This window comes from Microtus pennsylvanicus, chromosome 6, assembly GCF_037038515.1.
Source record: "Microtus pennsylvanicus isolate mMicPen1 chromosome 6, mMicPen1.hap1, whole genome shotgun sequence".
Lineage (NCBI taxonomy): Eukaryota > Metazoa > Chordata > Mammalia > Rodentia > Cricetidae > Microtus > Microtus pennsylvanicus.
In genome coordinates, this window is record NC_134584.1 from 108,461,108 (window position 1) to 109,614,540 (window position 1,153,433).

The 1,153,433-nt window shown below is 45.4% G+C and overlaps 17 protein-coding genes, 1 long non-coding RNA gene and 5 other non-coding genes across 40 annotated transcripts; 11 read left to right on the top strand and 12 right to left on the bottom strand.

Annotated features, from left to right (window-relative positions):
* Positions 1-427: 427 nt before the first annotated feature.
* St3gal2 (ST3 beta-galactoside alpha-2,3-sialyltransferase 2) lies at positions 428-52,444 on the bottom strand. The gene is made up of 7 exons (XM_075977320.1): positions 52,308-52,444; positions 16,512-17,859; positions 12,345-12,538; positions 6,695-6,874; positions 3,338-3,383; positions 2,835-2,954; positions 428-2,256 (listed from the first exon to the last, which is right to left on the bottom strand). Exons 2-7 carry the CDS (start codon positions 16,848-16,850, stop codon positions 2,083-2,085), a joined length of 1,053 nt encoding a protein of 350 aa, XP_075833435.1. The 5' UTR covers positions 16,851-17,859; positions 52,308-52,444; the 3' UTR covers positions 428-2,082.
* A 9,733-nt stretch (positions 52,445-62,177) lies between these two features.
* Positions 62,178-80,124, top strand: Fcsk (fucose kinase). The gene is made up of 24 exons (XM_075977323.1): positions 62,178-62,217; positions 64,408-64,518; positions 65,044-65,195; positions 66,358-66,408; positions 67,825-67,950; positions 68,429-68,501; positions 69,015-69,112; positions 69,457-69,537; positions 70,039-70,158; positions 70,320-70,491; positions 71,475-71,587; positions 72,316-72,417; positions 72,515-72,685; positions 73,120-73,184; positions 73,570-73,940; positions 74,935-75,145; positions 75,301-75,467; positions 75,543-75,764; positions 76,111-76,254; positions 76,410-76,529; positions 78,385-78,572; positions 78,655-78,754; positions 79,157-79,380; positions 79,514-80,124. The coding sequence occupies exons 2-24, from the start codon at positions 64,437-64,439 to the stop codon at positions 79,631-79,633; spliced, it is 3,273 nt and encodes a 1,090-aa protein (XP_075833438.1). The 5' UTR covers positions 62,178-62,217; positions 64,408-64,436; the 3' UTR covers positions 79,634-80,124.
* Positions 80,125-80,403: 279 nt separating this feature from the next.
* Positions 80,404-114,950, bottom strand: Cog4 (component of oligomeric golgi complex 4). 2 transcript variants are annotated; one of them, XM_075977326.1, is made up of 19 exons: positions 114,310-114,950; positions 112,535-112,617; positions 110,866-110,980; positions 109,975-110,149; positions 107,766-107,959; positions 103,186-103,291; positions 102,534-102,691; positions 101,119-101,177; positions 97,047-97,180; positions 92,519-92,637; positions 91,893-92,059; positions 90,487-90,652; positions 85,181-85,243; positions 83,873-83,989; positions 82,741-82,833; positions 81,958-82,041; positions 81,682-81,783; positions 81,126-81,254; positions 80,404-80,924 (listed from the first exon to the last, which is right to left on the bottom strand). In XM_075977326.1, the coding sequence occupies exons 2-19, from the start codon at positions 112,555-112,557 to the stop codon at positions 80,790-80,792; spliced, it is 2,139 nt and encodes a 712-aa protein (XP_075833441.1). In that variant the 5' UTR covers positions 112,558-112,617; positions 114,310-114,950; the 3' UTR covers positions 80,404-80,789. The 2 variants fall into 2 exon arrangements, with proteins under 2 accessions (XP_075833441.1, XP_075833439.1); XM_075977324.1 differs by having other exon boundaries at positions 114,648-114,873.
* Positions 114,951-115,163: 213 nt separating this feature from the next.
* Positions 115,164-154,562, top strand: Sf3b3 (splicing factor 3b subunit 3). Of its 2 annotated transcripts, none has more exons than XM_075977321.1 (26): positions 115,164-115,294; positions 117,287-117,434; positions 118,634-118,960; positions 119,641-119,813; positions 120,552-120,693; positions 123,476-123,588; positions 125,204-125,341; positions 126,304-126,407; positions 127,763-127,928; positions 128,937-129,032; positions 130,959-131,031; positions 136,600-136,751; positions 137,165-137,320; positions 139,396-139,551; positions 140,305-140,448; positions 142,199-142,321; positions 143,051-143,205; positions 147,176-147,350; positions 148,526-148,731; positions 148,826-148,982; positions 150,096-150,221; positions 150,694-150,906; positions 151,531-151,629; positions 152,876-153,019; positions 153,521-153,625; positions 153,987-154,562. In XM_075977321.1, exons 2-26 carry the CDS (start codon positions 117,365-117,367, stop codon positions 154,125-154,127), a joined length of 3,654 nt encoding a protein of 1,217 aa, XP_075833436.1. In that variant the 5' UTR covers positions 115,164-115,294; positions 117,287-117,364; the 3' UTR covers positions 154,128-154,562. The 2 variants fall into 2 exon arrangements, with proteins under 2 accessions (XP_075833436.1, XP_075833437.1); XM_075977322.1 differs by having other exon boundaries at positions 115,212-115,308.
* On the top strand, positions 119,247-119,323 carry LOC142853230 (small nucleolar RNA SNORD111). Its single transcript, XR_012911148.1, has one exon. It is a non-coding gene; the product is annotated as a small nucleolar RNA SNORD111 (small nucleolar RNA).
* LOC142853229 (small nucleolar RNA SNORD111) lies at positions 124,903-124,990 on the top strand. Its single transcript, XR_012911147.1, has one exon. It is a non-coding gene; the product is annotated as a small nucleolar RNA SNORD111 (small nucleolar RNA).
* A 4,403-nt stretch (positions 154,563-158,965) lies between the features above and the next one.
* Il34 (interleukin 34) lies at positions 158,966-216,679 on the top strand. 3 transcript variants are annotated; one of them, XM_075977331.1, is made up of 7 exons: positions 158,966-159,137; positions 204,760-205,164; positions 209,547-209,680; positions 211,005-211,082; positions 211,337-211,498; positions 215,760-215,895; positions 216,085-216,679. In XM_075977331.1, exons 2-7 carry the CDS (start codon positions 205,137-205,139, stop codon positions 216,252-216,254), a joined length of 708 nt encoding a protein of 235 aa, XP_075833446.1. In that variant the 5' UTR covers positions 158,966-159,137; positions 204,760-205,136; the 3' UTR covers positions 216,255-216,679. The 3 variants fall into 3 exon arrangements, with proteins under 3 accessions (XP_075833446.1, XP_075833447.1, XP_075833448.1); XM_075977332.1 differs by lacking the exon at positions 158,966-159,137 and adding an exon at positions 204,522-204,678; XM_075977333.1 differs by lacking the exon at positions 158,966-159,137 and having other exon boundaries at positions 205,001-205,164; positions 211,340-211,498; positions 216,085-216,407.
* A 385-nt stretch (positions 216,680-217,064) lies between these two features.
* Mtss2 (MTSS I-BAR domain containing 2) lies at positions 217,065-238,927 on the bottom strand. 3 transcript variants are annotated; one of them, XM_075977329.1, is made up of 14 exons: positions 238,760-238,927; positions 234,283-234,344; positions 234,117-234,190; positions 233,394-233,478; positions 233,201-233,292; positions 233,045-233,119; positions 231,654-231,811; positions 231,228-231,335; positions 230,218-230,315; positions 228,382-228,502; positions 221,101-221,175; positions 220,555-220,731; positions 220,209-220,374; positions 217,065-220,036 (listed from the first exon to the last, which is right to left on the bottom strand). In XM_075977329.1, exons 1-14 carry the CDS (start codon positions 238,826-238,828, stop codon positions 219,249-219,251), a joined length of 2,148 nt encoding a protein of 715 aa, XP_075833444.1. In that variant the 5' UTR covers positions 238,829-238,927; the 3' UTR covers positions 217,065-219,248. The 3 variants fall into 3 exon arrangements, with proteins under 3 accessions (XP_075833444.1, XP_075833445.1, XP_075833443.1); XM_075977330.1 differs by having other exon boundaries at positions 228,382-228,598; XM_075977328.1 differs by lacking the exon at positions 221,101-221,175 and having other exon boundaries at positions 228,382-228,598.
* Positions 238,928-240,142: 1,215 nt separating this feature from the next.
* On the bottom strand, positions 240,143-349,484 carry Vac14 (VAC14 component of PIKFYVE complex). Its single transcript, XM_075977327.1, has 19 exons — positions 349,094-349,484; positions 336,137-336,287; positions 335,654-335,821; positions 334,543-334,605; positions 333,583-333,690; positions 332,780-332,889; positions 332,434-332,540; positions 331,402-331,536; positions 330,843-330,995; positions 316,570-316,633; positions 310,433-310,577; positions 310,113-310,178; positions 292,598-292,754; positions 280,901-281,033; positions 250,212-250,386; positions 248,901-249,019; positions 247,420-247,499; positions 244,801-244,951; positions 240,143-240,729 (listed from the first exon to the last, which is right to left on the bottom strand). The coding sequence occupies exons 1-19, from the start codon at positions 349,195-349,197 to the stop codon at positions 240,567-240,569; spliced, it is 2,352 nt and encodes a 783-aa protein (XP_075833442.1). The 5' UTR covers positions 349,198-349,484; the 3' UTR covers positions 240,143-240,566.
* On the top strand, positions 337,175-337,245 carry Trnag-gcc (transfer RNA glycine (anticodon GCC)). The gene has a single exon. It is a non-coding gene; the product is annotated as a tRNA-Gly (tRNA).
* On the top strand, positions 337,852-337,922 carry Trnag-gcc (transfer RNA glycine (anticodon GCC)). Its single transcript has one exon. It is a non-coding gene; the product is annotated as a tRNA-Gly (tRNA).
* A 4,652-nt stretch (positions 349,485-354,136) lies between the features above and the next one.
* On the bottom strand, positions 354,137-648,418 carry Hydin (HYDIN axonemal central pair apparatus protein). The gene is made up of 85 exons (XM_075977335.1): positions 648,269-648,418; positions 646,290-646,415; positions 637,825-637,944; positions 635,996-636,130; positions 627,431-627,630; positions 621,341-621,465; positions 604,380-604,581; positions 597,120-597,303; positions 584,326-584,425; positions 569,843-569,961; positions 564,415-564,638; positions 550,928-550,995; positions 546,308-546,543; positions 543,267-543,367; positions 540,856-540,991; positions 536,638-536,802; positions 535,240-535,392; positions 524,491-524,729; positions 520,642-520,915; positions 518,916-519,059; positions 513,184-513,327; positions 502,247-502,560; positions 479,383-479,520; positions 478,531-478,603; positions 475,306-475,416; positions 474,869-475,078; positions 473,856-473,993; positions 467,233-467,410; positions 465,182-465,309; positions 463,035-463,165; positions 462,468-462,604; positions 462,152-462,279; positions 461,698-461,889; positions 461,243-461,392; positions 458,901-459,140; positions 456,327-456,495; positions 453,561-453,734; positions 452,539-452,712; positions 449,760-449,933; positions 445,510-445,724; positions 443,314-443,451; positions 440,765-440,948; positions 438,663-438,804; positions 436,184-436,349; positions 432,676-433,329; positions 431,765-431,986; positions 426,632-426,840; positions 426,256-426,438; positions 425,221-425,340; positions 424,701-424,860; positions 424,428-424,600; positions 418,028-418,226; positions 415,760-415,859; positions 413,918-414,017; positions 412,602-412,770; positions 411,606-411,841; positions 408,876-408,993; positions 405,323-405,527; positions 404,207-404,442; positions 402,219-402,370; positions 401,941-402,130; positions 398,992-399,094; positions 398,502-398,789; positions 397,361-397,503; positions 394,656-394,874; positions 390,489-390,649; positions 388,989-389,086; positions 387,823-388,021; positions 386,590-386,802; positions 385,544-385,682; positions 383,222-383,387; positions 380,791-380,938; positions 379,772-379,979; positions 379,102-379,323; positions 377,096-377,265; positions 374,296-374,494; positions 372,896-373,054; positions 370,927-371,204; positions 369,034-369,253; positions 367,718-367,930; positions 365,777-365,940; positions 364,793-364,943; positions 362,857-363,087; positions 358,716-358,940; positions 354,137-356,795 (listed from the first exon to the last, which is right to left on the bottom strand). The coding sequence occupies exons 1-85, from the start codon at positions 648,401-648,403 to the stop codon at positions 356,313-356,315; spliced, it is 15,360 nt and encodes a 5,119-aa protein (XP_075833450.1). The 5' UTR covers positions 648,404-648,418; the 3' UTR covers positions 354,137-356,312.
* A 63,187-nt stretch (positions 648,419-711,605) lies between these two features.
* Positions 711,606-718,774, bottom strand: Cmtr2 (cap methyltransferase 2). The gene is made up of 2 exons (XM_075977336.1): positions 718,685-718,774; positions 711,606-715,018 (listed from the first exon to the last, which is right to left on the bottom strand). The coding sequence occupies exon 2, from the start codon at positions 714,997-714,999 to the stop codon at positions 712,690-712,692; it is 2,310 nt and encodes a 769-aa protein (XP_075833451.1). The 5' UTR covers positions 715,000-715,018; positions 718,685-718,774; the 3' UTR covers positions 711,606-712,689.
* A 51,079-nt stretch (positions 718,775-769,853) lies between these two features.
* Positions 769,854-797,374, top strand: Calb2 (calbindin 2). Its single transcript, XM_075977337.1, has 11 exons — positions 769,854-770,766; positions 782,245-782,321; positions 784,941-785,030; positions 787,216-787,296; positions 790,575-790,631; positions 791,225-791,302; positions 791,751-791,806; positions 792,080-792,119; positions 792,367-792,420; positions 793,450-793,521; positions 796,685-797,374. Exons 1-11 carry the CDS (start codon positions 770,673-770,675, stop codon positions 796,799-796,801), a joined length of 816 nt encoding a protein of 271 aa, XP_075833452.1. The 5' UTR covers positions 769,854-770,672; the 3' UTR covers positions 796,802-797,374.
* A 31,792-nt stretch (positions 797,375-829,166) lies between these two features.
* Positions 829,167-840,880, bottom strand: Tle7 (TLE family member 7). Its single transcript, XM_075978017.1, is given in 11 exon segments — positions 829,167-829,271; positions 829,538-829,611; positions 829,950-830,103; positions 830,248-830,389; positions 830,573-830,814; positions 830,892-831,104; positions 831,449-831,501; positions 831,674-831,696; positions 831,811-831,920; positions 840,720-840,781; positions 840,784-840,880. Coding segments are annotated over 11 exon segments (1,275 nt in total).
* A 4,565-nt stretch (positions 840,881-845,445) lies between these two features.
* Positions 845,446-858,133, bottom strand: Znf23 (zinc finger protein 23). Of its 6 annotated transcripts, none has more exons than XM_075977339.1 (6): positions 857,660-858,133; positions 855,271-855,331; positions 854,585-854,617; positions 854,286-854,409; positions 853,658-853,765; positions 845,446-849,723 (listed from the first exon to the last, which is right to left on the bottom strand). In XM_075977339.1, exons 2-6 carry the CDS (start codon positions 855,301-855,303, stop codon positions 847,964-847,966), a joined length of 2,058 nt encoding a protein of 685 aa, XP_075833454.1. In that variant the 5' UTR covers positions 855,304-855,331; positions 857,660-858,133; the 3' UTR covers positions 845,446-847,963. The 6 variants fall into 6 exon arrangements, with proteins under 6 accessions (XP_075833454.1, XP_075833453.1, XP_075833456.1 ...); XM_075977338.1 differs by having other exon boundaries at positions 854,286-854,412; XM_075977341.1 differs by having other exon boundaries at positions 855,207-855,331.
* Positions 858,134-887,810: 29,677 nt separating this feature from the next.
* LOC142852972 (uncharacterized) lies at positions 887,811-889,022 on the top strand. The gene is made up of 3 exons (XR_012911039.1): positions 887,811-887,885; positions 888,657-888,775; positions 888,903-889,022. It is a non-coding gene; the product is annotated as an uncharacterized LOC142852972 (long non-coding RNA).
* Positions 889,023-895,951: 6,929 nt separating this feature from the next.
* Chst4 (carbohydrate sulfotransferase 4) lies at positions 895,952-906,643 on the top strand. Of its 3 annotated transcripts, none has more exons than XM_075977346.1 (2): positions 895,952-896,146; positions 904,791-906,643. In XM_075977346.1, exon 2 carries the CDS (start codon positions 904,809-904,811, stop codon positions 905,964-905,966), a length of 1,158 nt encoding a protein of 385 aa, XP_075833461.1. In that variant the 5' UTR covers positions 895,952-896,146; positions 904,791-904,808; the 3' UTR covers positions 905,967-906,643. The 3 variants fall into 3 exon arrangements, with proteins under 3 accessions (XP_075833461.1, XP_075833460.1, XP_075833462.1); XM_075977345.1 differs by lacking the exon at positions 895,952-896,146 and adding an exon at positions 896,153-896,300; XM_075977347.1 differs by lacking the exon at positions 895,952-896,146 and adding an exon at positions 897,312-897,339.
* A 17,090-nt stretch (positions 906,644-923,733) lies between these two features.
* Positions 923,734-934,588, bottom strand: Tat (tyrosine aminotransferase). Of its 2 annotated transcripts, none has more exons than XM_075977348.1 (13): positions 934,507-934,588; positions 933,305-933,551; positions 933,059-933,163; positions 930,611-930,678; positions 929,694-929,852; positions 928,973-929,111; positions 928,289-928,341; positions 927,140-927,292; positions 926,482-926,610; positions 926,057-926,140; positions 925,130-925,228; positions 924,630-924,798; positions 923,734-924,545 (listed from the first exon to the last, which is right to left on the bottom strand). In XM_075977348.1, exons 2-12 carry the CDS (start codon positions 933,537-933,539, stop codon positions 924,658-924,660), a joined length of 1,365 nt encoding a protein of 454 aa, XP_075833463.1. In that variant the 5' UTR covers positions 933,540-933,551; positions 934,507-934,588; the 3' UTR covers positions 923,734-924,545; positions 924,630-924,657. The 2 variants fall into 2 exon arrangements, with proteins under 2 accessions (XP_075833463.1, XP_075833464.1); XM_075977349.1 differs by lacking the exon at positions 934,507-934,588 and adding an exon at positions 933,914-934,015.
* A 29,906-nt stretch (positions 934,589-964,494) lies between these two features.
* Marveld3 (MARVEL domain containing 3) lies at positions 964,495-979,667 on the top strand. Of its 2 annotated transcripts, none has more exons than XM_075977350.1 (3): positions 964,495-964,995; positions 968,219-968,346; positions 978,078-979,667. In XM_075977350.1, exons 1-3 carry the CDS (start codon positions 964,604-964,606, stop codon positions 978,713-978,715), a joined length of 1,158 nt encoding a protein of 385 aa, XP_075833465.1. In that variant the 5' UTR covers positions 964,495-964,603; the 3' UTR covers positions 978,716-979,667. The 2 variants fall into 2 exon arrangements, with proteins under 2 accessions (XP_075833465.1, XP_075833466.1); XM_075977351.1 differs by lacking the exon at positions 978,078-979,667 and adding an exon at positions 972,450-973,416.
* A 3,226-nt stretch (positions 979,668-982,893) lies between these two features.
* On the bottom strand, positions 982,894-1,060,480 carry Phlpp2 (PH domain and leucine rich repeat protein phosphatase 2). The gene is made up of 19 exons (XM_075977353.1): positions 1,060,309-1,060,480; positions 1,052,481-1,052,764; positions 1,030,674-1,030,807; positions 1,021,758-1,021,948; positions 1,018,930-1,019,055; positions 1,017,216-1,017,370; positions 1,014,374-1,014,520; positions 1,013,739-1,013,969; positions 1,012,418-1,012,620; positions 1,006,565-1,006,625; positions 1,003,876-1,003,971; positions 1,002,205-1,002,360; positions 999,536-999,736; positions 994,618-994,780; positions 993,827-993,957; positions 993,079-993,189; positions 992,095-992,289; positions 990,537-990,768; positions 982,894-987,614 (listed from the first exon to the last, which is right to left on the bottom strand). Exons 1-19 carry the CDS (start codon positions 1,060,405-1,060,407, stop codon positions 986,463-986,465), a joined length of 4,068 nt encoding a protein of 1,355 aa, XP_075833468.1. The 5' UTR covers positions 1,060,408-1,060,480; the 3' UTR covers positions 982,894-986,462.
* Positions 1,060,481-1,064,434: 3,954 nt separating this feature from the next.
* On the bottom strand, positions 1,064,435-1,147,112 carry Ap1g1 (adaptor related protein complex 1 subunit gamma 1). Of its 3 annotated transcripts, none has more exons than XM_075977355.1 (23): positions 1,146,768-1,147,112; positions 1,118,393-1,118,596; positions 1,104,671-1,104,795; positions 1,098,182-1,098,323; positions 1,096,296-1,096,392; positions 1,095,194-1,095,270; positions 1,092,094-1,092,189; positions 1,091,596-1,091,676; positions 1,091,310-1,091,408; positions 1,090,390-1,090,445; positions 1,089,368-1,089,481; positions 1,085,378-1,085,518; positions 1,083,997-1,084,051; positions 1,081,078-1,081,200; positions 1,079,933-1,080,022; positions 1,079,226-1,079,353; positions 1,077,445-1,077,549; positions 1,076,484-1,076,625; positions 1,076,170-1,076,296; positions 1,074,013-1,074,120; positions 1,073,733-1,073,893; positions 1,070,160-1,070,258; positions 1,064,435-1,068,576 (listed from the first exon to the last, which is right to left on the bottom strand). In XM_075977355.1, exons 2-23 carry the CDS (start codon positions 1,118,591-1,118,593, stop codon positions 1,068,475-1,068,477), a joined length of 2,469 nt encoding a protein of 822 aa, XP_075833470.1. In that variant the 5' UTR covers positions 1,118,594-1,118,596; positions 1,146,768-1,147,112; the 3' UTR covers positions 1,064,435-1,068,474. The 3 variants fall into 3 exon arrangements, with proteins under 3 accessions (XP_075833470.1, XP_075833469.1, XP_075833471.1); XM_075977354.1 differs by lacking the exon at positions 1,146,768-1,147,112 and adding an exon at positions 1,138,832-1,138,912; XM_075977356.1 differs by lacking the exon at positions 1,146,768-1,147,112 and adding an exon at positions 1,132,437-1,132,549.
* On the bottom strand, positions 1,088,912-1,088,997 carry LOC142853226 (small nucleolar RNA SNORD71). Its single transcript, XR_012911144.1, has one exon. It is a non-coding gene; the product is annotated as a small nucleolar RNA SNORD71 (small nucleolar RNA).
* Positions 1,147,113-1,153,433: the final 6,321 nt, after the last annotated feature.

A 1,153,433-nucleotide genomic window follows, 5' to 3' on the forward strand; every position in this document is an offset into this window, starting at 1 on the left:
CGCCCCGTGGGGAAAGGACAGCTTTACAGGTGCTGAGATGATGAAATATCATTTCAGGTGAGCCAATAATCCTTTCCAAGTCTTAGAGGAATCTGAAGAGGGTACAGTGAGTTGCTTTTTGTTTTGTTTCTGAAAAAAAGGTATCATGTAGCCCAGGCTGGCCTCAAACTTGCCATAGAGCTAAGGCTAGCCTTTAACTTATTTTCCTGCCTCAGCCTTTGAACTGCTGGGATTAAAGGCATGTGTCGTCATGCCTGGTGCAACTGTGATACTCAGTCTTTTGGGGGACTTCAGAGAGCAGAGTCTGAACTAGACTTATGTGTAAGAGGGTAGCAGAATTGATTTGTTCTCCCAAACATCCTCGCTATTATAGTGCCTCCTTATATATACCTAAGGCAGTATAATTCAAAACAGATGAACGACTCCGTGGGGTTTGTTTTTTTTTAATTCAGAAAAAGAAAGGGAAGAAAAAAATTTAAATGTTTAAATAACTATAGAAGAAAAGATCTGGGTGCTGGGACCTACCACTTCTAGAATAGGGATTAATTGTTTAAACTAAACAAAGGGAGGAAGGGGAGAAAATAAATTATTCTCAATACTGTTTGGCATAATCGCATTGTTTTTCAGCTTCTCATCCCAGCAGCTTCCTGAGAGAGCAGAGATGAGACAGGCAAGAACAGAACAACAGAAGGGCGGGTGCCTTGACTGCGGGACGGGTAGAGCCCTGGGAGGGTCCTCCTGTAGCCCCACTGGGTGTATCCCCCTTTTCTCCACCCCCGCTTTTGGAACCGGGAAGGAACAGATTCAAGAAAAGTTCTCCATGTCTTAGTTTTCAGGGGTACTTGCTGTCTCATCCCAGCCCTCTGGTACTATCTATCCCTTCTGGGTGACTGTCCCCCACCACCAGGAGGCTGCTTGGTAATGTCAACTTATTAAGAATGGGAAATACTTGTGTGGACACTGCGGGGAAGGGGTAGTGCTTTCTGTGGCCTGAGACATTCACTGAAGCCTTTTCACCCACTCAACCTCAGCCTTGAGTCGAGTCATGCAATAGCTTCCAGCTGTAACCCCGATTCTTTACTCACCAGCCCTTTAGGAGCCGGAAAGTGGGTTAGAACAGGCGAGTAAGCAGGGCAAAGTTGCAGACAGGAAGAGGCATGCATGGCAGCCGCCAATCCGCTCTTCCCCAGCAAAGCTCCAGCCCATCTGCAAAGAATTGTCAAGCAATCTTGGTTGGGCAGCCATCCCCGGCAGCTTCAAGGTAACTAAAGTATGAGCCCAAAGCAAATCCTACCCCCAAGCAAGAGGCTGCCTGCTCCTCTTTGGGGTGACAATGAGAGAAAACGGTACATGCACAGGCAGCTGGGCTCGGCTCTCCAGCCTGCTGTCCACTGCTGCTCTCGCCTGAAGGCTAAAGACTTAGGAGCCTTGTGCGAGGGCGTGAGCAGCTGGGTCTCCGCGGTGTCATTTTGTCTCCAGATCAACAGGTGAACTGGAGAGAAAGCCCAGGGCCAAAGGGCGGACGCTGAGAAGATGGTGGGGGACAGTAGTAGTGAGGGCACACGTGAGAGAAGCACCTTGCATGTGACCCGGTGAAGCTTCCTACCCTTGCTGACACTAGATACAGAGTGAGGCCCTAGGTAGGTCCACTCAACTGGGGGTGAATCTAATCCCCTACTACCTGGTGAGACACGGAATAAATGCCCTGGAGAGGGTCTCACCTCGACCACATTTCTTTGGCGGGCTTCACTCACCCATCCGGGCCTAAACTGGAAGAGAGCAGTCCACGGTGCTCCTGCCCAGGCCCGGACCTAGCCTCCTAAAACAGGAAAAGAAACTCTTATCCAAAGCAGGGTGGGGGGAAGGGGGTCGAGGCCCCCCCGCCGCCTCCCAAGGCCATGATTGGTGGAGACGGCGGCGCTAGAAGTTCTCCTTGAGTCGCATGATTGGCTGAGAAAGAGAAGCTCCGCCCAACAGCAGCACTGATTCGTTGCTGGGGACGGCGCAGGGTCCGATTGGTGGGTGGCAGCCCGTCCTCGGCCAGACCGAGGCTTGACTAATCCTGACGTCCCCTTGGGGAGCTCAGTTCCCTCGGTAGACCTCGATCTTGCTGGCCTTGGCCAGCATGTCAATGATGTGGGCTTCGAAGTCAGCGTCGTGCACGCCTGTCTTCCGGAATTCGCCGGCATACCGGTTGTTCTCCCAGTAGTGGTGCCAATTGCCTCGGCTGTCAGCCCCGAACCCATACACGTTCACCTGTGGGGAGGGTAGCACAGGGGTCACTGGGAGTGGGGGGATCGTGGTGGTGGGAGGACCCAAGCCAAGCCTAAGGACACTGACTCAGAGGGGGCTGCTGCTGCTTCTGTCTTTCTCGTTTTTTGTTTGTTTGTTTTTGTTTTGTTTTTCTACAGCAGGGTCCTACGTGGCCCAGGCTGACCTCAAAAAGCTCTTACCTCAGCCTCACCATAGCTGAGATTACAGGTGCCACCATGACCCAGCTATACATTTAACTTTTTAATGAAGTAATTTTATTTTATTATTCATTTGGGTTTTTCGAGACAGGGTTTCTCTGTGTTATGCTGGCTGTCCTGGACCTCACTCTACGGACCAGACTGGTGTTGAACTCACACAGAGATTCCCTGCGTCTGCCTCCTCAGTGCTGGGATTAAAGGCGTGTGCACCACGCTCGGCTAAGTAGTTAGTAAAGTTAAAAGGTACTAAAGACTGGGAAATGCAAGCATACTGTTGTATTACAGAATGACTGCTAAGATGGGAAAGGGCTGCTCCCCTCTGTTTCTAGGCTCTTACTTCCCCTCTAGACGGGCACTCACTACCTCATCACACACATGCAGCGCGAAGAAGAGCACCAGCATTCCTGTGGAAGGGTATCGTCCGTGATGCTCTGTCCACCTGTCATGGATGTACTTGAAGAAGGCTGGGTTGTAAATCTGGACCTGTGAGGAGAATAAGAGGCACATGGAGGGTTTGGAGGCCTAGAGATTCAGGGCAGGCTCTGAGAAGCTCCTAGCAGTTCCTCAGTGGGCTACACATGGGTTTTCCTAGGTTCCCGTGGTCAGTGCTGGAGCCGGGCATACCAGCAGATGCAGATTTTGATGGTCTTGGAAGGGCACTATGCCATTCCTGAGCCACATGACTAGGCACACCTAGAATGAGCCAGCATCTTTTTTTTTTTTTGAGTTAACATGCCCATGTTTTAATAAATGCAGCACTCTCGGGTGGCAGAGAGCATGGCAGGGGGACACAAAACCGGGGAGCCGCCAGCATCTTTTCCACAGTGGCAGGGTCAGAAGAGGAGAGGAGGAGGTGGGGAACTTACCTTTTCTTTGTCCACTCGAAGGAAGGACTTCACTGGAGCGTAGGTGCTGCAAGATGACAGAAAACAAAACAAAAAACCTTTCAAATGGCTCTCCAGGGCGCAGCAACACATCTACTCTTTAAGACCAAATGGTGACAGCCTCACAATTTCTAGACTGATCTATTTCCATCGACTGTTCATCACTGCAGGACCTTGATCAGGTCCTCCGGTGGCTTTCAGGATAAAATTGGAATGGTTTAACAAAGCTTCCAATCTCAATCTTTCTTCCCCAAACTGTTTGCTGGAGAATTCCACACTTGGATTAGCTAATCATCTCAAACTCATCATGTGTCCCGACTAGTTTTTATGTCTGCTGACACAAGCTGGAGGCATCTGAGAGGGGGACTCTAAATTGAGAAAATGTCTGAATAGATCAGGCTGTAGGACATTCTCTCAATTAGCAACTGGTGTAAGAGGGGCCAGCCCATTGTGGGTGATGCCACTCCTGAGATGGTGGTTCTATAAGAAATCCCAGCACTTGGGAGGTAGAGGCAGACCTATGTAAGACAAATCTCTACAGAGCGAGTTCCAGGACAGCCAGGGTAGTTTACACAGTGAAAACCTGTCTCAAAAAACTAATAAATTAAAGGGACGAAGGGAGGGAAGGAGGGGAAGAAGGGGGGAAGGGAGGGAGGAGGGGAGGAAGGAAGGAAGGAAAAAAGGAAGGAAGGAAGGAAAGAAAGGGGGCAGGAAGGAAGAGAGAGAGAGAGAGAAGGAAATCAGGCTGAACGAGCCATAGGGAGCAAGTCAGTAAGCAGCTTTCTCCAGTCATCATGCAGTTCCTGCTTCCAGGTTCCTCTTCTGCCTTCCTTCCATGAACTATGATGTGGAAGTGTAAGCAAGATAAACCCTTTCCATGCCAAGTTGCTTTTGATTATGGTGTTTCATCACAGCAGTAGTAACCCTAACTAGAACACCATGTTTATCCAAGTAACCTCTGTCTAGAGTGACTTTCTCTGCTGTCCCCAGGCTTGGGCCAAACCCCATTTCCTGCTTGCGTGGCTGGCCATGGCTCTGCTGAGTACCCCAGTACTGCATCACGACAACCCTCTTTACCTCCAAATGAGACAATGGACATCCTGGACTAAGAGACTCTAATTCTCTCCCTTTCTCCCCCCCCCCATCTTTTGTTTTCAGAGACAGGGTCTCTGTGTAGCCCTAGCTGTCCTGGGACTTGCTCTGTAGACCAGGCTAGTCTTGAACTCACAGAGATCCGCCTGCCTCTACCTTCCAAAGTGCTGGGCAGTGGTGGCGCACGCTTTTAATCCTTGTCTCAAACCCCAAAGCAACATTAGTAACAAAAATATGATACCATTAAGAAAATGAAAAGACATGGGTTTGCTGGCTGTGTGTGTTAACTTGACACAAGGCAGAGTATTAACCAAATAAACCCTTTCCTCCCAACTTGCTTTTTGGTCATAGTGGTGCATAGCAGCAATAGGAACTCTAAGACAGTGGGCCTGCCGGCTGTGGCAGTGTTTGCCTGCAGTCTCAGCACCCTGACAGCACAGGCAGGGGGATAACAGAAAGATTCAGGCCCATCAGGACTGTAGTGAGACCCTTTCTTGAAAGAACTAAAACAGGGCTGGAGATGGCTTAGTGAGTACAGGCGCCTGCTGCTAAGCCAAACGACCTGAGTTTGCTATCCAAGACCCACATGTCGGGAGGAGAAAATCAGCTCCCACAAAGTGTCCTCTGAACACAAGCTGTGGCTTGTACGAATACCTCTCTGTGAGCACACACACACACGAATAAATGTTTAAAAGTGAAATAACACGGCTGGAGGTGGTGGCGCATGCCTTTAAGGATCTCTGTGAGTTCAAGGCCAGCCTGGTCTACAAAGAGAGTTCCAGGAGATCCAGGGCTATTATACAGAAAAAACCTGTCTTGAAAAAAACCAAAAAAGAAAAAAAAAGGCCACTTGCTGCTTTTGCAGAGGACCTAGGCTCAGTTCCCAGCATCCATATTGTGGCTTACAACCACCTATAGCTTCCTGGGGATCCAACACCCTCTTCCAAAAGTACCAGGGATACATGTAGTGTGCATACATACATGTACGTGCAGGCAGACATTCATACTTCTGAAATACATACATCTAATGTTTCTGTTTTGTTTTTAAGAATTGGTAGGTAGGGGCTGGAGAGATGGCTCAGAGGTTAAGAGCACTGACTGTTCTTCCAAAGGTTCTGAGTTCAATTCCCAGCAACCACATGGTGGCTCACAACCATCTATAATGAGATATGGTGCCCTCTTCTGGCCTGTAGGCATACATGCAGACAGAATGCTGTACACATAATAAATAAATCTTTAAAAAAAAAACGGGGGGGGGGCTGGAGAGATGGCTCAGTGGTTAAGAGCACTGACTACTCTTCTAGAGGACCCAGATTCAATTCCCAGCACCCACATGGCAGCTCACAACTGTCTGTAACTCCTGTTCCAGGGTATCTGACAACCTCACACCAATGCACATAAAGTTAAATAAATCATAAAAAAATATATAAAAAAAAGAATTGGTAGGTAGATATAGTGGTATATCCTTGTATCCAAGAACTGTAGAGGTGGAGGCAGGAACATTAGTTCAAAGCCTGCCATGGCTATTGAGACCCTACGTACACACACACTGAAAAAGCATGGGGCTGGAGAGATGGCTCAGTGGTTAAAAACATTTGCTCCTCTTGCAGAGGAACCAAGTTTAGTTCCTGGCACCTACACCCTGGAACTGGAGTTCCAGGGCATCTGATGCCCTCTTTCAACCATGGGTTCCTGCATACATGTGGTGCATATACACACTCAGTCACATACACATAAAATAAATACATACTAAAAACCAACAAAACAAACAACAAACCCACCAAACCTTTAGTAAGCCAGACCTGGTGACAAAACCCTGTAATCCCAGCTACCAGGGAAGCTGAGGCAGGAGGAGCACACATTTAAGACCTGCTTCAGCTGCAGAGCAACTTCAAGGCCAGTTTTAGCGACTTATGAAGACCTTGTCTACAAAAGTTAATAACAACAACAAACACATCCAGCTGTGATGGAATTATGACCACAGAGACAGTGACCAGAGAGAAGAGCCCCACAGTCCAGAGCTGCCTCCTGGAGAAACCGGTGCAAACTGGGGGTTTCAAGTTTCACTAGTACACCGAGCAGCACCAAGTAGGAAGAGACACAGAATAAGCCGTGCCCCCAGCTAGCCCACCGTTGTGAGCCCTCCCTTCTCACTAATGTAACTAGAGAACACTTCGAACCCTGAGGCCCCCCCCCTGCCATGGAAGCCTGTCACGCATGTGCTACTCAGCCAGCGAAGAGCCTCACAATCGGATCTGTCCTGTAGAGAGGGCGCTGGCAATCCACATTAGGTCCAGGGCCTTGAAGGGTACCAGCACGAAGCTGACGTTGGCAGGCAGGTTCTTGGCACTCTCGGGGTACATGAAATGGTGGGTTGTTCGGCTGCCAACATCCTTCTCAAAGCCCACAGTTGGTGCCTGATTCATCCTGAGGGGAGAAAGAGGGTGACATGAAAAGGAGCTACCACGGAAATGGCACGTGTGTTTTAGAGGGTAATTTGCCACCTACCAAAGATGAACATGGAAGCTGGACATGAGGGCTCACGCTTATAGTCCCAATATTCAAGAAGCTGGAGGCAGGAGGATTGCCACACATTTGAGGCCATCCTGGGCTACAGCGTAACACTTATTTAAAAAAGAAAAAGAAAGAAAGAAAAGGGGGCTGGAGAGATGGCTCAGAGGTTAAGAGCACTGACTGCTCTTCCAAAGGTCCCTGAGTTCAATTCCCAGCAACCACATGGTGCTTACAACCATCTGCAATGATATCTGGCGCCCTCTTCTGGCCTGCGGGCATACATGCAGACAAATACTGAGAATACTGTATACATAATAAATCTTTAAAAAAAAAAGAAAAAAATGTATAAAACGACACACACTTTGACTCAGCAATGGTTGTTTAAGATAAGACCATCCTATTAATAAAACAACTGGTGGGTACATTTTGTACATTCATCCACTGAACGCCAATCAGAACAAAGTAAATTTTACATGCTGGCAACAAACCCAACACCAGTCAGCGAAACATCCAAGTGGTGCAAAGTACCCTGATTCCTTTGTTCTTTTTTTTGAGACAGCCCTGACTGGCCTTAAATTTGCTATGGGCCTAAAGTAGGCCTGGAACTCCTAACCCTCCAAGTGCTGGGATTACAGGTGGGCATCACTAAGTCCAGGTAAGGCTCCCATTTTGGTAAACATTTTACATAATAGTTGAAATAGCCCTAAGCACGAGCCTGCTGGTCTTGTTTTGTTTATGCAGGTCTTTCTGTCTCTGGAGGATGGAGCACCTTACAGCATCGTCACTACCGCAGTAAGGTGGACCATAAGCGCTGCTGTGGCGCAGGGACCCAGGAGGGAGCAACCATCTCCAAGCACCTCCCTAGCCTTCACGCCAGCTCTATGGACCCAGCACAAATGTCGCCTTGTCAGAGTGCCTGACACCATGAGCTGGGCTGAGTGTAGACGTCCCTTGCCACAGGGCACCTCTGCTGTTTCCCTTCTGCTCCTCCCCCAGTAGCAGAAGTGTCAGAGAGGGCAGGGAAGCATCCCAATCGCCTGTGGATGGAAAAGGCAAGAAGGACATGGAAGTGTTCAGCTGGTGATGCTGGGGACCAGACTTACACTTGGGAGGACCTAAGAAGCAGACTTCATCTTACCAGAGACTAAAAGACCAAAGCTCTGAAGATCAAAAGGCTGTGACTGGGAATGAAGTTGCAAAATAAAGTCCAAGATGATGTTTCATAGGCTCCAGAGGAATGAGAAGAAACGTGGCATTCTATGGAGGCTGATTCATCCTAGATAAGTCATACCCTGGACAGGGGCCAGAGGATGACACGCATCTCTGGGACATGCAGCCATGCATTCCAGAAACCTATCTGTTCCTAGCTGCCTTCAGCAGCCAAAGAAACGCTGGGCAGGGCAGATTAGAATTTCCTCAACGCACACAGTGTCTGGCTGTCTCATCCCTTTCACTTATGCTTATGGTGCCTTCTATCACCAGACCACGCTAGGAACTGGATGATCTGCTGGCTAGAGGTGTCAAGATAAGCTCAATTCCAGCTGGAGTCATCAACTAAGACTAAAGAATGAATTTACAGGAGACAGCTGGAGGTGAGAGGTCAGAGAGGTTAGAGCTGGATTTCACTGTGCTGCTCTCCCTGATTCTAGGACGGAAAGGCTTCCCTGGCTGGTTCCAAATCAAGACAGAGAGGGGGGTCTGTAAGCAGCAGCCTCTGCTGCCGTCTGGCTCTTTATACAGACCACAGACGGCCAACTCCACCCGGATCACTGTTTTTACAAAGCAGTTCTAGGGCCCACTCCAAACACGACATCTTGACCTTGCCTCAAGTGAAAGAGAATCTGTGGATGTGTCTGCAGCTAGGACACTCCCATCATAAAATACCATAGTTTTCAGATCTGCAGGTTTTAATCCCTGGGGCTTCCCAATCATCACCCAGGAACCTAATGATAGAGTTGCCCAGAGAAGAAGGTACTCAGGCATCTGAAGGTTGCCTTAGACTCCTTCCTTCCTTCCTTCCTTCCTTCCTTCCTTCCTTCCTTCCTTCCTTCCTTCCTTCCTTCCTTCCTTCTTTCCTCCCTTCCTCCCTCCTTCCTTCTAGCCTCCAAAAGAATGTCACAGGGTTTCTCTGTGTTTTGTTTTGTTTTGTTTTGTTTTTCGAGACAGGGTTTCTCTGTGGCTTTGGAGCCTGTCCTGGCACTAGCTCTTGTAGACCAGGCTGGTCTCGAACTCACAGAGATCCGCCTGCCTCTGCCTCCCAAGTGCTGGGATTAAAGGCGTGCGCCACCACCGCCCGGCAGGGTTTCTCTGTGTAACAGCCCTGGCTATCCTGGAACTCGCTCTATAGACCAGGCTGACCTCCAACTCACAGAGATCCTCCTGCCTCTGCCTCCTAAGTGCTGGTATTAAAGGCATGCCTGGCTTGCCTTGGACTTTTCAAGTACCCCAGGGTTGAAGGGAAGCAATGGAAGCCTCAGTAGAGAGAGATCTTTCACCAGCTTCCAGCTTCCCTCCCTTTTAAGTGCCAGCAACCAGAAGATGAAGACAACCCAAATGGCTCTGGAGTTCTGGGTGGAGCTCAGTATTCTCCTATCTCCCTATTCATCACCATTTCTCATCATAAGGAAGATCTTGCAAAAAAAAATATGGAAATCCTCAGAGACATATTGCTGTGTTGGTGTTGCTATGGAGACAGCAACAGTTTCTAAGACAAAGGCCTTCTGCCTCCTGGGAAATCTGGTTTTCCTCTATGCTCATCGTAGGAAATGTTTAGAAGGAACCTGGAGCTTCAGTATTTTATCCATCCATCATTCATTCATTCATTCATTCATTCATTCATTCATTCATTCATTCATGTGTGCCTGCACTCACCTGTGCATGTATTGGCTAGAGGTTGGCAATGGGAGTCTTCCTCTCCTACTTTCTGTTTCTGTGTGGATGTTTGTTTGTGTGTGGGTGCCCACATGCCATGGTATACATGTGAAGGTCAGATAACAGAGTCAGGGTATCAGTTTCCACCTTTCCTCCTTGAGACAGGGTCTCCGTGTCACTGTGTCGGCTGGGACAATGAGTGCTCAAGCCTCTGGAAAGTGTCTCTGCCTCTCAGCTCCCTTTAGGGGAGCACTGGGATTAAAGAAAACTATACTACAGCATCTGGTTTTTATATGGGTTGAGAATCCAAACTCAGGTTGTCAGGGTTGCCCAACAAGTGCCTTTACCTGCCTTTACCTACTGGGCCATCCCCCCAGTCCCCGCCTCCTTTTTTTTTACACAGCGTTTCTCCTTGAAACTTGAGTTTACCATTTTGGCTAGACTGACTGACCAGTAAGCCCACAGGGTCCACCAATCCCAGTACCACCAGCACTAGGGTACAGGTGCATGCTGCACTAACCAGCTTTTACATGGGTGCGTTTATATCGAACTCTAGTTCTCAGGGTTGCATAACAAGCCTGCCACCCGAACCATCTCCCTAACCCTATTTACTTATTTTTGAGGCAGAGACAGGGAGGGGTTCAATGTACCAAGACTGGCACTGAACTTACTGGGTATCCAAAGATGACCTTGAGTTCCTTATCTTCCTACCTCTATATAAGTGTGTGTCACCATCCCTAGCTTATGCAGTGCTGAGGCTCAAACCCAGAGCCCGGCACACCTAGGCAAGCGCTCTACCAACTGTACACTATCCGCAGCATGAGACTTTGGGCTTCTCCTGAGATGGGGTCTCACTATGTAGCCATGACTATTTCAAACTCAGAGATCTACCTATTTCTGCCTTCCAAGTATTTGGATTAAAGGTGTGGGCTACTGTGCTTGGCTTTGAGGTTTATTTATTTATTTATTTTTGTTTTATGTGCATTGGTGTTTTGCCTACATGGATGTCTGTGTGAAGGTGTCAGATCCCCTGGAACTGGAGTTACAGACAGCTGTGAGCTGCTACGTGGGTGCCAGGAACTGAACCAGGTCCTTTGGGAGAGCAGCCAGTGCTCTTAACCACCGAGCCATCTCTCCAGCCTCTTGAGATGTTTTTTAAGCCAGGAATTTACTATGGCAGCCCAAGTCTGGCCTTGAATTTGGGATTTTTCAGCTTCAGCCTCCAGAGAGCTGAGACCACACACACCTCACCCTCTCTTAAACATGGGTTGTTTTAGGGTTGCAAGGGCGGCAGAATGGGGAGTAGCGAGGACACCTCCTGCCAGGAACATTGCTCTTTGAAAACCATTTATTATTATTTTAAATTTTACTTGGGTGTAGGCGTGTGCATGTGAGTATAGGCACCCATGGAAGCCAGAGGTGTCAGATGCCCTGGTGCCGAGAGTCACTGATAATTGTGGGTCATGTGACATGGGTACCAGGAACTGCACTTGGGTCCTCTGAAAGAGCAGGATGTATTCTTAACCGCTGAGCATCTCTCCAGTCCCAGTAACTTCATTAAGGTTCTCCTAACACCAAAAGGAGAGGCAGAAGTAATGCCACTGGCTTGTGCAGTGTTCAGGGTTAACCCCGGGGCTTTGTGTGCACCGGCAACTGAGCTACATCTCTAGCCTCCCAAAATGATATTTTGTGGGTTTTATTCTTTTTTTAAGATTTATTTATTTAAACCGGGCGGTGGTGGCGCACGCCTTTAATCCCAGCACTTGGGAGGCAGAGGCAGGCAGATCTCTGTGAGTTCGAGACCAGCCTGGTCTACAGAGCTAGTTCCAGGACAGGCTCCAAAGCCACAGAGAAACCCTGTCTCAAAAAACCAAAAAAAAAAAAAAAAAAAGATTTATTTATTTATTATGTATAGTGTTTTGCCTGCAGGCCAGAAGAGGGCACCAGATCTCATTACAGATGGTTGTGAGCCACCATGTGGTTGTTGAGAATTGAACTCAGGACTTCTGAAGGAGCAGCCTTAAGCACTGAGACATCTCTCCTCTCTAGTCCCCTATTTTGTAGGTTTTAAAAAAATATTTTTATTTTATATGTGTGAGTGTTTCACCTGCATGTATGTATATGTAACAATTATGTATCCCCTGAAGTCAGAGTCAGAAATGACTTCAAGGTGCCGTATGGGTGCTGAGAACCAGACTCTGGTCCTATGCAAGGACAGCAAATGCTCTTACACTGATCCCCCTCTCCAGCCCCCCAAATTTATATTCTGAACCCTTCCTCCACACCCAACCTTGAAAAACTAGGACCAGAGACCAAGCCCGTGAACTGAAGTCTGTGGGCACTGGTGTTCTTTAGCACTCGGGACACCTGCACTTGTAGCCTATCAGAAGAGGCCAAAGAAGACTGGCAGGACGGCTCAGGGGGAAGAGAACAAGTTTCGTCCCTGGGACCCAGGTGGTGGAGGGACTTCTGCGAGCTGTCCCCGCCCCCTCCAGATTCCGTGACAGCTCACCTCATGATAAAGTTATGGCCGTCCACATCTTGCCCATAGCCAGAGCCCCGAAGGTTGCCTGAGTTTCCCACCACAGCACAGCGCCGGCACTGTTGGGGGTCCCGGAAGCGGTAGGGGTTCTCGCCAGGCACGATCTGGAACAGCTTCTCCAGCACCTCATTGGTGTTGTGTGACTTGAATTGGGGTTGCAGCATCTGGGCAGGGGAGATGGCCGTGAGGATAGAGAGATGTGCCCCTTCAAGCCTCCCCGCCAGTCGGAGCCACACAGACCTCCATCCCAGGGCTGTCTGGGAGCCCCTCCCCAGGCAGTGAGGAACTCCTCCCCTCTCAAAGGCAGCGAAGTCTTGATTCCCAGTTAGTTTCACTATTGAGAGACCAATACTCAGTACCCTGCCCCCAATGCTCTCGAGAGGCTTGTGGTAGGAGCTGGGGTGTCAAAGTGCTATTTGAGGCATTTTGCAGGGGCTTGTAGGCCTAGGTCATAAAGCAGGGATCTTTTCCATTTTGTCTCCTGGGAGGGGGCACCTGTGGGACTTGTCTGTAACTGCTCTGAACCCTCTGGGAAGTGCAAGGAGTTCATTAAAAAAAAAAAAAAAGTCCAGAGCCAGGTGCAGGTGGTTGGAATAAAACTGGCTCCCTGTGCCCCTTGTCAAGAGCTGGAACCCAAACTGCTAATGATCAACCAAGTCTCCATGTACCAGAGGTTATCTTTGAACTCCTTCTGTCTCCACCTCCTAAGAATTGCGCTTTTTTAGAGACAGGGTTTCAGTACGTAGTCCAGGCTGGTTTTGAGTTTACTATGTAACCCTGGCTGGCTCTGACCACACAGTGATCCTCTTGCCTCAACCTCCTGAGTGCAGGTATTACAAATGTATACCACCGTACCCTGCCAGAGTTCAATGCTCAGTGGGGCCAGGCAGGTGACACACACAAGAGCAAAGGCGGTAGGCACACAGCAAACAAAAGATCATATGCTTGCCGGGCGGTGGTGGCGCACGCCTTTAATCCCAGCACTTGGGAGGCAGAGGCAGGCGGATCTCTGTGAGTTCGAGACCAGCCTGGTCTACAGAGCTAGTTCCAGGACAGGCTCCAAAACCACAGAGAAACCCTGTCTCAAAAAACCAAAAAAAAAAAAAAAAAAGATCATATGCTTACCAAAAAAGAAAAAAGGGGAAATACATGGGCCAGTGAGATGCACTTGCTGCCAAGCCTGAAGTCCTGGAACCCGCACAGTTGGAGGAGAAAACTGACTCAGACCTCCACATGTGACATGCACAAACCCCCCCGCCAGAAATAAAATTTTTTTTTTTTTTGGTTTTTTGAGACAGGGTTTCTCTGTGGTTTTTAAAAATCCAGTCAGACAGGGATGGCACACGCCTTTAATGCCAGTACCCGGGAGGCAGATGCAGATGATCTCTGTGAGCCTGGTCTACGTTGCTGCAGACTGAACCGTAGTCCCATAGGTTTGTGAACAAGCAGGAGCTGCTCAGGGGACCAAAGACTTTTCTGGAACAGAAGCCTGGCTCTGAGACAAGAATTTTCAATTTTATGGTCAAAGGGGATGACGGTGGGGAACAAGAAGAAGTGTGGGTGGAAGGAACACGGTACCTAATAGCCTCTGAGTTCCAGCCCTGTGACTGAAGGCCTGGCTCGTCCCCTCGGAAGAGTCCTGGTCTGGCTCTACAAGGTCATCCCTGAGACTACAATGGCAGGCAAACATGGGCACTTTTTGAACCTTGATTTTCTCCATAGAACAAGGATTGTAGCTGTGACTGACAGGCAGAACTCCTCTACAAGGGGAGCCTACGGGGTTCCTGCTCCACAGATGCTAGTCTTGGAGGACTGGCCAACACACAGATTCTGGGCAGTTGTCTTGATACATGTAGTCATGTACCCTCACATCCCTGAAGAAGGAGAGGAGAGAGCTGGGCAGTGGTGGGATCTCTGAGAGTTCAAGGCCAGCCTGTCTACAAGAGGATAGGCTCCAAAGGTACAGAGAAACCCTGCCTCAGAAAACAAACAAACAAACAACAAAAAAAAAGGCATTTTGCTCCCACGCTGGCTGGAAGAACAGGGACCAGGAACTGACTCTCCATGCCAGGAAAAACAGGCAGCCTACAAGCTCCATTCTTGGCCCAGGAGGCAACCAGATGGCCCTGTCGAACCTGGGAAGTGATGCTCCAGAGATGATGGGGGCAGGGTGGAGGGTATGAAAAGCAAAAGGTCTTGGAACCTAGGAAAACAGGAATGAACCTGTTTTGGGTCCTTCTGAGGCTCCTCTGCTCTCACCTCCTTTAGCAGCTAAGATTTACAAAGTCCTTTCCCAGGCCAAAGCCATCTTCTCCAGCCACTGTAAAGAACCAAAAACGACTCTTGAATTGTTTATAATTACTCTGAGCCAACACTTACCAATAGGATATTCAATCTTAAAATCTACATTTCTCACTTGGGAGGCAGAGGCAGGTAAATCTCTGTGCTTGGTCTTCAAAGTGAGTTCCAAGACAGCCAGAGTTACATAGAAGAGAAATCCTGCCTCAAAAAACAAAACAAAATCCATATTTCTGGACCAGGGGGATAGCTCAGTAAAAAAATGTCTGTACTGCAAACAATGAGAACCTGAGTTCGGATCCCCAGGACCTATGTAAGAGCCAGATGGGGCCGTGCACTTCTGTATCCTGATGCCAGCGGCATGTGGACGACAGGCATGTGGACAGGCAGATGTCCAGAATCTCGCCGGCTGGCCAGCCTAGCCAAATCTTTGAGCTCCAGATTCCCTGAGACCCTATTTCAAAAAATAAGGAAGAATGGCCAGCGTAGTGGCGCACACCTTTAATCCCAGGGAGGCAGAGGCAGGCGGATCTCTGTGAGTTCGAGGCCAGCCTGCTCTACAGAGTGAGTACAGAACAGCCAGAGCTACACAGTGAGACCAACAATGACAAAGACATAGACAGCGATTGAGTCAGATACTTCACAACCTCTGGCTTCCACAAGCGCAATCCCGCATGCTTACACACACATAAAACATGCACAGCACACATAGGAACTGGAGAAACGGTTCCGCCAGTTAGACCACTAGCTGCTCTTCCAGGGGACCCAGGTTCAATTCCCAGCATCCACATGGTAGCTCACAAACGTCTGTAACTCCAGATCTAGGGGATCCAAAGCCCTCTTCTGGCCTCTGAGGACACCAGGTACGTAAATAGCACACAGAAACACATGCACACACAGCATTCATTCATACACTAAAATAAAAAAAATGTCAGAAGCATGTATGTATGTATGTATGTACATGGGCACACAAAACCAGGATTCTGGGGTCTGATACAAGGCTGGAGGAAGGCAGGCAAGACGATCCAGTGAGGAATGGTGTTCACTGCACAGCCTGGCAAGCTGAGTTCAATCCCTGGGACCCATGTGAAGGTGGAAGAAAGCACCAAGTCCACAAAGTTGTCCTCTGATCTCTATAGGTCCATACATCAGCCACATCATACACGTACACATATATGTACATACACACACATACCACAAATAATAACAATTTTGGAAAGCTCAGAAGTTGGAGGAGGGAGTAGCACGAGCAACTTGCTAGCAGGGGAGCGCTTGCTGCAGCTGTGGGGTAACTCTCACCAAATGGGAAGGCCTCTATCTAGAGCCCGGCCTTCATATCCTCATTCACTTTCTCAGCCACACGCTGTTGCCATTGGTGCTGCTTACCGAGGTCAACAGCATTTTTCTGGGTCCACAGTGGACTCCTACAAGAACCACAAATAAGCCAGGAGGTGATGGCACACACCTTTAATCCCAGCATTCAGGAGGCAGAGGAAGGTACATCTCTGTGGGTTCGAGGCCAGCCTAGTCTACAAGAGCTAGCTCCAGGACAGGCACCAAAGCTACAGAGAAACCCTGTCTCAAAAAAAAAAAAAAAGAAAAAAAAAAGAACCACAAATAGCGGCTCTCCCTCTTTCCAAGCCAAAGCTTACTCCGCCTGTTAGCCATCTGTGATCCAGGTACACGGCTCAGAGCAGATGGGCTTCCCACTCTGTCAGGGTGCTGGGAGTCACGAGACAGAGAGCCCGAGTCCAAGAGGGGCTGTGAGTATGGCTCCAGAATGAACTGATTCTGGGCAGAAGGCAGCAGGAAGCAAGCAGAAGGGGCCACGGTTCTTACCATCCACCACCTCTGGACATCCGGGGGGAGATTCATGTTCTCTCTCGTCCAGACAGGAGAGATGTGGCTGTCAAAGTGGCTGTCAAACCAGTCGGAGGTGCCGGCATCACCCATGCAGCGGCTGCAGGCACAACTTTTCCCCGAAAGCCCCTCCTTGCCAAGGCGCTGTAGTCCCGTATAGCCCGGCACCAGCTTCACCCGGTGTGTGCCACCCAGGGCCCCCGAGTCCAGGTAGGGCAAGGTGGCCATGCTGTGGTGTGAGTAGGTGAAGAGCAGGGACATGATGAATACCAGCAGGAAGGCCACGGAGAGGAACCACACCCGCAGGGAGCACTTCATCGTGCTGGCCACGGGGCAGCTGTCACCGTGGCCAATCCTCCTCCAGCCCACTGTGGGGCCGGCCACGGCACAGCCTGCTTCTTTTGGCAGCACGTGTAAAGGGCATAGGGGCACGAGGTGTGGCAGGGGACTCTTGCCACACCCTCCCTCAAAAAAAAAGGAAAAAGCACGTCCGCAGGAGTAGCCCCCCTCCCTCCCCCCGTCCCTGAGCCACTGGAGTCTCTGCTTAAGGCTTCATTGGGTCTCTCAGTCACTAGCTGGGCCACAAGGGCTCTGCTTCGCCTGCCACCCTGTCCAGGCAGAGGTCAGTCCATCCCAGCCCTTTGGTCCCTTGTGACTGCTGGCTGCCAGCTCCAGGGACCCCCCTCTTTGGCGGCTTGAAAAGGTCCAGTCTGGAGCAGTCGGGGTCCTTGTGGCTCATGAGCAGACGCTGAGGCAGTCCCTCCTCCCCTGCAGTGGGGAAGTCCTGGAACTCTGATCACAGCAGAGAGCGCAGGGGCTTTAGGGGGCCTGCATTCCATGCAAGAATCCTCTTTACGCTTGCAGGCCCTCCTGGTCCAACTCCTTGGCCAGGGGAAAGGAGCCCCACCTGAGGCCAGAAAGAACACCAATAATCTTCATGGACATCTGTAAAATGCTGTAAAAACCAAGGCCCTCCTCTCCGTAGCTTCTGTCTCTCTGCTTCCCATCGGCATTGCTGGTCCTCTCTCCTGGTGATCGCAGCCCCAGCTGCAGCCCCACAGGGGATCACAAAGCACTGACTCCGACTGTGGGGTCCTCTGGAGCTGGGAACAGCTGCCACGCAGCAAGGTGCTGCACCTAAGCCACGTGGGTCATCAGAGCTTGAGTGGGGTCCCTCACGAGGCTCCGGACTCCTGGGACTGTTGGCCTCGGCAGGGCAGCTGTCCTGCCCACCCCTGCTTCTGGGGGAAGGTTGTCCTGCCCTCAGTTCCTGCCAGCAGAAATCCCCTGGCAGGCTCTTCAGGTACCAGGTTGCCACCACATGACCCTGAAATTCAGAGAGGAAAAGATATGCAGATAGACAGCAGGAACCGGAACACATACACGCAAATCTACTTGCTCACCCACACACACACACACACTCACTCACCCCTGTCTCTGTCTCTGTGTCTCTCTGTCTGTCTCTCTTACACACACACACACACACACACACACACACACACACACAGAGGCCCCACCTATGGTCACAGAGGGGACAAAGCTAGAAAGAAGCTCCTTAACAAAAGGGTAGACAAAAGAAAATGCTCTCTCTTCCAACCATCCACAGACAGCATCTCTTCGCCTAACCCCTAGCCTCAGAGGACTGAGTTAGTGCAGCGCCTTCACTAATCAGCCTGAGAATAAACAATAAGCTAATTTCCCCAGGGTCTGATAGCCAGGGCTGACATACTCAATTTAGAAAGCCTTGTCCAGCTTTGTGTGGTTACTTTCAGGCAAAATTACGAAGAAATTGCCCCAGAGAAGATGGCAAAGTCTGAGAATAAAGGCATCCCCCACATAGTGCTCTCCGGGAACTTCCAGTACCCATGGGAAGCTGGCAGGGTCTTGTCTGTGATCTCCCAGGTGTGGATTGTACAGGCAACATTTCTGATTGCTTCAGTGAACCGTGAACAAGCCTTCCTGCTCTGATGCACTAGGAAAACTCTTCAGGAGATGGGGTTTCAGGCTTCAAAACCACCACCAACTAGCCCCATGGGCAGTTTCCTTCATCTGTGTATTATGGACAAAATGAACCTCAAGAGCCTGAGGCTCCACGCTGTCCCAGCAGACAACAGGGAGAAGAGGCCATTTGCAGAGCTGTTGAGGACTGGCCTGAGGGAAAGGAGTCTGAATCCACGTAGGGGAATCACTTAAACCTTTTCTTTAAACCCAACCAGCCAGAGTAAGTTCTGACATGACCCCTGGGTCTTGCAGTCACCCCTTCCTTGTTGAGAGCTTTCCGGCTGCTGCTGGCAGCTGCAGGCTGTCTTAGGATCTGTGTTAAAAAAGATGCCAACTAGGACAGGAACCTGCAGAAGGAAGCAGCAGGAAGAGAAGGAGCTAGGAGCTGTTTAGTAGCGAATTGGAGGCCAACTAGGGGCCAGGAGAGAGCGTAAGTGCCTCAACCAGAACCAAAGAAAGCAGCAAGACAACTCAGTGGGTAAAAGCGCTTGCCCGAGTCTGACAGTCTTCATTTAACCCTGGAACTCACTCAAAGGAAAATTGTCTCTACAAAGTTGTCTTCATGTGAGTGACATGTGTCCCCCATCCCCATCATACACACGAACAATGTAAAAAGGGGGGTCGAAAGAGATGGCCCAGTGGTTAACAAATAGTACTGGTTGCTTTTCCAGACACCCGGGTCCAGTTCTCACCAGCCACAGGGCAGCTCACAATCATCTGTAACTCCATTTCTAGAGGATCCATTGCCCTCTTCTGGCCTCCTTGGGCACCAGGCACGCACACGATGCACAGACATACAGGTAGACAGAACACCCATACACATCAAAATAGAAATACATCTGGCTAGGCGGTGGTGGCGTCCGCCTTTAATCCCAGCACTCCGGAGGCAGAGGCAGGCAGATCTCTGTGATTTCGAGGCCAGCCTGCTCTACAAGAACTAGTTCCAGGGCAGCTAAGATAGATCTTTAAAAAACAGAACAAAAACCCCAGCCCCGTCGGTTTGTAATGGCTCAAGTTTCTTCAGTGAAACCAGGGCCTAGAGCCACCAAGGACTGGTTATTAGCACAATACAACAGGGATGATGCTATTCTAGATCGGGAAAATGATGCTCAGAGACGTGACAAAACTTACGGCTGTGACCTTACGAGTGGCCGTGAGCTCTGAGGCCTGGTCTGACCCCAGAGCCGGAGAAGAGCCAGGACGCTGAAAGAGGCCTGTGAGCAGCTGCAGCTGCAAAGGCTCAGGGGAGTGAGGGAAGGGCGGAGGTGCTGAGATAGCGCAAGGGTCCAAGTACTTTCTTCCATGCCTGCTGACCTGCATCCAATCCCTGGGACCCATGAAGTAGAAGGAAAGAGCCGACACCCTTAAGTGGTCCTCTGATGTCCACATAGACACACACAAATAATTAAATAAATATAATTTTTCTGAAGCTTCAAGTCAAGCATGAAGGTACATGCCTATAATCCCAGCTCTTGGGACATAAAAGTAGGAGAATCTTTTGAGTTTAAAACCATTTGTGGGAGCTTGAATAAAATGGCCAACATACGCTCATATATTCAAATGCTTAGTCGTCAGGGAGTGACCCTTTGAAAGGATTAGAAGGATTGGGAGGTATTGTCATAGTGGAGGAAGTGTGCCACTGAGGATGGGCTCACAACGGTCTGTAACCCTAACACCCTCACACAGGCAAATTACTAACAAAATAAAAATAAATTTTAAAAGAAGCTCATGGTCGTTCTCAACTAGGCAGCAAAGTAGAAGTGAGCCTGGGATACGTGGGACCATATCTCAAACAAAAACAAACACCCAAAGCTTCCCTCACTCCAGGGAATTCCCAAAACACTGGCACAAATGAGCTTCTTCAAAGGTTCCACTGGATCATGAAGCACACCTACTGTATCTTCCAGGCCCCCCTTTGCCCATATCCATGCCCAGCATCTAAGGAAAATAATTGAGTTTTGCAGACTCCTGTTCCCAGCTTCTATAATCTGTAGCCCTAGGAGGCAGTGACTTTGTAGGCTAAACAGCTGAAGGAATGAGGACCTTCAGCTGGAGAAAGAGCCACGAAAGTGGGGTCTGGACAAGAGCCGGCCTAGGAAGCTTCCAGAGGAAATGCCTCTGCCAGAGATGTTATTGACTCCTTTGGATTTAAATCACTATCAGGTCATCAGAGGTAATTGGACTGTCTTGAGAGGGACAGAAAAAATAAATAAGTAAAACCCTAGTTCAGCAATACATTCAGGGAAGAGTAAACACTCCTGCTTTAGAACCCCATGTCCACGCAGTTACTGGGAACGTCAGCTTTTGGAGTAGACAGACAGAAGCAAAGGAGGCACTGAAGGTATCAGAGCCTCCAGATAATCCCTTTAGCCCAGGAGGCATCCAGCACTGTGAACGTCCTGAAAGGCAAAGGCAGGAGAACCACGAGTTCAAGGCCGCCATGGGCTACGCACACAGTTTCAGGTTAGCCTGGACTCCACAAAGAGATGGGGCCTCAGAAACAAAGCCAAGTGTGATGGCACACACACTTATTCCCAGCACCCAGGCGGCTGAGACAGCCGATCTCTGAGTCTGAGGCCACCAAGGCCTACAATAGCAAGACCAGGCCAGACAGGGCTACATGGCAAAATCTTGTCGAAAAAAAAAATAAACATTTTAATTGCTAGAAACCCATCTTGTCTCTACCTTGCCTCCCAGAAAACCACAGCTCCTCCAAGGAGTCTATGCCATGGGCTTCAATCAACCGTCCAAGACACAGGAGAATGCGTTGCCCATGATGCTTGCTGAACCGTGAGTACAGACCCAGCTGTACCTCTTCATAGTTGGTTTAACCAAGGGTTTCATGGATGCCTTTTATTGTTTCTGGGCACAAACAAGCTATCTGGGACAACCTGCTTTCTCAGGAAAAGAGCTTTAGAAATTCAGGGGGAATTGCATGGATTTGGATGCAGTTTTCTTCTCTCCTACTTAACAGTAAAGACAGATATGGTCAGTGTTTTATTTGAAGCAGTTTTCTGGGTTTTAGAAATTACTTTGGAGCTAGGTGTGTATGGTGATTCATACCTGTGACCCCCATACTGAAAGAGTTCAAAGCCAGACTGGGCTAAAGATGTTAATACACTGGGCCAGTGAGTATATCTCAGCAGGTAAAGGTGCTTACATTAAGTCTGACCATTGGAGTCGAGGAACCCACATGGTAGACTTTGAGAAGCAACTCCCCAAAAGTTGTTCTCTGACCTCCAGCAGTGTGTGCTCACCCCATCCCATATACAAATAAACAAATGGGGGGGTGTTCTCCATGTATACTTCAAATGCTGCATATGGTCAGCTGCATATGGTGTCTCACCACGTGGCTCTGGCTGGCCTGGAACTTGTGGCTACCCTTTTGCTTCAGCTCCTCGCATGCTGACTGTAAGCACATGCCTCCACGCCAAACTTTTACACAGCTATGGCTTTATAGGAAGCGTGAGGCCATCAATGTTGTAAGTTTGGGGAGACCATCTAGTAAGAACCATTTCCACAAGACCTAGCCAATTTCAGACTGCTAAGGCTAAACAGAGAAAATAGCACCCAGGAGACTGAGATGGATAGGGCCTTTAATTGCGGATGGATTTGTCTCGTCTTTTCCCCCAGCTTTGTGATAGTCAGGGAATGCAGGGTCAAAAGAGGCTCCCACAGAACAAAAGGGAAAGCCCACGGGAGGCCCTCACCAGCACAGTGGTAAATGGAGCAATGGGAACTGGGCAGGCAAGCAGCAGGGACGACGCTGTCAGCGAGAGTGCCTTTAGAGCCCATCTCGGTCAGATCCCAGGAGACCAGCCACAGAAATAACCTAATGAAACACGGGTCTGCACAGCCTCAGATCAGCACAGCTGAACACAGTTTGCAGAGACAGAACTCAGGATGGGGGTGGGGATGGGCAGCTCTAGCCATCCACTCCCACCCTGCCCGAGGGTGTGTCCTAAAGCCTCAACCTGAGGTCCATTCTCAAACATCAGGATGCATTATGAGCACCAAGCATATCTGGGGATGGCTTCTCATTTTACTATTCCTGATCAAAACTCCCAGGACAGGTCAGACAGACAGAAGTGAATACCCCGAGTCCATTGCTTCTTTCATAAACCTACCAAACTTTTCCTACCATCTGGGTACGCCATCAAAAATTCTCTTTTTCTACTGATTCCTGCAAACACACTCTAGGGGCCAACTACTGCCTTCTGGGAGAGGCAACAGCTGAACCTTGCCAAAGGTGCCCCGGGGGCTCAGTCATTATCTTGAGTAAGAGACCCAGAGCCCCCTCCAGATGGCTCAGGCTCACCCGTGAAAGTGACTTAGGACCCATGAAAAGATGGAAGGCTCAAGGCTACACAGCTGTCCTCTGGCCTCCGTTTAAGAGTCCCTTAAAGGGCTTTTCCTTGGGGCTGGAGAGATGGCTCAGCAATTAAGAGCACCTGGCTTCTATTCCCAGCATCTACATAGTTGGTCACAACCAGCTGTAATTCCAGTTCTAGACAATCTGATGTCCTCTTCTGGCCTCCACGGGCACGACACACAAGCGGTCATCAGACATGTCACAGGCAACACACACACACACACATAAAGGATAACTTTCAGGTGTCAGTTCTTGTCTAGCATGTGGGTCCTGGGGCTTCAACTCAGGTCCTTGGGCCTGAGGGTAAGAGCTTTAAACCACTGAACCATCTTGCTGGCCCATGTTTTATTTTTGCCCTAAATTACGTTTACTTATTTATATGTGTGCCACTGCCCAAGTGTAAAGGTCAGAGAACAACTTGCAAAGAGTTGGATTTCTTCTTCCACTATGTGGGTCCCGAAGATGAAACTCAGATCATTAAGGCTTGACAGCAGGCACTTTTACCTGCTGACCCATCTTGCCAGTACCATGGTTGGTTATTTAATTTTACCTGTATGAGTGTTTGGCTTGCATATATTGCCTGGTACATGTGGAGGCTAGGAGATGCCATCAGATCCCCTGAAACTGGAGTTACAGATAGTTATGAGCTGCCATGTTGGTGCTGGGAACTGAACCCAGATCTTCTGCAAGAGCAACAAGTGATGGGGTTTTTTGTTTGTTTGTTTGAGACTGGTTTCTCTATGTGACAGTTCAGATTGTCCCGGAACTTGCTTTGTAGACCCGGCTGGCCTTAAACTCACTGACATCTGCCAGCCTCTGTCTCTCGAGTGCTGGGATTAAAGGCATGTGCTACCACCGCCCAGAGCAACAAGTGTTCTTGATTATTGGGCCATCATCTCTCCAGGACCTTGTTAATGTTTTTGCCTTGTTTTGTTTTTTGGAGACAGGGTTTCTCTGTGTAGCCCTGGGCTGTCCTGGAACTCACTCTGTAGACCAGACTGGCCTTGAACTCAGAGATCTCCCTACCTCTGCCTGGATTAAAGACTGTCTGGCTTTCCTTAATGTTCTTATGCCATCATATTCCATAGTAAAGAATTTTTACTATTTATGTGTATGGGTATGTGCACTCGCAAGCAGGTGCCCAGGGACACCAGGAGGAAGAGGATGCCCTGGAGCTGGAGTTACAGATCTGTAAGCTACCAGATGTGGTTTCTGGGAGCCACACTCAGGTCCTCCGGAAAAGAAGCAAGCTCTGTTAACAGCTAAACCACCTCTGAAGCCCCTTGTTTTTATTTTTTTTTTTTGAGACAGGGTCTTGTTATGTAGCCTGGGTTGGCTTCAAATATGCAAAAATCCGCCGGGCGGTGGTGGCGCACGCCTTTAATCCCAGCACTCGGGAGGCAGAGGCAGGCGGATCTCTGTGAGTTCAAGACCAGCCTGGCCTACAGAGCTAGTTCCAGGACAGGCTCCAAAACCACAGAGAAACCCTGTCTCGAAAAAAAACCAAAAAAAAAAAAAAAGCAAAAATCTTTCTACCTCAACTCCCAAACAGTGGGGTTAAAGGTATGAACCACCACACCTGGGTGGCTTCTTTGTTTTTTTTCTCCCATCAGCCATCACACTTAAATATTTGTTCTTTTTTGTTTTGTTTTTCGAGACAGGGTTTCTCTGTAGCTTTTGGAGCCTGTCCTAGAACTAGTTCTTGTAGACCAGGCTGGCCTCAAACTCACAGAGATCCGCCTACCTCTGCCTCCCAAGTGCTGGGATTAAAGGCATGCGCCACCACTGCCCAGCTAAATATTTGTTCATATGTTACCATCTTACTTTGTGTTTTCTGTTATTTTTTGTTTAGTTTTTTCTTTTCTCAATTTTCAGTAGACTGACATATTATTCCTCCTACCCATACCGCTTTTTCCTCTCCTCGTAATATTTATCTTAGCTGGTCGGTGGTGGGGCCAGCCTGGTCTACAGAGCAAGTTCCAAGACAGGTCCCAAAGCTACAATGAAACCCTGTCTCAAAAAACAAAAATTACCTTTGTTAGCCTGCCTACATTTCCCCGATGAAACCTAGCTTTTCAATGGTGTGATTTTTTTGAAAATGACGGAAACTTGCTGTGACTTAGCAATTAAATTACCTGCCTTATTGTTATTCCTCTGTGATATGTACTCAACAATTCTGGCTTTGCTTTTTTTTTTTCCTAGTTAAAAATCCAATTTGGAGGCTGAGAAGGCAGCTCAGTCAGTAAAGTGCTTCAAATGCAAGGATTGGGACCTGAGCTCGATTTCCAGAAACAACCACATTAAAAAACAAACAAACAAACAAACAGTGCTGGGAGCCTCTTAGCCTATGAGAGACACTGTCTCAAAAAACAAAGAAGACGGCTCCTGAAAAACACCCGAGGTTTTCCTCTGACCTCCACACACATTCTCATCCTCCCTCTCCCTCTCTCCCCCCTCTCTGTCTGTCTGTCTGTCTCTGGACTTTTGCTTACATGTTTTGCCATCTGCGGCAGACACTGCTGGTTGCCCATTGACAGTGGCTCTCTTAGCTAAGAGCTAAGACCCAACGTATGAAGACTGATCAAAGCCAACTATAGCCAGCTCCTTCCTCCCTTCCTCCCTCCCTCCCTCCCTCCCTCCCTCCCTCCCTCCCTCTCTCTCTCTTTAAATCAGGCATTGGCATAAAGATCAATATGTCTCTAAGAGCTGTCTGTGAACTGAACTCGGGTCCTTTGCAAGTACACTCTCTGAATCAGTGAGCCATCTTTCAACCCCCCAAAAACATCTCTTGGAATGTCCTCATTCCTTCCAGGCATGCTGGTTACATTAGGATTGCCTTCTTGCCTTTACTATTTAAGTGGGGTGGGGCGGGCAGGGTCTTGCTATGTATCAAAGCTGGCTTTGGACTCAGTCTCCTCCTGCTTAGTCTCCAAGAGCTACAGGCACACACAGCTGGACCTGCTGCTATTAAAAAGTCAGACTGGGCCTCAGCAGGTGAGCTGAGGACTTGAAAAGAGCTAAAAGGGCCTGTAAACCTTTCTTCAGGAGCGTCCACAGGGCCGAAAATCATCTCTCACTGACCAGGTGGGAGGCTGAAATCAGTCAAGAGCTGCTCTCGGCAGTGAGTTCTTATCTTGTTCAGTTTTTATCTGAAAGATCCCATTTGTCGCGTTAGCACAGCACACCCTGTCCCTATCTGCTACGACCTGGACTAAAGGTGAGGGTAGGAACAGGAGAGCAGTCTTGGCTGGTGCTTATCATCCGCTAGCTCCCGGGTGTGTCAGTCTGTTTCCTTCAGTATGCTGGCTGGAGTTCTATCAATCTTGTTAGCGATGGCTTGATATTCTTCCCAAGAGACAGGCCTTGGCAAGGATCCCCAGTTCCCTGACGTGAATTTAATCCGATGCATCCCATCAAGATGGCACTGTAAACACAGTAGCCATATCTAAAAAGATAAAATTCTAAAAACAGTAATCCCCCGCCTCACCCTCAATCACAGCGGTTAAGCACTGCCTGGGTAAGAACTGGCCAGGAACACAGAAGAAAGCAGGGTTGAAGTCCACAGGCCTGCTGGTCTGAGCCTGGAAAAGCGAGCTGAAGAGAAGCTGCTGCTGATTATTGTTTTGAAGTGGCTGGTTTTCAGGAGGCTTTCTCAAGAGACACAGCCTTACAGCCTGGACCTAAACTAGGCTGCTGCAATAAGCCAGCAACCAAGTCAGACACTGCCGGAAGGAAGGAGGAAGGAAGAGGGGGAGAGGAGAGAGAGAGAGAAGAAACCTATAGTGGAAGGAACAGGTTGCTAATACCAACAGTAATGAGATGGTTCTACAGGTAAAGGTGTTTCCTGCCAAGTCTGACAGCCTGAGGTCGACCCGCGGACTCTACATGTTAGAATGAGAGAATCAGCTCCCAAAAGCTGGCCTCTGATCTCTGAGCATCCACTGTGGCACGCCTGCCCTCTCCTTCCAATAAATAAATGTAAAAAAATTACATGCTAAGTCATGCATTATGGCATGTGTCCACCGTCCCAGCTCTTTTGGGAGTCTGGAGTGAGAAAACTGCTTGTACCTAGGCATTTGAGTCTGTCGTGGGCAACACGGGGCAGAAGGGGGAGGGGCACAGAGAGGTTGTGATTTTGGGAATGATCATGTTCTAAGCTGTGGCTGGGGTTGTAGCTCAGTGGTAAGCCTACTTGGTGTATCTGCCTCCTGGCTTCAACCCCGAGCCTGTACACACAGAACTGAGTTAGGGAATAATGAGAAGTATGGAAATGTAAGTCCACAGTCATGGGGGTGCATCCAGGATCAATAGGGACCCTGTATCTGTTCGCTCTGTCATCTTCAGAGTATAGGCTGTTTCACCCCCTAGTTGTGAAAAGGCTGCTGTGCTCCAGACATTGTAGCATTTCAAGTAGAAAAATGTCGGGAGAGAAAAGGAAGCTTGCTTTTCATGTGCTCTCTGTCTGGTAGCTCACAACCAACTGTAATTCAAACTTCAGCAGATCTGACGTTCTTTTGGACTATGCAGGCGGCTGCATGCACATGCGTGTACATACACACACAGTATTTAAAGTAAAAGAAGTCTTTTTTTTTAAAGGGGAGAGTACTTGTGTTCCTTATGTTGGTGATCAGATTATTGAAACAAGGCACTCCACGACTTGGACTTGCCCCCAGGAATCTCCTACAAGGGAGAAGGAAAAGGTTTCAAGAAGTCTGGCGCTAGCCAGAGTGGGAATTCATCTCCCAGAAAGAGATTTCCCAAAATGCTGACAACTTGTCAGCCCAGACAATGATGGGCAGGACAACTTGACTGATTTCATAACTATGCATAAACCTCACAACAGGAACTCAAGACAGATCTGGGGAAAAGGTCACTGGATCTCTGTCATCTTCCTCATGTGGCCACACTGAATGAATCTCCTTTTCTCTGCTTTGAACTGGATGGTGAGGATACGGGGCTGAGCCTGCTTGGGAGGGCTGCTAGGTGCCAAGGCCCACCCCAGCAACACTGCCTTCACCACCCTTCTCTCAGATTGCTTCCATCGATACTGCCGACCACTATCTGGACCTCCAGGTGACTGTAAACATCTTTCTGGACCTCTCTATCTAGTTCCGTGCTTTTAACCTAGTTTCTCTACATATTCCAAAGGGTCTGCCCTCAGTCCTTTTTGCTTCTACGCACCACGTCCTTTCCAGCCCAAGAGCCTGCATTCCCAACTATCTCTCTGGCATGTCCACAAGATACTTCAGACTTGTCATCTTCTGCATGAGGCCAAGGTCAGACTCATGATCATAAACAGCATTCAGAGATCTCAAAACCAGGCTTATTTCCAATCATACCCGACCCTCTTGGGATATGAACTCATTTGAATCACAAGCAGTATCTGGCCCACATTTATTAAGAGTCTACACTGGAACTAGAAAAAAAAAACACACACACAAATGTGTCTACATCTCTCATTTAAAATATAAAATCTACAACCCAAACTGTGGTTAGTTCCAGGACAATCTGGACTATAGTGAGACCCTGTCTCAAAATTATATATTAATTAATTCCAAGGCATAGGGGTTGTGTTGCTTAATTCATCGTCTCTTACTGCATGGTCTAGTATAGTCCTAAGAAAGAACAGGCATTAAAGGGCCGAAGAAACAGCTAGCTTGAAAAGCACCGCGGCTCTTCCAGAGAACTTGGGTTCCGTTCCCAGCACAAAGATGGCAGCTCACAACCCTCTGTAACTCCAGGTCCAGGAGATCTGAAGTCCTCTTCTAGTCTCAGCACAGTACACATGTGGTACCCACACAGACATACAAGAACAACACACACACAAATTATATATATATATGGTAAGTCCTCTTATCAACTTAAGTAGACCCCAACCACATACACCCCTTTTTTGTTGTTGAAACAAAGTCTCATGCTGGCCTAGAACTCACTATGTAGCCAGGGATAATCTTAAAATTCTAGGATCACAGGCACAGGCCAGTATGTCCAACTGAAAGAATTTTTGTGTTGTTTTGTTTTTTAGACAGGGTTTCTCAGTAGCTATGGAGCCTGTCTTGGAACTTACTTTGTAGACCAGGCTGGCCTTGAACTCACAGAGATCTGCCTGCCTCTGCCTCCTGAGTGCTGGGATTAAAGGCATGTTCCACCACCACCTGGCTGAAATATTTTTTTAAGTAGGGAGATAGAGATAATTATATTCTGCCCCATACACAGTTTGTCCCCAAAATATAGAAGGAAGAGTTTTCTCTACTTTTTTTTTATCACTTGTTACTAGGGAGTTACAAATGCTAGCCAAGTACTTTGCCACTTAGCTATAATCACCAGCTTCATTTTTTCATATGCTTATGAAAAATTTAAGACAGGTTTCACTAAATTGCCTAGGAATGCCTCAAACTTGTGATCCTTCTGTCTCAGTCTCTTGAGTAGCTAGGCGTAACAAAAATGGCTCCTCTAGCCACGTAAGCGCAAAGCCTCCCCAAAGAAGTACCTAGAAAAATTTGGATTCACATTCTGGCATTGCCACTGGTCACCTATTAACCATCTGACCTCTCTGATCTATGTCCTTATGTATAAGGTGAGACTGTTATCCTCTTCACAGCAGTCCTGAAAAGATTAGAAGCAAAAGGCTCCCAGTAAACCAGCTGTCATCCTGGGTAGGCAAGCTGAAGACCACAGTTCACCTAGGCCCCATTCCATTTGGGTAACTCCTGGCTTAGGGCCTCACAGCCCTGGACAGCATCCTGAGGTATAAACCCTGCACATAAGTAGTGCTACCCCACATCCTCCCCTCCCATCAGTACTCCCACCCTGAAACCGATCCCCGCCCCCAGGGGCAGCAGTCTTGCTCCAGAGCGCCCTCTCTGACCAATCCCAGACGCTGCTACTCCATACAGTGCCAGGTACCAGCTTCCAGGAACACAGGTCTCAGAGACAGACATGCCTTGGTTGGCCCTTACTGCTACATTAAACACAGTGGGTGTACCTCTTACCCAGTGGCCACTTCATCCAACCACACAAAACAGAGATTCTAAACATCTCCCTAAGACCCATCCCATACCTGTGGCTCTCTAGTCATACGTCAGCAGTCAGAGTCTACGAAAGACAGGCGGGTTCTCCTTGAGACCTCAGACATAAGGAGAAACAGAGGATGCACAGAAATCCCAAAGGCAGAAGAGAGGGAGAGAACTCAGACGGGACAGGACACATTCGGGGTATAGTACAGATGGAGGGAGAGAAAGTCAAGGCTCTTTGGAGGATTCTGGAGGAAGCAGAGATTAGGGTGGAGAAATGCTGGCTGAAGGAAAGCCAGACAGGAGAGCTTGCATGGCCCAGACTTGTGGCTTTCTCCTCCCAACTGAGCTAGCTCTCTTCCTACCTTCAAGAGACACGAGCCCTGACTACAGCCTCTTCAAGATGAGACCAGGGTGCTTTCAGAGAATGCTCTGACTCATAGGAAAAAAGAAGAGGGTGCGGTCATTCAAGAAGTATTTCAAGAAGGAACTGACAGCCAGCCTGCCCTAGCATGTCCCTTCCCGTTAAGTAACATCACTACCCCCCTCCTCTGCAAAGCTGCGTGGCTCCTTTCTGACCACAGTGAGGTCAGCCTCCTCTACCCAGGAGCAGATCCGTGGGTCCGCTCTGTTTCGAGAACTCCTTAGCTGTTATTAGCCAGGCTTCCTCCAGGAGGGCAGCCTTCCCACGGGTTGACCAAGGGACCCTCCGTCTTCAAGACTGGTACTCAGGGTCTTACTCTCTTAATGGAGCTGGTGATGCGTTCCCATGGTTTATCCCAAGAAATAAACACCTGTGGAGCTCTGGTGCTGGGGGCAGAGCCAGGGCTTCAAGAGGAAGAGAAGGAACTCCCTGAGGAGAGGGCCAGGCTCCAGCCCCAGCAGGACAGCCTCCTGGCTCTGCTTAGCAACTAGTCAGGCCAACCCTCACTAACCCCTCCCTCCCCAAATGCACAGACTCTGCCTCCTGGTTTTGGAAGATTAAAAGAAAGGTCAAAGAGGGGCTGGAGAGATGGCTCAGTGGTTAAGAGCACTGACTGCTCCTCCAGAGGACCTGTAGCTCCAGTTCAAGAGACTCTGACATCGTTATACCAACATGCATGAAATAAAGTTAAATAAAGTTTTTTTTTTTAAAAAAAAAGAAAGGTCAAAGGATGAGTTGGGTGTGGTGATAAGCCCCAAATCCTTGTGGTCAGGAGGAAGTGGTAAGCGCATTGCTGGCCAGCATGGATAACAGAAGACCCTTTAGATACAGACAGACAGACAGGCAGACAGAGAATGAATCTGACCATGTTCTAACACCCATGCTGGGAGAGAAGGGGTCAAGGCAAGCAAGCGGGGAAGGTTGCTTCTCACTGCTTACCTGGCTGTTCTCCAGCCCACACACCCACAGGTCAGGAACCACATAGATACAGGGCTCCCACACCACAACAATCCTCAGCAAGAACATGCAGCCCAGGAAGGAAGAGCCGGTAGTGCCACAGGCAACTGTTCTCCTAAAAGAGCCCAATCCAGCCAGGGTGATTCATAGAAAAATGGATGAGGCAGGAAGATCTCTTTCTGATTTCCAACCCTTCGCTACCAACACTAAACGATTCTTACATTACCAGATGTGGTGGTGAATGCAGAAGCAGAGGCAGGTAGATCTCTGAGTTGAAGCCTAGCCTGGTCTATATAAGAGTTCCAGGGTTCCAGGACAGCCAGGGCTACACAAAGAAACCCTCTCCTGGAAAAAAAAAAATCAAACAAACAACAAAACAAGATTTCCTAAATCTTTTTTATTTGGGTATGTTTTTTGTTTGTTTGTTTTGGGTTTTTTTTTTTTTTTTGAGATAAGGTTTCTCTGTATAAAAGCTCTGCCAGCCCTGGAACTCGATCTGTAGACCAGGCTGGCCTCGAACTCACAGAGATTCACCTGCCTCTGTCTCCTGAGTGCTGGGATTAAAGGCATTGCCACTACCACCTGGCTTGGGTGGGTTTTTTAAAAAAGCTATTCATTTGTGTGGAGGAGGTGGAGGTGGGGGGATGGGGAGAGTAGGGGGTGTCTATGAGAACACCTGAGGAGGACAGAGGAGGGCATCATGGTTGTCAAAACTGGAGTTAGGGGTGTTTGTTAAGCTGACATCTTAACAGCTGAACTCTTTCTCCAGTTTCTGGTTTTGGTTTTGGAGGCAAGGCTTACGTAGCCCAGGCTGGCCTCTAACTCACTATATAGCCGAAGATAACACCTTGAACTCCTGCTCCTCCTGCCTCTCTCTCTCTCAAGTGCAAACATTACAGGAGTGTGCTACCAGTGGAGACAGGAAAAGGCTGAGGCTGTTTGACCCCAGCCAGGGCTGATGGCAAAGTGCTGGACTCAGGTGCATAGAGCTCCAGTCAATACTTATCTAGGCAGGAGAATCTATGCTCCTGAGATGCTCCAGGACGCTTTCTACAGCTCAGAAATCTAGCCAGGCTTCAGCCCAGGTCTGTAATTGAAGTATACACTATATAAAGGTCAACATCTACCCCGACATTCTCAATAGAATACAAAGCCAGAAAATCGACCCAAGGGCCAGCACTGTCGGGCTGGAAGTCACAGGCCCAGGAAGCTGGATGGACTGCTTCCCTGGAAAAGAAAGCTCTAAGGCAGAGCATGGGTGGCTGACTCAACAGGAGCCCAGGCCCCTCTGGGATAAGCTTGGTCTAAAGTGGTGGCACACTGAACCAACTACAGCCCTTGAGACGACTAAAGGTCCTCCTGGGACACAGGACCCCAAAAGCCTCAGTGTGCAGTAGCCTCCGCTCAGTGGCCAAAGGTTAGGAGCAGACTAGCTAGTTCCAGGGTCACACTTTAGAGATGAAAGTAAGACACTTCTAATCCCAGCACTCAGCGTTACAGGAGGCTGGCCAAGAATTTAAAGCCAGCTTGGACTAGAGAGCAGATGCCAGGCCAGCAAGGGCTACAAAGACAGACAACAAAACAAAAACAAAAAACAGGTGAGAGCTGGGTTCTCTGACATCAGCCCCAGGAATGTGCCACAACCCCACTGGGTTAGTACGGCTTCTATATGGCACCTTCAATACCCGCGGCTCAGCTATGCCTTCCAGGTGGGATGTCCTAGGTGGGATGCACTGCATCTGAGACCAGGCAGCATCCGATGACAGATGCCCAAAACCCTGCATACAATCCCAGGGACTTGGAAGTCGGAGGAAGGAGGCCAGAACACACAGTAGTGCTCAGCTATATAGCTAGTCTGAGGTCAGCCTGGGCTACACGAGATGCTGTCTCCAAACGCCAATAAAGGGACCAGCAAGATGATTCTGTGAGGGCTGGAGAGATGGCTCAGTGGTTAAGAGCATTGCCTGCTCTTCCAAAGGTCCTGAGTTCAATTCCCAGCAACCACATGGTGGCTCACAACCATCTGTAAAGAGATCTGGTGCTCTCTTCTGGCCTGCAGACATGCACACAGACAGAATATTGTATACATAATAAATAAATAAATATTTTTTTAAAAAAGATAATTCTGTGGGTACAAGTGCCTGCAGGGAAAGCCTGCAGACAACCCGATTTCATGCTTCAGAACGGACTCCACAAAGCTGCCACACATACACATAGAGACACACAAATGATAAATTAGAATTTTCTTTTGAAGCAATAAAAAATTTTAATATTCTTTATGATTTACCATTAATAAATATTTGATTTATATACCTATTTTACATGCTTATGTAGACATTCAGGAAATGTACCAAGTAAAACAGGATCATGAGGAGAGTGACTTAAGATGACCTATTCTGGGGCTAGAGAGCTGGCTCTGGGGTTAAGAGCACTTACTGCTCTTGCCGAGGACCCAAGTTCAATTCCCAGTACCCCCACACAGCTCACAACCATCGGTAATTCCAATTCCAGGGCAGTCAAAGTCCTCTTCCAGCCTCCTTGAGCAATGCATGCACACGGTGCATGTACACACATGCAGACAAAACATTCATACGCATAAAATAAGGCCAACATCTTCCCCTCGCCACACTCCTCTTTTTGACACAGGATCTTGCTATATAGTCTGGGTGTCCTCAAACTTATGATCCTCCTGCCTCAGACCTACAATGGCTAGATTACAAGTGTGACTATCCATATCCAACTTTTAACTTCCCTTTTAAAAATCAATCCTGTTTTCACATTTCCCGGAGGCAGAGTCTCTCTGGATGTTCTATGACCCCATCAGAACACTGGGCTTGTAGTGGGGGTATTGGATGCTTTAGGCCAGCAGTCTGGGCTTGGGCCCCATCCAATCGAAGGCAAGAAACACTACTGCAGGTTGGAAACATAGCTTTGTGGTCAGCCTATTATATCTACTTCCTTCATCAAGAACATGACTTAAAAGTACTTTTCCTCCTTAAATCTAAAAAAAAAAAAACAAAAAAAACAAAAAAAAAACCCTTCTGCTAACCCACCCAACATACTTCCATCAACCGAGCCAATTTCTTATCAGTTTCTATTCTTGTGGCCCAGTGGGAGGAAGGAACCAGGTGGGGAAATGTCTACAGTTCCTGCCAAAATCAGATGCTGAAGAACCACCAGCCCTTTAGTTTGGCAGCTTGTGGGTTTATCCAGGGCTTGAGCGCTGTGTCAGGAGTAGGTATAGTGAAGGCTTACTCAGAAGAAGACACACTGCCAAAAGGCACAGCCATGTAAATGCCAATCCTCTGGCCGACCAAGGAAGGAAGCACCCACATACCCGAAAAGCAAAGGATCCCTGGGTAGATAGGAGGACGTAAGGCAGTAGCAAGGTTAGTGGCAGTACAGGTGAAACAGACTGGGCTAGACCAGAGGGTGAAACCAAGAGCCACGCTGGGCTTTGTGGTTTTCAGGCATTGGTAAATCAGAACAGGGTCCAAATTGTTGGCACAAACTGGTAACTTGTACTATGTGGGCCAGACTTCCGTATTCTCTGAACACCCTATCTTTAGCTCTCTTTTGTTCTCCTTTTATATTTAGTAATGACTCTTGAAAAGGTCAGCCCATGGTAGCTATACTAATAGAAACCTGAAGATGTCTGCATACATGCTAGGACCAGAAGACGTAAGCGAAGCAATACCAATGCGCCCTGCACACCTATGTCCCTAGGGAGGGGAGGCAGAAAGAAGCAAAGAGAAAGGAATGAAGGAGACTTGAGTGGGGGTCCTTGCTCGGCCACTGTCATCTTTCCAACAGAGATCGTCAAAGTTTTGTTTACGCAGGCTATGGTAGCATATGCCTGTAACCTTCATGCCTTAGAGCAGTGGTTCTCAACCTTCCTAACGCTGTGCCCCTTTAATTCAGTTCCTCGTGTTGTACTGACCCCCAACCATAAAACTATTTTCGCTGCTACTTCACAACTGTAAAGTTGCTACTGTCATGAATCATACTATAAATATCTGATACAAAGGATGTCTGATATGCAACCCCTGGGAAAGAGTCCTTCGACACCCAAAGGTGCTGAGATCGCAGGTTGAAAACCCCTGCCATAGAGCGATCACTGAAAATCCAAGGCCAGCGGGGCCTAGGCAGTGAGTTCTAAACCAGCAGGGGCTCCAGAGCAAGATGGAGCCAGAGATGGAGACTGAGACCAAGAGAGAGTAAGCAAGCAAGCAAGAGAACACAGACTTCTCCCTCTGAGTCCAAGGGCAACCTGGTGCCGTCTGGTTCCTCCAGTACCCACCCTGCAGGTGGCCCTGCGCCCAGCTTTTCCATACTGTGCATCCCCAGGAGACAGGGTGCGGCCGAGGCCGGTGGGCACCACTTTCACTTCCCTCCAACACTGACAGCCTTCCTCTTCCCTGAGGAGCTGACGCTCTGCTGTGACCTACTCAAGAAGGCTCCTGCTTGCTAGGTTAGCACTTGCCCACCCCTGGAAGGCGGCAGCATCAGCTGCTGTGAGCGGGCACAAAGGGGACCTTCTCCTTTCCCTGCTTCTGGCCCTCACCTCTAGGTAAGAACACCCAGGTTTGGGGAAGAAAGGGGCCTTCTCTGTCTCCACTGCCTATCCTCAAGGGTGACTCATAGTCTGGATCCTAAATTCTGAGCTCCTTGCCAAACTGATGTCCATAATGACAGATATTCGTGCTGTCACCGGCTGTGGAGTGGGGATATAGGCCTCCGTTCATCTATGATGGCTCCCAGAAAACAGACTTTATTATCTAGGCTATGACGGGGATTTCCAACATAATGGTGCCACCCGAGACCCCAGGCACAGGTGACTTGGAAGCTGTTCAGAGTGGGGTCCTTTTTGAGCCTCTTCCCTTATTAAGGCTGGAGTATCATCACCCCAATATGTGCCTTAGAATTGACTTGTGTGAGTATGTCAGAGGGTGGCAGTGGACGTCCTCCTCTATTGCTCTCTACCTTCTAGTTTGAAACATGGTCTCTCATTGACCCTATCACTTACCCATTCACTGGCAAGACTGGGAGCCAGCAAACTCCAAGGACCCACTTATGACACACACACATACACACACACCTCAGCGCACACACTAAAATTACAGGGGCAGTAACTACTCCCAGCTTTAAAAACAAAAACGTAGGTACTGGGATCCAACCTCGAGTCCTTGTGCTTGCATGGCAGTCACGTTACCAACTGAGCCTCCTCCCTAGTCCAGAACTGACATTTTACAGCCAACATTAAAAACAAAAAACCTACCAGAGAGTGATGGCACACTTCTGCAATTCCTGTTACACACAAGGATCAAGAGTTCCAGGTCATCCTCAGCTACATAATTTTGTTTGGGTGGAAGCTTCACCTCAGTCCCTGGCATCCATATATCCAGAAGAGTCCGGAATGTTTGGGTGGAAGTTCCATCCCAAGCCCCCTCCCCTGGGAATTGCCTCAGTCCAGACTCCACCTCCGAGAAAACCCGCCAAATGATGACCCCTGCCCAGAGATGCTCAAGATCACTCCCACAGAGTATTTAAACTGCCCCCCAAGAGAACAAACACATGGTTTTCCAGTCTTCCTTCCCTGTCTTCTCTCTTGGGGGGCTGGAAGGCCACCCGGGAGCACTAGTATGTATCCATTAAACCTGGGCTTTTTCTAATTCAGTTTGATTTGGTCTGATTCAGATTATTAAGCTGGCAGAGAGGTTTATCGGGCTACAAAAACTTTTCAAATTTGAAACCAACTTAAGGTACATAAGACCCCATCTCAAAAGAAGAAGGAGGAGGAGGAGGACAACGACGACCCTCCATTCCAGAACCGCCTTTGCTCAAAGCGGTGTAGCTGTGTAACTCTAGGCAAACCACACCTTTCTGATTCAGCCTCCTCCAACTGTGTAGTGAGCTTCACAATGCCTGCCCTCCCTGTGCTAATCTCACAAACTCCTGGCAAATATTAAATACACAATGGTGGTGAACTTCAGCCCCACAGAGAAGACGGAAGCACAAACAGCAGAGACCCTGCATTTAAGCCTAAGAAGATGGGTACGGAGCCAGGCCCAGGCCCTGGGCACAAAACTAGAGGGGCAGACAGAATATGCCTGTCGTTCTGGGCTGGCAAACAGTGCAGGGAGAAGAACTGGCTGCCAGTAAACATCTGGAGAGGAGGAAAGATTGATGGCAGGGAAATGGGTGTAATGAAAAGGGAACTCAGACCAAGCACAGAAAAGCCTACATCACCGCCTGAGAATCGAGGAGCCGGTGAGAAATGCCCGGAGCTCCCGGAGCCGCCAGCATTTTGTTAGTATAAAATTTCGTATCTTCAAATAGGACCAAAGCCCCTCACAGGCCTATTCTTCTCTCCATGAACCAGAGGCCCAGCAGCCTGGCTAGGGCAAGAAACCCATCCAAGATTGAACTCATGGTCTCCTCTTGACAAACCTCAAGCTCAAAACCTAGGGAACACTGCTGAGATCTCAGAATCCCCTGGCTCAGGCAAGCCGGTTCAAAAATCTTAACTCTCACCAACTGAAAGCGACAGAGAAACAAGGCTCAAAGAGTGCTGATTTTGTCTTTCTGCTCAAATCTACACCACCGTGCTAGATGTTCTATCTCAAAGAGTGCTGATTTTGTCTTTCTGCTCAAATCTACACCACTGTGCTAGATGTTCTATCTCAAAGAGGTCAGAGGGGCACGACAATCCCCACCAGGAAATCCCCAGCAGGATCTAGAAAGTATAACATCCCTCCAGCCACATTCTGATAGGCCCTGCGATAATCACCACAGAAGCAGGGGGGATGGCCTCAGAAAAGAATGCAGGCAGAGCTGGGGCAAATCCTCTTTACTGGGACTTGGTTGAAGCCGCCATCAGCAAGTGTCCCCATTTCAGATACATCCCTTTGTAACGCCAGCCACCAGGGAGGTTGTCCTGGGCCACAGGAGGAAGGGGCCATCTGCCATCACATGTCTATGCTAGCTTTTTATCTTGCAGTGCATGGCAAGAATGACTTGGGAATGAGCATCAGAGGCAGGGGAGTGATTCCTCCCGAAAAGCTGCCACTGCTATTCTGGGCCTTGTCTTAGTTCTTCACCTACATGGGGCTTTGTTACTGTCTGTTAGTTGTTTTCAACAAAATCCCATCCTGGGTAGCCTTTTTTTTTGTTTTGTTTTTTGTTTTTTGTTTGTTTGTTTGTTTTTTTTTTGGTTTTTTGAGACAGGGTTTCTCTGTGGCTTTGGAGACTGTCCTGGAACTAGCTCTGTAGACCAGGCTGGTCTCAAACTCACAGAGATCCGCCTGCCTCTGCCTCCTGACATCCTGAGTAGCCTTAAACTCCTGTTCCGTCTGCCTCTACCTCCCAAGTGCTCAGATCACAAGATATCATTTGGTTATTTTGAAACAGGGTCTTGCTATATAGCTGAGATTGACCTGAATTCCTATGTAGCCTAGGCTGGCCTTGAAGGAATGATCTTCTAGCCTTCACCTTCTGGTTCCTGGAATTATTAGACACGTGTCCTTGCTAGCATTCAACCTTTAACGAGGTAAATTTATAAACAGTAATAAGCACTATGTGTTTACCTATAGTGGTTACTGATATAAAAATCAGGCCACAGAGCTATCATCGGGTCTCCATGGATCTAAAAGCACACCAGACGCTGCTTCAATATGCAATGTATTCATAATGAGCAATACAGTTTTCCTTTAGAGACTCATCTCTCTTCAAATTACTATCCCTATGTCATGCAACCCAGGCCCAGCCAATGAGAGCACCAAATGCACACAGTCGAGTAGTTGGCTAGGCCAGGATTCAGCACTGAGTCCCAGTTTAGGGTTCTCTATAGCAATCCCAGGAAGGGTGCTGGGAGGATGGAGCCAGTCATAAGGTATGTGAAGCAATGGCTGCCCTTTAGTCAAAGGGCACTCAGAAGTAGATTTTCTTTTCTTGAGACAGTCTCAAATATCCCACGTTGGTCTCAAACTGATTAGGTGACTAAAGATGACCTTGAACTCCTGATCTCCCCCCCCTTGCCTTCACCTCCCAAGTGCTGAGATTACATTTATGTCATTACGTGGGGTAAATGAGGTGGATTTTTTTGTTTGTTTGTTTGTAATTATGTATCTCTGGTTGTTCTGGAACTCTCTGTAGACCAGGAAGCTGGCATGGAACTCACAGGGATCCACCTGCCTCTGCCTCCCAAGCGCTGAGATTAAAGGCGTGCGCCACCACTTCTAGCAAGGTGGATTTTTATAATCGAAGAAGTCCAACTGATACAGTCTCTGACACATGTACAATCATTCTCCATTTATTAAACAATTTTAGAAAGTCCCTTACGTATCACTTGCTATCGTACCTAAAAGACGTTCTGGAACCTGCACTTAGGTCAGCCCAGGAGAGGCCCATGAGGGCCGCAGTGATCTGAGAACTCATGGTCTGGGATTTATGGGAGTAGCTTGGTTCTGGCCAGGACCAAAGTCCTTTACCAGCCAGGGTCACTACTCAAACCTGCCCTCCTTAGAAGAGGCTTTGGTGTGTGAGGCTTCCTAGGGAGACCTGGGACCAGCAATGCCTACTGCCAGAATTCCCTAACCACAGGAAGAACGCAGCAGGAAAAAGATGTGTTTGCTCATGCTCCCCGCCCCCTCCTAGGGATTGAAGCCAGGTGTGCCTTCCCCACATCTTCTAGGAGTTGAACCCAGGACCCTGAGCTTGTATAAAAGGCAGGGGCTTTATCATTGGGCCACACCCCCAGTTCGCTTGTCCTTTGATTATCTAGTCCTACCACACCACAAACCAGATAATACTGTCAAAGATAATACAATGTGATTCTGGCTGGCTGGGAATGGAGCTCACTGGTAGAATGTCTGCTTACCATGTATAAGGCCCTGGGCTCAAGCTCTAGCACCAAAAGAAAAAGTGATTCTAGATCAGGCTTAAAGTGCAGAGGGGTGAACTTTCCAAAACTGCATCTCAACCAGGAAGAGTCATCGCTGGCTTTTCAAGCAATGCTGGACAGTGCAAATGCCTGGGCCATCCGTCCCTTTAACTCCTAAACATTGCCTCCTTTTGGTTGTTGTTTTGTCTTTTGAGATAGGGTTTCACCGTGTAACTCTCACTGGCCTGAAATTTACTATGTAGACTAGGTTAAGCTCGAACTCAGAGTCTCCTGCCTCTGCTTCCTGAGTGCTGGGATTATATACATCCACTACCGTGTCTGACTGGATATTGCCTCTTAAATGATATATTTTATAGTACCCTCGAAGTACCTTATTTAGTCTTAGGCTGCTTCAAACAAACTCACACATGATTTAGGTCCCTTGCATCCAGCCCCTTTTCTTTTCTGTATTCTTGGTTTCTGGGAAAGGAACTCTATCTTCCATCTCAGCCTGAAATGTTGAGTCATCTGTGGCTTTCCTTCTTTCCCCTAGCCAGTCTGAAGTCCAATTGATTTTACTACCGAAATCTGTCCCTAATCCTTCAATTTCACTCCACATCGACAGCTGTCCATTCTGTCCAAAGAGCTGTCCTTCACTACAGATGCCTTCTTACTACTCAAACCCCAGCTCTACTGAAGAGATCCCTTCAAGCCTCATCTCCACAGGGAAGCTCCAGGAATCTCCACAAACGTAAACCCACCCCCAACCCCATCCCACCCAGAAACAGCCACACCTCCTAACGCTCTGGAGCAAAGGTTAGGGCTCCCCCCAAATGTATGCATATCACCAGGTCTGTTTGGTTGAGCAGCAGATACCGTAAAACCGAAAGGAGACAGGCAAGACACCTGTAAGCCCAGAACTTGAGAGGCAGAAGACAGAAGAACACCACAAGTTCAAGGCCAACCTTGTCCATTAGAAAACTCCAGGCCAGACTCAGAATGAGACCTTCCACCCCAAAACAAAACCAAAATAGGACTGGTGAGGTGGTTAAGTGGGTAAAGGCACTTAACTGCGCAAGCCTGCCAACACTGAATTCCATCCCCGAATCCAAAAAATGGTCCTCTAACATTTCCGTGCAAGCTGTGGCACAAGTGCAGACCCCATCTCCACCTTACCGATACCACAACAATAATCAATCAAATTAAAACAAGCACTGGATGATGACAAATGAAGCGGGCAGGTGAGGGAGCTGCTGCTCAGCCTGGATGCCCTGACCCCTCTCCTAGGGAGGCTTCAAACTTCTAGGTCAAGCTCAGAATTGGCTGGGTCTCAACATCATCGCTCCACAGTGCAGACCTCATCTGACCCCAGACGGGAGAGGAAGCTAGCAGCCAGGCAGGGGAAACCCAGCTGGGCTGCAGCCAGAGGCTCTATATTTCAGAAGAGCCAAAGGAGAGACACAATAGACTGTCGGGGGCTGTTGTGCTGCCCAGGGCAGGCAGCTGTCTGCGTGTAAAAACCAAGGATCTATCTGTCTCTTCTTACAGTCTTATCATACTGACCCCTAGCAAGCTGCCAAGCTGCAAAGAACAAGCACTCCTACACTTTCGGGCAGGCACAACCCTCTGTGACCAGCCCAGCCCAGCCCTGCCTCGGCTGGAAAGCTGGAAAGCGTGCCTCCCCGTCCTTGGCAGGGTGGGGCATGGTGGCCCTATCTGGATTCTCTGTCCCACATCCCTGGATAATGAGACAGAAATTTTATGCTGTGCTTCCCTAACATTTGTGTTCAGGCTTTGCATTTCTGTATGTGTAGCCTTCCTCCTAAACCTTCCTTCTCTGCTGAGACTCTACCAGTGCTCAGGCTGGGCAGGTTCTCAAATCCTAGCACATATTATACCCAGTGTGAGCCATCTGTGATCCCACCTCCCACCAGGGCTTAAGGAAAACCTGGCTAGAGCAGAGCTGAGTGTAAAGAGGTGGTGGTGCACACCTTTAATCACAACAGGTAGAGGCAGGTGGATCTCTGAGTTCAAGGCCAGCTTGGTCTACAGAGTGAGTTCCAGGACAGTCAGGGCTATACAGAGAAACCCTGTCTCAAAAAAAAAAAAAAAAAAAAACCAACAAAAAACAAAAACCACACACACACATGCACACAGAGAACTAAAAAAATAAGAACCATTTTTTTTCAGGGCTTATGGATGCCCAGCCTAACAAGAGAAAGGATGGAGAGATGGCTCAGTGGTTAAGAACACTGGCTACTCTTCCAGAGGACCTGAGTTCAATTCCCAGCACCAACATGGTAGTCTTTAACTCCAAGATCTGACACCCTCACACAGACATACATGCAGGCAAAACAGCAATGCAGATAAAATAAAAAAATAAATAATTTTTGCAAAGAAAAAGAGGGATGTGAAGCAAGGCCTGATGAACCTTTTTGCCTGAACCCCAACAGAGCTACAATAAGGATCGGGAGAAGGGGGGTATGAGGAGCTGACAACAGAGCAGCAGCCCCCCTGGCTGCAGGAATCTACGTTCCCTAGGGAAACCTGAACTGCCTGTTTGCTGCTTAATGCATCCACAAAGGTCAAGAGAAAGGTCAAACCAACTTCCAGACGTCTGGACCGCACAGTGCATTCTGGGCTCCCACTCTGCCCTCCCACTCAGGATGTGGCATTCCTCTGTTGGGTTGACCAGATGGTTTGAGAGCAGAGCCCTCAGCAGCCCTGTGAGTTCTTTATTTACACGTGGACATGCATCCCTAGGAACAGTGACAAAGCACTGTGGATAGATAGGAGTATTTACATTGTATGTGCACCCTATCAAAGTCAGTCCCGCAAGGTGAGAGTAAAGTTCGGAGCCCTGGAAGTGAGTAGCTTCCTCTTTTCAAGAACCACACAGCCCTATCCCCAATGTCTTAGGATGCTTGGAGGCTGCCAACAAAGGGACCATGGCTGGCTCTTCTCCCTGTCCTGCATAAGACGAATGGCAGGGATCCACAGATCAGGGATAGACGGGAGGAAGGCAGAGGCAAGCGGAACTCTGAGTTTGAGGTCAGCTTGGTCTACAGAGTGAGTTCTAGGACAGCCAGAGCTACACAGAGAAACCCTGTCTTGGAGAAAAAAAGAATTGCCAAGACTACCAGTATAGGTGGAAAAATGTAGACAGCTGGGTAACCCCTATGTAAACCATGAGGTGTCTCATTTGAGATGAGAACTCACCTTCATCCTAGAGGTTTCCTCATGATGGCTTCATGGTCAGGTATATCTTGCCTTTCAGGAACTGATGATATTGCTTCATCAAACACCCATGACTCTGAACCCCGACATAAACTACTTATCTGCTCCCCACTTCACAGCAGGCCTGAGAAAATAGCTCCTTACCCTAGAACAGGAGACCCCTTTCTTACCGTCCTCAGTTTTCTGAGTCTAGAATTATTTCTGGGGCTAGAGAAATGGCTCAGCAATTGAGAGCCATTGTTGCTCTTACATAGAGGACTAGAATTTGGTTTCCAGCACCCACACTGGGCAGCTCACAATCACCTGTAACTCTAGCTCCTGGGGATCTGACAGCCTCTTCTGGCTTCTACAAGCACCCACCACCCACACACGACACACATGTATTATACATGTACACACACACACACACACTCACACACACACTCACACACTGGCTTTAAATAAATCTTTAGAGTCATTTCCCCTGCCCTTGGCACCTTGGGTATTCCCAAGTGATGCTGAGGAACCAGCCAGAAGCTAAACAGGAACAGGTCCATGGGAACACCAAGCCCTCTGGGGCAGGGCAGAACACAGAAGGCCAACCACAGAAAATCCCAGGGCAAGCCAACCCCAATGGACCCTCCTTGCTTCCTAGAGGAGAATGCAAAAGCCCATCCCAGGCCTTTCCCACCACATCCCCTGGGGTTGCTACCTGTTCTCTGCACAGCCCCAGGACTCAGTACAGGCCTATGAAAAAAACTTTAATTTCTTCCTGGCATTTTAGCTCCAAGTCACCATGTACCTCAAATGACAAGAACTTTGTCTTTAACTGGATATGGGTGGGATTGGGGGTCAGAGACAAGAGACTCAGCATTCCACTGTTTACTGTTGTAAGGCTCCTTTGAAAGCAAAGGGGCCCTGTGGGAAAAGGCAGGAAGAATTAGATGTGAGGGGGATCTCTCCTGCAATCCACCTCTTTTCTCCCCTCTTCCACCAGCCCCATCCCCTCCACATTCCCTTTAACCACAGAAACAAATAACTTGTTGATTTTTCCTGCCAGAGCAGTTCCCTCTAGACCAATTAGCTATTTGCATTTGTTGCTGATTTTCTTCCTCTCAAGGCTGCTGACCTGCTAAGGCTGAGAGGCTGGGGCCTCTCCACAGGGCTAGGACTCCAACCCCTGAAAGATTCAAGGCAGAAGAGGTAGAGCAGTGAGGGCTGCTCCTCGGGGTCCCCAGGTTATGTCTCGAGCCCCACGATGCTGTCCTTTGATAAGCCAGGAAGCCTCTGCCCGAGGACAGCCTCAGCTCTAACCACATAGCAAATGGTGGCCTTCGGTAGCTCTATGGCATATCCTCATTCTGATCCCAGTCAGAAAAGAAGGAATCAAACAGAAAAAAATGCTGATAGGCGTGGTAGCATAGGAAGTAGACACAGGGGGACCAAGAATTTGAAGCCAGTCTGGGTTACATAACATGTTCCAGGCTAGCTGTATACCAGGCCACAGGAGAACCCAAGGCCTGCTGGGGAAAGAGCAATGCCTCAGAGATAGAAGACCCGGGCCCTACTGCTCCTTCCCCAATAGTTCAGCATGAATAACTCCAGAGTCAGGGCCTCATGCCAATCCACCTGAAGGAAGAGGAGAGGCTGGGGACCCTCTTACGCTTTCAACATCTTTTTGTTTGTTTGCTGTTTTGAGACAAGGCTTCTCTGTGTAACCCTGGCTGCTCTGTGGACCAGGATGATCTCCAACTCAGAGCTCCGCCTGCCTCTGCCTCCCGAGTGCTGGGATTAAAGGCGTGCACCACCACACTGCTGCTTTCAGCATCTTAGACTGGGCCGGGCGGTGGTGGCGCACGCCTTTAATCCCAGCACTTGGGAGGCAGAGGCAGGCGGATCTCTGTGAGTTCGAGACCAGCCTGGTCTACAGAGCTAGTTCCAGGACAGGCTCCAAAGCCACAGCGAAACCCTGTCTCGAAAAACCAAAAAAAAAAAAAAAAAAAATCAACATCTTAGACTGGAACTGTGTGTGCTATGTCTACATTTGATATTTTACAAGTAAAATTTTAGTACCCATGGACTGGAGCTATGGCTCAGTAGTTAGGAACATCTACTTTAAAAAAGAACCAAAGTTCCGTTCCCAGAGCCCGCATAAGGCAGCTCAGAACTGCCTGTGACGTCAGCTCCTGGGAGGTCGGAAGCCTCTGGCCTCTGTGGACACTGCCACTCACGTGCTCACGCCCACACACAGACACACAAGCGTACACATAATTAAAAACAATAAAAATAAGCCTTTAAATAATTTAACAACTATATCAAAATAAGCACAAATTAAATTCCCCCCTCTTACATTTTCTCCCCTTCCTCCCCTTTCCTCACCGCCTCTCTCAATTCTGTGTTAAAAATCAGGAAAATAACACAGAGATCTTAACCGACAGAACACACACCGCTCTGTTCCCGGACGTTAGCCTTCTGCTCTGGAAATCTACGGGAATAGAGTACTCTTCTGTGCGGCCCTTCAGTGGACCCTGCTCTTGTCCTCCTGCCCACTCCCACAGGAGGAACTCCCCCTCCATAGCTAGAAACCTGCGGTGGCTGGAAGCCCAGCTATGCCCTCGGGCCGAGATGAGATCTGTGAAGGCAACAGGAACGCTCGATTGACAATATGTTGTAATTACAATAATGATTTGTAAATAAGCAACAAGAAGTACTTGGGAACGGCTGGCCGGGGACACACGCAGCTGTCCCTAGTGAGTCCTGCCTAGCTGAAGGAAAAGTCTGCATTCAGTAGGTGCAGACCAAGCGGAGACTCTTTCCTTGGGAAACACTACTTGGAGATTTCAACCCTAATAGCTAACAAAAATTTATTAACAAGCATTCTGAGCAAAGAGAAAAAAAGTACAAGTCCCTAGAGAAATGGGGCAGGCCCTTTGACTGCTATGGACTTGGATATGCAGGAACATGGGGTAGAATGGGAGACTGATGGAACGGGAGGCTGGGGTAGAGAAACTGAGCGAAGCGGGGTGGGGGGAGCCCATCCTAGGCAAAGGGGGGAGGAAAGAGATGCGATGGTGGTGGCTACCAAGCCCCAGCTGCTCTCATTTACTATGGCGGGCCTCGGTTTGAGGCACCAAACTTCAGACAGCTTGGGGACAGGAGTAAAAATGCTGACGGAGATGCCAGGTATGCCATTGGCAGCCACAGGCAGCGTCTGCAAAGTAGGCCATATTATCTCCTGAGAACCTCCTTCCTGGGTGGCCCTTTTCAGCTCAAGGAAGCAACCCTCACGTAGGCATCAAAACGCCAAACTCCAGAGAATCAAGTATTTTTCCAGAAGATGACAGCGACTTTTCAGAGCCTCTTTCAGTCCCCCCCTTTTCCATTTCTACTGCCAAGTCCCAGCCTTCATGACATCTTACTCAGGCCCTATCTGGTTTTCCGTATCATCCCTCCTCTCCTTGTCCCCTGATGACCCTGCCATACCAGGCTGCCTATCAGTCTGCCCTTGGCTGGCTCAGAAACCTGTCACACCAAGCCCTTTGCCACCTGCCAACTCAAGTCCTTGCCTAGTGCTTTTTGGGTCAGTCTCTCATAGTACCTCCAGGGCCCATTTCCTCGTTCTCTCTCAAGAGAGTCTGGAAGGACTACGGGTCACGCTGCCAGTCCTGCCCTCACCACTGGGAGGCACGTGGCCCAGGCTGGGATGGGAATCTGGGCACAGCCCATCTTGGAGACCAAGTCCATGACACTCTCATGAGGCTATACCCACCCTGAGACTCTGAAGAGCATGTGAGCCCCAAGTCACCCCTCCCTCTGACTGTCATCTCACAGCCTTCAGGAGAGCCCTTTCTTACCAAAGAAACACTACAAAGTCAAAGTCTCAGATGCAAAGTTTCTTACTGGCCTCTTCCTTTCTTCTAATCTCTTGCCCCTCTTTCTCCATTCAGAGAGAGCCAAAGAAACTACATTTCCTTCCCCTAAGGCATATTGTAGAGACTAGAACCCCTAAAAGTGAACGACAACAACTACAAACTAGGACCTCTTTGCTAAAATAAGCAGTAAGACTAAATGTCACTCCCATCTTTCCCTGCCTCGCCTCTAGCCTCTCTTGCCTGACCGCGACATATCCAAAAAGTAAGCATGCTGCCCTGTATCCAGAAAGAAGTAATGCTTCCACAGGCTCAGAAGCGGCTAGCGGGCATTAGGCCAGCCTTTTTTTGGTCCTGTCTTATTTCTGCACAGCTCTCTAAGCTTCCTCAACTCAAGCGTACAAATGGATAGTTCACCAGGGTCTTCAATCTGAAGGCCTCATGGCATGTAAAACTATGATTAATTAATAAAAAGATTTGTTACACTTTTCTCCTGTTAATTTTTGTTGGTTTGATTTCTTCATATAGGGTCTTACTATATAGTCCAGACTAACCTTGAACTCATAACCCTCCTATTTCAGGTTCCCAAGTCCTGGGATTGCAGATATGCCCTACCATGCATGTTTTTTGCTGTTGTTGGTTTTGTTCCTGGAATTCATCTATATGTATGCACGTGTGTGCATGTGTGTTGTATGCACAGAGCATTCACCTCCTTTGAGGCAGGTCTCTTATTAGTCTGAATCTCACCGACTGGCCAGCAAGCCCCATGCATCCTCCTGCCTCTGCACTCCTGCACTGAGTTTACAAGCATGCACCACCATGCCTGACATTTTTTATTCGGGTGCTGGGAATTTAATCCAGGTCCTCATGTTTGAAAGTCAAGCTCTTTATGAACCAAGATCTCTCCCCAGCCCTGGATGTTGTACTTTAAATTTCACATGTAAAATAATGACAATGGTGTCCACCTTACAAGGCGGCTATGAGGCTTCCCTACAGCATGAGGACATCTATTGTGGGGCTGGGTTAGCCGTGAGCATTCAAAGAACCCATTCCTGGAGCCATCAGGAGGACTAATTTAACAGACGGGCGGGAATGTGAGTCCTGGGGCCCACACCCTGTCTTTCAGTTTCTTACTAGCCCTACCTGGATCTAGATCTGCCTGGATATATATATCTGCCTATATATCTGCATCTACTTCTCATTGGCATGTAAACAGATAGGAAATATTTGCAAAACACAGTATGGTTCCTCTGGCTTGTCTGAACTCCAGATTCTTGGGCATCTTGTCCAGTGTGCAGCCATCACAGGACTTCACCTGGCAGGCACCCTAATCCTCTCAGTCTGGAAAATCTGGATGGAACAGACAAGCGTCTGTCTCAGCTGCCGCTTTATTGTATCTAGGCAGCTAACCTTTTCCAAAGTCCTGGTTCCTAAACATCCTGTTTGGTCCTGAGGCCCTCCTTCCAAGAACGGGGCTGTCGTTAGAGCAGGCCTGGCAGCTCAGGCTCCATAGTCAGGCCACGTACAACCCTGGGCGGCAACAGAATCAAAGACAAAGGCTACCACAGCACAGCTGCCAGAATAAGCCAGGAAATAAGGTGAACGAAAGTCTTTCCGTCTGTCAGGATTAGCTTACCATGCAGCTGTAATGGCTCAACTCAGCATCTGTCAAACTGTTAGACCCAAGGAGCTGAAGAGAGGTACAAATTCAGACCAACTGAAACAAAAAAAACTCCGGCAACATGGCATAGGGATCTGTGCCTGAACTAACTCTCCAGGGGATTTCAAGATCTGGAAAATACAAAGCACCCAGCCATAAACCTTTAATCATAAGCCTTTCTGCTCTGCCAGGCATCGTGGTACAAATCAGAGAAGAGACAGGAGGGTCACTGAAAGCTCCAAGCTAGCAAGGACTATACAGTAAGTTCAAGGCCAACCAGGACAACGGTGGCGCCCGCCTTTGATCCCAGCCAGGGAGGCAGAGGCAGGCGGATCTCTGTGAGTTCGAGACCAGCCTGGTCTACAAGAGCTAGTTCCAGGACAGGCTCCAAAGCCACAGAGAAACCCTGTCTCAAAAAACAAAAAACAAAACAAAACAAAACAAAAAAAGGCCAACCAGGGCTCTATAGTAAGACACCACTTCAAAATGAAAGCTAAGGCAGGCAAGACGGCTCAGGGAATAAAAGCCCATGCCACCAAGCCTGACCACCTGGGTCTGATGCCCAAAACCCACATATGGAAGGTGAGAACTGACCCCTGCAAGTTCTCCTCTGACCTCCACACATGGGTCAAGACACATACGAACACACACACCCCCCAAATTAATTACTTTTCTAAAAACTGAAAACAAAACGACAACAAAACCTCTGCTTCAACTGCGCACCCGCTAAAGTATTCCAGAAATAAAGATGCATTTAAAGAACTTCCACAAAATCAGGTACACGGCTCAGGATCAGGGCGCACAGCACACCTAGAATCCCAGGACTTGGGCAGAGGCGAGAGAATCAGTTCAAGGCCATTTTCAGCTTCGCACCAAATCTGAAGACAGCCCAGACCTCATGGAAGACCTTGTCTCAAAGGCAAAACAAAATGCAAATACACAAGACCACTACGGCGAACAAAATACACTAGAGAATAACAAAGGAATCCATTTCCCACCTCTCTTCCTGAACCATAGTCCCTATATCATCTCCTACTATTAAAAAAAAAAAAGACTCAAGGGAGCTGGCTCAGTGGTTAAGAGCACCTGTTGCTTTTGCGGAGGACCAAGTTGGTTCCCAGAACCCCCATCTAGGGTCTTACAACCACCTGAAACTCCAGTTCCAGGGCAGCTGCTTCCCTCTTCTGGCCTCTCAGGGCAGCCACATGCACATGCTCAGACGCAGGCAGACACACATAGAAAAATGAGATGAATCTTTAAGAGAAGAACTCAAGCTAAAGAAGAAACCGAGCTGCCTCGCTTTCCCCACACCTGGAACCTTGCTGTTTCAGATCCCTCAAACTGAAACAGCTGCCGAGGCTTGTGTGTGGAGGTCAAAGGACAAGTTTATACAATCAGTTCTCTTCTTCCAACGTATTTGGGCTCAGGGGTTAAGCTCAGATTGCCAGTCTCGTTTGACAAGTTCCTTTACCTGGAAGCAGTCTCAAAGACCCCTCTTTTGGGGTTTCTGAGACAAGATCTCATTGTATAGCCTGGAATGTCTTCAAATGGTAATCATCTTGCCATCCCGAATGCTGGCATAACAGGTGTGTGCCACCCTGCCTGAGTCTGGTGATTCTTAATGGCTTCAAAACTAGTTCTATCTTTTGGGCTCTAAAAGTGCCTATGACCTATCAGCATGCCATAGAACTCTACAGTGGCCTCTGGGGCACGGACACTCCCACTGGCCCCTGGCAGGCTTGTATAGTGTGCAGATGTAGACATAAACATTCACACAGACAGTTGGCCCCCTGGCCTCACTTTTCCATTCTCAAGTTACAAGGTTAAAAGCATCCTATTCACAGCCAAGGGGGAGGGAGCATGGGAGGGACCACGTTGAAGCAGAGAACCATCTGGTTCAGATCAAGACTGCTCACTCAGGACCCCCGCAAACTTCAGAAGACTCCCATCCCTCCCTGATGGCTCACAGGTTCCCCTCCTCCCTTCCCCACTTTTTACTGGGAGACTGGAGATAAGGGAAGACTAGTGTGACCCAAAGGAAAAGTCAGCTGAAGAAACAGGGTTAAAACCAGCCAAACAAACAAAAACTGGATCATACCACGCCTATGTGTCCCCCTCCCTCTTTCCTTCAAGTCGGATGCACCAGGACTAAACTTGAGATCCCCACCTACGGGCACAGCCACAGCGCCTTCCTCCACAAAGCTCTCAGAGCGCACACATCAGGCATCCCTCCCGAAGGGGCAACCACTCCAAAGTTAACAGCAGAAGCCAGATTAGCTGAGGGTATAGTGACCAGAGTTCTCCAACGCCACCATCTCCATAAGGGTAAACGGTGCCTTCCAAACCAGACTCCGGAGCCCACCAAGCTTGAAGAAGGGAAGGCCAATCGGTTTCTAGACATTTGTACACAAGTAGGAGCATGGGTCACTAGCTAGAAATAACTACTTCCCAGGGCCCCCCGGGTGCCCTGAATGGTTCTCGGTGTATAGATGAAACGAGGCAAAATGGGAGAAGGATGCAGTTGGCAAAATTGAAGCAGAAAGGCTAACTTGAGCAAGCAACTCAATGGGACGGAGACTCAAAGCAGCAAAGGGACGGAGACTCCTCTCCAGGCGGAGGGCTATGCAAAGGAGGGGGCGACAGAAGTAAGAGACAACTAAACAGGAGAGACTGGTGCGAGCTCAGCCCAGAGCAGGGACTGGGAAGTTTGATCCGATCACAGGGGCATAGCTGGAGGAACTAACGTGTCTTGACATGGTAAGGGATGGAGGAACAGGAGGGACAAGGGACAGGGCTCAGGCCAGAGTCCAGAGGGCGGGCACACTGACCAAGTTTCTGGTTGGCTCATGCCTCAGTTTCTCCAAAGTAGGAAGGAGGTCAAACTGTCAGGTCTTATAAAAGAGAACTAGGCCACAGAGCGTGGCTAGGGGTCAGTGCCAGGCGTGGGGAAGGCCGAAGGGTAGAGGAATAAGTGCGGATGGTGCAGACAGCTTCTGATCAAGAGAAGTGAGGCAGGGGTTTCCGGATGGAGCAGGTTCCCAAGCTCCGGGTGCTGGAGGTACCAACAACCTGGGGTGTGGAAGTGTGGACTAGGACAGCGTTTTCAGGGGCTGGGGTTGGGGGCTACCAGCAAGGAGTGTCACAGGAGTGCCTGGAAGACTGGGAACTGCTAGATATGTAGGAGCAGAAGGCGGAGATCCGGATCGAGGCCAAGGCAATCAGACCCCCGCCCACACGGCGCCCGGTCCCGGGGGAAGTTGCTGGGCTGGACCCGAAGGGTATGGGCCTCTGGGCCAAGCCCTCTGCCCGCACAGAGGAGGGTTGGGGCAGCACGGGGCCCGGGGAGCCCCGCATCCCTCCCTCTCGCATCCCGCCCGCGCACCTCAGTCTGCGCTGGGCGCCGCGCGGGCCATGCCTGCCGCTCCTGCCGCCGCCTCCGCCCGTGCAAAAAGCTGCCGCCGCCGCCGCCGCCTCCCGCGCCCGGACCCGTTAGCTTCAAGGCTCTCCAGTTCGCCTGCTTTGGGCCAGTCCCGCCCTTGCTTGGCCCTGCCCTCCCGGAGCGCCGCGGCTGCAGCCTCGGCCCGGCCCCTCCCCCCACCCCTGCCCAGCAAAAGGGAAGGGTGGGGGAAGGGGGCGGGTGCCCCCTCCCCATTCACATCCTCCAGGACTCTCCCCTCCCTCCTCTCCCCCAAGTTTTTCAGGCACGCTGGGATATGTAGTCCAGTGGGGCAAGGTCTGCCAGCAGCGCTCCGCGTTAAGGACTATCACTCCCAGAAAGCAATGCACTCCCATATCTGAGATCATGGTCTTTGTAGTTCTGCCCGAATTTAGGGGGTTAAGGCGCAGAATTAAGGGGCGTCTTCTTCTGTTTCCCAGCCACGCGGCTCTGGGCACCTGAAATCTGGGCGATGTAGTCTGTGGCGCCCCAGCCGGGCTTTGGTACCTGGTTCATCAAAGGATGCGAATAAGCTGAGGATGCCTCTCACACATGGCTGTGATCAGCTGCGGCCGAGCCCAGCTGAAGGGGACTGTTTGTACTTGCTCTTGCCAAGAGCCGCGACCTGAGCCAGCTGGGTTCATGCCCTGGCCCTGCAAGCTGCAGCTGCAGTGAGGCCGCTAGGTTTAGGCTGTTAGAAAGAGGGGACCCAGCAGCGATGTGAGAATGGGGTTTGTCCTCATTTAGACTACGTACCCCACCTGCGAAGTGTCTTGTAGGCGCCCTACAGCCCTCATCCACTAGGGCTTCCCCCACTTCAGACTTCCGTCTCTTAGGCGCCCTTAGCTTCTTATTCTCTAGGGTAACGGGCACACGTTTTAAATATTCATCCACACCGGTCTTAGCCAATTCTTGCCTCAACTTTCAAACCTTTAGGAAGTTCCTAATTGCTGATACATCTACCCTTCAAACGTCTCCAACTGGCCAATGGTTCTCAAACTGTTGTGGGTTGGAACCTCCTCTAAAAAGCCTGAGCAAGTAGACTTCTGGTCCTAACCAGAAGTTTCTGGTTCATTAGCTCTGGGCCCCCAGACCCTGCCTGTCTGTGCTTTCTTTCTCTTATTATGTAACCCAAGTGGCCTCAAATTCACTTGTAAGCCAGGCCTGCCTGGAACCTATGTTAGATGGATCCTCCTTATCCTCCTGTGGGTTGGGATTATAGACATTATAGACATACAATACACATGTATGTGTTATGATGCTGCGGTGGTTTGAATAGGAATGGCCTGCATAGACTCATGTGTCTGAATGTTTGACCCCCGTGGGGAGAGGCAATATTAGGAGATGTGATCTTGCTGAAGTAGGGATGGCTTTATTGGAGGAAGTATATCCCTGGGGGTGGATGCCCGGTGTGGTGATCGTCTCTCGCTGCTGCCTGCTGCTCAAGATATAGAACTCTCAGCTCCTTCTCCTGCACCATGTCTGTCTGCATGTCACCACGGTTCCTGCCATGACAATCATGGGTTGAATCTCTAAAACTGTAAGCAAGCCATCCCAATTAAATGTTTTTCTTTATAAGAGTTGCCATGGTCATGGTGTCTCTTCACAGCAATAAAACCTGAACTAAGACAGGTGCTTTGACTGCATCCATGTCTGTCTAACACTTACGAGGCTAGTGCCAGAAGTGGCATTGAATTTCCTAAGACTGGAGTTACGGAGAGTTGTAAGCCTCTATGAAGGTGCTGGGAATCGAACCTGAGTCCTCTGATAGAGCAGCAAGTACTCTTGACCTGTGAGCCACCTCTCCAGCCCCTGGTTGCTTTCTTTGTTTTGTTTTGGTTTTGTTTGTTTGTTTTTGAGAATTCTCTATGTAACAGTCCTGGCTGTCGTGGAACTAGCTCTTTAGACCAGGCTGGTTTTGGACTCAGAAATCTGCTTGCATCAGGCTCCTAAGTGCTAGCATTAAAGATGTGTGCTACACCACCTCACCCAACTGTTCTGTTTTAACATCCTTCAGGGGGCTGAAGAATTGCCTCAGTGGTTAAAAGCACTTGTTTTTGCAAAGCCCCCTTTACTGGTTAAGAGTATTTGCTACTCTTGGAGAGGATAGGATTTGGTTCCCAGCTCCCACATGGCAGCTCACAACTACCTGTAACTCTAGTTCCAGGGGATCCTGCCCTCTAGGGGCACCTACATTCACACATACACATACCCATATACACATCTCCTTTTCTTGGAGGGTTTACCAAAAGTTAATAACTGTGACTCTTAGCTTTTCAGATATATATGATATTTAAATCTCCTACAATTCAGAAAAATCTCAAAGATCAAAAATTCACATATTTACAATGCAATCATTTGGAAGGATAGGCATTCTGTTTCCTCGTCTTTGTGGGAGGTTAGAATTCTAACTTCATTAATAGTCAGCTAGCAGATACAAGAATGCCCAACTTGATTGACAGCTTCTCCTCCTTCTTCCTTTTAAAGAACCTCTGCACAAATCCAAGCTGAGTTATTTTCCTCCTAAATTCTTATTCCACCAGGGCAGGTCTTTAACCCCAGCACTCAGGAGGCAGAGATAGGTGGATCTCTGTGAGTTCAAGATCAACCTGGTCTACAGAGCAAGTGCCAGGACAGTCAGAGATACACAGAGAAACCCTGTCTCGAAAAAAACAAAACAAAACAAAAAAAATCTTAAATTCTTATTCCAGTAATTTGTTACTGATTAAAATCTATCCTTAACACTTTAACTAGTCTCGGACTTCACTTTTCTCTCAGACTTCATTTTTGAAAAATTGGATAAATATCTACTTTGAGTCCTAGGGGTTAGTCTCTAGCTTCCCCCACCCCAACCGAACCCACACCATTCACCCAGGAGCAAAGGATAAGTTTATTGTGGGAAACACAACCAAGTGGCTAACAGAGACATTGGACCTTGACTAAAATTGACTCAGGAATGTTTTTCTGTTTTTCTGCTTTGTTTACACACAGCCTGTGTGTCTCCATCCCAGGCAACGGGAGAGAGAGTGCCTGGGTGGATGGAAAGGGACTGGTTAAACAGCAACCAAGACCTTTTGGCCAAGATTTTGCCTCTGCATTGCAGTAATTTGCAATGGCAGCAACTCTCACAGGCAGATGTACAGCGTCTTCACGCTTCTCTCACCCATTTCCCAGTTAAAAAATAAAAAGGGTGATGCTGGGGATTGAACTCAGAGCCTATGCATGTTAAGCATATGCTCTGCCCGGAGGTAATCCTTCCAATTCCTAGCAGATCATTCAGGAAGAATCCAGAGTCCTTCCCTGGACGGGACAGAGATCCTCTCTCTCCTTTGGCTCCATCAGCATGCTACCTCCTAACTAGTGTCAAGTAAATTCTCCCTAGGTGTCTGATGTCCATTTGAGTATTTTTGGTTGTTAGTTTGGTTGGTTTGGTTTTCTAAGGCAGAGTTTCTCTGTAGCTTTGAAGCCTGTCCTGGAGCTCACTACGTAGACCAGGCTGGCCTTGAATTCACTGAGATCCACCTGCCTCTGCCTCGTCCAGTGCTGGAATTAAAGACGGGAGCCACTATGCCCAGCTAGGCGTTTTTTTATTTAAAAAATTTTTTTTTTTACATTTAGGCTATGCTCATATTCTCGCTGTTTCTTTTTTTCTCTCTCTATCCCTTGCTCTTACCACCACCCTCCCTGCTTTGTTCTCTCTCTCTTCCTCTCTCCACTATTCTCCTCCCTAATCCCTGGGCATGTCCAGTCAGCTGACCATGTCCTGCCTATTTTTTTTCCTCTCTTCTCTGAACTCCTCCGTATTCGCTGGCTGTTCTCCCACTCATATCTACAATAAAAACCTTAGCCAAATCAAAAAAAATTAAATTTCTGTTTTAGTTAGCTTCCTATTGCTGTGATGGACACCGTGAAAGCTCTCACCGTGGAGAGGAAAGGGCTTATTTCATTTTCCAGCTTACAGTCCATCGTGAAGAGAAGTCAGGGCAGAAACTTCAAGGCAGGCGCTGAAGCAGAGGCTGTAAAGAAACGCTGCTCGCTGGCTTGCTCAGCCTGCTTTCCTATAGAACCCAGGACCCCTGCTTACAGAAGGTGAACCCTCTTATTACAATTAGCAGTTAAGCAAATGTCCCCATAGACTTGCCCAGATGCCGAACGAAAGGAGGCACTTATTTAACGGAGGTTCCTTCTTCCCAGGTGTGTTGAGCTGACAGCTGAAGCTAAGTATGACACTTTTCTTTTCTAGTATGTACATATGAGACTGGGCATGATGGTGCATGTCTTTAATCCCAGCGCTCAGGAGGCAGAGACGGGCAGAACTGTGCGTTTGAGGCCAGCCTGGTTTACAAAATAAGTTCTAGGCCAACCATGACTACACGAGGAGACCCTGCCTCAAAGATAAATGTAGTATTTGTTTTAAATAGTCTGTGGTATGTGCGTGTGGATGGGGGGTGTGGAGGTCAGAGGACATTTCTGGGTCGTTGGTTCTCCACTGTCACCTTTAGTAGCTTCTGTGGAATAAATGCAGGTTGCCAGGCCTGCCAAGTAAGCTCCTTTACTGTTGAGCTGCCTCACTAGTTTCGTGTGAGCGTTTAACCTAGCCTGGCCTGGAACTTGTTATGTAGCTGAGGATGACCCTAGGAACTCGTGATCCTCCTGCTTCGTGTGGTGGCTCACGCCTTTAGTCTCAGCACTTGGGAGGCAGAGGCAGGCGAATGTCGGCGTTTGAGGCAGACATTAATTTTACAAAACATGAGCTCCCACTCTGCCTCCTTCCTAGTCCTGACTGACAGCTGCCATTCTACCTTCTTCCCCATCCCAGTACCGAGGGATGCACACAGAACCTTGATCTTGACGAACGCTCTGCCAACTCTGCTATATCCTCAATACTCTACTTTCTACTTCTCTCCATCTGACTACTTTCCAACACACGCCAATAGGAGGCTTCATTAGAAGAGAATGAGTGTATGATTCCCCCTCTTCAGCAAACTTGCATAAGTCTTCTGTTGTTCTTTTCTTCCTTTCTTTCTTTTGAGTGCCTATTTTACTCAGCATAACGTCCTCTTGGCTCATCCATATTGAAGCATATGCCAGAATCCCCTTCATTTTTAAGGCTGAATACTATCCTTTTGTAGACACACACCACATTTTCTTTATCCATTCACCAGTGACAAACTGCTTCCATCTCTTGATTACTGTAATACTGTTATGAACACGAGCATACAGACATCTCTTTGAGTCCTTGTTTTCAATTCATTAATTATCTGGTTACTTATCATGTGTATGTATGTGTGCCAAGGGTGTGTAGAAGTGGATGCTGAGAATCTTTTTCAGTCACTCTCCATCTACTTTTTATTTCACCTGTGTGTACATGTGCATGTGTGTGTGTGTGTACATGCTTGTACATGGCATTCTCGAGGTACTGCTGTCTGGGGGTCCAGTCTCTAGCAGCACAGAGCTTTGACAGAAATCCACAGCGTTGACGAAGCTGATCTTTTCTATCTGAGGGGGATTAGGGGAAAAGGCACTCACACTCTCCTGATGGTTCCTTCTTTATTCTTTCTCTTTATTCTCTCTTCCCCATCTCATGTTGTTTTACAGCTTTTATAGCCCAACAGAATCTTCCAGGCAGTACAAGAGTCAGAACAGCTGCATTCCATTTTTTCAAGTGAATGATTATAGGTAAAAATGTGTTTTTCATCTCCTTTACATGATTAAACATTTTATGTATTACAGATGAAAAACAAATTATCCCAAGAACCCACATACATTCATACCGAAGCAATTTATAGATTAATTGTGTGGGCAAGCAAGGTGTTTTTGTCAGGTCTTTTACTGGCAGGCTGCATTTTGCAGTTATAAAGAAAGGACCAATTACTTTATTCCTTATCTTAAAAGGTAATCTTATAAGGAAGATTTTTTAAAGATTTATTTAATTACACATACAGTATTCTGCTTGCATGTATGCCTGCAGGCCAGAAGAGGACACCAGATCTCATTACAGATGGTTGTGAGTTGCCAATGTGGTTGCTGGGAATTGAACTCCGGACCTCTAGAAGAGCACCCAGTGCTCTTAACCTCTGAGCCATTTCTCCAGCCCTCTTATAAGGAATCTTAAGGGAATCACAAACCTAAATGTTTATATATGAAAAAGAATCAGCCAGCTCTACTTTAAATCTTTAGGGTACATATCCACTCATCAATAGTTTTTTACGCCGGGCGGTGGTGGCGCACGCCTTTAATCCCAGCACTCGGGAGGCAGAGGCAGGCGGATCTCTGTGAGTTCGAGACCAGCCTGGTCTACAGAGCTAGTTCCAGGACAGGCTCCAAAGCCACAGAGAAACCCTGTCTCGAAAAACCAAAAAAAAAAAAATAGTTTTTTACATCAGGACAGAAATGGGTATAAAGAATTAATAGTCATCTTTGGTCATCCACCAAACCTAGTAAGGAGAGTACGTGAGCCAGTAATAATTGGGCTGCTTTGTTCTTGTTCCCTGACCTCAAAGAGTTCCACATTCAACTTTGTGCCTTTCTAAAACTTTAGAAAAACATCTTAGTCTAACTATTCTTTTCAAAGCCTTGTTTCAGCTGTGATACACTCTGAAACCAGTGAACACATCTCCCAACATTAAGGTTAAAAAAAAAATTAAACTAGCTGGGCTATTGGGACTCAATGGTTAGTCATTGACTTTAGCTACAATCCATGCAGCTCCTGGTGAGAATCACAGACTCTGGTTATGAAACATATTTCTGTATTTATTTTTATTCATCAAAACTCTGTATAAGCTATCATTATTATCATCAAATTAGACAGTACAGGTTAGGAAGGGGTCATCTTGACAATCCACAGGAGAAAATGCTCAATAGAAAATGCTCAAATTCTCAAAACATCCATTCCTTCTTCCAGAGGGAAGAACCAGGGCCCTGTCACTATCTGAACCAAGCAAAACCAACTCCAGTAACACACATAATTCAATGTCTAGTTATCTGGGATTCTCTCTTGATCTTCTGGACTCCTCCAAAGGGCTTGGGTCACGTCTCCAGCTCCGCCCTCTGCAGCACACACAGATCTTCTAGGCTCCAGCTGGCTCCACTCCGCTGCTGCTACTGTTCTTGGTGGAAACCCCATGGTACTGGCATCTCCAAAATGCTGGGATCTTCTGCTGCAACTGGGCTGCACCTTCACCAATAGCCCAATAGGCTCTCTTCATGGTGCCTAGCCTTAACTTCTCTGTATGACCCCTTCAGTCCTGGGCCTTCAACTGCTACTGAGGCGGCATCTTCAACAACAGCCTCTCCTGGTCTCTCGCACTGCCTCAGCTGCTCTCCAGGACCCCTTCGTGCCTTCAGAACCAGTACCACCTGGGTGATGCTTACATGCTACCAAACCTGGCTGCCTCTGGAACACAGTTTCTCTGTGCTCTCAAGAAACACTTCTCACAAGATTTTGCGTCAATGATGGTATCTTTTTTTTAAAAAAAAATTTATTTATCATGTATACATCATCATGTTTAAAATGTTCTGTCTGAGCCGGGCGATGGTGGCACACACCTTTAATCCCAGCACTCGGGAGGCAGAGGCAGGCGGATCTCTGTGAATTCGAGACCAGCCTGGTCTACAAGAGCTAGTTCCAGAACAGGCTTCAAAGCCACAGAGAAACCCTGTCTTGAAAAAAAAAAGATTTATTTATTTATTATGCATACAACATTCTGCCTCCATGTGTGCCCACACACCGGAAGAGGGTACCAGATCTCATTGCAGATGGTTGTGAGCCACCTTGTGGTTGCTGGGAATTGAACTCAGGATCTCTGGAAGAGCAGCCAGTGCTCTTAACCTCTGAGCCATCTCTCCAGCCAGAATTATTTCTTTTTAAACAGGATCTACTGATCTACTTATGTAGACAACACTGGCCTTGAACTTTGGGTGATCCTCCTGCCTCTGCCTTTGCCTCCATCTCCTGAGTGCTAAGATTATAGGCCAGGTATGAGCCACAACGCGTAGAAATTGCTAGAGCAAGTCTGGCATCAGCAAGGTCCTCCAACCATCTCTGCTCAGGGTGTAAGTTAAGCCCTTTGCTTTTGAGCTCTTTGGGGACACATTCTGTTTTATGGAGCCACTGCCAAATCTGCAGCAGCAGGCATCTCTGCTTCCCATTCCACTGCAGAGCCTGGGATCTGCATTGCTGAACCAGCAGCAAGAAGAGACACCTCATCACTTGAGAGAGGCTTCCTGCGTTCATAGAAGAAACCAGCACTGGAGATGGGATGAGTGAGACTGGGGTCAAATGAAGAGATGACTCCCATGGGCGCTGGGCAGGTGTGCTTTTCACTCTTCCATGCAGTCGTTTCTAGCCACTCACAACATCCTAGACACGGCCGTAGAGCCAGAAGACGCAGCAGTGAACACACCAAAAATCTTGCTTTCAGAGAGCAGGAAGGGTGTGACACCAACAATAATGGCTGGGTTATGTTTGTTTGTTTCCGTCCTATTTACTATGGAGTCAAACCTATACAACAACCGCAGGCCATGGGTATCACTGTTAGCTCATTTTATAGATGGAGACAGGCAGACACAGCTGTGTGACTAGCTAAGAATACAGAGTTACTGTACAGTCCCCTATGAGATGGACCTCGAGACCTCTCAGGCTCCTTTGTAAAGGAGACCACATTTGGAAAGTAAATTTTCGTAAGAAAAACTCAAATATAGATAAAGTTCATGTTTTCTGTCCCATGACGGGTTCACTGCAAGTCTTGTCTTTATGTATCTTAGGAATGTCTGGGACTCCAGAGCCCCTTGCGTGCTAAGCAAGTGCTTTACCACTGGGCTACACCATCAAAGCCATGGCATGCTGCTTTCCTTTTTACTAAGGAGATTCTCAAATTCAGGATGTAGCCATGGTTGTCCTGCAATTCCTGATTCTGCCTCCACCTCTCATAAAGTTGTATTTAAAAATATTTTCAATAGCTGGGCGATGGTGGTGCATGCCTTTAATACCGGTACTTGGAAGATAGAGGCAGGTGGATCCTGAGTTCAATTCCCAGCAACCACCTGGTCACAACAGATCTGTAATGAGATCTGGTGCCCTCTTCTGGCTGCAGGCATAGTGCAGACAGAACACTATACATAAAAAAAAAATCTTTGAAAAAACAGAAAGCAACAACAAAAGAAATTGTTATTTAAAAAAAAAAAAAAGAAAGAAAGAAACCAAAAGCGAAGAGACACCATGACTATGGCAACTCTTACAAAGGAAAACATTTAATTGGGGGCATCCTCACACGGACACGCATACAGGCAAACCCCAATATACATAAAAATAAATAAACGTTGCTGAGCAGTGGTGGCGCACACCTTTAATCCCAGCATTTGGGAGGCCGAGGCAGGGGGATCTCTAAATTCAAGGCCAGCCTGGTCTACAGAGCGAGTTCCAGGACAGCCAGAGCTACACAGAGAAACCCTGTCTCGGAAAAAAACAAATACAAAACATACAAAAAAGACTCCCTGGTCTCTCTGAATATTTTAGTTTTGGAAATTGGGGGAGTGTTAAGAACTCTTCCTGCAGTGTGGTGTTGGCGCATGCCTTTAATCCCAGCACTCGGGAGGCAGAGGCAGGAGGATCGAGGCTAGCCTGGTCTACAAGAGCTACTTTCAGGACAGGCTTCAAAGCTACATTGAAACCCTGTCTTGAAAAACAAAAAACAGAAAACAAAGAAACAAACAAAGAGAACTCTTTTCCTTCAACAAGGTGGGGCTGAGAGAGCGGGAGCTGGCGACTCCAAGCGAACTCCATTTCCCAGGGTACGCTGCGCTAAACGCGCAGACGCGTTAAAGAGCCGGCTCTGGGAGCGCCAGGCCGACGCAGGTATGTGGGTCCGCGGGGGTCTTCCAGTTCCGCTCTAGTTTCTGGCATCTTCCTGCGGGTCTTCTATATCTCTGCTGTCGCCCCCAGGGCTAGCTAGCTGCAGGAGACCTTTGTAGTGCAGCTTTCGCTTGATCTAGGGGTTTTTTCTTTTTCTTTTTTCCTGTGGGAGCTCCGCGACTTGGGGACACCTGGCGCACACAGGGGCATTCCATTGAGCCCAGCGGTGGAGCTCCAGCGCTGCACTGATTTTGATTTGAGTCGTTTCCCTGCTTCAGTTTACCCCCGACTAGGTAGACATTTCATGAACATGCTGTTTACATCCTGGTTTTACTCCCAGCCAACTTCTTTCTGTCTCTTGTTCTTCAGAAAGCCGCAGATCAGAGTCTTCCAGGGCCTCTCTCTCTCTCTCTCTCTCTCTCTCTCTCTCTCTCTCTCTCTCTCTCTCTCTCTCTCTCTCTCTCTCTCTCTCACACACACACACACACACACACACACACACACAGAGATTGATGTAACTTTTAAAGGTTTTTAAATGCTAAAAATGTTCATAGTCCCTGCCTGTTCCCTAAGCTGAGCACAATAAACCCAGTATTGGAAAGTGGAGGCTTTAGGAGGATGGAAAGTTTGAGACCAGCTAGGCCTACAAAGTGAGCGCCTATTTAAAAAATGTGTACTTGTGTATGTGTGTGTTTATGCCGTATTATTTTATTGTCTTTGGATATATGCACTGCACTATCCTATAATTTTGCTGAGGAATCCGAGCACTAGAAAAAAACAGAAACACAAACAAAAACTTTGGCTAGGTGAGTGGGCACAAGCCTTTACAGTACACAGGAGACGGAAGCTGGAGGAAGGATCAGAAGCTTAAGGCCACCCTTGGCTACATAGTAAACTAGAGGCCAGTGCAGGATCCATAAGACCTGTTTTAACTAAAAAAAAAAAAAGAAGAAGCCCAACCCCCAAAACCTGGATTGGGCAAATGAAGTTCTTTTAAAAAAATGGGCAAAGTGTTGCAAGAATTAACTTTCTGTATTCTAAGATCACAAACCACATGTGACAGGGACAGCTCAGGACTGCTTTTCTTACTGTGGCTGAGAGCAGGACCCTGCTAGCTCTACCTGACCTTAGGCAGCCTGCTTACCCTTTGAGCCCAGATTTCTTTATCTGCACAGTGTGATAAAGATCAACTATTAGGGCTGCGGAGCAAAACACTCCCTAAGTGTTAGTTGGGGTATTAAATACTCTCTGGGCTGATCCAGTGCTGGGGGAGGGGAGGGGAATACTTCTCAGCCTTGCTTGATTTCTTGAGGCTTTCCCTGCCCTCCCCCTCACTTAGTATTCAGAGTTGTCTAGGTTTGCCTTTCTATTGCTGTGATAAAACTCTGCAACCTGGGGAGGAAAGGGAGGGTGTGTTTGTTGACCGCGGTCCTTTAGGAAGGTCAGGGCAGGAACTCCTGGCCATTCTTTAATTGAGCTTCTTTCTTCCTAGTTGACTCTGTTCTATCTACTTGGCAGTAAAAACTAACCAGGAGTAGGGCCTTTGACCCAGAGACTATTTCAGAACCTTCATCACCCCCCCAAACAGGGCGAAGTCAAAACTCTTCCTTTGTCACCCTAGAAAGACCTGTCATCCACTTAGCCACTTGCAAGTGCCACTTTTTGTTTTGGGGACGGGGACATTTAAAGTCATGCTTTTTATTTTACAAGTCCAGTGAACAAAGTCACGGATAAGGAGGGGCTGGAGAGACGACTCAGTAGTTAAGAGCACTTGCTACTCTCCCCTCCACCACCACAGTTTCTCTGGGTAGCCCTGGCTCTGTAGACCAACCAGGCTGGCCTCGAACTCAGAGATCCGCCTGCTCCGCCTCGCCTCCTGAGTCCTGGGACTAAAGGAGTGTGCCACGACCTGCCATTGCTACTCCTGTAGAGGACCTAAGTTTGATTCCCAGCACACACACAGTGGCTCATAACCATCTGTAACTCCAGTCCCAGGAGAACTGATACCCTCTCCTGACCTCCGAAGGCAGCAGACACACACGTGGTACAATATGTACATGCAGGCAAAACACTCAGACACATACAAATGATAAAAGAAAAATGTAACGGGAATCTATTCTTGTGTTAAAATTCATAAAACTGCCTACCAGAAAGAGTTAACTTTAAAAATATACTCCTACACTGCTGTTTCAGGAAGGCCTTCACCCTCCGTTTTGGCCGGAATGGAGCCCTCAAGGGGGGTTGATTGGACAGTCATTATCCTGACATGCCAGTACAAGGACAGTGTCCAGGTCTTTCAGAGAGGTAGGTGACATGCCCTCCCACCTTTACCTTAAACTAGAACTCTCTGACCCCCTGCTGCACAGGAAGCCTCGTAGACCTGGGTTAAAACACGGCTCCCTAGTCTTGGGATTTGATACACATGTTACTTCAACAGCCTTTGGATTTTTTTTTTAAGGGATATTTTTAAAAGTTTATTTTATGTGTATTGGTGGTTTTCCTTGCATGTATGTGTGAGGGAGTCAGATCATAGAGTTACAGCCGGTTGTTAGCTGCCGTGTGGGTGCTGAGAGGACCCAGGTCCTCTGGAAGTGTACTCGGCATTCTTAACCGGTGAGCTAGGTCTCCAGCCCAAGCCTTCAGTTTTCTTATCTGTAAAATGACGGTAACAGTACTTCCTCAAAGAGTTTGGGAAGAATCTAGCTATCTACTGTCTGAAAAGCTAAGTCAGTTTAATCAAACTGACTTATTACCAGGCTTGCGCAGGCCTTTTGGGTCCGGACAGGTGGGTGGTGATGGTGTGTGTCTCAGCATTTTTTTTGATCGCAGAGCTGGAGATCCGGCAGAAGCGGGAGCAGATCCCTGCTGGGACACTGTTACTGGCTGTGGAGGACCCCCAGACTCGAGTGGGCAGTGGAGGAGCCACCCTCAACGCGCTGCTGGTGGCTGCGGAACACCTGAGCGCCCGCGCTGGCTTCACCGTGAGTGCTTCTGAGCTGTGGCCCCTCCAGCTGTGTTCCTGCTGGAACTCAGTGGTTCCTGTGACCTTCAGCTCTCCTAGTTTGTTCAGCATTTGGCTTTTGATTCCAGTGTGTAAGTTAGACAGACTCATCTCTGCCATGCCATCCAGGTCATGGCAAAAGGCAGGGCCGGTCTTTGGAGTGGTTTTAGAAAGAAGGAGCCAGAAGCTAGGCATGGTAACACTAGGAAGGCTGAGGCAGGAGGATCACCACAAGCTTAAGGCCAATGAAAACCTTGTCTCAAGCAATTTGGAGCTAGTATCTCAGTATTCAATAGGATGCTTTCTGGCTTTTCTTGGAAAAGTTCTAAGATCTTGCTGGGTATGGTGGCACATACCTGTAATCTCAGCACTTGGGAGGCAGAGGTGGTGGATCTCTGAGTTGAAGGCCAAGGTAGTCCACAGTGAGTTCCTGCCAGCCAGGGTTACATAGTGAGACTTTGTCTCTAAAACAAAACAAAAACATTCATAGTTCTTACCACTTTATACTCTTGTTCCCGTAAGGAACTGATGTGTGGCCTCCCTTTAAGGATGACACGTGTCAGTGTTTCCTACATGCTCTGCCCCCTAGCTATTTTACTCGGTCACCTTGCTTGCACAGCAGAAAGGTGTGGAGAAGGACGGTGGCCCTAGGCATAACCATCTCTAGCAGTGGAGGTGGAATTGGCAAGGGGATGGAAACACTGTAGTTGCCACCAGAGCTGACACCCCCAGGCACTCATGTGGCCTCAAATTACTGCCTGTTGCCTCCCCTTCAAGTAAGTCAAGTATGTGCCAAGTGAATGGCTGCCTGTCAAGCTGTTCCTTAACAGTCTTTCTTAAAAATTGTATGTATGTATGTATTTATTTATTGAGACAGTGTCTCTCTATGTAGGCCTGGCTGTCTTGGAACTCACTATGTAGACCAGGCTGGTCTTGAACTTACAGAGATCTTCCCGTCTTTGCCTCTCGAGTGCCAGGATTAAAGGCATGTGCCACCATGCCTTGTGTGCTCATTGGTCTTGCTCTTGCCTTTTTTCCTTTTGATACCTGTATTGGAGTACCCACCCCTGGGCAGGAGCGTATCATCCTTAGGTGCCATCTGCTCAAGGCCTCTGTCAACAGGGCTCTCCTGCTCTTGACAGGTGGTCACGTCTGATGTCCTGCACTCAGCCTGGATCCTCATCTTGCACATGGTGAGTGGAATCCAGGGTATGGGCTGTGCAGAGGGTTGGAATCTTGGTTCTAGAGATTGGAAGGGACTTTAGGGGTATTCTACCATTGTGTGTATGCAAGGTGTTCATTGTGTAAATCCAGAGGGCTCTGAAAGAACCGAAATGTTGGAAACTGGGAGCTGATTAGATACGATTTTAGACAAATTAAAAGGTTCATCTGGAGATGGAGAGAAGGCTCAGTGGGTAAGAACATTTACTATATAACTGTAAAGACCAGAGTTCAAATCCCCAACACCCACGTAAAAGCTGGACATGGCTTTGTGTGCCTGTAATCCCAGAATTTGAACCCCTCTTTTGGCCTCCTGCATACAGAGAAGCAGGCATGCACACGTATACATTCAAAAAAAAAAAAGGTAGCCTCAAGTAGCCTTGTCTTGCTCCAAACTTACTGTTTGGAGCTGAGAACAGACTTGAACTTCGGATTCTCCACTTCTCAAGCATGGGATTACAGGCTGTGCCACCATGCACAGTTCATATGATGCCAGGACCTCATATGTGTCAGGCAAACACACCACCAAGTAAGTCACATCTCTGGTTTACTGAGCTTATGTTTCTTTGTTTGTTTTTGAGGCAGGGTCTCACTGTGTAGCTCTGGCTGATCTGGAGCTCACTATGTAGACCAGGCTAGCCCTCACACTCAGATCCACCTGCCTCTGCTTCTCAAGCGCTGGGATTGATGGCATGTGCCACCATGCCTGACCAGCTTATGTTTGTTAAAAGACAAAATTTAGAGAAAGGATGAACGGAAGCCTATTGAGATGGCTCTGGAGGTAAAGGCGCCGTCTGTGAAGCCAAGACCCACCTAGTAGAAGCAGAGACGCGACTCCTTCTCTTCTTTGACCTCCTTTATCTGCCCTGTGGCACAAGTGTGTGCGTGCACATACACACACACACACACACACACACACACACACACACACACCCAAAGCGAAACATACAAAAGCACTACTAATGAAAATGCGATAGGCTATACCTCAGAATGAGGGCAGTACTTAGTGTTCCTGAGGGTATTTTTTCCTTTTGTGTATATACGTTTTCTAATTTTGCACAGTAATCATGTTAATTTTAAAAATTCGAGCCGGGCGGTGGTGGCGCACGCCTTTAATCCCAGCACTCGGGAGGCAGAGGCAGGCGGATCTCTGTGAGTTCGAGACCAGCCTGGTCTACAAGAGCTAGTTCCAGGACAGGCTCCATAACCACAGAGAAACCCTGTCTCGAAAAACCAAAAAAAAAAAAAATCGAAGAAGCACCATCAATATAACATTTTTTTTAAAGCCTCCTCTACTTAATGCCTCCCACCCTTGTTCAGTGTTCTGGCTGAGGTGTTTGGTTCTCTGTGTCAAGGACTCCCTCTTATGAGCTTCTGCTTCCCCATAGGGCCGAGACTTCCCCTTTGATGACTGTGGCAGGGCTTTCACTTGCCTCCCTGTGGAGAATCCGCAGGCACCCGTGGAGGCCTTGGTATGCAACCTGGACTGCCTGTTGGAGATCATGACCCACCGGGTAAGGCCAGGTAGTTGGCAAGGGTGCCCCATCCCAGATAGAGCCAGTTTGCACATTCTGAGCCATCAGTGAGGAGGGTTTGTGTGGCTCACATGAGGAAGGAACCCCAGAAAGAATGGTGTGCAGTGTGCACAGCTAGAACTTCAAGCGGTTAGTTTGGGGGCCAGGTGTGGCGACGCACGCCTTTGACCCCAGCACTCAGGAGCAGAGTCACTTGGATCTCTGAGTTCCAGTCAGGCCTACATCATGAGACCCCGCCCCCCCAAAACAAACAAGAAGTACAGCTTGAGGCTGAGAGGGAAGGGGTCAACACTGACATGATGGCGCTTGAGAGGTCCTTCAGCAGCAGACTCCTCAGATTAGGTGGTTGGGAGAGCACACAGAACAAGCCAACACAGGGGTGAGGGTAGAGGCAGGGCTGGGCCAGGCCCCTAGTTAAGTTTTCTCTTTTTTCTCTCTTTCCCCTGGCTCGCTGCAGCTGGGCCCAGGTTCCCCACCAGGCGTGTGGGTCTGCAGCACCGACATGCTTCTGTCCGTTCCTCCAAACCCCGGTGAGCCTGGGACGGCCTGGGACCACCTTCCCTCTCCACACCTAAGGCTGGCCCTTCATCTGTAACCCACCCTATGTCAGCAGCCTATTCATAAAGGAAGCATAGGCCAGACCAAGGGACCAGCATCGCTCTGTTGAGCCTCAGTCTGCCCATCTGTAGACTTGGTAGCTGGCTGTGGTGTCTCATGCCTGTTACAGCTCCTCAGGAGGGCGAGGCAGAAAGATGGCTGCAGGTTCAAGCTATAGGGAGTCCTCGAACAATTTACTCATACCCCACCAGGAAATAAAAAAACACCCAAATAGGAATGGGCAGAACCACCTTACCCCTTTGGTCCACAGTTCTTTCTAGAAGAGCTTTAGGGGAGGAGGGATTGCCATTTTCCCAGAGGAATGTCCACTTGGCCCTGGAAACTCTGTTTCCCGTTTCGAGCTACCCAGATGCCCCATCTCTGGGCCCTTGCTTCTTCACGCCTGGGGCTCCCCACCTTGCAACCCTGATTGTGCCATCCCACAGGGATCAATTGGGATGGCTTCCGGGGAACCAGAGTGATCGCCTTTCCTGGGAGCCTGACCTACGCTCTCAACCACGGTGTCTACCTCACTGACTCGCAGGTACTATTCCTGGGGACAGCTGAACTGCCCTGGGACAGGGGTGCTTTTCCAGACCTGGACTCTGGAACCCATTGTCCTCCAGCCTGAGGAGTTTTACATCTCTGGTGCTCACAGCCTCTGCGTGTCAGGCTGTGTTCAGGCGCTGCGGCTGTGACAGCCATTAAAGCCCACCCTTAACCTTGCATAGGTAGAAGTCTGCGCACTGTGGTCCCACAAACATACTGGTTCCCGGCAGACTTGCGTCTTCTCACGTGGAGACCGTCTGCTGACACTCACAGCTGTGCCCACTTTCTGGCTCCCATCCCTTGCTCCTGTCCGTAATTCTGTTCCTCCCCTCCCCACAGGGCTTTGTTTTGGACATTTTCTACCAGGGCACCAAGGCGGAGCTACAGCGGTGTGTCAGGCCTGACGGGCTGGTACCCCTGGTATGGTTGCTGAGCTTGGGATGAAAGAATCTTGGGGACTTTTTGGAATGGATGGGGGGGGGGCAGCTTCCCTTTCTTTCTGGGGAAAAGCCCCACTCTTAGTAGATGATTCCAGGCCAAGCTAGAACCAGAGCTAAAGAGACATTCAGGAGGCAGATGGAGCCAGAGTCTAGGAAGCAGGTGGACTCGGAAGTTCAGTGTCTCATTCTGTGCCAGAAAGCTACCAAAGTTAAGGAACGCAGTAGAAAGAGATATGGAAGCAGGCCAGGATGGACGTGGGTGGGAGTATTGGGAAAGGGTGTGGGACTGGGATTGGCAGGAGGGGGTTCTGTGCCGTGTGTGTGTTGGTGGGAGCTGCCCAGACCTGGAATCTGGGGGCTAGATGGTCCAAAACGTCCATGCCTGTTATAGTACCCGGCCTGGTGGCTTACTGTATGTGTCTTCCTCCTGCCTGAGCTTGGCTTCAGGGTTCCCCCACTCAAGCCTTGTGGGTCCCTCCAGGTCTCTGGGGTTGTCTTCTTCTCTGTGGAGACGGCTGAACACCTCCTGGCTACCCACGTGAGCCCACCTCTGGATGCCTGCACCTATATGGGCTTGGACTCTGGAGCCCAGCCTGTGCAGGTGACTGGAAAAGGGCAACTGGGGTCACCTGGCTGGGGGTGCGATGCTGTGTGACCTTTCTGGGCCAGCATCTCTGCAGATAGGACTCCCCCAGCCTTGGGGTTGTGGGGTCCAGTTGCCGCCTTGCCAATAGTTTAACTGTGCTTCTTATCCTTACTCAGCTGTCTCTGTTTTTCGACATCCTGCTCTGCATGGCTCAAAATGTGACCAGGGAGAACTTCCTGGCTGGGCGGCCCCCAGAGATGGGGCAAGGTGACACAGACGTAGCAGGTTACCTGAAGGGAGCCCGAGCCCAGCTGTGGAGGGAACTTCGCGGTCAGCCCCTCACGATGGGTGAGTAGTGCTTTTATTTATTTATTTATTTATTTATTTATTTATTTATTTATTTATTTATTTATTTATTTGAGACAGAGCTGTATAACAGCTCCGGCTGTCTTGGAACTACCTCTGTGAACCAAGCTGGCCTCAAACTCACAGAGATCCACCTGCCTCTGCCTCTCAAGTGCTGGGATTAAAGGTGTGCACCACCACCGCCCGGTCCGCTTGTTTGTTTTATTTTTTGGGACAGCATTTCTCTGTGTAGCTCTAGCTGTCCCAGAATTCATTCTGTAGACCAGGCTGGCCTCAAACTCATAGAGACCAGCCTGCCTCTGCCTTCCGAGTGCATGGGCCACCATGCCCACAGGGTGAGTGTTTCTTATTGCCCCTCTGGGTGGAGAGAAGGCTACCTCCTGTACTGTGGGGTAGGCAGGCCAGCCCATGATCCCGACAGTTATGCTCTCCCCATCCATAGCTCTCCTGCCAAGCTACTTCCGTTTCCTGTCTTCGTCTTATCTCTTGCTTTGGCTCCTTTTCCCGGTGTGTCCACCTGCTGTCTATGGGCCTGGACTCTGAACCTCAGCTTTATCATTGGTCCCAAGTAGCTCACCCCCACGCCTGCTTTTCTGGTGCCTGGTGGCAGCCACCTGACCTTGTACTGGAGTGGCAGCAGGACAGGGTTGGAATCAGTGCTTTTGAAAAGGATTTATTTTTTAATTTAAAAAGTTATATGTATGCTTGTGTTGGTATGCCCATGTGGGTGCTGGTGCTCTCAGAAGCTAGAGAGAGCATTGGATCTCCTGAAGCTGGAGTTACAGGTGGTTATGGGTGCTGGTGCCCTCAGAGGCCAGAAGAGAGCATTGGATCTCCTTAAGCTGGAGTTACAGGTGCTTGTGAGTGCTGGGAATTGAACTCTAGTCCTCTGCAAGGGCAGTACGTGCTCCTAACATCCAAGCCATCTCTCGAGCCCCCTGAGGTCCACACTTGTGTCTTTACAGTGTATATCCCTGATGGGGGCTACAGCTATATGACTGCTGATGCCAGTGAGTTCCTGCACAGCCTCACAATGCCGGGGGTTGCTGTGGCCCAGATCGTCCACTCCCAGGTGGAGGTGAGATCTGTCTGCCCCTTAACACGTGCCTGCTGGGTACTTGAGGTCAGGTGAGATGTGGGCTCCAGAGAAAGAAATATCCTGTGTTTGGAACAGTTTACCTATGAGTTAAGGTGTTAGCTCTATTTCAATTCATTATTAACTATCTTTTTTAAAGATATAATCTCATGTAGCCAGGCTGACCTCAAACTTGGCATGTCTCCAAGGATGACCTTAAATTGCTCCCCACTCCAGACGGGGTTTCTCTGTGCAGTCCTGACTGTCCTGGAACTCACTTTGTAGACCAGGCTGGCCTTGAACTCACAGAGATCCGCCTGCCTCTGCTGAGATTAAAGGTGTGAGCCACCACAGTAAGATATCCTAGAGGCAGTAGAGGCTCAGAGATGTTGAGGCACTTATCCAAGGCCACAGAGCCAGGGAGCTGCTAGCGAAGGTCTTTCCGCTGGGTCTCTGTGGACACAGACACCTGTGGGTCTGGTCAGTGCCGTGATGCTGGGGGCCAGGGCAGACGGGAGTTCAGAGGTCGCTCTTGGGACAGGAGTAGCTGGATAGATGGGATGGGACACGTTCTTTGGCTTAGGCTGGGACAGGGCTAGAGGGCATCTGGTTGGTTGGAGTTCCTGGAGCGCAGCGGGTCTTATTCTTCCCATCCAGATCTTGGTTTCCAAGGGAGAATGAAGGTAACCCCTGGCCTTCAGCTTTCCTGATTTTCTTCTCTGGCTTCACAGAAGCCAGAGCTGCTAGAGGCCTCCTGCTCTGTGGTCAGCTGTCTGCTGGAGGGTCCCGTCCACCTGGGGCCTCGGAGTGTCCTACAGCACTGCCACCTGAGGGTGAGGCCTGACAGCGTGGGCAGGGGGAAGCAGGCGGGCGTGCCACTGCTCAGCATTCGCCTGGACGCCCCACCTGCCTGCTCCCCCTTCCTCTCAGGGCCCCGTTCATATAGGCGCTGGCTGCTTTGTGAGTGGCCTGGATACCGCCCACTCTGAGGCACTGCATGGCCTGGAGCTCCATGACCTCATCCTGCAGGGACACCATGTGCGGCTGCATGGCTCCCTGAGCCGAGTCTTTACTCTTGTTGGCCGTCTGGACAGCTGGGAAGTAGGCATCTACCTCATGTTCCTTTGCCTCCATCCTCAGACTTTTGGGAGCCCCTAGGGTTTGACTCTATCCTATCACAAGGGTCTCTGAACACTAGCCATTGGGATAGACTGGGCGAGGGGGTGTGGCCAGATGTCTCAATAGACCTTAGAGAATTTTATCCCCATTTTAGAGGCTGGTGATTGAAGTTTAAAGGCGGTAGCTTGGGCCCCATAGTCAGTAATGCCCCCTGTAAGTAAAACTCAGGATTCTGCTCTAAATCCTAGGCGTTTGGGTGGAAGTGTTGAAGTAGTCTAAAGGAGCCTGTTCTTGTGTGTATGTGTCTCTCTCTTCCAGTCCCTTTTGGAGCATCTGTTCCCCAGCCTCTGGCCTGGTATCCCCTATTCCCTTTCAAAGGTCCCTGCATTCCTGACTGCTTCTTCCTCTTCCCCCAGAGACAGGGGGCAGGCATGTATCTCAACATGTCCTGGAATGAGTTCTTCAAGAAGACAGGCATCCGGTAAGTAAGCTGGATGCTCCCACCAGGCCTCTGTGTGCCTTGGCAGCTCCTGTGGCTGTTTCTTTGAAGCTTGTGCCTGAGCAGCCCTGTCCGGTCCTCTTAGCACCCTGCTGGCCTAGTACAGTTTGGAGAAGCTGGGTTCTCTCCAGTACTTCCCGCTGTGCAGCTTTCATTCCCTGGTTGTGCTGTATTTAGACTTTAGTTTTCTTTATTCAGTATCTTAAGCAAGGTGATAAAGCAGCATAGCCTCCCTCCCTTTGTAATACACTACTGCCTCCCATGGGGGAGTATGTCCCATCCCCATGAGTTGACAGACAGCCCAGGGCTTGGGAAGGAGTCAGGAGCCTTTGTTTCCTTCCCATTAATGCACCTCTTTGCACCCCAGAGACTGGGACCTGTGGGACCCAGACACGCCCCCCTCAGATCGAGGCCTTCTCAGTGCTCGCCTCTTCCCTGTGCTCCACCCCATGAGGGCCCTGGGACCCCAGGACGTGCTGTGGATGCTGTATCCCCAGGAGGACAGAGGTGAAGCCCTGCGGGCCTGGCGAGCCTCTTGGCGCCTGTCCTGGGAGCAGCTGCAGCCTTGCCTGGACCGGGCTGCCACACTGGCCTCCCGTCGGGATCTGTTCTTCTGCCAGGCCTTGCAGAAGGCACGGCATGTGCTAGAGGCTCGGCAGGACCTCTGCCTGCGCCCACTGATCCGGGCTGCTGTTGGCGAAGGTTGCTCTGGACCCCTGCTGGCCACGCTGGACAAGGGTGAGTGTGCTAAGGAGTCCCAACTATGATCTCCCGCCCTGCCTGCCCTTTAGGCCATCAGTTGAAAGGACAAAGGAGCCATGCAATTCTGAAAGAAAAGAGGTAACTGAGCTTGGTTTTTAGAAAGCTTTGTCCTTGTTAGTAAGGTTTTTAGTGGGAGATGGAGGCCTGGTTGCTAAGCCTCTGGGTCCTCACGGCATCCACAGGCCTGTGTGTTCGGTGCTGAGTGCCAGGACGGGGGTGCAGAGTTCCAGCAGGGACCCGACATATGGGCAGCTCTCCCACACTGTACATGGACCATATGGCCTGGTGGCTAAGATTCTTAGCCTTAGAGAAAGTGCCTCATTAGTGGCCCTGAGAAGATTGGATCCTCGTCCCTGTTTAAGTTACTCACCTATAGCCACACAGCCAATTGAGATTAAGACTTGAACCCATGTGGTCTGACCCCTGAACTCTTTCAAAATTATTTATTTAAACCAGGTAGTAGTGGTACACGCCTGTAATCCCAGCACTTGGAGGCAGAGGCAGGTGGATTTATCAGTGAATTCCAGGCCAGCCTTGTCTACAGAATGAGTTCCAGGACAGTCAGGGCTACACAGAGAAACCATTTTTTTTAATTTATTTTTTTTTGTGTGTGCATATGTGTGCATGTCTGTTAGAGGACACATGTGGTCTCCTTTTAGCATGTGGGTGCCAGGGGTTGAATTCAGGTCGTCAGGTCTGGCAGCAAGTGCATTTATCCCAAACTTCTTCACCGACCCATGCCTGAACTCTTAACCATTCTGTTGGCTCAGGCAGCAGCGGAGGATACATTTGGGCTGGAGCTAGCAGAGTAAAACCTTTGCTGGTCAAGTAGGACGCACTCACAGGCAGGGGGCACATCTTGACAAAAGCTGGTAGGAATGAGGAGTCTGGAGTAACTGGGAACTGTCAAGACTGGGAACAGAAGGCCAGCAGCCTTCTCTTCCGAAATCCCTAACTCCTGGTCCCTCAGTCGCAGCTGAAGCAGAAGATCCTGGTGTGGCAGCCCGGGCTCTGGCTTGTGTGGCCGATGTCCTGGGCTGCATGGCAGAGGGCAGAGGAGGTTTGCGCAGTGGGCCGGCTGCCAACCCTGAGTGGATTCAGCCTTTCTCATACTTGGAATGTGGAGACCTGGTGAGGGGTGTGGAGGCACTTGCCCAGGAAAGAGAAAAGTGGCTGAGCAGGTGGGTGTTACTCAGTTGGAACCCACTGAGAAGCCATCTGGGGAAGGATCTCCTGATGGTGGAAACTCAGAGAGCGGGGCGTTCAGATTGACCAAGACAGGCTGTCTACCCCCAGCTTGCAGCTCCATGCAACCGGCTGTCTCCCCTCCTGTCAGGCCTGCCTTGCTGGTTCGAGCTGCCCGCCATTATGAGGGGGCTGAGCAGATCCTGATCCGCCAGGCTGTGATGACAGCCCAGCACTTTGTATCCACTCAGCCAGTGGCGCTGCCAGCTCCTGGGCAGTGGGTGGTGGCTGAGTGCCCTGCCCGTGTGGATTTCTCTGGTGAGTCCCTTGGGTGAGGTATTGGTAACTTCCTCAGAGCCAGGCTTGCAGGCTCTTGTGACCTTGTTGAACCAGGTGGATGGAGTGATACACCACCCATTGCCTATGAGCTTGGCGGAGCAGTGTTGGGCCTGGCTGTGCGGGTGGATGGCCGCCGGCCCATTGGGGCCAAGGCTCGTCGTATCTTGGAACCTGAGCTGTGGCTGGCAGCGGGGCCTCGACAGGAAGAGATGACCATGAAGATAGTGTGCCGGAGCCTGAATGACCTGCAGGATTACTGCCAGCCTCACGCCCCAGGTCAGGACCGCTAAGACTTGGTCAAATAGGAATGGCAGTCACAGCCAGCTGGGGTGGGGGCAGAACTTGGAGATCCATCCACAGAGGACTGCAGACTATTGGGGATCTCACCTTAGGGCTAGCCAGGATGTTTGAGGACCCCTGAAAGACTAGAAGGGGCTAGCAGTCATCCTTCTTAGGTACAAACTGGCACAGGACAAAGTGACACATTTGCCTGTGGTAAGAGAGCCTAAATGTTCCTTTATAGTTTGACTAGAGGAGCTCCATCTTGGGCTGAGAAATCGCAGTGAGGTGGGCTAAGTGGTAGCCTAGGAGTGCAATTCCTTCCTTTGTGCTCATCCCTCAGGGGCCCTTCTGAAGGCAGCCTTTATCTGTGCTGGTATTGTGCATGTCCACTCAGACATCCCTCTGTGTGAACAGCTGTTACACTCCTTTAATGGTGGCTTTGAGCTGCACACCTGGTCAGAGCTGCCCCATGGCTCCGGTCTTGGTGAGTAAGCCCTGGGCCTCTGTGGTCTATCTTTTTTGTCTCAACTCCTCAGTCTTGCTTATGGTCACGATCCCTGGCCTCTGTGCAGCAGAAAGAGGGGTGGTGGGGCTGAGCAGAAGTGGCTCATGACTGGCGCCCTCCTCTGTGTTTTGCAGGCACTAGCAGCATCCTGGCAGGGGCTGCCCTGGCTGCTTTGCAGCGGGCTGCAGGCCAGGCAGTGGGCACAGAGGCCTTGATCCATGCAGTATTGCACCTGGAGCAGGTGCTCACCACAGGTACAAAGTGGACTAGGGTGGTGTAGAATTCCGACGTTGTCCATAGACCCTATAGGGTAGGCTCCCTAGATTTACCAGTAGCCACATAACTGTTACTCTTTAAAATGGTCAGTTTCCTTATCACTTTGATTTCTGATGCTTTTCAACTTGAAATGTTTTATTTCAAAGGAGTTAATGTCCCATGAATGCCTACTTGAGGGCTCCTTTCGATTTTTGTGTACGAGTGTTTTGGTTGCATGTATGTAAGTGCACCTTGTCTGAGGCCCATGGAGTGCCCAAGAGGGTGCTGGATTGCTTAGAGCAGGAGCTAACAGATGGTAATGATTGAACCCCGGTACTCTGAAAGTAGATGCTCTTAGCTGCCGAGCCTCTCTCCAGGCCCAATTGCACCTTTCTTTCATTATTGGGTACCTGTGGTGCCATATGGTCTTTATGACTACCCCACTCCAGGCTGTCCTTCAGAATCTGTGGGGCAGATCTGGGTTTGGAAGATGGACCTTCAGTCTCCTTTCTGGCAAGTTGGTGCTCTCTTGTGCTATGAACATTTGGGCCCACTGCTCCCTTGTGAGGGTCCAGCTAAGACTAAGCTCTGAGATGTTCTTGGCACCAGACTTCTCCTTCTGGCCATTATGGCACTTGGAAGCTAAGCATAATGTAAAGCAGTGCACATCTGTCTGGGTCTAGATCCTAGACTGTTCTGGTTACCCAAGGGTCTCATTTCTGGTATAATTTGAAGAAAACTGCCTCAAAAATGTATGGGGTCCTCTCCAATTCCTCTGTAGCCCTACTTTTGTACTGACTCACACCCCACAACAGGCAGTCATTAGCAAAAGACTTCCATCCGGGAGCTTTCAGTTTCCTTTTGAGGTGTGCCATTCAGGTTCATTTGGTCAACTGACATTTATCGATAATCTACTCTATTGGGGCCTGGGGATAAAATGAGCAAAAACATGTTCTTTTGAGAAAGTCGTGGGATGTAAGGGACCTAGACACTACATCAGTAGCCACTGGGGTGACTTTATGTGTATGAGTGGTTTGTCTGTGTATATGTCTGCACATTACACGCAGAGGCCAGAAGAGGGTGTTCAATTGCCCCTGGGACTTGAGTTGTTAGCCATATGTGGGCATTGGAAATTGAACCTGGGTCTTCTGGAAAAGATCTCTCTAGCCCTCGTCTTTTTTAGTTTTTTAAAAAGACATTTTATTTTACTTTGTGTGGGTTATGTGTACTTGTGGGTACCTACAGAAACTGTAAGGTATAGCCGGGCGGTGGTGGCGCATGCCTTTAATCCCAGCACTCGGGAGGCAGAGGCAGGCGGATCTCTGTGAGTTTGAGACCAGCCTGGTCTACAAGAGCTAGTTCCAGGACAGGCTCCAAAACCACAGAGAAACCCTGTCTCGAAAAAAACCAAAAAGAAAAAGAAAAAAAAAAAAGAAACTGTAAGGTATTTAATCCCCTGTGCTATTGCAGGTGGTTGTGAGCTGCCAGATATGGGTGCTGGAAATCAGATTCTGCTCCTCAGAAAGAGCAGTAAGCACCTTTAACTGCGGAGCCCTCTTTTTGCCCCATGTACTTATTTTCAAACCCTCTTAGAAGACACATTGTGGGGCACTGGCAGATTACATGGAAGTCCTATCTTCTGACGTGCCTTATTCCTGCTCTAATGACATTAGATACGCAACAAAGCTTGGGTCTTGACTGCAGCCCCTTTCCCTTTCTGACTGGCCTGCTGTCATGGCTCAGAGTCTCAGCTAGAGTTGGGACAAGGTGTCTTCCCATTCTAGGGTCATAAAACTAGGCTGGGTGGGGTTGGACCACGGAGGCTCCAACAGTGACAGGATTTGGGGCTTACAGGAGGTGGCTGGCAGGATCAAGTGAGTGGTCTAATGCCTGGCATCAAGGTGGGGCGCTCCAGGGCCCAACTGCCCCTAAAGGTGGAGGTGGAGGAAATCATTGTGCCTGAGGGCTTTGTCCAGAAGATCAATGACCACCTGCTCCTGGTGTATACTGGCAAGACCCGCCTGGCACGGAATCTGCTGCAGGTGAGCTCAGCCCCTAAGTTAGGAAGGCACTTTGGGCTTGGCTAGACCCGTTCTCACCGCACCTTCCATGCCCGCCCCACAGGATGTGTTGAGGAACTGGTATGCTCGGGTGCCTGCTGTGGTACAGAACGCCCGCAGACTGGTGCGACAGACTGAGAAATGTGCCGACGCTTTCCGCCAAGGTGAGGTGTTTATCCACCCAGTTACTTTTGTCTCAGGCCTGACACAACTCCACATATTAGGTCTTTGGGGACCTCCTATTTCTCCTTGTGGGAGCCCTATCAGCATAAAACTTCTCTCACGGGAAAGGCCCTCTGACCCCACTTACTAACTAGGAAACACAGCAAGAAGCTCTGCCTTGCCTGCATTGCAGGGCAGTGAGAACTGACAGAGCCCCAAGGGTAAGGCTGAGAACAGACTGGGCTGGGCACCATGCTAATTGCTTTGTGCATATCAGGCCTAAAAGCTGTGCAGTTGGTCCTAATACTGGTGAAGAAGTGCCTTTTGACACTCTCTTCTCTCTACAAAAGACTATCAACTGACATCTTGGCCCAGGCAAACCATCCCCTCTCTCCCAACCCCAGGAAACTTGCCTCTGTTGGGCCAGTACCTGACCTCATATTGGGAACAGAAGAAGCTTATGGCCCCAGGCTGTGAGCCGCTGGCTGTGCAGCGAATGATGGATGTCCTGGCCCCTCATGTATATGGCCAAAGCCTGGCAGGGGCAGGCGGTGGGGGCTTTCTCTATCTGCTGACCAAGGAACCACGGCAGAAAGAGGCTCTGGAAGCTGTGCTGGCCAAAGCCGAGGTATGTGTTGCTGTCAGGGTTGGAAGTTGGTTGGGGTGAAATACCCCACTGTGATCTACCAACTACACCAGCCCAGCCTCCAAAAGGCCTGGGAGTTGATTAAAGCCCTCTCAACACCTTCTGTCCTATCCAGGGCCTCGGTAACTACAGTGTCCACCTGGTGGAAGTGGATACTCAGGGCCTGAGCCTGCAGTTGCTAGGAAGCGACAACCATCTTTGTGAGGCTGGGCCCTCTGAAGCAGGCAACACCTAGAGGTAGAGCTGCATTTCCCTTCAGTGGAGTTCATCCCTACCTCTTCAAGGCTGCTGATAAGGAAGCAAGACAGGCAGAAGAGGCAGTGCGTGCAAACAGGACTGTACTTCATAGCTGGCAGTGGCTAAGACTTGGTCTCTACTCCATCTGGATTAAGGAAAGTCTTAACAGTAGTGTCTCATGTGGACTTTACAAATTCCATGGCCCACTACAGGCCTACTAGAGCCTTGGAAGGGATGATAATCAGACCAACCCTGATGATACACTTTTAAGACATTCCATTACCATGTTCAACTTTGATCCTCAGCCCTCCACTGGGGGGGCGGAGGGATAGAGGTCTATTCCCAGGTCTGTGGCGGTGAACCAGCGCAGTCTACAGAAAGTTTTTGATAACCTAAGCCTTTTCAAGCAACACTCCAGACAGTGCCAAGGTAATCTAGTGGCCATGGGTTCTCAACACTTACATTCTTGGAATAAATTTTAATTTTCAAGGTTGTCTTCAGAAAGTTTTTTCTTGTTCTTGCTGGGAGTAATTCCCACTTCTGGCACTGTGGGGCGCTGCCCCTGAATTGATCCAGCTCCTGGTGCTGATAGCACAAGAAAGGGTTGAAGTCCAGGACTGGATGAAGGTTCTTACTGTCCCGTGACTGGCTATGGGAAGCTGAGATCTCATGCATTTGCCTTTAGGTTTTAGAGCTACTAGTGGAATGGTCTTGCCCAAGCAGCTAGCCCTTCCTAAACCCAACAACCAATGGCAAGTCTCCAAGAAGTGTCTTTATTCTGATGTTTATTTGTGAAATCATAGCCTTGCCTTTAGATCCCCAGGTGCTCCAGGCTCTCATTCTGTCAGGGTCATTGCTGTAGTGTGAGGGTGAGAGAATGACCACTCATGGGAAGGCTAGTGGGGCCATATGCTGCTTGCTTGGCCTCCCACCTCTCTCAGTTGAGAAAGGCTGTTCTAAAGCACCCCTCTCATTGCCTCCAGACTCAGTTGCTACTGGGCAGAACTTGGGAGTAGGTCCAGTCCTTGCTTTCTGGTTGTTGAGCAGTGGTGTAGTCTGGGCCCCTGGCTTACCCAAGCCAGATAGCTTTGCATGGCTCTTTGGCTGTAGCTACTTAGAAAATAGGTCCTGATGTCTGGTGGGCCACGTGGCAGCTACAGGCGCAGCCTCTTGATGTCCTCATTGCGGAAGTCTATGCGCAGAGCCAGCACCTGTCGCACTTCAGCAGGGGTGAGGCGCCATGTCAAAGGACCCGAGTTGGCACCCCAGTAATCTAGTATCTCAGTCACCTGTGGGGAAGAATTAACTGGTCAGCAGGGATGAGTCTACTCTGAGGGAAGCTCCTCGGCTTTACTAAGACAAGTCAGGGACACACAGGAGGGTGCCTTGTAGAACTGTGTTACTTGCAAATGAGGGAGTGGCAGGGTTCCAAATTTGGCTATGAACTCTTCCCAGACACTAATCTGGGCTAGGTTGAGGGAGTCACGTACCCGCTCTAGATTGAGGATTGTAGCCATCTGGGAGAGCCGGGCGAACTTGTCTCGGATGGTCCAGGTTGTCACCGTGGTAAGGTAGGCAATGAGTGACCTCAGTTCCTTGTCAAACTGCAGACCGCCTAGCTACCGGAGAATGAACACAAACCTTGTCTCTGTTTAAGGCCTGGCCCTATGATGAAACAACTAGAATCCAGTGGTCCTCAGAACTGGGAGCAAAGGCTGAAGATATGGCTCAGCAGGTAGGGGTGCTTGCCACCAACCCATGATGTGAGTTTGATTCCTAGAACCCACATGGAGAACCAGGATGACTGCAAAGTTGTCCACATGTACACTGTAGCATGTGCTCCCCACGATAGATAGATAGATAGATAGATAGATAGATAGATAGATAGATAGATAGATAAAAAACAAAACTAGCAGGCAAGACCACCTTGCCTCAGAAGCCAGACAGAACTGGGTCTAGCTAAGCAGGTGGTGCTGGTGGCAGAGGGGACATAAATTCTGGGATGGAATAGGGGAGAGCTGTGGGCCCATATTCCTTTGAACTTACCCTATTGAAGGTGGACTTCAGAACCACTTTCTCTAGTTCAACAGCAACAAGGCTGGTCATGAGGCCCGTCAGGCTGTCATAGATGACTGGAGACAGGCTGGCCTGCACAAAGCTTGTATCAGTAGAGTTCATCCAGTCCCTCTGCCTTTATACTGGAGTCTTCCAGTGAGACAGTTACATGAAGAGTCGTCCCCACAGACGACTCAGTGAGCCTTTGGACTCTACAGCAAGAGCAGTAGGCAAAAGGATGCCAGTGAGGGCAGAAGGGGTAATTACCTTGAATTCTGCCATCTGCTGTTCCAGGTTGAGGATGAACTGCTGTACCCAAGGGTCATTGGCCTCATAGTCATTGAATTCTTCCTATGATCAGAAGCAAGTAGGGGTTGCAGAGGGCCTCTATCTAAGAATTACTACTCACTTTCATCCCTCCTCTGCCCTTTTAAGTAGATGAAATAAGTTCTTTCTTCCTGTAGCTTCTGACTATAAAATCAGCCTGAATGAGCATGATATTTTACATCTATAATTTCAGAGACCAAGGCAGGATTGCCTTAAGTTTGATAACAGCCTCAGTTATACAATGAAATGAGACCCTTGCCTGATAAAATAAAAATAAATAAAATCATTTCCTGTTAAAAACACAAACCCAAACAAACAAATCCCCTAACCAAACCCAGAAAAGCAGCTTGAGTCCAAGGCTGAGCAGCAATGCTCCTATATCCAGCTAACAGCTCTCGGCTGCAGCAGTGCTCCATTTACGAGGGAGAGGCTAGGCCAGGAGAATAAAGCTCTTAGATGGTTACACAGTGAGACTCTCAAAACAAAAAATGGCTCCTAGGTCTATGACAGATGACAGATGGGGCAAAATGTGCTGTGCCTCAGTAAAGATGAGTCACTTGAAGACAAGATCCCTTCACATATTTCTCTGAGCCATGCTGACAGCAGGAACAAACTGTTTCCTGGGAGGAATCCAGTCCTTTGATGGAGGTGGAGGTGAGCTGACGTTAGGTCTAGTCTGTTCAGATGATTTACTGCCTTTGATGACTGTTGTGTCAGACTGACCTCCTCAATGTTGTGGGAGACTGAGAGAAAAGTGTTGATCCAAGGTTGCACTTGCGGCTTGACTGCTGAACTGTTGAGCTCCGCCAGCCCTTCCTGCACCAAGACAGGACAGAGACACATCAGACATATGCCCCACCTCTTACCTTTTCTTCTACCCCTCTTATGACTCCTGCAGCTGAGCAGGCGCTTCAAGAATCCTAGTGGAGGTCATGATAAAGTTAGCCATAGAGGCCAGGCAGTGGTGGTACTAGAGAGACAGAGGCAGACTGATGTCTGTGAATTCAAAGCTACCCTGGGCCATTTTAGATTGAATTAGTCTAAAAGAGAAACAGAGCCAAGCAGTGGTGGCTCACACCTTTAATCACAGCACTGGGAAAGTGAAGACAGGAAATGATATGGAGGGGCAGAGAGAGAAATATAAGGCAGGAAGAGTTCAGAATTCAGTCTGAGGACTTGCAGAGACAGGCTACCCCATTTAGTCTGAGGATTTTGTAGAGGTAAGAACTAGTGGCTGGCTGCTCTGCTTCTCTGATCTTTCAGCTTTCACTCCTTAGTATCTGATTCTGGGTTTTATTAAGACCGATTAGAAATTGCACTACAAACTGGGCAGTGGTGGTGCATGCCTTTAATCCCAGCACTTGGAAAGCAGAGGCAGGTGGATCTCTGTGAGTTCAAGGCCAGACTGGTCTACAGAGTGAGTTCCAGGACAGGCTGCAAAGCTACACAGAAAAACCCTGTCTCAAAAAACAAAACAACAAAAAACAAAAAAGAAAAGAAAGAAAGCATGCTCAGTGATTTCACAATGCCTAGTGGCTGTGGTCAAGTGCCTGTGGCTAAGGTCAAGCATCATTGAACCCTGTGGTTCAATTCCTCTGCGCATCTTTCTGAGGGATCTTGTCATTTTGGGATCACCAAGCAGAAATTCTAAAGGACATGAGCTTGTTCATGTGATACAAGCTAAAAAAAAGAACTGTGGGGCCTTTAGTCTCAAGGGGTTTGCATGCCTTCAGTGACTGGCATGTTTCATCCTTGCCCTCTTTCCCACATCCCTGTATCCGTGCGCACAGTGGAGCCTATAGTGAGCCAGCTAACAGTCTTCTCAGAGCATCATGATAGCAGCATGAGGTCTTACCTGTAAGAGGTCTCGAAATTTGTTGGACACCGCAGCTAAGTCAGAAAGGCAGCTGTCAAACTTGGCCTGGGCCTGTTCCCCTCCAATGCCCTGACTGAACAGCTTGGTGCAGTCACTCTAGGGGAAAATAAAGCTTTAGAAATTGACTGTGCCTACGCCATTGGAATGTAAGCAGGGCAGAGAGGGCCATACACAGGTAGCCACCTGTCCTTTACTAGACTTCTCTGAGAAGATTCTGTAATGGTGGCTTTCTGCTTTCACCCCCCCCTTCTTCTATTGTGGGGGTACCAGTGTTGGGGAAGAGACAAGAAACAGAAATGGTAGAAGTTTATACACACACACACACACACACACACATTTAAGGCTAACAGGGCTGGAGAGATGGCCTAGTGGTGTAGAGCAATGGCTGCTCTTCCAGAGGACCTGGGTTCAATTCCTAGCAACCACATGGCAGCTCACATCTGTCTGTAACTCCAGTTCCAGGAGATCAGGCACCCTCACACAGACATACATACAGGCAAAATGTCAATGCACGTAAAAATAAATGAGCCTTAAAAAAAAAAAAGAAAGAAAAAATGCCAGGTGGTAGTATACACAGTTAGGTCCTGGCACTGGAGAGGCAGAGGGAGGCACATCTTTGTGAGTTCAAGGCCAGCCTAGTTTACGAAGTGAGTTCCAGGACAGCCAGGGCTACACAGGGGAACAACAACAACAAAAACACTTAAGGCTAACTTTTCTAAGTTTAAGTTTTGATTCAGTCATGTATTTCCTAAATAACTTAGGCAAACAATTTAGTTGTAAAGCTTCAATTCCCCTCTCTATAAAAGGGAACAGATGCACACCTTTAATTCCAGCACTCACGAGGCAGAGGCAGGAGGATCTTGGTGAATTTCAGGCCAGCCAGGGCTACCAGTGAGATCCTGTCTCAAAAACTTGGGTTCTCTGGAAGAACAGTAAGTGTTCTTAACTGCTCAGGTAGCTTTCTAGCCCCTAACACAGTTTTTAAATACTTTTATGAAGCATGCTCAACTCTATTTCATGAGAGCACTCAACAAACCAGAGCAGGATGGAAATCTGTACCTCACTGTATAGAACAGAGAACTGAGGCTAGAATGGAAGGACTTGGTTATGGTTATCATCCCCAGTAGGTCCATAGAACTCTTACTAAACTGCCAATCACTACTGGAATCCTACAAATGAGGCTCTGTGTCAGCCAATGCTCAGTCACCTGAGGACAGGTGTTCAGTGCCTTTTCTCTACCAAATGTGGCTCTATCTACTAAAAGCTGATAGACAATTTCACTTGTACCTCCAGAGTCTTCTTCAGAGTTGAGATATTTTCACTGCAGACTTCCACATTATTCAGAGTCACCTGGAAGACGATGAGAAAGGAACATTATTTCCTGATCGTTGGGTTTGCAGTCAACTCCGACAATATCCAAAATGGCTGACAGCTACATTTCTTGTGGCTCAGAGAAGTTCCAGCTTGAGTTTAGACCCAGCTAAGGAAAGCCAGCACCACTGTTATTAGGCAGGATAAACAGATCTTGGCCCAGACAGAATGGTGAGCCAGGCTCATGCTTTCTCATGTTCCCAATACCAAAGCAGCAAAACCATACTGACTGCAGAAGTAACACATCTGGCTCCATATTATTTACAGATTACTTAATTCAGACAAAGAGGTATATGTTAAGTCCTGGGCTCAAGATGACCATGTTTGGTAAAGAATGCAAACATATAATGAGTACTTGTGATAGACCAGGCACTGTCCTAGATACTGGGAAAAAAAACCTGAAAAAACAGACAAAATACACCCCCCTACAGCAGGCAGTATACTTCAGTGATAAAATGTGTTGGAAAATAGTATTTTGTTTGTTTGATTGGTTTTTGGTTTTTTGAGGCAGGGTTTCTCTGTGTTGCTTTGGAGCCAGTCCTGGAACTAGCTTTGTAGATCAGACTGGCCTTGAACTCACAGAGATCTGCCCCCTCCTGAGTGCTGGGATTAAAGGTGTGTACCACTACCCATCCAGTATTTTAAGGTGTGTTACTTTGTTTATGCTGTGGAACATTTGTTTAATATGTAAAGATGTGTTGCTTTTGTTTATGCTGCATTTGTTTAACTCTGTGAAGCTGTGATTCTTTGCCTGTCTAAAACACCTGATGGTCTAAGAAAGCACTGAACAGCCAATAGCGAGGCAGGAGCAAGGATAGGTGGGGCTGGCAGGCAGAAAGTATAAATAGGAAGAGAAATAAATAAATAAGTTAGATATAAGGCAAACTGAGGCTGAGCATTCCTAACTAGGAATAAGCTTCCATGTGTGATTTATTTGGGAGCTGGGTGGGCCCCCCAAAAGAGCCAAAGAGTAAAACAACCAACAGTAAGACTGTGCTTAGCAAGGACAAAACCCTGGACTGAATTCCTAGCACCCAGCCCTGATTCAGCCTCCCAACCCGATATGTATGTAAATTCAGATAGTGATAAACACTATGATAAAAATAAAACAGGGATGGAGGCAGAAATTCAAGATGGAAAGCCCTCAACACGAGAGCTGGGATTAGAACACATGAATCCCTAGTATGGGCTAAGGACTCCTTCTTTTCCTGATTTACCTGTTCCTGAGATGAGGTGTAGAAAGAGCAACCACACACACACACACACACACACACACACACACACACACACACACACACACACACACACAGGCAAAACACTCATATACATAAACAAAAATAAATAAATAAAAGTTAAAAATAAAATACTCAGCAAATGCTCTTAACTAATAAGCTATTTTACCAGCACTGCCACCCCGATTTTAAGAGGGTCTCATGTAGTCTACCCTGTCCTCAAACTTGCTATGTTGATGAAGCTAGCCTTGAACTCTGGATTCTGCCTCTACTTCCTGAGTTTACAGATGTATGTCACCATGTCCAGCTTCTGGCAGGATGTTTCAGAGCAGGTAAATGCCATAAAAACACAGTTGTGGTCTGGGAATACGGTATAGAGACTATGGGTTGTAGGATTAAAATATTTGGGGGACTCTCATGGCCTCTGGCTGGTCAGTGGGTGGCAAAGGAGGAGGACAGGGCAGGAAGGAGCCATGACTGAGGAATTTACAGGTTTTAGGGTAAAGGAGAATCACAGATGCAGAGGGGTTTGAACTGGAAGTCTGCTGTCTTTGAGTGCTCTTGATGGCACCATGCAGTCAGTATTGGAGAACGACACTGCAGCTTAGGCCCTCCAAACAGGAATGGGTAAGGGAAATGAGGCCATAGCACAGGCCTGCTAACACTGTTTCCAGAGAAACTGTCCTGTTATGACAGCTGAAGGATAAAGGTCACAACCCAGTGTTTCCCAGGCTTTTAAGGGCACCAAGAATAACGGTCAAGAGAAAATGAAATTGGGTTCAAATGGTATTGACTTTCAGAGTTTCCCTTGAACTAACAATCTTTGTAAACATGGATTCACTGGGTTTATCCCTGCTTAAGGCAAATGGGATGTCAGGAGAGTTGGGGAATTCATTTTGACAGCCAAATGAATCAAAGTGTCATACAAAATAGGCTTTGTGGGGGGAGAAATGGTTCAGCCGTTAACAGCTAAGTTCACAAAGAAAACGTCAAGACAGGCTTTGTGGTGGAAGTAATGAGATTTTAAGTGTTTGGAACTGGGAAAACCAGAAGTCTGTCACCAAGCATTTAGCACCACCTTTCTTTTTGCCTTATTACGTGGGTCTTCTAACAATGAAACTGTCTAAATGGGAAATGTTCACTGAGCAGTGAAGCGGAGTGAAGGCGCTAGCTGGCTAGCCCTGGGGACAGAAGTCAAGTGGTGGGGAAGTATTAGAAAGGTAGACGGGGGCTGGAGAGATGGCTCAGAGGTTAAGAGCATTGCCTGCTCTTCCAAAGGTCTTGAGTTCAATTCCCAGCAACCACATGGTGCCTCACAGCCATCTGTAATGAGGTCTGGTGCCCTCTTGTGGCCTGCAGACATACACACAGACAGAATATTGTATACATAATAAGTAAATAAAATTAAAAAAAAAAAAAGGTAGACGGGTGAGGTTTAGGAGGCCTGAAACAAAAGATCAACTAGGCTTGAGGCCTGTGCCAGTAATCCAGCGGTTCAAAGGCTGGGGAAGGACAGGTGTACATTCAAGGTCACCTGGGCTACAGAACAACTAGGCAGGCCTGAGTAAGTTGGTGAGACTTTTTTATTTTTGAGACAGGGTTTCTCTGTGTAACAGCTCTGGCTATTCTGGAACTCACTTCATAGGCCAGGCTGGGATTAAAGGCATGTGCTGCCACCGCCCAAGTTGGTGAGACTTTGGCTCAAAACAAGCATTGGGAGACATATTTTAGTGGTCAGTGTGCTTGCCTGGCTTGTGTGAAGTCTTAGGTTTGATTTCACACAAGAAGACACTGAAGAAACAAAAACAAGCAAACAAAAACCAAATAAAATAAAGATGCCTGCTCAAAGACATGTATCTTTGGTGTGGTAGGTCCCAAGAAGCCAGTGAATGCTTCTGAGCCTGGAAATGAAAAAATTAATTAAAGGCATGCGCCACCACCGCCCGGCTCTTAGAGCTCTCTTTGTTAACTAAAAATTATTATTATTTGCTAGGCAGTGGTAGCGCATGCCTTTTTAATCGGGAGGCAGAGGCAGGTGGGGATCTCTGTGAGTTCAAGGCCAGCCTGATCTACAAGAGCTAGTTCCAGAAGAGGCACCAAAACTACACAGAGAAACCCTATCTCGAAAAACAAAAACAAAATTATTTGTTTGTGTGAGTATGATGTGTGCACGGTGCGGTGCATGTGGCACAGCATAAGTATTGCGGTTAGAGGACAACCATGGAAGCTTCCCTCCCTCCACCTCTACATGGGTCCCAAGGATTCTTGCTTGTTTGAGATAGGGTTTCACTATGTAGCTGTGCCTGGCCTAGAATCTCTGTGTAGACCAAGCTGGCCTTGAGCTTACAGTACCGGTATGATATTAAAGGTCGGCGCCACTGTGCTCCTTTAATCCCAGAGTTTGGGAAGCAGAGACAGGCAAATCTCTGTGAGCTTGAGGCCAGCCTGGTCTACAGAGCTAGTTCCAGGATGGCCAAGGCTATACAGAGAAACCCTGTCTTGAAAAACTGAAGATAGTTTCATGTATACCAGGTTGACTTTGAACTTTCTCAATAAATAGGGCTGTCTTTCAACTCATTCTCCTGCCTCCACCTTCCAGGTGCTGGGATTATAAATGTACACTACCAGCCTAGGTTGATCCTCCTTTTGGAGAACACCCGTGATATCCTGAGTGCTGGGATTAAAGGTGTGAACCACCACTACAGTTATCTCAAGGGAAAATTTTTCAATGTCAGAAAAAGGACAAGGCATCTTAAATCACCATGTTGGATCTGTCTGGTAACTAGTTAGTGTGATTTACCTATGCAGGGTAAGGTAGCAAGTTTTAGGCAATGTCTCTGAGACCAAGAACATGAATCTGATAGAAGCGGAGCACTAAGAACTGCATGGACACATTTTTTTTGCATACAATCTATCTGTGTACTGTTGACTAAAAGTTCAGCTTTGGAAGTTTCCTTCAGCCTCTAGGCCTCAGGCACCAAACTCAAGTCTAGCGATATGGAAAACAGGACACAAAGGACCTATAACAGTGCTATTCCCATTCATGTCAAGTCAGCATGTGCCAGAGAGACCTGATTATGAACCTCACATTCTTTTTGTGTTCTTCAGTATGTTACAAACTGGCTGCTACCCTGTACAGACACTTTCATCCTTTCGGGCTTCTCTGTCCCTGTTACCATACGATGGGAAGACTCACGACTTCATCACATCTCTCGCTTATGTGGCTAAATGCCTTCTGTCCTCCTCGAAACATCTTGATAGTAGTCCAGGATAACCCTGAATTCATTATCTACCTTTCTCAGCTTCCCAAGTGCTGAGATTACATGCATGTTCCAAAAAGGAAGTTACTAGAAAAGCAGCATTGGGAGGCATAAAGGACTGGTATCCAAGACTGTGGCTTCTCAGAAAAGCATATAGAAGCCTGACATAGACGTTAGAGTTGGTTTTGTGGTGGATGCATACACTGTAGAGCCCCTCAACAGCTTGGCAGAGGAGTCTTGGGAAGAACACTGAGGAGAAGTAAGGAACCCAGGCTTTTGGCAAAAAAGAAAAGAAAAGAAAAAATAAACAAACAAAAAACATTATGCCTCAGGTTTGCTCAAAGCAGGTTCCTGGGTAGGAAATGGTTTAAGAACTTAGAGGAACGTTCCTTAAAGCTATTTTCCTTTTCTATTAAGTTCTAGAGGAAAACTCTTCACCCTGAGGCTTTTTATAATCTGGCTAAGAGGTCGCAGTCTAACCTCTCAAGGGAGCTGGGAATGTGGCTCAGTTGGTAGAGAATGCCATGCCTAGTACTGCTAAAATAGGACACACACCTATACTCCCAGCACTCCAAAGGCAGAAGCAGGAAGATTGAAGTCAAAGGTCATCTTTCATTACGTAGCAAGTCTGAGACCAGCCTTGGCTATTAAACCTGTTTCGAAACAATAAAAACCCTTAAAAAAAAACAACCAAAAAACTGATCCAGTTGTGAGCCTGAGGGCCACCTACCAGGAAGGACAGCTTGGCTTCATCAGTGCTCTCAATGCCTTTTGTGTCAAACTTGCCCTGCTGGAGGCTGCTGTGCATGATGTTCACAGCACTTGTCACCCCACGCTGGATGTCTTGAAAGGTGGTGCCTGGGAAGCCCATCCGTAGCTTATTACACAGAACATCCCTGCGGGGCAGAAGAGCATGTGCTGAGTTAGTGTTCAACCTGGCCGACAGGACAGCAAAAACAGAGCACCCAGTACCCGGACTCTGCACCAGCTGCTCTTTTGGGGTGGACCCCACTCTTCTTCAGCAACCACACTGTCTGTGATGGTTCTGACAGGGTCACTGTGGTTCTAGCTAATGTCTGCTTCTTCATCAGGCTTTCAATTATTACCACTGAGCGTCATCAAAGAGGGGACAGTAGAGCTCAGTGAAAAGCAGTGCCACGTTGGAGCTGAAGAAGACACTTTGAGTCAAGTCAATACTGGATTTTCTGTTCTACTTCAGAGGTAAGTGGCCCATGACAAAGGATACAATCTCTCTAAGCCCCAGTCCCACATCTACAAAACTGAAAGCACAGTTCCCATATCAGTTTCTTTACTTTGTGTGAGGGGACACATGCTACAGCAAATTTGTGTAGATGAGGGAGGGAACGACTTGCAAGAGTTGGCTTACCTTCCCCTATGTGGGTGGGCTCTAGAGAGTAAATTTAGGTCATCAGATTTAGCAGCAAGTATCTTTACCTGCTGAGCCATCTCATCTGCCCTACATCAATGTTTCTATACAATTAAATATTGGGGGAGTTGAACTGGGCACGGTGGCACACACTTTTAATCTCAGCACACAGGAGGCAGAGGCAGGTGGGTCTCTGAGTTTGAGGCCAGCACGGACTACAGAGCCAAGTTCCAGAATAGCCTGAAAAAAAAAACCAAAAAACAGTAAGAGGGCGGAGGGCTATCAGTGTAGTCCTTGGCTTGTAGAGATGGAAAATATGTCTTTAAAACTACTGTTTTTATCTAAACCACATGCTTTTCTTTTGGGTCTGAGGGTAATGACACGTTCAACATACTTTAGTTAAGTAAAGTAGTTAGGTACTTAAGACTGATGGACAGTTGCTCCAAGCTACGGATATTATATTAGGAACAGTAGCTTCAAAGTTTTTGTTTCTTTGTTTTTTCGAGGCAGAGTTTCTCTGAGTCCTGGCTATCCTGGAACTTGTTCTGTAGACCAGGCTGGCCTCAAACTCAGAGTTCCACCTGCCTCTGCCTCCCAAGTGCTGGGATTAAAGGCGTGTGCCATCATGTCCAGCTAACTTAATCTTGTTTGGGACTGAATTTGACCCAAAAAGAAACAGGTCTGACTGAGGAATCAAGATACACCTAGAATTTTTAATGCCTCAAAAGCAGAAAGGGAGTCAACAGTACCTGAAGTCAGCTTCCAGCTCTCTGGTGGCAAGGTTGATCATGGCACAGAGACAGTCGATGTTAGAGCTGGACAGTGCTCGCCCAATGCACTTTTTAACAATGTAGAAGACATCATCCACCATGCTGGATGTCAGCTGACCCTTTTCATAGGTATCCAGAGCCACAGCCTAACAAAAGGCAAAGCCCTCAGTGAGTATCCCAGTTCTGAATGTTCTAGATAGTTCTGTTTATACCAGCCCAGCTTCTGCACCCTTTTCTATACCTTAACAAAACAACATAAAACCACCTTACTTCCTAATGATCACTACATTAGAAAACTGAGTATTTGGGGCCTCTGCCTTGGTGATATCCAATATCTGGGATGTCAGTATACCTGCAGGGAGGCAGGGAACAGGCTCTATAGGGGGCTGAGCTGTTCTCTTGTAACATTTGGGAAAGACCCAGCTGGACATGAAGAGTATGACAACTCCGGAGATGTCCTTTTACACACAGCAGTGCTACCCAGTATGCATTGGAAAGTACTCTCAAAGCAGGACCAAGAAATATTACAGATCTCAGCCATTTCATTCAGCCTGGCTTCTTGGACAGGAAGCTCCACTTGCAAGAGATGTATCCTAGTGTCCTACCTTATTGACAGTCTCCCTCATGAAGTACTCCTCCATGGTAATATAGAAGCCAATTAGCTCCTGCATGGTACAGCTCAATAGGCAGTTATTGAGGAGTTTGTCCAGGCACTTCTGGTGCTCTAGGGGACAGCCAAGAAAGGAATATTCACTTTTCCCCCCAAGGGAAACAGCAATGTTTTTCATTTTTCAAGTTCTCTTCTGGTTTTTGTTCCAAACAGGTTCGTATTTTCCATGAATAAAGTCACTTCTCTCAGAGTAAACAATTTTGTACAAATAATTTAATTCCTTTTCAACAGTTCTCCAAGATTGCACAGAAGACAAAAGATGCACGCTTCTGGGCAAAGACCAATATATATTAGATATATAGCACATTCTCCTCTATATCAGCACTGTCTAGCTGTTCAGTAGGTGTATCTGTGATGGTAGAAATTTTAAAATATATTTATTGTTACTGTGTTTGTTGTGTGTGAATAATGTGTGAGAGTGTGGCCCATGCATGCCATAGTGCTCTTGTGGAGGTCAGAGGACAACTTTTAGGGAGACAGTTCTTTCTTTCTACCATAGGTTCTAGGGACTGAACTCAGGTCATGAGGCTTGTATAGCAAGCACTCTCACGGTCTGAGCCATTTTGCCAGCCCAGGACATGGTGTTTTTGTTTTTTGAGACAGGGTTTCTCTGTGTAGTAGATCTAGTTGTCCTGGAACTAATTCTTGGAAACCAGGCTGGCTTTGAACTCACAGAGATCCACCTGTCTCTGCCTCTCTGCTGGGACTAAAGGGGTGTGCCACCACCACCAGGCAGGACATGTTTTATAATTATGTTGTCCCATATAGTAGTCAAAAGCTATGGCATGGCTGGGGACATGGCCCAGTGGGTAAAGAGCTTGCCGTACAAGCATAGAGCCAGAATTCAGATAATCCATGTTAAAATCAGGGGAAAGCATCATACATGATGGCACATACATTCAATTCCAGCACTCGGGAGGTCAAAAGTAGGGAGATCTCTGTAAATTCCAGGCTCACCTGGTCTACATAGTGAGTTCTAGCCCAATTAGGGTTACATAGTGAGACCAGTCTCAAACCAAAACCAAAACCAAGTCAGGGAGTTGGCAGCCAGCTTGTAATCCCATCCTGGGAGACAGAAATCCATAGAGTAAACTGGCTAGCCAAAGCAGGGCTCAGCAAGAGACACTACTTTAATACGTAAGGTAGAGAGCAACTGAAGATACTCAATATGAACTTTGGGCCTTCACACACATGCATGTGCACCCTCTACATGCATTCATAGACATGTGAACATACATACATGTGGAAAGAAAGTCAAGCTAGGACACCCCATCCTCATACCCCTTTAATGTAATCTTGCTATATAACCTTAGGTAGACTCAAACTTGTGGTGGTACTTGTGTCTTAGCCAAGTGTTTGAGGGCTGGGTTAATCCAAAGCTTTCTCTGAGGCTCTAAAGTGTGGAGAAGGAACATAGCTCATTCTCTAAAACTGGCAACATGCTTAGCAGAGCCAGTAATAGCCTGAAGCCAGGGCCTTGGGAGATATCTCCTGAGGCCCTGATGTTTGAAGCCTGGAATATGGTTGGTAGAGCCGGTAACAGACTAGGGCCTGGGCCTTGGGGGAGCTGTGGCTTTGGATCCTGAGAACTCAACTCTTCCTATTTTACCGGGCTATAGCTATCAGTTCTAAGGCCGCTGTGTGCTTGGTCTGTAATGTCCTTGAGATACTCCTATGTTCCCTCCCCTAGTGCAACACTTTTTGATTAGCTTTCCGCTGACTTTCTCCCATTCTCTCCTGGAATAGTACAAAAGACACGGTACTTCTTAATAAATTTGCTTAGCATAAGATTATTTTATGCAAGGTCTCCCACCTGTTCTATCTTCTTTATCTCCAATCCCCTGGATCTTCTCAGGACTCTGTCACTAAAGAATGACTTGCTGGTCCAGGTCAGCCAAATACTAGCATTACCAGGATGTGCCACTATGCCCAGGTTTATGGCCACTCTTGAGACTTCAAATGTGGCTAAGAACTGAGATTTAAATTTTAAATTTATTTTGAATTTTAATTTGAACTTTACAATTTTAACTTATTTTTTTTTTTAGACAAGGTTTCCCTGTGTAGACCTGGATGTCCTGGAACTCTTTTGTAGACCAAGCTGGCTTCAAACTTAGAGAGTCACTTGCCTTTGCCTCCAAGTGTTGGGATTAAAGGTGTACACCAACATGCCTGACTTAAATTTTAATTTCAGGGGCTGGAGAGATGGCACAGCAGTTAAGAGCCCTTGACTGTTCTTCCAGAGGTCCTGAGTTCAATTTGCAGTAACCACATGGTGGCTCACAAATATCTGTAATGGGATCTGATTCCATCTTCTGGTTTGCATGAAGAAAGAGCACTCATACACATAAAATACATGAATAAATACATCTTTAAAATAGGATTAGGTAAACTTTTATAGTTACTCACATGCACCTGGAGACTGCTATGCTGTACAACATAGATCTGAATAGTGATGGTTGTTATTGACATTGATAAGTACCTGACTCCAAATAAATACATAATTCCCTTTAAAGAGATTAAATAACACCCCTGCCATGTTTTATTGGCATAAGTCACAAAGAATGTCAGATACTACATGAGTCTCCAGGGTTGCCAGTAGGGGACCTGCAGATACTCAACAGGAATTCACTACTTTTTTCTTCTGAGCAGGGTTTCCATTACGAGGATCAGGTTTCACTGTGGGCTCAAGGAACTCTCCTACCTCAGCATTATGAGTAGCTAGGTCTACAGAGGTATGGATCACTATACCTGGCACATACACACACAGGCCTGTAGTAAATCTACTGGGAAGTTGGGGTAAGATGGTTTCTTGAGATCAGCCTGGGTAACATGAGATACACTTCAAATCAACAATATTAAGATACCCGGGAGACAGAGACAGGTGGATCTCTGTGAGTTCGAGGCCAGCCTGGTTTACAAAGTGTGTTCCAGGACAGGCTCCAAAGTTACAGAGAAACCTTGCCTCAAAAAACCAAAAAATAAACAAACAAACCCAAAAATCACAAAACAAGAAAACCAGCCAGGTGGTGGTGGTGCACACCTTTAATTATAGCACTTGGGAGGCAGAGGCAGGCAGATCTTTGAGAGTTCAAGGCTAGCCTTATCTATAGAGCTAGTTCTAGGATAGCCAAGGCTACACAAAGAAACCGCCTCAAAAAACCAAAAAAAAAAAAAAAACAAAACCCAAAACAAAACAAAACTCAAGAAAAGTTTATATGCAAATGAAACTGGACAGTGAACCATCTTTTTTAAAATTTTTATTTATTGGACCAGAAATGGTCTTTAAAATTTTTTTGTTTTATTTTATGTGTTTAAGTGTTTACCTACATGTGTGTCTGCGTACAATGTATATGCCTGGTGCTCACAGACACCAGAAAAGGGTGCTGGATCCCCTGGAACTAGAGTTGAAGGCAGTTGTGAGCTTCCATGTGGGTGCTGGGAACTGAACCCGTGTTCTCTGGAAGAGCAACCATTGCTCTTAACCACTGAGCAATCTTTCCAGCACCCCTTGTTTTTTTCAGTGCCATCTTTCTCTTCAAAAATTATGAGTGGTAGAACTGGAAGACTGGGATAGGGTGGAAAACTTTCTCTATTATGTAGATCCTCCCACCCCTCTTTTGAGACAGGGCCTCAAACTCAAATATCTGCCTGCCTCTGCCTCCAAAGTACTTGCCTCTGCCTCCAAAGTACTGTGATTAAAGGTGTGCACCACGCCCAGCTTATTTTTTCTTTGTGAAAGGTTTGCTGTATAACTCAGTGCTAGAACTAGAGGCATGTACTTCCACATTCTGTTTGTCCTATATAAGCTTACTGAGGTGTAACTTCTAATCCACAGAATTCACCATTGTATGTGCACATTCCGATGATCTTTACCAACTTATGATATTTGTACAATAGCTACAATCCAGTTTCAGAACGTTTGTCATTTCTAAAGTTCACGAGTGTAAACAGCTCTTCTGCACTAATTAGACATTTACATGCACACTTTTATTAAGTCTAACTATAAACGAGACCCGGTACACAGAAAAGTGTAAGAAATGAATGGACAGGGCTGGAGAGATGGCTCAGAGGTTAAGAGCATTGCCTGCTCTTCCAAAGGTCCTGAGTTCAATTCCGAGCAACCACAAGATGGCTCACAACCATCTGTAATGGGGTCTGGTGCCCTCTTGTGGCCTGCAGGCATACACACAGACAGAATATTGTATACATAATAAATAAATAAATATTAAAAAAAAAAAAAAGAAATGAATGGACATTGGTTTTCCTTGCCTTTAGATAAAGTGTTTAGAAGCCTCAAAATTCCAGTCTAATTCTAAGATGTGGCACACTGAACATTTCCTCTAAAGGTCATTTTGTCCAGAAACTCAGTGTTTTCTTATTAGGAGCTCTGTGGCTTGGCTGTGACAAGACAGTGCCAACAGCTTATGCCAGTCCTCCCACCCAATGTGAAAAATATTTTTTACCTTGCTTTACATCTTCTGAAGCTGTGGAGTCCCCCACCTCAAAATCTGCGCTGATCCTCTTCCTGAGGAAGCGTAAGTACAGCTCACTTCGGGCATTCATCAGAGTGACCTCAGTCAGGATGGGGTCCAGCTCCCTAAGATAAAGAACACATGGAATAAGAATGCTTTATTCCTCTAAATTGAAGGCTACAAGGTAAACACAGGCTCCCTCCTCCTAACCCAGGTACATAAGGATAGTTCTGCTTGGTGGCTGCATTGCCTTATTTGTCATAGAGACATTTTCTTTTTCTTGCTTTATCAGGGTCTCTCTATAAAGCTCTGGTTGTTCTGGAACTCTGTAGAACAGGCTGCCTCAAACTCACAGAGATCTGCCTGCTTCTGCCTCCTGAGTGCTGGGATTAAAGGTGTGTGCTACTACACCCAGTTTCAACCATATTTTTCACTGGCCAGTACCTGAATCATTTACCTCCAATATAAAAATTACCTATGCTTCTGTAAAAGAAAATATTCTTCCCTAATCTTAATTGAACCATGAGATTTTAAGAAACACCATTAAACCATCTATCTCAGTGAACAGCCAAAACAATCCTGAGAAAATGAAATTTGAGGACTTGAACTTCCTGAATTCACTGGCTAAGAGTGCTTGCTTTACAAAATGAGGACCTAAGTTGGAATCCCCTGCACCCATGTTTTTTTTAAAAAAAAAAAAAAAGAAAAAGAAAGAAAGAAAAGAAAAGAAGCCAGGGGCTGGACATATGGCTCAGTGGTTAAGAGCACTGATTGCTCTTCCAGAGGACCTGGGTTCAATTCCCAGCATCCATATGGCAGCTCACACCTGTCTGAAAATGCAGTTCCATAAGATCTGACACCTTCACACCAATGCACATAAAATAACGCTAATAAGTCTTTAAAAAAATTAAGAAAAAAAAAAGAAAGAAAAAGAAAAGAAGCCAGGCCAACCAGCCTACCTGAAACAGCAAGCTTCAAGTCCGGTGATAGACTTGGTCTTAAGTAAGTGAGGTGGACAAGAGAAGAGGAGGAGAGTGACAGAATAGGTACCCAAAGTCTCCCCTGACCTGGGGACTCACACATATAAATAAACACACAACATGCACTTGAGCGCATGTATACACATGTACAAACACTCCCCCCAAAGCTAGTGAAGACTACGCATTGCTAGTGTAAAGATACATGTATAAATGGAATCAAATTGAGAGTCTAGGTAGTCAACTGATTTTGTTTGTTTTTTTAAAACAGGATCTCTTTATGTAGCCTTGGCTGGCCATAGACCAGGCTGGTCTCAAACTGATAGAGATCCTCCTGCCTCTGCTTCATGAGTGATCTTAATTGAGACTATTAGGACAATTGAATGGAGGGATGAATGACCCATTCAAATGAATTGTGCTAGGACCACTGATATCCACAAGAACAAGAAGATGAACCTGATCTCACTATAAATACAAACTCCCTTCACACACTGAAAAGAACTGGACAAAACACAAATCTGGTCATATAGTTTGCACAGTCCTCCATTACTGATACATGACCTGGGCCTGACTCTCTAATGACCCCCTAATGATCATCTTATTTCAGGCTCTCTCCAGTATTTTGCACATACTTTCCTTATGCTATCTGGGACACTCTTTCTTATACTCAGACTCATTCTTCCAGTCTCAGGCTTACGGCCATCTCCTCAGAAAGAATTTTTGAAACTTGACCACATTTGGTTATATCTCATTACATGCTCTCTGTACTTTATACTTCATATACCCCAGTGGTTAACAGCATGTATTCTAGAACTAAACTGCTTGGATTCTATTTCTGGCTCTGCCATTTTCTAACTTTATTATCTTGGTCAAGTCATTTGGCATCTTTAGGCTTTAGTCTGTTCATTTGAAAAGAGTTGTAAATTAAATCAGTGATTTACTACTGATTTTTGCTTCTCCCAAGGGACTACAGTGGATAGAGACAAGGATGCTCCTATTCATCTCAGAGTTTATAGGACAGTTCCTAAAAAATAACACAGAAACTACCCAGCCAAAAAGCGAGTAGTGTGGAGGTTGACACACCTTGAAGTAAGTGGTATATTTGTTAGGTACTGTCTAGCATACTATGAATGTTATATACATGTTAGTTATCATTATTATTCATTATTAATATTTGTTAAGTATTGCCCAGCATACAATGACCATTATATACACATTAGCTATCATTATTATGCTGGTTAGGTTGTTTGCTTGTTTTGGTTTTTCAACAAGATTTCTCTGTGTAGTCCTGGCTGTCCTGGAACTCACTCTATTGACCAGGCTACCTGCCTCTGCTTCTTGAGTGCTGGGATTAAAGTGTGTGCCACCACTGTGCAGCTGCTGGTTAGTTTTTTTTTTTTAAGTCAATTTAACATAAGCTATGGTATTCTGGGAAGACCCTCAAATGAGAAAATGCTTTCATAGGATTGTACTACAGGCAAGTCTGTGAGGCATTTTCTTAGTTAATGACTAGTGTGAAAGGGCCCAGAACGTGGTGCTAGCCCTGGGAGGTGGTCCTGGGATGTACAACAAAGAAAACTTTGCAAGCCATGAAGGACATGTCAGTAAGTAGCACTCCACTCCATAGTCTCTGCTATCAGTTCCTGCCTGCTTGAGTTTTTGTGTCAGCTTCCCTTAATGATGGACTGTGATTAGAACATGTAAGTCAAACAACTTCCCCACCCCAACTTGCTTTTGGTTATTGGTGTTGATCACAGAAACAGAAAGCAAACTAGAACAATTACCATCAATTTGATAGATTATAAGTGCCATAAGAAAAGAATTATATTTGGTTTTGGTCACTTTGCTAGCCTAGGAACCAGTATCTGGTATATAATATGTACACAGTAAAAATTTTTTTATTTAATTTTTAAAACTAAAACGTTTAAAAAGTTTTTTTCTATTAAAAAAAAAACAAGTTTTTTCTATGTTATGTGTATAGGTGTTTTGCCCACAAGATTTACGTCTACTCAACAAGAGCATGCAGTGCCTGCAGAGGGCAGAGAGGGTGCTGGAACCCCTGGAACTGGAGTTACAGATAGCAGTAAGCTGCCATATGGAAGAATAGCTAATGATCTTCACTGCTGAGACATCTCTCCAGCCCCTTAATTAAAAAAATTAATTATGTGTGGATGTGGATGTCTGTATCTGGGTAGGTGTAGATGCCCACAGATTTCAAAGATGTTGGATTTCTTGAAGCTGGAATTACAGGTGATTGTTGAGACACTGATTTGGGTGCTGGAAACCAAACTTAACCATTGAGCCATCTCTCCAGTCCCTAATTTTGTTTTGAAATAGGGTCTCACTAGTATAGGCTAGCCTTGAATTCACTATGTAGCTGTAGCTGACTATGACCTTGAACTTCTGATCCTCCTGTGTCTACCTTCTGGGGTGCTAGGCATGAACTATCATTTTATTTTTTATGTGGTGTTGGGCTTTGTGCATACTAGGTAAACACTCTTACCAATGGAAATATCCTCAGCCACTGATCTGTTATTCTTTATCAACTACATGTGTTATATATATATATTTTTGTATGGTATCTTCCATTAGGAAAAATTGATAAGAGTTGGAAATTGGTGGTTCATGTCTGTAATCTCAGCATTTGGAAGACGGAGGCAGGTAGATTGCTATGAATCTGGGCTCTTCAAGGGGACCTAAGTTCAATCCCGTGTACCTACATGGCAGCTCTCAACTGTAACTCCGGTTCCAGAGGATCCGACACCCTCACACAGACACACATGCAGATGAAACACCAATGCACATAAAATAAAAATAAACCATTTTTAAAAAAGTGAATAAAATCACTGTGGGCATGGTGACACAGGTCTTTAATCCTGGTACATGGGAGGCAGAGGCAAGTGGATCTCTGTGAGTTCAAGGTTATCCTGGTTTACATAGAGAGTTCCAGGAGAGCACAGAGAAACCTTGTTTCAAAAAACAAAACAAAATAATAAAATAAAATAAAAACTAAAAACCACATTTTAACGAAGTCTCTAAACTAGATGTAAAGAGTAATTGAAACTCATAGGCTGAAGGATTATTACCTTGGTTCAATTTTTTCTGTTGCAGAATTTCTCATCAAGTTACTCTGGACAAGCCGGAACTGCAAAACACCACAAAATCAATCAGAACAGTATTCCTGCCTCCCAATGGCCATTCTCGCCTATGAGGCTAAGTTTCAGGTTGCTAACTAGGTTTACTTTTCTTTCAAGCTAGGGACGGACTTTCTGGCCAAAGATTGCCTTTGGTTTAGGCACTACTTAATTTTTTTCTCTAGACGGGGTTTCTCTGTGTACCCCTGGCTGTCCTGGAACTCACTCTGTAGACCAGGCTGGCCTTGAACTCAGAGATCCGCTTGCCTCTGCCTCCTGAGTGCTGGGATTAAAGGACAGAATCAGCACCACCTGGCCAATTAATTTTTTTTACAGGGTTTCTCTGTAGCATTGGAGTCTGTCCTGGAACTAGCTCTTGTAGACCAGGCTGGCTTCAAACTCACCAAGATCTGCCTGCTTCTGCCTCCCAAGTGCTGGGATTAAAGGCATAAACCACTACTGCCCAACTAATTTTTATTTATTTTTATTTTATGCATGGATATTTTGCCTACAATGTATGTTTAGTGTGCGTGAAGGTCAACGAGGGCTTCAAATCTTCTGGAACTGAAGTCACAGATGATTGTTAGCCACGATGGAAGTGCTGGAATCAAACTCAGGTTCTTTAGAAAAACAGCAAATGCTCTTAACCACTCTGGCCCTTGTAATTACATTTAAAAGTAACACCAGGGGCTGGTGAGATGGTTTAGTGGTCAAGAGCACTTGCTGCTCTTGGTGAGGATTGGAATTTGGTTCCCAGAACCCATGTGGTGGTTAACGACCATCTGTAACTTCAGTTCCAAGGGATCTGGTTCCTTTTTCTGGCCTCCATGAGCACTAGGCATTCACATGCTGCACATATGTGAACATGGTCAAAACATTCATACAGAGAAAATAAAAACTCCAGTAAGTCTTAACTCAGGCTGGCCTGGATCTCCTTATGTAGTCTAGGCTGGCCTCAAGATAATGGTGATCCTGCTGCTTCAGCCTCCCAACTGCTGGGATTACAGCCAGGTACCACCAAGTCCAGCTGGCCATTCCTATTTCTATATGCTACTTTTATTTCCTGTGCTTATAAACATGGAAAATAGTTATGGAAAAGGAAGCCATAAGGAAAAAAAGGTAAAATTTAGAACAAATTATTAATATTTGACATTCAACAGTATCCTAGGAGAAAAATCCTCTTTGCATCACTAGAGGGCACTATCGTATATTCAATGGCCAAGAATTTGACCTTGTTTCTGTTAAGGTAGTAATAGGCAAGGTGCAGAACAATATACATTCAGCATCTTTCCTTCTCCTTCTAGTTTACTGACTGCGCTGCCCTGACTAAAGCTGCTTTCAACCTGAAGGTGGTTTCCTCTGCTCACCTGCTGGTGGTAATCCCTCTGCTTGACGAACTTGTTCACCACCGTCTCCACCTGTTTGTCACATTCTACTTGAAGATGCTTGATCAAGGTATAGAGTCTGCCAGGTCCATAGTAAGTTTCCACTATGGGTTGGTGGGTTTCCACAATTCGGGCAATCCCTAGAAGGAAGTGAGAGTTGGACTCCACATGCTTTTTCCATAAAATAAATTCCTTTCCCCATCAAAGATTAACTTAGGTCTAACTCAATCCCTCTCAGCTACCTTACTATTTGAAATGGATAGTTCTAGTTGTTGCTTGATGTTGTTAAGAAAATTTATGAAATAGAAATGGTGACTGGTATATGAGCAGGCACTTGAAAAGTCACAGTAAAGCTGTTTTCTCTAGCAGGGTCTTTAGAATAGATCATCTTCCTTGTAGTAATTTATTTTAGGTTAAATTTAGTTTTTTTTTTTAAGTTTAGGTCTTGAGGGTTAGGGATGTTAAACATTCTGGAGACGCCAATCTTGCTAATCAGATACTAATCTGGAAACTGGTCAACTCCAGAAAACTATAGGATTGAACCAAACACACCTGAGTAGAGGGAAATGCAAGGCAAGGATGCAGATGTTGGGAAAAAGCGTCTTTGGTCTCCCTATAGTAGAGAGAGGCTCACCCTCAAACAGGAGAGTGAGAGTGTCTGCAAAGATGACAGCAGCTCTTCGGTCACTCATGTCTGACCCCAGCACCAACAGCAGGTTCTCCTCAGCCTTGCTGGCCACCTGAAAGCAGAAAGAAACAGACACGTATTTCTCAGACCAAAGGCTTCTTGTCAGCTTTTCTTCCACCATGTTCCCTTGGTGGTTAGAAGTGGGAGGCAGCATTGAGGAACCTCTTTGTGGGTGCTCAAGCAGGACAAGGAACCTGAGAATGTGATTATATTTATTTACTGATTGACTGACCGACTGATTGGAGGCAGGGTCTCACTATATAACCCTGGCTGGTGGCCTGGAACTTGCTTGCTATGTAGATTAGGCTTGCCTCCAAGGTACAGAAATCTACCTGTCTCTGCCTATGCAGATCAAAGCTATCTGTCATCATACCCAGATGCTCTCCTCTTTGGGGGAATAAATAATCTTTTAATTTCTGAAAATATGGACTACTGTTAGCTAAAAGGAGAAAATACTCCTAATTTCAATAATGACCTTAAATGTCTTAAATATAACTTGATGTATTTATAGTGCTTTGTTGAGGGGGCTGGAGAGATAGCTCAGTGGATGGCTTGAATCAAGCGCACTGGCTTGACTCAATTCCCAGAACCTACAAAGTAGCTCATAACCATCTGTAACTCCAGTTACAAGTCCTCTTCTGGCCCCGACAGGTACCAAGCATGCAAGTGATGAACAGATATACATGTAGACAAAATCCCCATACACATAAAATACAAATTAAAAGAAAATATTTTAAGAATTAAAAATGTACCATAGGACATTTTATTATTGAGTCAGGGTCCCTCTAAATAGTCCAAACTGGCTTAGAAGTGGCTGTATAAATGAGGCTAGCCTTTCTTTTTTTTAAAAAAAAATATTTATTTATTTATTATATATATAATATACAATGTTCTGTCTGTCTGTGTGTATCCCCGCAGGCCAGGAGAGGGCACCAGACCTCATTACAGACGGTTGTGAGCCACCATGTGGTTGCTGGGAATTGAACTCAGGACCTTTGGAAGAGCAGGCAATGCTCTTAACCGCTGAGCCATCTCTCCAGCCCCCAAGGATAGCCTTTCTTAAATTAGTGATATTTCTTCCTCAGGTTAGCATCACAAACACGTTATACCATGATGCCTAGCAACTGTTTTTAATTAAATGTTTTATTATATCACCCCTCTATATGCTAATGAGTATGTTTTATTACCATTGGTTAATAAGGAAGCCGTTTTGTTCTATGACAGGGTAGAATATAGGTAGGTGGGAAAACTAAACTGGGGGCTGGAGAGATGGCTCAGTGGTTAAGAGCATTGCCTGCTCTTCCAAAGGTCCTGAGTTCAATTCCCAGCAACCACATGGTGGCTCACAACCATCTGTAAAGAGGTCTGGCGCCCTCTTCTGGCCTTCAGGCATACCGACAGAATATTGTATACATACATACATAAATAAATAAATATTTAAAAAAAAAAAGAAAACTAAACTGAATGCAGGGAGAAAGGTGGAGTCAGGCAGTTGCCATGTAGCTGCCGAAGAAGAAAGATGCCAGAACCTTAATGGTAAGTCACAGCCTGGTGGCGATGCACAGATTAATAGAAATGGGTTAATTTATGATGTAAAAGCTAGCTAGGAATATGCCTGAGTCATAGGCCAAACAGTGTATAAGTAATAGTTTTTCCATTTACAACTGAGCGTGCATGTGTCTTTGCCTCAGTGCATGTGTGGAAGCCAGAGGACAATTTACTGGAATTGTTCCCCGTCCCCCGTGGGTCTAAGGAATTGAACTCAGGTTGTTAGGCTTGACAGCAAATGACTCTACTCATTGAGTCATCTTGCTTAATTTCTGTTTGTTTGTGTGAGATGGAGTCTCTCTATGTGGCACTGGGTGTCCTGGCACTCACTATATTGACTAGGCTGGCTCAGAATTCCCAGAGATCTGCCTGCCTCAACCTCCTGAGTACTGGGATTAAAGGCGTGTGTTACTACATCTAGCCATCTTACTTAATCTTTAACTAAATTTTTAGAATCAGTAAAGCACATATTTAAATGTTTAAAAGGAACAAAGTCCTTTCTCTTACCTACATCTCAAGATCCAAATTCCTTTCCACAATATTCAGTTCTTATATAAGTATGTATCTTTACTGCCACTCTCCTCAACTGAAATAAGAATGACAGCTTACTATTTTATACCCTATTTATTTAACAAACCACAAATGTTTTTCAACAAATGGATCTCAATCTGTGGTTTGCGACCCCTTTGGTAAACCTCTACCTCCAAAAATATTTATATTACAATTCATAAAAGTAGCCAAATTATAGTTATGAAGTAGTAATAAAATAATTTCATAGTTGGGGGTAAAAGACTGCAGCATTGGGCTGGAGAGATGGCTCAGAGGTTAAGAGCATTGCCTGCTCTTCCAAAGGTCCTGAGTTCAATTCCCAGCAACCACATGGAGGCTCACAACCATCTGTACTGAGGTCTGGTGCCCTCTTCTGGCCTGCAGGCATACACACAGACAGAATATTGTATACATAATAAATAAATAAATATTTAAAAAAAAAAGACTGCAGCATTTGGAAGCTTGAGAGTCACTGTTATAAAGTAAAATAAGCCGAGCGGTGGTGGCGCACGCCTTTAATCCCAGTACTTGGGAGGCAGAGGTAGGCAGATCTGTGTGAGTTCGAAGCCAACCTGGTCTACAAGAGCTAGTTCCAGGACAGGCTCCAAAGCTACAGAGAAACCCTGTCTCAGAAAACCAAAAATAAAATAAAATAATAAATGTTGAATGGTTTCCTTTTTCATCGTTTCTTTTTTCTTTTCTTTCTTTTTTTTGGGGGTGGGGGGACAAGATCTCTACATAACCCTGGTTGCGTGGTTGTTCTGGAACTCACTATGTAGACCAGGCTGGTCTCAAACTCAGTGGTCTACCTGCTTCTCTCTCCTGAGTACTGAGATCACAGGAGATCACAGGACTGAGCAACCAGGTTTCAGTCTCAGTCTCATTCTGAGGATTCCTGGAGGCAGGACTGCCATTTTTGGACTGAGGTAGAGGTAAGAAGAGTCAGTGGCTAGCTGCTTTGCTTTTCTGGTCTTAAGGCTGAACCCCAATATCTGTCTTTGGGTTTTTATTAATCATGCTACACCATCTTTGGTGACTAATCTTTTTTTAAAGATAAAGTCTCATGATTTATTATGTAGCAGAGAACAACCCTGAGTTCCTGACCCTCAAGCCTCCCTCTCCCAAATGCTGGGATTACAAGCACGTATCATCATAATAACTGAAAACTGTTTTTTGTTTTTTTTTTTTTAAATCTTTGTGTGTGAGCTCTGGTAGATCCATGCCACAGTGTATGTGGAGGTCAGAGGACAACTCTATAGTGTCAGGTTTTCTCAGTCCACCTTTACATAGCTTCTGGGGATCAAATTCTAGATCTAGGCTTACACTCAAGTACCTTTGGCAACAAAGCCATCCTACATATCCTTTCAACTGATCTTAAAAGAAGCTAGCCCCTTAGTGATACATGCCTATAGTCCTATAGACAGGGGTAGGAGGTTCAAGTTCAAGGACAGCTCAGTCTGCATACTGAGTTATACCCAGAACCACAAGAGTCTATGTCAAAAAAAAACAAACAAAATCAGAAAGTAGTTCCTAAGTAACAGCTTGAAAGGGTGACTCAACTTTTCAAGGGAAGTTGTATTTTAATTTTTTTATATTTTTACCTGGTCTTTTGAAAATCAATATATATCAGCAGATGTCTAGGCTATGCCTAGAAAAGAACAGGCTATTAAAAAAATGTGCCACTGGGCGGTGATAGTGATCACACCTGTGAGAGATTTTCTGATTGGTTTGAAGTGGGTAAATCCACTTCTAGTCTGGACCTTTGAGGTAGGAAGACACACATCTTTGATCCGTATTTTGAGGCAGGGGGAAAATACGCCTTTGATCTGGATTTTTTTTTTTCCTCAAGACAAGATTTCTCTGTAGCTTTGGGGTCTGTCCTGGAACTAGTTCTTGTAGACCAGGCTGGCCTCGAACTCACAGAGATCTTCCTGCTCTGCTTCTGCCCCCGAGTGCTGGGATTAAAGGCGTGTGCCACCACCGTCCGGCTTTGATCTGGATATTAAGGTTGGAAGACACAGGCCCTTAATTTGGTTTTAAGGCCCAGAGACACTCGCCTTTGATCCAAATCTTGAGGCTGGAAGACCCACCTTTAATCTGGGCCACACTTCTGTTGAAAGTCTACATAAAAACATGGAAGAAGGGAGCTTTTGCTTTGTCTTTTTGTCCTTTCCTTGCTAGCACATCCAATTCCTTCACTGGCACTGGAGCCTACTTCTTCGGGATTCCAGCACATACAGAAACCAGCTGAGACATCCAGCCTTGTGGGACAAGCAACTCTTGGATTCTTGAATTTTTTGTTCACAGCTAGCTATTGTTGGATTATCTGGACTGCAGCCATTCCAATAAATCCCATATATATATATATAAATAAATTATACATTTCATAAGTTCTGTGACTCTTGAGAACTGTAATACAATGCCCATACCTGTTTGCAAAGGTATTCTGAGAATTTGCTTAGCCCATCCTCATGTAAACCTAGCAGTGGGAAGATCTTGAAGAATTGTTCCACCTGGGGCAAATCACCTTCTTTGGTCGCCATAGCAAACTTCTCTGCTACTATGCCTTTAAGACGCTGCTCAGCTTCCTGCAGCAATTTCAGGTTGGCATCAATAATGCTTCCTGCTCAATGGAGAGAAAATGAAGATCAATGTAAGGAATGGTACTATATCAATCAGGTCCATGCCACAATGTGTACCACTATTCATATGGCAAATATGTTTAAATACTGACTGTGTACAAGATACTAGACTAGCAATGTGGATGAATGAAAGATGAATCTGCCATGATTGTACTATCATGAAAGTTATAATTAAGTAAAAGATAAAATCTGTGTCTTAATATATATAACAATTTATGAGAAAAGTCCCAAGAAAGGTGCCTAACAGTCACATTTCTGGGTGAAGTAATAAAAAGACTTCCTAGAAAAGGTTATGTATCATCTCTTAAAGCTGGACAGGACTTTAAATTCTGAGTATGAGGGACACATTCCAGGAAAAGGAACTGTAATAAACAGATAGAAGCAGAAGTATGAAGAGTATCTGCAAAATACTGCAAGTATTTTGCTATGGTGACTAAAGAAGGTGATTTGCCCCAGATGGATCGATTCTTCAAGATCTTCCCACTGCTAGGTTTACATGTCCCAGCCTAAAGAAGAGCTCCAGTCACTCGCACACAGCATGAGGACGAGTGGCTTCTCCAGAGATGGAGTGACTCAGTCACAGAAAGTCAAGACCCTACACGAAGAATGTTTTTAGTGCATGTATGTGTAGAATAGAATACAAACTTGGGTATTATCCTTAAGAATACAGCCCATTTCCTAGCCAGGTGGGGGTGGTGCACGCTTTTAATCTCAGCACTCGGGAGGCAGAGGCAGGTGGATCTCTGTGAGTTCCAGGCCAGCCTGGTCTACAAGAGCCAGTTCCAAGACAGGCTCCAAAGCTACAGAGAAACCCTGTCTTGAAAAAACCAAAACCAACCAACAAAACAAACAAACAAACCAAAAACAAAAAAATAACAAACCACAGTCCATTTCCTTTGAGAGAGAGTCTCTCATTTGCCTAGAGCTTACCACCTATACTAGACTAGATAGCCAGTGAGCTACAGAAGCCTGTCTCTGCATCCCAGTACAAGACTGTAGGCATGTGCCACCATGTCTGGCATTTTTACATAGGTTCTGGGGATCAAACTTAGGTCTTAGTGAGGCATGAACTTTACCAACTACACTATGTTTTCCAGCCCAAGAATTTAATTCTATAAATGAGCAATATGGTTAAGCATCAATAACCCACTATCCAGAGACTAGAAGATACAAGATCAGTTTCCTTTACCATTGTCTCAGAGTTTCTTTTGCCATGGTAAAACACCATGACCAAAGTCAACTTGAGTTTATAAGTAACAGTATACCATTGGGTAAGCCAAGGCAGAAACTCAAGGTAGGAACCTGGAGGTAGGAACTGAAGCAGAGGTCACGGAGAAATGCTGCTTACTGAGTTGGTCTCATGGACCACCAGCCCAGATATGAGCGATCAATTACTAATTAAAGAAATGCCCCACAGACTCACCTATAGATAATCTAGTGTAGGCATTTCTCCACTGAGGTTCTGCCCAGGCAACTCTAACTTATGTCAAGTTCGCAAAAATAGCAACTAGGATATCCATCAAAGGGGCATATTATCTGTCCTAGGATGGTACAGAATTACACCATACTACCAGATATAGAAACGTCCTAATATCACATACCTTCCTAATTTTGCTTTGTTTTTGTTTGTTGTGTTTTTAAGAGATGTGGGTCTTACTTTGTAGCCCAGGTTAGCCCTGAACTCATGGAATCCCCGTCTCAGTGCTCCCAAGTGCTGCACTATAGACTTGAGTCACCATACCTAGCAACACACACTTTTCTTTTTCTTTTCTTTTTCTTTTTTTTTAATTTTCGATACAGGGTTTCTCCGCAGCTTTTGGTTCCTGTCCTGGAACTAGCTCTTGTAGACCAGGCTGGCCTCGAACTCACAGAGTGCTGGGATTAAAGGCATGCGCCACCACCGCCTGGCTAACACACACTTTTCTTGATTGAGTTTACTTAGTTTAGGTCATAGATGCTTATAACCAAACCATAATCAACAGTCGAGGATACTGACCTTCTTTGCCTTGTCGGCTGAGCTCAATGACTGATTTGTCCAGGCACAAGTAACGATGAATGTGGGCTGCAGCCTGCTCATAATCTTCATTCCTCAAAGCAGTCTGAACTCCATCCATGCAGAACTTCAGGTCCAAGATGTCATCAGCTCTCTGAATGGCCTGATAGAGGCGGTTCTGCAAAAAGTCTTTGTTAAAGACAATATCCTATTCCTTCAAAGCACTCTTCAGAACGTAGAGAAATTTAGGAGCAGAACCTAGTTAACAGTCAATCCTTTTCAGCTGTAACTGGCAAATTAAAAATACTACCATAACTACTTATCTTATAAAATTGTTATGGGTGATAATCAAGACACTAGCAGATACCATGATTTAATTAAATGTGGTTAATTCATTTTAATAGAAGCATGAATGAGAATAATCTATATTTATTTTGTTAACTTTATAACTGAATCAAGATGTATGTAATATCACAAACATAACATCGCTGTGCTAGAATCTAATCTAAGGCTTTAGTGCATGCTAGGTAAATGCTCTACCAAGCTGCATCCCCATTCCCTTCATTGACATTACATTACTTGACTTTCTTATGTTAAACCACCTCTGCATTCCTAGGACAAATGCTACTGGTCTTCGTATGTCTTCGTATATAATTCTTTTTATATGTTGTTGGATTTGCTCTTAGTGCTTATTGAGGATTTTTATTTTTATATGCATAAGAGCTAATGATCTAGAGTTTTCATGTAGTATCTTGTCTGGTTCTGGTAATTCCTATTGCATTTTTGCTGAATGGTTCTTTTCTAGTCTCTAATGTAATTTCTTGCCTCCCTTCTTCCCTTCCCTCCCTTTTAGTATTTGGGAGGGAAGCAAACATCAAAGCTCAGTGGGATTACCTTGGCCAGGTCAAGCTGACGGACTTTGCTGGACACATTCTCAGCTAGGTTGCAGGTAAAGGTGATCATTCCAGCCAGCTGCTCTGCATCTCCCTCAATCAACTGCAGGTTGGGACTAGAGACAGACATTGTCAGGGCATACTTATCTGCAGAGGCAGAGGGAATGAACAAGGGGGAATAGGTGTGTGTGTGTGTGTGTGTGTGTGTGTGTGTGTGTGTGTGTGAGAGAGAGAGAGAGAGAGAGAGAGAGAGAGAGAGAGAGAGAGAGAGAGAGAGAGAGCGCCCAGAGTGTTATGAGTGTTATGGAGGCTAGGAAAATGCTCTATCATTGAGCCACGTCCTCAACTCTTTCTCTTTGTTTGCTTTAATAATGATGTCTAATGTAGGCCTGGGTAGCCTTAAATTCATTGTGTAAGCAGTGAACTCGTTGTTCCTCCTGTTCTTGCCTTCCAAGTGTTACGATTACAGGTGTTTAATACCACGCCTAGGGTGCCTTGTCCCTCTCAACCCCTTTTTGAGGCAGGCATTCAAGCTGGCCTCAAACTGAGATCTTCCTGCTTCGGCTTCCTGAATGCTTAGATTATAGACATATACAACAATGCTCAGCAAATATACAAAATTGATAAAAGCAGCTCTCCTTTTTTGCAGGGCGTGGGGAGCTTCAAGACATGGTTTCTCTGTGTAGCCCTTGCTATCCTGGAACTCGCTCTGTAGACCAGACTGAACTTGAACTCAGAGATTCCTCTGCCTCTACCTCTTGAGTGCTGAAATTAAAGGAGTGTACCACCTCTATCACCACCAGACGAAAAGCAGTAGTTCTTAAACTAGAACTGCAAAACAGAATCACCTGGGAGAATGATTAAAATACATATTTCTGGACCCCACCAACCACCAAAATAGTCTATAATTCATGGGTTTCAGAATTTCTTTCTTGCTTTCTTTTTCTCTTTGATACAGGGTTTCTCTGTGTAGTCCTGGACTCACTCTATAGTCTGGTATCAAACTCAGACCCGCTTGCCTGATCTACCAAGTGCTGGGATTAAAAGCATATACCACCACCACCTGGCCAAAATTTGCATCTCTATTAAGGTTATATGTGGGCCAATAGTGATTATTTCTGTTTTACTTTTGGATAGGGTTTTACATAGCCTAGATTAGCCTCTTAACTCACTATGTAGCTGAAGCTGGCCTTGAACTCCATATCCACCTGCTCCTATTGCCTAGGTATTAGGATTTTAAAGTTGTGTAGCACCACGCTTGATTGTAGTTTAAAGCCAAAGACCTTTGTTCTTTTTTGGGTCTCATGACCCATTCTGGCTTTGAACTCCTGATACCTCCAACTCCAAGGGTTGAGTACAGATTTGAGCCATCATGCTAAGTTCCAATGACTTTTGATAACTATCAAAGTGTATATCCTTAGGTGCTCACTTTGAGTTATTGCTCCTTTCCATTTCAAATGTTTGTCATTTCATAAAACAAAGTTAGGAAAAAGAATCCTCTGTTTTTCTTTTCTTGAGACAGGAACTCACTCTGTAGCTTAGGCTAGTTTTGAACTTGCAGCAAGCTTCCCACCTTACCCTCCTAAGGGCCTGGACTACTGGCTAAGAAAACTAATTTTATCCAGTGGCTCCCACTGTACAGTACAACTTTTGCTGTGATATATACTTACCCCATTCTGTGGAGAGTGACCATCTTACTTTCAATGGTGTTTTGCTGTTCCAAAAGAGCATCCAGCTCTTTCTCCACCACTTTCTGGAACATGAACAAACATTTTAACTCAGAATGGGTATGAGGAATTTTCTTTTTTTGGAGGGCAGGGAAGGGGCAGGGTTTCTTTGTGTAGCCTTTGCTATCCTGGAACTTGTTCCATAGACCAGTATAGTCTCAAGAGATCCACCTGCCTCTGCACCACCATGCTCGGCTAGGAATTTCCTTTTTAAGTTACTGGGAATTAAATTTATGATCTTGTACATGCCAGGCAAGTGTTCAAATATTAAACTCTATCCCTATCTCTAGGAAGAAGGAACTTTAAGCACTTTTAGAGTTATCTAACTTCGCTGGGTATAGTGGCACACATCTTTAATGCCAGCACTGGGAGGAAGAGGAAGTTGAAGTTGGATCTCTGTGAGTTTGAAGCCAGCCTTGTGTATATATCAAGCTCCCAGACAGTCAGTACTACATAGAGAAACCCCGTCTCAAAACAAACAAAATGATGTAACCTCAACCTAGCTAAAAAGTGAATCCCATTTCAGAAATTTTTCCTCCCACTAGTCCCTTTGATATCCAAGCTGCTTTGGTTTGTTGTGGCAGACTAAATCATTGGCTATGAAATCTTTCTCATATTTCTTTTGATAGAGAGTCTCATGCAATTCAGGGTGGTCTCTCACTTATTCTGAAACACAGGATGGATGACCTTGAACTTTTGCCTTTTCCTTCCCAAGTGCTAGCATTATAGGTGTATGCACAGCACACATTTCAAGTATATCTGATTCCATCTAGCAGATGAATAACAGAACGGGAATAAGCAAATGTTTACTCAATGCTATTTGTAGAGTGTGCCACACAAGTGGGCTCTGAAGTTTAGTGGCTAATCCGGATGTGTGGTGATTGTCCCTTTCAGCCCAGCACTCAGGAGACAAGCCAGTTTAAGTTAAGGCCAGTTTTAGCTATGTGGTCAATTTGAGGCCTGTATGAGCTACATGAGACCCTGTCTCAAAATCAAAACAAGGCCTGGAGAGATGACTCTGGCCATCAAGTCTGATGACTGGAGTTTGATCCTCAGGATCCACATGGTAGAAGGAGACGCCAATTCTGAAAATTGTCTTCTGACTTCTACACGGGTGCTATGATCCACTTGCTTCCCTTCCCCCATGTTAAAAAGAAACAGAATAAAATATAGTAGCTAAACAAAAGCAATTTCCAAAGAGTTAGAAAAAAGTTCACTGGGAAAAACAGCTGCCAAACTTTTAGATCAGCTTTTACATCTGATTAGCAAGGACTCCAACCACACTGGAAAATGAACGGACAGCATCAGGTTGCCACAGAAGAAGCAGGTATACAGAGGCAGCAAACTATCAACTGAAAGGCAATCAGAATTCTGTCCACACCTATACATCAACGGGACAAGAGATGAAATGAGTGTCGGTGGCTAGACAGCTGTGCCCTGCCTTAGCCTTTAACATCCCAACTCTTAGCAGAGATCTCAACCCTCCTAGAGGGTTGTGAGCTTGCCTACAATTCCGGCAGTGTAACAGGATACCACAGGAAGGTAGCAAATCTGAAGACAGTCCGGGCAAAGACGAGGTCTTCTCAAAATAAGAAAATATCCAGTCTCCTACAAAGCTCGGCATTTAACTGAAAGGCTGAAATTACACACACATACAATCATTCTCTACAAAATAGTCTTAAAACTTCAAGCTAATTTGCAGTTAACTTCTCCCTTACATGAGTCGAGAAGAAACTTTCATTTCTTTTGACTTCCCAGGCCAAAGCGATTCTTAGTTTGAAAAGCAAATAAAAAATGTATGTACGTATAGATAAACAGCACACGCCACTTCCAACGTTACTCGTCAGGGAAATCAATACCGGGGCAGACCAAGAAAGAAGACAGTCCAGGAAAACAGGCTAAATAAGCTTGAATTGACAGGTGTCCCCAAATGCCCGACTACACTAGAGCGTCTCGGGTAGGTGTTAAGCTTCCCTTGGTAAAGAGAATGACGCCTCGGATGTCCTGTGCCGCTGGATTCTTCCAGGAAAAAAAAAAAGGAGGATCAGCTCCCCACCTCCTCGCCGCAGAGTCGTTCGTACACAGCTTCCAGCTCCTGCAGCTCTGTCAGAGAGCGAATGAGCTCGGTGGAGATTTCGGAGCAGCGGCCTCCTCCCACCCCCTCCGGTGGCGGAGGCGCTGACAACTTCTGAGGGGATTCTAGACCCGACATTTTGGTTCCTGTTAGGCGCTTCCGGGATCGCGAGGTCCCCTCTGCGTTGGCGCGGCGACCTTTGGGCTGTCCACAGAAATGCCCGATCAACGAATTTGAAGTCTAGTTTTAAAATTAATTTTCTATTATACAGCAAATTCACTGTAATGTGTAATATTTAAATAACTTAAAAGACCGAAGACGCTCGATGAAAAGCATTTTAAAATTTCTCATATTTATCAGGCGGAGGCTGGATTCCTTTTCCCATCGCGCGCCACCCGAAGGCCCGTCTTGAGGGCTAATGGCGGACGCCGGCGCGTTAGCCCTCGCTGTGGTTTAGGCCTTTGAAGGACTTCAGCATCCGTCGGATACCGACGCCATCCTTCTTCCAGCAGGCTCGGAAAGCGGCCTGGCAACTTCTCTGTCGCAGAAGAAGCGGGAAGCGTCACGCGAGAGAGCTGCTCGGCGCTCTGGCGGGCGTCGCAGAGGCCGTTTTAGGCCAGAGAGATTCGGTAGGCGTGAGGAGGTTAGGAAAACGCTTGCGGTGCGCAAATGGTTTCTGGGTTCTTCCCCCGCTTCTGGGCGCAGAGTGGGGACGAGTCCTTCAGGGACACGGCTCGCAAATCTGACGTGGCAGCCTCGTCTCTTTCCAGCCCGCGGGGTGGTTGAGGCTGAGTTCTCGGGGGGGGGGGGGGGGGAGGCCCGAGAGGGGACAGTGAGACCCCGGGGGGAGTCGGCCCCTAACGCGAAGGGCTAAGGACTCAGCTTGCTCAAAAGCCGTAAGCCACAGAAACGGTCTTTGGGTCCGAGAATCTGGCTTGAACTTGGTTTTGTCTTCTGAACCTGTTTTTTCCTGCTTAAAAAAACGAAAATAAAGGTCAATAGTGTCTGCCCGAAGATTGCAAGAGGTGACCTTGGAACCGGCGAAATCGGGCTTCCTAGGTTGGGGGAGGGGAAGCTTTTCAAGGGTTGGCGGTTAAAGTCTCCTGCTATTTAGTGTTGGAGTACTCGTGTGCTATTCCTCCTTCCTTACGGTAGGAAACCCGTTTGGTTTAGTTGTTCGTTGAGTGAATAGGCGTTTATTTTAATCGCCCATCTGAAGTGTAACCACAAGGCCAGGGGTTTCCTTCCCATCGCCACGAACACAAAATTCTCAAATATAGAGCCTTAGGAGATGCAAGTGGAGACTTGACCAAGACGCCCGTTTTTATCTGTTTAAAGCAAATGTCCAAAGTATTAACATCACTTTGGCTGTTTATGGTGCCACTGAAAGTCACTTTGGAAGTACCAAAATTTAACAATTTAAAATTTTTTTAAAATTTTAACTGTCTGCCAGTTCCACTTTTGGGAAAAAATATTAGAGGTATGCTCATAAATCTGTATGTGTAGTATTAGCAGTTTGGCTAATTGAATTCTAATGTAACCATTGAATATGTAGCAAATAAAAGACCCTTTATTGGTGACTCAATAATTCATAGAGAACTTGCAGCATAGTGAGTATATCTAGTACCCAACCTTTGGTTAAACAGAGGGTATAAAATGGCACAAATGTGTGTTCTTGAATTTTTCTACACATATAAGCATATGGGAAGATAAAGTTGGAAAGATTTATTCCCAAAAGAATTGGTTCGTTGGGAAATGGATCTGAAGTTTTTACTGGGCATTTGAGTTTTGGATGATGTGGACTACAGTTAACCGTAAGTTTTCATTTGTCATGTTGCGTTAATTGAACAAGTTCTAGTTCCTGGCACGTCCCTCTGTATGTTGGGCAATGAATGTAATTTTTGAGCTGTAGTTTTCTTGACCATAGTTTGTTTTTGTTGTTGCTTTTGTTTTTCTATTAGCTTAGGCTGGCCACTGAACTTGTAGTAATTCTTCTGACTCCCCAGGGCTAGGATTATAAAAGAGAGTCATGATGCCTGGCTATTTATTTTATTTATTTATTTATTCCTCCTTAAACTGTTGCTGGGTGTATATGTGCAAACCTTTAATCTTGGTACCTGGGGGGTGGGGAGGGCAGGAGAATTTCTCAGTTCCAGAACTACCGTAACTACATGATGAGTCCTTGTCTCTGGAAAAAAGAAAAACCTCAAACAGGGTACTGCAGTGTTGTCCATTCTGGCATTTCCTGTATAGCTTGTAGCTCGGATAGGTTTTAAACTTGCAGATATCCTCCTGCTTCAGTCACTCGCCACTCAGAATGCAGGGTCATGCCAATATGTAGGCTTCGTAGGACTCTGAGATGAAAAGTAAAGGTGTAGTTTACTAGAATGGCGCCTGGCATAAAAATGATGCTATGTTTTTCCTTCCCCTTGAGAATGCACCCCAGGGTCTCGTGCCTGCTAAGCAAAGATTTCTAACAATGAGCCCCATCCCAGCCTGAAAAGGCTCTCCCAGTGATAAATGTGGTGCTCGGCTGGGTCTGTCTTCATCTGTCTTCAACTAGACATCCCCATGCAGAAGTTCTTTTAAAAACAGTAATGTTTCTGTTTGTTTGTTTTTAGTCTGTAGCCTACTTTGACTTGATACTGTTGGTATAGCCAAGACTCGAAGTACCGAGTGTCTCAGTTTTGCTTGCCACCATGTTTCTGTACAACTTGACCTTACAGCGGGCCACTGGCATCAGTTTTGCCATCCATGGCAACTTCTCTGGTAAGTTCTCTAGGTATTATTAACTTCGTGAACTGAGAGAGAGAGTGCAGAGTGCTTTTGTTGAGAAAATGTTTTCCATTTATAAAAACGTTTGTGGAGTTTGTTAAATTATGGTGTATTATCTGTTACTAATTTCAGGTGCATTTCTTTCCAGTTAATTATTCTAAGTGTAGGTGCATATCTCTTCCCCAAGTTGTGTATTGTTGTAAGGCATAAGCTGTATAAATCATAAAGTCATGGTTCCCCCACCCCCACCCCCCAGACAGTCTCACTGTAGTCCTAGATGATGGCCTCCTGCCTTAGCCTCCCAGAGCTGGGATTACAGTTCTTAATCTGGAGTTTGATATCAGAGTTTTCAAAAGAACATCTTACCTGAGTGTGATAGTTCATGCCTATAGCCCTAGCACTTAGGAGACTGGGCTACTATGAATAGGAGTTTGAGACTAGCCTAAGTTAAGATATATAGTGTCATTCCCCCTTCCCCCCCTCCTTTTTTGTCTTTTTTGCTTTCTTTTTTCAGAACAGGGTTTCTCTCTGTAACTTTGATTGTTCCAGAACTAGCTCTGTAGACCATGCTGACCTTGAATTCACAGAGATCTGCCTGCCTCTGCCTCTTGAGTGCTGAGGTTAAAGGCGCATGTTGCCACCACCACCAAGCTAAGATACAGTCTTAAGAAAAAAATAGAACTGGCGAGATAGTTTATCCAGTGAAAGTACTTGTTGCTCAAACTTGACAACTAAGAGTTATAGGTAAGGTACTTGCTATGTGGACATAAAGATCTGAGTCCCTGCAGGACCATGACTATTGGCAACAGGTATTTCCCAGTTGTGTATATTGTGACCAATTTTAGGAAAATAAGGGCGTTTTGTTTTTTATTATGTAACCCTTTATAGAAAGCTTTCTTGATAATTACTTTTGTTAGATCAGTTTTGGAAAACTACTTTTTATTGTTTTGTTTTGTTTTTTTGAGACAGGCTGGCCTCCAACTCACAGAGATCCACCTGCCTCTGCTTTCCAATTACTGGGATTAAAGGCTCGTAACACCACTGCCAGTGGAAAGTACCTTTTCAAGTATAATAAATTAGTTCAAAATATAGATTCCGTCAACTAATTTGATTCCATTTGCCCTTTATATCCATCCTGCTTATTTTGGGGGCTTATTCTGGGTGTTTATGATCTTTATCTTTTGGTGATTTAGGAACCAAACAACAGGAAATTGTTGTTTCTCGTGGGAAGATTTTGGAGTTACTTCGCCCAGACCCTAATACCGGCAAAGTACATACCCTCCTCACTGTGGAAGTATTTGGTGTTATTCGGTCACTTATGGCCTTTAGGCTAACAGGTGGCACTAAAGACTACATTGTAGTTGGTAGTGACTCGGGCCGAATCGTTATCTTGGAATACCAGCCGTCTAAGAATATGTTTGAGAAAATTCACCAAGAAACTTTTGGCAAAAGTGGATGTCGCCGTATTGTTCCTGGCCAGTTCTTAGCTGTGGATCCCAAAGGGAGAGCTGTTATGATTAGTGAGTGACTTACTTTATTTGCTCTTGAGTGTTTCTCTGATTTGTGTGTGTGTGTGTGTGTGTACTTATATAATACGCTACGATCTTCGCAGTGTTTTAATCTATCACTTAATGTGCTAACATTTGGCATTACATTTGTATTCTGTTTAATTTTGTTAAAGGTTTCCTTTTAAAATAGTAAGAAAGTCATAAAGTAATTTTTATATAGTTGGAAAAAAATAATTGTTCTGCAGCAAAGGCTGGGGTGAAAGGATCTTAGTTGTGTCGTCAGTGTGGTTGCTTTCTTCAGCCTGAAGTGATGATTCACATTCATGTCTCTTCTCTGAGGAGCTACTGAAGGAAACTGTGTATCTGATCAGGCCTCTAGAGGGCAACCCTTTGAACCACTAGGCCTAGTTCAAAGAATAGCTAACAAAAATATTACTTAGTATTGTGTTTCTCAGTGTTCTTAAGTCCAGGGCACCTTAAAACTTTGTGAAGAATTAGAGGGATATTAAGATCTTTTTTTCTTAGAAAGAAGGGGTTATAATTTTTTGATCTGCTAACAATAGAGAGTTGTACGCTACTTGTACAGTTAGTGATAACTGTTAATCTTATTTTAAAAGAATAGCATTGTGTATATCTAAGGTTCTTTATTCATCAAGTGGAAATCTGGTGTGTTTCATTTCCTTCAACTATAGGTGCAATTGAGAAGCAAAAATTGGTATATATCTTGAACAGAGATGCTGCAGCTCGACTTACCATTTCATCTCCCCTGGAGGCCCACAAAGCAAACACTCTAGTATATCATGTGGTTGGAGTAGATGTGGGTTTTGAAAATCCTATGTTTGCTTGTTTGGAAATGGATTATGAGGTACTGAAGACTGTCTCTCCCTCTTTCTCTCTTTTAATTCATTTCAATTTTTTTTTGTGTGTAAAATAATTACCTTCATTGTGTGGACGTAGGTCTTAAAGCCTTCTTTGTTACTATTTAAATGTTTTTCTCAAATCATTCTGGGGCGGGGAGGGGAGGTGTTTTGAGGTAGGTTTTTCTCTGTAGCTTTGGAACCTGTCCTGAAACTTGCTCTGTAGACCAGGCTGGCCTCAGACTTCAAAGCGGTCTGCCTTCGTCTACCTCCTGAATGCTGGGATTAACGGTGTGCACCACCACTACCCGCACGGCTCTTAAATTATTTTTTTCTGGCAGGTCTTTTTCACATTTAAATGCTTTACTGAAAACCTTCAAAATATTTGCACTTGACTATGTCACATTCTTTGCTGTGATTTAAGTGACGGACTGTGGACTGAGATATTTATTGGGAGGAGCTGCATGAGAGATTCAAAGTTCTATTTGATATATTTTTAAGAAGTGAAAGGCAAAGCATACTTACTACACTTTGCTCTGGACAGAAAGCAGCATCCTCTAGTAGTGGCATCCCTGGATATAGAATAGAGATTGGTGTCCTTGTAGCTCTACCATTTGTATAGTAGCATGAACTTTGTCAAACTGTTAGGAATCTGTGAACCTTTACTTCATTGTGTAAATACAAGGTCCTGTTATCCTTTCTAAGTCTAAAATTCCCTGATTAGTCTTTGTGGCACTGTCCTACAGGAAGCAGACAATGATCCAACAGGAGAAGCAGCAGCTAACACCCAGCAGACACTCACTTTTTATGAATTAGACCTTGGTTTAAATCATGTGGTTCGAAAATACAGTGAACCCTTGGAGGAACATGGCAACTTCCTTATTACAGGTACTTTTCTCCAGTGCTTCTTTGTGCTTTAAAAAAAAAAGTTACTTTATATGGGTGTTTTGCTTTTTTGTATGTCTATGGAGGCCTGAAGAAGATATTGGATCCCTATGAATTAGAGTTACAGACCGTTGTGAGTCGCCATGTGAGTGCTGGGAATTGAATCCCAGTCTCTGGAAGAGAACCAGTGCTCTTAATTAACTGCTAAGCCATCTCTAGCCTGTTTTGTATCTTTTACTTGCTTCATTTTATGCCCAGATTCAATAAGTTTGACAGCATAGGATTTGGGTCTTAATTTCCTATAGCAAACCTTAGCTTTGTATGTTTCTGTTTTTTTGTTTTTAGACAAGTTCTCATCCTTTAGTCTTGTTTAGGTCATCCAAACTCACCAGGATCTCATGGCAGTTCTTGCCTTCTTAGTTTCTAGTGTTGGAATTACAGATGTTGGCTACCATACCAAGTTTTATGGGTTCTTTTTTTTTTTTGAAAGTGATTATAGAGGAGGGGGGAAGGGGAGATTGGGCACCATATGTCTTTAATCCCAGCAGGGGATCTCTGAATTGGAGGCCAGCCTGGTTGGCAGAATGAGTTCCAGGACAGCCAGGGCTACCCAGAGAAACCCTGTCTGTAAAAACAAGCAAAAGGTGCTGTGCCAAGTATTTGAAGTATCTAACTCTTTGATAACTCTTACCCTCGGAAATATGTAGACAAATCAGTTTATGAATGAAAGTTTAGATGAAATACTCTGAAAAGCATTACTAATATTAATCTAAAGAGAAATTGGAGGTCCCCAAAGTGGCTTAACAAGGTGCTTGCCACCAAGCCTGAAGATCTGGGTTTGATTCTTGGAACTACAACCTCTTTGGTAGGAGAGAACCTACTCCTATGGTTGGCCACTGACCTTTATTCACGTCCATCTTCATGCTCAAATGTAACAGTTTTGTCTTCAGGTATTTATTTTTGTGTGTGAATGTGCCTGTGTAAGTTACTGCACAAGGACCTAAGAGGATGTCAGATCTGGAGCTGTAGTCATGGGCAGTTAATGAGCCACTGAACTTGGGTCCTCTGTGTGTTTTTAGAGACAGGGTTTCTCTGTGTAACTTTGGAGCCTGTCCTGGAACTCACTCTGTAGACTAGGCTGGCCTTGAACTCACAGAGATCCCTCTGTCTCTGCCTCATGAGTTCTGGGATTAAAGGTGCCACCACCCGGCATACTTAGGTCCTCTTAACTGCAGAGCTAACCCTCAATTACCATTTGTTTTTTACTGTTTTAAGAAAAAAATTTAGCCGTTGGTGGTGATGCACACCTTTAATCCCAACACTTGGGAGGCAGAGACAGGCAGATCTCTGTGAGTTCGAGGCCAGCCTGGTCTACAGAGTGAGTTCCAGGACAGATTCCAAAGCTCCAGAGAAAACCTGTCTCAAAAAACGGGAAAGAAAGAATTTCACCAGGTATGGTGACATGCCTTTAGTCCAAGCACTTGAGAGACATAGGCAGTTGAATCTTACTGTATCTTTTTTTTTTTTGGTTTTTCGAGACAGGGTTTCTCTGTGGTTTTGGAGCCTCTCCTGGAACTAGCTCTTGTAGACCAGGCTAGTCTCGAACTCACAGAGATCCGCCTGCCTCTGCCTCCCGAGTGCTGGGATTAAAGGCGTGCGCCACCACCGCCCGGCCGAATATTACTGTATCTGAGGCCAGTCCTGGGCATGTATAATGAACGAGATGCCTGACTCAAAAAGAAAAAGAACACAAAATATATTTGTTCAGACAAGTAGTAAAATAATAAAAGCTATTTATTTAAAAAAACTGTAGGAGACTATATGGCTTTATGTGAGTATCAGAACTGAGGAAGGGGCCTGGAGATGTGACTTAGCAGCTAAGATCATTGACAGCAACAGCACCCCCACCCCCCGGGATATGAGATTACAGGATGTACTTTAGCTTAAAGCTTTTAAGTGGTTCTCTTGTTTGTATGGAAAGCACTTTGCCAACTGGGCCCCTGAGCTCCCTGACCAGCAGGAAGGAACAGTCACCAGACGAGGATTCTTCTCAAATCACGCTTTATTGGAGCCTCTTGGTTGTAGGGAGAGCAGAAAGCAAGGAGCCCGGAGCTCTGAACTATAGCTGCTTATATAGGGAGTCTGCCTAGCAACTTTGATACTTTGATACTTTAACTGCTTTTCTGGAGACCCACCGGCAGGAAAGAAAGCAGGGGAACATCCTTGTCAATTACAGACCAGGGGAAATGTGGGCAGCTAGATCACAACAACTCACCCTGTTTTCCGGTGGAAGAACTGCAACCCTAATATGGAGTTATCTATCAAGCGAGGCTAGGGCCAAATGCCATCTTGTAATGGCAGCTATTCAAATCGGCTCCCAGCAGGCCCCAATTTTTTATTTATCTATTTAGTCTTTTGGAACTGTTTTATAGCTCAGACTGGCTTCAAATCTTTCAGTGTAGATAAATCTTGAATCTTTGATTCATCATTCTCCTAGGTGCTAAGATTATAGATGGAAACTACCATTTCTGGCTTTGTTTTAATACAGGTCAGACTAGCCCCAAACTCACTGTAACTGAAGGTTACTTGACTTTTGATCCTCTTGCCTCCTCCACCTCTAAAGTTCTTGGACTAACAGTGAGCATCAGGGGGAAGAAATATTTGGTTTGCTTGTCTTTTAGCTTCTGGCACTCAACCTCATCAGTGGGAAAGACAACAGTTAAATAAAAGCAGGTCAGAGTAGTTTACGTCACTGTTAAGCTTTTTTTATTTTTTCCTCTCACAGTTCCTGGAGGGTCAGATGGTCCAAGTGGGGTGCTGATCTGTTCTGAAAATTATATCACCTATAAGAACTTTGGTGACCAACCAGATATCCGATGTCCAATTCCCAGGAGACGGGTAAGATCTTTGTCATAGAGGAAAGATGTTGTTAGGAAGTGAATTACATTTTTATGATTACAGGATAGTTGTTTTCTCTCTCTTTTTCCCCCGAGACAGAGTTGCTCTGTGTAGACCAGACTGGCCTCAAACTTACAGAGATCCACCTGCCTCTGCCTCCTGAGTGCTGGGATTAAAGATGTGTCCTACCACCACTTGGCCTGACTCTTTTTTTTTTTTTTTCTTTTTCGAGACAGGGTTTTTCTGTGGCTTTGGAGCCTGTCCTGAACTAGCTCTGTAGACCAGGCTGGTCTCGAACTCACAGAGATCCACCTGCCTCTGCCTCCCGAGTACTGGGATTAAAGGTGTGCGCCACCATCGCCCGGCTCTGACTCTCTTTTTTAATATTTTATGTGCATGCATGCCAAGGAGGTTGCAGGACAAACTTCAGGAGTCAGTTTTGGACTTCCATCATGTGGGCCTCAAATTTGAACTTGTGTTGTTAGGCTTAGCAAGCTTCGCTGTCTGCTAAGCCATCTCACTGGCCCCTAGTATATCTTAAATTTATCTGTTGCCAAGTTTTAGTTATTCGAAGAAATAAATGCTGTTTTTCTAAAATAGGTATTTTTAAAATATGAAATTACTATTTTGTTTATTATTATATAACCCAGAATAGGATCAAAACTTTGAATTTAGCTCAGGATAAACTTGTCTTTCTGTAATCCTTGTGCCCTTCCAAGTGTCAGGATTATGGTCATGTGCTGCTGTGCTTCGTATATTCAGTTCTTGGACACAAAGCTTTGTGTGTGCGAGGTGAGCACTGCCTATTGAGCAAACTATCACTTTACTAAGGTGGTACCTGCCTGTTCACTTTATTGTGAGCTCACAGACTATGATGATGGTCTTTGAGTTTTGTAATTACTCTTTCCTTTGCAATCTATTTATCCTGTGAGTACATTACCGATCTTATTCCTGCATCAGTTTTTACATTGTTTCCCACTCAACTTTAATCTATTATTAATATTGGCTCTAGGTTTAACCTAATAGGGTTTAATTAGTTGATCTGTGTGGAAAGACATTAATTTCCTAAAAACCTAAGCAGAAACTTAACCTTGACTAAAAATAGTGAAATCAGCCTGTTGATCAGACATTTCCTGAGCATCTAACGGCCAGGACTTTGCTATAAAACTTCATATAGAGTTTGCTAGCAGAAATATTTTATGAGACGTTAACATTAAAAACTCAGAGCAACAGAATTTGGTACTGCACTGATTGGTTGGTGATGGATGCCTCATGGCAGTGTGAATGTAGTTTTTGTTTTTAAATTTTTACTCACAGCCTGAAATGATGACTTTAATTTCATGTCTCTTCTCTGACATTTTTCTCTGGAGATGATTTTTGCCTTACTGATCTGATCAGGCTACAGAATTGGAATATTAGCTGTTTTTTTTTTGGTTACTGGGCGTTTAGTATATGTTTCTAACAGACAAGTTGTTTTGTTTTGTTCGCAGCTACTGTGTTTAATATTTGTATGTTAGTACACATACAAATATGTGTACTTGAGTGTTAAAGTTCTGAATTCTAGAGTAAGGAGTACCTATTTCTAAGATGTTGGTTATATATTTGGCCTTGCTAGAATGACCTGGATGACCCTGAAAGAGGAATGATTTTTGTGTGCTCTGCTACCCATAAGACCAAGTCCATGTTCTTCTTTTTGGCCCAAACGGAGCAGGGAGATATCTTTAAGATTACTTTGGAGACAGATGAAGATATGGTAAGTAGACAACGGGTGGGGTGGGGAAATATGCATTTGTTGTAGTCTATTTTGATTTTTAATTTGAATATAATTTAAAACCATTGTCTGAAGTACTTGGTGTATATATATATACATATATATATACATACATACACACACCTGTAAGATTTACAAAGCTGCTTTGCACCTGAGTGAAGATAGGGAGAAAGTTGATACTTGATAAGTCGGAAAGAGGGCTTTTGCCTTGTCTTATTGCATCTTGCTTTGTCTTATTTGGAGGCCTGCTTTATTTTTGTTGTTGTTTTTTTCGAGACAAGGTTTCTCTGTGGTTTTGGAGCCTGTCCTGGAACTAGCTCTTGTAGACCAGGCTAGTCTCGAACTCACAGAGATCCGCCACGGAGGGGGAATGAATCTGGGGAGAGGGGAGGTGTTGGGGGCCTGGAAGAAGTGGAGGGAGTGGAAACTGGCTAGGATGTATGGTTTGAGACAATCTATTTTTAATAGAAAGGAAGGAAAATAAATACAGATAACTTAAAAAGTAGTTATTTTGGGGTTTGAATGTAAAATAGGTTTTCCCATTCTGGCTAACAAGTCTTGTAAAGCCATAACAGTAATTTATATGAATAAGAGAAAACTCATGTCTTAGGAGTTGATAATATGTATGATCTTTTTTTGACTTGGTCCTTAACAATGGGCAATTTTAGTTATCTAGATAGCTGTTTAGTTATAAATTGGTATGGTTCGTAAAGGTTAGGTCCTCATTTTCTGTACCTTATAGGGTCAGTCTAAATCAAGTTTGGCATTGAAACAGAACAGTAGACCATGTATAAGCAAATCAGCCTTGCAGGTCTAAGTTGTCATTTGATTGCTTATGGTTTAGATACTGAGCATAGTGTTTTACGTATTTCTGCTTGTGATGTATAATAGCGGGCTACTGTGGCCAAGCTGCACTTGCCTTTACACTAGTCTTTTTGCTCCAGGTAACTGAGATCCGCCTGAAGTATTTTGATACTGTGCCTGTTGCTGCTGCTATGTGTGTGCTTAAAACAGGCTTTCTTTTTGTGGCATCAGAATTTGGAAATCAGTAAGTAATGCTTTTATTGTCCCAGTTTACTTTGGTTACCACAAATAGTAAAAGGGCGGTGTGGTTTCAGGACTAGGGAGCTTTTCACAGAATAGTTAAGGTTTTTCTAAACAAGTATTGCTCTAATTTTCTATATGTACGATACCATGTACATATAGAAAGCTCGAAGAGGGGAGGGCATCTGGAACTTCAGTTCCATATGATTGTGAGCCATCAAAATGTGAACACTGGGAACCAAACTTAGGTCCTCTACAGGAACAGAAAAGGCTCTTAAACCACCTCTACCGACACCACCGAAGCATCCCTCCAGTCCCATTTTTGTGTTCGTTTTCTTGTTAGCTTCCTTTACTTCAGTGGCTTCAGTCACTGCCTCTGAATATCTGTAAAAATATCTTTAGCTGAGTGTGTGGTGGTACATACCTAGATCCCAGCCCTTGGAAGGCTAAGGCAGAAGAATATCAAGTTCAAGCCCAACTTGGGCTACATCGTGAGATGATTGTCTCCAGAAAACTAAAAACCAGAGAGGTTTCCACAAATACTTCTTGTGCAGACCTAAACTTGAAGTTCACTAGTACTTACACTTTCTGCGCACATCACCAATGTGCTGTTGTCAAGATTTTTTTGCTAATGATTAAAGAGCCATTTCTAGTAACTTAATTGATTTTTCCTCTGCTGCTTTTTGTGGTCACAGTCTAAATTCTTTTGGGTTTCCTGCAAAAACCCAGATTTTATAGAGTTGTCTCCACACCTCAACAAGATAGGACAATCCTTAGTTATATTTTTTCCTAGGTCTTTGTAATAACAATCTTTGATGGATCTTCATTGCCAAATGGAAGAAATCTGAACTCTAGTTTCCAATTTAAAACCAGTATCTACAACTTAAATTACTTACATAAATGGCAAGGTCTTGCCAGTATCTCTTGTCATGTATACAAAGACTTTACTAATTTAAACTCAGTTTTCTCATAATTAAAATGTAGATACTTTCTAGGAGTTTGTGCTATTTCTGACTTGTTTCCAGTGGAAGTATGTATGGTTATATAGGCCAGGTGTCAATATCAGGTTTCTCCCTCAAGGCTCTTTACCTTATTTTCTGAAACAAGGTCTTGCACTGAACCTGAAGTGCACTGATTTTGCATATACTGGCTGGACAAAGCTCCAGGGATCCGTGCCTGTCTCCTCAGCTCTGGGATTATAAATGGGTACTGCTGCATCCTGATTTTTATGTGGGTGTTGGTTGTGAATGAAGTTTTTCAGCTAAGTTTTTTGATCAAATCCAGGTATACCGAAATCTAACTATGCTCAATCGTTTGCACATAACCTATGACAAAGAAAGTCTATTTGCTTTTCCCCAGTTATTTATATCAAATTGCCCATCTTGGAGATGATGATGAAGAACCTGAATTTTCATCTGCCATGCCACTAGAAGAAGGAGACACATTCTTCTTTCAGCCAAGACCACTCAAAAACCTTGTGCTGGTTGATGAATTGGACAGCCTCTCTCCCATTCTGTTTTGCCAGGTGTGGCCTTATTAAGTCACCTCTACATTGTGTCAGCCCATTATTAAAATGAAGTGCAATCATTTAAAGTTTTTTTTTCAGATTGAATTGTAGTCTTAAGAACAACCTGTCTGTTGAATCACTGCTGTGGAAAACTGGTAGTTAAAGAAGTTCAGGGTCTAAAACCTACCAGTCTGTGAGGGATGTTTTGAGACAGTCTGATTCTGTGTGAACTAGTCTTAAGTATAGTTGTGAGCTCGCTGTCCTCCTGCCTTATCTCCTGAGGTCTGAGATTAGAGGTATAAGCCTGCCTAATTGTGTAAGATTTGAGTTCAAGACTGTCCTTGGTGCAGTTACGTAGGAGTTAGCCATATCATAAGCACATATATAGATATGTAACTGATAATGTGTCTAATAAATTTTTGAAGTCATGGTTAGGGTAATTGGAACACCTGAGAATGTAGGTTAAAATTGTTTTTATGAGTGACAGTTATAATTATTTGGTGTAATTTGATAATTGAAGGAAACACTAATTTCAGGTATAGGTTATATAACAATACTTCATTTCACTCAGTGTCAAAGTTCCTTTCTGATTTCTGAACAAATTGTATGTGTTTTGTTTCTTTTTCTTAATCTGTCTGTTTTATCTTTTTTGTTGTTGTTTTTTTTGTTTGTTTGTTTGTTTTTGTTTTTCAAGACAGGATTTCTCTGTGCATTCCTTGCTGTCTTTTGGAACTCACTCTGTAGACCAGGCTGGCACTATTACCTCAGAGGCCTGCCTGCTTCTTCCTGCCTCTGCACTCCAAAGTGCTGGTATTAAGTGCACTGCCACCACCTAACAATTTTTTTGTGGGATTTGTTTTCTTTCTTGTTGTTCTGTTGGTTGTTTGTTTGATATAGAACACGGGGGGACGTTTCTCTTTTTCCAATCAGTAGCCCTTAATATAACTTTAAACTAGAGACTAGTTTTTCCTCTCATAGTCAGGTTTGAAAACTTAGTTTAATAGACATTTTCCCCTTGTTGTGCAGATAGCTGATCTGGCCAATGAAGATACTCCACAGCTGTATGTGGCCTGTGGTAGGGGACCCCGGTCATCTCTGAGAGTCTTAAGGCATGGACTTGAGGTAAGATGAATTTCTTGGTTCTCTTGATGGTGTAAAAGGAAGGCCAGCACAAAACATTATACAGACTTACTTCAGTGAGGTCAAAGATGAACTACCATTTCTGTGAACAAATCTTGATGGTGTAAAAGGAAGGCCAGCACAAAACATTATACAGACTTACTTCAGTGAGGTCAAAGATGAACTACCATTTCTGTGAACAAATATGTACGCTTTCTTGTCCCTGAAGTTCATGGAGTTTTACCTTTTCCTTAATAGAATGGTAACTCCAGGTTCACTACCTATGACATCTTGGTGGAAGAAAATAATATTTTCTGTGATCATTTGAAGTTAGAGTTTGTAGTTGGCAAGCTAGGTCTTAAGAGGATTCTTTGTCTATTTTTCACCAATTTTTGTTAAAGTATAACCAAGTTCAATGTTGTTTTGGAAATCTGAAAATATTTTCACTGACAAAATACTTCACTAAATCTTCAGTGGCCTTGATCAGACTTAGAAACAACACGTGTGCTTGCTTGACTTTCCTTTTTCTTTTTTTCTTCTCTTCCTGGCCTGGCCCTCAGTCCCTTTCCTTCCTTCCTTCCTTCCTTCCTTCCTTCCTTTCTTTCTTTTATTTTTAAGTTTGTTTTAAGACAGGGTTTCTCTGTGTAGACCTAGCTAGCTGTCCCAGAATTTGCTCAGTAGGCCTGGCTGGCCTCTGCCTCCTGAATGCTGGAACTAAACACAACCACTACCACCTGGCTTCCTTTGTTGTTTTTAAAGAAAAGGTCTCACTGTAGCTAGGACTGACCTCAGACAGCTGTCCAACTGTCCCAACCTGCATGCCAGAGCTGAAGTTCTCGATTATTTACTGCTCATTGGCTCCCGGTGAGGATCAGCTGCCCACTAAATCTTTCCACACAAAAGACAATTTTGTGTAGTGTAGATAAAAGACTCCAGAGTTGATCTTTAATGCCTTGCCTTCTGTCCTTACAACTTTATAAACAGAGCTTTTGTTATATTTTGAAAATGGTTAAAAATAGTTATTGCTTTGTTCCTCCGTCTTATTTTTTTATTAGTTGAGTAGCATATTTGGACATAAGTTTTACTCTGAAGTTTTTTGTGTGTGGGGTGCGTTTCGAGGCAGGGTTTCTCTGTCATACAGTTCTGGCTGTCCTGGAACTCAATCTATAGAGAGGTCCGCCTGTCTCTGCCTCCTGAGTGCTGGGATTAAAGTCGTAGCCATCACCACCCGGCACTGATGAAGTTCTTATGTCTTACTGTTGTTCTTGGAAACTCAAAAGGACATTGTCTTGAATTTTCTTGTTCTTCCTAGAAGATGTAGTTACATAGCACAATGCATTAAGCACTCAGTCTCTGGGTCATTTAAAAATATTTACTTAGAGTGGCTTTACATAACAGAATCCCAAAGGTAATGAATACAGAGTTCATGTATGATCTGTTGTTGACTGTCCTTAAGGAGCATCACAGTGTAGTCGGAAAAAATTGTACCGGTACTGTTTGCTTTCTTTGAGTCACTTGTACCGTGATTGTCAGCCCATGAGTAAAACAGTATTTTTCCTAGTGTGTGTGTGGCATTTGCATCTGTGAAGAGATGTTAGAGAAAGCAATAAAGTTACTGATTTAGATGGTTTCATTTATTTTCAGTGGTGCTTGTCTTTTTTTAAGAGTATAGACTTGGCAGCTCCAAAGGAAGTATATAGTTTGGCTGTAAACCTGTACCCTTCTATATGTTCCATAGCTTTTTGTTGTCTGTCATGGAGATTGCCAGTGCCTCTAGTTTTGGGGTTTTAGGTTCCACAAAGTGGTCCAGTTCTTTACCTTACTGTACAGTGTGGGGCCTCTAGAGGCCTTTGGGATATTATTACCTAGCATAGTAAGTAGTAGAGTTTCATGCTCACTGGATCTGTGGTTTGCTTGCTCTTCTTTTAGGTGTCGGAAATGGCTGTTTCTGAACTCCCTGGTAACCCCAATGCTGTCTGGACAGTACGTCGGCACATTGAAGGTAAGTGTCCTTTTCCTCGTAGTCAAGATGGGACTTGGGAACCATTGCTGTGGGAAACTTAGAAACTGCATGCATAATACCGCTTTATCTATTACCACAGAAACTTCTGGCACAACACCATAGTTTTTGAGGCTTCTGGTCAGGGTACTTTCATTTACTGCTGCTCATTCTGAAAGTGGATAGCGAGGGTATAGAGTGGCTGTTTATGTTTTAGTTACAGCATAAACATTTCAGGATCAGCAGTTGCCTGTGTGATTTTTGAATTTATAAAGCTCTGGTTTCACCTGTGTAAGAGGTATGTTCTAAGGGGAAAATTGTTTTCTCGTTGTACTTGAATTATGTTTTCATTGTGCTAAAATTACAGTGAAAGTCAAGATTATAAAACCTATTAATTGGTCCGTTCTGCTCATGCCTAAAAATGTTTAGATTAATTGAGTGGAATCAATTTCAGTAGAAAAGGAGTCATGAAGGAGATGGAATCTGAGTTTTTTTAATTAAAAATGGTCACCTCAAAACTGAAAGTCTTGCACTTTTATGGTACGCCAGTGATAAGAATGTCTTATGACATTGAATTTCAGTCCCATAGTAGAACTCTTGTCATGCTTCCGGTGGTTCCCTGTGGAGCAGGTTATTGTTCTGAGACCTTATTTTCATCTTTTCTCTCAGGAATGTTGAACTAGTGAAATCTGGCCAGCAAACAAAGCTTTGGCTGGAAAACAGCTGTAATTCTGCCTGAGGTTTAGATGTTCTAGTTGAATGGAACAAGCTGGAGGGAAATGGGAAATGTGTAGGAGGAAAACTTTTTAGAATGTTACGTATTTTATTTTTTGTGGATTTTGTTCTCATAGTTGGAATCAATTGAAAGGGGAGTGTCATCAGGAAATTGATAGGCTTGTTTTAGCTGAGAAAGTGGTTGAATATTTGGTTTGAAGAGATTTCTACATAGAGAAACTAGTTGTTGGTGGTCTTAATTTTGGTGGATTGTAATAAAAAGGTTCTAATAAATGTTATTTAGATTAGTTAAACTAGAAAGATGCTTTGAGAGATCTGCTGCTTTTAAAGGTAGATCTCATTGTTTACTTAGGCTAGCCTAGAGCTTGTTGTGTCCCGAGTGGCCTTATATTCACAGTCCTTTCTCAGCTTCCTGAGTACAGTGATGACAGGCATGTGCCCAGCTTCTAATTTTTAGATAGTTTTTGAAAGTTTTAGAGCAGATTTAGGTTTGCTGAAATTACTCCTCGTTTTTATGAAGAAAAGGCAGAAAAATCTCAAGTGTTGACTCTAAAATCAATACATCTAAATAGCAGAAAATTATCTCCTGAATCCTAATTCAATGCTTATTTTGACTAACTCTGGTGGGAGTCTATAGTATTGGTTTCTTGTGTGCTTTCATCTTGTAGTCATCTTTCAGAGTAATTAACGTAGAATTTCTGTCTTAGAACGTTTGTCATATAAAAGAGACTGGAGTAGTTCAGTGGTAATGCACTTGACAAGCATGCATAGGGGTTTGAAGCCAGATCTATACTATAGAACCACCAAAAAATTTAAAAAGACAGGTATGCATCTCCTGTTTGCACTGATGTGAAAGTGTAAGCATGCTGGCAGGAGGGGTTATAGGACGGGAAAGAGGCTTATTTGAAGGTGAAGGAAGGATTGTAGAGAGAGAAATGTTCGCCAACATAACTGATGGGCAGTTTCTAGTGTGATGGAACTGGTAGTTGAAATTGATGTTCTCTTAAATATCAAAAGCTAGGAAGCAACTATTTCCTGATCAGTTTTACTTTTTACTGTACTTAGGGGCAATTACCCTCAAAAACATGATAGGTTTCCTGGTCATTTTCTTTCCAGATATCCCACGTTACTACTGAGTGAGCATTCCTCTATCCACACGTGTTTCCGTCTTCAGGCAAATACTAACCTTGGCTGGTACTTGGTGATGTATACTACCAATACCAAGCCTTTTTTTCTCTTCCACAGGTGGCTGGTGAAGGTGCTGATTATCACAGGTGTGTACCTACTGCTAGGGTCTACTGTGGGATCTTATAGGGAAAGGGATGACCTGCACAGGATACTGAGGCTGCCCTAATGGTGTCTCTCAGAGGGAACTTTGCAGTTGGATCTCAGTGTGTATCGTAGTGACAGTCACCCATCTGCTCGCTTATAAGCTGGTCTAAGGCATAAATAAGCCTCTCTTTTCCCTCAGAGTCTGAACAGTACGTCTAGTTGGCTTTTATGAAACTGAAAGAATGTATAACTAGCAAAGCACAGCTTCAGTCTCTTTTAGAATTATCCATTCTAGATGTATTGACTGAAAGAGTAGGACCTCAAGAAGTATGTGATGTGTCACAGTAAACTGAAGCAAGCAGAGCCAGGTGCTCTGAATATCAAATGAGAAGGAAATACAGAAGATCAGTCATCTACATTGTAGCTCTCTCTTGTTACCTTTTGGAGAGGACTATTTGCAGAGTAGTTGATCATACAGCAAGAAGAGTAAAGCGTTCCCTCTCTGGGCTGCTTGATAGTGCTCCAGAGGGTCAGCAGGGAGAGAGAAATTGAAGTATTGGGCATTAAGAGCTGTTTTCTTACCCTAAGAGATTCTTCCCTGAGACAGAAAGAAATAATTTTCATGTAAGACTCACAACCTCTAGAAAAAGGATTTATTTATATAGTTCTTATGCCTGAAGCATTTTTTTTTCCTGAATGTCAGCTTTTACCCCGTAATCTCCATAAGAGTAATAGTAATTAATCTGTTTCAGGACATTGCTGGAGAATAGAAATAGTAGAAGTTATGGTGTGCTTGGTATTTACTGGGAAATGGGTATTTTCAGGAAATCTGCAATTAAAGGAATTTTAAAGCTTTAGGCATTGTTCTCTCACGTGTTGAGTCATTTAGTCAAAAGTGTGACCCCCTGCTTAAGTTCATTGAACATTTCCTTTATATCTGAGTAGTCTGAACTGGTGGTTAAAGGGGAGGTGTAGCCCTGGGCTCCCCTTCTCAACCCCATTCTCTTCATGTGTAAGTGAAAAATTGTACGACTTCTCTTCCAAAAAGACTCCTTTTCCCTCTCAGCTAAGGGAAAACCCTGGAAAGTGTGGCCAGTTAAAGCCCTTTATGGATTGGCTTTAATTTAGTCTTACACAACTTTCAAGGTACCAAGTTTTAGTAAATAGAAATATGAGATATGGTGCGGTGTTTTTACAAAAATAAGCAGTTTGTTACTACATGTCAGAAATTCAGAGCTGGAATAGAGTTTTAAGGTTGGTGATGGGTTGAGATTAATTTAGGTCTTTCTCTAAACTATAGAAATCCATTTAGAGACAACTATATCCTAATTTCCTTTTTAAATATTGCTTATTATGGTGTATGTGTAGACACAGCGTGCATGTGGAGTACAGAGGACAACTTTGTGGAGTCACTTCTCTCCATCCTTCTTTATGTGGCTTCTGTGGGTGGAACCCTCTGAGCCATCTCGTCAGGCCTTAAGTCATTTTATAATAGCAAACAGTGCTTTGTATTATGAAGCCATTATATGTGATGTCTCCAGAGCACTTGACACATGCTAACAGTTACAACTGTTTTGGGGGGGGGGCGGTTTCGAGACAGGGTTTCTCTGTAGCTTTGGTTCCTGACCTAGAACTAGCTCTTGTAGACCAGGCTGGCCTTGAACTCACAGAGATCCACCTGCCTCTGCCTCCCAAGTACTGTGGTTAAAGGCGTGCGCCACCACTGCCCAGCTCAACAGTACAATTGTAAAATAGCACCATTTATCTGGTCCAGTACTATTCAAGTTTTGGAAGTTGTATTTGTACTTTGTGAGTTACCACTCTACTGGTCCAGTCATCAGAACTTGCCTGTTGAAAAAGGTCTTTGGTTCTTCCTTTTCAGCCACCCTTGTTGCATACATGTATTAACTGGAAGTTTTGTCAAGCAGCACTTAACCCTTACTGTGTGAAGCAGTTTCATGACATGATTTCTGTTAAAAAATACTGATTACAACTCACCAAACTATGTTCTGCTAATGGGGTAGCACTATGTACACTACACCAATAACATGTCTTTACTTCACCCCTCTTATAATGCTGATTCTAATCATTCTAATAAGAAGTGATTTTGGAGTAATACAAACCAAAAATGGTTCTTGGTGTGGGTAGAATACTAGGTTAGTCCCTTAGCATTGAACTCTGACAAGACGTAGGGCTAGCAGAGCTCTTTAGCTGCCAGTCTCATTTAGTGCCTTGCTCTGTTATTCTGTCCTTTGTTTAACTGATTTCTGGGTAGAGCAAAAGGTGACAAAAGATTGATGTAATCATACAGGTACAGAGTGGGGGAGGAATCTTATTGAAAATAAATGTGCCTTTATTTAGTATGTGTGCAGTGTTCTAGATTGTGGACATAGGCAACTCAGAAATTGTTTTATTCTGTAGAGTGAAGGTATGGGAAATAGATGCCCTTTGACAATGGGATTCTTCAGGGGAAATTATTAAAGATGCCTTTATATAGAAATCAGATCTTAAGACCTTGAGAAACTCATTAGTATTTGTTTATTCAATACTTTATGAAAAACAAATTCTAATAAGATTGCTCTTAGCCACTGTGTTAACATTTTTAAACAGTGAAAAACTAGAAAGGTCAAGGACTTGAAAATATCAACATTCTCCCTTCTCCCATTTTCTGCTTAACTGGTACTCTTCTCTCATTCCCAGTTCTAGTTCTAGAATAACTAAATATGCTCAAACCTCCAGTAGTCCTTTTTAGTCACTAAAATCTTTAGTCACTAAAAATTATATTCTTGCATTAGCTCCCTTTGGAAGAAGTTAGGGTTGAGGGTCTTTTTTTTATAGATTTTTGTTTGTCTTTTGAGACAGAGTCTCACTACATAGTTTAACTTCCTTGAATTAAGAGATCTACCTTCCTCTGACTTCTCTAAAGTGCCCAGAATTGAGGAGTGTCCCACCACATCTGGCTGGTCTTTCTAGTTCTCATAAAATATTCGTTAAACGGGTCAGAATTATGCAGGATTAGCTTAGTTGCCCATCGTGCAGGAAACTCTGGGTTCCATCTCCAACATTTTATAAGTTGGGCATGATGTTACATTTCTGTAATTCCAGTACTCAGGAAAGAATCAGAGGGGTCAGAAGGTCATCTTTAGCTATATAAGTGATTTGAATCCAGCCTAGGCTACATGATATGATACCCTATCAGTCACTCAACAATTGGCACAGATTTCTCTAGTTTTTGCATGCACACACAGCTATTTAAGATTTCCATAACTTTTATTTATTTTTGTCTTGTCCCCTCTGATATCTTTAGCAAATGCCTGAAGAGAATTCTAGTTTTCAGAGATAAGAGAGGAAGACATTTGTATTCGATATCTTTGGGCATTTATTTGTAGGTTGCGAGGGCCCTCAGTCATCTTTTGGACCATCCTGTTCTGTGTGTGCATGTGTGTAGTGACTACACATAGGAGTGGTGTGGAAGGCTTCTGAAACTCTTAGTGTCTCACTTGCCTTTCTAATGCTAGTAAATTTGAGTTCTTTACTAACCACTCCTTTCTTTTCTTTTTCCAGATGAGTTTGATGCCTACATCATTGTATCTTTCGTAAATGCCACGCTTGTGCTATCTATCGGGGAGACTGTGGAAGAAGTGACTGACTCTGGGTTCTTGGGAACCACTCCAACCTTGTCTTGCTCCCTATTAGGAGACGATGCATTGGTCCAGGTGAGCTTGCTTATCTGCTCAGCGTGCTGTCATGTTGTTATGCTGTGGTGTACTTGTATTCATGTCTTCAGGAAACCTCAGGGGGTACATAATGTTTTATCAACATAAAAAAGTGTACTGAGAATTAATTCCTTTTAGATTTTCACTAAGCAATTTAAAACCTAACATTCCCTATGCTTGCCATTTCTGTTACAAAATCCATTATTGCTGTTCTCATCTTTATCAAGTAGGCTTTGGACTTCTTTGAACTTGTGTAGCAAAGCATGAACTTTTAAAAAAAATCTTTAAAAATTAATTTGTCTGGGCTCTGCTAACTCTAGTTGATATCTAAATTTCAGGTTTGCCAGGCATGAGAATCATTCTGGGTGATATTCAAATTGCTAGTTACATTTTGTTCTTTGACTGACTTCTAGGTGTATCCAGATGGCATTCGACACATAAGAGCAGATAAGAGAGTCAATGAGTGGAAGACCCCTGGCAAGAAAACAATCGTGAAGTGTGCAGTGAACCAGCGGCAAGTGGTGATCGCCCTGACTGGAGGAGAACTTGTCTATTTCGAGATGGATCCTGTATGTTATTTATTTTTTTGTTGTTGACCATGTGTTATCTTTCATTATGGTTTTTGGACTGAGATTCTGAAGCTTGGTAATACTGTTATCAGTTTATATAATATTGGGTATTGGGAATGAGCATGTTCATAAGACAGTCTGGCCCTTTTAAAGATTTATTATTATTATGTATATGTATTTGGGCCTGCATGAGTTTATGTGCACCATATATATGTGTGTATGTGTGTATGTATGTATGTATGTATTTTTTTTATATGGACATAGTGTTGAATCTCCTTGAAACTTGAGTTATAAGCCACCATGTGGGTGTTGGGGACCACACTTGGTTTTGCTAAGAACAGAGCAGTAAACACCTAACTCTTGAGGTCTTTCGGCCCTAATCTGTTTTGTTTTGTTTGTTTTTAAAACAGGGTCTCTTTGTAACCTTGGCTGGTTTGGAACTTGCTCTGTAGACCAAGCTGGCCTTAAACTTAAAGAAATCCACCTGTCTCTGCCTCCTGAGTGCTGGGATTAAAGGCATGCACCACCATTGTTTGACTAATCTGACTTTTTTTTTTTTAAGATTTATTATGTATACAGGGTTCTACCTGCAGGCCAGAAGAGGGTGACAGATCTCATTACAGATTGTGAGCCATCGTGTGGTTGCTGGGAATTGAACCTCTGGAAGAACAGCCTATGCTCTTATCCTTTGAGCCATCTCTCCAGCCCAATCTGGCCCTTTCTAAAGAACAAAAATTAGTAAATCTCATTCAGATTAGAGTTATGTGAAGTCCTCTTGACAGTGAAATACTTGCTAATTTTTTTGTACCTCACCCTGTAGAACAGACTGGCCTCAGACTTGGAGATCTGCCTGTCTCTACTTCCTGAATACTGGGAATAAAGGTGTGTGCCATTATTATCTGGCCCACCTTCGTTATCTAATGAATATTTGGCAAAGATTTATTTTCTTCTCTTTGTTTTTTAATTATGTGAGTACTCTATCTGTATTTCCAACATTATGTCAGAAGAGGGCATCAGACCCCACTGTAGATGGCTGTGACCCGCCATGTAATCACATGAGAATAGAACTCAGGATCTTTGAAGAACCTCCAGTGCTCCTAACTGATGAATCATCTCTCCAGCCCCCAGTTTTTGCTTTTGTTTGTTGGTTGTTGTTGTTTTGCTTTTTAAGATGGGTTCTGATCGGATCTCTGTGAGTTCGGGCCAGTCTGGTCTAGAAGAGCTAGTTCCAGGACAGGAACCAAAAAGCTACGGAGAAACCCTGTCTCGAAAATAAAAAAAAAAAAAAGATGGGTTCTGATGTAGGACTCTAGGCTGGTGTCAAACTCACAGTAATCCTAAGCAATTCTTCTGTCTCGGCTTCCTAAATTCTGGAATTACACTTAGGAGTCATTGTGCCCGACTTTTGCCATTTTATATGAACTCTTCAAAAATCTCTACTAGAGTTGAGATTTGGTTTTAACCATGTTTCAGTTCACTTTCACTCAGGTGTTTTTTGGCAGAAGGGTTTTGTTTTTGAGGTGATCTCACATAGACTAAATTGGCCTTGAACCCTTGGTCCTCCCTTCTGTCTCCATGTGCTGGGATTATAGTCTTGTACTACCACAGCTGGCTTCATTCAGGGTTCTCATGAAGTTTATATTCCTGTTTCCTGGTCTAGGTTAGTTTATGTTTGTGCCATATCCTGCTTTTTGTCAAAGATATTTTTATTTTTCCCCCTCTGAGATATTAACGTGTTAGACATTAACCTGTGAAGTTGATTATGGGACCTGAAATGGTGAAATTCTTGGGCATTGACTATTATTACAAGGGAGATGTGAGACAGGTGCTAGTAATGTAGCTCAGTTGGTAGATCCCCAGCCCTGCATAAACTGGGTGTGATTGCAGTACTCAGTGGAGGCAGTGGGGCCTAAAGTTCAAGTTCATCTTTGGCTACATAGCTAGTATAAGCTACATGAAACTGTTTCAAAAGCAAAAAGAGGATGGGGGGCTTAACCCATCGTCTTCCTTTCGTAGGCACAGAGTTTGGGGGTGGATTATAGCACATAGACCTATTTTACTTTCCTTCCTCACAGTCAGGACAATTGAACGAGTACACAGAACGGAAGGAGATGTCAGCAGACGTGGTGTGCATGAGTCTGGCCAACGTACCTCCAGGAGAACAGCGATCTCGATTCCTGGCTGTGGGATTGGTGGACAACACTGTCAGAATCATATCCCTTGACCCATCAGTGAGTGGTCCCCTCAGTTTTGTGGGTGGAGCCTAAGTTTGAAACTATTTCTTCCCCTCCACCCTCTTAATTTCTCTGTTTCTGAAGGTCCAACAACAATCTGATCTCTCAGGCTTACTTTGACAAGCTCTATAAACTGTTGCTGTTTTTGATTCTCAAAACACACCTCAGGAATCTTGGTTGTAGTTTAAAGATACTGATTTGAGACTGACTGTTAAATCTTTTTGACATAGGACTTGAATTACTTTTGCAGTGTATTCTCTATTTTATCTGTATTAAAGTGTTTTGCTTACATGTCTGTATGTGCACCAGATGTCCGATCACCTGAAATGGATAATTTTGAGCCACCATGTGGATCCTGGGAGCTTGGGTCTTCTGGAAGAGCCACAAGTTCTTTTAACTACTGGAGCCATCTCTCCAGCCTTGCCCTTTGTAGTTTAAAACTCCAAAACTGTTTGTTAAAAGGAGATTTACTTGTTCTATAGCCTTTACATTAATTTCAGGGAGATAGTCTTTGTTTACTTTGACTGTTGCCCACTTTGACAAAAATAAATAGCAGTTCCCAAAGTTTATTTTGAGATTTAGATTTAATGACTCTACTGCCTCAGCTTATTTTAGGGGTTTTCTTTGCCCTCGAGAAAGATCCTACTTCAATTTTAATAACCTGTGGGTATATTCTTTTCCAAAATTGATTATTTCTTAATGGCTTGTTTGTTTGTTTGATTGATTTTTTTTTTCCTTCCCCTTCCACAGGACTGTTTACAACCTCTGAGTATGCAGGCTCTCCCAGCCCAGCCTGAGTCTCTGTGTATTGTGGAAATGGGTGGGACCGAGAAACAAGATGAGCTGGGTGAGAGGGGCTCTATTGGCTTCCTATACCTGAACATTGGATTGCAGGTAAGAGGTCCAGGGGTTCATACTGATGCCAGGCCTTCTGTAGCTAGCACTTATATTTTCATCCAGTACAGGCTTTTTTTTTTTTTTTTTTTGCTTATGGTTCCAGCCACTTTATGAAGGTCATTTTATAGTGCTGTCATAGATTCGTTTCTCTTAGTTATTTAGAGCATACAGGTGGGGACTGGAGAAGTGGCTCAGATCAAGAGCACTGGCTGCTCTTCCAGAGGTTCTGAGTTCAGTTCCCAGCAACCACATGGTAGCTCACAACCTTCTGTAATGAGATCTAGTGCCCTCTTCTGGCAGTCAGTACCTTTTTTTTTTTTTTAAATTTAAGAAAAAGCATATTAGGCAGGCCTGGCAATAGTATGCACAAAGAGTCTTCATATCTGGTAAAAATACTTTGTGTTTGATGCCTTGGAGAATCCTTAGTAGTCATAATGTAGTTTCCACAGTACTCCAGCCTTTTGAAATTCCTCACAGCTCATAATTGACCACATTCGCTCTAGTGAAGCCCTGGGTGTCCCAGTAGTCAAGGCAACCGAGCTTGTCATTGCACTTTGGAAAGCAGAATCCTAGCATAAGATAGTAGCAGTGCTCTCGCTATGTGCTTTTTATTTCCTTAATCAGTATTTACATAGAGACATCACTTAGATGAGGTTTTCTGCTTTTTAAATTTTACTTTCTCGTTTAGAAATGCTTCAGCATGAGACACAAACTAATATAATGAGCCTTCATCTCCCCCTTTTCTTAGAGTATTTTAAAGTAAATCCAGGGCAATAAGTTATTCCACCTATATCTAGTAATGTTACCACCATAGTATTTTGCTTTAAGTAAGTAATAATGTCATACCCACCAAAATTAGTAACCGTTTCTTAATATCTGAAACTTTGCATGTTATAATTTCCTCCTGAAAATTTATGGTTAGTGCAGACCATAGAAGTTGGCAGATGATGGAGCATGATTTTGATCCCAGCAGGGGGGCAGGCCAGAGGCAGCGTAGATCTGAGTTCCAGGATGAGCCAGGAACAGGAGACTGTTGCACCCTGTCTTCAAAAAACAAACAAAAGTTGATGACATTTATTCCTAACTATTTTGGGTAAGGGAAATAGTAGTTAAAGTACTGCTGCTCGCTCAGTGTTGCTTTCCATTAGGGAGTATACAATGTCTGGAAATGTTTGTAATCAAGTTGCTGTAAGACAAAATGAGGTCTATTCCTTTGCCCAAAACATAGTTTATACAGGAGAGGGATAAAGGCTCTCTCCCACCACCACCCCTTCTTCAGTCACTAATTTTACAGATAAGGAGTTGGGGTCAACAATCACCCTAGTTGAGTCTGATGAAGTAGGGATTTTGTTGGTTCTGTTTGCATTATAAACATTCTTACTTCAGCCTTGAATCAGTCATCTCTAAGAACCTTCTTCCTTTTTGGGGAAACGATACTTAAAGATAGTCAGTAAATCTCTTTTTTTTTTTTGCTATGGGTCTGTTTTTAAATTATAAAAAATAAAAAAATAATTTTCTATGTGTAGTATGCATGTATGCATATATATAATAAGAATTTGTATTTAGATGCTTAGTAACTATGAGAGAATGAATGAATTGCTGATTGTTGGGGTGTTGTGATTTGTTTTCTGTTTCACCAACAAGTCATAATCCTTCTGTTGTTTTATGTTAAAGTAGCCAAGAGGAAATTTCATAGTTAAAGTTTCCATCGTGAGAAGGCTTTACTTGTTCGTATCTTTTTTATTAGAATGGTGTGCTGCTGAGAACTGTCCTAGACCCAGTCACTGGGGACTTGTCTGACACTCGAACTAGGTACCTGGGGTCCCGTCCTGTGAAACTCTTCCGAGTCCGAATGCAAGGACAGGAAGCTGTAAGTAATAAAAAGACATTTGGATATTGGTGCCACTGTGAACTTGTTGACTAATTCACTTTGTACATGGTTTTCCTGTATGTAAGGAATCCTGGGTTCTTTTGAGAGGGGTTGTGGGAACAGGGTTTCTCTTTGTATCCCTGGCTGTACCGGAACTAGCTCTGTAGATCAAACTGTACTAGAACTCAGAGGTCCATCTGCCTCTGCCTCCTGAATGCTTAGATTAAAGGCATGCGCCACCACTACCTAGCTGTTCTGGGTTCTCTAACCTAGAGTTTTCTGAGAATTACTTCATGGCGTAGCACTGTGACATTATGAGGTTATAGAAATTTTCAGTATTGATCCTTTGAATCTTTTCTTTAGGCCGGGCTACCAAGAATGGGAAAAGCTGGAAACCTTGCATTTATGGCAGGATTATAGTGACTCTCTACCTAATAGAAAAGAGAGCCTAGGCTTTGTGCTAGTTCTCAAAGATACCTTATTTAATTCTACAGCTGTCCAGCCTTGTAATAGACTCTCGTTTATGTTTCCGAGAATTGTGATTATTGTAGCTTGATGTTCTTGTTTTTCTATACAACAAGCCTTATGATGTCTCTTCTTTGGGCTCCCTTTGCTTAAAAGTGCCTTTGTGGGTTTCTAAAATTGGAGACCAAAGTTGAGGTTATGTGTTTGGTCAATCTACTGTGTTTGAGCTTTTCCTGGTATGATTAGAGCTCTTTTCCTCTCCAGGTTTTGGCCATGTCTAGTCGCTCATGGTTGAGCTACTCTTACCAGTCCCGTTTCCATCTCACCCCTCTATCTTATGAGACTCTGGAGTTTGCATCCGGCTTCGCCTCTGAACAGTGTCCTGAAGGCATTGTTGCCATTTCCACCAACACCTTGAGGTGAGAAAAACCTTATTTTGGGGCAATGCGAAGGCCTCTCAGCCTGTGGTTCTGCCGGAGTTGGAGTTTGTACAGCAATGGCTAAGAGCCACCTCTTTACCGGGAGAGGGTGTTGCAGTTGAAATTTAGTTTGGCTCAGGATTTCAGACCAATGAGCCAAGTTTCAGTGCTTGGCGTTTAGCTTCTGTTTAGACTTTTTTGGAGCCAAGTTTTAAAACTTACTACACTGTAGTCTTATACTTTAAGATTCATGTTTCCTGATGAAATGGTCGTGTCCCTGGATTAGTTTTAGAGCAAGTGTTAAATCTCTTTTAACTCTTACTGTGTTTTCATCTACAGAATTATATCTTCATTTTAATTAATTTGCTGTGTAGCTCTGGCTGTCCTGGAACTAGCTCTGTAGAACAGACTGGTCTGGAATCTAGAGATCCACCTGCCTCTGCCTCCTGAGTGCTGGGATTGAAGGCGTGTGCCACCACTGCCCAACAGAAATACAATTTTGAAAGAGTGAAATTAAACTGTGTGTGGTAGTTCATGTTACCTCTAATCCCAGTTCTGTGAGGAGGGTAAGAGGTCAAAAATTCAGGGTCATCCTCAAGCACGTGAAGCTCAAGGCCAGCCAGACATGGTGATGGATCAGAGAGAAAAGAACTGAGAGTGACATGGTGACTCCTCAAAGTTCATGGTAGCCAAGAAGATAGACTTACTGTTCCACCCCATTCTTGTAACTCTTGTTTTATGTCTTTAGTTCTAGTTTTCTTCATAGGTGTGCAGTGGTTTTAAAACACTGGTGTTTTCTTAATATCTAGCGATGTTTTGTTTTGTTTTTGTTTGGTTGGTGGGGTTTTTTGTTGTTGTTTAGTTTTTGTTTTTTGATATGGTGTTCAGCCCTGTCTGTCCTGGAACTCTGCTTTGTAGACCAGGCTGGCCTTGGCCTTGAACTCACAAAGATCCATCTACCTCTGCCTCCGAGTGCTGAGATTGAAAGCATATTCCACCACCACCTGGATCAATATTTTTAAGTGTTTATTGACTATACTTCAGAGTGCTGTCTGTTCAGATCTATTGCCCATTTTTTAAACTAGATAGTTGGGAATTTTTGTTTGTTTCCTCGCGTGCGTGCGTGTGTGTGTGTGTGGGTATTAAACCAAATTGTATATCAGTTGGTTTTCCATTACTTAACTGGGGCAAGTAACTTAGTAATGGTTTATCTGGGCTCATAATTTGGAGGTTCTGTTCCATGATTGTTTCATTGTTCTTACTACTTTGGACAGGTACTGAGCATATGATGGGGCAAAACAACAATTTAGTGAACAAAGTCAGGAAATGAACCAGTGCATGCAGCAGACCCCTTTGAAGGCATACTTCCCACAGGCCCCACATCATAACGGTTACCTTGCCTCCCACTATCATTGCTCAGGGCATCAAGCCTGTGGCACATGGACGTTTGGGAGACATTCAAGCAGCAAATTCTAAAGAGTTCTTTATATATTCCAAATTCAGGTTTTCTATCAGATAGTTTGAGTGTTTTCTCCTATTTTATGAGACTTTATTTTAGAAGATGTCTCACTATGTTGAGGCTTGGACCTTATTTGCCACCATGCCTGACCAAAGTATAATTTTAAGTAACTCTGAATGCCCTGTCATTCATATATATATTGTTGGTGTTAAGGTGTCAGATCCCCTGGAACTGGAGTTACAGACAGTTAATAACTGTGATGTGGGTGTTGGGAATTGAACTTGGGTCCTTTGGAAGAGCAGTTAGTGCTCTTAACCACTGAGTCATCTCTCCAGCCCATATCCTGGCTTTCTTATTTTTAAAATAAATGTCTTTTCTAAGCATGTAAGTACTCTCTAACTGGCCATTTATGTTAGTTTATATATCTTAATATATTTGAGTCCATGTATAGGCTAGTAGTGTGTGAATATATTTCTCCTAGTCACATAATAAGCATACTGTATATCTTGCTTTATATCATGCTTTTCTCATTTAATAATATATTTTAGTAATTACTCAATATTATGAAGTTCTGTTACATAGATGTAGCATAGTTCATTTATCTAGTATTTTCTTGAATGCTTTTGTTTTGTGATCGTTATGAGGGTGAGCAGTGAAATCAGCAAGAAGTTTTATGAAGTCCTTTTTCTTCCACCCTTTACCTTTATCTGCTGAGCCATCTTACCAGCCTGATTGTCACTTTAAATGTATTTTTATTCATGATTATTTTTGTGGTATATAATTATATTTGTGGTGTGAGAGAGAGAATGAGTGGAATATACTATACAGCACTCATGGAGGTCAGAGGGGAACCCTTCGGAGTTGGAGTCAGTTTTCTCCCCTTCCTCTTTTCATGGTTTTTAGGGATTGAACTCAGGTTTGTCAAGCTTATCCACCCAGAACCTTAGCCTAGGGGGCTGGAAAGATGGTTCAGCAGTTAAGAGCACTGGCTGCTCTGCCAGAGGCACTGGGGTCAATTCCCAGCAAATGGCAGCTCACAACTATCTATAATTCCAGTTCTGGGGGACCTGACACCCTCATAGAGACATATATGTAGGCAAAACACCAATACTTACAAAATAAAAATAAATCTTAATAAAAAGGAATCTTAACCCACTGGAGCCATCTCTTGATACTGGTGTTAATGTTTTTAACAGTGCTGCAGTGAAAATCCTGGTGACTGTCAGTCTGACTGTTAGAATGAACTTTTGGCTATCTTACTTAGAGCAGCATGTTTCATTTGCCAAGTTAGAGAATTAAACCTGCCAGTCTTTGTGCCGTTTCCTTAAAGACTAGGATCTTTTTTCTAAATTGTAAGTCTTTCTCGTATTTGAAGTTTAATTTACAGTTGCCAACATATCTCTAGCTTGCAAAATTTTATTTGTAATGTACATTTCGTGTATATTATCACTCATCCACTTGGGTGTCTGTATCTTATTGGAAAGAATGTGTAGGTCTTGGTGCTTGTTGATTCTTGCATTGTCAAAGATATCCAGAAGCCAGGGTAGTTCTTGTTCAGAAGAGAGAGCATCCATCTTATTTTATGAAACATCATAAGTAAGGTACTCAATCACAAGGAGAAACCGCTTGTGGCAAAAACTTGTTCAGCTGTTGTGATTCATTATGCCTCTGTGGAAAAACATGTTTTTGCCACATGCAGCTTGTTCTTGTGATTGAACACCTTACTCATGTAACTCTAAATTAATTGTCTGAGTCTCTGAATATAATTGACTATTGCACGAGAGTTTAGTCCCCATTTTCCTAAGTTCAAAAGGGGCGAGCATTCTCCACCTTCTTTTTCAAGACAGGATCTCTCATTAAAATGAATTTGCCAGGGGCTGGAGAGATGGCTCAGAGGTTAAGAGCATTGCCTGCTCTTCCAAAGGTCCTGAGTTCAATTCCCAGCAACCACATGGTGGCTCACAACCATCTGTAATGGGGTCTGGTGCCCTCTTCTGGCATATACACAGACAGAATATTGTATACATAATAAATAAATAAAAAATAAATATTAAAAAAAAATGAATTTGCCAGTTGGCCAAACTGGCTGCTCTCAAGCCCCAGAGATCCTCTTGTCTTTTTCCTTAGCACAGGTATTTATAGGGCCCTGCTTTTTACATGGGTTTTGGGATGCATCATTCTGGTCCTCAGGGTTCCATACAAACACTTTACCAACTGAACCTTCCCCTTGGCCCATGAACTTCATACTATTGTATTAACTATGGAATGAAAAATTTTGACAATTTCAATATATTTTCAGTGATGAAAACAAAATTGCAGTGAAAAGGTGAGATGTGTTGCCAAAGAGAAACCTTTCTGATTTTGTCTTTTAAGCTTAGAGGGCTGTCATCTCATGTTGCCTAATGTCATTGTTAGAGCCTCCACAATTGTGTGTTGTGGCTGGTCATGGTTCGTCTCATCAGTTATTAGGCTGAGTGAGTGACTTTTTTACTCCCCTGTCTATTACTGTAGGATTTTGGCATTGGAGAAACTTGGTGCTGTCTTCAATCAAGTAGCCTTTCCACTGCAGTACACACCCAGGAAATTTGTCATTCACCCTGAGAGTAACAACCTTATCATCATTGAGACAGACCACAATGCCTACACTGAGGCTACAAAAGCTCAGAGAAAGCAGCAGATGGCAGAGGTAATTACTCTGACCTCCAGAGGTGCAGTTTTAAAAATGAAATTGTTAGAAAAGTTGAAATTTAAAACATTTATAATTATCTTCCTTCCTGCGCCTCCAGCCTGCCCCAGCACACACACACACCCCTTGGAAACAGGGTGTCAGACCATAACTCTGGCTCACTGGGAACTCTGGGTGATTCTGCTCCCCAAGTGCTGAGATTATTTGTACACCATCACACATAGCTGTAGACTTTTTTGTTTTGGGTGGTTGGTTTTGCCATGCAGTCTTGGCACTCACTATGTAGAGCCAACTACAACTAGCCTTGAATTTACAGAGATCCGCCTGGGTTCACCTTTAGTGCTGGGATTAAAGATGTGCATCACACCTGACTGGCTGTCTTTGTTACTTTTGAAAGAACCAAGCTTTGATTATGAAGTGGTATAATGCACGTCTGACATGTCCAAAGCTCTAGGTTAAATTCCTAGGAGTACAAAATAAGGCTAAAACCATAAACCAGGACCTTTAAGTGAAGTTCTTTGCCTGGTTTATTGCTTTTAGAAGCTTTCTTGTGGCCTGGGACAAATATGCTGGATTACTCAAAATTCAGCTCCCTCTTTGAAACTGCTCTTTAGTTCTTGAACCTCCAGAATATGCTGTGTTATATGATGCCTGAATTTGAGCCTAGAGAGCTCAGATTTCCTCTATGGTACCAGCTCATCAGAAACTGTTTGCCAACTAGACCAGCCGTGTGGGAACCATGATCAGTTTAAAGGAAAAGAGATAACTGGTCTTGGCCAGGGAAAGCAGAGAACACTTTGGAAAACAGGTTTTCATTTCTGGGTTGTTGGGGGGGGGGGCATGTTTTTTGGGTTTTTTTTTTTCCCCAGAAATTGTTGGCACTTCTCAGATGTCTAACTACTAGTATTTGGCTTTCCTTTTAGTGATCTCCTTATTTGCATTTCTCTTTGAATTTTTTTTAAAATTTTATATATGAGTGGTTGAGTGCAGACATGAATATGGTGTTCCGTATCTTTTGTAGGGGCTGGGGTTCTAGCTCAGATTGTAGACCACAAGTGCCTCTGCCAGTGGAGCTGTCTCAACGCTCTTGAGCCTCTGTTTGGGGGATTCTGGTTTGAGGTGACAGACTTTTTACTACTTCTCATTTCTTACCTCTTCTTGCTTTTTGCATTTAGGAAATGGTAGAAGCAGCAGGAGAGGATGAGCGGGAGCTAGCTGCAGAAATGGCAGCAGCATTCCTCAATGAAAACCTCCCTGAATCTATTTTTGGAGCTCCCAAGGCTGGCAATGGGCAGTGGGCCTCTGTGATTCGTGTGATGAACCCTATCCAGGGGAATACGCTAGACCTTGTCCAGCTGGAACAGAATGAGGCAGCCTTCAGGTAGGATGTGAGATTATCTGGGTGTTGGTAGTGTGATTGAGGGTTCTTGGGGTTTTGACTAATGCCTGCCTTTTCCTTCTTTGTCTATTCGTAGTGTGGCAGTATGTAGGTTCTCCAACACTGGTGAAGACTGGTATGTGCTAGTGGGTGTGGCCAAGGATTTGATATTGAGCCCTCGCTCTGTGGCAGGGGGCTTTGTCTATACATACAAGCTTGTGAACAATGGAGAAAAATTGGAGTTTTTACACAAGGTAAGAACTAGCTTGATTTTTTGTTGTTGTTGTTTTGTTTTGATTCTCTTGGATCTTATATTTTACTGGATTCTCCCATTTTGTGCTAAACTTCTGGGTCAGGTCTTTGGTTTGTGGGTGGGGGATTAGGTGCTTTGTTCTTGTTTTGAGACAGTCTCGCTTTATGAGACTTAACCTCATAAAGATCTTCCTACCTCTGCCTTCTGAGTGCTGGGATTACAACACCATGCCAAACTGAGTTGAATCTTTTGGACAGTAGCTTGTTGACTAATTGATCTTTGGGAAGCATGTGGAGCATACCAGGACCTTCATGCTTGAGTGATGTTCCTGTGCCTGGCGCAGGAAGCCTGGCTTCTCACCACCTACAATGGTGAGAAACACAGTGAATTGGCCCCTTGTTTACTGTGTTACTAAGCAGGCAGCAATCCGTGTCTAGAATTCATCATCAGCTAAAGAATTAACAGGTTCAAGGAAGTTACTCTTTAATAGAACAGTTTTAGTTTGGGGGAACAATAAGCATTCTGTACATGATGCAGGTTATTACTGCACAGTGTGAATACACTTAATGCTACTGAAATATATTCTCTAAAATGTAATTTTTTGTTATTTATCTTTTACTACAATCTAACTAGTATTTTATGTTCTGTCGTCTATTTAACAGTATCTGAATCTGATGCTTCCTCTGGGGAATATAAAATACCATGCTCCTTTATGTTAAATATCTCTGTCTTAAAACTAAGGTGTCACTTTTCAGTAGCATTCTCTTCCTTCACAAACCTCAGTTGCTTCTTCAAGCTTGACTTTGCTGTTAGTCGTGCTGTTAGCAAACTAGTACAGGCTTCTGAGCAGCACTTACCAGACAATGAGTATGCCTTACTTGCGGCATCTCTTGCTGGGTAAAATGTAACATGTAGGACCTTTCTACTCAAATGCACTGTTTTGTGGAGACTAACTGCTGCATGTGCAATTTATTTGTATGGTGAGCAAAGTGACACTTGCTGTCTGTCTTCTTGATGGCCGTTTATAGAAATAGTTCTGTGTCAAGGGTTGGGTGAATGTATTGTTGGCTGTGTGTTCTCTGAGCGCTGCCATGACATTCTTTTCCTTTCATAGACTCCAGTGGAAGAGGTTCCTGCTGCCATTGCCCCATTCCAGGGCAGGGTGTTGATTGGTGTGGGGAAGCTTTTACGAGTCTATGATTTGGGGAAAAAGAAGTTACTTCGAAAGTGTGAAAATAAGGTAAATGCACTGCTGTGGGCAGGATGGTAGCACCAGTCCTTAAAATCATTACTTCATTGGGAGTATCTTGAAAAAGAGACAGTAGATGATCTCATTTCTTGACTCCTCCAAACAGAATTGGATTTCTGGGACCAGCCTAGTGGGAGGAGAGAGCTGATTCCTGAAGGTCATCCTGTGGCTTCCACATGTGCATATGTATGTGCACATACACAATTTAACATTTTTAAAGCCAAGCAAGGACTAGGGATTGTAACCGAGTGGTAGAGCACATGCCTAGTGTGTGTATCGCCCTGTGTTTAAACCCAGGGCCCTATTCCCACCACCACCCCAAACCATCTGGGTACTTACTGTAGACTGTTATTTAATGTTTGCAGACTGTATATTGTAGTTGAGGAAACCTGGACTTGTAAGTTCTGGATTATAGATTCTCAATTCAAGGATTATACAAATTGCTATCTTTGTTTTTCTCTAGCATATTGCCAATTACATATCTGGGATCCAGACTATTGGGCACAGGGTAATTGTGTCTGATGTTCAAGAAAGTTTCATCTGGGTTCGCTACAAGCGTAACGAGAACCAGCTCATTATCTTTGCTGATGACACCTACCCCAGATGGGTCACTACCGCCAGCCTTCTCGACTATGACACGGTGGCTGGGGCAGACAAGTTTGGCAACATTTGTGTGGTGAGTTGGTATTGGTTCTTTGGTGACCATGACGTGTGGGAAAGCTGGCTTAGTTTGTGGTGTGTTTAAACAAAGGAGCAAAGATTCAGAAAATTAAGTATAGAATTCAGTCCTATTCCAGTCCTACCCTTAAGAAAGTCTTTATGTTCAACCTGTCCTACCTCTCTGGGAAACCTTAGGCCCTGGTTCACCTTCATTCTCTCCTCAGGACCTGGTTCAGTAATGATGAATTCAAGCAAGGTGCAGTGCCACACACCTTTGGTCCAATAAGCAAAAGACAAAGGCAGGCAGGTGCCTATGGTTTTGAGACCAGCCAAGGCCCGAATAGTAAGACACTGTCTCATAAACAAAGATGAGTTTAGTTTGAGCTAAGTATTTTTTTTTTATCTTTTGCCAAACTCTTGATATGTGGTTTTCAGCCAGCTTGATTTCTTATACATTTGTGATCTGTTTTTGCTCTTAGCAGTGTTGAACCCTTGTTTGTGGCTTGTTCTCTGTGGCTTCTCACTAATAAACAGCAGAAGACAGGCTCTGTCTAGGTTGTTTGCTAAGACCCAGGGCAAATGTGCTGGTGAGCTGGGTAAGCTTGCACAGGACCCAGTCTAAGATGGTATCCCTTTTTAGGTGAGGCTTCCACCTAACACCAACGATGAGGTTGATGAAGATCCCACCGGAAACAAAGCCCTGTGGGACCGGGGCTTGCTCAATGGGGCTTCACAGAAGGTAAGATTGCAGAAATAGCCCAAGAGAAAGCACACCCAATACCTTTTCTATGGTCTTTCATTTGTAATGTATGGATATTGCGGTTTTCATAAGGTGATCATATCACCATCCCATCTTTATAAGCAAAATTTTCTTTTTCTTTTCTTGTTATGGTTGTTGTTAGGACCTGTCCTGGAACTCAATCTGTAGACCAGGTTAGCCTTGAACTCACAGAGATCCGCCTTCTTCTGCCTCCCGAGTGCTGGTATTAAAGCCATATACAACCACTGCCTAGCAATAAACAAATTTTTCTATTTATGATTTATATTTATTATTTTTAAGTGTGTATGTGTGTGTTGTAGGTATGTGCACATGAATGCAGGTGGCTGTGGAGGCCAGAGGAGTCAGGTCCCCATAGAAATAGAGTTTATAAGTAATTGTGAGCCACCTGATATGGGTGCTGGGAGTCGAGTTCCAGTCCTGGAAGTGCAGTGCATGCTCTTAACCACTGATCCGTTTTTTAGCCTTAGCATGTATGTCTTTAATGAACATCTTGATTTATTTAAAAAAAACAAAACAAAAACCAAAAAAGTTCTATTTATCCTAGCACTGGGTCATTGAGGACCTGGGGGGGGGGGGCGTTAAACCTAAAATAATGGTGGTTTAATGATTTTCTTTCTTTCTCTCTTTCTTTCCTTCTTTGGAAAGAATCCCAGTGTCCAATTACCCCGAAATGTGCTGTATAACACAACCCACCTGTACTTGTCTAAAAAGGTTTTTAAGTGGTAATTGATGGTTGTAAATTATCTGAACTTTGTGCTTTTGGAACACAAAGCTTTAAGTGATAAAAAATATTAAAGCATCTTTAGATTTGTTTTGGGTTTTATTTTATTTTTAAATATTTATTTATTATATATACAATATTCTGTCTGTGTGTATGTCTGCAGGCCAGAAGAGGGCACCAGACCCCATTACAGATGGTTGTGAGCCACCATGTGGTTGTTAGGAATTGAACTCAGGACCTTTGGAAGAGCAGGCAATGCTCTTAACCTCTGAGCCATCTCTCCAGCCCCCTTGTTTTGGGTTTTAAAGGGCAAATGGTGCTAAGGTGTGACTTAGTTGGTAGAGTGTTTGCCTGGCATTCATGCCTGAGGCCTACAGTTCCATCTCTAGCACTACAAGGGGAGAGGTGTGTGACATGCCTGGAGGCTCTTAGAAATACAGAACAGAATTGGGGAGGGCTTACCAAACTGTTTTTGATTTGCAGGCAGAGGTCATCATGAACTATCATGTCGGTGAGACGGTGCTGTCATTGCAGAAGACCACACTGATTCCTGGAGGCTCAGAATCACTGGTCTATACCACGTTGTCTGGAGGGATTGGCATCCTTGTCCCTTTCACATCTCATGAGGTTGAGTTCCCACATTTCCTTTTCCTTATTCTTCTCAGATTGTTTTTTGGTGTTGAATCTGCCTAGGATAGTAAGCCGTTACTTATAAGTAGTGTTCTGGAAATTGTATGAGGTGGCAGTTAACGTGCCTGGGAAATAGAATCTTGAGTTCTTTGAGGAAGGTCCTCTGTGCCGTGGTGTAGGTACAGGGTTATGTTCTGAGCCCAAAGCCTCAAAGCAGTAGTCCAAAGACCAGGAACGATAAACTGAGATTGATGTCTCATGGGACATGTTTGCTTGGCAAGAGTCAATGACTTAGAATTGGGCATGGTGGCACATAATGCCAAGACTCAGTAGGCCACTGTCCAGATGATTTCAAGTTGAAGGCCAGACTGGACTGTGTAGTGAGACCCTGGCTTTTGAAAGCTTGATGTCCTGTCTGTACTTTGTTGTGGAAAGCATAGTCCAGCAGTTGAAATAAATCACTTCTTTCTCAGAGATAGATTCTGTTTCTTCCTTTAGGACCACGACTTCTTCCAGCATGTTGAGATGCACCTGCGATCTGAGCATCCCCCTCTTTGTGGACGGGATCACCTCAGCTTTCGTTCTTATTATTTCCCTGTTAAGGTAAGTTGGAAAGGGAATCCTAAGCCTATTCACTGACCTTTTCTGTTGGCCTCTATTTTTTTTTTTTAATCAAGTAGTTAGTTCTAGTTCAGTGTAGTGGTGCATCCTATAATCCCAGCATTGGAAGGCTGGTAGGAGGATCATGAATTCTGAACTAAACTGGGGTATTTATATAACTTGTCTTTGAAAATCAGTTGGGTTATACTCAGTAGTGGAATATTGTAGTCAAGAGACAAAGCTGCACTGGGTTTTGCCAGTCTGAACAATGGCTACTCGGGTGTGAACATGAGTATTTTCATAGTATGTACCTTTTTCTTTGGACATCTTAATTTTGTCCTTCTCTGACTCTTCCATGTCTTAGAATGTGATTGATGGAGATCTTTGTGAGCAGTTCAACTCCATGGAGCCCAACAAGCAGAAGAATGTCTCTGAAGAGCTGGACCGAACCCCACCTGAAGTGTCCAAGAAGCTTGAGGATATTCGGACCCGTTATGCTTTCTGAGCCCATCTTCATCTGGGGGCTTGTCAGATCGCCCCTCTTTGTTCCCATCACTACTGTCTGGCTTCTGCCGTGTGGCAGGAGAAAAGTGGTGTGATAATTAAGACTGTAATGTTAAAGCCAATAGCTCTGCACCCTCAGCTCCTCCTTTGGAACAACTGGTTCTCCTTACAGTTGGCACTGAGGTCCGCTCCTCGACATAATGTGCTTCAGGGTGGAACACAGTATTCCTTATTCCCAAAGCCATCCCTAAATTCTGGCTCTTGTCTACTTTTGTACACACTCTTAATTTTCATTGTTTTCCTGTAAATACAGTTTTATACAATGTTGCTTTGTGAGATGGAGGGAGGCAAGCTAGGGTGCAGCCATGCTGGTTGCAATGTGGCTTAGTTCTGCCCTCTGAACCCTCCCGGATATATAAAACTAATTTTTAAGGTGGCCAGCATCAGTGTGTCTTTTTCTGGGGAATTCAAGAGAAAAGTTTGAGCCTAAGTTGGAACAATAACTAAACGTTACTTCTAGGTACCTATGTAGACATCTTGGTTCTAGTGGTTTCTTAAGCCTGTTTTTGTTCTTTGCTATAGAGGTAAAACGTGTGCTCACCAACCATGTGAGCATAGCCCCTCTTACTCTTGGATATTGTAAAGGAAGGGGTGCTGTCCCTTCCCTTCAGATCTTTGCTACTCTGAAGTCTTAAATTTGGCATGCATGATTCCCAGATGGGGAGTGTGATTTCACAGTGCTTGCTTAAGTGGCTCCCGAAATTTTGAGTCTGGTGATTAGGAGTCACTGAGCACAGATGAACTCACATACTAACCTACCCCTGGAGACAATCATATGGGCCCTACATAGAGACACATAGATGACCTGGGGGAGGATGTATCTGTAGCACATATCTTGGCCAGGTTGCAGATTGGCCTTGAGGAGTGCGTCATTAGGAAGGACTACCTACTGCCATCCTTTTGGCCCCAAGTGACTTACTTTCAGAACTCTTCAAGCCATAATTGGAAATTCCTCTAACCGGCCAATTTTATGGAAAGCCCTAATCTTTTTGTTTGTTTGTTTTGTTTGGTTTTTTATCGAGACTGGTTTTTCTGTGTAGCTTTGGTTCCTGTCCTGGAACTAGCTCTTGTAGACCAGAGCTAGCCTCGAACTCACAGAGATCCCTCTGCCTCTGCCTCTGCCTCCCAAGTGCGTGTGCCACCACTGCCCAGCTGGAAAGCCCTAATCTTTAAGGCAGCTCTCTAGCACATTGAGCCTGGAGATACCCAAACTCACTGCTGGTCTCGGTGTATAATAAAATAAAAGTTGGATTTCTCCACTCGGCCACCTAAATTGACTAAACTCTCTACATCTTATCTGGTAAGAATCGTGACTGGGAGTGGTTACACATAATTTTTGAGTGCTAGTGCTGGCTTCCTCAACGCAGTAAGCAAGTCAGGCTGCCCTGCTTCTGCCCTCCTAGTGCTGGAGTTGCAGATGTGGACTGGTTCCCAGCTTTGTAGTGTAGAGTGGGTTTCTGACACCTACTGGGTCTGGCATTAGAAATCTCAGTTCTGCTGGGCCCTGGTGACGCACACCTTAAAACCCAGTACTTGGGAGGTAGAGGCAGATGAATTGCCGAGTTCAAGGACAGCCAAGGGATACACAAAGAAACCCTGTCTCAAAAAATAAAGTACCCCTGTTTAAAACAAACTTTAATAAGTGTGTAGCAAATGGGTGAGGCTGAATTATTTAAGGATACCACCATGGCCAGCTCAGTGGATTGAGCAAGTAGGTAAATGGGGAATTGAGAAAAGGGGGGTCATGTAGGTTTGCTCTTACCCTCTAAATCCCCTGCTACTGGGGTCTGAGAGCGGATGCAGTGCTGCTCAGCTGCCTCAGCTTTTCCCTGACCTCAGGGCAGGGGATTTGCAGATGTTGCTTCCTTTGGAAGATGTCTTGCCAAGAATAGCATTCCTGTGGGGAAGGGGTTCGAGTTGGACTGTTGCTGGAATGTTGCTGTTTTTGGTTTGTGCAGATGCATTGCTTGCAGGACAGCTGCTAGGGCTGGGAATGTACTCCAGGCTTGCTGCCTCACAGGGAGAGGGCGGGCGTCCAGGATGCCGGGTGCTCTCAGCCTTTTTTGAGAGCCGGAAATGCTGAGGTATTTTTTCATCTACCCAGCTTTCAGGATCTGTTAATTCCTTAGTTCTGTTTTTCTATTCCAAGTAGAAATGCCATGTTTGCATGAGTCATCCACTTGTTCATTTACATATGAAATACTGTACATGTGTATGTTTTAGGTTTATTCACGCTTTAAATTAATCTTTTGAAAGCTTGTCCACAAAATACTGGTTGGAGAGCATATAGCTAGTATGGGCACATGGCGGAGACTGAGCACTTAGGCTTCGCTCTTGATTTTCTGGGGACCTGAGTTCTAGTGAACTGAAGCAACAGTATTAGCTGGTTGTCAGTTTGAACCACCATAAGCAAGAGCTGTTGCTTGGAAAGCTTGAAAAGCCAGCATTGGAAATGTTGGCCACTGAGAGTCATGAGCACCAGTTCTATCCTGGGTCTGTTCTACCACCAGGTTGGAAGAGAGTGTCGGTGACCTGACAGCCTCCCACTGAGGATGGAGCAGAGTGAGGAAGCGTGGGACGTTGAGTCTCAGAACTTAAGGGCCAAGTCTAATTTCCTCAGGTCAAAAGAGCACAGCTTGGGAAGTTTTAGGAAAAATCAGAAAATCCTGCATCTAAAAATTGAGGCAGGGTAGGCAGCCAGTAAGAAACCTGTCATTCAGACCCAGGACTTGTCTACATAGACTGCTGGTATCCACTCAAGAACCTCGCTTTTGAGTGTTTGAGTCCGGTGCAAGTGACCTAGACCTCACTAGCTGTGACTGGCACTTGTTCAAAGCAAAACAGCAAGTACTAGTTGGAAGTTACAGTTTCAGGAAAGAGGTTCACTTTGAGGTTGCTGAAGGACTGTCTTCAGTTCCGCTCCACCCGGACAGTCAGAATCCAGAGCTAGCCTGCCTCTTTCTGGCCCCTGTCTGGATCTCATTTGCAAACCACACACAGACTCACCCAGCAGACCCCTTCTGTGAGCAAAAATACTGAAATAAGAGGTTTTGTTTTGTTTTTACGTTTACTGTTTTATGGCACATACTGACATGTGCATGGTATGTGTAGGTGTGTGCATCCAGGGAACAACTGGTAGAAGTAATTTGTCCACATGGAACCTTCGGGTCAAACTTAGATTGTCACGCTTGGCAGCAGATGCCTTTACTGGCTGAACCGTCTTGCCAGCCCACGAGTTGCTTTTGGTAAGGTTTGGGAAGATTTTCATAGGCTCCTTTTGAAAGTCCATAGTAATATGTAATCAGGACATGAGGATAAAGACAAGTACTAGATTTGCTCTAGGCCTTGAACTGATGCTGTCAGACACACAGAACTCTTGCCCTTAAGTAGCTGGTGCTGTAACTAGAGAAGATAACTTTACCCACGAAGCCTTGAAAAACGTCTGCGAGAGGCCATGTGGCAAAGAAATCCTTGGAAAAGCATTGGACAGTGGAATCCGCTAACTTGAATGTGGCTGTTAACAGGGGCGCTGACTGTCCTGAGGGTGGTCCTGGCTCTGTTAGACCTGCTACCACCTCCATCCTGAACTACCTGCCTAGAAATGGGACACCACACCAGGTCAAAAGACCCAAGAGCACAACAGTGCTGTCTTGTGGCTGTGTCCTCATCTCTACCTCTTCTGCCTGACGCCTTGGCAGAGCTTCTGTGCAGGACCTGCGCAGTGTGGTTCACAGTGGCTGCTGCGAGGGGGTGGGGAATTGGCTGGGTGAATTCCAGTGTGGGCATATTGTCTTGCTGCAAGTTCAGGGAATCCAGTTTTCTCAATCTAATTAAGAAAGCATTTCTTGAACAACACTCATTAGCATTTAGAATAGGGCAAGCCCTTGTGTCCAGACCAGGATTCCCAGCCTAAGCTTGGAGTCAGATGTTAATTGAGTGGGCCCTGACGGAGGAAAGCACAGCTACCTCCCTTGTTTGATAACGTGATTCCTTCAACACTCCACCACCACCATTGTGATGTCTGGTGCTGGAGGGGCTGAAGGATCCTTTGGGGAACAGGGGTAGCTACCCCTAACTATTCCAAATACAGTCATAAAATTAGGGCAGTGTGGTAGCGCACACCTAGAATCAGCACTCCAAAGCAAAGCTCTAGACCAGCTTGAGCTACATAGCAAGTTTGAAACTAACCTGGGCTACACTGAGACCTTACTTTAAAAAAGAAAAAGTGGGCTCTAAAAACTTAGCAAAGAAAGTGGTGCTGTCCCTGCTGCCTAGAGCCAGCAACTCAGCCTAGTCACCACTACCAGGTAAGCAAAAGTAACTGGGTCTACAGGTGTGGCTGAGACTCCGGAGGTTTCCATGAGGGCTGTCTCGGGCTTTGTGATTAGACCTCGGTAACCAACTGTGGAATCTTGGGTAGCTACACCACCCTGAGCTCAGTTCCCTGTCTGTAGACGGGGTCGACTGGGTGCTCAGCAATTGAGACCCCAACAAACTCCCCTAGCCACCGTCAGCTATGGTTCAGTGTTAGAATGTAGAGAATCTTATCTGATTCGAGTACTCTGGAGAGGGCCTGGAATTGTCCCTAAAAACCAGTCCAATATACAGAGAAACGAGGGTTGGATTCTAAAGACACCCCCATGCTCACCCTCAGGGCTGTCTGTCCCCTTGCCTTGGCTGTGTTTGAGGCTCTCTCCTACTCCATACTCCAAGACAGGCTGGGGCCACATGGCCCCGCCCCGCCCAGCCCTTGCTGGCTCCCGTTCTAGAATCAAGTCTGAGCTGCTGTAGCTTGTGTTCCCCACCCTCTGACGGGAAGACTGGATTGTAGGCTGAGGGGCCGTCACGGCCTCTCCCACAGGACATTTACTGCCACAGTTCCAAGGCACCTGCTCCAGGCCTTGAGCAGCTTGAAGCTTCCAGCAGTCCGGAGAAGCCCACGTTCTGGCAGGTGAGCAGGGAAACGGCCCTCGGGACTTGGTTTCACATGGCTGCTGTGATGGATGCTTCTCCCTCCACTAATTTAACTGTTGTTTCACTCTGCTTCAAGTCAGAGAGACTTGAGCTGGAGTTGACAGGAGGGTGCTGACAGAGAAGCTCAGAAATGCTATAGACTGTCTGCTGCAGGCTTTAACCTTTGCTTCAGCAGCCTTGCTGGAGAGAAACAGAGCCATATAACTCAAATTAACTTCTCTGTGTGGCCGTGTGAGTTTTGTCAGTGAGCAAACCCACGTTCTGAATTGGTTTTGGCTTCCAGAGAATGGCAGATTGCCTTAGGTCTGTACATCTTAATGTGCTATGTGCATGAATTATTGCTTGTATGAACCTCCTAGTCAAAAGTTAATTGAGACTAGCTGGCACGGTGGCACACACCTGTAATTCCAGCACGTGGGAGGTGGGGGTAGGAGAAGTAGTCATCGTTGGCTACTTAACAAGTTCAAGGCCAGCCTCCAAATAAAATAAAATTAAAAAAATATCTTTAAAAGAAAGGGAAACACGGGACTTAAGAAAGAACTCAGTCCGTAAAACGCTTGCAAGGCACTGAAGACCTGGGTACCTTCCCTAGAACCTGTGTGAAGAAACACTGGGCATGGTGGCATGTTCGCAATCCCATGCTGGGGAGGTGGGGACAGGTGGATCCTTGGGGCTTACTGGCTGGGCAGTCTAACCTGCTTTGCTAGTTCCGGGTTAGTGGGAGACCCTGTCTCAAAAAGAGGTGGGCAGTGACTAAGGAATGACACACAGAGTGGTTCTCTGCCCTGGACATTGCGACACACACGGAAGAGCGGCAGAGGGGAGCCAGTGTTTCTGAAATGACAATAAAGTTCTATTTTTACATTTTGCCCTTTTTAAAACTTTAGACAGGGTCTCATGGTGTAACCCTGGCTGCCCTAGAACTCACTCTGTAGATCAGGCTAGCTTCAGACTTTGTGTGCATCTGCCTCTATGCCTGGCATAACCATCATTTTAAGGATCTAGGGGGTATTTGTCACATTAACAAACCTAACTCACAGTGTCTTTGCTCCCCATGAAGCTCAATTGTTTCTCGATGGTTTTGGAACCTAACTTCCATGGAGGACTGTGGAAATATTCTGGCCTTTTTATCATCACTGTTCTTTTTCCTTTTCCCCAGAGTGTATTCTCCACCCAGAATGAACACTAATGAATACTTGGGGCAAAGGGCAAGGACATTTTTGTGATGCTACTCACATCATACATGAGTTAGCTCCTTCACCAGGAGTCACAAGACATAATTATTCATTCCTGGGCCCTTGATGCTGGGATGGGGTGAGAGGGGACTTTCCCTCTCAGGGGATTTTTCAGGAAAGAATGGGGAGCAATGTTGCATAGTGCTTAATAGCTTGGTAGTGCTTAATAGCTTGGTTTGTATGCACATAGCTGACTGATCTTGAATTCTTACCTAATAACGTCTGTTGTTCCTTGATTTGAATGTACAATAGAGATTAGAAAGTTTCTTGGGGGTTTTGGGAGGAAGGTGGTATGCACAGTGCGTCTGGCTTACCTCATGCTCCCGGAAGCATCCAAAGGGCTCTTCCAGCCTGGGACTGTCCCTGGGCTGTTACCAAGCTGAGCAGGATGAGAAGGCCTGGGAAGTGCATGTTCTTTCCAGACCTCTGAACTGAGTAAAGGCTTGGTGGCTGATAGAGGACTTTTTTTTTTTAATTGACCTCTTATTCATCCTGAGGCCAGAAAATTGGTTGTCAGGTCTCAAACCTCCTTTGAATGACCCCTGGCTCTGGCCTCCCTCCCTTTCAGGTCAGGAATTCATCCTTCACTTCTGTATTAGTTACTTTTCGGTTGCTATGGTGAAATACCGTGACCAGTGGATTTAACTGGCCTATGGTTCTGGGATATGAGAATCTATAATGGCAGAACAAAGGAATGGTGGCTGGCGAGTAGAGCAGCAGCTGAGAGCTCACATCTAGATCCACGGGCAGGAGGCAGAGACCTCACTAACTAGAAACTTTGGAGCCCACCCCTAGTGACATACTTCCTCCACTTAGCTCACACCTCCTAGTCTTTCCTAATATTCCCACCAGCTGAGGATCAAGTATTCAAATGCCCGAGGCTTATGGTGGACAGACATCCCATTCAAAACACCGCACCATTACAACCATCTTCCACAGCGTAAGCCTAAGTGATCTCGGAGAAGTGGGAAATCCCAGGAAGTCCGTAGGTGCCTCTTTGGGTCCTCACACTGCAGCTGCTGTGGTGTATTGCGGGGTATACATGTGGTGCAGCATAGTGAGCCTTGGCTCTGCAACCAGTTAGGTTGGATGGATCCCCCTGCATTTTGTACTACTTGCTACATCTGGGAGGCCATGGGCCATCTCTCCACGTACCCAGCTGCCTTATCTGTGACATGGAAGTGTGAACACCTGTGCATGGTTGGCATGAGCCAACACAGGTAAACATCTGCTAGCTAGCCCGTTATCATCAAAGCTTTGGGGAAGGTACCAGAATAAACAACAGAGACAGGTAGAGAAACGCATTCATCTTCTCAGTCAACAAACTTGTGAGGGTAGGTGGGCATAGTATTGGGAACCCAAGGTAAGTAGGGGCTCTTCCGCTTTTGAAATAGGCATGGAGCTTGTATGTAGAAAGTAGGGGTGGTGATCCTGTCCTCTGGGTCTTGAGGAAAGCTCTGTGCTGAAGAATGCATAGCGCCGGATGAGCAGAGACTAGGAGAAGGGACAGGGACAGCGAGGGCTAACACTGAGTGAGTTTGAGCTAGAATGACAGGTTCTGGTGAGCTCCCAAGCTGGGCAAGGGAAAGGGGGCAGAGGAAGACATGAGGTGGGTCAGTGGGAGCCACACTGAAGAACATTGGAGAAGTGAGAATTGCAACTTGACCTCCCTGAGATCCTGTGCTGACAGCTTCCAGGCATGGGGTGGTGTTGGGAACCTGGAATGCAACCAGCCTTCTCCCATACCTCAGCTTCGGTGACACCCAAAATAAAGAGCTGTGGAGGGTGGGAGCCTAAGGAAAGGCCTGGCACAAGGAGGCATGCCCTGAGACTTGGGTACTGGGACTCTGGAGATCTGGTTCTAGCCCCTCCACCGGAGCACATGGATCTCTTTAGGTGACAGCCTGGGACAGTTTCTTACAGCAGTTCTGGAATTCTTTAGGAGGTCTCTGGAAGCCATGGCTGCTGCCATCTCTACTCTAAACCCCTTCCCCTGAGACTGCACTGTCCTGGGGCTCCCTGACTTGGCTCTGGGAGAAAGAGACATCATGTCTGAAAGTGCAGTCTGTTCCCTGAATCTGGAAATCTGAGAACTCTGGTCCCCAGGCCTGGAACAACCCCAAGGGAGTTCTGTGTTCTGGTGTCATGCATGCTTGTGTGTGAGAGCCATGTCCCTCAACTATGGGACATCTCTTGGGACCTGAGCTGTACTTGGCCTGGGAACCTGCCTCTTGAGCTTCCCAGAGATTTCCATGCTCTCGATGCATGGTGGCCTGGAAGGGGAACCAGCCAGGCTGCCCCTGGGGCCCTCTCCAGGATGAGGGATGTGCCTAGGTTGGGACAGGATGTGGCTTTAATTAGGAAGGTCCTGGTGATGAGTACTTCCTGGCAGCCACAGAGGAAGATCAGCCCCCACTTTAAAGCTTGCTGATTTAAACCCATCAGATTTCACAGCACACGGCCATACAAGATCACACAGCAGGATCCAGCTCCTGTCTGGCCTGGCCGCTCACACATCCTCTCCAGCATCCCTTCCTTCAGCCAGCACATCCCCGCTCCCTTGTCTTTTGATTTCCCTGCGTCCTTGGTGTCTCTTTGCAGACAGTTTCTCTCTGGCTCATTTCTCCATTGACAGTTCTGTTGGTAGTGCTGAGCGTATGTACACTGTTACTCCACTGATCTTGCCAGACAGAAACTCTACCCGCTTAGCCACTCCCCAGCCCCTTTCCCCAGCTCCTAGGGGCAATCTTTCTACTTTCTCCCTCTGATTTTGATCTCTCCTCTAACTGAACTTGCAGACTCTCGTGAACGCTGCATTTTCACTTGGCAAAATGTCTTCAAGGTTTCTCCAGCTGGACAGTGTGGCGTGGTTCTCTTCCTTCTCCAAGCTGAAGGATAGTCCATTGTGTGTGTGTGTGTGTGTGTGTGTGTGTGTGTGTGTGTGTGGTGTGTATACATGTACATTTTTTTGCTTATCTACTCGTTTTTCCTTGAGGCCCCGCCACACACTGCTCAAGGGTCCCATGTCTCCACATCCTTATCAAAGTTTATGTTCTGGAGTCCTTGTTGATAGCAGCTACCCTAATGCCTGTGTTGGTGTCTCAGAAAGGCTTTTATTTATGTCTCCGCGATGACTAACGACCTTTTCATATGCATGTTGCCTATTTGTGTATGATTGTTAGCAAACAGCCCTTTGCCATCTTCTAATTAAGTTGTTTAAGTTCTCACTGGGAGGAATTCTTTATAGATTTCAGGTGTTAACCCCTTGTGGTCGAGGTCCATCCACAGCTTCTTCCCTCTGCACACTGCCTTTCACTGTTGTGTCCCACACACACAAACTTTTACACACACACACACACCCCACACACCACATCTTCTTTATTCATTTTTGTTTGTTTGTTTATTTGTTTTTTTCTGAGACAGGGTTTCTCTGTGTAGCCTCGACTATCCTGAAACTCACTCTGTCGACCAGGCTGGTCTGAAACTCAGAGATCTGCCTGCCTCTGCCTCCTGAGTGCTGGGATTAAAGGTGTGCGCCACAACCACCCAGCTTCATTCTTTTTTTTTTAATATTTATTTATTATGTATACAATATTCTGTCTGTATGTCTGCAGGCCAGAAGAGGGCACCAGACCTCATTACAGATGGTTGTGAGCCACCATGTGGTTGCCGGGAATTGAACTCAGGACCTTTGGAAGAGCAAGCAATGCTCTTAACCACTGAGCCATCTCTCCAGCCCCCCAGCTTCATTCTTTAATTAAAATTATTCTTATTTCTTTATCTATGTCTCTTGGTTAAAAGTTAATCCCATGTCAGTTAATGCACAAACTTTAAATTTTGATCTAGTTTCACTTGGCTGTTTCTGCTTTGGCTACCTGCATTTATTTTTTAATGTGTAAGGTGGTGTATTTACCTGTATGCAAGACTATGCACCACGTGCCTGCAATGCCCACAGAGGCCAAAACTCTGGGACTAAAGTTATAGACAGTTGTGAGCCAACATGTGGTTGCTGGGAAACAAACCCAGGTCCTCTGGAAGAACAACCAGCGCTCTTAACCACCGAGCCGTCTCTCCAGCCCTGCTGCCTACAGTGTTTTGTATCCTGTCTGAGAAACAATCACCAAGTCCAAAGTCATGGAACCTTTCTTCTGTTTTTCTTGTAGGAGTTACTTTTCAGTCTTAGCAGTTCTTAAGCCTCTTATCAGCTTTACTGCTTTTTATTATACATGATTATAAGAAATACCAATCCAGGGCTGGCAAGATGGCTCAGAGGGCAAAGGTGCTTGCCTCCAGGCCAGGTGGTCTGAGTTCAGTGTCCAGGAACCACATGGTAGGAAGAGATAGCAGGCTCCTGACAGTTGCCCTTCCCCTGTGTATGTGTGTGTCCCTCTCTGTGCCTGTCTCTCTCTCTCTCACACACACACACACACAAGTCAACACATCTGAGCACACACTAAATAAATGTAATCATTTTAAAATGCTAATTCAAAAATACATAAGTATTTCTAGGCTGGCCTGTGAATTCACCTCCCTCCTGCCTTAGGCTCCTGAGTCCTAAGATTCCAGGCCTGTGCAACTTTCCTGACCGGGCCCTACGTCCTCACCTCTTACACTCTAACTGCACAGGAATTGTTACCAGGGAATTAAAATGTGGGTTCTCGTGCTGGAGGCCTGATATGGAGCCCAACAGGCTGGATGTTTCTCCCGGACCTTTAGGGGATGATTACCAGTACTTTGATTAAGCAGCCACACTTGGAGCAGTGAGAGCGTGCCTGTGTAAACGCCCAGGGTCACTTGTTCACACCTCTCCTTTACCGTGTGTTTCTTCCCCCTCCTGACAGTGTGGTATGCAGACGCCTGTTGTAAGTGCAGGGCTCTGTCTTCCTTGCAGGCGGACGAATTTAGAGCACGCCAACCTTCTATGTTCCACACAGCACAGTGGCTCGTGCCTGTGACTCTGCCTTTACTTCCCTGAAATAATTATTGATTGTATCTCTATGAAGCTGACTGGAACTTGGACACCAGGTGTGTCTGTCCTCAAAGGAGTCGCTCAGAAGACTGATCCCTTAACCTCGAGCCTCTGTCCATCTCCAGTGGGAAGGGGCAGAGTGGTAAGGGCCTGACATAAAACACACGAGTTAGTCGTGTGGGGTAGGCAAGGGCAGCATGAGAGAAGGCAGCTGTGGCTCAGTCAATGCTCGTGGCTCCTTGCGAAGCTCCAGTAAGTCTCTCCCACTTCACAGATGAAGATACGAGGCAGGCCCAGACAGCCTCAACCACCCGTGATCATGCACGAAGGCAGGGATGTGGAAGACATGGAGATGCCTGGTTGGCCTCGAGCTGCCCATGCCCCCACTAGATTCTAGAATCTGCACCACAGTCAGGTTCTCTGACAGAATGATAATCCAGGATTCACCTGGCAGCTGCTGGCCCATCGGGTGGCTAAGCCAGCCCTTCGGCCCAGCTCCCACCTGCCCAAGATGCAGGCCTAGGCTCAAGTGTCGGCTTCAGGGTTGCCTTGAGGGAATTGTGAGGCCTAGAGTTAGTCTCACAGTTCCTGGGAACCGTCTCCTTTGGTGCCATCAGCGCCTCCCTAGTCTGGCAGGCCATGGATGGAGTTTGCACCTTGGTGTAGCCTCCAGTGGACATTGACCAGCTGGGCAGTAAGGATGGGGCAGCAATCTGGACAGCGGCAGACAGCCTTGGGCTTGAATCCTAGTTTTCTTACCTGCTGTCTGCAGCACCTGTGACATGGACCCATGCAATGGGATGAAAATGGTATATCCCCAGACTGCCTTATGGCTATTAAGATGGCTGCCAGGGGGAGGGAGGGGACAGAGAACAATATGGAGAGATTGGAAGCTCAGGCACTGTTGGTAGCACAAGGGAACATTGGCCGCTCCTCAAGCAAAGGAAGAATTACCATAACCGGTAATTCCACCTCCGGAAATGTGCTGAAGAAAATGAGAAGTGGAGTCTCCAAGAGGTGTTTATACAGCCATGTTCATAGCAAGTTCACTTTCCTGTTAGTCAAGGGGTAGGAAGCAAGCCACCATCCATAGGCAAATGGGACGTGTCTGTACAGAGCATACTAGTCGGGTTTAAAAAGCAAGAAAATGAGCCGGGCAGTGGTGGCACACACCTTTAATCCCAGCAGGAGGCAGAGGCAGGAGGATCTCTGTGAGTTCAAGGCTAGCCTGGTCTACAGAGTGAGTTTCAGGACAGCCAGAGATACTCAGAGAAACCCTGTCTCAAAAACTACAAAAGAAAAAAGAAAAGGAAATGAAAAGAAAGAAAGAAAGAAAGAAAGAAAATTCAGTCACATGCTCCAACATGGATGAGCCTTGAGGACATCACACTAAGTGAAACTAAGTGAACTAAGCCAAATACAAAAGGACAGAAACTGAAAAACTGTATGATCCTGATTCCACCAGAAAGTAGAATGTCAGGACCTGAGAGGACCCGAGTGTGGAGACAATTTCAGTTTTGCAAGCTAAGAACGTTCTGGAGAAGGGTGGGGATGAAGTTGCACAGCAACACGAATGCTCAATGTGTCTGACCTATGTGCTGAAAACGATTCAAGGGCGAAGCTGGTGATGGCCTTGAGTGCTGACCTTCCTGTCTCCACCCGCCAAGCGCCAAGCGCTGGGGTCATCTGGGCCACCGTGCCCAGGTGCTGAGGGTTAGCCCCAGGCACTCTACTGACCGAGCTGCATTTCTAGGTCTTAGCTTTCCATTTGTTTTGTGTGTGCGTTTGCATTTCTCTCTCTCTCTCTCTCTCTCTCTCTCTCTCTCTCTCTCTCTCTCTCTCTCTCTGTGTGTGTGTGTGTGTTTGAGACAGAGTTTCTCTGTGTAACAGCCTAGGCTATCCTGGAACTCACTTTGTAGTCCAGGTTAGCCTCACACTCACAGAACTCCATGTTCCTCTGCCTCCCAAGTGCTGGGATTTTTTTTTTTAAACCCACAGTTTTACAAAAACTTCCTACAGGGATTCTGTGAGTATTGAGAGGGGCGGTACCCATGAGCGTTTGTCTAGGTCTGTGGAAATCAAGCTTGCTGCAGCAAGCAACATTGCCGACCTGGGCACTAAAGAGTTGCTCAGTCTTCAGCAGCTGTTCAGAGCTCGACCGCAGTCATGGGTTTGGGACAGCCTTGCTGGAGGAGTGACTCAGCCCCGCTCAGGGGATTCCTAGTGCTTATGAATGGGTCGATTCCACGCATTGAAAAGTCCCTGGCAAGAGAGCTGGCTTTTCATGGGGAGCATTAGCAGGGCAGAGAAACAACTATCGGCACGTGGAGCAGGCTGCCTCATGACTGCTGAGTTCCCTGTCAATGGAAGCAAGTTCGGGAGAGGCTGGTGAGCTGCAGAGGAAAGTCCCAGAGGACATGAGGACAAAGCCAGGGTGTCTCTGAGACTTCGTACCTTTCTGACTTGATCAGTCCAGGCAAAGTTACATGTAACAAGCGTGTGCACAGTGGAGCCCAGGTCTGGAGGAGTTTAAGACAAACCTTGACCCCAGTCCGCGCACAATGACAGCTGTAACTGGGCCATGCCCAGTGCTAATGTAAACAGACGGGATCTCAAGTCCTCTCTTCAACCACCTGACAGGGGCTATTACCACATGAGAACCAGGCCTAGGGTTAAGTTGCTGCTGGAGGCAGCCAGCAGCCGGTCTGTGGGACTTGAACTCACACATTGTGCTAGACTGGAGACTCCCTGTCCACCTCTCCCAAAATGGCTGCTCCTGCCCCCTACGCTCTGCTAGGTGCTGAGCCAGCTGCCTCAGTCCACCCTCATCCCTGACCAAAAAAGTCAGCACTGCCCGCTTCTAGCCTGGCTGGTTTCACACAATTAGTAGGTGCTGGCTCCCTTGGGAGCTAGGCTCAACCTGCTTGGTGTTACAAGATCTGATGACAGCGATGACCTTGGCCAGGAGCCACCTTCTTCCATTAAACGCAAACTCCTAGGTTAGAGTGTAGTTCAGTTAGAGGCATGCTTGCCTAGCATGCACGAAACCCTGGGTCTGATCTTCAATGCTGCAGAAACTGGCATAAAGGTGCATGCCTATAATTCTAGCACTTTGGAGGTGGAGACATGATATCAGAAGTGCAAGGTCTGGCTATGTGGTGAGTTCAAGGCTAGCCTGGGCTACAAGAGACTCTCAAATGAAAAGGTCAAAATCCTGCCCATTGTGTTGAGTTCAGTTCGTTTTGTCTTTTTGGTAACTATGTATTTGGAACCCTGGGCTCTCGGGATGCCAAGACCAGAATTTGCCTAGCACCGTTTTATCATCTGCTGGGCTACAATGCCATCTTAATGGCGGTGATTCGGTGGCTTCCTCTGACTCTGCTCTTAGGCCGGATGATAGTGCTGTTCATAGCCACAGTGGCAGAGGTCCAGCCGGGATGCGGTTTATCTAGAGTGCTCCTGTTAGCTGGAAGTGCGGGCTGAGGGGAGCTTCTCGATGCTGCTGTGCCAGGCAGGGAGCGAGGCCTCTGACAGACACTAGTTCAGGACTCGGGGAGCCCACCAGGTGAAGTGGGGTTGTTGGTACTGCAGAGGAGGAAACTGACCTCAAGACCTCTGCTGCCTGCTGGGTCTAAGGGCAAACACTGAGCGCCCCTCACTGAGGTGGAATTACATACATGCATACCCTCCCTTCCGTTCTTTCAGTGGCTGCCTCAAGGCCCTGGGTGGAGCTTTGGGAAGGATCCTTTATAATGGACAGAGAAGCTGCTTAGGGGCTCCCCCAAGGTCCCACAGTGGGAGAGGGTGGTAGCCCTCAGGCTCTTTTCCTCCCCCTGCACGGGGTGGGCATGGTTCTGTACTCTTTCCGATAGCTTCCCCGGAGGGGCTGTCCCAGGCGCCAGTGACTGATGAGGCATAGGCTGCAGACCAGCTGGACCAGCTGAGGCTGGACCCGAGCCAGGTGCTTTCCGCAGTTCCCTACGGGCAGGAAAGTGACTCCCTGGGCTGCTTCTCGGGCGACTCTGCCGCTTGGTTTTGCTGATTGCCGCTCCCCTCTTGGCAGGTGAGAGAAGGGCACTCCTTTCTCTGTCCATGGAAATTGTGCAGGCATATCGTTGCTTACTGCCACAATAGCGTCGGAGTTCTGAACTCTTGACTCGGCCTTGTGAGGCATGGCTGTCAGGAGGAAGAGGAGGTGGGGAGTGGGGGGGGGGGCTGAGCCAGATGATGGAGGTACACGAGGTCTTGAACTCCGACTGTCTACCTGCAAACCTATGACATTTCCGGAAAAAATAATGTTTAAAATATTTCTTTCGGTTCTGGTGGCGCAGACCGGTAGGATTTGCTGAAGGAGGCAGAGGCAGGTGGATCTGGAGTTCGAGGCCAGCCTGGACTACACATTTAGCGCTCTCTCTCTCTCTCTCTCTCTCTCTCTCTCTCTCTCTCTCTCTCTCTCTCTCTCTCTCTCTCTCGTCTCCTGCCCCTCGTTTCCTGCCCCTTCGCTTCCTGCTCCCCTCAACCAAGGGCACTCCAGCAAAGCGTGATCTGAGAAGAAAAAAATATATATTTCTTAAAGCTTTCTTTAAAAATGAATCAAGGGTGGGGATGAGTTTAGTGGTAGAACACTTGCCTAGTGTGTATAAGGCCCGGGTTGCAATCCCCAGCAACGAAAATGCAAAACAAAATAAAATAAACCATGGATGTGGTGGTGCTTACCTGTAATCCCAGCACTTGGGAGACAGAGCCGGGAAACAAAAAAAAAAAAACCAAAACGGGCATATGCCTTTAATTCCAGGACTTGGGAGGCAGAGGCAGGTGGAACTCTTAGAATTCAAGGCCAGTCTGGTCTACAGAGTAAGTTGCAGGACAGCAGCCAGGACTGTTACACAGAGAAACCCTGCCTTGAAAAGCCAAAAGAAATTAAAAAAAAAAAAAAAAAGCCAAGTGGTGGCTGCTCACACCTTTAATCCCAGCACTCGGGAGGCAGAGGCTGGTGGATCTCTGTGAGTTCAAGGTCAGCCTGGCCTACAAGAGCTAGTTCCAGGACAGGCACTAAAGCTACAGAGAAACCTTGTCTTAAAAAAAAAATAGAATAAAATAAAAAATTAAATATATATGTGTATACACATACATACATGTACAGATTTACATAATTGAGCAGATTTGAAGTGGATTTGCTCTCCTCTAGGACTGGAGACTTAGAGGCTCTGGGCTACAGTGTGGGAGGGGGGCTAGCCTACCCTGATATACTCAACTAAACACACAGAATCTGTGTTCAGACCCTGAACCAGCAAGATGCCCAGGCCTCCTCACCAGAACCAGATCATGCTACCCTCTGCCTGCTTGCCTGCCTGCATCCTCCCTCCCTCCCTTCTTCCCTCCTTCCCTCTTTGCCTCCCTCCCTCCCTCCTTTCCTCCTTCCCTCCCTCCCTCCCTTCTTTCCTTCCTTCCTTCAGTCCTTCCTTCTTCAGACTTTTTAGCTGCATCTGATGGCTGGGTTGGGGGAATGTGGCTTTTCTCTTTTGCTGCCAGATTCTTCCTGCACTGTGGAGTTCTGTGATTGCATCTGCTTAAGTTCAGTGGTTTCCTCCTTGCTTGCTGTGTGACTCTGGTTCCAAGATGCAACATTCTTTTGACCTCCACAGGCACCAGGCACACACACGGTGTGCAGTCACATGCAGGCAAAACACTCATACACATAAAACAAACAAACAAAAACCCTAAAAATAAAAACTGCAATAAAATAATTTTTTTAAAAAAATTTTATTGCATTATAGCCGGGTGCAGTGGCCCACACCTATAATCCTAGCACTCGGGACAAGGGCAGGAGGATATTGAGATGGAAGCCAGGCTGGGTTACACATTTAGATCCAGGCCAGCGTGGACTATATAGTAAGACCCTGTCTCAAAACAACAGCAAAGAATAACATTATTGCATCGTAGTGATACCACAGGAAAGTCCAGGCACTGTGGCTCACTCCCGTTAATTGGGAACATGAACGACAACATACAAAGGCAATAAAAAACAAGGGACTGAGCCAAAGAAAACAACTCTCCCAGGTTTCTTGCCAAAACATAAATTATTCTGATCTCCTCGGACGGGTGTCCCATTAGTTTTCAGACATTTAAATGCACTTGATGTACTTCCGGATCCTTGGCCCAGGGATTCCGCTTCCTGACAGGAGCCAAGTCTGCACAGAGTTGTCTGCACAGATAACCCCTGAGCCTAGCTTGTATAGTATTTAGATAGCAAAGGGGGCTGGTGAGATGGCCAAGCGGGCAAAGGTAATTGTTGCCAAGCCTGGAGAGCTGATCGCTCGAACCCACACGGTGGAGGGAGAGAACCTGCTCCTATAAGTTGTCCTCTGACCTCCACATACGTGCTACAGCAAGCATGTGCATGCACACACATGTGCATGCAAGCTCAAATAAATAAATGAACACATGTCATAAAAATTAAATGCCTAAAGAAAAAAAAAGAAAGAAAAGAGCAGATTACAAAAGGCTAAGAATTGGTAACAGGAAGCAAACTGTCTATACCGTGGGGTGCTTTGCAGCCGGTAGGAAAGGGAGGCCGGATCCCAGATGCCCAGAGAGACTGACTGAGCGAGGTACCAATCAGCATTCTGCTAATGTCCACAGAAGACATTTCCCCCCACTCTTCCAGTTTTGAAAACGGGAAGCAGGGTATCCACAGGTTTGCACTTCTGATGGCTCCGAAGGAGCCTCCTTCCAGGCCAGTGCTTGGCAATCTGGACTTGCTGCCTATCACTCTGAATAATCTGCTTGCAGAAGGCCTTTTATCTGTGTGCATCTCTCCTCTAGTGAGGACACCAGGCACCCGAGTTTGGTTGCCTCCTAATCTGGCCGCATCTCGGTGCACAGCATCTATAAAGGTTAACTTGATTTTTGTTGTTGTTGCTTTAGACACTCCATCCCTCTGCAGTCCGGCTGGCCTGGAACTCGCTAATGCAGCCCAGGCTGGCCTCACATTGGTAGCCATTCTCCTGCTTCAGCCTCCGGATCATTGGGATTACAAGTCATGGAGGTCAGCTCTGCCAAGACTGCTTCCAAATCAGATCCCACGCTGAGTTCCAGGTGGCTGTCAGGGTGCCTGCCATTCAGCTCGCCACAGGCATGTGCAGCGTGCTACCCTTGAAGGCAGGGAGGTGCCTGGAAGCCCTGGTGTGGTTTGTCAGGGGACAAACACAGAGAAGTCTCTGGAAGGAAGCACACACATGCTCGGAGATCCCTGACCGGGAATGAAGGAAGGTGATCTCATGCCCCGCTCCCTCCTGCCCTCTTCAGGGCTGAGGCTTGCTTGGTGCACGCAGTGAGAAGGGCAGGGGGCTGGGAAAGGGAGGACGGCTGGTAGAGCCCATCTGCTCAGTCACCTCAGCCTCTGCTGAGGGGGACGGGGCTGACAGATCATTGACCCTGGCGACAAGTGCTTCTGAAAAAGTTCTGTAACAATCCTCCTCCCTAGGCTGTGTTCCACGTTCAGAAAATCAGCTTCCACTACCCCTCAGGAAGAACTGGACTCTTTTGATTTTTTTGTTTTTTCAGTCTTCTCATAGATTCTCATGGGTGGTCTGTGGAAGGAGTGAGGTGAGTGGCCATTTCTTAGCTTTGTGTTATTATTGTTGTCTTGTTTTGAGACAGGAGCTCATGTAGCCCAGACTGGTCTCTTACTGGTTGTTTATCTAAGATGATCCTCAGCTTCTGATCCTCTTGTCTCTGCCTCCCAAGTGTTGGGATTAGAGGCACGCACCACCGTGATTAGTGTGTGCAGAGCTGGGGATGGAACACACAGGTTTGAACACTTTAGGCAAGCGTTCTACTAACTGGTTTCTCTCTACTTGTGAGGCCCCCCTCCGCCTCCTCCCTCTCTGTGCCTGTTCGGACTGGTAGAACCACCTCTCCCCCTCTTGGCTTCTTGCTCACCATAACTTGGCGTTCCCACCCGTGCCAGCTGCTGGATTCAGTTTTACATCTTGGTGTGCCAACCCCCTAGGCGCACGAGAGACACTCTTCTCAAAGATGCAAAGAGAGCAATATAGGCTTTCTCTGCTGTTCAGAGTGAACCGGGGACTTCATGACCTGATTGAAAAGTATCTGCTGCCAGATGAATGGGAGGTAGGGTGGGAGGCTGCGTGTAACCAGGGCAGGTGGGAGCTAGAGCGAGGGGAGTGAAGAATGAGGCTGGGACCGCTTCCCATCCAGGGCCCCAGATCTTCCCATCCACTTGGCCTGGGGATCAGGGACCACAGTTGCCTTCCCTCACAGCAGCCAATGCAGATACAGGAGAGTGGAAAAGCCACCCTATCCCCTCGCCAGCAGGCTCTTCAGCTTTCATTGCTCACCAAGTAATGCTTTGAGTCAGAGGCCTGCAGTCTGAGGCTCTTGTTCCAGCAGGGTCTGGAAATTCTGGAAACGTGAACCTGGAGGGGTGATCAATTCCGTGGCTCTGTGACTATAACAGAGCCAACCCGGGCCAGAGCTGGAATGAGAGAGAGGGCCAGGCCTGGGGATAGGCGAGGGTGTGGTGCCCCCAGCAGCATCCACGGAAAAGTGAGACATGAACCCAAAGTCAACAAGTGTAAGGCCAACCTCTCCGTGCGTGCCGGGGGCAGGGAGGACACCCCAACAACAGGAAACAAAGCTGCTCTGTTCACCAAGAATCCCATGTCTCCATTGTTCCCCTCCAGGAACATTCTTGAAGTCATGAAAAAGCAGCCAGCTCAGTCCAAGTCCCTGGCATCTGATCTGCTGTGCCTGGTGGACCGGAATGAGGAGGAGGTGGCGGCAGGGAGAAAAGGAGAAAGGGAAGGAGGAAGAGATGGGGAGGGGAGAGGGGTGCCAGGCAAGGTGCAGCAGTTAAGATGAGGTGCAGGCTGAGTTAACAGAGGAGAGCGGGGACTGACTAACAGGTACTGGGGGCAGACAGCAGTTGGTAGCCTTGTGTGGCTCAATGGCAGCTGTGAGGATGTGCATGCACAGGCTGTGTGTGTGTGTGTCTGTGCGTGCGTGCGTGTGTGTGTGCGTGCGTGTGCGTGTGTGTGCGTGTGTGCGTGCGTGCGTGTGTGCGTGTGTGTGCGCGCGTGTGTGCGCGTGTGTGTGTGCGCGTGCGTGCGTGTGTGCGTGTGTGCGTGTGTGCATGCGTGTGCGTGTGTGTGCGTGTGTATGTGTGTGTGCGCGTGCGTGTGTGTGCGTGTGTGCGTGTGTGTGCGTATGTGTGCGTGTGTGCGCGCGCGTGTGTGTGTGCGCGTGTGCGTGTGTGCGCGTGTGCATGTGTGTGTGCGTGCGTGTGTGTGCGCGTGTGCGTGTGCGTGCGTGTGTGTGTGTGTGTGTGTGCGTGTGCTTTGCCTTGTCTGTGCGAGTGTGTGTGCACTTGTGCATGTGCAATGTGTGCATATGTTTGTGTGTTCAGGAGTGTGTGCTGGTGGGTACCTGTGTGTGTGTGTGTGTCCATACAGGTGTGGAGATGATTTCTTTGCTGGTGGGGACGGGAGGGCATTCCTGTGCCCAGTGCAGCAGGTGCTAAGGGCGGCTAAGCTGTGGCAGGATGGGGGCCTGAGTCCCAGTGGTCCTGGCTGCCTGAAAAGCTGTCTAGTCTTGTGGGGATGAGAGCCTTTTTGGGTCTCTTTGAAAATAGAGTCCCTCCCCCAACGCCGGGAGGGAGGCTAAGAAGTTTTTCCTCTCAATCACAAGATCTTGGTTCAACACCTAGCACCCCGCCCCATTTCCAAGGATCTACTTATAGGTGAGCCCTTTTGAGTTTTTAAAGAGCTTTTTACATGTATTTATTTATTGCGTGCATATGTGCACATGCACGTGTGCCATGGTGGTGTGTGGAGGTCAGAGGACGACTTGCAGGAGTCAGCTCTCTCCTCCTGTCGTGTGGTTCCCGGGGATTGAACTCAGGGCACCAGACTTAGCAGCAAGCTCCTTTACCTGTTGGGACATCATGTCAGCCTCCTTTTGAATTGTTTCTTTCTTTCTTTCTTTCTTTCTTTCTTTCTTTCTTTCTTTCTTTCTTTCTTTCTTTCTTTCTTTCTTTCTTTCTGAGACATGACCTACATAGCTCAGGCTGGCCTCAAATCAATTACGTAGCTGATTTTGAATGCCTGATCCTCCTGGCTCCGTCTCCCAAGTACTGGGATTACAGGCATGCATCACCATGTCTAGTGCTCTTAAAAACTTTACAATAGTGATAAAATATACATAACATAAAATCTACCCCTTTGACCGTTTTAAGTGAGCAATTCAGTCACATTAATACATGCAGGATGTGTAACCATCATTGTTATCTATTTTTGTCTCTGAACAAAAACTCTACCCATTAAATAGCTCTCCGTTCCCCACCCACTCCATCACTCAGCCCTGGGGTAACCTTTATTCTACCTCACTTTTTCCTAAGTACTTCAGTTCATATACAGTTAACAAAGCAAAAGGGGCTCTGACGCCCTCTTCTGATCTCTGAGGGCACTGCACACACGTGATGCACAGACGCACACTTAGGCAAAATACCCATGCATACAAAATAAAAATAAAATCCAGAAACATTGTTTAAACCCCAAAATACAGAAGTAAAGTAGCCATGAAATAAACTGCAAAAACTGGAATATCATGTTCCGTTTTGAATATGTGTTTTATAATCAAGATGAGGAGAAGGGAGGGGGAAGAGGGAAAGGGGAAGATGGGATAAAAGATAAGGGGTGTATCAATCATTGCCACACTGTCTTGAGGCCTGTGTCATCCTCCATCCCATCTCTAAACTGTAATTAACCTATTTTATGTTGCTATAGACAAGTTTGAATTTTCTAGTTTAGAATTAATATTTTATAGAGGTGTTCTTTCTTTTGAGGGGTCTGGTTTCTATTAATGTGTATGGTTTATATGAGATTATTTTGTGCTACCGTACATACTAATAATTGACTCTTTATTACCGAGTAGTATCCCATTATGTGGACACAACCATTTGTTTCTCTTTTTTACCCATTTATCTCCTGGTGGACAGTGCAGTTATTCCTGGCCTTTGTTGCTGGCATATTGAAATATCAAAGTTTTTTGGTGTTTTATTTTATGTGCATGAAAGTCTTGCCTGCATGTATGTCTGTGCAGCATGTGTCTGTAGCGTCTGTAGAGGCCAAAAGAGGGCATTTGATCCTCTGGAACTGGAGTTACAGACAACAGTGAGCTAACATGTGGGTTCTGGATACTGAACCCAGGTCTTCTGCAAGAGCAACAGGTACTCTTAACTGCGAAGCTGACTCTTTGGCTCCTAGGGTGTGTGGAGGTTGGGGAAAAAAACGCATGCTTCAGCTGGAGGAGAGGGCCACTCTGAAGGCTTGGTTCTCTCCTTCCGTTAAGTGACCCTCGGAGGAAACTCAGGTTGGCAGGTTTGGTGGCAGGTGTCCTTACCCACTGAGCCATCTCACCAACCCTGGGTGTCCTTTTTAAAAGAGACAAGGTCTGCTGTTACTCAGGCTTGTCTCAAACACACTGTGTAGCTAAGGGCATCATTGAACTGATGCCCTTGTCTCCACGCCCAGGTGCTAGGATTACAAGCCTACGCCACCCTGCCGACTTAAACTGTCTTTATTTTATATATTGGTGTGATGCTTTTGTGTCCTGCAGTCTTGCTGAGCTCGTTGATTAGGTTTATGGTTTATTTATTTGTTGGTTTGTTTTGGTTTCTCGAGGCAAGGTTTCTCTGTGTATCTCTGGCTGTCCTGGAACTCACTCTGTAGATCAGACTGGCCTCGAACTCACAGAGATCCACTTGCCTCTGACTCCCTGAGTGCTAGGGTTAAATGCAGGCACTACCACCACCCAGCTATGTTTATGGTTTTATACACTCCTTAGGGTTTTCTCCATAAAAGAGTAGAATTGTCTAGAAATCAGGACAGTCGTCCTTTTCCTTTACAGCCTTTGCCTTCTTGTCTGTTCACTTTATGTTTTATTTTACTGTGCTGGCCAGACCCTACTGGACAAGGCTGAGAGAAGTGTCAGGCGTGGGCACCTATGTCTGGTCCCAGGGATAGGGGAAGTGTCTTTCGCTGTCATTCTGCTATCACAGGCAGAGGAAGCGGCTTCACAGGCATAGCTGGCTGAGAGTTTTCATCAGGAAAGGGCTGTGTCAAAGACATTTTCTGCCTCTGCTGAAATGACTGTGTGGTGTCCTTTTCAGTGTGTGACTGACCTTTAAACTGCTAACGTAATGCTTCCTTCCTAGGATGCCACGCCATTAGGGGACTGGGCTTTGGGAGCCAGGAGCCTCCAGCCAGGTCTGGTTCCTCATCAAGACCAGGTTTGGGATGCAGAGATAGCTCAGTCAGTAGAGTTCTCACTGTGCCATCGTGAAGACCTCAGTTAGAGCCTCAGAACCCATTGTTTTGTAAAGCCAGGAGAGGTGGCACATGCTTGTATGTGTATCATCCCGCCCGGCACTAGGGCCGGAGGTTGGGGCAGAGACAGGCAGATACTGGGACTCACAGCCCTGCCGAGCCTGATTGGCAAGCTCAAGACCACTGAGAGACCTTGTGTCAAAATAAGATGGGGGAGGCAGGTGGGGTGACTAGAGTACTCCTTTAATCCCAGTGCTCAGGAGGCAAAGGCAGGTAGAGCTCTGTGATTTTGAGGCCAAACTGATCAAGGTGGATGGTGTCCCTGAGGCCATGTCTACGTGCACACATGTGACCTCACAAACATAAACACACACAGGAGAACACACGAATACAGGCACACTGGCACATGAACACGCACAAACAAATCCACAAACACACACACATGCACACAGATGGACAGGGAGGGCCTGGGCACTGGGAGTATTTCTTCTCTGGTTTCAGTTTGTCGTTCGGTGACAGCCTGGTGACTCCAAGGTGGTGCTCCCCTTGAGACTGGCACAAGTCCTGGGTCTCACTCAGGGACTCAGCGTTGGGGAAGAGAGGCTTAAGGAGCTTTGACTGGAACCCAGGAACCCCTAGACAGTGCCTTTACCCACTGAGCCATCTTGCTAGCCCTTGTTTACTCGAGTGCACGCATCCCTGTGTGTAGGCACGAGTGTGTGAAGCTCCCCTTATCCATAGACCTAGGGGAGAGTTCCAGGTGAGCTGGTCCGTCACTTCCCACCTGCCCTTTGAAGCAGGGTCCCTCCCTGAACCTGGGGCTTGAGTTTTGTCTGACAGGCTGGAAGCCAGCAGGACCCAGCGGTCCTCAGGTCTCAGCTCTCCTCCTTGGAGCTGGAGTTGCAGATGTGTAACAGGGCAAGTCTGCTGTCCCTTTCCCATGGGCCCCTGCGCCTACGCTTCCCAACTGGTCTACAGTGCTGCTCTGCCCCCGAGGAAGCAGAGGTTTATCAGAGGCTGAGCTGTCTGGCTCTTCCCATCTTGCCTGTCTCCCAGGAATAATAGCCATGTAAGATGTGTATAGTGGGCGTCAGTGAGTTATTACAGGTATTAAAACTGCTAGGGAGTGTTTAGCGTTATCTGATGACAGAGTATTCTAATGACAAATGAGAACAGGAACCGGATAGGTATTGTGGGTCTCAACGAAGGCTTAGGAGCTCAGAACTTATCTCTTTCCCTATTTAATATTTTGGTTGGGTAACAAATTTGTGTGGTTTAAACCACACAACAAAGAACAATGGTGGGAAGGTCTTTTACCACAAACATCCCATAAGCACTCAGTCCCTGCCCTTGCCAGGTAGCTGGTTTTAGATTATTAGCTGGCCCATGTGATAACTGAGGGACCCCATCCTGTGTTGGTCCCCGAAAGCTTGCTCCCTAGAACTTCTGGACTTGCAGTTCATACATTTTCCAGATTGCTTTATGATTCTGACAGAAAGTCTACTAAATGACAGAATTATTTCCTTTTTGTTTTTTGGTTTTTCGAGACAGGGTTTCTCTGTGGTTTTGGAGCCTGTCCTAGAACTAGCTTTTGTAGACCAGGCTGGTCTCGAACTCACAGAGATCCGCCTGCCTCTGCCTCCTGAGTGCTGGGATTAAAGGCATGTGCCACTACCGGCCGGCGACAGAATTATTTCCTGGCAAAAAGTCCCTCAAATTGTAGACTTAGGAGCTGGAGAGATGGCTCAGGGGTGAAGAGCACATACTGCTCTTCCAGAGGACCTGTGCTGGGTTCCCAGCACCCACATCAGGTGGATAACAACCACCTGTAAGTCCAGCTCCAGAGGAATCCAAGGTCTCTGGCCTCTGCAGGCCCCTGCACCCAGACACCCGGCACATACACACACATAACCGTAACTAGCAAACGTGAATTTAAAAAACAAAAATGAAATCTTAGAAAACTGTAGAGTTACTTGAGTTAAGATCAAGTTTTATTTTAATACCTTATTTAATTTTAATTTGGTGAACATATATACGTTTGCATGTGGGTATATGCATATGTGTTCAAGCACCCATAGAGGCAAGAAGAGGGCATCAGATTGTACGGTGCTAACATTACAGGTGCTTGTGAGTTGCCCAATGTGGGAACCAGGAAGTAAACTGGGGTCCTCTGCAAGAGCAGCCAGCTCTCTTAACCACTGGGCCATCTCTCCCACCCCGTTTCATTTGATTTCTTTCCTAAGTTTTAAACTTGTGTGTGTGTACACATGTGCGTGTGCATGTACCACGGTGCATGTATGAAAGCAGGAGCCACGATCTCTCTTTCCACCATGTGGGTATTGGAGAGGGAACTTGGATCATCAGGCCTGGTAGCAGTAAGTACGCTTACTGACTGAGCCATCTCATTGGCCTGGATTATCTTCTTTTAAAGATGTGTTGCTGGCTGTGAGAAAATTCGGAGCTGCTGGTTTTTGACTCTTGAGCGTCAATCATCCTAACACAGACCGCTTTTTAAGTACATACAGCAAACATATATGTACACATCATAAAGTGCTTTGCTCCGCTGGACAGACTTGGCAGCGAGAATCCACACTGACATGGGCTTCATTTTAGTGAGGACAATGCACTGTGCTCCCATGAGGTGAACATGTGGGTTGGTTTCCCTCTGTTATCAGAAAGCATGAAGAAGAACCTTACCTGTGTGGCCTTTCTGCAGGTGTGGATCCCACATGCAGAATGGCTTCCCAGACCTGGGATTGATTACTAGGTATCTGCTTTAGCAATTCTGAAAGATGTTGCCAACTTTTCCTCCACAAAGTAAGCGCCAAACTTCACCTGTATCAGCTCTGGAAGAGAAATTACCATTTTGCCACATCAATGAGCTCCGTTGTCAGATTGTTGGCTCTGTACCAATCTGATATACAAACAACAATGACTTGGTAAGGCTGTCAATTGAATGTGTTAGGGAAGGACCTTAATTGGTGCGTTTAAATACCATTTCTGACTTCCTTTTTGTTTTTGTTTATTTTGTTTTTGAGACAGGGTTTCTTTGTGTAGTCCTGACTGTCCTGGAACTCACTTGTAGACCAGGTTGGCTTCGAACTCACAGAGATCCGCCGGCCTCTGTTGCCTAAGTGAAGGGATTAAAGGTGTGTGCCACCACCGTTTTTTCTTGACTGTTGTGTTAGCTTCTGAGGTGGCATGAGCGGGAGTCATACTCAGCTCAGATGGGGCCCCAAAGACTGCCCAAAGTGATGACCCATCCAAGCCTGGCTTGTTGAGTCAGTGGGTTTATTGGGTTTATTTACAGGCACATGAACGAGAAATTAGGGGCTCACGGGCACATGGATGACCCCCAAACAGCTGTATCACCAAAAAGTCTGATCCTGGCATGGATGACTTTTTCTCCATGGTTGCATAGATAGCGTCTCCCCTCTGTTAAGCTTCCACCTGGTACGTACTAGCATCTCCAAGAGACTAGGACTGAAAGAGTCACAAACAAATGGGGAGGGGGCAGGAGGGAATGTCTGGAATCACTCCCAGCTCTTTCTCTCTCCCTCTCCAAAACAGGTTCCCAGTTTTGAAGTCACTGTGTCTGTCATATAGCCAACGATGACCTTGAACTTCTGCTCCTTACCTGCTAGCTAGTCTTTTACACTTGAGTGTGAATTATTCCCCTTACTCCAGTGTACAATTGTTGGGCTCATAGGTGTGCACCAATTTGTCCAATTTATGCCATGCTGGGGACCTGACACAGAGCATGAAGTATACTGCCTTACTCAAGTCTTTTACTTACTTCAAAGTTAGAAGTAGTGGCTTTTCTCCTTTATTGCTAGAAGCTCTTTACATCTCAGGGATTAGTTTTTTGTTTTGAATACAGTTGGATCCAATGTAGCATTACTGTCGCCTCCCACACCTCCTTTTTTTGAGACAGGGTTTCTTTGTATAGCTCTGGTTGTCCTGGAACTCACTCTGTAGAATTGGCTGGTTTCCAATTCACAGAGATCCTCCTGCCTCTGCGTCCTAAGTGCTGGCATGACAGGTATATACAACCATCGACCAGCTTCTTTTTCTTTGAAAGAAAAATTTATTAGGGCTGGGTGGTGGTGGTGTACGCCTTTAATCCCAGCACTCGGGAGGCAAAGGCAGGCGGATCTCTGTGAGTTTGAGGCCAGCCTGGTCTACAAGAGCTAGTTCCAGGACAGGAACCAAAAGCTACGGAGAAACCCTGTCTTGAAAATCAAAAAAAAAAAATTATTAGGTATATTCAAAGGGCAGAAAGCTGGACAGGAACAATAAATACTGCCAGCAACTCCTGTCTCCATACTGTTTTTTTTTTTTAATTAATTTTCCCTTACACTCTTGCATACACAACTATTTAAAAAAAAACTATATTTCTTTCTTTCTTTTCTTCTCTTTTTTGTTTTTTCGAGACAGTGTCTCTGTAGCTTTGGAGCCTGTCCTGGAACTCGCTCTGTAGACCAGGCTGGCCTCAAATTCAGATCCGCCTGCCTTTGCCTCCCGAGTGCTGGTTAAACGTGTGCACCGCCACCACCCGGCTCTTTATTTTTCATTGGTCTTTGGTAGTTGGTGTGTGCTTGCCACCGTGGGCATGTGGAGGTCAGAGGACAGCTTGCAGAAGTCTCGTCTCTCCTTCCACCCTCTGGGTTCTGAGGATAGAACCGAAGTTGCCAGGCTTGGCAGCAAGCCCCTTTATTTATTTATTTTTTTCCTTTTTTTTAGTTTTTCGAGACAGGGTTTCTCTGTGGCTTTGGAGCCTGTCCTGGAACTAGCTCTGTAGATCAGGCTGGTCTCGAACTCACAGAGATCCGCCTGCCTCTGCCTCCCGAGTGCTGGGATTAAAGGCGTGCGCCACCACCGCCCGGCTAGCAAGCCCCTTTATTTGCTGAGCCATCTTGTCAGTCTATCCCAATCCTGCACACATTTATATTTTTAGGTAGTCAACTGACTCTTCTCTGATGACTTTAAAATGCTTAATCTTAGATACAAAAGCCTTCCTCACCTTCAGATGACGGAATTGTGTCTTGAGTTTTCTTCTGTTATTTTACATTCAAAATTTCATCTGTTTGGAATTCATCCTGGCAAATGGCAGGAGGAAGAGATTCCTGTGTTTCTTTCCAGGTGGTTCTCTTTCTGTTTCTGAATGGAGAAGCTGGTTTTTTTTTAATTTTTTTTTATTGATAAAAGAATAAAGAAAAAAAACAAATTTCCACCTCCTCCCAGCCTCCCATTTCCCTCCCTCTCCTCCCACTCTTCTCCCCCTCCTCCCACTCTTCTCCCCCTCCTCCCACCCCTCTCCCCTTCCCCCCACTCCTCTCCCCCTCCCTCTCCAGTCCAAAGAGCAGTCAGGGTTCCCTGCCCTGTGGTAAGTCCTAGGTCCTCCCCCCTCCGTCCATATCTAGGAAGGTGAACATCCAAACTGGCTAGGCTCCCACCAAGCCAGCAGATTGCGTAGGATCAAAACTGTGTGCCATTGTCCTTGGCGTCTCATCAGCCCTCATTGTTCGTCATGTTCAGAGAGGAGAAGCTGTTTGATAAGTGATTTTTATAAGCCCTTTTCCTCATAGAAATTTGGGTCTGTCTCAGAAATTGCTGCCCTTTCCCCTGGAGTCTCTGTCTATTCATTTGCAGTCATGATTTTTGTTTGTGTGATTGTTTCTGTTTTATTGCATGTGTGTCTGCATGTCTGTCTGCGCACCGTGTGTGTGCCTGCCCCCGAGGAGGCCAGAAGAGGGCGTCAGATGCCCTAGAACTGCAGTTATAGAGGGTTGTGAACACCATGTGGGTGCTGGGAATTGACCCCATGCCCCATGTGGAAGAGCAGCCAGTGCTTTCAACCACTTAGCCATCTCTCGACGCCCCTCTTTTTTTTTTTGAGACCGAGCTCTGTATCTTTGGCTAGCCTGAACCTCACTGTGTAGGCAAGACTGGCTTCAAATTTACAGTGATCACCTGCCTCAGCTTCCCGAGTGCTGGGATTAAAGGCACGTGCCACCAAATACATGTTTCTACTTTTTTTCCTGCTAAGGTTTATAATACTTAAGATATATAGATACAGATACAGATATATGGGGGTGGAGGTTCAAGACAGGGTCTCTCTGTAGCTTTGGAGCCTGTCCTAGAACTCACTCTGTACACCAGGCTGGCCTCGAACTCATAGAGATCCGCCTGCCTCTGCCTCCCGAGTGCCGTGAATAAAGGTGCGCACCACCACCACCCAGCTAAGATATATATTTTACTAGATATTTTCTTGAGTTCTTTCAGGCTAGTCTGGCCTACTTATTCTTTAACCTAAGGGTTAAAGATTAGTATTTAGTTACACATGTGGTGGCATTTTAATTGGACTTGCTATAATAAAAATTCAACTATAACATACACACATGAAAAGAGATTAATTTTCAACGAGTTATCACACAGAGAACACACCATGGTAACTATTAACCACATATGGAACTAGAATATGACCTGCAGGAAGCTGTCTCCTTCAGCCCACGTCGTCCCTATTTGATGTGGTTTGACTGTGAAGTGTCCTCACAGTCTGTGTTGAAGGCTTGACCTCCAGCAGGTGGCGCTCTTTGGGGTGGTTCAGGAAACCTTAGGAGGCCGGGTGTAGCTACAGGAAAGAAGTTCCAGGGCTCCAGGCTTTGGAGGCTAGGCCTGGCTACCAGTTCCCTCATCACTCTTGGCTCCCTGTCCATCATCAGATGAACGGCCCTCCTCCTCCACACTCTCCCATTACCGCGATACTTTGCCTCATCATGGGCCCAAATCAACGAGTGCGTTGAAACCTTGAGCTGAAATCATGAGACTTCCCTCGGAGTTACTTTCCTCTGGTATTTCTCAGGGCAGTGCAGGAAACACAGAGATAGGATCCCACTGTCCTGACTGCTAAATCATCAGTCTCATTTTTTACGCCACAGTTGGTTTTGCTCTACTTTTTAGGGCTGGAGGATGGGCTCAGCTGATTAAGTGCTTGACTTCCAGGCCCGTGGACGTGAGTTTGAGCCCCACACCCCATTGTTGCTATTGTTGTTGTTGTTAAAAGCCGGGCGTGGTGTTGCATACTTGTAAACCCGGTGCCGAGGAACTGAGACAGGCAGGTCCCTGGGGCTCACTGGTTAGCCAGCCTAGCCTACTTGGTAAATTACAGGCTTGTGAGAGAACTTATCTCAAAAATAGATGAGTGGCACCGAGGAAAGACTCCTAAAGTGGTTTCGCTGGTCTTTATATAGCATATATGCACACACTGTATATCGACAGCAAATAGACTGAGTAAGGGCCTGGTACTACATTACATTATGAGGTTTCTTAATCTTGAACCATCCTTACACTCCTGAAATAATTATTATTGCAGATGGTGCATGTGTGCGTGCGTGTGCGTGAATGTGGGTGTACGTGGGCCATGGTTTGCATGCAGGAGGTCCCCAGACGACTTCTGGGAGCCAGGTTTCTGCTTCCGCCATAGGTTAATCTCGAACCATCCTTGCACTCCTGGGATAAATTCCTTTCTGTCCTTCAGTGTCCTGTCCCACCCTGCTGGAGAGGCTCTGGAGTCCACAGAAACCACTGTGGGCTGCTGTGTCGACACCTGCGGAGTTGGCAACTGCTTGCTGCACCTCTAGCCCTGAAGCAGGCGGCTTCTGGTTTGCCTTCCTCCTGGGAACTGCAGCTCCCAGTCCTTCCCGGGGCAATAAATGGACAGGAAGAACAGGAATTGCCCACCAAGTTGGGAACATCTGCTTGACTCTCAGTTACTTCTAGCCCCGTCTCTTGTTTTTCTTCATTGTCACTCCGAAACAAACCCCAACAAATTAAAACCCAGAGAGCATAGCCCAAGAATCTCCATCCTGTACTCTGCTCTGTTTATGTTGTGGAAGATGTCCCACAGGCTTGGAGTCTCTGGGCTCTTCTCAGTTTGGGAATCATTGCTATAATTGTCTCAAGAAGAATAAAATGTGGGAATAAGTGGTTAAGGGATCTGAATTCTAAACAGAGGAAATCCTTTGGGGTCTCAGCCACGTCTCAGGATGTGGCTTTAACTCAGAAGGACATCCCAAAGGTTAAGACAACAGTGAGGGGCAGGAGAGATGGTCCAGAGGTTAGGACAACTGTGGGGGATTGGAGAGATAGTCCAGAGGTTAAGACTGCAAACTGCTCATGCAGGGACCCGAGTTAGGTTCCCAGCACCCATGATGGGAAGTTCACAACCACCAGTAACCCCAACTCCAGGGGATCCCTGTTCTAGTCTTCAGTCACCTGTACTCAGACATATACATATATAAACACATACACACATACACCTAATTTTTTGAAAATTTAATTCTTCGAAAAAAACCCAGTGTATTACCATGGTATGATAGCATGTGCCTGTACCCCCATCTCATGACGGAAGCAGTAGGCCGAGAGTTTGAGGGCAGTTTGGCTACGTGCCAAGACCCTGTCCCAAGAGCAAAACAAAGAGGCCAGTGTTTTTTGGGCTGGTTAAGCTGAAATCACTGCTTTGCCCCTGACTGGGACACATTGGTTTCCCCTTCCTCCTCCAGCTCCTCATCAGAATGAGAGGGTTGTAAGTTCCTCCCTCGGGCTTTGCTGTGGAATGTAGTGAGTTAGAGTTCACACATGGAAATTTCCCAGAGTCCAGGGAGGGCAGCCAGCAATGTGAGGAGACTTTTGGGGGACAGCATACCCAGTAGGGTCTTCAATGTTGTCTGACTTTGCCTGGCAGACATGTGCAGGGTGCTGAGACAGGGGATGGACCGTTTCTCAGGGTCGGGGCTTTCATGGTGAAGCCAAAGAAAAGCACTAAGCAGTTTGCTTTCAGCCTGAAGGAGCGATGACTCTGTTTAAGAGCACTTCCGGTTCTTCCAGAGGTCCAGAGTTCAGTTGCCAGCACTCACATTTGGTAATTCACAACTGCCTTTATCTCCAGTTCGAGACAGGGTTTCTCTATAGTTTTGGAGCCTGTCCTGGAACTAGCTCTTGTAGACCAGGCTGTCCTCGAATTCACAGAGATCTACCTGTCTCTACCTCCTGAGTGCTGGAATTAAAGGCATATGCCACCACAGCCTGAATTTTTTTTTTTTTTGATGGCTCAACATCTAAGAATGCTTGTTGCTCTTCCAGAGGTCCTGAGTTCAGTTCACATGCTGGCTCTCAACTGTCTGTAACTCTAGTTCCAGGGGATCCAATGCCTCTTTCTAGTCTCCTTAGGCAACAGAAATACAGGTGGTCTATATACATTTATGCAGGCAGAACACTCATACACATACAACAAAAATAAATAAATCTTTAAGACATAAATAAAAAAATAAATTGGGTGTTTCCTTTCGTGACTGCCTGGGCTGCAGAAAGCAAAGGGATGGGGCCGAAGATCATTCCAGAAATGAATCTAGGAGCAAATAGAAACCTGTCACCTAGCTGGGCGGTGGTGGCGCATGCCTTTAATCCCAGCACTCGGGAGGCAGAGGCAGGCGGATCTCTGTGAGTTCGAGACCAGCCTGGTCTACAGAGCTAGTTCCAGGACAGGCTCCAAAGCCACAGAGAAACCCTGTCTCGAAAAACAAAACAAAACAAAAAAAGAAACCTGTCACCTTCTAAGCAGGCCTCTCTGTGGTCCTTAGTTCTGGGGACAGTAGCTCCACGTGAGGGGTTCAGGTTGCTCTTGAACCCAGCATCCATGAAGTGGGTCTCTTAGGTAGAGCTACTCAGGGACCGTGTGGCACTTGCGTCTGAAGGGTGCCATGGGCATAATGGCTAAGGAAATGTTTTAAAAATATTTTTTAGATTTATTTGTTTTAATATTTTATACATATGGCTGCTATGCCTCTGAGGGTCAGAAGAACATCAGGGTTTCAAGCCAGCTTGTGGGTGCTGGGAATCCAACCTGGGTCCTCAAAAGAGCAATAGATGTTCTTAGTTACTGAGTGAACTCTGCAGCCTGGAGGGGACATTTTTACACAGTGAGCTTGAAGGGAGAGGCACTGGGCCGTGTCCAGCTGGGCAGCACCCAAGTAGGGCCACCTTCAGTTTTCTGAACAATACTGGACTCTGCTCCAGAAGCCGTTCTGGCAGCCAGGGTGAAGCAACAGCCAGGGCTAGGCTTTCACGGCTCTCTTGCTTATTTTTAAATTTAGAAGTATAGCTTACTTAAAATAAAGCCGGTAGAACTTACGCATTCAGTTTGTTAGCGTGGTACTGTAACGTAGGACCGTGAACTCAATAGCTTATTATAGCAACCCAGCTGTGCTCTCTCACGGGTCTGGAGGCGAGAGATTCACAGTCGATGTGCCCATAGAGCCCTCTTCTTTCTGCAGACTGGAGGCGGTGGCGGGGGGGGGGGGGGGGGGGGAGGTATGGCGCTGCACCCGCCCCAGCTTCCCATGGTTGCAGCAGCTCCTGGAACTGTTCCCTTGTGTGTGTGTGTCTCTGCAGTCTGCACCTCTATTGGCTTGTGGTCTTCCCTCTCCTTATGAGAGTTGCATGTGGAGTTCAGGTTTTAGAGTACTTGCCTACCAAGCATGAAGCCCTGGGTTCCAACACTCACACTGCATAAAAGCTGGGCAGGGTGGTTCGTGCTTAGAATCCCAGCCCTTAGGAAGTAGGTGCAGGAAGATCAGGAGTTCAAGGTCATCCTCTGCTAGCCTGGGTTATTCAAAATCTTGTCGTCACCCAATAAAACCAAGCAGCATAGGTATGAGAACACAGTTATTGGATTAGGGCCTACTCCAGTGCAGCCTGACCTTACTCTAATTAGCTAATTGCATCTGAAAAGGCCGTAAGGGCGTGTGCTGAGAGTCGTAGAGGCTGTAAATTTGGAGGAAGGAGTCACTGCCTGTCCAGCAATAGCTGCATGGCAATTATGTAACCACTACTCCAGGCAAGAGATGGAACTTCCTAATTCTCCACAACGTTCTCTCAAGCCCCTTCTAGCCAGCTCCAACCAGCACTGCCCATCCTGGGTAGTAATTACAGTTGGTATCTATGACTATAGATAAGGTTTAAAAAACTTATTCTTGCTGGGTGGTGGCAGCTCACACCTTCAGTCCCAGCACTTGGGGGGCAGATGCAGGAGGATCTCTGATCGAGGCCGGACTGGTCTACAGAGCAAGTTGTAGGACAGCCAGGAATGTTATGCAGAGAAACCCTGTCCCCCCAAAAAGCAAACAAACAAAAACCAAAAATCTATTCTTACATTTTAATAAATGCAATTACAAAGCATATGGGCTTCTTTTCCTGAAAATAATGTTTCTGAGCCTCATGCATGCTGTCGCTTGGATTAGAAACGTTCTCCTTTTGATGGTTGTATAGTATCCTATGGTATCATCAGCATCCACATGTCCAGTCTTTTAGGGGTAGATATTTGGTTTATTTCCTGTGTGGGGAACTATAATATTATTAATAGTCACCTGACTTGTTGGTGTAACAAAACACAGGACAGAAGCAGCTTCTGGAAAGGAAGGCTTGTTCTGATGCACGGCTGGAGAATACAGTTCGTCATGACAGGGTAGTGACGGCCACCTGAGCGTGAGGTGGCTGGTCCCACGGTGTCCACAGTCAGGGCACAGGGAGAGGTGAATGTCGCTGCTCAAATCACTTTCTCCGATAGTGCCACCCACACCCAGCTAGCCTCATCTAGAAGAGTCCAGAGGTTTGTTTCCATGGTGATTCTAAAGCCCATGAAGCTGACAAGATTAACCAGCATGAGCATGCCATCTATAAAGCAAATAGAGCATCAAAGGCATAGTTTTGCGCACTCTTTCCAACTTTACTTTTAGTATGTGTTCACATGTGCATGTGCGTGTGTAGGTGAGGGTATCCTTCCTCTTGTCCTTCCACTGGGTATGTGCCTGTGCGCATGTATGTGCATGTGTGCATGCGTATGTGTGTGCACGTATGTGTTCGAGCATGTGTGCAGGTGCACGTGCTTATGTGTTACTCCTGAGGCCAGAGGTTGAGGTCGAATGTCTTTCTTTACTGCTTTTCATCTTATTGTTTTGAGAACGAGGCTCTCACTGAAGCAGGAGCACATGGACTTGCTACTGAGCTCTCTGGGCTCCTCCTATCTCCACTTCCCGGCACTGGGATCCAGGTGCCTGCCTTCACACCTGGCTTTTACAGGTGCGCTGGGCTGCAGACTCAGGTCGCCATGCTTGCATGGCGGGCACTCTATCGCTTGAGTCATGGCTCTAGTCCCTTGGTTTTTTTTTTTTTGCGGGGGGAGGGTGTTTTGTGCTTTTTGTTTTTGTGGTGGGCTCTTATGTTGTTGTTGTTTGTTTGTATTGAAGGAAAGGCCTCACTGTGTAACCCTGACTGCCTCTAACTCTGGATGTAGACCAGGCTAGCCTTGAACTCAGAGATCTCCCTGGTTCTGCCTCCTGAGTGCTAGGATTAAAGGTGTAATCCTAGCCAGGCAGAGCTCAGTGGAGATGGTAGTTCTAAGAACCGGTGTCTTTGCCATCCCTGAGGAAACTTTCCTGCTTCCCTGTCCCCACTTCCCTATAGTTCTTTGGTGTACAATTTCCCATGATTCATTTGTCATTCTGCTTTCCATTTGGCTGCATGTGTCTTCCTGCATGGCAGCTTACTTGTCCCAGGCAAACAGAAGGTGCTTCCTGAGTGTTGACTGCAAGGGCCATATCCAGTGCAGACTTCCCAGGACCTCCCCTGGGATCTGGGGCCCTCTGAGATAGACCTTTAGTAATTCGTTTAGTGCTCATGTCTGGTGTCACCTTGATGCTCAATGCCATGTGATTACTTAGGCAATTTTATCTAAACATGGGTCATGTGCCATGACCAGTTTAGAGAGTCGTCTATGGTTTCTGGATCTTGTGGTTAAAAAAATATTGAATTTATCTGGGTAGGATGGTGCATACCTGTAATCCCAACATTTGGAGGCTGAGGCAGGAGAATCACAAGTTCTAGGCCAGTCTGGGCTACATAGTGAAATCCTGTCTCAAAAACCCTCAAGCCATCTGTGAAGACAGCTCAGTCGGTAAACATGCTTTCTGTGCAAGCCTGGCACCTGACTTCCCTTCCTGGAATCCGCAGCAGAAAGAAAGAACCAACTTCTGAAAGTTGTTCCCTGACTTCTCCACATGCCTACACATGTTCGTACTCAAACACACATCACAGCAAGAGACACACACATAATAAATAAAACAAAAAGTTTAAAAAACAAACCACCAGCCAAAACAAGCAACACAAACACACTGAATTCCCTTTCTGGTATCTCAGTGTTAGTGATGCTGACATCTGGGGCTAGAATTGTCCTGTGTTTCTAGACTGTTAGTGCATCCTTCACTTCTGCCCACTGGCTTCAGTCACACCCATACCTGCAGTCGTGGACACCAGCAATATCTCCAACCAGAGGGGTCTGGGAACTGATGGTCTAACGAGTGTATTTTAACCCCTCTGTAACTCCTTTTGGATCCTAGATCCAGGGGTTCACTCCAGGGGCTGGTGAAATGGCTCCGCAGCTAAAGGTACTTGCCACCAAGCCTGAAGACCTCAGTTCAACCCCAGGACCCATCTATGGAAGAGAATTGACTTGCAAAAGTTGTCTTTTGACCTCCACACATGCACACACTCCCCTTACACACACACACACACACACACACACACACACACACACGAATGTAATAAAATATTAAATGGGGCATGGTAGCATGTGCCACTGATACCCAACACTTGGGAGACAAAGGCAGGCAGATCTCTGTGATTTCAACGCCAGTCTGATTCATAAGAGAGAGTTCCAGGCCAGCAAGGGCTACACAGTGAGACTTTGTCTTAAAAAAAAAAAAATCTCAGCCGGGCGATGGTGGCGCATGCCTTTAATCCCAGCACTCGGGAGGCAGAGGCAGGCGGATCTCTGTGAGTTCGAGACCAGCCTGGTCTACAGAGCTAGTTCCAGGACAGGCTCCAAAGCCACAGAGAAACCCTGTCTCGAAAAACAAAATAAATAAATAAATAAATAAATAAATAAAATCTCTTCAGTGACTGTGAATTTTCAAAATAAAGTCAGTGTCAGTGTAGAGCCCAATCAAGCTTGAGAAGCAGCTGCTTGGAAACACTCATGGGCCTGAATCCTATCTGATTTCAGAGGAAGGCCAGATGTAGGTTGAAAGAACAGTATTTCATTCATATCAGACATGTTGGCAAAGCTATGGTCTGTTGCTGCCTCGGCTTGCCTCATGGGAAAGGACTCATGGGAAAACAAGACGAGTTAGAAGGGGACACCCAGCAACTCTTACTGATGGAGCAGAATGTCAGCCGTGAGCACAAATAGTGCGGACTTCCATCGGAGGCCACCGCAAAGGCCAGAACTGTAGTTAGCTCTGGACTTGGGCAGGGAGAAGCGGAGAGCAGAGCCCAGAAGATGACTCAGTGGCTAAAGTCCTTGCCGTTCAATCTTAGAGACTGAGTTTGATCCCTGGAACCCATCGAAAGGTGGAAGGGGAGAACTGATCTCGTAAAGCTTTCCTTTGAACCTCTACTCCCACTGTGGGCGTGCATATGCATACACACATGCGCGTGCGTGCACACACACACACGCACACACATGCCACCACATACACACGCACACACAGATTAGTAGTAAATGAAAGCTGCAGAAGGGCCGACAAACTGCACTGTGCTCTTCAGGCAGCAGAACATGGAGTATGCACGACGGATTAGATTCTTCTTTTCTTTTTCCTTTTTGTTTGTTTTGGTTTGGTTTTGGTTTTTTGAGACAGGGTTTCTCTGGGTAGCTCTGGCTGTCCTAGATCTTGTTCTGCAGAACAAAGATGGTCTCCAACTCCCAGAGATCCGCCTGCCTCTGCCTTCTTAGTGCTGGGATTAAAGGCGTGCGCCACCACTGCCCGGTTTAGATTTGTTTTTTTGAGATAGTGCCCCACTATTGGAACCCACCAAGAATCAAGCAGCATTCAGAACATGAGTTCAGAGAGTTTCCTATAGCGCTGTGAGCAATAAACTTGTGTGTGTGGTATGTGTGTGTATGGTGTGTGTGTGGTGTATGTGTGGTATGTGTGTGTGCGTGTGGTATGTGTGTGTGTGTGTTGTGTATGTGGTGTATGTGTGTGTGTGATGTGTGTGTATGTGGTGTGTGTGTGCGGTATGTATGTGTGTGGTGTATGTGTGTATGCACATGCCTGTGGGATCCAGAGGTCAAAGCCACACGCCGTCCTCAGTTGTGCCCCATCTTAGTTTTTTGGAGAAACGATCTCTCACTGAATCTGGAGCTCACTAGCTTAGCTAGACTCCCTGACCAGTAACCCTCAGGTTCCTTCTGTCTTCTCTTCCCTAGCATTAGGGATACAGGCACACTTGCTATGTGTGTGTGTTTCGGGGGAAGGCAGCCTCAAACACCAGGGCTGACAAGAAGGAAATCTGATTACTCAGTAGCTGGTGTGGATTCAACTTTTAGAGTCTGACACCAGGCAGCTTTTTAGGTATATATAAGCACTGCACTATTTTGAAGAAAGTTTCTGATGATAATTCACTCATTCTGCATGTACAACAAAGCTTAAGGCATGATTACATTGAAACTCTTTTCAAAGTACATACGACCTCTTCCGTAAAGATGGGCTATGTTGATTGAGAAACAGTGCTTAAGATAAGGGTCTAGGGAGAATGACTGAGATAAACGAAGAGTCTGGGGGACCCTACAGGCAACACCTAGGCTGTTGTAAAGTACGGTGACATTTCCCATAAGGATGGGTTTTGTTGACTCAGAAACAATGCTCAGGATAAGGTCTAGGAAGAAAAAGCCTAAATAAACAAACATAATACTCAGGGTGATTCAAGGGGATTCAGGTGTGGCCTGGCCCTATAGGTAGCATAGACCATTGGGCTAATATAACCATTCCCAGTTTTCTGGGTGGAAAATGGCTACATGTTTGCTCCGTTGGGGAGACATTCCTGATTGTCCCAGTGCTTACCTGTATACACAAGGACCTCGTGCCCTCTGTAAATCTCTACCCCACGCCTAGCTTTAACTTCTTAAAAATGTATTTCTATGCATATGAGTATTTATTTATTTCTGTGCATGTGCATGCACTGCCTGCTTGCCCAGTGCCCACAGAGGCTAGAACAGAGCTCTGGATCCCCTGGAACTAGAGTTAAGGATGGCTGTGAGCCACCATGTAGGTGCTTGGAACTGAACCTGGGCCCTCTGCAAGAACAGCAAGTGCTCTTAGCCACGGAGCCATCTCTCCATCGCTAGGTGAATTATTTTTTGAGTCACTGTTTAATGTAACCTTGTCTGGCCCGAAACACTCTGTAGCTCAGGATGACCCCGAACTCTTGATCCTCCTGCCTCTGCTTCCCAAGTGCTGGGATTATAGGCAAGCACCACCGTGCTCAGTTTATGCAGTGCTGGGGATTGAACCCATGGCCTCTGGCGTGGTAGGCGGGCACTCTATCCACCAACCTGCATTCCCAGCCCCAAATGACTTTTTAGAAAACATTTAAGATTATGCATTTCCTACTGAATCAGACCTAGAACACTGATAGCCCTGTAGTAAAATAGCACTATCCAGTGCCCAGGTTGAGGGATCTAAATACCATTTATCATTAGAAAGGATCCTCGGGCTGGGCAGTGGTGGCGCACGCCTTTAATCCCAGCCTCGGGAGGCAGAGGCAGGTGGATCTCTGGGAGTTCGAGGCCAGCCTGGTCTACAAGAGCTAGTTCTGGGACAGGCACCAAAGCTACAGAGAAACCCTGTCTCGAAACAAAACAAAACAAAACAAAAAAAGGATCCTCGGGGAAAGAGCTGATATCAAGTCTGAGTCGGGAATTGTACAGGAGAGCCTGGAAGGCTCTTGTAATGGCAGAGAGTAAGGAAACTCTGATGGCTTCTGGACTCACACACCGGGGCAGGAACCTACTAGGAGGAGTTCTCATTAGCTTAACGACTTGAACATCAAAGAGAATAGCATAGCGCCACTTTGGAAAATAGCTTGGCTGTTTCTTATCTTTCAGACTCCGCTGATCGTGTGATTCTCTGCTACTCTCAGGAGAGAGAAAAACATGCTCATGAAAGGCCTTGTCCTGGTCCATTTTTTCATCAGCATAGAAAGTGCTCGAGGCTGGATAACACACAAAGGAAACACGCCATAGTGAGGAGGGCCACACGCCTGGGATCTAGCATCAGGGAGGCTGAGGAGGGAGGATCGTGAGTCTGAGACCAACCTGGGATAGCTAGCAAGACTCCGTTTAACACAAACAAACAATCCAGCTGACCAAAAACAAACAAGAAGTGGGGAAAGGGGAGGAGGGAGGAAAGAAAAAAGGAAGAAAAGGACAAACTGCTTTATTTAGTGCTTAGCTTTTGAGGCTCGAGGGTACAGCAGCAGCAATGGCCGAGTTCTGGTGAGAGCTTCTCCCATGGAGGGAGGGATCAAGAGGCCGGACAGGCTACCTGAAAGGGGAGGGGCTGGCCTTGCTCCTTACTGACAACCCTTTCTCCCCAAGCTAACTGGAAGTTCCTCTCCAAGGCGGTGGTCCCCACCCTGACTCCTCCTTCTCTTTGAGACTAGTCCAGGCTGGCTTCCACTTCACTATGTGGCCCAGGGTGGCCTCAAACTCCTGCAATTTTCCTCTGCTCCCTGAATGTTGTGATTGCAGGTGCCTGCTACTATAGCTGGTTAGGCTCCACATCTTAGAGACTTTACTGTCTCCCAGCATTGAGAGCTGAGGATGCACAAAGAGTCAAGCTTCCAAGTTTGTCCCTTGGGGGACAAACTAAAACCATGTCCAGACTATAATAATCTATGTACACAGAGAAACCCTGTCTTGAAAAACCAAAGGGGGAAAAAAAGAAAGAAAAAAGAAAAGAAAATTCTGGAAAAAATCTGACTCTAAAGATAGAAGCCAGATCAGTGGGAGACTGGGAAGAGGACTGGCTGCAAAGGGGGAGACACAAGGGAACTTTTGGGAGTGAAAGAAATATTCTACATCTTCTTTTAAAAAAAATTGTTTTATTTTTATTTATGTGTACGGTGTGTGTCTGCCATGTGAGGGCAAGTGCCCTCGGAGGTCAGCAGAGGGTGATGATGGAAGTTATTGGGAGTCGTAAGAGGCGCAGCACGGGTGCTGGGAACCAAACTTGGGTCCTCTGCAAGAGCAGAAACGCTCCTAACCTAACGGAGGCATCGCTCCTGCCCCCGCGATTTTAAAACTTGTCCACTTGGATGGTGAGCTTTACTTCATATCAGCTGTACCTCAATCAAACTTTAAAAAGAGCTTCAGGGGCTGGAGAGATGGCTCAGCGGTTAAGAGCATTGCCTGCTCTTCCAAAGGTCCTGAGTTCAATTCCCAGCAACCATATGGTGGCTCACAACCATCTGTAATGAGGTCTGGTGCCCTCTTCTGGCCTTCAGGCATACACACAGAAAGAATATTGTATACATAATAAATAAATAAATATTTAAAAAAAAAAAGTAAAAAGAGCTTCAGTAAATTAAACTAAGCAGTTAATTAGAGTGCGGCCACCGTCATGAAGACAAAGGAACTGTTCAGACCAGGAGGCTCATGACCTATGACTATTCAGAAGACACAAATAGTCAGGGAATGGAGAAATGGCTCAGGGGTTTTGAACACTCGTGGCTCTTGCAGATGATCTGGTTTTGGTTCCCAGAAACCATAGCAGAAGTCTCACAATCACCTGTAATTCAGTTCCAGAGCATCCAAGGTCCTCTGGTCTCAAGAGCACCTGTCTGCACATATATGATACAGATATACATTTAGGCACATGCATATATATACATCAAGTAAAATAAATAAATAAATACAATTTTTAAAAAAAATTATGTGTATGGACGTTTTCCATACACGTATGTCTGTGCACCACATATGTCCTGAGGTGCCAGAAGAGAGGATACCAGTACCTCAGGAACTGGGATTAACAGATTGCTGGGAATTGTCATGTGGGTACTGAGAGTTAAACCCATGTCCTTTGGAAGAACAGCCAGTGCTCTTAACAGCTGAGTCGTCTCTTTAGCCTCCAAGGACTTTCGTCTTACCGTGAGGAACTAATTACCTCCTTAACTATCCCTAATCATGTTCTAAAGGCCCCATCTCTAAATGTCATCATATTAGTTGGGTTGGAGTGATATAATTTTTAAAAATTAGTAGATTTGTGGCTGGGAGGTGGTGGTTTTTACCTCTAATCCCAACACTTCGGAGGCAGAGGCAGGTGGATCTCTGTGAGTTTGAGGCCAGCCTGGTCTACAAGACCAGGACAAGCTCCAAAGCTACAGAGAAACCCTGTCTCAAAAAAACAAAAAATTAGTAGATTTGTGTGTGTGTGTGTGTGTGTGTGTGTGAATGTGTGAATGTGTGTGAATACATGTCCTATGTGCAGGTGCCCATGGAGACCAGAAGAGGGCATCGATCCCCTGGAATTATAGTCTGTAGTGAGCTGCCCAGTGTGGATGCTGGGAACTGAACCTTGGTCCTCTGGAAGCGCAGGAAATGCTCTTAACCCTTGAGTCATCTCTCCAACCCTTACCTTTTACTTATTTTTTTGCACATGTATGTGTGTGGGCACATACATACTATGACATACATGCAGAGAGATGGGGACAACTTGTGGGAATCAGTTCTTTCCTTCACCATGTGGGCTCTGGAGACTGAACTCAAGTTGTCAGGCTTGGGAATGATGAGACATCTCACTGGCCCAGAAGTGACTCAGATATTCAGTTCATAAGATGCCACGGATGAATGAACCTTGGGAACATGGTGCTAAGGGAAAGAAGCCAGGGGAAAGGACCATGTGCTATGCAGCTCTGTGCTATGCAGAACATTTCATAATGTTCTGATCAAGCCAAGCCATAGAGATGAATATAAAAATATATAAATATGATTTTTTTTTGGGTTTTTCGAGACAGGGTTTCTCTGTGGCTTTGGAGCCTGTCTGTAGACCAGGCTGGTCTCAAACTCACAGAGATCCACCTGCCTCTGCCTCCCGAGTGCTGGGATTAAAGGCGTGTGCCACCATCGCCCGGCTAAATATGATTTTTTAAAGTTTTTTAAAAATATTTATTTATTTATTTATTATGTATACAATATTCTTTCTGTGTGTATGCCTGAAGGCCAGAAGAGGGCACCAGACCTCATTATAAGCCACCATGTGGTTGCTGGGAATCGAACTCAGGACCTTTGGAAGAGCAGGCAATGCTCTTAACCGCTGAGCCATCTCTCCAGCCCAGTTTTTTTTTTTTTTTTTTTTTTTGAGACAGGGTTCCTCTGTAGCTTTGGAACTTGTTCTGTAGACCAGGCTGGTCTCGAACTCACAGAGACCTATCTACTTCTGCCTCCCAAATGCTAGGATTAAAGGCATGTGCCAACACTGCCCAGCCCCAGAATCTATATTTCTCACTTCCTACTAAAGAAATACAACTTCAATTCTGGGGCATGAATTTTAACATAGAACCAACTGCTGGCCACACATAGGAAAGATGTCAGGGGTCGGACAGAAAATAGATATATTCTGGAGGTCAGGAATGTAACTCAGGGGTAGAGCGCTTGCCTAGTAGGCAGGAAGCCTGAGCACCACATAAAGCAGGCGCGGCAGGACACGGCTGTGGTTCTAACACTTGGGGTGGAGGCAAAGGATGCAGGAGTTAGTTCAGGTTTATCCTTGACTATACCCGCCAAGTCTGAGGCCAGCCTGGACTATGCGAGGCCTTGTCAAAGAAGAAAGAGAGATGTTGCGGAAGCTTCTTCCGCTCCCTCAGCCAATAGCCGCTGAGATACCAGCCCACTGGTGCTTGGTCTCTCTCCCTTTAAAAAAGCGGCCACTTCCCTCTGCTCTCACTCTGGCTTCCGGCTCCTCTTCAGCCGACTAGGCTCTCTTCCTGATTGAGCAGAGGGCTGTTGTCTGGGACGGTGATCTCTAAGTTTTTCCCCTTTAAATAAATAGCTTGTCTATTGGTCATAATTCCAAACTGGCGTGGGATTGTTTGTGACTCACGCCTTCAGAGAGAGGGAGGGAAGAAAGAAAGGAAGGAAGGAAAAAGAAAAGAGGGCTGGCAAAATGGCCAGGTGGGCAAAAGTGATTGCCACAGAATCTGATAGCCTGACTGGGATCCTTGGATCCCACAGTGGGAGGAGCAAATAGCTCCACAGTTGTCCTGTGATCTCTTTTCATCTCTCTTGCGCGCGCGCACACACACACACAGAGACAGAGACAAACACAGAGAGAAATATAATAACACATTTAAAAATTAAAGAAAAACAGAACTAAACAAAAGCAGATATAGGAACTGTGTCTGGATCCTGCCCAGAGCCCACATCTGTACAGCTCATATCCCCACCCTTCAGTTAGAGTTTCCTGTAGCTAGCTTTAAACTCACTTTGTAGCCAAGGATGACTTTGAACTCTTGATCCTCCTACAGGTTACCTCCCAAGTGTGTCACCACGCCCAGCTGTCCCCTTTATCTGTGTCTTAGGCTCAGTCCCCATTAAGAGCATCTGTTGATCCAGCCCTGAGCCCTGAGCTCACTGCCTGAGCCTCCTACATTCTTAAGGGACCATGGCTTGATTCCCAGGAAGAAAATGAGTTGGGAGGCCCGGATATGGCCTTGGGCCAGCTCCCTCCCCGTCTAGGTCTCCCCGTCTCAACTCTAGGATGTGGGCTTGTAAGGAATGCCTCTGAAGTCTTCTGGGGCTTGTCCTGCTTAAAGAAAAGTGGCCAGGCTGGGCAGGTGACCCAATATTCTATCCCCTCATACTTTTACATCATGCCTGGCCTCTTTGGGGGAGAAGAATGTTCCAGGTAGGTGTAATAGATGGGTTGCAAACATGGCCCCAATTGTTTACCCACACCCATCCAAGGCCTTACAAGGCAGCTCTGCTCCTTTCATCAGAAAGTGGAGTCTGTCTGTCCCAAGTGACGGAAGTGGTTGGTGTCATTGTTCTGAGCGTAGGACTTAGGGAGGGCTTGACTCACTCGCCTCCTTTCTTGGGCTTCTGTTGTGAGAATTAGCCTAGGCTATCCCTGATGGATGTGATCCCAGTGAAGTCCACCTAGATCACTCAGCACTCTGCAAACTCACCAGCATGAGTGGGGCTACCCTGGGCTACACTGCGCCAGCCAAACTCAGATGGGCTCAACTGAATCCAGCTCGAACCAGCAGAGTCCAACCTGGGCCAGCTGAGCCCAGTTTGAGTCAGAGAACTCAGCCTGATTAGTTAAACCCAGGCAGGCTCAGCAGAGCTCAGCATACAACAGCTGGGTCCAGGGAAGATCAGTGGAGATTAGCTTGGATCAGCCAAGCCCAGGAAAGAGTAGCCAAACTCCACATGCATCGACCAGGCCCACTCCGTGATCAACCCGGATCACCTCATCCTCGCCTACAGCTCATGGAACACAAACTCTTTGAGCCTCTACTCAGTGGTGATTGTGGCAGAGCCGGTAGAGGCTTCCTGGGAACTCTGAGGGCTTCGTGCGTAGGTCCTGACTGTTTCCTTGTGTGTCTTCTGTGCTGCTGAACTGGCTCCAGAACTCAACAGCCATGATCCGAACTTAGAGTCCAACGCTCCCTCCCTGAGGAAGAGGCGCTAGTCAGTCCTCAGGTAAGGAAAGACCAAAGCAGGTGACTTTGGAAGAAGGGGGACAGTGAGCGGATTCTGACTTGGGTGGATAGCTCAGAGTAGGAGTTCTTTAAAAAGAAAAAAAATGTAGGCTATGATGTAGCACAGTGGTAGAGCGCTTCTGTCTCAAGCTCTTTCTTGGTCACTGGTAATACACAAAGGGCAGTGGTGGCACCTCCCATAATCCCAGCACCCGAGGCTGAAGCCAAGCAGAGGAACAGAAATTCAAGGTCCATCTTTGAGGCCACGTGCTGAATTTGAAGCTAGTTTGGATTACAGACGTAAAACCTTGTCTCAAACAAACAAACAAATCCAAGTTCTACCTGCAGAATTAAAGAATAAAATAGTTCACTGTGTCACTGCGAGATTATAAACAACACCAGGCTTCCATCTGTCCCTCCTCCCCCACCTTCTACTTTCTACAGATAGGAATTTAAACAAACAGAAAGCAAACAAAAAACAAACAAAATAACTAACAGCCAAGCGGGCGGCACGTGACTTTAATCCCAGCACTGGGAAGGCAGAGGCAGGTGGATCTCTTGAGTTCACGCCAGCCTGTTCTGCATAGATGAGTTCCAGGACTACACCTTGAGACCTTGTCTCAAAGTAAAAACAAAAGCAAAAAAAAAAAAAAAAAAGCTCTCAAGGACTAGGGGTGTAGCTCACTGGAAAAGGCAAGAACTACCTCAATTACCTCTAGCATGCTGTCAGCCCTTGCTCAAACTCCAGTACCACAAAACCAGATATGCGCAGCTGTGTCTAATCCCTCCCAAATCATGCAAGCAAGTCCTTGCTTCCCTCCGTGGAGGATTTAGCTCATTCAACCCCTCCCCCCACCACCACCTGCCCTCTCTCTGACCCTGCCCCTGCCCCAGGACCCTGGAGTCATGACTTAGTGAGACTGATATTCTGTGACTTTGAAGCTGCTCTTCATCGTGGAACTATGCTGACCACTCCACCCTCTTTTTTTTTTTTTTTTTTTTTTTTTTTTTTTTTTTTTGTCCTTTCCCTCCACGAGTTTCCCAATAATGCCATGGGCCCCAGGGGTGGGGTGGGGCAGACTGGGAAAGGCGTAAACCCTTCAGCCACCTCCATCCCTCCATCCTCACCGAGATGGGGACAGAGAGGTAGAGACAGAGAAATCCAGGCAGGCTCTGCCCTCCCAGGATCTGAGGAAGTCACAGTCAGTCTTGAGGACCGAAAGACGGCAGAGCAGGGTTGGGTCTCATTGCCAGGGAGGGCAGAGCTGTGGGCTCTAAACAGGACCTTCTGCTGCCGCACTTTCTGTTGCTATGATAAACACCAGGGCCAAGGCAACTTAGAGAAGGAAGCATTTATTCGAACTTATCATTCCAGAGAGTGAGGAGCCCATGATGGTGGAGTGGAGGTGGCAGGTGGGGTGGCTGGAACAGCAAGCTGAAAGCTCGCATCTTGAGCCCTGAACTCCAAATGGTGAGTCTTTAAACTCTTAAAGCCGGCCTCCAGTGACACCCTTCCTCCAACAAAGCCACACCTTAGCCTCCCCAGACAACACTACCAACTGGGACCAGATAGCCAAATGTCTGAGACTATGAGGACACCTCATTTAAACCCCACAGCAGTCGCCTCGTGGACTGTAGGACACCTCCGCCCCGCCAAGTCCTGTGCAGGGGACATGAGCTCTAGATAAGGAGCGGTGGGCAGCCCCGGCTCTGCGACTGGCATGAAGATCCCTGATGGCCTAAAGGACAGCGTGACGTTACTCAAAGTCACAGAGGTAGACGCTTCTGTCCACACCAAAACCTGTCCACTGAGGACTTCGGTGCTTTTCATTGTCTTCAAAGACTGGATCGATTCAAATGCTTCTTTATTGGAGGTAGACATATAACGATTTGTTTACACAAGAGGCTTTCACTGAGAAAGAAAAAAGAGGAAACTATTAACATACCACATCAACATGACAACACCCCAGATTCGTCATGTCAAGTGGAAGAAGCGACACACCAAATCTATACCTCAAGATGGCATTTATGTGACATTCGGGGGCGGGGGGGGGGGGGGGAGTGATTGACGGGAAAAGTGCTACTGTGGGAAGAGGCGCTCACTACAGAGCAACAGAGGCCCAAAGGCCGGGAGTGTTGGGTGAAGGAAGTGTTTTATAAAGGGATTATTGCCGGGCAGTGGTGGCGCATGCCTTTAATCCCAACACTTGGGAGACAGAGACAGGTGGATCTCTGTGATTTAGGTCAGCCTGGTCTACAGATCGAGTTTCAGGACAGCCAGGACTGTTACACCGAGAAAACTTTTCTCAAAAACAAACAAAACAAAATGGAATAAAGATAGCCAGGCGTTGGTGGCTATCTTTTTGTCCCAGTCTTTGGGAGTCAGAGGCAGGCAGATCTCTGAGTTTGAGGTCAGCCTGCTCTATAGAGCTAGTTCCAGGACAACTAGGGCTGTTACACAGAGAAACCCCATCTTGGAAACAAAACAAAACACCAAAAGGGTTATTGCAGTGGTTACATAGCTCTATGAGTTTGTCAAAATTCTTAGTTATACATTAAAAACTATACACACACATACTTGCATGTTATGGAAGTCTTATATACATACACACACACACGTATGTATATAAGACTTCTGTAACATGCAAGTAACAATGAAAAGATACAGTTGGGGCTGGGAATGTACCTTGTCTAGCATGCATGAAGCCCTGAGCTTGAACTCATCCCCGTCTAAAAGGAGTGTGGTAATGCGTGCCTGTAAGTCCAGCTCTCAGGAGGTGGGGACCAAATCAGGAGTTCAAGGTCATCCTTGGCGGCACAGCCAAGTGTGAGACCTTCAAGAGCTAATACGAGACAGTGGGGGGGGGGCAGCATAGCTAGCTAGTGTAGGTATCTCTATAGGAAGGTCACTGGGGTGGATGGGGGGGGGAAGGAAGAGGGGTAGGGAGAGGATCAGAAGAAGGGAGGGCTGAGGTCCAGAGTCTTAACCCAAGGTAAATCTGAGCAATGCACTTTGTGGATGTGGCCCTGCCTGCTTCAGAGGCTCTGAGGAGGAGGGCGAGCGTGTCTGCTGTGCTGTTTTGTTTTAGACGGGGTCTTATTGTGCAGCCCGTGCTTACCTGAAACTTGTTATGTTGCCCAGGCTAGCCTTAGCTAAAATTCCCTTGGGCAGCCCAGTCTGGGTCTTACTATTCCTACTTCCTCGCTTCTTGGCTTCTTTGCTGGGGCTTGATTGCAGGGCTTCCTGTATACTCAGCAAGCTCTCTACCACTGAGCTGCACCCCAGCCCTAGGGCCAGCAAGTTGGTACAATTCGGTACATTCTGTAGGTACGTCACAGACGGAACGATGGAGAGCGTCTCCCCCCATCACACCCGTCCGCCCTCATTCCCCTTCCCTGTGTCCTAGAGTGGTGGGCATTTCTCCTGACCTAAGCCAATACAGGGAGAGGAAATCCCAAAGGGATAGAATAGCGCCCTGTGAGAAACCCAGTTTTCATGATGTCTCTGCCCAGGGCCCGTGATCTGCTGGGACTGGGAAAAGTGGGGGAGTGCATCAGGCTCTATGGGGGTGTTGACTTTCAGGGTTAATCACCAGCAGGCCAGGCTGAAATTCTTCTTGCATACTTTTTAAAACAAAACAAAACAGAACAAAACAAAACAAAACAGGGTTTCTCTGTTTATGCCGTAACCCTGGCTGTCCTGGAATTCTCTCTGTAGACCAGACTGGCTTTGAACACAGAGATCCACCTACCTCTGCCTCTGCTGGGATTAAAGATGTGCGCCACCGCACCCAGTCTTTTGTTTGCTTTTTAGAGACCAGAGTCTTGCTATGTAGCCCTGTCTGGCCTCTTCATCCTCCTGCCCCAGCCACTAGAGTGCTGTGACCTCCCTGTTGTGTTCCCACAGCTGGCTACAATGTTTGTTTATTTATTTCTTGGCATAAGTATGCTCCATGCAACATTCGGTACCTACAGTATCACACATCAAATACTTCACTAGAAAAAGTGTTCGTTTATCTGGAGTTCAAATGAAACTGGCCCATCAGTTTTTATCTGACAGGGGACACATTTGGGTGACAGAAAAGATCTAGATAGCAGTGAAGGCAGGGGGAGACATCTTCCACTCCTCAGCCTTCCCTGAAGCATGTGTCACTTGGAATTGACCCGGCGCCTCACCTCCTCCAGGCAGCCTCCTGGATTGTAACTCCACTGTTCCTGTAGTCTCAGCTCAGGGCTGCCAGCCCCGACTTGTAGACTCGCTCACTCCTTGGCCCCAGGCAGCTGCCGAGGTGCCTGGAGTTATTCCTTGCGTGTGAAGACCAGGCTGGGTGTCTTAGTACTGGTCGCGGGGACAGCGTGCGTGTGGTGGGTCTTCCTTTGCTGGCTGGTGGCTGAGTGGCAGCCTCGCTCTTACATAATCAGTCTCTCTCCTCCTTCTTTTTCCAGAGCTAGACTTCACACCGAGCAGCGGCGGCAGTCGGAGAAACCAGAGAAAGCGCCACCCAGCTCCAGATTCCAAGAGGCCTGCTGGGGACTCCCTTCTCTTCCTCCTCTTCCTTCCGAGACCCCAGAGCCACAGTCTCACACCAGCTCCCGAGCTGCAATGGGACTGGCAGCCACCGCCCCCTGGCTGCCCTCCGCCCTGCCAAGCAGATAGGGCGGTAGCTACCCCAGGAGTACCTGCCCCCTCTCAACCTGGGCCAGCCTTTCCCGACTTGGTGGCCACCCTTGCTGACCCGAGGCCATGTAGGTCCTAGCTCAGGCCACTGGACACACTGCTGGGGACAGTGCCTCTGCTGTCAGGGGGCACCCAGTGCACCATCATGCCCTGGGGACTCGCCTGGTTATACTGTGAGTACTGGGGGGAGGGGGAGTTATACCTGGGGATCCTGTCCTGGAAGGCCTTGGTGGGTGGGTGGCTCTACTGTAACCATAGCAACCAGGGCAGCTCCTGTTGGTAAGAAGTTGGGATGCTTTCCAGGGGGTTGCAGGCAGCCTCCGGGATGAGAGATCCACGGCCACCCTCTGCTCTGCCTGCCTCTGACCTCAGGCTCAGATGTACGAGCTGAGTGGGCACAACAGATGCAGGATGGGCCGGCACTGGGGTGGGTGGCAGCTTCTCACCTCTGTAGTTTCATTGGCTCTGGGGTGCAGGGTGGGGACAGAGGTTGTAGAGAGAGGATTTCCATCCTCCTGGGTGTGGCTAGTTGGGGGTAGGGAAGGCACAACACGTGGGGCAGGAGAGGCCTGGGGAAGGAAGCTGTCAGACCCTTCTACCCCTCCCTCCACGGCAGTCAAAATTAAAAAGCAGAAAGACAATGATGTTACTGATAAAAAGAAGAATAAGTTGAAACAAGGATAGAAATCAGCAAAGGACCTGTGGGATGTTTATAGATGCTGGGTGGGAAGCCAGGCTGAGCCCCTCACAGACTCAATGGCAGCTGCAGGCTTTGGAGAGTCGTTGTCGTTGTCGTGACAAGGACCTGGCCTGCTTCGCATCTCCCATCCCCACCGCCACTTGAAGTTATTTATACCAAATAAATGCGGGCAGGGGCTGAAACCACAAGTCTCCAGAGAAGAGCTGGGCACAGTCTGCCTGGTGCTCAGACACTGCAAAGGGTGGGGACATTCGGAATGGGTGAAGTTCCCAGACAGACCCACCTCTTAATGGAACAGGGGTAGCGTGGGTGGGGGTCTTTTCGAGGAGGACACAAAAGTTAGGTGGTAGACACACTGGTAGACGTAGGATGATGGGTGGAGCTAGCTCTCCAAACAGGGACAGGTGTGTGTGGTGGGGCTGAGTGGGGTTCGGCTGGAAGGGGCAGGCAGGTCGTGTGCAGACCCCCGAGGCCTTAAATACCAGGCAGGGGACTGAGGGATTAGGCATCTGAGGGTCAGTTCTTGAGGTGAAGCGATCACACTTAAAGATTCAGTTTCAGTATTTTTAATTATGTGTCAATGTGTGGGTTGGGTACACATGAGTGCCAGTGGCCCTTGGAGGCCAGAGGTGTTAGATCTCCCTGGAGCTGGAGTTACCACCACCTGACATGGTGCTGGGAACTGAACTCGGGTCCTCTAGAAGGGCAGAAGGCACTCTGAACCACCGAGCTACCTCTCCAGTCCTAAGTGATTAGATTTATTTTCTTATTGTGTTGGTGTGTGTGTGTGTGTGTGGTGTGTCTGTGTACCATGGTATGCATACGAGAGCCAGAGGAAGTGTGGGTCCTGGGAATTGAACTCAGGCCCTTGGGCTTGATGGCGAGTGTCTTTATCTGCTGAGCCACCTCTCTAGGCCCACCTGAGGGGAAGTGAGGCTGGAAATGAACACAAGCAGGAGGGGAGCTTCAGATGGCATCTCTCAGGACTTGGCAAGGACAGTTGAGGGGAGAGGTTGGCAGGGCAGAGGCCCCACATTGCATGGGGCTGAGGATCTTGGGGGATGTAGGCTACCTTAACGTATCACCATGAATTTGTGACTCGGCTCCATCAAGGTATTTCCTTCTAGTTCTGGGGACTAGAGGTCTGAAACTGGGGTCACTGATCACTACAGCTTCTGAAGGCTCTAGGGGAGGGTCCTCTTGCCTCTTCCAGATTTCTTGTGACTGCCTGACTGCCTGTGTCCCTTGGCAGGTGGCAGCATTGCAAGCTTGCACAGCAACCCCATCTGCAAGGCCTTTCCCTCTGCACAGTCTTCCTCCTGGAAAGCCAGTCATTAGATCTAGGCTCTCCCCAGGCCCCGGATGATCTCACATCGACAGCCTTTGTTTTAATTACACCTGCAAAGAACCTGTTTCCAAATCAAGTCATTCTGAGATTCGAGGTGGATAAGAATTTGGGAGGGAGATGCTATTCAACCCATTAAGCAGGTTTGTGTGTTGTGGCACCTGTGCGGCAGTCAAAGCACAGTTTGCAGGAGTTAGTTCTCTCCTACTGTGTGGTTCCTGGGATTGAACTCAGGTAGTCAGGCTTGGTGGCAAGCCCCTTTGCCCACTGAGCCATCTTGTTGGCTTAATACTGGTTGTGTTTTTTTGTTCCTTCAGCCCAAGACTATGTTAGGTGCATGGCAAAGACTGATTCTTGCAAACTTGCCTCCTTGCAAGAACGTGGTTGTCAGCCTGGTGGGGGTGGCGCACGCCTTTAATCTCATCAGCACTTGGGAGGCAGAGGCAGGCAGATCTCTGGGATTTCAAGGCCAGCCTGGTCTACAGAGTTCCAGGACAGCTAGGGCTGTTACACAGAGTGGTTGTCTGAGTTCTGTAGGTGGGGAGGGCAGGGCCTGAGCAGACCCAAGCATCATGGTAAACAGTGCTCCTAGGGCTTGGTCCACCAAGTGGGAACAAGTGGGATGGGCTGGGAGGAAGGGGAGGGAAGCTAAGAGGGAGCGTGGCCCAGGCCAGTAGATTCCTTCAAGGTGACAGGAAAGGGAGTGGGAAGACCCAGTCAGTGATGTCAATGAGGACAGACTGGGGAGGGGACTCAGCCTGCCTGGCTGTCTTGGCGAAAAGGAAAGGGAAGAAAAGAAAAGGCAAAAGATAATTATTGGTTTTGAGAACAATAATAATAATAATAATAATAGATAGTAAGTTGGATATGGTGATGCACCTTTAATCCCAACACCCAAGGAGAGGCTGGTGGATCTATGTGAGTTCAAGCCAGTCTGGTCTTCATGAAAAGTTCTAGGCCAGCCAGGGTTGCATACTGAGAGACTATGTTTTTTTTTTTTAAAAAAAGATACTGATTGGAGAACATTAAAAAATGTCCTGGAACGTAAAGATGACTGTAATAATCTCCCACAGAAATCTGACATATTTATTTTTTCGAAAGCACAGGAAATCAATTAAACCTAAAGCCGTCCTACGCATCGCCAATATACTGTTGGCGCGGGCTCCCTTCAGAGGGCCGCTAAACATATCTTAAGTATTTCATCACCACGAGTTGCCTCTCCAACAAGTGAATAAATGTTAAGAAGGAATAACGATGCTGTGTAAGTCTCTGTCCATAAATCTGTCCTGTTTCCTTTCTAGTTTACAAGTTTAGTGGGTCAGCGTCAGTGGGTCAAAGGTTGTAGAGTTTAATTCCATTTTATTATTATTTATTTATTTTTTTTTGTTTTTCGAGACAGGGTTTCTCTGTGGTCCATTTTATTATTAAATGTGCCAAGTGTATTTCCAGGCTGAGAGCTCTTTTGGCAGCATCAAGATTATTAAAATGAAATTATCTCATAAAAACCTTTCCATTTCCTTGAAATCCCTGGTTGGCTTTGTGTGTATTTGTTTCTCTGGTTACAGACTGAATCCAATTGTTCTCATTTGAATTTATTTCTCTCAATAGTGAGGTTGGCCCTTTGGGTGTTGCTTTCTCTTCTATGTTTCTCTCATTCACTTGACCCCTATTCATATTTTTTGTAAGTTCTCTCAAATATTTTTTTTCTGTTTACAAGTACAGATCTGGAGAGTTGTTTTTGAGGCTACAGTGACACCTAGTGGTAATTCCTGGTACTGTTTCAATTGTTGGGACAGCTTGTGTGTGTGGTCTGTTTAGCATCCCAGAGCCTTCAGACTGGAAGGAGCTATAGACCTTCTGGTACTTCTAATGGAGGAGAATGCCAAGGTCATATAGTTCATAGAAGAAAGTCTCTGGGTCACCAAAATCCATTTTAAGATCTGGAACTAGACTTTGTATCCAAAACTCTGAAGGGAAAATCAAAAACAGTTGTGAAACCTGACACACCAAGGAAGGGGCTGAGGGTGCCCTGGAATAAGTAGGGGAGATTGGAGACCAGACTTTGGGTGTCTCCCTGAGGACTCTGCTGCCCAGGGGTGGGATGTGCTTACTATTCCAGGGCTCTGCTCCCCTGCGTTTCCCATCAGTACTCGCCACCCTTGAAAATGGAGGATAGTTGATACAGCTGTGCACAGCAGGGGACGTGAGCTGACACAGCTGTGCACAGCAGGGGGCATGAGCTGACACAGCTGTGCACAGCAGGGGGCGTGAGCTGATACAGCTGTGCACAACAGGGGGCGTGAGCTGATACAGCTGTGCACAGCAGGGGGCGTGAGCTGATACAGCTGTGCACAACAGGGGGCGTGAGCTGATACAGCTGTGCACAGCAGGGGGCGTGAGCTGATACAGCTGTGCACAGCAGGGGGCGTGAGCTGATACAGCTGTGCACAGCAGGGGGCGTGCACACACAGTGCTTGGTCTCATAGGCTCTCGTTGGCTGTGGCCCACAGGTCTTGGGATCCTACTTGGCATGACTTTGGGGAACGAGAATTTGGAGATGTGGACTCTGACCCAAGATAAGGAGTGTGACCTTACGGGCTACCTTCGGGTCAAGCTGCAGTACAAGAACCGGCTTCAGTACATGGTAACGGGAAGAGCACCAAACGGGTCCCTGTTCCCAAGTCCCAAGGCTCACCTGGAGCTGTGCTCACTTCCCATCCCAGATATGTCAGCCCCAATGTTATAGTGACATTGCCCACCTTGGTCTATCACATAACCAAGTGTATAAGAGGATCACCTTCCACAGCTCCCTCCTTCTTCGCTGACCTTTAACCTACTTCCATGTGGCTTTCAGCCTATAACTCAGAAAAGGCCTCCAGGGACTCACTTGGGACAAAGACCTTCAAGTCAGAAAATGGTTCCTTTTGGAGACTGGAGATGCCCACATGATGTTGTAGTGTTTCTACATGGCTAGGTTTTTATTTGCTTCTCTCTCTCTCTCTCTCTCTCCTTTTTTCTCCCACCCTCCCTCCTTTAAGACCTAACTTACTACATATAGTTGGGACTGGGTGGCCAGGAAATGAAAGAATAAGAGCAGTCTCCTTCAAACCCATGGCCTTGAACTTCTAACCCTCCTGCTTCTGCTTCCTTAGGGCCAGGATCACAGATGGGTGCCAATGAGCCTGGTTCACGCAGTGATGCGGCCTTATGCAAGCCCAGGCCTTGTCTATGTTGGGCAAGCACACTACCATCCCTGGCCCTTGTTTTGCTTTATTGATACAGAGTCTCATTATGCTGGACAGGCTGGTTTTGAACTTGAGATCTTCCCGCTTCAGTTTCCCGAGTTCTGGGATGGCAAGCACGTGCCCAGCTCTTTAGGACTATCTTTGAGACTGTTTTTGTTGAGATGTCATTCGTATCCTATACAACCCACTAACTGAAAGAGTACAACACGGGTTGGTGAAGTCTGAAGACCTGAGTTCAATTCCCAGAACCCACATAAAGGTGGAAGGAGAGAACCGACCCCTGAAAGTTATACTTTGACCTCCATATCAGTGTTGAGGCATGTGGATGCCTGCACATACGCACGCACATGCATGCGCACACACACACACAACACATTATTAATAATAACAATAAACAATAAGGTATCTGGCTCATTGGTGCTTAGTGTGTTCACAGAGATGTGCAAAGGTTACCTCTGTAAGCATCAGACGAACCACACTCCTCACCTCCAAATTAACATGTCTTCCTGAAAACCCTTGGTCCATACCCTGGCTCTGAAACTTCAGCCCTTATAGAACTGTGTATCTGAATTCACCTTCCCTTTGTCTTGGGGGGGGGGGAAGGGAGCTGTCTTCTCGTTAGAGAACCTGTCTGCCATCAATCACACTGTTAGGCCGGGTCCCTCTCTGGGGGTCCTGTCTAAGCCTGTTCTGCTTCTGACCTCACGCTTTGTTCCTCCCCAGAAACATTACTTCCCCATCAACTACAGGATTCCTGTGCCTTATGAGGGAGTGCTCAGAGTCGCCAACATCACGAGGCTGGTGAGGATCCCTCCTGGGATGGGGAGTTTCTGCCTTCCACGCCCTCAGAAGCACGTGGGTCCTTGGCAGGTTGTCCTACTGACCAGGGGCCTTGCCCTGGCCACTCCAGCCAGCTTGCTGCTGACCTAGGCCCAAGGTTGTCTGCTGGCCACAGCGGGTGACTGTGGCTGCTCCCAGGCAGTGGCAAGTCCTTGGGGTGGGGTCACAGCCCAAAGGCCTGGCTTGGATTTCCGCGATCTCTCCTGTCCCTGCAGCAGAAGGCCCGTGTGAGCGAGCGGGAGCTGCGGTACCTGTGGGTCCTGGTGAGTCTCAATGCCACCGAGTCTGTGCTGGACGTGCTGCTCCAGGGCCACCCGTCCTGGGACTATCTGCAGGAGGTTCAGACGCTGCTGGAGAATGTTCAGCGGAGCCTCATGGTGAGCTGTGGGCATGCACAGATGCAGGGAAAGGCTGCAGAGGGAAAGTTCTGGTGTGTGCTGAGGATGTGGGGGCCATGGGAATGGTGTGCAGGAAAAGTGACCAAGGAGGGAGGAGACGCCATGATTACCATGAACTGGGGTGGGGGACAGGAGGATCTTAGGACCATTTTTTTCTTTTTCTTTTTTTGTTTTTTGTTTTTTTTTCGAGACAGCGTTTCTCTGTGGTTTTGGAGCCTGTCCTGGAACTAGCTCTTGTAGACCAGGCTGGCCTTGAACTCACAGAGATCTGCCTGCCTCTGTCTCCTGAGTGCTGGGATTAAAGGCGTGCGCCACTACTGCCCGGGCTCATCATTTTTATTTTATAACCCATAGAGGCCAATTAGTGCTACTCACCGAACTGTTCACCAATAATGCTGGCTTGACCTTGTGCAGGCCACCAGAGTGAGCAGAGTGAGTTCATAGATGCACGGGGTGCATCATAGCCATGAGACAGCATTTATTTGTTTGTTTATTTAGAGACAGAGTCTCACTGCAAAGCCCTGCCTGGCCTGGAACTTGCTATGTAGAACAGGCTTTGCCTCTCATGCCCTAGGTCTGGGGCAACCCAGGGAATCCTCTGACTTCGCTTCTGCATCTGAAAAATGAGGCTCCTCCAGAAAAAGGGGGAAAGAAAGAGAGGCGGGCCAGGAGGTGGTGGCACGCGCCTTTAATCCCAGCACTCGGGAGACAGAGGCAGGCAGATCTCTGTGAGTTCGAGGCCAGCCTGGTCTACAAGAGCTAGTTCCAGGACAGGCTCCAAAGCTACAGAAAAACCCTGTCTCGGGAAAAAAAGAAAGAAAGAAAGAAAGAAAGAAAAGAAAGAAAGAAAGAGAGGCAAGTGATGGGAATTTCTATTCAGAAACTCTTCTGTGTAATATGGTAATCACAGATTGACTTGTGACATTAGGTTTTTATCAAAACCTATGGGACACCTAGGGTGAACTCTAATGGCTATGACTTAGTTTAGAAAAAATAGAAGGGAAAAGAGATGGTGTGGCCATCTGCAACCCAGGAGTCTGGAGGCTGAAGAATAATGTTAAATTTGAGGCCAATCTAGGCTACATAGTGTCTTGAAAACAAACCCCAAACCATTTGATAGCCAACTACGGGCTCAGCTGCATGTCCCACCTGCCTCGGGCCCTTGGTGTGTGCCTACTGGGACACACATGCCACCCTGCTTAGCCAGCTGCTTGGCCTCCTTAGCCCAGGCCCAGACCATCTGACACCAACTGTGAGCTCAGGGACAGTGACTTTGTCACAGCCATCTAGAACCACTCCTGGATGGGTCTTCCAGCTCCTGCCACAGTTATAGGAAGCTGCCCTTTTATGTTCGTGGGCAATATGGGTGCCCTTTGCAAACCGACTCTGGCTTGAGGTAGAGACCTTTCTTGCTTTTGTTTTACCCATAGAACAAACTCCAGGAGGCTCATGGAGTGAGGCTGGGGAGAGTGTAAGGGCCCCGGTCCTGGGCTCTCAGTACTGAAGCACTGAACACAGAGATGATTTTATTATTCAGATGTAGCTGGGTGGCCCCTTTCCCTTCCCCTCCCCCTGCTGGAAGTTGAGCCAGGTACTAGGTACTCACTCCCTCTACCACTGAGCTGTGGCCCAGCTCTGCAGCCTTGAGTCCTCCTTCCTTCCTAACCCTGTTAAGAGTCTGTGTCCTAGCTTTGAAGAAGGGTTTCACTTGCCTTCTTTGCTCATGGTCTCGGGACCCGGACACTAGCTCTGTTCCCAGTTGTATAACCTTGAACAAGTCGTTCCACTCCTGGGCTTGCAGGTTTCACTTGTAAAGGGAAGGGGTTGATGCCTAAATCTTATCAAAACTGCGGGTTTGATGACCTCACCCTATCTCCTCATCCCCTGGAAGATGTCTGGATTCGGGTTCTGCATTATTTTGTTCTCTATTCAGCTTTCATTGTTTCTGTAAGAAACTGGGCCTGGGGAGATGACTCAGTGGTCAAGAGCACTTGCTGCTCTCAGAGAGGGTCCTAGCATCCAAGTCTGTTGACTCTCAGCTCAAGCTCCAGGCAATCCAGCACCCTTTAATGTCCCCCATAGGCACTCACATGCACGTGGAACACACACACACACACACACACACACACACACACACACACACACACACACAGATGCACACTCATACACATAAATAAGAAAAAAAGTAATTTCAGGAAGAGGCAACTAAAACCAAAGTCTTTGTTGGAGACCGTGGAGGCTGTGCTAAGAGGGAGCACACTTTGCAATGGAAAAGCTGCTATTCTGACTATTTTTAGTTTATGGTTCGGGGGCATTAGTTACACTTATGGGGTTGCGCATCTATCACCCCATCCATTTCTGGCACTCTTCCGTCACCTCACGCAGAAACTGTATACAGGAAGCAGTCATTTCTCACCTCTTTCCACCCCCAAAAGCTATAATTTGTCTTTTTTTCCTATTATGTGCTTGCTTTTTTTTGGTATAGTTTCTAACATGGGTCATACACCATTTGTCTAGCTGCTTGCCCTTAGAGAAGGTTTTCTAACTTTATCTGTTGAATTGGATGAAGTTGGACAGACTCTAATCCCACACCTGGCAGAGAGAGCGTGGTAATTTTCTAAGATTGGAGCCAGCCTAGACCACGTATTCAGACCTTGTCTCAAAACCAAAGCAAGGGCCAGGTGTAAAGTAGCATGCTTAATTCCAGCACTCGGGAAAGGCAGGTGGATCTCTGTGAGTTCGATAGCCTGGTGTACACAGTGAGTTCCAGGTAGTCAGAGCTACATAGTACAAAAGAAAAAACTCCCTCCCCCAAAAGCAAAGCTAAGCCAGTGAAGGTCATACACTGGGTTCAGGGTACAGTTTGATAGTAGAGTGATTGTCCAGTACCTCTGTCTTTCTGCCCTTTCTCTATAAAGAGATCCCAGGGGCCGGGCGGTGGTGGCACATGCATTTAATCCCATCACTTGGGAGGCAGAGACAGGTGAACTCTCTGTGAGTTCGAGGCCAGCCTGGTCTACAAGAGCTAGTTCCAAGACAGGCTTCAAAGCTACAGAGAAACCCTGTCTCGAAAAAAAAAAAAAAAAAAAAGAGAGAGATCCCAGGGCTGGGGATGCAAAGAGCTGGTCTAGCATGCATAGGGCCCTAGGTTCTATTCCCAGCACAGAGAGGGGAAACACTGATTTGTCATTAGATTTAGCATCCACTCTAAAAACAAAATGACGTAAACTTTAAAACATTGATGACATCTACCCAATTTCCAAAAAAGGGTCCCGTTCACAGGTATTGAAGGGTGGGACTGAGGCTATTTTGGAAGGCCTGGGGCACAGAGTTGAGCCCATTGCTTTGTCTGGGCTACAGGGGAAAGCTGTCCTTAAACTCAGGCCCTACCTTTCCCATGATACCTCTACAGTGGCCCTGGACTTCCAGGGCCAGCAGCTGTCCTTGCTGTCCCTTCTGATAGACTTTGTGAGGAGAAGTTATCTGAGCTTGAAGCCTTTCACACGGTCAGCTCTGCCTGTGAGACTCATGCCTCAGGATCCTCAGGAAGTTCTTCTCTTGTTCCTTAAGCAGAGGGCTTTGCTTTCTGACCGACAGTGTTCTGGACTGGAAGCTGGCGAGTATGCATGCTGGAGCAACAAGGAGGTCCCAGCTTCCTCCCTGTGCTGGCCTGTGTTCTGTAGTTCTTTTCTTTTCTTTCTTTCTTTTTTTTTTTTTTGGTTTTGGAGACAGGGTTTCTTATTTTTTTTTTATTTTTTGGTTTTTCGAGACAGGGTTTCTCTGTAGCCTTGGAGCCTGTCCTGGAACTCCCTTGGTAGACCAGGCTGGCCTCGAACTCACAGAGATCCGCCTGTCTCTGCCTCCCAAGTGCTGGGATTACAGGAGTGCGCCACCACCGCCCGGCTAGAGACAGGGTTTCTCTGTGGCTTTGGAGCCTGTCCTGGAACTAGCTCTTGTAGACCAGGCTGGTCTCGAACTCACAGAGATATGCCTGCCTCTGCCTCCCGAGTGCTGGGATTAAAGGCGGGCGCCACCATTGCCAGGCTCTGTCGTTATTTTCTGATGACAGAGAAGCAGAAGCCTCTGTGAGGGATGGCAACTGGGACCCTCATGGCCTTCTGGTCCCTGGAAGTTGTTATTTCATTGAGTTGAGACCGTCTCCAGGATAGACAGCCTCCACGGCTCTCACGTGCTGGGGTCCTCCTCTCTTTACTCGTCCTGCTGGTTTCCTTCCTCCCAGGATGTAGAGATCGGTCCTCAGGTGGAAGCCGTGTTATCTCTTCTGAGTACCCCAGGCCTAAGCCTGAAGCTGGTGCGGCCCAAAGCCTTGCTGGACAACTGCTTCCGGGTTATGGAGCTGCTGTACTGCTCTTGCTGTAAGGAGACCCAGTGGGTGGGGTGGGCAACGGTAGGCCACAGGGATCCGGGCCCAGGTTTGTGGGCGGAGTCCACACTGCCTTGGGAATGCTCCCTTTTCTGGAAGCTGCAGTGGGCCTAGAGTACGGAGAACGGAGAACGTGTGGTTTGGCTGTTCTGTCCCACAGTGCTTTTTTTCTGTCTTACAGGTAAACAAAGTCCCATCCTGAGATGGCAGGACTGTGAGCTGCCGAGTCTCCATCCCCACAATCCAGGATCCTTGATGCAGTGTGCAGCTACCCACGTGTACCCTTTGCCTCGGCAACCCCCCACCTCCCTGCCCGGTTCCCCCGGCTCAAGTCACGGTCCATTGCCCTGAGCCGTCTGTGTTGACCACAGGTCGGGCTACTGGATGTCTTCCAGGAACTGGCTCGGGTCTGAGGCTTTCTGGGATGGTAGGTAGGTAGACCTGCAGGAAAGCCCTCCTGGGAAAGGCATCGTGCCAGGCTCAGCTTCCTGCCTTTCGTACCTAAGTGATGCCACCAGGAGCCTCAGGAGGGAGGGGTGGAGGGGAAGGCTGGTGCTGCCACCCACAGCCACCCCTACCTGTGACTGGTTCTGCAATCGGCAAATGCTGTTGCCCCACAGAATTCTGGGACTCACTGGGGCTTTGCAAGCGTGCTGAACGCGGGGTGCTGGACCGAGGACTGACCAAATGCCGTATCTTGCCACAGCAGTGCTTTCCCGGTTCCTTTTCTATTAAACGACCACTCGCTTGGTTTGGCTTGCACCCGTGAAGGTGAACCCGGAGGGACTAAGTTCTGGAGACAGGTGGGTGGGCTTGATTCTGCCTGCGATTGGGGTTGAGCGTCTGGAGCTGCAGTGGGTGGAGCCTTACCCAGGGGCCATGAGTTCTCAGCTCTTCCAATCCTGTTCTAACTCTGGAGGGGTCAGCGGGCCTGAGTGTTGTCTGCTGCAGTGTTGAGGTGCCTCCCTGACCATGTGTGTTTCCTCCCTCTGGGTCCCCCACAGTCCCCACGGGTACACTTCAAAGACCGACTCAGGTCTCTGCCCAAGTTCCCCACTTCTCATTCGTGTCTATCAGTGATGTGGAAGGGCAGGATGCAGGGGTAGGAGGCAGAGTAGGTGTGCAACAGTGGCTCAGGGAAGACAGGCGGGGGCCAGGGTGTTAACTACAGGACCATTTTATTAATACTGGAATCTTCACAGTGCATCTGTTACTTGTAGCAGTGACTACTTAATCACGGAAAGGATGGAAAGGGTGTGGGTAGAATTTATCCAAAACGGAAAGAAAATTAAAAAAAGTGGTTCTGATGGGACGAGAGGGTGGTAGGTGGGGGGTGGGAGTGAGTAGGAACCAGGAGGGGTGGCAAAATAAATTAAAAAAAAAAAGGAACACGTTAACAGCACCAGAAAAGTTACTTCAGTCAGAAGACACATCTGAAAAGAATATTTTGCTGTACAAAATGAAAAATGTAAGTGAAGAAGCCAAAGTCTGTGGTGCAGGACAATTGGCTCGGATCCCGAGGGTGGGCCTATGTGAGAGGCAGGTACTAAAGAGAAGGTGGCAGTGGGCAGAAGGGGACGTGGGGGTCAGACGAGGGATGGAGTATGTACAGCCCTGGAGGGAAGGGGAAGGCTAAGTGGGGATGGGTATGCCACCCCATCCTCTTCCTGCAAAGTCCCTGACTGCCCTTCCCATCAGGCTTAGAGCCCCCCCTCCCAGATGGCAGTGAGCCCATCCTCTCGGACACAGCCACACCCTAGGTGTAGGGGCCACATCTGCCCACCCCACATCATGCGTCCCTTTCTGTCAGCCCTGACAGTCCTAGGGGAAGGTGCCACCCCAGGGTTCCACATCTGGCCATCTGCTTTCCCGGACCTGATACTTGGTGACAACTGAGTTTGGTGGACAAGGGCTTAGATCTGGAGCTCATTCTCTAGAAATCTCATGGGTGCTGGAGCACCCAGGACCTTGGGCCCAGGTCAGCCCCAACTCCATTCCATCCTGACCACGGCACGCTCTCCAGACTCCCTATGGGGTGGGGGGAGTCTGCTGCCTGCTCTACCCGTACCGCCTGAATCTCCCCTCTCGTCCTACACATACATGCTTTGACTTACTCAGACTTGGGGTGCACAGTGGAGGCAATCCCCACTTTCTCTGGCCCCCGCTGCCAGCCCCAGCCAGGCCTGTAGGCAAAGACTTTCTAGGGATGGTGTTGCCTCTGGCAACAGAAAGTCAAAAGCAACCTTCTAAGACTTGCTCCAAGCTGGGCCTGCAGCTCACTCAGAACACAGCAGACTGGCCCGAGACCCTGGCCTATCCTCTCCAGCCTTATTCTACCAACACTCCAGTTGGAGAGAAGACTAGCTTCCCCTGGTCTGGGGAGAGCCGACTCCACCCTTTTCCTGCCACGAGCCCGTCGTGGGGCCCCCACATCTGTCTCAGGCACTCAGACACACACCCTGTATCACTAGCTAGCCCCACACATAGTTCCTGTCTGGGGTCAGCTCCATTTTATTACAGTCATAAAAATACCTCCCATACCCTCTAATGCTCCAGCCCTCATCCCTAGCAATGGGCGAGACTGTAACCCCAAGCTGCCCCCGAGTTAAAGCCTCGATGTGTCCAGATGAGAGCGGGGCGTTTAACATATCTGATGTGCGCCTCTGGCCTCGTTCCCCTGCTGCGCTGCCTCACCTCCACTAGCTACAAGTTACAGGGAGGGGAGCTGGAAGGTCCCCGAGGCAAGGCCCCTACATTTCCTCCCTCTAGGCTCTCTTTCCACACGAGTGGGCCTGCCTGGCTTCCCAACCTGACTATTCCCTAATCCCAGTCACAAATTGATACTCAGCTGATTGGGTGCCTGGCCCCTCCCATGACCATTCTGCCCCCAAAAGAGTGGAGTCTGGGAGAGGCAGGGTAAAGGCAAGAAGAAAGGGGACAGGGCCCAGGCAGGGAGAAGAGGGAGCCAGCATTCGAGGAAAGAGCTGGGCATATGGACGTGGGGGGCAGTAGGACCAGAGGAAGAGAACTGTGGACCCCGGGCCAGGTGGCAGGCCCAGCCATTGGTTATGGGCTCTGGGTTTGGGACAAAGTAGGGCCTACAGGAAGGAGCAGGAGGAGGTGAGGAAAGTATAAAACAGGCTCTGTCCTGGCGAGGTGCGGAAAGGAAGTCGCCTCCCGTGAGATGCTGAGATCAGCCTGGTCGTCTTTCTTTAAAGTGGCTGTGCCTCATTCCTGGCGCTGTTCTGTCTTCTGGCTGTGCCACTGCTCAGAGTGGCTGGCCATCGCTTGCAGACCAGGCCCCCTACTTGTGCCAGCCCAAACATGAAGGGGAGGGTGGCACCATCATAAGATACGGGGCGCCGACCTGTCGTTGGTGACGGTCCTGCGGAGTCGGACCCCGCGTCGAATTGCCACCAGCATGTCTTCGGCTGGGGGGTCACTGGTGGCAGCAGGGGGTGGGGTGGGCGTCTCCTCCGAGGCCGTGGCTGACAGAGCCGTCGGGAAGGGGAACTGGCCCTCACCCAGGGCATGGGCGCCGGCCACCAGCTCCCCGAGCTTCTCTACCAGGCTGTGCCTGTTGGCAGCCAGCTGCTGCTCTTCATCGTCCTCAGTGGCCAGCCCAACCCCAGCCCCGCTGTAGCTGGCCGCCTCTGGGGAAGGGCTGCCCCAGGCTGTGTTGGGGAGGCTGAGCCTCTTTGGGGAGGCTTTGGCCAGGTCTGGAGCCAGAGGCGAAGCCACTTCGTCTGTGTAGAAGACACACTCCTCGCTGCCTGCCCGAGTAGGCCCCACATAACCAGGGGAGTCGGGTACCGTGGGTGTCTTCACAGGGACGATGGGTGGGCGAATGGGGATGGGGCCAGCGCTGGACAGGGCGCGGCGCACAGTGGGCTTGGTAGAGGGTGTGCGGCGGATGGTGGCCACACCAGGAGGTGCACCTGAAGGTAGCCCCATGGCTGTGGGCAGCCCTGCAGTGGGCAGCCCAGCAGTTGAGGCAGGGCGCTTGGTCTGGATCAGGCGGCGGTAGTTCTGGGCAATGTTGCTGTTCCGAGGGATGGTGGATGATTTGTCGAACTCAGGGGGGCCCTCGCTGTCGGCATCCCCATTCACAGAGTAGCAGTCATAGTCTGAGCCTGGAGACACAGGGTGTGGTGAACCCAGGACCAAGGTGCTCCCTGAACCCCACATTTACTCAAGGAGACAGAGAGAAGGAAGGCCTCATCCCAGTTGTCCTGGGTTGGGTGGGTCCTGGGGTGGTGAAGGCCCAGCAAGCACATACAACCTGAGGGACCCCTCTAGGCCTACCCTGGGAGGGAATGGTGTCCTCGGAGCACGAAGGCGTGGTGGTCTGTGTGCTGTAGCCGCTGGAGTACTGCAGTGAGTCCCGGCTGCTCTTCTGGTGTTCCAGGCTCAGCCCACGGGTCAGCACCATGGCCAGGTCGCTGGCTGCAGGGGACACTTCCTCACCATGCTGAGGGTGGGGAAAATGGCGGACTAAAGCCTCACACTCCAAGTCAAACCCTCTTTAGGGACTTTAGAGAGCTCCATTAAGGTGGAGAGAGTAGGCCCGGAAGACCACCTGCAGGCATGTGGACAACCTGGCATTGACTCGAGAGCAGAGGTGGGTCTGGTTGGGGAGCTGTCTACTTACCTTGGCTGCTATGGTGGCAGGAGACATCCTGGTTCGTGGTACCTCCTCTCCACTGGGGCCCACAATGCTTCCACCAGCAGGGCCTGGCTCAGTGTCTCGCAGGAGCTCCACACGATCTTTCCTCCGCTGCAGGGTGGTGGCCGAGGGCTGTTCATGGGGACCCGCCTTGGTCCAGTCCTGCAAGGTAGGGCAAGCAAGTCAGAAGGACTCTTGGCCTTACTGCCAGTGACCAAAGAGGCCCTTCTTTGTGGTTGAGGCTCAGGGAGTGCTGATCTGTGAGGGGCCTATTGTTTACAATAAGGGCTAAGGCCCGAATCCGGTGGGCAGTGGTGACTTCAGTCCCACCAGCTCAGAGCAGGGCAGGTTGTTCCAAGACTCAAAGGCATGGCCACAGCAAATGCCCAAGCGTCTGCTTCACAAAGAAAGCTCCGTTACATATCGCTTTCTCGCGGAATCTGGCTGCCCTGCTGTAGCAATGCCCCGGGTTAGGAGGATATGGGATGGGTAGCTGGTGATGGCAACGGGACTGGGGCCAAGGGCACTGACCGAGGTAGGGGAGCTGCACTCGCTAACCGACTGGCAGGTTTCTGAGGCCTCGGAGGACGCAGAGCTGGAGGACTTCTGCCATGCAGAGGCGAGTGGGTGGTCGCAGACGGGGCCCGCGGACAGACAGGCCAGGGAGGCAGGGAGGAGAAAAGAGTTCTGGTCACAGCGGTAGCATGCAGTGAGCGGTTTGATAAAGCACTTCACCCCGTACTCCCCTCCTGGTATGACAGTCACCAAGACCACCATAGAAGGTAGCGTCCCAGGGAACATCCTGCAGGCGCCAACTTGCCCACAACCCAGTCCATATTTTTTTTTAATTTATTTATTTATTAAGGATTTCTGCCTCCTCCCCGCAACTGCTTCCCATTTCCCTCCCCCTCCCCCGATCAAGTCCCCCTACCTCATCTGCTCGAAGAGCAATCAGGGTTCCCTGACCTGTGGGAAGCCCAAGGACTGCCCACCTCTATCCAGGTCTCGTAAGGTGAGCATCCAAACTGCCTAGACTCCCACAAAGCCAGTACGTGCAGTAGGATCAAAAACCCATTGCCATTGTTCTTGAGTTCTCAGTAGTCCTCATTGTCCACTATGTTCAGCTATCCTGAGTGAGGTAAGCCAGACCCAAAAAGAGGAACATGGGATGTACTCACTCATATTTGGTTTCTAGCCATAAATAAAGGGTATTGAGCTTATAATTCATGTTCCTAGAGAAGCTAAATAAGAAGGTGAATCCAAAGACAAACATATAGGCATCCTCCTGAATATTAACCTTCATCAGGCGATGAAAGGAGACAGAGACAGAGACCCACATGGGAGCACCGGACAGAAATCTCAAGGTCCAAATCAGGAGCAGAATGAGACGGAGCACGAGCAAGGAACTCAGGACCACGAGGGGTGCACCCACACACTGAGACAATGGGGATGTTCTATCGGGAACTCACCAAGGCCAGCTGGCCTAGGTCTGAAAAAGCATGGGATAAACCCAGTCCATATTTTTAAGTCTTCAACTTAGGATTCACTGCTGACAGTTTATGCATGGCAGCAAAGGAAAGAGTGACACCAAGGACAAAGACGGATGTCTGGTTTGGGCATCTTGGCCGATGATGTCACTATTTCCTCAGGAAAGGGACGACCTAGAGTCCTGAGCGCCATTCTGGGTACATGTGGCTGAGCTGCCCATCAGTTCTTTGTGCTTAAGCACACGTATGACCTAGAGTAAGGGAAGAATTGGGACTGTGGCTAGGCACTGGGCAGCGGTCGGGCAGGATGAGGCGCGTGAGTCTCTGGGGCAGACACTCAGCAGCAGGGAGGAAGAGGATAGTCGGGTACAGGATCTCGAGGAGGATGCTGACTCTGGCGCTGAGACCAGAGCTGAAGTTGGGGGATGCCCCATCACTGTGGGATGGGTCAGCCAGGCCAGGGTGGCTTCAGTACCTTCCCCCGCCACCATTTCCATACCTCCTCCATTTAGACTACTAGACTTCCTACAGTGGAGAGCCAAGACCACCCGATGAGCCAAGACCACCCGATGAAAGAGAACAAGGCACCAGAGAAGAGGACCGAGGGGGAAACAACACATTCGCATTCAGCGATGTGACATTAGACAGTTAAGAAATCCAATGTTAAAACTCAGCAAGGAGGGCTGGAGAGATGGCTCAGAGGTTAAGAGCATTGCCTGCTCTTCCAAAGGTCCTGAGTTCAATTCCCAGCAACCACATGGTGGCTCACAACCATTTGTAATGGGGTCTGGTGCCCTCTTCTGGCCTGCAGGGATACACACAGACAGAATATTGTATACATAATAAATAAATATTAAAAAAAACTCAGCAAGGAAATTCAATGTCCACACACAGAAAAATGAAAACAACACAAACCATTAACAGTATGAAACTTCTTTAGCCCCAGAGAGAAGATCTACTGACACCTTTCCCTCTGAGGCTGGAGAGAAGAAAAGACATCCACAATCAACGTATTTACTTAGTGCTAGCAATCTCTGCCAGGGCAATAAAGCAGGAGAAAGAAAACAGAGAGAAGCTGGAGAGATGGTTCAGAGGTTAAGAGCACTGGCTGTGTTCGTGTTTTCAGAGGTCCTGATTTCAATTCCCAGCAACCACACTGAGTCACAACCATCTATAATGAGATCTGGTGCCCTCTTCTGGCATGCAGGCATACATGCAGACAGAACATTGTACATACAATAAATATATAAATATTGAGAAAAAAAAAAGAAATCAGAGAGTAAAGGTCTGGAGAAATAAGATGACAGAATAAAGAGTCTTTGAATGATCCAATATCTCAGGACAGGAAAAGAACTAATGATTTTTAAGATGGATAAATTAAATTGATTTTAAATTTAGAACTTCTAGTCCTTCAGATACTACTAAAGGGGCTGGAGGGACAGGCCAGCAGTTAAGAGCACTGCTGTTCTTGTAGACGACCTGGGTTCAGTTCCCGGTGCCCACATGGTGGCTCATAACTAGCTGTAATTCTAGTTCTAAGGGGTCTGATGCCTTCTTCAGGCCTCCTCGGGCACTGCATGCAGTGGTGCACATGAATTCAGGAAAATATATACTCAGAGAATATTTCTGCCGAAGGACATGTATCTATAATATATGCAGAGTTCTAAAAATCAGCACATACACAAATACTGTTCCTCTCATGGAAAATGGGCAAATGATATGAATAGGCCCTGCACAAAAGAATATATTCAAATGTACTTTAAAAGTATAAAGAAATATATTAGGCCTAGAAGCACACAACTTTAATTCCAGCACTCTGGAGGCAGAGACAGGCCAATCTCTGTGAGTCTGAGTCAAGTCTGGTCTACAGAGTGAGTTCCAGGACAGCCAGGGCTACGTAGTGAGACCCTGTCTCAAAGAAAAAGTATGAAAAACATTCTACCACATCACCATAAGGAACATTCAAATACGGGGTACTACTGCTGTATGCCTATTAAAATGGCTAACGTGGAAAGTTATAAAATACCAGGGCCAGTAGGGATGCGGCATAGCCAATAACTGTCATAACCGTGTTAATAAGAATCCTGCGATTCAAGAATTCTACTCCCACCCACAGAACTGTGTATTAGAAAGAGCATGGTGTGATGGTTAGCTTTTTTTTTTTTTTTTGGAGACAGGGTTTCTCTGTGGCTTTGGAGCCTGTCCTGGAGCTAGTTCGGTAGACCAGGCTGGTCTCGAACTCAGAGATCTGCCTGCCTCTGCCTCCCAAGTGCTGGGATTAAAGGCTTGCGCCACCATCGCCTGGCTATGGTTAGCTTTGTTAACTTGACAGAATGTATCAACCCTTGAGAAGAGAGATTGGCCTGTGCACATGTCTATGGGGGGTTGTCTTGAACTAATAGATCCAGCCCACTGTGGGCGGCACCAGTCCCTAGGCAGGGGGCCCTGATCTGTGTGAGCAGAGAAATCAGGGTGAGCACGGCAAACAAGCAAGCATGTATGGGTTCATTCACTGCTCTCTGCTAGTGACTGTCAATGAGCTGTTTGAAGCTCCTACTTTGGCTTCCCCATAAGGATGGACTATAACCTGGATAATAAAATGAATAAATCCCTTTCTCTTTTAAGAGGCCTCTTTGTTACGATATTTTATCACAGCAACAGAAATGAACCTAGAATACCAGGGGACTATCTAAATGTCCAGAAAACACAGACTACTCAAATAAATTACATACACATTCAATGGAATGTTACATATCAATGAAAATGATACCCGTTTCCATATAGAACAGATAAATCTAATGTCTCATAAACATAATGCTGAGAGCAGAAGTCAATACATAAGGCACGTACTATATGATTTCATATAAACCATATACATAAATTTTTTGTGGTACTGGGATCAAACCCAAGGCTTGACAACTAAACTATACTCCTAGTCTAGTAAATTATAGGGGTACGTGCGCGCGCGCACACACACACACACACACACACACACACACACACACACACACACACGAGCCAGGTGTGGGAGGGTAGCAATGGAGTAATGCAGACTTTGCGGATCAAGCTGTGTCTTGCTTTTTGTGCTGGCTGCGTTGAGTGTGCAGTTTGCAGACTTATCAGATATACCATTACGATACACTGACTTTGTATGGATGGACAGAATATATCAATTAAAAAAATTCTCGAGGGGCTGGAGAGATGGCTCAGAGGTTAAGAGCACTGCCTGCTCTACCAAAGGTCCTGAGTTCAATTCCCAGCAACCACATGGTGGCTCACAACCATCTGCAATGGGGTCTGGTGCCCTCTTCTGGCCCGCAGGCATAGACACAGACAGAATATTGTATACATAATAAATAAATAAATATTTAAAAAATAAAAGAAATTCTCGAGATTCAGTAGTAATGGGTTTTAACCCATAGAATCAAATAGTTTTATGAGTCCATTATGGCATAAATGTCCATTATGGCATATTGTATACATAATAAATAAATAAATATTTAAAAAATAAAAGAAATTCTCGAGATTCAGTAGTAATGGGTTTTAACCCATAGAATCAAATAGTTTTATGAGTCCATTATGGCATAAAAAAGTAAATGGCTATACAAATATATGGGGAGAAGGGACAGGTTGATTTTACAGTGGAATTTCAGTTAATAAATCTGGGAGGAAAGATGGAATCGGGAAATACCTACTGTAACAGATGATACTGAAATAAAGGTGTGAACGGTGGATGGGGACAGGGGTCTTGTAGCGTCCCACGGTGTCACCCATAGGATACTTCATTAATTACAAAAGGAAAATAAACAACGGGTAGTCTGATCAACTCCACCTCGTCACCAGCCACAAGGCAAAATGACATCCCATGTGGACACAGCACCACTTCCGCGGTGTTCTTGCCAGAGATGTTTGGCCTTTTAGTCTCAGCAAGAAGACATAAGACCAGCCCAAACTCACAGGCAGCCTATAGAATGCCTGAATGGGAGTCTTCAAAACATCAAAGTTGGGAAAGAAAGAAAATTGGGCCATTGTACACGGGAGAAGCATGGAAGGCACAAGAACTCGGTGCAACATAGGATTCTGTGCTGGATGCTGATCTCCTGGACCAGATGAAAGGACAGAGCGAAAACTAGTTAATGTGTATGTGTGCATGGGAGGGGGGTGGGACCCAAACGAAACCAAACAGAACAAAATAAAACAAACAAAGGCTGTAGAACATGTGATGTGATGCTTCTGGACCAGTCTTACTTCCCTGGGTTTGAAAATGGTTGGGGGCTCAGTGGTAGAGTGCTTGCCTAGCCTGCTTGAGGTCTTGGATTCCATTCTTAGTACTGGACAAAAAGAATTTCACCTTTGTATTTAAAGTGGGAGTGGTGGCTCACAACCACAATCACAGCATTTAGAAGGTTAAGGCAAGAAGACTGAGAGTTTGGGGCCAGCCTGAGTTATACAATGAGACACTGCTTAAAAATCAAGGGGGTAAGCCGGGCGGTGGTGGCGCACGCCTTTAATCCCAGCACTCGGGAGGCAAAGGCAGGCAGATCTCTGTGAGTTCGAGACCAGCCTGGTCTACACAGCTAGTTCCAGGACAGGCTCCAAAGCCACAAAGAAACCCTGTCTCGAAAAACCAAAAAAAAATAAAATAAAAAAAATCAAGGGGGTAAAGTAAAAAAAAATTGTTTGGTGATAAGATATTGATCTTGAGGTAAGACTGTGGACAGGACACCTGGGGACTCTGTATGTTTTCTGCAGCTCTTCTATAAGCCTAAATTGAAATAAGCCAGACTTGGAGGTATAGTCCTGTAATCCTAGAATTTGGGAGGCTGAAGGAGGGAGATTGCTAGTTTGAGGCCAGCCTGCAACACACAGGGAAAACTGCCCCTGATTTAAAACAGTAACAACAGAAACAAAACAAAACAAAACATTTAAGAATCAATTGAACAAAAAAGTCTTAAGTTCTTATTGGGTAGTAGTAAAAAAGGAAAAGAGAGAGAGAGAGGAAGTCAGAAGGAAGTGTGACATGCATTTAATTATAACCCTAGCAGAAGAACAGAAGCAATGAAAGTCGGGGTAAACATACTGACTGGGGACTGAGAGATGGCAAGAGTGAACACCTGAGATTGATCCCTAGAACCCATAGAGAAAAGGCAAGCCTATGACTGGAGCGCTGGCTCAGCCATCAAGAGCTGCTGCTTTCCCAGAGGGCCTGAGTTCGGTTCCCAGCATTCATGTCAGAGAGTTCACAACTGGCTGTAATCTCAGCTGGAGGAGCCAGGGCACCTGCAGCCACACACCTACCCACAATTTAAAATAGTAAAAAGAAACATATGTATTTTTTAAAAAAGCCAAGCATGGTTATGTATGCTTGCAATCCCCACACTGGGGAAGCAAAGACACGTGGAACCGGCCTACTTGGTGAGTTCCAGGTCAGTGATACCCTGCCTTAGAAAGTAAGGTGGACGGCTCCTGAGAAATAATATCCAAGGTTGACCTTGAGTCACCATATGCATCTGCAGCCATGTGCACCTACACACCCAGACACCACCACACCCATATATACAGATACACACAGGCAGGCAGGCAGACACATATACACAGACATACACACACACACACACACACACACACACACACACAGATACACACAGGCAGACAGACACATATACACAGACATACACACACACACACACACACACACACAGATACACACAGGCAGACAGACACATATACACAGACATACACACACACACATATACACACAGGCAGACAGACACATATACACACACACACACAGAGGTAAATCTAAGACCCTACCTAAGACTCAAAAATACCACATGTGTGGGTGACAGCTCAGCATCTGGTTCACTTCCCCGCATCCACATTGCAGCTCACAACGGTCCATGACTCCAGCTCTGGGGAATCTAACGCTCTCTTTCGAACTCCTCAGATACCAGGCATGTAAACAGTGCATAAAGTGCAGGCAAAACATCCCCCACATAAAACAATGAGTAATAAAACGGCCACGTACACCAATGGCTAAGGCTGGAGGACATCTCAGTGACAGAGCGCTTGTCTAGCTTGGATCATCCCCACAGAAAACGTCAGGTTGGATAAAACAAGAAAATCCAGGTACATGCTTTTTAAGAAACTCATCTAAAACACAGTGATACGCTCTTTAAAAGCAGCGTGGATACAGAGATAAATGATAGAAACGTGGACTAGCAGGAAGGCCATGTGACCAGTCTCCATGAGCTAATTGCTTCCCCTCTCAAGGACAGCCCGAGGCCCGTTCCCCACCCACGTGGTCCTCCTGATATTCACTCACCTGGCTGGTGATGTCGGAAGGCATGGGCGAAGGGGGCTTGGAGTAGGTGGCGTCCTGGGAGACGAAGCCAGAGTCGTGGGAGGAGACACTGGAGAGGCGGGTGGTGGCTGGCTGCGCTAGGCTGCGGTAGCGACAGGTGGAACTGGGTGAGTATGTTTGGGCACCCCCAGGCCATGGGGCTCCGCCACCCTTGGCACTGCTACCGCTGCTGGGGGCACTAAGGGAGTGAAGGAGGGCATGGCAGCCAGACAGGGAGACACAGGTGTGTTTAGAGCGGGAAGAGTGACAGATGAGGGTAGGGAGAGATGAGGAGCAAAGGAAAGAAAAGAAAAGGTCAGACTACGAGGTCCCAAGACCCAGGTACTACTGAAGCATTCCGGGATGGCATGTCTGAGTGCTGGGGAGTCCCCATCAGGGCACACCCAATGTGAGGAGTCCCTCTGCCTCCCACGTTACCATCAGATTCGGGATGGGGAAGCTGAGTCACCAGGCATTGCAAACTGAGAGCAGACACAAGCTGACAGTTCCTACACTGCCTCCTCGCAGCCACAGCCGGCTGCTGCGGTCTAGTCACAGTTGGGTATCTGGCATATGGTGAGGTGGGGGCATTTGGAGGCTGCTTGCTAGGTGGGTGCTACCTTGTCACCCCCCCTAGGGATGCAGATTTCTGTGGCTCTCTCTTTTGTCCAGTCATTCCAGTTCTGGCTAGCATTCCTGGCACTGAAGATGGCCCTTCTCCTGGGCATGGCCTTGGGCCTCCAAAGTCCCGCCCCCGAATATCTATCTCCTTTGTTCTCACATTCCTCCTAGGATGGCCACCAGCCACTGCTACTCACTCAATGTGTAAGAAGCCCCTGAGGCTGTGGGCCCACCTAACCCCTGGGTCCAGCTTCTCTCTAGCTCCCAGTGCCCAGACAGAGAGCATTCAGGGGAATGGGGTACCTGGGACAGAGCTTCCCTAATCTATAAGCTGTTCTGAGTTCATTGTCCTCCCTACGAGGACCCTTGAACCAAAAGCATCTCCTTCAAACTGGTCTCAGGGCCAGCCTGATGGATGAGCAAGAATTCAAGCCTCTCCCCATCTCCATGAGACCTAAAAAAGCCCACGCAAGCCAGGGCTGAAGCCTGTGGCAACTGCCGGGGACCAACTGGAGGCAACCAGCAGACTGGAGTGTCCTTTCCCATGAAGCCCAAACAGACATTCCCAGAAACCATCACACTACTTCTTGATCTTAGACTCTTTTATTGTTTATTGAGGCAGAGTCTCTATAGTCTTGGCTGGCCTTGAACTCATAGAGATACACTTGTCTCTGCTCCCCAAGTGCTAGGATTAAAGGCATGCGCTACCACAAATGGTGCTCCACCTAGCTTGTTAAAATTTGTTGTTTGAGACAGGGTCTTAATGAGCATCCCAGGCTGGCTTTGAACCCTTGATCTTCCTGTTTCCCTCCCCAAGTGCTAGGATTACTGGCCTGCATCACATGCAGTTTGATCTCACTGTCTTAGTACCATACCACAGTGTCCTAAGCCTGGCAGAGACCAAGGGCTAAATTACCACTCAAGTGTCTTAGTTCCCCTCTGACACAACGGTGCTAGGACTCACTGTAGAAGAACCTTTGGTGCCTGGCACACGAGATGCTCCATCAATGAAGTCACTTTCCGCCTTTCCTTCCAACCAACGCCTGCACCCATGTCCTCTACATGTGAAAAGTCTTTGGGGTGCTTAGATGCTATGTGAGTTCTGGGGCACTGAAGCAATTGCCAACTCAGCTTTCCTGGGTCCCCTAGACCTTCCTGGGATTACATCCTCCCAACTTCCATGAGTTCCCCACCCACCTGCACATGCTAGACTTCCGGGAGCTGGAGCTGCTGGGTGACGAGGGTGGCGTCTGGTACGACCAGCTGTAGTCAGAGCCCTTCAGATCTTTGATCACCTGGACAGAGACATGGGAGTGGTCATTAGAGGTAGCTCCTAACCTGCAGAATGTCTTATGCTTCAGAGAGCTGGTATGGCAGGACATTCTCCTCTCTGTCCCCAGCTATGAACTAAGCCTTAGGAGATGCCCTGAAGATCTCAAAGCCACCCTAGCCTTCTCCCAAGGCAGGCTTATGACTGAGCCCTGTCCTGCCAGGCAGGAGACGAGGGACAAGCATGCGCTCCCGAGGACTCATGTCAAGACAGTGCCATGACATCAGGGTTTGAGATCCTCTCTGGACCTTTCTTTTTTTTTTTTTTAAAGATTTATTTATTTATTATGTATACAACATTCTGTCTCGTTGTATGCCCGCACGCCAGATCTCAGTACAGATGGTTGTGAGCCACTATGTGGTTGCTGGGAATTGAACTCAGGACCTCTGGAAGAGCAGCCAGTGCTCTTAACCTCTGAGCCATCTCTCCAGCCCCTCTCTGGACCTTTCTGAGTCAGCTTAGAAGACCACTGAAAGAACCCAGTGAGGTACCCTGAGGGGGTTGTGCTACGGAGTGTGGGGTACACAGTAGGTTCCTAATCACAGGGGTGTCCAGGGCAGTGTGTTTCTGTGTGGTGGGCGGGTTTGGCTCAATGGGAAGGAGTGGTGTTCTGGGAGTGGATGGCAGCCAGGGATCTCTGGTTTTGAAGCGCCAAGCCCCAGGGACCCGGTTTCTGCCCATCTGTGATGGTTTGAGCCCTACTGGGTCCTGAGCACTTCATATGTCACCAGGGCAGGTATTCCCAGAAACCCCTGGACTTTTCCCCCCAAGTGCCTCCCCAAAATACTTCCCTCTTTTATCTACTGTCCCCACATGAGGGCAGGACTGCCTCTTCCCTGGTCCTGGTCTTGGCCCTTGACTCCAAGGCCGGCCGCACCTGCTCACTGGCGGGAGGCAGCTTGTGGGGCTCAGCGGTCAGCACCACCAGGTCGTCAATGATGCCCTGCAGGTGGGTGATCTCTCCCAGCATGGTCAGCTCGCCGTTCTGAGGAAGCAACCAGTCAGTACCCGGTCACCCACTCTGGCAAAACAGGCCTGTTAGGCCTCTCCTCTTTTGCCCTTCCCTGATCATCAACGCTGATCCAGGCTGAGTCTGTACAACCAGGGTAACTTCTGAAACCATCTGTTTAGACTGAGGCAGAATGTCACACACTGTAAGACCTGCTTTCAGGTCAGGTACACTGGGCCCTGCGTGAATTCCCCCAGGATCTCCAAGAAGCAATCTAGGAGGTTCAGAGGTCTAACTTGGGTCTGTTCCCCACCCCTCCCCAGGGAGGAGGGGCCAAGTCATCGAGAGACCCACCACCACAGGCTGAAGGAAGGTGATGAAGGTGCAGAAACGGCCCCGTTCCTCAATCAGCGCTCGGCGCACTGCCTGCTTCTCTGTCTCTTCCAGGAGCAGGTACATGTCATTGACATCTTGCAGTGCACTGTCCAGCTGAGGCTGCAGGTCTCCTTTCCCTGCAGGGGTTGGGAGGAGAGGCCGCGCTGGGGACGCTGGCCTGGTTGGCTGTACCCACGGTTTAGGCCCCTGTGGTGGTGTTTTTGGCTGTGGGGTTGGGGACAAAGGAGCCAGGGAGCATGGAGCAGGCTTAAGGCTTGTAGAGGGGCTGGTCCCACCAGAGCAGGCAGAGAAGACACACGGACAGACAGACAGACACAGCGACACCAAGCTGCACAGCCACCTGGGATCTGGGGTAAGCTAGACTACAGGGAGGCCAGCAGGAGGCCTCTATCACTCAGATGCTTTAACTGGCCCAACATGGCTACCTGACAGAGAGAGAGAGAGAGAGAGAGAGAGAGAGAGAGAGAGAAATGGATGAAAGCAGGACAAAGAGCAGGGTAGGGGCTCAGCTCAGCTTCAGGCCAGGCCATTAAGAGGTGCAGGGGTCAGGAGCTGTAGCCGGGCCTTGGGAGCGATGAGGAGAGTCTCAGCAAGGATCATAACTCAGCTCGGGCACCAGTGCACAAGGACAGCAACAAGGACAGCACAAAAAAGCAGAGAGAGAGGGAGAGAGATAGAGACAGAGAGGGGTGAGAGGATGATGTGGAGGAAAGGAAATGGTGGGGCTGAAGGAGTTGGTAACAGGTAAGGACCTGGCTGGCCTGGTGGGAGTGTGGGAGTGTGGCAGCCAGGGCCTGCGACCCCCACCCTGCCCAGCCAGTGAACCCCTCCTGGCCTGGCAGACTGACCCAGCAGTGGCTTAGGACTCACTTCTGGCCAAGGGTCCCAAGGACACCAGGGGAAGTGTGCCCCAGGCCCCTCCCTTGGTGGACCAAGCGCCTTCTTTGTTCCTTCTTGGCCTGGAGAGGTTCCTTCCAATGGCCCTGAGCTGGGGGGTGGGGGCGAAGGCAGACAAATGCAACAAGGACGGAAGGAGCAGCTGGAGAGACGGACATTTGACTTACCAAGCAGCTCTACAGGACGGATGTGGGAGGAGGAGAGGAGACAGAGAAAGAAAGAATGTGTGAAAGACAGCCGGATGAGCCACTCCTGGGGAGGGGTGGGGGCCTGGGCAGTCTGGGGTGCTGGGTGCTCCCTCAGTCCCACCCGACATGTTGGAGTGTCCTGGGCTGGGGACAGGATCCCCCTGGCCAGGATGACCGATGCCCTGGGGGTGCTCCACAGGGCGGTTGGGGCTAAGGAGTGGGGCCCGAGGGACTGGGCCTCAGCGGGGGTGCCGCGGGCTCTACCTTTGCGTGCTTTCTTCTGCAGCTTCAGCGTGTCCGATGACTTCTTTTTGATTTCATGCCTGGCTCGTTTGTACTCTGTGCAGAGGTGAGGGGGGGGCTATAGTAAGGGGTTCCTGTGGAGAGGTTCAGGAACCCCCCCGCAAAATCCCACTCTACCTTTCGCGTGGTCCTTGTCCAGTTGGTTGGCTGACTTCTTCCAGTCTTCGATGCGCTCCTGCAGTGGATTGATCAGACTCTCCAGCAGTGCGCTGCGGGAGAGAGCTGTGGATCAGGGCTCTAGGGGGCCGAGCGAGGGCAGGGATGGCCTCTCTAGGCTAGGATACCCCTACGAGCCTCTGTGCCCACTCACTTGGTGAACTGCCGCAGCTTGGTCTCGATGCTGCGGTGGCGCATGCACATGCGCGTGAGTGCTGAGCCAATGTCCCGCGTGGCCCCTGGCAAGGAAGCAAGCTGCATAGGAAGGGGCCTGGCTGGGGGGCCTCTGCAGTCCCAGCCTCGGGCCACGAGGGGGCGCGCTGTTCCACAAAGGAAGCCCCTGCCCCACCTCCATCACCAAACTAGGCTGGGACATGGGGCCATCCTAGCCTTCCTTGGCTTCTGGCTTCAGGTACCCTTCTGGCCAGAACAGGAGCCTTCCCTCCTTCCTAGCTGGGAGAAAGATGAGTCGCCCAAGGAAAAGCCAGTAAAATTTCTTAACGGTTCTACTGGGACCCAGGTGTGTGCAGATTCCGGAGGATGAAGCCCTGGGTTGGGTTATCACTCAAAAGCACAGAAGCCCAGGTGCTTGCTAGATGAACCAGGAGGAAAGGGGCCTCTGAGTCTGCAAGGACTATTTACTTAACCAAACGACTCTCAGATGGCACATGGGGATGGTTGAAAAACTACAGAGCCGCCTACAACTGCAAGACGATGATCTCCTGGTAATATCCCTGTCACCGCTCACCTGTCCCATGCCATCACAGCAGAAGCCAAGGTCTCCACTCTGGCCTGTGTGTCCTTCCCATGGCCCATATCCCTTTCCAGCCTCCCGGCCTACTCGGCGCAGCCCCCACCTACCACGCCCCCTCCCCACCTCTGGTGTTGGTGGCCATGTCAGCTACTTTCTGGAAGGCATCTAGGAAGGCCACAGCAGCCAGCACGGTGGTCCTGGGGAGACACACAGTGGGGGGTATGGTCAGCAGGTGAGAGGCCCTTCTCTATCCATCCCTGCCCAGTGTGGACAACCCTGCACGACTCACCTCAGCTGAGAGTGGAGCTTCGCGGCCTTGGAGTTGAAGTCCTCCCAGATGGGATAGGAGCTCTGTGGTGACGTGGGAGAGGAAGGAAGATGTTGTGAGATATGGGGCTATAGGGCTCCCCACATGTCCAAACTCTGTAGAGAGGGCCCCAGGCACAGGGCTAGGCATGAAGAAGTGTCCGCAGTTGGTGCTGCCATGTTCCCTTAGGGGAGACGGAGGAGATAGTGGGTGGCAGACAGTCTCTTCAGGGGCTTTCTTATTAGGCTCTGGGCTCAGCCCAATGGAGGACACCATATCCCTACCACATGTGGTAGAAGGTGGGCCCTGACCTGCTAGTGTTTGGGGGACGGGTGCTGTGGAAGGTGGAGATTGGCAGAACTGAAGGCACACAAGTCTAATGTGGCCCTGAAGCTGCTTTGGGTAAGCTAGTCAACCCTGGCTAGCGCCAGTGGCTAACAGGACCAGGGAGGCCATGGCTGCTCCACAGCCTGGTCAGCCTGCCTGGGACAAGTAGGCCCCAGGCTGAATGGGGCCTTGTGCAGCCAACAGAGCCACCTTTCTCCAGCCCCTCCTCTCCCCTCCAGGGGAACAGTGTGGCCTTTATCCTAGCCTGGCCAGAGACTCTAAGTTGGGAGGGGGTTTCCCAATAGGGAGGTCGGGTTCCTGGTGACTGAGTTGTCCAGTCTGATTAAGGGGCTTTTCTGGCGAATGCTCTCCCTTCATAGCTGCTAGGCCTGAAGAAAGTTCAGTCCTGGCCTGGGGGCGGCCCTGAGGGAAACCTTGCTCTTTGAAAGGTAGCCCAGGGCTAGCAAAGGCTCAGTCCCTGTCCCACATAGGCAGGCTGGGGCTGAGGCTTCTCTCAAGGTAAAAGGGACAGCAGAGCCTCAGGTCCCAAGGACTAAGGGAGGCTGTGCTTGGCTGGAACCCCAGGGTAGATCTAGGCAGCTTCTCCAGGGGCAGCAAGGAGGTGGGCTGTTTCACAGTTCCTCCGAAGCACCTTCTCCCTGCCAGTCAAGCCAGTGTCAGGGAAAGCAAATACCGAGACTGCACCAAAGCTGGAGGAAGAGGAGTTTGCAAGTGGGCTGTCCCTACTCACACAGCTCTGGATAGAAAGGAGCTAACCCAGGCATTGGCCTCTAGGGGTCTTTCAAGAAGGGCAGTGGTGGTGCACACCTTTAATCCCAGCACTTGGGAGGCAGAGGCAGGCGGATATATCTGTGAGTTCGAGGTCAGCCTGGTAAGTTCTAGGACTGGCTCCACAGTCCTGAGACTCTGTACTGAGAAACCCTGTCTCGGAAAACAAAGAAACAACCCACCAAAACCAAACAAAACAAACAAACAAGCAAACAAAACAAATCAAGAGGGGTTACTCTTACACCTTCTAAATGCCACATGGCTAAGAAAGCCTGCTAAGACCTCCTTCCAGAGTACAGAGAAAATATTGGGGTACAGGGTGTCTAAAGTTAGTTCTTCTGGCCCCCATGAATGCTTGGTCCCATGAGCAGTCCCCTGTGGTGGGGACAAACAATGGTGTTGCAGAGGCAAGCCCAGTTTCTTCTCAGATGAATCTGGACACCCCAGTCTTTAAGGCCCTGGGCTCCCCCCACTCCCCATGTCACCATGGTTCATAAAGAATCTCAAAGGCAAAAGAGATGAAAAGACCTGAATGACAGGTGCCCCAGGGAGAGCGTCATCTTCACTGGACCCAGGATCCAAGCCCCTGTTGCCATCACTGGGCCTATAACTGCATCGCCTGGCCAGGGGTTAGTCCTTACAACATGCATGCTCAGCTCATGCATCTCCTAGCACCCTGTGAGTGAGAGTCCTGAATGAAGTCCATTTTCTTGATGAGGAAAGAGAGGCTCAGCAAGGTTAACTGAAGATGGAAGGGTCCTGTTTTCAGGGGAGCAGGGTGATGAGCACCTACACTTCTAGGTGGGGAGGTGACAGAGACTGGAAGAACAAAGGAGACACCAGTTCCAGACACCAGTTCCGCCACAAGCATGGGGACTGCCCTGGGGCGGGGGCGGGGGAGGATGAGACAGAAGTAGCTGGGCTGAGGTGGAGTGTGTGGCTTTGGGGGGTGACCCTGGGCGTGTCCCCCCCAGCCTCAGGTTTCTTCAGTTGTAAAATCAGGAGAAGGGACACAGCTCCCTCACTGGGCTTGCATGTGGGCTCCGGGGGGCACTTACTGTGGGTGAAGGGAAACTGGTTTAGAGGGCAAGGACCTCTCTGCTGGGAGCCCTTCCCCACAGCCAGGGCCTGTGTGTCTGTGTGACACTCCCCACTCTGGCTTATGATGAGCCCATTTTCTGGATAGTCCGGTGAGGGATGAGGGCCCCAATGCCTCTATGGATGAGGCCTCTGGCCCTAGGCAAGTTCAAGTCTCTGGGTTCAGCTGGCCTGAGACAGAAGGCAGGACGAACCAGCTCTCCAAGGCCCTCCCAGCCTCTGGGGCTGTGCCATCCTCGGTTCCTATAGTTGAAGATATGACTGGGGACTCCCCCTCCAAGGCCATCCCTCATCCAGGGTTGGGCTTTCTAGTAGCTCCCTCCAGAGGGAGTTCACTGAGGGTAAGCCCCATGGGCAGTCTGAGTCTCCTTAATTTCCAGAGGTGGTCTCGGTTACCCAGTTTCAGAAAGGGATGCTGGTACCAGCCTAAAGCGGCCTTCTGAAGTTCAGGCAACCAGCCTTGAGGTGGCCAGTTCCCTCTATTATGCCAGGGTCCCTGATCACACACATGCCATTAGTAGGGGCATATCACATGTGATGCGACAATACTTGCTAAAGCCTCTTCCATCCTGCCCCCACATATCTAGAACTCTTGCCTGCCACTTAGCCCGAGCTCCTTGCTGAGAATGGACCTGTGTCTCATCTGTGTTCCTTACAACTGGAGGAAATGGAGGACACAGTCCTGCTGTTTCTTCTGGGCAGAAGCGGCTGCTTGCTGCAGTGTTCGCAGAGTGGCTGCCAGAGGGAGGCAGTGCCGGCAGCTCCCACCCTCTGCCAGTCCAGGAGTGGCCAGGGGAGGTGGTCTGGGTTACCCAGTTTCAGAAAGGGATGCTGGTACCAAGATTAAAATGCTTATAAGATGGGCAAAAAAATGCCAAGGGCCAGTGAAGGGGCCCTCAGGCTGAGCTGCCAGGGATGGGGGTCCCAAGGGAAAGTACGGAACTATGGGAAGGCACCCACACGCTGCTAGGTGGCAAGTCCCAGGCCAGTGTGGGTTTTGGGCCTCTTTTTTGTGGGGGTAAGGATCTGGAAGGTGGCTCTCCTCACCGGGGGTGTTCCCCTGGCAGCATTGGGAGGGAGCCCCAGTCTCTAATCTCTCTGCAAGCCACCACCTTCCTAAAGCACCTTTCTTTGCCTGGAACCCCTGGGGTAGAGAGCAGCTCTGTGTGGCTTCCGCAGCCCCCAGGGTCTAGGGTGGTTCTTGCTGAGTATGTGTAAGCCTGGGGTAGGGGAGTGGGGAGGCTCAGGAGTTTCTGTGCAGGGCCTAGTTCCCTCCCTGTCTGCCACCCTGTTCCTAGACGAACGAAGGGGTATGATGGGGGAGGGGGCAGAAACACTCCCACCCTGCCACTGAAGGAAGGCTCTTCTGCCTGGGCAGTTTTGGGGCAGTCCTGTCAAATACCGGCTTCTTTTGGGGTGAAGAAATATTCGGTAAATTAGGGCTGAGGTGAGAAGCAGGACCTAAGGGTCTCCATAATGACCTTGAGCCATTCCAAAGCCTCAGTTTCCCCACCTGAAAGGGATGCCAGCTCAGTCTGACCTTGAGTGATCAGGAAGTGGGGGTTGCTGAAAGCGCTTCCCCAACCCGGGGTTGCTTCACCAACACAGAGCCTTCTCCCTGCCTCCTCCCAAGGTGGATTCAGTCCTATCCTTGGGCTGCAGGGATGACCCCACCCGAGGACCGGAGTACTGGAGCTTGCTGGGGTTGTTGGTGGGGGGTGGGGCTGCATCCACGCAGACGGAGGCTGGCGGGGAAAGAGTTAACGGTTCTTTGCTTTATTATTTTTTTCCTGCTTTGGCGGTGACAGCATTGTCTGGGCTTCGGGGTGTATGTGGGGGGGGGCATTGTGGTGGAAGGGGGCGGAGGCCCGAGAGACCTTAGATTCGTTAAAGGGACTTAAGGGTCGGTACTGGAAACAAACCCAATTCTTAGTTTAGGGGTCTGGGGCAGGGAGAGCTCGCGGGTGCTCAGCCTTGGATCGCACCGGGCGACCTCATGGACACCCCAACTTGCGAGGACTCCCCCCAACCCAGACAGACACCCAGAGATCTGGGTGCAAGGCGGGCGCAGCAGGACAGGCTCAGACAAGGACACAGCGCGCGCGCGCGCGCACACACACACACACACACACACACACACACACACACACACACACACACACACACGAACATCGCCCCGCACGACCACAGCAGGATACGGCTGCCCGCCATGCGTCCCTCAGAGGGGTTCCGCGCCCAGGGGTACCTTCATGTCGTTGACGATGGCCTGGAAGAGCCCGCCCAGGGCGCCGCACTCCTTCTCTGCCGTCTCCATGCTGGGGCCGGGCGCGCGGCAGCAGGGCGCGCAAGGGGCGCGGGGAGCCGCGTAGGGGAGGGGCCGGGCCGCTGCGGGCGCTGCTCCGGGGCCGCGCCGGGGCTCCCGCTTCGGGGCTGCGCTCTCAGCGGCCGGTAGCGCGGCGCTCCGGGGTTGCGGGCCGTGGGCGGGCGGCGCGGGCCATGGCTCGGTGGGGCTGGGGGCGAGGCGGGCAGTTGGTGGCACAGCCTCGGCGCGGGCACTGGAGCAGCGGTGGCGGTAATCCGAGCCGCCGAGGCTTGGGCGTCACGTGGGCGCGGCGGAGGGAGGGCCGCAGGGAGGGAGCGCGGGAGGGGGCTGTGGGAAAGGCCGGGCGGGCGAGGGCCCATTCACGGCCAGAAACCAGGGCTTTGAAATCCGAGCCTTGGCGCTGCCAGACTGGTCGGGCGAGAGGGGCTGGCGGGCGCGGGCGCCACCGCGGGTCGGGGCGGCGCAGGGGCGGGGCCCGGCCAGCCCCCGGCGGGAGCACCCCCTCCTTGCACCTTCAAGGCCTTGGGCTCTCTAAAGATGAGTCCAGCCACGGATGCGGATGCGGTCCTTAGCACATCCCGCCAGACCGATAGGGAATGCGCGCAGAAGGTAATGAGAGCTGGATGCATTGGAGCTGTCCACCCCACAGACCATCCATAAAGTCCACCCTCCTGTACAAACATCCTTCCATTCCTTTTCTAACTGGTGCCGATGCCACCTGGATTGGGGGTGGAAATAGTGATGGTGTCCTGGCCCAACTTCCTTGTGAGTAGGGGTCTGTGTCAGACCTGCAGTGTAGTGTGTGTGGATGCACGCATGTGCCCGTTGGTGACGGTAAATACTGCTGTCGTCCTGGAGACTCCAAGTGAACCTACTCTCATGGGGTACACATAGTTAGGGCTCTAGGGAAAGGCAAGCACAAACTCCTGGCGACTAAAGGGACAGAACAGGCAATTAGTTCATTCGAAGGCCAAGCCAAGAAGGGCTAAAGTCTGGTGACAGGTACAGAGGTTCTTTGAGCTAAATCAAAGGTTGGGACATCTGTCTCTGACTACTTTCCTCCTACTCAGTGATCTGCAGTGCCCTGCTGTCCACATTGCACAGAGAATCAGAAAGCAGGGTTAAGGAATGGGAGTAAAGCCAAGAGTACGATGCTGGTCCTGGGAAGAGCTGAGCCCTGGACCCACATCCCCATCAGATGAATGGGCAGGACCCAGTACTGAGGCCAGCTTTCCAAGACAGGAAAGGCCCCAGGGCAGCTACAGCATCAGGCTAGGTATAGGTGTCAGCAGAGGAGCAGGCAGGTTTGGTTAAGGATTCTGTCATTTCTTTATTGGGCAGGGATGAACATCATTCTGTAGAGGTCTTTGTGCTGGCCTGTGCATTATCTACACAGATGTACATAGACATACACACCATGCCAGTGCTTTGGGGACCAAGGTCAAACTCTTCTCAGGGGGATTAGAAAGAAGCTGCTTCTGGATTCTGAGGCTGTGACCCGACTCAGGAGGGAAGCCATTGGTCCCAAGCCAGGGTGTAGTGGACAGTGCTGGGGTCCAGGCACTCTGCTGGGAGGAGCTGGGGTTGACACAACAGTCTGTTCCATCCCTATACTGGGCTGGTGGTCAGGTCCAGCCCTGCCCGAGGCAGGTTCTTAGGCATCTTGTGGCCTCATCTGGAGACCCTGAGTGCTTCATGGGCCACCTGGGCCCTTTTCATGCCAGGCACATCAGAGGATAACCCTGCGGTCCAGGTGATCACCACGTCCGCTGCGCTGGTGTCTTACTTCCAGGTGCTGTTTCTGGACTTTCTCAAAGTGCTGCAATAGCTCTGTATAGTCGATGCTGGGGGAATCACCTTTCTGGGACTTGGGGGCAGTCTTCAGACTGTCTCTGGGAAGATGGGCAGAAGTCAGAATCAGTGTCTGCATCATGGCAGGTACTGGTGAGATTCAGCTTCTTGGCATGTGTGTGACATGACCCTGTCCAGCAACACCTTTCTAGCATCCAGATCCACAGTACTTGGGGTCCCATGGCTATTCCCTTTCCTGCAGCTGGTGGGAACAGCCAATACACTGCCTGGATATATCTCAGCCTGTAGGCTGTTGATGGTGCCCAGAGCAGGCACTGCATGGGGAAGCATTTCCTGTTTACCAGTGGCTCCCTTTGGGGTGAGAGCCAGGGCTAGCAGCCAGCCAGGAAGCCAGCTGGGGCCTGGAACAGGGTCTGGGGAGAAGGGGGAGGCAGCAGCTCAGCCCTTTCTCAGTAGCATAGCTGGTGCTGCGGACAGCTGAGATTACTGAAGTCTCTCTGCTGGGCCTGCAAGTTGGCAGGGCAATGGGTCCCAAGGCCTGCAGTCACCACTGTCGCCAGAGAAGAAAAGCTGATCTCCCCATTGGACATGGTGATGGCACCTACATTCCTGCTGCTACCATTCTTTGTTGTATACAGCCGAAGAGTCACACAGTTGCGCACTGTGTATCTATAGTGCACACGGTCCTCCCAATTGATGTACCAACTGTGTTGCCTCACATCAACTGTGTTTAGCTTGCCACTCTGGTTCCTGTCCCCCTCTGAACTTCCAGCATAGCCTATGTGCCCCTCCCTCAATGGCTTGGAAGCCCTGGCAAAGGGTTTCATGAAGACTGTGGGCCACTCAGCTAGGCGGACTTCCCAGGACCTCTGCGTTGGTCAAGAGGCCCCAGCATGGCTGGTGTTGAAACAGCTGGGGAAATGAGCTAGGCAGGCCTGGCCTAGACACTTGACCTGGGGCATGTTGACTCCATTCCTATTCTGTAAAGGAGGCTGCCACAGGAGCCATGTCATGGCGTGAGTATAAGGTTCCCTCCTGATATTACACGAAAGAGACTTGCCTGGCGTCCAGCCCTAGTTCAGGTCTGATGAGCAGCTACACACAGCTGCCCAAGGCTGGTGCACCTGGCTGCGGTTTAGACTAGGGAGACATCATAGAGCTTCCACAACGGTACCTTCCCCAGTGAGGTTGGCTGAAGTTGCAGAGTGTTGCAGCCTGTCCAGCTTCAGGCCAGGATCAGGGCATAACTGCTCCCAGATTCAACTTTTGGGGACTTGAGTCATTTTCCACATGCTAGCCCACAATGCTCTTTCTTTCAAGGAGGACATACTGTCTGAAAACATCTTAGTATGTATTCCTGGGCCTTGAGCCACTGCCTCCTGAGCCAGGGCTTGATCACTGTTGGCTAGAGAGTGAAAGTGGCCTGGTGATGCCTACCTGGCTGTCGTTTGGGGGCCTCTGCTGTTGGTTGACTCTCCTGGGAACCGGAGAAGAGGCCTCTCCGGCCCAGCAGCTACTGGGAGAGGGAACAACCCAGATTCCTAAGAAGGCAGAGGGACTTGGAGCTTCTAGCCCTAGGTCCAGGATGTGGCCATTATCCAGACCATTTAGTCTGGAACAGGGGAGATATTCGAGGCTCCAGAGATGATGGGGGGGGGGGGAGAGGTCTGTGAGTCTACATGCTGTCTTGACAATACCCTTAAAAAACACGGAGCCCAAGTCCAGAACAGCAACCAGTAAGAGGGTTTGAGGGGTGTTCTTAGTTTTGTCAACTTGACACAAACTAGAGTTGCTTGGGAAGAGGGAACTTCAACCGAGGAACTACCTTCATCAGACTGGCCTGTGGGCATGTATGTGGGCATCTTTTGATTAATGATTGATGTGGGTGGTGCCATCCCTGGGGAGGTGGCCCTGGGTTGTGTAAGCAAGCGAGCTGCGCAATCCATGCAGAGCAAACCCATGCTTTCCTCCATGGTCTCTGCTTCAGTTCCTGCCCTGCCCTCTCAGTGATCAACAGTGATTTTTCACAGCAATAGAAAGCAAACCAGGACAAGATACCCAGGGTCGGGGCTGGGGAAGCAGCTGTACCTTGCTCTCTGGGACTTCAGAGTAGTGAGCTGTTCTGCCCCATGGTAAGGGGATCCTTCCCTGCCACGAGCAGCCCTGCTGCTTGCTTGAGACAGCATCTCATGTACCTCAGGCTGGCCTTCCTATCCAAGGACACCCTTAACTCCTGATTCTCCTGCCTTTACTTCTCCAGTGCTTGGATTGTAAGTACCACCCTACCCACCACAATGCCACGCTTCCTTTCCCACAATGCCACGCTTCCTTTCCCACAATCCTCAGGTACTGGTTGGCAGGGTGAGTAGTGACGCCGCAGTCCAGAGCTGACACGCTCCCCCCACCTACCATATATCTGCTGCCAGCTCTCCTTTAGGGACCTCTCGCCCCACTGAGGATGGCTAGAGAGAGCCGGGAGATGTGGGTGAGCGAGCGCATAAACCTCCCCAGCTGTGCTGCTTGCAGGCCGCCTGTCTGCCACCTGCCTGCCCCACCCTCCCTTTCCAGAGTATGAGCTGCCCCTCTGCACCCAGCCTGTACCTGACTCCTCCTCCAGCTGTCTGTGTCCATGCACATCTCCATTCAAACTTCTCAGGTCCTTGAGAGGCAGGAAGGCTGAGAACACCTCAACACCTCCTGCTCATTTACTCCACAGATGTATTTACCAAGAAACTGGGAGCCCAGAGAGGGCATGGAACTTGCCTGAGGCCACACAGCAAAGCTATGGAGAACTTGGGACAGATCCTATTCACTGACCCACATAAGAATCTTCTACACAAGGGCCCCATTCTTGGGCTCAAGATTCTCTTGATGGACCATACAGAGGCTGAGGAAACCCTTTTACCTAGTTTCTCTTGGGGGATTTATCTTGCCCTTGACTTGTACAGCTTTTCTCCCCCCTCCCCTCCCCAGACACAGAAAGGTACTCTGGGAAGTGGTAGGGTTTGTGGCCTGGCCTGAGGTCTCTCCCAGGGCAGTGCCCTTCCTTCCCGCACCTCATCAGTGCCTGTAAAGGACAGGCCGGGGAGGCGTGCTGCCATCTCAAGGCCTCTCTCCTCTCAGAAGCAGGAGAGGAGTCCAGACCAGCCCAAGCCTGCAGTGGCTTCCCTGCATCCTGGTGCACTCAACACACCAAGTGTTCCAGACTTCACTTGGTTGAAACTCGGAGCTGACAAGACACAGCACAAGGGTGACTGGGAAAGGGGCAGGGAAGGTGGACTGGGCAGCAGGCCTATCCTGAGGCTGTCTGCATCTACCCTTAGGGCAAACGCCTGAGGCCTTCGCTGCAGCAAGGCGCCAGGCCTGCTGAGTGGCTCCAATGGCCTAGGAGGGAATTCTAGACACATAGGGCAGCTGATGCAAGCTGGGTGCACTCCATTCAGTGTAAATCTTCTCAGTGGCTCTGCTTGTTTCCATGGTGACCTGACAAGTGAAATTTTCCATCTCCGATGCCAAATGCCTGTGGATGAGGCAAAGCCTCCAAGGGTTACCAAATATAGACACAGCCCAACAGACTGTGGGGCTAGGGCCAGCAGAGGGTTCAGGGTGGGAGCCTGGACCCCCCTGCCCAGAGGATGCCAGACAAGTTTTTCCTGAGAGCAGGACCCTAGTAGAGTAGCTCTGGTGCATTCTTGCCTTCTGTTCCTCTGGCATGGTGGGAAGGTCCTAGTGATGCCGCGGCTCGCAGAGGGCCAGGTTTGAACATCTACTAGAATGGAATGGAAGGCGTCTAAGCCTGGGAGGTGCCTAAGACTCGGCTCTACTTGACTCTCAGGACCCTCACTCTCCATCTCTGGAGCTCCTTCTCCAGGGGCCTCTGCTGGGCAAACAGCTCAAACTGAGGCCTAGTCTCTCTGAGCTCCCCAAGCTGCTCAGGAAAGCATGGTTATATATTTCTGCCCCGTGAACACTCCCAGAACCTCCCATCTTGGGATCTGTTGTGGATCTGAAGACAAAAGAAAGGAAGTTGTGGGGTGGACAGGGAGGGCTGAAATGACAATCAAGTACAGGAACAGGGCACCAGAGCAAGCCGCTGGGATCTCCCAGGGGACAGGCCTGGAGGACAGCAGTGCCCTGGGCCCAGCACTCACTCAGTCTGCAGCAGCTCAGGGTTGGGCACGCACTGGAGCCGGTGAGACAGCAGCTGGAAGGCACTGCTCTGCGGCAGCAGCATGAGCAGGCCGTACAGGGCCTTGATCAGGTAAGGGTTGTTCTTCACGTCCAGCAGTTGCAGGCGCAGATCTGCAGCAGGGCAGAGGGCAGGCGTCAGGGATCCTGGGCCTGCTCTGGCATAAACTAGCCCAGATCCCCTGCCTTATCCTGTCTGGGAGAGGACGGGACCTAGCACTGCTAGGCTGAGACACACCTGTCTTAGGATGAAGAGTGGCTCCTCTACAGCCAGCCAGGCCTCTCGAGAATTTTATGGCCATGACCTAATTTCTCCCTACCCACCCATTTGACTGACCTATCTAGCAGCCCCCTTAGCCTAAGATTCCCAAACCTGCTGTTGGGCTAGGCCCACCTTCCCTAGACCCAGCTGCTTCCTTGGTAATGAGAACTGGGGGGTGGGGGCTTATAGAATAACAGATTCCCCAGTTGGCTCTGCACGTGCCAGCACGTGAGCTATAAATAGGGTGAGCTGGAGAGAAAGAGTGGATTAGGGCTTTGCTAAGGGAGGGCAGGATGGGAAAATGCCTTTTTGTGTAGCGAGGCACACACCAAAGCCCCGAGTGTCTGGGAGGTGATTTAGATATCCAACTGAGACCTCTTTAAGGGCAGGGACACCCTTGCTTTCTGCCCAGCATCTATGTCAACCCCAGGAGTCTAGACCCGCTAGTGACCACCTGCATCTCAAGGTGGCTGCAGCCCGTCTGAGGCCTAATGGGAAGACTGGATTGGGAAGATTCTTTCTTTCCCCTCCTGGGCCTTTGTAGTAGCAATGCTCCTCCTGTACCTTAGACCTTGTCAGACATTATGTGCAGACTGTGAGCCACACCTTCCAGAGAGTGGCTCTGAGCCTTGGAGAGTAGTCTTGCCTCCCAGCAGGAGTTGGGCAAGGAGTCTGGGAGGATGCTGGGAGCCTGAGCAGTCAGGCCCTGGTGCCAGGTAGCAGAGGACTGGGTGGCCTTTCATAGTCCCTCCTCATATCCCAAGAGGTGGAAGCCATGGACACCTATGCTATGGTAACATGCATATCTGATACTTATCCAAGTTCCCAGCACAGAACTCCTACAACCCTCAGTCTCTGAAACAAAATGTCTTGCATGCTAATGCACTGAAGGTTGAGCTGATCACAATGGCCAAAGTAAATCAGCCATGCTTAAATCATGAAGCTCTCATAAAAACACAGGCTTCGGCTGGGAAAAGCATGCCCTCCTTTTCCTCCAATTCCACTGTAGCGTCCTTTATGAGAAGCAGTAGCCGTGCTTCCCAGAGTTCTGTGAGCCACTCAAGCAAACTAAACAAACTCAATGGCTTGTATGAGCCCTGATGTATATATAGCTGGAGAGTCAGAAGCCTAGGACCTGTGAGACTGGATGCTAGCTCTAGGTAGGCTGCATGAGGACTGAATTGCATTGGAGGATGTTCAGCTAGCTGGGGGAGCAGGGAGGAACACCTGTTAGGGTTACAGAAGAATTGACCTGCAAGGTGTGTGCATAGAAAAACTTTTTACCATGCACACAGCTCTGGGGCAGCCTGAACTTACTTCCAGTTCTTTCTTCCCTTTGGGCCTCAAGGAAACTAAGCCTTGCATCTTTGCTGTCAGCACTATCCCCACCTTATACTTGATCAGCCCTAACCTGCCTTCAGGGGAGTTCCTCTACCCTGTGGGGCCCTCAGGAAGTGAGATGCTAGGCAGGGCATGCTTTAGAAGGTTGAGAAGAGGGTTTCCTTCCCGCTCTGCTGTCTCCAGGACCTGAGTCACTGCAGCACCTGCTGCTTGGAGCAGCTGGTCCTTTTACTGTGGGAGCTGGGCAGGAGGATCCTTGAGTCCTGCATTTGCTTTTGGGTTCAGGGTAAAGGCTGATTGCTCGGACAAATATGCCAGCAAGAGTTAGAGGCCCAGGTGGTCACCCAGGCTAGGAAGGTGGCTGCAGCCAGGGCTGCCTCTGGCTTCTCTACCACACTGTAAACACACGTGTTATATGGAGTGCTTTGGGAACAGGCGCGGCATGTGTGGAGGTGCCAAGAGTTGTGCTCACCCAGCTAGCGCTGCTTCTGCACATTCAGCCTGGGTGTTACTCACCAGCAGCTCCCACCCATTTGCTCCTGGCAAATGCTCTCTTCCTCAGGAGAGGAGAGGGCACAGCTCCTGGATGATCAGGAACCCCAGGGACTCAGGGCAGAGGAAGTAGGCCGGGAAGGAGCAGCTAGGGACAGCCCCAGGGCAGGGTCTGATGGGTTTCGTGTCAGCACTGGCCTGTGTGTATGTGACAGCCATTTTGAGGAAACGGACAACATTAATTCTGATGCCATGCACCCCATCCCACTCCAGCTGGCTTCTTATCACAATCACTATCATCTCTTAATAGTACACTCTTGACATTCTAGAACACTCCTGGGTTCACTGCCCTCTTTTCCCTCTCCAAATTCAGTCAAGATGGTATCTAAACTTGGCTCTAAAGCTCCCCTTCTCCCTCCGGGCCAGCTGAAGGTCACAGCAGGTCTATGGTGCTGTTAGAGGCAGGGGTTTGGACAAGGACTCTTACATGTAAAGATGGGACACTCAATCAGCTGCACCAGTTTGTCCACCTCTGTGAGGAAGTCCACGGTGACCTCCAGGTCCCCACTGGGTGGGCGGTCAAGGAAAGTCTCACCATTGGGAATGTCTTTGTCCAAGGAGAGGCAAAGGATGGACTCCAGAGCCTGGGCTCAGAGTTCCATGTGTCCCTCCCTGAGACCTAGTTTACAGTGTACAGCCTGGCTCTGTGATTTAGTACACGAAGAATATACATCTATTCTCTCTGCCTTTCTGTCCTTCTAGCTGGAATGTGGCCCAGCTGTCCCTTTTGCATAGGTGCTTGGATTCTGTTCCCACAGCTGTCCTTTGCCTGCCTGGGCCCACAAAGACACTTATTGTGGCCCTGTAGCTCAGCAGGAGGGGGCTGGCAAGAGAGCACCCTGGTTTTTGCCTGAGAGGACAGCTCCTTAGCAGGTTAGGGAAGCTTGGGAACTGGCCAGTGAGTTCTTGGTGTCTGGGTCACATAAGAGTCTGAGAAGGGCAGGCTTAGGCTTTGGAAGGATGCCAGGCAAGAACATTCAAGACCCTTCACTGAAGCCTGCATGGCCCAACTTCTGGCCCCTCACAGCAGGACAGTCTTATTTCCTGAATACTGTTCTGCTCCTAGGAAATAAATCAGGTTCAAAGATAAGGGTGTTTTGCTTCTCAGTGGTAGATTAAAACAAAAATTCTGACTCTGGATGCCTGGTAAGGCAGGTTAAGACCTGTGTCTGTGTGGTGGGCTCCTGGCTTCCACAGTTTCACCATGTGAGCCAACTTCAGGCTCTTGTTCTTGTAACAAAGCATGTTCTTGTAACAAAGCCTTTCCTTCCTTCCTTCCTTCCTTCCTTCCTTCCTTCCTTCCTTCCTTCCTTCCTTCCTTCCTCTTTTCTTTTTTTCAAGACAGGGTTTTCCTGTAGCTTTGGACCCTGTCCTGGAACTAGCTCTTGTAGACCAGGCTGGCCTTGAACTCACAGAGATCTGCCTGCCTCTGCCTCCCGAGTGCTAGGATTAAAGGTGTGCCCCACCACCGCCAGGCTAAAAGCAATCTTTTTCTTTGGTTTTGGTTTTTGCGAGACAAGGTTTCTCTATAGCTTTGAAGCCTATCCTGGAACTAGCTCTTGTAGACCAACTAGGCTGGCCTCAAACTCACAGCTATCCGCCTGCCTCTGCCTCCTGAGTAACAAAGCCTTTTCTATTCATAGAAGGGGCAGGAGATAGAGAGAACTGAGTACCCCATCTCTTCTCTCACTCAGCCTGTCTCTATTCCTGAGCTTTTCCAGGCCTACCTCTCCTTTGGGAGGCTCTAAAGGGGCTGTTTACTGATAACAGCCCCTTCCTGAACATATCCCATCAGCACCCCTGGCGGAAGGCCTTGGTGATATCCAAGCCCTGGAACTAAGTACAGGAAGATGGCAGCAGGGCCACTCCTGGTCCTTACTGGGGGACTGAACGACAATGAGAGGATACAACTTCTGGATGAGGTCATAGGCGTGCCGGTAGTTCTGGGTGAGGAAGCAGAGTGACACGGTGGTGACTGGGTTGTGGCACCAGGAACGGTACAGGCAGCAGAAGAGGTTCTGGCTTTCCTGGGGAGAGGTGCAGCAGTTAGAAGGCTCGGCTCCCTGTCACTGGGGCCACACGGGGCCTACGGAAGGAAGGACCTTGAGGGGCTGTGACATGGGGCTCTTGGGGGCAGCTGGGGTGCCAGCTCAGCACTGGGCTGTGTTTGGCAGCCCAGCTGGGAACAACTGTCACAAAGGAAATGCTGACAGCTCCTCAGACCCTGTCATTACCTCTTGGCCCCACAGAGCCACGTGGTAGTGGCAGCAAGGGCCTAGTCAAAAGTGAGCCTTCCCTTTGTAAGCTGGCATTTCTGCCCCTGGCAAAATGACAGTAATTGTCTTTCAGAACTCTGTGGTTCCAGAGCCCGGGGCTGGGAAGAAATTTCCTCAGGAGTGGGGCTCCTTTATTCATCTCAGATCCACCTTGCCTACTTTGGCAGCCCATCTCCTGCTCTCAGTGTACCAGGAAACCTGTCCTGCAGCTGCACCCACGCTTAGGGAGCCCCTGAGCCGGAGGAAAAATTTTAAGGCCTCTGCAAATGTCTGCAGGGAACCACAGGAGCAGGGCTGTGGCCTGGATCATTCCAAGTCACTTGGCCTCAGAAATCCTCATAGACACAGACTAAATGTCTTTGAGCCTCCCATTGAGGGGTTGAGGTAGGGTCATGCTGGGCAAGGGGCAGAGGGAAAGTGACCCAAACCCAGACTGGGAAATAAATCCCTGGCATTATGCATCCATGATGGCACCAGACCCTGTGAGCTGAGGGAAGCCCAATGTCTTGGTCAGATCATGTGGGCACTCCTAGGCCTGCAGTGTTTCTCTGATTTTTCTAATCTAGCTTTGGGCATCCTTACCCAAAGCCTGGGACAGGAAACAGTGAGATACTATGATAGGCAATTTATGAGACAGATGTGTCCAGCTGTGGGAGTGGGGCCAGAGCAAGGAGGAACACAAGGAGAGCAATTAACCCTTTGTTTTCCAGCAGTACTTCAATTTTGACTGTGAGAAGGGACTTTGCTGAGCAGAGAACCCAGAACCAGCAGGCTTGTTTCCAAAGGGATAGTGAAAGGTGGGGCAGGAATTGAGAAGAGCATGTGGACCCAGCCTGGGACAGGGAGGACTCCCAGTTTACCCCCATGGACCTCCTGGGACCAGCTGAGGAGTGAGCTGAGTGCCTGTGCACCCACAGGCCTAACACTGGGGTCAGAGGAGTACCAGAGTCTTCAGGTCCTTGAGCTGGTTTCTCAGCTGGAAGAGCTCAGTGGAGGTGAGCAGGATAGTATTGAGGGTGTGCACCATGGTGGACGCGAACTTGAGGTCCTCCTCCCGAAGCAGGATGTCTGCCATAGAGTGGAAGATGTTCTCTGCATTCAGTAGGAGGCAGAGCTGCCTGGAAAACAAGACAGAAAGGGTCACACTACAGAGCTTTTCAGGCTCCCAGAGGAATCGTCTCTTTCTTAGGGCTGTAGGGGCCTCAGTGCTGGGGTGTATGTGGGAATGGGACTTCAGAGCACACAGAGTACCTGCTCTTTACTTTCCAACATCACCTACCTTGATCCAGAAACCAGGGCTTTTATATGCTTCATCTGTGTCCCCCCCCCCCCAACAGAACAGTCAGGCCTTTGGCTACCAGGGATGCACCAAGATACCTTCCTAGGATTTTACATACATCAATAATGCTTCCCCATGCCAAGGTGTTCTGCCCCTCTTGGACCTTACTACTCTCTAGACTTCATCTTCACTTGAAAATATCTCCACGCCCAGGTCATGAAAGCTCCTTGGGGTCGGAGTGTCTGTTATTCAGTTGTAGCCTTAGCTAGAGGGATCCCTGCAGGTCACTGGTGCCAGCAGCATTTGTGAGCTGAATGGACTCTACGTCAATGCAGTGGCATAGGGAGGTGAAGCAACTGGACCACAGTAGTGCCTGGCTCCACTAGCCCCCATATATTTCTTTTGGTAAGACTTGGGGTAAGGATTGGGCTCTAAGAAAAAGGCTCTGTTATCAAAGAGGAACCAAGGGAATGAAGAAAAGCGGATTTCCCAGGGTCCCTGGGGCAAGGTGAAATAACAGCAGACAAGCACACTTGAAGTCAGACTGGGAGGGCTTGTTGGTGGATCAGGAGCGGATAAGGGCTATTGAGCAGGTGAGTGTGTATGCTTCCTGTTGGTAGGAATTAGTGGTTCAAGGTACCTTGTCCCACGGCTTCTGGACTGGGACTGATGTCTTCTGCCTGCCTGTCCCTACCCCAGGGAAGCAGCACCATAGATTAGACAAGGGGCAGAGGCTTCCAGTATTGTGCACTGAATGATATGAACCACGTTTGAGGCAATAAGCTTGAAACAAGGCTATTCCTCCCAGGCACTGCACTTGTATGGAACTTCATCAGGGCTGGATTTCCTTCTCTTGAACACCAGTCACGGCTTTGCAAATGGGCTTGAGATGATTCTGCCACATCCCCAGCCTCAGTCAAAAACCCAGACTATTAGCCGGGCGGTGGTGGCGCACGCCTTTAATCCCAGCACTTGGGAGGCAGAGGCAGGAGGATCTCTGTGAGTTCGAGGCCAGCCTGGTCTACAAAGGGAGCTCCAGGACAGGCTCCAAAGCTACAGAGAAACCCTGTCTCGAAAAACCAAAAAAACAAAAAAACAAAAAACAAAAACAAAAAAACAAAAACCAAAAACCCAGACTATTCAGTAATGGAGAGGCCAAACTATGAAGTGTAAATATGCCTAGCCTAGATCCAATGGAGCCAGCGGGCTTGGGCATGGTGGGGTGGGGCTGGGACTGGGAGGAGGGAGGACCCATGAACAAGGCGTTACTGAATCTCTACTGCACACCCTCCCAGGTGGAGGGGCAAAGGCAGGAGCCTTGTGGCTTCAAACCCAGGCAGGTGATCCTAGTATCTCTGTAGAGCAATTTCTTAATCTTTTAAATGGGGGAAATACCTGTCTAAAATAGGGGAAGTAGTGTGTGGTGCATGACACTCAGGGACAAAAGCCTCCACGGTACAGATGACAGTCAGCAGGCAGGTGGTAGCCCTTCTGTAGAAATCAGACAATATTTCCCAATCCCACCCACCCTAAACAAGCCCTGTCTCCAAGGCTGTGGGACAGTAATGTTCAAAAAGGGCAGGCGAGGGAGGAAAAGATCACTGACAAATGGCCACAAGTGTCCGTCGCCTGCAGCTGCTGCCGTCTCCATGACAGAGACCAGCAGCTGAACGGCTGCCAGGCAGTGCTTCCCAAGGACCCTAGGTCAGCCAGGCTGGGACTTGCAGCAGCTGGAGGGTTAGGGATGGTTTGGAGGAATGGGAAAGGCTGAGAAGAAGCAAGAAGGCACCATGGTCTCCTGCTGTCCCAGAGAACCTGGGGAATGCTGACGGTGCTAGAGGTCAGGTGGTGGAGTTTTCTGGAATGCTTCTCTTTGCCACTGGCTCCCCTCTACCTTACCTGACTGTGGCACATCCCTTTCTCTCTGGTCCTTGTCTCCCAGTGGGCTCGAATCCCATGAATATGCTCAAAGTGGCCTAGAGTCAGTGACTTCCACATGTGCTCTCCTGCCCTGTGCCTCATTGAAGGGACTCTAGAGGGGACAGTCCTGTGGATGTCTCCCAGGCAATCTGAGCGGCATAGGACAAAAATGAGATCCTTTGTGTCCCCGCAGATTTACCTTCCTGTAGTAGTAAACTCCATACTGCCCACTCAGCTTTATGATCCCCAGTCCTTCATCCTGGTCCAGCCATGTGCTCAGGGCTTTGCCTATGAGTATCCCCACCTCGGCATCATCTCCTGTGGGCTACCACTATCCCGGGAAAAAAGCCAGCATGTCCTGTTGGTCATTCCCAAGACATCTCTCAGTCTGACTCCCTGCTCGCTTAAAAGAAAATTATTTACTTTAAAAATAATTTTATTATTCCTAATTGTGTGCATGTGTGTCTATGTCTTAGTACAGGTGTCTGCAGAGGCTGGGGACCTTAGGTGTTCCGGGAGCAGCAGTTACAGATGGTTGTGAGATGCCCAATGTAGGTGCTAGGAACCAAACCTGGGTCCTCTGTAAAAGCAGTATGAACTCAAAAAGCCCTCTTTCCAGGTATTCCCACACCGAATTGGACAAACCCAAAAGGCAGACCCAAGCTGGCCCCTCCCCTTCTTAGGGCCTCATCTTTGGCTTCCAGTTGGACTTACTGTGAAGCCCAGCTTCTGTTGCTAAGTACAAAACCGCTCTAGCCTCAGCGTCAGGGACTCTACCACATCTGCTGTGCTGACTTCTGGCCATCAAGGTCTCGTGTCCACTCTGTGTCCTGGGGAAGCCTGGGTCTGATGTGCCTTCCCTGCCTGCCAGACTCTTCTAAGAACAGGTGCTATTTCTCTCAGAGCACTGTCGCTGCGGCCGCACTTTTGCTAGGCTCTTGTCTCTCACACTAGGTCTTGCCTGCAGCCCTCAAGTACCTCAAGCTAGGAAGGCCTGATGCTCCATCACCATGGCTGGATGGCCCTGCACGAGGGGACCCGGCTCATCTTGTCCACAGAGGCTGGGGAAATGGCTCAGTGGTTAGTGTGCTATGTAAGTGTGAGGACCTGAATTTGGATCCCCAAAATGTATCCGAATGCTGTGTGGGTATGACGGCCAGCCTCAGAAGGTGGAAGTGAAGTGAGATCCCTAGTGCAACCTAGCCAGACTAGCCATGTCGGCAAGCTCTAGGCTTGAGAGGCCCTACCTGAAAGAATATGAGAGAGCAGCTATTGAAGACAGGTCCCAACGTCAACCTTGGGCCTCTACATGCATGTGCACACATGAAAAACATGCCCCCCCACTACATACACACAAAAAATGGAAAAAGAGTAAAAAGGTGCATGGACAGGCCTGCAGGCACTATTGTGCCCAATCCCGGCACTTCTTTGCTCAGCCACAGGCAGGTTCCTACTTGCTGTAAATGCTGTTTGGCAGACAATGGACATCTACACTTGAACTTATCCCTATACCAGACAGGCCAACCCAGGGCTGTCCTGCTCTGTCTTTCCCGACTCTCTTGGGAAGCCAGTTTATCCGAGGAAGGCTCCAGAGCACACGCGTCCATGTACATAGCTGCTGCCCTCTTGGCTTTACTACTGTAATGAAACACTTGAAGCAGTAACAAAAGGATTCTTTGGCTCACGGGTCTGGAGGCAAAGGGTGAAGCAACACTTCCATCAGAAGCCAGGAAGCAGAGAGAGAGAGAGAGAGAGAGAGAGAGAGAGAGAGAGGGCCCTCTGGGAGGCAGTACTTATGCTCTAACCACAGCACCTTCTCACCAGGAGTCTCCCTTGTGAAAGGTCATCATAGGGAATGAGAAGCTGGGAACAGTCCCTAGAGAGCAACAGTGGGAAGCCCTCGCCCAGGCCTGACTCCGAGTCCCTCCTGATGCTGTGGACATCTGATGAGAACCCCCCTCTGGGAGACCACTAGACCTGTACCTCTGGCCAGCAGTTCCCAAGGCTCCTGCGGGGGTGGGTGTTTCTAGTCCGTTAGCTAGAACTTGTGGCAAGGGGAAGGAAGCAGAGGTGGGGGTCAGCATCTCCTAGGCTATCTGTCACAAAGGCACAAAAGGACAGGAGTAAGAGTGATAGTACAGGCCAGGTCTGGGCAAGAAGAGCAGCTTCTGTCCTGTCCAGAGTGCCCACTATGCCAAAGTGCTGCCCAAGCAACCAAATAGGACAGGAGGCAAGCCTGCATAGGACATGAGACACACACACACACAGACAGAGAGAGAGAAGGCAAAATAGAATGCTTGCATCTTCTCCATCAGGAAGCAGGGGAAGGACAGTCCCAAGTTCTATCACGGGACTGCACAGGCAGCCACAGTTCCCATGTGCCTAGCACTGGGGTATGGACAAAGTCTTCCTGTAGCTTTCTGCAGTTTGCAGACAAGAGTAATCTGAGGTTCAGGGAGGACCCATGCTGCCAGCCAGGTCACACAGATGACAGGAGAGGAAAAATGGAGAATTTAGAACCAGAAGAGTCAGCTTTCTGAGCCCGAGTTCTTCCTCTCACTTTGCCTCTTCTGTGCCTGTCCCTGCGGAGGGGAGGCCTGGCAGATGGCTGCCTTGCAGGGCTGCTGCGTCATCGTTTCTCTACTGAGTCCCAGCCCGGCTTGAGCTGCTTGCTTGTCTCTCAAGCATAGCGTCAATAATGGAACACAGCTTGCAAGCATTACACATTTGCCCATATTTTTTAATACCCGTATTAAAGTGCTATTCATCATGAGACAATGGCCTGGAAAGTGCTTGGGGACAAGGCAGAGAGGCGGTGTGGGAGGGAACCTGTAAAGGGTCCTCTTGTGCCAAACTGGACACGGGTCCATGACGCAGGAAGTGGCAGGAGGGAAGCGGCTAGGTATGCGTGTGGGTCATGTGCTATTGAGAAAGGGTCTCATTAGGCAGCAGTGTGCTGTTGGCCTTCAACTAGGGCTCATGCTCATGTCACAGCGAAGAGCCTTATAGATGTGGTTCTCTTCCCCTCCCATTTCATGCCTTCTGGGTGCTGCCTGGATGGGTAATGGCTGCTCTCTGCTTCTCCAATACAGACCTAGGGCTCCCAAAGGAACAACTGAACACCCCCGGGACTCAAGGGAGGGACTGACCCTTTTCCCTCAGAGCTGAGACAACACTGCTTTGTCCATAGAGACCTAGTATATGCCAGAAGGGCTGCACCACACCTGCCAGGCTGCTGTGGACTTGTGGACCAATGTCCTTTCAATCACTATCCCTGGATAGCTGGCGGAAGCTTTGTCCCCAAGCCCCTACCTGGGACTCACTTATTAGTCCCAACTCTAGAGAACACTGCCCTAAGGCAGCTGCGAGGAAGATCTTACTGGTTTTGTAGTACGTTGGGCCCCCAGGTGACCCCAGAGCCCTTAGTTACTGTGTGTGGCCAGGCTAGGCAGGAGAAAGCTTGACCCAGACCAAGAGAAGAACCAGGCACCAACAGAGGTCTGTGCCTTCCTTCTGCCGTGTTTTCCTGGGAAACCTAAATTCTATATGTGGCTTTAGGAACATTCTTCCCAGGGCCCCACTCCCTACATCCTTCAAGTACAAGCTAGCACAGTTGCAAGGCCAAACTAGTGTCCCCTTCTGTCTTGTTACCAATCCTTCCCAGGTCTCCTGGCCTCTGGACAATGATGCCAGCCCCCTCCCCAGATTCTTCTGGCTCTGACTCTCTGAGTCTTGCAAGGGCATGCTGCTGCCCCATGGACCCTCTGGGCCTGACTAGAGGGTGATGCAATGGTGACATATGACCTGAGGGCAGTTGAGGAAGAGGCTATGCCACTTACTGGGCATTCAGGCTGCTGACTTCCTCCCTCCCTTCCCACCCTCTTTCTTTAGGCCTGGTCTGTTTTAGGGAGTGACTGAGGCAGAAGCAGAAAGGCCTCTGACCTCCAGCAGGGGTATCTGGGTAAGTGTTCAGTCCGGAAGGAAGACAGAGGCTCTAGTTAATGATGTTCCTCCATTAGCTAACCTGCAGACAGTGATAGCCTGCAGTGTTTTTAGGAGCAACCCTAGGTTACCAGGCACAAGTATGGGAAGGGTACCCAAGAAACCTGAGGAAAGTTAAGGGGAAATAGAGACGAGTAACCTCTAGTCAGGAGTCTCTGACATTTCGGACTGTCCCAAAGTCACCGCACCAAGATGACCACCGGCAGGGTGCTGAACAACTGGCCTGTGGGGGACAGACTCAACTATAAACCGAAAAGAGATGGCAGCTGGAGGACCCACCTCCCTCACACTGCAACCTCTCCCAGCAGCTAGTAATACCGACCATCTCTGTTCCAGCCCTCGCTTGCCTCCATGCTAGCTGGCCAGTGACAAGCAGGAAACTTAAGAGTCAGCCCTAGCTGGCAAGTCCCAGTATTCCTCGTACCTTGATTGTGTCATATGAGAAGCAGGATTTAGATAATTTCATTGGCCACCTCCTGCCTGATATAGAAGGTATACCTGCCATCTCACTGAGCACAAGTTTCCAGCTCCAAACATGGCCTCACTTAGTTCTTTGTGCCTGATTCTATGGTCTGGCATCAGGACTGGATTCCTTCTATATCCCACATAGGTCCAAAGATCTCTGGCAGGTGTCTGGGCCAAAGTGGCATCTCCAAGCCCGCCTCTGCAAGATGGGCAAACGGGTACCAGCTCCAAGTGCCTCGGTCCACCTGTCTTGAGGCCAGGACAGATCACTATATTTTCTGCCACTGACTCAGCCTTCTGTTCAGTGTCTTTCTTCTCCCTCTGGAGCTTCACTTCAACCCACAAAATACCACACATGGTAGGGGCAACTCTTGCTTCTTCTCTACACTGGCCACTACTAAATGTTCATGTTCCCTTTAATGGCTCAAGGCCGGGGGGCCTGGGTACTCTCCTCCAAATGCTCAGAGTTTCCCAGCCAACAAACCTGGGTACAACCTAACAGCACGGCTAGAAAATGCAGAGGCCAGAGCCATCCCTTGGGAGCGGGCCTGCTCCCTGACTAACAGCTGGGTTCCTTCAGGGGTTTAAACAGAAAGTAACTTCCAGTCAGCAGAAGCTTGGGTGGGAGAAGGAGTGGGCTCCCGGCCGAGGTTCAGAAAGCTCTAGAGTCCCAGTGCACCCTGCTCCTCCCCCTATCCCCTTCCCATCCAACTTCCTGCTTCCCAAGTATGAAAAACTGTAAATCTGTTTTATTTATTTCTATCAGTCCTAGGCAGTGTGCCCCTCAGGGCAAAGGCAGCTGTGGTAACCCTGCCAACTCATGCCTTAAAAATCCATCGTGTTTAACGCAGCTGATGGGTCTGATACACTTAAGTTACTTGGAAGGGGAAGAAGGAGGCGGTGTCATGAGGGCTTGTTTTTCTGGGTCTTGCTGGGAGTTGATGGAAAGGGGACAGAAGACAAAGTGAGAGGAAGAAAGGGGCCTTTTGTCCTCTGTGCTGCTTGTCCCTCTGTTCAATAGAAGCTCCTGCCAGGCTGGAGGAAGAGTTGTCATAGACACCTGGGTGGGCTCGTCCCAGGGATGGTTTCATTAGGGTGGGAACTGTCAGAAGGAAGCTGACCTTCTGCTGAGGCAGCACGTCCTCACTCTGAGTTTGCTCTAGGCCCTGAAGTTACAGGGGAGAGCAGGAGCAGTGACTTTGTTTCTTCCACAGCCCAGGGTGGGGTTTAGGAGGCCCCATCATAGGAAGAACTCCACCCTGTCCTCAGAAGTTATCTTTGGCTGGCTCAGGGACTTGCTGGGTCTTATTTTCTTGTGTTTATTACCAGCTCTCCAAGGCACATCCACAGGTGCAATGTGAGCCTCCTTTGTCACTTCCTTGTCACGACAGCCTTCAGCCCCTTCCTGCCCTGCCACCAGCCAGCTCCTAGTATCCTTTCCCAGAGCTGAAGTTGGTCCTTCAAGCTGAGCCCTAGCTCCTTCTTGGTCAATATAAATTTCTCACGCCAAGGGATGAGACTGGAATGAAGGGATTGGATACTTGTGGAACTGAAAAGCATGTCCAGGAAGGACCAGGGAGCCTGGTCACCTGCTGTGGAATTCAGCCTGCCTGTGGAGCTGTGTGCTGAAAGGCTGTCTCAGCTGGAGTTGATGCTGCTGTGAAGAAACACCATGACCATAAACAGTTTGGGGAAGAAAGGGCTAATTTCTTTTTACAGCTTGTAGTTACCAACCAGGGGATCCAGGGCAGGAACTTGGAGGCAGGAGGCAGGGCCCACAGAAGAATGCTGCTTACTGGCTTGTTCCTGTCTTGTTTAGTCTGCTTCCTATGCCATCTAGGACCACCAGCCCAGGGATGGCACTGCCCACAGTGAACTGGGAACTCCCTATCAATCATCAATAATAAAAAAAATGCACTACAAACTGGGCGGTGGTGGTGCACACCTTTAATCCCATCACGTGGATCTTCATGAGTTCAAGGCCAGACTGGTGTATATGGGCTATGCAAAGAAACCCTGCCTCAAAACAAAAACAAAACAAAAGCACCACAGGCTTACAAATCTGGTAGGGGGTATTTTGTATTTTCTCAATTGAGGTTCCCTCTTCCCAAATGACCCTAGTTTATGTCATCCTGACATAAGCCAGCCAGTGGAGGGGCCCAGGGGTATAATGGGTCTGGAATGTGCTCAGCTGCTACCTGACCACATGGCCAACTCACAGGTTCTGGACCAAGCTGGCACATGGACTTCAACTTGGAAATTGGTTTTCCAGGGAGACACTAAGGATACCTTTGCTATGGGAGCCATTGGGGCCATCTTATTAATTAATTAATTTTTGATCAACTAATTATTCTCCAGTGCATTCTAGGTAAGAGTTCTACCACTACTCTGCCAGTCCACCGAGGTCTTCTGAATCTGAGTTTCCTGGAAACTCTCCATAGCCCCAAGGTAGCATAACTGCAAACCACCGTGTACTTGGGACCACCTCTGTGGCAGTGACTACATCTGGCTGCAGCAATGTTGCCCTGTGATCCATGCTTAGTAATAGCTCTTAGGGCAATTGCTTATGTTCCAAGGGGTCAGGAAAGGAGCAGGGCCTGGAATCTGCATGCACAGCCCATAGTCAGGCTTGAACTCAGACCACGGGAGAGGTCAACAGAAATGACTCCAATGACAGATTCCCAGAAACTTGTGTCAGGGGTCCCAGGCCAGCTGCCGCTTGAGGTCCAGAGTGGGAGATTTAATACAATGACTTCTGGCACCCAGGGAGATATGGTCAAAGTTGCTGTTCTGAATTCAGGGCTGATACTGTCAGGGAAACGGCACCCTGAGCTCTAAGTGCCTTGGAGTCTCCTTGGTGACTATCCGAGAGCCACTGACATAACTGCTTTCCCTTCAAAGCCCTCTGGGCTCTGACCTTCCTAAGCAAGACTTCTTCCTGAGAACATACTATGCCTTCCCTGCAGAGGTGCTTGCCTGGGAAGAGGCTGCTCAGCCTGGCAGGCTCCTTCCGGCCTCAGACCTTCCTGCTCTATATCTCCCGTCACCATTCAGCCTGGCTCACATGCTCCAATCCCTATATACTGAAAGAAATTTAAGTTCAGGACAACAGCGGGGGGGGGGGGGGGGGGCGGGGGTGTTATTTGGCCAGACCGTGTATGACAGTTGCAGAAGAAGCAAACCACCCTTCCTTCCGACACCCAAGAGCTCCATTCCTATCGCTTGAAAGCTCACGGCAGAGATGGCCTTTCCCTCCATCTGTGCCATTCTCCTCTTCAACCTACAGGAGCAGTCCCCTGCAGTGCCCGAGCCCAGTGGGGTCACTCCACTCTACCCTCGAATGGCTGGGGTGACCACTGCCCAGCAGTCTTCCTGTCACCACACACTGCTCTGCTCATTTTCTCTTACTTCATCTAACCATTCCTCAGTGAGTCCTTTTGTTCTAGATGGCTGTCACTACTGTTTACGCATCCCATTTACAGATGGCCAGCACTCCCTCCACCTTAGCAGCATGCAGTCAGACACTGAGGCCTTGGCAGGGTTCCCCTGTGCTCCTCTGCCCTACAGCACAAGCTAGTGTGGGTGCAGCAGCTCCAGTGTACATGAGATCATGGCCCAAGGTGACCATGTTTCCTTTCAAATTCCGGCCTTGCAGCTGTAGGTCCAGGTGATCACAGGGATCCTGACACTTGTTCATGTTACATGTCTTCCATAGGATTCAATGTATTCTGAGAGTTCTAACCTGGGCCTGCCATTTTGACTTCCAGTAGTACCTCTTAGTATAAAGCTACCATATCTGGTCCCATCAGTGTCCTCGTTCACCCAGGTGGGCTCCTCAAGCTAGGAAGACACCTACGTGAGGAGCCCTTGGATTTATGTATATGATGCTGGAGCTCTCCATAGACCTGCACTGAGACCCCTTCCGGAACAGGCTAGAGAGGTACTGTCCAACCTGCCATCAGGGTGGCTGCTCCAGGCACTAGCAATGTCACTCTGGGATAGGCGATTTACCAGTATTTTTAGGAGGTGTGCACCTATAAAGCCTGGCCTCTGCCTTGGGGCTTGGGGGAGAAGGTTCCACCAACCTCCCCAGACCCCGTCTTCATTTCTGCTTGGTACTACACCCTTTTCTTGCCTGAGGTCTCTGTGTACTGTATATTGTCCTGGCTTCTGTTCACAAAGAAGGAAAAAGAGACCAACTAGCAGAAAGACCCAGGACTCTTCCAGAGGCAGCGGCTTCCCCGTCAGCCTTGTGACTAGTCACCACTGTGCTGGTACCTGCTGTTCCTGCCTTTCTGGCTGCACCTGACATTCACAGACCACAGCATCCTTCGTTCAGGAGCTGTGACGACCAACGCTTCTCTGGCCTGCACATCTTTAGTTTAAGGCTTCTGTGAGATCTGACAAACTGAGATGGTTTTCAGTGCTCTGTATAAGAGCCCACTCACAGAGCACTGAACAAATGGTAGAAAACAGAAGAAGAGGAAGTGAAATACTAATTCCCACTACTGGCAACAAAGAACAAACATTAGAGTAGCCACGCTGCAGAGCTTTTTGGAAAACAGTAACACGTTCTGCATCTGAAAGAGTCAGGAGAGCAGCAGAAAGCGTAGATAGGGTGAGAAAACACGGCCTAGGGGAGCCGCTTCAGGTATCTGAAGCTGAAAAGAAGGTTTCCTTTAATTTGTACCCTTTCTTAATAACAGTCCAGAAGGTTGGAAATATTCCTTCTGCAACCATCTTTTTCAGGGAATTTTAAGATGTATGAAGTAAGTAGGCTTTGGGACCAAATGTTCCCTGTCCAGGATTAAATGCATGGAAACCAGGAGGAGTCTTAGTCATGAGGTATCCTTAGACCCTGGAAGATGCGTCTGTCTCAGGATGTGGTTATAGATCAGGCTCCCCACAAGCAGGGTTTGTGCCAGGGAGGAGGGGGAGTGACTCCCTTCCCCTCGGATCCCGCAGCTGCCCATTGAGCAGAGACCAGCCAGTGATACACCAAGGTTTTGAGACAGAGTTTCTCTGTGTAACAGCTGGCTGTCCTGGAACTCGCTCTGTAGACCAGGCTGGCCTCGAACTCATAGAGATCCGCCTGCCTCTGCCTCCCGAGTGCTGGGATTAAAGGCGTGCACTGAGAACATAGGTGTTTTAAACACCCACATGTTCTGACCTTCATGAAGAGAGGAGTCCCCTCTCCTCAAAGTCACTGTGCTCCAGCTCAGAGAGCTCAGGGCAGTGTCTAACAAATTCAAGGCTGCCTGAACTACACAGGGAGTTAAAAGCCAGCCCAGGGAACTCAGGGAGACCTTGTCTAATGAAGACAGCTCAGTGGTAGAAGGCTTGCCTGGCTTGTGTTTGATTGCTAGTGTAATGGTGGGGCAGGGAGAAGCCTACACATCTGAGAATCTGGGGACTCCCTTGGGGAAACTGTCAGTGGCAGAGCCCTAGAGCAGGATTCACGGAAGGTGGTGCCTCACCAGTGGGTGGTAGGACCCTGGCTGGGCAATATGGTGGCAGGGCTTCCCTCTCCTGAGGGACTGGTGCACATTTAACAATGGAAACATGCATTTTACAAATGAGAGGATCAACAGCCGGGAAATGGTATTTTTAGCTACTGTGGCTCTTTGCTTCAAAGGCGTATGTTTCATCTAAAGCCAGGCAAACCTCCTACAAAGTCTGCCTGTTTGCAAGGAGTGATTAGCATAATACGAGTGGGGAAAGGCCAGGCTCCACATGGAGGCAGGAGAGCCTACTACAAGGGGAGGCTTTCTCCTGAAATAGAACTGAACAAATAAGGAAAGTCTTATCAATGGAGTTGAGGCCCCATCTTCACTGGGAGCACCCATCCACCTCACGCAAATGTCCTGGTTATTTCGGTGCATGACACTCCGAAAGGCTAAATGCAGCCACAGCTTGTTCCTGGCAGGCCACCCTTATGTGTGCTATTTAAATACCACTTTTGGGCTAGTGAGAAGGTGCAGCGGGTAGGGGTGCTTGTTGCCAAAACTGGTGACCCCAGCTCTGTCTCCTTTCTTTCTTTCTATCTATCTATCTATCTATCTATCTATCTATCTATCTATCTATCTATCTATCTATCTATCTATCTATCTATCTATCATGTCTGTGTGTATGTCTGCAGGCCAGAAGAGGGCACCAGACCCCATTACAGATGGTTGTGAGCCACCATGTGGTTGCTGGGAATTGAACTCAGGACCTCTGGAAGAGCAGGCAATGCTCTTAACCTCTGAGCCATCTCTCCAGCCCCTCTGTCTCCATTCTTACAAAGTGGAAGGAGAGCACTGATTCCTACAAGTTGTCCTCCAACTCCACACCTCACGCCCAACATATACAACATACACACAGAAAAACAAGGATGAAAAATTAAATTTTGCTTCTGTCTTGTTCAATTTCTCCTAATTTTAAGCATAAAGGGGCCTTTCTGAGTGGTTGGCAAGAGCCAAGTCATGGCAAACAAGAAGGGTGGGAGGCAGGTGGGAAAACCTCAGGTCACAGGTGGTGTGTCTGAGGAAAGCGTTCCATCAAGCCCACAGACCATGGTTGGCTAGAACTGCCTCTCCTTGTTTGCTCGATATCTTTAATGTCTGTCTTTTCTCACCTGGATACTGATCAGCAGCCTGAAGAAGGGACTGTGGCTGTACATGGTGAGGAGACGCTGAGTCGGTCCTTAAAAAACCACAGGAATCAAACAGGTTGTGACCCACTTCCCAAAGCTGTGGCCACAGATACTTATCTGTGGAGTTAGGTCAGAGACAGGGAACATTTGACAAGCTTCTCTTGTGGCTGTAACAACAGCCACAGTTCTGAGGGGCCTGGACTTTAGGTGGTAGGAGATTTGCCCTCTACGCATCATTGCTGAATGAGAAGGGAAGGGGAGGACTGGTTACGTTTCTTCCTCGGGGCTTCCCCCAGGAAAAGGACAGACAGGTTTTCCTGTGGAGGGTCAGGAAATGGAGTGCTCTCAGATGAAGCACACAGTGGAAGATGTAAGAAATCAATTATCATGCGGCTGGGGGGGTAAGGGTGGGGGTTGGGAGAAGCAGGAGGAGTTGGACTGGGGCAGCCACTCAGGCTTCAAGGGCATGTGGAAGGAAGGGATCTCTGGGACTTGTCAACAGGCTTCCGACAGAGGTCTCCTTCAGGAAAGGAGAGGCAGACCTCGATTCATCTGAAAGGAAGGGCTCGGCCATGGGACAGGAAGGAAATGGGCTCTCCTCAGGAGCGATGACTGGGTGAAGAAAAGTCTAAATTCAGAGGGACCTGGAGAGAACTGGCTGAAACCAGCATCCATGAAGAGTCCCTCACACTCAGGATGTCACATACTCAGGTTGTCAAGGTTTAAAGCTTAGTTCAGATGATTTGTTTAAATTTTCTCTCCCAAGAACACGGGATTGCCTAGAATGCAGCAAGGTTCCTTGTCGAGCAAGCTGTCTGCATCATCTTCCTGACTAACCTCTGGTGTTTTATGACACTAACAGCAGAGTGGTGTGTGTGTGTGTGTGTGTGTCAGCAGAGTGGTGTGTGTGTGTGTGTGTGTGTGTGTGTGTGTGTGTGTGTGTGTGTGTGTGTGTGTGAAAGGCTGCAGCTGCTACAGCGGATGAGCGAGCCCCTCCATTTCTTTCAACTCTCTCCTGGCAGGCTCTGGGCCCACATGCCTTCTGCTTCACTGGAAGTTCTAGAGGCATGAAAGGAAGCCAATTATTCACTTGAGCCTCATGCATACCTGCAGCCCATCCTGTATGCTTCAGGGTGGCTTGAGGTGGCAGATTCTTAGAGGGACTTATTCATCCCATTTGGGTGGAAGGACACCTCTGAACCAGGCTCTACCCCTTTAGTGGCTCACTGGGTACTACAGAGCCACTTGTGAAGCAGCCAGCCTGTGCCCCCCTCTTCCTTCTGGGCTCCCTCTCCTTTCAGTCATACACAGGTCATTTTGGGGCCTTGGGCTTAGGGTCAGGAGCACCTCTGCTTTCCTACTCCCACTGAGTCTTACTGACATTTCATGGCTCAGCTCAGGCATCATTTTTTTTCTGGAAGCTTTCCGGGGCTCTTCCACTCCCTAGGCACCCTACCCCCACCCCATCTGCTCCCACAAAGTACCATCATACTGTGATGCTATTGCTTGTGATCATGACTAACCCCAGAGGGCAGGGACTAGCACTGCTTACTGCAATGGGCACCAGGCCCGACACTGGCAAGGACACAGGACAGGTCTGCTCAGAGACGAATGGCTGCTTAGTGTTCTCTGGGCCAGCAGTAGCAATAGCACCATACCGATGCTGGGTAGAGTCTCTTGTGCCCTTACAGAGCTGGGGAGGGCCTCTTGCACTTGCTCCTAGTAGTTTCGTTCTCAAACTGAGGGCTCCTGCCTGGCCTGACAGCTGTGGCCTAATTTCCAGGGCCATCACTGGGCTCCTTATTTTTACCCATTAGTATTTTTACTGATGATGCCTGGGGGAGCATGAGGGATTGGAGGTGGGGGAAGGGTGCGGATGAATGGGAGACGTGGGTGCTGTGAGGCTGGAGTCAGTAGTCAGGTGGGAAAGAGGTGGGGATAGGAACTGGAGTGGGGATGGACCAAATAATCTTTTTATTTAAATTTATAAAAGGAGTGTCCTACCCCCATCACACCCCTTGATTTTCCTCAGTAAGCACTCTCAACAAGGTCACAAATGCACTGGCTCTATAGATTTTTGGCTTCAAACCACATTTCAGGCAGCCTTTAAAAGCTAGTCTTGGCAGAGCTTCATCAAGGCCCGAGGAGAGGGAAAACTAGGGCACTTTTATGCTTGGAGAAAACATCAGTTCCAGGTCACATCTTTCTGGCTTTGTGGAAGCTGCAGGGCATCCTTTCCCTACTGGCTCCAAGCTGCATACCCTGTCATAACCACGTACCAGCACTTCCTTCTTCGGAGCAGTCACAACACCGTGTGGCATTCCTTTCTTGTCACTTGTCTACCTGTGCCACTACGGCTACCTTGGTGTAGATGGGCACCACAGTTCAGAGCTGCTGTGGGGCCTATGGTATTCATAGAACAGACTGCTGTACTGAGGGAATCTCTGATCCTGCCTCCAGCTAGGTGAGCCCTCTTCTCCAACTATCCGGGCTCTCGAATCCCCTCTACCTCGCTGCTGCACCACACCCTCCTTGGGACTATGGAGGCGGGGCTGTGAGGGCCCATCCCGGGCTCCACAAGTGAACAGTTACTTAAAAATAAGAACTTCAGTTTCCTGCTTTTGTTAAAGAACTAGCTGAGGATTGGGGGATGGTTCAGTGTATAGTGCTTGCTATGTAAGCATGGATACCTGAGTTTGGATGGTAGCATGCCTCTGTAATCACAACATTCCTATATGGTGAGATGGGAGATGGAGACACAAGAATCACTAGAAGCTCACAGATTAGCTTAAAAAGCAAGGTGGAGAGCAAGGACTTACACCCAAGGTTGACCTCTGACATCCACACACACCATGGAATGCGTGTACCTGCACACACACAGATTTACAAAAAAGAACCCTGCTGACCCTTAAGGACCCTCTGGCAGTTGCCTGAGACTCTTGTGGTATCCTCTTCAGTAATGGCCTGGGGCTTTGGGGGCATTGGGGGCACAGTGTGGAAAGGGACACGAAGCTGGCTCCGCTAGCACCAGTGTTCCCAGTCTCTAACAAGTGCAGTGTTGCTAGTGAAGGGGAGGTGCTGGCCTTCCCTGTGTGCTGCCCACACCCCTGACCACCTCCTCAGTGCCTGCTCCCATGCTGTCCCGGGGCAGGGGTCCCTCTGGGTCACACACATTGCTTTACTCCGCTTTGCTTTCTTGGAGGGATGGAGGGAAGAGGCAGTCCCTCCGCCAGTACCACGGAGCTTCACTGGCCTTGCTTCCACTCCTTGCAATGGCATCTAAATCCAGACCACAGGGTCTGTTGGGGCTGCCTCCCCATTGTCTTAGATTCTGGTCCCATAAAGAGCTCCTCATCTGTGCCCAGGATGATCACACAGCTTCCTAGACCAGGCAAAGGCCCGTGCCAGGACAGTAAGGTTCTGGTGCTCTCTGATCACACTGGTCTAGTGAAATTCAAGCCTAGGATACCTGTTGAGGGCTTTGGTGCTGAGAGGACCCGAATGAGCTATTCTGTCATGTAGCTGGGGCCTGACAGGAGGAACATGAGCCAGCTATGAGGATGGGAGGGAGGGCCACTTCTGGGGAAAGGATGTGGCTCTAACCACTGACGTTGTGGCTTTAATAAAAACCAACTCTGTCCTTGCTTGTACACTAACTTTATTAATTTTTTTCAGGGGTGAGGGGCTATGGCCTTTCTTTGTAGGCCAGGTTGGCCTTGAACATGATCCTCTTTCCTTAGTCTCCTGAGTGCTGGGATCACAGGTGTGTGCACCATGCCCTTATTTTATTAATTTATTATTACTGTGTATGTATGTATGAAGTGTATGTAGGAGTGCATGTGCTGGGGCACATGTGTGGAAGTCCACCTTTATGTGGCTTTCAGGGATTGAATTCAGGTCACCATGTTTGCCTGGCAAATGCTTTTACCTGCCTAGCAATCTTGTTGGCCCTCTTTTAATTTTTCAAAAATCTTATTTATTATTATTTGTGTGTGTGTGTGTGTGTGTGTGTGTGTGAGAGAGAGAGAGAGAGAGAGAGAGAGAGAGGTGCAAAAGAGAAGGGGGCACTGTATGTGGAGGTTAGAGGGCAACCTAACCTTCAGATGGATCTCGGATCTGGGGACTGAATTTAGGTTGTCAAGTTTCTGGAGCTTTTACCAGCTAAGCCACTTTATTTGTTATTTTTATTTTTAAAAATGTAAGATCAAAGCTGTGAGTGGTGTCACATGCCTTTAATCCTAGCACTCTGAAGGCAGAGGCAGGAGCATCTCTGTGAGTTTGAGGCCAGTCTAGTCTACATAGCAAGTTCCAGGAGAGAGAGAGAGAGAGAGAGAGAGAGAGAGAGAGAGAGAGAGAGAGAGAGAGAGAGGTCAAGGGAGCAGCAAGGGCAGTAAGGAGGTTGGACTCAGCAATATGAACACCCACCAATCGCCTGAGCCTCTGTGGCTGCTCCTGACACAACACTATCACGATGCCTGTCTCTCTGTTCTGTTTCATTTAATCCTCACAGGTAGCAGGTAGTTATGTCTCTCTTTTTTACTTTACTTAAAAAACCTTAAAGTCAGGCAAGGTAGTACATGCTTATAATTCTAACACTTGGGAGATGCAGGCAGAAGACCAGAAGTTCAAGGTCAGCCTTGTCTACCCAGTAAATTCGAGGCCAGCCTGGGCACCCCGTGACTCTGCCTCTAAAAACTCAACCAACCACCTAAATTAAATAGATTTGAAAGCTGGGCCAGGCAGCATGCACCTGTAATACCAGTGCTGGGGGCTAGGATAGAGAGGGGAACCGAGACAACAGTAGGATCCCTGTGGCTTGGTGGGCAGCCAGTCTATACAACTGGCGAGTGCCAGAGTCCTGGAGAGACACTGTCTCAGGAAAAAAAACGGAGAATAGAAGATACCCGATGTTCATCTCTGGTCTCCATACACATAATACGCACACCCACACCTACGTGCACACATGAACATGCACAGACAAAACAAATTCAAGGCTAGGAAAGCACATCAGTGGGAGAGCACAGGCGTGTGAAATGCCTCAGGTTCAATTCCTTGCATGGCCAGAATTGTACAGAAAGAACACAGTTCAGGAAGGCAGCCATTCATCTGTTCTGGACTGCCCAGCATCTTCCCCTAAGTTGTTCCTTTCCCGTGGAGATCTGCTGCTCCCTACGCTGTGAGAGATTTGGTCAGGGTACTCCTCCCAGAACCCCACAGCCCACTCCTGTCACTGTCTATCCCAGTCAGGGGTCTCCTCTAGACCAGGCCCTTCGGAGACATGATGGCTACATTATGCGGTGGCCATGTTTCTGACTCAAAAGACCCAAACAAGGCTGATTAGTTTTTTTTTCTAGGTCCTTGGCCTGAGCAAAGAAATAATGCCTGTGGGTTTTAGATGACAGAGTTCTGTGTCCAGCTCACAGGGAATGCCTCATAAGCATAAGCTGGAAATGGGCAGCTCTATTATGGGATGGTCCTAGGAGCCTCTAAACCCTTCATGAACACATGCGAATCACTACACATGCCAACTATAAAGGAAAGTGCATTACCTAGATGTTAAAAGTGATAAGGCACGCCACAGGACTAGTAACCACAGTGAATGCATGTGGGAAAAGCTCTGATTCAGAGCATACACAGACCTCTCCACAGACCACTAAGAGAACCACTGGGGACCCCTGGAAAAGGGACACGAGCAGGATGTCCAGAGGGCAGATAAGCTACGGCAGTTGTTCTGCTCCAGCAGTCTTGAGGACAAGATGAGGCAAGCACAATGCTACAAGAACTGCTAGAATCAAAGGCATGATGAAGACCACCTTGCTGATGGGACAGATGCGGGGCGAGTACTCTACAGAGCATTCCTAGAACTGTGAATGCCCCACAATCCCTAGGTGTAAGCCTAACAAGAATGTGTGTATGTTCTGTCTAGGAATACATGTGCCCCAAAAGACATGCGCAAGGTCACACATTCACAGCAGCACTATTCCACATCACGCTGAATGAAAAGACTTGACAAGTCCATCAGTACTCAGAAAGACAGTAAGTGATGGCGTTTTCACACCGTGGAAGACCCTTTGGAGATGTGAATGAATGCTACAGCCAACACAGGAACTGCACAGTCTCAGTGTGATCAAGAGAAGCCGGGCTTTATAAGAGAATACAAACTAGATGATGCTCAGAACCTCCAGAAGGCTGGGAGGGGCTACTTGGCGTAGGGCAGGTAGGCAAATTCTGTAAACACATGAAGGGCCTGGCCAGGGCTAGACGGCTCTACTTCTCATCGGAATGCGCATCCCATGCATGGGACAACTAGTGAAAATTAGCTGACCCATAATATACTTATGGTTTATGTACTTTTTGTGTTTGAGACAGGGTCTCTCTATGTAGCCCAATTTGGCCTTGAACTCAGGAAGTCCTAGATTACAAGCCTACGCCACACGTACTTTCGGTACTTTCGGTAGTATATTTTCCTTAAAGGCATCACAGCACAGATGGAGGGAAGGCTGTTATGCTGGCAGGAGAGGGAAGAAAGACCAATCCACATAAACTGAGGCAATAAGAAAGGGAGTTTCACCAGAAATAACAAAATCAAGCTAAAATCAAGTTGGAACTTCTTGGCAAAGGATAGAGTCTCCAAATCAACTCTTTGGGGTAGCAAGAAGGACCAGCCAGGCAAAGAGTGTGAGAAGAACCTGCCTGAGGCCACGGATTCACTGGTGATAAGGCTAAAGAAAAAGCACACACAGTGTGGGGAACTCAGGATGTGGAGTGGCTGGGTTCGGGTGTGGAGAAAGAGATAAAAATTTTGCTCTTGAAAAAGCAGCATCTGGAAGGCAAGAGTGAGAGTCCAGGCTCAAAACACAGCTCACATGCAACTGATGGGAACCTAGGGAAAAAATAACAGCTGACCAGACTCCTCTTGAATCCACCTCAGTATAGCTCCGGAATGAGAGGGGCCGATGTGGAGGACTCAGAGAACTGCGGTAAGTCGGGGGAAAATATGTGACCTGGGAGGAAGGGATGAGACGTGTCCTCTTGAGCAACAGTCAGCTTCTGACCAAGACAAACACTGTCAAAATGCCAGGGAGGCTCAAGGAAACTAGCCTGGCTCACCAGGGACAGGGAGTGGGGACGGAAGAGTGGAGGACAGGAGGGCCTGGGAGACAGACTGGGAGAAACAAACAGACCAGCTAAGCAATTTACTTCTACCTGAAAGGACGGCAGCCACTAGAGCCACACAAGATAAAGAAGAGCCTGAAGGTAGCCATGTCAGGAGGGTCTCTAGTGCTCTATGGGCCGACAAAAGGGGGTGTTACGAGAGCAGAGGGCACAGCTGCTTCTGAATATAGAGTCTGGCCCTGGTGTGGAAATGGGGAGACATGGGCTTTTAGGTGTGGACAGCCACTGCACTTCTCAGGGAAGGGCAACATGAGTTTTCTGGCTCTTGCCAGGTATGCCTTCTGGGCTCTGTAGGCTGAATAAAGTTCCTGGTGGGTGCACCGAGGCATCATGGGGTCTTTGAGCCCCCCTGCTAGTGTTCACAGGTAACATCTCACTATCCTGACAACCACGTTCCCTTTCTTGTAAACGAGTTCCCACATCTGGGGAACCTCAGCTCTGGGGTCCACCCTCTTGCAGATCACATTCCAAGTCCGACAGTGAAGGGTGGGAAAGTGCTCTACTGTTATAGGGACATTAAAAAAAAAGCCACAAAGATGATGACAACAGTAACAGACCAAAAGCCTACAATCTCCTGGGCTGAGGCAATCAACTTTATAGAAAGTTCCATTGTCCACTTCAGATCCCAAGGGCCTTCCCAGGCTGCATTATGGAGAGGCACTTGGCCTGACCTTCCCTGTGGATTGCCTTCTATGGTCACTGTCTGAGGCAAGAGTTTGGCACCACAATTCCCAAGCCTTTCCAATGGTTATCACCCATGCTCTAAGAAGAGGCCTCACCTTTTCTGAAAGGGGCAGCTAGTCTAGGCCTTTCACATATGCATAAGAGAGAAACCTTCCAAAGTCAGGGCCCAAAGTGCGGGAGGCTCTGTGAAATTCCTATGTGCTAATAGCAATCATGTGAGGGACAAGACGGGAGAGCCTCACAAGGGTCTGTGCCAAAGGCAGCCCTAGGAAACGTGTGCTGACTTGATAGCAGGAAAAAAGGAAGGCTTCCTGAGGAACATCATACAATGGATGGACAGGGTGCATCCGGAGCTGTCTTTCCAGGAGTTTACGAGCACTTGGACACTAAGGACCCCACTCGTCTGTCCTGGCTTTCATGCCAGGAAGGCAGGAGGATGCAACATGATTTCCAGGGGCCAATTCCAATGCTATTTTTTTTTTTTAAGATTCTACACTAGGATACACTTTTAGTTGCTTGTTAATTCACCAAGCTGTCTGAGTTACCAACGTCAAAACTTTGTAAGTTTCCTGGCACACTTAGGTAAAGTCTAAACAGATCCAGAGAGTGTTGCAAGTCCATCTGGAAACACGCTCAGGAGCTTCAGACTGAAATTCATTATCAAGTTTTCAGCCCTGAAAACCACACTTTCTAATCACCCTCCATCCTGCCAGCTGCCTGGCTGTGGGCTGAGCTCTCAGGTGTATGGACTATAAAGTAGGTACTATGTAGGAGACTGGAGGGGGGCAAGCAGGTGACACATCTCTGTAGCGAGGAGCCCAATACTGCACATCCATGGAGTGGGCTCTAAGCTGAGCAACTTTCCCACCAATTTGCTGCTGAATCTTCCCCTCCTGCCAGGGCCTCTTGGAAACTGTGGCATATAGTTGGCTTAGGGGGAGCTTGGCTGTTTGGGCTGTGGTTACCCTGAAGGACACATGGCCTCTCTCTGCCTGGCACCTGTGGTCTTTAACCTCCTGACACACAGCCTTGCTCAGAGCATGTGGGGGTGCCATCCTTTGAAGTCCCAGGCTCCCTCTGGCCAGTGCTCTGCTCCTCCCCCCAGCCCCCAGGAGGACCTAATCAATCCCAGCCTGGCCTAACAAGGCCCATCACATGTGGTTTCCATTTTCCAGAAGAAAAGACAGCTCTCTCACAGGGAGTGCCAGTGGGTATGCTGGGCATGGGGACTGCTCGGAGGAGCAGGAAGGGCCCAGCTCCAGACCGTTTCTAGGCTGGGATGCTAGTCACTTGGCCTGGCTCAGGGTACCTGCATGTTGTGCCTTATGAAGCATCTTTTTCCCTGTCTGTGTCAGATTGGACTCCTGGGTCTGGGTACCACTTCCACCATCACAGAATTGTCTCCAGTTAGATCTGAGGTTGAGGGCTGGGTATGCAAAGTGGCTTCTGCTGAACACTCCCCTTTGCTGCTTTGAGTCCAAACAAAAACTCACTTCCCCAGCCCCTGCTCAGGGTTGGCTGGGTGGGGGGCCCAAACGGGGAAAGCTCTAGAGGATTCATACAAGGAGCTGGGCAACTTTAATTAAAGCTGGCAAGAAGAGAAGCTTCTCCTCAGTAGGGTGTCAGATGTTAGGAGGTTTCCTTCAGTTCTGTCCAATGTCCTGTCTCCTTCCCTCAGCTGGGGACCCACTCAATATGGCTGCAAACTAATAAAAGATCAAATTCCACTTGCAAGCCCAGTAGGAGGATCAGGATCTTTTCTTTCAGGCAGATTGAGATTGGTGTGTGTTTGCTGCGGTAATTTTTGTTTTGAGCAAATGAAGGCAATCATTAAAGGGCAACAGGAAAAGAGCTGATTGGTGCTCCTTAGACCACTCTTGGAAGCGGGACCAGAGCCAAGCATGCTCTTCTGAAATGCCAGTTTAATAGGACAGCAGGTCTTGACACTTTGTCTGCTATCAGCATAGCACAGTGAGCTTTTGGGAGCCAGATCCATGCCCCAACAGGTGAGGTGGTAACTACAAAGACTCACAGGCTGAAGGGGAGGATGTCTCCAGGAAAAGGGATTCCAGAGACTGGGGTAATACCCGGGGGGTGGGGGGAGTGGGAGGTCCTGGGGCATACGGAGGAATTGGGCTTGAAGGTAGGGGTGGTTAACTCACATGAGCTGCTTAGTGGAATTTCCCAGTTAATGGAATCAAAGAGTGGCTCCTGACACCTTTCTCCCTAGTGTCTGTCTGGCCAGCTCTACCACCTACCTCAGTGGCCAATCAATTCTCCTCTTCATGACAGAGGGCTCATAAGCAAACCCAGGGTGCTAGGGGATGGGGGAGGCAGTATGAAATTAGTAGGAACATGTGTTTAGGATTGTTTGGGAGGGGCTGTCATGCCTATCTGCATAGGGTGGGGAGAGCAGGACAAGAATGAAGCCTCATGATGGGTGTCTTGGAAGGACATCTTATGACCATGTTCCTTTCCTACTTGGGTCTTGGATCATCCTTTCTGGATACCTGCCTCATCCTAGGGGCACCTTTGGCCCTGGGAGGGTGCTTGAGACTTCTCTACCATCAACTGGGCAGCTGAGCTGCAGACCTTGCATTCACAGCACACAGCGGCTTGTTAAAAATGAAAGCATTCTCTGGCAAGTGCTCTTTGCAAGGCAGCAGGGAGGAAGAGGAGGGGAAAACTCACAGTTGATGGAGCCAAAGGAGGCTGGCCAGAGGCCCTGTTGGCAGGCAGAGTGGAGTGTCTTCAGACTTGCTACTTCCCAGCACAGAAGCGGGCTTGTAAAGATCACAGCTGTTGGGTTACGCCAGAGTTCATATCACAGCTTATCAAAGAGGCTAGCTTTTCTCCCTCCTTTCCTTTTCTCCTGTGTATAAGTGGGGTGGTTCACAGGCAGACAAGGGCTGGATTTGTTCAGCTAGCATTAGCATGGAGGGTGGGAAGAAGCTGGAGGAGGGCAATGCACATCAACACCTACTTTAGGCAGAGTTGGTTTAGTGCAGTCGGGCTGGGTGCCGGTGGGTGCTCTGGCCACTGGGGCAGCAAAGCTAGCTTTAGGATACGAGGTTTAATTATCCTACTCTCCAATGAAGCCTGTTCCTGTTTTCCCCAAACCACCAGGGGAAGTGGAGGCCATGCTCATGTTAGGGGCTGGAGAGCAGTTCTCCATCAAATATCACCAGCACTGGGGCTGGAACCCATTTGAGCTGACTCAATCTCATTGTAGACTGGCTAGATGGGCACCATTAACATTTCATTAACATTTGTGTTCTATGTACAAAGCAGGAAGGATCTGGAATCATGTCACATGCTTACAAAGGTTACAATTGAGAGGAATTGGGATTTGAACCTGTGCTAGTGGCCTTGTTTTTATGTCAACTTAATACAAGGCAGAATCATCTGAAAGGTGGGAACTCAATTGAGAAAATGCCTCTGTAAGACTGGGTTATAGGCAAGCCTGTAGGGCATTTTCTTAATTAGTGATGGATGGGAGGGCCCAGCCCACTGTTGGTGAGCCCACCTCTGGGTTCTGTAAGAAAAGCAGGCTGTAATCTACCATGGTCTCTGCATCAGCTCCTGCCTTCAGGTTCCTGCCCTGTTTGAGTTCCTGCTCTGATTGCCTTAGATGATGAACTGTGATTTGGAAGTGTAAGCCAAACGCACCCTTTCCTCCCTCACTGCTTTTGATTATGGTGTTTTATCACAGCAATAGTAACCCTAACTAAGACAGAATCTAAGCTTTACTCCAAATGCCACACACTTCCTTAGGCTTTGAGGGTGTGTGCGCAAGTCTGGGGTACCCTGCCCTGTGTGTGCCATCTTCCTCCAACTGTGGGCTGGGCCTCAACTTTCCTACTACCAAACCGAGGGAAGGACCTAGACCTAGATTAGGGCCTGGGGCCACTGGCTCCCTCAATCTCAATTCATGATCTAAATGACTATGTCCACAAGGTAAGGAGCTGGTTGGACACTGAGGTCAAGCTGGAGTTCTGGTGTTCCATGCCTGCCTCGTCAAGGTGCAGTCTGGGAACACCTGGGGTGAGGAGACTGGAGAAAATTCTCTCAGTGCTGAGAACCCTCTAGATATTTGTTCTCAAAAGCTCTGGGTGCCTTTGTCTTCCCACAAATCATACCACCGCACAAATAATGGTTCTAACTTGTTCACAGGTGCAACCTTTATCTCTATCAGTGAGCAGAATTAGGACAAGAGGAACAACTGAATAGTGAAAGAGAGGGTTGAGAAGCCATCGATTGTGGTGCTCATCAGGCCTGTGGCTCCATTAGTGTGTGTGCCATTAGCAAGCCCTTCGTGCTGTTCTTTTTTTTTTGGCATGAGGAGGCCTGAGGCCAATGTCCAGGGACTTTTCTTGAGTGCTCTTGACACTTATTTATTAACGTAGGGTCTCTCACTGAACCCGAAGATCACCAATTCCGCTAGTCCAGACAGCTAGTGAGTTCCAGGGCTCTACCTATCCTCACACCAAACACAGGAGTTACAAGCACATAGAGCCATGCCCCGCTTTTATGTGGGTTTTGGGGATATGAACTCAAGTCCTGGTGCTTGCTTGCGAAGCATGTCCTTAACTGAGCCAGTGTAGCTCATGCTTGTTTAGGTCACTAGTAGCCTAAACTGGCCTTGAACTCACAGCAATCCTCTCACTTCAGCCTCCCCAGTGCTGGGATTAACAACTGCGAATCACACACTGTGAGCATGTTCCCTCTTTAAAGCTATCAACAGAGAAGACTTATAAAGAAAATGAAAAGAAGAGCAGGATGGCGGCCAACCACCCCACCTCATTGAAGGCCTTAATCTCCTGTGCAACTATGAAAGCAGGGAGGGAGTTGCATGTCTGTGATGCCAGATCCTGGTCTGCGTGCCCTCAGAGCCCACAATGGGTATCTGAGGTAGTGATCAGGGGGCTGGTCAGCAGTGGCTGGGCATTGGCTTGGTGGGCAGCGGGTTCTCAGGTAGTTTTTGGGGCATGGTGGTAGACAAGCTGGATGGCTAGAGCAAAGGTCAAGGAGAGATCTTAGTGAAGGATTGCTGTGCCAGTACCTAGGGCTAAGAGACCCTCCGTGGCTGTGCTGGGTGTGGTGAGGCCTGGTCTGGAGGCTGCCTTGATGACCTCTCAGAGCCCAGTGTAGTTCTTGAGGGAACTGAGCTCTGAACAGCAAGTGATTGCCATGCTAGATATTCCCAGTCCTCAGGACAAGGAGAGATAATTCATGGGCCCTTTGAGGCCTTTGAGGGGCTAGGACCATAGTCCAGGCCCCTGGTTCCTTAGAATGCAGATGTTAAGGAGTCCCTGAGGTCCCAAGCTCTGTCGCCAATTCCAGAGGGACAACATAGTGGGTGTTGAATTAGCAGTGAGGAGTGTGCAGCCCAGCTCCAAGCAATGCTGGTTGGAACACTGCTTCTTAAGCACACTTTCCATTAAGGAAAAACGAGAATTCTCATCATTCTGAGACACTAAGGGGACACTGAGAAGCCAGCAGAGTCTTGCTAGCCTGAAGTCTGTAAACAGAAACATGGTAGTGGCCTGGCTACCAGCTTCATGGAGTCTCAGGTAGGGCCCGAGCATGTCCATGGCACCTGCATTTCTGCTCTGTGCAATTCTAGGGAGGCTGGGTAGCATCTTAAGTTCCTATCTCAAGATCTCAGTCTACAGCTAGCAAGGCCTAGAAAACCCAGGGCAGCCCTGTATTCCAGAGAGCAAGCTGGCTACTCCTACCTTTACTAAAGCCTCCTCTCTCTACTGGTTCCCCGAGTCTACAGACGAGAACTTCTCATCAGGAGTGCTGACACCTCTGCAGTCTGGAAAACCACATGACATTAACTGTCATTCATGTGAGGATATTCTGTTGTTCTGATGTGTGTGGGTCCCTGGTGTTATATTTCATGTCTGCTTCAATCTCTTAACTGGAATTATACAACTCCATGGGGGGAAAACAGCTGTTGTAGCAGATGGAATAATAATTTAAAAAAAAGCTGGATAGGCCGGGGCAGTGGTGGTGCACGCCTTTAATCCCAGCACTTGGGAGGCAGAGGTAGGCGGATCTCTGTGAGTTCGAGCCTGGTCTATAGAGTGAGTTCCAGGACAGGCTCCAAAGTTCTACAGAGAAACCCTGTCTTGAAAAGCAAAGAGAGAGAGAGAGAGAGAGAGAGAGAGAGGGGCTGGCTATAGAAACAAGCCAAGCTAAGGATGGGCATTTATAATTAAGAATAAACCTGTGTGTGTGAATTATTTGGGAGCTGGATAGCAGGCCCGAAACAGTAAAGAGTAAAAACAACCAACTACATTTTTGGTGTTCCAATGTGGGACTAGAGTAAAACAAACAAACAAACAAACCAAGAACACATAGTCATCTTCCTCTTTTGGCCAATGAGGTGAAGACTCGATCTGTAGTGGACCCTGCACTCATTGATCACGCTACTGTCACTTCAGCCATTTCGAGATTAATAGTGGTTCTCAACTGGTGCATTCTTGGGCCTCAAGCACACTGGGCAGATGCTCTACATCTGAGCTACCTGCCCAGTCTCTGAACATGTTTGATTGTCCAAAATCGGTGGGGGCAGGCACTACATTCACCCGGTGGGTAGATGCTGGGGATGCTGTTTAAACATCCTAAGCTCCAGCACAAAGAATTACCTTGATTCAAATGCCCACAGGCCGGGCGGTGGTGGCGCACGCCTTTAATCCCAGCACTCGGGAGGCAGAGGCAGGTGGATCTCTGTGAGTTCGAGACCAGCCTGGTCTACAGAGCTAGTTCCAGGACAGGCTCCAAAGCCACAGAGAAACCCTGTCTCGAAAAAAAAAAAAAAAAAAACAAAAACAAATCAAATGCCCACAGTACTAAGGGCTCACAATCTCTCCAGACCACAGGGACATCCCTTTAGAATTCAGACATCAGAAGTGGTCCTACTATTCTCTCTGTCCTTTCTCATGACTCAGTCCTTTAGCTTAGTTCCCAGGGTGTCTTCAATTCCATTCTCTGACCTTAATCTAGCCAGTGTTTTCCTCTTCCTTGCAGACAGGCCTGTCCATTAAGTTCCCTCTTCTCCTTTCCATGTCTTGTCCCCATCTCCTGAGTTCACTCTGTGGCTGAGCAGGCTTTGGCATCAGCTCCCAGATCTTCAGGCTTCATCTTACCTCACTGCACCCTCCCAGTTTCTCTTGCCCCCACTTCCTTCCACCTTTCTGGCCCTTCTCAGCTTCCTCTTCTGGCTTCTCCCTTTGTCCAGTCAGCATATGTGAAGCTTCTTAGGACTCAACCTCAGACTCCTTTCTTCACTTGGCTCCTCTTATTGCCTCTAAATGAAAACTCTACAGGGCAGAATCAACTAGAACCATACTTTGCACAGGACTGGCGCTGAGTAATTATCTGTTGACTGAGTGACTACACCATCCATTTCCAGACTTGCATCTTAGAACTAGGTCTCTCTTTGATGCATCAAACTGCTGCTTTGACATTTTACTTTTGATGTTCTCAAAGCAATTCAATCTCAAGCATGTTACTGTCTTTACTCTGATACTCTCAGGGCTCAGGGCCTGCATGCTATTACGACTCTTCCCCTGTCCCTTCTGCACTTCATCCCCAATCCACGCTGCTGCCCATGCCCTTGACAGTTAGCCAGTCCCATCAAGACCACAGCATCTCAGCTGTCTATCCATCTTGACCCTTCTAACTCATTCTCCCAACACAGCAACCTTTCAAACCAGAAATCTGGTCCTATCATTCCCCATCATGTCGCCTCTCACTGACTGACCTCTGAGTAAGGTTAAGAACCCACTTAACGGGGGCTGGAGAGATGGCTCAGAGGTTAAGAGCACTGGCTGCTCTTCCAGAGGTCCTGAGTTCAATTCCCAGCAACCACATGGTGACTCACAACCATCTGTAATGATATCTGGTGCCCAAATCTGGCCTGCAGAGATACATGTTGACAGAGCACTGCATACATAATAAATAAATATTTAAAAAAAAAAAAAAGAACCCACTTAACAACAAAGAGAACACTAAGAGAGACATACATGGATCTAATCTACATGGGAAGTAGAAAAAGACAAGGTCTCCCGAGTAAATTGGGAGCGTGGGGATTATGGGGGGAGGGTAGAAGAGGAAGGGGGAGGAAGGGCAGTGAGTGGAGAAAAATATGCAGCTCAATAAAAACAACAACAACAACAATAAAAGAACCCACTTAAGCTGGGTGGTGGCAGTGTACGTCTTTAATTCTAGCACTCAGGAGGCAGAGGCAGGCGGATCTCTCTGAGTTCGAGGCTAACCTGTTCTATAAGAACTAATTCTAGGACAGGCTCCAAAGCTACAGGGTTTTAAAAAAAACTCTGTCTTGAAAAACCAAAAACCAAATAACCAACCAACCAAAACCCCCTAAAAAACCAAAACCCACTTAACTGGGTTCTCTGTTTCTCTGTGCCAGTGCCCAGGGCTGAGACCCTCTACAGCTATGTTGGGTGGAGTGAGGCCTGGTTTAGAGGCTGGTCTTGATGCCCTCTCAGACAGAACTCAACAGAGTTCTTGAGGGGACTGAGCTCTGGAACAGCAAGTAATTGCCATGCTGATGTACTGAGTCCCCAGAGGATGAGGAGAGGATCTATGAGCTCTGCTCAACTTTGTGTTCAGCCTCACAGCAAAGTAAACTCTTCATGGGCATTCCTGCCATCAGGTTCTCTGTGCCAACTGCGACTCTGCTGGGGTACCCAGCTCCTACACCTTTGTAGGCACACTAATACAGTCTGCTCCCTAAGCACCCTCAGCCACATTAAGAACCCCATCGCCCTGAGGTTTTGACTCCACTAGTCAAGACGGAGGTCTATGCAGATTTTAACAAGCAGACCTAAGATCTACTGCGAAAGAGCATCTAGGACCATTGAATCATTCTGCAAGGCTCTTCCATTTGACTTTGTTGGGAAGTCTGCAGGAATACTGTTCTTGATCCAGCTTTCACTAGCCTGAACGTGACACCAGGCACTCTTCTGGTGCTGCTGCTTTATGATGCTGAGGACAAACAAAGAGGGAGTCCTATGCATGGGATGACAGTTCTCAGACCTGTCCAGGACCGGGTTCATTCAATGCAAGAACTTGGCTTCACTGAACTAGCCAAATCCTGTGCTACTTAGTAGCTGGGCTCTAGTCCATGTTATGTTCTGTCTGGCTCACTTACTTTCTTCTTCAAAAGAACAATGGCGGCACTTATGGAGAGGATATTTAACCAGAAGGGAAAACACTTCCAAGAAATAAACACTTAACTCAGTTTTTAAAGAAATGCCAAGGACTACCTGCTTCATGTTGGCAGTACCACAATCTAGTGTGAGGGAAGAACCCTCTTCATTCCTTCCAAGAACAATGCAAACATCAGGAAAAGGGCGGCGGGGGGGAAAGAAAAGCAGGTGGCTACTTTGCCACCATATGCAGCAAGAGAGTCAAAGCTGAGGCATACAGGGCTGACCTGATGATGAATGGGCCTCTGGCTTCCAGGAGCTTTCGTTCACTGCTGAATGTCTGCAGAAGGTTGATCATGAACTTGTAAAAGTAAGAGTTCATAGTGGGAGTGGAAGGAGAGCATTCTAAGCCTTTGGTGCCTGCAAAGAAAGAAACAGAGCCAAGATTTAATCTGATTGTGTGTCTACAGGATGATGAGACAGAATACAACTGTAAATATCAGGGATCTATGTTTAAAAAGATGAGAGAAAGATCTCCAATCAAGGGCCAGAGACTGGAAGCAAGGACTCTATGGGTACATACAAGCACATACAATTTACTGGTTCACTCCTCTGTGTAATCCCATACCACTCAGTGAACATCTCACAGGTTAGACCTCTATTAGGTGCTACAATAAAAACCAAACAGGACCTGGAGAGATGGCTTTGTGGTTAAGGGCATGTACTGCTGTTGCGGAGGACCTGAGTTTGATTTCCAGTACCCACACCAGGCAGCCCCAAACCACCTATAACTCCAGGGATCCTGACACTATCTTCTAGTCTCCATGGTAATATGTACTCATATGCACAAACCCACACATAGTTAAACACACATACATGTCACCAAATAAAATAAATCTTAAAAATAAAAACAAATGAACACAATTCTCCCCACTATCCCAACAAATTAGATACATGTGGGGTTTGCTTTGCAAAATTAAGGATAATCAGTGGCCAGTCCGAGAATAAAGAGGTTAGAAAGACAGCTGAGCATGAGGGCACATGCCTTTAATTCCAGCATTTGGGATGTAGAAGCAGGCGGATCTCTGAGTGAGGCCAGCCTGCTCTACACAGAGAAACCATGTCTTGAAAAACCAAACCAAATAAACACAGTCCCCACCTCCAAAAAAAAAAAACCAAAAAACAAAACCCCAAACCAAACTAAAACAACAAAACAAAATGAAAACAACCTAAAAAAAGATGGTAGGTGCAACTTCTCCATGGTCAGCAAAGCTAGCAACCTCCCCATGAGGCACAAGAGAAATTCCTTTCCCAGTGTTGAGAAAAAACATAAATCACGCTCTGGGCTAAGAACAGCAAATACCCAGTGGACAGGGCAACCTGTCTGAATCCCGCCTAGCATGGGAAATGGGTTAAGGTGCTCTTCAGCTGGCTCTCAGGAAGCCTGCAAAGCCCTGATGGCTGTGCAAGCAAACAGCACTGCTCTCTCACAGGCCTCGGCTGAAGACACGCTCTGCCTCACCGCCACTCCTCCAGCCTGCTCCTGCATATATGCCCTCGGTGAAGCCCCCAACATGAAGGGCACAGGAGGAAGCTAATGGGATGCTGGGCTTGTTTTGGTGTGGGCTATTCATACTCTCCACAGCATCTTCCTCCCTTTCCAATGCATGGCAACTCCAACTGTAGTGTTGGAAAGGGTAACAAGGATGGTGAGATTTCTGTCTGCCCAATCTAATAGTGGGACGTCTTTGTTAAAAACAACAGCTTTATTAGTCTCACCCTTGCAACATAAAGTATGCCTTTCAAAGCATACCACTTACAAGTTTTCACAATATTTTTTGCTGTACAGAAAGCAGCAATAACTGTGGAATACTTTAACTATTTTTCTACTGGGATCCTCTATTACCTTTACTTCCCAGTCTCTTCTCAAAGCCCTGGAAACAAATCCTTACCTATACACTTGCATATTCATATGCACTTGCATTCAAATGTATATGCAATTCATATACATTTTGCATGAATAAATGGAACCCAAAATGGTTTCTTTCATGGAACATATATTCAAGGGTTGTCCTAGTTGTGTATATCCATTCTTTATTCATTTTTATGGCCAAACAATGGATACACCATATTGTATTTGTTAATTCATCAAACAATGAGTACTTGGTGGTTTCCACTCTGTCGCTATTATGAATGCTGTTCACAGTCATGCCTACAAGTCTTGTATGGACAGTTTTTTCTTCCTGTTGGCTATATATCTAGGGATGAAACTGCTGGGTAGTATGGAGACTGTTTGGGTCCTGAGGAATTGCCAGGCCACTTTCCACAGTGGCTACAAAGGAGACTCTGCCTTCTCTAGACCCTCTCGAGCATGTGTTAGCTGCCTTTCACTATAGCCATCCCAGTGGATGGAAAGTGGTGTTCCACTGTGGGCTTGATCTGTACTTCTCTAGCTATATTACCACCCATGTTTATCTTTTCTGGAGAAACAGCTACTCGATTCCTTTACCTATTTCCAAAATTGAACTATGTGTCTTTTTGTTATGAAAGTTCTTCATATATATATAGGTTCTAATCAGGTAGGTGGCTTATAAACATTTTCTCCTATTCTATGGATCTCTCCCCACTTCCTGCCAAGAAAGCACTCCACTACAAAGTTACATCCCCAGTCTACTTTGATACTGCCCTCTGAAACAAAAATATTTGGGCTAGGGGTACAGCAGCTCAATGATAGAGCATTTGCCTACTGTGTTCAAGGCCATGGGTTCAATTCCAAGTATTGCAAAACCCAAACCAAACCGTTTGTGGTGCTACAGGCCTCATGCACGCATGGTAGAGAGCCTCTACCCCTGAGATACATCTCCAGACCCACAAAATTTTAAATTTTGTTTAAGTCCAATATGTCATTTCTTTCTTTGAGTAAATATGGCCAACTGAGGCAGCAGACTGCCGGTTTCTGAGCTGGCCTCTTTCTGGTCTAGAAGCCTCTCTTCCAGAAAGAGCAGGCAGGTAGTGGCACAAGGTAGGCAGGATGTAGGGGGTCCTTGGAAATCAAGCTTGGTTGTGGGGGCACACATGAGCCTCCAGAAGCATTAGGCCAAGTGTATAAAGGAATGGATAAAAGCACCCAGGGCCGCACAAGTCTCCCAGTGGAGCTGCTGGTGGCCAGTGGCTACAGTGGCACCGAAACACCTCAAGGCCCTTTGTGTTTCCCCTGATCTTTTCTGGGAACTAGAAGGCTTTTTACCTACACACTCTGCAGCCTTCAACCCCAAGACCTTTCTACACAACCTCCACACCTCCAAATCCTGTCACCCTAAATCCCAAGACTCTTCTAGACAACACCCTCCATTCAAGACTCTTCCAGACAACCTCCTGGGAACTGTGCTGGGGTATCCTGAGTGAAAAGCCCAGTTTAAGGACAGGCCCCATTCAACTTTCTGTTGTTTGTGCTCCACTGTTCTAGGGTCCATGCTGGGGACAGACTGGCTGCCCTGATCCTGAGTGACTTTGGAATGGCAAATAGTCTCTGCTCCTTAGCCCAGAAGGGGCTGTTTGCAGAATCAAGTGTCACATTCTTACAGATCAAGGAACTCTAGGCCCAGCTGGGTGATGGTAGATGAGGTGGCTGAAGGCACAGCTGTGGAGGCAGCCCCCCCCCATCATCCTCACCCACAGGAGATGCATCAGTGATGGCTGTCATGGCCTGCTTACCTACCCTACAGCCCCAGGGCCATGTGTACAGGAATCTAGTTACCTGTAAGCTTCTGGGGAATATCTCTGCATCATCTGGTCCCTGTTTCCTTCCTGTTTCTCTATGTGCACCCCTGGGTCACCTCATTTCCAGGTCTAAGGCCTCCAGGACAAAGTACTTAAAAGGACAAAGGGACCAATGAAGAGAGTAACCACAAGTACGCCCTCCATGCTGTGGCCATCGAGGAGTCCTAAGGAGCTGGGCGCTTTGGGAACACTGGAGTTTGCAGCTTCCCAGGGACAGGGGAAAGAAAGCATTGAGCATTGTGCTCTGGCCTCAGCCTCTTCATCTATAAATAAGGGCAGTTAAGAGTCCCTAACAAGAGAAAACACATGTAATGTACTGGACAAGGCACGGCACAAGTCTGTGTTCAGTAAACGGGATGAGTGTGACATCAGCAAATGTTTCCTGTCCTGGAGAACTGTGTGGGGCAGACTGTTCTCATTCCCTGCTGAACAGGCTGGAAGTGCAGGGAGAATTAGGATCTGAAACAAACTCATGGATTTCTGTTGAGATACTTCAAAAAGAAGCTATCTGTGTCCCGCCCCTAAGGTGAGTGGACAGACTAGTCAAAGACAACAGGAGAGATGGCTTGGGGTTACCCTGGTTTCCCTGGACACATCTCTGCTCCTTTTAGTAAGAGCTCTCACTGGTCCAAAAGGACTCTCAGTGACCAGGCTAAATGGAGGTGGCCTTTAGTGGAGAGATAGAAAGCATGGGACAAGTGACTAGTTCTTATGTGCAGTCTCCTCTGGGAAAACCCGTGAGCTCTGCTCTTCAAAGTGAGCCCATTGTTCAAAGACCACACACAAGAAAAAGCCTAGTATTCCCTGAATGGTTTTGAAAAGGCCATGTGCCTTTCCAAAAACTCGGCTAACAGGAGGCTTACGTGTGGCAGTTTAGGATAGCCACCCAGAACCCCAGATTGTCCTATATGAAATACAACCATCAGGAGAGGATTTCTGACCTTAGAGCCCACTTTCTAGGAAGATCACTGCACCCATTCAGGGTTGGTAATCTTGGGCAAGAAAGGGGAGCTGTGAGTGCTCACTGGTGACAGGATCAGGGTCTATGAGAGCTCTCTCCACCATGTTTTTTTCCCCCTTTTGCCCAACTGTCTCTGACCTTGGAAGTCTTCAGGCTGCTATCTGGAGACTCGAGAAGAGGCTCTGGTAAGACTTTGGAATATAGCCTCAGCCCAGGCCTCCTCTCAGAGACACCTACAGGTCCCCAGCTAGCAGACTTGCCCATGCCATCACATCTCACCTGAGTGGGCTTAGATCAAAGAGGTGCCACATCCCACTCTGCACAGCTTCCCAGCTGCCTGTCTGGGATCAGAGAGCTTGGCTGCAGCCTCTTGCTGTGACCTTCTCCCCTACCCTAAAAAGGCATAAGAGATTCCCTGTTCTGCAACATGAACACCGATTTTCTTTTGAGATCCTGCCAGGCTGTCTCTCTCTGGTACTGGGTCTTGAATTCTCCTTGGAGTTCCCACCATGTTGCTGCCCCCCTCTGCCTCTCTTGTTCATTGTGTTTAAATAACATCTAATATATTCCTCAGTTCCCAGTGATCTGACTCAGTGTCCTCCTGAATCACCTGACCCATCCCAAACCTAACAGTTCTTGGCCAGGGCTGTGGGGCTCAGGAGAAGAGGCAGAGAGAACAAACTTGCCCCAGGAGTGTGACTGCAGAGATTTCCGCCTCACTGCAGCCTGCACCTCCCAGGGGACAGCTCAAACGCCTCCACCAGCCTCTTCCGCCCACCTCCAGCTCTTGCTCATCTGGCTGTGTAGTCTGAAGTGGCTCTGTCTCAAGACGGGATGGTGCTGCACATGCCTGGGACAGGCAGAGCTGAGCCTGGCTCGGTCTGATTTAGGGCATGTCCTCCAGATCTGCATCTGGACAGAGCTGTTCTAGCAGACTGGACTCAGTTACCAACAGGGCACTTTTGTAAGTTCACTCAAATGGTGGACAAGTTGCTTTGGTGGGATTCAGCGGGCCAGGAGGACAGAGGGATATGTGTCTCAGGGCTCTTCCTGAAGGGCTGAGAGGAGCAGGATCTCCACTTCCTGACCCAAAGAGGACAGGGATGTGAGGGAGAGTGCAATCCCTCAGTCACACAGATCTGCCTTACATTTCTGGTTTGGGCAAGCAAGAAGCCTGTGGGGGCGCTGGAAGGAAGCTCACGTGACTGACTGGCTGCTCAGGGGCAGACAGATGCTGTGGGGAGTCCTCTGTATACAAAGACAGGCCAGTGGAGTGGTGGCTGGGGAGCCAGTCCTGCAGATGTTGTTAAGTGAAACCTGATGTGGCGACATGAGAATCTGCAGAAAGCCTCACAAACAACCTTCCCTGGGATGTTTTGGATTGAGTTTTGTGGCTATGACGTGAAGGAGCCTCACATGTCAGGATAAAAATAGCTCTGGCCTCAATACACAACCCAAGTTACAGTGCAGCAAAACCAGATGCAAAAACATTAGCCACCCAGCTCAGACTCCACTTGCAAGGCCCCGGCTTCATTCTCTACCTTCTTCCTTGCTGAGGTCAGGCCCAGGGATCTGGGGAGGCCCAATCAAGTAGCTCTTAGGATTTGCTGACTTGAGGGAGTAGGGCAAGGGACAGTGGCTACTGAGAACATACCCAGGAGGCCAAAGGAACAGATGAGATCTAGACCCTGTTGCTGATTTAGCCAGGCCATGGAGACAGTGAGCTGGCTTCTCATCTGTGACCATCTCAGAGAAAGGGGTACAGTCCACTCTTGGCAAAGAAAGTGCTTCATGAAGCTGGGCGGTGGTGGCACAGCCTTTAATCCCAGCACTTGGGATGCTGAGGCAGGAGGCTCTCTGTGAATCCCAGGCCATCCTGGTCTATATAGGGAACTCTAAGACAGTCAAGGATACATAGAGAAACCTTGTCTCAAAACAAAACAAAACAAAACAAAACAAAACAGAAACAAACAAACAAAAAAAAACCCAAACAGTAATAACAAAAAGAAAGTACTTCATGGAAGAAGAAGCAAGACTGGGAAGCTGGTATGGGACAAAAGGGAGACTGGTAGGGAAGGAGCAACTTCCTATAGAACTAAGAGACTAGAAGAAGGGAGGCCAAGCTGCTTTGGTCTTTTTTTTTTTTTTTTGAGAGGAAGTTGTAGAATTGAAGGTAGTACCATTGTTTGGTTCCATGGATGAAAGGACACCACACCAGCATCACCTGGGTGACCTGATCCTGGAGGTAACCACCTAAGACAGGAGTTGGAGCCTCACCCACATCCAGGATGCGTTCCAGCTGCTTGGCTCGCAGCACAAGACAAGATAATCAGTTACAGAGGGGCTTAGGAGTAATTCTCAGCTTTTAGGGGAGTGGTAGGGGTCACACAGCCATCTGCTATCAGGAAGGGGCTGCTACTGAAGCAAGGGCTGGGACAAGGCCAGGGTGCGCGCGCACGAGAGCGCTAAAATTGGCAAGACCAACCAACAAGAAGTCTTGGTTGCAGGCAAGAGCACACCTTCCTGGACAGCGCGTCTGGGGAACTTCTGCTCACCTTTGGTGACCTGTTCATAGCCATCCTTCATTTCAATCATCTCTTAAAAAGAGTCCTCATCCTTGCTGGGTACCTGCTGCTAGGGATTCATACATGAACAAAACCTAGCTTTTGTAGCCTGAGATCACAAGAACATACAAGACACTTGGTGATCCTGATAAAATCAAAAAAGAAGCAGGGATGACCCAAATGTTTGCATTTCTGATCACTCTGGGCTATCAAGGATTTGGAACCTATACCTTTGCTCCTTGGCAGCAGGAGGGGCCTTAATAGGTCACAGCCAAGAGGGAATGCAGGGGGGTTCCACCATCCACCCTGACAAGCATGAGGGGCTGGGGGCGGGCAGCCTTGCAGAGGCTGTCACCAGAACTGATCCGAGTAGTCCTGTGATGCTAAGGACAGATGTCAAGGCAGTTCCTCACAGCACAGTGCTGGTCTTAGCCCTGCCTATGGAGGAGCTTCCAAAGCCCCCAAGTACTCCATCCCAGTTTAGAAGACGGGGAGGTGGGTCCTGCAGCAGGAGCCCACTACAGGGTCCAGATCTTTCTGCTGCCTCCCAAGAGCTGAAAGGAGATATAGGCTTTGACGTCCAAAGAGCAACGGGCAGGGTCTGGGGGAGCTGTGACAATAAGCTGTGGGAATAGTAAGCAGAAGACAGCAGGACAGGAAATGAGGTTCTATGGAGCCTGAGGCCAGCCTGGAATCTCCGTGAAGAAAAGAACTACTTCTTGGGGAACTGGTAGGCTGGAGCCACAGCTGGGAACAGGACACCCAGACCAGTTCTTAGTCAGACAACTAGGCTCCTACTGCTTTTCCCCTTAGGTGAAGAAAGCTTCCAAGGGCGGCAAAGGTGGAATCTCTATGCCTCTTTGAGCGCGGGATTGACAGCCAGTCCAAATGCCTGTCACAACCCTCAGTCAGAGGACTGAGGCATGCTCTCTTCTCTGAGCTGCTGGATGAAGTTGGGCTGATCTAGGTGAACATCCCTGTAAAGTGTTCAACACAGGACCAGGTTTCGATAGGTGCATGGCAATGCTGGCAGCTCTTGGCACCACTGTTACCACAGGGAGAAATGGTCTTGTTCCTGAAAGCTCCTGGGTTTCTTCCAGGACTTGGTTGTCTGATGATAGGAAGATACTGCTGACATCTGGTCACACCGGCCTAGTCTGCAGGGAATGAAGTGGAATTGGAACATTTCACCTTTGTCCCTTTCAGAGCTAGAGGTGGAGACACCAGACCAATGAGCCCTGCAAAGTATGTTGCCATGGGCGGTTTTTAGTCCATCAGTGGAGCTGGGAATAGAATGCTGAGGAAAGACAAAGCTATCCCTACTCCTCCCTAGTGGTGGTGCATACCTGTAATCCCAGCACCTGGGAGGTGGAGGCTGGATGATTTAAAAATCAAAGTTATCCTTAGTTACCTGATAAATTTAAAGCCAACCTGGGGAACATGAGACCCTGCTTTAAAAAAAAGGAAGAAAAAAAATAAAGAAAGAAAGAAAAAATAAATAAATAAATAAAGAAAGAAAGAAAGAAAAAAAATAGGAAAAGAAAGAAAGGCCCATGGCAAGCAGACAGGTCACGACACTTAAATGTTAGGTCCAGTATCAGACCTGCTGTGACCCTTAGCCCAGATTGCCATACTACTGCTTGGACTCCGAGGGTACCTGGCTCACCTCAGGCCTGATATCTGCCTGAGAGCAGAGCTTGTCCAGGCTTTAGGAGAAAAAGAGATGGATCTTGGGTTCTACTAATTGTTCTGTGGGTCAGGGTGGTCCCACAGAGGACTGGTTACTGTCCTTTTTTCCACAGCCTGGCAATACAATACATGTGCAGATTTTATGAATCGGGTAGAGATGGTATACAGTAACCTGAGTCCCAGGAGCCCCAGGCTAGGAGATGGCTTTACTGAGAGGCCTAGGCAGCTCTCCTGCTGTTCTGAAGGGAGTTCTTTTCTGGTCAGGGACAAAGGAGGTGGAACTCAGACCTGGTTGTCTGTGCTGGCAGGAGAGAGTTTATGCTATGTCATGTGAAAGGAAAAGTCCCATGCAGGCAACTCTGTCTCCAGTGCCCTGGGAACTACTGTGGTACTGCATTTAGGGCAACACAGCACTCGTCCAGCCATGTGATAGGTCTCTTCGCCATCACTGTGTGGGATCTGCACTACTTGAGTGTACAGAGCTAATGTGAAGGAGGGGCCATTGGCTTCCCTGGAGATGCCCTGACATTGCCTTCTAAAAAGTTCCCGCATGGAGGGTGGAGTGATTTCTTCTTATGGGACACAGCACTGTAGTCTCAGGTTCTGTGTCATGGAAAGGCAGATGACAGGACTCTAGACAGGAAGAAGGGCTGGTCTTGCAGCCTCTGTCCATGTGCAAATACGCATGTGTGCACAGTGCCCAGGAAGTAATCTGGGGAAGAGCAGCCAGCAGAGCAATGAGGACATTTCCTGCATGCTTTCTGACCCCAACACCGCCCCACACATCCACAGCGTCTGCAGTGGGCCTCCCAAGGCAGCTGAGCCAGGAGAGGGCAGAGGGCAAACTGGCTTCCTGCATTCCTTTCTTACTGATTTGATCTTGACCCTCCAGAGTCATGAACATATTTGTAAAGTCTGATGCCAGCTGTGGAGATGTAGATGTGAATGCACCTTCATCTGTCTGGAGGGTCTCATGGCCCCAAGTTCCATAAAGGGCTCAGGCTAACTTTGTGGCTACCAGTAATTGCGGGTTTGTGAAGGAAATTGCAGTATTGGCTATCGGCACTTCTCTGGGATTCTTCCCAAGACTGACTTTCTGCCCATCTTGGATGTTTTGTTGTTCTTTTCTATGACTTCTGAGTGTCCCCGGCTGACATGATTCATTCCAAGAGCTTTGGCAGACCAGGGTAAAAGTCCTACTACTTCAGCCTCATTAATGGCCTACCCAATCTGATGGGGCGAGGGACTGAGATTCAGAGTTCTCCGCCATGTAAGTTTTCTCAGCTCTTGTCTCTAAGCAGCACCATGCTTTTGATACCCGATGGCCCCCAGGAACCTTGCAGGACCCCAACTCTAGACTGGGTGCCTAAAGTAGTTTCTTGGCGCATACTCTCAGTAGCAGGAACCCATATTGCAGCTATCAACTTCTCTGTGCTCAGGAAGGAGGTAAAGAAAACAAGAGACCACAGAGGGTCCTGGGAGCACCAGGTACCTCAGTCTGCCCATGGCTCATGTAACCTTCTGCTGCTGTCACCCTGAAGATGGATAAGACGGTAGGGTGCTATCTCCTAGGGAGGAAGGACTGAGGAGCATTGCAGGGCTCCTTCCTCCTGGGCTCCTACTGGACCCCCCCTCCCGCCCCATCTAAGGAAAAGTCTTTCCTCCATATCAGTGTAGCTCCTATTACCTGTTTTGCACCACCACACTTGCTTTCTGCCATCTGTTCCCCGAATTTGTGGCTGTCCCTTATTATACTGACTTGAAGACAGAGAGGGTAGAGAATGAGTTCTTCCATTGAGGGACAGGAGGTGGGAGCCACAGCAGGGGGGTCCTGGCATCAGCTGCTTCCTTGACCACAGCTAATGACTGCTCAAGGGAAACTGGTCTCCTGAGTGAGGAAGTGATGGCATCCTGGGGAAATGGGAGAGAGGAAGCCAGGCTGCTGCTGGAGTCCCTCGCTCTACACATCAGACAGAACATACAGCGGGAGAGCCTCGAGCTTGGGCTCCCATGTGCCTCCTGCTGCAGGGCTCTGGAGATCCATAGCTTTGTCACGGAGGGGTGTCCTCAGTACACGGCCTGTGATTTGACTTGGCATATCCAGGGGTGTACCAAGGCCTGAAAATACTCTCAACTTCTCAGACACTGGGCATGGTATCTGGTCAAACAGCTAGGGGCTTCTACTGGGGTGGGGCAGGTGTAATATGGATCCAAGGCTAGGAACCAGAATACCATGGAGTTGCGGGGGTGGGGGGAATGACAACACAATGTTACTGAAAGGCTATGGGTGTATGGAAAGCTAATGAGGTCCTTGTGTCTAGACGGCATGAGGGGTTCAAGGGACAAAGACCTGGCAAACATCCAAGACTCATTGGGTAATTTCTTACCAATCTGTGTCCTTGGGCCTTTTTTAGGATCACGTGGCTCAAGGAGGTGGTCTCTGCCTGGGAGAGGAGGAGCTAGGCAGTGTGGCCAGGGACAAGAGCTACCTGCCACCCCGAAGGAACCCGAGTAACAAGCACCAGGAATGTCTTGGCTACCTTCACTTGCAAGGACAGCCTGGAAACAGCCTGTTTGAATTATCCTGTCTCTTGCCTGGGCTGCCTGCCATGCTGAGAGCTATTCTGAGCTTTGTTGAGGAGGAAATGGCTGCCTAGCCTTTTTCCACCTGTGAGACTCAAGACTGAAGGCCCTGGCTGGTTGCCTGCCTGTGGAGAAATTGCCTCAGAGGGTTTTGTGCTTAGTCAGTGGTTCAAAAGCATCAAAAGTACTGAAGATGAGGGAAAAGGGCTGTGAGGGTCTCTTTGGGGGCTGCTGGAGTGTGAGCTGGGAGGCAGCAGGAAGGCGCTCTCTTTTGTGGTATAAGACCATGGGTCGGCAATCTACCGGCCCTCATACCTGGCAGAGCAGCCTTACGAGTGACCTCCTGGTGCAAGGTAAGATTCAGTACTAGCATCGTCTCAGGACAGAGCCCTCAGGGAAATACTTACTGGGAGGGTTTAGCAGGTTGGCTCTGCCGGAGGTGGTTACATGAAGCTCCGAGTGGCTGACTCGGAGGTCAGGGCCATCAGGTGCGCCTGGGTCATCCGTCTGGCCTGCAGGGGAGGAAGCAATTTCTGCCAACACCTCCAGATCCTTCAAGACAACCTGGGGAGACAAGCGGAGGATGAAGGACACACTCCCTACTATGGGCTGAGCTGATGTGGCAGAGATGAGGAGTGTCTTGTCGGGAAGGGACACCTGTAGACCAAGTGCTGCTTGCCTATTGCTGTGAGAGGGCTTGGGAAAATGTGGTGAAGGTGCGGATTAAGAGGACACTGATGGTGAGGCCTAGGAAAGGAAGCTGATGAGGTTGGAGAATCTTTCCCGCAGCCCACCTCTTTGACTCTGAACCAGGACTGGAGAGGGCTCCTTGAGATGCAGGTCCTGGGCGTCAGGATGAACCATACATAGGATGTATGTCACAGTCTCTGTATTGTATGAGGTTCTTGGTCCTATACTTCCCTGTGCAAGAACAGACGTCACTGCACAGGTGACACTAGGTCACACAGAACCCAAAGGGTCCTCTATACTTTGGGTGTGATTCTGGCCTCTGGTGACTTCCTAATATCCAGACAGGACTGTTTCCCATGTGTTTCCACTCAGTTTTGGGTGGGGGCAAGGCCTCTTCAGCTGCCAACTTGCCTACTGACTCTTCCAGGGAAGAGGCAGAATACATGTGCAAGTTACTCTGGGCCATAGGCCTTCTCTCCCCTGGGGTTGCCTCTAAGGTGCCCCTAACCCTGAAACAACATCATTTTCACTTGGCACCAGAGCTGCACAATGGCAAAGCCCATCCCATTGTTGCATTATACAGTGGGCAGTAGGGAAAGACCAGGGCATGCCCCTTTGTGTATGGTCATGGGTCCTAAGACCTGTGTTTTATACTCCCCCAACATGGAGCTCCTCCCACTGCAGATCCTGCCAAGTCTTTCTGCTCCCAACTCATCAGTTCTCAAGAAGGCCGGCCTCTGCCTCACCACAGGTACATCCTTAGAACTAACTCTGACCTCCAGCACATCTCAGCAAAGCGGCTGAAGATAGGGACAGCTGTGCCTTCATTGTGCTACCTTGAACCCAGACCAAGAACTAATCATTGGATGGTGTGGGAGGAGGAAGGGGAAAAAAAGAACCACAGTAGGGAAGGGGACTAGGGGAAAAGCTGCAGAGCTCTGTGGGTGGGCCCTGAGAGGTTAGCTGGGTGGAATTTGATAACACAGGTCAAGATAAGGCTAAAATGTGGGTCCTTTTGGGATGATGAAATGTTCTGGAATCAGATAGTGATGACGGCTACAAATCCCTGTAAGCACAAATGCTCTTCAACTGAAGATGGGGTTATGTCCTAATATACACACTGCAATTTGAAAATATCACAGTCTATACACCCAACCTATGAACACTGGAACTCAGCAACACAACACACTGCAGACAACAAGCTGCTTTCCTTCAAGATGACAAGGCTCACCGGGAGCTGTTCACCACCAAAGGGTATGAAGTGTAGTGCACACCAGTGAGCCCAGCACTTAGGAGGGAAAGGTAGGACCAATTTGGGTTTGGGGAAATGGCTCAGTGGGTAAAATGTTTACCCTGCAAGCAAGAGGACCTGAGTTTGGATCTCCAGCATCCAATTGAAAAGTCAGGCACAGTGGCACATGTCTGTAACCACAGTGCTGGAGTGGAGGAGATGGTCAAATCCAGGGGGCTTGCTGGCCAGCCAGTCTAGCTAAAATGGTGAGCTCCAGGTTCAGCAGGAGACTCTGTTCAAAAAGGTAAAGAGAGCAGGCATGATGACTTAGCAGGTAAAACCATTTGCCATCAAACCTGCTGATCTGAGATCAATTCCCAGAACTCATGTGGTGGAAGGAAATAACCAGTTAGCACAAGTTGTCCTCTGATCTTCATTTACATACACATGCCATGACAGGCATGTTTGTGTATAACTCTGGAAAGGTCTCTGAAACGTGAAAGTGCCCACCTGATGCTATGTGACTGTCACTTTTCTTGACACTTTTCTGCTTGTCAGTCTTCTGTTTGACTAGCTTTCCTGTACCATTGTTGAGGATCCCTTTGCCTGCTGACCTTTTCCGGCCTCTTGGTCTTCTCTAAGCTATATCACATATTTGGCACATGACCTTAACACCTGCACCTTGGCCTCCTCTAGGCTGGTCATGGTGTCACTCACTCAGATGCCACCTCTACTGTTCCCCCAACACAGGCCCTGAGACCTTCTTTAGGCCTGTATGAGTTCTTGCTCTTATCCAAGCTGCATAAGACTCTGGGCTGTTAGGAGGGAGTCAGAGCCACCCTTGCCTATGGCTGTGGGCATAAGAATCAACAAAGCAATGGCTCTTGCCAGGAGCTTATGGTTTGCCTGTCCTTTTGTACACTGGAATTTGGGTTTTAGTTGCTCTTGGAATAGGTTCTATTTGCTGAAATGTGGGAAAGGGCTCCGCAGTGACTGGAAGACATGGCCCCTACACAGCCCTGTCATATGGCAGGAACAAAAGGTAGCACCATGTCAGCCCAAGAACTAGAGGATCTTAGGTGGGTTTGGGTTGTAGCCCTAGGGCTCTGTTTCCTGAAAGGAAGAGTCTCCAGTAGGCTCTCGGCTCCAGGAAGGGAAGACACAGAGGGAAGAGGGTGTGGTGGGAAAGCAGATGACATAGTTATGAAGTTTTGAAAGAGAAGCAGATCCTAGCCCCCACCATTCTCTGGAACTCCATTTCACAAGCAAGGACCTTCCCAAAGGCCAGGGATGGGAAACTAGATCAGGGACTTGGAGTGGGGGGACAGCGTGGGGTGACTCAACCAAAACTAAACAGCAGGGCAAGAATCAAGTCAAGATAAGTTCTACAATAATTAAACAGAGTTTTCAAAGGGGTACTCCCACTCCAAGAGAACTGCAACGTATGTTCACACAGAAACTTCTATGTGAACATTCATCCCAGTTGAACAACAGAAAGGTCTCTCTTCTGATAAACAGAATGTGGTATACCATTCCACAGAAAAATGACCTGGTCATAAAAAGAAATGAGGAAGGGGGCTTGACTCAGTGAGTAAAAGCTCTTGCTGTACAAACCTGATAAGCTGTAGGGCACATTTGTAATCCCAGTGCTCCTGTAGTGAGATGGGAGACAGAGACAGCCTGACATATGTTGTGTATCAGTAGAAACAACAGAGATCTTGGCTCAGTAAGATAGAAAGAAGGTAACTGACTCCTGAAAGTTATCCTTGATTGTGGCATGTGTACATACCATACACAAATTAAAAAAAAAAGATATTGGCCTAGGTAGCAATATGAAGAGCCTCATAAACACTTGCTAAATCAAAGAAGGTAGATATCCAAGGCTACAAACTACCATGATTACATGAAGAAGAGACAAATCTGAAAAGATGAAGGTACATTTGTGGTTGCCAGTAGTTAGGGTTGAGACTGCTAATGGATACAGTTGCTTTCTTGGGGGATGAAATGTCCTGGAATTAGGCAGTAGTGATGGCTAAAACCCTTGTAAAACATTTTAAAAACTGCTCAGTTTTGGTATATGAACTGTATGTAAAATGTAAAAACTAAACCAAAATTTCAAATTAGCACACTAATTCCCAGTCCGGCAGCACTTTAGAGAATTGGCTTTCTTTCACCACTGCCCAAAGAGCAGTTCATTCTAATGTCCTATGATCTGACAATCGGTTCAGACTCAGGACAGATGAGGAAGAGGAGGAGGTCACCTTGGTCTTCTTCATGCACTTCGCTTCTACAAGTCATGCTGCCCCTCAGGGATCTCTCTGTGCAGGTGAATAGGGACACTTGCCCTCTGAGCAAAAAATCCGGGATGTCAAATGTTCTGAGTGAGAAAAGTATGGGCAAGCAAGGCTGACGGTACAGATGCCCCCAGCTCTTGCACCAGGTACATGACCTACTAGATGTCTGCAGGGTACTTTTTTCCATCTGAAGACATGCTTAGGAAGAACCAGTAGCATGCAGGAAGAATGAGCTGAGCAAGGTCATGTCTCCTGGAGCAGCTCAAGAACCAGGCTACAAGAGACAGAGAGGTCAGAGGAGCAAGCTGTACTTGCTTCTGGCTGGAATTAACACTCAATCACCATCTGTGTCACCTTACACTCTTACATGAGAATCTGAGATTTGTACCGTCACCAGCTCAAGATAAAGAGTGTCTGTTTCATACTCAGCTCTGGTCCTTAAACTTCAGTTTGTTAATAAAACTACTCAGGGCTTTGTGGTCAGATATTCCAGACTCCCAACACCTCCCCTAGACCAGGTAATGCTATCCAACGCAGCTCTCCTCTTCCTAAAGCCTACTGAGTAATTACTATGGTTCTGCTCTGACTATAGGAGACACAGGGCTAGACAGGATAGGCTCTGTCTGAGTCACAGGCTATAGGATGCAAAATTACACATTTATTGAAAGAGAGCCTCTGGGCTTCAGGAATCAGCAACTTGGTTTGAGGGGAGCCAGGAGCCTTTGGAAGCAATTGGACATGTATTCACCAAAGGCGTGCGTGTGTGCGCACATGTAGGGCATTTGATGTATTCTTTTAACTAGCATAAGCTGCTTATGGAAGTAGAGAACAACTCGGGACATTCCAGGAAACAACGCTTGTGGTGCTTTAGGAGGCAGGCTAGAGTGGACTGTCACAAGCTTATGATCCACACAGAGGAATATGGGCTCCATTTTGCAGGTAATAGCATCTCTATTTCCCTGTACAAATGGAGACTTGACCATGCAAAGCTGCCCTGAAGGCTGTGAGACCAGCTGGTCCTCTATGCCCAAGAATTCAACCAACTGTGGACTGAAAATATTACTGTGATGTACATAAATACAGTAATATGAAGGTTTTTTTCTTATCTATTTCCTACACAATGAAGTATAATAGTATTGCCAAAGCATTTAATTGTATTGGGTATAATATGCCACCTAGAGATGACTTAAAGTGCATGGAACAGACTATGCAGGTTATATGAAAATACTGGCCCATTTTATAGAAGGGATATGAACATTTTCAGATTCTAGAATCCAAAGGGTCTCTGCATCAACCCTTTATGCATACCAAGGAACAAGGGGACTTCATGTACAAAGCACAGAAAGCAGGCTCAAAGATTCTGATTTACCACTCTTATTACAAGACTTTTAATGGCCTTGGCTTGGTGATGGGGTGGGAATAACAGTGTTCACACAGGGCTTTTCATGAGACTGTACACCATCCATCTCTGCATTATTGCCTCCTGCCCACTGGACAGGACAGCAGAGCTAGAAAGGCTGCACATTTTGCATTCAGAACTCTCTTATTTTAGAAAGCTTAACATCAAACGGCAAATGAATGCAAATTACACTTCAGTTGCACAATTCAAGCCGGAAATGTTGTCTACAGGTTCCGCTGGTGATCCCCGCCACTCCTCCTGTGCTTACAAAGCAAATTATTTGTTTCTGGTCCTAGAGACTGGCAAAAAGCCCATAGCCCTGCCTGGGACACCATACATGCACAGGTGCACACACAATGAACTAACCCTTCCCGCCCCTTAAATAGAACAGAACTGAAGAAGGGAAGGGGCTGCTTGAATAGACGGCAAGGAATGACTTACAGTGGATACTGGGGAGTTACTGTGGGAATATATAGTAGCTCTCTGACATTAGCTCTTGTGATCAAATCCCGGGGCTAGCTGTTTCTCAGCTGACTCATAATCCCAACTTGGATTTTGGGCTTTGAAGCAACAATCAAAATAAAGATCTGGCCCAGGGAAGAGTGCTATGGCAGAGAAAGGTCTTGTCAACAGGGGCTCTGGGAGAGACAGCAGAGACAGTAGAGGTCCACTCTTCTCGTTAGAACTGGCTTTGAGTCTCTGTGCCCAGCCTGGGTTGTGGTGTTCTATACTTCCCTGGAGACCCTGCAATCCCTGGAGTGTGGGTAGGAAGCTGGGAGACAAGGGATCCTTGCTCAAGGACCTCACAAGGCCAGAAGGAAAGGCCCCAGAGCCACAGACATGTGGCCAGTTTTGCTCCACCCCCAGAAACCCAGATCCAGTTCTCCTGCCAGTGAGCAGGCTGCCTGGGTCCATGCCCATGGTTGGCCTAGAGTCCTGGCTCTGAGGATGGGGACTAGCTCAAAGAAAGCAGGAGGAAGCCACACCAATTAGTATGCGCTACACAGCAGTTTTGCAAAATGAATATAAAACACTTGTGCTTTCTTTTTGTGTGAGAGAAAGAAGAGGGGAGGGGGAGGGAAGTTACAAGAAAGCAATATTCTGCAGGAGCAGGAGCTCCTGCTGTTACCATGGCAGTGGAAGGGGGTGGGGAGGGCCATCAGCTGGTCCCTGGTTCTGGAGTGCAATGTGCTGCCTTGACTCCTTGGTGGGGCGCAAGGGTCAAGGTTGAAGACAGTGAATACTGTCTCTGAGGGAAGTCTCAGGAGCTGCAGGAAAGGGGCTTTGTATTTCCCACGGGGTAGGCAGCAGAGAAGAGAAACCAGGGATTCCTAAGATGATCCCCTTTGTTGAAGACAACTTTATAGTAGCAAACGGCATTTTCCACATAGGATAAACATGGACACTGTCATCTGTCACCCTCATTTACTAGTAGCCAAGGGCAACTCTCTTCTAGACTGTGTTGCTTTTTTCCCATCTTTTGCTGGTCTAACGGGTGTCCATCACTCCAATATCTGTCTAGAGCCCAGCTCAGGGAATAATGTAGGACTGGAAGGCTTTCTGCCTCTCCCAGGCACTGTGGCTGCTCCACTGTCCCAGCTGGTAAGGCTATAGGCTGCGGACAAGTACTGCAGTTTCAAGTCCCCACACTGGTGAGCCTGTTCTTGCCATCAACCAACACTCTGGCTCTAAGCCCCAGGCAATCGCTTAGGAGATACTGACCTACTGCAGCACAGGGAAAGGAAATAGATGATGCATAGTTTGGAATAACTGCTGCCAAAGGGATGGATGGACAAGACTGCCCACTGAGCTTTAGGAAGCATTAGAAAGCTCTAGGTTTATGTAGGCAAGTGCTAGCTGAGGCTCTGGATGTCAATTGGCTCAGGAACCCAGCTCCTTCGAAGGGAAATCTTTTTTCTATTGTCAGGAAAACCCCAAACTGTGTTCTCTTCAGTGCTGGCCGGGAAGAAGCTCTAAGAATGTTCCCAAGAGGCACACTTTGTACTGGCAAGAGAGATGGATGCAGCTCCTGACTCTGGACACTGCACTCTGGCTAGTGCAAGCCAGTGCCAAGGAATATCTGAAGACTCTGTCTAGAACAGCTGATTGTAGTGTCTCACATGTGATCTGGGCCAGGTCAGGTTGTCCCTCATGCTCTGAAGCAAGGCTGACAGGAAGGCAGAGACACCAAGGCCTGGCTTTCACAGGAACATTGGGCTTTCTGTTTCTGCCCACATAGGAACTAGTTCCTTTTGTTATAAGGGTATAGCTCAGCGGCCAGGCCTCCTCCATCCCTGGCCACATATGACTTGGCTCTTGCTGCCCTGGGGCTCGGGGAATCAGCCAGAGAATTCACCCTAGGAAGCCAGACTGAAGGCCAAGAGCAGTGAGAAATGCACCCACACCAGCTGGCAGTAGGGCTGGAGGCCTCCGCCCTAGACACAAGGTAAACAGGAGCTGCAGAAAGCAGCAGGCAGGCTGGCATTCTGAGCAGAGCTGTGGTCACACGGTACCATGAGAACCCTGCCCTCTGCAACAAGATGAGCACTGCCCCAAGAAAAAAAGTTTAGAATTCAGGTGGGTAAGGTCTGTCTAGGTGTGAACACATTTCCTATCCTATTAGAAAACTACTCAGGTTGCTTTTTAGTGTCTTGGCAAAGCAAAGTAACTTGTATCTGTACACACACACAACTCACAGTCAACGTTGGCTGACTGAGTACACATCCTAGGGGAATTTAGGCAGCTTTTTTTATTTTTCCAAATGGACTTCGGAGATCTTTCCTAGCGTCTAGACCTGGACTGTCTATACAAAGGCCAGTCAGTACCTATGCTACTGTCAGTCCCACCGACTAGTTGTGTAGGTTAGTGTAGATGATGCTGGTGGTTGCCCCTCTTGGGGTACAGGACAGAAGAAAGGGCAGCCTAGGGTAGGATCACTGAGACAGTGGACTGCTGAACCTACCCTCTAACCCCACAGGTCTTCCTTCCTGCTGATCCAGTCATTCTCACTTGTACTGACCTGAGATCCTGGTTCTTAGGGGTGGAAATTCTCTGAGATTGTTAGGGAACCCAGTGCAGCAGGACAGTGGTACACATGCATGCCCTAGAGCTCTGTCAAGTGATGAACTCCTTCACTGTGGTAACCAGCAGAGGGGAGGGGTTCTGATTCTCCCCAGAGTTCTGCTTAACCCTGGTTTATTGGTAAGCTTTCCACAGCACCTGGCCTGAGATATGGACAGGGCTGGGTGGGACCAGCACATTCTGCAGCCAACGTGGTTGTTAACCTTCTTGTGAAATGTTTCTGAGCAGCAGCTATGGGTTGGACAGACTTCTCTTATAGCTCAGAGCTAACCTTCCATTATAAAGAGTGATAAGGGCTATGAATGGATGGACCTAAAGGCAGAGAGGTTCTGGCCCAGTCTTAATGTGCGGAAGAACGTATACTGGGGACAGAGACAGTAGAAAGAGGAACGGAGAGGGAGAAGGAAGTGAGGAGAACAGGGAGAGAGGCGAGATAGATAGATAGATGGAGACAGAGAGAGAGAGAGAGAGAGAGAGAAGAAAGGAAGGAAGGAAGGAAGGAAGGAAGGAAGGGAAGAGAGGGAGTGGAGTAGAGGAGAGGAAAGGAGAGATCATACATTGGCTTCAGAGAGATTCAGGAAACCAACTACAAATCTGGACCAAATAAATTCCTCAACTTCTCTGGGTTCTTTGAAACTAGTTTCCTCTCAGGTGAAATGGAAAAAAACCCAGAGCCCTCTTGTGAGGCAGCTGGGTGGATGAAGGTGAGTGTTGGGGACCAGGCCTGTGACAAAGCCAGAGAGTTGTCTGAACTGTTACTGTGGAGAGTGGCCCTCTACTGGCCTAGCATCTTGTGAACCCACAGGAAACTGCCACTTTCAGTTTTCCAGAGGGGGGGGGGGGGGACATGCAATCTGGAAGAACACTTGACTTCTAAAGATGCCAGGAACAGTGTGTGGTGCATGGGGTGACCACAGTCATGGTCTGGCTACTGCCTCCAGACTACATGGAGAGGCATAGGAGTTGAGAGCTGGGGTCCCTGCTTCCACAGATCTCATTTTGATCCACAGTTGTAGCTCCCAATCAGATATGTGCACCATGTCTCCTGGGAGTCTGTGAAAAATGCCAGCGCAGCCCAGGCAACCAGACCCAGGCTGAGGGTACAGCGGAGGGGATGTGGGACAAGGCCCAAGTAGCCAGCTCTGAAACTGCAGAGGATTCTGACATAGCCTGGTGTGGACAGTGCTGCAGGGCTTTGAAGTCTAATGGTTGAACTTTGACCCCTGAAGTGTGATCATTTGGGAAGTTCAAGGAGAGATGGGCATTGGGGGCCTGTGGCAGGGCCAGGCCTTTAAGCAACTCTATTCCCTATCCCAGGAGCAAGCTGAACCCTTCTGTTTAGTCTTCCAGCTCCAAGCAGGCCCTACCCCCGAGAAAGCAAGCTTGCTTTTCCGCTGCCTTTCTCAGTCCACTCTGCTGTCCACCCGGAGGGAGCCAGGCAGCAGCCTGCTACAGCACTCCACTCAGGGCACTCACTGGCCTCAGATCTGGCTGCATGTCTGTCCTCTGTCCCATGCAAGTATTGAGAGAGACAAACAGACAGGTCCTTCTGGCCCACAAAATTGACTTTGTGGTGGAATGAGATCAGGTTTCCTGTGGTTACTGTGGGCTCCCCATTCCCTTTAGGGTGGCTAATGGAGAGACGGGGAAAAGTGTGAAACCTAGAGCAGAGCCCCTCTAGATAGACACAACTGTTGTTCCTTGGCAACGACTTGTTGACAAGGACTTAATTTAGAAAATCTATATCCTCCCTAGGCTCTTAGCGGTAGCTCCAGGTACTTTTGCTGGGCTGTGGGGTGCAGTCGCTGAAGAGTTGGACCAGGGGGTCTGGCTGTCCCTAGAAGGAAGACACAGGGATTGGGACCAGGATCCAGTGTCTTCCTCTTGCTGCCTGGCAGCTCCTGTTGCCTGCCACTTGGGAGAGAAGAGGGAAGTAGGAAGCTGCAGGGTCAGCTGTGTCTGAGTGCAGACACAGCATCCAATGCTGTGGATAAGGGTCCTGTGCCACGGGGAAGGGGGACGACAATGGACGGACACAGACCCTGAGCCCCCTGTTTTCTCACAGGGAGTAGGCCCCTAGCTGGAAGAATTAAGCTCTTGGCTACTGATGTTATTTTAGTGTTGTTATGGGTGAAGATTTTAATCTATTGGATAATCTGATTTTAAAGAAACCTGTGGAACTGAGGCAGAAGCGGAGAGGTTGTTTTTGTTTGTTTTGGAGAGTAGACGGAAAGAGAACCAGAGTGAAATAAAAAACTGAGGCAAGGAACTGAGATGGAAGAACAAGTTCCATTCTCAGGGAAGACTGTCAGCTTCTGAACACACAGCATTAGTATTCCAGGGAGTGGAGTCAGGACCACACAAAGTCAGAGCTGGAAAGGACCATGGCCAATCCAGTCCAACTCCAGCATCTTAGAGAAGAAAACTGGTCCTGTGGAGAGCTGGGTGGCATGGGACCACAGGCCTCCTGAACTCTGAGACCCCTGGTGAATTGGCCTCAGCTTTTTAGAAAACCAGATGGAGGACAGAGAGGGTTTCTGATCTGAGCCTGGAGCTACCGACTGCCTGTCCCATCTGTGAGTAGTCCAGAGGCAGCCCACAAGAACTGGAAAAGGTAAGAAAGCAAAGTCAAGATCAAATGCTGAGAGGGAGAGGGTGCATTCATAACTTAAGGTCAGCCAAGAACAAAATTCTATTAGGGCAATATGAGAGACCAGTCCTACATGAACTGTATCCGAATCTGAGCTGGCCCCCTGTCCACAGCAGAGACTGTGTGGGGTTTTTAGATCCCCTGGAATCAGATCTACCCAGCTCCCAATTCTAGTTCTTAGTTGCATGACCTTGGGTGAGTTATCTTCCCTATGTATGAACCTCCTTCTGAGTCAAGCCAAGAGAACTGAAACCATTGTAGGACTACCGGTCAGATCTACTGAGAAAACAGATTGTTGGTATTGTTATTCTGACAAAACTTAACATTACCTGGGGTACAGGCCTCTGGATATGCTTGCGGGAGGTTAGCTTGCTGTGTTAATTGAGGTAGGAAGCCAACTGTGGATGCCATTCCTTAGGCAGGGGATCCGGGACTGTATAATGAGAAAGGGAACTGTGCAGCAGCAAGCATTTACTTATCCCTTTCTGCTTTCTAATTGTTACCAATTGCTTCAAGCGCCTGCCCATTCACCCTGCTAGGATGGACTGTATGTACCCTTGAATGTGAGTCGCTTCTCCTTTAAGTTGCCTTTATCAGAGCATCCCGCCACAGCAACAGGAAAAGAGATGAAGACATAAGACAGATGCGGTGGAACAGTGGACCTATGTGTGCCCTGTCTCCTCACAGGCACACTGCAGCATGGTTCCTGTGGGAGGCTACCATTGAGGCTATCAGAGGGGGCCATTACTGGCTCCTCGAGTTGCCTTTAATAGAAGTGCCCTATTTAAATACAAGCCTCCATTTAGAAGCAGATCCTAGATGGCTAATCTTCAACTGAAGGCCCTCCCTTTAGAACAGAAGAGCCCTGGTTACCTTGGAATCTACAAGACCATAGCCTTCTCTTAGCAAGCTGTTGGCTGGGGCATCTTTTTGAGGGAGACTTCATGCTCCTGTTATCACTAATCAAAGCAGGAAACCCCAAGCTCAGTTGGCCCCAAGCTCACCAGACTGAAGTGGCAAGACTCCTTGATAATGGGGAAATCAAGGTGCTACAACTGTGACTAGGTGTACTGAGTAGAAAAGAGACTCAACGGGACAACAGGGCTGCTTGGCCTTGACACTAAGTTAAAGTAGCCTCAGCTGGTAGAAGGTGGGAGGGAGGCTTCTTGCCAAGCCAGATGACCTGAATTTGATCTTTGGAACTTACCGGTAGAAAGGAAATATTTATTTAATAAATAAAGCTTGCCTGAAGATCAGAGAGTAAAACCTTACAGACCAGGCAGTGGTGACACACACCTTTAATTCCAGTAGCCACACTAGTTTGCCATAGCAACTGGGCAGTAGTGGTGCATGCCCTAGAGAGGAATATAAAACAGGAGGAGACAGCTCTCATACAGAGTCTCATTCTGAGATTCCTGGAGGCAGGATCGCCATTTTGGACTGAGGTAGGGGTAGAAGCCAGTGGCTGGTTGTTTTGCTTTTCTGATCTTCAGGGTTGAACTCCAATATCTGTCTCTGGGTTTTTATTAGATGTGCTATAGGAAAGAACTGATTCCCACAAGCTATTCTCTGACTGCCACACAGATACAGACAGACATACACACGAATAAATATAAAATTGAAATGCAAAAAAACAAAGTAGCCTCTCCCTGATCTGTTTAGGGCATTAGGGTGGGCACCTGCCAGGAGAGGCCACATTAATAATAGCACTGTCTTAGCAAAGCCTGTGCTATTCTTTACGTTACAAATGAGCCCTGAAAGTGTCTTTGGCAGTTTGACTTGGCTAGTCAAGCCCTCTCCCTTGAGGGCCAAGAAGAATCTCTTCAGTTTTTCTGTTCTCTTTCTCCAGAGACCTGCATCATGAAGACAGGTTTAATTTCCCAATTTCTGCCAGGTCAACCCCTTCCTCAAATGGGGTTCATGGCATAGCAGGCTCAACCCTGGAGCCTTGCCCTTTGGTGAGAGACCAAGAGGCCTAGAATTGGAGACTAGCAACACAGGCAGAGAGGTGCACCAGTGAGGACAGCCAGCAGCTCAAGGATGTCCAATTCTGCTTTGGTCAGGGCTCAGCCTAGGCAGGTGTCCTCAGAGGTCTGTCACATCCCATCAGACTGAGGACATGAAAGGCAGTGACCTGTCCTAGATCAGGGACCATCACTGTATTTGCAGGGGACCCTCAGCACCTTTATAAAAAGCCCTTTCTCAGGTGCCTTAAGTTATCCCTGAGACCTCCCCCATGGGTGCACAGCAAAGGCCCAGGACTGCACCCCAGCTGTTGCCTCCTGACACATTTGCTGGAAGGTGGTTCTCATTCTTTCTGCTGCTTTTGCACCACTCCCATCAGGCTATAGCTCTTGTCAGCAACTTCTCTTGATAGTGACTTTGAAGTTAAGGGAGGAGAAAAGCAAGGAGTTTCTCCTCGGTTGGTAATCTCTTCTGATACCTGAGATGCTAAGGTATCAGAAGAGGCCCCACTGCTGAGAGAAGAGGTCCATAGTAAGGTGGGACCCAGGAGGGCCTACTTACTGGTTTTAGAGGATTTGCTAAGGGGGAAGGGGAGCAGGCCATGGCTGCTGAGGTCCTGATGAGTCTCTGCCAATGATGTCCTTTCTCTTTCTCTCCCTGGACCTGAGGCAGCCAGCTGGAGGCTTCCTCAGCTAATATGAGGAGCGATGTTTCAGACACTGTGGAACATGCTGACGTCAGGGTTCTAAGAAGTGAGGCTGGCACTGGATGCCAGCTTTAACCCAGGGCTGCTGGGGAGGTTGAGGGAGGTGAGGAAGGACATCAAGGGGCACTCTTCACTTCCCTATTATCCACTGCCTAGTTTTCTATTGGAGCACAGGCTCCTTAGCCTGCTCTGTGCCCCATAGGCAGGAGGAAGACAGAGATGTGGGCATCCTGTGATTAGGTGTTGTCTGAAGAAACTGAGGGGAGGGGGCTGTGAGTAGACATGGGGCTCATTTTGCTGAGGTCTTCTACAGAAATGAGAAGCCTCTGTTTACCATGGGGTTGTCTGCATCCTGGGGCCTGTGCTTAGCATCTGTTGCTCGCGAGTCCATTTAACCCTTCCAACACACCTAGAGGGAGGTGCCTTTGTCATTTCTCCTTTATGGGGACAGGCTAGCCAACAATTAGGTGGCAGAGCCAGGACTGGACTTCTGGACTGCCTGACCCTAAGACTTGTGTTCCTGATTACCAAGCTGCATTGTCACCTAAGAAGAGAACATTACCAGGAGGGGATGCCACTCTAGATCATAGACTAAAAATGGCGTGTTACCTTAACTGTCACTGAGTACAATTGCCATACAAATCCTGAGCTGTTACTGAAGGACAAGATGACTCACTGGGTATGAGCCTTGCTCCCAGGCAGGGATTTTTTTTTTTTTTTTAAAAAAGCCAATTTCTCAATAGGGAAACCTAGGAATGATGAGAGGTGACTGGTGGGCAGGGTCTGTAAGTAGTCTCTGTGTTCTGTCTAAAAGGCAGGTATGGACTTTGTTAGCCTCATTTCATGGTCAGAGGCAGGTTAAATTCCTGATGCAAGGCCACCACCCAGGATAGCCCAGAGGTAGAACTCTGCCCTGTGATTGGAAACCAACTGTTCAGGCTGTCCACATTCACTCAGAGGAGACATACGGTCCTTCCAGGTTTCTTCTGAGATTGAGTGCCACCCCTTTCCCATGAGAATTTTACATGTAGGCTGCGAGGCACCTACACATGGGAGGCACGGGTCACCTGAAGCCTCGGGGCCAGCTTATCTGAAGGTGGAGAGGACCCTGTCTTCAGGTAGAGCTCTCTCAGGAAGCCAGCAACTGTCACCTGGCACTTCCAGGGCACGGGAAGCACAGATCCTAACACCGAGGCCCACCAGGAAGTTGTGGGCATGTGCCCTGCATTCCATGTTGGGGAAATCAGGGTCACATTCCTCAGAAAAAAACAAGTTATTGGACCTGTAGCTAATGAGAGGATTTCTACTTCAGTGCCAAGAATATTAATTTGACACCTGCAAACTGTGTCTGACAAAAAGGATTCAGATAATGTCTACAAGGGCAGGCAGAAGGGAGGAAACAGCCTCTTATCCTTAATAAAGGAAGACTAGACAATGCACACCAGAGGGGTGTGGCCTACCAATCTGTCACTCTGGCAGAACTGAAGAACAATGGCAGTCAAGACACTCTATAGTGAGGCCACTGGCTAACAAGACTGAGAGACAGAGCATAGGGATGAGCTAAGTCTCTGAGCTCTGTCTTCCCCATGCCTGGCTCTTGCATCATCAACACCTGGGTACACTCTGTCTCCTGGGGTTAGTGCATCTAAACCAGAGTGAGGAATAGAATATAAATCACAGGGTTCATCACAGTATTATTGAGAGAAAAAAGCATTTGCAACAGAGATGACAAATAGATGTCCTAAATATACAAAGAGCTTCCTAAAATCAATAAGCAAAGAGAACAAAGGATTTAGGGCTGAAGTGGGAGGGGCCTTTTCAAAAACTAAAACATTTCATACTGAACTGAGAATCTGAACAGAACAAGGGGGAAAAGGGCAATGATCCGTCTAGAGAAATCAGGAGAAAACCCAAGTGCCAACCTCCCCAGGGGGAATCCATACTTGAGGGGACATGGGCACGGCAGTTAAATAGTTAAGGGGATGGAGCTTGGCCTCAAACAGATCTGGTTTTGAGTTTAGGTTCCAGCATCTCTTAGTTGTGGGCAAGTTAGAGTCTTAGTTTTTTTGTGTGTTGCAAAATGGAAATAACAGAGCTACTCCCTTCCCCAGAACTGCTCTGAGGTTTTCTAACAGCTACAACCAGAGTCCAGCATGGTCTGTGAACCCCAGGCAGCCCCAGGGTGACCAGGGTAGAGCAGTGCCTAGAAAATCTGGAAAAACCTATCAGGAAACACTTCTTGTATCTCCTACAGAGGACCCAGGAGGAAGGGACTCCCACTGCCAAGTCCACAGTGTGACCTCAAGGTTAAAAGACCAGGAAGGTCTATTCAGGAACAGCATCCTGGTGAAGACTGAGAGCAGGCACAACCTGACTCACCACTGATTAGCAAGGACCCCAGATCCCGTGAGAGAGGCAGGAAAGAGAGGCCATTCTCTCATAGCAGCCCCACCCCCAACTGTCCCCAAGATCAGCTTTAATTCTCTCCTCATGAGGCCAACAAGATGTGCCCCCAAAGCCCTGACAACATTTGGCACTTCAGCAAATCGAGTTTCCACAGCCGCAACCTGAACAGAGCAGTTTAATGGACTGTATCTCCTGTGCTCCCACTAAACACATCACACACAAAAGCCAATTCCAAGCAAAGGCGGCTGGATGGGATTAAACAACTCAATTTAAAGGACTGAAAACTCAGCTGCTTCCAGTGAAGTCCCATGGAAAGAGCCAATCAGCAGACTTCTCCCCTTCTTTTTGCTCTCAACTCCTTGATGAGTCACTCCTAGCTCACAGGCAGAACTGGGCCACACATCCACCTGGGTCTCAGACTGCAAGGGGCAGCAGGGTGGGAAGAGAAGAGGGTGTATGTGGGCAGGAGGGGCCAAAGGTGTGCACAGACCATCTGTTTGGGATTTTTCTGGAAATGTAGAGAGCATGAGAGGACCAGGAGGGTGATACCTGCCTGCTGGCTTTTCTCATCAACCCAGGTTCAAGAAAGCAAATCCAGGTTGCAGGACAGTACCTAGGGCCCTAAGTGAGCCTCATAACAAACAGCCCAGGGAAGACCAAGCTGCATCATTCCAAAGAAGTCGAGCAACGTCTCCTTCTCCCAACACCAGTCCTGTCCTCCCCCATGACCCTACTGCACAAGTCATAAGCCTACTGTTATGTGGGGACAAGGCTCTACCATCCCTCAGTGATGAGAGCCCAGAAAAGGGCAACGGCTACATCACAGCTTAGACCAGCAGCATCCAAAACACAGCCAGAAGGACCGATCTTGGAAACAGGCATACCTGCCCCTTGGCTAAGAGACAGGGGAGCCTTAAAAAGAAACCCCTGCCCAAACTCTGGAGCCAAGGATGCCAAGAATGAAGGTAGAGTAATGGTGAGTTGGAGTGCCCTGCTCCCACAAAGGCCACCCTCTCCTTTTCACACTAGAAGTTCATGATGGCCCCAGGAAGCAAGGCTTTGGGACCAACTTTAAGTGGGTGGCCCAACTGGTGTGCAGTTGAAACAATACAACCACACAGCCCTTTACATACATCTATTTCATTCCAAACAGAGGTACTACTGCTATCCTCATCAGACAGAGGAGGAAACCGAGGCAGAGGAGTCTGGGCAGCAAGGCAGGGCCATACCTTGTCCTCAGGCAGGTGACCCCAAAGCCACACTCACAACTATCTTCCAGGGCAAACAAACTCAGGTAAAGTTATAAACTCATGTCCTGGCCCAAGTGTTCCAGAACAGCCTACAGAAGAAATAGCCTTTCTTGAAAGGCTAACATATATGGTTTAAGAGCACAGCAACCAGACAACCAGACGAGCACATCTAATCTGAAGACCCCCACAGCTCACTAAAAGGAAGGCAGGGTAACGTGTTTCATAAAGAAGGCTGGCCTTGGGGACCTACCTCATCGGATTCATCAGATAACGTCTGAAGTAGGATAGGGAACAGGCTGTCTGTGTGCCGGAACATCTGGAGAGCAGAGAAGGGGGTACTTATGAGTGCCCTGCTCCAGAGTCTGCTCAATGCAGACTATACGCTACAGGTCTGTTATGCCCCCTGTCCCCTCCCTAGCCCGCAGCACCTCATAGCACCTGCCACTCTTCTGCTTGTCAGGCTTTCTCTAAATGGCCACGTCCCCAACACTGCGTGTGGGCAGGCTCTGAAAAGCCAAGGAAGACCTTTAGATGACCACTGGCCTTCTGAGGAGCTGGGTTCAAGCTCACCTTGCGGGGAGTTTTGATGTAAAGATGGTAGAGCCACTTCAGAACGGCAATCCTGGTCATCATTCCAATGGCTGTGTCACTGAGGTGGCAGTTCAGGACTTGTACAATCCCGTCCAGGTGCAGGGTCACTGGAGCCCTGTCAGTGCTGCGGGCAAGACCAAAAAGAAGCCTGGAATCATTCTCTCCCCATGAGCTGCAGCACCCCTGGTCTGTACACTCAAAAGCATATTTCAACTCCACTGTCCTGGGCACTGGCAGGAAGCTAAGCAGATGGCCCTCGTCTGGCTAAGTCCAGTGGCTCCAAGGTGGGCTTGCTTCTGTTTATTTCCTTCTGCCCTTTATGAAGGAGCACAGTGTGGGTGAAGCTATGCTGTCCACATGGGGAGAAGGCCATTCTGTTGGACTCCTAGTCACTTCACCTTCCTCTCCCCAGCACCACAGACTCAACAGAGCTGGCCGAACCTCTGATTTGAACATCCTGTATGTTTAGCATCCTCAGTGCACCATGCCAGTCCTCTGCTGATGAAACCAAACTAACATATCTAATGGCACAAGGACAGGTCCCTGAAACACTCTGTGGCATCTGAGACCCTTTGCGGGCAAGTGAAGACCAATAGGCAAGTGAGAATGAGGACTGCTCTGCCATCCTGCCACCCTTGTACCCGGCACAGAGCATCCTAGAGAGAAGCAAAAGGGCTGCCTTTGAAGTAGAACTGCTCTTTGGGACTGCGGATGAGGTGGGGACCTGCCTGAGAGACTATAAGATTGTATAGACAGTGCTGTAGTTCAAGTCAGGGTTGGAGGTCCCACACACTGACGCTCTCTGGTCTCCACTGACAGAAAGGGCACAGAAAGCAACCTGGGGAAGGCCAAGTGATGCTCAGAGACTGAGAAGCTCTACTCAAACTGGCTGTCCTGGAACTTATCAGAGATCCATCTGCTTCTGCCTCCTGAGTGCTAGGATTAAAGTCCAGCAGATCCAGTAAGGCTGGATTTTAAGGAGGGACAGTAGGGGCAGGAAACTTTAGAAGTTGGGGGGCTTCTCTTCTATCATCATATCTATCATACTGCATTTCCCCAAAGTGATGACAGTGCAGGCTGCATTGTCCACTGTCCACCTATACAAATGGTCTTTCTTCACCTTTCCAGGCTACTCAATTATTCATCTGCACCAAGAACTTGATGGCTGTGCATTCCTCACAAGCCTGCAGATTCTGAAGCTCATGTGTTGTGACTAAGGGGTGTGTCTCAGTAACAGCTGGGCAGAATCCCTGTTTAATGCACTTTTATGGTCCCCTGGTGCCTGTTTCATTCCCAGGGACGAGATGATCTCAGTATGTGACACAGTGACAGAACTCAGAACAGAGCCTCGGCACAGAGAAAGGCAGTCACTGTGCTTTTCCAGGAACCACATGGCTAGGTGTTTCTGATGGCTTTTGAGCATTTCAAACCGTCAAGGCTTTGGCAGCAAAGATAGGCAGAACCAGGGTGGCAGAAATGGTGGCCAGTCAAGCCCTTTATCACTCTGTTCTGCTCTCTGTCCAACATAAACACAGTTGCACCACAGATGGGCTTCTACGGTGTCTAGTTTCTAAGTCAAAATTAGCTTTCATGTTTTAACTAAGCCAACACAATAGTATATCAACATACAACCAATAAGCTGAACATAAAGATCACCAACGAGATGCTCTACATCCTCCTGGGGTCCTAGCCTTTGAAATCTAGCAAGCATTTTCCATCAGCAGCACATCCCAGGTCAGGGGGCTTGGCAGCCAGCACAGAAATCCACGCTGGCTCTTATGATTTCTTCATACTCCATCTTTCTCTGGAGATGGCCAGAGCTTCCTGTTTCATAGCCAGGTCTTGGTTTTCTGAATCCTGGGCTGGCCTCTTGTAGAGTCCTTTCTGGAGTGAAGCCCGAGGTTTGGCTCTCTGGGCTACAGTTGCTGTGGCTAGAATATCTGTCTCAGTGATGAAGTAGATGCCTGCTACAGTTTGAGGCCTCAACAGCGCAGGTGGATATTCAAGAATAGCTGCCTTTTTCAGCCATACTTTGATAGTGCTCTTCTCTAGGGTCTGCAGTAGGTCCTTTCTCCAGGAGCAACAGGGTGTTCAGGATCCGCGTCTGACGACTACTGCGACATCTCAGCTGAACTAGCCCCCGGCAGTGCCTTCAGGTGGTGCTGTGTCAAGCCCACACAACAAAGGGAGCAAACTGGCAGCATTGTTAGCTCTTTAATGCTGCCCTCCCCCCCCACTCCAAGCAAGGTCTAATCCTCTATCAACAACCATGAGGTCATGGACGGGACCTCAAGGTTCATGCACCCAATCTGGTCCAGAGGCAGTGTCAGATCCATCAAAGCCAAGAGGCCAAGTGCTGAGAACGCATTCCCTTAGCTGGAGACATCCTTTGGGGTCCTCTCCCCTTGGCTAGCTCAAGGGGAAGGTCACGGGGAGCAGCTGCACACTTATCTTAGTGCCTAGCAAAGGAAGGTCAGGATCCCATCTGTCCTTGAGCAGGCAGCTCTCAGCTGCTCTCCTGGGTGGTGCTGGTTGCTGAGTCTCCCTGTGCTTGTAGGGAGCAGGGGTTGTGGGGCACTCCTGGGGGCAGGAGTGCTCACACAAAGTGATTAGCTTTCCCGACTAGGCCAAGGACAAGCCTGAGACGTAGTGTCCTCTGCTCTGGCTAACCCATCAGGAACAGAACTGTGCTCACAGGAGGTTTAAAATACATTTTCATACCGGTTCCAAAATGTCTAGACGAGTCACTCCTGAGAGCTTCTGAGTTATTTCAAGGTGTCTTCGGCAAGCATTTTTTTGGTACAGCATCTCCTAATGAGTCTTACACGTACATGCATTACAAGGTTCGTGTGCACGGCACTGCTGCAGCTTAAAGCACAAACTTGCCCTACCATGCTTCTGATGTCATCAATACACAACCACCTAGTCAGCGGTTCTCTCTGGGGAGGGGGTTAGCTGTATTTCTGTAGTGTTTAACTTTCTATTCTATTTATATTATAGGTGCGATCAAATTGTAGGAAAGGCAACTCTAAAGAGAGCTTATGAATTCAACATTGTCTTTTTACATATTCTTTTCAATCAGCAGTCCTTCAAAGTTGGGCAGCACTGACTTCTAGGCTTTTCTGCTGGTTATGGTATAGGGCAGCCAACCACACTAGGAGAACAGTCCTGAATGGTCACTGATGACAGCATAGCCCTTGGCAAGGCCCTAGCTGCCAGGTGGAAGTCTGCACACCTGTCCAAAAACCTGCCATAGGCATCAGAGAGGCCAATGTGCAATCATTCTATAGCTACCAGCAATTCATCAAGCAAATGCTGGTGCTGGGGAGCCAGACAGACGAGCTTGGATTTGCACCTCCTCACTAATTTGCTGGGTGGCTGCCAGCAAGACTTAACCTCTGTCCTGCCTCCTTATTTTGATGATAGGGATAAGGAGGGTCTTGTGATAACCAGTGAGGCTAAGTGTGACCAAGTACTTGCTGTCTGCCAGGCACTGTTCCAGGCTTTTCACATACTTTAACTCATTTATATCCCATTCCCCTCTGGGGTCAATGCTGTCACACCCCCCCTCCAGTTTATACCCACGGGAGGCAGGAAGTGAACGGGGCCCCTTTCTCTTCAGAGGAAGGGATGCACCTGGTATGCAGAAAGATAGCAGTGGAGAAATCTTCCCTCTGCTGTTGTCTTGCTTTCTACCATGCTTCCTCCATTCTGTTGCCTTTCCTTTCCATCTCTCCTCAAGGAGGCCCATTTTCAACTTCCCACAAACCTCCTGCACTGTGGAGGTTAGAGGAGTTCAGACCCCTTGACTGGTGTTCCTTGACTGCCTACTCACCTGTTTGCTGAGTCTCTTGGCGGCTAAGCCTGGGCCCCACACAGGGAGAGGAAGGCATCTGTGGTCTCTCAATGCTTTGGACTCCCTGTATCCAGTCTGATCCCTGACCAGCTAATGGACTCAGAATTTAATGCGGATGTCTGTTTTCCTAGGAGAAGGGTCCACAACTTCATTAGGCTCTCTAAGGACTGGTGATCACTTAGAGGCTAAGGACTAGAGAGTCTTCCTTCTAGCCACGATTCTTAGCTGGCCACTTGTGCAGGGCTCTGGGTAGGCAACACATCTACAAGATGGGAGGGCAGGTTGCTTAGTGTCAGCCTGTGCAAGCTCAGTGGCCTTGGAGGGAGCAGGCCAGAGGCTCTGAGAATCTAGCCTGTTCTCACAACTCCTATGGCTGCATCCTTCTTTGCACAGACTGCAGGCCGTGATGCTTTCACAAGATGATCCTCCTACCCCAGTGTAGTTTGCAATAATTTTCTGTTTTGTTTTCAAAAGGTTGGATTCTGGGTGACTGGTATAAACTAAACCTGGTTCCAGATAGCTGGTTTGTGACCTGAACACAGGAACTGAAGTCTCTGTAGGCCCACCCAGCAGAGCAGAAGTTTTTTAAAAGACAAGCAAGGTGGTAGAAGGTCATGCTACCGTGTAGTCCATCAGTCACACACTGTCTCTGCTTCCTCCTTCATCCTACTGTCACTCCCTGAAGCATGACAGTCTCTGAAGCGCAGTCTTTCTGGCTACAAGTGGCAGCACATAAATCTCCTCCCTGACCCCGCCACTCCTACATATGCTGCTGGCTTCCAAAGCCTCCATGTCCAGTGCTGAAACCTCCAGAATCCACATATCCCCTGCACCTCTGTCCAGACCTCCAACCCTGAGTTCCAAAACCCAGTGTCTATGCTAACCTACTTCCCACTGGGGATGCCTAGCAGCCTCTGGGGCTACGTCTAGAGTGCCTGTCATGCCTGTTCTTCCTTCTAGCCCAGCTTAGGGATGTACCAGAACATCCTGGGTTTAGTTTTAGCTAAACATCTAGACATTTCCCTTCCTGTTCCTCTCATTTGTTCCACCCTGCCCATCAGGAAAACTGCCAAGCCTACTTTTCAAACACATTTCCCATCCTGCCAGCTCCTCAGTCTCAGTCCCTTCTCCCCAGCCACCCTGACCCTCTCCTAAGTCCGTTTTGTATGGAGCCACCCTTTTCCCCACCTTTCTTCATCCCTAAAATAGATATGATGCTGCCAACCCTCAGACTAGACACCAGCAAGCTCTCAATGGTCTGACATAAGGTGAGCACAGAGCCTGGCTGCAGGAGCACGTTCATTAGCCACAGTGGCTTGACCCTTAATCCTCTGTGCAACCAGTCTCCTCTACAGCACTGCTGTCTCCTGGAAACCTGATGGCTACTTTGTTGTCTCCCATTAAAGTGTGTCAAAGTGAGAGTTACATTTATGATCTGCCTCTTTAACTCAGAACCTATGGGGACAAGCCCAGGCAGGTACTCTAGAAATGTATGACAAGCAAGAGAAAGTGAGTGGGTGACAGGCATTTACTCTCCTGTTGCTCATTGTGGGAGGCAGCATTGGGGTACACAGTTACTTAATTTAGTACCTGTGAGCTTAGAAATGATCGTTGAGTCTTTAGGGATAGCAACACATTAAACATGATATAGAAGGGAGATCCCAAGGGCTGAGAAGAGCCTCCTGGAGTGGAGTGGGCATGTTCTCCTCAGGCCCAGGTTCAATGTTAAGTTTAGGGAAAATTCACTACATGGGAATTGCCACCCACACAGCTTTATTAGGTAAGCCAGGAGACTCAGCCCAGGACAGGTCGCTCACTAGGAGATTCCATCACCCTACAGAAGCAGGCTGGAAAGGCAGAGGATGACTTTGCTTCCTGGCCTGCACTGCCCCCCTGTGGAAGCCCATGCTATGGCAGCCTTCCTGGGAGAGAAGGTTGAAGAAAGTCTGCACCTAGATCTACCATGGTCATGATTCTGATTGCTGAGCCCTTCCTGCCTCCCACGCCTCTCCTGCCTTGGATAAGAAAAAGGCTCTGGGTGAAGGCATCTGCAGCCTCATGGCTATTACCACATGACTTGGCTCCCAATCTTTCTCAAGGGCTATCTGTCCAGAGGAACTGGGAAGAGAGGTTTCCATGGATACATCTTTTATATACCAGGTACTCCCCAAACGGTGGCCTCACACAGTTTTCCTTGGGTCTTTGCTGCAGTCTCTTGCATCCAGAAAGATCTAGACCATTGGCTTCATGAACCACTTACCTGGCTGAGGTGAAGACGCCAATGCCACTTCCGAAGCTGGAGTCACAGGAACCACCTGGACCTCCTGGGGAGGAAGAGGAACAAGGTGACACTGAAGCCTACTTGCTCATTTGTAGAAACAACACCCTGGTCCCAGCACCCATACTTCTATTTTCGGCTCCTGAAAAGGAAACCAAGGACCCAGTGCTTCTGCAGTTAGTGCTTAGGGAATAACAGCTAGGTATGAGCATGTCTACTCATGGAGCTCTCACAACTGTGGACACTCATACCGAATATAACTGGGACATTTCAGAAGGGCCTGTAGGCCCAAGGGCAGTGGCTGTGCATGAATTGGGTTATTTAACACTTTAGCCAGCAGGGAATGCAGACAACGTTCACAATGAGACATGATTTCATAACCACCAGGAAGGATAATGTAAAAAGGAAGAAAATTGTTAGTAAGGGTGGGGAGGAGCACAAACTCTTGCGCATTGCTGGGAAATGTGAAACGGTGTTGTCCCTGTGAACAAGGCTGACAGTTCCTCAGAAGTCCCACAATCCTGCTCCAAGAGCGCCACCCAAGAGCAATGGAAAGCTGTATCCCACAGAAGCTGCAGTTTATGGCAATGCAGTTATCTATCATAGTAAAAAGGTGGAAACCGCCCCAATGCCTACGTGTGGATAAACAAAATGAAGCATTACTCAGCAATCAGAGAAGAACAGGTCACAGAATGGATGAACAGCAAAGACATGCTGAGTCAAAGAAGTCAAATTCCAAAAGACTACATACTCAGATTCTATTTTAGGAAATGCCCAGAACAGACAAGTGTGGAGACAGAAAGTAGATTAGAAGTTGCCTAGGGTTGGAGCATTTGGGGTGCAGTGTGATGAGTAAGGGCTTCTTTTAAGGTCATTGAAAATGTTGTAAATTTGGTTGTGATGATTATACAACTTGGTGAATATACAAAACATCAATAAAAGGGTTAAAAATGACTTTGGGAAAGAATTGTGACCTTGCACTCTGCACATGTCCCTCAGCATGTGGCCAACTCAAAACTTTACTATACTTAGCTTTCTGCACTGGCCCTAAGCAGAACAGGGCTGAGATAATTCTGACCTTTTCTTTTGGCACCTAATTAAGTTTCCTGAAGAGCCAAGACACTGTGCATCGGGAAGACTGCCAGTAGAATTCTCTTCTGATCCCAGCTTTGGCCAGAAACTGGTGACAGCTGAGAGCATCAAAGAAAGGAGGAGGGAGGGGAGTCGGCAGTGTGAGGTACTCAGATATAAGGTCAATATCACCAGTCAGTACTGAGCCAATGCAGCCCCAACAGGATGCGCTGCAGACAAAGGACTTCTGCAGCATTGTTCCAAAGCTCCTTCAGCACACAGGGAAGAAACTGTAAGACAGACTCACGTGGAGAAGTGGTCTGCAAAGTGACTGGCCAGCCCTTCCTTCACACGTGTCACAGATTGGAGGTCATTCAGAGGACAGCAATAAGGTGTAGCATGGAGTTTTAGAATCAAAGGGACAGGAGGGGAAATTGGGGACAGTCCGATTAGGAGTACAGTGGAGTCAGCAGTGTCCTACCGAAGTTCTAGACAGCTCAGAGAATGATACAAAAGGAGCTCTTTATTCTTCTGCATTTTTCTCTACACCCAATTATTCTTTAAAGGTGATTTTTTTAAACTTAGGATAATCTATAGACTGTACACAGTACCAGTACTGTGGAGATGAGAAACTGAGGACAAAAGACATTCCATGACATGTTATCAATCAAACAGTATCAGAAGCCTGGAATTTTTCCAGAAAGCCCTATACACACATTGAGAGGGAAGGAGGGAGGGGGGCAGGGAGAGAGAGAGCGAGCGCTGTCTTAGTTTCTGCCTGGGATCTTTGTCATAGTCATCTGTCCCCTGTATTCTCTCTAAATCGTCAGTGCTTCTCAATCAGGCCTGAGTTAAAAATTTATGGACATGGATACATGAAGAAAATTTCTCAACCAGACCAACAGACAAATATCATAAAGAAAAAAACCTGACAGGCTAATTGAAATTGAAAACTGAAGCCCCCCTGCTTTACCAGAGGCCTCTATAACAAAAATCCCAAGTAAGCCCCCACGTGTAGATAGCTAACACTCCCAACCAACTCTCCCTTGTCACCATAATCCTGGACTATAACTCTGGAGGAAGCCCCCATTCCACGAGAGTCCACACCAACACCCAGAACCCCAGGTAAGACCCCAGCCTGCATACTGTCAATACTCCTTCAGTGCCTGGCCAACCTACCCCAAACTCCCCTCCTCTCCTTGTTACTATATCCCGGCTCCCAACTCTGGTGGAAGACACCTGTTCCATCAGAGGCCAGAACCTGTTCCATTAGAGACCCAGAACCCTGGTAGGCTGGTTGCCCACGGACTGAACCCACTTTCTCAGTGCTTGCCCAGCCCCCACCAGACCTCCCCCTCACCCTGCTGGACCAGAGGACATGCAGGCACCAGAACCACAGGTAGTCCACAGCCCCAGCACTGCACCTAATTACACCTATACTAATCACCCCACTCCTGCCCATCACCATATCTCAGCTCCCAACTCCTCTAGTGGGCCATGGCTGGACCAGAGGCCTCACTTGCTGCCAAAACTCCAGCCCCAACTTGGGTAGAGACCTTCTAATCATTCACAGGCTACTCCAACCAGAAGACCAGAGAGGAAACAAAAAACCAAGGAAAAAAACATCCATCCAACAAAGATAAACCAAGAAGTCTGTACCAAGACCTATAATTACCCCAAACCCAGATGCCTGGGTGCCAGTGAAAGAACACAATCAACAACAGCCCAGGCAACATGTCTCCACAGAACCCAATTCTCCTGCTATAGAAAGCAGGAATAGTCCAACATAGCTGAAGCCCAAGATAACAACCTTAAAACCAAATTTATGAAGATTATAGAGGTCCTTAAAGAGGAAATGAAAAAAAAATTCCTTAAAGAAATCCAGGAAAAACCAACCAACCAACCAACCAACCAACCAACCAACCAACCAACCAACAAAAAAAAAAAAAAAAAAACCAGAAGAAATGAATAAATTCCTTAAAGAAAGCTAAGAAAATCTCAGAATAGCTTTAACCGAACAAGTGGAAGACTTGTATGACAAGAACTTTAAATCTTTGAAGAAAGAAATTGAAGAAGACACCAGAAAGTAGAAAGATCTCCTATGCTCTTGGGTAGGTAGAATTAACATAGTGAAAATGGCAATCTTACTAAAAGCAATCTACAGATTCAATGCAATGCCCATCAAAATCCCAACAATATTCTTCACAGATCTCGAAAGAACAGTATTCAACTTCATATGGAAAAGCAAAAAACCCAGAATAGCCAAAACAATCCTGCACAATAAAAGAACTTCTGGAGGCATTACAATCCCTGACTTCAAACTCTAATACAGAGCTATAGTACTGAAAACAGCCTGGTATTGGCATAAGAACAGTCAGGAAGACCAATGGAACTGAATCAAAGACCCAGATATTAATCCACACACCTTCGAACCACGTGATTTTTGACAAAGAAGCAAAAAATATCAAATGGAAAAAAAAAAGAAAGCATATTTATGGTGCTGGCATAACTGGATATTAACATGTAGAAGAATGAAAATAGACCCATATGTATCACCATGCACAAAACTCAAGTCTAAATGGATCAAAGACCTCAACATAAAGCCAGCTGCACTGAGCCTTATAGAAGAGAAAGTGGGAAGTATACTTGAACGCATTGGCACAGGAGACCACTTCCTAAATATAACCCTAGCAGCACAGACACTGAGAGAAACAATTAATAAATGGGACCTCCTGAAACTGAAAAGCTTCTGTAAAGTAAAGGACATGGTCAACAAGACAAAACGAAAGCCTACAGAATGGGAAAAGATCTTCACTAACCCCACATCAGACAGAGGTCTGATCTCCAAAATATACAAAGATCTCAAGAAATTGATCATCAAAAGAACAAATAATCCAATAAAAAAAATGGAGTACAAACCTAAACAGAGAACTCTCAACAGAGGACTCTAAAATGGCTGAAAGACACTTAAGGAAATGTTAAACATCCTTAGTCATCAGAGAAATGCAAATTGAAACAACTCTGGGATTCCATCTTACACCTGTAAGAATTGCCAAGATCAAAAACACTGATGAGAACTTATGCTGGAGAGGTTGTGGGGAAAAGGGAACACTCCTGCATTGCTGGTGGGAATGCAAGCTGGTATAACCCCTTCGGATGCCAGTGTGGTGATTTCTCAGAAAATTAGGAAACAACCTTCCTCAAGACCCAGTAATACCACTTTTGGGTATATAGCCAAAGATGCTCAATCGTGCCAACTATGTTCATAGCAGCTTTGTTTGTCATAGCCAGAACCTGGAAACAACCTAAATGCTCCTTGACCCAAGAATGGATAAAGACAATGTGGTACATTTACATGATGGAGTACTACACAGCAGAAAAAATAACGACAGCTTGAATTTTGCAGGAAAATGGATGGAGCTAGAAAACATCATTTTGAGTGAGGTAACCCAGACACAGAAAGACAAGTATCACATGTACTCACTCATAAGTGGTTTTTAAAGATAAAGCAAAAAAAAGCCAGTCCACAAATCATAATCCTGGAGAACTAATGAGGACACTAAGAGAGACATACATAGATCTAATCTACATAGGAAGTAGAAAAAGACAAGATCTCCTGAGTAAATTGGGAACATGGGGACCTTGGGGAAGGATTGAAGGGGCGGGAAGAGGCAGGGAGTGGAGCAGAGAAAAATGTAGAGTTCAATAAAAATCAATAAAAAATACAAATTATGAAAAAAGAAAGCTAAGAAAAAAAATCAAACAGTTGAAGAAAATAAATAAAACTGTTCAAGACCTGAAAGTGGAAATAGAAGCAATAAAGAAAACACAAACTGAGGGAATCCTGGAAATGAAAACTCTAGGTAAGCTACAGGAACTATATACACAAGTATCACTAACAGAATATAAGAGATGGAAGAGAGAATCATAGGCGCAGAAGATAAGATAGAAGAAATAGGTACATTGGTCAAAGAAAATGTTAAATCTAGAAGCTTCCTGACACAAAACATCCAGGAAATCTGGGACAGTATGAAAAGACTGAACCTAAGAATAATAAGACTATGTCAGCTGGTGGTGGTACAGCCTTTAATCCCAGCACTGGGAAGACAGAGGCAGGTGGATCTCTGTAAGTTCATGGCCAGCCTGGTCTACAGAGTTGAGTTCCAGGATAGCCAAGATTATAATGTAAAACCCTGTCTCAAACAACAACGAAAAACAAAAAGGACTCCCCCCCCCACAAAAGAGAAAGAAAAATAGGAATAAGGACAAGAATTCCAGCTCAAAGGCCCAGAAAATATTTTCAACAAAACACACCCAATCTTATGGGACACAATGAAAGCGATGCTAAAAGGGAAGTTCATAGCACTAAGTGCCTACATAAAGAAACTGGAGACCTCATACTAGCAATTTAACAGCATACCTAAAAGCTCTCTCTCTATATTAAAAAAGCAAGCTTACCCAGGAGTAGATGGCAGAAAATAATCAAACTGAGAAAATAAAATATAAACAAAGAGAACAATGAAACAAAGAGTTGGTATTTTGAGAAAAATCAAGACAGACAAACCCTTATCCAAACTAATTAAAAGGAGAGAGAATATTCAAATTAACAAAATCAGAAAATGAAAAAGTGGACTTAACAACAGACACTGAAGAAACCCAAAGAATCATTAGGTCATATTTTAAAAACCTGCACTCCACAAAACTGAAAAATCTAAAAGAAATAGATAATTTTCTTGATGGATACCACTTACCAAAGTTAGATCAAGATCATATAAACAATTTAAATACACTTATAACCTCTACGAAAACAGAAGCAGCTACTAAGTTTTCCAACCACCCAGCAGTGTGGTGCACGCCTTTAATCCCAGCCCTCAGGAGGCAGAGACAAGTGGATCTCTATGAGTTTGAGGCCAGCCTGGTTTACAAGAGCTAGTTCCAGGACAGGCAATAAAGCTACACAGGAAAACCCTGCCTCGAAAAACCATAAAAAAGAAAAAAGTCCGGGGTGAGACTGTTTTAGTGCAGAATTCTACCAGACTTTCAAAGAAGAGCTATTACCAATACACCTCAAATTATTACACAAAATAGAAACAGAAAGGACATTGCCAAATTCATTTTATGAGGCCACAGTGACCCTGATATTCAAACCACACAAAGATTCAACAAAGAAAGACAATTACAGACCAATCTTCCTTATGAACACAGATGTAAAAATACTCAATAAAACACTTGAAAACTGAATACAAGAACATATCAAAAGATTATCCACCAAGATCAAGCAGGCTTCATCCCAGAGATGCAGGGTGGTTCAATATACAAAAATCAGCCAATAGAATCCACAATATAAACAAACAGGAAGGAAAAAAACCATGATCATCTCATTAGATGCTGAAAAGTCTTTGACAAAATCCAACATCCCTCATGATAAAAGTCTTAGAGAAGCTGGGCAGTGGTGGTGCATGTCTTAATCCCAGCATTCAGGAGGCAGAAGCAGATGGATGTCTACGAGTTAGAGGCCAGCCTGGTTTATAGAGTGAGTTCCAGGACAGCTAAAGTTACAAAGAGAAACCCTGTCTTAAAAACTAAAAGAAAAAGAAAAGAAAAGTAAAAAAGAAAAAAAGAAACAAACAAAGAGGCTGGAGAGAAGGCTCTGTAGTTAAATTAAAAACACTTGTTAGTTCGAGACCAGCCTGGTCTACAGAGCTAGTTCCAGGACAGGCTCCAAAGCCACAGAGAAACCCTGTCTCGAAAAACCAAAAAAAAAAAAAAAAAAAAAAACCAAAAAAACCCAAAAAAAACAAAAAACACTTGTTGCTCTTGTCAAGGACCCAGGTTCAATTCCCAGCACCCACATGGCAGTTTATAACTGTCTGTAACTCCAGTTCCAGGGAATAAAATGCCCTCTTCCGGACTCCACAGGTACCAGGTACAAGTGCAATACTGTTGTAATAGGAGCAGCGGGCTGCGTCCCCGGCACCTGGCCGCCCTCACGGCTAGCTTTACCCGAAATAATTACACAGAAACTGTATTCTTTTAAACACTGCCTGACCCATTAGTTTCAGTTTCTTATTGGCTAGCTCTTACATATCGATCTAACCCATTTCTATTAATCTGTGTAGCCCACGAGCTGGCTTACCAGGAATGATTTTAACCTGCGTCTGTCTGGAGTGGGAGAATCATGGCGACTCCCTGACTCAGCTTCTTTCTCCCAGCATTCTGTTCTGTTTACTCCGCCTACCTAAGGGTTGGCCTATCAAATGGGTCTAGGCAGTTTCTTTATTAATAAGAAATCACTCCCACATCACGATACACAAACATACATGCAAGCAAAACACACACATAGAACAAAGCATAAAAAAGTTGGGGAGATTAGGGATACGAGGGATATAACTAAATATAATAAAGGCAATTTACAGCAAACCGATAGCCAACGTCAAATTAAATGGAGAGAAACTCAAAGCAATTCCACTAAAATCTAGAACAAGACAAGGCTGTTCATTCTCTCCATATCTATTCAATATAGTACTCGAAGTTCTAGCTGGAGCAATAAGACAACTGAATGAGATCAAGTGGATACAAACTGGAAAGGAAGAAGTCAAAGTATCGCTATTTGCAGATGATGTGATAGTATACATCAATAATCCCAAAAATTTACCAGGAAACTCCTATAGTTGATAAACACCTTCAGTGAAGTGGATAGATATAAGATTAATTAAAAAATAAAAATCAGTAGCTGTCCTATACACAAATGACAAATGGGCTGAGAAAGAAATCAGGGAAACAATACCCTTCATAACAGCTGCAAACAATATAAAATATCTTGGAGTAAGCCTGGTGGTGATGGCGCACATCTTTAATCCTAGCACTCAGGAGGCAGAGGCAGGTGGTTTGAGGCCAGCTTGGTCTATAAGAGCTAGTTCCAGGACAGTAAGGCTGTTACACAGAGAAACCTTGTCTTGAAAAACAGAACAAAACAAAACAAAAATCTTGGAGTAACTCTAACCAAGCAAGTGAAAGACTTGTATGACAAAAACTTCAAGTCTTTGAAGCAAAAATCTGAAGATGATATCGGACGATGAAAATACCTCCCATGCTCATGGATTGGTAGAATTAACAAAGTAAAAATGGTCATCTTACCAAAAACAACCTACAGACTTAACACAATCCCAATCAAAATTCCAACATAATTCTTTACAGACCGTACAAGGGCAATACTCAACTTCATATGGAAAAACAAAAAGCCCAGGCTAGCTAAAACAATCCTGTCGGATAAAAGAACATCTGGAGGCATCACCACCCGCATTTTAAGTTATACTGCAGAGCTATAGTAATAAAAACCACAGTATTGGCATAAAAACAGAGAGATTAATCAATGGAATTGAATTGAAGACCCAAACATAAATCCACACACCTGTGGACACTTGATTTTTTTTTTAAATAAAGAAGCCAGAAATACACACTGGAAAAAAGAAAACGTTTTTAACAAATGGTGCTGGTCCAATTGGAAGTCAGCATATAAAAGAATGCCAACTGATCCATAACTATCAACCTGCACAAAACTCAAGTCCAAGAGCATCAAAGACCTCAATATAAAACCAGATACACTGACCCTAATATAAGAGAAAGTGGGGAAGAGCTTTGGACACACTGGCACAGGAGACTTCCTGAACAGAACACCGATGCCACAAGCACTAAAAACAACTATCATGAAATTGAAAAGCTTTTTTAAAGCAAAAAGGACACCTTCAAGAGGACGAAATGACAGCCTACAGAATGGGAAAAGATTTTAACCAACTCCACATCTGACAGTGGGCTAATATTAAAAAAAAGTAAGAAACTAGACATTAACAAACCAAATAATCCAATTAAAAAATGGTATACAGATCTAAATGGAGAATTCTCAACAGAGAAACCACAAATGGCTGAGAAACACTTAAAGAACTGTTCAACATTCTTAGACATCAGGGAAATGCAAATCAAAACTACTTTGAGATTTCATTTTACACCAGCCAGAATGGCTAAGCTCAAAACACAAGTGACAGCTCATGTTGGCGAGAACGTAGAATAAGGGGAAAATTCCTCCACTGCTGGTGGGAGTATAGCCACTATGGAAATCAATATGGCAGGTTCTTAGAAACTTGTGAGTCGATCTACCTCAAGACCTAGCTATACCATTCTTGGGCATATACCCAAAGGATGCTCCATCCTACCACAAGGACACTTGCTCAACCATTTACATTGCAGCTTTATTACAACTGGAAACAACCTAGATGCCCCTTGACTGAAGAATGGACAAAGAAAATATAGTACATTTACATAATGAAGTATTACACAGCTGTTAAAAACAATAACATCACATTTGCAGGCAAATGGATGGAACTAGAAAAAAATCATTCTGAGTGAGGTAACCTAGACCCAGAAAGACAAACATAGGATGTGCTCATTGATAAGTGGACATTATCTCTTAAGTAAAGGATAGTAATGCTACAATCAATCCACAGATCCAGAGGCTAAGTAAGAAGGAGGGCTCAAGGGGGGAATGCATGGATCTCCCTGGGAACAGGAAAATAGAATAGATTTTGCAGATGAATTCGGGGCAGGCAGGGATGGGAACAGGATGATCAGGTGGGGAGATGGGAGGGATGGAGGGAGAGAATACTGGGAAATATGCCTGGAATTGGGGAGCATTTGGGGGTGATGTAGAAACCTAGTGCAATTGAAACTCCCTGGAAACTGAGAGTGACCCTAGCGAACTCTCCTGGTAATGGGGGACTCGGAGCCTGAATTGGCCATCTTCTATAGCCAGGCTAATGAAGAATTCCAGTGCTATACTGAATAAAGCTGGGCTCTTAGTTAGGGTTTCTGTTGCCGTGACAAAACACCACAACCAAAAAGCAAGTTGGGGAGAAAAGGGTTTATCTGGCTGACAAACCAGTACCGCTGAAGAAGTCAGAATAGAAACTCAAACAGGGCGGGATCCCTGACGGCTGGATCTCATCAAGTCATTTCCTCAACTGAGACCCCTTCTTCTTAGGTGACTCTAGCTAGTGTCAACTGACACACAAAACCAGTAAGAACAGCAGGCTAGGCTCCCAATGGTAGGACTGGGACATCAACCCACCACAAAACCTTGGACCTACAATCTGTCCTGTCTGCAAGATGAGCTGGGGAAATGGTGGCACAGAACTTGTGGGAGCGGCCAACCAATGACTGGCTCAATTTGAGGCGCATGCTATGATAGGGAGCCCATGCCCAACACTGCCTGGATGGCCCAGAGACCCAGAAGAGTACCAAATAATGACTGGCCAAAAAAAAGTAAACAAAATGATTCCTAATGATATTCTGCTATACTCATACATAGGTACCTAGTCCAAGCAACATCAGAGGCTTCCTCCAGTAGCTGATGGGAACAGATGCAGAGATCCACAGCCAGGGGAACCCCAGAGAAGAGGAGGAGGAAGGACTGTAGGAGTCAGAGGAATTGAGGACACCATGAGAACACGGCCCACAGAATCAACTAAGCAGGGTTCACAGGACCTCACAGAGACTGAAGCAACAAAGACAGATGTCTGAGCTAGGGCCTCTGCATATACCTATGATTGTGTAGCTTGGTGTTCTTGTGGGACTCCTACCAGTGGGAGTAGGGGGTGTCTTTGACTCTTTTGTCTGCTCTTGGGATCCTTTCCTCCTACTAGGGTGCCTTGTCCAGCTCTGATATGAGGGTTTGTGCCTATTCTTCATTAACTAATTAATTAATTAATTCGTGTATCAGTGCTGTCCTTCTAACATCTCTTCAGGCAGCACATGTTTCCTTTATAATCAGAATGGAAAACCATGCTGTTTCAAGACCTCTGGGAAGCCGGGCCTGTCCGCTGCAAGTGCGCCCTCTCCTGGGCCTGGGTATAGTCCCATGCACCCTACCCTGGTGTCACTGTACTCCCCGCTCTGTAGCTGTCTTTACAGGCAGATCTGTGCCTGATGTGCCTGTACTTGCAGGGTCCATAGACGGTGCTGACAAATCCTGCCAAGAGTCAGCTTTGCAAACAGGTGGATTGTACTCCATGCAGAGCGGGGCGGCCACTCTCTACTGGAGATCCTCTGTACAGCTTCCCTTCTCTCTTACCACTTCCTCATTTCAAACCCACTAGGAGAAGCCCCAGCTGAGGGGCTTGCTATGGGAAGACATAGCCATGCTCTGACTTACAATGGTTCTGGCAGACTTTTGACTTAACTTCCTCATGCTGCAAAGGTGGTGTTCATGCAACAACTGTGTGTTGTGTCTTCAGTACAGAGTTCACAAAACTACACAGAACCCTTCCAACAGGCTTTGTGATAAATGACTTTTGCCAACTGTAGGCTGATGCAGGTGTTCTAAATGTGTTCAGATGCATTTCTGACTCAAAATATTTTCAGCCATTGGGTCTGTGACTGCAACCTCATTTAAGTCAGAGAGCGTCCATGTTAAAACAATGCTCCTGCTGTGAATAGCATTTGTCACACAAGCAAAAAAACAAAAAACAAAACAAAAAAAAATGATTCTGAAACTCACAGCCACCTCACAGGTTAGGTGACAAAGGTTACCCCACTCAACAAGTAAAGAAACTAGTGCTGGAAAGGCTAAGCAGCAAAGCCAGGTGTGGAAGCTAGAGAAGCTGAGACTGAAGAAAGGCTGAGCAGTTGAGGGCAAAAGAGGTGAAGAGGGCTGAGCCAGGGCTTCTAAGCAGGTTGTTTAAATGCCAGAATCAGTGCTGTGACACCGAAGACACTAGGGTTTTTTTGTGGGAAGAATGGGGGGGTCAGGCCAGGCATATTGAGTGCTGCAAGGACTCAGAGTCATGGAAAGGACTTTGCACTGAATATCCCATAAATGGCAGAGCTGATGGGGAGCTGCAGGTGGACAGGACTTGGGGCAGAAGGTACAGAGGAGGGGTTGGCCTGATTGGAGGCTTTGTGGTTTGGGGAGGAAGAATGAGCTCGAGGGTTGGGTCTATGCATGCCTGTTTGATACATGCACACATACAAAGGGGCCTGTCTGAAGGTGCGCCATGAGGAGCATGCTACTGTGTTGCATATGTGGTGCATGCTGCATCACTGGTGAAGCATGGAAGAGAGACTAAAATAGGAAGACCAAGTAGGAGGTGCCTACGGCAGTCACCTGGTCCTGCCCAGAGTAACAGGAACAGATGATGGCTGGGAAAGGATGGGACAAGCTTGCTGCCTGACTGGATCATCTGTCTAGTGACTTGCTAGGACTCTGTCTTGAGCATTCTGGAAAAGATTATGATTAGTTATAAGCTGAGAAAGGCTGAGAATAAATGTTTAGCTGTCAAGTGAGACATTCCTGTTTCTAGAAAATACTATAAAGTGTGCTGTTCATTTCTTACAATGCTGTTTATGAGTAATAAAACCCAGGCCAAACTGCTGATATGTACCCTGGTTTAGGGTAATGCTCCCTTGAGCAGACAGCTACTTGGAGAAGGCTTTGAAGAACTAGTTAAAAGGATAAAGACTCTGCATTGGCTGGGAATCAAACCTGGGCCTCCCACATGGCAGGGAGAATTCTACCATTGAATCACCAACGCTCCAGCTCACAGAGAGCTTTTTAGCTGCTGCCATGACCCACAGAGTGGATCAGCTCCTCTACAGGGAACTCACTGCTGCCACAGAAGCAAACAGGGAGGGGCACAGCTGCCAACTCCTCAGTCACTGAAATACAACTCACACCACAAAATTGTGTTTAACGCAACTTTGCCATTTTAAAGTATATAATTGGGTGGCTCTAAATACAATCACAAAGGTGTACAGCCACTACCCTATTTAATTCTAGAATATTTCCACCATCCCCAGAGAAACCAGGATCTGTCCCAAGCAGACCCAGGATCATTTCCTCCTTAGTCTAAGCAACCACTATTCCACTTGCTGACGGGGATTCAGAGACACTAATTTCCTTGTCAAGTCAGAAGAAAGCCATGCAAATACAAGGAAAAGAAAGTTATTCAACACAAAAAACAAGATGTGGACTGACACATCATTTTAATTATGTGTGTATGTTAAAAATACAAAAGATATGCCCCAAATATGACATTGCTTATCTTCGGTGCAGGCAATCCTGCCACTTCGCAGCTTTCCCCTACTGTGCAAATCGTCTAAAATGAGAACCATAAAACAAGGGAAGCAAAATAAAAAGCTTGTACACCAGTAAGTTCACAGTCTATTACTGAGCCGTCAGGTCTCTAAAAAGAGCTTTTCCTGTGCAAGGTGTGCATTAACTTACCTAACTTATCCTCTTTCCAGGAGCTCTTAAAAGTGCTCAAGCTACTGCACTAGCCATAACCAAGCTCCAGTCTCTCTCATGGTGGGTGAGAACTTTGCCAATGAACCACACACCAGCTGTGTGCTGTTCTGCCTTTGGTGATGGCACAGCTGAAACCTGATACCCAATGCAGATACTCTACCAGCCAAACCCACAGAAGGAAGCCCTGGGATATGAGTAAGGCTGTCTATTGTTCCCACAAGGAAGGAACAGCACACACTATGACTATGGTGGCTCTTTTGGCTCCAGCTGCAGGTTCCAGATCCTGCTCTGTCACCCGTGGACTCTGCACAAGTTTTGCATCCATTTACTCTCTGGCCCACTGAAAAGGAAGACATTTTCTACCTGCCCCTCAAAAGATGGTCAGAGACACTGAGGACAAAGGTCCTGGAGGGCAAACTCTATCTCCAATCAACATAAAAAATGGTTTTCTTTATTTTACAAATAATCAAGGAAACAATGTAAAGAAAGCCTTTGAAAGGACTGTTTAAAGGCACTGACTAGTGCAGTAGAAATGCCAGTATTTAATAAACTAGCATTTTCCTGACCCATCCTCCCTGAGAATGGCTAGCACAGGGAGGGCCAGATGCCGAGAAGCAAATGAAATGCACAGCATGGTGCTCCTGCCGTGTTCCCAACAGTGACTTGAGGGTGGCTAAACCCAGGAGGAGTTTGTGTAATGGTCTTTGAGGCAGAAGGGTGAAGAGCATGGACTCTAGGGGCAGCTGTCAGAACCTGAAGGACGGAGCTAACAAAGTACCTGCTTCACTAGACAGGTACCAGAACCAGTGTCAACAATGATACTACAAGTTTAGTTCCAGGACTTGTTTGCCCAGCATCAAAAGTCAAGACTCTGACTCAGGGTACTCACCACTCTCTGTCCCCTCCTTCTTTGGCAGGGAGTCCTCAGGGTTGGGTTCTGTCTGCCTCTGTGCTACAGGCTTTGGCTCATCTGGTTCATCATCCTCGGGAGTGACCAGCTTCATCAGGCTCTGGTTACACACATTGGCCACCTCCTTGATGCCTGTCCACTGATGTAAGGAGCTCCTCCAGGCAAACCACTCCTGAAGCCTGAGGCCACCAGTCTTCCTGGTCATGGTCTTCCTTGCCATATGCACCCTTGTGAGATGCTCTTCTTCTCACAGGTGAGCCCTCCTCCACCGGGATCTTTCCCACCCAAGGTGCAGCAGAATGAGCTCACAGGGTGGAACCTCGGTACATGGGATTGCTCTTTCCTATCTGGAAGTAAGCAGGTGAGGACTGGGGACAGTCAGCAGTAGCCCTGTGTCCCTTGCTTTCCTAACCCACACTCAGCTCTATCTCCTGCTTCCTAATGCTAGACCATTTGGAGAAGTGAAGGAGCCTAAGGGAACCCCTTCCCACTCAGGGTCCCTCCACTTCACAGTTCCCCTCTCCAGAGTAAAGGATACTTTTCTTGCGGTCATCATAGGCCAAGCAGGGCAGGACCGCAGTCAGGATTCCAGAGGAGTAGGGCAGCATTACCCGGCCTGCCAACTGGATGAACTCCCGCATCCAGCACATGGCTGTCAGCTGAATCAGGTCGTCTGGAAGGGGAATTGGTGGCTTCTAGAGGGGCTGGCACTTGCATTGGAGAGTTCCCTCCCAACTACCATGCACAAAGTCTAGGCCTGGAGACGGACGCACCAGGGGCTTGACTGCTCCTAGCTATGTGAATACAATACTGCTTGGGCTCTCTGCCTTCTGAAGGTTAGTCCACAGGTTAAGAGAGTTCGGCAATGTTGTGCTGGACTTGAAAAACAGCCATGGTGCCCTACCCTCCCTGGATCCATGCCCCACTGCACTATGACTTGTGCTTCATTTCTAAGTGGAATTCATTTTCCTATCCTTAGATCCACAAAACTGGCTTCTCTGGCCAACAGCTTGCAGTTATGGTGATGGTGTCGCTGGTTCAAACATAGAAATCATGTCCTTTCCATGTCCTATCTCTCTTGGAACCCTCCTGATGCCCATCACCCTATGCTAGTCTAGGGTCAGATGTGCATGAGACCATCACAGACCACTTGGCTCCAACTGACCCTATACCTGGCTTCAGGGGCATGATAAGGTGCAGCCTTGCCTTGGGAACAAAACCACCCAGCTGACCTGTAGGTTCATGGCCAGTAACAGGAAGCTGTCGCTGTGACTGTTTCACCGTGGTCTGATAACCAATAGGTGGCGAGGGAAAGGCCTTTCTGACCTCTAAGGACCCTACCTTTACCCAAGGCAAAGCATATCCACAAGAGCTTCAGAGCAGGTAAAGGTGTTTGTTAAAAAAGAATCCAGATCTCTTTTCTTACCCAAACCCATCACTCTACAGCTTCCAGGTACAGAGGCACAGTGCCTTTCCCACCTGGGCTCCCTTTTGTCACATACTGAAGCTTGCATATGAGAGATGGGCTTCTGAGGAGACAGCAGTGATTATAGGGACTCCAAATACTCACCTGTGGTCTGGCAGTGGATCACCAGGATGTTGGCCATCTCAGCAAACTTCACACTGGAGGGGTTCTTCTTAATTTCTTTCAAGAATTCTCCAAGAACCACCTCACACCTACCAACGAGAAAAGGAGGAATGAGCTAGTATCTCAGCTCATTCCTGCTCTGGGTCACATCCCTACACTTGTCAGGACACCGAGCAGAGAAGGGAAGGTGAGCTCTCTACTCCTCCATGGGGAAGGATATGAGAAGTAAAGGGTGTGTCTTGGTCACCAGAACATGGTGTTGCATGTGACAATGGGCACCCAGAGGGATTCTATTGAGTGGCAGCTTCCTGCTCCTTCCCCCACTCACATTTTTCGAATCTCTTTGCCATTGTCACCCAGGATCTGGAAGAGCCCATCCAAGATCTCCGGCAGGTAATCCAGCAGGTTAATGTCCGGCACCGACACCAGAACCAGGATCTGATGGAGGAGGGTGGTGAGAGGGAGAGCTGGGAGACCTGGCTCAGGTGTGGAGCCGTCTCCTAATCTCTTCCCCTGGGAAGAGTGAAAAGGACTAGAGGCCTGTGTCACATGGCAATGCAGGTACCTATGGTGGATGGTGCTGGCAGCCATCATTTTTCTGCTCAATGTGCAAGGAATAGGGAGTTTGACTCTAAGATTATTTGGATGCTGGGGAGAGGGGAATTGATGGGGGAAGGCTGGATGAAGCTAGCAGGCTTGCAAAGGTAGAGCTGCTGGATGCAGCACTATGGACTTCAGAGATCCTGGGCATTTTCTAGGACAAGGAAAGAATCTCATCTCTTCAGGGCAAACAGGACAGGCAGTGGAGACAACACTGGACAAAGTGCTTTTGTTGCTTTGTTTTCTGAGACAGGGTCTCACTGTGTGGTCCTAACTGGCCTGGAACTTGCTTTATAGACCAGACTGGCCTTGAACTCACAGAGATTTGCCTGTTTCTGCCTCTTAAATGCTGGGATTAAGTACCACCATGCCCAGCCCACAGCGTTTTTGGTGACAAGGTTTTTAAAGGTTATTGGGGGATACACAAGACGGCATCTCTTAGCCCAAGGAAACACTTTGTGTGTCAGAGTGCATGTGACTCTACCAGAGACTCCTGGTAGCTAGAAGAACCTACCAAGGATTGGACCTTACCCAAGAGATGATGAACTGCCGGGCATATTGGTTGTTAGAGTAAATCCTCTCCCGCAAAAGGGGAATGAAGCCGACCAGGTCAAACTTGTTGCTTTCTGTTACAATGTCCTGTGGGTCAAAGAAATGAGGGCTATGAAGAACCAGAGCTTAGCCTGTTGTGTTGCTGGCCCTAGGCTGACTCGAGAGTCAGGGAACCATGGAGGGGGATGGCAGAACCAGGGCCAGGTAGGAGAGGTCCCTGGAGAATTGGTATTGTCACAGACTCAAAGCCAAACAAAATGAAGGATGGTGAGGAGAGAAAAGTCAAGAGACCTAAATGAAAGGCAAAACCATACTCTGAAGTCTGGGGTAGAGCCCAGCATCCTGTCACGGGAGGCTGGGGTGGAAGCTCAACTTCATTGCTCTGGCTGGGGTATTAAGACAGAAGATTCTGGGCTGGAGAGCTGGCTCAGCAGTTAAGAGCGCTGGCTGCTGTTCTTGAGGACCTAGGTATAATTCTCAGCACCCACATGGTAGCTCACAACCAGCTGTAACTCTAGTTCCAGGGGATCTGATGCCCTCTGGTCATCTCTGTAGTGATCAGGCACATAGGTGGTGCACAGACATACACGCAGGCAAAGCTATACACATAAAGTAATAAAATAGACCCCCCCAAAACAGAAGATTTTCATGCAGGCATAAAAAAATAGACCCCCCCCAAAAAAAAACCCAGAAGAAAAAAAAACCCAGAAGATTTTCATTTAGAGGGATGGCACAATTCTGAATTTTGACTGTGGTAATGACACAGCTCTATATACTTGTCATGGAAACTGCATACCAAGCAGTAAGCTTTAATACATATGCATGTACTATATGTATATATAAAATTTAAACGAGAAAAAAACATTTTTCAATGCCAGAATTTCTACTCTACACAGAAGAATAAATTCTAAAAATAAAAGAAGGACAAAGTAGAAATACCTTTAAGAGTCGGTCTAGGAGTTCAGATCCACTTTTCACATTGGGGTCTGGGTCAGCAGCCAACTATGAGGGACCAAAATAGAGAAAGAGGCAATGCTCAGTCATAGTGAGAGGGAAGCCAACGGACTAAAGCAAACCAACAGCCAAGATCACGGTGCAGGTTAGAACACCAAGTGGTGTCTTCCCCCAATACCTGACCCTGAGAAAGGTAGTGGCAGGTAATAAGTCAGTCAGCTACAGTGGAATTCCCGTTTGCTCAGGGACAGCTCCCCTCCCCAGCCTGCAAGCTCTGCTGGGGTTCTCAGGCCATGTTCTAACTGGGTCAGATGGTTGTTTCCATTGGCGGCTCCTGGGGCATTCCCATCTTAAAGGGCTTGGTTCCCTCCCAGGGCACTGAGGCAGCAGTGTGGGTGGCATTTAGAAATTATTCTCCAAGATTTACAGATTTTCTGGGCACTATACATTGCTGGGGAGGGCAACTCCTCCAGGTTGAGGGAAGGGCAACTTTAACAATATAAGGGGAGGCAACCCCACCATGGTGAGAGGTATGAAGGAGAGCAATCGGGACCCTAAAGCTCTATGGGGAAATTTTAAAATTTAATTTAGAATTTTTTTTTTTTTAAATTTTGAGACGGGTTTCTTTGTGTAACAGTCTGGTTGTCCTGGAACTTACACTGTAGACCAGGCTGGTCTTGAACTCAATGAGATCCGCCTGCCTCTATCTCCTGAGTGGTGGGATTAAAGGCGTGAGCCACTACCACCTGGCAAGGGGGATTATTCTTTAGCATACCAGGGAGATTGTAATCACTGTCCTTACAAGGGACAGCCTGTGCCGTGGAGTCACCTTTGTTACTTTTGCCTGGGAAGTTAGCACTTCTCAAACTACCAGCCTTTCTGTTAATGTGTACAGCAGGCTGATACTGTCACAAAGTGCAATGAAGATGGACAGGGACATCAAGAATATACAGCTAAAAATCTATGAAAAATTAGATTCAGACAGTATGTGTCCCTTGTAGCAACATGCTTATCTCTTCTGCTTGCATTTCGGCAGTGCCCCAAGCTCTCGGGGTCCTAGAAAGGCGCGTTGGCTGGGTAGGTTGTTCCTAGTTACCTTACTTAGTCCATCAAACAGAACGTTGAAGTGTGGCAGCACAGCACCCCGGGCCACTTTGACGATGTTGTAGAGGGCCTCGCAAGCGTAGTAGCGCAGCCTACTGTCTGCATCATTAAAGCAGGTCAGCACTGGTTCGATCAGTTCCTTCAGGTAGAGCCCTGAGTCCTGTAATGAACAGGAGGACTAGTTAGAAGGGCTAGGCCCCTGCCTTTGCAGCCAGCACTGTCAGTGTCTCTGAGGCCTGGTGCCTCAGAGATGCTCTGGTCATTCCAAGACAGACTCCCAGAAGTGGGACCACACTATGGGGACATGGCTGCAAGACCATAAAGCCATGTTTGCTAGTAGTATTATGTGTGAAACAATCTTGATAAAATACAAGTCTGCAATGGCTATGCTGGGGCTCAGGTGGGAAGAGATCTGGACACCTCAGTCAGAATGAAGTCCATTCCTGGTGTGTTTGTCCCTCAGGAGAAAACATACCTTGCCCAGGGCAATAGAGCAGGCTGCCAGGCCAATGAGGCCCCCTTTCCGACTGTGGGGATGCTGGGACAGGGCAAACTCCTGAGACAGGGTCTGGATCACATGTTTGATTTGCATGGTGTTGTTCTGAGCCACGAAGTCCCGCACCAGCCTGGAGAGAGAGGAGAAAGGGGCTTTGGGACAGGTGAAACCAGGCTGTCTCTGATTCCACAGAGATGACCTTTAAAAAGAGGACTGGGGCAGGTTCTGCTGCTGGCTGGGTCATACCTGTTGACTTACCCAGAGTTTCAGTATTCCTTTATATATAATGCAGTGAGGAAAAGTGGAGCTAGCTCACTTCTAGGAATCTGAGAATGTAAATTAATGTCTTACTAGAAATCAAAAATGCAATGCTTTTTTTTTTTTTTTAAAAAAAGCTATTACCTATCTTTTCAAACACTTGCTCAGCTTTGCACTCATGCATCCAAGGAGTCCTCAGCATCTGTGCTGGGGACACACAGCTTCATCTGGCTCCAGTCCAGTGGCAAAACTCAAACACAAACAGAAAACTGTAGCAAAATGGAGTAGTGCTACTAGAGAATCAGAACATGTTGCCTACGTCCAGGACGCTGACGGAGTGGTCTCTAACAGACATTTCCTATTTCCTAGGTAAAGAAAGCCAGGTGTATTAGTCCATTTTGCCTATTACAATGAACCACCAGGGTCGGAATACTTTAAAGAGGTTTATCTAGCTCCCAGGTTAGGAGCTTCACTGGTCCAGTGCAGGCATCAGCTCTTGGTAAAGGAAGGCTCAGCACGTCACTGAGGGGGCTGAGATTACAGATGGCTCAAGGGCTTTTAAGTGGGCGTTGTCAGGTCACAGGCCCTGACTCCAGAAGTAGCAGCCTGTAAGAAGGCTGGGAAAATAGAGATGCACTAAGGCTGTGTCGTCTCCCAAACAGGACAAACCAGCCAGGTGAAGCAGTGTTTTACCAGTCAGCCTACAGTTTGGAACACACCCTGAGAAGAGCTCTGCAGACATAACAAAATACAGCTGAAGCATTGGTGGTTCAGTGGTAGAATTCTCGCCTGCCACGCGGGAGGCCCGGGTTCGATTCCCGGCCAATGCAGAGCTGTGTTTTTTTTTTTTCTCTTTTTTGTTGTTTGTTTTGCGGTCCCTTTCTGCCTTTCTGGTCAGTTTCTCCAGAGAGATCCTGTCAAAGGAGCCAGGCGCCAGGCTCCTCAACCACAAAAAGCCTGAAGCAGCCCAGTCTGGGACTGGGACTACAGATTACTGCTCAGAGTCCATGGAGAACTGCTGGGCTCTTTAACTGTAGGAGTCTGACTTCCTCGCTCCCACCTGAAAGAGGACTCCACAGCACCGCCTTTGGTCTGGGCCAGCTGCCAGCAGGAAGCAGTGTGAAAGCCGAGAGCAGGACCAACAGTTCAACAGGCCCCACACCACACGGTGGAGGCTTGCCCACAGTCTCCACGTGTTTTGCTGCTTACTGAGGAGGGAGTGGAGCTCTTTTCCATCTCAGGGCCTCAAGGCAAATCTACTTCACACAACCACACAAACCCATACCCGTCCTTTGCTTCCTCCGGCTCTGCAGCTAACTGTTCTGCTTGCAGCTGTGCTGATGTGGCAGTATCAGAGCTGGGCTCATACTAAACATAGACTCAAGGCCCAGAAACAGGGCTAATGGGAGGTTGCCACACAGCTGCTGACAGCTGGAGCATTGGTGGTTCAGTGGTAGAATTCTCGCCTGCCACGCGGGAGGCCCGGGTTCGATTCCCGGCCAATGCAGTAGCAATCTCTTTTAAATCTAAGAGATGAACATGAATACTTCTTAATGCCTAATGAATGTTAAGTATAGTCATAAAATTGCTAATGACTGTTTTTGGCTTGATTTTTAAATGCTCTTTATGGAAAATCATAAAAAAAATTCCACAAAGATCCTGAACCATTGCATCCTGCTTGAAGCCTCAAGAACATGGGATTACACCACAGTCACTATGAGTCACTCTGCCTCCCATTCCTGCCCAGAAGCTGAGTGAGTTCTGCTTTGCCTGGTACAAGCCACCGCAGCACCTGAAATGTGAGGTCACAATGAGGACATCCTCCAGGTTTAAGCCAGGACCCAAGAGGAGAGATGGTCTTCCTACCACAGTCATCCCTGAGACTAGTGACTCTCCTGCCTCTTGTAGGTTCCTGGATATCCATGTAGGAGCTGGGGAGCACTCCTCCTAGATGACAGCCCTGACTTTGAAGGATGCTACCTATGCTGGGGTAGGTAGAGAAAACAGAGTCCTCCAGGATGACAGTACAAACTCATCAAGAAGAGGGAACAGGCAAGAGAGCTGGTGTCTAACAGGAGAAATGTGTTGTGGTCTCACGTGGGCAGGCATGGGAGAGAGTTCTGAAGCATGAGTAGGTATTCATTCTGGCTGACAGGTATGATGGGCAAGCATTTATTTGGCTTGGTAGAAGCAAGGCCAAGGTTTGGAAAGGTAGCTCCTCGTTAGCAGTGCAAGACCCTGAAGGCCCGGCAAAGCAACCTGCATCTTTTCCTCTCTCTAGTGGCCACAAGAAGCCATGGAAAGTGGTCAGTAGGAGATAGCTGTTAGGAACCTGAGGAGTGATCTGCAATTGTGGGTTGGGTGCTAGGAACCTGAAATGCAGTGAGGAAGCACAGGCTCCCAGATGGACCTACTGGGAAAGGGGAATGTGTGTGTGTGTGTTTGTGAGGAATGTGGTTTTGGTGCCAGAGTCACAACTTTCAATAACAACAAGGTGTTTTTTAAAGGAGGTGTAAAGTGGGGACAATTCCTGAGCTCAGTGACACCTTCCTCCTATGTTGGACACCAGCTGGGAGACTTACCAGGACTCAATGTGGTCACCCCAGGTCACTACAGAGGTCACCCAGGCCATTACAAAGACTGTTAAAGTCCCATGTGCACAGGGCTCATTACATTAGGTGTGTAAATTTCTCCAGGCAAACAACTGCTGACATGCAATTGTGCCCCCTGGAGGGGAGGCTTTTCATCAATATTACCAGCTCAGACAGCACAGGGGTCATCTGGGGGCCAGTCTTGTTCCAGGTGCACCCTTAGCAATTGAAACAGGCCACATGACCTCTCTAGCTCTCTGGTGCCAACTCCCCAGCATCACCTTCCACTACACTAGCCCCAGCTTCCTGGGGGCCTGTTCCTCTACCTGTTCCACTCCTCTCATATGCCCTGCCTTCGGGCACCTCCTGGATTTCTTCTCTTTCATGGTCTACAACAACCAACTAAGGGGCTAGTCCCAATGACCCCACTCCTCCTCTGCACCCAGAAGCGTCCTAATTGATGTCACCTCCTACCTCCATAATGTTTCATTCTTCTCTGCACTCTAGGGCCAGCTGTGTCCAGATCAGTGTTATGCATCAGCAGCTGACCAATCAGAAAACACCTGCCAGTGGAGTCAGTCTGCAAAACCCGGCAGAGCTGATGGGAGCACAAGCTGCAGGCAAACATGGGCAAAGCCTTGAGTTGCCTTGTTGCTGGCATGGGGAAACCTGACCTGTGGGGTTAATTGATGCAGCATCCGATGGTGCTGAGCTCTTCTAATCTTATCACAAGTTAGCATAAGCAAAGAGCAGCATGCCTGTGATCTCAAAACACACACTGAGAAGAGCCCAGCTCACTACAGCCATGCTGGTGCCTGGAGAAACACACACACACACACACTGGGATGTGACCTGAAGTGATCCTGCTGAGGGGCAGCTGCACTCTAAGACTGTGCCCTCAGCCAGCCAGTGCCTTGGTCTCGTGACTTCACAGGGAGGGCACAGAGAAGAAAAGCAAGCACAGGGAAGCAGAGAAAGTGAAGTTCAACAGCAGGCGCCCCAGCTCCAGGCCTAGTCTTCTTCAAAGACACTAGGTTGCCTCAGCTTTCATCTACAGCTTGGGAGACAGAGGTGGGGAGTCTTTGGCTGAACTCATTTTTGAAGTTACTATCTGGCCCAGAGACTCTCCTGATCACGAATCCCTGGGGTCCTTTAATGACACAAAGGCCTCAGGATTTACCGTTTTATACTCTAGAGAAGAGATGCTGCTACTGCCTGGTTTCCCCGCAAAGTGTTGAAAACGGCTCAACGAGTCAGTCCCCTAGTGGCACTGTGTCCCCTAGTGGTTTCTCAGAGTCTCTGCTTGCATACTGGAGGTATAGGAGGCTGGCAGAGACACCCAAGACAGGAGCACCCCAAGACTGGCCAACACCAGGTTTAACAACTCCACGATATCAAAGAGACTGCTACACTGATTACTCCCTTGGTAGAGAAAACTACAGATGGTAGAATACTTCTGCATTGCTTTCAGCCAAGAGAAAATTTGGGGCCACACTCTGCGCTATAAATACACACACACACACATATGTATATATATGTCGAGCCTGCATCGACACCTCTGGCCTCTGTACCAGAGTGTGGTGACAGTCACAGGCTACACAAGGACTGGTGAGCTGGCAGGCACTCACGCTCTGGTGTAGGCTATAGAGGTCAGTTACTGTAGCTACTATCATGCTCAGCTTCTAGATCTGAACAACCCTAGAGGGAAAAGTCCATTTTCATGATCATAGAAGGTTTGAACCCTTGACATCAACAAAGTATGTCCTTTCAACTGTGTCAGTTTCTTCCTCCTCTCTTGAGGCCACTGTAGCTGTGAATACATTCAGTGATGATTCTCTTGTGCAGACTCAGCCCCTCAGGTAACGGTGGCTTTTCTGTACATCATCCCCCACTGCTCAGGGTTCAAACATCCCTCTAGTCCCCTCCATGTACACAAGGAGTACAGACGAGGCACATTCTCGAGATATTCTGAAATGAACCTGGAGAGCTGCTTTCTACTTTTTACCATGAGGATAAATGTCTGCTAGGCAATGTGTGCCAGCTGTTTACACATGTGAAAAATGTAAGTACAGAAACTGCAGGACATTTCCTTAATTAGTGATTGATGGGGAAGGGACCAACCCACTATGGGTGGGAACACTTCTGGGCTCATGGTCCTGGTTCTTTAATAAAGCAGGCTGAACAAGCCATGAGGAGCAAGCCTGTAAGCAGCATCCCTTCATGGCCTGTGAATCAGCTCCTGGTTTCTCCGTTTGATTTCCCGTCCTGACTCCCTTTGATGATGAACAGTGATGATGAAGCAGATGCCAAAACACCTAGTCCTCCACTTGCTATTTCACCACAGCAATAATGACCCTAACTAAGACAAATGGTGATCAAATTTAAACCTAAAACCTGCCACCCAGTCTGGTACTTACTCTTCAACCCAGTTTACAGCTGAGGAAACTAAGCATCACAAGACCACACGGCTCTGTGAAATAATCACAAGAACTTCACTTTAAAAGGGAGAATCAGACAATGTGCAGCACATATTCTGCACTGCATGTGTTCATGTACCAGCACCACAGTCAAGTCAGAACCAGAAGACAATGAGTCCTACACACACCACCCAAGCAACGCTCATTCAACAAACGCTGACCAAGTAGCCTGTCTCATTCTGGCTCTAAGGAGGCTATACAGGTAAGCCCAGAGTCAAACTCATTCCTTCGTTATGAAACTTGCTGCCTAGACATGCGGCTGCCTTTTTAAATTTTTCCCCCTTGCAAATCTAATTCTGTCTCAGTTCTCCATATGTCATATGTACTCAGCACATGCAGGCAGTGATTTCCCAGAGAGAATCTGGGTAAGTATATCTCCATCTGCTCCATAGAGTACTGGAGTAAGTTGGTTTCCATTTGCTTACACATCACCAGAAAACTGAATGGGAATGAACGCATGCCTCTGAGGACAGGCCAAGGATCCTCTGACAAGGCCTGAGATTTAACTCACAAAACACATATTGAGTTGGGGGCAAGCTACAGTGCATATAATAATAAAATATATATATATATAAATATGATATATATGCATGAAACTATCAAGGAATAAAAATATTGTTTAAAAAAACCCTAAGGGCTGGAGAGTTCAGCAGTTAATACCACCTGAGGCTCTTCCAGAGGACCTGGGTTCAATTCCCAGCACTCAAATGGTAGCACATAGCTGTCTGTAACTCCAGTGCCAGGGAATCTGATATCCTCTTCTGGTTTCCATGGGTACTACACACATGTGGTGCACAAGCACACATGCAGGGAAAACACTCATACACACAATACAAACAAAAAATCTGAACCCTTCCCCAACCAAAATCACACCGAGTATCCACTGGATATGGCTGGGAGAAAGGAGAATTTTGATTTTAGGTGACAACAATTGTGATCATCGGTAAGTGCCCCCTTACACTGTAATGCTGTAGTAGGAACTGTGAGCAGGCCTCAGATAGAAAGACAGATGACCTTCCCACATCATAATGCTATAACACCTGTCTTCTTACTTCAAAGACAAGATAATCTACAAGCCATCCACTAGCTACTTACAAGTATACAGCCCAGAGTTTTTTTTTTTTTTTTTTAAAGCACATTCAGAGTTGCATGGTGAGAATCACAATAACTTTAAGGCATTTCCAGAAGCTCTAGAGAAAATCTTTTCCCCTTGGCTGTTACTTCCCTTCCTTTAGCTTTTCTCTCTCAACCTCTGGTAACCAGTCTGCTGTTTCTAAAAACATGGTACAAGGTACTTCAGGCCTTTTGTGACTGGCTGGCTTCTTTCACCCAGCATGGTTTCAAGGTAAATCCAAAAAAAGAAAGGTTCCAAACTCTGCAAATTGCCTCAAACCACTCTAGGACATGCCCAGGAACTGGAACTAAGCAAGCATCACTCAGAGCTATGGTCCCTAACTGTGCCCGGGCTCTCAAAGCACACCACATTAGTAGGCTTTTGGAATTTGAAGTGCAGATAAAATTGCACTTACTAGAGTTGCATGGCTGGTGGTGAAAGCTAAGCTCAGGAACACTAGAGAAATCATTATGTGGCCTTCCCATGGCCAACAGTGGGGCAGAGCTGGCCTCCTCTCTACAGAGCCTGCATGATTCGCTTCAATAACCACAGTGCCCTCTGTATCTCCCTCCTGTATTTGCCTCTCCAGGAGGGAATAGATCAGCATCTTACCAATCTTTTTATTAATACTGTCCAATCACTGTGTTCCTTGGAATTGAAAGGCCATAAAACCCAAAGTGGGGACTAGGGATGTAGTGTATTTGGCAGAGTGCTTGCCGAGCATGCACAAGCCCTGGGTTCCATGCTCAGCACTACACAGATCAGGCATGATGACACATGCTTACAATTTCAGTACTGAGGAGGCTGAGGCAGAAGTTCAAGGTCATCTTTGACTACACAAGGAGTTTGAGGTCAGCCTGGGCTACATGAAAATCTTTCTCAAAAACTCTCCTCAAAACAAACACAACCCAGAGCTGCCTGTTTAAAATCTTGAGTGCCTTCGTCTTTACGCCACTGTAGCAGCACATTGACTGAGGCAGTGGAAGGACAGTTCTTCAGGGCCCACACCCAGCGGCTCCTAAGAGGTGTGACCAGACACACGCCAGCACAGTGGAACCAAGCATACCTTTTCTTGCACATTTAGCACCTGAGGATCTGCAGTAACTACAAAAGATCTCACCTCCCACAGAACACCGATGCAGTACTGGCAGTCATCCGAGCAGATGGGCTCTAGAGATCTGAAAGCAGCAGCTAAGGCCACTGCAGAGATGTCCAAGGATGAAATTCATTATCCACATATCACCCTTTGAGTGGGGGAACCCACTAAAAGGAGTGGGATTTCTGGCTTGGAGAAAAGGTTTATAGACCTAGCTTGTAGGGATGCCTTTTGGGATAGATAAACCCAGGCGGTACATCCAGGTTCTAGCTGTAAACCTGGGAAAGATGATTTAATAAGAAATCTCCACTTTCTCATCTGTGAAATGGATCAGGACACCATCTGGTTCATAAGGCAGTGAGAGGAGGGGTGGGTGGACAATGGCTAAACACAGGGATGCTTCTCTACATCCTTCTGCGTCCCACTGCTACCCCAGGTGATGGAACTTTACACACGAGTGGTCTTAGGTTTCACCGAGCTCACTGATGGCCATTGTGACTGAGTGCCTCATATACTCCAACTGCACATGCGAGGTACTAGGCCCCAGAGTGCCTGTATGTGGAGAAAAGGTCCAGCCCCTAGAAGCAGGAGAAATTAATGACTATTACTGAAGCTACCAGCTGTGGCTTTGTTAGAGCAGCAGAGGCAGACTATTCTAACCCTATCTGTGCTCTTAAGGGTTTTTGAGAAAAGCTCATGACACACTATGGCTTAGCTTGCATTACTTCCCCTCACCTTCCACTCCACCCAATGGACAGTTTCAGAGCAACTAGGGAAGTCTGAGACTACTGTCTCTTTTAAAAACACACAGCAATCTTCTAATCTGCCTTCGAGATAGAATCCTATTATCTGGAGCTGTGCTTTAAAGGGTTCTAATCACATCTCACTCTGGCTACTGAGATCAGCTGGCACGAGGCTGTGGGCTTTCTGCCTGATCTAGGAAAGCCAGGGGCAAGCCTAATGGGTAGCCAGACCTTTGGCCTCTTCCTGAGACGGCATGATGTGAAGGTGGGTTCCTCCTTCCATGGAGCTCAAGGCCTCGGAGGGGTCTAGAGTATGTATGTATGGAGAGTCTCTAGAAAAACACTGCATTGCTCACTGAGCTTTATCACCAGTGCCTCCCAGAGCTGTACCAGTTTTCTACAGGCTACTGTTACAAATCGCCACAAACTTAGAGGCCTAAGACACAACTTATTATGGGTCTTACTGAGCTAATCAAGGTATGGGCAAGTTCTTTATATTTTGGAGGCTCTACAGATGCAGTCAATCTGTGGGTTGGGAGCCCTTTGGGGGTCACAGATCAGATATTCTGCATATCAGATATTTATATTGCGATTCCTAACAGTAGCAAAAATATAGTTTGGAAGTAGCAATGAAATAATTTTATGGCTGGAGGTTACCACAACATGAGGAACTGTATTAAAGAGTCACAGCATTGTTAAGGTTGAGATCATTGCTGTACAGGAAAGTCTACAACCTTCTTGTCAGCTTCTAGATACCAACACTCTCTGGCTAGCTGTCCCTTAGAACTTCAAAGCTAGTGATAGCTGCTGGAATCTCTAATACTCTTCTTGTCCCCCTCTTTCACACCAAAGGATGCTTGGGGTTACACTGGGTCTGCCTGAGTAACTTAGGCTACTCTTCCCATTTTAAAGTCACCCGATTAGCAACTTTGTATCTGCTATTTTCCCCCATCCTTTGGCTCTGGGATGTATAACAGGCATGTCCATGTCCAGGAACACCTGCATGTATGTGTGCATGTAGAGGCTGGAAGCCAACATTGGGTATTTGTCTCCATCACAGGAAAGATAAGTAGAACTGTAGTTTTTGGGACCAAGTCTGTCCATGAACCTGGACCACAATGTTTCAGTTAGACAGGCTGACCAAAAAGTCCAAACCCTGGGCTTCTAGGTGCATTCTGCCAACCCCAGGTTTTACGTAAGTGCTGGGGAAACACATTCAGGTTCTCATGCTGGTATAGCAGGGACTTTTCCCACTGTGGTATTTGAATGAGAAACATTCCCCATAGGTTTGCATACTAAACATTTGGTTGCCAGTGGCGGAGCTGTTTGGGGAAGCTGTGGAACCTTTAGCAGGTAGAGCCTTGCTGGGAGGAAGTATGTCACTGGAGGTGTGCTCTCAAAGTTTACAGCCTCATCCCACTGTGGTTTGCTCTTTTTGCTTTATGTGAGTGGATGGGAATGGGATTTCCCGCTTCCTGTTCCAGTCATGGGCTGTCATGCATCCCTGGCCATTATGGGTTTCCCCTCTGAAACTATAAACCAAAACAAACCCTTTCTTCCATAAGTTGATTTTGGCTCATGGTGTTTTACTGCAGCAACAGAACTAATGTTTCCACTGAGCCATCTCCTTAGGCTCATACCTGTTATCGTCATCACACAGTCACAGGTTCCAGGGATTAAGGTATCTCCTGGAGGCCATTATTCTGACAACCAAAAAGTAGCAAGAGCAGTACTGATATAAAACAATTCTAAGTATTTAAAATAATTATGTAACAGCTGTTTGCACATTATGTAACAGTTGCAATGTGTCTAGTACTGCATAACCACCTCGATGACATTAGCTCCAGTAATCAAATGCCCCAATGAATACCATTATTAGTTTGCAGATGAGGACACTGAAGTTAATTAGCTTTCTCAGGCTCACCTGACTAGTGAACCGGCTGAAGCCCAGATACCAGGCTTTAGAGCTCTTACCCACTATTCCATGTGATCTCTTAAGAAACAGGGTACCTTGGAGGGGTCATTCACTTAAGAACAGGACAAGCACATTCATTTCTGTAGCACATGAGCTGTCTACACTCCACAACTGCCAATGTTCTGACTTTTATGGGGTGCGTATGGGGCTTAATTAATAGACTATTTGGCTGACGATTAGTTTGACCAGGATTTTGATGAAGATATTTGATGAAGAATATATGCAAATATGGAATATATACAGAACAGAGGGTCTTTGAAGTTAGCACTTGTCAAACCTTAACATGTGCAACAGTCATGCAGGGATCTTGTTTAAGTGTCAATTCTAGTTCACTCTAGGACGATGCTAGACTAGAGTCTCTTTTCAGTGACCTTCTGCAAACCATTTGTGAGTAGCAAAGTTCCTAGGCTAGAATGCGATTTTCCTATCAAAACAGTAAAGATAGCTGGATGGTGTACACCTTTAATCCTAGTACTCAGGAGACAGAGGCAGGTGGATCTCTATAAGTCTGAGGCCAGCCTGGTCTACAGAGTGATTTCCAGGACAGCCAAGACTACACAGAGAAACCCTGTTTTGAAAAATCAAAACAGTAAAGCTCTTCATTCTTGTGGACACGTGTCAAATACCTCTAAGCACTGTGCTAAGTGCAGAACATAAATTGTCTCTGCTCTTAGGAGGTCATAGTCCCTTTAAGGCCCTAGGAAGTCTCTCTGAATTTTACAAATTCAGGGCAGTGTCTAATACAAAACATTAACAACAAAGCCTCTAATGAACCACCCGCAGTGGACACTTAAGCAGACTGTGCTGGAAGCTGCGATGTTGTGACCGACTCTGTTCAAGGATCTAGCAGATGCCTCAGGCCAGGAGAAAAGCAGATATGACTGTAAAGCTGAGTGGGTGGACAAAACTGGTGTCAGTGTGCAATGGTCTGGATCTTAACCGTTTCTCAAAGGTCCATGTATTCAAGGTTTACCCCTAGCCCGGCACTACTTGGAGATGACAGGGTTTTAGAGTTGGGCTTTTGGGGGGGTGTCCTTGAAGGGCTTCACCACAAACCCAAAAGCAACAGGGCCAATTGGCCACAGATCATCCCGTCCATTTAAATCCTGAGTGTTTGATATGGATGGCTGATTAATATACAGTACAGCTTCACAAAGTCAACAGAACATGGACACACAACCATGCCTTTACACCATTGTTGGGTCCCACTATTCAGCATGGCAATCCTGTTAAGACTTGCTAAGCACTGGAAAGAAAGGATGTAAACAGAAAGCTGTATGAAAAGAGGTAGTTAAAAAAAAGTGGTGGCTGAGGAAAGAAACGGCTAAAATGGATATGTTGAGTACTGTAGACAAATCAGAGGGTCTTCTTATCTAAATCCAAAGCCATTAGTCTAAGACAAAGCAGTTAGTTGTTCTCAACTGGTGTGATTTTGTACCTTCAAGGCAATGCCTGAAGACAATTTGGGTTGTTACACTGATGGAGTACTACTGGCATCTAGTGGGTAAAGGGCAGAGGTACTGCTAAAAATCCTACAAGGCAGAGAACTGCCCACTATAACCAAGAACTATGCATCCCCAAGTATCAACAGCACCAAGGTTAAGAAACCTCTAGTAAAGAATCTATCCCAGGTCAATAAATAAGCACTACTCCATAGCTTAGGGATGTCCAAGTGAGCACTGCATAATGACAGAAATGTTTTCTACTCTGCACTGTGCAGCAGCAGTGGTTAGCTACTGAACATCTGGAATATGGGTAGTGAAACCGATTTTTTTAAAAAAATTTAAAATGAACACAACATTTTTACTAATTTACTAATTTTTTCTTGAGACTAGGTCTAGCTAATCTCAAACTGGTACAATATTTCTGCTTTAGCCTTCCAAATGCTAGAATTACAGGCCTGTGCCACCAGTCTGGCTGTCTTAAATTTAAATAGATATACGCTGTCCGTTGTTACCATCTTGGTCATTTAAGCTCCTAAACTTTAATGCTTTTCTAGTTCCACAGGCTGCCTTTTTTCCCCCCATTGTTCTGAAACCACCTACTCATTCACTAAGATTTGGCTGGGGGGAAAAGACTTCACCTGCTCACACACGCATACTCAGCAAAACATTACTAATTAAACGTTCCCTATTTCGAACACCTGGACACAAAGCAAAACATCAGTGCACCATTACACACACGTGTAATACTGCAGAAGAGAGGAGGATCAAATCTCCCCGATTACACTTGCAAGGAAGAGTGTCACGACTAAAGATTAAACATGAAAATCCTCTGCGCAGCGGATCATGCTTTGACCTGATTTCTACACTTGGCCACTTAACGGTCTCTCAGAAGCTGAAAAGAGCCGGCGGGACAACATCACAAGCCAAGTTCTCCACCCCTTCAGAGAGGCCACTCTCTGATCTTGCTGGCTTTGACTGAGGCCACACTGAGGATTCCCAGGGTGCCAGGCACTGTGATCAGTACTGCACACACGCATACGTTAAGTCAGTTCATTTTCACTGATGCTATTTGGGGCCGCCAGATTAATGAACTTGGCAAAGATAGGGCTCCTGGATTTCCCGCTCTAAAGCAATGTGCTAAGAGCTGAAATCTGAGAGGTCAATACCAAACCTTCGCCCGGGACAAGCTGAGCCGCTAGGAGCTGCATAGCCAGGGCGGGGTCCCAGTAGCTCTTACTTCTCAATTTCCAGCGCTGCCACTTTCCGCTTTTCATAGAGTTTATCATTGAGGGCCCGCACGATGTTGGGCGTGAGCGGCGCGAAATCCTTCTCCGGGTTCATGGTAGCAGCTCGTGCTGCGCCCGGGAGCTTCGAGACACCTTAGCCCGAGGCTGCCGGGGCCGCGCCAGGGCTAGGGGAGTGTGCGGCTCGTCGCGGACCCCGGAGCCCGCTCATGGGCTACACCGCCCCGGGCCCGCCTGCCTTGTCTTGTCGTCGCGCGCCGCCTCAGGTATCTTGCTCCGACTCCTGCTCTCCCACGCGCTACCCGGACCGCCCCACCGCTCACGCGACCAGCTCCCGCCAGGCACCGGCAACGCTCACTGGGCCGCGGCCATGTTACCCAGGTCACGTGACGCCGAAGGCACTTCCGCCTTCCTCCGGCCGAGGGTTCCGCCCCCCATGGCCACGCCCCCACACGCTTTCGGCGGCGCATTGGCCACGCTCCTCTGGGCTCCGCCCCCTCCCCGCCCGCGGCTCGGTTCGGAGCAGAGTGGGAGTGGAGAACAGGTGGTGGGAGCTTCACCCGTGCTGTCAGTTTATTGCTGAGCGGGCTTCTGGAAACGGAATTTCCAGAGGGAGCCCAACTCCGTGTAATTTATGCATTAGTTCTTTAGACACTTCTCACTTTCACTTATGACAGCGTTTCTATTATTCTATTTCCTAACCATTTGTCTTTACATTTATTTGTAGGTGTGTGTGTGTGTATGTGTGTGTGTGTGTGTTTGCACCAAGGTGCGTGTTTGGAGGTCAGAAGACAATTTGGGGGAGTTGAATGTCCCCTTCCACCATGCGGGGGTCCCAGAATCGAACTCCTGTTGTTAGTTTTGGCGGTAGACATCTTTGTCCGCTGAACCGTCCCTCCAATCCAATTATTATATTTAAGACAGGACCTCAAACTACCTATATAGCTGAGGATAGTCTTGAACTCCCGATTCTCCCGCCTTCCCCTGCTCAGTGTAGGGATTACAGGCGTGCAGCACCACCGCTGATTTTATGTGGTGCTTGGGTTTGGAACCCAGCGTTCTGAGCTGCACCACGAGATTGTCCTTAAATCACTTTCTTAAATATACTCATATGTGTGCTCGCGTGTGTATAGAGACCTGAGGTCTTCTATAGTTCTTATTTTTTTCACTGACTTCGAGACAAGGTCTCATGTGTCTTAGACTGGACTCAAGCTAAGCAGCTAAGGCTAACTGTCCTGGCTAATTTTTATGTTAACTTGATACACGCTAGAATCATCTCAGAGGAGGGATCCTCAAACTGAGAAAATGCCTCCATTTGACTGGGCTGTAGGCAAGCCTGTAGGGTATTTTCTTAATTAGGGATTATTGGGGAAGAGTGCAGACAATTGCAGGTGGGCCACCCTCGGGTTCAATAAGAAAGCAGGCTGAGCAAGATAAAAGGAACAAGCCAGTAAGCAACAGTCCTCATGGCCTCTGCATCAGCTCCCGCTTCCAGGTTCCTGCCTTGCGTTCCCCCCATGATATAAGCTATAGGTGAAATAAACTTTTCACTCCCTAAGTTACTTACAGTTATGTTTTAATACAGCAGTTAAAACCTTAGTAAGATAATAACTAAAAACTTAATGATCCTCCAGCCTCCACCTCCTTAGTGTTGGGACTACAGGTGTGTGCGGCCATATGGGGTTTATGTATGTGGTGCTGAGGATTGGACCAAAGGCTTTGTGAATGTCGGTCTACTAAGTGAGCTATTTCTCCAGCCCTGACTTTTGGGTGACAAGGTCTCTCAGTGAACTGGAAGCTCCTGGATTTAGCCAGGGTAGCTGGCCAGTGAGCCCAAATGCTGGCTTGTCTCCACCTCCCCCCACCTCCCAGCACTAGAGTTAGACACCAGAGCCGCCCTACCAGGCTTTAAGTGGGTACTAGGGATCTGAAGTCAGGTTTCTAGCCTCACGTGGCTAAACACCCTACAGGCTAAGCCACCTTGCCAGTTCTTCAGAACTATTTACTTTAAAACAAATCTTAAGTTCTCACCTCAGCTTTACTTGTGCTCTAAAATAATAGATTCAAATAGTTCTATGTTTCCTAAAACATATTAAAATATGGGCCATTTAAAAGTGGCATTTTCTCTTAAATTTGGAATTACTAACTGTAACAGGCCCCCAGAGCTTGGTACAACTGACTCCATAATGGAAGTACCATTCAGGCCATAAAACCCAGCATGTAGACAGCATCCCTTACTAAAATAAAAACAAAGGTCTAATCCATCAAAGTCCATAGTTCTAGAAAATTCTCTAAATGCACTAACCTTGCTTCTTGGCTTCTGTAGTTCTGCTTCTGGAGAACTGTTCTTGTTAACTGAGGTGGGTCAACCCAGGATGTGGGTTTGTGCTTAAAAGCTCATCCTGAGGAAGGCTTGGGGTTACACTGGGATCTTGAGCAGCCAGTGTAGTCACTGGTCAGCTAATGAAGACTTCCTATTGGCTTAGACCTATGCCTGAATAGTCTTCTCTAGTGGATGCCCCACAACCCTAACTGACCAGTGTGTGTCCATGCTCTGATACCCAGGAGGGCTAGGTTATAGATAGCAGGCCCAAACTTGTTGAGGGCAGGTAGGTGTCTAGGTGGAATCATCAGGAAGCAGCCGTTTTGGGTGGAACAGAAATTGCATCTGTGTGATGATAAAATCGGGAGGGGATGGCTATAGAGTGATTAAAGAGACAGGTAACAGGAGGATACGTCCAAATTTAAGAAAGCTTTCAGGGTCAGGAACTCAGGAGCAGGAGGGCGAGCTTACCCTTGAGTCCAAGGAATGCTGCATTTGCTTTTAGATCCAGGATGCTACGCCGTGCGCTTGAAAGTAGAGCGTGAGCTTTAGCTCATAGGTCAGAGACACCGTGAGTGAGGGGTGTGGTAGGCAGAGTCCTTGAATGGGAAAGACTCTTGTAAACACAATGAACTTCTCCAGAACCAGAGCAGAAGAGATTTTGCCAGTGTAATTAAGGTCCATAACTGACGTTGACTTAAAGGGGAGGGGGGATTATTGTGGGTGGAGCTGAGATAAGCAGGTGAGTCCTCAAAGTGGCCTGAAATTTGCTATGAGGAGATTCTCCTGCTGGCTCCAGGGGTCATGTTATGAACAGTCTATGATGGTACTGACGGTGGTCTCTAGCTGCTGAGAGCAGTCCCTGTCATCGATTGCCAAGAAAGTGTGATTCCATCCTTAGGGCACAGGAAACGACTTGGACAGCACACAGGAAGCACTCAGAGGCATATCTTTTCTTACTTGAGTCTTCACATGAAGACAAGGCTGGCCCTTGATTTAGCCTTGTGGATCTGTGGACTAAGAATCCAGCTCAGACCACGTGGACGCTCGGCCCGCAAATACCGAGATAGACTAAACCTGTGTTGTTTTAAGCTTCTAGGCTGGTAACTGTGTATGACGTATCCACAGTAAGCAAACACTGGGCCTAACCTAAAGCTCAAGAAGTCATGGAGAAATTAACCAACAAATTTCCATGTGTGTGTTTTATTACCCATAGGGTCCTCACATGTGGCAAAAGCTTTCCCAGCATAGCCTAGTGAATGGAGGAAGTAGCCCCTTGAGCACCCCACCAGTATGAAAACCTCGACATGTAGATAGACTCACACCCTGAGAAAACGTGTTGTCTGGTAGTTTCCTCCTTTTGCCTGGCATCAAGTACTTGTCAAGGACATTCCAAAATGCCGAGCAAAGTTTATGTATTCAGGGTTCGATGATGGTTGATAAGAATGAAAAAAAAATTAAGCCAAGGTAATGGACTAATTTTGGTCTGTTTTTTACAGTATGAATTCACATCAGGTGAACCTATGTTTAGTAGAATATGTGACCCGTTTCTTTACTGTTTGGGGTTGGCTCCTTCAGAAAGGTGAACTGAATTTCCCAAGGGCCATACTATTCCCACTTTAATAACCGAAGCTGTGCAGTTTTCTTTTTTCTTTTCCAACTAGCAGGTGCTCTTTTCTCCCGAAACTACATTCTGAATCAGGTTGCTAAGAAACCAGCTTCTCCATAAAGCCCAAATGAATGCTTTGTCCACCTTTAGGTCAGAAGTTTCTAGAAAGAATCTCCCCTGATATCTTAGAGATGCAGCAGAATTAAGGTCACTCATTCACCCTGGGACACTGGGAATGAAGACTAGGGGCCATTCTTGCTCTCTGCCTGCCTTCCTCTTCTCTGACCCTGCACTCCCTACTCCAACTCTTGTAGACTCCTGGGTAATTCATATGCTGCAAGCTCACCACAGTGATCTTGCAGCCCCATTTTGGGTGCTTGTCATTGCAGACTTTGGAAGGTTCTGTTGTAACTGTTTGTAACACGTATACCAATGTGTGGAAAGGTCATATCATAATGAGTTGAGAGGCTGCAGTTGAAGTTGTGCCCTAATCAAAGCTGGAGTTTCAGGGGAGCAGCCCAGCAGTCTGGTTTTGCAGGTCCTCCCCAGAGATTCTGATATAAACTAAAACCGGGAAACGGCCGACGTTATGTAGCCTCTTTATCTGTCGGTCATAGCAGCTGCTCGTGGACTTTTCAATCCTCTCAGATTGCTAGCTAGTGTGGTCTTTGCTTAATCAACCACTGGAGAAATCCTCTATCTAATTCTTTGCCTTTAAATCTATTATTTGTGTCTTTTAAATCATTTTATCTTGAAAAACAAACAAACAAACAAACAAACAAAAAATAGCCGGTGGTGGTGGTGGCACATGCTTTTAATCCCAGCGCTTGGGAAGAAGAGACAGGCAGAGATCTTTATGAGTCTGAGGCCAGCCTGGACTACAGAGTAAGTTCCAGGACAGCCAGGCTGTTGCGCAGAGAAACCCTGTCTCAAAAAAACCCCAAAAATATTTTATGATATTATTATGTGTGCTTTGTGCGTGTGTGTGTGTGAGTGAGTGTGTGTGTGTGTGTGCGTGTCTTGGAATATGTATGGAAGTCAGAGGACAACTTTCAGAAGTCACTTCTCTCCTCCCATGTGGGTCCTGGGGATTGAACTCAGGTTGTCAGGAGTGGCAGCAGGTGCCTTCAGCTGCTGACCCCATTGGTTGTACCTTTACTGACTATAAAGTGAATTGGTCATGAACCATAGGCTTGAGTTCACAAGCTTTATAGGAAAGGCTTCATTTGGCATAAGTTGTGTATGGCATGTACCGGCTGAGGGTTTTGGGGAGGTGCAAAAAGCTGAAGCTTCTTTCCTGTTGGTAAAACACCTTTAAGGGCGTGGGAGATGACTTGGTGGGCAAAGGACTTGCTGCGCAAGCCTGACAGTCTACATTTGAAAACAAGGACCTAACTAAAAACTGGAGGCAGTAGTGCATATGTCTGCAATTCCAGTGTGCCTCTACTGGGGGGTGGGAGGCAGGCACAGGGGAAATCTCTGGAAGCTCATGGGCCATCTAGCCTGGCATCAGCAGAATTGAGTGAGAGAGACTGGGGCAAGTCCTCTAGGCAAGGACTGACACCTGAGGCTCTCCTCTGACCCCCATTCAAGGGCCATGGCACATGCATACCCACACTCTCACATACGCACGCGCGTGCACACACACACAAATACATGAATCCGGCACATGTGGGCATGCACACGCACGCAACACCACCATTTAAGTCATGCAGTACTACAAACTGTTATCTTAGTACTCACGAGGCTGAGGCAAGAGGAATGGAGGTCAAAGACAATTTAAGCGACATGGTAAGACCCAGTCTTAAAAGAAACAAACCAAACCCCAACCAACCAAAGAGAACCTCTAGACTCTCCCCTCCGAGCCTGTAACAGGTACTGGTCGTATTGAAAAGCAGATTGCTGGACTGTATTCCACAGATACTGAGAATGTGGGTCTTTAGCAGCTTCCCAGATGCTACTCCCGGGTGTGGTCCTGGGAGCATTCAGACATCTTCCTCTTTAGAGACTTCGTTCTTTAGAGACCATCTGCTTTTTTACTTCCTCTCTCTCGCTGGTGGGCTCCCTGGGATAAGAAAAGGGAAAGAGGTGGAAGCAGGGGGAGACTTAGTGAGAGGTTAGTGTCTGTAGAAGCAAATCTACTTCAGAGCTAGTGTGTAACCATATTGATTTAACAATGGCCCCTGTAGGTCAGTGGTCCTATTAATATACACTATGAAGCCCCGGGGTAAAAAGGTGGGTATGGGGTCAGGTCTTTGGGTTGAGGCGGGTGCTCCACGTCTCTGTGCAGGTGGAGCTTCCTGTGGGCAGGAAAGACACCTAGACAGCCACCCTTTAAGAGCATGTGACATAGTTGCAGTTTCAACATACAAAATTGGGAAAAGGTCCTTACCAGGGAGGGATTCCTGACTGAGATGGAGTAACACAAAGGGATGACTGCTGTGGGGTCCTGGTTCTCACTCTGTGGTCATGTGTGTATATATTCATATCATAAGACTACATGGCAATCTCACTCCACTCCACTCCAGCCCAATTCAATCAGTATTTGGGGGAGGGTAGGCTTTGGGTGAGAATTAGGCAGCTGTGTGTAGAGATGAACAGAGAACCAGTGACCTCCAGCTGACTGCTGTACTCAGGGCTGGGGAGAAAGACAGAGGTGGGGTCTTCATTAGCATTCTCCAGGATCCAAAGCCCAATGAGGACTGACCTCCTGCCGTGAACAGAAATGAGATCTGGAGGCTGATGGAATAGAACACAAGAGAAACAGTAAGGGACAGCATCCCTGAGTTGCCCTCATGTGACCTGTTCATCACTCTGTAGACGATGACTTCTTTAGCTTTTAAGAGAAAGCAGAAATGATGTCACATCAAAATAGAGTCAGTCATATCTGGGGCTGATGACATCTGAAGGAGAATCAGCAGTCACCTCCGCTGGACACTCGTAAGTGCCGTGTGAAGACCGTGAGCGGGATACCTGTGTCTCCTTATGAACTGGAACCATGGCAGAGCGTTTAGCTGTGGGAAACACAACTATAGAGTGTGCCACTGATTCATTTCGCCCCGATGTAGATCTTTATGTGTCACTACAAATGTTAATGTGGAGCATAAATTTCATATCTGCATTTGTAAAACATAATATAGAAATAACTTCCTATATATATAACTGAACACATATAAGGAAGTCCTCGAGAAATCCCCACATTCTTCTCTAGTCTTTGCTAGGACGGCATAGTACATGGCTCGTGGCCTGAGAAGATGGCACTAGCTGATAAAGTTTTGACTTACGGGGTGATCCCTTTCAGATAATAAACCCATTTGATTCCAGATTCAGTGCCTTCACACTGAGGGCAGGTGACAATCAGCTTGGTGGTGATAGGGGTTTTACTGCCTGATGGGTTCCCCTCAAAGTAGACTGTGATGTTGTTGATCTTCTTGGGCCGCACGGCTTCTGCAGCCCGGATGGTGAAGGCTGGGTTCTCCACGATGAAGGAGAAGTTTGCTGCATGCAAGAAGACGTTTTTGAAGGGGATGATGATGTTGTATCCGGCTCTGATGAGGAAGGGGCCTTGGGGCTTGGGAGGCAGGGCAATTCCGAAAAGTGGGATGATATATTCACCACCTATGAGTGACGACAGGCTCAGGATGCCTTTGGTCTCACCCAGGTGGCTGGGCTCAAAGAAGACTTCCACGCTGACCTCAGTGCCGCCCTGGGCTCCTGGGGCTGCGTTAATGACTCTTTCCGTGTGGAAGTCGGGACAGTCCGTCTGAAAGGAAAACAGTACCTTGACTCACACAGGATCCTAAAGAGACTATCAGGAGCCCAGGCCGAGCCCTTCCACTCTGACATTAAAGGACTTATGTGTGTGTGAGGCTGGGCAGGCTGTAAGGTGATAGTCTATACACTATGGAGCTGAGGTCTTTGCAGGTAGGTATCACTCATTACTATCCCAACCTTGTTACTAAGGGACGTTAATAATGCACCTTAAGACGTCCAGCTAGATGATGCTGGTGGGGAGAACTGGGACAGTGCTCTGTATCTAGTTTTTCTCTCCTTTCAATCACGTGGAAGATGGGGCATTATGGCTTGAATAAAACTAAAAGGCGCCATTTGTATCCTAAACATTTAACTGTCCCTGAGTCCCACCAGGGTCTTTTCAGCCCTTGAATGCTATGGCCAGAAGCATTTTGAGATAAGATTGTCAGCAGACTCCTCTAAGTGCCTGTGATAAACAGGGTCTCCTATGGCCCCTAACTGGATAGACAGCAGAAGCAAGAAATAAACCTTTTCTTTTCTTTTTTGAGACACCGACACCCAGATCTCAGGGTGGTTACTACTACATATAACCTGGGTTCTTTGGATTGATATGATAGTCAAGAGGCCTATGCTTCTTGTTGTAACCATGGATTCCTGATTTTCACTGGGGACATGATCATCCATTTTAAAAGCCCCTCTTCTTAGTTCCCCCTGTGGCTCAGTTTAGTCCTGTGAAATCTGGTTCCATGGGGCATTAGGAGAAGTGTTGTGTGTAACTTCTCTTCCCTGTATGAATGTCATGGTAATCCATGTTGCTTCAGTACTGGGAAAGAAAGAGTCTGGGTGGCTGATGTCATAGAGTCACCATTCCGGACCAGACGGCTCACAGCCAGACTGTTGTGAGAGGCACTCCTTTCTCTTTGCTGTTGTTTATGTTTCCTGCTGTACATTCTAACTGTACTAAATGATATGAAATGCTTGCTCATGGTACTCCTGTGAGGTTGCAGGCTGCAGGCTGCAGGCTGCTATGGTTTGGATGTTATCACTAAAACTCACATTGAAAATGAGTCTCTTTGGTGAGGTATTAAAGATGTGGGATCATGAGGGCAGCCCTCTTGTATGAGTGAATCCATCCACGGATAGCAGACTGACAGGCTAATGGCTTGAGAGTATATCTATTTATAAAAGCCAGTTGCTCCCCCCACCATAGATTCACCCCTTATGACTTTGGGACTCCTCAAGAGAGTACTCACCAGCCAGGGGGCTTACCAGATGTAGCCCTTTGATCTTGGACCACTCAGCTTCCGAATTGTGAGCTGAATAAACTTTTAATTATTTATTCATTTTATAAGTTATCCAGTCTGTGGTTTTAATTTATAGAAACAGGAAAAGGCTGAGACAGGGCTATTATCTCCATATATAGTTAGAGAAATTAAATAAATTAACCTGAGTCCACTCACCCTGCAGTCCACTTACTCTGTTGTCTACTCACCCCGCCGTCCGTTCACCCCACCGTCCGCTCACCCCGCAGTCCGCTCACCCCGCCGTCTGCTCACTCCACTCTCTGCTCACCCCACAGTCCGCTCACCCCGCCGTCTGCTCACTCCGCTGTCCTCTCACCCCGCCGTCCGCTCACCCCACTGTCCGTCTACCTCGCCGTCTGCTCACTCCACTCTCTGCTCACCCCGCCGTCCGCTCACTCCGCTGTCCTCTCACCCCGCCGTCCGCTCACCCCACTGTCCACTCACCCCGTCGTCCGCTCACCCCGCCGTCCGCTCACCCCGCCGTCCGTCCGCTCACCCCGCCGTCCGCTCACCCCGCCGTCCGCTCACCCCGCCGTCCGCTCACCCGGCCGTCCGCTCACCCCGCCGTCCCCGCTCACCCCGCCGTCCGCTCACCCCGCCGTCTGCTCACCCCACTGTCCACTCACCCTGCAGTAGTATTCTGTCTTCTGTCGGGTATAATTGGTGAACTTCGCTAAAATACTTTGGTTGCTGCCAAGAACAGTCTGGAAGTGGACAGGTTTCTCAGGAGGTGCGGGCAAGGCCTTCAGAGCAAGCTCATACTGGTAGTAACCCAAGTCACTGTTGTGCAGGGTCAGTCTCCCGAAAGTTTCTCCAGCTTTCAGGGGCTGGAATTCAAACGAGAATGTTCCCTGGAAGAGAAGACAGAGGCTCTTGTCATGCTGGAAGTTTGATTCATCCTCTCCCACCAAGTGGCCTGTCTCAGGCCTTGAAGCAGGCAGTGGCAAAAATAATGCTTCAGAGACAAACACTGAAGCTGACCCTGAGCCTGGAAACTTCAGCCCAGGTTAGCCCATTCTCTCTCCCATCTGGCTTTCTCTATTCCAGGTATTTCTCCATCCTAAATCTTTCTGAATCTGAGAAACAGGTGTTGGCCCCTGCCGAGGAAAGCACATTTCTGGAAACCAGCAGCAGGTAAAGGTCAGGCAGCCCCTTCTTTGCACACAGTCAACTTCCTGGGTTCCATCTCTGCTTGAGGAGAAACATTCTCTTTTCATCACTCTCACAAAATGAAACAGGAACCAAAGGCATTGTTTATAACAGCAAAGAGAGAGAAGAACTCAGAAGCACTGCCAATAGGGGATTGACTTGATGACTTGGGGTTTTCCCATCTCAGTAGAATATTATACAGCCACAAAAGAATGGGGCAGAATTATAATGAGAGGTGTTGATTGTGTAAGTGGAAGAAAGGAGCTCTGAAAAAATACATAAATCTTGTACTTGTTTATTAAAAATTAATTTACTGTGTGTGTGCACATATGCACTTGGCTAGAGGGCAGCTTTCTGGAGTTGGTTCTCTCCTGCTACCTGGTGCAACCCAAGGATCCAACTCAAGTTGTCAGGCCTGTGTGCAAGAACCTCTACCCACTGAGCCACTTTGCTGTTTGTGTGTAGAAAAGAGTCCATAAGAACAGCCAGGCAGTGGTGGTGCACACCTTTCATCCCAGAACTTAGGACAGAGGCAGGGGAATCGCTGAGTTTGAGGCCAGTCTGGTCTATAGAGAGTTCCAGGACAACCAGAGCTACACAGAGAAATCCTGTAATGAAAAAATAAAGCAAAAACAAAAACCAAACAAACTATCAGTGGTCAAACCCAATGATGCAGGTCTTATAACTCTAGGTAGTTGAGAGCCCAAGACAGGCAGAGCACAAGATCAAGACCTGTCTGGGTTAGAGAGTGAGTTCCAGGTGAGCCTGAGTAATTTAGTGAGAATCTGTTCCATGGCAGGGGTTAGGGGGTATGGGGAAACAGTTTATAGTTTGTAGTTCAGTAGGACAGAGTTTTCCAAGAATGCACAGGCTTAGGCTTTAATTCCTAGGTCTTCCAGTAGTTTTCTAACTTAAATTCCAGGACAGGGAGAGGGTGTGGTAAAGCGCAAGCATGTCACTCCTGAGATTAGGCAGAGAAAGTGTAAGCCTGCAGGCTTCTGTTATGTGCACGCCTTTCTCCCTTGCGAAAGCTAGTCTCTGTCCCTAACATCTTTACTCTAGGGAAGTCGGCCATGTTGGAAAATGCTCTAGGGGGGTGGTCCACATAATGACTGAGGTCCAGTCAACTGCCAATAGGGAGCTAAAAACCTTTCCAGCAACCCTGTGTCTGGGTCTGGAAGCAGATTATCTAGTCTCAGGTGCGGAGGCCGGGGATGACTAGGTGGTGCCTGGTTGACTGCCTGCCTGCCTGCCTGCCTGGAACCTCATGAGACACAGCTCCCCACCCCCAGCAACAATGGCCCAGCCAAGCTGCCACTGCGGAGAGTAAGCATTTGCCGTTGGACAAGATGCTAGGTTTGAGAGTAATTTGTTATGGATTGGCAGATAACAGATAATGGAATTCCATTCAAAATCCAGCGTTCACTTTATTTTTCTTTATTTCTTCTGAGCAATGTGGCTTCAAAATTTATATAGAAGAGTCAAGAATAGCTGACAGATTTCTGAATAGCAACAAGAGTGTAAGCTATCGCTGGAGTTGAACTGACAGTTTTACCTGATGTCAACTAACACTTATCAAAGTATATGTTAATAAAACACAGAAGTATTCGCATGAGAACAGAAATAATTTTATCCCAGAAGAGCTAGAACAGACCCATGGATGGATGAAATTGGTTTATCTTATACATGTTTCTGCAGAGCAGTAGGTTTTTTTGTTTTGTTTTTTGTTTTTTTGGAGATAGGATTTTAAGTAGTTCAAGTTGATCTCAAACTCAATACATAGCTGAGGATGATCTTGAACTTTTGATCCTCTTTTCCGTCCCTCTGGAGTGCTGGGATTACAGTCATGTGCCACCATGCTCAGTTTAAAACCAGAATTTTAGTTAGTCAGAGACAATTCATATTGACTTGGAAAGCAAAGCGAAACTCTGACTCACGTTATACATAGAAACCAGTTCCTTAGGTTTAGGGTAAGAGGATAATAGTAGTACAACATTGTTTAGACTGTCTTCAAATACCTGTTCTATCCCCCCCCCCCCCCCCCATCAGCTAGGTTCAAAATAACACCAAGCTAACATTTATAATGAAAGCAAGTGTAGGGGCGACCTCAAACTCAAATGTGAGTACGTGGAGCCAAAGTACCAATAGCGATGAGCCTGGTGTAATATTAGCTCCTGCATGGTGCAGGGAGCATCAGCTCTGAGAGCCAAACAGCACAGATCCCTGCTGAACTGAGACGGAAAGCCTAGAGGGACATTCCAGCAGAAGCTGGAGGAGTGGTTTCAGTTTAACTACAAGTTGTTGTAATAAGATTAACCTAGTGGGGGCAGTAGAGACTAGCTGAAGGCTCAAACAGAGCGCCTGAACTGGTCAGGTGCTGCAACAAAAATAGGATCTTGAGTTTGAGGCCATTCTGGGTGGCACAGTGAGACCCTGTCTCAAAGAAGTTAGAACAAACCCAACTTAAAGCAAAACACCAACAAAAACTGTCGGACTGAAGCCCCTTTCTGAAACAGCCTGGCTTGGAGAGAAATCTTTGAGAATAGGGATTACTTGATTACAGCAAAGACACAGGAGACAAAGGACAGATACAATCCTGCCTGCTAATGGCAGGCAGCAGAGTGGAAAAAAGTAACCTAGTCCTGGAGATGAGGGAAGAGATGGAGTAGTGTGAAGGGGACAGGCAGAACTGGACTAGGGTGAGAAGGCAGGGAAGGTAGAGTGGGGACTTTGGGAGAATTCAGACAGTGAGTTTTGGAACGGTAAACTGAGAAAATGAATAAAAAGGAAAGCCCGTCTTCCTCCTGGTTCGTAATTCCTGACCATGTCCTCTTTACCATGGTTGGAGGTTCTTGCATGCCTCTTAAGAATACTCTGCACAGAAGCAAGTATAAGCAACAAGTGTACAAGCATGTATATGTATGTATGTGTGTGTGTGTACATGTATGTGCATATAAATGTGTATGTAGTGCATGTGTATATGTATGTATGTGTATATGTGTGTGTGTGTGTTTTATTCTGATACTTTATACTCTTCGCTTTCTTTTTCACACGAAGATCCATGGTCTAGGGATTGAACCCAGAATATCCCATGCATGTTGGGCAAGTTATTCTGCAACTAAGGCACACTTCTAGCTCTATGATACTTTTGTTTGTTTTGTTTTTGTTTTTTTGAGACAGGGTTTCTCTGTAGCTTTGGAGCCTGTCCTGAAACTTGCTCTGTAGACCAGGGTGGCCTTGAACTCACAGAGATCCACCTGCCTCTGCCTCCCACATGCTGGGATTAAAGGTGTGTGCCACCACCACCTGGCTCTATGATACTTTTATAATTAGAAAAGAGATGTTTCCCCTTTAGTTTGAACAAGTCAAACAATCAACAGACAAAGAAAATAGAAAGTAGTCCATTTTACCGGTCCATACCAAAGCTAAGTGACTCTAGTTCACATGAAGACTTTGACTGTAGAAGAAAGGAACACAAGGCTGACTATTCCTGCCATTCTTCTTGCCCTCCATCAGGGCTGGCCCACACTCAAGGGTTGCAGAACATAGACCCAGAGGCCCCATGGGTAGAAACCACTGTCCTAGCCCTCAAGAATCCCCTGGCAGTCAGGTCCTTACCTCAGAGTTTGCAGGCACAGCAAACTGAGAAGGTAGGTTGATGTCATTCAGCTTGCACTCTGTAGAGAAGGTCACGGAATAGGGCAGGGGATTCTCCAACTTGATGGAGGCTGACGCACTCTGGCGGACTGAGCTCGTCATCTGGATGGTTTTTATAATGCCAGAAGGGATGACTCTGAAACTCACAGTGTAGTACAGGAACTCATTGGTCACCTCGTTCCGGAAGATCACCTGTGTTCACAGGGAGGATAGAAGGAAACGGGGAGAGGAGATGTTAGCACAGGGTCCTCTGTGCACACTCAGCATCTCCTGCTATCTGGGAGCCTTGCTGGGCACATGAAGCACACATACTGGGGTGGCCCGGCCAGTCAGTCCGATCCCTGCTAGGCAGCTTTTCTCTTTTGGAACTGTAGTCTGGCTTTTTATAGGTGAGAGATGATTTAAGAATCTCGGTTCACTTTAGAAGGCACTAGAGCAGCTTGGTCCACTGACAAATTTTACCAGTGAGGACAGTTAGGCAACCCCAGAGAACAAGTGAGATCTTCAGACCTTCAAACTGGAGTGGCATTCACGCCTACTGCTGTTGCTGCCAGAGCTGTTAGTGAGAACGACAATGACAGACAGCATTTAATGCTCACTGGGGGTTAGTATATGCCAGGCTACACGATTCTCAAAATGTGTCTCAATGGCCTCACCCTTTACAGAGGAGGGAATGGAAGTGTAGCTAAGCTCAGTGTCTTGCTCAAGGTCATGTGCAAAGAGGTACCCTGCATGGGGTGACCTCAGAGCTCACCCTGAAAGCACCAAGTACTCTGCTCATCTGTCGGAACTCTCCAGGGAGAATGGGAATGTGGGCCCCGTGTGCTTGTGGTCGTTCATATATAGCAACTTAAAACACATTTCTGTTGAGAGAGAGTCTCTTGTTGCTCAGGTTAGCACACAACTCCAGAGGCAGGCCTCACACTCTTGAGTGCTGTGCCTGGCTTTCATACGGTTGCTTTTGTGAAGTAGACTCTATCCAAGCGTTTGTTCTTCTTAATACATGGGAATGTCAATCCTGTCATCATTGGGTGGCAATTTTATTTATACAGCCTGGCTTTTATATACATCCTTCTAAAGACCTTGTCTAGTTTTATTTATTTATTTATTTATTTATTATGTATGTATGTATACAATATTCTGTCTGTGTGTATGCCTGCAGGCCAGAAGAGGGTACCAGACCTCATTATAGATGGTTGTGAGCCACCATGCGGTTGCTGGGAATTGAACTTAGGACCTTTGGAAGAGCAGGCAATGCTCTTAACTGCTGAGCCATCACTCCAGCCCCCCCTTGACTAGTTTTATACTTTAAAATCTTTCCCTTGGTGAGTCCATAATTAACGATAACTTCAGAGACTGTCGATAAACAAACAACACGCAAGCCTTCAATCCTGACCTCTCCTGTGAGCTACAAATTTCACATATACTCTCCTACTTCAAAGCACGTATCTCATTAGAAAGTTATGCATTGGCAGAATAATTCTGCTTCCCTCCATTAGTCTGTGCTTCATAAGAATAGAGGCGGATCTCTGTGAGTTCGAGACCAGCCTGGTCTACAAGAGCGAGTTCCAGGACAGGCTCCAAAGCCACAGAGAAACCCTGTCTCGAAAAAAACCAAAAAAAAAAAAAAAAAAAAAAAGAAAGAAAGAATAGAGGCCGCGCCTGCCTTTGTCCCTTGCTGTGCTACCCTGTGCTACCAGCACTCTGCACAGAGTGTGGCCTATGCACTCAATGGATACCTATGAAAGGAATGAACGAACTAAGCAAGCTAGCACGGAGTGAACGCTGCGGTGCTTGAGGACAGTGCCTGGAGGATAGCATCTGCTGTTCTCTAACACCCCAGGGTCCCAGGGTCAAACCTCCAGGGGCTTGGGAGGTGCCTTTGATGCGATGATACCTTTGCAGTGTACAGCCCCTCCTTGTGTGAAAAGAAGTTCAGCTTGTAGTCTTTCTTGGAGCCAGATAGTACATCAATGTAATCAAGGCCCTTCAGAGTGACACTTAGGTCTGCTCTCTCCGGTTTCAATATTTCCACAATGACCCGGAATCTGGCACAGGGACAAGAGAGAGAGAGAATGAGAAATGACGAGAGACACTGGCATGAGGCTGTCCAAAGGCGGGAAGGAAAGAGGCTGTGTCTAAGGGAAGCTACATCTGCCTTTAACGGAGATTGTGTGGAACTGTGGTTCTAGTCTTCACTCTGTCACCAACAGCAACTGCCATTTATTGAGCCAGGTACCCAGCAGTTCCTTCTCCGTGTTGTTTTCAGATATACAGCTGTCACGCCCAGAGGAGGTTTGCTTCATTAACACCTCCACTTTACAGAAGGGGAAACAGAGGTCCAAAGAAGGACGATAACTTGCTCAGACAACACGCGTGGCTATTGGCAAAACTGGGGTTCAGACTTAGATCTGAGCGTTAGTCTACGATGCTAGGCAGGCGGTCGTCAGGAAGATGTACTTCCAGCCTCCATTTCTCCTCTGTGGAAGAGAAGGATGAGGCTACTTGCTCTTGATCTTTGCTGGTTCTTTCATCCCTCTCTACCTTCTGCTGGAAGCACAGTTTGAGGGGTTTTCTAGATTTATAGCTAGGCTCAGGCTATAAACCACTCAACTATAACAAAGACGATGATGGTTAGGGTCATCAGAACTACTGTTTATTGGGCATGTATTTTGTGGGAGGCAGTGCCCTACAGTCTGTAAGAATCAGCACTGAACAAGATGACTGGGTTCATGTCCGTGAGACACTTGGCTACACAGAGGACTAAGTCTCTGACTGCCCTGGCCTAACATTCTCTGTAAGCTCTGGGCAGGGGAAGGACCAAGCTGGATGGTGGAGGCCATCTGTCCCCCTTCCCTGACTGCTCACCCCACTCCCTCACCTCTGGGGCTTGTTCAGCCAGTTGTTGATTGGCAGGAGCTCAACATAGGGAGTCTTACATGGAACCTCACGGTAGATATTGGCAACAGCTTTGGGGAGCTCGGCAGTCCCGTGCAGGGCATACAGCCAGCCAGTCCCATCCGGGAGGGGGAAAAAGAGAGTGCCCTTGAAAGAAGAAGAGATACGTCAGAATGACACAGAAGCTCCTGCCTGACCTGGAGGGTAAAATAAGTCTAACACTTTACTTTAAAATTTTAACTTTTGGGGTGTGTGTGTGTGTGTGTGTGTGTGTGTGTGCGTGTGTGTAGAGTGAACCCATGTGCAGCCACTTGGAGGCCAAGAAAGGATGCTGCGTATCTTCCTTTATTGCTGCCCACAATATTCCTTTAAGACAGGGCCTCTCACCGGGCAGTGGTGGTACACTTTAGTCCCAGCACTTGGGAGGCAGAGGCAGGCAGATCTCTGTGAATTCGAGGCCAGCCTGGTCTACAAGAGCTAGTTCCAGGACAGGTTCCAAAGCTACAGAGAGACCATGTCTCAAAACACAAAATAAAAACAAAAACAAAAAAAACCAAAACAGGGTTTCTTTTTTTTTTTAGGTTCTTTTTCTTTTATTTTTTATTACTTTTTTTTAAATTACGAATCCAAATTTCCACTCCCTCCTCTCCTCCCACTCCTTCCCCTCTTTCCACTCCCCTCCCGCCCCACCCCCCTTCCAATAGCAAGAGAGGGCCATCCATGCACCCCGCCCTGTGGAAAGTCCAAGGCGACCCTGCTACATCCAGGCCAAGCAAGGTTTACATCCAAAGAGAATAGGATTCCAAGAAGCCAGTACATTGCCATAGAGACAAATCCCAGTGGCCCCTCAGTCTACCCCAACTGTCAACCCCTTTCAGAGTTGACTCCCAGTCCAGTTGGAGTTGGTGAGCTCCCATTAGCTCAAGCAAACTGTCTCAGTGGATGAACGCCTTATGGTTTTGGATTCCTTGCTCATACTCTCACTCAGAAGCAGCAACTCGTCATATTGGATAGATAGTGAAGACTGAAGAAAATATAGTTTGTTTCTAAGCACAGAGACCAGCTGCTTTCCTTTTCTCTACATCACCCTGGCTGTCCTGGAACTCACTACATAGACCAGGCTGGCCTCAAAGTGGGAGATCCACCTGCCTCTGCCTCCCAAGTGCTGGGATTAAAGGCATATGTCACTACTACCCTGCCTAATTTTTAAAATAGCATTTAAAAAATTTATTTTTATTATTTTTAGTTATGCGTCTCTGTGTGGGTATGTGCATGTGAGTATAGGGCCTACAGAGGCAGAGAGGGCATTGGAGTCCCCTGAAACTGGAATTACAGGTGGTTGCAAGCCACCCAACATAGGTATTGGGAAGTGAGCTCAGGTCCTCTGTAAGAATAGCAAGTGCTTTTAGCTGTTGAGCCATCTCTCTCTCTGACCCTCAGATTACATTTTCATATCATTCATTCATTCATTCATTCATTCATTCGTGTGTATGTGTACACACATGTGGCATCACATGTGTGGAACTCAGAGGACAACTTGTAAGAGTCACTTCTCTGCTTCCAAAATGCTGGTCTTGGGGGTTGCTCTTTTGCAAGGCTTGGTGGCAGGCACATCCCTGGGCCTCTTCTGATTTTTGTTACAGATACCATGATGTTTCTGATGTGCTAAACTAAATATGAATTTCTTGATGCTTGTTCTAGGGCTTCATTTTAGGACTGAGCTGCCGAATTCTAAGAGAAACAGAGGCAATGGGGGCGCCACTGCCTGACAACTGCCACGGCTCCCCATTGTTCCAGGATCTGGGTACTCACGCCTCACTTGAGTATTCTTCCAACTTTGAGCTCTAAAACTGTCGTCTGGCCCCTGTCTACACAGCTCCTTGCTCCCTCTGTACCAGAAAGCAGGCGGGAGGCCTCGGTTTACCTGGTGCTTGCGGTTCTCCAGATTCATGGTGCGGGGCTTGTAAGTGATCTCATAGGGCTTGTTTTGCTGATGGGCCTCCAGGGTGATGAACTCGGGCCCCTCCCAGTGCTCGCCCTCAAAGATGGGGTGCAGATTCCAGGTCTGGTTGGTACGGTTTGAGAGCAGGATGGTCTGCGTGTGCCTGGAGCGCACCTGGCAGTTGAAATTCACCACCTGGGGGAAGCAGGACAATCACCTTCTGTGTCCTCTCCTCTGAACATCTTCCAGGGGCCAGAGCCATGTTTGCGCGCGCGCGCACACACACACACACACGTGCAGGGGAAGAGAGCTTTTAACAGCGTTTCCCACAGTGAATCCCAGTGGACAATCTCCTTTCCCCTCAGTCATTCCACAAATAGTTTGGGGTTCCTTCTTTCCAGCCCCATGTGTCCCCATACATAGATACACACATGTAATTTTGAATCTGGTTTCAAATATGAGCGAAAACATATACTACTTGTCTTGCTCAGTCTGGCTTACTTCATTAAACATATGATTTTGAGTTGCATACATTTTCCTGCAAAAGTCATGGCTTCACTTTTCTTTACAGCCGTACACAATTGCATGATGTAGTGGCTGCACACACGCTGCCAGTCAAATCATTTCAGTGCAGACATGAGGCCCTGAGTTCAGTTTCTAGCATCCATGTAAGAGCCAGTGTGGCAGGGTCTGTCTGCAGCTCCAGCACCGAGGGGACGGAGACAGCTGGACCCCTGAAGCTCCCTGACAGGCTAGCCTAGCTGAATTTATGAGCTGTAAAATATCCACCTTCTACTATCCCCTGTGCCTATTGTACCATCCAAGCCACCGTCATGTCTCCCCTCATCTCTGGGAAGTGCTTCTCGTTAGTCTTTCTTCCTCTGACGTCTGTCAACATCTGGTTTGACCCCATTAAGCACAAATCAAATAATGTCATTCCTCTGCTCAAGACTCAAGTCCTCCTGCTCCAGACGAAGGAACAGAATGCTTGTGTGGCAAGCACTTCACTGACTGAGCTATGCTCTGCTCCCTGCTCACAGTTCTCCTAACAGAATTTTATCTAGATGGTCTCCTTGAGGCTGCCTTGAGGGTGTAATGCTTGTACCACAAGCTGAAGAAAGACATGAAATAAGTTAACAAAGAGGGAAGAAAGATTATTCAGTCAGTGGATATGGTATGTGCAAAGTCCCTGCGGCAGGGAGAAACTGTACTGAATGTTCTATACAGTTGTTGAGAACTGAATTCCTTCATTGGGCTTACTCCTGCCTTTGGCCCATCCCTGGCCAATGCCTACTTGCCTCTTTGATTGCAGGTGGTCCCACGCAGATTCCAGACAGGGTGAGGGACAGAGGATTTCCTCCCTGGATGAAGCAGGGAATGTTTTTATAGAGACTTTCCTTTCCTATCTCAGTGGGATGGTAGGTTACTTCTAAAGCAACCTCCATGCCTGAGGTGATGTAACCTTCTTCAGGGCTGATGGAGAAGTGAGGCTTCAGTCTCTTCACATCCCATTTAAACCTTTTCCGAGAAAGAAGAAGACGAGAGAGATAGTATGTTAATATTCTGAGGGTATGCAAATAAAAGACACCACCAGGACTTTTGACAGCTTAGTCCCCACCCTGACTACTCCCTGGGATCTAGGAGGAGGAAGCCCTGTCAGAGCAGAGGTGGTTGGGAACATGGGCCAAGATTACTCTCGGGTAAGGGGACTCTGCTCCCTCTTAGAGTTGAACTGGGGTGAGAAGTTGGCTGCACTCACTGTCCATGAATGACAGATAGGGAATGTATGCATGAATATGTTCATGTGTTCCCAAGGTTGCATAGCTAGCAGGTGGCTAGACTAGGACTACAGTTTCTTAAGACCATGGCCTTGACTGTCCCATGCACTACTTGTTTAGATCCAGAAGGGTGGTGACAAGGCCTTCATGTGAGAGTTATGTCTGTTCTTAGTGGCACTGGGATCTTGATGAGCCTATGGGGCCATTCCTGTGATCGGGCATTTGGTATGGGCAGAAGGCTGGGGATGAAAGGTGCAGAACAGTCCTTCCAAATCAGGGCTACCATATAGCATCCTCTTGGTGGCATAGCACTGAGTCTATATGGTGAGGACCCCTGGGGTGTGTAGTGGGTACCCGACAGCCAGGCCAATGCATGAGCACCAAGAGGAGAGAGCCTGGGTTCTGGTCCTGTCTTTTTATTTCCTGGCTGTGGAATCCCTAAGCCTCATTTCATCTGTGAAATAAGGCTGTAAAGCACCTGCCCTGGAGACTGCGTTGATTCCAGGTAAGCCTTCCCAGCCTTACACCCATGCTTACTGATACATACGTGATTTGGGAGAAAGTTAATCTTTTTTTACACTTTATTTATACTAAAGCAGATTGTGAATTGTTCTACTGGTGTTTTTTCTAATTCTATCTAATAGGAATGATGCCTAGAGAACACGTTTTGTCCCCATAATTCTCCCCTCCTTCTACCCTCTTCTGCCTTCTCCACCCCCTTCTCCCTGCCTCTTATTTCTCCTTTTTCTTTGTGATGCTGGGAATTGAACTCAGGGCCTTGTATGTGCTATGCAATTGCTCTACCACTGAGCTTCATCCCCAGCATCCTCTCCTCCTTTAAACAAGGTTTGATATAGTCTAGGTTAACCTCGCCTTGGACATATATAGCCAGAATAGCTGCCTTGAACTACTGATCCTCCTGCCTCCACTTCTCAGTCCTCAAGTGCTAGAATTATACAAAAGTGTTCCACCATGCCTAGCTTCTTTTTCTTCCTTCCCTTCCTTCCTTCCTTCCTTCCTTCCTTCCTTCCTTCCTTCCTTCCTTCCTTCCTTCCTTCCTCTTTCTTTCTTTTTCTTTCCCTTCCTTCTTTCTTCTTTCTTCTTTCTTTCTTTCTTTCTTTCCTCTCTTTCTCCCTTCCTCTCTCTTTCTTTTTTAAAGACAGGGTATCACTATGCATTTTAAATCCTCCTGCCTCAGTATTATACGATTATACGATAGTATAAGCAGCCTAGAGTTGTTGAGATTGAGCTGGGTGAGTTGTGTGACAGGCATATACCAGGATTGCACCAATGTTTCTACCATGTCACCATGGGAGTAGCTGTTACTGTGATGCTTCATTTGAGGCAAGGACAGAATTCAGAGATGCAGATGTCTGCTACCGTCTCAGGTGGGAGACACCATCCCCATCCTACCTTGCACCCACATCGCCTGTGTTCATTATGAGGATGCGCCGTGTAGATTGTGTCTGATACACGACAGGACCAAAGGGAAGATGCTCCTGGTCCAGGGAAATCTCCAGGGCCTGACAGCAGCCACTAAGGAGAAAGAGGGGACGCAGAAGTCCCATCCATTCCATGAACACTTCCTCAGAGAAAGGAGGGATGCGCTTCTTGGGGGCAAAGGTAATTTCCAGCTTGCAGACTTCTTTGGGCTTCAGAGTGATATTGTGGAAGGGCTCCAGGGTGATGACCTAGACAGTGAGACAATGTGACTCAGAAGCTGAAGGGAGGGAGGCTCCTCAGGCTTCAGTGCCTCCTGCTGGGGCTCTCGGCCCAGGGATCAAATCTCATCTGTTACTGGCTGGGTCATCTCTGATAACGTTACTCAAAGCCTCCCCTTCACTTGCCCTTCGATGAAGGGCAAGATCATGTCTGTAAAATGTGTGACTTATGACAGGGATCCAACAAATGTTAATTTCCTGTTCTGTCTGGTTTTTCAGCTCCTCTTGGGCATTTCATTCTTCCTTCCTCCATGGTAGAGGAAACAGTAGCAGGAAACGTGAAACAAGAAACATCAATCCAGCCTTCCTCAAATGTTCCCTGATGGGAGAGCATCAGGTTAAGTGAAACAAGCCAGACTCAGAAATACAAGATTACATGTTTCCTCTCATATGCAGTCTGATTTAACTGTGTGTGTGTATAGATATATGTATATGTGTGTGTGTATAGATATATGTATATGTGTGTGTGTGTATGCCATGCATGAAGCAGTAGAACGATGGACAAAGGGGAACGCAGTATATAGGAGAGGGGAGCAGGAACAAGACAAGATCATGGAGAAAAAGAAATTGCAAAACATTGCATACTTTTTATCATATGCCGAATCTATATTTAATGTCTATAAACACACACATATGACAAGAAAGCAGAAGAGACACTCTGAGAGGAAGGCAATAGGGATAGGGGAGGAGAGTTGGGGATGGTAAGAACAAGATACAATCACACACACGTGTGTAAAATGTCATAATGAGCCAGGTGTGGTGGCACATGCTCTTAATCCCAGAACTCAGGAAGCAGAGGCAGCCTCCTGAATTCAGCACTCTGAGTTCAAGTCCAGCCTGATCTACAGAGCGAGTTCCAGGAGAGCCAGGACTATACAGAGAAACCCCGTCTCAAAAAACCAAAAGCCAAAACCAAACCAAACCAAACCAAAGTAAACAAACAAAAAGTCATGATGAAACTATTATTTTGTATGCTAACTAAAAACACAGATAATAAAGAGGACATACTGGGACTAATAAAACTTAGACCTCAGGACTTGCCCAGACCAGCTGATTCAGTGTTTGGGAGATGATCTGAAACCTGCATTTTCTAAATTCCCTGGGTGACTGTATTCTAAAGTTCAGGAGCTACAGTATAAATTCCTACGTGACTTCCTTTTTCCCCTTAGTCCTGGTAGGCAGCAACCCCAAATCTGCCATAAGGAAACCAACTCCTTACATTCTCTGTCCAGAGCATGGAGCGGCTGGCAGGAATGCACCGAGGCTGCAGGAGGCTGCAGGAGGCTTCAGGAGGCTGCAGGGAGTGAGGTGAGGGACATGGGAGAAAACTGTCCTGGGGATTTCCCCAACGCCATGACTTTGGGAGCTAGCCTGAGGTAAACGCTCAAGACAAGTCACTTTAACAAAACTCTGGTTACCCACTAAGGGACAATTTGATATAGCCATCTGGGGGTGAAGTTCTCTGGCAGAGGAGAATTTAGTTTGGATTTATGAAGAAAGGGAACAAGGAGTTTTCCCTCTTTGCATGGGATGGTGGGCACCACGGAGTCCTGGGATGAGGTACTCTCTATGTTTCTGGCTCTGGCTGGCCTCTCACAGCCAATTTTTCTGTATCCTGCAACACCCATGGACTCCCCCCCCCCCCATTTTCTTACACTGACCTTGGCTTCCTGGAGTTCTGGAATAGAGAACATGACGGACTGGTTAAAGGTGAGCTGGGCAAGGCTGTTGTTTATGATGGAAACAGTTTTCTTCACAACCTGACCTGGAAGAACAGCTCCTAACTTCACGATCCTGTTGGCTGGATCTAGAACTAAGATCTGGGTGACCAGAAAGAGCAGGGAGTAGATTTTGTCAGTCAATGCGGAAAATGAACATGACGCTTGTGTCCCCTAGAAGCCGGGGCAGCTCCCTTTTTCCATGGTCTCACGACTTCAGGTCAGTGAGCCTTGATTTCATGACTAGCTCGCACCAGCCCTGAAGACAGGAGCATTGGAACCTCTGTAACCTGTAGAAGAGATGTCCCCTCTCTGCACAACTAATCTCCGTCAATGTGCATGTGTGACACACACTCACACACACACATACACACACTCTCTCACACACTCACACACATACTCACATACACTCTCTCACTGTCTTTCTTTCTGTCTCTGTCTCCCTCTCTTTCTCTCTTGCACACACACACACACACACACACACACACACACACACACACACACACACACACACACCTGTGACTTCTTTTTGTTCTGACTATAAAAACTCACACAGCCTCTTGGATAGTGGACCATGTCATTCATGCTAACCCAGATCTTGCTACCAACGCTTGGTCACTCATTTTTGGCTCACAAGGAATTATTTCTAATTCTCTTTGGAGCAAGAGTCGTGCTTTGTGTTGACAAGACACACCAGGTGGTAATGTCCTATTGCTCCTGTGACTTGAGGGGAGGTGGCTATACACCCCACCCATTTCTCATTTGTTGAAATATCCTATGCATTCTTAAGAATCTTGGATTTTTTCAGGCTTCTTGAGCTTTCTGTTACAATATAAAACTTCCACCAGAAGTACCAGACATAGTTACCAGATGCAGTAACACAGGGGTGACTATCAGGACAGGACCGTTTCCTACAGATCTGGGTCACCTGGGCAGGAGGCATTCCTGAATGTAATCCTGGGACCCACAGCTGGCTGAGAACATTCACCAGTGAGGGTCAGCAGGAGGAATAGCTCATAGATGACCCCTATGTCTGCATAAGATACGCCCTCCAGTGGGACGTAGCCTGTGACACTTCTCCAAGAAGATGCAGAACATTTCTTTGGTGCTTGCAGTTGACAGAGGTCACCAGTACAGTGAATCTAGATCTGTCTGAGTAAGAGCTGGGATTGAGCCTGGTTTAAAAATTCCTTGCCACCTTCTGTGATCAGGGACACCATGTGGGTGGAGCCAGATGACATTGGGTGGAGCATTCCCGGGAGCAGGGAAGAGGGGATGTGGGGTGGCAAGAGTCTGGGAAGCGGAAGGAAGAGGGTTCTGAAGTTCCACCCACGGTCTCTTACCTTCATTTCTGTGCCTTTGCCTTTGATCTCCACTGTCTGTTGAGAAAGCCCATTGATTTCAAAGGGGATGAGCTCTCGGTAGCTGACAGCTTCCCGAGGGTAGAAGGTAATTGGGATCTCCAGTGTCTTCCCCGGCTTTATCACGTCCACATTGAAGTTCACCTCGATGTGTGGGGTGTTGGTGTATAAACAATCTAAGCTGGGGAAGACCCAGAGGAAGGGGTATAAGTACCAAGAAGGCAGAACTGGAGGGGTCCCCTGTGCTTTCTGGGATGAAAGGTGACAGATTTTCTGTCCTGCTGTCCTAGAGTCAGGGGAGTCACCAAGGAGCTGGAAGGAATGGCAGCAATGACCAGCTCATGCTCCTTCAGGTGCAGTCAAGTCACTCAGTCTCAGTCACAGCCCGAGGTGCAGGTGGGAGCTCATACACTCAATCCACCGATGCTCTTTTTCTTGAAAATTCCTCTCAGCGTCCAACACTCTCTCACAAGGGCGCAGCCCTTTAGTCACTGGCTGACAAAGCTCGGTGGAGTGCAGCGCATGTTCTAGAGTTTGGATCAGGATCTGCCAATAACTAGCCACGTGACCTGGGAAGATTTGCTCAGGCCACTCAGATCTGCTCCCTCACCTGTGAAATGGGGTTAGTAGCAGCTACCTCACAGGATTGTTGGAGAAATTAAATGGGATAGTGATGAAGGCTCTTTTTTGTTATTTTTTTTACTTATTCTATCTAAATTTAAATTTATTTAAAATTTAAAAATATTTGTCTTCATTTTTATATGTATGTATGTCTGGCCTGTGTGTGTACATACGTGCACTGTGTCTGCCTGGTGCCCTCAGAGGTCAGATGAAAGAGCATCTCCTCCCTATTCCCCCTGGGCAGGAGGGCACCTAGACTTTTCCAGCACAACTTCCCTGCGTCTTCCTGATGTGTTTTTGGAGAAGGAATTCAGCTAAATGGGTGCCCGGAGCTCAAGGCCTTCAGTAGGCAGAGATGATATCGAATTGTAAAAGGAGGACTGTAAGTAGATGACATTTAAAGCATTTATTTTTATTTTGTGCATGTAAGTGTTTGCCTACAATAATGTGCGCATGCCATGTGCATGCCAGAGGTCAGAGGAGGGTGTTAGAGCCCCTGGAACTGAAGTTATAGATGGTTATGTGGGTGATGAGAATGGAATGTGGGTCCTCTGCAAGAGTAGCAAGTGTTCTCAACCGCTGGACCATCTCTCCAGACTGTTAGATAAGATTTTAAATTTATTTAAAACTAAATAATAGTCTTGGGATTTAATATCTAGAATAATATCAGCAACAGCAGCAAGCAGTTACTGAGTCCCACTGTTCTCAGTACTGAAGGACACTGTTCTTAGTATCCAGATGTGGTCTCCTGCTTCAGGCAAGGAGATAGGCATAGAGAATTTAAAAATGTAAAATATATTTGCATGGTGGCGCATATCTGCAATCCTAGTACTCAGACGGCTGAGAGAGGAGGATCATGCGTTTGAGACCAACCTGGGCCATACAGTGAGACTTCATCTCAAAACTAACAGACCATATACTGCCCACAACAGCAAAAACAAGAAGAATAAAACAAAACAAAGTTGTTCACTGTCACAGCTATCAAAGAGCTAATATTTGAACTTGGATTTATGCTATTTGATATGGTAGTGACAAAACACTCACAGTAATTGAAATCAATTAAAATTAAATTAAAATGCAGTTCTTTGGTTGCACCAAGCTACTTATAGCTAAAGGCCATCACATTGGACAGTGAAGATAATATTTTTCCATGGCAGAATGTTCTCTGCAGGACTGATAAAGAGATCTGTTAGATAATATTTTAAATTTATTTAAAACTAAATAATAGTCTTGGGATTTAATATCTAGAATAATATCAGCAACAGCAGCAAGCAGTTACTGAGTCCCACTGTTCAGCCAGATTCTTTCTCATTAGGTCTGGAAAGAGCTGTGGAGACTTGGACCGAAACATTCCACAGGGCTGATGCAGACAGCCTGGGTTTGATCTGGAAGATTTAGGCTCAGCACAGACCTGCTGTTTAGTGCAGAGCAATTCAGTTTTTAACTCTCCCAACCTCTTTCCAAGGAAACAAAACAGAAGCTGCAGGAATTTGACACAAGTCAAGAAGAGGATGTTCAGCAGGCAGCTCATGGATGTTCAAGCATTTATATTAATGGTGGAGACCGGGACCCAGGATTCATGCTGCCTGTGCTGAACCTTTCCCACCACTTCTCTCTAGGTCAAATGAACTAGTTAGCATTAACTGTCACCTCAACACTGTCTATATTGACTTGGAAAAAGATTCTCAGTTGAGTAAGTTTCTTTAGCAGGTTGGTCTGTAGGTGTGTCTATGGGGCATTATCTGAACTGTTAACTGATGCAGAAGGGCCCAGCCCATTGTGGGTGGTACCATCCCTCGGCAGGTGGTCCTGGGCTTTATAATAGAATGGGCTAAACGTGAGTCTGAGGGTAAGCCGCGAAACGGCATTTCTCCATGGTTTCTGCTGTACTTCCTTGGTTGTGAGTTCCCTGGTTGAAGGCAATGCTCAACCAAGTAGCAAGCAGTCCTGGCTTCGATTCCTGTCCCGAGTTCCTCTCTGAATTCCTTCAGTGATGGACTGTGACCTGGACGTGCTAGGTGAAATAAACCCGTTCCTCTCCTAAGCTGCTTCTGGTCAGAGAGCTTCGTTACAGTAGCAGAGGTGAAAGTAGAAGACAGGGCTTCCCCTGCATGGAGTCCTTATGTAGACTCAAGTTGTTCTCTCTGTGAAGACTGCTTACCTCATAGATGTTTCTTCTTTGTTGGTGACAACGAGGGTTTGCTTGTATGGGGGCATCCCAGCTTGGTAGATGAAACAAGTCCCAAAGTTGTGGCTGGTGAAGGAGAAATGGACAGCTGGGCTCACAGCACAGCCTAAGATGCTGCACACAAATGTTGGGCCATGGCTGATCTGCAAGGAGGGATGGACCAGAGGACTGTACTTAGAGGCAGGAAGACAGGGCAATTGCAGCCACAGGGTAAGAAAGAAAGTGGTTGGTACTTTACGAATTCTAGGTCTTGGGATGCCATCCCCAGAGAGTCTGTTTCTGTAGAACTGGCTTTATTTGTTTACAATTAGCAATTACAATTACAATTAGCAACTCTAACCAGAATCCACACTGGCTCTCAGCAGTGGTTCAGCTTGAAGACAGAGTGAGCGGCAGAAGTGGCTAGTTATCATACAGGGTGGGACTGTGGTTGCCAGCAGGCCGAGGCAAAAGGCCCAATTTCTCACCTTCCCTTGTGTTTCAGGGTAGCAACTGGATATCGTTCTGTCATTGGATTGTAAATAAAAGATAAAAGGGAAGCTGGGAGGTGATGGTGCATGCCTTTAATCCCAGCACTTGGGAGGCAGAGTGATCTCTGTGAGTTTGAGGCTAGCCTGGTCTACAGAGTTAGTTCCAGGACAGCCAAGGTTACACAAAGAAACCCTTTCTCATAATATTAATACTGACACTAATGATGATGATAATGATAACAGATAAAGGGGGTCTCCTGTCTTGATTAAATGGGCAAAGTCTTTATTATCTCTCTCTCCCTACCTACCTATGTATGTATGTATGTATGTATGTATGTATGTATGTATCTATCTATCTATCTATCTATCTATCTATCTATCTATCTATCTATCTATGGTGTATGGGTGTTTTTACTTGCATATATGGATGTGTACCACATGCATACAGGCCCTGGGGCAGGGGTTATAGACAGTTTCCAGCTGCCATAGGGGTGCCAGGAATCAAACTCAGGTGCTCTTAACCACTGAGCCTTCTTTCCAGATGGTTCTTGGTCTCAGCCTGGAATGAGGTAAGAACTGATGGCTTCCTCAACAGTATCTCAGCCCTAAGATATGCACATGTCCATGTGATGCATGGCTGTCTTGATGCCAGGGAATATGCCGAAGGTTTTCAAAGCTCCCTGAAAACATACATTCCGCTAACTTGTCCCTTTGTTTGTCCCCAAATGCAACTGTCACTTTAGGGGGCTGTTTGACAACTGTTACTGGTTATTCCGGACAAATGTCCTACAAGGAAAAACAGGTGTAAAATGGCCAAACTTTGATTCAGTTGAGACGGAAATAAGTCCTATGAATAGAGATTCCCATTGGACTTCTAGACTGGGGACTGGTGAGATGGCTCATGGGTAAAGGGCACGTGCATACACATCTAGATTGGCATAATAATGACAGCTCCTTTGCAGTGGAGCTTTTGAGGCAGTGCAGACCACTCTTCCTGCTCCAGGGGCTAAGAGGTTACCTGTCTGCATGCTCACTGCAGAGCTCTCAACTTCTGAGACTGCTGCAGAGACTGGGGGATGGCGGAAGGTGGGAATAGGGCAAACCGAAATACTGTACACCTCACGGCTTTTATGGATTGCAGACATTCTGGTATAAATCCTTCTTGGACAGTCAATTTCCAGAGTTTTGAGAAAGTTGGTTTTGCCAGTGCTGTCCCTGCTGTCTGATGCCCTTATCTGACATCACTGTTCTTGAAATTTCATTTAATACCGTATCTTGGAGAGTATTGTGTATTTAACGTTTCTGCCTATCCAGCTCTACCACTTATTTTAATGTCGAAATAGTGTCATGGTGTGTGGATGGCCATTTGCTTTCCGGTTGACACTGCTGAGGCGTCTGTTCCAGAGTTTGTCTCTGAAACAACCACTGGGTAGGAATTGCCGGAACTAGCCTGCTGGGCCAACACACCATAGATTCTTTCTGCGTTTGGAAACCATTAAATGGTCTCACCTTGATTTTGAGCTCCAGGCTCTTCAAGACACACTTATGATATGGTTGGAAAGACAGGTTGGCAGGTTCTGACTGCCCCACATCCACGCTGCTGTCTGTAGGTGTGAAGTCCAAGTACTGCAACAGGGCTTTGGGCCCAGAGAGCTCTGCCTGGTAGCTGAAGTTGAACTTGCCAGTGTTGATGAAGTTGAATTCACACTGAACACATTCATTTAACTCTACCTAAGAGATAGAGGGAGGACAGAGCAGTGGTGAAGAAAGCATCACTCCCTTGTCTAGGGATAAATGCTCTTTGGGAGATAAGGATAGAGAGGGCTATTTATAAGCTGGGAGCTATTAGCTGAATGGCACTGGATATTCCAGAAAGACCCACCAAGTGTTATAGGGGTCCTCCTATATCTGGAGTATAAGTTGATAATTTAATTCTTAGATCTTTCTTGGCCGTGAAAAATCTTTCCTGTTTGCTTAATGCAAGTGTTCATGTCCCTCCCTATCATATTCATCCTTTAAAAAATAATAAAAACATTCACATCATAACTACATAATTCTGGAGATGGATTTATTTGTCTGGTCTCTCTAGTATTTGAGACAGGAAGATTCAGCTCATACTCCCTGTGCCATGTTCCCTAGGTCAAGGCAGAGAGACAGTAAGGGCTTTGTTACCCCTTACCTCGTAGAAGTTGATGGTGTTGACCTGGTTGGACATCAGGAGGAAGGTGGAGCCCATCCGGTCCCTGCACTTGACCTCTGCATTCATAGTGTAGCCCTCGGCCTTAATATTGAGTGTCAGAGGGTGGGCTTTCCTCTTTACATTACAGAGCAGATTAAAGTTCACATCTCCTTCTTGCTTTGGTGTGAAGAAAATATCAATTGGGAAACTGACAGGGAGACAAGACAGCAGATTAACTGACTAGTCCAACCTGTGAAAACCTCATAAGACAAGCGTCCACTGGATTAGTGGACACACTCTGAGCAAAGGACACAAAATACTGCTCCAAGTTAAGTGGATTTTAAAGATTTTCCAGGCAAAGCCAGGTACTGTTTTGTGGATTCATACACACAAGACAATGAGGAAAATGCTATGGACATGAGAAAAAAAATACTGAGATGGAGATTTAGAACGAGGGCTCAGCAGTTAAGAGCACTGGCTGCTTGCTATTCCGGAGGATCAGGGTTCAATTCCCAGCACCCATATGGCAGCTCACAATTGCCTCTACCTCCAGTCCTAAGGAATCTGATGCCCTTGTCCCACCTCATTAGCATTTCACACATACGGTGCACAAACATGTAGGCAAAGCACCCATACACACATTAAAAAAAGTTAGAATTCTCAATGCCCCATAATTAATCAAGAAAGAAAAACACCAGGGAGTCAGACAGGATAGAGATAAAATTATATATATTAGAGTTGGGAGAGGTTTTACTTTTATTTCTTTAGTTTTTGTTGTGTGTGCATGCATGTATATACATCAACAGTATGTATGTGTGTGTGTGTGGAAGTGAGAGGACAACATGTGGGAGTCAGTTCTCTCCTTCCACCATGTGGGTTCTGGGGATTGAACTCAGGTCATCAGGTTTGGTGGCAAGTGTCTTTACTACTGAGTCATCTTGATGGCCCAGAAGAGATATTTATAGATGACAGGCCTGGGACCCTGCCATGCATCCCGAGGACTTCATTTTTTCACTCACCTGGACAGCGGTGGGATCCAGCCTTCCATGGGACACACGGTCAGGCTGTTGTTGAATCCTTCGGAGAAACGGGAGTTATCCTGGAATGCAAAATTGAACCCATGCTCCTCCTTGTTGATAATCTTCACCGTCTCTCGGGCTTCTCTGCCTGGGGAGGAAACACCAGCCCTCAACAAAGGCCTCTGCCTAGTCAAGGAGATTGTAGTTGGTAACACCCCACACATAAGAGGAAGGCTTCACAGAGCAATCTTGGCATCCCTTACCTCCGCAGCCTTGCAGCCTCAAACTGCCTCACTTCCTTCCTTCTGCTTTTCCAGTGACCTTGCTCCTGCAGGGGTTCCACATCTCCCTTTGGAATGTCTCTTCCCTAACTGACTGTTCCTTCTAGAGGGTGGATTCTCTGACCTGGCTGCAGCTATGCTGGGACTCTGCTAATACCTTTCTCTTCCCTTGCTCCTTCAGTCAGGAGTTGTAATGTCTTCTTGGGTCTGTAATGGGAGTGCCCTCTCATTCTCTTTGAGGGCCTGCATCTCCATAAAGAATCTCTGAGTTCTTCTGAATTTGACCTTAGATGACCCTGGGCTTTCCTATGCAGGATTCTGACTCATTATTCTGTTTTTCTTTGGCTAACATTAAAACATTTCTCCACAAAATTTTAGGATCATCTTTTTCAAGTCCCTTCCTCAATCCTGAGGAGAATGAGGCTATCAGATTTCACAAATAACTTTTATTAGCATAAATGTGAACAAATATTACTTGGGACATATCTATACTAACATCAAGTCTATCTGACATTAAACTCTAACTGTGAATCCTGTGCACTCCTAGCTGGGATTCTAATTAAAATTTGACTAAATTTGCATTTAATTTTGGCAGAACTAACTGAATGTTTAGCTCTTATTTGGAAGCATTTTAATGTGACTTAACTCTTAACACAGAGGTCTCAAGAACTGGATTTATCTTTGGATATTGTACATTTAGTTAGCAGTAAATAGAGTTTTTATTTTTGTTTTTGCTTCTAGGTATTTACAGCAAAAAGGGATGAAACTGTTGATTTTTGCACATTGGTCTCTCCCAGCTTACCAAATTATCTTGATTCTAATTGTCTCTCTCCTGACTCTTGAGATTTTCTGTGTACAAAGTGATCCTCCACAGAAACTTAGATCATTTTTCTTTCTCCCTTAAAGTTAATGCCCTATACTTATTTTTTGACTTTCATGATTGTTACAATCTCTAAGAAAATGTTCAGTTATAGAGGTGATGATAAGTACTCTTGCCCAACTCATTTTAATTCCAACAGCTTCAGTAGCCTTATTTACTACAGGACACTGTTGGCTGGTCTCTTGCTATAGCCTAATATTCTTTATGTTTTTCTATAATCCCAGTTTTATTACTGGAGGGTTTTTGAGAGTGGGGATAGGGAGGAACTTCTGATGAATTTTAGCAAGGACTTTTTGGTACATTAACACGATCGTATGGTTCTTCATTATTGACATAATGATTATACTGAAATAAACATCATTGCATTCCTGGGTTATACTCTTTATATTGTCTGACTTACTATCATGAATAATGTTGTCAAAATAAACATTAACTGATCACTTAAAAATTCTTTGGCCATAGCCGTATTTTACATACCCACTCATATCCATATGAGAGATGTATAAAGTTCTAAGGCATCTGATGGTAGCTTCCTTTACATCACAGGTCTCTGCTTGAATGTTACCTTCTTAGCACCTACCACATTCCAATTCTTTCTATCCTCCTGAAATCTTTCTTATAACATGTATCAATCTCTGCCTTACTATGTATTTTACTTGGTTTTGTTAGTCTCCTTCCCATGATTAGAATGTAAACCTGAGGACTTCGTGATTTATTTTAGAGTATTCCCATCCCCTGGAGGAATATTTGGGCCAATCTGGTATCTCCCTACCCTCTGTATTGGAGAGTGAACCAGGGCTTCAAGTGTGTTTGCCAAGAACTCCACCACTGAAGCCACAGTCCCCACCAGCCCATCAATAACAATTTCTGAACCTAATGAATATATGAAAAGAAGTTAGAGGAATCTGAACACTGTAGAACAGACCAAGCATCAACCAAACACAGCCCACAGCCTGGAGGTGGAGAGACATGTACAAGACCCAGGGTTCTGACAATGAAGAGTCTATGCAGGTCCTACAGGAACCTGCCCAGGAGACTCCGTGACTCTATAACAAACCTCCCAGGTATTCTCAGGGTGTTAGGGTATGGCTGCCAAAGACAGCTGATGGAGTTGAGATCGAGAGAAAACTACTATATGGCTCTCTGACAAGTGTCAGAGGCTTTCTGACATATCTCTTCTGGAAGGCTCCGAGAGGCGTGCTCTCCCGGAATCCTTGATGACCTAAGGTCATGCCAGCTCAAAAATGAAAAACTGGCTGGACCACCTTACCAATGAGGAGAGAGCTGAAGTTGAGGTGTGACTGGTCAAGAGAGATGAGGGGGTCTGTGGTTTTTCCCACCAGCAGGAAGGGGACTGAGATATTGTGTTCCGGGATACAGAAAGTCCAGAATGCTTCTGTGATGTCCAGGTGAGCAGGCAGAAACTGGAACACAATCTAAGAAGACAATTTTAAAAAGGACAGTGAGAGGCACTTCTTCCTTGTCCTTCTGGAGACCTGCTAGTGTGAGGTGACATTTTCCCAGGTTGTTATTAGCATCTAAAGTAGGTATGGTTATACGAGCAATGGCAACCAGTTTGCCCCACCTGTTGAGAACAGTCATCTATCCCATCCACAGACTGTGCTGATGATACTGTTGTATTCTGTGCCATTCTTTGGATGGCATGGTTGTAGCACAGTGGACCGAACTGGCACCAATACCAAAGAAAGACAACCCAGATGTCTGTCAACAATCTGGCATATAGCCCAATTCAAAATCATCACCAGGGCAACAAGATCTCTCTCTCCTCTGCCTGCCTGCCTGCCTGCCTGCCTGCCTGCCTGCCTCTGAAATTCAGAAGATAATGAGTGACTGGGCTGGATGGCAGTGGCACTGATGGGGATGGATACCATGAGGGTGAGCTGGGTCATGGCATGCCACAATCTGTCTGTTAAGTGAAGACACAAAGGAGCAAAAACATAACAAATAAAGATGGGAAGAAACTGACTGGTAGAGAGAAAATGGAGCAGATTTCTAGAAAGAAACAGAAAGATCTGGAAGAAAAGTCTGTTCTTAAAATTACTGTAGGTACTTCCCCCGGGGGCTAACATGAATTTGTACTTGATCAATCAGGACTGAGTAGAAGAAGAATAGCATTTGGCAAGGTCCATGCCAATGACACAATAATGCAGGAAAGATGTTCTGGAAATGTGTCACGCCAGGGGCACTACTGTCACCCCAAATCAGCACAGTCTTGGATGACAGATTCTGCAACTTACCTCTCCAGGAACTGGGCAGGGTCTTTGACACATTTCTAGGCTGTGCAGGAGTACATCCAAGAAGGACCACAGCTATGGTGAACCTAGCTCCTGGATCCTATGCTGAACTACTTTGGCTTTGGGAACTGTTAATATGTAGAGGCCCAATGGAGACTCTACAAATATGCTTTATTTTGTTTGGGAAGGGTTAAAAATAATGAGCTTACTACCAATACATAGGATGGAGAGAAATACAAAAATATGGTGTTTTCAGAAAAATATAGGAAAAGAAGCCACCCTGGGGCTATTTGTCTGTGTGGTGATCATCTGCCAGAGGAGAGGAAGAACCAGTGGGTTCTGGTACCATCACTGCCTATCATCCCCCCTCCCATTTGCTTTGTTCATTTGGGTGATCTTATGGAAGAATTAAATATTTTTTTTTAAAAGATTTTATTTTTTAATTATGTGTATGCATGTGTCTATGTGTAGGTATGTACATATGATTACAGGTCTCCAGAGGCCAGAAATGACAGATTCCTTTGGAGCTGGAGTTATAGGCCTGCTATAGGTGCTGAACTTGGGTCCTTTGCAAAAGCAGAAAGCACTCTTAACTGTTGCATCTCCAGCACCAACACCAGCATTTTAATTTATTCTTACTTATGTATCTGTGTATGTGCACATGTGTGTGTGTGTGTGTGTATGCGTGCACCGATGTTGAAGGTCAGAGGATGGCTTGTGGGAGTTGGCTTTCTCTATCCATCATGTGGGTCTCAAGTTTGGCAGCAATCACTCCTACTTGCTGAACCATCTTGCCAACTACCAGAAGGTATTTGAATTCATAATTTCCATTTCATGGACTTATTGCTACATATAAGATCCTCTGTAGAACTTACTGGCCATGGGGCCTACATGTATGCTTTGACTGTCAAGTTCACATATAAATCTGACCCTCTGCCCTATATTATTGTGAAGACATTTAGGATCAAGTCACAAGTTGGGACTCTGTTCTTACTTTTTGCCTTTTTCACTGGGAAAGTAAAGACATGTCCCTTTGCTGCTGCCAATCTTTTAGATATAAATAGTTTTTAACGTCCTCATACCACAAGCCCAGGAATCTCCAGATAGTTATGTCTGGTTCCCCTTTGCTCCTTTAATATTCTCATAAAATCCTGGCAGATACTGGGGCTTTCTCTACAGTCATCCAAGAGAGCGCAGATCTATCTTCTTACTGGGGTTGTACTTGATAGCCACTCAGTAAATACTTGTTGATCAATGATTCTTATCAATGCTATTCTCTCTTCACACACTTGCTATGCAGAGATGGCTAGAATTTCGGGGTTCCCAGCCACACACACCTCTGCTTTCTTTTCAGGATGAATGATACCCTTTTCTGTAAGGCACACAAAGGCTGGAGGGTGCTGCAGGCTTTCTGCTTCTTCAGAGGTCCAGCAGAAAGAGTAGGTGCTATTGGTCGGGTTCAGGATGGTAAAGGTCCTGGCCAGGGGGGAAAATCGACAGCAGAAAGTGAGGGAAGGCATTAGAAAAATTCAAGAAAGTGTAGGTAGAACCCAGAATTGTCACAGTCTCCTCCTAGAAACCAGAAATGATCTGAGAACTTCATTACTGTAGAAATAAAAATGCCACCTCCCCCTAGGATCTAAAGGATAATGGGAGTCCTTGACTTTCGAATGATAATGCTCCTAAGGCCATATGTGTCAAGGGATGCTCTGTGGTCAAGGTGGGGGTGAGGGAATACACTTTTATACATATATACATATATATATATATATATTTCATTTCACACACATGTATATGTATATATGTCCTAGAAATGCTGAAGCATGCATGGACACCTGTATATGGTGGTTCTGTTGAACTTGTTTGTATACTGGGTTTCATTGTTTAAGTTGATGAGGACAACTGACCAGGTCTCTTCCTCAAGGGGGCACCAGATCTCATTACAGAGGACTGTGAGCCACCATGTGGTTGCTGGAAATTGAACTCAGGAAGAGCAGGCAGAGCTCTTAACTGCTAAGCCATCTCTTACAGGATGGCTCAGCCATTAAAGGCTAGGCTCATAACCAATACACACACACACACACACACACACACACACACACACACACACACACACAGAGAGAGAGAGAGAGAGAGAGAGAGAGAGAGAGAGAGAGAGAGAGAGAGACAAACATACCAAAACTCCCCCTCTGTCAAAATTATTGACACAGGATCCAGTTTCATTCATGCACCAGTTCTCCGATATTATATCTCTAGAGCAAACTCCGGGACATCAAAGCCATGTCTAGGTATCGGTATAGCTGGCCTCTCTGAATTCTTTCTCTGAGTTCTTTAGAAGGGCAAATGGGTATGACTGCAGCCAATGCCAACCCACATGACTCACCGGAGATTCTTTCCTCCTATACCCACACTAGTGAACTCGATCACTCGGGTGTTAGGATCGAGAGGCCCAGAGCCTGGTCCTCGGAGCTCTGGGTTGCGCCGATGACCACTGATATAGTCTGATTCCTTCAGGTCAAAATGGCAGAATGGCAGGACGCTTCGCCCTTTAGTGACCAGAACAGGGCCTTGGTCTCCTGATGGCAAGTTGGGAATTCTGAAATGACAAAGTTATTTTAATTTGATCTTATATCTGTTGTTGCTTTCTTAGCGGGTTGGAAATGGATATTCTGTCCAGCAGAATGTGAGTTCTGTATGAGCAGAAGGTGGCGTTTCTTGACCGGCAATCATATGTGACTTGACTGGCAACTCCACATAGTACATCTTCACTAAATGTTAAATGGATGAGTGGCTTGCGTATGAGGATCCCGAGGATCGGTCCCTCTGTGCACTTACATGTGGCTCCAAGCTTTTTCCTTCTATCAGTGTTAGATGCTAAAAGGAGTGCTTACACTCTGGGTCCACTCCTGGGCACCTAATAGATTACAGAGAAGGACCTGGAAATCCTAAAAAGAAATTATCCTAAGACCCTTGTAGACTGGGATGCACGTGAACAGATTCAGCCTCAAGGCCGAGCAGAGGCGACCCTAGTGTGGCACAGGTCTCTGCAGTGGGAGACGGGACTCACAAACTCTGCCAGCACATGTAGGTCTCTGTCATCCTAGGACAAGGCTTACAGAAGAATTCCCACATCTGGGACTTGCACTGATGTCTTTGCTTATTTTTCTCTCACTGGACATTAAACCAGACCAGTTCCCCCAACCCATATTCCCCTCCTATCTTTGTTTATTGTGCTACTGTGGGCCAGGCATTGCTCCAAGTTCTCTGCTTAGTATTCCAAATAATTATACATTATAAGGATTGCTGCTTTCACTTTGTATACAAGATAGAGGAGTCTCAGAGAATGGAGAAGGAAGCTTTCTCCAAGGGTAGAAGGTGCCTGGTTGCTAATTACTCTTATTCAGTGGAGCACTGAACGTGGCCGGGAAGGGAGCAGTAGGCAGGTGGAAGCAATGGGCAAGTTGATAAGCGGGGCTTAGATAACATTCTCCTTCTTCTCTAAAGGCTGGCCCTTTTAGACTCCCAGGCTCCAAGGAGACTAGGGTGGGAAGGAAGGACAGAGGTGGGAGGGAAGAGGAGGGTAAGAGCTAGAGGCTTGGGGAACACATTTCCTTACTGGCAGTACAGGGTGCTTTCGAACTCCCCAATGTCCATCGGGGAGAACTTCACTTTGATCTTCTGAGTCTTCCCAACAGGCACAAGGCCCGAGGAGGGTTCCACGGAGAAGGGTGATGGAGAAACTTCTGGCCAGTGGTCCAAGGCGCTGTCCAGGGTGCTGCCCGTGCCCTGACTAAGCTGATCTCTCTGACTGGAGCCTGAGGGATGATGGAGAAAAAGTGACAGTCTGCAGTGGTCCTGGGAGGCAGCCACTCACAAGTGCTTAGGGACCCTCTTTGACATCTGGGGACCCATCTCTTATAGCAGGTATACTTAATCCTGGACACAGTAGAAAGGAACCAACTCATTTCTCAGGTGACTTGTGAAAAACACATTAATTTTATGGTGTTTTCAGATTTATTTCCTTTTGGTTCAGAGAGGGTAGGTCAAGAAAGGGTTTGTGGATCTTCTGCATCAGGGTGATGAGCTATGAACAGAATTTGTGGAGAACCATTGCTCTAACATAGGGGTTTACAAAGCGGGAGTCCATGGGTAAGGGCCCATTCGAACAGTCTGTGAGTCTCCACAACTGAAACAACAACGGACACCTTACTTACCTGCCAGGTGCAGGGCCCTTTGCTAGTGGCTTTGTGTGTAAAAGCTATACGCTTTGGCCTAGGTATATATTCTTTCTGGAAAAATAACTCAAGAGTTTTCACTAGGTTTTCTTTCTTTTTCTTAAAGAAGATTTATGTGTGTATGTATGTGCACCACATGCGTTTCTGGTGCTACAGGGAACAGAAGGGGGTGTCAGATTCCCTGGAACTGTAGTAACAGTTGCAAGTCACCTTGGGGATGTTGGGAACTGAGCCCGAGTCCTCTACAAGAAGCAGCCAGTGCTCTTAACTGCTGGGGTATTTCTCCAGCCCCAGGACAGTTTTTAAAGTGGTCTGAAATATTCCAGGTAGAGAACAGGAAGATAAGATTCCTAGTGATAAGTGATATGAGCCTTCAATCTGGAGGGAAGGAATCCGGGAGGAGAAGAGGCCCACATGGCTATGCAAACCCCACAAAGCCCATGCTCTGCCATCTCTTAACTACTTAGAAAGCCCTGTCAGCACAGCTGGCCTTCTATGAACAGGTGTCTGGGGTCAAGCCCCGGGGTTTATCTGGCATTGTATTTACCTTGATTTTCTGGCATGGCAAAGCTGACTGCCTTGCAGGTATCTTCCGAGGTCCAGTTGAATTCTAACAGCACATGTCCCGTGTTAATGAGGTCAAACCTGTGGGTGGATCAGGACCAGATTTCAGAATGTGCTGTCCATATTTTTGCCCTGCCTGAGTACCGGCTGCACTGTTTTTCAAAGGCAAGTCACTTCATTTCTTAAGGTTTTTAAAAAATGTCTGAACTATATTCTTTTGCACACATACACGAGTATGTCACATTTTCTTTATTCATTTGACAGTGGACACCCAGGCTGAAGCTCTGGCTGCTATGAAGAGTCCACATGGGAGAGCAAACATCTCCTTGACATGTGGATTGTCCTTCCTTCGGACATACGCCCGGAAGTGAGCTAGCTGGGTCATGTGGTAGGTCTAGTTTCAGTTTCATTTTGGGAAACCTCTTTACTGTCTTCTATAAATCTGTCCTTTTCAGCAAAATGGACGGAGCTGGAAGACATCATGCTGAACAAAACAGACAAAGACATGTATCATGTTTTCTCTCTCTCATGGGGAAGTTAATACATTTAATCTCAAAGTAGAAGAGCGTAGCATAATGATGACTGGGAGCTGGGACGGGTCAAAGGGAAGGCATGGACAGAGAGAGGTCGGATAAAAGGTATCAAAATGCAGTGCAGCAGGAGCAGTAAGTCAGTGTGCTACAGTCTACAAAAGCCTCCAATATACTTTATGAGGAACTAGGGGAGAGGAGTCTGAAGGTTCTGCCTCCAGATAAATGTTAAGGAATGGAAATTCTAATTATTTTGATCCAGTCATTACATACTGTATGCTTGTATTGAAATAGCACACTCTACCCTGTAAATATGTAACATTATTACATGTCAGCCAAGAAGCAAATATAAAATAAAATGATTAAAAACAAATACAGCTAGGTGTCATGCACACCTTTAATCCCAGTACTTGAGAGACAGAGGCAGGCTAGTCTCCGTGAGTCTGAGGCCAGCCTGGTCTACATAGTGAGTTCCAGACTAGGCAGAAACACTTGCTTCTATATAGGTGATTATAGATGGAGCTCAAGATTTTCTGGTCTCAGCCTCCTGCAGAGTGCATTACCATGCCTGGCTGAAAATCTTTTTAAAAAGTAATTTTTAAAAGGAATTTCATCAGAATACACTCAATTAATGTACTTTCCTTTTTTAAAAAACAGATTTATTTATTTATTATGTATACAACATTCTGCCTCCATGTATGCCTGCAGGCCAGAAGAGGGCACTGGATCTCATTACAGATGGCTGTGAGCCACTATGTGGTTGCTGGGAATTAAATTCAGGACCTATGGAAGAGCAGGCAGTGCTTTTAACCTCTGAGTCATCTCTCCAGTCCAAAGCACTTTCTTTGTAAAAGATGCAAAATATTTATGTAAAGATACAAAGAATTTCAAAATGCCACTGTTTAGCCCCTAATGACAGTTTTCCTGGTCGTCTTAAGCTTCCGGAGACTTACTCAAACACTCGGGTCTGGTAGACCAGTGTTTCCTTAAAGAACACGTTATTCGTATGGCACTGATACGACGCGAAGTCCACGTTGGCACTGATCTGGATCCGCAGCTCTCGGTAGTTTTCTTCTACTATCAAGTGCGCTGGCTCAGGGTCTGTCTCTATCACCTGGAATAAAGGCAGCCACATCCTCAGCAGCGCAAAGCCAGCAGCCCACAGGAACACGGGGTTGGCACACTACTTTAATCTCCCGTGGAAACGAGTATGAACCCACAAATGCAGCGTAGGGAGACATGACTGGCAAACCTTCAATAGGTCGGAATGAAAAAGAACAACTGAACAACAGGTAATTACTGAGAGGATTAGAATCACGTGGGCATGGGTTTTGGGTCAGATGGCCTCTAAAGAGGACAGAGGAACTGGGCATGGTGATGCACACCTTTAATCCCAGTACTCAGGAGGCAGAGGCAGGTGGATCTCCGTGAGTTTGAGTCCCGCCTGGTCTACACAGTGATTTACAGGATAGTCAGGGCTATGTAGAGAGACCTTGTCTCAGAAACAAAAACAAAGACAAAAATAAAGGATAGAGAAAAGAGAACCATAGCTAAAAGAACAGATATTAATTAAACAGAAAATAAATTGCAAAAGGAAAGGACCAACAGAATTGTTTAGTTGTGCAGAGATTTGGAAACTTTTGGTGAGATGGATCAAGGAAAGTGCAAACAACAGGAACCATTAGTTAAAGGAGTGCATCACCAGCAACCCCACAGATCTAAAATATGTAGATTATTTTTTTAGATTTATTTATTTGTTTCTTATGTATACAACATTCTGCCTCCATGTATGCCTGCATGCCAGAAGAGGGCACCAGATCTCATTACAGATGGTTGTGAGCCACCATGTGGTTGCTGGGAATTGAACTCAGGACCTCTGGAAGAGCAGTCAGTGCTCTTAACCACTGAGCCATCTTTCCAGCCCCTGTAGATGATTTTTTGAAAAGATACATAAAATTTGGAGGAAAAAGAAAAATAATTTAATAAAATTCATGCGAGAACAAATTAAAAAGCATTAAATAACTGCATAGTAAAAAATCTTAAAGTAAAGGAAGTTGAACAAGAACGTTAAAGAAAACAATGGAAAAACTCTATTGCTACTAGATGACTGGATAGTTGCAAGTCTTAGAGAAGACCTAGAAAAGAGAAGCACCTTGTTAACAGGAAAGACAAGTTAATAATCTAAAATTGTCATTTGTTCCCCCAGTGACTGAGAGCTGCAATCCAATTCCACATTTCTGTTACAGATTTTAATAATACGTGGCAAACGGATCCAGAAATTATACATGAGAATAAAAGGATTAAGAATGACCAAAACATTTAGAACAAAACAAATGGGGTAGGAACTTCCCTCCAAACATCAAGGCTGATTATGGAACTATAGAAATTAAGCTAATGTCAAAGTGTCTCTGGGATGAACAAACTGACAACAGAATGGAATAGAGAACAGAAATGATCCAGGCACATATAAAACTGGGCTATGACACAGAGTCCCAGCAGATCACGAGGGAGTAGAAGGACTGACCAAACTTGGCAAGGCAGTTATTTCAGTGGAACACAAGAAACTAGAGCCTTGTTGCACATCAGGCAGAATTTCCACATGCATGAAAGGCTTAAGTACCAAAAGAAAATCTCAGATTTAAAAATATGTAGAGTGGTGAATATATTTTGGGGGGGGGGGAAATGGATTTAAAAATAAAATACAAAAGTAATAAAAGTACAAAAAAAACTGATAACTTTGACCTCATAAAAATTAAGGATATTTTCCATGCTGGAGAGATGGCTCATTGGCTAAGAGCACTGGCTGCTCTTCCGGAGGACCCAGGTTCAATTTCCAACACCCACGTGACAGCTCACCACCTGGAACTCCAGCTCTAGTTGATATGATAGCCTCCTCTGGTTTCTGTGTGCACTGTAGGCACATGGTGCACATACATATAAGCTGGCAAAACATATATCCATAATCTAAAAATAAAAAATCTTTAAAAACTTAAGAATAGTTTTTGTTTATCAAAACATAAAGGGACTTGAGAGATAACCTAGTGGTTAAGAGCAAATGCTGCTCTTGCAGAGGATCTCAGTTTTGTTCCCAGTACCCATGTTGGATGGCTCACAATTACCTGCAACCATAGCTCCAGGGGATCTGATGCCCTCTTCAGACCACTGAGGGCACCTGACCCACACATGCATATTCAGAATGAAAATGAAGAAAGATCTTAAAAAAACATATGATGTGTATGTTGGGAATATGTTTTATTACCACAGGTTAATAAAGAAGCTGCTTTGGGCCTATGGCAGTGCAGAATATAGTCAGGCTTGAAGAGATATATACAGAGAGTAGGTTAAGTCAGGGAGATGCCATGTAGCCACCAAAGGAGACAGACACTGGAACTTTATCGGCAGGCCACAACCTCAAGGTAAAACATAAAATAATAGAAATGAATTAATTTAAGATGTAAGAGCTATCTAGAAATATGCATAAGCTAATAGGCCAAACAGTGTTTTAATTAATACAGTTTCTGTGTGATTATTTCGGGTCTGGATGTCTGGGAATGAACAAGCAGCCATTCACCTACAAAGAAAAAAGTCAAGATATAAATTTGTTGAGAATATGTATGGACATATAACACAAATGGAATTTCTTGAAAATAAAAAGAACTTAAACAAAGGATAAGCACTGTAACCAAAAAAAAAATGGGCAAAAGGCACAAAAGGCATTCATGTAAAATTGACCTGCATGGTCAATACTCAAATGAAGAGCTATCCAATCTCATTAGTAGTTAGGAAAGTATAATCAAGCTCATAATCAGAAAATTTCCAATTTATACAAATGATAAAAGCCAAAATGCCTTGCCTACGATTCACAAGACTGTGGGCTTATCTCCAATATCCCATAAACTAACAAACCAACCAACCAGTCAACAAAGCACAAATAACCAACCAACCGATCATCTACTAGACCAACATCCAACCAACCAGCCATTCATCCAAGCAACAACCAACCAACTAACAACCAAACCAATCAATCAACTTCCCAAAAGTCTAACAAAGTCCAATGCTGGAAAGGAGGTGGCTCACAAAACTCCTTTTCTGTAAGAGTGAAAACTGGTATAGTGAGTTTGGAAAGGCTGAGCACTCACATGTCCCCTGACTTAGTGACTCCACTTGTAGGAATGTAAACATGGATGCCAACATGCACAGAAATACTGCCCGTAAGAGAAAAATTTGAAGTTTCAACTTTCAGGGAAAAAGATAAAAAGACTGGAATGTATACAGTAGTGAAGTGGATTCACAATAGCCACATGTAACCATGATCACATACAATAACTGATGTGGAATTCCCCTTTGTATGCTGTAAAGATATTTTATTACCATTGGCTAATAAAGAATCTTCTTTGGGCCTATGACAGGGCAGAATAGAGCCAGGTGGGAAATCTGAACAGAGATGTAGAGAGAGAAACAGATGCCCTGAACCTTACCGGTAAACCATGAGCCTTGTGGTAAAATATAAAACAGGAATGGGTTAATTTAAGATGTAAGAGTTAGTTAATAAGAAGACCGAGCTAGTGGCTGAGCTGTGTTGCAATTATAGAATGCTCAGGTCAACAAGCCATCCATCGAGGGAGTGACGTGGATAGGGATTACCTCTAGGAGGGAGACAAAGTAATGGTATGACCAGAGCTACACAGGTATTCAGGGCCTAGTTCCCTTGATGGGTATGGGTTAGTTTATCATAGAATTCAAAAGAAAATGGCAAAGAATAAATGCAAAGGGCATCTGTGGGCCAAAGATGAGATCCCGTCATGAACCGAAAGTTCTAACTACTCTAAGTCCAGACACCTGATGGAAACAGGAAAGGATGACTAGCGACGGCTTTTCTGAAGGAAAAGGAGAAAGAACTTGCTGATGCCATTATCAAGACTGCAGCTGATCTGTCAACTAAGACTATGTGTGTTGTTAGTGAGGGCGATGGGTATGGAAACTTAGTTTGCCGCTTTTGGAACTAAAGTCAGATGCAAACCTTTTTCTTTTCCACAACGAGACACTGAAATTGAGAACAGCAGGCAGCCAAGCATGGTGGACTGGGCTCGGTCTGTTTTTCATGTGCCCTGGATACTCACTTTTCGTTTTGTGGTCAAGTTCCCCGGTGTGTTTCGGGGCGCATCCACCCACTTGACTGTGCGCATGCGGTCATCCCAGTCAGGGACCTGGTCTGCAGGGAGCTGAAACACGATTTTGGAAAGCGTGCACTTGACTGTCATCTTCTTCAGGCTGATGGGCACATCTGACTTCAGGGTCACCACCACGTCCTTGGAGCAGCCAGGGTGGAGATGGCCTACCTAGGGAAAAGTCTGGTATTTATATTTTGGGGAATTCAATCCTAAGGTTCTTTGGTGCCTGATGGTGACTCGAAATACATGATCTAGGCCTATATAGGAGATCGACTTAAATACATACAAGAGATTCTTTAAAATGTCATTACAAAGTGAGGCACAGTGGCTCGTGCTATGAATCCTAGCACTTGGGAGGGTGAGTTACGTTTGCCATGAGTCCGAGGCCAGCTTAGACTACAGAATATGTTTCAGGCAAGTCTGGGCTACAGAATAGACCTTCTCTCAAAACAAACAGGCACACACATGATAAGAAGAGCATTATTAATAGTTACCAATCTCTTACTTGCCTCAAGTACTATTCTAAACTCTTGAGCAGTTTTTCCAGTCCCCAGGACACCCTCTGAGAGGTCCAGAGCTACCACTCCCACTTCACAGATGACAAAACCTGAAAACTGCTTAAGGTCTTTGACACTAGCGATCTGGGTTTGAACTCAATCCCTATGACTCCAAATGCCGCCCTCAACCACCTGATACTCATTATGATTCATACAAATAGCTGGCTCAATACAGAATACTAGTTTCTAGAAAGTGATCTAATGAGCCCTGTGTCCCCAAGCTCTCTCTAGGGTACTGTAGAACACAACTTCCATTCTAATGCTGAGATGCTGCTGGATTCTTTCCCCCTCCTTTGCTCACGAGTGTGCAGTGGAACTTACTAGAAGTTAAAGATGACAATGCATAGTCAGACTGAAGTGGAGAGAGCAGAGCCCATATGACTCTTACTGAGCCAGATATTAAAGACATTTATAAGTATGTAAAATGGCTGGGTGTGGTAGTGCCCGCTCATAACACAGATATCCAGGAGCCCGAGACAGGACAGTGAGAAGCTCAAGGCTAGCCTGGGCAACATAGAAGAGCCCATCTTAACAAGAACGGTGGAAGGATTCTGCCCTTATCACATACATATTTGAAAATATAGTTATTTTTATAAAAATATGGTATTTGAATTAAAATATAGTTGATCTATTACACTTTCAAACAAGTATATTTAAAAATATCCTTAATTTTGGGAACTAGAGAGATGGGTCAGTGGTTAAGGGCACTGGTTGTTTTTTCTAGAGGACCCAGGTTTGTTCTAAACATGCATATGACAGCTTACAACTCTCTGTAACTCCAGTTCCAGGAGATCTGATATCCTTTTCTGGTCTCTGTGGGTACCAGGCACACACATGGTGCATAGACATAGATCCAGGCAAAATACTCATATACATACAAATAATAAAAAAATTCCTAGTTTTAATTTCTAATACCTTAACTATCAATTATTATAATTCACATGGATAAAACTTCTTTGAGAGTTCTTTTTTTTTAAAGATTTATTTATTTATTATATATACAGTGTTCTGCTTGCATGTATACTTGCAGACCAGAAGAAGGCACCAGATCTCATTACAGATGGTTGTGAGCCACCATGTGGTTGCTGGGAATTGAACTCAGGACCTCTGGAAGAGCAGTCAGTGCTCTTAACCTCTGAGCCATTTCTCCAGCCCCTCTTTGAGAGTTCTTAATAATGTTTAAGAGTATGAAGGAGCCCTGGCATGAAAACGCTTTAAGTTGCTCAAATACACTGGATGTAAAGGAGATCCCATTTGGTAGAATAAATGGATTTGTGATTTATTGTAGATAAAGACATACAAACCAACACCACCTACATGCATACCATACACATGACAGTCCTCTGACAGGGAAGACATTCTCCGGCCTCTGGACAGCAAAGACTGATTAAGCTTTGGATTGCTTAAGCTATATGCTTGGGTGCTCTCTGCACATACAGGAGCGCACAGTGTAAGTGAGCTGCTGGAGGCCTAGCTCTGTCCTTGGCCACTTAGATTATTACATCCATTATGCTCTCTGCATCCTCATAGGCCAAATGTGGATAAGAAAGACTGCATGAATTTGGTAAGGCCTTGGAACTGGATAAGGGATACAGTGTGTGATTAGTTTTCTGTAGGGGTGGATTTGGGCTGAGATGGTGTTGGAATCTATCAGGAGCCTAGGCTGGCTTGGAACTCACTATGTAGCTCAGGTTGGTCTTGAACTTGGAGTATTTCTGCCTGAGCTTCCTATGTGATAGGATTTGCAGATATGAGGCAGCATTCTTGTCTTGCTGAGGCCACTTCTGAAGGCCATACTCAGAGGGACACAGGGCTACACTCTGGAATAGGAAACTAGGGCCGGTAGTCATTTATCCAGGCTTCCAGAGATTTCCTTAAGTTCTTCCCCACAGCAGGATTTGTTAATCTCCTCTTAGACCACGGGGCCCCAGCAGTGTCCTCAAGCACTGGGTCTGAGTGTGGGGTGGTTACTGGGCAGTTTCTAAGTTCAAGATGCATGCGTCCCATTCCATGCACTCACAAGGATGGGATGACCATCACACGGGGGTTGGCTTAGGCCAGAGGGAGTCTGGAACCCAGTGAGTGACTTCTGCTTACCTGTGGGGAGAAAGACAGTGTAGCTAAAAGGGGCCACTCGAAGCGAACCACAGTCCCTTGGCTGTGGTTGGTGATGGTGAAGCTCACGTTGTAGCTGTTCCCAATGTGGCAGTACCCAAACTGGATGTGATCCAACAGGGCAGCTAGGGGGCAGAGCAGAAGGCTGGTGAGTCCTCCCTGTGGCCTTGAAGAACTTGCTTTGTAAGGGAGGCCTATCTGGATAGAGACTGTATCTCAGTCACAGTTACCCTTTCCTCTTTGGATGGCTATACATGAAAAACTTTGGATCCCTGGGTAGAAATACCTGCCTCCCAGGGATTGATCAATTTAACCATCCATCCATCCATCCATCCATCCATCCATCCATCCATCCATCCATCCGTTCTACCTATCCACCTACCTTGGCTCTTCTATTTGTTTAAGAGAAAATAAAGATCCTAATGTCATTTGTTTGGTGGGAAAATACAATGAAATATTAGATTGTTAGATAAAATATAGGATTCTCAATTAAATTTGAATTAGAAATAAACAATGAGCAATTCTTTATGATAAACATGTCCTATGCAATACTTTGGGGACATATATATACTAAAAGCTATTGATTGTTTATCTGGAACTTAGTTTTCTCTGGAATACCTCTATTGCTAAGCCTGAGAATCCCATAAAGGTATGGAATCTGATTTCTAGACCTGGATTACTGCCAGCTTCTGTTAGATCCTGACTAGAGCGATGCCACTGCACAGCTTCAAACAGGAGGGAAACACCAGTTCCAGAAAGAGTTCTGATTTCACCCCCAGGTTGTACATTCCAGGACTATGATAAGCTCCTGCGGGCTGCTTGATGAGCAGGCCAGCAGCCGACAACGTCACGTCTCCCAGGATCTTAACAGACCTGCCCTGCCCTCCAGGGTCATCATCCACTTTTGAATCTGATTCCTGGGTGATCATGTGCGTGTTAAAGCTTAAGACACGTGGTCTCTAAACCACTGAACCTTCCACTTAGGGACGGACTCTGCACGGGGAACATTTCACATCACAATCATTACCAAAAATCATTTGACAGTATGGCTGACTCCTTTAAAGTGAATTGTAAACTCAGCTTCAGAATTCCCACCCCAAGACCTCACTTCTGCGTCTCCCACCTGCCACCAAGTCCTCCATGGCACTTTCCCCAGCGATCTCTATGACCTCAAACATATCCGGGCCCTCCAGGATAGCGGAACCCGTCAGCCCATGGATGTTGTCCAAGGTGATGTCATCCTCGTAGCCTTCTCCCACCAGGTAAATCATGGTCTCCTCATACTGGTTGTTGATCACCGACAGGTGGATGGTGCCTGTCATTCTCCCAATCTTCTTGGAGTGGAAAAAGACATCGAATTCAGCCGTGTCTCCAGGAGAAACAACCAGGGAGGCTGTGTGGGCTTTTTTGACTGTAAACAGAAGACAGAAGCTACCATTCGGAAGCAGTTTAGGATGCATCTCCAGGAAGACTATGGCTAGAAGAAAAGCATCCCCTTTTAGGACACTGGGCTACTGGTGATGTGACCGAGCACCAGCTGTGACCTGGTCCTGAGAGGACCTGGCAAACCAGCTTCTGAGAGCCGTCACCCTTCTGAGGCACCCACTACTCGCCTTTTTCATTCGGTATGTTTTCCTCTATGATGTAGATGTAGGAGGTGGTGGGTCTTCCTTTGAGAGAGAAGACTCCTAGTTGGTCTCGCAGGTCCACATGGAGCTGGCAGGAGGAAAGCCTGGTTGAGTGGTTGGGCTTACAGGCTGCTCGTGAATTCTGAGTCTGGGTTGTGATACTGTGCTGTATTTGGGGGCAAGAACCTCCGAAGTCATTGTATGTAGTATTCACTTTTTATGTTCTCTTTCATTGCATGAATATGTGTGAATGACATGTGTGTGTGGGTGCACATGTGTGTGCGTGTGTGGATGTGCATGTGTATGGAGGCCTGGAGTTGACAGTGTGCCTTCCTCAATTGTTCTCCTCTTTGTATAGAAGCAGGGTTTCTTGTTGAACCCAGAGCTCACTGAGTCAGGCGAGTCTAGCAGTCTAGCTAGTCAGTCTGTCCCGGGGATCTTCAGGCTCTGCCTCTTGAGTGTTGGGATTACAGGTGACTGCCACTCCTTGTCCTGCTTTTATGTGGGTTCTGGGGATCTGTAGCCTGTTCCTTATATATATGTGCATCAAAAGCTTTACCTATTGAACCACATCCCTAGCTCCAGCATTCATGGTTTTGAGAGTCTTAAGAGATCTATGTAATAAACATTAGACCTGGATAGGAAAAGTGGGTATTCAGTCAGGGTCATCCTTTAGCATCTGAGTAGGAACTGGAGGCCCAAAGGTCATAAGTGACCTTCCAGACTACACAGTGCCAAAGTGGGTTGCCAATGAGTCTGTTACACAGACAGACGGCTGAAGATATATTCCAAACTAATGAAATGGAAATAAATACCCATAATTCTTTTTTCTTTTTGGGGGGGCACAATTTTATTCAAATCTATGTACATTACTGTAGTTAAAAATTGCCATCTCGAACTGTTTTTTCTATTTCTATTTTGTTTTGCTTCAGAGGTCTTACTATGTAGCCTTGGCTGACCTGAAACCCGCTATGTAGACCAGGCTCTCTTCAGACTCAGAGACCTGTCTGCTTCCCAACTCTGTGCTAGGGTTAAAGTTATGTTCCACCATATCTAGCCTCAATTTTTTTTTAAAAAAAACAGTACTTTCACTTATTCTTTGAGAATGTCACATCATCTATTTTGATTGCATTCACCCCCTCCTACAACTCCTCCCAAATTGTCCTTCTTGTCCCTCAACTTCATATTCTCTCTCTATTTTTAGAAACCAATAGTCTAGTTTGTGTTAGCTGATTACCCTGGGTGTAGGGCCTTCCCTGAGTGTTACTCCATTGGAGAAAACTGACTTCCATGGCCCAGCTGCAGTTAAATGTAGACAGCTCCTCGGCTCGAGGTGAGACCTGAGGCCCGCTTCTCCTCCTCCGTGCTGGAATACCCATAATTCTATGAAGTATTCTATAACTATGATTTCCTAGAAGCTAGCGTCTCCTAGGTACTATGCATTTTCTAGAGTCATGGTAAACATCCTAGCAAGATCGTAGGAAAACCAAGGTGGAAATATGACCAACTTCAGGAAAACAAGTGGTTTCTGGTCCATTGGAAAGCAGGCAGGGCTGAAGCCAGGCATTGATTTTAGGTGTAAGAAATCTGACTTTTTTTTTTAGAAGACAGCCATACTGACTATAAAAAAATAAAGTGGCCTAAAGGAGGAAGAAACAGAGCCACTGCACTGCAACAAGAGATTATATATTTATAAATAAACCTAATAAGAAACAAAATGGGGGGAGGGGCACTGAGAAGGCTCAGTGGGTAAAAGACGCTTGCTGTTGAGTCTAACAATCAGAATCGGATCCCAGAGCCCACAGGGTAGAAGGAGAGACCTGATGCCTGCGGTTATCCTCTGGCTCCACATTCTCATGTGTGCACAACATAATGAATGAATGTAGAAAGGAGAAACCACATGGAGGAACTTACATTTTAGAAATACAGAGATCAAGGTCTAACGAATGGACAGAAATCCTAAATGTTGCCCCTGGTGGACAGTTAACTCTAAAACCAGGAATTCTCCCAGATAATCCAAAGATTTCCATTTTGATTCCCATGAGATTGAACTGTTTTGGATGTATTTTATTATATGTATGTGGATGTTTGGACTATATGTATGTCTGCACACCATATGTATGCTTGGTGCCTGTGGCGTTTAGAAGAGGGTGCTGGGAACCAAATGTAGGTCCTCTGTAAGAGCAACCAGTGCTCTTAACCATTAAGCCATCTCTGCAGCTCCTCATAAGGAGATTTTTTTAAAAAGGAACATTACAAAATGATTCTTAAGCTTACATATGAACTGAATATACAAAAATTCTATGAAATATTAAAAGAAAACTTAGTGGGTGGCAGGACTTCCGTGAACAAGACTGTAGAATAGCATTTTTTTCAACCTGTGGGTTGTGGCCTCTTTGGAGGTCAAACAACCCTTTCACAGGGGTTGCTTAAGACCACCAGAAATATTCATTATGATTCATAACAGCTGCAAAATTACAGTTATGAAGTATCAATGGAAATAATGTTATGGGGCTGGAGAGATGGCTCACTGGTTAAGAGCATTGGCTGTTCTTTCAAAGGTCCCGAGTTCAATTCCTGGCAACCACAGGGTGGCTGAGAACCATCTCCAGTGGAATCTGATGCCCTCTTCTGTTCTGTTTATGTATAGAAAGACAGCACACTCATATATATTAGTACATAAATCTTAAAAAAGAAAATAATTTGTGGTTGGGGTCACCACAACAAGAGGAACTGTATTAAAGGGTCGCAGCATCAGGACGGGTGAGAACCACTACTGTAGAGCATTTATAAAGTCCCGCCATGAGAATCATGTAGGGTGGGGACGCCATACGGTTCTTTCCTGCCATGGGCCTGAAACTTAAGAAGCTGCAAGACAAGATAAAGCAACATGGTCTGGCTAACATGTCACCCCACGTCACCCTCAGCGGTTACCTGGGCAGGGATGGTGCCATTGTTCTTAAGGATGAGAGGCAGTTTCTCTGAATGGCCCAGCAGAAGCCTCTTAAACAGGAGCAAGGGGTTTCCATGTTGGTTATATAGAGTGGGTCGGATGACAGTCACTCGAGGGAGGGTCCCCTCGCCAACGATATCAAACACCAGACCTCGGCTCCTGGCCAGGTTGCTGCAGGGGACAGGAAGAGCAAGGCGGGCTGAGACCAACCTGGCAGCAACACTTTATTCCAAAGCCACGCAGAGGGGCTAGCTGGTACCTGGGCAAGCCATCCAGAGTAGCCTCGAAGATGCACTGGTAGGTCTGCATGGTCTGTGGCGTGAACAGCACTGTGACGAAGGCGTGCGAGCGACTCCCAATACACATCTTGCTGGGCTCCACGTCGAAGATATCAGTGATGCGGGCGGCTGCCTGTGAAGGGGAGCAGCACCAGATGGGCTTAGCTGCTTTGCATTTCTACTGTGGCTTACTGCTCATCTCTCTGCCCTGCTGTGAACGTCCCCTTCTCCAAGATTGTGCTAGACAAGCTCAATTACCTTCAGAGTCATGGGCCCTGGATGGAGTGGTCCAGAGTCTGGGGACTTACCCCTAAGCAACATCTGGCTGCATGTGACCAGAACATGAACTCTGACTCAAATAGACAGACCAAGCCAGTCAGCCAAATGTTCTCACCATCACCCCATGTTGCCCCTAACCAACTAAATTAATATAGTTAATGTGGAGCTGAGTTGGAAGCTGGCTGAAGGTGCTGGTTTTATAATGTCTTTTGATCTGGGTCTGAGGTCTCTGATACACTGATGTGATCCCTGTGTCATTTGGCTAAGCCAAATGGGTTTCTCTGCCTTGTTACTTCAATCGCCATGACTAGAGTGCCCTCCTTTAGCATTCGCCCTGTGTCCTGCCCAATGAGTGACTTTGAGCTGGACGGACTCCCAGCGTGGCTCTGAAAGGACTTTTCATTCTCATGAGCACTGGGCAGAAACAGTGCAGCCTTCCCCACTTGTTCTTTGGACAAAGCGCGGTAAAGTTTCACTGCTTTTTCAAAGGGATTCCCTTTACGTCTCAAACTGGAGAGGAGGAGATGTCCAAGTCCACCATCATAAAACTTGTCCCTTTGGAAGTCAGGCTTCCCAACTTTTTGTACTTTTCCTGCAGAATGAGGAGTGAGTAACTCCTCGGTGCTCTACAGTATCATTAGGAAACAAAGACTGGAGGTCGCCAGTGTCCCAAGGTGGTGATGAGGGATTACATGGTCTCCTAACTCTCTCAGGTGACAGTCTTTTAGAGATGCACACAGCTTTCATCTGAGGACAACCTTGGGGACCTCCTCCACCTGCATCAGCCATGAACAGTGTGAGGTCTGGGGCATAAGAACCACACAGGTCCAGACAGCACATTGTTCTGATAAAGGTATGAAGTATTTGAAGCATACACTGAAAATTCGGGATAAAAGCAACCTGTTGATTCAGTCCTTTCTTGTGCTATCTTCGAGGGTTTTTTCTACCACAAAGAAAATGGCTTTAGTATAATTTGTCCCAGAGAGAGAGAGAGAGAGAGAGAGAGAGAGAGAGAGAGAGAGAGAGAGAGAGAGAGAGAATGGTTTTAAGTTTAGCAGACCTCTGAAGTGGGGTTTATTATTTAATATGAATCCTAGCTGTATAGTCCCAGGACATGGAATAGAGGAAGAACTGAGCTTTTCTGAGCCTTAGTTAGTTCCCCTAGCTGTAAAATAGGGATAAAAACCAAGTCTGAAAGAGATGTAGACCTGAAAGAAAGCAATAAATAGGCAATCAGCTAGCAGAACGCCTGCCACACAGGAGGGCCTCAGTTCACATTCTCTATTCCACCCGACACCTGTAGCCTGATACTACAGACCTCCAAAGCTCCAAGTCTCCCTGACCAGAATAATGGGAGATTGGAGGCTCACCTGCCTGAAGTTGGTGGCCATCTTTGGCTTCTCTTCCAGTGCTTGTACCTATCAGTTACACAGTGAGTTCAAGTGGGCAGACACATGAGTTGCCCATTAGTATGTACCAATTTAGTACAAAGGTATGCACAGGACACACACATACATATATAGTCCCTGGCCTAAGGGAAGTGGTCTTGTGACCTCGCAGAACTTCTAACAGGACTTGAGAGCCTGATGGTTTCTATCTAGGTGCAGGCGCTCCAGAGCAGGGCCTTTCCAGGGTTCCTTTAGTGGCTTTATGCCAATCAAAGAGGGCCAGGCCACAGGGCGCCTCCTACCTTGTTGGAGATGGGCTTGACTATGATGTTGATGTCGCAGGCGATCTTTCCCATATTGCTGATCTTGAAGCGAGCCTTGGCCTGATAACCCACCAGCACATTGCAGAAGATGAACTTGTTTTCGTCCTCTACATACAACCCGCCACTCTGTATGGTCTGGAGGATGTGGTACAGGTTGGGGCTGGTGCAGATCTGGTGTTCCTCAAATATCAAGACGCTGTTGTCAGTCACAAAGGCTAGGGAATGGAGGAGGAACGTGAGACCGGCTGGCTGCCAGAATCCTGGCCCTCTGCTCCTTGGCATGCTAATCTGGATTAAAAACTTTAAAATATTATGTTTAGTTTCCCCCCGCACCCAGCGAATGTGAGTGAATGTATCTCCTTTGTGAAGCTCATAGGACAGCTATCAGGAGTCTATTCTTTTCTACTACGTGGATCCTGTGGATTGTGCTCAGGATATTTGGATTCTGACAAAGGAGAATCACAGGCTAGGGTTACAGCTTAATGACAGCGTACTCGCCTAGCATACAGAAGGCCTTGGGTTCTATCCCTTGCATTTCAAATATACCACACACTGGGAGGTGACGGGACAAAGTCTGTTGGCTTCCTCATTTGTCCCTTCTGATTGACACATCTCAATTAGCCTTTTTCTTCTATTGGCAAGCAATGGTGAGAACCAAGGTCTTGGATGGACTTTTAAGAGGGAGGAGAGAGTTGGTATACTCTGGTTTGAGGCTCTGGGGAGCTTAGAGCCAAAGCTTTCCCTGGGCTCTTGCATGTTCAGTTACTACGCATTGCTCTGTGAATGTGCTGTCCACAAGGAATGGCCTGAGGGTGGCACATCCCGTGCCAGCTCGTTTCTCAAAGAGCACCACTCATCTGGGAACCCAGTGACAGACCCCCAAAGGCTAAGCATCTGGAGAAGCAGATCCTCTTCTATACGTGCCAAGGCTCTAACAACAAATATGGCTGAAGACCCCGGAAGAGGGTCTAAGTTTTCATAGAAAACAGTTTAGCCTTGTCTGCGGGACATCTTTAGAGGGATTTTCCTGGAGGAGGAGGAGGGACTGGCAAGTGCTAGTCTTTTAGGAGTGTTGTCCAATCCGAATTGCAGTACCTGGCAGGCATGCTTCAGCAAGGAGGGTGTAAGGAATGCCGGTAGGATTTTCTCTAGGGTCTCGGTCAGAGATATCAATGGCCAGAAACTCTTCGCACCTCCCCACAGGGTCAGCCACACACTCCACGGTGATGATCTGCTGTCCTCCAGAAGGGATAGAGCCAAATCCTGGGTATACAGTGAACATGCCATGGGAGAAGCGGGCCTGCAGAACAAAGATGGGCAGGGCCGGGCGGAAGGAAGCAGAGTGAGTAACAGAGCCTGAGACTTTCCAAAGAGCCGAGGTAATGAAACGGGAAACAGTGGGGTCTCTCTGCCTTCAGGGGCAGAGGCCCTGGGTCCTCGTGATGCATGGGTTTTCAGGGCTTCCTTCTGAGCAGTCTCAAGGAAACAGATAATGTGTACATTATACAATACTTACCTAGATGGGTGAATCTCAAAGCCACGTGGGTCAGGTGAGGTGCAAAACGGAGCAGCAGTTGAGACAATGGGTTTGGAATAGGATACTGTGGGCCTCAATGAGAACGGCCCCCACGGGCCCATGTATTTGAAGGAATGCTTGGTCCCCAGTTGGTAGAACCGTTTTTTGGGGAAGGATTAGGAGGTGTGGCCTTACTGGAGGAGGTGTGCACTGGGGGTAGGCTTTATGGTTTCAAAAGACCAAGCCAGGGCTGGAGACATGACTCAGCAGTTAAGAGCATTAACTGCTCTTCCACAAGACCCTGGTTCAATTCCCAGCACCCACATGGCAGCTAACAACTGTCTGTAACTCTAAGATCTAACACCCTCACACAGACATACATGCGGGCAAAATAAAAGTGCACATAAAATAAAAATAAATAAATTATTAAAAGAAAAGCCCATGCCAGGCCTAGTCTGATTCTTTGCCTTTGGCCTGTGGATTAGGATGTAAGATCTCAGCTCCTGCTCCAGTGACCCATGTCTGCCTATCTGCCACTGTGTTTCCTGCCATGATTATCATGGACTAACCCTCTGAAACTGCAAGCAACCCTCTCAATTAAACGCTTTCTTTTATAAGATGCCTTGGTCATGGTGTCTCTTCATAGCAGCAGAACAGCAGCTAAGATGGACAATCTGGGATTTGAACGCAATTCCCAATATATGTTTTTTGACGCTGGGAAAACGGCATCTCTGAGTCTCAGTTGATCTCTAAATGTGTTTGGCATGATGGATTGTTGGAGGGTTAAAGGAGAGAATACCTGTGAGCACATACTATAGCATATAGTACAGAATTAGTGCTAAGGAGAATGTCATTATGAGAGAAGCCCCCACATGTCCCTGCAGACCCCAGCCCTTCACCTTCCGCTTGTAGTTCTCAAAATAACTGTAGCAAGTACTTGGAGTACAACGTCCCATGAGAGAGAAAGACTGTCTTAGGTAGCCTAGACTCCGTCCTCGCATTTCGAGATGTTCTGTGGTGCTTTAGCTCAGAGACCCAAGTGTCTTCAGGGGTCTGAAACCCAGAGCAGAATGAGTTTGGGACTACAGTGTGAGGTGGCCATCCACATGCAGGACTCCACTGCCTGGGGAAGCTTCTTGGGTCCTAGAGGATAAGGGCCTAGATGTCAGCTGTTGCTTCTTTGCTGTGTGAGGGATGCTTGGTACCACCTGAGCTGTGAGGGTCCCATCTCGCTGGATCCGTACTCTGGCAGCTGGAGTCCTGATAGATCTAGGAACCTCAACAGATGCTGGTGAAGATGCTAGGATACCCCTGCCAGGTGTGATGCCAGCGCATGATGCTGGGAGGTGCTCATAATCCTACCCTAGGCTGACCAGTGCACAGTGCTCCCCACCTCAGGGAATGACCTCGGCGCAGTCTACCACAGATAGCTCCTGGTTCTCAGGCTCGTCCCTACTCTTATCCAGTTTCACAAAGCTACCCGAGAGCAGGCAATCTGACTGCCAGTGTCCAATGCCCTGCTGCACATCCTTGGAATCCATAGGATCTGGGCACTGGTGTGGGACAACTCTCAACGAAATTCCACCACTCTTCCCCTTGGAGATAAACTTTTCTTACTCAACCCCACTTTCACTGCTTTCAAAACTCTTTGAATGTGTTCCATAGTATTACTGCAGCAGGGCATGCATTAGACTGACAAAGCTCAGACTCCACTTCTGGGTTCTTCAGGATACTGTTCCTGAATTCTTACAGGATAGGCTGGCACCTTCAATGAGCACATGCCATACAGGTACCTGGAGGATGAGCCCCAAGTGTGGTGAAGTGTGACTTCATGGCTCTGCACAGAAGTTTCTAGGAATTTAACTCAGTTCCTATCTACTGCCATGTGCTAGGAGCTCTACTGAGCCCTAGAAATTCCCAGGTAAGCTATTGGGATAGAGAAGGACTTCTTTCTAGATGTCTGTTTTCTCTAGACAAATGAATCTTTTTTATATAGTTTAAGTTTTTGAACCTACTTATGCATAAAAGTTTTCTTTCTTTTTTATTTTTCCCCAACTAATATTTTTATTAATTATTTAAGAATTGCATACAACGTATTCTGATCACATTTGCTTACTACCATTCCTCCCAGGTCAATCCTCCGACCCTTGTGCCCTCCCCCCAAAAAAACTTCACCACATCTAATTTGCCTTGTCCATATATTCACTGGAGCATGGTCAAACTCCCAATGGTCAGTCCTTAGAGAAAACTGAGTCCTCACCCTGCCCCCAGAAGCCATCAACTGTGAAGAGCTATATATTTTAGCATCTTTATCACAGTTGTTTTTGTGTGAACTGTGACAAATGAATCCTGATATAAAAATGTGTAAAGTATTTAATACAGCAGGGATTCAATGAAGGTTTTAAAGCAGGAGAGAATACTTAAATGAAATGTCACACCTCAGCTCAAAAAGTAAGGATTTCAATACGACTCTATATCCCTGTCACAGAAGAGCCAAATTCTGGGGCTGGAGAGATTTGGTGGTTAGGGTCATGAACTACTCTTGCAGAGTTTGGTTCTCAGAATCAATGTCAGGCCTTGTGGTGCTCTGAATAAAAATGGTCCCCAAAGACATACAGGGAGTGGCATTATTGGAGGTGTTGGAGTAGGTGTGGCTTTGCTGAAGGAAGCATGTAATGGGGGTGGGCTTTGAGGTTGCAGAAGCTCAAGCCAGGCCTAGTGGTTCACTGTGTCTTCCTGCTTCCTGTGCAGAACCTGTAGATCCAGATGTAGAACTCTCAGCTACCTCTCCAGCACCATGTCTGCCTGCGTGACACTATGCTTCCTGCCATGATGACAATGAACTAAACCTCTGAACTGTAAGCAAGCACGATTAAATGTTTTCTTTTACAAGAGTTGCTGTGGTCATGGTGTCTCTTCACAGCAATGAAACCCTAACTAAGCCACACCTGCAAGTGTAGCTCCAGGGATCTAACACCCTCCTCTGAGTGCATCGGCACCTGCACTCGTGTGCACAAGTCCACACACAGACACAAAACTAAAAAACAACTGTCACACTAGAGAAGTGTTTGGTGACAAGAGCACACTGGAAGGTGTCCTTGCTGTGTTTCTGCGAGGAAGGAGGGCACTCACCTGGTTGGCTATGTTTAGGTCTTTCTGGACCGTGTCCGAGAACTTGGCTGCTTTAGTAGCTCCAGACTTGAAGAAGCTTTCACTCTCCCGGGTTCTCGTGTGTCTGACGTGGCTGGCTCTGATCAGAGAAGAAGGGTACAGCCTCAGGTTTGGATGGGGACAGGAGACACTACCTTTCTCGGCTCTGGGGGTAGGAGAGGGCTTTCCTTTGTCCAGGAAGGTACCAGAGTGGCCCCGTGTCACCTTGACCTCAGTGAGCAACTGTGAGGAAGTGACACGGGTGATGGCACTTGTGGAATACAAATCACAAGGATTTTGAAAAATACTTCAAGCAAAGTCCGCGTGTTAAGGCTTGGTTCCCCAGGAAGACACTATTGGGATGTCCTTAGTGCACTGATATTCCCTCTGTGGGATTGTAGGACCCCAGCCCCTTCTTCTCCCTCTCTTTTGCTTCCTGGTCTGAGAAGAACAGTTTTTTCTCTGCTGCGTGCACTAGCCCAGACCCAGCTGATCCTGGTTGACAATTCCAAAACTAGGGGCACAAGTCACCCGTTCCTCTTGTAAATTTCCTATCTGAGCTCTTTGGTTCCAGCGAGGGAAGGCTAATGACAGAAACAACAACAACAACAAGAAAACATACAACAGTAAGGAAGTGGACAAACAGCAGGCCTGGTGGGTGCAGGCCCGCCAATTCCAGCTACTTGGGAAGCTGAAGCAGGAGGTTTGCAAACTGGAAGCTTGCCCGGGCTACAGGCAAGTTCTAGGTCAACCTGAACCACTTCATAAGATGCTGTCTAAAATGAAATAAATAAAAGATGGGCTGTGGGTGCTCACATGGTACTCACACAGACAGTGGTATGGTGCTTGCCCTGTACACACAGGCCCTGTGCTCACACCTCAGCACCATGAACAGGAAACGAGGTTTTAAGGGCTTGAGTTCACTGAGAAGCACTACTTTGGAAATTAGTCATATATATAAAGCTTTACCCGATGTCATTGTATACAAGAAATGATGAATTGCGTCTCCAAGTTTTCGTGTTTATAGCCATGACATGTATAAATAATATGCCAGGATAAATAATAGCTAGGTATAAGTTTTGGTAACTTGACATCACTTGAAGCCAATGGACCCAGTTGTTGGTTTGTCCAGAGACTACCGTACCTAGAGTGTGTAGCTATATTTGAGATGAATCTTAAATATTTTGAAAATCTTATGTATTCATTTACTTGTTTGATGACAGAAACACATCTGAGCTTCAGCCCCCTCATGTGTTTTGAATTCATGCAAGCTAAAGTGAAAACAACTAAATACTAAATAAATTAATTAAAGTATTTTAAAATATTTATGTGCACAAGTGTTTTGCTTGCATGTCTGTGTGAGTACCATGTGTATGCCTGGCACTCATGGAGGCCAGGAGAGATTTTGAATCTGGAACTGGAGTTACATACAGTTGTAAGCCATCATGTGGGTGCTGGGAACTGAACCCACGTCTTCTGCAAGAACAGCAAGTGCTCTTAACTACCGAGCCATCTTTCCAGCCCCCAAATAAAAATAACTTAAATCAAATATAAATTATAGCCACCAGAAGCACTACTAAAGCAATACTAAAGAAACTGTGAGGTGGTTGAAACCAAACTTGGAAGAAAGCGATTTTAGGCAATTTAATCCCAAATTTCTTAATATGTTCAAACTTTGCCAGTATAGAAAAATTAGAGCCGAAGAAAATAGAAAACTAGCAAAAGCAGCAAGAGGAGTAGGTCTGTTACTAAAACATCAGAAAGTAGGGGGGAAAAAAGAAAGAAAAATCCAGGTCAATGCAGTTACTGGTCACGATGCAGTGTAGGAACTGGTCACCACACAGCATGGGAACTGGTCACCATGCAGTGTGGGAGCTGGTCACCATGCAGCGTGGGAGCTGGTCAAAGCTACCTTCAAAATTTGCTTCTGAGGAAAACAACAAAGCAGTTGGAGCCAAGTGCCCCCAAGAGCTGTCGTTTTCTGCTCTGCTGACGAGAGACACACGTTGAAGAAGAGAGTGTTGCCGCTGGAACTAGTGAGGCAGCTGTGGCAACCAGCTGTTGTCAGAGGGCAAAGGCAGGAATGGCACTTGCTGGGTGAAGGCACCATTCTGCTTTCTCTTGCCTATATATCCAGGGTACCCATTGCCACCCCCCCATAGTGAAGGCATAGTTAAGCCTTCTTTTGGTGTAATTTTCTTCTGTCTGTAATCATCCGTCAATGCCCTGCAGGATGGCAGAGAGGGCAATGGCTTACCAGTATTTTAGCACACCAGAAACACCAGGACAACACATAAAATCCTGTATCTTCCCATGGAAGACTTTGCCCCATCCATGAGAAAGAGTCTCAGGTAGCTCAGGCTGGCCTAGAACTTGCTAGTAAGTCAAAGATGATGCAGAACTACACATCCTTCTGCCTCCACTTTCTGAGTGCTGGGATACAGGGATGCACCATAACACCCACCCCAAAGAGTTGACATTGCTCATCTAAAACTTATCCTTTTTGTGATGGCAGCTAGAAAATGCATGAAATCTGACCAGAAAATGTGGTTCAGAACCAACTCCTACCGGTGATTTCCCACATAATTTTTCATGAGACAGTTCTAAACCTGAGCGTCTTCATTCACGCAAGGGGATGGGTGGATTGAGTTACGTAAAGTATGTCACAGCTCTTTGTAGCGGATAAAGCACCAAGCCAATAACTTGTCTTACACCTTCTTTTGATGGATCGGACTCTCCCCTGTCAGCCTGTAGAGGGCATATCTGAAGTCGGTTATGCCTTGGTTTTCTATGGTGAAGGTGTTGCTTTTCCTGGTCCCGCAGATCAAAGCCCCGAAGTTGATCATAGAGGAGGGGGTGATGGTGAATTTGGAGTACACTGCGTTCACAGAAAACTTAATGGGGATGCTGGCAATAATTTCACCTTCTGAGAGACTGGGGTCAATAATCTATAGTGGGAAGAAGGTTAGGGAAGATGTTAGTCAGTGATACAGCAATAGAATTCCCATTAGCATTCCCTTGCCTGCTTTCACAACTGATGCCCTCCCTGAGGTGTGTCTGACCTTTGGTATGTCCATGGGCCACATTCAGCCAAGGAGAGTTATGAATTTTCCCTAACATAAAATTATAAGCTTACTTTAGAACATTATGGAATTTTAAAAGCTTTAAAAACTGTTTTTTGAGAATGTCCTACATGCCCACAATTTATTTCAACCGCATTCATCTACCACGTCCCCCTCCAACTTCTCCTAGACCCCCTCATATCCACTCCACAACTTCGTATTCTCTCCATCTTAAAGAACCCTTTGATTCCGTTAGTGCTGCTCACAAGCATGTGGGAGTGGGCTATCCACGGAGCATGGCCAGCCACCAGGACTCAGACCTTAAAGACAACTGACTTCCCTTCCCTGAGCAGCCATCAACCGTCAATAGGTCCTCAGTTAGGGGTGGGGGCTTGTTTGGCTCCCATATATAAAAAACACATTTTAAATATAAAATATGTAATATTAATACATGTATTTCATACATTATATATATTCCTGATGACTTCAGGCTGCTGTCCTGACCTACCTGTGCCTGCTAGTTGGGACTGCCCTCTGGTGTAGTGTCTTTGGTTGCCACCCAGGCTATCCGCCCTTCACCCCTTCTTTTCATCAGGATGCGGACAGTCCTCACAGCGAGTCAGCCTGTTTCTGTGTGCTCTCTCACCTGGCAGCGTAGAACAGGTTGAAACTCAATTTTCACTTCCTTTTTGGCACGAAAGAACACCTGGACGGTTGTGGGCTTATCTGCTGAGGTCAGCGAACCCCTTTTGGGTTGTACTGAGATCATGGAATTTAAATTTGTTGGCAAAACCCCTAAGGAGTCCACAGAGAAGCTGGAAGACAAGAGTAAAGAGTCCATTAAACCACTATCTAGGGATCTTATGAAACCAGAGCGGACAGATGGATCTGTTGAGGCCCTGTCTGTCTCTAGACCTTTGTAGCTATCATGCCAAGCAAAATCCACTATGCTTTTGTATGTGTATATGAATACGTGTGTATGTTCTTGTATGTGAGGGTACATATATTTATATGTGTATAGGTGTGGAGGACAAACATCAGGGGTCATATCTGAGCTGGTATCCACCTTCTTTTTTTTTTCAAAGACAGGTGGATGACCTTGGCCCTCTTCTGCTTCTACCTGCTGATGTCTGTGCTATTACACCTGTTTCCACACTGTAGGAGATCAACCTCAAGGCCTTGCGCAGGCTACCCAAGCACTTTACCAACGGAGCTGCACTCCTAGCCCCTGGTTTTTATTTGTTTGGCTTTTTTGGTATGTGTACACTGTGCTTGTGACACATGCATATTTGGATGTGTGCATGCAGATAGGCATGTATGTGTGGAGGCTAGAAGGCAATATTAGATGTGTTCCTTGATTGCTCTCCACCTTATAAGACAGGGTTTCCTAGTGAACTCACCACTCACCAAGTTAGCTAGACTGGGTGGCTGGAGAGTTCCCTCCTATGCTAGGCCTACAGATGCCTGGATTTTTAAAGTGGGTACAGGGAACTCAGGTCCTCACACCAGGGCAGGCACTTTACTCACTGAGCCAGCTTCTGGCTTCTATTTCTTTCCCTTCCTTCCTTCCTTCCTTCCTTCCTTCCTTCCTTCCTTCCTTCCTTCCTCCCTCCCTCCCTCCCTCCCTCCCTCCCTCCCTCCCTCCCTCCCTTCCTTTCTCCTTCCTTCCTTTTTAAAAAGACTTATCTATTTTTATGTGCATTGATTTTTTTTTTTTTGCTTGCATGTACGTTTCTGGGAGGATATCAGATTCCCTGCATTTAGAGTTACAGACAGTTGTGAGCTGCCATGTTGTTGCTGGGAATTGAATCGGGTCCTCTCGAAGAGCAGCCAACGCTCTTAACCACTGAGCCATCTTTCCAGCACCACTTCTGATTTCTTTATTTAAAAAGTTCCCAGACATACTCTTTTTGTCAAGAGTGGATGTGGACGGTTGCACATGCTCCACGGGATTCAGGTTACCTGTATACGATCTCGTATTTCCCACGGTTCTTCAGTTGAAGGGGCTGCTTGACTTCCTCCATGACCTTCAGAGTCCCAAAATCCAGACCTCCTTCAGCTCCTACAGAGGCCAGGACATGAGGTAGGGGTGAGTGGGCAAGGGAGCCAGAGCAGGGGTTTCCTTCTCAAGTTTACATGGACAATCATTCCACGGTGAAGACTTTAGAGGAGACCTTCTTTTCTGAAAATTCTGTGGCTGGGAACAGCCTTTGTAACACTAAGTCTTGGCAGATAAATAAAAACCTCTTAGTGCATCCATACACCTCCCTAGAGATTCCGTCCCGAGGAGCCACTGGCCTTTCCTGACTTTCATTAGCTAAATTATCTTGAAACTTTATTTACCTATTATTATTATTTTTAATATGTGAATGTATGTGTATCTGTGTGTGGGTATATGTAAGTGAGTGCAGAGACCAGAGATGTGGGTGGGGTCTTTCTGGAGCTGAAACGACAGACAGTTGTAGGCTGCCTGATGTGGTGCTGGGAATCAAGCTTGGGTCCTTTGGAAGAGCAGTGTATGTTATTTTTATTATTATTGTTGTTGTTGTTATTGTTACTATTCTTATTTTGACAGGGTTTCTCTCTGTAGCTCCGAGTGTCCTGGAACTCTAATTTTGTAGACCAGGCTGGCCTCGAACTCACAGAGATCTTCCTGCCTTTGCCTCTTGAGTACTGGGATTAAAGATGTGTACCATAATGCCCAGTGTAGTGTGTGTTCTTAACTTTATTTCACATGTACCTGAGCACTAGATACAGGTGGACCCATCAGAGGCCAGAAAAGGGCATTGGAACCCCTGTGCCTGGAGTTATGGACAGTAAAGATCTCTGTTGGTTAAGACAATGGCACCTGACTAACATGGAGCTCTAATAATCTTGCTGAGGAAGAGACCCATCAGCGAGAGGGGGTGTCATGGAGAATCAGATGCTCAGGGGAGATACACAACCCAGGCACTAGGAAAGCATTCAGGCAGCATGTCACTGGACACCCATTCTAATCCCTGGGACCTGTGAATACACAATGAAGGGGACTTGATGCAGCAGGTGGACTTGAGGCTGGTGATTGGCTGCCATTAAATGTGGAGACTGACAGGGATTATCCCGATGGCCCAGTGTAACCACGAGAATCCCTGTAAAAGTAGAGGGGGACAGCAGAAGTGAAAGAACCAGGGAGATGGCAGCATGAGAAAGAAGGGCCTGGTCGGATACTGCTGGCTTTCTAGATTCAGAAAGGGGACATAAACCAAGGGATGTGAGCAGCCTCTCGAGGCTGCAAAGCTGTATCAGTCATCACCTTGATATTCACCTAGTGAGACCCAGTGAGACCTGCTTTTAACTTACCTCAAGACTATAATACACTGCGGGTTTTTTCCTTTTCTTTTCTTCTTTGAGACATTGTTTCTCATTAGATAACCTAGGCTGGCCTTGAACTCAAGAACCTCCTGCCTTGGTTTCATTAGTAATTAGTGTAGATTGTTTTAGGTCAGGAGGTCTGTGGCAATTTGCTACGGTAGTGACAGAATAAAAAAATGCAGGCAGGAGGAGAAGCTTTTACTGTCAGCTTCTCAGAGAAGAGCCCTGAAGGTTTGATACCGACAACAGTCCCTCGCTATCCTCCACCAAGGATACTGTCATTTGCAGTGAGGTTGCCAACATCATTTTAGGCTTACACGACTATTAGATAATTGTTCCCTCCCCCATCAACCCCACCACCCTACTAACAACACACTGGGGTCTCTCCACCTGGGACTCTCTACACAGACAGAGGCAATGTATAAACCGCCCCCTTTTAAGGGCTCAGCAAACCTTTGGGGAAGGTGATGTCCAAAGCAATATCATAGGATTCTGCAAAGATTAAGATGTTTTCGATCTGAACAACACCGACAAGATTGTCTGCATCCAAAACCTGTGAGGGAAAAAGAATTCTTCAGTGAAACCTGAGACCCACAAATTGTCTGGAGTCTGAAACACGTAGCATGTAGAAGGAACTCGGCAGCAGACATGGTAGGAAATCTAAGTTCTGAGAACCTCAAAGTCAGATTTTCTAACCTTACATTTTAAGTCATCTTTCTCTGCTCACTTAAAAAAAATGCATCTCTTCTGTTCTTTGTGACTCAATCTGTAGAAAAGTGACTAGATTCTTCATGCAGAACACATATTTAATGTTTCCGTTTTGGAAATTCACAGTGTTTTAGCTGTGTGATCATGGCCACCTTCAGATCTGTGGCCTTTAGTAGCTCACTGATTCTGTTCTTGTCACTGTTGGGGATCCGTCCTCCCTGCCCCTAAAAGCCACTGAGCTGGTGCCAAATGGCAGAGCAATCTAATTCTATCTAGTTGACTGTCGACCTTGGACACTAACCAGGAGGTGGTAAAGGGCCTCTTAGTCAGGGCAAGAGCTTCTGGGGTGATCCAACACTCTGCCATCTTGCTGAACACTCCAGTTGAAAAGCAAATCCACCAGTTTGCATTCTATGTGCTTTGGGTGCAAGGAGAGATTTGTAATTGTCACTAAATTTAAGATTAAAAAGTTTATTTTTAAAGCTATGTGTATGTGTGTGGGTATGCTCATGTGGGTACAGATGTTCACCGAGACCAAAAGAGGGTGTTGGACTCTGGAGTGGGAGTTACAGGCTATTGTGAACCACCCAAAATGAGTGCTGGGGACAGAACTCAGTTTTTCTGTAAGAGCAGCATGTGTTCCTAACCACCAAACATCTCTTCAGCGGCCAACTCAAGTATCAATTCAGAATTTCTATCTTTTCTTTTGACACACATTTGCCAATATGGTTGTATCTGTGGGAGGAGAACTCATGAGTACAGTGGACTTCCTGTGTCCCTCTAAGAATATAGGAGACAGACAGGAGGATGTCCTTTGATGATGGAGACAAAGGCTGGAGGGACACAGGCACAAGCCAAGGCATACACTCGTAGGCCCCTGAAACCAGAAGGGACAAGCGAGGGTTCTCCCCTGGAGCCCTCAGAGGGAATGTAGTCCTGCTGGTTAGTCTTCAGAACTGGGAGGAGGAGGGTCTGTTGTTTTGAGTCATCTAGTTTGTGGTGGTTTGTCACAGTGGTCTTAGGAGACTAAACAAGACGATGCACAAATCAGGGGATATCCTGCATGACGGAGCTCACATACCAAAGTCAGCAAGCGGATTGACATGAGAAAGAGTGGGGCTCTGAAGGATGGAAGGCACTGAATGGTTACACACACAGCTGATTCCCTCAATGGGACATAAGTTAAGCCCACTTGAGGCAGCGATGTCTCCAGATCTTCAAGCAGGTACCAACGCCCCACAAGGCCTAGAGAAAAATCCCCAGCAGGGGTGTAGCGGTGTCAGGGGCTTCAAGCAGGAAAGAGCTTATACCACATGCTGGGGGTCGATGATTAAAGGTGAGGGTGGAGCGAGATGCAGCAGAGACCAAGGCATGATCCTCGCTGCTGAGAGAGGAGAGCACAATGCCCCAAGAAGTGTGAACAAGCCCATCTGCTTGCAAAGATCCCTGTGGACACTTGTGGGAATACAGGAAAGGCCCAGGTCCAGGTGGCCTGACTGAGGGTGGCATCAGCAGTGCAGACCAAGATGGTGGTGGGAAGGAGATACCCTCGGAGACAGAACAGGTGAGGATTGTTGGGAGGACTGGATTGAAATGAACCCCACCAGCACGAGTAGGGCATTAAGATGGCTGTCAGGTACCAGCGGGGAGCAACAGGTGAAGGTGAAGGTAACGAAAGCAGACAGGATGGATGACCAGGTTTGGGCTATGAAGTAAGGAAAGTAATGTTTACTTAGATAGCGTAGCATCATTCATTCATTCATTTCACATTCTGTTGAGTATTCTGTTTTTGGAAGTAAGAAATCAGTTCTGAGTGATACTGCCTTTATTGAGCTTGCTATGTGCAGAGCAAGATACCATAGACTGAGGTTAGTGGGAGTATTTAATAAGAACTTGTGTGTGTGTGTGTGTGTGTGTGAGTGTGTGAGTGTGTGTTTGTGGTGCGCGCGTGTGTACACACATGCCCATGCATGCATATTTGATATTCAAGTCTGTGGAGATGCCACTTCTCACCTCAACCCGAATGACCTTCTTAATGTTGACAGGTTTGGTGGGCTGGAAGTGCACCTGCAGCCCAAACTCTCCCTTGGGTGGGATGCTGGCCTGCAGCACAGACACAGTGAAATCGTCGCCAAGGTGCTCCAGGCTGGAGATCCGCCAGGCCACAGATAGGGGTGTGACATTGCGGAAAACTACTGTCCTGGATTCTTTTCTGCAGAAACCAAAAGAGATTTGATCAAGTTCAAATAATTTTTCAAATGTCAATTTATCTCTCTCTGTTTTTCTCCACTAAAATTATATAATAGGGAGAAGAATCAATAACTTTTATTTTAGATTTTTGAGACTGGGTCTCATTATGCAGCCAGCCCTGGCTGGGACTCACTATGTACACCAGGCTGGTCTTGAACTCACAGAGATCCTCTTGCCTCTGCCTCTTTTGCTGGGGTTACAGGTGTGTACCACCACTCTTGACCCCAACAGTTTCACTTTTGAGGGTGATTGTGTAAATCTTCTTTAACTCGTCTTGTCTTTTTTAAAAATTTAAGCTGCTTAGATCATGAGGGATGGGTAGATTTACATGATTTTAATTTTTTCATGAAAAAGCTATTTCAAATGATCTCAGATTAACACCATTTAAAACTTAAAGAAAAATCACAAGAATCCCTCTTCATCCAGTTGATCTCGCCTTCCTTGTAGCCACATATTCTCTCTTCTCTATCATTTTTCAGAACCATTTGAAATGAAACTGCAGGTAATCTTCAAATCACTGGGTACACATTTTCTAAGAATGAATAAATTTAATAAATCAAGGGTTTTCACTATCATAGTTCAAGTTCAACTTTTATGTTTTTTCTATTGCTATTCCAACCCCTTTTTATTTTTCCCAGTCAAGGAATCAACCTATAATCATGTATTTTATATAATTGTCAGGCTTCTTTAATGTTTCTTACCTTTCTTTAGTTTTCTTGGCTTTGATGTTTTGAAGAGCCCAGGCCAGTTAATCTGTTGACTCTTGCTTACATCGGGTGGTCTGATGCTTTTCCTATGCTTACATCTTTTGGCGGGAAAAGACCTAAGTTGCAAGCTGTGTCCATTTCAGTGGACTGGGGCAGGAGATCCCTTTAGTGCTACTTTTTATGATCCTAGTGATGCTGTGTTTGATGCCTTGTTTAGGTAAGGCTCACCTGATCACTACACTGTGGATGCAATCCCCCCCCCCTTTTTAATTAATTAAGTACTTTCCAGGGAGATACTTTGAGAATATGTCCTGTTTATTTCATTTTATTGATACAGGGTTTTATATTTTCCTAGGCTACCCTTGAATCCACTATTTAGTTAGAGGACGACCTTGGACTCCTGATCCCTTTGCCCCCACCTATTAATCACCAGGACTCCAGGCTGTTTCAGCACACCTGGATAGATGCACTATTCTGAAGCAAACAGTCACAGGCTAGTGTTAGTACCCATCAGTCTCTTTCTAATACCATCAATCTTTCTATACTTAGTTGGCATTCTGCTGTCAGGAACAGAACTTCATTCTCTCATGTGTTTATTCCTATACTTATGCTAATAGAATTATGGGTTCTCATTCAATATATCATAGATAAGTGGCTTTAACCCATGGGTTGTGACCCCTTTTGGGGTCAAACAATCCTTTCACAGGGTCACTCATCTAAGGGCACCAGAAAATACAGATATTTATTTACATTACAATCCATAACAGTAGCAAAATTAATTATGAAGTAGGAATGAAAATAATTTTATGGTTGGGGTCACCACAATATGAAGAACTGTATTAAAGGATCACCACATTAAGAAAGTTGAGAAGCATTGCTGTAGGTCATTATATTATAATTATAGCATTGTTTTATTTTGACTTTCAAATTGTCTCAGATTTAGATGGTAGGAGGCCCTTTGAGTTGGTTCTTCCTGTTACGTGTTCATAATCTAAGTTCTTCGTGGCACAACAGAAAGTTCCCAGCTCTCCTGGAGCTTCCTTCCTCTACTTTACCTGCATCAGTACCAGAAAAGTCCTTTCACCAAGGATCCTCGCCATTGCCTGGAGAATAATGTTTAGATACTAAGATCTGGATGATGGGGTCCTCATTGCTACTGGTGTAAGCCTGTTTTCAGGCCTTCTTGGTGACAGAGCTAGAAAATATGTGTATGTTTCTATGCATATCTGTATATTAAAACCAGGAGTCTATATTGAGATCTCTAATTCCAATTTAACAATAAGATACACTTAAAAAGGTGTGTGTGTGTGTGTGTGTGCATGCATACATGCAATTGTGCACTTGTGGTGGTCAGAGGACAACTTATGGGAATCTGTTCTTTCTACTCTGTGGGACCTTGGGTTCAAACTCAGATTGTTAGGATTGGTGGTAAGTGCCTTTATCTGTCGAGCCATTTAAATCTCCTTTTCTTCAACAATAAGAAATCTGTCTACAATTTAATTATGCCAAGGTTAGGAAATATACTGAAGACAATTTCATTAAGTTGAAATCTAATGAGCCTTGTTTCATGGCTTTGCACTGTATGTTTTATGTGCGCTTGAAATCAATATTCATTTTATAGTTGGTAGGCACTCAAACAACTCTACAGAGGATACTGGAAGGAAGATTTTAGTCTGAAGAGAAGGATGAGCACACTCAAGACATCACATGGAATAAATAAGCAACGCCAAACTAGCTAATCAAAAGAATTCTAAGGAAACAAAATTTTAAAAACCCAGAAATTAATACACATGGTTAAATAATAACTCTTAATATTAGGGGTCTTAATTTCTCAATAAAAAGATACAGACTAGCAGATTATATTTGAAAGCAGTATCCATCTTTTGCTACTTCCAAGAAACACAACTCAAAATCAAAAATAGATACCACCTTAGGGTTAAAGAATGGGAAAATGGGGCTGGAGAGAGATGGCTCAGTGGTTAAGAGCATTGCCTGCTCTTCCAAAGGTCCTGAGTTCAATTCCCAGCAACCACATGGTGGCTCACAACCATCTGTAATGAGGTCTGGTGCCCTCTTCTGGCCTTCAGGCATATACACAGACAGAATATTGTATACATAATAAATAAATAAATATTAAAAAAAAAGAATGGGAAAATGTATTCCAAGAAAATGGAACTAGGAAACAAGTAGGCATAACTAGTCTGATATCTGACAAAATACTCTTCAAACCAAAGACAGGAATATCACTTCATACTCATTGAAGGTAAAATCCACCAAGGGGATATTACAATTCTGAACATATATGCACCAAACATAGGCACACCCAACTTCACAAAAGTCATATTGCTAGATCTAATGCCACAGATTAGTTTGGTGACATAATTGAAAAGATTAACAAGACTGACAAATATTTATTCAAAGTAACCTTGAAGCTTTCCCTCTGACCCCTTACTAGTTTCCTGATTTTAATGGGTTCTCCAATTAAACACATACCTAAATAGTTAAAGCAAGCATTCATATATGAGAGGAAGGAGCATGGGGAGGGATTACTTGATGTGGGATGTCTCTCTGCATGCTGTGAATACGTTTTATTAACATTGATTAATAAATAAGCTGCTTTGGCAGAATATAATTTAGTTGCAAGAACTAATTAAGAATAAGCCTGAGCTATTAGGCCAAACAGTTTGTAATTAATATTAAGCTTCTGAGTGATTATTTTAAAAGGGCCTCAGGACTGGGAGGGACAGAAAAAGCATCTGTTTGCAAATGGTGTACCAAATTTCCATAGGGTCTGAGGAACTTAAAAAATAAATGAAGGTTCTAGAACACATAAGCAGAGCCAAAACCAGCTTCCTAGTTGTGTCTCTCATGTGGGCCATGGTGAGACACAGATGTGTCTCCAAGCTGTGCACTGTGCTGTGTGGCAGATTGAGGCTTTGTTCATACAGACAAAAAAGGCAGGCAGTAAAAGAGGTCCAGATAAAAAACTCTAAATAGGTCCCAGTGTGTTTTACAATGTACATAGGCTTAAAAAAAGAAGACAAATGGGCACAGACAGTTATAGAAGTAAATATATAGCTTAAAAAAGTAAAACAAGCCTTTAATTCCAGCACTCGGGAGGCAGAGACAGGCAGATCTCTGTGAGTTGGAGGCCAGCCTGGTCTACAAGAGCTAGTTCCAGGACAGGAACCAAAAGCTACGGAGAAACCCTGTCTCGAAAAATCCAAAAAAAAAAAAAGTAAAACAAAATCTTTAAAGAGATAATAAAAATAAAAGAAAAAAAGCCATGTAAAGATGGGAAATATATTTCCATCCATTTGCATGCAAAATTCAAGATGTCATTGTTTTTTTACCGCTGAGTAGTACTCTAATGTGTATATATTCCATACTTTCTTCATCCATTCTTCCATTGAAGGACATCTAGGTTGTTTCCAGGTTCTGGCTATTACAAATAATGCTGCTATGAACATAGTTGAACAAATGCTTTTGTAATATGATAGGGCATCTCTTGGGTATATTCCCAAGAGTGGTATTGCTGGGTCCTGGGGTAGGTTGATCTCGAATTTCCTGAGAAACCGCCACACTGATTTCCAAAGTGGTTGCACAAGTTTGCATTCCCCCCAGCAATGGATGAGGGTACCCCTTCCTCCACAACCTCTCCAGCAAAGGCTATCATTGGTGTTTTTGATTTTAGCCATTCTGACAGGTGTAAGATGATATCTCAAAGTTGTTTTGACCTTCAAATGTAACTCCTATGTTGCCTGTAAGATTCTTTGGGGTATTTATAGCTGTGAAGAACAAAGGGGATTGAAATTCAGCATGAGAGAATAAAGAGAAATCATCAAAAAAAAAAAAGATGGGAAATATACAGGGAGTCTGGATCCTGTACATTATTGTGTTGATTTTGAATGTTTTGATTTAATCAAAACAATTCTCCAATACACTGTATCATTTCTTTTAGTGTGTTTTAGTCTTGCTACTATGAGGAATGAGTTAAGGATCCTGGATCTGTCTTGTGATCCACTTTTCTACCAATTCTGGGAGATGATTCTGAGGAACAAATAAGGGCAGGTGACTTGGTCTAATCTTGTAAACCTGACGTCAGTCAGATCTGGTGATAAACAGACTAATGATATTCCTAAGAAAACGGCCCTTGTGTTTGGAATGTTAGGAGCATTTATATAAATAAACACAGACTCTGAATATATGGCAATGGATTCCCTGGAGGTAGGCGAGCACTTGCCATGTGAAATTATATATGCTTCCAAACCATTTTTTTTCCTGCTGACTGAAGTTATCAAAAACACTTTCTTAGAGTTTGAGGTGGATTTGTTTTTGTTTTTGTTTTTATCCAAGAGAGGGTTTCTCTGTGTAGCCCCGACTGTCCTCGAACTCTCTCTGGGCTCAGAGATCTGTCTGCCTCTGCCTTCTGAGAACTGGGGTTAAAGGCCTGTGTCACTACTTCCCACCTGGGCCTGAGTTATTAATATGGGCCAGAAAGTGTAAGACTGCTGTGGTCAGGAAATGAGGAATCACGAAAGACGCCCCAGTCATCTTTCTTTCTCTGTGTTTTGTTGCTTTCATCTTTGAAATAATTGGCTGTTCTAGTTTGCTTTATCTTTCTGTGATGAACACTGTGACCAAAAGCAACCTAGAAAGGGCAGGAGTTGTTTCATCTTGTACCTCTCCTAGGTTATCATCTATCTTTGAGATTAGTCAGGGCAGGCACCTGGAGGAAAGAACTGAAGCCAAGACCACAGAGGAATGTGGTTTACTGGTTTGTTTCTCATGCATTGCTCAGACTTTTTTTTTTCAGAATCCAAGACCATCTGCCCAGGTGGCACTGCCCACAGTGGGTTAGGACCTCCCCCATCAATCATCAATCAAGAAAGTGCCCCACAGACTTGTCTATAGGTTGGTGAAATGTGGGCATTTTCTCAACTGAGGTTCCCTCTTTCCAAATGGCCCTAGCTTGTACCAGGTTGACAAAGACTATCCAGTATACTAGTCCAGATAGATGCTGCTCATCTGGGGAAGTCTGATTTGGTGACCCAGCCTTGAGCAGTGGGGCATTACTATTACTTTGGTGGCAGCTGCCATTTCTGCCTGGAACATACTTCTGAAGGAATTGTGAAGGAAAACGACATCAGACAGAAATTCAGAGCCACAAAAAGGAAGCATATGAAAAATTCAAATATATGGAAAAAGAGCGAATGTTTGATTTTTCTTTTCTTGCTTTAATTAAAAGATCAAGTATGGGCTGGGGGCATGTGTGAAGGAGCTCAAGGCCAGAGTCATTTGTCTGGCACATACAAGGCTGAGCTGGAGTTCAATTCCTAGTGACATACACACAAACAAACCCAAAAAGTCCAGAGTAACTCAAGATGAGTTGGTTACCCTAGAGCTAAATGTTCTTGAGGTTTCCTTCCTCTCCCCGAGTCACCCAGAACTCTTACCTGTGAAGCAAAAGCCGTTCAAAATGTAATTGCCTGGGCTCCACCTCAATTTCTGGGCGAATTCCTTGGCAGTTTAACTTAAAGATGGCTGGCTCTGGGTTCTCCTTGATGCAGCAGACAATGCTGTCTTCGAAGATACCAATTGCCGTAGGGTAGGCCCACACATTTAATATCTGTGGAAAGAATTGAAACAAAGTCCATTTACACTGAGGATGTCAGGTCTTGACTTTCCCAAGAAAGCCTCAGCCTATGGACTTCCCCCTTGGATGGTACCTGCTTTTCATTGGGTTTCAGAGTCATGTTGACAGGCTCTAGAAAGTAGGTGTTCGCTTTCACATCATTCTGAAAGCAGAAGTATGCCTCCACCACCATCGGAGAATTGTTCAGGATTGTCAGGGACTCCATGTTGCCGGGGAACAAGGATGACTTATACCTGGAAGTGAATGGCAATGGATGAGGCTGTGGTGACTGAGTAAGGATTTATGTGTAGGAGGAGTCTATGACTGTGCGGAGGCAGTGGCAGGTGGCGAAGGTCATGACATCTGGAGTTGTTCACTTGCCTCGGAGAATACTGTACTGTGACGTGATTTCCCTAAGCCTCGGTCTTCTTATCTTTAAGAATGGGGTGACAGTGTTGCTTAGGGACACAAGAATCCAATTCTCCTGATTAGGAGTTCAGGATGAAATGGGGGCAGTGTCAATAAAAGCCATGCTTACATAAGAACTGTAATCGCAGTGTTTGTGAACCCAACCCAGAAGTCTGAAATTGACTTTGAAATAACCTAACACTTACTTGTCTCTTGACTTTCCACAAAGCAGTGGCCCAAAGTAAAATTTCTCCATACTCGTTATATACTTCTTAAAGATTACTTCATTTAACTTCATGTCTTTCTTCCTCTGAGGGAACACAACCCTGAACACAGAGAAGGAAGAGGCAAAATGACCACATACAAACGGAAGTTCAGTGCTGCCACCTGATGTGTGCTACGAAGGGTCCAGGGGTTTGAAGACAGTTAACCCGAGCATCTCTGGGGAAGCTTAACTCCTGCTTTCTAAGAGGGGATGATATGGTTGGAGTTTGAGACAAAGCCTCCTAGAGCCGGGCTGGATAGTCTACTCCTAACGACCAGATATGGAAATTCCACAATAATCATAATGGAAACCTATTCAATAGTTCATCCAGTGGATATCAATCAGCTTCTGAGTTCCTTGGTAAAACGGGTCCTTGGTGAGCATTATGGAAAGGGACAAGCTACAGAAGGTCCCTCCTTCGGCTGGGAGTCACCTTGCTAGTTTGCTCACCCAGGTGCCTGTATTTGAGACCTATACTGCACAGTGATGTTGAGCAGGTCAGAGAAAAGCCACCCACTGAGCTTCACGCTTATGTTCATTTCACTGGAGGACAAATCTTAGAGTAAAAGTCAAAGTGGTTTTAATCAGCTTAATAGCTAATATGCAGACTCACTTGCCAGAAGACATTTTTTCTCTCTTAATATAGTGCTTATTTTGTCTCAGTGGGGGTACCCTGTAGTATGATGTCATCTCTGGTGCTCTTGTTTCAAGGTCTGATGCGCTGAAGCCTGGTACAAGAGGGTCTGGGATGCGTTCTCAGTTCAACGGTATTGTTGTTGTTATTATTATTGTTATATTTAGTGTGCATATGTGTGTGTGTGTATGCACGCATGCTGGGCAGCAAGCATATTTTACATTGAGCATTCTCGCTGGTCCCCATGTATTATTAATATGTACCTTGCTCAAGGTGCTTTGGGATGAGGGGACTCAAAAACATAGTTTTTGACCTTTTCTTTGAAAAATTAAATCCACTTACTTTGGATCTTTGCAAATGTCCGGGTAGGTACAGACTCCACGGCAGTAGAGCTGGTACTGGCGGCGGGTCCCAAGGAGCTCAAAATTAAACGTTTGGTCATAGTTGCCAAGATCAACAGAGGAGAAATGCACTCTCAAGGTCACCTCCCCATTGGGGGGCACAATCCACCGGAAGTGATTCAGCCTGAAACAACCACACAGGCTTTTAAAGTAACCATGCTTCTGGCTAGGGAGGACAGGGGAAGCGGCTGGGACAGGGACTGTGCCACTGGGGTTAGGTATGGCAGGCTGGGAGGCCTTAGGCAGGGCAGCCCCGCCCCTCTCTGGTGCTGTAATGGCTGTGCACCCTCCCTCTCCCTGGTTGCTGCAAGGCCTACCTGACGAACTTTTCCTGGGAGAGCTCCCCATCGAAGCTGTTCTGGTCTACGTCAGACATTGGGGCGATAGTCCCCGGCGGTCCCCCGGAGAGGCCTTTTCTGCTGTAGTTCATCCGACGTTTTTCCTTCTGAATTTCACGAGCTTGTTCTGATTTTTCTTTCGTTTTCTGCTTGCTCCCCTTAGACGGAGAGGTCGGTTCCTCTTGGGCCTTAATTCAAAAGGAGCACAAAGGCTTAAATACCCCTGGCACACAGCAAAGACAGAGGTGCCTACAGCATGTCTGCAGTCTGGGTGGTGAGCAGCAGGTGCTGCTGGCCTCAAGGAAAGAGTAGTGCCAGCTTCGTGAGTTAGTGACAAGGCCAGTGTTTCTCTGGGTACTCTGTCCCCTGAGGAGGAAGTAGAAACCCTAGAGCAATCTTGAAGTTGACATGGAGCATATGGGATAAATTTCAGCTCCTGGCAGGGTCCCATCATAGCCAGCTGGGCATTCAACTTCCTTGGCATCGCCTGGGCCAGTTTCTCCGGCCACCTGCCACATGATGGTTAATATTTTATTGGCATATTCTACTCCCCACCATTTCCTTTCTTCTTCTCTTTGTTCTTAGGGCTTAAAAAGGATTTAAAAGAATCTCTTACTATTTTGGGATGGAGTACAAATCAACACTTGTATCTAATTGGTCACGTTTAATAAGCATTTCTCATGCTTCTTGATTCTATTTTTTCTTTTATTTTTAATTTATTTGTCATCTTAACCTTTATGTGTTGCTATGATGAAAAGCCCAGCAAAGGCAACTTAAGGGAGGGTTATTTGGTCTCCCACTTTGAGTCTATCAAGGCGGGGGAGTCACGGAGGCAGGAGTGCCAGGGAGCTGGCCACGCTGCCCTCTCAGCCAGGAAGCAGGGAGACAATGCTCATGGCCAGCTGCCTTTCTCTTTTTCCTTCAGCTCAGGATTTACCAGAACGGCATCACCCACATTTAGGGTCGGTCTTTCCATCCCAATTAACCTAATCTAGAAAATTCCCCCACATATGCCCTGAGACTTGTCTCACCAATGGTTCTAGAGCCCATCAACCTGATGCTCTGCTTCTAAGTACTTCAGCTCATGACTCCTCAGAACAAGGACTGTACTGCCACAATGGAGTTAGCCAGAGCCAAGGGTGTGAACGATACTCCTGTAACGCACAGTGCACACAATACACATGCATACTTCCCTGCCTGTCTGAGGCATGCATTTTTATAGCTATGTGTTCCTGTGGTGGGCTGAAGGAGAATGGCCCCATAGCCCTATATATTTGAGAGCTTGGTCCCCAGCTGGGGGAACAGTTTTGGGAAGGATTAGGAGGTGTGACCTTGTTGGAGGGGGTGTGACCTTGTTGGAGGAGGTGTGTCACTGGGAGGGCTTTGAAGTTCAAAGGCCCATGCCAGGCCCAATCTTTCTCTCCCTGTCTTTAACTGGCAGATAAGCTGTAAGTACTTAGCTACTGCTCCAGAGCCATGCCTGCCTGCCTGTGGCTATGCACTCAGCCATGACAGTCCTGCACTCACCCTCTGAAAAGGCAAGAAAGCCCCCCATTCAATGCTTCCTTTTACAAGCTGCCTTGGTCATGGTGTCTCTTCACAGGAACAGAAAAGCAATTAAGACAGTTCCCAAGTGGTCATATATTATAAATATTACATTGCATTTTTTTTTACTACATTTCTGTAGTAAATTTTAATCAAGTTCCTCTGATGTGTGTCCAAGTATGATGTTCGAATTCTATCAAAATTTTATATTTTCAGCTATTATTTTTCTGGCCTAAGAATAAAGTTTTCCTTGTCAATTGCAAAACAGCTAGAGCTCCTCCTCAAATGACAGGTGGAAGATTGCTTAGCTGTTTCTCTGACAGGGTCGGTTTTCAGAAGGAGGGGTTGCGCAGTAGCCACTTCCGATGGTGCTCCCTCTCCCTCTCTACCTTGTCTTTGCAGAGTCACCCTTGGGTACTCTGCTCCGCTGAGGCACACCCACCAATGCCACCCCCTCATTTTCTACCTGGTACTGGACATGCACTAGAGCCTCATCGTGAGGCGGACGGGGCCTACAGGTGGTTTCGTTTCCTGCTGGGCAGTGTGTGGCTTGTTTGAGCTAGCATTTACAAAGGGGCTAAATGTTGGGTCACCATTCTGCCCTTGGGGTAAAAGGCCACGGATATAATTTTAATATGCATATAATCTACATATTATTGCTCAAATCTATTTCTTTCTGCCATATCTTTCATGAATTGTATGCATAATTTCTTCTAGTTTTACATGATTTCATTTTATTAACTTAAAAAAATTAGTTCAACTAAAGTTTATTTTCACATATTGTTAGGCAAGGAGATTAAGAAGTGACTTCATGCATAATATCCAATCTTCCCATGGTAATTTCTTTAATAATCTAACTTTTCCCTGGTGGTGTGTGTTTCCTTAACCCATATCTTTGTATTCTTGTACTGTGAATTACCTTAGTTTTAGAATAAATCTATGTACCCTTTGAAAAGAGCCAGTTTTTCAAGATTAACATCCACAGTATTGTGTTTCATTATGGCTTTTCGAATGACATCTGTTTCTGCTGATTCTTCTCCCTCCTCTTCTTTCTCATCCCCGACAGCCCCTGTACACTTAGTCCCCTCCCCATAACCTCTTTTTCTGCTTCACATGTCATGTCACCCTTCCTCAATACCTTATTTGCCCCTCTAGTGGTATTGTATTCTTTCTGACTTCCTAGTCTATATCCATACTACATTCACTGACACACACACATTACCTTCACACCCACTGATACATACACATTATACCCACACTCACACCCACTGATACATACACATTATACCCACACTCACACCCACTGATACATACACATTATACCCACACTCACACCCACTGATACATACACATTATACCCACACTCACACCCACTGATACATACACATTATACCCACACTCACACCCACTGATACATACACATTATACCCACACTCACACCCACTGATACATACACATTATACACACACACTCACACCCACTGATACATACACATTATACCCACACTCACACCCACTGATACATACACATTATACACACACACTCACACCCACTGATACATACACATTATACCCACACTCACACCCACTGATACATACACATTATACACACACACTCACACCCACTGATACATACACATTATACACACACACTCACACCCACTGATACATACACATTATACCCACACTCACATCCACTGATACACACACATTATACACACACACTCACACCCACTGATACATACACATTATACACACACACTCACACCCACTGATACATACACATTATACACACACTCACACCCACTGATACATACACATTATACACACACACTCACACCCACTGACACACATACATTATATACACATTCACACCTGCTGATACTTGCACACATTATACCCACACTCACACCACTAACACACAACGCATTATGTACACATTCACACCCAGTGATACACACACATCAACATTATAAGCTAGTTTCAGTTGAAGAAAGAAACTGAAGAAGACACTAGAATACAGGAAGACTTCTCGGGATCACAGCCTGGCAGAACTAATATTGTGAAAATGGCCACAGTTCCAAGAGCCATCCACAGACTTAATGCAGTTACTCTCAAAATTCTGATGACAACAGCCTCATGTCAGAAAAATCCTCCCAAGTTTCACATGGAGGCACAAAGACCCTGGATCTCCAAAGCAATCCCGAGGAAAAGAGCAAGGCTGTGGTATCGCCCCACCCGAGCTCATGCTACACGAGAGAGCACGGCAACAAAGCACCCGGACTGGCAGAAGGGAATAGACGACCAAGAAACAAGTCACCTCATTTTGTTAACTATATAATGAGTGCTAAAACATCTATTGAGAAGAGGCAGTATCTTCACGGGACGGTGCTAGAAAAATTGGGTACCCATGTGTAAAGGATGAGACTACCTACACCCATCTTTTTCATCAAAAAGCAATTCAAAATGTATCAAAAACCTTAGTGTAAGATTTAAAACTTTGAAACATAGAGAGGAAAAGACAGGCAGAACACTTTGAGATACAGGCATAGGCAGGGGGCTGAGAGGGGCTCCAACGGCTCAGGAAGTCATCTCAAGAATGAACAAACGGGATCACCTGAAGCCAGAAGCTTCTGGATAGCTCAGGAGGCCACTGGTAGAGCGAAGACAAACTCACAGAACACGAGAGAATCTCTGCCAGCTATCTATCTGCTAGTGGAGTAATATCTAGAATAGATGAAAAACCCTGAAACTAAATACCTCCCTCAAACGTCAATCAATAAACAGGCACATGAAATCAAAGTTACTTCTCAAAAGACGAAGTACAAATGATTGACACTTGAAAAAAGAAAAAGAAAAACAAACAAAACCCCCCAGACCCTTAGTATGAGGGAAATGCAAATCAAAACTACACTGAGGCTCCTTATACACTGCTGGCAGAAATGTAAACTAAGGAAACCAGTATAATGGCTCCTCAGCAAACAAAGAAAAGACTAGAGAACACGTGATCCAGCTATTCCACTCCTGGGAATACACTCAAAGGAACCCATGTTAACATACTACAGATACACTTGCTCATCCATGTTGATTGTGGCACTGTTCACAAGAGCCAAGTTAGGTAGTCAGCCTAGGTGTTCAGTAACAGATGAATGGAAAAAGAAATAACACACACACACAAACACACACACACACACACACACACACACTGGAGTTTTATTCAGCTATAAAAAAGAGTGAAATTATGTCATTTTCAGGAAAATAAATGGAATTGGAGATTATTATGTGAAAAAGCCAGAACCAGAAGAACAAATACCTTGTGCTTTCTCGCATGTGTAGAACCTAGATTATATATATATGTGTATACACACACACACACACACACACACACACACACACACACACACACACACACACACGACATACGGTGATGGGAGTTCGTGGAGGCTCCTCAGGCAGGAGGCCCAGAGAAACAAGTCTCATACCAGATTCAGACCGCTGCCATGTGGGGTGGCCTTCCTCCCCATCCTGTGAACCCTGCCAAGTGCAAGACCAGTCACAGATTCCTTACCTTGGCTACCATGGTGTTGAGGAAGAGATCAGAGTCTCCTTCTAATTCTTTTTTCTCGTCCAGCAGGGTCAGGTCATCGTTTGGTGGAATCACAAACACAAAGTGCTTCAGGATCTCAGTGGCAACCGAAGACTGCCGCTTCACTGGGTAAGAGATGATGGAGAACAAGGCAGGAGCTGGAATGGGTGGTCCGGAGGACCCCAGGCCTAGGAGGTCCAGGATCTAAAGGAAAAGGTTTGTGTTAATTACCTGTGAAGACTGTGAGCCGATGCCACACCCTGTCAGAATGAACAAGGGTGGTGGCCCATGCAACCTTCCCTGCCCTCAGTCCTCTAAGAGACTCCAAGGGAAGGATGAGCCTCCGAATTGGCTGCGCGGGGCTTTTCAGACCTCCCTAGATGCTCTTGCTGTGGGATGCTTATGCTCTGTATTTCTCATGGCCTTTGTCACACTTTATTGTGACAGTTTGTCTGTCTTTTATAGAACTATAAACTCCATTAGGGCAGGAACTAGGTTGATAAAGTAGACGGCCTAACCCTCCATAGGGCTGTTTAATTAAAACAGATCAGCTCTTAGCATTCAGGTGACTGTAGCATAGATCTGGTTCATTCATTCTCATACTTGATGTTCATTTTGCTTTAAATGTTTTCTTTCCAAAGATAAACAGAAGTCTCTTGATTGACCCCCAAACACCTCTCTAGTTCCTTGGGTACTAGAGTTGTCAGTATTAAAGATCAACAGTACAAATGGCTTTTAATGAGGCCAGATAGATGGAGTAGAAGGGTCCCCTTAGGCATTATTGTTGTATATACAAGGAAGCATCAGAGATTCATCAAAGGGGATACTGACTTTCAACACAAAGAAACAGTCCCTATGCCTCATTTTGTTTTATCCTACAGAAGTCTTTGTACCTGTTCTCCTTTGGGAAGCTTCTCACTCTCCAGGGCATGCTTCCAACTTATGCCTTCAAAGTCCGGAGTGTGGATGTTGATAAAGGGCACTCCCAGATCCTTCTTCCCCTCATGCTCCTCTTCCCCTTCCCCCTCGTCGCTCCGCTCTTCCATCGCCCGCAGCTTCTCCAGGCGCTCTCTCTCAGCCTTCTCCCTCTCCAGGCGCTCCTTCTCTGCCCTCTCCTTCTCCAAGCGCTCCCTCTCCCTATCCTTGCGGCCCCTGCGCCCGCCGCCGCCGCCGCCGCCGCCGCCACCGCCACCGCCGCCGCCACCTGAAGGAGCCTGGCGCTGATCGTCAGGTTCATGGGGCACCTCTTCCATGCCTGCGTGAGGCATCTGGACCCCTTGCTTGCGGTCCCAGTAGGTGAGGATGTTTTGAACATCCTTCAGACAGATGTCGTAGACTTTAAACCTTTGGGCCAGTGTCTTGTCAGCATCTTTTGGGAAGTCTCCTTCACTGTCCTCTTGATCCTGGGCAATAGGAAATCCAAATGCGTTGTCGGTTGTGGGTTTCTTTCTCTTAGAGGGGTCTTCATTTGTTGGCTGGTCTCTGACAGAAATTTTCCTTTCTATTGTTTCCATCTTTATTTCTAACTTGGCAGTAGTGGTGGGAACCTAGAAGGCAAAACATATGAATTATGCATCAAACAGCTTATTAAAGACACGCAAAATTGCATGCTGGACAGCGAGGGACATCTTGTTTCACCAGGCGGCCTATGATTCAGGTACTTCCCTAGGTCTGGGGAGTTTGGGAAGCACTTTGTGTGTATGGTGAGAGCTGCGTCGGAACTTCTGCCTCATAGTTTTACATTGCAGATGTGGGCTCTGCCTCATGAATTTTGAGATAGGTGCCCAGGCATTTTAGCTCTAGGACCACTGGTCTGAAGGACCAACAGGAAAAGGCCAGCAAAGACAGTTTTCTGACATGCTTTCAGGTGCTCTGGGAGAGGACAGAGAGGGTGACGGTTCAAGTCCCGCAGTATTACAGCTTTGTGACCCTGCCAACAACCTAGTCCTCTCTGTGTGTAATGGGTATAGCAATAAGAACGTCAAAGGACTGTTACTGACTGCGTGTACAGGTTCACATGAGAAATTTATGACAGTGTCTCCCATGGAGTAAGGGTTCTCTTAATGTGAAGTTATTAAAACTACACAGCTTTTTTATTATATTTCTGGGGACAAATGGGAGTTTGGAATCTGGTCACACTTAAGACTTTACAAATATTTATTTATGCTGAGTGGTGGTGGTGCAAGCCTTTAATCCCAGCACTTGGGAGGCTGGGGCAGGTGAGTCTCTGTGTGTTCTAGGTCAGCCTGGTCTACAAAGTGATTTCCGGGACAGCCAGGGAGACACAGAGAAACATTGTCTTGAAAAAAAACAAAACAAATTATTTATTCAATGAACTTGATAAACAGAAACCAAGCCTCACCCCCTCTTCTTACTGTGCTTCGAATTTATTTTGTAGGCTCTGATTTTTTTTCTCTTTGCCTAGATGAAATCCTGAGGTGGTTCTATCACTTTGGGGGTCCATTCTCAGGTGACAGCAAATCCAGTCCGATCTCATGATCACTGCCTTCAGTGTCCCCCTTCCTAGCTAAATTGAGGGTTGCTTCATGCATGGAGTCTTGAGTGACCAAGGGCTGGCTTTTCCTCTCATCTCACTCTGCTTCTTTGATTTATTCATCTTGAACTTGGCCCAGCAAGGTGGCCACGTGAAAGCACTTGTCAGAGCTCTCTTATAACTAAGAATTCCAACATCCCACTTGAGCACATGTGAGAAGAGGCCTCAGTTGTCAGAACCACTGTGAAGACATGGGGGTTGGTGTGGGATGTGGTACCAGGCTGGGAGGGGGGCTTTCAGTTGTGTTTTAAAACGGGGTGGTTCTCAAGCATGCCAGTCCTTCCCGTCCTCTGGCATCCCCTGATACTGATATTTCTTTCCACTTTCAGAGGATGGATCTGGTATCAGCTGGTTTTCTCCTGAGCTAGCATTTTCAGACCAGATGACTACATTAGACCAAGAAGGGTCTCAAAAAGCTCAAGAAGTCTTCCCAAGGAATATGACCAAATGTGTTTTGTGCTAAGCTCAGGCGATACACACACAACTTGTCCCTAAATAGATGGCTGGTCTATGGTCCTTCCTGCTCGGTGTGAAGTCATCAAATCACATTTGAAGCTACTTGCTCTCTATTCTGTGCCAGGGACATAGGAGGGGCAGGACGCATGTCACAGCCGCTTACATATGCACACACACACACACTTTCATTTAAAAGCCCCAACAGATTCCAGCTAAAGACTATGATGAAGTCATTGGACAGACTTCTAGGCTGACTGGGCTCCGAACAGTCTTTTTTCTAATGGTGTGTGAAATGCTATGTTTAAGAAGTAAGTTTGGGGGATGGTGAGATGGCTCAGTGTGCCAAGACATCTGCTGCTAAGCCTGTTGACCTGAGTTTGACCCCTGTGCCCCACAAAATGGAAGAGAACGAATTTCTATACATTGTCCGCTGACCTTCCATTTGTGTGCTATAGCACACACACACACACACGCACACACACACACGTACACAAATAAATATAAATGTAATTAAACATAAAAATTGGGATGTTCAATTGGCATAGATTATTTTGAATTTTTTTCCAGTAAAACATGGAAGTGGTGGTTGGTGAGGAACCAGAGGCACCCAAGGCAGACTATTACATTGCTCTTGGTTTCCCATCACAAATAGAGGGTAAGACCCTATGGCTGAGACATCACATACTTTAGCTGCAGGGCATAGAGAAATCAAACCTGAATTGATCAGGAAATTATCTCCTTACTGGTTGGCTTTTACTGCGTCATAAAGTGCTGCCAGGGGAGAAAAGACATCAGTGATCTTAACCAGCATTGGACTGCATGCTACAAATGACCTGCTAGGCAAGACGTGCCCACTGGCGCAATAGTGGCAGAGTGTTTATGGGAGTAACCAAATGTTCTCTTGATTGGATCTGAGGCCTACTCCACTGCAGGGAATTTATACCTGGTACTGTAAACATGCTCAAAACTATGGCTGCCATAATCATAGGCACTGGGGAGAGCCTATCGATGCCCCCGGAGGTAAGTCTTTAATACTAACTATTTAGTACCAGCCACAATCCTGTAGCAGGCAAAGGAAAGAGCAAAGACTATGATAATACATTACTGGGTAGTGTTCTGGGACTTTGGCTTCATCTGTGAACCATAGGTGGGGACCACTGTCTTGAATGCATGGGATGTTAAAATGCATGACCAGATGAAACACAAACCCAGCACCTACATAAAGCATTTAATAGCACTGGGCTTGGTTCTTCTACCTATTGCCCTACCATAGTATCCATGCAAACACAACATAGATAGTTGAGCTTCTGGATGGTAGAGACACTGGGCTGGTTTGTGGTTACAGTGGTGGTTCCTTTGCTTCTCAGTAAGCAGGAAGTTAGGGCCACTACCTGCTTGTTTGGGGGGACTTGTGACTTCTTGAGGGGTGGCTCCTCCTTCGCAGGGACCGGCTTAGGCTTTCTGATCCTTCGTTTCAGCTCATCCTCTTCCTTCTGCCGCTCCAGCTCCTGCTGCAGCTTCTTCTCCTGCATCTCCCTGGCCAGCCTTTCCAGCTCCCTGCGTTGAGCCACACACAGAAAAGAGAGTTTAGGGCCTCCCATTTCACCTGCCCAGGTGGGACCAGCAGGAGTAGGGACCCTGGGTAAAGCTTTCTTGGAAGGAAGGAGAGAGGGAAGGAAAAGAGTGAGGGGAGAAGAGAGGGAAGGAAGGAAGCAAGGAAGGAAAGAAAGGGGCCACAACTATTTTTAAGAGGTCTTTCAGCAAATCTCTGATGAGTTGAATGCAATTAGATTTTTTTTAATTTATCTGTATTTCTATTCCCGTCTCTTTTCGTGGGAAAGAGAAGGCTGAAAGTAAGCCTGCTCTCTGAGAAAGAACATTCAAGGACAGTGGTGGCATCAGTGCAGGTGCTTTCCGCTCCCCGACACTCTCACATCTGTGTTTTGAATATCAGTCCCAGTCCAGCTGGCTAAGAGCCAGGATGCTGGCTCTGAAAGGCCAATCCTCTCTTCCTGGTTTTCTTTCCCTTTGTTCGGTGTCTTCAGCCATATCTGTCCCTGTGGCTAATAGCAGAGGTATCAAAGCGGGCCCCACATGGGAAGAAGCAAAGAGATGGCACTTCTGAAAATATCTAACCCATAGCTTTGTAACCTGGTGATCACAACACTGGATGGGATTATGTAACTGAATTCAGCGGCTGGGAACAATCTGGCAATAGTAAAAAGTTTCCAGATGTGCAAGAGCCAAAAATTAATTAAAAATCAAATACCATGTAGACCAGGCTGGCTTGGAACTCACAGAGATCCACCTGCCTCAGCCTCCAGAGTGCTGGGGTTACAGGTGTGTGCCTTCATGCTCCATGTAGCCTTGGCTCTCAACACACCCACTATGTTGTGCATGCCATCACACCATGCTTGCAGAGTCAAAGAAGCTGCTTGGCTCAGATTCGAGGCTGCTGCATGTCATGAATTGCAGGTTTTTTTTTAACTGTACAAAGTTTTCTGCTTTTATATAAACAGAATAGCTTAATTTTGGAAAAGAAAGACTTAAAATATTTTTCTACCATTTTTTATCATGGAAGTATCAGATTAGCATGTCACTGTATTAGAATGTTTGGTTGATTTTAAACACTGCTGTATGAGTTTCTAATTTGAGATTCATTTTAAAAGAATCCTGAAATGAATTTTGGCTTGAGATTAAGGCAGAACTTCCAGAAAAATTTGGAAAACAAACAGACTTCTGATATTTTGTACTACATATTTATATGAAAGTGTTCCGAAAAGTTATTACTACAAATTTAAAATAAGCAGTCAATTCTGAAAAATGCTGAAGATACTCTTTGTCCTCCAGTATCAAAAATTTAATTCCCTCCATAAAAATAAACAAATAACTGGTTGTGGTGGCATACACTTTTAATCCTAGCACTTGGGAGGCATAGGCAAGAAGATCTCCGTGAGTTTTGAGTTTGAGACCAGCCTATTCTGCACAGTGAGACCCTGTCTCAAAAGAAAAAGTATATATCTCATTACTATGCAAATTTACTTCTGTATTTAATAATTAGTAAAATTATATGTATAACAATGAATTGTTAAAACAAGATAAATTTTATTCTGATTTATTCTGATACCAGAGAATGTTTGGGTTGAACATTAATTTGTCTATATTCTCTGAGGTCATGCACAAGCATTTCTTAGGCAAGGACACAAGAGCACACAAGCTCAGGAAGCCCTGATTTACCTATCTCTTCATCACCACAAATTAGTTGCTCCTGGTTGCTGTGACTTGCTGCTCACTGAGGCTACATCTGCATCCTTCATGGTGTGTGTGTGTGTGTGTGTGTATGCGCGTGCATGCATGTGCATCCTACAAACAGCTGCTGATGAGCTCTGGGGCTCAAATGTGCTCTATGAAGCAAATGCACTGCAGCCTTGATGATAAAGAAACATTTCCCAGGTACCAAAGCTAAGCTTGTTATGCATCTTGATGAATAGACAGCTCTTCTATATAGGGGAAAGGATGAAGGTATGCTGTGGGCGGGGAGCAGGAGACATACAATCTCTTTCAGAGTCAGTGAGAGGAAAAAATGGGCGTATATCATAGCTGAGTACCATAGCTCTGCACCTTCTAATGTTGGAAACCCCAGACCATAATGCCCATGACCATGATGTCTGAAGACAAGAAGGCTGTCTGTGAGATGGGTAGCCTGAGCTTGCAGGCCCAGCTTTCTGGAGTGCTACATGGCATGGGGAGGAATCTAGTTCCTGCGCAGTCCCTAGAGAGGGACACTGAGGGGCTGTGCTTATTGACTCGAGCTGCCCAGACTGAGAGTCATACAGAGGCAGCCAGATGTGGCCAGCCATTGATTCCCACCTCTTCTTTCTCTCCCGGAGAGCCTGCCGAACCTCACGGTCAAATGCGATTTTCTCTTCTGGTGTTAGGGCATCATATTCTTCCTCATCTAGGGTTTGGAGACGCTCCTTCTCCTTCTCAATAGCTTCCTTGCGTTTGCGCTCTGTGGAGTGAGGGGGTAGAGGGAGGTCAAGGTCTTAGCAGCTTTGCCCACACAATGACAGTTGGAGGTGGCAGGAGGGTAGATGGCCACACAGTGACAGCAGGAGGGTAGATGGCATTCCAGTCCCTGCTGGGTTTCCTTTATCTCTATAGTGCCAAGTTTGGATTCCATCTATGGTTGGCTGAGTAAGACGCTTACGTCTTAATCCTTAAACTTGTGAATGTGGGGTTTTCCACGACAGAGGGACCTCTGCAGACATGACTGAATTAGCCAGAGTCCCATCAAAAGATTCTTTCTAGGAGGGAGACAGGAATGTCAGAGACAGGGTTAGCCGCAGAAGCGAGAGTGTGATGGGAGATTATCAAGAAAACAATAATAATTATTAATAATAAGCCCTTTTTAGGTTGATCATCATAGAAAAGTGTTCTAGATAACAGGAAGCAGGAGGCCGGAACACTTCAAAGGAGCCTGCTCATGGTTCCCAGGAGAATGTGAGGACTCAGACTGACTTCTGTCCACGAACAAAGTACTTTAAATATTCCCTTTCTTTAAAACAAAGAACTGTGCACGGTGCCCTGAGACGAAAGCCCAAGTGAAGCACAGTTGAGTATCCAGAACCGATGCTTCTCCAAGGCAGTACTCTACCTCCTGGGGACAGTGTAGGCAGTAGTCCCCAAGCCCTCCCTCCATGGGCCACACTTTGCTGACTTGCTTCTGGCTAAACTAATAATAATTCAAGTGACATTATTTTTAATATTTTTGTATAAATTTTCTTCTTAAAATTGCATTTATTTACTCTCTCTCTCTTTCTGTGTGTGTGTGTGTGGCACACGTGCATGTGCATGCACACACATGCACACATGTGTGCCACGGTCCACATACAGATTTCAGAGGACAACTTGTGGCAGCTGGTGCTCTCCTTCTACCATGTGGGTCCCAGGGATTGAACTCAGGTTGTCAAGCTTGGTAGCAAGCACCTTTGCCCGCAGAACCATGTCTCTGGCCCTTGTTATCTAGTTTCCAATCAATTTTTTAATTGCTATTTTTTTCACACCATTGAGGTAGTGAGAGAAGTGGCTCACCCTGAATGTACTGTACTTGTAGTTTGGCTGTGCAGCCCAGGCTGGCCGTGAGTTTATATCCTGCAGTCCAGGCTGGCAGAGAGTTTACATCCTGCAGCGCAGGCTGGCCGAGAGTTTACAGTCCTTCCTACACCTACTGCGTACCATCACATTTGGCTGTCATGCGATCTTGAGAAGACTTTTGGTATTGTGGGCTTTACTATCTTCATCTGTAAAACGGGGTGTTGGGACCAATTGGAGTCCTGGCCTTCAGTTGCTCTTCCCTGCTAGAGCCTTCTAATTGGAGTTACTAAAAGCTGTGCCTTCCCTAAAGGGTCAGAGGACGGGATTTTCACCTGTTGGCCACTGACTGATGGGTATTTAAGCCTCCATGGTACTATTAAAGAAGGGCTTTGTACCAGTGATTGGAGGTCCGTGTGTCTGTCCCTGTGTGTGTTTCCTCAACCTCCAGTCCCTTGCCCGAAGCTCACAAACTGAATTCTAGCGCATAGAGCGCAGACGGGGGGTTGGGCGCGTGGTGCATGGCAATGGGGCAATAATCTTCACTGGTGAGGATAAAATGACCCAAAGTGTACAAAAATAGCTCCATTAGGTCAAAGGAATTGTGCGGTTGTCTAAACCAGACCGCCAAGCCAAACATCCTAGGTCAGGATGTGCCCACAGTGTGCTCGCCTTAGCCTGTTTACGATTAGAAACAAGTGCTCCAGTCACTTCCCAGGGCAGAGGTAAGGTGCCAATGAGACACAGAAGTAACAACGTCATTTAAGCCCATTGGATGGATTATCGCACCAGGGAAACAAGTTGAAAAGCACAAAGCCCCATGGCAAGGGAAGCCTTGTTGGGCTTGGGAAGGATGGCCAGGGAGGTCTGGGGCTTGCCTTCTAGCTCCTTTTTGGCCTTCTCCTGGGCTTTCATGGCCACATAGTCCTGAGCCATGTTGAGGACATATATGTGCTCCCGGCTGCCGATGGCTTTTAGCAGGCAGAGGAGGGCAGAGGGTGCACTCCGAGCAAAGAGCGTTTCCAGGCTATCGAACACCACGCCTCTGAAGCAGTCACTCAGCTGCAAGTAGAGAGAACGAGACGGTTATTTCAGGCTGGAGATAAGCTGCTCTCTATGAGAGAGAGAAGGCTTGTTCTTGTGTCAGGTTCTGCATACCCACTGGGCTCCAAAATAAATACCATGAAATCCAAGTCCAGGCAATGATGCAAAATGAAGGAGCTGATTTTATAGAACGTACTGGTCCCTCCAAACGTAAATGAAGACTAAATGCCTAGTCAGCTATGAAGGAGCGTGGTAATGGCAGGCGATGGGAGACCAGGGGATTTATTTCATTTCCATGTGTAGAATAAAGAAACAGCTGGGTGGTGGTAGTGCATGTCTTTAATCCCAGCTCTTGGGAGGCAGAGGCAGGCAGATCTCTGTGAGTTCAAGGCCAGCCTGGTTTATAGTTCCAGGACCGGCTCCAAAGCTACAGAGAAACCAAGTCTTGAAAAACAATGAACAAACAAACAACAACAAAAGAATAAAAGAATAAAGAAAGTGTCAAAAGGTCTAGAAAGATCCATGAGGTGTATGGAAATAAAATGCAAAGGAAAGAAAAAGGAAGGGTTCCCACAGACAGAGAAACCGGCAGTCAGAGCAGCAATAAGACAAAGGCCACCGGCACTTCTCTTTCTGTGTGTGCATGTGTGTGTGTGTGTGTGTACATGTATGTGAATGCTTGTGTACAGGTGAACATGCAGACATATGCATGTGGAAGCCAGAGGACAACCCCAGGTATTATTTCTTGAGAGACACCCACCTCTTTTTGCTTATTTATTTTGAAATGAGGTCTTTAACTGGGACTTGGGGTTTCATCAATTCCACTAGACTAGCTGGCTAATGAGTCTTGGGGATCCTTTGGTCTCTGTCTCCCCAGATATTGGATTATAAGTACATACCATCATGCCCAGATTTTATGAGGTACCAGGCAAATGCTTTACCACTAAGTTATCTCCTAGGCCCATACTTTTCTTAGTGGTCCCACTGCCTAGGAGAGGAATGACTTTGGCAATGTAACTGGAGCAGAAGGATTCTGGTCATGTGACCACTGAAGAATGACTTCTCCTAAAGTTTAGTATTTTTACTCAAAAGAGCTCAGTGGAGACACGGGTGACCAGGAACAACCAAGAGGAATGGAGTTGAATCCTCAGCATTTAAGTAGGTATCAGGCAGGTGTGGGTGCTGCTTGTAATCTTGGGAGGCCAAGATGAGGTCTCTACAGTTAGCTTGCTAACTAGATTAGCCAGATAGTCTAGTAATTGATAATCTCTTATTTCAGAGAGAGAGAGAGAAAGAGAGAGAGAGAGAGAGAGAGAGAGGGAGAGAGAGAGAGAGAGCCTAACTCCATAAAGAAAAAGTGAAGAGAAGTTGAGAAAGACACCAGAAATCATCAATTTCAGGTTTCCATGTATATGTGTACCTCTCTCCCCCAACCCATATGCACACACATGGATAAACATGAACACACACACACACACACACACACACACACACACACACACACACACACGAAATGTTCACTTAATAGTGGCCCAGTGTGAGAAACCAAAGCGAACACAGCTCTGGCCCTCCTAGGTCCTGCTGGTCATGACTGCAGTTTAGTTAAGTACATTTTCGTGTGTACTGATGGAGATCAACCCAAGGCCTTGAGCAGGCGGGCGGGCAGGCAGGCACTCTTCCACTGAGCTGCAGCTCCACTCCCCTCAAGTTCTTAAAAAGTTCAGCATATCGGTTTTAACTTTAAAAGCAGTATGTCCTTAAAAAGAATTTAGGAAGAGTAAAGGAGATATAAAATCCCTAGACCTGCTAACCAAAGCGAGCAACACTTAAGTCATACGACAGGACCTGTTGTTTACCATGCATGTGACAATTATTTGCAAACATATAAAAGGTCATTTTGTTTTACATACTAATCCTTTTCACATTACACAATAAAAACATTTTTAACAGCAATTTACAGAGAGCCATGCTTTATTTTGGAGACAAGATCTCACTATGCAGGCCAACCTGGTCTCAAATCCACAACACCCCAACCCCAGCTTCCCGAATGCTGGGATTTCAGGTGTATATCACCCTGCCAGTCAAACTCTAACTTTCACTTGCTTACATTATACTTTTTAACCCACCGCTCCTTTTGCTTTATTTATTCATTTATTTTGATGTGTAATCTTCTGCTCCCTGCATCTTTAAAGAGTGGTTTTAGACTGTACGAAAGGGAGAGACCATGGGCAAGAGCTGTCAAAGGGATAAGCAAGTGGCTGTTGAGAGACCCATGGGCTCTGAGCCACTGAGGGTGGCTGATGGCCTAGCATCTCAGCTCTCAGCACAGGCTCAGCTTGCAAGTTCCAAGCCTGTATCTTTGTGTGGGTGAGTGTGCACGCACCTGTATCCGCTCAGCTAGGATCTGAACGAGAAGTTCATCTGGGAGCACACAGCTCATCAGCCCAGTCTCACCTCCAACACTGGCGCTGACACTGAGCCGCCGCTGGGTGGGCCCTACGAGGAGAGGGCTGGAGGGAACCTGATGAGGGGGAGAAGAGCTGGAAATCAGAATCTAGCTTTGTCTCAACGACTGTATCTACAAGTCACATACCACCAGGAACGTCATACAGCTCCTTCTTTATAATCGAGGACTGTATTGTAAAATGAAGGATTCTTATTCTCTCTCAAGAGTGGCTGGTAGCTTCAAGGAGGATTATTGTGGGAGGTGCTGTTGTATGTGTCCTGAACTGTATTTGACTGTCCATTTACTCAAGAGGTATTTACTGAGTTCTCATCACACACCAGCCCCTGGAGGACGAGGGAACCAACAACGAGCAGGGCTAACACTGGCGCCGCCTACGTGGCTCTTAACATTCTCATGGGAGACATAGAGACCGAGCACCTTTCACAGAAATCAGTCATATTGCTGGCAGGGAGGAGGAGCATGATGGGAAAGTGACCAGAGATGGAAGTGAAGAGCAGTGACGGGTGGGGATGACCACGGTGAGATCATATTACTTGGGCGACACAAAAGGAGACAACATCAAGAGAAAGGCCATTCTGTGAGGAAGCTGCAAGCTACCTCGGCCATGTAGGGATGATTTGGGGGCAGGGCTCAGTGTGTATGGAATCTGGTAAGCAATGGAGCCAGTGGAATGGAGATGGGGGCCAGACGTCTCAATGGAATTGGTGAAGGAGCTTGGGGGCAGCCAAGACAGAGCAGGCCGTCGGCACAGCCATTCTTTGGAGGAGTTACAGTCAAGAAGATCTGCAGGATGAGTTAAGAGCTGGGGATGAATGTAAGGTCGTGTAAAAAAAAAAAAGAACACATTACAAAGAAGGAAAAACAGGAGAGCAAGGACAATGGTGGAAATTTAACTCCTGAACTGAGTAAGAGGGAAAGAGGTGAGGTCCAGGGCACAGGTAGAGAGATCAGCTTGGAATGAGAGCAGGGGCAGGAGCTCAGCTGCAGGCAGGGACAGCACTGGGCTATGGAAGCCTGCTGGGAGATGTGTGTTGCTGGCTGAGGATGAAGAAGAGCACAGTGTCTCAGAGGTCAGGAGAGTGAGGAGGGCCATAGCATGGTTATTTTGAATGGAGGGCAAATTTACTAGGGCAGACATTGGGATGTGTGGTGTTAACTTTCAGGCTACTTAGGAGAGATGAGTAATTTTTCTAGCTATGATCGGTTTGGTCTGGATGGAATTGAGTCCACTGGGGCTGGAGATTGACTGCCTGGGGAATAAGATCAAGGAGAAGGCAGAAGAGAGTGTGGACCAAGGGACAAAACTGGGAGAAAACGACAGTGAGGTGGGCAGAGAGAAGGAGGACTGGAGGTTTCTATGGGACCAGTTACTTGAAGATGGTGGCTGGTGTGTAGGCTGTGTGATACCGTTTATGAGTGTGTAGCAAGGTTGGTGTGCAGGGTGTGTGATACCATTTATGGGTGTGTAGTATGGTTGATGTGTAGGGTGTGCGATACCATTTATGGGTGTGTAGCAAGGTATGTGTGCAGGGTGTGTGATACCGTTTATGGGTGTGTAGCATGGTTGATGTGAAGGTTTGTGTTACCATTTATGTGTACGTAGCAAGGTTGGTGTGCAGGGTGTGCGATGCCATTTTGGGGGGTCACTTATATACACTATCCTATCATCAGCAAATAACTAAAGTTTAACTTCTTCCTTTCCAATCTGAATCCCCTTAATCTCCTTATGTTGTCTTATTGCTGGTGTGAGCCATAGGAAATTACTATTATGGGACTCTAAAAATGGTAGATTGTATACTGGCCATTTTCTATGGTTCGACTTCGTTTCTTCTGTAGCTGTCTTCTGTCACTACTTTATTTCAGATAATTTGTTAGTGTGATCGTCTTCCTCCGTCAGTGCAGCCTGAGCACGAGACCTTGTTTTCTTCACCTTCACTTCCCTGGCATCCAGCTGGGTACCAGATGACTGCACACTCATTCTTGAAGGAGTGGCACAGGGACAGCAGTCCCCTGGTAAGGACAGCCACAGAGGCAGAGGATGCTGGCCCAGCTGGAGGATGCCAAGAAGGAGGAGGAAAGGACCCAACCATCTGCCCAGGGATCCCTGCCTACCTGTGGTGTTTCAACTGGGTGCTGATGATGCTGCTTCTGAGACCCAGACCAGTGGCTATCCACTTTGCCTTTGGGAACCATCACACTCCCACGCACACTCTTTGCAGGTTTAAATTCCTGGGTCACTAGAGTGAGTTCTGAAGTAAACTTGCCCAGGTTCTCAGTGCTGAGTCGTGCTGGTACCCCAACATTTTGCGTCATTGAAGACTCCTGGGCTATTAGGAGAAGGTGGATTTTAGGAAAAGTCATCTTACAATATGAAGGAAAATCACAACGGGGATGGTACACCAAAACCTGTGTTACTCTCTTATAGAATTCTGAATCACCTTCCCATACAGCTGACTGACCCGGGTTGGAGGTGACTCCACCCATCAAGCTCCCTTGGGTCTGGGCTATTTTCTGCCTGCATTAGTTACTTTTTTTATTGTTGTGCTAGAATCCTGTGACCAAAGGCAACTGAGAGATAAAAATGTTTATTTTGGCTTGTGGTTCAGAGAGATAAGAGTCCCTTACGGAAGGGAGGCATGGCAGCAAGCAGAAGGAACAAGAGCCGGGAGAGCACATCTCACAGAGGAAGCTGAGAGAGCAAACTGAAGGGGGAACGAGGTTATAAACCCTCGAAGCCCACCCTCCATGACATACCTCCTCCAGGAAGGCTGCATGTGCCTCCTCAAGGTTTCAGAACCTCCCCAAACAGCACCACCAACTGGGGACCAGGTGTTGAAGTACCTGAGCTATGCGGGAGATTTCTCATTCAAACTACCCTCCTGCCCATCTTTTCAACAGCTCTTGCAATAGTCCGGGCCCACTTTCTTTCCCAGCCCAGAGGCCATGAACTTCTTCAGTTGCTTGTGCATAAGGCCTTGCCTTGCGAATCGGACACTTTACTTTTCTGACATTTTGGGCAGTGGCAAGGCCAAGGAATAGCTAGGGCAGAGTTCTTTCTGCCCTCAGCAGAGCTGTCTCAAATGACAAATGAGTTAAACAAGAAGTGTGTGATTGTTAGCAAATACGGCTTTATGCACACAGTAAATTTCCTCTTTTCTATCCTGAGTCCCCTTCCAAGCAGACTGCTACCCTCGCTCAGCTCCCTCTACTGAGATGCCTTCTAAAACATCAACCATTTACAATCTGTTTAGAAAATCTCTTGCTGGAGCACCTTAGTGCCCCCTCTGAGCCTCAGTCTTCTGATGCATCCCTTGCCTGACACATTTGCCACGTCTCCTTGTGTCCCCTGGAATCCTGTCTTCAAAGATGGACTAGGCACCCCTGAAGGAGACCAGGGGTGGAGAACACATTCTTTGCCTCTTCAGCTAAGGAGCACCTGTGGTTCTCTAGCTTTTGGGGAGCTGTCAATCATCTCAACCAGTAAGTCTCCAGGGTTCCCTCACAGTTGCCTTTCACTCTGGCTTACTGTTTCTGGAAACTCCCTCCTCCCCTCTCCCAGGATCTGGAAATATGCAGAGAGAAGCCATATTGTACCTGATGGGGGACTAGGGAGGCTGAAACCCCCTCGTGGAGTGAGCCACAGCTGAGTTCTGCGGCAGTCACGGGGACTTGCTGATCCTCAACTCACCACGCCTTTCACCGTATCTGACACACCCACTCTGAGGGACTCAGCATTCTCAGAGGCACTGACCACAAGAATCTCACCTAAGTCTCTGCTGCTCTTCACTGTAGACTCTGGCTCTTCTGCCTACCCCGATCTTCACTGACCATACAGTTTCTTTACAGCTCGTCCCTGTGCCCCAACTGTTTCTCGTCTATTGCCCCCTTCCTATTTTAACAAGAGCTTCTAGGTATGATCTTAGTATAAATTTTAATTTGAAGGGATGACTTCCTTTCTTCTTTCCCTTTCTCCTTCCCTTTTCTTTCCGTCTTCCTTCTTATTTTTCTTCCCGCTCCCCTGTCCTGTCACCGTTTTCCCTCTGTCCCCTTTACTGCTCAATTTCTCTAAACAGGGATCCAAACCACCACTGTCATAATAATGAGTATAATTTAAAAACTTCCAGTAGCCAAATAAAAGTTAAAAAATTAACTAAAATGGTGTATTTATTTAAACTATTATGTGACAATGGATAGTTCATTTTGTAAGCCAACTGTAACAACTGAGACAGTGTTGTGAATTCCCCTGTCTGTTCTGCGTCCCCAGGGGTCCAGTGTACACTATGATCTTGTACTGCACCTAAGCTTGAACTGGCCGCAGTCCAAGCACTCAGTAGTTTCCTGAAGCTAGTGGCTTCTGCTTGGCATCAGCAGGCTTGGACTTAGCTATCTCATTCCAGCCTGTTGACTGTAGTAGACAACAAATGCTGGTTAGGGCCAAACCCTTCCACTGAAGCTCCCGAATACATCAGAAATCTCTGCGTCTTGAGAAACCAACGTAGGGCTCATTCCCTTGTAGCTTTCAGCAGAAGCCAATTCTGCTCATTTACTGGGTCAATGACTTTTTGTTTTTTAAAATATATCTTAGTTCTATGCCAGACACTGCTCCCGGGGCTGCAAATACAGTAGTGAGGAAAATTAACATAATTCCCCTCCCAGAAGCTTTTGTACTGAGAGCCGTGGGGACAGACAACAAAACAAACTAGGTGAAATGAGAATAGTATGCTAATTTAGAGCAAAGGCTCCAGAGCAAGAAGGCAGAAGATGTGAAAGCCTCACCTACCCGTCTTCCTTCCCCCAAAGCTGCTAGGTTCTCTCCTTCTCTCCTCAGTGCCTGTCCTGCCAACTCCCTGCCTTTGAGACCCCGCCATTCTAAGTGTCCCCTGGCTTTTCTCACAGTGCTTCCTCCTGACACACAAGTCTTCCCCAAGGATCTCTCTTCTCCATCTGGGCCTCTCTGGGCCAATCCCACCTCTCCCAGTGTCTGTAGCTCTCACTTCATTGATAGACTCCCCCAGCCCTGTCCCCAGTTGTTGGTACTCAGTTCAGGAACACAAACTCATCATTTCGCCAGGATGCTAACACAATCACATGGATCATTTGTTCTTTGGAGGAGAACATTTAAGAGACTTAGAATCATGAGATTGCCTGGGATTTTCCCTTAAGAACCATTCTCTTATCTACCTAGCAAAGAACCTTGTTTTCTCCCATGAGCACCCCAAGTGGAGGACTGAGAGTTGATCAGCTAGCAGATACAGTGCTATCAGGAACTATGACATGCTCTTAGGGCTCCATGGAGAGAGGATCCAGCTCTAAGCAGGTCCTCTGCTTCAAACTCTACAGTTTTTTCCTTGTGCAGTTGCTTTCCTGACCTGTGGCCCTCAAATGACCTGATGGAGCCAGGATTCTTGGCTTGTGATAGGAAGACCACACCAGACTTCTCTATGATGAGATCCAAAAGCTCAATCCATCTCCTTATGCTGCCTCTTCCCCCAGGATTCCTTCCTCAGTGAATGACTCCACTCTCCTAGTTTCTGTGGCTCGAAGTCTCTGCAATCATCCCTGAACATCCCCCCACTCTTCCAATTCTCCACAATGTAGGTAGACACAGACATAGACACAGAAACGGAAATGTCTATGGCTGTGGTATTTCCCTGAACTCATCTCTGCCTCCCCTCCAAGTGTCAGACCAACCACGATGTGGGTTGTGTCTCTTACGGTCCTGTGTTCTACTGTGTCAAGCGTCCTCCTGCACTGGTCATGGAATAATACCTCTGTATGCTGGTGAAGAGGATTCTGTGGGATGAACTGGCAACAGGTCCCACATCAACCTTCAACCAGGATGTAGGAAAGGAGGATCAAGGCAATGCCTAGAGGGATGATCTTACCAGTAAAGAGTTCAATCCCCAAAACCCACATAAAAAGTCTGGCATGGTAGCATGCACTTGTAAGCCCAGTGCTGGGGAGAAGAAACAAATGGATATTTGGGTCTCACTAACCAGCTAGCCCAGCCTAATTCGTGAACTCCAGACCAAGGAGATACCTTATCAACAAACCAGGTGGGCAGGCAAGGTCACCCTCTGACTTTTGTACATACATGCCCTTACATGCACATGTACTTACACATATATGCATGCAGAGATGAGTTCAGTTTCTGTGAGAGCAAGTTCGGGACTAGAAGGTTCTAACAAAAGGTGACTTGGGGAAGTCTTCATGGAAATGGGCTTTGGTGGGGGAATCTTGGATTTTGACAACAGGCAAAATAGAGACAAGGACAAGACCAAGAAACCAGGGAAACACAGAGATGGGAAGGCAGGTTGGGTCTCACACACACACAGAGTAAACCATGGAGAAGGGGGGCTTACCCGAGTCCTCTGCTTCCCTCATGGACTGCTCTATGGCAGCTCTGATGCACAGCTCCCGGGCCCGAATCCCTGAGATGTTGTTACTGTCTGATATGGCTTCTAGGACAATGGAGTCGATGTTCAGGCAGGCTGCGTTGTAGTACTTGGCCATGCTGATGGCGTTGGCTGACTTTCCTGTAAAAACGGCCAGGGTATTGACTCTCACGATTCTCATTTGCTCAGTGTCCTAGACAGAAGTCCGGAGAGCAGAGGACCCTACAGAGTGATTTCTGAATGCTTCACCTCCAAGTCTCTTAAGCGGCAGAGGTAGCTCAGCAGAGACGAGGAAGCACAGTGAGAGCTGTGGATCAGTAAGAACAGTCAGAGCTGTGGATCAGGAAGTACAGTCAGAGCTGTGGATCAGGAAGAACAGTCAGAGCTGTGGATCAGGAAGTACAGCCAGAGCTGTGGATCAGGAAGTACAGCCAGAGCTGTGGATCAGGAAGTACAGCCAGAGCTGTGGATCAGGAAGTACAGCCAGAGCTCTGGATCAGGAAGTACAGTCAGAGCTGTGGATCAGAAAGTACAGCCAGAGCTCTGGATCAGAAAGTACAGCCAGAGCTCTGGATCAGGAAGTACAGCCAGAGCTGTGGATCAGGAAGTACAGTCAGAGCTGTGGATCAGGAAGTACAGCCAGAGCTGGGGATCAGGAAGTACAGTCAGAGCTCTGGATCAGGAAGTACAGTCAGAGCTGGGGATCAGGAAGTACAGCCAGAGCTGTGGATCAGGAAGTACAGTCAGAGTTGGGGATCTGCTCCTAACTGTGCCACTGAGGCACAGGGGCATGACAACTAACAGCCTCACTAAGGCTTCCCCCCCAGCTATAAAAACAGTTTCTGCTGGGTAGTCTCTAAAGCACTGTGACACCCCCACCCCTGCCCCTGTCGCTGACACTAACGTTGGGTTTAAACAGTAACCTGTGCTGACTTGGTTTTCCTCATTTCAATCTACTTTTGTTAAAATGTAGAAAATCCAGAAATAATAGATAAGAGCTAAGAAAAGGGATCTAGTAATCCACTCATACAGAGATACTAGAGTTGGCCTACAGCTGCTAAGTTGCATATGTAGCCACGCTATTGATATTTTTCATTAGGCATAGATGGGGGCTGGGGAGGTGGCTCAGCGGTTAGGGACAAAGTGTAGTTTGTTTCCCATCACCCACACCGTGGCTCACAACCATTGTTAACTCCAGTCCCAGGGGATCTGGCGCCATCTTCTGGCCTCTGTGAGCATCAGCTACACATGCGCTGCACATAGACATGGGCAGGCAAGATATTCATACATGTAAAATAAATAAAAGCACAATAAATATAAAAATAACAAAACAAAATGGGGGTCTGAGGATGCGACTCAGTTTTAGAGTTCTTGCCTAGTATGCAGGAAGCCCTGGGTCTGATCCCCAGTGCCACACAAACTGGTTATGGTAGCGCAGATCCCTGATCTCAGCTCTTGGAAGGCAGAGGTAGAAGAATCAGGAGTTCAAAGCCATCCTTATCTATATAGAGAGTATAAGACTAGCCTCTACTAGAGTCCAAGAAAGAAAGAAGGGAAGGAAGGGAAAGAAAGGAAGAGGAGGGGGGAACTGGAGAAAGAAGGGATGGAGGGAGGAAAGGAGGGGGAGAGGGAGGGAACGGGTTACACAGGATGCCGAGTTATAATTCCTAAAGATGTATATTCTCATTCCTAGAGCCTGCAAACATGCTCCCTTATATGCAAAGTGCCATCATTTTGCAGGTGGATCAGTTTACAGATTCTACCTCGAATATGACTGGATTATCTGAGTGGCCTCAATCTCACTACAGGGGTCCCTAGAAGAGAACAGCAGGAGGGTTGGCGTCAAAGGCAGCGATGTGACAGGAACACACTAGAGGAGACTGCACTGCCGGCTTTGAAGATGGAAGCTGTTGCCCTGGGCCAGAAATGTGGGCAGCATTTCTAGAAGCTAGAAAAGACAAGAAAATGGACTGCCCACTAGTGCCCCCCAAAGGTATACAGTCCTGAGCCACTTAAGACTTAGGGCATCCAGGACTGTTAAAGAGGGGGCAAATCTGTGCCTCTTCAGGCCACTACATTTGCGGCTGTTACAGAGGCAATATCAAACAGATATAAATTATAAATCATAAGTTTGATACTTTCTTCTCATGAAAAATGGCGGATCATGAATATCTTATCTAAAAACGTGTCTCTGTGTCTGGTATCTACAGGTACGCACACCCAGGCTGGCATGTGTGAAGACCGGGATAATGTTCTTCGATGGCTTCTCCCTCTTACTGTTTTAGCCAGGGTCTTTAACTGAACCCAAAGCTCACCATCACCGAGACTGGCTGAAATAAGCCCTGGGATCTGCCTGCTTTTGCCTCCCGGCACTGGGATTACAGGCAAGTCATGGATCTCAGCTTTTATTTGGGCTTTGGTGTGTATGTGTGTGTGTGGGGAGTCCAGACTCATTTCTTCATGCCCGTCCTTCCAGCACTTCAGTTACAGAAGCAGCTCCCCGGTCCTATCCTTGCCTCCGCTGTAATACACTTGTGTGATGCTGGTTTTCCAAATGTGGCGAAATAGACACGAAACCAATTAGATCTCTTTTTCGACCTGTGTTTTGGAGACAGGGTCTCTGGGTACATGCCGTTCCTCAGATAAAACTCTTATCACTGGCTCTGACCAAGCTGATGCTGCCACAGTTCCTTATGGAAGAGACATGGCATCTCTGATCATAGTCTCCCCTCAGATTGTCACATACCTGACAAGGGTGTCCCATGGATGATGATGGCAATGCCCTTCCGGTTCTTGGCCAGGCGGCCTTCTGCAGAAATGTCGATGCCTAGGTGGCGTGCGATTGCCTTGCTCACGGGGTTGCTTTCCACCTCTCCAACCTCCTCTGCAGAGTGGCTGTCTGTGCTCTGGATCTTGTCAGCTGTCAATGCAGACTACACGTGAGTGTGTGCACAAGTGCGCATCCCGGAGCTTACACAGGTACATAGGCATCAATAGAGATGGGAATGAAGTTTTCTTTTAAAATACCCTTGGTTTCCAAAACACCCAATGGGGCATGAGAATGCCTAACTTGGCTAATAATGTGTCTCTGCATTTTAAAATAAAAAGATATTCATTGACTTACATTCTACTTGGAGGGATTTCTCTTGTTGAAAAATGAAAAGGATAGCAGTGTGGAGAGGAGTCTGGAGTTGGCTCTAGGGGGTCCAAGATACTTCAGAAGATGGGGGCAGAGCCACGTTTGTGGAATGGGGAAAAAGTACCACAAAAGGTCAGGGACCACTCAGGCTGGGCTAACCACGAGGCGTGGCATTGGAACTCTGCCTTTATCTCGGGTTTGCCATTGTGTTCCCTGGCTTTAATTCAGATCTCAGGGAAAACTAAGGTCAGAAAATGGGTCCATGAAGCTGGGAGGTGAAGTCAAGGGTTCCTTAATGTTTTGATTGGAGGGACAGTTGGAAGAGAGCATTTCTTTAAACATTTCCCATTGGGCTATAATGTTAGCATTAAGGGATCAGATCTTCCTTAGTCTAGTTAAAATGCAAGTGACCGCAGCAAGAAGAGAATATCACGTGATAAGCTGCTCCACAGGCCTCCGTGTTCATAGTACAGTGTGAGTAGACGGGTCACCAGAGGGTACACATGGTGGGTGGGAAGCCACTGCAGGAGGCCCAGAGCATCCCTTTGTATGGAGAAAGCTATCCAGAGATTGACCATCCCTTTCATGTCTGCCTAGACAGAACTGCCCCTGCCGCAATGCTCGGTTACTTTGGAACATTAGTTTTTCCAGGCTTTCTTCATCCTCGTCCTCATCTGGGTAGCTCTTGGACTCAGTCATAAGATGCCGCTCTTCTAGGTTGGATGTGACAGAGATCCCTCGGCTAAGTGATGTCCTCTTGGTGCTGGCGGAGGTTCCCTGGTCTGATGGCATCTCTTCTTCTTCTGTAGAGGAAGCAGAGGATGAAGACGCAGGGGAAGGAGCAGGGTGGGGAACGAGGGAGATGGGGAAAGAATGGCCGTGCTGACCAGCACCCTGTACTACCAACCCTAATGACCTAGAGCACAATCAGATGGCGCCCTCTGCACAGGGTTTCTGCTTTTAAACGTGCTTAGATACTGAAGGTATACATTGGCCCAGGAAACTCAGAGAATTCCTAAGAGTCCGAAGTTAAAAAATAATAAAGCCTGAGCTAGACACATGGTGACGGGGACTGAAGCTGGTTATATAACTGCCAGAGCAGGAGAGGCACTGCTCCACAGATTTTAATATCCAGGTTGTCAGGACTATGTGGAGACAGTTCTGTACACCCTCAGCTTCTCACCAATGTTTCCCGTGTCATCGTTAAATGGGTCTGGCACCTGTCAGACCAGCACCCACCTTATTATCCCCTCTTCCACAGCATCTCAGTGGGTACAGCAGTCTGTGACCACACAAGGTGACCCCCTCTAACCTAGGGGCATTATCTGTTTTGTTTGGAATTGAGATGTGACTAGAGGTAGCTGCCCTCCCTGGGTCATGGTTAGAGAGGTCAGAGTCGACAGCATAGGAGCAGCGTGAGGCAGGGTTGGGAGAGGTATCGGTGAGCACTCAGCCTGGGTTCCCCCTGGACCCATCAGCCATGGTTCCAGATCATCTTCTGCTGGGACAAACCAAGCTGATAACTTTGGTGTGTATGGACTTCAAGAGCAAACAAGGCTCTTGTCTGCCTCCACAAGGTCCTGTGTACACTGCAGGCTCAGGGTCTCCTGAGGCCACTGGACATCCCTCTGACTCAAACTGTCTCCCTGATCATCTTCCTGACCATCAGCTCTCCAAAGGGAGGCTCCTTCCGCCATTTATCTTCTTTGCAGCCCTTCAGCTTAGCCCTTGCAACACAGTGGGTAATCTCTGCATTTCTGCCTCCCTACATCCATACACCGAAGCCTTGGCCCTCAAGGTCTCAGGTGACTCTATTTGAAAATAAGCCCTTTAAGTAGGTAATTAAGGTTTCCAGGTCATCATATAGGTATGCCCTGATTTAGTGTGACTGGTTACAACAGTGAAGAGATTAGGACAGAGACCCACGGTGGGAAGGCACAGGAGGAAGAGAACTCTCCACAAGAAGAGATGGTTTTCAGAAGGTACCGACCCCAAAGATACCTTGATCAAGTATATCTAGCATCTAGAACTGTGAGAGCCACTTGCCCTGTAACATTTGTACAAACAACTCCAACAAGTTATTGTTGCTGAACACTGGTCAGAACGCTGAATATGGAGGCAGTCTTTCCTGCAAGTCAAGTGGACAGTCTCTGACTGATTTTCTTTGAGAGACCATGAGGCAGGAGGAGAGGATTCCATCCGGACCATCAGGTCATGTCTCACATGCTACATGTTGTTGAGCATGTCATGTACTGGCTGCTGTCCCATGTACTAGGTTTAAAAGAAAAAGGCTATACAAGGTGTGTGCGTGCGAGCACGTGTGTGTGTGTGTGTGTGTGTACACGCAGAGGTCAGAGTCCAACCTTGGGTGTGGTCTTTACCCCCCACTTTTGTTTGAGACAGGGTTTCTCAAACACCGCTGAGTATGTTAGACTAGCCGACCTGAGTATACCCAGATGAGCTTCTGTTCAGCCCGCCTCCCATCTCATCATAAGAGCTCTGGGGTTGCAGACAGGCATTACTGTATCTTGCTGCACCTGGGTTCTGGGGACCTGGCTCTCGTGCTCCTTGGCAAGCACCTTATCCACCGAGCTGTCTCCTCAACGCTTGTCTCGTGGAAGACGCAGGTGTGAAGAGCAGAGCTACACATAGAGGACTGTTAGCGCAGAAGAGAGTGAAATGGGCTAGGGATGTTTCCAGCATGAGGGACAGAGAAGCAGAAAGGAGAGGGCACGGTGTCACCAGTCATTTGGTCCTACAATGACTACAAATAAAGGGGGCTGTTCTGCTCAAAAACACAGAGAGGCCCTGGGGAAGGGATACGATATACAGGGGAGCTGGACCACAGGACTCGATGGTGCAACAGCAGGGATGCTCATGATGGGTCCTGAGGACCACAGGAGGGCTGTCCTTTTTCCAATGCAAGTTCCCTTGGCCCTGGCCACTTGAATAAGTTAGGGCATCAATTCCCACCTGTGGGAGACATATTATCTAGGCAGGGCCACAGGAAGCAGTGGCGCACAGTGATTGCTGTCAGTTACACACAGGAGGATTTGGACTGCGATCTTGGTTCTTCTATACACAGCTGTGTACTTGACTCTCTTTGTTTCAGTTTCTGTGCGAATCCCTGGGCTCAGCCCCCAGCACACACTCTTCTATCTACAGTCACTGGTTTTAAGTCTCAGTATCCCCAGACTCTAGTGACAGCAGACTGTGCCAGCTCTGTATCCTTAACACCAAGACCACACAACCTATTTGGTAATAGTCTTAAACGGGATATGGCAAGCACCTGGTGCCTGGCAGATACTCAGTAGCTGGCCGGTCTCATGGTAGGGGTAATTCAAAGGGAATGGAACAACAGTCAGAGCCCAAGGTACTTCATGCTGGCTTCTCACCATTCTCCTGTGACATATTCTCCATGTATTTCGCCTTCATCTGCTCCTCTTTTGATTTCTTCATCTCCCTAAAGTAATCGTAGACCTCCTGGGGCAGCTTTTCCCCTGGGTTCCGGGGAGGCAGCAGCAGGGTGTTGTAGGAATCATAGCCCTTCAGCTGTCGCAAGATCTGCTCAAGGGGAGAATGAAAACTACCGTTGGCCTCATTAGAGGTTTGCTCTTGCTCACTGGCCTCATCAAAGCCCTGCTTCTACCAGAGGCTGAGATCAACAGAGATGATTCGTGGGTTTCACATGGTGGGGCCCTCTCAGAGGTCTAAAGGTAGCGCCCCACCCTGAACTTACAGGGATTCAAAATATTTATTTTGTTTCACATACACCCAAGCATTTCACACGTGGGAGACAAAGTTTTTCTTCCTTTCAGAATAGCACACACACACTTTTTCCCCTAATAACTAACATACTATTATCCACTCTGAGTGGGTCATTCTCAAAAAGTGCAGTCACACGTCACCCAATGAAAGGGATGTGTTCTGAAACACGAGAAACACATTATTAGGGGACTTTGTCATTGTTCTAAAACCCGATGCCTCTGATGTCTGAAATGTCACTCTATTCTGTGATTTTGTACAGGGCAACATTCTTTACAATATTGCACTTGGTGAGGTTGTTTTCTCATAAGTAGAGAATACAGAGAAAATAGGTAAAATGACAGATGGTGTGTGTGTGTGTGTGTGTGTGTGTGTTAGGGCTTCTGGATAAAGTAAAGCATTTAAATTTGAGATAAATCATATAATTTTTAGTATATACTATTTTGGCACAATTATACTATGTTTTTATGTATCTAAACATTAAATATAATTGTAGATTTTCACGGTAAGTCTGGCAACCCTAGAGTGTATGTAAAAGGCAATGAAATAAATTCATAAGAGGCATATACATCTGCAAGATGCCTTACTAACGTGACTGTTTTGTTACATGAGCCTTTTCCATGATTACTACTTTCAGTTGTTTCAATCATCCATAAATTAAGAAAAAGGAAGATTCAGAGAGAGGAGAGAAGGAGGGAGAGACAGACCTACACAGAGAAAAAGAGACACAGAGAGAGAAAGACAAAGAGAAAGAGAAAACACTGGATTTCTCACTAGGTCCTGGAGGCTAAAAGGAAGAGTCATAGTTTTTAAGGGCTTGATGAACCATTGGTCCAGAATTCTATAGTCAGAAAAAAATACATTCTCAAGAATGAGGGAGGACATGGAGACATTCTTAGATGAAGAAAAATGAAAAAATTCACCAGCAAACCTACCCTAACTGATAACTAACAGAGTTATGGGTTATAAATTACAATGACAAAATATAGGAAATGCCAAATGAAACTTATTATTCTGTGTGCTGACCAAAATCTATATAGTAACAAGAAGAACTAATAACAGATCTTTCGATGGGAATGAAATAGTAAAAAGAAGTCTTGGAATATCAGAAAGAAAATGAAGAATAATGGGAAAAAAAGGATAAATGCTTCTCCTTCTGTGTGGGTTTCTAACAAAAATTATGTTGTCTTCTCTAAGGAGATATTCAAGACAGTTATATTAAAATGAGGAGGGTGAACGCCAATTGGTCATGAGTAGTTACATAGACAAAATATAATGTGTGTAGCAATAACTAAAGAAGCAAGATAAAAGATAATACTCAAAATGCTCTGGGAAAATTGAGATGGAATGCTAAACAACACGGGAAGTACCAATAGGAAGGCAGCACAAGTATACAGAGGACAGAAACAAAAACAACAAAGCAAAATGGCAGATGTAAGCCCTAATACATCAGTAGCTACAGTAACTGTAAATGGTGCACAAATGCAAACTAAGGGCAGAGATTGACATTAAAATTATTGGTGCATATGTCTTTGTGCGTGTGCGCATGCATGTGTGTGTGTGTGTGTGTGTGTGTGTGTGTGTGTACAGGGTATAGGTCGATGCTCACTGTCTTCCTCAATCACTCTCCACATTTTTTTGAGGGGGGCGGCTCAGGGTCTTTCACAGAATCTGAAGTTTAGCAATTCAGCTAGCCTGATGGAGTCTAGGGACTTCTCCAGGTGCCCCACCTGTCTCTGCCTTCCCAGGCTAGGCTCATAGGGGAGCATCACTGTGCCTGGCTTTTTCACATGGATGCTGGGGATTGAACTCACTCAGGTTCTCACACTTCAAGAAAGGAACTTTACTGACTAAGCTATCTCCCCAGTCCATATTTTTTAAGTGTCCCAATTAAAAGAAGCCTAAAGGAAAGTTATTTCAGAAATAATGGCAAGTTGTTACATGTAGTTCTTTACTGTGCAAATACTAACCACAAACATGCATTGGCTTTTTAATTTGCTTAAAGACGCACACGGGAATTACAAAAACGTAGTAAATTCTCATGGGGAGAGAAGCAGGTGGAGAAAGTCTACAGATAAGGAATTGGTAAGCTGGCAAGGAAAGGGGGAGGGAGGCCAGAGGGAAGGCACTGTGGACATAAGGACACAGGCCAGGGGTGGGGCCTGCCACGTTAGCGGGGGTGTTTGGTTTGGGTCTCTGCTCACCTTCTCCTCTAAGAGATACTGCTGGTCAAATTCTAGGGAGTAAAACTCAATGGGGAAGTTGCAGGGGTTCCTCACAATCACCTCGGCCTCATCCCCTGATGCGAATGGCAGGAGGGGCCCCAGCTCCAGAACGGAAGGGCTGAATTCCAGCTGTGGCTCCAGACCTTGCCCCTGGGCCAGGAGCACGAGCCTCTGATTGCTCTGGCCAATGTGGAACAGCAGCGATTGGCTGTAGAACTTCTGGAAAACATGGAAACAACACACAATGCAAAACTGAGAACCACCAAGGGGACAAAGCTTCCTGCCTCCAGGTGAAAGGAGACACGTTTCCTACATAGCTGTGAAAGAGCAATCACCATAGTGGGGACTCTTGCGTGGTGTGTATAGAGCATGCTAGGCACTGTACGAGGGGCCTGACCGCGTAAGCAGGCCTAAGTGTCATCTTCACGTCTCTGAGTTTCCTGTATGGGTCCCACTCTCAGTCACTCTGGGCCCTTGGGCAGCAGAGAATGTAGTAGAAAACCAGGGAAGTAACAGCTTCTGGGACCACTGACTTCCACCAATAACTCTCAGGAACATGGCAAGCATCCCACCTCCTCTGCTCCATTGTGCTATTTCCCTCATTCGGAAGTGATAAGAATCCAGAACTAGGCCGAGGATAGCTCAATTCCTAGCACCACAGAGAAAAATAAAATCAAGCCCGAATCTTGAAAAACCCTTGTTTATCTTAAATCACTCTGAAGAGCTGCAGACATGTTACTAATTTTCTTCGGAAGCATGGGCAAGTTAGATGTGTTAGTGCACACACTTGTAATCCAGCAGAGGCAGAAGTCAGAGCAAGTCTTAGGTCAGCCTGGTCTACTTAGCAAGTTCCAGGCCAGCCAGAGATACACAGTGGAACTCAGCAAAAAGCACAAAGAGGAGGAGAAGATGGAGAAGGGGGAGCAAGGGGAGGGGGTGGAGGAGAAGATGAAGAAAGGGAAGGAGAGCGGATCAGGCAGGGAAGAAGGGGTGGAGGAGGGACAGGAGGATGGAGAGAGGATCAGGCAGGGAAGAAGGGGGCAGAAAGAAGCTTCAGCATCAGCAGCATTATGGGTAGACTCACACAAGCTTCAGTTTAGAATGAAATATGAGGTTATTTACTTTTCTACTTTCCCATTGCAGATTCTGAAGCATTTCTTCAAAGCTATTACCAGGAATATGGGAGTTAGCCATATATTGTATAAAATTTACATAGATTTTTCTTATGAAAGAATAGAATATATGAGGCATGGTGGTGCATGCCTGCAACTCCAGTACTTGTGAGGCCAAGGATCGGGAGTTCAAGGCTATCTTAGTGCTACTAGTGAGGTCCAGGCCATCCTGGGCTGCATAAAACCCTGTCTTTGAAACCAAAATCAAAAGGAAAACATCACTCAGATGTTTTTAGCTTTGAATAAAAATGGTCATGGTGAGACGTCTTGAGATCCTTTCCAGTTCTTGGGTTTTATTATTCTTGCCATGCACTCCATTAGGAGCAACTTTGAACTCATGGCAATTACATAAGAGACATTTATTAGGCCGTGGGAGGCTTTCTGCCAGGAAGTACTGACTACCGTGGTGATGGCTGGTAGAAGTTAATAGTTCCTGCATCACTGATGATACACAGGGGAGCGTGCTGTGTGCTCCATTCAGTGTTGCTAATCTTCAGAATGACCCTACGAGCCCTGGCTGCGACTCTATGCTAGCTTATCAGAAATCCCAGTGTCCAGATGCTTTCAAATTCTGATCAGTAAGAAGGTAAGCACAGTGCATCTGGGCTCTGCTACCCCGTGTCCTAAGTGGAGTCTCGGCAAGGACTCCTGTAATGAAACACATTAATATTTTGGCAGTCGCAATGTTTGAAAACTAAGAAGGATAAAGAAAGGCAAAAACAGTCATGTCAGATCAAATGAGGTTTTTCTATTGAGTAGGTTTTAATATGAAACTTATGAAATTGCAACCCCCACGTTTTGAGCTTATTGGATTTCTGAATTGCAATAAGGGAGGTTTGATATGGAAATATTATTGCTTTTTATGTTACCTATGAACAAGCCGAGACTTAGTCAGACAAGTGATTTGTTCCAAGATACACAGCCTGTAAAAACAGAGGCAGAATGCCACTGATACCATGCCGCAGTGAAAGCTGGCATATCTCTCAGGGCTGCTGGGCCCAGCCCACCAGGCTGGCTACCCAGGAAGTAGGTGACCTTGAAGAGCATGCCATATGCAGAAAGGTATGAGTCTCAGGCAACCCTGGGCTCTGACCTCAAAGCGACCCAGAAGGAAGATCTCTACAGAGGCTCATATGTTTTCAAGCTCACCTCTTCTTTGGGCATGAATTTCACTTGCACATTGGCCCTCTCGCCAGGGTCCAAGACTCCAGAAGTGGGTTGGATCTCAAAGATCCGAGTCTTTGGAATCATCTCCGCCTGTAGTTTCCGTCTCAAATACTTTGGCATGTGCTTATCCAGCTGGGTTATAAGCGTTAGACAGTTAGATCATTCTTGTAGCAAACAGTTCTAGCCTACTCAGCACTCACAGAAGCTACATTTCCTGAGCGCTTCCCAGGCACCAGGGGATATGTGCCAGAGGCAGAAGGGTGGTATGACATTACACCCAACGACAAGGCCTGGGGACATCTTCCAGTACCAGGTTTAGGGACTGGGCAATGGCTAACACCGAGAGGCTTCCACAGGAAGTTAAAATGATAGGAGGAAAGGCCCAGAACCCCAGCTCTGGATACAGCAGAGGTGGAGAGAAGGGAAACCCAGTTTACCTTGTTAGTAGCCTGCGGGGTGTGGACAAACCAATCGCAAGGAACTTGAAGAGTGTTGGAAAGCTGAATGGTTTCCACCATGCACTGTCCACACTGGATTGTAGAAAATTCTACTTTGTTGCAAGACAGGCTCATACTTGGAATGGTCACAGTGGCTTGGAGGCAGAGGTGAATCGTTGGCCCTCCAGACACCTGGAAAGGGACAGAAAATTGTGGTTACCATGTGGCTTGGAGTTAGGAACAGCAGCAGCAGCAGCAGCAGCAGCAGCAGCAGCAGCAGCAGCAGCAGCAGCAGCGACACAATGTCTCAGGCTGGAGATATAGCTCAGTGGTAGATATCTTGCCTAGGATGCTCAGAACCCAACTTTTGATCCCCAGGACTGCATAATCTTGGGTTTCTCAACAGGCGTGGCTGGGACCTGGAAGGTCATGTAGGCCCTGCGGTGCACCATACCTTGATGGGGAGAATGACTTCTTTGTTCCCCACAGGAATATTAGCCCCTTGTGGGTCGCATCTCACTTCAAATGTTTCTGTCTCGCAGTAGGGCAGATTCTTTACACGGTCTAGCTCAGTGCTGAAGCCTAGATGGTGATGGAGGAAATTATTTTTCATGAGCAAAGAAAGCAGCGCAGAGAAGCTGCTCTCCGTAGCAGGCCCTCTGGGACAGGCTGTCCAAACTATCACAGAATAGCCCAGAAACTCCTTCTGCTGAATGAACAGCAGGAACGCTGTTCTAGAAGGATGGGGCAAGCAGGCGGGCTCCTGGTACCTGTATCGTGAAGGACATGCTTTTCTGCATGGAAAGACACTGGAAAGTGACTGGTGTTGGTGATCTTGATGATGTGGGTTCGGACGTCACCAAGCACAATGTAGCCAAAGTCCAGGATGTACTCAGGTAGCTGGACTCTGAAACAGGTACGGGGCTGTCCTTACTAGTCACTTTCAAGCCTGGGAGGCCACTTTTCCCAAAAGGAGAGAGTGAGTTCTCTCCTTGTGAAGCTTTGTTTTCCAGAGTGGAGAATAGCTAAGGGCCACTAGCAGAGAGATTAGAAACTCCATGCATCCTTCAGACGTCCACGCGTGTGCCTGGCCATTATCTGGCGACATGTTCAGTGTGGGTCCTCATGAGCCTGAAACGGGGGCCTGTCTATTGGATTTGACATTCTGGCTTTAAGATCCAGAATTGCCTGGTTGGCTTGATGCTAGGGATGGCAGCTAACACAAGGTGCATGGCTTTCAGTCCTAGGAGATCAATTAGCTTCTCAGGAGACAAGAAACACGGTTTGCCTCACCACACTCGGAAACAAAGGTAACCCAAACACAAAAGGGCCCTCACCTGGCTATTTTGCGGCGACTCCGATTGCTGAAGTAGGTGTCTGTGGTATTGGAGGAGATTGCCTTTTGGTGTTCCAGGGCATAGTCTTGGACTATAAGTCGCTCTACTTCCATCTGGAGATGAGCACTTACCTGGGGCAAGAGCAAGAGCAATTCAGAAGGTCGCTCTAGAATACGTAGTCTCTTTATTCGTTGTAGGCAAGAATTTTTCCCACAAAGGGAAAACTGCTGATTTTATCCCTCCCATGTTCCAAATGGGTAGTAAATAAAGATTAGCTTCACAATGAATAAATTCTCATGCACTCACAAACGAGGAAAGGTCTTTAAAAAAACCAATTATTTTAAGATTTGTTTATGTATATGAGTGTTTTGCCTACATATATTCATGTGTACCACATGTATGCCTGGTGTTCACGTAGTTCAGAAGAAAGCATCAGATCCCCTGGAACCGGAGATGGTTGGAAGCTGAACTTGGATCCTCTGGAAGAGCAACAAGTGCACTTACCTGCTGAGCCATCTCTCTACCCCCAAACAGTAGAGTTTAAAAAAATGGGCTGGCCAGGTGGCTCAGCAGGTACAGAGGCATTCGCTTGAGTATGATGACCTGAGGTGGAAGGAAGAACTAACTCCTAAAAGCTGTCCTCTGACTGTCTCACCTGTCTGTGGCACGCACCCAGACCCCTGGCAATTAAATATATAATAAATATTTTTAAAAATAAAAATGTCTTGGCAAAATTCCTCAAGTGCCACAGAACTACTGTGTGTTTTCTCTGCGTGGCTTCAGCTTCAATGGGCATTTTTATATTCCTATGCAAGGACCCTCTGCCCTCCGTTTCTTTTTAAAGTTTTACTTATATGAAGATGTGTATCCGTGGTTGTGTGCTCATGAGCCCAGAGGTCCACAGCGGCCAGAGGCCTTGGCTCCCCTGGAATTAGAGTTACAGGTAGAGGGTTTCACATTTGGAACCCAGTGTTTAATGCAAACTCACAAGAGTTCTAGATGCTGAGAATAACGGTTGTGAGTGCTCCGCTGTGGCTGGGACAGCAATGTCACATCCCCTCACAAAGGCCCAGGGGACATCTTGGAGGAGGGGGTTGAAAGAATGTAAGATCCAGAGGATGGGGAGGAGAGCTGTTACACACATGAACTCACAAGACCGCCATGAGACCAAGTCAGTTAAAAATTCCAGCATGGAGTGGGGAGGGGTTCCCAAAGCCCCACCCCTCGCCGAGAAGCTAGTGGTAATTGGTGGCTGCTATTGGAGGGAGACTTTGCTTGGGGAGGGGTAGACGTTAGTAGGATGATCATACCCCAGTAGACCATCTCATACATGTAAGCAGCTCTAATTGGACTTGGTTAAAAAAAGGGCAAGAAATAGAGAGGGAGATGAGAGATCCGTTGGGGTGTTTCAACAGATGGTATATGGGGGAGCTGAAGGAGGGAGCGGGGAGATGCATATGTGACTCAGATACAGGGTAAATGTGTATGAAGTTTTCAAAAAACAAAAAGAAAGCAATTTTATGCTCAATAATGGACCATTTCGGCTCATTTCCCCCCCTACTCTTCCTACCCAAACTTGTTTTTCCTTCTGAGTCCCCTCTCCTGACACTCCCTCTCTATGACGCATCCAAGAGAAACATCATCCCTACTTCAGTTCACACCCAATCGGTTCTGAGTGCTTGACCACTCTAGCTCTGAAACATTCCTCTCCCCACTCAATTCTCTCTTCCCTGACTGCCATCAGCACCGTCTGCACCCCTACCCCTTCTCACCTAGAAGCATCCCAACAGCTTTAAAAGCCCCTAGCCCCGCGTATCTGCTCTTACCCCATTAAGCCCTGTCCCCATAGCCCAGGACACAGCTACAGGGATCTTTCAGAGATGCAAGCTCAATTAACCACAGCACTTCTGGTTAAAAACATTTCAGCGGTTCCTTCTTACCCACAGGGAAAGTCCAAAGCTCTTACCGGTTCTCCAGACAGCTGCTCACCTTGTTGGGCTCGGCTTGCCTTCTTCCCATGCGCCGCATTTGCCTTGACTGTATGTCTTTCCACTCTGTTTCTGGGATGTCCCACGTCATCGCCCCACCCCAATTTGCATGCGCTCTCTTCCTCACAGACATTCTGTGCAGGGCGGAGCTGCTCTCACCTCTGTATTCTCCTCCTCAGTGTTGTCCTCAGAGATCATCTCATATTGATTGACAGACTCATATTTATTATACTCTTTCTCCATGTTCTTCTTCGCTTGTTCCAGGAAGCGTTCATACTTTTCATTACCTGTAGAGGGCGGAGGGGAGAGAATCAGCATAGTCAGAGATGCGCTCAGCCTCAAACCTAGCCTCACAGCTCAGGGGGAGCTGGGAAGGAAAGGGAACATTTTGACACTTCACCTGCCATATTTTCTCTACTTTGGAGGGACAGGTAATTTGTGAGTGAGCTGGATTTGTATCTGAGACCTCACTGAGTTTAATGACATGGCTCATAAAAACTACAAACTGGCCCTCAAAACTGTGAGAGACCAACAGGCTCACCTGGAACGTTGCTCAGTTCTTACATTAAACCCTCTAGCCCTGGAGTCCCTTCCAATGCTGGACAAGCTGAGACGACTGGTCACTCAGGGGCTTTTGACACCCTAAGTCCCTCCCAGTTAACACAAAGGATATGTTGGGGTCAAGTTTCTTTAAATCTAAGAGAGCCACAACACCCTCACTGAAGGAGGGAGACAATTAGCACAGGGATTGCGGACACCTGGATTCACTGAAAGTCACTGCAAACTCAAAACACTGCACAGGTCAAAGTGGGCGAAGAAATGAAAAAGCCGATTGTGAAACTCTGGGGGACGATGAGACTGCAGTGGACACCGGGGCTTAAGCCCAAACGATGGGTGTGCAGATCTGGGTAACTGAAAAACCTTCCTGATAACCGCACCCTCTGTGTTATGGTGCTAACGGGGAACCTGATTTTCAACTGTGAGGCAATGGTCTCCTGTGTCTGCAGGGTCCGGATCTACACATTCGAATACTTATGGCCAACACTGTTTGGACAAACAGCGCATCTGTAGTGACATTGGATAGGCTTTGTCTCATTATTATCTCCTGGCAATTGAGCAAGTCACCGTTAGACATTTCTACTGTATTAGGCCAGTGAGAGTCTACAGGTGGGTTGAAGTACATGGGCGGATGTGTGTAGGAACCATGCAAACACCATACCATTTTATGTGTGTGACTTGTGCATGTGTAATTTTGCCCCTGAAGCTAGTTCTGGCTGGATCCTGAGGACTGAGGGTGTGTGTGGAGCTGGTTACCTCTCTCTGGTTGAAGCTATAATATTGGAGTGTAGTGTGGTCTTAGCTTTACTAACATTTATGCTATATGAAATATAATACAACATAATATGAAAACATGTTTTCAGGGAGCTGATAATTATAATTTATTAGATGATCTGGAGCCAGTGAGTTTGTGACTTAGAGAAGGCAGAGGAAGGCTGGGAAATGGGCTTCAGTCTGAAGCACTGTAGAGAAAGTGGACCCAAGGGAGGCAAAGAAGGAAGCCATGAAGAACAAGCAGGTTCTCTTGACTTTTGGTCCTGTCTTGGGTCAGGAAGAGCAGACTAAAAGAGCATCTCAGCCAAGTATTAGGACCTACCAAGGCAGGAGTACCAGCCTGGCACAGGAAGCTGGCTCTGGGGACCACATGGGGCCAGAAAAAGCACGAAGGCAAATAGCAAATAGTATGTAACTTCAGTGTCTAAGCGGGGCCCCTGCGTGAAGGTCTACAGTGTGTGGCTGCTTCCTGTGATGGTTCTGTTCTGGGAGTTCTACTACACCCGTCAGTACCCAGACTCCAGCTCTGTCACCAAGATACAAAGCATGCTATTGGGACAGGAGACTGGGAGAGAAGTTTTGGCTGGAAGGGACACACACTGGTCCCAACCTCTCCCTTTGATAGGGAGTTTAATGATGGCAAAACGGACCTGGAGTCTTAGTTTGCAATGGTCACAGCTTGAGTCGAATTTACTTCTTGTCCTCAACCCCTGGCAACTGAGGCACAACACAGAAGAGTACTAGAGAAGGTTTTGCAAGCAAATAAAACGACCAAACAAAGTGAGTAGCCGCGAGCCTTCAAAGATGCAGACAAAGGCAAAGAGAACACTGGTCGCTTTTGTCATCTGGGGGTACGCTACTGCAGTGGGTGACAGTACCTCGGAGGTTCCTGTGCAGATCAAGGCTGATCCGGGGAAAGATGCCCTCTCCGTACAGAGTGATATTTTCTGGGTCCAGGTGGGCGATCTGTATCTGGAAGCTTCTTTGGAAGACCTCAGGTATTCCAGGCAAGTAGTAAACTTTCAGCACCTGCTCCTTATTTGAGCGGATAAAACCCTACATGGCAGAGAGATCAGAGAGAGCTGGACAGTGTGCAACGGACTTACGCTCCCTGTGGATGGCTAGAAACACTACCCTCAGATCAGTTCCCAAGGAGCTGTAGGAAAAATGACAAGAAAATACAGGGAAGTAGGCAGCAGAGGAACAGGCACTGCCCAAAAGAGGAACACAGGGAACATTTTAACAGAGTGTTAAAACAGAAACATTTTAATGGGTTGTTCCTTTCTTAATGTCTGGGTTTTGAGCTTTGTGTATTGTGTACACTGGTCCTCTGTGGGACGAGTCAGTAGCAGTGATGTTTTCCCACTCTGTGGGCTGACTGTTCAATTACTTCACATTTTCTCGGTACAGAAGCTTCTAACTTCCATAAAACACCTTTGTCCATTGATGATCTTATTCCCTGTGCTTCTGGAGTCTTATTCAGAAAGCTCTCATCTGTGCTCACCTAGAGGTTGAAATATGCTTTTTTTCCCCTTTAGCAGTTTCGCTGTACCAGGCTGGTCTTGAACTCACAGAGCTCCACCTGCCTCTGCCTCCCAGTGCTGGGATTAAAAGTGCGCAGCACTGCCACACCCTACCAGACTGGCAATTAGATCCTGAGGTCTTTGCTCCGTTAGATGTTGGATTTGGGAAGGGAGAGAGATGGGGACCTAGTTTCACTTCCACCCAGGGAAACCCAGATTTCCCAGAACCAGCTGTTGAAGACAGCATCTGTCCTCTGATGTGTATTTTTGGCATTTCTACAACAACAACAACAACAACAACAACAACATCAGATAACTGGATGTGTGTGGTTTTATACTGTTTTATTTATTTATTTTTTGGTGCCAGTGCCCGGTTGCTTTTATCCCCTTGATTCTGCGGTGTAACTGGAAAGCAAGTGTGGTGGTATTACCTGCAGGATTCTTTTTGTTCCAGATTCAGACAGTGGAAGTCCTCACTTTTGTCAGCCATGAGGGAAATGCAAAGGAAGGAGACACTAAATTTGTCTTTTTAAAACACAAAGCTGGTAGAATGTATCAAGTTGGGTGAGAACGCGCACCACAGGCGATGCTTATGTGCCTCTCGTGGGACTTTGAGAGCAGTAAGCACACAGGGAGGGAAACGCTGTAGGCGTCGGCACAGCAGTGTAGGAATGGAATCCCAGCACTCAGTGGACGCAGGAGGATTTTGTTTGAGGCCAGCCTGGGCTGCCTACAGAGACCTTGTCTGAAGACTAAACCCAACACAAAGAAACAGAACAAAACATTTCATGTCATCACGTAAAGAAGACCATACCCTGCCGCGGATCATGGCACAAGGGACACTTGAGTTCTGAGGCGGAGGATGCTGCTTGAGAAAGTTTCAGAAAAACCTCATCAAGAGATTTGGCTACCAGCGTGTGGCTTCTGCTTTTGCTTTTAGGAGCAATTGTGCATAATGGGGAGTTTTCTGCTAATGCGGCCCCCGGGGAAATGGATTCACGTTCCTGGGATAAAACTCTGAAGACGGGGTCAAGGCCTGAAAGGTGAGTCACAGAAGGAAGGGTCTGCCTTTTGCCCCAAGGACTGTGGGATCAATAGGGTGGATTCTAAGAAATATCTTGCTCATTTCTGGACACCAGACGTCATAGGTATACCTACTGTCCAATACTGGAGCAAATATAGAGGAAATAAGAACAATGTGGGCTGATGAAAAAAGAATGAGACCAGAACCTTCCTTCCTGGGAGCCTATGCAAAGAACAGGCTCCTCCTATAAAACTGAGGAACAGAAAAATGCTATAATCAGCTAATAAAATGCTTATTATATTTAGTAAATCTTGCATTTTAGAAAACATTAAACGATGCTACACATAACACAGGTAAGGTAAAAACAATTTCAGACTGTCTAACATAATGTAACCGCATGAGCTGCCAGTCTGGACACAGGCTGGAAAAACAGAAGGTCTATGCCTTGCAGACCCTGAGAAATTTGTCACTTCCTGATGTGACAGAGCTGTCTGAGATGTTGTTTCAGGTAAGACTGTCTGTTGTATACTTTGCTTTTCTACCCTGGACATTTAACCGAGAAGTAAAAAAGAGATCCGGGGCCCTGATGCTTGCAAATGACTTATGCAGTCAACATGCTATATAAATAAAGTCTCTTTGATTAAGAGAAAGCTGCTGAACCCTCAGATGTGCGCTTGTCCATTTCTTCCCCTGCCAACTCCACACCTCCTCTTTGGGACCCGAACCCCGCTGAAGCTGGACTTTGGCAATATACCTAGCAATTTCATTTTTTTTTTTTTTTTTTGGTTTTTCGAGACAGGGTTTCTCTGTAGCTTTGGAGCCTGTCCTGGAACTCGCTCTGTAGACCAGGTTGGTCTCGAACTCACAGAGATCCACCTGCCTCTGCCTCCCGAGTGCTGGGATTAAAGGCGTGCGCCACCATCGCCCGGCTAGCAATTTCATTTTTGGCAGAAGTCCCTAGGAAAACATCTGTTTACCTTTGGGTCAGGAGACATGTATGGGGAAATTCATGGTAGGATTGTTTCTAATGAGAAACTTCTGGCTAACTCACCTTCTATAATTAAATGTGGTTTCAATGGAAGACGGGAAATTTCAATATGACTAGGAAAGGAATACTATTCTGCAATGAAAATAAGTGAACTATAGCTATGATGCGACAATATGGGTAATTCTTAAAAATCATAAAGCTTGGCAAAAAAGGCAAGTTGTCATGGATTACATCTAATTGTACCACTTAAATCATTTTATTTTATGTACACGATGGTTCTGTGGACCATATGGATGTCTGGTGCCTGCGGAGGTCAGAAGAGATTATTAGATTCCTTGGAATAGAGTTACAGACAGTTGTAGATGCTGGCCCTTGAAATTAGATCCCCCGAAAGAGCAGTCAATGCTCTTAACCACTGCGCCGTCTACCGAGCCACAACTATGCCAGTTTTAAATAAAGCTTGCGAAAAAAGCAAAGTTCTTTTGGAACCTCAACTGGGAAAGTAATACTGGCCAAATTCTAGTTAAGGAAGTATCTATGATTGAGTATGATTTGTATCTTCATTGTTTTTGAATTCTTTCTGAGTGTGTGTGTGTGTGTGTGTGTGTGTGTGCAAGGAGGAGGACAACCTTGGGTGCCATTCCTCAGAGCGTGATGTTGGCTTTTGATGTAGAGTCTTTCATTTGCATGGAATTCATCATAGCTAAGATGGCTGCCAGGGAGCCCGTCTCTACTTCCCCAGAGCTGGGATCACAGCTGTGCCCCACCATGCCTGCCCCCCTTGCCCACTTTTTAATATCTTAGGAGTAATACATATTCTTTGAAGAAAAACTATTGAATGAGGGTAAGAAAAAATAAGCCACAACATAAATAATCATAAAACAATGACATATTGACTATTAACATGTTGACATATGCTGAGCTATAATTTATTTAATGCACATGTGCTGGGGATACACTAACCTTAGCAAAGTCAATAAACTTATCTCACATCCCCAAACTGAGAGTGACGCTTGCCTGTCACCATTCCTGCGAGAAGCCATTGCTCTTTCTCTCCACTCTCAGGCTTCCTTATATGCTATGTTTTTGATGCTCACTCCTGAATTTCACAAGACCCTCACCCTCATGAATCACGGTGTGAGGTTACACACATGTGGTGTGTGTGTGTGCACTGCACAGTCCAGCTGCAAAGGGTGCCATGCTTGTGTTGGTAGGGTTTATCTTCAAACCATCTTGCTCCCTTCTCCTCACTCCTCCCCTGGGCAGTCCACACAATTCTTCATTTCCCCGCAGAGCCATTTTTCCTGTGCTCACTGTTCTGGGAGGAGGGCAGTCTTAGCTTCTCTCTCCAAAGCTTAGCAATGCATTTTCCCAATAAGAACGGTTCTCATGTAGTACTTCTGGGCAGACGTCTCTCCGTTGCTATACACTGAATATGCATGGGCAATTATGCATTCTGCAAATATTTGTTTGCATGCTAAGAACTTGGCTTCATAATAGGACAGTTGGCATATTGCAAAGGGAAAACACACAGAGAAAATCCCATTCAGAGAGAAAGAGAAGCCCTAGGTAAAAAGGGGTTGTCACAGCAGCTTCAAGGCTCTGGACCCCAGAAAGGCCTCTTGCAAGGTTGACCCTTGATTGGCATCTGGGAGCCAAAGTTCTAGAAGGTTCTTGCCATTCTTTACCTTGCCGCATCTGTGCAAATAGTACAGTTTATGTCACCTCCTTGCTTGATTTCTGAGGGAATTTTGCTATGTGACAGGCAGAAGCCCCCAGGTGACAAGCATCTCCAGTGAGTCCCTGGCAGCTCTCAAGCCGTCGCCACAGTTTATTACTGGGGGACTGTGATGATTAAGCTTTGTTGTCAACGTGACTGGCTTTAGGATCACCATGGAAACATCCATCTGTGTGTCTGTGAAGGTGTTTTCAGAATGGCTTAACTGAGGTTAGACACACCCGGAATGTGGGTGGCGCTGTCCCATGGGCTGGGGTCCGGGAGAGAATAAACATGAGGAAGCAAGCTTAACAAGTGGCATCCACCTCTCCTGATGCTTCCTGAGTGTGGACACTGTCGCCAGCACTTGGGCTCCTGCTGCAATGCGGACAGTCTGCGGGCCCCACATGGTGATGGACGATACTCCTTCTCAAATAAGCCCTTCCTTCCTTCCTCTGCCCTTCCTTCCTCCCACTAGCCCTCTTTTTCTTCTCCCCTCCCAATTCATTGCATTTTTTTTGGCCTGGTATTTTGTCACAGAAATGAACAGAATAGCTAAGGCAGGGATTTAGTATCCCGTGGGCATCCTCTCAGGTGTGCCTCGCTTTTGACTTTTTGTCTTTGGGCTTCATTCCTTTGCTGATTTCGCTTTGTGCCCTTCTGCTATAATAAATCATAGTTGTGAGAATGACTTATTGCTGAGTCCAAGGAATCTTCCTGGAGAAGAAGGCACATGTGGCATTTGAACAAGTCTGGCCAGCCTCTCAGAAAGCAATCAGTTGGCAAATTATCCCAGAAGACAGAAAGGAAAGAAATGCTCACTTCTTATACCCAAGCTGGCCAGAGCACAAAGAAGGAGTTTATGGACCAATTGTCACTTGATAACAAAGGTGTGACAACAAGTGCTCTTAACCACTGAGCCATCTCTCCAGCCTGATTTCTTCCTGTTTAAAACTGTCATCTTCCAAAAACTTATGAGGTGAGGCTAATGGATATATATAAACAGACTTGCCTTTTCCACTGTTCTTTAGTAAACAAAGGTCAGCCTTAGACTTGTGAAGTTAGGAAAAGGAATCACAGATGCCAATTCAGAAGAGCAGTTAAGGCTTATCAGGAGAAGAATGAAGGGAGTTGATTTAGCAGCTCCTAACCGGGGTTTGAAAGCCACAGCCATGACAATAGCATGGAGTTAACCTATGGGCACACAGGTCAAAGGCCACAGGGGCTGGCGATGGATGTGGGTATGAACGACATGTCAGGGAGAACAGCATTCCTCGTCTCTGGATGATAAGATGGCACAGCGGCTAAGAGCACTTTGCTGTTGGAGGACCCGAGTCAGGTGCCTCCTAACCGCCAGTGACTCCAGTTTGAGGGATCTGACGTCCCTCTCTGGCCTCCTTGGGCACTCACCCACATAAATAAAAATAAAGCCCCCAAAAGACTATGAATAACTATAAATTAATAATATAGTTTTTTAAAAAATATTTTCTAGTGTTTTATAAAAATCATGTGTCATCTTCAGGAGGAGAAAAATTCAACAAAAGGTTTTAGAAACTGTGAGATCAATACAGTATCATCAGGAGCCACTTCCCCTTGCTTCAAAAGCCACAGTGACTCTTTCAAGGCTGTGGGTGTCTTCATACATGCAGAGGAAAAGTTGCTTTGGTACAGCTTGTATGGGGGAAGCCCCCAGGAACTGCAAGGACATTTGATCCTGGTGGGAAACACTCTCCCCACCATTGAAATAGTATCTCATCATACAGGGTGACCTTAAATGTAAGGGTCTCCTTCCTATGCCTACAGAGTGCTGGGATTTGAAAGGTGTACCACATCCAACTAAAATCAATGATTATCATGGGGAAAATCCATAGGTTGTATCTAATCGGTTCATCATGCATCCATGGTACCTGGAAATGGGTAATGTAGGACTTGATAAATGTTTCTTTAATGAAGAATGTCCCTAAGTCTATCTTTCTATCAGTCTATCCATCAATCCGTCTATGTCAATTGGTTCATATAACCAATGTTGGCCTCAAACTTGCTAAGTAGTCAAGACTGGCCTCCATCAAACAACTGGTCCTCCTGCTTCGCCCTCCTGAATGCTGGGATTACACATGTGCACCATCATAGTTGACTCCAAATTCTCATTTCTAACTAAAAAAAGCCACACCTGCCGTACTGGCAGTAGTGCTCCCCCAGCCTGGGTGTGGCTTGTCTCTCTGGTGTGAGCCCTCTCGGTTCAGACTCACCGACAGAGGCAAGATAAGTGGTACTCCAGGGAGAAGATTCTTTGGCGAAGATTGGTAGTTAGTCAGAACCTTGAACTCAAAGCCAACTTTCCCAATATTTTTCAGTGTGATTTCGCGCTCCGTGACATGGTCAAACAGCTGAAGAGAGAACAGGAAGAAGGGCTGTTACCTGTCTGGGGCTTCTGCTCTTGCCCTGACAAAGGGGATCAGCACATGTGCCCCACAGACACTCCGTAAGATACTGGTCAGTTGGTTGGCCCACCCTATTGTCTACCCTATCTATGGCCTGCGGGAGTGCATGACGGTCTGGCCCTGTGGAATGACATTTCCATAATTCGGGGCAACACAACAGCAGGATATCTGAGAGGAGCTTCGGTGAGGGTCCAGTGACGATGGTATGTCAGAGACCTTGAGCCAGACCAGTAACTCATTGCAACAAACATCTTGCAGGTGGGGCTGATTGGACAAAAGGGTAAACTGTGTGACACCCCACAGCTCCTGACGCCACTGGGATGTGTGTAATCCTGGCACTTGGGAGGCGGAGGTGGGAGGATCAGGAATTGAGGTCATCCCTTGGCTGCACAGTGAGTTTGAGGTAAGCCTGGTTGCATGAGACCCTGCCTCTAGAAATCAAACCCCAAAACATCGAAACAAAAATCTAGGCATGGCTCAGTGAAGTCCTGTAGTGTGATTAGTGTGACTGAGTGGGATGTAGGTGGGTGACTTGGAAATACTGGGTGCTGAATATATGTGGGGTGTGTGGGAGAGCGCAGCAAAGAGCCTCGGGCATTGTAAATGGAGGGGTGCGGGAAAATAGTGCTAACGAGAGAAAGAGAAGGACCACAGCAGCTTCTGGACGGAAAAACGAGCATCTTCTCATGTTTAACTTGAGGAGACAGTGAGAAACGCAAGGGAAAATGGTTGCAAACAGGGGGACTGGGGCAGGGGAGCTGATTACTGATGTGTGATGATTCAAGGGTAAGGGCTACAAGCCACGTGTAAGTCTGCAATACCTGTAGTCCGTAGTTAATGTCCTTGGTGTCAAAGGAGTAGCTGACCAGGGAGGCCTCTCCCTTCAGGACTATCTCATAGGTGGGCCCTCCTTCCACTTCACACAGAGCTTTGGCCTTTGCAATGATGTCACAGTGCCCATAGAAGGTAAATGATATCTGATGGCTGCTGTATGGCCGCAGAACTCCGTAGAGGGGCAAAATGTCAAACACCTGCAGAGAAAGTCACCCCACATGGGAACAGCGGTCATGGTGGCGGGTCTGCAGCAGATGAGTTAAATTTTGTCAGTGAGCGGACTCATTCTGGACTTTTAACTGAACTCTTGGACATGTATGAAGGTAACAGTGGAGACACTCTGGGCAGATGCTCGGTTCTAATACAGAGCAGGTGCTTAGACATATCAGTGCTGGGTAATCAGGGACCCCGGGAGACCACTTACTTCTTCTATCCCGATGGAAAGCATCTCCTCCTGCTCAAAGATCCACAGGGATTCTGGGTAGTCCGCCTGGCTCTGGCTTCTTTCTGTTTCTGCGGAGCTGTATTTTATTGCCTAGAAATGGAAAAGGGAGGAAAAGCTAGCAAGCATGTGCAGCTCGTCATCAGTGCACACCTCTCCATCCCTGTGAGAGAGAGGAAATAAAGCAGATATGATGTCAGGACTGGGACGTGGGGGATGGAGAGATGGCCCAGTGGCTAAGAGCAGGTACTGCTGTTCCAGAGGACCTCAGTTTGGGATCCCAGCACCTATCTTGAGTGGCTCAGAGGCACCTGTAACCCCAGTTCAAGAGATCTGGGTCTCTCTTCTGGCCACCATGGGCACTGCACGCATGTGTATATATACCCTCCCCAACACAAGTATATGTAAGTGAAAATACCATTCAAAAAACGGAACATTTTTTCCTATGACAATAATTGGACAATGCTCAAAATGTACATATATGTATGTACACAGCAGAGTTATTTTAACAGGGGAGCTCTGAAAGCAAGCTGTCTGCCCACCAGCGACAGCACGCTTTAAATAAAGCGTGCGCGGTACCTCTCTACCCACAGAGGACGACACAATGTGTATTTGTCGACCAGGAATGAGAGAAAAGGTGGATTCATTCATGTGAAATTGCATAGCCTCGTGTCAGTCACAGCCTGAAGGCAGGAATGGGTGAAGACTCATTCTGAGGTTTGCATATGCAAAGCAGTATCTGGGAGACGCCAAGCAGTTCGCTAGTAGTTTTCTTATGAATGAAGGGATTCAGAAGAGCTTTGCTTTGATTTTTCTGTACTGAATGAATTCTTGATGACAAGCATCTCTGAGGATGGAAATTAGTGAACATTCAGAAGACAAATGTGTGACATTATAAAGCAGGGAAAACTTTAAGGAAAGAAAAGACAATTAATAGGTTATATATAGTACATATGTATGTATGTATCTCTGTCCTGTGTTATATGTGTCTGTCTATATCCCATGTGACGGAATTGTCTTCAAGAGCATCACTTAGAATATTAAAAGTAGTTGTTACATATTCATGATACAAATTTAAAATATTAAAAAAGGTATATAGCTAAGAAAATAATACTTCCACCAATATTCCTTACTCTTTCTTCAGTTGTCTCTTAGGTAATCACTGGTTGGGTTTTGATAGGTTCCACCTGATTATTTTCTTCTTTTGACTAATTTTTAAAAATTTATTTAAAAATATTTTGATGTATTTATGCATGCATTTGAGAATGGGTAAGTGCAGAAGTGGAGTTGCCCATGGAGGGCAGAGATGATGCCAGATGCTGTGAAGTTGGAGTTACAGGTGGCTGTGGCCCTCCTGATGTGGGCACTGGGAATGCACTCTGGAAGAGAAGCAAATGCTCCTAACTGCCGAGCCACCTCTTCAGGCTTTATTTGACTAGAACTTATGGAAGATATACACTATGAACCAGTTCTAGGTTCTGGAGATAAAATGGTGACCAGAACAGGAAAAAGAAAACCTCTGCCTTCATGATGCTTGTACTTCTTAGATATTCTATACGTACACAAATACATCTATTTTGCCATTTCAGAAACATAGACTGCCAAGTCTCCTGGCTAGACTGCTTGACATATGCATGCATCCTCTCACTGAAGTGGGAAAGGATAATGGTTCCCACCAACAGAGACAATGTAAGAAATGTTTACAACTATGCAAAGTTTATTAAGTATTCAGTAAGTGCTAGTTGTTGGGGCTGGAGAGATGGCTCAGTGGGTGAAATAATGGCTGCTCTTGCAGGGATCTGGATTCTATTCCTAGCAACCACCTGACAGCACATAACCATCTGTCCAGTATCAGGGGATCTTATGCCCTCTACTGGTCTCTGTGGGCACTGCATGCACATGTGGCACATACACACATGCAGGCAAAAATCACATATGTAAAAAATTAAAAAAAATAACTATTAGTTTTTGTTTTTATATAGTTTTGCCTTGACTTAAATGGTTGAACACTATGCACACACTTTAGTGGTTGCCCGTTTTCACCTAGCACTTTTGTATTTAATACTTTCAAGTTTATAGTAGAGAATCTGTTGGTTTTTTATAATAGAATTACATTCCATTGCACTGCCTTGTGCAGATGCAATTTGGCTTATTCAGTTACTCTTCTGTTGGAAGAATTGTTCTTTCCAAAATGTTCTTGTCTTTTTAAAGAAAGCTGTGCTGTACAAGTCTAGTACCATCTGCATATAAACACAGGGGCATATCTGGAGAATAATTTAAAAGAGGAAAAATGTGTTTTAAATATTGAAACACCTTCCAAGTTACTTGTCATAGAGGTTTGCTCCACTGCCTGTACATATGAAAATCTCTGCTCATGTGTATTCTTTGCCATGACTGTGTCTTAGCAAAGTAATTCATTTTGCTTTCTTTTTCATTTTTTCCTGCTATTTCCAAGGTATAATAAAATATCTTTCTAGTGGAGAACTTGGTGTCTCCAATGGATTTCTTTGTCTGTTATTCTTGAGGGAGTATTGAAGGGTATGGATTCTAAATGTATGTATGTGGATTGTGTGCATGTTGTATATGGGAGTGTTTATGTACATGCATATGTTTATTGTGTTCACATGGGAGAGCAGGTGCCAGTACCTATGTGTGTACATGTATGTGGAGGCAAGATGTCAATGTTTACATCTTGATCATTCTCCACCTTATTTTATTGAGATAGGGTCTCTCACCGAATCTGTAGCTCACCACCAGTTCAGCTAGGCCTGTCTCCACACCCGTCACTCCAGTGCTGGGATCACCGATGTGTGGCGCAGAGACTGGCTTTTATCTGACTCGGGGCCTCATGCTTGTACAATAGGCACTTTAAGCACTGAGCTACTTCCCTGGCCTGCAGCTAGCTCTCAGCTCGCCTTTGCAGATTCTACAGTGCTCCTGAGAAAGGTACTTTTCCATTGGCAGCCCCGTGGTAGTGAGGGGGAAGAGCCTGGAGATGCCCATTTTTCACTTTCAGAAATTGTGTCTCGAGGTATCCCAGGTGCTCACTGAGGTGTTCACTCTGGGGAAGAGGTGACCTGGACAAAGCTACCCAGCCCCATGCCAGCTCCATCCCAGTCTTGTGCATGCCACGCTGCCCCTATCTCTTCTCTGCTTTGGGAAGAACCTTTTCCTTGCTAGCCCTGCCCAGGAGTAAAGGAACCATACTTCTGAGATCACGGTGGAGGCTGCGCGCTTTTTGATTTCTTCAGGTCCAGCTTCATCATCCATAAGGATAGTCCTGGGGAGTTGGAGGAAATGAGAGAATCACTCACTTGGCAGCCATCACCATCAGTCTGGCTGTATCCCCCACCTTCCTCTTTGCCATATCCCAGAGTAAGTCTAGAGTATCACTGAAGGGACACTTTCTCCAAGAGCTCAGACGGCAATGCTCAGCTGTAGAGTGAGCCTTTACACTGCTCAGTTTCCAAGAGGACACCCTTTCCTGGTGCATCAGGTTCATGTTCTATTCTATCCTGGGAAGCATGGGCAATTCTTCAGACAGTTTGGACAAGCCCTCAGTCCTCAATTTCAAGTTCACATTTTTTTAAAAAATTTTGTTTTTGAGCCTGGGTTTCACTATATAGCCCAGGCTGGCCTCAAACTCATAATCCTTTTGCCTCAGCCTCATGAATATTGACATGGCAGGCATGTGCCACCATATCTAGCTAAATTTCATAATGACTCAGAGCGTTTGTTGTGAGGACACAGCGTTTAATAGGTGGATAGTGATGTTATTTTCTGCTTTCTACCCTGAGTCCCATCCTGTAGGCAGAGCCTTGTTCTGTGGAGAAGCAATGGGAAGGAAGGACTTAGTCCCCCAGGATTCAGAACTCTGTATGCCACTGGACAGTAGGGATGGTTCCCAGCTCTCTAACCCAGAGAGTCAGTGGTGGGTCTAACACAGAATCTACCCATCTAACTGTTGACTACGATGTGTCTGCATGGACAAGGGAGGGATGGGTGTTGAGAATGTAAATTCAGTGAGAGGAAAGAACCACACTGGCCTTGCCTACTTACTTGATAGAATCGCTAAAGGCCATCTCAGTAGACTCTACCATCGGCGGGGCTGCTGGCGAGCTGGCGGTAACTGAGGTTGCCGGGACGGACTCCATCTGGGATGTGAAAGCGCTGTACGGCTTGATGCAGGGTGCAAACCTACCAAGGCAAGGACGCATTGCAAACTGAAGATATTTGGTCCCTGGGCTCTCATTTTCATATCCTATACTGGAAAGATCTAGAAGGAAAGCCTTGAGCTTTCTTGTACTTGTCTTTTAAAAATCTCCACAGCCTCACCCCATCTCAGCCCGGATCCAGGATTTCCCTTCTGAGCAAACACTGACCCCTGAGGTCCCCTATACCATTTTCCCCCTCATCCCTGGCTGAATGTTTCTGAATATGAGCTGCCCCGGGACTTGTTTCTTTCTTTTTTTTTTTCTTTTTTTGGTTTTTCGAGACAAGGTTTCTCTGTGGTTTTGGAGCCTGTCCTGGAACTAGCTCTTGTAGACCAGGCTGGTCTCGAACTCACAGAGATCTGCCTGCCTCTGCCTCCCAAGTGCTGGGATTAAAGGCGTGTGCCACCACCGCCCGGCCCGGGACTTGTTTCTAACAGGGTACCAGAGACAGTGCCTGGACCATATGGCATGGCCAGGCCTAGACAGGAATGAATAAGGATCTGCTCCCAGACAACCAGAAAGCAGAGCTGGGACTAGGGTGAGCTATGTGGGGTCCTGGAAAACAATGACCCCATCCCTTACAATGCTGACTCCTCAGCCCCTTGCTTAACACATCCCAGTGCTGGCCCTATTGCTGAGCTCTGCTGCCACTCACATCCTGAGTAAAGGGGCTCAGGGAAATTAGGTGGCCGCACTTGTAGTACAGAAGCCCATATGTTCAGGTTTTGTCAGAGACTGTAGGAGTTGCAGCAGGTGATAACTAGTGTCCAGATGTCAACCCACCAGAGGAGCACTTCTCTGATGGAGGAGAATCCCATCCAGGCAAGACCTGTGGGACCACCGACTCTGGAAACTGTTGTCCTGTATGTAATTTCACACATGCAAAAGCAGCTATGGTATCTCTCCAATACCTGCATTGTAGCGTGTAATCTCATGTGATGTGTATGTGTTATCTCATGATGGCATCTGAATCTTATGGACACATATATCTGGGATGGTCAGGAAGATGACTTCTCACTAAGCTGTATAATTTTGATGTATAGAAAATATACTAGGATATGCTTCATAACTACATCTATTGTCCCACAAGTGCTGTAAGACACTTAAAAGCCTGCTATGTTTCTCTTACTCAAACTATACACAGTTAGCTCATTTTAACCTTGGAGCAAGTTCAAACTAGACTGAATGCTTCTGTAAATGGATCAAAAGTTAAAAACTTTACAGATATGCACAAGGTCAGGGTTGCAGATGTCTAACCAAGGTCAATTCTTCGCTTGCCAAGTCTGGCTGATAAGACCTGATTCTTTGTGCAGATCTCGCTGTGGTTTGTCTCACCTGGGCACTGTGCCCCAGTCTCTGGTCACAGTCATATACCTGGAACCTTGAAACCTTGTGTTGCCATGGTAAATGGCTCCATCCTTACCAATTAATGAAGGAATGTGCTATGACCAATAAGATGTAACTCTTGTAACATTTTTTTTGTTGCCTCAAGCCTCCTTTAAAAAATGTATTTAAGCTAGGTGAACAGAGAAGCAAGGGAGAATTGGAACAGAGAATTGAAACAAAGGAGAACTAGAAAGAACTTAGAAGAAAATTAGAGGACAGAAAAATAGATAAAGAACATGATTCCAACAGCACATGTGGGAGTTTATTCTGTAGCTCTCAGATAGAAGAGACTGAGTTCAGTTTCGCTTACACCATGGAGATTTTTTTCAAACCCTGGGAGTAACCTTGAGAGCGGGTCTTTCATGCTACTAGTAAGGTGTCACCCATTAGATTAAAAAGGCCTTCAGATGTCACTAAGGCCAAGGCCAAGGCTCACTCCCATTCCTCTTCTTTCTGTGCCTTCTCCTCTTCTTTCTTGTTCTGGCCTCCTCCTCTTCCTCCCCATCTTTTACTATGTGTTCCAACCCAGTTCACTTATCCAATCTTCCCGGCCACATCAGAGCCCAGGCTCAGCAGAAGGCCCTGGCACTGTCCTATCTTCCCTGTGCAGAAGGAAAGCCTCCCAGCTCACCACAGCTCCTCATCTGTTTGGGATGATGCCTACTTCCCACTGAGGCCTGGAGTGCGTTTTCCTAAATTATGGGCACCCTATTACCACGTTCTGATTTCTGTATCTCCAATTTTACCTAATAAAGCAATTTTATGGAGGTGTGGTTCACTTAGAAAACAAACTCATTAACATATGGTTTGATGAAATTTTACAAATACACGGACCCAAATACCTACCGCCCCATGTGTAGACAGACTATCATTCCCCAGAATTCACATGCCGTCCTTGTGGATTTGTGCCTTATGGCACGGTGGATACATTCTGCCCACAGATTTATAGAGACGGAGTCTGTCTGGCATCTCTACTTACTGGTGCCTAGCTTCTTTGATTCAACATGAACATTTTGAGATTAGTGTTGGTATGTGGAACAGTACTGTTTTAAAAAATGGAGTAGTACTCCGTAATATAAATACTTAACCTATTTTCTTGTTGTTGGACACCCAAGCTGTTTCTAGCCTTTGGATGCTATTAATAAAATTGCTATGAGCATTTGTGTATGAGTCTTTATGTGGACACATGTTTATTCTCTGCTTTTACTTGGATCTGGTATGTTCTCCCAAAGGCTTGTGTGTTAAGGCTTGGTCTGTGGCTCAGTGCTACTCATAGGTGGTGGAAGTTTTGGGAGGCAAGACCTAAAGGCCCTTGGTCACTAAAGGGGATGATGGCAGAAGGAAGCTCTCTTCTTCCTCCCTTGGCTCTATGGCTCAGGATGAGCTAAATGGTTTTAGTCTGCCTTATATCCCACCATGATGTATTGCTTTGTCCCAGGCCCAAAAGAAACAAGACCAGTCAACTATGGGACTGATGCCTCTAAAACCGTGAGCCAAAACAAGCCCTTCCTCTTTATCAGATGACTAACTCAGGCGCTTGTTATAGTAAGGAACACTGGCTGGCTCATTCTTTTTCCATAAGTTCCTTTGTAGGGAGCTGCTGGATTATACGACCTATGCACATATAACATGAAAGGAAACTGAGAAACAGTTACACTTGCTGTTCAGATCAGTTTAAGCCATTCAATGCTTACATGGTGACAGCACATTACGTATATACTAGTAGGCCTATTTTTTAAGGGAATGTTTTACATGATTACTACAAATGAAATCTTAGTTTTAATTCATTTAACAAATCAACAGGGGAAAAAAGCAGTGTTATTTATTTGCCTAATGAAGGCTCCAAGCATAGGCAGCATTGCCTGCTGTTTTTAGGGTGGAAGATCAGTTTACTTCCCATGTGGAAACCCAGGGCTGGCACCATCTGTAACTGGGCTCATTACAGAACCACGAGCATCTGGAGGGCAGGGTCTTCTCAGCCCTGCTGCACAAACTCTGTTCCACAGAGACCGCGCTCAGTGGACATTCGATTGGCTGGCAGGGCAGGTGGTTAAATGAGAGCTGGAGAGCAGTGTGCTGCACTTCCCCTCTTCTCCCCCCCCATCTAGGATGTTCTTATCTTTCCCGAGCTCTCACTGAGCTTGTTCTAGAACAGATGTCTTTAGTTGACTCTGATTTCTTGGCAGAGTCTCTCAGTTGGGTGGGTACAAAAAAATCTCCGAGAAACTTGATACAATAAAGATGCTCGGCCCCATCCTTGGGCAGATTCAGGTCCAGGGTACGGCCCAGGAGTTAGTCTTAAGTTGTCCCAGATGCTCCCAGTGATGAGCAGCCACCATGGGTGGGAAGTCGCTGTGATAGCTCAGGATAGAGCCGATAATTAATGTGGGGTTAACACCACAGCCTCACCAGCTAGGGACAGTGAAAAGCAGCAAAGGACAGTTCTGAGCACTTATTAAATCACCCCAGGTCAGCAGAGATGCCTGGGGGGACCCTCTGCTGGGTCACTGTGCACAGAACATCACTCTCTCATTCAGCATTGGCACTCTTCCCCCGGGATGTCTTCCAGATTGAAGAGAGAGCATGTGGGAACGCCTGTCAAGGAAAAATACAAAGCTGTGGAGTGTCTGCACACCCGGGGAAAACAACACCTCGACTGGGAAGTGAGAGGTCTCTTTGGAAACAAGCAAGAGTTTAATCTAATGAGACTTTTAGCAGAATGGAGGCTTTAACTTATTAAAACCTACCCCCCCCATCCAAACCCAACATTGGTATAGTTCTCCCCCCCCCAAAAAAAGATTCTTTTTGCCTTCAGGTATAGATGATTGCTTTCCTGTTGTGCTGGCTCTCACAGGATTAGACTCCATTATTTCTAAAAGAGAGTGTGCAGCAATCAAGAAAAAAATCAATATTGCTCCCATTCTAGAAGAATCACTGAAGACAGAAGAAGACACACCCTTGGGCCATGGCAGCATCCTCTGAGCGTCAAACACAGGCTGATGAGCCGCACCGAGCCAGGCTCAATACCAACCTTTGTGCCACATGGTAAGAAAGGTCCACCACGCTCATTTCCAGTCCCCCGTGCACGGCAAGCGCAGCATAATGAAACAAAAGCCAAGAACGAGCTTGTGCTTCGGCTGCATGGTGTAGTTCTCAGGAGAGAACTATGTGTAGACGGGAGGTGACAGACATCCACTCAGGTCTGGGCAGTGAGGTCCAGGTGGTGGGCAGAGACGGTGGTCAGGACAGGGAGCTTCGCAGTACACACCGTGACTGCTGGTCCATTACACTGGGTTCTGGAAGTGTCCCTTAGAGAGGGTCAGGGCAGCCTCCGGCCTTATGTAAAGGCCTGCAGATGGGCTTTCCCTGGCTGGACAAGGAGAACCAGCACATGTTACTTTCTGAAGTGATGAGGTGGACGTGGATGGCCCATGTCTGGATTCCCTGCTAGGAGGATGTGCTCGCTGCCCGGGGCTGTGGGTTCTGGGAGCACTTGCCCTGATAGAGACAGCCTTACAACACCAAGAATTTCTCCAGACATTTACGTCTTCCTGTAGGAAGGGCTCACAGGTAGGTAAAGGACTGGTCTATGGTTGTGATGCCCAGACTCCTCATCTGTGAGTGGGACAAACTCTGGTGATTCAACCCACTCCCCAGAGCGCCCTGTGGGACTGACTGAGGTACCTCCATTTTCTCTAGCTTCCCTCACTCTCGTACAGTTTCTCCTGAGGCTTTTCCCCTCAATACTTGACTTGCAGAACCACCATCCCAGCCTCTGCCTATAAGGAACCCACCATACCAGTAGCTCACAGTTCCAGAGAGGAGAGACCCTGGCTCCCGGCAATCCTAAGGCTGGTGTGTCAGAGAGGCATCGGAGTGTGGCTATAACTGAGTACACAATGCTCTGATAAAGCTCTTCATGGCCAAACTCTTCCCCTACTGCCCCAGCCTTCCCGTTCTCCACTCCCCTCACCTGCCCAGGTCTCAGTGAAATTCTCTCATTGTCGGCCCGTGGAACACACTCTCCCTCTGCACTCTGCACCGGTATTCAATTCATAGCTATGTAACCTTTCAGCCTTAGCTTCACTGTTTTCACTGGGGGCCCTGACCCTATGGGGTCATATTCACGCTCTCTCAGTCGGCACATTGTAACCTACTCAGCAGCCAGATCTGTCTCCGCCACACTTTCCCTAGCTCGTGACGCTGTATCGAGTTTCAGGGTGATGCTCACTCAACATTTACTGAATGAGGAATTCTATTCGAAAGTCCTACAAGGCTGAGGAGATGGCTCAGCAGCTAGAGTGCTCACTGCACAAGCATGAGTGCCAGAATCCAGATTCCCCAGCACCCATGTGAATGCCGGGTGGGTGGGTGGGGAGGCCAATCCTCAGAAGGCAGAAACGGGATCCCTGGGCAAACTGGCTATGTAGGTTAACCAAACCAGTGAACTATGGGTTCAACTGGGAGACCCTTCCTGGATAAATGAGGAGGAGAGGGATTAGGGGAGACTCCTGATGTCAACCCTGGGTCTTCACATGGCTGTGAATACACATGTGCCTACATACTTATGGGTATGCTAACACACACCACACTTACATAGATATCAGAGGGGAAAATGACTTGCTAATTTCCTGTATTAAAAACAGCAAGAAAGGTCTTGTTTGGGGCCTGTGAAGATAGTTCAGTGGGTAAAGTATTTTCTGGGCAAGCCCAAGGACCCACGTTATGTTCCCTACCCCTACTCACACACGAACTGGTCATGGAGGGCAGCAAGGAGACAGGTCGGGTTCTGGGGCTTGCCAACCACTCGAGCTGAAATGATGAGCTCTGGGTTTATGGAGAGAAGCTGCCTCAGAAAATAAGGGAGAGAGTGACCTCTGAAACTGGACTCCGGCTTCCCCATGTGCACACACACAGATGGCCAAACAGGGACATCACACACATACACATGAGATCTTGTTTCTCTAAGCATTGCATTGGATGGTGTAAAAATGACCTCAGTGATCTATCCAATTCCTATATACACAGATCTTCGCAAGGAAATGCTGCCCCCTTCCAACATCAGGTAGAATCTATTTTCTTCAGCCCCTGACTCTGGTCTTTCTTGGCTTCTCCGGCCAACGGCGATGCATTATAGACAATGTGATGTAAACAGCTAGTTTACCAGCTAGTGTGGCAATTAATATATATTCATTATATCTTAGGGTTAAAATATCTCTTCTTCCTCTTGTTTCTGATTCTCATTTTTGAGCAGCTCTCCCTCCCTTCCTTCCTCTTTATTTTCCTTCCCTCCTCCCCCTCCCCTTCTCTTCCTCCTCCCCCTCTCCTTCTCTCCCTCCTCCCCCTCCCCTTTTCTCCCTCCTCCCCCTCCCCTTCTCTCCCTCCTCCCCCTCCCCTTCTCTCCCTTCGTCTCTCTAACATAATCTACTGATCCCCCCATTTCTCAAGGGAGCAGATGAAAACCATTGCTCTGAACTATACGACTCGATGGCACATTTTCCTGCTTCCTAAGCTCAAAGTCTCTCATACGCTCCAGCATTTACTGCCTAGATTTGTGGTTTTACATCACAGTTCTTCCTACATGGGAAATCAAATGACAGAAACTGATACGGCTGCTGGAATCATCCCTGCTGGCATTCATTCTAGCTGGGCCCCATGAGGAGGGGGAAGCCAACCACAGACACAGCCACTATGGGAGAAGAGCCTGCCTCAGTCCTTGCTCAGTCCTCAGCTGCCATCATGTTTCCAGCACTTCCACCTGGCCATGTGTGCCAAGGGGAGGTACTGAGAGCTGAGTAGCTGAAACTCAAATCCCTCAGGGATTAGGGCTGGACACAAACTGACTGTCCTTTGGGGCCACCCATAGGGTCTTTAAAGACTGATGCCTAAGACACAACCGCAGAAATTGGGTTTACTCAGCGTCTGGAAGCTCCTGCTATGATTCCAGTGTGCCAGGCTGAGAAACCATGACCCCATTATGGTGGGGAAAACGCCACAGGGAAGATGGTGGGAAAGTACATACATCAACGGAGCCTGTGTCAGGCAACCACAGCCATCATTGCTCACCAGCATCCTGCCAGGTACCACTGAATAGCACTGCCCAATTTGATCTCCACACCAGGATGCATTAAGTCCCACCGCTTTTCAAATGATGAAACAGAACAAACAATTTACTGAGCTGTGTTAGACTGAACCAAAGCTCAAACCCTCAACTGCTTTGCTGGCAACCCTGCTGAGCCACAGGTGCGGGTGTTCCTGGATCGCTTCACTGGCCACTGTCTTGGTGGTAAGTCACAAAACACATCTTCCCAGGCCAAAACACACTGCAATCCCCCACACAAGGAACTTGCAATGCATTGTCTGGAACCTTCCCTGGTAATCTAAGGAAGAGATGACAGTATTGGCCTTGTCCTTGGGGAGATGTCTCAGGAGTTTAGCTGGGAGAGGACTAGGAGACGATAGTTAATAGAATCTACCTTGAAGCTACCTAAAGGGAGTTCTGGGAGACACAGCCACTTCTCCCCACTGCTACACACTCTCGGAAGGGAGGGAACGCTGATTTCACAGGTAGACTGTGAAATTTCATGTTCAGCTTCAAAGCACTTGGAAAATACTTTCAAAATAGCAAAGTTTTAAAACTCAGTTTCTTTGAGTGTCTGGGCTCCCACAGAGGTAGCTTACTTCAGGGACTTTTAATTAACCTGAACACATAGATATACGAACTCCTTATGAATCCTATGACCAAAGGAGCCAAGAAAACCTAACCCAGCCTGGGATGGGATCTGCATCGATATTCTCTACTGGCTTCTTTAGAAGTTAGCTTAGCTCCCACTGAATCTCTGTGAGGCCAATGTCTGCTGCTGATACTAAAGACACTCAGAAAATGGTTTGAAAGAGTGAACCTGTACCAAGGTGACCGGGGGCCTTTATAGCACCATGAAAGCAGGACAAAGAGGTTTTCTAACACTCAAACCTGAAATGAAAAAACGCCCTGACACGTTCATCTGTGGGGAAGCAGCTGGCATGTCAGGAAACCAGAGTATACTGGGTTACAAATAGAACTGGATGGGCCGAGACCCAACATGGAGACTGCGTTCAGGTTCAATACAGAATGGGCTAAAGACCTCCCTCTGCTTGAAATCCTGGGTCTCTTGCTCACAGGCTTGCTCAGATTTGAGAAGCTCAGATTTGAGAGATGTTTTACGGTTCTCTCGGGCACTGAGGTTAATCTGGCTCTGGTCAGAAACTTTCACAGCAGGAGAGACATCCTTGGGAGATGGACTGTAGGAAGCCCTGCAGCTCCTCAGAGGGCTCTGGGGACACCAAAGAGGGACTGACTGACCAATTGTTTTCTTTCTCAGTGGACCTCAATTTACTAGTAACTGTGTATGTGTAACAGGAGTGTTGCAACATACGGCGTTTATATACAGCATGTGATTTCACACTAAGAGACTGGGGAACTGCCTACACACACACACATGCACACACACGCACATGCATACATGCACACACACGCAACATATACAAACATGCACATGCGTGCACACACACGCACATGCATATGTACACACATGCATGCGAGTGTGCACACCACACACACACACACGACAGGGCTTCCCTGGCTGATGCAATCATCACTGACCTTGTTAGAGACGTGGTTTAGGGCTGAGGGATTGACAGGACAGTTAGTTATACCATTTTCTTCCACCACCTGTGAGAGAACCAGTGCCTAACTGAAGAGGAATAAGAGAGGGGCTAAGACACGGCGCTGTCACGCTGAGAGCAAAGGACAGGGAGCGTGGCGCTATGAGGAGCCAGAGGAAATTATTCCGAGAGAAGAACAGATGGGCAGGCTGGCTCTGCAAAGGGGCAGATGCTGTTTTCTGGGTATGAGAAAACATTCTGCACATTTCCCATACTCTGGGAGGGAAAGAGATGAGCTAATGAGAAGCTAGGGAGATGTCCAAGTGGTAATGCTCTTGCCCTGCACGCACAAAGATGGGAGCTCAGATGCCCAGCACCTATGCAAATGCCAGGTACGCTGGCACAAGTCTGTAAAGAGGGACGCACAGACAGCCAGGTCCCTGACGCTCACTGGCCAGCCAGCCTTGCCGAATTGATTAGTGAGAGACCCCGTCTCAAAAAAAATTAGATGGTGAGTGATTGGGGACAACATCTGACACTGAATTTTGGCCCATACGTACATACACATATGTACACAGGCATGTACACACCCACATGAATATATAATACATACACACACACATACACACACATATGTATACATACATACCCTCTACCCACACACACAAATTGAGGGTCGAAGGGAAACTGGTGTGTGTGTGGTTCCTGAATGGGACCTAGTGCAAGATGAGGGTGTGGCTGGCCAGAAGGAAGGTCAGTCCAGAAAGCATGCTGGAGGAAAACTGGGGACCAGTTGCTCTGCCCTGGGACTGCATCAGCTGAAACTCCAAGCAGACAGAATCATCTCCAAAATGACCATCAACTTAAACTTCCACCAGCCATGTCTGAGCTGCCACCCTCTACATCCCAACCGCACGTGCTCAGGACCTGTCTTATTTTATCCGGTGTGGCGGTATGGCAGCTCCTGGTTGCTTTAACTTCCAGAAGTAAGGTCACTAAGGAGGTGGACTATCTCTTCATTCTTTGTCACAGAACACCAAGTTCTTTCATGCCTTCAGGGGGACTGAGCAGGACTCAGACTTTGTCTTTATTGTTGCCATTTTCTGTTCCTTCCAGAAGTTCTTAAATGAAGACACAGACCATGAGGCTGAACTGTGTCACGAGGAGCTAAGCTATACAAATGGTAGAGATTTACAGATCTGGCTAAAAATTATTCACATGCACCACAGGTAATGATCCTGTCACCAGCCTGGTTGGCATGCCTCCTGCTGGGGCCCCTCTTTTCTACAGTAGCCGTGTCACTGTGGCGCTCCGTCGCCATCTTTCCAGGCACATTCTTGGATGACCCCCCTTCTCATGGCCTGGCATTTTCATTGACTTCTTTCCTTGGGCTGTAACCCCAGGCACCGACCTTGTCTGTGCCCTTTCCTAGGGCATTTGTCCCTCAGGACGTCATATCCACCCTCCCACCCTGGTGTCCTCACAGTTCCTACACTGAGTGACATTTGCAATGTGCAGAGTGGAGAACAAAGTGATCTCAGACCGCGGAGCAAGCTGTAGCTCTGGGTTTCTAGGATCTCTGTCTACACAGACAAAGACTGTTTCCTACCTAATCTCTCTCTCTTTCTCCCTGCCCCCTCCTTCCCTCCTCTCTCAGCCTTTTCCCTTCCTCCTAACCCCCTCCCATCCCAATGTTCTTATTTTGGTGTCTTGTCTGTGTTACTTGGGTTTTATTGTTTAAAAACCCCAGCAATAATTCTTCCTAAATAAGCTTCTTGTAAGCAAGCCTGACTGGAAGAGGGGATTCTATCACAGCATCTTTAACGGGGTCATGTGTGTGTCTTCCATGCATGTCTACGCGTAGACCAGGACGAGTCTATCTTTGTATTCACACAGCACATGGTACAACGTCTGAGCAGAGTCTCCACAGAAGGCCTGTTTAAATGAAGAGGGGATACTGTAATGAAATATGCAGACGGAACTGGGCTGTGTCAGTAGGAGATAATGTTTAAGGCCAGGGCTTTGTGCTCAGTTGCATCTTCCATGGTGGCCTCAGTGTTGGGGGGGACATTCATTCTGATGCCTCAGGGCTGCTGCAGGACATGTTGCACATGTTGTTTAGTACATGAGAAGTACTCAGTTCTATTTATTGCTCTTGGTCAGAAACCTTCTGGAACCTTCCTCTCACTGCTCCTAATATCACCATATTGAGGGTCTGACTTCATGCAGCTGTCTACAGGAAATATTTCTGACTCAAGACATTTTCTCTGGGCTCTGAAAAGCTGTTAAAAGAGCTTTTTCTCCTAGTAAAGATGTGAATTCATTTCCACTGGACTGGTGGTCATGCCTTATGACCTCAGAAGCAGGCATGCTGTACTTCATAGGAAAGATCAAAACTGCAGAGCTCAGAAAATATGACGGCGCCTTAGCAGTTCCCAGGGCTCCGTGGTGACAGAGCTGTGCTGGGGATGGTGTCTCACGGTTACTTGCTTTCCCAGGGTCAGAAGGGCCTCTGGCTTGTCATATCTCCAGAACACTGGTGAAGTGGTCTGGCCCCTTAAGTACCCTTCCGAGCAGGTGGCATCTAATTTTAGAACTAGACGTCCATGTGGCACAGGACCAGTAAGGGAAACACAATGGGTCCTGTCAGTCATTATGGGGACATCTTTGTTCTCTTCGTCCTGGCATCCATCTTTCCCTTCCCTGCTCAACTGGCTTATCCTTCCATATCCAACCAATTTGCAATCTTCTAAGGCAGTAATAGGAGAAGAATATATTAGCGGGGAGATTACAGCCCCTATTCCCATTGGATTCATCTCTGGATTTCAAATTCTATCATCCTGCTTTAGAAAGAAGCCAGCAAAGAATTTGCCAGGAGAAGGGGCTGGAAAGGCATAAACACCAGCCTCAAGTGTTGCCCAAGACAAGATGGCCACTATCCTGCTTCCCCTGTGGGACCATTCGTCCCTCCTCAGAGCTACCTTCCTAGTGCCTTGGGCTGGCTGTTTATTGATGTATCCGATCCAAACGATTCTCTATGAGGTCAAAAAGAGTATCCATGCTTGCAGAAGTTTAAAGGGTCCTCAGAAGTGCCATTGATGAAAGGGAGGGACGCTGAAGTCAGCAAGAGGTCCCTGCAGCCTTCAATTGATGCTTAAAAAGCACAATGAATTGCTTTGGGACAGCTGAAGCCTAGGGAGTCAATAAAGCTTTATTGGGCCCTTGAACAGACGAAGGAACTGCTTCTAATCATGGATCTGGCTCATTTAACTACATAGAAGAAGGTCAGGGAGGTCAAGGAAGCCACACACTGGCTAGAACCTACCTGTATTTTTGGATAAGGCCTGGTGTGATGGATAATTTTCCTTGACTTTTAGAGTCGCCTAGGAGACACACTTTCAAGTGTGCTAGGGAAAGTGTTTCTATTTTCCCAAGGAGGAAAAACTCATCTTGAATGTGAGTATCATCACCTGAATAAAAAGGACTGAATACGTAGGAAAAAGGGAGAACAGCAAGATGGCTCAGCAGATAAATGTGTTTGCCTCCCAGTCTGCTTCTTGGAATCCACATGGTAGAAAGAGAGACTGCTTCCTATAAGTTTTTTTTTCTGATTTCCATATGCATTCTTCATGACATGTGCTTATCCAGATATGTATAAGTTTATGCACACACACATATACATGCACACAAGAAATAAATGTAAATTTTTAGAAGGCGGAAAAGGATAAGGTAAAATTAGTACCAGAATTTACTTCTGATTTTGGATGCAATGTGACTCACCACCTTGGGCTTCTGCTTACTATACTTCCTCTACCATGATGGACTGACTGTATCCCCTCAAACTGTGAGCTAAAATGAACTCTTCCTCAATCAAATTGGTTTCTTTTTTTTTTTTTTGGTGAGGTATTATGTAATAGCAACAAGAAAAGCAATTAGAATAGAAACTGGTACTATGAATAGGGTTGTTGACGTGATAAATCTGACCATGTAGGTTTTAGGGCTTTGGAACTAGCTTGTGGGGGAATGTGGATACATTTGGTTCTGTGAGATAAAGAATCCCTGGAATGCTATAAGCATGGCATAATGAGGGATTCTGGTGGGCGGTTAGAAGATCAGAGTGTAAAGACTGTGTTCATGAGATTTCAAAGGGAAGCACGGTTTCTATTATCAGCTAGGTTATAAGGTATTCGCTGTATTCTGGCAAGGAATCTGGCTTTATTTTGCCTATGTCCTTAAATTGTGAGCGAAGCTGAATTAAAACCTGGATGACATTGTTTGGTGGAGAAAATTCCAACAGTGCATAGCATCCAGGCTGTGGCAGTCACTGCTCATCCATCTTAGTCAGATCAACAGTGACAGAGAGCAGACAGATCAAAAATGTTTGATAAGGAACAGAACACGACGAAACTTAAAGTTGCAGGCACTATGGATGTTTGTGAGAGCCGCTGTAAGTTTAAAGAGATTAATGCTGTTAAGGAGAATCCTTGCACTCTGCCCTAGAGAATAAGAAAGGTGCCCAGTGAAAGCCAGATCCTTACCCGCTGGAAGCTCTAACTTGTGAAAACACAAATTCATCTTAAAGGAAAGTGGCTGAACTTTGAACTGAAGGGATTCCCTACTCTAAAACCACTACCCATGAAAGCAGTTTCCCAATTTCAGTCACCAAGGTGTACAGAGCCATTGTAGATACGGTAGGAGGCCAGATGATATCTCAAGCTGGCAGTAGTACTTGGTAGCTTCAACTTCTTGGGATTATTTTTTAGGCATGTCAAATTCAGGAGTTACAGGGTCTCAGGAAGCTTGAGCCAATGGTTCAAAAAAAAACAAAAACAAACAACAAACAAAAACCACTGAGTCTAGGAATGTGTGATATACTTGGATTCTCTGAAAGAAGGCCCTGAGGGGCCATATTTGAAGTGAAGACCAAGTTGCAATGTAGACCCCAGGATGGTAGAGAAGGCAGCACTATGGGGTATCTGCCAAGGAAACTGAAGGCACAGAGTAGAGCTGGCCTAAGGCGTCTACATATACTGCAGTCAGCAAACTAGACAATTGCCCAAGCCCACTGCAAGTCAGATGACATCACCAAAAGCTCCAGATGTTAGACGTGTTGTCATTTGCTTTGCTGTGTTTCAGTCTTATTTTGGGCCAATCTTTCCTTGGTATCCTCTTGGTATTCTCTCCCCCTTGTGAATGGGAATGTTTATTAAATGCTATTGTATCTTGGATGCATGTAACCTATCTTAAAATTTTATAGCACGGGCTGACAAGAGTTTGTCTTGAATCTCAGAAGAGATTTTGGACTTTGAACTTTACAACAGTGTTGGAAGTATTGAATTAAAGCTGGGGACTTTAGCAATTTGACTAAAGATACTTTGCATCATGAGATGAGACTTTGGTCTCCAGGGATAGGGTGTTATGATTTAAAGTAAGACGTTTGGGTGTCATGTTGAGAAGTGGTATGATGTTTCATCTTGTAGTGGTGGCTAATCTTCATTACCAACTTCACTGGTTTTAGGATCATCTAGGACACACATCTCTGGGTATGTTTGCAAGGATAGTTCCAGAAGAGTTTAACTGAGGAGGGAAGACCCACAGTGTGGCACAGTCCTTTGGGCTAGGGTTCCAGACAGAATAAAAGGAGGAGAATGAAAAACCACACTTAGCACCAACATTCATCTCTCTGATTCGTGACTGAAGATGTCATGTGACCTGCAGCGTCACATGCCTCATCTTGATGGACTGTGTCCCCTCAAACTGAGAGTCACAATCAACCCTTCCTTCTTACGCTGCTTTTGTCAGAGCAATGAGGAAATCAGTAGACTCTGCTTTGGCCTTGATGAATGCAGCCTGGTATAAGAAGAGGATTTTCTATCCTTTTCCAAGAGATAAAGAGTTTCTGGGTCTATCATCTTGGTGTCTGAGGATTCCTTGCCTCCAATACTTTAGGATTCTGTGGGGAAGGTTGCACTTGCTAAGGGCCATAGGAGAGTAGAAGGGGATTAGTGGGGCCTAAAAACAGCTACTAAGGCGGGAGAGCTCAGTGTGTCTTAGAGACGTGTGCATTTTATGAAAAATATTAGCTTTAATCACGACCTTCCATTAGGATTCGAAATTACCCCCATTGCACAGGCTAAGAATTCAGGACACAGGGTTCCATGGGTTAGAAGGACAGGACCTGGACTCAAGTTGGCTTTGTCTGGTTCTATAGCTCTGGACCCCAAATACCCTGAATTCAGTACATTTTGGAAAAGTTCTATTTTTCAAGCAAAATAAATCAAAGGATGATGAAGACAGAGGAAACATCCAGAGAACCAGACTTCCACTCTCCCCTCCTTCCACCTCCTCTCCCAATTACCTTTTACCAATTACCAATTACCTTGTTCACCCCGACGACTCAACGTGAAAACAATGTGTTCTGGTGCTGCAGCGCTTGGTTCCCTTAGGCTCTCATATTTGATTTATTCATAATCTAATTTGAAAATGAAAAGCCTGAGTGGTCTGTGGAGACTACTCAGGCCCCATGCTCGAGTCTTAGTGCTGGCTCAGCTTTGTGGCTGTGAGGCCAGGTAGCGTGGTACTTCAGGCTATGAGTCCCTGGTGTCTACATCTCTCGTCTGAAGTGAAGGATAATTCAAGGATAGGCACTTTCCTGATCCTTTCTTATATGTCCATTGAAGCATCTCATTCTTGTCAAGCTGTTCAGAGAGGCAGAAGAGACACACCCAATGGAAGACACATCCCTACAGTGACGATGGCAGCAGGCCCCAGGCCTTGTCAATATCTTTCTTTATTACATTTACATGTGTGATGGACTAGTGTTCTTCACAGCAGGTCTAGAATACTGTCACAGGCCCTGGCTTACATGGATCAGCTTGTGGCTAAGGCAGTGGTGGGTATTTCCTGATTCTGAGTATCCATATTCATTTTGCTTAGAAGCATCACCATGATCATGATGGTGTGTGTGTGTGTGTGTGTGTGTGTGTGTGTGTGTGTGTGTGTGCGTGTGTGCGCACTTGTCAAAGTCAGAGGCTAACTTTTAGGCCTTGGTTCTCTCCTGCCTCCATGGGATCTGGAGGTCATCAGGCTTGCTTGGCAAATGCTTTTACCCACTAAACTTCCGTACCACACCTCTTTTTCTTTATTCCTATATGTGACATGAGGACTAACTTAGAAGGAAATGTATTCCCAAATAGCATATGTGCTTTAAGTAAATAAGAACTGCCTACAAAATCACACACACACACACACACACACACACACAATCTGTCTTGGCATCTTCATACCTGCCCCCCACACACATACACACACACACACACACACACACACACACACACACACACACAATCTATACACCCTGCAGCTGTCTTGGCATCTTCATACCTGCACACACACACACACACACACACACAATCTGTCTTGGCATCTTCATACCTGCACACACACACACACACACAATCTGTCTTGGCATCTTCATACCTGCACACACACACATACACACACACACACACACACAATCTGTCTTGGCATCTTCATACCTGTCCACACACACACACACACACACACACATCTGTCTTGGCATCTTCATACCTGCACACACACACACACAATCTGTCTTGGCATCTTCATACCTGTATACACACACACACACACACACACACACACACACACACACACACACACACACACACAATCTGTCTTGGCATCTTCATACCTGTATACACATACACACACACAATCTGTCTTGGCATCTTCATACCTGTCCACACACACACACACACACACACACACACACACACACACACACACACACATCTGTCTTGGCATCTTCATACCTGCCCACACAAGGAAAAGAAACCACCCTTGTGCTTTCATTCCTCTCACAGCCGCAGAACTCAGAAGAATTCTAATTGGAAAGGAAAGGTTAGTGTTGATATGTCTGATAAGTGACCTTTAGCCAGTGGGGCTTTTCTTTCTTTTTTTCTGGTGGTGTGCACAGAGACTTTCCGGAGGGCAGGTGGCATTTCTGGTTCTGTTCTATGTGACATTCATGCCATGAGCTTTTCTATTTGGCAGGTGCCAGGAAGCTGACAGAAAAAAAAATCCTTAAACAAGTTATGAAAAACCACCTTCCTCTCTCTGCAGTAACCCAGGAAGGGGTGTTGATTAGCTAAGGGGATAACCAGGCTTGGGAGCTCCAGGGACGACAGGAAGGATGTACTTGCCAGCTTCGTGGGCATTAAGCCCACTGGGAGGATGGATGCTGAGCTATATGTACAGGCATGACACCCACTGGGAAAGTGGACATACCGGTGCTCATGGCATGGACTCTGACCTGGCAGGAGTCTCAGAGGAGGCTTCCTGAGGAAGAACACAGAAGCTAAGTCTTGAGGATGGACCAGGAGGAAGCCAGGGCAGAGTGGGGAAGAGCTTTTGGCAGAGAGGGGGTAGCTGGACAGGAGCATCTCTGGGTGGGCAGAACTTGACACATTAGTTAAACAGAAGTTGTTCCTGTGGTGTATACAGGGAGGAAAAGCATCTAGGAGGAACTCTGGGTAAGCGCGGGCTAAGGCTGATCACCCCAAGCATCTTGTACTTGATTCTGAAGGGCATGAGTGACTTGAGTCATCACAGATTTAAGCTGGGGTGGTGGTGGTGGGGACACAGTCTCCTCACTGGGACCCTGAATAGAATGAGACTGTGGTGCTTGTGTGGCAGCGGGGGACCCTGTAAAGGCTGTCACAACCACCCACGTCACAGGTGATGGTGAATAAAATAGAGTCCGAGCAGTGGGAACCAACAAGAGGTTTTTATAAGGTAGCACAGGTGGGTTTGCTGTAGTGGGCGGGGTTTGGATGAAGAAGAATTCTGGCCCTTCCCTGGGAATAGTGATGTTACTCGCTGGGACAAGGAAGACACAGGGGTGGGGGTGGACAAGAATTACTGTGCAGCATGTTGGACGCGGGTCCTTTGGGAGACAGCCGAGAGAAGACATCAAGAGTGCCCTGAACTTAGAACTGAAGCAGAGGGGACCAGAGTCAGCAGTAGAAGAGGCTGAAGCTACAGCGAGAATGGACGACTGAGAGGAGGGGATCTTACTCCCCTGAAGCGACTATTGGCAGAGCTGAGAAGGGAGGGTGGAGGGGCAGGAAGAATAGCAAGGGATTATGGAATCTGCCAGTCAAGAAGGAATGACCAACGACAGTTTCCACTCCATGGGGAGCTGCCAGTACACCTCTGAAGACGCATCCTCCGCTCTCTCTTCTCATCCGAGGAAAGCCAAGCTCGCGCCATGCTGCTGCTCCCCCTTCTGCCACCTCTCCAAACCCAGGCTCCCCTAGGCCGGTTTTGTTTAGAGATCCGTCCTATCTCAGCTTCCTCGACCTCAGAGGTCCACAGTCACTACCAGAAGCCCTTGGTGTGAGGCACGTGGCCATGACAACACGACAAGCACATCACCTTCCTGGTTTGGGGCGGGCACAGGAAGTGTGATTAAATTAGTCTGACCAGAATGAATCTTCCCTAGGCATTCAGAGTCTGGAATGCCTGCAGCCATTTGGAGACTGGGAAACGCTTACCTTCGAATGCGGTCAACATATGATGGTGGCAAGGAGAGGGAAGGGCAGATAGGTCATCCGTGATGATGGTGTTACAGGAATCTGCCTTAAGCCAGGCTAGGACTAGACTGGTTCTGGCTCTGCCTTTTGAGTTCTGTCCAAGGTGTGGGTTTCTGTGATTTAAAAGTCCAGCTTACATCCATACCCAGTTCCTATGACTTGGAATCCCCCTCTGCTTCTGTTCTAGGACATGTGGACGTGACATCTCTGAACGTGTCACCGCAGTATGTCCTCCATGGTTTCCACACCTGCTTCCCCCTCTAACCTCAGGGAGGCTCATGTCTTGTCCATGTTCGTGTCCCTGGTGTAACAGCTGAGCTATCTATCAGCTCTGGCCAAATGACTCTTTGACCGCATGAACAAATGAATTTAAAGAGAGACTCACTATCAAGATAAAGGAAGATACTGCAGAGAGAAAGAAAAATGCTTTGATAGCTGTTTGAATCGATGAAAAATTCAATGTATCATAGTCAGCATTGGCCAAGTGCCTTTTTAAAATGTCATTATTTTAATTATGGAAAGAGCCTCTCAAAAAGGAAAAAATAAATAAAGCGTGCCCTTGCTCCCAGATGGAAGAAGCTCATTTAGCTGTGTTACATCAGAATACTTTCACAAAATCTGGTATTCAAAGTGTATTAGGTCAGGTTGGCTGATTTTTCCATAATTATTTTAAATGTTCATCTACAGAATTTTGTTCCAAGCCCAAACAGTCCATGGCATTTAATGAGCAGGCACCAAGGCTCAGGCCCAGGCCCAGGAATGGGCTGCCAGCTTCAATGAGACACTGGGTCATTGCTAGATGTCTACAGAAGGCATTCAGAGCGAGCCTTTGTTACCATGGTAACGAGCAGAGGCAAGAAAAGGGCCGTTGTCACATGTAAGACGCGGATTATGTACTGGAAGCACTGACAAGCCACTAAGGACATAATAAGAGGTCTCCTCAGTTAAAGAGGCTGCACACCGGACTGTCAAAACATGCAGGAAGGAAGTAGACATTACTCTGTCAGTCCCGGTCATGGACTAAGCAGAAAATGAGGTCCTCACTATCACCCATGATTTTCTAGCTCTGTTGTGTCTAGACATACAACACACATATATGGACCAGAACAGAAATCCGTCTAAATATTCAGAACAAGAAATATGAAGCTCAATGTGGGTGCACACTCAATGTATATAGGCCATACTTTGGGTTTGAAATGCTTTTGGGGAAACTCTGGAGGCCAGGGAGATGGTTCATCAGGCAAAGGCACCTGCTAACAAGCCTGATGACCTGAGTTTTATCCTGGGCCTCACACAGGAGAGCCTAAGTTCCTATAAGTGTACCCTGACCTCAACATGTATGCCATGGCATTCACCTCACCCTTAAAGTAAATAAAATGAAACCCAAAACGGTAGGGGCAGGGGAGCAAAGTTCAGTTAGTAAAGAGTTTGCCATACAAGCATGAAGACCGAGTTTGATCACCAGAACCCACAGAGAAAGTCTGGTATGGTAGCATGTGCTTGTTAGCCTAGCATATGGAAGGTTAAGAGGCTCATGGCCTGTCAGACGAGCTCCAGTATAGTGAGAGAATCTGCCACAAAAACCACAGATACCATCAGAAGGATGAAATTAGACCCATAGCTCTTACCCGGTACACAAATCATTCAAGCTGGATCACAGAGGTCAATTAGAAACTTGAAGCACTGGAACGGTAGAAGGAGAACACAGCAGGACACGTCTATAGGCAACACATTTCTGAATGGACACCGAACAGCACAGGAAACCACTCCAAGAATCGACAAAGGGACTGACTATGTGAAATAATAATAATAAAAAAAAACCCCTTCTGTATAACAACATCCCCTCCAATGCAACAACCAACCAAACCATTACAAACTAAGTAGACAGAATTGGAGACATTCTGTGGCAGCCATGTCTCAGACAAGGGTTAATATCTAGAATATAGGAAAAACTGAAAAAGATTAAACGCCAGAGAAACAAAGTTGCCAAGCAATAAATGGGACAATGATCTGAAGAGATAGTGTTCAAAAGAAGAAATGCCAATGGCAATAAGTATGTTAAATAGTGCTCCAAACTTTCATCTGTTAGGGAAATACAAATTCAAACTACTTTGATAGGGCAGGAGAGGTGGCTCCACAGTTCAGAGCCTAGAAAGGGAGGAATAAAATGGAATAATTAGAGGCTTTAGGGGTGGAGAACACAAACAGAGCAAAGCGAAGGTGGGGAGTCCAGTGGGAAAGGAAGGCAGAGAGATGGGGGGGTATCAGGAAGAAGAAGCAATCATAGCGAAGTATGTATCAAAATGCTATACTGAGACCTACTGGAAGCTAATTCTTTTGACTATAAAATGTCACGTAATCACATATTTTCCCATGGTTATTCATTGCCAATATTTTGTTGAGATTATAATATAATTAGTTCTCCCTTTCCTTATAAGCTAACTTTTAAAATTTCACATTAATTTAAAAAGCCATGGTGGCTGGTGCCTGAAGAACAACGCCCAGGCTGTCCTCTGCTTCCACATGCGTGTGCACACATGTGCACACATGCACATGCATACCTGTACACACATACGGAGCGGCAGACACATGGACATGTACACATGCACACAGAAAACTCTGTAGCTGATGAAACAAAGACAAAAGTAAGTGGGGGCATCAAACTCAAAAGGAAAAGACCAACAGAGTGAAAAGGCTGACCAACTACGGAGCTAGTGAGAGCGCATCAGCTGTACAACTGAGGAGGGGCTAATTTCCAAAACCAGTAAGCAATTCCTACAATCCAACAGCCAAACCAAATCCCCAAAGCCCCAAACTAATGGGCCCATTTAAAAATGGGTTAAAGATTTGAATAGACATCTCTCCAAAAATGTACACATTGTGAGCAGTGACATCAAAATCCTTCAGCATCACCAATCATCGCAGAAATGCAAATCACAGCCTGAGCGGGTGGTCCCCTCCCAGCTGTTGGAGAAGCCTTAGTTTGGTGAGGGAAGCCTGCCGTTGCCAGGATGCACAATGGGGCAGTTGCTATGGGACTGAGCACAGAGGCTTCTCAAATTAAAACAGACCTGGGGAAGTAGCTCTGTGTTTGTCTAGCACACACTGAACTCTGGGTTCTGTCCCCAGCAGTAAGTAAATAAAACCACCATCTGATCCGGCAACCTCACTCTTGGGTGTTTATCCAGCAGGACAAAAAGCAGGATCTGAAAGAGGTCTGTTCCTTGCAGCATTATCCCCCAAAGATAAGCCTTTCAAACAACCCAAACGCCAACACAAATGTGTAAACAGGATGGAGCATTTACATACAGCAGATCATTCAGCTTGTTATGGATGGAAATTCTGCCGTATGTGACAACATGTGTAAAACGTGAGGATGCAATGCTTATCACTCAGCCACATCCCCGAGCCAACTTTTAGCTGCCTTCAGGATCTCTATACTGTTTCCCACAGATGACATCATCTTCTCTTCCTGGTAACAGTGTCCAGCGTTCCACTTTACCCAGATCTTATTAACAGTATCATTGCTTCTTTTATAATAGCCGCCTATGATTTATCTAAAATAATCAGATTCATAAATCAAAGAGCGGAGGGGTGATCACCTAAGTTTGGGGAAGAGGAGAACGGTAACAACAGTTTCAGTTAGGTAGGAAATAGTGATGCTCTGGAAGCCTGTATAGAGCATCATGCCTGTTGACATTGTTTGAGACGATAGATCTCACGTGACGTGCTCTTACCACGTGAAGTGATCAGTTAAAAACTCTGCAACGACTTTATTTTTACTGACAGACTTTTAGAGTGCTAGCCACTAGATCCTGAGAGAAAACAAACTTATGAATATTCCTTCTTAACTTTGGTGGTGACAGGGTTTTCACAAATGTGTTCCCTGTTTTGAAGTTTGAGTTGAGCCACGACTTTAGACTCTGATTTCCATCAGCAATGATGCGTTAGTCTGAAGATGCTCATGAGAGGCCGGTATAAAGACTACAGTTAACCCAGAGGAAAGCTACAAAGAGACTGTGTGAGCAATGCAAGTCTGGGGGCTTTCTGGGGAGGCCGTACCTTATCTGATTTTCATCATCGTCCACAAGGAAGAACCAACGGAATTTCACAACCAAGGGGCTACAGTTGGTGATGGTGATGTAGCGAATGACCTCGGTATCATTCAGGATGCAGCCGAAGTCCACCTCCATCATCTCGAAGCTGAGGTTGGGGTAATGCACTTCTCCACGCAAGCTCAGGTTGTCCACCTGAGGGTGCTCCATATACTTAACTGATAGGACTTCCTCTGCCACCCAGTTGTTCAGGTCATTTCTGTAGGAGGGGTCAAACTTGACTAGCAGGTTTTTCTCTTCATTGACCTCCAGTTTTAGAGGCTACAAACAAGATAATATGAAGTCACCAACTCCTGTACTTTGAAAGTCCAGCATAATACATGACACAGGACAGTCAAATTTATGCACGTCCACAACTTTACATACACACATACATTCATACATATTTCTTTTAACACACATATATGCTATTGTTTGTGTTTAAAAAATTATTTTGTCTTTCAAACTCATGTTGAAATTGATTGTCACTAGGGATAGAGTCCAGGAGTGAGACCTGGTTAGTTGACACACTAGTGGGTCGTTACAAAGCAAGGCTGACCCTCTCATGTTGTCTTCCACACACACCCTCTTGTCTTTCCGCTTTCTGTCATCACCGGAAGAGTATGAGGCTCTCCCAGTGACATCATGCTTTTACTTGCAGAACTGTGAACCCAAATAAGCCTAATTTGCTTATTAAGTATTCAGCCTAGTATTGTTGGATCATCAGCACACAGACTAAGAGAGCTATGAGAGTGTGTGCACATGTGTGTATGTGTGATATTTGAAGGAAATGATTTGGCTAAGAACTTCAGGGTTATAAGAATTTAGGAATTGATGCCGGGTTGTGGTGATGCATGCCTTTACTCCCAACACTTGGGAAACAGAGACAGTCAGATCTCTGTGAGTTCAAGGCCAGACTGGTCTACAGAGCAAGTTCCAGGACAGGCTCCAAAGCTGCAGAGAAACCCTGTCTCAAACAAAACAAAACAAAAAAAGAATTTATGAATTGCGCAAAGCCAAATCTGATGTGAGTGCTCATTATTAAGTATTTTTAAAAATTAAACTTTTTTATTTATGTGTGCTTATTGCCTGCTTGTCTGTGTGCACAGCACATGTGTGCAGGTGCCCATAGAGGTCAGAGCGGGAGTGAGAACACTGGAAGTAGAGAGACATGTGGTTGTGAGCCACGTGGGTGCTGGGAACCAAACCCAGGCCCTAAAAGAATAGCAAGTGCTCCTAACCACTGAGCAACTTATTAAATCTTAGCCAAAAATACACTAAGTTGGAAAATATTCTTGCTGGACAAACTGCGAAGTTCTTTCCTTAAGATAAATTTAAAGACTTCTGAAGCATGGAGGAATAGACTTTGTACAAAGTAGCCCAGATAGGATCAGATTTAATTTTAACGTCTTTCGTTGCCTACAATTCTAAATATTAAGGATGGTATTTTCCATTTCCCAGTGTTTTCTGTTCAGTGTAAAGTGCAGCATTTCAAACCATATAAAAACATCACTAAGAAAGAGAATTACAACCAATCTCACTCATGAACATTGATGCAAAAATACTCAATAAAATACTGGCAAATGAAATCCAAGAATACATCAGAACCATCATCCACCATGAACAAGTCGGCTTCATCCCAGAAATGTAGGGATGGTTCAACATATGAAAATCTGTCAATGTAATCCACCATATAAACAAGCTGAAAAATAAAAACAACATGATCATCTCATTAGATGCCAAAAAAGCATTTGACAAAATACAACATCCCTTCATGATAAAGGTCTTGGAGAGAGCAGGGATACAAGGAACATACCTAAACAAAATAAAGGCAATATACAGCAAGCCAACAGCCAACATCAAACTAAATGGAGAGAAACTCCCAGCAATCTCACTGAAATCAGGAACAAGACAAGGTTGTCCACTCTCTCCATATCTATTCAATATAGTTCTTAAAGTCCTAGCTAGAGCAATAAGACAACAAAAGGAAATCAAGGGGATACAAATTAGAAGAGAAGTCAAACTCTCACTATTTGCTGATGATATGATAGTTTACATAAGTGATCCCAAAAATTCTACCAAGGAACTTCTACAACTCATAAACACGTTCAGTAGTGTAGCAGGATACAAGATTAAATAAAAAAAACCAGTAGCCCTCCTGTACACAGATGATAAATGGACTGAGAAAGAAATCAGAGAAACATCACCTTTCACAATAGCCACAAATAGTATAAAATATCTCAGAGTAACTCTGACCAAACAAGTGGAAGACTTGTATGATAAGAACTTTAAATCTTTGAAGAAAGAAATTGAAGAAGACACCAGAAGTGAAAAGATATCCCATGCTCTTGGGTAGGTAGAATTAACATAGTAAAAATGGCAATCTTACCAAAAGCAATCTACAGATTCAATGCAGTGCCCATTAAAATCCCAGAAAAATTCTTCACAGATCTTGAAAGAACAGTACTCAACTTCATATGGAAAAGCAAAAAATGAAGGATAGCCAAAACAATCCTGTACAATAAAAGAACTTCTGGAGACATCACAATACCCGACTCTAAACTCTACTAACAGAGCTACAGTACTGAAAACAGCCTGGTATTGGCATTAAAACAGACAGGAGGACCAATGGAACCAAATTGAAGACCTGGATATTAATCCAAACACCTTCAAACACCTGATTTTTGACAAAGAAGCAAAAAAAAATCAAATGGAAAAAAGAAAACATATTTAACAAATGGTGCTGGCATAACTGGATATCAACATGTAGAAGAATGAAAATAGATCCATATCTATTACCATGCACAAAACTCAAGTCCAAATGGATCAAAGACCTCAACATAAAGCCAGCCACACTGAAGAGAAAGTGGAAAGTACACTTGAACGCATTGGCACAGGAGAGCACTTCCTAATATAACCTCAGCAGCACAGACACAGAGAAACAATAAATGAGACATCCTGAAACTAAAAAGCTTCTGTAAAGCAAAGAACACGGTCAACAAGACAAAATGACACCCTACAGAATGGGAAAAGATCTTCACTAACCCCACATCAGACAGAGGTCTGATCTTCAAAATATACAAAGAACACAAGAAATTGATCATCAAAAGAACAAATAATCCAATAAAAAATGGAGCATAGACCTAAACAGAGAACTCTCAACAGAGGAATCTAAAATGACTGAAAGACACTTAAGGAAATGTTCAACAACCTTAGTCATCAGAGAAATACAAACCAAAACAACGCTGAGATTCCATTTTACACCTGTAAGAATGGCCACGATCAAAAACACTGATGACAACTTATGCTGGAGAAAATATGGGGTAAAGGGAAAACTCCTGCATTGCTGGTGGGAGTGCAAGCTGGTACAGCCCCTTTGGATGTCAGTGTGGCAATTTCTCAGAAAATTAGGAAACAACTTTCCTCAAGATCCAGTAATACCACTTTTGGGTATATATCCAAAGGATGCTCAATTGTGCCATAAGGACATGTGCTCAACTATGTTCATAGCAGCTTTGTTTGTCATAGCCAGAACCTGGAAACAACCTAAATGCCACTCCACCAAAGAATGGATAAGGAAAATATGGTACATTTACACAATGAAGTACTACAAAGCAGAAAAAAAATGACATCTTGAATTTTGCAGACAAATGGATGGAGCTAGAAAACATCATTTTGAGTGAGGTAACCAGACCCAGAAAGACAATTATCACTCATAGGTGGTTTTTAAACATAAAGGAAAGAAAACCAGCCTATAAATCACAATCCCAGAGAATCTAGACAACAATGAGGATCCATATATATATACACACATATATATACACACACATGGGTAGTAGAAAAAGATAAGATCTCCTGAGTAAATTGGGAGCATGGGGACCTTGGGGAGAGGGTTGAAGGGGGAGGAGAGAGGCAGGGAGGGGAGCAGAGAAAAATGTAGAGCTCAATAAAAAATCAATAAAAAGTTCAGGGTTTTCTTGGTACATTTTGTTCATTCTTTTCTGGTTTCCAATCTCTGTCATTCCCTTACTCTGCTGTAGAAAAGCCATCTCACAGTTAGCAATGCCAGGAGCCTGAGTCAGGGATAAGAATCATTCAGGGCTCCAATGTGGGTCTCTGTCTCTGTCTCCTTTCATCACCTGATGAAAAATCTCAAGGTCCAAATCAGGAGCAGAAGGAGAGAGAGCACGAGCAACGAACTCAGGACCGCCAGGGGTGCACCCACACACTGAGACAATGGGGATGTTCTATAGGGAATTAACCAAGGCTAGCTGGCCTGGGTCTGAAAAAGCCTGGGATAAAACTGGACTCGCTGAACATAGCAGACAATGAGGACTACCGAGAACTCAAGAACAACGGCAATGGGTTTTTGATCCTACTGCACGTACTGGCTTTGTGGGAGCCTAGGCAGTTTGGATGCTCACCTTACTAGACCTGGATGGAGGTGGGTGGTCCTTGGACTTCCCACAGGGCAGGGAACCCTGATTGCTCTTTGGGCTGACGAGGGAGGGGGACTTGATTGGGAGAGGGGGAGGGAAATGGGAGGCAGTGGCGGGGAAGAGACAGAAATCTTTAATAAATAAATAAATTTAAAAAAAAGCCAAAAAAAAAAAAAAAAGAAAAGAAAAAGAATCTTTCAGGGCTTCACAGGCTTCTGTGGTCCATTTACCTAGCTAGGGCCTATTTAACTATGTATTTCAGTTACATGACGGCATAGTTTCAGTTGATAGAGCCAGTCAGCTGGTGTGTGTGTGTGTGTGTGTGTGTGTGTAAGAGAGACGGAGGGGGGTGGGAGGAAGAAGGTGATGGGGAGGGAGAGGGCAAGCACAAGCACCTCCACCTGTCTAAGCCCATCTCACAGGCCTACTGGACACCAGCTCTTCCATCTTGCCTCTGGCACACATGCACCCTGGTACAATTTAGACGGAGACATCTCCATGCATCTCTGCAGATTGGCTTAATTTTCTATTTTGTTTTCCGAGACAGAGTTTCTCTGTGTAACAGCCCTGGCTGTGCTGGAACTCTATTTGTTGACCAGATTTTATGTCTCTGGAATGTCTACAAAGATAGACAAGATGTCTGGAAAGCTGGTTACCTCGTGTGAGGGAATCTGGGGTAAAAGTATGAAGATGAGTGGAAGGCCAAGCTGATTTTTATTGATCTATCTATTATAAGTGAAATCATTTTGAAAGTTCTTTTAGAATAAGGTTCCTACTTGTCCTGAGACAAAATGGTATAGGTTATTTAACAATGAGACATATCTTAGTGAAGTCACAAGACTCTTTGATAGCCCAGGAACTATAACATCTATGCAGAAAAGAAGAGAGCTATTAAAAGGTTTTTTTAAATACTGACCTCAAACTTTTCCACAATAACTTATTATGCCAAGGAAATACTAGAGTTTTAATAGAAATTGTGTTGCAAGGGTTTTAGAGCCAGTCATGATATCCTTCGAGAAAAGGGGTAAAAGAAAGATACTCTCAGGACACAAGAAATAATTAACCATTCACACCCCCTTGTTTAAAAGAACTGACAGTGGACAAGATTCATCCAAAAAAAATCAAACAAAGCACTTCGGAACCAAAAACCACTGCACACTGCCCAACACCACAGGAGAGTGAGTCCACACACCCTGCCTAAGGCAAGTGCTAGCCACCTTTTGCTCTTCGCCAATCTGACAGGTTTATTGCATGGTGCTATACACCTATTTGCTCCACTATGAGCAAAGCAGAACCTGTTTTCTTGTGTTTGAGAGTCTTGTGTTTGTTTCTTTCTGTGAACTCAACTCTCTTCTTCTGACTTTCTACTGGGATGCAGTTTTTTTTCTTGTTGATTCATTCTATTTTTAATAAATCTGATCTTTTTATTAAGGCTATATGAATAAGTAATATGAAAACTGAAAAAGTACTACTAGAAATAGGAGCTCTTGATCCACCCTCTGTTTCTACCACTAATAAGCCATCATTTAAAAAAATCTTTAAAAAATATTTATTCATTTATTTGTGTTCATCTGCTGAGTTTTTGAGTACCACACAGGTGTAGAAATCCATGAAGGCCAGAAGATGGTATCAGGTCCCCTGGAACTGGAGTTACAGTGGTTGTGAGACACCATGTTGGTACTGGGAACTGGACATAGGGTCTTCTGCAAGAGTAGTCAGTGATCTTAACCATGGGACCATCTCTCCAGCCCTCCATTTCTTAATTCTTGTCATGGAGTTGGTCCACAGTACAGTTTACTTGGGCCAAGAAGGGATGAGTAGGCAATGGTCATAACTGGTAGCAGAATGAGGAAAAGGACGAGGGGCTCACTCTGGGACAACAGCACTGAGACCACCCAAAGCGTGAGACTTTCCCCAAATATTTTGACCCATACTTCCTGAGAAGAGTACTGTTTTTGTTTTGTCCATATTTTCTTGGTGGAGTCTGGTGCATATATCACCCTCCCCATCTTCAGCACTCACCTCATATGTCCTGTCTCTCATCTCCAAGACACTCTAAAGCCCACTGTGTATAGCAGCTTCATTTTTTACATCTCCATGGCAACATTTTCTGAGATGCAGATTTAATAGCATTTCCTCCTCCAAACCACTTCATCATTCTGTCCATCTAAGTTAGCTGAAACTCTCATCCTTTAGTTACATTAATCTTATCTCCTACCCACTCTTTCATTGCTATGGGCTCTTCATTTGTGGGGGCCAGGAAGGGAATCTCTGCTTTTATTCCATTACAACCATAAGAACAACAGTGGAGCAAGACTTCTGATTAAGACTGGTACTTATGTCTGAATCTTCACATCCTCCCATACATTTGTTCTTCTGTGCTCTGTTGATGGGGAAAGCCTTGTTAACCAACAATCTTTAAGAGGTGGAACCTAGTTTAGGCGTGGCATTCTGGGACAGGGAGATAAAAACCTGTGCACCACTGAGGTGTGCTTTCTGTGTAGCTTACCCTGCGGTTGAGCAGAGCTTGGATCTTCTGTTCCTGTGGTGTGAGTTTTCCCCTTATAATAAATAAAATATATTTGTTTATCTTTAAGTTAGCCTGGTTATTTCCATATCTAAGATAACATCAACAGGTGGTGCCCAACATGGGGCCAGGAGAAGAAAAACTATGGATACCATCAAAATTAATAAAGTTTCACTTTGAAAAGTAGAAACCTCTTGAAAAAGAGAAATGACAGTTCATCTACAATGATGAGAACCATACAGGTGGTAAGGAAAGTATATAGGGTTGGGGCAGTATCCTGCTCTTATCTCTACAGGAAAACACACATCTTCAAAAAATTCAAGAGACCCTGGATGTTTGAATGCTGACAGAAGGAAAAATAACTATCCAATAAGGATAATTGAGAAAAGGGAATATGATTTATGAGGTCAGGTAATGGATACACTTACATTTAAACATGTATATATATATATATATTTCAGCTGGTTTTAGAGTTGGACAATGGCTGGCTCTGTACTTCTCTAAATCCAAGCTTGTTGTTAAAAGGAACATTAAGAGTTTCTGTCTCATATTGGGAGCTATCTGGTATGGGACAGAAGGAAGACTTTAGGGAAAAAATTACTTTTTTCACATCTATTTTGTCTATATCGTATTCTTTATTGAATGTATGTCTCTATGAATAATGTTTAAGTTTTTCACAATGAACAATAGATTTTCCTACAGATACTTTTCCTCCAGTAATATTTGAAGTTTCCAGGAAGAAGACAGGGCCCCACAGCAACAACTCCACCTGGTTGTGATGCTGATAGCGCTACTATAAGACTGTTTTTTTGGGGGGGGGTACCAGCTACGGAAATAGTAGAACATAATAATAGAACATCTCATGATGTTCTGACCAGAACTCAAAATAAGAACTTTGAAAAATACCTATTAACTGCTCAGAAATCATTTGCAACTATACTAGACAGTAATCTTGAAACTTAGCCATCATTTTACATTTGCAGGATCTCATAAAGAGAACATTGCTCCCATGACAGTGTGAAGAAATTCTAGAGGATGATGCCCCCTCTCCCAAAAAGTTTGTACTCAAGGCTGGGAACACCGTTTAGGGGTTGTTGATTGTTACTTATATCAGGTAGAGGGTTGAGATGGAAACTATGTTTATTTTAAAAAGGATAATAATAGTGGGTAATAGAGTGAATTATTTGTGAGCTATTATTTATGGATAATTTACATTGGTATAGTTTTTGTATATTGATAGAAATTCACCTATGCAAGGTTATTCTGTCAGATTGTATACATGCATGTTTCTACCTCTGTTTAGGACATTTTGTATGTTGATACAACCTTTAGGATATAGTTTCATATTGTACTATATGAACCTCTGGAACCTCTGAACAAGATACTTATACATTGTTTACATTTTGAGATCTTTGTCCTCATTTGCTGCACATTTGTTTACAGATTATTTAATATTCTGACATGAAGTCTTAGTCTTTAAGTTATACAGGTATTAAATATTAGGTCAATAGTTGTTCATGTTTGTTATACATACAGTCAGATTAATTAGGTTCTCTAGATACATGGAAATTGTATTCTGTCTAGATAGGTAATCTTCAACCATTTCAAGGATCTGTAGAGCATTTAAATATCTTAGGGTTCTGTTGACATGAGACACAATTGCTCCTGACAGCACCAATCTATTCCCAAGAGAATGTTGAGCACTAAAGACAGTCCACTTGGAGGGTTTTTTTTTTTGGTACAATTGGCCTTTGGGCAAGAAACTGCCCATGCCTCAACCACTGACAAAGTACTTGGTATCCAGAAATGGATATGCAGGACACAAGGAAAAAGACTGTCAAATCTTGCCAAGACAGGGAAAGATGGTTCTGAAAAATATCCTGCCTCTGAAAATGGTCTGTCAGTTATGCTTTAGCCAAAGTTGGTTGCTTCAATGTTGCAAATGATACTTTGGGTGATTGCTCAGGTAGCTAATTGTCTCCAACATATATTGCTTGCTTTGGAAGCTGATGTGGGAGTGTCATATATCAATCTGTTGATTTCATTGTTTAAGTAATAAACTGCTTGGCCCTCATAGGTTAAAACATAGGTGGGAGGAGTAAACAGAACAGAATGCTGGTAGGAAGAGGAAGTGAGCTCAGACTTGACCGCTCTCCTCTCGGGAGCAGACACCTCAGAAGAGACACCATGCCCCGCTCCCAGGCAGACACACGTGATGAAGCTCCCACCCAAGATGGTCGTAGGCTAGAATCTTCCAGGTAAGACCAGTGCACACAGATTATTAGAGATGGGTTGATTGGGATATCAGAATTAGCCAGTAAGGGCTAGAGCTAAAGGGCCAAACAGTGTTTAAATGAATACAGTTTGTGTGTTGTTATTTCGGGGCATAAGCTAGTCAGGCAGCCAGGGTGCTGGGGACACAGCCCCGCCGCTCCAATTACTACAGGAAGCTGCTTGATTGCACTTTCTGCCTGCTCAGGTAATATTACTTCCCTCTCAGGCCTTCAATGGGGTTGAAGATTAGATAATAGCTACATTCCTCTTATGGTTTAGCCAAGCTTATTTCCGATACAAGATTTAGACTCTTTGGAATAGAATTTTTATTAAAACATTTGTCATGTGCTCCTTGCTTAATATTGCTCATGTTGTTTGTAATCTTATACTTGATATCTGCTCCTATTGTATATAGTTTGTATTGGATTTGGATGGCTCTTGTTTAGACAAAAGGGGAGAGATGATGGGGAAACCAATAACCTTTAAGAGGTGGAACCTAGTTTAGGCATGGCTTTCTGGGACTGGGCGATAAAAACCTGTGCACCACCCAGGTGCACTGTCTGTGTAGCTTTCTCCCACAGTCGAACAGAGCCAGGATCTTCCGTTTCTGTGGCGTGAGTTTTTCCTTATAATAAATAAAATATATTTGTTTATCTTTAAGCTAGCCTGGCTATTCCCATATCTAGATAATGTCAACACCTGCCATCTCTTTGAGGACTCATGTCTCATCCTTGTGGTTCAGAGCCTGGGTATATCAGCTGTACTGTCTCTGAGGCCATAGGCACGTTCTCTGGCTAAGTCCCATCAGTTTATTTGCTTCTGTGTCTTACTTGGGGCTTGTCTTTGCTTTAGTTTTCTATGCTGAGAAATCTTAGTTGGTCTTCCCTCTCTTGTGATCGAAGGAGGTCAGATGGGCACTGTCTGGTACACCCTCTCTCCAAGCACTCTGTCCCCGCCCATTTCAAAGGTCCATCTTGCTGAGTGTGGCTCACAGAACAGTCTCCTTAAGTCAAGGCTCTCTCCTCTGAGATCTGGCAATTATTCTCTGCCCTCATTTCCACCTCTCCATTGGCGATCTCTCTAGAAGGAAAGGCTGAGCTTTCCAGACGGAGTATGAGCTGGATTTCCCCTTCACCCCTCCTCTTCCACAACCTTGCGGTGACACCTGTCCATGGCAATTCTACTGTGACCCCATGCCCAGCAGAGAATCTCATGGACACCTCATGGGGCTATTTAGAGAGTGCTGCTTCGGGCCTCAGACTGGCAGCTGGGGTGGGCTCACAGCCTTCTCTCTTGGCTTGGATCAGGTTTCTCAGTACTTGCAGATGGGCTTATTCACTGGGAGACTGGACTCATCAGTTCCTTGAGACAGGGTCTTTGGTTAGATTTCCCTAGTAGGAAGTGTTTGCCCTGTAGAGATTAACTTCATTACAATGGGCAGGAGCGAGTGGGTCACCCTGCTGGGTTGGTAGGTCTTATACTCTGCATGCATCTTCCCACTGACTGAAGTTGAAATAAGTTATTGCTTACTTGCAATTACCTATAGTTTTTTCTATTGGTTTCCTGGGTCATTTTGTATTTTTTTCTGGACTGAAATTAGGCAGTATATTTTTACTTCTTTCTTTTACACACACACACACACACACATGATCCCTGCCAAGTTACCTTAGGAGTTGCGGGCAGCAGGGACTTATCAGTCTCACATATGAAGAAGGGTCCGGTTGTTGAGAGCAGCATGTTCACAGGCAGGGTGGTGACGTTCTTTATAGTCAAGGGCTGGTAATCAGGTTCCAGGATGGTATTAGGCTTCTGCACAGAAGGAAAGGGAAACAGAAGAAACAAAGGCAAGTCACAGTAAGTGCAGGGAGCCCGAGTAACAAGTCTCATTAGTTCTGAACAGGAACCTGGTCACCCCTCCCTTCACGGGGACATTTATTTCCCCTGGTAGAGGTTTACGGAAATAAAGTGGAATGAGGTGTTAGGATTCTGAAACATGAACTTATATAACCCAGAAAACAGAGGGTAGACTTCTGAGAGGCCCTGAGTGCTTAGTTTAAAACATAACAAAACACCCCCCCAAAACCCTATAGAAGCCTGGCTGCTAAAGCAAATTGTCACTGCCACCCTGCACACCCTGCACACACTGCACACAATGCCACCTGCGCACACTGCACACACTGCACACACTGCACACACTGCCACCCTGCACACACTTCCACCCTGCACACCCTGCACACACTGCCACCCTGCACACCCTGCACACACTTCCACCCTGCACACCCTGCACACACTTCCACCCTGCACACCCTGCACACCCTGCACACCCTGCACACACTTCCACCCTGCACACACTTCCACCCTGCACACCCTGCACACACTTCCACCCTGCACACCCTGCACACCCTGCACACCCTGCACACACTTCCACCCTGCACACACTTCCACCCTGCACACCCTGCACACACTTCCACCCTGCACACCCTGCACACACTGCACACACTTCCACCCTGCACACCCTGCACACACTGCCACCCTGCACACCCTGCACACACTGCACACACTGCCACCCTGCACACCCTGCACACACTGCCACCCTGCACACCCTGCACACACTTCCACCCTGCACACCCTGCACACACTGCCACCCTGCACACCCTGCACACACTTCCACCCTGCACACCCTGCACACACTTCCACCCTGCACACCCTGCACACACTTCCACCCTGCACACACTTCCACCTTGCACACCCTGCACACACTTCCACCTTGCACACCCTGCACACACTTCCACCCTGCACACACTGCACACACTGCACACCCTGCACACCCTGCACACACTGCCACCCTGCACACCCTGCACACACTTCCACCCTGCACACCCTGCACACCCTGCACACACTTCCACCCTGCACACCCTGCACACACTTCCACCCTGCACACACTTCCACCCTGCACACCCTGCACACACTTCCACCCTGCACACCCTGCACACACTTCCACCCTGCACACCCTGCACACACTTCCACCCTGCACACACTGCACACACTGCACACCCTGCACACCCTGCACACCCTGCACACACTGCCACCCTGCACACCCTGCACACACTTCCACCCTGCACACCCTGCACACACTTCCACCCTGCACACCCTGCACACCCTGCACACCCTGCACACACTTCCACCCTGCACACATTGCACACACTGCCACCCTGCACACCCTGCACACCCTGCACACACTTCCACCTTGCACACCCTGCACACACTTCCACCCTGCACACCCTGCACACACTGCCACCCTGCACACCCTGCACACCCTGCACACACTTCCACCTTGCACACCCTGCACACACTTCCACCCTGCACACCCTGCACACACTGCACACCCTGCACACCCTGCACACCCTGCACACACTTCCACCTTGCACACCCTGCACACACTTCCACCTTGCACACCCTGCACACCCTGCACACCCTGCACACCCTGCACACACTTCCACCTTGCACACCCTGCACACACTTCCACCTTGCACACCCTGCACACACTTCCACCCTGCACACCCTGCACACACTTCCACCCTGCACACACTTCCACCCTGCACACCCTGCACACACTTCCACCCTGCACACCCTGCACACCCTGCACACCCTGCACACACTGCACACCCTGCACACCCACACACTGCACACACTGCATACCCACACACTGCACACACTGCCACCTTGCGCGCACTGCACACACTGCCGCACTGCACACACTGCACACACTGCCACCCTGCACACCCTGCACACACTTCCACCCTGCACACCCTGCACACACTTCCACCCTGCACACCCTGCACACACTTCCACCCTGCACACCCTGCACACACTGCACACACTGCACACCCACACACTGCACACCCACACACTGCACACACTGCACACACTGCCACCTTGCGCACACTGCACACACTGCACACACTGCACACCCACACACTGCACCCACTGCACACACTGCCACCTTGCGCACACTGCACACACTTCCACCTTGCGCACACTGCACACACTGCCACCTTGCGCACACTGCACACACTTCCACCTTGCGCACACTGCACACACTTCCACCTTGCGCACACTGCACACACTTCCACCTTGCGCACACTGCACACACTGCCACCTTGCGCACACTGCACACACTGCCACCTTGCGCACACTGCACACACTGCACACACTGCCACCTTGCGCACACTGCACACACTGCACACCCACACACTGCACACACTGCCGCACTGCACACACTGCACACACTGCACACCCACACACTGCACACACTGCCGCACTGCACACACTGCACACACTGCACACCCACACACTGCACACACTGCCACCTTGCACGCACTGCACACACTGCCGCACTGCACACACTGCACACACTGCACACCCACACACTGCACACACTGCCACCTTGCACGCACTGCACACACTGCCGCACTGCACACACTGCACACACTGCACACCCACACACTGCACACACTGCCACCTTGCACGCACTGCACACACTGCCGCACTGCACACACTGCACACCCACACACTGCACACACTGCCGCACTGCACACACTGCACACACTGCACACCCACACACTGCACACACTGCACACACTGCACACACTGCACACACTGCACACACTGCACACACTTCCACCCTGCACACACTGCACACACTGGCGCACTGCCGCGGAACAAAATCTAATAAATCTGTGACAGCTTGTGAAAGACTTGAGGAATTGTTACAACAGATAAAACATTTGGATCATGTGAATCTCCCCCCTCTGTTTAAAATATCCACTTTACAGACATGTTCATCTTGTTACATTGGCAAATACTCATGCATCTTCCTTGTAGATCTCCCCTATAGCAGAAGAGGCAGTGTTGATGCTGTCTCTGTGAGAACTGCTGGACTGCAGTTTTCAACCAGAGAGAGGGCTAGAATGGCTCTTGAGTGAGAGGGTTTTGCTCACTCTAACATTGGGGCTTACATTAATCTTTGTGTGATCTGTAAAGGGGCATTTTAGCATCAGTAGGAGGTGACCAGGAGTCTCAACCTGTGGCATCTAAGGTAAGAACTCTGATCATTTGGGGGTTCTTCTGATATAAAGCATAGCCCTTAAAAAAGTTTCCACATTTTGGCTTGCTTTCTCTCCCTGTTCTAATTTCATCACCCAACCCCAACTTTCATATTTCAACTTGGCCGAGTCTTCAACTGTTTTCAGCATCATCGTCCCCCGCACTGTGGCTCTTGGGTCCCCAGGCCCTGGATGAGCTTGGATGCTGCAGCATCCTTGGGCTCAAGCCTCCACTCCACCAGCTCTTGTGCATTGCCACGGTGTATGTCAGATGTCTGCTCTGGGATTTGTCACATGACACCAGCCTTTGGTTCTCTCCCTCTAAGAAGGGAACACAGACACTGACTCCCTTTGTATTATCAGTTCATGGAGAGGGAAGCAACATATTTGGGCCCACTAAATAGGAGGCTGAACGGAGAACTGTCCACACAGTGACCTTCCCTGAAGGCTGCTGTGTCACTGCAGATGGCTCTGAAGTGAAGAAGCCACACTTGGCTGGTTTTGGCAAGAGGCCATCTGGAGGTTAGCGATGAGAAGGAACTGAAGTCTGGAGAAGTCAATCTATTTTAAAATGACCCCTTCTTTTGGGGCTGTTTGTCTTCCAAATATCAGTAGACGGAATCTGCTTCTGGGACTTCATGAAGCGAGCAGGCTGAAAGTTTCAGCTGACCTTTTCAATCCCACAGAGATGCTGTTCCATCTCCATCGTGGATGAACAACGCAAAGAGCCTAGTGTTGATGGAGTGGGAAGCACGAGAGAAAGCCCCTCCTCTGGCAGGGTTTATATCTTTACATTCTAATGCACCATATCAGATGCACTGCCCTAGGCCAGCAGCCGGAGGCGCAACAGCTGTAAGCTGGACAATTCAGCCCGAAAGCCAAGCCCCCACAGGGCTCTTGTGCAAACCAGGTAATGCAGATGTGCTCATCATCGTCCCTGATAAATTCTAACAGTCGGCAGGAAGTGAGCAATGAGAAACAGGTTGGGGAGAATCCAAGCTTCTGAGTTTGAGGAGAAAGAATGACAGAAACAAAGAGCAGGAAGCTCAGAGGACACCTTGCAGGAGTTGGTTATGTCCTTCTACCACGTGGGTCCTGGGGGGAGCTGAACTCAGGTTATCAGGCTTGGTGGCAAACACTTTCACCTGGCAGACCATTTCAATGACTCTTCAATCCACTTTTTAATCCAATCATAAATTATAAACACCAACAACAGACATTGAAGCAAGAATATGCTACCCTGCTTCTGTCAAAAGGCAGGAGGATATGAAGACAAAAAGGCACACTGCGTGTGCTACTAGTGTTTACAGGCTCAGAAAAATTGAATAAGAAACTATGCTGTATATTTAGCATATAATGTCTTGTGCAGAACTGCTTTCAATTAATCCTCGCTAAATTCCCTTGAATAGCTGCTTTCAGGGAAAATATGAAGCCACCAAATTCAGTGCAGCTATTTGCCGATAACTACCTTTTCTGACTGCTTACGGTGAAAGGGTTGAAACTTCCCAGGAGCTCTCAAAGCAAGACCGTGCTCAGTGTGTCGTGGAGTTTGTCAGCTTCACGGCCAGCTCTGCTGCCACTCAAACCCTTACTCAACTTCCTCAATACTCACAAGGCCCGCAAGCTGGCAAAGCCAAACTCTTTTCTCCTCTGTATCCACTGTAGGTGCCCAGTACACGGCAGGCATTCAGAAACTTTACTTGATTTGAACTTGTATGTTTCCCTGACCCCTGGACTTCGTTAGCTCCCTTATTCATATCCTACCATAGCATCTTGTCCATGGGGTTCTCAACAGATGTCCTGAATCAAGTATGACGGAATCTACTCCCACAATAAACGGCTTTGAGTGCTCTCCTCAAAGAGGTGATGGCCGTGTAGGTAATTGAGTATGGGATGCCTAGCAATAGCAATCAGTAGGTAGTAGTCATTCTTACCAATTATTGTAATTGTTGCTGATTCTATTCCAACCTTCTCTGCAGTGATATTTACTCTACCTAAAGCAAAACGATGGAATATTCACACACTTTCATGCATACGCTGCACTGATAGACCCCTTCCCTTTGGTCTGACATACCAGGAATGATGCAAACAGGATTTCCATTTTATAGAATTATAGGTTTACATTCAGAATGTAGCTAAACGTGTACTGGCCTCTGAAGCTTGAACAGAGAAGCAATAGCGTCCTGGGGACGGGTATTAACAGGATTCCAGTTAGGCTAGCCTCTAACATGCAAGCATGAACGCGCTGGCTCTGGCTAGAACGTCCAGCCTCCCTAGCCCAGCCCCACTGACCTTTTCCAGTCGATATATGAGCTGCCTGGTGGAGAGCTGGATGAGAGGTGCTATGAATTCACAGATGATGTTCACAGACATCAACAAGCTTTTTCCCTTCTGGGCTCCAACAATGGCGTGGCATACCAGCTTTTCTTTGACTTTCTGTACACAACACACATTAGCAGTTTTGAATAACTATACCTCAGAGAACTTAGTGACCTAACAGTAGAAAATGTCTTCGAACCCAAGAAGGCCAGAGCTTTGTACGTGAGAAAGGACCCAGGAGTAAATCTATGCCATAAATAGATTGGATTAATGAACATACAGGTTTGGGCTGTTAACTAACCCAACATTCTCATGGTTTGCAAGCCCACCTTGGGAAGCTTCCACTGAAGCTCCAGGTGTATTTAGCTCCCTTGCAGGCCAGATTTACAGCCTCTTAAAAACATGCTCAACTCTTGGTAACCACATTAGAACATGTCCCTAGACTGGGTCTTAAGATTAGGGCATGTGTTATATTCATCCCTGCATCCTTAGTGTCTAGAAGTGTTTATCTCATGGTACATACACAATTAAAGTTGGCTGATGCCCCAAATAACAAGAAAAGGGATACATTATATAAGACTCCCCAATGAGAGGTACCCTTTATGCAGGGAGGATGTATTCTATCTGAAAACGCTTTGTGAAGAAATAATGGAAAGAGATAAGGTGGAATCTGTGAAAATCATTTGCCAAAGAAGCTGGCAAATGGACCAGATTTCCCAACCTATCTCTGGGAGACAATTTCTTACTGCTTCTGATTTTATGAAGAGAAAATTCAGTGTCTAAAATTAAGCTCTCTAAGCAGCAGCTCAAGCAAACAACCTTATCTCATTCAGAAAGTTTGTGTTTTGGGGGTAGGAAAGACTCCTGGATGACTTGGTGATTTCCAAACTCCATAAGGGACTTTAATGAATAGATACATAGTGCCAGTATGCTTAAGTGTTTGAAGCTGAGTGACTGGCACTGATGTAAACAAAACTAGAAAGTCCATTGTTAGAGATTAACATGGCTATTTCAGCTACATAAAATTGCATATGTATGAATGTTTTGCCTGCATGTACATATGCATACCACACATGTGCCGGGTGACTGAAGGGGCCAGAAGAGAGCGTGGGATTTCCTGGAACTGGAATTATATAGCTGGCTGTGAGTTGCCATATGAATACTGGGAACCGAACATGGATCCTCTGCAAGAGCAGCCAGTGCTTTTAACTGCTGAGCTATCTTTTCAGCCACCCCAAAGATGATGTTTTTAAATGGGGTGTCATTTAGCTAGGCAAAGTTGTCAAAATAAAATGGGGACGTGGCTATACCTGAATAATAGAGGCAGCCCAGAGCATCTATAAAAGCATGTTATTTTCTGAAAAAAAAATTGAGAAGAGACTGCTATATGTTAACAGGGAAATTTCTTGGAATGAAAACTGGACATTTTTCTACCACAGACTTGTTGGCTGGTCAGTGTTGACTGTGGTAATGAGAACCGGCTTTAAATGGTCCTTTAAGGTTGGGGTAGCGGTAGCTATAGAAACAAACAAAAAAACTGAGCAGAGATGAACCTTGAAAGCAAGAAATGCTGCCATGGTAACTCAGGGCTATGTGTAGTCTTTGAGGTAAATATCAAGAGCCCTTCCTAAGAAACAGATATAGCACAGCAGAGATTTATTTGGGGGAAAAATAGCTTCTGACCATGCTCTCCTCTTACCCTGGGAATGGCAGAATAGCCTTCAAGTACCACGTCAATCGTCTGGCCTGGGTACAACTCCATCCTGACAGGGTAAAGTTGAAACACGGGGCTCCCTGTGTCTGCCGGTTCCTGGGAGATCTGGGACTGGCGACGGCTACGACTAGGTCCCTTCTTCATTGGTTCCTTCTTACTTTGCTTTTCCTCAGGGCGGAAGTCATCATTCATCCAGAACAGCTGCTGGACGCGCCGTCCTTTATTCGTCAGCTTGAAGCGGTAATAGTGGATATCCAGGCTGGAAAAGAAGGGCAGGTGCTGGGAGGCTCAGACTGTGCAACCCAAGATTTATTCTTTTGGAAGTGCTATAGAATGAGCACCAAGACATTAAAAAAAAACCAAAAAACAAACAAAAACAAAAAAACCCCACCTGCTCAGGGAGTCTAGGTCACAAGGCCACTTAGTGTGATTCAAGGGCTCCCAGGGTTGAGTCATAAACCTGGATTTTGTCCCAGAATCACCACTATCAGATAAAGGCTATGGGGAAGTGGCCTGTGCATCCTTTGTCTCCCCCAGCAGGTCAAGGTCATGTAGAATTCGTGAACAGAGTTATTTTAACACTCTCCTTATGAGAAGTGGTTCTGAGGTGAGGAAAGGAAAGCACAGTACCAGCTGGAGGAGAATCCCACTTGGAAATGTGTTGAATACATTTCTCCTGATCTAGGTATGGCTGGTAAACTGTGAGTTTACTTTAAACTCAGTGTGAACAACACACACCAATTAAGTCTTGACAGGACAGAGTGGCTGGGCTGAAGTAGACCAGAAGGCCAACCAGACGAGACACTTTCCTCAGACTTTCTTTCTCATTTCCTCATGCTTTCAAGTTGTAGCTGTTTTGCCCATTAACTCATTGTTTCTCTCTTTATGGGTCTTTATGAAGGAGCTGGGATTTCTCTGGTATATTGAAAGAAGTTAAAATTGTGTGTGTGTGTGTGTGTTCCTAATTTATAGGCTTAATCAATATATTTTCCTTCAAGAAATAAGTTCATGTCAGGACAGGCAAGGTACTGCACCACCACTTGGGTGGCTGAGGCAAGAGGATCACCATAAAGCCAAGTTAGCCTGGCCTACATAGGGAGTTCTAGGTCCACCAGAGTTACATGGTGAGACCCTCTCTGAAAAACAGCGGCATTCGGAGCAGTAACAACAACATACAGCAAACATCCCAGCTCATCTTCAACTGTTCAGTTTTCTTTTAAAAACATACTAGGCTTTGTGACTTCATCACATTTGCTTGTCCATGGGAAATGACAGATCTCACAAGTAAGTTGTAACATCAAGTAAGTAAATCAGGAGAAATATTTTTTAGTTGTCAGGTAGAAACATTTGTCTCTAAATGTTTATGCTCACAGGGCATACTCAACAGAATAATCTTTAGCCAGCATTTAACTTTATGACCAATGGTAAGTTTGGGGGACAAAAGGTAAACATATACAGTATGAATAACCTAGATAGGGCCCTTGCTGCTTTTTTTACAGTATGATTTTAATAATCACAGAAACCTGTCCATCGGAGCCATCTTCCATTTTAGGAAGGGAGAAAAGTTCTAAATATCTAAGAGATTTGCTCCAAAATATGCAATCAGAAGGACTGGTATATAGGCATTCCTTTAGTCTAGGGCTCGGTCAACTTCCTCTGTAAAGAGATGAAGGATAACACAGGGAGACTTTTGGGCCACGTGATCTCAGGTGAACTACACAACTCTTCTCCTTAGTGTGAAAGGAGTCAGATATTCTGGCTGCATGCCAACAGAACCTTCTTCATAGAAACAGGCAGTGGGCGGAGGTGTACCTGTCAGGGCTTTTGCTGATTCTTTTGGTTATTGCTGGCATTGTGATTATATGTTAATAAGGAGAACAACAGGGTTTAGACAGAAGGGAAACTAATAGCTAATTACAGTTTGTTGATATATTCAGAAAAACTGTTAACTAACCCTCAAATCTCCAGGCAAAGGTTGGCACATCCTTTTGGGGTTTTTTGGACACTTTATAGATTCAGAAAAACCCCAAATAATATGATGTGCAGAATATTGTTTTCTATAAGTAGGTTTGTGTGTATTTAGGAAGTTTAAGTGGTCTGGCTGGTGGTAGAGATACATACCTTTAATGCCAGCATTCAAGAGGCAGAGGCAGGCATATCTCTGTGAGTATGAAGCTAGCCTGGTCTACAGAGATACTTCCAGGACAGTCAGGATTATATAGAGAAACTTTGTCTTGAAAAAAACAACCCAAACAAACAAATAAACATACAAAAAAACCAAAACAAACAAAACCAACCAACCAAACAAGCAATCAAAAAACAAGAAGTAGTTGTTTAAGTAGAAGCATTAGCATACATTGACAAATGCCTTTCCTTGTGACCAAGAGATAAAGCAGAGAGGAAGGTTTTGATATTTACCTGACTTAGAAACATACAACTGGGCATGCGTAGAACATGCAACTCAACTTTCTGGGTTATCACTTACTTTGTTATTGCTTGTGATATTTTTCAGTAAGAACCAAGGGGTGGATGGGATTGTGGGAAGGACTTCTCAGAACACATGGCATGTGAGTTGGGTTCAGGGACTGTTAGATCAGAAGGCCAGAGAAGCAGCCATGAGGTTTGTTCCAAGGTCTGCACCTGAGAAGTACAAATCAGCCAAACCCTGAGAGTCAACTACCGACAACTGCGGAATGCCTCTGTGGAACTAGGGTCTCACACTACTGCCTCTTATTGAAATATTCAGACCCCCTAGCTTTTCCTAAGCAGCCAGGGGGAACAATTGCAGCTTAATCATTGCTGCTATGATGGAGAAGCAGGGGCTGGGGAGATGGCTTGGCGGTTAAGAGTACTGGCTGTCCTTTCCGAGGTCCCGAGTTCAGTTCCCAGCAACCACATAGTGGCTCACAACCATCTATTACAGATTCTGATGCCCTCTTCTGGTATATATGCAGATATATTTGCAAATAACTCATACATAAAATATAAATAAATGATGGAGAAGCAAGTAGATGAAATATGATTCATAAAATCACTGGCTTGGCAATGTCTGATATATTTGTAATGACTTATTTTTCTGCATAAACTCTACTTAGGTTACACCAAGCTGTGCATTTTCTACATTTGTGGAGAGGGATGAGAAGTTGATTGAAATCAGAAAGGAGAGGTTATGCAGAAATACATCATAAAGCAGCCACCCCTTTCACCAGAGTAGAGGGAGCTAGCCTGGAGAATGTAAGCAGGTTTGCTAGTTTGCTCCAACTGTCAACTTCACACTGCCTAGAAACATATGGATAAAAAACCACCACCACCGCCAACAGAGTCTCAGTGAAGGAACCACCTTTATCAGGTTGGTTTGTGGGCAGGTCTCTAGGGGATAGTCTTGGTTAGTAATAGACATCAGAGGGTCCAGCCCACTGCAGGTGGTACTATTCCCTGGGCAGGTGGTCCTGAGCTGTAGAAGGAAACTGAGCAAGAGTCCGAGAGCCAGCAAGTAGTGTTCCTCCATGGTTCCTGCCTTTGGGTTCCTGTTTTGGGAGAAGTGACAGGGAAGTGCCAGATGAAATAAACCCTCCCAAGTTTTGCTTGGTTAAGTTGCTTTTGTCAGAGCGTTGTATTACAGCAACAGAAAGGAAAGCAGAGCACAGGGCGATGGCTTGGAAATGTCTTCTTGTAGCAAATGTAACCAAGCTGTGAGTTGAGAATGTCTAGTGTTTTCATCAGGGAAGGAGCAAGTGAGGGCGGGATAGGAGAGGGATGGAGGGGGTAGCTCTATTTCATCGAGACTGTGACATATATAACTAGCTACACAATTGCTCCATGGTGTTCCCCTACCTGAAATGTGCTCCCAGGTTGAGCTCTGGAGCAAAAGGCTTGTCCGACACGATGGTAGAACCAATCCCTGTAGCCTGGATAGGGATCCGGTAGGTGTTGCTGTGCTCAACCTCCAGAATGACTGTGTCTTTGAACGTCACGATGTCATCCAGGTTGGCAGTCAGGGTCAACGGAACATCATCTTCTGCAGGAACCATGCCCTTACTGGGTTTAACTGTCCAAAGGGATTTTTTGTTTGCCTGCAACACAAGATTACAAGTTAACTGGGTAAATGTCCTTGGCTCTTCATCTTGCGTATGTCAAAGCCGTCTGTTTCAAATGGCCCACACCACAGGATTCAACTTCAGAGACAAACATTATCATTTTACTTCTTTTAGATCAGAAAAGCTGGATGTTTGCTGACTTCCTTTTTCAAAAGGCGGCCCGAGTCTGAGGAGCAAGGCCACCCTTCAGCTTTGGGGTGCTCTGTGTAGATTTGTTGCCTCTCTTCCCCATGACGACAACTTAGGTCTCTCACAAGCTTTCGCTGATTATCTGCTCTGACCTCACAATTCTGAGATGCCAAGGGAAGGGCCAGCATTCCTTCTGGGATTCTCAGAGGAGGAGTTTGTAGAATCAGAGTAAAGATGAGCGTCCTTTTCAGAAACACAAGACAGGAAGCCATCCTGGCTTTTACTATGTTTTTATAATAATTGAAAGAATTCCATTAGCTAAAATTCTAAGCTTATTCTGAAATCTGTTTCAAGGCTGACCCCGAGTTGAAAGTGACTCTTCTCATTTATTAACTGCTCTGATATTCACAGCACACCGCTTTTTCCTTCCCTAAAGTCTTTGCCACAGCCAGTGCCTGCTAACGCCTATTCTGACCATTGCACTGGAAGCAGCCAACCTGTCTTAGTGTTCCTGGTCACTTTCACCTTGCTCCAGGTTCTCCTTTCTTAGCACTCATGGTGTTCTAACACAGTACATGATTTACTTATTGTAAGCTCTACAAAGGAAGGGATTTGTCATTTGTTTGTGGGTTTTTTTCACAAATATATCCCAAGTATCTACAGCGAGATATAGTATATAGTTATATTACATGTACAGTACAGTGTATATAGAAGACACTTAATAAGTATCTGACAAATGAAGCCAGGTATGGTAGTGCATACCTATAATCACAGCACCTGGGAGTGAGAGGCGGGGGGGGGGTTACAAGTTCAAGGTCAGCTTGAGCTGTATAGCAAATCCTGTTTCAATAAGGAAAACAAAAGTTAATGAATGAGGATATCAGTCTTTTATTCAAACTCTTTTTGATGGTTGTCTATTCACTTCTTATATAGGGTAATTTGTTTACTTCAGGTTATAACAACTCAAAATATTAGACATTTCTTCCTCATATTAGGTAGAGATATGACTCATTTTGACCTCCTATACGTAGTTTTTGGTCCTTCCTTGGAGTTATGCAGAGTAAATTGAACACCCCCGTTGTACTTAATTGTCCTTCAAATCCTACATTCCAGGCTTAAAGGAAAACCTTAGATGTCAAAGTGAGGTTAAGATGTCAATTATAAAAAAAAGACTCATGCTGTAAATATTAATTAAAATTTGATTTCTGCTTCTTTGATGGTAATCTATTTTCTACTTTTAGACTTTGCCCTTGTCTTTGAAAGTCTATAATGCATTCTGCTTGGAATTTGATCTCTTTCTAGAGTTCTTTGTTTGATGTTTTTTTTATTTTTGGACAATTATCAATCACTGTCTGTTTAAATATTTTACCTCATTCTTTATCCCCAGCCTTCCAGAACTTCCTGATATTACCTCTTTATTAGAGTTTGTCCTGGAATGTCCCTGGAGGCTCATGTCCTGAAGTCTTGACCCAGCTGGTGGTGCTGGTGGGAAGCTCTGGGAACCTAGGAGGTGGGGCCTAGCTAGTGAAAGTGAGGTCACTACGGCATGCCTTGAAGAGGATATTCGGGCCTGAGCATCTCTTCATTGTACCCCACCTCCTGGGTGCCATAAAGTTTCCCCATGGGCTCTCAACCACAGGGATAAAGGTCCAAGTGGTCATGGACCGAAAATCTCTGAAACCAGGAGCCACAGGTAAGCCTTCCTCCATCTAAATGATCTTAGCTATTCTGCTGTGGAGAGGCGCAGCTAACGGATACGCGGTGTCTTAGCTTCCTAACTCCGTTTCTTTACTTTTACTCTCTGATTTGTTTTAGATGGCTACTCCTCAGTTTTCTTCCAGTTCACTAATTCTCTCTCCAGCTGAGTATAATATGCTGGTAAACAAGCCTAATGCGTTCTTTATTTTGGATTTCAAAATTAGGTCTGAATAGTTGATATTCATGTCTGTAAGGTTTTCAGCCTTTGGGAGAACTGCCAAAATTCTGATTCTGATATCTAGCTCACCAGCTGCTCCTCCTGGTCACCTACAGATCTGATGAGCACACTGGGTTTAGGATTTTTAATCAAGCACAGTAAATATACATCCAACAGACCTGATGTTCAGTTTTTGTGGGAAATACATAAATGCCCAAAGCACACTCTCTTTCCTGAGGAGCTGACGTGACACTGAGGGAAGCCAGGAGGAGGCCGAGGAGAAAGCACCTCAGAGGAGGCAAAGAATAGGGTGCTTCTCCAGAGGAGGGCAAGCTAGAGTTCTCCAACTGTGACATACGCATTTTCCCTCCGAATGTGAGATTAGACCCAATTAACAAGTGGTGTGTTCCTAATTATATCACTATTGATTAAAAAGTCTAACACACACTCTCTAATTGTATGTATAGGCAATTATTTCAAAATGAATAAAGCATCTTCTCCCTACTCTAGTAGCTATTTCTGCTCATTTAACTCTTGATTCTATATCAGGGAAGAAATTACTTATATTAAATATTTAGTTATTGCCAGTAACACACATTGAGAAAAGGCTATAAAAAGAAAAGCCATGGAGATGGTTTAGAAGCTTCCAGAACAGTGGCAGTACTAGATAAGAATGTGATTATTTTCTTGAAAATCTTCCCCACTTCCCAGACTTTTCCAAGTCATGGGCTCAGGAGAAGCCCTCAAAAGTCAAGCATAGGGAGGAAAACAATGTATTTAAAAGAAAAAAATCACCCTCTGGGCTCACTGGCTTTGGAGGCTACTTCAGTCTAAAGTCATCTTCTTTGGACTGGAGAGATGCTGAAGTGGTCAGCAGCACACACTGCTCCTCCAGGACCCAGGTTTGATTCCCAGCACCCACGTGGGCTCACAGTCATGTGTAACCCCATCATCAGGGGACCTGATGCTCTTTTCCATCCTTCACGGGCTCCAGACACAAAGATGATGCACATACATACATGTAGGTAAAACCCTCACACACATGAGATAAAAAGACAAATTCTAAAAAGCTTAATTTATCCTTCTTCTATTTAATTTCCAGGGTATATTTCTAGCAAAACAGAAAAGAAGAATGTAAAGATACATGCAACTCAGTTAGAAATGTCCTGAGATACTTGAGAGAGGGTTAGAATAGGGTTGCGGTTGTGGAAAATGATATCACATTTAACTCTTAAAAAGTTAAGAGTCTGCCACCAGGCAGTGTCCCACAGGGTGACATCCCAGATGCCGTTTAGTCCCAGTGCAGACAAGAGGCTGGATCTGGGCAGTGAGACCCACTCACCACCCTTAGGAACTGACTCACAGGTATCTGTACAAGGAGAAACTAAGGTTTAAACCCAAATGTTCATTTCCCAATTTGAAACTGAGGACAAACCCTGTTAGACAGACCAGAAAGCTAGTTCTATTTCCTTGTGCTTTGTAAGCCTATGTGGAAAAGAAGTAAACTGCATATTAAAATGAAAATGAATTAAATGAATCCCAGAAAAACATTTTTCAGATCTACAAATTGTGTGTGATGAGGACATGGACGGACAATGTTGAGGAAAATTGACTTCAATGTTGACATTAATGGAAACTGTAGAAAGTCAAAAGTCTGAGCAGTTCTCAGGATTTCTGAATGAGGAATACCTCTAGAGACACAGAAACAGAGGAAAACAATCAAACACTAAGGGTTGTTTTAGACACGCTAGGACCTGAACAGAGAGAGTCTGTTTGTTTGTATTTGAAGGACATTTGTGGGAAAAAATGCTAAACCTTGCATAATTCACTCTTTTCCAAAATTTCTCTGTGCCTTTGCCAATCACTCTCGCCTCGTCCTAGTGGAGCATTAGACTACGCAAAGGACTCTAGGTGCCTGCCTTTCCAGAGCATTCATATACGGTTGTTTATAGTTTTACACTTCTGAGACCGAGGAGATGGCTCCATATACAAGCACAAAGACCTGAGCTCAGATCCCTAGGACCCATATAAAAAGCTGGCGTGGTCACCCATATATGTAAGCCCAGCTGTGGATCAGGCAGATATCAGAGGGTTTCGGAGGCTTACTGGCCACCAGCCTAGTTCCAGGTTTAATGGGAGATCCTGTCTTAAGTCTCAAGGAAATAAGACAGAGAGTGACATAGAGGGACCCCAATGTCATCTTGTGCCTTCATGTGATTATATGGGCGCACATAACCTCTCATACGCATGTGCACCTACTATACTCCCCCCTACATATAATTAAAAAGGTACTCCTTATGCAATGAATTTTCATGATGTAGACAAACTATTATTGAAAGGAGAAACAACAGGGATGGAATGACACAATATTACATTCGTCTTTGGGTTCAAAGAAATACTTCCTAACATAGCTTGTTAATTTATGCCCCCAAAGTTATTTTTTTTTAAAAAAAATCAATCCTAAGGTGAAAACAGAACAATTCTCTAAGCCATTAGTCACAAATATAATATCAAAATGAGTTCCATAAGAACTATAAATGCAAATTCAATTTTCTGTAGCCATTTAAAAAAATGGATCAAGATGGCTCCATTTCACCTAGGCACTTGGTTAACGTAGGCTGAAGTCTTTGGGTAAAACCATTTCAGTATGACCTACACAATTAAAGCAACAGATGGAAATAGAGTTTTCATCCTTGGCTAAGCAGTCCTTCTCTCTCAGCATTTTTAGACTTACAGTCTTGAGATTCTAGACAGCTACTTTTAGATAAGGTGATGGTAGCTGCTGTAACAGACCCCTAATGCTCAATGGGTTAATGTAATATCAGCTTATTTCAAAGTTGTGATAGAGGCGAGGATTGGCTTCTACCCCACAGTCATTCAGGAAGCTCAGCTGAGCAGACTATGGCACAGTTGGACACTCTGGCCATTGGTGAATCACTAGACAACAATGCAGAAAGGATGGGGGATTGAGTGCTAGGATTTACACACCAGCTCACTTCCATTGGCTAGAACTCCCCCACGAAGCTACACCTAATGGAGGCTGGGAAATGTAGTCCAGGTCTGAGTCCGTAGTATAGGGAGATTGGTGCGGTGAGCTGCTGACAAAACTACCTGGTTAGTTTAACTCACAGCTACCTACTCAAATGTACCGCCAAGCCCAACTCTCAAATCTCAGATTTGGAATGGTAACAGGCTCCAGAGAAGCCCATTCCCTATGGTGGGATGCCATGCTCAGCCTTAAAGCAGGGGAGAGGGAGGGGCTTGGTCCAGCCTTAACTCAAGGTTCCAGGCTTTGTTGACTCCCCATGGGAGGTCTTACCCTAGGGGAGGAGTGGGGGCGGGGGTGGGAGGAGCGGTGGGAGGGAGAACTGTGTTTGGAATGTAAAATGAATTTTTTTTTTAAAAAAAAAACTAAAATGAAAACAAAGGGGCTCCGGGGAGAGACTCACTTGGCATTTCAAACCCTATGAGAACTGTGGACCCAGACTTCACCTTCATCTGCTTTCAGGAAAAACAGAGAGACGGCTGGGAAAGAGAGCAGGAAAGCGCTAGGTGAGAGGATCCCGCTCTGCTGACCCCTCTGCCCAGTTTGAGGCTTTCGAGCACTCTATATAGTTTTGTTGGAAACTCAGCTGAGTCTATGAGACTCAGCTTACACTGCAGATATAAGTCAATGCCATCTAAAACATAAAAAAGCATGGTGTCTTTCAGAGCGGGTACTGTCAAAGTCATTTCATTCACTCTGTTTGCTTCTTGCTCTGACCAGGGGCACAGTTCAATCCTCTAGACACCATGAAGCGAGGCTGTGGCCAGGGTGAGTGCTATTTCAGGCCAGAGGACATTGGGTTTCGATGGGTGTATACTGTCTCTATTTGATTCCTGCTGAAACTGGTTGGATGTTCCAGAAATAAGACCTAAGTTGTTCCCAGGGCTGAATCAGTGAGTTTTCTTTTTGATGAAGCTTATTAATCAATGCCTGGCATAAAATGAGACAGAAAAATACATCATAGGCTCTAAGAACAAGGTACAATAAAATGTCAGATGCTAAGGTCCTGGGCTGCTCTCCCTGCCAGTCAGATTCTACGGCACTGCTGTGTCTGTGTGGCTTTGCCATTTAACTTTCGGGTGAACCCTTTCCTTTGTGGGAGGGCCTAGGGAGTGCGGTATCTTCTGGTGTGGGAGGAACACTTGGCTAACGAAATGATAAACGTGACGGTTGTGGAGACCATATCCCGACCTTTGAAGACCACACGACAGGAAGATGACAATAGATAGAGATGGCTTAGGAAGGAATGCTCTTAGGGAAAACAGATGTGGGCTTGAGGCGCCTGCTCAGCTGCCCTCCTAGGGCCGGACTTGAGGCATATTTCCTGTGGTGGCTTCGATGAGATGCCCTCTCCAACAAGGTCTTGGTCCCCAGTCGTTGGCAGTCTGGGGAGGGTTAGGAGGTGTGACCTAACTGGAGGAAGAGTGTCACTGGGGGCAGGCTTGGAGGTTTTAAAAGACTCAGGTTTTCCTTTGTGATTTGAGATGTGAGCTTGCCACCTGTCACCTCTACTCTGCTACCACAGACTGTTAGCCCTATGGAACTGTTAGCCAAATAAACCCCTTTCTCCTATAAATCGCCTTGATCATGGTGATAACAGGAAAGTAACTAAGGTACCACCCATTTAGCCTCCTGACCTAACTAGCTTTGGGTATCGACTGTGCCTTCCACACACCATGGTGGCGATGGTTAACTGCGGTCACGTGTGAGGTTCTAGCACCTCGTAAGTTAACGTAAACCACAGGGTTATCGTCATTTCACTCAAACCTGAACTGCTCTCATATAGCACAATTACAGCTCGACAGTGTTTTGCTGAAAAAAAAAATATAGATTATGACACTGAGAAAATAAAGATGGATTCAGAGAAAGAATTTAAGATTCTTGCCAGAAAGAAGTGGGTGGTGACCTGTGGTAGAGAGACTTCTAAGATGGGCCCTAACATGTCCATCTCCTGGGACACAGCTGTCTTCTCCATTTTCAGTCACATGCTAATGTGGGTGCTCCTCAGAAGGGACCTGGCAGACATAGCTAAGGTCCTAAGTCAGTCAGTTCACCTTCAGATGGGGAGATCATCTTCAGTGGGCCAAAAGGAGGCTGAACTTTTGGAAATGCCAAGTCCGAGCGACCTAGAGGAAACGCCATGTGATAGGGCAGCTGTGGTGTCCCAGTAACAGTTGAGAGGCATCCATGCTGACGGCAAGTAAAACAGGAAATTTCTGCTGCAAAGCAAAACTCTGCCAGTAAACTGAGGATCCCAGCTGTGGGCCTTTCCCTAGCCACCCCTCCCAAGAGAAATGCAACTCAGCTAACATACTTATTTCAGTCCTTGGTGATTCGATAAGAAGGAAGCAGCCATGCCAGGCCTGGGTTATTGGCCCATAAAAGCCAATAATAAATTAGTATTGTCTTAAATCCTAGATTTATGGCAATTTAAAACATAGCAATAGAAAATTAACACAAGCGTCCATACGTTTCTTTCAAAAGATGCTAACAGCACACCCTCCAAAATTTTCCCATTAAAACATCAGATGGAGCTAGAGAGATGGCTCAGTGGTTAAGTACTCGGGATGAATTGAGTCTCACAGACAAATAAGCCTATGCAGGAGCAGGGGTTCGAGCTCCCGCAGAGCACTGGAGCTGGGTGTCCGGCACCCCCACCCACATACACATAAATAAAAATTAACCTTTAAAGAAGATCTTCAGCAATGGATGTCTGCCTTTGCAGCTACTTAGGGCTGGGAAGTCAGCCATTTTCCCAGTCTGCAACCAACATATGTAAGAAGTACATGCTTGTGTTCAGGTGAACATGGCTGTGGGAAGGATGGAGGGTTTGTGACCTTTTACAGCTCAGAATCCATGCCCTCCTGTGATTACTGATAAACCCGCCTCCCAAGGTTCCACACGGCTAAACTTAACATCTGCTTTTGATTTGGTAATGGGCTACCTCCCTCCATTTCTTATGGGAGCTCAGCTTCCATGGCAAACCAGCCGGGGCCTTTTTTATAAGTGTATTTAATATTTTCCATAAAAGGCAGAAGTGACTGCTGCTGTTTGCACGTGTCACACTGGCAGGGCTTCGACAGGCCTGCTGCTCTGCAGGGCTAATAACTATGAAGCCTGAAGAAAATAGCACCGTTCACTTGAAAACAACGACTCCTTTGCCATTTGAGACCTGTGAGGTTCCCTCCCGGGAAACGCGAGGAAGCAGATGACAACAGGAACCCACGTGTGGAGAGAGGGGCTGCTTTAGACTTCTATTATCTCAGCAGATGATCCATTCTCTGTGGGGCAAGAACAATGAAGAACTCACCAAGGCCTGGCTCCCTTTCATCATCTAAATGGCATCCGGAGTCATAGACTCCTCTCCCTTGAAATGAATCATTTTGCTGCTTCAGACAATTGACTGGAGGGCAACAGGGAGGCGCAGAAGAACTGATGTCAGCCTTTTCAAGGGAGGCAGGGCGGAGTCATGACTGTAAGTGTGGGTTCTGGAGTCACATGGCTTAGTGGTCAGTTCTGGAGTCTGTCATTTATAATGAGGTGACCTTGGGCTGATTTTTCAATTGAGGTTTCAGGTTCTCCAGCTGTTCATTGTGTTTTCTCTTTTTCTTTCAAAACAAGGTCTCACTCAGTAGCCAGGAGTGCCCTTGAAAGCAAGACCCCTGGGATTTAGGTGTATGCTGTCACATTTGGTTTGACTGCCCCCAGAGCTGAAACCCTTACAAAGATGAACTAAAATGGGTGTCCGACATCTCACAGCTTGTCCATCACACAATAGACAGTGGGCCTTTGATGGAGGAGGGTCATCTGTCTATGTGTTACTCTCATTGGTTAATAAAGAAACTGCCTCGGCTTTTTGATAGGGCAGGATTTAGATAGGTGGAGTAGACAGAACAGAATGCTGGGAGAAAGAAAACATAGTTGGTCAGGCGCCATGGACCCAGCCGCCAGGTCAGACATGCTGAATCTTTCCTGGTAAGCCACCACCTCATGGTGCTACATAGATTATTAGAAATGGGTTAATCAAGATGTGAGAATTAGCCAATAAGAGGCTTAAACTAATGGGCTAGGCAGTGTTTAAATGAATACAGTTTGTGTGTTGTTATTTCTGGGGCTAAGCTAGCCCTGCGGGAGCCGGGCAAGATGAAAAGCAGGCCTGCCCGCAACTCATTACTACAGGCCTTATTCATATGACTTTCCAAAACTTCTCAGCTCGTTTGTGATCTACAGTCCAGGTCACTCTCAGGGCTATCTGTCCTACATGGATCTGAGCCTGGTCCTGTCCTATGAAAGATTCTGGAATGGCTCCTTACTGTTCGCACCAATGTGCGTTAGCCCCTTCCAGACGTCTGTGTATCTCCTCCAGACGTCTATGTATCTCCTCCAGACGTCTATGTATTTCCTCCAGATGTCTATGTATCTCCTCCAGAAAAAAATACCCCAGGTCACTTGAGCTTTGCGTACAGGCTGCAGCGCACACAAACTGCAGACGTGGTTGAGCATTGTCATATGATGTTCTGTTTGGTCCGTGTCTGTCTTACATAGGGGTTTCTATTGCTGGGAAGAGATACCATGATCCCAGCATGGCAACTCTTATAAAGGAAAACATTTAATGGGGTGGCTTACAGTTTCAGAGGTTCAGTCCATTATCATCATGATGGGACATGATGTCATGCTGGCAGACATGGTGCTGGAGCTGAGAGTCCTACATCTTGATTGGCAGGTAACAGTAAGTGAACTGAGACAATGGGCGTGGCTTAGAGCATATATGAGACCTCAAAGTCCATCTCCTCCCATACACACTTTCTCCAACAAGGCCATACCTACTCTAATAAAGCCACACCTTCTATTAGTGTAACTCCCTATGAGTGGAAGCCAAAAGAGGGTACTGAATCCTTTGGAGCTGTAGTAAGCCATTCAGTATGGGTGCTGGGAACTGAACTCAGCAAGCACTCTTAACTGTGGAACCATCTCTCTACCCCATACATCCTTACAAATTGTATTGAAATACTCTCTGAAGAAAGGGGAGAAAAAAATATAGGGTAAATATATTAAGAAATATATACCTAAGGGGAGTCTAATGAGAAATGATTCCAGCTACAGAGACAATGTTCTTCAGAGGGTTTGGTGCTGGGCTTAGGCGTGTTCAGTAATTAATAGCAAAAGCTGGTTGTTTCTAAATTATCTTCACATATGGGATCATAGGAAATACATCCGTTTGCATACCAGATATGCATATTGTGCTTCTTGATTAATAAAAGGATTATAATAAAGAGAATTAAGGATGGGAATGGCATAGTTTCATACTGCCTCTGCTGCTCATTTTTAAACACATATTAGGGAAACAGGGACACTGGGACATCAGCCAAAGTTGTGATAGCCCAGGACTTACTCACCATGCGAGCCTGAAAGTATGCAGGGATGAAGGACTGGTTAGATAGCTGGAGAATTCTTGAAGTGTCCTTCAGGACATAGATGTTGCCAAAATCAACCTGAGTGGGATGTATGAAGATAACCGGGCCTTCTCCAATGCTCTGTATATGACATGCCTGAGTTCCACAAGAGAAAGAACACGGGGCCAGGTGAAATGGTTACCGTTAAGAGGCATAGTGAAAACAAAAGCTTCTAGTCTCCTCTAATAACACAGAAGAGGTGCGAAGGGTGCTGATGTGAGCTGACAGCCCCTTCCCACTGTGGTCAGAGGGACGCAGAGCTGAGCACATGTGGTCAGACATGTCTGTCTAGCCTGGAATGCATCCCTGGGATGGTCAGCTTCTCTAGGTCAGCCCAGGGTCACACAGTAGAGAAACTTAGACTCTTGGAGTCATATGCCCAACTCAGTCCTCCAGTCTTGAGAACACGTGACATGAGGCCAAGCATCAGTGCTTCTGTCTGGAAGTGTCTGGTTTGATGCCCAGTTCTGGCATTCTGATAACAGTTGACAGGCAGAGCTGTTCACATAGCTGTGCAGGTTGGTGGCTGAAATCCACACGTTGAACTACGTGAGCCCTTGTTTTCCCTAAAGCACTAGCTACCTCCTCCCCAGCTGCAGCTGCACAGGGCTGGAGTGGTCACAGTGAGCCATGGCGGGGGTGAGGGGTTGCTGGCCTGCTGCTAGTCACTGATAGCATCTTCTACAGAAGCGGCCAGAGAAAACCTTAGCTCATCATGCTCTCTAGGCAGTCAGAATCAGCTCTGTGGACACCACCCAACTTCCATGTAAACTGAATCCCAGGGAAACAACCTCCATCAAGACTCAAGATTTATCGGTTCAGCCTAAGCAGCAACGTTCAGTGTTTCTGTCCCACCTTGCTTGGAGACTCCTAACAGCTCCGGCAGGTAAACAGTTAATGTAGTTGCTCTAAAGGAAAAGATCTGGGAAGTCAGACATGAAACTGATCTTGCAGCCCGTAGGTGACTGAGTGAAGGTGAAACTTGGCTTTGCTCTGGGAACAACTGAGAAGCTCGTTAAATATACAGAGATGATGACCAAGGAAAAGATAATGTGTGTGTATGTGTGTGTGTGTGTGTACACGTGTGCATGCATATGAAAAATTTTGGTCCTTAGGTTAGACTTAAGAGCAATTACTAAAGCACCTTACAACTCTTGAGCGCATCTATGTATAGCTTTCCTAGGTAGGGTGACATGTGTTTTAGTACTGTAGAATGAAAACAAAGTCCCAAAACTCAGAAACCAGGGGATATACAGTGATGGCATGTTGTCAGCGAAGAAGATAAAAGCACTATGGTAGCGGAGCTTGTGACCTCAATTGCAACTCTGAAAACTGACTCACCAGAGGGGGGTCTTGGCTCCCAAAGACGGAGATGTAAACTGTGGATCTGTGTTCACCAGTGACCTGGCTCTCCAAGGATAGTGGTATGTGCACGGTGCTGTGTGGGGGGATGACTCCGCAGGGGGAGGGGCTGGAGAGCAGGACAGCGGGTGGATTCTCATACAGCTACAGAGAGACAAGAGAGGGAACAAATGTCGCATTGGTTTATTTTGAGACAACGGTCATTCTGCATCCATGGAGAGTCATTAGGAAGGGGTGTCTCGCTCATCATTTACAGCAGTCTTGAGATAAAGACCCTGGTTCAGCCAAAAGGACATAAGGTTAAGTGGAATGTAGGTGAGGCAAAAGATCCTGAGTTCCCAGCACAGTGAGATGCAGAATGAGCTCAGCAGGCATTCAGGACAATGGCCTTTCGTGGCCAAGGTCTATATCTAGGTCCTTTATGCCTTCAGGCTTCATTTTCCATTGCCTTAGACCTTTGCACCCCATTAATGGAGGCCATGACTCCAGCAACTCCTGAGCACGCGGTCCTCATCCCACCTGCAATCCTTTGCTCTTGGGATCTCCTTCTCAGCCTGCTGTTCCCCCTGACCTGCCTCGGGGGCTTTTGCTTGAATTTGCTCCAGTTACCTGGCTCCCAAAGGCTGCAGAGGTGAGGCCTTGCTCCGAGAGCATCCAGTGAAGTCCTTTTCTATAGCACGGGACCACCTGCATGTCATCATCTCTAGGGGCTGGATATATTTTGGAGCCTAGCTTCTTCTTCCCAGTTCTGGCCCAAAGCTTCCCCTGTAGGTCTGATTCTGAAAACCTTACTGAGGGCCTTAGCTCTTGGCAGAAAGGCTCAGCATGCAGTCTTCTCCTTTCTAGAAAACCCCTCCCTTCCTGCATCTGGTCTGGCCTAACACAGCTTAACACACTCTTATCTTTGTGTATCATTCTTTGGCTGAGCCCCTGGAGCCTGAGACAAAAATAAAAGTCTGTAACACTGATCTTTATCCAAATATTGATATTTTGCCTGCTATAGTTTTTAAAGTTATTTTAATATCTTAGAACATGTGGCAAAAAATACTAAGTATCTTGATGACTGTGTAAGCTTCACCTTCAATTTTGCACCCAAAGCAGGTTTTACCTGGTTCCCAGCTTCTTTGTTGAAAGTGCTTCCCTTGACCCTGCAGCTCTGCTCTCCATTCTTGATATGACCATGCACAACATAGGGCCCTCCTCTTCTGCTCTTGGGTCTCTGTTGGATGTGTCCTAGAGCTTGGTCCCTGGTTTCTGATTGTCTTAGAGAAACCCACATAATAATTCCAGCTTCCTCTCCTACATAATAGTCCTTTGGCTAGTGATCTTGTCCTGGTTAAGCCTTCTTTGTTCAATTTAAACACATAAGTTAGCTCTTTTCATGACTTAGACTTGCAGATGACATTTTGGTTACTCTAAACATGATGTTTCACCCCTCCCCAAGTTTTCATTACAACAGATGACAAGAGCTAAAGATAAAATTCTGGCCATGCTTTGACCAGTGGCTGCCATCTCCCTTTCGCTGTATATCTCAGACGCAGCCCAAATCTTTGTTGACCCGTGGCCCCCAGAAACACTTAACTTGGAGCCAAATAAAGCTCAGTAGTGGTTTGAATCAGGAATGTGTCTCCTAGGCATTTGAACACTTGGTCCCCAGCTGGTGGTGCTGCTTTAGGGTGAGGAGCCTTGCTTGAGGGGGTGCACCGCTGGGGGTTGGAAGCCTCTCTCTGCTCCCTGTGTGTTGAGATGCACTCTACCAACTTTTGCTCAAACTGCTGCTGCCATGCCTGCTGCTGCCATGCCTGCTGCTGCCATGCCTGCTGCTGCCATGCCTCCTGCTGCCATGCCTCCTGCTGCCATGCCTCCTGCTGCCATGCCTGCTGCTGCATTGCCTCCTGCTGCCATGCCTGCTGCCATGCCTCCTGCTGCCATGCCTCCTGCTGCCATGCCTCCTGCTGCCATGCCTCCTGCTGCCATGCCTCCTGCTGCCATGCCTGCTGCTGCCATGCCTCCTGCTGCCATGCCTGCTGCCATGCCTCCTGCTGCCATGCCTCCTGCTGCCATGCCTGCTGCTGCCATGCCTCCTGCTGCCATGCCTGCTGCTGCCATGCCTCCTGCTGCCATGCCTGCTGCTGCCATGCCTCCTGCTGCCATGCCTGCTGCTGCCATGCCTGCTGCTGCCATGCCTGCTGCTGCCATGCCTGCTGCTGCCATGCCTCCTGCTGCCATGCCTCCTGCTGCTGCCATGCCTGCTGCTGCCATGCCTGCTGCCATGCCTCCTGCTGCCATGCCTGCTGCCATGCCTGCTGCTGCCATGCCTGCTGCCATGCCTGCTGCTGCCATGCCTGCTGCTGCCATGCCTGCTGCCATGCCTGCTGCTGCCATGCCTGCTGCCATGCCTCCTGCTGCCATGCCTGCTGCCATGCCTGCTGCTGCCATGCCTGCTGCCATGCCTGCTGCCATGCCTCCTGCTGCCATGCCTGCTGCCATGCCTCCTGCTGCCATGCCTCCTGCTGCCATGCCTGCTGCCATGCCTCCTGCTGCCATGCCTCCTGCTGCCATGCCTGCTGCCATGCCTCCTGCTGCCATGCCTGCTGCTGCCATGCCTCCTGCTGCCATGCCTGCTGCCATGCCTGCTGCTGCCATGCCTGCTGCCATGCCTCCTGCTGCCATGCCTGCTGCCATGCCTCCTGCTGCCATGCCTGCTGCCATGCCTCCTGCTGCCATGCCTCCTGCTGCCATGCCTCCTGCTGCCATGCCTGCTGCCATGCCTCCTGCTGCCATGCCTGCTGCCATGCCTCCTGCTGCCATGCCTGCTGCCATGCCTCCTGCTGCCATGCCTGCTGCTGCCATGCCTGCTGCCATGCCTGCTGCTGCCATGCCTGCTGCCATGCCTGCTGCCATGCCTCCTGCTGCCATGCCTCCTGCTGCCATGCCTGCTGCCATGCCTCCTGCTGCCATGCCTGCTGCTGCCATGCCTCCTGCTGCCATGCCTGCTGCTGCCATGCCTGCTGCTGCCATGCCTCCTGCTGCCATGCCTCCTGCTGCCATGCCTGCTGCTGCCATGCCTGCTGCTGCCATGCCTGCTGCTGCCATGCCTCCTGCTGCCATGCCTCCTGCTGCCATGCCTCCTGCTGCCATGCCTCCTGCTGCCATGCCTCCTGCTGCCATGCCTGCTGCCATGCCTCCTGCTGCCATGCCTCCTGCTGCCATGCCTGCTGCTGCCATGCCTGCTGCTGCCATGCCTGCTGCTGCCATGCCTCCTGCTGCCATGCCTCCTGCTGCCATGCCTCCTGCTGCCATGCCTGCTGCTGCCATGCCTCCTGCTGCCATGCCTGCTGCCATGCCTCCTGCTGCCATGCCTGCTGCCATGCCTGCTGCCATGCCTCCTGCTGCCATGCCTGCTGCTGCCATGCCTCCTGCTGCCATGGTGGACTCTTACCCTCTGGAACTATTTTTTCCACAAGCTGTTTGTTCTCCGTCATGGTGTTTTGCCATAGCAAAAGTAACTATAAACCTCCCAACTACCCTCCCACCCCATGGATTTATAATGCAGTCCATATGCGCAGAGCTAAATTTTAAACCCAAATGCTTTCTTGGTAAACTGCAGGTCATTGGTGACCCTCCATTTCTCTAGTCTATATAAGTCTTTCTGAGTTTTGTGCATATGTGACCTGTTTGGTTCCCCAGGTAGCCAGGTGCAATGGTGTATAGAAGGCTATAGTTCATAGGCATCGAGACACAGTCTCTCTTCCTGTGTAACCCCTAACTTTCTGGTCCAAAAGGTCCATTAATAAACACTTCATTGCCACGTCTTGGTGATGCTATTCAGTCATGGTCATGAGCACAAACGAAGTCTCCCAGCTCATTTCCCAAGCTTGGTTAATTCGCAGACAATTATTTGCAGGTGCACTTCTGCGTGTTGGCTTAATTGACACTTTCCCTTCTTTATCAAGGACAATTTCCCTAGGAAATTAACAGCGGTTTACACCTGCAGCTGCTCCTTCACACAGACAGCAGTCCAGCTGTGCCTTCCAAGCCCAACACCCAACTCATTTGAGAGCTAGAATTCAGACACAGAGGAGGTCATGCATGTGCACCGGCCTGCGGCTTCTCAGGAGGATGCCCCCCTCCCCCTCTCTCTGAGGGAGTCCACCAGAATAGAGCTCAGCACTGAAGAAGGATGAAGGAACTCACCTGGGGCAGGACCTTATAGCATCCGGGAAGGACATCATGATTGACAAGCTGGATGGTCTTCTCATACGGGTACTTCAGGAAGCAGCGTCCAAAGTTCACCTCTGTGGTCACCAACTGGAGGGTGGGCACAACACACCTGCTCAAAGGAACCCATGAAACAACTGAAAATGGAGAGCTTGTTTACACCCGGAAAGGCAGAATCCTAAGCTAAGTGCCTCTGTCACTGTCACATAGCTTTTCTCTATTAACTGTATTAGTGGGCACCACGGGGTCCAACAGATCTTTTCAACTCTTCTGTGCTAGTCTCCCCCTTTTAGCCCCACTCACCAGTAGTTAATCAGAAAACAAACCTCCAACAGCCATGGTTGCTGGGCAGTGGCAGCCCTTGTCATTGGCTTTTCACTGTGTTCCTCCTGTGTTTGTGTCAAATAGGACCAATGGCTGCTATACGAAGTCTTAGTTAGCTATGACACTTAGGATGGGTCAGAAAACCTCCAGGGACTAACAAAGCTCTAAATAACAATAACAATTCTAATTCCTGTGCTGAGTAGCTTCCGGGATGAGTATGGTCCTGCAGCCTCGCCCAGGACTGGAGCTACGTCACAGCTTCTTGCATGTGGCCCTGTGTCGCTATCGTTCAATTACTCAGTGACTCGGGTTTTATTTCATGTCTGTAGCTCTCGGTGTCTAACCCGCCCTGTGTCACTGTCTGACACAAAGCACAGAGATGCTGAGGACTGGATATTAAGTTCCAAGGAGCCCAGCTGAATGCTGACTTTAAAGTCCGGCCTGTGCTACTCTGAGTCAGCTGCTTTCTGTCTCACATCTCCCTCTCCTGGGGATGAAATGAAGGAGACCCCATGACATTATTCAGTGGGGCTGTTACTCATAGGGCAGTGTGGAGGAATCCAGGAGTGTGTAAGTGCACAGCAAGAGGGGATGAACCCGGGGCGAGGGCATGGCAGGAGTCACTGCTGGCTCGCTGAGGGCATACCGTGGGGTACAGTTCTAAGAGAAGCTCTTCTATTCCCGCAGCTGCCATGGGAAATGGTAACATGAGGGACCTCTCTTTAACCCGATGCCTGTTCCTGAGCAGGGATGAGTGTTCATTTTTATTTAGCATGCAAGTTGTCAGTTGACCCGATGGCTTTTTCAAAACTAATCCTTTGCTTTCTGAGCCAGTGCGGCTGAGAGGGTTTATGATATTTCACGTGGGTCACAGCGAACCCTAGCAGGAAACTCACAGTCCCTTTAGGCATTATTATTTTTTACAATTCTGAACAGCTGCAGGGAAAAGAGGCCGAAAGGTATCAGAAACAGCCAGCATGGGAGTCAAATGCAGCATCAGATCCCAGGCAAGGGCAAACCTCAGGAAGGTACAGACTGGACCAAAGAGCTTTCCTGTCTTCAGTGAAATAAATGAACAAGTCGGATTGTAGCGGCATTTGTAGACCGAGGCAGCAAGAGTTCTAGCTCCTTCCAGGTGGACATTTGTCTCTATTCAAGCTTCAGACACACACAGGGAGGCCAGTTGTTATCTCTGCACCAATCGGCATGTCTGCACTATCTTTAAGGTGTGTCTTCCTAAGATTCATAAGACCTAAATCCCAGACACTGACATCCTGTTCTGCTACAGCCTTCTCTCTGTCCACAGCGTATTTGCTGTGGGAGGCGTGCAGCCCCACTTAAACGAGCCTTACCGGCTCATCAAAAAAGAGAGAGAAGCTGGGGGCCCCGGAGACGGAGCTGTGAGTAAAGACTTTCTGTGCAGACACAAGGAGCTGAGTCAGGAGCCCCCGTACGCACGTAAAAAATGTGTGTGGTGGGATGGAGAGCCGGTCCCAGATGTCCCATGGCCAGCTAGTCTTGGTAAAACAGTGAGCTCCAAGTATACTGATAAACCTGTCTCAAAAATGAGGTAGAGAGACAGAGGGGACACCCAAGATCAATCTCTCGACTCTACATGCACACACCTGGAGTGAGTGCATCCCTACACTTATGTGTACACGTATGTATGTATGTATATATGTATGTATATGCATACACACAGAGTGAAGATGACAAATTCATATTAGAGACTGACAATTGCACCTTCTACTACATGGCCCTGACATATTAATAAAATTTAGCAATTGTCACCTATCTGCTAAACTCTTTCAGTTATATACTCTACAAGACCCATCAGAGGGCAACACAGCACGCACAGAAAACATTTGGTCCTTTGCAAACATTTTGTTTTGAAGTTTTGCCCTTTGCACCCCGGATTCCATTTTCCATCTCAGGGAGGCAAGAGGAATCAGGTGGGCAATGTGTCTAGCAGGCCAATTGCATTGTGGGAAGCATCTGGACACTGGGCGCGGGGCTGGGAGGCGGGGACGGGACGCTGTCAGAGAGGAACAGGTGCACACTACCTGGCTGTAATCAAGAGTGCCAGCACTTCTTCTCCAATGCCCTCCACATCTACCACCAGCGCCAGCTCATATTTCTGCACAGTGTTGGAGCACAAAGTCACCTGGGAAGAAAAAGGGGACAAGTTGCTGCTTGGAACAGCCAGCTCTCTGCACAGGGGAGCCGGGAGTCGGGAGCTGGGGCGGGCGCTCGAGTCAGCATGACTTCTAAGTGCTTTGCTAGACGGCTGGTGTTTTACAGAGGACAAGTTACATTGGTGGGTCAGGCATTGTGGATGTTTTCAAACGCTGGGTTAGAAACCCAATGCTATTAGCACAATAGGCTAGCTCATTTCTGAGGTGCTTTTTTTTTTTTATCGTGGGGACTTCACACCCACACAAGGGGGGGGAATGACCACAGGTGGTGAGAAGTAACAAACAGACTTTCATTATTGCAGTTTAAATTGTTCTTTATGCTACAGGCAGCTATCTAAATGATAAAACTGCAATATAATTGAGTAAACAGCACAGTGAATTTTCTATTACATGACAGGGAAGTGAAAATAATTGTGTATTCTTCAGAAACTGGCAGGGGCAGTCAGTTTTTCAAACTAGAAATCTGCCTCCTCTTTCCATTTTCATTATTAGAGCAGAAAACAGAAAATAGGAAGGTCCAAGCCAGGTCGACCTGAGGACAGTCTACCCAGAACATTTTAGCCTATGTTTGTATTTACTGCTGTCAAACTGTGTTCAGGCCCTCTGAAAGCCTCGTTACAACTTTTAATTGCTTCCAAATGATTTCTACTGGAAGGGATACTTGTTAGTCTGGAAAACAGCTTCTGGCATGGGCTAAGGGTTTTCTGTCTATAAATTATGTATCAGGCACTAATTAAAACCTTTTTGGTTGCAGAGGGACTTGCCACATGCAGATTTGAGTCCACACAGACCTCGCTGAGGTGCGGATCAGAGGGAGAGATGAAGCCAGAGAGAGTCTGCCAAATATACAGGAAAAAAAAAAAGAAGGGAGGAATGGACTTGAACAGAATTTGGAGAACAGGGTTTGGAGAAAAGCTGAGGATGTCCACATGCATGACTGGAACCCCTAGTTATGTGCTGGAATTGTGTGCCACAGGAAGAAAGTCAAGGGGTTCCGGCAGGGGGAGAGATGCTGTCTTAACATTCCTGTGCTACCTCTAGGGGCAAAAGGAAAGTCAGACTGCATGGAGGCTGAGCATCAAGTAAAAGATAAAACCTCTGCAGCTGAGCTCCTTACTAGGCAAAGCCAGTTAGAGACTGTGATGACATAGCAAACCTCCTTAGACCCCTGCAGAAGCCCACGAAAGAGCTAAAAAGTCCCAGATGAAGAGTTAAGATGAATAGATCCCAGGCAAGAGATTGCAAAGCTTCTAAAACAAATTTGGGGATGGAACAGTGACTGGATTAAATAGTCGGTGATAATATCTAAAGAATTAGCCGTCTTAGTTACGCAGTCTTCCTTTCCCAGAAATCATCACTTCGGTTTAGCAGCCTTCCTTTCTGCTAGATCTTGGTGTCGGAGCAGCGAAGGTGAAGGGAGGCAGCTAAAACTCTTCTCGGTTAACTGTGACCCAATCCTGCTGATAGCACCAGGAGACCATCACTGACCTCATCTAGGGAAACCAAGCCCAAGGTGAGGAGAGAGTGCTGACCGCTTTTGCATCCCTTTTCCTGTGGGATTACACACAAAGCTCTAATGGGAAGAAACATTGCACACACATTTGCCGGGGCCCTGAATGGTCTGGCTGTGAGCTTGGCATAAATATGGTGGTTGTGGTGGTGAAGGATCTGAGTCTGAAGCCAGAGTCTGAGCTGAGTTCTTCTCTTGTGTGAGTGTCAGTGGGGTGGGCTGTCTGCCTGGAGTCGTGACCGCATCAGAAAGAACTAGAAGCTGCAGTTCCTGTGAAGGGGCTGCACCTACAGCCATGTAAATCAGCTGGAGCGTAGCTGGGCTGGGGGAACACGGTTATTCTAAAGAGACACTTGTCAGACTTTTGAAACAGTGGTTTCCAAGGAACTGGAACCCCCTTCCCATCAACTCCTGGAATCTCAAGCTGGAGAAAGCTGTTGCCTGGTGCTAGCCAGTGGAGGGCTTGCCTCCTGAAAAGGGACCTTACACAGTTCCAAAAATTGGTCAGACCACCTCACAGGAGAGACCAGAACTGAGATCATGTTGGTTGATGGGTGAGGCCACACCTAGACCAGAACCGCTATACTTAAATCTCATGTCAGGACCCCAAGACGACTGGGGAGTGGGCACCAAGAAATATCTTTGTTCTTCCCATGGTGGGAATTTGTCTCTCTCCTTGGCTTATTGAGGACTGGCTTGCTAGTACTAACTGGGCTCAGGCTCTGACCTCAGCAGTTCCAGTAACGTGAACAGCGTGGATTTCTCTGCCCAGCCCTTTTGTGTTTGGTTCCTTGGTCTCAGAGACTTGTTTCCTATGGTCCCTGTTTTGCACGTGATTCCCTGTTGTGGAATATCATTTTAAGATGTGTTAGATTTCTTTATACTGTTGCATCGTTTTAACTTCGTGAAGCTGTGTTATTTTGCCTGTCTAAAACACCTGATTGGTCTAATAAAGAGCTGAATGCCCAATAGTGAGGCAGGAGAAAGGAGAGGCAGAGAGAATAAATAGAAGGAGAAATCTGTGAGAAGATTGAGGAATGAGAAAAGAAAGAGAGAAGGACATCAGGGACCAACCACCCAGCTACACAGCAAGTCACGGAGTAAGAAGTAAAGAAAGATATACAGAAATAGAGAAAGGCAAAAGGTAAATGGAATAATTTAAGAACAGCTGGCTAGAAACAAGCCAAGCTAAGGCTGGTATTTATACGAAAAAATAAGCCTCCATGTGTGTTTATTTGGGAGCTGGGTGGCAGGCCCACAAAGAACAAGGAGCCAAAAGAGCAAAGAGTAAAAACAACCAACACCAATTCCCCTTGCACACCCAAAAACCCTAGGTGAGGTATCAGTGGCTATCTGAGAGGTGGGTATTTGGCTGTGTGCTGAAGTCTGTGCACCTTACCTTGATGGCAGCAAATCCCTGGGCACGTATGGTGCCGCTGCTGGGAGTGATGGTGAATTCTTTGGGTTTTGTTGTGGATAGTTCGGTATTAACCCAAGACCGTCTCTTGCTGTCTGACTCCTGAGAGTAACTTGGGATGCTTTGCAGGCCATCGCCATCCCCACGGACACGCAATTTGAAGGTCATGGAGACCAAAGATGTGTTATTGAGGGAACACATCAAAGTATGGGGAAATCCTGGAAAACAAAGCATGAGATAAGAAAGACTCCCTTCTTCCAACAGCCTCCCTTGGCCAATAAACCTCCCCTAGCAACAGGCTGGCATTGTGTGTGTAGTTCATCACCATTCCTCACTATGTTCCAACTTGTCCTAAGTTTGTTTGTTTTTTTGTTTATTGTGTGTGCATGTGTGTGGGTATGTGTGGAGGTCAGAAGTCAATGTTCCTCACTCACCATCCACTTTATTTCTTGATACAGAGTTTATCACCAAACCTGGAGTTTCCTGGTCTGCTTCCCCAATGCTGGGACCATAAATATGCCCCGCTGCATCCGGAGAGTTCATGGGCTTCTGGGAGATAACTTCAGGTTCCTAGCTCTCATAGCACTTCTCAGCTCAGCCAAGTCCCTAGACCCTCTTTAAACATCTTTTATATGTATGTCGTTGTGACATCCTCATCTTCACAAATGTATGCCATTCACTCTCTTTGCTCATATCCACCCCTCTTATCTCCTTAAAACATCAATCATGTGATCAATAAATATACTTCATTCATTCATGAATTAACTAGAGAGTATTTGTCATGCATTAAGTCATGCAGGTTAAACAGTGACACAAGCCAAGCCCCTTGATTGTCACCCAGGCAGTTCCTGCTGCTAGCTGTTTTAAATTTTCTTGTAGAGTGTACTTTGCCTTTATACTCTGCATAAAAAACAGATTTTTAAAATCTAGGCTCATTCTCATTCCTGTTTGCCAATATGTGAAAGGAGAAGCCTACATGGTTTTGTCTGCTGTTTGACTTAGAACTTACCAGGAGGTGGCAAGATTTGTACTTGTCTTTTATGAGAATCATGCTCTCAGGGCTGATGGCACAGAACATCATAATAGCCTCTCCCATGAAAGCTGTGATCATCTGAGTTAGAGCCAGCCGGCCACTAACACTAGTTCACCTCCCTAGAGTTCTGCTTCAGGTCACATCTTCCCCTTGGTGAGACTCACACTCCTTTTGGAAGAGATGCAGGTCTCCTTTGCTGGGACAGCAATAAATTGACTTCTTGTTGGATTTCCTGGGTGGCTGTTATGTTGCTATCACTTTATTTTTATTTTTTTTTGTTGCTATCACTTTGAGAGTAATAATAACCACAGGATAATTTACATGGTTGGTTTTTCTAGAGACGACATCTACTTTTCTACCTAAACCCACCTTCTTTTAGAAATCCCAGAGAGGCTGATGGAAAGTCACCTTCAAAAGCATGGGATTGCTATACTGGACTCCAGAGCTTCCCCAGTAATGACTCTGAAAACCCCACTTATCTGGCTCTGAATGAGGAAATGGTCTGCTAATATCGGGTATTATGAAAAGTGGACTGTCTAGTTACATGGTCCTTCAAATAACTGCCCAGGCCAATTCCCGTGGCTAGAAATTTTTTACCGAATAAATCTCATTACAGCTTACTTAGGGCAGTCTTGTACTAGCGTCCTTCACAAGGCCTAAGGAGGGGATGGGGGCTTGTTAAAGACCCAGTGAGCATTAGCAAGAATTCTATGGCTAGGTTTTTGGCTCCCCTATTCTATCTGCAGTCTGTTCTATCTACAGTTCTTCCAGAATTAAAGTAGTTTGCAGTTCTCAACATCTGTATTCTCTCTCGTTAGTGTCTGTAGCTTAGGAAAATTAACGACACGGCTGGACAGATTGTTCAGGGAGTCACAGAGGTGCTTAAACTTCCTCCTGTGCTCAATATTGACTTGAAGGAAACCATCCTAAAAAATTTAATTCTCCTTCAACATTTACATTTAATCTAACCCAAAAAGACCCTTAAGAAGCTCTCTCTTGGGGCTAAGTCGGCTCAGCAGTTAAGACCACTGACTACCTTTGCAGAGGACCCTGGTTTGATTCCTAGCATCTAAATGGTGGCTCACAACTGTCTGGAACTCTAGTTCCAGGGGTCCTTATGCCCTCTTCTGGCCTCCAGTGGGCACTGCATACACAAGGTGTAGTTACATATATGCAGGCAAAACACTCGTGCACAGAAACTAAAAATAAATAAATCCGAAAAAGGTGTCTGTCTGTCTGTTTATTGCTAAAACTGGGATCCAGGGCCTTGAACATGCTAAGTAAGAGCTCTACCACTGTGCAGGATCTTCACCCTCAAGACTTCTTGAAGGAACTGGAAGCTGTAGATCATAAGAGCACATGGAATCATCAGCAGCAGATTCTTCAAAAAGATGATGTGTGGGAACATGAATTCACCAATAGACATGGGCCCCCAAAAGAAGATGCCACATGCATGACAAAAAATTGACAGTGGAGAGACTTTTGGGGGCTCATGGGATATTTCAGACAAGAGGATCCAAAGCAGAAGGGGAGCATACGGGTCATTTTGCAGATGAGGTGGCACTTTGTAGTTTGTCACAGGCAGAGTTCTGGACAGGAGCTATGCAGTCTAGGAGAAGTCTATCTACTAGATCATATAACTTTATGCAGTGTAAAGCACGCCGGGGGCTTCACACAATGTTTTCTGAATAAGTAAAATTTTCCTAACATCCAAATGTAAAGCAACTGACAAACACATTATGAATAGGCTTTTCCTAAAGAACAATTTTCCCACAGTAGACAGGGTCCATTCAACACGAAGCAAGATAAACAGGAACTAGGACTAGGAAGATGCAGGGATGCAGATTTAAGTGAGCAGTTCTTATTCTGGGCTTTTCCTATTATCACCTTCTAAACAGAAGGGCAAATTAATTTAAAATCAGAGCAAATTACCCACTAAGTACGATTTAAATTCTCTTTCTCAAGAGGAGTTAGGAATAGGATTTGGTTACATAGGATTGGACATTGGAAGATCTGAAAAATAGTTTTCGTTTTTTATTGTTAAGGACCAACTTTTGCCTCACTGGGGCACCATCCCAGTTGAAAGCAGGTCTCAAAATAAATAGTAAGTCTATCAATGCTGTGTGTCTTTGGCAAATAATTTAAAATTCTCCAGGCTCCAGTTTTGCTTGCTGGAGACAGTGGCTGTACCTCTGTGAAGGACTGCTAGGTTCAAGCACACCCCTACATGCCATACACTCAGCAGTGAAAAGCCACAAGAAATGAGCAAGGGGAACGCTGCTGCTGCTGCTGCTGCTGTCGTCACTTTTATTGGTGGGGAGACATATACCGGAAGAAATGTCACAGGGCAGACACTAATAGAGACAACAACACAAACAGATAGGACATCCTTCAACCTGGAGCAACTGAACCCTGGAATCAAACCACATCAAGCCCACTTAAACTCAAAAGCATCTCTCTAAGGCGGCTGCTGTGCAGGCAGACAGGCAAATCAGAATTCGCATTTAGATACAGGGCAGGTCTGGGAGTTTGGTTCACTGACAGAGCACTTGCCACATGCACAAAGCCCTGGGTTTGATACCAGAACTGCAAAGAAGTAAAGCAAAATCACCAGCACCACCATCACCACCTCCTCCAAATCTGTTCAGGTAGTGAAAAGATGCTGTGTTCAACTCTTAATGCACAGGACCTAGTTTCTTCTTTACATATAATTTAGAAACAGTGCTGCAGAGGAAGAGATTCTCTTTATTAAAACGTTAAGTGAAGAGCTTTGTAAACCTTCCGTCTCCTTGGTAAGGATCAAAAAATATTTTATCCAATTTTTAAGTTTAAAATGGAAAGCTAGGACTTGGCTGAATGGCTTAGTTAGTGCACTAGTTTGCATTTGATTGCTGTGATAAATGCCATGACCAAAAGCAGCATGGGGAGGAAAGGGTTTATTTGGCTTACACTTCCAGGTAACAGTCCATCACTGAGGGAAGTCAGGGCAGGTACTCAGTGGGAACCTGGAGGTAGGCACTGAAGCGAAGACTATGGAAGGATGCTTCTTACTAGCTTCCTCTCCATGGCCCACTCAGCCTGCTCTTTTATACAGCCCAGGAGCACCTGCCCAAGGATGGCACCACCAGGCCCTCTAATATCAAATTGACCAAGAAAATGCCCTTTAGGCTTGCCTACAGGCCAATTTGATGGAGGCATTTTCTCAATAGAAGTTCCCTTTTATCAGATGACCTTAGCTTGTGTCAAGGTCATTTGCTAGCACAAGGACCTGAGTTTGATCCCTGAAACTTACATAAAAAGACAAGTGTGGTGGTATGTGCTTGTAATCCCAGTGCTGGGGAGGCAGAAGGGTCTCCAGGGCTCAATGGCCAGAGAGCCTAGTCTAATTGGTGAGCCCGAGGCCAATGAAAGAGATTGTCTCAAAGGAGGTGGGTGGTGTTCATTCAAGGTTTATCCTCCAGATTCCATATGTACATACACATAAGTGTGCATGCATGGATGTGCATGGATGTGTACACACACACACACACACACACAATACACACCCAAAAAAGAAAAAAGTTACTCACCATAGGAAACATCACCGAAGTGCAGAGCAGGGACATTAAAATGGAACGTAGGCCCAATGACACATCCTCTGAAAGTCAAAACACAAATGGGGAAGTAGGGATGACTCCAGCGGGCCAAGGTAATGCTCAGAACCCGGGAGAGAATACACACGAATAAACAAACATTGACATGAAATCAGTGACAGAGTCGAAGTGGCCATGGTACAACAGGCCATTCTAGTAGCCATTACAATCATTTTTCAGAGTGTGTGGTGTATCCCGGTGGGCACAGCACTTGTGTGCCAGGGTTTTCATAGGAATATGGATCCTAATGACTATATAAAAGTTGGACAAGCATAGTAGTCACTTGTAATACCAGCACTTGTGAGGCAGAGACAGGGAGTCCATGGGGTATGATGTCTAACTAGACTAACCAGAATTGGTGAGCTTCAGGCTCAGTGAGAGACTCCGCCTCATAAATAAAGCAGAGTGATTGAGGAAGACACCTGATGTCACACTGGGCCTCCACAGGCAGGTGCACATAAGTGTTCACACACATGAATACATACACACATCCATATTACACACCAATACCCAGAAAAGTCTTCAGGTCTCAAACTATAGGTTTTAGGAAATGCCAGTGTAATTAGTGTATAACGTTGTTTCTGTTTGTGACCATGGAAGAGGCAGCCAGATCACCAAAATAATGCACAAAAGGTGGCAAATCTGGATGAATTATACACTCTGTAAAGCAATCAGCTCATCAAGAAAGAAAAAATGGTTAAGAGCATGTACTGTTCTTGCAGAGGACTGGAATCTAGTCCCCAGCATCCACACAAGGTGGCTAACATGCCTTTAACTCCACATCCGGGGAATTTGTTGCTTTCTTCTGACCCCTGGGCACCTGTGCTCATATCTGCACATGCCCCCCCCACCGCAATACACACAATTAAAGACAAAATAAATAGTTAAAAATAAAAAATAGAATGCATGTTGGAAATGTCCTTCATGTGGGCTAGCTTTCATAGTGTTAGACAGCGCTATGCAGGCCCTTGGAGAAAAAAGGATCCGGGATCTTACTCAGCAGCGAACCCTGCACACTACAGTCCTAACCTGACAAGCAAGACAGGTTCACTGGTATGATAGCAACATGACTGTTACTAAGGTAACCAACCTGGTTGGATTTTAGGCTAGTTCCATGGGGAAAAATTCATAACTGGTATTATAAAACTTGTTAAAAAATCCCCTGGTTGGAGAGGTCATAGGCCCCTAAGTGGGAACCAGCTACTATTGTTTTACTAAATAGAGATGCTTTCAAACGACCTTCTAAATATTTATAGCCATAGATTAGTGCTGCTCCCAACACTGGTCAAAGAGGATGGACAGCCTTAAGATGCTGTGAAATCTTGGGGAGTGGATTGTCTCCTGGGGCTTCCAGAAATATTCATAGTTCTGTCATCACCTGCATCTTGGCTCAGTTAAGACCGGTATTGAGGTCTAACCTACAGATCTCTAAAATAATAATATATATTGTCTTAATCTGCCAATCTTTTCAATAGCCAAAGAAAGCTTATATGGCAGGTATTCTTGTTTACTGGCTAAACAACAATCACTGTTCTCCATAATCAACCTTTTTAAATGTCTAGAGCAAAGGTGAGGGTTGAACAGTCTGTATACTTGGCAAAGCTTTAAATGTTAGAGACAAGCGCCGGCGGCCAGACGCGGCGGAGCGCCGGCGGCCAGACGCGGCGGAGCGCCGGCGGCCAGACGCGGCGGAGCGGAGCGCCGGCGGCCAGACGCGGCGGAGCGCCGGCGGCCAGACGCGGCGGAGCGCCGGCGGCCAGACGCGGCGGAGCGCCGGCGGCCAGACGCGGCGGAGCGCCGGCGGCCAGACGCGGCGGAGCGACACCGCATTCAGGAAGAGGCTTTGGGAGACCAGCGCGGCAGCAGACGCAAGCAGCAGAGTCAGGCGGGCAATAAGGAGAACAGATCGCCCTACTACAATCAAATCAAAGAGGTAGGCCTTTGTTTGGCCAGGTCACTGGCAAACGGGGAGCCTGGTCTTGTCCGGAAGACACTTCGGAGGGGTGAGAGGGTTCTTGGCCTGCAGCAGAAACCAGGAAACAGAGCGAGGGCATTTTGTAAGCGGAGCCCTGGGCCAGCAGGGAAACCTGATCCGGTTTTTAAAAGACCTATTAGATAGGATTAATAGGAGGAGATGGGCAGACGCCAGGGCAAGAACTCACCCAATAATCTGAAAAACAACATGAAAACACCAGAACCCAAGGATCATACAACAGAAGTATTTGAACAATCTAACACAGAAGAAGTGGAAAAAATTGACTTTATGAACGCAATAGAGTCCCTTAAACAACATGTAAAAAATGCCCTTATAGAAATGGATGAGAAGTATAACAAAAAGTTTGAAGAAATGAGTAAATATGTACATGATACCCTGGGAAACCAAGATAAAACGATCAAACAGGTAATGGAAACAGTTCAAGAATTGAAAACTGAAATGAAGGCAAGGAAGAAAATACAAACTGAGGACCAGCCGGATATGGAAAATCTAGGTCAACGAGCAGAGTCTACAGAAACAAGCATAATCAATAGAATACAAGAGATAGAAGAAAGAATCTCAGATGCTGAAGACACCATAGAGAAAATAAACGAACAGATCAAAGAAAACAGCAAAACCAACAAATTCTCAACACAAAACATTCAGGAAATATGGGACACAATAAAAAAACCAAACTTAAGAATAATAGGTATAGATGAAGGAGAAGAGTCACAGCTCAAAGGCCCGGAAAATATATTCAACAAAATTATGGAAGAAAACTTTCCCAACTTAAAGAAAGATATTCACTTAAATATTCAAGAAGCATACAGAACACCAAACAGACTGGATCAAAGAAAAACATCTCCTCGCCATATAATAATCAAAACACAAAATATACAGGTTAAAGAAAGAATATTAAGAGCTGCAAAGGAAAAAGGGCAAGTAACTTATAAAGGTAAACCGATCAGACTTACACCTGACTTCTCTATGGAAACTATGAAAGCCAGAAGGTCCTGGATAGATGTTCTGCAGAAGCTAAGAGACCATGGATGCAAGCCCAGACTACTATACCCAGCCAAGCTTTCGTTCACTATAAATGGAGAAATCAAGACATTCCAGGATAAGAATAAATTTAAACAATACGTAGCCACAAATCCAGCCCTACAGAAAGTAATAGAAGGAAAATCACAACCCAAGGAATCCAACACTGCCAACACTGCCTACAATAACCCGGGCATCTAGTGACCCTTCACCAGCACATCTCAAAGAAGGGAGACACACAATCTCTACAACCAAAAGCAATAAGAATAACCGGAGTAAACAACCACTGGTCATTAATATCACTTAATATTAATGGGCTCAATTCACCTATAAAAAGGCACAGGCTAAAAGATTGGATACGAAAACAGGATCCAACATTCTGCTGTTTGCAAGAAACACATCTCAACCACAAAGACAGGCACCTACTCAGAGTAAAGGGTTGGGAAAAGGTGTTTCAAGCAAATGGTCCTAAGAAAAAAGCAGGTGTGGCCATATTAATTTCTAACAAAACTGACTTCAAACTAAAATCAATCAGAAGAGACCGAGATGGTCACTTTATACTCATAACAGGAACAATTCATCAGGATGACGTCTCAATTCTGAATATCTACGCCCCCAATATAAAAGCACCTACTTATGTAAAAGAAATATTACTAGAACTCAAAGCAGACATCAAACCACACACACTAGTAGTAGGAGACTTCAACACACCTCTCTCTACAAGGGACAGGTCAATCAGACAGAAACCTAATAGAGAATTAAGAGAATTATTGGAGGTAATGAAGCAAATGGACTTAACAGACATCTATAGAACATTCCACCCAAATAGGAAAGAATATACCTTCTTCTCTGCAGCTCATGGAACCTTCTCAAAAATTGACCACATACTTGGAAACAAAGGAAACCTCCACAGATACAAAAAAATATCAGTGTCCACCTGTGTCCTATCTGATCACCATGGATTAAAGTTAGAAGGCAACAACAATGATACCCACAGAAAGCCGACAAACTCATGGAAACTGAACTGTCAACTACTGAACCACACCTGGGTCAAGGAAGAAATTAAGAAAGAAATTAAAGTCTTCCTTGAATTTAATGAAAATAAAGAGACAACATACTCAAACCTATGGGACACAATGAAAGCAGTGCTAAGAGGAAAGTTCATAGCACTAAGTGCCCACTTAAAGAAAACGGAAAATGCATACATTGGGGACTTAACAACACACCTGAAAGCTCTAGAAAAAAAAGAAGCAGACGCGCCCAGGAGAAGTAGAAGATTGGAAATAATAAAACTGAGGGCCGAAATCAGCAAAATAGAAACACAGAAAACAGTCCAAAGAATCAATGAAACAAAAAGCTGGTTCTTGGAGAAAGTCAACAAGATCGACAAACCCCTATCCAAACTAATTAAACGACAGAGAGAGAACACACAAATAAATAAGATCAGAAATGAAAAGGGGGACATAACCACAGACACAGAGGAAATTCAGAGAATCATTAGATCTTACTACAAAAGCCTGTATAACACAAAACTGGAAAATATAAAAGAAATGGACACTTTCTTAGATAAATACCATATACCAAAGTTAAACCAGGACCAGGTGAACAATCTAAACAGACCTGTTAGTCGCGAAGAATTAGAAGAGGTTATCAAAAACCTCCCTACCAAAAAAAGCCCAGGACCAGATGGTTTCAATGCGGAATTCTACCAGAACTTCCAAGAAGAGTTAATACCTATACTCCTTAATGTATTCCACAATATAGAAACAGAAGGGTCATTACCAAACTCCTTCTATGAAGCTACAGTTACTTTGATACCAAAACCACACAAAGACTCAACCAGGAAGGAGAATTACAGGCCAATCTCACTCATGAACATCGACGCAAAAATCCTCAACAAAATACTGGCAAACCGAATCCAAGAACACATTAGAAAAATTATCCATTATGATCAAGTAGGCTTCATCCCAGAGATGCAGGGCTGGTTCAACATACGAAAATCTATCAATGTAATCCACCATATAAATAAACTGAAAGAAAAAAATCATATGATCATTTCATTAGATGCTGAAAAAGCATTCGACAAAGTTCAACACCCCTTCATGATAAAGGTCTTGGAGAGAACAGGGATACAAGGATCCTACCTAAATATAATAAAAGCTATTTACAGCAAGCCAACAGCTAACATTAAATTGAACGGAGAAAAACTCAAAGCCATCCCACTAAAATCAGGAACACGACAAGGATGTCCACTCTCTCCATACCTCTTCAATATAGTGCTTGAAGTTCTAGCAATAGCAATAAGACAACATAAGGAGATCAAGGGGATTTGTATTGGAAAGGAAGAAGTTAAGCTTTCATTATTTGCAGATGATATGATAGTATACATAAGTGATCCCAAAAATTCTACCAAAGAACTCCTACAGCTGATAAACACCTTTAGTAATGTGTCAGGATACAAGATCAACTCCAAAAAATCAGTTGCCTTCCTTTACACTAAGGATAAGGAAACAGAGAGGGAAATCAGAGAAGCATCACCTTTCACGATAGCCACAAATAGCATAAAATATCTAGGGGTAACCCTGACCAAGGAAGTGAAAGACCTATTCGACAAGAACTATAAGTCTTTGAAGAAAGAAATTGAAGAAGACACCAGAAAATGGAAGGACCTCCCTTGCTCTTGGATTGGGAGGATCAACATAGTAAAAATGGCAATTCTACCAAAAGCAATCTATAGATTCAATGCAATCCCCATCAAAATCCCATCAAAATTCTTCACAGATCTGGAGAAGACAATAATCAACTTTATATGGAGGAACAAAAAACCCAGGATAGCCAGAACAATCTTATACAATAAAGGATTGTCTGGAGGCATTACCATCCCTGACTTCAAACTCTATTATAGAGCTACAGTATTGAAAACAGCATGGTATTGGCATAAAAACAGAGAAGTAGACCAATGGAATCGAATAGAAGACCCTGACTTTAACCCACAAACCTATGAGCACCTGATTTTCGATAAAGGAGCTAAAAGTATACAATGGAAAAAAGACAGCATTTTCAACAAATTGTGCTGGCAAAACTGGATGTCAATCTGTAAAAGAATGAAAATAGATCCATATCTATCACCATGCACAAAACTCAAGTCCAAATGGATTAAAGACCTCAATATCAGTCCGAACACACTGAACCTGATAGAAGAGGAAGTGGGAAGTACTCTACAACACATGGGCACAGGAGACCACTTCCTGTGTATAACCCCAGCAGCACAGACACTAAGGGCATCATTGAATAAATGGGACCTCCTGAGGCTGAGAAGCTTCTGTAAAGCAAAGGACACTGTCACTAAGACAAAAAGGCAACCCACTTACTGGGAGAAGATTTTCACCAACCCCGCAACTGACAAAGGTCTGATCTCCAAAATATATAAAGAAATCAAGAAACTAGACCGTAAAAGGCTAATCAATCCAATTATAAAATGGGGTACTGAGTTGAACAGAGAATTCTCAACAGAAGAACTTCAAATGGCCAAAAGACACTTAAGGTCATGCTCAACTTCCCTAGCGATCAGGGAAATGCAAATCAAGACAACTTTAAGATACCATCTTACACCTGTCAGAATGGCTAAAATAAAAAACACCAATGATAGCCTTTGCTGGAGAGGTTGTGGAGAAAGGGGGACACTCACCCATTGCTGGTGGGAATGCAAACTTGTGCAACCACTCTGGAAAGCAGTGTTTCGGTTTCTCAGGAAATTCGGAATCAACCTACCCCTGGATCCAGCAATACCACTCTTGGGAATATACCCAAGAGAGGCCCTATCATACAACAAAAGTATATGCTCAACTATGTTCATGGCAGCATTGTTTGTAATAGCCAGAACCTGGAAACAACCTAGATGCCCTTCAACGGAAGAATGGATGAAGAAAGTATGGAATATATACATATTAGAGTATTACTCAGCAGTAAAAAACAAGGACTTCTTGAATTTTGCATACAAATGGATGGAAATAGAAAACACTATCCTGAGTGAGGTAAGCCAGACCCAAAAAGAGGAACATGGGATGTACTCACTCATATTTGGTTTCTAGCCATAACTAAAGGACATTGGGCTTATAATGCATGTTCCTAGAGAAGCTAAGTAAGAAGGTGAACCCAAAGACAAACACATAGGCATCCTCATAAATATTAACCTTCATCAGGCGATGAAAGGAGACAGAGACAGAGGAGCACGGGACAGAAATCTCAAGGTCCAAATCAGGAGCAGAAGGAGACGGAGCACGAGCAAGGAACCAAGGAACTCAGGACCGCGAGGGGTGCACCCACACACTGAGACAATGGGGATGTTCTAGCGGGAACTCACCAAGGCCAGCTGGCCTGGGTCTGAAAAAGGATGGGATAAATCCGGACTGGCTGAATATAGAGGACAATGAGGAATACTGAGAACTCAAGAACAATCGCAGAGGGTTTTTGATCCTACTGCACGTACTGGCTTTGGGGGAGCCTAGGCAGTTTGGATGCTCACCTTAGGAGACCTGGATAGAGGTGGGCAGTCCTTGGGCTTCCCACAGGTCAGGGAACCCTGATTGCTCTTCGAGCAGATTAGGGAGGGTGACTTGATCGGGGGAGGGGGAGGGAAATGGGAGGCGGTTGCGGGGAGGAGGCAGAAATCCTTAATAAATAAATAAATAAATTAAAAAAAAAAATAAATGTTAGAGACACACAGATACCTGTCGTGCCACATGCGACATGCTGGTGCCCTACTAACAGCGCTGGCTGCTGGAGACATAGCTCTACTGTGCTAAGGCAGAGGAGTGACCACAGCCAAGACTCAACATGGTAATCCGCAAATCTGTTCTCATGACCCTGTGTTAGGCTGATGATCCGAGCTGGTTTCCAGAAGCCTGTCTGGTACTCAGCAGTGTGTTAGGATTCAGCTGAGAATGGAGCCAAAGAAGCTCCCAGCTGACACTGCTGAGTTGGAGAAGACACTTTGTGGGGTCAAAGTTTCAAGTAGATCAAAAAGTACATGAAACGAACAGGGATGAAAGGAAGGAGGAGAAGAGCAGGAGAAGCGGCAGCAAGGAGCCATTTCATCAGTGCGGAAGCTGAAAGACCCAGAGATAAATCGTATGACATCAAAGGCTCTGGTCACCGAGAGACCTGTGGCTAAATGATGCCACCTGGACTTGGTAACATGACCGTCCCAAAGACTCGGACTGACTAGAACCCCATGACAAGTTAAGTGAGACAGTTTGAATATCAAATATCTCTATGCCATAGTTGAAAGTTTATAAGATTACATATGCCAAGAGAGAGAACAAGGTTGCTTATTGGGATAGGCTTAAAAACCACATTAATTTCATAATATACTTTATTCAATCACTTAAAATATTGTGTCATGTAATTAGAGGATTATTAGAAACAGCAAATGTGTATTTGTTCTCATATAAAGTATATTAGCCCAAAATACATGGAGTCCAGGACAGGGCACCTGGCAATAAAAAAATAAGAAGCAAAATTCTAGAATCCACACTATTAACTTCATAGGCATTTGAGGGGCCTGAGAAAGTTTGCCTCTCAAAGTTATAACTGAAGTCATAATAATAATGCAGGGCTGGGAATATGATCTATTGCATATTAATTTTTTTATATAACTAGACTCTCATGATACCAGTGGCTCATGGATTTTCTACCTTACTGGGCATGATTTAAAATGCTAAGATACTTTTGAACACATGCAACACTGAGTTTGAGAGGAAGTTAAGTGAGGAAGAAAATCTATGCAGGTTTTTTCCCTCTTCAGTAACTGGTAATTTGTTTAGGGATAAAGCCCAAGCATTTCCTCCACAGTTGAGTTTCCCTTTTCAAAAAGTGAAAGCAAAGTGAATATTAAAAAAGAAGGTGGAGCAGGAGCATGGGAACTTGGGGGGAAAGGTTCAAAAGGTAGAAATGTAACCCATAGAGAGCAAATGGGGTTTTAGTCCAAGTTCTGCTTATTGTTTAAATCCTGTTATACACAGTAGAAAATCTCGGTCACCTTAACTGTTCTAATGCTAATGACATGAATTCCTACTTTGCCATTCTGAGAAGACATAGGGATTAAACAATCCACTCGTGTGGCTGAGAGACAGTTCAGTGGTAAGGAGCACTCGCCGCTCTTGCAGAGAGCCTGGGTTTAGTTCCCAACACCCACGTTGGGCGGCTCACGGCTGCTACAGTAACTCTGGAGCTGACACCCTCTTCTGGCTCTTCAAGCTCGTTGGCACACACCTGCAAGCACTCATACACATAATGTGAAAGAATATTCTCAGGAAACAGCAGAGCCTTCACTCAATATTACAGGCTCTCAGAAATTTGTTTTAAAGACAGTGTCATTGAGAAATAACTTATGTACATTCACAACTCAGTCATTTAAAGTGTACAGGTTGATAACATTGGGCTAGTAACAGGAAGTGTGACAAGCACAATTACAGAAGGCTTCCAGTGCCTCCGAAAGAGACCCAGGCTCTTAGCTGTCACCCTCATCTTGCACCTGCTATTCTTAACCTACCGATTTACGTGGCTTTGCTTATTTTCAACATTTTAAATAACTGGAATTATATAATATGTGTGTGTGCATGTGCATGCATGTGCTTATTACTGGCTTCTTTCTTTTGTTGAGCTGGTTTAAGGTTCCATCCATTGTACTACATCATAGCACATACCCACTCTTCTTTCTTTTTCACCTTTTTGTGGTCAATAACGTTTCATGAATAGATGTGTTGTATTTTGCTTTTCTTTGCCTAATGTGAATAATGATGTTACAGACAGTCATATGCAAGTTTATGCATGGACATATGCCTTCAAGTCTCCTGAGTATATACTCTGGAGTGGAATTGCTGAGTCCATGTTCATCTACTTGAGGTAAGGACAAGACTATTAATCAAACTGGCTGCAATAGCTCACATTTCCTTCAGTGTGCATGAGTTGTCCCATTGCTGCAACACAATATCTGTAAGAAAGGAAGGGTTTACTGTGGGTCACAGTGTGAGGGCACAGTCCACCATGACAGGGAAGGCAGCATGAGCGTGAGGCCACTCACTGGTCACATTGCACCTGCAGTCAGGAATCTTTCTCCTTCTTATTTAGGCCGAGACCCCAGCCCACAGAACTGTGCTACACACAGATGAAGTGGATCTTCCCACCAAAATTAATGCAATCTAGAGACTCCAGCACAAACCAGCCCAGAGGTTTGTCTCCTGGGTGATTCTAGATCCTGGCAAGTGGACAATCAGCAGTAACCATCATACCACCATCAATATGTACATGTGCTCATTCCTCCAAATTCTCACTAGTGGTTGCTTTTCCATTGTGTTCCTTATGGCCAACCACACGATGGTGAGGTGGGTTTTCTTGATAAACATTTCCCCAATCATGCTGTTGCTCATACCTTCATATCTATATCTTTTTTTTATGTTTTTGACCTAAGTATCTTAAAAATCTTTGTGTAGTTCTAAATTTTGTTATTTGTCTTTTTATTGCATTGTAACACACACATATGTTAGAAGACCCTTATTAGATATGTGGATTGCAAATCTGATCTCCTATTTGGTTTGATAGTATACTTTGAAGCACAAATCTCTTTACATTTTGATGAAGTCTAATTTATTTATTTGTCTTTGCTTGTTTTGTGCTTAGGTGTCTTGTTAGAGAAACCAGCATCTAATCCAGAGTCATGCATATTTATGTGTGCTTACTTTAAACAGTTTCATTGTGTTGGCTCTTGAATTTGGGTCTCTGATTTATGCTGAAGAAATTTCTTTATATTATTAAGCTTTGAGTTCTTTTCCTTTTTAAATCATGAAAGACTGTGGCATTTGGCAAATGCTTTTTTATATTTAGTGAGATAACCATCTGGATTCTTCTCTTATTCTTTGATTTTGTTGATATTGTATATGTTGCACCATGTTGACTGAATTCCATATGTGAGCCAGCCTTGAATTTCTGAGGTAAAATCCATTTGATCCTGGTGTTTAATCTTTTTATATGGTGGTTTATTGGTAAGGATTATTATGTCTATACTTATAAAGATACAAAGGAGGAGATGTGTAAGTTTTATTTTCAGCATGTCTTTGTATGGAGGCATGTTGACATGCTGGATATTGTAGGGGGTATGACTCTTGACATCTTGATGTCAAGAAATTGAATCAAGTAGGAAAGTTTGATTCAAAAGCTTAAAGAATTGATCTGCTAGAGATGATAAAGAAGCCTTGAGGGCCCAGATGAACAGTTTGCCATGAGGTTGTGAGTTGCTATGGACATAAGAAACGGGCTGATGCTCATGCTGCGGGAAAGTGTCCTTTCATCTTTCTCCTATGGGACAGACGCCTGGAGGACGTAAATCCGGGGTCAGTGCACATATGTTGCACCTTCTGGAGGAGTATGCACTTTCAAATATTTGGGAAACAACTCCATTTTTTTTTTCAAGACAGGGTTTCACTATGTAACAGCCCTGGTTGTCCTGGAACTCACTCTGTAGGACAGGTTGGCCTCGAACTCACTGAGATCCACCTGCCTCTGCCTCCCAAGTGCTGGGGTTAAAGGCGTGTGCTGCCACCACCCACACAACTGTAATTTTTAATAGTTTTTTTAAAGATAGGGTTTCCTGTAGCCCATGCTGGCCTCAAACTTGCCGTATAACTTGAGATGATCTAGAACTCCTATCTTCCTGCCTCTACCTCTCAAGTCTGGGATGACAGATGTGTGACAAACACCATGTCTGAACACACTTTTAATATTGTAACAGACACAGATATATTGAGGGAGAAATTATAAGTGTCTTAAGAGTATTTCAGAGAAGTCTTGAGGCTTTAAGAAAATCCTAACTGATGTGATGGGCTGAGTGCCATGCATACACCCCACGAGGAACAGCCATTTAACTCCTTAATTACTCAGGACTGTCTGTAACAACAACGTCAAATGTTACAAGTGGCAGGAACTCATCCTTGTCCTTCTTGGAAGGGTGAGGCTGGGCAGTAGCTGCTGCTTCCCGAGCTTCTGCCCTCTGCTGGAGAAGGCATCTTTACTTGTGCCTTTGTCTGTTTGTGTCTGGGTCCTAATCCTCACTGCTAACCCAAATCTACTGGACTAGAGCCCACCCATATGACCTCATCCTAACTTTATTACCTACTCAAGGGTCTCCTCTCCAAGAGCAGTCACATTCCGAGGTGCTAAGACTCAACACTGAAAGTCTGGGGACACAGTCCAGCATATGGATTCTTGGGTTGAGTCTGAGAATAAGAGCCTTTGGACTGATGTCAAGATTCTGAATGAGATCTATACATTTTTTGTTTGTTTTTTGAGACAGGGGTTCTCAGTAGCTTTGGAGCCTGTCCTAGAACTCTCTATATATACTAGGCTGACCTTGAGCTCACAGAGATCCACCTGTCTCTGCTTGGATTAAAGATGTGTGCTACCACAGTCCAGCTGAGATCTATACATTTTGGGGGAGATAGCACAGTTTGTCTCTCTTTCCAATGCTATTCCAGGCTCCAAGAGACACACTGGTTTGTAGAAGGATGGGACCTGCTGCTATCACTAACCCTAAGAGAGACGTTCATGGATTTCTAAAAAAAAAAAAAAAAAAAAAAAAAAAAAAAAAAGCAGACCAGAGTGATGTGTTCTGAAGGTATCTTTCTATTTGGTAGAAACGGTCTTTTTAAGCACCAGGGGTCAATACTGTATACCTGGTTTGTTACAAAAAGAGATTTTTTTCAAATCCCAAGGACAAATTCTGCTTGCTATTCATGACCATCAGTGACCACAAACAGTTGGAAACACCTTCAAAACATTTTTATCTGAAAAGCTGTACATATCTAGCCTTGGCTACGAGACTAATAAGTGGTCACTTTCACACTGCTCGAGGGCATTGTAAATAAGACAGTTTACAGAGTTCCATACAACAGAAATAAATGACAGAGGTTCAGAGAGACTAGAGAAGATGTTTTCAAGAACACAGGCTGATTCAGGTGTTACTGCAATAACCTGTTTTCTCCAAACAGTTTACACCTCAGGGTATATTCTGTACACTACCACCCTCAACACGCCCAGCTGATTGCAGAAGCTCAGAAGGGTCTGGCCTGATTATTATGTGGATGAGTGTAACTAGAAGTCTGCATTAAAACCTTTATTTCATAGGTTACCACCTATAGAAAAACCGGATATTCAGGTAGCATCTGCATCCGTATTATAATGACGCCCATTAAGGAGAGACGCACTGGTGGGCATTTTAGACATCCCACTCTGCTGACGGGTTCATATCAACAGACAGTTACGGACAGCCAGGATACGACCTACTTTTTCAGACTCTAGAAAGCAGAAGGGAAAACTCCGGTCGATTTCTATGTTAGTTACAAATGTCCCATACCTAATGGTCAGCTTCACGGGCTCCGGGGACCCGTTAACATCGATCAGGAACTCTTCCTCGAAGTGCCCCAGGATGGTAGAACAGAAGGAGATCTGGACAGCTTGGACCCCACTCGGTTCAATGATGCCTTCTTTAGGATTGAAAACAAAGCAGGCCCCCAAGGCTGAAGTTGGAGGAATCACATTGAAGAGGGCATCGATGCTGCCTTTGTTGGATAGGATTGCCTGTGCCAATCAAAGCCAAAGGTGATCAGGGCAAGGGAACTGCACTCAGTTTTCAGGTAAATACATGAGGTCTTATTCAACATCAGGGAAAACTGCAGGAATTATAATGAAAGGAAACTCTCAGGAGAAATGAATCCTCTGGTATCCTGAATGCCTGAAGATTAGACTCCTAAGTCACAGGTCATTTTATGCTTTCAGTGTTCTCTTTAAAATTCAATTAGTTGGAGCTAGAGTGATGAGGACCCGAGTTCAGGTCCTAGAATCATATCGAGTGGCTCTTGACTACCTGTAAACTCCAGCTCTGATGCCTAAGGACTTCACAGGTACCCACACTACAGGTACATACTCCCCACCTACACATACAAATAACTAAAAAATTTAAAAATCTTTAAAATTGTTAGTCATTTGAATTATACTCATACCACTAAAAGGCTGGTTATAATTATATCTATGAATGAAAATTCTCTAGAAAGAAACCACAGGAAGGCAGATAATTTTCTCGAGTGCATGAAGAAACTAAGGTTAAGTGCAGGCTGTAAGAGAAGAAACCATATCAGAACGGAGCAGCAGCAACTGCTGAGCCTGTGCCTGTGATGGGACTCTAGGTGACAAGGATGCTCTCCGTGGTGCTGTGATTTCATCCTCCTGGAATGTGTTCATCTCACACAGCGTTGGATGAGGGGCTGTTTGGGGCGTCTTATGCAAGCAGTCATTTCACTACAGATGCTTTTTTCCTGTATGGTAATGTCCTGGCACCAGGCTAGTGTCCTCATCTGATGGCACGGTAGGTTTGGAGTGTGCATGTGAGCAGCTCATGCCTGGCATGCAGAGTCCACCACAGCTGGTTTCATTCTGATGCTCCCACCTCGCATCTCACCATCTGTGTGTGTGCATGAACCTCCACTACAGTCACACTGTTCTATTCTTGGCCTCCAAAGACACTGCCTCTGTTCCTTGACAATTCTGTCTTCACACCTAGAAAGGTAACTGGCTTCCTCCCTTGATGGATAGGAACATCCCTTAATCCATACCCAAGACATTGGAAGTTAGTCAAACCAAGTTAATTATCTGTCCTCCTCACACTATATGGAGACTGACCATACTTCTATCTATGTATGAAGATTTTTAAAATGCCTCTTAAATATGCTCTTAATAAAGCGGAGGGGGTTGTAGCTAGTTCTTACATGCATGAGGAGGTGAAGGTTAAGTGAAGACTAAAAAGTGTCCAAGGACATCCAGAAATTTAGTAGAAAAATGTGAGACACGTCAGAGACACGCTAAGGAGTGATGGAACGTGCTGGAAGCTAAGGAAGGAGTCCCAGAAAAGTCAACTGAAGACAGATCATCAGAATGAGCTCTGGGAAAGGAGTTGAGGGTCTTATGTATAACGAGAGGTCACCCTGACCTTGAGGAAGAGCATGGTTGTGATGGGGTGTGGTTATAGGATCCAAAGGACACCGTCCCGGGAGGAAGAGGTACGTGAGGTGTGGCGGGCTGGCTCAGGTCACCGTTTGAGATAAGAGCGAGTGGTGAGGATGAGAACGGGAGGAGGACGGAGTGTGTGTAGCGATGGGGACCCAGTGCCCCACCTAGGGAAGCCCCCGCCACATGGCACCAACTGCCTTGGCAGGACAGTGCCTTAGGTGGCCAAGGAGATCAGCTGTGGCTAGAGGTCCAGGAGACCAAGCTTTAGAGCGGAGCACAGGTAGGCCAGAAACCATGTCCTCTGCAGAGGAACAGCCATTGCTGCCAGTGAGAGATAACCATTGTGCCAAAACAAACCATAAATAAGCTTGCTTGCTGCTTGGCTCGTCTTTTTATGTCTATTTCCAGCCTTCCTTGTTCTAAAGTCCCTGGAGTCTGAATTGTGCATCCTTCTCTTTCTCTTTTAAAGAGACCACACAGAAAATGACCATGGCTGAGGACTCAGGAGCCAGAGAGCCCGGGTTCAAATCCCAGATTTGTCTCTGACTTTCTAGTTAAGCAATTTAGACAAACTCCCTAAGTTCTCCGTGCCCCAATTTCCCCATCTGTCCTCTTAACTCCTCATATTGCTGAAAGGGTAAATTTCTTAGTTCATGTAGCTGTGAGAGCGGCACCTAGCAACAGAGTTTACAGATAAAAGCAACATGCCCCCTTGCTCAGTACTGAGGGCATAGAAGTTACCTGTGTTTAAAGGGTAACTGACAAATGCTTGTAACTTGTAGGCTATTCCTTATTCAAAAGTAACAATTTTTAAAAATTTCCCATACATTTACAATATATCTTGCTTATGTCCGTGATCTTGAAGGCTACTCTCTAAGGTATTCATGGCCCATTGTGCTTCTCTCTGGATACAAGCACAAATCCCCATGTGTGGCTTTTATTTTTATTTGGTTAACATGACTATCTTTCCCAGGTTTTCTGAGCAGTGACAGTTCTTCCCCCTCCCTCTGTGTGTATGTGTGTGTGTGCACGCGCATGCGTGTGTGCATGCATGCATGCACCGCATGAGTGCTTTTCTGTGGGTATGTACCTGTGTGTGCAGATGGACTCATGTCTGTGTACCTGTGCGTGTGGAGGCCAGAGGTCACATCCAGCGCCCTCTTCAATTACTTCGCACCTTATTTATTAAAATGGAGTCTCTCACCGAACCTGGAGCTCACTGGTTTAGTAAGACTAGCTGGCCAGTGCAGGGATCTTACTGTCTCCATCTCCTCAGCACTAGGATTGCAGGGAAGTTCCACCATGCCCAGGTTTCATGTGGTTTCCAGGGATATGAACTCAGGTCCTTAGGCTTACACAGGAAGCACTTAACTTCACTTGGGAGGCATCCTCCCAGCCCCAGTTCTTCTATCTTGGAGAACATGATATCATTATCTTGTTCTTGACAAAGAAACATCTATTAACGAATACTGAATCTGGCTAATAGTTTGGGACATGATCCTGAGGCTCCTACCCCTGAGGTCCAACTCTGTGGACAAAGGGGTCACTTATAATAGAACTCAGCCTCCCATTTGTCTTCCCTCTGGGTTACACTGAAGAATACTGTGTCTTCTCTTGGAAGTATAGTTTTTTTTAATGCATCTGTTAAGCTCAGCAATGACTAAGCTCAGCAGCTAATTATTCAAATTTCTCAAGGAGGTAATGTAATAAATTGAGAGACTTGACGAAGCGTCAGCACTGGAGATGCTGAGAGTGCAGAATCTCCTCCAGAGACGCACCCCACCATGTCCCTCTCTGCCACTTCTCAACCCTGCCCGATCTGATGCCTCACCTCATTGGACACTTTGGCTGGCTGGGGTTTGCTCTGCAGTTAAGATCTGGGCATGCCTACTAAATTGCTTTTAAAAATGTTATTATACTTGGGGAAACCATATCCATTTTGCACTACAACTGTCTTTTCGTGACATGGCATCCATAAAGTACAATCAGTAAGGTGTAAGGAGAATGCATATGGGGTAAATTACACAGCAACAGCAAAGAATAAGAACTATCATACTTTTTCTCTGCCTCGGGGACTCTTCTATCAAGAGCAGAGGTTTCAGCTGTGTACCTTTAGGTCTTAATATCATTCAGATTGTGTTCCCTTGTGTATCATCAATCCTGACATTGACATCTGTGTTCCTTTGCTTCGCTTCAGTTAGATCAGTTACCCCAGTGAGCGTGGGAATGAAGGACACTGTCCCCATGTCATGTAGGCACTTCTCCTTATAGGCTGGATTTACTTGCTGTGGAAAGATGGGTTGCAGAGAACCTGCAGGACTGAAATGCCAGTAAAGCTCCTCCTATTCACAGATACCATAGAGGGCATCAGTGACCCAGCGCTCACGACATTTACAAGCTGAGTAACTTGGCCAAGTTCCTGCCACCTACAGCAGTTAGAGTTGCATCCGTCTTCTCTACGGCCATCATGGCTGTATTCTCTGTTCTCTCTTGCAGACACAGACAAACAATAGAACACGCTCGACAGTGTGACATGCCACCTCTAACGCTGCTTCTTATGAAAACCTCATCTATGTTCCTCAGAGGTCCTTAGCCTTCAGCCAGAGTGTGATGGAGCTGGGGGTGGCGGGGGACTGCAATCTTGCAAGAATGTGCTGGAGGTGAATGCTGTGAAAAGGGAGGGATTCCAGGCTCCAGACTCTACTATAGGAGTAACTGCTGAGCCTTCCTGCCGTATTTATCCAGCATTAGCCTAACTAGACAAACTTCTCTATGCCCCAGCTTACTCAGGCAGAAATGGAAGGCGCAAGTGTCCTTGCTCCCTAAGTGAACGAAGGGACTCAAAGCACCAGCACGGCATCAACACACCAGAGGGAGGAACGCAGAGGAATTAACCGCATACACTTGGCGTTAGTGGTGACATAAGGATAAAAACCTCTGCCTTTCACAATTCTGTAAGGAAATTAAACACACACACACACACGCACGCACGCACGCACGTGCACATGCACACGTGCGCACACGTGCACATGCACACACACACAGAGACACACACACACACGCTCGTGCACTACATCCCAGAACCTGACAGCTACGTGTCACTTAGTAAACAGCTGCTTGCATTACCTTCCTAAGATACAAACATTCACAATTTAGGAGAGCCTAAAAGCAGGTTTCCATGGCAGCCACTGGTGTCTATGTGTAAGTATACCCTATAGAAGCTGGCCTGTGAGGTGGCGCTGGAGCGATGCCAGCTCTGAAGAACCATAAGTTCATCCTGGAAAATTCCGGTTTCTGCTTAATTGGGAAGACAGAGAACAAGACTCTTCTCCAGAAAGCAAGAAGGTTGGATTTTTAAAACACAGACTGGGGAAGAGCAAACTGCGGGGCGATCCCCAAGTGTGAAAACAGCTATTCTCATTAGGACCGAGAAAATGCACACAGCCCTCTTCCTCTCATCTGCAGGATTTAGGCTGTCCGAGAACAAACACTAGGCAGATGGGGAGGTGTATTTATGGCTTTTCCCTCTGTGGCCCACAAATCGAGAAGGATAAAGCCAATGAAATTACAGTGCTGAAGACTTTGAGCATCTGATAAAGTAAAAAGAATAGGAGAAGACACTCCGCTTAGCATGGGTTGGAGAGAGGTTGGAATAGAGACAGAAAGTGGACAAGGAAGGTGACTTACAAAGTCTCTATCAAATAAAACCACATCAAAAGAAGCAAAGAGAAAAAGGCCAGGTCCTGTCAGAAGCCTCAGTGAACAATGGCAGTGCCTACCTCGTAACAGTGGGCAGATCCAATGAAAACTTTGCCAATGTCCAGCAATTCGAAGTTGAAGTGAATCTTGGGCCCCATCCCTTCTCCTCTGATTCGGAGGGGCAAGCGGATCTCTCGACCTGCAAAATTAATTCTTTATTAGTCAGACAGTATTTTATTAACCCAAATCACCCACAACTTATTACCAATGTAAGGCATGAGCTTCTCAAATACTCCCCAGGACTGCTCTGTACCGAGGGAACTAGAATTTAACTAAGGTGGAAGCCGGCTCTTATCTTTAGGAAACAGTAATATTGCTGGGTGCTTACCTTTAATGAACAGCTTACATAGCAATTAGGGTTGACATTTTATCAGGGAAAAGACAATTAAGAAAGTTAACCTCCAGGTCCAGAAAGGCAAATGCTACGTGTTCTCATTTCTGTGCAGAGGCTAAAGCTGGTCCCATTGCAGTAGAGGGTAGAGGAGTGATTACCAGAGGCAGGGCCGGGCCGGGCAGAGGCAGGGAGGGTGAAGAATACATCAGATAGGGCTGGGGAGGAGAGCTCAGTGGAGAGTGTGAGCATGGGATGCACATCTCCAGCACCATCACACACATACACACACGCGTGCCCACGTGCATACACACACACACACACACACACACACACACACACACACACACACACACACTAATTCTAGTGTTCCATTGTACAGCAGGGAAGCTAGAATATATTATATATTTCAAAATGGCTAGAAGCCAGGCCCGTTTGCAGCACGGGTGGTGGAAGACCATGACTGGAGGCCTGACCCTGGGTACCACTATGTTGAGCAAATGTCCGGTGGAGAAGCGGGAGAGAAAGAGAAGTGGAGCGGTCATGTGATGTGGAAGACAGGCTGAACTGGATTGCAATGCGGTGAGGAACAGGCTGATGTAAGCGGTCTGCGCTACCTGAGACATGTCTGGGTCCGCGACTCCACCGCAGCCAGGATCTGTGTTGATGTCCATGACCACGTGAATGCTCATGGTCTGGACTGCTGCCTAAAGCCACAGTGACATCCAAGGGCTATGCTGAGCTGGCCTCCATCCCTCGCTGGCCCTGGTGGTGGCATGGATGAGGAAGAGCTGGTCTGCCCCCTCCCGGTCTTGGGGGGTGGTTTTTGGCAGAGGCCCAGGCTGACCAATTCAGCTACTACCCAGGCTCACATCCAGGGCTTTGAGTTGGCCCTCCCCAACACCTACCCCATCTATGACCTGCTGGAGCACCAGAAGGGGTGGGTCCTACGGAAGCTAGGCACAGGATTTCCATTATTAGCGGATATCACAAAGGCGTTGGTGAGGACCAAGTGGTGATGGTGTGCCAGGAGCCAGAGGTCTTGAACCAGACCAAAACACTCATTGAAATGAACATTTGTAAGTAAAGCTTCTTGGGCAAAAGGGTCTACTGTGTGACACACCGCAGCTCACAGTTTGCAATACCACTACAACCAAAGCATATACGATGGAGTGGAGGGAAAGATGCAGGAGTGAAGTGGGTTTATTAATTATTATTTTCCTTTTCTTTGGTGGAGGAGGTTACAAGGGTGGAGGGCTGACATAGAAGGACTGGAAAATGAGTGGGATTGGAATGCATGATGTGAAATTCCCAAAGAATCAAAAAATTATGTCAAATAAAAAATAGCTAGAAGACAGGATTTTGAATATTAAAACAAATGATAATTGGCTGAGGCAATGAATGTACTCATACCTTGATTTGGTCATAACATATTGCTTTTACATATTAACATATCATGTTGTGGCATGTATTTATTATATATACAATTAATGTATAAATTAAAATAATTTAAAATTGAATCGAGTCTGAACATTATTCTGAAGTTTTTAATAAAGCCAGGTAGTTTGTCTGGTTCTGCAGAGGGTGACCAGGGATGGATACCAATCCTAAAGGGGAGGAAGCCACCACAAGACGCTAAAGGACGCTGTTTGTCTTGATCTGTGTTTAGGAAGACCTAGAGAACCAGCCGTCTAATTTTGTGGAGCTGACCTAGACTCCTATACTTTACGGAACTTTTTCTACCTCATTCCATAGATGCCATGGAATGGGCTCAAAAGCGTGTGACTTAACACATCCATAGTGGACCCGAGTCAACACAGATCACATAGCTAGCTACTCTGGGTCTTCCCTTTTTATAATATGGAAATATCTTCGCTAGATAATAGAAGATCAACTGGAAATTATAGAGTATATGGAAGTCTTTCCTAACTCCACCATCTCAAGATAATTATTGCCAACACTGTGGTGCCTATTGTCTATGCTTAATTATATCAAACAGTTAATATAAGTTTCTGCCTGATTTTTCCACTTAAAATATGAGTTATACTTTTCCATGTAAAATATGAGTCCTGAGTAGGGCTGTATGACTGCTTACCCGCCTTGGCAGCCTGCATGGCATTTTCTAGTATCATTTCCAGACTGCAGAAAGGAGCTTTTCAAGTCAAACAAAGCCCTAATCATCCAAATCCTGTGTCCTAAGTGTGCTGAGTCTTCAGCAATGGAGGTCCACCCTCTACTCCCAAGAGGCAACAAAGGGCTGAAATGAAGGTCTATATTGTTTTGGGAGACACTGGGACTACCCTGACCAACTATTCATAAGGAGGTTTCTTGTACCTGGTACTGGAGTCTGTTTTTAGTCTATGGCTCTTGCTGAGGAACACTATCAGCCCCAAAACACACACACACTGTGTACAATTACAATTTTAGGTAAATATAAAAATAATGATTCCTTGAGGTCTTATCAAACTACCTTGGTTACCTTGGTGTCATCTGTCCCTTGTCTCTCCTTCTCTGTCTGTATTGACTAACCTCCCTCCTCTCTCCAGTTGCATCCCACCCCTTGCCTCTACCTGCCTGTAGCATACTTTCTTGGTTTCTATGGTTACTCCATGTTGTGCACGCTCATCTGAGGATTTCGAGCTAGGAACCACAAATGAGAGAAAACATTCAACGATTGTCTGTCTGGGTTGCCTCACTCAATATAATCTTTTCTGGGCTCATCCAGTTACCTGTAAATTTCATGTAAAATTTCACTTTTCCTTATATCTGAATATTATTCCACTGAGTATACGTATAACATTTTCATTATCCATTCATCTGTTGACAGTCACTTGGGTTGTTTCCACTGACTAGCTACTGTGAATAGACGTTATAAAGCAAATATCTGTGAAGTATAGCTGGGTCATATGGTAGATTTATTTTTAATTGTTTGAGAATTCTCCAGGCTGATTTCCAGAGCGGCCGCACCAATTTGAATTCCCAGCACCACAGAATGGATGAATGAGAGTTCCTACACCTCCACGACCTCACCAGCCTTTGTTATTAGTTGTGCTGTCTGGTGGGGGAGATGAAGTCTCAAGGTCATTTTAATTTGAATTCCCAATTGCTAAGGATGGTGAATATTTACTGCAGTATTTCTTAGCCATTTTTATTTCTTGTTTCGAGGGCTCTGTCTAGATCTCCAGCTCATCTCTGAATGGGTCATTTGTTTTCTGAGTTCTGTGTATACTCTGAACACCAGTCCCCGGTCAGATGGGTAGCTGGTGGGGTCTCTCCCACTCTGTGGGCTTCTTCACTCAACTGCTTGTTTCCTTACCCATACAGACAATGCACACAACAGTGAGGTCCAGGTTGTCAATGGCTGGGCTTAATTCTGGGCAAATGGGCATACTTGCTCTGTACATGACTTTGAATACTTAAAACACTTTTGATGGCCTATTAGGTTCAGTTTTTAGTATTAAATAATTCAGAACTACCAAGCAACATTTTTTTAAACTTTTTGTCTCATATCTCTTTGGGCATTTTTTAAAAAATAACTAATTTATTTTATATCTCAGCCAGAGTTTTTTCACCCTCCTCTCCTCCCAGGCCTTCTTTCAATCTCCTCTCTGTTCCCTCCCCCAAGGAAGCAGTGGCCCACTGTTTTATTACAACACATGTTTATTTCTTTGCTTTTTGTGTGTTTGTTTGTTTAAGGAAGGCAGTCTTGTGGTATGATTGAGCATCCTTTGGGTACCAAGAGCTGTATACCCAAAGGATGCTCAATCATACCACAAGGACGTGTGCTCAATTATGCTCATAGCAGCTTTAATTTGGAATAGCCAGAACCTGGAAACAACCTAGATGTCCCTCAGCTGAGGAATGGATAAAGGTCTTGAGGTAGATTGATTCCCTGTTTTCTGAGAAACTGCCACTTCTGAACTGGATGTACAAGTTTGCATTCCCATCAGCAATGGAGGGGTGTTCCCCTTGCTCCACATCCTCTCCAGCATGAGCTGTTCCTTGTGATCTTAGCCATTCTAACAGGTACAAGATGGAATCTCAGGGTTGTTTTGATTTCTATTTCCCTGATGGCTAAAGAGATATTGACTATTTCTTTAAGTGTTTCTCGGGCATTCTTAGAACAGAATTCTTCTGTTGAGAATTATCTGTTTAGAACTGTATCCTATTTTTAATTGGGTTATTTGGCTTGTTAACATCTAATTTCTTGAGTTCTTTATTTATTTTGGAGATCAGGCCTCTTTTGAATGTGGGGTTGGTGAAGATCTTTTCCCATTCTGTAGGCCGCCATTTTACCTTTTCAGTTTCACGAGGTCCCATCTTAGTGCTTGTGTGATTGGTGATGTTCAGGAAGTTGTCTCCGGTGCCAATGCATTCAAGATTACTTTCACTTTCTCTTCTGTCAGGTTCAATGTATCTGGATTTATGTTGAGGTCTATGATCCAGCTGGATATGAGTTTTATGCAGGGTGTTAGACATGGACCAATTTGCATTCTTCTACATACCGACATCCAGTTAGATCAGCACCATTTGTTGAAGATGTTTTCTTTTTTCCATTGTATAATTTTGGTTTCTTTGTCTAAAATCAGGTGCCCATAGGTGTGTGGATTTATGTCTGGGTCTTCGATTTGATCCCATTGAGCCACCTGTTTGCTTTTATGCTAATACCATGTGGTATGTATTGCTATAGCTTTGTAGTAGAGCTTGAAATCAGAGATGGTAATACTTCTGGAAGTTTTTTTATTGTACAGGGTTGTTTTAGCTATTCTGGTTTTTTTAGGGGGTATTTTTTAAAAATTAAATTAATTTATTTATTTTACATCCCGACTACAGATTTTCCTCACATGCTCTCCCCCTCACCTCCCTTTTGCCTCCCCAATTCACTCCTCCCCTGTTTCTGTTCAGAAAAGGGCAGGCCTCCCATGGATATCAACAAAACATGGCATATCAAGTTGCAGTAAGACTAAGAATCTCCCCTTGTATTAAGGCTGGGCAAGCCCACCCAGTATGAGGAATAGAGTCCCAGAAGCCAGCAAGAGTTAGAGACAGCCCCTGCTCCCACTGTTAGGAGTCTCACAAGAAAACAACAAGCTATACAACTGTCCCATATATGCATAAGGCCTAGGTCAGTCCCATGTGGGCTCCCTGGTTGTTCAGTCCCTGTGAGCCCCTGTGAGCCCAGGTTAGTTGATTCTGTGGATTTTCTTTTGGTGTCCTTGGCTCCAACAATCCTTCCTTCTCTCTTCAGTAGGAATGCCCAAGCTCTGCCTGATGTCTGGCTGAGGGTCTCTGCATCTATTTCTACCAGCTGCTGGATGAAGCCTCTCTGATGACAATTGGGATAGGCACCAGTCTGGTCACAGGAGATGGCTGGTTCAGGGTATGTGTCTGCTTATTGCTAGGAGTCTCAGATGCGGTCATCTTTGGCTATTTCTGAGTTTCCCTTGCATCAGTTTTCTACCTGACCCTAAAATCCGCCCCCCATCCCACTTTTCAGTAGTCTCATTCAGTCCAACCCCCCCCCCAAACTTGATCCCCCGTTGTTCCCATCCCCACCCACCCTCAGTCTACTCTGGGGAATCTCTTCTATTTCCCTTTCCCAGGGAGATCCAAGCATCCCACTCCCTCCCCTTGAGCCCTGTTACCTTAGCCTCTCTGAGCTGGTGAATTGTAGCATAGTTATCTTTGAGTGGTGAATTGTAACATAGTTTATCCTTTTCTTGGCACAAAGCAACAGTTTTAAATCATTGTTGCCATCATTATAATGCCTTGGGGTATCTTACTGTCTTCTGTTGCTATTTAGCTTTTTTATATTTTGGGACAAGGATACTGTCTTTTTGTTATTCCAGTTTGGGGCAACATCATGGTCCTCAGGCAGCTATAACTTTGACTATAGGAAACATGAATTATCTTTACAATAATTGGGACAGTTAATCTATTCAGAGGGTTTTCTTCACTCTACCTGACCCTGGAAAGGAGACATCCGTGATGACAAATACCAGGCAAGAGGGGTCCTCAGACTTCCTAACGCTGGGGACCTTCAATCTAGTCACTTGTGTCGTGGGGAACCCTATCATAAAACTATTTTTGTTGCTCCTTCGTAACTGTAATTTTACTACTGTTACGAATTGTAACATAAATATCTGATATGAGACTCTTGTGAAAGGGCCGTTCCACCCCAAAGGGATCACAACCCACAGATTGAGAACCACTGCTCTAGAATATAAGTAAAACCTTCAGAGCACTCAAACACTGCCAGCCTTCACCATTACTCCAGAATTCAAATCTCTTGGCAATGACTTGGACTCTATGGTCAAGTGAAATGTATTTTTATTGAGATTCCGATTTGCAGACTGGTAGAGAGAGAGAGAGAGAGAGAGAGAGAGAGAGAGAGAGAGAGAGAGAGAGAACTGCTAATGCATCATGGGATAAACAGCAGGGCTATTGATAACTACCAGACCTAAACTTTCTCCAGCTCAATCTTTGCCTTGGCTGCCCTCCTTAAACAAACAAACAAAACATAAAACAAACAAACAAACACAAAACAGACAGGTGTTGTAATAAAGTGGTGGACCACTGTTTCTTTGGGGATTGTTAATTATTAATTATTTCTGTCCTGTCTGTAGATAGCCACTTCTTGTACTGGGGACAGAATGAGTGCAGAAATCAGCACCCCTGCATCTCTAGGGGTCTGTCTAAATCTTAGGGTCATGTTACAAATGTCCCTTTTTCACAGGATTTTCTAAGCAGATATTTTTCTTGTTTTGGCAAAAAGCAGCCAGAAGAACAAACACAGAAGAGCATTAAACTGCAAGAACAAACTCTTTCCTAGACAAGCCAGATCTTAAAGCATTTAAAAAATAACTGTAGCTTCTTGTGTATGGTTGGAGTAAACTGGCCTTACTCATCAGAGACAAAGGGATGCTCCACGGGGTACATTTAATGAGCCTGAAATCACTAAAGACAACAGACCTCACTGCATTAATCACCAGAAAATGAAAAGCACAGGCCTTCAAAAGCTTGTTATCGGCTCTGCCTGTCATGTTTCCCCGCTGCCCCCAGCCTCCAGATTCACTCACTAAAATGCTCATCTCCAAGGGATTAAGAAATGGAAATTTGGGGAGAGGAATAGATGACAAACAGAGAACCTTTCAGAAAGACTGAAGTCCATGTCCTCACAAAAGAGCCCAGAGGGACCCCCATGGGGTAAGGACTCATCCAAGATGGCGCTGTGAGAAAAGAGCCCTAAGTGGTTGCCTCAATCTCACAAGTTCAGCCTCCAAAACCAGGGGGCGTAAAGTCTCTCTTGTTTATAACCTACCTAATCTGTGGTAATTTCCCAGGCCCCTGGACTGACCAAAGGAGCAAGCCATGCATTCAGTTCCTACATTCCCTGGCACGGCCTTGTGTAAAAGAAATGCAGAAGGGGCTGCTGCAGTTGGCCTGTTCTGTTCTGTGGAAACACAGGGGCCTCCTACTTTCCTTAGGTAAAACCTAGGGTGTCTGTTGGCTCATCTTCCCATATCGCTCCCTGAGGAAAATCTAAGTCCTTTATGTATCTTGTTGTTGTGTATCTTTTTATTGTGTTTATCTACGTGTGTGTGTGTGTGTGTGTGTGTGTGTGTGTGTGTGTGTGTGCGCGCGCGCGCGTGCACGCGCGCGCGCATTTGGCCAACTACCTAGAGCAAGCTCTAGCCAGAGGCCAATTTGGTGGTATTTTCAGTATCTTCAGCATATTGTTTATCATTTACATTACAGTTCATGGGTACAGAGTATAAAGATGGCCGCCTTGCAGTTAGACGTCTGGAAGCCAGGCAGGCAGAGCAGCTCTCTCGCTTCAGACTTTCCCTAAGTTATTTTAGGTAATCTAGGTTCTCTGCATTTCCATGGGAAATTGAGACATCTATTTTTACTATTTTTAGGTGTGTGTGTGTGTGTGTGCGTGTGTGTATGTGTGAAGAGAAGGGGAAGAGAGAGGGAGAGACAGCGCGCACAGGTGCCAGCAGATGCCTACACAGACGATAAATCGCCCTGGAGATGGAGTTACAGGCAGCTGGGAGCCACCTTGCATGGTGCTGGGAACTGAACTTCGGTTCTCTGCAAGAGCACCAGCGCCCTTAACCACAGAGCATCTCTCCAGGCCCTCCACAGGAATTTCAGAACCAATGTGTATATTCCTATTTTAAAAAGCAGTTGAGATTATTATTTTGCTCGCAGCAAATCTACAGACAAATGGGAGAGCGGGAGGGAGTGCCAGTTGGAACAACACTAAATTCACTAACTGCAGGCAGTGTGGTTTTCCATGTGTACAGGTCTGTAATTGCCGCAATGCTTCATCCATTTCACCGTGCAGGTCTTGCAGGTTGTCCAGTTTACCCCTGAGTAATTTATATTCCTAACGCTATTTAAGCAATATTGAAACTTCAGCTTCCCACTGTTCACTGTTAGCATATAGAAATACAACCCATTTTTTTCTGGAAATGAATTTTTTATCCTGCAACTTTGTTGGAATTGCTTTCTGGTCCTCATTTTAAATACGTAGTCTCCAGCATCACTTTCTCAGAATTCTGCTTCAGTAAAACACAGATGAAGCCCAAGAATCTACATTTGTAATGAATGACCAGACCTGGGTCCGGTGCAGGCTCTCTAAGGACACCCACTTGAAAAACATAAAGATTGCTAACTATGTGACCTGCCAACAAGGCAGGGTTACTAACTCAGATTGTCCTTTTGCCTCATATGTAAAGAGTAGATAGCTCTGATTAAAAACATGGTAAACATGCCTTGTGGTCTTTATCTAATTTCATGATAAAGGAAGGACAATACCAGATATCATAAATGAAGAGCGCCCAAGCCTAGTAAACTAAGTCAAAGAAAGCCCAGTACTTTGCAGAGTAGGCACAGGTGTTATGGTCTGGTGGCTCCTGTTTTACCCTCACACCAAGAAGGTGTAAGGACTTGTTTTTATCTGGGAACAGAGAACTGAACCAAGATCTTTGCATAAACCCAGAACTCTGGAAAATCTTCCTCTAACAACACAACAACAACAACAAAGCCTAGGAAAATTCCACCTCCTGGCCTAGGATGGGCTGATGAGGCCTGTCATCTAGCCAGCAGACTGATGAGGGGAAGAGGCTCCTGGGAAAAACCCAAGGCCCAGGTGCAGATTTTCAATCCAAATTTACACATCACCAGACAGGTTCCAGGAGCAGAAGCTGACTGTGGAAGAGTGGAAGAAGACCCAACAAAATCCCTACTCAAGAGAGTGTTTAAAATCCAGTATCCATGCTCAATGACTTTACAGTACAAACATTTCCAACTATCTGAAGGAACAGTCACGTTGCTGAGGAAAACCAGGGGCTACCACAAGCAGCCCAAGAGGGACATAATGGAAAATTCTTAAAGAAACTCTAACATAGCATTCTCAAAAAATTGAAGAGGCATAATAAGAAACGGAAACAACAATGAAAGAACAAAATATATAAATACGAAATTACATGATTTCTAAAAATGAAGCCAATGAAAATTTAAAATTGGATAGATGAGTACGCCGAGAATAGACATAGCTAAAGAGATAATTAATCAAATAAAAGAAAGAACTTAGAATAAAATACTCGGAATAGTGGCTGGCAAGCAGGCTCAGTGTGTAAGAACAATTGCTGCCTAGACTGACGACCCGAGTTTAATCCCCAGGACCAAAAGGAGAGAACTGGCTCCGCAGTCTTCTGTCCTCCACACGTGTGCTGTGCCAAATGCACGCGCGCGCGCGCGCGCACACACACACACACGTAGATAAACACAATAAAAATCCAATAGAAAACAGAATCGATCAGAGACAAAGAGATCGAAGAAGAGATAAATTCTACAATCATCTTGAGAGCTGAAAAGATAAGAAGGCAACACTGAAGAGGCAGATGATGAGAATTTTCCAGAACTGATAAAACTAGAGAGATGACGGCAGTGAGGAGCATGTGCTGCTCTCGCAGAGGACCGGAGTTGGGTTCCTAACACCTGTGACTCCAGCATCAGGGGATCTGATGTCCTCTTCTGGACACAGACACACACACACACACACACACACACACACACACACACACACACACATTTCTTTCTTTAAAAAGTGTGAAAAGTAATCAGAACTTGCTTCTATGAACATAGTTACCATTGGGGCTTGAATGTGAGATGTCCCCCATGGACTCACACTTGGTCTGGTTGAGGTTTGTTGCTTTTTTATTATTATTATTAGTAGTAGTAGTAGTAGTGATTTTTAGAACCTTTAGGAAGTTCCTGGCTGGAGAAAGTAATTCTTGGGGAACAAGCTTTGTGGGTTACAGGCCCCACTTCCAGCCCAAGTCTTTTGCCTCCTGGTCTGTGGAGATGTGAGGAGTCTCAGCAACATTGCTCTCACTGACATGGGCTCTGTACCCTCTCCAGCCAAAAGTTAAAACAAGCCCTTCCTCCCTTACGTTGCTTTGGTCAGGTATTTTGCAGAGAGGTGAGAAAACCAAGTACTACAGTAGCTTAGAGCAAAGGCAACTGAAAGGAAAGCCAGCAGGGAAGAGCTTTTCTATGCACTTAGCAAATGTCTCTTAGTGACATAATGCCAGGGGGTCTTGCCAGCTGGTTGATGATAAGAGCCAGCAATCATCAACAGCCCTCCAAAGGACACAGAATTACACGGAGCTCACAGGAATGATAATATGGAATTACTATGTAAACAGAGCCCTTCCTTGGCAACTGAATCGGTTAGGAAATGACTAACAAAATAAAGAAGACTGTCACACAGATGGAAAAATTACATTCGGTTTACCCAGGAGAAGAATGCTGGGGAAGAATTTGGAACCACAGGAAACAATAGATGCATACAACTCGTGGTGCATTGTTTGGGAACCTCCTGGAGAGCAGCCAGCCCCCTGGACCCATGCCAAGAACAGTGTCCCCAGGGAGCTGGAGGAGGTCCCACCACCTGTGGCATGGGGGTCATATACTGGCATATTTCCAGTCTGCATCTGAATACGGCCGCCCTCCCAAACATTTCCTGCAGATCCTCTAAGAAGCCAGGTGTCCTGGATGCTGGGCTGTGGCACCGAAGGAGATTTCTGCCGATCCAAAACCCCTCATCCGCTCTGCACTCATGGCAGGGCCATCGTGAACATCCCGCCTCCATGTGCAGGGAATCACCCAGTCAAAGCAGAATGCGGTTACCCATTTGCTTATATTTCTGTTTCAATTATTTGCTTTTTCACTGAACATTTATGGAACAAATTTATGTTCTTGGTGCTTGCAACATAGGCTCTATATGGCATGAATCCCACACAGAATTTCAAGAAAAAGGAAACCAAGACCACTTTTGCTTAGGGATGAATACACAGATGGTAACTTTACACAGGAAAGCAAGAAAATTATCCCCATAACATTTAAGAGGATAGGCGTATTCATGGGGAGGCTGGCAGTCTTGGGTTGGCAGCCCATCCTGCTGCGCATTCTTAGGCTGGCTGGGGAACGTGACTTCATAGGTGCAGAGAAGGGTGGGATCTGGGCAGCTGGCTGGCTGCCCTTCAGTGGCTGTGGACTCATCTCTCATCCTCCCAGTTTAAATAATCAGAACATCCATAGTATCCAGGGCAACCCACACATGGCACAGTAGAGGTGGGAAGCACAAGCGACTGATGGTGTATAAAGGAGAGACCTCCGCTAGGGACACATCGTCTTCAAGTGACATCTATGTAAATAGTAGGATTAACTATGGTTTTATCAATAATCAGCTTATTAAAAAAAACTGGAAAGGTTCATAAAAGGCAGAGCCGGGGAAAGGTAGCAGAAAAGTGTTGGGCAGGTTAGGTTTACCAATATCTTTATACACCAAGAGACGTCATCAGCTTCAGGGGACAAAACCATTAGGGCTTCATGTAATTTAAAGCTGTAAATAAAACCCACAAAATAAATGTGATAAGAATGATTGGCTTGTCAAGGGTGAGATGGGGCTTAGTGTTGCCTGCAAAGGGGCACAAAGGAACTGTGTGGGGTGATAGGGTTTTCTATATCTCCACTTGGGTGGTAGCGATACCACTACTTGGGTTTGTCAAAGTGCACAGACAGGACGGCTCTGTATGCAAATTATAACTCAAAGAACATATGGGAGGAAAGAGAAGAAAAAGGTAAATTAAATACTTGCCTTTCATATTGGGGAACCAAAGAGAATTGTGCGAAGTTATGACAAACAGTAATGTAAGTGTTAGCAAGACGCCCCCCTCCCCACTAAAACACCCAGCATCCTTTTCAACAGTACTGCAGGGGGGAAAAGGCTACTTTTTGACTTTATAATTTTGCTGTCTGCTTACTTTTCCTATTAACATTAAAAAAAACTTTGAAGATTTAAAAATACGGAAACTGGATATAGTGACTCACACCTGTGATCCTAGCACTAGGGAGGCTGAAGTACGGTCTTTGAGGCTTGAGGCCTGCCTGGACTACACAATGAGTTTCAGGCTTGCTTAGGCTACAAAGTGAGATACTGTCTTGACAAACAATCAATGAATCAATAGATTAATAATTAAATGCAGAAGACAAAGAACTTCCTTGTCTCTTCCCCACAGATGTGCTTTGCAGCCACGCATTCAGTCTAGATCACATGTGACTGCTCTCTTGAGTCTCAAACAGTTCTTCCTCCCTCCCTTGACTTGCATGGCCGTGAAGTCTGTGAAGATCCAGGCAATCTGTGCTTCCGCTGGTTTGCTGGAAGCATCCTCTGGATCAGACCTGCTGAGGTAGTTTGGTCCTGGTATCACTGACAGGATGGTTTGCCCTCCCTGCATCCTAGTGGGAGGTCCTAGCAGGCCACCTGTTCTATAGCTGAGGTGCCATGTTCTGCGCTCTTCACTGTAAAACTGAGTTTTCTCTACTTCATAACTGGTAAGTATTTTGGTGGAAGATATTTTGAGGCCACATAGGATCCTGTCCCACCCGCAATTCCCCCGTTACTTTTGACCTGAGTTGTTTATAGCGGTAACGATTGCCATGTGACACATTCTAACTCAGCAGATTCCGATGCCTGTTTGGATGTAACACAGACATAATCTGTAAACAGCATTGTTTGATTCCTAACTTGTTTGAAGGTCGTCAGTGGGAGTCCTTTAACAGCTTCTGGGCATTCTTTGATCACTTCCTCCACTCAGACTTGGAGGAAGTTTGTTCTTTCCTGCCTCAGCCTGGAAATAGTCAGCTCCTTTCACAGTATTTTGTAGCCAGGCTTGGGGATGACTCATGAGCTCAACGCTGTGTGGATCTCAGTTTTCAGGACGTCTCAGCAACAGCCAAGAAACGTGTGGAGGTGCAGATGCACACACAAATTCACATATATACGTGTTCATTTCTTCATCTGCCACCACCCCTCCTCTTCTTTTTGGTTTTTCAAGACAGATTTGTTCTGTGTAACAGTTCTGACTGTTCTGTAACTCACTCTGTAGACCAGGCTGGCCTCCAACTCACAGAAATGCTAAATATTAGTAGCTGGGCGTTATAAAAGGAACAAACAACCATGCAAGAAAATGTCACAAGTACCAGTCTTGGTGCTCTAAGCGTTGAGAAGAAACAGACACAAGGGTTTTTCTATTTCCCCCACTGACAATGTAACCGTAAAACACTATAGAGACTCTTGAGCTAGTCATGTGCTATGGTATGGTTCCCAATGCAATCTCAGCTCGCAGGAGCCTGAAGTACCAGGATCACTGCAAGTTAGAGGCCAGTTTAGATTGCATAGTAAGTTTTAGGCCAGCCTGGCCTACAGAGTAAAACCCTGTCTCAAAGAACAAAAATGGAGCAAAAACGAAACTTTCTGTTCTAGAAAATGTGAGAAGCTCATAGTTTGACTCAAATATTCTTCTATTGATCTCAGGTAGCACGAAATGGCCTTAGTCTACAATCTTCACATTCTTGTACACACACACACACACATGCACGCATGTACACACATACACATATACTTTACACATGCACACATACATACACACATGGACTCACATACACATACATCTATACACACACGTGAATATACATACACATGTATACACACATACTTGCATACACATACACACACGTGTACACACATGTACACACATACGCATACGTTCTGAGCACTTGGTAACTTGGTTACCACACAAAGCGAGTTCATACCTGAAATGTCACAGTAAATCGTCTGCTGGTAGAGCCTGGCCTCTAGGGGATTAAAGTACACAGTGATATCAGCTGATGAGTTGGGCCAGACATCGCCTTCCTGAAACATGAACAAAAAAGAAAGGTAAAATTCTATGAATTTTTTTCATATATTTAAGAAGTACATAAAGTTTTGACACACATATAGATAGCAAAAGGGTCTTCATGGTCAAGTAGAGTAGCATATGCATTTCCTAAGCAGTTCCTTCGGTGTGCCACGAGAACACGTCAGGTCTATTCTTACCGAATTTCTAATGCATATGTTATTAGCTGCATGTGTCAGGCTGCACTGGATCTCCAGGACTCATGGCTGCATATTTGTGCCGTTTGATCAGCATCTCCCCGTTTGCCATGTTCAACTGGCACCTGCCATTCTACTCTGTGTTTCCACAGTTCAGTTTTCATAGTCTGCATACACATGAGAACATGCTAGATGTGATGGCCTTGTGGCCAATGCAGAGCACCCCCAAAGGGTTTTGTGTTTATTTATTGTATGTGTGTGCACACACCCTCACAGATGTGTGCATGCCACAGTCTGAATAATGAAGGTCAGAGGACAATCTGTTGGAGTTGCTTCCCTCCTTCACCATGTGAAGGCCAATAATTAAACTGGTTGTCAGTCAGGCTGGGCAGCAAGCACCTTTACCCGCTGAGCATCTTGACAGCCCAGCAGGGGATCCCTTTTAAAACTGAACAATATCCTGTTGTATGTACACATTACATTTCTTCCCCCATTCGCCTGCCTGTGCATACTAAGTAGTTCTACAGGCTGGCTAGTTAAATCATGCTGCAGAGAACACGGGACTGAGCCTGTGCTATACTGTTTACTTCCTTTGAGTCTGCAGGAGGAAGAGATTCTGGGTCATATGGTGGTTCTAGTTTTCATTTCTTTGGGAACCACACACAGAGGCTGAAATCCTGGGAACCTAAAGGAAACACTTCTACAACACATGAGTAAACACCATTTACCCAGCAGATGGAGACTTACACTGCTCGGTAACTTATCTAGTAGCACAAGTGTGGACAAGCTTTACAGATAACGTCAATGAGTTCATGAATATAAGATGCATTAATGAGAAAACCAGGAAGAATGATTGTTTTCCTTTGAAATGGAGTTTTCCTATGTAGCCAAGGCTAGCCTCATACTCACGGTCCCCTGACTCCATCTCCTAAAGTGTGTGCCACTGTGCTTCATGGGACAGGCAGTTTTAAATTGTGTATGTTCAGTGAGCATCTGCTATCTGCCCCATGTGTACCCAGACCTCAGAGGAGACAGAGTAGGCCAAGACTGCAGAGGGCTTAGCCATCAGCAGGCTGATTGACAGGAACATACATGACAAAGGTTGTCCCTACAAAAATAAGGTTCACAGGGGCCACAGCCAAAGATTTATCTGATCTCTTCAGCAGAGGCACTACCTGCCTGACTTTTAAGTGACAGCAAACAGAAATACCTCTGCTCTGCACAGCCAAGTAATGGCCCAAGGGAGGCTAGTGGCCAGATCAGAGTGCTTCTGACCTAGCCAGTCATCTCTCACTTTAATCCAAACCACCCAAAGCCATTAAAAAAAACACCCAAGTTGCTACTGTGATGAAATGAACCACCTAACCCTGATTTAAAACATTGTCCTGACCATATAATCTGGTGTCTCTTCACCAATTTTGCAAACTGCAAGAGGTAAAACTGTACCTGACTCCAAGAGCTCCCCCCCACCAAAGGTCTGGAAAAGCCATGTATCCAGTAAGGTCCCTAGATGTTGACTGCCCACCACCTATCTATGTTACTTCTATGCCACTTAGGACTAAACTGGAAGACTGAAAAGGCTGGGGGCAAAATGTGTGCCTTTTCCTAAAGTCTTCTAAATGGGACCAAAGGAGCACAAGTATTAAACATATTCAGAAATCTATACACAGCTAAATAGCAAATCAAGGTGAGACAACATAATAAACAATCTAGCTTCAGTTTCAGATAGTCCCCAAAGCACCCTAGATAGTCTGGCTGGAAGGGAAATTACTCCTGGAATAAAGAATAGAGAGGAAAACAAATGGCTGACATCGTCACCTAGGAGAAGTAAGATCCTTAGTTCAACCCCAGCCCCTGAGGAAAAGGCAACATCAGACAAGACGGGAGAACAGGAAACTAGAGAGCAATCGGAATGACCTATGACCTTCTCAGGAAGTGTCCCTCCAAACTTTAGAGTGACATGAGGACGCTAAGGCTCTGGGAACAACAGCAAGGTTACAAAGGTCAGCAAGTAGTTTTGCATCCCCAGGAAGTCCAAGAGAAGAAAGGTAGGCACGCACTCCTCTGTCTACAGCATCCAGGCAGAGGTGGCTCTTGGCAGGTGTTTGCTGCTATCCATTGAGTCAGCTGTTTCTGCTCTGCTTGTACCTTATGGACTTATTACCAGACATGGATTCATTTCTGAAGCCTCCTTCTGCCCTTTTATTGCATTTAGGACCCTCAAAACCACACAACTGTAGTGCCCAGAGAGGCCCCTGAGAGTCCACAGTGGACAGGAAGGTACAGGCATTCTCATGGACTTAGAAATTGCACCACAGAACTTTGTAAGACCTTGAGACACATATTTGGTCCCTTCTGATAAATGGAAACTACCCGGCCCTTTGACTGGTAGGACCTAGAAGAGGCAGACAGGCCAAACAGATACAGCTCAGCCATTCAGCTGCATCTTCAGCCAGCTGAAGGTATGTTGGTGGCATCCTGCCTAAGACGACTGGAGATTTAGGCATCTTCCTAATCCGATGTGAATCTGCTGGCGGGTTTAGACCCTGCTTTAACCAGACATTAAGTAGATGCAACTAACTTGCTCCAACACAGACTGGCCAAAGCACCAAGAGACATTTTAATTCCTGTGAGAATCCATGCCAGAAAAATGTGAGTAGCAAGAAGTGGCCCCAAGAGGGCCTGGAAATTGATTTATCTCAGAACATGTTAAGAGGGGTCTTATGGTTTTGGGTAGGCCAGACCATTTTCATGGCCTCCGAGCCACAGAATCCATGGTGTATGCATGGACAAAGGGGAGCATGGCCTCAACCTCCAAACACTTTTGAACCTGCCATGGTCAAATAAGTCTGTTAGGTAGATATGAAGGGTTGGGAAGTAAGACACAGCTGAGAGGCGTGATCTGGATCCCAGAGATGGGGTACTGGCACCCAGGTAAGACTGAGAGGACCTTCTGGTGACCGGAGGTCAGCATAAGGAGCCTGTCCACAGAGCTCCGACAGAATGAGGACTGGCCCTGGGGCCTTCTCCTGCAGAACCGCAGCTGCTTAGCTGAGTCTGCAGCATCCACTGGTAACTTGATCTTTCTCTGCACGTGGGAGATAATTCAAGGACAAACGTCCCTCTACAGTCCTCTCCTGGGTCAGAGCTTGGGACAGGGAACTAATACCTGTGTGTGTGTTACAACAAAAGCATGGTCCCTCCATTTGTTCTCTCAGAGGGCTGCTGGTAGCGTGGTCACTCACTACCTCTGCTTTCGGGTGGGCTTCATTAAATAGTGAAACTTCTACTTTCTATAGAAAATGCAGTTTAAAAAAAATGACATTTCCTAGCAAATCGAAGGCCAAACCTAGCAAACACGCAATAAGCCTAAAATGGTCCCACTTGACCCCTTGCCTTGAATCGTCTCGTCTTACTGGTCCCACTGAAATGAACTTCTGGGTCACTCATGCTTCTGGAAATGCCCTCTCATTCTTTATTGCTCAGCTCTGACATTTCAGAAAATCAAAACCTTCACAAATTCCCCTACTGGCTCCAGCATCAATACCCTGTTTCCCAGGACCCCTGGGGCTACCTCTTCCCTCAGGTCCCTGCTCCTCCAAATTCCTCCTGTCTCTAAGACTCTCTCCCTTCTCTGACTGTTTTCCCACTCCAATGGGAACCCGAGTTTAGAGGATTCGATCTGTCACCATTACCTTGATGAAAAAAAAACACAGTGGCCCTCAGTTCTCCTATAATCATTTCTCCTTTGCTTGTAATGTTTTGTTGTTCCTCAACTCTACTGTGAGTATTTCACTTGTCAATCAAATGACATAATAGAAGGAATCAACTTTGAATTTTTGAGTTTAATGTTAATACTCTAGCCCCTTCTGAATAAGAACAACAAACCAAACAACTTCATAGCCAGCATTGAGCCTTTCTGGATGCCATGAGTACACAGCCACTGGTCCTGTGACAGATGACAAACGTGATGAGAGAGGCGTCCTTAAAAAATGGTGGCTCACAGTTTGAGGGTACAGTCCCTCACGGCAGGGGCATCTGGGCAGCAGTACCTGAGGCAGCTGGCTGCATTGTGTCCACAGTCAGGGAGCAGAGAAAGATGGCTGCTATTCAGTTTGTTTTCTCATTTTTAGCCAATCTGGGATCCTGGCTTATGGACTGATGTGGCCCACAGTTTGGATGGGTCTTTTAACCTCAACTAACCGACAGACGCCGTCTGAAGTTGCTACACTTAGTTCTTTTATACTCACTGTCCAGCACACACATGAAAATAAGCAGTGCCAATAGCTGTCTTGGCAGGTAGATGCCTGTTATCTTAGTATGTTTGTTGCTGAGCCTAATGACCTGAATTTGACCCACACATGACCATCTGACCTCTAAGCATGTGCGCACACACACAAGCACATGCAAACCAAATGAATGAATGAATGATTAAATAAATGCAAAGCTTAGACACGCTGACAGGCAGGGAAAAGTGATCAGGATCAAGTGCAGGGGACACACAAAAGAAAAGTCACAGAAGAGCCACGGGGAAGGGGTGGCAGACTGGTGGTGACTGACTGACCTTCAGAAAGTAGCACTGGATCAAAGGGACTTTAGTGAGAACCTCCTTAAAACGTTCTCCAAATACATTTAAAAACCCTGAATCTTTCCTCCCTCCCTCTCTCTCCTCTTCCTTCTTTGAAGGATCATTTCTCGAAAACCTTGCTAAATGGGAATTTGAACTGCAAGAATAATTAGTTACCTGTGTATTTAACTTCCTTAGTTGATCTGGAAAGCAGAACTCGATGTTTACAATAAAAATTCCTATGTGTATTAAATAAAAGAATTGCATTTTGATTCTCCGGTTACATGTATGACTCAAATATTTAGCTTTCCAGTCAACTTCTAATTTGCCAAGAGACAAGTGTGTTATGGTGGTTTGAACAGGTATGGCCCCACAGATTCGTGTTTGAATGCTTGGAGTGGTAGGTACTATTATTAGGAGGTGTGGTATTGCTGGAGAAAGGGTGTCACTGTGCAGGCAGGCTTTGAGGCAGGCTTTGAGCCACACCCAGGGGGACCATCTCTCCCTGCTGTCTATGAATCAAGGTGTAGAACTCTCAACTCCCTCTCCAGCACCATGTCTGCCTGCATGCTGCCATGCTTCCTGACATGATGATAACGGACTAAACCTCTGAACTGTAAGCCAGCCCCAGTTAAATGTTTTCCTTGGTAAGAGTTGCCAGGGTCAGGGTGTCTCTTCACAGCAACAGAAACCCTAACTAAGACATGTATCTAACTCATGTTTCCCGAGAGCTCAAGTTCTCACTGGTACAGTCATTGCCTCTGTACCTTTCTTGCCCAGTCTTCACCCTGGTTAAGTCCTTTAATCCTCCCATTAACAACAGAAAACTGAGGCAAAGTGAGGTACAGTATCTTGCCTAAGCACAAATCAACAATATGTGGCAGGCCAGGAGTCTACGGTAGTTCCACTAACTTCCCCTGCCCCTCTGCAATTCTAAAAGTAGGTCAGGGCCCACCTCTTTCACCATACCAGACAGAAAGGGCAGACATTTAGAATCCACCAATAAGTGGACTTATCTGATGCAACCTGCCCCAGTGATCCGCCTATGGACAGTCTAACACTGTCCATATACGCTTGAATTCTTCTAGAAGGTCACTGAAAGCAGGTTCTTTCATGGAACAAAGTCCACATGAGCATGTGGGTGTTCCTGGGGGACGCTCTGGTGGGGTCTTCATCAAGCTCCCCCGTGTTGAGTGACGACCTAGGCCCAGTCCCTTCAGAACAAGATATGCGATCAATGGCCTCAAGTGGCCCTCTTGATGGCCATGCTTGGCGACATAAACATCTTCAGATATTCCATCATTTCCCTCGTGCAACAGAAAGAGTTGTTCTAGTACTAATTATTCCAGGAGTTAAAGCAGAAGGATCACTTGAGCCCAAGAGTTTAAGAGCCCAAGTGATCCCATTTCCCAAAATGAACAAGCAAAAAAAAAAAAGAAAGAAAGTTTCTCAGAAAATGAAAACATGCTCTCAAAATCAAATTTTTGTTTTTTAACTTAAAGTAAGATTTACTTAAAAATTGATGAGTGTGTATGCCTGTATGCCTGTGTGTACATATGTATGTATGTGTGTGTGTATGTATGTATGTGTATGTATGTGTGTGTATGTATGTATATATGTATGTGTATGTATGTGTGTGTATGTTTGTATGTATGTATGCACACACATACACACACACACACACACACGTCCACAAAGGCCAGAAGAAGGTATGATATCCCCCTGGAGCTGGAGCTGCAGGCCTTTGTGAGCCACTGGATATGGGAGGTGGGAACTGAACTTCTTTCCTCTGCAAGAACAGCAAGGACTTTTAACCATGGAACCATCTGTCCAGTCCTCTATGTCTATGTCCTCAGTTTCTATCAATGATCAACCCACGACCAAAATGCTGTCATCTTTTCTTCCACTCACAACAGATCTAATCAATGACAAAAACTTTGGCTACTTTTAGTGACACTTGGGCGCAAATACCAACTGTCTCAAACAACAATGATTAAAAAAACAAATGGGAATATAAAAAATGACAAGTAAATCACCCTTGTTATTGTTGAGAGAAAAGACCACATTGGCACAAGGCTTGCATAGAGACTGACTACTCAGTTACTTCAGCTGGGACAAGTAAGTCAAGTCAATTTGTGATTTTCAAAGTAATACCCATAAAAGTTCCTGAGGAGAGCTCTATGGTCTGTCCATCTGGCAGAAGAAACTTTACAAAAGGCACTTTCTGCCTTAATTTCATCTTCGACACACAGAACTCCACGGGATCCTTAGCTAGGGGAGGAGGCCATGTGTGATGCCCAAGCCTTTCTCTCTTTCCCGGGAAGGAAAGGTATTGACTAATTTAATGAGTCAGGAGCAGCCTTGCTATTTCTAAGGCTTCCCTGGGCTTCCTTCCACCCACACTGGTTCTTAAACACAATAGAGAATGTTCTGGTACAGTTGCCAAAAGTGGGCCTCAGCTCAAAGACCTGGTAGGAGAGTCCTAGGGAATGAGGCTAAGGGACGGGCCACGGCACTGGCAGAGCCAGTCAGGGGCAGTTCGCTCTCAGCAGATCCACGTCCTTGGGTTCCTTCCCGGTATCCATTTTCAAGGAGTCAGCGCCCACGTGTTTGCCCAGTGAGTCACAGCTCAGCTAATGACCGGAGCTGAGGAAGGGCTGCACAGGACAAAAAGCACTGAGTCTTTCTTCTTGGTAGCCATCTGGACTTGCACCCAACCCGGTTCTGCTGAGCTCATCCACTATACCGAATGAGGAGAGGGATCAAGTAAACTAAATTTGAGCTGTCTCTACACGTCTGGGTTGCTAGAACAGCACGTTTCTCTCAGGCTTAAATGACATCAGAGCACAGGTTACTGTTAACTTGAATGGTGATGAAGAAATGATGGAGTGTCTCTCCCTTTTGATAGTTCATTTAGATGAAGCCTCAGCTTCCCGAGGGCTGCAGGGTTAGGTCTACTCGGGAGATGTGGGTTAAGAGGAGCAGGACTATTGGGCCAGCTCAAATACTGTAGACATGCAGCCGGCGTGAGCTGGGAAAAACCTTGAAACATTCAGGCCTTTCTTTTTGAGAAAATACCAAGTGTTCCACGTTCAGAAAATTGCTATCTTCAAAGCGCGACCTGAGCCAGCAGCACCACAGTTCAGAGACAGGATGGTTACATCTGTGCTGAGGTCTTGAGATTGCTAGATGCCCATGGGAAGCAAAAGCTTATTTCTTTTTGCCTGGTGATATTCTCGCACCGCTCAATGTTCAAAATTGAGTTTTTGAGTTTTGGATTTCTCTCTTTCAGGGGGACTCAGGAGACTCAAGCAGAGGAAATAACAGAACGAGACCATCAAAGCTGGGCCCAGACGTGGTCTGCCTGGCACAACTGAATATTATATTTATGAAACAGTCAATTCCTTTTGCTTTTCTGGAAGGCACAAAACATGCATAATAGACTCAGGTTATTTCTGAAGATGGGGAAAATCTCAAACAGAAGCAGGTGGCCTGCCTGGCTCCATGCCTTTCCAATAAGCAATAAATGGAGAAAGTCAGTTAATAATATGATATTAATATGTCAAGATATTATCCGAAGAGTTGATATGTAAGAAACTAGAAGTAAAAAGCTGTTTCTCATATGCCCTAATAAGGACACAGTAATCCCAATGGCTTTAAAATATCAATATAAATAACTACCATTTAAAAAAATTCCTTTTGGTGTTCTGTCTCTGGTCCTTGGTGCCCTCTTTTTCCCACCAAAGGACATTCTAAGTCCCACAATGAAGTCCCAGCTCTTCATCAGTGGAGCAGTGGCCAGCTTCCTCTCTGTCCATATCCTGAGGAAATGGGAGATAGAAGCAGGCCTAGGGCTCTGTGCTTCTGTGGCCACCAGGACTCAGGATACCCAAATCTAACTCCTCAGAGTTCAAGCAGCAGACCCAATGGCCAGGTTTATGGCCACATTTCACAAAGAATGGGCATGAGAAGAAAGTCTGCAAAGACATGGGACTTGTCTTGGTTACTGTTCTGATGTTGTAACAGAACTCCATGACTAAAGCAACTCTTTCTTGTCAAAGAAAGAGTTTGATTGGGCTTATGGTTTCAGAGGGTTAGATAGAGTCCACGACAGTGGCAAAGCTCTGGCAGAAGGACCAGCTTAGAGCACACATCTTGATTCAGAAGCAGGAGGCAGAGGGTTAACTGGGAGTGGAAGGAGTCTTTTGAAAGCTTCAAAGCACATCTACAATGGCATACCTCCTTCAACAAGACCATACCTCCTAATCCACCAACTGGGAACCAAGTATCCAAATATGAGCTTTTGGGGGCATTCATTCTCATTTAAACCCCTGAAGGGCCAAAGGTGAGACGGTCCTGGAACACAGTAAGAACTCACTACAATAGAATGTGGGGCCTTTTATTTCTACAGGATTGAACCAAACAACTCCTCATCTGATAATATCAATAAAATGAGATTTAAATTCAAACCCATCACCATCTCTGGGCAATCTGGGGGTGGGGGTCAGGATTGATTTCCTGATCCTGGATTTCCTTGTTTTAAGTGGGAAGAGCCTCTGAAACTGGAACAATGTTCTCAGAAAATACTTGGTATGCAGGGCACACAGCCTGTATGCAGGACTAGGCTAAACTTTAGTATTGACTGATATGCTTGAAGAACGAAACTATGTCGATGTAGACCTGATAAAATGAGATGATTTTTTTAAAAATTTCTATTCAGCCCCTAAAGTATTAGGGGTTTTTGTTATTGCTTCTTTTGTTTCTCTTATATTTACCTCACTTGAACACGCTGCCCTTCCTCCATGGCCAGAGGAAGCCCATCAGAAGGCAAGGTGGTCTCTACCTGCTGATGACCTTTGGCTTTATTTATTTGGGTAGACTGTGACTAAGGTTGGTTATTAGACCAGCTGGTAACACTACTTGCTCCTGATCTTTGCTGCTTCTGCTGCAAGATCAACCCAGAGCAAGAAGCTATTTAACTGGGATCATACCACAGAAAAAAGCTAATCACCAATGCACAGCTAAGCTGTCAGAAAGTAAGTAGTGACCATTTGATACAAGAGACCTGACAAGTTAGTAATATTCAGAAGAGAAGTTCAGTGGTGCAGGATCAGTTGCCCTGGGTGTAGAGGAAACCCTCAGTGTGTGTGTGTGTGTGTGTGTGTGTGTGTGTGTGTGTGTGTGTGTGTGTGTGTGTGTTTGTGTGTCTTTGCTCTCATACTCTCCGATCCCAGTACTTACTCTCTTCCTGGGTCCCCTTTGGGTGGGTGCAGGGAGATGCTTCTGTAGCTCTAAACTTGCCCTTTATCCCTCTACTCTTAGAATTCCCCTTTGGTTTTCATGTCTCCAATAAAGACCTTTACAGTAGACTCACAAATCTTGCTTCTGGTCCTGAATTCTCTGGATCTCTTCCAACACCAATTTTAGTTCTATATTTCTGAAGCTCTCTGGACATCTGTAGTAATCTCAAAGTTGACATGCTCAGAGCCAAACTCACTAACATTTTCTGATTGCTATATATCCATCCAACCATTTATTAGCACTGAGACAAGTGCTAGGGATGAGGATTAAACATTTCTTGGTTTTAGGAGCTCACAGTGTGACTCAAATTAAAGACTTAGAATTTATGAGTCAAAAAAGATAAGACTAACCTATTCCCAATATTCACATTTCGTTGGTATATAATGAACCTGCAGCCAAGGGAGACCAGATGGCTAGTTTAGGCCACATTTACTATTTGCAAAGCCAAGAACCAGACCAGAGCTATTTAATTTGCCAATTTCTATCAAAGATGTCATAACTCCTCCAGTCACTCCAGTGAGATCTACGACCCTTATACTGTCTCAATCTCAGTGACTAATCAAAAAGCATGCTGTGTCTTCCTTTTGATTATGGCTCATATCTGCCACCTCCTTTCCTTTCTAATCACCCCCTCCCCGGGACTGTTCCAGGTCACTATTATCCTCATGAAATCATCCCGATCTTGGCTGAAGACCTGCTTATTATGCCCCTTGTCCTCCACCACCTTCCATCGACTGACCTGTACCATCCAATGCTCCCTCTATCCACCCTCCTCCAATTCAAGCCGCACATGGATATCAGGGTAAACTTTCCAAGCCCTGTTGGGCACACCATTCTCCTGTAATGGGTCTCAGATCTTCATCAGCACTGGCAAAGCTGAGACCTACAGAATGTCAGCTCCAATGGGTGTTCTGTGGGAGGGATCTGCTCCCAGGGAAGTGGTGTTTGAACTCTGCCACGTGGACAAACGCTGTCTCTTTCCCCATAGTTTTCCCCAAATTTGCTTGACCCTCCAGAAGAGCATAGTGGGAGACAGGGAGCTATAGGCTGAACATGACAGGCCACCCTCTCTTTGCTCACCCAGGCAGAAACTGTTCTGCTCACTGTCTTCCATTCTGCTGTAAACGGAATGTTTCCTTTCCCCATGGCTTCCACGATCTCTCTAACTGGGAACACTCCCCTCCCTCTTCACTTAATTAAACCATAGCTTTTTGCCAATGTCTGGTTCTGATCTCTTCTGTGCTGTGGGATTTCCTCTCTGTGTGCTGTGAATACCATTGGTTAATAAAGAAACTGTCTTGGGTCTGTGCAGGGAATAGAGGTAGGCAGGGATATCTAAATTGAATGCTGGGAAGAAGGAGAAGCCATGTAGCCCTGCCAGAGACAGATGCCAGAACGTTATCCAGTAAGCCACAGCCACGTGGTGATACACAGATTAATGGAGATGGGTTGAGTTGATATGTAAGAGTTAGTCAATAAGAAGCTAGAGCTAATGGGCCAAGCAATGTTTTAAGTGATATGGTTTCTGTATGATTATTTCAGGGCTGAGCAGCTGGGAACCAACAAGCGGCCTCCTTGCAACAAAATAGCCCCAACATGGCCAATTAAAATTCACTTAAAACCTGAGGGAGTTTGGGAAGGAATTTGAGGCACAAAACAAACAAACAGACAGACAAAAAACAAAGTTAAGCATGGCTTAACGCCATGGCTCCTTTAAGAGGGGTTTTCCTGATTCAGCGGTAGCAGAAAAAAAGCGACGGTTTTGAAACAGCTTCCCCACCATGGGCCATGCTGCTAGCACGAACTCTGACTCTTTTGGGAGGCCAAATATTTAAATGGGTTTTGTAATATTAAGTTTGGGGCATCACCCCTGCCCCTGGCATTCATTCTTGGGGTGCCAATGGAGTGCCAATGGAGCAGAAAGCTCCATTTCAGGCCCCCTCCCCCTGGGAGTTGCCTTGAGCTCGACTCCACCTTCAGGAAAGCCTGCTAAATGCTGATCCCTCCCCAGGGAGGGTCAGGACCACTCCACAGGCTATTTAAGCTCACACCGGAAAAAGGAACACGTGGTCATGGGTTTTGCATCATCTCTCTCTCTCTGTCTTCTCCCCCGCCCCATGCTCCCAGCAGATGCTGTGAATATCATTGGTTAATAAAGAAACTGTCTTGGGCCTGAGCAGGGAAAAGAGGTAGGCGGGGAAAACTAAGCTGAATGCTGGGAGAAAGGAGGCACAGGACAAAGAATTATACATCTACAACATCAATGGTGCTAAGGCTGAGAAATCCTGCTATATAGTCAGACTAATCTGGGCTAAGTTTCCAACCACAGACACCAGTTGCTTGGCCATAAGTCAGCTATGAGATGTAAGTGCTCTCATTTCCTTATTTTTGTATGGGGCTTTAATTATATATTTTGGGTTTGTTGTAAGGTGATATATACACAGATGCTACATCCTGGGCAATTGGTAAGATGACCACCGTGACAGGTGGACAGAAAGTGTGACCTGCCAGCATCCTTGTCACCGGCCTCCACGCAGCGTCTCTAATGTCGGTCACATCTGTCTCAGGACTTCCGCGCCAGGCCCAGAAGCAGCCCTGCACCCCCGCTTGTGCTCACTAGATAATCGGGTTCTGTTTGGTGCTCACCAGGGGCTCGATGGTGAAAATGTTATCCAGAAACAGCATGCTATCTCCTTGCACCAGCTTCCTCTGGTTCTCGAAGGTGCGGGAGAGAATAGAGAGGCGTTCTCGGAGCGAAGGATCCAAGAGGCACTCTTCCAAAAACATGTCGGTTTCCTGCTTTTCCTCCTTGGTCAGATCGTCACAGACCCTAAAGAAAATGAGGAAATAGAAGGGTCACCGTGGGACTCCCATGAAGAGCTGTGGGCAGGAACTCGCTTCCAGTCTCCTCTCCTGGGACTGTCCTTACACCTCCTGGGGTGGTCCCTCCTTGCCCTGAGTCTACAATACATAAGTGGGTGACTTTGTGTTGCCTCCTCTTTCAGAGGCCGAGTCTGATGATCCCTTATCACCTCCTTCCAGAAGTCCTCTGGGATTTCTTTCCCACCCAAGGCCCTTCTGTTTACTTCTGAGCCAGCATGTATCTGAACAAATATTTCCTTTTAGGTAATTGTGTTTTCCATGCTTATTTTTAAATTATTTAACATCTGCTCTGCTCTCATATGGCGAGGATGACTTTGTTCCTGTTAAGCTTGTCTTGCTTTAATTCTTTCCTAGCTGTTTGTTGTGTAGGGAATAGAATGTGGGGCTGGTGAGGGCTGGGTTTAGATACTGATTTTACGATCTATTTCCTAGCTCTGAGACTCTGGGAGCTTCCCAGTTCCTCTAAGCCTTGGTGCTCATTCCCAGAAAACTAGAGGTGATGGAAGCAGAGTTTCTAACCTAAGAGATGGGGCTTAAAGGTGATTCGGGCCTCGGTTCAGATCCCGGCACAGAGCAGGTGCTCCATCAGTACCATCTTTCTGCCTCTGTCAGGCATCTGCCTTCCTAAGATGCCAAGCTTTTAAGATGCTTGAGCCACACCCAGAGATGCCTCCTTCACTTACTTCCCAGTTTTCACTGTCTACCACGGTCAGTGAGAGAACAGCCTCTTCCAAGCTTCTCCTCGCAGCCCTCACCTTTCCAGATGACCCTGCAGACTGTCCTGCACTCTCCCCTTGAGACACTTGCTCCTGTTCCCAGCACTGTGATGCTGTGACCCAGGTGGCAGCACATCCTTAGCAAGGGAGTGCTGAGTGGGTGTGTGAGGTCACTGAGTTCCTGCCTCAGCTCTGACTTCCTAGATGACCTCATACAAACCAGAGGCTCCATTTTGTCAAGTGGTTCTTTTAAATAACTTCAGTGTTCTGAGCCCTTTGTCTATATCACACAAGGAAATCAAATAAATGGATCCGGTGTGTCCTGGATCCAAGGAAGAAAGCAGCCTGCATTTCCCTTGTACTGCTAGGTGGGAAGCAGTATCCAAGGTAACCAGTCCTTCTATGCCACTGGCCATATCAGCTCGGAAAGCAAGGAATCCAGTTCTTTTTTATTTTGCTAGTTGACAGCTATCTGAGAGACTTACAAATTGCACATCGTTTGTGTGGTTGTTTGGATGAGAATGGCTCCCATAGGCTCACATATTTGAATACTTGGTCTCTGGTTGGTGAAACTGTTTGGGAAGGACTAGGAAGTGTGGCCCTGTTGGAGGAGGTGTCACTGAGGGCAGGCTTTGAGTTTTCAAAAGACTCAAAGGACACAGGTATTCCTAGTGTGCGCTCTGCCTCCTGCTTGCAGTTCAGAGATGTGAGCTCTCAGCTGTTCCCGCCCCCAAGGCCTTCACTCCACCATCATGAACTGTAAGCCAAGCCAAACTTTTTAATAAGTTGCCTTGTTTGTAGTGTTTTATTACAGCTATAGAAAGCAACTAATACCATTTCAAGCGAAAGACTCCACTTGGAGCAGTAAATTCTACAACAATCACAGAAACAAAGACCCAGCTAGATTGACCTTCTTTGAAAGACAAAGAAGAAAAGTGGTTTGTAAACTCCATGTAGGAGCTTCAGATCCCCTGGAACTAGAGTTATAGATGGCAGTAGACTCGTTACAAAATATTCTGGAGAGAGAAAACCTCAAATTTTTTGATTTAAAAAAAAGCAAGCAAGGGGGAAAAAACCATATTCGTTTTGCAAAGGAATACATTTACAGATACTAAAATATTCCTTAAGTTTTCTCTGGGTCATATGATTAGAACTGATTTTTATCATAATCACAGATGTAATTAAAAAACATTTATACTTTAAAAACATGTTTCTTTTAAATTAGAAAACAAGTTGAGTTAAAAATTCAGTGTGGTCTTCATCGAGATGTGACCACTGGGATGCTTCAACACATGGGCCTTAGGAGGACCTTCAAGACCTAAACTATAATAAACAAGAAGTTATCAAATGTCTCACAAGATTGCCTAAATACTATCCCGAAAGTGGAAACCAGAAAAAGCGACCAGGGCCAATTTCAATGGCATCGTAAAGGGGAAAAATACTGAGGCAGAGGATTGGACACTCACATCCGGCTGTGTATCCACAATAGAAGACAGTCCTAAAAGTCACTTGCCATGTTTTATATGCCAATAAAGTACCAATTATGTCTAACAAAAATAAAACAAAACAAAACAATTCAGTGTGGATCAGGTCTCAGATCGGAGCACTGTAGAGTTTTTCACAGGAGCCTGGGATGCAAACCCAGCCCAGGGTTCCACCACCAGAAGAGGCATGGGTTGCAGCAAGACATCTTGTAGCAGGAAGAACAAAGGGTGAGATACATACACAGCACCAGAAAGGGCCCCCCTCTCATGTTGTCCGGTATTTTGTCGCAATGAGACAAGTAACAAATAGAGTTGGTAACTGGATGTTGAAGCCACTAAACAGTAAGTTTCCTGGCCTTCAGAGCTGGGAGAAACACTTCCAAAGCTGCCTATAACACGAAAGAGTAAGTGGAGACAATGGGGCCATCACCTCCGAATGGACTGTGTGACCCTAGATAACGGGGGACTCTGTGCCGGTGTGACGAATGCACGTCTAGAGTCTCCTGTCTTGTTTATCAGGTGACATTTCTGTCTTCAGAGTGTTTTTTTTTTAAATGAAACCAGGAAGGAGCTCCTAAACATAACTGAAATTAAATTCATTACAGTAACCCAGGTGGCAGGCTCAAACATCAATTAAGGTTGAATTAACTAGAGAGATGTGTCATTTCGTGAACCTGAATGCCGTGAAATAAATCCCTGCTAACCACAGTGTGGGGTTGTCCGTTGAGGTTACTGTGAGGTCTTGAGCAAGTGTAGAATTAGAGCCACCTGCTCTTGAAACAATGACTTTGACCCTGCTGGAGATTCTAGGAGCAAAAATCCGTAAAAGCCCACACTGAAAATGGGGAACGTGAGGAGAATGCGGCTGGGAGAATCTTGCAGAGCGCACTTGCCCAGACACAGCTGAGCAAGAAAGGAAGGATGCGGTCCTTTCTGAAGAGATTAATGTCCTTTCTGGCTCCAGAGAAACATCAAAAAATAGATCAAAAAGGTGATTTCTTCAAAGGATCCTTAATTTCAGACTCTAAAGGTATTCTGTTTGTTGGTCTTTAAAGAGAAGAACAATTTTAAAGCTCAGAACTTCTTCCTAGAGGAGGGGCATCTTCATGGCCAGAACCTGGAGCCTGGCAGTAGCCCCATATTTCTCAGACCAGACACATGCCCAAGGGTTCCAACACTGTAAGACAGGCAGAGAGGAAGGTCATCCTTCCCAGGATGGAAGAGGGAGAGGCTGAAAGTCCTCCATGTGGAAAACAGACAACCAAATCTTGGCTCTCCAAGATTCTGTGGGCGAGATACCATGATGAATGGAGCAGGAGTTGGAGTCATTTGTTAGAAGGGTTGGCATTTTATAGGGACCTTTGAGCAAGTTTCAGTACTTGCAGATGCATCTCAGGATGAGATGGAAGCCACCTAGCAAACAGACAGCTGGGAGAAGACAGTGGAGTCTCATTTTGTGGAGTAACACTAACCTTCTATTTTAGGTCCCTGGGATGCTGAAAAGGGAAGTTTTAATCCCTGGAAATGCGTCTCTAATTAAAGACACGTTCCCTCTATGCTAAGCTCAGGACCAAGGTTGATGCTTCTCTCTGCAGTTTAAACTAGAGATGCTGGTGGAGGAAAGGAAGATAGATAAGCAAGAAGCTGTTGTCGGCCTCATCAGGAGCAAGAGATTCACATATACAAAGGATTGGGTCAGGGACATCAGCATGGGCCTTGCTGGAGAACACGAGAGGCATTCTCTTGCTGGTTCATGACCTTGCTACTGTTTTGGGGGGACTGGGCAGACCTCTGTTCTGTGGACTGCTCATATATGGCCCGGGGTACAACCTGAAGATGTGCAATGAAAGAGGAGACCACGACCTTTTGCACAAGTACCACCATCACACTCGCTGTTGAGTAAGGAGCACCTGCCTTGTTCTAGAAAGAGTAGCTGGCAGTTATTTCGGAGACAGGGGCCCCAGGTGAAAATAATCGTATGAAAGTTGAGGCATGCTTGGGAACACATTGAGGAACAGAAAAGGGAAAAGGGAGAAGGGCCACTGTTGAGCTAAAGATCAGGCATAATGCGGCTTGCTTGGAAGAGGGAGAGAAGGCAGGGTCGCATTCAGTAGACTTTTTACTTAGAAAAATCAATCTATTTGAGAGAACCACAAGGTACCTTAATATATGTCACCCCAAGAGAAAGTGAAGACAATCCTATTCAGAGATCAAAAGCCACTGTTAAGTTTGTTGTTTAAAACCTGTGCACAGGACTGTGATAACGGTGATGTGCAGATGCCACCATGGAGAGCTAACTGATTTTTCTGGCCATACACCTACAAGTGGTGTAGAGAAACGATATGGATAGAAAAAATGTGGTATTACTGCACAGCAGAGCCCCTTCAGCCACAAAAGAAGGATGCAATTAAAACATTTGCAGGAACACAGCTGGAACTGGAGGGCGTCGTGCTAAGTGAAACTCATCAGCCCCACACACACAGGTGCTGCATATTGTCTCTCATATGTGGAGGCTAGACCAAGGAAACATAAAAGGATATGAAAACTAAAATGGAGACTACGAGGATGTAAGAGAGGGAGAACAGGAAAACCTGGGCATGAATATAATCAACATAATCAAAGCTCACTAGACACACATCTGAAATGGAGAGATCATAAGAAAACTTATTTTATACAATAGACACACAGTGAACAGTGGGACTGGGGCTGGGGCGATGGCTCAGCTGATAAAGCACTTGTCATGCAAACATGAAGTCTGGAGCTCATTTCCCCAGGACCCATGTAGAAAGCTGGGCACAGGATGCTTGCTGCTAATCCCAGCACTGGAGATGTATAAGTAGGAGAATCCCTGGGGACTGCTGGCCAGTCCAGCTAAGTCCAAGGGCTCCAGGTTGGTGAACAACCCCATTTCAAAACATAAGATATACCTCTATAGAGTGACTGGGAAAGATGATAACATCACCCTCTGTCTTCTGCCCTGAGTTGAATCCCAGTACTTGATAAAACCAGGCAAGATAGCACATACCTGTAAACTCTGCTATGAGGAGACAAGAGGCAGGAGGATTAGTGATGCTAGGTCATCCCTGACTACTTAGTGATGGCTGAGGTCAGTCTTGTCTCAAAAGAAGACAACAAAGAACCCAAGCAGCCAAACAAACAAATAAAACAGGTAAAAAACAATATTAAAAAAAACTAAGGGTATGAGTGTCAGGGGAAATGAGGTGGAGACAGAACATGTGTCTGAAGTTCTATTCTGGATGGTCTGGCACCTTCCATACCTACCATTTCCTTCCTTCCTTCCTTCCTTCCTTCCTTCCTTCCTTCCTTCCTTCCTTCCTTCCTTTCTTCCTTCCTTCCTTTCTCCCTCCCTCCCTCCTTCCCTCCCTCCCTCCCTTCCTTTTTTCCATCAATTTATAGCAAAAAAAAAAAACTTTAACTGTTAAAATTTAGCTTCTAGATGCTCTTTGGACACTGGCCTGGTACCAGTCCCCACAGCCCTAGCCCTACGGAGAAACGGTTGGACTTAAAGCTGCATTTTCTGCTTCTCTCCAAACGGCTCCCCCAAGAGGGCGGTTGCAGTAATGCTGCTGTTACTCCCTTCGCCGCTTCCCCTGGCTCCACTCTGGCTTCAGTTTTAAACCTGCTTGGCCTTTCCAGCTGCAGCTCAGCAGACATCGTTGCTGCAGAATTTCCTTCTCAGAATTTCCCACTCTTATTAGCAATTATTAACTGTACACGAGTGGGTTTCATTGTGATCTTTCATAGTTACGCAATATTAATAATTAAAGAAAAAAACCCATCATCGGCATTCCTAGGCCATGAGGTCCGGTGAGGTTTGTAGGCAGGAAAGGCTTTTCTTTCACGGGCGATCCTGTGGTTAAAGCTCATCACCTGGAGCTTCTGCCCACTGTGTCCCCTCATTGTCCTGGATCCTTCTGATTCAATTAGGGACAGGGCACTGGGGGGCTTCTGCCAGCTCTCCAGGGGTCTAAGACTTTCACTTTTATTCCACCCTAACGTGGTTTTAAACAAAGCCTTGAAGCCTTCCAGGGCTAATCCTTCATGGCAATGGAGAGGCAGAGACTGAAGTAAATTGTAATAAAAGCAGCAGCGGTGTTAATTCAGACAGATCTATGGAGATAAAGTGAGCGCAGCTTCAGACAGGCAAAGATGGGGTCAATCAAAAGAAACGTCCAGGATGCGACCATGAGGCAGGAGCTAAAAGCCTGCTGGTTTTACATTTTTCTAATCTACTGCTATTTGAATGATCATTTTCTCTAAAATAGACTACTAAAGATTCCACTAAGAAATCGTTATTAAATTACATGGTTCAGAGAGATTGGGCAGTGTTGTGAAAGCCAAAATATAAAAATCATTACATCTAAACCCTTCTTTTCCTTCCTTCTTTCTATTTTCTGAAAATATCTTTTTATAAGGGGGGGTGACATTGATGCCAGTCCAAAATGGATTATTTGGGGGACTCACTGTAAGAGCTGATAACTTTGGCCAGGGCTTCGAAAAGTAATATATACATGTACATTAGTGCTTAAGAAAACAGTAAAGAATGACATATTTTTAAAAACTAATTAAGTCTTTAATTATTGCTACACTATAACCAGGTTAAGTTTGACTGAGCATCTGCAACACTTGATGCTACAAGGCTCCCAAAGAGCACCCACACTGGAGCCAGTTTCTCAAGGTTGGATATTTGTGGTGGGTAAGAATTTACCATAAACTGTGCTTCCCGCCCCTTCCCCCAGATTAACTGGATTTACCCCATTGTACCCCTGCATTGCCACATAGAGGTGGTTTCGGATACAAACCTATGTTTTTCTTTGTCTTCCTCTTCCTGTGTAGCAAATACCTTCCACTGGAAATGGGCAATGATATTAGAGCGGTTATGAATGGTTATCGTCCGCTGATTGGCCAGAGATATGTACGTTTTCTCCATGATCAAGGAATTCTTGTCCAGTCTTATATTCACATCTATGGCAGCTCCATAGAGACGCACAAACACCATTTCACCTAGGAATGAATAAGGTAGAAACACACGAAGATTTATTCAGGCAAGCATGAAGGTCTGAGTTCAAGTCCTCAGAATCCACCCACACAAAAGCCGAGCATATGTCCAGAAGCGCACAGCTGGACAAGAGGGGATAGATGAATTCCTGAGGGTTCTCTGATCAGCCAATCGAGCCAAAGGTGAGACCTTGTCTCAAAAAATAAGGTGGGGCCGGGCAGTGGTGGCGGACGCCTTTAATCCCAGCACTCAGGAGGCAGAGGCAGGCGGATCTCTGTGAGTTGGAGACCAGCCTGGTCTACAAGAGCTAGTTCCAGGACAGGCTCCAAAACCACAGAGAAACCCTGTCTCGAAAAGCAAAAACAAAACAAACAAAAAAAATAAGGTGGACCGAGGAAGCCAAGTGACACTGACCTCTGACCTGCACAGGCATGCACACATGTAAAAGATTAACTCTAGAATGATAGATCTGGCCTTTTAAAAAAAGTCAAGATGAGGTTAGGGAATATAGAACAACCATCACATATTTTACTCTCCCCAAGTCCATCAATCCAGAGTCAGACATGATCAGAAAACTTAATTATAGCCCTTCGTTGAAGTTACAGGAAATCAAACTATCTTTTTTGGTCATTTTAAGAAATATAAACCACGCAAAGTATGAATTGTTATGGAAAGTTATCTAAGGATTTTCTTCTTCACAAATATTTTTTGGGCTTACAGCCTAGCCAGGAGGACCGTGTGCTTCAGAATCATAAACACCTGCCTCATCTTTAGCATGATCTAGTTTCTGGTTCTAAAAAGATAGAGGCAAATATATTTGGGAGGAGCTGATCATCACCAGGGGATTTAAGTCAGAAAACAGAGTCGGTACATTAGAAACTGGAAACTGCCTGAACAGAATCACATATCCAAACAATAATGACAATAGCACACACAGTACTGTGCTGGGGTAGCATACACACACAGAGAAAACAAAGATAAATACCAGGAGATAATTTTAAAGGGATATCAGGAACATCTTCCCTTAGCAAGGCAACGGTTGCGGACTGCTGCCGAGTCACAGGCAACGAGATCAAAGGGGTCTCAAAACAGGAAAAGAGCCAGAGACACTACTGTTAGGAGTCCTCCCAAAACACCAAACTAACAGCCATAACATACATGCAGAAGACCTTTGCAGACACGTGCAGGCCCCATGCATGCCATTTCAGTCTGCAGAGTGAAATTTAATAATTGGTGAAAGCTAATGGTTCATCTCATTCACATATTCTTAATTATGGATGATACTGAGTTCCATTATACAAGTTAATAAATAGATGAGACAAAAGGACCTTCACTGTAAATCCTGGTACTCAAAAAGTTATGACCCCAAGATGACGTTGAACTGGAAGGAGCCTGGTCCTAGTTTGCCGTCAGAGAGCTTGCTGAAGTTGCCTGCATCTTGCAGAGCACTTCACTTTGAGTTCATGCCATTCCCTGGTTCTGACCCGAGATAACGGAAAGAAACAACTCATGTGAAGGCGTCTGCATCCAACTGCGCACAGCCAAATATAGTGAGGCTGGTGAAGAACTGCAGCTCCTCGTGTTAGAAGCAGCGACACGTGAAAAACAGAAATGGCTCACCAAGAACAGACACCAGGTACCAACAGACAGAGCCCACATGGCAGTTAGACTTAGCACGTTCATAGAAACCCCTGGATGATTTTGAAGCTGTGCCCAGAGAACAGGAGTTTGAAAAGGGATCTCAAATGTGGGGAATAGTCATACTCTAGGCCTTACAGAGAAACAATAAAATAAAATGACCTAAATTTTAGAAAAGACTGCAGAGGAGAAAAAAAAACAACCTTTAAAGAATATCAATAATAAGAGAATTTTGTTTTTTATGAAATAAATTAGTGAAATGAAAAATGGCTCATAAAATATAAACAGTGGCATGAGGAAATAACATGAGGATAGGGGTCTCATGAGAATCTCAGCAAAGCAATGGCTATATCTACCCAAGATGATATCTCAAGAGGTGATGGCTAAGAATTTTCTGGAATTAAAGACATTGATTCCTAGCTCAAAAAACACAAGGGAATTCAAGTAGGGAAATACATACCTAAATCCATAACAATAAAACAAAAGAAATCAAAGATAAAATCCTGGAAGCAGAAAGAGACAAGACATTGCTTTCAGTGGATCCACGGGCAGAATTATAGCTGATGTGTTAACTGAGACAGAGGAAACTAAAAGTTAATGGAAGGTCATCTTCAGCCTGACAAACGGGAAATGTGACAAAATAAGTCTATAGGATTTTTCCATTTTTAAAGTTTTGTCTGAAAATGTCATTATTTTGTCTGTACCTTTTAAGATATCGCAACACTGAAATGCCTCAGTTTCACCTGTTTTCCACCAACATTTTAACGATGCCGTTCTGTACCTTCTAGCTTTCCTGATATCAGCTGAAGAGTTTGCCAGGGATTACAAGCATTCCTTTTAAGCAAAGTGTCTTTTTTTTTCCTGGATCCTTCTATACTGCTTTCTTTGCAACAATAATATGCCTACATTTGGTTTTCTTTCTTTGTATGAAAAATGTGTTGAGTGTCATGAATATATGGATGAATATAAGTTAATATTTTTAAAAAATTCTTAGGTAATATATCTTAAAACACTTTCAAAAATTTCATTCACCTTCTTTTTCTCTACCTCTGAGGCTTCAGTTACACACATGCTGATCTTTTGACTATGCCCTGTATGCTTCTGCTTTGTTATTTTTCTTAAACACTGCTATTTTTTCTGTATCTCATTTTGAGCATCTTTGATTGGCCTACATTTAGGTTCATGGATCCTATCTTCCTCCTTATCTCTTATTCTTCTGCTAAACTTATATGACTTTTAATTTTCAACACTATATTTTTTCAGTATAAAGTTATTAAAATTTGGTGAATATAAAACAAGTCACTACCAGGGTAAAGATATCAAATGAAAAAATTAGCAATCATATTTGTAGGAGGCATAGCTTAGAGAAAGTGTTGAGGAAAGAGGAACCAGAATTGTTAAACATGGAGGCTTATTTTCTTCAAGGGAAGGAAAGGCTGCCTGTCCACCCGGAAAGAGGGAGTGAATGTCATCTAACAACCTGGTTATCTTTTCACTGTTCTACGGAGGCAGCCTTTACCGGAATCCCCCACAATCCTGAGCATTGTTTAGGCCCTGATCTGAGCTTTACCGCTCAGTGAACAGAATCCATCCCTATGAAAGAGGGCCATGCACTTTGTATCAATATACTTTCTCCTTATGCTCATTACAAATGCTTCCTCTTTAACTCCTGACCCTGAGCACTGTTTATCAGTCAATAGAACTCATTTGATTACAAAGGTCACAGGTGCTTTGCTATAGAGGTGTATTTTGCGAGGGGGTTTGAAGCCATCCCTGAAGCTTTGGTGTCATAATTGTTATAAGGAAACCTTTCTCCCAAACTTTTACTGTTTCAATTATTATTCAAGAAATAAACTCCTTGGCCAGACTCTGAAAGTTTTGACCCAGCACCTGCTAAGGTGGCACTGACCCAAGTCTCACTCTTCCCTGCCAGCTGTGAGGCTTGCAGAGACCCTGGCATATACCCACTGCTGCGCTAAAAGGGTGATACTTCATAACTAGCGGAGTCTACTTCAGGAATGGGAAAGTGGCTCTTTATTAGAAATGGATAAATGTGTCATAAATCAAAGGAAGAAATGATACGTCCTTTATTGATGCTGGAAACAAATTTGCAAAATTCAAAATACAGTTTTAAAAATCTATAAAGTCTGCATCTGCCCCAATCTGATAGAGGAGAAAATAGGGAGTAGGCCTGAACTCATTAACACTGGAAAAGACTTTTTGAACAGCACCCTAGAAGCAAAGGCATAAAGAACAATTGATAAGTGAGGCCTCGTGAAACTGAAAGGCTTCTGTACAGCAAAGAGGAATGGAGAACAAAACCTTTACCAGTTATACATCTGACAGAGGGTATCTAGAATATAAAAAAACACTATGGGTAGATAGGTCATATGTCTTCCTGAAGAACCTAGCACTACTAACCTGCTAAATGGGCATAGTATTAAAGTGACTTCTAACGACTTAATTGGTGTTAAACCCATTGATAAGTGCTTCTCTCAACCCTCATCAAAGAAGCTTCTTTTTAGTAGATGGTAATTAACCTACAACTGGCCAAAGGACAAAGAATTAATAAGAAACTATGGAATCCTTGGCCCCCAAAAGAGACATCATCCCAGGGCTCAGGGATTACTGCAGAAGGAAGCACAAAGAGAGTGATCAGTAGAAGAGATGATTACAAGGAAAGAGTGGTTTCCAGACACAGCAGGCCAGCTGGGCTCCTAAACTAACAATGGCTACGATAACACCCACAAGACTTGCAGAAACCAATGCCAGACCACATCCCAGCTTGGAGAGGGGAGGAAGGCAGGAAGTCCCACCCCTAGGTAAGCAGCTACTGGTAACTGATAGCTGGGGGGAGGGAGAGTCAGTTTGCAGTAAGTAGAACTATACCACACTTACTATACAAAAGTACTCAGGCAGCAAAAATTGTATTTGATAGTTTTTTGTTTGTTTTTAAGATGACGCAAAGTTGGGTGGGTAGGGAAAAGGGTGGATATGAGAGGAGTAAATATGATCAAAATACACTGTCTAAAATTTTAAACAAACTACTAAAAAGGAAAAATATATCTTCAAAACCAAGAAGACAGTTCAATAGATTAGGACAAGATTGCAAACCCAGAAATATAAAAAGGTGTTATATGTTTGAAAATATGTACAAATTTGCTCTAATAAAATACACACACAAGTGAAGGCAAATTTACATTAGCACCCTCACAGCATAGACACTAAATTAGTTAAAATTAAACAAAAATGTTTGAAAATGTAACTTCTTGTCAAAGGAGAAGGGAACACAACAGCCTGCTCTTCTCCATTCCTGGAGTGAGTCTGGCAACGTGGCTCAAACCATCAGTCAAAATTACCATACACTGGCTGGGCCTCATCTCTGGGATTCTATCCTGGAGACGAGCTGGAGCACGAAATTCAGGGGTGTTTAATATGGTGCTGTTGTTAAGAAGAACAGAGTGAGAAAGCACACATGGGGCAGGAGAAGAGGGCTAGATACTGTTCACTACCTCTAAACAGAGTATTCATTTCTCTATCTTAAGCAGGAGCCTCCTCTAGCTCAACTTCAGGGATCCGTGAGGGAGACCACAGTTGATGCCAAAGTAAAGTATTCATTTCTATACCACTAAAAGCAGAGCTCTGTGTGGGTATGAAAAGCACAGATGTGAGGAAGGATCTACAGATGCATTATTTAGTGGGAAAACACATGCATAGAATGATTTATATTGTATTTTATATTCTGTGTACAGAAGGAAAATATTATGTATTCACATTTGCATTTATTTGCATAAAAACTATCCAAGAAGCTAATAAAATGATAGGGGGTTGGATAAATGGGAAAATATGAAAGCAAGAATTTTAAATGCATACTTTTACAGTGTTTCTTTAGTGTTTTAAGCATATGATTATGTTACTCATCCAAAAATTTTAATGCAAGAAAAAACTGTAGGGCTTACAATAAACAGGTAAAACTGCTAGGCAGCCCAACGATGCAATAAATGCAAAATGAGATGTCATCCCATCAAGCAAGTTAAGAAAAATTCAGCAGTTTGACAGTGCCCCTTTGGTGCCATATTGGCAAGGATGTGGAAAACAAAATTTCTCATGTAGTGCTGAAGAAGATATAAATTTATATAATTGCTTAAGTCCATTCACTACTCAGGAAAACTTCATATAAAATGTCTTTGTAAGCCAGAAAATGTACCTATAGGCATTTATTCAAAAAGAAAATCTCATCCAGTTGTAGGACATTGTACAAAGATGCTCAGGGCAACACTCCCTGTGATAACAGCCTAAATATTCAGAAGAATATACAACATGTGGTACTTTTGGATCGAGGAGATGGCTTGCTCAGTAAAGTGCCTATCACATAACTATGAGGACCTGAGTTACACAGTGTCTGTATAAAAGCCAAGCATGGTGGTGTGTACCTTTAACCTTAGCACTGGGGTGCAGAGACAGGCAGACCCCTGGCACTTACTGGCCAGCCACTCTAGGCAATCAGCACCTCTAGGTTCAATGAGAGATCCTTTCTCAAATAATAAGGAGGGCAATAGACAAAGACACCCAACATTGACTTCTGGTCTCCATATACATGCACATATATGCTGTGGGACAATGGTTTTACCCTGTAAAGATTTGTTTCTTGTATTTGTTTAATAAAATGCTGACTGGCCAGTAGCCAGGCAGGAAGTCTAGGTGGGGCAACCAGGCAAAAAGCAGAGGTGGGGCAAGGAGAACAGAAGAATTCTGAGAAGAGGAAAAAATCAGTCTGCAGTTGTCACCCAGACACAGAGGAAGCAAGATGTGACTGCCTTGACGAAAAAGGTACCAAGCCACAAGGCTAAAACAGACAAGTGGGGGCAAAAAGAAATACAAATGTACCATTCAAAGAGAAAAAGACACCAGAAAATTTAAAGTTGGAAGCAAGGCTTGCGTAGAAAAAGATGAAAAGTTTAGTAAAAGGCCTGATGAAAATAGAATAAAGAGAGTGGTGTCCTGGGGCAAGACCCTTCCCAGCTAAGCTTCCAATAAGCAAAGGGAAGCGCCTATGGAATTTTCTGCTCTTAAAAGAAAGGTAATCTTAAACCAGGCGGTGGTGACGCACACCTTTAATCCCAGCACTTGGGAGGCAGAGGCAGGCAGATCTCTGGGAGTTCGAGGCCAGCCTGGTCTACAAGAGCAAGTTCCGAGACGGGCACCAAAGCTACAGAGAAACCCTGTCTCGAAAAACCAAAAAAAAAAAAAAAGAAAGAAAAGAAAAGAAAAGAAAGGTAATCTTATGCTACAAAGGAACGCTTATCCAAATGTAATTCACGGAGGGGGCTCAGGCTACATCCTAAGCAAGCAGCTGAACTTGCTGCATTAGACATGTGGTTCTAGCTTCAGAGGCATAAAGGGTACACGTATAAAGGGACTGCGGAATCCTCTTCTACAGATAAGAAGAGCCACTGAGGCCAGGTGTATGGCAGGGGATTTCTGCATGGAGGTCCTGAGAGGTCATTGCATGCGGCTGTGAAGATGCAGTCTGGATTGTGTTGGAGACCCCAAGACCTTAGAGGTTGCATGCAGGAAGTGTGCTGCAATCAGGAAATCAGAGAGGTTGGAGACATCTAAGCCTCTTGCCATCAGACACAGAGCTACAGATTGGAGTTTTCACTGCTGGGTCTCAGTCTTGCTTTGGTCCAGTATCTCATCACTATGCATCCATTCCTCCCTTTTAGACTGACAAAGGATATTGTGTGCCAATGTAGGTTGGAAGTATGTAATTTGCATTTTGATTTTACAAGGGGCTACAATTAAGAGAATGCTCTGAGTCTCAGAAGAGACTTTGGACTTTTAAACCGTGTTGAGGCTGTTAGAGACTATGGGGATTTTTGGAGTTGAACTGAATGCATTTTCGCATTATAACTCCAAGCCTGTTGGGGCCTGGGAGTGGAATGTGCTGCTCTGAATGAGAACAGTCCCCATCAGCCATTTGAATGCTTGGTTCTGAGTTGGTAGGATGTTTGAGGAAATGTGGTCTTGTTGGAGAAGGTGTGTCACTGGGAGTGGGCTTTGCCCACAGCATTTCCAGTTAGCTCAAGACATAAGCTCTGAGCTGCTACCCCAGCATCCCCCCTGCTTTCTTGCCTGCTGCCATGAGCTCATGGACTCGCCCTCTGGAACTGTAAGCCCCCAGTAAACTCCTTCTTCTATAAATTGCCTTGACTGTGGTTTCTCATCACAGAAATAGAAGAGTAAATATGACAAGGGGCGGGGAGGAGGAAGGGCTCTTGTCTCCAGACAGTTAGAAAATTAGCTTTTGATACCCATTTGCCTAGAGACCACCTTTAAAAATGGCTCTCCACGCCCTGCTATCTCAGCAGCAGGCTTGTGGGCTGCAGAGGCCGTGTGGGTCTGTTAGCTCTCTATGTCCTTGAACTCCACGTTGGTACTCTGATTCCCTTTCTGGTGTTGAGTGCTGCAGTGCAGGTTAACCAGAATCATTTATTACGTCCTGGGAAAAATAAATTTCATGGAAGTTCTCATTACATTTTTGCCAAGTTTACTACTATCAATCAAGCAAAGCCAAACAGGAAGAGAGCTAATTTTCCAAAACTAAACGGGAAGCCAGCTGTGTAGCCGGTACATCCCTGACTGTGGCTTCAGGACTCGGAGACAACAGAGGACGCAGATATAGGAAATAAAATACATGGGGGGAGCCATGGAGTCTCAAGGGGACAGGTTGGTGATGGAGAGTGAGTGCTTCTCATCTCTCGGTCACAGCGGAGTCAGATTTACCACTGTCAGTGCAGACTGCTCCACCAAACTCCTTGTCAGCACCCTTTGTTTGGGAGCTGAAAAGGAGCAATCCGAGCTCACTAGCTACGTGAGCTACTTTTCTTGTCTTTGACTAAAGGCCTGGCAGGACACAACTAAAGTGAGAAGGATTTATTTATAGTTTGCGGGGATATAGTTTATGTGGTGGGGAAGGCATAAAGGCAGGGGTATGAAACCACAGGTCATGTAGCATTTACAGTCAGGACTCAGAGGGCAGCCAGGAGGTGAGGCTGGGTTATAGGCCCTCAAGACCATACCCACTGATACATTCCCCTAGGGAGGCTTTGTCTCCTAACAGTCCTGCAACCTTCCCAGAACACCACCACCAGCAGGGGACCATGAGACTATGGCACATCTTAAATTCTAACCATAACTCCAGCACATCGGTGGCAAAGAATAAAATTGCCATTGCTCTGCACCAAAGGCAGCACAGATATGTAAAAGGAACTTGGCTTCAAGCTCAGACCTTACATAGATACAGTCATTAAATGTCCCTGGGTCATGTGTACTCACTCATCTCTGAAATTAAACAGAAATAAATAAATAAAAGTCCTCTGGATTCCACATCCTTCTCCAGGGTCTAGCCTTGTAAGTGGGTAGAACTAGAAAAGATGACATTGAGTTAAGTACCCTAGACCCAGAAAGATCACATGCTAACACTCATCAGAGGCTCCTAGCTCCTTCAAGATCTGTGGCTTTCCTAGTCCTGGGTAGCTGGCTAGATTTCCAATACCAGGCATGATTTCATTCTTGCTGAGTGAGTCTTAAGTCCAACTAGAGAGCCGTTGGCTACCATTAATGTATGCACGCCACTAGATGACACTATAGGTTCTCCTGCCATGCTGGTCATTGTTGTGGTTCATAGACATCACAGCTGGGCAGGACGGTTGGTGGTTTTCCTCCTTTGGAAAACAGTATGGCACCTTCTGGTACCCTGAAAGCTGGCCCGCAGGGAGGAGGCATTCTGGTCAGTTCCAGCTCAGGGGCTTCTGGTCCCTGCATCTGAAGTCCATGATATCTTCAGCCACTGGGATTTCTGCCTTCTACCTCTGGGGGCTAAGCAACCAAGGAAAAAAGCAATAGTCTATAATGATTGGTTTCTCTTGGACATCCTGATCAATCACTCAAAAGAGGACTTCTCATGCCTAGTTCGGGGGTCTTGTGAGAAAATGTTTGACTTCTGGAAGTCGTATTGTCAGCCCAGATGAGACAATTTCATTTTAGCTGCATATGCATATTTATACACAGACCTACACACGTATATTATACTATTCAGGCAGCTGACTGATAGTGGGATCCCTCAGGACTTTCCCAGCAATTGTTACTGTTATTTTGCTCTCCCCTTGTATTTATTCCCTTCCCCTCCTTAATCACAATCAATTGCTCGCTATATTCTCTTTTTGGTATTTCTTTATTAGCCTTCACAAGAATAAAAAAGAAATATGTTATACTTTAGAAAGAAAACCAGATAAAATATACATTATATAAAAATAAAATGCATTATATAAAAATATAACAATAACCCACCATTTTGCCTTTGGGGGAAAAAGCCTACATCCCCACGTCTGGCTCTAGACTGAAATATCTCCTCTTCAGTAAGAAACGTAAGACTAAAGCCACTGAGGAGGTAGGTCCATCAGCTCGACTTCCCAACTATGCAAGTGGTTAATGTCACCTTTCAGGTGACAACCACCTCACCAGGCATTGATTTCTGTTTCTCTGACTCATCCAAGTAACTGAATGTTCAGGGGAAAAAAAAATGTCCTTTTCTGTCAAACAAAGCTGTTTTGTGAATACCAGTCTCTCTGGGAGGCCTCAGATTACATAAACTTCCTCGACACCCGGCTGAAAACTTCAGGACTTGAGCAGCTGAGCAGCCATTCGTTTGTCCTGCAGCAGCCATGTGCTGTTTCCATGTCTCAGTTTGATTGACATAAATCTGAGGTTTTCATACATGCATGTAATGTGTTTTGTGCAAACCCTCTCTCCATTCCCTTCTTCCCAGTTCTACTTTCCCTGCCCAGCTTCGTGAACTCATTTTTAAAAACCCACTGAGTCTTCTTAGTGCTGCCTGTACACGTACGTGGATGTAGGGCATCCACCGGAGCACGAACAGCCTCTCAGGCTGCACGTCTGAAGAAAACAGGCTCCCTTCCCTGACCTACGGCAGCCATCATCGCCAATGGCTGCCAGGCACCTGGGGCTGGTGATTAACACAAAGACGCACAGCTGGTCATGCAGAGATAGAAGGCGGAGGAGGGCTAAGGTTTGAATGCGAATCTGTACCACTCCCCTTCCCTGAAGGCTCAGAAACATCTCAGAAAAGCCAGGGGTAGCAGATGCCTGCAGCCGGCGAGGGTCTGCCTGACAGGAACTGACACTCTTGCTCATGCTCTTTTGCTTTGTCACTGTCTTTCTGGTGTAGAACTTCAGATAGAACCTAGGCTGGCCTAGAACTCACTGTTTTCCCGTGGGCCTCCTCAGTGCAGGGATTACATGCGGGGGCCACCACACACTGCCTGCTTTTGTTTTGTTCTTATGAATAAAACCTTGGGAAGTTCTACGTGTAATCTTTTCTGCTGCCATGAGTATATAGTAAAGCTGACAATCATTTCTGGGTAAAACCAGCTGCCTAAGCAGACTTAATTTTACTATCCATTAATACTCCAAGGACAAAGAGGGAGGAAGGGGGAAGGGGGAAGAATTCCGGTTCAGGCAAATGGGAGAGAGCAAATGCCAGCATTAGTGAAGAACTATATCTGACCTCCTTAAGGAGCAGGGCACTGGTTCAAACTCCTGTCAGAAGCAGAAAAGAACTGTGGCTGTGGTTTATGGAGAACAAGTAGAGGGGAGACCACAGCTGACGGGACCACACAAGGGCTAGAGACATGACTGAGCACTTCCCGCTGAGGCGAAGTCAGTGATCTTTCTTCTAGAACATTGTTTGAGGAAGCATAAAGAAAAGACATTCATCACTAGCCCATATTAAATATCCTTCCTGAATCAATTCATATGTCAAGCAGCTGCAGAGAGCTCAGTCTGAGGCTGATTCAGTGACATGGGAAGACAATGACCATGACTGACTGGAAGGGCTCCGCGGCTAGTGTGCTTAGGCAATCATTACAGCCTTACACTAATGGAAGGTTCTGGGCATTGATAACCTACAATAAAGATGAAAGCATGCTCTTATCGGCAGATCTTCTTATGCAATGAATAATATCTTCAATCTTCATAAAATTATTCACTTACCACAGATGGCAGAAGCACCTCAGGGAACGGACATTAACTTTTCCAAGACTAGCTAGATTTCAACACACAAAATATTCATTGTGGGTCGAACTACCCTTCCTTTACAACACAGGAGTATCTATATAAGCGTAGGTGTCATTTCAAACACTTCTACAAAAGTAAAACTGGAGTTCTGGCCTCTGTGAGAATGCCATTTCAATGCCAGCAAATGAAAGAGGGGAATGTTTGTGTGATGATGAGAAAGGCTGGGGAGATATCCTGCGGTGTAAAGGACAGATTTCAGGAGTCCAGAGTCTACCTCTGAGTTCTAACTGGACTTTGGTTGGGATATGCGCCCTTCAGGAAGTTTCTTAGTTTCTTAGAGCTTCAGTTTCCCTTCCTAAAAATCTAGATTAGATTGTGACTGGGTTAGATGGTGACCATGTTAGTTGGTGACCAGGTTAGATTGGTACTGGGTTAGGTGGAACTGAGTTTGATGGTGGCAAGATTAAAATGTGTCTGGTCTTTCAAGCTTTGACTCTATCACTTGAACAATCTAAGATGGCTAGTCTCAAAACCTAATGAAACTTTTCTAAATTATACTGTAACACATGAAGACTTGTTTAATTATAAATTATACTCCTATATTAAATATATTTCAATACATTAAAAAGGATGAGTTAAAATGAAATAAGCAGTATTTTAAAATAAGGAAACCAGACAACTCTTTTATGAGCACAGAGGCACATGTTTGTGCTTTTCCAAACCCCGCCTTCAAATCTTGGATCTAGTGACCCAAAGGAAAGTCTAAGGGCACTTTTTTCCCCTGACACATTGGTTTTGGTGGACTGACAGAAAATGATGTCTTTCAAAGATATGGACATAGGTAGGAAAAGTACATCATTGGCTTAGTATATTAACACTTATTTCTAAATGTCACTTGCTATTGACACCAACAGCTAATAATGGGAAGGGTGTAGTTAAAATTCAATTAATTATTTCCCACAGTGCTCATAATAACAGCAGTCAGCAACCTCAGCCCAAATATGTCAGGGCTCTCATTCCATATAAAAGGACCAAATGGAACAATTTAATAATAAAATAAAATAATAACAATAAGAGAAAGATTTTCAGAGTCAATTAAAAATTCACCTGGGGATTGGCTCTTCTAAATGTCAAACTTTAAATAAGAAGGCCTAGAGAAGTTGAAAGTAAAAGGATAAAAAGAGTATTGAATGTCCACGTTAATCAAAAGGAAGCTATTCTATTGCACAAATGTCAGACCAAGTAGATGGTAATATCAGAACTTGCACTAAGATATTTCATAATGATAAAATGGTTATTTTGACAGGAAACTACATTTGTGCATACCAAGTATTATAGTTTCAAAATGCCAAAATGAAAATTGCTAAATCCATAATTATACTTGTGAATTTTAATAACTTTTGCCACCTGCCAAAAAAAGGATAAAAAGTAGAGATATAGGCCAAATGACATGATTATTAGTTGTTGTAATAGGAGCAGCGGGGCTGTGTCCCCGGCACCCAGCCGCCCACATGGCTAGCTCTAGCTTATGCCCCGAAATAATTACATGGACACTGTATTCTTTTAAACACCGCTTGGCCCATTATATCTAGCCTTTTCTCGGCTAACTCTCGCACCTGGACTAGCCCATTTCTAATAATCTGTGTAGCCCATGAGCTGGCTTACCAGGAATGATCTTAACCTGCGTCTGCCTGGAGTGGGAGAATCATGGCGACTCACTGACTCAGCTTCTTTCTCCCAGTATTCTGTTCTGTTTTCTCCGCCTACCTAAGGGTTGGCCTATCAAATGGGTCTAGGCAGTTTCTTTATTAATAAGAAATCACTCCCACATCAATTAGTAAATTCGCCTAACTGTAATTTATGGAATATGCAACCTCAAATTGCAGAGAACATTTACTCCGCTTGAACATACTCTGGACAAAAATGTTAGTCTCAACTGATTTACAGGCCTGAAATCATATTGAATTCATTTTCTGTCACTGGAAGAATTAAAGAAGAAATCAGAAAAAAATAAACCCACTAACAACAAAATTCCCAAGAATTTGACTATTATTCAATATTTTGCTAAGTAGTTTCTGGGTACAAGAAAAACTGAAATAGAAAATTCTTAAGTTTTCAGAAATATGAAACATTAATATATATATATATATATGCATTGAAGATAAATCCAACTTTAGATAAAAGATTTTGTCTTAAATATACATATTATAAAAGACTAAATGTTACAAGTCAGTGTTCTAAGTATTCCCCTAAGATTGAGAATGGCCACAAGAAGTAAAGCCTGAGGGAAATAATAAGGAAGAAAAACAAATAAGATTTGAAAAATGCGAACAATAAAGAAAATCAACTATAGTTGATCCTCTGAGTAAGTGAATAAATGGATAAAGCCTAGAGAGACCCACAACTAAGGACAGAGGAGGAGCGCTGAGGCCCTCCCAGCAGCACAGAGACCGTGAGCTGCTGTTTTCAACAACCCTAGGCTGGAAATTTAAGATTTCAAGTTATATGCCAAAATCCCTGGAAATTTGTTTAAGAAAAACAAGCTAGTAATTACATTAAGAATCTACATGTCTTTTGACAAACAAAAGTATGACTTGAATGCTGTGGGACAATGGTCTCTTATCCTGTCACTTGTATTAGTTTTAATAAAATGCTGATTGGCCAGTAGCCAGGCAGGAAGTAGAGGCAGGGCAATGAGAACAGGAGAATTCTGGGAAGAGAAAAGCTCAGTCTGCAGTTGTGACCCAGACGCAGAGGAAGCAAGATGTGACTGCCTCGCTGAATAAGGTACTGAGCCACGTGGCTAACATAGACAGGAATAATGGGCTAATATAAGTTATAAGAGTTAATAAGAAGTCTGAGTTACTAGGCCAATCAGTTTATAATTAATGTAGACCTCTGTGTGGTTTTTTTGGGACTTAACGACTGTGGGAACTGGGCAGGACAGAAACCTCTGTCAACACTTGAAGAAAGAAATTCTTAGTCATTTAGGCAAGTAACAACACAAATCTTTAAGAAGGGCTTTTCCACAGAATAAGAGAAGAGAATAATTCCTAGTAACACTCAACTTGATTTTTGTTTATTTGTTTGTTTTATTTTTTGACACAGGGTTTCTCTGTACCTTTGGACTCAATTTGTGTTTTGAGACCACTTTGTTTCATCAGACAAAAACCTGAGAAAGCTATTATGTAAAATGAAAATTACAGAATTTTTTCTCATAAATTTGAACATAAACCTCTCTAACAAATTATTAGCAAACTCTACCTCAGCGATTTCTCAAACTTTAAAATTTGTATTTATACCAGAAAGTGGCATTTCAAATCAGTCACCACATTAGAAAACTAAAGATCAGAAAATCTATGATAATGTTAATGAAGGCATTTGATGGAGACCCAACATTCCCTAGACTGAAAGTCATGGAAACCCAAGGCATGGGGGGAATTGTTTTAATCTCACAGAGTGTGCGGTAGCGAGCAGTGATCAAGAGCAAGACAGTGAGAGTGAGGGAAACCGATGATGAGTGTAAGAAAAGAAAGTGATGTCCGGTCTCTCACACACAATGAGGTCAGGGCTGGATCTCCAGCCTAAGCGCAGCAGCTCAAAGCTCATCTCTTAGAGACATAAACATGGAATATGCTTGTGACCACAGAGGGGGCAAAGGCTGACTTTTTAACAAGCTGAAAAATTATCTTAAAAACAAAATGGTAACAGAGTTTATTAAACGTAAAAACCATTGCTCATCAAGAACTGTCGCTGAAGAAATGACAAGGCATGCTGGAGACTGGGAGAAAAGACAAATCTTACATCTATCCGACTAGGATTAGTATGTAGAGAGTTCACTTGGAAAGGTTTCTTACCAATGAACAAGAAAAGAAAAATGAAGAAGCAAAAGAGTTACACAAACAGGAGAGATATAGGAATGGCCAGTTATACATGAAAAGAAGTCTCACATCATGAATTAGAGAGATTAAATTAGAAAATTAAAACCATTCTTTGACTCCATTTTACACTCCTACTGCATCGAACATGAAGACAGTGGCCCTCAGCGTTAAGAATGGGGAGCAGCTGGAACTCAGTCTTTGCTGGTGGGCTTCATGTAAGATGACCCAGATGCTTTGCAAAGTGACATCCTTGCATGCCATGAGAGGTGGCTCTACTTATGTAGGTTGAAAGATTCCTCCTTCGCTACAGTTAGTTTAAACTAAGTCTCTCTAGCTGGGAGGCAGTGAATTACAGCTGACAGAAACAGGAAGACATACCACCAAGCCACCGGCTGTGCGGTCGTCTGATCTGGACAAGACGGAGCAGGACCGCTTAACCATGGGGAGTTAGGAAACGTCTCAACTGTGTTGCTCTGACACAAATGTACAAAGCCAGCAGCTCTGACCTGTGACCTCAATACCATGGCTTGACTCTATTCTGGCTGTGTGCTTAAATGGTTCCTCTACAGTGCCATCTGCATGTTTCAAAAGACAGCAGTCGACATGGCTGTAAGTTAAATAGTAGCAAAAACACAACATGCAATTTCCATGATTAATTATGGGATGCGACCATCAAGAAGACGCTAGTGACAAGAGATACACTCTGGGATTTATGTGGGATGTTATAGCAACACTTGCTCGGTGCAAGGCTTAAGGCCACGAGATCTTAATAGACTATTGGGCACATAAAAGAATATTCTGGACTGGGATGTACATACATTTAAAAATGTCAGACAATAGCAGCCAGCCATAGGTCAAACAGAAAGCACATGGGATAAACAGTACCTTCAAGTTTTCATATACATATAAATAACCTCCACCTGCCATTATGACTTCTGAGTGCAGGTTTTCAGTATGGGGCAGCCAATTTGGTGGGAGTCCTATAGGACTTGACATCATTTCTGGTGGACACATTCCTAGTCTGGCTCTCTACTTTTCCAATCTTAACAAGTTTGTGCCAGCAAAATACATCTTGGCTTCCTCGTTTTTCTATTTGCCCTTTCTTCCTCTCTAGAACTGAAATTGAAGGGAAGAGAAAGAAGCATACCAGTGTCGTACGTCATGATGAGATTCCCGTTATGGTTGCCTACGGTCTGAGGCTCGAAGTCCACTTCTAGCTGCATGGACTCCCCCACATTAAGAATCCCAGCCGTTGGTTCTATGGAAAAAGGCCTGCAAAACACGTGGAGGCACGATCAGAACATACTTCCGACTCTTGGGACGTCAGAGGAGACGTGGCTCCGGATCTTCAGAGGGCTCACACCCGACTTCCTGCTCAGAAGTGCAGTACTGATTGCCCATGGGAAAGAAGCAGGTTGAATGTTAAAGTAACAGTAACAGATCAGCAACGCGAGAGACCCAACAGGTCCAGGCATTCATTCGTGTTCCTGTTTGTGTTCTTGCCCTTCAGATCTTTTTTTTTTAAAATTTTGGGGTGTTCCTGCTGGGAATAAAATGGATAAAAGTCAACAGTGCCCTCAAGACTCAGAGATTGCAATATTGAATAGACTGTTATTTGAAAAGAATCCTGCCTTCCTAGGGCTAAAAGTCCAGTGTGGCGAGTCCAGAGGAGAGCAGATCACAATAGTGGAAACCCTATCCGAGTTCCCAGAGGAGAGCTTACCAAGGCTCCATTTTAAGGGGATGGGGAAGTGGAGGGGACTTCAAGAGATGACACAACACCTCAGGGTTCTTACCAGCCGCTACCGTCTCTAGGTCCAAGAAGTCATGGGAAAGGAAGAATCCCATGAGAAGGCCTAGTGAGCAAAGGGAGGGGAATGGGCATCTCATTGTCGAGTCTACTGAGGTTTCAAATCACCAACAAGGTCACTGAGGCACACTTCTGGGTAAGTCTGTGAGGCTTCCACAGACGGCTGACTAAAGGGGGAAGACCTGCCCTGAATGCAGGTGCCACCATCGCGTGAGCTAGGGACCTGAACGGGATAAAGAAGAGAAAAGGGAAAAAGCCAGCCAAGTGTCCCCCATGCCGTCAAGTGACCTGCTCTTCCCTACCCTCTCTGCTGTAGTGGACTTGAGGCAAAATCAGGTCTTCCTGGCTTAAGTTATTTCTGGTGGGTGCTTTGTGATAACTTCATGAGACGTAACTGACAAAAACCCTGGTCCCTCACCTCACCCTCTGTCTGACTGCTTATCCCAGGCTCCTATTGGCTGAATCCAAACAGAAGTCAAAAGGCCTACGGAAGTGTACCATAGAGGTCAGCTTCCCGGGCACACACAGGAGGAAGAAGGAAGGAGATGAACAGGGCAAGTTCTGCATCTTGAAAACAGAATTGGAGACTCAGATGTCAGGAGGCAGGAGGGTGGATTTGAGCAGCGCAGGATAGTTTCACTGAATGATCCTGGAATGGAATAGTAAGCTGGACCTGACTATGAAGCACCTTGAACAACTCATGGAGCTCCTCCTTCTAAACAGGAAATTCAGTCCATTTAATTATTTTCACGGTCCATTTCACATCTTTAAATTGCTAGCTTTTCAAAGTAATGTGGTAGGCAGTGCAGCTGGCAGGCTAAGCTGTTTCTGCGTACTTCTTCTACAACAGCATTTGGGATCAGCATCCTCCAAGTCTGCCTGTAGCTAACGAACTCAGATTCAGAGAACATAAGCTCTCTGCCACGAGGACACAGAGAAGACACAGGGGTGGCACGGGGCGGTGGCTGAGACTGTTCACTGGGATCTCTGTGGCCTCCAGGAATAATACCTATTCACTTTCTCTGTTGCCCTCTGTTTGGATCTTTTCTTCCAACCCCTGATCTTTCTTTCTCTCTCCTTTCCTAGTAGACATGATACCAACTCTCTGGTGATCTCTTGGCGCTACTTCAGGGTAACCTGGAGTTGTTGACCTTTACATTGACCTCTGGAGATGACCGAATGGCTGTGCCACGACCTTGGACAAGTTATTTAAAAGCTGTTTTCTCATCTAGAAAATTGGTCAAGATAGCACCTGCCTCATAAGGTTGCTGTGTGGAGTAAAGGGATAAGGTGTCTGGGATAATGTCTGGCCCCAGGAGTATTGCATGATACAAACGTTTATTGCTATTTTATCATTACCAGTTTTCCAGCAATGCTGGAGGAGGAACCTAAAGATATACTCAGGTGTTCAGTTAATTTCGAGCTTCTATTTCTGCTCCTTTTGCCTTCATTCAGCACTGGGGAGATTGTTACACACCCACGTACAGCACAACTTAGTCTCCTACCCAAACACCGTTCCTGGGCCTGGTGATCTAAGCAATCAAGTTCAAACCCTCAGAATTCAAAGCCAAACACAATCTGTTCCCACCCAGGTTTTGCATTCCAATTGCATGCATTCACACGTATCTGACCCCCCCCCCCCCCCCCGGCTCACTTGTCACACTCCCAGACGGTTGGGGTGGGGCAGGTGGGAGGCTTTGGTCTCCTTACCCAAAAAGTCCCCCAAGTACTGCACCTGCTGTGACCAAACAGACGGCCTCCTGCATAGACAACCTGCAACTGCCAGGATCCTATCAGAAAATACATGGCTTTCCCGCATGTGACACTCCATTGACTATCACTGCTCAGAGCTCAGATTCCAAGTCACCGCTTACCTAGAACACTGCCACGTGTGGAGCGCCTGTGGGCCCGCACGTGGGGTCCCACTCCTGAAACCCCCTTTCTGCTGAAAGGTTACCAGCTATTGAGAGGCACACACGGAAGTTAATGTTGGTGCAAGGTAAGCCATGGAAAGAAGCAGGGAAGTGCACTCTGCCACTGAGCTGCACCCCTGGCCCACAGTCAATCATGAACACCAATAAAACTTTCACCTTCTTGTATCAATTTATATAATTGGAATAGAAAAGAAGTAAACTTCCAGCAGCCAAGGCATCCTTCCTTTATAGAAGATGCTGAGTCTTCCAAGGCCCAAGGTCCTTTCCTCCCTTCCGGCTCAGTAAGACTCTGACCCTCACGGACAGGGCCCCATTCTGACTTTGAGAGCAACACAGCAGTGACTTCTCCTTTGTCTCTCCACTTTCTAATGCTGCACCTTCACTTTCCTTCCAAATGCATCTCGGTAGCACAAGAACATGCTGAAATGAATTGGATGCGATCCTATTGCAGAACCTCAGCTAATATTCTGCAGAGAAGGTGACGCCAGTGTCACATCTCTAGGACCCGCAGGATTCTAAATTCTATAGAGAGGTAATGGATACTTTCCCCCTCGTGCTAATTGCTAGCTTTATATTAGACTAAGCTTCTTCAGCAGTGAGAGGAGTCACCTGGGATCACTCTCACCTCTTGGAGCTGCCCAAGCTCTCTCAATACATCAGATGCTAATTGGACAGAGTGCGTTAGGCACTGGTGTTTAACCACTGCCTGTAATTTGATTTTGCACTTCATTTTACTAGAGGCCTCCAGGCCGAACGGCCTGCAAAATATCAAGTGTCAGAAAACACTCTTACAAAGAAGTGAAGAGCAGTGATCCTCCGGGGTCTGAGGCGGGTTCTGACTATTACACTGTTTAGTTTTGATATGACACCCTCGTTAATATCAAATTCTTAATTATGGATAGAATTTGGTCTTCTGAAAAATCATGAGTCTCGTCTTGGTATATTAAATAGTGACTATCATCTTAGTGCCTTTCCTCCCCATGGTCTCTCTGATATTTCACTTCCAACTTGAGTCTTTAGGTCTTTAAGTCGCTCCCAACCCTCTATCATCCTCTTCCCAATATTAATCCCCCTTTAGCAGTCAATGCTATTGTGTCACCTGCTAGAGTTCTAGGTCAAAGCTGCACCAAAGTGGAATGGCAATTGTTTATGTTCTCTGGATATTTTATAGCACACCGCTGCTCCTTGTATTAGTGCAGAAACCATTACGCCCATTTTATAGTCCTTGGAACGTGTGTTCTTAGTTTAAGTCATTGCAGAGGTTTGCAGTTGGAGCTTTGCCTCTGTGACATATTGTCGGCCAGGCATCCCATAAACATTTACTGAGCACTTATTTACCCTAGACATTTGCTGAGCGCATGCAGATGAAACAGTAAGATACAATTTTTGATGGGCCTCAGATGTGGGAGCCAACTCTTCTTCTTATGGTCTATATAAACCGAACTATCGTATACATCTCTTAAACCATTGTTTAAATGAGAACAAAAGCAAGATCTGTTTTAACAGAATTTCCTATGAGATATTGTTTCACATTGTGTTTTGAACTAAAAGTGTTCAGACCAAGAGGCAAGGCCTTTGCCTTTATATTCTCCACTGGCCACCAGTTCTATCTCTATGTGTCTATTCGGCATCGTGTTGACAAATGCACCCTGTCTGGGAGACAGACCACCTGAGTGGTTTGTAGAAAGGATACCCATTAGGGAATCTCTGCAGAAATTCCAACTGCCGATTACAAATCCAACCACGTCCCTCTCACTGCAGTCATGAGAAGCCTCACTTGCAAACAGAAGCCAAATGTAGCTAAAGCAGAAAAGAGACGGCCGACAGGATGCCCTGCGGTTCACTGCGTTGGCAATGTGGTTAGAAATCATCAATTTTGTGGACAGGCACAAAGGTACAGTTTCACAAAGAGGGTGGAGAGGAAAACAACAGAATTTGCAAGGTGGGGACTCGAGAGACTTGACCACACAAAAGACGGGCAAAATGAGAAACCTGCCTTCACACAGGGATGTGAAGGATGTGAAGGGATGGCCAACAGCAGCTAGACATCCCAATCTTTAGACCAGAAGCAAAAGGAAGAGGAAGTGAGGAGGGTTATCAGATCCTGGGGTCCAGTCTGATGGCAGCTGGGACCACAGTGAAGACAGGGCTCAGCTGAGGAAGGAGAGGGAGAAGGAGCCCCTACCCCCTTCTTCCTGTCCTCTAGTCTTCTGGTGACCCATGGTCAGACACAGTGTGATCTAATGACGCAAGAGGCTTGGGAGGTCATTACCCGAATGGTGATGACAGCCACACCGGAGAAGGGTAAACAAGCCCCAAGTCTGTGTGTGCTAATACAGCTTCGGTGATAACTTCGTGAGGGGACTTGCTAGGTCATTTTCTTCCTCCCACCTTCAGCTGTAAGGTGGGAACGTGGGGACAGGGTCTCTCACGCTGATTCCCAGCTGCCCCTGAGCTTATTCCTCACTTAAACTCCGAATTACTGTGCTAGGAAAATGTGGTAATTTGTTCACAGCTGAATGGGTAAATGAACAGAAATGTCTTAGATATTTGTCAGCAATGTTACACTGTTGACTGAGGGTTTGTTTGTTTGCTTTCTTGGCATTTACATGTATCTGATATGTAAGAAACTGATAGGTGAAAAGTGTTAAGAATTAGACAACCGATCCAAGAGGACATTCTGCCTGCATTTGTTTTTCCATATCGGCTGACTTCTTGTTTACATATAAAAATATCAGTATATGATAAAACTCATTCCTGAAGGGAAACTATGTGTCAGCTTTCCTCTGCAAACCAAGCATAGCAGCATCTTTTATTTCTTTTTAACAGAAATTAGAATTATGAATATTTGGGGAGCTAGTATTCTTTCTACCAACCGGCATTAGCTCACTTTAAAAAAACAAAAGGACAGACACTTGTTATACAGTATGTGCATTATTCCAGCAGCTTGGCTTTGCTAATGAATTTTATCCTCAGTAAAAACTCTATAAAGTGACTATAGCCCCCCCATTTCTCAGATGAAAAAACAGGATCACAGGTCAAGGAATATGGGCAACTCTGTAGAAGATGAAAAGCTAAGGCGTGTGTTCTCCTCACAGGCCTCCAGAAAGGATAAAGGCCTGCTGATATCCACTGTGATGTGAAATTATCAATTTATATTGTTTGAAGTCACTAAATTTATGATAACCTGGTGTATCATCAATAGCAAACGAACACAGCCAATATTCCCAATTCTTGGTCAAAAAAAAAAAATCTAGGTTTGCTTATAAATTCCCATGGGTCATCCTATGTATTAAAGAAGGTGACATTTGGTAAGACATGGATGGTAAACCTGGAATGTTCGATCCCTTTAGGATGAAGACACTGCCTGGTCGACAGCAATGTGGTCTCCCAGCTTTGCAGCTGAAGCTGTAACAAGCCAAGCCACCCCCAAAGCTAGTCCAGCCAGAGTAGGCTGTAAGTGGTCAAAGGCCAGAGTTGCAGGAATGCATACCTGCGAGCTTTGAGGTGGAACACGGAGTCTTTGTTGCCAATGTTTCGGACCAGCAGAATCTTCTGAGTGCTGTATTTCACAGGGCAAGTGGAAAAATTCAGCTCGTCAGGGAAGTCCAGGATGGCTCGAGCCCCTCTGGCTTTGACGGGCACAACAAACTTTTCTCTTTCAGTAATACAGGTCAACATGTGGGCATAATCCTGCCAGGAAAGGATACGATCATTATTTGTGGGGACCCCAACATGGTCAAGCTCACTGTAAAAGGAAAAATAAGGGTTTATGGCAGGCATTGTGCAGAACAACTCAGAGTGTCCCTCTACAGACTTTCGTCGTCCCCCACCCCCCAACCTCATTTTCCAACCGTTTGAGAAACCTTAACTCCAAGCTTTTCCACTGGCTTATAGCTTTTGACACTTGGCCAGGCCCTTGCCTCTCAATAGAAAGGATGTCAGAGACAACACCTCACTATTTGTCCTGAGAAGTCTGTAGAGGAACACACTGAGTTGTTCTGCACAATGCCTGCCATAACCCCTAGTTTTCCTTTTACAGTGGTCTGTAAAAGGAGTTTTTTGATTTTATTCTTGTTTTTCTTTTCAACAAGTCTCTTTGGGCTTTGAGGACAGAGTAGGGGTGGGAAAGTCTAGCATACAGATTGACACAGATCAACTGTGCCCTGTACTTCATGATGCCACAGGGCAGGGAGGAAGCTGTGGGTTTCCCCGCTAGTCTAGTCATTCTGGTGAGGGTACAGGTGCCTGGCAAAGTACTGGCTAGGAAACAGACGTGGTTACAACTTCTTCTCTTTACATGAGGATGGAAAAGAAAATGAACACACGAATAATGTCTATGGACATTATTTCATAATGTATATGCAATACAATGCAGTCCACTGTGTAGATACATTAATAAACATAAGGGCAAAATAACCAGTGTATAAACCTGTGGTTCTCTCTGCACCTTCCAACCCCCAGCCCCACACCCAGCTTCCCAGCAGGCACCTCTCTGGATGGAAATACATCATGTCCCACACCAAACCCCCTGATTAACACTACAGCATACAACACCACATAAAATCCCCTGCCAATGGGCAGGGGTGAGAGTTGAGAGCAGGAGTTGACACCCAAGCCACTCTTCTTGGACCTGACTGAATTAGCCCAGGCTGCGGACTTTTTCTTAGTCCCCACGAAGACCCCACAAAGCCAGCTGAGGTCCAGCTCCTGATCAGTACACCCCAACCCAGTTCTAAGACATCCTCTCAGGTTTGCTGCAGATGTCCCCGTCATTTGAGTGACCTTGAACAGACTAACAATTCTAGATCCACCCCCCCCCCCACCGCTTTATTTCCTTGGTGCTCTTGAGAGCCTACCTACATTCAAGAGATATCCTGAGTGCAGCTACTTCCTGCCACCCTGATCCTAGCATGGCAGTTTCTCCTGGGCTATTGAGACCCTCCTCATTCAAAGTCCATTTCCATCAGTTAAGGTTGAAGTGAGCTCAGGCTGCGCCTCTGGTCAAAGTCACACTGGTTGAGGACTCCACAGCGAGGCCTCCATCTTCTCCCCAGCCATATCTCCTCCTGTCCTGCTCGCTCTTCCACGCAGCTACCATCTCCCAGGCCCACTCCGAGCCTTCACACTCAGTGTTTGCTCCATTCACACCTCGCTGTCCTCTGGCTACTTCGGTGCTTCTGTCCACTCTCTCACAGAGAACTCATTGTCTGCTCCATCTGAGCTGAGCCCTTCCATGCCACTGACTTCTAGGCACCCCACACTACATCACAGTTCAGGCTTATCAAACATTTGATGAACGTTTGCTGAATTAAGAGAAATCAGTAATACAACACTGGATAGTAGTGAATGGAAAATAAGTAAATAAATAAAGTGATCAAAGGACAGAATACTGGGGAGGGGCCAGGAAGGACCTCTACAAAGAGGAGGCGTGCTAGTCAGAGTGGCCAGAGTGGGGACTGAAGCTATATAGCTGGATGACTCTCTGGGGAAGTATGACTCAGAGCTTGTGGCCAAAGGAAAACATGGCAGGAGGGGTAGAGACCCAGGAGAGGCAGGGGCGGGCAGGGAGGTCACAGAGCATCTCTTAAGCCAGTGACAGGACCTGAGGATGGCAGGAAGCATTAATAGTGTGGACAGCTGATCCTCCACACAGCCCAATTTATAGCTTAGGAAAAGCATTGGTAACCACACGGGCAGTGGACTGTAAGTGGACTTCAGTAGAGAAAGACAGGCCAGCTAGGAGGTCACCACTGTAGTCCCGGGCAAGTGATGATACTGATCTGAACCGTGAGCTAATGTGCTCGCTTCGCCAAATGTCTGCCAAGGAGGAAGTTCTCAATCAGTGTGGTTTGTCACCATTAATTGCACATGTTAAATACGGTGCTGGGTGAAAGCCATTCGGCGAATGGTCTGCATGTGCTTCCTTGTGTTGTTGAGGTAATCATAAGGGCACCCGTTGAAAATGACACCAGGATGAGGAGGAGTTAAGTCAGGGCACAGTGAGGGCTTTGAGAAAATGGAGCATCATCAAGAGCTGCAGTCTGAATGAAAAATGTCTCCCACAGTCTCAGGCACATGGGCACTTGGTCCCAAAGTTGGCCGTGTTATCAGAGATGCTTAGATGGTGTGGCTTTCCTGGAGGAAGTGCGTCACTGAGGGTGGGCTTTGAGATGTCGCAGCCTCCCCCTGTTCTTAGTTTGCTTCCTCTGCACCGTGTTTGCCATCTAAGATGAGAGCTCTCAGCTTTCTACCCAGGGGCCAGGCTCGTCAGCTGCCATGGCTCCCTGATAGTGGTCGTGATGGGCTCTCATCCCTCTGGACCAATAATCCCAAATAAACCTTCATTCTGTAAGTGCCTTTCGTGGTATTTTATCGTGATAGAAAAGTAACTAAGACAAACGCTGTGTGGCACGGGACTCGTTAGTCTTAAAGAACCAAGCAAGCCTCCTGGTGGACGTGACCTTTGATGGAGATCTGGACTACAAAAGAAACTAACCAGGAGAGATCCAGGGAACAGAGTGTTCCTGGCAAGGGGGACCATGAACATAAAGTCTTCAGGTAGGTGTATGCAATAAAAATTAATGAACAGTACTCTCAAAATGTATTAAAGTTAATTTGTTGGGCTCTTCGCCTCACAATTGATTTTGCTTTTCAGATGGCAATGCCAAGCTTGGGAATGATGACATCCGGACATAAGGAAGTACAAATTATAGTGAAATATCTGGTCTTAGGAAGCCCCATAAAACTCAATCACACAACTGTTTAGTCAGATGACAGCGGCATCTTAAAGAGGTAAGCATTGCTTTCATTTTTCTTTAGGTGCTCAAACGAGCCAGCAAAGTTTTTGTTGGGAGCCATAAACTGGAAAGCAGTTGGAAGAGGATTAATTAAGGCATTGAGGGGCTGCTGCAGAGCCAGGCTCAGAGGCAAGCCTGGGGTGTTTTATTTTAGTTCTCGATGTGTCTTATGTCTTGATGTGTAAGGGGTTTAAGGCAGCTAGAGATGCTGAGGAGGCTGACTGACATGGTACCAAGGACAGTTTGGAGTCTTCTCAAATTCCCAAGTGAAAGTTAGACACTGAGGCACAATTTTTTTCTCTTAACTGATTTCCACACCCAGAAAAGAACATGAAGACAATTTAAAACAGTGCCTTTAAAGCACACTCCAATCTCCAAGGTTAGGAATATAATATAACATAATATAATACAATATCTATCGCAGATTATGTAACACGCCAGTAGATACTGCTTTATTGGTTTGGGATGAACTCAGATATGATGACTCAGGAGCCTAAGCTATTGCTCCAGCTGATGGAATTCCTTCCTGTGATGCAGAGCCATCAGGTCACCATTCAAAGGCAGGGTATTTGTTCCACGCTCTCTCCCTTCTACCATGAGACTCTGCCGTGAATCACCCCACTGAAGGGCTATCCCAGTAACAGTGCTCTCCAGACAGCCTTCTTTCTGACCTCCCTCTTCAAACCTGAAAACCAGCAGAAAACACTAGCAGAGAAGAATTGATTGTCTGGGAGTAAAAAGAATTGAATCTTGGTTTTTACATTAGTTCCTTGATAGAAAGCAAACGGGCATAGATATCTCTGGAGACTCAGCAGAGGGAAATGGTGCCTTCTACTCCAACAAATGACTGGATGTTAAGGTCAAGGTCAAAGAGGCTAAAGCCTTACCTCCCCTTTCTGCCTTCTGTGTTGGGAGAAATGGCAACAGAGTGAAAACCAATGTGGCCAGGAGTTAGTGAAGTCCCCTTGTTGTCTGGATAACCTTCCAAATCCTTAACCAGTGACAAGCATTTGCTAGATAGTAGCTTCTCAATCTAGATTCACCCTCAGAAGGAATTCCTTAGAGCTAGAATTTGGAGTTTCCAAACTGGAAACTAGAATTCTTTTGGAAATCCTAGAGAGTTTCAAAAGGGATTGACCAGATATCCTGGGTTTGGCCTGTGCCACTGGTAGCACCTCCTGTCGTTGAGCTAAGATCTTAGCGTCATGGGGGTAGCTATATCCCATCTGTTAAGAGAACCAGTTCTGACCTTGGGTATGGAAAGAGAGCCAGGATTTATGAATTTATTTTAATTACTGGTTGTTTAAATAGATAATGTGAATTTACTTTTAGAATTCACGTGAATAATATCACCCACAAGGACAAGTGATTTCCCTTAAGTGCAAAGAAGCATGATCTAGTGCCCTTAACCCTGCCAGTCACCTGCGCTTGCTTCCACATCCACACACTCTCTGCCTTCACCCTGTTCCTAGGATCAGCCTCTCTCTCCTACATATCAGATAGCAACCCTTCTGTCACCCCAGTCCCGCCCCAAATCTCTGGATTTTCCTCTTTCTTGAACAGACACACTTACAATAGACCAGCTTACAATCACATGTCAATGTTCTATTCCAATGTGTCGAGCACTATGCTGGGCTGTGGGATTACAGGACGGGCCTAGACAGAACTAGGGAGAGCTGAATCTAGACAGAAAGAAAATAAAATTCCTAACGATGGAAATTACCGATTAGGAGAACATGCCTGCTGCCTATAATTCCAGCACTGAACTGGCAGAGGCAGGGAAGTCAGTAGTTCGAAGGGATTCTCGGCTGAACAGTGAGTTCAAGGCTCGTCTAGGTGCCTCGGGATCCCATCTCATATCCACCCTAAAAGATGTTCTGGTATCTACACTTTAATTCAAAGTTCTGGCAATAGAATTTATGACTATTATATATCTAGGGCACATAAAATATGCTAATGTTTTGTCCTTCTTGAGACATGTATTAAATTTTATAGGAAAGCCATTTTTGACAGCTAATTGACCATTTCCCCTAAAAACATCCGCTGAGAAAACAGAATAGTGTAACAAACGCCTCTACACTCATCACCTAGATTTAACCATAAATGAGGTGCCTTCATTCTGATCTCATCTAAACATGATTCTTAAAGCTCCATCCTGCATTCCCTCCTCCGAATACTGCTACATTCTCACCCTGCAGCACTATACAAACATGCTTTCTCGAGCCTGAGTCAGTATTCTGTGCTGCCTCCTAACCAGAGCTTAATATTTTCCCAGCTCAATTTAATAATAAACATAATTTAAGAGGTAAAGAAAATAAATGACAGGCTCCAGAATTCCCTGGTGCTATTTGACTAAAACACTATTATGCTTCCATGGTGCATGCTACATACAATGGCATTAGTAGACTAATAACACAGACAGTGTTTTTTTTTTAAGTCTGTGTGGGAGGAGACAGGGAAAGCCAAAGTGAATCGACTGCACCTGTTATCTGGGCAGTTGGCATTCTTGGCAACCACCATGCCCAGGAAGCCAATCGAAAGATGGCGGGCGAGAATGCAAATGGCTTATCATCTTCAATGTGCTGATATACGCGGGTGCTGACAATCCAACTGAGCTTATTAAATGTGTCTTAATTTAATCTTAAATAGAGCTTATTAAAGTCTAATTTACATATCTCACTCCCCCCCAGATGTGAGGAGCGTGAATGAGAATGGCGAGGGAAGGGTCAGCAGGGGACACAGAGGCAAACTGTGTGGTGCTGAACTCTTTGACTATCAATTCAGCCAACGGAAGAAACAGGGACACTCAGTGAAATGACTGTTTCCTAAGCCATATCTGGCTTCGTTTCTCCTCTGCTGCCTTCTGCAACAGCACGAAAGACAGCCTGCCTGAGTTTAGCTGGTCATCCTATGCACAGGCCCTGTCGGCTTCCCAACAGTGAGGAGTGGGACACTGAATGCTGGATACTTCTGGCAGCTGTAAGAGGAGCCCTGGAAACCAGAATATCACCTACAGGGCCTCATGCTTGCTGGGTGAGTCCTTCATCACTGACCTGTATCCTCAGGCCTTCTTCTTCTCTTTTTAATCAAGAAATGGAGTCCCAGGAAGTTACCCAGGCTGGCCTTGAACTCATTCTATCACCCAAGAAGGCCTTGATCTTGAGAACTGTCTGCCTCATCCTTCTGCATGGTTAGGATTGGGCACCTAGGCCACCAGGGATTGGCTCGACAATCGATAGCAAAAAGCCTCACATACAGATTTCTCTCCTCCCTTCTGTCAGCGGTCACCAAACAGGACAGAAACTCCACAAACACCACCCAAGAAACAAACAGTATGACCAGTGACGAGGCAGGAAAGAGTCACAGGAGACTGCCTTGCTGCCCTTCAGGAAAGTAGTGGCAGCCACATTAGCAGTGAGACCTGGTGATGACATTAACAGCAGGTGGTGAGTCTTAGTGGCAGAGAAGTGGCTCAGAGCTATCTTGTCTGGCTCATCTACTGATTTCCACTATAATGGCGCCATACAGATAAGCATTCCCACTGTTAACATTAACCATAGCCCACCTCTTTATCCGAGGGCTCTGGTTTTGAGAATTTCATACTTATATAGAATGAAATATTATCATATATACCCATCCAAGTCTCTTTCAATATGCTCCCTCCCAACTTCATATATAGGATAACTCATTTAAGTTCAGTCGATGCTGCCCATAGGTGCACAGGCATGGGGACAGCCTCTGGAGCATGGGGACCTCATCAGTGGCCACATCCTCAGCAAAGAATGATTGTTCCTCTCCCAGCAACTGTCCACTGCTAGTGGCGCCTCAGAAGGGGTGGTGCATTGGGAAATCATCTCCCACACCTATGCTAACAACGGAGCCTTTTGTTTCTACCCATTTAACTATTATTTTCCGTTCTAGTTCCTTCACACTGTGGTGAGATCCCTTCTGCCATCTCCTGAGTATCCAGGTGGGCTCAAGAAGGAGAAAACCTAACCAGCAATTGTGCCTGCGACTCCTGCTGTGTCCTAGCTCCTTCCCTCCAAGGAAGAGCTGGGGTTCCCATGATCTAGGAAAGCCTGGGGGTGGTGCTGAGGGGAAAGGGCCTTAGCTTTTGGCTATTTGTGTGCAGACAGGGTTCAGCTGACCAGGCAGGGCTTTGCTGTTAGCTGTTTCTTTCTGGCTGTGGATGAGGGAGATTTTATGGGAAGTCAGCCCTTTATGGAGAACCAGTTATCTAGTAGACAGTGGGGATCAGGAAATTCCATCTCAGCCTGGAGCCCTGACTATATTTTTGCTCAAATTGAGGTTGACTGCGATCAATATTTGAATTCAGGTCTCTTTCCCAAGTTATGTTAGGATCCTGGGAGGGAGGACACACAACCTACTAGTGTCCTGTCCGATAAACCCACTGTCTATCCTTTCTCTCAGCTCACTGCATCCAGGCAGGACCTTCTCTTTATTGGTGGCTCTCTGCACACAGTATAAACCTGCTGGATCCAGGCTAGCAGGGAGTGTCCAGCAGTGCCAGGCTTCTTCATAGACCAATGACTTAGGGCTCATGGGCACCCTCGTCACCCAGCAACTCTTTGCTCATTGCTAGTAGCATGGCAACCCTCCTTCTGCTATCTCCCCTTCTCCCCTCACCACCACCAAATCTAAAAGCGACAATCTCCAGAGCACCGCCAACACAAGCTCTGATGCTATGTTTGCACACAGCTTGTCCTGGGGTTCAGGGGCGGCAGGGGGTTGGTCTTCAGCATGATGGTGTTGGGAGGTGGTATCCCTTTAAGAGGTGGAGACTGGTGGTGAGCTCAGTGCTTCTGCAAGTTCTAGTTTCCTTTAACTCCATGTTATCCCCTTTGCAGAGGATGCTATCCCTCATGAGGTGACTCAGCTAAGGTAGTGGGTGGGCTTGCTGCAGTTAGAGCTGTTGGCAGGGTCAGCCTCTAAGACGGGGGAGGTAGATAAATCCCTTCTTCACACGCCTACCCTCAGGTATCCATAACAATAATAAAACCACTGACAAAACCCCAGACTAATACAACTACCATCAACAACAAAATACCATCACCAGTTCTACTACCAAAATATCAAGACCCACCAAATAAATGTGACCCTTACCACCACCACCACCACAGCCCACTCCTAATACCACCAACACTACCGTGAACACCAGGCAGTCCTGTGAGTTGAACTACGAAGTGCTTGAGATACATACTCTTTTTTTTTTTTTTTTTGGCCAGTGTTGTCATTACCTTGTTCTCCTCTGGCGTGAAGAGGATTCGGAATATAGACGGCACTCCCGGGGCCACCTTGTGACCGATGTCTTTGGGGCTGATGACTTTAAAGTAAGGTGAGCTTTCTTCAACAATTTTTACCATCCTTGGGATCTGCAGGGAAGACACATGATGGTCACACCAGGCACAAGAGGAAGGCACAGTAAGGCTTCCGGCCACTCCTTGCTATGTGTGGCCTTCACCAGGGTTTCAATGGCTTCAGCTGAAAAGGGAAATGGTGGCGTCTACCTTTATCCTAAGGGCTCTGACAGTCAGTCTTCAAGACTTTAAGCACACACTCAGGAGGAGGTACCAACATCAGCATCAGCAGATGCTCAAAAGTGGCCTGGTCTATACAGTGAGACCCTGGGGAGAGTCAGGGAAGAGAGAGAGAGAGAGAGAGAGAGAGAGAGAGAGAGAGAGAGAGAGAGAGAGAGAGAGACAGACACAGACACAGAAACAGACAGAAAGACATATACACAGAGACAGACAGACAGGCATGCATACAGACAGATGTGTGGGGTTGGGGGAGCACATTTTAGACAGGAAAAGAGCAACATTTGTGTTCACCAGAGCATCACAGTGACCAGGGAGATGATGGTTCAGTGCTCAAGAGTACAGGCTCAGACACCAGCTCCCGTGTTGAGTGCTTCATAATTGGCTGTAACTCCAGATTCAGGGGCATCCGACACCTCTGGTCTCCATGGGCACTTGTATGTCAGGAAGAGAAGAGAGCTTATATCTGCCTCTCAGCACACAGCCTGGTGTAAGACATGTGAGAACATACCTGCCGAGCCTGGAGAAAGTCACCTGCTTGAGGACTTCCCGTGGGGCCAATGCTTTGGCTGAATCTCACCCAAGAGGTGTTGGGTTATCCACAAAAACTGTGCCATTTGGAAGATGAAATTTATATATTCCCCTTACCCCAACTTCCTCATATAGACCTACTGATAGTCGCTTCTTGTTTAGTGTTGGAAGGAATTACAAGGGACTAGAGACTAGGCCCACTCCATCCTTACTAGCCTAATAATACATAACAAGTATAAAACAGTTGTAAGAGGGGAGAAGAGAATTCTACCTGAGAAAATGAACCTGTTGGCAGCCCTGTGTCGACAGAATGTGGCTCTTCTTGAGGCCCAGGGACACGACCCTCAGCACCTTCCGTTCTCTCTCATGGCTCTGCTTACCCTTAGCTTCCGCTGTGAGCTTCTCTCACTAACAGCCGTGCAGCCAGAAACAAACAAACAAAGCCAAACTCTAAACCTACCGTTGTCTTCAGCATCTGGCTTTGCTGGCACTAATCACCCTATTGATCTCTGAAAGACATCACTGAGCCCTTTAGTGAGATGCTGGGTGAACACACCTCCATGTCCTCCCACTTGCTTTGGGCTCCTGCACGGACTCAGTTTCTCATTTTTCTTGTAGCTCACCTCTTTTCCTGAACTCCTATTGTCTTTCCCTTGGAGTTTAGTATTGCTGAGGTGTCCCCCCTTCGCACACCATCTGTTCATTTTTGCACTTAACTGTACTTAAAGCTTTCCCATAATCCCCCTTCCATTACTGTCAGGTGTCAAGGAAATCCTCCGGCATTGAATTCTTTTCTTTGAAACAAACCCTAGTTTTATCTCTAAAGAAGAAAAGACACAAGGCTAGAGAAGAAGCCCTCCATTTAATTATAAAGGAGCATGGACGTCGAGACAAGTCTTCTGCAGACGAAGTCTCAAGACTGTGTCATATAACGGAAAAGACCACAAAAGGGAAGAAAACCACAAGTTATAGAGTTTGCCTATGCCAGCGAACATACTCACTTTGTCGTTGTTTCTTAAAACCAATGGAACCTCATAGACTTCACAGGGAGAATAGTTCTGGAATACGATTTCTGACGGAAAGGGCTGAAATAGGGCCTGGTCCAAGTCGACTCCAGAATACTGCAATTGAAAGAGAAAATTACTTGTACTGTGAACAATGGTCAAGATGACTGGGGGAAGTAATGCAAAGATCTAATTATTTAAAATAAAGAACATGGGGGGCGTCATTCAAAAGGGGAAACTACCATAAAAATAATTAAAATGAGTGAGATTGTTTTCATTAACTTCGCTATGGAAGAAGACAGAAAATTTGGGAGCTGGCTCAGTAAAGTATAGAGCTTCCAGCATGGAATATGAGTTCTGGTCTCCAGAACCCACATAAGAAGTCAGGCATGGTAGTGCATGCCTGTAATCCCAAGACTGTGGGGCAAAGGCAGGTGGATCTCTGGGGCACACTGGTCATCCAGCATAGCCTACTCAGTTCCACATCTCGATAAGAGAGCCTCAGAAAATAAGGTGGATGCTGACCCAGCTAGCCTGTGAGAATAACCCAAGAGTTCTATCAGCAGTGTGCTTGCCACATGGCTAACAATTGCTGGCTGAGCTCCAGGAGAAAGAGGATGGATGGCCATAGAGAGCACAGGGGATAAAGACAGTTGGGTTACGTCAGCCCCCATGCATTAGACTAAGGGGCTGAGATATGTGCATGACCTCCTGATCCTGCAGCAAGGCTAGAGAGATGGAGACTAGTCTTCCAAAGCTTGTCTAGGAAGGGTAGGACTCTGACGGACTTTACTCTCGCTGATCTGTAGCTAGATGCGCCACAGAACAAGGATGAACTAGGGTCCCTAAGTCCTTCAGTGCCGGGGCTCAGGGAGGAATAAGGATGAACTAGTGTCCCTAAGTCCTTCAGTACCAGTGCTCAGGGAGGTCTGGCACCAGCGACCATGTCTCCTCGGAAGGAAGAGTGAGTCACCACAGGATTTGGATAATTTATGCAATCTTCCAATTGTGAAATTTTATAGCTCATAACCAAGAATGCTCTTTAAGATGCAAAAACCTGCAGATTGTAATTATATAAACCAGCCATAAATATGAGAAAACAGTATGTCAGCACAAAAAGCCAGCACAAACAAGAGGTGGCAGAAAACAGCAGTGTGACCCACTCTCTGAAACACAAGGCTCAGAATTTAGCAGAGATAGAAATAGTAAGAAAGTAAATGCAGGGTCTGTACTACACACGGTTATGGGAAGCAGGGAGTCAGGGTGTGTGTATGTGTTTAACAGCAGGTTAGCCACAGCTGAAGTGGTGCTGGTATGGAGGAAGGTTTAGAAGAGCAATCAGAAGAAGGCAGACTGAGATGAGAGAAAATTCAGAACTGATATGGGAGGGGATATATGAAAAGGCCTAGAATGTGTGCAGCATTTGGAGGCTGGGAATGCCCAAGTGGGGAAGAGGCGTTATTGCTACAACAATGGCAGAGAGGTTTTTAGAGCTGATGCTGACACCAATGCAAACATGCAGGAGGCCTCATGAGCTCCAGTAGGGTTAAAAAGACATCCACACCTAGGTAGTAATTATAAAACCACTGAAAACAGAGGCAACAATGTGCAAGAGATGCTAACAGGAAAAAGGGAGTATTTTTTTTATCCAAGAAACAAAAAAGTGTTGGCTGTTCAACATAATTAACAAGGGTAAAAAGTGTGAAAATAATGTCATTTAAACCTTGGGGAAACAAGTCCAAACCAGCCAACCAACCAACCGACCATACAAACAAAGAGAACCTGCAGAAATAATATTCTCTATCCAAAAAAAAAAAAAAACAAACAAACAAAAACTCCTTTCAACAAAGAAGCTCAAACAGAAACATTTTTGGGAAGATAAAAATTATAATTTATAACAATGTCCAAAGGAAACCACTGAAGGTATTCTCATAGAGGGAGATATTTGTCTTGGATCTTCAGATATAGGGGAAGGAGAAATGGATGATAAAGGCGTAACTGTCCAGTCTATCTAAATGACTGGGCCATACAGACAACATCAGTGAGAACTTGCTTATCCATGACATGTGTGCCCTAGCTGGACACTCACATCAGGCCTGGGATGGGCACATCCCTATGGCTTCTGCTACTGCTGTGAGTTTCACTGGGTACTTGCTTTTTATCAGAGCAATGAGCAACATCATGATATGAGAGGAACCAGTCAGAAATGAAAGAGTGCATCTGTCACGTTTCCCTCACACAGAGGAAAATTTAACCTACGATGTGGGGAGTAAGTGAGGAATCTTTTGAAGGAAGAGGTAAGGGTCAGAAAATTGACATAAGTAACCTTTCAGGGAGCCAGTGCTTATATGAACATGCTTAACTCATGATACATACATAAATACACAGATGCGACACACAAGTTTTTATTTTAAAGAAGAAGGCTATTCTCCTTCCAAAACTTATGCACAAGCTTACACACCCTTCATAACAGTAGTGAACTGAGCCACCAACAGACCTGTCCGTGATGGAATCCCTTCCCACGCTTTATATTTTCTCTTCCTTCCTATTGGAACGCCATTTCTAAACCTTTGTATGACTTGCTTCAGACATCTGTCTAGCTCAGAGAGGATTTCCCACAGCTTCCTCTTTAGCAGGGCAACCAATCTCCCCTTTCTCTCACGAGAATGCTTCTGCATGTAAAGAGGGGTAAGGAGGAAGGACAGTTGGGGGGTCAATAAGGCCATGAAGAAAGAAGGGAGGATGATGTCCAGTCTTAGGATCCAGGGGTCAAGTTTAGATCGTATGAGAGTCGCAAGTAGATTTAAATGTGGGAGTAACATGATCCCATTTACATTTTAATTACGTGTATATTTAGTGTGCATGTGCATGTGTGCATACACACATACCTGCAAAATATGCTTACTGTGATGTGTACCTGGAGACCAGAGGACAATTTGTGGGAGTTGGTTCTCTCTCTTCCAGGCAGTACCTGAGAATTGAACCCAGGTCATCAAGCTTGACAGTAAGCTTTTTACCCACTCGCCAAGACCTCATTTACAGTCTAAAACTTCATTCATGTTGTACTGTGGATTACTGGGAATGGAGAGGTGAGACAGAATCAGAGATTAGAGGGCTGGGGTATGGCTCAGTGGCTTGAGCACTTGTTACACACCAGTCAGACATGGTAGCCACCTCTAACCCCAGCACTCAGAAGGCAGAGATGAGTGATCCCAGAAGCAGGCTGGCTATCTAGACTAAATCTGTAAACTTTGGGTGAGAAACTTTGCCTTAATAAATAAGGTGGATAGTGCAGAACCCCTTGTCAGTCTCTACATGCACACACACACACATGTGCACACACACATGCGTGCATACTCCCCAACACACACACATGCAAGCACAGACATGCACATACACACCACCCATACACAAACAAAGGGAGGGAGGGAGGGAGGGAGGGAGGGAGGGAGGGAGGGAGGGAGGAAGGGAGGGAGGGAGGAAGGGAGGGAGGAGCTGTTTCCATGACAGCTATTTGGACAGTCTACATGCTGTGACTGGACTGATGGTCGAGGAGATGATGAAAATGGTTTGACTGAAAATATATTTGTGAAAATCAAGGAGTTTAAAGCACTTTCTGCTTGATTTTGAGAGAGGGAGAGAGGGGAGAGAGAGAGAGAGAGAGAGAGAGAGAGAGAGAGAGAGAGAGAGAGAGAGAGAGAAGAGATAGAAGAGATAACTGTGGAGTGCATCCTGGAAAACAAGATAAATGGGATTACTATCTGCAGGAGACAAGAGGCAAAAGAAACAGAAGCGTTGAGAGACAGAACTCAAACCTGCATTTTGATCTCCAACATATCAAGTTTGAGCTGTCAACTTGTATACGGAGCTGAATATATGATTGAGTCCGGAGACCGACATGTAGCATGAGATATAACCATGAAGGTCTGCAACAAACGTGGGCTGAGGATGTAGTTCATTAGAGACAGTTGCCTAGCAGACAGGAGGCATCCCATGCACCTCCCTGGCACCACTAATATTAACTACATAAATTACAGAAGAGATTAGAGGATCCAAGACGTCATTCTCCTTGAAAAGGTCACCTAAGGCACAGCTTCTTCATCTGTGGGCCATGCTATCATATGGGGTCACATAACTGGACATAAAGGGTCATGAAAACCTTGTGAACAGCGAGAAGTTTCTGAATGCATGACCCCAAATTAGTTCGAAGTCAAGGGCATAGTGAACCTTAGGTGTCTCTGGCAGCCACGGCCTGTGCTGCACCTCAGGACTTTACTGCAGTCTCAGCACTAAACAGCATGCATACCGATGAGATGGATGCGCATGCGTCACACTGTGGCTGCTGCGCATGCGTCACACGGTGGCTGCTGTTGCACCTCGCACATCAGCGAGGGCTGCTTGAAACACTGCAGCTCACAGTCAAGACTGTTCCGTGTTAGGAACTGCAGTGCCTTTACTGGATCTACAGCGCTTTCTGTTGCTGTAGAGATGGTTGCTTACAGAACAGAAAGACCTTCCATATTTTCCTGCAGTCACCCCTTAGCCGGGAAATGTCAAATCAGTACACATCTGGACTGGACTGCATGGTTCTAAAACCCCTTGCTTCCATTTCTGATGAGTTTCAGTTTTAAAAAATAGTTAACCGAATTTTGGTTGGAGTTCAGATAGAGTTTCTAACTGTTCCTGAATGGCCTTGAACAGGCGTCCGCCATCTTGGGCTTCCTAGTTGTGAAGGGCAGTGGTCTCAGCACTGAGGAGGAAGACACCAAAAGATCAACCAGCTCTGGAAAATGCTGGCATTCCTCTCCATCCTGTGGTGCTATTTAAACAAGATTAGTTCTTAGTGAAAAAATAAACAAGCACACCCATCCCATTAGTATGCAAATTTGCTTTTATATTTAATAAATAATTAAAACTGGGGGCCAGCAAGATGGCTTAGTGGGTAAAGGCACGTGCAGCCAAGGCTGAGGACCTGAGTGTGATTCGTGACTCCCACCAGGTGTCCTCTGACCTCCGCACACATGCCATAGTATTAGCATGCATATGTGTACACACAGTAAGTAAACAACATGCAATAAGAATCAAAGTAAATGATAAAATGGCAAAGAACTTTTTCAAAATCCATTCCTTATAATTTATTATCAGATGTTTGTTTTGTATACCTATCTTTTCTGAAAGTTTATTTTTAATTATTTTATATGTATAAAGGGTGGGTGTGTGTGTGTTCAGTGCATATTCGCTACGCATGGCACATGTGGAGAAGTCTGAAGAAATTCTGGGGTGTCAGTTCTTGTCTCCCACCTTGTTCCAGACAGACAGGGTCTCATGTTTGCTGCCGCTTACACCAGGCTGGCTGGCCCCAAGCTCCTGGGATCTTCCCATCTTTCCTCCTATCTCGTAGTAAAAGCACTGGGGATACTGACATATGCTACCATGTCTGTCTGTACATGGGTTCTGGTGATTAGAACTGAGGTCCTCACGCTTGCTCAGCCAGCATGCTACCACTGAGCCATTTTCCCAGGCCTGTCTTACACACCTATCTTCTGTGCCTATATAACCATTGTCACTTAATATCTTCTCAGACAAAAAGGGGTCATATGTCAACAAACAATGTTTAGGAGGCCCTGATCTAGGACTGAATTTAGGAGAGAAAGCAGAGTTTCAAGGAAAGAAGAAAGATTCCACAAATCAGTAGGATCACTCGGACCCTAATGGATTACAAGATTCAGAAAAGACAAGGCTTCGGTTGATTAGAGATGACCAGAATCTGCTTGGCTGCACTTAAGAGAGACAGACACATAAGGCAAAGGAAGGGACACAGAGGACAGCCTGCTCAGTGTCATGTCAATAAAACAGATGAACACAAAGTTAAAAGTGGGTTAGAGCGGAGATGTCAGAGCAGCAGGGCAGACAAGGAAGGCCCAATACATCCATAATTGATGTTCCTAAAGGGACGGAACTCAGAAGAACATGAAAAACCGTTCAGATTTTAAGAAATAAACCTCCTGCAGATAAAACAAGAACACAGTTACATAGGAAAAACTCAGCCATGTCTAAGAAAACACTGAACATGAATGAAGAGTTCATAGTCTGAGCGTGCAGACCGGATTGTTAGCATGTCTGCGGGGGGGGGGGGGGGTTGAGCCAACGCTCCAACTTCTGTGAGCATCATTTAATGCCAGACGATCATGAAGGAAAATATCTGTGGGGTTAAAAGTATTTGCTCCACAAAACTCAAGTCCAAATGGATTAAAGACCTCAATATCAGTCCGAACACACTGAACCTGATAGAAGAGAAAGTGGGAAGTACTCTACAACACATGGGCACAGGAGACCACTTCCTACGTATAACCCCAGGAGCACAGACATTAAGGGCCTCATTGAATAAATGGGACCTCCTGAGACTGAGAAGTTTCTGTAAAGCAAAGGACACTGTTGCTAAGACACAAAGGCAACCCACTGACTGGGAGAAGATCTTCACCAACCCTGCAACTGACAAAGGTCTGATCTCCAAAATATATAAAGAACTCAAGAAACTAGACCGTAAAAGGCTAATCAACCCAATTATAAAATGGGGCACTGAGCTGAACAGAGAATTCTCAACAGAAGAACTTCAAATGGCCAAAAGACACTTAAGGTCATGTTCAACTTCCTTAGCGATCAGGGAAATGCAAATCAAGACAACTTTAAGATACCATCTTACACCTGTCAGAATGGCTAAAATCAAAAACACCAATGATAGTCTTTGCTGGAGAGGTTGTGGAGAAAGGGGTACACTCATCCATTGCTGGGGGGAATGCAAACTTGTGCAACCACTTTGGAAAGCAGTGTGGTGGTTTCTCAGGAAATTCGGGATCAACTTACCCCTGGACCCAGCAATACCACTCTTGGGAATATACCCAAGAGAGGCCTTATCATACAACAAAAGTATATGCTCAACTATGTTCATAGCAGCATTGTTTGTAATAGCCAGAACCTGGAAACAACCTAGATGCCCTTCAATGGAAGAATGGATGAAGGAAGTATGAAATATATACATATTAGAGTACTACTCAGCAGTAAAAAACAAGGACTTCTTGAATTTTGCATGCAAATGGATGGAAATAGAAAACACTATCCTGAGTGAGGTAAGCCAGACCCAAAAAGAGGAACATGGGATGTTCTCACTCATATTTGGTTTCTAGCCATAAACAAAGGACATTGAGCCTATAATTAGTGATCCTAGAGAAGCTAAATAAGGAGAACCCAAAGAAAAACATATAGGCATCCTCCTGAATATTAACCTTCATCAGGTGATGAAAGGAGAGAGACAGAGACCCACATTGGAGCACCGGACTGAAATCTCAAGATCCAAATCAGGAGCAGAAGGAGAGAGAGCACAAGCAAGGAACTCAGGACCGCGAGGGGTGCACCCACAGACTGAGACATTGGGGATGTTCTATCGGGAACTCACCAAGGCCAGCTGGCCTGGGTCTGAAAAAGCCTGGGATAAAACCGGACTCTCGGAACATAGCGGACAATGAGGACTACTGAGAACTCAAGAACAATGGCAATGGGTTTTTGATCCTACTGCCCGTACTGGCTTTGTGGGAGCCTAGGCAGTTTGGATGCTCACCTTACTAGACCTGGATGGAGGTGGGAGGTCCTTGGACTCCCCACAGGGCAGAGAACCCTGACTGCACTTTGGGCTGATGAGAGAGGGGGACTTGATTGGGGGAGGGGGAGGGAAATGGGAGGCAGTGGCGGGGAAGAGACAGAAATCTTTAATAAATAAGTAAATTTAAAAAAAAGTATTCGCTCCTAAAGCCAAGAACATGTAGTTGACACTAGAATACAGCAATGTGAACCATTGCTATTTTAAGGCTAAAAGTTTCTTGGAAATGGGCCAAAGCCAGCTAGCAAATGCCTGCATTCCCCTTCTCCCTCTTCACTCGTGGGCAGTTCAGGAAGGAAGGACAGCGTGGGACACCAAGGAGAGAGCTTAATTGGGCTTGGCTGATATAATTCTTAGAATTCCTCTCACCCTGTAAACAGTTGTATCAAATACTGGTCAGAAGTAACTAAATAGGGAGGAGAATGAGTCAAAAGTGACTTTAAGTGAGGTTTGCCCGTATTAACTGTAGTGACGTCACCAGGTCACAGAGATCAACACGTATGAAAGGAGTAGCAAAGCCGCCCCCTAGGGGATTGGCTAGCCTAGAAACACTGCTTTCTGTTTAGCATCTATTACTGTGAGCATTTATGTGGCCTATGCTCACCTTGATGTGCTTTTTAAAAGATTGTGTTTTGATTTTTAATTACGTGTTGTGGTGTTATACACGTGGGTGCAATGCCTTTAGAGGTCAGAAGAGGGCATTAGATCTCCTGGAGCGGACAGTAAGAGGCAGTGAGAACTGTCTGATGGGGGACCCGAACCTGGGTCCTCTGTAATCACAGAGCCATCCCTCCAGGTTTTGATGTACCTTTTGATGTGTTGTTTCTCCCATGTCTAAGAGTTCGGTGATCTGTGGCCGAAATGTAATTCGTGTGCTTGCCAATTTCTGCTCCGTGGTGAGGGACATCTCCTTCAGGAACTCTGAGGGTGTCAGCTAGAATTCAACAAGAGCCAGTTGCAGCATGGTTAGTCTGGGGAAGGGTTCTCTTAAGCACTGGTAATGAATAATTTGTATGTGCAGCTTTCAGTATAATTGTGGAATGCCACTAAGTTCCCTTATAAAATATTGAGGATAACTAAATTATACAAGAGAAGAGAAATCCCATGCACTTCTGAGGTCTGCGTGCAGCAACTGAAAGTGACATGCACTAGCCCCCCTTACAGCTGCAAGGGAGGCACACAATGGAGCCCTAGAGAAAATAAGCCCAGGGGACTGCACAGGGATCTGTCCAAAGAACAGAGAACCTGTGCTCACACACACAACAAAACCACTTCCAGACATCAGAGCTGAACCTACAGATCAGGTAAGCAGAGCGCTGGGGTGTTTAACTAGAGCATATACACAGTGCTAAAAGGATATGTAAATTGTAAAGGATCTTAGAGGTGTGGTCCAGCCACTTAGAAAGAAGGACGTATTCACACGGAGCTGTAAGCTTGCGTCAGAGCTGGATCTTGCAGCCGATCAGATTCACACTCAAAAATCAGAACACAAAGTGTTTCAGTTCTTACCAATTTTATGAGAAGATACATGTAACTTGTTACTTACATAACACTAGCCCAGCAGAGGATTAGCTGCCCAAACCTGTCACTGTGGTGCACTTACAGCTGTTCTGGAAAGTTCTTATTGGTCCAGGCCTACTTTACATGCAAGGGGGGCATGATCATTGGCAGAGTCTATGCCAAGACTGTTTATAAGAGCTTGGAATATGTAATTCAGCTGATTTACGTTAGGGTCTAGAACTCTTCAAAAATGCTTATCTCTGCAACTGAGCCCATTTAAATGAAGACTTGTCTCTAACATTGCTTTCAACTTGGTTTTAAGTCCTTTTTGGCAGGAACACAGATCAGTGTAACAGAGTGTTAAGAGGTATCAGCAATAGTGTGGTTTAAATTAAAACAACAAAATCTTAACAACAAAAAGCCAGAGCCTTGTATAGACAAGACCAGTAGCCACCACAAGAGGCAATGACTGACTTCATTTTTCTAATTAAAATGTAACTCGAGGTTGGGTTTAAAACATAGGGAATATCATGGCCAGCACCACACTTTTTTATTACTGTTTTCTACAGCTTGTGATTCATAATCCAGTTCCTAGCACATCACTTTTTCACTCATAAGAAATATACCTATTTTTATTTGAAAAGAAAACTGCCCATTTTCCCAGATATCAGCCATTTTTATAATGTTCTGTGCCCTGCAAATTATAAAAACAACTCTTGCCAGTTCTCAGATAACAGATTGTTGGGCGGAGCTGTGTGAGAATCTGATATTTGTCTCAACTGAACTATATGAGTGGCAGTTCACGTGGCCCTACCCACCATTCAGAAAAGTTTGCTAAGCTTATTCACATTGTTCCATGATTTGGGTGTGTCCCCCACAGTCACGTGTCAGAGTCCTAGAGAAGGAATTAATGGTTCTCTGGGAATTCAGCTCCTTTCCCTCCACACATGGGTGCTTGCAGCACGGGGCCATGACCGGACAGAGCTACCCAGAGCTGGACTTCTTTTCTTTATAAGTCGTCCAGTTTCTGACATTCTGCTATAGGAACAGAAAATGGACTAAGACAGAAATTCTTAGTACAACTGATTACCCAATCCAACCCTGCACCTTGAAGGATGTATACAATTTAAGAAGCCCTCCAGCTTTGGAAGGCATGTATGCTCTCCAGCATTCTAGTGGCTGGCATGATATTAATCAGCGATTCTCTGATATTCTGAAAGAACAAAACGGCATTGACCCAAGTATACTGCCCTCTATGTCTTACACTTAGATCCTGTGATACATTACCATCCGGTTCACTTCTTCCTCTGTGACCACCTTTGGGCTCATGGGTGGCAAGACTTTGCTCTGCAATCCTGTGATCATTTTGGCCAGCCCCCTCTGCACAGCCCCCATGGATTCCTCAAGACTTTTACTTGTCATTTTCAGATATCTTCTTTGTTCACCTAAGGATAAGAAGAGGTGGATATACAGTAGATATCAGTTACTTCCTGGTGTGGGATTCCCCTCTGTATGCTATGAATGTGTTTTATTACCATTGGTTAATAAAGAAGCTGCTTTGTCCTATGGCAGGGCAGAATAAAGCCAGGTGGGAAATCTGAACAGAGATAAAGAGTCAAGGAAATGCTATGTAGCTGCTGAAGGAGAAAGACGCTGGAAACCTTACCAGTAGGCCACAGCCTCATGGTGATATACCAGATTCATAGAAATGGATTAATTTAAGATGTAAGAGCTAGATAGGAATATGTCTAAGCTATTGGCCAAACAGTGCTGTAATTAATATAGTTTCTGTGTGATTATTTGGGTCTGGGAGGCTGGGAAATGCACGCACAGTCTCCACTTACAAACGACATCTAACATGGGGTGGTATCTTAAAGGTTGAAGGAGTTCTTACAACAACTTCCTGAATACAGGTCATACAATTTACATGTATGATGCTTGGCCTGGATGTATATCTGTGTACTATATACATACAGATATCCACAGAGGCCAGAAAAAAGGCATTGAATCCCCTGGAACTGGAGTTACAGATGGTTATAAGCCACCATGTAGGTACTGGGAATTGAACTCGAGTTCGATAGAAGAGCAATCCGTGCTCTTACCCACTGAGTCATCTCTCTAGCTCCATGTTCTACATTTCTTACAGTTTTTTTTTTCACACATGGGAAGGCTAAGAAAATCATCTTCAAAGCCATATCAAATGTTTGGAACAAAAACACATTAAAGAAGGAGTTGCATTCCACGTGACTAGATGCATTCCTATCTCAAGGTCAAGAATCCATTTTAGGCCAGCTGCAGGCTTTTCTGCACGGGAAGACATGCACGAACACTCTAGCCATTCCCTCAGTTTGCCATGTTTGACTTTCAAATACAATGAATAGGCACTGCTCACTAAAGACCTGTTATCTCTACTACTTGATCCATTAAGTCCAAAGATTTGCCTCATGACAGTCAACCCTCCAAACAGATTAAACATGGGGCATCCCATCTTCACAGCTGGGCAGAGACAAAAAATGAAAAGAAAATACAAGCAGCAGGAAACAAGAGGGAGAAAACAAAGAAAAATGTTTTATGGAAAACATTTAAATTTTATACTCATAAATAAGTTTCTCATAAATCTACAAGCTAGGATGTCTCCCTGTGTGTCTTTATGGCTTTGAGATAGTCAGCGTAGCTCTTGTGATCACCATGTCACAAGGTGATACTCTGCCACACCAGATTTGGAGGCTCCCATCCTGTGCAAGTTGGTTCTATGGTCACCCAGTTCTTTGATGCAGTTCACCTGCTCCTTCGGGTCCAGATGAACCCACCTGGTGGGGCTCATTTTCTCCCGGAGCCAGCTTGTGCAGACCCAGTAGTCCCTAGACATTTTAGACTGACTTACTAGGCAACAGTGTGACATCACTTCACCCCAATTTTTCCTAGTTTGAATACACTTCCACACCGCCTACGTGTCATGCTCTTTTAGAAACAAACCGTAAACACAATGGGTCTGCTCTAAACAAATCATAGTAAAAATATATAAAGAGCCCGAAATGACATCAGTCACATTTGTCTTACGCCCTGGCAGTGTGGGGCTGACAGGCAGCAGCCGTTTATGATGACAGGTGATAGATGCAAGGTAATTGGTCAACTCGTTAGCATCTTTCCCGCTCTCAGCCCCTCTCAGAGGAAATCACAGATGGGGTCAAGCATTCTCATAGCAGTCCAGGACTGCAGCTCTGCTGTCTGGGTTCATATTTTCACCAATAAAAAACTGACAGTTATTGAAATTCTGCAGCCCCTGTCAAAAGGGCTTTACTTCTTTCTGGTCTCTGTCCTTGAAGTTTGTCTTTGAGTGATGTCATGCAATCATTATATATTTCTTCCATGGCATTGGTTTCTGTTAAGGGACGGGTTGTGACAATATCAACAAACATGACCCAGTTCTGTGCTTTTGGTACGACCGGGCTCGGGCCTTTGGTGGAAGCCTTTCTACTATGCTTCCTTCTGTCCCCCAAATATCTCTATCTCTAGGCGCACTCAGCCAGAAGTCTCCTGGACCTTGTAAATGTCAGAGAGCTGCTCTTCAGGGCAGGTGAGGTCCTGCTAGAACATCAGTATGGCAGGTGGACGCAGATGGCTGCTTGGGAGCCCAGAGCTCAGAGCAAGCGCTGTACAACTCAGCAACCACGGAAGCCTCTCGTGGATTTTAAGAAGCAAGCCAGAGATTAAGTTAAGCTCTTAAGTTATTGAGATTACAGAAATACATTTGATCATGGAAAAACCTAGGGAAGACAGCAGGCAAGATCTTTTCTGCATTAATCAGGGTTCTCTAAAAAAACAGAACCAAATAGAATGAACACCCCACCACACACACACACACACACACACACACACACACACACACACACACGAAGGAGATTGATTAGGCTGGCTTACAGGATGTAGTCTGGGTAAACCAGCAATGGCTCTCACAACAGGAAGGCCAAGAATCCGATAGCTGTTCAGTTCACAAGGCTGGATGTCTCAGCAGTCTTGACTAGGTGCTGGGGTCCTAGAAAGCTGCTATCTTCAGCCTATGTTAAAAGTAGATTAGATCCTAATATGCAAGAAGCAATGCCACAATGGTACAGACGGACTTGCCAATGAGAGTGAGGGCAAGCAATCAAAAGGCAAAGCTTCATTCTTCCATGTCCTTTGATGAGGACAGCCACCGGAAGGTGTGACCTAGGCGTAGGGTGGGTCTTCCTGCTTCAGATAATCTGGTGGGGAAAATCCCTGACAGGTATGCACAGCAGAGTGCGGGTTGATGACTGAGATTAGCCATCACCCCTTCCTGAGGAATCTACTAGAAAACAAGCTTCATCCAGTCAAGGAACTGAAGAATTTCAGCCAAAAGACCGACAATGGATATTTTTTGTGTTTGGCTGTTCAGCTAAAACTGAAATGAAGTTGGGGACACAAGGCGAAGTATGCAAACGTTTGCTGAGACAGTGAAAAGAATGGAATGTAAGGCTGGAAGGGGAAAAGAGAAAGCAAGGAGCAGAATAAGAGCGAGTAGGTACACATCATAGGCAGGCATCAAACTGACCAGTCAGGATAAAGGAAGATAAAGCAGATTATTACAGAAAGCCTATAAGACATAAGTCTGTACTATCTGTTCCCTGACATTTGTATACTTGAATCATCTCTCCCTTTGAATACACACTATGCTTAGGCCCTTATGAGAACACAGTACAGTCTGAGTGGTGGGGTCCTATTCTACAGGTCTGCCATATCGTCGGGTAGTCCAGAAACCTACATAGAGAACCGTACTGTGAACTGTGAACTAGGCCTGCAGCAATGGTGTGGATGTGCTTAAAAATGGGTCTTCTGGGGCCCGCTGGCAGCCGTTAAATGAGCTGTTGGTAGCGTCTAGACAGAGTTGAGTCCAGGCAATGGCGTGCCTGGAGTGGCACGAGAGGGGCCCAGATAGGAGGCATTCAGGTGTGTCCCATCCAAATTCTTAAGACAGGAACAGTGAGGAAAATAAATACCCACTGTTTTAAACCACTACTTGTTGAGCAGTATTAGCTAAATAATGGAGACTTATAAAAGAGCTAATATAGAAGAAACTACTGGTGTATAAAGGCTTGAGGTCTGCTGAGCTCTCTCGGGAAGCTCCTTCATGAAGGTAATAAACATTTCATATTTTCTATTATTGGTCCATGAGTGTCTTTCACCAGCCTGGGCATTTTCAAATTTTATTCAGTGAGGGGAATTCTGTCTTTGAGAGGTAACATTACAAGAAGCAATAAAAAAACAAGGATACCATGGTGAAACCTAACACTGTACATACTCACTGCTTATATGAAGCAGGGATTACAGATCTCACTTGATGCACCCCAAAACACCCCTGAGAGCCCATAAACAAAAGACCAGACCTAGTTCTAGCTAAGCTTCTAGACCTCCCGCCAGGCAGTTGGAGAGAGGGGGAATGGATGAACAAGAACCTCCTATAAGAACATGGCTAGGCCAAATTCAAGACGTGGGGAAAGCGTAGCAGAGCAGTAAATTGCTTGAGGAGAGAAGAGAGACTGAACGTCAAATAAAGAGTCTTTAACCAACCAGGTGCAAGGACAGACCTTGTTTGGCTTCTGAGACCCCCAAATGAATAATAAAAGTTAAAAAATATCAACATTGTTCAGTGAATTAATTACTTTTAATTTTTTAGCTAATTAAGATCACACCAAACTCTATCCATTCTCAAAGCTTAGTGGCTCTGTTGTGTTAGTACTTGCTAGATATATCAACTAACTTAAAATATGCTTCAAAAATTGTTAGGTAGGCTCACACTGCAGTGATCCTGAGTATTTGTAAGGAAGTTATTATATATTAGCAATTTTAGGAAAAAATTGTAAGTAAAGAGAAATCATTGACCTTAAAATACTCCAGAAAAAAAGTGCTTGTATGTGAGGCAGGGGGGTAGACAACAAAAGATGGGGGATGTTGTGCACTATTGAAGCTGGTTCATAATGTACTTCTACTATGTGCATGTTTTAAATTTTTCATAATTAAAGATATTAATAAGGATAGCATCCTAGCCACCATTCTGTGGCTGGGACACTGAGACCAAGGCAGCTCCTAGAAAAGAAAGCATTTAACTAGGGGCTGGCTTACAGTTTCAGACGGTTAGTCCATTGTCATCATAGCAAGCACGGCAGGTGCTGGAGCAGTAGCTGAGAGCCACATCGTGATCCATAGGCAGAGACAGGGAGACACACAGACAGACAGACTTACTGACTGTGGGTTTGGCATGGACTTTTGAAACCTCAAAATCCACCACCAGGATCACACTTCCTCCAACAAGGCCACTATTTTTTTCCTAATCATTTTAATCCTTTCAAAAAGTGCCACTTCCTGGTGACAAGGCATTCAAATATATGAGCGAGCCCACAGGCCATTTTTATTCAAGTCACCACAGGCGGTGAGACGGCTCAGTCACTGACATGTGTATGTTCCACAAGCATGAATACACATAAGAAAAACAGGTAAGTGGCCCACACCTCTAACCCTGGGAAGATGGAGACAGGTGGGTCAAATAAAAACAAGTTATATAATTCTAATACACAGCGGCACGGTGCAGAGTAACCATTCCTAATCTAAGGGAGCATCAGGGCAACAGCAAGGAAAAGCTGGACCCACTACATGAAATTATTAAATGCACTGCATTGCCTTTATTTGCTCATGAACCTATCTGTAGCTCCTTGACTATAAGGCTCACACAACACTGGCATCTAGAAATGGCTCGGTAGATAATTGTCCAGCTGGGTGGGTATTAAATTGTGCTCACACAAAGAATTTTTAAGGAGGCCCAGACACTTCTCAGAATAAACACTTCAAGCTTTGCTTTGTCTTCCTTAATGTAAATGTCAAGTTTCAACCTCTGCGTTTCTACCTAACAAAGTTTAGGCTGAGTAAGTGCTCACTGTCTGTGACTTGATAGCTTCTTTTCAAATATAATGAACGATGAAGAGCTAGGGAAATGTATTCCCAGCTAAGCCTTAGGACAGGACTTGGGAGTTTGCACTAGAGCTCTGACTTGATGTATTTGTACCACCGGATTCCTGTGTGGGATGTTGGGGAATAGATGCTCTTAAGCACAAAATTCATTTTCTATAGGGAGTTATAGTTTCTTCAGTCCCAGGAACTCACGATAGAGCCAAGTCTACAAGAGTTCAAATTCAGAAAGGAGTGCTGCTTGGGAAAGCAGAATTTCCTGATGTGTGTTATTAAATCGGCGAATGTCTCCAGATGCTGCAGGACTGTGTGCTTGTCACATTAATAACTATCATGATCGCCACACTCACGCCTCCATCCATCATCTCCACGCTTGGCCTTTCATCCTAGATGCCTCAAAATGTATCACTGCCTGCCTTCCCTTTATCATCTTCCATTTCCAAACCCTGCATCTTCTCCCAGAAAAGAGAAAGAGAAAATGGCCAATTTGGTCTGAAATGAACTCTCAGAAATGTTCAAATCCTTTCTAGCCAGTGAGAAATATATGGACTGTAAACAAACTTGAGACATCTTTGGAGCCAAACACTGTGTTTTGCACTTATGATAGACTTCCCTAGCCCACGCCCTTTTAACACATTTTAACAAATAGGAGCTTTGATAGACAAAAATGCTGCTTCCAGTTAGAAGTTATTTTTTCTTTTCAGGAAAAAAAAAGAGATAAACCAAATCCCCAGTGAAATCTCATTTCTACTAGCCCAAAGGTTCTAGAATGGTTACATCGGGAAGTTAGGCACCTTGGGCCTCTGTAATGACAATGACAACAGCGTCTGCTCTGCTCGTTACCCGCGGCCACATAACAGACAAAACAGCACTGCTCCCATGACCCTGAACCAGGGTATAATTGGTATCCCAAGTTTCAGCGACCTGAAAGACTGTAGGAAGCTTGGCTGGGTGACTTGGGCACGGACACTCTAGTGATGTAGTCAAAGATGGCACTAAGGCCACAAAATCTGAAGACTTCACTAGGGTTAGAAAATTCCAGATGATTCATTCATAGAGCTGGAAAGCTGGGCCTAGCTATCAGTGCAATGGATCCTCTGATACACCTCTCAGCAGGACTGCTTGAATGTCCCCCAAAGAATAGGGATAGGCATAAGCAAGCCAGGAGATCATGTAGAAGCATAAACACAATGTCATTTTCAATCCAAAAGTCCCATGGATCATTACACATCTGGCCATGCAGATCATCTTATTTCAGTGTGGGAAAAACCACAACAGGCCACAGCTATCAGGATCCGTGGTAACTGGGAGCCATCTTGGAAACTCCCTTCAGGGGCTTATCAAAAAGTTTAAATGTGATAGTAGTTGCAAAGTATTCTTTGCCCAGCTCCTGACACATAATGGTTCTTGGCATTGCTGTTGTTATGCAGTTTAGTTAAAGTCAAAGCAGCAAGAAGAACGTCTAAAGAGAAGAAAATTCTATTCAATTACTCTTGCTTGCTGAAGGTAAATGTGAGAGCTGACGGCCAGCCACACATCTTCAAACTCTGATTCTACAGTTGGGTGGTGGCAGAGGGAGCCATTCCCCCGGGATGTGAGGCTGAATAGCACATTAGCAGGAAAGGAGCAAAAGGAGAATATCAATACAACAGGACTTTTTGTTGTGAGTTGGGGTTTCTTTGGGCACTCACTGAGCAAAAATATTTTTTTATTTATAATTATCATTTAATTACGTGGGAAAAACCAGGGTGCCAAATTGTATGCATAATTAGAATCAAGATTCATGTTACTTATTAATATATATATATATATATATATATATATATATATATATATATATATGTAAGCATCACATACATAAAGGCAGGAAGGAAATACAGCCAAATGTCAGCAACGGCTATTTCTGGATGGCAGAATCACACGTGAGAAAAAAATTTCCCCCTTACACTCTTCCCACAGGTCAGGGAACCCTGATTGCTCTTCGAGCTGATGAGGGAGGGGGACTTGATCAGGGGAAGGGGAGGGAAATGGGAGGCGGTGGCGGGGAGGAGGCAGAAATCCTTAAATAAATAAATAAATTTTTTAAAAAAAGTTAAATAAAACCATAAAAAAAGGACAAAACCTTGTCTGAAAAAAAATCATAAAACAGAAAAAGAAAAGAATATTGAGCCCTGGATGCCTTGAACTGAAACACGATGATTACAAACACAATTATCTATTTGTTTCCCAAAAGTTGGGAAATTGACTTGAGTGTAAGAGCAAAAAGATTAATTTTCATATTATAATCCTGCTTCTTCTTCTGCTATCCTACCGTCTCTCAAGCTGTTATATTTCTTGATTTTCTATTTGTCTGATATCTTTAAAATTAAATTATTTCTGATGCTACCAGTTTCGAATTGGCCTCTGCTCCCTTCCCCTTGAATATTTGTAGAAAACAAAGTTTCTCTGCAGGATGTAACTTTCTCTATCTCAGGTAGATCAAAGAGAGAATTTTCAGAAGGAACCCTCTTATTTGACCCATGTTAGAGAAAAGTAAGATTCAGATATACAAAGGAAAGCAATTTTTCCGAGGTCAAACTACAGAGTAGAATTTCCTTTTCAGAGGAGAACATCAAGTGTTAAAAACTTGCTTAAACTTTAGAAGCTTCTAGACCTGACATACTGAGAAAGTCAAACAGCAAAATAAAGGCACATAAGAAGAAGGTAACAGGATAGAAAGGAAGCTGTCAGATGTTCTTGTAACCTGTGAGCTCCAATTCACATTATTTTTTTAAAAATGGTATTTTATTATGTCAATTGTACAAAACAGTCTGTATCATTATGGTGTTTTCATTTATGCATATAATCTTACAGCTATGCCATGACAATAAGAATTATAGTTCTAGGGCTAGCCAGACGGCTCAGTAGGTAAAGTACCTGCAGAACACGCATAAGAATCTGTGTTTGGACCCCAGCATTCATGGAAAAGCCAGGCAGGTGGTGAGTGCCTTCAACCTTAGCATGAGGAAGGGAAAGAGCCAGGTGCATCCCCAGAGCTTGGGGCCAGAAGTTTAGCCAACCAATGAGTCCTGGGTTCAGTGAGAGACTCTGTCTCACATACTAGGGTGGAAAGCAATAAAGAAAGATACCTGACATTAACCTCTGGCTTCCACATGTGCATGTGAGTATGCATATATTTGTAAACAGACACAAACATTCACACACACACACACACACACACACACACACACACACATACATCATTACCCTAGCAATTAGAGAAACACAAGTTAAAACAACTTTGTGATTTCATCTTACCCTAATCAGAATGGCAAAGATGAACAAAAGAAAAACAAATCTAGAGAGAATGTAGGGAAATGGAATCCTCTTTCATTGTTGCTAGGACTGTAAAACAGAGTGGAGAACCTTCTAAAGGCTAAAACTAAAATCTACCATACGACCCAGCTATAGCACTCCTCAGCATCTGCCCAAAGGACTCCTAGTCCACGGCTACTTGCTCAGCCATGTTCATTCCTGCTCTATTCTCAATAGGCGGGAAATGGAAACAACGAGAATGTTCTTCAGCTGAGGAATTGATGAAAGCATAGTGTGCCCTATAGAATGCCATTCAGCGCTGAAGAAAAATGAAATCATGACATTTTCAGGCAAATGAATGAACCTAGAAAAGATCATAGTGAGTGAGGTAACCCAGACCCAGGAGGATAAACTGCATGTCTCTCTCATCTGTGGTTCACAGCTCCAAATCTGCATGTGTGCATATTAAATCACACTATTATCTATCTACCTAAGCTTAGATATAATAAGTCTATTATATATAAAATTTATTTAAACTACATATAATATATATTTATGTATATAAATATAAAAATATATCTGGGCTGATAATATTCCCTTCAAGAGCCACTGACTATCTAACAAAGGTCCTAATACAAGATAAGAGAACCCTCCTTTGGAGTTGTTGTTTATGATTGTCCCAGAACAGCCAATTTCTGTTGCCCCTGGATGCTTCTCAGAGATGGATATTAAGTGCCCATTGTGGAAAACACGTTATTAAATTCAGATACAAGACCCAGAGGATCCAAAATGGTTCTGACTTGAAAGCCTCCTCCATGAGGACCAAAGAAGGGAAGCAGCTAAGAGTCCTACCCAGCTATGATGCTTATGATCTGAACCAATGAGCCAGCATGGCATGAAATCCCTAAGGGTGTGATAGTGGCACACATACCTTGGGGGTAACCAACAACTCCCTGATGGGACTTGAGGCCTGCTCAACAAGAGGAAAAGCATGCCTGCTGGTGGAAACTAGCCAACTATCCAAGGCTACTGAAGTCAAGGATCTTAGAGCAGAACCTACAACAGCCACTTTATTAAGCCAGCATAATTCCTATGTATATTCTAAATATTTATCCTTATACCCACAGGTAAGTATAGCTCTCATCCCTCATCAAAGAAATATCTCTTTGAAACAGATGAAGAACATTACAGAAAAACACAAGTGACCAAAATACAGAGAACAACAAGTGACCTTGTGGTGTCCAGGCCCAACTGATACATCTACAACACAGTGCCTGCATCTAAGGTTCACATAGCATGATGAAGAGGGGGCTTACAGTAGTAAGAGCTGGAGGAACAAAAAGTTTTCTGAGACTTCATCTCCTAGAACTGTCAGAGAGTCTCACCAACGTGAGTCTCAGCTCAGCCTAAACATGAGCTGAACAAGGACAACACCAATAAATATGCTGATATGTGTGTGTGGGGGACTCACAAGAGCTCAACCCCAGACAAACAGCTGTAGGCAACTAAGAAATGCTGAGCCTGGAAGAAAATAGTCTTCCCCAGAGAAGAGCTCCCAAATTTGCTATCCAATACCAAGTAGTCAGCCCAGTAGTCAGCCCTGAGATCATATCCATACAAGTTACATTATACAAACTGATCAGGCTATATTTATATATTTAGGAATATATATATGTATGTATATATTTAAAGAAACAGAAGTCATGAATTTGAGTGAGAGTAGGTAAATGCATTGGAAGAAGAGAAAGATGAAATGATATAATTATATTTTAGTTTCAAAAAATAAAAATATACAAAATTAAAAAGTTATAGCTGCAAAATAATTACTTTCTCACAGGGGTTCACTTTTCCTGCGGTTTAATAAAGAGCAAATGTGAAAATTGATCTGTGTGACTATTTGAGTGGACCATACCCAGACCCATGGATGAGTTGTTAATTTTGAGTGTGTCTCAAGAAATTAGCATTGGACTTGGTAGACTATTGGGGCAGCAACTGATGCACTGAGGACTCACACTGAATTAAAGGTTGGAGAGGAAGAATCCACCCGACTCCTCTCAGACTGACCGTCTGGCCTGGCGCATCAATACTCTCCTGCCTTTGGTATTCTTAGTTTCCAGGCTTTCAAATGTCAGCTGGAATTGATCCCATTGGATACCCAGTATTCTGCTTTCAAAGTACATCTTCTCTGGATCTTTAGTTTTCAGGGGGCAAATTTTGGTACTTCTATAGTCCCATGAATCAATATCTTATAGTAAATTTCTCTTTAGATATAGAATATAGATATAAATATGAATTAGTTATATTTCTATAGATCACATTGACTATTAGAATATTCATTATGCACAAAAGTACTGTAGTAATTGATTATAAAGAAAATTATGGACCTGTGTGTGGTGGCTTATTACTACAATCTTAGCCTTTGGAGGCTGGGGCAGGAGAAGTGCCATGAGTTCAAGGCCAGCCTAGGTTATGTAGTGAATTATAGATAAGCTGTAGAAAAAAATAAAGGGAAAGAAGGAGAGAGAGAGAGAAAGGGAGGGAAGGAAGGTAAGAAGTAGAAAGAGAGGGAGACAGACAGACAGACAGACTCACCGACTAGCATGTGGCTACAGGCACCCAGAAATCTAGCTGGATTTTGAGCGTGGCTGTGTATCTGCCCACATTAAGTCTTAGATCACATTTCTAAATGAAAATTGTCACATTTTGATTGGACAGGTGATACGTTCAGATTTGTATTTCAATAAAGTGAATAAAGATAAAGCAGTGTCTTTTTAAATATTTTAACTTGAAGTGTTCATACAGGAAGATGCCTCTCACACTAGGAAGAGTTGGAAGAAGGGAGTGGAGGATGAATGTAATCATATGTAGGGTCTACTCTATAGCCCAGCTATACACTCCTGGCCACGTAGTCCCATGACTGTGTCTTACTACAGAGATGACTGCACATACATGTTCTATTCACAATAGCCGTGAATGAAATAAACCTAGATGTCCATCAACTGATGGATAATACAAATGCAGTACATATACACAGTGGACTATTACTTGGCTGCTAATAAAAATTAAATTATGAAATTTGTAGATAAATGGATAGAACTGAAAAAATTATACTGAGTGAAGTCACCCAGATCCAAAGACAATTGTTGTGTGAGGACCTTTTCTCAACAATCTTTCTTGTGTTCAATATGGACCACACGTGGAAGCCAGGAAGCCAGATATTGACCACTAGGAAGGAGATGCATTTAGTGAAGGGGATGCAGGTGAATTGAGAGCAGAAAGGGGTAATTCTGGGTGCAGAAGTGCTCAAGCACACAGTGATGTGGTGGGCATGCAGAGATGAGAGGCCTCTCTCATGAGAGTATGCATGAAGAAGCTATTTGGGAACTTATGATCTCACAATCCAAGCAGAAAAACTGATTAAAAAAAGCGGACAGTAGAATATATGTAATAAGAAAGATTGGGGGCATATAATACTGGGAACTAAAGGTTTAAGTGGGGATAGTAGGAAAAATGAAAAATAGCAGAAAAGTTAGCCAAAAGCCTTATGAAATGCTACTATAAACATAAATGTACTATATATATATGTATATATATATGGTATGGGTTTTGTGTGTGTGTGTGTGTTTTAAAGGCTTTGAGCAGACATTCTCCACATCAGTGAATAATGTTTCTTATAGAAGATATGAATTATAAAAATATCAGTGCCTGGTATGAGTTATTTTCCCCAAAACATCCCAAATCAAAACGGCCATTGTCATTGCTCTTGGATGCTCATCATAACCCATTGGTAAAACTCTACTGCTGAAGGCACCACACACTAGTTGCAGGACATAGAAAACTTGATCTTGAACTGACCAAGAACCTCTTTGCCTACTGGATAGTTTTCCTAGCGATCAGAAGCCCTATGCAGTGTCTTGGAAGAGAAAACACATTGATAATCTCATCCAGCACTGGACCCCGAATGCCACAATACCAGCCTCACAGGCAAGATGTGCCATTGACGCAAAACTGGAAAGGCCAATGATGGGGCAACCAACCACTCTCTTGTTTGGACCTGAGCCCTGCTCTACATGAGGGAATTCATGCCTGTCCTATAAACACAGCTCAAACCCAAGGCCACAGAGTCATAGAGAAGAACATATTTATGCTGGTCTTCAAAATGGTCATATTGTCATACTATATTTATAGTCTACAGATCAATATTTATATCCAGAGAAGATAAACTTATTGCAATATTATTGGTTAACACAGAGGTGTATTTCAGTTCAAAGGACCCCAAATCAGCCGCTATGAATGTCAAGCCATCGATGGGCCATCTATACCAACCCCACCCTCACTCCAAGGCTCCAAGGACCTTTGCTCGAGAGGAAGTGGAAATAATGTAGGAGCTGAAGGAGGAAGGGTCCTATGAAATGCTATCTGGACACGACCACTGCACACATAAACTCCCAGCAGCCGTGGGTCCCTGCAAACGACAAAGCCAGTTAACAATTCCAGCACGGATGGAGAGGGCTATCAAGGCCCCGCCCCTAGCTGAGGAGCTACGGGCAGCTGATAGTTGCTAGGCAAGGAAGAGTCACTTAAGGGAAGTGTGGCCACTGGTAGGTTTTCCATGCCTCAGTGGAGGACCCCATGCACATATGGGAATCACTAGTTGGACTCAATAGGTAGTGATATGGGATGTCCTTCTGTATATGTGTTACTTTTATTGGTTAATGAATAAAGCTGCTTTGGCCTATAGCAGGGCAGAATATAGCCAGACTGAAAGCGATAGATAGACAGTAGGCAGAGTCAAAGAGACGCCATGTAGCCACCAAAGGAGACAGACACCCCTGGACCTTACCAGTAAATCATGAACCTTGTAGTAAAAGACAAAATAATAGGAATGGGTTAATTGAAAATGCAAGAGCTAGCTAGGAATACATTAGAGTCATTGGCCAACAGTACTGCAATTAATATAGTTTCTGTGTCATTAATTTGGGTCTGGGTGGTCAGGAAACAAACAAGCAACTTCCATCTACAGGATAAAAATCAATCAATCGATCAATCAATCAGAAGAATTTGAAGTTTGGAGGAAGATGTAATGGGGATTGGGGGAGAAGTGAAGGATAAATATGAATGACAGACATTGTATACATATATGATATGTTCAAAGAATAAATAAAAATTAAAATAGAAAACTTTTTTTTTGGTTTTTCGAGACAGGGTTTCTCTGTAGCTTTGGTGCCTGTCCCGGAAGGCGGTGGTGGCGCACGCCTTTAATCCCAGCACTGGGGAGGCAGAGGCAGGCGGATCTCTGGGAGTTCGAGGCCAGCCTGGTCTATAAAATATGAAACTTTTAAAGAATAGAAATGTCATTAAAAAGGAAAAGTCCTCATAAATGCACAACTTAATGCATTCTTACAGTACAGGGGTTAGACCTGTGGACTAAACACCCAGGTCAAGAAACAAAACACAGCAAGCCGGCCTCACAGTGCTGAGCTCTTTCTACCCACCGCAGGAAACCTTGCTGTCATAGAATCCAGTCTTTCACATTTAAACAAACATCCCTGAGCATAACAACAGCTGCACTGGCTGGTTTTATGTGTCAACTTGAACCAGGCTGCAGTTATCAGAAGAAGAAGCCTCAGCTGAGGAAATGCCTCTTTGAGATTCAGCTGTAAGGCATTTTTTCTCATTTCGGGATCAGTGGGGAGGGCCCAGTCCACAGTGGGTGGTACCATTCTGGGCTGTTGGTCCTGGGTTTAGGTGGGCTCAGCAAGCCACGGGAAGCAAGCCAGTAAGCAGCACTCCTCTGTGGCCTCTGCATCATCTCCTGTTTCCAGGATCTGGCCCTGTTTGAGTTCCTGTCCCTACTTCCTTCAGTGAGGAGCAGCAATGCTGAAGGGTAAGCCCAACAAACCCTTTCCTTCCAAACTTGCACTTTGGTCATGGTGTTTCATCGCAGAAATAGAAACCCTAACTAAAACAGTAGTTAACCATGATGAATAATATTTGGAAGGATGAAATTCCCCAGTGTGCACCCATAATGTCTATCTTATGTTATCTAATGTGCATGTGTGTGTGTAGCTATTCACTGTAAGAGACATATAATTGTCCCCTGCAATTTATTTATCCGTTCTACCACTGATTATCATCTGGGTGTTCTCTAACACAATGAATTATAACACCATACATAGTTTTGTAAATGTCTCTCCACAAAGAGGAAGACAAGCAGATTGTACATCCGAGAAAGAAACTGTCAGCTCAGAGGATGCACTTAAGGCAGCTGCCTACACACAGGCACAGGCACACACCTACCACTCATCTACTCTTTACGTGTTCTGCGACTGTTGGGCAATTTACATCATTTCTACTGAAAATAAAACCTGCCGTGAAGAAGACATATTGAAACTATCATTTACTGACAACTCAAAATTTTAGGATCCAAACATCAATGCTAGCTTCTTCATATCTTACTAGCAACAACAGATACAGAGACTACCACCCACTGGGTCAGCAATAACCATTTCTTATTTCTTTACATTTATTTATTGTGCATATACCTATGTCTACAAATGTGTGTATGATGTAGGGAGTTCACAGGACAACCTGTAGGAGTTCTCTTCTTATATGTGGGTTTGGGGATCAATTTGAGTTGTCAGGCTTGGCAGCAAGTGTCTTTTCCTTCTGAGTCATCTTGCTGGCCCTAGCCTAGTATTTCTTTTTTTAAAGATGTATTTATTTTATGTGCATTGGTGTTTGCCTGCATGTGTGTCTGTGTGAGGGTGATGGGTTCCCTGGAACTGGAGTTATAGACAGTTGTGAGCCACCATGCGGGTGCTGGGAATCAAACCCAGGTCCTCTGGAAGAGCAGCCAGTACTCTTAACCGCTGAGCCATCTCTCCGGCCCCAAGCCTAGTATTTCTTAGTGGCTTTGAGAAACAACTCTAAGCAAACGGTTATTAATTTCCTTTACCCAACACTTGCATTGGTCCTTTTGTGCATCTAGTTGCTATAATGATTACAATCTGCAGCATTTTCTAACATGAGAAAATAGCTTTCCAAATGCTGAAAATGAGTTAAAAATCATTTTCTCAACTCTATTTTGCTTGGATTCAAAATTGTACTCTCAAATACTGTCTAGCAGCTTTTAAGGTTTTGTTGGGGGGGGGGGGTGTATACGCACACACTGGTGTGCAAGTGTGTGTATACGTGTGTGTGCATGGAGAGGCCAAGGGACATTGAGGGTCTTCCTCTACGGCTCCTCACCTAATTTTTGAGACAGGATCTTTCTCTGGACTAGAGGCTCGCCGCTTTGGCTCGGCTGGCTGGCCAGAAAGCTCCTAGCATCCTCTGACTCCATCTCCCAAGGCTGCAGTTTCAGGCTTCATAGCTAGGTCCGAGTTTTATAAGGAATTCAAACTCAGGTTCTGAGCCCTGGCCCCATCCCCAGCTTTCAATCATTTTTTACAATAAAGATGTCTGAGGAACTCTTGTGGTTATCTAGTGTAATATTTTCCCATCATCCTCTTCTCCAGTTAGAATCCATCCACTGTCCTCCGGAAGAGTAGGCAATCAGTACCTGCAGCCAATCAGAACTTCCTGTTCTCTGCTCTGCATGATTGTGGAGACACATATGTGACATGTGACACTAACAATGCCAGTCACAATCCTCCTGGGACTGAGAGCTTCATATTAGGAAGTTCTTTCTTTGGACTCGCTGAACTAAAGACAAATGCCACACTGCAGGCATGACATTTCCCCTATCACAAGAAGCAGAACAAGTTAAACCAACAAGGGATAATGTGAGCAGAATGGATGGATGGATGAACATATGCACGGATGCACGGGAGGATGGATGGAGACATGCGTGGGTGGATGGAAGGAGGAGGGAAAGTATAAATGAACCTCAGAAGACACTAGGACAATCCTAAACTATAAACACCCGGTGTTTGTTATTATTTTGTTAGACTGTGAGCCATCGCCATGCTCTAACTAAATGGACTTGCTTTTACTAAGCCCTATGAGAGCAAGCTTCTATCACTCGAAATCCAGCACCTTCTATGAGAATTGCTATTTATGGGTATCATACATTTACCTGAAATTTATTCATTGAGTTCATTAGGAGGGGTTTATAACCGCTATAGCATGAATTGCTATTTCCAAGCAAATTGAAAACGATTACCAATTAGGAGATAATAGGCTTATACATAATTGAAAATATAGGCAATTCCCGGATCGATTGATCTGTGCTAAGGGTGCCAAGTGCACCTTACAATGCCTAGAAACCTGGAACTTAGGGGAAATCAAGAGATGTTTGCATTAGATAACCCATATCTGTTAATCCTACACCAAGTATTCTGTTCTTACAAAGCCCACATTTGGATGTAACCAGCACACAGCAAAGTGTTTGCAAAAGATCGCAGGAGTCTGAAGATTCCTGATCTTTGGATGGGAGAGTTCAAGTTGGCAGAACATGTAAGTCTAGAGAGAAATTGTTGATTTCCAGATTATAGAGATCAGAAAGCTAATATTTTTCTATACATTCTCAAAGAACTCACAATTCAACTTGCAAATATTATTTAGAAGTGATTCTGTCATACCCCCCAAATGCCTGCCAATCAGACTCCTTTCGCAGACTGTGTGTACACAGAGGAACGAGTTCAGATTCACTCTTTGACCCTGCCTATGGCTCCCACTGACATCAGCAAAGAGTGAGCCTGGTGTTTCATCAGTGTCCGCCAGCCGCTGGGGCTGTCACTCACCATTCCCAGAAGCAAGTGAACGCAAGCTCATTTGACCCTTCTCTATTGAGTACCCGCCACTCATCTCTGGCGGGTACATCTTCACTAGAAGCTACCGGGTAAATGTGGCGCTTCTGCCTTTTATTAAAATGTCAAATGCAATTCTTTTAATTCATATTGGATGGCTGTAACAGCAGAGTTCAATAATGAAAACCAGTGACAGAGATTGGTTACACGCTATAACGCTGTACTCAAGTTGTCTGACAGGCAACAGGGTCATTTTTCTTCTCTTCATTATTAGGCTGGCAAACACTGACTAGGAAATTCTTACTGTGTCTCTTTTGTGGGGATTGGCTAGATTGATTCCCATTGAAAAGCATGAAAAAATACTTGTATCCACCCTACATCCCCAGTAAGAACGACAATAAAATAACCTTGAATTAAAATGGAACTTTCACTCCCAATAATGGTATGTAACCCATTAGCTGACCCAACCAACCATATGAACACAATCAAAAGCTCCCAATGAAAAGCCTTCATCACCCTAAGAGCCTTAAAGAGCTGTCAAGACAGTAACGCAATTACCACACCAGACCCCAAGGAAGCCAAGCACCAGAGGAGGAAGCAAAGTCCTGGAACATTATAGCATCTGTGCCCTCGGGGCACTTGCTAATCCAGAAACACACACACACAAGGGGGAGCGGGGGGGATAAAAATAAATCTTAAAAAAAAAGAATGCTTCTAAAGGGCCAGTTTAAACAAAAATAAAGAGACAAAACAGCCTGTCGTTCTTGTAACTTTATAAGCAGGGAAATGCCTTTTAAGAGCAAGGGCAAATTAAAGGCAGTCGCAGCTTCTCAGTAAAGCACAGTCTAACCAAAGGAAAGTGATTTCAAAGGAAAAACTCATGGTGTGGAAAGAAATAGAGGGGGAACATTGGTGTGTGAAGGACTTTAAATGAATGTGCATTCCAACATGCGCAGAAGATTATTAGTTCCCTGAGGGTGTGCATCTCTTACGTCTCACCCAGCCCAGGCAGGGGTGTGAAAGGCAGCAGACAGTGCAGAGGGCATGACGGTGTGCAGAGCTCCCATCCCTTCAGTGTCCAGGCTGACTTTCCCCAGGACCTCTTCCAAGCTCTCTACATGATCTCTGTGAGACCGCTGCCCTGCTGCCTACAGTGGTAGGCATGTTACAACACACCGTTAAAAACTGCTTTTATTTCCTTCTCTAGCTCACCTTCAGCCTGTTTCAAATCCCTTAAGACCATTAACCAAGAATAAAATATCAATAATCAGGTTCTAGATTAAGTCCCCATGGGAAAGTCCAAGAGAAGAGAGGAGGAAGAACTCATCTATCAGACAGGAACACATATTATAAAGCCATGGCTGGGTCAAGAAGTCAATAAGCTAAGTCTAACACGTGTGTCCTGACAGGAAACTGTCAGGAACTACAAGAGATGGAGGGGGAAGAAAACAGCAACACTGCCTGTCTTAGGGTTTCCGGGGCTGGATGAAGCACCATGACCAAGAGCAACTTGGAGAAGAAGGGGTTTACTTCGTCTTACAGGGTCACACATCCCAGTCCATTAGTGAGGAGAGGCAGGGCAGGAACCTGGAGGCAGAAACTGAAGCAGAGCCCATGGAGGAATGCTGCTTACTACCTTGCTCCCAGAGCTTGCTCAGTCTGCTTTCTTATGGAACCCAAGATGACCTGCCCATTGGTGGCACCACCCACAAGTGTCTGCCATCCCCCTCCCTCTTCGTCAATCACTAATTCAGAAAATTCCCCCATGGGCTCTTCCCTAGGCTAGTCTTATGGAGTCATTTTCTCAATTATGGCTCCTTCTTCTCAGGTGACTAACTCTAGCTTGAGTCTAGTTGACAAAAAGTCAGCCAGGATACTACCTGACTAAGACCTGGATAATGACAATATTGATAGACATGCTAACATGGAAGGGGAAATCTCAGGGGTCCTCACCCCTAGACAAAGAGCTGTAGGCAGACAATGACTGACAAGAGAGGAAGAATCAACCTCCCCGGGACTGGGCCCCTAACTTGTTAGCCATGCCAGTGTCAGCCCTGAAAACACAGACACACGCAGCACTAGGCAGATTCAGCCGTTTGCATATATAATTATTTAAAAGGGGAGTCATGAGTTTGAGGAGGAGGGGACATGAGAGTGATTAGAGGGAGGAGAGAGGAAATCATGTATTTTATTTTAATTTAAAAAAATTACAAGAGCTGGAGAGATTGCTCAGTGCTTAAAATCAGGCATTGCTCTTGCAGAAGACAGTTCAGTTCTCAGCATGCACGCTGGGTGTGGGGAAGCTCTGCCCAGCCCCACTCCTCTTATTCCAGACCCCAAGCCTGAGAAAGCCCGCCATTGGCAGCTCCTCACCTGGAAGTGCTCAAGACGGCTCACGGGCTGTTTAAGACCTGGCCCATAGACTGTCACGTGTGCTCTCAAGTTCTCTCTCCCGCCTTCCTGAGAGTCACCCAGGAATGCTCTGCTTTGCATTGCCCTGTTTATTAAATCTGCATTTATTAATTTGGTTTGATTTGGCTTACTGAATCGGCAGCAGAGGAACCCAGCAGACAGGGATCCAATACTTATCATTGGGGAGCTCAAAAACCCCTGTAATCCAGCTCCAGGGCACCCACTGTGTGCTTTTGGTCTCTGCTGGCATCTACACACATATACAAATAAAAATAAAATTGAAAAACTGCAAAAGAAAGAAACCAAACTGGCAGTGAAGCCAACTTGAACTTGAAGGGCTATTCTCTCAGCCAAACTGGGAAACCTCAAATATACACCAATGTATAGATTCATAATGAAACTAAGCTCATAAGTATGTGTAAGAGAGACAGACAGAGAGCCAAGGACTCATTATTTTCATCCCATTTAGATATATTTCATAGAAGCAATGCAGTGAATGAGAAAAAAGTCTTATATAGAAACATTCTAGTGAGAATGCCTAAGCACTGACGGTATTTAAAGCCTCACAATGCTCTCCTGCCAGGCTACTGTATGCTCTTATGCCAAAGTCATTAGACGAGATCATGAAGGAAACCTGTCAACCAATCACAAGCAGGCTAGCAACACCCGAACCGATAGTCAATCTTAATCTCATTAACAATATGTGAGCATACAGGAAGTAAACCCTTCAGATTATTCTTCTAGAAAAAAAAAGACCAACTTGAAACTTGATAAAGCCTTTAGATCTAACCCCAGTTTACAGAAAGCACAGAGAAGTGTTATGTTGTCGTTACAGCGAAGGCAGAAATCAATGAAAATTTGGTTATGGAAACTCAATGGGACAATAAATAGACTCCTACAACTTAAAACTAAAATTAAAAAGAACAAATGTCAATGAAAAGCCAGTAAGCTATGAATCATATTCTGGACAGAGCTTTGCGGAGCTCGGCTGTGAAAGTAAGAGTCAGAGCCTGAGGTGCAGTGGCTGACATTTGAGGGTACAAGGAATTATTGAACATTTTAGGGGTGTGTGTGAGTGTGTGGTGTGTGTGTGTGTGTGTGTGTGTGAAAGAGAGGGGGGCAGGGGGAGAGAGGGGAGAGAGGAAGAGAGAAGGCAGCAGCCAATGCCTGTGGTCTTTCCTCAGTTACTGTCCCTCTTGTTTTTGAAGACAGGATTTTCAATTCCTGCTTTACACCATACATGTAACGCCGGGTAGAACAAAACTCTAAAGGGGAAAGGCCACACAGGAGCTCTTTGGAAGGTGAGCTGGAAGGCGGGCAGGAGGGCTCCATTAAGGAGAGGGTCCCTTGAACACAAGCAGCATTGCCACAAAAGAAAGGTTAAGTAGCTTTATGGCTTTTGATTTGGAATTGCTGTTTATATCACATCAAAAGAGTCTACATAAAACATGGGAAGTCATGCTCCCTCAAACAGGTGTTTGCAACACGCAACCTCAGGTCTAGAATGCTTACAGAGTTCCTATAAAACAGCATTTAAGTATGTCCGATAGGGAAAAAAAAGAAAGAAAAGGCCAATCTGAATGGCCAATAAATATATAAAACATGGTCAACTTCAATCACCAGAAAAACACAACTAAAATGAAAATATGCCACTATATATCTTCCAGGTCAGCAAAATTTGAGTCCGATGATTTAAAAGCAATCAGAAAACTGCAACCAAAACCACAAGGCAGCCTGTATCCACAAGATGAGCAAAATTTGAGTCTGATAACTGTGAGCACTGACCCCTGTGCTGAAAAGTACTAAACACTATGGGGCTGTACCTGAATGGAACCATGTCCAAAAACTAGTATTTTATTACCTAGTAAAGTTAAGGATATCTATATCTGACCTATGACCCAGGAATTTTGCCCTGGTCCACAGTCTTGAGTAAGGCTGGCGTGTGCATGCTGCAGACGCTGAAGAAATCTGCCCATGGCAGCTCTTTCTGATTAGTGACGTATTGGGAACTGCCTGCACCTTCATGGTAATACACGGAGCGCAGTGCTGGGCTCCTGTGACACATTCATCCACAGAGGTGATGCAGCTCGTCAACACATGCAGGGATTTTCCACCAAGTTAACAAAAAGGAATCAACCACAAATACACAGACACACACACACACACACACACACACACACACACACACACGCACACACACACACTCTCGGCGATTCGGTTTACAGAATGCTCAAATGGAGGAAAAATGGAATCCTGTTTTCAGGAATGCATACAAAAGAGTAAACTATAAAAGCAATCAACAATAACAGTCTCCTGAGTCAGGAGATCAATGATCTCTGAGGTGAGGGAAGGAGAAAACATTTCCTGAATACCGGATCGGAGAGGCAGCTGTGACGGTGGTGGCTGTGGTGACTGTGGTGATTGTGGTGATGGTGGTGGCTGTGGTGGCTGTGGTGGCTGTGGTGGCTGTGGTGATTGTGGTGGCTGTGGTGACTGTGGTGGCTGTGGTGATGGTGGTGGCTGTGGTGACTGTGGTGGCTGTGGTGATGGTGGTGACTGTGGTGGCTGTGGTGACGGTGGTGACGGTGGTGACTGTGGTGGCTGTGGTGGCTGTGGTGGCTGTGGTGACGGTGGTGATGGTGGTGACTGTGGTGACGGTGGTGACTGTGGTGACGGTGGTGGCTGTGGTGGCTGTGGTGGCTGTGGTGGCTGTGTTGGCTGTGGTGGCTGTGGTGACCGTGGTGGCTGTGGTGACCGTGGTGGCCGTGGTGGCTGTGGTGACCGTGGTGGCTGTGGTGGCTGTGGTGGCTGTGGTGGCTGTGGTGGCTGTGGTGACGGTGGTGGCTGTGGTGGCTGTGGTGGCTGTGGTGGCTGTGGTGACTGTAGTGGCTGTGGTGGCTGTGGTGGCTGTGGTGGCTGTGGTGACCGTGGTGGCTGTGGTGGCTGTGGTGGCTGTGTTGGCTGTGTTGGCTGTGGTGACTGTGGTGACTGTGGTGGCTGTGGTGGCTGTGGTGGCTGTGGTGACTGTGGTGGCTGTGGTGGCTGTGGTGACTGTGGTGGCTGTGGTGACGGTGGTGACGGTGGTGGCTGTGGTGGCTGTGGTGGCTGTGTTGGCTCTGGTGGCTGTGGTGACTGTGGTGACTGTGGTGGCTGTGGTGGCTGTGGTGGCTGTGGTGACTGTGGTGGCTGTGGTGGCTGTGGTGACTGTGGTGGCTGTGGTGGCTGTGGTGACGGTGGTGACTGTGGTGGCTGTGGTGACGGTGGTGACGGTGGTGACGGTGGTGACAGTGGTGGCTGTGGTGACTGTGGTGACTGTGGTGGCTGTGGTGGCTGTGGTGACGGTGGTGACGGTGGTGACTGTGGTGGCTGTGATGGCTGTGGTGACTGTGGTGGCTGTGGTGGCTGTGGTGGCTGTGGTGACTGTAGTGGCTGTGGTGACGGTGGTGGCTGTGGTGGCTGTGGTGATGGTGGTGACGGTGGTGACTGTGGTGGCTGTGGTGACTGTGGTGGCTGTGGTGGCTGTGGTGACTGTGGTGACTGTGGTGACTGTGGTGGCTGTAGTGGCTGTGGTGACTGTGGTGGCTGTGGTGATTGTGGTGACGGTGGTGGCTGTGGTGACTGTAGTGGCTGTGGTGACTGTGGTGGCTGTGTTGGCTGTGGTGGCTGTGGTGACCGTGGTGGCTGTGGTGACTGTGGTGGCTGTGGTGGCTGTGGTGGCTGTGGTGGCTGTGGTGACTGTGGTGACGGTGGTGACAGTGGTGGCTGTGGTGACGGTGGTGACTGTGGTGGCTGTGGTGACCGTGGTGGCTGTGGTGACGGTGGTGGCTGTGTTGGCTCTGGTGGCTGTGGTGACCGTGGTGGCTGTGGTGACGGTGGTGGCTGTGTTGGCTCTGGTGGCTGTGGTGACGGTGGTGACGGTGGTGACAGTGGTGGCTTTGGTGGCTGTGGTGACTGTGGTGGCTGTGGTGATGGTGGTGACGGTGGTGGCTGTGTTGGCTCTGGTGGCTGTGGTGACCGTGGTGACTGTGGTGGTTTGAATGAGCATGGCCTCCACAGGCTCATACATCTGATACTTGGTCCCTAGTTGGTGGAACTGTTTGGGAAGGATCAGAAGGTGTGTCCGTGATGGAGGAGGTGTGTCACTGGGGCATGTTTGGAGGTTTTCGAGACTGTGTCATTCCACCAGCTAGCTCCCTGTGCCTTGTCCTTGAGAAGTGACCTTTCAGGTGCTCTTCCAGCTGCCTGCCACTACACCTGCACTCTGTCATCAAGGGCTCTAATCGTCTGAAACTGAAACTGTAAACCCAAGTGTATTTTCTTTCTTTCTTTCTTTCTTTCTTTCTTTCTTTCTTTCTTTCTTTCTTTCTTTCTTCCTTCCTTCCTTCCTTCCTTCCTTCCTTCCTTTCTTTCTTTCTTTTTTTTTTTTTTTGGTTTCTCTGTGTAACAGTCCTAGCTGTCCTGGAACTAGTTCTTGTAGACCTTCAGACCCAGGCTGACCTGGAACTCACAGAGATCCACCTGCCTCTGCCTCCCAATTGCTGGGATTAAAGGTGTGCACCACCACTACCACTTGGCTTTTGTAAATATTTTCTTTGGTAAGCTGTTTCAGTCATGGTGGTTTATCACAGCAATAAAAAGGTAGCTAATGCAGTGGTCAAGAGCACTTGCTGCTCTTCCAGAGGCCCTGGGATTGGTTCTTACAACCCACAAGAGGCAGCTTACAACCACCTGCAACCCCAGCTCCAGGAAAACAATGCCTCCAGGGGCACTGCATGCACACGGTGCACATAAAATATCTAAATTAATTTTTAAAAACATATTTGTGGGATAATATTAATTTAATCTTGGCCCAGGTGAAGGCTGCACCTCTGAGCCCTTCATGATCACTCTCAAGTTACACATGTACATGCATATCTACATACATATGTCTGGATGTGTACGTATGCTTCATATGTTTACACGGATGTTGAATTTCACAACTGAAATTCCAAAGAGAATTCATTTTAACAACTAAGCCTTTCTCAAAACTTAGAACACACCCTTAAAATTATGTAACTTAACTTGTCCTAAGGTGGCCTTCCTTCAAGAGTCCCCATTCCTAGCCCAGATGGTGATTCGTGAGGTCTATGATAGGTCCCTGGTGAAACTACTTCAAAGAGGTATGCTGGCTGGGGAGGACTGGAGTTCCGATCCTGTGAGCAGGTAAGGTGTGTTCCCCAAGAGCACGCGGGGACAGAACCACACAAGCTCAAAGCTGCCCCATACGGGGGGGGGGGTGGAGGTTAAATGATGCAATGGATAACTCTCCAGTGAAATGATACTTGATAGCCATGGAGGGATTAGCGCTGACTGTTGTTCATTTGATCTCCTCTCCAGTATTCTGCCTTTGATCCTTCAATTCATCCACTACATCACAAGAATAATATACAAGTTCTTAGAAATGATGTGGAACTGGTTGGAAAACACAAACTGACCCCATTTTAAGTCTATGATGCCCCCAACTTGTCATCAAACAAGCTCACAACTTCATGTACACCCACCGATGTGCCACTCTCCGAAGGGAGACTACATAACAATGTAAAAGGATCTCCTTTGTTCCTGAATGATAACTACTGGCCTATCCTACTGTTCTGGATTCATCTCCCTACCCGAAAGGAAATCCCGCCACCCACATTTGAATTTCACCTCAGATCAAAACAAAATGAAACTCTGTGACTGGTGACCTCTGGAGAACCTGGATAAATTTAAAGATTCATTGTTAAAGGTCAGCGTCTTTTGCCGCAAATACAGTTCCTATGCAGATGAGAAGTTAAACCTGCCCCATGGTGCTGAGCATAATCAGCCAGCTGCACCCACATAATAAAGTGCAGATGGTTAATTGCACCAGCAAATGACGGCTTCCTCGTGGGCACAAAAGCCCGCACCTAAAAGCATCGATGGCATACTCGGCTGTATTTATGCCCAGGCTAACAGAACACATTTCCCAAATCTCAGCTGTGAATAGACCTTGGCTGGTTCCAACCGCACGGCTTTGGGGTTCACCCTGCTAAGGTCGAGTTCAAGGGAGGAGCCAACGGCCACAGGGCAGCATCTCAACTGCTGAAATACTTCTGGGTGGTGAGGAATCTTTTCTGAAAAATCCCCTCTCTTATTGTGTAGGATTCAATAAACAAAGTGAGAATTTCATCCCACGCTCCTGAGCTGTAGTCTTACCACCGCAGACTCAATCAACAGAGTCAATCTGTCATGGACCAAAATCTCTAAAACCATGGGTTAAAACAAAACAAAACCCAACTTTCTTCATTTTAAGATAATTTCTGCCAGGCATTTGTTATAGAAATGAAAAAAGTAACGCACCATGAAATGAAAATTTCTTTTTTCTTCTTTTAAGCAAAACCACATCCGTATTAGTTTCTTGGTAAGAGAAACAGGATGGATTTTCGCACACCCCTGAGAACTTTTGTGTGCTAGCCGAGCTCCAGAGTTCAGACACATGCACCCGACGGCTGTAAGACATTCTTCCAAAGATCCCATTTAAAAATCTATTAATCCACGCATGGTAGGAATAAGATTTGCGGAGAAAGCAGGGAGGGGTAAGTCATGTCTATTTGGAAGCCCTCGGCCAGCTGCAAAGCTCTAGCCTTTGTGAGGGGTCAAGATGTCAGGGCTCAGGGCAGAACAGTAATCTTGCACCTGTGATGGCTCTCCTCAAGAAGCCCGGGCGATGGGATTCTATTCAGTGTAATTGTATGTTAGGAGGAGGAAGGAGTGGTTTGCACTGGTTTTAATTATCAAGGCCACACTAGCTTTTTCAGAACCATCTGTTTAATTGTGATTACAAACAGCAATGTAAAAACACAAGCGATTAACCAACACCAAGTTCCCTGCCACCAACAGCTTTACTATAACAAGCCGCATTGTGGAAGAGCGTGGCATCCCTTCTCTCTCTGCAATATTTCATGATTTAGCAACTGACAGCCTACGATTTATTACAGAACCTCATTCTGAAAGAGCTCAAATTATTAATTAGTGTTCTTCGATTACATCCTCTGGTTATTCCTTTTTATTAAAGCTGGAGTCCTCGAGAGTAAAGGGGATTATATGAGAATTGAAGCAGGTCAGAGTCTTTTCCACTTCATGCCAAACCCTGGCGGCTTCCCGTGAGACAAATCACCTCTAACGAACTCCCAGGCACATTCCAGGGCGCTGTGAGACTCGTCTGTGGCACTCATGAACTCCAGCTTCTGCTGTCCTGGTATGGGCTCCCATGCCTGTCCTGCTGCCATTTTAGAAGCGGTGAGTGCTGGGAATTGTTCTCAGGCATGAATAAAAACAGCTTAACCTTGAAATTTATTTAATTAGAGATTCATCTGTGCCACTGCAGTAAATTTGAGTGATTTGTTTATTGATGATGATGATGATGATGATGATGGTACTGAACATGGAATCAGGTAAAGTTGCCCAATTTTGGGTTAGGATGCCAGGCTAAGCGAATAAAAACCAGACGCAGACACAATCCGATCACCACCCTGCCTTCCACCCAGGACACTTTAGATAGCTTATTAAAACCATTTTCAAAGAAAAATATTGGGGCTTATGAACTGCCAGTGAAGTTGTGAGAGATTTCTTTTCTTTTCTTTTCTTTATTCTCCTCTCATAGATTACATCCTACCCAAAGTATCTCCATCCCTCTCTGAGTCCCTTCCCCCAGAGAGATCTCTTCTGCCTTTTCACACAGAGTTTTCCTACACTCAGTACAGTGGACTTTGGATAATTGATCTAACATGAAGACCACTACATTAACAGCATCATACAGTTCCCTACATGCTTTTTAATCAAGGGCAGAACACTTTAAAGTTCACTTTCCTCCTTCACTACCTCAAGGGATAAATATGGACCTTTAAAAAAAAATCAAAAGCCTAAAGGCACTAAAATCCTCCACGAAATGAAAAACCTGTGTGGTTTTTCAAATTAAACAGGGGGCATCGTGCACTAGATCAATCCCTCACTTATCCTCCTCTATGCAGCCCAAAATCCTTCCAGCCACGAGCCTACAATTATTTCTGCCTCATTTCAAGCCCCATCCTTGCTTGTGTAGAGCCAGATGCTAAGTGCTTCTGTGGTATTAATGAGGAAGCAATCTCAGGGTCATTTGAGAGGAAGAGTTTGCTCCTAGGACAGGGCTAGCTATCATTTCTTCACTGTTAATGGTGGTGACATGGTTAATGGGAGGGTTATGATTCACCGCATTCAAAGACAGATGAAGCAGTGACCTTTAACCTCTGCAGTGCAAATCCCAGTGGGAATCCAACAAAGAAGGCTATGGACACTAACTCCCTTAATGACGCCTGTGGAGCTAGAATCCACATAACCAGAGAAAAGACTCACTAAGCAATCCCAAATGTGGACCAATTAAACCATCCCTTCCAAAGCCAACCAGCTCTGTGGGTTGCTTTCCAGCTTGAGGAGAGTTTTCACATTCTGAGTGCTTGAAGAAACAGCCTCAAAACTGTGCCTTGTGCCCACGACCCTCACACACTGTTCAGTGACAGACACTGCATGGACCGGTCTCAGGCAGCCAGAGATACTGTTGCAATTCCCTTAAACAAACCACTTCACATCAGCTCTCAGGACGCTGAACACCTTCTAGGCACTATGGCTTGAAGAGCTTTGCAGACAGGCCCTTGGGTTCACAACAGGAGAAGTAGCAGAGACGAGAGTTCGCCTACCTTACACAAACAGAAAGCAGCTCTCTGTCAAAATGGGCACGGTCTTCAGTTGGCGCTTGCAAAACCTTCGTTTTTCCAGCTTTGCTGTCCATGAAAATGGTCAATACACCTAAACGTGCGATTGGCTCCCATGCTAGCTATAGTGGCAGATGTCCTTAATCCCTGTACTTGGGAGGCAGAGGCACATGAATCTCTGTGAATTTGGGGTCAGCCTGGTCTACACAGTGAGTTCCCGGCCAGTCAGAGCTACAAAGAGAGACCCTGTCTCAAAAAACAAAACAAAGAAACAAACAAAAGTAGCTTACAAAGATGCTCTCAAAAATTAATAAATACATAAATTAATAAATTTGGTTACTTCTAGGGACTGGGCTTGAGAACTGGAGAGGAAGAAAAAAGTCTTTCATGTTTGTGTTTCTATGGTATTTTTCACAAAGCATTTACATTATCGTGCTAAAATACAAAAGTAATGCTAAGTATTATGTTCATGTGTATAAAAATGGCATGTAATTCCTTTAAGACTTAACTTAAAAAGTAAATCAGTGGAGGTTGGAGAGTTGACTCATGTTTAGGAGCACTGGCTGCTTTTCCTGAGGACCTGGGTTCAATTCCCAACAACCACATGACAGCTTCCAACCATCTGTAACTCCAGTTCCAAGGCATCCTACACCCTCCCCTGGTCTCTCTGAGCATTAGACAGGCACACGGTGCACAGACATGCATGCAGAAACACACCTACTCACACACACAAAATAAATCTTTAAAAAATAAAGTGTTCTTTTCTAAGATGGCCTGGCTAACTGAGGGAAGCCAGAATCCCCACATTCATGGGGTACAGGCAGGTTAGACCCACAGTTCGAGGCCAGTCTCAGTACACAGTTAGTTCTAGGATGGCCAGGGCTCCTTGTCTCAAGCAGAAACAAAGCAAAACCATTTTGAACGTCCCCAAAGTATCAAAGAGCTAAACGCCCACAGGGAGTTAAACAGGCCAACATGTAAGGAAAGCCCTATGGGTGAGGAGAACTGAGCAGACAGCTGTGATGTCATCTGTTAGACAAGGGGATACTGCATTCTGCTTGTGACTGAAGGACGAATCCCATTCAAAGTGTGCAGACAGAGAGGAGACTGCCTTTGAGGTAGATCAGAACAGAGTAGACCTGCTCTATCTGACCATCCACAGTGGAACACAGATGAAGTCTCAGTGGCACGGACAAGAGAAGAGAGGTTGAAAGAAGAAATAAATTGTGCCTGGGACCCTGGCATCACCAGCTAGCTCTCCAATTCATGAGCATTCCAAACTATATAACCTATGAGCTCCCAAGTCTCCAGGTTCGATTTCTACTTTACAGAGAGTCCAGGCAGTTTGCTCCTCCAAAAGCCAAGTGCAGACAAAGGCAAACCCTCCAGAGGCCTGCGTTTCAGCCACCAAAGCAGTCCCCAAGCACACTGTTCCGAAGAGGCAAGCAGCTGGCAGTCGACATGAACAAGCATGGCTGAGAGTGAAAACACCCTGGAAAGAACCATCAGAAACTCCGCACAGAAAGGGAATCCAGCAGATTAAAAGGAAACAAATCCTAATGAAAACTGAAGGCACCAAAGTACGAGTCAAACTCCTAATCATCACAAGAACGCATTTGGTGTGTATTCAGCAGCCGGGCTTATACTCCTTTCCATAATTAAACAAAAATCAGACAAACTAAGAAAACACCCCAAGGGCTGGAGAGCTGAGTCGGCAGTGAAGATGTCAGTTGATCTCAGAGGACTGGGGTTCGGTTCCAAGCACCGGCATTAAGTGGATTATACAACCACCTGTAACTCCAACTCCAAGGGCCGTGACCCCTGCTCTGGCCTCTGAGGACACACACACATTATCAGGGCATTTTCTTTATTTGGCTGAACGACTCTTTGGATGCAGTCCACGCTGCCCAGGAGCTTTGGTTTCTGCCTGAATCTCCCAAGTGCTGGGCTCTCAGGTTTTTGCCCCCACAGACAGCCTGAGGACGCCTATTCCTAAAGATAGTGAGTGCTACGGAACCAGTGGTATAGAACAGGGACTCTTTAAACATTTTTCCCTGGCATACCCTTTTCACCTGGGAAATTTTCACACAACCATAGGTGTGTGGGTACATAAACCCGCAATACACTGATCATCATAAAGAAATTCATTTTATAATAACTCCTTGATATGCATATGGTTTTACCACTTATTAAAGATGCAAGCAAATGTGCACGGCTCTAAGATGGACTTTTTGAAATTTCATACAGAGAAAACATGGCTGGTGTTTGGCATGCAGGAGAGAGCCTCTGCACTATTGTTCAGGGTTGATTGATAGTTTCATTTTATAGTAGCCAATGCTAAGAAAGACCCTGTGCATAAATATGTAGCATAAAGTAGATTTAGGGCCATTCCATAAATTGTTGGAAATTCTGTCTAAATTGCAGGCTGAAATTCAGTTATTAAAGCACAGAGTCCTGTGCTCCGGTGGAAGACCCCACAGCTGTGCTCGAGTGGGGGACCCCATGCTTATGCTCCAGTGGGAGACCCCAAGGCTGTGCCCCAGTGGGGGACCCCAAGGCTGTGCCCCAGTGGGGGACCCCAAGGCTGTGCCCCAGTGGGGGATTCCATGCTGTCCTCGAGTGGGGGACCCCATGCTTATGCTCCAGTGGGAACCCTGGGAATCCCATGCCCATGCATTTATGGGCAGCACTAGCTGGACCTAGAGGGTTATCAAAAAGAAAAAAAATGAAGTTGGGAAAGCAGAATGTTAAGAGGAATATGGGAAGCTGTGGGGAAATGGCATAGATATGATCATATTTCAGTAAACATGTGTATGAAATTCTCTTTTAATGATAAAAGTAAAAGAATGATGCTTAAGAGATGTATAGGTGGCAGCGAAATGACCTAGCAACGTGCTACTAACATTCTGGAAAGGCAAAGAAAGGAGATGAGACAGACGTAGTATCTGAAAATTAGTGGCCGAGTGCCCCAAATGAATGTGAGCCATCACCCCAAGGATCGGATACCGTCAAAAGAACTGTGAAAAACACGTGTGATAAAGAAAGTGAGCAAGCAACGAAAACGGGAGGAGCTCCAATAAGCTCCAGCGGCTCCAAGGAGGGTGCATCTGGTTAGACCCCAGAGGAACTGCAAACCAGAGGACCACACGTTAGCATCGTTCCACTGAAGGAGCCCTAAAGCTGTACTGCAGGTGGAAAAGAATGTGGCTGCTGGTGGGAGGACTAAGGCACAAGAAGGACAGAAAGCGTGGAAGATGTTAAGTATAAAAGCAGGTCTAGGGCAGAAAAGACAGTTCTGTCTAGGCAGGAGAGATTGCTCAGTGCCCTAGAGCACTGGCTGCTCTTCCAGAGGACCCAGGTCTATAGCAACGTTGAGTGTAAAGATGTCTCATGATGATTTGGTTTTGTTCTTTTTTTATGAGACAGAGTTTCTCTGTGTAGCCCTAGCAGTCCTGGAACTCGCTCTGTAGACCAGAGTGACCAGAGTGAACCACGCAGAGATCCTCCTGCCTCTGCCTCCTGAGTGCTGAGATCAAAGGCGTGAACCGCCTGGGCTTTCTGCTCTGTTTTGTTGTTCCTGATGGTTTTTGAGGGGAGTTCTCATATGATTTTAAAGTTCATGAAATATGGCTATGCATTTGGAGACACTTGCTTTATGACAGTGACAACCCTGAACAGCACTGGAGGCTGCAGACGCTGCATGAACTGAGCATCTGAGTCCCACTGCAATGGACCAAAATTCTCCTGCTATTCTACACCATTATGAAAATATTTTTTAATAATTTAATATATCCCCAAATCTACTAAAACTAATATCATGAGTTAACAAAGTTTCAAGCACAAAGTTGATAAACAGCAATGAAAAATGGAAACTATCGAATTATCATGAAGATCCAGGGAGATGGCTCAGTGGGTAAAGGAGCTGGCCACCAAGTCTGATGGCTGGATTTAGATCCCCAGGATCCACGGGGTGGAAGAGAACTGATTTCTGATACACACACACACACACACACACACACACAGAGAGAGAGAGAGAGAGAGAGAGAGAGAGAGAATAAGTGAAAATGTAAATGAAAGTTAAAATCAATATCATAAATATACAGATAATAAAATATGCATTAAAGCTGTATGTTTAAACTACAAAACATTATGAATGAGCTAACAAAGTCCTACACAGAAGGAGATCCACTTTGTTAGAGCACTCAATATCTCCAAGATGTTAGTTCTTCCTGACCTATTTGAGACAGCATCCACCACTAAGTTGTGGAAACTTCCAGGGACCAGCATTAAAGAGCTTCTCCATGCTTAGTCATGGCCTCTATCTAGCTAGAACAAAAGAATTCTGCCAGCTGGTTGGTGACATGTTGGCCAATCACAGTCCCATTGGGACTTCTAACAAACATCAAGAGTGGAATCCAGAATTTGATGAAAAAAACGAAGAAGCCAGAAAAGCCAGGTCAATTTTGAAAAAATAACTCAAGTTACCAGATTTCAAAAGTCACTGTAAATTTACAAATACATGCAACTCTATAAAAATATATAATCTAGACAAATTCTGAACCAAAGCTAAGGGCTTATTCGGCCGCCAGGCTACACTCCGTCATCAAGGACACAGGACTGGAACTGAAAATGGCACTGGGGAGAAGCGCAGCTTACTGCTCGCTGGCTTGCTCCACTGGCCTTCTTCCTTTCTTTATATTTATTTATTTGTCTGTTTCTTTTTCAAAACAGCATTTCTCTGTGTAGCCCTGACTGTCCTGGAACTAGCTCTGTAGACCAGGCTGTCTCAAACTCAGAGATTCACCTACCTCTGCCTCCTGAGGGCTGGGATTAAAGGCGTGTGCCACCACTGCCCAGTACAACTAGCTTTCTTTACAGCTCAGACCTGCCCACAGTGGGCTGGTCCTGCCTACATTGGTCAGTAATTAAGAAAATGCCCAACAGGCCAATTTGATCAAGACAATTCTTCAGTTGAGGTTCCTTCTTCCCAGATAAAGGTTTGTGTCAAGTTCACAGATGAATCTAACTATGATCAACATACTGGGAGGAAATATTAATTTTATCTCAAAGAAGCATACAATGTATTAATATCTGGAGTATGTACAGTACCCCCAATGCTCTAGTTTCTCGTCTGGTACTTTGACAATTACCATGACCAAAGACAGCCTGCAGGGAAGAAAGCTCTCTTTTGGTTTACAGGCGACAGTCCATCAGACAGATACCTGAAGCAGGCTCCATAAAGGAGCACTGCTTGCTGGCTCTCTGGCAGGCTCATGCCTAGCTAGCTTTCTTATACATCCCAGGGCCACCTGGCAGGCAATGGTACAGCCCACAGGGGGCTGGGCTCTTCTGTATCAGTTAATAACCAAGATGATTCACCACAGCCATGCACACAAGCACACAAACAAGACTCCCATCTCAGGCAAGTCTAGCAGAGCTGACAGTTAAAGCTACACAGGATATCTAGACATCTATACAGAAAGGACATCCGCATTTTAAAAGACAGGCGATCCAGGTTAGGGCAGCTATCATTAATGAACGGTCACAAACTGCTTGATCTGACTTGTAGTCAGGGAGATAAAAATAAGGTGATCACCACTCTCCTCCCATCAGAAAGACAGACAGAAGTCTTAAATATAGAATAATCACGTCAAGTATTGATCAGTATTCAGGGCAAGCTACACAAATAGGGATGGTGAAGACCACGTGGCTCACACTTAGATGTATCAGAAAACAAAAAAGGTAACTTTTAACATGGTTGGGATTTTCTTTGCAGGTCTATTAACAGGTGGGCCTGTGCCATAAAGCAAAGAGAAACAGACCTGACTGTGCTGGTGAGCACAGTGCAGGAACAGCCATGCAGACTGTGGAAGTCACAGGGGTCTGGAAGCATGACAGAAAGAGCTGACACCAACCTCTACTCCCCGAACCCAACCCCACCCCAAGCAAAGGGTGACCCCCATGAGGACAATGCTCAAGCCCTCAATGCTCTCCTGGAATTAACTGCTGTGAACTAGAGAACCCTAAAATGCAAAAGAACAAGAATGCAGGCGGTGGGCCCACATACCCTCCACTGGTTTTTTACGGCAAATGAAAAAACTATTAATAAATTTTATAGCATTTTCTTTAGGAGTTCCACATTTAAACTTTTTTTGGTGTCTCTATGGCTTGGGTTGCTCTTGAGTTATCCTGCATGAGTTTGGCCCTTTTTTGTTTTGTTTTTTTAAACTGTTTTCAACTTTGACCTTAATTAAAGTCTGGTTCTAACACAGTAACCCTTGAATACACCCGTGTACGCTCGTTTAGAATGGAGATCTTGTTTTTAACAATCTTCCTGAAAAGCAAGTTAGTCGTAGACATGAAGTGGTGCTTCCTGCTCCAAAATGAAAAAGAAACAACCAACAGAGGCGAGGATGGAGAAACTCAAGCATACACAGAGCCCAGAGCTCTGAGGGCGTGCAGGCATAAACAGGGCCAGTCCCTAGCAGCAAACTTGGGGCACTTTCTGAGCCAGAAGCGCGAACATGAAAAGGTGGTCACCCGTCGCAGCCCCGTCACAGGACCGCACAAGTAAAACAAGCTTGCGTATTTTTCCTCCCTCCCGCTTTTTCTTCTTCTTCCTCCTCCCCTCCCCACGCGCCCTCTCTCCCTTTTAATTGACCACGCATTTGATCTTCGGGGTCATTTTGAGAAGGTGGGCAAAACTGAAGGAGCGCCAAGGACCTGCCATCCATTTTCCTATGGAGGAAAGCCTGGAAGGGATTTACCCAAGGCTGAAGTCGGAAGCGAGGTTACCCCCTTTCAGGAGCTTCCAGGCGGGAATCCCAAGAAGGGAAAGCAAAGAACCCGTAACTTTAACAAGGTGAACACTAGGACCAAGGACAGGCAGGGGGACAGCTCAACCATCCCCATAATTCTACTCTTTCACCCCAAGACCATTGAGAGGTCCAGTGACCTCTGGGCACCCGGAATCCCTCGTCAATCCCACACCCCACTTCCCGCCGAGACTGGGTCTAAACTCACAGTCTCCGCACCGCCTGCGGTCCGCTTTTTCAGGCGCCGCCGCCGCGTCCATCTTGTTGCGATCTGTTGCCACAGCAACGGCTGAGTGGCGCACACACTAGCAAGAGAAGCGATGATTGGAAAAGGCGGGTGCCCCTAGCAACCGCCAGGTAGCGAAGCAATACATTTTATTTACCGTTTCTTGGGATACAGACTTCACTCCCATCTCAACGCTATTCTTAGTCAGACCTTTCTCGGGTTTTCAAAGCCAGTTCTCACATGATATCCGTGAACTCCTGCCTCTTCATGATACATTAGATCCCCATTTCCAGAGTATTTATCCTGTGGTCCTTTGACCTCCTCTAGAGGTCCAGGAATGTCCTCCAGTTATGTGCTGAAGGAGTCAAAAGCCCATATCATCCCGAAAGAGTAATTTCCAGATGGATCAGCCCGTCTTCCCTTTCTGAGACAGAAAACAAAGTGATGTTCTACCCAGAGTTTATTTACATTTATTTAACTTGGCCCTTAAGACACCTCCCAACGACTTTAACTAGTGATCTTCCATCACTTGTTCAATTAAAAAAATCATATCTAATGATCAATGATTATTGGTCAAATATTAGTTATCAAGGGAATATTCCAGGCACTGAAAGATTGTAACTGCCAAGGAGGCTTCACCAGTTTACTTCACTAGAAGTTTCTGGTAAACACAAGGTCACAGATAGTACTGTGATCAAATTACAGAGAATGGTGAGCACGGTGGTAGCTGGACAGGATGATCAGGGATGGCTTTCTTGAGGAGACAACACAGGAGCTGGAGCATGGGAAGATAAAAATGGTGGAGAGGTCAAGGGGGAAGCAAGACGTGACAGAAACAGGACATTAAGGGCAGACTTGAGTGTGTGTTAGTCCAGAAAAGGAGAGTCAGCGAGGCCGCAACAGAGAGGGCAGGAAGGATGGTGATAAGATGTAAAGAGATGGTTCTTTGCAGAACTGGCCCCCCTCAAGTATCCGGTGCTCCTGTCCCCTGTCACATCCTATCACGTCACCCTGCTTATTTCCTCTGCAGACCTTGTTAGCATCTTTTCCCCTGTGGGCTCCATCAGCACGGATTGTGTTACTTGTATCCCAGCACCTAGAATTGTAACTGGTCCAAGACCAACACCAAAGAAATACCTGTTGGCTTCAAGAAGCTCCAGGACACAATACCAGGACTCAGGGGCTGACTGCGGGAATGTGGGAGAGAATAAGAGAAATACCTCTGCCTTCAGGAGTTTAAAGGCCTGTGAAAGAGATGAATTACAAACTATATTGGTAAATTCATTGTGTGCAGAATTGGATGATTTAGACTCTGAGTGCTGTTCTACAGCCTTCTGGTAGATTCTTTATTCTTTCAATTACATTTGAATTCAGGGTCACAAGTATAGAATACCTACTGTGTATCGACACTGAGAAAAGCCGTCAAGTCCGACATACACTCTGCCTGTGGAGATGTCCACCACAGCTTACATTCGTAGCCCAATAGCTCCTGTGGTCCTGAGTTCTCGATATGTGTCTGGTCCCAACTGGAAGGTGGACTAGAAGTAAATTAGGGTCAGAAAGACTTTGAGCAAAAGAAGAACGAAAAACCCCTTGGTATCTTCAAGGTTATTGGCTGAAGGAGTTCCCACAACACTTTGCTAATTTAAAAAATATTGACTTCACATTGAAATGACAATGTTTTAGATATACTAAGTTGGATATACTGCTATTTAAACTAATTTTACTTGTAAAAAATTACATTGATTTAATATGGATTTTAGATGTTAAAATACATATACAATTGACCTTAAATGTGCATTTGAACACAGTGCCTCTCCTCTGGGAAGTTCATGCCAGATGAATACACAAATGAGCTCTCGATTTGATGTTAAAATAGTCATTTGGGGCTTGGCACATGGAATAGCAAATTTCAAATCGAGGAATTAGACCAGTATTTTACAAAGAAAACAAGGCAGACATCTTCCCCAAGCTTATCACATATACTGCGCATGCACAAGGCCAGAAAGGGACCACTGGGGAAGATTCCCTCAGACAGAATTGAGACCTGACGTCCTTGAAAACTCCAGACAAACCAACGAGGCTTTGAGGAGACCCTGAGGCAGATGTAAACCATGGTGCCTGCAGGAGATTAAACTATGCTAGGGTATAGTAGATTTGGCTCTGAGCACCGCTGTCAACTCTGAAGGGCAAGAGGTGAACCCTTGAGTTGCCCCAAGCTGAGCAGAGAAAGACCTGCTAAGTTGGAAACAACCTTCCCTCTCCCCCGCCTTACCTCATCCCTCCCACTCCCTCTTCATTTTATGTGAGCATTCCGTCGTACAAGACTTCAGAAACTGTACCCGGCCCATTTAAGTCCTTTCTAGGAGGAGACCTTAATGGGACAAGAAGACCTCAGCAAAGGGGAGCTGAATGAAACAGCCCCCCAAACCCACACCAATCTTGTGCCTCCAGAGAGTGATTGGCTATGAGAACTCGTGAGTGGCAGTAGGTACCCTTAAAAACAGGCTCAGGGAGGAAGTTCCCCCTTCTCCCCTTCCACCCTCTGCTAGGAGAGGATGCAATACTCTTCATCTCCAAACAGTACATGTTAGTAGCAGAGATCTCCCAGAACAATGCATCTTCCGGAACTGTGAAAAAAAAAAACAAATTAACTGTGTGTACAGTCTGTTGTTTATAAATTCTCTGGTCTTGGGAATTTTGTCAGAGAAGCACAAATATTAAGACATTTTGAAGGCAATGTCAAGTCCCCAGAAGCTGCAAAGAACCAGCCAGTCAAGAGGCCTATCTGACCTCATTTCTTACTGGTTTCCTACTTATGGGGTATGCTCCCTGAAGAACTCTCAAGAATTGATGCATCCCTTAACCACAGAAATGTCAGACAAGAAACAACTTTCTTACTGTCCCCTTCTTCCTTTCATGCTCCAATTCAAGAAGGGCCAGAAAACAGTTTTCCAGCTGTGAGCACAGACTGGGACATCAGTGAGCAGAGAGAGAGAGAGAGAGAGAGAGAGAGAGAGAGAGAGAGAGAGAGAGAGAGAGAGAGAGAGAGAGAGAAACAGAGAGGCAGAGACAGAGAGAGACAGTGACAGAGAGAATAAACTATGCCCCCTGTGATGGCTATTCTTATCATCTTGACTACATCTGAATTAACTAAAACCCAAGATGCTGGGATTTTTTTTTATTGATTGAATCATTTGAAGTAGGAAGATCCACCTTAAATTTAGATTTTTTGAGGTGGGAAGATTCATGGGTCACACCTTCTGGTGGTAGACTATATAAAGGACGTGGAAGAAGGAAGCTCTCTCTCTCTCTCTCTCTCTCTCTCTCTCTCTCTCTCTCTCTCTCTCTGCCTGCTTGATCTCACTCTCTCTCTGGCAAGTCCATTTCTTCAGTGGCATTCGAACCCACTTCTTCAGGATTCCAGCATCTACTGAGGACCACCTGAGACATCCAGATTTGTGGGCTGAGCAACTATTGGGTTCTTGGACTTTCAATCAGTAGACAGCCATTGTTGAACTAGCTGGACCATAGCCTGTAAGTCAGTCTAATAAATCCCCTTTATACACACATATACATGTGTGTACATAGCTGTCAGTTCTGTTCCACTAGAGACCCAGACTAATAATACCCTTTTATTTCCCCGTTACATGTCCTGTCTTCAGCAGATTCGAGGTAAAATAGAAGTCACACATTCTTTGTTTGCTTAAGGGGGGGGGTATCTCATGTAGCCCAGGCTGGTCTTGAATCCACTATGTAGCTGAGGATGACCTTGATCTTATGATCATCCCATGTCTGCTTCTCACCTGTTGGAATTAGAGATATGTGCCACCACTCCTGGCTCACAACTTTCAATCAAATGGCATTGAGACTGTTTTATCACCTAGGAGGGTCCAGAGATGCCTTGGCATTTGACTGTGTTTATCCACAGGAAAGAAAATCATTTGCCTCACAAAGAAACTTTGAAGAGATATTAAAAGACTGCAATAAAGTTGCTTTATGAATGCAGCCCACAAGCCACGTTAGTTTGATTTAATGGTTACATAAGAAACATGAGCTAGACTTTAAATATGGGCAGAACTGTGTTCATCTTGAAAAATACAGTAGTTGTGTAATGTTAGAGACTGGAGCACCTATTCTTCCTCCGGCGAGGAAATGAGTTATGGAAAGTCGAAGGACACCTCAGCATCAGACCTTAGACAATCCCCCATCCCCAGAGGGATTTCTGCATCTTCTAGGAGGATCAGACAGTGGCACTCTGAGGTTCCTGTTCCTCGGGGGCCATCAGCAGCTGATGCACAATGACAGAAGCCTGAACTGAATGATGTTCTTAGCACCAGAAAGACTGGCAGGCGTGCAAGCAGGGAAAAAGCAAACACAAAACCAGAGAAAGCCACTCAGATGGAAAGAGACATCTCACCAAAGGCTGACGAAGGAATTAAAAGAAGATTAAGTTTGTGAATGGTTTTTATTCACCTGAATCTCCCCTAAGTAAAGAGTGTAACTGGAAGGATACAGACTTTATCCTTAGCCAGACTCCTGAGAAACACCATGTTTGTGTGGCATACAGCACAGGAGTCCAGTGTTTTGTTATTGCTAAGCAGTGAAATCTACAAGGTTGAGCCATCTTCAGACCAGAAAGTGTGAAGTAAGCCAGATGCCGGGTGAGGGGCTCCATCCCACAATGCCTATCCACACAAGAGAGGGAACTGGGTAAGAACTTGGGAGGTAAATACCATAAAAACCATAAAAAGCATCCTAGAGATGAGTATGTACAAAACTCTGACAGCATAGCAGTTACTCAATATGGGAGCCATGATTGTTCTTACTATGGAGATGATGTGGATTCTGCCATCTGTCGCTGCTCAGAACTCTCTGTACTGCAGTCCCCACATCTGTAAAGGAGGGCGGCTACCATCGGACGATTGCTAAAGAAGTGGGAGGTTTGCAGCGTTGAGCCCGACCTCCATACACTTTCGTATGTTCTGCTTCGCTTAGTCAATCCTCTTGGCTGCAAAGGAGAGGAACCCATTCAAGCTACCAAACTAGTTTGCTGACGAACTTGACTACACTGGAGAGCATAGGACAGCCATGGCCCTGGGGCAGCCATGGCCCTGGAAGATTGTACCAAGACCCAGAAAGTCAAACAACCCCATAGGCATCCGCCTCTTTGTCTCTCATGGGGCTCGAATGACCCTTCCTTCGTTTCTCTCTCTGCATCCACTTCCCTTTCATCCTTTGATTCAGACCCACCTTTCTCTGCTTCTCAGCCCAGGTCTTCGAGAGTCATCCTAGCCCCTGTAAGTCCACCCTCTCACATACATCTCTGTCCCTGAGCACAGAGGTTTGAATAATGCCCTCAGCATGCTATTTAAATGTCTTGATGCCCAGACTCTGCAAATGGTACCTTATTTGGAAAAGTAATCTTTGTAGGTATAACTGGGTTTAGGGTACTGAGATGAGATCATTCCGAACTCACCTATTAGACCTTAAATCCAATACCTCCTAAGAGGCAGAACTGGAAAGGATGGAGACCCAGAAAGAAGAGGAGCCCCTATGAGCCAAGAAGGAGGGATCAGTGGTGCAGCTGCAGATGCCAGGGAGCATCACCAGGCCCCAGAAGCTGGAAGAGGCCAAAGATCACTGTCATCTTGAGCCTCCAGAGGGAAGAGCACTTTGGCCAGCACAATGACTTTGAACCCCTAATCTGGGACCATGAAAGAATCCATTTCTGCTATTTTACTTCACCAAGTTTGTGATCATATTTGTTGCCGCAGCCATAGAAAAGCAATCCTAGGGGGCACTGGGGAGATGACTCTGTGGGTAGGAATGCTTACTGTACAAGGGTGGGGACCAAGTTCAAATACCCACCATCCATGTAAAAACATCAGATACGGCCACACGAGTCTGCAACCCAAGCACTGTTAGATCAGAGACAGGGCGATTGCTGGAGTTTGCTACTTTCAGACTCAGTGAGTAGGAAACACCGCATCGAGGGGATAAGGTGGATGGTGACAGAACACACGGCTGCATGGAGACCAGAGGAGGGTGTTGGCGATGGGTGTGGCAGAAGAGGTGTGCAAGTGCATGTGCCGGCTGCATGCCTGGACCCACGGCTCCTGTTTCCTCCGCTATTTTCCACATCCACAGTCTTCTCCCACCTGGCATTGGAGAGCAGATGATAAAGACAGAGTCAGAGAGAAGCCATGTAGCCCACTGGAGACAGACACTGGGAATTTTAGCCGGTAAGCCACAGCCACGTCACAATACACAGATTAATAAAAATGGGTTAAATTAATATGCAAGGGTTAGCCAATAAGAAGCTAGAGCTAATGGGCCAAGCAGTGATTTAATTAATATAGTTTCTGTGTGATTATTTTGGGTCTAAGCCAGGCCGGTAGCTGGGAACCAACCAGCGGCCCCCTGATACAACTAGGGCAGTGAAAGGAGGGCTGGGGACATGGTTCAGTTGTACAGTGCTTGCCCACCCTGTACAAGACCTTGGGTTCAGTACCAAACACTGATCTTTTTTAAAAGAACTGGGATTAAAGATGAACAAAGCATTTTAGAGAAAGAATAATGTTTGACTCTCTCTTCATGGCTGAATTAAAGGACCCAACCTGCCCTCTGCCTTCACGTGGTGTGTTTCTCTGCAGATGAAGATGCTGTGGCCCTGATCTCTTTTCAGCCTAGAAGAAAGGGAGGCATCACAGCGCTTGCTGCAGTGCTGTGTGGCTCTCCAAAGGATGTTTCAGTAAGTGCAGAGTCTCTCTGCAACAATCCACAAGGAAGGCCTGAGTTATCAGAAGTATTGTCAGGCCTTCATTCAGCCGAAGTTATTTGAGTACCAATCACTTTAAAGGGTCCTGAAAGCACAAAGATTAGGAAGATATGGGCCGTTTCCCCAAGGGCCATGATGTAACAAAGTGAGTCCTAGTGTTTGAAGCCCAGGCCTGACGCTCTCAAGTCTAATCAGCCTGAGTACATCCTGTGTCCTCTTTGGCCATCAGTACTGAAGTCTATAAAGACATCCAGTCATACTTGCCTCTCCTGTTCCAAATATCCATGGGCTCATGGAGGTCATGGGCATGAATGTACTTCTTCATAAGCTATGAAGCTCTCACTGACAGTCACAGTCGACTCAGACTGGAGTGTGGGGTCAGCGCCCACGGGTAGTGACAAGGTGCCCATGTCTCTAAGAGGAAGGAGGACAGAAACGGGGGCAGGTGCTGAGCCTGTGGTCTCCCATGCTTTACTGGGCTGAAAGTCAGCAGGAAAACAGAAAGTCAAAGTTAAAAACATCCTCATTGCCCTCATCTTACCATTAGCCTAACTTTGAGGTCGGGGGAGTCCGCAGGTCCCTGGGCTAATTAGAAAAGCATATGGACACTTCAGAGGGGTTAATAGAAGTCAGTGATGACTGAGATAGGACTTAGCCTTGCCACCACAAGACCTTGAACATGGAAGGATTGACTTTTGAAAGGGCAAAACAAATGAGGGAAAATCTAAAATGATGTTAGGGCTTACGGAAGTGGCTCTTCTTGATAGGGCTATGGGAGGGAAGAAATAGAGTTAAGATACAGTGACAGTGATGTTGCAGAGCTCCTTACTAAGTCAAATATTATCTGCCTGGCCCTACTAAAGGTAGTCATGGCACTGATGATATACAAAAGGAAGCATTTCAATTTTTTATTAAATGTTTAATTAATAAGGGTATAACTGGGTAGAAGAACATTGTGTCTGATATATGCATGGATAGACAGTATAGGATATGTGTAGTGTGGTGTGTGTGTGTGTGTGTGTGCGTGTGTGTGTGTACACCTTTGCACATGTATATTTCCTGATAGTCAAAATGAAGTTGAAGACATAAACTCAAAGCCCAGTGGCATGGCATTACACAGTGCGCCTGTGTTCTTTAGAGTTCTCACAGTCTTGCCCGGTCAAGTGTCTGACCTCGCCACTTAGTTCTCCATAAGCAAACTTCCCTCTGCTGTTGGCAGCTCTCACTCACCCCAGAGTCACCCAGAGCCATGGAGGAATGAATCCCTCTACACAGCTGGAATCGGGAATTCCTGTGCAAATGCCAGCAGTTTGATTCTGCTGCAACTTTATCAGAGGTTCCGAGGATGTTTCCCATCCTGCACAAACAGTTCTTGTTTCTCTCTCAGAAAACACACTCTCCACTCTCCCTACAGCTAGCAAAGTGTCACTGAGTCGCTAATGGCTCTGAATTCATAAACATGCAAAGACCGGGGTTAGCTAACCCAGTGACGTGTCTAACCTCTTCCCCATGTGCATGCCTGGACCCACGGCTCCTGTTTCCTCCACTATTTTCCACATCCACAGTCTTCTCCCACCTAGCATTGGAGAGCAGATGATAAAGGGGCCGCTGGCTCCTGCGTCCCTCAGCAAGCTGCCTGGAAGCTTTTCACAAATTTCTTGTGCACCTTTAAACTTTAATAACGAAGACTGGATTTGTGTGAACAAGTAGCAGATGGAATTTGCGAGGCAATTTATTTTTGTTCATTAAAGTGTAGCCCAGCCCTCTCAGATCTCTGGGCACAAGGGGTGCTTTACCCATCTAATGAAACAGACGGCTGCCTATCCCGGGCAAGAGAGTGCTCAGCGCTACATCTAAGTGCCCTCCCTCCCTGGGGCGTGACTGGGCTTTCTCTGTTATGAAAGTTTAAAGAAAGTGAGGTTTAGCTGGCAGCTCTTTGAAAGTGAGATCAAAATGAGAAAATGAACGGAGATGCCGCCACCTGGATGAGGAGGAACCTGTGAGAAGCCCTTAGCCAGAGGAAGCAGGAAGCTGCACCAGGTTTCCTGACCCACGGAAACAGGGAGATGAAAGACTCTCCATCTTAAGCCGCTGAAAAGAGAAGCACCCACACACACTTCCAACACTCTCCTGGTACCATCTTTTCCCCTGTCGTCTTCTCTAATTTGGCGCTGTGGGCTGGTGCCAGCAAACTAGGGCATAGGTAGTTCTTTTCCCCACCAAAGCCAGGACCTGCCGAGAGAGAGTCATCTCCAGGAAGCTGTGCGCATCACACATAAGCATGCACCATGTTATTGACTCTACTGGAGAAAGTTTGTTCTACACAAATATCAATTCATGTTTGAGATAAATAGACTCCCATGTGCCACTTACTACGAAACTTGGAAACTAATATTGATCACAGCAAACAAGAGCATTCGGAACTAGAACCTGAAGAGTCTTGAATCCCACACTCAGCACCTGGAACATTGCTCTGTAGGTAATGGGACTTATCCCAGGATTTTTGAAGACAGGGTGGATGCTTTAAAAAAAAATTACCTGAGGGTTTCTGAAAGAATGGAGAGGGGCAGGGAGAATCAAGGAGACTAACTGAGGGTCTGTGATAATTGTTTATGGAAAAGATAATGTAGGAATATCTAGAAGTAGGATGGATAAGAAAAAGGAGAAAATACCAAAAAAAAAAAAACCAGGGGCAGAGACATCTTAGAAATGAACAGTTAGATAGAAGAAAAAGAAAGAAAGTGAGATTCCTTGATACTGATTGAGATTGGGAACATGAATAAAACACAAATTTGAGGATATTGCTGTTTAAAAGTCTGTTTATTCTGATTATCTGATGGAAACGGTACTTTGACTCTGTGATCTCCTGCCCCCAACCCACAACTTCAGTCTAATCAAGAGAAAAGTGCCAGGCAAATTCCAGGAGATGGTATCCCGTGTAATACTTGGCTGGCATGTCTCACAATATTCAAGGCCAACATGGCAAATCTGAAATATCATGACAGCAGAAGGGAGCCTAGGGAGATGAGACCACCAAAGACTCCTAGAGTAGAAGAGAAGACTTGGAAAAAGACTACAGGAGTGTGGGTCAACGGTAAACTGAATATGTGATACCATCCCACCAACACAGGTTCACTAACTGTAGAAATCTACCACAGACAAGCAAGATGCTGGCAGGAGAAAGGACGGGCTGTGGTGGGGTCGGAAGGGACTCGCTGCACTCTGCCCAGCTGCTCTGCAAACTGGAGACTGAAGCTGGCTTCTGGAAGCATTGCTATGTATTGATCCATCCGTGGAGTCAGGAGTCCAGGGAACAGACAGGCTCTTGTCCCCCATCCACAGTTCCTTCCCATCACTAGAACTCGGTCACCTTTCCAACACCTGCCTGGGGGAGGGGGCTGAGCTGGAGCCGAGCACTCTGCCACATGTTACCCTTGATCTGGAGTTTCGGTACTGATGTTGAAATGACAAGAAGCACATCGCGGTGAGGCAATGAATAATGGGGCAACAAAGGGGAATATGGGCCTGAGAAGAAGATGGCTCTGTGTGTGTGTCTGTGTGTGTGTGTCTCTCTCTCTCTCTCTCTGTGTGTGTGTGTGTGTGTGTGTGTGTGTGTGTGTGTGTGTGTGTGTGTGTGTGATACACATGAAGGTCAGAGGACAGCTTTGAGGAGTTAGTCCTCACCTTCCACTCTGATCATGAGGCCATCTCTCTTGTGCTTGCTGCTATGTTCAGCCGTCTAGCTGACCCACAGCTTCAGGGCAGCTCTCCTGTTCCAACTCCCATTTCTCAGAGGAAGGTGGAGGTTCCCGATACATGCTTGCATATGCAGCTTTCCCATGTGGCCTCCAGGAACTGAACTCAGATTGGGAGCCTTGCACAGCAAGCATTTTTACACACGGAGTCGCCTCCCTGGCCCAGGTATGCTTCTTCCACGGCCGTGTTAGGGTTGAAAAGAACCAGGGTCATATCTTGAAAAGCCACAGAGATTTTTGATTTACACAACTTTTGGATTTTGTTTCCAATGGGATGTAGCCTCAACGGTGTGCACGCAGCCTTTCCCTTCCTTTGCAAACAGTGAGGACAAGTTATGGCAGATAGTTTGCTCAGGAGCCAACTGACCACGGAAAATGTCGGTGGTTTAGTCTCCAGTTCCGATTGTTGTTGACAAGGGCCACAGCTCCAAGGATGCAAAGTCTATGACCAAGAACGTTGTGTGACTTTGATGCTCTCGTTAGAGGTGAGAAGAGGCAAGGAGGCGGAGAGGGACAGACAGACTCTGAGACAGACTTGACTTGGAGTCGTGGCTCCACCACATGCTAGCTGTTTGACTTTGAACAAACCCCTTTATTTTAGTTCCCCTTCTATAAAAAAAAATGGTTCCAGGGATGGTATCTGCAGGAATGGAACACTGTGAAAATTAAACATTACACTCTGGGTAATGTGTCAATGCATTCAGCCTGGCATATGGCATCAAAATTAGCTGATAGTCTGTCTCCTCCTGCAGGAGAAGCCTGTGCCAGCTCCACCACACACCCCTGGAGATGCCACGCTGAGAGATCACGCACACACCCCCCAATGCCTGCTGCTCCTATGCCAGAGGCTAATAGCAAGGACACCTGCAGGTAAGGGTGAGAGCTCAGCTGTCAGGGTTTGAATCTCAGCTATGGCGCTTCCTACTTTTCTTGCCTTGGGCAAGTAAGAATTCTTTGGGTCCAGTTTATCCCTTTGTAAAATGAAGGCAATAAAGGAAACCACACCGTAGACCTATTGTGAAGAGTCAGGGAGATTCATCCGCAATGTAACATTAAGAGGGGCCACTGTCCTGCTGTGCCCTAGTCCATGTTATAGCTACAATGTGATTTGCTCATCCATTCTACAGTGGGTGGCAGTTCGAGTTGCTTCCGGTTGGGGGCTATGAAGAGTTCCGGTAGTTTCTGGTGAGTCTACATATACAATGTCTGGGTCAAGTGGAACTTCCTACCAGAGGGTGTCAGCTTTTAGAGACACTGGCAGTCGGTTTGCTAAACCTGCTGCTCCCTTTGAAAGCCCTCCCGGAGAGCTGTGAAGATGGACGAAGACTGACTTCTTCCACACCCTCAGCCGCACTTGGCAGACTTTCCAACGTTCTCATTTTAGCCCTCTGAGTAGATGGAGTGCTGATGTATGTAGCTTATATGTGCGTTTCCCTGGTGACTAATGCATTTGAACACCTTCCCATGTGTGCTCTGAACAGTGTGATGTGTAGCATCTGACGAATGCTAGCTAGTCTCTTCGCTGTTATTCTTTGAAGTATAATTTTCAAAGAAGGGACACAAGCCGAAACTTCTAGAACTTTTAACTTTATAAACTCCTCTGGCCTGCCTTATATCTTCCCCACACACCTTTTTGCCTCTTCCCTTGGCCAGCTGCCCCCACTCCTGACAGATCCAGACATGCTAAATGAGAGGAAACTTCCCATCTCCACCACAAGCAGGCTTCCACCTGCTCAGCTGTGCCACCTCCAAGAGACTCAAGCTGCTGAGACTCCAGGCCACCCCCAGTCTCATCCTTTTGACCCCAGCTCCCTCTGTTCCTTCCTGATGAATGGCTTTGACAACTTTCTCATTAGTACAGCCGCTGGTCCAAATCTGACTTGAATCTTTAATGCTTTCTGTTAGGAAAGATGCCTTGGTTTTTTAAGACACACGATTCCCTTTGCAAAGCCTGTATCCTGAGGGGTTTGTTAATGCATCAAACCACAGACCTCTGAGGAAAATTCCACAATGTCCCCAAAACAAGAAAGCAGTTAAGCTCTTAGCAACCCCCCCCCCATTCCTCCCCAGTTCAGCCCCTAATGGCGAACTCCAAGAGAACAGAAGAAAAAGCCATTGTGTAATTGATGGCGGACTTACATCTTTTAGGTTCTTGGGAAAAAGAGAAAATGAAGGCAGCTTAAAAATTTCGAAACCAGGTCAAACCTTTTCATTTATGTTTATATAAAAGCCTCCATTACGTAATGTAAGAGAAATAATTTATTCACTAAGTAGCTGGGTTGAGAACCCCTTTCACATGAGACCTGCGGCCACTAGGGCATTTCCTTGGAGTACTCACACGGACCCAAATGTGAGCCCTTCCCACCAGGAACTCTGAGGCCGATGCGAGCAGTGAAAGCCAACCATGCCCTCCATCTCCTCAAGCCCCATCACTCTACCCAGGCTGCTCCATTATGTACAACAGTAGGTTTTCAGACCTTGAGAGATTCCATTTTATGAGGAGCTCCTGACTCCACTTTGAGGGAACCCTGGGTGGACCACAGACTGTTCCATCTTGCAGGTAACACTCATCCAGCCTAAAGTGATAAATGACTTATTCCTAGGAGTTGAGAGGGAGCCACTCTATAAATTTATTGGGGAGAGTTGAGACTGCAGAAAGGGTCACATGGGTGTATTAAAATCCTTTCGGGGAAACCAGGCTCAGAAACTTACCATACACATCAGACCACGGAAAGGGTGTAACTGCCACCCCTGGACCCTAAAAGGTGATGGACACCTAACACCATGGTGGAATGAGCCCACAGCGATCTGATACCTGATGTGTGTGTGAAGGATAAACAACCAGAGGATTTCTTGACTATCCCTGGGCCTTCGCTTTCACCCCAGCACCCTGCTGCTGACACAGAGTACTCAGCCGTCTGTCCATGCACTGTTTGGCCCACCTGGACCTGAACCTCCCTTCTCCTATTCTCAGACCCTGGTTCAGCCTTTCATCTCACACACAGCTGGGCTTCACAGCTTTCTTTTGGACCCCTGACTCTGCCGGCCACCACAGCAACTCCCTCCTTGTGCTGGTCTGGTTCATCTTATCAACACAGATGCTCTCAGCTGCATCTCCAACGTCTTGGGGTCTCCAGTGTAAAATGCCCGATGTTCACAGCTTCAGGTAATGGCCTCTCTGGGCATCCATGCAGGGACTGCCCTGCCAAACACCTCGCCTCAGGGCTTTTCTTACCCTAAATGTGGAGGAAGATTCCTTAACCTCTTTCCTGTGTCCTTCTTGACTGCAAATTTGGAACCACATTATCAATTTCTTCTGCTTGCTGTGGGGATGGAAGCTGGGCCCTTCCTTTACTTGCATTTGCATAAGCTTTCTGTTGCTGGTGGCTTCCTTTGCTGTTGAGGCTTTCCTTTTCACATGCAGGAAGCTTAACTGGGTGGGGTCTTGCCATGAGGTCACCACTTCCTTTATTCCAGTCAGCATCAGGCTTGTCTTTAAGCTTTTTATCTCCTTGAGCACAGGGCTTGGCTCCGACATTCCATTTCCCGGGCTCCTTTTCCCTCCAACTGCACCTTTTGTATTTCTTCTTTGCCCTGCTTGTTCTTTTCCTTTGTAGATCTGCATTAGGGTGACTGTGAGCAACCACGTGACACGGTTACTATTAGGCTCTCTTAAAATCTCTGCCAACAACATTAATCCAACGCTCTACTATTTAGGCTCCAGCAGACTTTTAGGACAAGGGCCTGAAAGCAGCCTGGTTCTTTGCTAAAATACCACAAGAATGGTCTCAAGGCCACTTCCTAACATTCTTCCTCTGGAGCCTCTTGGACTTGGACTGGAGAGTCTACACTGGCCCAGTGATTTTGCCTTTTTAAGCCACTGCGAAAGAGGATACATGGCTATTGTCTGCACCACTGTCTTCCATGTTCTTACTAGGAGGGCCCATTAACCCTGCTTAAAGGGTTCAACTGCTTTTCTAGTTCTCCGAGTCCTGTATTCCTCCAAACAGGAGGATGGTCGGGCTGAACACAGCAACACTCCACTCCTGGTACCAACTTCTGTCTCAGTCACTGTTCTACCACTGTGAAGACACACCGTGACCCAGGCAACTTTTATAAGAGAGAGCCTTTAATTCTGGGCTTGCTTTTAGTTTTCTGGGGTTAGCCCACCATTATCATGTCAGGAAACAGACAGGCTCAATACTGGAGCAGCGGTGTGAGACCAAAACACCTTGCAGGTGTAGTAGAGTTCTGTGTGCAGTTAAGAATAAGTGCCTGTTTGCCTGCTCGCTTGACCCATCTGCAGTGGAGGTGCTGGGTCACGTGTTGGTGGAGATACACAGGCAGGAAGTATGTCAGGATGCATGCTTGCCCTTGATTGGACCTGATGGGAAATACAATGGCCCAGTGATTTTGCCTTTTTAAGCCACTGCGAAAGAGGATACATGGCCATTGTCTGGGAACCCAGAGAGGGACATGGCCAGAGCCCATCCACCTAACCAGTATTTAATTAAAGCTTGCTGCAAAGTTGGCTTTAGTCTTATTCTCAACAGCAGCCAAAAGCTTTATATCCTGATCCACAGGCAGCAAGCAGAGAGAGCAACACACCAGGCCTGGAGGCTTTGGAAACCTCAAAGCTCACCCACTGACATACTTCTTTCAACAAGGCCATGCCTACTCCAATATGGCCAGACTTCCTAAACTTTCTAACTTTTCTTAAACAGGATCACTCCCTCGTGACTAAACATTTAAATATATGAGCTTGTGAAAGCTGTTCCCATTCAAGTCATCACAAATGTGTGCCTGTGACTGATTAAGAAAACAAACGGTGTTGGACTTATATTCTGGAAGACCAGGTATTAAATGTATTAGGAAGTTTTATGCATCCTGGAATCTTTTTTCTAGGGATATTAAAGTAACAAGTGGGCCATTTATTGCTATTGTAATTTATTGTAATATTTTAAAGTCATAAATGAGGCATGAGATAGCTCAGCGGGCAAGGGCACTACCTACCAAGCCTGGCAACCTGCGTGTGAGTGATGGCACTCATCTGGTGAAGGGAGAAGTTGTCCTGTGTGTGTGTGTGTGTGTGTGTGTGTGTGTGTGAGAGAGAGAGAGAGAGAGAGGGGGGGGGGGAGGTGTGTGGTGCGTTTGTATCTATGTGTATTCCCATTTTACATGTGCTTTTGATACCTTCATAGAAAAAGACTACAAGGATCTATACCATACTGCTCAGAGTGGTTGTTAGGGACACTCAGGAACCACTCACTCCAGAAATTACAACCAGAATGGGGAAAGATGAGATCACTTCCTCCTTTAGACTGGTATTCTTGGAGGTTTTGTAACAAAGAAAGGGGGTTTTTGTTTGCTTCTTTGCATTCAAGACCAAGGATATTTTAAAGATATTCTACACTGATCCCTGGGGCCTGAGGCCCAAGAAGGATGCATCCATGTCCAAGTCCAAAAACGGTATCTGCTGTGTTCCAACTTCATTCCTGCTCTGCAAGCCACGGTGGCTTTCCCATCAACCCAAGGGGGTCACAGAGTAGCAGCAGTCCAGGCCTGGAAAGGAGCACTTGAGGAAGGAGAAAGAACGCCACTGTGCCCTGGAAGCAGATGCCATCTGGGAGAGAAAGTCTGCTTGGCATGGAGGAGGGAATGAAATCGCAGGGGAAGCGAGGAAAGCAGCAGAAAAGAAATCAGCCAAAGGAGGTGGTAATTAAGTGTGAAGTTGGAGATTTCCAAGGGGTTTTTCAGCTTTGGCGAAAGTCGAAGGCCCCTGCACAGTTCTGAGATCGTGCTCACTGGTTTTCATTGCGTTTCTCTTTTTTCAAAGGAATCACTCCAGCTCGAGCTCTGAATCTGATCCGAACACCAGTTTAATAGCAATGTTGGAAGAACTGCAGTTTTCAAATCATTTCTTCGGAGTGAAAGATAGCCTGGGGCGATCCGGCATGCTCCCTGGGGTTCTGTTATGCTCCCGGCCTGGGTAGGGTAGGCAGGACAGCCATCATGTTAATACACCCAGAACTATCAAGACACATTTCATTCCCCGGCCCTTCATAGCATTAACCAAGGCAACCGCATCTGGAACGTCCAATAACAAAGAGATTAATTGATGGATTATTTTGCACTAAATTGCTTGCTGTCGCAGCTGCTCTGAGCATTAATGAGCACCGGAAAGCTATGACTGCTCCAGCAGTGAACAGCTGTCGAGGCTGTAGGCCAGCTCCCTCGCTGGTGAGAGACAGCTGTCTCTATGTCTACACTGACCCCTCCAGCCATTCCAGCAAGAGTTTCGGAAGGCTAGATTTTGTATGTGGTCCTGCCGAACAGTTAGATGTCCACATCCGCTGTCACAAAAATGCATTATGATTTCTCGATGCCAGCAATTAAACTGAAGGCACAGAGAGAAATCTCCTCCAGACATAGTCAAAACCTTCCCAGACCTCATAAATCAGGACCTGTGGTACAAGTCTATTTTAACAGGAAGCTTTTGGGCTAAATCATCTCTAAACATTGCATATAGAAGATGGGCAGTCTAGATACTTATATACAAAGCTTGAGTTTAGTCTCAAAAAGCAAACACATACATGGGCTGCAGGGACAGATTAGCAGACAAGAGCACTTGCCACTCTTCCACAGGTCCCAGGTTTGATTCCCAGCACCAAAAATCAGGTAATTTGCAACCAACTACCTGTAATTCTAGCTCTGGGGAATTTAATGCCCTCTTCTGGCTTCTATAGAAACCTGCACATATGTAATACAGAGAGATACACATATACAGACACATAAATTATATGTTATATGTGTGTGTGTTTGTATATGTATGTATGCATGTGTGGGTGAATGGATGGATGGATGGATGGGTATTTGTGGACTGGTAAATTAGTCTTCCCACCTATAAAGTTCATTTGTATGTTACTTTCCTCTCTATGAAGGGATTTGTCAATGTAAGTGCAATGTTTTTATCCCACACTACAAAATTACTAAGTCTTTAAAGTCATCTAATTCTCAGTTTATATCAAATTTCCCCAATAAATTTATTCAAACCAGAACATAAACAAGGTCAATATGTTACATCACACACACACACACACACACACAAACACACACACACACACTTTCATTTTCTCTAGTTCTGTATACTGAGATCACAAAGGATTAGGGAAGTAAAACCCCAATTACAACACCTGGCCTTGGATTCTAGCTCCTAGTCTCCTCCGAAAGGAAACAGATCCTTGGGGAAATGGCTGGCTCAAAAACTCCCAGATGTATTTGAAATATATTAAGCCAAAAAGCAAGGAAGTCTTCAAAGATGAACTATGCCAAACAAACCCAGAAGCCAGACGAATTGATAGGGCACTAGGGATTCTAATTAATCTAAGATATTTGAGGATTAAAATAAATAATGATAGTAATAGATAGTACATAATTCACTGAATAAAATGAGAATCTGTGAGTCCGGTTCATGGATTAAATAAATGAATCAAATGAATGTTTGATAAAGAACAAGACATTTAAATATTCTCAACAGTATATGCTCATAAAAGAGCTACTAATTAGGAAGAGAATGGCCTGACAATGAAGAAGCCTGGCAGACCTTCCTTTTCAAGGAACCACAGTAGCATCATTAGCAATGGAGCAACCAAAATGATCCACCCTTGAAAAGATGCTAACGGGAGAACATAGCTTGATTCACAATGTTCTAATCATGAGAAAACATCAAGGGGCTGAGGAGAGGGCTCAGTGAGAACGAGTAGTTCCTATGTAAGCGTGTCGACCTGAGTTCAAATCCCCAGTACCCATAAGAGGCTACAGCCCCCAGCCGGGCGATAGTGGTGCACGCCTTTAATCCCAGCACTTCGGAGACAGAGATAGGTGGATCTCTGTGAGTTCAAGGCCAGCCTGATCTACAAGAGCTAGTTCCAGGACAGGCTCCAAAGCTACAGAGAAATCCTGTCTCAAAAAGAGAGAGAGAGAGAGAGAGAGAGAGAGAGAGAGAGAGAGACACAAGGACAGAGAGAGAGAGAGAGAGAGACTACAGCTCCAGTGCTGAGGTGGGCAGATAGGAGGATCACTGAGAATTACTAGCAGATCTAACTCCAGGTTCAGTGACAGACTGTCTCGAGGGAAGGAAAGGACAGTGATAGAGCAGGACCCTCAGTGTCTTCTTCTGGCCTCCACGCACACCACGCTTACACATGTACAATACATACCCGTCCCCAACATCACACCAACCTGGAGTCGAGTATTGTCCACGAAACAAGGGACCAGTGATTGTCAGGCAGGCCGAGGTCAGAGCCGAAGGTTAAAAGCCAGAAAGACAATATACAATGAAATGCAACCGGTGCTTCATCAGTGTTAGTCTTCTGAGTCTGAACACAGGTCATAGCTACTTAAGGCAATGTCTTTGTAGGGGGTTCACGCCAAAGTATTTCTCCAAGTATGCTGGGACCTCAGGTTGGTGACTTAGGCCTCCAGGTGACATGGCTCTCCATGCCCCAGTGACATGAGCTTTCCTGTAGTTCACTACACTTGACTGGCTCCTTCGGTAAGCCTGACTTTGTTTTCAGATGTTTTTTGGTCTCTGTTGTAAAGCGGGGAGTATGACGGTGGGTGGGGAGGGAGACGGGGGAAGATCTGGGAGGAACTGAGGGTGGGGAAAGAATGTGATGAAAATATACATAAAACCATTTGAAGAAAACTTTGAGTGAGGAGAAAGGTATAGCACGAACAGAATAACTTCCTCGTGGCATTTCCCCCGAATATGGCTCATAAAAGGAGAGAGAAAAGCTGCTTGGTTCAGAGCCTTTATCAATTTTTTGAGTAATTATGGGTGCCAGAGAAACTCCCAATGATAATTTTTAAATATTAGTATAAACTCAGATCTTTTCATGTTTGCTGTGCTTCGATGGATTTCTGTTAACGATGACCCAGGCAGAGCTCAGGCATACGGATAGATCCGATGTCGACTTTCCTCACTGCGGGCACTGTGGGGCAGACCTCAGCAGGTTGATTTACCCGCCTATTACATTTCTCAAGTGGAAACATGTACACTTCCATATCACTGTTCATTGAAGGAGGTCAGGACAGGAACTCAAAAGAGGCATGAACCTAGAGGCAGGAGCTTATGCAGAGGCTACAGCAGGATGCTACTTCCTAGCTTGCTTACCCTGGCTGGCTCAGCCTGCTTTCTCATAGAACCCAGGACCACCAGCCCAGCGATGGCACCACCCACAATGGGCTGGCTCTCTCCCATCAAGCACTGAGTAAGAAAAGGCCCTACAGCCAGATCTTACAGAGGCATTTTCTCAAGTGAGGTTCCCTCCTTTCAGATGACTCTAGCCTGTGTCAGGTTGACACAAGACCGGCCTGTACAATCAAAATAATGAGAACAACACACCAAGACGACTGAGGAGCTGACAGGGCATGGGAACAAACCAGGAGACAGTGGTTCTTTTGAAGGCAAGAGTGAAGAACCTGCACATTCAGTTTTGGGATCAAGTCGTCTCCTATTTAAAGGAGAGGAGGATCGCCCGAGTTTCTCCAGCTGGTCTAGAGCGCCTCTTAACAATGTCAAATTCCCTACAGCAATGCATTAAGCATCATAAATGACCAACCAGCAGCACTAGGAAGATGATCAGCAATCAAAATGACTGCATGTGATTACGTCACAGCAAGTGCAAGCACATACTACTCTGCTACCCTTCCCGTGAAACCACCACAACCCACCCTTTACTCAGGGAAGATGGCATTTTCCATAAGTGTATCAATAAAGAAAAAGTTTTCCAAATTGAAAAAGTTAGTATACACCACAACTTAATTATTTGAAAATGAATCAGAGGTAACGCAAAAGTTGCTTAGGCTTCGCAGATGCCATGAAAGCCTGTTTCTCCTTTCAGTATCCCTTTCCTCTTGCCAGTTAAAAATCCCATACTGAAGGATTAGAAAGCTGAAGGTGTAGCTCAGTTGGTAGAGCACTTGCCTAGCACACATGAAGCCCTGGATTCAGCCCCAGTGCTGCATGAATTGGGTGTGGCGGTCCACTACTATAACCCTAACACTGGGGGTGTGGAGTCAGGAGGAGCAGAAAAGTTCAAGATCATCCTCAGCTACACAGTGAGTTCAAGACCAGCCTGGGCTGCACAAGACCCTGTCTCAAAAGAAAGAAGAAAAAGATCAGTCAAAACAGCATCTGGTCTTTTAAGAACATATACCACACAGGCAGAATGATGGTTAAGACTCAGCTGCAAACGACCGCTTGGACTCTCATCTAAATATCGTCTTGGGTCCGCATCAATGTGTAGAAGATGTGAAGGTAAAATGATTCACTGGGTAGACAGAAGCAGGAGCCAGTCACTGCCCTTCTGATTTAGGGCTTCTGGTAAGGTTGGCAACTTGAAAGGTATTCTCAGCTTGCCCGGTATGGCAGCCACAGCTCCCAGTGGTCATGAATTGCTCTAGAATCTAGATAAATCACACACACTAAGTCTATCAAGACCACCAGAAACTCAATTTATCTGTGACCCGAGACAGGGTTTTACTGCTTTTCAGATTAACAATTTAAAGTGTTTTGCCTTTCAGCCTCGGGGGTATTGGTTTGATGGATGAGGCAGGGAGATTATTGAATCTCTGGTGCCTTCCAAAGATGTAAATTAAGCCACCGCGCCTCCTTAGCCACCTTCCCGGTACAAGCTGGGATTTATTATTAACTTGTCACTCCTGCATGCTCATCGAAACAAGTGGGACCATGATTAATTATGCCTGTTGATTTAAGGCTACTAGTCATTCCACCTTTTTGTGGACAGGATATTACAAAGTCTCCTGATTTGCTTTTGCAGAAGAGTAGCGAACAAGAGCCCTGTAGAGGACCAGGAGTTTCCATGGTGATATAACTGCATATGGTGCCACGTCTGTAACTCTGTATTGCTCAAATGGTTTCAGTGAGACACTTTATTTCGTGCTCCCTTTCCTGGTCACATCACCGTGGCTGCTTCTGCTTATCTGGGTCCCTTCCAAAGCAGTTGGAAGAGGTATGACATTAAATGAACCATAAACATAAAAAATCCTCTTCTCAATTCTGCTACAATTCAGTTTAGAAAACAGTATTTATTAGATTCCACCTATCCGGCAAGCAGGAAATTTGAATATATTTGTTCATTTCCTCATATAATATTATCGTTGCAGGAGGCATTAAATAAAAAGTATATGTGTCTCTCTTCACCTTTTTGTATTTGAATATTTTTGAATATACCATTTCTTAATCTTTGTGTAGCTGTGATTAGATGGATCCTGGCATCACAACATAAGGGGAAAGATTTGTTTTGCTAACATGGGGTTTAATTCATAGCTTCTCGGCCCCATTCGTGGACAAAGCATCATGGCAACAGAAGTAGGGCAGACAGGAAGCATAGAGGGACAGTAAAGGCCAGAGACAAGACACCCACAAGGGTATGACAGCACGGACCAACTTCCTTCAGCTCAGGCTCAACTCCTAGGGTTTCCAGAGCTTCTCAAAACAGCACCGGCAGCTGGGAACCAAGAGCTTAGCTTGGTCTTGGGGAGGGCATTTTATAATCAAACTAAACAACCCCAAATATATCAGAATGTGTCTCTAACAAGCAAAAAATCTAAACTATCATTATAATACCTAACAAAACAACAACCCTTTAATATCTAGCTGATGTTCAAATGCCACTCAGGACCAAAAAATGTTAAATACATTTATTTAAATTAAATATATTTTGGATTGAAAAAATGACATCAAGCCCATACAAAGTATTTAGTTGATGAATCTTTCACTTACCCCATCACCAAAAATCAACAACAATTGATTTTTATTCAGGGTACAACCTGACACAGCATCATGTTCTATTTTCAAATGTCCAATAGACAAGGTGACCAAAAAATTTATAGTTCTAACACAGATAGCCTTAATTGAGTGAAGAGGGGGATATTGATGGGATCCCAGCTGACCAGCAGCAAAAGGAAAAAGGGCCATCCAGTCTCTGAGTTCCATTAAAAAACCACCAGAAACAAAAGCATCCCGCCATTACAATTTTTTAAAAAAAACTAAAATTATAACCTAAAAACTTTTCTTGGAGGAAAGACCAATTCCCTGAGGAGAGATAGGGAGACATGGGTGTAAACACGGCAGGCCTAGGGACACTGAACTGTGGGGAGAAGGACTCATTCATAATCCTAACAACAGTGGAGGCTGGGGATGCAGCTACAGTACAGACTTCATCATCCACCAGGCTTCACTCAACAAACAACAGGGCTAGAGTACTGGAAAAAAGCCCTGTGGGCAGCAAGGGAACAGCTGCTTCAGGAAGAGCGTGGACCCCATCCTCCTTCCCTCTTCGAGTCAAAGATCCCCTTAGGACATTGCTGAGTGCCCACTGTGTCTGAATACCCTTCTGCATGCTATGAATGCTTTATTATCATAGGCTAATTTAGAAGCTTATTTGGCCAATAGCCAAGCAGAATAGAGCCAGGTGGGAAATCCAAGCAAAGATAATGGGAAAAGGAAGGTGGCGTCTGGGAGATGCCAGCAGGCCCCAGAGAAGCAAGATGTGAGGTAATGACGCAGCCATGTGGTAAGATATAAAATAACAGAAATGGGTTAAGTTGTAAGAACTAGTTAATAACAAGCCTGAGCTAACAGGCCAAACAGTCTGTAATTAATATGAAGCCTCAGAGTGGTTATTTGGGAGCTGACAGGCTGGAGAGAAACCTCTGGTTACAGCCCTCCACAAGAAGGGGCAGGCTTACATGCTTGGCCCAGAACTGCCACTGGGGTGTGACAGGAGCATAAATATGATCATGGAGATACACAGATTAATAGAAATGTGTTAATTTAAGACATAAGAGCTAGCTAGGCATACACCTAAATCATTGGTCAAATAGTGTTACAAATAATATATTTTTGTGTGATTATTTGGGTCTGGGCACCCAGAAATAAAACAAGTCTTCTTTTAGAAATTAATAGGAATTAATAAAAATAAAAGTCACTGAAAATTGATCTCCATAGTCAAAACAGTTCTTTTTTAAAATTTATTTTTGTTTGTTTGTTTTTCGAGACGGGGTTTCTCTGTGTAACAACCCTGGCTGTCCTGGAATTCACTTGGTAGATCAGGCTGCCCTCGAACTCACCAAGACCTGCCTGCCTCTGCCTCTCAAGTACTGGGATTAAAGGCATGCACCACCACCACCACCCAGCAAAACAGTTCATTTTTTAAAGATGGGAAACACCACAGATATATGACAAAGGAAACACACTTAAAATACAAAAATATATGAGATGATATCTTAAATCATGAGATGGTAACTCAAACTATGAGACAGTATCACATAATTCTATGAACAGGAAAAAATTGAAAATCTACATCCAATAAACAATCTAGGACTATCTGCCAACACTGACATCAAGAAGTCAAACACTGAATAGATGAAGCCTCTGGAACGGTCTAGGGAGTGAATGAGCACTTCCTGCAGAGCACAGCACACTGGGCTGTTTTCACACCATCCTCACCAAACCTTAGAAGATCAGATGATGGAAACACTAAGACACTTCAGATCACAGGGAAGAGGGTGAAGGAAAAGGAAGTGGGGTAAGGGGGAGTTTTCCAGAAGCTGGTACAGTGGGGAAAACCAGAGCGGCAGTCCTCAGTAAGACCACGGACTCTTTCAAAGTCTGTACATCTTCATGCCAGCACCAAGCCATTAGGTATCCTTTTATCTTCCACAAGTCAAGGGTCAAACTTTTGCTGCAGAAGCGGGAGTAGGCAGAACAGCTGGTGTCTCAGCATACACTCATGGGGGTCGGGGGGTGGGCATTTTAACTCAAAACTGTCCTTGACGAATTTTTTTCAACAATTTTAACAATTATGAAGTCCTGAGCCACACCCCTGGCGCCACCTTCATGAAATCTTGACTTTAGCATTGCTGATGTGCCGGGTTTCAAGCTCCGGCCCTCAGTTCACACAGCGACTGACTGCTCATCTCCTCGGCCCCCAGTTATGCATTTTCTGAGGAGATAAACTCTCTCTTCAGGAAGTGCTGGCAGACATTTCCTCAGAAATGGATAAAGTAAGCTGTCATTTCAAAGTGTCAGCACTGGTTGCCACGATAACAATCTGAGCATTCAAGTGAAAATGAGACTCTTAGAACATTAATGTGTGCCACCCTCAAGCACTACTTAGACTTTTCTGACGAGATCAGTGATACTGTTTGAAAATGGAAATTTTGATACTGTGAAATTAAATATGTCAACATTTACAAGCTCTGTACCACTCCAAACCAGTATTTTCAAAATGACAAATTCCGTTCCAAAATAAAATCCCATGGGTGAGTGATCCATCCAAGTGTAAGATAGACAAACATTTCAAAGCAGCAGAATGAAATACATACCAAACTACCAAAGAGTCATTTCAACAAACACTGAAGGAGCTACCAGCTGTCAACATCTGATAGAGCAAAGACTATCTAATGACTTTAAAAAGTTAACAAGAATTACCCTTGGTCTGCTGGGACAAGCCTATAATCCCATCTACTCGGGACAATGAGGCATGAAGATCAAAAGTTCAATGAAAACCCTTGGAGAGAGAGAGAGAGAAAGGGGGGAGGAAAGAGAGAACAAGGTGCTGGGTTGTATCCTCAGCAAAAAACAAAACAGACTCCTGTCTTTACAACTAGATATATAAGGCCTTTTTTTCCCCGAATTTATAAGTTTATAAGGCCTTTTTTAATTTTATGTGTACGGGTGGGTATGTTGCCCATGTGTATGTATGTGCACCATACGCATGCCCAGTGCCCATAGAGGTCAAATCTCCTGCAATTGGAATTACAGATAGTTGTGAGTGGCCATGTGGTTGCTGAGAACCGAACCTGGGTCACCTGGAAGAGCAAGACACTCTGAACCACTGAGCCACCTCTTCAGGCCCTGTGAGGGTATTATTATTGATACATGGGTAGTCATGTTGTGGGGGGGTGAGGAGGGCAGAAGGCAATGTTGGGTGTCACTCTCAGGAACACTGAGACAGAGTCTCTCATTGATCTGGTTCTCCCCGATTAGGCGTGACTGGCTAGCCTGCCAGCCAGGGATCTTCATGTCTCCTCCTCCCAGTGCTGGAATCACAGGGACTCCGGTGTTGTGGACTATTCCTTTACACTGTGTGGAGATGTGTCACTGTGGCCCGTTTAATAAAGAGCTGAATGGCCACTAGCTGGGCAGGAAGAGGCTGCACAGGGCTTGTGCGGACAGACACAGCTCTGGGAAGAAAGGAGGGGTTGCCAGCTAGACACAGAGGAAACTATTGTACAGAGTAAAGATAACTGAGCCATGCAAAAGAACATAGATTTAAAGATGTGGGGTAATTTAAGAACTAGTTAGGAACAAGCCTAAGCTAAGGCTGACCTTTCTTACCTCAGTATTGAATTTTTTTTATATAATTAGTTCTACAATCAAAATCAGTTGAAAGAAATAGGCAAGGGAATTCCATTATCAAATAATTGAGTCTTTGAGTTAACTATATAGGAAAAAAAAACTATGAATTTCTTCAAACATGAGTGTGCGCACCCTGGTGATTATGTGGCCAGGCATTTCAAATGTCAATCCTCAGGAGCTAGATGTCCATTTTACTATTTTGGAACAGGGTCTCTCACTGACCTGGGAGCTCACCCAGTAGGCTAGCAAGCCCCAGAGACCCACCAGATGCTACCTCTCTAGTGCTAAGATTAACCATCTTTGAATATGGGTTCCGGGAATCAAACCTGGTCATGCTGGCAAAATGAGCACTTCATTAACAAAAGCTGTTTCCTCAGTCTTGCCCTCCCACCAGACTCCCCAAGTTTAAAGACGGGTGTCAGGGAATTTATCTGAGCTTACATTTCTACAAGGGTAAGAGTCTGTCACCGTCACAGCAGCGAAGTGGGGCAGCAGGCAAGCAAGGCAAGCAGGAAGCAGAGAGCAATTTGGGAACTGCTCATTGAAACCTAAAAGCCCACCCTCAGTGGCAACCTTTCTCTAGCAAGGCCACTTGTGCTAGAGCTCCCCAGACAGGACCACTATCTGGGAGTGAAGTATTCCAGAGCCTACGGGAGACATTCTCCTTCAATGCCCCCTCCACACCATGCTAAAAATTAGACTATTTTAATACATTCAAATGTTCTGTATTCCAACACAGATTACTATTTTTAAATATTCAATCTTTGAGGGTCTTAAAAAGCAAGTTTTAGGGACTCTGAAGTTAAGAGCACTTGCTGTTCTTGCAGAGGACTGGAGTTCGGTTCTCTGCACCCACACACATCAGGTGGCTCCAGGAGACCACACACTCTTCTGGCACCCTGGCCCTCAGGGGCACCTGTACAAACATGCACATACTAACACACAAACACACACACACACTTAAAATAAAAAGCAAGTTTTACTATTAGTACTCAAACTGCCAACTATATCCTAATTAAATGGTGTAAATAAGTAAAAATAAATTCCATTATCACTAATAATGCAGCAAAAACGTTCCCAAGAGTAGCTTCTTTCCTGGTGACCAATTACTAATAGACTGCCACTAACCAGAACCACCCTCATCAAGTAAGTCACTAGCAGGAAATGAGGCTCCTTCAGAAACAATCTTACACTTTAACACCGGGCCATGTTCTCCTCTCCCCCAGCCCCTAAGTGAACAATTAAATACTCCCCTGAGGATTTCCCATACATATAATATTGAAGGAATAAATCTTCATGAATGCAAATGAAATGAAATGAAACATTACCTCCCGATCAAACTTCCTTAAAAAGTTTCCGGCTTGTATTTTTAACTTCCTTCATTGTCTTTTAATAAAATGAACACAAAATATGTCTGCTTAAGACTTTATTTGTGAATTATAATGGAACTCAAAAACAGCAAAGAGCATGAAAAAATTTATTTATTAACCAAATACATCACAGAATACTTCTATTTTTAATAATAAGTAATAAAAATACCTAAAAATTTACGCAAGATATAATTATCTACCTAACAGAATTTCAAAGTAACAAATTAACAGATTGCCAGAAAAGTTCATTATGTTATTAAAAATATATAACTCAGAAAATCAAGTGTAACTGATATAACCATTTCATGGATAATCTCAGTAAAGTGCCATTCACATTAAAAACTTTAGTAAAGATTAAAACTGTGTTGCCATCATTCTGAAAGTTCCACACCTCCCTTGATATTCACTACGATCAACATGCTCCTACACAGCCCACGGGGAACAACTACACACGAAGCCCTAAAACTCAATCATCTCTCCATTCACTGTTTACTGGACATTAAGAATGCCAAGACTGTGAAAAGAAGCTCGTCATGATAAATTACCAGACATAATTCCCACTGTCCTCTTATTACTTGGACAGTTACAGCTAGGGAAACAGTACCCCAAGAACACACTACTCTCACTCCAATCAAAAGAAAATCAAGCCACTGATCTAAAGGCAATGTGTGGCAATTATCAAGAAATCTGGTATAAAGATCCCTGAAATCCATTATGACACTTTGGTCAAGTGCTCCGAAGTAAACAGTGACGCCGAGGAGGTGATGCCACTCACCTCCTTTCATGAACGACTTCTCTAACAATCATTAACAGAGGCATCGGCTGGGGGAAAAGTCTGAATGAAGGCACACACTGCAAATCTTCAGCAGGCATACGCAGAGGCGTGTTGTCACCCCAAGCACATACTGATGTCACATGATTAGAGGCTGAGTACCATCAGCGCATGGTTCCTACCTGCACTGAACTCGGTGCCTATGAGTACATATATCCTTCAGATCAGAACAGCTGAAACTTTCCATCATTAATGTCCTTTGATACAAAAATTGGCATTTCTCCAAAACGAAAGGCATTAAATAGAGAGGGCAGAAGCTGGAGGTCACAAAACTGAATCTCAACAGTGACGTGTTCAATTCTGTGACTCAAGGCTGCTGCTGACTTTGTCTCTCTCTTCTTGAATAATCAAATGCAAATGCCTTTTAGCAATGGCAGCATTCAGATCCCACAAAAAATCCAGCAGTGTGCCCTGGAGGAGCACCTCCATCGGCACAAACTGTAAAACCTGCTGGGGCGCACCAGAGAGGAGCAAAGCGCTCAGCAGCTCGCTAACGTTCTGCAGGTACTGGAGAACGGGACTGGGAAGGCTCTGATAACCCACGCACAGCAGGACTGCACAGGACCTGAGGGGCTCAGAGGATGTGGGACAAGAAAATGTGACAAATCTGAAACAGCTGTGGAGAACAAAGATCAAGCCGGCCATGAATCTGGTTAAGCAAGACAGCACAGGCAAAATCATGACATCTCCCGTATGAAGCTGCTTCAGCGAGTGGAGAAGGCACTCCAAAAACAAGCGCTGGTATGTTGGGTCACCGTCGTGCAGTGAGGAACAGCTGAAGGTTAGGAGCTCGATGGACTCCAGCAGGTGGACTTCCAGGGGCAGGTGCAGTTTGGAATCACAGAGAGTCGGTGAACCCACAAGCAAGCACTTTATGGGGTTGCTGGGCTCTACAGTCTGCTCACCCTGAAGGCACTTGGTAAGGCTGAACAACTCGGATAACAGCAGTTCCTCTGAAAACACGTGACAACAGTAGTATCGCTGCTTGGGCCTGAACTTGGAATCCAAACTCGAAGCTTCCCCTAAGGACTTTTCAACAGCTTCATTAAGAGTCTTTAAAATCTCCCCGTCACAGAAAGGAGAACACTTCACCTTCGGCAGTTTCTTTCCTTCCAAAATACGCCATAAGTGGCACTCAAGACTGGAAGCAGTCCCTTCTAAGAAGGAATTCTGCCCAGGATGATACACGGCGTGTTCCTCCACCCAGCTATTCAAGTATCCTTTGGCGATTTTATCTTGCCACGAAAGCGTTTCCAGCATCTTCCGTTCATTATAGGTTTTAAAATACTTGTTCCTCTGTCCAAACCATTTTGTGTTTGTACTACAACCAATACTGGATTTTTTAACGAGCCAGTGATTTCTAGAAAGACGCTTCAGTTGAAATTTTTGCATAAAATATTGTACAGCACAATCCCTTAAATTATTCAGTTTCTCTTGTTCCTCCTTCCCCATTCCCTCAAAGAGACGAATGTTCTCAGAAATCGTCTCTAACTGGTATCTATGAAAGAACGCACAACACTCTTCATGGCGCTCAAGGAAAGATTTGGGGATCACGTGATGGGGAAAGAGCGCTTTCCTGGTCATCTCAGTCCCAAAATTCAACACCATCCTAGATAACAAAGGGTGGACAGCCTCTCTTCCTCTATAGCACAGACACACCACATAGACTTCTGAGTTTCCCGCCTTGCTAGTAGCAGGTTTGAAGACATGGACTTGGTCAAAGGAACAATTTAGCAGGTACATGAGGTTTACAGAACAATGTTCAAACAACGTAAACATCTTTAGAACAAAAGAGCCGCCGCTCCCGAGAGTGGTCAGAGCGGTGACAACTTCACAATAATGCAGAGAAGAGACTAAAGCTTCCTGCTCACCTGGGTTTCCTTGGCAATCAAAACTCCCATCAGCAGTGACCAAGTGAACAGTGGGCATGCTGCTGAGGAAATCCTGAAGGCCAGCCAGATAGTTCAGGTTCATGATGTCACCAGTGTTATCTGGGCCAAAGTACCAACAATGCAAGGTATTTGCAATCAGTCGGTCGTCCATTATCATCCTGAGACTGTCGTTCGCTTCATGGTACGGATTCAGGGTATTAGCTACCCAACTCCATTCACAGGGGAACCGGTGGGATTTTAAGTAGTGATTGAGACTAGCAATGAAAGCTCCTGGAGCTTCACAGAGGTGCAGAGAATTCAGCTTTCCGTTCTGAAAAGCTTCCTGAGGAATAAGCGGGAAACTGCACAAAATCTCCTGGAATTTGCACCAGGCTTGCGTGCAAAGCTCGGCATTCACAGCCTTTTTCACGTGGGAAATGATCTTCCCCGCCTTGTTGGTGAAAGCGGTGTGTTCATGCCACTCATCCAGCTTCTTATCACTCAGGAGGTTTTTCACTGCATTCAGGGAGTTCTTCAAGTCAAGAAAAGCATCGAACTCCGTGTGGTCACAGGTGAAAACCTCCGTAGGAGCAGGGAACTGCCACTCATTAGCAAGTGGCTTACAGTATGAAAAGTTCTTGGCAAAGAGCTCACAGACGTCATCGAGGACATCGGGGCTGAAGGTCTCAGAACTCGCTGGCGGCTGAGCTGGGAGCTTCCTGCGCTTACTCATTTTCAAACCAGGTTAAAATCTGGGAAGAGAAAACATAACAATGCATGACTCAACTCCGTGGTGAACGAGATGACAGCAGAGTGAATCTGATCACACTCCACAAGCCCAGACATTGCGGGGACTGACGGCAGCAGTTACAAAAAAGCAATGTGAAATAACCGGGAGAGGCCTAGACAACCGACAACCCTGGGCTCAAATTCCAGCTCTTCTCCTTCCAGCTTAACCAATGTCCTGGAAAATTTCCTTTTATACTGAGATCCATTTTTTTTCTTATTTTAAAAAACTGGTCTTTCTGCCGGGCGGTGGTGGCACATGCCTTTAATCCCAGCACTGGGAGGCAGAGGCAGACGGATCTCTGTGAGTTCAAGGCCAGCCTGGTCTACAAGAGCTAGTTCCAGGACAGGCTTTAAAGCTACAGAGAAACCCTGTCTTGAAAAACATAAAACAAACAGAAAAACTGGTCTTTCATCACTTTTAGAGGTGGTACACAGCAGAGAATGTCTAGCAGTGAGTGGCAGCTCCTGCTCCTCGGATTGGACACCACACACGAGGTGGTGTGTACACATACACTTGTACACATTTCGGCTTCATGCTAAACACGACCCCTGATCAAGCTCTAACACACTGTGGCCTTTTAGCGCTTTTAATTCCCTCTGTAGCCCACCTTCCCTCCAGGAGGGTGTCTCCTCCACCCGAGTCTGGCCTGATCTCTCTGCTGCCATCAACTTACACACCTACAAGGGCTGCTTTACACACTTGGTGGTGACCAGTCACCAACGTAAGCCATCAATGTAAACCTAGTTATAGTCTAATGTTGCCCATAGGCCCTAGTGTGAAAGGGTTGGTTCCTAGCTCATGTTGCTACTTGGTGGTTGGAGAAACTTTAAGAGGCAGAGCTGATGGAAGGAAGTCAGGTTAATGAGCAGCTAAGGGACCCTGGTCCCTTCCTTCCTCTTTGCTTCCTGGCACCATGAATTGAACAGCCCTTTTTCTCCACACACTCTCCACTATGTCTGATTCACCCTGGGGTCAAAGGCAATGAGCTAACTCACCATCAAGTGAAACTTCTGAAACTGAAGCCAAAATAAACCGTTTTCCTAGTAAACTGTTTATCCCAGTGTTTCCTCACAGCCATGTAAAGCTAACCAATGCATTCATTATACTGTTTGCAAACTCAACTGTACTGGTTGGCCTCCTTGGTGATGCTGAAACTGTCCAATATTTTCCTGATCTATCTCTTAGCGTCCTGTCTTCCCTAGGCCTTGTCAGACATCCATGTGCCTACACCGTAAAATCTAGCAATTTCTTCTTTCACTAACACTTAACAGACGCCAAAACCAAAATTTTAAACTAAAAGAAAAATTTGTCCTCAATTTAACTGCAGAATATAAGTGAATTTAATTTATACTCTAGGTTGCAATGCTGCCTGGCAAGGGTGATGAGAAGGCTCAGCAGGTACAAAATCTTGCCACCAAGCCTCTGACTCCGAGTTCAATCCTGCAAACCCATGTGGTATATGGAAAGAATAGACCCCTCAAGCTGTCGTCTGATCCCCGTGTTTTCACATACTCACACATAATAAAAAAAATTTCAAAAAAGAAAAAAGAAAACTAACAAAAAAAATCCTACTACCCAGGAAACCAGAACTTCTATCTTGTTGAGAGGAAAAGGCTAAGAGAAAGAAAGACACATGCTTTTATCTTAATGACACTGTTGGGCAAGCGCTTACATTCCAGCAAACAGCACTGTATGGTACCCGTGTCACCTGTCAGGGAACCGAGCAGGTGCTTAAGTTTACGCACTGCACTTGCATTCAATAAATGTTTTTTTCTTTTTATCTCAAAATTTGTTAGACGTAAAAACAAAATAGACAACTAAATTACCATCCCACGAAAAGCAAACATTTAAGGATGAAAATTATGAGTCAGGCTCATTTCTTTGTATGCCAAGCAAAATAAATTTCAAAGAAGTATAAAATGAGAAATACAGATTAGCTATGACCACATATGTGGCTTCATGATGTTGGTATTTCCTCAGTCTGGTCCTCTGAGCAAACCTCTCACTCCATGTTTTATCCCGGGTTTGTTCTGTCTGCCCATCTGTAAGACCCTTAGCGCACCAGGCATCTTCTCAATCATCTTATCTGCCACAGCTATTCCCAGGTCACATGTAAGGGGAGATTAATCATCACAGACACTCACCCACATCACCTAACAGTTAGAAAAGCTTGAGGTGGTTCTCAACTCTCCTAATGCTGAGACCCTTTAATACCGGGGACCTCCAGCCATAAAACTATTCTGTTGCGACCCCATAACTGTAGTTTTGCAACTGTTACGAGTCATAATGTAAATATCTGATATGGGGGATATCCGATGTGTGTGTGTCGCGACCCACAGGTTGAGAACCGCTTTAGAATCGGGAGCCAAAAATAGGGTGATTTTTGCATGCACAAAAACCCTAAGAGCAAATAAAAACTTATTACACTGCGCTCATCTGTCTGGATTCACGCTATGCTTACTGGGAACTGCGCCTTCATTTAGATCTCAAGGATATTCTAGTCTGGAAAAAGTCTACTTTCAGTCATTAACTTCACATACTAATTAGTGGCTGCTAAAAGCTGAAATCTTACCGAAATTAAGTAGGTAATTATCTTCACTCGCAAACAACTAAAAGGATCCAATCCGCCAATGTTCCTGACTGTTTTAGCCTGTCAGCGAGTTCCTCGCTCCAGTCCAGTCACACACGCCGTCCCTGCTGTCCACTGGCCCATCCACCTCGGAACACTTTGCCCAATACAAAGGGGCAATCTCTATCTGGGCTTTGCGTCCCCAAGTATCTATACAGCTAATTCCTGCGGCTCCTTCTATTATTTGCTCAAAGGCAATTTACTCTGGGAAGCCTATCCTAACACACTTCATTTGAAATTTCATCTTGAGCTCCCAATAACCCTTACCTTGTTTTCCGCCATGGCGTTCTAATTTATCACCAGTTTACTTCACATGTTCTGTTTTTGATTTGTCTTCCCCAAACTAGAATGTAAGCTCCGTGGACAGGACTCTTTATTTTGCTAACTTACACGCCACCCCCAAGAGGTTCCAATAGTGGCTAGCGGAGAGTGAGGCATACAAGTATTAACTAGATAAATGAATATTACACTTAGCCCCAAAGACACAGCACTGAACAGAATAATGCATTTCAATTTCACCCCAGTACTTCAACGCACAGCTTTAAAAAAATGATTTAATTAAAAGCATGTCGTTTCCAAAGTGCACATGTAGATTTCCCAGTATGTGAACCTCGGTGCCTTGCATTAAGCACTCCATGGAGTGGCCTTTGCGTCATAATTCTGTGCGGTGATCAGTAGCGCTTACACTGCAAGCTCCGTAAACAAGTCAAGTAGCGTCCTGTCCAGAGCCACAAAGGTAAAGCTTGTAGAATTCGTGAGCCCAACACCAAAGTTGTTAATTTTTCAACATCTGTCAGCTCTAAACGTGTATCAGACTTTGGTATCAGTGTTCCCGCCAACTCTTGCTAGGAAGTTAAAAAACACTGGGGCGTGTCCGGTGCTCACGCCGGGCACGGGGCAGCCGCTCTCTCACTCGCTCTCGTGCAAGGAAGTTCCCAGACCCCGACTCGAGCAGCCCCGCGCCTGGTCCTCAGCGACCCGTCCCGGGCTGTCACTCACCAAGAAGCCGGCTCCGCTCACGGCCAACAGAGCCGCACGGGTCCACTCCACGCGCAGCCCTCACGCCTCTAAGCCACCCGCCACTTCCGCTCCCGGGGACAGCTTCCGGGGGTGTGTCTCTACGTCAGCCACACGCGGGGTCCAGGACTCGGGAGAGGGCAAGCCAGGAACGCGGCCCGGACCCGCGCATGCGCAACTGGAATCAGAGCCGCCTCTAGCTCGTGCCCAAGGCTGCTGCAAGATTTGACAGCACTGCTCAAGCTCTCCGCGGGTCGCCATGGCAACGGAACTGGGCTTTGGAACCCTGAGGGTTATCCGGTGTTTGGGGCACATGCCAGCACCTAGTAGAGACCGCATTAAAATTGGAGCTCAAAAGATAACGAGTTCAAAGCCAAAATAAATGAACTGGCAAGACAGCATTATCACGATTAAGTAATGTTTTTACGTATTGGTAAGTCAATAAAAAAGAAACTAAGCACGTGGCGTGGTGGCTCAAGATTTTAACAACTGTCCTGAGCTAGAGGCAGGCAGATCTATGAGTTCGAGGCCACACTGGTCTATATAGAAAGTTCCAGAGCAGGCAAGGCTACCAAAGGAGGATCTGTACCGGGCCTGGGACACCCCAGTTAGGCTGGACTATCCACCTGTCTCCACCTCCCCAGCAACGGAATTACATATACGAGCCACCATGCAGGACCTCTTTTAAAAACTGGAGCAGGGGTGGGAGGGGTGTGTGGGTCAGAGTGGAACACAGGTCTTCTTGCTTACAGGGCAAACACTTCCAACTGAGCCATCTCCCCAGGCCTTACTTCAGCACTTGAATGGCAACAGGAACACGTTTTCCTTTGTATTTCAATTTTTTTTTTGAGACATGCTGAAATTTTCAGTCATGAATGTTCTTCAATTTTTAAAAAATGATATTGATAATTTTTATTTTTTTGAAAACTTTATACATGTATACAATGTATCTTTATCATACCCAACCCTTATTTCCCCCTCCAATTCTCCCCCAAGATTCTCTATCATGTCTTCCAACCTCATATCCTTCTATAAACCAGGGCTACATTCCCAGAGAACAGTGACTCTCCTTTCCCGAGTGGCCATCAACTGCCAGTAGTTCCTCAGCTTGGGATGGGGCCTGGGGAGTCCCCCTCTACCCCCACCCTGTTCCATGTTGGAATTTTTAACTGACTTGATCTGGTACGGGTGTTGTGGAGGTGACCACAGCGGCCACAAGTTCCAAAGTGTCACAGCCATGTCATGTCTGGAGAACAGCTTTTCACTGCCATGTTCCCTATGCTCCAGCTCCTACACCTTTTCACCCCCTCTTCTGCAGGGTTCCCTGAGCCTTGGGGAGCAGGTGTTGACACAAATGTCGCATCTACGACTGAGTGCTCACAGTCTCTCTTCAGAACTTTGAGCAGTAAAGAGTCTGCATGAACCAGCACCCACTGCAGTAAGTTTTCCCACCAAGATCGGGAACGGCACCAATCTACAGCTACAAGCATAAATATTCAGAAGGCAGTTTGACAACATGGCCATTTAGGGGGGGAAAACCCAAAAAACAATGGGTTGGTTCTCCCTTAGAGCCTGTGGCTTTGCTAGCTATGAGTTCTGAACCTATTTACAGTGCCAGGCATGAATTCCCTCTTGTGCAACAGGCATAGATATCTACTGAATATTCTAGAAAAGTTCCCTTCGGTTCCTTTCTAGTCTCCCACCCTCAAGAAGCAGCTATTAACGTATTTTCTGTCATCATAGCTTAGTTCTGCCTATTCTAGAATTCCACAGAAGTTCAGTCATTACTGTTTGACATAAGACAATATAGATGAATACATTTTAAATATTAAATTGAATAGGAAGAGATCTGACTGCCTCTGCCTCCCGAGTGCTGGGATTAAAAGTGTGCGCCACCACCGCCCAATTTAACACTTTTTAAGGAAAGGTGACATTTGCAGTATTTATAGTAACACATTTGGGGAAGTGCGGCTAGGTGAGCACCTCTGATGTAGATCTAATATACTGTCGGCTACATAGTGAATTCCAGTCAGCACAGACTACACGAGACTCTATCCCCCGAAGCAAAATAGCAAAACAAACAAAAGACAAATTACAGAGTTAGTACAGAATTTAAACCTGAACTCAGCCTTCCAGTTTCCCCAAGGGCTTCACTAGATTGTCAAGCAGAATTCAGATCTAAATTCCCATGGAGTGTCTTCTGATGTCAAAAAAACAACGTAGGGGCTGAAGAGATAGTTCAGTAAAGTCCTTAGAAGAGCATGAGGCCCTAAACTCAGTTTCCCCTGTAACCACATACAAAGTCAGGCATAGTGGCATGCACGAGCGTTCCCAGCGCTAGGGAGTCAGAGACAGGAGGCTCCCTGGGCCTCGACGGCCAGTCTAGCAGAACTGCGAAGCTCCAGGTTCACTGAGAGAGCTTGTCTCAAAAATAAGGTGGGGAAATGACTGAGGAAAGTCCCCGACATTGATCTGTGGCTTCCAAATACATGTATACACATGCACCTGAATACACATACACAAACACAAAGAAAGAAAACTACAGTGAAAATAATAACCAACTTGGTGCCTGTAACATTGGGCAGAATATTTGTGTTGTAATATTTAATGTACTTGTAATGGGATTTTGAAGCTTTTGGCATACTGTTTAGAAACAAATATTATGAAAATTAATTTTCATTGTAAATGTAAGAATTCCACATGTTGAGTCATAAAAGGAGTTTTGTCTACTTTATTACCATACCATATAATTAAGCATTTTAACATATTTTCAGGACTAACACTCAATATGAACTGTCTTTTAAAAAGTATTTCACGGTAATTCATGCTTTTCTGACTAAATGGTGTTGAATCACTTACCAAGTGAGAAAAAGTTAAGATGTATTTTATAGGTTATGAATACCATTAAAATATTTTTAAATTAACCTTAAAACAAGAGTTTAATATTGTCACCAATAATGTGCTAACCTAAAATATGTTTTTAATTAAAATAACTTTGTGATGCAATCTCCAGTGCAGCAAAAAGACAAAAATAAAAAATAACTATATACAATATATAAAGGAAATTAGTACTTCAACAATGTCTATTTTGTTTGCATTTAACAAATTCAGAGAAATACTCCATATCTGTCCGATCACAGTGAGTCCAAAGTCTTGTACCTAATTTGCTTTCTATCCTAATTTGCATTACCATCCAAAACTATCTTCTGATGTCTCTCAACCTTATGCACTTAACATCTCTTTAACGAATGTCTTTTCTGAATCTGATAACAAGGAATACTATAACTATAAAGTCTTCAACTCCATCAGAGACCCAAGGCAGAAATAATATTACCTGAGTAAACAGGAAGTGGAAGCAGGTGACTTCCAAAAATGTGAGAAATGACAGAAACAGCTGACAGGCTTGACAAAGATTCATAACCCAGTTTTTTCAGAGGTGGGGATAATGTGGGCATGGTTTTCTAGACCACTTCCTGCTGATTAGGGTCACTGGTAATCTTTGGGGGACCTTGAAAAAAATTCAGGATTATGGTCAAGTCCTGACTGGAGAATTCTGTGAGGCTAGATCACCTCAGCCAGCATTATACTTGCCTTCTTGCTCTGTCTTTGCATGACAGAGAAAAGAAATGAGTTCTCTGGTCTCTTCTAAGGAGCCAATCTTTCCCTGCGGATCTCTTTAGTCTGATCACACCCGAGGCCACTTACCTTCTGTGACCTTCATCTTGCCAAGTTGACGCGATTTAGAAGCACCCCAGCAATAAACCTCTTGGTGTGTCTGAACTCCATCAGCTGAGTTGAAGCGGGAAGATCTACACTAACTGTGGGAGGCCCCATTCCATGGGCTGGAGTCCCAGACTGAATAAAAAGCAGAAGTAAACTGAGCATCAGTGGTCACCACTACACACTTTCTGAGTGTGGCTGCCATGAGTGTGATTGACATCTATTCTTGGTCATCAACTTGACACACTTGGAATGAGAGGAGTTGCCTTCATCATTTTCCTATAGAAATGTCTGTGAGACATTTTCTAAATTACTAAGAGGCCCTAAGGAGGAGAGCCTAGCCCAGGGTGGGTGTTTGCCACCCCTGGGTAGCTGGCACTGGCTTATACAAGGAAGGTAGCCTAGCAGAACCAGGAAGCAAGCCTGTGTTCTTTTGCGGTCTCTGCTTCAGGTCCTGTCTCCATGTTTCTGCCTTGAACTCTTGCTTTGACTTCCCTCCATAATGGACTCTTGCCCCATGGTGGATTATGGCCAGTAACCTCCCAACGCTGCTGTTGTTGATCATTGTCTATCGCAATACCAGAAACCAGGCTAGAGCCAGAGGCCTCAAAATCCTGGCATGAGTTCCCCACCAAGGTGGAATGTATCCCCGAAAACTGAGTCCAAATAAACCCTTTCTGCCTTGAGTTGTGGTTTTTGCTTATATATACAATGAATGACAAACACACCTTCTAAAAGCTTCAACCCCAAATTTCATCACATGGGAGATAAGGCCTTCGGCATTTGGATTTGGCAGTGGGAGAAATTCAATCCTAGGGGGAAACATGAGGAGCCAGGATATAGAGGACCATGGAAATTAGATTTCTACAATGCTCTGCCTCAACAAGATATCCTCAAGAGAAAAAGTAGCCATTTTTGTTCTTAAAGAATTAGGGCGGATAGTGAGACAATCAGACAAGTTTCCCAGAGGAAGCTGTAAGTTAAAGGATGATCAAATATCATGTGTGGAAACTGAACTAACTCTCCACCCTGTGAATTTTCAAGCAACCACATCCTTATTATTTATTATTAGGAATCATCACAGCTCTTTATTTTTAACTGGAATCAATATCCCACTTGTTAAAGCGCCAGCCCCAGGGAGTTGTGGTTTCAAGAGCTCACTTAACACTGTGGCCGCCTGGGATCAGCATGTTCCTCCGGGTGAACCTGGAAGCACAGCAGCTCAAAGCTGAGTGCCTGCTGAACTCTCCACAGCCTCGCTTTGTGGCCTTGGGCAAGGAAGAGCCATGAGGTGGTGCTAAAATGGACCAAACAAGCCTCAAGTGCCTACTTGATAGTGTTAGCTATGCCTAGGAAAATGCCTAGGATGTTTTCTAAATGGGAGGGCTAAAAGCAGACCTCCCTTGCAGAGTTTTCTCTTACTTTTCCCTTATGTATTCAGGATCACCAATAGAGCAGGGAAGGGAAGAAAGGCAGGGGAGCAGAGAAGGAAGAGAGGCAAGGATTGGATGATTCTCAGTGGCAGATATGAAATCATTTGGCTTCAATCATCCATCTGTCTGTTCTATCTGCTGGCTGCCCTGGGCAATCTGGGTTGATTTCAGGAGAAGCTAGACAGCCTGTAAAATGATACGTTTATCACCGTGGATGTCTTCACAAACTGAGAGATGGTGAAGACAGGTCAAAGAACAGTTTTTGCTTTGTATTATCATTTATGCGATGGAAAACACAGGAAATAATTCTGCTTAGTGTGTTTTGGTACAAACAGAAAAGGACTGTTATCCAAATGTGAGTGAGGAAGCTTGAGAGGATAGTGTCCTTTGGGAAAGTTGAGGGATCAGGCATACGATGGGGACAAGGGACAGCAGTTAGATCTGTAATCCAAAAGAATACCTCATTCTTTTTATTAAGCCCCAAAGCAATGGAAAATGTTAAAAATGTTTAAAAACCTGGGCGATGGGTACACCACTGTGACATTTTTCTCTTTATTCTGTATATGAAATATTTCCTAAAACTTTAAACCATGATTGGGAAGATTATAAATTCCCCACTCCTAAACCCAACCAAACTCCAATCCATTGTAGAAATGGCTTCTTTGTTCAGTTAAACCATACATACAAATGATTTCTAGGAATCATGTGCCTCCATTTCAGATTCGATTTGAAAAGAGATTTCATGTCTATTAAAATGGATGCAGCCAGGTGTGGTGGCACATGCCTTTAATCCCAGCACTCAGGAAGCAGGGGCTCTCTGAGTTCGAGCCCAGGCTGGTCTCCAGCATGAGTTCCAGGTCAGCCAGGGCTACACAGAGAAACCCCGTCTTACAATTAATTAATTAATTAAGAAATGGATTGTATATTTGTGTATATATAGTCACCAAACTACATTTGGAATTCTGAACTATCTGTATTATACTGGGTTTGTATCTCATGTCATTAACGAGCCACACTAAACCCACAAACATTTTGAGAAGGTGTTTTGTAGTTAGCAAATTGCTTGTATATATGCTGGCAGTAGACAAGTGATTGGTTTCATCTCAGTTAGGGGCTGCCTGGGGAAAGACTACGAGGTCAAATCTGGACTTAGCAGTGACAGAGGTTGTCTAGGGAGCCGTGCCAAGGGCAGGGCAATGGAACGGGATGCTATGTGTCTTGTGTGGTCCCAGCAGTTTTCTGAGTCTCTTTCTCCCACTCCCTGTGCTCCTGTTCTGTATCTCTTTGCCTGCAACGTTTATCTTGTGCTTTCCAAGATTTTACTCTCAATCATGGTGAATCCATGCACCGAGAAGACGCTCCCAGTTCCCCCTAGGCAGATAAGACTCCTCTTCCTCTCGACAGCGGGTACCTGACATTTCTCTCCAAGTGGTCCAGTTATTTGTTTCCCATCTGTTAGCTTGCAGCTAGACAGTGAGTTTTGAAAGGACAAGGCAGCTATTGATCTCCGCACTCCTGGCTTTTGGCGCATAGTAAGCAATCAATAAATGTTAAATGAAGGAATGATTTAATGAAGAATGTCCTTGTCTTATAGACAAGGAAACAGGCTCAGAAGTTGAAACTTTTCTCAAGGTTACCTTTCTCCCAGAACAAGGATTGACAGACATGTTCTTGACCTCACCATCCCCTTCTTTGCTTGACTGCAACAAAACCTCTTGGAAATTCTCTCTTAATGCTGTTTCAATTCCTCTCCAACTATTTTACTGGAGGCCCTTCCAAGAAGCTCTGCATCTCTGCTATCTACTTCCACACTGGTGTCTGCACAGTTTATACAGTGGATGAGCATTGACACTCATCTTTGATTTTTTTTTCAGTTGTATTTGATACAGGGGATCTCTTGCTTGTCATAGACAACAGTGTCATGGAGTTCCAAACACTAGCTCCCTATCTTCTCCTCCTGACTGACTCTCTCGTCCAGTATCCTTTCCTCACTGAACTTTTTTCCTATGCATCCCAGACTAACCCAAAACTTGCCATGCAGCCCAGGTTTGCCTCAGACTCACGGTCCTCTTGCTTCAGTCTCTTGAGTGTTGGGAATATAGGCATATACCATATGCCTGTTTCTGATGTCCTAATACTAGAGTGAACCAGCACATATTCCTTGGCCCTTGCCTTAGTTAGGACTTCTATTGTTGTGATAAAATAATCTGACTGATGTGGGATGTCCTTCTGCATATGTATTGCTCTTAATGGTTAATGAATAAAGCTGCTTTGGGCTATAACAGGGAAGAATATATAGCCAGACTGGAAGAGATATATAGAGACAGTAGGCAGAGTCAGAGAGACACCGTGTAGCTGCTGAAGGAGAAAGACAGATGCCAGAACCTTTCCTAGTAAGCCACAGCCTCATGGCACTGCACAGAATAGTAGAAATGGGTTAATTTAAGATGTAAGAGTTAGTTAATAAGAACCCTAAGCTATTGGTCAAACAATGTTGTGATTAATATAGTTTCTGTATAATTATTTGGGTCTGGGCAGCCAGGAAATGAAAGAGCAGTCTCTGCCTACAAAACATTCACATAAAACCTAGGAAAAGTTGGGAAGGAATTTTAGGCATAAAAGAACAGAATTAAACACAACTTCTTAGTAGTCATATATTTCTAGGATAGGCTCTGTTTGCGGGCCACAAGCAGAAGCACAGCTCCTTAAAGAAATGGCAGCTTTCTGGTTCATGATTAGCATGAACTCTGGCTCTTTTGGGAGGTCCTGTACTTAAATGGGGTCTGTGAGCAGCATGTTACAAATTGCATAATGGTGACATAGACCTGCTGTGTCCCTGGAGCTTGGGCTGTGAGCATGGCTTCAGAGTTGCAGTTGGACTGGGCGGGGCCAAGAGGCAAAGCAGCATTAGTCTTAGCTATACCACTTAGCATTAAAAAAAAAGTGCTCCTGGTCAGAAAATGGTTACATATACGCAATCAAGACAGATTCAGATAAAAAAAAAAGATCTCTGAATGTGTCACAGTGTTGGATTAATGTATGTAGGCTTAGAAGAAAGAGGAAAAAAAGAGTATAGACAGAAAAAAGTAAATAGTTTTAAAAAATAAAGCAAAGTCTTTAAAAAGACAGTAAAAGTAATATAAAAGAGTACAGACAGGCATAGATTAAAGAAGTAAAAAAAAATCCATGTAAAGATGGAAAATACACAGAGAGTCTGGATTATACATTTATTGTGGTTTCTTTGAATTTTTTGACTGCAGAGAGACATTTGTTTCTGGGACTGCTAAGTTAAATCAACATAAAGGTATCTTGACTTCAAATTTTGGGTCGAAGTATATTTTGCTTTGGAAAAGAAGTTCTGTTTTTGTTTCCACAGAAGATGAGAACTTATGGATTCCTTCTAGGCTAATGTGATTTGATGAAACAAGACCCCCCCACCCGCTGAAAGATCTCCATGAACCCTAAAATTACTTCACCCCCCAAAATATCAGGAAGCGGTTTGGAGAAAACAATGCCTGAATTCTCAGAATGACTGTTTATAAATGCTTATTTTCATTTAAAGGGGGTTGATTATGAGTGACTAATGTTCACAGTCAATTTCTTTTTTTAAAAAAAGGATAATATGATATAAAGATGAATACTTTGCATTTGTATGGATCTTAGTCTATTGATATTGATAAAAATTTAAAGTTGATTTTGTTACACTGTGTATATGTATTTCTCCTCTTGTTTAAAGTATTATGTCTGTGCAGCTCATTTTAAAATGTAATGTATAATTAAGAAATACAGATTAATTCATAGTCATCTGTAATAACCAAATCTTAATTATGTTAGTTAAGTTTTATAGATATACAGAGATACATTTCAATTAGAGAATCTTCAACACTTCAAAGACAAATATGGAATTTAAAATGTTTTAAGAACTTAGACTTTTCTTGACAGCAAGACATGTCTGCTTCTGAGAAGTTGATGGGTATCGAAGAAACTCACTATGGAATTTGCCTTCAATGTGACAAGGGTGGTCATTTGGGCAAGAAAATGATCTTGCCTGAGCTGCTTGATGGTATACTGTTTGAACTGGACCTGCAGGACCCACAGAAATGACTACTGAACTTGTCTAAAGGTGAGACAGTCCTTCAGAGTTCCTGCTTCATGAAAGAAACTGGCAGACATTCTGCAGGATGCAGAAGAAAGTTACTGACAAACTGCCAAGATAGGTGAAACAGCCTTTCAAATTTCCTGATTCATGGAAAAGTCTGCCAGATACTATGGGCCTGTAGGCTGATGGATGCCCCAATGTTACAGCAGAATTTTTGGTGACTGTCCAGGAAGCAAGATGTCTTTGTCAATTCTAGAGTTTTGAAAGTTACTTGATTGCACTTCCTATTTACTTAGGTAAAATTATATCCTTCTGAGGTCTTTGAAGAGTTAAAGACATATAGTTATAGTTTTCCTTAGTTGTGATAAAGGATAAATTAGATATAAAACTTTAGACTCACAAAGATAGGATAGATGATAGAGTATTTTCCTTAATGTGCCAATAACTGTTTTGTATATGTTATTTTCCTAACTGTGCTAAAGTTAAAACCTTACTTTTTATTTAGAGAGAAAAGGGGAGACAATGTGGGATATCCTTCTGTATATGTGTTGTTCTTAATAGTTAATGAATAAAGCTGCTTTGGCCTATAGCAGGGCAGAATATAGCCAGACTAGGAGAGAGAGAGAGAGAGAGAGAGAGAGAGAGAGAGAGAGAGAGAGACAGAGAGAGAGAGAGTAGGTGGAGTCAGAAAGATACCATTTAGCTGCTGAAGGAGAAAGACAGATGCCAGAACCTTACTTGGTAAGCCACAGTCTCATGGCGATACACAGAATAATAGAAATTGGTTAATTTAAGATGTAAGAGTTAGTTAATAAGAAGCCTAAGCTATTGGCCAAGCAATATTGTAATTAATAAAGTTTCTGTGTGATTATTGGGGTCTAGGAAGCTGAGAAACAAAAGAGCGGTCTCCACCTACATATGATCAAAATTAACATGGGGAGGAGAGAGGTTATTTCAGTTTATCCCAATCTGTCACTGAAGGAAGTCGGGGCAGGAAGCTGGAGGCAGAAGCTGATGCAGGGACCATGGGCAAGTGTTGCTCACTGGCTTATTCTCCATCTTAGAACACTCAGGACCACCTGCCCAGGGTGGTACCAACCATGGAGAGCTGGTCCCTCCTATATAAATCATCAACCAAGAAGATTCCTTCTTACAAAATGACACAGGCTTGTGTCAAGTTAACATAAAACTAGCCAACCAACACAGCCCTCTTCTCTGTATGCCCTGAGAGACCTCATCCATTCTTAAGCCTTAAATACTATCCACACATCGATGGCCTTAAATATGTTTCATTAGGCTAGTTCTGCCTTTCATCCTCCAGTCTCTTCTGTTATCCAGTTTCCGACTCCGTGTCCTCATTAGCATGCTTCTTGTTGTGTTTTGTGTTGCTATAGCAGAACTGTTGGAACTGTCGTCTATGAGCACGGCAATGGCACCCTCTTGGCTTTTGGTGAGGGTCTCATACTGCCTCAATTCATGTGGAAGGCAGAAGGGCAAGTGGGGGCATGCAAGAGACTATGAGGGATGGATTTTCTTTATTCACCTGCAGTAATTCATGCAAGGCCACAAGCATAACAAATCACTTGTGTAAGAAAGGCATGGATCCATTCGTAAGATTCCGCACCCATGGCCCAAGAGTGTTTCACTAGGTATGGGGCAGTTTGAATGAGTTTTCCCCCATATTCTCCAGCATTTGGATACATGGTCCACAGTTGGTGATGACGTTTGGGAAGGCTTGGGATGTATGTGGCCTTGCTGGAGGAAGTACATCCCTGGGGGTGTGATTTGAGGTTTCAAAACCCCCTGCCATCTCCAGCTCATTCACCTTTCTGCTTGTAGTTCAAGATGAGATCCCTCAGCTTCTGCTTCTGTCATGTGCTTGCCATCATGGCTCCCTGCCATGATGATGCTAGGTTCTTATCTGTCTGGAAACGAAAGCTCCAAAGAAACTGTTCCTTCTATAAGTTCTTGGTCACGGTGTTCAATCACAGTGGAAACATAACTAATTCAAGGCCACACATTCTCTATTCCCATGGAGGAATCAAGGATCAATATAAGCTTGGGTGGTAACCAGCAAAACATAGCAGCCACTTCACCAGCATCTTAGCTGCACATGGATGCATACGCCGGTAACCCCAGCATGAAAGCGGCTATGGCAGAAACATAAAAAATTTGAGGCCAGTGTGGGCCACTTAGAGACCTAAAAGGCAGCCAGAACACAATACTAAGATCCTGTCTTTAAAAGGATTGTAGTTCAGGGTACAGCACCTGCAAGACCCTGTTTGTTCCCAGAAACACACACACATACACACACACACACACACACTGAGATGGATCCAAAGCACATCCCTCTCCCACCTACAGCCTCCAATGCATCAACTACCAGAGCCTGGAATGAAACAGATGCTCTCTCTCCTGGTTGGGCAAACAGAAACTTTGCTGTCATTTTACACACTTATGCACTTGGAGTACTTTTACTGTGGCTTTTTTCCTAATGCCTTTTCTTAATCATGATTTTAAGATTTTTATTTTGTTTCTCAAGGGCTGCTAGGTGCTAAGTTTTCAAAAAGCTTTAAATGTTGGTTTGTTCAGTGCACACTTGTATGCACATGCTGAAATATACTGAGTCCCATTAATATGGATAATTAACATGTTAATAAAGATGTAGAAATAGAAGCAACACAGCATTAGTTCGCGCTTAGACCTTTTGTTCACCTTTTGGTGCATCCAATTCATAACTGAAGTATTCTGCTTTTGCTTTGTCTTGCTTTTGGTTTTGTCTCACTGAATTCATGTTCTTAGTAATTTCCTCTATAGCTTGAAGCCCTGGCAACAAAGTCTTCCGAGGTTGTCTGGGTTGCTTTTCCTCCCAGACTTCCATCTCTTTTTGTCTGCACTGCTCATTTCAGTCTGCCATTTCATTTTGTCTCCCCATGCTATTCTGTTCCTTGTCTCTTCCCAACAACTCTGCTCTGTTCTTTCTTCTCTGGCAAGGGGGAAAAGTGATTTTTTTTTCTGAGACAGGGTTTCTCTGTAGCTTTGGAACCTGTCCTGGAATTAGCTCTTGTAGACCAGGCTGGCCTCGAACTCACAGGGATCTGCCTGTCTCTGTCTCCTGAATGCTAGGATTAAAGGCGTGCACCACCACCACCCATCTTGAAAAAAGTGAATTCTTGTTAACACCTTCCAGGCTTTGCCTAAGATCTTTAACCCTTTCCAGTGACTGTTTCGGAACCTGGAGATGACTTTCCATCGCAGGAACTTGGAAAGAGCTCAGCAAAAACTATGAAGTCTTTGGCATACTTTAGCCTCTCTCCCTCCTCTAAGATGTCAGTTATGTCTCGTTTGAGATAGCCCCTTATCCTAGTGTTGACTTGACATGACTTAGTGTCATGATAGAAGGGAGTCTTAATTGAGGGATTGCCCAGATAAGATTGGCTTGTGGGCCTGTGAGCATTTCTGTGAAGGGCTGTCTTGATTGTTAACTGAAGTACCCCAACCCACTGGGGGAGGCACTAATCCCTGGGCAAGTGGTCCTATGCGCTATAAGCAACCTAGCTAGACATGAGTCTGCAGCTGAGCCAGCAAGCAGTTTTTGTGCATGATTTCTGCTTCAGGCTCCTATCCTGACATCCACCAATGATGGGCTGTGACCTAAAGTCATAAGCCAAATAAGCCCTTTCTCCCTTAAGTTGATTTCTGTCAGGGGATTCTATCGATGCAATGGAAATGAAACTAGGATGCCTAGCAACAGTGTAGTTATCTTAGCTAATGCAAGTGTACTTTATGATGCTCACACAAGGATGCTATCACTCAATGATGAATTTTTTAGAGTATCGTTTGATATATACATATCCATAAATCCATACATCTATGTACATACACACATGCATGTAGAGCAATCTCCTCCAGCATTCTTGGGGAGATGAGAGGGCAGTGGGGAGATAAATTGTGGTGACCCCAACAGACCCCAAATGATCCCAACTACACATAGTAGCAGGTCCTGCTCAGCAAGCTTGGGAATTTTTGGAGGGAGGGTAAGATCTCTCACCAATGCTTTTCCCACTTACTCTTTCTCCACGGTTTTCTAAGCAACAGTACCAGCATCTCTAACAGAGAAAGGCTTCTGCTGTGCTTGGCTTTAGGGCAGAAAGAAGGGGTGCTCAGGAAGCTGTCCCCACATGACAGGAAGGAAGAAGTTCACTGGGTTGAGTGACCCAAAGAGAGGGGTAGACACACTGAGCCACGGGGACAGGGGCGTTTATAATAGAGTCATGGCTCTGGACAGCAAGAAATGCAGGCTTGAACAGTGGTCTTGGGATGAGGGCAGAAAAGACAGAGGTGAGGTAAGGTGGGGAAATCTGCAAATGTCCCTCCGCTGTGGAGACTTGCAGCTCCTGGCAGGAGAACAACATCCCAGGGAGGACAGCAAACAGAGTCCCTGCGCACCGGTGCTTGGAATTGATAAGCAAATCCCAGGGAACTGCTGACATCGTGGGTTTTGCCCTCAGAAGGAAGAAACGTTTTAAGCATTGATGATTTACCCTTGTGAGCTTCATCTTCAGCATCCGTCTTTGTGATGGATTGCCACCTGCGTGGCACCCTGGCATTTCAACCCACAAAATAATTGGCTGTGGAAGGTTGTCGGATGCCTTTCTGTGGAAGGCAACCGCAAAAACAAGTTCAATTCCATCAACTCAAATAGATGTGGAGGTTTTTGAGTCTGAAAGCACTGGTTCTGCTTTCAGTCAGCTTCTCCATGACACAAAGTTGCGCTTTACTGTAATACCTAAAGTGAAAATAGTCCACTGCTGTAGAGTTCATGGAGATTGCTTGGTATTTTATGTTCCTTTCTAGTCATTTCTATAAGGGGCATAGAATCCTCTAGATTTCTCTAAGAGGAAGCCAGGGTAACAATGGCACACGTGAGCAGTCTTAACAGACATGTGAACCTCTTTAAGGTTTCTTTAAATCTTTAAGGCGTTTGATTTTTTTACTTAGGTATTTCTCTCTCTCTCTCTCTCTCTCTCTCTCTCTCTCTCTCTCTCTCTCTCTCTCTGTGTGTGTGTGTGTGTGTGTGTGTGCAGGTACCTGAGGAGGCCAGCAGAGGGCATTGGCTATCCTGGAACTGGAGCTACAGAGCGTTGTGAACTGCACAATACAGGTGCTGGAAACGGAACTTGAGTCTTCTGCAAGGTCGGCACACACTCTTACTCACTGAGCCATCCCTTTAGCTCCTGAAAATTCAGCCATATAGCCAAACTTCATGATGCTGTAAACTTTAGTTAATAATAGCCAATTAATCAATATTATCCTGTTGATTTGTTTCGTATAGCTCCACTAACTGCATTCGCTGGGCTTGTGTTATCTCATTTAGCCTCTCAAGAACTATATGAGCCACTATTATCTGTCTCATAGGTGACAGCGTAATGTGCAGAGGTTCTGTAACTCATGCAAACACTCGCAAGCTGCCATACTGTAAAGTAAGGATATGGGCTCTGCTCTCAGAGCCTCTGCAGCCATGAAAGTCCTGTATTGGCCATCTTGGGCTACATAGTTAACCACTTTAAATCTTAGCAGTTTATGGGTAGACTTATAGAAGGATGAAGTCAAAGTGGCTTGAAACAGCATCTGCTGTCTAGTCGTTTCTGTGGCTCAGGGAATCTGTGCATGACTTAGCAGGTGCCTCTGTTTCAAGGTCCCTCCAAGGGCTGCAATGGAAGAGCAAGCCAGGACTGCAGACATCTCTGGGCATGAGTGGTAAGGATCTACTGGCAAGATCTTTCCACTGGGTGTTGGCAGGATAGCTCCCTGCTAGCATTTGACCTGAGGCCATACTCAGTTCTTTGCCTCCCAGGCTTCGCCAGGGACCACAAGAGGTAGCTTATTTTAGCAGAGCGAGCAAAGGTGAACCGGGAAGAGTGTGAGTGAGATGGAGACCTAGGCTTGTCACCAGCTTTAGAGATGACATCTCACCCGCTGAGACCATCTATACACTAGAAGCAAGTCTCTAAATCCAGCCCTTACTTGACGAGAGTGGATAGCATAGATGTGTGTCACCAGGAATAAGTCACTGCAGAAGCCACCCACAGCGGCGCCCTTCTCAAACAACTGCCTGCCCCTTGCGCTTATACTTACAAAATGTGCCTATAACCTCCTAAACACAGGTGGCTGGGCCAGAGATGGACACTGCTCTCTACCAGGTCATGAAACTCTCCCTTGCAAGAGCTCTACATTGTAGTTCAGAGACTTGGGTTGTTCTCTGTTGCAGGCTTTAAACGGAATTGATTGCGAGCTATGGGGAAACCACTATTTTCTGCTGTGGACTGCTGAGTAGAGAGGGCTAGATGAGAAAGGGGAAGTAAGAGACAGGGACACACAGAAAAACAGGCTGTGGTTCCTCCCCTGGGTTCGGAGAAATTCAATAAAAACATTTGGATTCTGTCGCTCTTCAGCCAGGGTTGAAATCCATAACATTTAACAATCAATAATGCCCAAACACCAACCAATCCGGGGGGAGCTCCACACACACAACGGGGGCAATGTCAGACGCTGGTTCCCACCAGTCCAGCCAGTCCGCTTCCCTGACAAACCACAGTGTGACTCTCAGGAGGTTTCACTGGGGGAAAGGTGAAGCCTAGGAACCAACCACAAATCACCAGGAGCGAGTGAGAGCTATTGATACCCACTCAGTAACCCTGGCCCCATCACAGCTTTTCTCGGCGGCCCTGTGGGAACCAGGATAGCTGCAGACCACCCACAGGCGAGGTTTCTGTGTTGATGTCCAGTGCTTTCTGCTCATTCCCCGAGATCCGGAGAAACGCACAAACAAGTGCCCTAGTTGGGAACACAAGGCCTGTGTCTGAGCTGTGAGAGGTGGTGGGATCCATCCACACCCGGATAATGGGATGGGGAAACACACTACTTCTCTGAGGTAGAGCCCACAGTCTGGACCCACGTGGACCTCCCTAGCAGGTCCAGAGACTGAACACCTCCATACCGTGTGCAGAGTTTCAGGCGCACCTACAGGTATGCAGCTTTTACCGCATACTCGAAAGCAAAAGACTCGGTTTGGGGAAAAGGAAAATACATATAAAATGTTTTCAACTAGCATACATGATCCTAGATATCATCATGACTTTTTGTCAAGTATATTTTTATTTTTAATTAAATCAATTAAGAGTCGGCAAATTTAGTGTGTCTGCTTGGAGACACTGTGACAGGGCAGTTAGCTGTAAACTCAGCAGAAGTTCCTCCTCCATCACTGTCTCCACCACTGCTTTTTTGTGTGTATGTTTGTGTGCGTGTGTGTGCATGCACGTGGGTTGCCTATGCATCTGGAGGCCAGAGGTGAATGTTGGGCATCTTCCTCACTTTTTCTTCACCTTGTGGTTTGTTTGATTTTTTTTTATTGGGCAGAATCTGTCGCCTTAGACTGGCTGACCTTCAGCTCATCCTTTCTCTTCCTCTCCAGCATGGGCCACTGTGCCTGGTTTTTTAACGTGGGTCCTAGGGATTGAACTCAGGTGTTCACACTGTACAACAAGCACTTTGCCAACTGAGCCGTCTCCCCAGCCCCTTCACGCCTTTTCTTCTCTGCCCAGAATAAACAGCACTGAGTATCTTCCGAGGGCTGGTTAGGAAGGGAATCCTCAAGTTTCACCCTGAACTTTACCCTAAGGCTGGTTTTCTTTTGACGATGTCTGTTTGGTTAAACCTTTTCACGAGAGGACACAGCAGGCGGCTAGTTTTCTCGCCTTGGCTATGGTGGGCAATTGTCTTGCTTCTTAGTTCAACAAAAGACAAAGTGAGTGATTAGACTCAGAAAAAGATGTAAGCCCCTGTCTGCAATAGCAGTTTCCCTTATAAATCGATGTTAATGCATTAGAGTTCAGGGCTCACGATTAGAAGTTATACCTCATACTCCAAAAGATTCTTTAATTAAGAAATTTGCCTTAGGAGGTATTCTGGGTTATAATTGCTTTGTAAATGTTATTTTAAAAAATCATGTGGGTACAGCCCTGTAAGTCTAGCCACTTGAGAGTCTGAAGCTTGTCTAAGGCAGGAGGATCACATGATGGAAGCCTGCTTGGGCTACATGGTGAGTTCAGGGCCAGCATGGACAATTTAGCAAGGTTTTATCTCAAAATAAAGCCTGGGGATGTGCTCAGTACTAGAATGATTGTCTAATATGTGCAAAGTACTGAGTTTGATCCCCAATATGACAAAAAGTGTGTGTGTGTGTGTGTGTGTGTGTGTGTGTGTGTACGCATGCATGCACACACTATAATTCTACTTTCAAAACCTTAACTGAATTGTGACACTTTGTGGAGAACCCATTCAACCTATGACAACTACAGGGGCTATAATAGACAGACAGCCTATTGGATACTTAATCATCACCACAGGATTTGTTAGAATAAAAATGAGCCCATAGTTTCATGTTTGATTACTTGGTCTCCAGTTGGTGGAACTGTTTGGGAAGGATTAGGAGGTGTGGCCTTTTTGGAGGAGGTGTGTCACTGTGGGCAGGCTTAAAGGTTTCAAAAGACTCATCCTATTCCCAACGTGTCTCTTCCTCTCTGCCTCTTGCTTGTGGATCAAGATGTGATCTCTCGGTTGTTTCTGCTGGCATGCCTTTGTCTGCCATCAAGGAGGACTCTCTGAACCATATGCCCAATTAAAGCCTTTCTTTGTAAGCTGCCTGGGTCATGGTGTTTTGTCACTGCAATAGAGAAGTAACTAAGACAGCCATTAACAATGCTCAGTGTTCATTGCCTGCTCATCATGTGCCAGGTACCAAACAAGGCACCCCACATTTACGAGCCTACTTTATGCTCATTAGTACCCCTATCCTTCAGAAAAGGGTATGAGGGCATAGATTCAGACCCTCCATTTGTGGTGGAATAGCAATTTGGAACTGGTCTGTCTTACTCTGGTGTCTTCTCTGAACAACTATGTACCCATGGCCAGCTTTAAGTTACCATGGTTACTTTAAGTATTCGGCAATATAGTTAGTAACTTTGTGAAACCATCCTACAAAGCTTGTTCTTCATCCTTCAATCAGTATGAGTTTAAGTGGGTAGCAACCAGCCAAGGACAACAAAGTGTCCCTCCCAAGCACCATCCATTGATAAGTGTGATTGCTCATGCATCTCTAAGGATCTGCCGAACAATTCTTCCCACCTAACATGGGCATTCTTGTGGTTCTGGGGTGAACAGTGGATTAGGGCTGGGGTTCTCTTGATCTTAGTTGGGTTCTCTCACTCGTTCTGGAAACCACTGGCTGAGCCTGGTCTGAAAACCGAGCTCACCCCGTGTGATGCGCATCCCCCAGCAGCCGAGCCTGAACTTTCCCTGGGGATGGATGCAGTACTTCAAAGGTTTATGAGAGCTGGGCATGGAGGGCGCGTGTCTTTAAGCCCAGCACTTGTGAAGCCGAGACCTGTAGATCCCTGTGAGCTGCAGTCCAGCCAGGGTTGCAGATCCCCAAACAGAAAAAGCACCCAGGGAGCAAAAATAATCAAGGCCCTTAAAGCCAGATTGAAACCAACACAGAGCTACTTTAGCCGGATGTGATTGACTAGAGGCAAGCCTGGAGTCGGAGTCTGTGGGGGCGGAAGCTTACCTCCGAAGCTGTGGCTACACTGTGTCACTAACGGGAATCATCGGAGTAAACAGTCTTCTATAAAAAGTGGCCCAGAGGGTCGAGGCGGAAGCTTGCTTGGTAGAGCACTCGCCTAACATGCACGAAATTCTGGGTCCAATTCCCCCGTCTACATAAACCAAGCACGGTGGTACTTGCCTGCAATCCCAGCATTTGGGAGAGAGAGGCAGGTCATCCTCGGCTACATAGGGCATTCAAAGCCAGCCTGGGATATGTTAGATGCTAGGTAGGGGGTGGGGGTGTCTGCTAAGCACAGCTCCGCCATGTGGCCCTGAGTCCGCAATGCTTGTGGCTTCTCTCCTTAAAAAGCCACAGACTGGTCTGTTCCCTCCTGGTCCTGGACTCAGAGCCCTTAGAGGCTTGGACTGTCCATCCTTTCAGCAGGGAGCCTCCTAAAATGCATAGTACTCCTGAGGCTGTGTTTGTGAAGAAGTCCCTTCCTTGTTTATTGCTTTGGGAGCTTTGGTTGTAACTCAGAAGGGTGTGTGGTTCCTGAGGTCAGGGAGAGCTCTTTGAGGTGATAAACACTAGAAGCCTTTGTAGCCAACCTGAACCAGCAAAGAACGGGGCCTGAGGGACCAGGAACTTCTCTAGAGCTGTTTCTGGGTTTGCATAACAGTCGGTATTTAGCTTGACCGGCTCTCAGAAAATATTTCAGAAGATCCAAAGAGGCAGCGGACTTTCGCGTGCTTTCCGGAGGTAAAAGGTGAGGAATGTGGACCCAAGCCAGAGCAGAGGATGCAAGGAAGGAGAAGCGCATGGGAGACACGGAGAAGAGATAGGACTCCGAGAAGCGAAGAGGTGGGCTATCCTCAGGGCCTGCACAAGCGGCTGCAGTTTCGGGTTTCATAAGCTCTTCCCAGGACCCTCGCGGTGGAGCAGAGAGCCCCTCACTCACAGGGATACGTTGGCGACACTGCCCCCTGCTGACCATCATGTGACAGCGCAGTCGCCGAGGAGCCATGGAAAAGAGTGAACATTGGTTCTCCAGAGTTAGGACTTCTATCCACTAAGTTTCAACACCAGTTTTCAGCCCCGGTTGAGCAGCACCCCAACCCCGACCCCTGCCCTTTCTCTTTTTCTCCCAGAGATCTGGAAAATCTGCATTTTCTTTCCCTCGGGCACTGCTATCCTCTGTTCTATAAATCAGGATTATGGGGCTGGAGAGGTGGCCCAGTGGCTAAGAGCAATTCCTGCAATTCCAGATGATCTGGGTTCAAATTCCTGCGTGTCAGGTGGTTCACAACTGCTCTGGGGGTTCCCCTTTCCATATTCTTCCTCTGTTTTCGTTCCTGGGCTCTCCCATATATAAAGGAGGGACCTCTTATAACTACCCCAGCCCATCTGACTCTTACCCCACTTTTAAAGAACTCGCTTATGCCGTGGTTCCTTCCCCTGTGGCCTATCATGCTGGTCCTCTGGTTGCACCAGAACTTCCTAGGGAGACTCGTAGATGTTTTGGGCACTCTGGGAGAGAAGGGTCACTTGGGGGCTCCAAGTTCATTTAGAATAAGAATGAATGAGATTCATCTGGTTTTGAGTGAAATACAATGCCCAGCAAACCTCTTTTGAACCTCTGCTCTGGGCCAAACATTCCTGCTGCGCAGAAGTGGAAGGAGAACCCACTGCCTTTGCAGTATGGTCCACAGTGTGGTTCCCATTCTCATGGTGATATTCATGATCTTTGCATCCCTGTGACAAGCACTGGTCTGAACTGCATGTGTGAAATCAGCAACTCTGGGGACTAAGATCTATTGTTCCTATTCTCTATTTATAGAGCAGAGTCAGAGACAATGAGAAGTTGGTGAGGCCACTTGCCCAAGGTCAGAGTTCTGAAGGAAGAGAACCAGGCTGGGAACTAAGTTTTCCCTGGGTTCAGTACCCACCCGTGTAACCACTGAGCCACCCGGCTCCTCACTATCAGCACAGGACTGATCCCGGTGCCTTGCAGGCTCTTGGAGTTAGACTAATTTGGCCGGTAAGCTTCACCCTGCTACTCTGCCTCTCGCTCTGTGTGGATGGATGCTCTTCAGCTTTTACAGCGGCCACTTCCTCATCTGCCAAATGCCATGAAGAGCAATGGATTCTACCTCAGATGATTACGGCAGAATGAAATTGAGGAATAAAGGAGGTGCGATAGAGCCTGGAAAAATACTGGCCACTTTATGGACAGCAACTGCTCCTTTCTTTTTATACTTTTCGGTTGTACTTAATTCATTTGTTGTTGGAATGAGACTGAAATTTTTGCTCCAGGTTCGGCCACGATCTCACTACGTGATCTCACTACGTGAGTGAGAATTTATCTCCCATTTGGGTCGCTGCAAAACCTTTCTGAGCCATACTCCCCGCTCCTCCCACAATCCTGCCGCTGTCCTCAGGCAGGCAAACTGTGCCTTTCAGAATAAATATGTCACTTAATTTCCCACGTGGTGGAAGGAGAGAACCAACTCCAGCAAGTTGTCCTCTGACCTCTACATGGATGTCATGGCATTCACCTGTACATATATCTACCCACCCATACAGACATAGAAAATAAATAGATGTGATAAAAATGTAATCCCCCCTCCTCTAAAACACCTGCTGTGGCTTACAAAACTGTACCTGATTGGACGCTGATCATCTCCCCCACCTTGCCTGTCTCCTCTACCACACACACACCCCTTACTGTGGTCCATCCATACTGGCTTCCTACTTCTGTTCTTCAGTATGGGAAACTTATTCCCACTTTGTTGTGTTTATTACTGGAACAACCAGAAAGTTCTTCCCCTTGAATGTTGCAAGGCTGGCTCCTTCTTGCCAGTTCAAACATCATTATCCACAGACACACTCCACTGCCCCATGATAACAGAACTCATAGACATTACAACTTAAAATATAAATTGATTAATTAATACACAGACAGACTTCTTTCCCAGGTCCAGATCCCTGTAGGAAATGTTATTCCAAGAATGAAGACAATTCCCAGAGGCCCCAGTACCTAAACCAAGGACAAAATCTCAACTAAGTTCCTGGAGCAGACAATCAAATCTAATGTGTAGATTTCTTGGTTTTTGTTCTGCTCTTTGTATAAAGTATAATAGTGGGAAGGTAGAGACAGATAATGATTCTATCTGGTTTGAGCCTGTCTTAGGGTTTTTATTGATGTGAAAAGACAATCCTCAACTGAAGTTACCTCTTCCCTGGGGAACTCTAGTTTGTGCCAAGCTGACAAAAGAAAATCAGCACACTGAGCTACCTGCCAGCATGACTCATCTTAAACTATGGAGGTACATCAGAAGGCTCTAGGTGGACTTGGTTTTATATGATATCTTAGCACTACAACTGTCATTTGGGTACCTGGAACATCATTTTTTTAAAAAAATATTATGTCAACAAATGTGTTCATCCCTTCCTGTGAGCAGCCAAGAGATAATCAAAGGAGATGTTTTATGGAGTGTCAATTGATCAAACACCAAAATGATGGCTATTTGTCAACCATGATAAAGGCAATGGCAAGAATGTTTTTGGGAAGAGGTATTGATTTCTATTCTGTATCATAGGTAAGGAGATGGAGATGCAGGGCAGAACAGTTCTTGCTGATGAGCAACAAAGGCAGAAACATCGTGCTCAAGCTGAGTGGGGTTGAGAATAGCTCTCTGCACTCCTCGCGGGTGAAGCCACCCTCTTCTCAGCCTTGGCTTGTTTGTGAGCTTCTAATTAGCATGTTTGATTAGAAGTCAAGGAACCACGGGGAGCTGAATCCATCTTTTCTACACAGTGCAAACTGGCTTCCTTAAGACCCTGATGTCATCGCGCGCCAGCTTCCAGTGCACACATTAATTTATGTTTATCCCTGGAGAGAGAAAGGAGGAGTTTGCAGAAAGAGAAAGGTGAAGCCTCAGGCAATGCACAAAGCCCTGTAATAGGCAGTTCTGTTAGGGAGGAGATTACATCAGCTTCAAATAGCAGATGAGTCTTATTTTCCCTTGTTCCTATAACCAGGTACGCCATAAATGTCATATGGGGGCCAAGAAGCAGTAAACATGCTATTATAAAAGAAGAAGGGGGCATTTGATTCCTGACAGTTGTTTGGATTACAAAATATTGCAATGTCCAAGTAACCTTGGGAATGGTGGGACCTGAGCAATGTTGAGTATTTGTGTACATAAAGGAGGCTCTAGTGTAGGCTAGGGAGTGTATTTATGGGAATTGCAAATCCAAGAGCCCTTTGAACACATTCACTCTCTTCCTGCTTTTCTTAAGCTGCTGTGTTCTTTGTGACTGGACTTGTTCTGCATCAACCTAGAAGCATGTAGAAGGTGTGTTTCCTACAATAGAGGGTCTGCTGTGCTTAGAGCTCCCTCAACATCCAAGAGAAGCATTTATCCAGATAGCGAGGCCTTTGGGGTTCAGGAGAAGGTATTCCTGACTGTCAGCAGGCTCGGTCGTCAGCGCTGGCTGGCCACCTGCACTGAAGATCAAGTGCAGTCGCACACTATGACAACCTACCAGCAGCCGTGGTCAGTGCTGCTATTCAGAAAGAAAATCAAGACTTTCCATGATAAGTAAATCATAGGCTCTGGAACTGATCTAAATCAGTCGGCCTCCGGCCTTACACATCTAAAGGAGAAAATTTTATTTAAAATTATTTGACGTTAGAATATTTAAGCCTCAGTTCCACCTCTACATTAACTGTGTGACCTTGAACCAGTTAAACAACCTCTTTTCTCACCATATCATTTATCTAGAAAGTAGGGATAATTGTGAATAAGGCTATTGCAGGGACTAAAAGAGATAATATATGCAAAGTGCTCTGAGAAGTGACTGATGTCTAGCAAGGGTTGCTTTTGTTATATGCATTTCTGCATTGACACGGTCAGGAATATAACCAAAAAATAGTTTGGGGGCAGAAAAGAGGAAAATCACGAAGAGAGTGCCTCTCCTCACAGCTCATTCAAAAGGCCATTAAGATCCTTTCCCTTATGTAATTTAGTCAATCTTGCAGACAGAAATCAGCACTGCGGACAGCTCCGTGTTCAGCAGCTATGAAAGGGAGAGCTGCCAGCTTTTCCTATAAGCAGACAGGCAAATAGAGGGACCCTGGAGGGTCCATTCCTGACAAGTGTCCAGTCATAACTTTTTTCTGGAGACCTCTTGGTTCTGCCTGACCTGGTCCTTCAGCTTCCAAAGAAATCTGTGGGCGCCCATCTTCTTCCCTTTCATGCACGTTAACAGTGTTACAAAATCGTTTAACTAAATCATCTGAACCAATGCACCGAACCATGGATGTGCTAGCCATGGAACTTGGGTGGGGGTGGGGGTTGTTCTAGTGTGTTCTGAATAAATGTCTGCTCAGTGGGTCAGCAACAGAGCACAATAGGAAACCCAACATTCACAGCCAAGAAGAAAGCACAGGATGGTGAACTCTGCTAGACTCAGAATAGGAATTTGATCAACTTCAAGTCAGTTGATAAGTTATTGAGTCAATAGCTTTCCAGAAAAAAGAATGGTGAACTTAACCTAGATATGTAATCTAGGGCTAAAAATTCTCTTCTTTCCTCACAGAAGGATTCGGCTCTAATATAATCCGTCAATGGTGAACGAGGTAAGTATCACCCATGCACAGCTGTTAACAAAGCTGTAGCAGTTAACGTAACTTATATTGCACCTCAGAGTTGCTTTCTCTTTCGTGACAAGTAATATTAGTTTTTGATTAATGACAATGAAGCAAACTCTCCATATGAAATTAATTATTTAAAATGCAGCTTGCTCTTTAAAATTGTGCAAATAATCGTGTATCTGGGACAGAGATATAATATGACTCATGGAAATAAAAGAACACCTGGGGTCAGTGAGGTGGCCCAGCAGAAAAAAAACACTTGCCGCAATAGCCCTATAATTCTCGGGTCTTATAATGGAAGTGGAGAACTGATTCCCCTAGGAGGTCCTCTGACCTCCATGTGGGTGCTGTGGTACTGACACACACATAAATACATGCACACACACGATAAAAAAAATAATAGAATTTTAAAATAAATAAAAAAACAAAACCTGACATTTAGGTAGTGCTGTGTCACACAAAAGACAAACTAACAGAAAGACTCGAAGCATGACTTTCTCATGGGCCCTCTGGACCCACCCCCTCTACTTCGGTGGCTTTATCAAGTAACCAGGAGATGGCGATACTCACGTTAAAGGACATCGTTGGAGCACAGCTACAGAATGGCATAGGCGCCCGGCTCTAACAGCAGGCTGAGCTCCCACATCCCTCACACAGACCACTGAACAGATGTTGATGCTGACACACTGCAGACAGTTTTGCCTTGGGCTGGATTCAATTCGGTGACCTAGACCAGAGAGACTGTGCATGTCCTAGTTCCGAGGGTCTGAGTTGTGTGTCTCGTCCTTCCGCTCTCAACACTCATAGCAAAATCAATTCCAGAAGACCCATTTCTTTCCGAGTCTTTTCTTAAGCAACATACCCTTTAAAAACTAAAGTTAGCATTTAGAACTTAATATCCACTGGACTCAATCTCAATTCATGCATATTCATAATTCTTCAGACACATATCAATGGCCATAAAGTATATTTCAGAGAAATTGATATTTGAAGGGCTGGGATACACAATAAAAAAATGTTAAAGACCAAAGTGTAACAAAGATAATGTTAAGTAGTAGTTTGCTTGTTAATCAGGTAAGCGGAGCTGCCATGTTTTCTTATTAACTGGACTACTGAGACGCAAAATTTGTCAACTGACACCCATAAATTGGAGGGCATCACTTATAAATGGAAAAGGTACATATATAGGAAGGTAAGAAAATTTTTTAAGGGTTCTTAAAATCAGTTGCCCACAACTTATAATTGGAGCCTTCACATGAAAGCGTTCCTCTCCAATTTCTCCTTGGGAAAGTGCGCTCATGGCTCAGGATCACTGGCCTGTTTGCGAAGTGGCTGTCCCTTTTAGGTAAACCTCAGATTTTACAGTTAGCCACACTCACCACTTGCTCAAGCTGGAGTGCACCCAACCCTCTCGCCTCACTTTTATCACCTGCCAATGATAGTTAGTTTGTTCATCAACTTGACACAGGTTGGAGTAAGCTTGAAAGTGGGAGCCGCAATTGAGAAAATGCCTCCTTTAGACAGACCTGCTGTCAAATTTGTAGGGCATTTTCTTGTTTAATGATTCCTAAAGGAGGGCCCATTCCACTGTGGGCAGTGCCATCCCTGGCCACATCCTGGTCCTGGATTGCATAAGAAAGCAGGCAGAGCAAGGTATGAGGAGCAAACCCGTGGGCAGCACTCCTCCATGATCTGTGAGTTCCTGCCTCCTCATAATGGAATAACGGACCGTAAGCTAAAATCAACTCTTTCCTCCTCGAGTTGCTTTGGTCTGTGTTTCAGCACAGCAACAGAAACCTAACTAGGACATTGCCTGGGACCAGAGGACAATAAGCCATTGTCATAGAACTGGCCATCTGTGTCCAAAAGTACTCAGGAAGGAGACTAAGTTTTACAAGCATGTGCATACACCATGTCCACTTTGTTTTTCACTGTATCCTAAGAATCTGCCAGGTGCTCTATATAGTTCTCCTTTAAGGCAAAACTCCTCCAAACAGAAGCACCTAAGCTAGGCACATACCTGTAATCCCAGCACTCAGAAGGTAGAAGCAAGAAGGCCGGGAATTCAAGGCCAGTGTCGGATACAGAGGGGTTTTAGCACAATGATTTTCAGACATGGTCCCCATCAGCCCCCTCCCTGAGTGCTAGACTTTTATACAGGATGGCCATTTGCATGTCTCTACTGGCAGGCCAAAAGAGATCTTAAACTTAAGGTTGCAAAAGTTGAACTTCTGGACTACAGGCAGCCACCTCCGTCACAGTAGCATCACCCAATAAAAGGGACCTGATTCCTTGGAGAAATGGCTGCTCTGGGGGCTAAGGCCGAAAATATTTACAGTGAGCCCAGGACACATACATTACAGTTCCACAAAGTCAATAAGGCTTAAACATATATACATGCATGCATACATGCACACACAAACATGCACACATCTCAAAAAGAAAACAAAACCTAGCATGCATAATGTAACATTATACAAACTGTCTAAAACTGTATGTTTAAAAATATATGTACATATATACATTTATGTATATAACAACAATTAATTAACCAAAAAGAGATCATGAATTTGAAAGAGAGTGAAGGGTGGATTGTGGGAGAATTTGGAGAGAGGAAAGGAAAGGGGGAAATGATGTAATCATATTATAATCTCCAAAATAAAAAATTAAAAAACAGGAGGGGAAGGATATGATCAAAATATATTTTAAGTGAAAACAATTAAGTAAAAAAAATTAAGAACCTAGTAATCAAATGGGAATGCTCCAAACAATCAAAGCTTGGACAATTTTACAAAAAATGAAAAGTAGTATTAGATTATAGTCAAAGAATAAAATAAACACCCCAGAGTCCATACTGAAATAAATGATCAAATAGTTCAGCAAAGGATATTAGATCCATGCAGAATTCACAATCATTTATTTGCATCCTCTGCCCTAAAAAAGGAAGCGCGTCCCATTCTTCAAAGAGATATGCACGCGATGCTGGCCTCTCAAAGTTCTCAGCATGAACACGAGATTAAAAACGAGTCCCTTATAATGGAGACACCTGACAAACAATCCCTTATACTCAAAGTAAGCATGAACGTGAAGGTCATGTTGACAGTGTGGGCTGTTGAGAGGACGGGAAGGGAAGGGCATTTTGTCTCTGGGGTCTGCCTCTTCAAAGTCTATAACCCTCTCGTGAGAAAGCAGCAGACACATCTAACTGACAGGCAGGCTACAAAATATTTGATCAGCACTTTCCAAACTTTCAAGGACATCAGAACAGGGAAAGTCTGGGCAACCAGCACAGGAGGAAACTAAAGAGATATGACATCTAACGTCAAATGATAGCCAGAATGTGGTGCCAGAGCTGAACAGGGATGGTGGGCAGAAACTAAGGAAGTATAACTATGTGGACTCTAGTTAAGAAGCGTGTGTCGGCCAGGCGGTGGTGGCACATGCCTTTAATCCCAGCACTCGGGAGGCAGAGCCAGGCGGATCTCAGACTTTGAAGCCAGCCAGGCAGCTCTAAAAGTGAGTTCCAGAACAGCCAGGGCAACACAGAGAAACTCTGTCTTGAAAAACAAAAGAGGAAGAAGAGTATGACAATATCCATCCATTTGTTGTGACAAATGCATGGTAAGAATAGGGGAGCCTGGTTTATATGAGCAGCTGCTACTGTTTTCCAAGTCACAGCTTGGGGCTTACTCTGTTCACTTAGATTAGAACTGTAGAGTTACTGTGGCAACTAACTAATATCCTCTTGAAGATGGTGGCACCCTTTCCAATCCCAAAAATGTCACTTCCTATGACAGAAGGAAAATGGTTCGCATAAATGAAGTTGAAGACTCTGAGGTGGAGGGTCGACCCTGAGTTATCCAGGTGGGCCCAATGGTACCTGTAAGACAGTTATTGAAGGAATAAAATAGCCACTTGCTTCTGGTTTGAAGACAAAGCAAGAGACCACAAGCTATGGGATGAAGGCAGCGTCTAGAGATGGGAGCTGAGAGAGGCATGGAAACAGATTCTCCTCCACTGGACCCTCCAATGGCAATCTCCCTGCCAACGCCTTGTCTTTTGGTCCAGTGATACTGATTTTGGGCTTCTTTTTCCAGAACTGCAACATCCGTCGTTTTTGCCCACCAGGTTGATGGTATTTTGTTATAGCTACAGTAGGAAATGGACACAGATATCCAGGGACAAATGACCGCTACACTTGGCAGCATCCAATCTGCCTTACTTCCTTACCTGCCTCCAAACCACGCCTCCAAATAATTCCTTCTGTCATCTTCTTGAGAATCCCGTTGTTCCCGGACTTCATTTCCACCCTTCTTTGCTATGGGACAATATCCCCAGCTAAGTTCAGTCCTGGGTGTTCTGCCAGGTTTTGAAGGGGGTCATGGAAGACCATCCTAGGATCTAAGCACTCGTTACCAGCTGGTTTATCACCTGACTCCACCAGTGCTACAGCCCGACAACTGGGTGTTCATAGACACAGAAGCTAAATAGCCAATGTATGACTAGTATATTAATATTACTATGGATTCCTCAACAAGTAGGATGGAAAGGAAGAGAACATTCTAGAACCTTGCATCAGTCAAACTAAGAAGTAGTCAAACTCATTTATGGTGGGCAAACATTTATTTTCTGTCTTTATTATTTCGAATCACTCCAAGGGTTGCATAAACCTTCTCTAATTCAGTCTTGGAATAATGAGAAATAGAAAGGTTTATATTGAAGCCAGGAAAACCTCTCTGGATTTAAGGGTAAGAAGTGGTCAGAAAACACGGCCTACCACCATCCTAATGACCTGCTAACCATCACTAATTGTTGACCTACATGGCCGGCCACCATACTAATGACCTGCTAACCATGACTAATTGTTGACCTACATGGCCGGCCACCATACTAATGACCTGCTAACCATCACTAATTGTCGACTCCCTTACTGATTTTATGCATTTACCTCTGAGACTATGAAAACATTTCAGTTGTTTCAAGTCCCTTTATTCATGATCAGTTGTTACAAGGCCAACAGAATGCCAGGTACTTCCTCATGTGTTGTCTTAGCCGGTTCTGAAATAGATCAAGGGTTTCATAAAATTGCTGTCTTTGTGCTGGGGAGACGGCTCCATAGGAAAAGCATGAGGACCTGAGACTAAATCCTTGGGATGCTTATAGAGCTGGAGGTGCCAGCACACATCTGTACTCCCAGTAGTCCTATGGTGGAGGACTCCCAACTGGGAGGCAGAGGGAAGAGAATCCTGGAAGGTCACAGACCACACAAGACCTAGTCTAAGACAAGATGGAAGACACAGACCAAGACTTGTGTTTGTCCTTTGATATCTACCCACTCATGCATGCTCCTGCACTTGTACAAGAACTCTCTCTCTCTCTCTCTCTCTCTCTCTCTCTCTCTCTCTCTCTCTCTCTCTCTCACACACACACACACACACACACACACACACACACACAGAAAGAGAGACAGACACACAGACAGACAGACAGACACAGAGAAGAAAATTGAGACTTCAAATGATGAAACAGGAACAGTAGTAAGATGGCTCAGTAGGTAAAAGCACTTTCTGGTCAGCTTGATGACCTGAGTTTAGTCTCCAGAACTACAATGAAAGGAGAGAACCTGTAGTGGCATTTCATTTGTATTTTAATAAATAAAGCTTGCCTGGGATTGGGAGAGGAAAACAGCCACACGGGTCAGCCTTACAGCCAGGCAGTGGTGACACACACCTTTAATCCCAGTAGCCACACTAGTTGCCATAGAAACCAGGTGGTGCATGCCTTTAATCCCAGTGTTGCACGTCTTTAATCCCAGAACTAGAGAGGATTATAAAATTGGAGGAAACAGCTCCCAGACAGTCTCATTCTGAGATCCCTAGAGTCGCCATTTCGGATTGAGGGCGAGGTAAAGCCAGTGGCTGACTGCTTTGCTTTTCGGGTCTTCAGGTTGAACCCCAATTTCAGTTTCTGAGATTTTATTAATTGTGCTTTAAGAATCAACTCGGAAGTCGTGCTCTGATCTGATAGGCCTTCTGTGGCATGAACACACCTGCACACACATGGGGGTTGAGGGACAAATCAAAACAAGTTGTTTGGGTTTTTTTTTAATTTTTTACTATTTTATTTTTTAAGATGAAGCAATTTGTATGTGGTCAAACAGCTAGCAGGTGGCAGCATTTGAACCGAGATTTGTCGGATGCCAATTCTCCTGGTATGGCCCATTAAAGTCCACGAAACCCATCTGTGATGGGGCAGGGGTTAATGTTCTGCATCAGCATTTAGAAGGGGGCATGCTGGAAAAACCTAGGTACTAGCTTCTTGAGCTTAGCTGTCCTTAGTTCCTTACAGTTGATGGTTAAATCCAAACTCCCAGAATTCTCTGCAGGGCTTCCCTGGCCCTACTGTTATCAATTACCAAGGGAACAATCTGCTCAGTCAGTACAATTCATGCAGTGCCTAGGCTGTGCAGGATGCAAAAACTGGAGAATATTCCCGATGGGTCTGGCTTCATGTGAGACCCAAGAGTTATGACTGTAACACTATCTTCTGGCGTTGGGACTACGGCTCCCCAAACCCTTCAGATGGCCAGTAGGTACCTCCCTGCTGCCCTCTGGTACTTTCTGCTCAGGGTGATTGGCAGGAGAAATGACAAACACGGGAGCTGCATCACATCCCAGAAACGCAGTCACTCTAAATTCGTGGCTGGTCAAAATCAGCGCTCAGCCCTTGGACTGGGCTGTGGTGTCTTGAAATAGCCTGGCTGTGCTCCCTGTGGAGTCTCCACACAGCTTTGTTGGGGTCTAGTTGACATTTGCTGTGAAGACCTATTAAATCCAGGCCTTCTTCCTACAGCTGCAACTCTAGGGCGGCTGCAGCTGCCAAACAGTGGGGAGAGCTATTGAAATCACACCCGGGGTGCCACACACACACACACACACACACACACACACACACACACACCACACACACACACACACACATACACACACACACACCACACACACACACACACCACACACACACACCACACACACACACACACACACCACACACCACACACAAACACACACACACACACACACACCACACACCACACACGCACACACACACACACACACACACACACACGGCACTAGCAGAAAGAAAAGTCTACTTGATGCCCACTTTCCATGGAGGTCCCTGGGGGGCGTGGATTCTGGAGGGAGTCAGAATGCTGGGGGACAATGGCAAGTTTCAGATCCACCCTAGCAGGCCTGGCCAGGAAAGACTTCCTCGGGTCCAACTCATTTACTCTTATTGATTTTCAGATCAAAGGATCCAGCTCACAAATCAAGAGCTGGCTCCCCTCACCTCCTGCTAAGGCCACAGCCTCTCTCACCCACTTCACAGACCCTCCTGAGGTCTTGATTAACCTAGACACATCCAGGTTGGAAGCTGTGTAGTGGGGGCAGGGACCTAGGGGTAATAATCTGTGTGACATCACCTAGCGCAGCCTGAGCTCAGGGGTCCCAGGCATTAGCTCAGGGGTGAGTTCTGGGAGTCTGAGTCCTGATGTTGGTGTCATCACCCACTTAGTTAACACGGTCAGTGAAAGCCTCCTGGGGTATCCTTTTCTAAGTTATCAAATGGAAACAGGAGCACATATGCCTGATAGCTAGGGAGTAGAAGCTTTAGAAACAAAAGAATTGCTTTAAAATCCTGTTGCAGGATACTTGTACATCGTGTGAAAATCTGTCACTGCAATCGGTTTACCGAAGAGCTGAATGGTCAATAGCTAGGCAGGAAGAGGATAGGGGGAACTTTCAGGGACAGAGAGGACTCTGGGAAGGAGAAAGGCAGGGATAGGGGGAGATGCAGAACAAGCAGGAGGTGCAGGATGAGAGAGAGGTGGTGTCATGTTCAGAACACAGATAAATATAAATAAATATAAATGAGCTCATTTAAGTTATGAGAACTAGCTGGGACAAGCCTAAGCTAAAGGCCAAGCTTTCATAATTAATAATAAGTCTCCATGTCATTATTTGAAAGGTGGTAGCCCTAAGAAAAGTCCATCTACAAAATTCCAACTGCAGGGCTGGGGAGATAGCTCTGAATCCCCAGCACCCATGTAAAAAGTCAGGCTCAGCTGTGTGTGCCTGTAACCCCAGCACTGACAGAATGGTAGGAACTTGCCCTGTGGCACATATTTAATTAGTGGCAATACCAGGATCTGAAGCCTGCCTCGGTCCAAAGATCATCTTTTTAAAGACTTATTATTTTTAATTGTGTGTAGATGCGTGTGTCTGCATGCGAGTATGTGTGCATGAGTGTAGATGGCCATGGAGGCCAGAGGCATCAACACCCTCGGGCTGGAATTACGGGTGGCTATGATGTGTGATGTGGGTGCTGGGAACTGAATTCTAGTTCTCCAGAAGAACAGCCAGTGCTCTTAACTGCTGAGCCATCTCTCGAGTTCTCAAAGATCACCTCCTTAACCACTAAGCTTAACTTCCAGAAAGATCCACTCCAAAGGGCTGACAACAGGTACCTTTAGTGGTGCGCTCAATCACATGGTGATATCTTATATTTTGAGCATTTTTGTACACTTTATTATTTTTTTATTTTTAGCATGGCTTTACATTTATATTATGAAATATACAACATTTTTAAATGATTTTTAAAATTTTTGTTTTCTGTGTATGAGTGTTTTGCCTACATGCATGTATTGCACCATGTGTATACAGTGTCTGTGGATGCCAGAGTGGGCTTTGGATCCCCAAGAACTGGAGTTACAGGTGGTTGTGAGCTAGGAATAGAACCCAGGTCCTCTGTAAAAGTAGTAAAAAGACATCTTGAGGCTGGGCTGTGATGGCTAATCCCGGTACTTGAGAAGGAGAGACAGAGGCAGGGGGATCTCTGTGAGTTCCAGAGCAGCCTGGTCTACATAGTGAGGCATTTCGGGGCTGGAGAGATGGCTCAGTGGTTGACAGCACTCAGTGCCCTGCACCCATAGGCAGCTCACAGCCATCTGCAGCTGACCAACACTGAGCCCTCCTTTCCTCTTGTGCTCATTCGGTTCTGTCTCACTCCAACTGGACTGCTTGGGTGTGAAAACTGCAGCATATGTCTTAAATACAGAATGCATCTTTAAACCACAGGCAAAACACGGTCTCCATCAGCCCCTTCTGCCATCACATTGGTCTTCCAAGTTTCCCCGTAATTTCATAAGCAGCTCTTTACAGTTCATTCGAATCAGAATCAAAATGAGTTGCACACACTCCACGCTGTGGAAATGACCCCTTTGTGGGAAACGGAACTTAGAGAATACAAACTGAACGCCAGGCTCCTTGTTGCTATGGAGTTGTTCATTACATCCAAACCTCTCTGTAGGACATACAACCTCTCCCCTTCCCTCCTCCCTTCCCAATGGCTTCTCTGTGTATGTATGCGTGTGTGTGCACATGTGCATGTAATCGATGTAAAATAATATGATGTCTGTATGTCGAGACGTGATTTATCTCCCCAAAGTCCCGGTGTGACTGTTGAAAGTCCTCAGTTTCAGCTGCTTTGTTATTGTGACAGAAAATGACTAGTAGAAAAACCAACATTATTTCTAGTGGAATTTTTACTGAAAGTAGTTTGGCTTTAGTTGTTTTGTCCTTGGGACATATTCTGCTACACATGTTCAGTTACATTATGGTGGGGGGAAGGGTTACGCACCTTTGTGGTGTGTGTGCATATGTGTGCAGAGTGCCTGAGTGTGCATGACTCACCTGTGTGCACGTGGGCATGATGCTAGTTATACAGATAAGCCAGGCTAACTAGCCAGCTTGACGGGAGGACCCCCTTCTGGGCCCTGGGGGTGCAGATGGGCAATTACTCCCAGCAATAGTCGTGCGGTTTCTGAAGGCCCCAACTCTGCTTCTCATGTTTACACAGCAAGCCCTTTACCTAATGAGCCATCTCTCCATCGCCTAACTTACTGTGTTTTAAAAATCATTTGAAATAATTTTTTAGTGTCCCCAACTTGACACAAAATGGCATTCCCTTGTGTCACATCACTTCTCAATTTTGTGAATTATTAGTCTCACTTTTGAGTGAACTGTGTTACAATCATTTAGACTACAGAAATGATTGAGATACCGAAATCCGATACAGAAATGAAGTCTAAATGTCAGACATTTCGACTTCAGAAAAGGTACATCCGGAGAAGTCCATATCTGTCCCTGTCCCTTTTCCTGTTTCTTCTCCCCACCTATAGGGAGTTCACATTTTAAAAGTTACCAGTACCATTACTTCATTTGTTAATATAACCAATACAAATAAGCCCCTCATAAAAGACACAGAATTTTAAATGCACTGCTAAGTGGCAAAGAAAGACGTCTTTCTCTTCTGTAATCATGCAGGCTTCTCTTCTAAGCAGACAGCACTGCTGGGCGTTTCTGTTAAGAACTTCGCTTCTGAGTCCTTTACAAGAGATGGGTTTGACTCATTCAATGCACAAAGAAGTCAGAAAAGGGGGATCTTTTCCCCAAGCACACAGCAAATCCACGAGGGTTCCCACCGGCTCTGTGGATGGTCTGAAAGTTAAAGTCCCCAAAAGTCCCAGGCCCCAGTTGGCCTCATTGTCAGGAGGCTGTGGAAACTTGAGGGGCTGGGCAGAACTGAACTAAATAAACCATTGGATGCAGTTTTGAGAGCTATATTCAGACTCTTTCTCACCTTCCCTTTTTCCCTTTCTCCTTCCCTCCCTTCTTCTCTCCTCTCCTTCTGGGCCACCATGAAGTCATCAGCTTCCTCTGCCACGCCCTTTTGCTGTAGCATTCTGCAAGTCCACAGGCCCAGAGCAAGGAGCTCAACACACATGGACGGAAACCAGAAGTCAAGATAATCTCTCTCCCTTTTAGTCACGGTGACAGCAGGATAACAGGGCCTCAACCCAACCAGCTGAAGGCACAGCCCTGCCCTGAGAACTCTGATTTCTCTGAGGCTGGGAGACACGAAGAAGCATTCTTCTAAACTACAATCAAGCATGGATGAAGTCAGGACCAGGCTATGCATGGAACCGAAAGCATGAAGAGTGGATCTATGGCAGGAAGAAGGGCCCCAAACACGTGCGTCTTGCAAAGCTCCCAGGGCATTCTGGGTAGCAGCCCTGATGGCTCAAACAACATAAATCAACAACATCCAACCTGGTTTCTTTTTTGAGCCTCTTAAGGCAGTTTGTTGTGGGAATAAATCTTGCCTCCAAGATACACAGGGACAAGAAACATGACCTTATTCTTCTTTAATACAACTTAATCTCTATTCTGATCCCTCGCCACTCTAGAGGACAGATGCGAAATCTTGGCTGAATTGAGGACATCCAAATTCCTCTTCCCTGCGATGTGTGTGTTTGATCAGGGAGCATGGAAGGCTATGAATACAATCTGGAGCTGGCTGTCCCCTCCTCAGACTCAACCATCAGCCCACCCGTCTCATTGCTCCATCTCACAGAAGGCGGCTAAGCACCGTTCATCCTGACCACAGGTTGTTCAGGGTCAGTAGCCCTCCATCTGGCTTGGAACCAGATCCACAGCACTGACATCACTACAATGGTCAGCGTCAGAGAGGATTTGGTGACTTTCATGCCTCAGAACTAAGGAGTTTGGCCACACCCACTGCCTTCGGCCACACCTCTTGTCCTTTCCCAGACTTGATCCAGGAAGCAGAAGGTAAGGTCTTCTTTTCAGTGAACAGATAACGTCTACATGCCTGTTGCTTATTCCCCCAACGGCCCAAGGAAGCTTTATTTAGAATGGTCTGCAGTTATATATTGTGAGTTATCCAACATTCACCCATCCTTTTATAGATGCTACAAGTCCATTTAGTTCACTAAGCCCAAGGAGGTTTTAAGCATGAGAAGCTGGAAGCATTGCTCTTTTCCTATGTGGTTGCATCCCTTACCATGTTGTGTAACTCCGGAAGCTGTGTGCATGTGACCTGGATGGATTTAGGCAGTGCGCGACCTGGACAGCTGTGTATGTGCATATAGTTCTTTGTTAACAAAGCAAAACAACAACCAAAACTGCCCTGAATCAGTCTGAAGAGGGTGGGCGGGCATGGGCGGTTCCTTGGAAATTTGTGAACGAATATCAAAAGCAAGAACGACTTTCCCCTCTGTTTTACCTTATGCTCTCTCCAGTCTTATCCCCTCGGCAAACCAAAGAAAACCTCAGCCTGCCTCATCTGAGCCTGAGTAACTTAGAATCCAAGAGGAGAAGCTGGAGGTATCTGATGTGGTCAGGAAGAGCCTTAATCCCTCCCCAAGGCAGAACGCACTGAGGGCTGGTGTGGGCTGTAAGGTAGGCTCTCACTGATAAGCTCCAGATACCTGCAGGATCAAAAAATGAGTTTCTTAAAATGCACCTGGCTTGCCTATCCCCAGTCCCCCAACTTCTAAAATGTATCGGTTGCCATGGCAGCCACTGAAATTCTTATTCAGAGAGATGTTGCTTCCTCGGACACAAAGGCTGCTTTGTCCAGAAACCATCCACAGAACCTGGCCTGAGAGATGGAGCTTAGATCCTGACATCCAGGCACCGGGTGACAATGAACAGGTTGACCTGCCCAGAGATGTTTCCACTGATGCCCACAGTGTCTGCTGCACCACCGTTGAGTCTCCCACTCGACAATACCAAACCCTCTTTCTGTGTCAGGCAAGGCACTACAAGATACCAAGTCCCTGTGCCACCAATACATTTGGTCAGGGAAACTGAGGAGGAAACAGAATTAGAAAGTCACTTTATCAAAAGTGTGAGAGAAGGCACGTGAGGGCTGCCGAGGCTCCAGACGGGAGGAGGAATCTGGATGCTCTTCCGATGGGAGCTGAGCTGGGACCTGAAGCTTAGTGCTTCTCGTGCAAAACTCATTCATTACAAAAAATTGACTTTTAAATAGCAAGGGTAAAAGGTCCTGTGGAGGGCATCCCACTGCTGTGTTCCGTGGGTGAGGCTGTGGAGGAAGAACAGGGCAAGGTGGGGAGGGGACCAGGTCAGTGAGATGACAGGGAGTCACGTCGTTCCCCTGCCATTGTTATAGCCCACGTCACAGATTCTCTGTGAGACATCCAGGGTTCTCCATCATTTCAAATTACTGACTGTGAACGTGTGTCTATGCTTGCTTCTTTACTGTGTCTAAGAATTCTGTAGAACATCTCCAAACGTTTCTGATTTCCCCAAGCATACCCCAAACCCCCAGTTCCACACAGAAATATGTAAGGGAACTAGCCAAGACTCAAGCCCACCCCTCACCATGGGCATGGGAGAACTGGCCCTGATGGCATGGGCTGGCAGAGCTGGCTCTGCTCCCTGCCTGAGGGGGGTAGCCCCAGGGGCCCAGATTGACCAGCTGAGCTACTACCTAGGCCCACATCCAGGGCCTTGGGTTGACCCATCCTAAAACCTACTGCATCTGTGACCTGCTGGAGTGTGTGAAGGAACGGGTCCTGTGGAATGATATCTGCAGGATCTCCATGACTTGGGTTGGCCAAGGGATATCTGAGAGGAGCCTCGGTGAGGGACCAGTGATGATTGCGCGTCAGAAACCAGAGACCTTGAACCACACCAATGACTCTTTGCAATGCACAATGCAAGTAAAGCTGATTGGACAAAGGGTCTACTGTGTGGCTCACCACTGCTCCCAGTGCCACTAAGACAAATGAAGAGGTATTGGAGAAGCAAGAAAGTCAGAAGAGCAAAGAAGTTTTTTTGTTTATTTGGTTGGTTTGGTTTTCATATGTTTTTTTAAATTTTCTTTTGTGGGGGATGCTGCAAGTGTGAAGGACGGAAATATGGGAACTGGGAAATGAGAGGAATTAGGGTGCATGATGTGAAATTCCCAAAGAATCAATAAAGAAATTATGTTTAAAAGCAAAAGACTCAAGCGCAGAAGCAGCTCCTCTGTTCGTATTAGAAAACGCGGGTAAATGCTCCATGCCTGGAAATAACAGCCATGATAGCAGCTCCCTAATGGCCACGAACTGGCAGATGAGAAAGTCAGAGATGTAAGTCATCTGGAGCCTTTCAAAGTCCTCCCAGGACAGTGTGCACAGGCAGGGAAAACTGCTAGCATGTCACGGAACCTAAGCAAGTTCACACAACTGCAAACCTGAAATATACGCAGAGGCAAAGGAAGTTGAGGAGAACCGAAATGTTGGTAACAGCTAACTCAGGGGAGAGATCGTGGAAAACTTTTCTTTTGCTTAATAGCATTTACTACAGTGGTCAGAAAGGATGCACACGTATGTCTGTGCTTGCGTGTGGGGCCATGTGTGTGAGCACACAGACCTGGTCTTGAGGCTGGCAGGTCGCCGGGTAGGGAGGTGGGGTTGGATTCCTTTTTCTCTCAACATGGGTAGAAAAGTGAATTTTGTTTTCAGCCCTACCAAAGTCAAGTTTGGGTTGGAGGCGATAGCCTAGCAGTTCCCTGGCCCAAGCTTGGGAAATTCAAGGCCTGCTGGTGCCTCCCTCCCTTTCCAACAGAGACTTCCTTCATGTGGAGAACAGGGATGGGGGAAGGGGGGGTGCTGTAGAAGCAGCACATTGCCCAGGGTGCCAAGGCATCAGGGTAATTAACTCCACTCTTGTCAGAGGATCTGCTGCTATTTTTACCATCTTTCTGACACATGAGCTTGGGAGAGGATTCCAGGAGTCCTGCCCCAGTACTTCAGGAAGGCCACGGAACCACCCAGAACCTAGAGGAAGATACCCATCACCCATCTATATGCAACCTTTATTTCTGAAAATGGGGGTGGGGTGGGAACATCATCTGGAGCATTCCCATCTGTGCCCCTGTTGTGTTTAAATGAGAAATAACCCCCAAGTGTTTGAACACTCGGTCACCAGCTGTAGTTGGGCCTCAGGGTTGGGCCTAGAAGAAAGATTTAGACCAGTGGACGCAAGCCTTGAGGTTTCTTAGCTCCACCCAGTTTCTGCCACTTTCTGCCTCCTGACGCAATGTGACCAGCCTCCACAGAGCTGCCTCACCTTCTTACAGCTATGCCCCTCCCCGCCATGATGGTTTGTATCCCCACAAACAGGCCAAATAACCCCGCCCTCTCTTAAGTTGCTGCCTATTCGGTCACAAGGAGGAGAAAAGTTAACTAATACAACATCCTTCTCTGACACCCAGAGCCACTGACTGGGCCTGACTAAACCCCTTCCTCAGGGGGCATTTCAGTACAGTGACTTCAGAGCTAACCTGCTGGTCTTGCCACTCTTGAGTGTGTGACCTTTTTATACCTCCATTTCCTCATATATGAGCAGAGGGATATATTAGAGAAGCGGGCTTCTACAGAAGACTTTTGTCTTCAGCTAAAGGTCTGCAAACTGTGGTCCTCGGGCTAAATCTGGCCCTTGTTTTTTTTTTTTATAAAGTTTTATTGAAAAACAGCTAAGCACATTCATTGACAGCACAGCTGCAACTTCCATTATACTCCAGGGGCAGAACTGAGTCACTGTGATAGAGACCACAGAATAGCCCATCGAGTCTGGAATGTTAATAGAGAAAGCCTATTAACCCATCTTAGGTCAGATTCTTCCAGAAGTAGAACTTGAGATGATGATTTGGATGCAAGTGACTTATCAAGGGAATGCTACTCAGAGAAACCAGTAAGGGACAGAGGGAAGCAGACAGATAAAGAAAGCAGGCCAAGCAAGGTCATGGGTTCATGCTCTTAAAGTTCCCAGCCCTGTGCCAAGAGCACCACCAGGCAAAGAGACTCTGGGGAGAAGGCAGCAGCGTGCATTAGAAGATCAAAGCCCACAAAGCTGGGCCAGAACAGGGCCCGGAGGGGAACTGGGCAGAGCTCAGACAGGGTTTACCCTGGGTGTTTGTAGCTGCTCCCATTAGTGAAGCTTGTCAGGCAGGAGCCAGGGTGCCAAGCACTTCGGGCCATTCCAGGGCATGCTCCTCACCACCCTCCTAGAATCAGGAAGTAGGTGATGCTGGGAAGTAAATGAGATCGCGCTGGCAGGTGCTGGGTACCAGTCTCACAGAAGGCACTGACCAAGAAGACGCTGCTGGGGTTGCCTGTGGACATGAAACCTTGTAGAGGGCAGACCAAGAGAAAGGAGTACAAATTTTCCTCCGGGGTCTCTGCAGTTAGGTTGGCATTGTACAAAGCCATTGTTTATACCGCTTGTGGAACAAAGACCAGATGTGGGCATCTGTCCAATCAGCTGGGGTCTGGAGTGCTGAACTGAGTTATGGGCTGAGCCGAGCCTCTTCTCCATCTAAGACTGATCCTCAACTCCAGACTTTGGAGAAAAGAAGTGACAAACTGGGCCTGCTGGGCAAATCAAGCAGCTCGTACCCTGCACATCTAAGACTTAAAGTCATAAAGCCAATTGCCACCAGGCCAAGGGCTGATGACAACAGGTAGGCTGAATTCCTGGGTACTACCATTATGGAGAGATAGCCAGACAGTGGTGCCCATTGCTGGGATTTGGTCATAGACTCGCTGTCTCTCCAACACCATCTGGTCTACCCAAGAAGCCTGATGATGCAGAGGGGCCTTGAGTTTATATCAATCTGCCTTCCGTGGCTAGATTTCCAAAGAATCTATTTATCTTTTTCTTTTGGTCCTGGGTCCAGAAGCATCTAACTTTCTTCCTCTACGACTACAACCCTCACACCCCCCCCCCCCCAAACACACACCACAGTACCTCACGCTCTGCCACTCAAAGCCACATTCCCTTAGTCCAATCTCCTGGGAGAAAGAGGGTGCAATGCATTAAGTCACCAACACCTTCGTGTGAATGTTCTCATCAGATTCTTCCCTCTGCAGTAGCCAGGTGTTAAGAAAGTCCCAAGCGCTGAGAAGGAAGGACACTGAAAAGAGATGGGAGTGGGGAGGAGAGCACAGAGCAGAAGTCGTTCCTGCTGAGGCCGATGCTCTGGAGAACGCCTGGAAAGGACCGGAGACCCTCTGTGGCTCTTTTACAACCGCCCTTCTTCAGGCCTAGCGAAGACCAGTGGCTTCTATGGTGTGCTTTGTCCCCTGTACCTGGGGGTCTGCTTACAAGCGCGGAGGCGGTGACGGTGACGGTGACAGATCCGCTGGTGTGCAGGCCAGCCACTACCAGAGCAGGCTGCCACAGAACACTGGCCTTCGGGTTCACACCAGGCTGCTGAGAAGCAAGCCCAGGTGGGCTCTGCCTGTCTTCCCCTCCCTGCCCACACCTGGCACACGTTACCCCGTGTGCCATCCGCCCTGCCTCTGAGGTACCGCTCTGAGATCATCAGGGTATTATCATGATCATTCGACTCAGACATAGCACCCTGTTAACAAACTGAACAGCACTCAAGTCTTACCAAGTACTTAGTCTTTGCCAGCACTAAGCGTACTTGCCATAGCCACCATTCGGCAAGCAAGGCAGGCTTCATGGCAAAGCCTGACATTCACTAATTACAGAGCTGCTATCCAACTCAGACTTACGCGTGAGAAAGCAGAGTGGGAAACTGGTGACCCTCAAGGCCACAGGGGCAGAACGCGCAGGTCTGCCTGGCTCTGAAGCTGGCTTCTCTGCTACCCTTCCACAACAGTCTGTTGTCTCTCATCTCAAACACACCCTGCAAGGTCAGACAAGGACCCCGGCTAAGCTCTGCGAGGGAGGGCCCAGGTCCACGGACGCACAGCTGAGTCTGCGAGGGAGGGCCCAGGTCCACGGACGCACAGCTGAGGACTGGTGGTGGCATGCTTTGCTGATGCCCCGCTCACAAGCACCAAGCTGGAGCCACCATGCCATGCAGGCGTGCATGATTCTGGCTGCCTCCGAGACCAATGTCCTAGCTTCAAGGGCTGAGCACTAATGCATGGTGAGAGATGGATTTCAGTCTGAAGGAATGTCTTTGTCGCCTCTAAAAGCAGAGCCCAAGACAGGATCTCTTATGCCAGGAAGAAGGCCCCCAGGGATACCTATAAGGGCGTAAGGGACAGAATCAAGAGGAAGTCTGGTCTTTTGCTGATCCTAAGGGGGACTCTGCATCATGAGGCGAGGGACCAACCCTCAACCTCTCCTATCTGTCAATCATTTGCTAAGGACTTTCCTGCATGGGAGGTGGGAAGGGCATTTTAGGCTAAGTGACAACCCTCTAGAGACTACAGCTGTAAGTCTCAGCACCCAGCAAGGGGAATGCTGGCAGCTGTTGAAGGACCTGGGTAAAAAGCCATAGGCATCTGCTGGGAGCAGGGGACTCAGAAGGCAGGGTCCTCACTGGCTTCAACTGCCACAAACGTCTAGGCCCATCCCTTCCCTCTTCCCCTTCTTCCTTACTTGTAGATCTTGTAGCACTGGACCAGATGGGCTCAGGTTTCTGGCTCTTATTTCTGGCCATCAGCAGTCACAGCTAGATCCGAAGAGCAAAGGGAGCATCCAGTTTGAACTTTTCCAAGCTGGGGCCTGCTCACCCCCAACCCCTTCCGGCAGTCTGTCTGTGAGGGGATTCCCAGTGACGCACTCAGGAAGGTAGCATCGAGCAGCAGCCGGCCCCAAGCCAGGCCTGGGGATCATGAATGAGGGCACAGACATGGCCAGGCTGTTCCTCCTCACCAGCCGGAGCTGTGGGCCCCCAGCAGGGTGAGCAGCTGCCCTCCCGAGGCAGCCCAGGCAGGCTCAATGCCCAGCCCTCGATGGCCAAGAGCCGAGCTGGCCAGGTCCACACGAGAGGTCTTTTCTGTAGCTTCCAGAGGGGACCCCCGCTCCGTGTGCTGTAACCTCCTCATCCTTCATTCTTCTGTGCTAAATTCATATTTTCTATGATTATTCCCTAAGCTCGGATGGGCCACAAACTGAGAGCCGGGGAAGAGTGAAAGAGTAACACACGGGTCAGGAGGACTAAGAGCAGGGCACTGCGTGCTCTTAAAGCGTCTCACAGGAAAGGAAACTGGATTCCTCCGGTTTCGCATAGATCGGATTTTCCTCCAGGGTCACCACTCTACAGTGGGGACTCAGTTTAAACTCGCCTGCTAGGCTGCTTGCCCCCCTATCCACCTAAAGAAAATCTTCTCTCCATTGGGGAGGTTAGAGATGTAGAATTGAAGGCCACGGTACCTTCAACCTTGGAGCAGTCTCCGCTCTGCCCGTGGAGGGGAAACCACTAGACGGACCTCTTAGCAAAGGCTGGCACAACCATGCCTGGCCGCATCCTCAAGCTTTTGGATTCCCAAACTTGCTTCTCCCACCCAGAACCCTCCTCCATGCTCTGAACCTACTAAGTCTTCCTGCCTGGTCCACACTTCCCACTAGACAGTATGTTCATCAAAATCACATATGCCATTGTTGTGTTAGGATTGATAAACAATAGAGGTTTGTCTCTCCCCACTCTGGAGACTGGGGAATCTAACATCAATGTGTCGGGGGGATGTGGTGTCTGCTGGGAACCCTCCTCATGGTTTGCAAAGGACTCCCTTATGGCCTCATGTGGCAGAGAAGAAAGAGTGGTCCTGGGTTCTCCACATCATCTGATGGGGATGTTAATCCCCTTCATGGGGGTTGCATCTTCATGACCTCATCACCTTCTAAAACCCCAAAGTCCAATCAGGAAGCCAGGAGGGATTCTGTTCAACATAAGCGTTTTTAAAGGCCATCAGTGTGTGATCCACGGCACATTAATTCAGAGCGAGCTCCAACTCTACACATCCAACGTGACTAGGGCTCTCCCTCCCAAACAGGGCCACCCAGTAGGCCTGCCCATCCCAGATGGCCACACTGGTGGAGGTACGTCCCTCTTCCCCAGCCTCTGATGCCCAATCCAATGTCAGTTCCCATTTACTACCCAAACAGATCCAGACTGCTTCAGCCCAAATCCACTGGCCCCTCCCAAGTCCAAGGCATAGCTGCTCCCCGAGACAACAGAAGGTTGCACTTAGGCGGCTCTCTACTCATCCCTGAGAGTCAGAGAGAGCCTTTACAATCGCTTGTTCATGCTATTGATTCCTTTTTTTCTTTCTTCCAACCCTGGGCATTGACCCCGAGGCCTCATCAGTGCCTGGCAACGTTCCAGTTCCGAGTGATGATGTCCCCGCCCACTCTGCTGTTTTCCGCCGTGTATGTTCACTATATATGTGTATTTGCTATATATATTTGTAGCGATAAGATATTCTTTTCATTGCTTAAAAAAAAGGGCAACTCTCTTGTTGCTCCTGACAGAAAACCCTTGGCAATTCCCAGTCCCCTTGGATCTGGTCCTACCTCTCTCTAGGATCACCATCTCTACAGTTGGTACATGCCAGGTGCATGCCATGACCCTGCTGCAGCCTAGTCCCTCTGACTCACCTGCATCTATTCCCCGTATGAAGCTTCCATGCCCAGGTTCAAATCCCCAGAGTTCTCAAGCCTCCGTCTAGTCAACCCACTCTTGGGGAAGCTCGGAGATTTGAGCTCAGGTTCAAATCCCTGCCACACACCGTTCCTCTCAGCTCAGCAGTCTGGTCTGCTCAGTGTCTCCCCCATTGGACTCTTATCTGTTTAATCCCTGATATAACATATCACTCTGTAACCCACGCTGTCCTCAAACTCACGATTCTCTTGCCTCAGCCTCCCAGGCTCTGGGATTGCAGTCAACTCCCTTCTGGACTTTAACTTTGTGAAGAGAATAACAATCTCTGTTTTATTAACCTAAATTAAACCCTGAATGTGTAGTACATTGCTGGGCACAATGTAGATGGTAACTAAATAATTTTTATATAGCCTGAATGAATAAAATCTTAAATGAGCTCATAGAATGAATGAAACGTAGCCCTATCTTTTAAAGTCTTGTTCTAATGTTCCTGTTGCTTCCTGAAGAATTCTGGAAGTGGGACATTGACCCTCTAGGGACACTTTTCCCATCCTGGGTATACAGGTCCAAATTCCCAGCCACCAGGAAGTTCCATTCTGGCAGGAAGTGGAAGAAATTTGTTTGCAGATCAAGCCAAGGGCTCCCAGCCAGGTCCCCGAGCAGAGCCAAGCCAGCCTCGCACTGGCCCACGGATTCAGGTTTGCTCACTATTGTGTTTCCTTTTGTCTCGGCCTAGGCATTGCCTTCATCTACCTGCTCCTCTGCCCCTCTTCATCCTCTCCTGGTCTGGACAGAAGTTCTCAGCTGCAGCCCACGGCAGGCAGACAGGCTCTCCAGACTAACAAGGTGAGTCAGTGGGCCTGGGGTCCGGCCATCCTGACAGCCCACACAGAAGAAAGAGCAAGAGGCTCTCTCCTCTCTGTGCTGGTCACTGTGCTGAGCCCTCTGCACACCAAGTTTCAACAGCCCTCCTGTGTGACTTCTCCTAGTGTTTCCTGTCTGTATAAAAAGGGACCTTGGAAAGATTACTGAGGACCAAGATTATGTAGGATATTAGGTTGCAACTTACTATGACCTACAAGCCAAATACAGACCATCACTTGGTGGGGCGAACGTTTTATTAATACAGATCCGTGTTCTTTTTACTCATTTGCCTATGGCTATTGTTGCACTACAGTGACGGCATCCCTATAATTCAAAAAGCCAATAAATACATATATTATAAGTATATGTGTGCGTGTGTGTGTGTGTATAATCTGACCCTTCACATTTATTTTTTATGATTTGTGTGTATGTCTGTGTGTCTGTATGTGGGTATGTACATGTGAGTGCAGTGCCTGTAGAGGCCACAAGAGGGCATTGTTTCTCCTGTAACTGATGTTACAGGACATTTTGAACCACCCAATGAGACTTGAAAACTGGATTCAGGTCCTCTGCAAGAGCAGCAAGCATTCTTAACCACTGAGCCAAACTCTCCCTTGATCAAGGAATCCTTGCCTAGCTCAGCAGAGACCACAATCACTGGCTACAGGAGGGGCATGAACATAAACTCATTTGACCTCAGATCCCGTCTCTACAAGAGCAACAAGAGCACTTAACTGCTGAGTCATCTCCCCCATTCTTAAAAATGCTAGGCCAACCCTTATTTTGGCACCCCTACCTTTTATACTTGACATCATGTGCCTGTGTTTCTGCACATATGTCCAGCTGCTTGTTGGCATGGCAATGGCTCTCATGAAAATGTGAGCTTGACCAATCTGACTCATTCCTGGGGAATTTGGACTCAGGAAACCGAGAAGCCCCATCTACTAAGGGAATGGACGCTATGGGTTTTGAGGCTGGTGGCGATTTGTGAAAAGAGGTGTTCCTCATTAGAGGGAAAAGTGGAGTCAGGGGACCTGTGAAGCGTAGCCTTGCCTGGAGCTCTGGGAGAAAGGAGAAGGAGGCTTTGGTTCCTAAGTGTTCCCCAATGCCAGCTTCATGAGGACAGTTGTTCTCTTCCTAGATCACCTGGGCATTTTGGGTTTGCATAAAAAAAGGAAAAGAAAGGAAAGAAAAAAGAAAGGAAGGAAGGATGGAGGGAGGAAAGGAGGGAGGGAGGGAAGGAAGGAAGAATGGAAGGAAGGAGGGAGGGAGGGAGGGAGGGAAGGAAGGAAGGAAGGAAGGAAGGGAAGGAAGGAAGGAGGGAAGGAAGGAAGGAAGGAAGGAAGGAGGGAAGGAAGGAAGGAAGGAAGGAAGGGAAGGAAGGAAGGAGGGAGGGAGGGAGGGAGGGAGGGAGGGAAGGAGGGAGGGAGGGAAGGAGGGAGGGAGGAAGGGAGGGAAGGAAGGAAGAATGGAAGGAAGGAGGGAGGGAGGGAGGGAGGGAGGGAGGGAAGGAGGGAGGGAGGGAAGGAGGGAGGGAGGAAGGGAGGGAAGGAAGGAAGAATGGAAGGAAGGAGGGAGGGAGGGAGGGAGGGAGGGAGGGAGGGAAGGAAGGAAGGAAGGAAGGAGGGAGGGAGGGAGGGAGGGAAGGAAGGAAGGAAGGAAGGAGGGAGGGAGGGAGGGAGGGAAGGAAGGAAGAATGGAAGGAAGGAGGGAGGGAGGGAGGGAGGGAAGGAAGGAGAGAGGGAAGGAAGGAAGGAAGGAAGGAAGGAAGGAGGGAGGGAGGGAGGGAGGGAAGGAAGGAAGGAAGGAGGGAAGGAAGGAAGGAAGGAAGGAGGGAAGGAAGGAAGGAAGGAAGGAAGGAAGGAAGGAAGGAAGGAAGGAAGCTATAAGATGTCATCACTAGGTATGTATTGACTCATGCCACTGAAAGTCCTCATGAACTTCAAGTTCAGCTTGATCCAGCAGCTCAAGTGATGTTGCCTGTGACGCCATGTTTTTCAGTCCCTCTGTCTTACGAAATCAGCTTTTGTAAGGATGGCTTGATCCTCCACTTCTGTTCTTTGTCCTCTCCCATCTATGGCCACTCTAGAGTCTTCAGGATGGCTACAGCCATTCCAGACCTCACAGCTTTGTGCCAGCCTGCAAACTGGGACATAATCCCAGCAGCTCTTTCCCCTTAGGACCTGACCCCTTGCCCATGATCTCTGAAGCAGTGACTTGGGCTGGCAGAGATAAGTGTGCTATTTGGATCAGACTCCCCATCGCTTGCTTCAGTTTTCCCACTTGCAATGTTCATCCCATATGTTGACTCCCCTAAAACTCACAAAACCTTCCAAGGTGCTAACCTGGGGTCACAGGCATCCAGGAGTTAAAAATGTCCTGTGAAATTCAGAACCCTGAGCTCCTGACCCCTGTGTGCCTGCCTTTTACAACAGGAGTCACAAACAGTCGCTGACCCCGCCCTATTGCTGTTCTTCCACCACCTGTCACCACCTTCACCACTTTCTGACCAAGGTCCCTTGCACATGGGCAGATGTTTTTTGTCCAAAGATCCCAGGCTTTAGACTGGGTTACTCAAAAGTCCTGTTCCTACCTCTGGGTTTCTCCGGACTCTATTCTCATCGCCACCTCGAGCTGTTGTCATGGAAACTGCTGGGCTCCTGCATCCCTTTCATCTTTCCTTCTGGGAAGCAAGTCCAGCTCTCTGGCACCCTGGTAACCAGGCCTGACCATTATAAAGACCAAAGAGGCAGTGTCTGAAAGAAGCATTTGCAGGGAGAGGGGGGAACCAGGGCGCGCTCCTGAGTTTTCTTTGAAGTGCTCCAAAATAACACCAGGCCCACCGAGGACCTCTGCCAATTGCCGCAGCCCACTCCGGCTTGCAAGGTGTTTGCCATCCGAGCTATGGCATCTCGTAGTCACCTTCTTCACTTCCTGGGGACCTGGGACAGAGGGCTCATGGGGGAAAATCTGCTTGCCATGTCCTTGTGTTCGTGACAGCCCTCAGAAGAGACAGTCATTGGGATGGCAGGAAGGATGTGAAAAACAAGACTTAATCTGCCCGTTTTGGAAAAGAAAGGATCTCTCACTGGAGGACTGGAAGAAACTGGGAGATGCTGTACACAACACTGGTGGCCAGGGTCTACAGACTACTTTCTAGATATTGCTCAGGAACATGGCATTTGACATACAAGAACCCTGGTACCCGAATGAGCCAAAGTGACCTCAACACCCCACCCTGCTAGACCCTGCTTAAGAGCTGGTCCCTCTGAGCCTTGGTTCCTTATCTTGAAGATGGGTCCAAATCTTATACTAAAAATCTGAGAGGGCAGCTGTGTGAACTGACAAAGTGTGATCCATTACAGGCACTGGTGAGGACATATACAGACACCAGCATCCACCACTGTTACCACCACCACCACCACCACCACCACCACCACCACCACCACCACTACCACAGCCATCAGCATCGTAGCTGGTATAGATCTCACACAGAAGCCCTGGAGGAAGAAGATCTCAGACACTGGAAAATATTTATGAGTCTCGGTTCCTTGAGAAGCAAGCAGAAAAGCACCATTTCCCTGTCGCTGCTTAGGATACAGTCATTGGCTTCCCTGGCTCTGACCTTGCTTCACCTTCTGAGGCTGGGCAAGGCAGTCGAGGGTGCTTTCAGGCCTCCGAGCAGTGCCGAGTCTCACAGTGCCCCTTCCCACAGTGGCCCCAGGATCTAGAGGGGTTTCCCGCCTCAGAGGAGCCAGAAAAGAAATCATACCCAGGAACCCCTTTCCGGTTAGTGACCTCAAGTGGAGACAGAGGGAGTTCTGATCATGTTAAACAGGCAGGAGTCTGACTCCAGGTGTGGGCTGGGGCTAGTCTTCCAGGATGTCAAGAAAAGTTCCTCTTAGCCCACTTTTCCATTTAGCCCTGACCGCACACAGGATTCTTGGTGGCAAACCCTTGACGAATCATTCGTAATCCTTATCTTGATGTTTGAGAGGAATCAGACTCTGTCTTGGGTATTTACAGAGCCAGCAAACAGCTTCAGTCTGCACACGGGACCTGGGAGGGACTAGGAGGGAACTCAAAGAAAGGAAGCCCAGTGGCAGGTGCCAGAGGTGGGAAGACTGAGCCCAGCCCCTTGGGTGCCCCAGAGTCGAAAGCTGCTATTCTGGAAGCAGTGTCTGCCTCACTTGCCCCTGGACCTCACCTTAGCGTTCACCCTTCCAGGAGCCAGTAGCAACTTCACTGGGGGACACAGAAAGTTAAGACTTTGAATCTGGAATCATCTTCAGAAGCTTGTGTTCAGGGCCTGGTTTCTAATTCAGCAGTGTTCGGAGGCGGGATTTGGGGAAGGGAAAGTAAATGGCGGGAGAGATCTGACCTCATGGATGGGTTAATCCATTGGTGAATTAATAATTGATTATTGGAAGGTGGTAGAAGCTGTAGGTAGGTGGGACCAGTTGGGAGGCAGCAAGTCACTAGGGTGTCAGTGGGAGGCTGTGTCTCCTTCCAGCTAGGGTTCCCTTCTCTCATCTCTCTCCCAGCCTCACTTCTGGGCCAAGGTGCCCTCCATGATATTCTGTCTCACCACCACCCATGAGCAACGAACCAAATGCCCACAGACTATAAAACCTCTGAAACCACGAGTCAAAATAAATCTCTTCTCTCTTACCTCGACTTTCCTGGCTGTTTTGTCAGTAGGGGACAGCTGGCCAATATTCTCATCAGGGAGTCCTCGCCCAGCTCACAGAGAGCACAGGCACTGGCTGCATGAAGGACGGGAGCGCTCACTCAGAACCCTCAGAACAATTCCAAGATGTCAACACCCACACTTCCATTTTACAGACTAGAAAAGACGAGGCACAAACAGACTGTATAATCCGAACAAGGTTGCAGAGGGCTTTTGTTTGTTTGTTTGGTTGGTTTTGTTTGATTACTTGTTTGTTGTTTTAGGAACCAGACCTGAGGAGCTTGATTCTAGAGCAGCTGTTCTTTAGAACTGAACGTTTTTCCCTTTTCATAGGCAAGGCTCAGGCAAGGGACCTAGAGCTTGGTAAATTCTGAGCCGTGGCAGCAAGGGAGCCTGGTATACCGAGGCCTCAAAGGCTAGCTTTTTCTGCCTCTTCTGCTGTTCCTGTAAATAACCTCAGATACACTGGGCGTGGGCAACGCAGGAGCACTTTGGGAACTTGGTCTCTAGGTTGCCCTCTGAGGTCAACTCAGAGCTGCTCCCACCTGACCCCAGGAGTCAGCCCGCCCCTCTCTGCCCCGCCCCCAGGCTCTGCTCTCCGCTAGCGACCTGCTTTTGATTCTCACCTCCTTCTCTTTCGCTCTCCCTTCGAAAGGCAGCTCCGCTAACACTCGTTAGCAGGTGTTAATGAGCTCCAATTCATGTCTGTGTCCTTCTTTTCAGAGGCGGTGCCGCTGTCGCTCTAAAGGTACCGTGTCCCCCGAAGCTAGCACACACCACCAGGCGAGGCTGTGATTGAGGGGACTGGCGGTGTGTTTGCTGTCTGTGAGGCTTCCATTTTTGTCTAAGAGAAGCTCCGAGCAATTCCTGAGTTAGAGTTCAATGTTCTCTACACGCTGGAGTAGCCTTGCACCTACGATCATGACCTAGGTGGGTGAGGTTCACACACGGAACCGTAGGCTCCAGTCTCCACTCCCTGGACAGTCAGTCCTACCAGAAAGTCCTGACAGAAAGCCCAGAATGTGGCAGATACCGGAGGGGAAAAGAGAGGTACCCTACAGGGAAGTACCTCCTCCATCCCATCTGAGTTCTCCCTGCACCGTGCAGATTCCAGCTGCCCAACTACAGTATAAACCTTGAAAACTCTTTCCTTCAATTTTGTCCCCACCCTTCTTGAAAGAGTAAGAGGGCGTGGAAAGGGTTCTGGGTTCAAATCTTAGCTTTGCTACGTTAGTAATATTACTGCTGCGGCTAGTAACTGGATGTCCTCAAGACAGAGAGAAAGGAAGGAAGGAGCAGCCTCTCCCATTTCCACCAAAAAGTCTGAGGTGTCCCCAGCAGGCACCCAGGAGTCTCCTAGAAGACTCTCTCAGAGACCCCCAGGAACCGCGGCAGAGAAGCCCGGGGCCTCCGCCCGTGCAGCGCCGCGCCCTGCGCGATTCCCTGAGTGTGCGCGCCCCCTGCTGATGGCCCGATGCGGTGCAGCTCCGGGCCGCCTATAAAGGCAGCGTGGCGCGCAGCCCCAGAGCGAGAACCAGAGCCTAGCGGCACCGGGTGACAACGCTGAGCGGCTTAAGATCTCCAGGAGCGGTTTGCCATGGCTGGCCCCCAGCAGCAGCCCCCTTACCTGCACCTGGCCGAGCTGACAGCATCCCAGTTCCTGGAAATCTGGAAGCACTTTGATGCAGACGGTCAGTAAATCTTCCAACTTCTGGATCTGTTGACCCCCCGGGGACCTGAGGTTAGCAAAGGGGTCACTGGCATGACTCAATGTGGGCAGGTATGCTTTGCCCTCCCCCAAGGGGTTTCTTCTGGTGGCAGAGCCTACTGGGGTCTTGAGTTTGGGAAACGCCCAGCTGCCCTGGTGGCAACTGTCAGTAAGTTTTCCCAATGCAGGGTGCCGAGGGCCCACATTCTGAGCAAGTGGGAGCTTTCCCAGAGAGGAGGCCCAGGGGTGGGGAGGTTCCCCAGGATTCTCCTGCCCCCTTCCCCACCTTTCACTTCAAGCTAACGCTCTGCCTCCAGCCCTGTAGCCACAGGTCTCCGAACCCCATTTATGTTGCCCCTTTTGCTCCTTACCCCCATCGTCAGTATAGGAGATGGCGATAGCTGGGTATCCTGAAGGGAAACTCGGGGGTCTCCTCTGAATCTGGGGGCCCGGTTGGCCAGGAGCAGGAGTAGAGAATTGGTTTCGGTGGGGGGGCTCTTAACAAGCCAGGAATTTACCCTTCTTCCAACTCCACCAGTATGTGGGTGTGGTAGGGAGGCCCCTGCTTCTAGCCCCCAACCTGCTGCCTGATAGTAGAGACTCAGGTACCCTGAGTGACTGTCTGTGGGTGGGGGTGATTTTCTTAAACACCCCTGTGACCAACACTTTGCCCTACGGTGGTCTTCACAATGACCAACCCAAAAAGTGAGGTAGGGGTGAATGGCTTCAGAGGTGACTCCCACACCTGAGATTCCAAGTATCCACAATACTCGAGTATACAAAGAGCACACATACCAACACCCTAACCCCTCATCTCTCCCCTGCCCCCACTCCCAGTTTCTGATATTACTGTAGACTTTTCCATCATTCAAAAAAAAAAGAGGGAAAAGAGCCATTTCAATTTACTCTCCAATGCCCCGGCTAAGCTGAGAACCCAGAACGAACTAGCATCTCAGACCTGTTGGCAGGGTGGCAGCTCGGGGTGTTTATCATGAGACTGAGAGGGTGGGGGTGGGAAAGAGTCTTATCAGTTGGTAACTCCCTGATCTCTCTCCCTCCTGTCTGAATCCCCTTGGCAGAGTATGAAGGCGGGGGCCCAGAGAGCCTCTCTGCTCCCAGTGCTGTGGGAAGGAAAGGGTTAATGTCTGAGGGTGCCAATAGGTGAGGCTCCATTTCCCTGGAGGCTACAGAGACTAGGGACTAGGTGCCTAGGTATCCAAGGATAGGACATAATCTGCCTGAGCATTCCTAAAGGCGGTGGCTCAATTGCTCAATCTGAAAAATGGGACCGAGGAGGGGGTGTATCTCATTTCCCTGCTCCTGCCACCCAGGACTGAAAGGGCTCTAAGAGCATCATTGCATCCTGCCGGCTTTGCTTCGCGCAGGACATGCTTTGGCCCGTGTATCTGCGCCAGAAACTTGAATGAGTCAAGGAAAGTTACCAAGCTGTGAAGGTTATGCCACCGGGCTCCCGCTAGATGAGTCAGCTATAAACAGCCGACTTTTCCCTGGGGACAACCAGTAGCCCTCTCAATCATCGTGAAAACCTTGTTTTAAGGTCTGTTTTGAGATACCACACTTAAAAAAACGGTTGCCCCCTTTTGCATCCCACTCTGGGATGCTTCTGGGCCATGCCTCTTGGGTAGAGGAGGAAGCTGACACAGGGCTTGGTGATGCTGGCTTCCAGCTGGGGCTTAGGTCCCCATTCGAGGGGACTCCTCCTGGTGTAGGGAGAGTGAACTTTTGTAGAGTGTACACTGGCCCACGAAAGATCCTCAGCCCAGCTTTGGAGGTGGTGGGTGATTCTTTTAATCCCAGAAAGGGATCCTTGGATGCACCCACACACCTCCTGGAGAAAGTCCCAGGTGGAACCAGAAACAAAAGCAATGTGACTCGCCAAGTGCCTGTGTGGACAAACTGGAATTCCACTGAGGAACCTAGAAGTTTGGGGCTGCCTTTCTCTGTGCCTCTATGGTTGACCCTCTCCTTGACCTCTTACCATCCCAAGGCTGCAGCACCTAACATCTCATCCCCTGAGCTGCCTGGCCCTGTTTGAGCCTTAAGGATCTCTTACCTGCGCTGGCTTTTGTTTGAGACTTAAGGATCCATTACGAGAGGTTTGCTGCTCAGTACCTTAAAGACCCCTGGGACACTTTCCGCAGCTCACAGGGTCCCTGGAGTGAGCTCACTGGAGCCCAGTTAATGAGAGGCACCAGGGAGAGAAGCCACCTCCATACTATTCCAGACTCTTGTAAACAAAGGAGGCACGCTAGAAAAGACCTTGATCCAGCAAGAGAAGAACTGGAGGCTGGGGCTGGGGGTGACCCTTACTCAGCCCATTCCAGACAGAAAGAAGGGGCACTACCTAGTTCCTTCATCCAAAAAAGAGTGTTTTCAAAGAGGTCACTGGCAGTGGGGAGGGAAGGCAGGCATTTGGGGAGTGGGGAACTGCAGGAAATGGCCAGAGATTTCTTCTAGTTTCCCCTTACAAGCCTGGCTCTCCCTCACTGACCAAGGGTAGGCACTGGGAGTCTCTCTACTGCAGTGTCGGGCATCAGTAAGGTGGCAGCCAAGCCATCCTATATCTTTGCAGGCTCTGGGGCTTTCCTACATGTCCCCTCCACACTCTGAGAGACACAGTATCTGAAATATTCACTCTGCTGCTTCCTGGTCACTTTGTCAACAATTTTTTAACTCTGTAAGATCCAAGTGGCTGTGAAGCCTGGTAGCACAGGCCTATACCCAGGTGCTCAGGATGAAGACTGCAGATTCAAAGATTTCCTGGAATACAGAATGAGTTTCAGGCCAGCCTGGGCAACGTGGTGAGACCCTCAAAATCAAAAGTAAAAAGAGATGAGATGAGGCTCAGAGACGCACTGTTTATCTGAATGTTTATCTAGCATGTACCAGGCTCTAGGTTTGACCATGAGCAACTCAATAAGAAAGGGGAGGGGGGAAGAGGAGGAACAGAGAGAGCAAGAGAGAGGGAGAGAGGGAGGGGAGGGAGAGGGGAGAAGGAGGGAGAGACAGAGAGAGGAGGGAGGGAAGGAGAGGGGAAGGGAGAGAGAAAGAGGGAGGAGAGAGAGAGGGAGAGAGTTGGGGAGAAGAAGGGGGAGGAGAGAGAACCAGGTGGCTGAGGGCTGTATGCCCCAGACAGAGTGCACATATCCTCTCTGTATAGTTCTGACAGATGCTACCAGGTTCCTAGTCCACAGGTAACCTGTGAGGAGCCACGTTGTGGCTCAGTAGAGAAATAGAGGGGTCCTGCCAATCTTCTAGAAGCAATCAGAACGTAGAAGAGTAAGAAGAGTACGCTGCCAGGAGCAAGTCGACATCCATGGACCAAGAGAGGTTCCACTTGGTCCAAGCCTTTATCCTATATAATATGTAGAATATATTTTGTATCCTATATATAATAGAGGATCTATGTGACCTATATAGTATAGTTGAATGTAGAAAGGAATACAAACAAAAAAGCCTATTAAAGGAGTTATTTGAAACTAAACCCCCCAAAGTGGATTAAATTCAGCTCTGCCGTAGAATAGTGCATCAAAGGGAGACGGAGTCTGTGCAAACACGGGAAAGGGTCCCCAAAAGTGTTACTTTTAAGACTATAGCAGAACTCAAAGGTAAGCTGATTTCACTACTTAAGAAGGAAATGACCTTATGGACATTTTCTATCCTCAAAGAATGTGTACCTAGCTACAGGTACGGAGACCTACTTAGCGTCTTCTGGGCTTTATCCACTTTAGTCGTGATGAGCTAACATCTCAAAGCCTTTCCTAAGGACTGAGTCTTGTTCCTTATCAGGTGGGACTCAGAGGTTCCCTTCACTGAGGACTTTGGAAGTTAATAATAAAAGGGACCATACATACAATACTGACAAGGGCTTTTCCCCCTAAACCCAGTGGTTCTAACAGAAGTGTCCTGAAAAACCACATATCACTGAAGACCAGAACCAGATGCCCAGGCAGGCCCTCCTAGAGCTCCCACACTGCCCGCTCTGTTTCTAGTGGAGTGCGTGCGCACACACACACACACACACACACACACACACACACACACACGGCAATGCGGGAAGACTTGTGAAAACAAGGCTACCAAATGCACAGTAGACATGAAGTTTTGACACATTGACTCCGATGTCTACAGTTCAACAGAACTACTATTCTTAAGCTTATCATAGACTCATAGAAACCACTGGAAGGGGCTGTGGAGATGACTTCATGATACAGTGCTGGCATCGCAAGCACGGAGACCTGAGTTTGCCCCTCAGAAACCACATTTAAAAAAATCAGATTACAAGATTACACTTGTAACCCCAAGGTGGGGCTAGAGAGGGAGAGCACCCTGGAACTCACTGGCCAGCTTCCGGCCAGCCAGAGACCCTACCTAAAATAAAACCCACAAAGCAAAACAAACAACAAATAGATGGGTGACGCCTGAGGAATGACACTCAAGGTTGACCTCTGACCTCAGCACACACACATACACACACATATACACACACACATACACACATACACACACACACGTACACACACGTACACATACACACACATACACACACATATACACACATACACACACATACACACACACACATACACACATACACATACACACATACACACATACACACACATATACACACACACATACACACACATACACACATACACACACATACACACACGTACACATACACACACATACACACACATATACACACATACACACACATACACACACATACACACATACACACACATATACACACACATACACACACATACACACACATACACACATACACACACATACACACACATACACACATACACATACATACACACACATACACACACATATACACACACATATGCACACACATACGCACACACATACACACATACACACACATACACACAAACATACACACACATATACACACACATATACACACACATACACATACACACATACACACACATACACACAAACATACACACACATACACACACATACACACATACACATACATACACACACACACGCATATTGGGTCTCAGTTCATTACAGTCAGTGGGGTCTAGGTCTGGGGACCAAGGTGTTATACGCGTGAAGAAGGCTTTTTTTCTGTAGACATTTCGGCAGGGCTTGGCATCACCATTAAAGGCGTGTTGGGAAAGCCTCCCGCCTCACTTGGGGCAGCTCCTGTGGACTGCCTAGTCCCTGGGTCCGTTTCACCATCGGGCTAATTGTTTCACAAATGATCCCCTTTGGTGTGGAGTGTAGACAGTATATCAGCTCTGAGCCACGTATCCTCTGGGTAGCCATCCCCTTGCCTCTTGGACTGTGATTGCACCAGCCAGGAGTAGGGAAGATGGGTCTGTGAACAGCTGGGGCTCCCCCGAGAGGTAACCAAGGAGCAGGGCTGGGGTGAAGTGTTTGTACTGACAAGCTCCTTCAGCCGGCCTTGCCCAGGCAGCCACCAGCCCAGATGCCCTATGCCCCTCCCTTGTTTCATCTTGCTTATTCCCACTTCAGGCATAGGTGGCTTTACTCGCTAAGGCCCTTGGGGAGGTTGCTGGGGCTCAGGAGACCCCTCAGGGAAATCTTCCTCAATTCCCACAGAGCCAGAATTAATAGAGCAGGCAGTAGACTCTTCAAGAACGGGGCCTCAGCAGTGCTTGGCCGGCTGGCATCCCCCCCTGGTGGATTGCATCAGCTGCCCTCCTGTGCCCAGCCGCCCCATCTGGAGCCTCAGGCTCTAGCCTTCTCCCCTCCTGGTTGGCGCTCTGCAGTCTTACCTCTTGCTCAATCTGCCCCTTCCTTCTGGCCTCCGCATGCCTGGGACTCAGCCCAGCGTCAGGCTGCCAGCTGTCCACAGGTTCAGGGGACCCATCCTAGCTCCTGAGCCCCATTCCAAAGTAGCCCAGCCCGAGAGTAGATTTAAATGGGAGTGTCCAAACATTGTCCCATGAGCTGCAGATCTGGGGCATCCCCCCACCCCGCCCCAGAGCCACTAGGAGAGGTGTGGGGAGCATACGTGTATATGTGATGGATAATGAAACCCATGCAAGTACAGCTATGAACAGACCTTATCCCCGGGATGAACAAAAGGACACTGTGGCCTCTGTTAGCAGTGTGATGGAAACCCCAACACCAAGTCCTCTCCTCCAAGGTGGGATTAATAGTGCCTGTCTGTCGGTGGGGCAGAAACCTAGAGAGCAAGGCAGAAAGGAGAAGGCCTCTGGAAATAGCCAGTGCCTGCTATTCAAACTAGCCGATAAGTCTCCTGGGCACACTTAACCACATGCGATCACAGAGCACCTGAGGCCTGGTTAAACTGCTCACCCAGAGGTGCAGAAAGCAGAGGGAGGGGCCTATGATTCTGCTCCTTCTGGGGACAGGGCTTAGGAATTCAAGGTAATATCTTACATCCGCTCTGTGGCACTCTACAAATCCGGCTTCGGCTTGGAGCCTACATGTCTAACCAGTTCCCAAGTTGCCACCAGTCCACATACCATGCAGGAACAGCCAGCTCTTCTGCGGTACTCTAGAGTTACCAAGCTAAACTTCACTGTAACAAGATCCCCAGGTAACGGCTCTACACCTCCATGTCTGAAATGTACTACCAGCTGTGGGAGCTCGAAAGGCTCCCGCACCGCATCAATTAAGTCAGAAAACACCTAGTGCAGAGCCCAGGCAATGGCGTCATTGTCAAAGCTCCCCCAGTTGAGAACCAGCACCCTAAAGAGGGTGGTGGTTGTCAGAAACCTTTAGGGCTGAGGAGGTGGGGAAATGAAAAAGTGATTCCTTCCATTTATAGATGTTGCAGCTTCCAGGATGTTCCAAAACGTCACTTTGTGTGGCTCTCCTGATGGATCTGTAAAGCAGAGAGGGTTTGAGCAGTTTGGCCCGCTTGAGAGAGAAACTGAGGCCCAGCGGAACTGACTTGTTCTAGATCAAGGGACAGTCCCTCCTTCTCCTTGGGTACCTTTTGCCTGCTCACCTCAGAAAATCTGTACATACAAACCTCACGGGGGAACAAATAAACCTTTCTGGGGTACAGCACTGTTCAGTCAAGAGTTTCCAATCCTCCGTGGGCAGATTGATAATAACGAAATGTTATCTGTCCTTAGCTTTGAGGTATATGGTGCTGAAATACGGAAACAAAAGTAGGCTCAGGAAGGATGCAAGGTCCCTGGCTTCCTCTCAGCCCCACTCCCTTGTGTTCATGGTTGGAAGGAGGCTAGTAATGATGGTTACTATGGTAACCACATCTTTATCAGTGCCCATCCACATGAGATTTGCTTCTCCATCCCCCCCACCCCCCAAACTGTAACAAGGTCACAGAAAAAGCAAGCCTCTTGCCCAGGGTTTAAATCTCCCTAGAAAGATGTTGGCCAACTGCTCCTGTACCCCAGCCTTCTAGGAAAGGGCCTGCTCAATGATGGTTGGGGGTGGCCTTAGAGGGAAGGTCTGCGCCCCCCGTGGTGGAAATCCTTCTTCTGGATCCACCTGTGTATCTGTCCCCCACTTCTCACTCTCCACTGCCAATGGCTCGTCTGGCTTTTTCAAGGCTAGTCACATCCCCGTGGATCATTCTGTGCTTTGTGGGAACAGGGCCATGTCTGCAGCTTGGAGCTGTAGTTCAATCTGAAACAGGAAGGCCTGCTGCATGTAGCTCAATTTTCTCCTTTTGTTCAGGCACACTGCACGTGTGGGAACCCTCTTGCTGCTCTCTGTATCCAGGAAAGGGGCTTCTTGGTGCCAAGTCACCATCTCCGCTCCTGGCTCCCTCTCCCTGCCTCCAAGTTTACTCTTCCTTCTCTCTTCTTCTTCTCAGAGAGTTCTTTCTTACCCATTCTGCCCTAAAATCCTTGGGAAAATCACTTCTATTCGATCACATCATCAATTAGTAGTCCAAAACCCAAGTGTTCCTAACATAGAGCAGAGGCAAGAACACGGTGGTGATGACGGCTGACACGTTTCGTTTTCTCTTGCCGTCTTTGTTGCTGATTTTGTTTGTTCCATGATAGGGTCTCACTACACAGACTCAACTAGGCAGCTCAGGCTTAAATTGGCAAAGTTACTGGTCCTTCTCATCCAGGGAGCAACTCCTGATCCTCCTGCCTCAGCCTCCCAAGTGCTGCTGTGGGCCAGCACCCGGCCTAAGTTCACTGTTCTCAAGCAGTTACAGAAGGAAGCTCTATCATTATTCTCATTTTATAGCTGAAGAAACTGAGGTTCAGAGAGGTGATGCTCACAGTCTGGGCGTCACAGGAGGAGAAACCGGCATTGATCCCTATATGGGAAGGGCCAGCCCCCCCCCCCCATGCAGCAGGTAGAGGGGCTGGAGAAATGACAGAGCATCACAGACCGTGTGAAGCCGGGCCCAGGTGAGGGCTTTTGGTAAAGGCTGCTATGCAGAGCTGAGTGAAGGCTATTTTTCCTCATGTGGCTGCCTCTCGTTCCTGTTCCCATCAGCCAACTTCTAACACTCCCAGGAAACACATACTCATCCACGTACCTGACCTGGGCCCCAGCCCCCGGCCCTGTGGCCTCTATATCATGAACCCACATAATATCATTCATGCTCATAGTACCAGCTCTAAGTCCCCCATTCCACCCACCCTAGCCTCGGCCTTCTGGAAGCTGCAGATGGCCTCGGAGCTGAGCTCAGCTTCCTACCATGCTGTCTAACCTGTAAAGCCTCCCAGGAGAAGAAGAAAAAGTGTAGAGACTAAGGCTTTGTGCTCTTAGTCACAGGGAAGCTTCACCTAAGCAATGGGACAACTGTCAGGTCACAGCAGGAGAGTAAAGTCACTGGGCACCAACTCGGTGGCTAATCACCAAAACCTCTGTTTCTTTGCTTGGAAAGTTCCAGTTCACCCCACCTCACCCCAGCTGGCCAACAAGCCCCATCCTCTTGTGAATTTCCAACTCTCCCGAAGCACTTTGTAGAATATCCTAGAAGAAAAGACAACTGCCTCATCCCAGAGGAACCCAGTAATCACCTTTTCTTTGCGGACAAAAATAAATGCATAATTCATCTCGTGCAGTTCTCTCGGCATGATATTTATTGAAGCATTTTCTCCAGGAAGCATGGCCTCCAAGGTTATTCATTTGGTAGTCAAGACCTCAGGGGCACTAGGAAGAGAGGCCAGAGAGATCCTCCCACCCCCATGCTCCGCACAGAGGCCAGGGCAAATGCTTCCATGTTGCTCTTCTGTTAAGCCTGCAATTCCATATGCCCTTGAAGAACGTGACCACTTTCTTAACGATTCAAGTTGGACCTCCTCTACGGGGACCTTGCTCTCCTGCTGTTGATCAGATGTGGAACTTGACTTCAGTGATTGGCTAACGCTGCCATGAAGGGAAACCACCTGGGAGTCCTAAAAAGAAGCCACAATCTTAGTTCACACCCCAAGCTAGTAGTATCAGAATGTCTAATGGTGAGAGCCAGACATCCATATTTTTTTAATGATCCTCAAGGGATTCCAATGTGCAGTAAATCCTGGAGCTGCTGCCTTAGCCCTGTCTGAGTTCCCTCCTTTAAGAGCTAGCACAGACCAGTGACCTTGGCCGTACGCTTAGCTCTGCACTGGTGTCTGGGTCATTCAGGCTCCAGTTGTAAGAACCTAGATGACCCCTCCCTACTTATGTGATCTTCAGACAAATAGGGCTTTGACATTCAGAGCTGCTTCTGGTCATTGCACTTTTTCCTCGGATCCTTTCTCATCTTGCGCTTAGACGCCAGTAACTGGGCTCAAACAACGCTGATATTGGTGACGCACCCATAATAGGCTGTGTGGTTCGCATACAAAACCCCTACTTAGGAGCTGGGGAGCTGGCTGCAGAAGCGGAGGACCTGAGTGTGATCCCCGGCAGACAGAGCAAAACCAGATGTAGCTGTGCTCATCTGTAGCATTAGAGCTCGGAGGGAGAGACGAGTCGATCCCTAAAGTCACTATGGCCAGCTGATCCAGCCAAGATAATCAGATCCAGGTTCAGGTAGCTGTGCTCATCTGTAGCATTAGAGCTTGGAGGGAGAGACACGTCGATCCCTAAAGTCACTATGGCCAGCTGATCCAGCCAAGATAATCAGATCCAGGTTCAGGTAGCTGTGCTCATCTGTAGCATTAGAGCTTGGAGGGAGAAACACGTCGATCCCTAAAGTCACTGTGGCCAGCTGATCCAGCCAAGATAATCAGATCCAGGTTCAGAGAGAGTCCTTGCCTCAAAAAACTAAGGTGGAACGTGATAGAGGGAGACACACAACACTGACATTTGTCTTCGTATGTGCACACACGGGTGCACACAACCCCCACACACATACATAAGTATATGTGTGCTCTTCCCCGCTTTCGAAAAATCTCGGCCAAGCCACATGGCTATAATCTTACCACGTGGAAGGCAGAAGCAGTGATTTGAGAGCAGGCTGGGCTGCAAGGTGAGACATTGTCTCAAACAGCAAGAAGCAGAACTATTGAATTATAAGAACCCAGTCTACAGATGAAATGGGTTAAATAATTTTCTTCCATGGTTCCCTTCTGCATTTGCTTCTCAGGACTGTCATAGCAAAGTACCACAGATTGGATAACCTCACACAACAGAAAGCCTTCCCAGTTCTTGAGCCTAGACATTTGAAATCAAGATGGGGGGGGGCTTTGGGGGAGAGAATCTGTTACATGCCTCAGCTTCTAGAGGCAGCAGTAAGCTCACAATAGTCTTTAGCTTGGAAATACATCACTCTACTCTCTACCTCTGTCTTTCCGCTGCCTTGACCCCGTCATAACAAGTGACAACTATAAAGATCTTACTCCCAGGGGCTGGAGAGATGGCTCAGTGGTTAAGAGCATTGCCTGCTCTTCCAAAGGTCCTGAGTTCAATTCCCGGCAACCACATGGTGGCTCACAACCATCTGTAAAGAGGTCTGGTGCCCTCTTCCAGCACCAGAATATTGTATATAATAAATAAATAAATATTAAAAAAAAGATCTTATTCCCAAATAATGTCACACTCTAAGGCTCCAGGTGGGTGTGGGAAGAACACTCTCTGACTCTAAACACCTTTTCAAGCCCAGAAACCCAATTCTTCCCCAGTTCCAGGCCTGCCCCCTGCTGACAAGTCCTGATGCAGATGACACTTCCTGAGGAACCTCCAGCGCTCAGTGCTTGCTCATGAACAGCAGCTGTCTCTGCCAGCTGGCCAGATGTGCGTCCCTCCAGTGCACTGTAGCTGCTGGCTGAACAGTCCAAGGACACTCATTGTTAACCTCGCACACATGCCTGCCAGTGCCCCGAGGATAAGGACCCATACTTAACATGGCCAGCCTAGACACCTGTTTGCAGACTAGCAGGACAACGCTTCCCAGGGTGTTGGCATCTTCCTCCTCCCCTTAGTCTTACAATTTAGGGCAAAGGTTAATTCTTTTCCATTTGTTGTACAGGAAATGGGTACATTGAAGGCAAGGAGCTGGAGAACTTCTTCCAGGAGCTGGAGAAGGCAAGGAAAGGCTCTGGCATGGTAAGGCTCCACTTCACCCCTGTGCCTGGGGTTTTCCGTCGTCTTGACCTATCCAAGTAGGAGAATGGTCTGTCTTGTGCTGCACCCAGTCAGCAGACCTGGGGTCTCTTTGGTCTTAACACTTAAGAGTCTTTCATTTGTAAGGATATAAAGAAAAGCTGGGTTTCCCCCTAAGAATACCTCATCTCAATCTCCTTGGATGTCTTAGAGAGATAACCATCAAGAAAGCCAAGAGTTGATAAATCCCCCAAACTACATGGGTATTTATGTATTTATGTGTTTATGTATGCATGTATATATCTTTTCCAGGGGACAAAGTCCAGAATCCTGAAGGTTTGTAACTCAAGATGGGGTTCTTAGAGGACCTCAAACACCTACAGCCTAAATGACAATGTCTCAGCCTCAGCACTGTGGACATCGGAGGCTGTCTTTACATTGTAGTGTGTTTAGCCAAACTCTTGTACCCACCCATGAGAGTCAAGTCATGGCAATAAGCATGTCCTAAGTTGGATGTGATGTTGCAAGCCATTAATCCCAGCACTTGGGAGTGAGAGGCATGCAGATCTCTGTGAGCCTGGGGCCACCCTAGTCTACACAGTGAGTTCCAGGACAGCCAGATCTACATAGTGAGACCCCTGTCTTAAAAAAAAAAATTTGTCTGAGACATTACTAAATGTCCCCTGGAAGAGAATGAGGATCAGAAGCCAGTATCCTAGACCAACAAAGGTTGGCTCCCCTGTAAGGACCTGGAGAACAGCTGATGTCCTAGACATTATCAAATGTTCCCTGGTGGAGAATGAGGAGCGGAAGCCAGTATTCTAGACCAACAAAGGCTAGCTCCTCTGTAAGGACCTGGAGGAAAGTCGAGGGCTTCTCAGAAGTCTCCTCTCAGCCCTGACCATACTGTGTGCCCTGACCATACTGTGTGCCCTTGGGATGGTGGAGTCGTGAACTCTGACCTGTACACAGTGACTCCAGTTCATGACCCAGCCCCTATAATAGGAATGTTATTTCCTCCAGTACCAACCTGGCCCTGCTGAGTTTGCTAAAACCTCCTGGGAGAGTCATGTGAAATACCGAAAGCTAAAGTGACTGGGACTGGCTTGCTGTGTCCGTGTCTAGTCTGGAATATACAGAGTCCACTTCTTCCTACGGGTCTCATTGTCTCTTGTCTCTTTCTTCCCAACTGCCATCTTGTCCACTACTTACTAGTAAATCTGGGCTCTCTTCTTAAGAGAAATTCACTATGTGTGAGTTCCAGGCTCAATGCTCAGCAAAGCAACCCAGCGAGAAACATGTATGCCAAAGCCACAGGCTTAAGAGAGCTGGGGGCGATGCCGGGGTGCATTTGTCAACAGTTCTGGCATCATCCCCCATTGCTGGGATGATGTGAGCACGGGTTACAGGAACCACAGCTTCAGAACGGACTGTGGGATCCAGGACTCTGCAGAGGAATGTGGTGAGTTGAGACAGCCAAACCCAAGCACCCTTTTCTTAGTCATCCCCCTCCTCGGCTGGCGTAAGGGTGACTTGAGTCTGTCCATGGCAATCCCAGCTGCTCTCATCCAGGACTGGTTCCCAAAGCATCTGCCATGTGGTAGGAAAAAACTGACTTTGGGAGCTGGAGGGAGGCTTTCAACTTCTGCCCACATTTATCTGGGTGACCTTGAGGGAAACCGCCGCATCTTGGATGAAGGGATGACTTGCCCACTGGGGACCATGGTAATCCTCGCATAGGTTGCCCACATTTATGCTAAGCACTTGCCATCAAACCTTGCATAAATAAATACTGGCCAACAGATATTGGTAAGTTGAGATCAGGTTCCAAAGGCGACACAGAAGGAATCCAGAAAAGCTCTCAGAATTTGTAGAATTTCTCTTGGGCCAATTTGAAGGAGCCTGAAACCCCAGTGGAAGTCCTCGGGTAACTGAAGTAGAAGCGCATATATACATGGGGTGGGGGCTGCAACATTGACGAAGGATAAGAAAGAGCTCCTTGGTGCAGATGACAGCTCAGCCGCACCCCAAACCAGGGAAGGGATCCAACCATTAGGAGACCACTGTGTTTACGTCGAGGGGCAATGGGTTAAACAACCTCTTAGTAAGTAATCTATTTTTCTATGCTCGGAATAGTGGAGTGGAGGATTTAAATTTTCCCTCAGCTGTGTGATGTCCTCACGTTCCTTCTGGCAAGAATTCAGATAGGAATGCTGCAGAACCGCGAGCTTGTCTTTGGAGAGGAAAATGAGCGGTTCGTTTTGTATTGGTAGAGTGGCTGGAACCTACTGTGGAATAATGGGTTGAGCTGGGTTATGCTAAAAGCTGTAACTCGCGTCCGAGTGTTGGAAATCTGTCCAAACCCCTTATGGAGCTGTGGCTCAACCCGTCTCAAGAGTCAAAGGGTGCATCCAGTCACATGGTACAGAATATGATGTGTCCTGCCTCCCTTTGATAGTCCTATGAGTGAGATCTAAGGTAGAGACTGACCCTCTGAGCTCTGGCATCTCCCGTCCCTGAGTCATGTGTCCAGGACACGAAATGACTCCCAGCTCTGCTTCACCGAGCGCCTCACCGCTAGGTAACATGGCAGCAAGATCAGCCTCCTCTCTCTGTCCGCAGATGTCAAAGAGCGACAACTTTGGAGAGAAGATGAAGGAGTTCATGCAGAAGTATGACAAGAACTCAGATGGAAAAATCGAGATGGCAGAGGTGAGAGCCGTGGGGCTGGATGAGGGCCGAAGTCCCTGTGCCTCCCCTACGCTCAGGCACAGCCTGAAACATCCCCCCCCCCCCCGAGCAGTTGAGCCAACCAAGCAGAACAAACGGGGCTTTCTCTGGGTGTCACCCGAGGAAAGAGGGAGCAACAGAAGTTGCAAATGTGTGATAAGCCAAGCTTAAGATAGCGGGAAGACTGATTAGCAGAAGTAAATACCTAAAAATCAAACTTAACGTGTATTTTATGTAGATAATTTACATGCATAACATATTCCATGTAATTTCTACATGCTTGCATGCACACACATGCACACACATTTATAGCCAGACTTACACATAAATATGTATGTCAACTATGATCACTGGTTTATGACCCGTGACCCAGAGGTCAGTATGACGGTGGTAGCACATGAAGAACCTCGCTCTTCCAGGATAGAGATTGGTTCTAATGATACCGTAGATCAGGTGCTCTACAAGCCAAGTTTGAGACAGAGATTCTGGGGTTGTGGCGTGTGGCAGAGTCTAGAAAGGAAGAGAGGATGATTCACGAAGGACAGAGAGAGAGGTAAGCGGGGATACCACCTCTGCCTTGGCCTACCTCATCTAGAACTCTCTAGATTGTACCATAGACTGTGCTTCACCCGGAGGCCCAAGTCAGTACGTCACTGGGTACAGGCTGCTCCATCCAAGGACTGAGGGAATCATAGACCTTTCCTGGTGGGGGGAGGGCTTGACGACACGGGTACAAAGGGGGGGCTCAGGGATGGGGCAGTGGGACACGAGGACAGGGCAGGGGTACCACACGGGGGGGGGGGACGACAGGGATGGGGACTAGACAGGGGATAGGACAGCTCCAGTTTAGCTGAAGGCAGTTCACCTGCAGGGGAAGTTGTGTCCTGCGGGTAGTTTCCCTTCAGGCCACTGAGGAACAACACTGTAACCCAATTTAAAAGGCTAAACATGCTATACATGCCCATGTTGTAAATCTCAGGGTCAGAAGATACTTTCTTTAATAGAAATAACCTACAAGGAATGACTCGGGGTTGGTGGGTATGGAGTATCGGCCCCTAACTCTTCCTAACCCTTCAATGCTGCCTGCGACTGTAACAGGGAAGCAGCCCAAAGAGAATGGGTGGGGCCATGTGTCACTAGAACTTTACAAACAAGGCTCGGGTCACGCGTGGCACTTGGCAGTGGTTTACTCTTCCTCACCTAAATCAAGAGATGCTACTAACGAGTAAGACCGTGGTCAAGGTTGACTCTAGTTCTGCCTCTCTTGGATCTGTCCCCTGCTCCAAAAAACCATTGTCTTACCCACCCTTGTGGCCAGATGGCTGGATATTCCAGAAATCACATCCACAGACAACAATGTCCGTTTGCAGACTGTGTCCCCGCTTTAAGTACGAGGAAACCTTTCCCACCGTCCACAGCAGCCTTCCTCTCACATGTCATTGGCTAGACTGAGTCACGTGCCTATTCCAAAGCCAATCAGGATTCTCTCATTTAGTGAAACTTGTTAGGATTTGCCTTAGCCCTGGGTTGCTGGGAGAGAAGCAAGGGGCCGGGGAGGGAGAGGATGGAGAGCAGTTCCGTAGGCTGCCAGCTGGGTTGGATACAAGGGGGGTATCTGCAGTTTTTAAGAAGGGAATTGTTAAAGTGTTAATTTGCAGTCAATACAACAACATCCCTTTGGGATGTTAAATTCTTCCAGTTTAGACTTTGGACGGTGCCATTACCGTCACAACCGAGGTACCTGTAAAGGCCCCCTTTCCTGGAGTAAGGCAGGCCATCCCAGGCATCCATCCACCTACCTGCGTCAGTTTGCACTTCTTAAAGCTTTTAAACACTCGGGGAGGGCCATCCCCTAAGTGCTCTTTCTAGTCTGGGTGGCCACAGTTTAAAGGAGTGCTCTTTTTGTCTGTCAAGCCGCCCCTTACCATAAAGACTGGGGTAACCTGGGTTCTCTTCTTAGAACCCTGTACCCCTCAGAAGAGCTGCCAGCTTCTGTTGTCAAGGCAGGAAATGATATAGAGCCAAATGTGACTTCCATAGCCCCTGTCGGCAGCCATTTCCCGTCCTTCCTGTGGGAAAGCCTGCTCCACTCCCTGATGTCCGTGTCGTGTCCCTCGCTCCGTCCCCCCCCCCCCCTCATATTGATGCGGTTTTCTGTTTTTCCCAGCTGGCGCAGATCCTGCCGACTGAAGAGAATTTCCTCTTGTGCTTCAGGCAGCATGTGGGCTCCAGCGCCGAGTTTATGGAGGTGAGCCTTCTCTCCGCTCAGGGAGACCTGCCTTCCTCTTGGGTATAGAGAAGGTCTGCCCTGACCCTGCAGAGAATCCCTGGAGATGCTAACCACAGGGCCCTACTACTTGAGGTGTGGTCTGCGCACTGGCAGTAGCAGCAGCAGCCACGTCACCTGGGTCCTTGTAGACGCCCTGCCACACTGAATCAGAACTCATGCCTCAGTGAGATCCCCATGTTGGAAAGAACCACTTCTTAGGCTGGCAAAGTCCTTCCTTTTGGTGCAGCTCGTCCAAACATGAGATATGTCCTTAATTTTATGGTGCTTTAGAAGATTTTTCTCAAGTTTTTCTGCGATGGCAAGACTCTATAAGCCAGTAACTGACATTCTGAATTCTATCCTCAGCTCTTTGCCTGTCTTGGCACGTCCTGAGCATGTGTCCTGAGGCATTGTTTGCAAGGGTCCATTTTTTTTCTGTCTATAGAAAATGGATAAGGGGATGTAGCTCAGTGGTGGGTGCTTGTCCACCATGTGCAAGGCCCTGGGCTCCGTCCCTAACACAGAAGGAAAAGCAGGAAGGGGGAGGAGGGAAGGATTGGAAAACAGGGAGGAAATAGGAAAGGAAGATAGGGCTGTGTCTACCCATTCCTTTCTTTATAGAGATGCGGAGATTGGTCCCTGTTCCATCTCTGGTCTGGGAGTGGGGATGCAGGTAGCTTTGAAGAATCAGAAATGCTTAAAAAGAAGCAAATTCTCTCTCTCTCTCTCTCTCTCTCTCTCTCTCTCTCTCTCTTCCTCCCTCCCTCCCTCCCTCTCTCTCTCTCCATTCTTCCCCTCCTCTCTCTTTCTCTCTCTCTCCCTCTCCGTGTGAGTGTGTGTGTGAACGTGTGTGTTACGCTCTGTAGTTTTTCTCCATGTGGTTGACACAATGCTATACTCTTGCATGCCTTTGCTCTTCTAAACCTGGGAATATCTGCAGAGCCAGCGCAGCCTCACACACACACACACCTCCTGGGATCCCCACCCCAGAACCACCCCTTCCTGGGGTTAGCCATTCTTTCCATTCTTGGCATCTCCAAACATGAAATGGTCCCTCAGAAGCCCTGCAGGGCTTGTGTTCCCCCGTAGACTGCATCCCGCACAGCACACCACTTAACATCTAATTTTAGGAACACCTCAAGGACTTTCCTTGAGATTCTACAAAGCCCGGGTCTCTTTAACTCCTTTTTGCAAATGAGAATCGGGTCAGCTTGGTGGAAGAGAAAGGAAGTTGAGAGCTTAGAGCCCAGTGCTTGCATAGAGCAGAGGTGGGCTTGGAGAGGCGGGGGTAAACCTGCTGCAGGATTGTGGTTAGGACAGCATCTGGACACTTTGCCCTGCAGAGGACTAGGTGACAGCTACCCAAGCTGTATGGATTTGCTTGTGTTTCATAACTTGAAAAAAAAAACAAATCTAAATGTCCTAGTATACAGTGAAAACGAAATCTTTTTTTCCAATAGAATTAGGATTCAGTGGTTCTCAACCTTGCTAATGCTACTACCCTTTAACACAGCCATATTTAATTGCTACTGCATAACTGTGATTTTGCTGGTCCCTCAGAAGCCCTGCAGGGCTTCTGTTCCCCCGTAGACTGCATCCCTCACAGCACACCACTTAACATCTAATTTTAGGAACACCTCAGGACTTTCCTTGAGATTCTACAAAGCCCGGGTCTCTTTACCTCTTGAATTCTAATGTAAATATCTAATTTATGTAGGATATGTGACATGCCACCCCCAAAGGGATTGCAACCCACAGGCTGAGATCCGCTGCCCTAAATTGTTTCCAAGTTCTAAAACTCTTGCCAGCGTGAGATGCACCTGTAGAGAGGTGGAAGCATGCTGCAGGGAAAATTTAAGGAAGAGATCTGACCTTTTTTTCCCCCTCTCAAGAAACCCAGTGTGGATGGTATTTGTGTGTAGATTTGGAGCCAGGAATGATGAGCAGAAAAGTCAAAAGAACAAAATTTGAAAGAAACCTAAAAAAAAATATGAATTACAAAAATAGACCAAAGACTTGGGGAACAAGGTTCCCTGGGACTCTTTGCCATGGACCCAGGCAGTAACTTCCATGCCCTCTCTCCTCATCCCCTACCTGATGGTTTCAGAGCCCTTGTCTATGGGACCCGTGTTCTCAGAACATGGTAAGCTACCCGTTGCTATGTAACAAATTATCCCCTATGCGTAACACCTTCATGCAACAGAGACCTGTTATCTAACAGTGTCTGTAGTTCAGTCAGCTTCTCCAGGTGGCTCTGGTCTAGAATGTCTTGTGAACTCAGTCAGGATGCCAGCCGAGCTGGAAGCCAGAAGATTGCCCATCTTCATGGTGGCCAGACACCCATGTCACCCTGCTGAGACTGTCTATGAAGGAGTTAAAAAATGCTGCCGCTGTGGTCAGCAAGTTGGGCCCAAAGAAGAAACTCAGGCCAGAGTGGGGAGACTAGAGGCCTAGGTCACATGCTACCCTGGAGATGGCGGCCGATATTCCTTAAACCATATGCAGTGTGAGTAGAAGATGGGAGATCTCAGAGAGGGAGAAGGGAGGAGGGGATAAGGAAGGTTGAGGGGTGGTGTCTGGGAGACAGTCTAACACAGACAGCGGCATTGCCGAGTCTGCTTCACCACGGAGCACATCTGTTGAAGACATCATAATGCAGGGATGGAGGAGCTCCTGCTCCTTCCAGAGTTCTCCTCATACCCCTGCCTCATCCCTCATTCCTCGTACATAAAAAGAAAACCTCAAATCCAAAACAAACCTAAGCTCCATTAGGTCCTTCTTACGTCCCTGAACAAAGCTGCCTGCTTAGCACTTAGAGAAGGTCAAACCTAGTTTACAGCTTGATCCGAAAGAGGACCCAGGGGCCAGCGGAATGGCTCCATGGCTAAGGGTGATTGCTGCCAAGTCTGATGACCTGAGTTCAAGCTCCAGAGCCCACACGTTGAAAGGAGAAGACAACTTCAACAAGTTGTCCCCTGGCCTCCACAGGCACGCAATGATGTACACACCATACTTCCCCCAACGAACAAAACAAGCAGCAAATATAAAAGAGGGCCTGAGCCTGTCTCAGATTTAAGTAAGAGATCTCATCCGGGCCATTTCCCCCCGCCCCTTTTCTGTGTAGTCTCATGTCCTCTGGTAGAGTGAGGACCCTTAACATCCTTAGACACTAAGTCCCAATCTGTCCCATTACAGAGAACAGGGGAAGGTGGCAGGGTTTGACACGTGTTGTGAATAGGTTGGCGTTCCCGTTGCAGGCTTGGCGGAAGTACGACACAGACAGAAGTGGCTACATCGAAGCCAATGAGCTCAAGGTAAGATTGGTGGCCTTAGCTGTGGTGTAGAGGACACGGCGAATGAGGCTGAGGCCAGAGTCTTGGTGCATCTCGAGAACCAGGGAGGAAGGGCCTGTTGGCTGAGGAACATGGGTTTGTAGTCCCTTAGGGGTACTCCATCCTGGCACAGATGTTGAGCTTCAGAAGACCTGTGCCTGCAGTGGGGAGCTACAGGACCAAGCATTTAGCCAAGCCACCCTCTTCTGCATCCTGGGCTCTAATACAGGTACCCTTGAGGAAATCCCAGGAGACTGGCTATCTAACTTAAACATCCACCCCATTTCCTCTGGGTAATCAGTGATCCTTGGGCACAGCTGGGCTCTGTGTACTGGGTTCTGATGTGGGAATCAACGCCAGTCTCTATCACCTATTCTGTGGGCAAGGTTGTATGTGCCAGGAGCCAGCCAGAGGCCTTTACGGTTATGCCGCACGTGATAAAGGATTTAAGAAGAGAAATGTAAAAGCTGTGTATTGGTAGAGCTCAAAGATTAGCTTTGTCTAAATGAATACGTAAGTGAATGAGTGAGGGGCTGTGTGAGCAAGTTGGGCTCAAGAGGCCTTTGGTGTTCCAGGGGTTCCTGTCTGACCTCCTGAAGAAGGCCAACAGGCCCTATGATGAACCGAAGCTCCAGGAGTACACCCAGACCATAGTAAGTGTTAGCATCGCCCCTTCTGGTGTGGGCTATGGGCTCCCAGCCCCAGGGTCCTTCCTCTGCTGATGGGTCAGGCCTATGTGCAATGACTCATGGCGGCAGGCATAAGTTCATAGCTGCATGCATCCTTGGTGGTCCTCGTTGAGTTGATTCCCCAAAGCACAGTGATACTGGGGCAGGGGTTCTCTGTTTCCATGGGAACTGATAGAGCTCCAGGAGAGGATGAACATTGAGAGGTGGACCTTTAGTGATGGCTGTTGTATCTCAGCACCCCCAGAAGGGGAGAGATAGCTGGTACTTAATCCTCACTGTCTCCCCCAGTGACTGACTTGGGCCTCAGTGATCCCTAGCTTCAAGTGATCCCAGTGGAAAAGATGGCAGGGGGGAGGCCCTTAAGTGAGAAGGTCAAGCAGATAACCCTGTCACCTCTTTCTCTTCCCAACAGCTGCGGATGTTTGACTTGAATGGAGATGGCAAACTGGGCCTCTCCGAGATGTCCAGGTAAGTGTTGTCCACCCTGGTTTCACTTTGAACAGGCCTGTGCTGCTGTCCCTATCTGAGCCCAAAACAAAACCAACTAGAACTAGAAATCTTGATACCACACTTTGTCCATTTCTTTTATTTATTTATTTTTAACATTCCAACTAACTCCTGGTTATAAAGTGCTCTGTGATCATGTCCATGGCTACAGATATTGCCTCTCTACCCTGCTCCCCTGAGTGGCTGCTGCCCATGGCATGTCCTCTAATCTCTGCTCTAATGTTGTCTTTCCAGACTCTTGCCGGTACAAGAAAACTTCCTGCTGAAATTCCAGGTACCAATGTCTCTGTTTTCTTTTGGCCTCTCCATCTTCTCATCTCTCTGGCCTCCTTTGCTCCAACAACACACACACATGCGTATGCATGCACACACACACGCACACACATGCGTGCACACACATGCATGCGTGCACACACACAGAGACAGAGTCATGCGGACTTATATGATTTCTCACACATTAACCTCACTCCCCCATACTTACAGTTTGGGGATTCGTCTCTCTAATTCTTTGGTCTTTCCAGGGTATGAAGCTGACCTCAGAAGAGTTCAATGCCATCTTCACATTCTACGACAAGGTGAGAGGGACGAGTATGGGGTGGGAAAGCAGAAGCTTGTCACCTGTGGTGGCAATGGCCAGAACTGCTTGGTCCGTAGGAAGAGACTCGCTTTCCAGAGGGGTCTCCTGGGCCCGTGGATTCTTTCTTCTGTTACGTGGGAAGGCAAATGGCACTCTTTGCTTCCTGACCTACAGGAGTCTACAGATCTGATTTCTTACTAACGTAATAGAAAACAGGTTTTGGGTTTGTGTGTTGGTTTTTAGCAGTTGACGGAGAAAGGCAGTGCTCAGAGTCAGGGCGTGGTCGTGATATGGCAGTAAAGCCGTTATTTGTTTGGTTGCTTTGGTTTTTCCATCTTTTTTTTTTAATTGATTTGGTTTCAGTTTTGACACAGAGTCTTGCTGTGCAGGCTGAGATGCCTTTAAATTCTTCATCTTCCTGTCTCAGATTATCGAGTGCTCGACCAACAGGCTTGGGGGTGTTTGCGCCATCATGCATAGCTCAGCCAGTTGTTTTCTGGGACTTTGGGGGTGAGAATCACCTCCTAGTGCAACCCCAATCTTACCTGGCCCCTGCACGTGTTACTCTGGTGGTCTCCTTCCTAACGAGAGGGTTGGCAGTTGACTTAACAATTAATTCAGTTAACTCTAAGCTTCTGGGACCTCATTTATATCACAATGCAAATGAGAAACACTACCAGAAGAGGAGCCCAGGAGTTTGTACTGAACGATGGACTGGTGTTGACAGAAAGTGCATTATTCTCTCCTTGTAGGATCTGAACACTTCTCTTTGCACAGAGAAATGGGAAGAGTAGGCACCCACAGAGAGACGCACACACAGATACACCGTCATACACACAGACGCACACACAGACACACCGTCACACAGAGACGCACACACAGACACACAGTCACACAGAGACGCGCGCGGGCGCACACACACACACACACAATCACATACACAGGCGCACCCACAGGCCAGGTGGGGGAAAGAGCTGTGATCAGGGTTCAGAGCAGGGCGCTGACAACTCTCTGCTGCCACCCTCAGGATGGAAGCGGCTACATCGATGAGAATGAGCTGGACGCCCTCCTGAAGGATCTGTACGAGAAGAACAAGAAGGTGAGGAAATGAGCCCAGGGCTGGGAGAGGCTGAGAATGAATTCTCTCATCTCTGATCTGAGGTGACAAGGCAGTGGCAGTTTGTGGGCTGGGCCATTTTTAAAGACTGTTGGATCCAGCCAGGATATCCATCACACTGTGTAAGCAGCAGCAGGCCTGCAACTCTCATCCTGTAAAGCTGAAACCCCACACCCACAGCAACCCGGTTCTCCCATCCCTTGCTGCCCTGCACATCTGTCGGTGTCACTGCTGTGTCAGAATTCTCCCCCTTTAGAGCTGATAATTGCCTTCCATGTAAACCGTTCTGTCTACCCATGTGCTTCCTTTGCCCACGTGTTGCTTCTGTGGTTGATGACGCCATGAGGTGGGGGCCATGCTGATATAGCCCATCCTGTAGATGCACCAGCCAAATGGCCATCATGAAAAACTTTTAACACAAAGAGAGATTTTGGAGGGCAGAAGCCCACAGGGGTAAGAACTGTTCCAAATTCATTAACTGCAGAACCTAGGACCGGGAAAGAGGCTAGAAGGGAATTAATGAAGAGTTTGTTTCTCTCAAAGTAAAGACTGAGAAAACCAGTTTTGTGCCTGGTACTGCCTCTTGGGAATCCTCCAGAGCCGTCCCACCTCCGAACCCTGGGTGGGAGGGATCGGGTGGAATGGCGACCAGAAGGCAGGGGCCTTTACCGACCGCTGTCTTCCTTCACCTGCCAGAGGAGGGCTTTCACAGAGAAAGTGACTGCTGCTTGCTTTAATTAGACGACAAACGTTCCGCAGCTCCTCGAGCTGTCCAACCGCCTTGGCTGCCAAATAAGAGCTAAATTTAATGTTCAATTTCAGAAAAAAAATCACTGCAGCCTCTGGGTTCATTTTCTTTCTTTTGCGAGGGTTTTTCTGGTCTTGTGGCTTCACCCTGAGTAACAGCCTTCATTGATTTCATACTTCATTTACATTTTAATGTAAGTGAGAAGGGTTCAGATGGTTCCTGGAAGAAGAAAGCCTTCCCCAGAGCCAGTCTTAGAGCCCAGCAAACCTCTTTCCTGACACTGTATCCCAACAGAAAATCATTTATGTAGCCATATGCGCTCCAGTGAATATTAGGAGGCTGCAAGAAGAACCGTCTTTGGCTTGAATCACATTAATGAAGTATAATTAGTTCTTATAAGGCCACGCCTAATGCTTGAGGTTGGTAACTCCGCACACATGCGGTATACCTCAGTGGCCTGCACTTCATGGGCATCAGCTCACCAGTGTGAAGAACAGAGTACAGAGCTGCACAGGTCAGCCCCAGTGGTGCAGACAAAAGCCAGGAGTCAGGTGCTGGGATCTGGAAGCAGCCCTGAAGGCTGGAGAGGGGGGTGTTAGTAGAGGCTGTTGACATGGGAGCCTTCCACGTGTGCCAGGCCCCAGGCTTGGCACCTGGACGCGGAGAGGGTAAATCAGAGGGAGATCTGTGTCACTAAATCTCAGCACCTGAGCTGGGCACGGAAGAGGCCGTTTAGGGTGAGCTCACACAGCAGGTGCAGCCTCGTTTTAAGGGTGCCAGCTTGGGCTATGATAAGATCTCTAAGCAGATTAATATTGGGGACTCTAGAAGGGGCTAAACTTCAATAGCTCGTGGCATTCCTAAGGCTGTGGTAGCAAACTAAGGCCTTTTCCAAGTTTTGAATGGAACCCCAAGACATAAGAATTAGGCTGTCCATCACTGCCGTACTCCCCCTGAAATTGTTTTCAAGTTTGGGGTTGATAACTGAGGCACATGTCCCTCTCACTGTGTACATGACCTTTCCAGGAACCTCACAACTTTAGGGAAGGTGTTCCTCGCTCTAGAGAGGCTTTCAGAATGGATTCGGATGGGGACAGTGGCGTAGGACTAGGAATCACTGATTTGAGAGGTTGTCTCTGAGCTATGTAAGGCAAACACTGACAGCTGAACCCTATGAAAGAGGAACAGGACACAGGGAGGTTAGGGAAGTAGGTTGAGTTTGAGGTTCCGGGACTGAAGATATTTTTGATAAGGTGATCCAGCCTTTTAGTAAGAAGCTTAGCCTTTATCCTTCTATTTTCTCATCATCAAAACTGAGATAAGGACCCATCAACATGAAAGGGGAAGTATATTTTTAAGGTATCTGCCAATGTTTACCACAAAAAAAAAAGAATAAGGGAAGGGGCCTGGGGGTGCAGCTTGGTGGTACAGTATTTGTCTAGCATTAAAAAAGCCCTGGCTTTGAATCCCAACAGAATGCAAAGCAGTAGTAACACTTAAGAGGAGGAGAAGAGTGGAGGAAAGGGGGAGGGAGAGGATGAGTCGGAGATGAGAACAAGAAAAGACAGCCATTCCGCCATTGCTAGGGTGACCTTGCTGTATGCCAAACCCGCAGGCCATTTGTATCCTAGGCAGTTATTATGATGCCTGTTTAACATAAGGACTCAGGTGTTGATGGTCCTGTTTACTTAAAAAAAAAAAACTGGCCTCCGGTCTATATGCACCAAGGCATGTGTTTATGGTCTCTCTACCTCAGTGGTCCCCAAAGACCACTGGAAGCCTGTGACACAGGAGAGCTGGTGAGCTTTGTTGCTAGAGGAGACAGAAGATAAACAAACCCTCCTTGTTTAAAATGGAGGCAGTTTAGGGACATATGGTCCAGGAGGCCTGGAGACAGGGCCAGGGGCCTTTCCTGACCTCATCTCCATTACCTAGAGACCCACGTTTGCCCTGAGTAAATGGAGTTCTAGGGAAGTGGAGGGGTAGAGTTGACTCCTACAGAGACCATAACTGTCACCCCTGTACCCCCCCCCCCCACTTCTCTGAACCCCTCAGCACAAGTGCTAAGTGTATTCATTCCCCAACCTGGCCATCACCATCCCTCCTCGAGGCAAGGGTTATTGATGTTCCCATTTGACAGCTGAGCCCCAAAAAGGTTGACTGTTTTTCTCCAAACAATGCAACCAGGAAGCGAAAGAGAGAGGCCTTTAACCCATGCCCTGACTGTGAAGTCCTTGCTTTCTGTCCCTCTAGGCTGTTTACCCTAAGGTGAGGTGAAAGGAAGGTTCCCACAGCTCAGTGTTTTTGTGAGTTGTGTGTATGGCAGTGGCAGGGACAGGGAACTCCTCTGTGTGAGGCCACGCACCAGGTCTGTGCTCACCTCTTTCTCCCTCCTAGGAGATGAACATCCAGCAACTCACCACCTACAGGAAGAGCGTCATGTCCTTGGCTGAGGCGGGGAAACTCTACAGAAAGGATCTGGAGATTGTGCTCTGCAGTGAGCCCCCCATGTAAAGGGGTGAAGGGACAGGGGCTGCTTCTGCACCTCCCCTAAACCCTGCCCCCATCTGACATGCCTTCCCAGACCTAGTAAGCAAGACCAACCCTCCCCACCCCTGCAACCTGCGCACACCACCTTGTGGAGCAGGAAAGGAGAGCGGGTGGCTGATAGCGTTCCTTCGAGCTGCCCCAGCCCAACCCTGACCGGATGGACAGTTCTGCTTGCCGTGGATCACCAGTCACGTGGGTGGTGGGTGGGGGCACGGGTGGAGCTCCCCTAGTCTCTACGCTGTGATGCATGAGCTCCTTCGCTGTATGATTTAGGCTTCTGAGTCCAACAGAATGGATTCTGTCCTCTTGCTGCCCCTGACCTTTGCCCCAGGCCACCATCAACCCCGAATTTCCAGGTTCTGCCCACCAGCTTGCTAATGATGTAGCTGTCCTCTCAGAGTTCCTGTGGTGGAGGGCGATTGCCCTCTTGTGTTCTTGACTTGTGTGTTCCTTTAATCCTGGGGATTCCTGTCTTGTTTACCAAAGAAGAGTTTACAGAGAATAAAGTGGAAATGTTCTGCCGTGGACACTCACCCACTTCTTGTCATGGGCAACATTTCTCTGTGACGCCACAGGGGTGGGAAGGGCACCAAGGCTACCTGATTGGGCTTAGGACCCCCTAAGACTCCCTAAGGCTGTGGTGGCACATGCTTGGAAGATCAGGAGATCAAAGGCATCCTTGGCTACGCAGTGAGTTTGGGGCTAACCTCAGAAACAGAAACAAGGCTATGGTGGAGATAGCTTGGGTGGCCAAGCATGCGCTTCGCAAGTGCGGGGACCTGCATCCGATCCCAGAACCCATGTCAAAATGGCAGGTGCTTGTAACCCCAGCATGAGGGAGACAGAAACAGGAAGATCCCTGTGGGGTTCTGGCCAGTCATCCTAGATCAATCAGAAACCTTGCCTGTAAGGAAGTGGGTGGCATTTCTGAGGATGACACCTAAGGTTGTCCTCCAGCTCCATGGACACACACACACCTGCACGGACATGAACACACACAACAACATGTTTTTTTAAAAAAAAAAGAGCTCAAAGCACTATGGCTCTCATTTACTATCCTATTGCTCTGATAAACACCATGACTGAAACCACACACTGAGACAACGGGGATGTTCTATCGGGAACCCACGAAGGCCAGCTGGCCTGGGTCTGAAAAAACCTGGGATAAAATCGGACTTGCTGAACATAGCGGACAATGAGGACTGTTGAGAACTCAAGAACAATGGCAATGGGTTTTTGATCCTACTGCACGTACTGGCTTTGGGGGAGCCTAGGCAGTTTGGATGCTCACCTTACTAGACCTGGATGGAGGTGGGTGGTCCTTGGACTTCCCACAGGTCAGGGAACCCTGATTGCTCTTCGAGCTGATGAGGGTAGGGGACTTGATCGGGGGAGGGGGAGGGAAATGGGAGGCGGTGGCGGGGAAGAGGCAGAAATCTTTAATAAATAAATAAATAAAAAATAAAAAAAAACAACTTGGGGAGGAAAGGGCTTGTTTGGATTAAATGTTACTGTCAATAGTTGAGAGAAGTCATGATAGAAACTCAAAGCAGGAACCTAGAGGCAGGAACTGATACAGCTCAGGAGCTACTGTCCAGGGGTGACACCGCCCGCAATGGTCTGGGCCTTCCCACATCAATCATTAGCCAAGGAAATGCTGCGGGATGCCCCAGGCCAATCTGATGGAGGAGGCAGTTCCTCAATGGACAGACTCCCTGGGTGACTCCAGCACACTTGTCATCGCCTGCCTGTCCCTACACCAAGTGGAGCCGAGTCATTGTTTGTTTCTTGTTGGCTGTGTTTCTGTAGCTCAGATTACGTGTGGTAGCAGTGTCTAGTTCATGGGCTGCTTGCCTAACTCCATGTCACTATGCTGATATCCACTTAACCCTGGAAGAGCCATGCAGTGATTCCAGTCCACAGTCAGGGCAGCTGGAGATGAGTACTGAGAACCGAGCCTTACCCATGGCCAGTAGGGAAGAGAGCCAGGTATGACTCCACTCCACAACCGACCCACATTCTATGCCACTGTCCCCCTTTGTAGTAGAGAGAATGTGATATGTGGCAAAGCTTGTACTTTTCTCCTCAAAGTGAACACTGCCCAGCAATGCCTGATCAGAAGCACCTTGCTGTAAGGTCAGCATGGCCTTTGTGGTCACAGAGCTGTTTGAGATCCTAGGATAGAGAGAGAACTACTTTCCTAATGGTCTAACAAATTCATTTTAATAGCACTGCTTTATTTAATTCCCAGAAATTCTGAGACAGATTCTATACAGGCGAACAAATTAAGGATCAAAGACTCCGAGTGGCTCGTCCAGGATGTTCTAGCGCCTAAATGGCAGTTAGAACTCACGCTTGGCTGGTCACCTGTGGAAATGGCCTTCTGTTTATCCAGGCGCCCATCTAGAGCAACAGACAAAGAATATAGCCAGGTGAATCAGATGTAGCAATCACTTCCTTCTCAGCCTCCCCCGTTTCTGAGAGAACCCAACCCTGTTCACAGATTGAATGGCCCAAGCCCAGCAAGCCACACGACTTCTATCCCCTCCCCTGTACCTGACTGGGCATGTGTGACATCTCATCCCTGCTGGGACTGTAGGAGTCTGCTGGGACTCGAGGTTGAGACTCGGGCTGCAGAGCAGGAGGTGTCATCTTGAGCTGGTTAGATGTATGGCTCTGAGGCTAGAGGGGGTGCTGTGGTTGAGTTCAAATGCTTGGAAGAGCAAGAACGTGGACCTTGGAAGGTGAGGATAGTCGGCTAATTGTGAAGAAAATATACAGAGGGAAACAAGGGTGGGGGAACCAAAGCCCAAAGGAGGCTGGCAGGGAGGAAAAAAAACTGGAGGAAGACAGGGAAAAGGTGGTGGAATGGAAAGAGGGAGGGAGGGAAGAAGAGAAGAAGAAGGGAGGGAAGGAGGGAGGGAGGGAGGGAGAAAAGGGCAAACGTGGCATAAGACAAGACACCTAACATCATCTCGGATCCGCTGGTCTTCGGCTATCATCTCTGCGGATGAGGAGCCATCGTCCACACTCTCTGATCTTGAGCACTCATCGCTCTGAGCTTCAGACCTAAGTCCCCACCCCGGGCAAGACGAGTGGAGTAGATACCATAGCTTGGGGTCTGCAGGGCGTAGAACTGGGTCCTGTCTGCTTGGCTGCAGCTCTGCACCAGCTGCTAAGCCCTTTGTGCGGGGCTTGCACTCCCCTGTCAGAGGGAAGAGTCGTGCTCTCCTGACAAGGTGGTCTTTCTAAAATGGACTCTGTTGATGGACCCTGGGCAGAAGTGTCTGCTCATCAGGACCAAAGAGAGGGACGAGTGATCCTGCAAGTGCCCAGTGCCCCCTGTAGGGCGCTTCAGTCTTTCCTGTGTTGAGAAGACCACAGCAAATGAACAGGGGCTGCGGTAGCATTTGATTCATTTGGACCATTACTCTCCTGCCAAAGATGCCGTGGGAATGGGTGAACAGGTTTGCCCTCCTTTTCGACTGTGTAAGAGCCCCAGGTAGGCAATCCTAGCTAAGTTCCACAGCCTGGAAAGGCAAGAATGCCACACCTCTCTTCCAGAAGAGATGCTTCAAACTCCATGTAGAAAATCAACAGAAAAGCTCCACTCAGACTCGGCCTTAAAGACATATCTCTCAGCATGCTTCCCTATTGAAAACGTATGGAAAGACTGTAGAGGGGAACCCTGGGAATAGGGCTCGCTCTGGGAAGCTCTTAGCCCCTAGGACACTGAAGTTCTCTGAGACTAAGTGTATAGCTCAGGAGTAGAACAGTTACCTAGCATGCATAAGAGGATCTTAGCTCAATCCCCAACAACACTGAAGGGAAGGATGGAGAAGGGGAAGGAGAGAGGGTGGAGAGAGAGAGAGAGGAAAAAGAGAGAGAGAGAGAGAGAGAGAGAGAGAGAGAGAGAGAGAGAGAGAACACCATTTCTATGTTTGGGGTGTGTCCCCCTGGAACAGATCATGTATTTAATAAGGGAAGGCCTTCAGAGGTAATTAGATCAGGTAAAGCCCTGAAGAAGGAGCTTGGTGATCCAGGAAGAAGATAGGGGTTAGGGAGAGGGCTCATCATGAGCGCCTAAGTTTGGATCCCCAGCACCGTATCAACAGCCAAGCACAAGTCTGTAATTCCAGAGCTGGGGCGATGGCTATAGGCAGCCCCTGGAAGCTTGCTGGCTGGCTAGCCTGTCTAACAGAATCAATGAACTCTGGGTTCAGAGAAAATTGACTTTGTCTCACAATCATCGTCATAATCATGTGGTAAGCAATCAAGAAAAATGTTAACCTCTCCATGTGCACATGGATATACGTGCATACACGTGCACACACATGAACACACACATACACCACATACATTTTTTAAAAAACGAGAGAGAGACCTAAGGGGCATACTTGTGTCTTGTCATTTGGTGTCCTCCACCATGAAATGCAGTAAGAACGTACAAACACATAGGCATCCTCATGAATATTAACCTTCATCAGGCGATGAAAGGAGACAGAGACAGAGGAGCACGGGACAGAAATCTCAAGGTCCAAATCAGGAGCAGAAGGAGACGGAGCACGAGCAAGGAACTCAGGACCGCGAGGGGTGCACCCACACACTGAGACAATGGGGATGTTCTATCGGGAACTCACCAAGGCCAGCTGGCCTGGGTCTGAAAAAGCATGGGATAAATCCGGACTGGCTGAACATAGAGGACAATGAGGAATACTGAGAACTCAAGAACAATCGCAGTGGGTTTTTGATCCTACTGCACGTACTGGCTTTGGGGGAGCCTAGGCAGTTTGGATGCTCACCTTACTAGACCTGGATAGAGGTGGGCGGTCCTTGGGCTTCCCACAGGTCAGGGAACCCTGATTGCTCTTCGAGCAGATGAGGGAGGGTGACTTGATCAGGGGAGGGGGGAGGGAAATGGGAGGCGGTTGCGGGGAGGAGGCAGAAATCCTTAATAAATAAATAAATATAAAAAAAAAAGAACGTCCTTACCAGACGCCTCCAGAACAATACGCGGAGTAAATCTTTTCTCTTTCCAAATTACCTAGTCTGTGGCATTGAGTTATAGCAACAGAAAATGGACTAAAACATTTTCTAACTCTTAATTTCCTCCGCACAACTGACACAACTTACCCGGCTTCTATCATGGAGGCCAGCAGAAATTGCCTCCTAGGGGAAAGAAAAGGACCCAGAGGCTCCGACTTCATTTAGGGGACGGGGAGGGGGAGAATGGCACGCAGAGCATCCCAGGATAAGCTGCAGTTAGTCACATCCAAAGCCACTCAAGGCCAAGGTGCGAATGTTTCGGGAGGAAAGCCACGTCACCAAGAACTCTATGATGTGAAGACCCCTTATGGTTCTTTGTCTGAAGAAAATGCTATCAATCTGTTTTCCTGTCAACCATGGAGAGCTGGTGAAAAGACAAAGATGGGGGAGCAGTCCTGGTAATGGGGAAAGCATAGCTCTGACCCCTCAGATGACCCCATAGCAGAATTTCCTTTGGTGTGCTCCAGTGCCCTTGAATGAGTGACCAATTGGCATTGGCACCACCACCTCCTCTGGGAACCCCTGGCTGGCATCCCAGCGTCTGGGTTGGAACAGACCCCATGTGTTTGCTCCATTGTCTTCATTCAACACACATTTCTTGAGTCTCTTTATGATGCCTATATTCAAAGGTAGAATGATTGGGATAATATAATAAAGAATAGGAGTCATAAGGGTTTTAAAGAAAAGGTAAACATGAGAACCTGTCTGAGGTTCTTGAAAAGGGGAATACTAAGGCAGATACCTAAACAGTGAACTGCAGGGAAGGAGAGAAGGAGAGCTGTGTCTCAGAGGCAGCAAGTGCAAAAGCTTGGCATTCTTCGACATGGACAGAAAGGTCGTTATGTTGGCGAGAGGAAAGAGAGGACCTAGAGAAGAAGAAGAAAGGATGGAGAGTAGACCGCACTGAGGAAAACAGGTGACACTGAGTCGTGGGCTATCTTGGAAGCCATGATAAAAAGGGGCTTTGAGTTTCGTTGGAAATGTCAAGGGGCGACAGGAAATGGGTACCATCAGAGAGGTGGCAGTTCATTTGGAGGAGGCTTTGGTGTCGGCGTGGATGGTGCTAGGAGGCCAGAGAGAAAACAGGGAGACAAGGGAGAAAGACGAGGCTCTGGGACAGCTGGGTAAAGCTGGTGGGTTACAAAATGGCGGAAGAAGGCATATTAAATATCAGCTTCCTGAGACCAGAAAGATGACTCGGGGGCTAAGAGTGTGCACTGCTCTTGTTGGGGACCCAAGTTCAGTCCCAGCGCTCACGTCTGGTGGCTCACAACCACTTGTAACCTCAGCTCCAGGGGATCTAACTTGTGTTCTAGCCTCCACCAGCACACGCATTCATGTGCACATCCCCACACATAGACACATACAAACACACATAACTCAAAATCAGTCTTAAATATCAGCTACTGGCACTGTAGAAAGCAGAACCTTGCTAGGCAGGGGCTAGAAAAAAAGACACAAATTGATCCTGAATCCTAAGACTGTTGGCTGGAGTAACTGAGAGCCTACCGCAGAGTTGAGTCTGGGAGGATGAGACAAGGAGAGGAATTCAAACTTAGAACCTGTTGCCTAGCTTCCTGTGGCTCCATCAGGATACCAACAAAAAACAGGTGGCCAATTTGCATTAGAGTAATTTGAGGAGGAGTTTTGGTTTACAGGGGAACTATTTACCAAGTTGTGGGTGTGGTAAGGAGGAACCGTAGGTGTGGAGTAACCGGAACTAGTGCTGAGGGCCAATTCTCACACCAGGGGTAGGAGATGGGAAATTGGAGTAAACAGGATGAGACTCAAGAGAAATAGATTCAAAAGTCTCTGCCTTCTCTGTTTACTTCCACATTCCTACCCCATATGTCAGGGGGACTACTCTTCCCCACCATGTAGATTTGCCTCTAAAGACATGCATTTTTGGTCATTTCATTTGGGGTTCAAAGAAAGGGTAAATAAAATGGGCAGTGGTGGTGTATGTCTTTAATCCCAGCACTCTGGAGGCAGAGGCAGGCAGATCTCTGAGTTCAGGGCCAGCCTGGTCTACAGAGAGAGTTCTGAGGAAGTCAGGGTTACACAGAGAAATCCTGTCTGGAAAAAATACCCTAAAATCCAAAAAGTGGGATGGGGGGATAAGTAGGGAAATTTCACCTTGGCCACCTCTGCCCTTTGGCCCCTGAGTGATGAGATGGGAGAGGAGAGACCCTCTGACACCATCCTCGATGACTTCTTACTCTTCCAGTGCTCTGAAGTGGGTGCTTGCTTGTACGTTGCAAATTCTTTCTCCTCTGTGTGTTTTCTGAAAAATCCAGGTGACTCGAAAATCTTTAAATCCCCTTTTGTTGCCATAGAAACCATGTACCACAACCATTTGAATTTTTTTATTTTCACTGTCACTACTGCAGATAATCCTCACAGGAATTGTGATTGTCCCTGCCTGCAGTGGAGAATCCGTGTTCCATTTCCCTCTGCCCTTCTTGAATAATGGATCGACCCAATCCCAGAATATTCAGGTTGTTTCCTGGGGCCATCTCCAGTGACAATTACTAATTCAGCCCAGGTCCCAAGAGACAGCAGATGGTGCCTTCAACTTGCATCATTCGAGGGGGATTTGTTACAAAGGTCTTTTACAAACATGTGGGTGAGATACAGGGGACTCATGAGTTCTGTGAAGAACCAGGGACCTGAACAGTGAACTTGGCTGCTAGTGCTTCAGGCCACAAGGAATAATAAGAAGAAGCAACCAGGAACTGGAGGTAATACTTTTCTATAGAGCATGTCACATTGGCTCGAGCACACAGTCAGTCCCGGGTTAAACTCTGTCTGGGGTGAGGGTCAACTCCAGGGTCTCACTTATGCTAGCAAGCATTCTCCCACTATGCTCCACCTCCTTCCCCAAGATAACTCTGTTAGGGTGAGTACTATATTCCCAGTCTACTTACTGGCTCTCTTCCATCTCCTTTAAGGGTTCCACATTGCCTGAAGCCAGGGCCCAGGAACCTGTGGAGCCCACACCTACCAACCTCAAGGACAAAAAGCAAGGCTGGGAAGGGTGGAGACCAAAGAAGAAGGGGACTTGAAAGATGTCAAGCACATTCAGTCAAAGAGAAGTATCCATAGGCATGTGACTATATAAATTCGGAGTTCTAGAAGGAGTTGAAACGGAGTTAAAATCTGTCAAGCATCCGCAGAAAGATGGAGTCAGGGAGATAAGCCCACGCAGAAAGTTACAGAAGGGAAAGCTGACAGCATCCCTTAACCTCCTGTGGCCAGAGTCCTGGAAAGAAAGGAAAGACACCAAGAAGGGTGGATTCCTGAAAGGCCAGCGAATGAGTCCCGAGGTGGAAGGCATGATGGAAGGTCTCAGATATTGTCGAGATGCAAGGGCTGAGATTATGATTATAAAGCAGCTCTCATTTCCTTGCCCACAGCCTCCAAAAAGTAATGGGAGCTCCATGAGGTGGGGTTTGTGTCCTTGGGGCAATGAATGCTGGGAGCAAGAGCCAGTGAGTGAATGAGTGATGCCCCTGTCAAGGTGAGGGGATGGGTGGTAACCCGAGCTTAACTTGGAAGAGCTCATAGACAGAACAAAACAGCGCAGTCAAGGAACCCTGAAGCATCTGCCTCTCAGGGTATGTGCCGTCTTTGTTGTTAGGCAGGTCTTCGAGCAGAACATGGATGTTCACATCTCCAACCAACTCAGGCCAAAAAGAGAATTGCTGGCCCGAAGCCAGGCTGTCTCATCTTTCTGGGGGCTCTCCTAAGACAGCCCGAACTGGCGACGGAAATGCTGCCAGGCGCTCTTCCTGTCTCTTGTTTCTGCTCTAATCTGCTGGCTTGATCTCCTCAGACGAATGTCCTCCATACAGCAGGAAACATGTCCACCACTGGCCACGCCCCCAGTGTCGAGACTATGCCAACACATAGTAGATACCCAATACGCATTTGTTGAATGAACCAATTGGCTCCCAGTGGAAAGAGGCACTACATTCACCTTAGTTACAGCATAGAATGTCAAAGGTTCGACCCGTCTTAGATGTAATCTCTGGCTGGTCAGCCACAGCCAGCAGGTGTAGCCCTCATTAAACCTGAATGGATGGGATGAGAAAGGAAATTCCAAAGGAAGAGTGGAGGATTCCATTGCCAGAGAAGGAAGGTACAGTGGGCACCCCACAAATCCCCATGTCGTAAAAATATATTTTATGATTGCATTGGTTTAAAAAAATCATTATTAAGATACACTTGTAGGGTTTGACTAGGAGGATTTATTTGAGTTCAATATAAGGTGGGCTTTGAAGAACTGATTGGTCCATGGGAGTGCTAGCCTAATCAATAGATTAATCCACTAATGCTCTTAGTTGGTCTGTGGGAGGATGATGGAGCCTGAGGGGAAGGAGTTGGTCTCTAGATGGACAATTTGTCTCTGGCTCCTCCCGCTCCCACTTGTTAGCCGTCTGTGAGTTAAGTGACTTTGTTCCACCACACACGCTGCCATGATGCCCAGCTCCAAGACAAGCCCGCGGGAATGGAGCCAGCTGACCATGGACTAAGACCTCCGAAACCATGCCCCACCCCGCCCAAAAAAGGCTTCCTCCTGTTTTTTTCCCCAGGTATTTTCTCACAGCCATGGCGCACTGACAGGACACAAAAGCATTTTCTTTAACCTGAAGGCCTGTTTTTTTCTTCAGATTAAAAAAAAAAAATCAGGCCTGTCCTAATTGAGTCCTCTTTTGCTGTGATAAAACACTGACCCAAAGCAAGTTGGGGAGCAGAGGGATAATTCCATCTTACACTTCCAGCTCATTACTGAGGGCAGTTAGGGCAGGAACTCAAGGCAGGAACCTGGAGGCAGGAGCTGATGCAGAGGCCATGGAGGGGTGCTGCTTACTGGCTTGCTCCTCATGGCTTGCTCAGGACTAGAACCTGCCCAGGTGTGGCTCCATCCATAGTGGCCCTCCCACATGGTAAATTAATAAACAAGTCCATAGGCCATTGATGATGTAGTTCCTCGATTGAGAGTCTGTCTCCCCAGAAGATTCTAGCCCGTGAGAAACTGACAAAACCTAGCCAGTACACGGCCATCTGGGGGGGGGGGGGTTAAAGTCACCTGATTGGAGAAGGCAGCCTTGAGAGCAAATGGCTGCCACTGTCGCTATGGGGTCTAACTCAGAGCAACACCGTGTGTAGGCAGGGTGTCTTGACATGTTGAGGGTTTATTGGCTAGAAATACTTCCTAGTTGAACACAAGCAAGAACGTAGGAAAGGAGGGCCCCAGTGGCCAGCCGCAGAACGTGACAGCACACAGTACCACGAAGTCCTTCTAGTCCATGCTCTGTTCAAACCTCCTTCATACTCAAAAACTTTATAAAACCCTGAATATACAAAATAAAAACAAAAATCAAACATTTACTAATAACGAATGGTTTATTTTTAAGCAGTTCTTTGGTGTACATATAACTTACTATTTATTAAAAGTGAGAGGAAGTTTGCATTCTGATGAGATGGACGTGCTTATCTGATATCATACAATATGCCTTTGAAGGCATATTAATTAGACCCATGCTGAGAACTGACAGTAGGAAAATATTACAAAGTCTTTTGTTTTCCATAACTAAACTATTGTGTTTCTATTAGAGCAGATATCTTTGTTTACACAATAAAAACAGTGCAATCCATAATGCGCAATAATCTCAAGTCTGAGCCAAGAGGTGTTTCAGGTGTTTCATGGCAGACAGTATTCACAGCACAAAATAACACGTATGGTATTTTTGTTTTGTTTCAATCTTTTGAGACAGGGTCTCACTGTGCAGCCCTAACTGGCCTGGAACTCACTATGTAGACCAGGCTGGCTTCAAACTCGGAGAGATCCGTCCACCTCTGCCTCTCGGGTGCTTCCATGAAAGGCCTGCACCATCGTGTCCAGCCCACGATATAGCTGATAACCCCTGCTGCCGTGAAGGGACACGGGGCCACAGGTAAGGGCTGACAGAAGCACCGGGGATTGCGTGTCCGGTTTGGAATTGTAGCCCATTGAGTGTTCAGAAGTATTTTATCATTGTCAAATGTTTTAACTCTGTCCCATGTGGGGGTCACGACCCACAGGTAAGAAACTTGACTCTGAAGGACTCACCTGCTGGTGGCCAATCTTCTGAACAGAACCGAGGGCTAAGAGCACTGTTAGGAGGCTTCGTGGGTTACAGCCAGTGCAGACGAGGTTTTCAGAGAACTAGGCAAGGAGATACTATTATAAAAGGGACCGGGTGAACAGGCCTTGAGTCCTAGGGATGGCCCTGACCAGGAATCTTGGAGAGGCTAGCCCTAAGAACCCGTGGCTGCTGCCTTTCTAACCAGACCTGTTTCAAAGCTGTGCAAGAGCTCAATATGCTGGGAGCTCTTTATAAAGAAACCGCGAATCTCTCGTAAACACGGAACTCTGGCTGCTCTACTCTCGCCTCAGCTCTGCTGAAGAGTGTAACCATTACGCCACTTTCCTAGATACGGTGGCCCAGAACAACAAAGGAATTCGCCTAAAGAAGTAAGGCGGTGGTAATGTCACAATCCAACTGGGCAGGCTTTACCCCAACACTATGCTCACAATGGCTAGACTTCTCCGTGTAATGGCAGGGAGTCTGTTGGCTTTACAGGTATTTAGTAAACACCTTTGATAAGACAGACCCTCTGTGAGTCCTGGGGACACGGAAATAAGCTGATCCCCACACACAGGACTGCTGGAAACATAAAAGATTGAGGTGAGGAAAGCAGCGACTTGGCATGGTGGGGTGGTCGTGGTGGGCTGAAGAGAGGCCCAGAAAGAGACTTCTGGCTGAGGCAATAGAGCACCTGAGACATCCACACAGCCCCAGGTCAGAGCTAGCCTGTCTCCTCCCAGGAGCGTCAAGTGGCTCAGAACAGAAGTTCAGAACCTTAAGAGCCCCAGCTCAAGGAATCAGGGGAAATATCTGACCAAGGGCAGTGCAGGCCTGTAGCCTGGGTGTGGGCATTACTTACCCTCTTGCCCTAGATGGCACCGTGGCTCACTTCCCTCCTTTTGGTTCTAACGCTAACTTCTCAGGGAGACCCACTCTGATCAGACTGTCCCCAAATCTGCATTCCTCACTCCATAGCTGTTTCCGCCATTGATGTGTGTTTTGCACTCTCGCCTAGCTAGGGTACAGATGCCTTCGGGCTGCCCACTGGACTCGCATACCTAGGGCACCACTTTCTTTCAGGGTTCCTCCTACATCTATCGCCTTTCTCCTCTCTGGAACAATCAAGTCTCTAGGGCTAGGAAGGGTGTGTAAAGGTCAGGATGATGACACACTCAATCTCCCTGTGTTCTGATCACTGTGAAAAAGACATTACTCTTGTGGCCAGGGAGAATTAAGGTTGGGGGGTGTGTGTCAGAGACAATGATTAGATTTCAGAGTCACTTCCAGTCCCACAGCGCCCAGGCCCAGAAAAGGAAGTATCTGCACCTATGGTCTTGACATAGTGACAGGGGAGGTGTAGGGGTTAGGACCAGAATGCACCTGTGATCTGACATAGTGACAGGGGAGGTGTAGGGGTTAGGACCAGAATGCACCTGTGATCTGACATATTGACAGGGGAGGTGAAGGGGTTAGGACCAGAATGCACCTGTGATCTGACATAGTGACAGGGGAGGTGTAGGGGTTAGGACCAGAATGCACCTGCGATCTGACATAGTGACAGGGGAGGTGTAGGGGTTAGGACCAGAATGCACCTGTGATCTGACATAGTGACAGGGGAGGTGTAGGGGTTAGGACCAGAATGCACCTGCGATCTGACATAGTGACAGGGGAGGTGTAGGGGTTAGGACCAGAATGCACCTGTGATCTGACATAGTGACAGGGGAGGTGTAGGGGTTAGGACCAGAATGCACCTGTGATCTGACATAGTGACAGGGGAGGTGTAGGGGTTAGGACCAGAATGCACCTGTGATCTGACATAGTGACAGGGGAGGTGTAGGGGTTAGGAACAGAATGCACCTGTGATCTGACATAGTGACAGGGGAGGTGTAGGGGTTAGGAACAGAATGCACCTGTGATCTGACATAGTGACAGGGGAGGTGTAGGGGTTAGGACCAGAATGCTCTGAGGTGAAGACGACTGCACCAGCCAGAATCCAGAAAAGACAGGGAATCTCTTCCCTGCTAGAGCCGTAGAAGGAATGGACCTGCTGGTGTCTTCCTTATGCCCGGGGAGACCTGTTTGCAGGCACTAGCCACCACATACCCCGTCACTGTGCCCAGCAGCTTCCCCAGGACTCACAGGGACCCAACTGGTTCCAAGTTCAGCAAGCTGTTATATCTCTGCTGACCTGCAGCCAAAGTTCCACACAAGATGTCACCTCCTGTGAGTCCACGTTTTCTATGATTTTAACAAAATACCCAAAGCTAAGTACATTACAAAGGGAGTAGAAGCTGGAGGTGTCCAAAAAGCATGGTGCCAAGGCTGGTGAGATAGCCCAGTGGTGAAGAGCACTTATTGCTCTTCCTGAAGACCTGGACCTGGTTCCCAGCACCACACAGCAGCTTACGACTTCATATAGCTCCAGTTCCAAGGGATCTGAAGCCTTCTTTTGGTTTCCATGATCACCAGGTTTGCATCCAGTACACATATACACGTAGGCAAAACACTCACACATAAAAATAAATCTAAATTTTTTTTAAAGCAGCATAGTACCAACATCCTGGTGACAACTTCTTGACTGTGACACCACATGGCTGAGGAGGAACAATGAAAAGGTAGCATGCAGGCACCACACATCGGGTGGGTGGGTGGATATACTCACTTTATAATGACATAGGAACAAAAATGAACTTACTCAAAAAAGACCAACATGGATCCATTCTGTGGGCAGTGGACGATCCCTCCAGGACCTAAGTACCTCATATGAGGTCACAGCTCCTGCGTCACAGTAGCACCACAGTAGGGAGTAACCTCCCTGGATGTGAGCCTTGGGGAAGTACGTGAAGACTCATCCAAACCATAACCCTCCCGCTGAGGATATGTGGACACCCCAAGGGCACCCTTGTCTCTTTCAGTGGCGTGGACCTGAACTGCACACACCCACCCCATGGCAAGAGCAGGGGAATGCTGAAGAGATATGGGGCCAAGGAGGTGCCCCACGGCCTGACAAAGTGTGCCAAGTGGTTTCCAGTCTAAGACTACCATCCTCCGGCCAGACTTCCCTTCCTGGACCTCAGGTTCCCATCCCTATCTGTATAGCATGGGGTTTGGAATGAACGATACACAGGGCCTTTCAAATCAGCACGTCCTAACACTTCACTGAAGAGTATGTGTGAGTGACTGGCAATAAAAGATGATTGACACCATTGGACACTGGGGGAAAGCAAAATTAAAACCACAATGAGACATACACATGCACACCTGTGGAAAACAATGATCACTTTCAACTTTTTATTTCGGTTCACAAAAGCAGGGTCTATTTAATTGTTTACAGAGGATTGGATGAGGGAGGCTTCCCCGAGGCAGCCTAGGAATAAATAGAACATTAGCAATCATTTAAATAATAAGAGATCACACTGGCATTCTCCTAGTACTTCAGTAACATAGTCCTATACAATCGCTTCTCCCCACACTGCATTGTGGGCCACATCTTCTTATAGCAAGCAACTGGCTTCTGGGTCAGGAAGGTCATGGAATACCACTTGACACGGAGCTATCTGTGTCGGTCTGAGGAACAGTGCATGGTTGTCCACCAGGAGGCTTCTATCTTTTCTCCTGAGAGACACAAGCTACCGAGCAGAACCACCTGCAGGCAGAGACCTCACAGCTGTGGTGAGGTTCTTACCATCATCAGCCATATCAGAAAGGGAGAGATGGGCAAGAGAGGACCTTGACACAGTGCCAGGGACTTCCTGGCAAAAACACAAAGATCCAAACAGATTTCTTGACACCATTTTGTCTGTACAAGTTGAACTTGAGGAATCCTGGGCATCTCTTTGTACCTGGCAGTTCTCTTTGTATAGATCTTACAATAAAAGAATAATCTCTCTGCCTTTCCTAGCCCCACTGCAGGTTCAAAGCATGTCCCAAGAGCTAGTTTCTTGCTGGGGAGGCAAGAGCTGAACCGCTGTCACAGCAAGGGTAGGGGTTAATCCATGGCCACAGGCGCTGGCTAACGAGCTGTGCTTACCATTGGATTGATGACATTCACAAGTAAACAGACCCAAGAGTGCTGAAGATAAGTTCCCCCACAAAATCTTAGGCAACTGGGTTGGAGAGATGGCTCAGGAGTTAAAAGCACTGGCTTCTCTTCCAGAGGGCCCAAGTTCAACTCCCAGCACCCACATGGGTACTTACAACTACTTATAACTCCAGTTCCAGGTGTCTGGCACCCTCACAGGCAAAACACCAATGCATATAAAAATAAATAAATCATTTTAAAAAAAAAACCTCAGGCAACAAATGTGCACAGCATTACTGGGAGTGGTCCCAAAGTGGAAGCAATTGAAGTTGCCACCTACCAGTGAACAGAGACCAAAACTACACACATCCCTAGAGTAGGTGCAGCTTAGTCACAGAGAGTGCAAAATACTGCTGCAGGCATCGACACAGGTAAAATTCCAAATCTGGACACAAGGTGAAGAAAACCAATCACGCTGAACAAAATAAAATGAATATTTACATAATATATCCAGAATAAGCAAGTACATTCACACAAAAAAAGAGTAGGCGTGTCCTTGGGTTACAGATATAAAAAGAATATGAAATCTCACTTTGGAGAAATATTCTAGAATCAAAATAAGAGATAAAGTAGTAAGTAATATTTGTATATTACAATAATGTGCTAAAACCCATCGATCTATACTCTTTAACAAGGCAAAGAATATATCAGGATTTTTATAATGGCCTATGTAATGCTGGTTGCAAAATAAACAGTAAAATGAACATGTATCATTAAAACTGGAGGGGTTTTATATGGGACACTGCAAATCTCACATAAAACACTAGAAAGGATTCTGGTAAGGCACAGGATGTCTACTAGCCAGAATGAAGTTTTAAACACAAACAATAGGGATCACTCAGGAACCAGGGGTCAAAACCCATCAATCCCAAGCAGATTTTGCAAAAATTTGATACATCCCATAGCTTCTTTCCAGCCCTTGTATTATAAAATCATGAGACCCAAACTTACTTCCTAAGTTTTCATTGTTCATAGGGCCCTTTCATACTGCAGACCAAACTGTCCTTTATCTAGAAAAGGGAGTCTACATGGGTAAAACTATTTTCCCAATAATGCTAAAATGATATCGGCGCTAACATGCAGCGTGCTCATCATTGCTCTTTGCAAATGAGTCCATAAGTATTTTCAGTGCCTCTGTTTAAAGTTCCATTGGTGAATATTAATAGTTTTAGCCCATATAAACCAATGCTACTTCGGGTCATTTCAGTAAGTTTTAAGTACATGGAGGGAGGAACAGTCACATCTTAAAACAATGTTGAGTAAGAAGGAAGACACAGAACACAGCCTATGTATTAGAGCTGCCTAAACACAAGTGAGGCTCTTTGTTAGAGCATTAACAAAAGGCCCCATTGATTAACTGCATAGCCTTCCTTGAAGGAGGAAGGCATAGCACTGAGAAACCCCATTCAAAGAGAGCAGAACAGGAAAAAGGCCTGACAAAGACAATGACTGCTATGAATTCAGCGCGTGCTGAATTCAGCCCTCTGCACTAGAATCCCATGCCCTTCCCCAAAGGAAAACACTATCAGTGACTGGTGATGCTGTAGCTGCCGGTGACCATGACAACAGTGACGCCAAAGACATCTTGCTCTTGGTTTTCTGGCATCATCATCTTCTTGAAGATGCCCCATCCTGAAGGATTTTCTCCAACAACCAAAGTGAGAAGTCACAAACAACCTAGCTTGTTGATAAAGGGCAGAGAGGAAAACGAGACTTGGCAGAGACAGACCCAACGAGTCCAGAGTCGGAGTCAAACATTTCCGGGGACTGTGCCTTGAAGTGCTCAACTGGACTGGGAAGATGGCTTGATGAATAAAGTGCTTTATGACAAGCATGAGGACCTGAGTTTGAACCCTAGAAAAACCACATATACAGGCACGTTCTTTAGAAATCTATCTGAGCAGTGGGAAGAGAGAGACAGGCAGGGCCACTCGCCAGCCAGCTTCACCTGCTCTAACATGATGAGGTCTAGGCCAGTGAGAGACCCTGTCTCCAGAACAAAAAATGATGACAGTTCCTGAGGAATGAATGACACCCGATATTAACTTCCAGATTTGACTTTTATGTGCGGATGGCTACTTTACGCAGGCCATTGGTGGCTCTGTGAGAACACCATCCTAGCCATATGGTTTCTTGCTTCCCCAGGGTCCCTGCTTGCCATCACTCAGAGTGGAGGTGGTCGCTGTTTGGCAGCTGTTCTCAGTGGAGCATTGCTACAAGCCATGCATCACACTCTGACAGGCCAAGGACTGAGGGACCCTGCCATGCAGAACCCCCTCACAAGTAGGCAGGCCATCCTAATGGGTTTCTCTTCTCCTGAATTCCATACACAACCTTCCAGACTCCCCTCTTGCTCCTCCCCTGTTTAGAAAACCTTTGTGTCTTCTGCTGTGTTCCTTTTCCTTGCCCTTCAATCCCAGCCTTTGGCTGCCCTTCCCCTCCTTTAGGAAGCTTCTAGGCGCACCCCTCCACCCTGACGCCAGCACACTTCTTCTCTGACATGGCCCTTCTTCGGAATCATGGCACTGATTTGTAGAACCCAGTGCTAAAAGTGAATCTTTCAAAAATCATCAAGAACCTCAAAATGGCAAGAACAAGAGTGCTGAGCTAAAGCCAAGGCACACAGGCCGTCCCTTCAGGCCAACATGTGACCACACTGGCACACAGGCCGTCCCTTCAGGCCAACATGTGACCACACTGGCACACAGGCCGTCCCTTCAGGCCAACATGTGACCACACTGGCACACAGGCCGTCCCTTCAGGCCAATTGCCCTTAAATATGGAGGGAGAAAGGAGCCCTCAACAAGCTGCTTGAGACAAAGCAGGTCAATGGTGCCTGTGCCAGCAACTTACCCAGGCAGAGGACATGCTGCCTCAGAGGTGGCTAGGGAAAGAACCCAAAATCTTAGCATCTTCCTTGTATTACTGCTATATGTGGCTAGAGCACAAAATGCAAAATGGCGTTGAAGGTTAAGGAACAGAAAGATTTCCAAATACTCAAAAAAACACAGTCAAGTCCCGAAGAATCCTTCCTGAGTACAAATCCAGGTTTCAGATCATAAAGAAGCATCCACTTGACCAGTTCATTGGGGTGGGTGGCTGTGACTCTGGGGCACCTGGAGACTTGGGAGCTCGAGACAGGTATCTCGGGGGCATGGTGGGTGCCAGGAGGGGCTTCCTGTTGTTAGAAAAGGCAAGCCAGTGTGAAGTGCTGGGCAATCTCTCTCCAGTGCAAATTCTTTCCGTCTCTGGTTTCATGAGTCATTGAAGCCTTGCTCCTCAGATGGGAAAAAGGTGAAACCACTTCACTGGGAAAGAGCTGAAAAGCCACAGGCTGGGGTCGGGGGGTGGAGGAAGAGGAGAAGGTAGTGTAGGTGGAAGGGAGGGTGGGTGGGAGGAAGGAAAGAAACTATCTAAAAGATTTGATGCCACAAGTTCTGCGGCATTAAGCCCTCCCCCTCCCCCCCCACCCCGCCAGGGTGTTCCTGAGCTAGGAGTTACACAAATGTTTCAACTTCCTTATGTGACGTGTTTCCTGTCACCCGTGCAAAACACCCTCGCTCAGCATCCTCTGCTCCAAGAGTCTAAAAGATGCTGAATCCCATGGTGACAAAACAAAACTCAGACAAGTCGGAGCATGGTCCCCAAGACAAAATATTGCTAGCCATGACTGCAGGCAGACAGCCCTCCACCTGCCCAAAGGGAAAAAAGAGGCTGCCAAAATTACACTAGAAGACCAGCAACTCACAACTCTGCCACATCCACAAAGTCAGAAAGAACGAGAGAGGTTTGAAAAAGAGACTGTCTTCCGATTTTGTTTCCAGCTGAGGGGTGGGGTTGGGGAGGTGAGTCACCTGGAAGAGCAGGACAAGAGGCTCCAAAATTCCCTACACCGCTAGAAAACAAAGGCAAAAGCCGTACACAGCCTTCTCTGGGGACCGCTAGAGCAAGGCCTGTTGGTGGACAGGTAGCTGATCAGGAAGGAGAAAGAGAAGAAGCTGCTTGAGGAGGTGAACACGAACCAATGCCAAATCAAAGACCTGGATACCTAAAGACGCAGAATGCCCAGAAGCCATCTTCCTAGCCCTAGAGTTTAAAAGAGTGCTTCCTGAAAAGAAGGGGCTAGGTGTCATCAGGAAGTATATTTCCTATAAACACATGAAGGAATAGAGGAAGGGAGGGAGGGAGGGAGGGAGGGAGGGAGGGAGGGAGGGAGAAGGGAGAAAGAGAGAGAGAGCCTGCAGCTAGCCCAACATCTCCAATCAACTCAGAGCAGCAGCAATGAGCAAAGATGTCCTGAAGACAGCACCCACCACCACAGAGTTCTCTTGACCTCCAGAGCAGGGGAGCACCTTGTCACAAACAGCAACCAGCCACCATGCAGGGCTTTCTCTTCTCAGCGGAGTCCTATCTAGACCAGCAGCCCCCAACACCATATCCTAAGGTCACTGGAAGCCTCCAGCATAGCACATAACCTGACTTGGTCCAAGCTGCCTACCTCCAACAGGGGGCAGAAAGCTACATGGCACAGGTGATTCTGTGATAAGGATACCCACTCCACCAGGGAGGCCACACTCCAGCCAGCAGAGTTTCTTTTGCCTTTTTTCAACTCAATCCATGGTTTGTTCCCCTTATAGCTCCTTAAGGAAACATAACCTATGCTTCCCGAAATTAAATCTTCTGCTTATTCAAAACAGTGTAGAAACGTCAAATCAGTGTAGAAACGCCATAGGTTGAGGCTTGGGACTGAAAAGTTTAAAAAGAACGACTCTTTGACCAGTCTAGAAATATCCTTCAAAAATATGCTTCTTCCAAGAAACAATGAATCAGACTGCTTTGGCCTTTGCTCCCACTGGGAATCTCAGCCCTGCAGGAGGGCTACCTGCCAAGGGACACCCACCTGATACCTCTTCTGAACTTTGACCTGTGCTTATTGAAAGGCTTTCTTTATTCGGAGAAGAGCAAAAAACCTTTGACATGCGCTAACATGTCAAAGAGAAATAGCCCATTCCTGAACTGACAGAAATGAGGCGAAAACAGGCGTCAGCTTGATCCTAAGCTTCCCTGGGTCCTCAGCCTCTGACCCTGACTCTTAGAGCCAGAATCTAAAACATGAAGCAGGAAGTGGGGCCAAAGCCTGGTTTGCTGTGGAGGCCAAATAAATGGTCAACCATCAAAAGCAACAAAGGCCGCAGCACAGTCAATGCAAAAAGCAGGATGTGGACCTCAGAGCATTTCGGTAGACTTCCAAAATAAGGGAAGTTCCAGATGCCTCCACTAGGACTCCCATCTGACCTGTCAAAAGAGCCAACTGTTTGTTCTGGCATCTACTTGAAGGAGGAACCACCTCTTCTCAGGTTCATAGTTAAACAAAATGATATTCATTATACAAGAGGGTGCCGTCCCTGCTCTTGTCTGGCTACATCACTCACATCTTACCAATAAGGAAAGGACCCAAAAGAGTTAAGTGACCTCCACAGCCTTTCACACCTTTGGATTTGCATAACAGGGCCCACAAGGATTGAGCAGCAGGTTACCCACTGCACAGCCCAGATCAGGACCCAGTCATTTGTTTCCCATGGGGCTGGGACTCAGGAAATCTACCGTCCTTCAGTTTCGAAAATGCCCTTTCCTAGGATCGAGAGGATACCTTGAGCCAGAGTACAGACATAGTGTGGAATCAGCAAAATTAAGAAATCTCAACATACAACAGTACAGCGGGCTGTAACCAATTACAGAGGCTCACCCCAAGGGGAACACAGAAATTCTGATTCTCCACCAGGGTGACTCTATTCCCTTCCCAGGGGAACAGTCAGCAAGGTCTAAAGGCGATTTCCATTGTTAAAACTGGGACAAGATGGAATGGAAGGTGCTACTGGTATCTAATGGGCAGAGCTGGATATACTGCCAATCATCCTACAATGCACAGGACAGCCTGCCTCCCCACCACCCTTCACACACGTGATTTAGTTCCAATGTCAATAGTGCTGAGGCAGGGGCGTCTGTTCTAAACACAGGCCATTCGACCCCACCTGAGGCAAGCAGCCAGAGCCAGGACCTCTCTGAGCAGCTCAGCTAAAAGCTGTAGACTCTGCTGCCAGGAGCAAACAGTGTAGACTCTAGAAATGCAGGCACAAGACACGAGGATCCCCAGGGCTTACTGGGACGGGGTTCATCAGCCCCTCCTGTCCTGTCATGAGCCCCTGTAATTATCAAATGCTCAGCTATCAAGGTCAGGTACTCATTTTTCCAAGTAGTCCAACTTTTTAAAAGAACTTCCCTAACTAAGAGAAAGTTGGTTCAAATGATGTGTATACTCATGACCTTATTTAAACCACCCAATTATCCCAATCGGGACCATTATCACCATATGACAGAAAAGAGGACTGGGGTACAGAGATTTAGATAATGCTTCCAAGATGACCCAGCCAGTAAGTGGCAAGGCCACAGAGGGGTCTCCCCAAGAACGCTGAATTTGAAGACTACTTATGGACCCTGCAGTGGGAACCCAGGCACCCTGGTTCCATCCGGCTCTCCATCTGGCTCACACAGATGAAGTGTGCTTGATGAACCTAAAGAAGTCAATACAGGCACTCTTGTTCAGGTAGGCATGCAGAGGAATGCCATGGAGGTGAATTCCAGACATTAATCTTTGATGCTCACCAGAAGCTCATCATTGCCCTGATTTCCACAGGTGCAGGTGTTTCTAGGTTCAGTTCTAGTCAGTTCACTTCTCCCAATATGGTGCCTCTGGAACTCCATCAGCTCCTCCTCGGCTCCATCCTCTCTTACCAGCAGACACGACCAACAGCATCAGTGGCGGATCAATGATATCAACTTACCAACTCCAGAATTCATTTATTAGTCCTGATTTGCCTGCTCAGAGGTCACCAGGCCTCATTCTGTGCTTCCTCGAAGCCACAAATCTGATATTATCTAGAAATAATGGAAGAGGAAAGCAATCATCAGTCCCAAGGTTTCCTTATTTTGCTTTGGTCAAATGACTCCTGGGGTCCCTCAGCCTCTCACTGCTTTTGTTTTTGTTTCATAGTAGGAGGTTCATAGACCAGGCAGATTACAGATCATGCAAAAACAAAGCTTATCAGGTCAGCTGTGCCTCTCCTTACATCCTGATGGTCATTCCTTGAGTCTCATTGCTATAGAGACCCACCCAGCATGTGATGTGGGATTCCCCTCTGTATGCTGTGAATATCATTGGTGAATAAATAAACTGCTTTGGGCCTATAGCAGAACTATAGGGAGCCACTACGTGGGTGCTAGGGATCAAACCTAGGTACTCTGAAAAAGCAGCCAGCGCTCTTCACTTTTGTGCCATCTCTCCAGCCTGCAGCCCCATTTTAAAAAGGAGTTCAGTGTCGCAAAGCTAAGCTCCCTGCCGCTCAGCACTGTGGCACTTTACCTTCACCAAGTGCTGTCCTTGTCTGATGTGCGCCCCTCTCCAGTCATTTCTTACAGTTAGGGGACTGCCATGTGACCAGAGCTGATGTAGGTGGGTCTTCTAACTATCTGTTGCTTTCATTGGTTAATTAATAAAGAAAACTGCTTGGCCTGATAGGTCAGAACATAGGTAGGCAGGGAAGACGGAACAGAATCGTGGGAGAGAGAAGGCAGTGAGGCAGACATCATGCTTCTCCTACCCAAGACGGATGATGGTTAGAATCTTCCTGGTAAGCCACCACTTCGTGGTGCTGAAGAGATTATTGTTTGGGGGGGGGGGTATTTGAGACAGGGTTCCTCTGTAGCTTTGGTGCCTGTCCCTGAACTAGCTCTTGTAGACCAGGCTGGCCTCGAACTCCCAGAGATCCATCTGCCTCTGCCTCCCGAATGCTGGGATTAAAGGCGTGCGCCACCACCACCTGGCTTACAGAGATTATTAAAAATGGGTTAATTAAGATGTGAGAGTTATCCAATATGAGGCTGGAGCTAATGGGCCAGGCAGTGTTTAAATGAATACAATTTGTGTGTTGTTATCTCGGGTGTAAAGCTAGCCGTGCGGGAGCCAGGCGGGACGAAAAGCAGGCCTGCTCACCTCCTCACTACACAGAACCAACATAGCTTGCAGTCTGGTGCATGTTGATATTTAACAGGCACTGCAGCCCCTGAGAAATCTCTCCTGGACTGGCTGCTTCCTCCCTATCTCTGAGCACAGGTGGCTTTGGAAATGCCCACCTCAGGGCCTTCCTCTGCATTGGGAGGAGGTTGTGTTCCTGTGATCTGATCCCTTGGGGATGATGGAAGCTCCCAAGGCAGGGGTCCAGGGCCCTTGCTAGTCTAAAGAGAAGCACCTTAGCTCAGGACTGTTTGGAATCACTCTGTATCTAACAACAGGCTAGAAAGGATGATCCCACCGTATGGTGGTAGGCAAGCAGCCCACACAGTGAGTGTGTCAAGATCACACAGCCAATTGGAGAATGAGACAGCAGCTAGGCCTATGCCCTTCTTCTTCTTTAGCCCCTTCTCCTTCCATATCTCAGACAGCAGGCCGTGCAGAGAAGATCCCACTGTGCTCCCACCATGAGAGGAAACACCTTAGTGCTGTGGTTATCCCCAGAGAGCATGCTGCTACCAGGGCTAGCAATCCTATCAAGAGGGAGAGGACTAGAAACCAGAAAAACACTAGCTGATACCAGGGTGCTCTCTGCTGGCTAGCTCCTGAACAAGTCAAATCTTGGATACAAGGCATGTCAGACTTCTCAGCTGTAGGATGGGATCCAGGAGTGAGATATCCGAGGGAGAGTCTCCTTGCACAGTATACAGATCACCTCTTCTGATTCCCCAAGAACCCTGGTGGTGGACAAATCATGCCATATTCCTCTGACTGCTTCCTAAGCATACCTGCCACCAGGGTGGTACTATGGGGACCAGGAACGACAGTGTCTGAAAGCACTAGTCAGCCCCCTGTAGAACTGGAGTGAGGCAGACCAAAACAAACAAACAAACAAACACACAAACCAGTGACAGCATAGATTTGACAAGATGGACCAGCGGAGTGAGCTGGGAAAGAAAAAAAATGTCAAGGAAATCTGAGAGAGAGGATCTACTTGTGTCTGGACCCCCAACTTTGAAAAGAGAGGCAGATGAGAATAAAAAAGACGGTGGTTTTCTGGGAGAAGGAGCAGACTCAGCTCTCGTATTTCCTCCCCTTACCCCTCCCCCTGCTTCTTGCTTCCCCTTCCTTCCTTCCTTCCTTCCTTCCTTCCTTCCTTCCTTCCTTCCTTCCTTCCTTCTCTTTCGAGACAAGGTTTCTCTGTGCAGCCCTGGCTGTCCTGGAATTTGCTCTGTAGACCAGGCTGGCTTCAAACTCAGAGATCCACCTGCCTCTGCCTCCCAATTGCTGGGATTAAAGGTGTGTGCATGCCTCCGCCACCACCACTGCCCCAGCTGCTTCCCTTTTTTGCTTCTTCCCTCCTGTGTGATCAGATTTTGTCAGCATGGCAGGTGCTGAGGTCATCTGAGAAAAAGGAACCTCAGTTGAGAAAATGCTTCTAGCAGACTGGCCTGTAGGCCAGCCTATGGGGCACTTTCTTTATTGATGATTGATGCCGGGAGGGTTCAGCCCATTGTGGGTGGCGCCATCCCCGGGCAGGTGGTCCTGGGTTGTACAAGAAAGCAGGTTGAGCAAGTCATAAGGATCAAGCCAGCAAGCTGCATTCCTCCGTGGCCTCCACTTCAGTCCCTGCCTTGAGTTCCTTCTCTGACGTCTGTCAAAGGTGGATGGTAATTAGGGTGTGTAAGCCAAATAAATCCTCTCCTTTCCCAGGTTCATGGCATTCATCAGAGCACTAAAAACCAAACCAAGAGACCACCTAGCTCACTATGTGCCTCTCCACCTCCAGTATAGCGAGCTGCGTGGTGTCACACCTGATGGAGATGTATAATCAACTCCTGAGATGGCTAAGGCCTGACGTATGCTATGATCACGTAATGATTATCAGCTGCCTGCATATGCGTGGGCCTATGGGCAGTGCCCACCTGGCAGTTCTGGGTTGGCAGCCCATGCCTACTTAAGGGCTGGGAGAGGTTTGCCCGGAGAGAGGAGAGAAAAGAGAGAGGAGAGAGGGGAAGAAAGAGAGAGAAAGTGAATAAAGTCCTGGAATAAACTGCAGTGAGAAGAGCTCCGGTGGTCGCGTCATCCTTGCGGGACGAGGGCTGAACGTGACACTCCCGAGTTTTTCTCTCTCTCCCTGCCACGCCTCTCTTTTAGGCCAGGTCTCTGTCAGATGTGATTCCTACAATGTCCCCAAGCACTTATACCTCAACACCACCAATGAATTGGTTCCCCGAATCCCACATTGTCTAGACGTGATACCTTAACACGTGGAAGACATCCCTTCTGCTTTCCACTGCAGGGGCTTCTGCAAGGCCCTTCCTTAACTCTGATAAGGAAGCTATCCTGGGGAGGCTGGAAAGGCATCAAGGGGATGCACCTGAAGACACTTCTTAGAGGTTCGGGTGAGGTGGGGAGAAGGGATGTGAGCCCCATAGGCAATGGCATTGACGGGGCCTAAGTGGGGTAAGGAGGAGAATTTAAGAGCAAAGTCAACAGGGGGCTCCGGAGAGTCCACGGGACAGGGCATGGTAGGTGTGCTCTGACCACAGTGAGGTCAAGGCTGGGAACAGGATAGGGATATCATTTTTCTTTTAAGGGGGAAAGGCAAGAAGATGACTCAGTGTGTTAAAGCACTTGCCACACAAGCTTGGTGACCCAAGTTGAAGCCCAGAACCTTCAGTGGAAGGAGAAAACTGACTCCTACAAATCATCCCTGACCATGCATGCTGCGGCCTGCTTTTATCTGTGCATGTGCACACAACACACACACACACACACACACACACACACACACACACACTACAGTTTTTTTTTTAAAAAAAATCAATGAAGAAGGAAGTAAATGGGGCAGCTCCCTGCCAGGCCATCCTTAGTCCCCTGCTAGGGCTGAGAACCTGGAGCTGAGCCTCTGCACCTCCAAGCCTGGACTGCTAGAAACTAGCTAGAAGTGGAAGCCTTCAGGGTGGGGAGCGAGCCTGTGCTTGGATCCCCAACACACATATAAAAGTCACAGGCATGGTGGTCTAAGTCTGTAACCCTAGAACTGAGGAAACCCAGCCAGCGAGCTTGAGATTCAGCGAGAGAAGCTTCCTCAGAAGCAAGGTAGAGAGTGATTGAGGAAGATACTGGACGTTGACCTCTGACCTACACACGCACAACTTCCACTCTCAGGGCCCAACCAAAACCCGAGTTAGATTCCACGTTTCTACAGATTCTCCAGGAGATTCCTGTGCCCATGAAAGTTTGAAAATTTTCTGTCCTCGTTACAAAAAAGGGCATTTTCAAGAGGCCAGTTGTGTGCTATACTAGGGGTTAAAAGATGCAGGCATCAAGGCCCAGAGTGAAAGGAAGCATCATACGAGTGCCCTGGCTTCCCATGCCCATGCTGACGGTCCTTTCCTCAGCAGCCCCAGAGCCGGGACCAGGGACAGGATATCCTAAGTGGTGCCAGGGGCGCAGCAGAGTCTTGGAAATTCCCTGCGCTCTTATCTTGTGCCCCTCAGAAAGCCCAAAGAGCCCATGGAACCCTATATAACTCAGGGCAGACCCATGTGGTCTCAGTTAAGTACAGTCTCTCACCTGGGCTCATGCTATGAAACCCCGCTGACACCTGGGAATCAGCAGGGGTGTGGAATCCCACTTGGGATCGGAAGGAGAGTGCTCTGAGACATGCTGATGGCTCAGCGCTCCCGCCTGCACCTGGGCAGATGGCCGAATCAGGCTTAGGCAGGCGGGAGAGCATGGCGGATTCCTGCCGCCATACAGACACATGTTTTCCCTTCCTCCATCAAGAGGGAAGTCAATCTTTAGGCCAGGGGTAATCCGTAACCAGATTTGAAAAGGAAACCAAACCACCCTCTCTGGACCGCAAGCCCGTGTGACATGCTGAGAGAGGGATTGGTGATAGAAAATCCTCCTAAGGATACAGGAGGAGAAACTGCCTGTGACCATACATGCTACATACCTGGTATTCAGCAGGTGCACAAAGCCACGATGACTCCTCTCTATTCGGACCCTTCCCTTCCCAGACAGGGCTTCAGGGACTTTGCGACATCGTGGTACTCTCTGTGCCCCTCAAGTTTCTTCTTGCCCCTTGTTAATGATAACGTTGGTTGAGTGCCTTTTCTTATCACAGCCCTAGACACAGGAGCCCATCTCACCCTGCAGGGAAGCTTTGGTGTCAGCATTTTCCCACTTTAGAAGTAAGAAACACAAAGCCAATCCTATAGGGTACTAGAGAGGTAGAAGGGGGACCCGAAGTTCAGTGTTTTTATTGGTCATAAAGAAAGTTAGAGGCTAGCCAGGGCTATATGAGACTTTGTCTCAAAAAAAGGGGGAAGGAAGAAGAAAGGAAAGAAGAGAAAAAGAAAGGAAAAGGAAAGGAAAGGAAAGGAAAGGAAAGGAAAGGAAAGGAAAGGAAAAGAGAAAACTCACAGGCACAGAATTTTCTCTTGAGCACAAAGGTCCCTGACTGAACCAGATGTCAGCCTAACCACAACTCTTCTCCTATAGCCTCCAACAGGAGACCACCCAGTATTCTGTGACCCTCGGGGTACCCTTTCTCCCTCCATAATTCATCCTCAGATAGTTGTAGGGCAAATGTTTGAGTCTTCTTCTTTGACCAACAGGCCCACATCACCAAAAGTCAGTGAGCTATAACCACATGCATGCCTGTCTCCCCCTGAACCTCAAGCAGCCCCACCTTCCAGCACCTCACTCGCATGAGCCTCAGACAGCTTTCCCTAAGCTCTCTCCACTGAGGCACCAAGTTCATGCCATCCAGAAGTTCATCGTGGCTGAGCGTCTCCAGCTCATAGGAGCCTTAAGTGACTCTCCCTAGGTTGTGATAGGATCCTGTGGGATGGGAATATTCTCAGTGTCTCTTACCAAGTCTTGGAAAATACAGGGTTTATCTCTTTCCCAAGCCAGCATTCTTAACCAGCTCCCCTATTCTGCTCATGAGTCCCTTGACCTGCCTCTCTTCAACTGTCTTCTTACCGTTGCCCTCTCTGCTCTCACCGGCCTCCTAACTGCCTCTTAGATTGTTCACTCCTGGGCATTCCGACAAACCAACTGCTCATGCTGCCCTCCAGTGGCTGAGGCCAGCCCCTCCCTATTGAGGCATGATCATTTTCTGCACTTTCTTAGGAGTTATTTTCCAGGATATGTGCGTCCCAGTGAACCACAGACTCTTTAGACACAGGAACGGTCTAAACTTTCCATCCCCATAACACTGGTCCCAATAACCGTGACCCCAAATTACTAAATGTATTCCAAGTATGGTTGGAATGGATATGAATTAAAACAAATTAGTTCAGTCAGGATGAATTTTGGTTCATAGGATCATTTAGGTTTTCAAAGTTAACATGGAAGTACTTCTTAACACAGACTCTTACCAAATTACTCACCCAACAGGGTTCTCTGGAGAAACAGAATATGTATGGGGACTTATTAGATTGGGTTACATGGCAGGAAATCAGTAGTCAACAGTGCTCCAATAAAGAAGCTAAGAACATGGTCAGTTCAAGTCCCGGTCAGAGTGCTAAAACAGCCTAGAAAAATCGCTGATATATTGAGTCCATGTTGAAAGACCCAGAAGCAGAGTCTGAAGTCAGCGGAGGATAGCATGGACTCAGAAGGAAGACTGCTTCAATCTGAAGGTGGTGGCGCACGCCTCAGCACTCAGGAGGCAGAAGCAGGTGGATCTCTGTTCAGAGCCAGCTGTCTACACAGGGAACTCCAGAATAACGTGGGGCTACATAGAGAGACCCTGTTTCAAAAAACAGCAACAAAAAATTAAAAAAGGAAGGGGAGAGGGAGAGAAGAAGGAAGGAAAAAAGGAAGGAAGGAAGGAAGGAAGGAAGGAAGGAAGGAAGGAAGGAAGGAAGGAGGTCTCACTCAGCCTGCTTCTACCTCCCAAAAGTGCTGTAAATTTTTTCCATTTTAGGTTTTTTCTTTTCTATACGGGGAATTAAACTCAGTTTTGCATATGCTTGGCAAGTTCCCCACACTGAGACTCACTCAGTCTTTTTTGTTGTTGTTTGGAGAGTTTTCACAGTTTGTTCTGGCTGGCTTTGAATTCAGTCCATGGGGCTCACACAGGCCTTAAGTTTGTGGGGATTCTGCCCCAGCCTCCCAAGTAGGTGGAATTACAGGGTCCAGTGATTTTTCTCTTTTTAAATCATCTAACCGTCTCTATGGTTCTTCTACCCAAAGCTTCCTTTATAGTAACACTACATGCTATTTGTATTTTAAAAGGGTGTGTGTGTGTGTGTGTGTGAGAGAGAGAGAGAGAGAGAGAGAGAGAGAGAGAGAGAGAGAGAGAGAGAGGCTCTACTACTGTGTACTTTGGCAGTACTTTTGACTATTAAGAATCCTAGGGATACCACCACATCATCTGACAAAGGGAAGAATTTATAACCATTCTTAAGACTCTGACTTTTCTAGTCTGATTACACTGTTAACTATGATCCTGTTAGCAGGCATATGTGATGCTTTGAATGAGAAATGTCCCACAAAAGGCTCATGTCTTTACACTCATGGTCCCTGTTTGGTGGCACTTTGGGCCACCTTAGGAGGTGCACCTCACTGGAGGTGAACTTGGAAAGTTTATGGTCCTCCCCCACTTCCAGTTTGAGCTCTTTAGTTTTTTTACAGTTGAAGATGTGTTCTCAGAGCTTCCTGCTCCAGCTGCCAGCTGCCATGTCTCTCTGACATTGCAGGCTCTCCCTCCTCTCTTCTGGACGTCATCATTTCTGATCATAGTGTTTTATCATTGCGGAGGGAAGCATGGTGGCATGCAGGCAGACATAGTACTGGAAAAGGAGCTCGAGAGCTCTACACGGGGACCCACAAGCAGCAGGAAGAGAGAGACCTTGACTTAAGCATTGAAGCCTCAAGGACCACCCCCAATGACAAACTTCCTCTAGCAAGGCCACACCTACTCCAATAAGGCCACACCTACATAGTGCTACTCCCTATGGGCCTGTGGGAGCCATTTTCATTCAAACCCCACACGTGGCTAAGCAGCTTCTCTCTTTGCTTGCTATGTAAGCAGCGGATGGATGCTTCCACCCTGTGGCTCAGCAATGCCCAGAGTCTCCGCCTCTTTTGCCTTGAGTTGATAGAAGGGGAAAGGGTCCAGGCAGGAGACTCCTACTCTTCTTCCCTCTACCTCTTTAGGCCTGGCTCAGATGGACACATATTATCCACTCATGATCCCTAGTGGTAACTCTAAGCCCCAAACATCGGTGGCCATAGCTGTCTCTGCCATCCCAACGCCAAGCAAAGAAGCAGCAGATGGAGGAGGATGGCCATGCACGTGTGGAGAAGGTCAGATGAAATTACAGCAGCACACGCAAGCCCTCCTGGCACGGGGAGATCAGCAGGTTTGACTGGTCCCAGCTGCCACAGTCATGCACAGGCCTTGTACAGAACATCACCTTTTTGTCGCAGTTACTTTTTTATGGCTGTGATAAAACATCACAACAAAAGCAACTTGTGGAAGGAAGGGTTTGTCTGGGCTCACAGCTCCAGAGGGATACAAGTCCATCACGGCAGGGAGGCGTGACAATAAGCCACAGGTGTGGCTGCAGGAACAGAGGAAGCTCAGAGCTCACATCCTCATCCACAAACACAAAGCAGAGAAAGCAAACTGGAAGTAGGGGGCATTTTAAGTCTCAAAGCCCACCCCCAAGTGATGTACCTTCCTCCAGCAAGGCTGTACTAACTTAATCCTCCCAGACAGTGCCACCAACTGGAGACCACGTGTTCAAATGCCCAAGAGTCTGGGGGTTATATCTCGTTCAAATTATACTCACCACCCCACGGGGTTACACACTGCTGGGATCCCAGCCTCAGGACATAGTCAGACCAGCTTCCCTGGAACATTTTAGAGTCAAGCACTGTCAAGCAATCTAATGTTTGTATCTGCAGAATCATTGTGGTTGGCTCCACAGCTGTAATAGATACCAAAGCCCCCTTTATCTAGTGGCAATAGCATTTCATACCGCTCACACATAGCTTTCTACACCTGAGTTGCCTCTAGATCATCACGGACCTGTCGTGGTGAGAGTACCATGTAAATAAACGTGAGGATGCATTGTCTAGGAAACAGAAAGGCCATTTTCAGTGCAAACCCCACCTTTGCTTCTAAAGCCTTGCAACCCATGATTGGTTGAATCCCAGGTGCAAAACCCATGGTTACAGAGGGCTGGCAGCATACACACTTTCTTACATTTCAAAAGGTTCATGACTACCACCAAAATTACAAATAAAACTAAATCTGACCTAAGATTCTTTCCACTCTGTGGTGTGTGAATATGGTGTCCCCATAGGTTCCTGTGTTTGAACACTCAGATAGTAGTGCATTGGGGAGGCTGTGGAACCATTAGGAGGTACACAGGGAAGGAGGAGGCCACTGGGCTCTCGCTCTCTCTCTTCCTCCCTTCCTCATCCCTCTCCCTCTCCTCCCTCTCTCTCTCCCCATCTGCCAGCTGGGCCCCATGATCCTGCCGCCTTGCCTTCCTTGTCATGAGAGGCTCTCTCCCTTTGGAATAATTGTAATCCAAAAGCAAACCCATTCTTCTCTAAGTTGCTTTTTGTTAGGGTATTCCATCACAGTAATGGCAAAGTGACTTACACACCCACCCTGAATAACAGAGGGCCCCCACTTGCTAAACACAGACAGAAATGATCCATTACTATAACTTTGTTATCTGAAATACACAAACAGGTCATTCTGGGTTTTGTTCTATTTTATTAATTACAAAGTCATATCTCATAAAGACCTGCCAAACAGTTATCAACGAGTGGGGATGTAAAAAAAATACAAAAAAAAAAAAGAAAAGCCCCCAAGCCATATACTCAAAGCCTGGGAGTACAGCCAGCCAACCATAGCTGAAGTAGAAGGAGGCACGTGTTGGAGATTCCGGCACTGTGAGGTCACATGGTCTGATCGCTTTGGTTCTTCCCTGGCAGGGCCATAACCCACAACCTTCAATACAAGAGCTGGTATACTGTGGCACTTTCCTTGGAGCCCGTGACCAGGTACTGACTATCCGAGGATATGTCACAACACAGGATGTCATAGCACTCCTCTGTCTAGAAAAGAAAGGTAAGGACCATGAATGGCTGGGGCTTGAGTCAGACGGGAGGACTTCATGTTTCAAGGTCTATGTAGACTCAAGGCTTCACTGGGTCATGGACAAAACTCAAAGTGAAGACCATGGGTTCACAGGATCAGTCCTTAATCCCTGCCACTATAAAGTGTCATCTCAGTTCTCTCTGGGACCCATCAAGTAGGGATCTGGGGCCACAAGCGCTGAGTGTTTTGGTCCATACACCTCCACCCCTCACCATCTCCATACCTGGAACAATCTTCGAAGAGAAGGTGCCTCTAAACAATTGATCGTGCTATCCAGCGTGGCCACAAAATGAGTCCCTGGCAAAGGGAAGAACAGAGTGAAAAATCAGAAACTGAGCCTGTGTTCTCATTCCACTGTCTTCAAGTAGACTAGGGAGAGAGCAACTACCTACTCTGCCTCAGTTTCCCTACCTTATAAAAATCAGGCCCATGTCATCTGCTGCCGCCAGAACCACAGCCAGGACATGGCGATCTGTCCCTGAACAAGGGGCCCACGGGATGCGACTACTGCCACTTCTGTCTACCTGGACCTTCAGGCTTCATTCTATATGGAAGTCCTTGTGGTCAAGAGTAGCATAAGGAAAGTGGGGGGGTGGGGAGTAGGAACTCATGGGGCCACCTGGCTTCTAACTCACCACAAGAGGCAAACTTGAGGTTGTGGTGTTGTGAGTATCTCTGAACAACAGCTTTGTACTTCTCCTCCCGGTGCGCGTGCAGGATGGCAATGTCACTCATCTTCAAGCCCGCCAGCACCCACTCCTCACTGGGGTCATGGGTAATGCTAAGGATCTGTGGGAAGTTTGCGTCTGCGCTCAAAATGGCCAGTGCCCTCATTTAAGCCCTGGCCTCAGATTTACACTCAGCATCCCCCTGCCCACACCCAAGCCCCCATCCTAGGGTTGAACTTGGTCCTGAAGGCAACCAAGCAGGCACCTCATGGCATAAGTTGTGTTGCTGAATCTTCTGGTAGCTCCTCATGTCCCATGAATACAGGATGGTATCTTCACCACCTGTCCAGAACTTAAAGCCTGTGATGTCCACGCAGCGGGACCCATAGGGAGGAACTTCATGCTTCCTGGTGGGAAAACAACTGAGGTCTTTAGCAAGGTTTGCTCCCCGGCCCAGAATGTGGAAGAGTTAGGAATGTACGGGGTTAGAAAGTACCTAGCATAGCCCTACTGCCAAGAAGGCAAAATGGGGGTCTCATTCTCAAATCCTTCCCAAGACACCTGAGTGGTTCTGGAGAGAGAGGTCCTACCTGATCAAGATTTGGTTCTGCACATCCCAAATCTCCACGAATCCTTTGAAAGAAGCCAAGCAGATGTGCGCATCAGAAGAGAGGGCCAAGGAATAGCATATGGGGCCTGTGGAGGCCATCTGGGCCCTGATTTGGGGTGTGGGAGCCAGGTCCCAGAGAGTAAGAGCCTGGGCTATTCCCCCTGTAATCAGGCTCTGCTCATCAGGGAACAGCTTGCAGGTGAGCACACGGTTCTGAGGGTCCTGGGGAAGAACACACGCTGTCAATACACTTGGCAGTGCTGAGGACAGAGGCCCTGGCTGCCTTCTCAAAACCTCACCTGAAAGTCCAGCTGGGCCTGAGGTGCTCTGTCCGAGGCATGCAACGCGTCTTCATCCCACACCCGGATGTAGCCGGTGCCACAAGTGTACACGTGGAGCGGAGCACGGCTAACGGCGATAGCATTCACTCGCCTCCCATGTTGGAGAGTGCCAACCCTCCAGGAACCGTATGGGGACTTCCGTGTGACTACGGCCTCATCTGGAATCGGAGGCTGGGGAGATGACAGGACCCGTCAACCATGACAGAGGCCTGCTCTGCCCCTACTCCCCAAATTTCTAAGCTTCTTTCTCATTAGCAGCTTGGTTCAGGGGTCCCCAAATCACGTCTCTTGTAGAAGTGACACTGTGGTTAAAGGTCCTATTTATCAAAATGGCAGAACAAGGAGAGTAGTCTCATGAAGAAGATGCTATCCCAGGTCACCCCAGAGAAGGGAATAGGGGTGTGCAAACCATTTCTCCATCGAGGGCTTTGCAAACACACCGCTTCTCCATTGGAGGGTAGGCGGGAAAGAAAGATGATGTCTAGGTGATAAAAACGTAACCTTAAGCTACTTACAATGGCTTTGAGGAATGACCAGACTTCTTTGTTGAGCAAGGACGAAGAACAGGCTGCAGGGAGACAGCCACACCCACCGGTCACGGACCAAGTGTCACCACATCAGTCACAAGGTCAGAAGGAGAGCTGCTCTCTTACACCAAACCCGGTACCTCACCCACCATCTGGGCTCCAGCTTGGGCTGCCCCCCCCTTCCTGACCACACTGTTAGGGCCCTGCACTTACCAGCTGTAGCTCCTGGTTGAGAGCTGTGATGGAGAAGAAAGAGGGAGGAGATGGCATGAAGGGCGGAGCTTTGTGTTGAGCCCTCCCTGCCCAGGACAGTCCATCACCCTGCCCACTTTCACTCATGACAGCCTTACCCTGAGCTGGTTCCTCCTTCTGGTTCTGCTTCTGAGAACTGCATGTGCTGAAGCCCAGATGTGTCCTGGGCCTGGGGATGCCACCGCTGCTGGGTCATACTGTGCATTTCCTGATAAACGGGGTCACGCTGCATTGAGGGACATGGGGGCAGCTGGGTCATTCCCTGTGCACTGTCCATATGGTGGTGTTCTTGTTGCCATTGGTGAGAAAAAATACCAGAGCTTCCTGGCATCTTCTTTATCACCTCTTCATCATAAATCCTGAGTATCCTGAATGAGTCCTCTTTTTCTTCACTCATGTTCTTGAGTCAATCAAGTGAATGAACCATCTGGCTCTAGGGACGCAGCAACCAGATCCTGGGTTCCCAGTTCATCCTGATCTCCTGTACTATGAAAGAGAGCAGAAAAGGGCTGGGAAGCAGCTCCATTGCAAGTGCTTATTGCACCAGTACGAGACTCTGAGAGCAGATTCCCAGCCTCCATGTACAGAGCCTAGCACGTATTTGCAATCCTAGTGCTAGGCCAGTGGAGGCAGGGGACCCCTGGGGCTTGTTGGCCAGCCATACAACCTGAATTGGTAAACTCCAGGTTTAGTGAGAGACCCTGTCTCAAATAAAAAAATCAATTCATTAAAAATAAGGAGACAGGCCAGAGAGATGGCCCCACAAGCCTGAGAGCTCGACTTCAGTCCTCAAACCTGTGTAAAGGCCCAGATGTGGTAGCACACATCTGTAATCCCAGTGCTTCTTTCTACAATAAGATGGGAAGCAGAGACAGAATTATCCAGATGTCTGAAGACCAGCTGTCCTGGAGCACACAGTATAGCAACAGACACAGAGAGACCCTGCCTCAAAAAAAAAAGGCGGAAGCAGAGAAGCAACTCCTGAGACGCTGGCCTCTGGCCTCCACGTGTGCTCCGTGGTGTGTGCACACTCGTATTCATGTGACGGGCACACATGCCTACCCCAAAAAACAACTTCAAAAAAATGTGGAGATTGTTTGAGGAAGACAGCTGACACCAACCTTTGACCCCACGTGCACGCACACATGTACACACACTTCCACACACAGGAGCACACACACACACACACAGAGGGAACAAAGGCAAGAATCAGGTATACTGTGCAGAGTCTGTTTGGAATGTTCTGGAAACACCTCTTTGGATGTAAGGCCTCAAAAGATCAGCTACCAATTAACTTTGGCGACATGGACTGTGTTTCTGTGTGGATGAAATGAAACCCATCCTTTAATCTGGACATCCCCATATCGAATGTGGCTCATCCCCAAATGTGCCCAGACCCTAAGGCAACAGGAAGTCCACAGATACCCTGGGGTCTCATCCAATGACAACGTGGAGGAGCTTGGGACCATGCACTCTAATGTAAGACGCTCTGTTTGGGGAGAACAGGAGGCAGAGTGAGCCGGGCAGTGATTGACGTGTGCTCCACCCTGCGACAATGCTAACATGGGAACAGATTCACGTCTGCAGGTTGCGCAGCACTGTAGGAGGCCAGTAGCAAATGATACATGGAGAACAGGGTACTCAGCTGCAGCCTGCGCAGGGGAATGGTGAATTTAAGACAGGCCGGAGTCCTCTTTGGAAAGATTCCACTCCAATCTATCCAACAGCTAGCCCTAGAAATGTCCCTGGGTAGAAACCCCAGGTTTTTCTATTAAAAGGACCTAAGAGAAACCTCAGAGACATGGATAGCTATGGAGGGAGAATCTTCGTTTCAGAAAATGGTTTTGAGAGTCAGGCTCATTCAATGGCACCCATGAAAGTCTCCAGCAGGACTTCAGCAGAAAACCAGCAGCCTGACAATGGTTAGTTGTATATTTGGCCCTGAACTAAATCCTTTACATGGAAGGTCTAATTTTTTCCTTGCCACCATATGCTCTATATTTACGGCTGTTGGTTGATTGCTGGTTTGCAGTACAGCAGATCAAGCCCCGGGCCTTCTTTCTACATGCTAGGCAAGCACTCTATACTGAGCTGAAGGCCCAGCCTTTCTGGGCGTTCTGTTTTGAGACAATATCTTGTTCTACAGCCCAGCCTGGCTTCAAACTTCTGACTATGGTCCTGCCTCAGCATCCCAGAGGCTAGGGCACATTTCATAGATTAATAAGCCAAGCCCAAAGCAAGTGAGCCCCAGGTCCCAGGTCGAGTGGCTAGAAAGAACAGAGCTGCTCCCACTGGGCTCTCCCTGGCTCACTTCTTACCGCCCACTAGAAGGAAGAAAGCAATACCCACCGTAAGAGCCAAAGCACATACTCTGACCTAGCACCCCCACATTCACAAAACTGTCCTGTAGACACACTCAGATATAGACAAAACGACATGCGTGCAAGCTGGAGCAAAACCCAAACACCACAGGGGAAGACTGGTGATGTATATAGCACATCCTCACAGAGGAAGAGTGCACAGTAGTTAAAATCATTGACATGGACCGTTTCAGGGCATACTATTAGAAGGGGGAGTTACAAAGCTCAGAATAATGTTCAAAATATATTAACTTTATATAAGAAAGGATGGAAATTAGAATTTATTTTCATGTGTGTACAAGAGATTAAGAAGAATAGCTGTGTTTCCAATATAGAAACCGGAAAACGAGGAACAGGAGGGAGGAACAGTCACAAGACCTGATACTGCTTTTCTTCTTTGGGGACACTTCAACCTATGTTAGAAACTCTTGAGCCAGGAGCCAAATTTTCATCTCCCCCAAAGCACAGCCCAGCCCCCGTGATTCCTAATTAGTTCTGTCATTTGTTCACTTAACACGTTTTCTCTGAGAGGCATCAGACTTCCTTTAACTAGGGACACCCGGGCTAGTTCAGCCCTGGTGAGAATCAGCAATGGGGCACAGGCCTCTGCACCTTACAGAATGAGCATTCCAGATAAGTGAGGGCCCCGCTGCAAAGTCCTCCGCATTCCAGATAAGTGAGGGCCCTGCTGTAAAGCCCTCCACGTTCCAGATAAGTGAGGGCCCTGCTGCAAAGCCCTCCACATTCCAGATAAGTGAGGGCCCTGCTACAATGTCCTCCTATGGAGGTCGGGTAAAGCCTAAAGACAATGAAATTACTTAACTGGGGCTTCTGACTTCAAGTTAACCAGATTTTCACCATCAAGGTAAGCCAAGGCTTTTGAAGGTGCAATTCACGGGCTTCCCTCTCTTCTCTCCAAGAGTAGGAAATTCTGCACTCACAAATAATCTCGGGCAGGAAACTCACCTCAGAAGTCAGGTTGAAGCCTAGAGATTAAAAGTGGAAGGTGAAGACCCAGCTAGGCTTGGATCCACCCTTCCACACCCAGGGAGGTGAGGAGGGGGAGGAGGGAAGGAGGAGTCGTCTGAGGTAAACACCAGGCCTAACAAATACTGAAGCCCTGGGTGAGAACCCGGTCAGGTGTTTGGATCCTGAAGGGCTGGTCAACATCAGGGTGTGGCCACACACGTGCTGAGCTCCTGTGTCTCTGAGTGGAGAACAAGGCAGGAATCTCTCCATATAAGTTCAGCAGATAGAGTGAGAAACTTCAGGGGGATAAACCTGTGGTTTCAGCTGACCTAGAAGAGTCAGTATCTGGTCAAAAGGCATTTGCGGTTAAATTCTCACCTCCAGATGAATTCCCTTTGCACCCAGGGCAGATCTTCAGTAAGCTGAAAACGGGGAGTTAGGGAAAGGGGATGGCATTCCCTCTCCTTCTCCCTGGTCTGGCTTTGTGCCTTTCATCTTTCTGATTTCTGAAATTAACCGCTCAAGAAGCCTTGCATTTCTGTGGCTGTCTTGTCTAGGGATCCTTGAATTTGAACATCCCATGGAGTCCTCCAGAAGGCTTGATGAGAATGCCAGCACCCCCCAGACTTTCTGATTCAAGGGCTCAGATGTTGAGAATCTGTGCTTCTAAGAGGGTGCTTGGCGATGAAGACCGTGGTTAGGAGAAATGGTTGTGGCAGTGGGAATGACAGAGAAAAACTGCCAGGGTGATGTCGGGATGAGAGCAGTGATGGAGATGGTCTTGGGGATGGGGAGGGGAGGGGGATGGGGATATAGCAGAGGTGAGGTGGGTAGTGATATTATAGATGGGGATGATGTTACTGTAGTAGTGGTGGTGGTAATGGTTGTAAAACTGGTTGGTGGTAACGAGAATGGTAATGCCACTGTAGTTTTGGCGACAACGGTGGCGATGGTGACAACCGTGGAGACAGAGTAGTGAGCGTACTGATGTTAGGTGCTGCTGCTGCTGTTGGTTGGAGCACTGTGTTTGAAAAGCTCGGTACAACTCTTCCGTCCTCTGGTTCCTTCCCACAGGAGGACAGTTGTGGGTGAGTCTGGATACTTCTCCTCTCGTTCCCGATTCTGCTGCCTGCCTGTCCTCTCTCCTCACTAAATTCTCTACTCTGGTTCCTTCTTCATCCCTCGGTCTTCTTCTTTTGAAGCAAAAACTCTGAAAAGGCTGCTGCTTAGAAGTCCCTTGCTTCCTGTCCCTAAAATCTCGTCTATTCCTCTTGTCCCCCTTCTCGTTGTCCCCAATACTTCTGAAGTGTCCCCAATGCCACCTTCATTACCCAGATCCCCTAGCCTGGTATTTAAGATGCATCTACATCTGCTCTCCTCCTGTTTTTCCGTTTCTGCCACACCTGACCCACGGTTTCGTGAGCAGCCTGCTCCCCCCTCGGGCTTTGTCCATGCTTGTCCTTCATCTCGGAATGATGTTTCTGCTCACTTGTGTGTCAAACAGATGCCCCCATACACTCTGAGCCAAGTGTGTGCCGTGAGCCAGAAACCAGGCCAAAGCCAAGCCTACATCCTTGAGGAATTCCTGCATAAAGGGGGGGACAGTGCCTGTGGTCAGTGCAGCCCTTGGAGGAAAGAACTTCTAGAAAGGGCCGCTGCATTCCCCATAAAGTGGTGCCCTGTTTATCATAGCCTGTTGCGTAGCCACCCAGGTGGGAGCTTCACATCAATCCCTGTTCTGTTCTGACACAATCCACCTTGTGACGAATTATCATGTACTGATTCTCACAGGAAACACACGGTGCAGCAAACAGGGCCTGGGGTTGTCCCCAGTTTGGACCCATAAGAATTAATGGGGGGAGGGGGTCAGAATCCCACAGACTCTTATCTAAGACCAGAATACAAATCCTAGTCCTGGCGGCATTTTTAATGTTCTAAGAAGTATTTCATATGAGTCTTTTTCTATTAAACACTGTAAAACTTGTGTTTAGGACAAGGAACTCAAATCTTTTTCTGTTTGTTTTATTTTTAAGACAGGGTCTCACTCTGTAGTCCTGTTTGGCCTGGCGGACCTTGTACTCAAGAGATTCACTTGCCTGTTTCCTTAGTGTATACAGAGGTGTAGGGAGGGAGGAGCCTAGCGAATCTGGTCAGTTTCAGAGGCTTCTGAAACTTTTTGGTCTGTCTGCTTCCTGAGGGTCTTTTGTTTTCATATTTTGTTTGTTTGCGGTTTTTGTTTGTTTTTGGTTTTTTTGAGTCAGGATTTCTATAGATGTAGCCCTGGCCATCCTGGAACTCTCTCTCTGTAGACCAGGCTGTCCTGGAACTTACTCTGTAAACCAGGCTTTCCTGAATTATCTTTTTATTGATTCTCATAGAAAACACACAGTAAACCAAACAGGACCTGGGTTTGTCCCCAGTTTGAAACCTTAAGAATTAATAAGGGGGAGTCAGAATTCCAGAGTCTTGTCCAGAACCCTTCAAATATCTTTCAATAAGAAGGGTAACGATAGCCAGGTGTGGTGGTGCACACCTTTAATCCCAGCACTCAGGAAGCAGAGGCAGGCGGATCTCTGAGTTCAAGACCCAAAATTCCCTAAGGAGACCAGGTTGGCCTCTGCCTACTCAGGGCTGGGATTAAAGGTTTATCTCCCTGCCTTCTAAGACAGTTAGGCTGATATTTTAATTCCCCCACCAGGTAAAAAAGTTTTATTTACACGAAGACTCTGCTACAACTTCAGATGAAAGCGAGTGAGTCCCTCCCCATTTCATCTCCTCTGCACTGTTTCAAACTCAGTCTCTGAAGAGCTGAGACCAGAGTCCAGCCCATGGGGGAAAGACACAGATGGTCACCACAGCATTAGAATAAAAATCACATGCACTTCCTGGCTTGGGGTTCTTGCTCTTCCAAGCACACCCTCTTGATCACGAGTAAAGTCTTGTCTCGTTGAGGCATTTCTGTTGGAGTGATGATCAAGTTATGCCCCTGGGCTTATTTCTAACAATGTGTGTGGGTGTTTTGCCTGCATGTATGTCTACAAACCCTATGTGTGCAGTGTCCAGAGGCCAAAAGAGGGCGTCAGATCCTCTGGCACTGGTGTTATAGATGGTTGTGAGCATCCATGTGGGTGATGGGAATCAAGTCCTCTCTAGAAGAGAGCAGTCAGTGCTCTCAGCCACTGAGCTATCTCTTCACCACCACCCCCATATGACTTTTTAAAATATTTGAAAGAGCCTTACTGAGCCATAGGAATTCCTTCTACATTCTTCATACATGGCCGTGTATGTATGTGTGTGTGTAAGCATGCGTGCTTCTCCCCCTCATTGCCCTCTTTTCAAATGTCCCAGTTCAGTATTCAGACCTCCCACTCCGTTCCTAGACTATCTCAGTGACTGCCAGTTCCGTTCTTAGCAATCCAGCATCCTACTCAAGTGCACAGCAGCCACCCTATCCAGTTTGCTGGCGCCAAATGCCCTCACGCACGCTCCTTCCTCCATCTCCCTACAGCTGCGTGAAGACTAACCCTACATCCAGCACTTCTGGGTTTATGATTGCAATCAACTTCAGCTCCTCCTGGAACCTCTGTTTCCTGACACAGAAGCTTCCCTACAGGGTAGCCATGAGAGATGACTGAACAGTTGACAGAGCTTCGTGATCCAGAATCTTTGTCCTCCCTAGAAATCCTGGCCGCAAAGCCACGCTCGCTGGACCATAGGGGACCTCCCCGACACCAGCTCTGTCTCTCTGAGCTCCAAGTGAATATGTGTTTATTTGGAATCTAGCATTGCTAAAGCTCTCACTGATCTAGGGCCCTCCTCGCCTATCCACTCAAAAGCAAGCCAACTCTTCCTCCAGAAGCATAAGTTTGATTGCACCTCTTCCAGTCTTAGGAAAGCTGTTTATGGTTAGCTCCATTTTCAGATGGGGAAACTGAGGTTCGGGCTAATAGCCTGCAGTGATGAAAAGTTGTAAGACTGGAAAACGATGGTCATTGTTCAATGCTGTGCTGTCGCTGAATTGTATAGAGTTAAAATGGTGGGTTTCGTGTTGATTATGTATTTTACAAGAAAAAAAAGCAATAAGGAGTTAAAGGCCTGTAAGTCTCCATACCGTGAGCCTTCTTCCTCTCCATCCAGTGAACTCCAGGTAGTTTGGCCTGTGGTTTCTTACCTTTGTGACCCTAGGAGGGCCAGTCAGCTGTAGATGGCCCCTGCCCAAGGAATATAGGCAAATGAAGTTTGCGGTGGTGAAGGTGCACCCTGGCTGATGGGTCAGCCACCTGTGTGATATTAGAATCAAAGACATTGGCCTGCAGACCTTCATTGGAGTCTCTGCTCTCTGGTGGACAACTGCAGCCCAGCTCAAATCTAATTTCCAGCCATAAGGCCCCTGAGGCTGCTGTGCAGTTTACTAGAGGGCTATGCTCAGGGCATTGCCCCCCTCCACTTCCATCCCTGACTCCAGGAGCTTCTCTTTCAACACGGTGCCACCAAGAGAGTCATCTAGACACTTGCTGATGAAAATGTATAAACAATAATATTCACGGGTACCAAACCCTCCCCTCTTCCCCTCTTCCTAGTACACTGTGTGAACGCCTGCAGTTCCAAGTCCAGAGGGCAGAGGGCAGTAAAGAGTAAACTGAGATCACAGAATGGGGGGGGGGGCTCAAAGGAGAGGTGACTTTTGCTCTGAGCAGTGTGGAAGAGGAACCTTCTAGAAGGAAGGGATGACATTGGGTCAGGCCACTCCTCACTATTCATCTGGTCCTTTGATGTCACGGGGAACCCCTAACTCTCCCATCCTTCTCGAGTCGCCTGTCAGAGACGCATATGATGATGGTCCCTCTCACACAATGTCCTTACTCACTCCCTGAGACTGACCACTTGCATTCCAAATCCTACTGACTGGTTTCATTCAGAATTCTCCTTTTTCTTCCTAAGGACTTTTGAGCTAAGCTTTGAGCTGTCACAGTCAGGGCCTTGGGGTGACACCCCTCATCACAGCTCTTCCAGTGAGCTCCTTCAACTGAGAGCTGTTTCATTACTGGACTTCTTTAAAGTCAATGTGGTGGGCTAACGGGTGTGCTCCCTCTCTGCCACCCCCGCAGCCCTCTGGTATCACCATCTTCTCGGTCTCCCGTAGGAGAGAGACCCAGGGGACATTTTGCCACCACCACCTCAGTCCCAACAGCTCCGGGGTCCTGGATCTGAGGCAGCTGTTGAAGGACTTTTCCTCAGGTTCAGAGCGGAGAAAGAGCCTTCGTGTGGCTGAGGGGACCTGGTAGCCACACGCGGGTAATTTGGTCACTTGCTCTCCGCCATGCTGGAAGTGCCCAGGCGAGTTGCGCTGCCTCCTTTTGGCAGCAGAAGCGGAAGACAATTCCTACGGGCTGCTGTGCCCTCCCTCCTCCCCGTGCAGGGTACCCAAACTCCCACACAGGTTTCATGTCCCTGTCCCCTTGCACCACGACACCAGCAGCAGGCCGGTACAGCCCTGCGCGAGGCCCTCCAGGAATGGCGGGAACTGTGCAGCTGGTGCATGGAGCTCCCGCCTGCTCTGGGAAGAGTCCTCGGAGGCTCCCGCCTTGGTGACGAATGGGCGGCCCCAGCCCGGGTGTTGGGGTGGGGAGGTAGAGGCTGGAGGACACGCCAGGGTCGTCGACAGAAGAGTTTCTTACCGTGACTGGCTGCGAGTCTCCGGGGGCACCTGGGGGCCGCCGCAGGAGACACTTGGTGCAGTTGAGGAAGGCTTCCTGGAGGCTGGGCTTGGACGGAGGGTGGGTGGGATTTCCGCGCCCGAAAAGGGGTGGGAGCCGCACCTCAGGAACATGGCAGCCATTTGAAGACCCGCCCTGCTGTGGTGGATGAAACTGGAGCAGGAAGTGGCGCCCAGATCTCCACAAACAAAAGAGTAGGCTTATGATTCCCATCTACCCTTCTGGTTCAGGCCTTCGCGGGGAGCCCCCAGGAGGCCTGGAAGGTGCCCCACCTGTGGGGAGCCACCTCATCTGTAGTGTGTGGGACTAAAGGAAGCAGGGAACTTCCCAACCCTGTGGCTGCATGCTTCTCCCCGAAAAGGCCAAGACCGGCTCATCTCCCGTTGTCCGATTCTTGACTAAGCGGAAGGGGTTGGCAGACATTCTGAAATAGAACGGAATGCTCTCCTCGGTTCCCGGTCAGGCCAGACAACAACAGACAAAAGTGGAGAGAATTCATTGTCTTCCCAGAAGCCCTTCTCAGACTCGTTGTACCCAGGTGTTTTCTGAGGGTGACAAGTTTGGGCAGGAAGGCACCCTGTACCTCCGAGACAGATGTTCTGATCCAGACTGAAGGGAAAAGATTGTAACAGACGTCCAGCTGGGCCTAGAGCTCCAGATGAGAAATGTTACAGCGTCAGAAGAGTCTCTGGGGCTGAGGCTCCTGCGGTCATTGGAAGGCATCGCCCAGACTAGGGCAGATGTGGCTGGGGTACCTTCCTAGTGGTAGCTGATCGAACAGGGCAGGGACAAGAGAGATCTTGACTAGGTACTGTGGGCAAGGCTTATTGCTGGGAAATTTAACACTCTAGAGAAACTACTGTGTGTGACATATAAACTAGCCTGGGGAATTCCACAGCTTTATCTCTATCTGAAAGCAAGCTGGCTAAGGACCGGATTGGGTTATCCTCTCCTGAGCTGGGCCCTGGACCATAAGAGGTCAATAGGACTTAGTCTCTATCCTGACCAGCTGCCCTGTTTCATAGATCTATCCTGGCCAGTTTTATGACAACTTGGCACAAGCTAGAGTCATCTGAGAGGAGGGAGCCTCAACTGAGAAAATGCTTCCATATGGCCAGGCTGTAGGCAAGCCTGTAGGGTATTTTCTTAATTAGTGATTGATGGGGGAGAACCAAGTCTGTTGTGGGTGGGGCCACTCCTGGGGTGGTGGTCCTGAGTCCTATAAGAAAGCAGATGGAGCAAGCCAGTAAGCAGCACCCCTCCATGGCTTCTACATCAGCTCCCGTCTCTGGGGTCCTGCCCTGTTTGAGTTCCTGTCCCGACTTCCCTTAGTGATAGGCTGTGACCTGCAAGTGTAAATGGAATAAGTCCTTTCCTTCCCCAAATTGTTTTTGGTCATAGTGTTTCATCACGGCAATAGTAACCATAGCTAAGATGAGATCTCAACACAGAAAAACTCTGAAGACATCATGGGGAAGGTCACAGAATCGAGAAAGGGCTGCTGGGGAAAGGAGGTCTCGCTTTTAACAAAGACACCCCCAGGTATCTGGAATAAACACCTGGTCAGTGTCCGGGCTGAGTGGGCCCTAAGAAGCTTCCATTTGTTTTACGGGAGACTTCTTGTCCCATGCCCCTACCCCCCACCCTTCGACATACAGGACATTCTACCAGCCACCACAGAAAATGGCGTGTCATCCACTTAGGACCCTGCGTGGCCTCAGGAAGATGAGATGCCTGTCCCTGTCAGCCCCTGCCCCCCTGAGAGTCAGCTCTGCACACAGGTCAAACCACTGAGATGGGAGAGAACTCCCAAGAAGGTTTGAGAGGGCAAGAGGAAAGGTCTGTAAAGGAGGAGGAAGGATAGAGGTGGAGAGGTGATGCTCACAGAGAAAGAAGGTGGGGGAAGGTGAGGCACACAAGGGTGGCCTGAGCATCAGGCCCCTGTAACCTCATGAGAGTTCAGAAGACAACATCTCCAGTTATCTGGTCTCTTCAGAAGGGTTTGTTTGCCTCTTGGGGGATGCTCAGCTATGGATGGGGCAGATGCAGTCTGCTCTCATTAGTGAGCCCTACACGCTTGCTCATTGCCCCCAGGAGCCCTAAAGCCTGGGTCTATTTGATATTTGATTCCAAGATCCTAAGTCCAAGTGTCTGTTTCAATGAAGTGTGGGTGATGACCCTATCAAGCCTCCATCACTGAGCACTGAAGCACTCAAACAGAGGGCAGACGAGAAAAGCACATCTCTCTTCCCCTACAGAGCCTAGCTGCAAACTCTGGACAGTCGCCCTGCATTGGTACCCTCTAAGGATTCTGCTTTCTCATGGGAAGTCTCCCGGACACATTTACTCTCCATGTGACCTTGGCAGCTCATCCCTGGGCCCCCTGCTCTATCAGGCAGGTGTGTGCCCTACAGCATGTGGTCTAAACTTTCCTGGATATGAGGTGATAGGCCACTGGGCCACAGGTATATATTCCTGTGGAGCCAAGTTTAGGCTATCTAGGAGAGCCTGGCTAGGATTATAGATGTGGGAGGAGTGGGGTCATCCCTAAGATCTGCCTCATAGGTACAGTTTTGTGTTTCTCTAGGGGTCATATCACTTACACAAGCTGTAACACTGCCCCCACCAACCCCATCTTCACCTAGATCCTGGGGGTAAGGAAGGGATGAAAGAAGGGTGCGGGGCAGAAGGTAGTCACTAGGCAGCAGAGCCCCAGGGGGAAGAGAGGAGGCTGCCTCTGCTGGAAGTGTCCCCTCTGTCCCCTCCTGTGGCCATGTGTGCAAGCATGTTCTGGGCAGGTCCTCTCTGTGAGGGTGTTCCGGTTGTTTGTGCAGGGGTGTGAGAACAGACTTGCTGTGCAGATAGGTGACTGTCGGTGAGACAAAAAGCACACCGGACATACCTTCCCTATTAGTCATGTGTATTTTGTCCCCAGACCTACCCATGGAGATGTTCAAGTCTGAGCCTTCTATGCATGCATTTGAACGTGCTGGAAGCTTCCCCATGGTCAGAACTCTCCCTTTAGATGAGCAGGCAAGGTAACCTACTTGGGGCAGAGGAAGCTAGGGAGACATACTGCTGCCCGTGGTGGCTCTGGATTGAGGCAGAGAGCGAGCCTTGTACCTAAAGCACACCCACTGCGTCTGCTCAGAACTGCAGAGGACCATTCTCTACACAGTAGGAAGCTAGTCCAGCAAGGCACAAGGGACATTTCCCAGGACCCCCAGTTTTCTCCCGCTGCTGGCAGGAACAGAAATCCACGGGACAATCCTGGCTGGAGTCTCCAGAACTCTTCACAGTTGTATTTGGCGACATCCCAGGCAGGGGTCGCATGTGGACTCACAAGCCTGCTCCATTCTACAGTGACTGCAACACCAGGCTGTCTTTCTCCAGTATGCCATTTTGTCCCAAGGGCTCTCTACTTCATTTAAATAGGCTACCAAAGACACATGCCATACAATTTCTTAATGCTGGTTATCCTGATTTGAGTGAAAATGAGCCCCATTGGTTCGTATATTTGTAAGCTCCGTCTACAGTTGGTGAACTGTTTGAGAAAGATTAGCTGTGCCCTTGTTATATCAGATGTGACACTGGGGTTGAGCTTTGAGGTTTCAAAGGCTCATTCCAAGTCCAGTGTCTCTTCGTCTGCAATCAGGATATAATCCCCGAAAGCATTACTGAAATTATTTGTCCAGCACCATACCTTCACGCATGCACGCTGCCACTCCCTGCCATAATGGACTAACACAGTAAAACTGTTAGCAAGGATTCTTTAAATGCTAAAGAGAAAATAAAGAATACGTTACTTTAGTTGTGGTGTCTCCTCACAGCAATAGGACAGTAACTAAGACACTGAGTATAACATGAGTTCCCTTGGAAAGATCCGCACCCAAACAAGAGAACCTGCTATGAATGCTGTCTGCCCCACTGACTACACAAAGATGTTTTCATGATGTTATACTTACCAACATGGATTTTTTTTTCTTTACACCATTGAGAACAGAGGCTTGGTCTGAAACATTCGGTACCTAAGACGTTAGCTGTTGCATCTCAACTCAGACTTTCAGCTCTCCCCAGAGTAATTTTACAAAGTATATTTTTGTTTATTTTTCAAGACAGGATTTCTCTGTGTAGCCTTGGCCATCCTACAACTCGCTGGTAGACCAGGCTGGCCTTGAACTCACAGAGATCTGCCTGTTACTGCCTCAGCCGTCCAAGTGCTGGGACTAAAGGTGTATGCTATCACCACCCGGTGCAAAGTACATCAAACGCCCATTCCAGTGTGCAGTGTAAGCAAGAAATACTAGGACTAAGTTTCCTCAAAAAATCTCACAAGATCATAGAAAGTCAGGTATTGCTTTTTCCACTGTTCTCTTCCCTGTAGAAAACTGCTCCCAAGAGTCCAAAACCTGCTAAGCTACTTCAGCTTAGTGAAGGCCAGGTCTGCACTGCTATCTAAAATTGTCTGCACTGTTTTACCTAAGTCTTATACTTCTAAGAGTATTTTGGATGTCATCTTTATTTTCTTATAATCCTATATCCAAATTAAGGAATAAGTATCCCACTAGAACCTGATTTTCCTCAAACCCTTTGATATTTAAACCCAGGTAATTCCTCGGGCTAACCATAGTCTCAGAAAAAAAAATTGATATATTCTCTCACATTATAGAAAACAAGTCTCAACAACTTTTCAATTTGCTAGATTTATTTGTAAAGACGAATTGCACACTTCAAACAAGCAAAATGCTTAATTTCACTATAAGTATTTCAGTTTTTAAAATTTAATTATTTTTATGCATGCACAGAGACCAAAGAACAAGTTGTGTGCGTGAGTTCTGTTTTTCCTACCACATGGGTTCTGGAGGTTGAAACTTGGGTCGGGCTTGGCCTTTAACTGCTGAGCCATCTCTCTAGCTGTTACACAACTTTAAGATGAAGACATTTTGCAAAGAACTACTGTGTGGAAGAAAAACACTGACATTCTGCATTGCCTAATGTTTGTCTGTGTTCACAGAATTGATAGCTTTCATGTTGCTGGGGCTCCATTTTATCCTGCTTACTGCTGAACTGAAGACAACCAACCACCAAAAATCCCCATATGGGCATAGGGGAATATGAATCAAGTAAATGGGTTACTGCTTGTTTGATCTCTCCCAGTTTCTAGCATAAGAGCTTCTAAAACCTTTTGTTTTCTAGTTGGACTGAGGGGCCATCTTCTGTTACTCCTAAGGTAAGTCTCTTGAAGTCATCACTTTATGCTAAGCTGACTTATTACGAGACTTCTAGCTAGCTCCAGAACTGGGGTTAGTTGTCAAAGGAGCCGACCATATGCTAAGAGAGTTGGAACTTTCAGCAACCTCTGTTGACTTCTGAAAGGGAAAACTTCCTAACAGTCAAGGACTTTATCAATCACAAGTACATACTGGAATCGCCATAAAAGCCCTAACAATGGGGCCAGCGGGATGAGGCACTCCCAACTCCATGTGGGTGAAAGCGCCTGCACGTGAGAACCCTGTGGATCTTGCTCTAAGTATCTCTTCCTGTGGTAGTTCATGTGACATTCACGTACTCTGTAAATGGTAACTGTAAATTGTCTCTAGGTTCTGGGAGCTACTACAGCAAATTGTGAACCTGGCAGTGTTCAATTTGTAACCAAGTCAGAAATGTAGGACTCATCACCAGTGTCTGAAGATGCAGGAGGGAGTGAGAGGCAGTCCTCTTAGACTGAGCTCATTTCACCAGTAGGATGTGTATTACGAGTAGTGTGTGAACTGATATAAATTGGAGGCCATCTAGTTGGTGTCTGCAGGCAACCAAACTGGTGTGGAAACCGGGATATTTGGTAGTAAGGGTGTTTTGAGTAGAAAAACATTTCCTTTGCTACCCATTAATAGTTGACAACATGGAGAAATACTGTTTCTTGTCTTCTTGGCAGCTTAAGTGATCTTATTAATGGCTTAGATTTTTTTTTAATGAGTAAGAGACTTCAGAAAGTATCATGATAATTCCAACATTTTCATGGAACCCAAGACCACAGAGTTGAAATCCAAAGCAGATACATACCTTCAGGACATAGCCATGTTTATAGAGTTCAGACACTACAAAACTGGAACTCTAACATGCTATTTTGTTAAATATATTTTATGCTTGTGTGATAGGCATCAATAGCAAATATAGCATCTATAATCACTGAGGGTTGCATAGTATTGGGGGATATGCATATCATATGCTCAATGTGACATGCAAAAAAATGTCTTCAATAATTTTTACTCCTTGGGGTACTACTAAAGCAGAGCACTTCTTTAGAACATGATTTTGAAGCACAGCCTATCAATGCCACTGTTGATTTTTAAGTTATCTTTTGTTAAAAGCTGAATACTAGATAGTACACTTTATATCACAAATTTTACAAGGCGTTCCCAGTTTTGTGTATATGCTTTACATTTCAAACTTATTTGGAATTATTTACAACAAAACACATGGGTTTATTTTTGAATGAGTCATTTGCCAACTTTTTTTTTTGATCGTTCATCTCTACTTTGGATCTGATTCTTTTAGAAATATTTTTTATTTATATTTTACGTGAGTGCTCTGCATGTATGCCTGCACGCCAGAAGAGGGCACCAGATCCTACTATAGATGGTTGTGAGCCACCGTGTGGTTGCTGGGGATTGAACTAGGACCTTTGGAAGAGCAGCCAGTGCTCTTAACTGCTGACCCATCTCTCCAGTCCCTGAATCTGATATTTTTTAAGACTTCTATCAAACAATTTTTTAAAAATGTTTACCCCACCCTTTTTAAGGGAAGTATTATGCACTCTTATTGTCAAGAGCAGAAATAAATTTATTTCTCTCCACCCCTTTTGCCTGTTTTCTTTGGTTTCCCTCAGTGGAGAATAATTTCCTCTAGTCCTACAAAATAATTATTCCTAGAAATCTACGTTTCCTAATGCTGTTGGATAGGATGTTTTCTTTTATTGTATTTCCTGACTGGTTACTGATATAAAACTAAGTCATTTTAGATATCTTTCAGCTGCTCGTATAAATCTTGATTAAAAATAGAGTAAAACAGAAAAAGTTTCCAAATGAAAACTGTCATATTCATCCCCTCTGATGGTTTCATTCCAAGTAACAACTGATGAGCCATGATCATTTCCTACTAAACACGGGAGTATTTTGTTTGGTTGGTGCTGTTTTCTTCATCTATTAGGATTTTTCTTCACTATGAACATCTTGATGCTGACTAAGTTGGAAACTAAACCTGAAAGTTTTCCTACATATATTACACACATAAGGCTTCTTCCAAGTATGCACAGTCTGGTGTATGATGCAGTCAGAACTAAGGCTGAAGCCTTTGCCACACTCGACACATCGGAAAGGCTTTTCCCCAGTATGGCTCCTCTGGTGTCTAATTAAGTGAGCGTTGACATGGAAGGCTTTCCCACACTCACTGCACTGGAAGGGTTTCTCTCCAGTGTGGATTCTCTGGTGCACAATATAGTCAGAACTGCAGCTGAACGCCTTCTCGCATTCCATGCACTTGAAAGGTTTCTCCCTGGTATGTATTTGTTGATGCCTAGTTAACTTGGCATTGATACTGAAAGCTTTGCCACATTCCTTACACTGATACGGCTTTTCTCCAGTATGGGTTCGCTGATGATCAAGCAGGTTTCTTTTAGAAGTAAAGCACTTCCCACATTCATTACACTCAAAAGGTTTCTCCCCCGTGTGAGTTCGCCGATGCTGCATGAGTTTTGCATTAACGTTGAAGGCCTTTCCGCATTCACTGCACTTATATGGCTTCTCCCCAGTATGGATTCTCAGATGCTGCCGAAGCTGGGAGTTACACCGAAAGGACTTCCCACACTCATTACATTCATAAGGTCTCTCGCCCGTGTGGATTCTCTGGTGCTGGATTAACTTCCCTTTAGCACTAAAAGTCTTTCCACATTCGCTGCACTCATAGGGTTTCTCACCTGTGTGGACTCTCTGATGCTGAATGAGTTTTGCGTTTTTAGTGAAGCCTTTTCCACACTCACTGCAGCGATGTGGTTTTTCTCCAGTGTGTATACTCTGATGCTGCCTAAGCTGGGTGCTGCACCTGAAGCCTTTCCCACACACATTACACTCATAAGGCTTCTCTCCAGTATGAATCCTTTGATGCTGAATTAACTTTGCATTAACATTGAAAGCTTTCCCACAGTCGCTACACTCGTAAGGCTTCTCCCCAGTGTGGGTTCTCTGGTGTGTGATGTATGCAGAACTACAGCCGAAGCCAGTTCCACACTCCTGGCACTGATAGGGCTTCTCTCCTGTATGTATCCTCTGGTGTCTAACTAGGCTTCCGTTAACACTGAAGGCTTTTCCACACACCTTACACTGATAAGGCTTTTCTCCACTGTGGATTGTCTGGTGTGTGATATAGTGCGAACTATAGCTGAAGCATTTCCCACACTCCACACACTTGAAAGGTTTCTCTCCATTATGAAGTCTTTGATGCCAAACAAATTTTGCTTTAACAATGAAGCCTTTGCCACATTCTGTACACTGGTAAGGCTTCTCCACAGTGCTGCTTTCTGGATGCTCACTAACTTGAGAGCTACCTTGAGAGGTTTCTGCTAATTCTTCTGGATTCAAAGATCTTTCCTCTGTAGGAATTTCTCCATTCTTAGTAAGTTTGGTATCAGAATATTGTTCTCCAGTGGAGTTGGTATGATTCTGGGGCACATCCGGAGTCTGGCTACAGAAATACCCTCCCCTGGAGCTGGTCTTAACTCTTCCCTCAGTGGCACTGATATTCTCTGTCACACTACCCCTTAACTGGACTTCCTGTCGCTGGTCTACAACAGAAGTTTTGGAAAGGTTTGTTTTCTGGGAAAAGTCCTTCTGAAGCTCAAATGCTGTATTCTTTTTTTCTTCAGATACTTCTTCTGTCAAATTATTGCCAGTCTGGACAGCAGTATAGTCTACCAAAACAAGTAGAAAAATAAAAGATGTCATATAGAATTGTGCTTGAAGAAAATACAAAGTTATTTATTATATACATAGGGTCTCACTATGTTGTTGGGCTGGCTTTGAACTATTGATTGTGCTAAATCCACTTCACAGGTACTAGAATTACATGTGAACATCACCATGCCCTGCTGGTCCTTTAAAAATCACTGGACTAAGTCAAATAGCCTAAGGTTCATCCAGAAGGTATAACTGTCATGGATAAAAGAAGGAAATAGATCCAGATTGTAGAGCATGAAAAAAAAAAGCCCAGATATGTAGAGCAGGAAAAATAATTTAAAATAAAATAAAAATTATAAACAAAAGAGATTCCGATTGTGTAATGAAAAATGAGAAGAGTAGACAAGAACATGTATCTCTGTCGGGAAACTTTGGGAAAAGTTCAGCTACATGAGACCATGTCAATCGAAAATCATCCCCAGCCATATTCTCCTAAGGCAAGGCCACTACAAAAAGCAACATCAATAGCAGAAAGGTTAAAAGTGATAGCAAAGGAAGAAAATTCTAGGTCTTGTCTATCAGACAGTATTTTTCCATTGTCTCATGCTTTCCTACATTCTAGAGTTCCTTCTTGGTTGTCCCTATGGACCAAGTTCCTTATTAATAAAAGCAAAATAATCACTGAAGAAAAGGCAGAGGACCTAAATGATGTACCGCAGGAAGACCAGGTTTGACAGGCATCAACAGAGAAGGTGCAAGAGCTGTGTTTTCTCTGCAGAACTTCACTCGAGCCTGTTCGTTCATGTTTATCTCTGCTTCAGAAAAGCTCTAAGACCTACTTGACATCTCCTCCCATCTCTTCTAAAATTCCGCCACACAAACTTTTCCTTCCATCAATCCAAAAACATTCTTTTGTATATAACCACATTTTTTACAATAATGACCTCTCCATTTCTCCCCCCAAAAAGTTTCCTTTATTTCTTCATTTCTCATTTTTTCCAAGCATATAAAATAATGTCCTCCCATCTTCTGTAGCCAGGCAGGGATCCCAATGGTAGGACTGGGACACCAACCCAGCCACAAAACCTTCTACCCACACCTGTCCTGCCTGCAAGATGTGCTGAAGCAATGATGTCTCAGAATTTAGGGAATGGACAGTTAAAGACTGGTCTAACTTGAGGCCCAAGCCAAGAGAGGGAGCCCACATCCAACAAGATGGCCAAGAACTGGAAGCTGGATGGCTCAGACACCTGGAGAGAACCACACAAGACTGCCCTACCCCCAGCTCAGAGACCTGGAGAGAACCAAAAACTACTGTACTCCCCCAAAAGCCAATGAAATGATTCCTAATGATATTCTGGAACCCCAAGGAAGAGGAGGAGGAAGGGTTGTAGAAGCCAGAGGGATCAAGGACACCAGCAGAGCATAGCCCACAGAATCAACTAAGCAGGGCTCGTAGTTGTGGTTTTTGTGGGACTCCTAATAGTGGTGGTAGGGGTGTCTCTGACTCTTTTGTCTGCGTTTGGGACTCTTTCCTCCTGTGTTGCCTCACCTAGCCTTCATATAAGGGTTTGTGTCTAGTTGTATTGCATCTTGTTATGCCATGTTCGCCTGCCTTCTCTTTTCTGAAGAGAAATGGAGGAGCATTGGATCTGGGGTAGAGAGGGGGTTGGAAGAGAGAGAAGTGGAGGGAGGGGAGGCTGTGGTCAGGATGTATTATATGAGAGAAGAGTAAATAAAAATAAAATAATAAACTATATCCTTGCCTTAATACTTCATTATTCTCAACAACACAAGAAACCTGAGTTCCTTTAGAAAGGACTTTAAAACAATATAAGCCTTTTCAAAATTAAAAACATGTGTATCTGTTGCTATAGATCAAAGTTTGTTGTTGTCGGTCCCTAGCATCCACCTGTAAAATCCCTAACTTCAAACAAGTGATTGTTATTAGGAGGGAGCGCCTTCCGCGGAGCCCTCAGATGGGGCCACTGTGCTGGAGGAGACCTGGTGAATTTCTCCTCCTTCCACCATGTGAAGACACAGCAAGAACAGACAGATGTCTATTAATTAGGAAACAAGTCTTTGTTAGACAGAATCTGCCTGCACCTTGATCTTCTTGGATGTCCAACTCCTAAATTGGAAGAATGGATTCATGTTTTTATAAACCGCCCACAGTATTCTGCTATAGCAGCCCAAGCTAAGCCATACAGAAGACACACATTACATTGTTTATAGATCACCCAATCTATGGTGTTCTGTTCCAATAGTTCAATCCGACGAAGACACCTGTAGTACTAGAAACTTAAAAATTCAGTTAAAGACTGCAAAAATCTAATAGCTAAATTACTAAATACTCTTTCTGCCTGCTGAAGTACCTCAACTTAGTAACGCTCTCTATCCTGAAAACTGAGATTGTTCCCACGGCCGTGATACTCAAGTACATCAAGGTATCTATGAATATAGTCTGACTACTTTTCAAGTCTACCTCTAGAAAACAATATCCAGGTTATCAAGTGCCAACTTCTCTTCTATAAAGACTCCCAATTCACACTGAATCCACTCCAGCTCCAAATGTCATATCCCTGTTTCACTTCCTCACTGACATTGATAGAGCTAGGTTCCCTGACAGGTGAGTCATCTCTCACTACTGACTTTCCCACTGTGAAGAGCATTCTAAGAATGCTCTGCTGCACTCTTTCATTATTGTGATGTGTTTGTCTTTGGTTTCTACTGAGGACAAATGCTTTTTAAATTAACAATTTGTACCATTTTTCTTTTTCCTTTTGGTTTTTGTTTGGTTGATTGGTTTGGTTTTTTTGTTCTTTTTTTTCTTTGTTTTTGTTTTGTTTTTCAAGACAGGGTTTCTTTGTGTAGCTCTGAATGTTCTGGAACTTGCTCTGTAGACCAGGCTGGCCTTGAACTCAGAGATCTGCCTGCTTCTGCCTCCTAGTTCTGGGATTAAAGATGTGTGCCACCACTGCCCAGCTACATCTGTACATTTTATGTAGATCAACAACTCATTATTAGTTCTTTTCCAACTTTTATTAGTGACCTTTCAAATCCTACAGTATGGCAGATATTAGTATCCAGTGATTATTTTATCTTTACCAATATACCTTCAATTTAATTTTTTGAAGTATTGATCTGCCCACCAAAATCGTATTTTCCAGCTTCGCTTGCAGAAAAGATCTAAGGTCCAGCAAGTTAAGACTTCTACAGAAATCACTGGGTTGATAGGAGAAAAGCTTTGATTTGTGTTTTAAAGTTTAGCTGCCACCAGAGTCCTCACCTCCATCTTCTCCCTCTGCCCACCCAGACACTGTCTCATTTTCATCCACTGCCTACAGTGTGAGAACCAAGCACCTTTGATTAAGGACCTCATAGTATGAATATAAATGCAGACACTTGGCTGAGCCCAAGACCTACCGACAGTCTGTAATTGTAAGAACCCCAAATAATTGCTTACACATCAAAACTCAAGAAGCATAGAATGGGGACATTATTATTTATACTCTCGATGTATAGATAATTATAATTTAACTAGGCTAGACCCTTGATATCTGTTACCACGTTTAGTCCTGAGCCACTGAGTGGCAGACACCACTGCCCTCTTTCACTATCACATTTTCAGAGACGAGGTCACTAGACTGAAGCGACATCAAACAACCGACCTGCTCAGCCATGGAACTAGAAAGTAGGTTCCTCACAAACACAGGTGGGATGAGACCTCAGGAAAAGCTCATAGCCACTTCTGCCTCTTTGTAAAACGCTGCAAAGGCTACATCCTTCACTTTTAGTGCTAGATCCCTGTCCCCATCACCAAATCCATAGTCTTGTTTGAAAATGGTGAGGTCAGAGGTAGAATATGGCAGCTGAGAAAAAAATGCATTGCCATAATGGATAATGTGGCACACAGTTATGTTGTTGGGCAATCTGTGCCTTGCTTACCAGTCCAGAGGCCCTGGGAGTCTGCTCCAGTGGCCAGCTGGGACAGGTTCTCCAGATCCTTTTCCTCTTCTAGCTGTGAGATCACAGCAGGTTTGAATAGTAGAAATCCTGATTTAGGGGTGAAAAAAAACAGAAGAGACATGAAAATTCTCCCATAGGTGCATCCCTAATGTCTCCTGAGATGCCTGAGCAAAGGGGAGGAAGGTGAGATCTCTCAGAAGGGAGGGGGTAGGGGTAAGAAGGGTCAGACTGTGAGCCAGGGTCCACATGCAGAGAAAACTGAGTGTCTGCCCAAAGGGGATACCCCTTCTTGATCTTGGCCTTGAGATTCTTTGAAAAGACTCAAGATAAGCAAGGCCAGGGCAATCTGAGGAGGCCTCTGCAGAACAGCAGTTTCTAGTTTTCACAGCATGTCCAGGCACAGGTTCTTTACAGCAATTCAAAAGCATGCACTGGTCTTAGCAAAGTCCCGTAATGGCTTGGGATTTGCTCTTCCAGCAGGCTATACATAAGGAGATTAGGAAAAGCCCACTCAAAGGATGACCAGGTCCCCACCTGCCACGTGAAGAAGAAAAGAGCCAGGAATCCCAAAATGGCAGTCTGGGTCCCAGAGAGAGAGAGGCCTTACCCATGGAGGCCAAGTTCCTATAGTTCTCCAGCATCACATCCCTGTAGAGCGCCCTCTGTTCAGGGGACAGACTATCCCATTCTGTCCGGGTGAAGTACACAGCCACATCCTCAAAGGTCACCAACTTCTGAAACAACAGGTTCTTGCTGCCCTAGGGCCATGGCTCAGGCCCTAAGTGAGGGGCAGAGGGCAAAATACGGGCTTGGGGAGGGGGCTTGTGAAGAGAATAAAATTAGTAACAAAGGAAACTGGAGGGGAAACACCAGGAAGTAAACTACGGAATATCCGCCTTCTCTTACAGCAGAGAAACCGCATGCCGTTTTCACACGGGGCTGAAAGAAAAAGAATTCCCATGAGCAAATTCCACCACAGCAATGCTGCTCTCAGGCCGCCCCCTCTCTGGTAGGCTGCTGGAGGCAGCTGCAGCTCCCACTGCTCCCCTGCGAGGTCCTGGCTCCCCTGTGGCTTACCTCAAGCCCCAACCCCACTCATTATCCTCATCCTCATATGGTAAAGCAGATGTCCCCCGCCCAACAAAGGGCTTCTGTCCCATTTGCCACCTGACTCCCAGGACAGACAACCCCCAGCCAAGGGTCCCCAGGTCCCCTGTCTTTTTCTTCCTTGTTCCCACTTTCCAGCATCTTCCCTATCCTTCCCATTCACCTGCAGCTGTTCTTCTTCCACCCCAGCTATTAATTACCCCAAACCTCTGCAACTCCTCCATGCATATTCATGCACAGAGCACCACGTGGTGGTTTCCACGGCCTCTGCCAGGGTGCGCACATGCAGTGACTCCCATCTGCTAGGTTTACTTTCCTGCACTCTTCCCTGGTCGCTGCCCCAGTCTCTGCCACTTGCCTGTCCACCTTTCCCACAAGATCCAGTCTGGCATGCAGAAGCAGGTTTTATTCCAAGTCTCACCAGCATTCTTCTCAGTTCTCAATCTGAACTGCCCAGAGGAAGGGATGAGGGGCCCACAGCTCACCTGGGGCCAAACTGATGGGATCATGGCTGCCATCACCTGGTCTCCCTCTCAAGGGCTGGACCTGAGGAGAAGCAGAAAGTTGGGGTGGGATGTGAGGCAAACCACCCCAATCAGGAGCACAACTAAGACCTGAGGTACAGGGTGCTGTATCCAGATCCTCTTGCTGGCTCAAGTGCCTAGCATCCTTCCCAGGACACCGATGCTCTGAAGTTGGCTGCCAAGAAGCCTCAGATAAAAGAGGGTTTACAAACTTAGGCAGAATCTGAAGACCAACAGGCCAGGAACTGACGATAAGGCTCAAGAAACAATATTATCAAGTCTAACTCACTTCTCCTTCCGTAACCAACCATCATTCACAATCACAGGTAAGAAAAGGCCAGCTGCGTACAGCATGCATGCAGGGTCTGGGAGACAGGCTGCAGGAAGACACTGCCCAGAAGGGGGGACAGCTGCTCCTCTACCTCCCATCAGTGCTCTCATTCTTTAGTGTCAAGAATCCTAACACTTGCCAGGAGCGATGGTGCACACCCATAATCCCAGCACACAGGAGCTAGAGGCAGGGATATCACTTTGAGGCCAGCCTGGGCTAAGGATTTTGTGTAGGCCGGTCTCAGCGGGCTGGCTTCCTGCATGGCCTAAGTTACCCTTGAGAAATCTGGGCTAGAAGTGAGGTAGCCGGCTGCCTCTCAGGTCTCAATCTGAACTGTCTACTTTTGCATCACAGATATGCCAAATGGAGGCTTTCTGCAGTTCTCTCGGGCAGAGACCAGCTTCACAACGCTGTAACCAACCTACACCAGGAGCATATCATATATGCCCCATTCCTGCCCTAGGGTTTCTCCCACATTCTGAGTGAGTCACCTGCTGGGCCCTGAACTGCAGGCAAGGAATCATCAGTGAGGCTGCCCCTGACCGACAGGGGACAGAACTTGACGGGTAAGTGCTTTTCCCATCAGCCGTAGAAGGGCATCCTTGAGATTCCAAGGCTCCTCAGAGACTCTGCAAGACAGAACCTGGTGAGGGCCAAGCCTGATAAGGCAACCTTGTATTGGTTTACTAATTAATAAACTAATTCGGTCTAGGAAAGCCTCCCTACTCAACCAAGAGGGCTCAGTGGTTCTCATGATGCACATTTAAATTTTTATTTTAGAGCTCAATAACTTAACTCTGATTTGTCTCTGATGTAATAATTATTTAGAATATATTGGTGCTGCTCACACTTTCCCCCCTAATAAGCTCCAGTTTTAATATTGTATGTTTAAATGACCAGATCCATTACCTCATCTTTACAGTTTTGGGTTTTTTTTTTTTTTTTAGAGTTTTGGGGGTTTTTTGTACATGGTATCAACATCTATCTTTTCTTAACATCCTTTTGTATTTAGAAAAAAACGTACTCTACAATGAAAAATACGTAATTCAACTTGAAGATAACAAGTCAACTCTATTAATACATGGTCAATCTCGATAGCATGGTGTTTAAAAAAATTCAATATTCACATCTAATTTTAAAAAAAATGTATGCTACGGGGGTGTCCAGAAGATGGTCAGAGCTGGAGTGAAAATGAACAGAATGCATTGTATACGTGTTTGAAATTCTCAAAGAAAAACAACTTAAAATGTATCCTTATGACTATTCTCAGATGTAGGAGATATGGACAAAATATTCACCATGAGTACTCCTTTTCATACATAACCAGTCTGCAAACAACCTCCCTAGCCATTGAAAATTACAAGTTTGCGTGTTGTTTCTATAACTGAATATTACCCAGCAGGTAATATGCTAGTGAATTTAGAAATTAACCGAGTACCAGGTGACTATACACTAAGATGCTCAAAAACCAAAAAGGTTCAATTGTTTACACATTAGTGAATATTAGCAACAGGCTGTGATTAAGTCCTTACCTCTAAGGGTGTGAGGGTCCTGTTGGACGCAGCAGTAAAGACCCAAACTCTTTCTTAATTGACTGCTCATAGGTGAGCGTTTTATTTTTTCTTAAAACACTCAACCTTTTTCTCTCTCTAACACACACACACACACACACACACACACACACACACACACACACACATATATATACACACAGACCCTTGGAAAAATAGTGTTTTGACAATGGTAAGGCTACGACCAAAGAGACCTGCATCCATCCAAAGGCCGTACTGTCTTCTATGGGGTATGAAACTGCAATTCTGAAACTCCTCTGTGTGTATTCTAGCGCTGTCGTAATCGTGTGTGCGTGTGTGTGGGTCGCGTTACCTTTAGGGCCTGACGTCCATGCAGCACACCAGGCCTCAAACTTTCTGTCAGCAGCGGCTGGGACGGGGTCCTGCTTTCCCTGCCGTGCCCTGAGCCCCTCACCCTGTCCGCAGCCCGGGCACACGACGTACACACCTGAAGCGCCTGCAGGGCCGCAGCGCGTCCGAAGACTGGCGATGTCACCTCGAGACGCTTCGCCCCCGCAACGCGGTCACCCTCTGGCTGCAGTGACAGCTTCTCCGCCCGGCCACCTGCTAAGCGCTCTGGGCTTGGTGTGCGGCCGCCACACGGGACTCGCCACGGCGGGCGCCGAGAGCTGCTGGGCTGCAAGGTTGGCTGCGGGAGACCCTGTGCATGGACCGCCAGGACACTGCTCACCGCAGCGACGCCGCACTCACCTGCACAGCACGGTCCGCGGCGCGACCGGAAGTGCGTCACCGACCAGTCCCGCCCCTCCAGGGTTGCCCTCCCTCTCGGGGGTGCCCCGCCTGGCCTCTGCGGTTCCCCTCTATCCCCTGGGGCTCAAGCTCTTGCTCAGGGTCTGTCGGTGGGGTCTGACGCCCGCGGACGTTACTCCCGGGGACCTGGACAGCCTCCCCCCCCCGAGAAAGGCCACCCCAGCTTGTGGTCTTGGTGAAGTTGCAGGTGCCAGCAGGTGGACTGTGCCAGTGCTGCGCGTCACAGGCTGGAGGAACCACGGTCCACTTTAAAAATAAATGTTACGTAATGTCATGCGAGGCTGCTGGGCTTTCGTCGCAGCTGTTCTGGAAGCTGCGGCTGGAGATGTAGCTTTGTGGTACAATGCTTGTCTGTCCCTCTGGGTTCAATCACCAGTGCAAATAATAAAATAACCACTTTGTCCTTAGCATGAAATTCCCAACTACCTACTGTCCTCACAAGGAAACAACTCTCACCTTAAAGGGAAGAGGAGATAGTTTATTCTGGACCCAAACTGGACTGATCATACCCAGGAGCGCAGATTCAGGTTACTTCAATTCCATGTTCCAAAGTGGACGCCGTTTCATAGTTTTACAGAGCAAAGTCCTTAATCAAAGCAAGTTTAAAATACATTGGTGGTCACATCAGAGAGGTGACTACAGAAAGATGGGGGGCCGATAGATGCTATCTGATAATGTTCTGGGCTTTGGGGTTGGTGGGAGCTAGTGGCCAAGTGCTAGATACCAAAGGGTGTTGAATCTGTTGCCTCAGGATGTTAGTTCTGACAAAGATGGGCAAGGAATGGTTATTTGGATTCTAAAGCTAGGCCAAAATAAGATAATTAGCCTCTGCACCTGCATCATTCTAGCCTCGCCACATCACTGCCTAGAGAGCCACAAATTATACATTTTTTAAGGAAACATGAATATAATTATAATAGAAATACTACACATTGAATGTCACAGCCACACAGAGTTGTTGCCTTTTCCTAGTGTTTTCAAAAATCATAAAAGTGTGACCTAAAATGTTGAACGCTTTTGACAAAAGTTCTGAGTGAAATCCAGGATAGTCTTTCTATCCCGGTTAGATATAATCCTGGAATTACTACATGTTAAAACTGTGTGAACATGCATTGTGTAAGTCCTAGATTCAGGGCAAGGTTTTCCCTTACATGGATGACCAGAAGCCTGTTTGTAAGTCTGAGATCTTCCCCTGTAGGCAAGGCTGTCCTGCATGACATCCTCTGTGGTACTTCTGATCTCCATGCACAACGCAAGCCCACCATCGCCAACAAATGTTAAAAAAGAAAACCACATAAAGTCCAGGAAGGAATCCTGGGAGAGGGTAGACAGCGCTAAAAGCCCCTGGGCTGGACCCTTATTAGAAATTCTCCTTCCTGTAAATGCTCAAAAAAATCCCACCTCTCATGGAGGAGGTATTGGGGATTGATGGCTGCTGTTGGAAGGGAAGCTTATACTTCTCCTTCTTGCCTATGGTTGTTTATTACCATTGATCAAAGCCGATCATTAGTCATTAAATGACTGTTCCCCAACCAAACATTTGACACTTAGCTTGACACCCAAAGAGTCTACACACACACACACACACACACACACACACTAATATATTGCCACTTCAGATCAAGCCTTCTCATCAGTTTGCCTTCAAGAATGGAGCCTCTTTGATTCTGTAAATGCCATTCTAGTCTTTCACTGTTGTGCTTACAAGGGGACAACCGGCCTGCATCTGATTAGACACTGATCCACAAATGCCATCTCAGCACTCCCTTGCACCCACTTTGCTGCTCCAAGTGTTCATCCACCCCCCACAGGCTCACTCTGCCTCAAACTCAGCCCACAAGGCTCGCTTTTGAGTCAACATTGGTCCTGGTCAGCTTGCACCAGACCCTCCATAGGACACTGAAATTAAGAGCCAGGCTGTCTGTATTTAAGGATGCTCAGCAGAGGGCACTCGCTACCTATGGGACTGGAGGAGCAGTACATTCTGCTTCCTGAGAGTCTTCCTGGAAAAAAAAGATGCTTCTAGAATCTCACGGCTGCTGTTCGATAGGGACTTGGATAGCCTATCTTTATACCTCTAGAAACCAGCTGGCGAGGACACAGTGTTGTCAGTGATGTGTACAAGACTAGATGTGTGGTGCCCTGTGCCCATTAGCAGCTCTCAGGTACAGGTTCATTCTGGGAGTCAGACTCAGGTGGTCAGGTTAGGTGGCAAGCACCTTTCCCTACCGAGCCATCTTTCCAGCCACCAAGGATGACTTTATATTTGTTATTTTATTATGTGTGTATGGGATGGGGGTATGTGCCTGTGAATATAGGTGCCTGTTGGGGGCAGAGGCACTGACTGGATCCTCCTGGCGCTGGAGTCACAGGCAGTCGTAAGCCACCTAACACGAGTACTCAGAAATGAGTTCAGGTCTTCTGCGAGAGCAGTCTGTGTCTTAACCGTGGAGCCACCTTTCCAGCCCATAGTAGAGGGTTTTAAAAGCATGGGCATTAGAACAAGAAAATAATTCTAGGACTGTCTCACTTCATTTTTTATGTTTAAGCCTTTGATTAACTTCAGAGTTTAGTCAGGTGTTGAAAACGCCATTTTAATAAGTTTTTATGAAATTGACAGTTATCCTCTAAAGTTAATTTGTAAATGGATTTTTTTTTCTCAACTCAAAAAGCTTTTGTGGTGGTGGTGGGGGTTGTCAGGCAGTGGTGGACACCTTTAATCCCAAAATTCAGAAGGCAACCTGGTCTACAGGGTGCATTCCATGGCAAGCCAGGACGACACAGAGAAACCCCGTCCAAATGCCAAACAAAGAAAACCAACAAAACTTTTCTTTCATTGAAAACTCATCTGAGACAGTGCTTAAGTTCCCATGTAGCCTAGGCTGGCCTGGAACTTGCCATGTGTGGGAAGCATGGAGGTCCTTGTGCTCACAGGTAGACAAACCAGGATTGCTAAGCACATAGCGTTGTTTCTTCAAAGAAAGGGTGTAAACTGCTATCCACCCAGAAGACGGGGAACAGACGAGGTTGACAGCCTTGTGATCTTTGCTTTATCAATGTGACCAAGCCCACTCTGAATCATCCCCCAAGACCCTTATTATGAGCTTTTCAATCTACAGAGTCCACCTTTATGGAACATGTCATAAGTATTTTACAAAGAGTTTTGATGTAGTCACATCTTAAGCTTTATTGTGTACCTGGGGTTAAGTTAATTATTACCTGGAAAGTTTTCTCCAAATTGTGTTGTGCTTAAATATGATAAAAGCCTTGGGGTCAGAGTCCTGAAATTTGAACTAACTCCAGCCACTTGGTCATTTTGAATCAAACTACCTTCTCGCTTCCCTCAGATTGTTTCTGTTGGCTGTGGTGGTGCAGAGAACCTCAAAGCCAAGTAACTAAGGAAAACCTTGAACTAATCCTCCTGCCTCTATCTCTGAGGTTCTGAGATTATAGGCATGTTCCCGGTTTTTACAGTGCTGGGGACTGACCCCAGTGCTCATGCATTCTTGGCAAGCACTCTGCAAACTGAGCCAAATCCCTAGCCTCTGGGCTTTTCGTTTAGTTTTGTTTTGTTTTGTGCCTTATTCATTGTTCTATTTCTGTGAAGACCTACGACATCCAAGGAAACTCTTATAAAAGAAAGCATTTGATTAGGAGCTTGCTTATAGTTTCAGAGGCTTAGCCCATTACCATCATGGTGGGGAACATGGAAACACACAGGTAGACATGGTATTGGAGAAGTAGCTGAGGTTTGTTTGTTTTTCTAGAATTCTTCCATTAAGAAAATGGTTTATATCATTTCTTCTTTTCTTTTTCTTTTATTCTTCTCTCATATATTACATCCCCTTCCCCCCACTCCTCCCAGTCCTTTCCTCCCTACCTCCCTTATCCCCTGGAGCTACTCCTCTTCCATTTCCCTTCATTAAAAAAAAGCAGGCCTCCCTGGGACACCAAACAAATATGGCGTAACAAGTTACACTAAGACTAGGCACAAACCCTCATATCAAAGCTGGATGAGGCAACCCAGTAAGAGGAAAAGGTCCTAAGGGCAGGCAAAAGAGTTAGAGACAGCCCCCCACACACACACTCCAGCTGTTAGAAGTCCCACAAGAACACCAAGCTATACCACCATAACATATATGTAGAGGATCTAGCTCAGACCCATAGAAGGTCTGTGGTTGTCACTGCAGTCTCTGTGAACTTCTATGAGCCCTACTTAGTTGATTCTGTGGGTTGTATACTCGTGGTGTCCTTGATCCCTTTGGCTCCTGAAATCCCCTACCCCAACCTCCTCTGGTTCTTCCTGGTATTTGACTGTGGGTGTCTGCACCTGCTCCCGTCAGTTGCTGGATGACACCTCTCTGGTGACAATTAGGCTAGGCGCCCATCTATGAGTATAGCAGATATTGTTGGGAATCATTTCATTGATTGTTTTTTTCCTAGTTGTGTTTGGCTCTGTTGTGGGTATCTGGGTTACCAACCCCTGGTTCCCAGCCATCCAGGCAGCACTAGGCATAAGGCCCTTCTCATGGTGTGGGCCTCAAGTTGGACCAGTTCTTGGTAAGCCACTCCACGGAACCATTCTTGTTTAAATGACCACATCTTGAAATCCCGGTCCTGTACATTTCATTTAGACTTTCCCATCTGCAGCCATTTGGCCAACTAGCCCTTTTACTCTTTCCAACTAGAAATCTCAAATGCTAATTTTTGGCAGCTTTTTGTATTCTGGTAGACCTTGATGGCAGTGAGTGGCGGCCACAGGCAGGAGGGATCAGCAATCAGACAGCACCCTCCAATGTTAGAGCCATCACAAAAGACGGGTAGCTGAACTCCTTGGTTCTACAGGTGTTAGCGCCCTTGTATAGATAAAAAGTTGATATTGCTTAGCCCTTAGCAGAAGCTGGCACGGCCACTTCCTAGTAGGCCTAGGTGTCTGGATTCCCCAGCTCTTGATAGCAGCCAGATCACAGACCTGAGGCTTGAGACCCTTGACCCTCAGGGCTTGGCAGTTCTCTGCAGCTTCTCCAGTGACTGAGCTACAGTTTCTGTTCTCTAGTTCTTTAGAGCCATTAATTAATTAATAATTAATCTGTGCCTGTGTGAATATGTGTATTGCACACACACCAGCAAGCCCACCACCCCTAGGTGTCATTCTGCAGCAATAATCTACTTGACTTTTTGAGACAGGATGTCTTTACTGGGACCCGGGCTTCCCTGATGCAGCTAGGCTGTCTGAACCCTCAACTCCAGGGATCACCCAGTCTCTGCCTCCACCACTCTGGTGGTTTGATAGAAAATGCCCCCCAAAGGAATAGCACTATGAGGAGGTGTGGGCTTGTTGAAGGAAATGTGTGTCACTGTGGGGGTGAGCTTTGAGGTCTCCTATGCTCAAGTTACACCCAGTGAGACAGTTCACTTCCTGTTGCCTGCGGCAACAGTTCCTTCTCCAGCACCGTGTCTGGCTGCACACCACCCTGTCGCACCATGGTGATAATGGACGAGACCTCTGAAAATGTAAGCCGCCCCAATTACTGCTTTTCCTTTGTAAGAATTGCCGTGGTCATGGTGTCTCTTCACAGCAACAGAAACCCTGATTCACCAGCCCTCATATTGCAAGCACACACCACTATATGCGGCATTTTGTGAGTGATCTCGGACCCCTCATGTTCACAGAGCAAGCTCTTTGCTGACTGAGCTAATTCCCTCGTCCCTCTTCCAAGTCTTCTGTCCTCCAGCCTCGCCTCACCGCCCTCTCTCTACCCCCACCATCCCTCTTGCTCCCAATTGGGTGCTTCTCGAATTGTTTCGGGTGTCCCATATGGCTACAGCTGTCACGGTCGGTCGCTAAGTCGGTCGCTATCATGCGGGGAGCAGCTGCGGGCCCCTTTGTCAGTGCTGCCACTGATGCCCCTGCCGGCTGTCAATCTTACGACTCTGCACCTTTCACAGAAGCCTGCCTGCTGCTCAACGCTGCCCCTTCTTCCCCTGCTCTCTCATCTCTGCAGCTGCGTGTACAGGTTACCCTTGTCAGCCCTGCCCAGTTGGTTGTTTCTTGGCACCGACTCTACCACTTGAGAGAAGCCTTCCTTCCATTAGGCCTAATGAAACACTGAGGGGGCGGGGACAGTGTGGCTAGACGTCTTCCAGCTAACTAAGGGAGTGAGCCAAGCACCCAGTTTCTGTAGCCAGAGAAGTGTTCGCAACCAATCACAGCACAGTTCACATGCTAATAAATGGAGGCTTGTGCGTGCTCCAATCCAAGCATCCTCCTTTTGACACCAGGCCCCAAAGCGGGTGATCCCTATTCGAGATTAAGCAGAAATGATTGCAGTGCTATCTAGAGTACACTGGAACTTGCGATAGCAACAAGGGCAGTTCAGACTGAACCAGCTCCGAATGGGACTTCACTTTCCGGAGTCGCAACGAGTAGTTCTCTTAGGTCGTTCAACGTGGAGTATTCCAAGCAGCCAGCTCTGGCACCATAGTCATCCAGGTGGCTGTTTAACCGAGAGTGTTTCTGTTCAATGCAGCCAGGCCAGCAAGGGGAAACCCAACAGCTTCCGACTTGAGAGTCGAACTATCTCATTTCCCAATGTGTTTGCTTATTGCTTAGGCAAATGAACGTCAGGAGCGTTCAGTAAGCACTCAGCATTGACACAAACAGTGATTTAAAACAACAGGCTTCATAGCACATGTCGCCTGCTCAGTGTCTCGAGGAGAGGAGGGTCTCCCTTAGCTACCTCAAAAATAAACCAAACTGCAAGTGAGACGTTGGCTTTCTGTATGTCCCGGCAGCATGCATAGCACGGGCGCATGTTCAGTCGGATCTCAGTTTGGGTGGTATGTTTCCTTTTTTAAAGGATTCATTCTGTGTGTTTGCATGTGGCAGTGTATGTATGTGCGTGTGTAGGCAAGAGCCTATGGAGGCCAGAAGGTTTGTTTGTCCTGGAACATTATAGGTGGTTGTGAGTTGTTCAAGGTGGGAGCAGGGAACTGAGCTCTGACCCTCTGGAAGAGCAGCAAGCACCCTTCCTTATCTCTCTAGCCTTCCTGTGGCATGTTTCCTAAATTTCACGTTTCTGGCACTAGGGTTCTGCATGGGTTGCTCCAATCCCATGAGCTCCTTGTGCCTCTGTTCAAACTCTCAGCAACTGGATTCAGATGATCAACATGGCATTTCGATTTCTGTTTTTCCTCCGAGCTTTCTCTTTGAAGTAGTAATGAGTTGTCTTCCAGATTTTGCTGGCTGTGTTTGCTGGCCCTCGGTAGGGCTCTAAGCCACCCTTCTTTCTCTGGGTTTGTTCCCTTGACCTTTCCCCTCCATCTTCCCATGAGCAAGTCCCAAAGTTCACATCTAGATTGGGATCTGTAAGTTCATGTTCTACCGCTCTTAAATATTTGATTTTGGATCTTTTGCAATGTAGCTCAAATCTGTGCATTTGGCAGGAGTCTTTAATAATACGAGCTGGCATGGTTTCCCTTATTGGGCAGAATTATTTTATTTGCTCCCTTGGGCAAATTTCTTCAATCATAATTAGTGTTGTCACTGTCGAATCAGACTGTATTCTGTCATGGGGGAGGGGACCGCGGGAGAGAAATTAATGGCCTTACAGCACTGAGCAGTGCCTCTGGCAAGCACAGTTGCTTTTATGTTGTACAATGGTGTCATCTAATGTTAGACTGAGTAACTTTCTCTAGTTTTCTATTAACCTGGAATTTCAGATTTCAGAATTCTTACTTCTGCTTCTCTCGGAGACAAGAAAATGTTGTTCTTCTCTGATTTATGATTTACTGCTAACTTTTCATATTATCAAGTAAAAACTAATATCTAGTGAACTGGACACTTCTTAGAATGCAGGAATTGGTGCGTTTGGACCAGCAGAAAACAAAATAAACAAACTTCCGTCTGCACTTATGTAGTCCAAGGCTGGCTCTTAACTCACCAGGTACTGAATCAAGGGCCTCACTATGTAGCTGAGTTAAGGGCTTCCTGCCTCTTTCCGAGTACTGGGGTGACAGACATCTGCGCTGAGCCTCACCATGAGCTTTGTTTTTAATACAAACTTACTCTTCGTGGCTACTCCAGAGGGGTATAGTCTGTCGTGGTGGTGAAGACAAGGTAGAGAGAGAATGTTGGCAAGGCTGCTGTGGGGCAAATCAGGAAGCAGAGGGTAGCAGGCAGAGAGGCTGGGACAGGAAGCAGGCTAAACTCTCATCCTCAGGAACTCACCTCTAAGTCCCACGGTGGCCAGCCAGGCCCTACTTCTCACAGCCACCAGGCCCTACTTCTGACCACCAGCTAGAGGTCAGGTGTCCAAGTACAATGAGCCCCTGGGGTCCATTTCCTGGCTAAATCATAACACAATCCTATATTTAAATTATATTATTATTATTATTATTAACTTCTGTAGCCAGTCTTTCTCTGTCTACGAGCTAGCTTCCAAATCATGGCATAGAGACTTATCATTAATGAATTAATGAAACCTCGGCCAATAACTTTAGGCTTGTTTTTAACTGGATCTTATAACTAAAGTGAACCCATTTCTAACAGTCTATGAGCTGCCCATTCTCATTTACCTTGTCTACAAACCGCCCATTCTGCTTTCCTGCTTCCTCCATGGCTCTTCATGTCTCTGCCCCCCCTCCTCCTCTTCCTCCTCCTCCTCCTCCTCCTCCTCCTCCTCCTCCTCCTCCTCCTCCGCCGCCGCCGCCCGCCACTTCTTCCCAGCGTCCTCTGTTTCTGGAAATCCTGCCTAGCTATTGGGCCATCCAGCTTTTTATTAAGCCAATCAGAGTGACACATTTTCACAGTGTACAAAAAGACTATTCCACAACAGACTTCAATGTCTGCTAATGGAAACCATGTAAAGAGATCCTCATGACACCGCCAGACAAGGCAATATTCTATCAGTTTCATACACCGCGTAGTCAGACAGCTTGCTTAGATCTTTCATTAGCTCAAGTCCCTTGCTCACCACAAAGAGACTTGATCTTGGAAAGCGACAGGCTCAGCTGTCTTGCTAGCCTCTGAGGTCGTTCACAGTCTGATTTCCTATTTCCTGGATAGAAAGGAACAAATCACGACTAGGGTTAAGGTGAGAAGAAGCGCTCATTCGGCCCAGAACATTCCCCATTCTTCCTGGTCTATTAAATTACAGTCAATAAGAACTCTAAAACTTCTAAGACTTTCCGCAAGATCCAGTTCCCGAAGGAAATGCCCCCAGAGCGTTGGTTCTCAGCCTGGCTGCGTCAGAAGCAGCTGAAAAGATTTTCGAAACGATGATGATTGCATCCAGCAGGGCGAGCACTAACTCTCAACTGGATGACTTACACCCTGACCCCCTGGAAAGCCTTTAAGAATGTCGAGGGCAAGCATTGTGTCGTGTCCAGTGTCTGTGCGACACCTGTGGGTCCCACCGGGTTTATTCGTCCACTCTTAGGGGTGTGACGATTAAGAAAGAATTAGACAAGAGACAGCTGATAGTGCTGGGCGGCCATCAAGTAAACACTGAGATCCACCTCATATCAATTTCTCATAGCCTTTACATACTCCAATCCAAAGAGGAGAAGTAAGGCAAGGGGCTTATTTACCAGATACAAGGGACAAAGTAATTACCTTCTTAATACCCAAAACATCAAGTAACTACACCCTAGGTCAAAATGTCCTGTTAGCAGCTGCACCTTAAGTCAAACCTCCTGCATAAAATGCTGAAGGAGCAAGAACAGGTCTGAACTCTCTGGCCTTTAGTCAAGGTAGAACGGATCCACTTCCGTGGGCTCCCACAATCTGGAGGGATCTAGAGTCTAAGATGCTGAGAAGCATCCCTCTGAGCATAGAGCAACTGATTTACACAGCTCCAAATGCCAATAGTTCCCTGGTTAGGAAAATCTGACCAGGGCTGGAGAGATAGCTCAGTTGCTAAAGGCTCACAACCTAAATTACAAGAAAAATTGGTCCAAGCTCCAGTTCATTAGCTGTGAATCCAGCCTAGGCACTGTGTTTTGACAAACCTTCCCCAAGTGATCTTAGCATGCAGCCAAGCTTGAGAATCCATGACTAATACCTTTTGCCAGAGAATATTCTAGTATGGAGCTAACTTCCACCCCTGCCTCTGAGTTTGAACTGGAAGTTTTCCACTGGAGATTGGTTTGAGAGTGGGGAGTGTTTGAAAGAAGAGTTCATTGCTTTTTGTGAGCAAGCCAAGGCGTTCCACAACACGTGTGGTATCTCCACCAATTCAAGTTCTGTGGCTTATCGCTCACCTTGGGAGTCGGCCTCCCTGGCACCGTGCAGGCGGATCATTAACCACAGTCAAACACAACCATCCCTGGGAACCTTGAAAACACGGGAAGTGAGGGGAGCCAGGCACAAATGGTTCCTTCCAGCTTGTGTGCTGTCATCCCATTTAAAAAGGATCTAAAATAAATAAATCCAGAGAGATTAAAAGGGGGAGGAGATGGAGAGATGGCTTAGTTGTTAGGAGCATGTACTGCTCTTGAAAAGGACCTAAGTTCAGTTCCCAGGCTCAAAACCACCTCTAACTCCAGCTGCAGGAGATCTGACGCCCTCTTCTGGCTGCTGCAGGCACCTGCACTCATGTGGGATATATACCTACACAAACATAATCATTTAAAATGTCTTATTTTAATTTAAAAATTAATAATCTAAATTTTTAAATAATTTAAATAAGTAGGACTCAGCCCGGTTTTTCCACAGCCAGAGGAGCCACATGGGAAAGAGAAAATGTGGAGAAACGACTTAATGGGTACAGAATATCCTATTGGGGTGAGAAAAAAAAACACATCTTGGAAATAAATAGAGGTGACAGTTGAACAGCATGGCATATATATGAAGTACCGCTGAATAATATTCTTTTAAAAAGTGGCTCGTTTCATAGGGTATGGATTTTACTCAATAAAAATTCATTAAAAAATTTAGCTAATATTTGACTTTAATAAAACTAGTTAAAATAAAAGTGTTCCATTTTTCTTCTAAATACACTCACTCTTAAAGCCCTAGTTAATTATAATTGATCAAATATTTTTTAAAACATATGGCCAGAGAGATAACTCATTGAGTAAAGGCACTTGTCACCGAGCCTGACGACTTGCTTTTCCTTCCATTTTGATAGAAATCAATAATTAGAAGCCTGTAAAATATTCTGGTGTCTACTTATTGAAGTTACTTGATTCCTTGTTCCTAGAAACTAGTGTAGTAAACACTTCAGCCAGGTATGGTGGTCCCTAGTGGTGGTCGGTCCCCTAGGCTCTTGGTGGGCGAGGCAGGAGAACAGAGTACAAAGCTAGCCAGAGTTACAGAGCAAGACCCTGTTGCTAGGGATTTTACAGCCTTTTAAAACCAACACTTAGGGAGTCTGAGATTAAGCTCACACTCGGGCAGAAGTTTTAGAGATACCAGAGGGAGCTGTCTAGAGAGTTAGATGTCTGTGATTATATTTTGTCATTTTTCACAATAGTAAGCAAAACCAAGAAAAGGAGTGTGAGATAAACAACAGTAATCCCTGTTTGGGGGTTGTCTTGGCAACAGCTTCCTTTTTAACCATTCTTAAGGCTGTCTTTCCCTGAGTTGCTCTGTTTTTCTCCCTTCCCTGTCTGGCCCAGGACAGAGACTTTGGAGGGAACTTTTAGACTAACACACTTGGGTCTGGGCAGTCAAATTCCAACTCCAGAGTCAACCTTCTCAGTAGAGAAAACAGTGTGAAGCAATTTTAAATAGTATTCATACCCCAAACATTCGAAACTTCCTGAGACTGAACCCAGTGATCTACACATCCACAACCACTGTGTGTGTGTGTGTGTGTGTGTGTGTGTGTGTGTGCAAAAGGGGCAGACAACCTGAAATGCTTTTACCTCTTAGCTGTTAAAGATGCAAGCACACCACACACACAAACACACACACGCGCGCGCGCGCGCGCGCGCACGCGTCTTAGAGATTTATCTAGTTCCATTCATGGAAAATATCACATATCAGCCTAACTGGTGATTCTGATCCTCATTGTCAATTGAATTAAGGAAGCCAAAGTTAATCTCTGTCTTCATTGAAACAGGTATTTTAACAGGTGTTTCTGAAGACTTCAATAAAAAAAAAAAAATCAAGAAACTCCCAAAAACAGTGAGACCAATTGGCCATGGGCTAGAAGTTCTGCAATCTTGGGCCAAAATAAATCCCCTTCATTTCCTCTGATGTCTTTCACAGTGACAAGCCTAACTAGCAAAACATACAATAAAGGATATAGATTTAATGTACATCCTTCAAGAAACTTGATACTTGTGTAGAGCTTTGAATCTACCATGATTTTCCAAGAAGCTTTGTGGTTTTCGGTTTATGCTCAGGTCTGTTATTAATATTCTAGGTTTCTGTTTATAGAATAAAATATTTACCAAGAAACAATTTATCAACATATCTTATAAGCTATATTGTTGGGATACGCAATGTTCAAACAGTGCAGCTCATAAATAATTCATTTTTATTTGGAATAATTTATAAAATAATTATTTAATTTATCCTCACTCAATCGTCATACTGTATAGCCAACTCTGTACGTTATTTATAAGACAAGAAACGTGATTGGAGATACACTATCTGTTTGCTCTGTGTGTATCAGAACAGAGTTGAGCTTTTGAAGACAACTGAACGAAAGGTCTAAAACTCACAGCCTTACTAGACAAGGTTGAACCAGAAATTTTCCTGTGGAAGGAAGAGTCTGTGTTGTACTTACCGGTTCAGCCTGTGCATCATTACATGTTTTACAAAAGAAAATAGGATGATGACTGTCTGGTATTGGAATAGATACCTCAGGATAAGATTCAGAAGAGAGAACAAAAAAACACGAACCATGTTAGCTGCTCTATTTCTTGATGTACAGAGAGATGAGAAGGAAGCCGTAGAAAACCTTTGTTGGTGAGTTTGTTCCATGGATGATGCATGCTCTGTTAGACCCAGAACACATTCTAAGTTCTCAAGTTTCTTTGCAAAGAATGGTAGTCTCACTCGGACATGGCGGATCATACCTGTAACCTCAGAGCTCAGGAGGCCGAGGCAGGAGTTGAAGGCCAGCCTGTGCTACATAGTAAGTTCTACGATAGCCTGGGCTACATAAGAACCTATCTTAAAATAAAAATCTAAATACCCCCCAAAAGACTTTCCTCATCTTCCTACTTCTCTTTCAGGGGTCTGTTTCTTTTCAAAAGTCTTGGCCTGTGAGGGGAATGTACTGAACACAGCCGTTTGTCTCAAATACATAGAGAAAAAGCCTTGTTTGGGGGTTTGCTGTACGGTTGTTTGTTTGTTTGTTTGTTTGTTTGTTTGTTTGTTTGTTGAGATTTGATGCTAGCTTTGCATTCTAGGGGCTCTTGCTAGCAGCAAAGGTTTCCGACACAGTCGGAAAGGAATGAGCTCTCCTGCATCGACCGCTTCAGAGTCCAACTCCACACACCTTCCTGCTGGCCAGCTCTCCCGAAAGAGCTGTGCATGCACATGAAGTGGACGACACAAGGTCATGCAGTTTCATTCCTTTCTTTTTGTTTCATTATTAAAGGCGCTCTTTTAGAATTCCTGATTTTAAAGTTCACCCTTGTTTCACATTCAAGAGGACTGAGGGTACCTTCTTCCTGTATGGCGAGAGAAAGGCAGATGACACAGGGGGCTTGGTGTGGCATGCACCATTGGGCACACTCGGGGGCTTGGTGTGGCATACGTCATTGGGCACACTCGGGGGCTTGGTGTGGCATGCGCCATTGGGCACACTCGGGGGCTTGGTGTGGCATGCGCCATTAGGCACACTTGGAGGCTTGGTGTGGCATGCGCCATTGGGCACACTCGGGGGCTTGGTGTGGCACACGTCATTAGGCACACTTGGAGGCTTGGTGTGGCACATGCCATTGGGCACACTCGGGGGCTTGGTGTGGCATGCGCCATTGGGCACACTCGGGGGCTTGGTGTGGCACACGTCATTGGGCACACTCGGGGGCTTGGTGTGGCATACGTCATTGGGCACACTCGGGGGCTTGGTGTGGCACATGCCATTGGGCACACTCGGGGGCTTGGTGTGGCATGCGCCATTGGGCACACTCGGGGGCTTGGTGTGGCACATGCCATTGGGCACACTCGGAGGCTTGGTGTGGCATACGTCATTGGGCACACTCGGAGGCTTGGTGTGGCATACGTCATTGGGCACACTCGGGGGCTTGGTGTGGCACACGCCATTGGGCACACTCGGGGGCTTGGTGTGGCATACGTCATTGGGCACACTCGGGGGCTTGGTGTGGCACATGCCATTGGGCACACTCGGGGGCTTGGTGTGGCATGCACCATCAGGCACACTCTCAGAAGACGGCATACACGAGTGAGAATCTGAAAATTAATTCCCTTAGTTAGAGCTGTCTGAAGTAGGCCAGTGGGACAGCTCAGTGGGTACGGGTGCATGCCACCATGTCTCACCACCTGAGTTCTGTCATTTGAACCCAACTCCTGCAAGGTGTCCTCTGACCTCCCCACGTGTGCCATGGCATGCATACATATGGACACACACAATAAGAATGTAACAAAATCGATAATGATGCTATCATTAAACAAGAAAGACTTTAAATCTGTGCCGCTGTCCTGGCTTAGGAGGCACTCACCTCTAACCTTGAAGGTTTCTTCCTCAGAGTGGGATAATGAGGACACAGCTACATGAGATCTGGCTTGACCATTGATTTGCTTTGCAACACCGAGAATATTCCTCAGTCTTACTCACTAAATTAAATGCCATTAAATCAGCAAAAAGTATAAAAACACCATCATGTGTACATACCTAGTAACTCTGAGTTTACAATAATATATATATATATTTTTTTTTATTTTCGAGATAGGGTTTCTCCATAGCTTTTTTTGGTTCCTGTCCTGGAACTAGCTCTTCTAGACCAGGCTAGCCTCGAACTCACAGAGATCCGCCTGCCTCCCGAGTGCTGGGATTAAAGGCATGCGCCACCACTGCCCGACAATAATATATATTTTTAAATCATTTTCACATCTTTAAATTTCTTTTCTCTTTTATTTTTCTATATTCTCCGAATTTGCTAGGAAAACACATTTCCTTTTCATTGTCATCAAAAGAACCTTTCTCTAGGACAAACAAATCACTCCAAGTGCATAGACATCTCTCCACCCAGCCTTCCTTCAACAATGGCACTGGTCAAACTGGAGAGCTACATGCTGAAGATGCTCGTGTCTCACCCTGCACAAAACTCAACTCCAAATGGACCGAGGACCTCGACATAAGACCTCTCTGATAGACACTCTGAGTCTGTTAGAGGGAACATAGGGAATTCAGTTCAACTTGCAGGCTTGGGAAAGGACTTTCTGAGCGGATTCCAGTAAAGCAGTCAGACAGACTGACAAGTGACAAAAAGGGACCTCGTGAAACTAAAACAAAAGGTTTCTGTACCTCCCCAACCACCCTAAATCTAGTGACTAGGTAGCCTGCAGAGTAGGGAAGAAGTCTTTATCAGTCCCCATCTGATGGAGGCTTAGTGCCCAAAGACTTCAAAACTCCAAACAAGAAAACAAACAGCCCAACTGAAAACTGAGAGGTGGTACTCAACAGAGAGTCCTCAAAAAAACGCAAATGGCTGGTGAACATTTTAATACTTTTAACCCATTGAACTATGACTTGTGTATTTGAAATCCTAAACTACGCTCCTTTCTCACAGCCCAGTGAGCTAAGACATGTTTACTTCTCTGGACTGATCCTGAACAATGGACTTAGTCTGAGAGAAGAACAGCCTGCTGAAGGAAGTTCTCAGAAACAAACACATCAGGGAAGACTAGGGAGGGAGCAGGGAGTTTCTTTTATTTGTCTTATTTGGAACAACATTTAATTGTACTTAATTTTTTTTTTAATTTTCTGAGACAGGATTTCTGTGTAGCCCTGACTGTCCTGATATTTGCTTTGTAGACCAGGCTGGCCTCAAACTCAAGAGATTCACCTGCCCCTGCCTTGGGAGTATTGAGATTAAAGGCGTGTGTCACCATGCTGAGTTTTTATTTACTTTTCAATTATTAAGTCTGAAGCTGTTACAAAAGTGTGACCCTCCTTTTGCTGTGACAATGAACTTAATGCATGAAACATCTTAAAGTCCTGTACATGTTTGGGCGATATATAACATGCCCACTGAGGCCAATCCCTTCTCAAGGAAGTATCTGACCACTGTGAAACACTTTGTTTTGTTAACTTCAGCATTAAAAGCTGAGAGAAGTCTACCCAAGTCTGAGGGGAAACAGAAACAGAAACAAGCATAACAAACAAACAAAAACACAGACACATCGCAAAGGCATTAAAGAGAACAAGGAACAAAAGAATGAAATGACGAGTCTTAGAGAGTTGAATCATAACTGAGGATTATGTATCTGCCCAAAACAGGAACAGAAGTTTCCAGAAATCCATAGCAATTACGATCAGAACAAATACAGGCAACCAAGAGCAGGCATGGAGACAGATCCTAAGGATGTCATTCATTTCTGAGCTGATTCTGATGGAGAAGTAATCTTCAGCCCCTCTCTCTGCCTTCCAAAATTTGGCATCTGGACGAGACTGCCTAAAGAGCTAAAGTTATAGAGTTGGAAGAAAACAGAAATGTTACCCAAGCCCCGGGCTGGAGGAGGATTCGGGGCTTCAGAGCACTGACTGGTCTTGCAGAGGACTTGGGTTCAGATCCTAGGACTCAGAACGAACTAGAACTACAATTCCAAGGGGTCCAACACCCACTCTGGCCTCTGTGGGCACCAGGCATGCATGAGGTGCCCATACATACAAGAAGACAGATAAATCATACACATAAAATAAAAATTTAAAAAAACCTTTTAAAATAGTACCTAAGACATCTTATCTCCAGCTCTGGAAGACACTGAGACCCTAAGGAATCTGTGTGTGCACACACATACACCCATCCATCAGCATTTACCAGAGTCAGAATTAAAACTGACCACTTAAAATGTATACTTATCAGTTTATTCAACAGCAATAAGCACATTACATGTCAATATAAATAACATTTTTGTGAAAAATATTTTGCACAACAGGAAAAAAATGGGTGAAACAATCGACACCGTCTTATGTTCTTGAAATAAACCACACACAAACACGAGAATGAAAAACTCAGATGCTACTGATGAACACGGCTCTGCAGCACACCCCTCCGCCCCAGAGGGCTGTCGACCCCCAGTGGGTCCTAGACTGCACTCTGAGGTCTGTGAATCCCACAGATGTTAGTGTACTTCCCTGCAGCGCCGTTGCTTAGCAACACAACCAGAGCACATTATCTTCCTCTAGAATCTCGATTTCCTCTGTGCTAAAGTAGGACTAACACTAGAAAGTCCCTTCTTCATGACAATGTAGATTCCTGTAAGAGTAGGACATTTAAATCTAGAGGTTGAAGGTGAGTGGTCACTAAAATTGCGGTATACTGGAATACGATGTGATTGTAATACAATGGAATTTTATTCAACCGCAAAGAATAATGTAATATTCCAGAACAAGATGGAGCTAGAAAACAGTGTGTGAAGTAAGATTACCCAGACTCGGGAAAAACTCTCTCTCTCTCTCTCTTTCTCTCTCTCTCTCTCTCTCTCTCTCTCTCTCTCTTTCTCTCTCTCTCTCTCTCTCTCTCTGTTCCAACCCCTAGCTGTTAAATACTTATATCTATCTAGGTGGAAGTAAATATGAGTAGGCCAAGAAACTAGGACTGGGCCCATGAGACTGGAATAAAAAGAGGCTTTTAAGGGTTTCAAATAGCAATGATTAAGAGTGTTCCTCTGGCGTCAGACAGGGCAGCACACGCCTTTAATCCCAGCACTCAGGAGGCCGAGACAGGGAGATTTCTGTAAATTTGAGGACAGCCTGGTCTACAGAGTAAGTTCCAGGACAGCCAAGAGTACACAGAAAAACCTTGGTTCAAAAAACTAAAGTACAAACAAACAAACAAACAAAAAGAGTGTTCCTGTGGACCAGAGAGATGATTGGGTGGTTAACGAGTATCTAATGATCTCCAGAGGACCTGAGTTTGGGGCAGCTCTCGGACACACTGGTTCCAACTTGGCTTCCGCAGGCACCTGTACTCATGCACACAAACCCACACACGTGCATGTAATTTGAAAAAAATAACAAGTACAGCTTTTTATTATTTATTTGTTTGTTTGTTTATATTTTAAGACAGGATCTATATAATCCCAAAACTCACTTATGTAGACTTACAGATTCCCCTTCCTCTGCCTCCTGAGTACTGAGATTAAAGGAATGTGCCACTATGTCTAGCCAGTTTTTTTTCAGAAGCGTACATGTATTTTTCTGGGAGAAAAATGTTACCAATAGGTTGTGAGGATGGGGTCTGGTGTTAAAGTGCCAGGGTTTGATCTCCACGTTGACTGCTTCCCAGATGATTATTCTTGGGTAAGAGCAATCCTCCTTGATCCCCAGAGCAAGCTGGCTAGCGAGGCTGGGCATATTGGGGTGCTCTGAGTCTCAGAGTGAGACTCTGCCTCATTGAATCAGATGGAAAAGCAATTGGGATAATTCTAGACTTCAACCTTGGGCCTCATGCACACACAGCCATGCATTCACATACCTACACACATGTGCAAGCCATACATGCAAGCCATGCATGCGCTCACATGCAAAATTGGAAAAAGAAACATAGTATAAAGGACAATGTTCCCTCTTACACCTTGCTTTGTGCATCTATAACAGGGGAATAAGAAAAATGAAAGCGGGAAGGCAGTGGGGGGAGGAAAAGAGGCAAAGCAGGAAAAACTTAAATGAAGCGTATGTGTGAAAATCCTACATAGGATCTTATTACTATTTAAGTTGCTATTAAAAATAAAATATTAAATTACATATAAGTAGTAAATGGGTTGAGCATTCCTAATTTCAAACTCTGACATCTGAAACACTCCAGTGTCTAACTTTCTCTGAGCCTTTGACCTGGTACCACAAGTGGAAATTTCCACACCATGAAACTTGGTTGCGGGCCTGGAGAGATGGCTCAGAGGTTAAGAGCATTGCCTGCTCTTCCAAAGGTCCTGAGTTCAATTCCCAGCAACCACGTGGTGGCTCACAACCATCTGTAATGGGGTCTGGTGCCCTCTTCTGGAATTCAGGCATATACACAGACAGAATATTGTATACATAATAAATAAATAAATATTTTTTTAAAAAAATCTTGGTTGCATATACGAGATTCCAATTTATGTTAAGAGACTTAGAGACCAATTGAGATAATTTGGCTGTGAAGGCCAGGCCGTTGTTGGACCCCAGAGATATGGGGAGGCCAAATCTGGGAATAATTTCCATTATGAATTTCTTAGCTATCACTTGGACCGTTTCCACTAGGGCTGGAGCAGACTCTACCCACCCCGTGATAGTATCCACGAAGACCAGCATCATTTTCCGTCCTACAGTCCTGGCTTGATTTCAGTGAAGTTCAGTTCCCAAAATTCACCAGGTACAATACCTGGCTCCATTGTCCTGAGGGAAGCATGTTCCCCTTTGCTCATTTACGTGGGCACAGGTCAGGCAGCAGTCTGAAATGCTCTGAAGTTTTTCTCAGTGTCCATGAAGCCAGACCTGGGGGGGGGGGGGATGCGTTCTGAGATCTAGATGACAGACAAGGGCAGGGCGTGATGCAAGCCCACTTTGGCTCAGTACCTTCGACATGCAGATTCTTGCATCAGGTAAGATCCATCATCTCTTGAGCCTCTCCTGAGCTACCAAATAAGAATATGGCTTGATTTCTTCTGGGTAGTACCAGGACATTTTCAGTGAGGCAGTGTGGGGCCCAGGGACAGCAGAAGGCTCCAGGATGGTCTGGGGTTTGGGTTCCCCGAAGGCAGCCTCTTGTCAAAGCCATATGGCCTCCAGCAACTGGGCAATTTCATGTTGATTTTTTGTAGTCTTTCAGTATGAGGTGAGTAAACCCGTGTTTACATAGCTGTCCTTGGACATGAGCCAGGATGGAAGGGTATTGGATTGTCTGTGTACCTGTTTTTCCTGCAGTCCCTTTTAAAGCCTGTCAGAGCAATTATTTCTGCTCTCTGGGAAGATGTGCCCCCAGGCAAGAGTTGTACTCAAATGAGAGGGCAGTGCCAACTGTCTCAAAGCACACACAGCAAGATTTTCATAGCTGAAAAATTGTCGGAAATACAAGGAGGTTGTCTGATAGCGTATATATTACAGGACCATGGGCAGAATTTATACAGTTAGTAATAGAACAGGAGGGATCCCATGCAGACCCAAAAAAAAACATGTGTTCCTCCTCCAGGAGGCCCCTAAAGTACCCTGTGGGACTGGTCCTGACCCCTTGCATGCTGGGATTTGGAGTCCAGAGCAAAGCAACTCCCAGGCCAGGGGGCTGGGGCTAGTAATCTTGTCACACGAGAAGAACCCCCGCCCTTCTGTGGCCAGTCGATACTGATAGCCTAGGATATCTAGCTATCACAAGGATCGGCCGAGAGGCAGGAGCAGGGCAGTTATCTCTCTTTCACGATGGCTCTGGCACGCTGCTGAGCCACGAAGCAAGATCCTCCGAATGCTTTGCCATCCCAAAGCTTCTCCTCCTGACCCAGAGCAGGCCAAATGCCTTATCTCCCGAGAGCAGACCATCGCCAGACCACACAAACTACGGGGTCAAGACTCTGAGCTTTGCAACAGACACCCAGTGCAGTCAGGCATCCAGCCTGAAGAAATCCAAAAAGTCCTTTTTGGACTGAATTAACAGTATGATGCTATTTACTGCGTGCGTAAAATGTTAAGAGTATGAATAGATGCCTGACTACGTATGTTTGGTGTGTGAAATGTTATATGTGTGTTTAGTGTGTGAAATGTTAAGAGATATTTTATGTATAATTGATAAGATTAGGAAATGTTAATTGATGAGCTGTATTAAGGTTAAGAAGTGTTTTATAGATAACTGATAAGTCAAATGGAAGTTAGAAATTGGTTTTATGTATTAGGATTAGTAGGATTGATAATTGTGATATTGAATTGTTTGTGTATTGCCTATCACGATCCTCACATGCGTACTAAGAGTGTGAACCCCCTTACTGTATTGGATGTAGAAGCTACTAGTAAAGAATCATTATAAAAGACAATCCTCTTGCTTGGTCTGGTTACTCATTGATCTCTGGGCAGAAGGACACTGAATCCTCATAGCACTACTTGCAAAAGAACCTTGAGCTGAAACCCAACAGCTCACCATGAAAGGGCTACAGATTCCTTTTGCCAGAGATCAGGACTCCTTTTTTTAGCAAGTAGGAACTTTTTCCAAGCCCTTGAGGGAATGGGGGCTTTTGCCAAAATGCCTGACCTTCATAAAAGGACTTTATAGTTATTTTTCTGTAAAGTTTAAAAGAGAGGAACCTTGGCAGATTATAGCCAAGGGGCCCCAAGACAGACAGGCCATGAAAACAGTATTCCTGCTGGGAGAGTTTTATTGCTTTAAAAGATAACAATTTCTGAACTGAAGCAAGAGGAACCTTGGCCAAGGGGCCCCAGGACAGACAGGTGCCCCAGTTGGTAGAGTTTTATTGCAGGGAGGGAAGGGAGAGAAGGGGGGTGCAGAGAGCCAGAGAAAGAGGCTGGGAGAGGGGAAGAGGAAGAAGAAGAGAAGAAGGAGGAGGAGGAGGAAGGGAAGAAGAAGGAGGAGGAGGAGAAGAAGAAGAAGAAGAAGAAGGAGGAGGAGGAGAAGTAGAAGAAGAAGAAGGAGGAGGAGGAGGAGGAGGAGGAGAACAGGTGGCTTTGCCCTTTTAAAGGGGGCACAGTTACGCAGTTGAAGACACCAGGGTCAGTACCCACCATCCGAGTATCTGAGTACTGGCGAGAGCATGTGTACAGGGTGACACACTCTGCCAGGTCTCCAGGGGAAGGCCAGGTGTGTCCGAATGCTAACAGAAACCCCTTTTAATAGCCAAATAAAACTTTTAACTCATAGCCGCAGTCCACAAAGAGACTGGGAAATTTCCTGTCCTCTTAGATCACACCCTTACAGAATATAACAGCTTCTTATAGGACTCGGTTTATCAGAATCGCTTAAGCTTAACAAAGTTAGCAAGGATAAGGAAGCTAGACATGCATTCTTAAGCATGAATAGGCCTTAGGTTAGAAGAGGCGTTCTCTAAGTCAATGGTTCTCAACCTTTGCAAATGCTGGGATCCTCAGTATGGTTTCCCCAACGGTAAAATCATTCCCATCGCTGTTCCACAGCTGTGGTTTGCCACTCTTTTTTTTTATTTATATATTTATTTATTTATTTATTTATTTAAGATTTCTGTCTCTTCCCCGCCCCCCGCCTCCCATATCCCTCCGCCTCCCCCAATCAACTCCCCCTCTCTCATCAGCCTGAAGAGCAGACCGGGTTCCCTGCCCTAGGTTTGCCACTCTTATGAATCACAAACATCCAACATGCAGGTGCTCCTTAAAAGGGCCTAAAAGGTCTTTTGACACCCTCACCCCCCAAAGTGTTGCAACTCATAGACTGAGAAGCCGCTTCAGGCCCTTTGCCAAGACGGCTTTGGACATTGTCTTGCTGCATCATAAGATAGGAATACCCTAGTTTCCGGTGTAAACACTCAAGTACTTGGTGCTCAGAGCTGTGGCCTTAATTTTTAACCTTTTTGTTAAGGTTTTTTTTCCCCCAATAAGCCTTTCTGCCAGTGCAATAATCCAAATCAAACCAAATAAGACTGAATTAGAAGAAGCCCAGGTTTAATGGATATCAGTGCTCCCAGGCGGCCCCCAAGAAAACACAGAGAGGGAAAAGGGGAGACCACGTGTTTGTTCTCTGGGGGGCAGTTTAAATAGCCTGTGAGGGTGGTCTTGACCCTCTGTGGGGAGGGGATCACTGTTTGGCCAGCTTTCTTGGAGGTGAAGTCTGGACTGTGGCAACTCCCAGGGGAGTGGCTTGAAATGGAATTTTCCACCCAACGTTCCAAAATGGATACCAGGAACTGGGGTGAAGCCCCCAATTGCACATTCCAGACTCTTTGGATAAAGGGGTGCCAGGGAGCTGAGGTGATGCTTCCAACCAAACACTTTTTAAAATTTATTTTTAAATTCAAATAGTAATAATATAAAACATCTTATAAAATATCCCATAGCTTTTTAAATGGAAGCATTTTTAAAGCTGATCCTTTAAAATATCCAGGTTTTTAATTGAAATTTTCAGTAAAACTTCAAACTTTCCTCTTAAAGCTTAAAATCTCTCAATTGTGTGCTCCTGAAGTATCAAAATTAAAGTACCAGTTTTTACTTCAAGAGGGAAGATACAGGGCACAACCACAATTCACGAAAGGCAAAACCAATCTCCAACAGTATAAACAATTCAAAGCTCAGTATCTAGGATTCATTTACAATCATTTTGGTTTTTTTCAAGGGGCTTGGATCACCTTTTCAGCCCCACCCTCAGCGGCATAAATACAGCCTGCCTTCCAGATCCCAGCCTGCTCCATTTCCCTGTGGCTGGGTCTTCTGGTGACTATCACACGGCCCAGGCATTTCCAAAACTGCTAGGGTCCGCCATTGCAACTGGGCGGACTTTAGAAGTTCTAGCCCTGCCACACATTTGCAAACCTCATCTTTTCCCTATCTGTAATAAATCTTATTTTCAGGGCAGGAAAGGGATAGATTTTTTTTAACCATCAACTCCCAATGTTACTCATATTAAGTTAACTTTTTTTCATAGATTTTTAACCAGACCCAATAAACTTATAAATCTTGAGGTACAAAATATTCACATAAACAAAGTCTGTTTTTTTTTTTTTTGGTTGTTCTACTTTGCTCTCTTTTCCCTGGGAATCTGGGTATGGACCCAGCCAGAGTCCATCCACCTGGTCAGTACTTAAAGCTTGCTTCAAATTTGACTTCAAACTGTGGCCGTGGTCTTCTCTACTGGTGGGATTAACAGTAGGATGGGTTATCTGGCTGAGAAAAGCACAAAAGACCCTACAGCTGGAAAACCAGGCTACCTGGACCACACTTTGTTGAATTTAAAATAGCCTGGCCACACCAGGTTACTTTGTGGTTATTGTCACTCAACTCTCTCTCCCCTTCCTGTTCCTGAATGTCACCCACCCAGTGTCTGGGGGCTCACTTGTTCCCCAGGTCCAGCTGCCATCCTAATCCTTTGGCACCTGAGGCCTGGCTTGTGGATGAACCCCAGTGTTCTGCTTCAGCTGCACATACCATGTGTTCTCAGCTAAGCCATGGGATCAATGGGTTGTGTAGTCTATAAGGAAATTAGAAGCAACTTGGAGAGGAAGCCTGCCAGGTGGATTTTCTCCTCCACTCTCTTAATGTAGCCATGCTCCGTCCATTCCGTCTTCATCATCAGACCAACCTTGCATGCCTGATTACGAACTCCAAAAGGAGCCTTCTCACCTGTGCTGAAGAAAGCTCAGGAGTGGAGGACCCATGCCTAGAGGCAACGGGTGGAGAAGGATATGGGGAGGAGGATAGATCTTCCAGAAAACAGTGTTCTTAGAGTCCATGCAAGACAACGAGGACAAGAGGAATAGAGGCCCGAGCATCCGGTGGGCAGAGACAGTAAAGCAGGGGGTGGGGGACCATGGTCAAGTGGATGCCAGAGGGACAATGTTAATTCTGCCAATGCTCATGGCAGAGATGTGGGATGCTGCGGGAGCCTCTGAAAGACTGCTGCGAGCCCTCCTGTCCCTAACATTTTGAAGGCAGAAGGGAGCATTTACATACTGCTGGTGGGAGTGTAAACTGTCACAGGCACTATGGAAATCAATGTGGAAAGTCCTCAAAAAAAAAATCTATAAATTGAGCTCCCTTGAGACCCTGCTGTAGACTCCTGGGTATTTACCTAAAAGAATCCACACCAACTTACCACAGAGATGCCAGCACATTGGTGTTTGCTGTAGTGGTACTCACAATATTGGAGTTAAGACTCCAACCTAGGACATCGGAAAAACAGATGAGGAAAATGCAGTCACATAGAATTTTCAGGGAAATATGCAATCAGATTAAGTCTGACTCGAAAAGACAAATGCCTCATTTTCTCTCTCATGTGTATAGGTCCTAGACTTTATATGCATATGCAAAATCATGAATATACAGATGATATGAAAGCAGAAGACGTACATGTCTAGGGGAACAATGACAACTGGGGAACAATGACAACTGGGGAACAATGACAACTAGCAAACAGGAGCAAGGAGAGTAACGGGATGAGGATGAACACATACTCAAAGTGTTATAGTTTAAAAAATGGCAGGAAGTCACCACTCCGCCATCCCCTGCTGCATAGGCAACCACCAGAGCCACAGGCCACACCTACTCCTGGAGGAAGAGATGTCTGGGCTGGACAGCTCTGCTCTCTGAGTCCTAGCCCTGGGAAACATCCTGTGCCCCACCCGCACCTACCGCACCCCTCAGTGACCAGGCAGCAGCATCCTTCCCGCCCACCCCCACCATCCCCTGCAGCATGGATACCTCCAGAGTCACAGCCACACATGCACCTGGAGGAAGAGCAACCACCAGCGTCACAGGTCCAGCTACTATGATTGGAGGAAGAGATGGGTAGATAACAGTGTAAGAACACACTCAACAACATGAAGAACAATATGGCATCACCAGAAACTACTGGTTCCACAACAGCAAGACCTGAACATCCCAACACAGATGAAACAGAAGAAAATAACCATAAAAATAACGTAAGAAGATGATAGAGGCCCTTAGAGGGGAGATGAAAAATTCCCTTAAAGAAATGAAGGAAAAGACAAACAGAAAACAGGAAGAAATCAATAAATGAAAGAAAGTCAAGAAAACCAAGAAAAAACAATCACACAAGTGAAGGAAACAGTTCAAGATTTGAAAATTGAAATAGAGGTGATAAAGAAAACACAAACTGAGAGAATTTGGGAAATTGAAAATGAAAATCTGGGTAAATGAACAGGAACTATGGATGCAAGCATAACCAACAGAATGCAAGGGATGGAAGAGAGAATCTCAGGCAGTAAAGATACGATAGAGAAAATAGATTCATCAGTCAAAGTAGAAGACTGCAAATAGATCCATATCTATCCCATGCACAAAACTCAAGTCCAAATGGACCGAAGACCTCAATATAAATCCAGTTACAATGAACCTGATAAAAGAGAAAGCAGGAAATAGCCTTGAACACATGGGTACAGGAGACCACTTCCTAAATATAACACCAGTAGCACAGACACTGAGAGTAACGGTTAATAAATGGGGACCTCCTGAAACTGTGAAGCTTCTGTAAGGCAAAGAATATGATCAATAAGACAAAATGGTAGTTTACAGAATGGAAAAAGATCTTCACCAACCCCACATCAGACAGAGGGCTTATCTCCAAAATATACAAAGAACTCGAGAAACTAGACAAACTAGACATCAAAATACCAAATAATCCAATTAAAAAATAGGGTACAGATCTAAACATGATTCTCAACAGAAGAACCTTGCACCAGCCAAAAGACATTTAAGTAATTGCTCAACATCAGGGAAATGCAAATCAAAATGACTCTGAGATATCATCTTACACATGTCAGAATGGCTAAAATCAAAAACACTAATGACAATTTATGCTGGAGAGGATGTGGAGTAAGGGGAACACTCCTCCACTGCTGGTGAGAATGCAAACTTGTACAGCCACTTTGGAAATCAGTATGGATGTTTCTCAGAAAACTGGGAATCAACCTACCTCAAGACCCAGCAATACCACTTCTGGGCATATACCAAATGACACACAATCATACCACAAAGACAGGGATGGTTCAATATAAAAAAATCTGTCAATGTACTCTATCATATATATAAACTGAAAGAAAAAACATATGATCATCTCATTAAATACTGAAAAAGCCTTCAACAAAATCCAACCCCCCTTCAAGATAAAAGTCTTGGAGAGATCAGATATACAAGGAACATACCTACACATAATAAAGGCAATATACAGCAAGCCAACAGTCAACATCAAACTAAATGGAAAAAAACTCAAAGTATTTCCACTAAAACCAAGAACAAGACAAGGCTATCCACTCTCTCCATATCTATTCAATATAGTACTTGAAGTTCTAGCTAGAACAATAAAACAATGAAAGGAGGTTAAGGGGGTACAAATTGGAAAGAAAGAAGTCAAACTTTCACTGTTTGCAGATGATATGATAGTATACATAAGTGACCCCAAAAAACTCTACCAGGGAACTCCTATAGCTGATAAATACCTTCAGTAATGTGACAAGATACACAATTAATTAAAAATATATATATTCTATATACAAATGATAAACATGCTGAGAAATAGAGAAACATCACCCTTTACAATAGCCACAAATAAAATAAAATATCTTGGGATAACTCTAACAAAACAAGTAAAGTTCTGTATGACAAGAACTTTAAGTATTTAAAGAAAGAAATTGAAAAAGAAATCAGAAAATGGCAAGATCTCCCATGCTCTTGGATAAGTAGAATCAACATAGTAAAAATAGCAATCTTACCAAAAGCAATCTACGGATTCAATGCAATCCCCACCCCCATGAAAATTCTTTTGTGTTAGTATTCAGGCATCTTAGTCGCTGCAACTGAGGCCAGTACGATGCCTGAATACGAACACAAGTGCATTCTATACATGCAGAATAATGGCCTAGGAACCCAGGGTAATATAATTTTTGCATATTGTTCTTTAGCTTTTTAAAAAAGTTTAATGACTTATTTTATGTGTCTATGAGTGTTTTGTCTGCATGTATGTCTATGTACCACATATATGCCTAGTTGCCTGAAGAGATCAGAAGAGGGTGTTGGATATCCTGGACCTGGAGTTATGTTTCAACAGTAGGTGTCTACTGTACACTAGAGCCTTTGTTTGTTGCTAGAGACGTGAAAAGGAAGAGTCCACTAGATCCATAGAGAGGCAAATACAGGCATGTGCTTACAGAAGGTTCTGCACCGTTGTTGTCATGGGAGATGGGCGGAGAGGGGTGGAGTGGTATATCAGTTAAAGTTTCTATTGTTGTGAGAAAACACCACGACCAAAAGCAATGTGGGGAGGAAACATCTTCCATAAAATAGTTCATCACTGAAAGCAGTTAAAACAGAAACTCAAGCAGGGCAGGAATCTGGAATCAAGAGCTGATGTAGAGGCTGTGGATAGGTGCTGCTTACTGACTTGTTCCTCATGGCTTGCTCAGCCTGCTTTCTTATAGAACTCAGGACCACCAGCCCAGGGGTGGCTCCATCTGCAATTGGCTGGGCCCTCCCCCATCAATCACTAACTAAGAAAATGCCCTACAGACTGGCCTACAGTCTGATCTTTTGGAAGGAACTTTTCAACTGAGTTCCCTCCTTTCAGAAGACTTGTGTCAAGCTGACATAGAACTAGCCAGTGTAGATAGGAAGGCGACAACAGAGTGTGGATAAGGGATGTTTAAACAGGGCTTAGATGTCGACATAAGAGTTTATCAAATGCAATGGGAGAAGGGTAGGGGAGAGGCACAGTGTAAAAAAGACTTGGGGCTGAACCAGTGGTTAATTGGTTAAGAGCATTTTTTGCTTTGGCAGAGGACCCAGGTTTGGTTCCCAGCACCCACATGGTGGCTCACACCTGTCCCAGTTCCAGGGTACCCAAAGCCCACTTCTGATCTCTCTGGGTACCAAGCCACACACATGGCTGCACATGAATTACATCCCCCACTCATACACATAAAAATAAAATTAGTTTAAAAAGGAATAAAAACCAATTGAAAATGTGCTTGTTAAGATGACGTGAGAACTTGGTCAGTTACCTTTCCTGACTCCAAGCTATTTGTAAATAATGGAAACATGACGCCGATGTGGTAATTGGTACCCAGCGAGAGGGGTATGAAAATGATGCTCTCACATCCAGAAGGTAAATGTTGCCACAACTCAGGTGAGCTATTCTTGGGAAAGGAGCTTGGATAGGCTTATTTATCCCCAGTGGCGATTCCGATTTTGGCTACATGGAGTCTCATTCATTCTTACGTCGAATTCATGCTCCTGGCTTGCTCTTCTTAACAGAACTGGACAGGGAAGCTTCAAAGGCAAAACAAAAGAAAACGAGTTCAAATATCAAGAGAAAAGTAATTCCTCTGTAGACTGAAGGCTAGCTGACTTTTGAGAAGACAGCACCCAGCCCTAAAATCTCGGGAGAACGCCTTGCTCATCAGCATCTTCCCTAAGAATTTTTAAAGTAAATAAACATAGCATTTATATAGTAGCATTTAGAATTTGTTTATTTGCTAGAATCATTAAGCATGTTTGACAAAATCCTTCTTATAGTACATACCTTGAACCTGGCCTCTAAGCTGATCCAATGGCTCATTCGTTCCTGTTCTTTCAAAGCAAGTACAGGACAGTCTTAAAAACCCCGAGGACACACTTTAACACATCCACAATGTTGGCACACTCACCCCCCACCACACACACCCCACTAGATAATGTCTTTCCTCTTTCTCTTTTTTTTCTATATCAATGCAAATAATGTCTCCCTTTCCAGAAGTTGCAAGCCTCTTGATATTATTTAGGAAATGCCAGCCGTCACAATGGCTTGGCAGTGTGTACTAAAGATAAAATGGTAAGGATATTTAGACTGAGTCATATCCACTTATTTGCACTCTGTTCTTTAAATGGTATTATAGGATTTAGGCTATCTTTAAATTGATCCACACGATGTAATAAAATGTAAAATGAAGTGCCCACTGTTTGAAACATAACCCCTGAGCTTGCAGTGTGAGGTCCTTTATCTGCGATGGTTGCTTCACGTATCTTATTGAACCAGGTTTTCCTTGAGTACATTCATTTGATTACATTGTTTGGTCTTTGGAAATTGCACCTGTTGCACACGAAACGGTGAGTTCCTTTCTTCAGGAGGAACAAAGGTTCACTCATTCATTCTCTTCTCCGCGGGCTTTTGCCGAACGCTCTCTGTAGGGCAGGCGCTCTACTGGGTGCTGAGCATTTGCAGATGAGAAGAGGTTCTCTCTCCAGATGAGCTGGGCGCACAGGGGTAAGGCTTGTGTCAGAGCGCAGCCTGGGAGACTGTGCCAGTTATCTGAGGCGACAATAATGCTAAGGAACAATCCTTCAAGGGTTTCGGTGCTGTATAAGAACTGGCGATTTCTCATGCATCCGTGGTGGTTGTTGCGGGTCTGCTGAGTTGGGTGGGCTTCTCCAAGTGTCGGGAGGTTGGCTGGTCTGGCGTGGCCTCAGAGAGGACAACCATGGCCATTGGGAGCTGCCTTTCGTGCCTCTCACACTAGCTGGCAGGTTCTCACGGAAGCAGTTTAGACACAAAAAGCAGGCCTGACTAAACAAGAGATTTGCTTTGTTTTGTTTGAAACAGGCTCTCACTCTGTAGCCCAGGCTGGCTTCAAGCTCTGCAGTGATCCTTCTGTCTCTGCCAACCATATGTTGGGATTATAGACATGCGTCATTCTACTGCAAAAGTGATCTTTTTATTTTTTGATAACTTAATCTGCATATATAATGTATTTTTATAACACTCCTTCCCATCACCCTCTACTCCTGCCCCATACCCTCTGAACCCCCTCTTCCCAATAGACTCATTTCCTACTTGTGTGTCCTTCTGTGTGACCCCTGGCTGCAACCTACTTAATGCAGAGTGAAGCAGCCCTCTTGCAACCACAAAACAGTAACCATGAGACTGAAGGTCTTTGGGAAGATGCCACCAAACGCCACCCTCAAGACACTGCATCAACCTAAATTCACGACTGTGCCACGTGAGTCGGGTCTCTGGAGAATCACCCTGCCCTTCAGTGCTCCGTCCCAACATCACCTCCCTTCCCTCCCCACATGACAACTCCCATCCCCTCAGTCAGAGTATCTTCACATGCTTTTCACCATCAGGAGAAATGGTGACACTGTCTCTGGACTGTGGGATACCGGCTTCGAGTGTTTCAACAACACATCTCCCTGACTTCCAATTGGAAAAGACAGAGGACACGGAACTCCCCCAGCAGGCACACTATGCCCCTTTTCCTTAAGTAGTCATTGTTTGGCCACGTGTGTCTGCCTGAGACCATGGTTTTCTGTTTGCATTGTTTCCTTTTCCCTCGTTCACCTGGGTCATACAAGAAGATTGACTTCTCGTATGCATTGTTCCCTGTCCCTTGCATGCCTTCTTCAATGGCTCTATGTATCTGATTTTCTGACTCCATCTCTCATGCTTTCCATCCCTTGAAACCTCCAGGAACTCACTATCAGAACAACACACCTCATCCCTCCGTCTTCCTGCCATAAAGAAAACCCAGGTCTTATCTAGGACACTGCTTCTACCTCTTCTCAAGAGGCAGCTGTGTCTCTCCCAACCCTGCAGTGGGACAATTGTCTCCTTGCTCCTCGGGGCTGCCTCCAGACCTTCCTGACTCCCCCTTTCTAAAGATAGCTGCCTTTGAATCAGATGTTAAGCAGGCTTCTTGCCCTGATTGTGATCCTAAGGCCATTGTCATACTCCAGTCTTGTTCCTGGAGCAACTCTGCAAGGACTCAGTATCCTTTAGGTGATCCCTCTGGATCTACATGTTTTTCACATCCTGTATCTTGGTCCCATTCATTTCTCATACCTTCCCATCTGCCCTCCACCTTGCAATCCCCCCAAATAAAACAAAATTTGAAAGAAAGAATAAAATGAGAATTAAAAAAAAATAATAGGGGAGGAATTTAAAAATCTTGTCGTGGAAGCTGCAGTGTGACCCAACAAGTCACGTTGTGTGCTCCGTGGTCCATACATCTCTACTTACAAGTGTTCATTGCAAGGACTCATTGGCCCGGCTCGAGGCCCCTGGTCTCCACCACACGTTCAATGCTGCCCCCCCCAAGACTCTTCTTGGACATCCCGCTGGCGTCCTGTGTTGTGGAAATCCTGCAGCTTTGGGTCTATGGGTCAGGTCCCTTCACGTGCTCCAACAGATCATGATGGGGCGTGCCAAGTCATGACCCTGGGTCTGTGTATCGGCGTAAATGAATGCAGACAGATTGTAATAATATATACAGCTTTAATGGGGAAATAGACTTACAGAACCACAGGTCTCGCGGAGAACAGGAAAGCAGAACGGGCGATTGGGAGCATGCCCGCAATCTTTATAAGTAAAAAATATCCTCGGGGGACCCTGCCCCCTGCTAGCAAGGTGATTGGCTGGGTCTCTCCTACAGGTCTGGGCCTGGGCAGCTGTACTATTGTCATTTGAAGCTCAGGACCTCTCTTCCCCAAAAGGCATTTCATGTCACTTGTCCACCTTATTTGAGTCACCTTAACATAGTCTCCAATTGTTCTCCTAGATGCCCATTCAGACCAGCTTCTTTCTGGTTTTGTTTGTTCTTTTAAGACAGGGTCTCCTGTAACTAGGCTTACCTAAAACTCACTATATAGTGGAGACCAATCTTGAACTCTTGACCCTCCTGACTGCCTCCACCTCCCTCATGTGCCACCAAGCCTGGCTTTTCCTTGTCGTCTGTTTAAATTTCCCGAACTCTGGTTCCATCCTCAGATCTAGCAGACAAGTAAACAAGAAAAACAATGAGAAGGCATTTCTACAAAGCCCAGCGTATTACCTGAAGCCCAGCATGTCGCCTGCCTATTGAATCTGTGCTAGTGCACAGTGCCTGCCCTCCAGTCAGGGACAGACTCCACATGCTTCCATCTGGGGCCAGTGCCTTCACTTGTATACTTGATCACATTATTCTCTCTCTCTCTCTCTCTCTCTCTCTCTCTCTCTCTCTCTCTCTCTCTCTCTCTCTCTCTCACACACACACACACACACACACACACACACACACCTCTGACAAAGATGGAAGAGCACTGATAAACAAATCAAGACTGTAAATGGCTGTGAGGCTAGAGATACGGCTAACCGATTAAGTACTGGCTGCTCTTTTCCAGTTCCCAGCACCCACATGGCAGCTCAAAAACATCTTTAAGCCAGGCGGTGGTGGCGCACATCTTTAGTCCCAGCACTCAGGAGGCAGAGGCAGGTGGATCTCTGTGAGTTTGAGGCCAACCTGGTCTACAAGAGCTGGTTCCAGGACAGGCTCCAAAAGCTACAGAGAAACCCTGTCTCAAAACAAACAAACAAACAAACAAAAACATCTGTAACTCCAGTTCCAGGGGATCGCAGGACCTCTGCAAGCATTGGGCACAGGTGTGGTGCATGGACATATATGCAGGTGAAACACCACACTCATGAAATAAAATTTAAAAATGAGCCCATTGTGCCCTTAAAAGCAGTTTAAAGATAAACTATTACTAACAGGGGATTGCTACTACTTATCCTAAGATATAAACGTGCCTACAATGGGAAAAGAAGCTCCAAGGGCAACCATGGGAAGCTCATCCATAGCTTCAGTTGTGAATTCCAGCTGATTGCCTCCCTTCCCCAGTCACAATTACAACTACAGGCCTAATGTGTAGATTTTGGCTTTCTGCTTATCTTTTCTTCCTCATCCTTTTTGTGTTTATAAAAATATTCTACACAAGGTCATTGATAACTCTACAGGCTCTACTGGAAGGTAAATCAAATGTAAAGCTTCCTCTAAACTTCAGATTATGTAAGACAGTAAGGAAAAATGAAGGAAGGAAGAAAGGAAGGGAAAGAGGGAGGGAGAGAAGGAAAGAAGAAAGGAAAAAAGGAAGGAAGTAAAGAAAGAAGGAAGCAAGGAAGGAGGGAGGGAAGGGAAGAAGGAAGGAAGGAAGGAAGGAAGGAAGGAAGGAAGGAAGGAAGGAAGGAAGGTTGTTGGTTTAGCAACATGTATACAGGTAATCTTAATTTAACATAGTGTGTATTGTATGTAATTTGTATTAACTCTTATTTACAAAAGTAAAATGAAAACAGTTAAGTAGGTAAGATATTTTTAAAGGGGTATAAGTATAAAGTTATATTTTTTGCTAGAAATCGTTAAATAAAGACAGATTATGTCTTGGCTATTATTCTCTTGCTGTAAGAAGACACCATGATCAAGGCTACTCTTGAAAGCATTTAACTAGGGCTTGCTTACAGTTTTAGAGGGTTAATCACAGTGAGAAGCAGCCAGGCATGGCAGTAGAGCAGGAACTGAGTGCTCTACATCATGATCCATGGGGAGAGAGAGATTGGGTCTGGCTTGAGCTTTTGAAACAACAAGCCCACTCCTCCAAGTGACCCACCTCCTCCAACAAGACCAAATTTACTCCAACAAGGCCACACCTCCTAATCCTTCCCAAACAGTTCCGCTTCCCAGTGATTAAGCATTCACATACATGCAGTATTGGGTAGCAGTTCTCAACCTGTGGATTGCCACCCCTTTGGGAGTCACATATCAGATATCCTGCATATCAGATATTTCCATTATAATTCATAACAGTAACAAAATTATAGTTATGATGTAGCAATGAAAATAATTTTATATTCACCACAACACGAGGAACTTTATTAAAGGGTCGCAGCATTAGGAAGGTTGAGAACCACTGCTAAAGAGACCACTCTTCTTCAAACCAAGACAGATTATCTGTGGTTGTTGCTAAAATTCTTCCTATGGGGAGATGTAAAGCGGCATCTATGCTCCTCCCACGATTGTAATGACAAACAGAGGGACAATTCTACCAAAGTTGGCTCTGGGGAGCCAACGCATTCATTGAGTTTCCCTGCAGAGCCTAGGCAGGGAGCTACTTATAGGGGTGTGGGCGTTCCTCCCCTCGCCGACCACACCTAGAAAGCCTTATCCAGCACCAGTGAGGGCTTCCTCATAGCCACTCAGATGGAGCCCCCATCTTCCCCAATCTCCATTACTCTAGCCCCTTGCAGCACAGTCAGGTAGTAGGGAGCCATTGGCTGTTCAGGTGAAAATCTCATGCCTTTATTATGGGGACAGGACCGCTGCTGGATGGATCTTTTGCAAGGGAATACATCACTCATGGGATTGATAAAGTAAGCTTTTGTCCTAAAAATAAAACATAAAAGAACAGAATATGGGAAATTTTAACCTAAGACACAGAACTCACTGTGTGTCCTCACACATGCGCACACACACACACAGACACACACACACACACACACACACACACACAGAGAGAGAGAGAGAGAGAGAGAGAGAGAGAGAACATACAAATCATCTCTGTGCTGGTGTGTGACAGATAAGACTTAAGGATGACATATGCTTCGTGATTAAAGACTATAAAATGTTCGAAGTTCAAAGTTCAAGATATGATATCAAATGTCTGTTAAACCAATGGCATTCTATTAAGATAATGACTTAACCATGGTAATATTTACAAAACAATTACTTTAAAGACAGAACATGTGCATATGATCAATATAATTGCTTGTGTTTTCACTAACTTTTTTAGGCTTCAGTCACTTGGAAAAAAGAGTCTTAAGAGAAAGGATTTCTAAAAAAAATTGTTTGCTTTTGTTTGCTAAGCTTTTCCTAAAAGTTACACGGAAGCTAAAATAACAAGATTGGTAAGGCAATCCGTCTGGGTTTTCAACAACCGAAACCGGGTGGCCTTGATCACTGAAGATAAGAGGATCGTAAAGGACAGACAATGTTGTGTAGCACGTGCCCTCCATAACCAGCTGAGACCTGGAGAATGACGGCATGTTTCTAGTAAGTCACTCTTCTCTTGATCAGAAGGCCATATAGTCTCCAAAGAGACTGGCCTATGAATCCTCCAGGAAGGAGCTCCCCAAGAGGACATGCTCCCTGTGCTTCCAAAGGAGGCTGCATGTTCGACAGAACCCTGACTCATCCTACAAAAAAACACCACTGTCAGAGAAAAATCAACAGAACTCAGGGTGCTCCTCATAGGCTCCTACGAGGAAACTCTAGGGAGGTCTCAGCTTCAAAAAAATTTATCTGTGGATACCTGCCTAGTTTTAATGAAAAAGACCTCTTCCAAAAAGCATTGGCGGGAGCCAGGTACAGCAGCTGGAGCCTGTAATCCTAGCACTTGGAAGCTGAGGCAGGAGGAATCATCACAAACTCTAGGCTATCCTTGGCTGCCTGGTGATTTCCAGGTCAGCCCGGGCTTGCTTGAATGTTCCATCATTGTCAATTGATAGTCAGTGCAAGATTTTCAGTCCAACCAATCAGATTTGTTTGTTCTTTCTGTTGTTATGAACAGCCATAATGTTTCCAGAGAACTAAAGCATTCTTATTCTTAAGAGATAATGCCTTTTTTTGGTTACCTTTGTGTCCAAATTGTATTTTATAACTTAAATTACCTTAAAGCAAAAACAAGGGCAGAGATGACTTAGAGAGCACTCGCTTTGCAAGTGTGAGGAGCAGACTGATTCCCAGCATCCACATAAAAAGGCTGAGCAGGGCAGCAAATGCCTGTAATCCCAGCACTGCCGTAACAGAGACGGGTGTTCTGGGAACTTGGTGGTCAGCTAGTCCAGTCAAAGTCCTGAGTTCTGAAGTCAGTAACAGATCTTGTTTCAAATGATAAATAAGTGGAGGGCAATAAAAGAAGGCACCTGACATCATCTACCTTTGGCCTACACACACACACACACAGAGAGAGAGAGAGAGAGAGAGAGAGAGAGAGAGAGAGAGAGAGAGAGAGAGAGAGAGAGAACATACAGATAATCTCTGTGCTGGTGTGTCTTGCATGAGGCACCATGGCTGGGTAATTACACAGATTTCTACATGCATGGGGAAACGGTAAGCAGAAGCTCCCTGGGCAGCAGGATGACTGGGGGTTGTATCCCCTTCCCTGCACATCCTGCATTCTTCAGTTCTTTGACACTCAGTGAGGACCACTCCTAAACTGAGAACAAGAGCAGCACACGGCTGCCCATCTGTGAACAGCCTCTCGGAAGAAGAGACCTCTGTCTGCTCGGTGCCAGGAGGAAACAGGAAGGGAGGAAGGGATACGGCTGAAGTCAATACTCGGGAGCCTCCCCCCGCAGGTTCTTGTCATTTGTAGAACGATAAGGCCTTCGGAGGCACAGCTGATGGGAATCTGCCAGTCCTGGGTGTGACTCACTCCTTCGCAGCCTGGTTGTTCTTTTGTGAAGCCTGGAAAATAGCAGCTATTAAGAAGAGGTACAGTCATTATTAAATAATAACTAACACCTTTTCAAGATTTGTTTATGGGTATGTGAGTTGTGTGGATACGTGCTCGCGGGTGCCAAGTGCCTACAGAGGCCAATGGCTTTAGATCCCAGGGGAGCTGGAATTACACCGGATGCGGGTGCTAGAACTGAACTAGGAACCTCTGCAAGAGCAGTGTGTGCTCCTAACGGCTAAGCCATCTCTGCAGTCTCCGTAACTAACACCTTTAAACCCTTGTTAGTATCATAGCATTGGCCAAGGGGGCATGTGTACCCTAATCCTAACATTCACGGTGTGGAAGGCAGGCATTGTGCTCCTTATTTGTACTGATAGTCCAGTCAGCACTCAGCTTCTCTACTCTGGAAGTTTCCGTTCTCCCATCTGTATCTACTGTTTTAGACTGTTGACAACCAGATAAAGCAGCCCAGAGTGAGTATGTGACTTGCTACGGACAAGCCGCCAATCTGAAGCTATATCTTTCAATAGCTTTTTTTTTTTTTGTAGTAAAAGAGAATTCTTCACCCTTTAATCAGACTAAACACTGGTAAATCTGTAGTTCCCAGCCTAGAACATATCTGTTGCCTCTGCTGTGGAGGTGAAGATGTTGGATATGACATAGGAGCTGAGAAATGTTACCTCCCTAGGGTGGAATGGAGAGACAGGTGTGATGCAGAGAAAATAATCTTTATACAGCCTCCTTAGAGATAAGAGTAAAAGACGGGAGAAGGGGGGCAGGGGGGACAGGAGGCGGGGAGTGAGGCTTACAAACTCTTATTGGCTTTCTACTGCCTGTCTGGCAGCACCCTACCACCCCCATCTTCTGGCGCTCCCCGGACCTCTTCTCCTCCTGTGATACCTTACAAAGGGACCTGGCCTTTCTGGCTGCCTTAGGAGAGAGGACATTCCGGGGTCATCTCTCACCCTCCTCATCTTAGTCCACCTGGAGTGCCGCTCCTCACTGACCTCCACCCCTCCTCCGCCCTCCACCCCTCATCTCTCCACCCTCGAGATAATCAAGCTGCTCAAGCCCCAGCTTTTTGAGAGCCAGAGCCTTTCTGGAAGGTGGGTTGTCAGTTCAGCAGAAGGGGTGGGGAAGCAAAATGCCAGGAGGAGGAGGAAGCCGTGGGGGAGTTTCTGAGTCAGAGAAGGAACGGTACTCTGCCCGGCAGGCAGTAAAGCCACTCAGTCCACTGAGGAAGCCTGAGCCATTAACAAGGTAAGAAGAGAGTTCCTCAGCTACCATGTAGGGCAGGCATTATCCCAAGGCTGCAGGATCCAGGTATCAGATAGCATCTGACATCTAAGCTGAGGATTCTGAACCCTACAGGAAGAGGGTTGGGGGGGGGATGGTAGTGAATTAGACTCTGAATCACCAAGGGAATCTTCTAGAAAAAGAAACACATGCTGCTTACCAGAAGCCCTACCCAGCCAGCTCTGAAAAGTGGGAAGAACTGTTGTGATGTAGCCCAAGTGATTCTGACCTCCAGGCCTGTTTCCCTCCTGCTCGCTGATGCATGGGAGATGGGAGACGGGAGCTGCAGGTTTGGTCTGGCTTGCAGAGTGGATTGTGGCCATTAATTAGATCAAATGAACAGAGCTATTGTACCCAGACAGTCAATCAAGCAGGCGTCAGTTGTTCGTTTTGAAAACTAGGGGAGTGGGGCCCGTGAGATGGCTCCGGGGATGTTCTTAGTTCCATTCCGGAGACCCACCGGTGGGTCAGTTTCCACACCTGTCCTCTGACCGCCACACACTACATACATACAATGTCAATTTAAAAAAAAATAGGGATGTGGCCAGCCAGCCCTGTTTTGAATGCCCAATTGTGTCTAGTGGGATTGTATTTTATAATTGCACCCTTGAGGGCTTCTGGAAGTCCAGAAGTGAACTGTAGGTGTGAAATTGAATGGCATTTGTAGGGCTAGCCTAGCAACTGAGGTGGAGGAGACCTCTGCCTCAGATGGCCTTGGATAAGTCTGTTTCACTGGGGCTGAATAATCCTACAAATATAAAATAAAAATACCTGGTCCCACATTCCTTGAGGCAGCAAGAGCTCCCCACAGATACTGGATCACTCAGACTTCATGGACAGGTGTTTCCCGCTCCGTGTGCCCAGCCCTGTCTGTGGACACTCAAGCATTGGTGAGGCCCCAGGCCCCACCCTTCTAGCACTGAGACTGCTCGAGTTTGTTCTTTGGAGTGTGGTAGCTAAGCGTGTCATCCGGCACTTAGGAGGCAGAAACAGGAGGATTGAGGTGAGTGTGGGGCCAGCTTTGGATGCAGCATGAGACACTGTCTTAAACAAGTTTGGTTTGTGGTCACTTTTATCTGGGAGCTTAACCCTAAGAGTTTCCCAGGTCTCTCGGCTGTTTACTACGAGGCCGGTGTCCCCAGCCCGCCTCCGCCTCCGTTCTTTCTGTTTGTGCAAAGCCCTTGCCTGCCGTTTCTAACTTCTGCTTAAAGGGACATCATTCCACGAGAGAATCTAAAGTGGAGTTGCTCATGTCTTCAGAATGCTGGCCTCTTAGATTGACATCTAGGTGACTTGTTTAGTTGATTTTGGTCAGGACTTCCCATTTTGCTTCGAAAAGCTTGCTCCTGATTGACTGGGGAGGATCTGTAACCCAGGCTCCTGAAGTGAGGATGCTGGAGGAAGCCCCTAACTCTGGTGCCTTCCCCTTACCCCCACCTCTAATGATGGTTCTCAAGACACGAACGTTCTGATGACTTTCTTTTTCATTCTCAAGTGATGTGAGGCGCCCATCACTGAGACATTTAGTGCACACCTGTAATCTGAGTACAAAAGAGGTGGGAGGGTCAGAAGTTCAAGACCGTTCTCGGCTATATGACCAGTTCGGAGGGCAGCCTGAGGCACATGAAACCCTGTCTCAAACCAAGCACAAAGGGCTTTCTGCCTTTTAGCAATGTGACTCTTCCTTGTTCCCCAACTATCTTCATTGATCCAGGGGATGTAAGGAATCCGAATCAGTTGTGGAAGCGTTCCACACCATGAGCAAGCTAAGACATGGCTTAGCTGCACCTCAATGGGAAGCCTGCAACTGTACCCTGTGCAGAGGCTGGGAAGCTAGTGGACATTTGGGAGGCCTGGGACAGCATTGTTTATGGGAGAAAGGGGCCTGTGGGTAGTCTCTTGGAGGAAGAGTGACAGTTCTCTAAATGTCTCCGGGCTCCTCAGCAAGAAGACAGCTTGGGCGGATCGGAAAGCTGACTTCGAGGGTAGAGGTGGAAGAACGGAGGAAGGAACAGGAAATTAAAGGACAAGCAGAGGCAGGCTCTGGGCACGAGGCCTGGGGATTTGGGTTTTAGCGTGTACATGTTAGAATCGTAGAGAGCGACAGATGTGTGCTTTAGAAGGAGGTGTGGTAGCTGAGGGTGGGGAGGGCTGAGAGGCAGTGGGGAAAATGCCAATACCTCCAGCAGAGAATCCCAACAGCAAGAGATTGTGACTCGGGCTAGAACCGGAGTGGGAGTGTCTGCTCTCCACGGAGCTCCCTAAAGCACCAGGTACAGACTGTCCTCTGCCTTTACTATTGGTTGTTAAGATGAGCTAACTCTGCCTGAGACGTGACCCAGAGTGCTCTCTAGTGGGGCAGGCAGTCACAACAGGTGCTGTTTAGATCCTGGTGACCAGGGACTAGACAAGCCTCACAAGAGCTTGCTCTTCCTGGCCGGGGCTTACACAGAGCAGAAGCAGAGGGATGGAGAAGCAGCTCCTTGATAGAATGGCAGGAACAAGGAGCAGGACCTTCCCCAACACCATCCTGCTGCCCTGTCCAAAAAAAAAAAAAAAAAAGGTGAGGGCGGGGGAAGAAAACACAGAAAGGCTTGGGGCCAGCAGCAGCTGGCACACAAGGAAGGCCCAGAGCCATCAAGTCCTGCAGGGCGGCATTGACCCAGGGCTGGGATGGAAGGAAACCCCTGTTTTCCTAGTTCCAGGGGGTGTTAGTTTTGGGTGAGGCAGTCACAGGACCTGCTTGTAAAACTGCAGCCCAGGCTCTGGGTGTCCGCAGGCTGAGTTCTCCTCTCCCCGACAAGCCATTGCTTCCTAGCTTTGTCCTACACCGTTTCCCATACTCAGGCTGCACCTAGGAAAAGCTCTCTGTCTTGTGGTAGTGGAGAGGGGACAGATACACTTAAACCACAGTCAGCAATGACATAGTTTCCAGTTGTTCCCCCTTGGACTTCTGTTTTACAAACTGGTCATCCCCTGAACCTTGAAGCCCAGAGGGCAAGACAGGAAGTCGCATTCACTGACACTGTCCCCTGTGGTAGCATTGTGGGCATGGGGGGGGTTGTATGTACACATGTGAGCGAGTGAGCAAGACATGCTCATGCATGCAGAAGCCAAGCAAGGATGTCAAGTGTCTGCACTTGAGGTAGGACCTCTCACTAGACTTTGGGGCCAGCAAGTCCCAGCCAGCCTCTTGTCTCTGTTCTCCCACAACATGGGATGGAAGCACCCAGATGGCCACAACACAGGATGGACACACCCAGATGGCCACAAAATGGGATGGACGCACCCAGATGGCCACAACACAGGATGCATGCACCCAAATGACCACAACATGGGATACGTGCACCCAGATGGCCACAACACGGGATGGATGCACCCACATGACCACACCCGGCTTTTCTTTGGCTGCTAAGGATAAGAACTCAGGTCCCCATGCTCGGGCAGCAAGCTCATTGATTAGCCAGCCTAGCCTGTTTGGCAAGCTCTAAGCCAGTGAGAAGCCCTGGCTCAAAAAGAAAGAAGGGGGAGAAAGAAATGAAGGAAGGAATGGAGAGAGGGGGGAAGGAGGGAGGGAAAAAGAAGGGAGGGGTATGCTATATGAAGAATAAAATGACACCAAAAGTTTCACAGGGGTCCTCACTCAAACAGGCACACATACACATACACACAAAAACTAGAGAGAAAGGCTGACCCTCAATTGATGCTTTACGCACATTCAGAGGGAAAGCATGGCTAGCAATGGGAGAGATGGGGGGAGGGCGCCACTGCCACACAGACTCTGGTGAGGGTTATGACACACTTCCAGAATGTCTAAGGGGACTTCCAAGGGAAGCCCGAGAGCTGGCAAAGCATGTCCTACCTCTTGAGGAAGCAAGTTAAAAGCTCCACGAGTCACCTCTGTGGCTGCCTCCTCCTCCTCCCAAACCCACTCTCAATACCTCCCTCCAGGTTCACAGGCAGCATGAAGGCTGCCTGGCAATGGCTGTCTAAATCACACACACGCGCGCGCGCGCACTCACACACACACACACACACACACACACACACACGTGCGCATGCACGCTTTTTGACTCCACATTTTACTTCTGGGGATTTAATCTTACAAGTATGTAGACAAGACACCTGTGACTGAAGCCTTTGTAATAAGGGGAGCTTGGAAACCCAGGAGCCCTTGGTTAGACAGATTGCTGTGTCTGTACAATAGATGGTAGAGAGAAACAAGGAAATGCTTTGTGTTCTGTGTCCCTGTGTCTTTTGTGTTCTATAATACACTGACAGAAAAAAAAAGGAAGTAAAAAAAAGCAAAGAGCTGTGGGTCGGGCGGATGCCTTGCAGTGTCTCTTCCTAAGAGGGAAATCGTTAAGGGTTTATAAACATCTAAATCTCCTCGTGTGTTTGAACTACAGCTGAACGAACAGAATAACATGAACCCACTGTCGTGCAGCAGAGATAACTAGGCAGGTTTGGAAGTGAGTTTTCACTGTGGACTAACAACAAGATAAATACTGGCTCTTAGGAACTGGCACAAGGCAACCAAGTCACTAGGAAAGTTCCTCTAGGGGAAGGCTGTGACCTCTTTGAAGATGTGTCACTTACCCCTGCCTACAGAGAGCTCTGAGAATGTCCTAACTTCCCCTACAAACCAAACTGCTTGTAGCAAGATCCCCCCCCCACTTGTCTTCAGCAAGACAGAGACCTGGGTCCTGGCATGCCAGGATATAGCCAACAAGCACTCTTCTAGCCGTTCCCCTCCTGCGTGGAGTCTTAAGAAAGCCACGTTTTCAGTTCTTACTCTACGGGCTTCATGTTTATGAAAACCAGTCTTTTCAAAACAATTGGAACCATAAAGACCCCATTTGAGCAGACAGGCAGGACATTTGTTTATTATTTTTGTCCTGTGGCAATTTCATATATGCATATATAATTTAATGATATTCACCCCCTATTCCTATCCACGCAAATCTAATTAAACTCAATGGGTCCTCAAAAAATATTTTTTAAGTTGTGAATGATGACTAGACTGAGAGGGTCAGTGGTGACAGAGGACAAGAGAGGGTCAGAGGTGACAGAGGACAAGAGAGGGTCAGAGGTGACAGAGGACAAGAGAGGGTCAGAGGTGACAGAGGACAAGAGAGGGTCAGAGGTGACAGAGGACAAGAGAGGGTCAGTGGTGGCAGAGGACAAGAGAGGGTCAGAGGTGACAGAGGACAAGAGAGGGTCAGTGGTGGCAGAGGACAAGAGAGGGTCAGAGGTGACAGAGGACAAGAGAGGGTCAGTGGTGACAGAGGACAAGAGAGGGTCAGAGGTGACAGAGGACAAGAGAGGGTCAGAGGTGACAGAGGACAAGAGAGGGTCAGAGGTGACAGAGGACAAGAGAGGGTCAGTGGAGGACAAGAGAGGGTCAGTGGTGACAGAGGGTAGGAGAGAATACTAGGATATGTGAGTATCCACACTTATCATATATGAGTATAAAATGACAATATAAGACTCATTACTTTGTGCATTTAAAATACACTAATAAACATTTAAAAAGCTGGGCCTAATGGCTCGATCCTATGATTCCAGCACTTAGGAGGCTGAGGCAAAAGAATCAACAGGAGTTTAGGGCTATCGTGGGCTACATAGTAAGATGCAGGCCAGCCTATCTCAAAATTACTACAAAAACACAAACTTTTGAAAAGGGAATCTAGTAAGAGTCAGACAAAACTAACCTCCCAGAGCTAAGAGCACAAATTATCCATTCCTGTTCTAGTTTTGTTGTGACAAAGTATCCTGGGCGGAAGAACTTAGGCCTGGAAAGGATTTGCCTGACTTACAGGTGTAGGGCTACAGTCCCTTATCGCAGGGAAATCCCAGAGGTGGGCGCTACCCAGGAACCGGTGCTCACATTCAGGGTGGATCCTCCGCCTTAACAATTCAGACATGCCCACAGGCCAACCTGATCTAGACAGTTCCTCAGTTAATCTTCTCCGGTCATTTAGGTCCTGGGAAGCTGAAAAGGAAAACCTACCCAGCAGAGATGTAAAACCTATCTTAGAGACTGAAATGGAAGTCGTTCTAACAGTGCTTAAGTTTTCATTAGCACTCAGGACCTCGCCTGTGTAGGCAGGAGCTCTAGTATTGTGTCCTGCATAGCGGGGGTCCTGGAAACATGATTGGGGTGACATGGGAATGAAGAAATGACATGGTAGACTGTGCTCACCCTCATGGAGGGCACCTGCAACACAACCCCAAAACTCAGTGGGTTTATTATGTACTATACAAAGGAAAGGGGCTAGCTAGCTTCAGATGGGAGGCTCTGTAGGAGAGCAGTCTCCGGCAGTAAACATCCCAGACAAGGGTTGATGCTTTCTGTACACACTGTCTACCTTTGTACTACGACCAGAGGAAGGTCGCCGTTTCTACAGGGGTCCTTGTTATGGCCATGCTCATGTCGATGATATGTACTCTGAGGACTCCACCCACTCCTCACACATTCACTCGGGACCTCCTCCACTCCCTACACTTGTAGGCCCTCTTTAGTATATTTCTTTTATTTTTGAGAGACGACCTTACTGAATTACTCTGGCAGGCCTTGAACTTGCAATCCTCCTACTTCTGCCTCCCGTGTACACAGGGTTCTAGGCATGTACCACCTAAAGGAAGAGATTGCAATTGATGATGATACCTGTCATCAGGAGAATAGCAAGCCCTTCCCTTCTTTACTAAGGCACAAGGGAGGAGAATCTCTAGGACACATGATGATATATATGCATTAGCACCTTGTTGCTGTTCATATTTATGCTCTGTCTCTCTTGGTTATTTATATCAAGAAATCATTCGAACCAGAATGATGCAGAAAAGAGCAATAAAACCTCTAAGAGGGACTAGAGAGATGATTCACTGGTTAAGAGCACTGGCTGCTCTTACTGAGGAGCAGGGGTCAGTTCCCGGCATCCACATGGTGCCTAGCAAGCATCTGTAACTCTAGTGCCCAAGCATCCAGCACCCTCTTCTGGGCTCCAAGGGTATTGTATGCATGTGGATGATAAACCAACACTCACACACATAAGGTAAAACAACTGATTTTTAAAACTGTTTAGCAGGAAGACACCAGCATGGCACTTGATACCAGACTATCTTTATTCTTTTTAGAAAGTGTGGGGGGTGTATTTGCACACATGCTCCTGTGGAGGGTAGAAGACAACTCGCAGAGGCCACTTCCCTCCTTCCATCATTTTCATCCTGGGTATCAGACTCAGGTTTATTAGCAGGTACTGTTACCTGCTAAGCCCTCTTGCTGACTTTGGTGCACACTCTCTTTCTCTGCCCCTCTCTCTGCATTGAAATATGTACTTTCCATTATTATATGATTTTTACTATATTTTGTTAGTTCTTTCAGTATTTCATACATGCATACAATCCTCCCCCAACTTTTCTCAGATTCAATCTCACCTCCTCACCCCTCCCACACACCCCAAATTTCCTATCCCTTTTTTGAAAAATACCTCACCAAGTCCATTTTCTGGAATCAGGAATAAAGGCCATCCACTGAAGCATGGCTGACCTACCAAGCCCCCCACATGAAAGTCTTTTCATATATATGGATCCCCTCCCCCACATTCTTAGTCCCATGGGATGAGGCTAAGTCAGAAGGAACCCGATGCCCCATTGATGTATGGAACACCCTCCTAACACCTTCTTCTGTTATGGCTTTGTGTAATGAACATCTGAGTTCCTGATGAGGAGGTGACAGTGTCTGGTGTTCTGCAGTACAGTCCTGAGTAGGTTTGCAAAGCAGCCAGGCATTTCCCAAGCTGAAGCCCTGTGACCAAACAGCCCTGGGTGTCTCAAACCAGCTCCTAGCCTGGCTCACCACACTTCTGTAGAATCAATGGTTCTGCTGAAATGGTTTCAGCTCATTTGTCATCTGCATAGGCACAAAGTTAGCTTTGGATCCCCTCCCCCACATTCTTAGTCCCATGGAATGGTGCTAAGTCAGAAGGAACCCGATGCCCCATTGATGTATAGCTCTGCCACAAAGGAGAAAACTCTAAAGCCAGGCAGTTTGACAGCCTTCATCCTTAGCCTTCAGGAGAGTGCAGTGGGAAGGTCCCAGGCTTCATCAGACAGACGGCTTTGCCTGCAGGCCACTCTGTCAGGGGTGTAGAAGGCGCAGGGGGTGGCAGTGTCCCTTATATTGAGTGAATGTAGCTGAGTAGGGAGGGATGTTCTCGGTAGTTCAGTGGACAAGAAAGACCAGAGGAGGAAGTTTTAAAGATGGTAAAATACAGAACACAATGAACCAATAAGAACCAAGAAGCCAGAATTACTCAGCAGGGGGATTTGGACAAGGGCTTGCAGGAAGTTTCTGAATTTTTACCTTGCTCCTTGGAGGGGGTCCAAGAGAAGCCAGAAGGTAGATGCCACCATAGCCTGACTCAGCCCCCTCCCTCTGCTTACCCTTTAAAGGTCTTCCACTTCCAAAGGATGATACTGCCTAAGAAAGGGAAGCTGCTGCTGTTCCTGGGTTCCCAGATGATAATTGCTGCGCTCTTCTTCCATACGTTCAGACATATGGGCTTTGTCCAGAACGAAGAAGAGTCCAGGAGGCCCGTGCATGTGCTGGTCCTGTCTTCCTGGCGGTCAGGATCCTCTTTTGTGGGGCAGGTTTTTGGGCAACACCCAGATGTCTTCTACCTGATGGAGCCGGCCTGGCACGTGTGGATGAGTTTCACCAGCAGCACAGCCTGGAAGCTGCACATGGCTGCGCGGGACCTACTGCGTTCGGTCTTCCTGTGTGACATGAGCGTCTTTGACGCCTACATGAAGCCAGGCCCCCGAAAACAGTCCAGCCTCTTCCAATGGGAGCAAAGCCGGGCCCTGTGCTCATCACCTGTCTGTGACTTCTTCTCCAGTGACCAGATCAGCTCGCCTGAGCCTTGTAAGCGCCTCTGTTCCCAGAAACCCTTTGATATGGTGGAGAAGGCCTGCGGCTCTCACAGTCACGTGGTACTCAAGGAGGTGCGCTTCTTCAACCTGCAGGCCCTTTACCCACTTCTCACAGACCCTTCCCTCAACCTGCACATCGTACACCTGATCCGAGACCCCCGGGCTGTGTTCCGATCTCGGGAACACACCAGAGGGGACCTCATGATTGATAGTCGCATTGTGCTGGGGGAACATTTGAAAACGATCAAGGAGGAAGATTACCCCTATTATACCATGCAGATCATCTGCAAAAGCCACGTGGACATAATCAAGGCCATCCAAGCCCTGCCTGAGGCTCTACAACAGCGCTTCCTGCTCCTGAGGTATGAGGACCTGGTTCGGGAACCGCTGGCCCAGACCTCCAGGTTATACAAATTTGTGGGGTTGAAATTCTTGCCCCATCTCCAAACCTGGGTTCACAACGTCACTCGTGGCAAAAGTATGAATCAGCCTTCCTTTGCCACTAATGCCAGGAATGCCCTGAACATCTCCCAGGCATGGCGTTGGTCCTTGCCTTATGAAAAGGTTTCTCGGCTTCAAGATGTCTGTAGTGAGGCTATGGATTTGCTGGGCTACCTCCCAGCCAAATCCAAACAAGAGCAAGGGAACCTGTTACTGGATCTTTTGTCTTCTCCACACACCTCGGGGCAACTCTAGCAAGAAGGCTTAAGAGACCAGTCTGTACCAGTTGGTTCCAGCCTCAGCCACCACGAAATGATCCCAAGCCTTAACAGTGTCACGAGATGAGCAAGCTGAGCATTGATTGGGCCTCCATAGGCCCAACCAGAAGTCTTTGTGTCTATACTGAGATACATACTACATCTGAGCCTAAAGTCAAGAATCTCCTTCTATCTTGGAAATACTCAGGGACCTTGAGCAGCCCCTTCAGCCCACCAAGCAAGACTTCCACCTCTCTTCTCTCCTTGACCTTCCCACCCGTACATACCTCAGAAACTATGGCCTGGAGGCCACTAGACACACCAGGCAGCGTCCTTGGAGCAAGTCCATAAACCTCCTGTCCACAGCTTCCCAATGAGAAAGGGAAGAACAAAAACCAGGGAAATGGGGCTTTCACCAAAGAACTCCCAGCAACTTCCACAGAGACTCTCAGATTCAAGGCAGCAGGCACAGGGGTGGTTGCTTACCTGTGAATCTGCCTATAGCACTACCAGTAACCACAAACAGGCAGCAAACACTTTGCCCAATAGGACCAGCGCTCAAGTTCACGGTGCGATTGGTCCAGATGGCATCTCTCTCTCCAGTGTTTACCAGTGTTTATCTGTGAAACTGTCCTCCAGTAATATGAAAATTATAGCCCAAGCTTCTGTTTTGAATTCCTCTTGTATGTTTTCTGACTACCAGTAGACATTCATTCTCATGGGGCTCTAACAATGGGCATAAACATCTTTGTAGAGGGTTTTTTTTTATTGTCTTTTGCTATTGTCTAACACATAAAAAATCACTATCACTTTTGAATGAATCAAGCCTCTGTTGTCTTAAGAATTGGTGGAAGGTCCCTGCCTTAGCTGCTTGTCTGTTGCTGCAAGAGAACACCACTGCAGAAAGCAACTTTGGGGAGAAGGGGTTTGTTTGGTTTATAATCCCAGTGGGGTACAGTTCATCACCGTGGGTAAGGTATGGTAGCAGGGGTGTGAGGCTGGCAGATCATATTTCACCCACACACAGAAAGCAGAGAGAAAGAACAGGAAGTTGGGCCAGGCTGTAAAACCTAAAAACCCACCCCCAGTGACACACTTCCTCCAGCAAGGCTCCACCTGGAAATTCTGTAATTTCTCCAAACAGCACCTCCTAGAGACCAAGCGATGAACTACATGAGCCCATGTGGAATATTGTATACTCAAATACAATGGCTAACAACCAGCAACTCAGCCCTTCCCTGTGAAATACGTGTAACAATGTGTGTATCACTCTGGGATCTCTGCACATGATTATTTGACTCTAATTCCTCAGCCAGAAGACCTCAGTTCTAGTATTTCTCTCCTCCTGTTGCTAACAGTCAGCTCCCCTAATAAGGAAAGTTGTTTCTCCCAGTCTTTGCAGATGTCCCCAGATCCTGCAGTGATCTAGGACCACTGTGTACAAATGCACACCACCAGGTGCTTCCTCACGTCTGGAGGGATTCTGGATGCTCATTGCACCACCTTGATGGTTCTCCAGGCCCTACTGACTTCTCCTGGCACAAGGTACCCCCTATGTTAGGCAGCAACAAAATTCACCTCCTGGCCCCAAGACATGCTGAACACATGTCTTTACCATTGGGGTAAAAAGAAGAAGGGGTGATATCTATAGAAAGTGCTGGAGAGATGGCCCAGAGTATATACTGCTCTTGGGGTTCAGTTCCTGACACCTATGCTGTGTGACTCGCAATCTCCTGTAACTCCAGCTTGAGGGTCTGAATCTCTTTTCTGACAGTCTTACAAACATTGCACACACACACACACACACACAAAGAGAGAGGGGTCTGGAATTTGATGAGCTTCTGAGCTCTGAATGTTTTTTTTTTAATAACTCATTGAGTCCAAACCTGACAGAATCTGCCATTTTGTGTTTTCCTTTGACTCATCAATGTTTCTCACTTCATCAAGTTTCTCCTCCACCGTTCTGAGCATCAACGAGCGCCCCATCATCTGCCATACTTGAGGAGCTTCTGCCTTTGCTAGCAGGGTTGGTTGATGTTAATTTCTATGCCGTTTCAAAGGAACAAATTTATTCTAACATCCAAATCCAAGTAACTTCCAGAACTCCTCGAGAGCTTAGGACCTGGAGCTGGAGAGATGGTGTAGTTGGTAAATTTCCCGCCACACATGCATGAGAATGTTGTAGGAATCTGCTTGTTCATTCCCGGCTGCCAAACCAGAAATAACCACACAGACACTGTATTAATTAAACCATTGTTTGGCCTATTAGCTCTAGCTTCTTATTGGCTAGCACTTACATCTTAATTTAACCCATTTCTATTCATCTGTGTATCGCCACATGGCTGTGGCTTACCGGCAAGGTTCCATCTGGCATCTGTCTCTGGCAGGGGCTACATGGCTTCTTCCTGACTCTGCCTTCTTTCTCCCAGCATTCAGTTCAGTTTTCCCCGCCTAGCTCTACTCTACCCTACCACAGGTCAAAGCAGTTTCTTTATTCATTAACCAATAAAAGCAACACATGAGGACCTGAGCTCGCCGGCTCAGAACCCATGGTAAAACACTGGGCATCTATACTCACAGTGTTGCTGTGCAGAAGGGAACTGTAGATTTCTGAAGCTGATTGACCACCTAACCTGACCAAATGTATAAACTCCAGGTTTAATTAGAGACCTCATTTCAAAATTAGAGACCTCTCTCATCTCCAAAAATAAAGCGCAGGGGCTGGAGAGATGGCTCAACGATTAGGAGAACTGGCTACTCTTCCAGAGGACCTGGGTTCAATTCCTAGCACCCACACGATGTCCCACAACCATCTGAAACTCCAGTCCCAAGAGATCCAGTACCCTCTTCTGGCCTCCAAGACATGCATGTGGTACACAAACTTACATGCAGGGGAAACATGTATATGCCTAATAAATTAATTAAAAAATAAGGTGAAAAGCAATGGGGGACTTCAACTAGAATTTAATGGCATTTCTATCTATAACTCCTGTGCGGTTTTACTTTGTATGTAATGACAGCAATTGTTAACATTTTAACAAAGTTTAATTAAAACTGTTTTATTTTCAGTGAATATTGGCTATATAACGGTAGAACCAGTTTATGGTGATTTTTATACAGAATCTCACCTGGTGTCAATCTGCAATATCTTTTCAAGTTATAGCTTAAAATTTACTATATGGTGGGTTACGCCTAGTCCTAAACATAATCTCTGCATGTATATTATCATAATTCTATTGAATTACTTTTATAGACTGGGAAAGTAAAATTTGTTAAATGAGTATGTATGAATGACATGGGCCACTTAGCAATAAATCTGACGGGCATTAGTCAGGAGAGCCCAGCGCCAGCCCTCCTACTGGCAGACAGTCGCAGGATTGTAACTCTTCTCACAAATATCTCTGGCCCTCCATAGTACTGCAGAAAAGTAGCTCCCAAGAGCCTGCGCCTGGCTGTGGCATTCCGCTAACTCTCTCTTCATTCATTCATTCATTCAATTCATGTAACAAGCACTACCATAGGCAGAGGAATGTCCTGGGTGTTGGTGCTGATACCATGTGGGGACAAACAGTAGCCGGATCCGTGTGAGTGCAGGGCACGTGGTCAGGGAATGAGGAGGGTGCAGAAGTCGAAGGGTCATTCGAGGGAGAGTCTTCCTGGAAATAGGGAGGGGCATGCCATGCAGAGATCTGGGAACAGACACCCTGACAACACCCTGGCAAATGCCCAAGCCAGCATAGACAATACCAAAAAGCATCTGTGAGAGCTATGATGCTTTCAGTAATGACGGTCTCATGAAAGATAAAGAAGTACAAGCACGGCAGGGAGGACAATAGACCCGTGGAATTGTATTTCCTGGTGGCTCTGCCACTGCCGGCTGGGTTTCCTTGTGTCTCCGTGTTCGCATTCATTAGCACAGGGCGGGAAGCATTAACTGCATCACTGCTCGCACAGGGCATCCTTACTGAGCTCTTACAAGTGTTAGCTGGCACAGCACAGGCAGCTCGAACAGTAGTAGGCCCTTGCTGAGCCAGGCTAATTGCCATATCAGCATCCCTTCCCGGCATTGCCAATCACATGGAGGAGACTGATGGTGGTTCCCTGGGTTTTATACAACAGTGGCTCACAACAAGAAGTGTTTTAGCATTATTTGATTGGCATTCCGTGATTGCGCATTTTTCTCTGGGGGATTTGGAGCTGTCACACTTAGGTTGGGGTGCTATGGGCATCAGTGGGACACAGGAAGCAGTGGACAGGGAAGCTTCCCAGAGTAGAGAATCATCTGGTCCAACGGAACATGCGGCCATGGAGAAACCCTCCTCCACGTGGGTTTCTCTTGATCTCTCACTCCTGTCCAGATGAATGAGCTGCCAACCTGCATGTCTAGACGGAAGACAGGCCAGACCCGAGGCTTCCGACCTTTCCTAGTCACCTCAGTAGGGTGGTAGGGTAGGTCAGGAGAGGACAAGTCGGATTCCTTCTGGACTATGGTTCCTGAGAAGTTAATCATGTCCTATTTGAGGGCTTCGTGCCAATGAACCTTTGGGTATCACTAATTTGGGACTAAGTGAGTTATTAAAAAGACAAAACAAAGCTGGGAATGGTGGTGCACACTTTTAATCCCAGCACTTGGGAGGCAGAGGCAAGTGGATCTCTGAGTTCACTACAGAGAGAGTTCCAATAAAACCAGAACTACACAGCAAAACCCTGTCTTGAAAAACAAAACAAAACAAAAAAAAGGAAGGAAGGAAGGAAGGAAGGAAGGAAGGAAGGAAGGAAGGAAGGAAGGAAGGAAGGAAGGAAGGGAACAAGGAATTAGGGGGTAGGGGATGAATATGATCAAAATATGTTGTATGTATGTATGGAATTCTCAAAGGATCATTTTTCTTCATTTAAAGTACAGAGCTGTGTCGTGAGAGGCGAGGAGAAAGGAGTTCAAGACAGAGGTGCAGGCAGACAGGCAGACTGGGACCCTCCATTCCCAGGTAGCGCTGGGCCCTAACCTGCAGCTCATGCCTTTATTAATTCAGGCATCCGAGACCGGAAGAGGAAACGCCTTAGAGGCCACAATGTGGTCATTTAGAGCATTGAGTAAAACCAGCAGGACCAATGAAGGCAGAAGCAGGTGGGCCAGGAAAACCATCAGACATGCTGAGGACACGAGACTCAGGCCTGGGTGTCAGAGGACTCTCGGGGCTCACAGGACCTGTGTTTCTGTTTAGTTTATTCCCGCTATCACCCAGCCCCCTTTACTGACCTTCAGCAACCTTCAACAGTTTGACTTTTAAAAAATTATATTACATTTCCTTATTTATTTGTGTGCGTATGGCTGTGTGGGAAGACAGATGAGAGGGCGTGGGTGCACACATGCCACCGAATGCATGCGGAAGTTGGAAGGCAACTTGTGGGGGAGTCATTTGGTTCTCTCCTTCCACCACGTAGACCCTAGGGATTAATTGCCAGGCTTGACGGCAAGCCCGCTTATTTGCTGAGTCATCTTGCTGGCCCCTCAAATGCTTGTATCTCAGACTCATGTATCTGCCATGTTCTGTTGCCCCTAGGAGGACACAAGCAACTGTCATTTCTAAGTTTCCTGCTCCCTTCCATTTCCATTCCCTTGGCTGTGACAGCCTAGCGCCACCATGGACAGTGTATGCTTTCTCCACTACCCTTAATCCTGCTAGATCCTTCCCTGCCCCTCTCTTTTTCTTTCATTTGTCGTCTGCCGAAACGGTATTCCCTAGTCAGCATCAACCAAATGTGATGAGATAAACCCACAAATGAGAGCAATTTGATTTTTTAATTATTTTTTTTTCATTTATTTTACAAACCAATCACAGTTTCCTCTCCTTCCTCTCTTCCTATTCCTTCCCCATCCTCCCATCTATCCCGGGCCCCATCCACTCCTTCTCCATTCAGAAAGGGGCAGGCCTCCCATGGGAGTCAACGAAGATGGCATATCACATTGAGGCAGGACCAAGCTCCCTCCCCTGCATTAAGGCTGCCCAGCATAGGAAATCGGTTCCAAAAACCCAGCTCAAGTGCCAGGGACAGGTCCTGATCCCACTGCTAGGAGCCCCACAATCAGACCCAGTTACATAACTGTCATCCACATGCAGAGGGCCTAGGTTGGTCCCATGCAGGCTCCCTCGCTTTTGGTCCAAAGTCCGTGAGCTCCTATTAGCTCAGGTCAGCTGTCTCTGTGGATTTTCCCATTATTATCTTGATCTCACCCTGGCTCATACAATCCCTCCTCCCTCTTGTCAACTGGACTCCCAGGTCTTGGTCCAGTGCTTGGCTGTGGATCTCTGCATCTGCTTCTCTCAGTTACGGCATGAAGACTGGGAGCAATTTTAAACTGGAAAAAAAAAAACTATGAAAATGTTGATTATTGGTGACTTAGAATAATGACAAGCCCTGACTTCCACATGCATACACATGTACACATGCACACATACACATGGACATGCACACACACACACACATACTTGCAAGCATGCACACACCGATGTACACATATCACACACATATGCATGCAATAGATACTGATTCTCCCTAGGTTCTACCAAGCAGAACTTTATAATCCTCACGGGTGGTCGGTGACCCGGCTGCCACACCAGTTTTCACCTTCTCACCATCCTGAGAGAACCATAAGGAAGCTGGCTTACTGTCTGTGTTTTAATTTATAACAGGAAGCAGTAGGTGCCGTGGGTCCTTGGAGCTACCGTTGGCAAAATCCAGGCTCGCTCCAGAAAGGCTTGTCCCTGCCTCACTCAATCAATTCGGTTATGAGGAGCAACTGTGAGGAAAACAAACACTGGATGGAGTGCAACAAAGACCTCTGTTCTTTTACCAGGGACTGAATTGCAGGGAGGGAACCAAACGGTAAGAACTTTAGAGGTGGGAGGGGGAACGAACGAGAACAATCTAGAAATAATTAACCTGAAAATTTTGAAATTTAAATTTAACTGGACTTCCTCTGTGAGAACCTTAACTATGTCCATTTGTAAGTTACGAAAAGAATATATATATATATACATATAGACACACATGCACATACACACACACACACACACACACACACACATATATGGTTGCCCAAACACATTTGACGGAGGAAAATTACATTTTCTCAATACTCTGTATCTGTCAGGAGAGTGTTTTGAGAAAGGCCAGGCTTGGGAATGCTGAATGCCCGGATGGGCCTCTCACACTGCCTTCTCCTTGCCTGCTCCCATCCCCAAGCCAGCAAGTGCCCAGTGAGGAAAAATCACTTGCTAAGACAGCTGCCTTCCTGTGTCATTTATAACAGTCTGCCTCAGGGGGTCGGAATCCCTTCCCCTGCTCCTCAAAACCCTCCCTGCCCTCTTGGGACTACACTGCACCTCCCCTTCTTCCCCAAAGAGAAACCTTGAGCTAATGAACCCCTCCACTCCCCCAAGCCCAACATCTGAGGGCTCCTTCCCCCTCCCTTCTAAGGCCAGTCCCACACTTGGAGCCGCAATCCTAACCCTCCCACCTTCTGAAGAACTGTCTGGTTTTCAATTTTACTCCTTTTCTCTAAAACTCGGATTCTCTTCAGCTAAATCCTCCCGTTTGGTTCCGTGCCCACAGTGCTCTCCCTTCTTGGAAGAACCGGAACCGCCCCTTTCCATATCTACAGACTAGCCCTCTCCTCGCCTGCTGGACCACAGTGCCCTTAAGCAGTATCCATTGCCATTCGCCTCTGCTTGCTCCTTAGCCCACTACAGTCTGGATCACCACCTCCTGCCTTCCCCTGAACCAGCCCTCACTGGCCCGAAAACCCAGTTCCGCGCTGTTGCTGTTCCGGCTCTAGTCCACGCATTCCGGCGCTTCCCTCTCCTCCCCTCTCCTGGAACATCTCTCCCACTTCCTCCTTAACCCCCCCCCCCACACACACACCCGCTTTAGACACCACTCCGGCCTCTGCCTCCTCTCTGCCTTCCGTGTTATGTCCCCTTTTCCTAGCTACTAAATGTTGGAGTCCTTAGGCGCAGGCATAAAGTCTCTTCCTTTTTCACTGGGGACCTGCTATTTACCTCCCCTGGGCCGCAAATTGTAGATGACTTACACATATACATCCCTGACCCAGACTCCCATAGCCCTGGGTCTGCACAATCCAATAACTACACTATAGGGAAGAAAAAAAAAGTTCAGAGAGTCCAAATCCCACAGTATAGTTAGAAAGCCTCACAGCTTATCCTGTGGGTGCCGCCTCATTCCTCCTTAGGTCCTGCTCCTGGCTCTTAAATCTGTGGCTCTCCCAGTACCACGCAAGCATCTTCCTTCTGTTCTGGACCACGCTGTTTGTACTACACAGGCACCATCCTCCGCGTGGCATATCACATCCTTTCTCCCTCGTGAAACCAGCCCCTCTGTTCCAACACCAACATCTGTGGCGTTTAAATCATTATCTTCCTTCTGCCCCAAGGGAAGCCCCTCTAGGGTTTCTCTGGCTTGGCCCTCTCTATCAGTTACTGGACTCGGGGCTGTGACTAAAAGGTCTGACTAAAGCAATGTGAGGATGGAAAGGTTCATTCCGGGTCACAGTTTGAGGGTACATCCTTCAGAGCAGAGGAAGGCACAGGGATAGACTGGGAGGCAGGGGGTCACCTTGTGTCTGCTCAAGGAGCAGACAGCAGTGGATGGCAGTGCTTCATTGCTCAGTTTACTTGGAGTCAGTGCAGGACGCGCACACACACACACGCCACAGAACGGTGCTGCCCACAATTAAAATGGCTCTTCCCACCTCAGTTAGACTAATGTCAGTAATCCTAACCTAATCTTCACACCCCTCACACGCATGCCCAGAACCTTGTCTCCTGCGTGACTCTAGACCCGTCAGGGTGACAATATTAACCACCACACCCACTAAGTTCTCGCTGGATGCCATTGCAGTCAGCTTCCCACCGTCACAGCAAGTGTTGCTCTGTCGTAAAACTACCCAGGTCACAGGAGCGCTGAGGGATTATCTTATCGACTGTGATATATCTACACCCGGCACAGTTCCTGACCCGTACCAAGCAATTAGCAAATACTTGCTTATGTGCTCACGAGATATAAGCACAGTAGCTAACTGAGGCTACGTATTAAGACCTTGTCTCAAAGATTAAAATAAAATAAACAAAATAAAGCCATTAATGGGGGGCGGGGGAGGACGTCTCTAGAACGACCGCCCTTCTGACTCTGATTTCAGTTAAGTTATGCCCAAGAGGCTCATTCTTCATATAACGTTTAGGGGAAGGGAAACACATTTAATCAATAATAGAAACTTCCATTCTGAAACATACAGCAACATGTTTAAGGATCCAGATAACAAAGAGCCAACACTTCACTCACTTCCTGTTTGATAGAAATAAAGGAAATTGGATCTTAAAGCTAATGGCTTAAAACACCGCGGGTCAAGTAGATTGGGGGTGTGTTCCCCACGTGGAGATTCAAACACTTGGATTGACTAATGTTTTTAATGGTGGACTGACTGCAGCCCAAAGGGCTGACAATTCTCAAGTTTTCTGAAATGTAAACTATTCAAGTGCTCCTACATGCTTCCGAAAACTCCCTAGCCACCGCCAGCAACTTGTTTTGTTTTTGTTTTTTGCCAAATCGAACAGAAATTTTCCAGCCTGGTTGTTGTTTTGTTTTCTTGCTCCCCCACTGACATAAAAATGGGCCCTACTCTGTTACTCCACGCTGTGTAAAACTGCAGGTGTCTGTCGAGCTGTGCCTTGCCCTAGGAGGTCCTTTGATTCCATTTGAGTACAAAATGGCGTGGGAAGTCAAACGTGGTGGCAAGCTCCTGTAATCTCACGGTCAGGAGTCGGAAGCAAGAGGATGGTGACTTCAAGATTAACCTTGGCCACATATTAAGACTGTCTCAGAAATAAAAATAAAATAAAACAATGTGGGAAATAAAAGCCTCCCTTCCAAAAACCAGGTCCCAGTTCTGGATTAGAAACCCTACTTACCCAGAAAAGGCCAAGAATGTTGGGTTCCAGATGCTTCTACCTGGCCTACTCCTAGGATCCACATCAGGAGAAGCAAGATGGAAAGAGCAGGGGCTCCTCCTGTCTGCATCCTGTCTGCACTCCAGAGTTCCCTTGTGCTCCAAGGCCAGCGCAGCCCTTCAGAAGAGGACTGACTACTCTGGCAAAGTGGCAGATTCTGTTCCGTGATATGGGGAGGCCTTAAGAACAGGGTGCTCAGCAGCTCTCCCTAAAATAACTTATTTGAAAGAAAACCCAGTGCTGTTCATGCCCCCAGAGTGTTGTCAGAAGCAATAGAGGGACCCGGGAAGATGCTCAGTTGGTGCGGTGCTTGCTACATAAGGTGAGGACCTGCGTTGAGATCCACAGCACCCTGTAAAAGTGTGAGCACAGCATATGCCTGAACCCAAGGTTACCGTTACTGAGACAGGGGGATTCCCTGAACTTGCTGGCCAGTTAGCCTTGCCAAATTGGTGAGCTTCAAGCTCAAACATGAGAAACATGTCTGGAAAAATAAGATGGAGGGGCTGGAGAGATGGCTCCATGGTTAAGAGCACTGTTGCTCTTTCAGAAGAGCCCAGATCAGCTCCCTGTAATCACATGGCAGCTCACAACCACCCGTAAGTCAGGCTCCAGGGCTTCCGGTGGTGTCTTCCGGCTTCAACAGACACCAACACACACCGTACAATACAGATAAGCAGGCACACAAGCATACATATCCCTGGCTGGCCTGGAACTCGCAAAATATATCATGCTGGCTTCCAATCCATGGAGTTCTGCCTAGAGATGGTGAAGTCAGGAATGCTGTGGAGAGCTGGTCTCAGGCTCAGTAATATGGCAGAGCAGTTGCTAGGATGAATAAGGCCCTGACCATCAGGAACAGGGAGGGCTGTGTGTCTGCCCCAGAACCAACAATGAATAGAAATGGGCAAGAGGGGTTTATGAACCTGCAATCCATCATTGGATTCTCCCCTCACAATTACATCTTAGCCAAGGGATTGAATTTAGCAACATCAATATGGGACTGCTGGTACTGTGCCCCCTGGTGGATGCATTAGGAAGTACATGCTGTCACTGTAGGTTTCTTGTCAAAAATATTCCAAAAATCTCAACAAGGACAACAGTCAGCTAAGGAACCTGGGACAGGAGACTAGCCTGGATTCTTCAAAACTGTCAACACCGTGAAAGACAAAAGGGGAATCTGACCTGGTGAAGCAGGCCTGAAACCTAGCTACTCTGACTTGAGGAGGGGCTGAGGCTTGAGAATTGCAAGCCCAAAGCTGTTTAGGCTACAGAGTGAGTTAAAACTCAGCTGAGGTAATCAATAACACTCCCTCTCAATCGATAAAGTAAGAAAGAGAAAAAGAGATGTCACTCAGTGGTACCCTAAGTTCCTGCTCAGGGTATACAAGTCTGTAGGTTCAATCCCCAACACAAAAGAAGGTGGAGAGAAAAGGATTTTAAAAGTCAGTTGATTCAATGCAATGCCCATCAAAATCCAAGCAAAATTCTTCATAGACTTCGAAAGAACAATACTCAACTTCATATGGAAAAGCAAAAAATAAACCAAAATAGCCAAAACAATCCTGTACAATAAAAGAACTTCTGGAGACATCACAATCCCTGACTTCAAACTCTAATACAGAGCTACAGTACTGAAAACAGCCTGGTATTGGCATAAGAAGAGACAGGAGGACCAATGGAACTGAATAGAAGACCCAGATATCAATCCACACACCTTTGAACACCTAATTTTTGACAAAGAAGCAAAAAGTATCAAATGGAAAAAAGAAAGCATATTTAACAAATGGTGCTGGCATACCTGGATATCAACATATAGAAGAATGAAAATAGATCCATATCTATCACCATGCACAAAACTCAAGTCCAAATGGATCAAAGACCTCAACATAAAGCCAGCCACACTGAACCTTATAGAATAGAAAGTGGGAAGTACACTTGAACACATTGGCACAGGAGACCACTACCTAAATATAACCCCAATAGCACAGACACTGAGAGAAACAATTAATAAATGGGACCTCCTGAAACTGAAAAGCTTCTGTAAGGTAAAGGACATGGTCAACAAGACAAAATGACAGCCTACAGAATGGGAAAAGATCTTCACTAACCCCACATCAGACAGAGGTCTGATCTCCAAAATATACAAAGAACTCAAAAAATTGGTCACCAAAAGAACAAATAATCCAATAAAAAAAATGGATTACAGACTTAATTAGAGAACTCTCGACAGAGGAATCTAAAATGGCTGAAAGATAGTTAAGGAAACGTTCATCATCCTTAGTCATCAGAGAAATGCAAATCAAAACAACTCTGAGATTCCATCTTACACCTGAAAGAATGGCCAAGATCAAAAACATTGATGACAACTTGTGTTGGAGAGGTTGTGGGGAAAAGGGAACACTTCTGTATTGCTGGTGGGAATACAAGCTGGTACAACCCCTTTGGATGTCAGTGTGGCGATTTCTCAGAAAATTAGGAAACAACCTTCCACAAGACCCAGTAATACCACTTTTGGGTATATATCCAAAGGATGCTCAATCGTGCCACAAGGACATGTGCTCAGCTATGTTCATAGCAGCTTTGTTTGTCATAGCCAGAACCTGGAAACAACCTAAATCCTCCCCAACCAATGAATGGATAAGGAAAATGTGGTACATTTACACAATGAAGTACTAAACAGCAGAAAAACATAACGATATCTTGAATTTTACAGGAAAATGGATGGAGCTAGAAAACATCATTTTGAGTGAGGTAACCCAGATACAGAAAGACAATTATCACATGTATTCACTCATAGGTAGTTTTTAAACATAAAGCAAAGAAAATCAGCCCACAAATCACAATCCCAGGAAACTTAGACAACAATGAGAACTCTAAGAGAGATTCATGGATCTAATCCACATGGGAAGTAGAAAAAGACAAGATCTCCTGAGTAAATTGGGAGCATGGGGACCTTAGGGGGAAGGGCTGAAGGGAGGAGGGGAGAAGCAGAGAAGAGAGCAGAGAAAAATGTAGAGCTCAATAAAAATCAATAAAAAAAAAGTCAGTTGGATTTTATAACTCAAGAGAGACGAAGGATATATGATATACAAATATAAAGGGTGGAATCCAGATGCTAGATTCAAAAAGAAAGGCTTAAAAAGCTGTTGCAGGACTGTGGAGGCTGCTCCGTGGGCAAAGCGCTTGCTGCATAAGCGTGAGGACCTGTGTTTGGTCCCCAGCACCCATGTAAAACTGCTGAGTGTGGTAGCACTCACTTGGAATGCCAGCACTGGGAGGCAGAGGCAGGTGGACCCCAGGGATTTGCTGGCCTGTTAGCCCTTCCTAATTGGCAAACTCTAGCCAGTGACAGATCCTGTCAGAACCGAGGTTGGGGGGTCTATGAGGAGCAACACCCAAAGCTGACCTTCAACTTCCACATATGCATATACACATGAGCACCTACACACACAGTACACCCTCATACATACAAACACACACCACACAGAGAGAATTACTGTGGCGATAATTCAACAATTTGATAAATAATATATTCATTGATATCCATAAATAGTACTTTAAAAAATATACTAACTGTGGGGGAAATCTCTTTTTAAGATTTTTTTTTTAAGTTATGTCAGTGTGTAGGCGTGTGCTTACGTGTGGAGGTGTCCACAGAAGCCATGGGCATCATCAGGATCTTCTGGAGTTAGGACTAGGGAAAGTCGTGTGCCACCCTACCTGAGTGGGTACTTGGGATTAAGCTCAGGCACTCTGCAAACATGTGTTTATAACTGCTTAGCATCTCTCCAGCTCCAAACCAAATCTCTAAAGAGGTAAGAGTGGATCTGCTATCAGAGATCAAGAAACTGAAATCCAAAGAGGAGAAGGGTCTTGCCTAAGTGTCACAGTTGGCCCGCAACAGTAGCAGCACAGCAGGCCCAAGCCTCTCTGCCTCCAGAGGCTGTGCAATCCGCTGGATGCTCCTTCCTCTGCAACATCCCCAGGAAGCAAGAGGCAGAGCTGGGATCCGCAGTGTCCCCAGGATGCAGCTGTGGCTGTGGTGGTGAAGGAGCCCCTTACTATTGCTGTGGCACCAACAGTCATTCATTTATTCAACACTAAACACTAGGAGACAATGGTAAGCAAACAGTCTCCAGGCACAGAGTCTACACACCGAGAGAGATGCTCATTAAATCCTGGAACCAGCCCAATATTTACAATTCCAAAATGAGATAAAAAGCAATGAGGAAAAGGAAGCTGGCTAAGGCAGAGGGGCCAGCCGCAGGTTTCCCTGAATTGCACTTCGGAGAGTAAATAAGAATTAGTGATATAGACAGAGGGAGAGTGAGCAGCAGGCCGGTCGGGGTAGGAGGAAGCATGGCCTTACAGTAAGGACATTCTAAGGGGCGGCAGGTGCATGGTGCAAGATAAGAGTGGGGGAAAGCCGGCCCTGAGTCGGGACCCCCAGCACCCAGGTAAAAAGCCAGGCCCAGTGTGCTGGCCCCTCTCACATCAATCTTAAGAGATGGCTCAGCAATCAAGAGCGCGTTAATCCAGCACTTGGGAGGCAGGTGGATCTCTGTGAGTTCAAGGCCATCCTGGGCTACAGAGACAGTTCCAAGGCAGCCATAGCTAGATAGAGAGACCTGTATTAAAAAACAAACAAACAAGGCAACCCTGGTTCAATTCAACCAATAGGGTGGCTCACAGTTCTGTCACTCTAGTTCCAGGGGATCCAAGACCCTCTTGCAGACATGCACATGGTACACTTACATACATGCAGGCAAGACATTCATATGCATAAAATAAAATAAATCTTAAAAAAAAACCTTTAAAGAAAGAAAAATGCCCACAAACTTGCCCGCAGGACTATCTGGTGGCACCGATGCCTCTACTGAGAGTCTCTCGTCAGATGCGCCGGTTTGTGTCATGTCTTCATGTCTTGTGTTCATGTCACAGTGTTTAAGACACCCCCTGTCTTAAAACACTAAAGTGAAGAGGGCCAGTGAATGGCTCAGCAGGTGACAATGCTTGCTGCCATGCTCTGTTGACTTGCGTTTGACCCCTGGGACCTGCATGGTAGAGAGAACTGACAGCCGTGTGTTCTCTGCTTGCCCACGCTAGGAACCTCTGAGCCACCATCAGCACCTCCCATTCCTACCTGTCTCCATGTCCAGTCTTCCCCTTAGATCTGGCCTCTCCTTGCCTGCTCGTCATTGTCTGGGTCCTCCACACCCTCTTAACCGGTTTAACCACATCCGGCCCACCTACATACAAGCTCAGGACCACGCAACACTCACCACAGTGATGACTTTTTAAACCAAAAAAACGCAGCCACGTTACTCGTCTAATCTTCCCGTTGGTGTGGGGAGCTCATGGAGGGTGGAAGACAACACACGGCTGTCCAGTTTCATCTCTGACAAGCCCGTTGGAATGAATTCATTTTTCCAGCAGGATGCGTAGGACAGTGAAGGGCGCGATTCTTTGAAGAAATGTTCCAAAGGTCTACACTTTCCACACCAGCTAACCTCCCACCCTGCTTCACATCTGGTGGGACTGGCCTGGAGCTGGAAATGCTCACCAATGTTTTTGATGCCCAGGGATGACTTGTCAAATTCTTGAAACCTGAAAGCATATCATACTGGGCAGCGGGGTCAAGTTCAAATTGAAGGTGCGAACAGAACGGAGAAAAACCAGAGCTACTCTCAAAACTTGCTCCCAAATCACCTACAGTGGCCTTTAGCCCCGCCCCATAGGGCCGTCCATCGGCGCCTGCGCATTGAGTTTTCCAGGCTGGGGAGTTGAGAACTAAAGATGAAGTTTGGATCACTTTGGGCCACCTCATCCTGGTCCGGGCCTGTCAAACTGGCTGAGGTGAAGCCACAACTTGCAACCCTTGTCCCCCACCTTCTTATCCAGATTGTGATTTCGGAGACTCTTGGGCACTACTAGGCAGAAAAGCATCTTTCCAGAGTGTTAAACTTGGGGACGGGGAAGGGTTTTTAGAGACGCTTGGGGCCGTGAGGAATACTTCAGATGTGTCAACCCTCCTTTGACCTAGACAGAGCTCAGAACTAAAGTGAAGTCATTTGATTTTTAAAGGGGAACGTGTGCCTGCCTAAGCACATGCAGCCACTTACATCTGCTCCGAATAATTCTCAAGTGTGGACCACTAAATACTCATTTCCCCACCAGAGAAGAAACTGAGTGGCTGAAGGACAGGGCCTTTGTATGAAACACGGAATGTTTGTATGTGTCATTTGACATTTGTCCAATGTGCATACATCCCTCACCACCACCCCCTCTTTCCCCAACCCTGTACTTCTCCCACCCCCATCACAATGGGGGGGAATGAACCCAGGGTCTTGCACCTACTCGCCAAGGGCTGTACCATTGAGCTACATCCACCGTCACCTCCCCCTCAAGATGCCTGACTGTTCATCTGGTTCATTTACCAACATGTAGACCAAAGAAACTGAACTGCAGGGTCTGGGCAGAATCCTGTGAGTAACGCTGGGTGGAACCATCTATGCTGGGGAAACTAAATATCTTGTGTAAAGCACCATCTTCCTGTTTATTTCTTTGGGGACAGGCGACAGGAAAAGAGGAGCCAGACATTTTTGGAAGATGTCCACAGTGGGGGCTGGAGAGATGGCTCAGTGGTTAAGAGCACTGACTGCTCTTCCAGAGGACCTGGGTTCAATTCCCAGCACCCGCATGGCAGCTCACAGCTGTCTGAAAATGCAGTTCCACGAGATCTGACACCTTCACGCCAATGCACATAAATAAAGTTAAAAAAAAAAAAAGATGTCCACAGTGGTGGCATACAGAAAACCAGTGTCATCCTATGTCCCTTCATCTTGGGTTTGGTAGGGAAAAATTAAGACATAAATTTTCTGGGAGTTCACTGAACTGAAACATAGGTTGGGAGGTGGTGGTATTTATATTTTGTAAAGATAATCCTTTGGGTGTAGCTGGTTGAGCTCCTAAGTCTCTCTTCTAATTAAGACTTACTTGCCTTGGTAAGCTATCTCCAGACTGGAATAGTCTAACATGGCCCCAGGCCAACCTTGCAAGATTCCCCCCCCCCACACACACACACACACTTCTTTAGCAGAGATGTTGAAGAAAACTTGTAAATAGCATTTGCAGACAGTGCTGAAAGAGCCAAAAGATCCAGCACCTCTCACCGGCAGGTCAAGTGAAACTCGCTCCAAGTTGTTCCCCCACTGAGTGGCCTGAGGATGCAGGCAAGGATATCTCAGCGTGTGGTGTCAAAGACCTATGAAATGTTTGTTTGTAAATGAAGATAGGTTTGTTTTGTAACTTCCAGAATCAGTATGTCTACAAAGAAATAAATGATCCTAGAATAGTTGGTATTGATGGCCAATTTAACACAGCCTGGAATAACGCGGGAGAAACGTGCATGAGCATGGCTGCGAGGGATTTCATAGGGTAGGTTAGCTGAGTGGAAACATGCATCCTAATACAGCAACATTCCGTGGGCTGGGGCCCTGGAATGAATCAAAAGGAGAAGTCGAACTGAGCACAGCAAGCGTTCCTCTCTCACCACCGGCCCGCCCCCAGGACGGATGGCACCCCCTGGAACCGAGAGGCAGAATAAACCCTCCACTCCTTGAGCGGCTTAGGTCAGGTGTTTAGTTCCAGCGGTGAGGAAAGGATTAACGGGTAACAGACTGGACTCATCCTTGGGACCGGAACCCCACCCCCCGGAGAAAACATGTCACAGAGACGCATACTTGATAAAATTTATTTTAAAAAAGAAAATAATAATTTATGCCCTTGACAAAATAAAAGATCTAATAATATAAATGTTTCTTAGAAAATATATGAAAAGATAATATAACAAATATTAATAAATCACTATTCACATGACAGCAGAAGTGAGAATGCCTCTACAAGAGGGCTCTGAGGAGGGGGCCGGCCTGCACACAGCAGTGTCTGTGGCAAGCGCTGTCACCCCTTCTTTCTCCCACAGTGAGGTGTCTTCCTGTTTTTGAGAAAACCTGATGCAAGTGAATCTAAACTTAGGAAGCCGATCGGTTAGGAAGCTGGCATTTATTGGCGCCGCAAAATAATTCTTTACAAAAAAAAACCAAACAAACCTTCTGCCAAGGACCCTTTAAATAGTTTGCTAGTGTGCTGAGGTGCTGAGAAGACAATTAACCGAACTCACATTCCTCCCAGTGTAGCTCTACAGCAAAGAGTGCAAGGCGAGTCTGAAGAGAGGCAGCCCCCCGAGGTGACCTGGGACCCCGGTGGAGAGGATGCTCCTGACAGCGTGGGAATCATCCTGGTTCTCCCATCCTGACCTCTCACTTTTCTTGTCCCACCTTCTTTCTGGTAAACCTGCTTGCCCGGTGCTCTCAGGATAAAGAAGCTATAAAACTGGGGGTGGGGGGGGCTGCAATGAACTCCTGGATCCCTCCAGCAGAGTCGAGTGAGGGGAGAATTTGGAGTTTCAGGTATGTGTAGGATGTGACTGGATGGACCCCTGACACCCTGAGGGGGAACAGCCCAGTGCAGCCCTCTTTGGATGGGACGCATCTTCAGGAGGATGCGTGAGGGCACACGTCTTCAGAAGGATGTATGAGGGCGCACATCTTAAGGCGGATGCGTGAGGGTGCACGTCTTCAGGAGGATGCGTGCGGGCACACATCATTTGTCACACTCCTCCTGGCTGCCCTCAGCACAGTGGTAGTGCTGTTCACAGAACTCCTGGATCCGGCTACAAGCCTCCAGCATCATCACCTCGGGGACCGTGATGACAACTCGGAAGAAATTTGGGTACTCGAAGCACTGCAAAAACAAGGACTTGTTATCTCCAGGGCAACTGCATCTGATACTGGCTCACCCTAGCATAGCCAGGCCTCTAGTCTGCAAGACCCATTACATCAGGGGAGTCAGTTTGCTCCACACCCATGTCTGGACTGCCAAGTCAGCCACTGAGTGACTTCGTCTTAAAATAAACTGTTCTCCTCCCACCCACAGTAATGTTTCGGACTTATCTTCCTGTTACTGGGGGGATAGTGATGGAATCTTATCAAATGAGAACAGTTGGCATGGAAGAGCAGGTTAGGCTAAAACATAGCTCAGGAAGACCTCCGGGGTCCGGAGACACGGCACTCACCGTTGCTGGGAGGCAGTGGACAGACTGCTCCGCAAATAACCGCTCTGTGAACTCCACATCATTCTCAAACTCTGGGAAATGTTCCATCTCAATTCCAACCTGTACCAATGAGAGCAGGGAGACCAGCATGTCACCAGAGGAACACAGGCCAGTTTCCTGTGCCAGAAATGAGAGCAGGGGCTCCTTGAAAGCTGTCTGGGAGCTCTCCTGTCCACAACTAAGAACATCACCACTCAGAACTCAGGAGCTCCTAGCTGGGAGGAGACGGCATGTTTGTGTTCATATTGGAGTTTATCGGAAGGTTCCTTCCTGGATGTTGATAAATAAAGATAGAAAAAGAAATGCCGTTTTTCTTTTCTCAAAAGAGGTAAAGTTAGCCTTAGGACCAAGTAATTTTTTACTTTGTAGGGTCAACCCCATCAATTACAGGACATTTAGCATCCCCGGGCTACAAAATCCCTATGTGGTCCCCCTGTCTCTGAAGGAACCAACATCACTCTCAGCCGTGAAACACAAAGCATGTCCTTTATCTATGCATGAGATGGTGGCTGTACTGGTTGTTGGGAGAGTTTTGTGAACACAGGTTAATTCGAAGCACTAGGATAATTCATAACAAAGCAATTCCTCAAATGATGGGGACCGGTGCCTAACTCATTGTCTTTGTGGATGGAGGCATGCCCTGCTTGGCCACCCATGACAATCCTGCCAAGCCAGTCACCTGTGCTTTATCACTTCTGTACATACACACACCACACACACAACTCAACACACATGCACACATACACACAACATACACATACAACTCAACACACACACACTATACCACACACACAACTCAACAAACACACATACACCCATGCATGCACACACCACACCACACACACAACATACACACCACACACACACACACACACACCACACACTTACCATAAGGTACATGGCTCCAGAAGGGCGAACTGGCTGGAGTCCAGGAATGGCAGCCAATGCCCCATAGCAGAGTTCTGCATTGGACTACAAGAAGGGGCAGAAAAAAAAAATCAAGGATCAAAGTTTAAGTAAAAGAAAAGCATGACTTTTACATGTAAATTTTTGTATAATAAAGCTATTTTTTAAAAAAGAAATAAAATCATCATTGAAGGTAGAGCCTTCATTGAAGGCACAAAGAGGTAACAAGACCAAAACCCCCTCACTTCAAGTTCTTAGCAAGACAGAGTGAATTACAGGAAGTGAGAAGAATGTGCCTATGGAAAATGACATTGGAACGGAAATTAGGGAAGCTTATTCTTTGTTCCACTGATGTGCTCTCTAGCTCCCACATTCCTCAAGTGGAAGGCTCCCAGCTGCCCTTTTACCTTAAGGAAGCTTAAAGTGTCGTGGTAGAACTCCTGAGGGGTCCGCTGAAGGATGCTCTTCAGGGCCCCCTGGACAATGGTGCACGGCCCCAGGATCCTCTGGCTCAGCTTCACCAGCCCATCTCGAATCTAGAATCCCCAGGAAACAACGATTTAGCCCTTCTAAAACACCCCTGTGTGGTGACTCTATTCTGACCTTTCCATCAGGATTTTAATCTCTGGAAGGGAAGGTCCCTAGGGATCCTCTGACATTACACCACCTGCGTCTACAGTCCAACTCTGTCACAAACCTGCATGTAACTGTGGGCAGATGTTGTAACTCCTCTGCACCCTGCTTTTCTTGGCTGTAAAATGGTCTCAAAGGGTGTCATGAAGATAAAATAAAAATAGGGTTCATAACACATGAGCGATAGTGCTTTCACTACGGTGAATGTCCGCCCTTCCAGAGTCTTAACATTGGAGGCCGATGAAATTTCTTCACAGACCCAGAGACCCAAACTTGTGACACTGGGTTTGGATGAGGAATATTCATCACGTTCCCAGGCACTGTGAGCAATAATACTGTGGGGAGGGGGAGGAAACCCTACCTCTGCAACACTGAGTGTTCAAACCAAACAAACACGAAATCGCTCATGCCATTTTACCTTATTGTTCTCACCTCATTGCCAAAAATGTCTCTTCGATCATGGATGAGGATCCAGCCCAACCTCCAGCCAGGAACCAGCCAGCGCTTGGCCAACCCACCACAGGACAGGATGGGGACATTGGTGCTGAGGGTGGCCAGGGGTTCATATTTGCCATCAGAAAACACCTGAGAAAAAGAGCTCTTGAATGTTCTGGACCTTGAGCCTTCCATTCCCCTCCTTAGACATCGAGGGACAGAGAAAAGGATCGTCAGGCCCCTTCCCACCCTCAGGCATGACTGGATCCCACGTGGTTCAGGAAAACTTATTCAAAGACAATTTGGTGTGTGGTCTGGATTAAAGGAAACCTAAAATGAGTACAGAGGCGCTAGTCCAATAGTGTGTACAACTTCTGAAAATCGACACTGTGGAATTAGGGCTGGTGGAGTTATAGATTTAAAAATAAAAGGTAATAAATAAATAAAATAATTCAATATCTAACATTCCTGGGCCAAACTATGTTGCAGAATTAAGACTTTGGGATGGATTAAAAGGCCACACAGCACATTTGTCATATGTAATATTTCCAAGGCAGTCTAGAATAATACTCCCCCGTCAGTAATACAACAGTCCTCCCTCTTCATGTGCACCTTTTTTTAAATTTCTGATGCTGGGAATTGGACCCAGACTCAAGTATGTACTAGGTATGTACCCACTGGGTTACATTTTGAGGACTGACCCCCCCAACTCTTAAAAAAACACATCTATAAACAAGAAATCTACAAATACCTTTATTTTGGTTTTTTTTTTTTTTTCGAGACAAGGTTTCTCTGTAGCTTTGGAGCCTGCCCTGGAACTATCTCTTGTAGACGAGGCTGGCCTCAAACTCACAGAGATCCACCTGCCTCTGCCTCCCGAGTGCTGGGATTAAAGGTGTGTGCCACCACCGCCCAGCTACAAATACCTTTATATCCTAGCAACTTGGCATCTATATTCAAGAACTTCAGGATTCCCCAGTTCTTTGAATTAAACAAGAAAACAACAAATGGGCTAAGGAGATGTGGCCTGTGCATTTGAAGAGAGGGCTGGACACAACTTCCGAAGATTCCATTAGCTAACTCTAGACGCCACAGCAAACAAAATGGCACTGGCACTCCTACAGTGTTATAACCCACTGGACTTACCATGTCACCGTAGATCTCATCAGCTAAGATGGGGACACACTGCCTTTCAGCCACTGAAAGTTAAATAAATAAACAAACAAACAAACAAACCATGCTGGAATCATTTTCAGTTTCAATGATCTCATCATTTCTTCATACCTAGGCCTCTGGGGTCTGCATTCTAAGCTCGTGGTTCTGACAGTCCTCTTAGGCACTAAATACATCTGGCATTCTTCCAGGATGTTAGCCTAGCTCTGCCGTTTAACCACGTGTTTCAGACTCTCTCTTCCACATGGCGGTAGCGAAGGCAAATACGGGTGAACGGCCTCTTAACTAAGATGCCTGGGACGGGGGTTTGAGATTTGAGTGTTTTGTTGTTATGATTTGTCGGGAGGTTTGTTTGTTTGTTTGTTTTTGTTTGGGGTTTTAAAAAGAGGGACTTGGGCATATTTATACAGACTTGCCATTTGAATGTTTCTAATCTGAAAATGCCAAATGCACCAAAGTGGAATACTTGCCATTTGGGGATTAGGGATGTGCACCCTGTATATCTCATTTCCCCCTTTTAAACTAGCCCTGGTGTCCATGACACGCCATTGACTAGAGCTGGGGCTGGCATTTCTCCACCTCCATCCCAGGCTCAGGACAACAGCTAAAGGATTCTGCTCTCACTTCTTCCCCTGTGCAGGGGCCTTTGGCGCTTACCTGCCAGTATCTTCTGAAGGTGCCTCTTACTGAATACAGAACCACAGGGATTTGAGGGGTTGTTGACAACGAGACAAGCTGTCTTGTCATCAATCAGAGATTCCAGTTGTTTTAGGTCAATTTCCCAAGACTTCTCAGGCTGAGAAAAAAAAAAGAGTGAGATTAGGATGTTTCCTAAAAATTTAGGCGGAATACTCTACCCAAGGGTTTAGTATAAAGACTAGAGTAAGAGGCCGGTGAGATGGCTCAGCCGATAAATGCCACTAAGCCTGATCACCTGAGTTCCATCCCCACGTCCCACATGATGGAAGGAAAGAACTGACTCCTGAAACGTGTTCTTAGACCTCTACACATGTGCCTTTGCTTGCACACACCAAGCTCACTGTTCCATGCATGCACAGAAACATACATACAAAATAAATAAACATAATTTTTAAAAGAATAAACTCTGCCTTTGAATCATTTCTTTTTTTTTACAGGGTAATAACTGAGCACTTGAGTCAAAAATTAAAAGTCAGAGCCTGGAGAGATGACTCAAGGGTGAAGAGTACTTGCTGTGCTTGCAAAGGACCCAGGTTCAATTCCCAGCACCCACATGATGGCTCACAACCATTTGCAGCTTCAGTTCTAGGGGCTTTAACCCCCTCTAAGTGCCACACAGACAAAATTCTCATACATTCAAGATAAAATAAACATTTTTAAAAAGTCAAAAGTCAATTACCAGTAGATTGTAGAGCTTGACCTCAATCCCCATAGATTCAGCCAAAGTCCTATAGAGGGAAAACCCGGGTCTCGGAATAAGGATGTTCTGTCCTGGATTGGCCAACACAGCTAAACAGAGCTCGATAGCCTGACTGCAGCCACTTGTCAGAATGACGTCCTGCAAAGAACGGAGAAGGGTGGACTTGGAAGCAATGATTAACTTACTTCAAAAAGTGCCAAGAAAATAGCAAAGGTCGTGCTGAGCTCAAACCAAATCTATCATCTATCTATCATCTATCATATGCATGTGTCTGTCTTCCTAATGCCCATCTCTTATCTATCTCTAAATGTTGTTGCAAATGATGGCCACTTTAAAAAAGTAAACAAATCTCTTTAAAAAGAACAAGCTGGCTATGAGTCAACCAACTTTCAAGGGAGATCTTCGATTGACCTTGGGCTACTTTTCACCAAGTTATTTATTTACTTTTGATGGCAGACTTGAAGCCTGACTTTTCTCTGAACCCAGATAAAAGACATCTCTTTGATGAGGAATTAGACAGTCCTCTTATTGGGCATCACCTAGAGCACGGCACTCGGTTGCCATGAGACCCCTAGCGTTCTCTCTCAATGCCCTAAAATGAGTGAAGGAAGACACATTCTTAAACACATCCTAATGATAAATTCTTTGAAATTTAAGTTATTCGCTATTTTTGAATAGTTTCTCAATGATCTTCTGAAGGAAAAAAAGTCTAGGATGATTTGGGGGTCCTTTGAGACTCGGTGACAATACTTCATCAGTGGTAGGAGACACCTCTTACACTGTGGTGACATTAATCACAATTACTGATATATGAAGTTCAAATCACCACTCCTTGTGGGATAGAAGCAAGGAGTCTGCTTGCGCTCCGTGGCCTCGAGGCTGGTATCCCGTCTCACCTTAGCTTCCAGGGGAGCCTCAGCGCAGTGATAATAGGAAGCGACCTCCTCCCGACTGGACAGGTAGCCTGAAACGACAGGGGAGAGGAAGCTGGTGGTTTCCCACCCTTGAGTGACAGTCGTACCCCAAACACTGCTTCCAGCTGCTTCCTGTCCTTGCTTGGGGCCAGTTTATTCTGTGTGCCCAGTCACCATATGTACAGGGAATTAACTTCGTATGTGGCAGCATTATGAAAGGTACAAATCTATGACGACAACAAGAAGCAGTTCACAAACCATAAAACGCACAATCTAGCCTACTATGATTGCATTTTATGGTGCTGTAAACAAGGTTTTAAATTATTCCTGAGTCCCTTTATATGGGGTCTATTTTTTTTTAAATGCCACCAACAGTTTCAATGCATATGATCCAATTTCGGTGTTTTATCTTATATAATATACTTATAGTATCTTCGTACAAGGGTTCTCTTCTAGAACATTCCCAATGCGGCTTGCAGGCTTAATGTATTGGCAGTTTCAAACCTATTATATAATGTTTTACAGAATTGCTTTCCAGAAGACAAGTTAGCAAAGATACAAACTGTATTCATCTTCTTTAATTCAAGATACACCGATGGTTCTTTCAAGTGACATTGATCAACATTTCCTACTTTATTAATGGAAAATAGGAAAATAGGTGGTCTCCAGGGAGAGTGTATTCCTAGAGAGCACCATCAGCTCCGCTCCTTCGCTGTGCAGTGCTCAGACCCTACAACACTTCTCAGATGAAGGCTTGATTCCAGCTTCCAAGCTCCATTCCTTTGGATAATAAAGGTATTTATTTGTGTAGTGTGGGGTGTGCACATATCACAGCACCTGTGTGGCAGTCGGAGGACAACTCTGTGGAATCGGCTCTCTCCTTCTGTCGTGTGGGTTCCGGGGATTGAACTCAGACCATTAGGCTTAGCAGTGAGCACTTTTACCCACTAAGACATCTCACTAGCCCTCATTATAATATTTTTGTGACCTAATATTGAGTCTTGAATCCGAATGGTTTTTGTGCAACTTTCTAATATGTAAGCAATCCACCTAAAAGCATGTCTCAGCTGCGCAGTGGTGGTGCACACCTTTAATCCCAACACTCAGGAGGCAGAGGCAGACTGATCTCTCTCAGTTCAAGTTTGAGTGAGTTCCAGGACAGCCAGAACTACACAGAGAAACTCTGTCAATAATAATAACAATAATAATAATAATAATAGCCCTGTCCCTGATTCCTCTTGGAAAAGCTTTGAATCTGAAAGCAGTATGAAACTACGCTGCTGTTTTCTTTTTCTGCTTACAGGAATGGTTCAGTGTATACCACACCCAGGGGAAGATACACAAAGTGCAAATAAAGTCAAGGAATTATTTATTTTACCAAAATCTTTAGAAGAGACATTTGGACAGGTAGAGTTTCCCTAAATGGGAAAGTGTCCAGCTCTCGGGAATAACTCCTGTCCCCAACGTAACAGCCATTTTTTCTTATGTCCCCTCTTACATGCTTAAAAATGCATGTCAAAGAGATCAAGGCTGGGATGAAAGCATAGCTTCAACCCACAAAGAAACGAAGGAGCTATTTATAGGGGCCAAGTATAAATAAATGCAGAGCCCAGAGGACTGAGTGCCAGCCAGACTCGCTCGGGCCTTCGTGGTAAAGATGGGCAGAGCTGCTTGAGGAATGACTATGTTTGAGCACCTAATGGGGAGAGTCCAGCAAGCAGACGGAATCAGGAAAGAAATTAGACCTCAGTAGCTGCATTTAAGAATCCACCGTGGGGGCCTTCTCTAAATCTAAAGGGCTGTTTCATCTTGGGCTCTTCAGAATCATGAATCAGGAAATCAGAGGCAACTACTATAGGTGGAATACTGTTCAAAAATCATGAAAGTGGGCCGGTGAGAGAGATCAGTAGCTAAAGGAACTTGTTGCCAAGTTTGGCAACCCCGAGTTCAAGCCTTAGGACACACATGATGGAAATAGAGCAACCCCGAGTTCAAGCCTTAGGACACACATGATGGAAATAGAGCAACCCCGAGTTCAAGCCTTAGGACACACATGATGGAAATAGAAAACCAATTCCCATAGTTCTCTGACTAACACACACACCATTGTGCTCGCTCTCTCTCTCTCTCTCTCTCTCTCTCTCTCTCTCTCTCTCTCTCTCTCCTTCCCTCTGTCCCCTCTGTTTCTCTCTGTCTCTATGCATCACACACACACACACACACACACACACACACACACACACACACAAATAAGTTTAAAAGCCAATCATGGTAGCACATGCCTATAACCCAAGTTCTTGAACAGCTAAGGCAGGAGGATCACTAGTTTGAGGTCAGACTGTGTTATGTAGCAATGATCAAAACCAGAACAAAACAAGAAAAAGCACTACAGATTTTGAAGCTACCAGGGTTGTCTCTGGGCAGGCTTACCAATGGATGGGGCATAGCCATTGTATTTCCCTGAGTCCAGGGCATCTTTCATGGCTTGGGTAACTTCAGGGTCTGTAGGCAGGTTTCCAAACACAGTAGGGTCACCTGTTCATGGCAGAGGAAAGCGAAAGAACCACTAGAGTTTACATCAGCGTGTTTGGGTCGCCTCTCCTCTCTTCCCGACAGCCCAAGAGGATGGGAGGTGGGTGGGCAATGCCAACCCTCCATCAAGCGGACCAAACTCACCGATTGACAGCGAGATCACAGTTTTGTTTGGATTGGGCTTCACCTTCATGTTGTCCACGATGGCCCGGATGGGATTAAAAGTGTTATTGGACATGTCGGAGGGCCTTACGTTCCATCTGGCCTTCCTGCCTTTCATTTTTCCCTGCACCGAGCTTCTCCCACCAATATTGACATGCATATCCAGAACTGAAGGCAGGCTGGCACTGTCATTTGTCTGGATCACGTAGCGGTCCATGACTCGCAAAGCCTACAGGGAAAAGAAACACATCGCCGTGATGACGAAAGCAGGGCACAGTGGAATGGGGAGCTATGTATGGACCTAAGTGGGGTGAGGGGTAACTTCACAGATGCATCTTGCTAACTCTGTACAGACTTCCACTTGCAGGTTAGCTTTGCTGTAAATGGGAGATGGAAAATAGAGTAACAACCCATCTTACAAAATTAGCAGGAAGCATTTATTTATTCCCATTTAATTTATCTGTTACAGGTGGGGCTTTTCTCTTGCCTTTTGTGTGAGAGCAGGAGAGCATGCGCGTGTGCCAGTAAAGACCAGCACGTGCCACTGCAATGTGCAAAGGTCGGACGACAATCCCGGGCGTCAGTCCTCACCTCACACCTTGTCTGAGGCAGGGTCTCTGCCACACCTCGCCGTGGGTTCTGGGATTACAGATGGGTGCTGACATATATAACTTTACATGGGTCCTAGAGATCTGAAATCAAGCTCTCATCTTAGGTGACGAGTGCTTTCCCTATGAAGCCATCTTCCCAGTTATGAATAAGTGGGATTCCTCTGTAGGCCACTCCAATGCCCATGCTCTAAGACAAGCCAAGAAAGTTTTAATCAAAGCATGTCAGGAACCATCTGTCCACAGAGACACTGCCCCCCAACAAAGGGTCTTCCCAGTATTTACTTCAACCTTGGCAGCTTGGCAAGACCCAGTCTGAGAAACTTTATAAAACTAAGGTAATATCTCAGTGTGGAGCGCTTGCTCAACAGTGCCAGTGTTCAAACCCTAAGACCATTGAGAGAGAGAGAGAGAGAGAGAGAGAGAGAGAGAGAGAGAGAGATGAACATTGATGCCAGTTAAAGTAAAACCATGTCAGATAAGCATCTCAGCCCTGGACAGGACAAGGCAGAACATCGGAAAGAAAGGCAGGAATGTCCCAATCACCATCACAGCCCAGAGGACCTTGGGAATTACCTTCCACGTCTGAGCAAAGCAGCCTTCAGGCACCAAACCTATGAGCTCACGAGCACTCCTCCACCAAGTCCTGTGACCATGAGTTCAGGTACAAACCTGACCCTTGAAATAGTTTCAGCCAATGGGCGTTGGGCCTGAAGCCCTTGTGCCATTGGCTGAGACTGAGAACTAAGCCCTCCTCTGAACCTCCCCCAACACACTCTGCTGTTTCTCACCCCAACCCTTGGTCATCATCCAATCTGGGACTTATCATCTCCTCAAGTAGCTGGAATTCTTAACTCTTTCTGGTCAGTTGGTGAGATGTAAACACTGTGGATAACAGTGAATAACTTCGTTGTCCTTTTTGTGGTGGAAACTATTGTATTAACAGTATAGACATCCATTGACTAAAAACGAGGGTCCTTCAGGTGCCCTCTCCTGGTACACTCTACTCTTACTCCTGGACAGAGGCAATGATAAGGGCTTGGTTGACTATTTATCTACCATATGTATGATTTGCCATGAACAGTTGTAATCCTCACAAAAACTCAACTACACTTCCAGTAAAAACCAAATAAAAATTTCATCAGTATACCAGAATAGATAGGTATATGGATAGATAACTAGAAATACATACATAGATACATACATACATACATATAATAAAGTTCCAAAGCACAGATAGAATTGTACTCTCCAGCTTGTTCAATAATGTGTATTATTATTATTACTACTACTACCTATTTTTCCCTGTGCTTTATTTCCCTTTACTTAGCATATCACGGGGCACAGGGTTTTGGACTCCTGTTAGATACAACAAACTGGGCAGTTAAAATAAATTAATAATCAATCAAGAAACAAAGGTAGCCAAAATCTCTGCAGCTTTCTCTTCATTAGATGTGCAAATTGTTCCAGTGTTCAGTGGGTTGGGTATCTGAGTGGAAGGGAGAGAATTTCCAAGTACTGTTTCTTCATTAAACAATGGCAAATTCCCAGAACAGCTTATAACATCACAAAGTTAACGAAGGAACCAACAACAATCGTAGCGGGATCTTTCTTCCAAACTAAAGCACATAGTCTGATTTCCCGGCCATGCATGCTCCCTGCTTCTCCAACAGGCACAAACAGCAGCTCTAACATCACCCACAAGAGGTGCTAGGACTGGTGGCTCCTTAGTAGCTTCTCTGTGCACGTATAGTGCTTCAGCCATCACACCGTGCAGGTCTATGACGTCCACTTTCTGCAATGAGCCTCAACAAGTGGAGTGTGCTTTAAATGCACAAGGCTCACATCACCCCAGGCACAGCAGAGCTCTAGCGCCCAAAGGCACACTTCACCATAACCTCCAATAAAATCTACAGCAAGCCAGCAGAGTCTTCCCTGGTGTGCCCTACCTTGCCTTTCTAAAGTTTCGCCCCCTCTCATTTAAAAGCTTGCTGACCTTTCTGTCGGTCCTTGCCTTTTCTTTGCCTGGAGAAGCTGCTATCCTTAGTCACCTCCTTCAAGAGTCAAAGCATAGGTCCAATTCTCAAACAACAATCTCTTTCCTTTACTTCCTGTAAAGTTACTGAGAGGATAACCCATCAAGGGCAGCCACAAAAACCGGAGTAGAGTAGGGGTGATGGAGATAGCTCTGTCTGTAAAGCAACTGTTGTGCAAGCATGAGGACCTGAGTTCGGATCCCCAGAACTCACCTAAAAGTTAGACACGGTGGTGAGTGTCTGTATTCCCAACGCTGTGAGGACAGAGACGGGGGATCCCTGGGATGTTATGGCCAGCTAGTCTATCTCAGTGAGTGAGCTTCAGGTTCAGTGAGACACCCTGTCTCAAAAGATAAGGTAGGAGAGGCTAGTGGTACAGCACTTACCTTGGTTCAGTTCCCTGTACAAAAATAAATAAATAAATAAAAATAAAAAAACACAGTGGAAAGTAACTGTAGATACCTAGCATCAGAAAAAAGGGGCAAGAACGTCCAAGCAGAATTCCAGCAACACCCTGCTAATTTATGAAAAATATCACCAATTCAGAGGTTAAACATAACAAGACTTAGTCACTTCGCAGACACAGGCCCTGTTAGTTTGTTGGGACACAAGCTCAGTCCACCCCATCTAAGTGGCAGTGAACCGCATCCCAGCAGTGCTGAACATCCCTGGTTTGCCTGGTCTTTCCATATCTCAGCCATCCAGATCTGGTCCAGACATCCTCTTCCCCATGCCATGAGGCAGGCAGACGCCACCTTGGCTTTCCAGGGGAGAAACAGAGACATCAGGCAAAGGGAGATGTCTGATCCCTTCCATTTAGAAAGACCTTAACTTTAATTCCACCAAAAGGAGGAAGAAGAGTTGGAATATGGCCCAGCTGAGGACGTGTTGGCCACTGACAAGCATGAGGCCAATACTGGGTCCTCAGCAGCCACCTAAAACATCAAGAACCGCAACACTGGGAAGAAGAAATAAAATCACACAATTTATTGCTGTTTGATTTTTGTTTGGAGATGGTCTCATTATAGAGCCCTAGCTGTCCTGGAACTGGCGATGTATACCAGGCTGGCCTTGAACTCACAGAGATCTTTCTGTCTCTGCCTCCTGAGTGCTGGGATCAAAGGCATGTGCCGCCATCCCCAGCACCTTTGGCTGGTTTTTAAAGTGTAAGATTCAGTGGTTTCTCTTTAGCACGCTCATAGTCTGGTGCAGCTGCCACCAGTGTCTAATTCCAGGACACTTTAGCTCCCGAAAGGGAACCCATGACGTGGAGCCGCCACGCTCTCCTTCCTCTTTACTGCTGGGAAAGACCAGTTGCCTTTGTATCCACAAGGGTTTGCCTGCTTCTAACAGCTCAGATACACAGTCCTGAAAGGTGTGGCATTGCATGTATGGTGCTGCACGTGTGGCGTTGCATGTGTGGTGCTGCATGTGTGGCATTGCACTGTAGTGCTGCATTGTGGCATTGTACATGTGGTGTTGCATGTGTGGTGTTGCATTGTGGCATTGCATGGTGGTGTTGCATGTGTGGCGTTGCATGTGTGGTGCTGCATTGTGGTGTTGCATGTGTGGCATTGCACTGTAGTGCTGCATTGTGGCATTGCACATGTGGTGTTGCATGTGTGGTGTTGCATTGTGGCATTGCATGGTGGTGTTGCATGTGTGGCGTTGCATGTGTGGTGCTGCATTGTGGTGCTGCATGTGTGGCATTGCACTGTAGTGCTGCATTGTGGCATTGCACATGTGGTGTTGCATGTGTGGTGTTGCATTGTGGCATTGCATGGTGGTGCTGCATGTGTGGCGTTGCATTGTGGCGCTGCATGTGTGCTGCTGCATGTGTGGCATTGCATGTGTGGTGCTGCATTGTGGTGCTGCATGTGTGGCATTGCACTGTAGTGCTGCATTGTGGCATTGCACATGTGGCGTTGCACGTGTGGTGTTGCATTGTGGCATTGCATGGTGGTGCTGCATGTGTGGTGCTGCATGTGTATTATTGCATGTGTATCGTTGCATGTGTGGCACCTTCCAGCTAGCAAGTGTTTCCTACATTTGCTATATGGACAAGTCACAAGCATGCATTCCCCAGTTCCAGAGATCTGACACCCTCTTCTGACCTCCATGGGAACCAGACACACACATGGGGGAGGGGGCACATTCATACATACAGGCCAAATACCCATAGACAAAAATCAAATAAATAAGTCTAAAGAGATTTTTTAAATTAATTTCATCACTCTTTTTTTAATGCCCTCTAACTTTAAAATTATTTCTACTAAAATTTGGAGTTGCTATGTGTTGTACATTTTATTCTTTTGAACAAAGCTATTTTATGGCCTAGCTGTTTTTAATTTTCATATGTTACATAAACATTTTCCTATTATCGCACAAAGAGATCAAGCTTATTCTTGTTTTTTTGGTTGTTTTTTTTTTTTTTTTTGAGACAGGGTCTATGTAGCCCAAGCTAACCTTGACCTCCCAGTCCTCCCTCCTCAGCTTCTGGAATGCTAGGATCCCAGAATTGTACCACAACATCAGAAACCTTTCTTTCGATGGCTACACAGTACTTGTTTGTCCCATTCTGGCTGGACATGGGGAAACTTTCAGATTTTCTACTGCAAATAAAGCAAACAGAACATCCTGTACAACAGAGATTGGTAAATCTTATGCTTCCTGTTGTTTGTGGGATGGTTTTCTGGAAGCGGGACCGCAGTCCAGAGACTGACGGCAGGGAGAAGAGACCACAAGGATGGTCCGAGGCCCCGGTCCAGCTCCCCTCCTGTGCACACAGACCGTCAGCTTGTCCCACCCCACTCCGTGGACAGTTCTCCAGGGGGGTGGAGCTAGTTCACCTCTGCAGAGGTTCTCAGTGCCTTCTTGTTTGGCCCTCACGGTGTTCCCTTTTCTCCTTAGGAACTCAGATATGTATTTTATCCAATATTTCTAGATGTTTTCAGAAACTGGAGGTTTTCCAGAGTATCCTTCTCAGTATTGCCAGAAATGGGTGTCTCTCTCATTATTATTATTATTATTATTATTATTTTAGAGCAGAGCTTCTCTATGTAGCCCTGGTTGGCCTGGAACTCGCCTTGCAGACCAGCCTGCCCTGGTCTGCTTGCCCCTACCTCCAAGTGCTGGGATTAAAGGCATGTGCCACCACACCAGGCTCTCCTAACTAATTTTAAAAGTCGCTTTAATTTGTACTAAATATCTGTATATTCCTGAATCTTTTATGATATGCTCTGATCTAGAATATTCTGTAGCAGAGTCTTAGTTTTTAAACAGTTCTGTTTTTGTTTTTGAACATCCCAAGTACCCCGAGCTGTCCTCCAACCCTCCATGCCTTGTCTCTGTCTCCCTGGCACTGGGATGGCAGGTGTGAGCCACTACACCCTGATTTTACAATTCTTTAGGTAGGTTGACAGTTTATTTTTGGAAAGGCTAATTACCATCCCACCCAGTGCTTTCAAACCCTTTGGGAATTGTTTCCTAAAATAAACTTTATCAAACTGATCGACAGGAATGACAGACACTATTAAAGCAGTCACTTTTGTCCCTGCCTTTTAATCGAGGGTGGCCGTTGTTCCCGTTTCTCGTGCCCCCCCCCCCCGTGTTTGATGAAGCATCTGGGTGCATCCCTTGCCTGACTCTGTAGAAAATGACTCTATTTTTTTCTTAGGTGAGACCTTGGCTCAGGATGTGGTTGCAAAGCTCCAGAGCAGCTGCCTTCAGGCCAGGCTGGCGTGGCTTCAGGTTTACAGATCAAAGAGCAACAGGCAGCTCAGGGGTTGGCCAATGGTCCTGCAAATATGGGCACTGACGCAGAAACTGCAGGACACAGGGGCCTGCGAGGGGGCCGGGGCAGCTGCATCAGCAGGTCAATGCCATGGACACACCTTCATCTGGGCTCCGGAGCCAACATCAGGACTGAGGTCAGAGGGAAGCAGGCAACGCAAACAAGTTCTGGTGCTACCTGCCATTGGGAACTAATGTTTTCCTGCTTTCCCTCCATAGAAAGCAGACTGGGGTGGGGGTGGGGGAGGTGGGGGGGGGAGAGGACCCAGAGTTGTATAGGGAGTTTCCTTGACACTGGAAAAACTTGACTGTGAGTCAAGAGACACAGTGAAGACCTTCCATTGGGGCGGGGGGGGGGGAGGGGTGGGGGGAGAGTTACAGCCTGGGGCTTCTCAAAACTAAACAAATAAACGAATTGATAAGTAAATAAAATTGATATTAAAATAAAAACCAAGCAACTTCCAGTGATCTTTTCTAAGTGTAAATCAACACTTTTACCACAAGAAATGGGTTAATTGTTCGGTTTGGGTTTTGGGTGGTGTTGTTTACCTTTGGGGTGGTTTTGTTTTGTTTTTGAGACAGTTTTGTGTATTCCAGGTTAGCCTCAAACTCACTACGTCACCTATGGTGACCATGAACTCTTCATCATTCTGCCTGGACCTCCCAAGTGCTGGATTTACACCACCATACCTGTCTTGCAAAAACATTTTTTCAAGAATTCTACCATCAGGGGACTGGAGAGATGGTTCCGCAGTTAAGAGCATTTTATGCTCTTGCCAAGTACTGGGGTTTGGTTTTCAGCTCCTCTGTGGGTGGCTCACAACCAATGGTAACCTCAGTTTCAGGGAATCTCACACCCTCCAATAGTACATGCTACACTTATGTACATGCAGGCAAAACATTCATACACATAAAATAATAAACCCTTAATCCGTTCATAATTCTACCACCTAGGGATAACCGCTATCGATCATTTTGGGCCATAACTAACATTTTCAAAATGTGTCTGTTGTTCTAAGTATCCTTACTCTCTCAGGTTGGTATTCAGTGGTCTCATGAACTTCCTGCTAACCTGTTTTCAGTTGTCACCTATGACCTCAGGCCTTCATCTCCTAACCCTGTGCCCACACCTCTCCTTCCTCTGCCAGTGCAGACTGAACAGCGGTTCTGAACAAAGACTGGTCAGTTCACATCAGTCTGCCTTCCCCTCAGTCAAGGCTGAACCCCAGAGCCCATCAGCATGAGGTGGCGTTCAAGCCTCAGAACCTGGCTTCAGCTCTTACCACCCAAATTAAAATCTACCCCTCCACAGGGGGCTAAGTGAGCTGAGATACAACCTCTCTTCTCCCTGCGGAAGGCAGAATAGCAGACTCCAGAGCAAGAGATAACCAGGGAGATCCTAAAGAAAACAGTGAGCTGGAGAGTTGTCTCAGTGGTTAACAACACAAGCAGATTTTCCTAAGGACCAGGATTCAATTCACAGCACTCCCGTGGTGACTCACAACTCTAGCTGGGGGAGGATCTGATGCCCTCTTCTGGCCTTCTTGATCACTGCACACGTGAAGCTCACAGATGTAGATACAAACAAAACACATCCAAAAACAATTTTTAAAGAAAGAAAATAACCAACTAAGCCTGCAGCCCACGCAGGAAGCATCCACTGGCCTGCTTCATCTCCTCGCTAGCTGTGTCTTTCCACCAGGAGTCATTCCCACGATCACTTGGGTATCAGCTACATAGCAGCATATGTGTTTTAACTTCTTTGGTGGGTAGAGTATAATCTCAATTCCTCATGTCTTGCATGGTTTGGATAAGCCATGGTCAGAACATGCTCACCAGTGGGCAATAAATAACTCATAAAAAAGAGGGGAAGTAATGACGGGAGAAGTGGCCAGCAATTTATCTGTTGTTTTGTTCGTGGTTTGAAGGAATGGTGTGTTTTTGAAGGGCCACTCGGTCGATAAAGTCTGTGGCTGTTCTCTCTACTTCAGAATTCTAAAGGTTAAAAAACAAGAGAAATCTTGGTCTGTTTGTTGACTGAGGTGCCTCCTGGGTGCCTCGCTCACGGAGTTTAGCAAATAACACCACCCTGTTTGCTTTGTGTTTTGCATAACCATGGCAGCCATGCCTCTTGCCTCAGCCATTTGTCTCCAGGTTGAACTCAGTGTTCCTTTAATGGTGGCTGCATCCGCAATCCAGTCTCCAGGCTTAGCGTTCATCAGGAAATAAATCCACCACGACGGGGTTGACAAATGAGGGTCACAGGAGTAACTCTGAGTGTTCTGAATACTTGTCAGCCCATCCACCAGACTCCTCTTGGGACCCTGAGCCTCCATATGAGAAACCCAGTGTGCACTCAGGGCAGGGAAGCTCATTGATGCCTTCTCCAACCACCACCAGTTTCCTCCTGCATCAGACAGAACAAATACGGAGACCCCCAGCCAGACAATATGCAGAGAGTGAGGAACCTTGTAAAACTCGGTCCTAAATGGCAGAGCTCCATCAAACCCCTTCCCTCAGGGTTCAGGGAACCCTGCAGAAGAGAAGGCAGAAAGAGTGTAAGATCCAGAGAGGATGGCGGCACCTAGGAAACAAGACCATCTAAATCAACAGGGTTGATGCGCACGTGAAACCACAGAGACTAAGGTAGCATGCTCAAGGCTTGCACAAATGGGTACCAGCTGGGTCCTAGAGCTGAAAGGAGAATCTGTTAACCTAGACACTATCTCCAATTGATAACCACTAGAAAATAAAAAAGTAGCCGGGTGCACTCAGGAGGCAGAAGCAGGAGGATCTCTGTGAGTTCTAGGCTAGCCTGGTCTACAGAGCGAGTGCCAGACAGATTGCAAAGCTACACAGAGAAACTCTGTCTCAGAAAAAAAAAACATTAATTTTCTCCAAGGGAGTGTCACAGGGGAAACAAAACTTCTCTTGAGGGTAGGCTGCAAGGCCCCTTGCCTCACAGTGTCAGGTCATGGCTGGGGTTTTTTTTTCTATTTTATTCCATATTGTTTATTTTATTTTGCTTATATTTTCTCTCCTTTTATCCTGCAGGTTCTTTGCATATATATTCTGACTTCCTGTTCAGTGTTTTTGTGGATTCTTAAGTGTGTAAGTGAGTAGGTCTCTAGGCTGTATAGGTCTCTTGTGGTTTTTCTTGTGTTCTTTTCTTTCTGTTTGCTTATTTTGTCCTATTCCAGTGTATTAGATTTTGTTTTCTCTTATTATCTTATTATGATTTTCATAGGAACCTGTTTGCTTTCTAATTAAGGCAGAATCTTAATTATCTGGATGGTAGAGGAGGTGGGGAGTAACTGAGAGGAGCAGAGGGAGGGGAAACCATATCAGAATATATTATGTGAGAAAAAAGCTATTTTTGATAAAAGGGAAAAAAGATCCAATAGGATGAAAAATTATAAAAAGCAAACACAGAATTGCTGGGGTGCTGAACAGGTAAAGAAGCCATCTTGGATGGCTAGCCCATCAGAGCCTATTGTTGATGCTGGACCAAGATGGCTGTGATAGCTGAGAACCCCCAAATGAGGTCCTTGTAATAATTCTTGGTCACCACTCAGAAGCACAAGCGAGCACAGACAGATCCTGCTATAACACATTCACATGTGGCTGTCTCTTTCATAAACCATCTTCAAATCCCCTAGACTACCTGTACCATCTGTTTCCTGCTGGAAGTCCACAGACCACAACCTGAAGCAGTGAGAGCCAGCCTCTCACCTCATACTGCCAGCACAGACCACAGCATCCTTGAGTAGCAGGGACTAGCACATTAAACCACAGCATCCTTGAGTAGCAGGGACTAGCACATTAGACCACAGCATCCTTGAATAACAGAGACTAGCACATTAGACCACAGCATCCTTGAATAACAGAGACTAGCACATTAGACCACAGCATCCTTGAGTAGCAGGAACTAGCACATTAGACCACAACGTCCTTGAGTAGCAGGGACTAGCACATTAGACCACAGCATCCTGGAGTAGCAGGGACTAGTTCATTTGACCACAGCATTCTTGAGTAGCAAGGACTACTAGTACAACCCTAGAAGGCCATAAGGTGGAAGCCATGTTGCATCTCTGGGACTCTTTCCACCCTGTCTTAAATAAAGGATCCCAGATAACTCATGACCTGAATTCAATCTCTGAGACCCATGTGTAACTCTCTCTCTCCCCCTTCTCTCTTCTCTTCCTTTCCCTCTCTTCCACACCTCTCATGCTTGCATGCATGCATGCAGTCATGCACGAACATGGGGTTGGAGGTAGTTGGTTGGGTGTAGTGAATTTATTTTCAAATGAAGATAGAGCAGGAGAGGCCATTATGCTCCAGACTGGATTATTTATGCTCTCAAAACAAAAACAAAAACAAAACAAAAAAAAACATCTTTTTTTTTCAAGGCTAAGCAAAAGGGTTTTGGTGGCTTCCTCAAAAGTACTGAAAATGGTCAGCTCTTACATTTTATTCAGTGGCTAAGAGCTCAGGCTGCTCTTCCAGAGGACCTGGGTTCAGTTCCCAGCACCCACATGGCAGCTCACAACTTCCTAGTCCTTCTCATGTCCTCTTCTGACCTCCACAGGCACCTCATGTACCCAGCCATGCATGCAGACAGAAGCCCATGCATGAGATAAAAATAAATAAAATCTTTTTAAAAAGTGCTTCAGGAAATATAAAACTCAGCTCTCTCTTGCAGAAGTTTTGGGGATCCCTGGCCCCAGGAGTCTTGTCTTTAGCTTTGTACTCACAACTATATTCCCCCAATCTCCTGCCCAGGGAGGACTCTGAACTAAAGGCATGACTCTTCTCCATGGAAGAGCATCTGGTGGTGCCACAGTAAACTTGAGCATCCCCAACCCTGTCGCTTAGTGTCACTTAGACAAGCAGGCACTGACCCTGACTTCTCACCGCAGAAAGCCCCAGGTCAATCTCTATGATCTGCAAGTCCTGAAGCCCTGCCGTTGGCCAAGAAGCCTAGGACATTTCAAGGTTTTGCTGCTACCCTCCCCCAATGAAGCCTCGGGGTCACCCATTCCCTACCCTGTCTGGTAAAAAATGCCAGAAGTTATGCAAGCCAGCAATCTTTATCCAGACTCACTGCAGAGACCTGCAGACGGGAGAGGACAGTAGATGCAGCGAATTACCCAAGTCTGGGATATCAAATTCCCTCCCACAGGACTGTGAATCAAACAAAGTCAGAGAGAAGGTCCTGGGGTCTTGCTATCCAAGAGATAAATTGAAGATATTAGTTTCTCCCAGAGGAAAGTCTGTCTCCAAGCCAGACTAAGTGAGTTCCTAGTGTCTGCTTATCACCTACAGATGCCTTCCAGCACAAGGGTAGGAGAATGAGACTATATATAACCAAGACTCTGTCTAGCATCAAGACTAAGAGGCTACCGACACATTCATTAACTTGGTTGTTGTTGTTGTTGTTTTGGTTTTGTACAAAAGAAAATATGCTGGTCAGTGTGGAATTAATTATGAGGAATTATTTTTTTTTTAGACAAGGTCCTGGCTGACCTGGCTTGGAACATACTATGTAGCCAGATGACTTTAAACTTCTGATTCTCCTGCCTTCACATCCTGGGTGCTACCAGACCCAGTTTTACGCAGTGCTGGGGGATCAAACCCAGGGAATAGTATATGCTAGGTAAGCATTCTACCAACCAAGTGATGCACATTCCCAGCCCTGAGAAGTTTCTTTAATTAAGACAGGGTCTTGTAGCTAGCCTAGACTAGCCTTGAACCTGCAATCCTTCTGCCTCAGCCTCCTGAATACTAGGGTTACAAGTGTGAGCCAAGGCACCTGGTTTCTGAGAGACTAACACCTGGGGAGATGGTTGTGGTAAAATCAGTAAAATACAGTACACATTTTATATAGTCAACTTATTTATTTACCCCCGTTAGAATATTAATTACATGAGAGCAGAATATTTATTTACCATTGTTTCACAATGTAGCCTTGGTGTCCAGCACATAGCAGATGCTCAAATATATGGTTAGATGAAAAGTAACTGATATTATGTAACATAGTAAATCTTTGTTGAATTCCTGAGTTGGGCACTGTTCAAAGAGCTTGTATTAACTGTATTGAATACTTTACAAGAATGGGAATTTATTACAAATAAAGTAATGCCTTTCCATAGTAACCAGAAAATAAAATGAAGCAACTTAAAGAAGAGGTGGAAAAAGAGCATTGTCTTTTAATCACAAACTAAAAATTTAGAAATATTAGCTCTAGTCATCAACCAATACTGAATAAACATCTCTGTGTCTCGGCATTTGGCTACTTCACTAATTCCCACCGTGTGCTAAGTTCCATTATAAGCACATTTGACAAATGCAGAAACCCAAGCATAGGAAGGTTAAGTAATTTGCCAAAGGCCACACAGCTTCTAAGTAACCGAGTCAAAATTCGGTCTCCCTGAATATCTTTGCTGTCAGCAGACAGTGGGCTATTCTGCCTCACAAGCACGAAATCGTGAGGCCCCCATGTTTAACTGTTACTTAAATCAATAAAGCAGCCAGGATGATTAACTTTTAGAACTGACTGGGGATCCAACGGGCTTCACATAATTAGGCTAGCGCAGTTGTCTGGCTGCCCAACAAGAGTCAAGACAAAAGGAAAGTCAGGGAAACACCCATCTAAATTACGTGAGGTTTTCACCTCATGCCAGTCATGATGGCATCACGAAGAAAGCCAGAATGGGACTACAGAATAAAAGTGCTTGTATAGCATGCTCGAGGCAGAGAGAGAGAGAGAGAGAGAGAGAGAGAGAGAGAGAGAGAGAGAGAGAGAGAGAGAGAAGGAGGAAGGGAGGGGAGGAGGGAAGGAAGGAAGGAAGGAAGGAAGGAAGGAAGGAAGGAAGGAAGGAAGGAAGGAAGGAAGGAGGGAGAGATTGTAAATACATGGGGGAAGGAACCTTCATATGTTGGGTGGGAATATAAATTAATATAGTCACATGGAAATCAGTATAGATTCTAAAAATAGAACCATCCTGTGACCTAGCTCCCAGCTCTACCACTCCCAGGTATGTCCTGGGAGGAATTGGTTGGCATATGGCAGATATACCTGCACATCTGTGTTTGTTGTGTTCACAGTAGCCAAACTATGCAACCTACGCGATCGCGAGCAGCTCAAGGGACAAAGCCGATACGATGCCCATCCACTGTGGAGTTCTAGTCAGCCGGGAAGCATGGGATGGCGTCATGTTCAGAAAAGCAGACGGAACATTGTGTTAAGTAAAATGAGCTGGGCTAGGAAGACAAGTATCGCGTGTTTCCCCCTCAAATGCAGAATCCAGATTAAATAAATGAACAAGGCATGAAAGCGGAAGAAGAGCTGTTTGGGAAGAGGAATGAGAAAATGGGACCACAACACCAGAGATTGCAATGGGTTAAGAATGTTATCAAGGGACATTATAGGGGGCTGGGGATGTGGCTCAGCGGTAGAGAACTTGCTTAGGGTACTCAAGGCTCTGGGTTTAATACACAGTACTGTAAGCATACATTCTTGTTGTAAATGTTCATGAAAATTTCATAATGGAAACCTATTTTCTGAAAAATTAATATGCACTATTTTTTTTAAGGAAAGCAAATCTCAGCTCTGAGGAAACTGAGGCTGAATGAATATATTTGAGGCCAGCATAGAGCTGCATGCATAACATGACTGTCTCCAAAAAAAAAAAAAAAAAACCCTCAAAGGCACTCTCCTTTAATCCCAGCACTCAAGAGGTAGAATCAGATGATCTTTGTTCATTTGAGGCCAACATGCTCTACAAAGAAAGTTCTAGGCCAGCCAAGGCTGCATAGACATACCCTGTTTCAAGTAAACTAAAATAAAATGGAAGGAGCCTCCCTTCTCCAGTTGGCTCTATTGTGTTGACATCAACTGGGCATCTCCCTGAATGCCACTCTGCTGGATGCTGGGAAGGGATCAACAAGGCAGGTGCTCCCCATGGACAGGTGAGAGGCCGAGGCCGGATCAAAGGTCACCTAGTACAGAGGTCTTTAGGAAGTTCCAGGTGTGCCTGGGGGTGGGGGTGGGAACCAGAGGAGGCTTCATCCACCTCTAAGCTGAAACAAGAAGGATGAATCTCAATTTGCCAAGTGGACAAACACAGGAAAAGGCTGGACATGCAGCCCAGCAGACCTCCTGCCCTCCAGACCAGCTGCTGGCTTCATGCATTCCCCTAGATTTCCAAAAGAGTGTTCAGTTCCCAACAAAAGGTTGGCTCTGCCTCCCTGCCTCTGCCAGAGTAAATATTGAGAAATGTCTGGCTCAGTGACTTCATTATTGCGCTCGATTGCATGTCTCATAGCAATGAATCCACTCCCCTCGCCCGCCCTACCTTGCCCCCTGCAAATGAGCATCAGGTGGCTGAGGCAAGACCTAAGCCCTAGGGAGTGAGAAGGGAAAAAATTGGGGGACTCTCTGGGACACAGTTCCCTGTGCAGAGGACACAGAGATGATGACAGAACTGCCTGATGTCAGAGCAGACATCAGTAACTCCAAGGGATAGGTATACCAGTTCTCCTGGGGGCACCCCATCTTCTTTTCTTTGAAAAGGCACTTAAGTAACAGTTATAGGAACACGTGCACATACACGAACCAGTGCATTCTCGAGAAATTTTATATGTGACTGATTTTATTTTTAAAAGTTACTGAATATTGTTGCTTTGTGGCCTCAACTGCCACTCACATGTTAGTGAGTCCCGACATGAAAATTATTAACTGTAAAGCTTACGGGGTCTTGTAAATATTTGCTCATAACTTGTGGTTTTGCCAAAGAGCATGCCGAGAGAGTGAAAATCTGTTTCGCTTCACGTTTGTGCATTGCTGAGGGCAGGGATCACCTTTATTTAACTCGTTTCTATGATCTTAAAGAGTGCCATGTACAACGGGTTGTTAATAAATTCTGTTGACTCAAGAGGTAGATATTTATCTCCGAGAAAAGATTAAAATGCAAGTTCATCACTCATCTTTTTTTTAAAATCCAAAAACAAATATATAATAATGTTGCAATGTTGACTTACAAGTATCAAATAAGCCAACCAAAATATACAGGCTGATTTTAAACAAGCTCACATATTTTGCCTCATTGGCATTGAATGGCAACTCTTAACCTAGAAAAAGGATTCGAATCTGATGTAGAAGAACTTTCTAGCACAAGACTGGAGGGATAAGCTCAGTCAGTAAAATACTTGAATTGCAAGCATGAGAACCTGAGGCCAACCTCAGAGCACAGATTAAAAAAGACAAAGACAAAAAATATATATACTGGACTTGGTAGTGTGGGAAATGGGGGCAATAAACCAGTACTGGGTGGGGGCAAAAACAGACGAATATCTGGGATCCACTGCCAGCCCACTGGCCACTTCCAGGCAAGAGAGACTATACCCATGACAGCAACAACAGTAGATGGCCCAGCAATGCCATCTGAAGTTGTCCTCTGGCCTTCAGAACCACACACTCACGTGTGCGAGCACACATATGAACATGCACACACACACACACACACACACACACAGAGAGAGAGAGAGAGAGAGAGAGAGAGAGAGAGAGAGAGAGAGAGAGAGAGAGGACTCCAGCATGGCTGTAGTACTTCTGCCTCCTGTTGTCCTCATTGTGTGTTTGCCTTATCTTTAGCATACCTGCGTTCAACTTGTGTCTCTGAGAAATAAACGTTAATTGCATTAGGCCAATTTAATTTTTAAAACTGTATCGTTTTTCTTTCGCCTCCTGTGTAAAACATGGGAGACTCCTGATACAAAGTTGACATAAGAGGAAATGGTATTTGATTCTAACAACCTCAAACTTAAAATACTTTAAGTATGTTAAATCACATAACTTTTATAACTACCCTATGAGGTCAGTTCTACCACTGTGCTCACTTTCAGTGAAGAAAGACTTTTCATCAGAGGATCCATCCAGAATGGTTAAATAACCTCAAACCATATTGGTCACATATGGGATACTGGATCTCAAGCTGGTAGTGATACTTTGAGAGGTTCTGGAAATGTCAAGAGGTCGGAGGAAGATGTGTAAAGTTTCCTAACTCTCTCCTCCTCTTTATTTCCCCCATCATGAGGTAAGGAACTTTTGTCACAACATCCTTGCTTGTATAACATTCTGTTCAAGTGCATGGGGACCAGGTAACCACAGACTAACCCTCCAAAATCGTAAGCAAAAGAAGCTCTTCCTCTAAGTTCTTCTCTCAGGTACTCTGGTCACGTCTACTCCAAAGTAACAAATATTTATCACATGATAAGGGCCTGGGTCCCTGAATCACTGCTTGGAGGAAAGTCTCCCAGGGCAGTCCTGACTGTGACTTAGAAACATCCATTAATTCCATTAATTCACTGACACTGGAGACTGTTACTTTAGCTAATGCTAATAGGCTTAAAAAATAGGGTTATGTTAGCAAAGGAACTTCACATTTTAACATCTATCTGCTCTTTGAGAGTTTCTACTGCTATGAAGAGACACCATGGCCACAGCAACTCTTATAAAGGAAAACATTTCAGTGAAGCTAGCTTACAGTTCAGAGGTTCAGTCCACTATCATCATGGCAATGGTGGCATGCAGGCAGACATGGTGCTGGAGAAGAAGCTGAGAGTTCTATGTCTTGATCCACAGGCAATAGGAAGTGAACTGTGTCACAGGGTTTAGCTTGAGCATAGGAGACCTCAAAGGCCACCCCACAGTGACATACTTCCTCCAACAAGGCCACACCTACTCCAACAAAGCTACACCTTTTAATAGAGCCATTCACTTTGGGGGCCATTTTCTTTCAAACCACCACAGTGACCATATTGAGGACAGTCCATAGTCAATGCATGATACTGTGGCTCCTCCATTTATCAATAAGTGTTCTCGAAGATGTTCTGGTCGGGGAAGTGAAGACAGAGAAAGCAGACAGAAAGTGTAGAGAAAGCAAAACCATTTGTTTTTATGTGACATGGTCTCATTATATTCCCCAGGTTGGCTTTGAATGTCTGAGTTCCCTGGTAAGTGGGACTACAAGCACATACTACTATACCCAACTAGCAATTTTTACTTGTAAGGCAAAATTGCTAGCAAAAATTTCTTAATCACTAGGTATGTTAGTACCTGCCTGTAACTACTAGGGCAGAAGTATCGTGAGTTCAAAGCCATGGGCTATGTAGTGAGACCCTTCCAAAACAAATGAGGAGAGAAAGAGAGACAGATAGAGAAGAACAGAGACACAGAGACAGAGACTGAGCCTTTCTCTAAGGTCTTTACTTTCATCTTTGAAGACTAGTTTTGCTAGGTATAGAATTCATGCTCCCATTTGACTTTTTTTCCCCATTTAGTATCTCCAATATGGCAATACTAATAAGTCCAGTTTCTTGTGACTTCCATTGTTCCAAACAAGAAGTCTGTTGTTGGTCTTATTGTTCCTTTCACTTGATATTCCTCTGGGACTTCTAAGATTTTTTTTCATTATTTTTCACCTTCACCAGCCTGACCACATGTGTCTAGGTGTTTGTCTTAACTTGACATTTGATTGTATAGATTAATGTTGCTCATCAGATGTGAGACTGATTCGACCACTCTTTTGTCAAAAAAATCCCTACTTCTTTCTTTGTCTCCTTTCCTATGACTCTTCTGAATGTACCAAAATTTCATATTTAGCCAGGGACTAATAACTAGCTGCTTTGGTACATGGGGTCCAAGACCATCAGTTGCACATGAGCTCCTTAAGGCTCACTATGATTATCTGTCTCATTCCCCGACTTTCCTCTCAAATTCTGTTGATCTGTTTTCCACTCTGGCCCTCAGGACAACTGACAAGGGCCTCTTCATGTTTATGGTTAAGATCACTACCGTTTTTTCTCACATTCCTATGCTGTTATAAATCACATGCCCCTCCAGCAGGGAAGCCAATGATTTCCTAGTTCGGCCCACTCTGATGAAGTTATCAACCAAGAATGAAGAAATGAGAAGAACCTCGGTACGACCACCATGAACTACCCCTGCTCTCTCCTGAGGTTAAGTTGTTTTCTTTTTCTAGGAGTAACATAACAGAGCACCCAAAACTAGACAGTTTAACAATAGAAATTCATCTTCTCCCATCCCTAGTGAGATGACCAAAGTCAAGGTGCTAGCCTTGGTTCCTTCTGAGGACAAGAAGAAGGGCCTGTTCTGTGCCTCCACTAACTCCTGCTGTTGGTATCTTTGGTGTTCCTTGGTATGTACCCATATCATTTTGACCTCTGCCTTTATCTCACCATGGAGTTCTCTCTGTGTACATGTTTGGGTTCAAAGTTCCTCCTTTTCGTAAGAACATCAGTCCTAAAGAGGTGGGTTAGATCAGTGACCTCTGTGCTTCAGTGGGATCTCATCTCAACTAGTTCTGATCTATTTCCAAATAAAGTTTCATTCTGAGGCACAGGAAACTGAGACCCAGGGTGTGAATTTGAGAAGACGCAATTCAGCTCTTACTTGGGAGCAAACAGCAGTGTGAGTTTGATAGAATGTGGAGAAACCACAGTGAACTCCTCCAGTTCCAGGCTCTGTTGACCTCGAGCAAACTGGCTCTGTTTCCTCATCCACATAACAGGGGAGAGCTGCAAAAAATCATCAGAGCAACTCACCTAATCTTAAAGTACCACTTCTGGGACAAAGACTTAAGGCACAAGCTCCAAATTCTTGGCTTTAAAAATATTTCAAGATTCTTGTCTTAAAAAAAAAATCTCAGACTGACAGGATGGCCCAGCAGGCAAAGACACTGACACCAACTCTGACAATCTGTCTAATCCTTGAGAGTCACATGATGGAAAGAAAGAACTGACAACTACAAGTTGTCCTTTGACCTCCACAGCTGTGCTACAAATGCACATGTGCACAAAGATAAACAGATAGATTGATAGATGATAGATAGATAGATAGATAGATAGATAGATAGATGATAGATAGATAGATGATAGAAAGATAAACAGACGGATGGATAGATAGATAGATAGATAGATGATAGAAAGATAAACAGACGGATGGATAGATAGATAGATGATATATAGATAGATGATAGAAAGATAGATAGATGGATGGATAGATAGATGATAGATAGATAGATTGATAGATGATAGATAGATAGATTGATAGATAGATAGATAGATAGATAGATAGATAGATAGATAGATAGATACATTTTTTAAATCTCAGGAAAGGACCCTGTTGGTTTGGTGTCTTTTTTAACGTGTCCACCAATGACTCCCATCTAGAAAACTGGTCTCCTGTGTGGAGGTGTTGAGGGGGTAGGTCCTGGAAGATGGGGGACTAGTGGGAGGCTGTAAAGTCACCATGCTCAGAGAGTCCTCACAGGAGGACATGAGGCCTCCCCACCCCTTCCATGGGTGTCATTTCCCTTTCTGCTTCTCCACCATGTGTTGTCGCCGGGTAGGAAAGGGCTCACCAGAGCTAGCACCCTGCTTGCTACACTCTGGAGCCACTGGATTGTGCACCAAATAATTTTTTTAAAATATTGCCTGTTTTAAGGGTCTGGTTCGGCTGACTGAGACAAGCCTTTGCTAGGACCGACGTCTACAGAGTTTCTGTACAGATGCGAGAAGCAGGGTTCCTAGAGCTGACCCGCTAGCTGGTCCATCCTTGTGCCTGTGTCATGGTGACTCTGCCGTGGGCATGGGAGTTTCGAAAGCCACTCACTGCATTTGCATGTTTGTTTGGTGCTCTGTTGCCTTCTCAGTCAGCTGGGGGAACTGCCAAGCATAGATTTACTTTTAAAAATTAATTTGGTTTTGCAAAGTTCACCATAGCCTGAAATAAGACAGCCCTCTCTGAGGCTGATGTAAGTAGAGCAGGTGGCCGCTGGGCTCTGAAAGAACTTGACGTGAGAACACATGAAAACCACCCCAAGGGCTCTTTTGGGGGAATTAGAAACCATTACTTTTGACTTTTCACCCTGCGTCAGCTGAAAGCCCTTTCATAACAGCAAGTGTATAGATTAGAAATCAAAGTTACCGAGAAAATGTTTGCTATTATTTAGAATAAGATGATGAGTGGCCTTAGTGACTTTAATTTCTTCTCTAGTTTTCTCCATTTTCAGAAATTTTTAAGGTAGGTCTATTGGTAATCTAAAATAATGATAAAATATTGATTTGTGTGTGTATACTCAAATGTACTCGTGTGTATGAATGCCAGGCTAGAAGCAACGCTGGGTGTCTTCCTCAGTCTCTCTCTCTGCCTGTGTCATGGGTTCCCTTACTGACGCTGGAACTCACCAATGTTGCTGGCCAGAAAGGCCCAGGGATCCCCTTGTCTCTTCCTCCCCAGTGCCAGTTCTACGGGCCTGTGCCACCGTCCCAGGCTTTTTTCCATGGGTTGTGGGGGATAGAATTGGGGTCTTCCTGCTTGCCAGGCAAGCATTTTACCAACTGAGCCATTTCCATAGCCCGTAATATTAATTTTAAGGCAAACAAGGGTTGGAGAGATTACTCAGAGGGGAAAGCCCTTGTTGACAAGACTGAAGGTCTGAGTTTGACCTCGGGACCCACATGGCAGAGAGTAAGGAGTCCTTCAAGTTGACCTCTGAACCCCACAGGCATGCCATGGCACACATGTACATACATATGCATACATGCACAACAACTATGTCTAATTTTAAAATTAAGGTGAATAAAAGACAATTGCATCTTGTGGCTCAATATGTCTGTATGAAATGTTCACGTGGGCTGACCACACAACAGGGATTCTTGCGGAGATTCTACCGCAGGGACTGATGTTATTAGATTGTTTTTCATCCACGTCGACTTTGAGCAGCTTTTTATTGCTTATTACATGTTTATTTATTTAGTGTATGTGCATGCGCATGTGGAAGTCATCCCACAACTCTCATGAGTCGATTCTCTACTTCCACCATGTGGGGGTCCCAGGAATTAAACTCGGGTCATCAGGCTTGACAGTAAGGGACTTTACACTCCGAACCATCTCCCTGGCCCTGAGTAGTTTTTCTCTACTCAGGTGTGGGGTGTCAGGGTATTGGCTATAGTCTGCTAGAGGAGACCTGCGCCTCCAAGGAAACAAAACCTCCTCGTCTGACCAAGCCTATGAGTTTTGCTTAAACATCACTCCTGGGACCCTGTGGAAGCTAAGCAGGGAATCATTCCTGGTCCAGGGAGGGCTCCCGATGGCGCTGGGGCGGGGCGCGGGGTAGAGGACTGGCAGCAGCGGAGAGAAACCGCACTGGCCCAGTCCGTTAATTCAGACACCATTCCCTGACAGGGACTGGATCCCTCTGAGTCACCCAGCAGTCACCCGGGGTATTTGCTGTGAAGAACACCTGGAGGAATGTCAAGGCTGTGGTACTCGTGTTGTTCCTGAACCCAAAGGCTTTATTGGAGTCTTGCCAGTTTTCTTCCTACGCTTCATCACTGGCCGCTATGATGAAGATACTGACACTCAGGGGACACTGGGAAGTCTGGGAAGCCCTGCAAAAGCTCAGAACACAAACACTTACACGGGATATTGACCAGTCATTTTGTATGTGAGTGCGTATGTGTGCACACGTGTGTATCACAGCACATGTGCCGAGGTCAGACTCCGGATTGTAAGAGTTGGTTCTCGCCTTCCACATTATGGGGTCTCAAGGATTGAACTCGTCGTATCCTCAGGCTTGGCAGCAAAAGCTTTTACCTGTGGAGATATCTCACAGACCCTAATTTACCTCATCCTAAATATTTATTATCATGCTTAGCAGAGAAGGTTGCTTATCTTTCCTAATAGCATCGGCAACTGAATTCTGAGTATCTTTACTCTGGGCTCTGAGGAGGGAAGGAAATGGCAAAGGGTCTTTACCTTGCTTAGACCTGCGCGACATCTAGTGGTATGGATATGGAATTGCAACCTTTTCCCTTCAATGTCCCTGGCCTGGTTCAAGCTGAGCCCTGCGAATGGTGTTTGACTCCGTGTCAGGATGTTCCTCAACAGTCCATACAGCTGCTCACTCACCCACTCCTTACTCAGCAGCCCCCAAGCCCACATCCTCCCCAATGCCAGAGTTTGGGTTAGGGCTTGCTATCCCTCCAGAATATTCTGGAATTTTTTTCTATAAAAAGATAAGGCACTTCCCTCCTTAAAAGTCATCTCTGGGGCCAGTGAGACTGCTCAGTGGGTAAAGGCACTTTCTGGACAAGCCCAATGACCTGAGTTTGGTCCCCAGAACACACTGTGGAAAGAGAGACCCGACACCCGAAAACAGTTCTCTGACCTCCCCACAAGCACTGTGTTGCGTGTGTACCCTCATACATGACACGCATAATAACAGGGATAAGAATTAATAAATCTAAAAAATTTTAAAGCCATCTCCAGAGGTTGGCTCTACATAGCCTCTAGCCGCAAACCTGACTCGAAGCCCATATACAAATGTTTGTTGATAAGTGGCGTGTGTGTACCACTACACCGGAAGATGTTTTACACCAGAAATTGGAGTCAGGAAACAACGAACAACATTCACAGATTGAGTAAAAGTGCTCCTTTCCCCTGCGCTCCAGTGGAGGCTGTGCTGCTGTTTGGCGCCATCACCAATGCCTGGCCCTGAGAGGCTTCTTAGGATCTGGCCCCTGGCCATCAAATTGCCAGTCTCCTCTCCCTTCACTTCTTCTCTGTGCTCCGAAAGGAAGCATTTGGACTTGAAGATCTCCACACATTAAGGTGGAGAGGAACCGCCTAAAGTTTTCAAATAAGCAACCATAAAGCAAGTATTTTGGCAAATTTCTATAAATGACACAGACCAAAATTAAAAATATAAATAAATAGCATCATTGAAGGTCTGGTAGACACAGGTGTGGTTGTGACACATAATTTCACCGGAATATTGCCATCCAAATTGACCTCTTCAGGATGAAAATGTTCAGCTTTTAGGGATTGAAACTTTATCTCAGATAAAACAGCATGAGATGGGTTGAATGTATAGGGCTAGAAGGACAGAGAGCCATATATGGTTACCATAGCAATAAGTTTGTGGGAACATAATTTGTTACAGAAATGGGCTATTCAGATTAACATTCCCCAAATCTTAGAAACAACCAATAAATTAACATATGTTTCTGGGAAAAAAATATTACAAGGTTTATAAAGAATATAACAGTCACCAAACATTCAGGTTGTATAAGATCAGGGCACAACAGCTGCTGATATTTCGAAGGCACCAACAGCCCTACTTTTAAAATGGTTGATAGATAAACCTGTATGGGTTGAGCAATGGCTTTTAACAATAGAGAAACTGCAGGCTTTAGAACAGCTGGTACAGCAACAATTAAATGCTCAGCATATTGAATCTACCAGCTCTTGGAATTTTCCTGTATTTGTTGTTAAAAGGAAATCTGGAAAATGGAGAACAGTAACAGATCTATGAACTGTTAATAAGGTGATTCAGTCAATAGGCTCCTACAGTCTGACATTCTGCTGCCTCCTCTATTGCCTAAAGGATGGCCTCTTATAGTTATTGATTTAAAAGATTGTTTTTTCACTATATCTTTTTTTTAAATTTTTTTTTATTTAAGAAAAAAAATTTCGGCCTCCTCCCAGCCTCCCATTTCCCTCCCCCTCCTCCCACTCCTTTCCCCCTCCCCCCACTCTTCTCCCCCTCCCTCTCCAGTCTGAAGAGCAGTCAGGGTTCCTTGTCCTGTGGAAAGTCCAAAGTCCTCCCCCCTCCATTTCACTATATCTTTACAAGAAAAAGACAGATAAATATTTGCCTTCACAGTGCCTACTTATAATAATTCTCAGTATGATATATCAATTCTCCCACAGGGAATGTTAAATAGCCCTACCTTGTGCCAATATTTTGTATGTCAACTGTTGGAAATGATAGATAAACAATTTCCTTAATCTACAGTTTACCATTACATGGATGACATGTTACTAGCCAATTCAACATAGATAGAAAAAATACTTGAAGAAGTAAAGAAAATTTTGCCTTACTGGGGATTACAAATAGCTTCTGAAAAAATACAAAGAGGAGATTCCATTAATTATTTAGGCTATAAAATAGGTCTATAAAATCTTAGACCCCAGCAGGTACAAATTAGGAGAAACCAACTGCAGACTCTTAATGAATTTCAAAAATTGCTAGGAGAATTTTCCCATTTACAACGCACTATTATCATAAAACATGATGAATCGAGTAATTGGTTAAAAACCTTAGAAGATGACAAGGACTTAAATAGTTCCAGGAAATTATCAGCTGAAGTTGAGGGAGAATTGGCTTTGGAGAAAGAGAAATTACAGAATGCACATGTAGTTCACGTGGATTCAAAGCTTAACTATATTACCCTCCAAGCACTCCCTACAGGGGTTCTAATGCAGAGGGAAGATAGTGTCTTGGAATGTATACTTTTATCACACAAACAGAGTAAGAAATTAAAAACATATGTGGAAAAGTTCTCTGATTTGTTTCTTAAAAAAATTAAGACTTTATCAATTAAGAAGAATGGACCCAGCAGAAATTGTAGTACCTTTTACTAATGATGAAATTGACAAATTTTGGGCAGAAAGTGAACCTTAGCAAAGAACTAATTGCAGTAAATTTTTGGGAGAGATTAACAACAAATATCCCAAAAGCAAAAGAATTCAACTTATAAAGAGAACTAGCTGAATCCCTCCTCACATGGTACAGTAAACAAAAACACCTGGGTCCCCTATATTCTAAACTGATGCAAATAAATCAGGAAAGGAAGGTTATTAATAAGAAGATTTAAGTACAGTGGATCAAAGGCCTTATAATTCTGTCTAAAAGTCAAAATATATGCTGTTCTCAGGGTATCAATGGTTTTTACGGAACCTCTCAAAATAGTTACTGATTTGCAATATGCGGAACGAGTTGTTTTACATATTGAAACTGCCAAATTTATACCAGATGATACAGAATTGACTTTATTATTTATTCAGTTACAAAAAATAATCAGGAATATGAATCATCCTGAATGATATATAACACATATCCAATCCCATACGGGTCTGCCAGGCCCTCTAGCACAAGGTGACGAAGGAATTGATCAACTATTGATAGGAAATGTGCTGCAGACCTCAGGATTTCATTTTAAAAAAATCATGTCAATAGCAAAGGTTTTAAAAAAGATTTCTCCATCACTTGGCAACAAGCCAAGGAAATTAATGTCCTACTTGCTCTTTATACAACCCAACACCACTACCTGCAGGAAATAACCCAAAGGGTACTCAAAGGAATAAAGTCTGGCAGATAGATGTATTCCATTTTGTAGAACTTATAAAACTAAAATATGTACACCAAACCATTAATACCTATTCAGGATTTTAATGAGCAACTGCCTTGTTCAGAAAAGGCTGACTCAATAGTCACAAATTTGCTAGAAGTTATAGCCATCATGGGCACACCTGTGTGGCGCACGACGCCCATCTGCGCTCGACGCACATCTGCGCTCTTTGCGCCACCATACAGTTCGTGAACTGGGCAAGAGGCTGGAGATTGAAACACATAAAGATTCACAGACAGAGACACGGGTCATCCTTGATGCCAGAATGCCCCAAGAATGCCCCCTTTATTGTGTCCAGGGGCAGCTTATATGGAGATAGACACGCCCCAGCCAAACCCACCAGAAACCATTCCCCTGCCATCAGGAACTCCTGAGGGTCTCGTGCTCAGAGCAGCTGTAGGCACTCAGATCAGGGGAAAACAGGTTGTTTACAAGAAATTCGGGATCTGGAGGTTCACAGCTCCCAACACACCTGTACAAATTAAGACAGACAATGCTTCGGCGTATGTCTCTAAGAAAATGAAACACTCTTTTTCTTTTTATAATATAAAGGGCATTAGAGGAAAGACTGCCGTGGCCTTTGTTGTTGTTGTTAGCAAATTGGCAACGTCCACAGAGGGTTATTGAAATGTGAGGAGGTAACTGGGCTTGAGAAGGCTTCCCATGATGGGTATGGTGGATTCCCATCACTCAGGAGGCAAGAGGATGCCAGGCCAGCCTGGGCCACAGAGTAAGACCCTGTATGAAAAAAAAGTAGGGCTTGGGACTGGAGAGATTAAGAGCACTGGCTGGTCTTTCAGCGGATCTGGGTTCAATTCCATGCACCCACATGACAGCTCACAACTGCCTGTAACTTTACCTCCAGGGATCAGACACTCTCACAATACATACAGGCAAAATACCAATGTCCATAAGAGGGGGCTGGAGAGATGGCTCAGTGGTTAAGAGCATTGCCTGCTCTTCCAAAGGTCCTAAGTTCAATTCCCAGCAACCACATGGTGGCTCACAACCATCTGTAAAGAGGTCTGGCGCCCTCTTCTGGCCTTCAGGCATATACACAGACAGAATATTGTATACATAATAAATAAATAAATAAATAAATATTTAAAAAAACCAATGTCCATAAGATAAGAATGAATAAATCATTTTTAAAACTAGGACTGAGAGGGCTGGAAAGATGGCTCAGAGGTTAAGAGCACTGGCTGCTCTTCCAGAGGTCATGAGTTCAATTCCCAGCAACCACATGGTGGCTCACAACCATCTATGAGATCTGGTGCCCTCTTCTGGTGGGCAGGCATACATGCAGACAGAACATTGTATACATAATAAATAAATTAATTTAAAAAAAAAACTAGGACTGAGATATAGATCAGTTGGTGGGGTGCTTGTCTAGAATGAACAGAGCCCTAAGTTTGATTTCCAACACTGTATGAGCTAGGCACGGTGCATGCCTGTAATCCCAGCACTAGGAGGAGGGGGGAGGATCAGAAAGTCAAGGTTATCCTTGCCTACATAACAGCTTGATGTGGGATGCCCCTCTGTATGCTGTGAATATGTTTTATTACCATTGGTTAATAAAGAAACTGCTTTGGTCTATGGCAGAGCAGAATAGAGCTATGCAGAAAAGCCAAACTGAATACAGGGAGAAAGAAGAGAAAGACGAGGGAGGCGCCAGAAGTTGCCCAATAAGTAAGATATGAGGTAACAAGCCATGAGCCTCTGGGTAAATATAAACTAATAGAAATGGGTTAAATTAACCTGCAGGAGCTAATTAATAATAAGCATGGGCCATCAGCCAAACTTTTATAATTAATATTAAGCCTCTGAGTGGTTATTTTAAAAGTGGCTGTGGGACCAGGTGGTATAAGAAACTTCCAGTTACAAGAACTTTGAGGTCATACTGGGTTACATGAGACCCTGTCTCCAAAAAATAAAAAAAAAATAACAGATTTCCCAGGGGACAGGGAGATGGCTCAGCCAGTAAAATGCCTGCCGTACAAGCCCAAGGACCTGAATTCAGATTTCCAAAAAGCTTTGTAAAAAGCCAAGCAAGGTGGCTTGCCCTCAAAACCCCAATGCTGGACAGAAGGGATGGCAATGGAGATGAACCTGAAGTTCATTTATCTGGCAACCCAACTGGACCCCTGAAGTTCATTTATCAGGCAGACTAACCACATCTATGGCTCCAGGTTCACTGAGAGACCCAATCTCAAAAAAATATATTGGAGCTGTGACAACAAAGACACCAAGCTGTTAACTTCTGGTCTTCGCACGCAGGCACACATACACATTCATATGTGTACACAGCAGTTACACACATACATTCATACAACACACACACGCGCGCGCACGCATACACACGCTACTTTCCTCTAATTCTGAAACCTTCCCAGCCTCACACAGAGAAACCTCAGGCCCTACCTGCTCAGCAAAGCTCTGAGAGAGACACAAAGGACAGCGAGCCATCTGCATGGCCACTCAGCAAATCCTGACTTAGTGCGCTGAGAGAGCATCCATAGATGACTGAATGTCCTGTCCTTAGTGGGCTTGGAGGACAGGGGGCGGGGTTTTAATGATGAATGGAAGAGAGAAAGAAAGCAGGGAAAATCCAGAGTGTCTGAAGCAAAGCCCTAGAGGTGCTTAAAGGTGAGGGCACGTTCATCTGGGTGGGGGTCAGAGCTTGTTTCCTGGCAGTGGCACCCATGCAGCTCCCTCCTGCTCATCCTGCAGGGCTACTCATCCATTCATTGAACAGGTACCATGTTCTAGGCACTGGAGACTTAGCAGGGAACCAGTTAGTCCCCACCTTCATGGAACTTACTCTGCAAAGTAAAGCCAAATAATAGGCCCATTTATAAAAGCACAAATATATATTATGGACTGAGCTGAGTGAGCTGAGCCCTCGAAAGAAGATGTAAACAGAGCCTATAGAGGAGACAGTGGTCAGAAAGGCAGGCCTGGGACAGCCAGACTTGGTCAAGCTATCGGAAGGAAGCTCTGCTGGCTCTGGGCTCTGCTGGCTCTGGGCTTCGCTGGCTCTGGGCTATCTCCTTCTCCTCCATTCTACTTCTCACTTTTACAGTGCATATGTCTGCCTGTGTCTGTCCCTTCATTGTGTTTCAGAAGATTGTGACTAAGCTCACAGCTCTGGGGCATTTGACCCAACGTGTCCAATTTGGGTAACACTTTGGATTTTAAACTTTTGGGGAGGGGTCTTTTAAAATAATCTCTCTCTCGTCTTTTAAAACAGTCTCTCTCTCTCTTTCTCTCTTTCTCTCTCTCTCTCTCTCTCTCTCTCTCTCTCTCTCTCTCTCTCTCTCTGTGTGTGTGTGTGTGTGTGTGTGTGTGTATGCAAGCATGGCATACTTGTGAAGGTCAAAGAACGATTTTGGGTTTGTGCATTCATTTTCCACCTTGTTTAGACAGGGTTTCTTGTTCACCACTGCATAGCTCAGGCTAGTGTCTGGGAGGAATCCCCTCTCTCCACCTCCTGTCTCATTGTAGGAGTGCCTGGATACAGATGTGTGCTACCTCAGCCAGTGTTACGTACATTCTGGGGGACCCGAACTCAAGTCCTCACAGCTGAGCAGCAAGTGCTCACTGGGCCGTCTCCTCTGCCCGGTGTCAGTGATTTCCTTTGCAATTTTCTGGTGGTATTGAGGGTTGAACCTGGGGCCTGAGACACGCCTCCTATCAGCGAGACACAACCCCCTTTTTTGAGACAGTATTTTGCTAAGTAGCCCTGGCTAGCCTGGAGCTCACTGTATAGACAAGAGAGGTCTCACACTGGCAATCCTCCTGCTTCAGTCTTTCAATGTGTAATTTATAGAGATCACGGGCTGGAATTGAAGATGTGTCCCTCCCCCCCCCCCCCGTGATACCTGGCTCGTGTTTTAGACTACTGAGTTGGAAAGGGATTTCAGAGATTAACGTTCTGCATGATGGTGATGGAGCCATGGATGGGTGCAGGGGTGAGGAAGGGCGGTCCTCTGGAGTTTGTAAGGCTCTAACTCTGCATCCTGTAGCCTTAGTGGTGACATTGGCAGAACCTGACATAGAGCCGGACATCAAAGCCTCTACAGGAATGGCCAGGAGGCCAGTTTCTACCATTCTCAAAGCAGAGATGAAACAGCATGGATGAGCCAACAGAGACAACTCTTTAGGGGACCACAAAGACTTCTAGCTGCCCCCAGCGCCCATCTCCATGGGTGGGAGCCACAGGGCTGTGCTTCCAGCTATGCCGAATGAAATGCCAAGACAGTCCTATATCAAAGCTCAGGAAAGACACTGCCTGCTGCTATGACCCTTCTTCAGAGCCCATCCAAGGGACATCTCTCAGTCCAGCTGGAGCATGTACTCAGCCCCAGGCACCATGGTGAAGTCTGGAGACACAGGGGATGTCACCAGACTCACATCTGGAAACAGGGGTCAGATCAACAGTCAGAGTGGGTCTCCAAGCAGGCATTCCCTCAAATGACTTGAAAAGCACAATTTAAGAACAGCTCCCAGAGTCACCGATTCCTTGGTCCACACAGAACATTGCCTTTCCACCTTCTTGTCCAGCACACGCTAGTGTACTCTGTCCAAGGGGACTTCCCTGCAGCTTCTCCAGCACCTGCCAGGTCAGGTGCTTTAGCACACTTGCTGAAAACACAAACAGAAGCCAGTTTCCTGGGTTTTCAAATATCCTTGCTTGGCAAAATTAAAGACTGACAATCATGAATAGAATAGTTTTTTCTTTTCCTTTTTTTTTGTTCTTTCTCTTAAATATATATTAGATGTACTGGCAATACAGCTTCTCTAAGGAGGGAGGGGAACAGTGGATGGGAGGCTGGATGAGTGAGTGGGTAGGGCTGGCTGGCTGGCTGGGTGGGTGGCTAAGAAGAAGGATGGATGGTTGAGTTCATGGGTACACTTGGGGGATGTAAACCCAAGATGCTTTGTACGTTGGTCAACAGGAAAAAACCACTGCTGGCTTCACTGGGGTCACTCCACCCAACTTTAGAGAAGCAATGTTACCAACTCCTCCCACTGTTAAGTTCTCTATCAGAAGGTTCAAACACATGCCCAGTAGCACGAAACTGTCTCAGTGGGTTTAATGATCTTTACAACTGGGGGTATTGCCCAGTAGCACACTTACCTTGCCATGCAAGGCCCTGGGATTAAAGCCCAGTACCACGAAAGTAAATACGTAGATGATTGGTCTGGCTTCCCGACGTCTCTCCTAAAAGACAGACAGCATTTGAAGGCTGAGCTGATTTGGCCACATCACATCACCTGCTCTTTGGGTCACTTACCTTTGTTAATCCCCTAACACCTAGGGCTGACAGCTATTTCGACAAGAATCTGCCGCCCACCTCCATTCCCACCTCCTCTGCTGGTCACCACGACTGCCCCCTGGCGGCCAGGAGCAGGTGCGCCCCCTCGGGACCGCCCGAGGGCGAGTGCGCGTGCGCCCAGGTGAGCTGCCGCCGCCCCGTCCTGAAGCCGTGGGCACCTGCCTGGAAAACTTGTGGTTGGTTGTTGCCCTCGGGTCGTTTCCGGGCGGGGACAGGAACCGGGCCATGGAAGATCCTTTGGGGACTCGCGAGCCCCGGGCCCGTCCGAGAGAGCGAGACCCAGACCGGCGCCCGCACCCGGACCGAGACCGCCACGTCGAGCGGCCGCGGGACAGAGCCGGGGACAGACACAGGGAGAGGAACGGTGACGTGAGAAGAAACGGGGACCGTCGAGAGGGCAGGGAAAGGAGAACGGACCGAGACCCGCGCCAGGACGGACACAGGGACGCGGGCCATCGTGCAGCTGAACAAAGAGCCTGGGACAGGCCCCGCCAAAGCCGTGCGCGGCCCGAGCCCTGGGTGCCCAGCTGGGACACAGCCCCGACCTCCAGGCCCGCGCCCTGGGGGGGCCCGGAGCCGCCGCGGAAGCAGGGCCTCGGGCGCGGCGGGTTGGACAGGTGAGGGGGTGCACCTGCTGGGGACCCGGACCGTGCCCCGTCGGCTACCTATCCTAGCTGGCGCTCGGGGGTGACTCTACGACGTCCCCAAGCCTTTGTTTGAACTTAATTACCAAAGGAGAAATGGAAGGCCCTGGAACCAGGGGAAGAAAGAGTTTCAGGACCGAAACCGGAACGGCTTAGAAGGCTAGGTGGGTGGGGCTAGCTGGAAGCTACACTCAAGTGGCCCCAAGACTTACGCTTTACACCCTTTTCTCAAGTTAGCCCTCCATACGTTTCAAAGTCCAGTTTCCAGGTGTCGGGGCTCGGCGGGGTGGGGCGAGGGGAGGTAAACTAAGTTAGCTCAAGAAGAGTTCATAGCTGGACTTGCCCCTCCTGCCAAGACAATATGGCAGAAGCTGCGCTTTTAAACTAGAAATCAAGGCCACCTGAAGTTCTCCAGTGGGTTTGTAACCCCTTCATCAGTGAGGTCTTTCTAAGCCGCTTCTTTCAAATCTTAGGCTTGCTTAAACCCCACCCTCGGACTTCACCTGTAGGACCCTGAAGTCCCCTGAACACCTGTGTCCTGGAAGGTTTGTGAATGGGGACAGTAAGGAGGATCACAGGTGGCCTGGTCACCACACCCCCTCCTAGAGAGTCAGCGTGCCATCCAGTTCCACAGATGTTATCCCATGTGCAGGCAAGGAGCTGGGCTCTGCAGAGTGAGTGAATGGAATAAAAGAGATGTTGCCCCTGATGACCGAAACAAAGAAAACGGTCCTCAGGTGGGACTGGATGTTTCAGCGTGTGTGTGTGTGTGTGTGTGTGTATACGTGTGTACGTGTGTACGTGTGTACGTGTGTACACGGGCGCACGCTATGCATTGATGAAAGGTTTAAGGATTTCAAACCAAAGAAGATGGGATGACATCTATGCCCTGGCAATCTTAGCGTGTCTAAGCATCCCCATCAAGGCATGGTCTTGTCGTTATCATTTCAGCTCCCGCTCCCGTCTTTCTCTTGCAAGCAGGTCTGAGCCACAGTCAGAGACAACCCTTTTAGCTGCTACTAGGTCCTGTTCTGATACCTGGCCTCTGCTGTTAGCCTTGGGAAAGGCTGCTATCATGAGTTTACGTTACACTATCTAAAACCAACTAGCATTCATTACAAAAGCTACGCCTAGATTCCTTCTGCTCTTTCAATCTTTGACACCAACTATTGTTTTCTCTGACTGAACCCATCTTGAACTGCAACCACAGGAGTAAAAAAAAGAAGTTCATTTGTAGGTTTCCTCATAAACCAGAGCCCTGGTTACCCCACCTCACCCCAAAGTGAACCAAAGAAATGCATTTGCTTGTTGCTTATTTAGCGGGTTGAGGCCAAAGGGCAGCTTCTCTCTGCCCTTGTAAGCATTTATTGGAAGGAGGGGATACAGGGGCCGGGATGCAGTCATTTACTGTCAGGGTTCAGAGACCAGTGCAGGAAGATGGCAGTGAAGCAGCCAACCGCAGCCCAATGTGAAATCAGTTCTTACAGAAAAAGCTGGGCTTTGGAAAGAAAAAATCTGGGCTCCTGTCTAAGCTTAGACAGGATCCCAAGAAGGTGGCCTAGAGCTGAGTTCCGTGGAAGGAAGATGGAAGAGGAAGACAGAAGGTGTTTCAAGCAGAAAAACAACTTCCTCAGTGACCAGAGGCCTGGGTCCTTGTTAGGGGTGGAGGATTGCTCACTGCTGCTGGCCCAGTGTGCCTAGGCTGTGAGTGTGCACAGTGCAGGAGCCTCCTGTGTGCTTAGTGCGCCTAGGCTGTGAATGTGCACAGTGCAGGAGCCTCCTGTGTGCTTAGTGCGCCTAGGCTGTGAGTGTGCACAGTGCAGGAGCCTCCTGTGGGCTTAGTGTGCCTAGGCTGTGAGTGTGCACAGTGCAGGAGCCTCCTGTGTAGTCAGTGCGCCTAGGCTGTGAGTGTGCACAGTGCAGGAGCCTCCTGTGGGCTTAGTGTGCCTAGGCTGTGAGTGTGCACAGTGCAGGAGCCTCCTGTGGGCTTAGTGTGCCTAGGCTGTGAGTGTGCACAGTGCAGGAGCCTCCTGTGTGCTTAGTGTGCCTAGGCTGTGAGTGTGCACAGTGCAGGAGCCTCCTGTGTGCTCAGTGTGCCTAGGCTGTGAGTGTGCACAGTGCAGGAGCCTCCTGTGGGCTTAGTGTGCCTAGGCTGTGAGTGTGCACAGTGCAGGAGCCTCCTGTGTAGTCAGTGCGCCTAGGCTGTGAGTGTGCACAGTGCAGGAGCCTCCTGTGTGCTTAGTGTGCCTAGGCTGTGAGTGTGCACAGTGCAGGAGCCTCCTGTGTGCTTAGTGTGCCTAGGCTGTGAGTGTGCACAGTGCAGGAGCCTCCTGTGTGCTTAGTGTGCCTAGGCTGTGAGTGTGCACAGTGCAGGAGCCTCCTGTGTGCTTAGTGTGCCTAGGCTGTGAGTGTGCACAGTGCAGGAGCCTCCTGTGTGCTTAGTGTGCCTAGGCTGTGAGTGTGCACAGTGCAGGAGCCTCCTGTGTGCTTAGTGTGCCTAGGCTGTGAGTGTGCACAGTGCAGGAGCCTCCTGTGGGCTTAGTGTGCCTAGGCTGTGAGTGTGCACAGTGCAGGAGCCTCCTGTGTAGTCAGTGTGCCTAGGCTGTGAGTGTGCACAGTGCAGGAGCCTCCTGTGTAGTCAGTGCGCCTAGGCTGTGAGTGTGCACAGTGCAAGAGCCTCCTGTGTGCTCAGCCTCCTGTGTACTGATGAACTGATTAAGGATTTCAAACCAAAGAAAGATGGGACGACATCTATGTCTTAGAAAACTCCCCGAATCCACCAAGTAGAATGCAGCCTCCTGTTGAATCTCGGGCAGAGCCCAGCATATATTAGACAAAAGAAAGGACAAAAAGAGACAGAAGGTGCGAGGGTGGCCAAGGAGGAAATGACAGATCTCAAAAGTAGCCTGGCTGGGTGTGATGGTATATGACTATAATCCCAGCACTTGGAAGGTGGAGGCAAGAGGATCAGCGGTTCAAGGCCAAGTTCCTTACTGAGTTGAGAGTTCTGATACCAGTGGGCATGATACCAGTGTGACCCAGCACTTCAGAGGCTGAGGCAGGAGGATCACATGTTTAAGGCAAGCCTAGGCTGCATGCTGAGGAATGTATTTTTTAAAACTATAAATGAAGCCTTAATACTAAATAAATTGAGTTGCCATCCCGTCCCTAATGTCTGCGTGCTCCTTGGTTGCAGTGAACTTGCTTCGGAGAGATATGTGTCCCTGCACTCCCGGCCTGAACGACAGGAAGAGGAATATTACAAGTCTGAAGCCGAGGGGCTCCTGGAATGTCACCAATGCAAATACTTGTGCTCAGGGAGAGGTGAGCCTTGGGGAACCCCATCTGACCATTTATATTGCAAATGGCTTGAGGAGAGGCAAGGTAGGGGTTGGATGGGTGTGAGTTGGTGAATTCAAAGCTCATTGAAATTGTCCCCTTGGGTTCCTAGTATTCTCATTTCCATGCTTGCATGGGGTTCTTGCTTAAAAGAAAAGACAGGAAGGTCTGAACAGGGCAATGAGGCTCCACAAGCTTATCCAGGGTGCTTGGCTCTGAGCTTGGGTCAAGCATGCTTCCACCTCTCAGCCCCCTGGGGGAAGTTGGCGTGTTCGGTGTCCTGTGAGGTGCTTGTGGTGGAGTGGCCCCTCTGGCACAGCAAGCTCCATAGAGGGAACGTCATGCCAGCAAATACCCAACTTGCTCCTGAAGCCAAACAAGAAAGGATGGTCTCCTTAGAGACCTGATGCCAAGCAGTTGGGCCCTGGCTTTCACTCCTCATTGACTGAGATGCATAGCATGGATAGAGTTTACATTAAGACCAAACTTACAGCCTAGCATGGTGACTTGCCTGTCTGTAATCCCAGTTTAGGCAGGATTGCCGTGAGTTCTGGGACAGCTTGGGTGACATAGCAAGACCCTATCTCAAATAACAAACAAAATCATATTCATGCATAGAGAAAAACAAACGTGTCATACAGCTACATATCCCTTCCACACACCGAGTGCATTAATATTTTCTCTTTCATGAAAAACAAAAGATGGGGCCAGTATGATGGCTCAGGGGTATGCTGTCAAGCCTGCCGACCCAAGTTCAATCCTTAGACCCTACTTGGTGAAAGGAGAGAATCAACTTCCCCAGCTTGTCCTCTGACCTCCCCACATGTGCATATAGATGCACAAATAAAGCAAAAACTATGGCATGGTGGCATGTGGTCAGGGGGTACAGGAGGACCAGGAGTTCAGAGACCAGCCTGAATTGTAGGAAGCCCTGTGTCAGACAAAACAGAATGGACTTATGGAGCCTTTAACATTGTCACTAGTGTTACGACTCAGCAGTCACTTCCTACCAGCCTGGCCTCCCAGGTCCTGGTCTTGCCAGCAAGGAGGAAAATCTGGTTTGTCAGGGTGAACCCGACGGTGCAGGGGATTCGTGGTTGGTTAGTCCGCTGAGGCTGCCCGTGACTAAGTGTGGAAGCATCCCAGCCTACAGGGGGGAAATCATGGAGTCCACAGCTGAAGGTGTGCTGGAGGTGATGGCAAGGAGTAGTGATTACAGGATTAGGAAGAACTTTGATGGGAAGCCTCTAAGCCATCTGACTACAGGGTTTACATACGCTGCTGCCAGCCATGTCTTCAATCCTCTCCACAACTCAGGCTCAGAGAGGCACAGCAAGTTACCCAGGTCACACAGTCACTAAGTGAAGGCACTGGAAGTGAAACCAGGAACCCCAGCCTAAGGCCTCAAAGCGTTTCCTTGGGGAACATTCTTCTCTTGTGCTGTAAATAACAGGAGCAAGTCTGAGGCTGGCTAACAAGGTTTCTTCCTTCTTCCTTCCTTCCTTCCTTCCTTCCTTCCTCTCTTTTCTTTCTTTCTGTGATTGATTTACCAAGAGGATGGGCAGGGCCTGGGCTTCTGACCAAAACATACCTAGATTTAGATTTGATTGCTTCTGGCTATTTCACTTTGAGCCTGGCGGTTGGGTATGGAAGTCCTGGTCTGTTGGAAAGCTTGAAGATGGTTCGGCCCTCAGAAAGCAACAGATGGGTGCTGGTGAAGAACGCTGGTGTTTGGTGCTCCTATACCGGTGCACAGGCGAGCACCAAGTGGCGAGACAGCCATCTGCATTAGGACAGGCTGGAGCAGGAAGACAAGCCTGGGTACAGGCCACCTGAAGGCATTTAAGTCCACAGTGGAGTGGATCCTTTGTGGCTTTTTCTTTGTCAGTGAAATCGTGTCATTCCACTCCTCCCAGTACACAGGGCAGCCTGTGGCCCTCTGGGGACACTCTGAAGTCTGCTCTGTGATTCACCCCTAGAAAGTTAAGTGGAACACTCAGACTGACAGAAAAAGATTAGAGCCAACTTCACTGCAAGAAAGAACTCACAGATAGAGACATCTTTAGGGGCTGGAAGTAAAGATCAGATTGAAAGCAGTGTGCATGTGGCTTGCACACATGAGGCTTCCCTTGACCCCACCCCAGTCCTCTGTGAGTGTAGATTCTGTTCATTGACTGTTTGGAGGGACAGGTGTGTAGGGCTAGTTCCATGATTAGAAGATGTAAGTCTCAGCTCATTTGTATAGGGAACACTTCTCCCTCTCCACCGTCTTGCTCTCCCCTATCCTTACAAGCTTAGTTGTCGTCTTCTTCTTCTTCTTCTTCTTCTTCTTCTTCTTCTTCTTCTTCTTCTTCTTCTTCTTCTTCTTCTTCTTCTTCTTCTTCTTCTTCGCCTCCCCCTTCTTTTCTTCCTCCTCCTCCTCCTCCTCCTCCTCCTCCTCCTCCTCTTCTTCTTCTTGTTTTAGTTTTTCAAGATAGGGTTTAGCTTAGCTCTTAAATTGCAGCAGTTTGTACTTTCTGGTAGCTCCAACCATCACTGCAAAGCACCTTTGAAAGTCTGACCTTTCAGCCAGGACGGAGGCACGCAGCAGCAACCCCAGCCACCTAGGAGGCTGAGGCGAGGGGGTCAGTTGAGTCCATGATTTAGATCAACCAAGGTGACATAGACTATCTCAAAACAAAATAGACTAGCTGGGCTTCATGAGACACACTTGAAATTCTAGCACTTGGGAGGCTGAGGTGGGAGGACCACAAGTTTCAGGAAAGCGCTTTCTCAAATAAATAAAATAAAACAAAATTTTCAGTTTTCTTCCAATTAGTATAGTCATTTCCCCCCTTGTGTGTGTGTGTGTCCATGCATGTCTGCAAGTGCATGGAGGCCAGAGGACAATTCCGACATCATTCCTCAAGTGCTTTCCACCTTGTGTTTTAAGATGGGGTCTCTCATTGGCTGGCTGACCAGCGAGCCCCTGGGATCCCTCATCTCCACCCCCAGCGCTAACATGACAAAGGCCAGACACTACACAGGCATGCATGTACAGTAAGCGTATGTAGGCTATGGAGGCTCTGGGCTCCCATCCCTAGTACCACACACACAAAAAAATGTTTGTCACATAGCAGTGCACTGGAGAAATCTAGATGTCCCTTCATCCCATTGAATTGTTTAAATTCATGGTGACGCACCTGAGAAACTAAAGCAGAAGGATCCAGAGTTCCGGGCTAACCTGTGCTCCATGGTGAAACCATTATAATAATCTCTACACCTTTTAAAGTCCTGAGGAAGGGCTGGAGAGATGGCTCAGGGGTAACAGCGCTTGCTGCTCTATGATAAGGACCCGTGTTAGGCTGCACACCACATCCGGCAGCTCACAAATGTCTGTAACTAAGCGCCAGGATATCTGGCATCTTCTTCTGGCTTTTGGGCACATGCGCAAATACTGACATGTGTAAATAATAAAAATTAAAGATAAATCTCTAAAGTAGATTATGTTTACAGAGATATAAAAATATATTTAGAATTAAAACTTAGATTTCCTGAGATGGGGGGACATGTGTATGTAGAGAGGGGGTAGAACTCATATAGTCCAGGCTGGTCTCAAATTTACTATGTAGTTAAGGCTGGACAAGAACTCCTGACCTTCCTACCTCTGCCTCCCAATACTGGGGTTACAGTCATGTGCCACCATGCCTAGTATTTTACGTGGGTGCTGGGGATCTAGTTCTCGTGCTTAGAAGGCAAGCTCTTTACTGACAGCCATCCCTGCTTGGCTTTTTGGTTTTGTTTTTCAAGGCAGGGTTTTTCTGTGTGTGACCCTGGCTGTCCTGAAACTCACTCTTTAAACCAGGCTGGCTTGAACTCAGAGATCTACCTGACTCTGCCCCCTGAGTACTGGGATTAAAGGTGTGCACCACCACCACTTAGCCCTATGTGGCTTTTCTGAGTGTTATGCTTTTCAGTCAAAAGAATTTCACAAAAGCGTTCATGCTACCACCTCACACTAGCTGGGCAGAAGGAACCGGCTGGAAGGGTAGTGAGAGTCTCCTGGTGCAAAGACAGCATCTCGAAACAGTAACACCCTCTCCTTACAGCCTGCTGCCAGATGCTGGAGGTTCTGCTCAACTTGTTGATCTTGGCCTGCAGTTCTGTCTCTTACAACTCCACAGGGGGCTACACAGGCATCACCAGCCTGGGCGGGATTTACTACTACCAGTACGGAGGGGCTTATAGTGGCTTCAGTGGTGCTGATGGGGAGAAAGCCCAGCAGCTGGATGTGCAATTCTATCAGCTCAAGCTGCCCACAGTTACTGCAGCAATGGCCTACAGTGGAGCCCTCATGACCTTCTCCTGTCTCCTCATCCTCGGGGGTATCCTGCGGGTCCCATGGCACTGTCCGCCATGGCTGGTGATCGAGGGCTTGATGGATGTGCTCATCGCTGGGGCGTACATCCCAGCCTCGTACTTCTTCTTCCAGCACCTCTCAGCTGCCTACAGCTCAGATGTGTGTAAGGAGAGGGAGGCCCTGTACCAGAGCAAAGGTTACAGTGGCTTCAGCTGTGGTATGCACGGGGGAGACATAGGAGCAGGAGTCTTTGCCGCCATGGGCATTGTGGTCTTTGCCGTGGGAGCTGTCCTGGCCTTTAAGGGTTACCGTAAAGTCAAGAAGCTGAAGGAGAAGCCCGCAGAAATGCTTGAGTTTTAGACTTCTAGAATGTTCTGCCGAGTATACATGATAGAAGGCACTTTCAACCATGATCTTTCACAAGAATTCTTCTTTCATGTGGACCAAGCCAATGTGGGTATGCTGGGCTGAGCTTCTGGTTGCCTGGAGAAGTGTTTCTCTGGTTTCCAGAATCTTCTATGGATGTGGACCTAACCAAAAATATATCAAAATCCAAAACACTAGAGCTAGACATGGTGGTACAGGTCTGTAATCTTATAATCCTAGCACTTATAAGGCTGTGGCAGCAGACTCGAGAGTTCAAGTCTAGCCTGGGCTAAACAGCAAGACCCTGTCTCCAAGCCAGCTAAAGAAGGAGCTGGGAAAAAAAAACAAAACAACCAAGAAGTGGTGGTACGCACCTTTAATCCCAGCACTCAGGAGGCCAAGGCAGGCGGATCTCTGTGAGTTCGAGGCCAGCCTGGTCTACAAGAGCTACTTCCAGGACAGACTCAAAACTACAGAAAAACCCTGTCTCGAAAAACCAAAAGAAAAAAGAAAAAAAAAAAGAAAAAAAAGAAAAAGAAAAAAACAACAAAAACAAAAAAATCAAATAAGGAGCTGGTAAAGGCCAGGACCCACAGCAGGAAGGCGAAGGGCACTTCACATCAGGGCAGGGACAATTGCATTGGAACCTTCTCCTTAGAGCTCACAACAAGTTCATCGACAGGAGACAGCTCCACCTGAATTGTCTGTTCTAAACTTGGATCTCTTCAGTTGGTGCCCCAGGCATCTCCACACCATCTGGTCCCTGCATTTCTTCAACTCTGTGGATTCTGGGGGACACTCCCAGAAAAACTTCAGGGTGAGGGCATAGCATAAGGAAAAGAGAATCAGATTAAATTCACTGAGCTGCAAAGAAACCATTCTACAGGCCCCTTACGGTGGCCCCAGCTCTCAATACGCATTTGTACCCTCTTGTAAATGTGCCATTGTATGAAGAACTTAGCCCCGCAGCTGGTCGGGACCTGCCCAGAAGAAAAGAATGTAAAGTCTTTTTCCCTGCAGAGGAGTGTTACTTTTGGCCAGATAACTTCATGGACTGGACTCTGTGAATTCCAGCGTGGGGCCATTTCAGTGTATTATGTTGCAAGCAAATCTGTTCTTTGCTTGAGGGGAATCCAAGCATTTCAAAGGAAAAAATTAATTTGGAGGCAGCGGTTTCATTATTTACTTAAATGCCATGGATTGATTTAGAACACTTTGGGCTTAGGGGCAGAATTGCGCACACCTCTGTCACCTATGGTTAGAAGTCCCCTTGAACAATGTGAGAGATTCTGCCCAAAGAAAAGGGGGATTTTAATTTTATTTTTTTGTTCTGTAGATACCTTGACTGCACATATTGTTTTATTTTCACAAAATAAAAAGATCAAACCAACTTGCTCGCCTTGGATTTTTTCCCCCTCAGAACAGTTAGGGACAGCGCAAAGGCAGAAGTAGACAGAGAATTAAGCGGAGTGTTACATGGTCAACCACAAAGTCAGCCTTGCTCAGGAAGATGCTGCTTACAGTAAAGATCTGGGGACTTCAGAGTCTCTGCTTCCACAGACCTCTGCCATCTCTCTGCAGACCCAAACCATCCCAACTGGGAGATAAATTGCAACGCCTGACTTTTTTTCCTTTTTCTCTAATGTATCTTTCTGCATCAGCAGTGTGCTTAAAGATACTTGTGACTGTTTGGTAGGTAGTTTAGCTATCAGGTTGGGCTAGTTGGTGCTGGGAATAATCCCTGAAGTCGTATTCCTGTAATAGATCCTGTCATCACGGCACCTAGAAGACATGAAAGACTAGATTTCTACCACTTCAGCCAAGAGATGCGTGCTATGGGTACCAGAAGGAAAGAGGTCATGTTTCCCATCTCTTGTAGCACAGTACAGTGTTTCTGTTTCTACATGCTGACGGAAGGGAAATCAGGGTGGGGAAAGATGTGGCGTGTGGGAGACAGCTGCCCCCCTACCAGTGACATCTGGGCTGGTTCATCGTCTGCTGTGCTTACAGAGCCTGGCTGAAGAATGGGCAGTTTGAATCTTATGTTGAATTTTAAATAAGAGCAATACAGTTTCTCAACTCTCAGATCCCCACGCTGCTGTGTCCCCTGGCTTTTCAGGAATTCACGTGGGCCTGCAGAAGATAAGCTCAGCTGGCTGCGCCTGAAGATTGTAAGGCTGCTGCCCCTTAACTGCCTCCGTGCTAAACATGGTGCCCATTAGTGCAGTGCATAGCTGTCCTAATCTCTGGGACACGGCACTTTTCCAGAATTCTCTCCTTGTCTTCTCCCATTTTAGAATATTACAGAGATGCCTTACCATTCTTTTATGATTCTCAAGGGGTTTTAGTCATGCATGTGTCAGTGTCCGCGGGGATTGGTCCCAGAGCCCCTTTCAGTATTCAAATCTGAGCATGCTCTGGTCTGTATAAAAAACGTCATGGTATTCGCGTATCACATATCCATAGCCTCCTGTATACTCGATCTCTGATTATTCGTAACTTAAACATAAATGCTATATAAACAGTTGGTAAAATGTGTCCTTTAGCGAACACCCCTGGGAAAAAGCCAGCTTTGTTCCTTGGTCAGATGCTTTTCAATCCCCAGTGGAATCTTCCAGTGCAGAAGCTGCAACTGGGGGGTGAGGGGGGTGGCTGTTCTCCCTTCCATTTGACCCCTCCCACAGGCCTAGGAGGGAGGGAGGTGGGTGAGGCTGGAAGTCTTGTCTTCATTCATCAGACAAAAAGCCTACCACTTGTAAGGACTTCAGTGAGTGGAGGCGAGGCAAGATTACATCAGTAAAGAGCACACAATGGAATCTGGTATTCGAATTTGAGGTTCTCGCCTCTGCACCCCAGGAGGATGCTAATCAAACTTCCAGAAGTCCAGCCTGTAGCTTCTGCAGGGATCAGTGACAGGGACAGCCAGCAGACAAGAGGCCTTCAGTCTTGGCCCACCTGTTGACTCTCGGTGCTTTGAGGAATCCGCAGATCTTCCAGCCGTCTAAGAAGTTCCCTACACGTGAAAAGCACAAGTATCTGTCTGTAGAAACCTGGCTGAGCCAACTGGTCCAGCCATACAACCGAGCCGGAATCATACAAGGCTGGGCCGACTGATCTAGAGATAGCGCTGGCAGATAGTGGATGAAAGCAGCAGGCAAGATGCTGGATGGTGTGTGTGCTGCGCTGTGTTGGGAGGGAGGGGGAAGGAAGGTGCAACCAGATTTGGATGTTTTTATTTGTGTACAGAAAGGCTGGAAAGCGAGCTGAGGAGATGGTTTCATGGGTAAAGAACCCGTCTCACAATCATAAGGACCTCAGTTCAGATCCCCAGACCATGTGTCAAAAGCCATTCTTGGTGGTGGGCTCCTGTCAGTCCTGGGCTGATGAGATGGGAGGCAGAGACGGTGACCCCCCCTGGAACGCACGGGTAGGTAGTTACTCATGCCTTTCTGGTGAAGTTCCTGCTCAGCAACAGCCCTGTCTCTAAGAAAAGAACCCCTGAGGGATGATGCTCGACACGTGTACATGCACAGCCTCCCACCACAAACATGCACGCATGCACGCACACAGAGAGAGCGGGAGACAGAAGCAGGGAAAATGCTGGAAGTCGTGGAGACCGGGTAAAAGTTTGTGACCATCTGGGCTACACAGCAAGACTGTCCTGGGGGGCGTGGAGAGCAGGAATGAAACATTTCAATTTATACTTCGTGACAGTAATGGTTTTTTCAAACTTTTCATTTGAAATTTCACAAGAAGTCACAGGGCTGCCTTCCGTCCCCTTCGGTAGTTTTCCCGCACTTGTGTGTCTTGAATGAGGATAGCAGGGCCCAAGAAAGTGGTGATCTTCAGAGCTGGGTAGCTCTCTCTCACACACACACCCCTGCCGCCGCTTCCCGACCGCCCCCCCGCCCCCGCCCCCCTCACACTCATCCGTGTGCAGCTTTGTCATTAGTGTGCTCACCACAAGGGCGCCCAGAAACACTCCATCCCAGCAGCCCCCGCTAGTGCTGCGCCTTCACAGCCACACCCATCCTCTTCTCCCACCCCGGCACTGCCGGTGCGCCACGTAAGCCGCATTCTGTCCCACTGAGACCGCTCCTCAGACGGAATCATGTAACCTTTTGAGACCAGAACTTTCCCTCCACTCATAAATACTTTGAAATTCACCCAGGGTCCTGCCTCTCACTCCCTGGAGATAGACAGGGTGGGGGTGGGGAATGGGGGTACCTGGACCATTCACTGCTCAAGGCAAAGTCATCCCAAAACTCGGCTGTTACAAATAAAGCCAACACTAGGAGATTCACGATCATGTTATTGTGTTTTTCTTCCTTTTTTAAATTTCGAGGCTGGCTCTCAGTGTGTAGCCCAGGCTGGTTCTCCTCCTTGAACTACCAAGTAACTATTTCTTTAGGGTGAATGCCTAAGGGTAAAATCGCAGTACTGTACAGCTGTAATCCTAATACTTGGGAGGTTGAGACAGGTAGATAGAGAGTTCAAGACCGTATGTCAAAAAAAAATTTTTTTTAATTTTTAAGCCTCCAAGATTTTCAGGTTGACATTTGATTTTTTATAAGAATTTATTTTATGTATATGAAGGTTTTGCATGTGCAATGCTTGCATACCTGACGCCCTCTGAGGTCAGAAGAGGACATTGGATCCTTTGGAGCTACTGTGTGGGTGCTGGGAACCCAACCCAGGTCCTATGCAAGAGCCAGGTACTCTTATCCCTGAGCCATCGCTCCACCCACCCAACCGGCAATGATTTTTTTCTGGGGGGGGGGGAGCTGTTGTTTTACAGCGTACTGGCAGAGCGCTTGCCTAAAATGCACAATGTCTGGATCCCACCACAAGCATTAGAATTTTAAATGACTCTTTAAAAAAAAAAAGACAAAACCAAGAATGTTGATCAGGTTGCTGAATTGAGCCCGCCGGTCACCCCCTTTGGAGCCAGGGGATCCCTAGTTCCCCTGGTGAGTGATGCAGCCTTAAACCGGACTCTCTCTTCCCCCAGGTGTGGTGCAGATAGTGGAGGTGATTTTGAATGGCATGGTTCTCATATGCATCGTGGCTTCCTACTTTGTCCTGGCCGGATTCAGCGCCAGCTTTGCCAGCGGCAGTGGCTTCGGGAATAACTACTACTCCCCTTTTGAGGGTACAGAACTGGAGCAGGTTCGGCAGCTGGACCAGCGGTACACCATCCTGAGGTCGCCCCTGATCTATGGCGGCGTGGCTGTTTCCCTAGGACTGGGCGTCCTCACGATGGGCGTTTTACTGAAGGGAGCCAAGAGTCTAAGGAAGCTCTCTGGGAGGTGGCTGCTGTCGGAGGCAACCTTCAGCCTCTTGGCCGCAGTAGGTTACTGTGTGGGCGTTGGCTTTTACCTGTACGGTGCACTGAGCATCAATTCCACAGACACTTGCAAAAACAGAGAGAGGCTCTATGCCCGTAAGGGTCTCACCTGGATGAACTGCCAGCTGGCGGGCACGGATGGGGCAGCGGCCACCTTCGCTTGTCTTCTGGTGATTATGTACACAGCCAGCGTGGTGCTGGCCCTGCGGGGCTACCGAGAACAGAAGCGCTACAAAGCCAGCCAGGAACAGCACAGAAATTACATTGATGTCCCAGAATATGTGTGGTCTGAGACACTCTAAGGAGATCTGGAACTCTCCTTTGTTCCTCTCCTACAAGCACTTGAGTAGACAAGCTCCCCAAGGCACCTAAGCAGAGTTACCCTTGTAAAAGTCTGTTGCGGGAGGGGAGATCATATTTGTTGAAAAAAGCCATCTGGCAAGGCTGGGTATGCCCTTGTGGTAGGACTCTTGCCATGTGGTGAGGCGATAGTATTAAGTAGGAGACTAGCCGAAGAAATTCTGAGGACTGAGGATGCATTCTGCATGTACAGAGAGCTATAGTAGACATCCTCCCTCCGCTGTGAATGGCAGTTTTCAGGGCTGGAGAGATGGCTCAGCTGTTAAAGGCACTGGCCACTGGTACAGAGGATCCAGGTTCCCTTCCCAGCACCCCTGTGTCTCACAACAGTTCACAGTTTCTCTACTGAACTCCAGGGGCACAGCACAAACATGGTGCATATACATACACGCAGGCAAACACTCATGCATAAAAGAAAAATCATTTTTTTAAAGGGCAACAGCACACTGTTGTAGTTGGCAGTTGTGGGGTCGGGTTCCAATGAGTGACTGTTTCTCTCTCCTTCCCAGAGGGAGCTGCTGTGTTGTTAGAGGGTACCATCCATGGCAGTTCTCCAGAGGTGGAAGAGGGGTTGGGCTACTTACACAGGAAGGGAGATGCTTTTAGCATGGTCCTCTTTAGGATTCCAGCTTCACAGACCCAGTAAAAATATTTGCCACTAGCTGTTTCTAGTAGGTGTGTGTGTGTGTGTGTGTCTGTGGTTGTGTCTGTGTCTATGTATGTGTGTATGTATGTCCGTGTATCTGTGAGTGTCTGGGTGTAGGGATAAGTCCCGCCCCTTAGGGGGCGCGTTCGCCTCAGGCTAATGTTTACCTATAAATCTGGCAAGCATGCTCGCAGCTTCTGCTTTCCTGGTCTCGGCAGGAACGGTGGTTCTGTAAGTCTATTTCTCCATTAAAGCTGTATATATATTTTTACAATCTGTCTGCATTCGTTTACGCCATTACATCTGGGGGAGAGTACTCCATTGGAATTAACTTTTGGTTGTTTTTTTTTTTTTAAACATAGTCTTCATTGGCTGGAGAGATGGCTCAGTGGGTGAAGGCATCTGCTTCCAGGCCCGATGACCTGAACCTGATCCCTGGGGCCCACATGGTGGAAAGAGAGAATGAACTCCCTTAGGGTTGTCCTATGATCTTGGGCACACCATGGCATTCTCACAGTCACACGCACATAAGTAATTCTTGTGGGGCCTGTCCAAGATAAAGGTTCAAAAGTAAACCTCATGCAGAAATGGGAAAATAGGGACTGGAGAGATGGCTAGGCAGTTAAGAGTGCTTTACTGCTCTTCCAGAGGACCCAGGTTCAGTTCCCAGCACCCACATGGCAGCTCACAACCATCTGTAACTCCAGTTCCAGTGATTTAACACTCCATTCTGCTGTCTGAAGGCACCAGGCACACAGGTCAAGCATATACATATAGGCAGGCAAACACTGAAATGTTAAATAAAAATGAAGGAAACTTTTAAGAGATGAAGCAAAGCTCAGGGAAAAACAGCCACCAGAAAATCTGTTTAATTGGCATGTCTGCTTCACTATGGCACCCTTGGCCTGAGTACTGACTCGTGCCCCACACTAAGACTTGATGAGTGGCAAGGAAGCCTTAACAGTAGTGGAATTCAAATATGAACCCCTCAATAAGAGACTAGCACCCCAACATACCATTCTCATTATTTACCAGGTATTCTTCTGCCCACCTTGGGTCTTTCACTGGATAAAGGAGACTTTGACCTATGACCCCAGCCCTGTGCCCAGCTGGCTCCTCAGCATTAGCTCCTCTTCTGATTTGAGCCCATCAGTGACTAATCACACTGCCTAAGTCCGGGGTTCAACACTAGAAACCCTGTCAAACTTGATGGGATCACTATTGGCGAGGCATGTTAAGACTTGTTATCTGAGTGTTACAGATGGGGAGACAAGGTCCAGGAAGGGCAAGGCTGACGTTCCTCACCAGTGACTCACTGCATGGCAACACTGTACAGTGGTAAAGGCACCACCCGTCATTCTGGTGACATTCAGCACTGACGACAGAAACTGCCAAACACGGGTTATCTTTCCTAGTCACAGAACCTGTAAGCAGCAGAGATAAGACTTGGCCACGGGCTAGAGAGAGGCTTCACAGGTAAGAGCATTTGCTGCTTTTCCCAGAACTCAATCACGGGCCTCACGGACTCCTGTAACTTAAGCTCCAGGGACCTGATGTTCTCTTCTGGACTGCACACGTGCATACACCCACCGTCACATATATATACAATTCAAATAAAATTTTACATTTTATATAAAAATTTTAATATAAAAAAATGTATAAAACTTGGACCCTCTCACACTAGAGGATGTTAGAAGTAACAGACAAGTTCGTGTGGACACCAGGGAATATACCACACAAAGTGGAGAACAAACTTGGACCCTCTCACACTAGAGGATGTTAGAAGTAACAGACAAGTTCGTGTGGACACCAGGGAATATACCACACAAAGTGAAGAACAAACTTGGACCCTCTCACACTAGAGGATGTTAGAAGTAACAGACAAGTTCGTGTGGACACCAGGGAATATACCACACAAAGTGGAGAACAAACTTGGAAGCATCACTTCTGCCATCCCAGCCTATGTCATGTGTCTCGTGTGACCGAGGGAATCAAGAAGTGGCGGTTCAGTCTTGTCCAGCACACTGCAAGAGCTCCGTGTGCTACGGATAAACCAGGCTTTTAAAAATGCCCATGCCAGATGAGGAAGGCTGCAAGATGACTCTAACTTGGCCTTTACTTGGACCGAGGGGTAGCTGATCTTGCTTGATCAAAATCCACAGACTAGACGACACCTAGTGAGGGCAGAGGTAGAGTCAATTTAGAGGCTTAAACTGGATGACAATCATCTTGTAAGTCAACACTCACCAAGTCTAAAGTCCTAGTGCCTACAATATGGAAGAGAGGCTCATCAGGGCCAGTTGGCTCCTGGCTCCTGTGTCACCATCAGCTATAACTTAAGGAGCTGTAGCAAATCCTAAGCCAGTTTCCTCAGCAAATAACTCTCATTTCCTAACTATGCTGTCTGTAGTGATTTTGGGGAGTGTCTCACATAGCTCAGACTGGCCCCAAACTCATTATGTAGCCATAGCTGGCTTTAAACTCCTGAGCCCCCTGCCTCCACCTCCCAAGTGCTGGAGTCACAGGTATGTGCCACTATGCCTAAGTGGCATTTCTTTAAACTTAACTAAGAAGAACCTCCAGTGAATGAGTCTGTGTTGCTATTCCAGCAAAAGGGTATAATGGATTGGGTGTGGTCTGTGTGTTCTCCAGGGGTCCGCTGTGACTGAAGTCTTGGTCTACAGGACGGCTGCTATTTTAGGGAGGTGGATCCTATTGGGAGTCTCCTAGGTCTCTGGGAACATGCTTGCGGCAGATGGTTGTCCTGGGATTCCTGGGCAGCTCCTGGTCACTATCTACCATGTGAGCAGTCCAGAATTGACCTGATGGTATAGCCCTAAGCCTTCAAAACTGAGCTAGGAAATAAGGTCAGTCTGGTTTAACACACCCCTCACTGATTACTAGGGTCGATTAGGTCTGTCTGGCTAAGTGGTATCCCCTTCCTTTGCCACTATTTCATGCATCTCTGAAAACAAGCCTGTTAGAACTAACTGACAAGTAACCTCAAAACTGTGGACTAAACAAACATCTTTCTCTTCCTTAACTGCCTGTTATAGTGACACAGGCTGACTAGTAGAAAAACGTATTTTCATAAGGGGGAGAATTTCATAAAGGGTAGGTTTATGAAACCTACTCCACTGGATGGCCCCAACCCCATGCTCTTATGGGCAGTACTAACTGGACTTAGCAGGAAGTTATAAAACAAAATGGATGAGAGGGGGTGTGCTGGAGGGAGAAAATGGGACAGACATGATCATATTTCCTTGTATCCCTGTATGAAGTACTCAATAATAAAGAAAACATTTTATCCATTGTCTTAACTCACAGCTTATAGTGTCATAAAATAGGTTTTGCATTTTGTTCTTCTTTTCCCCCTAAAAAACTAGAAAAGTCCTAAACATACTTTTAGTAAATAACCTAATTCTGCATATAATTATAGTTCTTCACAAAATATTTATAAAGCAAAGGCATGGAAAAGATACTCTATTTTATTTTATTTATTGTTATTATTTTTTTTACAAACAATAGATTTGCTGCAACATGCTCTGGCTCATATTATTGAATTAAAAAATTTAACACATTTCAAAAATATCAAAAATACACTATAATGAGTCTTAGGACTACAATATGACAATGATTGCACAAAAACCAAAGATATGAGCCCACTGTTTGGATAACATCCACTGGCAACAGTGAGAGAAAACCCTATAGCATTTGGGAGAGGTGCATATGATTTAGATACAAGGAGCTAATGCTGATTGGCCGATCACCGAATGACAGTACAGAGCAGATGTACGTAGCTGCTTCTCTCAGTCTAGAGAGTGCTTGCCCAAGCACAGGGCAAAGTCACTACCTGGAGAGAAAGATTAACCTGCCTTGGGGAGCCTGAAAGGCTCCACCCAGAAGTAAAAAGTGACACAGACAGTTCTACAGTGATGCTGCAGACATCACCAGATGGCTTGGAGACGGATTCTTTAGTAATTGGTACATTTATCAGTAACAGCCAAGTGCTCCCTTATGGAGGTCTCTTCATTAATAATTATTGACTAGGTAGAGACGGTGAGCCTGTGGTTTCCAAGTACCTGCTTTTGCTGAAGGGCTACACAGAAAGAGGAGCACTGTTGGGTATTCAGAGGATCGGCCCAATCTGACTGCCTGGAAAACAGCACTCGTCACACACAGACTGTAATAGCACCCAGAGATTACCAGCTGCTTAGGCGGCTCTTCTGCACAGCACAGAAACCAGTTCACTGATTATTGCACGTGTACGCTCCACAGTAGTGTAATCAAGCCTTGCTTGTGTTAGGAGTAGTCTGCACAATGACTGGACTCCAGAGCGGCACCAGAACTTTATTTCAGGTCAGCATTGGGATTTTCAGCTGTCTGTCCACTGGGTTAAAAACAATACCTTGACTGGAGGGCACAGACATTCTCCCTTGCAGGGAGCCTCCTGAACTGCACCTACAGCCCAGTGCTCTTCCTTCAGAAACCCTGTTTTGTTTTGAGGAATAGACTCATGCATACCAGACTGGATTTGAACTCTCTCTGTAGCCAAGGATAACCCTGAATTCCTGATCCTCTTGCTTTCACCTCCCAAGTGAGGATTTGCAATTGCATACCACTGTCCCACCACACCTGGCCCCACAACGTCTCTTAAATGAATTAAATGGGAGATGCAGGCAGAGACTCAGGAATCATACAGAGGGTGGGCTCCCTGTAAGAGGTAACTGGTACTCTGGCCACCTGGAGAACACACACTCTAGGTAAGAACAAGGGGTCTTACTCACCTGACGGCCTATCCAGGTAACAATATCAGCCAATCACCTCACAGCCACGGGAGGTGTGTATTATGTTTTAGGGATTGGGCTATGGCATTTGAACCCTGTTTTTAATACAAAGTAATGACAGGACATGAAAGAAAGGCAATTACAAAAACAGAACCATTGGTTTTGGTTTGGCCTATACTGAGATTTCTCAACACAACCTAAGGAATCCTGAAAACTCCACCACAAAGGACAGGGGAACTGCAGAGTTCTGCTAACCCAAAAGCAAGGATGTTCATGTCTGTCAAGGTCATTTCAGGCCTGGGTTTTGAGGTGACATTAGTGAATGGGGTGATAAGCAAACAGAAGACAAGGAAACAACTCACATATAAAGACACTTTTTCTAAGACTATGCTACTGAAGTGCTATTTTTTTCAAATAACTGATTTCTCAACATCACTGCTGTTCTACAGCTCAAAAGATCTGCAGAGGAGGCTCCCTTACGTCATCTGTACCATGTGTTTCTCCTTCATTCTCATTCTCCCATATAAAAATAAGGTGGCAACAGTTTCTCGTCTCACTAACACACCTAGACTCTGCACAAGCTACTGTGTCCCCCCCACCCCCAATCAAAGACCTGAGTTCTAACATTTTCCAGTAACTGACAGTAGTTTGACAGAGGAAGTTAAGTGTTCCTGATGACTTGGGGCTAAACATTAGGAACCACTAGAGTAATACAGCATCTCCCCCACCCGAGTGTAACCCTCTGGTGTGCACATGAGAGCAGGGCACAGGGCCTCTGGAGACAGCGTACCTGTGAAAGATCATCTGTTCTTTAGTATTGCTTTAAACAAAAACTTCCTCTCCAAACATAAAAGAAAAATACATGCTTTCAATCTTATATTTAACAATTTGTTTCTGATAAAGCAAATTAAAGATTGTTCCAATCTATTTTTTAGTTATGTAATACTCTAAAACTTCACAGCACATTTTCCATTGAGTAAAATCAAGCAATCCCAAAATTTGTATCAATAAAAAGGAATTAGTTTCCTATGTAAACCTAACAGAAAAAGCAACAGAAATAAGAAGCTGTAATTTGCTATGGTTATGTGGAATATGAAAAAAATGACAGGTTTTCTGTATGCTTAGCAATTTCTGAGTTGAACAGTCTTTCTTACCCTGGTGTTGAGTACTCTGAACCATGTCAGTGGAATCAGCAGTATTCAGAAGGGTCACACAGTGTCAAACACTCCAGGGTGAGTGTTCAAGTCACTACCACCATTCTAGAAAAACATCCTGCTCTTGAGAGAGGAACCAGTCTAACCTGTGAACTTGTCTACCCTTATGTTCCTAGTTGGTCGTCAGTCTACCTGTCAAGAGCTGTCCGCCGACTCTCACATTTAGGAAAGGAAGCCAATCCACAGTAGCTGCCTTGGGATCCTAGTTCCAAGTAGGGATCAGCTTATTCAGGGCTGAGTCTCTTTGATTTGGGGGAAGGAGTCTTAGTTCTCACTCCTTCCCCATCTTCCTCTACAGAATAAAATCCTCCCACCCCAAGTTTCTCAGTTTTCATAGTCTGACATTCAATAGATCAATTTCCACGATCCTTCCAAGTACCCTCAAAGGAGGCTCCGCCCTCAATTACCTCACCTATGGACAAGGGAGCTGGGCTGCCGCTAAGAAGATTGGCTCGAGTGCAGATTCAAAAAAAGATTCACAGTCAATGAAAAGTGCTCTCGTTACGTAACATTACATACATAAATTACCTGCTTGATTGGTTCTGTATCTCCAGTAGACATCATTTTGATAGGCTATATTCTCCTAGAGAATGAAAAGCCATGTGACTAGTCACATCACACCCCCTAGTTAGTCTGAGACATAAGGTGACTTCTCTGTTACAGAGACCCATCAGCAGCAATTAGTAAAGGGAATCAACCTTCAGTTACTTTATCCACAGAAACAGTCCTTTTCCTGCCCAGGCAGGCAAATTCTCAAATGATCCTAGGAGAGGAAAGGTTAATGGCAGGTGGCAGGACTGACACAGAATAACATCTGCTGTCTCCCAGCAATGCCGGGAATCCAATGATGGTTCAATGTGAAGCTTAACACTGATGTCGGTACCAGCTCATCCAGAACCAGACCCTGATAGTGCTCAACTTTTTGGCTCCAAATTCTACTCCACACATCTATGGTTTGAAACACTGAAGCAAAGCATCTCCTGAAGGTCCCTTCCCCAATATACCACATAGCCCTCCCTCATGCTGTGCCCTTGGGGCAGAATCACAGCGCTGTATCAAACTCCTCCAGAGGCTCAGTCCGGTCCTCTTCACTGGGCTCGGGCTCAGGCCTGTTCTCCTGGTGCTGCTTCATCTGCTCCTTCACTTCTTCTTCCAGGTCACGAGGTACAACAAACTGATCCTCTGGTTCCAGCTGAGTAGGGGCAGCAAAATAGCCAGTTTTCCTTTTGGGTGCTTCTGTAGCCACCTCAATGAGGTTCAGGCTGTCTTCTAGGGGCACAATGGAGCCATTGGAGAGTTTCTTTCCATACAGGCAGGAAGTGGAGGGAGACTTCTGTAACTCCATCTTGTCTTTGTTCATTGGCAAAAGTATACCACTATTCACACTGTTCTGTCTTCGGATCCCCAAAACCAAGCCTCTAGCATGTTCCTCTGGACACGGGGTGGAGTTCTTGGGGAGAGCAGGGGAGCTCTCAAGGTCTCGTCCTCGGCAGCAGTGGATGTCCACCTCCACCTCCACCCTGCTGCCGTTGCTTATGACCCCTTCAACAGGCTGCTCATCATCACTGTCCAGTCCATTGTCGGACTGATTGCTGGAAAAGGTAGCACAAGAAGGCTGGCGCTGGAAAACTCCTGAAGTGGGTACTGGATGCAGACTGCAGCGCCTCTCTGGCCTCGGAAGCAAGCTTGCCTCCAGGCCCACAGTGTTATGCTCATCAGAAGCAGTAGAGCCCACTTCACTGCTCACCTCTGAGGTGGACATCTCGCTGCTGAACTCTGAGGCAATCCCACTACTAGAGGAGGGAGTGGTTGGCTTGGGGGCATCCTTAATGGTGGCAGTTGAAGCAAATCCCACAGGACCTGGAAGAGTGAGTCCATTCATTTCACAGGTGCAGCCTTCCTCACCAATGTTCAAGTAAACCACCATTGCCCCCACGTTGTCCTGACAACCATAGCTCTGTGCTAATGTGCACAGCTTCTTAGCAGCAGCTAATGGGTCTTGAACATGTCGCACTGCATTGACAGCTTCTAAATATGACAAGTGTTCCCATAGTGCTTTGTTCCCCAAAATCAGCAATTCATCTTGAATGGTAAGTGGAGTGGAAGATATGTGGGGTTTGGGGAGGATCCATGGGTAGAGGTATGTACATCCCAGCATCCGGGTACAGCAGGTTACCCCATTCACCTTGTTGTCCTAGAAGTGAGAAAAACACAAATTCTAAGAAAACACAAATGCTAGAAAGAAAGCACTAGTGATATGCAACTTGGTCTTTTTCTAAGTCACAATGTTTAGGGAGAAAATGGGGCCTGGCATGGGCTTTTGAAACCTCAAAGCCCACCCCCAATGACACATTATCTCCAGCAAGGCCACACTTACTCCAATAAGGTCACACCTCCTAACCCTCCTCAAACAGATGCTGAAGCATTAAACAAGTACCAATTGAGCCTAAAAAGAAGAGTCTGAATCTCAACCTCTTTGTTGAGACTGTGACCAGAATGAATGGATTCAACAAGTACCTGGGTGAGTCTAAACCAAGAGAAAAAGGAATTGCCCTGGTTGCAGATGGAATGGTCATATACTGAACACTTTTTTCATATTGATACCTTTTCATGAAAAACAAACACAATCTCTAACATTACTAACATGTTGATTTCATGGCTGCAGTCATTTTCTGAGTGAAGCAAGGACTATGGGTTTACACTTAGAAGAATTTGTCACAAATGCTAAACTTTATTTTCTTCATATAAAATAGAAATAAAAGTACTTCCTTCGTGAGGGTTAAAATTATAAATACACAGTACTTGGAAAATAACATGTCTGTGATTAAAATAAACATAAAGCATTTTACAATTTCTAGAGCCTAAAAAAAATTCTAAACATTGTCTATAAGAAGATTATTCTGTGCAGGCAATGGTGGTACATGCCTTTAATCCAGCACTTGGGAGGCAGAGGAGGATCTCTCTGAGTTTACACACAATCACACACACACAATATATATATATAATAGGGGCAGAAAGATTATAAGAGCCAGAAGCCCACTACAACATCTGCTGGGAGATAATGTCTTCTATATATGACAAGAACAACAAATTCATGAACTCTGAAAAACATGGCTCCCTAAACAAGACCTGCACAATGACAACACCAAGTGACACACCAATGTGGACGGAGAAAATCTCATGAGGCCCTACCACTAGATGATGAAGCACTACAAGCAACTAATGGCTGCTGAGAGGAGGACCTGAGTCTTCAGGTATGGCTCCCAGAAAGGTTATTTAAGACCAAGTGGTCAGCCCTAAACACACACATGCATACATGAGCAACATCAAATGGACCTATCAGTATGCATGTGTGTGTTTGTGTGTGAATAGAATAACTGAAGAAGAGGGCATGAATTTGAGAGGGAGTGGAGGGAATACAGAAAGAGTTAGAGGGGGAGAAAAAGGGTTCAAAATAATATATAATACCCATATATGAAATTCTCAAAAAATTAAAAATATTTTTAAAGATTCAGAAAAAAATTAATTACAAAGCAAACAAAAAAAGACTCAAAAGCTTATGCTTTCTCAAAATTAATTCAAAATAAACCACAGATTCAAATTTAACAGACAAGGCAACAAGGTTTCTAGAAGATAAAACAGACAAAAGCATGAATAACCTTGGGTTTGTCAATACAGTTCTTGATTTAACACCATGAAACAAAAACCAGGCAGAATTTCAGTCATTAAAACTACTCAGGTGTGATAGATGGCTCAGCAGGTAAAGACACTCATCTGCTGTGTAAGCCTGAAGCCGTGAGTTAGATCCCTGGGACTCACCTAAAGGGGAAAGGAAAGAACTAACTCCAGAAAGTAGTTCTCTGCCCTCCACGTGCGGGCTGTGACTGTGTGCCCCTCCCAGTTCCCATCATGCATACACACATAATAATAGATAAATGGAAAAAAACTAAAAACCCTTTTCTTCTAAAGCAGTGGTTCTCAACCTTGTTAAAGCTTTAACACCTTTGTGTTGTGGGAACCTCCCATCATAAAATTATTCTCATTGCTACTCTTCGTAACTGTAATTTTGCTACTGTTATGAATCATAATGTAGATATCTGTGTTTTCTGGTGGTCTCTGGTGACCCCTGAGAAAGGGTTGTTTGACCCAAAGGGATCTCAGCCCACAAGTTGAGAACCATTTGCTAAAGGTACCATTAGGAAAGATAAGCCACAGACTGAAAAATATTTACTGAGCACATATCTAATAAAAGACTTCTTTCTAAAACATACAAAGAAATCTCTTGACACATGCCTTTAATCCCAGCACTCAAGAAGCAGGTGGCTCTCTATGAGTTCAAGGCCAGCCCGGTCTACAGAGTGAGTTCTAAAACAGCCAGGGGTATAGAGAGAAACCATGTCTTGAAAAACTAAACAACAACAAAAAAAAAAGGAAAGGAAGAAAAGGAAGGAGAAAGAAAGAAAAATCTCCTAACACTCAGCCATAAACAAAATATCAACCCCATTTAAAATGGGCACAAGACATGCATTCTCTTTGCAGTAAACAATGTTCATATATAACTGCTAATTTCAGAGCAAAAGTTATGCTAATTTCTAGGAGAAGAAAAACTACAAAATAGCTGCTTGACACTTCCTCATAGAGAAACAACAGGAACACGGTGAACTGTGTGCAGTAAGTACAGGCACAGTACTGAGACTGCAGCTCAGCAGGTCTTCCTGCTGAGAATAACAAAGCCTGATGCCCTAGGGCCTCACTAAGGTGACCACAACCTTCACATTACCTGCCAGCCACTCGCTTGACTAGAACTTTTCACTTTTGCTTTGTGCTAGTCACTAACTGCTCAGTGGATTTTATTTTATTTTATTCTGAGACAGGGTCTCACTGTGTCATCCTTGCTGTCCAGAACTCCCTGTGTAGACCAGTTTGGCCTTGAACTCACAGATTCACCTATCTCTCCCTTCCTCCCCAGGAGCTGGGAGTGAAGGCACCACACTAGCCTACAGAGTTTCTTTTAATGCTGTTACTGAAGCCACACGAACTGAAACTTTATCAGGGGCTGAACACAATTTATAAGTCATCTGGGGAGGAGACGTGACTGGCCGAGAGCAAGATGTACCTCTGTTATGATGGCTTTCTGATCCTTCACCCTCTGTGCCTCCTCTGGGTCCTGCTCCAGGCTGAAGATTTTAGAAAGTGATACTGGCTTCCCACCTCGGCACAGGACCGCTTGGCATGTGCCAACGTTGGCTACAGTCAAGCTAAAACTACTTGTTGGGTCAGCAGTGTCAGGTCGAATGTAGCACAGGAGAGCAGAGGAACCCAGCTTCTGGCCAGCCATTCCTAATTTCCTGTGTAGAAAGAGAAGAAAAAAAGACATGGCAGCTAGTTTCAGAGAAAAAAAGTAGTCGTTTCTAGCCATGGCAAACCCCTAACCCTCATCCACCCAGGGCAGACTTGGGTGTTGGTAGTGGTGGTGGCGGTGGTGATGGTCAAGAACATAGCACTCTCAGCTGACTAAGACTTTAAAGGGGGTTGTATATGGCACAAACGGGGGCATCTTTCTACACTGTTTCTGTGTCTCATCCAAGACTCCCCATTCAGGAGCTTTTAGACTTCAGCACATCAGGTGCATGTGGAGGGCCTGATCACGGCTAGAGCAGAATGCTGGGCCTGGCCCCACCCTAGAGCTTATGCTGTGGGGCAAGAGGCTGTCCATGTCTAACAAATGTCTAGTAAGAACACTGAGAAAGCTGGTCCTGGAAAAACACTTTGAGAAGGAGAGAGAGGCCATGACTCGCCTTGCATTTCCTCCACATACATGGCATTCGTGTGACTGCAACCGGGAGGCAATACTAATAATACACAGCAGACATCACCAGAAGAATCTAGTTTCAAATTTCCTTTTCTTATTTGTTGACTGTAGAGGCCCAGCAAATTCTTTCTCTAAGAAATAAAACTGATAAAATCCCTACCTATTTAGTTTGTTTTGAAAGATAAGGATGAAAACTATGTAGTATAGTACTCAGTACTTGGCAGGTTCAAACTTAGAGCTCCCTTTTACAAACTTTTTCTGTCAAGTCTCTAGCTCAATTCTACAGAAAAACTGACTCCTTTATCAACAGCCTGCTTCTTAACACAAGATACAACCAGCCCCAGCTCCAGGCTGCTCTGCTCTGTAAACTAGTCAAGTTTACAACCTCAGCACTCTGCATCCTTTAGGCTCTCTACCTGAAGTGCAAGGCAGATTTTCAGGAGTTGGGAAGTGAGGTTTTTGCTTTTAAGTGGCTCAGGTGTTAACGAGAGAAGAGTTAAATAAATCCCAATAATAAATTTTCTAACACATAAACCTAAGAAGTGCCTGTTGGTCTCCTGTAGGTCATCAGCTAACTCTGGAAAATCTTAGGAAAGCACACAGCCTTCTTCCCCTAAATGTTCACATACATTCAGACATATAACCTTTAGCATACATGTGCTGGCCTTCCCAGATCCATAACAAAAGTGGGCAGATGACTCCATAGATTCTTTACCACACTCTGCTGATACCAAAAGAATGTGGCACAGGAAGATACAACATCTGTCTTTGATCTTGCATCTATAAGCAATGACCTTCAACTTCTGAAATTCACTTTCTATAAGGAAAGTGGAGTTAGGGATTAGTCAACCCACCTGCTTACCTGTGAGATACCAAGAAGGTATTGGCCATGAAAACTGTGTCATTTGTTGAGTGCTGTATTTCTTCCAAAAGCACATCTGCCATTGTACACTGCAGCAGACGAGGGAGCTCCTCATTCCGGTCTCCATCAAACATGCCATACACAGCTCCTACCCCCTCTGCAAAGTTATCCATAGCCAAAGCAGACACACACAGTCTGAAAAAAAGAAGATGAGAAACATAATCACTTCTTCAGTGAATGTTACCAGGAGGTTACTAGACAAGATAGGCAGCATCTGACAGAGACAGCATCATAAGGAAAGGGGATTCGGTCATAGTCACGGGCTGGTAATGGTGATTAAGAACTCATTTTATAGTTAGGTGGTGATGATGGCGCACACCTTTAATCCCAGCACTCAGGAGGCAGAGACAGGCAGATGCCTGAGTTCGAGGCCAGCCTGGTCTACAGATTGAGTTCTAGGACAGTCAAAGCTACACAGAGAAACCCTGCCTTGAAAAACAAAACAAAACAAAAAAGTATTTTTGTCAATGCCCTTCAGTCAAAGAGCAGCAGAGCACACCTGCCAATGAAGCTGGTTTATGCTCCTAGTCCTAAGGAAGAATGCTCACCACAGAACCCAACTTAGTATAGGAGGTGGGCTTTGGCTGGGCCATTCTGAGGAAAGTCTGTGTACAGGAGCAAAGGGCCATCTCAGATAGGGGCAATTGGAATTCAGTCCATTTATATGGCTGGGCCTTGCAATAAATTTCACTCATAGGAAAGGAAATTTCATCAGAAAACCTTAGAGATGTTTAGTGCTTTGTTTACTGCATTCCATTTTTTTCTTTCTTTATCATGGTTTTAGAAGAATCTTATCTCATGTTGGAGTTCTGAGACTTATGTTTGGAAGACAGACAGAACATGGTCTAGCTGTGAAAACAGAGCAGGCCTAAGGTGTCACAGGCTGCCTTTTCTCTTGCCGGTCTCCAGAGCCAATATACTCACTTATTTCTCTGCCCTGCCATCTCAGCCAGTCCATGGCTCCAGAAGGTTGATGTAACTGTAGAATCTGTGGTTGGCAAAGGCTTCTGGTCAATTTTCAGGGTTGTGATATGGCTGTGGAAGGTGAATAAGGGAAAATTAAAACATATTCTCTTTTGTATTTTATAAGAACTATCAAAACAATGCTATTTTTAGAAAATAAACTTTTTATTTATTTTTACTTAAAAATTTCCACCTCCTCCCCTCCTCCCATTTCCCTCCCTCCCACCCCTTCCCCCTCCCTCTCCAGTCCAAAGAGCAGTCAGAATTCCCTGCCCTGTGGGAAGTCCAAGGTCTTTGACAGACTGAGATGCATTTCCAGAGACTGAATGAAAGTAGGATGATGAATCTGTGGCTTTGATGTAGGAGAATAAAAAGTGGTAGGGAAAACAGATGCTGAGTTTAGTTTCAACTTATGCATCACAAAGATCTCTAGGCTTCTACCAAGTGTTTACTTATTTTAAGCAATATACAGAGATCTTAAAACAATATATAGGTATTATTGCTTAGATGTTACAATGTAACCTGTACCACCAGACATGTATGCAAAATAATTTAGTGTGTAGCTCAGTAGAAATGAATCAAAGAGAACAACCTAGGAGTGTTCTGGCCTAATCCATCTATTCCTTTAATTAACTGAGATTTCCATAGTCCAAAGATAACCCACCGATGGCTGAAACATAGGGATTTGATTCCAGATTTTTTTTCCTACCTAAACATGTCCAAAGTCTTGTGTTCCAAAACCAGATTTGTATTTCCTGTCAGATCAAGGTCTTGCAATGTAGCAGGCAGAGCCTCTGGAATGAGTATTTCTGTCAAGTCATTGCAACTCAGGTCTACAAACTGAGAAGGAATACAGAAATCAAAGGCGAACACATTATGTTACAATCTCTTCTAAACACTCAATCTTCTCGCCTATAGCCTCAAATGGGAACTTAATTTCTTTCCAAGAACAAATTAAGTATATCAGATTTTAAACTGAGTATATGAAAAGAGAACAACACTCATTCCTTATGTATAAACAAAAGGGGAGATTTAACCATATTCATGGACAGCACATATTAGCTTTGCAAAGCTATCAAAGCTATAAAAGATGTCTGGTCATATTCTTTAAGTAGTAGTTTTGTCAATATTCTTCAGCCAAAGACCTCTAGGGCACACCAGTGGTTAAAGCTGGTTGGTTTTCTTTACAGTAATATAGAATGCTCCCCATGGAAGCCTTCAGTGTACAGGGAAGAGAATGTGGGAAGGAACCTAGTACAGAATTAGGGCTTTGGCTGGGCCATTTGAGAAGAGTACCCAATTGTAGCATAAGGCAACACAGTTATACAGTACAGTCTCTCAACGGAGCTTACTGGTGGAGAAGAGAAATTAGCTCAAGAGAAAGTCTTGAGAGAGGAAGCAGTCTCATTCACACTCCTTAAATCATTCTTACAAGAAAGACACCTCACTCCCACCCTTTCCATTCTGCAGTGAGGATGTCAGGCTAGCTCATGCACATACCTGGATCTGAGGCAGCTGCAGAATCTCCGGGAAAATACTAATGTTGTTGGCATGTGCAACAAGGGTGTGTAGTCTTTTGCAGTTTGCTATAGTTGTGGGAATGGCTTTAAGCTTGTTCCCACTTAGGTTCAGTTCTTCCAATTGCTCCAATTTATTTAGTTTGCTGGAAAAAAAAAAAACATCAAAACACCATTCTGCATCAGGAAAGAGCAGCTGCCAAGTGGTGACTATTGTATAACAACCAGAGTAAAGACAACTTGATTCACTGTAGAAAACCCTGAGAGAAGGAGCCACGTGGTTCACCATCACGACCAAGCCTGCTATTTGTCACCATGACCTCCTAGCATTCGGTGTTTCAAGGCTGGCACTGCCCTTGCTTTCCTTATAGATGTGGGCATGAGGGTTTGTCTGAATACTGAACTCCCTGAAGAAGTATGGCCTATTGTTGAGAGAGAAGTGTCAGTCTTTGCTGCAGCACTAACTAGTATGCAAAACCCTAGGTAAGCAAATGCCAGTGGGCCTTGTCTGAAGAAGGAGAATTAAGATTCCTTTCAGTTTTAGACTTCTACAGGTACTGAGTGGTAGCAACTCCCCACCACTACCACCAAATTCTTGTACACACAGCACTGTGCTTGGGACAAGATAACTATTTACACTACTTTGATACTGAGCAAAGCCTTTTACATGCTAAGCAAAATATCTTGTCTGACAGTGACAAATTCCTCTAATTTCTTTGGAAACAATAAATGTGAAGAAAATTTGGGATTCAGATCACAAATAATACTAGCAATCTGAAAGATATACTATTTTAATTTCACTTCACTTCCTACCAGATTTCTCAAAATGGATTTTAGATTTTTTTCTTAAACAAATATTTGTATTTGCCTGCATGTATATTACACAGGTGCCAGGTGTCCATGGAGGCCAGAAGAGGGCATCAGGTTTTCTGAAGCTGGAGTTGTCGGTGGCTGCAGCTGTGAGCTGCCATGCACAAGCTAGAAATCAAACCCTGGTTTCAACTGCTCTCAACTACTGAGCATCTCTTCCAGTCCCTCAAATGAGGACTTCAAGTGAACTTTCCATCTTACCTTTCTAATAGATCAGTTTTTACTGCTGGAAAATTCATACTTTTCAAATACACATCCCTACAAGACACACACCTATATACACACAATAGAAAACTCCTATTTTTAATAAGTAAGCTTAGAAAATTATTATTATTATTTTTTGCCTGCATGTGTCCCTGCAGGCCAGAAGTTGGCACCAGATTTTATTACAGATGGTTGTGAGCCACCATGTGGTTGCTGGGAATTGAACTCAGGACCTGTGGAAGAACAATCAGTGCTCTTAACCACTGAGCCATCTCTCCAGCCCCCAGAAAATTATTTTCTTTTGTACTATGATAGTAAATGTACACTCAAGGAAACCGGAAAATAAAGACAAACAAAATATTTGTGTGTGTGCACAACTATAAGTACATGTGCTAGTGAATATACACTTGTGTGTGTGCACAAACAGAAGCTAGGAGTCGACACTGGGTATCTTTTGGTTTGGGGGTTGTTTATTTTGAGACAGGGTTTCCACTAACCTGAAGCTCACTGATTTGCTAGACTGACTGGCCCGCAAGCTCAGAGGTCCTCCTGTCTCTACTTCTCAGGGCGGGGATTACAGGTATGTGCTACCACAGCTAGTTTTTTGTGTGGGTTCTGGGAATCTGAACTTAGGTCAAGTTTGTACAAGCACTTTACCACCTGGACCATCTCACCAACTCCTCCAAAATCTTTTAATCCAACTACTATACATAATCACATAATAAATACTCTGTGACAAGATGCTGGATTTACAGAGTTAGGTGTGATGACAAATAGGCATTTGTCATCAAATGGTAGGCTAACACTGTATTATGAGCTTGAGCCCACTTGGACTCCATAGTGACACATGTCTTTTAAAACTAAAAGTTATATGTTTTTCTTTGGATTCACCTTCTTATTTAGCTTCTCTGGGATCGCGAATTATAGGCTCAATGTCCTATATTTATGGCTAAAAACCAATTATGAGTGAGTATATCCCATGTTCATCTTTTTGGGTCTGGGTTACTTCACTCAGGATATTTATTGCCTTCTTAGTTTTAAATTTTATTTCAAATGTGTTCCCAAGGCCAACCTCATTCTTTTCTACTACTCCCAGGTTAGGTTGTTCTTCTGACTTGTGACTATAAACATAATACCCCTATCCTAAATCAGCTGTTTAGTAAATATACAACTGTCCTTAGATTTTAAAACCAGGGCTGATGGGTCGGTGGATAAAGATACTTGTTGCCAAGCCTGATTACCTGAATTTGATCCCTGGTACCCACATGGTAGAAAGTACAAACTGACTCCTCTATGATGATCAGCAGGCCTAGAGTAAGGACTTGTGGAAGGCTCTGCCTTAATTGGGACATACATTACCACCTGCCTATCCCCAAGGCTTGGACTGTAGGAGCCAGAGGTAATGAAAACATCAAGGAAATGGTGTTTTCCAGACAAAACATATGATATCATAGCAAATATGACAGTATACACAAGACTTGCACAAGCTCAAACTAACAAAACCCCAGTTTCAAAAGGGAAGGTGGGCAGGAAACCCTCATACTAGCTGAGGAGCTCCTGGCATTTGATAGCTGCTAGGAGAGTCAGTTGCTTTCATGATGTGACCTATGCTAGGTCAAATGAGGGCAGGCCTCATGCCCAGAAACTAGATGGTCATTACAAACTGGACTCTATAGGGATTAAAAAGAGAGATGGGAGACTAGAGAGATTAACCAAGGAAGGAGTTGGGGTATGTATGAATGTGTTCAAGATACACTATATTAAAGAATAAAACACCATTAAAGTCAGGCATTGTACCCCACACCTTTAATTTCAGAATTTTGGAGGCAGAGGCAAGCGAATCTGTGTGAGCTCAGGCCAGCCTGGTCTAGATATTGAGTTCTAGAATATCCAGGGCTACATATTTATATATCGTATTATTTCTGGAGGATAATGGGTAAAGAGAATGAATGATAACAAAGTATAATGACACGTGTTTATGAAGGTGCCATAATGAAACTCATTATTTTGTATGCCAACCTAAAAAACTTAATTAAAAAGAAAATATTATTTTTTAAATGATTTATTTATATTTTATGTGCACTGGTGTTTTATCTGCATGTATGTCTGTGTAAGGGTGTTGGATTCCCTAGAACTGGAGTTACAGACAGTTGTGAGGTTCCAAGTGGGTTCTGGGAATTGAACCCACTGCTCTTAACCACTGAGCCATCTCCCCAGCAACAGAACATGTTATATTTTTTAATAATAGAATTTTCAGGGTGGGGATGGGGAGCAGGGTCTTGTGCTGGCTTCCAAATCTACATGTAATTGAAAATGTCCTTGATTTCTGATCCTTCTGCCTCCACCTCCAAATGCTGGGATTGTAGGTGTGCGCCACCATACCTGTCTTATATAGTGCTGGAGAAGGAATGCAGGGCTTATGCATGGTAGGCAAGAACTCCAGAAACTGAGTTATAACCCCAGGCCCAATTTTTTTTTAATCAAATGTATTTTGAAAGATACTTATTTCTTCTTGGACACTGTTTAAATTTTAACTGGAGGAACTCTCTCTTCTCATGTCTTCGTAATAGGTATAGATTGCTAACTACTATTCCTCTCTCTCCTTCCAGTCTAATAACCATCTCCCAAGCTCTGTGTAGTACAACTAGCAAACATAAATTTATTTTAATTTATGTGTCTGTGTGGGTATTGTCACATGTGTGCAAGTGTCCTCAGAAGCCACGAGAGGATACTGGATTCCTTGGAGCTTAGAGGAGCTTACAAATTACAAACGTTTGTTAGCCACCCATATGACTGCTGGGAACTGAGCTTTTGTTATCTGGAAGAATAGCAAGCACTCTTAACTACAAAGTCATCTTTCCAGGCCCCAAACTGGGATCCTTAACGTCTTGCATCTGTCACACTGCATAGAAATTGCCTAAACCAGAAGTTCTCAGTCTGAGGGTCGCAACCCCTTTGGCAAACCTCTATATCCAAAAATATTTACATTACGACTCATAACAATAATAAAATTATAGTTATGAAGTAGCAACGAAAATAATTTTATGGTTGGGGTCACCACAACACAAGGCACTATTTTATAGGGTCACAGCATTAGGAAGGCTGAGAATTGCTGGTCTAGATGCTTGTCTACTTCCGTAATTTATTGTAGGTTCAAGGACAGAAGCAGTAAGTATGACATGGTATGGTCTAGATGCTTGTCTACTTCCGTAATTTATTGTAGGTTCAAGGACAGAAGCAGTAAGTATGACATGGTATGGTCTAGATGCTTGTCTACTTCCGTAATTTATTGTAGGTTCAAGGACAGAAGCAGTAAGTATGACATGGTATGGTCTAGATGCTTGTCTACTTCCGTAATTTATTGTAGGTTCAAGGACAGAAGCAGTAAGTATGACATGGTATGGTCTAGATGCTTGTCTACTTCCGTAATTTATTGTAGGTTCAAGGACAGAAGCAGTAAGTATGACATGGTATGTGACATATATAAGGCATTTACTATATTTACATATAGTAAATATACTACTAGACAATGTATTTTATAATACAGTGCTGATAAAAAAAGAAAAATTTTTATTTCATAACCCTATACTTTTATGGATGGAATATTCTCAGATTATTATTTACTAATTAGAGGTATAAATTACACATTTTAACCATAATTTCTTTGGCTAGTCATATTTCACCAGCACCAAATTATTAAGACAAGATTTTCCTGCTGAGCTAGTGAAGTCTCAGCACCAGCAAATCAGAAGTGTTATGGTCAGATAGCTATAATGGAATGCAGAATTCATATTTTCCTGTCAAATGATCACACTGCACTCATTCACCTTGCAGGAAAGGTCTGCAGCTGATTGTTTGCGAGGTGCAGGATTCGCAGGTGTGGGTGCCCGACCAAGACAGGTATGCACTGGTCTGTCAGGAGGTTGTTGGTCAGGTACAGCAGCTGCAGCACACTCAGACTCTCCTCTCCAGCACACGCAGAAGGCAGAGACTCCAGACTATTTGCAGATGCATTCAAGTATCTGAGACTGACAGAACACACAAAGAACATTATTCCCTTTGAGTCTGTTACCTTCTTAAGTAGAAACCATCATGCCCGCTCCCAAAGTCAAGAAAACTTTTTTACAGATAGTTTTCTCTTAATATATGCAACTCAAAGCTCGGTGACAAGAAGGAACATAGGCATGGTTATTTTTCTACCATTCTATAATGGCTGCAGGCAAAATCACCTATTTCATTGCACGGACACTATTGAATACCACCTTTAATATATGACTGAACTATAAAGACAACATTCAAAAAATTTTGTCTCTTTGTGACAAAACATTATTTATTTAGCTAATCCCATAATACTCTGATATCTACATAGATTATCTACATAGAGAACAATTCTGTACACATATTATAATCACTATAATGAAAATCTTGGATTCTTATCCAATTATTTCCAAAGTGCACAGTTCTAGAAACAGAATTTATAGGATCAAAGGATACAGGTATTTTTATAATGGCTAAAGATATACTGCCTAGTTGAGATCCAAAAAAGTTAGATCAATTGTACCATTTCTTGGTGTTTTTGGCTAAGATCAAGTACAAATTGCACTCATACAAGAAGAATACAGTCCATATTTTTATCTACAGTATAATTCAGGTTAATCTTTGTCAATCTAACAAGTAAACCATGGTATAATTTTAATAATCTTTCAAATACAATGTTTGTATCCTCAGTGCAAGAAAGCATCATTAAACTTGTGTCTTCGTGTGTGTGTGTGTGTGTGTGTGTGTGTGTGTGTACACGCGCTCGTGTGTGCCTAGACAAAACAATCTTGAGTATCATCTTCAAGAATGCTACCCGTGGAATGGTGACATGGCTTAGATCGTAAAGGTTCTTTCTACCAAGCCTGACAACCTAAGTTTAAACCCCAGAATCCACTAGGTAAAAGGAGAGAACTGATTCCACAAAGTGGCCTTCTGACCTTCACATGTATACTATATTGCATGCATAAACACACCTGTATACATATACACACAAAATAAATGTAACTTTAAAAATGCTGTGTACCTCCTCGGAGATGGGATCTCTCACTGGCCAGGGATTACTAAGTAGGCTAGATTGGCTGGCCAGCAAGTCCCAGTGATCCACTTGTCTCTACCACATCTGTGCCAGAATAAAAAGCACACACTGCCATGTCCCACAATTTAACGTGAGTTCTGTGTAACTGAACTCAGATCCTTCTGCCTATAAGGCAAGCACTTTACCAACTGAACTCTCCCCCAATTTGAACATATGTGTTCTTAAATATACATGGTACGTGATCAGCATCCCTAATGAGCTTTTAAGCCTGTGGAAGGCTGTGTGTTCAGCTCTGATAGTATTACATTAAGGAGATGGTTTCTTTTTTATTTGTTTGTTTGATTTGCTTTTTTGAGACAGGGTTTCTCTGTGCAACACTGGCTGTCCTGGAACTCACTCTGTAGACCAGGCTGGCCTCGAACTCAGAGATCTGCCTGCCTCTGCCGCCTCCCAGGTGTTGGGATTAAAGGCGTGGGTCACCACCACCTGGCAGTAAATGGTCTCTTAATTATCTTCAGGCACTTAAAAACTACATTCTGTATTATGCACAACTTATTAATTACCAACTTCAACATTTCACAGAAACATGCCCAAAAGAAAATCTCCCTCAGTTTCATTTATTTTTTTCTGCTGTTATTTTTTATTTTATTTTGAGGATTATCCAGCTAAGAGTATTATGCATTTAGAGATGTATATGCTAGAAAACAAAAGACCTGTGGAAATGTCTCCTGTGACCCTATGTTAACTAAACATAGTTGCTACTGCTCACCTGTTTCCCCATCTCTAAACTCCCTTCTTCATAATGTAAAAGACTACCATTAAAATCCTACTTTATTGGGCTAGGAGATCACTAAATTGTAGAGCATTTACTTAATACAAGCAATACCCGAACTTAATCCTAGCACCACAAATAAAAAAAAATCTACTTTTTCTTTAAAGATGACATTAAGATAAACCTAACTATAAGTTTTAAGACAGGAAGACATACCATTTACATGCTAATTTACAACAAGATAGCAAATGATACCTTGCTGAAGGACATTAACTTTAAATGCATGGTTTTCAAAGCAGGTAACAAATGTTCTGGAAATCAAGAGAGTGACAGAGCTAGCGTAAAACTGACTTTAGTAGTATGTCCTTTTTTTCTCAACGCAAAAGCTAGAACTTACCAAAGGCTCTGCCTGAATACAACTCCCCTGAACACAGTGAAAGCCTGAGTGCCCTCCTGCGGGATCCATTCACCAAGTAAGTAATTAAGTATTTGATAGTTTACTATGAAACTTGATTTTATATCACAAAAAAGTGCAACTAAGTCTCTGCTTCAAACTGGAGTATCAAGTAAACTGTAAACCCAGAAATCACTCCAAGGATAGGCCGGTGCAGTTTATGGAGGCAATGCCTGTGCTCCTCTGAGGAACTCACTTTAAGGCTTTGGAGAAGAGAGTGTCTGGCAGCCTGGAGAGAGTGTTGTGCTGGATATCCAGCACCTCAAGCGGAATGTGCTCCACCAGTGCTGGAAGGACGTGGACGTGGTTGTGTCCTACCATCAGCTTCCGGAGACTCAGACTACTCAGAATTCTAAGGAGAAACAACAGAAAAAAAAAAAAAAAAAAAAAAAAGCTTACTTAAATCCTTTTTTAGGCTGCCATAGGCCAGTTAATTAAAATCAGTCAACTAACAGAAACCTATTTTTAGAATGTACAACCACTGACAAATGACTGAGTCAAGAAAGCAGTCACAAAAATCACCCCACCCCCACCCAGAAGTCCTGGGTGAGATCTTGAGGACAAGTGGCCCAGAGAGTCTAAACTAGTGGTTTTCAACCTGCGGGTTGTGACCCCTTTGAAGGTCAAACAATTCTTTCACAGGGTTGCCTAAGACCACTAGAAAACACAGGTATTTACATTATAATTCATACCAGTAGCAAAATTACAGTTATGAAGTAGCAATGAAAATAATTTTATGGTTGTAGGTCACCACAACATGAGAAATGTACTACAGGGTCACAGCACTGGGAAGGCTGAGTTGAGAACCACTGACTCAGCAGTTTCTAGAATAAAAACATTCTGACTTAAGTCTAGACAGAAATAAAGTCTAGACAACATTTATCAATACTAATAAACTCAGTATGTTTACTAATATATTACATAATGAAATTTTTATTACAATAAAAATAACTAAGTGTTTAAAATAAAAGACTAGACTATTTAGCCATGAAATCCAAGTAGAGTTAGTGACTTGCCAAAGATGTAATGATCTGTGAAAGACCGCCCTGAAATGGCATCGTCTAGATATGAAGATCGTGCTCCAGAGGCTTGGTGCTACCTACTGTGCTATAAGCCTCTAGCTGAACTGTGAAGACTCCACAATCAACCACTTTACACCGGCATACTTCGGAATATATAATACAGTGGCCTCGTCCTACCCCTTAAGCACCACTCTCTCCTCCCTCACCTTTAAACTCTCACCATCTGGTACAGGTCAAGTCAAATACCATCTTACCACAAAGCACACTCTAATTATTTCAGTTCTTCTGAATTTCTAAAACAATTTGTGTCATGATTAAGACCAAGCCTCCAAGGTAAGAAATCTCCATTCCAATGCTAGCCCCCAGTGGCCCTGGGAGCTCAGACAGGACCTGACCATTCTTAGTTCCCTCATTCCTAAGGTAAGGCTCACAGCACCTACATAAAAGTTTATAGGATTAGGTAAGATCATAAAACTGGAGTTCTCAGAAAATTCCAGCTCATAATAAGACACCCTATGAAACAGCCATATTCATACAATCATACCACCAGCCATGCCGGAAACTTTCAACACGGGGTAGCAACTGCATGTGTGTATAAGTCACCCTATGAAACAGTCATATTAATACGATTATACCACCAGCCATGCTGGAAGCTTTCAACACAGGTCAGAATTTTACTGTTTCTTTAGGCTAAGACATGCATTAGTCATCACTATAACCCTTATAGTCCATTATGTTGCCACCTCCTATTCAGCAGGTCCTCAATAATCACCAACAAATGAAAGGCAACCCAAATTTAGAGAAATACTTAAACACATGCCATGAATGCACCTGCACACACATACCTCACAGGAATCTCGGTGAGAAGATTGTAGCTCATATCTAGTATTTCTAGCTTTTTTGCTTCACAGGCCCAGTCAGGGACACACTCTAGCAGGTTTCTGCAAAGAATAGGAATTATCATGTAAGGTGAAAAGTTACTGTGGCTTGAATACTAAATATTTCCCCCAAAGACATTATTGCAGTTTGTTCTAGCAGACTATAGTGCTATTATAAATTGGTAGGTGGGACTGCAGAGATTGTTTAAGAGCACTGGTTGCTCTTTCAGAGGACCAGGGTTCAAGTCCCACCACCCACATGATGCCTCACAATCATCTGTAACTCCAGTCCCAGGGAATCTGATATCCTCTTCAGTCTTACAAGGGCACCAGGCACAATATGGTATACAGACATACATGCTAGGAAAACATCCACACACACAAAATAAAAATTTAAAAAAATTCTTAAACTAACTGGTGGAACTTTCATACTGTAATCCTAGTACTTGGGAGGCTGAGGCAAGCATGAGGAGCATAAGTTCAAGGCCAACCTAGGTCAAATATGGAGACTGTCTTTAAAAACAAACAGAAGAAAGAAAACAAAGGGAGGGAACGGTACAAGGAAGGAAGGAGGGAAGAGCTCAAAGGAGAGCTGGCCTTTCCTTCTTGGCTCTCAGTTGCCATGAGGTAAGCCACTATGAGCTGCCACCATGGGCTCAAGGTGACATGGGGAGGTGGCCATGGATCTGAAACTGCAAGACAAAAATAAGCTTTTCTTCTTTCAAATTGCTTGTTTCAGGTATTTTGTCACAGTTATGGAAATGTAAATAACAGACAAATTGAATTCATTTCACTAGATTCCAATGAATGGATTAAGTCACCTTACGGGAGGGACACTATTTTCAAGGAATTCTTTGGGATATTGCCAAAAATAAAGAAAATACTGTGAAAGCAGAAGGGTAGAGGGAGACAAGCAATCAAACAAGCACAGCAATATATATCAACTGTGTTATATCACATGTTCAGAGAAGGCTTTGAACAGCAATATATATCAACTGTGTTATATCACATGTTCAGAGAAGGCTTTGAACAGCAATATATATCAACTGTGTTATATCACATGTTCAGAGAAGGCTTTGAACAGAAGCAGCAGGATGTAGTGAGGCAGAATGAGGAGAGATTTGGAGGAAGTGGCATCAAAGGCAATCAGGAATTCCATGGGTAATGATAGACAGAAAAGAAGCTAATTCTAAGAAAAACAGAAGGAAAAGCAGTGAGAAAGTAGTGGCAACAGGCAATCAGTAGCAAGACAAAGTTTCAAACCACTGGAAACATGAATTTGAAGTATTTAATACAGATCCAGATCAAAAGACTTCTACTGTCAGATGTAATCTACCTTTTCTAGGTCGCAAGGTGTCTGTCAATTGTGTGGCAGAATGCAGTGAGAGCTATGTAAAAAGATACAGACATCGCTGACAGCTTAGAGAAGAGAATACTGCCTGAAGTAGGCCAAGGCAACTTCACTAAGAAACATGGCATCTGGGTTAGATGCTGAAGAACATTATACTGCGGCCTTACATGTTGAAGATACTCCAAGCAAGGATGACAACCTGAGTCAGAGCAAGAAGGAATGTGATGTATGATGGGAATATCAAGCCATTTGGTAATGCTAGAGCCTGAAGTGATGCTCCGAAGACAGAGGAAAGTTAGGCTGGAACAGCTCTAAACCATGTCTGGAAGGTTCTTTCTTGATCCCACATACATGGGGGCTACCCCAAAGGTTTATAAGCAGTGTACACATGATGTGAGCTATGTACTTTAGATTACTGGTAAATGGAGCCCAGTTCAGATGATTCTGCTGATAGAAGGAAAAATAATCAGGGTTGCAGGCAAGAAATAAGAGTAGTCATAGAGCTGAAGGGGTGGGAGGAATTCCAAAAGTACAAAGGAGGCAAAGATGGCAATGACTTGAAGAAGGATTACATATAGGAAGGAGAACAGAATAAAGAATAAAAGCTACTTTCAGGCTTCTCACCTGGATGACCAGGGATATGACTGTGCTGGTGTGAACCAACACAGGAAAGAAGACTGGTACAGGAGCAGATAAGTTTAATTTTGCACAGGTTTCAGGCACCTGGGAACGTGTACAGCAAGATTAGCTAGTAAAGAATTGGACACATGGGCCTAGCCAGAGAAAAGAGGGTCAGTTTAGAAACCTGATCGACGTCAACCCTTTGGGTGACTAAAATCACTGAAATCAATGAGACTGCATCCATGACAGGGCAGTGTGCCAATTCAGAACTTGAGGAGTGACTGACTTAAAAGGCTGCCAGAAAGAAAAGAGAATAGCAAAGACACAGAAGTAATGACTAACATGGCTAGTTTCAAAGATGCCTTAAAAATGTAAAAAGACTAAGTGTTAATAGGAAAAAGCAAATTAAGAGAAGGCCTACAGTGAGCTGCTGTCAGGATTAGGAAATGGGAAGTAAAGAAATGGAGCTCACAATACAAATAATTCTTGAGAAATTTAGACAAAAAGGTGAAAACAGTGGTTACACCTAGTGTGAGGGCTATGAGATTAAGCAACACTTTGTTTATTCAAACAGAAGAGATCTAAATCTCCTTCCTCTCCCAGAGGCTCCTTCCTTTAGCTACACATTAGTCCTCCCACCCCCACTCCAATCAAGACAAGTACCACCCTTATGAACACACTCACCGGGAGAGTTCCAAAGAAGTGAGCAGGCTGGGCACTGGGTAGACGTTCACTGCTGTCAGCCCTATGGGAAAACAGACACCATGTTAACAATGTTCTCTGAAGAAGAAGATAGCAAGAACTACTGAAAAGGGCTTGAGAGAGGGTTCAGTGGTTAAGACCACCTACTACTCTTCCTGAGAACCCAGGTTCAGGTTTCAATACTATAGTGGTATTCACAACAGCCTGTTAACTCCAGCTCCCAGGGATATGATGCTGCTGGCTTCCATGGGTACCTGCACATTCCTACACATACATACACATCATTAAAAAAAAAATAAGAAGACGAAGAGGAACACTGGTAAACAAAGCAAAGTGGTTTTGTGGAGATGACTAAAAAGAAAAACTACTGGCAACTAACTGTGACTGCCGTTTGACCCCAATCCAATATGTCTTTGAAAACACATATAACTACTCACTTCAGGATTCTGTGCATTTATACTACATTAGAAAGTCACTAATGTTAACAGTTCCACTTAGTGTGTAACTTGAAAAATATCTAGATTAAAAAAAATATTTTTAATTATGTGTATGTATATTGGTATGAGTACACAATGAAGGGGCCCTCAGATGGCAGAGGCTTTGGGTCCCCCTGGAACCAGAGTTAATAGGCAACTGTGAGGTGCCTCTTATGGGTGCTAGAATCTAACTCAGGTCCTCTGCAAGAACACTTCAAGCTTTTACTCACTGAGCAATCTCTCCAGCCCCAATATCTGGATTTAAAGATGAAAACAATCTTAAGTGTATAGATCAGTAAACTGCAACACACTAGTAGAACAAACGCTCAGATCATCACACACAGCATTACCAACTCCCAGAGCACACCTTTATCTCCTCTTCTAGCCACCACACATCCCAAGGTGCCATTTTTTCATCCTGGCTCCAAATACCACAGACAACGCTTGCCATGTATAAAACCAGAACTTTCCTTCACAACTCACCCCCACAGGAGCGTGCTGGGTAACCCAGGTGCCGTGAACTCTATCTTCTTGCCTTACCTTCCTAAGCACTGGGATACAAGGGTGCATGATGGCCAGGAATGCAACTCCGTTGGTCAAGTGCTTACTTGGCATGCAGGAGGTCCTGGGTCCCACACTGCATAAACCAAGCATGGTGGTGCACACTTGTAATCCCAGGCATATTTTGAGATGAGATTTCTTGTAGCCCAGGCTAGCCTTAAAAGCACTATGTACCTGAAACTGGCCTTGAACCCCTGATCTCTCTCCCTTTTGTACATGCTTGCTCTGACTTCATTACTCACATTATGCTTATGGCATTTGTTCATACTGTTATATTATATCTTTTTAATGTTATTTTTGCAAATATGAAACAGACAGACCAGAGGGGCCCATTTCTCCCTAGGGCACTGAACTGGTGTTAAACTTTGTTAAAGTGTTGTAAAATCACTACTAGTGTTAATGATGTTACTTAAGTTGTTACTGTAAGCATTCCTCTGATATTCATCTTCCTGTAAACCAGGGAGGTGCTGGGAGAGAAAGCAATTTCATGTCTCAGCTGACAGATGCTGGACTCTCCCTTGCTTTCCCTGACTATATTGAGCAAAATGATCACCAGCGAGCCAAACGAGCTTAGGCCAGAACCAGCCTTTATGAACACACCACATAAGCCTTGAGAAAAGTACAAGACAACTGTATTGTTATCAGCTGCAGCTCCCAAACCCAGGGCCATTTCAGTTTACATGAGACCTTTTACTATCACACAAGCCTTGATGAATCCTAGATGACTCTGCAACCACTCCTATCCAGGCCAGAAATGAACAGTTAACAGTAGGGGCCTAGCAGAAGGATCATTAAAGCTGGTGTAAACACAAACCTTCCTTTGCATGACAGGCTTGCTGTGATTGATGTAAACACCTGTCTCTGACTATAAGCAAGCTGTCTGCTCAATTGATGACTCAACTTGGAGCCACAACATTTAGCCCTAAAAAAGGCTTCTCTGAAGTTATCTTTTCTTGCCTCCTTTACCACAGGAGGCTAATCTGGTTATACGGAAAGCAGCAGAAGAGACAGTGGAGCAGCAGTGGTGGCTGAGGCAGCATGACACAACTGGGCAGCATGCTAAGCTGCAAAGGTGGCAAAGCTATGGCTTCCTGAGAGCTGAAGAAGCTAAGGAGAGTCCCAGCCTGGCAGCCAGCAGCAGCAGTAACAAAAGGGTAGCAGTAGCTATTTGCTGTGAAACTGACGAACAAGAGGCAGCTGAATAGTCCTGAGGGAGCAGTCAGGCCAGGAACAGGCCAGGGACAAGACTGGCACTGGAAATAGAGAGCAAGCAAAAGAGGCAGAGCTCTGAACTGGAATGAGGACAGAGGCCATAAAAAGGCAGAAAAAAGCAACTGCAGGTTCTGGTTGCTAGAAGAATACCAGAGAGCTTTCAAGTCGTCAGACACCCCAGTCTGGGAGCTGTAATCTGTAGTGGTATTTTATTTGTATTTTAATAAATAAAACATGCCTGAGGATCAGAGTGCAAAGCTAAGTCACTACAGGTCAGGGAGTGTGGGCACACACCTTTAATCCAGGACTCGGGAGACAGAGGTAGACAGATCTCTGAGTTCAAGGCTACCCTAGGCTATACAAGATTGATCCAGAAACAGATCCTGGTAGTGGTGGTGGCTCACACATTTAATCCCAGAGTTTGGGAGTTACACACCTTTAATCCCAGCACTAGGGAGGTGGGAAAAGGAGCAATACAGCTGGGTAGAGAGAGAAATACAAAGGGGAAGAGACAGGACCTCACTGGAGTATGGAGTCCGAGGTATGGTAGAGACGCAGTGCAGTCTAGGCAGTCTGAGGATCACCCCTTTGGTCTGAGCATTGGTAGAAGTAAAGTCTCTTTAGTGGCTTACTGCTCTGCTTCTCTGATTTTCAGCTTTAATCCCTGTATCTGTCTCTGGGTTGTTTTTTTTTTTTTTATCATTCATGAGGACTCCTGATATTTAGGCCTGCCTAGAAGCTACAATGTCAGTTGCTTCTACAGGCTGAGGAATCCTGACTTCCTAAGCAATGCTTCACTTGTAGGGCTATTACCAAAGGCCTATGTGGGAGTTGGAACACTAGAGGGAGCCACTAAGCCTCACTCATTGCCATGACGTAGAGTAGAAAAGCTAAAGAGAAGCACTGGAAGAGAGCTCCTCCTTGTCCTGTCATGGTTTCTACATGGTATAAAGGAAGGTCCCTGCCAGCTGGCTGGTGGCAAATCGACCATGACTACCCAGTGTAGGGCTGCTGGGCATTTAAAGCTTCTCCAATTTAGGGTGACTATGATATCTTATCCATACACATGTGAACTGATCTAAGCACGGATAGTGAACAGAAGCCAAGAGAAACCTCGGGTATACCAGACACAGTTAGCTCCAGTAGTTGCATGGAACATTTCCAAGGTGACTGTACAGATTAGCTGTCATAGCATCAATACACAGTGCCAGTCAACACTCAATACATTTGGTTGTTGTTATTGTTGTTTTGGGTTTTCCTAAGGAGAAAGATAGGCTGAAATAGTATTTGATTTTGTAACTCAGGCTAGATTGGAACTCTTGACCTTCCTGCCTCATCTTCCTAAGTACTGGGATTACAAGCGTGGGCTACAGCACCCAGTTTTTACACAACAGGCTTTTTTCTTGTTATTATACAGTTATTTATCTCTGCGTGCATGTATGTTTATATCTGCATGAGGGTATCATGTGGCCAGAGGACAACTTGTGGGAGTTGGTTCTTCCTTTCCATCCTGTGGGTCCAAGGTATAGAACCCAGGTCATCAGGCTTGGTTAGGTTAAGCTCCTTTGCCCTGCTCAACAATAGCAACTTCTTTTTTTTTTTTTTTTTTTGTTTTTCTTTTTTCGAGACGGGGTTTCTCTGTGGTTTTGGAGCCTGTCCTGGAACGAGCTCTTGTAGACCAGGCTGGTCTCGAACTCACAAAGATCCGCCTGCCTCTGCCTCCCGAGTGCTGGGATTAAAGGCGTGCGCCACCACCGCCCGGCAACAATAGCAACTTCTGACTGAAGAAATTAATCTAAGGTAGGAGTGAAGCCTCTATAACATGATAAAAGACAACAGAACTGAAGTCCCTAAACTTTTATCCTAATAACATATTCAGATACAGAAAACAAAACAAAACAAAAACAACAAAAATGAGCAGTTTTCCACCATCATCAGCTACCTCTAAACACACATCTGTCTTATATTTTCCTTTAATACCAGGAGGGAAACACCACCCTGAATATTTATCATTTGTGTTACAGTTTGAACCTAGAAAATGCTGTTTTCTATGTTTAAGTTTTGGTATAACTCACACAGTATACTGTGATTGTACAGTTTTGCTTTCTTAGTCAAAAGCTGTTTCCAAGACTTATTTGCACCAGTTCACAAAGCTTTAGTCCATTCATCTCCACTACTGTACAAAATCTACTGTGTAAATACATCACTACTCATTTACCCATTTTCCTATTAATAGTCTTATACTTTCACCACAACACAATACTGTGACAATTATTGTGTGTAAGTAGCCCTGAGATAAATGCCAGCAGGGAATTGTTCACACAGCTCTGCCACTTTTTTGACATGGTCACCTTCCTCCAAGGTGATCCGCAGTCAACCTCTTCCTGGCTGCGGCTGAGGACACTCATTTCTGTCACTTAGTGAAATTGAACATTTTCCATTTCCTTCCTTCCTTAAACATAGAAAACTGTAAAGTGTGGTGAAGCATACCTACAATACCAGTACTTGGGAGCTTAAATCTTGGGTGGTATAGTGAAACTGTCTTAAAACACCAAAAGCCAGCAGCTCTCTCCTGGCACTCTGCTGGCTTATTATCAATACCGACTCTCTGCCAGCTTCGGAAACCTCGTGCACTCCACTGTAGCCTCTTTAACTGATACTCATTATACAAACCATAAATATGCATATAGACATATAGATATAGTTAACGTCTACTGTATGACATGAGAGCTAGTATTAGCAACTAAGATTGGAATAAAAGAACTTGCAATCACTTCAGTCAGGCTACCAAGGTAAGCAGGTTATATAACAGATTTCTGTCATTGAAACCACTAAACCTTGTGAACTGACTGCTACTATGTCATTTGGCACACCATGGAAAGCACCAACATGTCTGTTTCTGGCATTTGTGCTCACTCACTACTGGAACAGGGTCTTCTCACACTACAACCAAAGCAGCAGATGATTTCCCAACAGGGATTGGGAAACTTTTTCTTAGTAGGCTAAAATAAATATTTTAGTGTTTGTGGATCATAACAGTATGTTACTCCTATAAACTATGGCACAGTAACATGAAAACAGTGACACATAACCAAAGTTAAACCTATGAGTATATACCCATAAAACTTGATTTATGAATAGAAAAACTTGAATTTCATGTAACAAATATTATTATTCTAATTTTTAAGCCAAATTTTTAAAAACATAAAAACCATTCTTTACAGAATATGCAAAAAAGAGGGATAGGACAGATTTAGAACCTGGGCCGTAAGGATAACAACGCCTACTTCATAACAGATGCTCTGGTTTGAACATGCTTATCCACCTACCCGACCCCTATGATTCTGCAAAATGCCTCTTACTGTGCTCACACAATGAGTCTTAGTACCCTTTCCAAGTCTAGATATAGATATAGATATATCTATATCGATTGCTTTAGGGGTATTGGCTTAATTAAAAGAGAAAGCTCAAGGGGTCACACAACTCCATTCTGCAGAGTAGCTGAGAAGGACCACAGATGCTATTCTTCTTAGAAGGCTCAGACTACAGTTGAAAGCAAAAACAGGAGGTTGGGTAGAGAACTCACTGTTCCAACTGGCGTAGAGGGTTCGAAGGGAAAAGCCACTGAGTGTCAGCTCCCTCAGCTGGTTCCGCTCACAATGCAGCTGCTCCAAGCTACATAAGGAGCTAAGATCCAAATCAGTCAACTGATTGTCGCGCAAATCCATGTGAGTGATGTGTTTGTTTCCCTCCAGACTGTCAATAATCACGGTTTTCAAGTGGTTCATCCTTAATATTCAGAAACAGAAAAATAATTACTATTATGTGGACAAAAACATAGGAGAGGGATGACCCTTTCCTCTCTTTACTGAACTTGAGAATTTCATTACTTGCTTCACTTTTCAAGGTCCTACAGAAAACAACCACAGTTTATCTACAGAGAAAGAACCCAAGATCCAATTAAGTTAGAACCGGTAGATACATACACAAATTAGACAGAGACAGAAAAGCAGGGCAATATCCACGGCTAGATAAACACTTACATCCCAGTACCTAGTAAGGTCAGGTGGGAACGGGGAGGACAAGGAGATGAGCATGCTATGAAGTGAGTGAGAGGCTAAGCGACAGCAACAGCTCCCTTTCCCTGTATTACACCTCCTCTTCTTTAGTACTGAGACTCACATGGCATTAAAGAGAAGAAAATAATCTGAACATACACAAAATGGTTTAAATGCAAACTTCACTAAATATTTGAGGTTCTTGTCTCTACCCCTACATGACTTCACAACATCAGCCTGTTCTCCTTCTCCTATATACTACTAAGTTCCTGTCTATGTCTTTACAGGGCTTGCTATCTGCTTCCTGAAACGACAGAACACATAGTAGTTATCTTTTAGCGCCTTCCTTTAGAGAAAGATTGTCACTATAAAACAAAACACATAAGAAAGTCTTAGTAGTGAAGCTGTGAATATTTCAATTACAACACAATGTTATCAAGAAAAAAAGTGACTAACAGAAAAATGGTCAAATTTATAGAAAACTAGAAACTACTAGTCTCCACACAAAAAAGATGTTCATCACAAATGCTCATTAAAACAATGGAATATTGTGTCCTGACTTCTACAGCCAATAAACGAAAGGAGACTACTGAAATCCGTCTGGATAATGGTTCAAGGAAAAGGAAATCCTCATACAATGCTGCTGAAGAGTACATCAGACAAGCCTTGGCCATTTAAGTCTTTGTCACTGACAAACTCACCAGATCATTAATCTCTCTACTACTGGGTAAATAATGAAGTTTTACTATGTATCTGAAAACATCTATCTTTACACCGTTCTAAGTTCCTAATGTTTTAAAGAAGTCTTTATGAGGAGAAGACATCAAGGTCTATCACAGCAGAGCTCACCTGAGATCCACATGCTTAACATGGCTCATCCTGGTCAGAACTCCTAAGTTCAGGACTTCCAAGCAGTTTCCAGCCATAACCACTTTATCTAACATGGTGAGTTTCTCCAAAACCTCAGGAATTTGACTAAAATTGTTGAAGGAAATTCCCAGAGAAGTAAGCTGCTGCAGGTTTCCCAATTCATCAGGTAGAGCGGTGAGAACATTGCCATCAAGGCAAAGGGTCTGAAGACTGTGGGAAACAAACAAGCCTGCTTTATGGAACAGCTCAAACATACAGAGCCAACAATAGGGGTTATAATTTATTATTAAGCCAAGCCACTAATTATTAACAATCCAAACGTGACAACCCCCCTCCCCCAATCTTGGCCCATGGAGAGTTAACAGAGGCTTAGACATAACTTCTAAGGATGGGCCTTCAGACACTGAAGAGCCAGGGTCAATGCTGCTGAAATGGAGGAAATGGGTTACCACTTGGCAGTATGGTCACCTCTGGCATCAAGAACCATTGTTAAATAGAATCCTAGTAAGAATGTGACTTTTCTCACTGCGAAAGTTCCAAGAACTGCCTGCATCCTAAGACAAGAGATGGTCCCCTGCAAACAAAAGGAAAATCTAGAAAAAGCCAACACTTACTTTAGCAGATTGCCAATCTGACTTGGCAAGTCATGAAATCCATTACAAGAAAGGTTGAGCTCAGTCAGGGTAGAAATCTCACACAGCAACACAGGAAACAGTCCAAGCTTATTATGGGATAAGTTCAGGCCCTTCAGTTGAGAAAATCTAAAGAACAAAGGCACAAATATAGACCATATTTCCACAAACCCACTGTGATGGTTTGAATAACTAAGATACCCATTATATGTCTTTACAGAGACCATCAATGGACTTTGATGATCTGTTTTGTTTACTGATTATTTTATTATTGTTGTTGGAGATAGGGTCCTTCTCTATAGACTAGACTGGCCTAGAACTCAAAATGTAGCATAGGCTGGCCTCAAACTCAAAATCTTGCCACCATTTGCAAAGGGGTAGGATTGCAGACATGTGCCATCATATCCAACTAAATTATCCAATAAAATAATGTAATAAAATGTGCACCATATAATTTGCTTTAAAAACATGTTTTCATTTTCATGCTGCCAAATATTGTGTGGACACAGAGGATAGTAAAGTAGTTAAAACATAGTCCATGTTGTTAATGAAACCGAATCAAGAGAATTCCCCTAAGGAGGCAAAAAATCTACATGGGCGTTCATGCTGCTACAATTCTTTTCTACTAAGTCACATCTGATACACTTAATTTCATTTTACTAAATATCTACATATAATATATGAAAGTTAATCTATTCAGATACCATAATACCTAACAAATACATAGCACATTATAAGCAATTCTTTTTGTAGTGAAATTATATTGGTTCAAATGCCACTTGAAACAAAATGGACCAGATGAACTTGAAAACACGTGTGACAGCCTTGTGTGGTAAAGTGATTTGATCAAATCACTACAAGAATTCTGTGTTGGTTCCTTTTGCTCACAGAGTAAAGGTTTCTATATTATCTTGCTTCGAGATAGTGTGGCTATAAAACGGGTGTGTGGAACATTATGTTTTATATCATACAAATATAAAATAAGAACCCAAAGGCATCATTCTGCTTTGAGAATGGAGCCCATAGGATCTAATTCTATAGCTCTTCTCTTCCAAATTTCAATGTCTATCTTCCAGGGGACCTGACTTTGATTACTTACTACTCCTTTGATTTTTGAATCTCTGCCCAAACTCTCTAACTGGATCAATTCTAACTTCAGGGAAATTCAGAAAGAAATGCTAAAGACTGGTTTCCTTAATATTAGAGCTTATCTTAATTTAAAACACAAACATGACTCAAATACCTGTACCATTACTAAATATTATCTTGTACCTATAAAAGATTAGATTTTAAATACCAATGTTTTCTGAAGATTATACTAGGAGTATAAGAAATATGTTATCAACATGAATGTGTAAAGCATGTCATTTTAATGTGCATTCTTTTTTATTCAATATGTAAAGTGAGACATTTTGCTTTGCTTTTCATTTTTTTCCCTTCCCCAGAAGAAGCCCACAATCACACCTTGTCATTATTCATGGACTATGTTTGAACTACTTTACTTTTTTTTTGTCTGTGTAGTCAGGGTCTCACTTAATATAGCCCAGGCTGTTCTCCCATGCTATCTGGTGTAGGTGGAAATACGGGGTGAGATGTGGGGAGAGTAGCAAGGTAGAATATATTCTAACAAAGAAGACAGAAAAACACACAGATCATAGTCGTAAAGTTGTGTGGGGATGAAACAATCCCATTACCTGAAGAGAAAGTTTCAAACCTGACAAGACTCAAGAGTTGGTAAGAGCAGGTACAAAGAAAAGATTAAACCTGCTCTGGAATTCTTGAAATCAGGCCTGTCTACTTGAAGTCATTTAAGTTAGAAACTTTTAATTAAAAAACTGTTCACATACCGAGTCTCTCAATCTGCCATAGCTGCAGATCATACTTTATCATCAATGAGCATCCATTACCAACAATATAAAGATTATCCCAAGCCTGGCAGGTGGATCTCTGTGAATTCAAGGTCAGCTTGGTCTATATAGTGAGTTCCGGGCCAGGCAGAACTACATATTAAAATGCTGTCTCAGAACAAAACAAAAACAAACCACCAAAAAAGATCATAAAAATCAATGGCAACTTATTGTAGTCTTTGAAACATAACATTCCATTAACCCTCTGTTTTACAGGGAGAATAACGAGGGAGATTTGTGTAAATAAAAATTTTGCTTCTTCAAAAAGGAGTGGGAATTTACAAATTATAACACGATGGAAAGGGCCGATTTGGACATGGTTCATCTCTCACAGGTTCATATGTTAAAGGCTTCGTCCCAGTGTGTCAGAACTAAGAAGCGGTAGACCTGTAAAAGGTGAGGGCTAGGGTGTAGCTCAGAACATTTGTCTAGCATATACAGACAGGGTGCTGGATTCAATCCCACATCACATAGATAGATAGATAGATAGATAGATAGATAGATAGATAGATAGATAGATAGATAGATAGATAGATAGATAGATAGGAGAAAGAAGTAATTAAGCCACTGAACATTCCGCCCTGGAAAAGGATTCAGTTGAGTTAGTTCCCAAGAGAATCAGCTGTTATAAAAAAGCAAGCACTGACCACCTAACATCCCTGGTTCCGTCTTGCTATCCCACTTATCTCTCTCATATGGGCTCCCACCATTTGCCATAATATGCTGCAGCAAAGGGACTGTCTGATCTTACATTTAAACCTCTTCTCTTTAAACATTACCCAGCCTCTGGTTACTTTGTTACAGAAATCAGGAATGAATTCTTCTAGTAAACTTGTCAACTTAAAAGTGTGAACCACTATGATACTGATTATAATTTATTTTCAACACACTAGTCTGGAAACCTATTCTCTACATACTTGTAGAGTGTGTCGAGGCCCCCTGGTCTTTCTAATTGCATGAAGTTGTGTCGCAGGTTGAGGTAGGTGATATCTTGACTGTAGAAGAGATGTTCAGGAACCTCCTCAAGGCTGTAGCATGAAAGGTCCACAGTGCTGATCCGCTGGGACACCACCTAAAGAAGCGCAAGAAGAAAAGCCTCCTGAACTATTGGGTGCTTTCACCCAGCATAGGCCATAATGGCATTTACACAAAAGGTGCTGATTATAAACTAGGAAGGGGGGGGAGGTATTCTGTTATTCATTTATAAAAACTGTTAAATTTTATTTTTCCCTAAAACCATAAGCTGATTTAAAAAAAACAACAAAGGTATATGCCTACAATTCTAGCGCTGGAGAGGTGGAAGCAGGGTGATGGGTGAATCAAAGCCAGCCTTGGCTACACAGGGAGATTTAAGGCCAGCCTATTTAAAGACAACAAAAAATCGAAAACAAAAACCCTAAGGTACAACAAAGTCAGGCATAGTAGGTACATGCTTATAATTCTAGCACTTGGGAAGCTAGGCAGGAGGACCACTAAAAGTTTGGCCAATATGAGGTACAGCTAAGTTTCAGGCCAACCAATATGATAAAAGCGAGACCCTGTCTTTTATAGGAAAGAAAGAAAGAAGGAAAAAAGAAAGGAAGGGAGGGAGGGAGGGAGGGAGGGAGGGAGGGAGGGAGGGAGGGAAGGAAGGAGGGAGGGAAGGAGGGAGGGAGGGAGTCCATGTCTCTATAAGGGATTAAAATTTTCACATTTTATACCATAAGCAATGTTAAGATGGTTCAAAATAGACAAGCCTAATAAGGGGCAGTGTGGGATGAAATGACTTTTGTAGCCACACGTCTCTGCCGCTTACTCACAAAGTTTCTTCTTCTACTGAAAGCATAAAATAAAACAGCTATACACACGGCATACTGCTGAGCATGCCAGGATGCCAAGGAGCAGCATCTTCTCTTTAAAGGGGCAGAAGAATGGAAGTTACTCACAACTGAAACCAGTTTTGCATAGAACGGATTTTATAGCTGATATAACACAGCAACAAAAACCAGTAAAACTGAAGTCTTTAAAATCTGTAATACTACAATAATGAATATAGCTATAATGTGTTTTAAAACACCTGATAAAAATCACACGAAACATGCTATATCACTGTGGCATCCCTTCTGAAAACTGCTGCAAAGAATCCAAAGCGCACACATGTGCAGTTGCAGTACATTTTAATGGCTATGTCTTAATGGCTAAGCAGAGCTATGCTGAAGTGTCAATCATCCTCAGCATGGCAAAAGAGATTTATGACAGGTCATGCCCCATAGATAGGTTCACCTTTTAAGTGGTTCATCAAGGCTGTTCTAAAAATGTGCAGACCAAGAAGCACCAGGCTACAAGCTAGAGAGCAGCTATGTCAACCAGAGACTACTGTGGCAAGTGGGAAGCAATGTCAGTCTCATGTCTCAATCCCTTTAAAGGTCAAACTTCATTATGTCTTAATTCTGTCTAAGGATCACCTCACAGAGACAGTTCAGAGGGAAATGTACCTGAAAAGATTTTGACACCATTTTCTACTACAAGAACATAAGTAAGTAAAGACCCAGTGAAATCCCATTATTGTATTCATTATACACTAAGAAAGGTACAATGTTAAGGATGGTCACTTGTGACTATATCCTCATCTCCTATCAAAGAGCTTCCAACCTTAGATGCCTGCCGTTGCCATCTCTGGTATTCAGCCAAAGTCTCAAAGCTGACATGATAGGTCTGAGCTTGGGCTCCAGCTGAGCTGAAAGCAAGGGAGTGTTGGCGGCGCTTCACTTCTTCTATCTGAAGAAGAGGAGGAGAAAATCATAACTACTAATCAGAAATAATGGTCAAAAAGCAGAAACAAGACATACTTTTTAAAATGACAAAAAATCTGAGTAGACATTTCTCCAAAAATATATACAAATAACCACCAAGAACATGAAATGACAATCAAGATCAACCGCCATTATGGTGAGGTAAATCAAGTACAACAAAGGCTGGATGCGGGGTATACAGCTATAATTCCAGTATCCAGGAGGCAGATGCAGAAGAACAGAGTATTCCAGGTCAGTCTGGGCTACCCTAAACTACAACAACTCAACTTACACAGATTTGCTAAAGATATTCTCTTCCTATCACCACGGAACCACTTCTATCTTTGGCATCTCATTTTGGATGACATTGCTTCTGAATCTTGGCAGACCAGCTACAAACTTACAAGTTATACTTGCAAATCAATACATTCTAGTGCTTACTAAAGATAGAACCAAGTGGCAGAAACACAAAATACTTTAAGCAAAAAAAAAAAAAAAGGAGACTGTAAAGACTCACTAAAATTAAAAATTTGGTAACATTCAATTGTGGTATTTACAACATAATCATTGTTCAATAGTAAGAAATCAGTGCAACTATAGAAGTTGGTGCCAAAACAAAGAATTTCATTGAAACAAACAGAAAATATTCTAGAACAATCTTAAATGTTTTACTGTGGGGAACTGGAGAGATGACTCAGTGATTAAGAGCTCTTTCTGCTGTTGCAATGTTGGGTGGCTCACAGCCATCTGTAACTCCAGTCTCATGGGACCTGATGCCTTCTCTGGCCTCGAAGGGCACCAAGTACATATGTGGTGTACATACACATATACAGACAAAACACTTATTCACATAAAATAAAAGTGAAAGTGAAGAATAATTTAAATTAAGTAAATTTTAGATATATTAAATTATATTTGTATAACTTACCCTTAAAAAAAAAAAGAAGAAAAAAGAAAAGACTTTGTCAGGTATGGTGGCAAACACCTTTAATCCCAGCACTGAGGAGGAGGAGGAGGAGGAGGAGGAGGAGGAGGAGGAGGAGGAGGAGCAGAAGGAGGAGGAGAAGAAGAAGAAGAAGAACAGGAGGAGGAGGAGGAGGAGGAGGAGGAGGAGGAGGAGGAGGAGGAGGAGGAGGAGGAGGAGGAGGAGGAGAAGGAGAAGGAGAAGGAGAAGAAGAAGAAGAAGAAGAAGAAGAAGAAGAAGAAGAAGAAGAAGAAGAAGAAGAAGAAGAAGAAGAAGAAGAAGAAGAAGAAGAAGAAGAAGGCAGAATGCTGGGAGTTCTAAGTCTGCCAGGAATATATAGTGAGACTCTGTCTCAAGCAAACAAATAAATAGACGGATGGGAAAAGCTTTGTAGCAATAAACGCCACTACAAAATGATAAAAGGTATATCTCACCATTAATAGTTAATAATTTACAAAGTTGTACATATGTAAAACTACAAAATCAATTTATATAATACTAAATTAACATAATTATATGTAAATGTTGACTTTAATTTCTATTTCTTATGAGTAATTCACAAGACTTTCTCAGTATGACTATGAATGATTATCTCAACTTTTTTTGCATTTTAGTTTTTATTTTTACTAATGTATATTGTGTGTCTGTGTATGTCTATACAAGTGCCAGGCCTACATAGACCAGAAGAGAGCATGAACTCACTAGAAATGAAGTTCCAGATGGTTGTGAGCCACCATGTGGGTGTTTGGAATTGAACCTGGGTCCTCCTTAAGAGCAACCAATGTATTTAACCACTGGGCCATGTCTCCAGTCCATTATTTTTAAGTTTCAATAATCATATTTCCCTTCCAAAGGTTTTTACTGAATCTTCCACAGGATTCTTATTTCAAATTTTTTGTAGTCCTATTCTGTCTTAGAAAATCTTAAGTATATTTATTTTCAAGGTCAGTGTATCCATTTATTTCTACCTCAATCTGAAAGGAGTTTTTTGTTTTGTTTTGTTTATTAAATTTGTGGACATCGTCATTAACATAAAATATCCTGGTGTTTTCTGGGACTTGGCAGCAAGCACTTCTGTCTTCTCAGCCATCTCTCCAGCACAGGTTATCTGTTTTTTAATACAGTATTATATCTATATTGTCATATATCTAGACCAATTGCATATTTCAAAGTATGACTGCCCCACATCATTTTCTCATTGAATCCTCTTCAGTTCACACTAGTTATTCTGATCAAGCTTCAAAACAGAAAATGCTGGGGACTAAACCCAGGGACTGACAAGTGCTAGGTAAGCATTGTATCACTGAGCTATAGCCCTAGCTGTGAGTGTGTGTGTGTTCATGTATGCATGCACATGTAAGCATGTGGAAGCCAGAGAACAACCTGGGGGGGGGGTGTCACTCCTTGAGAGCAGTCCACCTTGTCTGTTAAAACAGGGGTCTCTGGTTTACCTGGAAATGTACAAATGGGATAGACTGGAAAGGCAACAAGCCTCAGGAACCTGCCTGTCATTGTCTCCTCAGAATTAAGATTACAAGCGTGCACCACAACACTTGTTTTTGTTTGTTTGTTTGTTTTGTTGTTGTTTGCTCATTTGTTTTTTAAACAAGGGTTCTGAGAATCAAGTTGAAGTCTTCCAGTTCTTCCTTTACCAACTGGACCTTAACAACCCACCCTTAACATTTCTAAATGACCAAGTTAATATTTAAAATTTTAAATCTTACCTTTCCTCCAACCAGAGGCAAAATGTGCATCTTTCCAGTTTGACAATCCTTCACTGAGGAAACAATAAGGCAGGTACCGCAGAGAACAACTAGGCGTTCAGCCCATTTGTGAAGCTGGGTTTTTCCTTTGCGTACATTATAGATGCCAGACAGTAGGATTCGATCCAGATGATCCATCTGGCATGGTTTTTCTGAAAAGAAAACACTACTTCAGAATGTACCATTAAAGAAACATAATACTGGAAGAGAAGGAAAATGCATGAGCCAACATTCAGTAGCCCTATTTATAGACATGAGGAATGAAGCAATATGGGTTTTACAAAATAAGATCTTAGTCCTAAAATAACACCTACCACTGCACTTATACAGTGGAAATACTTGTGAATTTTGGCCTACACCCTGAGTCTTTACCTCAGATGTCACTGCTAACCCTTCTCAAAACAGTCACCTTTCACACAGCAAGGAGTCTATATCATGGACTTTGGGTTCAGACTCACTGGAGCCTGAATGCAAGTGATGCCACTCCCTTCAATTTCATTACCTGGCCCACTGAGCTTACTGTCCTCACAAAGTTTAGATTCTATCATCCTGTATTGTCTTAGACTTTATTAAGCTACCTTCCAGAGTATTCTTGTAAAAAAAAAAAGTAAAATAATATAAAGTACAAAGCATAATGGGAGTACAAAAGATATATGGAATAAAAGATAGTCATTGATATCAATCTATTTTAGAATAAAGAAACACATAAAAGAGTTCTCTAATTCTGTATATAATATTCCACTTCTCTGGCCCTTGCAAGGAAAAGCTTATGGATGGTACTTCAATCGACTGCTCCCATGATGGAGGCAGGAGAAGAGCATGCACCAGCTTCTCCTTGTTCAAGCACCCACCTTTCCATCGTGATTATATGCCTGAGATAGAGAGAGCAAAACAGAACCCTGAGACAAAAGAGCTCTTTGTAAAGGCATTGACAGAGACAAGTATCAAATACAGAAATAGTGGGGGTTAAAAGTCTGGTAAAATGGCTCAGCTGAGGCCAGATGGTGGTGGCACATGCCTTTAATCCCAGCACTGGAGAGGCAGAGACAGGTGGATCTCTGTGAGTTTGAGGCCAGCCTGGTCTACAGAGCGAGTTCCAGGATAGGCTCCAAAGCTACAAAGAAACCCTGTGTTAGGGGGCGGAGAGAGATGTCTCAGCTGACAAAAGTGCCTAAATTACCCCCTCCCCCAAAACCTACATAGAAGGACAGAACTAAGGCCCACAACTTGTCCTCCAACCTCCAGATCTGCACTATGGAAAACATATTTCTGCACACGCATGTGCGCGCACATACACACAAATATATACAATCAATCAAAATAAAAATAAATAACCAAGGGAAGCAGCAGAAATATGAGGTGGCACAAACAGTAAACAGAGCTCTCCAGGGATTACCACCCGATTACCCATGTGCCCTCAGGCACCACTTTGCCCACCTACTCAAGCATTTCTGCATATGTAATATGAAGAAATAGGTCAGATACTCCAAAGACTCAAAATTACATTACTCAAATAAATTGTTAACATTGGACTTGTTGGATGGCCACTTCTACTGTAAGTCAATTTCTCTGCCTACATTCTAATTCCTCAGGGAGTCTGGTCCACTCAGCTCTACACTTCCTAAGCTTCTACTGCCTGCTAGACATTCCCAACTGGGTGCTCACCAAAACTTAAAATGAGAAGATATATACTAAACGACAAAAGGGACTATTGATAGAGCAGTTAATGAGCTTGGGAAGTAAGTGTAAAAAATTAAATACGAATAATGACATATTTGTATTTTTTTAAGATTTATTTATTATATGCAGTATCTGCCTGCAGGCCAGAAGAAGGTGCCAGATCTCATTACAGATAGTTGTGAGTCACCATGTGGTTGCCAGGAATTGAACTCAGGACCTTTAGAAGAACAGCCAGTGTTCTTAACCACTGAGCCATCTCTCCAGCCCCCAACATATTGTATTTTATCTGTGTAATTAAACAAAATTTTCTGAAAGGTAAAATATAAAAACAATAATTACAAATATACAATATGCAGATAAAATAAGAGTAAGAAAATAGAGACTACAAAAGTATTATATTAGTGCAGTTACTTCTACATTTCTGAGTCTATTACTTTTTAAACTGTATGGATGTATGCATGTGCACAAACATGAAAAAACATGGCTCAAGAGGCTAGAGGCATCAGCTCTCCCTAGAACTGGAGTGAGAGGCAGCTGTGAGGCACCAGCAAGTGGGTGCTGGAACTCAGGTCCTCTCCAAAAGCAGTATCCACTCTTCGCTACTGAGCCAGCTCTCCAGCCCCAGCATGCCTATATTTTAACAAACTAGTTTCAGATATGCAAATTAACCTGAAGCAGTATGTTTTTACAATTTGGATAAAAGATTAACTTTTAACAATGTTATTTGATATTGAAAGAGATATAGAAAAATTAGTACTCTACTGAATAACATGCTTACTGGTAACACATATTTGTGTAATTTAGGAACAGTTAGTCAAAATTCAAAAGGCAGACCTGTAATGACTCAAAAGTTCTACTCCTATGACTAATGTCTTCCTCCTACACTCTAGAAGTCAGCCTCTCTCCTTTTCCTGACAGTCATCTCCTGGTTCTCTTTATAGGTTTGTCATTTGTAATACATACATCCTATATAAATACAGGCTAAACTACTGTAACAAACAGGATATAATGGCTCAAACAAAACATCTAACTTTGCTCAGGTAGGCATTCTAGGTAGCCAGAGATCAATACTGTTATTCAGAAAGTCAGGATGACGGTGAACCTGCCACTTCTGACATCTGACTTCAAATACTGTTCTAATTATTGTCATCCTAGCCCTCAGGAGAGGAAAGTAGCAGTGAGGAACAGAACAAGACATAGAAGTGGCACTCATGAATTCCATGTCCTATCACGAAGAAAATATAGCCACATACGCACAGCTAATTGAAACAGGCTAGGAACCATCATATGCAATCTACAATTCTGTTACTCACGACTTAAGATATACAAACTACTACCGCACACCTCCACACAATATGGCTTAGATCTATGTGTTTCAACTTTTGGGTGTTTCCGAATTCTTGTTGTTGTTATTGTGCTTGTTTTTTGTTGTTTTCTGAGATAGGATCACATCTACACAGGCTGCTCTTGAACTTGAAATGTAGCCAAGAATGCCCTTCAACTCCTGATCTTCCTGCTTCTACCACCGAGTGTTGAAAGTTCAGGTATGTGCCACCTTGCCCGGCTCATTTTTGAACTTTGAATGGAAACATACTATGTGATCTGTGATAGTTAACTGTCAGTCTGACTGGAATCACCAAAGAAACACACCTCTGTGTCTATGAAGGGATTCCTACAAGGGCTAGTGAAAGAGATTAAGACTCACCCTGAAAGTAGGGAGCCCCAGCCCACGGACTAGGGTCACAGAGAGCTAAGCACCAGCATCCTCTCTCTGCTTCCTGACTGTGGGTGCAATGTAAGCAGTTACCTCCCACTCCTGTTGCCATGACCTCCTCTCAAACTGGGAGCCAAAACAAGCTTCTCCTTCCTTATGTCCAAATGTTCAAAGTGGCAGAATCACTGTCATCCTGATTTCCTTCTGACAGTTTTTTTTATTTAAAAATTTTTTTTCATTTTACATACCAATCCCAGTTCCCCTCTTTTCCCTTCTCCTACCCCCCATCCCACCCCCTACCCACTCCTCAGAGAGGGTAAGGCCTCCCTTGAGGAGTCAATGAATCTGACAGGTATCTTATCACAACAAGAACAGTAACCAATCAGGTTCTTGGTTATAGCTTCTCATTTGCATTTAAGCTCTTTACATGAAAGTCTCTTAAACAATGTAGGCAGATGCATTGTAGAAAGAGGCATCCTGAGCTATCCATCTACAACTACAACTTCTCTAACAACTCACACCCATGAGATTCCATTTCTTCTCATATAAAGGGATAAATTAATGTACTTCAAGTCCTCGTAGCTGATCACGTCAGCAACTCAAATTCAGTGATGAAAAATGTATTTATTTGCAAGATTGCCACCTTCTATCTCCACAGTACTGGGATAAAAAACCCAGGGTTTTACACAGGTTAGACAAGCACTCTACCGCTGAGCTACATCCCTAACTCTTTTCCACAGCCTTTGTACTGACTATCTCTTGTAGCTAGGCAACACAGGAGGAGAGCTGGTTTGAACTTAGGCCCATGACCTCAATGACTGTGTTCTATGTAAGCTGATTCATCCAACAACTCTACACATGAAATATTTAAAGCTGATTACTTAGCACTTTGCTCACAGATAATAGTTCAAACACTTCCTTTCTTTCAGTTAACTATGAATGTTTCTGGATTCAAGAACTGGAAAAGAAGGAAATTCTCTCTTATTGATAGTCTTAAGATATGTCCCACATTCTCTGACACTCTCCTTCAAAGGTGGAACCTAATTCTCTTCCCCTTCTGTAATGCAGGCTGTGATTAATGACTCAGTTTTTGGTTGTTCTGTTGTTGTTTTTTTAAGACTTCATTTCCTTTTTTTAATGATTTATATTTTTATGTGTATTGGTCTGCATGTATGTCTGTGTGAGAGTATCAAATCCTCTGGAGCTGGAGTTACAGAGAGTTATAAGCTGCCATGTGGGTGCTGGGAATTGAACCTGGGTCCTTTCGAAGAGCAGCCCATTTCTTTCTTTTTAATTATGTGAGTGTGTGTGTGTGTGTGTGTGTGTGTGTGTGTGTGTGTGTGTGTGTCCAAGTGAGTAGAAGGGCCCAGAGGCCAGAGGAGGGTGTCTGATACCCTGCAGCTGGAGTTACGGGTGGTTCTGATTTACCTGGCATGGGTATTGGGAACTTAACTGTGTTCTCTAGAAGAGAAGTATGCATTCTTAACAAATGAGCCATCTCTCCAGCCTTAGTAAACAGAAAATGGCAAAAGTGAAGTAAAGTTGTCAAAAAAGATACTGAGGCCTGCATGTGTGTATACATTGTGTAGGTGGAAGTCATGTTTCATCCTTGGCTGCTACATTGTAGGTACAATTAAGCAATCCATGGAAAGTCAATATAACAAGGAACCAAGGTGTACTACCAATAATCAGTAAGGAACCAAGGCTCTAACCAACAACAGCCTTTAAACCACAGTAAAAAGTGAATGAATCCTCAAGGCTGGGAAGACAATTCTGTGGGTAAAGCTGTCTGCTTCCAAGTCTGACAACCTGAGTTCAATTCCTAAGACCTACATGGTAGAAGGCAAGAACTGAGAAGTTGCCTTTTGACCTCCCCATGAAGATCATGCATACTTACATGTGTGCGTAACTATACACATGCAAAGATATTCATATATCCACAAATGTAATACAAAAAAAATTCAAGTGAATCATCTCGCAGTTCAGATAACTCATAATCATCTGCAACTCAAGTTCAAGGGATCCTACTCCTCTGATAGACTCCAAGGGCACCATGCAAGCAGATAGTGCATGTACATATATACATATAAAATAAAAATAAGTTTAAAAAGTTAATCAAGCCTCAGATGATCATTTTATGAGACTCAAGCCTGAGCCATCCAGCTAAAATTGCTCCTTTATTTCCAACCCAGAGAAATTACAAAATATACATTTGACATTACTATGTTTTAAGGTAATTTGTTACATAGCCAATAGGTAACTCACCTATCTACCTCTACCTACCTTCCCCCCACGTATTTGCTTGTTACCTTTAGATTTGGGCACCAGATGCATACTGTCTATTTTATAAAAAAATTACTTTTAAAATTCCCTTCAATGAGCATAATTTCCTCACTCAAATTATACTAACTTATCTAAATCAGTAGAGTTCATTTTTAAGGTTTCCCATCTAGCACCTGACAGAACCACCATCCAACAGTATCAAACACAAACTCACTCTTGTAGTTTATACTGCAACTGTTCTCTTATAGAATGCTTCATATGGCCATACTATAATTTATCAAGTGGTGGTGGTAGAAAATTGGTGGCATCAGAGTCAACAACTGTGCTACATCCTTGTATGCAAAAGAAACTTTGAGGGCTGGTGAAACTCAATGTATCACAGCCGGGGCTTGCGATAAACCTCCAGCAATACTTCCGCACCAACCAGGAGCCTGACCAGCACCAGATGTCAGGCAGCTGGGTACTATTATGATCTCTTTGGAAAGAGGAAGCATAGTCCCACCCAGGGCCATGACATTCTAAGAGGGACAAGGAGACCCACAAGCAGGCCTAGGGCCTGATATGGGAGAGAGAGACAAAATAGTTCATGTCCTGTGGCAGAGGCACACATATCTGAGGAGGCAAAAGAGATGAGGTGAGTGACTTCATTGCCACCCATGTCTGGGTTCAGATACTGATGCATCCAAGGTCTCTGATGTCTGTGGCTCCTGATCCCACCAAAGGCAGAGAGGATAAGGCTATTCAGAGCTGGTCCTGCCCCTAACTGACTGTAACTCTAGGGAGAACTGGTCCTGCCCCTCACTGGCTAAAATAGGAGAGAGGATACCACATCTCTCCCAGGCTGCACAGTAGAGCTGACGCTGGTTGCAAGGCATGGGTGTACTGACCCTGAGGACATAAGAATGGAGGAGCAGGTCACATCTCTCTCATCTGCCATGTGGTGGCATGGGTGAGAAAAAAATCTCCTCCTCTCTTCACTCCTCACCTCCTGAAGCAGGTGGAGGACCTGACCCAACCCCTCAGTAGCTGCAGCACTCAGAAGAGCAGGCCCTGAATCTCACATAAGCAGCACAATAGACCTGACCCTACGGTCCAAAGTGTGGGTGAGCCAGCCATGAAGTTGTGAGCGTGGGAGAGCTGTCCCCATTACTCATCTATCTTGAGGCAGAATGGGCGGGGTAGAAATCTGTTCCCCATCAATGCCTGAGGCAGGTGTGAGAGCTGGCCCTGTCCCTCATCCGCTGTGGCACTTCAGAAAGTGTCCCCTACACTTTGCCTGGGCAGCACCAGTAGAGCTGGCCCTGAAGCTGTAGGTGTGGGAGAACCACCTTGAGGACATGAAAGCTGGAGGATTGCCCTGCTCTCTGCTCATAGCTGAAAGGGGTGAACTAGTCAGGGCAATGCTGAAAAGCGAAGACAGGGGAGAGCTGGCAGGCTGACCAACTTTGCAACTACCCAGTTCCAGACCCGGAATTATGTGTTCACCACCGCATCATCACATCTGTGATCTGCTGGAGCACAGGGGTAGGAGGGCGTCAGTCCTGCGGACCCAGAGTTGCAGGAGCTCCAAGACACAAGACAGTAACAGGATACACAAGAAGAGCCCCAGTGAGGGCCCCGCGTTAATAGCGCAACAGAGACCAGGGGCCTCGAACAAGACCGATGATTCTTTTCGATAAATGTCTGCATGTAAAAATATATGGACATAGGGCTTTATTGTATGATTCACTGTGAAACACTGAAGCTTCTTCCATGAAGAGATTTTTCCCCTTTTTCCTTTTTTTTCTTTTTTTTCCCAACTTTTAATTTTTTTGCTGGGGTGGGGCGAGAGATGGGTGGGATCAGGAGGGACAATGTGAAAGACACAAAGAATAAATTTTAAAAATTAAATAAAAAAAAGTAAGAAATCCCAAGGCATTTTAAAGCTTGACTTTCATTCTGAAATAAAAACACTCACTGCAAAAAGAACTCACTCCAATCATAGTCAATTAAAGGGCATGCTATCATTTCAACTCATGATTTTTAGTATTTGCTTTATTAATTTTACTATATGTATCTGGGCATATGCACTTGAGTACCACGCTGGCAGAGGCCGGAAGAGGGTAACAGATTCCCTGGAGATAGAGTTACCCAGGGTTGATTGTGATCCCACTGTACATGTGTGCTGCAAACCAAGATCAGGTTTTCTGTGAAAGTAGCACATGCTCTTAACAGTTTGAGTATATATATAAAATATATATATATATATATAACATATATATTTTAATTTTTTTTTTCTTTTTCAAGACAGGTTTCTCTATGTAACCACTCTGGCTATCCTGGAACTCACTCTGCAGACCAGGCTGGCCTCAAACTCATAAAGATCCACCTGCCTCTGCCTTGCAAGTGCTGGGATTAAAGGTGTGTGCCACCACTGCCCAGCATCAGTTTGGGTTTTTAAAGAGTTTTATATCAATAGATGGTTCAATTCCTCAAATTGACGCTAATTTTTCTCAGATTTGACTTCAAACTATCAACTATTCTCCTCCACAAACCACCAAAGGATTTTATTTGCATTTCTCTCTTCTGACACTTAGTAACTCACTCACTCACTCGCTCTCATATCTCTCAAGAATATCTATGTATTGTTTTCCTACTCTGAAAACACTTTTTGTTTCTTCCTTTTTCAATTAGCTGAAGGGAATATACACCACTTCAGTTTATAAAAAACAAAATCGTCTATCCAACACCTTTCCTGATCTCTTAGGGTACCACAGGCATGTACGTGAACACAAACATACAATAAATCTTTAAAAATGTAAATAAGGTATAATCTAGTAATGGTATAAAATAGTTGCAATAAATAAACATTTAAAGGGAAGTTATTTTTACAAATAAATTTTGCTATTTTTTGTTTTTTTGTTTTGTTTTTTTCGAGATTGGGTTTCTCTGTGTAACAACCTTGACTGTTCTGGAACTTGCTCTATAGACCAGGATGGTCTCGAACTCAGAGATCCACCTGACTCTGCCTCCTGAATGCTAGGACTAAAAGCATGCACCACCACCGCCCAACTTGTTTTTGCTAATTTTTAAAAATCTTCCTTTACTCCCTGACGTTTGTTGTACTTTTAACTGACTTAAAAGTAACTTTTGATATAAAATACTTCTAGCAAACAATCAATTTAAATTAGTTAACAGAGTCACTACTGATAAAGCCTTACCACCATAAAATCGAATCATGCAGCTGAGGTCAGGGTTCGTAGCCTCCTCCTGTATGCGCACAGGATCTTCAAATCCCAGCCTTGATAAGTAATCGTAAACAATCTGGAGAGGCCGTTCAGTGGGTTCCAATCTCCTGCTTACACAATTCAAAACATAACACATGATAAGTAATAAAGATGTGCTTATTTTCCTCAGCTCAATTTCGTCTTGATTTTTACTCCAAGATCAAGCAAGACTGAGTGTGTGTGTACATGCACGAGTGTGCAAGTGCACAGACAACAGTGGTGGATATCAAGTATCTTCTATTGATCTCCGTCTGTTCCCCTAAGACAGTCTCTCTAGCGTCTGGGCTAGGCTGGGTGGTCAGCAAGCTCTTTGCACCCACCTGCTTCTATCTTCCAATGCTGGGGCTACAAGAAGTAGCTACATACCCAGCTTTTCATGTGGGTGGAGGGAATTTGAGCTCAGATCTTCAACTTGTAGAGCAAGCATTCTTGCCTACTGGGCCAAGATCTGTTTTAATATCATACAACTAATCTAAACAAGTGGTTTTCAACATAATGAGTCTTAGGACTCCTTTTTACATTGTGAGAACCAAAAAAAAAAAAAGCTTCTGTTTACATACACTGAATTCACTGATAGTATTGAATTAGGAATTAAAATTAAGAATTTCCAAAGCTTTGTCATAAAACAATTATTATACTCGTTATATAATAACATAGATTACTTAAAATATGTTTTCAAAAAAAAGTTTTGTAAAAAGAGTAAGAACCATTGCTTTGTATTTTTGTGAATCTTTCTTTTCAGGTTTTTTTTTTTCTTTTTTTGAGAAAGGGTCTAACATAGGCCAAGCTGGCCTAGAACCCAGAATGTAGCTGAGAATGACTTTAAACTTCTGATCCTCCAGCCTTTTCCTCCCAAGTGCTGGAATTACAAACATATGTCACCATGCTTGGTCATTTTTTAAGAAATTTCTTATCAGATGGTTTAACAGAAAAACAACTAAAATTTAGTATCTCCTTTTATAGTCAGTACATGGGAATAGCAGCCATGCAGGTTCTGGAAAACAACCCTGCATCCTCACAAGGGACTGCAAGTGAAAAGGAAAATAGATACTATGTTATAGAGTGGTCTCAACCTCAAAACCTCTTTAAAGAATCTCAGAAGCAAGTCTGCTAGTACATGCCACAAAATCCTAGCACGATAATGAGATAATGAGGCCTGAGGATTAAGAACTGGAAGTCAGCTGAGTTATGAGACCCTGATTCAAAAAACAAACAAAAAAAAAGGGGGGGGAGTCTCAGAGGGCTCCTGGGATCCTCTGACCACTTCTGGTCTAAACTTAAAGGCAGAAACAACAATAACAAAAATGTATAATATAAAGAGTTATATTCACCATAACTAATTTCAAATAAGCATATACACAAACACAGATGTAGAATTTGTTGCCTGCTCTGCTCTAGGGACCGTATGTCTCCATTCACTTTACAGAGAATATCTTCAAAACAGCTAGGAATGAATGACGTAATAAACCATTCTACTATGAGGTCCAGATTAAAAGCTAAAGCTCCTAGTAATTTTGCATTTTAAGTCAAATTTAGGATACTTTGAAAATATACAAGAAAAAGAAATGACTATTATCTATGTGGACTGAAGGGGTTTCAGCAGTCTCAATAGCAGACTGATTTTGTTGGGACTATTTTAAGGTATGTTACTTTTGTTTATGTGCATTTGTTTAACTCTGTGAAGCTGTGATACTCTACCTGTCTCAAACACCTGATGGTCTAATAAACACCTGAACAGCCAATAGCAAGGGAGGAGAAAGGATAGGCAGGGCTGGCAGGCAGAGAGAATACAAAAGAGAAAACCGGGAAAAGTGGTCAGAGTAGTAGCCTGAGAAGAGGGAGGACATTAAGGGCTAGTCACCCAGCTACACAGCAACCCATAGAATAAGAGTTAGATTTAAAGAAGTAAGAGAATGGGAAAAACACATAGGCCAAAGGGTGGGTAGGATAATGTAAGTTAAGGAAAGCAGGCAAGAAACAAGCCAAGCTAAGGCTGGACATTTATAAATAGAGTAAGACCGTGTGTGATTCATTTGGGAGCTGGGTGGCAGGTTCCCCAAAACACTCCAAAGAGCATAACATATTATTTCTATATCTTCTGATAATTCTTTTCATCAAAAAGCAAATAGTAATAGATGGAGTAGCTAAACATACAGGCTTGAAAAGTCAGAATGCCTGATCTGGAGACTCAGTTCTGCTTGCCCCTGCTTATTTAATCTTCCTGTATTAAATTCCATGCTAGTATAAAAAGAATGAAAATCGAATTCATAGGGTTGCTACTAAGACTATCTTTCTTACAACAAGAGCAATATAACATGTAAAGCACTTAGCAAAATATCTTGCATGTAATGTGTCCCCTAATACTGATGACTGTAGTTCCAAAACAATTTAGGATTGAGGTCAGTGAAATGGTAAAGACAAGGTCCCTGCCACCAAGCATGATCCACCTGGGTGTGATTCCTGGGAACGACAGGGTAGAAGGAGAGAATTAACTCCCACAAGTTGTCCTCTGACCTCATGCTCACAATGGCATACATGTGTCCACAACAACACACACACACACAGGCATGCACACAAATAAATGTAAAAAATTAAGACTGCAAGGCCCGAGCCAGCAACCTCCACAGGAGCAGGCCCAAGCCAGTGACCTCTGCAGGAGCAGGTACAAGGGAGCAACCACCAAGGGAGCAGGTGCAAACCAGGGACAAGACCCAAGCCAGGGACTTCCATTGGAGTAGGCCTGATTCTGGGACATCCTCAGGAACAGGCCCAAGTCAGCAACCACCCCAGGAGTAGGTACAAGGGAGCAACTGCTGAGGAAGCAGGCCTGAGTTAGAGCTGCTCTGCCAGATTGGGTCTAAGCCAGGGACCTTTGCCAGAGCAGGCCCAAGCCAGGAGTAAGCCGGGGCCACAGACCTCAGTGGGAGCTGGCCTGAACGACCACAGGGATTGCAGAGCAACCCCCGGGAACCCCTAGTGACCTCCGGGAACACCAAGAGACCTCTGGAGTGACTGGAACAATGGCCCCCACTGCACCACAAGGAGCGACCTCTGAGCCTTAGACCACTGGCATCAGGAAGATTAATCACCAGAGACACGACCCAACTACACCAATCAGAGAAAAAGATGGGTAGACAAAATATGAACACACTCAACACTACAAAGGTCAACATGACACCAACAAAAACTGGTGGCTCTACAACAGCAAGACCTGAACACACAAATATAGATGAAGCAGAATAAAATAACCTAAAAAATAATTTTAGGATAATGTTTGAGGCCCTTAAAGAGAAAATAAAAAATTTCCTCAAAAAAATGAAGGAAAAGACCAACAAAAAATTAGAAGAAATTAACAAATCCCTTAAAAGAAAACCAAGGAAAAGCAGGCAAACAGATGAAATAAAATGATTCAAGACTTGAAAACTGAAATAGAGACAGAAAGGAAAACACAAACTGAGGAAATTCTGGAAACAGCAGATATGGGAAAATGATCAGGAATCACAAATGCAACCATAAACAGCAGAATACAAGAGATGGAAGAGAGACTCTCAAGCACTGAAGATACAATAGAGGAAATAGACTCATCAGTCAAAAAAAAATTAAATCTAACAAAAGCTAAACACAAAATATCCAGGAAATATGGGACACCATGAAAAGACCAAACCTAGGAATAATAGAGATAGAAGGAGAAGTCCAACTCAAAAGCACAAACTTTCCCAACCTAAAGAAAGCTATGTATATAAAGATACAAGAAGCTTATAGAACACCAAATAGACTGGACCAATAAAGAAAGTCCCCTTGCCACATAATAATCAAAACACTAAATATACAGAATAAAGAAAGAATATTAAGAGCTTCAAATGAAAAAGATCAAATAACAAACAAAAGGCAGACCTATCAGAATTACACCTGACTTCTCAATGGAAACAATGAAAGCCAGAAGGTCCTGGTCAAGCATTATCCAAACATTAAGAGATCACGGATGGCCAGCCCAGACTACTCTATCCAGCAAAACTTTCAATCACCATAGGCGGACAAAACAAGATAGTCCATAACAGAACCAGATTTAACCAACACCTAGTCAAAAAACCCAGTCCTACACAAAGTACTAGAAGGAAAACTCCAACCCAAGGTAATTAGCTACATCCACAAAAACAGACAATAGATAATCTAACAGCAGCAAATCCCAAAGAAGGGAAAAACACACACAATAACATCACCAACGACGAAATCTAAAGTAATAGAAACTAGCAATCACTGATCATTAATAACCCTTAATATAGGCTCAACTCACCTATAAAAAAACACAGGCTAAATAGATTGGATACAAAACAGAATCCACCCTTCTGCCACATACAAGAAACACATTTCAATATCAAAGACAGACATCACCTCAGAGTAAAAAGCTGGGAAAAAAATTTCCAATCAAATGGACCTAAGAAACAAGCTAGTATAGCCAGTTTAATATCTAACAAAAAAAGACTTCAAACTAAAATCAATCAAAAGAGACAAAAAGGACATTTCATATTAGTCACAGGAAAAATCCATCAAGTGGAAATCAATACTTAATATCTATGCCCCAAATACAAGAGCACCCTCATATGTAAAAGAAACACTTCTAAAGCTTAAATCACACATTAAACCACATACACTAATAATGGGTGACTTCAACATCCCACTCTCACCACTGGACACTTCATCAGACAGAAAATTAACAGAGAAATGAGGGAATTAACAGATGCTATGAATCAAATAGGCTTAACAGACATCTATAGAATATTCAATCCAAACATAAAAGAATATGCCTTCTTCTCAGGACCTCATGGAACGTTCTCAAAAAATTGAGCACATATTAGTTAACAAAGCAAACCTCCAGAGATACAAAAAAGCTGGAATAACCCCATGTATCTTACCGGATCACCATGCCTTAAAATTAGAATTCAACAGCAACACTAATTCCAGAACTGCCACAAACACATAAAAATTAAACAATGTTCACTTGAATCATCAATGGGTCAAGGAAGAAATAAAGGAAGAAATCAAAGACTTCCTAAAATTCAATGAAAATGACCACACAACATACCCAAATCTATGGGACACAATGAAAGCAGTGTTAAGAAGAAAATTCATAGCACTAAATGCCTAAATAAAGAAGATGGAAAAAATCCACACTAGTGAGTTAACAGAACACCTGAAAACTCTAGAACAAAAAGAAAAAAATTCGCCCACGTGGACTAGATGGCAGTAAATAATCAGATTGAGAGCTGAAATCACCAAAATAGAAACAAAGAAAACAATACAAAAAAAAAATCAATGTGACAAAGAGTAGGTTCTTTGAGAAAATCAACAAAATAGATAAACTTTTATCCAAACTAACCAAAAGGGAGCAGAGAATATCCAAATTAACAAAATCAGAAATGAAAAGGAGGGATAACAAGACACAGAGAAAATTCAAAAAAAATCATTAGGTCATATTTGGGAAACCTGTATTCCAGGAAATTGAAAAACTTAAAGGAAATGGCCAATTTTCTGGATAAATATCACTAACCAAAATTAAATCAAGACCAGATAAGCAAATTAAATAGATCTATAACTGCTAAAGAAATAGAAACAGTCATCAAAAGTCTCCCTACCAAAAAAAAAAAAAGCATAGGACCAAATGGTTTCAGCACAGAATTCTACAAGATTTTCAAAGAACTAATACCAATACTCCTCAAATTGTTCCACACAATAGAAACAGAAGGAACATTACTGAACTCTTTTTACGAGACTACAATTACCCAAACCACACAAAGATATTACTAAGAAATAGAATTACAGACCAATCTTACTCATAAACACTGATGCAAAAATACTCAATAAAAATCTGGCAAACCAAATCTAAGAACACATCAAAAAATTATCCATCATGACCAAGTAGGCTTCATCCCAGAGACGCAGGGATGGTTCAATATACAAAAATCTGTCATTATAATCCACCATATACACAAACTAAAAGGAAAAAAAAACAACACATGATCATCTCATTAAATGCTAAAAAAGCTTTTGACAAAATGCAAAGGTCTTGGAGAGCGCAGGAATAAAAGAAACATACCTAAATATAATAAAGGCAAATATACAGCAAGCCATCAGCCAGCATCAAACTAAGTGAAGAGAAACTCAAGGCAATCCCACTGAAACCAGGAATAAGATAAGGTTGTACACGCTCCATATCTATTCAATATAGTGCTTGAGGTTCTAGCTAGAGCAATAAGACAACAAAAAGAGATCAAGAGGATACATATTGAAAAAGAAGTCAAACTCTTACTATTTGCTGATGATGTGACAGTTTACATAAGTGACCCCAAAAATTCTACCAAGGAACTTCTACAACTCATAACACTTTGAGTAATGTAGCAGGATATAAGATTAACTTGAAAAAAAATCAGTAACTCTCCTTTATACAGATGGGCTGAGAAAGAAATCAGAGAAACATCACCCTTCACAATAGCCACAGGTAACATAAAATATCTTGGAGTAACTCTAACCAAACAAGTAGAAGACTTGCATGAAAAGAACTTATAATCTTTGAAGAAAGAAATTGAAGAAGACACTAGAAAGTGGAAAGATCTCCGATGCTCTTGAGTAGGTAGAATTAATATAGAAAAAATGGCAATCTTACTAAAAGCAATCTACAGATTCAATGCAATGCCCATCAAAATTCTTCACAGACCTCAAAAGAACAATACTCAACTTCATATGGAAAAGCAAAAACCTGTACAATGAAGGAACTTCTGGAGGCATCACAGTCCCTGACTTCAAACTCCACTACAGAGCTACGGTACTACAAACAGCCTGGTATTGGCATAAGAACAGATAGGAGGACCAATGGAACCAAAGTGAAGATCAGGATATAGATCCACACACCTAACACCTGATTTTTGACAAAGAGGCAAAAAATATAAAATGGAAAAAGGAAAGCATATTCAACAAAAGTTGCTGGCATAACTGGATATCAACATGTAGAAGAATGAAAATAGATCCGTATCTATCACCATGCACAAAACTCAAGTCCAAATGGATCAAAGACTTCAACACAGAACCAACCACACTGAACCTCACAGCAGAGAAAATGAGAAGTACACTTGAATGCATCGGCACTTCCTAAATTTAACCCCAGGAGCACTGACACTGAGAGAAACAATTAATAAATGCGACCTCCTGAAACTGAGAAAGCCTCTGTAAAGCAAAGGACACAGTTAACAAGACAAAATGGCACCCTAGAGAATGGAAAAAAATCTTCACCAACCCCACATCAGACAGAGGGCTGATCTCCAAAATATACAAAAACAAAAAAAAAAAACAAAAAAAACCCAAGAAATTAAGAAATTGGTCATCAAAAGAACAAATAATCCAATAAAAAAAAATGGAGTACAGACCTAAACAGAGAACTCTCTCAACAGAGGAATCTAAAATGACTGAAAGACACTAAGGAAATGTTCGACATCCTAAGTCATCAGAGAAATGCAAACCAAGACAACTCTGAGATTCCATCTTACACCTGTAAGAATGGCCAAGATCAAAATAACTGATAACAACTTATGATGGAGAGGACATGGGGTAAAGGGAACACTCCTGCATTGCTGGTGGGAGTGCAAACTGGTACAGCCACTTTGGAAATCAGTATGCCAATTTCTCAGAAAATAGGAACAACCTACCTCAAGACCCAGCAATACCACTTTTGGGTATATACCCAAAGGATGCTCAATCAAACCACAAGGACACATGCTCAACTATGTTTATAACAGCATTGTTTTTCATAGCCAGAACTTGGTAACAACCTAAACGTTTGTCCCTTAATCGAAGAATGGGTAAGGAAAATGTGGTACACTTACACAATGGAGCACTACACAGCAGAAAAAAAATAATGGCATCTTGAAATTTGTGGGCAAATGGATGGATCTATAAAACATCATATTGAGTGAGGTAACCCTGACCCAGAAAGACAAATATAATATGTAATCACTCCTAAGTGGCTTCTAGACATAAAGCAAAGGAAAACCAGCCTACAACTCACAATCCCAAAGAACCTAGACAACCAAGATGACCCTAAGAGAGATATACATGGATCTAACCTACATGGGAAGTAGAAAAAGGCAAGCTCTCCTGAGTAAATTGGGAACATGGGGATCATGGAAGAGGGTAGAAAGGAAGAGGAAGGGAAGGGAGGGGAAGGGAGAAAGATATATAGCTCAATAAAAACAATTAAGATTGGCATTACGTTTTAATTAGATTAAAATTAGAGTATCTCTTCTACTTGAAAAAAACACTAAACAAGCACTACATCAAAGTGTATGTACCTTCAAAAGGTCTTAAAGAGCATCTAGTAATTATATTGATTAGAAAAATAAAGCCAGTGTGATGGTTTGAATGAAAATGGACCCATAGGTTCACAGGAAGTGACACTATTAGGAGGTATGGCCTTGTTGGAGGAAGTATGACACTGTGGGTGGTGTTTGAGGTTTGAGAAGCTCAAGATAGGCCCAGTGGATCACTTACTCTTTCTGCTGCCTACTGATCCAGATGTAGAACTCTCAGCTGCCTCTCATGGATCATGGCTACCTGTATGCCACCATCCTCCCTACCATGATGACAGGGGGATAATCTCTCAACTGTAATTCAGCTCCAATTAAATGCTTTCCTTTATAGAGTTAATATGGTCATGGTGTCTCTTTACAGCAACAGTAAGCCTAACTAAGTTGGCCAAGTAGAATGGTGCACACCTTTAGTCCCAGTTCTCAAGAGGCAGAGGCAGAAGGAACTGAATCAGGATATCCTGTCTACATAATGAGTTCCAAGACAGCCAGGGCTATAAAGTGGGACCTTGAATCAAAAAAAAAAATAAATTAATAATAATAATAATAAACCAACAACAACAAGAAAAGAAATATAATATACTTCTCTGTATGGACAAAAGATATGAAGGTCAGTCTTTTATATTTGAATAACTATAAAAAGCTGAGCAACAAGATTTAAGTAAAAACTATAATGAAAACAGTAATCACTACAAAAGCTACATATAAACACCTGCATCAAAATAAGAAACAAAGAGTCTAAACTGCTGTACAAAGCGCACCAAAAATAAACCAACACCTGGCCTTGCCTTCCTCCTGCTCAGCTTAGTTTTTTGTTGTGTTCGCTGTTACAACCCATGCTAGCCTACAACTCCTGACAGTTCGGCCTCAGCCTCCAAAGCACTGGGATTCTAAACATTGTGCTGCCATCCATGGCCAGCTCAATATGATCCTCTCGTGCCAGAAACTGTAAGGTAAACTCAGATAAAACTATTACTGCTACTAAGAAAGGGGACGGGGAATAGAGCCCATAAAGACACAGAAGGACTGAGCTTTTATATTATTATTTATTTAGATAGTGTAGTTTTTTCTGAGACAAGGCCCTGTTATGTAGCACTAGCTGGCCTGGTACTCGCTACATAACCCAGATTCCCCTCAAGCTTGCAGTAGTTCTGCTGTCTCCATCTCCCAACTGCGGGGATATTAAGTGTGGGCCACCGTGCTGACTGAATTTAATAGAAAAGAAACTTTTCAGAGTAAAAGTATCCATTAATCCTTAATCAAAGAAAATAAAAGCTCACCAAGGTCTGTGACAACAGTAGGTATTTTCCCAACCTAACCCAGAATTTTTCTTTAAAAGAAGGATTTTAGCTGGGCATGGTAGCACATGCCTTTAATCCCAGCACTCCGGAGGCAGGTAGATCTCTGAGTTCTAAGGCTGTACAGAGAAACTGTCTCAAAAACTAAAAGCAAAAAACAACAACAAAAAGGGTGTATGTGTAACTAGACAGTGGGTGCTGTTTCCCTTTCTACACATTTTCCCCTTATTTTCAATGTACCTTATTTTTGTTTTGTTTCTTTTTTTTTTTTTTTTCCTTTTCTTTTTCTTGAGACACCAACTCTCACTGAGCCTGGAGCTCACTGATTTGGTTCGATTGGCTAGACAACTAATTCCAGAGATCAGCAAGATAAAGACAAATTTTCAGAAGAATGTATAGGGTCAGCAACATGGTCCAACAGCTAAAGGCACTTGCCAGGACCCAAAGATGGAAGGACAGAATTAATCCTGAAGTTGTCCTCTTATCTACTCACGAGTACTATGGTATAAGAAAATGTGAGCACACACAGTACATACAATGAATACATGTAATTTAAAGTGATCAAGGAGAACTTACAACATCCTATCAAAGGATCAGACTTGCTAGAACAAGTGGCCCCTCTGAATGAGACCAAGCACAGGTAGAATTCACATTGGTAGACCTGGTCCAAATATCAAAAAGAATCTTAATACATCAAGATGCTCAATAATGAGAGCATTCCTGTTACAGGCATAAGAGGCACCTGTACAAACCAACAGGTTATATAACCACTATCATTCACTTACAACTTAAATTGAAATATCTAAGCTAAGACATGTAGTGATATTTCACTTGTATTTTAATAAACAAAGCTTGCCTCAAGATCAGAATGTAAAACGGCCACACTAGTCAGCCATACAGGCCAGGCAGTGGTGGCACAACACACCTTTAATCCCAGCAGCCACACTAGTTTGCCACAGAGGATGGACGGTATTGGTGCACACCTTTAATTCCAGCATTAGAGAGGAATATAAAATGGGAGGAGACAGGTCTCAACTCAGTCTCAATCTGAGTACTTGTGGAGACAGGATATCGCTAATTTTTGGCCTGAGGTAGAGGTAGGAGCCAGTGGCTGACTGCTTTGCTTTTCTGATTTTCAGAGTGAACCCCAGTAACTGTCTCTGGGTTTTTATTATTCATGCTACAGAGACATCTTCTATATATAATGCAAATTCTCCCTTGACTCTACTCCCTCCAGGATTTTGAGTTCATTGTATTTCAATATCAAAATTCCACAAGATTATCTCATATTAATAATTTATACATTTCATTTTTTTGGAGGGGGTACATGTGTAGGTCAGAGGGCAGTTTCAGGACTCTGGTTCTCTCCTTCCACCACTGGATCTAGGAATCAGGTGCACATTGTTAGGCTTGTGGGGCAAGTGCCTTTACCACTGAGCCATCTTGCTGACTCCCGTAACTATACTTTAAAGCTAACTCTTTCACTTGCTCAATTTTCTTATTTTCCTCTAGGAAGAGACCAAAATAGAAACATCCAATTCTGATGTATTTTGCATGATCAAATTACAAATAATTTGCATGATTAAGCCCAAATGTAAGCTTTGCAGATTTGGGAAACCCTCTTTATATACCATTCCTGCCAACAAAAGCATTTTCCTGGGTTGGATGAAAAAAAATCATGAGAACCTCCACAATCTGCTCTCATTACTGTAACATAAATTGATAATAAGTAATATCTCAGGAAGTACAAGAACGAGTAAGGTGAAGACTAATTCCATTTTCTCATTAGGTTCCTTTGCTTTAAAGAGTAGAGAATATGGGGGAAGGAAAGGAGGCAATACACTTACACATCAATTTTTTGTTCCAAAGTTTCAAAAGTTTTGCAGGCTGGTTACCAGCTATTTGTTAAATCTTTCACAAATTAAAGAGAAATTACATGATGCAAAATAGACGTGGTGAGTTGTCACAAAACGTTAAGAGTCAGCATTTGAACCACTTCTATTACTGCTCTGATGGTGAAACAACTGATCCCTGTAAACCTGAACATGCATGAATTCTAAGTTCTCACCACACCAGCTAGCCAGGCAGGCAGAAATGCCATGATAGCAGATTATATCCCTTTGCCAACAGTGTTCTGTATTTAGCCATTCTAAACAGTGTTCCAGTTCAGACTTGAGTACAGTTCAGTAAGTATATTTCCTAACAATTCTAGTTAGGGGTTAAAACTGTGGCTCAGTGGCAGAGCACTTGCCTAGTAGGAGAGATCAATCCCCAGCAACCGCTCCCTCCCCAATCCAAAATGAGTTCTACCCAGACAGGTTGTTACAAACTGCAATGCCATCTACCATCCCAAAAATTCCTACAATCCAGATAGAGACAAGAGTATCATGGGTTCCAAGCAAGTCTGAAATACACAGTGAGAACCTGTTTCTAAAACACCAAACAAATGCAGAGTTCTAGTTAACAATGGGAAGCAAAAGCACACACTATGAAAATCCCACATAAGAATTAACACATCCACTTTGTTCCCTACACTGAATTCAGATTACAATTCGCTCCCCAGTCATTTTTGATGATAAAATCTGCGAAGAACAATTGAAAATACAGAGAATAATTCCAATTGCAATAAAAAGGAAAATTCCTACCTCATGCTATCCTGAAGGTATCTCTGGTATCACACAGAGTATTACAAAGCTATGCCTATATCAGAAATAAGAAAAATGAAGTTCAAAGGGTCACAACTAGAACACAATGACAATACATTTGAATTTGTCTATTTCATTACAAAACCAATTTTTTTTAAAGAAAAACTATATGTTTTTTGCTAATTATTTGATAATTTGCTAAAATAATTTACGTAGAAAATAACTCAAAGCACTTCCTATGTCAATTCACTCCATGAACCCTAAAAGGTTGTCTTAAATGACTGTATTTTATTACATCTATTATATAACTCTTGAAAGATACATTATTTTTTAAAGTACCACAGTTGTGTACCAAAGATCAAGGCTGGCCTTGTCCCTGGTTCCTAGAAGGCAGATTCCAAGGAGGGCCTTTGTTATTTACCCGAATTTATGCTAAGAAAGAAAATTACTCAGGATGGGATCCTATTACCAGAACAACCAACCATGTGACTAAAGGGTTGGGATTCTAGGCCAACCTGATTCAGACAGGTGAACCAAAGGGGTTGCAGATTAGATCAGACATGTGGACACTGAGTTAGTCAATCAACCCTTTTTTACAAAGCCCAGATACTTTGTACTGTAAAGTTTCCTAGTTGGTAAAACACTTCATTGTGGTTGGAGGGGAATGGGTTGAAGTTTGTAAACACAAGGCACAGAAGCCCAGAATGGGGATCCTCCCAGACCCTGCCCTGCTTCTCTTCAGTTGCAGTTCTGATTTGCATCCTTTATATCCAAACTATAATCCTGCCCACAGTACTTTCCCCAATTCACTGAGTCTTCCAGAAAACTACTGGACTTGAGCAGTTCATGGGAACTTCCAATCTATATTTAGTTATTCAGAAATGCAGGCAAACTAGGGACCCCAAAAGAGCTGCTCCACTCTGAAATAAGAACATTCTTGTTTGTGTGTACTTGTGTGTGTGTTTTTCATTTATTCTTTTACAATTTCATGCATGTATAGAATGTATCTTGATCCTATACATGTCCTCAAATAAAGGCATTCTTGCTTGACCAACCATGCCCTTTTGGGGATTTTTTTTTTTAATTTTTATTACATTTATTTAGTTTGTGCCTGTGCATGGAGTAGGGGTGCAGGCATACACATGGCACACATGTGGAGGTCAGAGGACAACTTGCAGAAGTCAATTTTCTCCTTCTACCATAAGGGTCCTGGGAATCAACTGGTAGCATTCACCAGGAGAGCCATCTTCCTAGCTCTCCTCTTCCTCCTTTTTTTTAAAAATACAATTTTTATTCCTTCCACAGAAAAAATAGAGATACTCTGAGCCAAAATACATGCTGACTTTTTACTAATTGTGAAAAGGGCTTTTTAAAGTATAAAACTGGGCAAAATGTTTTAATGTCAGTAAATTTTAATTGAAGGGATTTCACATATTGTGACTCCTGCACTACCCACCAAACAGGGACTAGCTCTTAATTTCTCAAGTCAGCATTAACCCTGGTGAGTCCAGTGTCAAAAGGACTGTAGCTAACCAGATAGTGTCAGAACAGACATTAAGAGAGAAAAATCACTGCCAATTAACTACACTATCAAACTATTACCACTATCAACTGTAAGATGTATGCTGATTTTATAAGTATTAAAATGCAAAAGAAAGTTTAAAAATAAAAATTATCTATATTGATCCTGTAATATATAACACACTGCATATTCGTGTGTGCAGGTATATGTATATGGCTGCATGTTCACATGTCTGCATATGTAATAGCCAGAGGACAACATTGGGCACTATTCTTCCAGTACTATTCTCTATTATCTTTTTATGAGACAGAGTCTCTCATAAGCCAAGACTCACCAAGTAGACTAGAATAGCTGGGCAGTGAGCTTCAGAGATCAACCCATTTCCACATCTCCAGAACTCAGAATACAAGTTGGCACCACCATGCTCAGTTATGTTACTTGGGCTAGGGATCTAACACAGGTCCTCATGCTTGTATTTACTTCTTGGTTACTATTTACAGGACAGTAATGACTGAGCTAGCTCTGCTGCCTAACACATTTTCTCTTTTAAAGTCTTAAAATAGTACTGAAAGCCAGGCATAGTGGCACAAACCTGTAGCCAGCACAGGGGTGATAAGAGGAGGAGGTAGTTGATGGTAGGTGACACTCCTGGTCAAAGTCATTCTTGGCTACAAGGCAAGTTCAAGGCCAGCCTGGGCTATATGAGTCACCATCTTAGAAACAGAGGACTGACATGTGAAATACAAAGACAAATCTTCTCCTCTATTTTAGCAACAGTCTGGTACATATCCAGAAACAGAATCTCACTCTACTTCAAAATGTGGGAAAGAGGGATGAGAATTTAGCTCAGTAGTAGAGAGTGTACATCTACAAAGCCCCAAGTTTGATCCTCATCACTGCATTGAAAAAAAGAAAATACATGTGTACAGATATAGACGTGTGTGTCTAATAGATGTATCTATCTATATAAAACAAACTTTTGATGACCTATAGAAAGTCACTCAGAAGTGATTGAAAGATTAGAACTCAGGAATCCAAATCCTTCCTGCATTATCTTCTGCTATAAATATCCTATTACTTCGCAGAGCTTACCTTAAAAAGATGGCTATCAAACACTTACCATCTTAGTCATATAAGACAGAGTCAAAGGGCAATCTGTTTTCATTATGTATGATCTTATTACAACACTTCAGATTGAAGGAAATGATTGCACTAAGCTTTGCTGATGAGTCATTTGCTGCTTAAACAGCAAATCTGAAAAAGGGCAGGCCAAACAGCACAAGGTAAAGACTACACCAGGAAGGAAATACTTTTGTCCCAAATGCAACTTTGCCATCTGTCAACTACAGAAACTATTCCACATTTACAAAACAAATGAAAATGAAAATGGCTTTGGGGACAGAATAATCTGTGTGCCACACATATGTGATATTAAGCTTTTCTACCACTACCCCCATAAACGCTGGTATTAACTTCCCAGCAATCAGACAATCAAAAAAACCTACCCTAGCACACATATATGAAGGATATAATGGATATGAAGGTGTTATTGGGTTGGGCAGATTTGTTTCTTTCATTAGTAGATGATCTCTTAAAGGGTCTTCCAAATGTTACAATTCTGTAAGTAACCCTTCCAGTACACTGAGTCACAAGATGTCTCAGTCCCTATTCTGTTTGTGAAGAGACACTGGTGCGGGAAAATTCTGTATTCTGTCAGTTACGTTTTAAATAAATGCTGATTGGCCAGTAGCCAGGCAGGAAGTATAGGCAGGACAACGAGACAGGAAGTAGAGGCGGACCAGTGAGAACAGAAGAATTCTGGGAAGAAAGAAGCCGGTTCCTCCGCAGACACTGAAGAAGCAGGATGTGACCTGCCCTGCTGAAAAAGGTACTGAGTCATGTGGCTAATATATACTAGAATACTGGGTGAATATAAGTTATAAGAGCTAATACAAAGCCTGAGCTAATGGGCCAATCAGTTTATAACTTATGGAGACCTCTGTGTAATTTCTTCAGGGATAAATAGCTGTGGGGCCTGGTGGGAGGACAGAAACCAGGCAGGACAGAAACTCAGACAACAAGACACCATGACCTACTCTTACAAAAGCAAAGCATTTAACTGGTGGCTTGCATACAGTTTCAGAGTCCATTATTATCATGATGTGGAACAGGACCACATGTAGGCACTAGCTGAGAGCTACATTCTGATCCCTAGGCAGAAAGAGGCTCTGGGCTTCACATGGGCTTTTGAAACCTCAAAACCTATCCCCAGTGATATACTTCCTCCACAAGGCCACACCTCCTAATCCTTCTAATCCTTTCAAACAGGACCACTCCCTGGTGACTAAGTTTCAAATATATGAGCTTCTGGAGGCCATTCTTATTAAAACCACCACACAAGCCTATTGTTGAAAGAAGGAAACAGTAAAATAGATAAATAAGTAGACTGAAAGGTAAGTATTTTTTCCAGGTTCACAAGCAGTGGTTTAGCTAGCACAGCACTACTTCTAAGAGTTGAATGATTTGAAATAACCCACAGACATAATATTTACTAAGCACTAGGCTAGGAAAAAAGCTCAGTGGTTTGAGCACATGCTTAGCACACAAGCAGCCCTGGGTGGGGTGGTATGTATGAGTACCAGACAACATTCTAAGTGTTTTATTTCATTGATACTGAGGAGCTTAGCAGGGCTACTATCTCGAGAGTCAAGTGTGGTGATGAATGCCTGTGACTCGAGCACTCAGAAGGCAAGGCTGAGGTAGGAGGACTGCTGTGAGTTCAAGGCCACAATGAGCAATATAAAGAGTACCTGGCCAACTAAAACTACATAGAAAAACCGTATCCAGCAAAAACAACCAATCAAACATATTAGAAGTACGACCTGAGACTATCCAAGATCTTCTGAATTAGAATCTGTATTTTTTATTTTTGCTTTGTTTTTTGTTTGAGATATGGTTTCTCTGTGTAACAGCCCTGGCTGTCCTAGAACTTGCTCTGTAGACCAGGCTGGCCTCCAACTCACAGAGATCCACCTGTCTCTGTCTCCCAAGTATTGGGATTAAAAGCGTGTGCCACCACCCAGCTTAAGTCATCATTTTTCATATCAGGTGCAATGGATTTAATCATCATGATAAACAATGAAAATATTCTCCATTCTACAAATCCGTAAGACACAGAACATTATATACTTACATGGCAAACTGTCAGGAACACGATTTGAACCATACTTTTCCATTCCATGATACAACCTAAGCTACTACTGTATATCAAATTTCAATTATTTTATCAGTTTTGGAGATAAGGTCTCAGGTAGCCCAGGCTGGCCTCCAATTTCATGTGCAGCTGAAGGATGACCAAGAACTCTTATCTTCCTGCCTCCACCTCCCAAATACTGATATCACAGGTAACACACCTAGCTTTGCTCTCAAAAAAAAAAAGCCAAGTGGTGGTGGTGCGTACTTTTAATCCCAGCACTTGGGAGGCAGAGGCAGGCAGATCTCTTTGAGGCCAGAATGGTATACAGAGTGAGTTCCATGATGGCCAAATGTTACACAAAGAGACCCTGTCTCAAAAAAAAAAAAAAAAAAGCAAAAAGTTTACATTTAGTGTGTGTGTAAATATATACCATAGTATGCATGTCTACTATGTGAATATCAGAGATCTAATTTGTCATGCTTGACAGCAAGTACCTTTCATGCTGAGCTAAGATCTCCCTGGTTCTCAGCATTCAATTTTTAAACAACTGCCGGGCGATGGTGGCGCACGCCTTTAATCCCAGCACTCAGGAGGCAGAGGCAGGCGGATCTCTGTGAGTTCGAGACCAGCCTGGTCTACAAAGCGAGTTCCAGGACAGGCTCCAAAGCTACAGAGAAACCCTGTCTCGAAAAACCAAAAAAAAAAAAAAAAAAAATTTAAACAACTTAGAACATACCTGTAAGAAAGAATAGCCTGAAACTATTAAAACTGGTGTTTAAAGTCAAATTCTTAATAACAATAAAATTAAGATGATCTTATACTAAGAGAATAGGATATAAAATTGAATATATGATATGAGCACAAATATGTAATTATTAAAAATTGTGTGTGTGTGTGTGTGTGTGTGTGTGTGTGTAATAATAAATTATCTGGTGAAAAAAAAAGTTACCAATATAGGTTGTGAGGATGGGATGTGGTGCTGGAATGCCAGGGTTCAAACTCCAATTCAACCACTTTCTAGCTGATTACTCTTAAGAGTAATCCCTCAAATATCATTTACTATGCCTATACAATAGAAACTGTTTCCTTCACAAGACTGGATTTAATGAGGTAATCTACATAAGGCATATACATTAAATACTGTTATTTCTCTTTACGCCTTTTCATTTTTCAAAATGTGTTCAATGAGTTCACAGAACACTTTGGTAATCAGCAAAAGAGGTTCTCAAAAACAATACCGCCTCAGCGATTATCAATTACTTTACAAGGGCTATTCTGAAGAAAGGACCTACTCCAGATTAGATAATAGAAGACCAGAGCACAAGTAATTAACAACTACGTAAGAGACCTAAAGATCCGGAAGCAAACATGATTGGACAGTAAAACTGGGTAAGAGGAGCAGCTGTGCCAGCTCCTCTACTCCAAGACCTTTTACTCGGAAGAAAATCCATCAGGCACCTTAAATGTCAGTCATTTCAACTGCCTAGCAGTATCTGCCCGACCTTGGGCTAGTCAAAGCATCAATCTTCCTCACATGAAAGAAATGAGACTACATCAAAATTCTTGTAAATTGCGATGAGAAAATGAATAATATACTAACAGTACTGACTAGCACAAATAATCACAATTGGAACCGGGCAGTCTCTTCCTCATCCTTGGATGTCTAAGGTCTTGCTTGAGCTTTTACTCCAGTAATGAAAGCATGCTCATTCTGTTCATCCTAAGTTCAATAGTGTTTTAAATATTTTCTAATAAATTATATCTTCAAAGAGATACTTCACTATTAATGATCAAAGCTACAGGGTTAACAGATAAACATTCCACCTTAATTACAGTTTACATTCTCATATGTAAATATTTGAATTCTTAACTAATTACACAACTAGTGGGAACAAAGTAATGGAGGGGGTGTTTCTTCACACTCCTGGCATCTTCCAATGCAAATAATAAATGAGTGAGTAAGTGAGCACCATCTACCACCATCTGCTATAATCCAGGTCGAGGCTTTCCATCTGATAAAATTAGGTCAGAACCAGTGTTAAGATTTAGAGGAGCCTAAGGATCACCCAGTCTGATCCTTTTGTTACACAGAAGGATTTAGGAAATGTAGTTAACTTGAAAAAAAAAAACATTCAAATGCTAATCTACTTTTTCAGGATTTCATCCAGATCCTAAAAGGAATACACAGTAAACCTCAGCTCACACTTTTAAAGAGGCGTCAGCTTTTGGCTCAGCTAAAGGTGTTACTACTATTACCACACCTCTAAGGTGTGAGTAGCCTCACTTCTCCACTGCACTTCAATAATGTTCAATCCACAGCTTGGAATTCTGTTTCTAGAGGAGTGTGTACTACTGGGACGAGCAGAAAACTAGAGGGAAACATTTAAAGGACGAATGCTTTTTTAAATTGAATTAAAGAGTCCAAATGCACATTAGAAAACTACACAACTATTTTTATCAATATTTATAAAAAATTCATGACACATTGAGTTTGTGCAAATATGTTCAACTTCACCCATTAAGAGAAATAAATACTAAAACAACAGAATAGCAAAATTCCTATTTGAGCCTGTTAATGGTGGTGCCCACCTCTGATCCTAGCATTTGGTAGAGGGCAGATCAGAAATTCAAGGCCAGTTTCAGCTATATGAAACCGTGTCTCAAAAACAAACAAAAAACTTCCTTTTCAGCTTCGAGTAGGCTTGGAAAACAATTTTCTTTGGAAAGCTCAGTGTACAGTGCTTGTCTAATGTTTGAGGCCTTCAGTTTAAACCCAGAACCTTAAGTAAATAAATGAACAAACAAAAATTGATAACTATTATCCTTTATAAGCAGGTTCAGCTCATGCAAGAGTATATGTCTACACTACATATAAAACTTAATGCTACCTAGGTTGTGGCGGCACACACCTTTAATTCCAGCTCTCAGGAGCAGAGGCAGGAGGATCTCCATGAGCTCAAGGCCAGTCTGGTCTACAGTGAGTTCCAGGACAGCCAGGGTGTTTACAAATAGAAATCCTATCCCAAGAAACTAAAATAAATAAATAAATCGATAAATAAATAAATAAATAAATGTTAAAACATTTCGGAGAGAAAGAAATGGGTATACTTTTATATTCTATTTCAGGGATCTTTTTAATTAAGAATTTATTTTGTATGTATGCATGTTTTGTCTACATGTTTGCCTGTGCACCATGTACATGCCTGATTCCCAAGGAGGCCAGAAGAAGGTGTTGGATTCCCTGAAACTGGAGTCACAGACAGTTGAGAACCACCATGTAGGTGCTAGGAAAAGAACCTAGATCCTCTGGAAGAGCAGTCAAGTATTCTCTCCAGCCCCATAGTTTTATATTTTAGATGGAAATATAACCTCTATGAAGAAGTTGGAAATATTTATCAAAATTATAAATGGTCCTAACCGTTGACCAAGGATACTGCATGTCTAATGGGCCTAACCTCCAGAGAGACACTTCTCTGTGAGACAGCAGGCACACAGGAATTCAGCTGTGGCATTGTCTGCTGTGCTAAAAACGGGTAGCAGGCTAAGATCCATAATGAGAGATTAAGGGAGATTAGTTAAAACTATGGTGACCCATAAAGTGGGATAGTCATGTAGTCATTAAATAAATTATGTTTATATGAAAATGGAAATATCTCAGATATGAAGTCAACAATGTGTCATATACAGCATCATTGTTTTTAAAATGTGAATCTAGAGGCAAGAGCATGTATGCTTGGATGTATAACAAACTGATAAGAACAATGAAAAGGCCTGGATGGCTGAGGACTGACCGTTGGAGAAGGACCTCTCACTCTGTACCCTTTTGTACACTTCAATTTTGTTCTATTTACACTTCCCCAAAGGTAACTTTTAAAATGTTTAAATTTGTATGTAGGACCAAATAGAAGAACTATCAAGTTTTCCTTCATTATAGCGTTAAACTCTAGAATCATAAAATGAGAGTCTAGGAAGATGCTCAGTCAGTAAAGTATCTGCCATGTGAGCATGAAGACCTGAGTTTGGAGCCCCAGCACCCACGCACAGGCCAGGTATGATGACAGACACATGCCTGTGACACTAGCACCAGGGGACAGTGCCTGGTGGACACAGTCCAGGGCTCACTGACCAGCCAGTCTAGCAGTTGGTGAGTTCCAGGTTGAGCAGCTATCTCAAAAAACAGGGACTAGAGAGACGGCTTAGCAGTTAACCACCCTCACTGCTCTTCCAGAGTACCTGAGTTAGGTTCCCAGCACACAGATAGGCAGCTCATGTGCACATACACACATGCAAACACACATACCTAAACACAATTAAAAATAAAAATACATCTTTAAAAATAGAGGAATACACTTGACATCAACCTCTGGCCCTCTACATGTACATACATAAACATGTGGATATACTACATAAAAAAAGGGCAATTTTTAAAAATCATTAAATATTCCAAAGACAAATCTTTTTCATGCCCATTGACTCCAAAATCACCATAAGTTACAGAGTGTGATTATAATTCTAAAGCCCACCTCCAATCAGAAATGCATGTTACTAATATCACAGAAGGATCACAGTTAAGACTCAGCTCAGCTCAGAGTAATAGTGCGTGCCTACAATCCTAGCACTGAAGAGGCTGGACAGAAGACTTGTGAGTTTGAGACCACCAAAAGGCACAGGGACACTCCTGACTCAAAACAAAACATCAACAACAAGAAAACCCTTCAGACCTCACCTGACCAAGTCTCCATGAAGCTGTAGATAGAGACTTTCTCTTCCTTCTCCAGCACATATTTCTGATGCTGGTGTCTCTACTGTGCAAAGGACAAGATGTAAGTCAGAAGAGGAGGATGTGGAGGAAGAAGAAGAGGTGGAGGTTGTAGTGGCAGTGGTCGTGTCTGCTCCATAAAGGTAAACACAGCCTCTCTTCACATCTTCTCTCAGCCAGTCTCTTTCTCGAGAACCAAACCTACTTCTTCTATTCAAACAGTTTCTGTTCCCATTGTGTTTCATATTTCTCTAAAAAACATCAAAAGAAAGAAATTATAAACAAAAACATTTGTCTGAATTACATGTGTTCAGTCCTTATACTCACAACTGCCCTAGCATCCCATCTGTGGTAGCTAATCTTTTTGGTCAACTTGACTACATCCAGAATCAACTAAAAGCAAGACGCAGGGCATAAAACATATACAGTACTGAGAAATGTAATATTTAATGTGAAGTTTCAAGTTTCTGATTTGAATGACAATTCTCACTTAGTCTCTGGGTCTGGTTGATTTTGGAATATGATGTTTTTATTTATTTCAAAAGGTTTTTTTTGTTTGTTTGTTTTTTCTGAGACAGAGTTTCTTTCTCTGTGTTGAGAACAGCCCTGGCTGTCCTGGAACTCACTCTGTAGACCAGGCTGGCCTCAAATTCAGAGATCCTCCTGCCGCTGCCTCCCGAGTGCTGGAATTAAAGGTGTGCGGCTGGTGGTTGTTTTTAAATTGTAAAAAAACAGAAATAATAATTACTAATTAATTTCAGATTGAATCTGATACATGTAAATTAAGCCTTGCACACAAAGAAGTGGGTTGATAACAACCTCCCCACTCTGATCTGGCAATACAGACTTTCTCGACCTCACAGTCCAAATAAATGCACAGTGCACTAAGCACAGTCTGGTAACACAAATCTCCTTCCCATTCCTGGCATGCTTCAAGACAATTACTGCTGGCATTTTATAACCACGGTATGTGAAATTCACATACATACTGTGAAGTCAAGCTATCTTAAAGCAAAACAACTGTTAAGAGCCAATATAAAAATTTCCAGCCAAGCAAGGTGGGGCATATGTATAATGCAGCAGTCAGGCCGAAGAGCATGGAGGGTTTCTAGAGTGTAAAGAAAACTTAACCTACATAAATGAGTTCCAGAGCAGCCTGGACTACATATTGAGACTGTTTCAAAACACAAACAAAAATGAAACAACAACAAATAGTTTTTAAAAGTCACCATTTGCCTGTGTTTTCACAATGGGCCATTTCTAACTAACAAAAAAATAACTTCCCACTGCCCTTTGCTGTGTTTCGGTCCTTTCTAACCATCTGTGTCTCTGAGCACATAACCATTCCGCCACTCTGTGGCATATGGAGAACATCTTCTCCACCTTATCCACATGCTTACTCACTAAACCTCTATTCAGATGCCAGTTCTCTTTGCAGCCTTCCACAGCGCTCACCCCTGTCTAGCATCAATGAGTCTCCCCTCAACAGATAACTTCACCTTGAATATACTTCTACTATATACAGATGACCACGGATTGTCATCATCTCTGGTTTCTCACTCTCTTCACTGCCAAGACCCTGGAGTGTTTTTAATGCAGAATGTCATAGACATAGGTGCAAAGCCCAAAAGATAACACAGGAACTGATACCCAATTTGCACTTCAGCTTCATCAATTAGCTATGATGAGGAATTAGATAAACTTAAAAAGCTTCAATTTTTTTAACAAACCACATAATATTTACCTACAAAGTCAAAAGAAAGAAAAATACTTTCACTAGTATTCCTCATTAGAAAACAGAAATACATACGAAGAAAATATTAGTTTAACTGATAGTAAATACTTGAGAATACCTGGAGGAACATACCTGTAATCACAGATGCTGGAGAGTCAGAGGCAAAAGGATCAAGTTCAAGACCAAGGTGGGTTTCAGCAGTCAACAGTAAAAACAAAAACAAGGTTAAGTAAACAGGTGTCCCTACATGTGATGAATTTAAAGCAAGGAGATGAATGCCAATCTGTTTAAATTTAGGGTAACACATGCAAATTGACTTTTGAACAACAGTTCTGGGATTGAACACAAGTTTTGACATACCAGATAAGCTCTCTACAACTGACTGACACTTTCTACCCTAAACTGATCTTTCTGCAGCTCTTCGTGATCTTAGAACTACTCAAAATCATACATAATAAACCCCAACACAGGTGGGAATGAGGCCTCTTTTCCCACCAAACACACTTTCCTCCATCCTGAATTTCATCTTAAATATCTCAAAATAAATAAAGGGCTTTCAAGGCTCATCTCAAACACACAAGACCCATCATGTTTTTATTACTAAGAAATTACAGGGCTGGAGAGATGGCTCAGTGGTTAAGAGCATTGCCTGCTCTTCCAAAGGTCCTGAGTTCAATTCCCAGCAACCAGATGGTGGCTCACAACCATCTGTAATGAGGTCTGGTACCCTCTTCTGGCCTGCAGACATACACACAGACAGAATATTGTATACATAATAAATAAATATTTAAAAAAAATTACAGCCACTGAATGGTTAACTACCAGCTAATTTTAAATAAGCCTTACCTTCTTCTAATCCTTAGTGAACACTGACAGGTTCTATGTGATACAGTAACACTTACACAAAGAGAGCCTGCACTTGGCACTAGAGAATGAGAAGTAAGCAGACACAATCTACATGCCTCTGATAGGCTTTTTAAAGCCAAGCATGACGCATGTACCTATAATCCCAAAACTTAGGAGGCTGAGGCAGGAAGACTGTTTGAAACCTAAATCAGACTAAAAAGTGAGACCTTGATGCAAAAGTAACAATAAAAATATAATTAGTAGGTCAAATGACTCACTGACTTTGACGGTCTTAGAAAAGTCCAGAAAGACCCAGAAGTATTATGAATTTTCTTCCAAGGATTGTTTGAGATGGGGGCTCATGCATACCATTTTGGCCTCAAAATCACTTTGTAGATGAGGTCAGCCTTGAATTTTTTTCCTGCCAACTCCATCTCCCAAGTGCAGGGATTACAATGTATGCCACCACATACAGCACCTTCCAGCAGATTTTAGCAATCATTTGTAAATGTGCACGTTTCTTTAAGACTATACATTTCTTATAGAACTTTATGTTATCAAAACACATGTTTTATTTCAAGCTCAGTCTCCTATCTATAATCTGCACTCTATAATGAAGTAAAACTGCTGAGGAGTTAGAGAACCCTAGTAGATATGGTTCATCTGCATCTCACCAATAGCCATTTAAAAGGTCTTGAGAACAAGCAAAGCAAAGGCATACAGCAGCAACGACAAAGCTAGACTTTGGGCCATTATTAGCCACTGCTAAGTTACCTAGTACGTCCTTCTCAGGAATGTCTTGCTCTACTGCCTAACACAAGAGGAACTGCTGGAAAGAACTTCTTAATTTGCAGGTGACACTGTCCTCTGAGCAGCCTTCAATTTCTAAGAGCCAGCTAGCTTGAAACTGCTCCTTTGAGGACACTTTACTTTCTCCTTTACTTTTTCAAAAGCTGTCACCACAAATTTATCCAAAAGGAAACACAATTATAATCACACATCATATCAAACATGTGTACAAAGACTACAATTTAAAAGTCAGAGTTGGAGAGACAGTTCAGTACTTAAAAACTCCCTGTTGCTCTAGCTGAGGATCCAGGTTCAGTTCCCTGAACCCACACCATGATTCATAACCATTCATAAACCAGGGGACCAAAAGCCCTCTTCTGATTTCCACAAACACCAGCATGTATTACATAAAGTCAAATAAAACTTAAAAATTGTATTTATTTTTTTTTAATCTTTTTTTATTTAAGTACCTGGAGGGACAGGGTGCTGGGAACCGAACTCTTATGTTTTGGTTGTGAGCCCAGCCTTTAACAGCTGAGCCATCCCTCTAGGCTTAATTTTATTTTAATATTAAAGTCTATCTATAAAGCTAAAATATTTCAGTGTAGGCTACAAATTCAGTAGCCAGTACTTGAATTTAACACTTCCAATTCTAAAAATAAAGATAATACTTGAGAGCTATGATCAGCTCAAAGATGGTAAACCATACAGAGAAGTCACATATAGTCAAAACAGGCCTGGTCAGTCTTCATCCTTAGTCAGTTCCATCAGAATGGAGAATACCTTAAGGTATGAGATGTCTCTGCACTCAACTTTTAAAATAAGGACTTTAAAACCCAATCACACTGTGGAGTATTTCTAAGGGACCAGGAAGAGTGTGTCCTAGGGAGAGGAGGAGCATTTCAGCCGGTTAAAATTTTTTTGGTATTTGTTGTTTGGAACCATACATAGCACTCAGGAAAGCAAAGGCAGGAGGATGGCTGAAAGTTCTAGGTCAATCTGGAATACATAGCAAGTTCCAAATCATTCAGGGCCACATAGTAGGATCCTGTCTCAAGAAAATAATACCTAACAAACAAAAACAAAAAATTAGGGATGAGCAAATAGTTCATTTGGTAAAGTGTTTGGCATGCAAGCATGGGGATCTGAGTTCAATTCCCTGCACATAAATAATAGCAAACACAGGAATCTCCAGCACTGGAAGATGGAGACCCAGAGGTTTATTGGTTAGCCATTCTAGAAGAATTTATTCAGTAAGAAACCCTGTCTCAAAAAATAAGGTGAAGAACAACAGAGAAAGACACCTGACACCTACCTTTGGTGTCCACACAAATGCACACAAGCATGCACATGCACACAACTGAATATATGTATTCTAATAAAAATATAAGACTATTCTTAAAGAAAAAACAAATCATTGGAAGAACGGTGGTGGCACAGCCTCTAATCCCAGTATTCAGGAGGCAGAGGCAGGTGGACCTCAATGAGTTTGAGGTCAGACTGGTCTACAAAGTGAGTTCCAGGATAGTTAAGACTGTTATATAGAGAAACCCTGCCTTAAAATTTTTAAATAAATAAATAAAACAAAAAAAATCAAGTCATAATATTCACAAACTAGATTGGCTGTCATCTCCTATCATCTCCTACTTAAGACCATAATCTCAAAATCACACATCTGAAAATCTTTTGAGCCTTGTTCAGTAATTTGATAAATTTTAGAACTTTGAGATACACTCTTACTATGTTGCTCAGGCTGGCCTTGAACCCCTAGGCTTAAATAATCTTCTTTAAGATGAATAGATGAAACCACAGGTCCAAGCCCATAGTTTTCTATGTTGGGGCCTTCGGTCCCTGACACTAGTTTAAAAGTATATTTTGAGGAGCTGGAGAGATGGCTCAGAGGTTAAGAGCACTGACTGCCCTTCTGGAGGTCCTGAGTTCAATTCCCAGCAACCACATCGTGGCTCACAACCATCTGTAATGAGATCTGGTGCCCTCTCCTGGCATACATGGAGGCTGAACATTGTGTACATAATAAATAAATACATCTTTTTTTTTTAAAAAAAAAAAAGTATATTTTGAATAAAACGTCCCAGGGCCCTGTACAGCCAGATGGTCCTTGATGTAGTCTGGGTAAGTTATGTTGATTATTTGGTATTGGGTGTAAGTATAAAAGGAATAGAAAGTCTTCCTTCCTGTTTTACCAGTGTTAGTATTCTGAAGCTGGGATCAAGGAATAAATGCAGAGCCTTGTACATTCAAAGCACAGCCCCAACCACCAGCATCCTCTTAACACAGAGCTATACCCCTAGGCTAGAGACGTCTTTAGAAACATCTTCAGAGAAAAACATGTGGAAAAGCATGTGGGCAATTATGACATTCTTCAAGGTTCAGAAAGTTTTCGGCTTACCTATGTATGCTCTACAGGCTGCACTGGGACAAGTGAACACCTCATCAACTTAAGAGAATTTCTGAGGGGCTGGAGAGATGGCTCAGAGGTTAAGAGCACTGGCTGCTCTTCTAGAGGTCCTGAGTTCAATTCCCAGCAACCACGTGGTGGCTCACAACCATCTGTACTGAGGTCTGGCGCCCTCCTCTGGTGTGCGGGCATTCATCGAGGCAGAATGTTGTATACATAATAAATAAATAAATAAATCTTTAAAAAAAAAGAGAGAGAGAGAATTTCTGAGGAACACAAGGCCTATCTTCCATGGTCTTACAAGGAGCAGAGTATTACCACTTTCAGGAAAGCAAGGGCTAGAAAGGCCTCCAGATAGGCTCTCATTTCCAGAGACTGAGATCAAGAGTCAAGACTAACCAATCACTGGAATCTTTCTGATGACCACAAAATGGGAACTTTGGGCACCAGGGAAAGATAGTCCTCAATAAACGTTTTCATTTCTCTTTCACACAATTTACCACTTCAACACGACCAAAAAAGGTTACAAGGTTTTTTAAAAATTGCACATCTTTTACATACCAAGAGACATTACATGCCTCTCAAAACTCTTTCCTGTTAAGTTAGGCCTGCAGAACTTTCGTTTTTATTGTATTTACTCACAATTTATAGTTTGCTATTTGCTATCATTGTAAAAGACTTTCAGTAATTACACCGCTTTATGCTTGAGTAAATTCCAGTGTGGGTAACAGTTAAGAAGTAGTCTAAGATAAACTACTAGAAGTTCTCTAAGTCTATGCCTTAAGACTGGGAGGCAAAAGAAAATACGATTTACATTTTACTGAGTATTGGTTTCATTAATTCATTAAGTGTGTCAAGTCTACTTTTCTGACCTTCCCATGTTTGTGCTGCTTTACTAATAATCTTAGTAAGAGGAAATATCACTCAACAACAATCTCAATTAATTACTTAATGTTTGCTTTTAACAATATGTATTTTCGATGTTTGGCAAACTGTTTTTGAAACACATTAAATCTCAATTTTCTTCTCTCATTCTTCGGCAAGTTTTAAATCCTGCCGATTCCTCTTCTAGAACAGTAGAGGAATTCCATTCCACTTGACTTATACACTGAACCGACAGAAAATTTTCTCCGCACTATTTCAGAGGTTAGTGGAGAACTCCACCCAGTTAGCCACCCTTTAACCATCTCTGCTGACCTCACCTCACCTTCGGCATTCTTCCCGCACAGAAACTTCTTGTCATCACTCACCTTCAAGGCTCCACTCCCCCTTCGCCTGCATCTGTTTTCCTATCCTCCTACTCTCCTGATTCTACCAAAAAGCCCCGCTTAGCTGCCTGTTGCATAACGGCACCCCCACTGCCTTCTTCTCCCCGGATTGTCAGCCAAACAGGAGTGCCCCTCTTCGGGCTCTGCTCCTCCTCCCCACCACCACCCCCACAACACGCCCAGCGAGTCCCCGCAGATCCTACGGGACTGTCCCCGAGGCGGGAGCGCGGGATGTCGCGCCTTGGAGCCGGGCGCCGGTTCGGAACTCGGGGAGCCAGTCCGGAGGGCAGTGTGGCCGCTTCAGCCGGCGCAGCCCGCGTACACAACGGTGCCTGGCCAATCGCCGCCGCCATCCTCTCTGGCTGTGGTGATGTCTTCAGGTGTCCGCCTCGCCCTGCGTACTCGCCGCTTGGCTCCTGCAGGAGCGGCCCGCCCTTCGCGCCCCCCGGAATCGGCCCCAGGGCTAGGCCAGGCGAGGCGATGGCCGCCCAAGGGATGCGGGGGCGGGGGGGCGGCGGCGGCCCGAAGTCGTGGGCCTGCCGGGCGGCGGCTAGGGATGGGCAGCGTCGGGGACCCATGCGGCCGAGGCCCGGGCGGGGGCGCGGCACAGAGGCCACAGCAGGCCCACAACGCCCCGACCCGATGCAGGAGGGACGCAGGGAGGGGGACGCCCGCCGCCTCGGGCACCAGGCAGCTTGGCGAAGGTGGACACGGCCCTCCCGCTCCCTGCCGCCTCACCTTCAGGACCCGGATCCCTCCGGGCCGGCGAGAAGCCGCCGCTTCAGGTGGCTCCGGGGGCTCAAGCGGGCCCGCGGGCCCGGGCTCCACCTCCCCCATGGGCGGCCAAGGCTTCAGAGACGCCCGGCCGGCGCTACAGCGCGCGAGCCTCGGAGGCGCGCGCGAGCTGCGGGAGGCCTCACCCCTCCGCCTAGGCCCCGCCCCTAACCCCTACACCCCGCCCCTGGCGGCCCCGCCCCTGGGCCCGCTGGACTTGCGTAGCTGCCGGCCTGGAGAAGCTGGAGCAGAAATGTAGTTGCCTAGCGCCACTGCGGGGTGATCCTCCGCCGCGCTCCACCCTGGGTTTAGTGGACTTAGGCACAGGGAGAAGAAGCCAGAGGAAGAAGCAGGTGAGGCCTACACCTGTGAAGATAGCCAAGATGCCGCCCTCCACCGAAGACGGCGCTGAAATTCTCTATCCATGACGTTTCCTGCTTTTAAATGTGCCTGTCACCTCGCACGCACTGGCAGCGAAAGAACTGTTGCATATACTCTCCTCTCTTAGGAGATAGCTTGCAACACTCTTCAGCAAACCTCAAGTACGCAGACATCACTTCGCTTTCCAGCCACATTTCAATGTTCCTTGTAGTCAAAGCATCAGAATTCTTTTCTGGGCCTCAAACAGTAATACGCTGTGTAAGCCTTATATTATTTTGCAAGGCTAAACTCAGCCAAGTTATTTTAAACATTGCCTTTTAGTTCCTGAAGTGGTAGTATTTTTGTGGTTAATGCACCAAATTATGAATCTGCCTAATTCCAAATCTTATTTGTACTCATTATTAGATCTATACTTGTATAAATTACTTGATCTAATTCTTTCAGATATTTTTTAAAGTCAGAGCTATATGTAGCCCAAGCTGACCCCAAACTCACTAGGTAGCCATAGCTGGCCTTGAACTTCTGATTCTCCTGCCTGATATCCCAAGTGCTATGATTGCAGATATGTGCCACCATGCCCAGCTTCCTTTATGTTTTGGGTGTTAAGCTTATGCAATACTTGCATGCCTTGTGATAGAGGCCAGAAGAGGATGTCAGATCTTCAGGACCTGGATTACAGCTGGTTGTAAATTGCCATGTGGGTGATGGAAGTTAAACCTGGTCCTCTGGAAGAGCAGCCAGTGCTCTTAACCACTGACCCAGTTCCTTCCATTGATTCTTAAAGGGAGAACTGAAGTTAACATCTGCCTGGCAGTTATCAAGGTATAGTGAACAAAACACACAGAGAGCCTAACTCAGAGGTTCATAGTAGTCATTAGAATTCTAAAATTCTAGATTTCCCAAAGTTACTTGCTAGTTCCTAAATTTTGCAAGGAGCCTTCTAGACCTCTTCATTTTTAGGCCTTCCTCTTTTATGCATGTGTTGGATCTCCAGTCAACTTGTAAGGAATTAAAAAGCAAAACAACTTCTTAAATAATTGGCAATGGTGGTATCTCTTATCCAGTGCTTTAGTTTGGCTATCCAACTATTTGTCTGGAGTACTTTAATTATGGGCTTAAAGCAAGAGCATTTGAGATCTAATAGAACCTGTCCAGATGTTTTTTAATTTGAAGTTAATTTACATGTCAAGATAAAATTTTGCATCCAAAGTTTTGCCTCATACTATTTTCTTCTATAAAAGGTATTTTTGTCTCATATGAGTTACTTTGTATCTATCATATCACAGTTCCAATCTTCATTTCTTGGTTTTCTTTCAATATAGTAAACATGGTTTCTCTATGCCAAGTCTAATAGAAGGTGAAAGATAACCATTTCCCAGGGGTTTCCTTCCACTTTGGAAGTATTTCAAGAAATCTACCTGATTTAGTTGGATTTCTATTTCATAGCTTCCTGAGTGATTTCTCAACAAAAACACTCAACAAAGGCACTAATCTGAAACCAGAAGCAGACAGCCAAGGGCATGGAAACAAGTAGCTGGGGATGCTTCCCAAAGCCTGTTTCTTGAGGTACTGCAGATGACGGGTTCCACATTTCATGTGACTTATCACATTTAGTCCTGGCCCAAGTCCAGCAGTGAGTTCATACTAGGGAACAGCAATGTTTTGTAAATGGTTATCTTATTAGTTATCCGAATAGCAGTCAACACCATCAATTCAAAATAAATCCATTAATTTTGCTAAAAACTAAAAGTATTTACTACTTCAAACTGGCAATACGTATTGAAAAAGAAATACCCCCCCCCCAAAAAATACCCCAAGTGTGGTCCTTAAGGGATAAGTTTTTATATGTGGCCATAAGGGATCAGTTTTTATATATAGCTACCTTTAAAGGATCCCCATTACTTCAGATCCAGCTCATCATCAATAGTCTGCTGATGTTTCCTTTTCAAATTATGTACTGATGTTAACATAGCATACTGTTACAAAGGTCACATTTGGTGCTCGCCCCCAGTTCAAGGCAATGTGTACTATGCATGCCAAGAGTTATGTAACCACACTTTCTGGAAATGGTGAACAGCTGAGACTAACCCTAAAAATAAATTCCTCTAAGATTTATGTATGTGTGTGAGTGAGTGTGTGTGCATATGTATATAAAAAAACCATCTGCTCTCACTGCAGGCTCCCACTACAAATCACACCAAGGCAAAGAATCATTAGGATCCCTCCTCCCCATTTCCTTCCTCCTGAGGCTCTACCTCTCAGTTACACTGTGGAGAAAGAAAGCTGAAGACTTTGGTAGAGGAGCCAGGAGTTTCTTGTCTACTCACTGATATCGTTTCCATTCTTTCCCTAACCACAAAGTCATCTTTAGGCCCAAACCCAGGGACATGCTACCATAGGCTAAGCAGATTTAGGTGTTCTGTATTCTGGTTCCAAATGTTGTTTAGCTGACTTCAAAGTTTGAAGAATTTTTTTTCTTTGAACATTTCTTTCTTCTTTTATAGTGAGCCTAGAGCTTCATATAAACGAGGCAAGCACTCTAGCACTGAGCTGTACCTCCAGCTCAATGAACACTTTTATTTTTTACATATGGAGACAGCTGAACTAGGGAGATCACAGGAAAGTTGTTAAAGTGATTAAATTTAATTTTGTGCTTCTGGATTGAAGTTCAAGCCTGGGCACAATTCACTGCACTGTTAAGTGAATGTCTAGTTTCTGTTTACTGGCTAAATTGTAGCTTTTCTATTTTCACCAAATTATACCTAGATGTATGTCAGCTAAATTTACTTAAGAGAAATTTTAAGCAAGCCATGTAAAAGACAAGTTTATAGAAACGTTATCAAACGGTGCCAAAGGGCACTACTGCAAAAAGTAGATAATTTGCCAAGTTCTACACCCATCCCCTCTTCAATCTAGAAACTGTATCTTCTCCTTTCTCATTTAAGGGAATGTTGGGGATCATAAGAGTTGACAGAAAACCAAAAGCTTTCAACCCTCAGCAAAAAAGAAAGAAAAATGTCTATGAAGTTCGGGAAGACAACTTGCCATGCAAGCATGAGGACCTGGATCCCATCAGTTGGCACTCATGTAATCCCAGCACTGGCAATGTGCAGACAGGTGACCTTGCTAGCCAACCAACCTTGTTTAATGGCTGAACCCCAGATCCCAGTGAGTGACCCTGTCTCCAATCACAAGGTGAATGGCTCCTGAGGAACAACACCTTTAGAGCAACACCTGAGGTTGACTTTTGCCTGCATACACACACATACACCAGGGGGCGAGGAGAGGAGGGATGATTCATGAATTGTACAAAATAAGCCATGAAATGTAATTCATCTGGGCTGGTCAGGCCTTTCCCTATCAAGTCACCAAAAATCAACCAAGTCAAAACACGAAACACAGAGCCTAACGTATAATTAAACATGAGTGTCCTCGATACCATAGTACATCTTACTAGCTTCATAGCCTTGAGTATTCACCTATGTGGAGAAAAAAAAAACACAATAGATAGTAATTGCGTTACAGTTAAATGTCCACTTGTTCTTAGATTTTTCACTACCTATGACATCTACAAGACTTTTTAAATGCTGTTTCTTCTCTTGGTGAGATTTCTGCAATAAGGAACATAAAAAGTCCAGTCTATCTCAAAGTTTTGAAGTAAGAATTCACCCAAGGCTTCTGATTCACATGTAAGAAGCAAGGCAGCAAATTTTAAATCATCGAGTATTGACTTTTTATTATTAGTCACTGTTCATAATTTGTTTCAACCAAAAGACAATACACACAGCAGAATTCAAATGCATCCCATGTAATGTTTACATCCATTTTATTCCTCACTCACCTCTAAGACTTATCATTTCATTTCATTTTTTTTTACATCTCAAAAATATGTCTGCAATAATTAGAACTTCATTAGCTGTCCCACTTGGAAACGGCCTTTTAATAATTTTACAGTAAAGAAGATGTGATGGGGCTTAATAAAAATGTAACTTACAATATCGTGAAAGAAAAAGGACTTTACAGAACACAGTGGGAGTTCACAGAGGAAAGAGTTTGGAAGCCCTTTCCCATGAGGTCCCAAATAAAAATAAAAACAAAACACACAAAGAGCAAATGCAGTTTCTTAGGGTGAAAGTCTCCAATGCTCCATCTTGAAGCCAGAATCAAGAAGCAACCGTTCAAGCTGCTTCAGCATTTTCTTCTGTTTAAGTGTTCCAGGTTCTGGAATGGAACCTTGTCCATGGGACCCACTCACTGCTATTGCTTGAAAAGGGTATTCACGTTCAGTTCCACAAACAGCCCCACCCTCCTGAGCCAAAGTTGGCCAGAAGTATTTTAAATTTCAGAACTTCCTGTGCAGTTCTCTCTTCAGTGATCTTCCCCCACACCCAGACTAACAAATAGACTGGCATACACAGCTCTCCCAACCACAAACTGTGAATATGCTTTTCTTTCTTTCTTTTTTTTGGGGGGGGGTGGTTGTTCCCTCTCACAGTTTAGGACACTATAGTTAAAATATATTCACTAGGGAAAAAAAATACACATTCAAACTCCTTCTTCCCCTAGTTTGCATGGCCAAATATACTCTGATGTAGAAGATAATAAAATAGAACCACAAAAGCAGTATTCCCTAACTTCCAACTTTTTCTAAAAGAACACAGAAATGGAAAGCATGTTATATAGGAGATGGAAAATTTCAAACTATTAGTGCTGGACAGTTGTAAAAATCTATTTTCATATATGAGGGAGACAAACAAAGGTTAAAAACCAAACCTTTAACTAGGAAAGGGTATCTGCAATGTTACACTGAGGAATGTTGCTTTAAATGAAAAAAGACCTTGAAGTTAACAGATGATTATTATACACAGCAGAAAACCTCCATGCCCCCCTAAACCATCTCCAGGTAACAGCACCAAAGCAGTGTGGGAGAAGCGTCTCGGAAGAGCACCCTTCCTACAATTTTCAGAGATTACTTAGAGGAATTTCCCTTAGGATGACTCTGGGGTGGGAAAGAAGGATGGCATAAAAACTACTCCTCAAAGAAGGCAATAATGAGGTACAAGTGCATGTGAAATTGTCGGTAAGTGGGGCTCACGGCTTATCATCCTGGGCTTATTCAAAAGCCACTGAAATCGCTTGCTTCACAATGGCTCTGAGGTTGTCAAATCCATCCAAATCTGTTTCCTCCTGGAGGGCTACATGTGGGAAAGGAATGACTGAAATGTGCAAAAATTCACAGAAACGAAGAGATTTCTCCTTTAAGCTGCAAGGCCAAGTGAGAAGTTAACTACTGCTGACCCTAGAAACTTAGAAGGCACGCCGAAGCTCTCCAAGATCCAATCATTTGGAACAGTCTTCACAACCATCAGTATCCTGGGCAGTTATTGGGCTGCTAGTCCGTCGGGATGGTGCTCAGGTCGTCTCGGAAATAAATTCAAATCTACACAGCACCCTTTGTGTTAAGGCCATGATATTTTTATTCCTTCTCAATAAAGCCATGGATGATCGCATACTCTACCTCAAAACTCTGGTCACCCAGGCAGATACAGAGATCTTTCCAGCTCCATTGGCTAGCACTGTCTTTCAGCTTGGTCTTGAGCAGATTTCTTCAGATTCAACTCATTTCAACAACAATGACAACAAAGAGCAACCAAAAACCTGAGCTGGTTAGCTACGAATGTCAAGGAGAAAATAAAAGCCTCCACACAAAGAGGAATGTTAAGACAATTCTATTCAAGAAATCCACCAATATAACATTAATCCTATAATGTTTCACAGCATTAAATCTCCATCCAATGAAATCTGTCCACAGGAAGCCTTGAAGCCTTGTACTGCACAGGCAGAGCAGCTGTCTAAAGTATACATGCGCTCACACTCGCTTTCCTGAACACAGGAGAGATCCTGTTTGTAACTCAGTTAGTTGTCCATTTACCCAGTCGGTAAGTTTCAGCAAATCCTGCTCTTAAAAGACTATTATAAAGACCAGAAACTTTCCCTTTTTCAGAGCCTTTTGTTCATCTCCGGTTTGTCAATGTTAGGAATAGTCTAGCATCTGATACAGAGCTAGGTTTGACAAGACACTGAAGATTTTAAGGAAAGGCGTGGTGAAATGGAACAGGGCGAAAAGGAGATTTGTATTGAGGTTTAAAACTGAAGTCAAAGTGTCATTCTACTGTACAATATGCTAACAACCGCAATGCTTTACAAGCAAGGCGGGCCCCACCTTTCCTTTTTCCTGCAGTATATTAGACATGATGCCTGAATACAAGAATGTATATAGTACATTCATCATGTACTACAGGACAGTCACCCAGCTAATCAACATAAAGGCTTGGTGACAACAGGCTCTTTTCTAAAAAGCACTCGGCACTCTTACTGTTTAAAAAGTTCAAATCTTTAATGCAGATGTTCATGAGATTGGTTTCTTTCAAAAGACCAACTTCTCAGACTCAGGAAAGGACATTCCTACGCTATGGTGACCGTAAGACTTGCTCTCACATAGGGGGCAAGGAAGCTACAAGGCTTCATTTCAACACCATAAAGTACAATATAGGAAAGATTTCTTTAACCGTGTGGTTTTTATTTCAGTGCCAGTGTTACAGATACAACACAAATGTTCCAGTTAGAAGAAGGAATTCAAATGGAATGCCAAGGTCCAAGCCAGGCTCAGGAAATTAAAAGGGAGGTTTGGAGCAATGGATAAGCTGACTCCAGTGTGCTCCAGACTAAATCTGGTACGCTCTTCCTATGGGCCGTGGTGTTTTGTGACAGAGTCTGCTCCTTACGACTGAACTCCTCTTTTGACCCATTTACCACAGCTTAAACAGGCAAGTGACAGGCTTAGGAGAAACATTGTTCATTAATAACTATTCATGTATCTTTTAGAAAGTGTCCACTTTGCACTTTAAGGGAAATTGATTTTGAAAATCATGGAAAGAGAACTCATGACTACAGCTAAAGAATGGAGAGAATGGGGAGCTGGAAGAGCCTTGGAAGTTTCTATTACAAATAGAGCACCATATCCTTCATGCCAAATCTCAACAAAAGCTCTTTGAACTGCATCTGTCCAGTGTTTACAAACAACCTCTCAAGGTCTAACCAGTTTTTTTTATATATATATAACAAACATACATACATACATGTGTGTCTGTGTGTATACAGCAATGCACAGAAAAGGCTACCAGGAGCCTAATGCCTCTTTCAAACATTGGGAGAACCAGCAGAAAAGAGCAGGGCTCCCTTATGTCCAATGTTACAAATTCCATTCCAAATGCCAGATGTAAAAGCGCCTTATGATGGTAGCCAGCTAGTGAGGAACAAACACCCCACCTTGCCCAGTCCACAGAGATACAACAGTAGAAAGAAAGGGCCACTCTGCTGCAGAGACAGAGTGAGTGTTTTCTTGCCATCAACTCCAGTCCTCTCCTCCAGACCAGCTGCTGATTGCCTCAGTGGCCCAGAGAATGTTGATTCTGGCTGCAAATATGGCAGGGGTGAAGTGTGGAAAAGGGAGAAGAGGAGGAAGAGTGCAAAGTAGCCTCCAGAAGCAGCCAGCCTCAACAGTGGAGGAGAGGACATTAGTCTTTACCGATGCTTCAAGGTCAGCAGTAACTTGAGGAAAACCCTCCTTGACAGTTCTCTCAGCTCCTCATGCCCATGGTACAGTTGGGGGGACTTGCCAGCAATCACAACCTCCTTCCCAGAATTCCTTTGATTGAGTGGGATAAGAATGAGAATGGTGCTGGACCCTCATTGCCAGGACTGAGGGGGGAAATTGTTCACTTCTGCTAGATCTTGCATTGCTGAGCCCTTGTGATTATATGTGAGCTTGATCCGCATTCGCAGCTGTTGCTATAAAAGGAAAGAGAACCATACATTAATTCACTGAAATAAAATCACCCCATATCTCCAGTCTATAAATAGACTGTTTCTTGGAAACAGGGTAGCCTCGAATCCCTCTAATTTCAACCTCCCAGGTATCACCATGCCTGGCTGCACAGATATACTTAATCCTAAGGCAAACAAAGTACATCAAAGTAAAGCTGTCTGAAATGGTTCACAGGCAAACAGTCAACACCAAAATACTTGTCACTCTAGACTGGAACCCAAGAGTCAACATCAAAGCCATGGAGAACATGCATATAAAGAATACCAGGTACAACCCCAGCATTAGGAACAAAGTAGGGGGGCACAAAAGATTTAACTCTTTGTCCAAGTCTCTAGAAAAATAATGGAACACGCCACTGCATGTTCTACATTTGAGTAACTGCTGCTTGGTTTACAAAGCCCATGGTAAACATCAACATCAATGTTTCTATTTCTAAATAGTAAAAGAAAAAAATTGGGTGCCTAAGTAACAGTAGTAGTTTTAGTGTATTTTACTTTATGTGGCAAATATCAAATATGAATACATTTTTAAAAAAGTTTGTTCCATTTATCAGATGATAAAAATCATGAGTGTTTGTATTAATGACATGATCAAAACATAAAATAACATAGAAAAGGCAAAGTAATACAGGGGAAAGAAACAATCAGAAAGCTTGAGAAGAAAAAAATTAGACCATTTCAAAACAGTTTGAAAATCAGATAGTTAATTATTAAATAAAATTAGTTTAAATAAAACCAGTGTATTTCTTTGAGAAGATACAGTGAAACTATTGCTAAGTTGGTTCCTAACGCTATTTTTTATTTAAGTGCTTCACTCAAAATGCTTCCAGTTTTGACAGCCATACTTAGTAATTACAGCAGTAAACACGAACTTCTGACTCAGCAAATAATTTCACCTCAGATTTAAATTTTTGTTAAATCCTCAAACCTATTCCTATAATCCTCAAAACTGAGAATTTCTAGTAGCATTTTAATAGCTATCACTTATTTATCTCTACAAAAGAACAAGGAAGTTGGATCAGGCATTTTCCTAGATCTCTTCTCTAACTATGAGTAAAAAAACAACAAACAAGAAACAGAAAAGGGAAAGCAAAGGCTTATATTAGAAAATGAGACAATGGGGATGTTTTATCGGGAACTCACCAAGGCCAGCTGGCCTGGGTCTGAAAAAGCATGGGATAAAACCGGACTTGTTGAACATAGTGAACAATGAGGACTACTGAGAACTCAAGATCAATGGCAATGGGTTTTTGATCCTACTGCACGTACTGGCTTTGGGGGAGCCTAGGCAGTTTGGATGCTCACCTTACTAGACCTGGATGGAGGTGGGTGGTCCTTAGACTTCCCACAGGTCAGAGAACCCTGATTGCTCTTCGGGCTGATGAGGGAGGGGGACTTGATGGGAGAGGGGGAGGGAAATGGGAGGCGGTGGCGGGGAGGAGGCAGAAATCTTTAATAAATAAATAAATTAAAAATAAATAAATTTAAAAAAAAGAAAAGAAAATGAGTTCACACTTCATATAGACTGCTCCAAATGTGCTACTCACCTTCTGTGGGTTCAGAACCTTAATGACTTGCGTGATGGTCCCCGTGTTAAATGCTGGGACAACGCTGCTGCTAGGAGACAGAAGCTGCAGCTGGAATGTCTACAGAGGAACAAAGGGCACTCTTCAGAAAAAGCAGCAGTGTTAGTTCAGAGATGTCAGCAAGTAACAAGTTAAACACAAAGCAGATGGGTCAGGTCCCAGGTTCCCCTAAAGTCCAGTGCTTGGTTTTCCAGATACCAACCCTCAGTATACAGGCAGAAAGTTACTCACTGAATTTGTTAAATCCCAGTTAGGTCTCTAGCTGAGAAAACTGAAAAGGTGGCCACCACTTCCCCATTTCTAGCAGAAGGGAATGCTAGGCTATCACTTTTCAGAAAGTAGCCAATTCTTGTTCTAGAAACTCTGCTTAGCAGTAACTGATCAACTATGCAAGCTGTTGCCTGTGGCCTGAAACAAAATCCAAAGAACCCAAAAGAAAAGCTTTCTAAACAGAATAAACCAACATACTAGTCACCAACTACAGGCCTTTATGTTTCTGTGTAATCTGATGACTAGGCTTCAGAGACTCGGCCTTTTGTTTTTTACAGTCTACATAATGTGGATTATGCCAAGGTCTGCCCCTACAAGAGAAGAAAGACTTGAAAAAGCCAGTTGTTAATACATAAATGCATTCAGGATTATGCCAGCAGGGATCCAAGACCCTAAAAGAAAAAGCACATGCAGAACCAGCCCAAACAGCAAAAGAACAAAATAAGCCAAATATCATAATTTGTTGAGTGTAGATAGGTTTGTATCTGTTTACAGAGATGGAACAATAAAGTGCTTTAAGCAAGCTAAGTAAGCCATACTGTGCTAAGTGGCTACAAAAAGCCTTTCCAGAGAGGTAGAAAAGTTTTTTTATAAGCTCAAATATTAGAAAAGAGTGGAACTGAAAGCACAAGCTTACTGTCTTGGTTCTCATTTATAATTGTATTGCCAAATGAATTATGTAAGCCAAAAATGCTGTTACTAATGTATTTTATTACATTTAAGAGGTTTTCTCCGTGTAGCTTTGGTGCCTGTCTGTAGACCAGGCTGGACTTGACTCACAGAGACCGCCTGCCTCTGCCTCCCGATTGCTGGGATTAAAGGCATGTGCCACCACTGCGCAGCTAAATAGTTATTTTATGTAGCACTGAGGAAGAAAAAATGCTGCCCATTAAACTATGACAAGATATCCCGTCTATGTTTCTATGGCATGGGAGGATGTAACCAAACTTAGGAACCTGTACATATAGGTAAGTGATCCACCATTGAGCCACAACCTCAGCTTTAAGGCATCACTCAAATTGCATTTCAATTTCAGAGACATTAAAAAAGGAAAACTACATAGTAGAATCTATGAAGTTTGGAATTTTGAAGCTCAAGATACATTAGCAAAATGCAATGCCCTATATAGCACCTAAAACAAGGCCATGCAAAGGTGATGCTGCTTGGTCAGTGTGACATAATTACTATAAAACCCTAAGTTGTGACAGCTGACATTTCCTGAGCACTGAACACAAGAAAAGTGCTTCCAGTTGTGCCCAACGTGAGAAATTCACTCATTCTTCAAAGCGACACTAGGAAGTAACTCTCATTATCACCTCTCTTTGCAGATGAAGAAACAGACTTAAAGATTGACCTGCTTCATGTAACACAACTAGGACTAAGATCAAAACAGAACAGCTCTAGAACTTATAAGTGACTTATAACTATGTCACATCACTTTAAAAATATATTATTCTGAAAAATTATGAGCCAAGGTGTAAAAAAAAAAAACCCAGCAGTAACAATAAAAAAGCACTGTCAGCTTCCAAATGCATGTTGTCTGAATGTCATGCTGCACATGTCACAGAAATACTAAATTAGCTTAGTCTAAAAGCCAGTGCTTGGAAAGCTACAGCCTAATACCTGTCTTTAACATTCTACTGGAACAGAGGCATGCTCATTTGCTTGTGTATTTTCTATGGTTTGAATCAGTACCTTTCAAAGAAAACCTTTGTACTCTGCTCATTCTAAATTCCATAAAAAAATTATTCAGTATTCAAAAACAAACAAAAATACTCCTTAAACTACAATTTGTTATTTTAAAATGCCTCAATTCACAAAACAGTCATTGTATCAATAGTAAACTGGAGGTGAGGGGAGGGGGAAGAGCACACCTTTAATCCCAGTACTTGGGAGGCAGAGGCAGGCGGATCTCTATGAATGCAAGGCCAACCTGCTCTACAGAGTTAGTTCCAGGACAGCTAGGACTGTTACACAGAGAGATTCTGACTCAGAAACCCCTCCCCCAACATAAGAAGAATAATAAACTGGAGGTTAATGAGGGAAGAATATTTCACTCAGGTATCAAGACATGAAATTTTTTCTGAGACTTGAGGGATAGAGTGGGCACTTGTTCAATCCCTGAACCCACAAGGTAGAAAGAGAGAACCACCTCCTGAAAGCTGTTCTCCAACATTAATTATGCTGGAGGTGTACACACAAAAGATGACATGTATATCCATCCACCCACGTACAAGAATGCAGGTGCAGACACAAACAAAACAAATGAATGTAACTTTAAAATATCAAACGGTTTTAAAATTTTTATAATTCTATCGAGTGACTAGCTACCAAATAGTCCTTTATCTTAATTAATGTTTTAATTCTGCTATAATTTGAGGTTTTAGATCTTTTAGCACTATATTACTAACCCTATGTGAATACTAAAAGCACTAACTTACCACCTTGTAAAATTCAGTTCTCACTAATCTTAGGCTTTGATTGACTTTTTTTTTTTTTTTTTGAGGTTTTTCAAGACAGGATTTCTCTGTGTAGCCCAGGCTGTCCTGGAACTCGCTCTATATACCAAATTGGCCTTGAACTCACAGAGATCCTTCAGCCTCTGCCTCACAATGCTGGGATTAAAGGCATGAGCCACCACTGCCCAGTTTTGGGCTTATTTATTTATTTAAAAAAAATAAGATCTTATTATGTATGTAGTACTGGCTGGTCTAAAATTCACTACTTAGATAAGGCTGGCATTGAACTTATGGGAATCCTCCTGCCTCTTCCTTGTAAGTGTTGAGATTTCAAGCATGTGTCACCACATCCAGCTGAATCTTCTTTGATTTTCCCAGCTGAAAGCCTGTGTGTTAACAGGGCAGGAGAGACGGCTCGGCAGCTAAAATCAATTGCTGCTCTTCCAAAGAATGCAAATTCAAATTACCAGCAACCACCTTAGATAATTCATAACCACCTATAATTCCAGCTCTAGGGGATCAGGTAATCCTTTCTGGCCTCAGTGGAGGAACACACACACAAACACACACCATACTTTACAGAGATCCACCCAAAATACGCATAAAAATTTTAAGAATATAACAAAGTAAAAGTATTCACTAAAATGACATGCTTCAATAAACTACAATGATTCTGTAACACTGCAGAGTTAAGTTAAATATGAAAATTTAATCTCTAAACATTAAATATATTCTTCACCAAATGCACAAAACAAAGTTAGCTAATTTTTAATCAAAAGAAAAGGCAGGGAAGACATTGTAGTACCTTTGGTACTGCAGCCTGGAAAACAAAGTCCGTCATGTCTAGCTCTGTGCTGTTAGAGGCCTGTATCGTTATCACTGTTACACTGGGGTTGGTGTTTGACCGTTCAAAGGTGAATTCTATCTTCAAGCCATTCTTACTGTATGCTGTGATGGAGGGGATACCTGGGAAAATATAGGAAGATCAGTCATACTGGAGCTAGCTAATGATAGAAGAATTAGTACTCCCTTTGCTCAGTAACCAGCACTTGGTGCTCAATTGACCATGGAAAGGATAGCTGTACCTGGAGTAATGTCATTGAAGAGAGGCTGTGACGAAAGCCCATCCAACAAGAAGGGGGGCTGGGATATCTGTGGCACTGAGGCAGGGGTAGGAGCAGCAGCTGGAGCACCTAAAACAGATTCCAAAAGAAAGTCACTCTCAGGGAAACACTGTACTTACTATGAACTCAAGTTAAAGAAAGGATACCTAACCAGTATACAAAAAGCATAGACCAAACAGGGAGAACTAAAAATTCAAATACTTTAACTTCTGCTCATCAAAAAGTACCATTAAGAAAAAGAGAGACCACAAGTAAGGGAAAATGTCTATTATACAACAACAAATGGCTAAGTATTCAAGTTACAAATATCTCAATGAAAAAGATAACCCAAATAAAGAGTGATAAGATATATAACAAGCAATTTATAGAAAAGAACCTGAACGACAAGCGTATCCTTCATTTTTGTTTTTTTCTTAAAAGAGAATCTTTTTTTTTAAAGATTTTATTTACTTATTATGTATACAACATTCTGTCTCCATGTATGCCTGCATGCCAGAAGAGGGCGCCAGATCTCATTACAGATGGTTGTGAGCCACCATGTGGTTGCTGGGAATTGAACTCAGGACCTCCAGAAGAGCAGGCAGTGCTCTTAACCACTGAGCCATCTCTCCAGCCCTTAAAGGGAATCTTAAAGGGGGCTCAGTACGACCATATAATAAGGCTGAAGCTGCTTGCTCGCTTGGTTTCAGTTTAAGACAAAGTTTCATCATGACACTTAGGTTGGTCTTGAACTCAAGATCTAAATGCTGGGATTATAGGCATGTACAATGCTCGTCTAATACTGCACTTCTTGATAAAATATTAGATGAACCTTGAAAAATATAGTTATGTAATTCTATCACACAGAAAGCTGAAGCAGGAAGAATCAAGCTAAAGGTTAGACTAGACTACGTGGCAAGATCATATATCTCCAAATTATGCAAAAAGAAATAAAAGTCAAATTTTAAAATTGATTTAAAAGCATGAAGACCTTGAACTAATGTTGGTTTTCAGTTACCTAGTATAGTTTTGACATCTGCGGATCTAAAATTGTCTCTCTCGTTACACCCTCTCCCCTCCTTATCTACAGACCCAGGCTGGCATCAAACTCACTATGTAACCAAAAATAACCCTGAACTTCTAATTCTCCTGCCTTCACCTCCTATGTGGTGAGATTACAGGTATGTACTATCACACCAGGCTTATCAGTGCTAGGGATAAAACCCAGAGCTTTGTGAATGCTAGGCAGTCACTCTACCCAATAACTGCATCTCCAACCCTGAAACTGACTAATTGTAAATGATTATAAAAAAACAAGTTGCTTTTTTAAACTGTGCTAAGATATAAATTGTAGGCCAGGCATACTGGCCAATCTGTTTAATCCCAGCATTTGGGAGGCAGAGGCAAGCACATCTCTTTTTGAGTGAGTGAGTGAGGGAGTGAGTGAGTGAGTGAGAGAGAGAGGGAGGGAGGGAGAGAGAGAAGTCTGGAAGTCTCCTGTGTTTAGGGAAAACATTTAGAGTAGGCAGGGAGCAGAAATACTCTGAACCTCAATGCTGTTTTCTTCTCAGGACAAGGCCACCAGTTCCCTTGTACTATTAAAGACACCAACTTTTTAGTCACACTTTAGGATAAAATTACACACCTTAGTGATACTCTTGGACACACCAGTTACAAATGACTAGTGCATATAAATAAGACAAAAAAAGGCCACACTAATGGTGGGTGCTTTCTCCTTTGGCTGCTTTAATAAAAGCAGGGAGAGAGGATGGAAGGTGGTAAGTTAACTCATCACCACAAATGACAACAGCTGTTGAAAACTAACCATGATCAGAAAGACATCTGGACAAGCTTCCTTTTGAGGCACCAACTAAAAACAGAATTGGCTGGAAATACATTTTTTTCTATTCTCAAAAAGGAAGTCCTTTCTATATTAAAATACTAGAAACAACCCATCCTTCCAAAATTAAGTTAGCCTTTAAGAAAACCCTCTGGATTATCCTGGGCATTAACATGGCAGCTACCCTGGCTTCTCAGAGACTCTTCTAGCCTCAGCTGACTCCTCTGGAAAGTGCTTTCAGTATCATCCCCCTAAGATCTCTATTGCTATCCAAACAGTTAACTCCAGTCTGGCCTCACCTGTTAGGGTGATGTCTCCCAGCAAGTCAAGAAGTTCTCCTCCAGCAGAAGCCGGTTTGCTGGTAGGTACAGTTGGAATAACAGGTGTTATGTCATTTCCTCCCAACAAATCCAATAAATCATTGGCCTAAATAAGGAAATAACACCTTCATTCATAAGTTATCTGTCTAAAGTGTATTTAAGTTTTTTCCAATACTTAACATCAACAAATACAATTATCAAGCAATCAGAAACCACCAAAGGATATCAACCAAGAAATAAGTTACAAGGACTAAAATATCACCAGGAGCCCCAGACAAGCAAGTAAAAGCTACCTGGCTGGTGGGCTGTGGCCCAGAGGGTGGTGGTTTCGTCTCTAGTGGAGCTGGTTCTGTCTCTCCATTTGTCTGCACAATTTCAGAAGGGCCATTTGTGGTCACCTTTTCCATGACAGGCATTCTTTCAAGTAGGGCAGACCTAGAAGAATCTGAAGTGGTTACATTCTAGGCATTTAACCTAGACTCCCTGCATAAAACAATCACCAGCAATGATTAATGTTGAAGCCTAATAGGGAGAAGCATCTCCCATTCCCACCCAACACATACACTAAAGCAGAAAGTACATTACAAGAATATATATGACCTAAATTCTTAACTGGATTAATAACAGGCAAGAAATCTTGAATGAATAAACTATCCCAAATCCCCAGTAGCTGAGGCTAAGGTGAAGGAAGGTAAACTGACAGATATTAGCAGACTTCAGTCATGAATCGAGTATTATATAACAGAAGATGGGGCAGGGGCAAAAACACCAAATGTTTGAAGTAATGAGATTTGAATAAAATTATTTCTCTTGAAAAAAGATATTAATTGCCTTTTAGCCAAATAAAATGTAAAATTATACAAACTTTATATAGGGGGAGACATGCAATGAAAAACACACAATAATTTTTATTTATTTATTTATTTTGAGACAGGGTCTTACCACTTAATTCTGCCTGGCCTGGATCTCACTGTGTGGACTAGGTCGGCCTTAAACTCACAGAAACCCACCTGTCTCTGCCTCCCAGGTGCTGGGATTGAAAGCAGTCCGCACCACACCGGCTCAATACATTTACTTCTTTGGAAGTTAGGCGAAGAGAAAAATGGACAGAACAGATGCAGCCAAGCAATAAAACTAAGGAGGGTTTCAAACTCAGTGAGTGCCACACAAGCACTGTGTCTCCTTCACAGGCTACAAGGACAAGTTACTCAGAATCATAGAGGGACATATATTGGCTTGGTTTATTTTGCTTACCTCATATGGTCATATTTCTTAAAAAGTGCATTGTATTCTACTGCCCTCTGCTGGAGTTCTACATCGATGCTGCTTCCATAGATAGAAACAACTTTCTTAATTCGGCTGTAGGATAAAATGACAAATGAAAACAAGTATTCAAAACAGAAAATTCATAATAAAGCAGTGAAAATGTTAAAAACAGTGTTTCCTGGTTAAATTTTTTTTAATGATCTATGTTTCTTTAATTCACATGTTTCAAGAACAGAATACCATTGTCTTATCTCTATCTGTAATGACAGATTTCTAAGTATTTAGTTCACCTCCTTAAACTTGTTTGAGGTTTTCAAACACAGCTTAGTGATACAGCAAGCACTTGTAAGTGATACAGCAAGCACTGTGTAAGGCCCAGGAGTGAAAGAGGTAAAAAACCTTGCACAACAAAAGAACCCATTATTTTGCCACAAAAGGACTCTGTACTATCCAATTCTTTTTCTTAGTAACTTTAAAAATAAGGTTTTAGCATCGGAATGCTCACCATAAATTCTTCCACTTAGCATTAAATACTAAAAAAATTATAACTCTCATGAAGTCTTACATTGAAAATGAAATAGAAAGTCTAGAAAAACTAACTTTGTCTGGAAAATTGACTCAGTCAATTTTTACTCAAAATAGCATCAAGTAAAACTTAAAAGATTTAAACACACACACATGTTTTTATTCCTACACCAATATTTCACAATATAAAAAACGAAGGCAGGAATAGTAGTACACGCCTTTAATCCCAGCACTTGAGAGTCAGGGGCAGGCAAATCTCTGGATTCCAAGGCAGTCCAAAATAAGATCTTGTCTCAAACAAACAAAAGCAAACAAAAAAGAATACAATAAACCAAAATTTTAGGGGCAAATGTTAGAAACTGGACTGTAAAACTACAACTTTAGCTACAAAATAATCCACAGTAGGTTGAGACAATGGCAGAACAAAATGAGGATTAACTACAAACTGATCACTCTGAGTGTGTGTGTGTGTGTGTGTGTGGTATTAAATAAATGAAAACTCACTAATGTCTCTATTTTCTCTATTCCTTTATCTAAGGTTTATTTTATGTGTTTGAATTCCTTGTCTACGTGTATATCAGTTCACCTGAGGAAGCTAGAGAAGGGTATCGGATCAATACAGCTGGAGATACAGGTGGCTGTTAACTACCAGTGGGTGCTGGGAATTGAACTTGGATCCTCTACAAGGGCAGCAAATGCTCTTAACTACTTACTCTAGCCCCATTTGTGTCTATTCTTGAAGTTTTCCATAATAAGCTTTTAAATTTCGCAGAGTCTCATGTAATCTAAGTCGGCCTGAAATTAGTTATATAGTCAAGGATGACCACAAACACCTGATCTAGACCCTGTATGCACTGCTTGGGATCAACCCCAGGTCTTGTATATGTTAGGCAAATAAATATCCTACCAAATGAGCCACAGAACAAGGAGGGAGGTGATGGCTCAGTGAGTAAAGTGATTCTCATGCAAGTGCGAGGACCTGAGATGGGATCCCGAGCACCTATAAAAAGCAATGTGTGATGGTACACATCTGTACCCCTGGTGCTAGTAATGCGGACACCCAGAGATAGATTCTTGAAGCTCTCTGGCCAACTTCTTAAATGAGTGAGCTTACGGCTAAGTAAGCTCAAAACTTAAGGAGGCGAGCGATAGCAGAAGACACTAGACGTCGACCTCTGGCTCCTACGTGTACGCACAAGCGGAGCTACAGAGCAGCCTTTCACTCCACTTTCCTCAGTACTCACTTTACAGTACAGGTGAATCGAGTAGAAAGCTTCATAATGGCAGTGAGAGCATAACCTCGTGTGACAGAGGTGGACATATTAGAGATCAGGACACTTTCTAAAATATCCAACACTTCATCTTCAGTCACCTGGGGAGGAAAAGAAATTGCAACATGTAGCCAATGTAAACTAAAGCATGGGTCTCAGATGAGCTGGGGGGTGCTGTCTCTCCTATTGTCTGTGCTAAGCTAAACCACTGATCAGAGCATGTTTTAAAAAATGACCAATGGAAAAGGGGGGCGGGGGGAATGACCAATGGCAATTAAGAATGGTTATATTTTAAGTGATAGGAGAAGAAACATACATACAAGACGTGCTAAAATGTTCTCAAAAGTCAACCTTTCAATGAGCAAATGGAAACATGAATATGCCCAAAGAGTAAGAGAAAGCAGAATTCCATTTGCTATGGAAAAGAGTGAGGCATGAGTGATTATGTTTTTGTGTTGGGTACTGAGGACTGAACCCACTACTGATCTAGCACTGAACTACACCCCCCAGGCCAACTGAAACAGATTTAAATCCACATAATAATCTAAGTGCTACTTAGATACTTGATACTACTTCTATAAAAAGTTTTCAAGGAATTAATTCCAACTCCCCATTAAACATTACTCCATTATCAAAAACACAATCTGATTCCTTCCTTAACCAAAAGTAACCAGAGATACCTGAATAGGCTCTTCCTCTTCACATTGGCCAGACACAAGAAGATCGCCATATTCACCTATACACCACGCGGCCACTTGTACCAAGGGTTGCTGCCAAAAGAAAGTCAAGGCCTTCAATCTTCCCAAAACTGCTTTGGGGGGTGTGTGTGTGCATGTATACATGTATGTGCGTTTTTGTATATATTGGTTTAAGTGTATGTGCATGCATGTGGAGGCCAGAAGAAAACTTCTGCTGTTTCTCAGATGCTGCCCACCTTTTTCTAATGTGTGTATGCATGTGTACATATGGGTATGGATGTATATGCATGTATACAAGCCCAAGGTTGACATTGGGAGTCTTCACTCCATATCCACCTTATTCATTGAGGCAGGGTCTCTCTACTGAACACAGAGGTCACAAATACGGTTACCAGACTTGTTTCAGCCTGTTCTGAAGGTTATGTGATCTTCTGTGCACTAGAATCACAGGTGAACAGGCACACCAATCACTTCTATATTTCTTCTATTGGTTCTGGTGATCCTATCTATACCACTTTTATGTCATTCATATTGGTTCTGGTGATGCTATGATTTTCAGGATTTCTGCTTGTGCAGTCAGAACCTCAAACACTTAGCAATGTCTGCAGTCTCAGCCATAGTTCTTAGCCATTTGTTTTTGAGATACGCTATCTTGCTGGCTTGGGCCTCACCGAGCAGCCTAAGCTGGCTGGTCAGCAAGCCCCAGGAGTTCTCCTCACCAGCACTAGCATTATACAAGCCTGTGCCACCACACTTGCCTTTAAAGGGGAGCAAAGGGTACAGGTGGAGAGTGGTGGAACATGCCCTTTATAATCCAGCACACAGACACAGAGGTACAGCCAGGACTACACAGTGAGTTCCACGGTGAGTTACATACAGGGTAGCCAAAGAAACACAGTGAAATCTTGTCTCAGAAAGTAAATAATAATAATAATAAGGGTACAAGGGATAAAACTCAGGTCCTCATGCTGCAAAGTCAATAAAGTTTATTGTCCAGGCCCCAAAATTATTTAATGTAAATTATAAATCATCTAATTATAAAGTTGAAAACATTATATGTGGAGTGATAGTGACATAAAAAGACAGGGTATTTTTTCCTATGAAGTAACAGAAAATGAAGTACTTACTTGAGAATAATCACCAAGAATTGCCTTGTACAAGCGCTGGACAGTGTATGCATGCATCTCCACACTATTGGTAATTAACTGAATCAAGTTAGGAACTGCATCATCCCGAACATAACTTCCTGCCTAAAAGGAAACAGGAACAATTATCCTAGAAAACACAAGCAGTGTTGGCAGGTGCAGGTAAACTGTTGGCTTTGGAAAAGATCACCAAAAAAAAAAAAAAAAAAATTTTACCAGCCAGGTCCATAAACACCTCAAGCTTCAAAGTCTGTCTAGAATATTTAAACCGTTTAGTTCTACCAAAGTCTAATAAAAAGTTCCAGTCAAAATCAAAATACAAAGTCTCAAATTACTAGGGATGACTTTTTCTACTTAGGTAAAACCCTAAAATAAAATGAATGAATGAATGAATGAATGAATGAATGAATGAATGAATGTATGAATGAATGAGTAGATGAAAACAAGCTGAATTAATTTTTTAAAAAAAAGATGCATTCTCCGGGAACTTAATCACCACTTTTGTTTTGCACAGCTGTTAAAATCACGAGCAAAGTGAGCATTCATCTGGGGAATGTGAGGAACAGTGCCTGTGCACAGCACCAAAGGTCAAATAAACCTTGTTCTGTTCTTTCAATCTGGTTTATTTTCAGTGTTGGGGCAAATGTAGGGTTCTCACAGAGCCTAGGCAAACATTACCACTAAACTACACCCTAGCATAGCATATGAACTTTTCAAAAATAAGCCTAAGGTATCACACTGTTATTTAAAAACTAGTATTTACTAATATGATCAATAATATAGTCCTAGGGATGGGATTTATTTTGTATTTAATTATTCCATGCACTGATGGACAGATTTTGGTGCGACACCTGGGACTGAAGAGTCTTATATACGATAGGTAAGAACTCTACCACTGAACCTTCTCTCCAGTTGCCCCCCTTTTTAATTTGTGTATTTATGTTGTAGCTTAAATATATTTGGCCTCCATAGGCTCATAGGGGGTGGCACTATTAAGGTGTGGCTTTATTGGAGTGGGTATGACCTTGCTGGAGGAAATGTGTCACTATGGGGGCAGGCTTTGAGGTTTCCTATGCTCAGGATACTGCCTAGTGAGTCAGCCGACATCCTGTTGCTTCTGAGTTAAGATATGGGACTCTCGGCTCCAGCATTATATCTGCCTACAAGTTTCCATGCTCCCTGTCATGATGATAATGAGTTGAATCTCTGAAACTGCAAGTGGGTCACCCCAATTAAATGTTTTCTCATACAACTTATAGAGTTGTATGGTCATGTTGTCTCTTCACAGCAATAAAAATCTAACTAAGACAATGTATAAATATTTTGTCTGTGTGTATGCCCACATGTGTGCCTGGAGCCCATTCAGTCAAAAGAGGGCATTGGATCCCCTAGAACTGGGGAAACAAATGACTTTAAACCAGTGGGTGCTGGGAACCAAATCTGGGTCCTCTACAATAGCAACAAATACTTAGCCACTGAGTCATCTCTCCAGCACCAACTCCACCTGTGTGTTTGTGTCTAGGCATATATGTATGCGCATAAATACTGAGCCAGAGGTTGGCATCAGGTATCTTCCAGTTCAGTCAGGCTAGCTAGACACCAAGCTCCAGGAATCATAGGAGTGCTCCATCACACCAGCCTTTTCTTTACATGGGCTGGGAATCAAGCTCAGGTCCACAATTTGCCTGGCAAGCGTTTTACTAGATGAGCCATCTCTACTACTTTTATTTTGAGGCACAGTTTAACTACCAAGGCAAGCCTTGAACTTTCAACCTCCCAGTAGCTAGAATTACAGATTTTTAACAGCTGGTTTTTGTCTTTTCATTATTAACTTGATATTTTTAATATTCTCCCAAATGATAAAATCTGAGGCAGTATCTGCAGCCATGAAAAATCAAAGGCACTTAATCTATGGGGAAGCTAACTCTCGGGCAGTTAGAGTGTTATAACTAGTCATGTGGGACACGGAATGGGGATCCCAGCTAAATCAGCAACACAGCTGGTTTACACAGGCCAGACCTAACCTGAGTATTTTTGGAAGGGATGGGAAATCCTAAGAAACCAGAATGTTCACTCATCACTAAGAAAAATGGTCAGAAATAAAGTGGGAATGTAAAAAGTTGGTAATCTGTAGCATGACTTATTTCCATACTTCCCTTATTGAGTAACGTTCAGAAGAAAGAAGGTATTACTACAATCTAAGAGTTAGAAATACAGTATCCAAAAAAAAAAAAACCATACCTTTTCAAATTCACACTGATCCAAAAGCCACACTCTTAGCCATAAAAAAAAACAACTTAATGAATTTTCAAGAATAAAAATCATTTATATAACATGGACAGAGAGGAAACAGCATATACAGGGCTCCAGGTTTCGGACCCTAGCATCAAAAGCAGACAGCATGATGGAGTCTCTAAAGAAAAATCAAAAGGCATGTGGCCTAAGTAGGATCTGTTCTTATGGTGATCTGAAAGAAAATGGCCCCCAAAGGGAGTGGAACTAATGGGCAGTGTGTCCTTGAAGAGAAGATATGATCTTGTTGGAGCAAGTGTGTCACTGTGGAGGCAGGCTTTGAGGTCTCATAATGCTCAAGATACCACCCAGTGTCTTAGACCACTTCCTGTTGCTTGCAAGATGTAGGACTCTCAGCTACTTCTCCAGCACCAAGTCTACCTACATGCCACCATGATAATAAGCTAACCTTTGAAAATGTAAACAAGCCCCACAATTAAATGTTTCCTCCTAACTTGGTTTTGGTCAGTGTTTTATCAAAGGAAAACCAGAACAGTTATATAATTTCCAATCTCTTCCAGCTGAATACAACCTCCATGACAACAGGGGCTTCCTCTGTCTCATTTCTGGGTACATTCAGTATATAGTCTAACTTAAAAGGCTACATACCGTTGTCAGGACTCGCATAATTGTATCTATATGCCACCGTTTGGAAGGTGCATACCTGAGAAAATAAGGTGAAAAGCATTGAAATTAATAACCTGTACTATATCCAGTAACTTTCAAAAACTATTCTACAAACTTTTCCAAGTCTTCTAGTTAAGTGATTCTATTTGGAGATGTTTCACCATTAAACCTAGCAAAAAAAACATCATTTAATTCAATGAACAATCAAATATAATCAAACTTACATTTCCCAGTATTTTACAATAGGAGCAGTTAAATTCAAAGGATGGAACTTTGTCTCAGTTTCTCAGAAGACCAATCATATATTCAGGAAAAAAGAAATCAAATAAAGAGGGCTGGAGAGAGCTCAGTGGTTAAAACGCTTGCTTTAGAAATCTAAGAACCAGAGTTAATGTTAGTACTCAGGCATCTGTACTGGCCTGCCCTTGAGTCCTGACAGGATAACATCCTCGGCTGTAGTGACTAAGAGCACCTTCTGTGCATGTTCGCTAAGTTCCCTTTTAAAAACTGAGCTTTACCCACCTCCCATCTCTTCTTCTCTATCTCTCTTTCTGTCTCTCTGCCTGTCTCTCTTCCCCATCTGCCATTCCTGTCTCCAGTCTTCACTCTCCCCTCTTCCCATTCATTTTCCCCCAATAAAAAATCCATCTACCTGAGCTCAGTCTCATGACGTCTTTCTCTCATGTGCCACTTTTCTTTAAATTGCAAGTTAGATCTCCAGAACTCACATAAATGCATATGGTGGGTGTGGCATCCTCAGGAGGCAGAGACAAGGAATGTCTAGATCAAGCTGGCTTGAGAGACTTGGACAAATCATAGAGCTCTGGGTTTGACTGAGAGACTGTCCATCAATGAATAAGTTGGAAGAGCAACTGAGGATGATCCTGGACATGAATCTTAAACCTCCACGTGCATATGCCCACACATATGCAAACATGCATACTGCACACATTCCACAAGTGGGGAAAATGGGTTCCTTTAGACACAAGTAAGACCAAACCTGAGATCCGGTCTTTAAATTCAGAGTGAGATATTCAGGAATGAGAGAATATTTACACTACTACAACTGAAAAGTACTTTGTACTTCACATTTTACTCATGAATAACTTCAATTCAGATGCTCTTCTGCCTTTTCATAATAGATGCAAGGTGAAAGAATGGATATAGAAGCAAAGTTCACATAAACAGAATTTTGTTTGGTTTTAATGTTTCAATATTGGCTACAATCACTTCTAATTCAGAGCTTAAAATAAACACTACATGCTTTAAACATGTCTACAACATATCTTGGTCCCATGTTTTAAAGGTGCTTTTAGGAAGTTCCAAACACCTTCTACCAATGAAAATAAAAATTAAATCTTACTTTTCTGCAGCAAGAAAGATTCCAGATGCACAATCTGCTTTAAATTCTGGTTCACATGAATCCAGAAAATAAAGTAATTCCTTCATCATGCCTCGGATATTATTCCCGTTTACCAGGGCAAAACTCAATTCCATTGCACGTCTTGCAGAGGGAGAAAAAAAATATATATATATATATTACATAACAGATACCCAAGTATGTTCACTATACATCAAAAGCACTGGCAGATGAATATGCACACAAACTTGTGATCCCATCTTTACAAGCCAGATAAGCATGAAAATACATTCATATGCTAGTTCTGATACTGTGTTAAATCTACACTTTTTTCCAGAAATCCTGGAGAGAACGTAGGTGTGGTACCACATGCCTATAAGCCTAGCTCTTAGGAGGTGGAGACAGGATTATCAGTGGTCGATGTCATTCTCAACTACAGAGTTAAAAAAAAAAGAGTCTGCCTAGTCAGTAGTGGTAGCCCACAACTTCAGTCCCATTTAGCCCTAGCACTTGGGAAGCAGAGACAGACAAATCTCTGTAAATTCAGTTAGCCTGATCCACAGAGCTAGGTCTGGGACAGCTAGGGCTATACAAAGAAACCCTGTTGGGGTGGGGGGAGAACAGTCTGAGCTACATGAGACCCTGTCTTATAAACAAACAAATAAGCAAGGAAGCAGATGGATGGATATATAAGGTAAATAAATAAAAAATACCAATAAAAACTTTAAAAACGTGACATTTGTTTCCCTTGTTCTATTCGCACTCCACTTCCATGTAAGTATAACATAACTGTGCTTACATGAAACAGTACCACAGGACTGGGGATATAACCTAGTTGTTAGAGTGCCTGCCCTTCATGTTCAAAGCTCTATTGAATCCTATGCACTGCAGAAACTGAATAAAGTGGCCCATGCCTATATTCCCAGCATTAAGAAGGTAGAGGCAGAAGGATAAGAAATTCAAGATCATTTTCCCCTATTATAGTGAGTTAAAGCCCAGGCTAGACTAGATCAGACCCTGTCTCAAAAAAAAACAAAACAAAAAACAAAAAAAAAACCCACAAAACCAAAAAATAAGCAAAGAGGGAAGGCACACATCATTAAAAGTAAAAAAAAAAAAAAAAAATAGGCCAGGCAGTGGTGGCACACGCCTTTAATCCTAGCACTTGGGGAGGCAGAGGCAGGCAGATCTTTGTGAGTTCAAGGCTAGCCTGGTCTATAAGAGCTAGTTCCAGGACAGACTCCAAAACTACAGAGAAACTCTGTCTCAAAAAACAAAAACAAAAAAACAAAACAAAAAAAGTAATAAAAATAAATCTTAAAATACACTGGTTAGTTACGGGGCTAGAGAGATGGTTCAGTCATTAAGAACTCACTCAGGTCCTCAGGTAGCTTATAACCATCTCTAACTCCAACTCCAGGGAAATCCAATGCCTCTAGCCTCTGAGGGCAACTGTACTCACATGCACATGAACCCACACAGACACACATGAATATATCTAATTTAAAAAAAAAATAGAAACAGCCTGGCAGTGGTGGTTCATGCCTATAATTCCAGCACTGGAGAAGCAGAGGGCAGGAAGGTCACCACAAGTTAAAGGCCAACCTGGTCTACATAATAAGTTCCATACCAGCCAGGACTACATAGAGATCCAGTTCCCAAAACACAAATAGGACACCAACAGACATGCTAATGTGGTAGAAAGCACAAAAGGTCTTAACCCTAAACAAAGGACTAAAAAATACTGAGCAGAGAAAAATAGTCTTCCCTAGGGAAGAGCACACCAATTGGTTATCTAATACCAAATGGTCAGCCCTGAATACATACAGGTAAATTTATACAGACTGACAGGTTACATACCTACATATACATATATGTGTATGTGTGTATGGATATGTATATACAAACATACATATATATGTATGTATATAAACACATAACAAATTAAAGAAAAAGAGGCCATAGATTTTGAGAGCATATACATATAAGTAACATTAGATAGACTGAGCAAGTGATATGTATATATTTAGGAATATGTTTATATACATATATATGCATACATATATATGTATGTACATTTACACACCGCACACATATTTATGTGACAATAATTATAGAGAAAGAAGCCACAAATTTAAATGAGAGCAAGAGATACATGGGAGAGACTGAAGGGAGAAAAGGAAGGGGAAAAGGAGGCAATTATGCTATCAAAAAATAAAAAAATTATAGTAAAAACAAACAGGCTGGGCAGTGGTGGCACATGCCTTTAATCCCAGCACTCAGAAGGTAAAGGCAGGTGAATCTCTGTGAGTTTGTGGTCTTCAAACCCTGGTCTACAAAGCAAGTTGCAGGTCAGCCAAAACTGTTACACAGAGAAATTTTGTTTCAAAAAACCAACTAACAAAAAACCCAAACTGAACAGGAAACAGACTATAAAAAAGAAAAATATCTGTAAGATAAATGAAAGTCCCTATAGGTGCCTATCAAGTTTGGTAATAAAGGCAAAACTAAAACGTTTAATATACAAAGCTCCATATAAATCTTATCATATTTGGTTAAAAATTTAAATATTGTTCATAGCAAAAACGATGGCACATGCTTGTAGTGTCAGCACTTAGAAGTTGGAGACAGAGTCAGGAGTTGAAAGTCAACCTCAGGTATTTGAGACCTGTCTCTGGGGAAAAAAAATACCAGAAATATGATGCCTTTCAAAACTATAAGTTAAGTGCATGACTCCACATTAACTAAATACACAGCAATAGCAATTCAGTTCTCAAAGATAGAATCATTCCCATAAAATGTTAAGGTAGTTTTTATATATGAATTAAATTAGTCTTGTACAAGCCTCTGAAGTGGGTGGCCCTCTACCTGCATTTTACGAAGGAGGCAACCAATGTACTGAAAGGGTAGGGAAAATGATGTAGTCTGTTAAGCATAGGGTTGTAATGAGAAACAAATCTGGCTGAGTCTCAGCTCTTAACGTTGGATCTTCTGTCAAACACGGGTTTTATTTTTAATCAAAACCCTAAGCCATAGGAAAACAAAAATAAAAGTGAGAAAGTTGACTTCTATTTCCAGAATTGCCCCTTTCGAGGACTAAAGTTTAGGGTTAGGTCATCTGATCCCTTGACCTAACAAGTCTATTAATCAGATATAGAAAGTACTTCCTCTCATTGGTTTACTGTGATAGACAACAAAAGGTGCTGTAAAACCCTCTGCAAGGCTCTACTAAAACCTGGTGTTACTAAGTCTAGGTCTTACCTGTAAACTATTCATGCACTTAGCATTTGTCCTGTGTAAATAAATGTTTGTTTACTAAATAACTTTAGAGATCACTTTAAATCTCCTTTGGTTTGGCTTTGAACACATACCAAAAGTTCATTAAAGCTAACTATAAAACCTTACCAGATGCCACTGAACAAAAAGATTTGTATTTATGTCTTCTGAGAGTGTCAACTGCCTAACGGTTGTTTCTGGATGTTTCTGGACGTACTATTCTAAGAAACCCACTTGCCTACTGGTTAAGCACTGTGAAAAAGTGCGCTGTCAGCAAACTGAGTTTCAGCACAGTGGTAAGACACTTAGCCGATGGATCACTCCTTATTTTCATCCTCCAGCACACATAACACAGCACCTCTACTAAGCAAAGTTTGGTCCGAGGTATTTTACCTAAAAACTAAAAGCACTATCAGTGCACACTTCAGTATTTCTCATGAGTCTCTTTAGCTGACCTAGACTTCTCATGTCAATATTTTAGTACAGAGAGAGAGAGAGAGAGAGAGAGAGAGAGAGAGAGAGAGAGAGAGAGAGAGAGAGAGAGAGAGAGAGAGGAGGGAGGGAGGGGCTCATTTCTGAACACAAGGACTAAAATACCTAAATGTCTGTCTCTCAAACTCGAAACTACTAAAATTAACAAATTTGTGGAGGACACAGACATATCAAAAAAAAAAATTGCTTCACTTAACAACACTGGAAAAAGAGTGTCTTTCTTACCTTTTTATTGAGACATCCAGATCTTTTAGACAGTCCACAATTGTGCTTCTGTGCCTCTGTACAGCGTTATGATCTGTCTGTACAGTCTTCAACAAAGATGTCAGAGCAACATATCTGTAGAGAATAAAGTTTCACAATAACCAAGTTAAAATATAAAGCTCAAAAAATTTTTTCTGCTGCCTAAATAAAAACAAAGATGTCTAACACATAAGGAAAACGCTCACGTCTTCAAGTGTCAAGATAAACACAAAACTAGAGGCTAGGAAGCAACATCTCTAAAGGAATAAGAGCAAAATCTATAGCAGTGACAAGCTGAAGAGGTTTTGAAATGAGCCTTGCTTTCACAATAACATCCATTTACTCTTTCAAAAGTAACTGACTCAGCTCTTTATAAATCTTCCAAAGAAAACAGTAAATACATATGCTTTTTCACACTGTCTTACCCACAAAGTACCAAAAGGAAATTATTTAAATTTTATCATTTGAATGGTTTCTGCTTTTTTTTACACCAGTACCAAAATTGCTTCTATAATAATTTGAGTTTAAAGCTGGGCATGACATGCACACCTTTAATCTCAACACTTTGGAGGCAGAAGCAGGTGGATCTCTAAGTTCCAGGCCAGCCTGGTCTACAAATGGAGTTCCAGCACAGCCAGGGCCACACAGAGAAACTCTGTCTCAAGTCCTACCACCACCCTGCCCAAAAATTAACTTGAGTTTAAGATCCAAAGCCATGAAATTGAGTAGTTGCTACAAAGACCCTGTGATTCAGGAAGTCTTAAATGTTTAACATTTGGCCCTTTATAGGATGTTTGTACTTGACTTATAAGAAAAAATTAAACGGTAAAAGAAATCCTCAAATTCTTTACAAAATAGCAATTTTAAGATTTAAATTAAAATTTACCTCAAACTCTTTATCATATAATAAATACTACAAGTACATATAGTCTTGAGCAAAGTCACTCTGTGAAATACTAATTTTTATAATGTAGAAGACATGGGAAATTTTTCAGCTGACTTACCTAATATTTTTGTCATTGTTCAATAAGAATCGACCGAGAATATTTATGGCTAGAACCTAAAGAGAAACAGCATAGGTTTTTTATGTTTTGTTTTTTAATCTAGAAAAGTTATAGATTTATATTGTTTTCTAACTCAAAAAAACCAATGTCCAGCCTCTGAATAGAACCTGTTTAAAGATGGCAATTGGTTATCTATAGACTATTAGCAAAAGAAAAAAAATAGCTAAAAACAAACTCTTAAAATCATATTCCATTTCAGGAGCCAGAAAGATGGCTCAACAGATAAAGATGTCTGCAACCTAGCCTGATGACCTGATTTCAAGTTACAGATCCCATATGTTGGAAGGAGAGGACCCATTCCCTCAAGTTGTCCTCTAATGTTCCATGCGTGCACAATAGTGGACATGTATAGATGTACATGTCCCCACACAAAATAAATTCTTTTTAAAAATACCATTCCATTTCAGCAGTAATTACTGAAAGATATAATAAAAATTTGCTATATTTACAGAATGCTGCCCAATTCTAAAATGGTAATAAAGTCAATTAAGATCTTAAAACTAAAAGATATATATATACGTACTCCACTTTAGTAGTTTAACCCTAGAAATTTTTCTGACAAATATAACTGTACAAACATATACACAAAGTCTCCAGCAACAAGTGATAGGAAACAGCCTAGAGATCCATCAGTAACAAATCTTCTGGATGTATTACTGGCATGTACAAGAGAGTCCTATACAGGCATTTCAAGAAAGGCATCTGATATATTACAAAACACAAGTGAACCTTGACATTATGCTTAATAAAGACACAAGCAAGGGATAAATACTATATGGTTGCATTCATATAAAAACATAATACTCAATTCAATCACTCTAATTTAAGTGTTTAGAAGGAAAAGATTCAAAAAGACTTACTCGCAATCCACTCTCTGATTTAATGTCCATGATAGTTAGAACCGTTTCATAAAGAATAGCATTTCCTACATTTTTACTAGTCTCTGTATTAGTGGCCACCTGAAAAGACAGAGGGATGCATAAATGATAAAACAACACTTCCAAAAGGTATCTAGTGCAACCAGACACGCTGGGATTGCAGTCACTCCCTAAGGAGGAACAGGAACTGTCACACTAAGAATCACAGTCTACTTACTCTCTGCAGGTTGAAAATGAAAATAGTATACTCCAAGATGGATCAACTCACCTGTGCTAATATATCATTCATAGCTTCACTTGAATCATCATCATTTCGTCCTAAAATTCTTAATAACCGCAAAATTCGTACCTAACATGTAAAATAAAAAATGTTAACAAATTATGTCTAACACAAACAAATCTCACTCAGTATGAAATTCAAATAATTCAAATGAAGTTGTAGATCCCATCAAAAATAAGTCAGAAGAGTTTCAAACACGTTTTAAAGAACTCATGCACACTTCTACATTTAATTAAGTTATAAGATAATCCACCTTTCATGGCCCCATATCCATTAGCTACTTAACTGATAATTATGTACCTAAGTACAAGATAAATTTTACACTACATGGTCATTTTATTAATTAAATACAATACTTATTTGGTACTGGTTCACTTATTCATATAATTAATGAATTACCAAATTTGTACCCTCTACAAACTTAAGATGATGGAAATCATTTCTTCAAATCATTGCATATTAACCAAAATGTTTTTTCAACCTCACCTGCAAGAAGGGGTCACTGATACCAGAAACATCATGTTCTGGGGAATATCCGGACATGATGAGGTTCTTTAGAATACGAACTAATTGGGGCACAAGCTGCAGAAAAGAAAGATGCATCAAAACAACAACAAAAAGTGAGTATCTAAGACTATCTCTTCAATAAGCAGATTCTTTGTTTAGAAAAATGATACAAAGGTCTGAGTCCAAGAAATTTCTTCTGCTACAAATACAATATTGAAGATGGTTGAAAAGTAGAACTCGGATACTTAGGTGGAAACCTAACAAGTAATATGTACTTTATCAGCAGAATAAAAACAAGCCAGATCTTTTTCCTCCAGAGTTCCATTTGTAAAGACACTAGAAATCACAGTGGGCCAAGAGCCTATGGGAACCGAATACAATAGGCCGATGGAGTATATATACTACAGCTCTATTTTTATAGAACTTGAAACTCTTGGATAGCAAAAAAAAAAAAAGTTCCTTTTGATTCATTCTAACAAATTTTATATAAAGTATTAACTAATGACTTATTAAAATATAAAGTATACCACACTTCAAACAGAGGGGAAAAAAGACCTTCCCCTGAAGATAGGTTTAGTCAAGTATCCTTTCCCAAAATGCAACAGGAAATACCAAAGTGATCAGCATAAGCCAAAAGGAAAAGATAAAGAAAACACACCTAAGATACCAAGGCCCTTCTCTTTACTTATATGAAATTCTGTCACCATTTAATATCAGCACTCAATTGTGTTTTCTTATTTTACCAAAGAGACGATACATTCCTTATAATCAAGAATTCCTTTGTCCTGCTTTTACTAGGTCCATGTCAAAGAGACAATTACTCTCAATCTAAAGTTACAGGTGCTTTCAAATAAATGAGCCCTCATTTCCTTTTTGTTGATCAATTACTTCATATTAAGCTCCTATTCCAAAATATCTGCCACAAATGAACTTTCCCAGTCTCCAAATGAAAACCCGAATTGACTAACTAGATGAACAGCTCTTATTACCTAAAACTAAATAAAGAAGGATACAAACACTGCATCTTTCTGGAGGAAATCTGAACAGGCCAACTCTACTGCAACTCATTATTTTTCCTCTTTCTGTTTATGCTGTTCCCTCTCTACTGCCCCAGCCTAGAAAGGTAGTGAGGTTAAGAAGAAATGCCAAGCTACACTCAAGGCATGCACCCAAAACACTCAAAACATTAAGGCGCTTTAACTGCAAGAAAACATAATGTGAACTTAAGTTAGCCATAATCCTTCAGAATTTAGTGACTCATTAAATCATCAAAACAAAAATTGAATTTGGACAACTCCAAGAATAAGACAAGTCTAAGTTATGGAGATATGTAAGCTGTAAATAAAATCTCAGTAAATCTGTAGACTGTGTTGTGAAGATAGGCAGCTCACCTTTCATACTCTCCACAGCCTTCATTTTGTGGACTACATATAACCCTAATCACTTTTTAAAATCTGGTTAAGTTCTTGGAGAAGTCCTTTTTCCTTGGGCTACTAAATTCAGAAATTGTTTTATTTGCTGCCAAGGCCAGCACATTGCATAAGACTGCCCTGGGACAGAAAGCACATGTCTAAGAATTCAGCATACAAGTTCTTGGAACCCAGCTTTATTTTTCAGACAAAAATGCAAGTTACTAAAACTGATGACAGGACAAATAACATAAGGTGACAGAGGGAAAGCTGCAGCCATGAAAGTCAGTTGGTGCCAGGTACTCCCTCTAAATCCTTTCAATACCCCAAAGCTTCTCAGATTAAGTCCCAGTAAGAGGGAAATAAGAGCTCTAAGTCCGAACTAAAAGCTCAGAAGTACATAGAGTTTTAAAGTATGAGTTACCCACAGATGGTTCTAAACCATCTACTTCAAAAAGAAGCAGTGTTTTGTGTAAGGGCACCAGACAGAACCGGAACGGCCACGAGCAAAGCTGCCACGCAGCTGCTCACAGTCTCTCCCATGAAAGTGAAGGTAAGATACAGGAGGAGGATTACAACTCAGGGAAGGCTACAACTGAAATCCAAGGCTGACTTTGGAGTCAGGAGTTTAAAAGACAAGACAGAAACTGGACCAGGAAGTTAGCCAAAAATGCTAGAACAAATAATTCACAGTATTAAGCAGAGCTTCAGCATTAGTATAGTTTAAAAGCCACACTTTTGGACGGACACACAAAAGCTACTAAGGACCTAAAGCCAGCATGCACCATCTAAAAAGAGGGTTAATTCTTACCTTTTCATTCTAACATACAGCAGGATTCCAAACAGACAACAGGAACAAAACATACAAAGCAAGCATTAGGGACAGATACGGGTCTCATACTATTTTACATTAATTTAATCAAGACATGAACATCTAAGGGAGAGTGAGGCAAAGAAAAAAAACTGCCATTAGATCTAAAATATAAAATGAGATCTTTGTGGAGTGCTCAACAACCTTCTCTAAAGGAATCAACATATGTACTATACAAAGAACAGAAACCTTCTCAGTAAGCAAAGGGAAATAAAACTGCCTACTTTAAAATGCTATAAAAAGTGGGGAAAGGGAGCCGGGCAGTGGTGCTTGCTTTAATCCCATCACTTGGAAGGCAAAAGCAGGTGAATCTGAGTTTGAGCCAGCCTGGTCTATACAGCAAATTCCAGGATAGCTTAGGCTAACTATAGAAACCCTGTCTTAAGAAAAAATAAATAAAAAGGAGGGGGTAGCCTAAAAAAGTAGGGCTGTAACAGGAATCAATGACCTCAAATTGTTTGCTATTTTCACCTTAAGAAAGAAAACAAATCCTATTTGTAATTTGACCTCAGGTAACATTTCCTGGCTCACTGTGAAAGCAGCAGATAAAACACGTGAGCAGTTTGTCTGCCAACAACAAGGAAAGACTTCTATTCTGAAAAGGGAAACACTATACTAGTGCCAGCTCTTATTTGCCTAAATCTGGCTTCCAGCCCTACCACACAGCAGGGCTAGTCAAATCCTTTATTGAGCTTCATAGCTTGCTTTCAAAAGAAAATCCTAAGTGAAAAAAAACATGTACTTTTCAGGAAAATCATCTTTCAATCAATAAAGACTAAGGCACACAGAAAGCACCTACCTTCCTGAAGTGTGCGAGCATGTCTGGGCTCCGCTCACACATCTCTGTGAGGAGGACTACAGACGTATGAAGGACACCTGAGAAAAGGCCAAAGGGAGGCAAAAATGAGTTCCTACTCAGCTCCAGAAAACAGGACTTCATCCCAAAAGGAGACTTGCTACTCCCGCTTCTCAATCCCCCAAGAATCAGAGCACTGTGAAGAGCATTCAGCAGGAGCTGCTGCTTAACCTTGGTCAAGTCAGAATCTTTGCAATAGCTAAAATGCCAAGAACAAGTGTGTCCACCTAGAATATCCATGCTCAGTTAGTATAAGCTCCATCTCTCCTTCTCCATGTTTCTGCAATGCACTATTGGCTATACTCTGATAAATAACCCCAGTCAAAAACCTTAGTTAGATACTAAATTTTCAGATAAAATATATCAAAATACAAATGACAAGTAAATTTGCTTATCCCAAGGTCAGTAAAAAGGATCTCTAAAGACTTTTCACTAAGTAATAAATGACAGACCTAGCTAAACCTAGTATGTAGTGTTTTAACACTACACAATACAGCAGAGCACAGATTTAAATTAATTTAATTAAAATGTGGTGTAAATTAATCAAATTAAATATATTGTGTCATTTTTTTCTTAGTATATAAGAAACAACACTTTACTTGGAACTCATTTCAATGACTTCAATATAAGAACAAAAAGTTTTGGGGAAGCCCAGCCACATTACATTTCACTTTTCTCAAGCTTTATGTAAAGATATCTGAATGTACACTACAGATTCCTGTTAGAAATAACTCACAAGAATTTTTGGTAATCTTATACTCCTAACACATGATAGCAAAGAAAAAAAGTCTTGTTTTATTATGAAATGGTCAAGAAATCAGGTGGCTTTTACATAAAATTTGAAGATATGATCATTTGTACATCATACTGAACATTAATAACATGATACAGGATCAGAACTGAAAGGTAGGTTTACTACGAAGAAACCAATTTAACTGTAAAGCTACGATCTGGCAGGCAAGACCTATGGTAACAGTAAAGCCCTGAAACACAGGGCTGACCCTTCCTTTCTTAGTACTTTATGAGTTTATCCAAATCACATTACCATGGTTCTTCTCATTCAATAAATTTTTTGTTGCTGGTAAAAACATCTCCATAAGTTCAGGAACCTTCCTGATGACATGAACAGCACACAGTGCTGCCTATAAAAAAGAAAAATAGAAGGACAAAAAAATTTTATTTCAAATAAGCCAGGGCAACCAATCTTAAAAAAGAACTTCACCAACTAGTTCATCTACTAGAAAAATGAAGAGGCTGGTTAATAAGATTTACTATCTGTGAACTGCCTGGGGCTGTTCAGTATATACTAGTGAACTGATGAGGAACATTAAGCCCACCCATTCCTGTTCACATATTGCCAGACACGTGGGGAAAACACTTTCAAGTAGATCATAGTTAAAAGAAATTTATCACACAAGTTAAATTTAAGTGAAATTCTGGCGAACTGAAAAACAGACATGGACTTCCATTCTGATAATCATTCCTGGGTCAGATGACCAACACATCTAACAGTGTCACAAAACTTAGAGACTCCTTCTATAAAGTTTAACTGTATCTATCCTGCTCTCAGCTGATTCTTCTCAAGTAAGAAAGTCGCCTAGGGCTAGGGAGTACAGCTCAGTGGTAAAAAGAAGGAAAGAGGAGAGGAAAGGAGGGAAGGTTTGTTAGGGAAACTAGTTTCTACTAAAGAAAACACAGTCTTAGTCATTCGTCCACCAGGAGAAACAGGATAGGTGGAGACTGGTGATTATTCAAAATAACTGCAGCTATTACTTTAGTCAAAATGCAATAAAAGCTTTGATAGGCTGATTAGAAAAGATTCCTGATAATTCCTCTCCATTTTACTAGGAGGCATTCAAATCTGAAGGAATGCTTTAATTTAATGCAACATTGTGCATTCAAATAAGAGCAGCTCCCACAGTACTAAAGTCACTGCCATACACACTGAGAAAGCCTGTTTGTGTGCATCATTAACAATACACAATCTAAAAACGGTCCTATACAAGCTCCTTTTTCTCACACCAATAACAGACTCAGTAAATGCCAATGAGATGATCGTTTTGCTCATTTATTAAACATATACATTTTGTATTTTCTTTCTTTCCCCTCTCCCCCCCCCTTTATTATGTTTACAATATTCTGTCTGCGTGTATGTCTGCAGGCCAGAAGAGGGCACCAGACCTTATTACAAATGGTTGTGAGCCACCACGTGGTTGCCAGGAATTGAACTCAGGACCTTTGGAAGAGCAGTCAATGCTCTTAACCACTGAGCCTTCTCTCCAGCCCTCATTCTGTATTTTCTTTACCATAGTCTTAGGATTGAAGCAAAACTTTAAACTCAAAAGAACAAGGTTTTTAGAAACAAACAAAAGCAAGTAAGTTAGGAAAATAAGACCATTCTCTGTCGTTACTATCCAATCAGGTACATGGACTTTAGAAAGTCATCTCTCAATCATTCCCTCACAGCTATCTAGGCCCCAGGGGGAACTGTCCTTTTAGAGATACAAAGGCACAAGTATATGTGTCAGTTATTAGTAAAAAGTCAATGAAAAACTTTATTATCATAATTTTAATATGTGAAATAATTTACAAAGTACTCAGATGTGCTGCTGAGGACAGAGTTTGTCTATAAATTAAAAACAAAAACAAGGAAGAGCAGGGTGATGGTGGAGCACGCCTATCTCTGTGACCAGCATGGTCTACAAGATCTCGTTCCAGGACAGGCTCAATGAACTGCAGTGAAACTCTATCTCAAAACACCCCTCCCCCAAAAAATTAATCAAAATTCGTGTATAATTCTTTTAAATACATTTATTGAAAAAATAAAAAATATTTTTAATTCCATCTAAGCTTTCAGAAACAAGTATTCTGCCTTTTCCTTTCCATAATACCACCTAATCCAGACAGACATTTGATTTACTGCAAAGTTACCTTTTTTCTTAAGTAGGAGTTGGAGGTTTTCAGAAGTTTCTCTACCTCTCCTGCAAGATCTCTGCACATCTCTGAAGAGCCCATGCAGCCGAGGGTACAAAGTGCGAGCCCCTGTACGAACTGTGTACTATGATTAAGATCACTGCAAGAGAAAGAAAGGGAAATAGGAACAAACACAGTCTCCCAAAAGCAGCCTAACAACCTAACTGTGAATCTCAAGATTACTACATTAAAAACAAGCAAACAAAACAAACAGAAACACAACCAAAACAAAACTGTAGGGGCTGGGGAGCTAAGCACGAAGTGCTTGCCTTGCAAACTTAAGGGCCTTAATATAGGTCTCTAAGACCCCTGCAAAGCCAGACTCAATAGCACATAGGTGCCCAATGATCAGAAGGGAAGTGGAGACAGAAAAAATTCCAGAAGCTGTGCAGGACTGCTAGCCTAGGATATATAATAGAACAAGAGATCCTGTCTCAAATAAGGTAAGTGACAGGATTGATACCAAAAGCTATACAAGTACTATGGCACACACGTACACACACACACGTACACACACACACACACACACACACACACACGATATAAAAATGCATTTTAAATTAATAGAATTTAGAAAAATGCTTATTCCAACTTTTTAACATAGTGAACCAATAATATCTAAGTTTTCTATCCAAGGTTTCCAAATGACCAAGTAACAAGAATATGTTACCCATTAGATATTAAAGATACCACTTTAGAAAACTTAACAACAACTGAAAGTAAAAAGATGTAGCAAAACTGTCTTGAGAGATTTCTAAGACATGATTTAGTACTGCCTACAAGAAAAGTTAAGATTCATACTAAAACTCTTGTATAGCCAGGTGTGGTGGCACACACTTTAAATTTCAGCACTTGGGAGGCAGAGGCATGGGGATGTCTATGAGTTTGAGTACAGTCTGATCTACATAGCAATTTCCAGGCCAGACAGAGTTGTATAGCAAGACCCTGCTTAAAATAAATAAATAAATAAATAATTAAAAAAAATCAGAGAAGGAAATCTTAATTACTAGTGAACTTAAGATAATATAAACACAACAAAAATATAGCTACCCTTTGATCTTATACATTAACATTAGCCACCTTACATTAAGTATTCTATATTTCTAGATATACTTGTTCAAGTATTGTATTGTTATTACTATGATAAAATAGCACCATGAAAGTACCTTCACCATACTAAGCTAGACATTAAGAGTGAGCCCTCTAAAGTGCTTTCTAACACATCAATGTGGTCTGAGTGTCCCTGTATGCTGGAAGCTGGGTCGCCAGTGTGTCCATGGTCGAGACGGTGGACTCTTTAAGACACAGAGCCTTGAGTCACTGAGGACTTGTCCTCAGAAGTGGCACTGGTGTTTAGAACTAAGCACTACTCATGCATGAGGTTGAGTTGCTTTAAAGGAGCAAGAGATTCCTGTTTCCTTGTGTGATTCCCCCTTCCCGTGTGTGTGTCTGCCACAAGGCCCTCCCCAGAAGCTAAGTCACATCTTGGACTTTCAGTCTATAAAACTTTGAGTTCTATAAATATTTCTTTATATATTATAGCCTCAGAAATTCAGATCATAACAGAAAATGTATACATTACTGTATAAAATAATGCTTTACTCAAAAAGCTGAAGTATTAAAACATGAACTGTCAAACATACTTATATCTTGAAATTAACTCTTGTTATTATTCAGAAGCCAAATTATATGATATACAATACTTCTACCAGTTTCTGAGCATTTTGCATCATTTAGCCCAACATGGTTCAAAAAAGTGGTTCTCAACCTTCCTAATGTTATGACCCTTTAATATAGCTCCTCATACTGTGGTGATCCCCAACCATAAAACTATTTCATTGCTACTTCAGAACTGTAATTTTGCTACTGTTATGAATCAGAATGTAGATATCTGAAATGAAGAATATCTGATATGCAACACCCAACAGGGTCACAGTCCACAGGTTGAACACCACTGAATCGCAGGGTTTATAGGCATCTCAACAGCTCAGGAGATTCAAACTGTTTTCATAATCCTGTCATACTGTCAACTGTGCCAGCCTCTGCAGTCAGTAAAAGCCGTGGTGGGAAAACTGTTTGCCCACAGCACCAGTCAAGGCAGCGGCAGTAAACGATGGTAAACTGTGTTCTCCACTGCATGCTGAGGTAAGGAACAAGGAAGAAAGGCAGCTTCGTTTAAACTAACAGCCAGCAGCAGTGGCACACATCTGTATGCCATTACTCAAGATGCTGAGACTAGCCTGAGGTACACTTTCTGGAGAAACTCATGTGAGCATATAATTTCAAAAGGAACACTGATATTTGCTGCTAGTGACATAATCCAAGCTTTGTAGTAAGTAAGTAAGTAAACGAATAAATAAATAAATAAATAAATAAATAAATAAATAAATAAATAACTGCAGTTTTGGAAAACTTCTATCATCTCCACAAATTTGACAGTTTATATATAATGGCTATTCTATTGACTCAGTGACAACACTAACCCATGAGGTATTTTTGATATTTCAAGATGAGATGCATTAGCATCCAGAAGATCTACATAATTTAGTGAAGAATTTCTTTTTCCAAGTGGTTCCACTGTAGCATTATAAAATTATTCATGCGTAAATATTGCTTAAGGGCAGAGTGAAATAGTTTAAGGTGGTAAAGGCATTTTACTGCCCAGGCTGGTGATATGAATTCAATCTCCAAAACTGATAGGGCAGAGAAAACCAATTTCCCCACCCCAAGTTGTTCTCTGACACCCACACATGCACTGATACACTCGACCCAACAAACGTACAAAACAAATAAATGCTTACAAAACTTTTTCTTGCCAGGCGGTGGTGGCGCATGCCTTTAATCCCAGCACTCGGGAGGCAGAGGCAGGCGGATCTCTGTGAGTTTGAGGCCAGCCTGGTCTACAAGAGCTAGTTCCAGGACAGGAACCAAAAAGCTACAGAGAAACCCTGTCTCGAAAAACAAAAAAAACAAAACAAAACAAAACAAAAACTTTTTCCTAGCTGGGCAGTGGTGGCGCACGCCTTTAATCCCAGCACTCAAGAGGCAGAGGCAGGTGGATCTCTGAGATCAAGGCCAGCCTAATCTACACAGTGAGTTCTAGGACAATCAAGAATACATAGAGATCCTGTCTGGAAAAAAATGAAAGAGAGGGGGAGAGAGGGAGAGGGAGAATGAGAGGGAGAGGGAAAGAAAGGGCCACGTGTTCAATGTTAGCATAGTAGCAAAGAATATTTAGTACTTTGAAAACTCTTGGTGCTGCTGAGACTGAAACAGGCTTATGCTAAATAAGCAAGAACTCTACCTACCATGCAGCTGCATATCCAACTGTGCTTATTTTTATTTTGAAGCAGAGTCTGGATAACTTGTCCAGATCAAACTTGAACTTACTACATAGCCCAGGTAGGCCCCAATTTTGTGATCCTCTGGCCTCAGCTCCAGAACAGCTGGGATTGTGTACCATGCAACTGCCAAGTTTTCCCTTCTCCACATCATACCTGCTAGACTCTCTCTACCTCCATTAGTCAATATGCCACAGCCAAGAAAGTGAGTGAAGACATGAGCATCCAACTATCCTCCTTTGGGTGGTGCAGGAAAATATAAAACAATGCCACTCTTAACACAGGAATTTATTTTAGAAAATATTTTCATAGAAAATTTTACCCATAGCTAGGTACATGTCTACAATTCCAACATATACTAAGCTAGCCCTGAGCTGCATAGTGAGACTCTGTCTCAAAAAGGGAAGGAAGGAAGGAAGGAAGGAAGGAAGGAAGGAAGGAAGGAAGGAAGGAAGGAAGGAAGGAAGGAAGGAAGCTAGCTTTGCTTTTTGAGACAGGGTCTCTCTATTACATAGCTCTGGCTATCTTGGAACTTGCTATATAGACCAGGCTGGCTCGAAGTCACAGAGATTCACTTGAGTCTGACTCATACAAGCTGGGATTAAAGGAATGCACACCACACCTGGTCCCATTATTACTATTTTCAATTAAAAAAGAAAAAAAAGTTTAAAAGTTAAGTTTGCTCTTTTATACTAATTCTACTAATTTAAGATAAAATTATCAAAGTAAAGTTTGAATATTAACTATAGTTTTTAACACCTACAGGCCAAGCTCCTACAAATATTTAATTGACTTTGTATTCATTTTCAATAGTTAAGGATATTTTCAAAATGCAAGTTCTTAAAATATTAGATTCAATTTCTTAAAAGACTTCACTCTAAGATCTTTAACTACCTTAAGTTTTCCTCTACCAATAAGTAAAGCAACAAGCAGTATGTTGCTACACCACGAGCCTTGCAATACACATGAACCCACACATTGAACACACACACACTTGCTAGCAGACCAACAAACAAGGGAGATATGAATAATGCGTGCTTAAAATGAAATGCTTATCAATTCTCAATTATCTGAAAACATCCTCTCCTGAATTCACCTGAGATTTGGCCTAACACAATCTGGGAATCGTGTCACAAGCTGTAACACCAGCAGCCAGGAATCTGAGACTGGAGAATCTTGAGTTCAAATCTAGCCTGGACATAGAGAATTTGAGGCAGTCTAGCATTTATAAAGGAGCATCTGGGGTGGGGGGTGATTGTTTGTTTTATTTTGAAACAAGGTCTCACTGTGTAGATCAGGTTGGCCTCAAACTCAGTGATCTATCTGACTCTAACGGTGTGTGATACCACACCCAGATAAAATTCTATTACAAAAATAAAAAAAAATACAAAGATTTCTTCTTTATCAATGTGCCTCAGTTTTCGACTTTTACCAAGCTACAAGCCTATGCTCTGGTTTGGTATTAACTCTAACAAGTCTTGCTGCTGGGCAGAACTGCCAGCTTATCTGCACATGACTGAAAGGTTAGTAACAGAGCAACAGACCATGAAAGAACCAAAGGAGAAGAACTGCCTAACAGCCCTGTTAACAGCAAATGTGGAAGACAACCATGATGACCCTTTAAGGATGTAGTCTCATGTCACTAAGGGATACTGCTCACATTTTTCTACTCGCCACCCTGGTGCTTACAACAGCACCTGGTTTGTAGGCATACAATGCAATAAAGCTAAATCATTAGCCAACTTGGTATGTTCACTACTCATATTTCATGGACATCCCCCAAAGAAAACAATCCTTCCCAAAATTAAGTTTACAGACTGCATTTGAATGCTACACTTGACAATGCAATTCTCATTTTTAACTATTCTATTATGCTGAAAAATTTTAAAGTAGATCAGTTCTAATGGAAAGAAAAATAAAATTTAAATGTCTATAAAGACCTAATGCCTATCCCCTTTCTACTTTACGTCAAATATAAAAATATTACAAACAAAAGAAAATTTTAAATATTAAATTCATTGATAAAATCAAAACCAAAAGGTACTTCTGACCATTTAAGACCTGAAGAATTTTTGTAACTTTCTAACAGAATTCCTCTATTTTCTTTTTTTATTTGTTTGTTGGTATTATCTCACCAAACAGCCCAAGCTTGAATCTGAGATCACCTGACTGAATCTTGCAAGTGGTGGGATTACAGGCACGTACCACTCTAGCCACCTCACAGAATATTCTAAGAGGGTACTGGAGAAAACAGCTAACTTCTGACAGGATCCTCTTATCTGTCCACACAGCAGGTCTTCCTTGGTCATTCCACACGGTAAAGAAATATAAGCACACTGCATCCCTGAAGGAGCAGTACTTCAAAAGATGCTGTGTACCAAGTTCCAGGGGCCAAGTCAAGCTTCACACAACTACACTTCTATTCCTAACACTATAGAGGTAAGAGGAGTTTAAGGCACACACAGCAATACTCTGTCTCAAAAAAATATTTTCAGGCCTGGGGAGATGGCTCAAAAATGGGTAGAGCACTTACCACACAAGCCTGATGACCTGAGGAGTTCAGTCCCTGAAACTCACGTAAAGGTGAAAGGAGAGAACCGACTCCAAAAGCTGTTCTTTGACTTACACACACACACTCCAATGACCACTCTCCCCTCACATACACATATCATAAATACACACAATAATAAAGTAAATCTAATATTTTACAGAGGATGAGTACAATTCCACACTACTAAAATTTCAGTCCCTTACTCAGACTACAGAATAGAAATTTTTTAAAAAGTTAAAATTTCATTATTCATGGTATCTAACATCCTAGAAATAAGAAATATGAAAATCTAGATTTCACTAGTACTTTCTTATCTTGTCTAAAAATATCCAAATGCTTATCTAATTGCTAATTGTGTATTATGTCCAAATAGATACAGCAATGCTTTCGTTTTCTTTTGTTTAGTATCTTTACAATATTAGCTACAATTAAGAGATGCTCAAATATATTCTGGACAGTAAACATAAAAATCAATGAGTAGACATTCTTATTCTCATAAGAAATCCTTAAAAGAGTAAAACAGTTGTTATGGGGGAAGGAAAAGGTAAGACTTACTTCTTGATACAATTGGTCATGAGAAGATGCACATCTTGTCTTTCATCTAATAACAGCATTGCTCCTAAATACCCAATGCGTTTGTCTGTGAATTTTTGTGAGGCGATTAGCTTGAGGCACTCCAACTACAAAAAAAAAGAAAGAAAAAGAAAAAAGAAAAGGAAGACAAAAAAGAAAAAAAAAAGAGGGGTGAACAGAGAAGGAAAAGCATTCTTTTTAATTCACAATTCACAGGGACTGGAGTTTGAATTTGTATGGCTCAGAGATTAAGAGCAAGCAAACACTTGCTGCTTTTGCAGAGGACCTGAGTTGGGTTTACAGGTCACTACTGCCTGTACCTCCCAGCCCAGGGACTATGACTCCCCTTTTTGCTCTCCTCAGGCATTTGCACACATACATACACATAAAACAATAAATCTTTTTCAAAGATTTGGTTCTATTTTGAGAATCAGAACACTTAACAACTGGAAATAAAGCACTCAATAGTATCTTAAAAAACAAAATATACAATGAATTCAAGAATTTTGATATAACATTGAAAGCACATTTAGGGTTTAAACCAAGGAATCAAATGCAGAAAGAAAATAAAGTCTCCAGAGCAAAACGCCATAGTGATACTAATCTAAAATGTCTTCTATTTTTTTTTTTCTTCAGGTAATTATTGGAAAAGCTCTTGTCTAGCATGTGTGATGTCCTGGGGTCACAAAACAATAAAAGACAGCTACCCTTAACTAAACTCTTCAGGGCGAAGAGCCTTTATAAGTGAGACTGGGCCTTTCCTGAAAGTCACATCCACTCAGATACACTTTCAGTGTTTCATCTGGGCCAGTGTTTTTCAAAGGACATCCTCGAATCAAACTCCCCAAGAGAGGCTTTTAAATTACACTCTCCTTTTGAATTATACATCTTCGGAAGGGCTTCCAACAAGAAACCTGTGTACATAGGAAGCAACGGTCACTTAAGACTACTTTCCATTATGAATTCATCTTATTAATGGGCTCAAGTGAAATGGAAGGAAGTAAAGCAGTTCTACAAATAGAACTCTTTGAGGCTATATTTAATTATTCTTTTAAGATACCTGTTAATTACTAAAGCACCTCAAGTTAGGTGACTGACTACAATTACAATGCTAAGATCCCAAGACCAGAATCAAAAGAGAAAGCAAACTTTCTGTAAAGGGGGTTGGAGCAGGAGAGTGAAGAGGGAAGTAGCAGCCCTGCCGTTCCTGCGACATATTCTATTCAAAATTTAAAAACAATTTCTGAATAGAAGTTGATGTCAATGTGTGCAGAAAGGGCCCTGCTGGTGAAGGAAACAATCAGAAGCTGAAATGTTTGCAAAGTTTCCCTTTGAAGCACGCTTAGTAGGGCAGGCCTGTAATCTGGGCATGGCCGAGATGAAGGCAGAAGGGTCAATTCAAGATCAATCTCAGCTACACAGCAAGTCTGAGGCCATCCTGGGCTATATGACACACTACCTCACAAACACACTATATCAAAAATTCTATTTTAAGCTTATTTTTCAAACATTCCATTGAATAATTCTACAACAATTTTGTCAAGGAAGAAAATACCAAGATTCAAATATCACAAAAGTCTCCATTATCATTACTGAACCTTGCTCATGGTCAACTCCACACATTACGCAAATAAGCATTTTATTTAAATTATCTAGTGAGCAGGCCACACTCTTTTAGGCATCGCGCATATCATTAGGAATGTGTTTTAAGACACAAGTCACCATTTCTTTCTTTATTGAGATATATTTTGGAAATCATAAATGTGAACTTCATTTGTTTGAGCTATTTTTGTTTTCTGTGAGCTGCCACCATTCACACCACCCCAGAACTGGTATTCATGAGACCATGCCCAGCTTGTTAAGTAGGTGCTGGGATTTGAACTCAGGTCCTCATGGTTACACAATAAGCACTCCTAATTACTAAGCCATCTTGCCAGCACTCACTTTTTTAATTTAATTTTATTTTATTTTTGAGACAGGGTCTGTCATTGGCCTTAGGGTAGCCTAACTGGCCAGTGAGTCCCAAGGAGTCTCCTGTCTTGCATCCCAGCCCTGAGGCGGCAAGGGCACACTACGACACCCAGCTTTTTCTACTTGGTTCTACAGACCAAGCTCGGGTTCTCTATGATGGCTGCACAAGCACTGTACTGACTAAGCTAGCTCCCCAACCCTAGTCTCACTATATTCATATCCCAGACAATCTTAAAAGGAAACTGACTTTTATACCAAACTATATGGCCGAATTCAAAAGACAAATGCCCCTTGGAAAACATATTTGCAATTCATTTCACATTCATAAGGCCTCCTACGAACTGATTGTGGAAAAAGACCAAAATCCAATATTAAAATGAAAAAAAGATTAGGCCAGACAATTCAAAGAAAACAAAAAACAGTTCAAATAAATACAGTTAACCTCATAAAACAAACACAAATTAAGTTATAAGATATTGAACTGTATACTAAAAAGCATGAGCTATATGGTTTATAAAAGAAGCTTCAATAAAGGTGGTTAAAGAGACGTATAAATCCCCACCATGCAGAGATACTTTTTTAATACTTTTTTTTTAAGGACAAGGATTATTTTTATTCACATCCAATTTCATGGTTGAAAGCAAAGCCATCTTTGGATGTGAAGAGCCTGGCATAGAGGAGATGTTACTTTTAAGATTTATTTTCATACAGAGATTGGTGGTACATGCCTTTAATCCTAGCACTCGGGAAGCAGAAGTGAGCAGATCTCTGAGTTCCAGGCCAGCCTGGTCTACAAAGTGAGTTCCAAGATAACCAGGGTTACATAGAGAGACCCTGTCTCAGAAAGTGACTTTAAAAAAATATTATGTTGGGGCTGAAGAGATAGCTCAGAGGGTAAGAGTATTGCCTGCTCTTCCAAAGGTCCTGAGTTCAATTCCCAGCAACCACATGGTGGCTCACAACCATCTGTAAAGGGGTCTGGTGCCCTCTTCTGGCCTGCAGGCATATACACAGACAGAATATTGTATACATAATAAATAAATAAATATCTTTAAAAAAATTTGTTTATTTACGCATGTGTCTGAATGCAAACGTATGTATGTATACATGCATGTGGGTTGCCCTCAGAGGGTAGAAGAGGGTATACTGACTAGTTTTATGTCACTTTGACACAAGTTAGAATCATCAGAGGGGAAGGAACCTCAATTGAGAAAATATCTCCATAATATCAGGCTGTCAGCAAGCCTATAGGGCAAAATATACTACTATGAACACATCAAAGAAGTTGGAGGGAAAACAAAAACATAGATTTTTTTCTGTGCTGGGAACTGATCTCAGGGTCTTCTGAGAACTAGGTAGGCAAGTACTCTATCATGCAGCTACATGCCCTAGCCCAAAGAAGTTTAATGTTTGTTTGTTTGTTGTTGCTGATTTGCAAGACAGCATTTCTCTGTAAAGTTTTGGCTGTCCTGGAACTCACTGTAGACCAGATAGGCCTCAAACTCAGAGATCCACATGACTATGCCTCCCAAGTGATGGGATTAAAGATGTGCACCACCACCACCACCCAACAAGAAATTCTTTTTTAATTTGTATGAGTATTCTGCCTGAGTGTCTATCTCTGTACCATATCTCTGCCTGGGATCTACAGAGGTCAAAAGATGGCATCAGATTCTCTAGAACTGAAGTTATGGGCAGTTGTGAACCACCATATGGGTCCTGGGAATTGAACCTGGGTCTTCTGCAAAAACAGTTTTTAGCCACTGAGTCATCTCTTCAGTCCCTGAGTAAGGATGCTGATATGCTGATATGGATTACTATTCAGGACAGATGAGTGCCCAATGCAAACAATGTGCTACAATCACCTGCAGATGGACAATGTACATTATGTATCTGGAAGAATGTTTATTAAGAAGTTGAGCCACTAGTGGCCTACTGAACAAGATAAGAATAGAAAAAGAGTTTTATCCTAATCCTTCTGCACCTTTCAAATTTAGAATCAGTTACACTGTCATTACCTATTCCAAGGAAAAATAATAAAAATAGACTAGAAGAGAATAATTCATTAATGAAAACAGAAATGGGCTGGGCGGTGGTGGCGCATGCCTTTACTCATGCACTCGGGAGGCAGAGGCAGGCGAATTTCTATGAGTTCGAGGCCAGCCTGGTCTACAGAGCAAGTTCCAGTACAGGCTCCAAAGCTACAGAGAAACCCTGTCTTGAAAGATGGAGGGAGGGAGGAGCGGACGGACGGACGGACAGATGGATAGAGAAAAAAAGGAGAGAGAGGGAGGGAGGGAGGGAGGGAGGGAGGGAGGGAGGGAGGGAGGGAGGGGAGGAAGGAAGAGAGAGAGAGCGCGCAGAAATGAAGTGGCTGGTGGTTAGAAAAGCTAACAGAATTGAGGGGGAAATTACTTCTATATAACTGAATGGTAATATAACAAGAGCTCATTTGAATATGAGAACACTTTACAAAGTAAGACACTAGAATCTTAGGAAGATGTAATGCTTAGTTAAGAGGGGGGTGAATCAGTCTTTTAAGAGAAATTCATGAAGACTGATTATTATGAGACCTGTATAATTGCTGCAGGTGTTTGTAAGAGCTTCTGTGTGTTTGTTCCTAATCCCTAATCCCCACAAAAGCTTTGCTTTTTTTCTGCTAGCAATTACTTTATACCTCCTATCAAATTCCCCTTTGCCAACATCACTATTTAACTTGCACTGTGGTATACTTGCCTTTCCATAGGAATCTCCGCCTCTCTCCTACGTCTAATTTCAAAGCCTGATAATGATCTCTTTCCTGTTCCCTGATTTTCTTTTTAACATTTGCTTCTAATTGGGAGACACTGTTTTGAGATGGTATGATTACCACCAGCTTAATCCCTAAACACATCCTGCTCTAAATTAGTAAACTCCTGCAATGTAGCAACCAATGTGCCAGATATTGATACTCAAAGGAAATATATAATAAATTCTCTCTCTCTCTCTCTCTCTCTCTCTCTCTCACTCACACACACACACACACACACACACACACACACACACACACACACACACATATACACACAGTCGTTACACAAAGGATACTATGAAAACAAGAGTACCCAATTCTGGTGGGGAAAACGATCAGAGAGAGGCTCCAGTTTCCTTACAAAACACATACTGGATTAGAAAGAAATCAGTCCAAATTAGGAGCTGGACCACTTTTACCCTAATTCCACTTAGAGGCAGGCATGGGTTTCCCATCACTGTCTTCCAGGGAATCATTAATTCTCTGTAGCTGATCTTTGAAACAGACTCAGAATCGTCCTCAGCAGATGCATTCAAGCCATTAGCAGCAAGTCTAAGAGACTTGAAGCTATCAGTCCTCTCCAGAACAAGCACAGAGGCTTAGGAATGATTCTTAAGATGGACTGGTGAGAATTGGCAGGCAGTTTTCAAAGTATAGGACAGTTTTAGGAAATTCTTTATTTTTGGTTTTATGGCTTTTTGGGACAGGAATTCTTGTATCCCAGGCTGACCTTCAACTACAGCTTCCTGTGTACCTCAAGGATGACCCTAAACTCTTCGACCCTCCTGCCTCCATCTTCCAAATGCTATAACTATAGCTATGTACCAGCATGGCTAGCTACTTCAAGGAAAATTGTGAAAGAGTAGACTTTAAGTTGAGACTGTTTGTTCTAGATGACGTTTAATATTCCTTTTTAAAAGAAAACTTCAAACCAAAACAGAATTATTATTATTACTATTTTGGAGACAGGGTTTCTCCATGTAACTAGCTCTGTAGACCAGGTTGGCCTCAAATTCACAGAGACCCACCTGTCTCTGCCTCCTGAGTGCTGGGATTAAAGGTGTGTGCAACTACCGCTCGGCTATAAATTTTTATAAGAACTTTAGGTCTGAGGAGAAGGCTCAGTGGGTAAAGTGTTCGCTGTGTAAGTATAAGGATCCCCAACCTTTATGTAAAAAATTAGGTTTGGGAGCTGGAGAGATGGCTTGTAGTTAAGATCACTTGCTGCTCTTGCAGATGACCTGGGTTCAATTCCCAGCACTCACATGGTGGCTCACAACCATCAGTAATTCCAGTTCCAGGCTATCCAGCAAGTATAAACATAAAAAGAAATAAGCATCTGGGTAAAACACTGATACACATAAAGTAAAAAATAGTTTTTATGAGCTTACCACCAAGCCTGACAAGCTGAGTGCAATTCCTGGGACTCATGGTAGAAAAGGGCACAAGAGGATGATCCCAAGCATGTACTACTACTCAGTCACTCTGGCTGAAACTGTGAGCTCCGGGTTTATGAAAGAGATCTGTTCTCAAAAAGTGAACTGAAAAAGCAACTGAGGAGATAACCTACATCAACCTCTAGCCTCCACATGAGCCCACATGGCCACGTGCACCAGCACATACATACCAAAAAGAAAGAAGCACCCAACAGGTTTCTGGTCTTGTCACACTTTTCTGAAGCAAATACCAATGTCCCATTTTATCAGTGTTTAAGATGGCTGTCCAGGGAAAAAAGGTGCTCCAATCTTTTAGCTTTTAGAAGAAACTTACAGGAAGTCAGGAGCACACGTGCATTTGCTTGAAAATTTAACAATGGAGCTTTATGCCTATTTGTTTTACTTTACCATTTAAAAAAAATTACACTCTAGTTAACACACACTTTCAAAAAACAAGCTTGTTACAATTACCACTATGTAGCCTAGCAACATCTTTACAGAAAAGAAACCTTTTTTCTTTGTCAGAGAAAAAAAATCTCTAAAACCTGACATTCATATTAAGAATCACTTCTCTTAAGAAAAATACCTATAAAGTATTTTATTAGAAAATACATAAAAACTCTAACACTAGCTGATACACCAACTACCTTTATCAGTCAACATTTTGCACTACTTAATGTGGGGGCTGGGTGATAACCTGACAATTTAGAACCCTGTGCATGCTAGGCTAACACTTTATTACTCTGTTAATAAACCTCAGATCTTTTTGTTTTGTTGCTTTCAGGAGAGTATCTCATGTATTCTAGGCTGGCCTCAAAATCACAACGTAACTAAGAAATGACTCTGAACTTTTTGATCCTGCCTCCACCTTCCAGATGCTGGAACTATGAACTTGTGCCATTTGAACTGAACTCAAGGCAAATGGCAAGTGCCCACTGAGCTATGGCCTCAGCCATTTTTAAGACCAGATGCCCAGGCTGGCTTTGCACTTGCAATCTTGCTTAAGTAGCTAGATCACAGGTCTGCACCACCAGACCTGGCTTATTTTTTTTCTTTCTTAAATATCATAATTTCAGCTGAAGCCTCTGCTTGTTAAGCCTCAGAGCCTTTTGCTTCCTCTCCATTTCAGAAGTAACCAACCATCCAGAACTGGTGTCCCTACTATACATGTAGAAAAGCTGCTTAAAGGGTTCTTCAAACATTACAAAAATACACCATATACCTGATCTTCTCACTCCCCATCAATACAAACTCTAATTCACACTTACAGTATCGTACACTCCTATCTGTGCCGCCTACTTGTGGATATAAACTTACCTGCTGTTTTTTAAAACTAACGTTTTACTAGGAAAAACAATGCTGCAATGAAAACAGTTATGCTGTCTCTGCATAATGGACAAGAACTGTTTTCCACTATATACAATTAAACAGCTTGATCAGATGCTGGCTTTTCAGAAAGATTTGTTTTGATTTGATCTTGCAAAAATGTACCGCCCTAAGGTAGCAACATTCACTTTCATCAGGGGGCACTCTATCATTTTCCTTCCTCAGACATCAGCAGTAATTCAGATCACCAGGTGCGGCAAGATGTAATAGTCTAATTCCCTTACATTCCCCTCTTATCAGCTAACCAAAAATTCTAAGAAGCAACTTCTCTATATGGATCATCAGATTACCAACAATTCTTTCAGAAGAAACATTGAAACAAAAGACAAAAATAAATGTTTCTTTCCTTCTATTGATCAGTTTCAAAATGAGTTAATTCTGTAGTCTCTTTTAAGTATGACCAACTTCATTTAAATGTTAGCTTGCTTTCATGGGTGCTAACTTGCTTGATGCTGAAGATGAACTTGTATGGTTGGTCACACATTAGCAAGCTCTAGAGCCTGGATTCAACACCCACATGCTGGACTGGAGAAGGGCTTATCTTTTTTAATCAATTATACTATTAACCTCAGCACTCAGTTATCGGAGTTGGGAGTGTGACAGCCTCTTCCAATGACTACTGAAATCTCTATTAACAACCTCTGTAGCTTGTCTTTCTGGTCCCTGACACAGACTAATAACGGTTCTAACTTGCTTTATACATTCCTTAACATCCATTTAGGACCTGTCATCATTCTAATAGGCTCAGGCTCTTTAAAAATGAAATAGCATTTGGAGATCACAATCTGGGTCTGTTAATGGTCTAATCATTGTTTTTAGAGCTTTTTCTTTTTCTTCTTTTCCTTTTTCTTCAGACAAGTCCCAAATATCCCAGGCTGGCCTCAAACTCTATATAGCCTAGCATGACTTTTTAAGTTCTGATCCAGAGTGTTGGAATTACAGGTATGCATCATCACCCAAGACTTCATTTATCTAGGTAAATACCCTCCTACCTGAGCTACTTGCCCAGTTCCTCTTTATTAGGACATGTTAAGGGACAAAACAAAATAAGCTAATATATGTGTTCAAATACTGGTAAGGTCAATCTGCAATGCAAATGAAAAAACTACAAAGGAAAATACAGAGTAGCTATTAATAAAAATCACTAACTAATTAAAAGAGAAAACCATGATTATTTCAGCACACAGTGAAAGGGCATTTTATAAGATTAAATATTAAAGGTTTTCACATGATAAAGGATAACTACCTAAAGTCAATGACAGTCACCATATTTAGTCATAATATGTGGTTTAAGATTTTTAATAAGGATGCCTGATAGCACTGCCCCCCACCCCCGACTTTGTGTAAAACAGTGTCTCTCTATGTTGTCCTGGCTAGTATGGAGCTCACTGGCCACCAACTCACAGAGATCCTCCTGCCTCTGCCTCCCAAGTGCTGTCTCTTTTTAATATGTAGTACCCATACAATAGAGTAAGTAGATAAAAAAGTGTTGAGAATGATAAAGGAAAAAGAATTGCCTTTGTTCTCAAACAATAGTAGTAATGACACAGAGAGCAACTCTAAGTTCAATAATGTTGCTAGGCAAAAAACATATATAAAACTATATTTCTTGAGGGGCGGTGGAGAAATTCAACAATTAAAAGCACTGAATGCTCTTTCAGAGGACCTGGGACCAAAAAAGCAGCTAACAACCGGCTCTGACTCAAGTTCTAAAGTATCCGACACCCTCTTCTGGTTTCGTCAGACACTGCATGCACATGGTACATAGACATACAGGCAGCTAAGATATTCATTCACATATACCAAAAATAAGCAAATCTCAAATAAAAACTGAGTTGTTTAAAAAAAATTCCTTGTGACAACTGTTAAAAAATTAAAGAACAAACCATGTACATGCACACGTATGCACAGATAGTCACATAAATCTTTAAGGATGATGTTTGTTTAGAATAGAAGCTTTAGAGAACCGGCAGATAAATGTCTGTGTTTATGAAGGAGTGGACAGTGATGCTACACTGACAGAGGGATGACTCACACACAGGAAACCAGACAAAGCAGGTAGGCTGAATCTAGGGAGACACAGAGAACAATGCCCAGCCCTCTGACTACCACCTGGCAACATGCATCAAAGCTTCTGATTTTTCTAAGCTATAGTAGAAGACCACATTTCTATGTCAAATTCCTTCATTTTTATATATTTGCAGCAAATTCAAAACAATTTTCCAAATCAGAACTGTAGAAAAATTTGGTCCTGGAACAAATTTTCTACTTCTAAAATACACTTTAGATACTCAACTTGTGGTCAGCAAGATGGCATTGTCACCAGCTCTACAGACCTGAGTTCTATTCCTGAATCCACGTGGAGGAGGGAGAGAGGCAATCCCTGCAAGTTGTTGTCTTACTGTCACATGTGCACTGTGGGGTATGTACACACACACACACACACACACACACACACACACACACACACAAATATAAAATAAGATTGTGTCTAAACCACACAAGTGAAAGATTATGCACCTATGGAAATGTTTTATTATTTCTGGTATAAAACATTAAGGGGTACTGTTACTGACAGGAACCCTGATGATAAAAGACCTATGGAAGACAATCTCGTAGACTACATTATTTCCAAAAGCTGTTTGCTCTCCTCCAGGAAATGATAAAATAGGTAACATTTTATGTACAAAACATAAATGTCTAACATTTATTAACTTACTCTTCATAATAGCATAATAAGGGGTTAGGATTGTCTCCATTTTACAGATGAGGACACTGACACACAAAAGTCAAAGATCTTAAAAGGAAAAAAGATGAAGGAGACAAAACAGGATAAAGAGGAAGAGAGGAAGAGAGTGAAGAAAAGGGAGAGAAGTCAAAGATCTTGTTCCAAATCACTCAGGAAAATAGGAAAGGTGGAATTCACCCTGGGCAGCCTGGCCCCTGCAGGCTTGTTCCTGGACTCTGGCACTGGCCCATGGAACTAAACCCCTCTCCTGCTTTGGCTGACTCAACAACAGCTACTCTGGCCTGTTTTGAGTCACTCCTCCTAACTCTAACTTTGAACTATTGTTTTAGTCTTTTAAATCGATGCTAGAAGCTTTTACTCTCTTAGTCACATTGTGGTTTGGCAGGAATAAAAATAAACAAACTTAATGGAAATAACTATTTATAGAATTTAACTAAACCCAAAAACTGAATGGGGTTTTGTGTTACAAAGATTGAAGTATAGTCTAGTATTTACTAGCTGAATGAATTTAAACAAGTCACTTAAAACTCTGAATTTAATTTTTTTTTCTGGCTCCCTCTCTATAGGACAAGAATTCATCTTCAAGACAATTTACCTATCTCAAGGTTTTACTGTAAAACTTAAATGAGATTTTTATTAAAGTGGCTACTAAAAACTTTACATTTTTTATGTGTCTCATTAAATTTTTCTTCTTGGCATTTTTGAGACATGGTTTTAGTATGTAGGCCAGGCTTGCCTAAAATTTGCTATATAGCCCAAGCTAGCCTTGAAAGTGCAGCAATCCTCCTGCCTTGGCCTCCCAAGTGCTGGGATTATAGGCATGCACCACCATGTCTGGCTCTTCACATTTTGTTTCTATTGACAGCATCATGCTAGACACTGCATTAAAAATTAAAAAGAAACAAGTGAAATTAGTTTTAATAATATATTTTATTTAACCAATTTATCTAAAGTATCATTTCAACATATCATCATAGAAAGTATTAAATATTTTACACTTCTATGTATGAAGCTTCTAAATACAGTATGTACTTTACACTTACAGCACATTTCAATTTGTATACATTTTCAGACGAAATGCTTTAACTGTTTTCAATTTCATAAAATATACAATTGATAGATTCACGTATTCAAGTTGCTTAAAACACATTTAAAAGTTGTCCAATAACTGAATCAATACTCAAGAAAATTTTATTTTCCTTTTAATAGTCACCTTAGTTAAACGAACTATATTTCAAGAGCTCTATGACCACCATACAGCTCCTGACTAAAATAATAAATAGCCCATCTGACAAATAAAATGCAATCACAGGGCAGCTGTTATACACAATTCAACAAGAATGGCTGCTACTCAAACAAGAAAGTGAGAGAATCAAGATATGAACCTCTTATGGGCATAATATAAAGGAAATTAAAGACATGAATAAGGAAAGGTAAGTAAAAGAAACAGAGTAATGGACTTAAAATTATAATTCTTAGCCCCAAACAGAAAGATCTTTATTTTTTAACCAAAATTTTACTATCGCTTTCTTGCATATACATACTTTTCAACTAAAAATTCAGTGTTTTATCAAATAATTAAGTTCCAAAATATCCCCCGAAAGTCAAAGTCACCAATTCCGTGAAACTAATTACTTCTAATATGGTACTATGGATCAATTGTAGGACTTTACATACACTAGGCAAGAATTCCACCACTAATTAATCATGTTATAGAAATGAACTTTAACTTTGTGTGTATGTGTATACATGTACATACACAAGTATCTTTTTCAAAATAAAATCTCCAACACCTTAAATCTACTATGATTTTAAATTCAAAAGCTTCCCCCCTTAGAACTCTCTTGAGGATATATAAATGTGCTATTCACAAGATGTTAACAGTGGACATCTCCAAATAGAGGGATTCTGAGTCTTATCCTTTGCTTTTTTAATCTCAATTTATAATATCAGACTTCTATAAATCTGACCTAATGCTTCAAATGAAAATCAACCAAGACTATATGGACATCCATGTTTTCTATCATGCCATGCAGTATACAGTAATCATTTGAATCAAATTTAATGTAGCCTATACCTTGAAATATTAGCATCTTTAGGCTCTGACTCCATTAATTCTGTAAGAATAAAATATAAAATCTATATCAAAGGAGGCACTGGTTATATTTTTTTAAGAAAACTGTTAACAACAGATGTGAAAAATAATGCTATTTATAACTACTCCTATGGAATTCAAATAACGAATGAATACAACCACAGGAGACAGCCACTATTTTTGCTGCTCCCTTTCTTCTAAACCAGTCTCCTTTCTTCTTACGGTAATACCTCAGTTTTTCTCAAAACAACTAATGTTCTCCCGTGCCCAATCGCGTATTTCTAAAGCCGCTGACCCTTACAGCCCCCAACGTAAGCAGAACACGAACTGATAAAACCCAATCTGAGTACTTTGTTCTAAGTTGGCAAGAGGTTTCCTTCCACTCAAGCCACTGAGCTAAAGAGATAGGCTGACTACTGTCCTCCAGACATGACCACTGAGCTAAAGAGATAGGCTGACTACTGTCCTCCAGACATGACAGATGTATCATGCTATCTGAGAAAGGTTATGCGAATACTTTTCTTCCCTAGTGTTGCACCAGTCTTTCAATTTTGGAGTCCATTCCTTTAAAAGACTGGGTAGCACTGATTCTTATGTAAAATAGAATTTAAGACTGAAAAAAAAAAGTTAAGAAATTTAAAAAAAAACTCATACATCTTCTGTGGCTAAAGCCTAAGCCACCTATCAAGTCTAAGCATCAAAAGAAAAAAACACATGTAACTGAAACTATCATCCTCAATGCAGACTGGAGAAAGCAAAGAACATACATTTGTGTCAGGAAGAGAATCAGCAGGCAGAATGAGTTGCACAAAAGTGGCAGCAACTAAGGCCTGAGGAAATCAGGACAAAACAAAATTCAAGTATCTGACATCCACTTAATATCTTTAACTTAAAAGCATCTGTCATGACATTTTCCCATACATCATGCACAAGGAAAGTTAACTAAGGAAACATTCAGCAAACACTAATTAAATATTTATTATAGCCCAGGTCCTCTGCCAGAACAATTAGCCCTCTAGTTAATCCAGTAAATATTTAAGCTGGAGCCACCATTTAAAAAAAAAGTCTCTGACCACATAAGAATTACAGTGAGAAGGACAAATGAGGGAATAGCATGCCTTTCCAGGTACACAACTGCTCTCTCCATCCTATCCTTGGTGCCACCTGCTCAGACTGCAATTATAGGCATCTCCCTGTCAGGAAAGGTTTGATTCCCTAACTCGTTGTCATTCAAATAGTAAGTGGCCTTGCTAGATGTGGTCTCCCCTCAGCCTACCTGTCCAAAGTGAGCAGGGTAGCCCAGCATGTGCATATACAGTAATTTTGCCACATTCCGACACCGGTATGTATTGTCTTCTTCTCTAAATGATGACCGGATTGCAGCACATTCTTTCTGGATCATTTCTCGTTCCTCAGCTTGGGTCCGGGCTGTCCGGATGGTCCGGATCAGCTCCCGCAATCTGATGGGGGCTGGCATCCTCTGGATATGGAAAAACATAAAATGGAAATGTTCATATGTTTTACTTCTAAAACCATTCATACAACTTCCCATATAAAATACTGACTTGCTTTTAAGAACAAGACTTGCTAAATCCAGCTTAGATAAAAAAAAGTTTGCTAATAAGCTTCAAAGATACTATATGCAAATTGCACAACTTAGTAATTATTATTATTTCTAGAAAGACTATAAAGAGCTAACAAAACAAAATAAAACACAGAAACATAAATGTTTGCCAGGTATGATGGCTCATCCCTGTAATCTTAGCATTAGAGAGGCAGAGGTAGGAAAATTTCCATGAGTTCAAGGCCAGCCTAGGGTACATAGTTCCAAGCTGGCCTGAGATACAAAAGCAAGATCCAATGTTTCAAAAAGGAAGGGAAGATACTGTACCTATACATCTCACAAGAAAACTGAAATACTAGCACAAATTTTTACTTAATCATTAAGGTAATTTGAAAAAGCCTATGACTGACTTTGAAAATAAGACAGAAGTTTTCTGTTCAACTGCTCTTAAATTCAACACAACTCAATAAAATATCAAATGAACATAACCAGAGTCACAGCTCAACTCAGCAAAGTATGAGAAATTAGAAAGAACCAAATGTCAGATTAAAAAGCAATCATCTGTCCAACAAACAGCATTTTAGTGCACTGGGTTATTTTGAAAATACACTTTTAGTGTAGTTGAGATAAAGGAACAGAGGCAGCTCAGCTGGTAGAGTACTTGCCTGTCATTCATGGAGCCCTGAATTTAAACCCCAGCACCAATAACATCCGGTGGGGAAGGAGGTTGGGGGGGGGGGGAGTTTCTAATCCAATACATCAAGAGGCAGACGCAAAAGATCAGAAATTTAGAGGTATCAGTTTGAGGTCAGCTTGGCTAAATAAAACATGGTTCCAAAGACATTTTTTTTAATTTTTATAAAAGTGAGATAAAGACAAAAATAAGCCAAGCTCTGAAGGTAAACCAATTTAGTGTCAGAGTTCAAAAAAACAAGTATAACAGCCAAAACAAGCTTAAGGGAAAATAAAATAATAAAGTTGAAAATTTTGTACTATTTAATTTTAAAGATTATTACAAAGTTAAAACAAACAAGATCGTGCAGAACTGAATTTAAGGAGAGAGTTGGAGAATGACAGAACACAATGTTAAGTTCAGGAATGCTCAACTAGTTCAATGAAGTTGCAAACCTAGTCTTTAGCAAAAAGTACCAATACATGTGGATTTCTACTTGGGGAGAAAAAAATTCACCCTGGGTCAATGAGATAGCTCAGTAGGTAAAGGTGCCTGCCTCCAAGCCTGACAATTTAGGGCAATCCCCAGGTCCACAAGTAGAAAGTCAACCAACTCCTACAAGTTATTCTCTGATTTCCACTCAATCACCACCGTATAAGCCTAAATGCACACACACAAATAAAAATGTAACAAAATTAGGGTAAGTCATGAGAGTAGAGGGACAATGCATTTCTGATAAATGATGTCTATTCAGAATATATAAATTTTATAATTCAATAATAAGGCAAGCTTATTTTTAAATGGGTAAAAGATTCGTGAGGACACTTCTCTAGAGAGACACAGAGGCTAACGATCTAGCTCAGCTGACAAAGAGTACTTGCCTAGAAAGCACAAAGCCCTAGCAGCATGGAGGCATAGTGCTACATACCTATAATCCCAGCACTTGGGAAGTAAAAGCAGGAGCAGAAATTCAAGATTATCATCAGCTACATAACAAGTTCAAGGTTAGTCTGAGCTACATAAGACTCTGTTGCAAAATAAAATAAAATAAATAGCCACGAGCATATGAACGACACTTAACTAGAAAATGCTGTTTAAATCACAGTAAGGCAGAATTAATTAACCTGGGCCCTTAAGGGCCCACAGAGACTGAACCAACAGTCAGGGAGCCTGTATGGGTCTGACCTAAGCCCTCCATATATACATTATGGTTGGCTGGCTTCATCTCCTTGTGGGACCCCCTAACAGTGGGAGCAGGGGCTCTCTCAGACTCTTTTGCCTGCTTTTGGGACCCTTTCCCCCCCTCACTGGGTAGCTTCATCCAGCTTTAATACAAGGGGAGGTGCCATTGCAATTGATATGCCATGTTTGGTTGATATCCCTGGGAGGCCTGCCGTTTTCTGAAGGGAAATGGAGAAGTGGATTGGGAGGGGAGGGGACAGGACTGGGAAGAGAGGAGGCAGAGGAAACCGGAGTAGGGATGAGAGAGAAAAAACATAACAAGAAACTACAAACAATAGAATGGCTAAAACTAAAGGCTATGAGTATCAAACACTAAAGATTAAAGTTCAGAATAACTGCTCACAGGAATAAAAGTGGTCCAACTATTCTGGAAAACAATCTGATAGTTTTATATAAAGCTAACTATATCTGGCACATAATCATTAAGAAAATCCATCTAGCTTGAGACAATGTCTCAGTTGTGAAATTTCAGCATTTGGGAAGTAGAGGCAAAATCAGCAGTTCAAGATTATCACTGGTTACACAATGAGTCTGTTGGAAAGGAAGAAATAAAAAAATCTATTCAACATTATCCAAGACAAGTACTTACCCACAAGAAATGAAAAATCTAAATTCTCACTAAGACTTGCACACAAATGTTCATAAACACTTCATTTGTAATTTCAAAAGGCTAAAAATAGCCCAAATGTCTAAAGACAAGTGCATAATGTTATACATAACATAAAATTTCTTAAACTAAAACAGAACCAATAAACCATTTTTAAAAAACATTTTGTCGAGCAAAGTAAGTACGAGTATATACTCTCACCTCATTCACAGGGCTCTACTGGAAAAATAGAACTAATCAAAAGTAATGAAAGAGGAAGAAATGGTTGTCTTGAGGGTAGAGACGGAGACTGACTAGGTGCAAGAAATCTGGGGTGACATGCATTCACAAGCTGTGGACAACACATTTTAAAAAGTACATTTTACTTTGTGTGTTTGTATATACTGTACCTCAATAATGTTAAAATAGTAAAAAATTACAAAATTAGGATTGGGCATAGTGCTCATGCCTCCAGAGGCAGAGAAGCTCTGTGAGTTCAAAGCCAGCCCCGTGTATATAAGTGAGCTCCAGGTAGTCAGCAGCTACATAGCAGAACCGGGGGGGGGGGGGTATTTAAAGGAAGATATTGTAATCTTTAAATGAAGATATCAGTCTTCTTCAGTACACTATTACTAACTGCTGAATTCTTAAATCAATGATTTCAAGTGTTGTTCTAACCAACACACCAGGTGGATAATTCACTCATCAATTTCCTATAGTGTTAATCTTCGAGTTGGGACCAAAGCACTGGAAATTTGGGAGGAAAGCTATATAGGTGTTAATATCCTCTTAGAGGTCACATTGGCCCTCTGGAACTTGTGTGACTCGAACTACATATAGCTAGAGGTTCCTGTGCTCACAGACAAGCACTAGGGGAACTAGGAATGTTAAACACACAGGATTGTCTCTTCAAAGGAAGAGATGTGTAATGGTTTTCTGCCCAGGTTGGTAATGGATGTGGTTAATAGCCTGGTGACCTCTGCGCATCTGTAGGGCCAGGCCACACCTGGGTCCCCCAGACTCTTCATTTATCTCAGTTATTCTCCCTAGACCCTTATCTTAAGCACTGTTTCTCAGTCAACATAGCCCATCTTTACGGAAAAGGTCATATGTACTTTGAAAAGAGTTTCAATGTAATCATGCCTTAAGCTTTGTTGTACATGCAAAATGAGTGAATTATCATCAGAAACTTTCTTCAAAATAGTGCAGTGCTTATATATACCTAAAAAGCTGCCTGGTGTCAGACTCTAAAAGTTGAATCCACACCAGTCACTAAGTAGTGCTGAATCAGATTTCATTCTTGTCTCATGCAGATCAACACTCTGCTGGCCCTGGTGGTCCCTGAGACCCCCACACTGCCTGTGTATTATTGTTACATTTTATAAGAAATAGTCAAGGGTCTATCATTTGAAATTTACAAAATATTTTTATATTCATTAGCTGATTTGTCCTGTGTTCTTTAATACTGAAACAGAATTTTGTATCATTCAGGTTGGCCTGAAAATGCTGCTAAACCTCTGATACTCCTGTTTCTGTGCTAGCATTAAAGTTATGTGCCACTATGCCTAGTTTATATTGTGCTGGGAAGAAAAGTCCAGGTCTGTGTACACTAGGCAAGCCTTTTACTAAGTGAACTACATCCCTAGCCCTCCTTAGACCACTTTGTAGTTAAGGTAGAAATCATAGTCCCTATTTTGCCTATGAAGAAACTTACTTTTAAAAACTGCAATTTGCTTAAGATCACAAAGGTAACAGGTGACAGATGTAAGACCTGAACCAGTCTTAGATCTCCAGTATTTCAGTTCTCTTTATACTTCAAAATGAACATTACCCTTAATATGAAATGATACAACTACTAGGATTTATTTTAAAGTACTCCAGAAAAAAGAAACAACAACAAAAATGAACCAAACAAACAACAAAAAAAAAACGGTGAAAAAATTAAGAAGATGGGAAAAATGTGATCATTACTGAATACATTAATGTTCAGTGTCTGGTTTTGTGTACATGACATTTTCATAATCAAAACCTTTTGGGAAATCACAAAGCTTCCAGGTAAAGATATCATGGAGTTGGTAAGAGTGTTTGCCTGGCACACAGAAAGGCCTGGACTCAATTCCCAGCACTGCATAAATCATATATGGTATTGCACACCTATAATCTAAGCACTCCGGAAAAGTCAGAAGTTCAAAGCCAGCCTAGGACACCTGAGACCCTATTAAGGAAAGAAGAACAGAAGGAAGGTTGGAAGAAAAACAGGAAGGGAAGAAAGTGGGGGGAAAGAGGAAACAAAGTAGGGGAGGACAAGGGAAAAGGGGAAGAAAAGGAAAGAAATTGTGAAATTTCAATTAAACAAGGCATTTAAACATGCAAATGTCTTATTGATAAGATGTTCAATATTTAAGAATCTACTAAAGAGCAGTTTAAGGATCTACTTAAAGAGCCATTTCTTCTTTAATTATAAACTATAAATGCCACAGACTTTAGGATAAAACATTGGTAAGCAAACAAGTATGCTGCATATGTAATATATAACAGGAGAATGTACCTAAAAAGCATCAAAAGAACCCAGCTACTAGTGATTAAGAGTGGTAACTGCCCAATGCCCAATCTACTTTCAAAAGTAGACTTTACTTAACTCCTTCACAGAGAAATGTTATCTGGCAAATCATGGTGGCTCAGCCTGCAATCCCAGCACTTAAGAGGCTAAAGTAGGAGGATCTTTATGGGTTCAAGGCTAGATAGTCTTAAAGTCAAGAACAAATGTTACTGGAAAGAACAGGAGTACAGCTGAGTGGTAGAGAGCTTGCCTAGCAAGCATAATGCCCTGGTTCACTCCAGCACCACCAAAAGTAGCTGGAAAGCTCTAGAAAACAATGTTTCTCTAAAAATACCCTAATGATTCTACAAAGCAAACACAAGACTGTTAGAAAAAGCTTAAATCTAGTCCCAGAACATCTACTTAATCTAACTCAAAGGGCAAAAAAAAAAATCTAGTCCCAGAACATCTACTTAATCTAACTCAAAGGGCAAAAAAAAAAATTAAGAATTTAAACTACGTAACAGAAAAACAGGTTATCTGGAACAAAGCCTAAGCAATCAGTCACAAAATCACAGAAATAAAGTCCGTGCCACCAGCGAGATTTTTTTTAAGCTCCAAGAGAATTTATTATTATAGTTTGAAAGAAACACCCCCAAAGAGGGCAAGCTATAAGACTGCAGCCTAGAGGGGAAATGAAGGGGGAGTAAAGAGGGAAGAAAGGGAGGGAGGGACAAAAGGAAGGAGAGAAGGAGGGAGTGATAAAATTATGCTGTTTGAGTTAGACCAACATGGAGATCACCCACATGGCAGAGAGGCAGTCACATAATAAGGACAGGAGCATTAGAGAAAGAATAAATAGCCTAAATAACCGAGAAGCACACTTAGGTTCAGGCTAAGATCCAAAAGAAAAGGGGGCAAATCCAACAGAACCTTATGGTGGCTCTGGTGTGGTTGCAGAGGGCAGGAATTCTGGAGGAAAAGTATTTTGTCTCTTTGTGAGGATACTTATTTCTCCTACTTCTTAAGCAGAGCTTAAACCAGGTGACTGACCTGCCCAGCTGGGTTAACTGTAGAGGGGCATGTCTTCACCCAGCGGTAGAGTCTATTCTTTACTGTAACATTCCCTCCTCTGAAGACGTAACCCTAAAAACGATTAGGAGATGGGCTAAAATTAGGGGCTATAACTCATTTCTACCATGAAAATCTAGGGATCTGATTTCAAAGCTTTTCACCAAAAGGAATTAATATCTGGGCTGAAGTGTGAATCCTTACCCTCACAGACAGCATCCAGGCAGGACTTAAGAGGAGTTTCCAAGTCTTGTTACCATCATTGGCCCTTCCGAAGAGGAAACCCTACTTGCCCTTTAGAGAACTGAAGTGATGACTGAATCTGGCCTCTTCCCAGGGTGGGTCTCAGACAGCAGTCGTGTACCCCTCCAATGGGCTCACCCCATCGAGGAGACTGCAAATAAAAGTCCTTGGCTGGTGCAAGGAAAGAAAACTCTGAGAGCAGTAGGAAGAGTTACCAGCACTACAAGACCTAGACAGAGAACTAGAAGAAGCCAGAGCAAAATATAAATTTAAATGCCAATAGGCTTTTACGGAGCAAATTTATGGTCCTGGCATCTATACACACCATGAACAAGAACACGGAATTAGTTACCTGTTTGACTCACTCTGCGATTCTGCAATCTGCCCAATACTAGGCAGTCTACAGCTTACAAAAAAAAGCATTTTTTCCCTAAGCTGTTACAACTCACTACATTAATTGATATCTTTATATATCATAATATCTTAACAGGCACAGACTGAAAACAAAAATTAACTCAGATGGCAAAAAATTGGGCACAAGGCCAGTGGAATGCTTCATCAGGTAAAAGTACTTGCCCCCACACCTGGTAACTTGAATTCAATCCCTGGAACCCATATGATACAAAGAGAATAGACTGAGCTCAACTAGCACCTTGCCCCCCCCACACACACATACAAATTGGTCAAAATTTGAAAAACACATTCTAAAATCAAAACTAAACACATTCTGGATCCAGGGAAGATGAATAAGCACATGCCTTTCTGTCCCACTAAACCACCAGTTCCCAACCTGTGGGTCACAACTCCTTTGGGGGTCATCAAATGACCCTTTCATGGTGGTCACATACTAGATATCCTACATATCAGAAAAGATTCATAAAAGTAGCAATATTACAGTTATGTAGTAGCAACAAAATAATTTTATAGTTGGGATTCCCCACAACATGAGGAACTGTATTAAAGGGTCACAGTATTAGGAAGTTTGAGAACGCACATTCTAAACACATTTATAAATACTAAACAAAAAGCATTACAGTGTCCTGAGGACTTTCATATGCAGTGACAGTGAGCAGACTGAAGACGCATGATTTCAAGTTCCAATGAACTTGGTAGACAGGTTTTCACTTTCCCTCCAGCACTGTCCAGTCTGGATTGACAGCAACAAACCAGAAGTGCTTACTGGAGAGTTGAGGAACTCCATGAAAAGGAGGACCAAAACCAAAGGGGAAATTACCTCTGGGCTTTCAGCTTTATTCCCTTCTCCTTCCTCCACCCTCACTCCTACACAGTACTGCAGTAATGGTGGTTATGGCACAAGCACAGCAGCCAGAGGCAGGCAGGCACATGAAAACTGGGGGAGAGCAATGAATTTTTTCCCTGACTAATGGTCATGATGCCAAGACAGTAAGTAAGTCATTCTCTTCCCTCCTCTCTCTCCTCCAGTGGAGAAAGAAAGACAGAAGAAGCACAACTCTTAATGTTAAAATAGTTAAAATACACCTAAACAATTTACACAGAAAAACCCTGTCTCAAAAAAAAAAAAGCCACCAAGAGTTATCCCATACAGAATTAAACAAACGTTAACATACAAACTGAAGCAGTGCTTAAAGCAGCAGCTCTCAACCTGTGGGCTGAGACCCATTTGGGGAGTCGAACAACTCTTTCACAGGAATCACCGAAGAAAACATCGGAAAACACAGATATTTACATTAAGATTCATAACAGTAGCAAAATTACAGTTATAAAGTAGAAATGAAAATAATCTTGCTATTGGTGGTCATCACAATATGAGGAACTGGATTAAAGGGTCGCAGAATTAGAAGGTTGAGAACCACTGTGATAGAGGGAAATCTACAGTACTAACTGCTTACATAAGAAAAAAATGAGTCTCAAATTAATCTAAACTTCTACTCTAAATTCCTAAGAAAAGAGGTGAGATAAACCAAAAGATGTTTCAGGGATCTTTTCCGTAGTTCTTTAAAAAAATAAAGAAACAAACAAACAAAACCAGTAAGGTTATGTGCTGTGGAATAATCCCTCTGCACACTGCGAAAATGTGTTGCTCTCATTGTTAATAAAATGCTAGGGGCCGGGCAATGATGGTGCACGCCTTTAATCCCAGCACTCAGGAGGCAGAGGCAGGCGGATCTCTGTGAGTTCGAGACCAGCCTGGTCTACAGAGCTAGTTCCAGGACAGGCTCCAAAGCCACAGAGAAACCCTGTCTCAAAAACCAAAAAAAAAATAAATAAATAAATAAATAATGAATGAATGAATGAATGAATGAATGAAAATAGCTAGGCAGGATTGTGGGGGCAGAGAGAATGCTGGGAAGAAGGGCAGTCAGAGGAGTTGCCAGCCAGAGAGAAAACAAGAGATGCAAAATCAGATAACCCCATGTGGCAGAGTTTTAATATTATTTTAATATAAAATTTAAGTTGTAAGAGCTAGTTAGTAATAAGCCTGAGCATTTATAATTAATAATCAATAATAAGTCTCCGAGTGGATATATGAAAGTGGCTGGCAGAAAAGAGCTAATCGAGGTCCCAACAAAAAACTCAGCCTACAGTGATGGCTCAGCTTGTTGGCAGGCCTGAGTTGATCCCTGGGATCCACATGGAGGAAAGAATAAACTCTTGTTCCAACATGCATACATTCAATGATGTGCATGCAAACACACACACACACACCATAATTTAAAAACAAATAAAAGAATAGAAATCAATTAAATCAAAAGAAAGAGAAACAAAACAGTATACACCTGTAATCCTAGCATTAGAAAGGCTAAATAAAGCAGAAGATGGTGAATTTAAAGGCAGCCTAGGTTACATAGCAATACTGTCTTTAAAAAAAAAACAGTCAATAAAAATAAATAACAAATAAAAAAATGTAAGATCAAGCATGGGAGTGTCCACCTATACTCTGAGCAACTAGGTTGGCTCAAACGGAAGGATCACTATTCTCTACAATATAATGAGGCCTCCATCAAAAATAATAAGGGAGCTGGAAAGAGATGGCACAATGAGTAAGAACACATGTTACTCTTGCAGAGGACCCAAGTTTGAGTCCCAGCATCCAGGTAGCAGCATGCAATTGTCTGCAACTCCAGTTCTGGGGGATCTGATGCCCTCTTCTGGCATCCGTAGGCACCAGCCAAATACATGGTACACATACATACAACATACATACATGCAAGCAAAACACTCATACATATAAAATTAAATAAATCTAGAATTTTTAAGTAATTAATCAAATTCACTAAGCTCTTAGATAAAAGATGATGCCGACGTGGTCTCACTTAAAAGCAAGCATTTTCTTTGCCATCAGACTGGGTCTATCAGAGATGTAGACTAGAAAAGTCTCTACTTATCTGAACCTGCAGTGTCAAGTTGTCTAGAAAGAAGTTTCTGAGTGGTTGATTGAAAAACAGTATCCTCTGAACATTCAAATAAAAAAAAAAAGGTTGCCTATTAAGTTAAACCCCCTTTAAACCTCCAAACAGGTAAAATAAAATTGAAAGGGAATATAATGCTTTAAATATGTGCGAGAGAGCAAACAAACAGTATTTCTCTTTAACTATTTACATAAGCCTGTTCTGAAAATTCTAGCCAAGTCTAATACTACAAAGGAAAACAATAAGGAATGTGCCTTTATTTGGCCAAAGCGCTAAAGAGTGAAGCACTCTATGGCAATAAAACACTACAAGTAACAGCAACTAAAATAAAATAAATTACAAAGAAGGACAACTACTAAGGACCAGAAATGGAGCTATTCAGCCAACTTCTTCACCTGACTTTCCTAGTCTTCTTGCATAAATGAGCCTTGGATTTTGAAAGAGATTTCTGAATGACAAGTAGAAATGGGAAAGATAAAGTTCTCAAGCCCTTAAAAGCATACTCTAAGTATCATAACATATCCCTCAGATGCAGGAGCTATAACATGTCAAACCTTTAAATGTGTACTCCTCAGACACGGACCCCGTAACGGAATATGCTTTTCTATTAGAGAACAGATGTGAAGAAACTCTACAGCCAAAATAATAAAACAGAACCCTTAATCATCAATTAGCATTGTCAGCCAAGCCTAATGACGTGACTAAGCCTCTGCCCCACCAACTTAAAAATAAGGACACAGAATAGTCTCTAAAAATGTGTTTGAGTATTTGATGGTGGTGCACACCTTTAATCCCAGTGTTCAGGAGGCAGAGGCAGATGGATCTCTATGGTTTAGGCCAGCCTAGTCTACAGCATGAGTTTCAGGGCAGCCAGGGCTGTTACAGAGAGAAATCTTGCCTCAAAAAAAAAAAAAAAAAAAAAAAAAACCACACAAAACCAAAAAACAGATCCAGTTCAAAGTAGTGGGGGATGGGTGTGTAATAAAAACATGGAATCCAAAATCAGTTTCATAACATTTTTTTCTCCTTGTTCGATCAATGAGCTCCCCATCTTATGATGAAGTATTATGAAAACAACTTATACCAAAAAAGTTCCAATCACTCACTCTTTTTTATGGCAGATATTCTAATAAGTACTTGGGCCCAGAATGGCCAATACATTTATTCTTAAGAACTCAAAGGAGAACTAGATAACTATAATCCCAGCATTTAGGAGGTGGAGGACAGAAGACTGGGGATTGAGGCCAGCACTGGCTATCAGACTCTGAAAGAACTTAAAAGTCTAGTGAGGATAACAGAATTTAAGTTCAGCCATATAATAAAAAGAAACAAACTAATCAATGGCAAAAAGAAGAAAAATTTTATATATGAATAAGTAAATTTTGTCATGGCCAAAATAATTTAGTATATTTGGGCCTCTTTTTCTTTAATGAAATGGTTTTTACAGAACTCAGAGTTTTTCCAATTTTGTAGAGATAATGAAGGATACAGACCACGCATGCTGATTACCCACTGTGTCTATCTGGCACAGCACCTTAATTGCTAACATTATTTTTGCAGCAAAAAAAAAAAAAAAAAAAAAAAAGTCAGTCGGTTATACCAAAAGAAAGAAATAGCAACCAACAAATAAATTCATGCCTACTTGGGTCAGATATTTTTAACACTGAAAGAATCATAAAAACCTGCTTATTTTCAGTGTTCTTTGTTCTTTTGTTGCTAACTTTAATTTCAAACAAGGAACTATAAACTAAGAGCTATAAATGATAAGCTTGGGGTCGATTACCTGGGTTGATTCCTAGCTCCACCACTTAATAACTGTGTGACCTTGAATAAATTACTTAAACTCTGACATCTTCAGTTTCCTTATCTGCAAAATGTGGAGAAAGTGCCTATCTCAAAGGGTTATTGCAAGAATTCAATATAACATATATAAAAAAACACATTAAAGAATATATTCTAGTTGGGTGGTGGTGGCGCATACCTTTAATCCCAGCACTCTGGAGGCAGAGGGAAGCAGATCTCTTAAAGTTCGAGGCCAGTCTGGTCTACAGAACAAGTTCCAAGACACCAAAGCCACAAAGAAACCCTGTCTCAAAAAATCAAAAAAACACAACAAAACAAAAAATATTCTAGCTCTCAATGATGCCCCTCAACTGTAATCCTAGTACTCAGGAATCTGGAACCAAAGGACCAACAGAGTTTAAAGCCATCCTGGGCTATGTTAGGAAATCACTACTTTTTTTTTTTTGGGTTTTTGTTTTTTTAAATCATTTTCTTTAAAGATAGGACAGTGCAAAAGTTCATGGAAAAGATAAAGATCAATTAAACACATGGTCCATCTATGAGGGAAAGGAGTAAAAGCAGGGACAGAATGAGATACAGTGTCTTTACTAACATTTTCTCTCTTACATAATGGGTAAGTTAATGTTTATTATTATGCTGAGCAATGGTGACACATGCCTTTAAACCCAGCACTCAGAAGGCACAGGCAGGAGTATCTGTGAGTCCGAGGCCAGTCTGGTCTACAGAGTGAGTTCCAGGACTGCCATAGCTGTTACACAGAAAAACCCTGTAGTCTTGAAAAACTAAAACAAAACAAAACAAATATGTATTATTGCTCATCATGTTTTCTGTCTGAAATATTTCATACTTAAAACTAAACTCAGGGGGTGGGAGAGAAAGTTCTGTTGATACAGTGCTTGCATGACATGAGAAAGGCCCTGGGATTGGGATTAACCTCCGGTCCTGAAATAAAAAAAATCTAAATTCAAATACATCTAATCCATGTAATAAGTACTGTGACTACATTATCTGGAAAATATAAACTATCTGGTTATATTGTTGAGTAGTTTGTTGTTGTTGTTGTTGTTGTTGTTGTTGTTGTTGTTGTTACTTTAGTTTTTTTAAGGCAAGATTTCATGTGGCCATGGCTGACTCCAAAGGGCTATATAGTTGCTGACTTTTAACTCCTGATCCTCCTGCCTCCTCCCCTCCAGACACAGACACACACACACTGGAATTATGGGTATGTACTACCACACCAAGCTTTATTTTACAGAGTACTAAAAGACCACAGAAGGCTAGCCTTTATTTTACAAAGTATAAAAGACCACAAAGGTTGTAAGCTTGATGATACACAGCGTTTGCCTAGTATACACAAGACCCTGGGTTCAATCAAAAATACCAAAAGAACAAAAGGTGCTAGAGGGCTTACCAGGTGTGCAGGCTAGTCTTATATCAACTTGAAACACAAAATAAAATGAAAGGAAGAAACCTCAAATGAGAAAATACCTCCATGAAATCCAGCTGTAGGGCATTTTCTTTTACTGATGATGGGGGAGGGCCCAGCCCATTATGGTGTTTCCATCCCTGGGCTGATCTGGTTTCTATAAGAAAGCAGGCTGAGCAAGCCAGGGTAAGCAAACTGGTAAACAGCACCTCTCCATGGTCTCTGCATCAGCTCCTGCCTCCAGGTTCCTGCCCTGTGTGGGGGTTCCTGTCCTGACTTCCTTTGAGGATAAACAGCAATATGGAAGTGTTAGCCAAATAAACCCTTTCCTTCCCAACTTGCTTTTTGGTCATGGTGCTTTGTCACAGTGATAGAAACCCTAACTAGGGCACCAGGAAGAGCACTTGCAAGCTTGAGGACCAGAATTCAGATCTCAACACCCAAAAGCTCCAGATGGCACTCATGACTGTAACCCCAGCACTGGGGATTGTGAAGGGTAGAGACAGCAAAGAGTAAGAAAAATCTGGGGTTTGTTGGCCAACGGCCTAAACAGAAAGACAGTGACTGAGCTCCAGGTTCAGGAAGAGACCTTGCCCCAAAGGAGTAAGGAGAACAATAAGATAAGCCTACACACCAGAATATCACACACAGACACACACATACCAGGAGTGGGGAGGAAGAGAGGGGGTAGAAGAAAGAGGGAGAGGGAGACAGAGTTGAGGTTATCTAGTTAATATGCTAACAAAAAGCATAAGATGACTTTCTAAGGTCCTAAGCCTACCTTCAATTTGCTGAACTCCTGATTCTCCTGTGTCCAACGTCATCAGGTTTGTACAGTGTTGGAAAATCACATTTAGGGTCCCCTGAATACTAGGCAAGCACTACATCCTCAACCTGAAAGATTCATTTTAGGAAAAGAAAAATTTTTTTTTTCGTGAAACAGAGTCTCATTCTGCAACCCAGATTAGCCTAGAACTAAAATTCCTCCTACCCATGTGCTAGGATTACACATACACAAAACCATACCCAGCCATTTAGAAAATGTTCTGTTCAAATAGCTAAGTAAAATTGGGCTTTAGAGATTAAACTATATAAGGTTATTTTAAATGTTCAAAGAGTAATTAAAATTACCAAAATGGGGAGGGGGGAGGCAGGAGGGGAGGCTGGAGAGATGGCTCAATGGTTAACAGTACGAAATGTTCTTCCAGAGGACCCAAACTCAATTCCCAGCCCCCATATAGCAGCTTACAACTGGTAACCCCAGATCCAAGAGATCTAAAGTCCTCTTCTGCATGCATGCAGTACAGATACACATGCAGGCAAAACACCCATACACATAAAATAAATCTCAGCTGGGCAGTTGTGGTGCACACCATTAATCTCAGCACTCAGGAGGCAGAGGTAGGTAGATCTCTGTGAGTTCAAGGTCTACAAGAACTAGTTCTAGGACAGGCTCCAAAGCTACAGAGAAACCCTGCTTGAAAAACCAAATAAATAAATCTCAAAAAATATCAGCAGATATTAAATGACTGATAAACACTCAGAAAAAAGTTAAATAATTTTCTGTATTGATTCTCCTAAAATTCACCACCTAAATTGAGAAAAGTCAATCAACGCTATTCTCAAGACAAGATTACCTTTTCTTTTTTGATCCCATGAAATGCTTACTTTCTCACTCCAGGATAAAATCCCCAAGGCTGTGTCCTTGTAAGTTCACCCTTATCTCTCCCTCACCTCTGAAGTATGAACCCAATAAATACTGTTTTTATTGAATCTAAAATACTAAAATAGTCTTATCTAAAGAATACATGAAGTGAAGGTGTCCTGGCTGCTTGGCTTCAGAAAAGAGCAGCCAGGACTCAGCCCAGTTCCTGGCCCAGATAACTTTCTTCCCACTTCAGAACTCACTACCTGCTGAGCTCTGAGCCAATGACAGCCAGTCGAGAACACAAAACTAAAAGGCTGAAGCTTCTATGGCTACAAGGTCATTTGTTCCCTCATCCTAAAGACATTTGAATTCTAAGTCTTAAAAAAATAGTCTAAATTAAAAGCCAACTTTTCAACATTAAAATCACCCCCTTAGCCTAGGCAGTTTGGATGCTCACCTTAGGAGACCTGGATAGAGGTGGGCGGTCCTTGGGTTTCCCACAGGTCAGGGAACCCTGATTGCTCTTGGAGCACATGAGGGAGGGGGACTTGATCGGGGGAGGGGGAGGGAAATGGGAGGCGGTTGCAGGGAGGAGGCAGAAATCCTTAATAAATAAATAAATTAAAAAAATAAATAAATAAAATCACCCCCTTTTAGCCGGGCGATGGTGGTGTACGCCTTTAATCTCAGCACTTGGGAGGCAGAGGCAGGCGGATCTCTGTGAGTTTGAGACCAGCCTGGTCTACAAGAGCTAGTTCCAGGACGGGCTCCAAAACCACAGAGAAACCCTGTCTCAAAAAACAAAAAACAAAAAAAATCACCCCTTTTCTATCCAACATGAGGACTTTACTTGAATAGTTCTTGCTAAACACTAAAAAAGACTTGAGTAAAGAAATGAGATTGTAGTTTCCTTTACCACTTATTACCGAATAATATCCAGTCATAGATTGTATGGCTGAGAACTAAGAAACTAAATTAACTAGTCAAAATTTTTCATATATTCCCTCTTGTATCCATACAGTCTATACTTTTACATTACCTGCTATACAAAACCCCCATGCCAGACTGTTTTTTTGTTTTGTTTTGTTTTTGTTTTGGAGACAGTTTCTCTGTGGCTGTCCAACTTGCTCTGTAGAGCAGGTTGGCCTTGAACTCAAGCGATCTGCTTGCCTCTGTCTCCCAAGTGCTGGGATTAAAGGTGTGTACCACCACTGCCCAGCTCAGATTTTTGTTCCACAAGTATAACTAAATTAATGCATTTACAAAATATAAAATATGACTGGAGCTGAACACTAAGAATGGTTAAATATTTCTTGTTTAACCATTAACCATTTCCTCTTGTTGGGAGAGGGTAAGAGTGGTCTTCTGTATGTGCTATGTGCATGTGTGACAAAGTGTAATTAATATTAAAAAGAAAAAAAGCAAGCTAGCTAGCCAGTTTAAACTAAGAATGGGGACTGAGCTCAGTATGGTGGTACAAGCGTTTAATCCCAGCACTGGGGAGGCAGAGGCAGACAGATCTCTATGAACTCCAGCCGGCCTACGGATCAAGAGACAGAGACACACAGACATACAAAGAGAGATAGAGATAGAGATAGAGATAGAGATAGAGATAGAGAGAGAGAGAGAGAGAGAGAGAGAGAGAGAGAGAGAGAGAAGAGAGAGGAAGGGAGGAAGGAAGGGGATTGAGCTCAGCTGGTAGAACACTTGCCTAGCATGAACAAAATCCTGAATTCAATCCCCAGCACCATACAAACTAGGCATGGGGGCAGAATCATGTCTGAAACATTTAGGATGTAGACCAGGAGGATCAGAAATTCAAAGTCAGGGGCTGGAGACATGGCTTATTGGTTAAGAACACTGAATGCTTTTCCAAAAAACCCAGGTTCAGACATATCAACATGGCAGCTCACTTCTGTCACTCCGATCTGTCCTGTTGCCTTCTTTTGGCCTACTCAGGCACCAGGCACACACATAGTATCCGAACATACATTTATGCAGGGAAAAATACTCAAACACATAAAATAAAATTAAAATTAAAAGAAAGTGCAAAGCAAGCCTGGGCTACATGACCACTGGCTCAAAAAAAAAAATCAGAATTTTACATTTAATGCCATTCAGTGTCTTAGTGCTTTCCTTAGGCAATAGGGAGTGAGGTGAGAACATGGAAAGGATGTGTACTTATTTCCGTAACGTGAAGATTTGTGATGTGTTCATAAAAGTAGGTTAACTGGGTCAGCAAGATGGCTCAACAAATAAAAGGTGCTTACTGACAAGCCTAAAACCTGAGTTTAATTCCTGGAACCCACAATGTAGAAGAAAAGATCCAACTCTCCAAAGTTGACATCTCTGACATACACATGCACTCCATGACAGACATGCACCACCAACCCCCAACATACACAATAAATAAATAAATAAATAAATAAATAAATAAATAAGTGAATGTAATAGTGAAAAAACATGGGCTCGAAAATAGCTCAGTGAGCACTTGCTGCTTATTTTAGTTCGGTTTCTAGTATCCACATCAGGTGACTCACAACTGACTTTTAATTCTAGCTCCAAGGGATCAGATTCCAACCTCCTCAGAAATCTGCATACAAATGGAATGCAATTCACACAGATACACATTCATCTACATAAAAAGCAATAAAATTAAAACTTAAAAAAAATTCAGGGGCTGGAGAGATGGCTCAGCAGTTAAGAGCACTGGTTGCTTTTCTAAAGGTCTTGAGTTCAACACCCAGCAACCACATGGTGGCTCACAACCAGATCTGGTGCCCTCTTCTGGCCTTCAGGCATACAGAACACTGTATACATAATAAATAAATCTTTAAAATAAAAATTCATGCCCAAAGACCCAGGTAAGATTCCCAGCACCCACTTGTCATTCTCACAACCATCAGTAACTCCAGTTCCAAGGGAGCTGGTCCCTCTTCTTGCCTCTGCATATACCAGGCATGCAAATAGCACACATACAGACATGCAGGCAAACCACCTAAACATGCCGGGCGGTGGTGGCGCATACTCGGGAGGCAGAGGCAGGAGGATCTCTGTGAGTTCGAGGCCAGCCTGGTCTACAAGAGCTAGTTCCTGGACAGGAACCAAAAAGCTACGAAGAAACCCTGTCTCGAAAATCAGAAAAAGAAAAAAAAAATACCTAAACACATAAAAATATAAAAATAATAAATAGGAAATTATTTTTGAGGCACAGGGTTAGTTATTATATCAGATTTCACATAATTTCAATGCAACACTAAACTTTATATGCTGTAGTTTCCAGTTCAAAATACAACTTCCCAATTATTGATCACTGTCTCAGGTTTCTGAGGAAAACAGACATTAGAAGTTCAAAGGAAGAACACAGTTCCCTGAAAATTACAGTACAGTAAATCTAACTCTCACTTGTCAATTTGACTTGAATCATCCCTAGGTAAACTACTAAAATGGAATTTCTGGCTCTTCAAAGCAAAGAAGTATGTGGTAGAATGTGTAACCACACAGAAATACCACCACACCCTGTGTAGGGCAGTCAGCTGGCATCCCTCTAAGAGGTCTTAAGTTCAATTCTCCCTTAATTGCCACAGCAATCCTTTTCTATGTTTAACTATTCACACCAAAATGCAACAAAACTGAAAACCTAAAAGCAGACATGTAAATGCAAGCATACCACCAAACAACCAAATAGAAGATGCATGAACAGCAACAAATGTCAAGTAGAGAGCAAATAAACCAGTTAAATAACGAATTTTACACTAAACACTGATAAACTAAGAAGCAACTTTTACCTGTCCCACCTTAATGTTATTAACAAAATGAGCAATAAGTCTCTTCAAACTATCTAAACAAAACCTTAACTGTGCCTTTTTTTCCCCTTTTTTCTTCTTTTCTCAAAGACGAAGTCTCACCATGTAGGTATCTGCCTGTCTTTACCTTCAGAGTACTAGGAGTAAAGGCAAAGGACACCACTCCAAGCCTAGAATTTGCTTTTTAATTAAAGCAAGTTAACAAGAACCATGACTATAACAAAATCATAAACTTTTAACCTTAGTAAGACGTCATTCATCCGATAGACTTACAGAAGGGTATTTTCCTATAGGATGAAAGCAGAAATATTAAAATTATGTAATAAGTTTTTCAAGCTGGACATGGTGGCACACATCTTTAATCCCAGCATTCAGCTGAGTTCGAGGCCAGCCTGGTCTACAGAGGTTAGTTCCAGGAAAGCCAGGGCTACACAGAGAAACCCTGTCTCAAGAAAGCAAAATAAATTAAAATAATGTAAATTTCCCCTAGCAAATTCATCATGAATCCAAATTCTGTTATATCTGGATATCAAGAAAGAGAAAGTTGTCCTCAGAAAAATATAGCATAAAAAAAGAAAAATATAGCATAATATTCATTTTAACCCATTTCTGATTAACTTATTAGAAATGAACAGAAAAGAGACACGAGAGTGTTGAAATAAACGCCTAGAATAAATTCAGTAAGAAAAGCAAAGGAACTATATGAAAAAAATTATAAAATCCAGGAAATATTTATTAAAAAAGAGAAAACATGGGCTGGAGAGATGGCTCAGAGGTTAAGAGCATTGCCTGCTCTTCCAAAGGTCCTGAGTTCAATTCCCAGCAACCACATGGTGGCTCACAACCATCTGTAATGAGATCTGGTGCCCTCTTCTGGCCTGCAGGCATACATACAGAAAGAATATTGTATAAATAAGTAAATATTTTTAAAAAAATGTTTTTTTTAAAAAAAGAGAAAACAAACTATCACCCTGAACAAATGTCAAGTCTCCAAAATTAACGTGTGCCTATAATGCAACTCCAAGCACTGCAACTTTATTTGGTTTTCCAAATTCCAAATTAGAGACCAGCCTGGTCTACAGAGCTAGTTCCAGGACAGGAACCAAAAGCTACAGAGAAACTCTGTCCCCCCCACCCCACCCCCCAAAAAAATCCAAATTCCAAATTACTTTTAATCTACAGATAACCTACAGAATAGCCAAAGATGCTGGTGGTGGCTCACATCTTTAATCCCAGGACTTAAAATGCAGAGGCAGACTATCTCTGTGAGTTCCAGGACAGCCAGGGATATATAAAGCCTGTCTTGGAAGAAAAAAAAAAAAATCAAAGAAAAAAAAAGAGTAGCCAAAGCCAAAGATGAAAAAGCACAGTAATAGCTTTTCCTTACCAAATAAATAAATAAATTTATATAAAGCTATTATGCCTTTTAAATTTCAAGACAGCAAAATAGGGTCAGCAAGATGATTCAGCAGGTAGGGGCACTTGGTGACCAGTATGATGACCTGAGTTCAATCCCTGGGACCTACATGGTAAAAAGAGAGAGCTGACTCCTGCGAATTGTCCTCTGATCTACATAACACACATGTATGCATGCACTCACAAAAAAATTAACTACAAATGGGGGAAACCAAAGCAAAGATATTAAAGGGAAGAAACAAAACAACGTAATAGAAATGTAAAAACATAACAAGTGACATAAATTAACTGAGGAAAGAATGATACCTTTAGTCCTGGCATAGCTGACTCTCTAACGTCAAAAATAAATATGAAGACCCAGCCTATCAGTGTTGAATGCCTTAATCCCAGCACCTGGAAGACAGAGGCAGACAGTCTCTTTGAGTTCAAGGTCAGCCTGATCTAACTTATTGAGTTCCAAGAACTATATTGTGAGACCTTGTCTGGAGAGGAAAAAAAATAAGAAGTAATCAAGAAACAGCAAAAGTTCAGAATGTGTGGGGGAAAAATAGTACAACCAAGCAACAGAAAAAAAATGAATAAATAAAAATAAGGGGCTGGAGAGATGGCTCAGAGGGTAAGAGCACTGGCTGCTCTTCCAGAGGTACTGAGTTCAATTCCTATCCTAGCAACCACATGGATGCTCACAATCATCCATAATAGGATCTGGTGTCTTCTTCTGGCATGCAGGCCTACATGCAGACAAAGCACTCACGCATAAAAAAAAAATACATAGATGAGTTTTTTTAAAAAAAATAAAATAAAAATAAGCTACTTCCTCATTCTACTGTCTTAAATACCTCCATGGAAAAAGTTTTAAGCAAAATATCAGAATCCATGTTCCCACTGGTAGAGAAAACAACACATTTTAAAATTGTCAAATATATACATCTATCACGACAGCTCAGCAGGTTAAGGTGCTTACCACTTAGTCTAACAACCTGAGTTTGAGCTCCAGGACCCACATGGTAGAAGGAGAGAAGTGACTGACTTCCTCAAATGGTCTGACCACTACAGAGCTGTCTACACACAAGTGCATGTGCGCACAAATAAAGAAATTTAATTTTGGAAACATGTTTGTTAGTACTCCCAGGAAAGGGTCTTTCTTCTTAAAACTAAGTCTTGCCCTGAACAATCATATCAAAACCTAATATTCCACAGATTCAAATAACTCTAAACAGTGTACTTGATTATTTTCAGTTAGTTTTCCCCAATCATCTTAGAGCAGTATTTTATATTTTTAAACATATTTTCAAATACTTCAAAACATTGTGAGAAGCCTTTCATGAAGATTTATCTTAAAGGAATTTAAGTATTCGCTTATCTTCCTTTTCTTTAGCTTGAAACTGAAATTTATTTTTATTTTTGGTTTCAAGACAGGGTTTCTGAGTAGCCCTGGATCTCCTGGAACTTTCTCTGTATACCAGGCTGCCTATGACTCCCAAGTTCTGGGATTAAAGGTGCGTGCCACCACGCCAGACTCGAAACTGCAATGTCTTAACAGTGGGAATTAAAAATGTCTTCCCTAACTTAGGCTGAAAACACACAGCTGGGATCCTTTTTACAACTAAATAATACAGACCATCTCTCTTTTTTGAGATGTACTCTCAATGTGTAGCCTCGGCTACCCTGGAACTCACTCTGTAGACCAGGTTAGCTTCAAGTTTAAAGGTCTACCTGCCTCTTCAATTACTAGGTTTAACGGCATGTGCCACCATACCCAGCCTATTTTATGATAATCTTCTTTTAAAGATTTTTATTTTTAATTATGTGTGTAGGTGTACATCTGTGTGGGTATATGTACGTGGAAGTGCAGTTGCCCATGGAGGCCAGAAAAGAGTGTCCAAATGCCCTGGATTTGGAGTTACAGATGGTTGTGAGCCACCTGATGTGGGTGCTGGGAACAAACCTGGATCAGTCTCTGCTATATGGTGCCCTCTTAACTCCTGAGCCATCTCACCAAGCTCTCTGTGCAATCTTAATTTAACGCAAAGGCTTGTAAAGCAAAGAAAACACTTATTTCACAGTTACAAAGATCCCCGATCCTATCTTCCTTGTATCTGTTACTATCAGGAGTCAGTACTACCAGCCTCAAAGTGGGACAGGTTGTAAAGCTTGGGATGCTCAGTAAAGCAGAAGCACAGGGAAAAGACAATCAACAAGCTGGAATTAGCAAGACAACTGCCTATCAGGCAAAAGTGACCACTGTGTGCTGGCAACAGAAAAGGAGGAAAACTGCTGCCTGCCTCTAGGATGCCTTTAATTATTCACAAGTACAGGGGCCACATATATCTTTTACATCTTTAAAAAATTTTTTTTTCTTCTTAACTTATTTAATCTTCAATGGCAATGCTTCTAACTTATTAATTTTATTTTCCAATAGTCTCAGTACGCTTTTTTTTAAGGGCTAAACTTCCAAGTACTTAGTGAAAAAGCATTTTTCATGTCAATCACCTAGCTTTGACACTAAAGTGCTAGCTAATGCTGATTCAACAGCAAGTGGATTGTTGTTTTCCTAATTTCTAAACCTTTCAGACGTTCACATCCCTAGTAACCAAAACTCATGTCAAATTAACTATTTTGTATTATTCTTTCAAAGAAGAAAAAGCAGCTTGCAGGTATTTTCAAGGTAGAAATGACATTCCTTTTAACTTTCTCTTCCCTGCTTTCATTGAAATGATTTTTTTTTTAATTTTGGCTTTTGGAGACAGAGTTTTTCTCTGTAGCTTTGGAGCCTGTCCTGGAACTCGCTCTGTAGACCAGGCTGGCCTCAAACTCACAGAGATCCACCTGTCTCTGCCTCCCAAATGCTAGGATTAAAGGTGTGCACCACCACCGTCCAGCAAAATGAAATTTTCTATACACACCAAACACACACCCACAAAACACCCCTACCTACTATGGAAAAATCCTACTATTGACAAACAAGATTTTCAAAACATACAAGTCAAGAAATATGAATTTATATAACCTCTATGTTCTCTTGTGGTAGCTGTTGTTATGGTTAGATACGGGGTCTGGCTATGAGAAGCTAACCCTGGCTGGCATGGAATTTGCTATGCAGATCAGGCAGGCCTAAAATTTGCAATGATCTTCATACCTCTGCCTCCAGAATGCTAGATTACAGGTAAGAGTACCATGCCCAGCTTTACATGGTCTCATAGTTCTAAAATTGCTTACTACTTAAAATAACCTGGCTAAGCAAAGAAGCTGAGTAAGTTAAAGCTTGAAAGCAAAGGCTTGTAAACTGAGGTGTAGGGAGGCTGAAAGAGAAAGTTTATGGGGTTAAGGCCACCCTGAGACACACAGTAAGACCTTGTCTCAAAAACAAATAAAGGACCAGGGGGATTGCTCAGCAGGTAAAAGCACTTGCCAGGCAGGATGACCTGACCTCACTCTTCAGAACCTATGTAAAAAGCATGTTTGTACATCTGTAACCCCAAGATGAAAGGCAGAGACAGAGAGACTGCTTCAACAAAGTAGAAAGCAAGAACTCTCAAAAATTGCCCTGTGAATCATGGAGAGATGGCTAAGAAGTTAAGAGCATTGGCTGCTCTTGCAGAAGACCCTGGTTTGATTTTTCTTTTTTTTTTTTGGTTTTTCGAGACAGGGTTTCTCTGTGGTTTTGGAGCCTGTCCTGGAACTAGCTCTTGTAGACCAGGCTGGTCTCGAACTCACAGAGATCCGCCTGCCTCTGCCTCCCAAGTGCTGGGATTAAAGGCGTGCGCCACCACCGCCCGGCCTGGTTTGATTTTTCTGCACCCACATAGTGGCTCACAACTATCTATGTAACTCAATCTAGGACATCCATGGGCACCAAACATACATATGCTGCACAGACATCAATCATACAGGCAAAACACCAACACACATAAAACACAATTTTGTTTACGTTTTAAGTAGTCTTCTGGCCTTCACACTTTCATATGGCATATATATGCATACATATACACAAAATAATTAAAAATTTAAAATATAAAGCGATAAATAAAAATATAAATATAAAATAATAGAGAAACTTAATGAAGATTTTTTAAAAGCCAAAAATCAAGAACTAAAAACAGTTCATAAAGTAACAAAGGTTAAAATGCAGGCCAGATGTGGTGACACACACCTTGATCCTAGGAAGGAGGCTGAGGCAGTCGGAAGTCTTGAGATCGAGGTTGGCCTGGTCTACACAGGTACTTGAGGACAGTCAGGGTTATACAAGGGAACACTGTCTCAAAAAAAAAAAAAAGATTTTATTTTTATTTTTTTTTGTACTAGAGTCAGATCCATGAACCTGGAGTCACTGATAGCTGTAAGCCTCCAAGTGGGTGCTGGGAACCTAACCTTGCTCTTACCCAGTTAGTCATCTCTCCAGTACCCATAAAAGCTTTATGTTTACATTCGTTCAGTTAAAATCTAAGAGTTTTCAAGTTTTGGGGTTTTTTTTGTTTGTTTATTTGGTTGGTTGGTTTTTCAAGGCAGGATTTCTCGGTGTAGTCCAGACTGTACTGCAACTCACTCTGTAGACCAGGCTGGCCTGAAACTCAAAGATTTGCCTACTTCTACCTCCCCAGGGCTGGGAACTAAAGGCAAGTTTTGAAGTTTTGATCAGTTATATCTTATTACATGCACAAAATTTTATGTTCCTGCCGGGCGGTGGTGGCGCACACCTTTAATCCCAGCACTCGGGAGCAGTGGCGAGCGGGTATCTGTGAGTTCAAGGCCAACCTGGTCTACAAGAGCTAGTTCCAGGACAGGCTCCAAAACCACAGAGAAACCCTGTCTCAAAAAACAAACAAAAAAAAATGTTCCTATCAAATAGAAATAAAGGGATTAAGCTTTTTTTAAAAATATTTATTTATTATGTATACAATATTCTGTTTGTGTGTATGCCTGCTGGCCAGCAGAAGGCACCAGACCCCATTACAGATGGTTGTGAGCCATGTGGTTGCTGGGAATTGAACTCAGGACCTTTGGTAGAGCTGGCAATGCTCTTAACCTCTGAGCCATCTCTCCAGCCCCCCTAAGCTTTTGTTTTTTCAGACAGGGCTTTTCTGTGTAGTCCTGAAACTCACTCTGTAGACCAGGCTGGCCTAGAACTCAAAGAGATCCACCTGCCTCTGCCTCCCAGGTGATGGGGCTAAAGGTATGTGCCACCTCTGCCTGGCAAGATTAAGCATTTTGAAATCTGTCTTGACACATAAATTTCAATTTAACTTTTTAAATTAAAAAGAAAAACCACTGGAAGAACTCATTTGACCTTTTATATTTGCATAAAGAATTTTTAATAATTCACTTAAAACTACTTGGGTTTTTTATCGTCTTTAAATGCTGGTTAGTTTTAAAATCTTTTGGTTTTGACTTTCTGGGAGGTAGAATGGGGATAGAATCTGTAGCTTTAAGTTATGGTAGGCTAGCAATCCCACTACTTGGCTTTTTAAAAATAATTTTGGGTAAAATATCAACAAGGCATTACTGGTAATTTCTATATTTTATAGTTTCATTCTAAAATTCACCCTTAGATTGTATAATTGCTATTAGTAAACAGTCTATATCAAAAAACAGGTAACTTCACAATAGAAAGTGAATGCTGCCCTGGAGTGGCAAATACCTGCATTCCCAGCACTAGAGAGATAAGGACACATCCAAGCTCCAGGCCAACAGGAGCAACATCGGAGACTATCTCAAAACACCAAAGCTGGTCCAGGACTGATGGCACAGACCTGTTCATCCCAGCTACTCAGCAAAGGCAGGAGGATCACAAGTTAAAGCCAGCCTGAGCAAGTCAGCAAAATCATGTTTCAAAAGGGGAGGAGGGTGCGGTAGGGAAGAAGAAAGGAAGGAAATAAATGGAAGTTTACTAAACACAAATGTTAACTTCTAGTGCAATTCTAAACAGCCAAGATGGGGTAGTCATTTATATATGTACTGATCAATGATACACAGAACAGCACTTTGCTAATATCTGTTTGGCAAAGGTATACTTTCCCCAGGTAAACTGTAAACCATCTAAGAATGGCATTTAAATTCCAGTATGTTATACCATAACATGAAATGAGTTGAAGAACTTCTAATAGCTCTTTCAATACGTTTTCAAAAGTGAACTCAAAAACAGACCATTTCAGTAGTAAAGTACACGAAGATACTGAGTTCTTTTTAAAAGAAAACTGAACAACTGCAGAGCAACATACTCATGGAACTCATATCTAACAGCAATTACCATGGATGCCTCTGAAGGAGTCTCTTAAATAAGCGCACAGAATATTTACACTGAAAATACTGTCCTCTTTGACATTGTATGACCTGTAAAAATTCTTCCTGTAGTCTCATTTCAAAAGCTTAATAATAAAGCATCAAAGGGCCAGAGAGACGGCCCAGCGGCTAAGAACCCTCAACTTGTAGAGAACATGGACTCAGTTTCCAGCACCCACACAGCAGCTCACAAGTGCCTATAACTCCACTTCCAGGGGATCCGAATACCCTCTTCTGACTTCCACCGGCACCAGTCATGCACGTGGTGCACATACATACATGCAGGCAAGACACTCATACACATAAATAAATAATTCTTCAAAAATTTTTAAAAATAAGCATCAATATAAAGTTTACGAGTACCAAGAAAATAGACTCGGGCACGCCTTTAATCCCAGCACAGGTCAGTCCTGGTGGTCTACAAGAGCTAGTTCCAGTACAGCTAGGACTGTTACACAGGGAAACCCTGTCTCGAAAAGCCAGAGAGAGAGAGAGAGAGAGAGAGAGAGAGAGAGAGAGAGAGAGAGAGAGAGAGAGAGAGAGAGAGAGATTTGATTCCGGTTTTGAGTTCTGAACTCAAAGAAATTGTATCTTTTTTGCAAATGTAAAAAACCTAGGCTGAGATAAAATAGGGGTGACTCAACCACACTCACCTAACCTGAAATGTAGGAACTAATCAGTGAAATATTGTTAAATTCTTTTTATGGAAGCACGCTAGACTGCAAACAGACATTAAAAACAGAACTAAAGTAATGAGGCCATCAGTACTTCCGAGGATCCACAGGTTTCAGATCAAAACTTAAGAGGTATATACTAGTAGGCAAATACTACAGGCAACGGTGAAAATGGATGCTTAAAAATCTAACTACCCTGAGAAAAGTCAACATATGAAGTCAGCAGAGATCATTACTATACAAACACCTGAGAGGTGAAGTCACTAAGAGATCATTCAGCTCGCTCTTCTGTTAACTAATCCCTATAGGAACCAAAAAGGCTATTTTCCTTTCTACCTACGTCAGATTAATATTCTCCAAGGGCAGATTTCCGTGCTCAACACATATAACGCCAAAAGAAAAGAAAAAGGGCGGGGGGGAGTATCAATAGGTGCCCAAAAGCTCAGCGTCCAAGGCAGAAAGGAAATCTAGAAAGTATTTTGACAGCTCCTTCCCAACTAAAGCCGCTCCGCCTGCTTTAAGCCCATTTACTGCCGAACTACAGCCTAGGTAGTTGGACGGCTCTCCAACATCAAGCCCGAACTGGGAAGCTTAACCCACAGTTCCGGGCAATGAGGAAGATGCGGAGAATTACAAGAAACTGACGTCTGCAGAACCAAGAGTTGGAGAGGAGGGGTAGCAGTGCAGTCGCAGGTAAGTTTTTGTTTGTTTTTTGTTTTGTTTTGTTTTTTTAAGGAAAGAAAAAAAAGGCGGAAAATTTAGGTCCAGAAGTTACTTGGAAGGTTAGAGGGAGGCGAGGCCGATGTCCGGTTCTGAGCGGCCGGCACCGCACGGACAGGTAGCATTACCCCTGCATGTGGAAATGCCGAGAGTTTCCAGCTTTGACCCGAGGCCACCACACGAGAACGCGGAGACGTGGCTCAGAGAGGACACGCGGGGGTGGGGCCCGGCCCGCTGAATCCTAGGCTCCCTGAACGGGCTTTCAAAGAAGGATCGCAGCCTGGAAAAGTCAATGGGTTCAAGGCGGCCTGCACCGGCTGGACAACACCGCCGCAGGCAGAGCGGCCGCGCGCCGAAGCTCCCGCTCAGCAGCCTCCGAGTGTCGGCCCTCAGGAAGTCCGAGAAAGCCCGGGGGCGCCCCGGTCCCACCTGACCCAACCTGAGTCCTCCTAACCCCCCGCGGCCTGAGACCGGGCCTCTGGGACTGACAGGAGGCTCCCAGGCAAACGCTCGCAGCCGCAGCGGAGCCAAAGACACAACCTGCTCTCAGTGCCGCGAGTGACACTCACCGGCCCGAAACCTCGAGTGAAACCAGCAGCTTCGGGGGCGGCGGCAGCAGTGGCAGCAGGAACCGAACATCCAAAATGGCGGCTCCCTCGGCCTCAGCACCGCTACCGCAGGCGGAGGGATCCGGGCAGGGAGGGAGTTTCTAACTCACTTCGCGCGCCCCAGAGAAGACGTCGCCCCTCGGCTCCCTCTCCTCGTCGACTCCCCGTCCCCTGAACTGCAGCCTTTCCTGTTTCCCACCTCGGATGACCCGAAAACTCGGACCCTGCCGAGGACTATTTGCCAAGGAGGAGGCGACTGCGCCTGGCAGAGCGACGCAAAGCGTAGCAAGGGTCGGGGCTGTCACTGATGACGCTAGACGCGGCTGCCGAGTCACCGCTGCGATGAGTCTTAGCTAGAAAGGTCCGGCCGTCCCCAGAGTCAGAGCGCTTTGGTTCCGCTCGGCGGCGGCGGGGGTTGGGGAAGGAAGCTGAGCTACCAGGAACCGGTGGGGCCACCTGAGGGGGCGGAGCTAGGCAAGGTGGCTGAAGAAGTGGGAGGGAGAGGCAGGTGGAAAGGCAGGACTCCCAGCCAGGGTTTAGTCTTACAGAATTCCTAAGTCACTCCCGTCACCTTGAGTCCTTAGCTTTCTGTTCCACTTTAGAAGCATGCTCCAAGTGGTCTTGCAGTCTATGGTTTTATTGTATCTTCACAAAACTTTTACGAAAACACGTAGAAGATGAAGAATAGATTCCCAAGCACAGCACCACCCTTGTGCTTAATCTCTCCAACGTTTCAGTTCCCTCCCGTGGGAAAAGAGAACCTAGACAAAAACACTCTTCCAGAATAGTCTTTCAATCTATGATTGAATGAACTAATGACCTGAGCCAACGAAAGTCTTAACGAGACAGTTCCTGGCCTGATAAATAATTGCTAACTTGTGACAAAAGTCTTTTCCATGTGAACCTAGAGATCCTTGATATCTTGGCCCATTTAAAGGAAAGGTGACCTACCTAGAAAAAAACCTTTCCAATAGATTGGCAGCAAAGCCGTCCCGGATGTGAACAAAACACAGCACTAAACTGAATGCCAAACACAGGGAACTAAGCACAAATCCTAGGTTTGAGACTTCAGTGTCATAAACGGGAAGTTGCACCCTTTTCCTTACGCATTCGTTTTTCATGCAAGGATTTCAAAATACTTTACAGACCTTTAACTGGGTATGTCTAGCTGTACTATTTTGACCTTGAATTTCTGAGGCTTAGCAAGTGACCAGAAAGAAAGGACGTCAAGGGCATGATCACATCTCTTTATTAAATATTGGTATCCATATGGACAACCTAACCCAGCAATCTCTTGAGTCTTAGTAGCTAATTTTAAAAATAGAGTTAAGACTCGCCGGGTGGTGGTAATGCACACCTTTAATTCCAGCACTCGGGAGGCAAAAGCTAGTGGGTCTCTCTGAGTTTCACGCCAGCCTGGTCTACAGAGCAAGTTCCAGGAATAACCAGGCTACATAGAGAAACCCAGTCTTGAAAAACCAACAGCAAAAAAAGAAGAGAAAAGAAAGGAAAGAAAGAAAGAGAGAGAGAAAGAAAGACCAAGAGAGGGAGAGAGAGAGAGAGAGACTTAAGATTCAGAAACTATAACTGTCTTCCACACTGGATTCTGCCATAAGATGCCATCTCACAAATTAGGAAATCCACTACACCCAAAACATGTGTTCCAACCCAGAGCTACTGGTTCAAAAACAGAATGCTTATGGAATTCAGACCCTCCTATCCTTCTGCACATCTATGCATGTTAACCCTAGATCATATGATGATACAGAATAAAACTAGAACATTATAAGGCTAGCATAGTTCAGACCACTCTGAGTCCAGTTTATGCAAGAAACATGCCAAATTCACTTTGAAGTTTCCACAAAAGAAGCTTTTCAAGTCGAAGTGCAAGGCAAAGGTAGCCTAAGTCTTCCACTTGGGAGATTATTAAAGCAGCATAAGGGCCAAGGGCCAAGATTAAGTGTTTACCATAGCAAACAACAAAAGAAAAGATGTCTTCTTTTTTTTTTTTTTTTTTTTTTTTGGTTTTTCGAGGCAGGGTTTCTATGTGGTTTTGGAGCCTGTCCTGGAACTAGCTCTTGTAGACCAGGCTGGTCTCGAACTCACAGAGATCCGCCTGCCTCTGCCTCCCAAGTGCTGGGATTAAAGGTGTGCACCACCACCGCCCGGCGAAAAGATGTCTTCTTAAGAAGAGCTTTTGAGGTAGCTGTGGTTGCAGCATCTACCTGTAAAAGGCTGAGGCAGAGGGATTATGATAAATTGGACGCTAACCTCAGCTGCATATTGGCTTTGCCTCGCAAACCCACACACCCGCCAAGACAAACTGAACACCTAAAGGAAAATCATACCTTAAGCCCTCTCTGTGTTGCCATTTTCTTCACTTAGGTTTTTCTTTATTTAAATTACCATTCCATTAGCCTAGTGCGGTGATATACAATGAAATCCCAGTACTTAGGAGATGGGGCAGGAGATTCAGAGGTACAAGGTCATTCTTGGCTGCAGAGCAAGTTTGAGGTTAGCTTTGGCTACAAGTGACCCTATCTCAAAAAAGATTAAAGCAATACAAAGCTGTAACCTTGCTGTCCTGATATGACAGATTTTCACACAATATTATTAAAATGAGATTGAGGATGCTGGAGAGATGTTTCTGTAGTTAAAAGCACTTGCTGTTCTTGCAGAAGACCCAAGTTCAGATCCCAGCTCCCACGTCAGGCAGCTCCAGCTCCACAGGATCTGATGCCTATTCCTGGCATTGGCTGTCTGCACATTGTACCTAACAGAGGCATGTTGTATCTTACAGCTTACACAAGTACTTCCACATAGATTGATTCATTTATTCAGCATGCACCATGAGCTTGTAAGCTACAAAGATATTATTTAAAAGATTGGTTTCTGGTTCTAGACTACAGCTGGAACGATGACTCAATGCTTAAGAGCACTGGCTACTCTTGCAAAGGACCCAGATTCAGTTCCACTTCCAGGGGATACCACACCCTCTTCTGGCCTCCACAAGCACTGCACGCATGATGATGTACACACACACACACACACACACACACACACACACACACACACACACCTACAGGCAAAATACTCATATATATGAGATAAAAATATTCTCTAAAAACCAACCCTGCCTTCCTTTCCTGTTCTTATTGAGCTACTTTACATCTATGAACACATCTGATCCTCAGTGTCTCCATTAGTGAATGAAGCTGGTAGTGACACTGGGATCTTTGAGCTGATATGATACACAAAACAGTAGCTAGCATCTGGGTGTGCTGGTTCAAGCTTTTAATCTTAGGACAGGCAAAAGCAGGTCAGCCTGGTCTACAGAGGGAGGACTACTTAGTGAAACCCTGTTTCAAAATAAATTACCTTTTAATTTTTTTTAAATATTTATTTATTATGTATACAGTGTTCTTCCTCCATTTATGCCCACACGCCAGAAGAGGGCACCAGATCTCATTACAGATGGTTGTGAACCACCATGTGGTTGCTGGGAATTGAACTCAGGACCTCTGGAAGAGCAGCCAGTGCTCTTAACCTCTGAGCCATCTCTCCAGCCCCTACCTTTTAATTTTTAATTCAAGTTTTTTTAAAAAAAAACTAGAATAATAGCTGGCACATACTAAGTCTTCAGAAAAATCCTTAGCTTCCTTAAGATGAGGTTTTTTCATTCCCATTTTAAAAATATGGAAAGAAGTTCTCAGAGTGGTTAAGGGATCCCCCTGCTTTTGGGGAGTGGGAGGTGCTGGTCTTGGAGGTTCATTTCCTAGAACCCACATGTTGAAAGGAAGGAATGCTTTCCACTACTTGGCCTCTGATGTACATGCATATGCTGTGGCATGGTGCATGCCTGCATACACACAAAACAAATAAATAAAACATAGGAAGATATTTTAATACAAACAATACCATGTGTCTGTTTATTTATTACTGTAAGTGTATGATGTGGGGGATGGGGAATGAGAGAAATATGTACCACAATGTAGCTGTGGAGATCAGAGAACGACTTTGAGGAATCTGTTCTCTCCGTGCATCCTTAGATGTGGGGTAGAGTTCAAGACACCAGGCTTGGACGGTTTGTGCCTTTAGTCACTGAACCATCAGGCCTGCTTTGACACACTGTCCTACAACAAACACTAGACTCGAATCTAGACCTGCCGATTCTGGACTTCTCTTCGAGTCCCTGTGGTAAGCATTCCATCAATGGGCAGCCTAATTCATGTCACTAGGCCATGCTTCTCTAGATGGTCTAGAAACTATAATAGACATTACAAAAGAGACTTCCCCCTGCCATCTAGATAATTAAAATTTCATTGAGGAAAACGACAGTTTTAAATAATTCACAAATGCAAAAAAAATCCAAATGCTGATGTTATCTTCTAGCAGATAAGTCCTTGCTAAGAATAAAAATATGAAGCTGGGCGGTGGTGGTACACATCTTTGATCCCAGTACTTGGGAGGGAGGCAGAGACAGGAAGACATGATTCCAAGACTAGTCAGAGATACATAGTGAGATCCTGCCTCTAAATAATAAATTAAATTAAAACAAAATATGGAGCTGGAGTCGACTCAGAAGTTAAGAGTGTGCATTGTTATTTCAGAAGACTCAAGTTTGATTCCCAGCACCCACATCAAGGAGTTCACAACTACCTATAACTAACTCGGGGGGATCCAGTGCCCCTGGCTTGCATGGGCACCCACACTCATGTGCACATACTCGTGCACAGATACACACAAACGCATGCACATGATTTAAAAGAAAAATGAACTAAATACAAAACAGAAACAGAAGCAATGAGAGGCCATTAGTAAAGCAGTAAAACAGGGCTTTTTGGAAGCCCTGGCACATGAATGGGAGCCTGGGATTCTCAAGGGGTTCCTCTGTCTTGCTTTAGGTTTATAGTAGGTTTTCTGGGTTTGGAGGGTGGGTTAGGGTTGGGGGGTTGTTTGTTTAGCTTTTTAAGTTACATTTATCTATCTGTCTCCTTTGTGTGTGTGTATGTGTTTGTGTGTGCACATACATGTATCATAGTGTACATGTAGACGTCAGAAGACACCTTTCAGGAGCTTGTTCTCTCCTTTCACCGTGTGGATCCTGGTGCTTGAACTCGTGTTCAGTCAGGCTCAGAGTCAAGTACCTTTACCCTCTCAGTCATCTTGCCAGCCCTAGTTTTTTGACTTTTTGAGGCAGGGTTTCGTGCATCCCATTCTAGTCTTATAGCTAAGGCTGGCATTGAACTCCTGAACCTCCTGACTCCACCCCTCAAGTGCTAAGATATGTAACCTGAAGACCAGTAACGCAATGGGTTTCTTTAATGGACTCTGTGGGATATTAGCAGCTGAAGCCCAGGTGCCCTTTAGACCAGACAGGGACAGTTGACTCTGAAGAAAAGCAGTCATCAGGAAGTTTGGACAAGAGACATTTCCTGTCTCTCTGATGCCAGAGACTTCAGTTGAGGGACGAGAGTGAAGAGGGGACAGGTGGGAAACACAGTGAGTCAGTCCAAGAGGCTTCTCTGCTGACTGGTTTTGTTAGAGGTTGAGTCATAAGACTCTATAAATAAGCATGGTTGTCAGAGAGAAATTAGTCTCTCTGCTGTTGTGTATACTGTTTTCACATACTCACACGTGCACGCGCGCGCGCACACACACACACACACACCATTTCCATGCTTCTTCTTAGCATGATCCCTGGTGGCAGTATATCCTGGCCTGAAAAAAAAAATCACAACTCCAAAAACCAATTCCACGTATAATTTGCTCTCATATTAAGAGAACATTAAAAGAATTAAAGGAACTGGAGAGAGGGGTCAGTGCTTGTGAACATTTGCTCCTCTTACAGAGGACTTGAGTTTGGCTCCAAACATCTACACGGTGACTCACAGCTCTCTGGAACGCCAGGGGACCTCAGTGGGTACCAGGCATATATGTGTGCACATATATACATGCAGACAAAACACTCGTACACATAAAATAAAAAATAAATCTTTCTATTTTATTGGACATCAATCTTATATTCTCTCTGAGTGAAGACCAAAGCCCAGAAGAACCACACTGCTTCTTTACTCTAGAAAAAAATTGTAAGAAGCTCAAAGACCATCTAAGATTCTATGTCACAGCACACACACCCCTTACAGTTGTTTTTGACTTGTCAATAATTCTATATTACACCTTTAAGCCAAGCACTCAGGAGGTCAGCAGCAGATGGATCTCTGTGGGTTCAAAACCACACTGGTCTGCATAGTGAGTTCCAAAATAGCCAGGGCTACATAAAGAGACCCTTTTCATATTCCTCTCCTGTTCTTCTAAAATCAGCTTCATAAGTTGCTTCAAAACTACCCTGAGAGGCCCAAGAAGCACTGGGACATACGCAGTCACCAGGACATCCAGTTTCTTGTGGCCAGTTCAGGGAACACCAAGCTCCTACTGTGCCCAGGAGCTCACGTGTGCCAGAGGCAGGTCCAGGACTCCCCCAGGTGCTATAGGGAAGTCTTTTCTTTCTGAGAAGAGGAAGGAAGTAACTTTGTGCTGCCCTATCCCTGACCCAGTACTCGAAGGCCCTTCCACTAACGCTGTATGATATATATATAATACCACCACCACCACCACCACACACAC

Coding starts and splice junctions, on each gene's coding strand:
- Sf3b3 (XM_075977321.1), top strand. CDS start 117,365: ATGTTTCTGTACAACTTGACCTTACAGCGGGCCACTGGCATCAGTTTT. Junction 143,206..147,175: donor ATTTCCACCAACACCTTGAG/GTGAGAAAAACC, acceptor CTATTACTGTAG/GATTTTGGCATTGGAGAAAC. Junction 153,020..153,520: donor TCCCTTTCACATCTCATGAG/GTTGAGTTCCCA, acceptor TTCTTCCTTTAG/GACCACGACTTCTTCCAGCA.
- Chst4 (XM_075977346.1), top strand. CDS start 904,809: ATGATACTGCCTAAGAAAGGGAAGCTGCTGCTGTTCCTGGGTTCCCAG.
- Phlpp2 (XM_075977353.1), bottom strand. CDS start 1,060,407: ATGGGGGAGGTGGAGCCCGGGCCCGCGGGCCCGCTTGAGCCCCCGGAG. Junction 1,021,949..1,030,673: donor CATGATTCGATTTTATGGTG/GTAAGGCTTTAT, acceptor TTTTCTTTTCAG/AAAAACCATGCCAGATGGAT. Junction 993,958..994,617: donor TGCAGCTGCCTCAGATCCAG/GTATGTGCATGA, acceptor ATTCCTTCTCAG/TTTGTAGACCTGAGTTGCAA.
- St3gal2 (XM_075977320.1), bottom strand. CDS start 16,850: ATGAAGTGCTCCCTGCGGGTGTGGTTCCTCTCCGTGGCCTTCCTGCTG. Junction 6,875..12,344: donor GGCCATAACTTTATCATGAG/GTGAGCTGTCAC, acceptor TTCTCCCCTCAG/GATGAATCAGGCACCAACTG. Junction 3,384..6,694: donor TCTACAGGACAGATCCGATT/GTGAGGCTCTTC, acceptor GTCATCTTGCAG/CACCTACGCTCCAGTGAAGT.
- Fcsk (XM_075977323.1), top strand. CDS start 64,437: ATGGAGCCCTCAAGGGGGGTTGATTGGACAGTCATTATCCTGACATGC. Junction 65,196..66,357: donor GCGCCCGCGCTGGCTTCACC/GTGAGTGCTTCT, acceptor TGCTCTTGACAG/GTGGTCACGTCTGATGTCCT. Junction 70,492..71,474: donor CGGTCAGCCCCTCACGATGG/GTGAGTAGTGCT, acceptor GTGTCTTTACAG/TGTATATCCCTGATGGGGGC.
- Cog4 (XM_075977324.1), bottom strand. CDS start 114,803: ATGTCGGGTCTAGAATCCCCTCAGAAGTTGTCAGCGCCTCCGCCACCG. Junction 110,981..112,534: donor GTCACTCTCCACAGAATGGG/GTAAGTATATAT, acceptor GTCTGTCTCTAG/TCCCAACCTGCAGTTGATTG. Junction 107,960..109,974: donor CAGCCGACAAGGCAAAGAAG/GTCAGTATCCTC, acceptor TCCATTGAGCAG/GAAGCATTATTGATGCCAAC.
- Tat (XM_075977348.1), bottom strand. CDS start 933,539: ATGGACCGCTACGTGATCCAGACAAATGACAGTGCCAGCCTGCCTTCA. Junction 929,853..930,610: donor AGGCTCCCCTGGAAGCTAAG/GTGAGACGGGAT, acceptor CGTTCTTTGCAG/GACGTCATTCTGACAAGTGG. Junction 924,799..925,129: donor TCCACTGCCTCCCAGCAACG/GTGAGTGCCGTG, acceptor TTGTTTTTGCAG/TGCTTCGAGTACCCAAATTT.
- Mtss2 (XM_075977330.1), bottom strand. CDS start 238,828: ATGGAGACGGCAGAGAAGGAGTGCGGCGCCCTGGGCGGGCTCTTCCAG. Junction 234,345..238,759: donor CCATCGTCAACGACATGAAG/GTACCCCTGGGC, acceptor ACGTCACCACAG/AGCTCCTATCCCATCTGGGA. Junction 228,599..230,217: donor CGGAAGTCTAGCATGTGCAG/GTGGGTGGGGAA, acceptor TCACTCCCTTAG/TGCCCCCAGCAGCGGTAGCA.
- Znf23 (XM_075977338.1), bottom strand. CDS start 855,303: ATGGCAGCCATGATCCCATCAGTTTGGCCCCAG. Junction 853,766..854,285: donor TAGGAACTTGGCCTCCATGG/GTAAGGCCTCTC, acceptor CCCCTAAATCAG/GATTTCTACTATTCAAACCT. Junction 849,724..853,657: donor CTCCCAGGGCCTCTGGACTG/GTAAGCAAGGCA, acceptor TTGTTTTGGTAG/ACTATACTGCTGTCCAGACT.
- Hydin (XM_075977335.1), bottom strand. CDS start 648,403: ATGACAAGTAAAAGTCTTGAGGAATCCATGGGGGCTGTGCAGAGGGGG. Junction 402,131..402,218: donor ACTCTGGATGGCTTGCCCAG/GTACCAGCTAGC, acceptor TGTCCCCTGCAG/CAACCTGGCCAGGAGCCGAG. Junction 371,205..372,895: donor CAGAACTCCAGGAAGCCAAG/GTCAGTGTAAGA, acceptor CTCACTGTCTAG/GTCATCACCCTGGAGCCCTT.
- Ap1g1 (XM_075977354.1), bottom strand. Junction 1,091,677..1,092,093: donor TCAGTGACCCCTTCTTGCAG/GTGAGGTTGAAA, acceptor TTTACATGTTAG/GTACGAATTTTGCGGTTATT. Junction 1,070,259..1,073,732: donor TCCAGGCTGCAGTACCAAAG/GTACTACAATGT, acceptor GTTCCTCTGTAG/ACATTCCAGCTGCAGCTTCT.
- Il34 (XM_075977331.1), top strand. CDS start 205,137: ATGCCCTGGGGACTCGCCTGGTTATACT. Junction 209,681..211,004: donor AGAACCGGCTTCAGTACATG/GTAACGGGAAGA, acceptor GTTCCTCCCCAG/AAACATTACTTCCCCATCAA. Junction 215,896..216,084: donor GCTGCTGTACTGCTCTTGCT/GTAAGGAGACCC, acceptor TCTGTCTTACAG/GTAAACAAAGTCCCATCCTG.
- Cmtr2 (XM_075977336.1), bottom strand. CDS start 714,999: ATGAGTAAGCGCAGGAAGCTCCCAGCTCAGCCGCCAGCGAGTTCTGAG.
- Vac14 (XM_075977327.1), bottom strand. CDS start 349,197: ATGAACCCGGAGAAGGATTTCGCGCCGCTCACGCCCAACATCGTGCGG. Junction 332,890..333,582: donor GGCAGTTCATCATCTCTTGG/GTAAGGTCCAAT, acceptor CTCCTCCATCAG/ATCCTGGTTCTGGTGTCGGT. Junction 292,755..310,112: donor TATCTGATGAATCCGATGAG/GTAGGTCCCCAA, acceptor TTGTCTCCCCAG/GTTGTCTTGAAGGATCTGGA.
- Marveld3 (XM_075977350.1), top strand. CDS start 964,604: ATGGAAGATCCTTTGGGGACTCGCGAGCCCCGGGCCCGTCCGAGAGAG. Junction 964,996..968,218: donor GGGCGCGGCGGGTTGGACAG/GTGAGGGGGTGC, acceptor CCTTGGTTGCAG/TGAACTTGCTTCGGAGAGAT. Junction 968,347..978,077: donor ATACTTGTGCTCAGGGAGAG/GTGAGCCTTGGG, acceptor CTCTTCCCCCAG/GTGTGGTGCAGATAGTGGAG.
- Calb2 (XM_075977337.1), top strand. CDS start 770,673: ATGGCTGGCCCCCAGCAGCAGCCCCCTTACCTGCACCTGGCCGAGCTG. Junction 785,031..787,215: donor GAAAAATCGAGATGGCAGAG/GTGAGAGCCGTG, acceptor TGTTTTTCCCAG/CTGGCGCAGATCCTGCCGAC. Junction 787,297..790,574: donor CCAGCGCCGAGTTTATGGAG/GTGAGCCTTCTC, acceptor TTCCCGTTGCAG/GCTTGGCGGAAGTACGACAC.